Below are 1,153,433 nucleotides of genomic sequence, written 5' to 3' on the forward strand. Positions count from 1 at the left end.
CCAGCAACCGGACCCGATGGAGGCCTGGGACAAACGCCGCTCGGAGGCAGGAAGCACTCCCCAACCATCGCAAAATTGGGGTGCACGGCCCAGAGATAACCCACAACCACCCCCCTGCAAGATTGCAAGGATCAGGAAATGTGTAGCATGGATAATAAGTGAGAAGTCGATATGCCCATGAATAATATGACCATGAATGACCCCACAGGGCCCTTGGGATGCCTCATGGCAGTGGTACTGAGGGAGCTAAATGATAGGACACAGCCACAGGCGGAGTAGATGAAATGCTCACACAGGGTCCTTGGGATGCCACACGGCAGAGGCCCTGAGGAGCAGGCGAGTGGCCAACAAAGTGTCCAGGACAAGCGGAATGGCACTTGCAGACCGGGCATGTCCTGACGGACGCCCACAAAATTCGGTAGCAAGGTGAAACCTGCAACAGCAGAAAAAAGGCCCAGCACAGGGGGCACCTCGCAAAATATACTGTCTGTGAGCAAACAACACCAATGATTGTACAAAGACAATAAAAAGGATGCGATAACATGGATGTGTATGAATGACCATATGATTTGCAAAATGTACAACCATGTTTTGTTTGAATAAACTGCGACATTTTAGGGCACCAAATCACGTTGTCAGTGGAGTAATTAAAAGGTGAAATGGATGCAATTCTAGGGGCAAGGGGGGGTGAGGAGGACTCGCCCCTTGGAGGGTTTTGGTCATTAAGATTGGGGAGGGACCTTCAGATTTACCGACAAGCATGCTAGCATATAATGTTAAAATAGATTATACGACCAGGGTGCATGAGAGGACCCTAAGGGGCAGTGGAAAGGAGAGAAATGGGGATTGCTAGTGGCACCAATTGAGAGAAAAACACTATATTTTACAAAATAGTCAACATTTTTAAAGAATTTCAGAACAGAGGGAGAGAGCGTATGTGTGCTTTTTGTCTGTGTGCATTTAAAAAATCCTTGTGGAAACCGACAGACACCTCACCATACCCGACTGATAACACCAGTACCCAACTATTTATCAGGAACAACATTTATTGGGGGGAAGTCATACCCCAAATGCCCCCACTGAAGCTACACCCATGACCTTTTTTTGACTGACCCTAATATGCAGATAAATGAGAACTCTAAGCAAGCGAGTGGCATTTACACAACTCCATTGCAAAACATATATTAGCTGTGTACAGAATACCTCTAATTGAGGGAAGAATAAACTACCAACAGCAGTTTCAAGGGCCAATTTCTTTCAGTGATGGATTTTGGAACTTTAGGGGTGCCTACCACAGACTTGAAGGAATGTGAAATGTGTCAGAATTTGTGTAGCAATGTCACCTTTCTTACAGGGTCATTTCATTTTTTTCTCAGTTTTCTAGACCATAGTTTGCTGGTATGATGACTAATGGTGACACTGCTAATCACTGCTTTCTGCTCTGTCCTTAAAACTGTACTGTAAAACTGGTTTCACCCATTGCTATATTTAACATCTCGGTAAGGCCATTGTATGTTGGCTCAATGCAAAAATTATATAGAAGTTAAATGACATCTTTAGGCTGTATTGTGTATTTACACCACCAAACACATGCCAAAAATGTATGGCTTGAGGGCACATCATTGAGCTCTGTGTGGACTGTTGCAGTGGCTCATGGCTTCGAAAGCACATCTGCTGTGTAGGAAATACTTATTTCCACATATATTATAAATCACCCTTGAGATGTGCCTTGTAAACCCAGCGGCAGTCGGTGCTGGTAAGGGAGGTGGTGCGGGGTGGTTTGCGATGGAATGTCGACAGATGATGGAATAGGATTTATTTATTCTAATTTTCCCTATTCCGTCATCTATCAACTTCCCCCACTCCCTTTCCGCCTGCCTCAACACCGCCCTACTGCGCTTATCTGACAGAGCACCACTGTATAAACCCACAGGACTGGGTACATAAAATATAAAAATGCAACATTCTTCACATTGGGAATAGCATGCCCCAACTGTGGACAATTGTTCAAAAGCTATTTTCACTGTACAGGTGAAGCTGAATTTCTATGAACAGGAAGGTATCAGACTTTTGTCCCCTTTATTTTTGCCATAGTTTATCCCTAACCTTTTTTCTTGGAAACCATGCATTTATTAGGTCTCGCCTGAGCCAGCGCATGCGCTACACTGGCGAGACATTTAGTAGCTGCTTTAAAAGTGCTACCTTGCCGGCCACCAGCTTGCTATTACACGCACAAGCGCGTGCGACGTGCACAGCACTTTTTCCCATCTCGCGTCACCACTCGCATTGCGATTATAGCAAATGTAAATAATTTGAGGATTTTTTTATTTCTTTACTTTTGCTATAGTCGCTGCACCCACGCTTTACTTTTAATGTTAAAAGTAAAGCACGGGTGACACGATTATACCAAAAGTAAAGAAATAGATGTTTTTTTCTATTTTTTACTTTTGGCATAATCGCAGCACCGGCGCTTTACTTTTAACGTTAAAAGTAAATTGCGGGTGCCTATACGTCGTCATGGCCATCATCGTGTACGATGGGCTTCTTGGGGGAGCTGGCTTTGTCAGCATGTTCAACAACATTTCCCAAAAGGTGAGAAATTGGGGGTGGAGAGAGCCATGATTTGGATTTATTCTGCTTTAAGTACATGAGGGGGAGGATCATTATCCATCATATAACTAATGATCAGCATTGTTAGCGTTTTCTTGTTATGTCACAGCTTGCTGATCCTTTTTTCAAGCTGTAAAATCACAGTGCCCGCGTTATCACAGCATCCATATAACTCCGGGAAAGCATATAGTCACAGTGACTTCTATGTCACAGACTTACACCTTTTAGAATATTGAAACTGGTGAATGTATTTATTCATTAGTGAGTTTTATAAAGAGCTAAGCTTTTCCTTTCGGTTACTGTGACATTCAAATTCGGATTAGGGTCACGAGGTCAGCAAAAAGTTTGCTCCTTAACATTCTGGAAGGGGCAAGGTACGGTGCCTGCTGGGTCACAGAATACTTGGTGTTTCATGATAGTCTTTTGTGTCATTGCTCCAGTAGCATACTGTGAAGGTGTGATCCTACAGCTCTGCTAGGTCACTGTTTGCTTATTGTTGATGTTCCAATTGAAGCCACAGTTCTAGCAATGTCTTGCTCCTTTGATTGAAGGTCTTTCCTTCGATTGTAAGGACTTTCTCCCCTTACATTACTGTCTGTTTATGGAATGGTCTGCTCAGGCTGTAAATCAAATTCGACCCTGCTTACATCACTGCCATACCTTGGATTTGGTTCCCTGACTTTCTCCTTCCTTTCATTTCCATCTTCATACATCTCCCGCCCCCCTCCCCACACCCACACACATTGGTCAGCACTTAAAGCGTCTTTGCTGCATATGGTGCTTTAGAAATCACCTTTAAATAAGTAAATATTAGAATTGCAGAAAAGTGTAATGCCACTGTACATTCTGTGCAGCATCTCACTAAGTAATCTTGAATAATATGAAGACAGAATACCTGTTAGGCAGGAGCTTGCTTACCATTCAAGCCAGTAATAGACGCTAGTTTAACAAATATGGCAAAAATCTTCCAGCGTTTGAATAAAATATTTATTTCATGCCTGTTGTTGCTTCCAGCAAAGGGTCCATTCTATAAGCAGACAGATGTAAGGAGACATTATAAATGTTTGGTTATCCAGCCCAATATCTTAGATTAGACAGCATCAAGTGTTGCATGGCTATTCACTTATAAGGTCCCAAAAGCGAGAGCTATTGGCTATCCCAATGCTTGTTTTTTCTTTTGGCGATTTGCCCAGACTGAGCGCATGCTTGAGTTTGTACCTGCTGGGGTTTCTGCAAGCTCCTGTGGCGCTCGCCCCTAACCCGCAGCAACCCTGTCATGACAGCGTTCAGAGAGAAGTTCAAGTCCAGCCTAACATCAAGCGTATTCAGTCCTGTGGATTTTCAACACGGAAAATTCCAGTCCATAAATTAATTTTGGGAATTGTAATTTTGTTCTGTTGCGGGTTGGCTGACCCCATACCCAGATGGCAGAAAGAACTTCTGGGTCAGAGTGAAATGGAGGCTATACATGCAGTCTCACTCTCACCTTCAGTGTGTCGCCTTTAAGGCAGCTTGGGACCAGGCCGAGCTACAGAACCTGGTCAGACTAAACGTTTTATGAGATGACAATATCTGTTTCCATTTTTCTGAAGCAAATGCAGCTGCTGTTATGAAACAATGGAGGTGCCGGATGAGCCCTCTGCAAAAGCTCTGGGGTGTGGGGGACAGGTCATATCAAGGAATGAGCATGGGAGTATATTACTATTACACTGACTTAAAACTAGACTTTGTAAGGCTTAATGTATTAAAAAGCTCATTCAGGTTTAGTATGGTGAGGTAGGTGATTGACGGCACACATTGCTGTCTCAGACAACTGACAGCTAACTAAGGATTTTTTTTCAATATATTTTCTATGTTGTGTGGGGTGGGGGTGTAGATGGTTTGTATTTTGGAGACAATACTATGCAAGGTATTCTTAGGTGGTTTGGAGACTTGAGATATTTATCCTTGCAGTATAAAAGAAAGTCAAAGCGAATTGAAAATGGTGCTCAGATATTTAATAATGATAAGTTTATTTTTTCTCTGAGAATAATGAGTTGGATTGTTTGTGATTTAAATCGTCCTCTTCGCAAGTGGTTAATGAATTATGGATTACTCGTTTCGTTGAAAACCATATCACTTAAAAGGACTGGGCCGTCCTTTGGCCGCCGGGCTAAAACTTAATTCTGTGTACAAGGTGTCTGTTTGGGGGGTTAAAGGTTAGCTTTTTTGTATCAGAAATCGGCTCATATAAAAGTGATTAAGACCGCCTGTGATTAATTAGCCTAATGGGCCATTACTTATCTGAAATTAGGCGAGCAGGTTTGCAGTTTATGTGCTGTTTATGGCTCGAATGAGTATGATTAGTGGGGGATTGTAATTGTATAATGAACTACATAACCAGTACTACCAGGTTTCAGTCCATTTCTCAAATGTTCAGGAGTAAGACGCTCTATACTAGATTTGCTGAGGGTATATTGTCTCTACGATGCCTGGAGAAACCTGAAAAAAGATTGCCCTGGTTACAACTACTACTCTACTCCTCACAGACTGTCTTCTAAGATTGACATGATCTTGCCACCCCTCAAGTATTACAGCATGTTAGTAGGGACAATTTAACCCGTTCCATGCTGCCGTCGGCCATTGGCCGATGGCAGCACTACCTCCCCAGTTCTCCCCAGTGCTGCCTTCGGCCAATGGTTGACGCGGCCCGCCCGTTTTGCGGAAGTGCTGCACTTCCGCAAAATCACGGCCGCCCTTCAATAAACAATGTTTAACTCAAATTGAAAACTGTAGGTTGCCAAAGGAAACCATTACATCTAGCCTTATCGAAAAACAGACGCTTCTTTCTACCAACGGCCTACACCTTTATCCCTGTTTTGTTCAGAAATCCCTGCCTTGATCAATTGCCCCTGTGATAATGTCTCTCGACAAGGTACTTTGCACATTACCTTTTTTGTACCCTCTATGATAATCGTCTGAGACGCTTTATCTTGCAGATCCTTCGTGATCTGAATTTTAAGCAACGCCGCCCGCTCTTGTACTCTTACAACAACTGTCTATTGCTGGTGTTTGTTATAGGATGTCGATCTTTTTATAGACAGTGATAGGCATTAGGAAATCAATGATTGTTTGGCAACAAAGTGTCATTTTTTGTCTTTCAATTTACTTAAGTGATTTAAAATAGTTTTTATGTATTTGGCTGTGTATTTTATATTTGCATTGCACTTTATATCTGTACTGTATGCTTTTATGGTTTTTATTAATAAAAATAGAATAAATCTGACTTTTGACTTTGACATGATTTTCGGTCCACAGAGGCATATTTCTGATGCTAATATTGAAATATGCCTTAAATAACACCAGATCTTAATTCCATGTGGATTGCCATCAGGATTCCGCAGCTTTTAAGAAAGTGGGCAGAGATGCATCATTTTTATTTCTACATTCCATATAAAAAACATGATGGTTGCCTCTCTACAGCAGTTTGTCATTTTCGATATGGGATTCTCCTCTGCCTAGATAGCTGGGGAGACTCTAAAATCATGTATTGAGGGAGTTAGTATTACGTTTATTGTAAAACAAAACAAGGAACAACTCCAGAGATTTGGGCTGCTCAGGCTACAAAAGGAACACACACAATTTGTATATTATTATGACCCAATAGAAAAAGAGATTTTTCTAGCACATTTGTCGGAGCTTAGCTAGTCGATTACTTAGAGCAAAAACAACTGCTACATACAGAATCAACCAGGGATTTCATTACGTATATGAGGCATCCATCAGTAAAATACTGGCACATAAAATCAAAGAAAAACAACATAGAAATATGATCATATCAATCAAGGACAATCGTGCCAGTAAGTATCATAAACATTTAAAAAAATTTTTTAAATATATCCAGACAACATCAACAGATTGGTACACATAAGTAGAGCAAACGTAAAAAAAACCCTAATCATATGACATATAACACTGTCTGAGAAATACTAAATACAAGAGGAAGAAAGAAGAGGAGAAGAAAAAATAAGAAGAAGCATTCTGTTTTATACAGACATTATAGGATTAATACTAGTCCAGCAAAGCCAGCAGGGCTATTCCCATTGAAGGCCGGCCCAGATACTTTTTAATCTTAACACAGAGCGGGGGCCTCTGGACTTGGCTAGAGCTGAATCAGACTCGAACACCTGTCTGAGAAGAACCCAAAACTCATTGACTTTGAAGGAGTAGGGTTTATCCAAGCCCTAGTGATACATAATCGAGCACATACAATAATAATAGATGCCAGAGAGCTTTCATATTTGGTAGCCAGGGGTTTAAATCCCAAAAGAATTTCCTTATCTGTGAGCCGAAACTCACAACATATACACCCTGTTAGTGAAGTAAAGATAGAGCTCCAGAATGATTTTAACATAGGAAAATTAACAAACATATGTTTAAGGTCTGCCGCATAAAGCTTGCATTTTGACAATTCTTTTTATCAGAAATTCCAAGAGATACCCTTTTAGAAATAAGTTCTGGAGTATAATACAACATCAAAATTGTCCTATGCTGCTGCAACTTAAAACTAACAGAGGCGACTGATTGATCTATGATAGCTAAAGCCTCCTGTATATCACTTGGAGTAACCTCAGATTCAAGAAGCCGGCTACGTTTAGCAGATACCTGAATACTATCATCCGATACTGATTAGAATAATCTTTGATACACTACAGTGACTACACTGATCGAAGATTTGACAGGTTTCCCATAAATACAAGACAAGATTACCCAAGTGAATGTTATATCTTGCATTTTCTGACCATATAGAAAGTAGTCCCTTATTTGTAAGTATTTTAAGGAACACTTCTGTGGAACCCAACCTCCTCTTGCAATGAAAAAAATGAACAAAATCCCCGCTCATCATACAGCTGACTCAAGTTGCAGACCCCTAAAAAGTGCCAGAGTTTCCCATCATTTTCCTGGAAAATTTCTGAAAGTATTGGGTTCCCCCATAGAATGGTAAAGTGGTGTAGCAGAGGTAAATAATAATATTAATAATAAAGCATTTATTAAGCGCCTGGCTGCACAAAACTGTGTGTCCCCGCGCTAACTGCAAATACAATACTAAAAAACCAGAGGAGTCATGACATGGAGCTCAACAGAAGATTTACTTGCTAGGGAAACAAATGGGTTTTTAATTTTGCCCTAAATCTCATTTCGGAAGGTTCCATCCGCAGGTGGAGTGGAAGTGCATTCCAGTACTTTGTGGCCAGGTAACGGAAAGATTTACCTCCTATTTTAGCTCTTGTGATTCGGGGAAGTTTAAATAACATCATACCTGATGATCTTAAGTCCCTAATCGGGCGGTGTATGGTAAGAAGACTTTTCAGATAGTCGGGGCCTTTGTTCTGAGCGATACGGTGGGCATAGCAAAGAGTCTTGAATTTAATCCTCTCTTTAATCGGAAGCCAATGGAGTTTGGATAGAGCATTTTTAGTAGGTGTTTTTCTTGAGAGACCGAGCACCAGTCGGGCTGCTGTGTTCTGTACACATTGTAGTTGGTGAAGGCCCTTCTGGCTGAGACCTATCAGGAGGGCATTTCCATAGTCCAGATGAGGTGTTATTAGAGCATGGACTATGGTTTTCCTGGCTTTAGTGGGAAGGAGGTCTAGTACCTTAAGAAGAATTTTTAATATGCCAAAGCATTTTCCCGTTATTTTATTAACTTGGGTCTTACCGGAGAGGTCTGAATCCAGCATAACGCCCAGATTTCTGACCGTCTCTACGGGAGTAGGTAGCTTTCCCAGTTCACTGGGCCACTATGCCTGAGACCATGCAGAGACATCTCTCCCCACCACCAGAACCTCTGTCTTATCTCCATTCAGACGGAGACAGTTTTTGTTCATCCAGGTTGATACCGCCGACATACAGTTCGAGAAGTTGGTGGCAAGTTCTCTTTGATCCGGAGTCAATTTGAACACCAACTGGGTGTCGTCAGCGTAGCTGACAATGCCCACCCCAAACTCCTCTACAATGTGTGCCAGGGGTTCCATATAGATATTAAATAAAGTTGGGCTCAAACTGGAGCCCTGTGGAACCCCATGGCCCACCCTGCGAGGGGATGATCTGAAGGGTGGGCAGTGTAGCTGGAACGTTCTGTCGGTCAAAAAGGACTGAAGCCAAGCAAGTGCTGGGCCCTTTACTCCCATGTTCGAGAGACGAGACAACAGCGTTGAGTGCAACACGGTGTCAAATGCTGCACTAAGGTCCAATAGGACCAACGCTGCCGTCTCGCCCTCGTCCACCATCTTCCGAATACATTCGGTCGAGTATAGGACTGCCGACTCCGTGGAGTAGCCTGATCTAAATCCTGACTGGGAAGGATGAAGAAGAGCTTCTTTCTCCAAAAACTCCATTAGTTGTATATTTGCCACTTTTTCTATGATTTTGGCACAGAACGGGAGGAGTGAGATAGGCCGTAAATTTGGAAATTGGGAGATAGGAATGTTTGGTTTCTTTTTTAAAGGCATCACCTGAGCAGTTTTCCAGATTTCTGGCACATAACACTCCTGGAAGGATAAAGTGATCATGTAGCTGATATGATCTATTAATGTGTTATCCATAGCTCCCTTACAATGTTCCGGAGAGCAGACATCGATGGGGGAGCCAGAGTGAATTCCATTAATGATTTTCAATAAATCTTGTTTATCCGGGGTAGTGAACCTGGTAAGTGGAGATTTACGCATTTGGGTGTTTTTAGTATCTACATTGCTGTTTGCGAGAGTTGTATTACTCACAAAGGTTGCATGAATTCTGTCTACTTTTTCTACGAAGAAATCTGCAATTTGATCACATATCTCAGCGGAGTATGTGTCTTGAGTATCTAGACGTGTGGGGGTAGTGAGTTCTCTATAGATACAGAACAACTCTTTAGTAGGATTATCTGCTTCCTCAATTCTATTTTTATAGTGATGACTTTTCTCCGCTCTAACCATTTTCTGATATTTTCTTAGTTCAATTCTGTAGCTTTCTTTGAGTTCAGGTGCATAATTTTTCCTCCATTTACGCTCTATTGATTTACACTGAGCTTTAACTGTTCTAAGTTCTTCTGAAAACCATGGGGCGGTTTTGGTTTGTCTAGCTGGGGGTTTGGTGGTCCAGGGAGCGATTTTATCTAGTGCTTTTACTATCCATAGTTCTTAGTTGTCCCAAACCTCTTGCAAGGAGTTACCTGTTGTTGGAGGTTGCTCAGCTAGCATGTTTGTAAAAAGTTCAGGGGTACATTTTTTCCAGTTCCGGCGTTTGTGAGGAGGAAGTCTTGTAGGTAAGTTTTTTGTGGATTTTCTTATTATCTCAAATGGCACCATGCTATGGTCAGACCAAATTAATGGAATCGGGGGTGAGATCTTAATACCCTCCCAATTTACAAAAATCTGGTCTAAAAGATGTCCCTGCTGGTGTGTGCGGATTGTAGAGAGGAGTTTTAAATCTACAGAGTTGAGTGTGGCCGCTAGAAGTTGTGCTTCACTGGAATTAATATCTTCAAAATGAAGATTAAGGTCGCCTAAAATAATTAGATTTTTGTGTCTGACTGCAAGCTGGGTGGCTGATTCAATAAGTTGGCTGCAGAAAGGCACCGCGTTTCCTGGAGGCCGGTAGATAAGTAGACCATTGATCGTAGTAGTAGGTTCTATTTTTATTGTAAATATACCGCATTCACTGTTAATTATGGCTGATTTTGTTAATGTGCATTCTAACTCTGCCTTACAGATGAGTGCAAGGTACAGAATGTATCCTACAGATTTCATGCCAAATCCTCGTTATATCCCTAAGTACCTTAAATCTGACCCTTTTGTAGTATTTGGGATCTATAGTTTTGTAAAGTATATATCCAATCAATGGTCTTCCCGCTAATTGGTAAGCAAATGAAGACAACCCAGCTCCCTGCCCGTTTAAAAGGATCTGAATCAGTCCAGAAAAAGCACCCAAATAATGTTTGAAATATACGAGCTTAAAGCCCCTCTGTTTTTAATTCAATTTAATAAGTCTGAAGGCCCTTTTAGCCCGCCTATACCACCAGATGAAGATACTGATGACACCCTCAAGACGTTTAAAAAAAGATCGTGGGACCCGTAATGGAATTGAGCAAAATAAGTGTAAAAACGTGAGCAATATTTTCAATTTAATAATATTACACCTGCCAAGGATGCTAAGAGGGAGCAGATCACAAAATCGTAATTTAGCTGTGACTGATTTAAGCAGTGACTCATAATTAAGTACAATAATGTCCTCCATTTGACTACTAAAGCAGATACCTAAATATGTAGCAGTGCCTGAAACCCCTAGAGAAGGAGACAGGGTATCTAGTGAATAATTCAAGATAGTCTGTTTCTTAGCCAGGTTGAGCTTATATCCAGACAAAGAGCCAAAAAGCTCAGCCTCTACTGAAATACAAATTATAGCATCAGCTGAGTTAACAGAGAAAATAGCAAAATGATTCGCTTATGTGGTGACCTTCAATTTCATTCCATTCCAGCAAATTGTAAGAATCCTTGGGTTCTGCAACAGATGTCTTATAATCAGCTTGATGTGATGAGCAAATAGCAACAGAGAGAGTGGACACCCCTGCTGTGTGACTCTCCGAACTGGGAAAAGTGTTGATGAGATGCCGTTTACCTTAACTTTAGCTACTGGTTTCTTATACAATTTCTGAACCAAAGAAATAAACTGACTTCCAAATACGAACATAGTCATAGTAGACCAGAGTGCATCCCATGCCACTCTATCGAAAGCCTTCTCAGCATCCAACATGATCATACCGATACATTCTTTTAATTTACTGGATACATCAAAGGCTGCGATAGCAGTGTTAACTCGAGCAGAGGTGTCTCTACCGGGTACAAACCCATGTTGGTGATCGGACACTAACCTGTGAAAAAAAGAGGCCAGCCGCATTAGGAATATTTGGGAAAACAATTTTGTATTAGAATTGGTTAATTAAATGGAGTGATTTGAACCCCTTTCTTCAACTGGTTCGCATTTCTTGTGGAATACCACAATATTATTTAGGGATCAAGAGGCAGGAGCCTCCCCTCCTTCTGAAAGGTACATAATTAAATCTATCAATTCAGGCACCAAAATATCCCTAAAGGTTTTATTAAATCCAGAGGGATAGTATCCTCTCCTGCCGCCTTCCCAGAGGACAGAGCCTTAATTGCTTCCTCCACTTCGGCGACCCCGATGTCCCCTTGCAATACTGCCATTTCATATACATCAAGCCTAGGCAAATAACTTTCCTTTAGGTAATCCCGAAAACTTAATTTAATAGGAGAAACTACATTGCCATATATTCCTCCATAAAATACACCAAACTGCTCAACAATATCACATGGTTGCACAAAAAGTACCCCCCTCCTTTAATGCGCTTGAAGTTCTATCTTGCCTTACCATCGGAAATTTGAGTAGCCAACTGCAGACCAACTTTTTTCCCTGTACTCATACTGCAGCATTCGATGCTTCAGATAGCTGTCAGCTGTTTTCACTGCTAGCCTTCTATTTAAGAAATACCTTACTTCCAAAAGCTTTAAATAAATCGACTGCTCAGCAAGGTCCCTCACTATAAAAGCCTGCACATGTTGGCATTCCAAACCTAAATACTCCAGGCGCCACTGCCCCACTTCTTAAAATGTATGCATTTTCTGGCTTAGAATGAACTGGAGGCCCCCTCAAACAAACGCCTTCATGCAATCCGATACCACGGGCGGAGTGGCTGTGCCCTTGTTATTTTCAATATACTCCCTCAATACTAATCTAAGATGCCGACAATATTCCTGATTATTCAGAAAGTGGCAGGGGAATGAAAAAGCACATTGAGTAGCTCTGACTCCTGCCTGAACCAGTACTGTTAGCAAGATAGGATTATGATCAGATGTAACTTTAGGACATACCTCTATATAATCATTTTCCAATAGAGCGCATTTAGTAAAAATCATTTCAATACGCAAATATTGCTTGTGTGGGGAGGAGTACTACGTAAACACTGGTGACCTTGGGAATAGAGTCTTCCATGCATCATCCAACTGATGTATTTGCTTCAACTCAAATATGGCTGCTCAAGTCCTGACCATTCTCACCTGCTCTTTCCTATTAGTGGTGTCAATCCTATAATCCAATACACAGTTAAAACCCCCCATTACCATCAAATCTCCAGACCACCCCAAAAATGTGTCACTCAAATAATAGAACATATCAGGACTATCAGCATTAGGGCCATACACCATGCAGATTGTGCTTTTTTGTCCCAGAATCAATAATTATACTATCGCCCATCTCCCTCTAGCGTCAGCTAACATACGTAGAACAGTAACAGCCACATTCTTGGCTTTCAATATAGCGACCCCTCGAATTGAAATCATTTGAGAAGTGCATATTAGAACATCAAATCCCAGTTGTTTCAGCATAAATCTATCTTTAAATGCAAGATGAGTCTCGGTTAACCAAGTATCTGTGGCTTGAATACCTTAAGCTCCTCAAAGATCAAACACAGCTTCCTAGCTTGAGTGAGTCCTGTCACATTCCAACACATAACCTTCAAATTAAACATGACATAATCTTTAAAAAAAAGTCTTCCTTTTAACTCCATTCCCCTGTGACACTTCACCATGTGCATGCTTACAAAGATTAACTGGCTATTAAACCCCCCCTTACCCCACCAACCACCCCCCCAAGAAATGCCTACAGAAAGACAAAGTGTTACTGCCAAATAACACCATGCCCCATACCACCCCCAGTGGATCCACCCCGTACCTGAAGATGGAATCACCCCCCTAACTTGCTGTCACTGACTGACAGCCAACGAATAGCACTATTCCATTTGCCCCCTGCTCCCAACGACACCCTCTCAAAAAAGAAAGAAAGGAAAGAAAGAAAGCCCCCCCCGAGAAACCCTGACTGTCAATTTATGAAAATCCCACCGAACCCCCCCCCTTGTCTCATCTAATGTTCACCCTCTTCTCAAGTTGAATCAGATTGCCATCTAGAAAGTTTTTTGTTTTTGTTTCTGTCTCTGTGTAAAAAAAACTGTGAGTGCCCATCCTTAACTATCTTCAGCCGGGCTGGTTCCTCTAGGAACTTCAATACAGAGGGGGACCCCACATCAATCTAAGGCAGGTAGACGGGGAAAGAAACATCAAAAGCAAAACGGGTACCTGCCCTATGGATTTGACCAAAGAGGCCTAGGAGAGGTCCAAATATATAAATACAAACACACCTAAGCCCAAGCAAATTACACCGCACAAACAGGTTTATTCATTTAGTATCAAAATTTATTTTTCAGGAATGAATTTTTTCAAGGGACTGCTTTTTTTATATAAACTAATACATAAATATATTTCGTGGGTTAACCTACACTGAGATAAATAAACACAATAATAAAAATAAGTAAATGGTGGTTCAGATTCCGCTCTAGCATATCAACAACATTCATACGGCATTCATTCTCTAATCAAACAGCACCAAGCGATGATGGTTGTAGATAACATGGGGACCGATGGTTCAATGTCCGGGTAGGTTCCTAGAATAGGAAAAAGCGCCTACGCGCGTTTCGGTGTATGGTCCCGTCCGGGACTACACCTTCATCAGGGCACAGTGGAAGGGCGGAAGGGGAACCACAAACAGGTAGGATTTCTGTGAAATAAACATTAAAAACAATGGTTAGGTGTATGTACATTTTTGCGAGGGTTTAGGTGTAAACAAAATAGGCTCACATCTACATTCAGACTGTGGACATCCAGTTTGTGGGCGGTCAGGACTAGACTTGCAGAGCACATACATGACATCATACAAATATTGATTTCCACGAAGGGGGGACAATGGGATAACAATTTAAAAGCTATGCTTTACTGGGACTGCTCGTGGGCAAGGAATGACCGGAAAGAGGGATATGAATGGGGGCTGCACATTAATTTAATGTAAATGCCACACATTAAGGATGTAAAGTTTAAAAAGAGTTTACCTGACTCAGGTATGACAGGACTGATGGCGTTTCTGGTGCAGGTCGAGGGCGCGACGACCCTGTTAAAGAACAGAGCAAGCTCATAAAGATGCACAGTGCCAGAGATAAGGGCATGGGGTGCTGAGTTTAGACAATTGCGCAAGATAAGGATGCACACAGGCGCAATTACCAGCGATGGCGGGGGATTCTCCTAAGTCGATTCTCAAGCGGTCTGTCCCCGGGGATATGCTCAAGTGGGGCGAGGCTGATGGAATCCTAGGGCGCATGGAATGACCAATTGTCGGACGACTAATTGTGTCTATATTATCCTATGCCCGTGTGAAATGCCATACGTAGGCGAAACGAGCAGGGAGATAAGACTCCGCATCGGGGAGCATAAATCAAACATACGTATCGGCAAAAGGGGAGCCCCCCTTGTCGAACACTGGATATCCCTCGAACACACTGAAACTGACCTTAGGTGGTCCATATTGGAAAAGATGCAAACTCCGGCCGGCACTGACCCCACACTGTGGAGAAAAAAACGAGAGGTCTTCTGGATCTTTTTTCTCAATAGTTTGGATAAGGGCCTAAACGAGGAATGCCCGTGGGCCAATGCACTACTGTAAATTCGCACTTCGCCTTGAGCTTAGCCGTATTCTGTAGACAGGGGCCCTGTTGGAATCCGAGTCCCCCTTTATGGTCTATTATTCTCTTGCAGGAACCCAGCAATAAATAGCTTTCGCGCAGGTTCCCTTGCCTATTGACAGATTTCTTGCACTATTTCTTTCCTATTACCCTGTATGTGATTCATCCTGGGAGTAATCTTTACTCCAAATTCAACTTTTGTTCCTAAAGCTGCTCGCTTGAATTCCCCTCTACCATTGTTCCCCTCATTCTTTGCAGTGCCCCATCACCTTCTTGTGCCCCCCTTCATGCCATACTATGTCGTTCTATCCCGAAACTCGTTCCTCTTAGCCATTCCAAGATGGCCGCCACAGTTCCCTTCTATTAAACGGCCATCTCTAACCATCATCCATCTCTATGCCCCCTTGTGAGGTCGCGCGCCCTCGCAGCTGACTGCCATCACAGCATTTAACCCACTATATATAGAGGCGCCCGAGTAGTGCAGCCCTGCTCCGAGACCAGCCGTTCCAACTTCTGTGGAGTCCGCCGACCGGGACGCCCGACCTGATGCGACGCTAAATAAGTTGACCGCCCTGAGTCCGCTATGCCCCCTTGCGCTTGTCAGCCAGATTTGTAGATCTAATCACTAAGGCTTTCTCCTGAAAACCTGTCAGTGACCCTCACCGTTTATCTTTTTTAGTGCCTCCGCTGATCCCCGCAGCCTAGAACTTGCCAGGACGGACCTCTTCTGTCCCTATAACAGCAGAGGGATCTTATTTCCATCCTTGAATTCCCTTCGGGTAAGATTTACAGCACGCGCCCCCCGCCCACGCAGTCCCACCTACGGCGCTAGTGCACCTATGCTGTGTAATTTCTTCCTCAAACCTGCACTTTCTTTTTGTACATATATTTCCTGTACAGGTCTCTATACTTCCCTGTACCGGTCGGCGGCGTGCTCCCTCCCCCCTGAGAATCCATCGAGGAGAGTATTCCCTGCAATTTCAGGTAACTGTGCCACCTCCACCTAGCGTGATTAATTAAATCCAGCGCCCCTTGCTCCTTTAAACCGGCATCCCGCATTTTTCTGAGCAAGCACTGTCTTTTAACAGGGTCTCTGCGCATTCCATGCGCCCTAGGATTCCATCAGCCTCGCCCCACTTGAGCATATCCCCGGGGACAGACCGCTTGAGAATCGACTTAGGAGAATCCCCCGCCATCGCTGGTAATTGCGCCTGTGTGCATCCTTATCTTGCGCAATTGTCTAAACTCAGCACCCCATGCCCTTATCTCTGGCACTGTGCATCTTTATGAGCTTGCTCTGTTCTTTAACAGGGTCGTCGCGCCCTCGACCTGCACCAGAAACGCCATCAGTCCTGTCATACCTGAGTCAGGTAAACTCTTTTTAAACTTTACATCCTTAATGTGTGGCATTTACATTAAATTAATGTGCAGCCCCCATTCATATCCCTCTTTCCGGTCATTCCTTGCCCACGAGCAGTCCCAGTAAAGCATAGCTTTTAAATTGTTATCCCATTGTCCCCCCTTCGTGGAAATCAATATTTGTATGATGTCATGTATGTGCTCTGCAAGTCTAGTCCTGACCGCCCACAAACTGGATGTCCACAGTCTGAATGTAGATGTGAGCCTATTTTGTTTACACCTAAACCCTCGCAAAAATGTACATACACCTAACCATTGTTTTTAATGTTTATTTCACAGAAATCCTACCTGTTTGTGGTTCCCCTTCCGCCCTTCCACTGTGCCCTGATGAAGGTGTAGTCCCGGACGGGACCATACACCGAAACGCGCGTAGGCGCTTTTTCCTATTCTAGGAACCTACCCGGACATTGAACCATCGGTCCCCATGTTATCTACAACCATCATCGCTTGGTGCTGTTTGATTAGAGAATGAATGCCGTATGAATGTTGTTGATATGCTAGAGCGGAATCTGAACCACCATTTACTTATTTTTATTATTGTGTTTATTTATCTCAGTGTAGGTTAACCCACGAAATATATTTATGTATTAGTTTATATAAAAAAAGCAGTCCCTTGAAAAAATTCATTCCTGAAAAATAAATTTTGATACTAAATGAATAAACCTGTTTGTGCGGTGTAATTTGCTTGGGCTTAGGTGTGTTTGTATTTATATATTTGGACCTCTCCTAGGCCTCTTTGGTCAAATCCATAGGGCAGGTACCCGTTTTGCTTTTGATGTTTCTTTCCCCGTCTACCTGCCTTAGATTGATGTGGGGTCCCCCTCTGTATTGAAGTTTCTTCGCAGCCCGGCGCTGCGGGGGTTAGTGTACCTGATTCTCTCTCCTGGACTCCAGTATTGTACTTGGTCCCCGACTAGACTTGTCTGAACCCCTGAATCTTTTGATTGATTGCTGTAAATTTTGTCATCCCCCCTGACGCCCATTTCATTTCTCTCCTCCCCCATCTTTTCCCCGAGCCGTACCCCGGAGCTGATTATATATATAATCTCTTTCCCCCTTGTGAGATTAGAGCATGGAGAGCATCAAAACCTTCGGCTTCTCCGATGATGACTACGCTAAGATGGTGGGCGCTACATCTAGTGACAATTCCGCCTTTCTTCCCCCTAAAGGATTACAGGGCGAATGGTCCAAACTTCTAAACCTGCGCAAAAAATCAAAGCGCACAGAATCACATGCCAAGTTTATCCTCGATTATCTGAAGGCGGGCACTATACCGATAGGCCTTAGAGTTAGAAACATCCCGGGCCTCTTCATAGAGATTAGACAGTTCCTGGAGAAATGGGCTCTCATCTCCAACAGATGCTCCAGGGACTGGATGATGCTCATAATTGAGACAGCCCGCCAGATTCTAGATATGCTCGCTAAAGAAATCGAGACGCTTGAAGAAAAACTAAAATCAGAAGATGCCCTGGACCTAGCTAAAAAGAAACTCGATGAGATTGAGGCTGAATTAGACTCCTTCTCCGAGTACTTACTTAAGAGGAAAACGGAAAAGTTTCGCAAGGATATCCGCCTCTTCACGCAAGAGAAGGCATATCCTTACCTTGCTAGTAATTTTTATAGTGCCTCCAACAGTGTAGACCAACAGAGTGGCCACCAAAATTGGGGCAATCGACGCGTAACCACCTTTTCAGACACCACTGACTCCGGCGGCGAAGATAACCACAACACCAACTTTGATACCCATTATGATAGTAATTATCCCCCTCCGGGCAGACCGGACAATACTGACAGACCCTTTCGATCCAATCGTTTTTTAGGGAACCGCCGGGGGAATTACAAACCAAGGAATCGGAACCCGCACAGTGGCAACTACCATCAGGGTCCTCCCCAACCATATGTCCAGACTCGACACCAACAATACTGGACAAGGTAAAACCAATTCCGGTCTTTAACCTGTCCACCAATGATATGACCCCGGACACGTTGGGCCTGTTATCGAGGGGTCTATCCTTTGTGCCCACCACACGGTTCAATAAATTTGAGTTTCTGAGTGATCTTCATGCATTCTTCAGAAAAATACGTCTCAAGAAATTCTTCCTGACCCATCCCTCACCGGAGGATAATGATAACAAGTCGGGCCTCAAACCCCCGTCTAATTTTACCCCCAACCTGGAGGACATAGGCCATGAGGTCGGGACCTTTGAAAAAACAGTCATCCTCAAAATCAATAGGATGTTTAAATCTATACCTAAGGGATCCCGCAACCTCACCAATACCGAGGAAGAAACCCTCAAGTCCCTGAAAATTAATGACACCCTCACTATAAAACCTTGTGACAAGGGTGGGGGTATCGTCATTTTCGACACCCCCACATACACTGAAAAAATGAACACCCTCTTGTCCGCCACTGAATACTACAGAAAAATAACTAGGAACCCGGAACCTGCTCTCAAGCGTCGTATCTTACAGATAATTGAGAGAGGAGTCCATAATGGTCACATTTGTGATAAGGAAGCTGAATTCCTTACTCCCACATTCACCAGAATGCCGATCATCTACGGGGTCCCGAAGACCCATAAGAATCCCCACGACCCCCCTCTTAGGCCTATTGTATCCATGATTGGATCCGCCTTAGAGCCACTATCCAAGTATATTGATCGATTCCTCCAGCCCCTAGTGGGAACCCTGAAATCCTATATCAAGGACACAGGCCACTTTATTTCCAAGGTGGAAGGGACTACCTATCAGCACCATCGGCAACTCCTGGTCACCCTAGATGTGGAGTCTCTTTACTCCAACATCCCCCAGACCGGAGCACTGTCCGTTGTACAGAACATCCTAACATCTAACCCCCAAATCGAGAATGCCAGCTTCATTATGGAATGCCTAAAAACGGTTCTAAAGGAGAATTATTTTGAGTTCAACAACAACTTTTACCAACAAACAGGTGGAGTCAGCATGGGGGCTGCGTGCGCACCCAGCATTGCCTGCCTGTATATGGGAGAATTTGAGCGAACCCATATATACAACGAGATGGCCCCATTTTTCGAAAATGTGCGCGCTTGGTCCCGTTTTATCGACGACGTGTTTTTTATCTGGGAGGGGGATGACACCACCCTGATTGAATTCATTGCGTGGCTCAATCTTGCTGACCCTAACCTCAGGTTCACCAGCCATTTCAGCCAAGACAAAATTGAATTCTTGGACCTATGGGTCGGACATCATAATCAGGCCATCACGGTATCCCTGTTCACCAAACCCACTGCCCGCAACACCATTCTTCAATACGGCAGTTACCATCCCCGCTGTCAACGTGATAACATCCCGTTTAGCCAATTTCTCCGAATTAGAAGGAATTGTACAGACATTAGGGACTTCCTAACTGAAGGGGATATGCTGAAGGAGAAGTTATTACAACGGGGCTACCCTTACCGGCTGGTCAAGGAGAGCTTTAAACGGGCCAGATACTACAACCGTGATTCCATGTTTGAACCTAGGAATTCCACCCCTAAGGAATCGATTGTCTGTATCACGCGACACTCCACTGCCAACAACCAACTCAGACAGGCCATTAACTCCAGTTGGTTTCTTTTGAATTTAAATCAGGACCAAAATTCTCTACCCAAACCGATCTTTGCATTCAAGCGCAACAAAAATCTTAGAAACCATTTAGTGAGAGGCAAAATGCGTGATCCGAAACCATTGATCCAAAGGTCCATTGTAGGCCCTGACCCTATCACTGGCAACCACAAATGTGGCAGATGCCAAGCATGTCCAAACGCCATAGGAGGAAATGTGATCCCCACACCCGCCCGCAGTATAAATCTCTCCACCATGACCAATTGTCGGACGACTAATTGTGTCTATATTATCCTATGCCCGTGTGAAATGCCATACGTAGGCGAAACGAGCAGGGAGATAAGACTCCGCATCGGGGAGCATAAATCAAACATACGTATCGGCAAAAGGGGAGCCCCCCTTGTCGAACACTGGATATCCCTCGAACACACTGAAACTGACCTTAGGTGGTCCATATTGGAAAAGATGCAAACTCCGGCCGGCACTGACCCCACACTGTGGAGAAAAAAACGAGAGGTCTTCTGGATCTTTTTTCTCAATAGTTTGGATAAGGGCCTAAACGAGGAATGCCCGTGGGCCAATGCACTACTGTAAATTCGCACTTCGCCTTGAGCTTAGCCGTATTCTGTAGACAGGGGCCCTGTTGGAATCCGAGTCCCCCTTTATGGTCTATTATTCTCTTGCAGGAACCCAGCAATAAATAGCTTTCGCGCAGGTTCCCTTGCCTATTGACAGATTTCTTGCACTATTTCTTTCCTATTACCCTGTATGTGATTCATCCTGGGAGTAATCTTTACTCCAAATTCAACTTTTGTTCCTAAAGCTGCTCGCTTGAATTCCCCTCTACCATTGTTCCCCTCATTCTTTGCAGTGCCCCATCACCTTCTTGTGCCCCCCTTCATGCCATACTATGTCGTTCTATCCCGAAACTCGTTCCTCTTAGCCATTCCAAGATGGCCGCCACAGTTCCCTTCTATTAAACGGCCATCTCTAACCATCATCCATCTCTATGCCCCCTTGTGAGGTCGCGCGCCCTCGCAGCTGACTGCCATCACAGCATTTAACCCACTATATATAGAGGCGCCCGAGTAGTGCAGCCCTGCTCCGAGACCAGCCGTTCCAACTTCTGTGGAGTCCGCCGACCGGGACGCCCGACCTGATGCGACGCTAAATAAGTTGACCGCCCTGAGTCCGCTATGCCCCCTTGCGCTTGTCAGCCAGATTTGTAGATCTAATCACTAAGGCTTTCTCCTGAAAACCTGTCAGTGACCCTCACCGTTTATCTTTTTTAGTGCCTCCGCTGATCCCCGCAGCCTAGAACTTGCCAGGACGGACCTCTTCTGTCCCTATAACAGCAGAGGGATCTTATTTCCATCCTTGAATTCCCTTCGGGTAAGATTTACAGCACGCGCCCCCCGCCCACGCAGTCCCACCTACGGCGCTAGTGCACCTATGCTGTGTAATTTCTTCCTCAAACCTGCACTTTCTTTTTGTACATATATTTCCTGTACAGGTCTCTATACTTCCCTGTACCGGTCGGCGGCGTGCTCCCTCCCCCCTGAGAATCCATCGAGGAGAGTATTCCCTGCAATTTCAGGTAACTGTGCCACCTCCACCTAGCGTGATTAATTAAATCCAGCGCCCCTTGCTCCTTTAAACCGGCATCCCGCATTTTTCTGAGCAAGCACTGTCTTTTAACAGGGTCTCTGCGCATTCCATGCGCCCTAGGATTCCATCAGCCTCGCCCCACTTGAGCATATCCCCGGGGACAGACCGCTTGAGAATCGACTTAGGAGAATCCCCCGCCATCGCTGGTAATTGCGCCTGTGTGCATCCTTATCTTGCGCAATTGTCTAAACTCAGCACCCCATGCCCTTATCTCTGGCACTGTGCATCTTTATGAGCTTGCTCTGTTCTTTAACAGGGTCGTCGCGCCCTCGACCTGCACCAGAAACGCCATCAGTCCTGTCATACCTGAGTCAGGTAAACTCTTTTTAAACTTTACATCCTTAATGTGTGGCATTTACATTAAATTAATGTGCAGCCCCCATTCATATCCCTCTTTCCGGTCATTCCTTGCCCACGAGCAGTCCCAGTAAAGCATAGCTTTTAAATTGTTATCCCATTGTCCCCCCTTCGTGGAAATCAATATTTGTATGATGTCATGTATGTGCTCTGCAAGTCTAGTCCTGACCGCCCACAAACTGGATGTCCACAGTCTGAATGTAGATGTGAGCCTATTTTGTTTACACCTAAACCCTCGCAAAAATGTACATACACCTAACCATTGTTTTTAATGTTTATTTCACAGAAATCCTACCTGTTTGTGGTTCCCCTTCCGCCCTTCCACTGTGCCCTGATGAAGGTGTAGTCCCGGACGGGACCATACACCGAAACGCGCGTAGGCGCTTTTTCCTATTCTAGGAACCTACCCGGACATTGAACCATCGGTCCCCATGTTATCTACAACCATCATCGCTTGGTGCTGTTTGATTAGAGAATGAATGCCGTATGAATGTTGTTGATATGCTAGAGCGGAATCTGAACCACCATTTACTTATTTTTATTATTGTGTTTATTTATCTCAGTGTAGGTTAACCCACGAAATATATTTATGTATTAGTTTATATAAAAAAAGCAGTCCCTTGAAAAAATTCATTCCTGAAAAATAAATTTTGATACTAAATGAATAAACCTGTTTGTGCGGTGTAATTTGCTTGGGCTTAGGTGTGTTTGTATTTATATATTTGGACCTCTCCTAGGCCTCTTTGGTCAAATCCATAGGGCAGGTACCCGTTTTGCTTTTGATGGTTCCTCTAGGAAAACTTGTGAACAAACTGCCTTGAGAGGGTCTATTAGTTGATGAGGTTTCCACGTTCTCTCCATTGAAGCCTTACATAAATCAGACCTCACAAATAGAGAGATTGAATCCATTTTAACAGGGGTAGTAGGACGGGCTTTTAAATAAATTGCCTGTCGAAGCGGAAAATTAATGATATACACAAGTATTGGATGAGGATGTGATTGTCCACCTTGAACTCCTGATCTTAAAAAAGATGGTATTCTATGCGCCCGCTGCACCTGAGAGTCCATATCCCAGTCAGCAAGGTCCGGAAATGCCTTCTGAAATAAATTGACCACATATGCCCTGGGATCTGAGCCCTCCCTTCATTCAGGTATACCGAAGACCCTCAAATTATTCAGACACTGTCAGTACTCGAGGTCCGACTCCTCAGCTTTTGCCTGTAGAAACACCATCTGGGTCCCTTGTGTCTAGATAGTTCTAATAACCGAGGTATTAACTTCCCTGGCTACTGCAACCCGCTGTTGCAGATCCAAAACCTCTGAAGACAATGTGGCAACTTTCACAGTAACATCTGCTAATGCCTGCTCGATTTCCCAACTATCAGCTTTGGCTTGTGAATTATATTCTCGAGCCTCTGTTCTTTGAGTAAGCTGTGCCTGTAGAATTACAGACAGAGGCGGGTCCTTGCAGTCGCGTGAATTTTCATCTCCTGACCCTTCCGAGATTCTAGATTGACCTATTAACATCATCAGAGTGTCAGGTTGATCAGCCAGCACTGATGGATTTGTACAGTCCGCTTGATCTGAACTCATAGTTATAGTTTCTTGGATAGTGTGAGTCAGATTAACAGAATCCCTTCACTTAGGAGAGAGTTACTGGGAATCTGCTATACCAGGATTATAAAGCTGAGAAACAATAGCCTTGACCTCTCCCTTAGATGACACCCATTGGAGTAGGGACTAGCCTCAGGTCTTCTCTTTGAGCAAGCCCCAGCAGGGTTTTAACTCAGATCCTCAGACTTAGTAGAATTCTCAATCCTCCATGTCCTCTTCCTCCTTTAGTACCTCTGGTTCCTTTGGCCTCCTTCGCCTTCGATGGGGTACTAACCTTAATTAATTCCATACTTTGTTTTATCAGTTGTCCCCCATGTAACACCAGCCGGGGTGCTTAGTGCGGAGCCAAGAGCTGAGACTACTATATCAGCAGGATGCACCACCATTAGGTTAGTTAGATCCCCTTAAGTCGTGGCTAACATCTTCACTTCTTCAGGGCTAGGGAAAGAAGGGATAGTTGACAGAAAATCCCTTTGAACTCACTCCACATCCACATTTTGCAGTGCTCCCCCTTACAGTCACCCCCTTGACAGTCCTTACGCAAAGTGGAAGTGAGAGTAGCTGAGTATGACCTATATTTGCAGCTTTATTTCCAGGTTAGACCATATTACCTTCATTACCAGCTGTCCCGCTGCTCTCCCGCAAAACAAACATCAGATCTTTCCCTTTACCTGCCGTATCAGACTGGGTCTGGGACGCCTCCCAGCCCTCCTCGATTGCTGCCAGTAACATGTCCACCATTTCCGACACCGGAGTAGAGCTCTCAGATCCTCTGGCCTGAAGCAGCCCGCCTGCCTTCCTGGACTGTATAATTTCAAAAAACGGGGTGGTGATGGACAGAGTATCTGAGTTAATCAGAACACTCCTACCCAGTCAAAAGATCAGGGCTTGATCCATCACCGTTTTTTAGCTCACTGCACCCTCCCAGTTCAGAACCTGGCTACATGCAAATTAGTCTGACCCTGGCCCAGTGCATCATGGGAACAGGGCAGACCAAACTACCAAGCCAATTCTTTACTGGAAAGGAAACAAGCTTCCGGGGACCGGTTTCTGGCATTACAGCCGTCTTCGGCCCGGCTTGATCTTTTGACTGGGTAGGAGTGTTCTGCTTAATTCAGATACTCTGTCCATCACCACCCCCTTTTGAATCGTTTTGGCCACCACAAGTGTGGAAGGGTATGCTCAAATGTGAGTCCCTTGCTCACTGCACCATCAGGATTCAAGCAAGCCAGGCCGAAGACGGCTGTAATGCCAGAAACCGGTCCCCGGAAGCTTGTTTCCTTTCCAGTAAAGAATTGGCTTGGTAGTTTGGTCTGCCCTGTTCCCATGATGCACTGGGCCAGGGTCAGACTAATTTGCATGTAGCCAGGTTCTGAACTGGGATGGTGCAGTGAGCTAAAAAACGGTGATGGATCAAGCCCTGATATTTTGACTGGGTAGGAGTGTTCTGCTTAATTCAGATACTCTGTCCATCACCACCCCCTTTTGAATCGTTTTGGCCACCACAAGTGTGGAAGGGTATGCTCAGATGTGAGTCCCTTGCTCACTGCACCATCAGGATTCAAGCAAGCTGGGCCGAAGACGGCTGTAATGCCAGAAACCGGTCCCCGGAAGCTTGTTTCCTTTCCAGTAAAGAATTGGCTTGGTAGTTTGGTCTGCCCTGTTCCCATGATGCACTGGGACAGGGTCAGACTAATTTGCATGTAGGCAGGTTCTAAACTGGGATGGTGCAGTGAGCTAAAAAACGGTGATGGATCAAGCCCTGATCTTTTGAGTGGGTAGGAGTGTTCTGCTTAATTCAGATACTCTGTCCATCACCACCCCCTTTTGAATCGTTTTGGCCACCACAAGTGTGGAAGGGTATGCTCAGATGTGAGTCCCTTGCTCACTGCACCATCAGGATTCAAGCAAGCCGGGCCGAAGACGGCTGTAATGCCAGAAACCGGTCCCCGGAAGCTTGTTTCCTTTCCAGTAAAGAATTGGCTTGGTAGTTTGGTCTGCCCTGTTCCCATGATGCACTGGGCCAGGGTCAGACTAATTTGCATGTAGCCAGGTTCTGAACTGGGATGGTGCAGTGAGCTAAAAAACGGTGATGGATCAAGCCCTGATCTTTTGACTGGGTAGGAGTGTTCTGCTTAATTCAGATACTCTGTCCATCACCACCCCCTTTTGAATCGTTCCTGGACTGTGGCAGGTGCAGGATGGATATGCGTAAAGCAGAGCAGGGAGCTGTCTCAGGCACCTGACTGTGCTGAAGGGAAGTTGCCAGATATTTTGCAGGTCTGGAGGCCCCTGAAAATGCAGAATTCCCCCGACTTTTCAGCTGCAGTCTCGTCAATACGCCCCCATCCCTTTAAAGCAACGGGCCATAGGGGAGCCATACCACAACTCACAGATGCCAAGAAGATGCCGGGAGCAGCCACGCGGCGGGATACTGCAAACCACCTCGCTTCTTTGGCATGGAGAAAATGGCCCGAGCCACAGCAGAATAGCTCCAACACATCGATGAGCCAAATATGCAGGTATGCAGGTATTGCTATGGTTAAGCCAGACACTGTTGCCTTTTTCTTGTTTTTTAATAGCACAAGAGGGGAAGTGCCCAGTGAATTGAGATTTCTGCTATCACTTTACTCCCGATTTCAGATTTCCTTATCGCCAGGGGGGTGAGGGGGTTGGAGACTGGGTGGCTAGCAGTGGTACTTAAGCAGTTTATTAATTTATATAATGTTCTATATAGCTCTGATTCAGTGCCCTCCGACAGAAATATAGATAAGTATCTACAAACATTCAGCAAACCACAACTAACTACAATGCAGATTAGGATGCTAAACAATGATATAACGCTTGCAGAAGTAAGACAAGACAATGAATCTCTGCCTTTCAGGAAAGCTGAAGGAGAGGATGCTTTTACCAATAGTTTTTGTAAAACATTTGCCAATATGCTTGTTCCCTTTCAGTTGCATGTTATTTATGATATAGATCTGCCTTATGATATACAAGTTATGTGAAACTTGAGAAATATTGTCATTTTTCTCTGGAGGGAGAAAGATCATATCTGCCTAGATCACTAATTAAGTCTTATGTTAAAGTCTGCCCCAAGATATTGGCTATCCAACTTGCTTCAATTGCTGATACAATTATTAGTCCTCAACAACAAAAATTCATACCTTGCAGAGATACTACTAATCCTAAAGATGTGGCTTTTTCTATCTATATTGTCATGCTGTGCTTCCAACCTAAATTGGTTGCATCCCCATGGGCACACCTTTGTTCCTTATGAATAGGACTCTCACAACATTTTCTTTCACTCTTAATTCATTTCAAAAAATGATTTCTTTTTATTTAAATTTCCTTTCTTTTGTTGAAATTCTTTTCATTTCAATACAAATGGTTCTTAGGTTATACTCTTTTTAGTCATGGCCCTTTAGGCTCCTATGCATTTCGGGCTAGGCAGCCCTTTATCAGGGAGCATTGCTGTGAAGAGATCATAATACACATATGGTTTTGTATTTTCACACATTACAACATTTGATCTACCATTGATAATACATAATGGTGTATTTGCTATATTTTGTTATGGAGCTATTTCTGGATATAAGCTACATATAAATCAAACACAGATCATTCTTAACTATGTATCCAGACAGAAGGATAAGTACCTAAAAGACACTAGCCGCGTCAACAATATTGTAGGGCTTAATTCGGAAGGGTTATTGACACAGTGTATTTCCAAAATGCGTCTATAGCATCTAGTCCCAATAAGTATTACTGGATGCTGTAATATTGTCAAAATAAATATTTCACTTACGTTTCTTTATTTGTTCCAGCGGGTTCCATTACGTGTTCAGAACTCCTTTTTCAAACATTTTGATTCCGCAATTGTCACCTTTCTACGGGCTACAGCAGACACAAGCTACTACAGCATAAAGTAGCTGAGCATTGCCAGACTTCAAAACATATTTTTGGGCTGTTATCGGGCAATGCATTGGCAACATCTAACAGGTACATGGAAAACAAAAAATCCACTTACATATTTGACAGCTATTTAATACAGATGTGAACGAATTTCTTTGTCGCATACAGATCCCAACTACTTCAAGTATGGGCATTTTAATGTCATTGATATTAGGAACATATGGGGTAAATGGCGTAAACAATACCACATTCCCGGCGTCAATTTATATAAAACCCTCTGAGGAACTGCTTGCTGTTCTCTTTTCGAGATGCTATATGGCACAGAAGGGAGTTAAGAATATTTGGCAATTGTTCAATGGAAATTTCCATACTTTTAATGCTCTGTAGTTGTATTTTAATTTGTCACAAAAAGCCTTTTTTTAAAACGGTACTATGTAAATTGACATATAACTCAAGGAATCTGTTTGGAAGATTCCAGAATATTACCATTAATTAATTCTTTTAAGGATACAATATTATATACAGAATGTGACCCCAACAAGAGCAGATATGGGTAGGTGGCATATCAGTATTGGCAAATAAATGTTCTGACAAAAGAGGTCGTAAATTCAGCCAGAAGATATTAAGGAAGCTCTTACTCAAATTAGCTCCCTGGTTGTATCTGTTAACTTGAAGCTCCAGCAATTTAAAACTATTTGTATTCAGTACTAAACGCTGTAAAGAATATCCAAATGGAGCACTAGTAATAATGATGAAAAAAATAGATGTCCAAGATGTAGGCTAATGGCAGCTGATACTGGGCATATGCTGACCTGCTGCCCCCAGTTGTGTGCTAACTGGTCAGATATTTCTCGATATCTATCAGATTTCTTACATTCTGACATCGAGCTCTCTATAATTAATGTCATGCTGGGAGCCAAACCAAATGTAAACAAACACCACACCCCAATCGTATTCCTGCCTAATGTCGCTCCCCGGCTATGCATCACCAGGAATATATCAATACATTTTTGCATTCCATAAAGGAGTTGTGAACACTGATGACCCATTGATGGGAATTTAAATCTGTCATTTAAAGATTAAGACTAAAAAGGGGCTTAAGCGAGTAAATGAAATTCGGTCATTATTAATTTAAAAGAGGCTTGTATACTTTGTTCTGTTGATCATTTTCTTTTCTGCTTTTTTGCAACTGTGTGACAGCAAATTAAACATATGTTTTGATGCACTTTCCCTTTGATAGTATGGCATTAGAGCTTATGCAATTATCACATTTTAACCAGTCGAATGGCCTAGTAAAAAAATAATTAACATAATTAAAAAAAGAACTTCATTGCATTGCAAATGCTTTTGTGGTGCTCACTCCAAACCCCTTTTTAGTTGTTTGTCTCTTCTAAGCAAATTGTTTTCACTTTCTGCTTGTCTTTGACTTTGATAAAAACTTTGGGGCATATTATCAAGGGGGTTTATCTCCGCTTTTTTGGCTTTAAAAGTCAAGAAAGCGGAGATAAAATGATCTCCCTGTTACCTAGCTGTCGCTAACACCAGTTAGTGACAGCTAGTAGGAGATAGCGACCATCTTGGGCCCCGCTTTGCATGTCAGTGATATTTATCACTAATGACATGCAAAGTGGGCGTGCCAAGATGTTAGCGACTGGAAACAGTCGCTAACATCGCTATCTCCTATTACCAACTTTTGGAGATATTTGCGCTAAGCGCGAATATCTCCAAAAGCTAACACCTGCCCGGAGCAGTTCTTAGCCATGTTATCCAATGGGAGGTGGATAACATGGCTAAGAGCATTAGCTCTGTAATGCATGAATATCGCTGACTTTTCAGCGATATTCATGCATTGCGGCCGTTTTTATTGCATTTGCGATAAACCTTGGTAATACCAAGGTTTATTTGCGGTAAAAATCGCCGCAGCTCAGCGGTAAAATTTGGTCTCTAACCAAGCAATAGCGATAATTATCGCTATTGCTTGGTAATATGCCCCTTTATTCGGATTAGATAATAATCCGTAAAATCGTACAAACGAGACAAACATTGCTTCCACAAGTTGTAAATAAATAAATTAAATAAAACACATTTTATCAAAAACAAACAAAAGGCACCATCTTTACGATAAGTCATGTTAACCATTACAAAGTCTAACTATGTGATACTGAGCCATATAAAACATCCATCATAAAAGGCTTTCTGAAAACAGATAAATTGTCCATAATTACAGTACCAATGTCCCCAGGCACTCCACCGAATCCCCCTTAGTTATAACTCTTATTAGGCACTGCTCCATAAAAAAGAATCCGTTGGTGTGATACACAAGGTTAAAAACTAATGTTGAGCTTACATTTGACTCGAACCGTGAATTAAACCAACCAGGGCATCCCCTCCCTCAAGAGAGCAAGTGTTTTCTTCACAATCTCAGTGCTCCTGGCAAAAATCAGGCCACAATAAAATGAGCTACAGGGGACTGCAACATCTGCAAGTAAATGAAGGCGGGTTTTACCTGTGGAAATCATTTACCGTTGAGGAATGGTAAGATGTAGTGCTGCATTAGAATGCTATAGTGGTCACAAAAAAATAGAACAAGTGGGTTGTGTCTTGCCCTATCCTTTCCACATTATGGTGGGCCAGGGCTCTGCTAAAAGCCAGAGCAGAAGATCTAATCTAAAACGTGTTAATAAGAAATGGTGATGGGGTGAGGTAGGGCTCCATACTTGGGGCTGCTTTCAAATGGATATACACCCTCACAGTGAGTTTTTGCAGTTCCTTTTTTTCTCTCTCAAGGTTTTGTTCTTGCCATGAATTTTTTTTTTAATCCAGGGCAAATCTTTTTTCTTGATTTGTTCAAGTGACTCGAATAGAACTGCACAACCCAACTTTCTTCCTATCATTCTGCCTGAGCTCAGAAGTTTTTTTTCATCTGTATTTAGATTTTGTTCACCCTCAGAACTGGTTTCCAGTCAGTTCTTATTAGACGTTCAAAATTCACTAATTCTTCAATCTGGATCGGAAACAGTCTTCTTGGTGTGTCAGGCCACTTCTGGGATTCAAGAAGAGATTGTTGGTCCAGCCACCTGGAAGACCTGCAATTGAGATTAGGCTTAGATATAACTAACTGCATTATTTTATATCTCTGACTGAGAAAATAAAAGAAAATTGATTAAAAGTAGTTTTTTTGCAAGTGGTCTAATATGGCGGACGCACTGTTGGCGAGCTCCTGTAGCGCGACACTATGTCCGCCAAATGCCCTCCTGAATTGGCCTTGCTAAATACTTTTGTGCCCCACAGAGAACCCTTAACATGACTGCCACCCACAAGAGGAGAAACAATACCGCGTTGTGGCTGGTTGCATGAGGCGGCTGCAGCTGCCGGAGTGCTGCAGCATCACGGCAGTGCCAAGACGGTGGCCGGACGTGTTCTGCGGTATCCAGAGGCCCCCTCCCTCTCTGCAAGGATTGCCACAGGGCAGTTGTGGGGAAGAAGGGAAGTTCAGGCAGCAAAAAGAGACCCAGAGCGAGGTGATCGGCAGGAGGAGCTGATCCGTTGCCATCCGGGGCCGTGGAGCTGCACACACCTGGAAGAAACCGATAAGCGGCAAGATTGGGTCGTCACTAGGCCCATTCACAGCGAGGTGCCCTGGGGCCTCCTAGGGAGCAACCCGGCAGTGTGGAGACTGAGGGTGGGATATCACTGACATCCTTGGTGATAGCTAATAAACTATCCCAGGCTACGGCAGCTTAATCGGGTCATGGCGACTACAGTGTGTTGGCCTGGGGCTGCCCCAGTTAAGCAGCCGTGAGAGGGGACCTATTGAGGTCCAAGACAGGCCTGGAGCAACATCGCCCACAGTCCAGGCATGCCCTTGTTATGGGCCATGCTCCCCCTTGCGTGCCCATGCTGTGGCAGCGTGACAGAAACTGGAGGCCTGTCCGGGCTGGGAGGCGAGGGGAGCTGCGCGGAATCGTGCTTCAGACAAACACACGCTGGAGAGTGCAGAGCCTTGATACAGATCCTGGTCCCAGAGATACAACTGCAGATTTTGCATTGACCCGTCTGCTGACCTAACATGGCATGAGGTGATATGGTCGAGAAAAGGGATGGGGAGCCAGGGCCGAGCTGACCTGGAAGGGTGAAGATCAGCTGGGCCTAGAAACCCTGGAAACCAATATAACCCCCTTATGACGGCCCAAATCCGATCGACAAACGACGCACCCAATAGAGGAGTGGGGGGCGCACCCTCTTGCGGAAGTGGTCAGGCTAGTTCCCTGTGCGGCTTGCGGGTGTGGGGCTCCCCCCACCCTCCATCCATCTAGGGGAGGTTTGGGTCTGATCCCCGGGACCCCCGCCAAAATAGTTGAGCAGCTCCAACACTAAACAGTGGATATATACCCAGGCCAAGAGTACCTTTCACCTACGGCAATCCACTAGCTGTCCTATCAGTCCCGCTGCTAACATACGATGAGGGGAGTTAAACTGCCGGGTGTGTAAACTGCCGGGTGTGACCTCAAAGCAGCACACAATGGATCAATATACGGGAGCTGGGGCCAATGCAACAGACCCAGGAGGTTCAAGTAGTGTTATGCCAGATAATGCAGCATCAATGGTAGCCATTACACAATCCATTGATATGCTAGATGCCAAATAGGTGCGGTGGATCAAATGTCATACTTATACGCCTAGACTTGCACAATTTTGGTAGACTGGCAAACAGAGACCGAAACGAGGATATCAAGTGTGGAAGATACAGTCAGTCACCTCCCTACAGAAAAAGGTATCTACTCTGAAGACTCTTGCAAGAGGCCTTGCAACACGGGTTGAGGACAGGCCAGCAGAAACAACCTCTGGTTCATGGGCTTTCCCAAGGGCTGTGAGGGAGATAATATGTAGAAATTCCTCACTATATGGCTCATGGACTGGCTCCCCTCTGAGTCTCTTTCTCAATGCTTCATTGTAGAGCAAGCGCATCAGGCATTACTTAAAAAAAACTCCAGGCACCATGCGGAGACCTATTATAGCGAGGATCCTAAACCACCATGATAGGGACACTAGCCTAAGACAGGCCAGATTGAAAGACTTGCTATTCTACATCTCTCAATGAATGCTGATTTTCCAGATTACACCAAATTAGTTCAGCAGTGTTGATAATCTTTCACGGAGGCGAAGGCACGCCTGCACAACCTTATAATTTCCTGCGCACTGCTGTTCCCAGCCCATCTCAGAGTGACATATCAATCACGATCGCTCTTCTTCGAAATCCCTGAAGAAGTATTTGCATGGACAGATAAAATAATGAAGGTAAAACCGCGTACTCGCCACGTCAGGACTGTGACTCGTATTCCAGTTGTTAAAGATTGGAGGGATTTGTTAGCATGAGCTGAAAGCCATTTTGTATTTCTGGCAGCCATCTTGTTTGCCATGTGCTGCCACGTGCTCGCCATGTGCTCTGTCCTCCCTCAGTGTTGACTGCTCTTGTAATCTGCCTAGAAACAAACTATATTTCCACCTTCGCACATGCTCAGTTGAGCTTGCAGCTGTCCTTGCAGCTGTTCCTAGTCTGTAAATGTCAGGATGTGTTCACCAGAATTAGCAACTGTTATCTCCTCCCTCTTTGTTGAGCAAGCAGATCTTGCATGCCCATATTAGTCAATTTGCATGCTTACATGTGCCAGAACTGCCCCTTGGTCTTATGCTGACTTTGTAACCCTAAGCATATATAAGGCCTCTGTTTTCTGTACTCCTTAGACTGCTTCATTCCTTTGCTAAGGCTTCTGTGTGACGTAGTCTCCCTCATCTGAGGTTAATAAATGCATTCTTTTTATATTACAGCTTCTGTGCCACTTTCTTCTTTGTTGGTTTAAAAGGACCAAATATCAGTGAGCTGAGAAGGTTTTTATGTTCTTCAAATGTCGCCCAACGTGGGGCTCATCAGAGAAGTGGCTATCTAAGGGAGTGATCTTGTCAGGAGACAGAAATCTACTGAGGAAGACAGGATAGGATTCTACTAAGGAGGTACTCTGTGCACGGAGATTCTGGGGATTCTCTGTCTCTGCAGCCCAGTATATTTCTGATCTTCTTGATTTTGATTCTCCACATGATGTAACTCCTGACTGAGAACCTTTTTGGCGTGAGTATTCTAAAAATGATCGTTAGGTCATTCAGAACTTGGCAGTTAGAATTTGGACACCAAGTGATTGGTAAGGGTTGTTTTGATGCAACACTTGCTGTTGGTTTGATGCCTTGGATTGGTAAGGTAGTTTAGTAACACGTACTGTGCCTTTTGATTTGTATGATTGGACAATATTTGTATTTGTATGTATGTAATATATAAATTGCAATTTATGTAGGCAGGTAATGAGGAGATTTTCTCTGTTTTGAATTGATTTGAACGGCGCAACGTACGAAGAGTACCTTATGCGCAACTTTGGCTATTGAGAAGCTCTTCTTGTAAATATGAATTACAACTAGTATTTACAAATGGTTTGGTTTAAGTTCAGTCTGTGGGCTGTCCTTTGCCTCTGTCCTAAGTGTTGATCTGTGGGTTAATCGTATGTTTAAATGTCTATGTGGTTCGTGGTTTTCCCATTAGTGATACTTCTGTGAGTAAATAGCGATTGCGCTATTTGTGAAATAATGGCTAGCCTTAAGCGCGCTCTATCATGTGTTCTGAGTGTATGACCCCTTTTGTATATGTCTGGAATGAGCTCAATGTGTTTGTTTGTGTTAAACACGGGGTAAAATCCTGCATTTCAGACTGCTGTTTTAAAAAGTTACAAAAATGAGGTTCAATATTTTGGATAACAGGAAAACATTTAAAGTAGGGATTTCCTTTCTTAAGGTCTTTTTACATAAGCACATTCTTGGTTCTGATGTTAAATAATTGTCCTTTTAAAAAGTGGAGCAAAATGTTTCATGTTTCAAGTTAGGCTTCTGTGTTTAGGCTTATGAATGAATGTGTCTAACTATGATAGGCAAGGAATGAAGCTTGCTTCAAAATGATTGGTTTTATTTAAAAGAAATGTATTAATTATGACAAAAAATATTTTAAAAATAATTGCTTTTAAATTTGTTTTTTAATATTTATACAGCTTAATACTCATACTGTGACCTTCTAGCATTAAAATTAAATTTAGGTTGTGTTGTACCGTATAATGAGGAAATTTGCATATGAAATCACTCTGCGCAGGCGTAAAAAACTCATTTTTATAAGGGTATAAATGAGATATTTCTAATGTCCAATCTCTGCTTTTGACCTGGTGGACCATTCCATCCTATGGCCAACCCTGTTACAGCTTGGGGCACCAGAGGGCATAATCTTTTTTTTGGCAAGGCTATATGAAAAACTAACAACAAGTGTGCGCAACTGCGTCAAAGGAGAGTGTACCCCTAAATTTAGTGTAAATAGAGGTATTAGACAAGGCTGTGTTCTTGCCCCCTTACTTTTTACTTTGTTTATTAATGAAAGTGATGTCGTTTTAAAATCTATTAACGCTGATGCCCCCCAGGTTAATGGGGCCGTAGTGCCGGAATTGTTATACGCGGACGATGCCGTGCTACTATCAGGAACCCCCATTGGTTTACAACGTTTGATTGACAGATTCTCTGATTTTATTAAGGACAGGAAACTGGCTATCAACAAAGGGAAAACTCATACTATGACCTGTGGGGCCGAAAGGAAGTTGTCTAATGCATTTTTCATAGACGGCCAAAAAGTGCTACATGTAGATACATTTTGTTACCTGGGAATAACCTTCTCCAAAGATAGAACATGGTCTAATGAATTTAATGATGGTTGTAATAAGATGGCTAAAAGTGCTCACGGGGTTTTTAGATTTGCGGCTAAGATTGGAGACAGACGTATCAGGGATATGCTTCAGATTTACCAAGCCAGATGTGTGTCAATTGCACTATATGGGGCCGGAGTTTGGGGTCATCATTGTGATAATAGTTTGCAGACGGAGGAAAATTCTTTCCTCAAAAAGCTTTTATGTTTGCCTACCTCTGCCCCAACTGAGTTGATTCATAGAGAATTGGGGATTAACTATCTGATAGATTTGTTATCCCTAAGGCCCCTTATGGTTTGGCGATCCATCTGGTTAAAGGAGGAGACAGCCTTTAATAGATCTGTTATAGAGGACTGCCTCACCTCAGATAATTATTTAAAAATCCCCTGGTTAAAATATATTGTCGACTGTTTTCTGTAAATTTTTGATATAAATATAACGGCCAATCCATGTGCTGCTGCTGCAATACCCAAAAGCGAGTTGAAATCAACATTCTTAGTGTATAGACTGAGGAGACGGTCAACAAAGAACAGATTATTGTCTTCCACCTTGTTTTATAATAGCCACATTGTTAATGAAGGTTATCCTTTATATCTGTCCCAGGTGACTAGGCCGTCCCATAGATTTGTACTTGTTAGACTTAGGTTCGGTTTGATACACCATCTGGTGGCATTTCCCCACCTTAAAAAGTATCCGACTGGACCCTGCCCATGCGATGGTCTATCTAAGCAGAGCACTTTGCACTTTCTCATGATTTGTAAACTTTACATGGGTTTTCGTATTGCTTATTTAAAACCTTTGTTTATCAAATATGGTTCCCGATCTATCAATGATGCAATGAAATGAATTTTTAATATGCATTCTGTAGATATATGCTTTTTTACTGCTACATTTTTAAACCAATCAATTAATGCCAGGAAAAATATGGTGTTTTAACTGTTTTAAACTTTTTCTTTTTTTGTTTATTTCTGCAACATTTGTTACCCTATGTATCTCTCATGTGCTTTTATGGTCATTTCTATATGCACCAAATAACGCTTTATGAATTGATATTGAATTGGTTAAATGTCAGTTCTATATTTAGAAGCCTGGCAGGGCTCCTAGAGCAAGGTCTGCTTTGACATTTTGACCTCTCAAACTTTTTGAAAGACGACAGGGGAGAGAAGGAGAAGTTTTACTTTTTTTGGCAAAAGCAAGCACTTTATGTACTCATATGATAGGAAACTATATAATGGTATATGTGAACTTTGATTAACAGATAAGCTTTGCCATATTTATATACAGCACTAATGCTTTTAGTCTGAGGTTTCAAAAGCTGAGGCAATGAAATGTAGTTTGAATTCATTCGCCCTCCAGTTACACTTGTACATTTGCTAAAAGGATTGGGGTTTGGGTATTCATGTTTTATTAGCTCTCTCACAAGTGCTATGTACTTCCTATAACTTTGTTTATGCCCAGTTGCTACATAGGGGTTGATAGTGTTGACAGAAGTGAAATTTGTTTCAGGTTTCCTACTGTGAAAATGGGGGAAAGAGGCTAGCTCCTCTACAAATTAAGGCTAGGTAAAATGTATTTCTTTTAGCCTGCCTAAGCTGTCTGTGAAATAGCAATGAGACATTTAATTGGCATTCAGTAATACTGTTCTAAACATTGTTAGCATTAATAAAATGAATAAAAATATGTTATGTTACTGGCCATCCTGTTTGATGAAATTATGACAGGATCAGTAGTCTAGATTGTTGTTCCCTTATTTTGATCTTTAAGGGGAACTAGATGTGGGTAGTTTTTGTTCTACAAGTCTTAAGATGATAACACCATTATTGTATGTTATTCTCATGCTACATAGTTTTGCAAGGGCATTGCTAGTTTTTTATTAGCTAGTCTGTGTAAATAAACTGAGAGTCCTTATTAGAGCTGATGTTGCATAGTTTGGATCATGAAAAGTAGAACGCAGAGAAGATGCCAATGTGATCCTTTGCAAAAATGTTTTGAAGGAAATGTTGTTTTATAGATAAGAAACCCTGTTAAATTAGCAGTTTTAGATTTTCCTGTGTCTCCTATAACATGAGAGCATAGGCCTAAGCGTACAATGTAGGTGCTTTTATTAAGAAGAATCATTTTAGAAGTGTCTGCAGTCCTGAACAAGTAGTTTAAAATCTATAAGTAAAAGTGTAGAACATTTCCTTTTTAATTCTGAGGGTTTTCAGATTAGTACACAGGAATACACCAATGTAAGGATTTAGGGTATGTCTGTGTTGTTTTTCTCTTTTCCTCTGAATTTAGTACATTAATACAGACTTCCTTGGCTGCTTGGGATTGGGTGATGTAATACTCTTGTCAGTTCACCAAAGAGTTCCTTTTATACTTGCCAATAGGTCTAGGCTGTTGTTTTTTGTTACTTTCACATAGATAGATGGAAGTGGTTCTTGGGTGCCTTGCTAATATATGGTTTAAACAATTATGATTTTCAACATGTCCGAGTTTGACACACCACAAAACATTTACCAATCATAAATAATATATAACAAACAATATGTGCATCGAAATATGCAATAAATTAATCAAAAACAATACAATTTAATCAAAATATACATTACAATAGTACACCAGTACTTTTGTCATAACATTCCTGTCTCAAATATATTTTTCAATCTCCATGTGTTTTAGGACTATTCTCACAAGGGACAGACTTCAACAAATATAATTTTGATGTCCACCACTGAGATGGACACTATTGGTCTAATGGCCCTTTGTGAGTATATGAGGAAATCTTATGGAAAAGCTTTTTGATTACATTGTATTGGTTTTGAAAATGTATTGCATATTTCAATGCACATATTGTTTTTTATATATATAGTTTATGATTGGTAAATGTTTTGTAGTGGGTCAAACTCGGACATGTTGAAAATCATAATTGTTTAAATCAATATGATAGAAATGTTTGATGATAAAAACGTCAGTGCTTACGAATAAATTTATTGAGGCACAGAGCCTGCTTTAAATAAAGAGCAGCCCAAAAAAAACGAGACCAGGTAATTGTTTTTTATTAGATTATGATGTCCTTCCTGGTCCCGTAAGTGCAAGACCCCTTTTTGATATAAAGTTGCTAATATATGGGGCGTCCGAAACTAGGAAATATTCTGAGACTGTCCTCTCTGTTGATAGATTGTTTCTGTGCCTTGTCTAAAGACCTTTTATTCTGTCCACCAATAGATATTTGCTGCCTTACAACCATTGCCAGAGGGGCCCGGACATCAGATTTAGCCTGGGGAGTCAGCATCAGCACCAGTCCGGCTTGAAGCCAAAGTGAAGGTAACCAGCACAAGCATTGCTGGCAACTAGGACCTCAGTGAAGGCGGAAGCCCTGTGATGAATTGGGTACCCCTGCCACTGTCTTGGGAGAAAGACGGGGTCACAAATCAGAAAGGAGAAATTGTGAATCAAGTATTGATGCCCCTGCTGAGAGTCACAGACCGACCAGAATGGCGAGGAGGCTTTGCTTGAGGTTACCCCTTTGGAAACAAGGGTTGCTTCAGAGATCCTAGCATCAGGCCTCTGAATCCTGGTCCCAAAGTGAATGCAAGTTTACTCCTTTGTTGTTGGTCAAGAGATACCTGAGCACACTGGATGCAATGTGTGGCCCCAACGAATGAGCAGTGCGCCAGCAGATCAATACAGGAGTTAGGGAAGGACTCGAGTTTAGGGTGCAGGTGCTGTGTCTCTGGTGCCTGTTAGATTGAAGTAAAGAAAACTGGTGCACTGCCTTAGACACTGAACAGGATCGCTAAGAGCATTTGCCCTGGTGGGTGACTGCCCTATCCTGAAAGAAGAGACTATTCCTTGAAACTGGGCTGTGATTCTTGAGTTGCGAGTTGTGCAGCTCCACCGTGGAAACAACAAGAGCCTGCCTGTGAGGCTCAAATGGACACAGGGAGAAGAATCCCCTCTGGTTGGTTGTACAGCAGCTTCAATTTCCCCAAGGACTTCTTCTTTTTATTGTTAATAATGTATCCCTTTAGTCATCCCGTTTTTTGAGGAGGAGTAGCCCTTTGCAGCTCTTCGTCCTAATTCCTATGGCACAGTGTGGTCCTCCTGGTCCCAAATACAATTGATGTTCTAGCCCTCATAAAGTGACCTGGCTCGCAAACAGTCTAATCCAAAAGGAAAACTGAGTCATAGGTCCAGGTCACTGCGATGATCCAGAACCCGCATCTGAATCCTGCTCACGAATAGCCAAGACCCAATGCGAATCAACAACTTCGTAGCACACCACATGGGGGCAAAAGTCTGAAATCGATATACAGCTGATTCCGGCGAAAGATCAGGAGGGCTATTCCCCTCCAGAGGACATTTGTAAACTCTACGGGTAACCACATGACTATGGGCAGTTTAACGGGGATTCATTGGCAAGGACTGGCAACCAGCTTTCATTGGAGTCGAGACTATGCCTCAGCCACGACAGATACTTTAACTGTTTTGAGGTATTGGAGAGGGAGGGTGGGGGTGTTGCTGGGAAGTTTTTTGTTCTTGTTTGTGCTATGTCTTTCTATCTTACATATGGTACTCCCCAAAGCGAGGCCACACACAGGTCCAATCCTCTACATGTGAATCACCTGACCATATGTCTATCAGGCCTGATAGATGTCCCAGGGAGTGGGCTCTGAATAGTTAGCTGGAATGTAATAGGCATCCTAGATAAGATAAAAAGGGGTGCTATACTCCGTCAGGCTAAACTATACCAAGCAGATGTTTTATTGCTACAGGAAACTTACCTCTTAGGGACCAAAACGTAATGTCTCTCCCGCTTTGATTATGCCCAGCTCTTTCATTCTGGGTGGGCTGTAGGTTCCCGGGGGGGTGGCTATCCTGATTCATCATAGGGTTCCTTTTGAGCATGCTAGATCTTGTATAGACACACAAGGCAGATACGTAACTGTAACAGGTACATTATACAGTGAGCAAATCGTCCTGGGTATGCCCCCCCTCACCTGGACCCTTGTAGAGCGCTTGGTGACAATGTGGACAGAGGTACCTGAAGGACTGACAGTAGTTGGGTGAGACTGGAATGATATGCTACACCCAACCCAAGACAGGTTGCAAGAGACAAGCAGACCGATGGTGACACAACATTCATGATTGCGATCCTTAGATGAGCTGGATTGGGTAGACACTTGGAGGAGACCTCAACCACCGGATCAGAGATATACATACTATTCAGGGGTACATGAGTTTTTCTCCAAACCGGATTACATATTTGTGCCCTCTAGATGCTCTCACAGAATATCAACTGTGGAGATACTACCCAGAGGCCTGCACGACCACTACCGGGTGCTACTCGGGTTTCGGATAGGTCCATATCGCCCCATCTTTCACCGGCGTCTCTCTACTTGGCAGCTGCACGAACAACATAGGACACACTTGCATCTAGCGATCGCCAAGTACCTTATCCATAAAGCCTCAGGACAGTGGAGCCCACTGAAACATTGTGGGAGGCTATGAAGCCGACTCTATGAGTAGTAGATATCGCCTTCTGTGCAGCACAACGTAAGCAGCGTCACAAAACATTAATACGCCAAAGCCCATCTCATAGATTTGGAGCGGTGAGGCAATGGAAAGAATGGGAATCAGGTGCATCATCAATTGCTTCTCACACAACAGCTATATGCGAGTGAGTTACTGGGTGAGAGAAGGTTGGCATGGCTGGCATCCGGTAGTAGGATATACCAATGTGGGGATAAATCAAGCACACTACTAAACCACTTGTGCCAACAGGTGCTATACCCATTCAATATTAATAATAATCATTAATATTACACCCATTCAATATTCCCGGTATCTGGGGCACAGGCGGCAAGGTGCTTACCGACCTATCTCAGATCGCAACTTGCTTTGCGGGTTACTACACATAGTTGTATGCCCCGAGCAAGACATTGCCGGAAGCTACTCTACAGCTCTTCATAGATGACCTGCCTCTGAAAGCATTGTCGAATGTGGAAAGAACAGAATTGGGTGCCCAGGTGACCTCCAGAACATCATACCTCATACCATGCGATTTTCCTAATAAAGTTGAAGCCAAATTACTTGCTAAACCTCTCACAAACCGCTTCTTGCCATACATAACCGATCTGATACATCCAGACCAGGTGGGCTTTCATTTTTAACTCAACACTTTATTCTGCACTATTGCTGTTCTCCCAATACCCATAACTATAACTGATATCATGTAGCACTCATTGTCTCCTAATCTTTAGTTGTTCAGGCCACACTATTGGTCTGGTTATATATATGAGCTTCATTTGGTCATTTTCAAACTTTGCCTATGCATACTACTGGCGTTTCCTTCTCCATTGTTCTTAAATACTCTTTTCTCTTTTTCGTTCTCTCTCTTCCATGACGACTGCATAGGACTGAGATCCCTCCCTTGCTTGTGCTCCATGCCAAGGTCAGTTGAGGCATGACACCCAACTATGGTGGGTAAGCCCCACCACTAGGGTGGTTTTTGAAGTTTCCCTATAATCAATGTGTACTGTGTTGCGCAGTAATGTCGATCATTCCTGCCTTTTAATTAGAAGGATTGGTATTATAGGGGATAGACCACAATATATACAAAATGACTATAAGGACCTTAGCTGCCTTAGAAATTACTATTCTATTTGTGAGATTGATCTACTATATGCATACATAGTTTGCATTGTCCTGTGTTGTACCCTAGCCACTTAAACCCTTCATGTATATCTTCCTATTAAGAAAAATTGTCTGAATATGTGTCCCACAGGTACCGCCAGTGAATCCTCTGCCCTCTGATGCTCCATGGAATCACTGGGGTTCCCTATACACTGTCAATATGATTTATGCTTATTTGATTTGAGCACATTGAGAAGCAGCATCAGTAGGTCCTGAAGAAAGGCCCCAAACCATTTGGGTCACAGACTGAAACATATCGACCTCTGTGGCACATAAGCAGGTTTAATTATTCCTGCCGTGCAATGAACGTTTTTTGTGAACCCTGGGGTTAGTTTTCGCTGGTCATTCCAATTTGATTTTTACAGAAAAGACTTCAGAAAGCATATGTAGGTGGCGCACCAGTCCCCCCCTGAAAATGCTCTTTTCAAAAAGGCAGAGGCCACCCATGCATCCCACAAAACAGCAGAATGGTGCACTCTAGATTTTGTACTTGTCGACCGAGCGACACATCAAACAACGCTCATGTATCAATCACTAACGCCTGAGAGTTTTGTTTCTTAAAACCTTAAAAAGCGGTAACCCAGAGCAGACTGTACGAATTCAGACATGGATGGATGCCACCAAATGGTGATCTGCTAGGTCTCTTCTGATTAAATATGAGCCCAAATAATGCCCACTGTTGGATTCCTTTTTTGCCATCTGTTGTATCTCAGATTAAAACACTCTTTAAGTAGCCTGGTCCACCATACTCTTTTTTTAGCAACTAATAGCTCAATAACTGATCGACGAGGCACCCCCTCCCATGTGTCCCTTCACAGTTTTGATAGGGAAAGTCCTACCCTGCATTGACTTCTATGTTTTTCCACAATAATTGGGTGATTGTTTTTAAACGTTGTTTTGGAATGAAGGAGACACCGTGCAATTGTTGGCCCGCATAGCCCCAAAAACATTTTATAGTTGTAATTACAAAACATGAGTTAATACTATACAACAAGAAGAAAGGGTACTATTGTGCAGTTTAAATGTGTTTGTTTCCATTTAGGTGCTAATCCAGGTGGCTGGCAATAGTATCAGTTTGGTATCTTGACATAGGTTTGTTTAAAATGTTCACACTTGCAATACTCCTACGGCAGAGACAAAATGCTAGTGGTAGGTTTGGGGACCTTTTTCCTGAAGAAAGCTGGAGACCCCCTGTGAAGCTTTAAACAGAGGCTGAAATACGTCAACAGGGGTTAGTAAATAACTGCCTCCATTATCTAATGCGATTTTTAATCTTACCATTGAATGCTATATAACATATTGATTCAACATCCTGGTAATCTTAGATGCATTAAGGGTCCCATTCCTTTCTCAGAACAACTAACATTGTAATACGATAGCATCAGCATGAAAACAAAGGCAAATATCTCCAGAGAAGAGCGCCTGTATTGCAGACACAAATCAGAACCATTTTGTGTTGGGGTGAAGAGCACGCCCTGTAGCGAGGACCTGGCGTCCTTTTCACAAAAAATATCTGTTGATTTAACCCCACCTTGTGCTAATAATGAAAACATCAATTTTTAGTTCCTTTTAACCATGTTGCTCTATTTTTTGCATAATACGGTATTGGTTGGAAGGCTATATGACTGACTGTAAAAAGTTGTTTCACTGTGTTGGTTAAAATGGCTTTAGGTATATCACCTTTAACAACAATCAACTACAAAAAAGATGAGTTTAACCAGACAATTGCATTAATGAGCTAAAATCGTAAGCCCGAAAAATCCGTCAGACTCTCACAATCTTATCAAAGCTCTAGCTCAATTTTTCTTCTCAGTGTGTAACATGCAAGGTCTTTGAATGTAAATCCCGGAAAGATATATAGGAGTGAAGATTTCAATTCTTATTGTTCCTTTACTCAATAAGCTACAGACACTTGGAACCAAAGGAAGTCAAAATGTGCGTCGGGAATAGTTATAGAAATAGCTCCCAGCAGATGGACAAGAGTGGTAAACACCAAACGACCAAAAGAAATGGCAAGGTAACATGTGTAAATTTGGTTAATTATCCAACCTGTCACTGCAAATAACTACTCTATTTCTTAATGTCGTAGACATCCTGTAAAATAAAATTGTTATTTGTGTAGATAGTCAATAAATTTGCCACAATGCTGTCCAACATTTCTCTGATGTGCCTTTATTGATTTGATTTCTTATAGAAAGTTTTGCTTAATCCCAAGGTATTGCTGTCCTTCAAACTGCACTTACAACTGCTTCATTTTGGAGTATGTAAAGTAGTACACATATATATAACTACTTACACATTACAAAATTATTTCCCCAAATCTACAAGTGGAGATCTTCACCTCATACTTCTCTCCCATCATTTCTGTAAGGAGATCTCCCCCCTAGAGGTGGAGATCTTCAGACGCATAATAATACAATTTTGTAGCTAATGTGGGAGGGACCATGAGGAGTGGTGGAAAAATTGAGAAACATGACACATAAATAGGTGGAGTTAAGGGAGAATTAAGGAGTTTTATAGGGACACAGTAATAAAAAACCCACCCACAAAAGGTTAAAATATTTGCAAAATACTAGAAGGACCAATGAACTTTTCAATGTTCATTTTACTGCTCCCATGCAAAAAAGTGGGTTGATAGGTGTGAAAGGGGAGTGAGGGGGTGGTAGGGAATGCCTCACATCTAGCCTCATACAATTAGAGGTAAAGTATGGTGGCATTCGGGGAAAGGGGAAACATTCCCTAGCTACCAGACAACATGCAATCTCCAGGCATCCATAATTACAACTATGAAATGTGTAAAATGGATGGTGTCGCTATATCTGTGGTTTACCCTAGCATGTCGTAACTCTCCCATCAAGTGGGTCATGTGTTGAATGGTCGGGAGTTATTACCAGTTTCAAGAACAAGTCCCAGATGGTTTCAAACACTGGTAGTTGTTCATCAAGTTCATAGATCACTCGTTCACACTTTGCTGTCCTAAATAACTCAGTCAGCCATTCAGACACTGTCAGGAGGGCAGGCTGTCTCTAATGCCTCTAAATGAATACTTTAGCTGCTGCAGGAACTCTTGCCTGTCATCTCTGACTATGTTTAGTAGGTACTGCACAGTCTGACATGTCATGCAGGAAGGGAAGACATATCGATGGATGGACTTGTATTCCTGTACGAGCCAGTGCTGCCCTTAGTACAGACCAATATGAGGTAAGTGAGGGCTGTACCATGGTCTTTAAGGTAGGTGGCAGCCCTGCTTCAAGCATCTCCAGCGTATATCATGTGGAAGGAGACCGGATTTATGGAGACACATCGTAGTCCAGTTATGCTGCACCTTGAAGTAGGTACAATTTTGTTTAGATTCCCGAAACAGTGTGCCATGCATGTACTGATGGTTTGCTCAGTCCTCAAGGCCATAGGGCAATACATACAAAAAAGTCTTGCAGCGCAGCACAGCAGGTCACCTTGCTGTGCTGTGTGATAGGGAAATGCCAGGAATGCACTGTATTTAAAAGAATATGACAGATTCCTGTCTTTCTCTGAGCGCTTTTGGCATTTTGGATCCCTAGCTCCAACGCAGGCAACCTTGCACCATGGTGCAAGGGTACCTGCGTTGAAGTCAGAATTGTTTTTGTGCAGAAAAACAATCCTGTGAGGCAAATACCCCTTTCTATGTGTGCTACAGAATGCAGCACGCATAGAAAGAGGAAGTAATGAGGAAAAATATATTTCTCCTTGTTATGCCGACCCTGGGAAGGCAAAAGATTTTAGCGCATCCTGAGGTTTACAAGTTCTTGTATAGGAGTTGTGAGGGAACACCCACACAATGCCCATGGAATGCCTGTCCATGGCAGAATAGGGTAACGCAAGGATTTGCGCTGCGCTGCCCTACTCCAGATTTATGAAGCTATTCAGAGCCATGCAAAGTGACTTTGCGTGGCTTCATAAGTCTGTCGTTGAGGTTTGCATCACACATGTACCATGTACCATGTTGCATGGTGCTAACATGATGCAAGGCTCTCATAGATATGCCACACAGTCTTCATGATGAAGGGAGTGCCATTGGGCTTTGCTTTAGTCTCTAATGGGGAACAAATACACATAATCAATCAGTAGATTGTATAAAACCCTAAAACTACCCCTTTGTGCTTCATCCATGTCTTTAGCTAGCATCATGTAGGTTGTGGGATAAAAATGTCAGAGAAACGTCTGGGCTTCGGGTAGGTCGATAGCCTCTCAGCATGAACATGCAGTGACGATATGCATTCGAGCGCACTCTCTGCCCGGTCCGATTGGGCTGCTACTTAGCGTATTCACGGGTCTACCCCCAACAGACGTTTCTCATGTCTATGTAAAGTATACAGGACAAACCTTTTAATGTCTTCTTTCCATGCATAATTTCACAGAGCATGGTGCACACACTCTCTACTTCCCCCATCTCTGTGACGAAATGCCATAATCCACTAGGGACTATAATAGGCATGAAACATGTTGACCTCTGACATTCTTTGCAGCTTAATAGATCATTATAATTATTCTACTCTCAAACAACGTTTTTATTCTTGACAAAGGGACCCTAGTATTAAAACTTGGCTTTCTGTTCGGATCAGTAATTTTTAATATACTTAGTGCCAATATCGGCAACACACCCCACCCACAAACACAGCAATTCCATATTAAAGAACACACAAGACACATTGGTTGTTGGAGAAAACATTGCTGCAGGTTTATTTTGTGTAAGAAATATGCCAACATGGTGGGTCAACTTACGGGCAATCCAAGGGCAGGCAGCCCCTATGCTGCCCTGCCTACCTGATGAGCTAACTGTACCGTGACCTGACCAATCAGTGTTAACCATTTAAGGTGGGTCTCCCCCTTGGATGTACGTTGTTACAACGCATGATTTTAGCACGCATGCTGTTACAACGTGGTTTTTATAACGCATTCTTTTTCAACGCATAACAGAAAGGGGTGTTGGATAGTGAATATTTTAATTTACTATTCCAACACCAGTCCCCGTTGACACTAGGGAAGGTGTTGGATAGTAAATTAAAAGTATTCCCTATCCTTGAGCGCCCCCCAGAGTCATGCGTTGTAATAGAATGCGATTTAAAAACCGCGTTGTAATAGCACTGTGTGCTAAAAGTTGCGTCGTAAACGACGTTCCCCCTCCCCCTTACATACCGTGGACCACCAGCTACCCATTTACTCACACCCCTTGAGGGGCAGATCGTATCCAGGCAAGCCCCTGGTTGCTCAGGTTTACAACTGCCGAAGGACTTTGGGGGCGCCGTCGTTTCCTTCAGGGTCCTGCTGTAAGGATTTCCTGAGGTTGTTTGGCATTTGCACCCTTCTTGTGCTCCTGAAGAGGGTACCCCTATGTACCATTCAGCCTCTGGATTGCCCTGTAACTCCGCCTGCAACACAAAATAACAAGTTAACAGCCTTCCTACCCTAGCCACCCTTCATGCCAACATGCCGAGTAAGCGGTAGGGAGGTAGACGGCGTAATGTCTTGGTGCAAAAAGGATTGCCAGATGGGTGGGGGAGGTAGATGTACCTGTCTCCCTGCCCAGTGGTGTGCCAGAAATGACGCAGGTAGAGCTGGACCCCGAGGGGGGTCCAAACAACAGACCTGTCGGGTTTGTGCCCTCCTATGGGGGCCCCCTGCATGGGCTCCAGGAGGCGCATAGTGCCAATATTGGCAACACACCCCACCCGCAAACAGAGCAATCCCAAAATAAAGAACACACAAGTTACATTGGTTGTTGGAAAAAACATTGCTGCAGGTTTATTTTGCATGAGAAATATGCCAACATGGAGGGTCAACTTACATGCGATCCAAGGGAAGGCAGCCCCTATGCTGCCATGCCCACCTGATGAGCCAACTGCACTGTGGCCTGACCAATCGGTGCTAACCATTTGGGCGGGTCTTCCCCCTACAAACTGTGGATCACCAGTCCACCTATTTACTCACACCCCTTGAGGGGGGCGGAGCCTATCCAGGCAAGCCCCCGGTTTCTCAGGTTTACAACTGCCCGAAGAGCTTACGGGGCACTGTCGTTCCTTCAAGGTCCTGCCGTAAGTACTTCCTGGGCTTGTTTGGCATTCACACCCTTCTTGTGCTCCTGATGAGGGTACCCCTGTGTACCATTCAGCATATGGATTGCCCTGTAATTCCGCTATAGCTCTGGGTGTGGCACCCGTCACACCCAGGACCCCCCACCAAGGCAGGCATTCTTACTTTCACCCTGCTGACTCTAGGGCATCACCCAGGTACAACAGGTCCGTGCCCATGCTAAACATGTGGACCCCATCCTCATCAAAACTCTCGGTGTGACTACCAGTCTTACCAGCCAGCCACTTCCCGTCTACCCCTGAGGGTTCCCAGTCCTTCTAACTGGACAATTCCCATCCACCTCTGCAGGTGCACCCTGTCTCTATCGGGGAAACCTACTGGCAATCCACTCACGAGACCCTGCCTGATATACCAAGCCCTTATTTCATTTGATTTTGAATACAGGTTGCATTAAGCCTTCCTGCCTGATGGGCTTGTGCATGACTTGTACACCACATCGAAGGCAAGTCTGCTGGCCTTCATTTAAATTGGGGATTACTGTTCTGTTTTAACCATAGATTTATTTAGCCATCCCTAGGTTTGTTCGGTGGCCTGCCTGGAAATGAAACATTTGCTCTCTACTTTGACCGCAGTTCAGGGTGAAAACCCTATAGTGCCTGAGCCAATACAGGCCTACTTGTTAGGAATTGGCAGGTTGTGCATTAACCAACACCACCCAGTCACTGATTTCAGAATATGCTGGAAAATCTAATGGAGTTTGCCTCCCAGGCCCACCGTGTATTTGTTAACGAGTTAATGTTTGTGACCAACACTACCCCATTCTCTCTGCAAGCTGGCTTCCTCTTTATAGGAGTACCACGCCGGCCAGACTCCTTACCCAGAAGGGGATGATAAACTACTGCTCTTCGTAATCCAGGAATGTCTGATTTAATCCACTGCGACTAGAACTGTCCGCGTGAGTGCACATCATCCTTCTTCTCCCCCTCATTGGAGACGCAGCACACACTGTTTGGAATGGTGAGATTACACAACCCCTTTCTAAAAAACCACTCTATTTGCGGGTTCCTGGCACTGCCCTCTTCTTCCTGTGTATGGCCAAGGTAAAGGATATAGATTCGAGCCTGCCCCAGTATCCTGCCTGATTACATGACCATATTGCATGCCTGCCCCTCCGCTTCTGACTGCACTATTTAGCGGCTGTGACGCCATGCTGATGTCCCCTCCCAGGGTAGTAGGGCGCTTCCCAACTTCTGCTAATGTGTACCATGAAGCAGACAAGTGGGTGAGGACAGTGGGGGAACAAATTACAGATACTTGCCTCTTCTTTATTAATGGACATGACAAATGTTCATAATACACTGTAGCCTCTTGTGCTATTACACCTTGTTCTCCCAAATTTTGGGACCACAGCACCCCTATTAGATGACAGTTTCCACAGCCAACCTAGCTACTATGGCTATCTGGGCAGGAATGTTTTGCTTGACTGAAGCAACCTGTAACATGCCCTTGGCTCCGGAGTGCCCTACTTTGCTGACTTAGACCACACAATTGCACAGACCTTTTTGATTGCTAAACCAAAGAAAACACCTTAATGGTGCCACAACTGGTTTGAGGGCCTGTATGTAGTGCACACTATTGCAGTCACTGCACCGTTCTTTGAGTGACAACGTATGCAGCCCACATGGCTTGCTTAACTTCAGTCCAATCACAGATACACAGTACCTGCCAATTAGCTCTGCCCCTTGGTGCATAATCCAGCAATAGACCTAGTTCGCCTCATTAGCCCCGGAATCAATTGACCGCAACAGAATCACAGCTGGGATCAGCTCACCTTCAAGTCACCTAGTAATACATGTTGGAACATTTTCCCCGCCTAGCCAGGGAATCTTGCGTATTATTAGTCAAAGATAATGAGGAATCTACGGTTCCCAGATTTATGTTTTGCCGCAGCCCATCTTTTCTGGGACCCCTCTGCCTCCCTGCAAGTCACCTTGTTACTTAATACAGCACCCTAGCGCACCTGCTTGCCGCTCAAAGTCACCTGCAAAAAAAATTACGCACTGCTGCTTGGTGAAGAGGGTTTTTAGCCAAACGTACCCCAGTCCGTATTTTCAGCATTTATCCTTTGTAGGAAGCACCTGTTCATATGGAGTGTATGGCTATGTCCTGGCATGGCATACCCAATAGCCTGACCCTCAGAGGTGACTATCCTGCTATGCTGTGTAAAAGCTACACCATCCAATGAGCTTAGAGATATGTGTCCTCATGTACTTGCTCTGTATCTCTCCTTTTTTACAGGAATCTTGCCTGTTAAGTTTAATCTGCGGTGTTGGCCCCCAGACGTCCAAGGCTGCTTAACTGCTAGCAATGTGAGCAGTTGCTGACAATAATGTGGGAATCTCCCAGTTTGAAATTGCTTTTATACTCCGCCCGGCCTGAGTAGTACTGAATTAGGGAGGGAATCTCCCTGTTGCGACTTGAAATTTCTCACTGCCCACCTTCATGTGCTACGTTGTAAGTGATTAAGTACCTAACATATCTTTTCCACTTGGAAAGATACAACAAACCGCTTTGTTTTGGAGAAACTTAAAAGGCACAACATTTACCATGGACCTACCTCTAAAGAGGTAACAGCCCCTCAGCCTCTGAAAATCCAAATGAGATCAGCTGCCTGAAGCTGCAACTAAAATGCATTACAATTGTTTGTACCCAGGCCTGTTTAAAGTAAATGTTATTCCATTATTATCATGACAGGCTGAGTGGTCCCATGAGGCACAGGGTCAGACTGATTTGCATATGGCCATGTCTGAACTGGGGTGGCAGAGTGGGCTAAAGAACGGTGATGGATTAAACCCAGATTTTTTGACTGGGTGTGAGTGTTTGATTGGTTCAGATGCTCCGTCCATCACCACCCTCTTTTGTAGGCTGAGTGGGCGGCACACTATCTGATGAGATGGCCTTAGTAAATAGCTTCCCCTATGTGATTCCAATATGCCCAACCTTTCTTAAAGGAATGACTAGTATGTAGTTTACTCTCCAGTGTCCTTCCCACAATCTTCCCAGGCTGCTTAATTGCTAACAATGTGAGTGGCTTAGTGACAGATGCTTGACATCTAATAGTCGAAGTTTCAAATCTCCCCAAACCCACCTTATTGTGAGTCGTCGTATTATAACCTGGAGGACCGGGTAAGTCTGTGGCTGCCTTTATTCCTATTCTTCACATTTCTGGTTCAGACGTCGGGGTCAGTCAGTCCCCATGTCAATTAGCATGGCCACCAACAATCAAACGTTTTTTATGACCTGATGTCATTTGGTGCTATGTGCCTCTTCTTTATTAATGGACATGACAAATGTTCATAATACACTGTAGCCTCTTGTGCTATTACACCTTGTTCTCCCAAATTTTGGGACCACAGCACCCCTATTAGATGACAGTTTCCACAGCCAACCTAGCTACTATGGCTATCTGGGCAGGAATGTTTTGCTTGACTGAAGCAACCTGTAACATGCCCTTGGCTCCGGAGTGCCCTACTTTGCTGACTTAGACCACACAATTGCACAGACCTTTTTGATTGCTAAACCAAAGAAAACACCTTAATGGTGCCACAACTGGTTTGAGGGCCTGTATGTAGTGCACACTATTGCAGTCACTGCACCGTTCTTTGAGTGACAACATATGCAGCCCACATGGCTTGCTTAACTTCAGTCCAATCACAGATACACAGTACCTGCCAATCAGCTCTGCCCCTTGGTGCATAATCCAGCAATAGACCTAGTTCGCCTCATTAGCCCCGGAATCAATTGACCGCAACAGAATCACAGCTGGGATCAGCTCACCTTCAAGTCGCCTAGTAATACATGTTGGAACATTTTCCCCGCCTAGCCAGGGAATCTTGCGTATTATTAGTCAAAGATAATGAGGAATCTACGGTTCCCAGATTTATGTTTTGCCGCAGCCCATCTTTTCTGGGACCCCTCTGCCTCCCTGCAAGTCACCTTGTTACTTAATACAGCACCCTAGCGCACCTGCTTGCCGCTCAAAGTCACCTGCAGAAAAAATGATGCACTGCTGCTTGGTGAAGAGGGTTTTTAGCCAAACGTACCCCAGTCCGTGTTTTCAGCATTTATCCTTTGTAGGAAGCACCTGTTCATATGGAGTGTATGGCTATGTCCTGGCATGGCATACCCAATAGCCTGACCCTCAGAGGTGACTATCCTGCTATGCTGTGTAAAAGCTACACCATCCAATGAGCTTAGAGATATGTGTCCTCATGTACTTGCTCTGTATCTCTCCTTTTTTACAGGAATCTTGCCTGTTAAGTTTAATCTGCGGTGTTGGCCCCCAGACGTCCAAGGCTGCTTAACTGCTAGCAATGTGAGCAGTTGCTGACAATAATGTGGGAATCTCCCAGTTTGAAATTGCTTTTATACTCCGCCCGGCCTGAGTAGTACTGAATTAGGGAGGGAATCTCCCTGTTGCGACTTGAAATTTCTCACTGCCCACCTTCATGTGCTACGTTGTAAGTGATTAAGTACCTAACATATCTTTTCCACTTGGAAAGATACAACAAACCGCTTTGTTTTGGAGAAACTTAAAAGGCACAAAATGTACCATGGACCTACCTCTAAAGAGGTAACAGCCCCTCAGCCTCTGAAAATCCAAATGAGATCAGCTGCCTGAAGCTGCAACTAAAATGCATTACAATTGTTTGTACCCAGGCCTGTTGAAAGTAAATGTTATTACATTATTATCATGACAGGCTGAGTGGTCCCATGAGGCACAGGGTCAGACTGATTTGCATATGGCCATGTCTGAACTGGGGTGGCAGAGTGGGCTAAAGAACGGTGATGGATTAAACCCAGATTTTTTGACTGGGTGTGAGTGTTTGATTGGTTCAGATGCTCCGTCCATCACCACCCTCTTTTGTAGGCTGAGTGGGCGGCACACTATCTGATGAGATGGCCTTAGTAAATAGCTTCCCCTATGTGATTCCAATATGCCCAACCTTTCTTAAAGGAATGACTAGTATGTAGTTTACTCTCCAGTGTCCTTCCCACAATCTTCCCAGGCTGCTTAATTGCTAACAATGTGAGTGGCTTAGTGACAGATGCTTGACATCTAATAGTCGAAGTTTCAAATCTCCCCAAACCCACCTTATTGTGAGTCGTCTTATTATAACCTGGAGGACCGGGTAAGTCTGTGGCTGCCTTTATTCCTATTCTTCACATTTCTGGTTCAGACGTCGGGGTCAGTCAGTCCCCATGTCAATTAGCATGGCCACCAACAATCAAAAGTTTTTTATGACCTGATGTCATTTGGTGCTATGTGCTGGATCTATGAGTAACCTTTGTGAATGTGGCTTGTGTTGTTACTATTCCATTTTTAACTTGCTTGTTGCCTTAGTGAGCGAAGTCAGTAATGCCATACAGTGAATGCACTTCTGTGTGTGTTGTGGGGATGCACAATGATTTGCTTACTGAAGCTGTTTAAACTGCAGTATCTTAAACCCTTCTTGAAAAATGCTGCCCCCGGAGTTCTGTAAATGTGACACATTTTGGATTTGTCCGTCACAATTAAGCTAGTAGCCTCAGATCAAATTGTGTGAGCAGGGCAAGTGCCTCAAACTTCTGACTGGACCATCACCGTTTAATTTTTCCGAATTCAGCAAGTCGTAAAGACTGCTTCATTTCACAATAGGAACTCTTCTGACATCGGCACTCCGCAGTCGTTTAGCCTATATGAGACAATAGTCGTTAACTGTGGCACACTTCAATATCGCTCTACCATGATTCTATTTGGAATTAAAATAAGGGTCTGAAAACCCATCCTTTCACCTGTCCTGATCACCAGTATTACCCCCAACTGAGAGGAAGGGGCATCCCTTTTTGCAGGGCCGGCTCTAGGCTCATGGTGGCCCTGTGCAGGGAGCGTAGGTGGGGGCCCCGGAAGAGGTGATCCGGACGGGGCGGAGCTCAGGAAGGTGTTTTAATAATACGTCCAGAAAAGTCGTTAGATGATTGACCAGTAGTAGAAGGCAAGGCTTCTTCTTTTCTGGGAAGTGCTGTGCCGAGAGTAGAAGACACAGGTCATCTCTGGGGGGCATGCTACGCAGGGAATAAATAGAAGGCAGGGGGGGTGGAGTCTTCTCTAGGGGCTCGGTGAAGTGGTTAGAGAAAAGGGAAAGGGAAGTGCTTTAAATGGGAAGATACTGCCCGGTACTGCGTGCCTGCACTTCCTGAATGTGAAGGGTAGAGTATCTGCACCTCTCAGCACTTCTGTAACATATTTAATGGGAGAGCACCGGCACTTCTCAGGAGCAAGCAGGTACTCTAATTAGTGAGTGCCTGCAATTCAATATTTCCATTTCACGCACTGAGGCCTGAACAAGGGGTATTTTGGTCGTCTGTCACCTTGCTCCTTTGTTCTCGACTCAGTACAGGGGTTGGGCTCAGGACGCACAGGGATCCTTGTTTTTGAGATGGAGCCTGAGACCAGGGATGAGCCTTTTAAATAATGCCTAATATAGAATTATAAACAACAAAACAAAGGGCCAGTACTGCTCAGTTATTTGTTATCACTTTTGTAAAAACGAGGAAACTAACAGCTCATTTGCATGGACCCCTCATTCAGTCCAGGATCTCTTTCAAATAAAGTTTTATTAATTCAAAATATCTTTTTGTATTATTTGAAATGTTTTTCAAAAGTGGTTTTTTAAGAGCTTCTGTAATTGACAATTATTTACATTCAAACATTACATTCTCATTAGGGGAGGGAGACTTTTAAGTTCAATATGAAATGAGTGAATATGTACAAGAGTGAGGTGAATAGAAAGATTATAGAAATCAGGTGTCAGTTATCAATCTCAACAATCATACTGTGATACATTCATGCTCAACTTGCACATACGTGCTGGCTCATACACCAGGCGCTCAAGGAAAGATAAAAGGGTGCAAAACGATATTTGGAATGTGTATAGGTGACCTTAGACTATTTAGTCTTTTTTTATATATCAAAGGTTCCTATCACAACTAAAGTAGTTGCCAATATGATCACGCTACAAGGCCATCAAACAATTTAATAATATAATATAGAATTATGGCGTGCGTCACTGCCGGTGTCGGCGCGATCAGGCAGCACTGCAGCAGGCTGTCATTGTAAGACTGTTCCCACCCACTCGAGGCCTGCACATTGCTCACCGTTCCAAATTTGAAGGGTCGGGCTCGGGGAAGAGTCGAGATAGTGCAATAACAGTCATCACCCCATTTGTGTTTTTTTTATGAAACGCATGCCCTTTGATCTTGCATCTGCTTCATTTGTCTTCAAAAGGATATGTTCCCTACGTCAAAAGATATGGATTGCTGCATCAAATTATTTCAAGATGCTATTCTGGTGTTCTCCAAAGACACTGAATCACATTAAGACTGTTTTGGAGGAGGTTTGCTCTAGATTTGCACAAAAGGACTGAAAAGTGTACCTTGTTTCAAGACAAAGTCAATTAGTCCAAGCAATCTATGAATGCTCTTGTTTCTTTTCTGAGAATAAAGTATTGTCATTTAATTGCTTTGTGAATACCATAGGAAATTTGTGAAAGATTTTGCAAGCAAAACGGAATATCTTTGTAAATTATTGCGCACAAAGCAAAAATTTGTGTGCACTGAATGGCAGCAGTTAGCTTTCAACAACGTCAATGTTGCTATTGCTTCTGCTCCTACTTTGAAATACTCTTGCACAGGCAAAACCTGTGTCATAAATGTGAGGTTAGTGCATATGGTTTCGGCACTGTATTAGACCAGGTTGCAGGTTAAACAAGAATGGAATGTTTTGTTTGCTTCAAAGTTGCTATCTCCTACCAAACGCAAATATGGTGTATTTGAAAACGATTTACTAGCACGCGTATGGGCTATCAAGCATTTTGGACATTATGTTTGGCAATTCAAATAATGCCCACAAATTTCTGGAGGTGGTCTTTCAGCTACTGTTCTCATTATCCACTTGTATTCCAAGCTCTACCAATACAACTTGGAGGACATGTTCGTACCAGGAAGGAAGAAGAGAACAGCATACTTTTTTATCAGGTTGACCTGTTGACAAGCAAAAGTTCTGAACCATCTGAAGAGATATACATGGAGTTGGTCATTCACAAAGAAGTTGATCAGTCTATCTTTGGAGTTACAGGAGTTGCATGGTATGCCACTGATATCATCTTGACTAAAGTAAAACAATTTGTTAATGAACGTGCACCAAACATGAAATCCCTACAGGGTCCCTTTAAGTCATTTTGGCCACATAGTGCAAGAATTTAGTTTGAAAAGCAATCCGGTGTTTTGAGAAAACAAATGCATTCTACTAGAGGACATAAACTGTGCTTACTTCAAAGTGCACATCATGGGCACTTGGGAATATCTGCACTCAAGAATTTCTTGCAAACCCGTTTCTGGTGGTTTGGAATCAACACTGATGTGTGTACTTCGAGTGACATAAACAAATACCATTACTTCATATCTACCCATGTCTCCCGCACATTGGTCAAAAGCTAAATGGGAAAAACTAGCCTCAGATGTGTGGGTGCCCTCGAAATTCTTCTGGCTCATAGGAATTTGCCCTTATGTTAGTTGCCTGTCACTTTAAGTGACTGGAAAAGCAATTTGTTGAAAAGCCACCACCAGAGCTATTTTGAACCGTCTTTTAGTTTTAAAAGAAAGATGTATTCCCTGAGTCACTCATTACAGACAATGGTATGCAATTGGGCGCCACATAAATGAAAGAATTTCTAATCAAATATCAGATAAAAAACATCAACACTGTTCTGTATCACCCACAGTGCAAAAGTCAAGTTGAACATTTCAATGGCCACCTCAAGCATAGTATTAAACTGGCACAAATTACCAATACTTCTCGGATAACTACTGTTAAAGAAAGCCTGTGGGCAAGGTGTAGAAGTGACCTGTCATCCATACTGATACAGTATAGTTTATGAGTGCTTAGTCTGAAGAAACAACAAACTCAGAATTCAAAATGTTAAACCGTGGTTGGGGGCTCTCTTTAATAATAACTGTATTTTATTTTATCGAAATGGCCCCTTTTTGCAACATTATAATAATGAAAGACTGTGGTGGGGGAGGGAGGATCATAGTGCTCTAATCTCTACCTTCTTTTATGACAGTTATTAGCTCCCTGTTCTAAACTGGGATTTTAACTTATACACTTCAAGTAAAAAAATTACCTCTCTAACTAAAGCACTGACCTATTTTCATTATATGGATTCCCTGGTATGCATGGATCGCGTATTTTGCAGCAGGTATATTAACCTGCTGTGCAACTTTATAATTAGTCAAAACGTCCACTATAGAAAATGATCGCACTCCAAGAAGAACATTAATCGCAGTTATGGTGACATTTGTATTGTTGTATGAACATTTCAGGAGGAAAGGAAGTTAACAACAGGTGCTTGTTAAACTTAAATACTTACAAACTGCATGGTGAATTCTACTTGTAGTTATCATTAAGATATTTTGCGAATGGATTGTAATCGTGTTCCATTGACAAAGTGCTGCTGGAGCCGTGTAAACACTCGGAGTAAAAGGCTCATGCATAAATAGATATTTAGATTTAGATATGGCTCTGAAGGCGACCCAAAGGAATCTTCCAGAGGCCAACAGACCGGAAAAGAGGTACAGAGTGCCCTGAGGAAAAAGCAGAGACTAGAAAATTCAAAGCTTTATCGGAAGCAGGAGCTGAAAGCTTGAAGCCGGTACTGTCAGAATATGTGCGTTTAAACACAGAAAGTGTTCGCTCCTACGGTACCAGGCATGTTTAGTTACAAAGATTACTAACCCAGCCCAACACTATCCAGGACATTTGGTAAATATTATTTATCACTAAATAATAGACACTGCTGGCAGGCAGAGGCTCTAAATTATGGGAACCATAATATTTGGAACTTTAAATTGACGTTACTTCAATGAATTATTTTATGCATCTAGGACTTGCCTTCCGCTCACACACCTACTTTATGCAGTGATTGCCGAGAGTGCAGCTGCATTTCCTACGGCCTCCACTTGTCTGAGCAGCCTGGCAGCCCGAGCTCGCTTGGGTCGGCTCAGTGTCAGCTGAGCTGCAATCAAGGGTCCTGGGCGGGCCGCCTTGCTCTGGCGGCGTCAAGACTGACCACGGTGGCCCCCGTGCTGTCCTCAGGGCCGGGGGTCGGGCTCATGCTTAATTGAAAAACTACAGGAGCATTCATTTTACAGCGAGGGGGCTCAGTGCAGAATTAACTGCCGCCCGGTGTCTATCTATTGGAGGCAGTAACTGTGACATCAGGAAAGTGCGTGAATGCGCGCGGCTGCGCGGTGATACAAAGAACAGTGTTGCATGATGTGTAGTGGGCTTACCCAGGCCAGCCTATGTGTGTGTCGAGCTGCGCGGAGCCGGAGGCCGCCAAATCCTGCCAGGGGGCCGCCACTGGCACGATTATCAGATCCTTCCAATCCGATCCTCGTCGTGGCGGCCCCTGGGGTTTGGCGGCCCTGTGCAGGTGCACACTTTGCACATGCCTAGGGCCGGCCCTGCTTTTTGCCGGGCAATCCTTGTCACCGCATATTAACGTTCTTCTGCCTCTCTACAATTGCAGCATTCACCCATGAAGTAAATAAAGACAAAGTGTGATCACCCATGGTAGCCCAATAATCGAAGTGTCCGGTCACCAGGACAAAATAAACCACACTCTCCCTCTCCCAGCAGTATGCCTGCAATTGATGCGGCCTGAAGATTGGCTGTGACAGGGAGAGCATTCAGGGATATCTTAAGATTTTGGTGGCTTTGGGCAGAACATATTTTGGGGGCCCTTGTTCAGAACAGCTTAGATTTTAATGTCCAGTTCAACTCCTTTGTGCCCTCTTTGGCCAGGTCACTGGTAGTGCACAGATAAACTCGTCCAAATTCTAGGTGTATTTGCTTCTGATATTCAGTGATTGTGACATGTGTTTTAATTGTAACACAGCAGCAGCGCCCCCATATTACTGCAGATATTGTCTGTGAGCCTAGCTATTTTGCACATGACCTCCTATTTTGATCTATCAAAAGCTTTTTTGTGGATGCTGCATGAAACAAGCAATGTTTCTCAGCCAAATCTCTAATCCGCAATAGACTCGCACACGTCACCCACATTAAACTTAAATGAAAGGAAACAGTGTTTAAAACAATCTGTTTAAGAATTCTTCAAGGTCATTAGTGCAAGACTCCCTGCCAGACAGAGTTGGTCCTATTGGGGCCCCACTGAATTTCATTCCTTGGAAATGCAGCTGGGACACCTGCACACATGTAAATGTGCCTGTTTCATTCACTCTTCTGGAAAAAAAACATAATCAAATACCTGTGTGTGCTGTCCAGCTAGGAGGAGTACTGCATTATTGACCAAATAAGAATTCCATTATTCGAGCCCTATCGGGCTCGAATAATGGAATTCTCCTACCCTTTGGCCTGTCACGGACCCCAGACCTAATTCCAACTGTGCCTGAGCCACCTTCAAGTCACAAATGAGGATGTGCTTTGCCAAAAGTAAGATGAATAGTTAATACTGGTGAGTCCAGGCATGGTCGGGCACCCTTTGTTTCCCCACTTGTGACCACCAGTTGCATTACCCAAGGACACATACCTTTTGGAAGCAAAAGGGGATAAATGATTTCCCCTGGTTCACAGGTTGGAGTGTTTGCACAAGGGGTGGCGTGGGAGTTTTAAACTCCTCATCTTTCTGCAGTGGCACAGTGCACCTCAAAGGTAGCCATGCCTCCCGAGGCGATCTCTACTGAAATGGACTTTTAACATAGGGAGATCCCAGGATGTTGAGCGGACGCTGAACTATTGGGTCAGACACGATCTTGGGTGCCTGCCTCCTGCTCTCAGCTTTGACCTTCGCCGGCCCCTATGTCCCGCCAGATGTGCAGCCCACATGAGGCCTCCCCCAGGGGTGAATTGCATGCATTTACCCAGTCTTACATTTTCCAGTGCCACCAGGAACTGAAAACAGGTTAAAGTAATGGACTTTCAGGAACCAGGGCGTCTTGTAGTCAACTGCCCGCAACCAAAGAACTGCAATGTGCCCAAAGGTGCGGGCTTCTGGCTCTGTTTGTAAACCATGGCCCTGAGCAATGCAAGCAACCTTGATGCCAGAGAGGGGCCCGGTCATCTTACAGCCCCCTTGCGTCAGCCGTGGGGTCTGGTGCAACACCCTTGCACTTGAGGAGCCACTTTCAACCACTATCAAAAACAGAAACCCTATTGCAATGAATGTTGTTTATAGGCACCACAAATATCTGTACTACAAGTAAAAGGAAAATTAAGACCTTCTATGAGCAATTCCAGGACGTTATGTACTTTTAAGAAAGTTTCTAGATGACTGTGCCCAAAAATCAATACATTCTGATGCTTGTCTGACAGTGTCTACATTACTGCTTAATTCTATTCACTAAAAAGTACAAGTGTAACATACAAGACACTGCCATGTCAAATTAAACCAAGTTACACCTAAGCAATGGCAATCTCAGCAGCTATACGGCTACTTGCAGAGACCATACGTGTAGCCACCAATGCAGCAATTGCTCGTTGGTGTTTTGCTAGAGCTGGCGTCAGAAACCAGGTGCTGGTGTGTGGGCCCGCTGGTCTCGCGGCCCTTCCCCCGCAACAGCCAAGCCTTATGTGCCTTTTCTATGCTCTGATTGCACCCGAAATGCTGCTCTAGCATGCGATGTGCTGGGGTGGGAACTGCAGCCTCTATGGCCCTGCTGAGGGGCCCACGTACGCCTGCTGCCACTCTTCCCCGCTTCAGAGTGGACGAGATGAAGATTGGTCGCTCAGCATGGGGCCCGAACCCAAGACCCTGAGATTACGAGTCTCATGCTCTACGGACTGAGCTAGATGGACACTAAGTTTAGTTTCACACAGTTTGTGAAGTGAAAGTGTCTGTCTCTCTTATACAGCCTCCCACTGTCACCCGCACTGAACTACCCTCAGAGGATCCGCAGCTGAGCTAGGAACATGTGCAGCTGAGCTGAATTGTCCGCCTCAATGCTAGGAGTGTCTGCTATGGCCAGAGACTGCCGGAACCCCCCATTTCCTTTAACAAACTTTATTAAAATGACATGAGAGGGATTTCTTTGGAGGCTGGGGACATACAACCCCCGGCCATATTTATTAAAACATAAAAATATTATAAAATGTACACAATTACGCAGAAAACGTTCCATGACATTTGATTACAATCGATATATACAGATATCAGATGGCTAACCGTAACATAATTCTAGTACAAGGTATTTCCTATCCGAATCTAACATATGAACCATAATCATACAGTAATTACTTTTCTGCGTATCCTATTTGGGCCTACGGCAAGGTCACTAACTGGTGTCAGATCCTTATCAATTAACCACGCCCTCCAGTCGGAATGCGCATGAGCAGAGGGTCCATTTACCATGAGGGTACTGCCCCCCGGTTACCCCGTACGCTCTATTAACTCTATTAAAGGGGGCCCTTGCATCTCTGCGCCGTTAACTGACATCGTTGTGCATAGGCAGGGTGGCCAACCAGCCTAGAGAAAGCGTAATTCCCCCTCCCCCGCACCCATCTAGCCAAAAGGCTGTAACTGCCCCTGGAGTTCTAGGAGAGACCACTTGTCCCTCCCCTTGGGCAACCCCATTCAAGAATGGCGCCGCCCTCTAAGGACCCTAAATTTACTGCTCACCAATCATGACCTTACCGCCTGACCAAGGAATAGCAATATATACGACGATTGATGACCTGTAAACAGGATAAAGTTCTAAGGAACAAAACAGATTAGTACGACACACTTGTCATTTATATACATTTGGAACAAAACTGTGAAAAAACCTTCATAAAAAACAATACAAATCATCTGCTTCAGGGGATGGTGGGTGGGGAAAAAGAATTACAGCCTCCTAGAGGCTGGAGGGGTAGACCGTCGAGTGCGGAGTCAAAGAGAAACACTCCCACGCTTCCCGGCCTTTTAACCCCTCACTGGCCAAGCTGGTTCTAACCAGCCTGGCCTTTGCTCCCCAGTGACCCGGAAGTGATTCAATCACTTCCGGGTCTCTAGGAGACCCGAGGTCCAATCAGTGCTAAGGCGCGCCCGCCATATCATTGTGACGCGACGGGGCACCACCGAGAGCGGGTGGGGGCCGGTGCGCCCGCCATACTTGCGGTGGGGCCGATGCCGGTCCCACCTTTCTCTATGGCCCGGGACTGCCGGAACCCCCTCTTCCTTTAACAAACATTATTAAAATAGCATGAGAGGGATTTATTTGGAGGCGGGCGTCATACAAACACCTGCCGTATTTATTAAAACATGATAATAAAACAAAATTGAAATAAACAATATTTACACAATTATGCAGAAAACGTTCCATGACATTTGATTACAATTGATATATACGGATATCAGATGGCTAAATTTAACATAATTCTAGTACAATGTATTTCCTATACAAATCTAACATATGAACCATAATCATACAGTAATTACATTTCTGCATATCCTAATAGGGCCTACGGCAAGGTCACTAACTGGTGTCAGATCCTTATCAATTAACCACGCCCTCCAGTTGGAGTGCGCATGCGCAGAGGGCCCGCTTACCGTGAGGGTACTTCCCCCACCGGTTACCCCCCGTATGCTCTATTAACTCCATTAAAGGGGGGCCCTTGCATCTCTGTGCGGTTTACTGATGTTATTGTGCACGTGTGGGGTGGCCAACCAGCCTAGAGAAAGTGTGACTCCCCCCTCCCCCACACCCATCTGGCCAACAGGCTGTAACTGCCCTTGGAGTTCTAGGAGAGACCACTTGTCCCTCCCCTTCTGCGACCACATTTAAGAATGGCGCCGCCCTCTAAAAACCTTAAATTTACTGCTCAACAATCATGACCTTACCGCCACAGGCCAGCGTAGTTAACCGAGTTTCTGCCCCCCTACCCTCCTACACTGAAAGGTCATGCCCTGTCCTTAAAACTCACTAGCCACCCCATTATATTTTCCAACAGAATTTCATTCCCTACCCTAGTCAGGTGGACCCCGTCTTTTAAGAAGCACAGCTCCCCCCTGATACACCAGAGTGCTCTTGTCTATAGCTGAGGAGACCTGAACAATTTCCCTATTTTATTGTTGATCCTCCTTACCGAGTGATTCAACTCTTTTACATCCCCCTCCATTTAAATCTGGGTACCATCTGAGACCATACTATGATGCAGCCCTGGCAAGTCTTAACTAACCACCCTACTTCTGAGATTATATCTTCCATCAAGCCTCTTCTATCCAGATTTTCCAGATCGTTCCCACTCAAATGCAGATAACTATACTGGGTGGAGCCCCATGTTTACCCAAAAGATCCATAACAGAACCCCTGAACTGACTAAGGCAGAGACCCCCTTTTCCATGGAAAGATACCCTAAAACTGGCCTGCTCGGCTCTGTGTCTGTAATTTCCTGAAAGAAAAACTGCATGCAAACGTTTTACATTAGAGTGACCAATGACCCAAACAACTTGTGCTCCTGCTTCCTGTGGATGTGCCCGTCGTTGTATTGTATCTTGCTGCTGGTGTGCCGACGCCAGTTTCCGCCCCATGCATCACAGGTTTGAGAAACTGAAATGTAAGCAGAGATGGAACATGCATCAGTACAATTGAGAAATGCCATACTCACAGCATGTGTAGCCGCACATAGCCCTTATAACAATTGGAGGACCACCTCCCAATCCTTTTTACACTGTTACAGTGCAAACCTCTGGCTGTTGCTTCTGTGGCAGCCCTCCTTGTACATCCTGTTTATTCTGTGCCACCAACTCCCCTATCGTAAAGGTTCGATAGAAGGCCAATGAAAAGGTGGCTCTGAATAGCAACGCCTCCCCTGCTGAGCTGCAAATGCCATCAAGTGCTGCTAATAGAGATGTCAGCAGTTCTATCCCAATTGGGCGTCTTGTGTCTGGTACTGACCCTTGGAGGCTTCACCACCCCTTCAGTGCCTTTCTAACATTGAAACTATTAGTAGGATCTCAGCTACCCTTGATTTGTGCAAAGAAAGAGATTGCTGCTACATGTCGCCTGGCTGCAGCCGCAGAGCGCCCTTCCTTATTCAAAGTATCTAAATACCGCAGGAATGCCTCTGTCTCATGCCAGCTGTCTACCCAGTCTTGCCCCAAAAAAGTGCAGTAAGCACAAAACGCCCCTTCATAAGCTTTCCTGGTCTTGGGAGCTAGGCTAGCTGCCACGAGGTTCTGTAGCTGGGGGCACCAACCTGCCAAAGTACTTCCAGGAAGAGTGTTGGTGATGCCTCCGCAGAGGGTAGGGGTTCCCGGAAAACCTGCATCTTGAAGCGAGAGAGTGTGTCAGCAGCATTATTCAACACCCCCGGGACATGTTTAGCCTTAAACTGTATGTTCAATTTTATACATAACAACACTATTTTCTTCAACAGGCGGAGGATCTTTTTACATCGTGCAGCCTGTTGGTTGATGTATTCTACCACCGTCATGTTAACTGACCAGAAAATCACAGACTGATTACGCAGATGATGAGGCCAAACAGTGAGTGCCACCCAGATGGGAAAGAGTTCCAGGAAACCAATGATGGCTGTCACACCATTCTCCATCCATCATTCCGCCCAAAGCTGCGCCACCCATACATTCCTGAGTATGGCACAAAATCCCACACTGCCCGCAGCGCCAGTCCATAAACCTAACTCCGCAGAGGTAGTGGGAGGACCGGGCCACACCAACCGGCCGTTGAAACCCTCCAGAAATGCCATCCAAATACGCATGTACTGGTGAACCTCAGATGACAGTCTCGTGTGATGGTGTTTTTCTTGGAGGCCCATCATGGCCTGTGAGATGGAGTGGAAGAATGGTAGAGCCATAGGTCTGACTCTCAGCGCAAAATTCAACTAACCCAATGTCTGTTGTAACTGATGTAAGGATACCTTCTCCTTTGCCAGGTATTGTTGTAGTGCTGTTTTAAATTTTGCAATTTTTTCCTTAGGTAACCGGAAACACCACTGTACTGAGTCTAATTCAATGCCTAAGAATTCTATTGTGGTTGCTGGACCCACTGTCTTCCCCAGCGCCAGCGGAAACCCGAAAGCACGCATGAGCACCCAAAATTCCTGCAATGCCTAAGCACACTCCCGGGAGCCCGGACCCTCAAAAGAGAAAGTCATCCAGATAATGAATGACATATTGCTGCCCCATCGCCTGTGTAAAAACCCATTCCAAAAATGAACTGAATTTTTCAAAGTAAGTTCAGGAAACGGAGCAACCCATGGGCATGCACATATCCATGTAGAATTTGTCCTGAAATTTAAAACCCAGAAGGTGATAATCAAGAGAATGGAAGGCAGCAAACAGAAGGCAGACTCAATATCTGACTTGGCTAGCAAGGCCCCAGGGCCCAGGTCCCTTAGCATATCCACTGCCTGATCAAAAGAAGCATACTTAACGCTACAGATTTCCTCATTGATGGCGTCATTCAATGAAATGCCTCTAGGGGCTGACAGATTATGAATCAGCCTGTACTCCCCCTCCTCTTTCTTGGGGACCACTCTAAGGGGTGAGGAAACAAAGTTGTGTACCGGGATGTGATCAAACGGACCAGCTATTCTACCCAAGCGTAATTCCTTTGCAATTTTTGTTGCTGCCACCCCGGGATTGGTTCTTACAGAAAGCTGATTTTTGCAATCTGGTGTCCCTATATAATCAAATGCAGGAATCCTGAAGCCATACAGAAAACCTTCCTGTAAGGTCCTAGCCGAGGCATGATCTGGGTACTTTTTTAACCAAGGGGTCATAGCCATAATGTCAATGGGTGAGTGTGTTACAAGTCGTGCCCTCTGCTCACTCCTGTTTCTTCTGTCCCCTATATCCTGATTTGTTGAGGCATTTTTATTTTGGGTGAGATGGGTGATGGCAGATAGAGCATGCATGCCTGAACGTACAAGTGCCTTGGGCCCTGGTGCATGTCCGCCTAATAAAATCCTAACATGTCCCTTTCTATCCCCGCCGCTCCCTGAACTTGAGGCCGTGCTGGTGGGTTGGGGTGGCCGAAAGGGCTGAGAAGCTTGGAATGTGTGACCCTTGTTGACGTTTTGCACCGTGTTCCCAGGCTGCCCTAGCCCAAACTGATCCAACCATGATATTGTGTCGACTCGGTCCCAGGAAAGTAATAGGTCAACTGCCTTAGCCTCCCTGAAATTCATGTCATATTCCTTCCACCCTACTCCCCCATATTTGTCAAGAGACATAGTAATCCTGCTCTGGTAGCAAGCCACCTCTGCTTTTAAGTTAGGTGAACGCTCAGCTATTATTGCCATAAATACTGAGAATGCTCTAATCCAGTTGCTCAAATTCTCCTCTACCCTGAATTTCAACAGTTCACTGCGCCATTCACTAGGAAGCATCCAATCTTCCTGTTTCCTCGAATACTCCATTTCCCTGTCATCCACAAGTAGGGAGAACATAATAATGTAAGCACCAGACCATACCAATTCTTTCGTTTCGCGTGTTACATGCCTGGCCAAATGTTCCCTTCCTGTGGGTAGTACACCCATGTCCAGTAATGGCAATGTCACTTCCTTACCTATTGCAAAAACTCCAGCTGGCTCCATCAGCTTGTCCTTCCCATGGCTGCTCACTGGCACCTCTTTGTTGTTTTGTGTTAAAGGAACCCCCCCTGCTGGTTGCGGGAGAGATGGAGTACCTGGCCCTTCGCCTGGCGCTCCGCTTGGTGTTGCAATAATCTTCACAACCATCTTTTTTGCCTCAGCCATAGGATCCTCCCCTACCTCCTTTGCCCCAACTGAAGCTGGCAACATCCCTCCCCTCCCTAACCAAGGGAGAACTGCCGCTATCTGTGCCAATAATTCCTGTGGGACCTGATTGATGTCTGCTGGCGTTGTGACAGGCGTAGGGACCACTGGGATAGGTATAGGGATCGCTGGACTAGGTGTGGGCACCATTGGAACAGATGTGGGGACCACTAGGATAGGTATAGGGATAACTGAACTAGGTGTGGACACCACTGAAACTGATGTGGGGACCACCAGGGTTGGTGTGGGGGCCACCGGGCTTGGTGTGGGCACCATTGAGATACGTGCCGGGACCACTGGGATACTTGTGGGGACCACTGGGATAGGCGTATCCTCTCCCAGAGGATGGACTGGCACGGGGACTAGCTCTTGATTCTTTCCTTTCCTGGGCCTAGCGCGCCTGGGGAGCAGATCCAGTTCACCCCTGGGTTTTGGGGGCACTATGGTTTGCTTAGGCCTCCCCACCACCTCACTCTGCCCTTCAATTCTTTCTCTCTCAGCAAGGCTCTGCCCCACTTTCTCAACATTTCCCCATCTCCTATCCATTGTCACCATCCTACGCATCATTGACTCCATCATGCGTTCCATGCGGGAACGCTTAGGGCCATTCTTACTGGCCATAGCTCCTGAACCAAAAATGCAAGGTCACTTATAAATTGATAGGCAATAACACCGCGAACACAATGTTATCTGTACCCAAGTGATTTCTCTCACTGAGAGCCTCCCCAAAATATTTGCCTGGCCTGGAAACCTGTCCAGGTCCTTACCTGAGCACCGTTGGAGGTACACAAACCGGCCGTAGGCACCACGCAACTGGAGCCGCGCCACACCAGCTAACCTGGGTGTTGGGCGAGTAATCTCGAGCCCAGCGGCCCACAGAAGCAGTGAAATACAGGCCTGCCTGTGACCTCTGAGAGTGATGTCCTCTTGCACGTCCGATGTGCCACCACGGAGAGTCTTTGACCACAGAAGCAGAGTAAGGAGTCTGTAAGTATGACAATGAGAATGTTAAATCCCTGATATCAGCTTAATCTGCAGCTGTATCCTTTTGACTGTACCTCTCTGCAAACTTGCTGGCCACCCGGGCAGTATTTACCCTCCCCCTACAGTGAGTATACAACAGTACCCCTGCCGCAGTACACATTATGGGCCTGTTGCCACCTTTTTACACTAAGCGCACAACTGATTGTGCCCCCCCCCCTTTTAGGGCTACCTGCTGCAATAATAGAAACTCTGTATTTACAAAACTCTATTTATCAAAGAGTGAGCCTATCAATCACTCATTGCCACATTAAAATAGGCGACATACTGCCCTCCCTAGCCAATTTGTTCATGTACTTATTTAAAGGCTTTTGTTTTCAAAACCTTCTACCATGTACCGGCATTGATATGCTGTTAAATGAGGCTGGAATGAAAATTGCTATTGCCCGCCAAAGCGGGAACGGAACACTTGCTTGAATCAGCCCTGCTGGGAGTTGGGCCGACGAACTAGCAGTGCCCGAACACTCCAAAAAGCAGCGTTTCGTCAGCCGGAAATGCCCCGTAACCAAGTAGCTTTGTACACGTTTTCTACCCTGCCCTCCCAGGTACCTCCGCAATGCGCCGTTTGCACACTCCCCAACACACAGCCTCGCAGCATGATCACGCTGCTCAATCTCGCCCCACTGTATACCGCTTCCACTCTTTCCCGTGACCTGCAGGTGGGAAACAAGCAAAAAGGGGGGGACCGAACCAGCCTCCGGTCACTCCCGCACTACAGCCCCGCTCCTCCTTGCGCCGCGATCGCCGTGACCTGCAGGATGTCCTCGGATCTGTACTACACCGAGCCGACCTGAAACGAGAAAAGAGAAAAAGAATTACAGCCTTCTAGAGGCTGGAGGGGCCGCCATGGAGTGCAGAGTCAAATAGGCAGACTCCCCCGCTCCCTGGCCTTTTAAGCCCTCACTGGCCAATCCGGTTCTAAGCATGGGCTGAAAATTCGTTCCGCTCGAGAAATTTGCAGATTTTTGGCAATTTCGCGACCCGCGAATCGCGCGAAATTGCCAAACAATCCGCAATTTGCAAGTTCGCGAATTTGTTCTGCTTGTTCGCGCTTCAAAAATACAATCTCGTGCGGGCTGCATTGACTTACCTTGATTCTGAATTTGCCGAGTTGTTTTCTTCCTGCGAACAAGATGGCCACGCCCAAAAACAACCGCATGGGTAAGTTCACTGTAGCCACGCTGAAAAAAACCCCACGAACACGCCAATATAAAAAAATTCACAAGTTTGCACAAATTCGCGGATTTTGCGGACCATGAATTAGCTTTCGCGCGAATTCACGGACCGCGAATTTGCAAATTTCGCCCATGCCTAGTTCTAACTGGCCTGGCCTTCGTTCCCCAGTGACCCAGAAGTGATTCAAGTACTTCCGGGTCACTAGGAGACCCGGGGTCCAATCAGTGCCAAGGCGCGCCCACCGTGTCATTGTGACATGACGGGGCGCGCCCCACCACCTAGAGCAGGTGGGGGCCGGTGCGCCCGCCATACTTGCTGCGGGGCCGATGCCGGCCCCGCATTTCTCAGCAGAGCAGGGCATGTCCGTGGCTGAGCTGGGAGCACGTGTAGCATAACTGGCGGGTCTGAATTTTTCCTAGGTCTATCTACCGCTGAGCAAGGAATATTGGCAGCAGAAAAAGCTGAGGGACTCCAACCCTCAAAAAGTCTGTGGCTGAGCTGAGAGTGTCAGCCAAAGAAAACCGTGGTGTCTGCTCACAGCTAGGTGTGTTTGTGGCTAGGCTTGGAGTGTGTGCAGCAGCAGAAGGGGTGTCTGTGGCAGAGCTGGAAATGTGCACCCTGCAACCCATGACATATATCTTGCTGCCCCTGCGTGGTGGCAAGCAGTGGAGGAGCTTGGGGATGCCAAGGATTGAAACCAGGGCCTCATGCATGCGAGGCATGCTCTCTCCCACCGCGCTACCTCCCTGTGTCTACTTTGCTGGGCGGTCCACTGAGAAGCGAGATCCTTGAAGGAGGAGAGAGGTGGCCCAGGGTGCCATGCTGGGAGTTGCGACATTACTGCAAGGTGAGTGCCGCAATGGCGGGGCCAGACTACCGGCCTTGAACCGGCAGTGCATTTGATCTTGCACTACTGGAGGGAGAGCGATGCCTATCAGAACGTATGCCGGCCATTGAACTGGCATGGAGTCTGAGGTAATCTGAAGGGGCTATGGGTCTAGTGAGGAGACTTAGGTTCATGTGACTCACGGGGGGGGGTAAGATCCAGCTGGGACACTCTAGCTAGCACTGAATGCCCGTGAGGTGCGGAGTACATGTAAGATGGTGTCCCAAGGTGACTGCAGTCTTCTTTGACCTGTGCCTGCATGGGGGAGCCACTCTCCCCGGGATCTAGTACACTACCGCAGGCCCCAGAAGAATTCCCCTCGACCTCCTCCCCCGCCATGGCGCCGCACAGTTAGCAAAGTCCCCATCGAGCCTCGGGTGGGCAGCCGAATGAGACCAGGGAGGGAGGGGGGTTCTGGGTTTGATGGGAAGGGCCAACCCCATGGATAATGGCCTCCTAGGGTGGAACCTAGATGGAGACAAGACACTAACCTCTGCTTCTTGCAGCATAAACCAGACAAGGGCGATCTCCGCGACCTGCGGCCAGCATGACGGTGTGTTATCCCAGTGCAAAAAAGGATCACCAGATTGGCGGGGAGGGTAGATATACCTGTCCCCCTACCCACTGGTGCACCTGAAATTATGCAGGTAGCGCCGGACCCTAAAGAGGGGTCCAAACACTAGACCTGTCGGGTTTGTGCTCTCATGTGGCACTAAAGTGTCCACCCTTCTATGAGGGTCCCCTGCGTGCTCATTAGCATCACCCATTCTACTCACACTTCACTACTCACCCTTGCAAAACACATTGGCTAAAAAGGGAAGGTCTCCGGCAAAGATCCCTCTCAAGGGGCCCGTTGGGCGTTACACCGTCGGCCCAAAGAGGAGCTGCCCGATGATCAAACATGACTCCTTTTGGGATGTGTGAGGGCCCTTGCTCTTAAAAGAAGCCCTCACCTCCACCCAGCACCTACCAGACCTAGTTTCGAACTTAGGAGCAGTGCATTCTGTGTTTTCATTTAATCCACTACCACATCAGCACAGTTATAAGGGGACAGGAGAAAATTGATGAGTAACAGTACTGGAACAAAGGCTTGCTAAATAATATATATTTAGAGTATGTTTATGGGATGACAAATGTGAATGTATGTCTTACACAAATATGTATCTTCCATGTTAGTTTATTACTAATGTTAAGGCTCATTTGCTGCTAAAGTAATTAGTCGGCTGTAAAAAGAAACATCTGACTCGTATCAAACTGAATAATTCATATGATGGCATATGTTCAGTTCATGTTAAATTAATTTCTTGCAGTTTAGCCCCTGGCTAAACTGTCAGTTAGATCCAATGTCTCACACCTAGGTAGATCTATGAAGAACATGGCAACAGTATATTTGTTGATGTGATATATGAAGGTGTGTATGTTTCTAAATATATTACTTGTTATAGAGGAAATTTCTGTCCCTTTTCCGAGCAAACTCAAATGACGTTTGTTAAAAAAACATGTCCATGCTTTGGCTGATTTGCTCTTCTTTATTGTTAAAATCAATAACATTTGTTTATTAAAAAAAAAATCATGTCTGCGTCTTTACGTACTTTTGGAATACTTCTTTGTTTTGAAACTTATTATCCACATGCTGTCAAATGTAAGACGATGTTAGCTCATCTCTAGGCAAATTAATACCCCACATGACATCATAAACAAACTTCAATTTCTGTCACATTCCTGCCTCAAATATTTTCAATTTATCAATATATTTTCTGAAAATGTGTAGTCTGTTTGCCAGCAAAGCAAACTCGTTGGCTATATTAGCAGGCACATCTGATAATGTTTACACATTTACCCCCAAAGAGTCCTCTGCACCCTCACACAGAAGACATTGCACTGTCCACCCTTTAAAGTTATGCTAAAGTGCACTCTGAAATTTGGAGGTGTGGGCATGCTGGAAAGGTGTCCATAAAAGTGGTTCAGTCACTGACAAAAAACCACAGTTGTAAAACCCTCAGATCCTATGAACACCTGTGACATGGGGTGGGGCACTGAGAATCCTAACATCGCCCGCCCCAATTGGTCAGCCTGAATGTATGCTTGTGACCTCGTAGTTTCATTTGACTGGGATATGTCTTTTCTCCCTGCAAGAGTCCAGTCAATGCATGCCTCCATCTTTGGGGTGGCTTTAGTTGGTCCATAGAATAATCAATGCCACCCTCAGAGGTTATAGTGTGTTGTTGCAATATGTACGTCACCCGCTTAGGTGATGGAGGTTCAACGCCCACTATAGAATTCCATTGCTCAGGCGCAGGCTCAGTGAGAAGTAATAAAAGCCTGAGCAAAATATGTCTTGGCAGATTTACAAGCCCCTTGCGCCTCTTTTGCACCGCCGTTGCATCACTTTTGTGACGCAGCAGCGGCGCAAAAGATGCACCATGGTGCAGGGTATTAACAACGTGACGCATCTGGGAGATGCGTCACGTTGCAAAGCTCTGCGCCATAAGGAGGCGTTCCTGCGCAGGGGGGGGCGTTCCTGCGCAGGAACGCCTCCTAAAAGTGGCTGAGTGAAATCTACAAGATTTCACTCAGTCACTTTTAGGCCAATGCCGCGTCAAAACCCTGCGCCTGCTTGAAGCAGGCGTAAGGATTGACACAGCATTTGAAGGATAGGCACCCTAGAGCCTTGCTGGAGCTGCGTCGCACTTGCGAGGCAACTCCAGCAATGCGCCACTTTTACGGCACAGATGCGTGACGCATCTGTGCCGTTTTTGTCTCATGGTGCGCCGCATTGTAAATGCGGCGCATCCATTGTGGCGGAGACATGGCGCACAATAAGTGGCACATCCCTGCTGATATGCAGGGATACGCCACTTGTTGTAAATATGCCCCGTCCTTTTTATTACATGGTGAATTGCCCATTCAAAGGAAGGTTTATCGCCAATACTGGCTCGTTGTAGCACGTTTGGAATTATTAAGTGTGTTGTTCTATCTTACCTTACGAAGCTAAAAATAGCACACATTATGCATTTCAGTGTTGTTCCTTCACTTGCGCTTTGCATTCTGAAACAGTTCTCCTTTCAGCTAAATGCACTTTGAAGAAATAAATACATGTATTTCTTCAACCACGGAAGTGGCATCGGTAGTCATGACCCTGAGTCATAAAATACTCAAATCACGATTTTGCCTCAATTCGGCGGCACTGTTTGTAATATACTTATGATGTGAGTCCCACTGGAAGCGCAAATTACTCTTCATAGATACTAAGATGGACTTCTTGCTTTCCTGATAAGATGATGGGGAAAGTCAACTTATTCTGGGCAGTTCGTTTAAGGAATAGCAGTGAACTGAAGTAAAATTAAAAAAATGAAATGGACCGAATGCATAGGAAGTAAATGATAATGCCTGGCAGCAATAATAAGGATAATGTTGTTGGACCAAAACTCCTTGATGAGAGATTCTCCACAGAGGTTTCAAAACTCTGCCGGTTCCAAAGAAACACATTAAAGTGACGAGGCTCCAATCCCGCATCGTGACAAATAGCCAGCCCAGAGCTTTTAGTCAAAGCATCTCACAGTTGCCACCATCATGCAGTATGCATTGATGCCACCTTAATTCTGGATGGCTGAATGTATTGATGCAGTAAAAAGGGGAAGAGAGTAACCCTTAAACAACTGCAAGGGAACAGGGTTAGAAAGCTAGTAAAAACAAATTATTCCCTCGGTTGTGCCAACTATTCCAATCTTCATAGGTTTCTATCTCATTTAGGGTGTAAGACTCTGAGTCAATAGGATTATACACACACACAGTCCTCAATCATCACTCTAAGGATACTTGGCTAGAAGCAAAACCACAAAAGGCACTTACAGTCTTAAAAAGTAAAATGCATAGCCAGAGAAAATACTTTCATCATTTTATTTATAGAAAAAGTATAGGGTGCAGCGACAAGTTCAAACCAATTTGTAAGATACTGATGTTTTTCAGTTCGTTGTTTAAACTATTAACTCAGATTAGATCTAGCTTACTTTTATATCGCTATAACCCATACATAGATTCAGCATTCTGTATTCATGTGTTTTATGAATACAGAATGCTGACATCAGTATCTTACATATGCAGGCATATAAACATGACAGTAATCAAGCGTACTCCTACAATGAGGCCCCTACCTAATTGTACCTAAGTGTTCGGAGCATGTATGTGGGTGTAAAGCCAAGAATCTCATAGGAAAGAGCCAACCCCAATACCTGATTGGAGAGAATGAAGGACCCCATCTTGGTCTCTAGTTGGACACCCAACAAGGGATATCAGACCGTTGCTTGTCGAAGCTTCAGCATGCAGGGACCTCAGTGTCTTGTGTCAGCGTGGAAACGTCTCCTCTGGTTACCTAGTGAACGTACGGTTCTTTCATACCACAAAGTTAGCGTCAGGGTTCCTACCACAATCAATATGTTTTGAGTATGATTATGTAAATGAGCCTTAATCAATTATTGCAATTATGCAAAGTAGTTCTGACATACTCGGATGAAGATGACCATGACTTTTATAAAGAGTATGTTAATCCTGTTCTGCACATCGTGTGCATGGGATTTTACTAAGAATCCTCGTGCATAATAAATGAGGCTTGTTTCAAGGAAATCAATCAACATTTATTCAGCACATAACTAGGTAAAAGGCAAGTGCTAGAACCGTTATGTAGAGCAAGGTAGAAAAATGTAGGTGAAAAGTCAATTTGCTACTTAGGCCTAGGTTGGGGAACATAACACTACTGCTATGAGCTCCAAAAGTAAATGAATTCTCAGTCCTTACCTCTTGTATCCCTCCACTATCCTTTTCAATCCACATAACAGACTAACATGTTCACCACTCAAATTAATTTCAGATTTCACTTTACTAATTCACCGCTAATCCTTTATGGATGCCGTAGTAGTGTGCTACTAGCTAAAAAAAGCTTCAGGGGTAGCAAGCACTATATAAATTCAAACCTTTTCCCCTCTTTTATCCCTCCACTATCCTTCTCAATCAAAATAACTGACTAACATATCAACAACTCACATTACTTTCATATTTCACTATATTAATTCACCACTAATCCTTTATGGGTACCGGAGTAGTCTGTTACTCGCTGAAAAAGCACTTCAACACCCCATCAGGTGTAGCAAGCGCTATATGAATGCAAACCTTTTCCCTCTTCTATCCCTCCACTATCCTTCTCAATCCAAATAACTGACTAACATATTCCTTGCGAACCTGCAATGGTCGCTTTGGATCAGATTCCCCAGGTAACCATACCTTCAACAGAGTGGGCCACTCTTCTATTCTGGACTATATCCTAGAAACAAGGCTTTGGCCATTGGCTAATGATTTCACTGTCTGTTCGCACATGATAGTGACCACAACGCCTAAATACTTGTACTTAATCTCCCATCCACTGGTGAAAAATCCACAAATTCATCGGCTGCTGATCATAGACTGACCCTAACAAACAATTGGCAGAAGGTTAGGTGGGCCAGGGTAGAAAAATTGCATGGGAAAATGGCCCTCCTATTTGACACCATTATTCCCAATATTGAGGCCCTATCAGAGATAGTGAAGCTTGGAGACCTCGCCTTCTCTCTTGATGAGGTTGCAATGATTAATGAATCCACAATCGCTAAGCTGGAGGAGATGTTTTGGACCACGGCAACAGGGGCCGTGGGAGGAAGTCAAGGAAATCTTGGTTTAACGAGGATTTCCGGGCTGCCAAAAAGGCATTAATAAAGGCTATAAAAGCAAAGTGCAATCTAACAGTGAAAACAGCCAGGTATCATTATAAATTCAAGATTGCAACTGCTAAATCCACTTGGGAAATTGACCAGTGGGACAACCTGAAACTGGATCTGGAGTCCAAAGACATGGAATAATTCTGGAGCATTCTAACTACTGGTAGTGAAAATGGCCAAGAGGCCCTTGAGCCAAATATCTCAGCTGAGAGAGAACATTACTTAGCCCTCTATACTCCACAAGATGACCCAGAGAGAAACCAGACCCTAGTATCTCCGACTCCCTCAGAATCTGAAATAGTAATTCCTGAAATAGCTGTGTCAGAAGTCTGTAAAGCCTTAAACAAAATAGCAGCTGGTAAGGCTGTCGGCCTGGATAAGATCCCAGGGGACCTGTATCAAGCTGAACCTAAGATCCGGGGCCCTTACTTTTGGGTGATCTTCAATGCTATCCTGCAGGGAATGACCCTTCCTGCAACCTGGTTAGGTGCTAAGATCAACCCGGTATACAAGAAGGGATCGCCATTATCACCGGCAAATTACTGACCGATCAGCTTGATCGATGTCTCACAGAAAGTTTTTGCCAGGATTCTCCTAGATCATCTGCAATTCTGGCTGGAGGAACATATGATCCTGACTCCTCTGCAGGCAGGTTTTAGGGAGAAAACATCAACAATAGACCAGATTTTCAGGCTCCTGCTCCTCTATTGGAAAACAGTCCATCTGGAGGGGGGCAGCCTCTACCTGGTCTTTGTTGACCTGAAGCGTGCATTCGAGCAGGTACCCAGAAACACTTTATGGAGGGCATTAAGTGAGCTGGGTCTTCCCCTTTACCTTCTAGACATATTGAGAAGGCTACACAATGGAAACTTTGCCCAAATTAGATATGGGAATAATGGGGAACTGACGCAGCCCATCCCTGTAAATAGGGGGAGTTAGACAGGGATGTGAGCTAGCTCCCACCTTGTTCTGCAATAATATCAATGGTTTGGTTGATGGTCTGAGAGTGTTAAGGATATAGAAGCTCCTAAAATCGCGCAAAAGCAATTTCCTGCCATGATGTTTGCAGACGATACCCTTCTCCTTTCAAAGTCTCCAATGGGCATTTTGAGAGTTTTGTAGGAATAAGGGATTAGAGATCAACATACAAAAAACCAAATACATGATCTTTAACCCTACCAAATCTACACGACCCAACCCGCGTATGAATGGCACTCCTCTGGAGCAGGTTTCTATATTCGACTATTTGGGTCTAACTCTTACCGAAAATATGAGCTGGGAGGCCCAAATCAGTAAATCTAATCTCAAGCTGACGCAAACTACAGGCGGTTTGGCCAAGTTCTTTGGAAAGTCCTTCCATAAACCTGTGAGCCCGGTCATGGAGATCTATAAAACCCAGGCTGGGAGCACTGCCCTATACTGGGCTAAATTATGGGGGCACTTTAACCATAGGCTGATGGTCACTACTGAGAACAAGTTCCTCAGACAATTGCTCGCACTACCGATAAGCTCCTCTTTGGTTCCGCTGCGCATGGACCTTGGGGTGAGATCTGTTGCTGAGGAAATTGGCTGCAGGCCACTACTGTTTTGACAGCGCCTCTGGGTAACACCGGAACTGGCGGAGTACAGATTGGAGCTACTGGAAATCCTGAGACTCCCCGGTTCAGGAATGTTGCCTTGGCTCCTATTTAATAGGGAAGTACTTTATGCAATAGGGCTAAAAGATCTATGGGACAATCCTGACATAGATTGCTTGAGAACATCACGTAAACTCTTAAGTTCTAGCTATTGGGGCGGAAAAAACACTAAACTCCACGCAGGATCCACCCATGGTTCCCCTACACTACACTTTCTGGATATAAAAGACACATGCAAGTTGGAGGCATGCCTTGACAAAATCCGCCTGGTATTAGGCAAGAAGCTTTACGTGCAGTTTTGTCACGGCTGTCTCCCACTGCGCACTCTGACGTGCAAATGGATGGGTGGCAATCCAAGTGGGTGCCCAGCCTGTAACATGTGTGTTGAGTCTGAACTCCATGTGTTCTTTTCCTGCCTGGGTTATCGCACAATTAGAACAAGATGATTGAAACAGCTATACAAAAACCTAGGAACAACCCATTGCAAGGAAGCATTCAGAATTTTAAAGTATAATACCGATTCCCATATAGTCTATGCAGTCTCACGTTTTTTTAAATTCGATGTGGTGGGCCAGGAGGAACTTGCTCAACTTGCAAAACCAAGGACGGGATCATGACTGACTCTCCTACCATCTTCTTGTTCTAAACGAAATTCCTAGATGAATTGTTTTATCACTTTTTAACTTTGTTAACTGTTTTAATTTGTTTGCGCATATCTGCGATTGCTCTTTTATGGTGAAAAACCAAAATAAATAAATATTAGTATTAGTTTTGGACTAACATATTCACAACTTAAATTACTTTCATAGTTCACTATACTAATTCACCATAATCCTTTACGGACTCGGGAGTTGCATGCTACTCGCTGAAAAAGTGCCTTGACACATCGTCAGGGGTAGTAAGAGCTTTTATTTTGATTACATTATGCGGAACACGAATTGACAGTGTCTAATCTTTCGCAGTATTTTGCTGGATGGTCACTCCCGGAATATTCGAAGGATGATCAAACGAGTAGTTTCAGGCTTTTTTCACTTTTGGTATCTGTGTGGAACTACAGTCACTGTGATCAAAACAACATTGTTTAGTAATTAGTGTAAATGCAGCAATGTACCCAGGGCTTTAAGTGAGATGAAAAAGTTGGCGGGTCTCTCAAAGGGGCATTGCCGATTTGTAAGTTGTAGGGTGGTTGCTCTGATATCTGCAACACTTTCACTCACAGCAGTTTATGCGTATTTGTGTGGCTTGAATTGTACATTTTAAAATAGTATTAACACTACGGGGTACTTTGGTAATCCTAATATTATCCCCTTCCTTTTTATTTTGTTTCTGCTACTCACCGCCATTACCTCTTGCTGCTCTTTGTATTTGCTGAGGGCCTAGCCTGCTCGACCCTGGCGGAATCCGGATGTTAAACGGGGCCGCACTGCACCTGGGTTGACGCGCTAGTTCTTTTACAGGAAACGTAAATAGCGCTATGGTGCGACCACGCAGCCTGTAAGTTGCGGGGTGGTTGCTCTGTTATCTGCAACACTTTCACTCACAGTGGTTAATACGTATTTGTGTGGCTGGAATTGCACATTTTAAAATTGTTTTAAACTACGGGGTACTTTGGTAATCCTAATATTATCCCCTTACTTTTTATAATGTTTCTGCTACTCACCGCCATTACCTCTTACTGCTCTTTGTATTTGCTAAGGGCCTAGCCTGCTCGACCCTGGCGGAACCCGGATGTTAAACGGGGCCGCACTGCACCTGGGTTGACGCGCAAGTTCTTTTCCAGGAAGCATAAATAGCGCTATGGGGTGACCGCGTAGCGGGGGTACACAGCGGGTGCCCCGACGGCGCGCCAAAGGCAAGCCCGTCTGCGCCCGTCAGTGCCCGAAACGCGCCCAGCGCCAGGACCCCTGGTCGTTTTCAGGTAATTACCTATAGCAAACAGCAGTTACTGGATTTTGATCAATGTGCGTGCAGGCCATATTGTATCTCTCCCCTAGAAAAGGACCCGAGAAAGTCAGTTTGTACTAGGTGCACATTTGGATTTAATCCTGGATCTGTAGATAGAGCCAACAGATCTGACCAAGCCCGTAAACAGGGAGATTTTTAGGCGGGAGGATTGCCTGCCTCACATAAAAGACGTGATGGCGAAGTCACGCCATTTAACACTTCAATCCCTGACACACACGGGAAACATATGGAAGTTATAACACAGCAAATTCAGTGTGTGTTAATAAATGTATGATCGGTAGGGAAACACAAATATCAGATCGAAGATCTGATTCAAAATACTGTTGTGTTTCTATCTAGGACCCTAATTCGATATTCCCGATTTATGCCCTTATATGGCTATAATAAATAATATCCCTATAAAGGCATTTGAATCATATCCATATTTAGTAATAGCCCATGCAGTCCAAATACGGCAAGGCTACTCCCCTAGACTTCTAGAAAGTACAACGCGTTCTTTAAACAAACCAAACCTCCAGCAACCTGGGAATTCCCCATGCTTTTGTTTTGATTTGTCCTAGAACTCCTGCGAGCACTGAAAGAACGTCCAGTTTTTATGTATGTATATATTTTATCCATTTTAAAGTATCATATGGCTAAGAAACCATATCAATGCTTTTACAGTATTATTTTATAATACTCCTTTTACTGTACGCACTTTACTTTATACTAAGTATTGCAATTGTGGCAATTCATTTCTCTTGCATGAGAAAGAAGACTGCTCAATAAATAACACCTTTTATTGAAAACGCCCGTCTCTCTATTTCTCTGCACTCTGGTGAAACTAAGTATGCACGATTGACTGAGCGAAATAGCTGTCTATTGTTTTCACACGACTCTAGAGATACACTCTTGTTCTGAGGGAGCAAAGTTGTCATGTTTATGGTTGTCAGAAGCTAATCCCTTCTTGTCTATCCAGGGAAGTTAAACTCCTCCTTGTTTTTTCGAGAAAGTTTCTAGTCACCTCTGAGTCAGTAGAGACCTAGTCAACCTCAGTCCTACGTCTACACTGCTGTTTATAATATTCCAATGAGCAGAGCCTATTGGGAATAAAGGAACTACACTACATAGCGCCCAACGTTTGGTAAGGCGATAATCTAACGCAAGAGACTAGAGTAACTCAGTCGTGGTTTTTCACACAGACCCTTTTTCCCATAAATCCTTCAAAAGACGTCTGGAGTGGGTTAAAGGTTAAAATCCGCTGGAACTTAGTAGGAAGAGATTCCTATGTATAGTTTTTGGTTTAGTCAACGTTGAAGGATACAGTGTTCCAAAATATTGTGCACCTAATCTTTGTTTCCCTTGAAACTTGATCTGCAACAAAAAACTTTCTGTTAGTAAAAATTACAGAAAGTGACGATGAAAGGGAGGCAGCAAGAATAGCAGCTCAACTCTGAGCGGATGACACAAGATAAATGACGGAAAGTGACGATGAAAGGGAGGCAGCTAGAATAGCAGCTCAACTCCTAGCGGATGACACAAGTCTCCAAGAAAATTACCCGAATGCTATAATCATTCCGCTAAATGTAAGGAAAACTATAACTCTTAAACTTATAGAAAATGGACTAACACCAAGAGGTGGTACAGTCATATTCGTGGTAGAGTCCCATGAATATCGGCAGAGGTATTCTAATCATGGATAAACTTTCCAGCAGCAAACGCTGTAACACACGAATTCCACTATTACAAAATAGAGGAACCTCCGGATGAATACACTCCTTTCGAGGATGTTGAAATCCCACTAAATTACCAAGAGCACCTGCTCTGGTTTAAGGTGCCCTAAAACATCAAAATCACATCACCAGGCTCGGTCCACTAGGTAGACCAGGAGCCACGTGGCCGGTTCTAGCCAGCTACACACCACATCCCGACATTGAAAAAATGTAAAGTGAAGAACTTTTAGTTAAAATAGAAGAATTAACAAAGGCATATAGAGAATTAGTTCAATTTGCAATGGAGGATATAACATACCTCCAGAAATTGAAAGAAACAGATATAGCAGACCAACCATTTGAACTTGCCAGAATCAAAGAAAAATCCTATGAAGAACTAGGTAGAGATAGTTTGGGTGGGAAAACCAGTAAAACCCCAACTACTTTTTGGGATTTTATGAATTTTTGGGATTGTATAGAAATAGGGGGTTGTTGGTTTCTTGGTCACCAAAAATTCCGCTTCCTTTTTGCTTAGCCAATCGTTGGCAAGAGATTCCTCAATGAGGTATGCGATGGAAATTCTCAAATGTTCTGTAGGGTCTTCCTTCAGGATGATGTAGTTTCGTGTGTCCGCCAAGAGGCGTAAGCATTCTTTCCTGTAATCCGTAGTGTTTTGTAGGACAATCGCCCCGCCCTTATCAGCTGGTTTGATCACGATTTTGTCATTCTTAGAAAGTTCCTGGATTGCCGTCAATTCAGCCTAGCTTGTATTGTGGAATACTTTCACAGTATGTGGATCCAAAACTTGTACTTCCCTCATTACAGCTTTTTCAAAAGCCAGTAATTCAACTGGTAGGTTGTTTGATGGTGGAACAAAAGTTGATTTCTTCTTAAGTCCTGTGTCACTCCTGGTAGGTTCTCTCGGTTGACTGTCTTGAAAGAAAACCTGAAGTTTTAGTTTTCTGAGAAACTCTTTCAACTCACAACAGAGTTTAAATTTGTCTGTAAGAGGTGTAGGCACAAAACCTAGACTTTTGTTGAGAACTTGTGTCTGTATTTCTGAAAGATTCAGAGAGGATAAATTGACAACTAGATCGTATTGCTGGTCGTTGCTTGTTCCAGCGGGCCTTTGCTGCGTGTGTGGCGTCCTCCTGTTGTCGCCACTGGTTCGGCCCATTGTACACTCTGGTTCGATTTGCTTCTTGCCCGTTGTGTGGGTCGGCCTCTGCCTAAAAAAGGTCTCCCTTGATTTCCTTGGTTGCCACCCCAGTTCTGATAATTTGGTTGGTGGTGCAAAGGGGGGCCGTAGAAAAAGGGGGGTGGAGGTGGGCCATAACTGAAAGGATCCTGATATATTGGCCACATGGAGGCTGGATTGCCTCGATAATTCCCCGTGTTTCCCCTTCCCCTTCTCGGTCTTCTGTTGGGGGTGGTGTTGTAATTACCTGAGGTTCCTGAGCTATCAGATCCTGAATCCGTGCCATCACTATCAGTGTTGTATCCAGGGTTCCTATTGCTTAGTTTGTAGTCATCCCTAGTATACGGATACACCTTTTCATAAGAGAAGGATTTTTTGTCCTTTGCAAGTTTGATGTATTTAGAATCTTTTAGACTTATTTCAAATCTGTCATACTTTTATTTAACTCGTCCAGTCTTTTTTTGAGTTCAGTTGGATTTTGAAAGGATTTTAGACGAACCTCCATAGAATGAATTTCATCTTTAAGAGAGTCGACCAGGCGTGACGCTGTTTTAATTATTAGAACTAACCACGAGATTAGTGACCAGTCTTTCTTAAATTGTTTATCATGTTGGAATATGAAAGGTTCATTTCTAACAAGTAAACCCCTTGGTGCTGTATTTGCTTGTAGGTATTCTGCCATCATAACACCATGTATCAATGTCTTGATCTGCGTTTTCTTCAGCTCGGTTAGTTCGTCCCAACATTGGCTTGCATCACTATTGTCTCTACTGGGTGCCCCTGCATGAGGTAACATTGAGGCGATGACTCTATCCACTACCTCTTCTGAGAAAGATAGACCTGTAATTTCTGCCATCATTAGTATCTGTTAAGTATGTGTCTATAGTCGTCAGGTCATCCAGGATCAGTCGATCCGTTAACCTTTGTAGAAAACTAAACTCCCGCAGCCGTGCGGCTGCTAAATACAAAAGTAGAAAACTGGGGGGAGAGGGAGGATAAACTAAACTAGGTCGGCCTCCTGATCAAGGTAGCAGAAAAACTGAGAATCCTAAGTGTCGGATTCAGAGACCTAGTTTGTATGTTGGTCACTGAACAAGTTCTCTCAGTACTGACCAAAGAAGAAAGAAAAATTTCTTTCTTAGTGTCCCCTCACTCACCGGGGTTTCCCCACGGTGACATGCTTCATCATTGGGGCCATCCCAGTTCTCTACGAAAAGGGGCGTGCTGCGACTAGCGAACTACGCAGGAGCACTTTTATCGTGAAAGACTATGTGTGGTGTAAAAGTGAGATAGTGACAGAGTGGGTGTATGTGATTATTAAAAATACCGTGCTAGTGGGCCTCAACAATTTTATTTAGCTCCTAGATTGGTATATTAAAAGGGGTTAGACACTGCAATTTAACCTTTAATTAGGGCTAAATCAGTGTGTGGTCAACATGTTTCAAGCTCCCCAAGCTTTTCGTCAGGACCATACAGGGACCAGCCCTGTATTTACCACTCCTATGTATCCCTGATGTGGTATACAAAAAACTATAAAAATTATTAAACGCTGTTAACTACAAAACATGCGTATTATACATACGATTTGTAATTTTGCGTTGTGCCTGTAAAAAGAACACATGATTAGTGACAGGGTTACCCCCCCATGATGGAAGGGTATCACACATTCAATTCACGACTTGTTTTCGGGTAATGAGTGTCAAGTTTGCACCATACTGGTGCGTGCAAGCTTTCCAGTCCAGTGCATGCATGAATAGATTGGTGGTTGTGAATTCACACATGTAAACAACACAGGACTTATTGTGACTATAGACATGACACACACAACATAAAGGTATTAATGGCAAAAAAGGATATTTACATATAACGGTGCTTAATAGCACTTCATGGTCTTAGGTGGGGGGCAGGATCACCTCATGGAAACATTGCTGTTGATTTCTAGATAGAAAATAGCGTGTTTCAATTCAGGTTCGTTCGTTGTTTTTAAAGCTCGAAAAAATGTCTCGGGAGACGAACTTTTCCCCCTCCGTTCGGGCATTGCACTTACTTCCTTAATGGCGACACCGCACTGTGTTACCTACTCGTTCCCCTCCGGACCGCATCTTGGGGCTGGTTCTGCGAGGACTGTATCTTAAGGAGACCGCATTTCCGGGTCTGTTGTTTTGGAACTAGACCGTCAATCGATAGCGGCCATCTTGGGCGTATGCCGATTCAGTGGACAATAAAGAGGTTGAAAAAAAGTTCGCTGTGGCTATCGAACGTTGTACTACGAGAGTCCCAAACAACACTTCATGTTTTATTAATGTATTATATTTGAACATGAAAGATACTATTTGCTCGGTTTCTATTATGGCACAATTTTAATTTTTAGAAAGAACCAGCCTTCTTGAATGGTTCTTTGTATTAGAAACGCATATTGCAGCCATGTTCTCTTTCAGTTTCAGATGTTGCACAATAATATAAAGACCGGGTTGTATTTGGCATAGACTCATCAATGAATACATATTAAACAACTCTCCATTTTTTGAGACTATTTTTAGGCAGATATAAACTGATAATGGGTCATTTTTGGTATGATGTTGAGTCATGAGGCACTTTATGGGACCTAGCCAGTTTGTCTTAGTTCTAATTGGTTACAGTTAATCACCCAAAAGCACCCCAAGGAATGTCATCATTCAATCCAAGGGTGTCCGTATGTAATTTAAAAACCCATCTTTGTTCTCGCTCGTGTAATATCTTCTCAAGATTTTCTCTGTTTTTTACACTTTCCAACACTACCCATGTCAGATCATTTGGTGTGTGGTTCTGTTCGATAAAGTGACTTGTCATCCTGGTGGTGGCTCGTTTGCAGCGGATAGTACTCCTATGTTCTACGATGCGCCTGCTCACCTTTCTGGTTGTCATGCCTACATAGTGTAAATTGCAGGTACATGTAATCAAGTAGACCACTCCACTGGTATTACAGTTGGAAAAATTTCGTAATTCCCATTTCGTGTTGTTGTTAAAAAAGACCGATTTTGTCACTGACGTCAAATGACAGACACTGCAATTATTGCAGGGATAATGTCCACTGGGAAGTGGTTGCGATCTCGCAGTGGAAATGGCAGGGGCAGGTCGAGTGTGTACCAGGTAGTCTTTCAAATTTTTTCCCCGGCGGTGACTGGACATGGGGGTTGGTATATTTAATCCACCACTATTGATCATTGGCCAATGTTTCTTGACTATCTTAGACACCTTGTCTGATACTTGGTTGAAAGTCGTGATGCAGATTGGTCTTTTATTTTCGCTTTGTGCCTTCTCCCTTGGTTCCAATAAGGCATCTCTGTCATTGTTACTTGCACGTTTCTTCGCATTCTCTACCAGTTTCTTTGGATATTTCCTTGACTGCAGTTTCTTGCTTAGATCTTCCACCTGTATAAGGTAATCTTGTTTGTTGCTGCAATTTCTCCGCAGTCTTAAAAATTGACCAAAGGGAAGATTTTGTCTCAGGTGTCGCGGATGGAAACTGTCATAGGCTAGTAGGCAATTTCGAGCTGTTTCCTTGATATGAGTAGTTGTAGTCAAAACCCCCGAATCCGCCCAAATGTTCAAGTCTAAGAATACCAGATGAGATCTGCTCATGGAACTGGTGAACTTTAAGAATCTGTCCTGTTCATTGAGCCAGGTCAGGAAGGATTCTGCTTCTTCTTCTGTTCCATTCCAAATTAAAAAGACATCGTCTATATAACGTTTCCATGTTGATATATGATGTCTGTATGGATTGATGTCGTTTAGGATCTTCTTGTTCTCCAAATGATGGACATACAACCCAGCTATGCTTGGCGCAAATGTGCTGCCCATACTGGTCCCATGTTGTTGCTTGTATAGCGTGTCCTCAAATTAAAAAAAATTCTCAGTGAGTGCCAAATGACAGCACTCCATCACTACATGTCGAGGGGTATGATACTGCCAAACGTTGTCAAAAAGTGCCTCCTCCAACATTTGTAAAGTCTCTCTATGTGGAAGACTTGTATACAAACTCTCCACATCCAGACTGATCAAGATGTTGGATGTGGGGTCAAAGATCAAATCTTTTAGTAAGCAGAGGACATCTTTAGTATCCTTGAGGTATGTATCTATGCCTTGTACCAGAGGTCTCAAGAAAGCATCCGCAAACTTTGATAGCGGTTCCAAAATAGATCCAATCCCCGAGACTATCGGTCTACCCGGAGGTTTCTCAAGTCTCTTATGAATTTTTGGGATTGTATAGAAATAGGGGGTTGTTGGTTTCTTGTTCACCAAAATTTCCGCTTCCTTTTTTCTTAGCCAATCGTTGGCAAGAGATTCCTCAATGAGGTATGTGATGGAAATTCTCAAACGTTCTGTAGGGTCTTCCTTCAGGATGATGTAGTTTTGTGTGTCCGCCAAGAGGCGTAAACATTCTTTCCTGTAATCCGTAGTGTTTTGTAGGACAATCGCACCGCCCTTATCGGCTGGTTTGATCACGATTTTGTCATTCTTAGAAAGTTCCTGGATTGCCGTCAATTCTGCCTTGCTTGTATTGTGGAATACTTTCACAGTATGTGGATCCAAAACTTGTACTTCCCTCATTACAGCTTTTTCAAAAGCCAGTAATTCAACTGGTAAGTTGTTTGATGGTGGAACAAAAGTTGATTTCTTCTTAAGTCCTGTGTCACTCCTGGTAGGTTCTCTCGGTTGACTGTCTTGAAAGAAAACCTCAAGTTTTAGTTTTCTGAGAAACTCTTTCAACTCACAACAGAGTTTAAATTTGTCTGTAAGAGGTGTAGGCACAAAACCTAGACCTTTGTTGAGAACTTGTGTCTGTATTTCTGAAAGATTCAGAGAGGATAAATTGACAACTAGATCGGATTGCTGGTCGTTGCTTGTTCCGGCGGGCCTTTGCTGCCTGTGTGGCGTCCTGTTGTCGCCACTGGTTCGGCCCATTGTACACTCTGGTTCGATTTGCTTCTTGCCCGTTGTGTGGGTCGGCCTCTGCCTAAAAAAGGTCTCCCTTGATTTCCTTGGTTGCCACCCCAGTTCTGATAGTTTGGTTGGTGGTGCAAAGGGGGGCCGTAGAAAAAGGGGGGTGGAGGTGGGCCATAACTGAAAGGATCCTGATATATTGGCCACATGGAGGCTGGATTGCATCGATAATTCCCCGTGTTTCCCCTTCCCCTTCTCGGTCTTCTGGTGGGGGTGGTGTTGTAATTACCTGAGGTTTCTGAGCTATCAGATCCTGAATCCGTGCCATCACTATCAGTGTTGTATCCAGGGTTCCTATTGCTTAGTTTGTAGTCATCCCTAGTATACGGATACACCTTTTCATAAGAGAAGGATTTTTTGTCCTTTGCAAGTTTGATGTATTTAGAATCTTTTAGACTTATTTCAAATCTGTCATACTTTTATTTAACTCGTCCAGTCTTTTTTTGAGTTCAGTTGGATTTTGAAAGGATTTTAGACGAACCTCCATAGAATGAATTTCATCTTTAAGAGAGTCGACCAGGCGTGACGCTGTTTTAATTATTAGAACTAACCACGAGATTAGTGACCAGTCTTTCTTAAATTGTTTATCATGTTGGAATATGAAAGGTTCATTTCTAACAAGTAAACCCCTTGGTGCTGTATTTGCTTGTAGGTATTCTGCCATCATAACACCATGTATCAATGTCTTGATCTGCGTTTTCTTCAGCTCGGTTAGTTCGTCCCAACATTGGCTTGCATCACTATTGTCTCTACTGGGTGCCCCTGCATGAGGTAACATTGAGGCGATGACTCTATCCACTTCCTCTTCTGAGAAAGATAGGCCTGTAATTTCTGCCATCATTAGTATCTGTTAAGTATGTGTCTATAGTCGTCAGGTCATCCAGGATCAGTCGATCCGTTAACCTTTGTAGAAAACTAAACTCCCGCAGCCGTGCGGCTGCTAAATACAAAAGTAGAAAATTGGGGGAGAGGGAGGATAAACTAAACTAGGTCGGCCTCCTAATCAAGGTAGCAGAAAAAGTGAGAATCCTAAGTGTCGGATTCAGAGACCTAGTTTGTATGTTGGTCACTGAACAAGTTCTCCCAGTACTGACCAAAGAAGAAAGAAAAATTTCTTTCTTAGTGTCTCCTCACTCACCGGGGTTTCCCCACGGTGACATGCTTCATCATTGGGGCCATCCCAGTTCTCTACGAAAAGGGGCGTGCTGCGACTAGCGAACTACGCAGGAGCACTTTTATCGTGAAAGACTATGTGTGGTGTAAAAGTGAGATAGTGACAGAGTGGGTGTATGTGATTATTAAAAATACCGTGCTAGTGGGCCTCAACAATTTTATTTAGCTCCTAGATTGGTATATTAAAAGGTGTTAGACACTGCAATTTAACCTTTAATTAGGGCTAAATCAGTGTGTGGTCAACATGTTTCAAGCTCCCCAAGCTTTTCGTCAGGACCATACAGGGACCAGCCCTGTATTTACCACTCCTATGTATCCCTGATGTGGTATACAAAAAACTATAAAAATTATTAAACGCTGTTAACTACAAAACATGCGTATTATACATACGATTTGTAATTTTGCGTTGTGCCTGTAAAAAGAACACATGATTAGTGACAGGGTTACCCCCCCATGATGGAAGGGTATCACACATTCAATTCACGACTTGTTTTCGGGTAATGAGTGTCCCGTTTGCACCATACTGGTGCGTGCAAGCTTTCCAGTCCAGTGCATGCATGAATAGATTGGTGGTTGTGAATTCACACATGTAAACAACACAGGACTAATTGTGACTATAGACATGACACACACAACATAAAGGTATTAATGGCAAAAAAGGATATTTACATATAACGGTGCTTAATAGCACTTCATGGTCTTAGGTGGGGGGCAGGATCACCTCATGGAAACATTGCTGTTGATTTCTAGATAGAAAATAGCGTGTTTCAATTCAGGTTTGTTCGTTGTTTTTAAAGCTCGAAAAAATGTCTCGGGAGACAAACTTTTCCCCCTCCGTTCGGGCATTGCACTTACTTCCTTAATGGCGACACCGCACTGTGTTACCTACTCGTTCCCCTCCGGACCGCATCTTGGTGCTGGTTCTGCGAGGACTGTATCTTAAGGAGACCGCATTTCCGGGTCTGTTGTTTTGGAACTAGACCGTCAATCGATAGCGGCCATCTTGGGCGTATGCCGATTCAGTGGACAATAAAGAGGTTGAAAAAAAGTTCGCTGTGGCTATCGAACGTTGTACTACGAGAGTCCCAAACAACACTTCATGTTTTATTAATGTTTTATATTTGAACATGAAAGATACTATTTGCTCGGTTTCTATTATGGCACAATTTTAATTTTTAGATAGCACCAGCCTTCTTGAATGGTTCTTTGTATTAGAAACGCATATTGCAGCCATGTTCTCTTTCAGTTTCACATGTTGCACAATAATATAAAGACCGGGTTGTATTTGGCATAGACTCATCAATGAATACATATTAAACAACTCTCCATTTTTTTAGACTATTTTTAGGCAGATATAAACTGATAATGGGTCATTTTTGGTATGATGTTGAGTCATGAGGCACTTTATGGGACCTAGCCAGTTTGTCTTAGTTCTAATTGGTTACAGTTAATCACCCAAAAGCACCCCAAGGAATGTCATCATTCAATCCAAGGGTGTCCGTATGTAATTTAAAAACCCATCTTTGTTCTCGCTCGTGTAATATCTTCTCAAGATTTTCTCTGTTTTTTACACTTTCCAACACTACCCATGTCAGATCATTTGGTGTGTGGTTCTGTTCGATAAAGTGACTTGTCATCCTGGTGGTGGCTCGTTTGCAGCGGATAGTACTCCTATGTTCTACGATGCGCCTGCTCACCTTTCTGGTTGTCATGCCTACATAGTGTAAATTGCAGGTACATGTAATCAAGTAGACCACTCCACTGGTATTACAGTTGGAAAAATTTCGTAATTCCCATTTCGTGTTGTTGTTAAAAAAGACCGATTTTGTCACTGACGTCAAATGACAGACACTGCAATTATTGCAGGGATAATGTCCACTGAGAAGTGGTTGCGATCTCGCAGTGGAAATGGCAGGGGCAGGTCGAGTGTGTACCAGGTAGTCTTCCAAATTTTTTCCCCGGCGGTGACTGGACATGGGGGTTGGTATATTTAATCCACCACTATTGATCATTGGCCAATGTTTCTTGACTATCTTAGACACCTTGTCTGATACTTGGTTGAAAGTCGTGATGCAGATTGGTCTTTTATTTTCGCTTTGTGCCTTCTCCCTTGGTTCCAATAAGGCATCTCTGTCATTGTTACTTGCACGTTTCTTCGCATTCTTTACCAGTTTCTTTGGATATTTCCTTGACTGCAGTTTCTTGCTTAGATCTTCCACCTGTATAAGGTAATCTTGTTTGTTGCTGCAATTTCTCCGCAGTCTTAAAAATTGACCAAAGGGAAGATTTTGTCTCAGGTGTCGCGGATGGAAACTGTCATAGGCTAGTAGGCAATTTCGAGCTGTTTCCTTGATATGAGTAGTTGTAGTCAAAACCCCCGAATCCGCCCAAATGTTCAAGTCTAAGAATACCAGATGAGATCTGCTCATGGAACTGGTGAACTTTAAGAATCTGTCTTGTTCATTGAGCCAGGTCAGGAAGGATTCTGCTTCTTCTTCTGTTCCATTCCAAATTAAAAAGACATCGTCTATATAACGTTTCCATGTTGATATATGATGTCTGTATGGATTGATGTCGTTTAGGATCTTCTTGTTCTCCAAATGATGGACATACAACCCAGCTATGCTTGGCACAAATGTGCTGCCCATATTGGTCCCATGTTGTTGCTTGTATAGCGTGTCCTCAAATTAAAAAAAATTCTCAGTGAGTGCCAAATGACAGCACTCCATCACTACATGTCGAGGGGTATGATACTGCCAAACGTTGTCAAAAAGTGCCTCCTCCAAAATTTGTAAAGTCTCACCTGGTTTTTGACCGGCTGCACGAGGGGTCACGCTGCCCCAGTGACCAGACGCCGAGCTGCTTTTACACCGCGCCGCTGGGTCCCTGACGTTGTGGTCGCGGAGAGGAGCGGACCACAACTCCCAGCTTGCCCGGGCCACTGCACCGCCCACTTCCTGTGGACAGCGCCAGGAGGCGCACAAAAGCAGACGGCTCCCGGAGCTGAGCGGGGGTCTCACCTGGTTTTTGACCGGCTGCACGAGGGGTCACGCTGCCCCAGTGACCAGACGCCGAGCTGCTTTTACACCGCGCCGCTGGGTCCCTGACGTTGTGGTCGCGGAGAGGAGCGGACCACAACTCCCAGCTTGCCCGGGCCACTGCACCGCCCACTTCCTGTGGACAGCGCCAGGAGGCGCACAAAAGGAGACGGCTACCTCCGCCTCGCGGACGCGAGCGGGCGTCGCCGGGCGGAGCCCGGGCAGAGGGCGGGCCGTCTAAGGCCGTCTAAGGATGACCAGGGATGGGGCGGGCTATACCCCCAACAACATGGGTAAGCGTAAACTTGTTACAGCGGTACCTGGTGAGATTAAGGCCAAGGTTCCTAAATATACCACTAGCATAATTACTTATTTGACCACTAAAGTGGACGAACTATCCACACAGATTGCTGTTTCAGAACGTGCACTGGGACTGGAAAAGACGCATGTAGGTCCAAGTGTTACTAACACTACTCTGAATACCACCCCTATTAGTTGCGTACCACTGGAACCGAGGGTCATTATTGAATCATGTAGACCCAATATGGCTCAGTCTCCTACAGTTCTCCCCTTCCCAGAGCTGCCAGTTACAGTCATACCTCCTACATCTGCGGGCCTGGATATTACAGAAAACATGACAAGTCCCCAGCATGGGGGTCAGTCTGCAATCTGCATTACTGAGGAGGGACTGTCATGCTTACTGGAAAAACTTTTCTCAGAGAGACTCGAATCTGCCCTAATCCAGATTGCGACAGATATAACGGAGACTCTGAAGGACTGTGTTAAAGACCTGCTGAAAAAATGTGATCGCATTAATGATTTTTTGAATAATCAAGTACTTTCACGGCCATCTTTCACACCCATATGCCCCCCAGTTTCACAGGTTTCCATACCTGTTGTAATTGACCCCCCGATTAACACAGCAACAAATTTGCCCGCTGAAAATCCTGTGAACTACAAAGGGAAAGTTGTAAATGGTAGATATACGCCAATTTCTCAGCCAGTGACCAATCCAGTTTTTTTGGAAGGGCAACAAGGTGTGCAGGGCATACAGGCGCGTGGAGTGCCCCCGGTACAATTACCTCCAGATGCAACTCCTTTTGTAGCGGTATTGGTAAATGTGCCTAAACTTACTGATGGGGGAGAAGAACATTGTGAAACACTTCTTAACCACACTAAAAAATGGTGCAATGCGAATTGTACGGGTGAAGGTGATATTGCAGACAACATACTTATGTGCAGACGGGTAAATTGGGTGGGAAAAACTAAGAAATGTGTGGCAGGGGACTGTGTCATAGTAAATTTCAAATCTCGCAATGTCTCTAGTCGCCTTTTTTGGGATTCCTCGCCCTTGGATACTGTGGGTAAGGGTGTGCGTGCCATGCCTTTGGGTTTTTTCTACCCACCCGCAATTTTGACAACTGGCGGCGGGTATAGTAGGGCGCAGCACAATAAGAATGTCGGGGCAGAGGGTAGACATACTTCGCCTCTACAGGGGAATGAATGGGTGACAACGAAATCTAGGGGTGGTGGGTCAGATAAGCCTGCAAGAAAAGCGTACGTAGCTGACATAACCCTGTCAAATAGATTTTCAGTTCTCACAAATCAGGCCGGCATGGACTGACTAGAGCCCAATCTGACACATCAAATAAATACGTAACCAAATAGTGTGGATAATAGTACTAACATTTTACCACCCTGTCATACACCAGCGACTGATGGGAAGGCTTCAATAGAATATGGTAGGGGGAATGTTAAGGTCTTGTCCTGGAACATTGCGGGTTTGCGCGTTAAACAGGGTGACCCGATTTGGCTACAAATGTTAAAAGAACACGACATAGTTGCCATGCAGGAAACTTGGTCAAGGGAAAAATCTTTTTGGCTGGATGGTTATTCTTCTTTTTTTGTTGGAGCACAGTGTACACCGGCAGGAAGAGATAAAGGGGGATTGTTGCTATTGGTGTCTGTCAACATAGCCGGTAGCATTAGAGAAATTCCTAGTCACTCGCATTACTTTCAGATACTAGAAATCCTCCATCCAGACAAAATTAAGACAGTCTTAATAAACTGTTATAATTCTATGCAGGGGGGACCCCCAAATTTTGTTTTAGATAGTTTATCTTTGTTTTTAACTGATTATTTGTCAAAACAAACCACTTTCGTGCAACTCATTTTAATGGGTGATTTTAACGTTCATTTGTGTGGGTCACACTGTCAGATCAAAGATTCTCACGGGCCCGATCTTGCTATCAATCCTGACTTTGAGCATAGCTCGAAAGGTTTAGCTATGGAAGAGCTGTTATCAGCTAATGACTTATATGAACCAGGTTTTTCAGATCCAAATGACCGTGTGGTCACTTATAATGCGAGAGATAGTGAATCAATTATTGATTACATTTTTTTGTCTCCGGGACTCCTCCGCTACGTTCTGTTTTACAACGCCATTGTAAGTAGTTTTAGTGACCATAACCCGGTGTCTTTGGTCATGGATGGGTCGCTTGGTTTCCTTAAAGTGGCTTCGTTGGCCACCGCTGGGAAGAATGTTAAGAGTGCAGATCAAGGGAGGCGATTGAAATGGTGCAAAGTCTGCCCAGAGGATTTTTTATGTCGTATTGAAGAAGATATGATAGTAGATTTTGAGACTTGTAGGGATCCAGATATGGGGGGGAAAGAAGTAGTTGCTGCATTTGAGGCTATATGTTCCAGGGTGGAAAAAGAGCTTACACTCAGACCAAAGAAGGGACCTGCCCCAGTTTTTGGCTGGTTTGACCACGCTTGCTCCAAAGCTCATGCTGCACTGTTGGCAGCGCTTAAACATTCACCCAGAAATAAGCCTTTGGTAGCGCAGTTGAGGAAGAAATATGCAGAGGCGATGAAGTCACGTAAAAAAGTCATTAAGGAAGAAGCTTGGGACTCTTTGATGGATTCAGCCACTCTCAAACATAGTTCCAAATTCTGGTCAATAATAAACAACCCCTTATTTGCCCAAACCCGTAATATAGATCTGGAGGCAAATATTCCAGAAGCTGAGTGGCTAAATCATTTTTCTGCAATCTATGGGAGTAATGATTCCTATGAAACAGTTCATATTCCTTGTTGTTCTGCTACCCAGCCAAATCTAAATTTTAGTGAAACTGAAGTTAAGGTCGCAATAATTGGTTCTGCGAAGAATAAAGCCCCAGGACCTGATGGGGTTCCCTTGGATTTATACAAATCCCTGAGATGTGGGCAACGTCATTAATGAATGTTTTTAATCATGTACTCATAGGGGGTTTCCCAAAAACATGGGCATGCTCAATCATAGTCCCAATTTTTAAAAAAGGGCAAAGAAGTGATCCTAAATGTTATCGCCCTATATCCTTGTTGGACTCTTCTATGAAGATCCTGGGAAAAGTTCTGTTGGCCAAAATTAACAAGTGGACACTAGAAAATGATATTTTGTCCAACGCACAATATGGTTTTCGCTCAGGAAGAGGGACAGAGGACCAATGTTTAAATCTCCATATGATCATCTCAAAATATACAAAGGCTAAAAAGGGGGCAATCTTTGTTGCTTACATGGATTTATCAACAGCCTTTGATCTAGTTAACAGAGCAAAGTTGTGGGCCTTGTTGTTAAGTTTGGGATTGGATCCTCCTCTGGTCCATTTTTTAGCTGAACTCCATAAAGATTTAAAGGCTTCCATTAGAATGGATCAGGTAGGACACTGTACAGCATGGTTTAAATCAGGCAGGGGTGTGCGGCAAGGCTGCATCCTTGCCCCCATGCTGTTCACCTTATACATAAATGCTCTGGAAAAAAAACCTTCTGGCTGTCTCTGCGGATACACCGCGTGCAGGGGACACTCATATTCCGGTGCTCCTGTACGCGGATGATGCCGCATTGATAGCTAGGACACATTTAGGTTTACAGAGACTTTTAAAAACATTTAGTGATTTCATGTCCTCTCTTGACCTAGTGGTGAATAATGCAAAATCACACGTAATGGTTTTTGGGACCGCTAAAAATAATATTAAATCTTTTTATTGTAAAGGGGAAGTGATTACCAATGTTAAAGTTTTCACTTACCTAGGTGTAGTTTTTGATTCTAATAGCAACTGGACCCCGCAAATAACAGCTAAAACTAAAGCAGTGAGGAGTTCTGTAAATGCTATCCTAAGCTTCTCAAGGAGACTTGGGGGGAAACCAAGTGGTGCATTACTAGCTCTGTATAGGGCAAAAACATTAGCTATTGCACGGTATGGAGCAGGTCTGTGGGGTTATGTGAATACTGAAACTATACAAAAGGAGGTAAACAAGTTTTTTCGTTCTATGTTAGGGCTCCCTCCGTCGACAGCCACTTTCTCAGTCCACCAGGAGCTTGGAGCTGATTACATTACTGACATCCTCGCTATGGCACCTATCCTACTATGGATTAGGGTTTGGACCAATAACAATCTGGGTCTTAATCACAAAATACTGATGGACTGTTTAGAACTTGACAAGTATAAAGATATTGTTTGGCTGTCTTACATTCATAAGTGTTCAGTGGAACTAGGCCGCCCCGAGATATTTTCCGCCCCGCTTGGCTTGAAAAAAGCAGACCTAGACTGGGTTAAGCTCAATTTCTTCAAACTCAAGACCCTGGAGAGAGAGGAACATCAATTAATAAAACCCACTGTTAGAGCTCATTTTATGACATTAACATGTATAGCTATTCAACCGTACCTCACTCTAGTTAATATCCCATTTCACAGGTGGCTTCTGGTTAAATTTCGATTTAACCAGATTTATACGGTACTCTGTGATAGTGAAGGCTGGTTTAAGCCCGAGGATGCACCTGTATGCAAATGTGATGATTTTTCCCTGCAAAATAACATGCACTTAATGCTGTTCTGTCCTTTTTATAATGTTCCAAGACAGAAGTATTTGGTACCCTTACTGAAAGAGAAAGCTTTTTTACAGGCTAAACCAGCACTCCTGTATTTGCAAATGCTTGAATCCCCCTTGGTGATGTTCAGCGTAGCAAATTATCTTGTCGCTGCTGTTAGAATCAGGAAGAGGAACATACAAGTGTAACATTGGGGTTCATGTTGATTGTTGTTGTGCCTTACCTATTTGTACATGATGATTTTTAATCTTGTATTTTTAATAACTTTTATCGAAATTGTATTGTATGAAATGTTTATATGAATTTTGGAATGGCTTTTAACTGTTTTTAGTATGCTTTTATGATTTTTAACAAAATCGAATAAAGTGGTTTTTGACTTGACTTGACTTGTAAAGTCTCCCTATGTGGAAGACTCGTATACAAACTCTCCACATCCAGACTGATCAAGATGTTGGATGTGGGGTCAAAGATCAAATCTTTTAGTAAGCAGAGGACATCTTTAGTATCCTTGAGGTATGTATCTATGCCTTGTACCAGAGGTCTCAAGAAAGCATCCGCAAACTTTGATAGCGGTTCCAAAATAGATCCAATCCCCGAGACTATCGGTCTACCCGGAGGTTTCTCAAGTCTCTTATGAATTTTTGGGATTGTATAGAAATAGGGGGTTGTTGGTTTCTTGTTCAACAAAAATTCCGCTTCCTTTTTTCTTAGCCAATCGTTGGCAAGAGATTCCTCAATGAGGTATGTGATGGAAATTCTCAAACGTTCTGTAGGGTCTTCCTTCAGGATGATGTAGTTTTGTGTGTCCGCCAAGAGGCGTAAACCTTCTTTCCTGTAATCCGTAGTGTTTTGTAGGACAATCGCACCGCCCTTATCGGCTGGTTTGATCACGATTTTGTCATTCTTAGAAAGTTCCTGGATTGCCGTCAATTCTGCCTTGCTTGTATTGTGGAATACTTTCACAGTATGTGGATCCAAAACTTGTACTTCCCTCATTACAGCTTTTTCAAAAGCCAGTAATTCAACTGGTAAGTTGTTTGATGGTGGAACAAAAGTTGATTTCTTCTTAAGTCCTGTGTCACTCCTGGTAGGTTCTCTCGGTTGACTGTCTTGAAAGAAAACCTCAAGTTTTAGTTTTCTGAGAAACTCTTTCAACTCACAACAGAGTTTAAATTTGTCTGTAAGAGGTGTAGGCACAAAACCTAGACCTTTGTTGAGAACTTGTGTCTGTATTTCTGAAAGATTCAGAGAGGATAAATTGACAACTAGATCGGATTCCTGGTCGTTGCTTGTTCCGGCGGGCCTTTGCTGCGTCTGTGGCGTCCTGTTGTCGCCACTGGTTCGGCCCATTGTACACTCTGGTTCGATTTGCTTCTTGCCCGTTGTGTGGGTCGGCCTCTGCCTAAAAAAGGTCTCCCTTGATTTCCTTGGTTGCCACCCCAGTTCTGATAGTTTGGTTGGTGGTGCAAAGGGGGGCCGTAGAAAAAGGGGGGTGGAGGTGGGCCATAACTGAAAGGATCCTGATATATTGGCCACATGGAGGCTGGATTGCCTCGATAATTCCCCGTGTTGCCCCTTCCCCTTCTCGTTCTTCTGTTGGGGGTGGTGTTGTAATTACCTGAGGTTTCTGAGCTATCAGATCCTGAATCCGTGCCATCACTATCAGTGTTGTATCCAGGGTTCCTATTGCTTAGTTTGTAGTCATCCCTAGTATACGGATACACCTTTTCATGAGAGAAGGATTTTTTGTCCTTTGCAAGTTTGATGTATTTAGAATCTTTTAGACTTATTTCAAAATCTGTCATACTTTTATTTAACTCGTCCAGTCTTTTTTTGAGTTCAGTTGGATTTTGAAAGAATTTTAGACGAACCTCCATAGAATGAATTTCATCTTTAAGAGAGTCGACCAGGCGTGACGCTGTTTTAATTATTAGAACTAACCAATCCCGGGTACAGTGCCACGAGATTAGTGACCAGTCTTTCTTAAATTGAGACATTTTTTCGAGCTTTAAAAACAACGAACGAACCTGATTTGAAACGCGCTATTTTCTATCTTGAAATCAACAGCAATGTTTCCATGAGGTGATCCTGCCCCCCACCTAAGACCATGAAGTGCTATTAAGCACCTTTATGTTGTGTGTGTCATGTCTATAGTCACAATAAGTCCTGTGTTGTTTACATGTGTGAATTCACAACCACCAATCTATTCATGCATGCACTGGACTGGAAATCTTGCACGCACCACTATGGTGCAAACGGGACACTCATTACCCGAAAACAAGTCGTGAATTGAATGTGTGATACCCTTCCATCATGGGGGGGTAACCCTGTCACTAATCATGTGTTCTTTTTACAGGCACAACGCAAAAGTACAAATCGTATGTATAATACGCATGTTTTGTAGTTAACAGCGTTTAATAATTTTTATAGTTTTTTGTATACCACATCAGGGATACATAGGAGTGGTAAATACAGGGCTGGTCCCTGTATGGTCCTGACGAAAAGTTTGGGGAGCTTGAAACATGTTGACCACACACTGATTTAGCCCTAATTAAAGGTTAAATTGCAGTGTCTAACCCCTTTTAATATACCAATCTAGGAGCTAAATAAAATTGTTGAGGCCCACTAGCACGGTATTTTTAATAATCACATACACCCACTCTGTCACTATCTCACTTTTACACCAAACATAGTCTTTCACGATAAAAGTGCTCCTGCGTAGTTCGCTAGTCGCAGCACGCCCCTTTTCGTAGAGAACTGGGATGGCCCCAATGATGAAGCATGTCACCGTGGGGAAACCCCGGTGAGTGATGGGACACTAAGAAAGAAATTTTTCTTTCTTCTTTGGTCAGTACTGAGAGAACTTGTTCAGTGACCAACATACAAACTAGGTCTCTGTATCCGACACTGAAGAAATGATTATGCCTGCCTTTTCAAATCATATTCCAATTCATAAAAAATCCATATATGCGAGAAAATGGGCAGTGGCCCAAGCTCCTGCATTATATAAAAATCATGTAGGATGGGATGAGGACTCTCCTCATCACAAAATCCAGTTAAAAAATCAATCCACTGCACAAAGGCAGTACCCAGTTAAACAAGAAGCTAAAAAACAAGTCAGGGAGATCTTAGATCAACTTGAATACCAGGGGGTGATTGAAACATGCACCTCACAAATGAACAATCCTTTGTTTCCTGTCTCCAAGCCAGATGATTCATATTGTCTAGTTTTGGACTACAGACACCTTAACTCATGTTGCAAAACATTTGCAGTACAAAACTCACACAGTGCAGCACTAATGAATAACATTGTGCGCAAAAAATATAAAACAACATTAGACATCTCTAATGGATTCTTTTGTCAAAACATTGCACCTGAAAGCAGATATTTGACCGCTTTCTCAATAATGGGGTCGCAAAAACACTTCTGTCGACTCCCACAGGGATTCAAGAATAGCCCAGGATTATTCTCAGCAAGTGTAACAGAGTTACTACAAATATCTGATGATGAAGCATTATCCTATGTCGATGACATCTATCTCACAGATGATGACCTGGAGACTCACTTGAAAAGAGTGAACACCATAATACTTGGTTTCGCAGCTGAGGGTTACAAATTCAACTTTAAAAAGTCCCTAATTGCCCATCTAACTGTCCTGTTTTTAAGATATGAATCATCAAGTGAAGGCAAAAGCCTAGCAGACAACTTCTTAGAGAAGTGTGCTGTACTCCAAGCACCTAAAACGCTGAAGAATTTACAATCAATATTAGGTTTCCTGAATTTCGGAAGAACATACATTCTAAATTATGCAGAGAGGGTAAAGCCTCTCTATGAATTAATAAAACCTGATTTCAAACCAATAAATTGGACTCAGAAACACTCAGAAATTTTAAGATCATTGCAAACAGACATGTTAGCTAAAACAAAATTGCAAACTCGCGGAAACGTACGCAACCTTGTAATCCGAGTCATCCCAGGAAGATGCGGATTCACGTACCTAACCTCTAATGAGGGAGAAACGGTACCAATAGCTTACAAATCACATTTGTACACACAAGCTGAAATGGAATTCAGTTCTACTGAAAACATTCTAATAGCGGTTCAAACTGCTGTAGCAAAAGAAAGAGCCCAAGCCCAAGGAAGAAGGATAACTGTTTTAACAGCAGAATCAGCCCTTGAGGCATTAACAAGCCCACGCAATTTGACTGCCGTGGCATTAGATGCAAAATGGATTCAATGGGAAAATTCTCTTGCTGCAGAAGACGTGAAATACTATTTTGACCCGAAAATGAAAAAACTAGAAAATCTAGAATATGAAGAAGAATATCCTCTGTCAATCGAAATTCTGCCTCTCGAACAATACACATGTGTAATCTACATGGACAGATTTGCACAACACTACGATGTAGAGAAAAAATCCTACAACGCAGCGTGCGCGATTGTTAAAGGTCGCTGGCGCTTTGGTAAATTCAGACCATTAATTACCAAAACTGAATCACTCAGAAACTGTTCAACTCAGTGAGCTGAAATAAGATCTTTAAAGATGGCGCTTGAAAATGCCGATCGCGAATTCCCCACACTAATAGTGTGCGATTCGCATTTCTGCGTCAAGTCGTACAATAATAACTTGCAGAACTGGGTTCAAAACGATTACAAAGATGACACAGGTGCCACAATAAAGCATAAAAAGCTTTGGGAACAAGTAGTTGTTTTGCAGAAAGAACTACGAAAGACTCACGTGAGACATACACTGAGTCATCAACGTGATGGCGTTCACGTTGCAGGGAATTCATTGGCTAACAGAGCCACAGCGGAAGCGGTTCAACCGGCTTCCGTAGCCACAAAAAAGCATTCTAAAAAATACATAGACGGAGAAACAATGCTGGCGGTAAAAGCATCTTTAAAAGGCGACTATGCAGCAATACCTCTGAACTATCCACTCAATTATACATACATAATAGATGCAAACTCCGTTCCTTTTGCTCAAATCCCTGGAGTGGGGGATAGAGTAATTCCAAACACGAACAGGAGAGTCTTTTTAATAGCAGAGGTACACATGGGATTGGGTTTAAGGCACCAGGAGATCTTGAAATTTCTAAAAGAATTACAATCAGAATACTGGTGGCCGGGGATGAGCCTGCAACATTACAAATTTGCGAAGGGCTGTCCAGACTGCAACCGAGATCGCAGTCGTGAACCGACCGGAGTATTGCCATGACCCTTTTATTAGAAAGCATCAAGCTATCTACACGCAAACATCCAACAGGAGAAACGCGTCCCCATAATATTTAAGACTAGATTCACTTAAAATGCAGACACCGACACTCGGCTGACGCCAGAACTGTTATACAAAGATTTGCGAGTCTTTATCGGCATATACGCAATTGGCATGCTACATTCTGACCAGGGTCCTGCGTTTAGCTCTCGAGCTTACAAAGAGGCCATGACCAGCATGGGCATTGCATTGCGGTACTTTCTCCATTCCATCCTGAGGGAAATGCGGTAGTGGAAAGAAAAAACCGTGACATAAAGCAATCTATAACGGCGAGGGTATTAGGTTCGGGTGATGGGTGGGTCAAACATTTAACAAGTGTCCAACGTAGTCTTAATAATCTGCCAAGAAATTCTCTAAAAGGTCTCACTCCATACAAACTATTGTTCGGTACTAGAATGCATATCCAGGATCTTGATAGTCACACTACAGTGCTAGAAGAAAAATGCTTTGATATCAAAGACTGTTTGGCTGTTTTACAGGACTTAAATGAAACAAGAAGAAATCTGAGTAATATAAAGTTAAAACAACAGCCAACAGCCACTGAAGAAAAACCACCTGTCCCAGCAAGACCTGTCTGGATTCCAAAGATTGGGGATCTGGTCAGAGAGAAGATCGCGGTTAAGAAGGAATTTGGGCCTTCTTACAGAAAAGCAGTACCTGTCTTAGCTGTCAGCGGAACAAGATCAGTTGTACTACCGCCACTTGCTGGAAAAAAGGAGAACCGAGTTGTATCCATCGACCTGGTAAAACCACAATCATGTGGCCAATAATAAGTAGTAGGCCCAGTGGACTCCCAAGAAATAGCAGAATACCAAAATGTGCTACAATCCAAGAGGTTCAAACTGAAAGACTAATCACATTTGATAAACCTGCAGTGAATAAAAAAGGACTATGCAACAAAGCCATGGAACTTGTGCCTCTTGAAACCCAAATTGCAACAGTTCGTCAAGAAACACCAGTCTACAACGTTGTAGCCTCGGACTATGCTAGTGAAAAAAAGAAAAATCCAAAAGCAAATGAAAATCCGGAAGCAATTCCAACAATTGACAGAACTGCATCTGGCTACTTCATCAATTTCGATGACTTTTCTGATGATCCAAGTGAACATGAAGAAACGCCAGCCACAAAAACTTTCAAAGACAAAGTAACTGAACTCTTTCATCAACTCAAAGAAACCTATCTGATTTCTCCATGGATTGAATTTTGGATTGTGTTAGGTGTACTTTTCCTCCTGCTTTGGCTCATCATGGTTCTATGTTTGGGAAAATTCATTGATGGAACATATAGTACAATGGACACAGCAAGTCAGAACATCAACTTGGTCCTAAAGCCTCACACATCCTCTCACATCACAAAAAGAAAACTGTCACCAGTGAACATCACAGCCAATCCAATACACGGTGGGGTAGCATGGGACAAAACTGATTATGAAATTTATGGCCCAATTGAGCTCTTGAAATATCCACACCAGTTCAAGGTTTCATTAAGTGACTTTGTAAAACCAAGTACTTTCTCTGATGAATGGGACTTTGAAAATATTAATAATATGATGTCAGATTTAGTAATGTCAGCAAAATTTACAGAACATGATTATTTACAGGGTTCATCAAATTATGAAGAAATGTACTGCTATAATCACTTTGGTCATCACTATTTGCATAAATCTGCACAGCCTAGAAATGTTTTTAATTATAACCAATGGGAACATTGTAATGTAATGTAATGTAATGTAAAAATTACTTATAAAGCGCAGCATTCACCGGACGGTTTCTTGGCGCTGGTCACTTTGTTTGGTGAGAGGCAGAGGGCGGGAAGAGGAAGGCTTATGTGTAGATGCTACGGAAGAGGTGAGTTTTTAGAAGAGACCTGAAGTGGAGGTAGGAGGGAGAAAGTCTCAGTTCCAACGGGAGGGAATTCCAGAATGGGGGTGCCAAAAAAGAAAATCTGAGGCCACCGTGTTTTTTGCGTCTAAAACGGGGAGTCTGTAGGAGCGCAAGATGAGAAGAACAGAGGAGCCTGGAGGGAGCATAAGGGTGCAGGAGGGAGGAGATAAAGGAGGGGCCAATGCCGGCCAAATATTTGTGAGTCAAGCAGCCCAGTTTGAACTTGCAGCGCTCTGAGACTGGAAGCCAGTGGAGGGCTTTAAGGAGGGGGCGGACGTGGTGGTGTTTAGGTTGGTGATAGATCAGGCGAGCTGCCTAATTCTGTATCAGCTGTAATCTATTAATTTGGTATTGTGGGATGCCAGCGTACAGAGCGTTGGCATAGTCGATCCGAGAGATGACTAATGCCAACAGTGCTAAGGTGAGGGCTTCAGTAGTCAGAAAGTGAGCTATTTTCCGGATCTTCCTGAGCTGGAAAAACAGGAAGACACAGTAGCACTGACCTGGTGCTTCATTGAGAGGTCTTGGGAGATGTAAACCCCCAGGCTTTTCACTTTGTCAGCAGGGAGTGGGGGGGACCGAGGGAAGGGAGCCAGAAAGTGGGGTTCCAGGGATTGGATGGGCCTCCGACAAGAACGAGCTCCGTCTTGTCGGGGTTAAGTTTGAGATGATAAACGCCCATCCAATTGCTGATATGGCAAAGGGTGGACTGGAAATCTTGGGTCGCTTCATCCGAGGAGACGAGATTGAAGACGAGCTGAATGTCGTCTGCATAATTAAATGCAGTGACATTCCTACCGCGAAGGGAGCGGATCAAGGGGGTGAGGTACAGGTTAAAAAGAAGGGGTGACAGGGACGAACCCTGAGGGACGCCGCAGGTGACCCTCGTCCTATCTGCCGTAAACTGGGAAAGACGGACTGATTGGTGGCGGTCCGCCAAAAAGGAGCGAACCCAGTTAAGGGCCATCCCGCTGATGCCCGCCTCTTTGACACGGTCGACTAAGATGGTGTGGTCGACCGTGTCAAAGGCCGCCGACAGATCTAAGAGCACCAGGGCTTGACTGGTGTTGGAGTCAGCGCCTCTACGAAGTTTCTCCATGACAGAGAGGATGACCGCTTCTGTCGAATGGGCAGGTCTAAACCCGGCTTGCTGGGAGTCTAGAAAGTTGGAATCCTCAATGAAGGAGCTGAGGACGCTGGTCACATGAGTCTCAAGTACCTTACTAAGGTAAGGAAGAAGAGAAATGGGACGGAAGTTGCCAAGTACCGAGGGGTCGGCGTTGTTTTTTTTTAGTATGGGGACCACTTCGGCATTCTTGAACTGACTGGGGACCACCCCAAGCGAGAGAGAGTTGTTCAAGAGGGCAAGTGGGGGGGCAGGACAGGCCGAAAAAGCGGCCCGGAGAATCGCCAGGGGGCAGCAGTCTGAGGGGGAACCAGATGAGACTTTGTTTAGGAGGGAGAGAAAGTCTTCTTCGGGTAGAGAAGGGAGCTGGGTCAAGGAGAGGGGGTTAAAAAAAGGGGCAAACTCCGGGAGGGACAACGCCGGGGGACCAGAGGAAATGCTGTTTTTAATTTTCCTGATTTTATCAATAAAAAAGCAGTTAAGGGAGTCGCAAAGTGCCTGAGATGGGAGGGGTTTGATGGTCACCCTGTCCGGGTGTGAGAGCTCCTCCACAATAGCAAAAATGTCCTTGGATTTTTGCGCGGAGTTGAGAATTTTTGTGGAGAAGTAGGCAGTTTTGGCAGCTGAGATTGCCTGTTTATATTCTCCGGATAATTTTAGGAAGTTAGATTTATCTAAAGGGTCGTAATTTCGGCGCCAGCGACGCTCGGCTTGGCGAAGTCCCAGCTTTAAGGTTTTAAGGCTGTCTGAGAACCAGCGATGTGCGTCATGAGGGCGCTTGGTTCTAATTGTCTTAAGAGGAGCGATCTTGTCGCTGGCGGACTCCAGACATTTGGTAAGTGCGGCTTCCTGGGAATCATTGTGCAACACCGCCTAGAAGCAGCTCGAAAACATTTTATGAGAAATTCCCATACTTCTCAGGGTTTAGCACAAGTGATGCAGAAACGTTTTATTTTAAAATGTCAAATAAGACAGGAATGAAAAGAATGTTGACAAATACTAAATTGATTTATTCTGAAACATTTTATGAAAAAATGACTACATTTGGTTTTGAATTCTGAAAAAACAACATTGAAACAAAAACCATCTGGGGTACAAAAGAATGGCAGGTCCAAGGCCTAGAAGGATTTTTTAGAGCCTGCATGATCCCAGAACAAATAATATTCTTGAATGACACCATTCAACAGACAACCTGTCTTGGCCTAGCCAAAATTAAAGACTTAAACAAACCGTCTATTCCGAAGCCATACTTGTTAGTAATAGCAGTACAGATGTGGAGATAGACGTATCCCATATTTTACACCAAAACAGAACAAATCCTGATTGGAAAAAATGGTTGATCTGGCCCACAGACACAAATAACTGTCAAGATAGATTCCTGAACAAAATACAGGGGTTTAAACAGACCAGGCCAGACCCTAGATACTCCCAGAGACAACATCCAGGGATAGTTACAACATACAGTGTAGGGAAACTCTGCCTTGAATGGCTACAGAAATCCACACTGGCTGAAATTAAGCAACACTTGACTTTACTTAAAGACGGTGCTGACTTGCGTGATTTCATGCTGGGACCACGCAAACAGCGTCAAAAACGTTTCATAGCGGCCGGTATATACGCTGCTTACAACAAAGCTTGGAAAGTAACACAAATTGAAACAGCAGAAAAAATACGAGAAATTGATCGTATTAATTTGGAAAAATCACTTTCTGTTGTGGACAATGGGTTAACGACTCTGTCCTCCAGAATATATTCACTGGACAGTATTGTATCATCTGCTATTGATATAATAGAGCAGGACTTACTAATGTTACAACATGGCCAGTCCCAATTACGTTCTATTGTACAGCTTGGCTGGACGTTGCAAAATCTGCGTTCAGGCTACGTGCCATGGCGTTTAATCAACGTAACGTCATTATTCTCTATCTTTAACTTTACTGATAAAAAAATCAGTTTGGCACAAAAAGGAGCAGACTATACGATTCTGAGCATTGAAAAACTTGAGAGATTACCATTGACAATGTCAGAAAGACCTGTCATTTAATGGATAATACACGGAATTATTACAATTCCGATAACAACTTTCCAGTTTAAACATTGCCAAGAGTATATACCAATAATTTACAACAAGGGGTGGTGATGGACAGAGTCTCTGAATTAAGCAGAATACTCTCACCCAGTCAAGAGATCAGGGCTAGATCCAACACCGTTTTTTAGCTCATTGCACCATCCCAGTTTCAGAACCTGGCTGTATGCAAATTAGTCTGTCCCTGGCCCAGTGCATCATGGGAACAGGGCAGACCAGACTACAAAAGCCAATTATTACACTGCTCCATCTGGTTTCAAGCAAGCCGGGCCGACGAGGCTGAAATGCCAGAAACCGGTTCCCGGTAGCTTGTATCCTTTCTGGTGAAGAATTGGCTTGGTAGTTTGGTCTGCCCTGTTCCCATGATGCACTGGGCCAGGGACAGACTAATTTGCATATAGCCAGGCTCTGAGCTGGGATGGGGCAGTGAGCTAAATAACGGTGATGGATCAAGCCCTGATCTTTGGACTGGGTAAGAGTGGTCTGCTTAATTCAGACACTCTGTTCATCACCACCCCCTTTTCTGAATCGTTTTTGGCCACTATAGGTGTGGCAGGGTATACTCAGACATGAGTCCCTTGCTCACTGCTCCATCAGGTTTCAAGCAAGCCGGGCCATCGAGGCTGAAATGCCAGAAACCGGTCCCCGGTAGCTTGTATCCTTTCTGGTGAAGAATTGGCTTGGTAGTTTGGTCTGCCCTGTTCCCATGATGCACTGGGCCAGGGACAGACTAATTTGCATATAGCCAGGTTCTGAGCTGGGATGGGGCAGTGAGCTAAATAACGGTGATGGATCAAGCCCTGATCTTTGGACTGGGTAAGAGTGGTCTGCTTAATTCAGACACTCTGTTCATCACCACCCCCTTTTCTGAATCGTTTTTGGCCACTATAGGTGTGGCAGGGTATACTCAGACATGAGTCCCTTGCTCACTGCTCCATCAGGTTTCAAGCAAGCCGGGCCGACGAGGCTGAAATGCCAGAAACCGGTCCCCGGTAGCTTGTATCCTTTCTGGTGAAGAATTGGCTTGGTAGTTTGGTCTGCCCTGTTCCCATGATGCACTGGGCCAGGGACAGACTAATTTGCATATAGCCAGGTTCTGAGCTGGGATGGGGCAGTGAGCTAAATAACGGTGATGGATCAAGCCCTGATCTTTGGACTGGGTAAGAGTGGTCTGCTTAATTCAGACACTCTGTTCATCACCACCCCCTTTTCTGAATCGTTTTTGGCCACTATAGGTGTGGCAGGGTATACTCAGACATGAGTCCCTTGCTCACTGCTCCATCAGGTTTCAAGCAAGCCGGGCCGACGAGGCTGAAATGCCAGAAACTGGTCCCCGGTAGCTTGTATCCTTTCTGGTGAAGAATTGGCTTGGTAGTTTGGTCTGCCCTGTTCCCATGATGCACTGGGCCAGGGACAGACTAATTTGCATATAGCCAGGTTCTGAGCTGGGATGGGGCAGTGAGCTAAATAAACGGTGATGGATCAAGCCCTGATCTTTGGACTGGGTAAGAGTGGTCTGCTTAATTCAGACACTCTGTTCATCACCACCCCCTTTTCTGAATCGTTTTTGGCCACTATAGGTGTGGCAGGGTATACTCAGACATGAGTCCCTTGCTCACTGCTCCATCAGGTTTCAAGCAAGCCGGGCCGACGAGGCTGAAATGCCAGAAACCGGTCCCCGGTAGCTTGTATCCTTTCTGGTGAAGAATTGGCTTGGTAGTTTGGTCTGCCCTGTTCCCATGATGCACTGGGCCAGGGACAGACTAATTTGCATATAGCCAGGTTCTGAGCTGGGATGGGGCAGTGAGCTAAATAACGGTGATGGATCAAGCCCTGATCTTTGGACTGGGTAAGAGTGGTCTGCTTAATTCAGACACTCTGTTCATCACCACCCCCTTTTCTGAATCGTTTTTGGCCACTATAGGGGTGGCAGGGTATACTCAGACATGAGTCCCTTGCTCACTGCTCCATCAGGTTTCAAGCAAGCCGGGCCGACGAGGCTGAAATGCCAGAAACCGGTCCCCGGTAGCTTGTATCCTTTCTGGTGAAGAATTGGCTTGGTAGTTTGGTCTGCCCTGTTCCCATGATGCACTGGGCCAGGGACAGACTAATTTGCATATAGCCAGGTTCTGAGCTGGGATGGGGCAGTGAGCTAAATAACGGTGATGGATCAAGCCCTGATCTTTGGACTGGGTAAGAGTGGTCTGCTTAATTCAGACACTCTGTTCATCACCACCCCCTTTTCTGAAGAGTATATACCAGCAGGCCAGTATGAAAGGTTGGGTAAAGGATACATCAAGTCAACATGGAAACTACCTTATACACACAAATGTTATAGTGAAGGGAAAAAGGAGGTATTTCTTAGTGGTAACGATTGTAAAAAATCACTAAGCGGTACACTTCTGTGTCAAGGTATTAACTTGCATGGAGCCTGCGAAGGGTCTTCAAATAACCTTTCATGTCACCTGCATGGCACTCCTGCAAAACAGATAGAGACATTTTTCAGACAGCTTTCCAACGGTAGTTACGTTCTAATAAGTGACCACAGCTGTTGTGGCATGGTGCCAGGAAAGCCTATTTCATGAGCGTTAGTTCACTTGCTGTATGCAATTATTGTATCCAAACAGCAATCCAGACATGGAGGCGGCAATATGGCCTCGTTTGAATATCTCTTCTATTCGAATTGATATTTTAAGCAGAATGAAGTCTATTCTTTTACATACAACTGTGCCTTTAACCTCGTCCAAAGAGATGTATGATCTGCAAGTTGCAAGGACAGCAGCAGAGATACATTCCCTATCATCAACAAATTGCCCCGTACATTTCGTAGAAATGTTAAGCCAAATTTTAAACATGTCTGATACCAGTGGCATCGCACATGTATTTAAGACAATTTTTTCGGGACTGTTAACACCCTTTGAAACAGTTCTGGGCATCTTTTTGAATTTTGTCCATTCTGTCTTCGGCGGTCTGCCTCTACTTTTGGGATTCGTAACAGGAATTTTATTTTTGATTCTTCGGCTCTGATATGGGAAGCCAAGCCACAGAGAAGACTCCAGCAACGATGGAAGAAACGATCCTAGCAATACACTACCTGGACCGCATAACTAAAGTCCTTGGATTAGCCCGGCTAAGAGATCTGAATATGACCTGGTTTCTTTCATTCAGACCAATCTGGCAAGATTGCATCTTACCTGTGCTTCGATGAAGGCTATGCGGAGAAGAATGCGTGTTGGACATCTGTCTTACACTACCATCAGCAGTACCAATGGATACAGATACCTTGCTAGGTCCGGTAACGACTCATGCATCGTGTTGTCCCCAGCGGCTACCTATTCTGATGACGGCATTCGTTGAGACTTCACCACTACGAGTATGTGGTGGTGGGGTACGAGATGAAAGCAGCACCACACAGGTACAACCTTCTATGAGCATTGCTGATCCTGACATCGATGATAGCAATCATTCTCAAACATGCACTGTTACAGCATTTTCAAACTTGGTCGAACTTTCACCTGATGTCGTAGACCATTTTTTTGCGAGTCTGTCTGAAATTATGTTTTCCCCGAAACAAAAAGAATAACTTTTCGAACAACGAGCACACAGCGTTCCCTGAACTCTGAATTCGGCATTCAGCTTTGAAAAACAAAAGCTACTGAAAACAATTGGAACTATTTTTTCCCCTGAAAGCAAAATTATTATTTTTTCACTTCCAAAATATTTACCTTTTCATTGGCACAAAGTACTCTGCTTAAAGTAGAACTATTCTTAGAGAACAGAGCATCTATTTTAGGAACTCTAGAGACAATATTTTACCTCAGCCTCTAGCACATGTACAGCATTTGTATAAATATGTGATGGAATGGTCTCGACCTTCTTTTCTGTATTAAGAGCCATTTCATGTGTAATTTTCGCAATTCATTCAGCTGATATATATATGCATTTAACTAAATGATGACACTGCTTAATAAGCGTACAGTACCAATACTCATTTTCGTGTATTTACCATATACCATTTCTAATGCGATTTATGTATTTTGGGGTGGGTTGGAAAACACACATGCATCATTATGGGGCCGATTGTGATCGCGGACGGACTTGAGTCCGTCCGCGATCACCGAGGATGAGGGAACGTCCGCATGGGCTGTGGCGTTCCCTCCTGTGCTATTAGGATGTGACCGCCACCCTGGCGGTCACATCCTCTATTTTTAACATTGCGGCGGGTGCAGTTTCAAGCTGCACCCGCAGCAATGTTAAAAATGCACGCATTGCATTTGTATGTAGAAAGTGGCAGGCACCGCGTGGTGCCTGCCGCTTTCTGCATACAAATACAGGGGGGTACCATAGGTACCCCCCATGTGCACCCCCCACCCCCCCTTCACCTAGGGGGCCCGCAACGGGCCCCTGCAGTGAAGATCCGAATGCTTTTCAACGGCGGTAAACCCGCCGCGGAAAAGCATATCTTGGCAGCAATCCTAATATGGCGGAGGGTGTCTGAGAGACACCGCCACCATATTAGAGCTTTTCCGCCGCGGTTGTAAGCCAACCGCGGCGGAAAAGCGGCGGACGGAAACCAGGACCAACCAGCCATCCTAATGTGGCGGTGGGTCCGCTGCGGTTTTTCCGCATCCTCCGGGCCGGCGGTGGCTTCCGCCGGCCCGGAGGATGCGGAAATTCCGCAATCATAATAGGCCCCTATATGGTTACTATTGCTTAGTTTTAGTAATGATGGACATTAGATCGTGGAGTGGGTGTTGTGTTTCTATCTAGGACCCTAATTCGATATTCCTGATTTATGCCCTTATATGGCTATAATAAATAATATCCTTATAAAGGCATAAGAATCATATCTCTATTTAGTAATAGCCATGCAGTCCAAATACGGCAAGGCTACTCCCCTAGACTCCTAGAAAGTACAACGCATTCTTTAAACAAACCAAACCTCCAGCAACCTGGGAATTCCCCATGCTTTTGTTTTGATTTGTCCTAGAACTCCTGCGAGCACTGAAAGAACGGCCATGTCTTAGTGACATCTTTTATTGACGTCTTATGTCCAACCTTACGTCAAACCCGGCACCTTTCAGGTATAAATATAGCAACAGTTGCGTTAAGCAAACACACAGTGGTTTGGAGCAGAGTGGCTATCTACTTGCCCGAGAGCCCAGCTGATGCGAGAGCCCACGGACGCCGCCCCTCCCTTTTGACGCACTGAGAAAGACGCTGTCTTTTTCTCCAGCCGAGAAAATCCAGCTCCGGTGTTTCCAGCCTCCCTTGCGGGTTGCTGGGATATCGAGTCCTGAGAGAGAGATACCAGACCTCCTGCTTTCTATTACCCAGGTACAGAGCTGACTAAACCCTTGAGAGAATTCTTGATTCAGATCCTTGGCAAAAATCAACTTAACTTAAACTGCTACTTACTTACTCCTTCCCACGTATTAGGCTTAGGTCAGGTACACCGGGGTAGGCGTAGATTAGAAGCACCAGTTGAGTACGTTAGTCAATGTTTTTATGTATGTATATATTTTATCCATTTTAAAGTATCATATGGCTAAGAAACCATATCAATGCTTTTACAGTATTATTTTATTATACTCCTTTTACTGTACGCACTTTACTTTATACTAAGTATTGCAATTGTGGCAATTCATTTCTCTTGCATGAGAAAGAAGACTGCTCAATAAATAACACCTTTTATTGAAAACGCCCGTCTCTCTATTTCTCTGCACTCTGGTGAAACTAAGTATCCACGATTGACTGAGCGAAATAGCTGTCTATTGTTTTCACACAACTCTAGAGATACACTCTTATTCTGAGGGAGCAAAGTTGTCATGTTTATGGATGTCAGAAGCTAATCCCTTCTTGTCTTTCCAGGGAAGTTAAACTCCTCCTTGTTTATTCGAGAAAGTTTCTAGTGACCTCTGAGCTAGCTAGCAAAATTAATTAAGTCTAATATAATCAGTAGAGACCTAGTCGACCTCAGTCCTACTTCTACACTGCTGTTTATATTATTCCACTGCGCAGAGCCTATTGGGAATATAGGAACTACACTACAATCCCATGCCTGACATTCTCTTTTTAACTGAGACCTGGGCAGATCATGCTTCTGGCCCTGACTGGAACATTGCATTACCACAGGGTTATTCTGTGATGTTCCAGGACAGAGAGGTCAATAAAGGAGGGGGGTTGGCAATTGTATATCGTGACTGTTTAAAACTGTATGTTGAAGCTGTGACAGGCTTACCAGCAGATGCATTTCATTTTTCTATAAAAGCACATAACTTCTGGAAGCTCCAGGGACTTCTTATTTATCGCCCACCTGGGCCTAGAGCTGCTTTTTCACAAGCTCTGATGACACATCTGGAATCTTGCATTGACTCGGACTCCATGATAATTCTCAATGATTTTAACTATCATCTTGAACTAGCCAATAATACTGATACCGGCAGACTATTAGATAACATGGCAGCTTTTGGTTTGGACCAACTGGTTATGGAACCCACCCATCAGGCGGGCCACACACTGGATGGCATATTCTATAATAATGTAGATATCAATGTGACCAAGTTGAATGCCCTCCCGTGGTCAGATCACATAGCAGCCTATTTCAAGTTCAATACCTCTCTGCCTGGGCATCATACGCAGAATGTTGCAGTAAATCAAAAATCAGATGTTGGAATAAGGTCCAAACAAATGATTTAGAAGCTGCGCTGGGTCAGCCTCCGAGTTGGGCAGGTGAGACCAATGACAGGGCAGTAGCAGCTTTTAATCAGTGGCTTCTGTCAGCAGCAGATATTGTGGCCCCTGAGAAATTGGTGACGGCTAAGGGGCTAAAGCCCTCAGCACCATGGTATACCCCAGAGCTGAAAGGCTTGAAAGTCAGCTGCAGGAGAGCTGAACAGCTCTTGAGGCAAAACTACAATAAGAACAGCAAGCTGGTATATAACCAGGCCCTTACACAGTATAAAGAGGCAATCATCAGGGCAAAAAAGCTGTTTTATACACAGAAGATTGAGAAAGCTGGTAATTCTGCCAAATAATTGTTTAAGACAATTACACTTCTATCTAAAGCCCAGCAAGCTGATAGGTTTCAGCCGAACCAAGATATGTGTAACAACCTGGCCACATTCTTTCAAAATAAAGTTCACCTTATTTATGATGACCTCCTGAAGAGTCGCATAGATATGGATAACGAACTACAAACTGAGAGAGAACCAGACCATTCTAGCCTAGTTAGCTTCCCTGCAGTCACTAACGAGGAGATTTTTGACATATTAGTTTCGATAAAATCAGATTCCCCCACTGACCCTTGTCCCCCTACTATCATGCATTTAGGGGCTAGCCAAATCGGAGGTCAATTAACGCCTCTGATTAATCAGGTGCTAGAGTCAGGGAAGTACCCCACTGCTTGGAAGAAAGTGATAATTAGACCTATTCTGAAGATATCCACTCTGGGCCCTTCAGAACCTAAAAAATTTCACCCAGTAGCGGTCCTTCCCATAGCAGCTAAAGTTCTGGACAAAGCATTGAACAAGACTCTAACAGAGAATCTTGACACTAACAATATGCTGGACCCAACCCAACACGGCTTCAGATCTCATCATTCTACAGAAACTGCCCTCATGGTAGCAACTGAGGAGATCCGGAAGACTGTCAACAGAGGGGGCAAGGCGATCCTCGTCTTGTTAGATCTGTTGGCAGCTTTCAACACCGTAAATCATTCGCTGCTAGTCCAACGGTTGCAGACATTGGCATTGGGGGTTCAGCCTTGGCTCTCCTTGCATCATTCCTGGAAGGAAGAGAACAAAGACTGCATTGAGAGGGATTGCAATCAAATGGTTTTGGTCTCCCTTGTGGCGTTCCGCAGGGATCAGCGCTTTCGCCAACGCTTTTTAATATCTATGTCACCCCTTGGCTAGACTTGCCAGGAAGCACGGTTTCGTAATGGTATCCTATGCAGACGATTCTCAGTTAATCATCTCGTTGGCTAAGCAACCTGAGGATACCGTCGCCAGGTTCCATGGGTGCCTTCTGGAGATCCTGACCTGGATGAACCAGGGCAATCTAGAAATCAATACAGATAAGACGGAAGTCATGGAATTTGGGCAAGGCCAATCCCTGTGGAACTCCTCGTTGTGACCAACAAGTGCAGGGGAATGCCCTAAGCCGGTGCCCAAAGACAGAAATCTGGTGGTGATCTTTGACAGTCAGCTCAATGTTTCAGCTCATGTCGTGTATTTCTATAGGTTCTGAATCAGTCCCCCTATTCCTGACCCTATTCTGGTTAAACTAACTATCAAGTTAACTAACAGTCAGCCCATGAGGCAAGAAAACCCCCATGATGCAGATACCGTTATCTGACGCAGTCACACTACGGCACAGGAACGTGTTATCTGATTAGGTCATAACGCTTGAGATCTAATTAGACAAGCGACATTCCTCCAGCCCCTGATAAGGCATACGACGTTCTCATAACAAATCAAACCTATGACAACCTGGAAAATCCGTGCGGCCATTGTTTTGATTTCACAGAGAACTTTTGCAAAAGAATGTGCTAACGAGCAAGTCGTATGACATCTTTATTGACGTACCTATGTCCATCCTTACGTCAATCTCGGCACCTTTAAGGTATAAATATTGCCGACCTTGCCCTATGCAAAGACACGCGTGGTGACAAGACGGAGCAGCCATACTTGCCGAAGCCGAGAGCAGAAGCAGACCCCGCTGGCAGCAGCCCCGCCTTCCTGACGCGCTGAGAGACGCGCTGCTATCTCAAGCCGAGAGACCCAGCACCGGCGCTTCTGGGCAGCCCTCGCAGGCAGCCTGGAATATCGAGAGCAGAGAAAGAGATACTATTCCTCATCCATCCTAACTTCCAGGTACAGAACTGAATAACCCCTCACAGAGAATTCTTTAGTTATTCACTTGGCAAAAACAAACTTAACTTAAACTGTAACTTTCTATTCCCGCCCACGCATTAGACTTAGGTCAGGTACACGGGGTAGGCGTATTTAGAAACACCAGTTGAGTACGTTTAGTCAAATGTATATGTGTATGTAAATATATTTTAATCATTTTAAACATCATATGGCTCAGAAACCATATCAATGTTTTTACAGTATTATTTTATACTATTGCTTCTAATGTATGCACTTTACTTAACTATAAGTATTGCAATAATATCGATCCATTTCTCTTGTACGAGAAAAGAGACTGATCAATAAATAACATCTTTTATTGAACACGCCCGTCTCTTCCTTTTCTCTACATTCTGATGAGACTAAGAATGCACGTACTGACTGAGTAAAATAATTGCCTTGTGCTCACACGACTCTCGAGATTGACTCTTGATTAGGGGAGAGCAAAGTTGTCATGTTCTATGGTTGTCAGAAACTAAATCCCTTCTTGTCTAATCAGGGGAGTTAATCCCTTCCTTGAACATTCGAGAAAGTTTCTAGCGAACTCTGAGCTTAGCTGGCAAACCCAAAAATTAAGTCTAGCATCGACAGTAGTAGACCTAGTTAACGTCTGGCCTAGGCCTTTACTGCTGTAGGTACTATTCCAATGCGCAGAGCCTATTGGGAAGATAGGAGCTACACTACATGGCGCCCAACGGGTTTGGAAAGGGCGATAAAACTAACGTAAGACATTTAGAGTAACTCAGTCGTGCTTTCTCACTCAGACCCCTTTTTCCCGAATACTCCAAAGACGTCTGGAGTGGGTGAAAGGTTATATCCTCCAAAACCTCGCAGGAGGGAACTCCTATGTATGGTTCTTGGTCAAGTCAACGTTGAAGGATAAAACAGTTCCGAAATATTGTGCATCTTATCTTTGTTCCATAAGAAACCTGATCTGCAAACAAACATAATACCATCCTGTCTGTAAAATGGCAGAGAGTGATGATGAAAGAGAGGCAGTTAGATTAGCAACTGAACTCGCAGATGCTGATGCTACCATGCAAGCAGCAGACGCGGATATAATACTCATTCCGGTCATTAAAAGTAGATCTATAACCTTAAAACTTATAGAAAATGGACTGACACCTAGAGGTGGCACAGTCATATTCGTAATCGAGGCACACGAATATCGGCAGACAGAGGTATACTATTCATGGATACATTTTCCAGCAGCACATGCTGTAACAAAGTACTTCCACTATTACAAAGTAGAGGAACCTCCTGAAACGTACACTCCTTTCGAGGAGGTGGAAGTACCACTCAAATTCCAAGAGCATTTGCTCTTATTTGATGGCGCCCTAAAACATAACAATCACATTACAAGGCTCGGTCCTTTAGGTAGACCAGGAGCAACGTGGCCGGTCTTAGCCGGATACACACCACATCCAGACATCGACGAGATGCCTGCCCCACAGCTGTTAATACAGCTAAAACAATTACTAAAAATTCACAGACAATTAGTTCAGTATGTAATGCGGACTTCAACAATTCAGCCAGCGATTAAACTTCCACAGCTGACCCCTCACCAGGGGAACACAAATAAAATTACACCACAGAACATCCAATCCTGCCTAGGTAAAGTTCCAGCTAAACGGGAACAAATACCATTCTGGTTGGCACAGAAAATCACCCAAATAGAGGCGGTGTTTCCTGACACCACCCCGCTGGAAAAACACAGGATTCTGACTATATGTCTCCCAATGGGAATCGCACCACACATTGAGGACTGTGACACTTGGGGTACAGTCTTTGCTTCCATCTACACAAAAACGCACGGTGTCCCATCCATTTCGGTGATACCAGATGTGCTAAAACAAATTCAAGATGAATACGGTCCAGAACCTGCTTTAACTCTTGGTATGAAATTACTAAAAGACTTCAAACAGGTTTCGGCTATATTACTAGCCAACATAAAAGGTGAAGCAGCAAACGTGGCGATCCGCCAGAGGTTAAAAGAGACAGATATAGCAGACCAACCAGCTGAAATTGCCAGAATCATAGAAAAATCCTATGAAGAACTAGGCAGAGATAGTCTAGGTGGAATACCAGTAAAACCGCAACTGACTACAAGTCCAGAAAAAATATTTTTTAATAATAATAATTCACCAAAAAAGAACTGGGATGGAAACAAACAATCCAATCCTAAAGAAAAGAAATTCCAGTCCAGAGGAAGGTCTCCTAGGCGAAGAGAGAAATCTCCAAACCAAAGACAGAGGTCACCGCAGAGTGACCCCTCTGGGAATAGATATAACCTTAGAAATAGGGATAATATTAAAAAACCTGATAGATATCAAGACATTGATACACGTCCCTCTCAATCTTTTCAGACTTCCTCGCAGAAATCGGAAAGAAGAGGACGATCAGAAGAGCACGCCAAGTCCAAAGACAAGGAACCTGCTCAACAAAAAAAGAAATTCCAATTTCCAAAAAAGAAGGTAGCCAGTATCAAGGTAGTTAACAATGCCGAGAATACTGAGGACACAACTGAAAAATGGAGAGTGGGCTCAGACAATGCTAGACAGCGCAGCAGAGGTGAGCATAGCTCGCAAAGTCCTTATGAATCATCTGGAGACAGTGGACACGAATGAATACCTTCAAGTGGAAACTGCAGACACCAGAGTTAGCAAGCCCCACAAGATATACGAGATAACATTACGTATAGAGGGAGATAAGACTAGGAAAATAAGGGGACTATTTTGGGATAACCTCTCCAAAGGCTATGACATCATTCTAGCTGAAAAAGACTGGCCACCAGAGTTTGTCAGGGAGTGCCCTCATGGCGAAGAAGTAATTATGCCTGCCTTCTCGAATCAAATACCGATTCATAAAAAATACACACTTGCTAGAAAGTGGGCAGTGGCCTTAGCACCTGCTTTATATAAAAATCATGTAGGATGGGATGAGGATTCTCCTCCTCACAAAATCCAGTTAAAATCACAACCAACTGCACAAAGGCAGTACCCAATTAAGCAAGAAGCTAAAAAACAAGTAAATGAAATACTAGATCAGCTAGAATACCAGGGGGTGATTGAAACTTGCACCTCACAAATGAACAATCCTTTGTTTCCGGTCTCCAAACCAGACAATTCGTACCGTCTAGTTTTGGATTACCGACACCTTAACACATGTTGCAAAACCTTTGCAGTGCAAAACTCACACAGTGCTGCACTAATGAATAACATAGTGCGCAAAAAATACAAAACAACCTTGGACATCTCCAATGGATTCTTTTGTCAAAACATAGCACCAGAGAGCAGATCTTTAACTGCATTCTCAGTAAATGGCACTAAAAAACAATTCTGTCGGTTAGCCCAGGGGTACAAGAACAGCCCGGGGGTATTCTCAGCGAGAGTAACAGAATTACTACAACTATATGATGATGAAGCATTATCTTATGTCGATGACATTTACTTAACAGATGATGACTTGGAGACTCACTTGAAAAGAGTGAACACCATAATACTTGGGTTCGCTGCAGAGGGTTACAAATTCAACTTCAAAAAGTCCAGAATTGCCCATCTGACGGTCCTATTCTTAGGATATGAGTTATCAAGTGAAGGCAAAAGCCTGGCAGACAATTTCCTAGAGAAATGTGCCGTAATCCAAGCTCCTAAAACACTAAAAAACCTACAGTCAATTCTAGGCTTCCTAAATTTCGGAAGAACATACATTGCAAATTACGCAGAAAGGGTCAAACCCCTTTATGATCTAATTAAACCAGACTTTAAAAGATCCAGTTGGACTCAAACACACACAGAAATTTTGAGATCCTTACAAACAGACATGCTAATTAAAACAAAATTAGAAACACGTGATAACACACGCAATCTTGTGATTCGAGTCATCCCAGGGAGATGCGGATTCACATACCTGACTTCTAATGAAGGAGAAAAGGTACCAATTGCATTCAAATCACACTTGTACACAAAAGCTTAACAGAGATTCAGCAACAAAGGAAAAATTGTTCAAGCAGTTCAAACCGCAATAGCTAGAGAAAAAGACATAGCTGACGGTAGACATATCACAGTCAGAACAGCTGAATCAGCCTTTGAGGCATTAACAACACCGTGTAATTTACCAACAACAACATTGAATCCGGAATGGATACAATGGGTGAATTCAATCACAATGGACAAAGTATACTACTACTTTGATCCAGAACTAGAAGAATTGAAAAATCTAAAATATGAAAAGACGTATCCTCTGCCAATCGACATTCTGCCTCTACGACATTACGCCTGTGTAATCTATACAGACGGACATGCTCAACCCTCCGTTTGGGGAGAACATGCATACAATCCCACATGTGAGATTACAAAAGAAGTGTGGCGCGGAGGTAAACTAAGACCTCTATTAACAAAATCACACTCAGTAGAAACTAATTCAGAACTACAAACTGAAATAATAGCTTTGAAAATGGCGCTAGATAATGCGGATCGCGAATTCCCGACACTTATAGTGTCAGATTCATATTACTGCGTCAAATCATACAACAAGGATTTGCAGACATGGATTCAAAACGGTTACAAAGATGACACAGATGCACCAATAAAGCAGAGACTGCTCTGGGAACAAATAGCTCTTTTACAAAAAGAACTACCAAAGACTCACGTGACACACTCACTGAGTCATCAACGTGATGGCGTTCACGTTGTGGGGAATTCATTGGCTGAAACAGCCGCAGCGGCAGCCACTAAATCGGCTCCCGTAGATCGAAAAAAGCGTACATTAAAATACATTGACGGTGAAACAATGCTGGCGGTGAAAACGTCATCAAAAGGCGACTGCTCAGCGTTACCGATCAACTATCCACTCAATTATACATACATAATCGATGCAAACTCCGTCCCTTTTGCTCGAATCCCTGGAGTGGGGGATAAAGTGATTCCAAACATGGACAGGAGAAGCTTGTTAATCGCAGACGCACACATGGGCGAGGGTCTCAGACACCTTAAATTAAAAGATTCTCTGGAAGAATTACAATCACGGTACTGGTGGCCAGGCATGAGCCTGCACTACACCATGTTTGTAAAAAACTGCCCAAACTGCAACAGAGATCGCAGTGGGGAGAGAAGCAGTTTAATACCTCGTCGAATCAAGGCAGATAATATTATCAGCAAAAAGAATGGCTTGCGATTAACATATACAGGCTAGTTTCCACTTATAATGTAGATCACCAGCACTCGGCTGACGTCCGGACTGTTATACAAGATTTGCGAGTCTAAATGGCATATACGCTAAGAGCATGCTACGTTCGACCATTGTTTTCACTCAGGCAATCCAGCCTGGGGGGGAAACATGGCCAAATGAGCACAGCCCAGCGGGAATCTTCTCACTTCCTTCCTGAGGGTACGGGATGGTGTAAAGAAAAAACCAAGGCAGAAAGCAATCTATAATAGAAAGGATATTAGGTTCGGGAGCTGGGTGGGTCAAACATCTAATAAGTGTCCAACGTAGTCTAAATAACTTGCCAAGAAATTCTCTGAAGGGATTCAGTCCGTACGAATTATTATTCGGAACTAGGATGTTGATCTCTGACCTTGATAGTCAGACTTCAGTGGTAATAGAAAAAACCTTTGATGTCAAAGACCGTTTGGCTATTTTGCAGGACTTAAACAAAACAAGAAAAGACCTGAGCAACATACAGTTGAAACAACAGCCAACGACCACTGAAGAATCACCACCTGTCCCAGCAAGACCTGTCTGGATTCCAAAAGTCGGGGATCTAGTCAGGGAGAAGATCGCGGTAAAGAAGGAATTTGGGCCTTCTTACAGAAAAGCAGTTCCTGTCTTGTCTGTCAACGGGACAAGATCAGTTGTACTACCGCCACTTGCTGGAAAAAAGGAGAACCGAGTTGTATCCATCGACCTGGTAAAACCACAACATGTGGCCAATAACAAACAGTAGGCCAAGTGGACTCCCAATAAGTAGCAGAACACCAAGGTTTGCTACCAGCACAGAGGTCCTAACAAAAAGGCTCATCACATTCGAAATGCCTAAAGAAGAACAAGAAGGACTATGCAACAATGCAATAGAACTCAGACCTCTGAAAACCCAAATAAAGACATTTAGCAGAGACACACCAATCTATACTGAAGTACCAAGTGAAAATGCAAAAAACAGAAATCCTGAACCAATTGGAACAATTGACAGAACTGCATCCGGTTACTTCATCAACTTCGATGATTCCTCTGACGGCTTCAGTGAATCAAAGACACAGCCATCATCAAAATCCTTTAAAGACAAAGCTAAGGAACTTTTGAAACAACTGAAAGAAACATATCTGGTTTCTCCATGGATTGAATTTTGGGTGGGTTTTGGTGCATTTATCCTCATACTTTGGCTCATCATGGTATTTACTTTGGGACGCTTCATTGAGGGAAAATATGCTAAAATGGACACAGCAAGTCAGAACATCAACTTGATCCTCAAACCACACACATCTTCACACGTCGAGAAAAGAGAACTTTCTTCAGAACTTTCTTCAGCCAACTTCACAGCCAATCCTATACCTGGTGGGGTAGCCTGGGACAACACTGACTATGAAATTTATGGTCCGGTCGAGATCCTGAAATATCCACACCAAATCAAGATCTCTTTGAGTGACTTTGCAAAACCAAACTCATTTGCTGATGATTGGGACTTTGAAAGTATTAACAATATGATGTCTGACTTAGTAATGTCTGCTAAATTTACAAAACATGATTATTTGCAAGGTTCTACAAATTATGATAGTATGTATTGCTATAACCATTATGGTAACCATTTTCTGCATAAATCTGCACAACCTAGAAATGTTTTAAATTATAATCAATGGGAACATTGTGCTACGCCTCCAAAAGGAAGCTCTAGAACCGTTTACGACAAATATTCATATTTTTCAGGTTTTAACACAAGTAATGCTGAAACATTTTATTTTAAATTGTCAAACAAGACAGGGATGAAAACCATGATAACCAACACAAAATTGATATATTCAGATTCATTCTTTGAAAAAATGAATACTTTTGGATTTGATTATTGGGACAAAAATGTTGATTTGAAAAGTGTTTGGGGTACAAAAGAATGGCAAGTACAGGGTATAGAAGCTTTGTTTAGAGCCTGCATGATCCCAGAACAAATGATATTTTTAAATGACACTGTTCAACAAACCACCTGTCTTGGCTTAGCCAAAATCAAAGATTTAAATAACCCGTCTATTCCGAAGCCAACAATGTTTAGCAATAGCTCTGATACAGATGAAGAGATAGACGTAAACCATATATTAAACCAAAACAGAACACTTCCTGATTGGAAACAATGGTTGATCTGGCCCACAGATACAAATAACTGTCAAGATAGATTCCTGAATAAAACACAGGGTTTCAAAATGACCAGGCCAGACCCTAGATATCCCCAAAGACATCACCCAGGGATAATAACAACCTACAGTGTGGGCAAATTATGCCTTCAATGGCTACTGACTTCCACACTGCCTGAAATTAAGCAACACCTAACTTTACTTACTGATGGTGCTGACTTGCGTGATTTCATACTGGGACCACGCAAACAGCGTCAAAAGCGTTTCATAGCAGCCTCTGTATATGCAGCATACAATGAGGCCTGGAAGGTTACTCAAATTGAGACTGCAGAAAGAATACGGGAAATTGACCGTATCAATTTGGAAAGATCACTTTCTGTAGTGGACAATGGGTTAATGACTCTGTCCTCCAGAATTTTTTCATTGGACAGCATTGTGTCTTCAGCAATCGATATATTATCGCAAGACTTACTGTTATTACAACATGGACAGTCACAATTGCGTTCCATTGTACAGCTTGGCTGGACGTTACAAAATCTGCGTTCAGGCTATGTGCCTTGGCGTTTAATCAACACAACGTCACTATTCCAAATCTTTAACCTTACTGATAGACAAATCGGTATGGCGCAAAAGGGTGCTGATTATACAATCTTGAGCATTGAAAAACTAGAAAGATTACCAATGACAATGTCAGAACGACCTGTCAGTGAATGGATAATCCACGGAATCATAAATATTCCAATCTCAACCTTCAGGTTTCAATACTGCCAAAAATATATACAGGCTGGCATGTACGAGAAATTGGGAAAGGGGTACCTTAAAACAACTTGGAACCTGCCCTATTCACATGCATGTGTCAGTAATAAAGGACAGAAAGTGTTTCTTAGTGGCAACAATTGTGATATGTCACTAAGCGGCACGCTTCTGTGTAACGGAATTAGTTTGCATGGAGCCTGTGAAGGGAATTCATACAACCTTTCATGTCACCAGCAAGGCGCACCTGCAACTGGAATAGAACCATTCTTTCAAAGACTCTATAATGGGAGTTACATTCTTATTGTAGACCGCAGATGTTGCAGTCTTATGCCCGGGACTCCTTATCTAGTAACTACAACAGCGAAGGTCAAGTGCTGTGGACGTTCTTTGTTCCCCAGCTCCTTTCCAGACAGGGAGGCAAGGGCATGGCCCAGTTTGAAAATTACTTCTATTCGAATAGACACTTTAAGCAGAATGAAAACAGTGCTTCTTCAGACGCCTACAAGGCTCACGTCATCAAAAGAAACGTATGATCTACAAGTCGCAAGGACGACTGCAGAGATACATACATTATTATCAACTAATTCCCCCGTACATTTCGCGGAAATACTGCGCGAAATCTTAAATATTTCTGATACCACTGGGGTCTCACAGGTATTTAAGACAGTATTTTCGATGGCATTAACACCATTCAAAGCCATACTGGGTATTTTTCCAGATTTCGTCCATTCGATTTTTGGCGGACTTCCCCTGATCCTGGGACTAATTGCAGGAATCCTATTCCTAGTCCTTATTTTTCGTTATGGCAACCCATGTCACAGATCAAACTCTCGCGACAATGGAAGATACGATCCTAGCCATTGGATACCGGGACCGGATATCAAAAATCCTGGGACTCTCCCGGCTTAGAGACCTGAACATGACTTGGTTTCTATCATTTCGACCAATGTGGCAAAGGTGTGTTTTACCTGTACTAAGGTGTCTGCTATGCGGAGAAGAATGCGTGTTAGACACCTTTAAAAATAAAGTCACATGAACAATTACAATCCAGTTCACGGACAGCAATTTTTTCAGCATGCCCCTTAAAATATTTTTCTACATATTTTTTCCCGGGACACTGATCTTCTGCTTAAAGTAAGAAACTATTCCTAGAGAACTAAGATTTCTATTTTTAGATACTTTATATAGACTTTAGCTGCCCGCTGGTAGGTTCACAAATATTTTATTATGTGATGAAATGGTCTCGAACTTCCTTTCTGTATAGCCATATTAAGAGCCATTTCATGTGTATTTCTCATATACCAATAAGCAATAATGCATAACAATGCGTGTTTACTTTTGCATTTAATTCATAGCTTAAGTGCATACAATATATATGACTGCAATTTTTCAGTATATTTGAAAATTTCGAAATGCATTTATGTATTTTGGGGTGGTAAGGTATACACTTTACTCTATAGTATGTTGTACTATGTTATACTATGCATAGATTAGTAGATATGACCATAGTTAGCGTGGAGTGGGTGTCGTGTATTTCTATAGGTTCTGAATCAGTCCCCCTATTCCTGACCCTATTCTGGTTAAACTAACTATCAAGTTAACTAACAGTCAGCCCATGAGGCAAGAAAACCCCCATGATGCAGATACCGTTATCTGACGCAGTCACACTACGGCACAGGAACGTGTTATCTGATTAGGTCATAACGCTTGAGATCTAATTAGACAAGCGACATTCCTCCAGCCCCTGATAAGGCATACGACGTTCTCATAACAAATCAAACCTATGACAACCTGGAAAATCCGTGCGGCCATTGTTTTGATTTCACAGAGAACTTTTGCAAAAGAATGTGCTAACGAGCAAGTCGTATGACATCTTTATTGACGTACCTATGTCCATCCTTACGTCAATCTCGGCACCTTTAAGGTATAAATATTGCCGACCTTGCCCTATGCAAAGACACGCGTGGTGACAAGACGGAGCAGCCATACTTGCCGAAGCCGAGAGCAGAAGCAGACCCCGCTGGCAGCAGCCCCGCCTTCCTGACGCGCTGAGAGACGCGCTGCTATCTCAAGCCGAGAGACCCAGCACCGGCGCTTCTGGGCAGCCCTCGCAGGCAGCCTGGAATATCGAGAGCAGAGAAAGAGATACTATTCCTCATCCATCCTAACTTCCAGGTACAGAACTGAATAACCCCTCACAGAGAATTCTTTAGTTATTCACTTGGCAAAAACAAACTTTCTATTCCCGCCCACGCATTAGACTTAGGTCAGGTACACGGGGTAGGCGTATTTAGAAACACCAGTTGAGTACGTTTAGTCAAATGTATATGTGTATGTAAATATATTTTAATCATTTTAAACATCATATGGCTCAGAAACCATATCAATGTTTTTACAGTATTATTTTATACTATTGCTTCTAATGTATGCACTTTACTTAACTATAAGTATTGCAATAATATCGATCCATTTCTCTTGTACGAGAAAAGAGACTGATCAATAAATAACATCTTTTATTGAACACGCCCGTCTCTTCCTTTTCTCTACATTCTGATGAGACTAAGAATGCACGTACTGACTGAGTAAAATAATTGCCTTGTGCTCACACGACTCTCGAGATTGACTCTTGATTAGGGGAGAGCAAAGTTGTCATGTTCTATGGTTGTCAGAAACTAAATCCCTTCTTGTCTAATCAGGGGAGTTAATCCCTTCCTTGAACATTCGAGAAAGTTTCTAGCGAACTCTGAGCTTAGCTGGCAAACCCAAAAATTAAGTCTAGCATCGACAGTAGTAGACCTAGTTAACGTCTGGCCTAGGCCTTTACTGCTGTAGGTACTATTCCAATGCGCAGAGCCTATTGGGAAGATAGGAGCTACACTACACTCATGTAAACAGCCTTACCTCCTCCTGCTTCTTCCTTATAAAAAAAGCTGAGAAAAATCTTCCCTTTCATTGACCAGGCTCTGCAAAAGAAAGTGGTAGTGGGTCTTCTGCTTTTTAAACTGGACTACTGTAATGTGCTGCTTTTGGGAATTGATAAAGCCCAGAGTAACAAATTACAGTCCTTGCAAAAGGCTGCTGTTAAACATTCTCAAAGGCAGTTCAATGTCGAAGGGAATCAGAGCTCTCCACTGGCTCCCCGTACAGCAAAGGGTGGAGTTCAAGGCCTCATGTACTGTCCATAAAGTGTATTATGGGGGAGGGGCAAAGGATATGCAGAGACTATTTAAACCTTATATCCCAGTGAGGACATTACGGTCTAGCAATGCCTGCCTCATGCAAGTAGACAAAATTAGGAGAGTGAGATGGGGTGGAAGAACATTTTCCCATTGTGCAGCTAAGCTGTGGAAAAAACTGCCACTTGCCATGCGACTGCAGCCTAACCATTTATCTTTCAGGAAGGATCTAAAAACGTTGCTGTTCCCACCAATATAGCCTGTTAACCATGTGACTTTCCCCCCACTTACACTAGCGCCAAGACGCTGTTGCATTTGCGTGCTTTATAAATGTATATCCTATCCTATCCTATCCTATAAATTCAATCACAATACAATACAATACAATACAACACAGTTCTGAGCATCTTCACTGGCTCCTGGATCAGTGTCACCCAGTATGCTGAGAATAGCAGCAATCTACTGTGAGCCGCAGAGCATATATTCAATCAGTAACTGTGCTAAGAGGAAAGATAGGAAATAACATACAATGACATGATATACATTGCAATGTCAGAGCAATAAAATCTAGGCATATTGGGCCACGTGTATCAATATTAGAAACAGAGAATACCTAATTGTGATTTTCTGCAAATTCCAATTAGGTAATCACTATTCCTAATTTATGAAACCCCATGAGTTTCATTTAGCGATTCCTAGGTGGTCGCATATTGACCTACCTCATGAATATTAATGAGATAGGTCGCTATTTGTGACCCATTAGGAATCCCTAAAATCACAGAGATGGTGGCCTGCTGGGGTCAATAGACCACCATGTCCGTGATTGTTTTTAAATAAAGCAATATTTTTTTTTTAAATGCAGCCATTTTCCTTAAGGGAAAACGGATTGCGTTTTAAAAAAATGTTTTCTTTTCAGTTAGGCAGTGGTCCACGGGCCACTGCCTGATCTTAAAAATGTTTGTACTACCATTCAAAAAGCGACCCCCTTCCCATTTACAAAGGGTTACCACCAACTTGAAGTTGGTAGTAAGATGCAAGTGTTTTGCAACAGCTTTTCAGTCGCAAAGCATTCTTACATATTGCTGTGATTTGTTATTAGGGATGCCCGAAACACGTTCCTTCCTAACACCGAGTCACAAATCCTATTTGTGATTGGATAATCGGCTACTGAATGGCAAATAGAGTTTGGTACATAGGAAAAGCCTTTTTTCCAGTCGTAACCGGCACAATTCAGCGAATCGGGTTCTTTGTGACCTTAAAAAGGGTACATACATGTGGCCCATTTCATCTAAGATAAATAATGTGCAGACAATAATGTAGCCAGGGACAGAACAACAGGGAAATGTCTCTCTTTATTGAAGGCCGTTAGGGTAATGCTGGACTGCATGAGTTATAAAATTATATACATCATACGTGCTATTGACTCTGTCCAAATATGTCTGTTGATATTATGTATACCTGAACACGTCTTTAAAAAGCCAAAAACCCAAAGACTATGTGTCGCTTACTTACTAAGTCTTTGACAATATGTTGCGGTAGTGGTACATGCACATAACATTCCACATATCCTGTGGCTGGTTGATCTGTATCTCCACAATTTTCAATGAGTGAAGCTTTAGAAATTGACTCTTTAAAGAAAGGTTCATGGGAGGTTATCCACCCACTAGATTAAATGTTGAAAACATTTGGGTTGATGTATTTTCTTTTCATATAAATTTGCTAAAAATGGCAGGCTTAGAAGCATTAATCATGAATTTTTCCAGTACTTTAATGTTGTGCCAACCAAACCTGACCCTCTCCTGGAGTGTTGCAAGCTCAACAGCTAAAAAATAATTTTAAAAAATGGTACTTTGTAATTTCTTTTGTGAGAAATATCTAGAATGCATACTTAACTGAGGTGGCTCAGAGGAAGGGACCCTACTTTCCTGCTAAACTTGGGAATACAGAAGAAAAGAAATTATCAGTGATATAACACAAAATGATGGCCACCTCCTGCAGAATGTGATCAAGACACCCTGAGCCTCTCATGTCTCACAGATTTTCATTGATACTGGGCTAAATGGGCTACACATGAAGGGTTGAAAGCCCCCTGGAGGTTTGGGTCCCACAGCATCGCCAAGGATGCAGGGGCCTGCGTTACCCCCCTGGACATTTTTGTTATCCTATGTCTGATGCTCAGTAACACAGGCTCTGTTACACCACTGTATTCCATGAGATGTGGAACTGTTGCTCTGGTCTACACAGGGATCCATTAAAGAGAAGTAGTCAGGGGTTTAGTAAAGGGTGGTCTATTCCCAATTTAATTTCAAGCATAACAGAGGAACGCTACTGTCCTGCTTCACATGGTAACCAAAAGCGCGAAGGGTGATAAAAAGTGAAGCATGTCTTTATTAGGTAATATTTAGTTCTTTACTCATTACATTGTGGTATTTTGGATGGGAAACGAACTTCAGACCGAAGCCGGATCCCGCAGTGCCTTTACTGCGCCAGCATAAGAACGAACGCGCCTTTAGTACGCATTCGTTCAGCGTGCAAGTTGTTATAATGACTTGCCGTAGGGGGCGCTGTGGTAGAATGGTGTTGGATTTAAAGTCCAACACCTTCCCTACTGTTGCGCATACTGGAGTTGGAATAGTAAATTAACCTATTCCAAAATCCAGCGCCCCTCTAAGGCAAGTCAATATAATGTGGCTTGAGGAATACCATCACACATTTGTTTTGCAATACTTTTTTGAGAATCACATAGAATTATATTTTGTACTATGAAAATCTTTATGATGTGGCATGCATTACTTTTCATTACTTTATTCAATTATATGCAGTGGGCATTTCTGTAGTGAGTGCTGTGCAGAATGGCATTCGTTGTTGTGCAGCATGTCAGTATCAACCACAAATTTGCCCGCCACAATGTAATCTTTTTATATGTACTAAGTATACTTTGTCAATGTGATACAATACTTCTTTGGAGTGTGCAGTGTGGAATTAGTATTATGTAGTACTGTGCATTTCTTCTTTTAGTACATATAGTGTTATACTTTACACAGTGTAATGCAGTATTTTAGCCAGTATGATGCAGTACATTTTTCAGTATCTCACTAGTTCCATCAGTGCTGTACGTTGGTTGTTTGAGTAATATATCTTGTACCTTGCATGACCTTACTGATTGAAGCATTATTTTATTACCACCAATCAGCCACTCTAGTGATCATACAATTATTCTCCTTCATGCTGTACCCTGTCATTCAGCGTGGTAGGATACTGTTTTCATGAAGAAAAAAAAACTTTATTATGGGCATGGATGGGGCAAGAAATATATAAATTCCCATTAATATGTAAGGCTAGACAATAACACAATCACACGCATATGCGCACATGGATGCTGGTGCCTACACAAATATCCATGCATACACTCACACTGTCTTTCTCTCTCTTCATCTCCGACTCTTTCTATCATACATGAAGACAATACGTATGCTGACTCTCTCAGGCTCTGACGCTCCTGATCCGTGTTAGGATTCTTGAACCCGGTAGGCCTGCAATCACACGTAGAGTGTAATTGGTAGCACTGGGCTTACTTGGGGCCTAGGCTATAAATCACACTATAAGTGCAATGCTGGACCTTGCCATTGGTAAGAACTCCGACATCTAGGGCCAGATGTAGGCAGTGATTAAACGATCGCAAACGCTGAAATTCGCAGAGTTTCCACATTTCCGATCGCTAAAACCCCATGCTTAATGTAGAGGCAGAAACACTGAATCGCAAAATGAAGAATCACTAAAACCAATGGAATTACCCTAGCGATTACTTATTTAGGATTATGCCACACCGACTCACTATTTAGTGAATTGCTAAATAAGGAATCGCTAAATAAAGTCCCAGAACAATTTACCTAAAATCGCTAATACCGATTCCATTAAAAATCGCTAAATAAGAGTTTGAAATTACCACTAACTCAAAGCAGGTGGTAACCAGGTGCACAGCATATAAACAGCCCCAGAATGCAACTGCGAGAACACAATGGTGGCCCTCTATGTCATTGCAAGGCGTATACGGATACAAGATGCAGCTCAAAGGATCTAGAGACGACAGGAATGCGTATACAGACTGCGCATCTCACTATTCTAACTCACAGAGGAAGAAATCCATGAGAGGTACAGACTTTACTCAACCACCATCCAGGACCTGATACATGTCCTGCATCCACTCCTGGAGTACCAGACACCAAGGGCGCACGCAATACCTCCACAAGTGCAGGTCCTCTGTTGCCTGCACCTACTAGCATCCGGCAGTTACCAGGGGGTAATAGCTGTGGCTGGTGGTGTCTCACAGAGTTGTCTGTCACGTTTTTTCAACAAATTCCTGAATGCCATGATGCAAAGGATGCACCCCTATATTCGGTTCCCCAGCACACAGACGGAACTGCACAAGACAAAGATGGATTTTTATCAGAAGGCCCAGTTCCCATCAGAAGGCCCAGTTCCCACATGTTATAGGGTGCATTGACGGGACACACATACCAATCTGCCCCCCTCTGCCACTGAGTACATCTACCGTAACCACAAATCAACACATTCAATCAACGTACAGGTCATATGTGATGCGTCCAACATCATTACTGACATCGTAACAACATTTCCAGGGAGCACACATGATTCCTACATCTTCAGGAACAGTGGGAGCTATACCTGTCTAGCTAGGGGTGAATTTGGAGAAGGATACCTGCTAGGTAAATACATGTGACACACCTGATGCCTACCTTTGGTGTATCTATTGCTGACTGCGAATAATCCATCTTCCATTAACACCTAGGTAATAGCACATAAATCAACAAGGAATGTGGTGGAGCGTATATTCGGACTCCTCAAAAGCAGGTTCTGTTGCCGCCACAAAAGTGGAGGTGCACGGCAGTACCGCCCTGTGACCTGCTGCAAAATAATAGCAAAATGTGCCATGCTGCATAACCTGGCTACAGGGAAAGGAACACCCGTGGAACTGACTGAATCAGAGGAGGAAGGAGAGGATTGTCCACAGCACAACACAGCAGGTGTTGCAGCAGCACCAGATGGGAGACAAAGATGGGCTGAGATCACACAGAACTATTTCTGAGTAAGTATTGAGACAAAGTGAGTAACTGCAATAGCGTAACGGTGTTTATTTGGCCTTAAGTCAGGCGATAGGACAGCACACCACCACACCATGATGGCCTCACTGTGCCTCAACAACCCCAACATGGCATAGATACTCCCCATGCAATGTTCACAATCCAATCATTATGTCAAACGGGTTACTTCACCCATCTGCCAATGCCAGGTGATGGATGGTTTATTTTCTGCGTCCACTTGCGGCACGGCTGTGTTCACTAGGCACACTGTCGTCCCTATCTGTCTGTCCTGCAGCTGGCCCGTGCCTTACACTGGCCTCCTGGACTCCTGTAACGGGGGAGTGATGCTGCTGTGGCTTGTTGCCTCCTCACTTTCACCCCCATCCCCGATCCTGTGGCAGCGATTTGCGAGGTCCGTAGCACCTCCAGGACACTGGTGACTGGGACCAATCCCCTTGTGATGTCACGGCTGCACTTGGCCATCTCCAGCTGCATGGCCACCGAGCACCTGCTAAGTACATGGGTGGCATTGCATAGCCGGTTTACTGCCTTGGTGTACCCATCCAATCTCTGTCTGTCCCTGTGCCTTGCCCCATGTTCGCTTTCAATCTTGCTGCATAACAGCCTCTGACATGTCCCGCATGCCCTCAGCCACGGTGTTGTTGAGGCAGTATATGGCCTCCTTCATGTCACGCATGTGTTTGTTGTTGGCCACCATCTGGCGTTGCATTGCCCCCATTGTTTTGCCTTGCAGGCGCTGTACTTTCAGCATCTTCTCCTCCAGATCTGCAAAGACACTGGACTCCTCTACCTCAGGAGTGTGCACCCTTGGTCGGCGTCTTCAGGCACCTGTGTTGCCAAGCTCCATGGTGGACTGTGTTCCTGCTGTGTGTTCATCCTCATCCTGCGGGGTCTGTTGGGCTCCCATTCTCTCCTCTCCTGAACCCTCCATCTCCTGGTTGCTAGCCACTCTGTGCCTCCTGGCTCTTGGTGGTGGTGGTGCTGGTGATGGTGGTGGTGGTGATGGTGGTAGTGGTGATCGTTGTGTGACCTCAGCAGGTGACAGGACATCCTGCTACAGTGTGTTGGGCTTCCTAGTTGCCTCATCTGTCTCCCCTCCTGCAGCCTGGCACGATGGATCACCTGTGGATACAGAATGTCCATTTACTCACTTGTGTAGCAGCATTTGTCTTACAATAAATTAATGACTGCTAATCTAACTGTCTGTCCCCCGCTTGCTTATCTACTGATTTGTATGATATGCATTTGGGTTCAGTGGACTGACTGCGTCGCGATGAGTTGATTGGGACTACATCTCCCATGATGCATTGCTGGATATTGTCAAAACATGGGCTGGAGTAGGATACTTGCAGGGTAATTGGGGATTGGGTTTAGGGAGGGGGGCACAGAATGCTATGCATGCTTCTTACCTTGTCTGTTGGCTTCTGTGGCTGAACTGTCCATGTCTCCAACGCCAATGGACCCTCTCCGGCTGGAGGGTAGACTCCACCATTTCTTCCAAGGCAGTCGGTGCAGGCTCTGTTGATGTTCCCCCACCTGTTTTTCCAGCTTGTTTGAGCCAGTCAGCCACCCTCTCCTTGGCACGTTTCCCGAGATCGTACCAGCGCTACTTAAGTTCCTCTATCGAGCGCTGGGTCACGCCGATGGCAATTATTTTCTGCTGGACCACAAGCCAGATTTTCCTTTTTTGGGATTTGGAAACGTGCAGTGATTTTTTTCCAAAAGAGCTGGTCGTGATCCTTCACCACCTCCTCAATCAGTACCTCCAACTCCCTCTCACTGAACTTATGTTTTCTCTTCCTCTCTCCAGCATTCTTTCCCTTCTCCTGTGTGTCAATGGTATCTTTGGTGGGACAGCTAGGTGGTTGCTGTGCAGCTCCCGAGGCTTTGCTTCTGCTCCCTGCCTCTCCCACAGCTTCAGGATCAGGGTAACTGCATGGGTGTGGTCACTTCCTGGTTGTGAGGTCCTCAGGAAGCACAGGATTGGCTGATTCACAGATTTGGGATTCTTGGAAATACCGTATTCGCTAAATACTGAATCGGTAATAAGGAATTACTAATGCCAAATCGGTAATAAGGATCTGGTATTTATTTTAGCGAATATTACCAAATCGCTATCTTTTAGCAATTTTTTAGTTACATCAGGAATTGCGAGTTCTTAATATCGATTCGGTAAAAATTGCTATTAAGAAGTCGCAATTTGGGTATTATCTACATCTGGCCCCTAGTGCTATATTAGAGAGCTGTGATGCTTATTTGAAGGGCTACTTCTCCTCAAAGAGAGAACTTCCTATCAGTACTCTCAATGCACAAACTGCATGTGACTACCTGGACTAGTTCCCCTCACCGCCCTAGACATACACAGTTTGTTTATGTTTTTTGCCCTGTCAGCATGTTTAAGTCTGAAGCTTTGATGCACAGCTTTAACCTCCCAGACTAACGTGGGAAGAAAGTTGGAGGAATGCTCTAGTTGACAAACCCCCAGTACACAAATGTTCAACTGCAACATGTAGCCATGGCCTTGCAAACCATGTTGTGTTCTTACATAGTATTCAATGTCCTTAAACACAAGTACACCTTTTTGAGAGGTTGGCCTAAAAGAACAAATATAGAATAAAAGGGTGGCTCACAATTCAAAATAATTTTGCCACCTGACTTGACTTGTGATAATCTGTGAAATTTGGTATTTTCTTGAGCTGGGTGAAATTTGTATTATGCTAAAGTAATTGGAGTCATTTCTGTAACATCGTGTAACTCTTTTGATGGAAAATTACCGAAAATTATAAGATTACACCTGTTTACAAAATCAGGAGTAATTTGGCACAGAAATCCTATTGCAGAGAGCCTGAACACCGAACTTAGCGAGCAGGGGCTGCTTTTCATATTCGTTTGCATTTAGTGTTTTTTTCTTGGAGTAAAATGCATCCTTGGGTCAATTTTGGACTGAGGGTGTACTTTGCATTAAGGAAATTGTACTATGGGCGCATCCAGAACCTTAAGAGAGCTCCTGGACCCGCGCCACTTTCCCCGTGAAAATTTGCTTGAATCCGTTCAACACTGGATGGGGTACCTATCCAAGCCCTGAGGCGGCCTGATAGCCATGTGGCCGCCTCCCACCTGGAGTGCCATTTGCAGAGGCTGTCTTGGTGAGGCCAATTGGAGACAGGACAGCACACGCATCAGGTGACCTTCCGCTGAGGGGCCGTGAAAGTGCGATGGGATCCAAAGAAAACACATGCGGCTGAAAGTGAACCAGACCAGTCGCGCATCAGGGAAGCCTAACATCCATAAGCGATGGAGTGCCAGAGAGCTGAGAGCCAGACAGCCTTGGATGACGTGCCACAATCATGTTTTGTCACAAGGACGACTGCCATTCCTGCTGGATGCCCTGGCCTAGATGCTCCTGGAATGAGGCCGAGTGGAGAGTCGCACATCACTGGCCATAGAGTGGAGCAAATGAGCTGCTCACGTGCCCCAAGGGACAAGCCAGATGATCTTGGAGATGCGGGGTAGAGAGGCAGAACCTTCCTGAGGAATAGCCAGACTGGGAGGCACTTTGTAGGGGTGGCCCACTTTAACTCCCCCTCTCTTTCTCTTCAAATTTGATGGATTGACTTGCTCCAAGGGGGAGCACAAGCATTCAAACCCAAGGAGGCACAGCTTAGAGTGCCCTGGAACAAGGAGGATGGCCTGGGTGCAGGTCCACAGGGCAGCCTCGCCAACAGGCTGCAGGTTGGGCCTGGTTGGTGGGGAAGCATGGCAGTGGGCCCCTTTTCTCATTCCCCACCCTTGCAGGTGGCCGCACTTGGTGTTGCGATGTGGAGATAGACCCTTGCAGGCAGTGGGGCTGTGCTTGGGAAGTGACCTTCAAATATGGCTGGGGCAAGGATATTAAAAAGTTGCAGCAAAACAAAATGGATCGCAATGCAGTCTCATAACATGCACAGAGAGACAACGATTCCACTCTTGGCGAGAAGCGGCCAGATCAGGGAGGAGATGTTCCAGAACCATCTCTCCAAGAAATTATGGCCACCATTCAAAGCATAACGGTCATTCTAAAACCAAAACTCAACTCGGTTGTGGCAGAAATGTTGCTAATGAGAGCCAAGCTCAATAAAGAAACAGACCATCTCCACGACACAGTGCAGACCGTTATGGGCATTACTGAGGCCACAGCTCAGGAACAGAAGCAGGCCACCTCCTTACCAAAGGACAGCCGAATTATGCAGGCGCATCTGGAGGATAGGGAAGGAAGATCCAGATGCAAGAGCATCCTACTAGTGGGTGTCCGGGAGCATGAAGAGGAACCCTGTACAAACCTCTTTGTGAAAAACTTTAAAATCAATGTGCTACAGCCCAAAGGCCTCACAAAACATTTCTCTGTCAAACGGGTCCATAGGGTCCCTATTACCTCTCCCAGACCTTTGGTTCGCCTCCTCGCACTATCAATGCATGAATATTTGACCACAAAGGCAGAGAGATGCAGCGAGAGTATGCTCCAGACGCGAAAATTGAGGTTGCAATGATCAGATTCTACCTAGGGGTGGGCGGAGTTGGCGGAGTGCCACTAGGCGGAATTCCACAGAGTTGCCTAAAAACTCAGTGTAATTCTGCTCCTCCCTACATGCAGGTAGCAGACCTTGAGGGTTCCTGAACCTCAGACTGCCACTTGCTTTACAGAACTTACCTGGGTCTGGCGTTCTCGGCCATACCCGGGCTGTCCCCCTCCTGGTCTCCTTGGTGCAAAAGCAAAACCCCTACACTGTACGAGTGTGAGGACTGCGCCTGCGTGCCCGCATGCTCAGTCCTCCCAAGATGTACAGTGTACAGGTTTGCTTTTGCACAGAGGAGACCAGGAGGAGGGCAGTACTTGCACGGTAGAGAACGACAGACCCAGGTAAGACCTGATCCTCCTCAGCCCTTAACTCTCATCAAGGGGTGGGGGGCAGGGGTAAACTCCACCATGCCGCGAAATCAGAGGTTTTTCCGAACTCTGCGTTCCAAGCAGAGTGTGGAGTTTCAAAACTCTGCAAACTCTGCTGGCGCAGCGGAGTTCGCATTCCACCACTACTTATACCCTGATTTTACCCTAAAAGTCCAACAACTAAGCCGGGATTTTTGGAGGTCAAAAAAGAGCTTAGGAATCCAGACATTAAATACATGATGTCATTCCCAGCAAAACTTGATTTTTCAACTCTCCGGAGACATCCTGAGAATGGCTGGAGGGCTGGTGCCCTGCAATGACAGGCAAGAGAAAGATACCCTCGCGATCCCAACATTGGGATAGAACGGAGGAAACAATCAGTGACCAGTCAACAATGAGCGACAGGGAGGGCTCACGTAGGGCGATCCTTCAGACAGACCACACCACACCCACGGCACAGACCTTGATATGTGCTGGGCCCGATGAGTCTGTAGTGATGCTCATGGACCTGGCCCGCTGTACAAGAAATGTGAGCAAGCATATCCTGAGAAGTGATGGGAGGGGGGGTGGTCCACACAGGCATATCCTTGGGAGTTAGTTAAGCACAGGGTTGCAATGGCTACATATTTTCCCCAGTTATAAGTTAACTACAATGTTTTCAGAGGCGACAGGCTTCTTGCTAGTTGGGGATGGGCGGGCAGTTCGAAACCCACCATGAAGGGTAACAAGGAGAGGGCAGTTACATTTGACCAAGGGAAGTTATAATTTAGGTTACAGAGCAGCAACTATCACACTATTGTCTAGGGCTCCCCTGACGCATTGTGTAATCACATTGTGATCTACCTCATACAGTATAACCATGACCTATAACGCCTGAACACATCTGAAAATTCTCTCAGGGAACGTGAAGGAACTTGGGAACAAGGTTAAATGGGGAGTGGTCCATCAATACCTCAAACAGCACAGCCCAGAGAGAGATCTTCTGCAGGAAACTTATCTGTTGGGCTACTCCTGCAGGACTATGTCCAAAGGGGGTTACACTGTGACAGATCATGCAGGATACACCACCAACTCATGGAGGTGAGACTTCTCATCAAGAACTCCATCCCATTTATTCCACACAAAAGCAGGACCGACCCCCAGGAGGAACAGGTGGCCCAGTCGGGTACTTGGGCGGGAGTCTCTATCAATCTGTGCTCAGTCTTTGTCCTGCCCGACACAACTGTGTCACACTACCGGGATTGGGGGAGCTAGTACTCAAGGACGGAAGGGGTCTTGATCATAGGGAGGACTTTAATGCCACCTTAACGCTTGGGATGAATAGACATACTCATGCCCGATCTGTATATTGGGACCACATGCTGGACAATTTCATCACTGTGATGGGACTGACATTTGGCGTTTACACCATCCCGCAGAGCGTTAATATGCTTTCCTGTCCGGGGTGTGCCACAGCCTTTCCAGATTAGACTACATTATCACTCAATCCACCAATATGGCTCAGGTGGTGGACATTCATCACTTGACTAGAAGGATCTCGGACGGTTCGTTGTGTGGTTGGAGGTGTGGGGACAATCCACTAAACCTCAGGGACCCCGGCCAATCAGCGCCTGGCAGTTTATGGATAAGAAGCTAGTACATATGCTAGACCAAGCTACTGTATCATATGTTGAACTTAACAAGAGGTCGGTTGACTCACACCTGACTCTCTGGGAAGCATGCAAGATGGTAATCTGTGGTCAGGCATACTCCTTGATTGTGGGTGGGGGAGATATGGAAGCACAATTTTAGTGCTGGAATCGAAGAGACTCGCTCTCGAGATGTAGGGAGCAACAGGGGTTATGTAAAGAGGAAGTACACATCCTTCGTTTTAAGCAATATAAATACAGGGATCTGGAGGAGGAAAGAGCAAAAACATCCCACATACTGTCCCAATGGTGCTTGTTTGAAATGGGTAACAAAGCGGGGAAAATGCTTGCTTGGTTAGAGAAATGTGACCAAACCAGGAGATGGGTCTTTCAGATCACCAATGATTCAGGGGACACCATTTCCGACCCAGAGGGTATAGCTGAGGTATTTGTAGTTTATTAGGAGCACCTCTGCACATCCAAAATGCTCTGTGCTCCCTACGATATTACAGACTTCTTAAAAAATATAACACTCCCCCAACTCACACAGGAACATAAACAGTTTCTAGAAGCAGACATATACCCGCACAAAATAGGCTAGTCGGTGAGCTCACTAAGTTCAGATAAGGTGATGGGACCCAATGGCCTACCCATTGAACTTTATAAACTCTTGGCCTCCAAGGTTGAACCCCAGATTTAAAAAATGTGGAATGAGGTGAGAGGGGTGGAACAGCTAACGGAGGACCAACGATTTGCAATAATTTTGGTACTACATAAGTCCGGGAACACACCTGACCAATGTTGTTCCTACTGGCCTATTTCACTTCTCAATGTAGAGATATAACTTCTTGAAAAACTGTTAGCAAACTGGCGCTGTCAGGTGATAACTAACCTGGCCCACCCGGACCAATCTGGCTTCATGCCAAAAAAAGAGACACTGCTGAATCTTCGGAGACTCTTTGGGGTCATGGCGGGTTCTAAGGATGAAACAGCGATGACAATGGTATTATCAATGGATGCCTCTATGGCCTTCAACACATTGCAATGTGTCCAGGGTACTGGAGTGGATGGGTTTTGGTCCCAATTGTATAGGCTTGCTGTGCCTACTCTTTTAGGACCCCATTGCCCACTTTAAGGTTAACGGCACAATATCCTGTAATTTCACTCTTTGCCAGGGGACAAGGCAGGGGTCCCCACTTTCCCCACTGATCTTTGCACTCACTCTGGAGCCCCTGACAGCGTGGTTCTGATAGGATCCACTAATTCAGGGTATGCATTAGGGGGAATCATGGGAAGAGCGTATCTCCTTATATGCAGATGAAATCCTCTTTTATGTCACAAACCCCCCATGACGATCACTAGGCTCACACAAGTTCTTCAAATCTTTGATAGATATTCTAGGTATAGCATTAACTGGGACAAATCCCTCATGCACTTGATTACAGGCCCAATGCCATTTCTGCCCAGGTGCGTCCCCTTATCCATTTCTCCTGGTTGTTACAAATACCCAGGGATTCATGTCACTGTGGACCCCCATCTTTTTTACTGGTCCAATCTAGTTCCTATCCGGGAACGTTTTGCTGTGGAGGTCCAACACTGGAGGGCTTTGCCGCTGTCCCTACTGGGTAGGGCAGCACTGTTTAAGATGATGATGCTGCGCCAAATGCTTTACGCGCTACAATAAACCTGTATCACATTCCTGGAGAATTATTTCGTAAGACGGAGGGCGAGATGTACGACTATAGCATTTTGCAACTCGCAAATTGTGCTCAATTGTGAGTCACAATTTGCGAGTCGCAAAATGCAATGTACAACAGTGTCAGAGACACTGTTTGCAATTCCCAATGGGGTCGCAAATTGCATGCCTCATCAATATTCATGAGGCACTCGCAATTTGTGACCCCCTTGGGAATGGCTGGGCCTCCCAGGTATGGTGGCCTGCTGGGCTCAACAGACCTCCATGTCGAAAACTGGTTTTAAATAAAGCATTTTTTTAATGCAGCCCGTTTTCCCTAAAGGAAAATAGGATGCATTTAAAAAAAGAAAAATTAAACATTTTAATTTCATTTTTTAAGAGCAGATAGTGGTCCCTGGGACCACTGCATGCCCCTAAAACATATTTTCCCCTGTGTCCACAAAGGGGAAGACGTCCCCTGGGGACACCTTCCCTTTTGCGAGTGCTTTACCACCCAATTGTGAGTGATTTGCGACCGCAATTGCGATTGCAAATCATTCTTACATAGGGTAGCGAGTCACTATTAGGAAGGGACGCCCTTGGAACACCCCTTCCTAATAGCGAGTCTCAAATCCTATTTAGAGAGTCCCAAATAAATTGCAATTCGCTAAATAGGGTTTGTACATGGCCCAAGAGTATTTTGCTTGTGCTAACAGGTCGCAAACCCTATTGCACATGCAAAATAGGGTCGTACATCTGGCCCGGAGTCCCTTCTTCGTCTACTTTTAAGGAACACGAGCCCGCCACCCATAGCCCTCTGCAAACTGATGCGAGGGGTGTAGGATGGAGGGATTGGCCTCCCAGATATTCGAAAATACTACTGTGCTACACAACTAACGTTGGGCAATGATTGGGCGGTTGCAGCCTGAGAAGACCCCGCTTTTAGACTAGAGGGTTTCTCGAAGGGAGACTCGAGCTACCCGAGGGTGCTCTATAACTCGATCAACACCAATTGGCTTCTGCCCCAGACACTCACAGTGTCCCAAGTGTGGAGGATGGCAACTGCATTTCTGGGTTGGAGGGGGAGGCCTACTGAAATGACCTAAATGGAAAGGCTGCAGGGGTTCAAGAAGTAGTACCTCATAGGCATATCCAGAGTGGGGGATGTGTGGAAGGGAGACAATATGCTCAACTAGGCTGATCTGCAAGCCCAATATGATCTGGCACCCATGGAATCCTTTGGTTATCTACAACATAAACATGCACTCATAACGCACATCCCCAGGCACACCCAGGTCCCGGAGTCCTCACCATTGGAGGACAGAGTCCTATTTGAAGCTCTGCCCAAAAAAACTGTCTCACTCCTTTATAAGAAACTAATTAATAATTCATTTGACATCCTGGCCACTTTAAGTGCCACGTGGGAGGACAGATGTCAGGGATAGTGAGGATGTGGAGTGGGAGGAAGCTTTAAGGGCTTTACGGAAAGTGCCAATCAATGCTTGATTCCACTTGATCCAATTACGCATCTTGCACCGTTCATACTACTCCAGCACTGCCATCCGGGCAATAACTTGATGCCGTAAAGACCTATGCCTTCGGGGTTGCAGTGAGAAGGGCACATTCTTTCACATCCTGTGGTACTGCCCTGTCACATGGTCCTACTAGTTGGCACTACAGAAACTTACTGGCGAGGTCATGGAGATAAAAATTCCGGACTCAGAAAACACATGTCATCTGCACATATGGGTGAGGATCCAGCACAGAGATATGGGAAAATATGGCTATCTTAGGGGCTTGCAGTGGCCAACTGCAACATAGCATATTTGAGGCTCCAACTGTGGTAGGATAGGAACAGGACATGGACTGGTGTATGTTAAATGAAAAAACAATTTATTGTTCATGGGATGTCCACATAAATGGGTAAAAATATGGTTGGATGGCATTCCTATAGAGTAATGGGAGAGGAGTCCACTGAAGGTCCCTATGTCCATGAGGAGAGTTCCCTCTGATATTGTGATAACTTTCTTTTGTGTTGTACATATATTAAGCGTCAGGGCTCAACCCAGCGATGACACCCGAAAAGAATACACAATGTCTATGCTGCTGTTTATTCATAAAATTCAATAAAATATATTTTTAAACAAGAAATAGTGCTAAAATTCTTCTTCAAGCTGTCAGAAATGAAGTTAAGCCTTTTAGAAATATGCAAATGTACTGCTCTGAATAAAATTAGCAAACATAATCGAGGCTTAAGGAAACTTCTGATCCGTTCAAAACAACTTCAGTATTGGTACATACAGTGATATGTAGGTATATAAGACAATAGCATTGAAGTAAAGAGGAATACATGATTATGTTTTCACACTAGAAAAACTTCCGGGTGCCAGTTTCCCAGAATTATTGTTTGGTGTCGCATATCGGTATTACAGTTTCACTGTTCCCATTTGTTTTATTTTTTTTATTTAAGGAGTTTTATATAGCGCTGGCCGGACCCGGGGGTATTGGAGCGCTTTACAGCAGTTTTTCGCAAGAGTCATATAATAGAGCCTGTTATCTTGTTATACATATTGGTTTGGAAGTCCAAGTGTGCTGTGCAGTATTGAGGTAGTATGTGAGTCCTGAGATAGCCTCGATTAGTGCACGTTGTCTTGGGTTGAACCACAGCAGTTTTTCGTAGGAGTCATATAGTGGAGCAGTGTTATACATATAGGTTCCGGGGTCCAAGAGTGCTGTGCAGTATTGAGGAAGTACGTGAGTCCTAAGATAACCTTCATTGGTGCATTTAGTCTTGGGACGACCCTTTAAGGGGGAGGGGGAGGAACAGGAGGAGGTTAGAAAGCAGTGTTATACATATTGGACAGGGAACTCCAAGTTAGCTGTGCAGTATTGAGGTAGTACATGTGACCTGAGATAGCCTCGATCAGTGCACTTTGTCTTGGGATGGACCCCAAAGGGGGAGGATCAGAAGGTGGTCAGAAAGCAGGTCGGAGGTAGGGCTTTGTGATACAATGTCAGGGAGCAACGATGAGTAGAGATTTGCGTTGAGGCGGCAGCTATCCTTTTGGGGGGGAGCGGTTGACAAAAGGGACTTTTAGGTGTTTTTTTAATTTTGTGAAGGACGAGATAGTTCTTACATCTGCTGGGATTGAGTACAATACACTACATGCTAGTATTAATGCACCAGTTTCAGTAGCCACTGCACCAGTGACCTAGTATTTCAGTGTTGGATTGTTCTTGTAACTAATCTGATGACCTGCCATTTGGCAATGCCATTGTGTCATAATGTCCCCATGTTAGTCTCTTAGTGTTAAAACCTCATTGTTATTGTAACCAAGTCAATGTTTCCATGGCACTGTTGTTGCTGTTTGTAGGAAATTGGGGTATTAATCAGTGAGGCTCGTTAGGTTTACGTGTAATACGATCAAGTTACCCCAAATAGTTCCTTTAAATTCACACTAATAAATCCCTAGCTCAGTCCTGGTAATGTAATATAGAGCATTCAGGCTTCACTAAAGGAACACGTGTTAAGCTTTCAGAGAACTAACATGGACAATAAGTAATTGACATTACTCAAAATAAATCTTACACCAATTTAAAAACATAAAGCAGATTTTTATATCATTTTAGACACCAAAATGAAGGAAATCAGATGAACATAACTGAAGTTATGGATTTTTAAAGGGAAAATAAAACTGTGCATTTAATTGCAAAATGATAATTTTGTGGTCATTAGGAAAACACACTCGGTCATTTACAGGCCGAGCCCAGTCGAGACCACTGGGGGGGGGTTAATGTGATGCAGTTTCCCAGGGTCAGGCTCAGACATTTAGTTTAATTTTACATGCCTAGTAGGGCACGGGTGCAGAGCTGTTCTGGCTGTCCCTGGTGCTGAACACAGGAGTTGCGGATACCGTCTTTGTTGCTCTGACGGTGCTGGTGAGGAAAAGGATGCAACAACTGAACAATGAGGCAACTAGTCCAAGGGAGTTCTGAAGTTGCATTTGGCTTGGCTTTGGTTTCTCTATCCTTTCAAGCCGATTTTTCAGTCACAGGTCTTTTCTTTGTCCTTGGCCACAATTCAAGCAGATCTGAGGTTCTGGTGCAAAGGGTGCCCCTTAAATCCAAGAATTAGGGGTGTTATAGGTTTGGGTGCAAGTAGCCATGGGCTACTAGCCCCAGTGGCTAATCCGCTCCTGAGGTAACCACATCCAGCTTTTCTACACCACCTTTTCTACACAGAACCCTCGATTTTACTACTTTTAAAAAAGACATAACCCATCCTCGGCTGTACAAACCAGGTAGCCCACCATAGGGACGAGGCAAGCTTTCTGATGGAGTACGCTTCCTGGTTACCTAATTTTCCCGCCTGCCCGGGTACAAACATAACTGTTTTCCCTTTGGGAGGCTACCTTATTGAATATCAGCGGAAGTGGAAACTTTAAAGCTCACTTCCTTGATGTGCCACCTTTTTTTCTGACTCCTGGGGTTGTTCATACCTCCTGGCAGGGGTCAGATTTCTGGTTTGGCAGCAGCAGCTGCAGGCTGTCAGCCAGGGCACAGGAAAGGCTGAGGCAACCCGGTGGGCAATCTCTAAGGCAGACACCTGGGTGTATGCCACATCAAACCCGACATGGGAATCATGTTAGGTTTGACAAGGCAAGATGTTTGATACCAAACATGACACTTTTCAGTGGGACCATAATGTAGCTGGCCACCTCAGAGTGCCTGGGTGCCATCCTATGTTATCCAATAGCCTACTTAACACTTATAGTAGCCCTTAAGGAAGGAGGCTGCTATATGTCCACACCTTTACTATAATGCATTCTATCTCCTGTACTCAGGAGTCCTACCTTAGGGGCAATTGGCATATTTATAGAAAGGTGCTTTTAGCTTGTCACTCATGGTCAGGGTAAAGTTGAGTTTGACAAGATTGCTCTGCTCATGCAGTCTGCAATGTCAGGACTTATGTCTTCACTTTATCTGAGACCCTCAGGGTGGCACAGTCAGTGCTTTAAGCCCTGGTGCCCCTTTTAACTCCCAGGCCCTGGGTCCAGCTGGTACCACTTACTAGGGACGGATAAGGGGGGTTAAAGTCCTTGCCAATTGGGGTTACCAATTCACATGCTTCATATTTTATCGACACAGCACTGGGGCTTGGTTAGCAGGCTCCAGTGCACTGTCAGAGTCATAACCATCAGCACTGGGGAAAAGAATGTGGAAATGACCATAGCAAAAGGGTGCTTTGATTATATAGAGACACACTTCAAAAGAAATAGAATGTTCACAAGCAAAACATATAGTCCAAGATTTACTTACCAAAATTTACTAAATTTGCTCTGCAAAATTGCAAGGGGGGACAGCACAGAGCAATATTTTCTAAAGCTGGCCTACTGTCATCCTCTGTGCGACATTTCAACAAGATTGCAATGCGCAACACACAGTCTCAAACTATGGTGTAGAGGTGAGTGATTGCTGTCTAGCTTAAGATTTGTATTGGAAGCATACCCTTCCAGATTACAAACCTGTGCCTAGATTAACTCGGAAGGCTGTCTCTGGATGTGTGCTGTATATTCCAGCACAGATTCAAGGTATTGTTTTGTGGATAGATAAATAAATAAATGTACCCTTGTTATGCCAGCTTCAAATAGGTGTCTGTCATCTTAATAGGTCAGGCTTTGCATCAAAAGCGAAGGTGTTTGTTCTGATCTGCCCAGTAATATCTTCTTGATACAAAATAAGACAACACAGTGAAAACAGTTTTTGTACTGAGAAAAGGGCAGCTTTCCAGTGCAAAACATATTTTGAGCTAGAGAGTAAATACCACGCACCACTTTGCATTGTTTTATGCTGGTGTGAAGCCATAATAAATCTAGGCTGAATTTCATTCATGCACACGTTTACAGTGGCTCATGCAAAATGATAATTATCCCCCATATCACATTATTTTTTGAAGATGGCCATGCTGGAGGAGTTTCACTGATTACTTCAACATTAAAGAAATAATTTGGAGCTTGTTGTACAATGCAATGCACGCCCTTAATGTTAGTGTGTATGCCAAGCTCATTCAGAGGTGAAGAACGTTTAAACATGAGCTAAACTTATATTTTCAAAGCAATGTCTTGGCCTACCAGCCCTAACCACTTCCAGCTACACGGGGGAGGGGCTGGGAGGATTGGAGGGGGCAACCACTTTTATTTCATGCTGAGCCTGACAGGCCACTGTGGAGATGTGGCCTTTAGATCCTGCCTTTTCGCAGCTCACATTATTATTGGTAGAGAAGCATCAGTATGTTTATTATTATTATGAAATTTCTAAAGCACACATTACACCTTAGAATCTTGGCACAGGAAAACACATGTTGATGAAAGGTAAGTCAGACCATACAATTAAGTAAAATGTGTCTTCAATGCTCACTTAAGCTATGCTCAGTAAGAAGGGCATTCCACATTTTAGGGGCAATCCTAGAATCCAGTGGTACTGGAAGTAAGGATGCAGGAGGAACTGCAGCACCCCCATACATCATTGGTGGTGTTAACATGGGGAAGCACAATGCAAAGGGCTTAATGAATTAGTATAGAAACATTAACTGTGTTGAAGTACGAACAGGACAGACAACTTTGTTTGCCAATGTGCCAATTCTTTTCAAACGAAGAGTTGTGATTACTATCCCTTCTCATATTCCATGCATGGGTATTTTGTCATTTAACTAGTGGCTGTTTTGCTGGAGTACAGGTGAAAGGAGTAGTCCACGGTATTCCAGGAGATTTTGTAACACACACGTAATTAAAAATGTGATTTGTTTACAAAGTAAGTAGACATATGATATCTTAAAACATATAAGGACAGCATGAAAAGAACAATCCGGGCATTTAAGCTCAGTGATGTCTCTGGTCCACACCCCCACTCTAAAATGTGTCCAAGCACTACCGCTTGAAAGGCTGTTCCTCCAGTTCCAGCAGGAGTGAAACATGGTACATCAAAGCAGAGGGAGGAGAGTGGTGTCCTCTAGTATGTCTGTTAGGAGTGGGTTTAGCTACAAAATTGGTCAGATGTAGAAATATTGACTCTTCTGGGAATGGTGTTGCTCCGCATTGTGCTGGTGTACAGATGGAGCATCAGCCTGCTGAGGAGGCATTAACAGTCAAATTCTCAGGGTTTTTTCAGAATCACCCTAAGCAGGTTTCACGTGGGTGTGTTGTGGGGTAGTGGAATCTTCCCTATCTTCACTGTGTGCACATGAATGCTGTCAAGCTGGCTTGCTATGCAGACTTGTTTCTTGAGGTGCATAGTACACAATGGGTGAGTTACGTATGTATCATGAAATCATACATTGAATTCGGGCATTGATGTCAATCAGGGCTAACCTGGTGTAGCATCTACTACCCTTGGCTTGACCTTCGGAACCACTGCTTTAATCTTATTGCCCTGGTCACAGGAGTCATGAAAGCAGCATCACGTATATAGAAGTAAATAAAGCTCTAAGAGCCCCCTAAACCTTCAGAAATCTCCACTCCTTGCCCCAGAATGGGCCCTTAAAATTATTAGGAGGCTGCTGAGGGCTGAGTGTGGGTCAAGGGTTCAACCCTACACTGTCATTCAGAATAAAAGGGGGTGTGATATCACTCCTGCTACACATGGGCCTTCAGTGAGTCAACGTCCATCGAATCTGGAGCCAAGAGTTTGCAATAACAGATTAGAATTTCAAATTGCATTGACATTGATGGTTTACCCCACCTTTTCATTTCTATTATTATGTCCTCCTGCTTTTACTATCCTCACATGCCTACAGTGATGTCTCCCAGTTTTTTGTGTGTGTTGATTCTCTCAAAGCTGTTGAGATCACTGCCTTTTCCACGTGTCGTGGTACACCTCAATAGAAAGATGGATTTAAACTAGATTTCTTGACTGGAGTGAATGTTTGATTTGTTCTACAATCCGTCCATCATTTGTGTGTCTTTTGCTTTCTCACTCCAAGTGTGCTGAGTAGGCCCGGACATGGGTCCCGGGCTCACCAGGCTACTGGATTCAAGCTGGCTTGGCTGATGAGGATCCCAGGATGCTTGTTATTGGTCCAGGGAGGACCTGGCTTGGCAGTTCGAGCTGGACTGTTCCCATGAGGAGCAGGGTCAAGACTGATTTGCATATGGCTGTCTATAAACTGAGATGGCATGGTGAGCAAAAGAACAATGGATTTAACCCAGATCTCTTGACTGGGGGGATTGTTTGATTTGTTTCGCATTCTGTCCATCATTTGTGTGTCTTTTGCCCCCTCAATACCCAAAGGCACCTGTTGGGAGCTTGGGATTTGCAGTTCACCCTTCTACAGGGCCTAAATTAACCATGATGCACAGGAAACGAGAAATTCCAAAATCATTCATGATGAGAGTGCGGTAGGTGTATGCATGTCTGAATCTCGGCTTCCATGGATGCCTTTAATGGTTTCCAAGTCTAATCAGTGCAAATATGCCTTGCACTGCTGACACATCTAGTACACTTAACCTGGGACCATACCTAAATACTTGACAAAGATTAAAAACAACTATATTTTCTGCCCTGAAGAAGTCCGTGAAGGACGAAACGCGTTGGCTATGGCTACAGTCTTTTATTTGAAGAAAAAATAAAGAAATAAAGAATTTACTGCAAACAACTCCACTGAATTGTTATCGTCGATTTGAAATAAGCATTGTACATAACTGTCATTACTGATGAAATATTAGGATATAATTGCAATTAGTGAGCTGGACCATTGTGTGCTGTATTTTGAGAGTAAGTCAATTATTATCTTAGGAGATTTAGGGGCTTTTGAATCTCCGGTCTGTGGCACCTAAAATCTATACAAAGTAGCCTTAAGGATAGGTGCAATTGTGCTTGACCCCATTCCCCGTTCTTCTCTGCAATTGTATATTCCATCGTATGTTCAAGGTTCAGTTTATGGCCATAAAAATCTCTATTAATATGAACTGTTACCCTAAAAACGAGGACTGTGCTCGACTTTGTTTTCCTGGCAGTGTAGATAGTATGACTGGTCTTTTTTTTAAATCATGCATTAGTTATTGGATTAAGACTAATTATTCTGCAATACAGAATTGAACGCTTTTGGTCAGACCCTGTGCAGTTTGACATGGGTGTATAAGTTAATATTGCTTGAAATGGTTGCTTCTAGGTGGTTAATGGCTGTCGCGCCAGGTCAGTGGCCTCAGGCTTATAAAGTGGAGCTGACCGGGCCCGGCACTTGCAGCAAGCATGAGATGCTCGGATTATTAAATAAGATGTGCCCTGTGGGATCCGTATGCAGTTATAATAAAGAACCCATGAATTTTACATGCACTGGTGCCTTATGGTAATTTATCTTCCCATTAAATTGAACCTGTGGGGATGGCTAGATGGTTTCATGATAGCAGGCTTCAGCAGCACAAGTGAAGCAGAGGCTCCGACCACTATCTCCCTCAGTCCTTGGGGTTTTGCGAAGCTTAATGGGGCTGCCTTGAAGGGGGCGGGCAGATAGTACTCGGTTGCCATGACAGAGTGCTGCCGGACGGCGGAACGTGACATGACTCGCACTGCGTTATGGGGACGTATCAGTCCCTGAGAGACGTGCATTAGAATGCGGTGCGTTTCACAGTGCTGACAGGGCGACTGTTGTGGCGGACAATACGTGCCGCATGCTGACAATAAATGACTTTTAGTAGGATAATTCACGACTGCTTATGTTAAACATGACAGTGATACAATTCGTCTGTGCACAAAAAATAACAACGGTAAAACGAATAAGCAGCGGCTGTTAAACATGCGGATGCCTGCGTGTCTGCTCGTTCTTCAAGAGGTTGAGTTCGATGTGAAATGTAATGCATACTCCAGGCTTCTGTTCCCGGTACACGAACTGCCAGACCACGGATGCTTTTTTAAAATTTTGTTTCCAGTTATTGTGTTTTTTGGGGGGATTTGTCACTCACAGCGTCTGCTGTAGAGTCATGATTCTGGCAGACCTTGCAATATATTTTCATAAATGATGTTTCCTATGGTTGGTTTCAGTTCTGGGTCATTTTGTTTCATGATGGTGAGGGTACTTGCTCTTTCTTACTGTTCAGGGTGCGTATTTTGAAAATGAACAAAAAAGAATACAACTGGGCCATATTCCAAAAACGTTGAAGTTCATTTATGTTTAAGTAGCACACAATTTACCATTACCATGACCTCCAGCGAAGCTTTCAGCTCCAGTTTCCAGGTTTCCAATATCTATTATAGTTTGACTTTCAATATAAGGTGTAACTTGTGTGCATTTGTCTGTGTGTCATTTTGTTAGTTTGGGTTTGATTTTAAGTTGGTAACGTCTTATAGTTTTTTTGGGTGCAACCGTGTTAAGATGCTTACTGCTATATCGATTATTGGAAATTTTTCTGCAAATTGGCATACGTGGTATTAACTGGATCCAATGGGTTCTGTTTAAACGTGTTCTCCTACATGTTTGTGCAGGTAAATGTGTTGTCAGCACATTGATACCCTCCTCAGTGGCATATCATATAATTTCAGAGTAGGGTTTGTGTGCTGCATTTACCTATGAGCTCGCTGCCCACATCTTGGTACCCTCTCAAGCGCCCATCAAGTCTAGTCACTTAGAAGGCCAAAAAGTGATGGAGCGGATGCTTGGTTAATCTAAGCCACTGAGAATGACTATAAAGCAGAATTCTATTCCATTACTTTGGCTTGTTTGTGCAATCACAGCCTTATGACAAGCAGCATGTGTCCTGCTGCATTAAGGATAGGCCTGCCTGACTGCTGTCTGAAGCAACCCAGTACGGTTTTGGCTGGTTGTAAGCTGCAGCTTGAGTCCTATGGCACACAAAGCACAGGATCAATGTCAGGGTAGACCTCTCCCACTTACGGAGACTCACTTAGAGGCATATTTATAAGCCCCTGTCACCACAGGAACGTTACTTTTTATGACATTATTGTGCTAGAGGCTGCACCTTATTTACAAGGCAGCGTTAAGCCACTTAACGTGCATTAACGCCGCCTTGTAAATAAGGCCCCCTTTTATTGAAAGGGGTGTGCATTGGGTGTTGTGGTGGGCGTTCCACCGCAACACCCATTGATTTTGATGCTGCACCCTATTTACAAGAATGGCGTAAACAGGAGGCAGTGGCAAAATTAAGAAAAAGGAAAACCTGGTCTTAACATGGAGAAACAAGAAGAAATGCTTTGTTTCTCCTTGTTTTTGCTGTTTCTATGTAAAACAGCAAATTGCCATGATTGATTGTTTACAATATATAAATCAATAGAACGACTTTCGCTACTCTACAGAGTTTGCTAAACTGACTCATTTCTTCATCAACATTATAAGAAGAATAATAACCTCTATTTCACAATAAAAAACACACAAAGCCAAAGTGTGGTGTAAACAGTATTGCCCTCCCAGAAACTCCTAATGCTCAACTTGGATAGGAGAGTGTTAGCTAGTAAAGTTTGACTGACCCACTATTATTTTGGAAAAGGCTATGGTCTACACCGAAATTAACCGATGACGTCATGGCCCTAAGTGTCACGGCTGTACGCGATCCGCGTATGATGCAGCAGGGACGGAGTCCCTGCCCACATAAAAGGAGACACGTCTGTCACACGGGCGCTTCGCATTCTAGTTGTTCTTCAAGCTCTAGTCCGTCCGGTTCTCCCATGTTACTTCCAAGTCACCGTTCCCTGCGTTGGAGCCGCCGCGTCTTCCGGAGCCTCGCATCTTCTGATATCCGCCGCATCTTCTGGATTAGCAGTGGACTCTCTGTTACCCGCAGTATTCCTGCTCCTGTTCACAGCATGATAGTCTTCCTGGGCCCATTTCTCGCTCCACTCAGCCTCTCCTAAAATCTATGGCGATAACGCGCTAACTCACAGCAGCTCTCCAAGTGTGAATCCTTAACAATTGTGAACTGTGGCAATTTTCTTGGCACGCACTGGGCATCTGCATTTTCTCTTGTGTGACACGAAATCTCACATCAACGCTCTCCTTTATTGGCATTGTTGGGTGTTGGGCAGGGCCGGACTGGAAACCAAATTCGGCCCCGGCAAAGTGCTCGGCCGGCCCCCGGGGGGAGGTCTGAGCCCTTTGCCGGGGCCGGTTTTCGGCCGATTTAGTTGCAGGGCCGATTTTGCAGCTATGCTGCATAAACGGCCCTGTAACAAAAACGGCCCCCAGGGGCCCAAAACCGGCCCCCACCCTTGCGGCGCACCGGGGGATTGCCCGGTGCCCGCAACGGCCAGTCCGGGCCTGGTGTTGGGTGTTACACTCACGGATTAAGTACATTTATTATTGGCTCCTGATGTAAGGAGCATACAAATTGATTATTCATAGATCAGAGTTTACTATGAATGTTGCTCTCACTTACCTTCCCTCCATTTGCATTATTCTAAATGTCCTGTAAGCTCTGCCAAAATAGGTGGTCGCATTTTTTGCTTATATTATTTTATGGAAGGTTGTGCTGTCAACAACCTGCAAATAATATTTCCTTATTTGCCACATTGTATCACGTTCTTCGTCTGATAGGGGAGGGGGGTAAGCAGCTCATTAAGACTACTAAATAGCTGCTTTGGAAGAACAGTGGTTCAGGGTAGGCCTCAGGGGGTCCTTGGTAGAAAATAGAACAGGGAGCGAATACTTAATAAATCGCTTGGGAGCAGAGATAGTAGGTACAAGTAGGAGTATTTTATTTTACTCTTTTCTCAAGGATATACATAAATAGTCATAATCTTTTTCAGGTGCTCAAGTGAATATTGTGGTGCAGGAAGTGACATAAGTGATAAAAGTGAACGGACTGTCACACAACATCAACAAGGATAAAAACACAACAAATATATACAAGTAGAGCTAGTGAAATTCCTTGGGTAGGTCGACGGCGTTTCAATCTATATAGCTTTTAGATCTTCATCAGGACAGATGAGCCTCCTGAAACTTGCCTTTGCTTGTATAGGCAAGGAAGATTGTTTGGTGGTGCAGCTGCTTAACTGCCGTTGTTCCCAATGGGAGATTGTATTAGAAGGTCTTCTAGTAGAAGAAGAACAAGTAGCGCTCAGTCACTGTTACTGCGACGAGGGTCCTACTTGAGTTAAGGAATTTTTTCAAAGGATTCCGATTTAATTAGAAAGGGTCCTTTTAGCGCGTTCGTCGCTATTGCTTTCAAAACATCGAGATGCCTGAAACTAATTCATGCAAGGTTTCGTCACGGTGAGCAACCACGGAAGCGGTACTCGGACCCCCCTTCTCCTGCCGAAACCTTGCATGAATTAGTTTCAGGCATCTCGATGTTTTGAAAGCAATAGCGACGAACGCGCTAAAAGGACCCTTTCTAATTAAATCGGAATCCTTTGAAAAAATTCCTTAACTCAAGTAGGACCCTCGTCGCAGTAACAGTGACTGAGCGCTACTTGTTCTTCTTCTACTAGAAGACCTTCTAATACAATCTCCCATTGGGAACAACGGCAGTTAAGCAGCTGCACCACCAAACAATCTTCCTTGCCTATACAAGCAAAGGCAAGTTTCAGGAGGCTCATCTGTCCTGATGAAGATCTAAAAGCTATATAGATCGAAACGCCGTCGACCTACCCAAGGAATTTCACTAGCTCTACTTGTATATATTTGTTGTGTTTTTATCCTTGTTGATGTTGTGTGACAGTCCGTTCACTTTTATCACTTATGTCACTTCCTGCACCACAATATTCACTTGAGCACCTGAAAAAGATTATGACTATTTATGTATATCCTTGAGAAAAGAGTAAAATAAAATACTCCTACTTGTACCTACTATCTCTGCTCCCAAGCGATTTATTAAGTATTCGCTCCCTGTTCTATTTTCTACCAAGGACCCCCTGAGGCCTACCCTGAACCACTGTTCTTCCAAAGCATCTTGTTACCCCAGGTTCTACTGTATGGGGTCCCCTTGTTTCTAACAAACATTATATGCGCAGTGGCTACACTGCAAGGGTATCACTTCTTGAGTGGTTTTTTCTCTTTTTTTAAATAAACACCAAAATACTAGATAAGGTGAGCAACCACGGAAGCGGTACTCGGACCCCCCTTCTCCTGCCGAAACCTTGCATGAATTAGTTTCAGGCATCTCGATGTTTTGAAAGCAATAGCGACGAACGCGCTAAAAGGACCCTTTCTAATTAAATCGGAATCCTTTGAAAAAATTCCTTAACTCAAGTAGGACCCTCGTCGCAGTAACAGTGACTGAGCGCTACTTGTTCTTCTTCTACTAGAAGACCTTCTAATACAATCTCCCATTGGGAACAACGGCAGTTAAGCAGCTGCACCACCAAACAATCTTCCTTGCCTATACAAGCAAAGGCAAGTTTCAGGAGGCTCATCTGTCCTGATGAAGATCTAAAAGCTATATAGATCGAAACGCCGTCGACCTACCCAAGGAATTTCACTAGCTCTACTTGTATATATTTGTTGTGTTTTTATCCTTGTTGATGTTGTGTGACAGTCCGTTCACTTTTATCACTTATGTCACTTCCTGCACCACAATATTCACTTGAGCACCTGAAAAAGATTATGACTATTTATGTATATCCTTGAGAAAAGAGTAAAATAAAATACTCCTACTTGTACCTACTATCTCTGCTCCCAAGCGATTTATTAAGTATTCGCTCCCTGTTCTATTTTCTACCAAGGACCCCCTGAGGCCTACCCTGAACCACTGTTCTTCCAAAGCATCTTGTTACCCCAGGTTCTACTGTATGGGGTCCCCTTGTTTCTAACAAACATACTAAATAGCTGCAACACATCACACCACACCATAGTTATTAACTCTTGTTTTATTTATTGTTTAGGGAATATTGCACCTGATTTTCACCTTTTCCATATATGGAGACAAGTGGAAGAGGGGAGATTCCCAGGTAGAATGTTTATATAGTGCAATATGTATATGACCTGATGTACCCAATCTAGCAGCATATTATTTCGGCCTTCTGTTCACAGGATCTTCAGCAAGTCTCCAGTGGTGCTTCCTTGGTGCAGGACGTGTGTGGGATCTTCCGTTGCTTTATGCCTCCCTTGTCTCCCCTCTTCCCCCTATTCACTGGTACTGGTTTGACCTTGTTGGGTGGTCTAGTGGTAGAGGTAAGTTGGGAACTATTCATCAGTCCCTGCCTCTCGTCCCCGCAGAGATCTCAGGTGAGCCTGACACTAAGAGTTGTTATAGATGCAGACTGATCCATAAAATCAAGTGGCTAAAGCAAATTAAAAAGTTGTTAATCAATGTAGGTATGAGTGAACTTTGGGAAAACACATCCCGCAAACCCACTCCATCACCAGAATTAGTGAAGAACCAATATTGGCTATGGATCTCACAATGTGAAGCAGATGAGGCGGAGAGCTCGTCTTTGATGGGTAGATTCCTGTACTTTAAATGCCACCGCTTTTTGGAACCTTACTGGGACGCTATTACGTTGCCATTAGATAGAAAGCACTACTTTCAATTCAGGGTTGGCACTTTGCCTTTTAAAAACTTTACCAACAAATGGGCTACAGGTGCAGGTATATTGTGCCTGCTTGCAATGGCTCTTCAGAAACCGTTGCTCATGTTGTATTTGCCTGCCCTGGCTATGTGGGTGTTCAATTGTAATGGATGAAACCTTTTTGTAAGATGTTGGGGACCAGAAGTAGCACAACGGCACTCAGAATCTTAGGATCTTATCCTCAGCTATTGTTTGCATGCTCTGTCACTAGGTTTTTGGATCAGATTTGTGTGTTAAGATCGAGGCCCACCCCAAGTTTGTGACTGGCTGCTCTGATGTGCCTTACCCTGTCTGGGGGCTCACTTATAGTCTTGTAGAATGATTGACATCTAAAAATATCACCTGTGGTGACTAGTTGTGATGTTAGAACCTGCTCTAGCAAAGCATTTGGCCCATGTTTCATGATGTGCTGCTCAAACCCCCATCTCTAAGAAAGTTGTGCAAGCATTGATCAGAATTCTCTTTCTGCTTTCTATTATATTCAAATGTATGCACTAGCTCCATTATAAGCAATTTAATACTTTGTTGTTTTTAATGATGATATCCTTTGTGGAAATTGGATGACGAATTGTGCCCTGCTAATCATCTAACTTATTTGTATGTTGCGATGCCTCGGCCCTCACTCAAGGAAGAATTAGTATGTATTTTATAGAAAGATTTATATTTTAACTATATTGGATGTATTTATTGTAAAATTTGGTTTGATGACACAAGCTGTTGAAATAAAGCTTATTGGTTGATTGTAAACAATATTGCAGCCTTTTCATTTTGCAAGGGCTGTTATTAATCAATCACATTATGTTTCATCATTGCCAGGTACCACGGTATACTGTGGAAGTACAGCGGTATACTACAGCCCAACATATCACAAAGTTTTTGTCCCTTATTACTTAAAATCTACTGAACCAATTTACATATATTAACAAATAGGACCCTTTCCACACCATAAGCTATATTCCTGCCAACATTTGATCAAAATGCGTTCAGCCATTTTGCCACTATGTCTGTTTAATAGGTCTATGGAAAATGCATTGCTGGAAAAACTTGTTTTGGAACCTCCCTTTTTCTTTTACACCTCCTCAACCAATCACCAGCAAACTTGGCATAATTGGCCAATGTAGAACAAGAAATAGGTCTGCAACGTTTGTGGAGATTCATCAAATGGTGGTAAAGTTATTAAGCAGACCCCCCAGGATATTGCGGCATAAATTACTACATTTAGTGGCACAAAAATGGGAATTTAGTGCCGGATAAATTGAAATGTTGTGGCATTTTAGTGGCAAATTATTATAGTTCCTTTTTAAAAACAAAACAAAAAATGAACCCAGCGGGTCCCACCATTGGCCAACGTGCGGCCGTCCCAAATTCTTTCTTATGTGTTTTTTTAAATATTGCCTCCTGAGAGTCCCACCACATGCCCGAGTGCCTGAATGCTTTCTTTTTTTTAAAAACATAGTACCCCATCGGGTCCAGCCTCATGCCCGCGGGCCCGAATTCTTTCTTTTTAAACAAACAAAAGTGTCCCAGCGAGTCCCGCCCCATGCCTACTGGTGGTGGGTCTCAATTCTGTCTTTTAAAAAAAAAATATTGTGACCAAGCAGGTCCCGCTGCATGCCCATAGGTGGCAGGCCCAAATTCTTACTGTAAAAACAAAATAATATTGCCCCAGCGGGTCAGCCATATGCCTACGGCATTAGGCCCGAATTCTGTCGGGTGCCGCTCGTAGTTGCGAGGAAGCTGTGCGGTGCAGTGTGGAGTTTGTCCCTCACCTGTCCAAGGAGGCTGCAGGATCCCGAAGTGCGGAGAATTCATCGGCGTAGCTGCGGGACTGCGAGTCCCAGGACCCTAAGTGGCTGCTGACAAGCCGCACCTGGTGACTCTTCCCGGCTGGCCGCCCCCCCAAGTTCATAGGCTATAGAACCACGCCCCTAGACGCGCATCGCGGGACGCACGCGGGCGGGCACCGGGCTAAGCCTGGGCAAAGGGCGGGCCGTTTGAGGCCGTTAGAGAACGGTAGAGACCGGACCGGGCTACCCCCCTAACGCCGACCACCCAGGTACACTCACCGTCCCGTCCGGCTGCCCGGAAGCCTGGAGTTAGTAAGATGGCCACTAGAGAAACAAGAAGTAAGCCAAACATCATGGCCTCTGGTACTCTGGATAATTTCCTAGTTAAGGCGAACACAGTGGTCAACAAGGGTCTCACCGTGTTGGAAAATCAAATTGCGGAGGGTATAGAACACTCGCATTTGGCTTCACCGGGTTCATCATCCAATACTAGGTCATCAATACTTCTTGATGCCACGCACTTATTACTCATGGATAGTATTGACCAAACCATAGAGTCCGTCCTACAACAGCTAAGGACACCTTCTAACTCTCACAGGGATAGAGACCCACTATGCAACACTGATGAGGTGGAACCCTCCCCTAACGTTGAGTCAGTACCATCTGGGACGCAGAGGGATGGTCTTTTATCAACTGAACACACGGGTAATAGAGAAGATGCCTTCCCGAAAAGGAAAAGATCTAGGAAGTCTAAGGGCGCTAAAAGGGCTAACGTTGACCCCCCAGTGAACACTATAGAGGACAGCCCGCTTGCCTCTGGAACAACCGTAATGGGGATCGATCTGGAAACGGCATGTACTCTACCTCCTACTCTCATACCCACTCACACCAGCCCTTTTATTTTTGGCGGGGTAGCTCCCAACATCTCAGAGCACATTATATGCTCTCTCACTGGTATCTTTAAAAGCCTTATGGATCCTCTCTTCCTTAAATTAGACTCTATAGAGGCTAGACTTCTAGCTATAAAAAAAACTAAGTGGTGGTGATGGCGATCAGCTAGGGCCAATAGTGGGCATACATGGAGCACATGGGGATAAAGCTGGGACTTCGCATTCCCCTATTGTTACAATTACTATGGCCCCTACTCCACCTATAGCTCCTTCCGGGGAATCTATGAGCATAGCCCCGGTGCCACAGTCTGCCCCTGTACTCCCTGTACCCCTCCCTAGGCAACTGCCTCCGGTACCAACTGTAAGGAGGTCGAAGCAACCTGCTTCGGCCAGCTCACTTGGCCAGGAGAGACCATCGAATTAAATAGCTAACTGCCCAAACCGGTTATCTAGTTCTAATAGCCGGCGAAAGGCAGTTAACCTGCCTCCTGAGGCGGCAGCCTATACTGCGATTCTGATGGGGGTACCAGAGCTTTCCAGCGATGCAGTAGAATCTTATGATTCCCTACGCAATAAGGTCATTAGCTGGCTAAATATCCAAAGGCCCCTACCACCTAGAGGAGAGGTTCTAATGGTTAGAAGGGTCCCATGGGTGGGGTATACTGCCAAGAATAGTGTGGGGGACTGCATAATTGTAAGCTTCAAGAGTCCCCAGGTTGCTACCTATATTTGTAATTGGCTAGGGGGTTCAGGAAATACTTCCATAGAATTGGTCCCCATGTCATACTTTTACCCCAATGTATGTGACCTGACTACAAGGAGGGACGAAGGTTGGACAAGGGTTGGCTTTGCTGTTGATGGGTCAAGGTACAGGCCCACCCGGAATGTTATCCCTGCTTATGGCACCTATGTACACCCCAACAGATTCAGTTGCCTTGATCAGGTTGATTGACTTCGAAAGGGTGCATCCTCACGATGCACACAAAGTATCGCTAGCAAACCTGTAGACGATACTGATGTCATCACTTTAGAAACTGATCCATCCACTCAGGAAGGCTTAACTCCTCCTTGGGTGGAGTAAGTAACCTACCATGTAACCCACCTGGCTATAGCCCAACACCCGTAGTTTCGCCTGGTCCTAACCTGACACCTACTGCCTTATCCCCCTTGGAAACATCACTGCAAGGGCCCGCAGTCCCATTATCAGAAATTGAACCAGAGAAAACTGGGGGGCTGGGACCAAAATCACCAGTGGAAACCCTAAAGGTCCTTTCCTGGAATGTGGCGGGTATTGTCAATAAACTACATACAAATGACTGGGATTCCTTAGTAGGAAGTAGTGACATCTGTCTTTTCCAAGAGACTTGGGCCAGGGAACCTCTGACTAGAGTAGGGTACGCAGTTTTTGAAATTAAAGCCAGGTGGAGTGGTAAAGGGAGGCCCTCAGGTAATTTGGCAGTTTGGGTAGCTAGTCACATTGGGTGTAATGCGGAGAATGTACCGACGTTCTCGCAAGACATACAGTGTGTTCTACTCAAATGGCCTAACGTGTTAAATCTGGCAATTATTAATGTTTATTCTCGCCCAGTCAGTGTGGCTATGGAGTCACCCACACTAGAAGATCTTTCGTCATTTCTGGGCCAACTCCCCACTGACTGTAAGATAGTGATGGTTCGGAGATTTCAATTGCCACTTTGAACCACTGGAAGATCTAAGGGAGGGTGCCCTTACTACCGAAGATGACTTTTGGGGAGTACCATCCTGTCATTCGCCCCACCCTAAATCCTGGTCCCCTCTTGCAGTACAAATTATTTCACTAACATAAAATTTTGCGCTAAGGACCTGTAATGGACGCACCCCGTCTGACATCCCTTCACTGTGTACCTTCAATAGAAAGGATCATGAATCGAAGTTGGACTATATTTTCGTGGATATTGGTCTGTGGTCCAAGGTGCAAGATTTTAGGGTAATCGTAAGAACAGATAGTGACCATAACGCACTTCTATTAGATATGGTGCATCCTGCACCCGTGGTTGGGTCATTACCTGACAACCCCAGTGAAATTTCAGGGAATCTGGTTCTTAGCTCTAACAGACGTAGGGTAAAATGGGGGAAATTGGTTAATTCAGAAGAGAGCATAGCTAAAATATATGAATTAGCACTCCCTAAGCTAAATGAACTGGATGCACTAATTATTCAGCCCAGACCGCCAAACTACAATGAGAAAGTAGCTAAAATCCATGTAGATCTAGTGGGAGATCTTGGTGAGGTTTTCTATCCAGTGGTAGTCCCACGGAAGAAAAAGACCCTAACTTCAACCTGGTACAATTCTACCTGCAGAAAGATCAAGACAGAGCTAATAGCTATAATAAAAGCAGGCTCTGATAAGGGTAAGATCGTTGAGCTTAGGCGGAATTATAGGGAAGCCATGGCAGTGGCATGGGCAGAATGGGACTGGAATAGATGGCAGGATCTCTCCCTTGCGCTAGAAGCGAGGGACTCAAGAAAATTCTGGTCCTTGGTAAATACCGGCACAGGAGAGCCAAAAGCTGCAGTGGAGCCAAATATTGCATCTTCCGTCTGGGAAGACCACTTTGGCAAATTGTATCAAGATATCTCTGAATGTGCCAATGAGGTGGACCCGGATGTTATATCCAATCCTGTAGTCGGACTAGAATTCACTCTTAGTGAAGTGGTCAGTGCAATAGAGAGATTGGCGATGGGGAAGGCCCCGGGATTAGACAGATTGCCTGGTGACCTCTTTAGACATCACCCAGAGATATGGGGCCCGTACCTCCTCATTTTACTTAATTCCATAGCGGGAGGTATGGAGATCCCCTGTACTTGGCTGGGGGCGGAGATAGTGCCTATTTTTAAAAAGGGCTCTCCTCTGCTCCCAGCCAACTACAGGCCGATTAGCCTCATAGATGTCCCCCAAAAATTATTTTCTCGCCTTTTCTTGGACCACCTTCTAGATTGGATGGAGGACAATGAAATTCTGAGCCCCCTCCAGGCTGGCTTCAGGAAAAACACGTCCACCATGGACCAGATTTTCTGCCTCGTTCTCCTCTATTGAAAAACTGTGAGGATCGAGGGGGGAAGGCTGTACATGGTGTTCGTGGACCTGAGGTCAGCCTTTGACCTGGTCCCCCGCAAGAAATTGTGGGAAGTCCTAAAGGAGCTGGTTGTTCCCACTCATCTGCTACACACTATAGTTAGGCTCCACACCGGTAATTTTGCACAGATTAGGTGTGGGAGGGATGGAGCGTTGTCATCCAGGTTTCCAGTCCTTAGAGGGGTAAGACAGGGTTGCGTCTTGGCGCCAACCCTGTTTTGCCTTTACGTCAACAGTGTCATATCCCATCTTGACAACGTTAGGGACAACGACGCTCCCTTCTTGGCAGGCAGGAGGGTGCCGGTCATCATGTTCGCCGACGATACCCTCCTGCTTTCCAAATCACCGATGGGGATCCAGCGGATCTTAGATGCATTTGGTCTCTTCTGTAGACAATATGGTCTTGAGATCAATACAGAGAAGACCACATTTATGATATTTAACCCCTCCCCTAAAACCAGACCTAACCCATCCTTGGGCTCAGCAAGACTGGAAAGGGTAAAAACCTTCCAATATTTGGGTGTAACACTACATGAGAACCTATCTTGGGACCCCCAAATAGTAAGATCCCGGCTTAAGCTCTGTCAATTTTCCGGTGCAATTTTGAAGGTTGCAAATTCCTCCACTTTCAAACCCATTAGCCCGGCAATAGAAATGTATAAAACTCAAGCAAAAGCGGCCGCCTCTTATGGTAGTGAGCTATGGGGGCATAAAGCAGGGACATAACTTCTTAGTGTAGAAAATAATTTCCTTAGACGTCTCTTAGCCCTCCCCCGTGGCACACCCCTGCTTCCCTTGAGATTAGATGTGGGTCTCCCTTCTATTGCTGAGGATCTGGAATTAAAGCCTTTAAGATTCTGGCACAGGCTTTGGACCACAAGTGAGCTTGCCCACTACAGGCAAGATCTTATTCATGTAATAAATTTGAATAAGTGTGACAGAATTCCTTGGTTGGTCTACATCAAGAAAGAACTGTATCGTCTGAGACTCCAGGAGTTATGGGATGCTCCCGAACAAGGCTGTCAAAGGGTCCCCCGCAAAAGACTGGTGAAAATATACATGGAAAAAAGTCTATCTACCCTGGTATCTGCACCCAATAACGGCACTCTAACAGACCGATTTTTGGATTCCAAAAATTCTTACCAATTTGAAGGTTTTATGGACATTATTTTCCCCATTTTAGCACGAAAACTGTTCATCCAATGGAGGTTGGGCACCCTGCCTATTAAAACTTTTACTTGTAAATGGACAAAGAGTGATGATAAAATCTGTCCAGGGTGCAGTAATCATGATGAGGAGGAAATTCATATTCTGTTCTTCTGCCCAGCCTATAATAGGCCAAGGAAATATTGGCTTGTGCCATTATGTAGGAACTTGGGCATAAGGAGCCATCTGTATTCATACAGAATATTGAAAACTAGCACTCTGCCCCACATAGTCTTTGCAGTTGCCAAATACATAATGGCTATGTGGCAGATAAGGATTAAACTACTAAAAGACTGAACGTTGATATGAACTGTAATGTACTCCCTCCCATGAATAGACTTCCAAGGAATGTAATTTTTACCCAATGTTTTTTCTTTTTTTTTTTTATAAGGGAATGTTTTGTAATGTTGAATGTTTTTATTGCATCTTTTATGGTCTATATGACCGAAATAAAGAATTTTTGGATTGGATTGGATTGGATTGTCTTTTAAAAAAAAAAAGAAAAAGTGCCCAAGTGGGTTGTTCCACATACCCACATGCGACGGGCCGAATTCTTACTTTAAAAAAGAAAAGAGTGCCCCAGCGGGTCCCATCACATGCAAATGGAAGGGCTTAAATTCTGTCTTTTTTTAAAAAAACAGTGCCCTGCTGCATGGCCAAGGGCGGCAGGCCGGAATTCTCACCTACAAAACAAAAGTGCCCCTGCGGGTCCCGCAGCATGCCGACGGGCGGTGGGCCCAAACTCTATCTTTTTAAAAATAAAAAACAAACCATCTCAATTGAGGCGCTTCGCACCAGGAAGACCACTAGGAATTCATGAGAGTATCCATAAGAGAACATGCCGAATGATTGATGTGAGAAATGTGGTCCTGAGGAGAATTCCTTTCCCATAGGAATTCGAAACGCGTCGACCACGGTTTTTGCTAGGCCAATCAAGCAAATTCATCATTTCAAGATTTTTTTTATTTTTGTATTTATAGATGGCCTAGTGTAGAAATTTGTAAATCTAGCAAATATGGTTTTCACCACTGAATAGAGTGATTCAAGCATTGATAATATTAGTTGCAGGTACCCCAGGGTGGGTTTCCAGTGAATGTATATATGATGTATGTATGAATGTGTGAATGAGTTGGAATATAAGTATGAATATTTTATCACTTGTGAGTCTGAAGAAGAGTATGTTGCTGTGAGTTTTTTGGGGTAGCGACAAGAATGAGGTTCCATCTAGGTGTGATTTTTTCTTTGGGGATTTTTGTAAAGTTAGTATTATGATTAGAGAATTTTGGAAGGATTTCGAATTCAAAAGTATTCAATTGTACTTTTTGAAAAATAAATTGATACGTTCAAACCGAAAGAGCAGTTAAGAAGGGTCAGTTTTATTCAGCCTCTTCTTGTATCAAATTTGTCCAATTAAGCGGCAGTACTGGCAATTGTAGTTGTTTATTGTTTTAATGGTGTAAAGCAGGACAACAACCTACAATGTGAAAGGGAGCCCAGCCCAAAATTGCATCTGAAGACCAACACATGTCATAGAGCTACTGATCATGTACCTCCGACATCCAAGAAGGCCACAACACCCACTACCACCACCGTCAGGACCTCTCCCCGGACCACCCCACCTACTACCACGGAGGCAGCGCACAACAGGACAACAGACCTTCCAAAAACGGCATGGCCCCTCAGTCACACAGTAGCTGAATGTTAGGAGCTGTGGCAACCAAACGTGTGAAGGACACAAGTCTCCCCCCAACAATAATGCACTCAATACTAAGTGTAGAGGTGAATTGCTGGACAGACCTCACTCTGCAGAGCACAACCTCTCCATGTGGACATATACTACTGGTGCTTGCAGTGTTGTGGACAGTGAACGCAACCATGTTACCTCAGGCAGTGGGTAAGAACTCGGTCATGTACCTCTATCGTTGTCCCCTGTAAGCAGAAGCGCAGTGGGCTGGTCCAACGTATGCCACTCCAGTGTAGAAGTGTGAATAAATAGACTGGTGCTCTGGGCGTGGTTCACTTCTGGGACGGCCAGTGTGTCTGCCAGAGCGTTGGCCCTCACCTTGCCACGTGGCCACCACCATGACCGCGGGCCTCCTCGACACAGGCCCCTGCAAACACAGCGGCACAGCACAGCAGAGTTATGTCTGTACAGACTACTGCCTTCGATCTACACTATGGACAGCAGGTCTCACAAATGAGATCGATTTGCGATTGCAGATGACGGAGTCCAGTAGGCAAGACACATTGCTCCCAGTGCGGACCGGCCGGACCACGCATCATTGCAGGCATCGTACTCGCTGAGTGCCAGAGGTACCACTAACTCAGTGCACCACAAGTCAACGCCACGTGGCCTTATTAAGGCAGGATTCATTAGACAAACGACATTGATACGAGTGCGGCCCGCCCGGACCATGCATAATTGCAGGGTGCACACACGCTGAGTGCTTCAGGTGCCACTAACTCAGTGCACCACAAGTCATCACCACACAGCCTTATTAAGGCAGAATTCATTAGACAAAAGACATTGCTACCAGTGCGGCCCGCCCGGACCATGCATCATCGCAGGCTCCGCACACGCTGAATGCTTCTGATGCCACTAACTGTGCAGCTCAACTCAATGCCATGTGGCTGTGGGCCCTTGCTGACCACTGCCTCTGGCCTACACTGCAGTCAGCAGGGCTCACAATTAAAATTGAGTCTTGATTCATTAAAACAGAGTCCAGTAGGCAACTAACTACAACGTCCCTACAACCTACATAATATCCTTTTAGTATCCTTTCTTCAAGAACTTTTTTTATATCAATTATAGCTTTAGTACAATGACCAAATTCATCTTGCAAGTCCAAAGGTACACTGAATGTCAGTAAACACTGCAGACAGCAGAGCTCACAGTTAGAATCCAGTTTTGATTTATTTATTGCAGAGTGAACTGTACTCTATGTCGTTGGATTTTCTCAAGAGGAAGTCACAAAAAGCATTCCTCGATGTCTGTGCTGACTACTGCCTTCGAGCTACACTGCGGATAGCAGGGCTCACAATTCAGATGGAGTCGCGATTGCAGATGACACAGTCCAGTAGGTAAGAGACATTGCTCCCAGTGCGGCCCGCCCTCACCACGCATCATCGCTAGCTGCACACACACTGAGCGCCACACCTACCACTAACTCTATACAGCTCAAGTCAACACCAAGTGGCTGTGGGCCCTTCCTGACCACTGCCTCCGTTCTACACTGCGGTCAGCAGGTCTCACAATTCAAGATTAGTACCAATGCAAATTGTGTAAGAGACTATAAATCAGTTAAGAAAACCAAATGCTCCCAATCTGTGCAGCTCAAATGAACGCCACATGGCTGTGGCCCTTTGTTGACCACTGCCTCCGGCCTACACAGTGCTCAGCAGGGCTCACAATTCAAATTTAGTCTTCATTCATTAATTTCACTGTCCAGTAGGTGACTAACTATAACATCCCTGAAACCTACATATTTCAACAGTGTATTCCATAAATGTTTCGTCTTTTGTTCCATACGCCAACACTGCAGTCAGCAGAGCTCACACTTTGAATTCAGTCTAGATTCATTAATTGCTGACAGAATTGAACTCTATGTACTTGGATTTTATCAAGCGGAAGTGACAAAAAGCATTCCTCGATATCTGTGCAGACTACTGCCTTCGATCTACACTGCGGACAGCAGGGCTCACAATTCAGATTGAGTTGCGATTGCAGATGACGCAGTCCAGTAGCCAACAAACATTGCTACCAGTGCGGCCCTCCCAGACCATGCATCATCGCTGCCTGTGCACATGCTGAATGCTTCTGATGCCCCTATCTCGGTGCACCACAACTCATGGACCCTTTATAATACAATCTTTTGTGTATAATGTCAGATCTGCTGTCCCTACCTGAGTGTACCACAGTCATGGACCCTTTACGAAATAATCTTTTGTGTATTATTTCACATCTGGTGCCCCTACCCTAGTGCTTCAGAAAAGGGGGTGGTGATGAACAGAGTGTCTGAATTAAGCAGACCACTCTTACCCAGTCCAAAGTTCAGGGCTTGATCCATCACCGTTATTTAGCTCACTGCCCCATCCCAGCTCAGAACCTGGCTATATGCAAATTAGTCTGTCCCTGGCCCAGTGCATCATGGGAACAGGGCAGACCAAACTACCAAGCCAATTCTTCACCAGAAAGGAGACAAGCTTCCGGGGACCGGTTTCTGCCATTTCAGGCGTCGTCGGCCCGGTTTGCTTGAATCCTGATGGAGCAGTGAGCAAGGGACTCATGTCTGAGTATACCCTTCCACGCTTATGGTGGACAAAATGATTCAGAAAAGGGGGTGGTGATGAACAGGGTGTCTGAATTAAGCAGACCACTCTTACCCAGTCCAAAGATCAGGGCTTGATCCATCACCGTTATTTAGCTCACTGCCCCATCCCAGCTCAGAACCTGGCTATATGCAAATTAGTCTGTCCCTGGCCCAGTGCATCATGGGAACAGGGCAGACCAAACTACCAAGCCAATTCTTCACCAGAAAGGAGACAAGCTTCCGGGGACCGGTTTCTGCCATTTCAGGCGTCGTCGGCCCGGTTTGCTTGAATCCTGATGGAGCAGTGAGCAAGGGACTCATGTCTGAGTATACCCTTCCACGCTTATGGTGGACAAAATGATTCAGAAAAGGGGGTGGTGATGAACAGAGTGTCTGAATTAAGCAGACCACTCTTACCCAGTCCAAAGATCAGGGCTTGATCCATCACCGTTATTTAGCTCACTGCCCCATCCCAGCTCAGAACCTGGCTATATGCAAATTAGTCTGTCCCTGGCCCAGTGCATCATGGGAACAGGGCAGACCAATCTACCAAGCCAATTCTTCACCAGAAAGGAGACAAGCTTCCGGGGACCGGTTCCTGCCATTTCAGGCGTCGTCGGCCCGGTTTGCTTGAATCCTGATGGAGCAGTGAGCAAGGGACTCATGTCTGAGTATACCCTTCCACGCTTATGGTGGACAAAATGATTCAGAAAAGGGGGTGGTGATGAACAGAGTGTCTGAATTAAGCAGACCACTCTTACCCAGTCCAAAGATCAGGGCTTGATCCATCACTGTTATTTAGCTCACTGCCCCATCCCAGCTCAGAACCTTGCTATATGCAAATTAGTCTGTCCCTGGCCCAGTGCATCATGGGAACAGGGCAGACCACACTACCAAGCCAATTCTTCACCAGAAAGGAGACAAGCTTCCGGGGACCGGTTTCTGCCATTTCAGGCGTCGTCGGCCCGGTTTGCTTGAATCCTGATGGAGCAGTGAGCAAGGGACTCATGTCTGAGTATACCCTTCCACGCTTATGGTGGACAAAATGATTCAGAAAAGGGGGTGGTGATGAACAGAGTGTCTGAATTAAGCAGACCACTCTTACCCAGTCCAAAGATCAGGGCTTGATCCATCACCGTTATTTAGCTCACTGCCCCATCCCAGCTCAGAACCTGGCTATATGCAAATTAGTCTGTCCCTGGCCCAGTGCATCATGGGAACAGGGCAGACCAAACTACCAAGCCAATTCTTCACCAGAAAGGAGACAAGCTTCCGGGGACCGGTTTCTGCCATTTCAGGCGTCGTCGGCCCGGTTTGCTTGAATCCTGATGGAGCAGTGAGCAAGGGACTCATGTCTGAGTATACCCTTCCACGCTTATGGTGGACAAAATGATTCAGAAAAGGGGGTGGTGATGAACAGAGTGTCTGAATTAAGCAGACCACTCTTACCCAGTCCAAAGATCAGGGCTTGATCCATCACCGTTATTTAGCTCACTGCCCCATCCCAGCTCAGAACCTGGCTATATGCAAATTAGTCTGTCCCTGGCCCAGTGCATCATGGGAACAGGGCAGACCAAACTACCAAGCCAATTCTTCACCAGAAAGGAGACAACGACGCCTGAAATGGCAGAAACCGGTACTCGGAAGCTTGTTTCCTTCCCAGTACAAGAATTGGCTTGGTAGTTTGGTTTGCCCTGTTCCCATCATGCACTGGGACAGGAACAGACTAATTTGCATATAGCCAAGTTCTGAGCTGGGATGGTGCAGTGAGCTAAAAAACGGTGATGGATCAAGCCCTGATCTTTGGACTGGGTAAGAGTGGTCTGCTTAATTCAGACACTCTGTTCATCACCACCCCCTTTTCTGAATCATTTTGTCCACCATAAGCGTGGAAGGGTAGACTCAGATGTGAGTCCCTTGCTCATTGCACCATCAGGATTCAAGCAAGCCGGGCTGACGACGCCTGAAATGGCAGAAACCGGTCCCCGGAAGCTTGTTTCCTTCCCAGTACAAGAATTGGCTTGGTAGTTTGGTTTGCCCTGTTCCCATCATGCACTGGGACAGGAACAGACTAATTTGCATATAGCCAAGTTCTGAGCTGGGATGGTGCAGTGAGCTAAAAAACGGTGATGGATCAAGCCCTGATCTTTGGACTGGGTAAGAGTGGTCTGCTTAATTCAGGCACTCTGTTCATCACCACCCCCTTTTCTGAATCATTTTGCCTACCCTAGTGCAGCACAAATCATTGACCCTTTATGAGTGAATCTCTGTGTGTGATCCGATGATTACTGTTGTACTTGTTGCCAGCACCAACCATTCCCTGAGGGCTGGCTTACAGGCACCCCTCATGCACCCAGCACAGATGTCACTGGACATGTGACCTTGGTAATAAAAAGGGGCCTAGCGCATGTGCCCGTACCCAGTTCCACTATCTATCTAACTGCGTCTGTGTGTTCATTATGTATGCATGATGCTGCCCCTGGGCCCTACCACATTACAATGTGCTGTAGACAGCGTATACAACCATGTTACCTCTGGCAGTGTGGAAATCTTCGGTTATTTAACTTTGTCTCGGTCATTGTATAAGTACGTAGGTAGAGACTTGATCTTTAGAGTATTGCAAGAAGAGTGTATAGTGAATTGCTTGCGGATTGGCGGAGTGATTGTATAAGTACATATGCTGGCGCAGTCTAACCCCGAGCGCAAGCTTGGCTCTAATTGCCTGCCCTCCATGTTTCAAAAACTGAAATTTCAACTCCACTGAAGGTGCAAGAAACATTCATATTCACACAGATGTGTCATGTCGACTATCTTTCATGTGTGCAATTATGGCTGAATGTAGGGTCATTGATTCCCCATACCTTCCATTTTGGCAACGTTGTGGGACTTGGGTCACAGAGTGACACATTGGGGCCTGCAACCCGGGGGACCAGGGCTGGACTGGTAATTCCGGGCACCGGGCAATCCCCCGGTAGGCTGGATGGGGTGGGGGCCGGTTTTTGGGGTGGGTGCCGGTTTTTTGACAGGGGCTGGTTTTGTCTGTCCTCCGCTCTGTCTACTGTCTGGCCTCCGCTGCTACTCATCCACTTGACCACTCCGTGTGGGGAGAACTATCTGCATAATAATGCATTCAGGGAGACTGGTGCTGCACCGTCCGTGTCTGTGACTCAGTGGCTTTAATCATTTAATATTCAGGAGCTGAGGTGCCGCGCGCAGTGTGCAGATGTCACCGCCGCCGCGTCTGCACGGTATACTCTTCACCCTTAAAGTGGGGCTGGTGTCTGGCGGTGATCATGCGCATTGGGGCTTTATTGTGCGTGACTGGTGACTGAGGCAAGGTCAAGGACACATCCCAGAGAGACGAGAGAGGCATGGTAGGCACCATCACCCTGTTTAAATTTAGTACACTATATAATGCATGAATACCAGCCATGCCACGATCAAGATACATCGAGAATACCATTTCAGACGAACCGGCAGTGGCACTCTGATACCATTGGTAAGCAGTACTATACACCGAATGCGCATTAACTTCACGCGTTTTTAAACTGCAGCCACTTGCATAAAACAGTAAACTTTGCAGCACCATAGAGCCCCACTAGACCACATCGTTAGCGGTAAAACACACTAGGGGCCAGATGTAGGAGGCCATTTACCGACCAGTAATGGCCGATTTCGGCCGTTACCGACCGGTAAATGGGTATTTGTGATGTAGGGGGCCAATATTACCGATTCGGTAAATTTACCGAATCTGTAAATTTACCGAATCGGTAAAATACAGAATCTGTATTTTTACCAATTCTGTAACTGCCAGATGTAGGTGGGACTCTTCTGAGTCCCAAAGGCCTTACAGATTCGGTATTTTACCACCCAATTCAATTGGCTGGTAAATACCGAATCCAGGTGTGCATGCACATGTGCGCATGCATACCTATGCCATGTAACAGACAGACGTGCCCTTAGGGCATGTCTGTGTGCCACATGGCACACATGCCTTTATTTGGGGTGCTAGAGGGTGTCAAAGTGACACCCCCTGCACCCTTGCAGGATTCGGTATTTACCGATTCTGTAATTACAGAATCGCTATTTCCCATTGATTCCTATGGGCTTCAAAGCCCATAGGAATCAATGGGAAATACCGATTCTGTAATTACAGAATCGGTAAATACCGATTTTTACAGAATCGGTATTTCAAATACCGATTTTACCTACATCTCCCACCTTCTATTTTACCGATTCATAAATACCGAATCGGTAAAATTCGGTATTTATGAGTCGGTAAAATAGAATTACCTACATCTGGCCCTAAATGCACTCTCATTTCAAGTGGTTTTAAACTCACGTCACTTGTGAATCAGTAAACTCTGTAGCTGTGTAGAACCGGACTATGCAACAATTTTTATACTTACGGAACACCAGCGATTGAACAAGCATTTCACAACGTGTGTTTTTAAACTGACAGCACCTTGCTCACATTGCATGCAACCATCTGTTTACTCACGGAGTATTGGTGAACTTGATGTTAAATCTCTCGATCAGGAATACACTCTAAACAGAGTTTGTTTAGATTTATTCACTGGCACTTAGATTGTCATGGACATTTCTCTTGAGTTTTGTTCTTATAAGTTTGATATACATGTGCTTATCTAGAATCAATGGTATTTCTTCTCTATTACTTGAATCCATGTAAATTTAAATCTATAGATTGTCCCAAGATGAAGGCCAGACGGTCTAAATGCATTGGGATTAACGATGATATACAAAAATCAGAAGTTATGCATTCTGGGAATTGTAGTCCAAGCATTTGGATTAAGTAAACTTTGTGTTGTGCTGAAACAATACAAATGCATATTGAAACCAACAACTGAAGTATTGCGTTTTATTTAACGTATGATAAACTGTTGAAAAATCATTGAAGGACTATTAAACCTGTGCCTGGGGGACATACCCCACATGATAGGGGATGCTACTAGGCACCCCATAGGGCCCATAATTTACTTGTTTTTTAGCCCCCATTTCTGCAGTGTCCGTCCAGTTAATCACTAGGCAATCAATCATCAATATGGCACTGGGCGGGCGTTGCAAGACTTTTGACCACAAGGCTGGGAACAGGTACTGGTAGTCCCCGGCCCGGAGGTTCTGCACAGTGGATCTGTGAGCAGGGGCCAGGTGGAGCAAGGTGGGGTCTTGAGTTGCGCTGCGCACCATCGCAGGCCGTGGTGGACAGTGACTGGCAGCAGCCTGCAGGCAAAAAATTTAAATTTGTTATCATGATGATTGTCACCGCCAGGGACCGTGACACTCATAATTAAAAATTTTGATTTGGTGCTCGCATGCACAGTGCAACTGGCATGAGGCGGGCAGCCGCCGCCGTGGAATGGGTGCCATTAAGGAACGGATGCCGGCTGAGCTGGCCGAGTTTACGTAGTCCATCCCAGTTTCTGAGGCTCTTGTGAGTACCAAATAGCCCTTCTCACGTTGAATGACGTACCTTTTGTCAACCAAAAAGTCAGTCAAGGTGTGATGGCTGCTCGAAAAAGCTGGGGGGGGGCCGGGGGGTTGGGAGGAGGAGAGAAACTTTGGTGCGGGTTTGAGGGGCCAGGCTGCGGGCCACTGCATTGGCTGCTGATCTCTGCTCTACGACTGTTCCTTTCTTTGAGATTCCGGTGCCTGGGCATGCGTGGCAGTCCTGCAGGGTCTGCTCTACTATATTTGTGATCACAATATTAGCTGAGTAGAGTGTCAGCAGCACACAAATTAAGGTGGTAGTGTGTTGATCTGCAGACAGCAAAGTGCTGTTTGTGTACTTCTTGTCGCCTGATCAGGAATGCTGCTTATGAGGCCAGAGGAACAGACCCTGAAGATGCTCTATTACAGGCAGAATGATGGGGCACGTGTATCAGTGTCCTGTTGTGGAATACCAAACAGATGGTTTGGTCCTAGAGAGTTAGCCCCACAGTGGGAATGCGTTTGCTAATCAGTAGTGGCACAAAATAAGTGCACAGCAAAGCAGCGCCTGGCTTTGTACATCTACTAAGGAAGGCGTTGAGTTGGCTGTGCACCACATACTGAACTGGAAAAAAATGCCATGCACAGAGCTCACTCCCCTTTCCCATTAGCGTCAGACCAGGGCAAAAGGAGGTGAATCTACAGGACCTTCCACGGCCGGACTTGCCTGTGTGGCCATCTGAAGCAGCAGAAGGCAGGCCGTCTGACAGGTCATTGTGTGAGCCATGTTTTGGATCTTTGTGGTTATGTTTTAGGGTCTGGTTGCCTGGTTTTTCCTTTAAATTTTTCTCATATTACCCCCACAAACATTACCAACAGCAAGCACAAATGCATGCATTCTCCTGCAACTTGCAGATCACCCGTACAGCATGTCTTTACAAGTTCAAAACTGCTCCAAATAGCAAATGTGGGCCACAGTTTTAGGTCTTTGATTCACTAATGAGGGACACTTTTATTTTGGTGCCCAGGATTATTTTCTGTCCCAGTCCAACTCTGCGACCTTTCAAAGACCCGGCCATGGAAATTCCTTCTGGAATGGGGGCAGCATCCTTCACCTGGAAAGTCTTGTATATGTCGTGATGTGACTGATCCATTCCCATGCATTGAGAATATTTGACTTTCCAGCTAATGTATTTGAAGGTTTGCTGTTTTATGGCTGTAAGAACATCTCGACAGGGATTAACTGCAGCACTGATTGGGACACATTTGTATGATGTAAAAAGGTATCTTTCACTCTCCACTCACTCCTAGTCACCAAGGGTACTGAGCTGCTTTCCTGATGTTTAGTTTTTTTGTGTTTTTTTTTACAGTTTAATATAGCGCAAACTAGACCCGAGACATCAGGTTTGAGAGTGCTTTACATGAACACCTGTTTCGTTACATGAGGACACATTCATTTTTGTAAGCCACACGGAGATTAACTGATTTGCCCAGAATCACAGGATGTTGAGCATCGTTGCCGAGACTCGAACCTATTGCATTCTGAGACTTGTAATCCTCTTTCAGTTTGGATATTTAGTTGAATTAACAAACCTAACTTGTAAAAGAACCGCCAGAACCATAGCATTTCATCACTGGTGACATGGCGCCATCTAGTATGGTAATATGATGTCAAACTAAGCAATGTCAATTTGCACGGTGTTTTCAGGGTGCACTTCAGCTAGTAGTGGCTTTTTCAGCCAACAGTGCCATGCTTGCTGGGATCTGAGGCTTCATTGCTAAGTTTTTTAGTCTTCTCTGTAGGAATGTCTGTGATTTATGACTGGCTATCCTTGTGCTCCATAAGGTAATCATTTAATATGCTTTAAAACTTAATACAATCTAATATGTAATGAAAAATGTGTTGAAAAATGCTTTGTTTTGGCCTTTCTGTCTCCAACATTTTCTTGGGGGTGAACCCTCCAAACTCCCCCTAGTAGTGGTTGCTCACTGCACTTGCTCGCTACACACCATATGAGGGCTGATCTCGCTTTTACTTTGTTCTCGCTGATTCACTACTTGTGTCTATTTTTGGTGCTCTCTGAAAGAATGTCTATGGGTACATATGACTGGGTGGGTAACCTGGTGCTCTTTTCTGGGGGGAGAACCCCCCCAACCCACCTAGTACCCACAGGATGAGGGCTGGTCTGGCAAAATTTGCCTGGGCTTCTTTCGGTTCCTAGTCCGGCCCTGTGGGTGATGCAGCACTACAACAGGGACACCCGCATCAGTTGATTCCTCATACAACCCAGGACAGAACCACACCCATGGCTCCAGAGTCATTCTTCACAGACTCACACAGCACTGGCATAAGCCAGGCCAGCCCATTCCGGGAGGGACGACAAAGCTACATGGCCCACATTTTCATTGCAGTGATCTGCTGGTCACAGGCCTAGTTGTCAGTATGCCACAGCCACTCCCTCATGGCCGGTATACACCCACACCACACCCATTCAGCACAGGTGTCACCGGACACGTGACCGTGCCAATAAAAAAGACCGGGCGCACGTGCTCTACACCATTTCAGACTTGCTGGCACCGGATGCACTGCGACCGGCAGAGGCAGACCGCTTCACTGAGGTAGGGGCACCATAAGTGCTGCTCAGCCGACGATGATGCCCCGTACCGGTGGTCCGTACAGGTCAGCTTTTGTGTGCCCCGCTAGATGGCAGTGTGGTCTAAGCCATCAAACAACTGGGGCCTACAGCCATGTGGCGTGGCCTCGCTGGTCACAGAGTGCCACCAGAGCTCAGCGGGTGTGCAGTCTGCAATGATGCGTGGCCTCGATACACCATCCTAGCAATCAAGACCCAATCTGAATTGTGAGCTCAGCTAGACCGCGTGTACGCCACCGCTAAGGAGGTTGCTTCTGCACGTAGTGGACCCTCTTTGACATACGGCAGTGGCAAAAGGTAAGAAGTGAGGCCTGGGTGCGCAGGGGCAGGCAGTCACCTCTGGGCGATGGGAGTGGATGGTGTGCAGCAGCCTGGGTGTGCAGGGGCGCAACAGCGATAAAAGTGTGTGCAGTTTTATGTACTCTGCCATTACTGATTCTATACTATGTTTCAGATGAGTGAGCTGGAGGGCGGCAGTTTGTCCTGGCACATGGTTGGAGACACACCAGTGGTGGAAAGGTGAGCTGTGAGGGTTTAGTCTGCAGTGTCAGATCTTACTCTTACTCTCCATCTCTTCCTTTCTCTCTCTTACAATCTTTCTCTCTCTCTTCCTCTCTCTCTCTCTCACTCTTTCTCTCTCTCTTCCTCTCTCTCACTCTTTCTCTCTTTCTCTCGCTCTTCCTCTCTCTCTCACTCTTTTTCCCTTTCTCTCTCTCTTCCTCTCTTTCATTATTTCTCTCTCTCTTCCTCTTGATTTTCCCTCTCCCTCTCCTTTGATGGGCATATAACACACAATCTTATCTCACTTTTTGTCTGGCACATTGTGATTTACAGATTGGCAAGGGATGATGACATGCCATGGTTGTACCTACTTTTATTTTGTTGTTTTGTGTAAATAAAATGTTTATATGTAAATCCATAGATTACTATGATTCTCATTTGTCCAACCTCACATTCATCTTGAATTTTCTAATTGCACAGCCGATTTGCTACTTTACACATTTCGAAAGCTTGCTATCACATTTATTTGTTGGGGGTTAAACGTTCATTTTCATTCATTTCTTTTTAAAAAGGGGAGGGGGGCCATATGGCTCCCATCCCAAATCACTTCTGGCCCCTAGGATCCCATCCCCCAAGGCATGCCTTCTCTGTTGGGGACTGTGGGTGCAGCCCCATTGTCCCCACGGTCCCACCGGCTCCCCGACTCCTATGGAAACCGGCTGTGCTTTTGGGCAACGGGAGCTGCTAACATGCAGCTTCCCTTGCCCAAAAGCAATTCTCCTTCCTTTATTGAAGCGAGATGAGGTTTTCCTCCTCTCGCTTCAATGAAGCAAACCAGGGTTTGCTATCACAAGGTGGAAGCCATGCTCCCGCCCTGTCATAGCAAACGGAAATGTCCTGGGGTTGCACACACTGGGACATTGCAGGAGATGGCCCTGGGAGGTGGCGGTCCCTAGGGCCATCAATCGCTCCAGGAGGGGGACTGCACGGCCCCCCTCCCTCTATTTGCACAGCACCTGGGAGGAGGTGGTCCCTGAGGCTTTGGGGGCCTGCGAGACCCACCCTGCATATTTAATTAAAGCCCCAGGGGATGACGATCCCCGGGACTTGGGATAGCCTCGAGGACCCCTAATAATGTTATTTGAAATACGAAGTGTCTGTATATGAATTTGAGCTATATCCAAGACTACAAGATGGCGTCCAGTTCCATTTGAGGATTTAAGCATTTTAGTCCCTTTTTTATTGTTGATGCAGAAATGAAATACCTTTTAAACATGGCCTCTTCCGGTGTGTCAATTAACACTGATGAAGGCAGATCGCTGAAACCCGTTTGTTGTTGGCTGCAAAATAAAGTTTCCAAACGCCCCCGTGAGTGCGGAGTTTTCTTCTCTTGAACTGAAGGAACAGAGCGATAATAGTTTGCGGATTTCATGGCCGCATACTCGCACCCGTCTGAGAGTGCTTCACATGGACGTGGAGCTTGAGCGGATATATATATATCGAAACGCGTCTCTCTTGCTATGCGGGGTCGCAGTAGACCTGAAGCTCAATAAATAAACCTTATTCTTACCTGCCTCGCGTACGTACCTCTTCTTGTGAGAGTAGGATTGTCTTTATATATATATATATATATATATATCTATACATATATATGTAAATATGCATTAGGTAGTTATTGTTAAGACCTAGTTACCATAGGAAAATGGCAAAATTCCATTCGCAATAACTTTGGCGCCGATTGATGAATTTTCGTGAAATTTTCAAAACTAATTCTTTGTTGAGATCAGCTCCTATGTTGAATGTTTGGGGTGATTTGTCAAGGGGGGAACGAGAAAAAAGGGGGTCCCAAAACGTGTTTTTTCAATGTTAATTTCCATAGGAAACTTTAGACAAGGCTACAGGTTGAACGGGTGAACGAATTACCCCAAATTTGGCAGGGAGAAGGGTCTTGGTCTAGAAAGCATGCTTTTGTTTATTTGGTGTAAATCCGTTCAGTAGTTTTTGAGAAATATCAAAATTTACAAATATCGGTATTTGGGAATTCTGGCATCTGATTGGCTGAGGTGTAACGAGCACAAGCTTGCTGCTGTTTAGCTGCGAGCGCTGCAAGCGTTTGCTACCAGGAAGTATTGGCCGCCATTTTGTGATTCAGTTGAAGTGAGTAAGGGGGAAAAAGGGTAAAAAATGTGGGAAAGAGGGGGGTAGGAGCACTGTATCCTTTGTGGGGTGTTTGGGGTGTGCTATAGAGGTGGTGCGAAGCGAAGTATTCACCCCTACCGGTGTGAAAGTGCTGGGCTATGAAAATTAAGTGAGGTAATGCCTGGTGTGTGATGTTGCTAAGGTGAGCTTGTGCGCGACTCTGGGATTAAAGCGTGAGCCCAAACTGTGTGTCTTATTCTGTGAAGTCATGTGCCCTGGCCGCTGCAGTACAGTTGTGGAAGTAGTGTCAGCATGTGTTTATACCTATTAGGATGAACTACTGACCCGTACTGGTGTGAAAGTCCTGGGTACGGAAAATATGTGAGGTATTGTCTAGAGTCTCATGGAAGGAGGAAGTGTTGGCAGCCATTTTGTGATTTTGTTGAAGCGAGTAAGGGGAAAAAAGGGCAAAAAAAGTGGGAAATAGGAGGGTAGGAGCACTGTAACCTCTGTGGGGTGTTTAGGGTGTGCTATAGAGGGTGTTGGAAGTGAACTAATCATACCTACCGGTGTGAAAGTGCTAGGCTACGAAAATTAAGTGAGGTATTGCCTAGAGTATGATGCTGCTAAGGTGAGGTGGTTTGTGACTTGGGGATTAGAGCATGAGCCCAAACTTTGTGTCTTATGCTGTGAAGTGATTTGCCGTGGCCGCTGCAGTGCAGCTGTGGAAGTAGTGTCAGCATGTGTTTATAACTACTAGGAGGAACTACTGACCCGTAGTGATCTGAAAGTCCTGGGGTACGGAACATGTGTGAGATAGTGTGTAGAGTCTCATGCTGCTAAGCTGAGCTGCTGCCGTACTCAGGGATGAAAGCGTAAGCCCAAACTGACTGTGACATATGCTGTAAAGTCATGTGCTCTGGCCGCTGTGCCACATCTGTCCAAGTAGTGTCAGCAGCTACTCGGAGGAACTTTTGTTTCGGACATTATAACTTTTGTATGGTGCTTAGGGGGTGTTATATAGAGAGTGTGAAGGTAAATACGTGTGTATGAAATGAATTTGGTATTTGGAAAGTGGAAAGCACTTACTCCTACAGATCTGATGGCGCTGGGGGCGTAAGGGGAGGTACTGCTGGAGTTGGGAATAAAGCTGATGAAGTACTGACCTCTATTGTGAACTTTTAACCTGAATGTGCCGTTAAATGTACGATAAAATGCAAAAGTATATCGTTAGGTTAAAACAAATGTATGAACTTTTAACCTGCAGGTGTTGTAAAAGGTTCCAGAAAGTGTGGTGATAAAATAGGTTGAACTTGTGACCTGTATGTGGCGTGGAATATTAAGTAGCTTTTCGTATGGGAAATTCAAAATTAACCAATCGAGGTAAGTTTTGGAATGTCGTTGAAGGAATGAAGTATTCTGATTTGTTCTTTACATGTATTTATGTGTGGAGTGACAGAGAAATTGTGCCATTTCTGGTTTCATTCTTGATGAAGATGGAGCTTTACATGTACTATGTGACAAAGAAAGAATTCTATGCGTGTGTCATTTGAAATCTGGATAACAACTACAAAGGTGAGTTAGAAATGAACAAAGTGTATAATGTGTTTTATAATAGTGATGAAGTATTTGAGGTGATGTGTTTAATTTTGAAAGTATTTTTTATTTCAAAGTAATATAGTGTTAGTGAAGTGTGGTGTTTGATATTGGTTATAAAATATGCATAAAATTTGAGCTGTTGTTATATAAGTACTTTAAATATGTTTAGGAATTTTTCACAGAGAAGAAGTGTAGTTTGTCAACTTTATAGGACTGTATGGTTTTAAAAATGAGGTACAGCGTTAATTTGGGTTTGTAATGTATTCGGGTAGATAAAGAAAATGTTGCACGTTTGCAACTGTTACTTTTTGTGGAAATAGTGGGGTGGGGGGTGGTGGTAGGAGATGTACGTGTTATTAAGTTAAAAGCGATAAAACTAAATCCAGAAATGTTAAATATAAAGAAGAAAAAAGAACGGCTGACAAAGGTTATGCACTAGTACTTATGGTGTATGATATATGTATCAATGTCCTGTGCACAAAACGTCCAGAGTGTGCCGAACCAACACTACACTGCCAAGCAAATCCGAAAAATCGTATACAAATGAACGGTGCACCAGAGAAGAGCATCCACAAGGTCCAATTCGTGTTAAATAATAGATCATACATTCGTTGTAAATAAGTATATGAGTGCTTATTACAGAAAATCCAAAAAAACGGTGTTAAAATTCAAGGACTACCTTGCGAAAGCCATATTTTCTTTTGTGGATGGCCAACATGAGAACGCATAAAAAACCAAATCTAAGTAAACCTCTTATTTATTTACACACAAATGGCAGATGATAAGAGCTATGTTGGAACAATGAATCATATCATATCATAATCTCACCTTATATTTAAACCGACATAAGGTGCAATTCCCGCCGTATAGTAGCCTTGGGAAGAATTCCAGTCGTGGTCGGTCACTCTGAATCAAACAATGAGACAAATGAACATTCAATAAGAAACCACCCGTTTCATACTAAAGGTGGAATAACTGCAAATTAGTTATGTTCAAAGTCACAATCACAAACATTACCCCAATATCCGGATCGATATAGTGTTGTGCTTTCTGTTGGTTTCTAAGACTTTAAATAAATATATGGAATAGTTAACGGGTACGTATACGAGACCGTTCAATATTTGTTACAATGACCAGCATGTCACTCGGTCATCCCTAAGCGTAATCATACATGTTCCAACATTCGTAAGCCGAATGGCTATGTCTACCAGGCTAACTAACAGTATGTGGATAATCCACTATTTATAATATACTCAAGTTGACATTATTTCCCCAAAATTCGAACGAAAATAGAAAAAGGCCCGTTTCTTGGTTAAGTTCTCACCGCAATATCCGTGTTCGGAAGGTTAAAGAGTGCGCAAACCGAGCGACTAAAGGAACTCCATTTAAATATCCCGGCAGGCTAGTCTTGTTACCGCCCATCACGTTTGCAGACGTACATTCCCGTGTGGATCATGTGATAGTATGTGTCTCCCAAAACGCCATCTTGTAATGGACACGGAGCTATACTTAGTACGTCCTACTAATGGAATTAATACGACCTCCGGTACCTTACCACTCAAGCTAAACCGATAAAACAAAAACAACTGTAGATCTCACATTAAGATACCAAGAAGTATGTAAACAGCTTGAGCGTTTCAATCATCGTTATCTGCGCTAATCTCCCTTTCTCGACAAGAGGCAGTACTCCATATTGTCTGCTGATAATTTTAATTAAATTTACGATACCTTACAACTCATGCTTTGTTGACAAAGTAAGATTAACTTAAATCTTATATTTGAATATGAAAGAATGTATAAAAAACATGAACATATTAGTCTTCGTTATTTATATCAGTTTTTCTTACACGACAATGTACAATAAATATATGAAAAAACATAGTATCACCATAATTTTTACAAGTCTCTCTTATCAAAAGTATATGATCCAAGTGTACTACAAAAAAATAAATGAAAAACGAAGGTGAATATATATTGAGCCTATCATGTTTAATGCAAAGATTACAAATCCAAAATATCTTGGATTACCTCTACACATAGGGGCAAGTTAATGCCTGCATAACATTAGACAAACCGCACATTTTCAACCTCACGTGAGTGTTTCCTAATCATGTCCGTCTCCATTATATCAAAAATTAAAAACAACTAGGCTCAAAAATAAAAAAATAATTATGAATCGATATAAAATAGACAAAATAGGTTGGAAATCATAACAATATCTATTTTATATTTGAAGAGGCCTGGCCGAAGGAAATATCCAGGACATGAGTTTCATCAAAAATGTCAAATCCATCAAATCATTTCTTGGTTAGCAAAGATCCTTCAACAAAAATAAACAAACGAGTACTCATTTTTTGTGGGACGACTCAGTGTGTAGGTGTCAGAAAACTTATCCACTGCAAACAAAAGGAATCAGTGACTGATCTCCCTTGAGCCCAATGGGAAAATACGGTCACTGTCTCCAATTGTTATAGGAAATGGTGCATCTAATGATCCGTATTATGGCCTAAGTTAATGGCCCTAAGACGACAAATCCATCTCGCTTCCTTTTGCCTCAGTAAAAGTTCTCTATTTCCACCCCTTTTAGGTACTGGAACGTGGTCAATTGCATGGAGCCAAAAATCTAAATCATCTGGATGTTCAGTTGTGTAATGATACGTTATGGGGTATCTAGTGTCTTTACTTCTTATTGCGCGTTTGTGTTCTTGTATTCTGAGCTTCAACGCGTGCACTGTGCTCCCAACATATATGATGTTACATCTACAGCCGAGAACATAGACCACATGTGTGGTATTACAATTCATGAAGAAGTCAACACTGTATTTCTGGTTGGAATTATAGTTGAAACTAGAAATCTTGTTTTTTCCCATCGGGCAGATATTACATATACCATATGTGAAGAAATCCTTTGGCCTATCCGGAAACCATGTAGGAGTAGATTTTGGCATAGTTACATAACTGGGGCAAAGTGTGTTTCTTAAAGAAGTACCCCTCCTATAGGTTAATGATGGCCTATTTTCAATGTGTTCCTTAAGACCTGTGATTTCTTGTAATAGGTGCCAATGTTTTCGCAGGATATTGAAAACTGCACCACTACGTGTAGTGTACTGGGTCACAAACCTAGCCACTTGATGTTTATTCCCCCCAGTATCCTTATTCCTAAGGGTATCATCTCTGTTCAGATTCCTGATTCTGTGTTCAGATCTGTCAAGTATTTCCTTTTTATATCCTCTATTAGTAAATCTATTGATGGTATCTCTAATGTTTGAGTCAAACTTATCTTCTTCACTAAATTCTCGTCTAATTCTAACCATCTCTCCATATGGGATGCTATTTTTAACTGATGGAGGATGTGCACTTTCAGCATGCAGAACCGAATTGCACGCAGTTTCCTTCCTATACAACGTGCTATTGATTCTACCATCTTTGATATAAAATTGTATATCAAGGAAATTGATCCTTTCTTTGTGGTGCACCATTGTGAATCTGATCCCAACACTGTTGTCATTGAGGAAGTTCACGTAGTGTTCCAATTGTCTAATGGAACCTGACCAGAGACAGATCACGTCATCGATATACCTCCCCCAGTACACGATGTTATTGGTCCAGGGGGAGGCACCTCGACCCCAAGCATGCTCCCTCTCAAACCACCCCATAAAGAGGCAGGCATAAGAGGGAGCAAACTTGGAGCCCATAGCAGTCCCATGTACCTGCTGGTACCAGCAATTGTCAATTAGAAAGAAATTGTTAGAAAAGATAATGTCAATCATACAGACAATCATTTCGTTATACTCATAAAAACATGCATCGTCCCTATCCAGGAATGAGCGTATTGCTCTAATCCCATGTTCTTTGTCTATGGATGTATAGAGACTCTCTACATCAAAGGTTACAAAGGATAGGTCATCCTACCACTCGAAATCACGAAATTTTGTTAAGATGTCCTTACTGTCCCTAACATATGATGGTAAGTTAGGAACTAGTTTCTGCAATTTTCGGTCAACAAACTGTGAAAGTTTTTCAGTAGGTGAACCGACTCCTGATATTATAGGTCTCCCCGGGGGAAACTCTCTCCCTTATGTACCTTAGGGAGTACATATATACAGGGAAAAGAAGGGTTATCCACCCTTAAGAATCTAAATTCTTCCTCATTAAGGAGTCCCATATCTTTCCATTCGATAAGTTGGGTATTGATCAAAATGGTACTATTAGGGATCGGGTTGTTACTGATCTCCTTATAAAAAACAGGGTTGTCCAATTGTCTTTTAATCTCGCCCATATAGTCTGCATGATTCATTATGACAATATTTCCCCCCTTGTCTGCCTCTCTAATCACTATATTCGTGTCCATATTGAGTTTTTGGAGAGCCAATCTTTCTGCTACAGTGATGTTATGGGGGGTTTTAGTGACATATTTATTCGGAATTTCTAGATTGTATAGGTCTTCCGTAACTTTATCAAAAAATACATTGATGTTTCGATGGTAGGAATGTGTGGGTATGAATTTAGATTTTGAATGAAGCCCACTATCGATGTTAAGACATTGGGAGATCTCTAATTCCTCCATTACAGATGAGATATCCACCTCCTCATCTTCCTCATTCAATGTGACTAGACAATGAATCCCTCGGACTTCCCCTATGGAACGTGACCCACCACCCGGTTCCACTTGTGGTGTCACATGTTGTTCGTGTGGTCTACTCGAAAAATAGTCTTTTGGTTTAAGTATTCTGACAAATTTAAAGAGGTCTATGTGTGTATTGACCAAGTCTCCATCTTGGGTTGGACAATAATTCAGTCCTTTACACAAAACATTAATTTCGTCAGTATTCAACAATTTATTAGACAGATTAATTATTTTTAAACCTGAACAAGTTTCATTACACATGGGTTCATTGGGGTCCACATTTTCCACATTTGTACTTGAATGAAGAGAGGTAACACCTGTTTCAACAATACAGCTCATTTCTTGGATTTCTTTGCCACTGTTTGTTTGTTGTTTTGAGTATTTCGTGTATCTACCCTTTGTCCTCCTGCCACCTCTCCTTGTTTTTTTTAATCCTTTTTCATTTGCAATCTGTTGCTTATTCGAAGCTTGGCCAGTTCCTTCTGGAAGGAAGTGACCCCCTCGTCTAAAGGGACATCTGGTAGTGTAATGATAGAGGCTGAGCTACTCGCAGAAGAAAGTGAAACATTACTGGCTGAAATAGTTTCCACACTATCATCTCTACCTTCTCTAGCTCGTTTTTTGCCTGTGTCTTCCGTTCCCTGGACATTATCAAACTTTTTTGCAAAAGTATAGATTCTGCCGTCTCGGTAGTCTCTATAATCACTTTTAATCTTAGTAAGTTTCTTATTTTTAAGGTAGACTTGGTGTCCCTCCATGACAGTTTTGAGAATAGCAAAGTTCTTTTCTATAATATCTTTTTGTGGCATTTTGTTAATCTCTTTTTCCAGAGCCTCAATCTCTAAGACCAATTTCTCACCCTTTTCTGTTGCATGTTTTATGAGAATCTGCATCATAATTATTGATGCCCCTTCCAGATTACTTTCCCATTCCTTTAAGTGATCATCACTTAAATCCTCAAAGGTAGGAAATATTAAAAGGGATGATAGAGACTACCGAGACGGCAGAATCTATATATCTAAAAGTTTGATAATGTCCAGGGAACGGAAGACACAGGCAAAAAACGAGCTAGAGAAGGTAGAGATGATAGTGTGGAAACTATTTCAACCAGTAATGTTTCACTTTCATCTGCGAGTAGCTCAGCCTCTATCATTACACTACCAGATGTCGCTTTAGACGAGGGGGCCACTTCCTTCCAGAAGGAACTAGCCAAGCTTCGAATAAGCAACAGATTGCAAATGAAAAAGGATCAAAAAAACAAGGAGAGGTGGCAGGAGGACAAAGGGTAGATACACAAAATGCTCAAAACAACAAACAAACAGTGGCAAAGAAATCCAAGAAATGAGCTATATTGTTGAAACAGGTGTTACCTCTCTTCATTCAAGTACAAATGTGGAAAATGTGGACCCCAATCAACCCATGTGTAATGAAACTTGTTCAGATTTAAAAATAATTAATCTGTCTAATAAACTTTTGAATACTGACGAAATTAATGTTTTGTGTAAAGGACTGAATTATTGTCCAACCCAAGATGGAGACTTGGTTAATACACACATAGATCTCTTTAAATTTGTCAGAATACTTAAACTAAAAGACTATTTTTCGAATAGACCACACGAACAACATGTGACACCACAAGTGGAACCGGGTGGTGGGTCACGTTCCATAGGGGAAGTCCGAGGGATTCATTGTTTAGTCACATTGAATGAGGAAGATGAGGAGGTGGATATCTCGTCTGTAATGGAGGAATTAGAGATCTCCCAATGTCTTAACATCGATAGTGGGCTTCATTCAAAATCTAAATTTATACCCACACATTCCTACCATCGTAACATCGATGTATTTTTTGATAAAGGTACGGAAGAGCTATACAATCTAGATATTCCCAATAAATATGTCACTAAACCCCCCCATAACATCACTGTAGCAGAAAGATTGGCTCTCAAAAAACTCAATATGGACACGAATATAGTGATTAGAGAGGCAGACAAGGGGGGAAATATTGTCATAATGAATCATACAGACTATATGGGCGAGATTAAAAGACAATTGGACAACCCTGTTTTTTATAAGGAGATCAGTAACAACCCGATCCCTAATAGTACCATTTTGATCAATACCCAACTTATCGAATGGAAAGATATGGGCCTCCTTAATGAGGAAGAATTTAGATTCTTGAGGGTGGATAACCCTTCTTTTCCCTGTATATATGTACTCCCTAAGGTACATAAGGGAGGGGGTTTCCCCCCGGGGAGACCTATAATATCAGGAGTCGGTTCCCCTACTGAAAAACGTTCACAGTTTGTTGACCGAAAATTGCAGAAACTAGTCCCTAACTTACCATCATATGTTAGGGACAGTAAGGACATCTTAACAAAATTTCGTGTTTGCGAGTGGTCGGATGACCTATCCTTTGTAACCCTTGATGTAGAGAGTCTCTATACATCCATAGACAAAGAACATGGGATTAGAGCAATACGCTCATTCCTGGATAGGGACGATGCGTGTTTTTATGAGTATAACTAAATGATTGTCTGTATGATTGACATTATCTTGTCTAACAATTTCTTTCTATTTGACAATTGCTGGTACCAGCAGGTACATGGGACTGCTATGGGCTCCAAGTCTGCTCCCTCTTATGCCTGCCTCTTTATGGGGTGGTTTGAGAGGGAGCTTGCTTGGGGTCGAGGTGCCTCCCCCTGGACCAATAACATCGTGTACTGGGGGAGGTATATCGATGACGTGATCTGTCTCTGGTCAGGTTCCATTAGACAATTGGAACACTACGTGAACTTCCTCAATGACAACAGTGTTGGGATCAGATTCACAATGGTGCACCACAAAGAAAGGATCAATTTCCTTGATATACAATTTTATATCAAAGATGGTAGAATCAATAGCACGTTGTATAGGAAGGAAACTGCGTGCAATTCGTTTCTGCATGCTGAAAGTGCACATCCTCCATCAGTTAAAAATAACATCCCATATGGAGAGATGGTTAGAATTAGACGAGCATTTAGTGAAGAAGATAAGTTTGACTCAAACATTAGAGATACCATCAATAGAATTACTAAGAGAGGATATAAAAAGGAAATACTTGACAGATATGAACACAGAATCAGGAATCTGAACAGAGATGATACCCTTAGGAATAAGGATACTGCGGGGAATAAACACCAAGTGGCTAGGTTTGTGACCCAGTACACTACACGTAGTGGTGCAGTTTTCACTATCCTGCGAAAACATTGGCACCTATTACAAGAAATCACAGGTCTTAAGGAACACATTGAAAATAGGCCATCAGTATCCCTATAGGAGGGGTACTTCTTTAAGAAACACACTTTGCCCCAGTTATGTAACTATGCCAAAATCTACTCCTATATGGTGTAGTGTAGTTCCTATTATCCCAATAGGCTCTGCGCATTGGAATAATACCTTCAATAGTATAGGCCTAGACCAGACGTTAACTAGGTCTTCTATTGTCGATATTAGACTTAAAGTTTTGGGTTTGCCAGCTAGCTCAGAGTTCACTAGAAACTTTCTCGAATAGGCAAGGAGGAGTTGAACCTCCCTGGATAGACAAGAAGGGATTTAGTTTCTGACAACCATAGAACATGACAACTTTGCTCTCCCCTAATCAAGAGTGTATCTCTAGAGTCGTGTGAAAACAAAAGACAACTTATTTTACTCAGTCAGTACGTGCATTCTTAGTCTCACCAGATTGTAGAGAAAAGGAAGAGACGGGCGTGTTCAATAAAAGATGTTATTTATTGATCAGTCTCTTTTCTCATACAAGAGAAATGGATTGATATTATCGCAATACTTATGGTTAAGTAAAGTGCATACAATAAAAGCAGAAGTATAAAATAATACTGTAAAAACATTTATATGGTTTCTAAGCCATAAGGTGGTTTAAAATGGATGAAATAGATACATACACATATACATTTGACTAATCGTACTCAACTGGTGTTTCTAACTACGCCTACCCCGGTGTACCTGACCTAAGCCTAATACGTGGGCGGGAATAGAAAGTAGCAGTTTAAGTTAAGTTTGTTTTGCCAAGTGACTGACTCAAGAATTCTCTGCAAGGGGTTATTCAGTTCTGTACCTGGAATCTAGGATGAATGAGGGATGGTATCTCTCGTCTCTGGTCTCGATATTCCAGGCTGCCTGCGAGGGCTACCCGGAAGCGCCGGAGCTGGATTTCTCGGCAGGAGAAAGCAGCGTCTCGTTCTCAGCGCGTCAGGAAGGCGGGGCTGCGCCAGCGGGGTCTGCTCTGCTCTGGGCTTCGGCAAGTCTGGCTGCTCCGATCTCGTCACCACCGCGTGTGTTTGCTTAAGGCAATACCGGTAATATTTATACCTGTAAGGTGCCGAGATTGACGTAAGGATGGACATAGATACGTCAATAAGGATGTCATACGACTTGGTCGTTAGCACATTCTTTTGCTGAAGTTCTCGATGAAATCAAAACAATGGCCGCAGGGTTTTTCCCAGGTTGTCATAGGTTTGATTTGTTTTGAGAACTCCGTATGCCTTATCAGGGGCTGGAGAAATATCGCTTGTCTAATTAGATGGCAAGCGTTATGACCTAATCAGATAACACGTTCCTGTGCCGTAGTGTGGCTTAATCAGATAACGATTTCTGCATCATGGGATGGCTGCTAGTTAACTTGTTAACCAGAACAGGGTCAGGAATAGGGGGATCGATACAGAACCTATAGGAATACATCACACCCACTCCACGCTAACTATGGCCATGTTTACGAATCTAGGCATAGTAAAACATACTGTAGAGTATCGTGTATACCTTACCACCCCAAAAAACATATAATGCATTTCGAATAATGTAATATACGGAAAAAAAATATTCACATGTACTATATGCACTCAAGCTGTAGAATAATGCTAAAGTAATCACGCATATGTATACATTATTGCTAATTGGTATATGAGAATTTACACATGAAATGGCTCTTAATACAGAAGAAAAAGGTTCGAGACCATTTCATCACAGAATAAAAATAATTATGAACATACCAGCGGGCAGCTAATGTCTATAAAGTTTCTAAAAATAGAAATTTTAGTTCTCTAAGAATAGTTCTTACTTTAAGCAGAAGATAAGTGTCCCGAAAAATCGTAAAAATATTTTGGGGCTGCTAAAAAATCGCTGTCCGTGAACTTGAGGGAAAATTGTTCATGTTATTTTGCTATTAAGTTGAAGGCCAAATTCAGGGTGTTTGGAACACCGTGTGCTAGCTTGCTCAAAAGTCTCTATTTCTGCTCTGGTGAGAACATCATATCATTTAGACTGTCGAAAAAGCTGTCAGCAGCTTCCTGGGAGAGTTCCACTAACTCGGAAAAAGGTGTAACCATGCATTCGTGCGCATGATTGTCTCCATTGACGTTTTGATTAGCATTGCTGACAGAAGGTCGTACCTGATCGATGCTGCTTTCATCTTGAACTCCACTACCCCTTAATCGTAGTGGTGAAGTTTCCACGAATGCCGTCATCAGGATTGGTAGCCGTTGAGGGCAGCACAAAGCATGAGCCTTTATTGGACTCAACAATGTTTCTGCATCCATTGGCGCATCTGATTGTAGCGTCAGACAGGTGTCCAACACGCATTCTTCTCCGCACAGCAGGCACCTTAATACAGGTAAAACACATCGATGCCACATTGGTCGAAATGAAAGAAACCAAGTCATGTTCAGGTCTCTAAGCCGGGATAGTCCCAGGATTTTTGATATCCGGTCCCGGTATCCAATGGCTTGGATTGTTTCTTCCCTTGTCGCAGGTGTTTTGTCTGTGACACGGTTTGCCATAACGAAATATAAGGACTAAGAATAGGATTCCTGCAATTAGTCCCAAAATGAGGGGAAGTCCGCCAAAAATCGAATGGACGAAATCAGGAAAAATACCCAGTATGGCTTTGAATGGTGTTAATGCCATTGAAAATACTGTCTTAAATACTTTTGAGACTCCACTGGTATCAGAAATATTTAAGATTTCATTCAGGATTTCTGCGAAATGTATGGGGGAATTAGTTGATAACAATGAGTGAATCTCTGCAGTTGTCCTTGCGACTAGGAGATCATACGTTTCTTTTGATGACGTGAGTCTGGTCGGCGTCTGAAGAAGCAATGTTTTCATTCTGATTAAAGTATCTATTCGAATAGAAGTAATTTTCAAGTTAGGCCATGCCCTTGCCTCCCTGTCTGGAAAGGAGCTGGGGAACAATGAGTGTCCACAGCACATGACCTTCGCAGTCGTAGTTACGAGATAAGGAGTCCCGGGCATAAGACTACAACATCTGCGATCCACAATTAGAATGTAACTCCCGTTATAGAGTCTTTTAAGGAATGGTTCTATCTCTGTTGCAGGTGCGCCTAGCTGGTGACATGAAAGGTTATTTGAGTTCCCTTCACAGGCTCCATGCAAACTAATTCCATTACACAGAAGTGTACCGCTTAGTGACATCGCACAATTATTGCCACTAAGAAACACTTTCTGTCCTTTATTACTGACACATGCATGTGAATAGGGCAAGTTCCATGTTGTCTTAATGTACCCTTTTCCCAATTTTTCGAACATTCCAGCCTGTATATATTTTTGGCAGTATTGAAACCTGAAGGTTGATATTGGAATATTAATTATCCCATGTATTATCCATTCACTGACAGGTCGTTCTGACATTGTCACTGGTAATCTCTTGAGTTTCTCAATGCTCAGGATTGTATAATCAGCCCCCTTCTGTGCCATACTGATTTGTTTATCAGTAAGGTTAAAGATATTGAATAGTGACGTTGTGTTGATTAAACGCCAAGGCACATAGCCTGAACGCAGAGTTTGTAACGTCCAGCCAAGCTGTACAATAGAACGCAATTGAGACTGACCGTGTTGTAACAACAGTAAGTCTTGCGATACTATGTCGATTGCTGAAGACACAATGCTGTCCAAAGAAAAAATTCTGGAGGACAGAGTCATTAACCCATTGTCCACTACAGAAAGTGATTTTTCCAAATTAATACGGTCAATTTCCCGTATACTTTCTGCTGTCTCAATTTGAGTTACCTTCCAGGCCTCATTGTAAGCTGCATATATAGAGGCTGCCATGAAGCGTTTTTGACGCTGTTTGCGCGGTCCCATAATGAAATCACGCAAGTCAGCACCATCAGTAAGTAAAGTTAGGTGTTGCTTAATTTCTGTCAGTGTGGAAGTTTGTAGCCATTGAAGGCATAATTTGCCCACACTGTAGGTGGTTATTATCCCTGGGTGTTGTCTTTGGGAATATCTAGGGTCTGGCCTGGTCAATTTGAACCCCTGTTTTTTGTTCAGGAATCTGTCTTGACAGTTATTAGTATCTGTGGGCCAGATCAACCACTGTTTCCAATCAGGATGTGTTCTGTTTTGGTTTAATATATAGTTTATAGTTTACGTCTATCTCTTCATCTGTGGAGCTATTGCTGTCCATTGTTGGCTTTGGAATAGACGGTTTATTTAAGTCTTTGATTTTGGCTAAGCCAAGACAGGTGGTTTGTTGAACAGTGTCATTTAAAAATATAATTTGTTCTGGGATCATGCAGGCTCTAAACAATGATTCTATACCTTGTACTTGCCATTCTTTTGTACCCCAAACACTTTTAACTTCAACATTTTTGTCCCAATAATCAAAACCAAAAGTATTCATGTGTTCAAAAAATGAGTCTGAATATATCAATTTTGTGTTTGTTAGCATGGTCTTTGTAAGGATCTCAAAATTTCTGTGTGTTTTTGAGTCCAATTGGTTCTTTTAAAATCTGGTTTTATTAGATCATAAAGGGGTTTGACCCTTTCTGCGTAATTTGCAATGTATGTTCTTCCGAAATTTAGGAAGCCTAGAATTGACTGTAGGTTTTTTAGTGTTCTAGGTGCTTGGAGTACGGCACATTTCTCTAGGAAATTGTCAGCCAGGCTTTTGCCTTCACTTGATAATTCATATCCTAAGAACAGGACTGTTAGATGGGCAATTCTAGATTTTTTTAAAGTTGAATTTGTAACCCTCTGCTGCGAACCCAAGTATTATGGTGTTCACTCTCTTCAAGTGAGTATCCAAGTCATCATCTGTTAGGTATATGTCATCGACATAAGATAATGCTTCGTCATCATATGTTTGTAGTAACTCTGTTACTCTTGCTGAGAATAATCCTGGGCTGTTCTTGAACCCTTGGGGTAACCGACAGAATTGTTTTTGAGCGCCATTTATTGAGAACGCAGACAAATATCTGCTCTCTGGTGCTATATTTTGACAAAAGAATCCATTAGAGATGTCTAATGTTGTTTTGTATTTTTTGCGCACTATGTTATTCATTAGCGCTGCACTATGCGAGTTTTGCACTGCAAAAGTTTTGCAACATGAGTTAAGGTGTCTGTAATCCAAAACTAGACGATATGAATTGTCTGGTTTGGAGACAGGAAACAAAGGGTTGTTCATTTGTGAGGTGCAAGTTTCAATCACCCCCTGGTATTCTAGTTGATCTAGGATTTCTTTTACCTGTTTTTTAGCTTCTTGCTTAATTGGGTACTGTCTTTGTGCAGTAGGTTGTGATTTTAACTGGATTTTGTGAGGAGGAGAGTCCTCATCCCATCCTACGTGATTTTTATATAAAGCAGGAGCTTGAGCTACTGCCCACTTTCTAGCAAGTGTGTATTTTTTATGAATTGGGATATGATTTGAGAAGGCAGGCATACTTATTTCTTCGCCATGAGGGCAGTCCCTGACAAACTCTGGTGGCCAGTCTTTTTCAGCTAGAAGGATGTCATAGCCCTTGGAGAGATTATCCCAAAATAGTCCCCTTATTTTTCTAGTCTTATCCCCTTCTATACGTAAAGTTATTTCATATATTTTGTGAGGTTTGCTAACTCTGGTGTCTGCAGTTTCCACTTGAAGATATTCATTCGTGTCCACTGTCTCCAGATGATTCATAAGGACTTTGTGAGCTATGCTCACTTCTGCTGCGCTGTCTAGCATTGTCTGAGCCCATTCTCCGTTTTTCAGTTGTGTCCTCAGTATTCTCGGCATTGTTAACTACTTTAATACTGGCTACCTTCTTTTTTGGAAATTGTAATTTCTTATTTGGATGAGCAGGTTCCTTGTCTTTGGACTTGACGTGCCCTTCCCTGGGTTCCGATCGTCCTCTTCTTTCCGATTTCTGCGAGGAAGTCTGAAAAGATTGAGAGGGACGTGTATCAAAATCTTGATATCTATCCGGTTTCTTTATATTATCCCTATTTCTAAGGTTGTATTTTTTCACAGAGGGCTCACTTTGGGGAGACTTGGGTCCTTGGTCCGGAGATCGTTCTCTCCGCCGAGGAGACCTACCTCTGGACTGGAATCTCTTTTCTTTTGGATTGGATTGTTTGTTTCCATCCCAGTTCTTCTTTTGACTGTTTAGATGATTTTTAATAAATATTTTTTCAGGACTTTCAATCAGTTGGGGTTTTACTGGTATTCCACCTAAACTATCTCTACCTAGTTCCTCATAGGATTTTTCTATAATTCTGGCAATTTCAGCTGGTTGGTCTGCTATATCTGTTTCTTTTAACCTTTGGCGGATCGCCACGTTTGCTGCTTCTCCCTTTATATTGGCTAGTAATATAGCCGAGACCTGCTTGAAGTCTTTCAGTAATTTCATACCAAGAGTTAAAGCGGGTTCTGGACCGTATTCGTCTTGAAATTGTTTTAGCACATCTGGTATTACCGAAATGGATGGAACACCATGCGTTTTTGTGTAGATGGAAGCAAAGACTGTACCCCAAGTGTCACAATCCTCCACGTGTGGTGCGATTCCCATTGGAAGACAGATAGTCAGAATCCTGTGTTTATCCACAGGGGTGGTGTCTGGAAACACCGCCTCTATTTGGGTGATTTTTTGTGCTAACCAGAATGGTATTTGTTCCCTTTTAGCTGGTACTTTACCTAGGCAGGACTGTATGTTCTGTGGTGTAATTTTATTTGTGTTCCCCTGATGAGGGGTCAGCTGTGGAATTTTAATTGCTGGTTGGATTGTTGAAGTCCGCATTACATATTGGACTAATTGTCTATGTACTTTTATTAATTGTTTTAGTTGTATTAGAAGATCTGCTGCAGACATTCTTTCGATGTCTGGATGTGGTGTGTATCCGGCTAGGACCGGCCACGTTGCTCCTGGTCTACCTAATGGACCGAGCCTGGTGATGTGATTGTTGTGTTTTAGGGCGCCATTAAACAAGAGCAGGTGCTCTTGAAATTTAAGTGGTACTTCCACCTCCTCGAAAGGAGTGTATTCTTCAGGAGGTTCCTCTGTTTTGTAATGGTGGAAGACCTTTGTTACAGCGTTTGCTGCTGGAAAGTTTATCCATGAATAGAATACCTCTGTCTGCCGATATTCGTGTGCCTCTATTACGAATATGACTGTGCCACCTCTAGGTGTCAGTCCATTTTCAATAAGTTTTAAAGTTATAGATTTTCTTATGTTGACCGGGATGAGTATTAAATCCGGGTCTGCTTCTTGCATAGTATTATCAGCTGCTACGAGTTCAGCTGCTACTCTAGCTATTTCTCTTTCTTCTTCAGTGTCTGACATTCTACTGTCAGGAAGGTTATTTTGTTTGTTTGCAGATCAGGTTTCTTATGGAAACAAAGATTAGATGCACAATATTTTGGAACAGTGTATCCTTCAACATTGACTAAACCAAGAACCATACATAGGAGTTTCCTCCTGCGAGGTTTGGCGGATATGACCTTTCACCCACTCCAGACGTCTTTGGAGTATTATGGGAAAAAAGGGGTCTGAGTGAAAAAGCACGACTGAGTTACTCTAATGTCTTGCGTTAGTTTTATCGCCTTTCCAAACGTTTGGGCGCCATGTAGTGTAGTTCCTATTATCCCAATAGGCTCTGCGCATTGGAATAATACCTTCAATAGTATAGGCCTAGACCAGACGTTAACTAGGTCTTCTATTGTCGATATTAGACTTAAAGTTTTGGGTTTGCCAGCTAGCTCAGAGTTCACTAGAAACTTTCTCGAATAGGCAAGGAGGAGTTGAACCTCCCTGGATAGACAAGAAGGGATTTAGTTTCTGACAACCATAGAACATGACAACTTTGCTCTCCCCTAATCAAGAGTGTATCTCTAGAGTCGTGTGAAAACAAAAGACAACTTATTTTACTCAGTCAGTACGTGCATTCTTAGTCTCACCAGATTGTAGAGAAAAGGAAGAGACGGACGTGTTCAATAAAAGATGTTATTTATTGATCAGTCTCTTTTCTCATACAAGAGAAATGGATCGATATTATCGCAATACTTATGGTTAAGTAAAGCGCATACAATAAAAGCAGAAGTATAAAATAATACTGTAAAAACATTTATATGGTTTCTAAGCCATAAGGTGGTTTAAAATGGATAAAATAGATACATACACATATACATTTGACTAATCGTACTCAACTGGTGTTTCTAACTACTCCTACCCCGGTGTACCTGACCTAAGCCTAATACGTGGGCGGGAATAGAAAGTAGCAGTTTAAGTTAAGTTTGTTTTGCCAAGTGACTGACTCAAGAATTCTCTGCAAGGGGTTATTCAGTTCTGTACCTGGAATCTAGGATGAATGAGGGATGGTATCTCTCGTCTCTGGTCTCGATATTCCAGGCTGCCTGCGAGGGCTACGCGGAAGCGCCGGAGCTGGATTTCTCGGCAGGAGAAAGCAGCGTCTCGTTCTCAAGCGCGTCAGGAAGGCGGGGCTGCGCCAGCGGGGTCTGCTCTGCTCTGGGCTTCGGCAAGTCTGGCTGCTCCGATCTCGTCACCACCGCGTGTGTTTGCTTAAGGCAATACCGGTAATATTTATACCTGTAAGGTGCCGAGATTGACGTAAGGATGGACATATATACGTCAATAAGGATGTCATACGACTTGGTCGTTAGCACATTCTTTTGCTGAAGTTCTCGATGAAATCAAAACAATGGCCGCAGGGTTTTTCCCAGGTTGTCATAGGTTTGATTTGTTTTGAGAACTCCGTATGCCTTATCAGGGGCTGGAGAAATATCGCTTGTCTAATTAGATGGCAAGCGCTATGACCTAATCAGATAACACGTTCCTGTGCCGTAGTGTGGCTTAATCAGATAACGGTTTCTGCATCATGGGATGGCTGCTAGTTAACTTGTTAACCAGAACAGGGTCAGGAATAGGGGGATCGATACAGAACCTATAGGAATACATCACAATGGTTTCCGGATAGGCCAACGTGTTTCTTCACATGTAGTACATGTAATATCTGCCCGATGGGGAAAAACAAGATTTCTAGTTTCAACTATAATTCCGACCAGAAATACAGTGTTGACTTCTTCATGAATTGTAATACCACACATGTGGTCTATGTTCTCGGCTGTAGATGTAACATCATATATGTTGGGAGCACAGTGCGCGTGTTGAAGCTCAGAATACAAGAACACAAACGCGCAATAAGAATTAAAGACACTAGATACCCCATAACGTATCATTACACAACTAAACATCCAGATGATTTAGATTTTTGGTTCCATGCAATTGACCACGTTCCAGTACCTAAAAGGGGTGGAAATAGAGAACTTTTACTGAGGCAAAAGGAAGTGAGATGGATTTGTCGTCTTAGGGCCATTGACTTAGGCCATAATACGGATCATGAGATGCACCATTTCCTATGACAATTGGAGACAATGACCGTATTTTCCCATTGAGCTCAAGGGAGATCAGTCACTGATTCCTTTTGTTTGCAGTGGATAAGCTTTCTGACACCTACACACTGAGTCGTCCCACAAAAAATGAGTACTCGTTTGTTTATTTTTGTTGAAAGATCTTTGCTAACCAAGAAGTGATTTGATGGATTTGACATTTTTGATGAAACTCATGTCCTGGATATTTCCTTCGGCCAGGCCCCTTCAAATATAAAATAGATATTGTTATGATTTCCAACCTATTTTGTCTATTTTATATCGATTCATAATTATTTTTTTATTTTTGAGCCTAGTTGTTTTTAATTTTGGATATAATGGAGACGGATATGATTAGGAAACACTCACGTGAGGTTGAAAATGTGCGGTTTGTCTAATATTATGCAGGCATTAACTTGCCCCTATGTGTAGAGGTAATCCAAGATATGTGGGATTTGTAATCTTTGCATTAAACATGATAGGCTCAATATATATTCACCTTCGTTTTTCATTTATTTTTTTGTAGTACACTTGGATCATATACTTTTGATAAGAGAGACTTGTAAAAATGATGGTGATACTATGTTTTTTCATATATTTATTGTACATTGTTGTGTAAGAAAAACTGATATAAATAACGAAGACTAATATGTTCATGTTTTTTATACATTCTTTTATATTCAAATATAAGATTTAAGTTAATCTTACTTTGTCAACAAAGCATGAGTTGTAAGGTATCGTAAATTTAATTAAAACTATCAGCAGACAATATGGAGTACTGCCTCTTGTCGAGAAAGGGAGATTAGCGCAGATAACGATGATTGAAACGCTCAAGCTGTTTACATACTTCTTGGTATCTTAATGTGAGATCTACATTTGTTTTTGTTTTATCGGTTTAGCTTGAGTGGTAAGGTACCGGAGGTCGTATTAATTCCATTAGTAGGACGTACTAAGTATAGCTCCGTGTCCATTACAAGATGGCGTTTTGGGAGACACATACTATCACATGATCCACACGGGAATGTACGTCTGCAAACGTGATGGGCGGTAACAAGACTAGCCTGCCGGGATATTTAAATGGAGTTCCTTTAGTCGCTCGGTTTGCGCACTCTTTAACCATCCGAACACGGATATTGCGGTAAGAACTTAACCGAGAAACGGGCCTTTTTCTATTTTCGTTCGAATTTTGGGGAAATATTGTGAACTTGAGTATAATATAAATAGTGGATTATCCACATACTGTTAGTTAGCCTGGTAGACATAGCCATTCGGCTTACGAATGTTGGAACATGTATAATTACGCTTTGGGATGACCGAGTGACATGCTGGTCATTGTAACAAATATTGAACGGTCTCGTATACGTACCCGTTAACTATTCCATATATTTATTTAAAGTCTTGGAAACCAACATAAAGCACAACACTATATCGATCCGGATATTGGGGTAAAGTTTGTGATTGTGACTTTGAACATAACTAATTTGCAGTTATTCCACCTTTAGTATGAAACGGGTGGTTTCTTATTGAATGGTCATTTGTCTCATTGTTTGATTCAGAGTGACCGACCACGACTGGAATTCTTCCCAAGGCTACTATACGGCGGGAATTGCACCTCATGTCGGTTTAAATATAAGTTGAGATTATGATATGATATGATTCATTGTTCCAACATAGCTCTTATCATCCGCCATTTGTGTGTAAATAAATAAGCGGTTTACTTAGATGCGGTTTTTTATGCGTTCACATGTTGGCCATCCACAAAAGAAAATATGGCTTTCGCCAGGTAGTCCTTGAATTTTAACACCGTTTTTGTTTTGATTTTCTGTAATAAGCACTCATACACTTATTTACAACGAATGTATGATCTATTATTTGACCGTACCTATAAATATTTTGGGTATGTTCGGAGATAGGACCTCTGTTCATCAATGCAGACTGATATCCGAGTGCTCACGCGAATATTAAAACGATGAGCTTGTTAGTTTCTAGGCCTTGCTTACTATGTAGATTGCACATCTAGGTATCGATTTTGAATTGTTTTTGTCATGATTATCAAAGGGACTTAATAGTTCACATTTACTTTAAGTCTCGTTTTACTGTTTATTTGCAGAGTCACTCGCGGTTCATTGAAAATATTGCCTAAGAAACTTATTGGCTATTTATTAAGTGGCCTGCTAATTATTTATTTCGAGTCATAATAATGAACTAACCTACAGGAAATTCCCCTTTATTTTATAGGTAAGATAAGTCTCTCTTTCCTTGTTTTGTGACAACTGTACAGACAGAATAGAATAGAGATTGTACAGGGTGAATAACTATGTGATATGTAGTCATAGATATTTAATATTGTTTATGAACTATTTAAAAGGTCCTTGTCATTGTAATATGTACGTTGTATTTGTGATGATTTTTTCCATGAATTATTAGTAATGTACCATCAACAATGTATACCTTTCTCTATGTGATTTTATGAATGTTTTTTCTATGACATGTAACTTTTCATGATGGGATTTTATGATTATTATGTGTATGATATGAAAATTACCATGATGGTCATATGTTTTTAAAATGTTTTTAATATGTATGAGTTCTGAGCTAGGCTTTTTCTTTCTGTTCTTCTATTTTCTTTTCTCTGGTGCTTGTGTTTTATTATCTTTTATATTGGTGATTATTTATACTTTTCTTTTTGACTCACTACTGATTATATGTTTCGGATTATTTCAGCCCTGACGAAGTTCCTTGAGAACGAAACACGTTGGCTGAGGAGTTTGTTTTTGATTGGAAATTCAATAAAGAAATTATCTTAACACGAATTGGACCTTGTGGATGCTCTTCTCTGGTGCACCGTTCATTTGTATACGAAAATCCAGAAATGTTACGTGGGCAGGTTATGGTCTCATTTTTGAAACTGAGAGGTAGATTTGAATGTAAGTCATGGTAGGTTGTTGTACAGTGGGACCGTCTACAGTGTTTGGAGATTACATGGAGAGGAGAAGGAGATAGGAAAAGTGATATGTTCCTTTTATATGTACGCATAGTTTGAATCATGTGATCCTACGTTGAGATATAATATGAACATGGTTTTTGGTTTGCATTTGGGTATATATAGTTATTAGTTTTTGTAGTTTCTGACTAGTGAATAATAAAAAGGTAGATATACTAAACTATATGGTGGTAAACATATTATTTATTGTCTGTTCTTATTGAGAAGTGGTTGGGGAGTGCTTCTTTAGAAGAGATGTTTAATAAATGTGTGAGAGATAAAAAAAAAATGAAAATGTGCGGCATATTTTCTGTATGACTTTGTTGACATTAGAGAAGTACATGTGATTATAAGTGATACTACTTGTCAGGCTGTGTTGCTGTAGTGGATATATGTAGGTGTTGGAGTGGTCTGTGTTTTACTGATGCTGAGCTTCACTATCCCTTTTGAGACACTCGTCAATGTATTCATTCCATTTAATATCTTTAATATAGATATAGTAAAGGGGCGGTATATCAAAAGTTTGGGAATTAGAACTTCGTTTACTCTCCCCATCCCCTGCTATACACTCTACAGAGTGTTTAAACGACTTTCGTAACATATAGATGTCTAGCTAGTAAAGGTGGTGTAGTTGGACTGGGACCATTTATAAACCGTGCTATGGGATGGTTTATCTTTTACCCTCCAATTTGGATGTTTGAATACTTTTTGCTGATAAGTGTTTCGGCAGACACTTGTGAAAATTAACATTGTATATGGGTATAGTGGCGCTACTGGGAATGGTGGGGGTTTCTGTTTGATTTCGTGCGGTTAACCAAGGGCAGGGTGTGTGTGGAGGAGGTGGTTATGTTGCTGATTGAAACACAGAATATAGTAACGTGCAGATTAGGGGTGGGCGGAATTTGCGTAAACGCGTTATGCAAATCTCCGTGAAACGGTAAAAAATCTCCGCGAACACTCAGACATTCCGCTAACACGTGGAATTGCTTGTTCGCGATGCTTTGTTCCTGTACGCAATCGCTGTTTGCGTGCTAGGGGGAACTATCTCGCAAAAACGTATTTTGAGAACACGAACAAGCAGAAAATTTCACGAAGTTGCGGAACGCAGCATTTTGGGCAATTTCGCGTTCTCTGCGGAACGCGAAATTACCCAAATTCCGCGCGCGGAACGGAATTTACCGCCCAGGCCTAGTGCAGATGTCGAGCTACTAAAGGTTATATTGTACCACTGGGAGTACTTATGAAGCGCCGTATGGTATGGGATATGTTTTACCTGCACATTTGGAAGCTTTAATAAGTTTTGTTGATGAGGTTTTCGGGAGACATCTGTTAAAATTAAGCCTCTGTATGGCTATAGTGGTGCTTCTACGTTTGCTGGGACTCATTCTTTTATAGCATAAAGTTAAGTAAGGGCGGGTGTGGAAGTGGTGTAGTGGTACTGTGACTATTTATAAACCGTCTTATGGTATGGTGTAAGTTTGAGTTGCAAAATTGCAGGTTTTTACAGGTTTTGCTGATGAGCGTTCCGGCAGACACCTGTTGATATTAAGTCTATTTATGGCTATAGTGGTGGTAACGGGAGTCCTGGGACTCGTTGTTTGATTACGTAAGGTTAAGCAAGGGCATGGGTGGGGGTGGGAGAGATGTGTATGTTGCTGATTATAAGACGGACATTTGTAACGTGGGCATGTGTAGTTATTAAAGGTAATGTAGTTTCACTGGGCCCATTTATAAACCTTGCTATGGAATGGTTTATGTTTTACCTGCCATTTTGCATGTTTGAATATTTTTTGCTGATAAGTGTTCCGGTAGACACCTGTTAAAATTAACCCTGTGTATGGGTATATTGGCGCTACTAGGAATTGGTGGGAGGTTCTGTTTGATTTTGTATCGTTAACCAAGGGCGGGGGTGGATGTGGGGGAGGTAGTTATATTGCTGTTTGAAATATAGAATATAGTAGCGTGGAGATGTGGAGCTACTAAAGGTGATGTAGTACCACTGGGAGTACTTATAAAGCGCCCTAAGGCATCGTATATGTTTTACCCGTAAATTTGCATGTTTTAATACGTTTTGCTGATGAACTTTTCGGGAGATATCTGTTGAAATTAAGCCTCTGTATGGCTATAGTGGTGCTTCTACGTTTGCTTCGGTTCTTTTTTTTATTGCGTAAAGTTAAGCAAGGGTGGGTGTTGAGTGGGTGTAGAGGCACTGTGACTGTTTATAAACCGTGTTATGGTATGGTGTATGTTTGAGTTGCAAAATTACAGGTTTTAATAGCTTTTGATGATGAGCATTCCGGTAGACACCTGTTGACATTAAGTCTATGTATGGCTATAGTGGCGGTAACAGGAGTGCTGGGGCTCGGTGTTTGACTTCGTAGGCTAAGCTTTGTATGGGTGGGGGTGGGGGAGGAGCGTATGTTGCTGATTATAAGACAGATGTTAGATCTGGGGGTCTCTAGTTGGCAATGGTACCTTTGTCCAAATAGAGACCCTTACTTCTAAGTCAGAATAAGGGGATTACACTCCTTAAAAACCCCTGCTCACCCCCTTGGTAGCTAGGCACAAGCAGACAGGCGTATCTCAGAGGCAGAGTGTTAAGCATTTGTGAATATACACAGTAATACAGTGATAACACTACAGATGGACACAACACAGGTTTTATAAAAATAAGTATTCTTTATATAGACTTAAACACAAGACCACAAATGACAACAATCCACAATACTACACTTAAGATTACTTAAAAGATGATTAAAGTCTCTTAGTTCAAGTTGATGGTAGATGCGTCAAAGTTCTCAACAAAGTACCTGGATGCGTAATGCAAAGTAGACAAAAAGACTCGCAGAAGGGGAGATGTGTCGGTTCCGTGACCCGGGGGAACAGTTGCGTCCTTCCTCAATGCTTGCGCAGAGTAGGGGACTCGTTGTGAGCCTTACCGGTGCAGAGGTGATGCATAGATTCACGGCCTGCGGGCCCGTTGCGGTGCGCAAGATGGCGCCTTGATGCGATGCGACGATCCAGTTGCAATGCGAGAAGATGGCGCCCTTGATGCGGCGATGCGATGACGCCCTGATCAACCTTGCAAAGACTCTGGACTTTGGAGCCGCGACAGGCCCGGCGACACGCTTCTCCGGTGATGCGATGGCGACTCTCACGATGGCGTCACGCTTCTCCGGTGATGCGACGGCAGACAGCTTCGATGAACACACGCTTCCAGGGAGATGCGACAAAGGCTCGCTTCTCCGGCGTTTCGATGATTTCAGCTGCGGCGGCGACACGCTTCTTCTTGATGCGTTGCGCTTACAGCTCCCAGAGGCACGCAAGTGACTGGAGTCAGAATTCCCAGCAAGGAAACTCAGGAGGGAGCTGGAGGTGAAGTCTTTTGTCCCTGAGACTTTAGCAGGAGGCTAGCACAGTTCAAGCCCTTGGAGAATATTCTGTAGATGAAAGTCCTTACAAAGTTCTGTCTCCTTTCCCTTGGCAATGAAGCAACCACTGCAAGCCAACCCAGCAAACAGCACACTGGCAGAGGGGCAGTCCAAACTCCTGCAGCTTCCTTGGTTCTTCTCCTTGGCAGAAAAGTTTCTTGCTCCAGAAGTGATCTAAAGTCTGTGGGACTGGGTCCCAATATTCATACCCCAACATCCTTTGTTCTCTGAAGGCAGAGAGGCCTCTGCCTAGTTCAAACCAGTTCCTGAGCACTTTGTTGACATGACTCTCTTCTTCCTTTCACTGTGCAGGGCAGAGACATCTGACAAGCCGCAGGGGGTGGAGCCAGCATTGTAGAGGGAAGGCCGAAGCCCTATTCAGGTCCCAGGTTCACTCCTCCCTCCCATCTGGATGTAAATCTCCCTATTCACCACAGGGCTGTCCCAGACTGTCTCCTGGAATTTCCACAGTACTGTCTCACACAAACCCAGACAAGGAATCCACAACTCAGCAGAGGCAGGCTTAAATGGTTAGTCAAGCGAATACCAGCTTTCAAAAAGTGGTATTTGCAAACACAGGATATTAAAATAAACTTTACTAAAAGATGTATTTTATTATTCTGAGTTCAGGCATACTTAATTTGAATTTCTACTATGTTCCCTGAGTCAGTTAGGATTGTAAGAATGTAAAAATCTTAACTGCCCATTCTGGCATAGGAGAACAGGTAGCCTTCAATAGTGAAAAACGAAAATGGCTGTAATTCACTATTAGAACATGTTACACACATCAGAGCATGTCCTTCCTTATACTTACAATGCACCTGTCATTGGGCCTACCATAGGGTTGTCTAATATTAAGCAAAGTGAAGGTTTAGGGACTGGCAAGTGGGTGCACTTGGCCAAGTCGACATGGCAGTGCTAGACTGCACACAGGCCTTGCTGCTTCTGTGGGTGGCACAACCAGTGCTGCAAGCCCACCAGCAGTATTTGATCTACAAGCCCTGGGCACACATGATGCACTGTACTAGGGGCTGACAGTAAATCAAATAACCCAATTGTGGAATAACCAATCAGTACATCCATTTAACATAGGGAGCACTTGCACTGTGGCACTGATAAGCAGTGGCACAGTGCCCAAAGCATAAATCCAGCAAAAACATATCAAAACAGAGGAGGCAATCCGTCAAAAATGGAAGGGAGACTCACGCCAATGATGTCAGGTCTAACAACAGATATTTGTAACGTGGGTATGTGTAGTCAGTAAAGGTAATGTAGTTTCACTAGACCAATTTATTAACCGTGCTATGGGATGGTTTATGTTTTTCCCTCTAGTTTGCATGATTGAATACATTTTGTTGATATGTGTTCCGGCACACACCTGTTAAAATTAACCCTGTGTATGGGTATACTGGCGCTATTAGGAATGGCGGGCGTTTCTGTTTGATTTCGTACGGTTAAGGAAGGGTGGGGGTGGTTATGGTTGAGGTGGTTATGTTTCTGATTGAAACACAGAATTTAGTAACATGCAGATGTCGAGCTACTAAGGGAGATATAGTACCACTGGGAGCAGTTATAAAGCGCCATCTGGCATGGGATATGTTTTAGTCGCAAATTTGCATGTTTTAATACGTTTTGTTGATGAGCTTTTTGTTAGACATCTTTTGAAATTAAGCTTTTTTATGGCTATAGTGGCGCTTCTACGTTTGCTGGGGCTCTTTCTTTTATTGCGTAAAGTTAAGCAAGGGCGGTGTTGAGGTGGTGTAGTTTTACTGTGACTATTTATAAACCATCTTATGGTATGGTGTGTGTTTGAGTTGCAAAACTGCAGGTTTTATTAGCTTTTGCTGATGAGCGTTCCGGCAGACACCTGTTGACATTAAGTCAATGTATGGCTATAGTAGTGGTAATGGGAGTCCTTGGGCTCATTGTTTGATTTTGGAAGGTTAAGCAAGGGCATGGGTGGGGGTGGGAGAGGTGTGTATGTTGCTGATTATAAGACAGACATTTGTAACGTGGGCATGTGTAGTTATTAAAGGTAATGTAGCTTCACTGGGCACATTTATAAACCGTGCTATGAGATGGATTATGTTTTACCCGCCAATTTGCATGTTTGAATATTTTTTGCTGATAAGTGTTCGGGTAGACACCTGTTAAAATTAACCCTGTGTATGGGTATAGTGGCGCTACTAGGAATGGTGTGGGTTTCTGTTTGATTTTGTGCGGTTAACCAAGGTCGTGGGTGGGTTTGGGGGAGGCAGTTATGTTGCTGTTTGAAATACAGGATATAGTAACATGGAGATGTGGAGCTACTAAAGGTGATGTAGTACCACAAGGAGCACATATAAAGCGCCCTATGGCATGGTATGTTTTACCCGCAAATGTGTATGTTTTAATACGTTTTCTGATGAGCTTTTCTTGAGATATGTGTTGAAATTAAGCCTCTGTATGGCTATAGTGGTGCTTCTACATTTGCTTGGGCTCTTTCTTTTATTGCTTAAAGTTTAAGCAAGGGCGGGTGTTGAGGTGGTGTAATGGTACTGTGAATATTTTTAATATTTATGAACCGTCTTATGGAATGGTGTATGTTTGAGTTGCAGGTTTTAATATCTTTTGATGATGAGCGTTCCGGTAGACACCTGTTGACATTAAGTCTATTATGGCTGTAGTGGCGGTAACAGGAGTGCTGGGGCTCGTTGTTTGATTTCGTAAGGTTAAGCTTGGGTATGGGTGGGGGTGGGGGAGGAGCGTATGTTGCTTATTTTAAGACGGACATTTGTAACGTGGATATATATAGTTAGTAAAGGTAATTTAAGTTCACTGGGCCCATTTTGTAACTGTGCTATGGGATGGTTTGTGTTTTCCCTCCAATTTGCATGTTTGAATACTTTTTGTTGATAAGTGTTCCAGCAAACATCTGTTACATTTAAGCCTGTGTACAGGTATAGTGGAGCTACTAGGCATGGTGGGGTTTCTGTTTGATTTCGTATGGTTAAGGAAGGGCGGGGTGGGTGTGGGGGAGGTGGTTATGTTGCTAATTGAAACACAGAATTTAGTAACGTGCAGATGTCTAGCTACTGAAGGTGATGTAGTACCACTGGGAGCACTTATAAAGTGCCCTGTGGCATGCTATATGTTTTACCCGCAAATGTGTATGTTTTAATACACTTTGCTCTTGAGCGTTCCGGTAGACAGTTGTTGAAATTAAGTTCTTGTATTGCAATAGTGTGTTTACTAGCCTTGGTGTGGCTCTTTCTTTAATTTTGTAAAGTTAAGGAAGGATGGGGAAGAGGGTGATGCCGTGGCAGTGTGCCCATTAATTAATCGCTTTATGGTATGGTATATATTTTTCTTGCAAATTCGCATGTTTTAATACATTTTGGTGATGAGTGTTCCAACAGACCGGTACACAAATTTCACAACATTTCTGTGGATAAGACATCTTCGTGCTGATAGACACTCTTGTACTGTGGTAGAAGGCTGATAACATTGATGGAAAATTATGAAACTTGGTGCCATTATAGATTTCAGTGGAAGCTTACACTGTTTGTTTGTTACCATGGTGTAGTTAGGGTTCTAAGTGGGAGAAATAAAGTGGTGGTGCTCTATAAGGAGGGCAAAGCTCTTAAAGGAGTGTGTGGGTGATGCAAGTTGGGGCGTGGTCTAAATCAAGATAAGTATCATTGTGTGCTTTAGAAAATCCTCTCCAATTATCGTACGTTTGGAAAGAAACATTTTTTAAAGGATTTCCCTTTCTTCTACAACGTGGGTAACCTAACGTGATGTCTCCAGTTCTCAGTAGTGAGCAAAATAAGCATGCGTAAATCAATGTGCATGCTGTCACTGCAGTGTAATAAAAAAAAATTGACTATCTTTGAGAGGGCCGAAAACAGAGAATGGTAGAGAGTCGTTTGGAGGCTCATTGAAAATAAGTGCTGGTCCGAGAGGAGGGGCAAGATGGCCGCTATGCTGCTGTAGAGAGCAGTCGCATTTACTCCTTCTCCTGACCCACGGGACATGCGGCTGGTAGTTTGAAAAAGATATGCCGATTTTCCAAAGATCAAACAAGACTAATAATGCAGGAAGTACTAGGGTGATACAGAAGACCCTGGCGACACTCTTCATCCTTCTTGGAAGACACTGGAGGGAAGCGTACACTCGAGGTGTCAGTGCAATCACAGAGATGGCACAGCGCGCTGGAGCAGTCTCGAAACTCACAAGCGCGAACAAACGATCCACCCCGGCGAATACTGCCTCCCAAAAGAATCAACAGCTCAAGAAAGGGGAGAAGTCAGAAAAAGTTGGCAAAGAAAAGGTGGAATCTAAGGCAACGGCGCAAGCGGGCACCCCCAGAAGTAAAGGACAGCAACAGCAGAGGCGCTCACAATCAGACAGCGGAACTATGAAACACGCGATCACCGTACCCAGCAAAGATCCAAGACAACCCACCGTCCCAGAGGCTTTTGCAGGCAAAGCTCAGCCGGCGATTCTGGTTTCCGAAACTTCTGCTGAGACAAACACGGAGACAAACGCTGATGCAGCATTCACTGACCGCGAGGACGCAAGCACGGTGGTTGCTAAGCAACAGGAGCTCCAATCATACACGCCTCATGCGGGAGCCGCGCTGAGAGGGGAAAACGCCGAGAATGCAGACACAGGCACAGCCACGGCAAGCGGAACCGACAAGGTGAGCAGTGGGAAGCTGGAGGAGACGGGGTCAGGACTGGGAGATCCGGTAAACTTCAATAATGCTCAAATGTTAGAAGCTCTGATGCAGGTAAATCTTGCTCCCACCCCTGGAGACCAAAATACTTTAATACAATCTTCTACTTGGGGGAGCATGAGAAGCGTTGAAAGTCGCGCATCAAGGGGGCTTAAAGGGGACAAAGGAAGGAGAGTCCGCTCCCCTGAAGGAGAGAAATTCTACTCAGTGACTGAAGGCTCTGATTCCTCCTTACTGGGCACAGAAGATGAGGGCAGAACCACAGATTTCTCGTCGGAGACAGAATCAGAGGGGTCCCACTCTAGCAATTCCAGAAGCAAAGAGACACAGAAGAAGAAAAGAAGAACCATGATAAAACGGGACAGAGACATAGACAGATCAGCATCAAGCACAAATAGGAAATTGCTCTGGGACTATGGTAATACTTCTAAAATGTATCAGGAGCATTGTCTAGAAGAAGGAGTTGATAATCATGCCACAAATGCCTTTCAAGACACCGCCGAACCACCACCTCAAGTAACTCTAGATGGAATGTTTACTATGTTAAAGCAAATGCATGCAGAGGCTAGAATAGAAAGTAGGAGAGCCAGACAAGACACTAAAAAAATACAAGCGAGCATTAGGAAAATGAATAAAAGATACGAAGAGGTGGAAGAGAGAGTTGTACAGGTTGAAGAAAGAACTGGCAAACTGGAGGATGAAGTTACAGACTGGCAGTCTTTCAGAATGGAGCAAGGGAAGGTGGTCGAGGACCTACAATGGAAGCTGGAGGATTTTGAGAATCGCCAGCGGCGGAACAACCTGAGACTTCTTGGTTTGGAAGGAGTGGAAGGGAAGGACCCAAGGGGGTTTGTGGTTAAGCTGCTGAAAGGTGCATACCCAGAGGCGCAGTGGCAATGGGAATTAGAAGTTCAGAGAGCACACAGATTCCCTCTGACGCAGAAAAAACCAACAGGCGCTAGTCAGGATACTTTACCAAGGGCTATGCTAGTCTTTTTTGGGAACTTCTTGGCTAGGCAGGAAGTCATGGATTCTGCCAGACCAGATAAAAAGAAGTCATTTGAAGGGGTTACATTTTTTTCTAAGCCAGATTTCTGCCACGCGACTGTCGAAAGGAGATGGAAACTCAGGTAGCTAATTACTCCCTTTCAGCGCCAGGGCTCTGAAGCATACCTGATGTTCCCAGCGAAGTTGAAAGTTATTACAGGGGGTCGTGTCAGAATGTTCTTCTCAGAAATAAAGGCAGGTGAGTATCTTGCAGAAATTACGGAGAATCAAAGGGGCAGGAAGAGTAGGGGCACTGAGCCAGCATAAGATGCATAAGATGCATATTACAATACTGAGGAAAGCATTGAATATGTTAGTAGTTTGGGTAGGATTGGGTAGGAGAAGGAGACGACACTACAGCAGTGAGCAGCCACACATAGGTCATGACTGACCTATTTGCCTGTAGTAGGGGGGGGTAAGCAAAGGGAGGGGGGTTGATGGGGGGTGGGGGGTGGGGTGATGGAGAAGAATTAAGGTCATGTACAGCACAAGGCAAGAAGATGTATAGGAATAAACAAGTGGTAGTACATTTTAAGAGGAGGGTGTCTGGTAGCTCAACCTTCAAGATCAGATGGCGTTAAGGTTTGCTACTATTAATATCTGCGGGCTAAACGATGGTGGGAAAAGGCAGAAAGTCGCGGCTATGTTTAGATTATTGAAGTTGGATGTTATATGCCTTCAGGAGACACATGTGAGGGGAAAGGATAAATACCTTATGGACCAACTCGGTTATGAAGTCTTAGCATGTACACAGCAAGATTCAAAAACAAAAGGAGTGGCTTTTTCGCGAAAAAAGGAGCTATACAGGTAAAGAAAAAGAAGGAAGATGATGGAGGAAGATGGGTTATGGTAGAAGGGGAAACAGCTGGGGGACGGTATACCATTGTCTCAGTATACGGCTCTAACGAGGATGAACCTGAATTATTTGACTTTCTAGATATTGAGTTGGCATTGTGGGCAGAACCGGTGATATTTTGCGGGGACTTTAACGTTAATGGACTATCAGGGTTGGGCCTGTCGGGTGGGGGGATGCAGGGTGATCGCAAAAAGAGAACACGAAGGGCTATTGGTAATTTAATGTTTCACAATGCATTGGAAGATGTTTGGGCAGCCAACAATCCCGCTGGAACGGGCAGCACCTTTTATTCCGCTCCTCACAGGGTAATTGCCAGATTTTCTGGTCTCTAGCTCCCTAGCACCAGACTCAAAAATAGAAAGGCTCCCTCGGGTCTTTTCAGACCACAACCCCCTAGTTTTAACTATCCCTCAGAACCTTAGTGCTGTCTATAAAGAGTACAACTGGACGTTTGAAAGAGGGCTACTTAGGGAAGAAGATTATGTAAATAGAATGAAGTTATGGATTAGACAATTCTGGAAAGCAAATAGAGGCACGGCATCCGCAGGGGTGGTCTGGGACACCTTTAAAGCAGGGATAAGAGGGGAAACACTGGCCTATACTCTCCACAGGAGTACAAATGAAAAACTCGAATTAACTAATAGACTGCATGACTTAATGGAATTAGAACAACAGCTTATCCAAGCGGTCATTAGCCAAGAACCTCTAGAGGAGATCCTATTGGAGATAGAGTTGAAAAGAGCCGAGGCCAGTGAAAGGTTAGCAAATAAAGCGGCAAGTAACTATTTAATGAAAAAGGAAAAATGTTACGAATTTAATGAGAGGGTAGGTCATATGCTAGCAGCCCGTATCAGACAAAATATGGCAGCGGGAGAAATAAAAGAAATTAAGGATAAAGGGGGAAAAGTTGTGACTAAGATAGAGGATGTGAGGGAAGTGTTTAGGGAGTTCTACTCGGATCTATATGATCAAGATCTGGGGAATGTTGACATTGAGATAGAGGACTACTTATCAGGAACCTTACATGAGGAACTGAGCAAGGAGAATACGGAGGCACTGGAGTTACCATTGACATTGGGGTAAGTCCAAAACGCAGTAACCAAACTCCCCTCAGGGAAGGCAGCGGGACCCGACCAAATTCCGGCGGAATTCTACAGAATTTTTTGGGACACCCTGGGGAGCGATATGTTGGAAACCTTAAGCCAAGCACAGAGGGGGGAAAATACTCCACAATCATGGGCCGGAGCAAACATCATAGTAATTTTGAAAAAAAACAAATCACATTTGGATCCCGGGTCATATAGGCCAATAACACTCATGAATGCCGATGCAAAAATCTATTCCAAGGCGCTTTCACAAAGACTAAGCAAGGTAATTGAGGGTCTGGTATGTGCAACGCAACACGGGTTTATACCCGGGAAAGGGACCACACAACATACAAGGCAGATGGTCACCATACTGGATGCAGCAGGTGCCACAGGGGACCCTGTCTCGGCTATTTTCTTGGACGCAGAGAAGGCTTTTGACAGGGTCTCCTGGAGGTATCTGTGGAGGGTTCTGGACTGGTTTGGTATAGGAGCAGGCTACGTAAAGGCTATACAAGCACTGTATTTAGAACCTATGGCTAAGGTGAGGATAAACAGAGGGTATACTGCTGAAATACGCATAAGATGCGGCACACGACAGGGCTGCCCGGCTTCGCCACTGCTATTTGCGTTATATCTTGACCCCCTCCTGCGCAAACTGGAAGGGAATCCTAACATCCTCCCGATAAAATTGCATGGTATTGAATATAAAACACTTGCTTATGCAGACAACGTGGCGGTGGTTACCCCTGAGCCGGAGTCAGCTATTATAGAAACAGAACAGGAGGTAGCAGCTTTTGGGGTAGTGTCGGGTTACTCACTGAATAAAGGAAAGACACAAATTATACAAAATAGCTGGGTTAATTATCAGGACATAAGAGTAGCTCCTGAAGTTACGTACTTAGGTGTCAAAATCACAGCTGACCTAGATAGGCTAGTGGAAATAAATATGAGCCCACTGTTGGCAAAAGTAAAAGCAAATACGGAAAGAATTAACAATCTGCATCTGACCTTGATGGGTCGGATCAATGTAATAAAAATGGTAACATTCCCAAAAATTCTGTATCTGTTTAGGTCTATCCCGTTATTCTTTGACAACATATGGTTCAATAAATTAGAAGCGATCTTGAACAAATTTATTTGGGTCAAAGGGAAGACAAGGAGAGCCTATAGACACCTAACAGTATCCAGAGAAAAAGGCGGCTGGGGGGCACCAGACTTTAGGCTCTATTATTGGGCTGCCTTATTGCAGTATTGTCAGGGGTTGTTAGGTGGGGGAGGCACAGATCACACAGCGGAAGCTAAGCCAGGATTTACTAATGTCTACACTACATTATTGGGAGAGGGGGCAGAGAATGGGTTTCTAAACACAACCGACTTTATTTATTTTAAACATACATGGTTTAAGACATTAAAGGCGGCCTACAGGGTCTGGAAAGGGATTTCAAAAAAATTTGGTTTAGGAAGGTACAATAATTATACACGACTGTACACAAATTGCTCACTACCGAGGGACATTTTTGGGGATACTATTATGAGGGACTGGCATAACAAGGGTATAGTGAAAATAGGAAATCTGCTTGACAGCCAGGGGAATATGCTACAGTTTGGGGCGTTACAAACAAAGTTCGGGTTAGAACACCATAGTTTTTACAAATATCTCCAAACCAGAAGTTTCCTAACGCAAAAACAGGGTGGCCTGGCAGGGTTGGGTCAATGTAGAGTCATGGAATACATAGATGTAGCTAATAAGTGTACGATAAGACAATTATATGCGGAATTGAAAGACAGTAAAACTGATGAAAGGGGGAAATATGCACAAAAATGGACAGAAAAACTGGGGTCAGGGCTAGAAAGCTATCAGTTATCTTTGGACCTGGGCAGAACGGTGCAATGCTCAGCTACCTTGCAATCACAACACTTTAAGACCGTGTTCTCACTATATCATACCCCGGCCAGAATCGCCCAGTGGGGCGGAACAACTGGAATAACATGCCCCCGCTGTGATTCAACTGAGGCAGACATTGTACATATGTTTTCACAATGTCCTCAATTGTTTACCCTGAAAAAGGCTATTGAAGAGTTTTTGGATAAATCACTTAAGATCAAGATAAAGCTCACAGATGAATTAATTATGCTGGGGGTGGGGGATACGTCGGATGTTTTGCCAGTAGAGTTTATTTTTGTCTCACTTGCGGTGCGTCGCATTTGCATAGCAAGAACTTGGTTAGACAAGGCTCCCCCCCCGTTCCAAGCTTGGATCGCAAGCCTTCTTTCTATGTATAATCTAGAAAAGGCAATTTACGATAGGAAAGGTAGGAGAGCTAAGTTATTAGGTAAAAGGATATGGCAGCCTATTACAAGCTGGAAAAATAGTAGGTTAAATCCAGGACAGTCGGTGGAAGGCTGACATAATACCCTATAGACGCTTTTTCCTCTTGTTTTGTTTTATTCACCATTTTTTTTTTTGCAATGGTTAGTACATATCGTACACAGGTTTGGTGGATTTCTTATGACACAATGTACCAGAGTAAAAATTGTAATGTGTACAACCACTTGTGAAATTGCTGTGTGCTGTAACATATACAGGAATATGCGGAATTTTTTTTTTCTTAAAAATGTTTAATAAAAAAATATAAAAAAAAAAAAAAAAAAAAAGAAAATAAGTGCTGGTCCTCAGACCCGGCCCAATTAAAGCGCAGTATCGATCCATCCAAAGCACTGCACCATTCAACCATCTTTTAATTGATGTATATATTCCTACTTATATACATACATGAATCTGTTCGTCCGCTTATCTTAAGCATCTATGAGCTATAGTAAGCACTGCCATTCATGCAGCGATACGCCTATATATGCATAGATAGATCTGTCCCAGAATCAATCCATACATATATCAGCCTACCCGTCTATCGAAAGTACTGGTCTCTGCATTCATTCATCCTTCCATCCTTCCATATATTGATACATTGATCTACATATCTATGCATTGATGCATCTGGCCATGTATCCACTCACCTTTTATTCAACTACGTTCTTATTTCCCTGCATCGTCCGCCCCCGATTCTAAATACGACGTATTATACTCATCCAGCTACCCTCTTAAGGCGTTGAAAAGGGTTACGAAAAGCATTTCCAGACAGATTTTTTTATAAAGAATAACAAAGCCTTGTGTTGCTCTTTGTGGAGCATACGTCAACACCCTTCTCTGGTGGTGTTTTAAACAAAGACACATCTAGCGAATAAAATGTAAAGGATCTTTTAAGTGTAATACGTTAATTTAGAAACATAACGTTTTGTCGAGTTGTTTATAGGTACACTGTTTTAAGGTGGCCATGACAGACATATACTGAATACCTGTACTTCTTATATTTGAGAAAGTATACCAGAGAGCTAATTTGGGGTGGTGAGAACCTTGAGTTCTATATTTCCATGTGAAGTACAGCATAGGAATATAAAAGTAATTTGAAAGCTTTTAGGTTCATATTAAAGAACTTACAGCCAGATTCATGAAAGTGCCATTCTGCGAATAGCAATTTGCGAGAAATAGCGAATCGCAATTTGAAATTCGCAGAATGGCATTCATGCAGAAATGCGATAGAAAAAAGCGAATCGCAATCGGCCGCAATTGCCGATTGGGATTTTGCCACGATCGCTTAAATTTCGCAGAATCGACATTTTACCATGTAGAAATTGCGATTTTGCAATTAGCGAAATCGCATTTTGCGATCTCGCTAACTGCGAGATCGCAAAAACGGGAAGTCGCATTTCGAGCCCATTGATGACATCACAACCAGGAAGTAGGCTTTTCCCACCCACAAACAGAACACAGAGCCAGACAGTGGAAGCAGCATTCTGAAGAGCTCCAAACCTCTGATTGTGCAGCACCCCAGCAGGACACAAATCCTCAACATGTCCCAGGAAGCAGCAGGGAGCAGTGGGCAAGGGAGGAAGAGAAAAATCAAGTTCTCTGAACAAGAACTAGAGCACGTTATTGAGGGGGTCAGCAAGGACCATGAACGCCTCTTCGGCAAAGACTCCCGGAGGGTGCCAGAGGCAGACAAACGCCAGATCTGGATGCGCATCCGTGTGAAAGTAAATTTGGTAGGGGTGACCCAGCGGTCAATTGATGACCTCAAGAAGCGCTGGTACGACCTGAGAGGTCGTGCAAAAGAGCGCATTACCGAGAGGATTGGGAAGAAACTGGCCACCGGTGGAGGGGATCCTATTGCCACACCAAACACTCTATTGGAGGACCTCATAGAGGACACCCTCGCACCAGAAGCCTGCGTGGGAGTAATCCAGCTGGACTCGTCCCGACCCAGCCAACAATCAGAAGGTAAGTGCCATGCGACTGCAACCCTGTCCTCCAACAATGCCCATGACTCCTGAGCTAGTAATATGACATCCCCAGTAATGCAGCCCATGCACACCTGAAATGCCCCATTGCATTGTGGTAGTTGTAGTGAAATCCTAATTCCCCAGATAGCTCAACACAGCCATACCTGTCAAATCAAAGTAATTCCAAAAGCCATTCAGGGAAAGCAAGCCTGCATGCATGTATCAACATCTCATGTGCAAGAGACATAACATTAATCATGCACTCTTTTACATCACAGGTGCTGTCGACCAACCCAGCACTGATAGCGAGGCCCTGCACATCACAGAGATCCAGGAGGACACTGAGGGTGAGGGCCAGTCCAACCAACAACCCGGTCCATCACAGCCACCTGCAGTGCTTCCACCACCACCACCCCGTGTGGACAGGGCCAACCCTGCAGCCACAGGTGTCCAGCCAACACCCCAACAGACACCCACAGCAGTGGTACAGGCCACACCACCAGCGCCTAGGAGGCAGACGAGGTGCACAGCTGGAGCAAGAACACACTCCAGCGCACTGAGGCACCAGCAGCGTCAGGCTTCAACAGGCACGGGCAGGGCACTCCATCTTCCTGATCCTGGCCTGGCCATTGAACGCTGCATGCTGGCGGTGCACCGTACCCAGGCGCGTCACCTGACAGCAATCCATACACAGCTGCAGGCGACTGGCCAAAATGTGGCCCAGATGACCGCTGCTGTCAGGGAGAACAGCCAGCTGCTGGTAGCCTAGCAGGACATGACCCGCCGCCGCTACCGCCAACTACTGGCCCGCCTGTCGGCCTACACCAGGTCAAACCACATTGTAGGTAATGCGACGTCACAGCTGTCCCGCAGGTCACTTGCCATGCAGGGCCAGATGGTACAGTGTTGCCAGGATGTGGCCAGGTCACTTGATCTGCTAACAGCAGCAGTGCTCGGCAGTCAGCCCACTGCCCATGGAGAACCAGGGGGGGGGCCTGACGATGTGAGCGAGGTTGCGTCGACAAACTGCAGCATATCCTTGCCGCCTGTTTATGCAACGGGCAGGGTTCTTAATTCTGGGGATTAGTTGCGCTCTGCAAATACTTTCTGAATGTGCCTGTAAGGCTCGATCAATATGGTGGTGGTGCCACAGGAAAGGGGTGACCCTTCCAACTCCCTTGGGATGTTGTTTACACAACACCTGAACTATGAGACACAATCCTATGCACACACAAGAGTTCAATATACAGATACATAAATAATCAAATCATGCAACAATATCAAAGACTTGGTCCAAATCTTCTTGTTTGTGAAGTTTTGTTTTCTTTTTAATACTCGAGTTACACCGCGCCAGCCGACACGTGTTTCATCAAAACAATTGTTGCTTTGACTCTTCAGGGCTGGAGAGTAAAGCAAAATATAAACAATCCTGAATATTCTGGCCAGAATATCCATTTAGCTAACCATCTCATGATGGCGTTGTGTATCACAACATTACAATGTCTCACATTTCCAGTTAAAACTTGTTGGGAGACGTACTTCCCCACACATGGAAAGCTTGAGATACTTCTAATTTTGCATGCACATTTATGATAATATGAGTCTATACTCAATGCGTTACAGCTTGCTACATGAATTCATCTATTTATAGGTGTAAATTCTAGTGCTCATGCAGGAAAATGAAGAGTGATCAGTGACATCGACAACATACCCACGTCCTGTATACTTGTTACATTTGATTAGAAGTCAGTATTTGTAGTAGTGACTAAAATCAGTGCCAAAAAGAAAAGTATAGAGACCAAAGGAACCGACGGGTGACCCGGTTACAAAGAGAAGGGAAAATATAGAACCATATCCCTATGTGTAAATATGTTTCTTCGTAAGAAACAGTCTCCAAGGGCATGCTAGTACATACCTGCCTTCTAATCAAGGCTTGTGTTGTCTTTCCTGCATGTAATGAACGGAATACGTTACAAAAATAAAAACTAATAGGGGATTTCAGAGTCTTTAAAACATGATAAGTAGGTTCCTATTTAAGTAATTCAAAGCTTACCGCTTGACCGGTGATAATTCCAACCCTGTAAGGGTATCTGTGTAACTTTCGGTTCGGACGGGGCTCAGTTGTCCTATCTCTTATAGGTCAAGGGCAAATGCCAGGAGGAAGGAAAGAAAAAAAGGATCAATGATCTGATGACGCTTTATCCGAAAAAGGGGGGGGGGAGAGGTGCACTGAATAAATATAACATAAATACAAGAAGCAGTTCTGTTGAGTAGTAATTTGAAGCTGAGGTTGAACACTACATTCAGCAAGAACATGGATAGGGACAATGAGGCTGATGAGCTGTTTGGTAATTTGACCAATGGGTCAAACACCAACCAAACCGCAGCAGGGAACAAAAAGAGTGGTAAGGAAGGCTTGAGAGATACGTTTTTAAAACTAGAGAGGTTAAAAAAGACAGAAAATGCCCGTTGGTAGGACGGCAACACCTTAAAACAATATCTTAGGCTAAAGAGAATTCCCAGGGGTTTAAGGGCACAGATCCTACCAACCTATGATGAGCTGGACAAAGACTTATTATCTAGATGGGAGGACTCATTAAATGTAAATTCCTTCACACTGATGGATATTTTAATAGAAAGTTCTGAGAGGAAGGTCACGAAATTACAGGTGGAAATAAGTACCCTAGAGAGTGAGATCAAAGATTTAAATTTGACTGACGCCACCGAAAAAAACTATGTGATTTTGAAAGACATACTATCTGCCCACCAGAAAGAGATAAAGGAAAGGAAATTACGGCAGTTAAAAAGGGATGAGGCCGATTATACATCAGGCAGAGTGTTTACATACGCCAAAAATATGATGCGGTGAGGATGGGTAATCCCACGACCAACAACACCACTAGAACAGAGACAGTATCCTTATCGTCCAGCTCATCCTCCTTAAACATGCCTCCATCTAGTGAAAGTGGAAGGGAAAGTGTAATAGGAAATGAACAGGATAAATCTAGTTTTTTTCAAGAGGTCCGGACTGCCAGAAGAGGCAACCGGCGCATGGGCACCAACCCTTCAGGAAATACAAAACCCGTAGAAGCAAAAGGGGTGGAGGGAGACAATTACAGACAGAAGTTGAGATCAGGCAGAGGGACAATGAAATAAACAATAAAACGGAGGAGGTACAAGTTGTAAATTTGTCATCCAGAGTATTGACTACAGACATGAATAGCCTTTTGAGCAAGGGGCTTACCTTCAATCCCACGGAGAGGGGGGATATACACAAAATGAAAATTGACTTGTATAAGTTTATCCGCACGTTAAAACTAAAAAAACATTTCTTGTCTAACCCTATGAAAAACAAGAATAAAAGAGCATGCAATAAGAACATGGGTTATGCTTGTGATTTACCATCAATACAAGATGTACAGGCCACTAGGTTATTATTGTCTATCACAGAAAGAGAAGAGTCACCACAGACAATGTCTCAACTGCTTGAAGAACTAGACATAGATACTGATCTCCCTTTATCAAGTGGGTTCAGAAACAAGTCCAAGTGGACACCTACATTACCGGGGGGTAATGCCATCGATGATTTTTATAAAAGAGTGTTGGAAGATTTAGAACAATTCACACTAAGCAAGCCATTGTACAAAAAAAAGGCACATTACAATCTCAGTGCAGGAGAAAGACGGGCCCTCATGGAAATTTCAAATGATCACACAATCATAATCAGGGAGGCAGACAAGGGGAGCAATGTTGTGGTCATGGATGTGGTAGACTATAACACAGAGATCCTTGCCCAACTAAACGACATCACATGCTATGAAGAACTAGGGTATAATCCAATGGGACCATTATGTTTAAAGATTAACCGTGAATTAACTAATTGGCATTCTCAGGGCATTTTAGATGATGATGAATTGGCATACCTCAAAACCACACGTCCGACATATCCCATCTTCTACACATTACCGAAAACACACAAACACAAACCCTTTCCGCCCGGCAGACCAATTGTGGCAGGAATTGACGGGCCAACCGAGAGGCTTTCGGAATACGTAGACCTGTTCATAGGTCCCTTGGTTAGAACAATGGCCAGTTATATCCAAGATTCAAACTATATACTGGGGATTTTAGAAGATCTCCAATGGCAACCGAACTTACTATTGGTGACCCTAGATGAGGTGTCTCTATACACCAGTATAGAGATAGACAAAGGATTGGAAGCCATCACCCATTTACTCAACAACAGGCCGGCATCCCAGTGGCTGCATAATGAAATGCTAATTGGTATGATGAGGCTTATTCTAGACTATAATTTTTTCGTATTCAACAACAAGTGGTACAAACAAAATAAAGGGGTGGCAATGGGATCAAAATTCACACCTTCTTTTGCTAATCTACATATGGGTTGCCTAGAATCTGAGTACATCTGGGGGAGTGAGGGTTCTATTTGGATTGATCGAATCCTTTACTGGGGTCGATATATAGACGACTGTCTATTGATATGGTCAGGCAGCTCTTCAGAACTAGAGGACTTCAGCACATATTTAAATAAAAACAAGTATGGTATGCAGTTCACACTAGAATACAGCACAGAGAAAATCTACTTTTTGGACATAGAACTGTACATAACAGACGGACAGTTAAATAGTAGATTATACAGGAAAGACACATCGTGTAATTCAATCCTGCACGCCAGTAGCAGTCACCCGTTACACCAAATCAGGTCTATACCTTATGGCGAGTTTCTACGGGCTAGACGCACTTGCAGCAATGACCAGGAATTTGACAATTGCTTGAAAGAAATGAAACGGAGATTCAAGAACCGAGGTTACGACAGTGGGACACTCAGCAGAGCAGCCAAAAAGGCTATGAGTGTAACAAGAGCAGACACATTGAAAACTAGATCAGCAAATCACACAAAGGATACCTCAGTACGCATGGTCACTGAGTACAATGACCAAAATCAAATACTGAAAAAGTCTCTAAACAAACATTGGGGGATATTGAAACGTATCCTGGCACAGGAAATTCCTACTCAACCAAAAAATCACTTTTAGATGAGGGAGAACACTACGCACTAGGCTCAGTCCATCACTACCAAGAGCACCTCGAGCAAACACTTGGCTGACCCAACACTCCACAGGTTTTCATAAATGTGGATTTTGCACCATGTGCAAATAGGCCAGACATAAAGTGAAGGGATTCAATGGGCCGGATAATCATTGGTACGAGATTAAGAGCAATATCAACTGTACCACAAGATACGTTGTGTACCTACTCATCTGCAAATGTAACAAACAGTATGTAGGCAGTACCATAAGACCTTTGAAAGACCGTATCACTGAACATATATGGGCTTTAAAAAATTGTGATCCTAAATATCCCGTAGCCATCTATGCCTCACTATGTCCTGCTCAAAGTGTTCACAAGGAAATTTCATTCTTTGGAATGGAAATGATTGAACAAAGTCCTAGAGGGGGCAATAGAGAGTTGAGATTGCGCAGAGCAGAGGCCACCTGGATAATGCGCCTGGAGTCTGTAAAACGAGGGCTTCATTGCGACTCAGAAATGCAATTTTTTCTAGGTTGAACTAAATTCAATTGACAACTAATGTGCAACATAAGAGCCATACAAAATGTAGAACTGAGAACGTAAACACAATGTAACATATAATGTGTACAGGTTAAGTGGTGACTCCATCGAAAATGGGTGTGTGTCACAATAGTATATGCATATCCTTGTGTACGCATAACAGAAACTGTCTAACCTGAAACGTAAGCATGATGTAATATACAATATGTACGGGTAATTTGAGACCCCACCATGACTGATGGGAATGTGTTTTTAAAAAGAATTGGAAACTATGTGTCCTTCTGTACGTAATCCGGGAACATTGTGTCACCAATAGAAATAATGATACATGCTTTATCCAACATGTCACTCACTGTCACAAATGACTCACAATGGGTGTGTTTTCCGATATAGATCGCTGGACATATGGACTCAGGGACTATTTATGGCTATACACCATACTTCGGTGTCTCACATATTTCCTAAGATTTCAGTAAGCGGATTTCTCGAACTAGGGCAGATTCAGCGAACCAAAAAATATTTTTTTAACATACACCAATTCTGACGTACTATTGACGGGAAAGATTTGCTTTTAATTACATATTTGTTGTAAGGTTTGGTAACAGGAGTTTGGGAGGACAGCGGGAATTACACTAGAATTGCTGATGATTTTGTAGCAAACAGTGAGGATAAACAATGATTTTACAAACAGAAAGCGGGAGTCATTTGCACGTTCTAGTGTTTCATAAAAAGATTTTTACTACATTTCCGGAATATACACAAAGCGGAAGTAATTTTCCCGTTCTAGTGTTTGACACGGGGGAAACGTTATAACTCATGCGTGAGGCTATGAGTCCCGCAATTGCAACCACCATTGAGGGAGAACGCCGGATTTGCGGCAGGAAGACAGCACAGGTCTGTAATATGGACGGAAATGTGGATGCAAGTTTTTATGATTACTCGAGAGGGGGCAGCTTATTGACTGCATTGTCTGGATATTTACAGGTTCCTACAAAGTGGGGTCATATTCTAGAAAATCAGATTTTGATGGTGAAATAAAGGACACAAACTTAAGTAAGTCCTGCACGCTGGGGCGGCTAGATTGGAGAAGGGGAAGTGAGTAGTTTTATCATTGTAGTCTCTCGCTGTTTACAGGTGGTCTCCGAGTGAGAAGTATATATCATTTTCTAGATAACCGACAACTGAAGGGGATATTGAATGACAGAAAATTAAGTAAGTTCTGCACGGTGGGGCAGCGAGTACATGGAAATAGCGCCATTAAAATTGTCTAATGGGGATATATATTTTTCGAATCTATTGAAGACATAGTACATTTTCAGTGAATGAGATCCCTGCTCTGTTCCTCAACTACAGTACGGCCATACTCTGGCAATTTAGTGTCCAGGTGAGGAACTGTATACTATATATGTTGCCATTTTTGCGTCTACTCGATAGAATAAGGCCAGGAAATCTCATAGGGGGTTGGAATCTTCTAAGTTGTTCTCCTTTTGTAGGGACCGCGGCAGTAACTTTTGCGTGTTAAAATGTATGTGCCCAGTGATAGGTTAAACGTGAACTACAATGGCCCTAGTGGTGACTGGTTTAAGCAGGATTGTCTCTCAGAAAACCCCACCTCCCCCCCCCCTTTTTCGGATAAAGCATCATCAGATCATTTGATCCTTTTTTCTTTCCATCCTCCTGGCATTTGCCCTTGACCTACAAGAGATAGGACAACCGAGCCCCGTCCGAACCGAAAGTTACACAGATACCCTTACCGGGTTGGAATTATCACCGGTCAAGCGGTAAGCTTTGAATTACTTAAATACGAACCTACTGATCATGTTTTAAAGACTCTGAAATCCCCTATTAGTTTTTATTTTTGTAACGTATTCCGTTCATTACATGCAGGAAAGACAACACAAGCCTTGATTAGAAGGCAGGTATGTACTAGCATGCCCTTGGAGACCTTTTCTTACGAAGAAACATATTTACACATAGGGATAAGGTTCTATATTTCCCCTTCTCTTTGTAACCGGGTCACCCGTCGGTTCCTTTGGTCTCTATACTTTTCTTTGTGGCACTGATTTTAGTCATTAGTACATCTCCCAACAAGTTTTAACTGGAAATGTGAGACATTGTAATGTTGTGATACACAACGCCATCGTGAGATGGTTAGCTAAATGGATATTCTGGCCAGAATATTCAGGATTGTTTATATTTTGTTTTACTCTCCAGCCCTGAAGAGTCAAAGCAACAATTGTTTTGATGAAACACGTGTCGGCTGGCGCGGTGTAACTCGAGTATTAAAAAGAAAACAAAACTTCACAAACAAGAAGATTTGGACCAAGTCTTTGATATTGTTGCATGATTTGATTATTTATGTATCTGTATATTGAACCCTTGTGTGTGCATAGGATTGTGTCTCATGATCCTTGCCGCCTGTGCCTGTATGTCACCGCAGCAGCAGGCCCACAGCATCATCTCGGGCCAACACCGTCCCTCAGGACCCAGAGAGGCGACTTGGTGCGTCTCGTCGCAGCCGCCAGTGAGAACTTGGACACTGTCGGTAGGGCCATGCTGGACACCTCTGCAAGCCCTCTACCCCTGCATGGAGAGGTATGAATAAATACTGTCCTCATGTGACACCAAAGAAACAAAAGGCCACTTTATTGTGCATTAACAATAAAGATTTATGGTCTGACTTAAATCTAACTCATGTCAATATTACATTTGTCATGCATGAGTGCAGTGTTGTGTGAGGGTATGGGTGCACTAGAAACAGTTAATAGTGATGTGGTTGCGGCGCATGTGTCCTTCAGCAGGATTTTTCCCGTGTGCATGACGCACATGTGGAGGTGGGCGGTTGTCCCGTTCCGACTCACTGCCAGATATCTCCACTGGTATCCTGCGCTTGGTAGCAATGTTGTGGAGTATTGCACACACGGCCACGATGCGGCAGCAGACCTCAGTTGTGTATTTGATGGCCCCACCAGTCTTGTGAAGTATGCGGAAACGGCTCTTCAATAGGCCAAATGTCCTCTCTATGCAATTTCTTGTGCGTATGTGTGCAGCATTGTAACGCCATTGCTGTGGTGTGGCAGGGTTGAGGTATGGGGTGAGGAGGTACTCACGTAGACCATAGGCGCTGTCACCTGAAGGTAAGAAGCACAAGGTGAGTGCCTGTTCTGTGTAGATACATGATCACAGTGTACTATTTGGGGGCATGTGTACTTACCTAGTAGGTGTCCTTCGCCAAAGTCTCCCCTGGCCAGTCGTGTGTGCATACCGCTGTGCCGGAAGATGAAGGAGTCATGCGTGCTCCCCGGATATTGTGCCACTATGTCCGTGATGAAATTCTTGGCGTTGCACACCATCTGGATATTGAGGGAGTGGTAGGACTTGCGGTTGCGGTACATGTATTCCGTTTGTGCTGGTGGGCAGACGTGGATGTGGGTACAGTCAATGCATCCAATTACATGTGGCAATTGTGCAATGTTGTAGAAATGAAGCTTGGTGTCATTCAAGTCCTGTTGGGTGGCGGGGAATGAGATGTAGTGGTGTAGCCGGGTCAGCATTGCATCCAGGAAACCCCTTAGGCAGCGGGACGTGGTGGGCTGGGATATCCCCCCTGCAACAGCTACTATCCCCTGGAAGCTTCCGGAGGCCAGTAGGTGCAGGCTGCACAATACCTGGACATGGGTGGGCACGGCATTGGTCCTCCTTGTTGGGTGCTGCATCAGGGGGTCTAGGTCCCCGATCAGCTTGATGATCATTGCCCCATTCAGGCGGTACTTAGAGTAATTTTGCTCATCAGTTTCGCCCAGAAGGGTGATCCACTGGCGGAATATTCGCTCCTGGATCCTGCGTCTGTTCTGTGCTGCTCGCTGTAGCCTTCGCCGCCTGACCACCATATAGAGTCCTGGCATTGTGAGAGTCCTCATGCTCCAGCTGCGTCTCCTTAAGTGTGTTTGGTCAGAGCTGCACCTGTTGGTAGTTTATTAAAGTTGATTGAATTATTTTTTTCCTTACTGGTTACCACCTGGTTTGGGTTCTCCTTAAATTGCAGCTCGCAAATAGCGATTTTGGGGTTTTTCGCATTTTGCGATTTTTCTTGAATAGCGATTGTGATTATTTTGCGATTTCGCAAATTGATTCGCAGAATCCATGGTATCTCGCAATTTCCGAATCGCTAATGGGCTTCTTCCTGGATTCTGCAAATTTATTTGCGAACTCTCATTTTTACTCTAGCGAATTCGCAATTATAGAGTTTTCACTATCAAGAATTCCTTTTCTTCAAATTGCGCTTGCAATTGCGAATTCGCAGCAATTACGAGCGCAATTTGGCTTCATGAATCTGGCTGTTAGTGTTGAACATGTTGAATGATGAATTTGAACAGGAAAAGACTATTATAGCTGAATTAGCTCATGAAAGTTCTGAAGATAGTCATAGTAGTGGTCCATGTAGTCAAGGTCCTCTTGGACAACCAATGCTGGAAAATGAAACAGCTATTGCTATGCATGAAGTCGAAATTGCAATGGAACAAGCACACAAGGAGAATATAACATTGGAAAAGTTAGAAGAACAAGTAAATGTTGAACAGAAAGAAATATATGAGCAAGTGAGAGAACGGATAGAACATGGCTTGTTCCATGAAAAAAAAGATTGTCTGTGTTCATCTTTTAAACCTCTTCTGATGTACATCAGTGGTCAAGCTGGGACAGGTAAACGTTTTTTTATTAAAGTTTTGACCAGTTATCTTAAAAAAACTACTGGTTCACATTTATATTGTGTGGTAACAGCTCCAACTGGATGAGCTGCACAAAATGTTCAAGGAGTTACTTTGCATAAATAATTGATGTGACCAGTGGAGCATGACAATAAATTAGAATATCAGAAGTAGTCTGGAGAAGCTTCTTGTGAAGTGTCAAGAGTGCTGAAGAAAATGAAACTTTTAATTATTGATGAGGTGAGCATGGTCTCAAACTTAATGCTTGCTTTTGTACACTTAAGAATGCAACAGGTATTAAAAACAGATTACGACATTCTCTTTGGGGGGAAACATTTAATTGTATTTGGAGATCTGCTACAAGTAACTCCTGTAGAACCAGTGTTTAAAACTCTTCTACATGCAGACACTAAGAAATCTTTGGGAAGTATTGTAAATGTGAATCTGTGGTTACATTTTGAATATAAAGAACTTAGAATATGCAACAAGCAAGAGATGAAGACTATGCAAATATTCTAAAAGATGCAAAAATTGATGATGCAAGCAAACATGGTAAGCAAGCTTTTCAAAGTCATCTTCTAAAAAACGTGTTTAGAAATGAAAACACACCAATAGAAATAATGTACGAGAAAAAGAAAGAAAAAAAGTCTATAGTTTGTTTAATGCCTACAGTGGAATAGTGTTATACATTTAATAGAGAGCTTATGAAATTGGAAAATCAAGAAATAGTTCGAATTGAAGCTTTTGATAAAATCGAGCATCAAGGAATAACAATTGTTCTTTCAGAACAACTACAGACTAAATTGGATTCTTTGGAAAAAACTGTATCAAAAACTGCTGGCTTAGAAAAAAAATTAGATGTATGTTTAAACTGTCGGGTGATTTTGAAGCGTAATCTGAATGTAGAAGAAGGTTTAGTAAATGGAGCAATGTGGAAAGTTGTTGATTTTGTGAAATATCAAAATAGAAATGGAATTGAATTTTTGAAAGTGAAATTTGATCAGATTGCAGAGGTAAAACAGATTGCACGTTCTGCTGCACGTTTTTTGCTTGTAAAAGACTTCTATGTTCGTACAAAACAGTTTCCCTTCTGTTTAGCATATGCAATAACTATTCACAAATCACAAGGTTTAAGTGTAAATAATGCTTTAGTAAATGATGGAAGAAGTGTGTTTCAAGAGGGAATGGTATATGTTGCATTATCTCGAGTTAGAAAGTTGTCTGGTTTGTATTTAATTGATTTTGATGAGAACAAGGTTAGTGCTGATGCTAATTTTGTAAGAGAATATAATCGTTTGAGAAGGCTTCATGCTCCCCATTTAGGTCAATATCCTATTTATGAGAAACGTGTTGTGTGCTCAAAACGCAAACATGTTGAAGAGTTAACTATTGTTGAAAAGCAGAAAGAAAATCAACAGAAAAGAAAAGATGTAAAGAAGCAGTAAATACAAACAAGTGATGATGTTGTTGGATACCAATTAAAAAATGCTTCTGGTGTCAACTGCTATGGTAATGTTATTCTGAATGTTATATTTTATCTTGAAGATGTTTGATGTGAAATTATGGAAAGTCAGGAAAAAACTTTATGTTCTGCACTTTACACTTTATTTCAAGAACTGAGAACTAATAGAAGTAAGACCATTCTGCTTCTGGTATTCACCAACTGTTGGATACATGTACTGGTTCTCTAAGGTTCAGTGCATACAGCAAGATGCACAAGAATTTCTGATGGTTATGCTAGGAGTACTGGAAGATGAAGGAATTCAGATCGAGAGTTTGTTTGGACTCAAATGGGTACATAAATGTGAGAATGTTTATTATCTTCAAGGACTATCGTTGACAGAGAACGATTTTTATATTTAACAATACCTGGCTGCAAATCTGTAGCATTTTTTAAATTAGTAAAAGAAGCGAATCATGAGATGATGTGTTTTCATTGTAAATCAAGAATGCTATCTACAGTATGCCTACAAAGTATGCCTACAAAGATATGGAAAATATTTGATTATAATGCTGCAACGCTGTCAATCAAAAGGAAGAAAAGTGGAAACCAAAATTAAAAAATGTTGTTGCTAATTAAGTATCTATTTCTGGAAGAACTTTTGCAACAGTTGCTATTGTTTTCCATGCTGGAAGTACTACTATAAGTGGAATTTTTACAGTTTATTTAAAGTGTAATAATGGATGGAGTCACTGCAATGATACACATTTGGAAATGAAACCGAGATTGCATTATGAATTACCCAACTCATACTTAATTTTTCTGAAACATAGATTTTAGATACACCATTCAGCTTTAATGGGAAGGTGTAGTGATGTCATTTGAGATGTCATCAGTGATGTCACTGACCATGTCATGAGTGATGTAATATGTGATGTCATCAGCAGTGCATTGCGGGCGCGTGAGTTATAGTTAGCTCAACTAACTATAACTGGCAAATTTCTCTGGTTTTATATGAGTCAAATGTCCAGCTAAGTATAACGTCCCTGAAATTTATGGTTTTTTTCAATGAATTTCCAAGGTTTTTTAAATGCTAATTCCTAACTATACCGTCTGTAAAACCTATGTTTTTTTCAGGGAATATATATATATATATATTACCTACTGGCGGTCGCCAGTAGGTATATATAGTTAGGATTTTTTCTCTATGGGTTTTTTGAGAATTCTATGTCTAATAACTTTGCCGTTTGTGGACGGAATTGGCTGAAATTTTCAGGAAAATGGCACATTTTGTTTCTGAGCAGCCTTTGAAAATTTGGGGGGGGTTCGTCAAGGGGGGGCCGAGAAAAAAGGGGGGTCCCAAAACGCGTTTTTCCCATGTTAATTTCCATAGGGCGGTTGGCCTCACTTTTAGCCCGAACGGCTGAATGGATTTGCACGAAACTTGGCAAAATTGTAGGGACTGGTAGCCCGATGTGCCTTTTGTAGGTCTCAATATATGTGCTCCAGTGGATTTTGAGAAATTAACGTTTAAAAAAAGATATATATCTGTAAGCGCGGACCAGGCAGCGCTCTGGTTCGCGGACTTTTCGCGCAACGGAGCTTTGTGAAGCGAAGCTGATTGGTTCTCCGGCGTCTGTCAACATTCCAAACAGTCCGTAGCGGCCGCCATCTTGTCTCTCGGTAGGATCGAGAGACAAGAGGAGGCGAAAGCGAAGGGGCAAATGACCATAAGGGGGAATAGTAGATCCTCGCTGACCCCCTAGGTTTGATGTGGAGGTTTTAAAAGGGCCCCGCGGGGCAAAAAAAAAAATAATAATAATAATCGAACGGCTGAATGGATTTGCACGAAACTTGGCAAAATTGTAGGGACTGGTAGCCCGATGTGCCTTTGCTAGGTCTCAATATATGTGCTCCAGTGGATTTTGAGAAATTAACGTTCAAAAAAAGATATATATCTGTAACAGCGCTCCGCTTCGCGTACTTTTCGCGTTACGGAGGTTTGCGAAGCTGATTGGTTTTTCGGCGTCTGTAAACATTCCAAACAGTCCGTAGCGGCCGCCATCTTGTCTCTCGGTAGGATCGAGAGACAAGAGGAGGCCAAAGCGAAGGGGCAAATGACCATAAGGGGGCATAGTAGATCGTCCCTGACCCCCTAGGTTTGATGTGGAGGCTTTGAAAGGTTCTCGCAGGGCAAAAAAATATATACCGTTTTTTTAGTTTTTTTGCGTGGAGTGCGCTCGGTTCGCGAACCGGGAAGCGTTCTGGGGAGCGTACTTTCTTGAAAATTAGTGAAAAAAGTTAGAGTACAATAATAATTGTGAGTGATCAGATGTAGGGTAGCTCTGAGAAGAGCTTTTGGGTTTATGGTACATTTAGGTACTTATAAGTAGGTACCAATGCACATTCTTAAATTCAGAGTGAAAACTCTGTTGCCCTCATCTGAGAAGTGAACTCCATCTCTCCTGTAGATATCTTGCATGTAGTAACGCAAGTTATTGTTGTACAGGGAGCCCATTCCATGGTCTCTCATGTAAGCTGAAACAGATTTGTTTACATGCTTCCTCGATTTCTCAATTTGTGGACAAAATTGGTTCGACCACCTCCATTTCTGTCTTTGGCATATATTTGAATATACCAAGGCAGTCTGAGGAAAAAGTGCCATCAATTGCTCAAAGGTGTCCTTTAAAAGCATTTCCAGACCTACCCCAGTCAAAGTGCCCAAATCATTACCTCCACAGTGCACAATTAACAGGTCAGGTTTTGGCAAATGCATAAAGGTTTTCACCAATGGTATCAATTGGTGACATTTTAATCCTCTGTGGCCAAACCACTTAATTTCCACATCTTGTAAATTGAGGTTAGGTAAATTCCTGTTTTCAGCGTACCTTTGAGCCCAATAGATGTAGCTATGTCCAACAATCCAGACAGAAAACATGGCGAGAGAAGGTTCTCCTGCAGTCAGATGAAGTGTGGCAATGAAATGGCAGTTGAAAAAATGAGAGTGTAAAATGAAAAAAACTGAGGAGTTTCTGTGTTAATGAAGCAGTAAGAGTGATTGGTGGATTTTGATTGCTGAAAACAGAAAGTTAGTGTGCATGGATGAGTTCGTTGAAAGATGTATTTTGAGTGGCGAAGAAAAAATCATTAAATGAAAGAATGCTTTGGATATGCAGGTGCACTGAGAGTTCAGAGTTCAATTGCAACATTGTTGTGTGAGAGGTCTTGCAAGAGGTGGTTGCTATGCAGAAAAAGCAGAGAGGGGGCAGAGGGGGGAAGGGTTTTGCTTTGAAAAAAAGTGAGGGAAGAGTTTTGATTGGGTGACATGAGAGATCTGTGTGAGGAATTACAGCATTTCTGTGCTTTTGATAGCTGCAGACTCTGGAGTGCATACCTTTTGCTCTGCTGAAGACAAATTGGTGTGTTTCTGAGACTGTTTTGAAACTCAAAGTATTTGCTAAGGTGAGAAAAAATTTCTTTAATTTAGATAGAAAATAGTGTGCTTTAAGGAGAAAATTATGAAGAAAGTTGTGTTTTTCAAATGTTGCTTTGTCTCAAGTGTTTCACAAATAGATTTTGTTTCTTTGAGAAATTGTAATTGGAGAAAATGTGAAGTATTAGTACTGACAGGGCTTTTATGTGCATAGGAGCTGTGGAGTGTTTTCAAATTATGACTTGTAAATCGTTTTTGAGAAAAAGCAATGGTTTTAATATTGATGAGAAGGACATAATGGTGTCTGCTTCTTTATAAGGTAATTGAGAGTCTCTGATGTTATTTTTCCCATTTCAATGTAAGAAGTTTGTCTGTGGAGCAAATTGCTTGTAAATATGCTCCCACCTGTGCATGGCAAATTTAGATTTTGAATGTTTCCGTTACATAGGCATGTTAAAGGTGACTGAAACATGCTGCAAAGGCAATCAAAAAATGCTTTTATGTGTCTTAAGGACATTTTAAGTCATTTCCCCATGTGCAGTGTTTTCAAATTATGAGTTGAAAATCGTTTTTGAGGTAAAGGAATGTTTTCAAAATTTATGTGCGCCATATGACCCCAAATTTTTTTTTCAGGGGTGCAGCAGGGTGTTCTTGAGATACCCCTGCACCGTCGGAAAAATTCGTAATTTGCGATGAGGTAATTGCTAATCGCAAATTGCACCTTCATTCCTATGGGCCTCCTGCTGCATGGAAATGAATGGGTAATCTTGCTGAAATGCAAAGTCGAATCTGTATTTAAAAGGGTCTGCACCTCTGTACGGGTGTTCGCTATGTGAAGCACGAAAGTTTCACGGGCCGAACTCAAGGCCACCTCTCTCTGAGACAAAAGAGCTCTTATTCTTGCCATGCTGTTGAAATGTGCTCCCAAGGTTGGTATTTGTGGCCAGATTGAAAACTCCCTATGTTCATGTGTGGGAGGAAATAGAACATTTCTGCAGCAAATAACCCGTTCATTTACTGTTACGATAAAATGAATACTTTTAATTAACCCAGAACAATCTTCATTATTGAGCATCAAATAACTACCATTTTCCAAGAACTTGAACGTGGGGATGATAGCAGGAACTGGCGTGCCTTGCAACACGCAAGCCATATTTGGTCGGTGTTTGTTGCATGAACCATGTAACTGTCTGTGCCTACACATTAGTGAATGATCTGGCGTCTCAGTGCATTCCTCTCCATTCAGATAAAGTTCTTGATCATCTTTGAAAATCTGTATGTGTATGGAAGCGACCAGACTTGATGAAGAAAACCACTACCTAAAGGTTAATAACGACCTATTGGTATATATTTCATACAATTTGAAAACTTATATAAAGCAAAAGGCAGCGTTATTAAACCGTGGATAAGGCACGTTGCCAAAGCAGTCAACCTTTTGGATTTATACTGGAAATGTTAAAGGAAGAATTACGGAGTAGGGCCTGTAAATCTTTAATAGACAACGAGTAAAATTACTCCAACCATCGTATTCCTCTAACTCCGGGATAGTAGGGGTGTTTAATTTTTTAGAAGTAGCCAATCCAAAGCATTTGGTCTGGGAAATTGTTTCATTCACAAACAACATATGTTTTGGGATGAGACATGCACGGTGGAAAGCCTCAGTGCCTTGTACCTGCCAGGTTCGTGAACCCCAAACTGATGTAGATCCTGGATATTTTTACTCTGTATTACGTTAGCATGGTCTCATTACTGGTTTAAACGCCATTTTTCCTTTTTTGTAACTTCTGCACACGACACTTAGTTGTTGCTTTAGCTTTCAGCCTACCTGCGTCAAGATCTATGCCTGCTTCAAGCAGGCGCAGGGTTTTGATGTAGCTTTGTCCTATCTGATTGTAAATGCGGCACACCGTGGGTGGCAGAGCAGCGGTGCACGTTAACTGGTGCATCCCTGGGGATGTGCTAGTTAATATAAATCTGCCCCTTTACATTTAATTATGTGCAGGGGACACAGAGTAGGTGAGGTTTATCCAAGGTTAAGAAGAGATGAGTCCTGTTCAGTGAAAAATTGGAGATAGGCTTCAGTATATTATATACTTAAGTAGTGTGTTAAGTTTTTGATGACTGTTATTAATTTACTGTTGGGTAATAGTGGTTAATAACATTTTTTATTATATTTTACCACAGATTCAACTGCAGATTATTTCAAGATTTTAGGATGCCTAGCAAAGAAAGAGTAAGAAAGGCTGGAAAACGTCAAAGACAGCAGGAGCATGGAATATTGCAGCAGTCCTCTAACAAAAAGATTTGTCAAGTCACCAAGAAAGCACCGGGTAAGAGTCGAAAAACAGTCATAAGAAATATGTGTAGTAAAAAAAATATTACTACAGAAAATGTTTCACTCCAGAAAAGGAGAATGAATTCAAATGGTAAGGAAAGGCCAATGAGAAATGTTACTGCTAGAGTAAGAGATAACTCTATGCATGAAAGTAGAAGGAAACAACAGTTTAGGGATATTCGTAAACGAATGTTCCGCAACAGGATAATTGGGAATTTGTTAAAAAATATTAAGAAAGGTCAGCAGAAAGTGGTTTTTTATAAGAGAAAAAAAATAGTTGAGAAAGTTATTGATCAGGCATTTGAAATTAAACGTAAGTTATTTATTTTGACAATCAATAGAATTAGGAAGCTAAACAAGGTAATTTATGATTTCAAAAGAAATAGTAGATGGAAGAGAATAGTTAATCGTAGTAATTTTTGTGAAGTTTTTTCTGGAGAATGGATGCATAGTTCAAGCTCTGAGGCATTTTTTAATGAGGAGAGTTATTTCCAGGATAATGATTTGGTGCATGCAGTTGACACCAGTGGTCGAGCTTATGAAGTGAAAGATGGTTGTCCAGTTGAAAAAGAAAAACTTGTGAGAACAGAGATAGAAGAGGTGTTAGGTAATGAGGTTTTAGGGAGACGTCCTAAGGGTCCTGTGTACACCTGGAAGTGTAGTAGTATTTGCAGTGTACGACAGGATTCCATCAATTTGCTTTGTGATTTTATACGGTCATTTAGTAAGAAAAGTTTGAAGCAGAAAATGAAGTTGTTGCAAGAATTAGATCCTTGCAGAGTGAGAGAAGTGATAGGTTTGCATGGTCATTCACTGGCTTGTCTTTCCAGGAGAGTATGCCAGAGTGTTTTTCATCATTTCAGGATGCTAGCAGTGCATCATAATAAAGTGAGGAAATTAGTTAGAATGTTGTATTATTCTAAGAGTCCAGCAATTATGCTTAAACAATTATGCGCTGCTCTTTTGCATGGTTCTGAAATAGATGTGAAGAATATATGTGAAGAAATTGAGTTTTGTTACTTTGGAAGTAAAGAGGAGAATGTTGAAATTGACCAAGAAGAAGAGAGTAATGTGGAAGATAGTGTACAGGTTTCCAGTACAGATAATTTCCAGAGGGAAATTGCGACGTTTGAGGTGAAATCAAGTGAGAGGCCAAATTTCACTTGTGTGTGTTGTCGACGCACTTATTATAAGAATCAGACTAAGTTAGTGGATTTATATGGAAAAAGTGAAAGGGAAAATAATAGTGAATGGAAGGATTTTACAACATACTTGATGGTAGAAAATTGTTTTGATTTGGGATTGGATCAACGTGTGTGTACTTATTGTTGTAACAAATTAAATCAAAACCAGATGCCTGCTAGAGCAGTTCATAATAATCTGGAATTGGTTGAAATTCCTTCTGAATTGAAGGATTTAAATACTTATGAATCTATTTTGATTCAAAGTATCCATCCCTTTCAGGCTATTGTAAGAATGGAGCCAAAGACAGGGAAATTGCCTCCATCAGATTTACAGAGAGGATTAAAGGGAAGAGTTGTTTATTTGCCTCTAGATTTGAAGAAAAACATTAACACAATTGGAGTAGAAAAAGTGGAAGAGGAACCTCTGGTTATCTTAGTTAATGGGGTTCCGACAAAGAATAAGAAAATATGGCAAGATTTAGTAGATGTTAGGAAAGTCAAAAGGGCAACATTGTATTTGAAAAAATATAATAAATACTATAAAAATGTATATGTTGCAGAAGAGGAAGTAAGTGAGGAAGAGGATAGCGATTTGTGTGCTGGTCAAATTGAGAAAGTAGAACCCTGTACTAGTGAAGAAATATATGAACATTATAGTGTTCATCCTTTGCATTCCAAGGAAGTCATGGGGAATGCTATTGAGTTGTTTCAAATGAAACAAGCGAAAGGGAGTCCCATTAGTGTTTGGGAGGAAAGTTTGGAAGCTCGGTGTTTCCCACAGCTTTTTCCAACAGGTCAGGGATGAAGATATGATGAGCGACCTCATCAAATTCCTGCTTCTGAATACCGGACTTTGCGATTGTATGCAGGAGATCCTAGGTTTCGACAATGCATTCCTTATTTGTTTCATCTCCTGTTTGAAAGCGATCTGTCTGGACTGTCATATGCAGTGAACCACATCTTGAAAAGTGGTATACACATGCAAAACATCTCGGCAAGTGACTTTATGGATAAAGTCAATGTCCAAGACAGTATTTTGGATTCTCACCTGATTAATCTCATGGCGTGTCAGCGTGGTACTAATGAGTACTGGTACCGTCGTCATGGTGATTTAAAATGTATGCTGAGGAACTTAGGAACTCCCACATGGTTCCTCACTTTGAGCTGTGCTGAGTATGGCTGGGAAGACTTACTTGAATTTCTACGAGAGGCAAATGCTAACGTAGAAAACATCGAATTCAAGACACCCGGAGAACTGTGCTCTTTGGATCCAGTCAATGTATGTAGGTACTTCAATCATAGATTTGAAGGTATGATGTCTTTCATCATGAATAAGAAGAATCCACCTCTTGGAGAGGTGTTGGATTTCTTCTGGAGGAAGGAGTACCAAGCAAGAGGTGCTCCTCATATACATATGTTGCTGTGGATCAAGGATGCACCTAAATTTGGAACGGATGCAGACGACTCAGTGATGAGTTTCATAGAACAGTATTCTACGTGTGCTGTTCCAAACGCAAAGGAGAAAAAAAGCCTAAGAGAAAAAGTTCTACGTTTCCAAAGCCATCGATGTGGAAAGTACTGTCGTCGTAAATTCCGGAACAAAGACAAGTTCTACACCAAATGTCGTTTCGGCTTTCCACGATCGGTGATTTCTAAAGGAAGAGTGAACAGTTTGATGTCTTCGCTGCGACATAATGTGATGAAGAAATCACCTAAAAACACATACAATTTGAAGAGGAACGAAGAGTCTAAGTACATCAACGACTACAACCCGGTGATTTTGTCCATGTGGAATGCTAACATGGATATACAGTTTGTGGCTGATAACTGTATGGCTGTGGCTAGGTATGTGACATCTTACATCACCAAAAAAGAGAAGACAGAATTGAAGGATATGTGGGAGGACATTTCCCATGAAAAGAGCCTCAGCAAGAAGTTGTACAGTTTCAGTCTGAAGATGTTGTCGCATCGAGAAATCGGAGCTTACGAATGTTCTGACCGGTTGTCTTCAGCAAGTCTCTATGCCAAGTCCAGGAGTATCGTTTGGGCGAGTGTTGGTCTTGCTGCAACGCGTAATCGAGTTCTGAAACCTGTGCGGGAAATTGAGTATTTGGCGGAAAAGGAGCCAAACAGTACCGACATTTTGAAGAGCAACATGTTGGATACATATTATCCAAATCGAAGCAGTCACCTCGAGAATGTTTGTCTGTATGAGGTTCTGCAAAATTACATATTCTTTTTTTTTTTTTTATTTTTTTTTTTTTTTATTGAGAACCAGCATTTTAGCAGAGGATAGTACAAAGTACAAAATAAATATGATACATCCATTATTTACATTTAAATTCAAAGGAAAAGAACAAATACCAAATAATACATATGAAACTGTACATTTCCATCAGCCAATTCCGCTAGGACAGAGCCCTTCTTTCCATATTGAAATAGGGTGCCACAGTTCTTTACCACGTAATTTTGTTTTGATTCCTCTAGTTGCATATATAGCAGATTCAAAAGAAAAAACAGCAAGAAATCGAGCTAGCCACATTTGGAAAGTAGGAGGGAGAGTGTCCTTCCAGCGCGCAGACAAGATTAGTCTCAATACAGCTGTACCTACAAATAACAGTTTTTGTTCAGATTTACTTAGTTTTAGCGAGCTGTCATATCCCAGCACATACAAAGTATCAGACTCTGGAAGTTTGTGATGGAAGACTTTCTCCCAAAATGTTGCAATCATATTTTTTAATATACGTAGCTCGGGGCAGCTACTAAAGAGGTGAATTAACGTCGCTGGACCTTGTGAGCAACGTGGGCATAGGTCGTTTTCCCCTTTCCCCCATGCAAAAAGTTTAGCAGGGGTAAAATATAAATCATAAATGGTTTTGTACAGTTGTGCCTTTAGATTACTAGCCATAAATAGTTTATTGCTCATTTCAAGCGTTTTATCTATATCGATATCTGGGTTGTTTAATTTTACCGTCCATTTACTTTCTATTTTCTCGACATCATCGTTGATATTAGTTAATAGAATATTATATAACGTTCCTATCCTAGTTTTTGCAAGATAGCATGCTTCTATTAAATCATTCTTTTGTAGATTAATAACATCTTTTTTAGCTTTTAATTTTGCTTGTAGTTGTGCAAATTTAAGAAAATCACCTTCTGGGAGACCAAATCTTATTTTAACATCTTGAAATGTAGTTTGTGGGCCATTTATCCAAACTTCGTTGATTGTTTTTATGCCTAGATTATACCATTTCTTAGCTGTATATTCAAAATCAAGATCAGAAGTAATGGTCGAATGGAATATGGGCGAATATCGGTTGAGTTTGCCAATCTTTGTATGTTTAAGTATCTGATTCCAAATCAGCCAGGCGCTTTTAATGATCTCACCCTTAAATTGATTATAATGGGCTTTTTCAGTTTTTCCTAATAACAAACCATTCGCTTCTTGCCCTAGCATTAGTTCATAGATTGTGGGAATAGTGATGTTAATAGTGTCCAAGGCTAAGGGTGTTCCTAAAATCATTGGTTTTAGGTGTTTTAAAAAGGCTGCCCAATAGTATAGAATAGTATTCGGAGCGGTAAGCCCACCTCTGTTGAGCGGAGTGGATAGGTAAAGTAGAGATCGTCTGATCTTCCCATTTTGCCACACAAATTTGGAGGTAAGTTTATTAATTAATTTAATTATGTTAGAATCTATATGTAAAGGAATGGAGCGAAAAAGATACAGGCATTTTGGTAGTATATTCATCTTTAAATAATTCACTCTACCTATAATGGAGAGATGCAAACCATTTACCCTATCCAAGTCGATCCTAATTTTATCTATTAGAGGATCAAAATTATTTCTGACTAATATCTTTATATCGGCGGATAAAATCACACCCAGATATGTCGCAGTATTTGCTCTTCTTGAATCTAAGCATATAGTGTTGTCTGTGCACAGCACAATGGTCTTTCCTCTATTCAGAGAATAGCCCGAATATTTGCCATATTGAAAAGAGAGTAGTTCGATTTCATGTAGAGCTTCGATCGGGTGAGATGTTAATACCGCGATGTCATCAGCATAGGCTAGAACTTTAGTTTGATACTGGTTATACACAATCGGCTTTATGTTAATATTTTCTAATAGTTTTAAAATAAGGGGATTAATATAAAGGGCGAAAAGTAAAGGAGAACACGGACATCCTTGTCTTGTGCCTCTTGTTATATTAATAGAATTTGATTCCAATCCTGAAATTACGATTTTTGCTTTGGGTTGGTGGTACATAGATTGTATAGATTTTAGAAATTTAGGGCCGAAATTAAGACGTGTCATGGCAACCCACAAAAAGCTCCATGAAACACGATCAAAGGCTTTCTCAGCGTCAAGCAGGATCATAGACATCTGATCCCCCGTGACCGACATGGCATCGAATAGAGCGATAGCACGACGAATATGATCCGTTGTCCCCTTACCCGGAACGAAGCCATGCTGCCACGGAGAAACCAGATGCCCAATGACCCTGCTGAGTCTGAGAGCCATCACTTTGGCGTATAATTTGGAGTCCGAATTTATCAATGAGATGGGCCGATACGAAGTCAACTGTTCGGGCGATTTTCCCTTCTTGGGAAATACTATAATACTAGCCTCATCCCAAGAAGGTGGGGGAATGCCATTATACTGTACACCTAGGAATAAGTCTAGTAATAAAGGGCTCAATATGGGGCTAAGAATCTTATAAATCTCGATTGGCAATTTATCGGGGCCTGCTGCTTTGCCCGAGGATAAAAGTGATAGGGCTTCTACAACTTCATCAATAGTAATCTCAGCTTCAAGTACCTCTCTCATCTCATCATCCAGCAAATTAGTGGTTGCCGTATCGTTAAGGAAGCCAGCCAAAAACATATCTATATCTTTTTCGGAATTATTCCCTTCTTCAGAATATAATTTCTGATAATACTGTTGAAATTGGGTAATAATATCTATAGACTGAACATAAGTACGTCCACCTTCTACAATGGAAATAATATTATTATGCACATTTTTTTGACGTGTACGAAGGGCCAGTTGTTTGCCTATTTTTTCACCCGTCTCGTAAACCTTCTTCCTATACGCTCTATAAGTTTGGGCGGCTTTTTGGCTTAGTTCAGTATTAAGCTCAGCTTTCAAAACCGCCACCCGAAGCCATTGTTTATGGGATTCTTTATTCTGCTCTATTAAACACGTATGTTCTATTTCAGCTTTCGTTAACTCGTTTAACTTTATTTCGTAGAGTTTTCTAGCTTTGTTTCGTGCTGCATGTTGGAAACTAGAGATCTCACCTCTTAAAGCAGATTTATATGAATCCCAGACTATATTTCTGGAAGCACTAAAACGATTAATGTTGAAAAATTCCTCAGACCATTTTTTAATATGCAAGATGAATTCAGTGTTGGATAGTAGTTTCCGGTCAAATGACCAAGACCTATATTGAGTAATAAAAGGATTAAATGTAATTGCACAAATTAAAGCATTATGATCTGAGATTATTCTTGGCATTCTTTTTATAGTTGATAGTGGAATAAGGTCAGCGGTTACAAAAATATAATCAATACGGACCTGCTTTTGATGGGGATGAGAGAAATAGGTGGAACCTTGATCATGTGGATTGTTATGTAACCACAAATCTGTCAGCCCAAGATTACTAATAAGTCTACTGAGGGTTTTGTAAACTTTGGGTTTACGTCCTTGATATTTTGTTTTTGAGGGGAGATTAGATAATGGTGGTATTAATGAGATATTGAAATCTCCACATAGAATTAATGGGCCCTGCCATGTAGGCAGCTCAGTCTCTAATTCTTCAAAAATTGTGGCATCGTCTAGATTTGAGCCATAGACTGTACAGATGTTTATACCACAGGCCAGTTTAGCAATAACCCATCTGCCATGGGAGTCTGATAGATGTCGCACACTTAACCCCAAATTTTTTTTTCCAAGTATTGCCACCCCCCTTATATTTGAAGTCTGTGTGGAGACCGCTAATAAATTATACCCATTAATATTCAACCATGATTTTTTGTCCCATGGCAAATGCGTTTCCTGAAGACAAAGTATGTCTACTGGAGCCAATTTGAGCAATTCAGTCATTCGTCTTCGTTTATCTCCGGTTAATAAGCCTCCGACATTCCAAGTCTGGATTTTTAATCTACCCATTATTAATAGAAAAAGATTGTCGCAGTGCCTCAAGCAAATAATATTCTAATTCGGCTAATATGCTGTTTAATCTCTTTTTACAAATTTCCTCTGCAAAAAAAACTGGTTCTTTTTTTTCTTTTGTTGTTTTCACCCCCCAAGGTGACCCACCTTTGCCCTTACCCACCCCTGTCCACCCAACCCCCCTCCCTCTTAGGTCCCCCCCCCAATTCAGTGGGCAACCAGACTCAACCAGAGTCTGAGTGATGTGAGTGCAGCATTGTGCGTGAGCGACCACTTTAAAAAAGTAAACATTATATAGGAAGGATAAGAAGGAATAGAAAAAGATATAAAGAGAGAAACTAATGAGTGAAAAAGAAGGATTGAAAAAGGAGAAGTCAAGAATAGAAAAAAAAAAACGTTAGTCTATATCAATACAATATAAAGAACTTGAGATACTCCCACAATAATAATAATACAAATAATGCCAAATATGGCATATCACTTAAATGTATATGGGAGAGTAAAGCCATTAATTAAGCAGAAAAGTTTTTCCAATTTCATTCATAGTCTAATAGGCATATTATTACATCTGATCTAGGTAAGTTTTAGCTTTGATCTCTGACACAAAAAATTTAGTAACACCACCATATACAATTTTTAACTTTGCAGGGTTATTAAGATATGCTTGTGCACCTTTGTCCTGAAATGGTTTGATCAGAGATCTTAATTGCCAACGTCTTTCCACCGTTACATGACAGAAATCTGGTCTTGAAAAATATGCAAAATCATTGTATTGAATCTTGTGATCAGGCCTAGCCTTCTCAGCTATAATCTGCCTCACTAAGAAGTTACCAAAATAGACCAATATGGCTCTAGGGTATACGCTAGGTTTTGTTGGAATATTAAAAGGCATCCGGTGAGCTCGTTGAACCTCTACATTCAGATTCCAATCTTTGAGTGAAGGGATAGAGTCTTCTAATAGCTTAACCACGAATGCTCTAGTATCACCCCCTTCAAGTTTCTCTGGGACACCTAAAATGCGAAGATTGTTGCGTCGTTGCCGGTTTTCAAATTCCTCCAGCTTCCATTTAATATCGACTAGTTCAGCATCTTGAAGCTTCACACGTTCGGCATTCAAGGAAGTTTCTTTTTCATTGGACATGACCCTGGCTTCCATCTCGGTGACTCTCTCACCTATTAGATTACAGGATTTAGATAGCTTTCTGACCACTCCTTGCATTTTCCGAAGTGCAGCTCTTGACTTTTTACTGTCTTGTGCAGCCTCTTCTCTATGAGCCGCTATGGCTTGCAATATAGTCTCTACAGCTGACTGAGAAATCTCTGAGCTTACTGGGAGATTGGATGTTGTAGCTGGCTGCGGAGATGAGTCGGGGGCTGTCTGTATATCCTTGGCGCCCTTTTCCTGTATTCTGGTAATAATTTTAGGTTTGGCTCTAATCGTATTGACATTAGTATCTTGCTCTTCTGAACTTTCATCATATGAGCTAAACTGTAGATCAGAATCCTCAAGACCTTCCAACGAGTCAATATCGTCTGACCACTCCGCCAATACATTTGGGCCATTTTCATCAGAGAATGAAAAAAATTCAGTAGATTCCTTCTCCTTCTCCTCAGAAGCCTGACTCTTCGATATACCTTTCCCTACCGTCTTTTGAGTCAGTGTTTGAGTCAATATATGGCTCTCCTCTACCACTTCTAGGTCCCTAGAGACAGCTGGTTGTAGTATAGGGGGAGTAGCTGTACTTGAATGCTCAGTTAGAACTTCGCTAGGGGTCTCCTGGCTAGATTGAGCCATGCCATGCAAAAGTAAGGTTGAATCTAGTTGCACCCCCAAAATGTTCCCCCCTATTCCAGAAAAAGACATAGTTTGTCGTGTAGGCGCTGAAACGTGGCTGATGCTGGCCGGCACCTCAGAAACACATGGCGCAGAGGTCTGAATACGTTCATTAATGTTACTTACAGTTTCGATGTTAACAGCAGGGTGCTGCGACTCAGGTGTATTACATGTCTCCGTAATTGGCTGTCCTGATTCAGCATCTACGTTATTGAGAGTAGTAGAAGGAGGTAAAGGGAGGGTCTCATTCATCAAAGCTGGCTTGTTGGAACCGCTAGGAGGTACCTTTTTGAGAAATCGGTCACGAACTGTGCCCCCAGTTGAGTTTAATTTCCTGCGAGTAGCATGAAGCTCCTATCTTGCTGTAGAATCGGATAATGCCTGCTGGCTTCTTGTCTTAGTTTTACCCGTGTTAGACAGTGAGGATGTTCTTCTGTCAGGTCCCTCTAGCTGTTCCTGCTGCTCATGTTGTTGTCGCTCAGCTTCTTTGCGCAAAATTCTAGCGGCTTTGGCTACCCTTGCTCTCGTTGCTGCAGCAGACGCTGATGATTTTGCTGGCATTTCTTTAGCTGAGTGCAGGTCGATTTTCTTCCCCCTCTGTTCTTTAGTAAAAAGCACTGTAGAAAGCCCACTAGATCTATCTTCCTCTGTTTCGCATTCGCTGTATGTAACAGGACTTGATACAATGTTATTCCACAGGCTGAGACAATATCGCTGCTCTGTAGTTGAACTTGCTCCCTGAGGAAAAACCCCGCCCTGCAGCTCCTGCAGCTCCGCGCTCGAGGGACAGACGGCAGCTGTGGGAGAGAGAGCCAGAAGGAGTGATCGCGATGTTGCAGTGAAGCTGAGTGAAGCTTCCGGTCCCAAAGGAGATGAGAGCCGCTCGAAATCTCCGTAAAGCTCGAAGGTAAGCATAGGCGCCAAATACTGTCAAATCCCCCGAATGAGTGTCAGTGCTAGCTAGGTAATCATGCGTTTGTTAGAGTGAGCCATCTAACCCTCGTAATTGCCTTCCGTGCGCCGGTTTCCAAAAACGAGTAAGCGGAGCTCACACACTTTGCTGCTAGCACGGTCTAAGGACAGACCGCCATCTTGCCCCTCACCGACCATACATACAATTTGAAGAGGAACGAAGAGTCCAAGTACATCAACGACTACAACCCGGTGATTTTGTCCATGTGGAATGCTAACATGGATATACAGTTTGTGGCTGATAACTGTATGGCTGTGGCTCGGTATGTGACGTCTTACATCACCAAAAAAGAGAAGACAGAATTGAAGGATATGTGGGAGGACATTTCCCATGAAAAGAGCCTCAGCAAGAAGTTGTACAGTTTCAGTCTGAAGATGTTGTCGCATCGAGAAATTGGAGCGTACGAATGTTCTGACCGGTTGTCTTCAGCAAGTCTCTATGCCAAGTCCAGGAGTATCATTTGGGCGAGTCTTGGTCTTGCTGCAACGCGTAATCGAGTTCTCAAACCTGTGCGGGAAATTGAGTATTTGGCGGAAAAGGAGCCAAACAGTACCGACATTTTGAAGACCAACATGTTGGATACATATTATCCAAATCGAAGCATTCACCTCGAGAATGTTTGTTTATATGAGGTTCTTCAAAATTACATATTCAAGAGGAACATCAAAGAAGATACTGAGAAAGGAGTGTATGCTGTAATAGGAAGTGAGGGATGTCTGGTCAAGCAAAGAAAATGCCACTTGATAAACCATCGAAAATTGAGTGGCGAATCTCCTGAAAAAAAGGAGTTTTTCTATTTAGCACTTTTGCAACTTTTTAAGCCTTGGCGTGCAGAAGAGGAACTGCTTGGAGATTTCCTCTGTTACGAAGACTCTTTCAATGCTGCCAAGGAGACCATAGAATGTCCTGCTTTTTCCAAATATGTAGAAATGTTGAATGTGGAAATTGAGCAGGAAGCAACGATTGCAGCCGAGATTGCCAGAGACAGTTCTCAGGACAGTCAGAGTTCTGCTTCATTGAGTCAGGATCCACTAGGAGGACCTCTTATCGAAAATGAAGCTGCCACTGCTATGAATGAAGTGGAAAGAGCCATGGTACATGCTCAGGAGGATGCGGTTAACTTAGAAGAGTTGGAAAGACAACTCAACGTTGAGCAGAGGAAAATATATGACGAACTTACCATGCAAATTGATCATGGATTAAGTCATGATAAGAAAGAGTGCTCATGTACGTCGTTGAAGCCTGTCCGACTGTACGTGAGTGGAGAAGCGGGAACTGGAAAAAGTTTCCTTATTAAAGCAATTTCATGTTATTTGCAGGAAAGGACAGAGTCATCGCTGTCTTGTGTTGTCACCGCTCCAACTGGACTGGCAGCACATAACATTAAAGGGATTACTTTACATCGTTTACTGATGCTGCCAGTGGAGCATGACAACAAATTAGAATATCACAAGCTATCTGGAGATGCTTGTTTTGAAGTTTCAAGAGTCTTGAGGAAAATGAAACTTCTTATCATTGACGAAGTAAGCATGGTTTCCAATGTCATGCTTGCCTTTGTGCATTTGAGAATGCAAGAAGTTCTCAAAACAGAGTATGATGTGTTATTTGGTGGCAAACACATCATTGTTTTTGGAGATCTTCTGCAGCTGACACCAGTGAAAGGGCAACCTGTGTTCAAAATGCTCACGCATGAAGATACCAGGAAGTGCTTAGGGAGTATTGGCAACGTCAATATATGGTTAAACTTCAATTATGCTGAACTGCATGAAAATATGTGTCAGGCAAAGGATGAAGTTTACAAGACTATTCTACAAGATGTTAGAATTGGAAAAGTGACCGAGCATGGGAAAGAAGCTTTACATGCACGATTACTGACAAATTTATATCCAGACGAAGATGTTGTGCCTGAGAATATTTTTCAGAAAGTTACTGAGACAAAATCTGGAATATGTTTGATGCCAACTCTTGCAAGAATGTGCCAAATTCAACAACAAAATTTTGCATTCAGAAAAGCAAGAGATTGTGAAATTGGAAGCTATTGACAGAGTAGAGCATATGGGATCAACAATTATTTTGTCTGAGAATCTGAAAACAAAATTGGATTCATTAGAGAAGAGTATATCTAAAACTGCGGGTTTTGAAAAGACTCTGAATGTGTGCTTGAACTGCCGTATAATTTTAAGAAGGAATTTACATGTTGAAAGAGGTCTGGTAAATGGATCAATGGGTAATGTTGTTGATTTTGTGAAATACAGAAATAGAGATGGAATTGAATTTTTAAAAATTAAATTTGATGGCATTGAGGAAGTACAGCGAATTGCTCGTTGTTCTGCTAGATTTTTGCTTGTAAAAGACTTATATGTTCGTCGTAAGCAGTTTCCTGTTTGCTTGGCATATGCGGTGACAATCCATAAATCGCAAGGTTTAAGTGTAGACTGTGCATTGGTGAATATTGGCAGTTCTGTGTTCAAGGAGGGTATGGCATATGTGGCATTGTCACGAGTTAGGACTTTATCGGGATTGTACTTGATTGAGTGTGATGTCACAAACATTTGTGCGGATCTAGATTGTGTTAAGGAATACAATAGGTTGAGAAGAGAGTATGCGCCACATTTGCCTCAGTATCCTTTGTTTGAGAAACGTGTGGTAGGCCGGAAACGAAGAAATGTGACCAATACTGGGGAGGTTGTAGCAAAAAGACGAAAAGTTGATGAACCTGAAATTATAAGCAGAAACAAAAAGGATTCTGTTGAAGATGTTGTTGGTTTTCAATTTGAAAACAGTTCTGGTGTCAACTGCTATGCTAATGTAGTGGTTAATGTTGTCTTTTCTCTAGAAACTTTAAAAGAACAGATTGTGGTCAATTCGGATCAAAGATTTTGCAGTTTGTTAAATTCTGTGTTAGAGAAATGTAGCACTGATAGAACAAACATAGAAAGTGTGTCTGAAATTCGAAATCTGTTAGACAGATGTTCAGGCCAAACACAATTCTCTCAAAATAGTCAGCAAGATTGTCAGGAGTTTTTAATGTATATGCTTGATGTATTGCATGATGAAGGTGTAGATGTAGATCACCTGTTTGGGCTTTCTTATCAATGGCAGCATGACTGCGAGAACTGTAGGGTATCAGCTACTACTAGTGTAGACTCAGAAAGATTTATATATTTAACTTTGCCAGACAGTACATCAGTCTCTTTTAATAAGCTAGTAAAAGCAGCTGATCACAACATGGAGTGTAGCCAATGTAAATCTGAAATGATGTCCACTTTATTTATACGAACATATGGCCAGTATGTCATTTTAATGTTCCAACGATGTAGGCCTGATGGAACAAAATTGACAACTTTAATTAAAAATTTTGTGGCTTCACAGTTGTCAATATCAGGAAGGACTTTTGTAACTGTAGCAATTATATATCATGATGGTCCTTCAATAACATCAGGACATTATACAGCTTATTTAAAGTGTAGAAATGGCTGGTCATTCTGCAATGATTCTGTTTTAATTTTCAAAAAAAAATTGCCATATGACCTTAAAAACTCTTACCTGGTGTTTTTAAAACCAAAATTTTAGGGAAAGAATCTCGGGATGTGCTCTGAGGAATTTCAAGAAGTTCTCATGGCTCCTACACTATTTGGCCTTGAGGATAAGTGTAGTACAGAGACATAACTTTTTACCATAACACTGGACGTTATTGAGAAATACGTGCACTTTGAATGAGTTCAGAAAAACTATTTCTTTTTATAAGCTAATTGAAGCAGCGAATCAAAACATGGAGTAGAGGGAATGTAAGTCTGCAATGCTGTCTACTGTTTTACATTGCTTTGTGATTAAAAGTGATGTAGAGAATTAAATAATTGTACTAGTCATAAAGGTAGTGTAAGTCTGCTTCATAGTAAGCAGTATCAGTGTGATAGGAAATGTAGAACATGATTGAGCAAGAAGGGGAAGATATTACTAGTCCAGGATTGTGTAAATGATCTTCAACATTTTAATTCTGAAAGTTGCGGAAATGCGAAAAGACGGGATTGGCTTACAAGAAATCCAAGAGTTATACATGGCTCTGACACGATTTGGCCTTGTGGAATCGTGTGGTAGAGAGCGAGAAGTCATTTATTGTATGTAACATGTTTTTGAAAACGATGGAGGTTTTCTTTCAGAAAGTGGCGGGTTGAAAGTAATAACAGCACAACAGAGTGTAAGCTGTTCATAGGACATCCTTGGCCGTCATGGAAAGTAAGTTAACTTTAAGGAGTTCTGAATTCTGATTTGTAATGTATGGGTTTTTTAAACACAATCATTTTGATTGTGTTTTTTTTCCCCGCTGTTATATGATGAATACCTTCAAGTCACTGTTTTAGTGAAATTTGATACATTCTGAGAACAGCAAAAATAAACCATTTAACATGTATAATTAATTCTGTTCTGTTTGCATTTATGATGTACATGTAGAACTGTGTAGGAGGCATGGAGAAGGTGAGGCTTCTGTCAGTGTCAAAGTTGTTGCATACAGTGCTCATATTCTACGTAGTCTTTTATATTTCATTACTTTCACTGTTTCTGACAGATCTAAAAAAAATTTTTTTAAAAGAACAGTAAGTATAAGGGAAGGAAATAGACAGTTATGTTAAAAGAAACACAGCTATAGGGAATAAACTAGGGATACTGTTACCCGCAATCCTCTGCTGATGATGTCACTGAGCATGTCATGAATGATGTAATATGTGACATCATCAGCAGTGGATTACGGGTAATAGTATCTCTAGTTTACTCCCCTATAGCTGTCTTTCTTTTAACATAACTGTCTGTTTCCTTCCCTTATACTTACTGTTCTTTTTTTAAAAAAAAATGTTTGGGTTCGCTTCCGGTTCGCGTACCGGGGAGCGAACTGGGAAGCGAACTAAGAGAAATAGAGGTTGGCACAGTTGCAAATATTGTACCAATTTTTTTATAACGGGGAGGTAGTTCTGAAAAGAACTTTTTTTTAAATTGTTTTTGTTGTTTTATATTTTTTTTATTATTTTTCTGAACATTTTTTTACTTTTTTTGAATTTTTCTGAACAGTTTTATATTTTTTTTGTTTTTTTTTCGGAGGGGGCAACGAAAACGATTCATTGTAAAGGGCTCAACAGGAGGAAGAAAACAAAAAAAAGAATTTATTGTTTGGGGAGTTTCGGACAAACATGAGCATGATTGTTAATAGCTCTGTTGATCAGAGTGATGCTACTTTCTGCGTAGCAAATGATTCCACTGCAATGTACGCAGACTTGTTTTACTTCACGAAATCTCGTTTGTATATTTGGCACCATCTCCCTGCCCTCTGGTCCCGTTACTTCCGGTACAACAGATCTTCTGGCCATAATAGGGAGATTATCTAGGTCGTCCTGTTCCTCTTCTTCCTCTTCTTGCTGAATTATAACTTTAGCAGGTGGTCCACTCTTCCTTGGATGTGGTGGAGGTGGTGGGGAAGCACCAGCTGAAGCTAGTAAAGAAGCCATTGCTCACTGGTAACAAAGGGTCTTTCTCTCACAATGATGAAAGTCAGAGTGAGGAAAGAAGGAGGGATTTTCACCATTTGGGAAAAAAAATAGTTCTCAACCAATGAAAAGTGTTCATTTTAGATCATATGACCTAGTCTTACATCATTAGGAAACCGAAAGTGAAATGAACCAATGAAAAGTGTTATTACCAAGTCACATGACCTGCTGTGTTTACGTTACGCGCTTTGCAGGGCCTCCCGGTTTGCTTCCAGAAACCTGTGCTTTGCGACTCGGTAAGCGTACGAGTTCGCTAACGTAGCACGTCATATGACGTATCACGCGACAACGCGAAACGTCATGCGGACGGGAGGCGTCACGATGTTGTTTTCTAACGCGGCAGTTGCGGTAAAGAAACGTTTACCGGCTCGCGGTCTATTTCGCGGCATCAAGGTCAGCTAACGGGAAGCTTCCCGATTCGCGAAGCGGGAACGAAGAAAAAAAAATATTTAAAAAAAAAAAATATTCATAAACATATAAAATATATTTTTGGATTTAAAGAAGAATACATTTTACAGCTACAGATATTAGCTGTTAAAAAACCAATGAAATTCACAGAAAAAACCATAGGTTATAGACCATATATAGTTAGGAATTAGCATTTACAAAACCTTGAAAATTCACTGAAAAAACCATAGGTTATAGACCATATATAGTTAGGAATTAGCATTTAAAAAACCTTATTTTACTCACACAAAACCATTGAAATTCCATATATAGTTAGTTGCACTAACTATATATCGCGCACCCGTAATCCACTGCTGATGATGTCACATATTACATCATTCATGACATGGTCAGTGACATCACTGATGACATCACTGATGACATCTCAAATGACATCACTGATGATATCTCATTTGACATCAATGGTCACATCAATGATGATATCATTAATGTGACAATACAATGCATCTCCTCACACTTTAATATAACCTCTGTTACACCCAGTGTTAAATACAGAGTATAATTTTTGAAACCATTGACACACCAATACTAGTTACTACATACGCACTCACTGATTCCTACGTCTACACACACATTCACTCATTCACCCATACAATCATTCATACATACAATCACTCATCTTTACAACACTATCATATGCACTCATACACCTATACAGACACTCACACTCTGCCACTCATCCATGGAGTTACTCACACACCTAGTCAGTCCTGTAAAGAATCAATCACAGTTCCATTTTCTAATCTACACAGTTAAACATAGAGTACCTTACATTTTAAAACATATACTAACACATACTTACTCTCTTATAGAATCACTGATACAAGTACACATTGATCTGCACAGAGTCACACACCTCCCAGCCAGTCATACACACACTCAGTCTCCCATACAAATACTTGTGCAACCAATCAATAACCCATATAGCTACTTATATAGCTACTGATCAACACATGCAGCAGCTTGCACAACAACAGACATGCTGATGCACACTTTCAGACAGTTTAGTCACTAACCCGTGCATTTAGTAAGACGCATTTAATCACTCACTCATACAGTCAATCACGCACCTACTAAAACCTTCATTCAGACACTTATACATCCACTCATTCTTCAATATGTAAAACATATTTAAACTTTACAGAAACACATAATCACTGGATGTTGTCATCAGTGATGTCATTTGAGATGTCATCAGTGATGTCATCAGTGATGTCACTGACCATGTCATGAATGATGTAATATGTGACATCATCAGCAGTGGATTACGGGTGCGCGATATATAGTTAGTGCAACTAACTATATATGGAATTTCAATGGTTTTGTGTGAGTAAAATAAGGTTTTTTAAATGCTAATTCCTAACTATATATGGTCTATAACCTATGGTTTTTTCAGTGAATATATATATATATATATATATATATATATATATATATATATATATATATATATATATATATATATATATATATATATATATATATATATATAATCACTGAAAAAACCATAGGTTTCAGGACATATATAGTTAGGTATTAGCATTTAAAAAACCTTGGAAATTCACTGAAAAAACCATAAGTTTCAGGTTATATATAGTTAGGAATTAGCATTTAAAAAACCGTGCAAATTCACTGAAAAAACCATAGGTTTCAGGTCATATATAGTTAGGTATTAGCATTTAAAAAACCATTGAAATTGCTCCTATATAGTTAGTTGGACTAACTATATTTCCCGCACCCGCAATCCACTGCTGATGATGTCACATATTACATCATTCATGACATGGTCAGTGACATCACTGATGACATCTCAAATGACATCACTGATGACATCACTGATGACTTCATCCAGTGACTGTGTGTTTCTGTAAAGTTTAAATATGTTTTAAATATTGAAGAATGAGTAGATGTATAAGTGTCTGGATGAAGGATTTAGTAGGCGTGTGACTGACTGTATGAGTGAGTGATTAAATGTGTCTTACTGAATGCATGGGTTAGTGACTAAACTGTCTGAATGTGTGCATCAGTATGTCTGTTGTTGTGTAAGATGCTGTATGTGTTAATTAGTAGCTATATGAGTGGCTATATGTGTCATTGATTGGTTGCCCAAGTATTTGTATGTGAGACTGAGTGTGTGTGTGGGTGACTGGGAGGTGTGTGACTCTTTGCATAGATGTGTGAGCAGTTGATTCACTAGGTGTATGAGTTCAAGAGTGCATATGGAAACAGCTGTATGGGCGGTTTACTGTGTGCATTGGTGTGTTGGTGAGTGAATGTATATCTCAGTGCTACATGTCCAAGTAAGTACATATGTAAAACACAGTGCATGTGAGAGTTGGTATATATAAATGACTATACATGAGAGCCAGTGATTATGCAAGTGGCTGTATGGATCAATGTGTACTTGTATCAGTGATTGTTTAAGAGAGTAAGTATGTGTTAGTATATGTTTGAATAAGTAAGGTTTTGTGTGTATAACTGTATAGATGAGGAAATGGGAGTGTGATTGATTCTTTGCATGACTGACTAGGTGTGTGAGAAACTCCATGGATGAGTGAAAGTGTGTGAGTGTCTCTATAAGTGTATAAGTGCAGATGATAGTATTGTATTGATGAGTGACTGTATGGGTGAATGAGTGGGTGTGTGTGTAGACCTAGGAATCAGTGAGTGCGTATGTAGTAACTGGTATTGGTGTGTCAATGGTTTCAAGAAAGGTAGTTTGTATTTAAGACTGGGTGTATCAAAGGTTAGATTAGAGTGTGAGGAGGTGCATCGTATTATCACATGAATGATGTCATCAGTGATGTCAATTGAGATGTCATCAGTGATGTCATCAGTGATGTCATTTGAGATGTCATCAGTGATGTCATTTGAGATGTCATCAGTGATGTCATCAGTGATGTCACTGACCATGTCATGAATGATGTAATATGTGACATCATCAGCAGTGGATTGCGGGTGCGCGAAATATAGTTAGTCCAACTAACTATATAGGAGCAATTTCAATGTTTTTTTAAATGCTAATACCTAACTATATATGACCTGAAACCTATGGTTTTTTCAGTGAATTTGCACGGTTTTTTAAATGCTAATTCCTAACTATATATAACCTGAAACCGATGGTTTTTTCAGTGAATTTCCAAGGTTTTTTAAATGCTAATACCTAACTATATATGACCTGAAACCTATGGTTTTTTCAGTGAATTTGCAAGGTTTTTTAATTGCTAATACCTAACTATGTAGGGCTTCAAACCTATAGTTTTTTCAGTGAATATATATATTTTTATTTTCAAGTTTTTTTTATATAATTACAGGGTCCGCGCACCGTGAGCGCTCCGAAAGCACACCGTAAACGCTCTGAGGTCTTACCCCGACACATTTTTTAAAATTTCTAAAACATAATATCTACGTTTTTAACGTTGATTTTAAAGGTAGACAATGCTTTAATGTAGAAAATGGTTTTTTAAAACTTTTAACAACAGTATTTTACTTTTTTAGTAACAAATCTTGCGAGGGTGCGTCGCACGTGCACGCAACGTAAGAGCTCTGTCCGCGCAACGTAAAAGCTCCGAGCTCTTACCCCCGAAAGTTTTATAAACTTTAAATCGTTATATCTACGTATTCATTGCACAATGTAAAGGTACACATTATCTGGGATAATAAAGAACATGTTAATTTAAACTTTTAAAGACCATATATAACTTTATTAAAGCAATCATAAATCTCGCGAGGGTGCGTATTACGTAAGCGCATCGTAAGATGACGTAACCGCTCCGTAAATAATACGTAAACGCACCGTAAGCTTACGTAAGCGCTCCGTAAACACTCCGTAAGATTACGTTTAACTATTTGACCTGAAAACAAAACATTCTATTGGTTTATAATACTTCCTACTCCAATTGTAGACAGACCCCACCCATGTTCATCATTCTTCTTTGGCTTTCAGAGAAGCAACATCTACTTTCAACAGCTCCTGGCTTGTTTGGAAATGGCTGAACGTGAGGAATCAGAACATTCTTCTTCAGAAGAATATGTGGAAGAGGTCCCCCATCCATCTAAAAAAGAGTCCATAGTCTAGAAGTTTTTTTCATTCCCAGAAGGTTTGAAGAAAGTCAATGCACCGCATGTCACATGCAAAATCTGTGACACAGTATTATCAAGAGGCAATCCAAATAAAAAATATTCTTTTGGAACCTATAGCATGGAACGCCATGTTAAGAATATGCACCCTAACAATTGGGCTAGAGCTGGGGTGCGTAGATCTGAAGAGCAGGGCTCTGCTCCTAGTACTTCAACAGCACCACCAATGCCAGCTTCCACGATTGCCAATATCCAGCCGGAATTGAAAAATCTAATGATGCAGTGCATACAGTGCAATAAATTAGTTGCCTTTGGACAACAGTCCGTAGAAGCTATTTTGCAGAAAAACAGGAGCCACAAGTGCACCAAATAATTTTTTTCTTTATTTTTCATGGTTTGTTCATGTTGAACAATTGTTTTGGTTATAAAGTCCATTTTTTTACACCGTTTTTCTAGCAACCCAAAAAAATACAAAAAACCCCAGTTCTTTTTAGAACTACCTCTACTGGTCAAAAAAAGAACTATATTTCTATGTTTGTATGTAAAATTTTGTTATAGTAAATGTAAAAGTGCAAAACTATAACGATGTGGTACAGCATAAATCTATAGGGTGTTTACCTATAGTATAATGTAGTACTTCCAAAGCACTGAAATGTAACATATGTATATAAATATGTTACAACTCAATGGGCCAGATGTACGTAATCTCGATTTACCTACTCATAAATACCAAGGGCCCGATGTAGGTAATCCCAGAATACCACTTCTTAAATACTGAATCTTACCAATTCGGTATTTAAGAACTGGCAATAGGAATGTAGGTATTTTTACCGAATTAATTACCAATTCGGTGAAATTCAGTAATTACCGATTCGATAATTACCGAATCTGTATTTGCCATTAATTCCTATGGGTCTGGAAGCCCATAGGAATCAATGGCAGATACTGATTCGGTAATTACCGAATCTGTAAATGCCGAATCCTGCCAGGGGGAACAGGGTGTCACTTTGACACCCTGTACCACCCCTGTTTTTGGCTTGTGTGCAATGTGACACAAATACATGCCCTTAAGGAATGTATGTGTGCCACATGGCACAGGTGTACATGCACAGATGTGCATGTACACAGGAATTCCTTATTTACCACCCAATTGTATTGAGTGGTAAATAACGAATTCTTAAACGCCTCTAGCACGATCAACAGTGCTACCTACATTAGAATTTACAGATTTGGTATTTTTACTGAGTCTGTATTACCGATTCGGTAATTTTACCGATTCAGTAAATACAGAATCGGTAAAAATACCAAATCTGTAAATAAATGCCTCCTACATAGGAAAAGGCATTTACCAGTCGGTAACGGCCAAATTTAGCCGTTACCGACCAGTAAATGCCTACCTACATCGCGTCCCAAATCATACCACTTTAATATTTAAGAGTAGGTAAATGGGATGTAAGTAATTTCTCTTTTGAAATTACTGAATCTGTTTAATTCAGTCATTTTACCGAATCGGTATTTACCAATTCGGTAATTGCCATTGATTCCTATGGGCCTTGAGGCCAATAGGAATCAACGGCAATTACTGAATCAGTAAATACCGATTCGGTAAAATTACCAAATTGTCAAGGGGGACAGGTTCTCACTTTGACAGCCTGTTGCACCCCTGATTCTGACTTCTGTGCCATGTCACACACAGACATGGTCTTACGACATGTATGTGTGCCACATGGCACAAATGTACATGCACAGATGTGCATGTACACAGCAATTCATTATTTACCCCCGAAAGTGTTATCGTTATATCTACATATTCATTGTACAATATAAAAGTACACATTATCTTGGATAATAAAGAACATGTTTATTTTAATGTTTAAACAACATATATAACTTTAGTTAAGCAACTTTAAAACAACATATATAACTTTATTTAAGCAACATTTAAAAAACATATATAACTTTATTTAAGCCATTACAAATCTTGTAAGGGTGCGTACCAAACAGTTCTTTTTACAACTACCTCTACTGGCTAAAAAAAGAACAAAATTTCTATGTTTGTATGTAAAAGTTTGTCATACTGAATGTCAAAGTGCAAAACTATAAGGATGTGGTACAGCTTAAACCTATAAGGTGTTTACCTATAGTATACTGTACTACTTCCAAAGCACTGAAATGTAACATATGTACATAAATATGTTACAACTCAATGGGCCAGATGTACGTAATCTCGATTTACCTACTCATAAATACCAAATCATACCACTTCAATATTTAAGAGTAGGTAATTTGGATGTAGGTAATTTCTCTTTTGAAATTACCAAATCTGTATAATTCTGTCATTTTACCGATTTGGTAATTGCCATTGATTCCTATAAATCTTGAGGCCAATAAGAATCAATGGCAATTACCGAATCAGTAAATACCGAATCGGTAAAATTACCGAATTGACAAGGGGGACAGGTTGTCACTTTGACAGCCTGTTGCACCCCTGATTCTGACTTGTGTGCCATGTCACACACATACATGGTCTTACAACATATATGTGTGCCACATGGCACAAATGTACATGCACAGATATGCATGTACACAGGAATTCATGATTTACCTCTGAAAGTTTTATAAACTTTAAATCGTTATATCTACGTATTCATTGAACAATATAAAGGAACACATTACCTGGGAAAATAAAGAACATGTTTTTTTAAAACTTTTAAACAACATATATAACTTTATTTAAACAATTATAAATGTCACAAGGGTGCGTACCACGTAAGCACATCAAAAGATGACGTAAGCGCTCCGTAAATAAAACGTAAACGCAACATAAGCTTACCTGAGCACTCCGTAACCGCTCCCTAAACACTCAGTAATCTTACGTCCAACCATGTGACCTTATAACAAAATATTTTATTGGTTTATAATACTTCCTACTCTAATTCTTGAAAGACGTCTCCCATCTTCATCATTCTTCTTTGGCTTTTGAGGAAGCAACACCTTTTTTCATCAGCACTATGCTCTTGAAAAATCTACTGAAATGGCTGAACAGCAGGAACCTGAGAAACCCCTACAACAGAGAGAGAGTCCATAGTACGGAAATTTTTTAAATACCCAGAAAAATAGAAAAAGGTAAATGTGCCTTTTGTCACATGTAAAATCTGTGACACAGTACTTTCAAGAGGGGATCCACAGAAGAAGTACAGCTTTGGAACTTATAATGGAGGTTTGTTCGAATCATTCAGGGTAACGAGGGGAACGAGACAGGGTTGCCCCCTGTCCCCTCTGTTGTTCGATCTGTATATAGAGCCGTTCGCACAAAAACCTAGAGAGAACCAACAAATTAAACCTTTTGTCTACTGCGATTGGACTAAAAAAGTGGCCCTTTACGCAGATGACATCATGATTTTCACACCAGATATAAACATTGCGTTTCCGGTGATTATAGATCTCGCCTTGGAGTTTGGAAAGGTGTCAGGATACGAGGTGAATGCCTCAAAAACAGAGTCAATGTCATGGAATGTTGACCTAAATACACATAGCGTGACATCGAGGGCTAACTTGAGATACCTTGGGATAGTCATAGATAAAAATATAAACACAATAGCCACCCTAAATTTTGCAAAAATAGCAGCGCAGTGCCGAAAACTGATGAGAGCATGGGCTCACCTTCCTCTCACCATCTTGGGGAAGGTAAATCTAGTTAAAATGTCCATACTGCCAAAGATAACATTTCTATTTAACTCAATACCACTGTTTTTTGATCCTAAATTAATTGCAAAACGGCAGAGTGAGATATCCTCTTTTATCTGGAATAACAAAAATCCTAGAATTGCTTGGAAAAAGATAAGGCGTCGGAGGGAGAAGGGCGGGTTGGCGGGCCCAGACCTTCAGGCTTATGCATGGGCATTCCAGCTAGCGCATGCACGCATGCTTTTTAAAACACCAGCTGATTCAGGCCTGGGCCTTATGTTTTCTACTTTGTTGAGTTGTGAGGGAGTTGGGTAAGCCAGCTTCCTTTTTAAGTTTGGAGATCCCAAATTCTTTAAAAAGATAAAGTTGAAGATACTACAGGGGATGGCCAATACATGGTACAGAGTGAGATACTCGATTAATCTAGGATATTTTTCAAGCAGAGCTCCAATATGGGACCTACCTGCACCCCCTCCCTGGGCGGAAGACGCACTAGCCCTACCACTTAAAAAGGCAGGTATCGCATCTTGGGGAGACTTATTTTCTGATGGATCTCTGCTTCCATGGAACTACTTTACTAACAAAGTCGGACCGAGATATTCAAGATTTAAATACTTACGAACTTCTAGCTGGGCCCAGGCGCAGAATACACCGCCCTCACATAACAGCAGACTCCCTTTAGGGGGAGTGAGCGAACTAGAAGTATGCCTGCTTGACAAACCACGTATAAAAAAAGAGATCTCGCTCTGGTATAACATGATCATAGAGGAATCAGACGGTAAATTCTGTCTTCCAACGCAATTGTTGTCAGAGTCTATGCCAGGAGTAGATGTGGAAGAACTTTGGCTAACCTCATGTATAGTATTGTGGGATTTGGTTAAGCCTGCTTGGCTCTGAAGGAACCATGTATTTACAATACACAGAGCGTATTACTCCCCGCAAAGGCTGTCAAAATTTTCCCAGACCGGGCCTGTCTCTTGCCCAAGATGCGGATTGGTGGCGGCGTCCGACATCCACATGTTTTTTGAATGCCCACAAATCACTCCATTCTGGGATTCCATAAGTAGTAAATTGTCTTCGATTTTGGATTGTCAGGTCACTATCGATTTGGGCTTAGTCATTTTTGGCCTGAGTGGAAAAACTCGTAACGCTGCCTCCAACTTAGTGTTTTACTCCATTCTGGCGGCCCGCAGGGAAATTTGTAGACACTGGAAAGACGCTTTGACACCCACCTTCTATGAATGGCATTCTTCAATCCTCCAGATCTCGAAACTTGATTTGGCAAGGGGAGGAAATCTGGTGAAAAGAGCCTTTTGGAAGCTGCTGGAGAGTACATGTTGACACCTGTTTTTTTTTTTTTTTTTCCCCAGGTCCGATGATTAATGCAGACATGGCTCACTTTCGGGCTCCGCCACAGTTGTGTCGTTGCTTAAAGGGCCTCGGTAATCCGGGCACTATTGTCTAACAGAGCAGCCCGCATGCTAGAATCTCACGGCCTGCCAGCTGATACTGAAGGGGTTTTCTTCACCATCCCTCCTACGTTATCCCCGCCAGCTGAAGCTGAGTCAGTACAGAGGCACTGCCTGATTTTCGGCTCTGCGGTAGTCTTCTGTCTTGACAGATTGGAGCCAATGAACGCAAATGAGGATAAAAAAAAGAAAAAAAAAAAGGAACTTATAACATGGAACACCATGTCCGAAATATACAACCAAACAATTGGAGTAAAGCTGTCATGAAAAGATCGGAGGAGCAGGGCTCTGCTCCCAGCACTTCTTCTGAAGCAACATCACCACCAATGCAAGCATCAATGGTTGCAAATATCCAACCTGAACTTAACAATTTGATGATGCAATGCATTCATTGCCAGAAACTGATAGCCTTTGGACAAGAGCATTCTGAACACAAGGAACTTGAGGATTCTTCTAGTTCATCTTCAGAAGAGTTTGTTCCTAAAACCCCTAGAACACAGAGAGAGTCCATAGTACGGAAATTTTTTAAAAACCCAGAAAGAGAGAAAAAGGTAAATGCGCCTTTTGTCACATGTAAAATCTGTCACACAGTACTTTCAAGAGGGAATCCACAGAAACAGTACAGCTTTGGAATTTATAGCATGGAATGCCATGTCCAGAATATACACCCAAATAATTGGAGTAAAACTGTAATAAAAAGATCATCAGAGGAGCAGGGCTCTACTCCCAGCACTTTTCTGAAGCAACAGGAAGCGCAGGTGCATTCCCAGGAGCATTTTTTCTTTTCTCTGAAGATTGTCCTTTGCATGAATCTTCTAATTGAGTCCTCTTGGTCGATAAAACTTGCTTATAAAATCTCTTTTGGCGGTCTTTCGTAGGCATAATCTATTATGACTCTGTAGATATTTACAATCTGTTGAAAAGAAAAATGTGACATATTATAGACCACTACTAACATAACACATAGCAAATACATTAACTAAACATTATAAACACTAGTTCTCACCTCTCTTTGTTTGTCTCATATCACTCCTTGCCTGCACTATCTCCTTCTTTTCATACCTCATCTCACTCTCTCCTTCCATCATCTCTCTGTTTGTATGTGTGTGTCATCTCAATCTCTGCCTACACCATCTGTCTGTTTGTGTGTGTGTGTGTCATCTCACTCTCTTTGCCTAAAATGATTTAACAATCTAAATGTTTTTTGCTGAAATGACTGGCTTTAAGATTTTTGACACGCATCACACTGAGTGTGTATGTGAATTAAGGAATTATATTTTCATCTTTTTCCTTAATGTTAGCTGTGTGTGCTTACAGTTTGTATCTTTTACCTTATACGGTAGACTTCTTTTTAAAGTGTTTCTCATGCTTGAATTCAATGCTGGTATAGAGATAGTGCTAATGGTTTCATTGGGCTTGTAAATATGCTCCTTTTTTACAAGCGCTTTGCACTACCTTTAACATGGATGCAAGCAGTAAATGTATACAGAGGGATAGGAATAGCAGATAGAAATCAAAATGAAATGCCACCGCTTGACGAATCCCCCAAAACTTTCAGGGAAGGAGCGGAGCACAGCGAAGCAAATTTAAGGAAAATTAAAGGCAGATCCCTCAATTGGCACCAAAGTTTCTTTGCTGCCGTATTGTCTTTGCCAGTGTTTCTTTGCTGCCGTTACTGTCTTTACCAGTGTTTCTTTGCTGATGTTATTGTCTTTGTTAGTGCTTGTTCGCTGCTGGTATTATCTTTGCCAGAGCTGTGTGGGCTGTGTGGGCTGTGAGAGCTGTGTGAGCTGTGAGAGCTGTGTGGGCTGTGAGAGCTGGTGGGCTGTGAGAGCTGTGTGGGCTGTGAGAGCGGTGTGGGCTGTGAGAGCTGTGAGAGCTGTGTGGGCTGTGAGAGCTGTGTGGGATGTGAGCTGTGTGGGCTGTGAGGGCTGTGTGAGCTGTGAGAGCTGTGTGGGCTGTGAGAGCAGTGTGGGCTGTGTGGGCTGTGTGGGCTGTGAGAGCTGTGTGGGCTGTGAGAGCTGTGCGGGCTGTGAGAGCTGTGTGGGCTGTAAGAGTGTGGGCTGTGTGGGCTGTGAGAGCTGGGAGAACCGTGTGGGCTGTGAGAGCTGTGTAGGCTGTGAGAGCTGTGTGGGCTGTGACAGCTGTATAGGCTGTGAGAGCTGTATAGGCTGTGAGAGCTGTGAGAGCTATATGTGCTGGGAGAGCTGTGAGAGCTGTGTGGGATGTGAGCTGTGTGGGCTGTGTGAGCTGTGAGAGCTGTGTGGGCTGTGAGAGCTGTGTGGGCTGTGAGAGCTGTGCGGGCAGTGTGGGCTGTGAGAGCTGTGAGAACTGTGTGGGCTGTGAGAGTGTGGGCTGTGAGGGCTGTGAGGCCTGTAAGAGCTGTGTGGACTGTGAGCTGCGTGGGCTGTGAGAGCTGTGTGGCCTGTGAGAGCGGTGTATGCTGTGAGAGCTGTGAGGGCTGTGAGGGCTGTGAGAGCTGTATGGGCTGTGAGAGCTGTGAGAGCTCTGTGGGATGTGAGCTGTGTGAGCTGTGAGAGCTGTGAGAGCTGTGTGGGCTGTGGGAGCTGTGTGGGCTGTGAGCTGTGTGGGCTGTGAGCTGTGTGGGCTTTGAGAGCTGTCAGAGCTCTGTGGGCTGTGAGAGCTGTGTGGGCTGTGAGAGCTGTGTGAGCTGTGAGAGCTGTATGGGCTGTGAGCGTTGTGTGGTCTGTGAGAGCTGTGTGGGCTGTGAGAGTGTGGGCTGTGTGGACTGTGAGAGCTGTGAGAGCTGTGTGGGCTGTGAGAGCTGTGTGGGCTGTGAGAGCTGTGTGGGCTGTGTAAGCTGTGAGAGCTGTGTGGGCTGTGAGAGTTGTGTGGGCTGTGAGCTATGTGGGCTGTGAGCTGTGTGGGCTGTGAGAGCTGTGAGAGCTCTGTGGGCTGTGAGAGCTGTGTGGGCTGTGAGAGCTGTGTGGGCTGTGTGGGCTGTGAGAGCTGTGGTGGCTGTGAGAGCTGTGTGTTGTGAGAGCTGTGTGGGCTGTGAGGGCTGTGAGGCCTGTGAGAGCTGTGTGGGCTGTGAGAGCTGTGTGGGCTGTGAGAGCTGTATGGGCTGTGAGAGCTGTGAGAGCTGTGTGGGATGTGAGCTGTGTGGGCTGTGAGGGCTGTGTGAGCTGTGAGAGCTGTGTGGGTTGTGAGAGCTGTGTGGGCTGTGAGAGTGTGGGCTGTGTGGGCTGTGAGGGCTCTGTGAGCTGTGAGAGCTGTGTGGGCTGTGAGGGTGGTGTGGGCTGTGTGGGCTGTGTGGGCTGTGAGAGCTGTGTGGGCTGTGAGAGCTGTGCGGGCTGCGAGAGCTGTGTGGGCTGTGAAAGTGTGGGCTGTGTGGGCTGTGAGAGCTGTGAGAGCTGTGTGGGCTGTGACAGCTGTATGGGCTGTGAGGGCTGTGAGGCCTGTGAGAGCTGTGTGGACTGTGAGCTGCGTGGGCTGTGAGAGCTGTGTGGGCTGTGAGAGCTGTGTGTGCTGTGAGAGCTGTGTGGGCTGTGAGGGCTGTGAGAGCTGTATGGGCTGTGAGAGCTGTGAGAGCTCTGTGGGATGTGTGAGCTGTGCGAGCTGTGAGAGCTGTGTGGGCTGTGAGAGCTGTGTGGGCTGTGAGATGTGTGGGCTGTGAGCTGTGTGGGCTTTGAGAGCTGTCAGAGCTGTGTGGGCTGTGAGAGCTGTGTGGGCTGTGAGAGTTGTGTGAGCTGTGAGAGCTGTATGGGCTGTAAGAGTTGTGTGGGCTGTGAGAGCAGTGTGGGCTGTGAGAGTGTGGGCTGTGTGGGCTGTGAGAGCTGTGAGAGCTGTGTGGGCTGTGAGAGCTGTGTGGGCTGTGAGAGCTGTGTGGGCTGTGTAAGCTGTGAGAGCTGTGTGGGCTGTGAGAGCTATGTGGGCTGTGAGCTATGTGGGCTGTGAGCTGTGTGGGCTGTGAGAGCTGTGAGAGCTCTGTGGGCTGTGAGAGCTGTGTGGGCTGTGAGAGCTGTGTGGGCTGTGTGGGCTGTGAGAGCTGTGTGGGCTGTGAGAGCTGTGTGGGCTGTGAGAGCTGTGTGGGCTGTGAGGGCTGTGAGGCCTGTGAGAGGTGTGTGGGCTGTGAGAGCTGTGTGGGCTGTGAGAGCTGTGTTGGCTGTGAGAGCTGTATGGGCTGTGAGAGTTGTGAGAGCTGTGTGGGATGTGAGCTGTGTGGGCTGTGAGGGCTGTGTGAGCCGTGAGAGCTGTGTGGGTTGTGAGAGCTGTGTGGGCTGTGTGGGCTGTGAGAGCTGTGAGATCTGTGTGGGCTGTGAGAGCCTTGCGGGCTGTGAGAGCTGTGTGGGCTATGAGAGTGTGGGCTGTGTGGGCTGTGACAGCTGTGAGAGCTGTGTGGGCTGTGAGAGCTGTGTTGGCTGTGAGAGCTGTGTGGGCTGTGAGAGCTGTGTGGGCTGTGAGAGTTTTGTGGGCTGTAAGGGCTGTGAGGCCTGTGAGAGCTGTGTGGGCTGTGAGAGCTGTGTGGGCTGTGAGAGCTGTATGGGCTGTGAGAGCTGTGAGAGCTGTGTGGGATGTGAGCTGTGTGGCCTGTGAGGGCTGTGTGAGCTGTGAGAGCTGTGTGAGTTGTGAGAGCTGTGTGGGCTGTGTGGGATGTGAGACCTGTGTGGGCTGTGAGAGCTGTGCGGGCTGTGAGAGCTGTGTGGGCTATGAGAGTGTGGGCTGTGTTGGCTGAGAGAGCTGTGAGAGCTTTGTGGGCTGTGAGAGCTGTGTGGGCTGTGAGAGCTGTGTGGGCAGTGTGGGCTGTGAGAGGTGTGTGGGCTGTGAGAGTTTTGTGGGCTGTGAGGGCTGTGGGGCTGTGAGGGCTGTGAAGGCCGTGTGGGCTGTGAGGGCTGTGAGGCCTGTGAGAGCTATGTGGGCTGTGAGAGCTGTGTGTGCTGTGAGAGCTGTGTGAGCTGTGAGGGTTGTGAGAGCAAAACTTCACAAACAAGAAGATTTGGACCAAGTCTTTGATATTGTTGCATGATTTGATTATTTATGTATCTGTATATTGAACCCTTGTGTGTGCATAGGATTGTGTCTCATAATCCTTGCCGCCTGTGCCTGTATGTCACCGCAGCAGCAGGCCCACAGCATCATCTCGGGCCAACACCGTCCCTCAGGACCCAGAGAGACGACTTGGTGCGTCTCGTCGCAGCCGCCAGTGAGAACTTGGACACTGCCGGTAGGGCCCTGCTGGACACCTCTGCAAGCCCTCTACCCCTGCATGGAGAGGTATGAATAAATACTGTCCTCATGTGACACCAAAGAAACAAAAGGCCACTTTATTGTGCATTAACAATAAAGATTTATGGTCTGACTTAAATCCAACTCATGTCATTATTACATTTGTCATGCATGAGTGCAGTGTTGTGTGAGGGTATGGGTGCACTAGAAACAGTTAATAGTGATGTGGTTGCGGCGCCTGTGTCCTTCAGCAGGATTTTTCCCGTGTGCATGACGCACATGTGGAGGTGGGCGGTTGTCCCCTTCCGACTCACTGCCAGATATCTCCACTGGTATCCTGCGCTTGGTAGCAATGTTGTGGAGTATTGCACACACGGCCACGATGCGGCAGCAGACCTCAGTTGTGTATTTGATGGCCCCACCAGTCTTGTGAAGTATGCGGAAACGGCTCTTCAATAGGCCAAATGTCCTCTCTATGCAATTTCTTGTGCGTATGTGTGCAGCATTGTAACGCCATTGCTGTGGTGTGGCAGGGTTGAGGTATGGGGTGAGGAGGTACTCACGTAGACCATAGGTGCTGTCACCTGAAGGTAAGAAGCACAAGGTGAGTGTCTGTTCTGTGTAGATACATGATCACAGTGTACTATTTGGGGGCATGTGTACTTACCTAGTAGGTGTCCTTCGCCAAAGTCTCCCCTGGCCAGTCGTGTGTGCATACCGCTGTGCCGGAAGATGAAGGAGTCATGCGTGCTCCCCGGATATTGTGCCACTATGTCCGTGATGAAATTCTTGGCGTTGCACACCATCTGGATATTGAGGGAGTGGTAGGACTTGCAGTTGCGGTACATGTATTCCGTTTGTGCTGGTGGGCAGACGTGGATGTGGGTACAGTCAATGCATCCAATTACATGTGGCAATTGTGCAATGTTGTAGAAATGAAGCTTGGTGTCATTCAAGTCCTGTTGGGTGGCGGGGAATGAGATGTAGTGGTGTAGCCGGGTCAGCATTGCATCCAGGAAACCCGTTAGGCAGCGGGACATGGTGGGCTGGGATATCCCCCCTGCAACAGCTACTATCCCCTGGAAGCTTCCGGAGGCCAGTAGGTGCAGGCTGCACAATACCTGGACATGGGTGGGCACGGCATTGGTCCTCCTTGTTGGGTGCTGCATCAGGGGGTCTATGTCCCCGATCAGCTTGATGATCATTGCCCCATTCAGGCGGTACTTAGAGTAATTTTGCTCATCAGTTTCGCCCAGAAGGGTGATCCGCTGGCGGAATATTCGCTCCTGGATCCTGCGTCTGTTCTGTGCTGCTCGCTGTAGCCTTCGCCGCCTGACCACCATATAGAGTCCTGGCATTGTGAGAGTCCTCATGCTCCAGCTGCGTCTCCTTAAGTGTGTTTGGTCAGAGCTGCACCTGTTGGTAGTTTGTTAAAGTTGATTGAATTTTTTTTTTTCCTTACTGGTTACCACCTGGTTTGGGTTCTCCTTAAATTGCAGCTCGCAAATAGCGATTTTTGGGTTTGAGATGTCATCAGTGATGTCATCAGTGATGTCACTGACCATGTCATGAATGATGTAATATGTGACATCATCAGCAGTGGATTGCGGGTGCGCGAAATATATTTAGTCCAACTAACTATATAGGAGCAATTTCAATGTTTTTTTAAATGCTAATACCTAACTATATATGACCTGAAACCTATGGTTTTTTCAGTGAATTTGCACGGTTTTTTAAATGCTAATTCCTAACTATATATAACCTGAAACCGATGGTTTTTTCAGTGAATTTCCAAGGTTTTTTAAATGCTAGTACCTAACTATATATGACCTGAAACCTTTGGTTTTTTCAGTGAATTTGCAAGGTTTTTTAATTGCTAATACCTAACTATGTAGGGCTTCAAACCTATAGTTTTTTCAGTGAATATATATATTTTTATTTTCAAGTTTTTTTTATATAATTACAGGGTCCGCGCACCGTGAGCGCTCCGAAAGCACACCGTAAACGCTCTGAGGTCTTACCCCGACAAATTTTTTTAAATTTCTAAAACATAATATCTACGTTTTTAACGTTGATTTTAAAGGTAGACAATGCTTTAATGTAGAAAATGGTTTTTTTAAACTTTTAACAACAGTATTTTACTTTTTTAGTAACAAATCTTGCGAGGGTGCGTCGCACGTGCACGCAACGTAAGAGCTCTGTCCGCGCAACGTAAAAGCTCCGAGCTCTTACCCCCGAAAGTTTTATAAACTTTAAATCGTTATATCTACGTATTCATTGCACAATGTAAAGGTACACATTATCTGGGATAATAAAGAACATGTTAATTTAAACTTTTAAAGACCATATATAACTTTATTAAAGCAATCATAAATCTCGCGAGGGTGCGTATTACGTAAGCGCATCGTAAGATGACGTAACCGCTCCGTAAATAATACGTAAACGCACCGTAAGCTTACGTAAGTGCTCCGTAAACACTCCGTAAGATTACGTTTAACCATTTGACCTGAAAACAAGACATTCTATTGGTTTATAATACTTCCTACTCCAATTGTAGACAGACCCCTCCCATGTTCATCATTCTTCTTTGGCTTTCAGAGAAGCAACATCTACTTTCAACAGCTCCTGGCTTGTTTGGAAATGGCTGAACGTGAGGAATCAGAACATTCTTCTTCAGAAGAATATGTGGAAGAGGTCCCCCATCCATCTAAAAAAGAGTCCATAGTCTAGAAGTTTTTTTCATTCCCAGAAGGTTTGAAGAAAGTCAATGCACCGCATGTCACATGCAAAATCTGTGACACAGTATTGTCAAGAGGCAATCCAAATAAAAAATATTCTTTTGGAACCTATAGCATGGAACGCCATGTTAAGAATATGCACCCTAACAATTGGGCTAGAGCTGTGGTGCGTAGATCTGAAGAGCAGGGCTTTGCTCCTAGTACTTCAACAGCACCACCAATGCCAGCTTCCACGATTGCCAATATCCAGCCGGAATTGAAAAATCTAATGATGCAGTGCATACAGTGCAATAAATTAGTTGCCTTTGGACAACAGTCCGTAGAAGCTATTTTGCAGAAAAACAGGAGCCACAAGTGCACCAAATAATTTTTTTCTTTATTTTTCATGGTTTGTTCATGTTGAACAATTGTTTTGGTTATAAAGTCCATTTTTTTACACCGTTTTTCTAGCAACCCAAAAAAATACAAAAAAACCCAGTTTTTTTTAGAACTACCTCTACTGGTCAAAAAAAGAACTATATTTCTATGTTTGTATGTAAAATTTTGTTATAGTAAATGTAAAAGTGCAAAACTATAAGGATGTGGTACAGCATAAATCTATAGGGTGTTTACCTATAGTATAATGTAGTACTTCCAAAGCACTGAAATGTAACATATGTATATAAATATGTTACAACTCAATGGGCCAGATGTACGTAATCTCGATTTACCTACTCATGAATACCAAGGGCCCGATGTAGGTAATCCCAGAATACCACTTCTTAAATACTGAATCATACCAATTCGGTATTTAAGAACTGGCAATAGGAATGTAGGTATTTTTACCGAATTAATTACCAATTCGGTGAAATTCAGTAATTACCGATTCGATAATTACCGAATCTGTATTTGCCATTAATTCCTATGGGCCTTGAAGACCATAGGAATCAATGGCAAATACTGATTCGGTAATTACCGAATCTGTAAATGCCGAATCCTGCCAGGGGGAACAGGGTGTCACTTTGACACCCTGTACCACCTCTGTTTTTGGCTTGTGTGCAATGTGACACACATACATGCCCTTAAGGAATGTATGTGTGCCACATGGCACAGGTGTACATGCACAGATGTGCTTGTACACAGGAATTCCTTATTTACCACCCAATTGTATTGAGTGGTAAATAACGAATTCTTAAACGCCTCTAGCACGATCAACAGTGCTACCTACATTAGAATTTACAGATTTGGTATTTTTACTGAGTCTGTATTACCGATTCGGTAATTTTACCGATTCAGTAAATACAGAATCGGTAAAAATACCAAATCTGTAAATAAATGCCTCCTACATAGGAAAAGGCATTTACCAGTCGGTAACGGCCAAATTTAGCCGTTACCGACCAGTAAATGCCTACCTACATCACGTCCCAAATCATACCACTTTAATATTTAAGAGTAGGTAAATGGGATGTAAGTAATTTCTCTTTTGAAATTACTGAATCTGTTTAATTCAGTCATTTTACCGAATCGGTATTTACCAATTCGGTAATTGCCATTGATTCCTATGGGCCTTGAGGCCAATAGGAATCAACGGCAATTACTGAATCAGTAAATACCGATTCGGTAAAATTACCAAATTGTCAAGGGGGACAGGTTCTCACTTTGACAGCCTGTTGCACCCCTGATTCTGACTTCTGTGCCATGTCACACACAGACATGGTCTTACGACATGTATGTGTGCCACATGGCACAAATGTACATGCACAGATGTGCATGTACACAGCAATTCATTATTTACCCCCGAAAGTGTTATCGTTATATCTACATATTCATTGTACAATATAAAAGTACACATTATCTTGGATAATAAAGAACATGTTCATTTTAATGTTTAAACAACATATATAACTTTAGTTAAGCAACTTTAAAACAACATATATAACTTTATTTAAGCAACATTTAAAAAACATATATAACTTTATTTAAGCCATTACAAATCTTGTAAGGGTGCGTACCAAACAGTTCTTTTTACAACTACCTCTACTGGCTTTCTATGTTTGTATGTAAAAGTTTGTCATACTGAATGTCAAAGTGCAAAACTATAAGGATGTGGTACAGCTTAAACCTATAAGGTGTTTACCTATAGTATACTGTACTACTTCCAAAGCACTGAAATGTAACATATGTACATAAATATGTTACAACTCAATGGGCCAGATGTACGTAATCTCGATTTACCTACTCATAAATACCAAATCATACCACTTCAATATTTAAGAGTAGGTCATTTGGATGTAGGTAATTTCTCTTTTGAAATTACCAAATCTGTATAATTCTGTCATTTTACCGATTTGGTAATTGCCATTGATTCCTATAAATCTTGAGGCCAATAGGAATCAATGGCAATTACCGAATCAGTAATTACCGAATCGGTAAAATTACCGAATTGACAAGGGGGACAGGTTGTCACTTTGACAGCCTGTTGCACCCCTGATTCTGACTTGTGTGCCATGTCACACACATACATGGTCTTACGACATATATGTGTGCCACATGGCACAAATGTACATGCACAGATATGCATGTACACAGGAATTCATGATTTACCTCTGAAAGTTTTATAAACTTTAAATCGTTATATCTACGTATTCATTGAACAATATAAAGGAACACATTACCTGGGAAAATAAAGAACATGTTTTTTTTAAACTTTTAAACAACATATATAACTTTATTTAAACAATTATAAATGTCACAAGGGTGCGTACCACGTAAGCACATCAAAAGATGACGTAAGCGCTCCGTAAATAAAACGTAAACGCAACATAAGCTTACGTGAGCACTCCGTAACCGCTCCCTAAACACTCAGTAATCTTACGTCCAACCATGTGACCTTATAACAAAAGATTTTATTGGTTTATAATACTTCCTACTCTAATTCTTGAAAGACGTCTCCCATCTTCATCATTCTTCTTTGGCTTTCGAGGAAGCAACACCTTTTTTCATCAGCACTTTGCTCTTGAAAAATCTACTGAAATGGCTGAACAGCAGGAACCTGAGAAACCCCTACAACAGAGAGAGAGTCCATAGTACGGAAATTTTTTAAATACCCAGAAAAATAGAAAAAGGTAAATGTGCCTTTTGTCACATGTAAAATCTGTGACACAGTACTTTCAAGAGGGGATCCACAGAAGAAGTACAGCTTTGGAACTTATAATGGAGGTTTGTTCGAATCATTCAGGGTAACGAGGGGAACGAGACAGGGTTGCCCCCTGTCCCCTCTGTTGTTCGATCTGTATATAGAGCCGTTCGCACAAAAACTTAGAGAGAACCAACAAATTAAACCTTTGTCTACTGCGATTGGACTAAAAAAGTGGCCCTTTACGCAGATGACATCATGATTTTCACACCAGATATAAACATTGCGTTTCCGGTGATTATAGATCTCGCCTTGGAGTTTGGAAAGGTGTCAGGATACGAGGTGAATGCCTCAAAAACAGAGTCAATGTCATGGAATGTTGACCTAAATACACATAGCGTGACATCGAGGGCTAACTTGAGATACCTTGGGATAGTCATAGATAAAAATATAAACACAATAGCCACCCTAAATTTTGCAAAAATAGCAGCGCAGTGCCGAAAACTGATGAGAGCATGGGCTCACCTTCCTCTCACCATCTTGGGGAAGGTAAATCTAGTTAAAATGTCCATACTGCCAAAGATAACATTTCTATTTAACTCAATACCACTGTTTTTTGATCCTAAATTAATTGCAAAACTGCAGAGTGAGATATCCTCTTTTATCTGGAATAACAAAAATCCTAGAATTGCTTGGAAAAAGATAAGGCGTCGGAGGGAGAAGGGCGGGTTGGCGGGCCCAGACCTTCAGGCTTATGCATGGGCATTCCAGCTAGCGCATGCACGCATGCTTTTTAAAACACCAGCTGATTCAGGCCTGGGCCTTATGTTTTCTACTTTGTTGAGTTGTGAGGGAGTTGGGTAAGCCAGCTTCCTTTTTAAGTTTGGAGATCCCAAATTCTTTAAAAAGATAAAGTTGAAGATACTACAGGGGATGGCCAATACATGGTACAGAGTGAGATACTCGATTAATCTAGGATATTTTTCAAGCAGAGCTCCAATATGGGACCTACCTGCACCCCCTCCCTGGGCGGAAGACGCACTAGCCCTACCACTTAAAAAGGCAGGTATCGCATCTTGGGGAGACTTATTTTCTGATGGATCTCTGCTTCCATGGAACTACTTTACTAACAAAGTCGGACCGAGATATTCAAGATTTAAATACTTACGAACTTCTAGCTGGGCCCAGGCGCAGAATACACCGCCCTCACGTAACAGCAGACTCCCTTTAGGGGGAGTGAGCGAACTAGAAGTATGCCTGCTTGACAAACCACGTATAAAAAAAGAGATCTCGCTCTGGTATAACATGATCATAGAGGAATCAGACGGTAAATTCTGTCTTCCAACGCAATTGTGGGCAGAGTCTATGCCAGGAGTAGATGTGGAAGAACTTTGCCTAACCTCATGTATAGTATTGTGGGATTTGGTTAAGCCTGCTTGGCTCTGAAGGAACCATGTATTTACAATACACAGAGCGTATTACTCCCCGCAAAGGCTGTCAACATTTTCCCAGACAGGGCCTGTCTCTTGCCCAAGATGCGGATTGGTGGCGGCGTCCGACATCCACATGTTTTTTGAATGCCCACAAAGCACTCCATTCTGGGATTCCATAAGTAGTAAATTGTCTTCGATTTTGGATTGTCAGGTCACTATCGATTTGGGCTTAGTCATTTTTGGCCTGAGTGGAAAAACTCGTAACGCTGCCTCCAACTTAGTGTTTTACTCCATTCTGGCGGCCCGCAGGGAAATTTGTAGACACTGGAAAGACGCTTTGCCACCCACCTTCTATGAATGGCGTTCTTCAATCCTCCAGATCTCGAAACTTGATTTGGCAAGGGGAGGAAATCTGGTGAAAAGAGCCTTTTGGAAGCTGCTGGAGAGTACATGTTGACACCTGGTTTTTTTTTTTTCCCCCCAGGTCCGATGAATAATGCAGACATGGCTCACTTTCTGGCTCTGCCACAGTTGTGTCGTTGCTTAAAGGGCCTCGGTAATCCGGGCACTATTGTCTAACAGAGCAGCCCACATGCTAGAATCTCACGGCCTGCCAGCTGATACTGAAGGGGTTTTCTTCACCACCCCTCCTACGTTATCCCCGCCAGCTGAAGCTGAGTCAGTACAGAGGCACTGCCTGATTTTCGGCTCTGCGGTAGTCTTCTGTCTTGACAGATTGGAGCCAATGAACGCAAATGAGGATAAAAAAAAGAAGAAAAAAAAGAAAAAAGAAAAAAAAAGGAACTTATAACATGGAACACCATGTCCGAAATATACAACAAACAATTGGAGTAAAGCTGTGATGAAAAGATCAGAGGAGCAGGGCTCTGCTCCCAGCACTTCTGAAGCAACATCACCACCAATGCAAGCATCAATGGTTGCAAATATCCAACCTGAACTTAACAATTTGATGATGCAATGCATTCATTGCCAGAAACTAATAGCCTTTGGACAAGAGCATTCTGAACACAAGGAACTTGAGGATTCTTCTAGTTCATCTTCAGAAGAGTTTGTTCCTAAAACCCCTAGAACACAGAGAGAGTACATAGTACGGAAATGTTTAAAAAACCCAGAAAGAGAGAAAAAGGTAAATGCGCCTTTTGTCACATGTAAAATCTATCACACAGTACTTTCAAGAGGGAATCCACAGAAACAGTACAGCTTTGGAATTTATAGCATGGAATGCCATGTCCAGAATATACACCCAAATAATTGGAGTAAAACTGTAATAAAAAGATCATCAGAGGAGCAGGGCTCTACTCCCAGCACTTTTCTGAAGCAACAGGAAGCACAGGTGCATTCCCAGGAGCATTTTTTCTTTTCTCTGAAGATTGTCCTTTGCATGAATCTTCTAATTGAGTCCTCTTGGTCGATAAAACTTGCTTATAAAATCTCTTTTGGCGGTCTTTCGTAGGCATAATCTATTATGACTCTGTAGATATTTACAATCTGTTGAAAAGAAAAATGTGACATATTATAGACCACTACTTACATAACACATAGCAAATACATTAACTAAACATTATAAACACTAGTTCTCATCTCTCTTTGTGTGTCTCATATCACTCCTTGCCTGCACTATCTCCTTCTTTTCATTCCTCATCTCACTCTCTCCTTCCATCATCTCTCTGTTTGTATGTGTGTGTCATCTCAATCTCTGCCTACACCATCTGTCTGTTTGTGTGTGTGTGTCATCTCACTCTCTGTGCCTAAAATGATTTAACAATCTAAATGTTTTTTGCTGAAATGACTGGCTTTAAGATTTTTGACACGCATCACACTGAGTGTGTATGTGAATTAAGGAATTATATTTTCATCTTTTTCCTTAATGTTAGCTGTGTGTGCTTACAGTTTGTATCTTTTACCTTATACGGTAGACTTCTTTTAAAAGTGTTTCTCATGCTTGAATTCAATGCTGGTATAGACATAGTTATGTTATGTTATGTTATTCAGTTTTTGTATAGCGTACAGCTACTCACAAGGAGTGTCCCGACGCTTTCCACCCTCAACTCATAGGAAATAACACAACACAGCTAAAAAACAGACAACAAAACAATGCAGAAACAGTGGGAAGTTAAAAACAGACTAGGAGTTAAAAAGCCAGGTCTTCAGGCCCCTCCTAAACTGGAGCAGATTGGCAGTACTCCGAAGAGAAAATGGAAGCAGATTCCAAAGCTGGGGGGCTCTGCAGCCAAAAGACCGCCCTCCCGCACGGGCCTTCCTCACCCGTGGAACCACCGCTTTACAAAGAGCTTCCGAACGGAGGGAAGGAGCTGGACGATAGAAAGTTAGTCTCTGCTGCAGATAGCCCGCTCCTGATCCATGCAGAGCTTTATGCATCAGGGTCAAGGATTTAAACTGGATCCTCTTCCTGATGGGGAGCCAATGAAGCGTCTGGAGCAGGCCGGAAGCTCGAGCTCGTCTCCCTAAGCCAAAGATCGCCCGGGCAGCAGAGTTCTGCACCACCTGCAGGCGCTGGACCAGATAGTCAGGAAGGCCGAGAAAAAGAGCGTTGGCATAATCTAGCCTCGAACCGACCAGAGCCTGCACAGTAATCCTCCTGTGCTCCTCAGATAACAAAGGCAAAAATTTGCGGAGCATTTTCAGTAGTCCGTAGCAAGTGCCGGCCAGGCCAAGAATGTGAGTTCGGAGCGACAGCTGATTGTCTAGCTTGACGCCCAAATTTTTGGCCACCACGGAGGACTGTGCGGGACGACTCATGTCGGACGGCCACCAATGCTGCCACTCCGGATCGGCAACGCAACCAAAAAATAAAATCTCGGACTTGCCTGAGTTGGCCCTCAGACCGTTCCGCTGGAACCAGTCGAAGACCAGCGCCAGGCAGTCCCGGATTCTCTCTCCCACAAACTCTTGATCTTTCCCGCATGTGAAGAGGAGTTGCGTGTCGTCGGCATAGGAGACGATCTGGGCCCCATACGCCTCCACCAAGGCCGCCAGAGGGGACATAAAGATGTTAAATAATGTGGGGCTCAACACAGAACCCTGTGGAACCCCTACTCCCAATCGGCATCTCGGCGGAGCTCTGGGAAACCCAGACCGTCTGGCGGCGGCCTTCCAGGAAAGAAGTAAACCACCTGAGCACCGTCCCCCTCAGGCCGATGTCATAAAGCCTGGTTAGAAGCGCCTTATGGGGGACGGTGTCGAAAGCCGCCGAAAGATCTAACATGACCAACATGGCCCTTCCGCCGACATCCAGAGTCTCCCTGATGATCTCAGTCACCTCTATCAAGGCTGTTTCCGTACTAAAATTAGGACGGAAGCCCGATTGAGATGGATGGAGCAGATTATTGGCTTCCAAAAAACCAGAAAGCACCCCATGGGCATGTTTTTCCGTCAGCTTCGCCAGTGCTGGTAACAGCGAGATTGGCCTGTAGTTCGCCAAAACTTCGGTGTCAAGGCCCGGTTTTTTTAGGAGGGGGATCACCATCGCTCTTTTCCAAGAGCTGGGGACCCGTCCCTCCCTCAGGGAGGCATTAAGGATAAAGTTGACCAAAGGGTTCACCACTGCCGCCATCCCGGCCAAAAATTTGGCAGGGCAGGGGTCAAGTGGCGAACCAGATTTGAGGTTGGCCAACAGCGTATGAGAGGCCTCGCTGGAAACAGTGGGGAAGTCGGACAGCACTGCCGCCGAAATCTGCGGCAGTCCACAGTCCACCCTCACACCGCTACCTCCGTCCGGTTCCTCCGCGAAGGTGGCCTGAATGGCCTTGATCTTATTTGTGAAGAAACCAGCGAGATCGCATTCCCAGGCATCCGCCGAAGCTGGTGGGGGCGGATGGGAGCTGGGGATCGTAAACTCCCTCACAATATTAAAGATCTCCTTACAGGAGTTCGCAGATGCCTCTATCCTCCTAGCCAGATACTCCCTCTTGGCACCGAGAATGTCCCGATGGTAAGTCTTCAACACCGCCTTGTAGGCAAGTTTAGCCTCCCCATCGTACACCAGGCGCCAGGCCCTCTCGGCCACCTTGCACTGCCTACGAGCCACACGGAGCGCCTCCGTAAACCACGGGGCCGAATGCCGAACCACCGTGGACCGGGGGACAACCTTGGGGGCAAGATCATCCAGCCGATCGGTAAGCCAACGCTGCAGAGTCTCCGTGTCGCTATCCAAGTCACCCGAGAGAGGACAAGGGTGCTCCAGCAGCGCCTGCTCGAGCAAGACAGGAGTTATTCTATAAAGCGCTCTCGAGGCCGGTCTAAGCGAGGTAGGCGCTCTGTGATCCGGACGCGCACGTTCCAGCACCAAAAAACTAATCAACCAGTGATCAGTCCAGAGCATCTGCAGAGTAGCAACCTCCATAAGTGGAACCGATGAAAACACCTGATCCAGGGTGTGCCCCTTCTCATGTGTAGGCCCTGTCACGCATGGAATAAGACCAAGCGGAGATGTAACATCCAGCAATTTGGCCGCATCAGGGTCATCCGCCACATCCAGGTGGAAATTAAAATCACCAGCCACAATGCAGTGCTGGGTGGACAACGCCAACTCTGAGACGACAGTCTGTAGATCCTCCAAAAAGGAACCCACAGGACCTGGTGGTCTATAGACCAGCAGCCCCTTCAGGGCCTGGCCCGGGGACAATCTGATCATAAAGGCAATCGACTCGGCATTCCCAATAGGATTCAAGGGAAGCACAGAGCAGGAGACGCTCTTTTTCACCACGACCCCTACTCCCCCTCCCCTACCCTTCGCTCTGTCCTGACGGAAGATGTTATATTCCGGCGGGATAGCAGAGAAGACGTCCGGATGGGAAGCCTCTCCGAGCCAAGTTTCCGTCAGTAACAGGCACAGGGGATTTTCCCTGACCAAAAGGTCATGGATGTGCAGGGCATGACGACCTACCGACCTTGTGTTCAGCAGCATACAAAGATGCCTCGCATCAGCAGTTGCCAGATAGTGCTAATGGTTTCATTGGGCTTGTAAATATGCTCCTTTTTTACAAGCGCTTTGCACTACCTTTAACATGGATGCAAGCAGTAAATGTATACAGAGGGATAGGAATAGCAGATAGAAATCAATATGAAATGCCACCGCTTGACGAATCCCCCCAAAACTTTCAGGGAAGGAGCGGAGCACAGTGAAGCAAATTTAAAGAAAATTACAGGCAGATCCCTCAATTGGCACCAAAGTTTCTTTGCTGCCGTTATTGTCTTTGCCAGTGTTTCTTTGCTGCCGTTACTCTCTTTGCCAGTGTTTCTTTGCTGACGTTATTGTCTTTGTTAGTGCTTGTTCGCTGCTGGTATTATCTTTGCCAGAGCTGTGTGGGCTGTGTGGGCTGTGAGAGCTGTCTGAGCTGTGAGAGCTGTGTGGGCTGTGAGAGCTGGTGGGCTGTGAGAGCTGTGTGGGCTGTGAGAGCGGTGTGGGCTGTGAGAGCTGTGAGAGCTGTGTGGGCTGTGAGAGCTGTGTGGGATGTGAGCTGTGTGGGCTGTGAGGGCTGTGTGAGCTGTGAGAGCTGTGTGGGCTGTGAGAGCAGTGTGGGCTGTGTGGGCTGTGTGGGCTGTGAGAGCTGTGTGGGATGTGAGAGCTGTGCAGGCTGTGAGAGCTGTGTGGGCTGTGAGAGTGTGGGGTGTGTGGGCTGTGAGAGCTGTGAGAACTGTGTGGGCTGTGAGAGCTGTGTAGGCTGTGTGGGCTGTGACAGCTGTATGGGCTGTGAGAGCTGTATAGGCTGTGAGAGCTGTGAGAGCTATATGTGCTGGGAGAGCTGTGAGAGCTGTGTGGGATGTGAGCTGTGTGGGCTGTGTGAGCTGTGAGAGCTGTGTGGGCTGTGAGAGCTGTGTGGGCTGTGAGAGCTGTGCGGGCAGTGTGGGCTGTGAGAGCTGTGAGAACTGTGTGGGCTGTGAGAGTGTGGGCTGTGAGGGCTGTGAGGCCTGTAAGAGCTGTGTGGACTGTGAGCTGCGTGGGCTGTGAGAGCTGTGTGGCCTGTGAGAGCGGTGTATGCTGTGAGAGCTGTGTGGGCTGTGAGGGCTGTGAGAGCTGTATGGGCTGTGAGAGCTGTGAGAGCTCTGTGGGATGTGAGCTGTGTGAGCTGTGAGAGCTGTGAGAGCTGTGTGGGCTGTGGGAGCTGTGTGGGCTGTGAGCTGTGTGGGCTGTGAGAGCTGTCAGAGCTCTGTGGGCTGTGAGAGCTGTGTGGGCTGTGAGAGCTGTGTGAGCTGTGAGAACTGTATGGGCTGTGAGCGTTGTGTGGTCTGTGAGAGCTGTGTGGGCTGTGAGAGTGTGGGCTGTGTGGGCTGTGAGAGCTGTGAGAGCTGTGTGGGCTGTGAGAGCTGTGTGGGCTGTGAGAGCTGTGTGGGCTGTGTAAGCTGTGAGAGCTGTGTGGGCTGTGAGAGCTGTGTGGGCTGTGAGCTATGTGGGCTGTGAGCTGTGTGGGCTGTGAGAGCTCTGTGGGCTGTGAGAGCTGTGTGGGCTGTGAGAGCTGTGTGGGCTGTGTGGGCTGTGAGAGCTGTGGTGGCTGTGAGAGCTGTGTGTTGTGAGAGCTGTGTGGGCTGTGAGGGCTGTGAGGGCTGTGAGGCCTGTGAGAGCTGTGTGGGCTGTGAGAGCTGTGTGGGCTGTGAGAGCTGTATGGGCTGTGAGAGCTGTGAGAGCTGTGTGGGATGTGAGCTGTGTGGGCTGTGAGGGCTGTGTGAGCTGTGAGAGCTGTGTGGGTTGTGAGAGCTGTGTGGGCTGTGAGAGTGTGGGCTGTGTGGGCTGTGAGGGCTGTGTGAGCTGTGAGAGCTGTGTGGGCTGTGAGGGCGGTGTGGGCTGTGTGGGCTGTGTGGGCTGTGAGAGCTGTGTGGGCAGTGAGAGCTGTGCGGGCTGCGAGAGCTGTGTGGGCTGTGAAAGTGTGGGCTGTGTGGGCTGTGAGAGCTGTGTGGGCTGTGAGAGCTGTGTGGGCTGTGACAGCTGTATGGGCTGTGAGAGCTGTATGGGCTGTGAGAGCTGTGAGAGCTATATGTGCTGTGAGAGCTGTGAGAGCTGTGTGGGATGTGAGCTGTGTGGGGTGTGAGGGCTCTGTGAGCTGTGAGAGCTGTGTGGGCTGTGAGAGCTGTGTGGACTGTGAGAGCTGTGTGAGCTGTGTGGGCTGTGAGAGCTGTGAGAACTGTGTGGGCTGTGAGAGTGTGGGCTGTGAGGGCTGTGAGGCCTCTGAGAGCTGTGTGGACTGTGAGCTGCGTGGGCTGTGAGAGCTGTGTGGGCTGTGAGAGCTGTGTGTGCTGTGAGAGCTGTGTGGGCTGTGAGGGCTGTGAGAGCTGTATTGGCTGTGAGAGCTGTGAGAGCTCTGTGGGATGTGTGAGCTGTGTGAGCTGTGAGAGCTGTGTGGGCTGTGAGAGCTGTGTGGGCTGTGAGCTGTGTGGGCTGTAAGCTGTGTGGGCTTTGAGAGCTGTCAGAGCTGTGTGGGCTGTGAGAGCTGTGTGGGCTGTGAGAGTTGTGTGAGCTGTGAGAGCTGTATGGGCTGTGAGAGTTGTGTGGGCTGTGAGAGCAGTGTGGGCTGTGAGAGTGTGGGCTGTGTGGGCTGTGAGAGCTGTGAGAGCTGTGTGGGCTGTGAGAGCTGTGTGGGCTGTGAGAGCTGTGTGGGCTGTGTAAGCTGTGAGAGCTGTGTGGGCTGTGAGAGCTATGTGGGCTGTGAGCTATGTGGGCTGTGAGCTGTGTGGGCTGTGAGAGCTGTGAGAGCTCTGTGGGCTGTGAGAGCTGTGTGGGCTGTGAGAGCTGTGTGGGCTGTGAGCTGTGTGGGCTGTAAGCTGTGTGGGCTTTGAGAGCTGTCAGAGCTGTGTGGGCTGTGAGAGCTGTGTGGGCTGTGAGAGTTGTGTGAGCTGTGAGAGCTGTGTGGGCTGTGAGAGCTGTGTGAGCTGTGAGAGCTGTATGGGCTGTGAGCATTGTGTGGTCTGTGAGAGCTGTGTGGGCTGTGAGAGTGTGGGCTGTGTGGGCTGTGAGAGCTGTGAGAGCTGTGTGGGCTGTGAGAGCTGTGTGGGCTGTGAGAGCTGTGTGGGCTGTGTAAGCTGTGAGAGCTGTGTGGGCTGTGAGAGCTGTGTGGGCTGTGAGCTATGTGGGCTGTGAGCTGTGTGGGCTGTGAGAGCTGTGAGAGCTCTGTGGGCTGTGAGAGCTGTGTGGGCTGTGTGGGCTGTGAGAGCTGTGTGGGCTGTGAGGGCTGTGAGGCCTGTGAGAGCTGTGTGGGCTGTGAGAGCTGTGTGGGCTGTGAGAGCTGTGTGGGCTGTGAGAGCTGTATGGGCTGTGAGAGTTGTGAGAGTTGTGTGGGATGTGAGCTGTGTGGGCTGTGAGGGCTGTGTGAGCCATGAGAGCTGTGTGGGTTGTGAGAGCTGTGTGGGCTGTGTGGGCTGTGAGAGCTGTGAGATCTGTGTGGGCTGTGAGAGCCTTGCGGGCTGTGAGAGCTGTGTGGGCTATGAGAGTGTGGGCTGTGAGAGCTGTGAGAGCTGTGTGGGCTGTGAGAGCTGTGTGGGCTGTGAGAGCTGTGTGGGCTGTGAGAGCTGTGTGGGCTGTGAGAGGTTTGTGGGCTGTAAGGGCTGTGAGGCCTGTGAGAGCTGTGTGAGCTGTGAGAGCTGTGTGGGCTGTGAGAGCTGTGTGGGCTGTGAGAGCTGTATGGGCTGTGAGAGCTGTGAGAGCTGTGTGGGATGTGAGCTGTGTGGTTTGTGAGGGCTGTGTGAGCTGTGAGAGCTGTGTGAGTTGTGAGAGCTGTGTGGGCTGTGTGGGATGTGAGACCTGTGTGGGCTGTGAGAGCTGTGCGGGCTGTGAGAGCTGTGTGGGCTATGAGAGTGTGGGCTGTGTGGGCTGAGAGAGCTGTGAGAGCTGTGTGGGCTGTGAGAGCTGTGTGGGCTGTGAGAGCTGTGTGGGCTGTGAGAGCTGTGTGGGCTGTGAGAGTTTTGTGGGCTGTGAGGGCTGTGGGGCTGTGAGGGCTGTGAAGGCCGTGTGGGCTGTGAGGGCTGTGAGGCCTGTGAGAGCTATGTGGGCAGTGAGAGCTGTGTGTGCTGTGAGAGCTCTGTGAGCTGTGAGGGTTGTGAGAGCTGTATGGGCTGTGAGAGCTCTATGGGCTGTGAGAGTGTGGGCTGTGTGGGCTGTGAGGACTGTGTGAGCTGTGAGAGCTGTGTGGGCTGTGAGAGCGGTGTGGGCTGTGTGGGCTGTGAAAGCTGTGTGGGCTGTGAGAGCTGTGCGGGCTGTGAGAGCTGTGTGGGCTGTGAGAGTGTGGGCTGTGTGGGCTGTGAGAGCTGTGAGAGCTGTGTGGGCTGTGAGAGTTGTGTGGGCTGTGACAGCTGTATGGGCTGTGAGAGCTGTATGGGCCGTGAGAGCTGTGAGAGCTATATGTGCTATGAGAGCTGTGAGAGGTGTGTGGGTTGTGAGCTGTGTGGGCTGTGAGGGCTGTGTGAGCTGTGAGAGCTGTGTGGGCTGTGAGAACTGTGTGGGCTGTGAGAGCTGTGTGGGCTGTGAGAGCTGTGAGAACTGTGTGGGCTGTGAGAGTATGGGCTGTGAGGGCTGTGAGGCCTGTAAGAGCTGTGTGGACTGTGAGCTGCGTGTGCTGTGAGAGCTGTGTGGGCTGTGAGAGCTGTGTGTGCTGTGAGAGCTGTGTGGGCTGTGAGGGCTCTGAGAGCTGTATGGGCTGTGCGAGCTCTGTGGGATGTGAGCTGTGTGAGCTGTGAGAGCTGTGAGAGCTGTGTGGGCTGTGAGAGCTGTCTGGGCTGTGAGCTGTGTGGGCTGTGATCTGTGTGGGCTTTGAAAGCTGCCAGAGCTCTGTGGGCTGTCAGAGCTGTGTGGGCTGTGAGAGCTGTGTGAGCTGTGAGAGCTGTATGGGTTGTGAGAGTTGTGTGGGCTGTGAGAGCTGTGTGGGCTGTGAGAGTGTCGGCTGTGTGGGCTGTGAGAGCTGTGAGAGCTGTGTGGGCTGTGAGAGCTGTGTGGACTGTGAGAGCAGTGTGGGCTGTGTAAGATGTGAGAGCTGTGTGGGCTGTGAGAGCTGTGTGGGCTGTGAGCTATTTGGGCTGTGAGCTGTGTGGGCTGTGAGAGCTGTGAGAGCTCTGTGGGCTGTGAGAGCTGTGTGGGCTGTGAGAGCTGTGTGGGCTGTGTGGGATGTGAGAGCTGTGTGGGCTGTGAGAGCTGTGTGGGCTGTGAGAGCTGTGTGGGCTGTGAGGGCTGTGTGGGCTGTGAGGGCTCTGAGGCTTGTGAGAGCTGTGTGGGCTGTGAGAGCTGTGTGGGCTGTGCGAGCTGTGGGCCGTGAGAGCTGTATGGGCTGGGAGAGCTGTGAGAGCTGTATGGGCTGTGAGGGTTGTGTGAGCTGTGAAAGCTGTGTGGGTTGTGAGAGCTGTGTGGGCTGTGAGAGCTGTGAGATCTGTGTGGGCTGTGAGAGCTGTGCGGGCTGTGAGAGCTGTGTGGGCTATGAGAGTGTGGGCTGTGTGGGCTGTGAGAGCTGTGAGAGCTGTGTGGGCTGTGAGAGCTGTGTGGGCTGTGAGAGCTGTGTGTGCTGTGTGGGCTGTGAGAGCTGTGTGGGCTGTGAGAGTTGTGTGGGCTGTGAGGGCTGTGAGGGCTGTGAGGGCTGTGTGGGCTTTCAGGGCTGTGAGGCATGTGAGAGCTGTGTGGGCTGTGAGAGCTGTGTGTGCTGTCAGAGCTGTGTGGGCTGTGAGGGCTTTGAGAGCTGTATGGGCTGTGAGAGCTGTGAGAGCTCTGTGGGATGTGAGGTGTGTGAGCTGTGAGAGCTGTGTGGGCTGTGAGAGCTGTGTGGGCTGTGAGCTGTGTGGGCTGTGAGCTGTGAGAGCTCTGTGGGCTATGAGAGCTGTGTGGGCTGTGGAAGCTGTGTGGGTTGTGTGGGCTGTGAGAGCTGTGTGGGCTGTGAGAGCTGTGTGGGCTGTGAGAGATGTGTGGGCTGTGAGAGCTGTGTGGGCTGTGAGAGCTGTGTGGGCTGTAAGAGCTGTATGGGCTGTGAGAGCTGTGTGGGATGTGAGCTGTGTGGGCTGTGAGGGCTGTGTGAGCTGTGAGAGCTGTGTGGGTTGTGAGAGCTGTGTGGGCTGTGTGGGCTGTGAGAGTTGTGAGAGCTGTGTGGGCTGTGAGAGCTGTGCGGGCTGTGAGAGCTGTGTGGGCTGTGAGAGTGTGGGCTGTGTGGGCTGTGAGAGCTGTGAGTGCTGTGTGGGCTGTGAGAGCTGCGTGGGCTGTGAGAGCTATGTGGGCTGGGAGCTGTGTGGGCTGTGAGAGCTATGAGAGCTCTGTGGGATGTGAGAGCTGTGTGGGCTGTGAGAGCTGTGTGGGCTGTGTGGGCTGTGTGGGCTGTGAGAGGTGTGTGGGCTGTGAGGGCTGTGAGGCCTGTGAGAGCTGTGTGGGCTGTGAGAGCTGTGTGGGCTGTGAGAGCTGTGTGGGCTGTGAGAGCTGTATGGGCTGTGAGAGCTGTGAGAGCTGTGTGGGATGTGAGCTGTGTGGGCTGTGAGGGTTGTTTGAGCTGTGAGAGCTGTGGGGGTTGTGAGAGCTGTGTGGGCTGTGAGAGCTATTAGATCTGTGTGGGCTGTGAGAGCTGTGCGGGCTGTGAGAGCTGTGTGAGCTGTGAGAGCTGTGTGGGCTGTGAGAACTGTGTGGGCTGTGAGAGCTGTGAGAACTGTGTGGGCTGTGAGAGTATGGGCTGTGAGGGCTGTGAGGCCTGTAAGAGCTGTGTGGACTGTGAGCTGCGTGTGCTGTGAGAGCTGTGTGGGCTGTGAGGGCTCTGAGAGCTGTATGGGCTGTGCGAGCTCTGTGGGATGTGAGCTGTGTGAGCTGTGAGAGCTGTGAGAGCTGTGTGGGCTGTGAGAGCTGTCTGGGCTGTGAGCTGTGTGGGCTGTGATCTGTGTGGGCTTTGAAAGCTGCCAGAGCTCTGTGGGCTGTCAGAGCTGTGTGGGCTGTGAGAGCTGTGTGAGCTGTGAGAGCTGTATGGGTTGTGAGAGTTGTGTGGGCTGTGAGAGCTGTGTGGGCTGTGAGAGTGTCGGCTGTGTGGGCTGTGAGAGCTGTGAGAGCTGTGTGGGCTGTGAGAGCTGTGTGGGCTGTGAGAGCAGTGTGGGCTGTGTAAGCTGTGAGAGCTGTGTGGGCTGTGAGCTATTTGGGCTGTGAGCTGTGTGGGCTGTGAGAGCTGTGAGAGCTCTGTGGGCTGTGAGAGCTGTGTGGGCTGTGAGAGCTGTGTGGGCTGTGTGGGCTGTGAGAGCTGTGTGGGCTGTGAGAGCTGTGTGGGCTGTGAGAGCTGTGTGGGCTGTGAGGGCTGTGTGGGCTGTGAGGGCTGTGAGGCTTGTGAGAGCTGTGTGGGCTGTGAGAGCTGTGTGGGCTGTGAGAGCTGTGTGGGCTGTGAGAGCTGTATGGGCTGGGAGAGCTGTGAGAGCTGTATGGGCTGTGAGGGTTGTGTGAGCTGTGAAAGCTGTGTGGGTTGTGAGAGCTGTGTGGGCTGTGAGAGCTGTGAGATCTGTGTGGGCTGTGAGAGCTGTGCGGGCTGTGAGAGCTGTGTGGGCTATGAGAGTGTTGGCTGTGTGGGCTGTGAGAGCTGTGAGAGCTGTGTGGGCTGTGAGAGCTGTGTGGGCTGTGAGAGCTGTGTGTGCTGTGTGGGCTGTGAGAGCTGTGTGGGCTGTGAGAGTTGTGTGGGCTGTGAGGGCTGTGAGGGCTGTGAGGGCTGTGTGGGCTTTCAGGGCTGTGAGGCATGTGAGAGCTGTGTGGGCTGTGAGAGCTGTGTGTGCTGTGAGAGCTGTGTGGGCTGTGAGGGCTTTGAGAGCTGTATGGGCTGTGAGAGCTGTGAGAGCTCTGTGGGATGTGAGGTGTGTGAGCTGTGAGAGCTGTGTGGGCTGTGAGAGCTGTGTGGGCTGTGAGCTGTGTGGGCTGTGAGCTGTGAGAGCTCTGTGGGCTATGAGAGCTGTGTGGGCTGTGGGAGCTGTGTGGGCTGTGTGGGCTGTGAGAGCTGTGTGGGCTGTGAGAGCTGTGTGGGCTGTGAGAGATGTGTGGGCTGTGAGGGCTGTGAGGGCTGTAAGGCCTGTGAGAGCTGTGTGGGCTGTGAGAGCTGTGTGGGCTGTGAGAGCTGTGTGGGCTGTGAGAGCTGTGTGGGCTGTGAGAGCTGTATGGGCTGTGAGAGCTGTGTGGGATGTGAGCTGTGTGGGCTGTGAGGGCTGTGTGAGCTGTGAGAGCTGTGTGGGTTGTGAGAGCTGTGTGGGCTGTGTGGGCTGTGAGAGTTGTGAGAGCTGTGTGGGCTGTGAGAGCTGTGCGGGCTGTGAGAGCTGTGTGGGCTGTGAGAGTGTGGGCTGTGAGAGCTGTGAGTGCTGTGTGGGCTGTGAGAGCTGCGTGGGCTGTGAGAGCTATGTGGGCTGGGAGCTGTGTGGGCTGTGAGAGCTATGAGAGCTCTTTGGGATGTGAGAGCTGTGTGGGCTGTGAGAGCTGTGTGGGCTGTGTGGGCTGTGTGGGCTGTGAGAGCTGTGTGGGCTGTGAGGGCTGTGAGGCCTGTGAGAGCTGTGTGGGCTGTGAGAGCTGTGTGGGCTGTGAGAGCTGTGTGGGCTGTGGGAGCTGTATGGGCTGTGAGAGCTGTGAGAGCTGTGTGGGATGTGAGCTGTGTGGGCTGTGAGGGTTGTTTGAGCTGTGAGAGCTGTGGGGGTTGTGAGAGCTGTGTGGGCTGTGAGAGCTATTAGATCTGTGTGGGCTGTGAGAGCTGTGCGGGCTGTGAGAGCTGTGTGGGCTATGAGAGTGTGGGCTGTGTGGGCTGTGAGAGCTGTGAGAGCTGTGTGGGCTGTGAGAGCTGTGTGGGCTGTGTGGGATGTGAGAGCTGTGTGGGCTGTGAGAGTTTTGTGGGCTGTGAGAGCTGTGTGTGCTGTGAGAGCTGTGTGGGGTGTGAGGGCTGTGAGAGCTGTATGGGCTGTGAGAGCTATGAGAGCTCTGTGGGATGTGAGTTGTGTGAGCGGTGAGAGCTGTGTGGGCTGTGAGAGCTGTGTGGGCTGTGAGCTGTGTGGGCTGTGAGGGCTGTGAGAGCTCTGTGGGCTGTGAGAGCTGTGTGGGCTGTGAGAGCTGTGTGGGCTGTGTGGGCTGTGAGAGCTGTGTGGGCTGTGAGAGCTGTGTGTGCTGTGAGAGATGTGTGGGCTGTGAGGGCTGTGAGGGCTGTGAGGCCTGTGAGAGCTGTGTGGGCTGTGAGAGCTGTGTGGGCTGTGAGAGCTGTGTGGGCTGTGAGAGCTGTGAGAGATGTGTGGGATGTGAGCTGTGTGGGCTGTGAGGGCTTTGTGAGCTGTGAGAGCTGTGTGAGCTGTGAGAGCTGTGTGGGCTGTGTGGGCGGTGAGAGCTGTGTGGGCTGTGAGAGCTGTGTGTGCTGTGAGAGATGTGTGGGCTGTGAGGGCTGTGAGGGCTGTGAGGCCTGTGAGAGCTGTGTGGGCTGTGAGAGCTGTGTGGGCTGTGAGAGCTGTATGGGCTGTGAGAGCTGTGAGAGCTGTGTGGGATGTGAGCTGTGTCTGCTGTGAGGGCTGTGTGAGCTGTGAGAGCTGTGTGGGTTGTGAGAGCTGTGTGGGCTGTGAGAGTTGTGCGGGCTGTGAGAGCTGTGTGGGCTATGAGAATGTGGGCTGTGTGGGCTGTGAGAGCTGTGAGAGCTGTGTGGGCTGTGAGAGCTGTGTGGGCTGTGAGAGCTGTGTGGGCTGTGTGGGATGTGAGAGCTGTGTGGGCTGTGAGAGTTTTGTGGGCTGTGAGAGCTGTGTGTGCTGTGAGAGCTGTGTGGGGTGTGAGGGCTGTGAGAGCTGTATGGGCTGTGAGAGCTATGAGAGCTCTGTGGGATGTGAGTTGTGTGAGTGGTGAGAGCTGTGTGGGCTGTGAGAGCTGTGTGGGATGTGAGGGCTGTATAAGCTCTGAGAGCTGTGTGGGTTGTGAGAGCTGTGTGGGCTGTGTGTGCTGTGAGAGCTGTGAGAGCTGTGTGGGCTGTGAGAGCTGTGCGGGCTGTTAGAGCTGTGTGGGCTGTGAGAGTTTGGGCTGTGTGGGCTGTGAGAGCTGTGAGAGCTGTGTGGGCTGTGAGAGCTGTGTGGGCTGTGAGAGCTGCGTGGGCTCTGTGGGCTGTGAGAGCTGTGTGGGCTGTGAGAGTTTTGTGGGCTGTGAGGGCTGTGAAGGCTGTGTGGGCTGTGAGGGCTGTGAGAGCTGTGAGAGCTGTGTGAGCTGTGTGGACTGTGAGAGCTGTGTGGGCTGGGAGAGCTGTGTGGGCTGTGTACGCTGTAAGAGCTGTGTGGGCTGTGAGAGCTGTGTGGGCTGTGAGCTATGTGGGCTGTGAGCTGTGTGGGCTGTGAGAGCTATGAGAGCTCTGTGGGTTGTGAGAGCTGTGTGGGCTGTGAGAGCTGTGTGGGCTGTGTGGGCTGTGAGAGCTGTGTGGGCTGTGAGAGCTGTGTGGGCTGTGAGGGCTGTGAGGCCTGTGAGAGCTGTGTGGGCTGTGAGAGCTGTGTGGGCTGTGAGAGCTGTGTGGGCTGTGAGAGCTGTATGGGCTGTGGGAGCTGTGAGAGCTGTGTGGGATGTGAGCTGTGTGGGCTGTGAGGGTTGTTTGAGCTGTGAGAGCTGTGTGGGTTGTGAGAGCTGTGTGGGCTGTGAGAGCTATGAGATCTGTGTGGGCTGTGAGAGCTGTGCGGGCTGTGAGAGCTGTGTGGGCTATGAGAGTGTGGGATGTGTGGGCTGTGAGAGCTGTGAGAGCTGTGTGGGCTGTGAGAGCTCTGTGGGCTGTGAGAGCTGTGTGGGCTGTGTGGGATGTGAGAGCTGTGTGGGCTGTGAGAGTTTTGTGGGCTGTGAGGGCTGTGAGGGCTGTGTGGGCTGTGAGGGCTGTGAGGCCTGTGAGAGCTGGGTGGGCTGTGAGAGCTGTGTGTGCTGTGAGAGCTGTGTGGGCTGTGAGGGCTGTGAGAGCTGTATGGGCTGTGAGAGCTGTGAGAGCTCTGTGGGATGTGAGTTGTGTGAGCTGTGAGAGCTGTGTGGGCTGTGAGAGCTGTGTGGGCTGTGAGCTGTGTGGGCTGTGAGAGCTGTGAGAGCTCTGTGGGCTGTGAGAGCTGTGTGGGCTGTGAGAGCTGTGTGGGCTGTGAGAGCTGTGTGGGCTGTGAGAGCTGTGTGGGCTGTGAGAGCTGTGTGGGCTGTGAGAGCTGTGTGGGCTGTGTGGGATGTGAGAGCTGTGTGGGCTGTGAGAGTTTTGTGGGCTGTGAGAGCTGTGTGTGCTGTGAGAGCTGTGTGGGGTGTGAGGGCTGTGAGAGCTGTATGGGCTGTGAGAGCTATGAGAGCTCTGTGGGATGTGAGTTGTGTGAGCGGTGAGAGCTGTGTGGGCTGTGAGAGCTGTGTGGGCTGTGAGCTGTGTGGGCTGTGAGGGCTGTGAGAGCTCTGTGGGCTGTGAGAGCTGTGTGGGCTGTGAGAGCTGTGTGGGCTGTGTGGGCTGTGAGAGCTGTGTGGGCTGTGAGAGATGTGTGTGCTGTGAGAGATGTGTGGGCTGTGAGGGCTGTGAGGGCTGTGAGGCCTGTGAGAGCTGTGTGGGCTGTGAGAGCTGTGTGGGCTGTGAGAGCTGTGTGGGCTGTGAGAGCTGTGAGAGATGTGTGGGATGTGAGCTGTGTGGGCTGTGAGGGCTTTGTGAGCTGTGAGAGCTGTGTGAGCTGTGAGAGCTGTGTGGGCTGTGTGGGCGGTGAGAGCTGTGTGGGCTGTGAGAGCTGTGTGTGCTGTGAGAGATGTGTGGGCTGTGAGGGCTGTGAGGGCTGTGAGGCCTGTGAGAGCTGTGTGGGCTGTGAGAGCTGTGTGGGCTGTGAGAGCTGTATGGGCTGTGAGAGCTGTGAGAGCTGTGTGGGATGTGAGCTGTGTCTGCTGTGAGGGCTGTGTGAGCTGTGAGAGCTGTGTGGGTTGTGAGAGCTGTGTGGGCTGTGAGAGTTGTGCGGGCTGTGAGAGCTGTGTGGGCTATGAGAATGTGGGCTGTGTGGGCTGTGAGAGCTGTGAGAGCTGTGTGGGCTGTGAGAGCTGTGTGGGCTGTGAGAGCTGTGTGGGCTGTGTGGGATGTGAGAGCTGTGTGGGCTGTGAGAGTTTTGTGGGCTGTGAGAGCTGTGTGTGCTGTGAGAGCTGTGTGGGGTGTGAGGGCTGTGAGAGCTGTATGGGCTGTGAGAGCTATGAGAGCTCTGTGGGATGTGAGTTGTGTGAGCGGTGAGAGCTGTGTGGGCTGTGAGAGCTGTGTGGGATGTGAGCTGTGTTGGGCTGTGAGGGCTGTATAAGCTCTGAGAGCTGTGTGGGTTGTGAGAGCTGTGTGGGCTGTGTGTGCTGTGAGAGCTGTGAGAGCTGTGTGGGCTGTGAGAGCTGTGCGGGCTGTTAGAGCTGTGTGGGCTGTGAGAGTTTGGGCTGTGTGGGCTGTGAGAGCTGTGAGAGCTGTGTGGGCTGTGAGAGCTGTGTGGGCTGTGAGAGCTGCGTGGGCTCTGTGGGCTGTGAGAGCTGTGTGGGCTGTGAGAGTTGTGTGGGCTGTGAGGGCTGTGAAGGCTGTGTGGGCTGTGAGGGCTGTGAGAGCTGTGAGAGCTGTGTGAGCTGTGTGGACTGTGAGAGCTGTGTGGGCTGGGAGAGCTGTGTGGGCTGTGTACGCTGTAAGAGCTGTGTGGGCTGTGAGAGCTGTGTGGGCTGTGAGCTATGTGGGCTGTGAGCTGTGTGGGCTGTGAGAGCTATGAGAGCTCTGTGGGTTGTGAGAGCTGTGTGGGCTGTGAGAGCTGTGTGGGCTGTGTGGGCTGTGAGAGCTGTGTGGGCTGTGAGAGCTGTGTGGGCTGTGAGGGCTGTGAGGCCTGTGAGAGCTGTGTGGGCTGTGAGAGCTGTGTGGGCTGTGAGAGCTGTGTGGGCTGTGAGAGCTGTATGGGCTGTGAGAGCTGTGAGAGCTGTGTGGGATGTGAGCTGTGTGGGCTGTGAGGGTTGTTTGAGCTGTGAGAGCTGTGTGGGTTGTGAGAGCTGTGTGGGCTGTGAGAGCTATGAGATCTGTGTGGGCTGTGAGAGCTGTGCGGGCTGTGAGAGCTGTGTGGGCTATGAGAGTGTGGGATGTGTGGGCTGTGAGAGCTGTGAGAGCTGTGTGGGCTGTGAGAGCTGTGTGGGCTGTGAGAGCTGTGTGGGCTGTGTGGGATGTGAGAGCTGTGTGGGCTGTGAGAGTTTTGTGGGCTGTGAGGGCTGTGTGGGCTGTGAGGGCTGTGAGGCCTGTGAGAGCTGGGTGGGCTGTGAGAGCTGTGTGTGCTGTGAGAGCTGTGTGGGCTGTGAGGGCTGTGAGAGCTGTATGGGCTGTGAGAGCTGTGAGAGCTCTGTGGGATGTGAGTTGTGTGAGCTGTGAGAGCTGTGTGGGCTGTGAGAGCTGTGTGGGCTGTGAGCTGTGTGGGCTGTGAGAGCTGTGAGAGCTCTGTGGGCTGTGAGAGCTGTGTGGGCTGTGAGAGCTGTGTGGGCTGTGAGAGCTGTGTGGGCTGTGAGAGCTGTGTGGGCTGTGAGAGCTGTTTGGGCTGCGAGAGCTGTGTGGGCTGTGAGGGCTGTGAGGCCTGTGAGAGCTTTGTGGGCTGTGAGAGCTGTGTGTGTTGTGAGAGCTCTGTGGGCTGTGAGGGCTGTATGGGCTTTGAGAGCTGTGAGAGCTGTGCGGGATATGAGCTGTGTGGGCTGTGAGGGGTGTGTGAGCTGTGAGAGCTGTGTGGGTTGTGAGAGCTTTGTGGGCTGTGTGGGCTGTGAGAGCTGTGAGAGCTGTGTGGGCTGTGAGAGCTGTGCAGGCTGTGAGAGCTGTGTGGGCTGTGAGAGTGTGGGCTGTGTGGGCTGTGAGGGCTGTGAGAGCTGTGTGGGCTGTGAGAGCTGTGTGGGCTATGAGAGCTGTGTGGACTGTGTGGGCTGTGAGAGCTGTGTGGGCTGTGAGAGTTTTGTGGGCTATGAGGGCTGTGAAGGCTGTGTGGGCTGTGAGGGCTGTGAGGCCTGTGAGAGCTGCGTGGGCTGTGAGAGCTGTGTGTGCTGTGAGAGCTGTGTGAGCTGTGAGGGCTGTGAGAGCTGTGTGGGCTGTGAGAGCTGTGAGAGCTGTGTGGGCTGTGAGAGCTGTGTGAGCTGTGAGAGCTGTGTGGGTTGTGAGAGCTTTGTGGGCTGTGTGGGCTGTGAAAGCTGTGTGGGCTGTGAGAGCTGTGCTGGCTGTGAGAGCTGTGTGGGCTGTGAGAGTGTGGGCTGTGTGGGCTGTGAGAGCTGTGTGGGCTGTGAGAGCTGTGCTGGCTGTGAGAGCTGTGTGGGCTGTGAGAGTGTGGGCTGTGTGGGCTGTGACAGCTGCGTGGGCTGTGAGAGCTGTGCTGGCTGTGAGAGATGTGTGGGCTGTGGGAGTGTGGGCTGTGTGGGCTGTGAGAGCTGTGTGGGCTGTGAGAGCTGTGTGGGCTATGAGAGCTGTGTGGACTGTGTGGGCTGTGAGAGCTGTGTGGGCTGTGAGAGTTTTGTGGGCTGTGAGGGCTGTGTGGGCTGTGAGGGCTGTGAGGCCTGTGAGAGCTGTGTGGGCTGTGAGAGCTGTGTGTGCTGTGAGAGCTGTGTGAGCTGTGAGGGCTGTGAGAGCTGTATGGGCTGTGAGAGCTCTGTGGGATGTGAGCTGTGTGGGCTGTGAGGGCTGTGTGAGCTGTGAGGGCTGTGTGGGCTGTGAGAGCTGTGTGGACTGAGAGAGCTGTGTGGGCTGTGAGGGCTCTGTGGGCTGTGAGATCTGTGTGGGCTGTGAGAGCTGTGTGGACTATGTGGGCTGTGAGAGCTGTGTGGGCTGTGAGAGTTTTGTGGGCTGTGAGGGCTGTGTGGGCTGTGAGGGCTGTGTGGGCTGTGAGAGCTGTGTGGGCTGTGAGAGCTGTGTGGGCTGTGAGGGCTCTGTGGGCTGTGAGAGCTGTGTGAGCTGTGAGAACTGTGTGGGCTGTGAGGGCTGTGTGAGCTGTGAGAGCTGTGTGGGCTGTGAGAGCTGTGTGGGCTGTGAGAGCTGTGAGGGCTGTGTGGGCTGTGAGAGCTGTGTGGGATGTGAGAGCTGTGTGGGCTGTGAGAGCTCTGTGGGCTGTGAAAGCTGTGTGGGCTGTGAGGGCTCTGTGGGCTGTGAGAGCTGTGTGGGCTGTGAGAGCTGTGTGGGCTGTGAGGGCTGTGTGTCCTGCGAGAGCTGTGTGGTCTGTGACAGCTGTGTGGGCTGTGTGGGCTGTGAGAGCTGTGAGAGCTGTGTGGGCTGTGAGAGTTGTGTGGGATGTGAGCTGTGTGGGCTGTGAGGGCTGTGTGAGCTGTAAGAGCTGTGTGGGCTGTGAGAGCTGTGTGGGCTGTGTGGGCTGTGAGAGCTGTGAGAACTGTGTGGGCTGTGAGAGCTGTATGGGCTGTGAGAGCTGTAAGAGCTCTGTGGGGTGTGAGCTGTGTGGGCTGTGAGGGCTGTGTGAGCTGTGAGGGCTGTGTGGGCTATGAGATCTGTGTGGGCTGTGAGGGATGTGTGGGCTGTGAGAGTGTGGGCTGTGTGGGCTGTGAGAGCTGTGTGGGATGTGAGAGCTGTGAGATCTGTCAGAGCTGTGTGGGCTGTGAGAGCTGTGTGGGATGTGAGCTGTGTGGGCTGTGAGGGCTGTGTGAGCTGTGAGAGCTGTGTGGACTGTGAGAGCTGTGTGAAATGTGAGAGCTGTGTGGGCTGTGAGAGCTGTGTGGGCTGTGAGAGTGTGGGCTGTGTGGGCTGTGAGAGCTATGAGAGCTGTGTGGGCTATGAGAGCTGTGTGGGCTGTGAGCTGTGTGGGCTGTGAGGGGCGTGTGAGCTGTGAGAGCTGTGAGTTCTGTGAGAGCTGTGTGGGCTGTTAGAGCTGTGTGGGATGTGAGCTGTGTGGGCTGTGAGGGCTGTGTGAGCTGTGAGAGCTGTGTGGGATGTGAGAGCTGTGTGGGCTATGAGAGCTGTGTGGGCTGTGAGAGCTGTGTGGGCTGTGAGAGTGTGGGCTGTGTGGGCTGTGAGAGCTGTGAGAGCTGTGTGGGCTATGAGAGCTGAATGGGCTGTGAGAGCTGTGTGGGCTGTGTGAGTGTGGGCTGTGTGGGCTGTGAGGGCTGTGAGAGCTGTGTGGGCTGTGAGAGCTGTGTGGGCTATGAGAGCTGTGTGGACTGTGTGGGCTGTGAGAGCTGTGTGGGCTGTGAGAGTTTTGTGGGCTATGAGGGCTGTGAAGGCTGTGTGGGCTGTGAGGGCTGTGAGGCCTGTGAGAGCTGCGTGGGCTGTGAGAGCTGTGTGTGCTGTGAGAGCTGTGTGAGCTGTGAGGGCTGTGAGAGCTGTGTGGGCTGTGAGAGCTGTGAGAGCTGTGTGGGCTGTGAGAGCTGTGTGAGCTGTGAGAGCTGTGTGGGTTGTGAGAGCTTTGTGGGCTGTGTGGGCTGTGAAAGCTGTGTGGGCTGTGAGAGCTGTGCTGGCTGTGAGAGCTGTGTGGGCTGTGAGAGTGTGGGCTGTGTGGGCTGTGAGAGCTGTGTGGGCTGTGAGAGCTGTGCTGGCTGTGAGAGCTGTGTGGGCTGTGAGAGTGTGGGCTGTGTGGGCTGTGAGAGCTGTGTGGGCTGTGAGAGCTGTGCTGGCTGTGAGAGATGTGTGGGCTGTGGGAGTGTGGGCTGTGTGGGCTGTGAGAGCTGTGTGGGCTGTGAGAGCTGTGTGGGCTATGAGAGCTGTGTGGACTGTGTGGGCTGTGAGAGCTGTGTGGGCTGTGAGAGTTTTGTGGGCTGTGAGGGCTGTGTGGGCTGTGAGGGCTGTGAGGCCTGTGAGAGCTGTGTGGGCTGTGAGAGCTGTGTGTGCTGTGAGAGCTGTGTGAGCTGTGAGGGCTGTGAGAGCTGTATGGGCTGTGAGAGCTCTGTGGGATGTGAGCTGTGTGGGCTGTGAGGGCTGTGTGAGCTGTGAGGGCTGTGTGGGCTGTGAGAGCTGTGTGGACTGAGAGAGCTGTGTGGGCTGTGAGGGCTCTGTGGGCTGTGAGATCTGTGTGGGCTGTGAGAGCTGTGTGGACTATGTGGGCTGTGAGAGCTGTGTGGGCTGTGAGAGTTTTGTGGGCTGTGAGGGCTGTGTGGGCTGTGAGGGCTGTGTGGGCTGTGAGAGCTGTGTGGGCTGTGAGAGCTGTGTGGGCTGTGAGGGCTCTGTGGGCTGTGAGAGCTGTGTGGGCTGTGAGAACTGTGTGGGCTGTGAGGGCTGTGTGAGCTGTGAGAGCTGTGTGGGCTGTGAGAGCTGTGTGGGCTGTGAGAGCTGTGAGGGCTGTGTGGGCTGTGAGAGCTGTGTGGGATGTGAGAGCTGTGTGGGCTGTGAGAGCTCTGTGGGCTGTGAAAGCTGTTTGGGCTGTGAGGGCTCTGTGGGCTGTGAGAGCTGTGTGGGCTGTGAGAGCTGTGTGGGCTGTGAGGGCTGTGTGTCCTGCGAGAGCTGTGTGGGCTGTGACAGCTGTGTGGGCTGTGAGAGCTGTGAGAGCTGTGTGGGCTGTGAGAGTTGGGTGGGATGTGAGCTGTGTGGGCTGTGAGGGCTGTGTGAGCTGTAAGAGCTGTGTGGGCTGTGAGAGCTGTGTGGGCTGTGTGGGCTGTGAGAGCTGTGAGAACTGTGTGGGCTGTGAGAGCTGTATGGGCTGTGAGAGCTGTAAGAGCTCTGTGGGGTGTGAGCTGTGTGGGCTGTGAGGGCTGTGTGAGCTGTGAGGGCTGTGTGGGCTATGAGATCTGTGTGGGCTGTGAGGGCTGTGTGGGCTGTGAGAGTGTGGGCTGTGTGGGCTGTGAGAGCTGTGTGGGATGTGAGAGCTGTGAGATCTGTCAGAGCTGTGTGGGCTGTGAGAGCTGTGTGGGATGTGAGCTGTGTGGTCTGTGAGGGCTGTGTGAGCTGTGAGAGCTGTGTGGACTGTGAGAGCTGTGTGAAATGTGAGAGCTGTGTGGGCTGCGAGAGCTGTGTGGGCTGTGAGAGTGTGGGCTGTGTGGGCTGTGAGAGCTATGAGAGCTGTGTGGGCTATGAGAGCTGTGTGGGCTGTGAGCTGTGTGGGCTGTGAGGGCCGTGTGAGCTGTGAGAGCTGTGAGTTCTGTGAGAGCTGTGTTGGCTGTGAGAGCTGTGTGGGATGTGAGCTGTGTGGGCTGTGAGGGCTGTGTGAGCTGTGAGAGCTGTGTGGGATGTGAGAGCTGTGTGGGCTATGAGAGCTGTGTGGGCTGTGAGAGCTGTGTGGGCTGTGAGAGTGTGGGCTGTGTGGGCTGTGAGAGCTGTGAGAGCTGTGTGGGCTATGAGAGCTGAATGGGCTGTGAGAGCTGTGTGGGCTGTGTGAGCTATGAGAGCTGAATGGGCTGTGAGAGCTGTTTGGGCTGTGAGGGCTGTGTGAGCTGTGAGAGCTGTGTTGGTTGTGAGAGCTGTGTGGGCTGTGAGAGCTGTGAGATCTGTGTGGGCTGTGAGAGCTGTGTGGGCTGTGAGAGCTGTGTGGGCTATGAGAGTGTGGGCTGTGTGGGCTGTGAGAGCTGTGTGGGCTGTGAGAGCTGTGTGGGCTGTGTGGGCTGTGAGAGCTGTGTGGGCTGTGAGCGTTTTGTGGGCTGTGAGGGCTTTGAGGGCTGTGAGGGCTGTGTGGGCTGTGAGGGCTGTGAGAGCTGTGAGGGCCGTGAGAGCTGTATGGGCTGTGAGAGCTGTGAGAGCTCTATGGGATGTGAGCTGTGTGAGCTGTGAGAGCTGTGTGGGCTGTGAGAGCTGTGTGGGCTGTGAGCTGTGTGGGCTGTGAGAGCTGTGAGAGCTCTGTGGGCTGTGAGAGCTGTGTGGGCTGTGAGATCTGTGTGGGCTGTGTGGGCTGTGAGAGCTGTGTGGGCTGTGAGAGCTGTGTAGGCAGTGAGAGCTGCATGGGCTGTGAGGGCTGTGAGGCCTGTGAGAGCTGTGTGGGCTGTTAGAGCTGTGTGGGCTGTGAGAGCTGTGTGGGTTGTGAGAGCTGTATGGGCTGTGAGAGCTGTGCGGGATGTGAGCTGTGTGGGCTGTGAGGGCTGTGTGAGCTGTGAGAGCTGTGTGGGTTGTGAGAGCTGTGTGGGCTGTGTGGGCTGTGAGCTGTGAGAGCTGTGTGGGCTGTGAGAGCTGTGCGGGCTGTGAGAGCTGTGTGGGCTGTGAGAGTATGGGCTGTGTGGGCTGTGAAAGCTGTGAGAGCTGTGTGGGCTGTGAGAGCTGTGTGGGCTGTGAGAGCTGTGTGGGCTGTGTGGGCTGTGAGAGCTGTGTGGGCTGTGGGAGTTTTGTGGGCTGTGAGGGCTGTGAGGGCTGTGAAGGCTGTGTGGGATGTGAGGGCTGTGAGGCCTGAGAGAGCTGTTTGGGCTGAGAGAGCTGTGTGTGCTGTGAGAGCTGTGTGAGCTGTGAGGGCTCTGAGAGCTGTATGGGCTGTGAGAGCTCTGTGGGATGTGAGCTGTGTGGGCTGTGAGGGCTGTGTGAGCTGTGAGGGCTGTGTGGGCTGTGAGAGCTGTGTGGACTGAGAGAGCTGTGTGGACTGTGAGGGCTCTGTGGGCTGTGAGAGCTGTGTGGGCTGTGAGAGCTGTGTGGGCTGTGAGAGCTGAGTGGGCTGTGAGAGCTGTGTGGGCTGTGAGGGCTCCGTGGGCTGTGAGAGCTGTGTGGGCTGTGAGAGCAGTGTGGGCTGTGAGGGCTGTGTGAGCTGTGAGAGCTGTGTGGGCTGTGAGAGCTGTGTGGTCTGTGAGAGCTGTGAGAGCTGTGTGGGCTTTGAGAGCTGTGTGGGATGTGAGAGCTGTGTGGGCTGTGAGAGCTGTGTGGGCTGTGAGGGCTGTGTGACCTGTGAGAGCTGTGTGGGCTGTGACAGCAGTGTGGGCTGTGTGGGCTCTGAGAGCTGTGAGAGCTGTAAGAGCTGTGTGGGCTGTGAGAGTTGTGTGGGATGTGAGCTGTGTGGGCTGTGAGGGCTGTGTGAGCTGTAAGAGCTTTGTGGGCTGTGAGAGCTGTGTGGGCTGTGTGGGCTGTGAGAGCTGCGAGCCTGTTGTGGGCTGTGAGAGCTGTATGGGCTGAGAGAGCTGTGAGAGCTCTGTGGGATGTGAGCTGTGTGGGCTGTGAGGGCTGTGTGAGCTGTGAGGGCTGTGTGGGCTGTGAGAGCTGTGTGGGCTATGATATCTGTGTGGGCTGTGTGGGCTGTGAGAGTGTGGGCTGTGTGGGATGTGAGGGCTGTGAGAGCTGTGTGGGTTGTGAGAGCTTTGTGGGCTGTGAGAGCTGTGAGAGCTGTGTGGGCTGTGAGAGCTCTGCTGGCTGTGAGAGCTATGTGGGCTGTGAGAGTGTGGGCTGTGTGGGCTGTGAGAGCTGTGTGGGCTGTGAGAGCTGTGTGGGCTATGAGAGCTGTGTGGACTGTGTGGGCTGTGAGAGCTGTGTGGGCTGTGAGAGTTTCGTGGGCTGTGAGGGCTGTGTGGGCTGTGAGGGCTGTGAGGCCTGTGAGAGCTGTGTGGGCTGTGAGAGCTGTGTGTGCTGTGAGAGCTGTATGAGCTGTGAGGGCTGTGAGAGCTGTATGGGCTGTGAGAGCTCTGTGGGATGTGAGCTGTGTGGGCTGTGAGGGCTGTGTGAGCTGTGAGGGCTGTGTGGGCTGTGAGAGCTGTGTGGACTGAGAGAGCTGTGTGGGCTGTGAGGGCTCTGTGGGCTATGAGAGCTGTCTGGGCTGTGAGAGCTATGTGGGCTGTGAGAGCTATGTGGGCTGTGAGAGCTGTGTGGGCTGTGAGAGCTGTGTGGGCTGTGAGGGCTCTGTGGGCTGTGAGAGCTGTGTGGGCTGTGAGAGCTGTGTGGGCTGTGAGGGCTGTGTGAGCTGTCAGAGCTGTGTGGGCTGTGAGAGCTAAGTGGGCTGTGAGAGCTGTGAGAGTTGTGTGGGCTGTGAGAGCTGTGTGGGATGTGAGAGCTGTGTGGGATGTGAGAGCTGTGTGGGCTGTGAGAGCTCTGTGGGCTGTGAAAGCTGTGTGGGCTGTGAGGGCTCTGTGGGCTGTGAGAGCTGTGTGTGCTGTGAGAGCTGTGTGGGCTGTGAGGGCTGTGTGTCCTGCGAGAGCTGTGTGGGCTGTGACAGCTGTGTGGGCTGTGTGGGCTGTGAGAGCTGTGAGAGCTGTGAGAGCTGTGTGGGCTGTGAGAGTTGTGTGGGATGTGAGCTGTGTGGGCTGTGAGGGCTGTGTGAGCTGTAAGAGCTGTGTGGGCTGTGAGAGCTGTGTGGGCTGTGTGGGCTGTGAGAGCTGTGAGAGCTGTGTGGGCTGTGAGAGCTGTATGGGCTGTGAGAGCTGTGAGAGCTCTGTGGGGTGTGAGCTGTGTGGGCTGTGAGGGCTGTGTGAGCTGTGAGGGCTGTGTGGGCTGTGAGAGCTGTGTGGGCTATGAGATCTGTGTGGGCTGTGAGGGCTGTGTGGGCTGTGAGAGTGTGGGCTGTGTGGGTTGTGAGAGCTGTGTGGGATGTGAGAGCTGTGAGATCTGTCAGAGCTGTGTGGGCTGTGAGAGCTGTGTGGGATGTGAGCTGTGTGGGCTGTGAGGGCTGTGTGAGCTGTGAGAGCTGTGTGGACTGTGAGAGCTGTGTGGGATGTGAGTGCTGTGTGGGCTGTGAGAGCTGTGTGGGCTGTGAGAGTGTGGGCTGTGTGGGCTGTGAGAGCTGTGAGAGCTGTTTGGGCTATGAGAGCTGAATGGGCTGTGAGAGCTGTGTGGGCTGTGTGAGCTATGAGAGCTGAATGGGCTGTGAGAGCTGTTTGGGCTGTGTGAGCTCTGAGAGCTGTGTGGGTTGTGAGAGCTGTGTGGGCTGTGAGAGCTGTGAGATCTGTGTGGGCTGTGAGAGCTGTGTGGGCTGTGAGAGCTGTGTGGGCTATGAGAGTGTGGGCTGTGTGGGCTGTGAGAGCTGTGAGAGCTGTGTGGGCTGTGAGAGCTGTGTGGGCTGTGAGAGCTGTGTGGGCTGTGTGGGCTGTGAGAGCTGTGTGGGCTGTGAGCGTTTTGTGGGCTGTGAGGGCTGTGAGGGCTGTGTGGGCTGTGAGGGCTGTGAGAGCTGTGTGGGCTGTGAGAGCTGTGTGTGCTGTGAGAGCTGTGTGGGCTGTGAGGGCTGTGAGAGCTGTATGGGCTGTGAGAGCTGTGAGAGCTCTATGGGATGTGAGCTGTGTGAGCTGTGAGAGCTGTTTGGGCTGTGAGAGCTGTGTGGGCTGTCAGCTGTGTGGGCTGTGAGAGCTGCGTGGGCTGTGAGGGCTGTGAGGCCTGTGAGAGCTGCGTGGGCAGTTAGAGCTGTGTGGGCTGTGAGAGCTGTGCGGGATGTGAGCTGTGTGGGCTGTGAGAGCTGTGTGGGCTGTGTAGGCTGTGAAAGCTGTGTGGGCTGTGAGAGCTGTGCGGGCTGTGAGAGCTGTGTGGGCTGTGAGAGTATGGGCTGTGTGGGCTGTGAGAGCTGTGAGAGCTGTGTGGGCTGTGAGAGCTGTGTGGGCTGTGAGAGCTGTGTGGGCTGTGAGAGCTGTGTGGGCTGTGTGGGCTGTGAGAGCTGTGTGGGCTGTGAGAGTTTTGTGGGCTGTGAGGGCTGTGAGGGCTGTGAAGGCTGTGTGGGCTGTGAGGGCTGTGAGGCCTGTGAGAGCTGTTTGGGCTGTGAGAGCTGTGTGTGCTGTGAGAGCTGTGTGAGCTGTGAGGGCTCTGAGAGCTGTATGGGCTGTGAGAGCTCTGTGGGATGTGAGCTGTGTGGGCTGTGAGGGCTGTGTGAGCTGTGAGGGCTGTGTGGGCTGTGAGAGCTGTGTGGACTGAGAGAGCTGTGTGGGCTGTGAGGGCTCTGTGGGCTGTGAGAGCTGTGTGGGCTGTGAGAGCTGTGTGGGCTGTGAGAGCTGTGTGGGCTGTGAGAGCTGTGTGGGCTGTGAGAGCTGTGTGGGCTGTGAGGGCTCTGTGGGCTGTGAGAGCTGTGTGGGCTGTGAGAGCTGTGTGGGCTGTGAGGGCTTTGTGAGCTGTGAGAGCTGTGTGGGCTGTGAGAACTTTGTGGGCTGTGAGAGCTGTGAGAGCTGTGTGGGCTGTGAGAGCTGTGTGGGATGTGAGAGCTGTGTGGGCTGTGAGAGCTGTGTGGGCTGTGAGGGCTGTGTGACCTGTGAGAGCTGTGTGGGCTGTGACAGCAGTGTGGGCTGTGTGGGCTCTGAGAGCTGTGAGAGCTGTAAGAGCTGTGTGGGCTGTGAGAGTTGTGTGGGATGTGAGCTGTGTGGGCTGTGAGGGCTTTGTGAGCTGTAAGAACTGTGTGGGCTGTGAGAGCTGAGTGGGCTGTTTGGGCTGTGAGAGCTGCGAGACCGTTGTGGGCTGTGAGAGCTGTGAGAGCTCTGTGGGATGTGAGCTGTGTGGGCTGTGAGGGCTGTGTGAGCTGTGAGGGCTGTGTGGGCTGTGAGAGCTGTGTGGGCTATGAGATCTGTGTGGGCTGTGAGGGCTCTGTGGGCTGTGAGAGTGTGGGCTGTGTGGGCTGTGAGGGCTGTGAGAGCTGTGTGGGATGTGAGAGCTGTGAGATCTGTTAGAGCTGTGTGGGCTGTGAGAGCTGTGTGGGATGTGAGCTGTGTGGGATGTGAGTGCTGTGTGGGCTGTGAGAGCTGTGTGGGCTGTGAGAGCTGTGTGGGATGTGAGAGCTGTGTGGGCTGTGAGAGCTGTATGGGCTGTGAGAGTGTGGGCTGTGTGGGCTGTGAGAGCTGTGAGATCTGTGTGGGCTATGAGAGCTGAATGGGCTGTGAGAGCTGTGTGGGCTGTGTGAGCTGTGAGAGCTGGTGGGCTGTGAGAGCTGTGCGGGCTGTGAGCTGTGTGGGCTGTGAGGGCTGTGTGATCTGTGAGAGCTGTGTGAGCTGTCAGAGCTGTGTGAGTTGTGACAGCTGTGTGGGCATTAATGTCAAACATTGCACAAGGGGCTTGTAAATATGCCAATGAAAACATTACACTATCTCTATACCAGCATTAATGTCAAACATTGCGCAAGGGGCTTGTAAATATGCCAATGAAAACATTACACTATCTCTATACCAGCATTAATGTCAAACATTGCGCAAGGGCCTTGTAAATATGCCAATGAAACCATTACACTATCTCTATACCAACATTAATGTCAAACATTGCGCAAGCGACTTGTAAATATGCCAATGAAAACATTACACTATCTCTATACCAGCATTAATGTCAAACATTGCGCAAGGGGCTTGTCTATATCAGCATTAATGTCAAACATTGCGCAAGCGGCTTGTAAATATGCCCCTCTTTATCTTATATTCCAGCATTGAATCCAAGCATAAAAAACAATTAAAAAAAAATCTACCTTATAAACTAAAAAATACAAACTGTAAGCACACACAGCTAACATTATGGAAAAAGGTAAAAAAATAATTCCTTAATTCAAACAGACACTCACTGTGACCCTTGTCAAAAATCTTTAAGCCACACATGTTATCAAAAAACATTTAGCATGGTAAATCATTTTACACACAGAGCACAACCCATTTAAATGAACACTACACTACAATGCAGAAACCAGACTCATTTTCAAAATACAACAGAAATGAAGCCCAATATGCTTGTTATGCTTCCCAATACTGCAAACAGCACTCTCTCTATATTACTCACCTTTAAAATCGCTTTTGAAAATATAGAACAGTGTCAAACACACAGCAGATTTTCTTAAGCAGAATCTCTGAAATGCACCTCAGACACTGAAATCAGAAATGGCACACTTTCCCACTCATTCTTCACACATATTTCAGGTCTTAACCAATGAAATCTCTTCCCACACTATTTCAAAACTAAACTAACATTTTAATTGGTTCTACATTCCCACAATTTTAAACTCACATAATATTCACCCATCCCCCTAGTGCTCATTCAACCTGTCACCATGGTAACTCCCACCTAAGGAAGAACAGAGTTTAAAAGTTCATTATACTTTGTTGCAAATGAATCCACCAAGGTTGTTAGAGCTTTCAAAATAACAGCTAATCATGTGCAATGTTCCTTTCAATGACCTTTTCTGAACCAATAGAATTGCTTCTTTTAAAAAACAAAACTATGCACCCTAATATGCTCTTTTCCATTTTCAGAAAGCACCAATCATTTCTTAAGCTTCAAGTGCAGTGAATGTCCTCCTCTTTTTTTTCTACAATGCAAGCTTTCCAACTGCAATTTCATTTACAGCCTTCATCTGAGTACAACCAGACCTGCCTTGAAGATGCCTTCAGTATGGTTTGTAGGACACAGTTTTGTATTCTGGTCTAAAAGGTATGCAACAAAAAGAGGAATTTTAAACCTTGATTTACCAAATGTGGATATTTTATGGATTGGCCAGAGAGGATTGAGATGTCACCAATTGATACCATTGGTGAAATCCTTCATGCATCTCCCACATCCTGACCTTATAATTGTGCACTGTGGTGGAAATGACGTATGCACTTTGACTGGGGTTGGTCTGGAAATGCTATTGAAGGACATCTTTGGACAATTGATGTCACTTTTTCCTCAAACTGCCTTTGTCTATTCCAATATATGCCAAAGACAAAAATGGAATTGGTCCAATTAATTTTGTCCACAGATTGAGAAAGCAAGGAAACATGTAAATAAATCTGTTTCTGCATACATGAGAGACTTGGAATTGGTTGTATATACCACAACCACTTGCGTTACAACATGCAAGGCATCTATAGGACAGATGGTGTACATTTCACTGATGAAGGAAACAGAGTCTATCTCTGTAACATCAGACTCTGCATTGGTACTTACTTGTAGGTACCAAAAAAAACACAATGAACACAACGGCTCTTTTTAGAGCCAACTAACATGTAAACACTCAAATATAATTTTTTACTTTATTTTTTGTATACATTTTTACCGAGGTCCGCGCACCGAGCACTCACCGAGCATTCCCTGTGCGCGGACATATCGTGTTTTCTGTTATTTTTTTAAAAAAAAAACATTATTTTTAACCTCAGGAGTCCTTGAACGACCCCCTGAGAAGGCATAAGGGGTCAGGGACACTCTACCCTACCCCCTTCCTATGTTTTTAAGTTATATTTTTCACTCTCTTCTGAAACCACAAAATGGCGGCGATAGGGTTCGCGCACCGTGCATTTACCGAGCACTCACGGTACGCGGACCTAGTGCAATTTAAAAAAAAAAAAAAAAAAACTAAATGGAAATGGACATTGTCTCCTCTGTAGATACCTTGTATGTTGTAATGCAAGTTATTTTGGTGTATTGAATCCATACTATAGTCTTTCAGGAAAGCAGAAACAGATTTGTTCACATGATTCCTTCCTTTCTCAATGTGTGGTCAGAATTGGCGTAGGGGATCATGAGTTCCTACTCTGGTGAAACACACTTGCTGTTCTATATACTTACTTATGTTGTAAAATAGTGCATCAGAGACAGTCAGTGACAGAAAGGATACAGGACATAAAGAACACAAAATTGGATCACTTTGCTACTACTTCATAAATTACATTTAAATAAGTATAATTTTCAAAACAATTTTTTATTTACTAAATTAAAATTCATTTATCAGAATTTTCAAAATCTAAAAGAACTTGTAGGATTTCTTCATCAGAAATTTCATCCATCAAAGTGTCTGAAAATGATTCGTCAAACTCGACAACGTCTACGCATTCCATTAATTCCATATCTAGTGTTTCATCAAAAAAATCTGCCATGGTATTTCCTTCATGTTCTTCATGATTTGTTTCATCAGTGATGTCATCAGTGATGTCATTTGAGATGTCATCAGTGATGTCATCAGTGATGTCACTGACCATGTCATGAATGATGTAATATGTGACATCATCAGCAGTGGATTGCGGGTGCGCGATATATAGTTAGTGCAACTAACTATATATGGAATTTCAATGGTTTTGTGTGAGTAAAATAAGGTTTTGTAAATGCTAATTCCTAACTATATATGGTCTATAACCTATGGTTTTTTCAGTGAATTTTCAAGGTTTTGTAAATGCTAATTCCTAACTATATATGGTCTATAACCTATGGTTTTTTCAGTGAATTTCAATGGTTTTTTAATAGTAAATATCAAAAGCTTTAAAATGTATTCTACTTTAAATCGAAAAATATATTTTATATGTTTTTAATACAATTTTTTTATGTATTTTTTTTAAAAAAAAATTTTTGTTTCGCTCCCGGTCCGCGAACCGGGTAGCTTCCCGTTAGCTCAATTTGCTGCCGCGACCCGGTCCGCGAACCGGTAAATGTTCCGTTTGTGCAACTGCCGCGTTAGAAAACAACATCGTGACGCGTCGCTTAATTGCGAAGTATCGCGTTGTCGCGTAATGCGTCATATAACGCGTCGCGTTAGCGCACCTGGAAGTGCTCCGGTACGCGAAGCGAGGCGCGAAGCGCAGCTTCCCAGAAGCGATCCGGGACGCGGCGCGGAGCGCGTAACGTAAGCTTAACAGGTCATGTGACTTGTTAATAACACTTTTCATTGGTTCATTTCACTTTTGGTTTCCTAATGATGTAAGGCTAGGTCATGTGACCTAAAAATAACACTTTTCATTGGTTCAGAACTATTTTTTTTCCCAAATGATGAAAACCCCTCCTTGTTTCCTCAGTCTGACTTTCATCTTTGTGAGAGGAAGACCATTTTTCATCACTTAGCAATGGCAAGTGTTGTAGCTTCAGCTGGTGCACCCCCACCACCACCACCACCTCCTAGAAAGAGAGGACCACCTCCTCAGGCAATCCTCAATCAAGAGGAGGAAGAAGAGGAAGAAGAGGAAGAGGAGCAAGAGAGGAGGCAGTTTTTGGAAGAAGAGCCTAGGACGTCCCGTGTCAAAGAGAGTTTCATTTGGCAATTTTTTAAATATCCCCGGGGCCAAAAAAAAGTGAATACCCGGTATGTAACTTGCCTTATATGCAAGAAAGATCTGTCCAGAGGGACAAATAAAAAATACAGTTATGGCAATTATACGATGCATCGCCATATGGAGAGGTGGCATCCTATCAACTACAGTGCTGCGCAGCTACGTGACATGCAGGACAACCCCCCTCCTGTGGCCCGAAGATCAAATGTAGAGGAAGTGACGGGACCAGAGGCGAGGGACATGGTCCCAAATATACAGATGAGGTTCGGGACAATCAAACAAGTGTGCGTGCGTTGCGGTCAGTTGATTTGCTACAGAGAAAGTAGCATCAATTTAATCAACTTAGCAATTGATAATCATGATTGTCCGAAACGCCCCAGAGAATAAATTCTTTTTTTTTGTTGCTCCTGTTGAGCCCTTTACAATGAATCGTTTTTGTTTCCCCCCCCAAAAAAAACAAAAAAAATATAAAACCGTTCAAAAAATACAAAAAAAGTAAAAAAATGTTCAGAAAAATAATAAAAAAATATAAAACAACAAAAATATTTAAAAAAAAGTTCTTTTCAGAACTACCTCCCCTTTATAAAAAAATTGCTAGAATGTTTAGCACTCTGGCAACCTCCATTTCTTTTGGTTCGCTTCCCGGTTCGCTCGCCGGTACGCGAACCGGAAGCGAAACAAAAATTTTTTTTTTTAAAAAAAGAAGAGTAAGTATAAGGGAAGGAAACAGAGAGTAATGTTAAAAGAAAGACAGCTATAGGGAGTAACACAGAGATACTGTTTAATAGATCTATTTACCGAAGAAAAGATGGAAGAGGGTATAATTGTGAAAAACAAAATAGATAAGGAAGTGAAAGAAAAAAAGGAGAGTAGAAGAATAATAAACAAGAGTTTCTTAGAGAATGTGAGTGAATGTTCAAAATAAGATTAAAACATGTGGAATAACAGAGAGAAAAAACAGAAAGCAGAAAAGAAGAAGTAACAGAAAAGGAATGATTGAAACAGCAAAGAAATGTAAATAACATAGGGGCATATTATCAACATAGATGATAAAATTATCGCTGCTTTTATCGGCAGTGTGCTTGAACTACAGGGAGAAAGCATAATGAACTATTAGTGAAAGAGTGATCAGTCAGAGACAGTGAGAGTAATAGAGACGGAGTGAGTAAACAGGAGTGAGGAACTATGAGAACAGAGGGACTGAGAAAAGGAGTGGAAGGAGTAGAGTAAGTAAGTAATAGAGAAAGAAATGAGAGAAGTAGCAAAGGCAGGAAACTGAGGGTTAAAGAAATGAAGCAGTGGAGCTAATAGAAGTTAAATGTGATAGAAATGTAATGAAAAGAGTACAAAACATTTACCTTATAATTGTCGTTAACTTAGTCACTTGTTATTTTTATACTTTCAATCTGTGAAAGAAAGAACAAAAATTTGAAAAATATTAAAACATGTATTTAAAAATTAGAAAAGACAAGGGAAAAGATTGAAGGACAAACAGTTTTTCAACAACTTTGACACTTACAGAAGCCTCTGCTTCTCCATGCCCCCTACACAGTCCTAAATATATACATTTTAAACTAACAGTATCTTGTTGCAGATGAAGTGAGGCCTATCTTGCAACATGGTGCATCTTTTGCATCACTGCTGCATCACATAAGTGATGCAACAGCGGCACAAATGAGGCGCACGGCCATAATTAATCTGCCCCTAACATTTTAAATGATTGATTCAGGATGCCGATAAGGTGTGGCCTATCCAGGGATTTGTTTGAGGTGAGGCCTACTCAGGCTTACAGATGAAATTTAGACTTGTTGAAGAGTACAGAGGAGATAATACATGTGCATGCCTACCAATGAAGTGAGTCATGTCCACTGCACTCTTGAACAAACGTCAGACCTCCTCTGTCTCCTGGAACACGCCTAAACCTCATCTACACAATGTGATGCGTAATGTTAGGAAACACAGGTAATGTAATTGAAAAACGTGCAATTTTTTTTGCTCATTCCACAATCACATCACCTGTGTTTCCTTTGCTTAGGTATCTCATTGTGCAGATGTAGTCTATCATAAGAAAGACTACGCAGAAGGTGAGCACTGCATGCAACAACTTTGACACTTACAGAAGCCTCAGCTTCTCCATGCCTCCTACACAGTTCTAAATGTATATCATAAATACAAAAAGTACAGAATTAATTATACATGTTAAATGGTTTATTTTTGCTGTTCTCAGAATATATCAAATTTCACTAAAAACAGTGACTTGAAGGTATTCATCATATAACAGCGGGGAAAAAAAACCACAATCAAAATGATTGTGTTTAAAAAACCCATATAACATAACCAATCAAAAATCAGAACTCCTTAAAATTAACTTACTTTCCATGACGTCGAAGGATATCCTATGAACAGCTTACACTCTGTTGTGCTGTTATTATTTTCAGCCCGCCACTTTCTGAAAGAAAAGCTCCATCGTTTTGACAAATATGTTACATACAATAAATGACTTCTCGCTCTCTACCACACTTTTCCACAAGGCCAAATCATGTAAGAGCCATTTATAACTTTTGGAATTTTTCTAAGCAAACACCCGTCATTTTCATTTTCCGCAACTTTCAGAAAGAAAACGTTCAAGATTACTTTCACAATCCTATACTAGTAATATCTCACCCTTCTTGCTCACTCATGTTCCACATTTCCTATGACACTGATACTGCTTACTATGAAGCAGACTTACACTACCTCTATGACTACTACAATTATTTAATTCTCTACATCACTATTAATCACAAAGCAATTTAAAACAGTACATAAAATTATATCAACCCCTAGAATCATTATAGGCCAGTTACCTACCCTAAATTATTTCTTCTGAAAACAGAAAGTAAGAATATTTTTAATAAGATGTGTAATAATAGGATGTTGTCAAAGGACCATCATGTCATATAATAGCTGCAGTTAGAATTTTTTTTCTAAAATCAACGAGTGTGTAGCCACAACATTTGAAATTAAAGTTGAAAACTTATTTTCATCAGGTTTATATAGTTGGAATTTTTAAATGACATTATAACCAAAAGTTTGTTCAAAATATGTCGACAGCATTGCAGACTTACATTACCTCTACTCCATGTTTTGATTCGCTGCTTGAATTAGCTTATTAAAAGAAACAGTTTTTCTGAACTCATTCAAAGTGCAGTTATTTTTCCATGACGTCAAGTGTTATGGTAAGAACACCGTTTGCTTTGGGAAACACTCTGTTGTCCTTTAACTAATCCGTGCCCACCACTTTCTGTAAGAAAACCACCTTTTTTTTCAGGAATTACTTAAAACTGAAAAATAACTTTTGACTCTGTACTACACTTATCCTCAAGGCCAAATAGTGTAGGAGCCATTAGAACCTCTTGAAATTCCTCAGAGCAAATCCCGAGATTCTTTCCCTAAAATTTTGGTTGTAAAAACACCAGGTAAGAATTTTTAAGGTCAAAAGGCAATTTTTTTTAAAACTTAAAACAGAATCATTGCAGAATGACCAGCCGTTTCTAGACTTCAGATTAGCTGTGTAATGTCCTGATGTTGTTGAAGGACCGTCATGATATATAATTGCTGCAGTTACAAAAGTCCTTCCTGATATTGACAACTGCGAAGCCACAACATTTTTAATTAAAGTTGTCAATTTTGTTCCATCAGGCCTACATCGTTGGAACATTAAAATGACATACTGGCCATATGTTCGTATAAATAATGTGGACAACATTTCAGACTTACATTGGCTACACTCCATGTTGTGATCGGCTGCTTTTACTAGCTTATTAAAGGACACTGATTTACTGTCTGGCAAAGTTAAATATATAAATGTTTCTGAGTCTACACTAGTAGTACTTGATACCCTACAGTTCTCGCAGTCATGCTGCCATTGATAAGAAAGGCCAAACAGGTGATCTACATCTACACCTTCATCTTGCAATACATCAAGCATATACATTAAAAACTCCTAACAATCTTGCTGAATATTTTGAGAGAATTGCGTTTGACCTGAACATTTGTCTAACAGATTTCGAATTTCAGACACACTTTCTATTTTTGTTCTATCAGTGCTACATTTCTCTAACAAGGAATTCAACAAACTGCAAAATCTTTGATCCGAATTGACCACAATCTCTTCTTTTAAATTTTATAGAGAAAACAAAACATTAACCACCACATTAGCATAGCAGTTGACACCAGAACTGTTTTCAAATTGAAAACCAACAACATCTTCAACAAAATCCTTTTTCTTTCTGCTTATAATTTCTGGTTCATCGACTTTTCGTCTTTTTGCTACAACCTCTCTACTATTGGTCACATTTCTTCGTTTCCGGCCTACCACACGTTTCTCAAACAAAGGATATTGAGGCAAATGTGGCGCATACTCTCTTCTTAACCTATTGTATTCCTTAACACAATCTTTGTGACATCACACTCAATCAAGTACAATCCCGATAAAGTTCTGACTCGTGACAATGCCACATATGCCATACCCTCCTTGAACACAGAACTGCCAATATTCACCAATGCACTGTCTACACTTAAACCTTGCGATTTATATATTGTCACCGCATATGCCAAGCAAACAGGAAACTGCTTACGGCGAACATATAAGTCTTTTACAAGCAATAACCTAGCAGAGCAACGACCAATTAGCTGTACTTCCTCAATGCCATCAAATTTAATTTTTAAAAATTCAATTCCATCTCTATTTCTGTATTTCTCAAAATCAACAACATTACTCACTGATCCATTTACCAGACCTCTTTCAACATGTAAATTCCTTCTTAAAATAATACGGCAATTTAAGCACACATTCAGAGTCTTTTCAAAACCAGCAGTTTTAGATATAGTCTTCTCTAATGAATCCAATTTTGCTTTCAAATTCTCAGACAAAATAATTGTTGCTCCCATATGCTCTACTCTGTCAATAGCTTCCAGTTTCACAATCTCTTGGTTTTCTAAATGCAACATTTTGTTGTTGAAAATGGCACATTCTGCAAGAGTTGGCATCAAACATATTCCAGATTTCTTCTCAGTAATTTTCTGAAAAATATTCTCAGGCACAACGTCTTCTTCTGGATACAAATTTGACAGTAATCGTGCATGTAAAGCTTCTTTCCCATGCTCGGTCACTTTTCCGATTCTAACATCTTGTAGAATATTCTTATAATCTTCATCCTTCGCTTGACGCATATTTTCACGCAGTTCAGCATAATTGAAGTTTAACCATATATTAACGTTGCCAATGCTCCCTAGGCACTTCCTGGTATCTTCATGCGTGAGCATTTTGAACACAGGTTGTCCTTTCACTGGTGTCAGCTGCAGAAGATCACCGAAAACAATGATGTGTTTGCCACCAAATAACACATCATACTCTGTTTTGAGAACTTCTTGCATTCTCAAATGCAAAAAAGGCAAGCATGACATTGGAAACCATGCTTACTTCGTCAATGATAAGACGTTTCATTTTCCTCAAGATTCTTGAAACTTCACAACAAGCATCTCCAGATAACTTGTGGTATTGTAATTTGTTATCATGCTCCACTGGCAGCATCAGTAGATGATGCAAAGTAATACCTTTAATGTTATGTGCTGCCAGTCCAGTTGGAGCGGTGACAACACAAGACAGCGATGACTCAGTCCTTTTCCGCAAATAACATGAAATTGCTTTAATGAGGAAACTTTTTCCAGTTCCCGCTTCTCCACTCACGTACAGTCGGACAGGCTTCAACGACGTACATGAGCACTCTTTCTTCTCATGACTTAATCCATGCTCTATTTGGTTGGTCACTTCGTCATATATTTTCCTCTGCTCAATGTTGAGTTGTCTTTCCAAGTCTTCTAAGTTAACCGCATCCTCCTGAGCATGTGCCATGGCTCTTTCCACTTCAATCATGGCAGTGGCAGCTTCATTTTCGATAACTGGTCCTCCTAGTGGATCCTGACTCAATGAAACAGAACTCTGACTGTCCTGAGAACTGTCTCTAGCAATCTCGGCTGCAATCGTTGCTTCCTGCTCGATTTCCGCATTCAACATTTCTAGATATTTGGGAAAAACAGGACATTCTATGGTCTCCTTGGCGGCATTGAAAGAGTCTTCGTAACAGAGGAAATCTCCAAGCAGTTCCTCTTCTGCACGCCAAGGCTTGAAAAGTTGCAAAAGTGCTAAATAGAAAAACTCTTTTCTTTCAGGAGATTCGCCACTCAATTTTCGATGGTTTACCAAGTGGCATTTTCTTTGCTTGACCAGACATCCCTCACTTCCAATTACAGCATACACTCCTTTATAAATATCTTCTTTGATGTTCCTCTTGAATATGTAATTTTGTAGAACCTCATACAGACAAACATTCTCGAGGTGACTGCTTCTATTTGGATAATATGTATCCAACATGTTGGTCTTCAAAATATCTGTACTGTTTGGCTCCTTTTCCGCCAAATACTCAATTTCCCGTACAGGTTTCAGAACTCGATTACGCGTTGCAGCAAGACCAAGACTCGCCCAAATGATACTCCTGGATTGGCATAGAGACTTGCTGAAGACAACCGGTCAGAACATTCGTAAGCTCCGATTTCTCGATGCGACAACATCTTCAGACTGAAACTGTACAACTTCTTACTGAGGCTCTTTTCATGGGAAATGTCCTCCCACATATCCTTCAATTCTGTCTTTTCTTTTTTGGTGATGTAAGATGTCACATACCGAGCCACAGCCATACAGTTATCAGCCACAAACTGTATATCTATGTTAGCATTCCACATGGACAAAATCACTGGGTTGTAGTCGTTGATGTACTTGGACTCTTCGTTCCTTTTCAAATTGTACGTATTTTTGGGTGATTTCTTCATCACATTATGTCGCAGTGAAGACATCAAACTGTTCACTCTTCCTTTAGAAATCACCGGTTGTGGAAAGGCGAAACGACATTTTGTGTAGAACTTGTCCTTGTTTCTGAATTTACGACGACAGTATTTTCCACAACGATGGCTTTGGAAGCGTAAAACTTGTTCTCTTAGGCTTTTGTGTTCCTTTGCCTTTGGAACAGCACATGTAGAATACTGTTCTATGAATCTCATCACTAAATCATCCGGATCTGTTCCAAAATTGGGTGCATCTTTGATCCACAGCAGCATATGTATATGAGGAGCACCTCTTGCTTGGTACTCCTTTCTCCAGACGAAATCCAACACCTCTCCAAGAGGTGGATTTTTCTTGTTCATGATGAAAGACATCATAGCTTCAATTCTATGATTGAAGTACCTGCATACATTCACTGGATCCAAGGAGCAGAGTTCTCCGGGTGTCTTGAATTCGATATTTTCAATGCTTCCATTTGCCTCTCGTAGAAATTCAAGTAAATCTTCCCAGCCATACTCGGCACAGCTGAGAGTGAGGAACCATGTGGGAGTTCCTAAGTTCCTCAGCATACATTTTAAATCACCATGACGACGGTACCAGTACTCATTAGTACCACGCTGACACGCCATGAGATTAATCAGGTGAGAATCCAAAATACTGTCTTGCACATTGACTTTATCCATAAAGTCACTTCCCGAGATATTTTGCATCTGTACACCACTTTTCAAGATGTGGTTCACTGCATATGACAGTCCAGACAGATCGCTTTCAAACAGTAGATGAAACAAATAGGGAATGCATTGACGAAACCTAGGATCTTCTGCATACAATCGTAAAGTCCGGTATTCAGAAGCAGGAATTTGATCAGGTCGCTCATCATATCTTCCTCCTTGACCTGTTGGAAATAGCTGTGGGAAACACCGAGCTTCCAAACTTTCCTCCCAAACACTAATGGGACTTCCTTTGGCTTGTTTCATTTGAAACAACTCAATAGCATTCCCCATGACTTCCTTGGAATGCAAAGGATGAACACTATAATGTTCATATATTTCCTCATTTTTAGAGGCTTCTACTTTCTCAATTTGACCAGCACACAAATCGCTATCCTCTTCTTCACTTACTTCCTCTTCTGCAACATATACATTCTTGTAGTACTTATTGTTTTTCTTCAAATACAATGTTGCCTTTTAGACTTTCCTAACATCCACTAAATCTTGCCAGATTTTCTTACTCTTTGTCGGAACCCCATTAACTAAGATAACCAGAGGTTCCTCTTCCACTTTCTCTACTCCAATTGTATTAATGTTTTTCTTCAAATCTAGAGGCAAATAAACAACTCTTCCCTTTAATCCTCCCTGTAAATCTGATGGAGGCAATTTCCCTGTCTTTGGCTCCATTCGTACAATAGCCTGAAAGGGATGGATACTTTGAATCAAAATAGATTCATAAGTATTTAAATCCTTCAATTCAGAAGGAATCTCAACCAATTCCAGATTATTATGAACCGCTCTAGCAGGCATCCGGTTTTGATTTAATTTGTTACAACAATAAGTACACACACGTTGATCCAATCCCAAATCAAAACAATTTTCTACCATCAAGTTTGTTGCAAAATCCTTCCATTCACTATTATTTTCACTTTCACTTTTCGCATATAAATCCACTAACTTAGTCTGATTCTTATAATAAGTGCGTCGACAACACACACAAGTAAAATTAGGCCTCTCACTTGATTTCACCTGAAACGTGGCAATTTCTTTCTGAAAATTATCTGTACTGGAAACCTGTACACTATCTTCCACATTACCTTCTTCTTCTGGGTCAATTTCAACATTCTCCTCTTTACTTGCAAAGTAACAAAACTCAATTTCTTCACAAATATTCTTCACATCTACTTCAGAACCATGCAAAAGAGCAGTGCATAATTGTTTAAGCATAATTGCTGGACTCTTAGCATAATACAACATTCTAACTAATTTCCTCACTTTATTATGATGCACTGCTAGCATCCTGAAATGATGAAAAACACTCTGGCATACTCTCCTGGAAAGACAAGCCAGTGAATGACCATGCAAACCAGTCACTTCTCTCACTCTGCAAGGATCTAATTCTTGCAACAACTTCATTTTCTGTTTTAAAGTTTTCTTATTAAATGTCCGTACAAAATCACAAAGCAAATTGCTGGAATCCTGTCGCACACTGCAAATACTACTACACTTCCAGGTATGGAGAAGCGTGGCTCAGTGGTTAGAGGCGGCAGACCCGGAAGCTGAGATCGGCCGTGGACCAGGGTTCGATTCCCCGCCTCGGCGGGTCTTGGGCTCAAAATTCCACGGACTTGACAATTCTCGCTCCAGTGCCTACTCAACTCACGGAGTCACACTCTGCGACTCTGGGCAATAGCTTGCTTAATCTCCACTACGGCCCCTCGCGGCGGGATGCCTGGCTTTCACCTTGTGGATACCCTGCTGGGGTATCTCGCAGGGGAATACCAGGACGGGTTCCCTAAGCAAGCGCCTTGAGACCCCTGGGTGATTCGTGCGCTATATAAATCGAAATACATTTACATTTACATTTACATTTATACACTGGTCCCTTAGGACGTCTTCCTAAAACCTCATTACCTAACACCTCTTCTGCCTCTGTTGTCACAAGTTTTTCTTTTTCAACTGGACAACCATCTTTCACCTCATAAGCTCGACCACTGGTGTCAACTGCATGCACCAAATCATTATCCTGGAAATAACTCTCCTCATTAAAAAATGCCTCACAACTTGAACTATGCATCCATTCTCCTGAAAAAACTTCACAAAAATTACTACGATTAACTGTTCTCTTCCATCTACTATTTCTTTTGAAATCATAAATTGCCTTGTTTAGCTTCCTATTCTATTGATTATCAAAATAAATAACGTTCGCTTAATTTCAAATGCCTGATCAATATTTTTCTCAACTTTTTTTTTTCTCTTATAAAAAACCACTTTCTGTTGACCTTTCTTAATATTTTTTAACAAATTGCCAATTATCCTGTTGCGGAACATTCGTCTACGAATGTCCCTAAACTGATTTTTCCTTCTACTACCATGCACAGAGTTATCTCCTGCTCTAGCAGTAACATTTTTGATTGGCCTTTCCTTTCCATTTAAATTGGTTCTTTTTTTCTGGACTAAAACATTTTCTGTAGTACTACTGTTTTTTCTACAAATGTTTCTTAGGAATGATTTCGTTGTCTTACCCGGAGCTTTCTTGGTGACTTGACGAGTTTTATTGTAGAGGACTGCTGCAAGCATTTAGTAATCTGCTGTCTTTGACGTTTTGTAGCCTTTCGGTTTCGTTCTTTAGATGGCATTATGTACTTTTGAAATGATCTGCAGTTGAATCTGTGGTAAAATATAATAAAAAATGTTATTAACCACTATTACCAAACAGTAAATCAATAACAGTCATCAAAAATTTAACACACTACTCACAAATAGTAGCAAAGAAATGGAATGCTTCTACATTTGACCTCTGCTCTTTTATATGTGAATCTGAACTAATTTTATGAGCATATTTGACTATTTTATTAAAGACACTACACACAAGCTGTTTTTGAAGTTGTGTTTAATTTTAAATGAAACGGTTTACATGTTTACTTTTCATTTCCAGTAACTTTTAAAAATAAATGTTTATAGTTCCATAGGCTCAAGCAGGTCAGCTTCCCACCCTATGTCATACAATTCTGACAAATCTGCATCCTCATCATGTTCTTCATCATCCTCAGGATTTAAATCATCCAAGGGATCTACTTCCACTGATGTTTCAATCACAATTTCAATGATAATATCGAGATCAACAGATTGCTCATTATCACTCATGCTTGATGTTGTCGTTATCTTTAAAGAAAGAGAACAACAATGAGATGTTGCAGAGTAAGAGACAAATCTCAGAGACTATAGTTGTAAAATTGTTTAACAAGAGTAACATTTTGCAGATATTATTTAACCATGTCCAGTGATGCTGAGGAGGTGAGGCCTATGTCCAATTTTTCAGTGAACAGGACTCATCTCTTCTTAACCTTGGATAAGCCTCACCAACACTGTGTCCCCTGCTAATACTTAAATTTAAAGGAGCAGATTTATGTCAACTGGCGCATCCCCAGGGATGCACCAGTTAACGTGCGCCACTGCTCTGCCACCCATGATGTGCCGCATTTACAATGCAGAGCACCATTGAGCAAAAACAGCACAGATGCGTCACGCATCTGTTCCACAAAAACGGCGCATTGCACGAATCACGTCGTAAGCGTGACATGTCTACTGCAATGCACAGGGGCAAGCCACACATTGCATGGTGCATCACTCCTTATGCCTGTTTCAAACAGGCGTAAGGATTTGATTCAGCAATGCCATAAATGTGACTCAGTGAAATCTTCTTAATTTTACTGTGTAAGTTTTACAGGGCTTTCATGCAAATGACTGGCCACCCTACAACAAAACGCTCACATGAAATCTGGTGCAGGTTTCATGTGGCACAGGACTTTACAGCATGACACATCTGCCTAGATGCATCAAGTTGTAAATATGTCGCAACATAGCAAATCTTTGGCACCGCCGCTGCGTCACAAAAGTGACGCACAGCGGCGCAAAAGAGGCACACGGCTATCATAAATCTGTCCCTAACATTTTAAATGATTGATTCAGGATGACGATAAGGTGTGGCCTATCCAGAGGTTTGTTTGAGGTGAGGCCTACTCAGGGTTGCAGATGAAATTTAGGCTTGTTGAAGAGTACAGAGCAGATAATACATGTGCAGGCCTACCAATGAAGTGAGTCATGTCCACTTCACTCTTGAACAAAGGCCAGACCTCTTCTGTGTCCGTGGACAGGCCTAAACCTCATCTGCACAATGTGATTCGTAAAGTTAGGAAACACAGGTGATGTAATTGAAAAATGTGGAATTTCTTTTCCTCATTTCACAATCACATCACCTGTGTTTCCTTTGCTTAGGTATCTCATAGTGCAGATGGAGTCTAGCATATCAAAGAGTACACAGACGTTGAGCACTGTATACAACAATTTTGACATTTACAGAAGATTCAGCTTCTCCATGCCCCCTACACAGTCCTAAATGTTTACAGTTTAAACTGACGGTATCTTGTTGGAGATGAAGTGAGGCCTGTCTTGCAACATGGTGCATCTTTTGCATCACTGCTGCATCGGTTTCATGTGGCACAGGACTTTACAGCATGACACATCTGCCTAGATGCATCAAGTTGTAAATATGTCGCAACATAGCAAATCTTTTGCACCGCCGCTGCGTCACAAAAGTGACGCACAGCGGCGCAAAAGAGGCACACGGCTATCATAAATCTGTCCCTAACATTTTAAATGATTGATTCAGGATGACGATAAGGTGTGGCCTATCCAGAGGTTTGTTTGAGGTGAGGCCTACTCAGGGTTGCAGATGAAATTTAGGCTTGTTGAAGAGTACAGAGGAGATAATACATGTTCAGGCCTACCAATGAAGTGAGTCATGTCCACTTCACTCTTGAACAAAGGCCAGACCTCTTCTGTGTCCGTGGACACGCCTAAACCTCATCTGCACAATGTGATTCGTAAAGTTAGGAAACACAGGTGATGTAATTGAAAAATGTGGAATTTCTTTTCCTCATTTCACAATCACATCACCTATGTTTCCTTTGCTTAGGTATCTCATTGTGCAGATGGAGTCTAGCATATCACAGAGTACACAGAAGTTGAGCACTGTATACAACAATTTTGACATTTACAGAAGATTCAGCTTCTCCATGCCCCCTACACATTCCTAAATGTTTACAGTTTAAACTGACGGTATCTTGTTGGAGATGAAGTGAGGCCTGTCTTGCAACATGGTGCATCTTTTGCATCACTGCTGCATCGGTTTCATGTGGCACAGGACTTTACAGCATGACACATCTGCCTAGATACATCAAGTTGTAAATATGTCGCAACATAGCAAATCTTTTGCACCGCCACTGCGTCACAAAAGTGACGCACAGTGGCGCAAAAGAGGCACACGGCCATCATAAATCTGCCCCTAACATTTTAAATGATTGATTCAGGATGACGATAAGGTGTGGCCTATCCAGAGGTTTGTTTGAGGTGAGGCCTACTCAGGGTTGCAGATGAAATTTAGGCTTGTTGAAGAGTACAGAGGAGATAATACATGTGCAGGCCTACCAATGAAGTGAGTCATGTCCACTTCACTCTTGAACAAAGGCCAGACCTCTTCTGTGTCCGTGGACAGGCCTAAACCTCATCTGCACAATGTGATTCGTAAAGTTAGGAAACACAGGTGATGTAATTGAAAAATGTGGAATTTCTTTTCCTCATTTCACAATCACATCACCTGTGTTTCCTTTGCGTAGGTATCTCATAGTGCAGATGGAGTCTAGCATAATAAAAGAGTACACAGACGTTGAGCACTGTATACAACAATTTTGACATTTACAGAAGATTCAGCTTCTCCATGCCCCCTACACAGTCCTAAATGTTTACAGTTTAAACTGACGGTATCTTGTTGGAGATGAAGTGAGGCCTGTCTTGCAACATGGTGCATCTTTTGCATCACTGCTGCATCGGTTTCATGTGGCACAGGACTTTACAGCATGACACATCTGCCTAGATGCATCAAGTTGTAAATATGTCGCAACATAGCAAATCTTTGGCACCGCCGCTGCGTCACAAAAGTGACGCACAGCGGCGCAAAAGAGGCACACGGCTATCATAAATCTGTCCCTAACATTTTAAATGATTGATTCAGGATGACGATAAGGTGTGGCCTATCCAGAGGTTTGTTTGAGGTGAGGCCTACTCAGGGTTGCAGATGAAATTTAGGCTTGTTGAAGAGTACAGAGCAGATAATACATGTGCAGGCCTACCAATGAAGTGAGTCATGTCCACTTCACTCATGAACAAAGGCCAGACCTCTTCTGTGTCCGTGGACAGGCCTAAACCTCATCTGCACAATGTGATTCGTAAAGTTAGGAAACACAGGTGATGTAATTGAAAAATGTGGAATTTCTTTTCCTCATTTCACAATCACATCACCTGTGTTTCCTTTGCTTAGGTATCTCATAGTGCAGATGGAGTCTAGCATATCAAAGAGTACACAGACGTTGAGCACTGTATACAACAATTTTGACATTTACAGAAGATTTAGCTTCTCCATGCCCCCTACACAGTCCTAAATGTTTACAGTTTAAACTGACGGTATCTTGTTGGAGATGAAGTGAGGCCTGTCTTGCAACATGGTGCATCTTTTGCATCACTGCTGCATCGGTTTCATGTGGCACAGGACTTTACAGCATGACACATCTGCCTAGATGCATCAAGTTGTAAATATGTCGCAACATAGCAAATCTTTTGCACCGCCGCTGCGTCACAAAAGTGACGCACAGCGGCGCAAAAGAGGCACACGGCTATCATAAATCTGTCCCTAACATTTTAAATGATTGATTCAGGATGACGATAAGGTGTGGCCTATCCAGAGGTTTGTTTGAGGTGAGGCCTACTCAGGGTTGCAGATGAAATTTAGGCTTGTTGAAGAGTACAGAGGAGATAATACATGTTCAGGCCTACCAATGAAGTGAGTCATGTCCACTTCACTCTTGAACAAAGGCCAGACCTCTTCTGTGTCCGTGGACAGGCCTAAACCTCATCTGCACAATGTGATTCGTAAAGTTAGGAAACACAGGTGATGTAATTGAAAAATGTGGAATTTCTTTTCCTCATTTCACAATCACATCACCTGTGTTTCCTTTGCGTAGGTATCCCATAGTGCAGATGGAGTCTAGCATATCAAAGAGTACACAGAAGTTGAGCACTGTATACAACAATTTTGACATTTACAGAAGATTCAGCTTCTCCATGCCCCCTACACAGTCCTAAATGTTTACAGTTTAAACTGACGGTATCTTGTTGGAGATGAAGTGAGGCCTGTCTTGCAACATGGTGCATCTTTTGCATCACTGCTGCATCGGTTTCATGTGGCACAGGACTTTACAGCATGACACATCTGCCTATATGCATCAAGTTGTAAATATGTCGCAACATAGCAAATCTTTTGCACCGCCGCTGCGTCACAAAAGTGACGCACAGTGGCGCAAAAGAGGCACACAGCCATCATAAATCTGCCCCTAACATTTTAAATGATTGATTCAGGATGACGATAAGGTGTGGCCTATCCAGAGGTTTGTTTGAGGTGAGGCCTTCTCAGGGTTGCAGATGAAATTTAGGCTTGTTGAAGAGTACAGAGGAGATAATACATGTGCAGGCCTACCAATGAAGTGAGTCATGTCCACTTCACTCTTGGACAAAGGCCAGACCTCTTCTGTGTCCGTGGACAGGCCTAAACCTCATCTGCACAATGTGATTCGTAAAGTTAGGAAACACAGGTGATGTAATTGAAAAATGTGGAATTTCTTTTCCTCATTTCAGAATCACATAACCTGTGTTTCCTCAGCTTAGTTATCTCATTGAGCAGATTTAGTCTAGCATATCCAAGAGTACGCAGAGGATGAGGACTGTATCCAACAGAGCAATGAACATTACTCACCTTCTTTGACACTTACAGAAGCCTCAGTTTAATATTTCTCAGTTCAATATTTATTTAAAGAAGCACACAAAATATGACCTTCTCATAAATGTGAAAAGCGTTTAAAAAAAACGAAAACGATTTTCTGGTCTTAATTTGAAAACACAACACAGGTCCTATGTAGAAGCACATCCTATCAGTACTTAAATTAGCCAAGCACACATGGGGGCGTATTTACAAGGACCTTACACCACAGGGAAATAACTTAAATTAAAATGGGGAAAATAACATCAAAGGGACTCAAAGGCCTTTTAAATATGCCCCAAGCAGCCTATGAAACTCTAGCAGTACATATCAAGAAACTTAAATGACTTCAATAAACGTTTTTAAACACATCAAGTAAAGCAGTTATTCAACTACATTCATGGGGAAGTGACTTAAAATGCCCTAACACACATGAAAGCGTATTTTGAAGACCCTTAAACCATTTTTGCATCACTTTTAACATGGCTATGTAACTCAAAGAAACAAAATCTAAATTTGCCAAGCACACTGGGGGGCGTATTTACAAGGACCTTGCACCACGGGGAAATGTCTTAAATTAAAATGGGAAAAATAAAATCAAAGGGACTCAAAGACCTTGTAAATATGCCCCAAGCAACCTATGAAACTCTAGCAGTACATATCAAGAAACTTAAATGACTTCAATAAACGTTTTTAAACACATCAAGTAAAGCAGTTATTCAACTACATTCATGGGGAAGTGACTTAAAATGCCCTAACACACATGAAAGCGTATTTTGAAGGCCCTTAAACCATTTTTCCATCACTTTTAACATGGCTATATAACTCAAAGAAACAAAATCTAAATTTGCCAAGCACACATGGGGGCGTATTTACAAGGACCTTGCACCACGGGGAAATGACTTAAATTAAAATGGGGAAAATAACATCAAAGGGACTCAAAGGCCTTGTAAATATGCCCCAAGCAGCCTATGAAACTTTAGCAGTACATATCAAGAAACTTAAATGACTTCAATAAACGTTTTTAAACACATCAACTAAAGCAGTTATTCAACTACATTCAAGGGGAAGTGACTTAAAATGCCCTAACACACATGAAAGCGTATTTTGAAGGCCCTTGCACCATTTTTCCATCACTTTTAACATGGCTATGTAACTCAAAGAAACAAAATCTAAATTTGCCAAGCACACATGGAGGCGTATTTACAAGGACCTTGCACCACGGGGAAATGACTTAAATTAAAATGGGGAAAATAACATCAAAGGGACTCAAAGACCTTGTAAATATGCCCCAAGCAACCTATGAAACTCTAGCAACATTTTAAATACACAAATTTCTTCATAATTTTCTCCTTAAAGCATACTATTCTCTATCTAAATTAAATGAATTTTTTCTCACCTTAGCAAATACTTTTTGAGTTTCAAAATAGTCTCAGACACACACCAATTTGTCTTCAGCAGAGCAAAAGGTATGCACTCCAGAGGCTGCAACCAACAATGGCACAGAAATGCTGTAATTCATCACACATATCTCTCATGTCACCCAATCAAAACTCTTCCCTCACTTTTTTCAAATCAACACTCTTCCCCCTCTGCCCTTTCTGCCTTTTTTCCATAGCAACCACCTCCTGAAAGACCTCTCATGTTTGCAAGTTCACACAACAATGTTGCAATTGAACTCTGAACTCTCAGTACACCTGCGTATCCAGTGCAATCTTTCATAAAATGATTTTTTATTGACCATTCAAATTACATCTTTCAAAGAACTCATCCATGCACCCTAACTTTCTGTTTTCAGCAATCAAAATCCACCAATCACTGCTACTGATTAATTACCACAAAAACTCCACAGTTTTTTTCATTACATACTCCTACTGTTTCAACTGCCATTTCATTACCACACTTCATCTGACTGCAGCAGAACCTCCTCTCACCATGTTTTCTGTCTGGATTGTTGGACATAGTTATATCCACTGGGCTCAAAGGTATGCTGATAACAGAAATTTACACAACCTCAATTTACAAAATGTGGAAATCAACTGGATTGGCCACAGAGGATTAAGATGTCACCAATTGATACCATTGGTGAAAACCTTTTTGCATTTGCCAAAACCTGACCTGTTAATTGTGCACTGTGGAGGAAATGACTTGGGCACTTTGACTGGGGTAGGTCTGGAAATGCTTTTAAAGGACACCTTTGAGCAATTGATGGCACTATTTCCTCAAACTGCCTTGGTATATTCAAATATATGCCAAAGACAGAAATGGAGGTGGTCAAACCAATTTTGCCCACAAATTGAGAAATCGAGGAAGCATGTAAATAAATCTGTTTCCGCTTACATGAGAGACCATGGAATGGGCTCCATCTACAACAATAACTTGCATGATATCTACAGAGCAGATGGAGTTCACTTCTCAGATGAGGGGAACAGAATTTTCATCCTCAATTTAAGACTGTGCATTGGTACCTACTTGTAGGTACCTACATCAGCCACAGGACCCAAAAGCTCTTTTCAGAGCTACCCTACATCTGATCACTCATAATTATTATTTTACTCTAACTTTTTTCACTAATTTTCACCAAAGTACGCTCCCCGGAGCGCTAACCGGTACGCGCACCGGACGCTAACCGCGTGAAAATTTGAAAAAAAATGTTTTTTTTCGCACATATGGGCCTCCTCAGCCACCCTCAGAAAACCTAGGGGGTCAGGATACGTCTACCGTGCCCCCTTCTACCCATTCTCAACGTTATTTGCCCTCCATCTTGTATCTCAAATCTACAAAAACACAAAATGGAGGACTCCCGTAACGCTGCCGGTTCGCGTACCAGGGCGCGCACCGGGAAGCGCTCGCTCAAAAAAGGTGGGAAAGTAATATACAGAAAAACCACTGGAGACACTTTCACCAAATATAGATTAGCTCATACTACATACCAATCCCTACCATTTTCACAAATTTGGTTGGAATTCCATTTACCCATTTAGCCTGTAGACCTATCTAAATACCCTGAGGTAAATTACTTCACAAAACACATCTGAAGTGTTGGAATTGACAACCAATTAAAATGTTACTTTCATTTTCTACTTTTTTTACCTGACATTTGATTGGTTATGTACCTGAATATATATAAAGAAAGAGAGAGAAACACAGCCATTTTGACTACTACTTCCTGAACTACATTTCAAGATCATTTTCACTGACAACTTAAACTTGTTTTTAAAAGGTAAGATGTTATTTTATAAATTTGAAAAAAAAATCAGATAGTTATATACTATCCCTCTGTAAGAGTTAGACATTGAGAAAGGCTTGTTTATTATAATTATGGATTGATTTAGGTTTCTGTGGTATAATTATGAATTCACTTAGGCTTTTTCACAGGCACTTTTTAATAGTACTACTTCACGCCTGAAAAGTACCTGTCTGAACTTAAACCCAACAGTGCCCTATCTCAACTGATATATTTATTTTTTATACAAATTTCAGCACAAAAATGGAAGGAGAACAGAACGTTTCCTTTGAAATTGTTGAGGAAATCATTGAACCCATTGACTTGGAATTCATGGATGAATCACGAGACCATGAACTTCTACAATGTGTAGAATCTGTGGATTTCTTCAATATGAGGACGGTCAAATGTGGGAAGTTATGTTCAGTCAAAAAGAAGACATATCGGACAGTCAAATGTTAGACGTTCTATTAAATTTTGAAAAAGAATCAGAAAAATAAATTTATATTTAATAATCAAAAATTGTTCGAGTCTTTAATCATTTTTATATCTAATTCATAAACTAGTACCAAATTGATTATAATGTAAAGTCAGACTTATAGTATACTGTGCAACTTTATATTATCTCCAATGTGTATTTAACATCTCTTTATCATCTCCTGCCTCCATATTGTTTCTGCTTTCCTGACACACTATGGTATGAATTCCATATTCCACAATAACTTCTGAAACAACATGCAAGATATCTACAAAGGAGACGGTGTATATTAATTTTTTGACTCTGCATTGGTACCTACATATTGCTACTTAAATAAAAACGAAAAAAAAACAACAAAACGAACAATCAATAAACATACAATATTTAAAAAGTCTATCATTCTTTTTTCCTTATATTACGCTCCCCGGACCGCTTCCAGGTGCGCGTACCGGGCGCTCCCCACGCAAACAAAACACATTTATTTTTTTCTTTTCCCCCGCGGGGCCCTTTTAAAGCCTCCACATCAAACCTAGGGTGTCAGGGAGATCTGCTATGCCCCCTTATGGTCATTTACCCCTTTGTTTTGGCCTCCTCTTGTCTCTCGATCCTACCGAGAGACAAGATGGCGGCCGCTCCGGACTGTTTAGAATGTTGACAGACACCGGAGAGCCAATCAGCTTCGCTTCGCGAAGTTCCGTTACGCGTCAGGTACGCGAACCGGGGCGCTGCCCGGAGCGCGCTTACAGATATATATATTTTTTTGAACGTTAATTTCTCAAAACCCACTGGAACAAATATATTGAGAACTAGCAAAGGCACATCGAGCTACCAGTCCCTACAATTTTGCCAAGTTTCGTGGAAATCCATTCAGCCGTTCGAGCTAAAAGTGAGGCCAACCGCCCTATGGAAAATTGCATGGGAAAAATGCGTTTTGGGACCCCCCTTTTTTCTCGGCCCCCCCTTGAGAAAACCCCCCCAAATTTTCAGGGGCTGCTCAGAAACAAAATGTTCCATTTTCCTGAAAATTTCAGCCAATTCCGTCCTCAAACGCCAAAGTTATGCGACATAGAATTTTCAAAAATCCCATAGATAAAAAATCCTAACTATATATACCTACTGGCGACCGCCAGTAGGTAATATATATATATTCAATGAAAAAACCATAGGTTTGAGACCATATATAGTTAGGTGAATATTTTAATCATACAAAACCAATGAAATTCCATATATAGTTAGTTGCACTAACTATATATTTCGCGCACCCGCATTCCACTGCTGATGATCACATATTACATCATTCGTGACATGGTCAGTGACATCACTGATGACATCACTGATGACATCTCAAATGACATCACTGATGACATCACTGATGACATCTCAAATGACATCACTGATGACATCATCCAGTGACTGTGTGTTTCTGTAAAGTTTAAATATGTTTGACATATTGAAGAATGAGTGGATGTATAAGTGTCTGAATGAAGGATTTAGTAGGTGCGTGACTGACTGTATGAGTGAGTGAATAAATGTGTCGTACTAAATGCATGTGTTAGTGACTAAACTGTCTGAATGTGTGCATCAGTATGTCTGTTGTGATGTAAACTGCTGCATGTGTTGATCATTAGCTATACGAGAGGCTTTATGTGTTATTGATTGGTTGCCCAAGTATTTGTATGGGAGATTGAGTTTGTGTGGGGGTGGCTGGGAGGTGTGTGACTCTGTGCATAGATGTGTGAGCAGTTGATTCACTAGGTGTATGAGTTCAAGAGTGCATGTGGAAACAGCTACATGGGCGGTTGACTGTGTGCATGAGTGTATTGATGAGTGAAGGGATATCTCAATGCTACATGTCATAGTAAGTACATATGTAAAACACAGTACATGTGAGAGTTGGCATATATAAATAACTGTGCATGAGAGCCAGTGAATGTGTGAGTGGCTGTATGGATCATTGTGAACTTGTATCAGGGATTGTATAAGAGAGTAAATATGTGTTAGTATCTGTTTGAAAAGGTGTGTATAACTGTATAGTTGAGGAAATGGAGGTGAGATTGATTCTTTGCATGACTGACTAGGTGTGTGAGTAACTCCATGGATGAGTGACAGTGTGTGAGTGTCTGTATACACTGAGTGTATCTAAGGTTATATTAGAGTCTGAAGAGGTTCATCGTATTAGCACATGAATGATGTCATCAGTGATGTGATCAATGATGTCAAATGAGATGTGATCAGTGATGTCATCAGTGATGTCATTTGAGATGTCATCAGTGATGTCATCAGTGATGTCATCAGTGATGTCATTTGAGATGTCATCAGTGATGTCATTTGAGATGTCATCAGTGATGTCATTTGAGATGTCATCAGTGATGTCATCAGTGATGTCATTTGAGATGTCAACAGTGATGTTATCAGTGATGTCACTGACCATGTCATGAATGATGTAATATGTGACATCATCAGCAGTGGATTGCGGGTGCGCGAAATATATAGTTAGTGCAACTAACTATATATGGAATTTCATTGGTTTTGTATGATTAAAATATTCACCTAACTATATATGAATTTCAAAGGTTTTTTAAATGCTAATTCCTAACTATATAAGGCCTGAAACCTATGGTTTTTTCAGTGAATTTGCAAGGTTTTTAAATGCTAATTCCATTAGCGGATAACGTTTTTATATATTCAAACGTTTTTTAATGCTAATTACGAACTATATAAGGCCTGAAACCTATGGTTTTTTCAGTGAATTTCAAAGGTTTTTTAAATGCTAATTCCTAACTATATAAGGCCTGAAACCTATGTTTTTTTTAGTGAATTCGCAAGGATTTTTAAATACTAATTCTTAACTATATAAGGCCTGAAACCTATGTTTTTTTCAGTAAATTTCAAAGGTTTTTTAAATGCTAATTCCTAACAATATAAGGCCTGAAACCTATGTTTTTTTCTTTGAATTTCAAAGGTTTGTTAAATGCTAATTCCATTAGCGGATAACGTTTAAATGTATTAATATCCTAGTGGGACCACCTGAGCAGCCCTAAGGGGTCAGGGTGTTTCTACCCTGCCCCCTTTTTGTGTTCTACACGTTTTTTTTCTGCTTTCTTGTGCCTCAGTCTACTAAGACCCAAGATGGATGCCAACACCTCCTGGTTAGAAGTGTTGACAGCCAATGAGCATGCAGCTTTCTCGGGAAGGCATGCTGATTGGCTGTCACTGTCTGTCAACACTAGCACAAGATAGATGCCAACACCTCCTGGTTAGAAGTGTTGACAGCCAATGACCATGCAGCTTTCTCGGGAAGGCATGCTGATTGGCTGCCACTATCTGTCAACACTCAAAACCAGGAAGTGTTGGCAGCCATCTTGTGCCTTGTTAGAACCAAGGCACAAGAAAGCAGTGAAACAAAGGTGTGAAACTCGCAAAGGGGCCAGAGTAGAATCACCCTGACCCCCGAGGCCTGCTCAGGGGGTCCCACAAAGCCCCCAAAGGCACATTTTTTTTGTTGTAAAAATCGGGGTACGCCTACCGTGCGCGTACGGTACGCGTACCCTGCGACTTTAAAAAAATATATATATATTTTTGCCTTCGGGGTCCTTGTGGGACCCCCTGAGCAGGTCTAGGGGGTCAGGGTGCTTCTACCCAGCCCCCTTTTTGAGTTCTACACATTTGTTTTTCTGCTTTAATGTGCCTCAGTCCACCGAGGCACAAGATGGCTGTCAACAGTTTCTGTTTTGGAGTGTTGACAGACATTGGCAGCCAATCAGCATGCAGCTCGTGCGCTTGAGGTACGCTTACCGTACGCGTACGTGCGCGTACCGTAAGCGCGCCGGTAAGCTCACGGGTAAGCTGCTATAGATATATATATTGTTTTGAACCTTAATTTCTCAAAATCCACTGGACCGCATATCTTGAGACCTAGCAAAGGCACATCGGGCTAACAGTCCCTACAATTTTGCCAAGTTTGGTGGAAATCCATTCAGCCGTTCGGGCTAAAAGTGAGTCCACCCGCCCTATGGAAAATTGCATGGGGAAAACACGTTTTGGGACCCCCCTTTTTTCTCGGGCCCCGCTTGACGAATCCCCCCCAAACTTTCAGCGAAGGACCGGAGAGTAAATGTGCCATTTTCATGAAAATTTCAGCCAATTCCGTCCATCAACGCCAAAGTTATTCAACATAGAATTTTGAAAAATCCCATAGGAAAAAAATCCTAACTATATATACCTACTGACGACCGCCAGTAGGTAATATATATATATATATATATATATATATATATATTCACTGAAAAAACCATAGGTTATAGACCATATATAGTTAGGAATTAGCATTTAAAAAACCTTATTTTACTCACACAAAACCATTGAAATTCCATATATAGTTAGTTGCACTAACTATATATCGCGCACCCGCAATCCACTGCTGATGATGTCACATATTACATCATTCATGACATGGTCAGTGACATCACTGATGACATCACTGATGACATCTCAAATGACATCACTGATGACATCACTGATGACATCTCATTTCACATCAATGACCACATCACTGATGATATCATTCATGTGACAATACAATGCATCTCCTCATATTTTAATATAACCTCTGTTTCACCCAGTGTTAAATACAGAGTATAATTTTTGAAACCATTGACACACCAATACTAGTTACTACATATGTACTCACTGATTCCTACGTCTACACACACATTCACTCATTCACCCATACAATCATTCATACATACAATCACTCATCTTTACAACACTATCATATGCACTCATACACCTATACAGACACTCACACTCTGCCACTCATCCATGGAGTTACTCACACACCTAGTCAGTCCTGTAAAGAATCAATCACACTTCCATTTTCTTGTCTATACAGTTAAACATAGAGCACCTTATATTTTCAAACATATACTAACACATACTTACCTTGTTATACAATCATTGATATAAGTACACCTTGATCTGCACAGAGTCACACACCTCCCAGCCAGCCACACACACACTCAGTCTCCCATACAAATACTTGGACAATCAATCAATAACCCATATAGTTACTCATATAGCTATTGATCAACACATGCAACAGTTTACAGAACAATAGACATAATGATGCACAAATTAAGACAGTTTAGTCACTAACCCATGCACTCAGTGAGACACATTTAATCACTCACTCATACAGTCAGTCATGCACCTACTAAATCCTTCATCCAGACACTTCTACATCCACTCATTCTTCAATATGTAAAACATATTTTAACTTTACAGAAACATACAGTCACTGGATGTTGTCATCAGTGATGTCATCAGTGATGTCATTTGAGATGTCATCAGTGATGTCATCAGTGATGTCACTGACCATGTCATGAATGATGTAATATGTGACATCATCAGCAGTGGATTGCGGGTGCGCGATATATAGTTAGTGCAACTAACTATATATGGAATTTCAATGGTTTTGTGTGAGTAAAATAAGGTTTTTTAAATGCTAATTCCTAACTATATATGGTCTATAACCTATGGTTTTTTCAGTGAATTTTCAAGGTTTTGTAAATGCTAATTCCTAACTATATATGGTCTATAACCTATGGTTTTTTCAGTGAATTTCATAGGTTTTTTAATAGCAAATCTTTATAAAAATAATACATTTTAAATCTAATTTTATATTTTATAATTTTTTTATTTTTTTTTAAATATTATTTTTAGTGCGCTCCCGGGGCGCGGACAGGTGAACGCACGGGTAAGCGCAATCTTGCGGCGCGCCCCGGGGCGCGTACTAATGCGCGTCCCGGAAGCGCTATTGCCGAGAACGAAAACAACATCGTGACGTATCGCGTAGCCGCCACGCCTTGCGTCATAAGACACGTATCGCGTAGCCGCGAGATGCGTCTTATGACGCACCGCGTAAGCGCACCCGGAAGCGCATACGATCGCGCAACGTAAGCGCCCCGATGCGCTTACGATACACGCCCGGGGCGCGCCCCGGGGCGCGTAGCGTAAGCGCGTCAAACCATGTGACTTTAAAATAACACTTTTCATTGGTTCAGAACTTTTTATTTTCCAAATTGTGTGAAACCCACCCATTTCTCTCACTATTGCTTTGTACTTGGAGAGAGCAAGAGCTGTTGTGTCTACTCTATCTCCTACTTTTCTGATCTCCAGCAATGGCTGCAAGAGAGTCATCCAGCAGTGATTCAGAGGGATTTTTAGATGAGGACCCTCCTCAGCAAAAGAAAAAAACCCATTTCATCTGGAAATTTTACGAAATCCCAGAAGGACAGAAAAAAGTCAACGCTCCAAAAGTAACATGCAAAATATGTGGGAGTAGTTTATCCAGAGGCAATCCTCTGAAAAAATATAGTTTTGGGAATGCTAATTTGATCCGGCATGTGAAAAGAAGACACCCTAACAACTTTGCCAGGGAGAGTGTCAGAGAGCTGGCACGGAATGTACCCACAGATGGCGGCAGCACCTCCACTGGTGGAGCAACACCTTCGGGACCACCCCGTGGAAGAATGATCCCTAACATTCAGCCGGTGTTTGCGGGCATCAAATTTTTGTGCACAGAGTGTGACGAACTGCTCTGCTATGGGGAGCAGAGTGTTGAACTGATTGCCCTAAAGAAACAGCAACACCGCTGCTCTTCCAGTCCCTAAATTTTCAATTTTTTTTGCTCCTGTTGAGCAGTTTTGGAATCCTTGTTTTTGTTTTTCCCTTGAAAAAAATCCAAAAAAAATATAAAATTGTTTTAAAAAGTCTAAAAAAATATAAAACAACAAAAACAAAAAAATATATATAAAACAACAAAATGAAAAAAAAAGTTCTTTTCAGAACTACCTCCAATTTTTAAAAAGAAGCTTTATTTTTTTAAAAGTCTGTCATTTTTAATCTCCATGGTACGCTCCCCCGTACGCTCCCCGGTGCGCGTACCGGGCGCTCACCCCCGCGAAAATCGAATTTTTTAAAAAAATGTTTTTTCACCCGCGGGAGCCTTTTATGGCCCCCACATGAAACCTAGGGGGTCAGGGGGTGTGTACCCTGCCCCCTCTTGCTCATTTCCCCCTTTGATTTTTGCCACCTCTTGTGTCTCAATCCTACCGAGACACAAGATGGCGGCCGCTGCGGACTGTTTCGAATGTTTACAGACACCCGAGAACCAATCAGCTTGCCGTGCGCAAGTCGCGTGGCGCGCCTGGAGCGCTCCCCGGTACGCGTACCGGGGAGCGCTCCAGGCGCGGCTCTAGATATATATCTTTTTTTGAACGTTAATTTCTCAAAATCCACTGTAGCACATATATTGAGACCTACAAAAGGCACATCGGGCTACCAGTCCCTACAATTTTGCCAAGTTTCGTGCAAATCCATTCAGCCGTTCGGGCTAAAAGTGAGGCCAACCGCCCTATGGAAAACTCAATGTTAAAAACATGTTTTGGGACCCCCCTTTTTTCTCGGCCCCCCCTTGACGAAACCCCCCCAAATTTTCAGGGGCTGCTCAGAAACAAAATGTTCCATTTTCCTGAAAATTTCAGCCAATTCCGTCTACAAACGCCAAAGTTATTAGACATAGAATTTTCAAAAATCCCATAGGGAAAAAATCCTAACTATATATACCTACTGGCGACCGCCAGTAGGTAATATATATATATATATATATATATATATATATATATATATATATATATATATACATATATATATATATATATTACCTACTGGCGGTTGCCAGTAGGTATATATAGTTAGGATTTTTTCTCTATGGGTTTTTTGAAAATTCTATGTCTAATAACTTTGGCGTTTGTGGACGGAATTGGCTGAAATTTTCAGGAAAATGGCACATTTTGTTTCTGAGCAGCCCTTGAAAATTTGGGGGGGGTTCGTCCAGTGGGGGCCGAGAAAAAAGGGGGGTCCCAAAACGTGTTTTTAACATTGAGTTTTCCATAGGGCGGTTGGCCTCACTTTTAGCCCGAACGGCTGAATGGATTTGCACGAAACTTGGCAAAATTGTAGGGACTGGTAGCCCGATGTGCCTTTTGTAGGTCTCAATATATGTGCTCCAGTGGATTTTGAGAAATTAACGTTTAAAAAAAGATATATATCTGTAACAGCGGACCGGGCAGCGGCCCAGGACGCGTACTTTTCGCGCAACGGAGCTTTGTGAAGCGAAGCTGATTGGTTCTCTGGCGTCTGTCAACATTCCAAACAGTCCGTAGCGGCCGCCATCTTGTCTCTCGGTAGGATCGAGAGACAAGAGGAGGCCAAAGCGAAGGGGCAAATGACCATAAGGGGGAATAGTAGATCCTCGCTGACCCCCTAGGTTTGATGTGGAGGTTTTATAAGGGCCCCGCGGGGCAAAAAAAAAAAATAATAATAATAATCGAACGGCTGAATGGATTTGCACGAAACTTGGCAAAATTGTAGGGACTGGTAGCCCGATGTGCCTTTGCTAGGTCTCAATATATGTGCTCCAGTGGATTTTGAGAAATTAACGTTCAAAAAAAGATATATATCTGTAACAGCGCTCCGCCTCGCGTAACGGAGGTTTGCGAAGCGGATTGGTCATTCTGTCACTGGGCTATAGTTGGGCTACATCTGGCTGATATTTGGGCTACATTTGTTTTTTTGTGTGTCTGGCGGCCATCTTTGGGCTACATTGGGCTACATTGGGCTTCATTGGGCTACATTGGGCTACATTTGGGCTCCAACATATATATAGGCCAATGTAGCCCAATATATATTTTTCAAAGTTAATTTTCGTAAAAACCACTGGAGCATATATCTTGAGACATAGCAAAGGCACATCGGGCTACCAGTCCCTACAATTTTGCCAAGTTTCGTGCAAATCCATTCAGCCGTTCGAGCTAAAAGTGAGTCCAACCGCCCTATGGAAATGAAGGAAATGAATGGGTAATTTGTAATTAGCAAATAGCTAATCGCAAACTAGGAATGGTAAAGAATCGCTATTTATTCCTTAAAGTTCGCTATTTAGGAAATGCAAAAAACTTTGATGATACATATGGCGGTTCATCTCTAACAAGATAAGAAGCATAGGGATACATTTATGATGACTGGCGCATCACCAGGGATGTGTTAGTCATTCTGTGCCGCTGTTCCGTCACCTATGGTGTGCTGCATTTACAATGCGGCGCATCATGGGGCAAAAACAGCACAGATGCGTGATGTATCTGTGCCGTAAAGGTGGCGCATTGCTGGAGTTGTATCGCAAGTGTGATGAAGCTCCAGCAAGGGTCGGGGGTGCCCCTGTCGCAGGGTTTCTGTTCTCACACAGAACTGTGGACAGAGGATTGGAACCTCGGCGAATTAGGGTGTCCCAAAACTCACGTTAGTAATCAAAAACTCCTTAGCAAGCTAGGTACAGTGTCACATTGGATATAACAAACTCTCAATGTTTAGACAATCCAGAATATGAACTTATAGTACCTCAGGATACGTGGAACTCATGAACAGTCGGTCGTTATATATTTCTTAGAAACCAGAACATGGAGTTAAGAAGAACACATGTGTATTTGAAATGTTTATTTACTAATGCCGTCTTCTGAGGCGTAGTATCTTAGATTATACAAGTACACATATTATCAGTAGCAAAATTACCAGCATAGTCAGTAGTACATAAAAAGCGAATGGTGACAGTATGTTAACATGCTGTAAATGAATAAGAGTTAGCAACACTTATAAGCAGCCGCGGGCCGTGGAGGGAGTTACGGTGAGGCAGGGAGGCGGGGAGGGGGAGAAGCAGGGTGGAGAATACAAGTACACATATTATCAGTAGCAAAATTACCAGCATAGTTACTAGTACATAAAAAGCGAATGGTGACAGTATGTTAACATGCTGTAAATGAATAAGAGTTAGCAACACTTATAAGCAGCCGCGGGCCGTGGAGGGAGTTACGGTGGGGCAGGGAGGCGGGGAGGGGGAGGGGCAAGGTAGAGAGGGCTCCACCCTGCTTCTCCCCCTCCCCGCCTCCCTGCCTCACCGTAACTCCCTCCACGGCCCGCGGCTGCTTATATCTCACCCTCCCTAATACACATATTATATTATTTGCTAAGAAGGTCTCTTTGTGTTGGTTTAGGGCGTGCCCATACTTTAGTGTCTTAGATTTGAAGGAATCACATCAGCATACACCAGCTCTCTCTTCATGTGAACCGCATCAACTGTTGTGTATGTGTGTTCGGCAAAGCAATATAAAACCCGCCTCATGCCCAGAATTGGCAGAAGTTGCACTTATGTTATGAGTATGAAGTCGTGGAGATCAGACCTCATAACAATTCTGTATCGTGTTGTTCTTGAAACTTTAGCACTCGCTGTACAGATATAGTTTAACAAGCAAAGCAGATAGTAGAGCAATAACATATTATTCTCATGTAAACCACGATGAACTACTAGGTGGAAAGCTAAAGCAACAACTAAGTGTCGTGTGCAGAAGTTGCAAAAAAGGAAAAATGGCGTTTAAACCGGTAATGAGCCCATGCTAACTTAACACGGTGTAAAGATATCCAGGACCTAGATGACACCTCCCCATGATCCGGAAACGAACTGAATAAGATAATAGAAGTGCCATCTCATGAGAGTAGATTGCAAGTTTATATGTGGACGGTCCGCAAGGTAAAGCATTAAAAACTAGGAAAATTTAATGCTAAAGAAAAATAAAACAGCCAAGTACTTTATCGAGTCTTAAGCCAATAGGCAAGGTAAATAATAAAAACTTGACAAATAAGTCAATGAATTGTCAATGAAATGCTAGTACTCAGCATATCAAACATGAAAAAGGTCTATGACATAACTGTGTATGCAAAATAAGCTGCAACAGCCTCCAATAGGAAGTCACCGTCTTCATCCGAAAACAGTTCAGCCATCCAATTTAAAAGCGGAAAAGAACATACGTGCTCTCCCAGCACCGGATCCTCTATCACCATCAGAGGACAGCTCGGTGGGTTTTCAAGAAAGCTCTGTTCCAAGAAAGACTGTGCTGCCACCAGTAAATTCCAGGGACCAAGTAGTCCATGCATCAATGCCACAGCCATAATCCTTTCGCCAGGACAAACCAACTCGTGAGTAATGATAGGAGTCATCAGCTGATTAAAGTCGACGTCAGGAGAAACCGGTCCGCAGAGACACAAATCAATGGCCCAATCGAAATCACAGGTCAGGCAGTGAAATACAGGCTGGACACAGGTGAAGTAGGAGAATCGAAAAGATAATCCATATGCCGTGCTTAATATCGCCAACGGCATTGTGCCATAATATTCTAGCATGCGATTGCGGAACAGTGTCAGCATCTGCAGGGTGGGAGGTTGCATAGGAGGGACATCCATATTTAAAAATGTAAAAAAGCACAAGAGCGTCCGCTGGTAATGCAAGTAAAAATGCCAATCCACGAAGCAGAGTGGAGAAAATATAATGAAAGGAAGCAGGGATGACTCCAAAGATTTTCTCAAATGAAGTCACGAGACCACTGGTAACAACTTTAAAAAAGTGCGCCAGGGCCTTTGTGGAGGATGCGTTAAAGATAGTCGGAACCATCTTGCAGAAATTGAAAGGCAAATCTTAATTGAAAAGGGTCTGCACCTCTGTACGGGTGTTCGCTATGTGAAGCACGAAAGTTTCACGGGCCGAACTCAAGGCCACCTCTCTCTGAGACAAAAGAGCTCTTATTCTTGCCATGCCGTTGAAATGTGCTCCCAAGGTTGGTATTTGTGGCCAGATTGAAAACTCCCTATGTTCATGTGTGGGAGGAAATAGAACATTTCTGCAGCAAATAACCCGTTCACTTACTGTTACGATAAAAGGAATACTTTTAATTAACTCAGAACAATCTTCATTATTGAGCATCAAATAACTACCATTTTCCAACAACTTGAACGTGGGGATGATAGCAGGAACTGGCGTGCCTTGCAACACGCAAGCCATATTTGGTCGGTGTTTGTTGCATGAACCGTGTAACTGTATGTGCCTACACATTAGTGAATGATCTGGCGTCTCAGTGCATTCCTCTCCATTCAGATAAACTTCTTGATCATCTTTGAAACATCTGTATGTGTATGGAAGCGACCAGACCTCATGAAGAAAAGCACTACCTAAAGGTTCATAACGACCTATTGGTATATATTTCATACAATTTGAAAACTTATATAAAGCAAAAGGCAGCGTTATTAAACCGTGGATAAGGCACGTTACCAAAAAACCCGCAATCCTCTGCTGATGATGTCACTGAGCATGTCATGAATGATGTAATATGTGACATCATCAGCAGTGGATTACGGGTAATAGTATCTCTAGTTTACTCCCCTATAGCTGTCTTTCTTTTAACATAAGTGTCTGTTTCCTTCCCTTATACTTACTGTTTTTGGTTCGCTTCCGGTTCGCGTACCGGCGAGCGAACTGGGAAGTGAACTAAGAGAAATAGAGGTTGGCACAGTTCCAAATATTGTACCAATTTTTTAATAACGGGGAGGTAGTTCTGAAAAGAACTTTTTTTTTTATTGTTTTTGTTGTTTTATATTTTTTTTATTATTTTTCGGAACATTTTTTTACTTTTTTTGAATTTTTCTGAACAGTTTTATATTTTTTGGGGTTTTTCTTGGAGGGGGCAATGAAAACGATTCATTGTAAAGGGCTCAACAGGAGCAACAAAACAAAAAAAGAAGTATTTATTATTTTGGGCGTTTCGTACAAACTTGCATATGATAGTCAATAGCTCTGTTGATCAGAGTGATGCTTCTTTCTCCGTAGGAAATGAATCCATCGCAAAATACGCAGATGTGTTTTACTTCACCAAATTTCATTTGTATATTTGGCACCATCTCCCTGCCCTCTGGTCCCGTTACTTCCGGTACAACAGATCTTCTGGCCATAATAGGGAGATTATCTAGGTCGTTCCGAAACTGTGCAGCACTGTAGTTGTTAGGATGCCACCTAGTCATATGGCGATGCATTGTGTAGTTTCCGAAACTGTATTTTTTCTCGGTTCCTCTGGACAGTCTATCTTGACATATAAGGCAAGTTACGTATCTTGCATTTACTTTTTTCTGACCTTTGGGAATTTTAAAAAATTGCCAAATGAAGTTTTCTTTCCGGTGAGACGTCTTGGGCTGCTCAGGCAAAAACTGCCTCTCTTCGTGCTCGTCGTCCTGTTCCTCTTCTTCCTCTTCTTGTTGAATTATAACTTGAGCAGGTGGTCCACTCTTCCTTGGATGTGGTGGAGGTGGTGGGGAAGCACCAGCTGAAGCTACTAAAGAAGCCATTGCTCAGTGATCACAAAGGGTCTTTCTCTCACAATGATGAAAGTCAGAGTGAGGAAAGAAGGAGGGATTTTCATCATTTGGGAAAAACAAGAGTTCTCAACCAATCAAAAGTGTTCATTTTAGATTATATGACCTAGTCTTACATCATTAGGAAACCAAAAGTGAAATGAACAAATGAAAAGTGTTATTACCAAGTCACATGACTTGCTGTGTTTACGTTAAGCGCTTTGCAGGGCCTCACGGTTTGCTTCCAGAAACCTGCGCTTTGCGACTCGCTTCGCGTACCAGTTCGCTAACGTAGCACGTCATATGACGTATCACGCGACAACGTGGAACGTCATGCGGACGGGAGGCGTCACGATGTTGTTTTCTAACGCGGCACTTGCGGTAAAGAAACGTTTACCGGCTCGCGGTCTATTTCGCGGCATCAAGGTCAGCTAACGGGAAGCTTCCCGATTCGCGAAGCGGGAACGTAGAAAAAAAAATATAAAAAAAAAAAAATTATTCATAAACATATAAAATATATTTTTGGATTTAAAGAAGAATAAATTTTACAGCTACAGATATTAGCTGTTAAAAAACCAATGAAATTCACAGAAAAAACCATAGGTTATAGACCATATATAGTTAGGAATTAGCATTTACAAAACCTTGAAAATTCACTGAAAAAACCATAGGTTATAGACCATATATAGTTAGGAATTAGCATTTAGAAAACCTTATTTTACTCACACAAAACCATTGAAATTCCATATATAGTTAGTTGCACTAACTATATATCGCGCACCCGCAATCCACTGCTGATGATGTCACATATTACATCATTCATGACATGGTCAGTGACATCACTGATGACATTACTGATGACATCTCAAATGACATCACTGATGATATCTCATTTGACATCAATGGTCACATCAATGATGATATCATTAATGTGACAATACAATGCATCTCCTCACACTTTAATATAACCTCTGTTACACCCAGTGTTAAATACAGAGTATAATTTTTGAAACCATTGACACACCAATACTAGTTACTACATACGCACTCACTGATTCCTACGTCTACACACACATTCACTCATTCACCCATACAATCATTCATACATACAATCACTCATCTTTACAACACTATCATATGCACTCATACACCTATACAGACACTCACACTCTGCCACTCATCCATGGAGTTACTCACACACCTAGTCAGTCCTGTAAAGAATCAATCACAGTTCCATTTTCTAATCTACACAGTTAAACATAGAGTACCTTACATTTTCAAACATATACTAACACATACTTACTCTCTTATAGAATCACTGATACAAGTACACATTGATCTGCACAGAGTCACACACCTCCCAGCCAGCCATACACACACTCAGTCTCCCATACAAATACTTGTGCAACCAATCAATAACCCATATAGCTACTTATATAGCTACTGATCAACACATGCAGCAGCTTGCACAACAACAGACATGCTGATGCACACTTTCAGACAGTTTAGTCACTAACCCGTGCATTTAGTAAGACGCATTTAATCACTCACTCATACAGTCAATCACGCACCTACTAAAACCTTCATTCAGACACTTATACATCCACTCATTCTTCAATATGTAAAACATATTTAAACTTTACAGAAACACATAATCACTGGATGTTGTCATCAGTGATGTCATTTGAGATGTCATCAGTGATGTCACTGACCATGTCATGAATGATGTAATATGTGACATCATCAGCAGTGGATTGCGGGTGCGCGATATATAGTTAGTGCAACTAACTATATATGGAATTTCAATGGTTTTGTGTGAGTAAAATAAGGTTTTCTAAATGCTAATTCCTAACTATATATGGTCTATAACCTATGGTTTTTTCAGTGAATTTTCAAGGTTTTGTAAATGCTAATTCCTAACTATATATGGTCTATAACCTATGGTTTTTTCTGTGAATATATATATATATATATATATATATATATATACATGCAGCCTGCAGGGAACTGAGCTGGATACATATATATATATATATATATATATATATATATATATATATATATATATATATATATATATATATATATATATATATATATATATATATATATATATATATATATATATATATATATATGTATATATATGTATATATATGTATATATATATATAAAATTTCTATGGCAAAATGAAACCCCTCCTTTTGTTCCTTTTCAAATTAAATGTATTAAGTGTTACCACTTTATTCCAATCAAGATGACTTCAGGTGTGCCATACTTTTGTCGTAAGTAAGACTGTTAGCGTTCTAGTTGTTCTTTAGAACACTCTGGGACATTCTGTCATTGGGCTATAGTTGGGCAACATCTGGCTGATATTTGGGCTACATTTGGGCTCTTTTGTCTCTGGTGGCCATCTTGGGAGACTGCATAACAGATTTTTTTTAATGAAATATAAGAGGATTTGAGAAGTCACTCAAAATGTGCCCTAATTTTTCTTTCTTCAGCACTAATCATAATTTCTATGGCAAAATGAACCCCCTCATTTTGTTCCTTTGCAAATTAAATGTTTTAAGTGTTAACACTTTATTCCAATCAAGATGACTTCAGGTGTGCCATACTTTTGTCATAAGTAAGACTGTTAGCACTCTAGTTGTTCTTTAGAACACTCTGGGACATTCTGTCATTGGGCTATAGTTGGGCTACATCTGGCTGATATTTGGGCTACATTTGATTTTTTTTGTCTCTGGTGGCCATCTTTGGGCTACATTGGGCTACATTGGGCTACATTGGGCTACATTTGGGCTCTAACATATATATAGCCCAATGTAGCCCAATATATATTTTTTCAAAGTTAATTCTCGTAAAAACCACTGGAGCATATATCTTGAGACATAGCAAAGGCACATCCGGCTAACAGTCCCTACAATTTTGCCAATTTTGGTGGAAATCCATTCAGCCGTTCGGGCTCAAAGTGAGTCCAACTGCCCTATGGAAAATTGCATGGGGAAAACACGTTTTGGGACCCCCCTTTTTTCTCGGCCCCCGCTTGACAAATCCCCCCCAAACTTTCAGGGAAGGACCGGAGAGTAAATGTGCCATTTTCAGGAACATTTCAGCCGATTCCGTCCATCAACGCCAAAGTTATTCAACATAGAATTTTGAAAAATCCCATAGGAAAAAAATCCTAACTATATATACCTACTGGCGACCGCCAGTAGGTAATATATATATATATATATATATATATATATCAACTTGATCCTCTCGCTCGACGAAGGGACGACAAGCCACACCAGCCAGGTACGATCAAAGTTTCTTTATTGGGCACATAAACTATATATATATTACCTACTGGCGGTCGCCAGTAGGTATATATAGTTAGGATTTTTTCTCTATGGGTTTTTTGAAAATTCTATGTCTAATAACTTTGGCGTTTGTGGACGGAATTGGCTGAAATTTTCAGGAAAATGGCACATTTTGTTTCTGAGCAGCCCCTGAAAATTGGGGGGGGTTCGTCCAGGGGGGGGTCGAGAAAAAAGGGGGGTTCCAAAACGTGTTTTTAACATTGAGTTTTCCATAGGGCGGTTGGCCTCACTTTTAGCCCGAACGGCTGAATGGATTTGCACGAAACTTGGCAAAATTGTAGGGACTGGTAGCCCGATGTGCCTTTTGTAGGTCTCAATATATGTGCTCCAGTGGATTTTGAGAAATTAACGTTTAAAAAAAGATATATATCTGTAACTGCGGACCGGGCAGCGCTCCAGTTCGCGTACTTTTCGCGCAACGGAGCTTTGTGAAGCGAAGCTGATTGGTTCTCCGGCGTCTGTCAACATTCCAAACAGTCCGTAGCGGCCGCCATCTTGTCTCTCGGTAGGATCGAGAGACAAGAGGAGGCGAAAGGGAAGGGGCAAATGACGATAAGGGGGCATAGTAGATCCTCCCTGACCTCTTAGGTTTGATGTACCATTTTGCCAAGTTTGGTGTAATTCCGTTCAGCCATTCAGGCTGTAGACGTATCTAAATGTCAATAATCGAACGGCTGAATGGATTTGCATGAAACTTGGCAAAATATTAGGGACTGGTAGCCCGATGTGCCTTTGCTAGGTCTCAATATATGTGCTCCAGTGGATTTTGAGAAATTAACGTTCAAAAAAGATATATATCTGTAACAGCGCTCCGCTTCGCGTACTTTTCGCGTTACGGAGCTTTGCGAAGCTGATTGGTTCTCCGGCGTCTGTCAACATTCCAAACAGTCCGTAGCGGCCGCCATCTTGTCTCTCGGTAGGATCGAGAGACAAGAGGAGGCCAAAGCAAAGGGGGAAATGACCATAAGGGGGCATAGTAGATCCTTCCTGACCTCTTAGGTTTGATGTACCATTTTGCCAAGTTTGGTGTAATTCCGTTCAGCCATTCAGGCTGTAGACGTATGTAAATGTCCTATGGAAAATTGCATGGGGAAAACACATTTGAAAGTGTTGAAATTTAGAACCAATTAAAATGTTACTTTGGTTTTGTATTTGTGTGTGATGAAAGTTAATTGGTTATGTATATATGTCAAATGAGAGGAAACCACAGCCATTTTGTGATACTACTGTCTGAGGTACATTTGTGAGGAATTTTTGGTGGTGAATTTCTGGTGTTTGATTTACACAGTACTAACACTTCTCCTACTTTTAAAAAGGTGAGTTGTTAATTTGTAAGGGGAACTATGTTGTACACTTGAAGATAATTTGAAAAATGTTTTCTGTTATTTATTTGCAGTCCTTTCTGTTATACTAAATACTTGATAAAGTTAGTTTTATATTATGTATTACTAAAAACGATAAATGAAAGTGATTATTTTTTTCTGCAAGTTACAGCAAGCAATTTCAAAATAAAATGGCTCACAATGAAGAGACCGTGGCAATTTCTTTTGAATTGTCCACTACATTGATTGAAATTGAGAGCACCAATAATGAAATATTGTCACATGGAGGAGATGACTTGTATGATTCCATTAGATTGATTGAAATGGACAGCACCAATAATGAAATATTGTCACAAGGAGGAGATGACTTGAATGATTCCACTACATTGATTGAAATTGAGAGCACCAATAATGAAATATTGTCACAAGGAGGAGATGACTTGTATGATTCCATTAGATTGATTGAAATGGACAGCACCAATAATGAAATATTGTCACAAGGAGGAGATGACTTGAATGATTCCACTACATTGATTGAAATTGAGAGCACCAATAATGAAATATTGTCACGAGGAGATGACTTGAATGATTCCACTACATTGATTGAAATTGACAGCACCAATAATGAAATATTGTCACAAGGAGGAGATGACTTGAATGATTTTTTTGATCAATCTGTTGATGGCGAATTTATCGAATGTTTGGAGACCATAGAGTTACAAGAATCATCATTGCAGACTTTTCATGAGGAAATTGCTGATGAGGACATGTTACTAGTTCTTTCAAATTTAGAAAATTCTGAAGAATAAATTTATATTTAGAAATCAAAAATTGTTTGAGACATTATTCATTTTTATTTTTAATTTATGAGGTTGTAGCGAAGTGATTGTAGTATAAAATGAGACTTATAGTATAGAGTGCAACATTTTTATGTTACATGGTAAGTTTACTCATATTTACTTCCCTTCTGCCACTATATTATCTCCAATGTGTATTTGACATCTCTTCTTCATCTCCGGCCTCCTTTCTCTCACTGTGTGTCTCCGATGCATCTTATCGCTGCTATTTTGTGTAATTACAGAAGAGAGTAAAATAAAATAGTTCGGAACGTGAAAAGGGGGCAAAGTAGAGTACCCCTCACCCCGTAGGCCTTTTCAGGCGGTCCCAAAAGGATCAGTTTCTGCTTTCCTGAGAGATTATGGTATGAGTTCCATATACCACAATAATTTGCATTACAACATGCAAGATATCTATCTCCTATTACCAACTTTTGGAGATATTCGCGCTAAGCGCGGATATCTCCAAAAAGTTATACCTGCCCTGAGCAGTTCTTAGCCATGTTATCCAATGGGAGGTGGATAACATGGCTAAGAGCATTAGCTCGGTAATGCATGAATATCGCTGACTTTTTAGCGATATTCATGCATTGCGGCCGTTTTTTATCGCATTTGCGATAAACCTTGATAATAGCAAGGTTTATCTTCGATAATTTCTGACGATGCTTAGCGGTAAAAAATTCGTTGGTAAGCATCGTTAGCGATAAATATCGCTTAACTTTGGTAATATGCACCAACGTCTCTTAACGTTCGATTCCAAGGAAATGAGGAAGTGTTGAAAAACATTGTTTGCGCTATCTTGCCTTTTTTGAAATGCCACACTTTTGTCGTGCACGGCAGCCATTTTAGATGCCTTGACCAGACCCACTCTCTGCACGCTGTCGATTCGTAGCATGGCTCCCCACCCTCGCAAGCATCTTCCCCAGGCACTGGTCACCCCCGCTCTCTGTCTTATACATGGGCAATAAACCTCCCCCCATCTGCGCTGCTCTTCCCTGAGAATCACACTCTGTGCCCGCCCGACACCTCCCTTTCGCCCTATTCACTACCGCACCCTCTGACACTCCTCTTCCTCTGTGTCCGATTGTCCAGGCTATCAGCTAGCCCTGCAGATGTAGTTTATGGCTCCAGCTGTAAAGAATCACCCCTCTTTAAAGGAGTTATAGTAGATCAAGGCCCACACCCGATGAGATCCGTCACACCACACGTGTTCCTACTATCTGAAAACCATCCTGTATTGTGATTGGGGAGGGGACCGAGCCTGAAGCGGAAGATTCCAGGAATGACTCTTTGTACATCAAAGTTTTTACAATTATGTGTCACATTAAAAATATATAGCACTCCAACAAAGTAGTAGGAATATAAAACTTTAATAACATATAAATATATACAACAAAACAAAAACAGTAAAAACATTTAAACAACGAAGAGACCGTGGCAATTTCTTTTGAATTCCTGATGAGGACATGTTACTAGTTCTTTCAAATTATGAAAATTCAGAAGATGTTGCCTGGGGGTGGGTCGTCAGTAGCAGTCTGTTGTGCGAATAGTTCCAAGGCAGCAGAACGCGCTGAAATCTAGATGGCACGAAAGTGATGTCTAGTAAGTTGCCGCCCAGCAAATAACGGCGTGGGGCGCCGCGGGGGGTGGATTGTCAGTAGCGGTCTGTTGGAGGAATAGTTCCAAGGCAGCAGAAAGCGCTGAAATCTGGATGTCACGAAGGTGATGTCTAGTAAGTTGCCGCCCAGCAAATAACGGCGTGGGGCGCCGCGGGGGTGAGTGAGTCCAGTAGGCACCACAGCTATTCTTACCGGCATTGCAGAATTACTGCTGGGGACAATGCCTGTGCTGTAGCAGGGTCACAGCAGAAACAAAAAGGATTCTGTTGAAGATGTTGTTGGTTTTCAATTTGAAAACAGTTCTGGTGTCAATTGCTATGCTAATGTAGTGGTTAATGTTTTGTTTTCTCTAGAAAATGTAAAAGAGGGGGAGGCAGTCCAAAGTTCCGTTAAAAGGGCAAAGGAAAGGATCGGTGGTTTGAACTATCAGTCAAAAAGGGGAGGGGGTGCAACAATTTTTCCTACCGGGTCACAGTGTGCTTTCACCGGAACTGAGGTCTGCAGGATTCTAGTAATTCAAAGTGAGGCTGGCGCCAGCATGGGAGCGCCGACGTCCCGCGGATACAGTTTCGTCACTCCACGGGCGATCATGGCAGTCATTCCCCATCGGGGGTGTCTGCGGGGGTCGGAGACTCCCGCGGCTCCTGTAGAATCTTCAAGGTCGTGGAGGACTACGGTGGTGGAGTCAACCAGTGACCGGGCCATTTCTTTATGCTGGGCCCGCTCTTGCCAGGTCGACCGCCATTTTGAGAGTTCGGTAGCTACTGGCGATCGCGGGGTCAAATGAGCGGACGGGCTCCACCCTGCCGGGCGAGACGTTGCAGCATCGCCACAGTGGAAGAACCCTTTTCCGGGCGCTTGGAGCGCAGAGGGTGCAGGTGGGAAGCCTCCACTGGGGAGGCGGGAGAGGCCTGTTCGCATCGTCTCTCCCTCCCAGTGCACCCCACGGCGTCTCGCTTGAGATTTGTTATGGCCGGACCAGGCGATGAGGACGAGGGGGGGGGGGGTCGGAGGCATGTGCAAGACATCCCCCCCCAGTGTTGTCGCAGCCATTAATCAAGAGAGAAGAAGTGTCCCGTCCGTCTTCGGGCCGGGCTTCCGGTGGATGTCGGCCGGACGCCCCTGGCTCTGGCCCCATGAACGGGTTTCTTGGTTTATCGGCTGCAGCCGGATCCCGTCGGCCTCGGCCCCCCGACCGTTGGTGGCCGGACCGGAAGAGCATGTGGCGGGACTACCTGCAACTCTCAAGGGCCACCGCGGCCGGACTGGGAGAGAGAGGGGAGGGTCGAGGAGACATTCCCCCCCCCTGAAACTCTTCAGCGTTGTAAAGGCAATCCCCTGGCCGGGTCCCGCTGGCCTCGGCCTCTCCTCCGGCTACACCCTACGTTAGGATCTCCTGGCCGAGGCGTGGCAGCAGGATCCGCCTTATATGGGCTGCTCCCGGCTGGGCGTAGCCGCAACCCTGCCCCACCTTGGAAGTTTCCAGAGTGGGGGCGGATGTTCTACTGACTTGCATTTTCCCTAGTCTATCGATTTTTTTGGCGTGGCAGGCGGTGGGACAGCGAGGGGTGATTTGGTTTCTCTTACTGTTTTTCTGGTCTCTCACCACTGGCATATTTCTAACGTTTTCTTGTTTCTAGGACATTAATAGGTTTTATCATTACGTTATGTTATCGTTTCTTTGTTCGTTGTTTAATAAAAGTTTATGTTCATCAGTGGCCTACTGATTTTCGTTTTCCTATTCTTTTCTTTCCAGGTTGTTTCATGCTAAAGTTTCTGTTAACAGGATACAGTGATCACTTCGTTATTATTGCATATGTCCTTTTCACTAGGGGTGCTCTCTGGTCGGGCCAGATGACGTATCTCTAGTAAATGGTCCGGGTGAAACAGGTGCATCAATCAGTGGGGAGTAGATAGGCATGACAGATTACAACGGGGGAGAAAGGTCCGCATTACGTACCCTTTCACTATTTGCAAAGATTTTCCTACGTATATTTGCAAACAGGGAATACCTCCAAAAAGAACCAATTCCCAAACAGTCAATGTTTGGGGAAACAATCAATCAATGAGGAACGAAATAGGCACGACGTGTTAAAGGTTTGTGTTACCTACCCTTCACTATCTGCAAAGGGAGAGAGTAGGGGGCATATTACCAAGCAATAGCGATAATTATCGCTATTGCTTGGTTAGAGACAAAAATTTACCGCTGAGCTGCGGCGATTTTTATCGCAGATAAACCTTGGTATTACCAAGGTTTATCGCAAATGCGATAAAAATCGGCCGCAATGCATGAATATCGCTGAAAAGTCAGCGATATTCATGCATTACCGAGCTAATGCTCTTAGCCATGTTATCCACCTCCCATTGGATAACATGGGTAAGAACTGCTCAGGGCAGGTGTTAGCTTTTGGAGATATTCGCGCTTAGCGCGAATATCTCCAAAAGTTGGAAATAGGAGATAGCGATGTTAGCGACTGTTTCCAGTCGCTAACATCTTGGCACGCCCACTTTGCATGTCATTAGGGATAAATATCACTGACATGCAAAGTGGGGCCCAAGATGGTCGCTATCTCCTACTAGCTGTCGCTAACTGGTGTTAGCGACAGCTAGGTAATAGGGAGATAATTTTATCTCCGCTTTCTTGGCTTTTAAAGCCAAAAAAGCGGAGATAAACCCCCTTGATAATATGCCCCAATATTCCTATTCTTCCTCGTTTGCAGGCAGAGAAGATTCTTAAGAGAACCAACTTCGAACAATTCAATGCTCGATTCAAACAATCAAGAAGGGGTACTGTGAACACAAATGAACGCCGCTTATGTACATACACATTGGTATTATCAACAGGTTGTTCCTAATGTTTCTATTTTAGGGAGGTCAAAAAGAGATCCCATTAGTGGCCTACTGATTTTGCTCGATTCCTTTTCTTTTTTTACACGATTTTTCGCTATCTGCAAAGACTAAACAGAGTATTGCGACTCTGTGCTTGTTTGTAAATAGAGAATGAACCAAAGAGAACAATCAATCAAATGGAGAGAGAAGCAGGCACGACGGATTACAACGGGGGCAAAGGCCTGCGTTAACTACCCTTCACTATCTGCAAAGAGAGAGTACTCCTAATAGAAATGAGGGGTGGGGGGCAGCATTCAAAGCAGATCAGTGTGCATAAACACGAAAATGTTTTTACTTACCACGTACTTGACATTCGACAGCTTATGATATTTGCTATTAAAAAACCATTGAAATTCACTGAAAAAACCATAGGTTATAGACCATATATAGTTAGGAATTAGCATTTAAAAAACCTTATTTTACTCACACAAAACCATTGAAATTCCATATATAGTTAGTTGCACTAACTATATATCGCTCACCCGCAATCCACTGCTGATCATGTCCCATATTACATCATTCATGACATGGTCAGTGACATCACTGATGACATCACTGATGACATCTCAAATGACATCACTGATGACATCACTGATGACATCTCATTTGACATCATTCTTGTGCTAATACGATAAACCTCTTCAGACTCTAATATAACCTTAGATACACTCAGTGTATACAGACACTCACACACTGCCACTCATCCATGGAGTTACTCACACACCCAGTCAGTCATGCAAAGAAACAATCTCACCTCCATTTCTTCAACTATACAGTTAAACACACCTTACTTATTGAAACATATACTAACACATATTTACTCTCTTATACAATCCCTGATACAAGTTCACAATGATCGATACAACCACTCACTCATTCAGTGGCTCTCATGCACAGTTATTTATATATGCCAACTCTCACATGTACTGTGTTTTACATATGTATTTAGTATGACATGTAGCATTGAGATATCCATTCACTCATCAATACACTCATGCACACAGTCAACTGCCCATGTAGCTGTTTCCACATGCACTCTTGAACTCATACACCTAGTGAATAAACTGCTCACACATCTATGCACAGAGTCACACACCTTGCAGCCACCCCCACACAAACTCAATCTCCCATAGAAATACTTGGGCAACCAATTAATAACACATATAGCCTCTCGTATAGCTAATGATCAACACATGCAGCAGTTTACATCACAACAGACATAATGATGCACAAATTAAGACAGTTTAGTCACTAACCCATGCATTCAGTGAGACATATTTAATCACTCACTCATACAGTCAGTCACGCACCTACTAAATCCTTCATCCAGACACTTATACATCCACTCATTCTTCAATATGTAAGACATATTTTAACTTTACAGAAACATACAGTCACTGGATGTTGTCATCAGTGATGTCATCAGTGATGTCATTTGAGATGTCATCAGTGATGTCATCAGTGATGTCACTGACCATGTCATGAATGATGTAATATGTGACATGATCAGCAGTGGATTGCGGGTGCGCGATATATAGTTAGTGCAACTAACTATATATGGAATTTCAATGGTTTTGTGTGAGTAAAATAAGGTTTTTTAAATGCTAATTCCTAACTATATATGGTCTATAACCTATGGTTTTTTCAGTGAATATATATATATATAAAGTTTATTCCTGGTTATCGCTACGCGTTTCGAGACCTGGCGGTCTCTTGATCACTCGATACTCTGCATTTGTTACACAATGATGGATATCGAAATGGTAAATAAAACCATCATCAATCTTTCAGACAGACTTTTAAGTGACTTTGAAAAAACTACCCTTTATTTAGATTTGTCATTTTGCCCGACTGAGCTACTCAATTATTCAAATACTAGAGTTGACATTTTCAGATTCGTGCGTAAATTGAAGTAAAAAAAATGGCATTTGCTTTACAATAAGAAACCACCAGGTGGGGGGATAGAATTTTCCCACACAATACAATTGGCTGTAGGAGATACTACATACTGTATATGAACTGGGAGTTGTAACCAGGGAAGAAGCTGACAATTTTGGGTCACACAATTTAAATGGTATTACAACCGACAGTTCAGCTAATACTGAATTTAGAGCCAAATCAGTGTTTTGCCCCATCATGCCTCATGATAGCATTGATACCTTTCATGAGGTAGTAACTAAAGAACTTACTGAACATAAACACAAGGTTGCCAACAAAACCAAACATAACTTTAATCTGACAAAAACACAAAGAGATTTTTTTTATCTCTAGCGAATGATGAAAGTGTCATTATCAGACCCTCGGATAAGGGGGGCAACATAGTTCTGTGGGGGCGTGACCTATACACCACAGAAGCGTACAACTTAATGATACCAACTATTATTGTAAAAGTAATACTACTGAATACAACCAATGCATCACCAGTACATGGAAAAATTTGGAAAAGTGGCAGAATGAAGGACTGATTACATGGCACGAGTACTGCTTTCTCAATAAAGATTACCCGAAATTACCTATCCTATACCTCCTACCGAAGGTACATAAAGATCCAAGAAAACCACCTGGGAGACCCATAGTGTCCTCAATAGGTAGTGTGAACGAAAATATTTCAAGATATATTGATCACTTTTTGAGAGATTACGTTAACACACTCCCTTCACATATTGAGGAGACAAAAGATTTTCTTAATAAGATCTCCACTATGGTATGGGAGGAGGGGCTCATTCTTATGACTATGGATGTAAGTTCCCTTTACACCATAATAGATCATGAGCAGGGTATAACAGCATGCCTTTATTTTATGCAAGTGAGGGATATTGCTTATCTGGAACACACGCGCATGCTTGCAAAAATTATGAGGACCTGTTTGAACAATAACATCTTTATGTTCAACGGGGATCTCTATAAGCAGGTGCGTGGGACCACCATGGGTTCTAGCTTTGCGCCGAGCTTGGCGAATTTGTTTCTAGGAAAATGGGAGGAGGAGATCCGTAGAGACAACCAGCTCAGGGAGGATTTTGGCAAAGTTAGAACCGGGATCCGCTACATAGACGATCTGTTTGTAGTGTGGAACGGGTCCCAACTTGAAGCCCAAAATGTTGTCAGGAAACTTAATGTTAATCCTTATAATATCCAACTTACTCTTAATACTAGCACACAAAGTATAGAGTTTCTAGACATTAAGGTAACTGTATGCGATGGTCGTCTAACAACTGCACTCTATAGAAAAGAAACTGCCGGCAACAGTCTCCTACATGCCGAAAGTACCCACCCTGAACCGCTCAAACGGAGCATACCTTACGGTGAGCTCCTGCAAGCTAAACGAAACTGCAGTGAGGATAGTCTTTTTGAGTTAGAAACAACATCTATGCTCAAGAGATTCAGGGAAAGAGGGTACCCGGAATGGGTTCTTTCTAAAGCAGTTAGAAAAGTGAGCGAAAGAACAAGGGAGAGCACCTTGGAACCAAGAAATCCCACACCAGAATATAATCCAATCACAAGAGTAATTACCACCTTCAATGCAGATTCCAGAAAAGTAAGCAAAGTGTTGGCTGATAACTGGAATTTACTTAAAAATGACAACATCATAGGCCCCAGTATGGGCGAACGACCATATGTCACATACAAGAGGGGTAGAAGTCTGAGGGACATTCTGGTGGAGGGGGATATCAGCCAGAGAGGCAGTGCTAATACCCACAATCTGAAAGGATTCTACCCATGCGGGCATTGCCGGGCATGTAGATCCAGCACAATGGTTAAAGAGGCCTAAATACCAGATGCAAACAGAAAACACACTATAGGTCAATTTCTAACATGTAGTAGCAATTATGTAATCTATGTGTTAGAATGTCCGTGCAAATTAAAATACGTGGGGAGCACTGTGTGCATGGCTAAAAAGCGAGTACAGGAACATCTCCGGGCCATCACCAATGTTGATACAAACTATCCAATAGCACGCCACTTTCAAATGAAGCATCAGTCTAACAATGCCCATCTCAAATATTTTGCCTTAGAACAGGTCAACATAAGCAGAAGAGGGGGCAATAGACTGATAGCCCTGAGAAAAAGAGAGTCCCATTGGATAATGGAGCTCGAGACTAGATCCCCGGGTGGGCACAACTGGGATGAGGAACTAGCAACCCACCTCCACGAAATATAGGAATATAATCACTGTCTGCAATGTTGGTAATTTAAAAAAAAGGTTAACAGAAAGTTTATGCAAAGAGAAGAAAAGAAGAAAAGAGTCAAAAAATGTAAAAATGTATCATGATAGTCTGTTGCAAGTATGTTTGCACATGGTTTTTAACAATGGTTTTTAATATCCTTTCTCTTTCTGTTTATGTTTCACAGGAAGAAAAGGAAGGGACCTTTTTTCACATTCACTTTTATAAGCTGCACGGTTCCCTACCCTTTTTCTTCATAAGATCGGACTCTTAAAGGGAATAAGATAAGGAAAAGCAACTAAGCACTTTTTTGGTTAGAAGTAGTACTACCAGTTGGTGGACATCAGATAATATTTATTATTATGATTTTCTTTAAAAATAGTTTTTTGTTATTTACCACTTATCATGATTATTTATTGTTACACTTATGGACTTGGGGTTGTTTTTAAATCATAAAGAGGTTATGCTGCCCATAAAGAATGTGATAGAAGATAGGCTTACTCTGAAACCCACCAGAGACGAGCAAAGGTACTGGACCTGGACAATAAATAATACACGGGCACTAGACCGAAAGAATATTTGAATAGAAGGATGTGACCTAACAGGTATAGGTCAAGTGGCGGCGTAATGTCAAAAGACAAAAGTCATAAATTATAGCCACAGCAGTGCCCATACGAGCATCTTGAGCGCTTATAGATAGGAAATGAGTGCGCCCGAGTTTACCATGGCACAAGTGCCTATATGAAACACAAGTTACATAATTGTCTATTTTTGTACAAATAAATAGATCAGCATGTTACAAAACATGGAATACAATAGAAGGGATATTCTAACAGCACCACACGCAGTAAATGAATAGTAGAATTCTACATTCTAAGATGGCGGTTGTGGTTTCAGTGTGATTCCTAATGAAATGCTGCATCTCTTTTATGTTTACTACTCCTCACTTGGTTGTAAAATTTTATTTATGCACAATGTAACAAATGCAGAGTATCGTGTGATCAAGAGACCGTCAGGTCTCGAAACGCGTAGCGATAACCAGGAATAAACTTAGTGATGATTTACTCTCCTTCTGAGTGCGCATTGGAATCTTTTTTGTGACTTTGTTGAAAATTCTTACCGGCATTGGGGTCTTGCCGGCACATGCGCCATCTGACAACGGGAGCGATTCAGGAAGGACCCTCTTTGCTTGGATATATATATATATATATTCACTGAAAAAAACATAGGTTATAGACCATATATAGTTAGGAATTAGCATTTACAAAACCTTATTTTACTCACACAAAACCATTGAAATTTGCATATATAGTTAGTTGTACTAACTATATATCGCACACCCGCAATCCACTGCTGATCATGTCACATATTACATCATTCATGACATGGTCAGTGACATCACTGATGACATCACTGATGACATCTCAAATGACATCACTGATGACATCACTGATGACATCTCAAATGACATCACTGATGACATCACTGATGACATCTCAAATGACATCACTGATGACATCACTGATGACATCTCATTTGACATTACTGATCACATCACTGATGACATCATTCATGTGATAATACGATGAACCTCTTCAGACTCTAATATAACCTTAGATACACTCAGTGTAAACACAGACTCACAGATTGTCATTCATCCATGAAGTTACACACACACCTAGTCAGTCATGCAAACAATCAATCACACCTCCATTTTCCCAACTATACAGTTATACACACCTTACTTATTCAAACATATTACATCATTCATGACATGGTCAGTGACATCACTGATGACATCACTGACGACATCTCAAATGACATCACTGATGACATCACTGATGACATCTCAAATGACATCACATTTGGAGAGTAGAAGAATAATAAACAAGAGTTTCTTGGAGAATATGAGTGAATGTTCAAATTAAGAAGAAAACCAGTAAAGGATGTGGAATGAGAGGTAGGGATAGAACCGGACTAAAAGAACAACCCTGAGGGAAAGTGTTAAGAAAAGAGTGAGTGAAAGTAAATAGGCATAAAACAAGATATATGACAGTGACTAAGGTTAAAACATGTGGAATAACAGAGAGAAAAAACAGAAAGCAGAAAAGAAGAAGTGAGAGAAAAGGAATAATTGAAACAGCAAAGAAATGTAAATAACATAGTGTGCTTGAACTACAGGGAGAAAGCATAATGAACAAGTAGTGAAAGAGTGATCAGTCAGAGACAGTAAGAGTTATAGAGACGGAGTGAGTGAAAAAAAGGAAGATACTTTCAGTGACAGAAAAGAAGGATAAAAGAGAAAACTAAATTGAAGTTGTGTAAGCTACTAAAAGAAAGTGAGTAAGGTAAACTATATAAGGAAAGGATGAATAAGGAAAAGAGAGTGAGGGAGAGAGGAGACAGAGGAAGTGAAGGAAAGAGTGTCAGATACAGACTGAGTGAGGCAACAAAGAAAGATAAATGAGTGAGGGTGAGTTATACTAACTGATTGCACCTAAAAAGGAGAACCCAAAAATATTTAATTTAGAAAACAAAGGGAGGAAAGATGGAAAAGACAAGCGAAGCAGAAGGTCTAAAAGCTGAAAAATTGTGCAAGGGAGAAAAGAAAAAAGTAGAGTTGGATTAGGGAAACAAAGGTTGAAAGATAAGTGGAGTTAGATAGCAAGGGTGAAAGAGAATAAAACAAAAGGCAATGTGAGTATGTAAGGAGGATTGATAGAAGGTAGTAAAAGATGAGTGAGCATGAGATAAGACGAGTACAAATTAAAATTAACCATACAAAGTACAGAATTATTTTTACATGTTAAATGGTTTATTTTTGCTGTTCTCAGAATATATCAAATTTCACTAAAAACAGTGAGTTGAAGGCATTCATCATATAACAGCGGGGAAAAAAAAACACAATCAAAATGATTGTGTTTAAAAAACCCATATAACATAACCAATCAGAAATCAGAACTCCTTAAAAGTAACTTACTTTCCATGACGTCGAAGGATGTCCTATGAACAGCTTATACTCTGTTGTGCTGTTATTATTTTCAGCCCGCCACTTTCTGAAAGAAAAGCTCCATCGTTTTGAAAAATATGTTACATACAATAAATGACTTCTCGCTCTCTACCGCACTTCTCCTCAAGGCCAAATCGTGTAAGAGCCATTTATAAGTCTTGGAATTCTTCTAAGCAAATCCCGTCATTTTCTTTTTCCGCGACTTTCAGAAAGAAAACGTTCAAGATCACTTTCACAATCCTGTACTAGTAATATCTCACCCTTCTTGCTCACTCATGTTCCACATTTCCTATGACACTGATACTGCTTACTATGAGGCACACTTACACTACAATTATTTAATTCTCTACATCACTTTTAATCACAAAGCAATTTAAAACAGTACATAAAATTATATCAACTCCTAGAATCATTATAGGCCAGTTACCTACCCAAAATTCTCTCTTCTGAAAACAGAAAGTAAGAATATTTTTAAGTCAAAAGGCAACATTGTTTCATAGTCAAATGTGAATCATTTCTGAAACATCAGCTTTTTTTACATTTTAAATAAGCTGTGTAATAAGCGGATGTTGTCAAAGGACCATTATGTCATATAATAGCTGCAGTTACAAATGTTCTTCCTAAAATCAACGACTGTGTAGCCACAACATTTGTAATTAAAGTTGAAAACTTACTTTCATCAGGTTTATATAGTTGGAATTTTAAAATGACATTATAACCAAAAGTTTGTACAAATAATGTGTACAGCATTGCAGACTTACATTACCTCTACTCCATGTTTTGATTGGCTGCTTGAATTAGCTTATTAAAAGAAACAGTTTTTCTGAACTCATTCAAAGTGCGGTTATTTTTCCATGACGTCAAGTGTTATGGTAAGAACACCGTTTGCTTTGGGAAATACTCTGTTGTCCTTTAACTAATCCGTGCCCACCACTTTCTGTAAAAAAACCTTTTTTTTTTCAGGAACTACTTAAAACTCAAAAATTACTTTTTACTCTGTACTACACTTATCCTCAAGGCCAAATAGTGTAGGAGCCATTAGAACCTCTTGAAATTCCTCAGAGCAAATCCCGAGATTCTTTCCCTAAAATTTTGGTTGTAAAAACACCAGGTAAGAATTTTTAAGGTCAAAAGGCAATTTTTTTTTTAAAGTTAAAACAGAATCATTGCAGAATGACCAGCCGTTTCTAGACTTCAAATAAGCTGTGTAATGTCCTGATGTTGTTGAAGGACCGTCATGATATATAATTGCTGCAGTTACAAAAGTCCTTCCTGATATTGACAACTGCGAAGCCACAACATTTTTAATTAAAGTTGTCAATTTTGTTCCATCAGGCCTACATCGTTGGAACATTAAAATGACATACTGGCCATATGTTCGTATAAATAATGTGGACAGCATTGCAGACTTACATTGGCTACACTCCATGTTGTGATCGGCTGCTTTTACTAGCTTAATAAAGGACACTGATTTACTGTCTGGCAAAGTTAAATATATAAATCTTTCTGAGTCTACACTAGTAGTACTTGATACCCTACAGTTCTCACAGTCATGCTGCCATTGATAAGAAAGGCCAAACAGATGATGTACATCTATACCTTCATTTTGCAATACATCAAGAATATACATTAAAAACTCCTGACAATCTTGCTGAATATTTGAGAGAATTGCGTTTGACCTGAACATTTGTCTAACAGATTTCGAATTTCAGACACACTTTCTATTTTTGTTCTATCAGTGCTACATTTCTCTAACACAGACTTCAGTAAACAGCAAAAACTTTGATCCGAATTGATCACAATCTGTTCTTTTAAAGTTTCTAGAGAAAAGACAACATTAACCACTACATTAGCATAGCAGTTGACACCAGAACTATTTTCAAATTGAAAACCAACAACATCTTCAACAGAATCCATTTTCTTTCTGCTTATAATTTCGGGTTCATCGACTTTTCGTCTTTTTGCTACAACCTCCCTACTATTGGTCACATTTCTTCGTTTCCGGCCTACCACACGTTTCTCAAACAAAGGATATTGAGGCAAATGTGGTGCATACTCTCTTCTTAACCTATTGTATTCCTTAACACAATCTAGATCCGCACAAATGTTTGTGACATCACACTCAATCAAGTATAATCCCGATAAAGTTCTGACTTGTGACAATGCCACATATGCCATTCCCTCCTTGAACACAGAACTGCCAATATTCACCAATGCACTGTCTACACTTAAACCTTGCGATTTATGGATTGTCACAGCATATGCCAAGCAAACAGGAAACTGCTTACGGCGAACATATAAGTCTTTTACAAGCAAAAATCTAGCAGAGCAATGACCAATTAACTGTACTTCCTCAATGCCATCAAATTTAATTTTTAAAAATTCAATTCCATCTCTATTTCTGTATTTCTCAAAATCAACAACATTACCCATTGATCCATTTACCAGACCTCTTTCAACATGTAAATTCCTTCTCAAAATGATACGGCAATTTAAGCACACATTCAGAGTCTTTCCAAAACCAGCAGTTTTAGATATAGTCTTCTCTAATGAATCCAATTTTGATTTCAAATTCTCAGACAAAATAATTGTTGCTCCCATGTGCTCTATTCTGTCAATAGCTTCCAGTTTCACAATCTCTTGGTTTTCTAAATTCAACATTTTGTTGTTGAAGATGGCACATTCTGCAAGAGTTGGCATCAAACATATTCCAGATTTCTTCTCAGTAATTTTCCGAAAAATATTCTCTGGCACAACGTCTTCTTCTGGATACAAATTTGACAGTAATCGTGCATGTAAAGGTTCTTTCCCATGCTCGGTCAATTTTCCGATTCTAACATCTTGTAGAATATTCTTATAATCTTCATCTTTCGCTTGACGCATATTTTCACGAAGTTCAGCATAATTGAAGTTTAACCATATATTAACGTTGCCAATGCTCCCTAGGCACTTCCTGGTATCTTCATGTGTAAGTAGTTTAAACACTGGTTGTCCATTCACTGGTGTCAGCTGCAGAAGATCACCGAAAACAATGATGTGTTTGCCACCAAATAACACATCATACTCTGTTTTAAGAACTTCTTGCATTCTCAAATGCACAAAGGCAAGCATGACATTGGAAACCATGCTAACTTCGTCAATGATAAGAAGTTTCATTTTCCTCAAGACTCTTGAAACTTCACAACAAGCATCTCCAGATAACTTGTGGTATTGTAATTTGTTATCATGCTCCACTGGCAGCATCAGTAGACGATGCAAAGTAATACCTTTAATGTTATGTGCTGCCAGTCCAGTTGGAGCGGTGACAACAAAAGACAGCAATGACTCAGTTCTTTTCTGCAAATAACATGAAATTGCTTTAATGAGGAAACACTTTCCAGTTCCTGCTTCTCCACTCACGTACAGTCGGACAGGCTTCAATGACATACATGAGCACTCTTTCTTCTCATGACTTAATCCATGATCAATTTGGTTGGTAACTTCGTCATATATTTTCCTCTGCTCAACGTTGAGTTGTCTTTCCAAATCTTCTAAGTTAACCGCATCCTCCTGAGCATGTGCCATGGCTCTTTCCACTTCAATCATGGCAGTGGCAGCTTCATTTTCGATAACTGGTCCTCCTAGTGGATCCTGACTCAATGAAACAGAACTCTGACTGTCCTGAGAACTGTCTCTAGCAATCTCGGCTGCAATTGTTGCTTCCTGCTCGATTTCCGCATTCAACATTTCTAGATATTTTGGAAAAACAGGACATTCTATGGTGTCCTTGGCTGCATTGAAAGAGTCTTCGTAATAGAGGAAATCTCCAAGCAGTTCCTCTTCTGCACGCCAAGGCTTGAAAAGTTGCAAAAGAGCTAAATAGAAAAACTCTTTTCTTTCAGGAGATTCGCCACTCAATTTTCGATGATTTACCAATTGGCATTTTCTTTGCTTGACCAGACATCCCTCAGTTCCAATTACAGCATACACTCCTTTATCAATATCTTCTTTGATGTTCCTCTTGAATATGTAATTTTGTAGAACCTCATACAGACAAACATTCTCGAGGTGACTGCTTCTATTTGGATAATATGTATCCAACATATTGGTCTTCAAAATATCTGTACTGTTTGGCTCCTTTTCTGCCAAATACTCAATTTCCCGTACAGGTTTCAGAACTCGATTACGTGTTGCAGCAAGACCAAGACTCGCCCAAATTATACTCCTAGATTTGGCATAGAGACTTGCTGAAGATAACCGGTCAGAACATTTGTAAGCTCCGATTTCTCGATGCGACAACATCTTCAGACTGAAACTGTACAACTTCTTACTGAGGCTCTTTTCATGGGAAATGTCCTCCCACATATCCTTCAATTCTGTCTTTTCTTTTTTTGTGATGTAAGATGTCACATACCGAGCCACAGCCATACAGTTATCAGCCACAAACTGTATATCCATGTTAGCATTCCACATGGACAAAATCACTGGGTTGTAGTCGTTGATGTACTTGGACTCTTCGTTTCTTTTCAAATTGTATGTATTTTTGGGTGATTTCCTCGTCACATTATGTCGCAGCGAAGACATCAAACTGTTCACTCTTCCTTTAGAAATCACCGGTCGTGGAAAGCTGAAACGACATTTTGTGTAGAACTTGTCCTTGTTTCTGAATTTACGACGACAGTACTTTCCACAACGATGGCTTTGAAACCGTAAAACTTGTTCTCTTAGGGTTTTGTCTTCCTTTGTCTTTGGAACAGCACATGTAGAATACTGTTCTATGAAACTCATCACTAAGTCATCCGGATCTGTTCCAAATTTGGGTGCATCTTTAATCCATAGCAGCATTTGTATATGAGGAGCACCTCTTGCTTGATACTCCTTTCTCCAGAAGAAATCCAACACCTCTCCAAGAGGTGGATTTTTCTTGTTCATGATGAAAGACTTCATAGCTTCAAATCTATGATTGAAGTACCTGCATACATTCACTGGATCCAAAGAGCACAGTTCTTCGGGTGTCTTGAATTCGATATTTTCAATGTTTCCATTTGCCTCTCGTAGAAATTCAAGTAAGTCTTCCCAGCCATACTCAGCACAGCTGAGAGTGAGGAACCATGTGGGAGTTCCTAAGTTCCTCAGCATACATTTTAAATCTCCTTGTCGACGGTACCAGTACTCATTAGTACCACGCTGACATGCCATGAGATTAATCAGGTGAGAATCCAAAATACTGTCTTGCACATTGACTTTATCCATAAAGTCCCTTGCTGAGATATTTTGCATCTGTATACCACTTTTCAAGATGTGGTTCACTGCATATGACAGTCCAGACAGATCGCTTTCAAACAGTAGATGAAACAAATAGGGAATGCATTGACGAAACCTAGGATCTTCTGCATACAATCGTAAAGTCCGGTATTCAGAAGCAGGAATTTGATCAGGTCGCTCATCATATCTTCCTCCTTGACCTGTTGGAAATAGCTGTGGAAAACACCGAGCTTCCAAACTTTCCTCCCAAACACTAATGGGACTCCCTTTGGCTTGTTTCATTTGAAACAACTCAATAGCATTCCCCATGACTTCCTTGGAATGCAAAGGATGAACACTATAATGTTCATATATTTCTTCTTTTTTAGAGGCTTCTACTTTCTCAATTTGTCCAGCACACAAATCGCTGTCCTCTTCTTCACTTACTTCCTCTTCTGCAACATATACATTCTTGTAGTACTTATTGTTTTTCATCAAATACAATGTTGCCTTTTTGACTTTCCTAACATCCACTAAATCTTGCCAGATTTTCTTACTCTTTGTTGGAACCCCATTAACTAAGACAACCAGAGGTTGCTCTTCCACTTTCTCTACTCCAATTGTATTAATGTTTTTCTTCAAATCTAGAGGCAAATAAACAACTCTTCCCTTTAATCCTCTCTGTAAATCTGATGGAGGCAATTTCCCGGTCTTTGGCTCCATTCGTACAACAGCCTGAAAGGGATGGACACTTTGAATCAAAATAGATTCATAAGTATTTAAATCCTTCAATTCAGAAGGAATGTCAACCAATTCCAGATTATTATGAACCGCTCTAGCAGGCATCTGGTTTTGATTTAATTTGTTACAACAATAAGTACACACACGTTGATCCGATCCCAAATCAAAACAATTTTCTACCATCAAGTATGTTGCGAAATCCTTCCATTCACTATTATTTTCCCTTTTACTTTTTGCATATAAATCCACTAACTTAGTCTGATTCTTATAATAAGTGCGTCGACAACACACACAAGTGAAATTAGGCCTCTCACTTGATTTCACCTGAAACGTGGCAATTTCCTTCTGAAAATTATCTGTACTGGAAACCTGTACACTCTCTTCCACATTACCTTCTTCTTCTGGGTCAATTTCAACATTCTTCTCTTTACTTGCAAAGTAACAAAACTCAATTTCTTCACAAATATTCTTCACATCTACTTCAGAACCATGCAAAAGAGCAGTGCATAATTGTTTAAGCATAATTGCTGGACTCTTAGCATAATACAACATTCTAACTAATTTCCTCACTTTATTATGATGCACTGCTAGCATCCTGAAATGATGAAAAACACTCTGGCATACTCTCCTGGAAAGACAAGCCAGTGAATGACCATGCAAACCTGTAACTTCTCTCACTCTGCAAGGATCTAATTCTTGCAACAACTTAATTTTCTGTTTTAAAGTTTTCTTATTAAATGTCCGTACAAAATCACAAAGCAAATTGATGGAATCCTGTCGCACACTGCAAATACTACTACACTTCCAGGTGTACACTGGTCCCTTAGGACGTCTTCCTAAAATCCTATTACCTAACACCTCTTCTGCCTCTGTTGACACAAGTTTTTCTTTTTCAACCGGACAACCATCTTTCACCTCATATGCTCGACCACTGGTGTCAACTGCATGCACCAAATCATTATCCTGGAAATAACTCTCCTCATTAAAAAATGCCTCACAACTTGAACTATGCATCCATTCTCCTGAAAAAACTTCACAAAAATTACTACGATTAACTGTTCTCTTCCATCTACTATTTGTTTTGAAATCATAAATTACCTTGTTTAGTTTCCTAATTCTATTGATTATCAAAATAAATAACTTTCGCTTAATTTCGAATGCCTGATCAATAATTTTCTCAATGTTTCTCTTTCTCTTATAAAAAGCCACTTTCTGTTGACGTTTCTTAATATTTTTTAACAAATTGCCAATTATCCTGTTGTGGAACATTCGTCTACGAATGTCCCTAAACTGATTTTTCCTTCTACTACAATGCACAGAGTTATCTCCTGCTCTAGCAGTAACATTTTTGAGTGGCCTTTCCTTTCCGTTTAAATTGGCTCTCTTTTTCTGGACTAAAACATGTTCTGTAGTGATACTTTTTTTTCTGGAAATGTTTCTTAGGAAAGATTTCGTTCTCTTACCCGGAGCGTTTTTGGTGACTTGACAAGTTTTTATTGTAGAGGACTGCTGCAAGCATGTAGTAAGCTGCTGTGTTTGACGTTTTGTAGCCTTTCTCCTTCTTTGCTTCGAAGGCATTGTGTAATTTTGAAATGATCTGCAGTTGAATCTGTGGTAAAATATAATAAAAAATGTTATTAACCACTATTACCAAACAGTAAATCAATAACAGTCGTCAAAAAATTAACACACTACTTGTCAATTCTACATACAATAATTTTTTGTGCATTGGCAAATTTAAAACTCACAAATAGTAGCAAAGAAATGGAATGCTTCTACATTTGACCTTTGCTCTTTTATATGTGAATCTGAACTAATTTTATTAGCATATTTCACTATTTTATTAAAGACACTTCACACAAGCTGTTTTTGAAGTTGTATTTAATTTTAAATGAAACGGTTAACATGGTTACTTTTCATTTCCAGTAACTTTTAAAAATAAGTCTTTATAGTTCCATAGGCTCGAGCAGGTCAGCTTCCCACCCTATGTCATACAATTCTGACAAATCGGCATCCTCATCATATTCTTCATCATCCACAGGATTTAAATCATCCAAGGGATCTACTTCCACTGATGTTTCAATGACAAGTTCAATGATAAGATCGAGATCAACAGATTGCTCATTATCACTCATGCTTGATGTTGTCGTTATCTTTAAAGAAAGAGAACAACAATGAGATGTTGCAGAGTAAGAGACAAATCTCAGAGACTATAATAGTAAAATTGTTTAACAAGAGTAACATTTTGCAGATATTATTTAACCATGTCCAGCGATGCTGAGGAGGTGAGGCCTATGTCCAAGTTTTCAGTGAACAGGACTCATCTCTTCTTAACCTTGGATAAGCCTCACCAACTCTGTGTCCCCTGCTCATACTTAAATATAAAGGGGCAGATTTATGTTAACTGGCGCATCCCCAGGGATGCACCAGTTAATGTGCGCTGCTGCTCTGCCACCCATGATGTGCCGCATTTACAATGTGGAGCACCATTGAGCAAAAACAGCACAGATGCGTCACGCATCTGTACCGCAAAAGCGGCGCATTGCAGGAATCACGTCGTAAGCGCGACATGTCTACTGCAATGCACAAGGGCAAGCCATACATTGCATGGTGCATCACTCCTTATGCCTGTTTCAAACAGGCGTAAGGATTTGATTCAGCAATGCCATAAAGCTGACTCAGTGAAATCTTCTAAATTTCACTGTGTTAGTTTTACAGGGATTTCATGCAAATGAATGCCCACCCTGCAACAAAACGCCCACATGAAACCTGACACAGGTTTCATGTGGCACAGGACTTTACACCGTGACACATCTGCCTAGATGCATCAAGTTGTAAATATGTCGCAACATAGCGCATCTTTTGCGCCGCCGCTGCATCACAAAAGTGACGCACAGCGGCGCAAAAGAGGCACACGGCCATCATAAATCTGCCCCTAACATTTTAAATGATTGGTTCAGGATGCCGATAAGGTGTGGCCTATCCCGGGGTTTGTTTGAGGTGAGGCCTACTCAGGGTTACAGATGAAATTTAGGCTTGTTGAAGAGTACAGAGGAGATAATACATGTGCATGCCTACCAATGAAGTGAGTCATGTCCACTGCACTCTTTAACAAAGCTCAGACCTCCTCTGTCTCCCTGGACAGGCCTAAACCTGATCTGCACAATGTGATTCGTAATGTAAGGAAACACAGGTGATGTAATTGAAAAACGTGCAATTTCTTTTGCTCATTTCACAATCACATCACTTTTGTTTCCTTTGTTTAGGTATCTCATTGTGCAGATGTAGTCTAGCATATCAAAGAGTACGCAGAAGGTGAGCACTGTATGCAACAATTTTGACACTTACAGAAGATTCAGCTTCTCCATGCCCCCTACACAGTCCTAAATGTATACAGTTTAAACTGACGGTATCTTGTTGCAGATGAAGTGAGGCCTATCTTGCAACATGGTGCATCTTTTGCACCACTGCTGCGTCACAAAAGTGACGCAACAGCGGCGCAAAAGAGGCGCACGGCCATCATAAATTTGCCCCTAACATTTTAAATGATTGATTCAGGATGATGATACGGTGTGGCCTATCCAGAGGTTTGTTTGAGGTGAGGCCTACTCAGGGTTGCAGATGAAATTTAGGCTTGTTGAAGAGTACAGAGGAGATAATACATGTGCAGGCCTACCAATGAAGTGAGTCATGTCCACTGCACTCTTGAACAAAGGCCAGACCTCCTCTGTCTCCCTGGACGGACCTAAACCTCATCTGCACAATGTGATTCGTAATGTTAGAAAACACAGGTGATATAATTGAAAAACGTGCAAATATTTATGCTCAATTCACAATCACATCACCTGTGTTTCCTCAGCTTAGGTATCTCATTGTGCAGATGTAGTCTAACATATCCAAGAGTACGCAGAAGATGAGGACTGTATGCAACAGAGCAATGTACATTACTCACCTCCCTTGACACTTACAGAAGCCTCAGTTTCTCCATGCCTCCTACACAGTTCTAAATGTATATCATTATCATCATAGTGAGTATGAAACTCTTGCAGAACATATTGTGAAACCTTAATGACTTCAAGAAACGTGTTTTTAAACCGACAAACAAGGAAAATTATTCTCACATATTCATGGTGGAAAGTAAAATATTTATTTAAAGAAGCAGACACCATTATGACCTTCTCATAAATGTGAAAAGCATTTCTTTTAAAAAAAAAACGATTTTCTGGTCATAATTTGAAAACACAAAGCAGCTCCTATGTAGAAGCACACCCTGTCAGTACTTAAATTTGCCAAGCACACATAGGTGCGTATTTACAAGGACCTTGCACCACGGGGAAATGACTTAAATTAAAATGGGGAAAATAACATCAAAGTGACTCAAAGGCCTTGTAAATATGCCCCAAGCAGCCTATGAAACTCTAGCAGTACATATCAAGAAACCTAATTGACTTTAAGAAACGTTTTTAAACACATCAAGTAAACCAATTATTCACCCACATTCATGGGGAAGTGACTTAAAATGCCCTAACACACATGAAAGCGTATTTTTAAGGCCCTTGCACAATTTTTGCGTCACTTTTAACATGGCTATGTAACTCAAAGAAACAAAATCTAAATTTGCCAAGCACACATGGGGGCGTATTTACAAGGACCTTGCACCACAGGGAAATTACTTAAATTAAAATGGGGAAAATAACGTCAAAGTGACTCAAAGGCCTTGTAAATATGCCCCAAGCAGCCTATGAAACTCTAGCAGTACATATCAAGAAACCTAATTTACTTCAAGAAACGTTTTTAAACACATCAAGTAAACCAATTATTCACCCACATTCATGGGGAAGTGACTTAAAATGCCCTAACACACATGAAAGCGTATTTTTAAGGGCCTTGCACCATTTTTGCGTCACTTTTAACATGGCCATGTAACTCAAAGAAACAAAATCTTAATTTGCCAAGCACACATGGGGGCGTATTTACAAGGACCTTGCACCACGGGGAAATGACTTAAATTAAAATGAGGAAAATAACATCAAAGTGACTCAAAGGCCTTGTAAATATGCACCAAGCAGCCTATGAAACTCTAGCAGTACATATCAAGAAACCTAATTGACTTCAGGAAACGTTTTTAAACACATCAAGTAAACCAATTATTCACCCACATTCATGGGGAAGTGACTTAAAATGCCCTAACACACATGAAAGTGTATTTTTAAGGCCCTTGCACCATTTTTGCGTCACTTTTAACATGGCTATGTAACTCAAAGAAACAAAATCTAAATTTGCCAAGCACACATGAGGGCGTATTTACAAGGACCTTGCACCACGGGGAAATGACTTAAATTAAAATGGGGAAAATAACATCAAAGTGACTCAAAGGCCTTGTAAATATGCCCCAAGCAGCCTATGAAACTCTAGCAGTACATATCAAGAAACCTAATTGACTTCAAGAAACGTTTTTAAACACATCAAGTAAACCAATTATTCACCCACATTCATGGGGAAGTGACTTAAAATGCCCTAACACACATTAAAGTGTATTTTTAAGGCCCTTGCACCATTTATGCGTCATTTTTAACATGGCTATGTAACTCAAAGAAACAAAATCTATTTGTAAAACACTTGACACAAAGCAACATTTTAAATACACAACTTTCTTCATAATTTTCTCCCTACAGCATACTATTCTCTATCTAAATTAAATGAATCTTTTCTCACCTTAGCAAATACTTTTTGAGTTTCAAAACAGTCTCAGACACACACCAATTTTTCTTTAGCAGAGCAAAGGGTATGCACTCCAGAGGCTGCAACCAACAATGGCACAGAAATGCTGTAATTCATCACACATATCTCTCATGTCACCAAATCAAAACTCTTCCCTCACTTTTTTCAAATCAACACCCTTCCCCCCTCTGCCCTTTCTGCCTTTTTTCCATAGCAACCACCTCCTGAAAGACCTCTCATGTTTACAAGTTCACACAACAATGTTTCAATTGAACTCTGAACTCTCAGTACACCTGCATATCCAGTGCAATCTTTCATAAAATGATTTTTTCTTGACCATTCAAATTACATCTTTCAAAGAACTCATCCATGCACCCTAACTTTCTGTTTTCAGCAATCAAAATCCACCAATCACTGCTACTGAATCATTAGCACAGAAACTCCACAGTTTTTTTCATTATAAACTCCTACTGTTTCAACTGCCATTTCATACCCACACTTCATCTGACTGCAGCATAACCTCCTCTCACCATGTTTTCTGTCTGGATTGTTGGACATAGTTACATGCACTGGGCTCAATGGTATGCTGATAACAGAAATTTACACAACCTCAATTTACAAAATGTGGAAATCAACTGGATTGGCCACAGAGGATTAAGATGTCACCAATTGATACCATTGGTGAAAACCTTTTTGCATTTGCCAAAACCTGACCTGTTAATTGTGCACTGTGGAGGAAATGACTTTGGCACTTTGACTGGGGTAGGTCTGGAAATGCTTTTAAAGGACACCTTTGAGCAATTGATGGCACTTTTTCCTCAAACTGCCTTGGTATATTCAAATATATGCCAAAGACAGAAATGGAGGTGGTCCAACCAATTTTGTCCACAAATTGAGAAATCGAGGAAGCATGTAAATAAGTCTGTTTCAACTTACATGAGAGACCATGGAATGGGCTCCATCTACAACAATAACTTGCGTTACTACATGCAAGATATCTACAGAGCAGATGGAGTTCACTTCTCAGATGAGGGGAACAGAATTTTCATCCTGAATTTAAGACTATGTATTGGTACCTACTTATAAGTACCTAGAACTTACACAGAACCCAAAAGCTCTTTTCAGAGCTACCTTAACTATGATTACTCTTTAAAAATTTCAAATGTACCTTTTTTCACAAATTTTCACTTTTGTTCGCTTCCCGGTGCGCTACCCGGTTCGCGTACCGGCAGCTAACCTCGCGAAAAATTCTATTTTTTTTCTTTTTCGACATATATGAGCCTCCTCAGCCACCCTTAGAAAACCTAGGGGGTCAGGATACGTCTCCTGTGCCCCCTTATACCCTTTCCCAACATTCTTTATCCTCCATTTTGTGTCTAAATTCATCCGAAACACAAGATGGCGGACTCCCGTTACGCTATCGGTAAGCTTCCCGGTCCGCAAACCGGGGCGCGCCTCTACCGCGAAAAAACGAAAATTTTTATTTTTTTAATTTTTTGCCCCGCGGGAACTTTTATTGCCCCCTCATCAATCCTAGGGGGTCAGGAGTGGTCTACCTTGCCCCCTTTCATTAATTTCCCCCTTCATTTTTCTTCACCTCTTGTCTCTCGATCCTACCGAGAGACAAGATGGCGGCCGCTCCGGAGTGTTTAGAATGTTGACAGACTCCGGAGAGCCAATCAGCTTTGCTTCGCGAAGTTCCGTTACGCGTCAGGTACGCAAACCGGGGCGCTTACCGGAGCGCTGTTACAGATATATATATATTTTTGAACGTTAATTTATCAAAATTCACTGGAGCACATATATTGAGACCTAGCAAAGGCACATCGGCCAAACAATATCTACAATTTTGCAAAGTTTTGTGTAAATCCATTCAGCCGTTCGAGCTAAAAGTGAGTCCAACCGCACTATGGAAAATTGCATGGGAAAAACGTGTTTTGGGACCCCCCTTTTTTCTCGGCCCCCCCTTGACAAAACACCCCCAAATTTTCAGGGGCTGCTCAGAAACAAAATGTTCAATTTTCCTGAAAATTTCAGCCAATTCCGTCCTCAAACGCCAAAGTTATTCGACATAGAATTTTCAAAAATCCCATAGGAAAAAAATCCTAACTATATATACCTACTGACGACCTCCAGTAGGTAATATATATATATATATATATATATATATATATATATATATATATATATATATATATATTACCTACTGGCGGTCGCCAGTAGGTATATATAGTTAGGATTTTTTCCCTATGGGATTTTTGAAAATTCTATGTCTAATAACTTTGGCGTTTGTGGACGGAATTGGCTGAAATTTTCTGGAAAATGGAACATTTTGTTTCTGAGCAGCCACTGGAAATTTGGGGGGAGTTGGTCCAGGGGGGGCCGAGAAAAAAGGGGGGTCCCAAAACGTGTTTTTAACATTGAGTTTTCCATAGGGCGGTTAGCCTCACTTTTAGCCCGAACGGCTGAATGGATTTGCACGAAACTTGGCAAAATTGTAGGGACTGGTAGCCCGATGTGCCTTTTGTAGGTCTCAATATATGTGCTGCAGTGGATTTTGAGAAAATAACGTTCAAAAAAAGATATATATCTGTAAGCGCGGACCAGGCAGCGCCCCGGTACGCGTACTTGACGCGTAACGGAACTTCGCGTAGCGAAGTTGATTGGCTCTCCGGTGTCTGTCAACATTCTAAACAGTCCGGAGCGGCCGCCATCTTGTCTCTCGGTAGGATCGAGAGACAAGAGGAGGCAAAAGCGAAGGGGCAAATGACCTTAAGGGGGCATAGTAGATACTCCCTGACCCCCTAGGTTTGATGTGGAGGCTTTAAAGGGGCCCCGCTAAGCAAAAAAAAAAAAATTTTTTTTTGTTTTTTTTCGTGGTTAGCGCCCGGTACGCGAACCGGGAAGCGTACTGGGGAGCGTATCACAATAAAAAATGAATGATAGACTTTTCAAATGCTGTATGTTAATTGATTGTTGGTTTTGTTGATTATTTTTATTTTTTTTTTAACTTTTTTTATTGTGTTTCATAATTTATTAAACTTTCTAACATTTCATTGTCAGAAATTTCATAATCATGGAATATAGATTGTAGTCTCTGAGGTTGTAAAATGTCCTCATTTGCAAGGAGGTTATCTACTGCTTGTACACATTGCAGTAGTTCTTGGGTCCCATGTTTCATCCATAAATTCAATCTCATTTGGATCAATGATTTCTGTGTTGGACTCTGGAAGGACAATTTCAAATGAAATGTTTTGTTCACTTTCCATTTTTCCTGAAATTTGCATAAAAAAAATATATATTAGTAGAGGTAGGGCACTGTTGGGATTAATTTTAGATAGGCAGTTTTTATCAGAGAATTTATCTTTGGGCAGTGTATAGTATCAGAGTGGAAGTAGGAATATAAAAAAGTGTATCTAAATTTATAAGTACTACAGAGGGATAGTATATAACTAACAGAAAAAGTTTGCCATATTAACTTAAAGTGCACAATATACTTCAGTTTTAAAAATAACAACTTACCTTTAAAAAGAAGTTGAAGTTATTAATGAAAATCCAAATGAAATGTACACCAGGAAGTAGTAGTCAAAATGGCTGTGTTTCCTTCTCTTCCTTTATATATATTCGGGTACATAACCAATCAAATGTCAGGTAAAAAAAGTAGAAAATGAAAGTAACATTTTAATTGGTTGTCAATTCCAACACTTCAGATGTGTTTTGTGAAGTAATTTACCTCACGGTATTTAGAGAGGTCTACAGGCTAAATGGCTAAATGGAATTCCAATCAAATTTGTGAAAATGGTAGGGATTGGTATGTAGTATGAGCTAATCTATATTTGGTGAAATTGTCTCAAGTGGCTTTTGTGTGAACTACTTTCCCACCTTTTTTGATGGTGCGCTTCCCAGGAAGCGACCCGGTACGCGAACCGGTGAGCGCCCTGGTACGCGAACCTTAAGCGTAACGGGAGTCCACCATTTTGTGTTTCGGTCGAATTATGATACAAGATGGAGGGCAAATAATGTTCAGAATAGGTAGAAGGGGGCACGGTAGACTTATCTTGACCCCCTAGGTTTTGTGAGGGTGGCTGAGGAGGCCCATATGTGCGAAAAAAAAACATTTTTTTAAAAAATTTCGCGAGGTTAGCTCCCGGTACGCGTACCGGGTAGCGCACCAGGGAGTGTACTTTGTTGAAAATTAGTGAAAAAAGTTAGAGTAAAATAATAATTGTGAGTAATTAGATGTAGGGTAGCTCTGAGAAGAGCTTTTGGGTTTATAGTACATTTTGGTACTTATAAGTAGGTACCAATGCACATTTTTAAATTCAGAGTGAAAACTCTGTTGCCCTCATCTGAGAAGTGAACTCCATCTCCTCTGTAGATATCTTGCATGTAATAACGCAAGTTATTGTTGTACAGGGAGCCCATTCCATGGTCTCTCATGTAAGCTGAAACAGATTTGTTTACATGCTTCCTCGACTTCTCAATTTGTGGACAAAATTGGTTTGACCACCTCCATTTCTGTCTTTGGCATATATTTGAATATACCAAGGCAGTCTGAGGAAAAAGTGCCATTAATTGCTCAAAGGTGTCCTTTAAAAGCATTTCCAGACCTACACCAGTCAAAGTGCCCAAGTCATTACCTCCACAGTGCACAATTAACAGGTCAGGTTTTGGCAAATGCATAAAGGTTTTCACCAATGGTATCAATTGGTGACATTTTAATCCTCTGTGGCCAAACCACTTAATTTCCACATCTTGTAAATTGAGGTTAGGTAAATTCCTGCTTTCAACGTACCTTTGAGCCCAGTGAATATAACTATGACCAACAATCCAGACAGAAAACATGGTGAGAGAAGGTTCTCCTGCAGTCAGATGAAGTGTGGCAATGAAATGGCAGTTGAAAAAATGTGAGTTTGAAATGAAAAAAACTGTGGAGTTTCTGTGTTCATGAAGTAGTAACAGTGATTGGTGGATTTTAATTGATGAAAACAGAAAGTTAGGGTGTACAGATGTGTTGTTTGAAAGATGTATTTTGAGTGGTCAATAAAAAATCATTAAATGAAAGAAAGCACTGGATATGCAGGTGCACTGAGAGTTCAGAGTTCAATTGCAACATTGTTGTGTGAATTTGCAAACACCAGAGTTTCTCCAAGAGGTGGTTGCTATGGAAAATAGGCAGAAAGGGCAGAGGGGGAAGGGTTTTCATTTGAAAAAAAGTGAGGGAAGAGTTTTGATTGGGTGACATGAGAAATATGTGTGAAGAATTACACCATTTCTGTGCTTTTGATAGCTGCAGACTCTGGAGTGCATACCTTTTGCTCTGCTGAAGACAAATTGGTGTGTTTCTTAGACTGTTTTCAAACTCAAAGTATTTGCTAAGGTGAGAAAATATTTCTTTACTTTAGATAGAGAATAGTGTGCTTTAAGGAGAAAATTATGATTTATGTGGCGCAATTTGCTTGTAAATATGCTCTCACATGTGCATGGAAAATTTTGATTTTGAATGTTTTTGTTATATAGCCATGTTAAAAGTGACGCAACCATGCTGGAAAGCCAATCAAAAAATGATTTCATGTGTTTTAATGACATTTTAAGTCATTTTCTGATGTGCAGTGTTTAGAAATTATGATTTGAAAATCGTTTTTGTGGAAAAGGAATTGTTTTTAAATTCATGACAAGGATATAATGGTGTATGGTTCTTTATAAGGCAATTGACTGTCCTTGATGTTATTTTTCTCATTTTAGTGTAAGACCTTTCTCTGTGGCGCAAATTGCTTGTAAATATGCTCTTACATGTGCATGAAAATTTTAATTATCAATGTTTGTGTTACATAGCCATGATAAAAGTGAACCAACCATGCAGGAAAGCCAATAAAAAAACGCTTTCATGTGTTTCAATGACATTTTAAGTCATTTTCTCATGTGCAGTTTTTTGAAATTATGATTTGAAAATCGTTTTTGGGAAAAAGGAATTGTTTTTAAATTCATGAGAAGGACATAATGGTGTATGGTTCTTTATAAGGCAATTGACTGTCCCTGATGTTATTTTTCCCATTTTAATGTCAGACCTTTCTTTGTGGCGCAAATTGCTTGTAAATATGCTCCCACCTGTACATTGAAAATTTTGATTTTGAATGTTTATGTTACATAGCCATGTTAAAAGTGACCCTACCATGCAGGAAAGCCAATCAAAAAACGCTTTTATGTGTCTTAAGGACAATTTAAGTAATTTTCCCATGTGTAGTGTTTTGAAGTTATGATTTGAAAATCGTTTTTGAGGTAAAGGAATGTTGTTAAAATGTATGTTCGCCATATGCCCCCAAATTTCTTTTTCAGGGTTGCAGCAGGGTGTTCTTGAGACACCCCTGCACTTTTGGAATAAATTCCTAATTTGTGATGAGCAAATTGTTAATCGCAAATTGCACCTTCATTTATATGAGCCTCCTAGCCCATGGAAATGAATGGGTAATTTGCAATTAGCAATTTTCTCAAACAAATTTGGAATGGTAAAGAATCGCTATTTATTCCTTAAAATTCGCTTTTTTGGAAATGCAAAATAGTTATATGATACATATGGCGGTTGATGTCTAACAAGATAAGAAGCTTATGGATACATTTATGATGACTGGTGCAATGAAGTAGAAATCACTTACTTCATTGGTAGGCCTTTACAATAAATTATCTCCTCTGTATTCTTCATCAAGCATAACTTTAATCTGCAATCCTGAGTAGGCCTCACCTTAAACAAACCTCTGGATAGGCCACATCTTATTGTCATCCTGATTTAATCATTTATAATGCTAGGGACAGATTTATGATAGGTGTATACCTCTTTTGTGCCACTTAGAAAACATTGTCCATGGGGAAATGACTTAAAATGTCATTAAGACACATGAATGTTTTTTTTTAAAACGTTTGCAATTTTTTTGGGTCACTTTCAACATGGCTATGTGTCTGAAACAGTCAAAATCTAAATTTGCAATGCACTGGTGGGAGCATATTTACAAGGAATGTGCTTCATGGGGAAAGGTCTTATAATGTAATATGGGAAAAATGACATTAGAGATACTGAAATGCCTTATAGAGAAGCATACACCATTATGTCCTTGTCATAAATTTGCAAACCATTACTTTTCCCCAAAAACGATTTTCAAATTATATTTAGAAAACAGTGCACATGTGGAAATTACTTAAAATGTCAATAATTCAAAATTTGTGATTCCTTAAATGCAATGTATCAAAAAAAAATATGTAAAAAATGATATTAAGGATTTGGAAACTACCACCAACTTCTAGTTTGTGGTAATTTGCGAATTCTTTTCAAAAAGCATTTTTAAAAAAAAAAAAAAAAAAGGTCCCATATGACGCCCATACATGCCATTAGGGCATGTAGGTGTGCCATGTGCTCCCAAATTTCTTTTTCAGGGGTGCAGCAGGGTGTTCTTGAGATACCCCTGCACGCTTGAAAAAAATCCTATTTTGTGATGAGCTAATTGCTAATCACAACTTGCAACATTAATTCCTATGAGCCTCCTAGCCTATGGAAATGAATGGGTAATTTGCAATTAGCAATTTGCTCATTGCAAATTAGGAATAGTAAAGAATCGCTATTTATTCCTTAAAATTTGCTATTTATAATATGTAAAATATTTTGATGATACATATGGCAGTTCATCTGTAACAAGATAAGAAGCTTAGGGATAGATTTATGATGAGTGGCGCATCCCCAGGGATGTGACAGTCATCCTGCGCCACTGTTCCGCCACCCATGGTGTGCTGCATTTACAATGCGGCGCAGCATGGGGCAAAAAAGGCACAGATGCGTGACGCATCTGTGCCGTAAAGGTGGCGCATTGCTGGAGTTGTATCGTAAGTGCGGTGCAGCTCCAGCAAGGATCAGGGGTGCCCCATCTATACAATGCTGCGTCAAGACCTATGCCAGCTTCAAGCAGGCGCAGGGTTTTGAAGCAGCTTTCTCCTATCTGATTGTAAATGCGGCACACCATGGGTGGTAAAGCAGTGGTGCACATTAACTGGTGCATGCCTGGGGATGTGCCATTTAATATAAATCTGCACTTTAACATTTGAGTATGTGCAGGGGACACAGAGTCGTTGAGGCTTATCCAAGGTTAAGAACAGATGAGTCCTGTTCAGTGAAAAATTAGACATAGGCTTCACCTGCTCAGCATCGCTGGACATGGCTAAATAATAGCTGCAAAATGTTACTCTTGTTAAATAATTTTACTATTATAATCTGTGAGATTTGTCTCTTACTCTGCAACATCTCATTGTTGTTGTCTTTCTTTAAAGATAAAGACAACCTCAACATGAGCGACAATCTGCAATCAGTTGATTTTGACCTCATCATTGAACTTGTAATTGAAACATCAGTGGATGTTGATCCATTGGATGATTTAAATCCTGAGGATGAAGAAGAGCGTGATGAGGATGCAGATTTGTCCGAATTATATGATATAGGATGGGAAGCTGACCTGCTTGAGCCTTTGGAATTATAAACATTTATTTTTAAAATTTATAATCAATAAAAAGTAAAAAGGTAAACCGTTTAATTTAAAAATAAAGACACCTTCAAAAACAGGTTATGTGTAGTGTCTTCAATAAAATATTAAAATATGCTCATAAAATTAGATCAGATTCACATATAAAATAGCATAGGTAACATAAATATAAATCTCATTTCTTTTCTGCTATTTCTGTATTGTAAATTTGCAAGGACTAAAAAATCTTCTATTTAAAATGTCAAGTAGTGTGTTATGTTTTTGATCACTATTACTGATTTACTGTTTGATAATAATGTTTAATAACATTTTTATTATATTTTTCCTCAGATTCAACTATGCCTACAAAAATAAGAGAGATGAAGGCTGCAAAACGTCAAAGACAGCAGGAGAAAAAAAAAATGCAGCAGTCCTCTAACAAAAAGATTTCTCAAGCCATGAAGAAAGCACCGGGTAAGAGCTCTAAATATTTCATAAGAAATATTTCTAATAAAAAAAATATTAGTACAGAAAATGTTTCAATCCATAACATGACAAGTAAATCAAATGGAAAGAAAAGGACAAATGAAAATGTTACTGCTAGAGCAAGAGATAAATCTGTGCATGATAGTAGAAGGAAACAACAGTTTACGGAGATTCGTAAACGAATGTTCCGTAACAGGATAATTGGCAATTTGTTAAAAAATATTAAGAAAGGTCAACAGAAATTAGTTTTTTATAGGAGAAAAAAAAAAGTTGAGAAAGTTATTGATCAGGCTTTTGAAATTAAACGTAAGTTATTTATTTTGATAATCAATAGAATTAGGAAGCTAAACAAGGCAATTTTTGATTTCAAAAGAAATAGTAGATGGAAGAGAATAGTTAATCGTAGTAATTTTTGTGAAGTTTTTTCTGGAGAATGGATACATAGTTCAAGCTGTGAGGCATTTTTTAATGAAGAGAGTTATTTCCAGGATAATGATTTGGTGCATGCAGTTGACATCAGTGGTCGTGCTTATGAAGTGAAAGATGGTTGTCCAGTTGAAAAAGAAAAACTTGTGACAACAGAGGCAGAAGAGTTGTTAGGTAATGAGGTTTTAGGAAGACGTGCTAAGGGTCCTGTGTACACCTGGAAGTGTAGTAGTATTTGCAGTGTGCGACAGGATTCCATCAATTTGCTTTGTGATTTTGTACGGACATTTAACAAGAAAAGTTTGAAGCAGAAAATAAGGTTGTTGCAAGAATTAGATCCTTGCAGAGTGAGAGAAGTGACAGGTTTGCATGGTCATTCACTGGCTTGTCTTTCCAGGAGAGTATGCCAGAGTGTTTTTCATCATTTCAGGATGCTAGCAGTGCATCATAACAAAGTGAGGAAGTTAGTTAGACTGTTGTATTATGCTAAGAGTCCAGCAATTATGCTGAAACAATTATGCGCTGCTCTTTTGCATGGTTCTGAAATAGATGTGAAGAATATATGTGAAGAAATTGAGTTTTGTTACTTTGGAAGTAAAGAGGAGAATGTTGAAATTGAGCAAGAAGTAGAGGGTCATTTGGAAGATAGTGTACAGGTTTCCAGTACAGATAATTTCCAGAGGGAAATTGCGACGTTTGACATGAAATCAAGTGAGAGGCCTAATTTCACTTGTGTGTGTTGTAGACGCACTTATTATAAGAATCAGACTAAGTTAGTGGATTTATATGCAAAAAGTGAAAGGGAAAATAATAGTGAATGGAAGGATTTTGCAACATACTTGATGGTAGAAAATTGTTTTGATTTGGGATTGGATCAACGTGTGTGTACTTATTGTTGTAACAAATTAAAACAAAACCAGATGCCTGCTAGAGCAGTTCATAATAATCTGGAATTGGTTGAGATTCCTTCTGAATTGAAGGACTTAAATACTTATGAATCTATTTTGATTCAAAGTATCCATCCCTTTCAGGCTATTGTAAGAATGGAGCCAAAGACAGGGAAATTGCCTCCATCAGATTTACAGAGAGGATTAAAGGGAAGAGTTGTTTATTTGCCTCTAGATTTCAAGAAAAACATTAACACAATTGGAGTAGAAAAAGTGGAAGAGGAACCTCTGGTTATCTTAGTTAATGGGGTTCCGACAAAGAATAAGAAAATATGGCAAGATTTAGTAGATGTTAGGAAAGTTAAAAAGGCAACATTGTATTTGAAAAAAAATAATAAATACTATAAGAATGTATATGTTGCAGAAGAGGAAGTAAGTGAGGAAGAGGATAGCGATTTGTGTGCTGGTCAAATTGAGAAAGTAGAACCCTCTACTAGTGAGGAAATATATGAACATTATAGTGTTCATCCTTTGCATTCAAAGGAAGTCATGGGGAATGCTATTGAGTTGTTTCAAATGAAACAAGCCAAAGGGAGTCCCATTAGTGTTTGGGAGGAAAGTTTGGAAGCTCGGTGTTTCCCACAGCTTTTTCCAACAGGTCAGGGAGGAAGATATGATGAGCGACCTCATCAAATTCCTGCTTCTGAATACCGGACTTTGCGATTGTATGCAGGAGATGCTAGGTTTCGACAATGCATTCCTTATTTGTTTCATCTCCTGTTTGAAAGCGATCTGTCTGGACTGTCATATGCAGTGAACCACATCTTGAAAAGTGGTATACACATGCAAAACATCTCGGCAAGTGATTTTATGGATAAAGTGAATGTCCAAGATAGTATTTTGGATTCTCACCTGATTAATCTCATGGCGTGTCAGCGTGGTACTAATGAGTACTGGTACCGTCGTCATGGTGATTTAAAATGTATGCTGAGGAACTTAGGTACTCCCACATGGTTCCTCACTCTGAGCTGTGCCGAGTATGGCTGGGAAGACTTACTTGAATTTCTACGAGAGGCAAATGCTAACGTAGAAAACATCGAATTCAAGACACCCGGAGAACTGTGCTCTTTGGATCCAGTCAATGTATGTAGGTACTTCAATCATAGATTTGAAGCTATGATGTCTTTCATCATGAATAAGAAGAATCCACCTCTTGGAGAGGTGTTGGATTTCTTCTGGAGAAAGGAGTACCAAGCAAGAGGTGCTCCTCATATACATATGTTGCTGTGGATCAAGGATGCACCTAAATTTGGAACGGATCCAGAAGACTCAGTGATGAGTTTCATCCAACAGTATTCTACGTGTGCTGTTCCAAACGCAAAGGAGAAGAAAAGCCTAAGAGAAAAAGTTCTGCGTTTCCAAAGCCATCGATGTGGAAAGTACTGCCGTCGTAAATTCCGAAAGAAAGACAAGTTCTACACCAAATGTCGTTTCGGCTTTCCACGACCGGTGATTTCTAAAGGAAGAGTAAACAGTTTGATGTCTTCGCTGCGACATAATGTGATGAAGAAATCACCTAAAAACACTTACAATTTGAAGAGGAACGAAGAGTCCAAGTACATCAACGACTACAACCCGGTGATTTTGTCCATGTGGAATGCTAACATGGATATACAGTTTGTGGCTGATAACTGTATGGCTGTGGCTCGGTATGTGACGTCTTACATCACCAAAAAAGAGAAGACAGAATTGAAGGATATGTGGGAGGACATTTCCCATGAAAAGAGCCTCAGCAAGAAGTTGTACAGTTTCAGTCTGAAGATGTTGTCGCATCGAGAAATCGGAGCGTACGAATGTTCTGACCGGTTGTCTTCAGCAAGTCTCTATGCCAAGTCCAGGAGTATCGTTTGGGCGAGTCTTGGTCTTGCTGCAACGCGTAATCGAGTTCTCAAACCTGTGCGGGAAATTGAGTATTTGGCGGAAAAGGAGCCAAACAGTACCGACATTTTGAAGACAAACATGTTGGATACATATTATCCAAATCGAAGCAGTCACCTAGAGAATGTTTGTCTGTATGAGGTTCTGCAAAATTACATGTTCAAGAGGAACATCAAAGAAGATACTGAGAAAGGAGTGTATGCTGTAATAGGAAGTGAGGGATGTCTGGTCAAGCAAAGAAAATGCCACTTGATAAACCATCGAAAATTGAGTGGCGAATCTCCTGAAAAAAAGGAGTTTTTCTATTTAGCACTTTTGCAACTTTTCAAGCCTTGGCGTGCAGAAGAGGAACTGCTTGGAGATTTCCTCTGTTATGAAGACTCTTTCAATGCCGCCAAGGAGACCATAGAATGTCCTGCTTTTCCCAAATATGTAGAAATGTTGAATGCGGAAATTGAGCAGGAAGCAACGATTGCAGCCGAGATTGCCAGAGACAGTTCTCAGGACAGTCAGAGTTCTGCTTCATTGAGTCAGGATCCACTAGGAGGACCTCTTATTGAAAATGAAGCTGCCACTGCTATGAATGAGGTGGAAAGAGCCATGGCACATGCTCAAGAGGATGCGGTTAACTTAGAAGAGTTGGAAAGGCAACTCAACGTTGAGCAGAGGAAAATATATGACGAAGTTACCATGCAAATTGATCATGGATTAAGTCATGATAAGAAAGAGTGCTCATGTACGTCGTTGAAGCCTGTCCGACTGTACGTGAGTGGAGAAGCGGGAACTGGAAAAAGTTTCCTCATTAAAGCAATTTCATGCTATTTGCAGGAAAGGACAGAGTCATCGCTGTCTTGTGTTGTCACTGCTCCAACTGGACTGGCAGCACATAATATTAAAGGGATTACTTTACATCGTTTACTGATGCTGCCAGTGGAGCATGACAACAAATTAGAATATCACAAGCTATCTGGAGATGCTTGTTTTGAAGTTTCAAGAATCTTGAGGAAAATGAAACTTCTTATCATTGACGAAGTAAGCATGGTTTCCAATGTCATGCTTGCCTTTGTGCATTTGAGGATGCAAGAAGTTCTCAAAACAGAGTATGATGTGTTATTTGGTGGCAAACACATCATTGTTTTCGGAGATCTTCTGCAGCTGACACCAGTGAAAGGGCAACCTGTGTTCAAAATGCTCACGCATGAAGATACCAGGAAGTGCCTAGGCAGCATTGGCAACGTCAATATATGGTTAAACTTCAATTATGCTGAACTGCATGAAAATATGCGTCAGGCAAAGGATGAAGTTTACAAGACTATTCTACAAGATGTTAGAATTGGAAAAGTGACCGAGCATGGGAAAGAAGCTTTACATGCACGATTACTGTCAAATTTATATCCAGAACAAGATGTTGTGCCTGAGAATATTTTTCAGAAAATTACTGATAAGAAATCTGGAATATGTTTGATGCCAACTCTTGCAGAATGTGCCAAATTTAACAACAAAATGTTGCATTTAGAAAAGCAAGAGATTGTGAAAGTGGAAGCTATTGATAGAGTAGAGCATATGGGATCAACAATTATTTTGTCTGAGAATCTGAAAACAAAATTGGATTCATTGGAGAAGAGTATATCTAAAACTGCAGGTTTTGAAAAGACTCTGAATGTGTGCTTGAACTGCCGTATAATTTTAAGAAGGAATTTACATGTTGAAAGAGGTCTGGTAAATGGATCAATGGGTAATGTTGTTGATTTTGTGAAATACAGAAATAGAGATGGAATTGAATTTTTAAAAATTAAATTTGATGGCATTGAGGAAGTACAGCTAATTGCTCGTTGTTCTGCTAGATTTTTGCTTGTAAAAGACTTATATGTTGGCCGTAAGCAGTTCCCTGTTTGCTTGGCATATGCGGTGACAATTCATAAATCGCAAGGTTTAAGTGTAGACACTGCATTGGTGAATATTGGCAGTTCTGTGTTCAAGGAGGGTATGGCATATGTGGCATTGTCACGAGTTAGAACTTTATCGGGATTGTACTTGATTGAGTGTGATGTCAGAAACATTTGTGCAGATCTAGATTGTGTTAAGGAATACAATAGGTTAAGAAGAGAGTATGCGCCACATTTGCCTCAGTTTCCTTTGTTTGAGAAACGTCTGGTAGGCCGGAAACGAAGAAATGAGAACAATACTGGGGAGGTTGTAGCAAAAAGACAAAAAGTGAATGAACCTAAAATTACAAGCAGAAACAAAGAGGATTCTGTTGAAGATGTTGTTGGTTTTCAGTTTGAAAACAGTTCTGGTGTCAACTGCTATGCTAATGTAGTAATTAATGTTTTGTTTTCTCTAAAAAATGTAAAAGAAGAGATTGTGGTCAATTCTGATCAAAGATTTTGCAGTTTGTTAAATTCTGTGTTAGAGAAATGTACCACTGATAGAAGAAACATAGAAAGTGTGTCTGAAATTAGAAATCTGTTAGATAGATGTTCAGGCCAAACACAATTCTCTCAAAATATTCAGCAAGATTGTCAGGAGTTTTTAATGTATATGCTTGATGTATTACATGCTGAAGGTGTAGATGTAGATCAGCTGTTTGGGCTTTCTTATCAATGGCAGCATGACTGCGAGAACTGTATGGTATCAAGTACTACTAGTGTAGACTCAGAAAGATTTATATATTTAACTTTGCCAGACAGTAAATCAGTCTCCTTTAATAAGCTAGTAAAAGCTGCTAATCACAACATGGAGTGTAGCCAATGTAAATCTGAAATGATGTCCACATTATTTATACGAACATATGGCCAGTACGTCATTTTAATGTTCCAACGATGTAGGCCTGATGGAACAAAATTGACAACTTTAATAAAAAATTTTGTAGCTTCGCAGTTGTCAATATCAGGAAGGACTTTTGTAACTACAGCAATTATATATCATGACGGCCCTTCAATATCATCAGGACATTACACAGCTTATTTAAAGTCTAGAAATGGCTGGTCATTCTGCAATGATTCTGTTTTAATTTTCAAAAAAAAATTGCCGTATGACCTTAAAAACTCTTACCTGGTGTTTTTAAAACCAAAATTTTAGGAAAATAATCTCGGGATATGATCTGTGGAATTTCAAGAAGTTCTAATGGCTCCTACACAATTTGGCCTTGAGGATAAGTGTAGTTCAGAGACATAACTTCTAATCATAGGATTGGACATCATGGAGATGTATGTGCACTTTAAATGAGTTCAGAAAAACTGTTTCTTTTCATAAGCTAATTGAAGCAGCCAATCAAAACATGGAGTAGAGGGAATGTAAGTCTGCAATGCTGTCTACTGTTTTACATTGCTTTGTGATTAAAAGTGATGTAGAGAATTAAATAATTGTAGTACTCATAGAGGTAGTGTAAGTCTGCTTCATATTAAGCAGTATCAGTGTCATAGGAAATGTAGAACATGACTGAGCAAGAAGGGGAAGATATTACTATTCCAGGATTGTGAAAATGATCTTCAACATTTTAATTCTGAAAGTTGCGGAAATGCCAAATGATGGGATTGGCTTACAAGAAATCCAAGAGTTATAAATATCTCTGACTAGATTTGGCCTTGTGGAAAATAGTGGTAGAGAGCAAGAAGTCATTTATTGCATGTAACGTGTTTTTAAAAACGATGGAGGTTTTCTTTCAGAAAGTGGCGGGCTGAAAGTAATAACAGCACAAAAGAGTGTAAGCTGTTCATAGGACATCCTTGGACGTCATGGAAAGTAAGTTAACTTTAAGGAGTTCTGAATTTTAATTTCTGATGTTGTATGGGTTTTTTAAACACAATCATTTTGATTGTGTTTTTTTTTCCCCGCTGTTACATGATGAATACCTTCAAGTCACTGTTTTTAGTGAATTTTGATACATTCTGAGAACAGCAAAAATAAACCATTTAACATGTATAATTAATTCTGTACTGTTTGCATTTATGATGTATATGTAGAACTGTGTAGGAGGCATGGAGAAGGTGAGTTTTCTGTAAGTGTTAAATTTATTGTATGCAGTGCTGCACTTCTACGTATTTTTTCATATGCTGGACTACATCTGCACAATGAGATACCTAAGCAAAGGAAACACAAGTGATGTGATTGTGAAATGAGCAAAATAAATTGCACATATTTCAATTACATCACCTGTGTTTCCTATCATTACGAATCACATTGTGCAGATCAATTTAGGTCTGTCCAGGGAAACATAGGAGGTTTCTACTTTGTTGAAGAGTGCAGTGGACATGACTCACTTCATTAGTAGACTTTCACAGATATTATCTCCTCTGTACACTTCAACAAGTGTAAATCTCATCTTGAACTCTGAGTAGGCCTCACCTCAAACAAATCTCTGGATAGGAGACATGTTATTGGCATACTGAAGCGACACTTTTCTGAAACAAGAGCAATGCAAAAGATGCACCATGTTTTAAGATAGGCCTCACTTCATCTGCATCAAGATACTGTTAGTTTAAAATGTATATCTTTAGGATTGTGTAGAGGACCTGGAGAAGCAGAAGCTTCTGTCAGTGTCAAAGTTGTTGAAAAACTATTTGTCCTTCAATATTTTCCCTTGTCTTTTGTAATTTTTAAATACATATTTTAATTTTTTTCAAATGTTGGTTCTCTCTTTCACAGATTGAAAGTATAGAAATAAAATGTGATTAATTTAACGGCAATTACAAGGTAAATAGTTGTACTCTTTTCGTTACATTTCTATCACATTCACCTACTATTAGATCCACTGCTTCACTTCTTTAATCCTCAGTTTCCTGCCTTTGCTACTTTCCTCATTCCTTTCTCTATTACCTATTTACTCAACTCCTTCCACTCTTTTTCTCAGTCCCTCTGTTCTCATAGTTCCTCAGTCTTGTTCACTCACTCCATCTCTATTACTCTTAGTGTCTGTGAATTACTTTCCCAACTTTTTTTTTGGACCGCTTCCCGGGAAGTTGCCCGGTTCGCAAACCAGCAGCGTTATGGCAGTCCACCATTTTGTGTTTCGGTCGAATCAAGATACAAGATGGAGGGCAAATAATGTTCAGAATGGGTAGAAGGGGGCACGGTAGATGTATCTTGACCCCCTTGGTTTTCTGAGGGTGGCTGAGGAGGACCATAGTTCTTCACTCTTGTTCACTCTCTCTGTTTCTATTAATGTCACTGTTTATGACTGATCAAAAAAATGTTTTTTAAAAAAGAACAGTAACTATAAGGGAAGGAAATAGACAGTTATGTTAAAAGAAAGACAGCTATAGGGAGTAAACTAAGGATACTGTTACCCACAATCCACTGCTGTTGATGTTACTGACCATGTCATGAATGATGTAATATGTGACATCATCAGCAGTGGATTGTAGGTAACAGTATCCTTAGTTTACTCCCTAGAGCTGTCTTTCTTTTAACATAACTGTCTGTTTGCTTACCTTATACTTACTGTTCTTTTTTTTAAAAAATATTTTTTTTGGTTAGCTTCCGGTACGCGTACCGGGTAGCGCTCCGGGAGCGAACTAAGAGAAATAGAGGTTGGCAGAGTTCCAAATATTCTACCAATTTTTTTATAATGGGGAGTTAGTTCTGAAAAGAACTTTTTTTTGTATGTTTTTGTTGTTTTATATTTTTTTTTGTATTTTTTGAACATTTTTTTACTTTTTTTGTATTTTCTGAACGTTTTTAAAATTTTTTTGGTTTTTTTTTGGGGGGGGGAAACAAAAACGATCCATTATAAAGGGCTCAACAGGAGCAAAAAAAAAAAAAAAGAATTTATTTTTTGGTGCGTCTCGTACAAACATTAATATGATTTTGAATTGCTCGCAAAATCAAAGTGATGCTACTTTCTCTGTAGCAGATGAAAGTGCCACATTCCACGCACACTTGCTTTACGTGCCCAAACAACATTTGGATGTTTGCAATCGTCTCCCTCGCCTCTGGTCCCGACACCTCTGGAACCACCGATCTTCTTGCCATTGGGAGGGGATTTTGTTGTTCGTCACGTAGCTGGGCAGCACTATAATTATTTGGGTGCCACCTACTCATATGCCGATGCATAGTATGATTGCCATAACTGTATTTTTTATCAGTGCCCCTAGACAATCTATCACCGCATATGCGGCAAAACACGTAACGTGCATTGACTTTCTTTTGCCCCTCAGGAATTCTGTAGAATTGCCAGATATAATTCTCCTTTCTGTTGTACCTCCTGGGCTCCTCTGGCAGAAACTCATGCTGTTCCTCCTCTTCCTCCTCTTCCTGTTCTTCCTCTTCTTGCAAAATTACTTCTGCAGGTGGTCCTCTCTTTCTTGGATTTGGTGGAGGTGGTGGGCTAGCACCAGCTGAAGCTACTAATGAAGCCATCACAAAGTATCAATAAAGGGTCTTTCTCTCACCAAGATGAAAGTCAGAGTGATGAAAGAAGGAGGGGTTTTCATCATTTGGGAAAAACAAAAGTTCTAAACCAATGAAAAGTGTCCATTTTAGATCACATGACCTTGTATTACATCATTAGGAAACCAAAAGTGAAATGAACCAATGAAAAGTGTTATTACCGAGTCACATGACCTGCTATGTTTACGTTACGCGGTCGGCGCCGCGCCGCGGATCGCTTCCGGTTCGCGTACCGCTACGCTTCCGGGTACGCGAACGTAGCACGTAATATGACGTATTACGCGAGAACGCGAAACGTCATGCTGACGCGAAGCGTCGCGATGTTGTTTTGTAACGCGAGAGGTGCGCAAAAGGAACGTTTACCAGTTCGCGTACCGGGTCGCGCCTCCGGATTGAGCTAACGGGAAGCTAACCGGTACGCGTACTGGGAGCGAAACAAAAAAAAATAAAAAAAAAATTGTATAAAAAACATGTAAAAAATATTTTTCTTTTTAAAGAATAATACATTGTAAAGGTTTTGATATTAGCTATTAAAAAACCAATGAAATTCACTGAAAAAACCATAGGTTATACACCATATATAGTTAGGAATTAGCATTTAAAAAACCTTATTTTACTCACACAAAACCAATGAAATTCCATATATAGTTAGTTGTACTAACTATATATCACGCACCCGCAATCCACTGCTGATGATGTCACATATTACATCATTCATGACATGGTCAGTGACATCACTGATGACATCACTGATGACATCTCAAATGACATCACTGATGACATCACTGATGAAATCATTCATGTGATAATACGATGAACCTCTTCAGACTGTAATATAACCTTAGATACACTCAGTGTAAACACAGACTCACAGATTGTCACTCATCCATGAAGTTACACACACACCTAGACAGTCATGCAAACAATCAATCACACCTCCGTTTCCTTAACTATACAGTTAAACACACCTTACTTATTCAAACATATACTAAAACATATTTACTCACTTATACAATCCTGGATACAAGTTCACAATGATCCATACAGCCACTCACACATTCACTGGCTCTTATGCACAGTTATTTATATATGTCAACTCTCACATGTACCGTATTTTACATATGTACTTAATTTGACATGTAGCACTGAGATATCTATTCACTCACCAATACAGTCATGCACACAGTCAACCGCCCATACAGCTATTTCCAACATGCACTTTTGAATCCATACATCTATGCACAGAGTCATACACTTCCCAGCCACCCACACACACACTCAGTCTCCCATACAAATGCTTGTGCAACCAATCAATAACCTATATAGTTACTCATATAGCTACTGATCAACACATGCAGCAGTTTACAGAACAACAGACATAATGATGCACAAATTAAGACAGTTTAGTCACTAACCCATGCACTCAGTGAGACACATTTAATCACTCACTCATACATTCAGTCATGCACCTACTAAATCCTTCGTCCAGACACTTATACATCGACTCATTCATAAATATGTAAGACATATTTTAACTTTACAGAAAAATACAGTCACTGGATGTTGTCATCAGTGATGTCATCAGTGATGTCATTTGAGATGTCATCAGTGATGTCATCAGTGATGTCATTTGAGATGTCATCAGTGATGTCATCAGTGATGTCACTGACCATGTCATGAATGATGTAATATGTGACATCATCAGCAGTGGATTGCGGGTGCGTGATATATAGTTAGTACAACTAACTATATATGGAATTTCATTGGTTTTGTGTGAGTAAAATAAGGTTTTTTAAATGCTAATTCCTAACTATATATGGTCTATAACCTATGGTTTTTTCAGTGAATATATATATATATATATTCACTGAAAAAACCATAGGTTATAGACCATATATAGTTAGGAATTAGCATTTAAAAAACCTTATTTTACTCACACAAAACCAATGAAATTCCATATATAGTTAGTTGTACTAACTATATATCACGCACCCGCAATCCACTGCTGATCATGTCACATATTACATCATTCATGACATGGTCAGTGACATCACTGATGACATCACTGATGACATCTCAAATGACATCACTGATGACATCACTGATGACATCTCAAATGACATCACTGATGACATCACTGATGACATCATACAGTGACTGTATTTTTCTGTAAAGTTAAAATATGTCTTACATATTTAAGAATGAGTGGATGTATAAGTATCTGGATGAAGGATTTAGTAGGTGCATGACTGACTGTATGAGTGAGTGGTTAAATGTGTCTCACTGAGTGCATGGGTTAGTGACTAAACTGTCTTAATTTGTGCATCATTATGTCTGTTGTTCTGTAAACTGCTGCATGTGTTGATCAGTAGCTATATGAGTAACTATATGGGTTATTGATTGGTTGCCCAAGCATTTGTATGGGAGACTGAGTGTGTGTGTGGGTGGCTGGGAGGTGTATGACTCTGTGCATAGATGTATGGGTTCAAAAGTGCATGTGGAAACAGCTGTATGGGCGGTTGACTGTGTGCATGACTGTATTGGTGAGTGAATGGATATCTCAGTGCTACATGTCAAAGTAAGTACATATGTAAAATACAGTACATGTGAGAGTTGACATATATAAATAACTGTGCATAAGAGCCAGTGAATGTGTGAGTGGCTGTATGGATCATTGTGCTCTTGTATCCAGGATTGTATAAGTGAGTAAATATGTTTTAGTATATGTTTGAATAAGTAAGATGTGTATAACTGTATAGTTGTGAAAATGGAGGTGTGATTGTTTCTTTGCATGACTGACTAGGTGTGTAAGTAACTCCATGGATGAGTGACAGTCTGTGAGTGTCTGTTTACACTGAGTGTATCTAAGGTTATATTAGAGTCTGAAGAGGTTCATCGTATTATCACATGAATGATGTCATCAGTGATGTGATCAGTAATGTCAAATGAGATGTCATCAGTGATGTCATCAGTGATGTCATTTGAGATGTCATCAGTGATGTCATCAGTGATGTCATTTGAGATGTCATCAGTGATGTCATCAGTGATGTCATTTGAATTGTCATCAGTGATGTCATCAGTGATGTCATTTGAGATGTCATCAGTGATGTCATCAGTGATGTCACTGACCATGTCATGAATGATGTAATATGTGACATGATCAGCAGTGGATTGCGGGTGCGTGATATATAGTTAGTACAACTAACTATATATGGAATTTCATTGGTTTTGTGTGAGTAAAATAAGGTTTTTTAAATGCTAATTCCTAACTATATATGGTCTATAACCTATGGTTTTTTCAGTGAATTTTCAAGGTTTTGTAAATGCTAATTCCTAACTATATATGGTTTATAACCTATGGTTTTTTCAGTGAATTTCAATGGTTTTTTAATAGCAAATATCTATAGCTGTAAAATGTATTCTTATTTAAATCCAAAAATATATTTTATATGTTTATTAATAATTTTTTTTTTAATATTTTTTTTGTTTCGCTCCCGGTCCGCGAACCGGGAAGCTTCCCGTTAGCTCAATTTGATGCCGCGACCCGGTCCGCGAACCGGTAAAAAATCAACTTAGTGACGGTATCGCGTTGCCGCGTAATGCGTCTTATGACGTACTGCGTTAGCGCACCCGGAAGTGCCCCGGGGCGCGGACCGAGGCGCGAAGCTCAGCGACCCGGAAGCTAACCGGGGCGCATCGCGAAAGCGCGACGTATCGCGTTGCCGCGTAATGCGTCTTGTGACGTACCGCGTTAGCGCACCCGGAAGTGTCCCGGGGCGCGGACCGAGGCGCGAAGCTCAGCGACCCGGAAGCTAACCGGGGCGCGTTCCGCAGCGCGTAACATGAGCGTGAGAGGTCATGTGACTTGTTAATAAAACTTTTCATTGGTTCATTTCACTTTTGGTTTCATAATGATGTAAGGCTAGGTCAGGTGACCTAAAAATAACACTTTTCATTGGTTGAGAAGTATTGTTTTTCCCAAATGATGAAAACCCCTCCTTTCCTCACTCTGACTTTCATCATTGTGAGAGGAAGACCTATTTTGCTTGTTGGAAAATGGCTTCATTGGTTGCTTCAGCTGGTGCACCCCCACCACCACCTCCACCTCCTCATGGGAAGAGAGGACCACCTCCCCAGGTCATTACCAACACTGAGGAGGAAGATGAAGAAATGGATGAGGAGGGAGAAGAACCACAGTTCTTAGAAGAGTTGCCCCGGGTTTCCAGAAAGAAAGCCAGTTTCATCTGGCAGTTTTATTCGATCCCTCCTGGCCAAAAAAAAGTCAATGCGAGGTATGTCACCTGCCGCATATGCAAAGAACAATTGTCCAGAGGGACGGACAAAAAATATAGCTATGGAAATCACACAATGCACAGGCACATGACAAGGAAGCATCCACTAAATTACAGCCGGGCGGAAATAAGGGATATGCAGGACAATCCAAGACCAACTCCTGTGGCCAGACCAACAATACCGATTTCTCTAACACCAGAAGAGGCACGGGAAACTGTGCCAAATATTCAAGAAAATTTTGGGCACATGATTTACTTATGTATGCACTGTCGTGCATTATTAGCTTGTGGCAACATGAGCATCAATGCACTCAACCTGGCGTATGAACACCATGATTGCCCTAACCGCCCCCAGTAATTTTTTTTTGCTCCTGTTGAGCCCTTTTCAACGCCTGTTTTTTGTTGTTTACCCCCCCCCCAAAAAAACCAAAAAAAATATAAATTCGTTCAAAAAATACAAAAAAAAAAAAATGTTAAAAAAAATAAATATATATAAAACAACAAAAATATTAAAAAAAAAGTTCTTTTCAGAACTACCTTCCCTTTCAAAAAAAATTGCTAGAATGTTTAGCACTCTGGCAAGCTCTATTTCTTTTGGTTCGCTCCCGGGTTAGCTTCCCGGTACGCGGACCGGGAGCTAACCCAAAAAAAAAAGTGTAAGTATAAGGAAAGTAAACAGAGAGTGATGTTAAAAGAAAGACAGCTATAGGGAGTAAAGAAGAGATACTGTTTAATAGATCTATTTACCGAAGAAAAGACAGAAGAGGGTATAATTGTGAAAAACAAAATAGATAACGAAGTGAAAGAAAAAAAAAGAGAGTATAACATTAACAAAGAAGAGTTTCTTGGAGAATGTGAGTGAATTTTTAAATAAGATTAAAACATGAGGAATAACAGAGAGAAAAAATAGAAAACAGAAAACAAAAAATAACAGAAAAAGATTAATTGAAACAGCAAAGAAATGTAAGTAACATAGAGCCATATCATCAACATAGGCAATAAAAGTTTTGCAGCTTTTATTGGCAGAAATGTGTCGCTAAAGCTGCTTTTGTGGCAGAAAACTGCCGCTAAAACCACTTTTGCACCAGTTTTCTGCCAATAAAAAGAGCAATAATTTTATTGGCTGTGTTCATAATATTCCCCTTAGTGTGCTTCAACTACACAGAGAAAGCATTATGAACAAGTAGTGATAGAGTGATCAGTCAAAGACACTAAGAGTAATAGAGACGGAGTGAGTGAACAAGAGTGAGGAACTATGAGAAGAGAGGGACTGAGAAAAAGAGTGGAAGGAGTTGAGTAAGTAGGTAATAGAGAAAGGAATGAGGGAAGTAGCAAAGGCAGGAAACTGAGGGTTAAAGAAATGAAGCAGTGGAACTAATAGTAGTTAAATGTGATAGAAATGTAACGAAAAGAGTACAAAATATTTACCTTATAATTGTCGTTAAATTACTCACTTTTTGTTTTTATACTTTCAATCTGTGAAAGAGAGAACAAACATTTGAAAAATATTAAAACATGTATTTAAAAATTAGAAAAGACAAGGGAAAAGATTGAAGGACAAACAGTTTTTCAACAACTTTGACACTTACAGAAGCTTCTGCTTCTCCAGGCCCCCTACACAGTCCTAAAGATATACATTTTAAACTAACAGTATCTTGATGCAGATGAAGTGAGGCCTATCTTAAAACATGGTGCATCTTTTGCATTGCTGTTGTTTCAGAAAAGTGTCGCAAGACACTAAAATTTTAAATAATTGCTTCAGGATGACGATAAGATGTCTACTATCCAGAGGTTTGTTTAAGGTGAGGCCTACTCAGGGTTGCAGATGAGATTTACACTTGTTGAAGAGTACAGAGGAGATAATATATGTGAAGGTCTACCAATGAAGTGAGTCATGTCCACTGCACTCTTCAACAAAGTCCAAACCTCCTATGTTTCCCTGGACAGACCTAAACTTGATCTGCACAATGTGATTCGTAATGATAGGAAACACAGGTGATGTAATTGAAATACGTGCAATTTATTTTGCTCATTTCACAATCACATCACTTGTGTTTCCTTTGCTTAGGTATCTCATTGTGCAGATGTAGTCTAGCATATGAAAGAATACGCAGAAGTGCAGCACTGCATGCAACAACTTTGACACTTACAGAAGCCTCACCTTCTCCATGCCTCCTACACAGTTCTACATATACATCATAAATGCAAACAGTACAGAATTAATTTTACATGTTAAATGGTTTATTTTTGCTGTTCTCAGAATGTATCAAAATTCACTAAAAACAGTGACTTGAAGGTATTCATCATATAACAGCGGGGAAAAAAAAACACAATCAAAATGATTGTGTTTAAAAAACCCATACAACATAAGAAATCAAAATTCAGAACTCCTTAAAGTTAACTTACTTTCCATGACGTCCAAGGATGTCCTATGAACAGCTTACACTCTTTTGTGCTGTTATTACTTTCAGCCCGCCACTTTCTGAAAGAAAATCTCCATCGTTTTTAAAAACATGTTACATGCAATAAATGACTTCTTGCTCTCTACCACAAGTTTCCACAAGGCCAAATCTGGTCAGAGCCATTTATAACTCTTGGATTTCTTGTAAGCCAATCCCGTCATTTGGCATTTCCGCAACTTTCAGAATTAAAATGTTGAAGATCATTTTCACAATCCTGGAATAGTAATATCTTCCCCTTCTTGCTCAGTCATGTTCTACATTTCCTATGACACTGATACTGCTTACTATGAAGCAGACTTACACTACCTCTATGACTACTACAATTATTTAATTCTCTACATCACTTTTAATCACAAAGCAATGTAAAACAGTAGACAGCATTGCAGACTTACATTCCCTCTACTCCATGTTTTGATTGGCTGCTTCAATTAGCTTATAAAAAGAAACAGTTTTTCTGAACTCATTCAAAGTGCACGTATTTCTCCATGACGTCCAGTCCTATGGTTAGAAGTTATGTCTCTGAACTACACTTATCCTCAAGGCCAAATTGTGTAGGAGCCATTAAAACTTCTTGAAATTCCACAGAGCACATCCCGAGATTATTTCCCTAAAATTTTGGTTTTAAAAACACCAGGTAAGAGTTTTTAAGGTCATACGGCAATTTTTTTTTGAAAATTAAAACAGAATCATTGCAGAATGACCAGCCATTTCTAGACTTTAAATAAGCTGTGTAATGTCCTGATGTTATTGAAGGGCCGTCATGATATATAATTGCTGCAGTTACAAAAGTCCTTCCTGATATTGACAACTGCGAAGCTACAAAATTTTTAATTAAAGTTGTCAATTTTGTTCCATCAGGCCTACATCGTTGGAACATTAAAATGACATACTGGCCTTTTGTTCGTATAAATAATGTGGACATCATTTCAGATTTACATTGGCTACACTCCATGTTGTGATCAGCTGCTTTTACTAGCTTATTAAAGGAGACTGATTTACTGTCTGGCAAAGTTAAATATATAAATCTTTCTGAGTCTACACTAGCAGTACTTGATACCATACAGTTCTCGCAGTCATGCTGCCATTGATAAGAAAGCCCAAACAGCTGATCTACATCTACACCTTCAGCATGTAATACATCAAGCATATACATTAAAAACTCCTGACAATCTTGCTGAATATTTTGAGAGAATTGTGTTTGGCCTGAACATCTGTCTAACAGATTTCGAATTTCAGACACACTTTCTATGTTTCTTCTGTCAGTGCTACATTTCTCTAACACAGAATTTAACAAACTGCAAAATCTTTGATCAGAATTGACCACAATCTCTTCTTTTACATTTTCTAGAGAAAACAAAACATTAACCACTACATTAGCATAGCAGTTGACACCAGAACTGTTTTCAAATTGAAAACCAACAACATCTTCAACAGAATCCTTTTTGTTTCTGCTTGTAATTTTAGGTTCATCGACTTTTCGTCTTTTTGCTACAACCTCCCCAGTATTGGTCACATTTCTTCGTTTCCGGCCTACCACACGTTTCTCAAACAAAGGATACTGAGGCAAATGTGGCGCATACTCTCTTCTTAACCTATTGTATTCCTTAACACAATCTAGATCAGCACAAATGTTTGTGACATCACACTCAATCAAGTACAATCCCGATAAAGTTCTAACTCGTGACAATGCCACATATGCCATACCCTCCTTGAACACAGAACTGCCAATATTCACCAATGCACTGTCTACACTTAAACCTTGCGATTTATGGATTGTCACTGCATATGCCAAGCAAACAGGAAACTGCTTACGGCGAACATATAAGTCTTTTACAAGCAAAAATCTAGCAGAGCAACGACCAATTAGCTGTACTTCCTCAATGCCATCAAATTTAATTTTTAAAAATTCAATTCCATCTCTATTTCTGTATTTTACAAAATCAACAACATTACCCATTGATCCATTTACCAGACCTCTTTCAACATGTAAATTCCTTCTTAAAATTATACGGCAGTTCAAGCACACATTCAGAGTCTTTTCAAAACCTGCAGTTTTAGATATACTCTTCTCTAATGAATCCAATTTTGTTTTCAGATTCTCAGACAAAATAATTGTTGATCCCATATGCTCTACTCTGTCAATAGCTTCCAGTTTCACAATCTCTTGCTTTTCTAAATGCAACATTTTGTTGTTGAATTTGGCACATTCTGCAAGAGTTGGCATCAAACATATTCCAGATTTCTTATCAGTAATTTTCTGAAAAATATTCTCAGGCACAACATCTTGTTCTGGATATAAATTTGACAGTAATCGTGCATGTAAAGCTTCTTTCCCATGCTCGGTCACTTTTCCAATTCTAACATCTTGTAGAATAGTCTTGTAAACTTCATCCTTCGCCTGACGCATATTTTCATGCAGTTCAGCATAATTGAAGTTTAACCATATATTGACGTTGCCAATGCTGCCTAGGCACTTCCTGGTATCTTCATGCGTGAGCATTTTGAACACAGGTTGCCCTTTCACTGGTGTCAGCTGCAGAAGATCTCCGAAAACAATGATGTGTTTGCCACCAAATAACACATCATACTCTGTTTTGAGAACTTCTTGCATTCTCAAATGCACAAAGGCAAGCATGACATTGGAAACCATGCTTACTTCGTCAATGATAAGAAGTTTCATTTTCCTCAAGATTCTTGAAACTTCAAAACAAGCATCTCCAGATAGCTTGTGATATTGTAATTTGTTGTCATGCTCCACTGGCAGCATCAGTAAACGATGTAAAGTAATCCCTTTAATGTTATGTGCTGCCAGTCCAGTTGGAGCGGTGACAACACAAGACAGCGATGACTCTGTCCTTTCCTGCAAATAGCATGAAATTGCTTTAATGAGGAAACTTTTTCCAGTTCCCGCTTCTCCACTCACGTACAGTCGGACAGGCTTCAACGACGTACATGAGCACTCTTTCTTGTCATGACTTAATCCATGATCAATTTGCATGGTAACTTCGTCATATATTTTCCTCTGCTCAACGTTGAGTTGTCTTTCCAACTCTTCTAAGTTAACCGCATCCTCCTGAGCATGTGCCATGGCTCTTTCCACTTCATTCATGGCAGTGGCAGCTTCATTTTCGATAACAGGTCCTCCTAGTGGATCCTGACTCAATGAAGCAGAACTCTGACTGTCCTGAGAACTGTCTCTGGCAATCTCGGCTGCAATCGTTGCTTCCTGCTCAATTTCCGCATTCAACATTTCTACATATTTAGGAAAAGCAGGACATTCTATGGTCTCCTTGGCGGCATTGAAAGAGTCTTCGTAACAGAGAAAATCTCCAAGCAGTTCCTCTTCTGCACGCCAAGGCTTGAAAAGTTGCAAAAGTGCTAAATAGAAAAACTCCTTTTTTTCAGGAGATTCGCCACTCAATTTTCGATGGTTTACCAAGTGGCATTTTCTTTGCTTGACCAGACATCCCTCACTTCCTATTACAGCATACACTCCTTTCTCAGTATCTTCTTTGATGTTCCTCTTGAATATGTAATTTTGAAGAACCTCATACAGACAAACATTGTCGAGGTGACTGCTTCTATTTGGATAATATGTATCCAACATGTTGGTCTTCAAAATGTCGGTACTGTTTGGCTCCTTTTCCGCCAAATACTCAATTTCCCGCACAGGTTTCAGAACTCGATTACGCGTTGCAGCAAGACCAAGACTCGCCCAAACGATACTCCTGGACTTGGCATAGAGACTTGCTGAAGACAACCGGTCAGAGCATTCGTAAGCTCCAATTTCTCGATGCGACAACATCTTCAGACTGAAACTGTACAACTTCTTGCTGAGGCTCTTTTCATGGGAAATGTCCTCCCACATATCCTTCAATTCTGTCTTCTCTTTTTTGGTGATGTAAGACGTCACATACCGAGCCACAGCCATACAGTTATCAGCCACAAACTGTATATCCATGTTAGCATTCCACATGGACAAAATCACCGGGTTGTAGTCGTTGATGTACTTGGACTCTTCGTTCCTCTTCAAATTGTATGTGTTTTTAGGTGATTTCTTCATCACATTATGTCGCAGCGAAGACATCAAACTGTTTACTCTTCCTTTAGAAATCACCGGTCGTGGAAAACCGAAACGACATTTGGTGTAGAACTTGTCCTTGTTTCGGAATTTACGACGGCAGTACTTTCCACATCGATGGCTTTGGAAACGCAGAACTTTTTCTCTTAGGCTTTTCTTCTCCTTTGCGTTTGGAACAGCACACGTAGAATACTGTTGGATGAAACTCATCACTGAGTCTTCTGGATCCGTTCCAAATTTAGGTGCATCCTTGATCCACAGCAACATATGTATATGAGGAGCACCTCTTGCTTGGTACTCCTTTCTCCAGAAGAAATCCAACACCTCTCCAAGAGGTGGATTCTTCTTATTCATGATGAAAGACATCATAGCTTCAAATCTATGATTGAAGTACCTACATACATTGACTGGATCCAAAGAGCACAGTTCTCCGGGTGTCTTGAATTCGATGTTATCTACGTTAGCATTTGCCTCTCGTAGAAATTCAAGTAAGTCTTACCAGCCATACTCGGCACAGCTCAGAGTGAGGAACCATGTGGGAGTACCTAAGTTCCTCAGCATACATTTTAAATCACCATGATGACGGTACCAGTACTCATTAGTACCACGCTGACACGCCATGAGATTAATCAGGTGAGAATCCAAAATACTGTCTTGGACATTGACTTTATCCATAAAGTCACTTGCCGAGATGTTTTGCATGTGTATACCACTTTTCAAGATGTGGTTCACTGCATATGACAGTCCAGATAGATCGCTTTCAAACAGGAGATGAAACAAATAGGGAATGCATTGTCGAAACCTAGCATCTCCTGCATACAATCGCAAAGTCCGGTATTCAGAAGCAGGAATTTGATGAGGTCGCTCATCATATCTTCCTCCCTGACCTGTTGGAAAAAGCTGTGGGAAACACCGAGCTTCCAAACTTTCCTCCCAAACACTAATGGGACTCCCTTTGGCTTGTTTCATTTGAAACAACTCAATAGCATTCCCCATGACTTCCTTGGAATGCAAAGGATGAACACTATAATGTTCATATATTTCTTCACTAGTAGAGGGTTCTACTTTCTCAATTTGACCAGTACACAAATCGCTATCCTCTTCCTCACTTACTTCCTCTTCTGCAACATATACATTCTTATAGTATTTATTATTATTTTTTCAAATACAATGTTGCCTTTTTAACTTTCCTAACATCTACTAAATCTTGCCATATTTTCTTATTCTTTGTCGGAACCCCATTAACTAAGATAACCAGAGGTTCCTCTTCCACTTTTTCTACTCCAATTGTGTTAATGTTTTTCTTCAAATCTAGAGGCAAATAAACAACTCTTCCCTTTAATCCTCTCTGTAAATCTGATGGAGGCAATTTCCCTGTCTTTGGCTCCATTCTTACAATAGCCTGAAAGGGATGGATACTTTGAATCAAAATAGATTCATAAGTATTTAAATCCTTCAATTCAGAAGGAATCTCAACCAATTCCAGATTATTATGAACTGCTCTAGCAGGCATCTGGTTTTGATTTAATTTGCAACAACAATAACTACACACACGTTGATCCAATCCCAAATCAAAACAATTTTCTACCATCAAGTATGTTGCGAAATCCTTCCATTCACTATTATCTTCCCTTTCACTTTTTGCATATAAATCCACTAACTTAGTCTGATTCTTATAATAAGTGCGTCGACAACACACACAAGTGAAATTAGGCCTCTCACTTGATTTCACCTCAAACGTCGCAATTTCCCTCTGGAAATTATCTGTACTGGAAACCTGTACACTATCTTCCACATGACCCTCTTCTTCTTGCTCAATTTCAACATTCTCCTCTTTACTTCCAAAGTAACAAAACTCAATTTCTTCACATATATTCTTCACATCTATTTCAGAACCATGCAAAAGAGCAGCGCATAATTGTTTAAGCATAATTGCTGGACTCTTAGCATAATACAACATTCTAACTAATTTCCTCACTTTATTATGATGCACTGCTAGCATCCTGAAATGATGAAAAACACTCTGGCATACTCTCCTGGAAAGACAAGCCAGTGAATGACCATGCAAACCTGTCACTTCTCTTACTCTGCAAGGATCTAATTCTTGCAACAACCTTATTTTCTGCTTCAAACTTTTCTTATTAAATGACCGTACAAAATCACAAAGCAAATTGATGGAATCCTGTCGCACACTGCAAATACTACTACACTTCCAGGTGTACACAGGACCCTTAGCACGTCTTCCTAAAACCTCATTACCTAACACCTCTTCTGCCTCTGTTGTCACAAGTTTTTCTTTTTCAACTGGACAACCATCTTTCACTTCATAAGCACGACCACTGGTGTCAACTGCATGCACCAAATCATTATCCTGGAAATAACTCTCCTCATTAAAAAATGCCTCACAGCTTGAACTATGCATCCATTCTCCAGAAAAAACTTCACAAAAATTACTACGATTAACTATTCTCTTCCATCTACTATTTCTTTTGAAATCATAAATTGCCTTGTTTAGCTTCCTAATTCTATTGATTATCAAAATAAATAACTTACGTTTAATTTCAAATGCCTGATCAATAACTTTCTCAACTTTTTTTTTTCTCTTATAAAAAACCAGTTTCTGTTGACCTTTCTTAATATTTTTTAACAAATTGCCAATTATCCTGTTGCGGAACATTCGTTTACGAATCTCCCTAAACTGTTGTTTCCTTCTACTATCATGCACAGAGTTATCTCTTGCTCTAGCAGTAACATTTTTGATTGGCCTTTCCTTTCCATTTGAATTCCTTCTCGTTTTATGGACTGAAACATTTTCTGTAGTAATATTTTTTTTACTACACATATTTCTTATGAAATATTTTGTGCTCTTACCCGGTACTTTCTTCGTGACTTGACAAATCTTTTTGTTAGAGGACTGCTGCTTATTTTCTTTCACCTGCTGTCTTTGACGTTTTGCAGCCTTTCTCTGTCTTTCTATTGTAGGCATGGTGAAATCTTGAAATAATCTGCAGTTGAATCTGTGGTAAAATATATTAAAAAATGTTATTAACCATTATTACCAAACAGTAAAACAGTAACAGTGATCAAAAACTTAACACACTACTTGACATTTTAAATAGAAGATTTTTTAGTCCTTGCAAATTTACAATACAGAAATAGCAGAAAAGAAATGACATTTATATTTATGTTACCTGTGCTATTTTATATGTGAATCTGATCTAATTTTATGAGCATATTTTAATATTTTATTGAAGACACTACACATAACCTGCTTTTGAAGGTGTCTTTATTTTTAAATTAAACGGTTTACCTTTTTAGTTTTTATTAATTATAAATTTTAAAAATAAATGTTTATATTTCCATAGGCTCAAGCAGGCCAGCTTCCCATCCTATGTCATATAATTCGGACAAATCTGCATCCTCATCACGCTCTTCTTCATCCTCAGGATTTAAATCATCCAAGGGATCAACATCCACTGATGTTTCAATTACAAGTTCAATGATGAGGTCAAAATCAACTGATTGCAGATTGTCGCTCATGTTGAGGTTGTCTTTATCTTTAAAGAAAGATAACAACAATGAGATGTTGCAGAGTAAGAGACAAATCTCAGAGATTATAATAGTAAAATTGTTTAACAAGAGTAATATTTTGCAGCTATTATTTAGCCATGTCCAGCAATGCTGAGCAGGTGAAGACTATGTCTAAATTTTCAGTGAACAGGACTCATCTCTTCTTAACCTTGGATAAGCCTCACCGACTCTGTGTGTCCTGCACATACTTAAATGTAAAGGGGCAGATTTATGTTAAATGGCACATCCCCAGGCATGCACCAGTTAACGTGCACCACTACTCTGCCACCCATGGTGTGCCGTATTTACAATCAGATAGGAGAAAGCTTCGTCAAAACCCTGCGCCTGCTTTAAGCAGGCATAGGTCTTGACGCAACATTGTGGAGATGGGGCACCCCTGAGCCTTGCTTGAGCTGCATCGCACTTGCGATACAACTCCAGCAATCACTACCTTTACAGCACAGATACGTCACGCATCTGTGCCATTTTTGCCCCATGATGCCCCGTATTCTAAATGCAGCACACCATGGGTGGCGGAACAGCGGCGCAGGATGACTGACACATCCCTGGTGATGCACCAGTCATCATAAATCTATCCCTAAGCTTCTTATCTTGTTACAGATGAACCGCCATATGTAGCATGAAACTATTTTGCATTTCCTAAATAGCGAATTTTAAGGAATAAATAGCAATTCTTTACCATTCCTAATTTGCAATGAGCAAATTGCTAATTGCAAGTTACCCATTCATTTCCATGGGCTAGGAGGCTCATACGAATGAAGGTTTAATTTGCGATTAGCAATTTGCTCATCACAAATTAGGAATTTTTCCAAGGGTGCAGGGGTGTCTCAAGAACACCATGCTGCACCCCTGAAAAAGAAATTTGGGGGCGTATGGCACACATACATGCCCTAAGGGCATGTGTTGGCGTCATATGGCACCTTTTGTTTTTTTGAAAAAAAGCTTTTTGAAAAGAATTCACAAATTACCACCAATTTACCACAATAGTTTCCAAATCCTTAATGTCATTTTTTACATATTTTTTGTTTGATACATTGCATTTAAGTAGTCACAAAATTTGCAAATCCTTCAGTGCAATTGCAAAATAAGGAATAGCAAATTTTGCTACTCCTTATTTTGCATCAAACTTGTTTGATACATACCATTTGTCTAATTAACATTCGCAAAGGCCGAAATTCGTAGAATTTTGATATTTGCGAATGCTAATTAGCTTGATACATATGGCCCCAAGTGAGGCCTGTCTTGCGACATGGTGCATCTTTTGCATCACTGCTGCATCGGTTTCATGTGGTACGTTTTTTTTACACCATGACATATCTGCCTAAATGCATCAATTTGTAATGTTGTCGCCTCATAGCAAATCTTTTGCACCGCCGCTGCATCATAAAAGTGACGCACAGTGGCACAAAAGAGGCATACACCTATCATAAATCTGTCCCTAGCATTTTAAAAGATTAATCCAGGATGACGATAAGGTGTGGCCTATCCAGAGGTTTGTTTAAGGTGAGGCCTACTCAGGATTGCAGATTAAAGTTACGCTTGATGAAGAATACAGAGGAGATAATACATGTAAAGGCCTACCAATGAAGTAAGTAATGTGCACTTTATTGCGCCAGTCATCATAAATGTATCCCTAAGCTTCTTATCTTGTTACAGATGAACCACCATATGTACCATCAAACTATTTTGCATTTCCTAAATAGCAAATTTTAAGGAATAAATAGCAATTCTTTACCATTCCTAATTTGCAATGAGCAAATTGCTAATTGCAAATTAGCACCGCCGCTGCATCATAAAAGTGACGCACAGTGGCACAAAAGAGGCATACACCTATCATAAATCTGTCCCTAGCATTTTAAATGATTAATCCAGGATGACAATAAGGTGTGGCCTATCCAAAGGTTTGTTTAAGGTGAGGCCTACTCAGGATTGCAGATTAAAGTTACGCTTGATGAAGAATACAGAGGAGATAATACATGTAAAGGCCTACCAATGAAGTAAGTAATGTCCACTTTATTGCGCCAGTCATCATAAATGTATCCCTAAGCTTCTTATCTTGTTACAGATGAACCACCATATGTACCATCAAACTATTTTGCATTTCCTAAATAGCAAATTTTAAGGAATAAATAGCAATTCTTTACCATTCCTAATTTGCAATGAGCAAATTGCTAATTGCAAGTTACCCATTCACTTCCATGGGCTAGGAGGCTCATAGGAATGAAGGTTGCAATTTGCGATTAGCAATTAGCTCATCACAAAAAAGGAATTTTTTCAAGCGTGCAGGGGTATCTCAAGAACACCCTGCTACACCCCTGAAAAAGAAATTTGGGGGCATATGGCACACATACATGCCCTAAGGACATGTATAGGCATCATATGGGACCTTTTGTTTTTTGGAAAAAAATGCTTTTTGAAAAGAATTCGCAAATTACCACAAACTAGAAGTTGGTGGTAGTTTCCAAATCCTTAATATCATTTTTTACATATTTTTTGTTTGATACATTGCATTTAAGGAATCGCAAAATTTGCAAATCCTTCAGTGCAATCGCAAAATAAGGAATAGCAAATTTTGAATTAAGGACATTTTAAGTAATTTCCACATGTGCAGTGTTTTCAAATTATGATTTGAAAATCGTTTTTGGGGAAAAGTAATGGTTTGCAAATTTATGACAAGGACATAATGGTGTATGCTTCTCTATAAGGCATTTCAGTGTCTCTGATGTCATTTTTCCCATATTACATTATAAGACCTTTCCCCATGGAGCACATTCCTTGTAAATATGCTCCCACCTGTGCATGGTGAATTTAGATTTTGACTGTTTGAGTCACATACCCATGTTAAAAGTCACCCCAAAAAATTGCAAACGCTTTAAAAAAACACATTCATGTGTCTTAAGGACATTTTAAGTCATTTCCCCGTGGACAGTGTTTTGTAAGTGGCGCAAAAGAGGCATACACCTATCATAAATCTGTCCCTAGCATTTTAAATGATTAATTCAGGATGACGATAAGGTGTGGCCTATCCAGAGGTTTGTTTAAGGTGAGGCCTACTCAGGATTGCAGATTAAAGTTACGCTTGATGAAGAATACAGAGGACATAATACATGTAAAGCTCTACCAATGAAGTAAGTGATGTCCACTTCATTGCGCCAGTCATCATAAATGTATCCCTAAGCTTCTTATCTTGTTAGACATCAACCGCCATATGTATCATATAACTATTTTGCATTTCCAAAATAGCGAATTTTAAGGAATAAATAGCGATTCTTTACCATTCCTAATTTGCGATGAGCAAATTGCTAATTGCAAATTACCCATTCATTTCCATGGAGCAGGAGGCCCATAGGAATGAAGGTGCAATTTGCGATTAGCAATTAGCTCATCGCAAATTAGGAATTTTTCCAAAGGTGCAGGGGTGTCTCAAGAACACCCTGCTGCACCCCTGAAAACGAAATTTGTGGACATATGGCGCACATAAATTTTAACAACATTCCTTTACCTCAAAAACGATTTTCAATTCATAATTTGAAAACACTGCCCACAGGGAAATTACTTAAAATGTCCTTAAGACACATGAAAGTGTTTTTTTATTGCCTTTCCAGCATGGTTGGGTCACTTTTAACATGGCTATGTAACACAAACATTTAAAATCTAAATTTCCCATGCACAGGTCGGAGCATATTTACAAGCAACTTGCGCCACAGAGAAAGGTCTTACATTAAAATGGGAAAAATAACATCAGGGACAGTCAATTGCCGTATAAAGAAGCATACACCATTATGTCCTTGTCATAAATTTAAAAACAATTCCTTTTCCCCAAAAACGATTTTCAAATCATAATTTCAAAACACTGCACATGGGAAAATTACTTAAAATGTCCTTAAGACACATAAAAGCGTTTTTTGATTGCCTTTGCAGCATGTTTGTATCACTTTTAACATGGCTATGTAACACAAACATTCAAAATCTAAATTTTCCATGCACATGTGGGAGCATATTTACAAGCAATTTGCGCCACATAATTCATAATTTTCTCCTAAAAGCACACTATTCTCTATCTAAATTAAAGAAATATTTTCTCACCTTAGCAAATACTTTGAGTTTGAAAACAGTCTCAGAAACACACCAATTTGTCTTCAGCAGAGCAAAAGGTATGCACTCCAGAGTCTGCAGCTATCAAAAGCACAGAAATGCTGTCATTCTTCACACATATCTCTCATGTCACCCAATCAAAACTCTTCCCTCACTTTTTTTCAAATGAAAACCCTTCCCCCCTCTGCCCTTTCTGCCTTTTCTGCATGGCAACCACCTCTTGGAAGACTTCTGGTGTTTGCAAGTTCACACAACTTTGTTGCAATTGAACTCTGAACTCTCAGTGCACCTGCATATCCAGTGCATTCTTTCATTTAATGATTTTTTATTGACCATTCAAAATACATCTTTCAAAGAACACATCCGTGCACCCTAACTTTCTGTTTTCAGCAATCAAAATCCACCAATCACTGTTACTGCTTCATGAACACAGAAACTCCACAGTTTTTTTCATTTTAAACTCTCATTTTTTCAACTGCCATTTCATTGCCACACTTCATCTGACTGCAGGAGAACCTTCTCTCACCATGTTTTCTGTCTGGATTGTTGGACATAGTTATATTCACTGGGCTCAAAGGTACACTGAAAACAGGAAATTACCTAACCTCAATTTACAAGATGTGGAAATTAAGTGGTTTGGCCACAGAGGATTAAAATGTCACCAATTGATACCATTGGTGAAAACCTTTATGCATTTGCCCAAACCTGACCTGTTAATTGTGCACTGTGGAGGTAATGACTTGGGCACTTTGACTGGTGTAGGTCTGGAAATGCTTTTAAAGGACACCTTTGAGCAATTAATGGCACTTTTTGTCCTCAGACTGCCTTGGTATATTCAAATATATGCCAAAGACAGAAATGGAGGTGGTCAAACCAATTTTGTCCACAAATTGAGAAGTCGAGGAAGCATGTAAACAAATCTGTTTCAGCTTACATGAGAGACCATGGAATGGGCTCCCTGTACAACAATAACTTGCGTTACTACATGCAAGATATCTACAGAGGAGATGGAGTTCACTTCTCAGATGAGGGCAACAGAGTTTTCACTCTGAATTTAAGAATGTGCATTGGTACCTACTTATAAGTACCTAAATGTACCATAAACCCAAAAGCTCTTCTCAGAGCTACCCTACATCTGATCACTCACAATTATTATTTTACTCTAACATTTTTCACTAATTTCCAACAAAGTACGCTCCCTGGGGCGCTACCCGGTACGCGAACCGGGAGCTAACCTCGCGAAATTTTTTTTAAAAATGTTTTTTTTTCGCACATATAAGCCTCCTCAGCCACCCTCAGAAAACCTAGGGGGTCAAGATAACTCTACCGTGCCCCCTTCTACCCATTCTGAACATTATTTGCCCTCCATCTTGTATCTTAATTCGACCGAAACACAAAATGGTGGACTCCCGGAACGCTTAAGGTTCGCGAACCGGGGCGCTTAACGGTTCGCGTACCGGGTCGCTCTCTGGGAAGCGCACCATCAAAAAAGGTGGGAAAGTAGTTCACAGAAAAGCCACTGGAGACAATTTCACCAAATATAGATTAGCTCATACTACATACCAATCCCTACCATTTTCACAAATTTGATTGGAATTCCATTTAGTCATTTAGCCTGTAGACCTCTCTAAATACCGTGAGGTAAATTACTTCACAAAACACATCTGAAGTGTTGGAATTGACAACCAATGAAAATGTTACTTTCATTTTCTACTTTTTTTACCTGACATTTCATTGGTTATATACCTGAATATATATAAAGGAAGAGAAGAAAACACCGCCATTTTGACTACTACTTCTTGCTGTACATTTCAATAGTATTTTCACTAATTCCTTCAACTTCTTTCTAAAGGTAAGTTTTTATTTTTAAAACTGAAGTATATTGTGCACTATAAGTTAATATGGTAAACTTTTTCTGATAGATATATACTATCCCTCTGTAGTAGTTATAGATTTAGAGAGACTTCTCTGTTATAGTTATGGATGGAGTTAGGCTTCTCTTGTATAATTATGAATTTACTTACGTTAAATCACATACACTTTTTTATATTCCTACTTCCACTCTGATACTATACACTGCCCAAAGATAAATTCACTGATAAAAAATGCCTATCTAAAATTATTCCCAACATTGCCCTATCTCTACTAATATATATTTTTTTAATCCAAATTTCAGGCAAAATGGAAGGCGAAAACCAAGTTTCTTTTGAAATGGACCTGCAAGAGAGCAGCCAAGAATTGATTGATACAATTGATCAAATTGACATTGAATTTTTCGATGAAACTTGGGACAATGAACTACTGCAATGTGTACAAGCAGTAGATAACCTCCTTGCAAATGAGGACATTTTACACCCTCAGAGACTACAATGTATATTCCATGATAATTATGACATTTCTGACAATTAAATGTTAGAAAGTTTAATAAATTATGAAACACAATCACAATAAAAAAAAAGCTTAAAAAATAAAGAAAATAAAAAATAATCAACAAAAACAACAATCAATTAACATACAGCATTTGAAAAGTCTATCATTCATTTTTCATTGCAGTACGCTGCCCAGAACGCTTCCCGGTTCGCGGACCGGGCGCTCCCCACGCAAAAAAAACAAAAAATTTTTTTTTGTTTTTTTTGCCCCGCGGGGCCCTTTTAAAACCTCCACATTAAACCTAGGGGGTCAGGGAGGATCTAGTATGCCCCCTTATGGTCATTTTCGCCTTTGTTTTGGCCTCCTCTTGTCTCTCAATCCTACCGAGAGACAAGATGGCGGCCGCTCCGGACTGTTTAGAATGTTGACAGACACCGGAGAGCCAATCAGCTTAGCTACGCGAAGTTCCGGTACGCTTAAGGTCCGCGGACCGGAGCGCTGCCCGGAGCGCGCTTACAGATATATATCTTTTTTTAAACGTTAATTTCTCAAAATCCACTGGAGCACATATATTGAGACCTAGAAAAGGCACATCGGGCTACCAGTCCCTACAATTTTGCCAAGTTTCATGCAAATCCATTCAGCCGTTCGGGCTAAAAGTGAGGCCAACCGCCCTATGGAAAACTCAATGTTAAAAACACGTTTTGGGACCCCCCTTTTTTCTCGGCCCCCCCTTGACGAAACCCCCCAAAATTTCCAAGGGCTGCTCAGAAACAAAATGTTTCATTTTCCTGAAAATTTCAGCCAATTCCGTCCACAAAAGCCAAAGTTATTAGACATAGAATTTTCAAAAATCCCATAGAGAAAAAAATCCTAACTATATATACCTACTGGCGACCGCCAGTAGGTAATATATATATATATATATATATTACCTACTGGCGGTCGCCAGTAGGTAATATATATATATATATATATTACCTACTGGCGGTCGCCAGTAGGTATATATAGTTAGGATTTTTTCCCTATGGGATTTTTGAAAATTCTATGTCTAATAACTTTGGCGTTTGTGGACGGAATTGGCTGAAATTTTCTGGAAAATGGAACATTTTGTTTCTGAGCAGCCACTGAAAATTTGGGGGGGGGGTTTGTCAAGGGGGGGCTGAGAAAAAAGGGGGGTCCCAAAACGTGTTTTTAACATTGAGTTTTCCATAGGGCGGTTGGCCTCATTTTTAGCCCGAACGGCTGAATGGATTTGCACGAAACTTGGCAAAATTGTAGGGACTGGTAGCCCGATGTGCCTTTGCTAGGTCTCAATATATGTGCTGCAGTGGATTTTGAGAAATTAACGTTCAAAAAAAGATATATATCTGTAACAGCGGACCGGGCAGCGCTCCAGTTCGCGTACTTTTCGCGTTATGGAGCTTTGTGAAGCGAAGCTGATTGGTTCTCCGGCGTCTGTAAACATTCCAAACAGTCCGTAGCGGCCGCCATCTTGTCTCTCGGTAGGATCGAGAGACAAGAGGAGGCCAAAGCGAAGGGGCAAATGACCATAAGGGGGCATAGTAGATCCTCCCTGACCCCCTAGGTTTGATGTGGAGGTTTTAAAAGGGCCCCGCGGGGCAAAAAAAATAAAAAATAATAATAATCGAACGGCTGAATGGATTTGCACGAAACTTGGCAAAATATTAGGGACTGGTAGCCCGATGTGCCTTTGCTAGGTCTCAATATATGTGCTCCAGTGGATTTTGAGAAATTAACGTTCAAAAAAAGATATATATCTGTAACAGCGCTCCGCTTCGCGTACTTTTCGCGTTACGGAGCTTTGCGAAGCTGATTGGTTCTCCGGCGTCTGTAAACATTCAAACAGTCCGTAGCGGCCGCCATCTTGTCTCTCGGTAGGATCGAGAGACAAGAGGAGGCCAAAGCGAAGGGGCAAATGACCATAAGGGGGCATAGTAAATCCTCCCTGACCTCTTAGGTTTGATGTACCATTTTGCCAAGTTTGGTGTAATTCCGTTCAGCCATTCAGGCTGTAGACGTATCTAAATGTCCTATGGAAAATTGCATGGGGAAAACACATTTGAAAGTGTTGAAATTTAGAACCAATTAAAATGTTACTTTGGTTTTGTATTTGTGTGTGATAAAAGTTAATTGGTTATGTATATATCTAAAATGAGAGGAAACCACAGCCATTTTGTGATACTACTGTCTGAGGTATATTTGTGAGGAATTTTTGGTGCTCAATTTCTGGTGTTTGATTTACACAGTACTAACACTTCTCCTACTTTTAAAAAGGTGAGTTGTTAATTTGTAAGGGGAACTATGTTGTACACTTTAAGATAATTTGAAAAATGTTTTCTGTTATTTATTTACAGTCCTTCTGTTATACTAAATACTTGATAAAGTTAGTCTTATATTATGTATTACTAAAAACGATAAATGAAAGTGATTATTTTTTTCTGCAATTTACAGCAAGCAATTTCAAAATAAAATGGCTCACAATGAAGAGACCGTGGCAATTTCTTTTAAATTATCCACTACATTTATTGAAATTGACAGCACCAATAATGAAATATTCTCACAAGGAGGAGATGACTTGATTGATTTTTTTGATCAATCTCTTGATGGCGAATTTATCGAATGTTTGGAGACCATAGAGTTACAAGAATCATCATTGCAGACTTTTCATGAGGAGATTCCTGATGAGATGATTGAAGAGGAAATCCCTGATGAGGACATGTTACTAGTTCTTTCAAATTTTGAAAATTCAGAAGAATAAATTTATATTTAGAAATCAAAAATTGTTTGAGACATTATTCATTTTTATTTTTAATTTATGAGGTTGTAGCGAAGTGATTGTAGTATAAAATGAGACTTATAGTATAGAGTGCAACATTTTTATGTTACATGGTAAGTTTACTCATATTTACTTTCCTTCTCCCACTATATTATCTCCAATGTGTATTTGACATCTCTTCTTCATCTCCGGCCTCCTTTCTCTCACTGTCTGTGTCTGATGCATCTTATCGCTGCCATTTTGTGTAATTACAGAAGAGAGTAAAATAAAATAGTTCGGAACGTGAAAAGGGGGCAAAGTAGAGTACCCCTCACCCCCTAGGCCTTCTCAGGCGGTCCCAAAAGGATCAGTTTCTGTTTTCCTGAGAGATTATGGTATGAGTTCCATATACCACAATAACTTGCATTACAACATGCAATATATCTATCTCCTATTACCAACTTTTGGAGATATTCGCGCTAAGCGCGAATATCTCCAAAAACTAACACCTGCCCTGAGCAGTTCTTAGCCATGTTATCCAATGGGAGGTGGATAACATGGCTAAGAGCATTAGCTCGGTAATGCATGAATATCGCTGACTTTTTAGCGATATTCATGCATTGCGGCCGTTTTTTATCGCATTTGCGATAAACCTTGATAATAGCAAGGTTTATCTGCGATAATTTCTGACGATGCTTAGCGGTAAAAAATTCGTTGCTAAGCATCGTTAGCGATAAATATCGCTTAACTTTGGTAATATGCACCAACGTCTGTTAACGTTCGATTCGAAGGAAATGAGGAAGTGTTGAAAAACATTGTCTGCGCCATCTTGCCTTTTTTGAAATGCCACACTTTTGTCGTGCACGGCAGCCATTTTAGATGCCTTGACCAGACCCACTCTCTGCACGCTGTTGATCCGTAGCATGGCTCCCCACCCTCGCAAGCATCTTCCCCAGGCACTGGTCACCCCCGCTCTCTGTCTTATGCATCGGCAATAAACCTCCCCCCATCTGCGCTTCTCTTCCCTGAGAATCACACTCTGTGCCCGCCCGACACCTCCCTTTCGCCCTATTCACTACCGCACCCTCTGACACTCCTCTTCCTCTGTGTCCGATTGTCCAGGCTATCAGCTAGCCCTGCAGATGTAGTTTATGGCCCCAGCTGTAAAGAATCACCCCTCTTCAAAGGAGTTATAGTAGATCAAGGCCCACACCCGATGAGATCCGTCAAACCACACGCGTTCCTACTATCTGAAAACCATCCTGTATTGTGATTGGGGAGGGGACCGAGCCTGAAGCGGACGATTCCAGGGATGACTCTTTGTACATCAAAGTTTTTACAATTATGTGTCACATTAAAAATATATAGCACTCCAACAAAGTAGTAGGAATATAAAACTTTAATAACTTATAAATATATACAACAAAACAAAAACAGTAAAAACAATTAAACAATGAAGAGACCGTGGAAATTTCTTTTGAATTATCCACTACATTTAATGAAATTGACAGCACCAATAATGAAATATTCTCACAAGGAGGAGATGACTTGAATGATTTTTTTGATCAATCTCTTGATGGCGAATTTATCGAATGTTTGGAGACCATAGAGTTACAAGAATCATCATTGCAGACTTTTCATGAGGAGATTCCTGATGAGATGATTGAAGAGGAAATTCCTGATGAGGACATGTTACTAGTTCTTTCAAATTATGAAAATTCAGAAGATGTTGCCTGGGTGCCGCACTGATTTGGGTATCCGGCGTGGGGCGTCCCGGGGGGTGGGTTGTCAGTAGCGGTCTGTTGTGCGAATAGTTCCAAGGCAGCAGAACGCGCTGAAATCTGGATGGCACGAAGGTGATGTCTAGTAAGTTGCCGCCCAGCAAATAACGGCGTGGGGCGCCGCGGGGGGGTGGGAGGGGAGGCAGTCCAAAGTTCCGTTAAAAGGGCAAAGGAAAGGATCGGTGGTTTGAACCATCAGTCAAAAAGGGGAGGGGGTGCAACAATTTTTCCTACCGGGTCACACTGTGCTTTCACCGGAACTGAGGTCTGCAGGTTTCTAGTCATTCAAACTGAGGCTGGCGCCAGCATGGGAGTGCCGACGTCCTGCGGCTACAGTTTCGTCACTCCACGGGCGATCATGGCAGTCATTCCCCATCGGGGGTGTCTGCGGGGGTCGGGGACTCCCGCGGCTCCTCTAGAATCTTCAAGGTCGTGGAGGACTACGGTGGTGGAGTCAACCAGTGACCGGGCCATTTCTTCATGCTGGGCCCGCTCTTGCCAGGTCGACCGCCATTTTGAGAGTTCGGTAGCTACTGGCGATCGCGGGGTCAAATGAGCGGACGGGCTCCACCCTGCCGGGCGAGACGTTGCAGCATCGCCACAGTGGAAGAACCCTTTTCCGGGCGCCTGGAGCGCTGAGGGTGCAGCTGGGAAGCCTCCACCTGGGGAGGCGGGAGAGGCCTGTTCGCACCGTCTCTCCCACCCAGTGCACCCCACGGCGTCTCGCTTGACATTTGTTATGGCCGGACCAGGCGATGAGGACGAGGGGGGGGGGTCGGAGGCATGTGCAAGACATCCCCCCCCAGTGTTGTCGCATCCATTATAAAAGAAAGAAGAAATGTCCCGTCCGTCTTTGGGCCGGACCTCCGGTGGATGGCGGCCGGACGCCCTTTGCTCTGGCCCCATGAACGGGTTCCTTGGCTCATCCGGTGGGGCAGGCCTTGGCGTGTGGTGCCTCTCCTGGGCCTTTCGTGCAGTGGCCTCTCCACTCCCAGGCCCTCCATGGATGCTGGCCCAGACTGGGAGAGAGAGGGTCTAACCTGCAATTCTCCAGGGTTACCGCCACCGCGGCCGGATCCCGTCGGCCTCCGCCTCTGGTTGATGGTGGCCGGACTGGGAGAGAGAGGGGAGGGTCGAGGACACAGACATTCCCCCCCCTGCAACTCTCCAGGGTGGTCGTAGCAATCCCCCTGGCCGGGTCCCGCTGGCCTCGGCCTCTCCTCCGGCTACACCCTATGTGATGATCTCCTGGCCGACGGTTGGCAGCAGGACCCGCCTTATATGTGTTGCTTCCGGCTGGGCGTAGCCGGAAACCTGTTTCTCAAACAAAGGATATTGAGGCAAATGTGGCGCATACTCTCTTCTTAACCTATTGTATTCCTTAACACAATCTAGATCCGCACAAATGTTTGTGACATCACACTCAATCAAGTACAATCCCGATAAAGTTTCCAGAATGGGGCGGATGTCTGCTTACTTGTATCTTTCCCAGTTTGCCGTTATTTGGGCGTGGCAGGCGGTGGGACAGACACGTTTTGGGGCAGTGAGGGGCGATGAAGCCTCGTTGCCTTGTGGCCGTTGCAATGTCACACTTGGTTTCTCTTACTGTTTTCAGGTTTCTTATTACGGGCTTACTTCTAACGTTTCTTGTTTCTAGGACAATAATAGGTTTTATCATTACGTATTGTTATCGTTTCTTTGTTTGTTATTTAATAAAAAGTTCATCAGTGGCCTACTGATTTTCGTTTTCCTATTCCTTTCTTTCCAGGTTGTTTCATGCTAAAGTTTCTGTTAACAGGATACAGTGATCACTTCGTTATTATTGCATATGTCCTTTTCACTAGGGGTGCTCTCTGGTCGGGCCAGATGACCTATCTCTAGTAAATGGTCCGGGTGAAACAGGTGCATCAATCAGTGGGGAGTAGATAGGCATGACAGATTACAACGGGGGACAAAGGTCCGCATTACCTACCCTTTCACTACTTGCAAAGATTTTCCTACGTTTATTTGCAAACAGGGAATACCTCCAAAAAGAACCAATTCCCAAACAGTCAATGTTCGGGCAAACAATCAATCAATGAGGAACGAAATAGGCACGACGTGTTAAAGGTTTGCGTTACCTACCTTTCACTATCTGCAAAGGGAGAGAGAATATTCCTATTCTTCCTCGTTTGCAGGCAGAGAAGATCCTTAAGAGAACCAACTTCGAACAATTCAATGCTCGATTCAAACAATCAACAAGGGGTACTGTGAACACAAATGAATGCCGCTTATGTACATACACATTGCTATTTTCAACAGGTTGTTCCTAATGTTTCTATTTTAGCCAGGTCAAAAAGAGATCCCATTAGTGGCCTACTGATTTTGCTCGATTCCTTTTGTTTTTTACACGATTTTTCGCTATCTGCAAAGACTAAACAGAGTATTGCGACTCTGTGCTTGTTTGTAAATAGAGAATGAACCAAAGAGAACAATCAATGAAATGGAGAGAGAAGCAGGCACGACGGATTACAACGGGGGCAAAGGCCTGCGTTAACTACCTTTCACTATCTGCAAAGAGAGAGTACTCCTAATAGAAATGAGGGGGGGGGGGCACCATTCAAAGCAGATCAGTGTGCATAAACACGAAAATGTTTTCACTTACCACGTACTTGACATTCGACAGCTTATGATATTTGCTATTAAAAAACCATTGAAATTCACTGAAAAAACCATAGGTTATAGACCATATATAGTTAGGAATTAGCATTTACAAAACCTTGAAAATTCACTGAAAAAACCATAGGTTATAGACCATATATAGTTAGGAATTAGCATTTACAAAACCTTATTTTACTCACACAAAACCATTGAAATTCCATATATAGTTAGTTGCACTAACTAAATATCGCGCACCCGCAATCCACTGCTGATGATGTCACATATTACATCATTCATGACATGGTCAGTGACATCACTGATGACATCACTGATGACATCTCAAATGACATCACTGATGACATCACTGATGACATCTCAAATGACATCACTGATGACATCACTGATGACATCTCAAATGACATCACTGATGACATCACTGATGACATCTCATTTGACATTACTGATCACATCACTGATGACATCATTCATGTGATAATACGATGAACCTCTTCAGACTCTAATATAACCTTAGATACACTCAGTGTAAACACAGACTCACAGATTGTCATTCATCCATGAAGTTACACACACACCTAGTCAGTCATGCAAACAATCAATCACACCTCCATTTTCCCAACTATACAGTTATACACACCTTACTTATTCAAACATATACTAAAACATATTTACTCTCTTATACAATACTGGATACAAGTTCACAATGATGCATACAGCCACTCACACATTCACTGGCTCTTATGCACAGTTATTTATATATGTCAAGTCTCACATGTACTGTGTTTTACATATGTACTTACTTTGACATGTAGCACTGAGATATCCATTCACTCACCAATACACTGATGCACACAGTCAACCGCCCATACAGCTGTTTCCACATGCACTTTTGAACCCATACATCTAGTGAATCAACTGCTCACACATCTATGCACAGAGTCATACACCTCCCAGCCACCCACACACACACTCAGTCTCCCATACAAATACTTGGGCAACCAATCAATAACCCATATAGTTACTCATATAGCTACTGAACAACACATGCAGCAGTTTTCAGAACAACAGACATAATGATGCACAAATTAAGACAGTTTAGTCACTAACCCATGCACTCAGTGAGACACATTTAATCACTCACTCATACAGTCAGTCATGCACCTACTAAATCCTTCATCCAGACACTTATACATCCACTCAAGACATATTTTAACTTTACAGAAAAATACAGTCACTGGATGTTGTCATCAGTGATGTCATCAGTGATGTCATTTGAGATGTCATCAGTGATGTCATCAGTGATGTCACTGACCATGTCATGAATGATGTAATATGTGACATGATCAGCAGTGGATTGCGGGTGCGCGATATATAGTTAGTGCAACTAACTATATATGGAATTTCAATGGTTTTGTGTGAGTAAAATAAGGTTTTGTAAATGCTAATTCCTAACTATATATGGTCTATAACCTATGGTTTTTTCAGTGAATATATATATATATATATCCAGGCTCCAACCGCTTCCGTTAAGAAAACGTTACACGCACTCCAGGGGTAAGCGGCAAAGATTTATTTTAGCCCACAAACAAGTGTAACAGACGCGTTTCGGACAAAAAGTCCTTAGTCAATGTTTACATTCCTGACCACCTTGACGAAACGCGTCTGTTACACTTGTTTGTGGGCTAAAATAAATCTTTGCCGCTTAACCCTGGAGTGCGTGTAACGTTTTCTTAACGGAAGCGATTGGAGCCTGGATTGTTTACCGCGTGTATCGGCGCGGGAATCTGCACCCGCTTGCGAGTACCTCGGGATTACCGATGCGACCTTGGAGCCTTGATATATATATATATATATATATATATATATATATTACCTACTGGCGGTCGCCAGTAGGTATATATAGTTAGGATTTTTTCTCTATGGGATTTTTGAAAATTCTATGTCTAATAACTTTGGCGTTTGTGGACGGAATTGGCTGAAATTTTCAGGAAAATGGAACATTTTGTTTCTGAGCAGCCCCTGGAAATTTGGGGGGGGTTCGTCAAGGGGGGGCTGAGAAAAAAGGGGGGTCCCAAAACGTGTTTTTAACATTGAGTTTTCCATAGGGCGGTTGGCCTCACTTTTAGCCCGAACGGCTGAATGGATTTCCACGAAACTTGGCAAAATTGTAGGGACTGGTAGCCCGATGTGCCTTTGCTAGGTCTCAATATATGTGCTTCAGTGGATTTTGAGAAATTAATGTTTAAAAAAAGATATATATCTTTAAGCGCGCTCTGGGCAGCACTCCGGTTCGCGGACTTTACGCGTAACGGAACTTCGCGAAGCGAAGCTGATTGGCTCTCCGGTGTCTGTCAACATTCTAAACAGTCCGGAGCGGCCGCCATCTTGTCTCTCGGTAGGATCGAGAGACAAGAGGAGGCCAAAACAAAGGGGGAAATGACCATAAGGGGGCATAGTAGATCCTCCCTGACCCCCTAGGTTTAATGTGGAGGCTTTAAAAGGGCCCCGCGGGGCAAAAAAAAATAAAAACATTTTTAGTTTTTTTTGCGTGGGTAGCGCCCGGTTCGCGAACCGGGAAGCGTTCTGGGCAGCGTACTATAAGGAAAAAAGAATGATAGACTTTTCAAATACTGTATGTTAATTGATTGTTGGTTTTGTTGATTATTTTTTTATTTTTTTTATTTTTTAAGCAATTATTTATTATTGTGATTGTGTTTGAAAATTTAATAACATTTCTAACATTTAACTAGTTTATGAATTACATATAAAAATGATTAAAGACTCAAACAATTTTTTAATATTACATACAATTTTATTTTTCGGATTGTTTTTCAAAATTTAATAGAACGTCTAGCATTTGACTGTCCGATATGTCCTCTTGTTGAGTGAACATAAGTTCCCACATTTGACCGTCATCATAATGAAGTAAATGATCCACAGATTCTACACATTGAACTAATTCATGGTCCCGTGATTCATCCATGAAATCTGAGTCATCATTGTCCTCAATATCTTTTTCTGTGTTGTTCTCCAGAACAATTTCGAAGGAAACATTCTGCTCACCTTCCATTTTATTGCTGTAATTTGCATAAAAAATAATATATCAGTAGAGATAGGGCACTGTTGGGTTTAAGTTCAGACAGGTACTTGTGAGTTTATAACAGAGAAGTAATCTAAGGGCACTGTATGGTTTCAGGCGTGAAGTAGTACTATTAAAAAGTGCCTGTGAAGAAGCCTAAGTAAATTCATAATTATACCACAGAAACCTAAATCAATCCATAATTATAATAAAGAAGCATTTCTCAATGTCTAACTCTTACAGAGGGATAGTATATAACTATCTGAAAATGTTTTCAAATTTATAAAATAATATCTCACCTTCTAAAAAGAAGTTTAAGTTGTGAGTGAAAATGATCTTGCAATGTAGTTCAGGAAGTAGTAGTCAAAATGGCTGTGTTTCTCTCTCTTCCTTTATATATATTCAGGTACATAGCCAATCAAATGTCAGGTAAAAAAAGTAGAAAATGAAAGTAACATTTTAATTGGTTGTCAATTCCAACACTTCAGATGTGTTTTGTGAAGTAATTTACCTCAGGGTATTTAGAGAGGTCTACAGGCTAAATGGTTAAATGGAATTTCAATCAAATTTGTGAAAATGGTAGGCATTGGTATGTAGTATGAGCTAATCTATATTTGGTGAAATTGTCTCCAGTCGCTTTTCTGTAAACTACTTTCCCACCTTTTTTGATGGTGCGCTTCCCAGGGAGCGACCCGGTACGCGAACTGGTGAGCGCCCCGGTTCGCGAACCTTAAGTGTTACGGGAGTCCACCATTTTGTGTTTCGGTCGAATTAAGATACAAGATGGAGGGCAAATAATGTTCAGAATGGGTAGAAGGGGGCACGGTAGACTTATCTTGACCCCCTAGGTTTTCTGAGGGTGGCTGAGGAGGCCCATATGTGCGAAAAAAAAACCATTTTTTTTTTAAATTTAGCGAGGTTAGCTCCCGGTTCGCGTACCGGGTAGCGCCCCAGGGAGCGTACTTTGTTGAAAATTAGTGAAAAATGTTAGAGTAAAATAATAATTGTGAGTGATCAGATGTAGGGTAGCTCTGAGAAGAGCTTTTGGGTTTATGGTACATTTAGGTACTTATAAGTAGGTACCAATGCACAGTCTTAAATTCAGAATGAAAATTCTGTTGCCCTCATCTGAGAAGTGAACTCCATCTCCTCTGTAGATATCTTGCATGTAGTAACGCAAGTTATTGTTGTACAGGGAGCCCATTCCATGGTCTCTCATGTAAGCTGAAACAGATTTGTTTACATGCTTCCTCGACTTCTCAATTTGTGGACAAAATTGGTTTGACCACCTCCATTTCTGTCTTTGGCATATATTTGAATATACCAAGGCAGTCTGAGGAAAAAGTGCCATCAATTGCTCAAAGGTGTCGTTTAACAGCATTTCCAGACCTACCCCAGTCAAAGTGCCCAAATCATTACCTCCACAGTGCACAATTAACAGGTCAGGTTTTGGCAAATGCATAAAGGTTTTCACCAATGGTATCAATTGGTGACATTTTAATCCTCTGTGGCCAAACCACTTAATTTCCACATCTTGTAGATTGAGGTTAGGTAAATTCCTGTTCTCAGCATACCTCTGAGCCCAATAGATGTAACTATGTCCAACAATCCAGACAGAAAACATGGTGAGAGAAGCTTCTCCTGCAGTCAGATGAAGTGTGGCAATGAAATGGCAGTTGAAAAAATAAGAGTTTAAAATGAAAAAAACTGTGGAGTTTCTGTGTTAATGAAGCAGTAACAGTGATTGGTGGATTTTGATTGCTGAAAACAGAAAGTTAGGGTGCATGGATGAGTTGTTTGAAAGATGTATTTTGAGTGGTCAAGAAAAAATCATTAAATGAAAGAATGCACTGGATATGAGGTGCACTGAGAGTTCAGAGTTCAATTGCAACATTGTTGTGTGAACTTGCAAACACCAGAGGTCTTCCAAGAGGTGGTTGCCATGCAGAAAAGGCATGAAATGGCAGAGGGGGGAAGGGTTTTGATTTGAAAAAAGTGAGGGAAGAGTTTTGATTGGGTGACATGAGAGATATGTGTGAAGAATTACAGCATTTCTGTGCTTTTGATAGCTGCAGACTCTGGAGTGCATACCTTTTGCTCTGCTGAAGACAAATTGGTGTGTTTCTGAGACTGTTTTGAAACTCAAAGTATTTGCTAAGGTGAGAAAAGATTTCTTTAATTTAGATAGAGAATAGTGTGCTTTAAGGAGAAAATTATGAAGAAAGTTGTGTTCTTCAAATGTTGCTTTGTCTCAAGTGTTTTACAAATAGATTTTGTTTCTTTGAGAAAATGTAATTGGAGAAAATGTGAAGTATTAGTACTGACAGGGTGTTATTGTGCATAGGAGCTGTGGAGTCTTTTCAAATTATGATTTGAAAATCGTTTTTGAGGAAAATGAATGGTTATAATATTTATGACAAGGACATAATGGTGTATGCTTCATTATAAGGCAATTGAGTGTCTCTGATGTTATTTTTTCCCATTTTAATGTAAGACCTTTCTCTGTGGAGCATATTGCTTGTAAATATGCTCCCACCTGTGCATGGCAAATTTAGATTTTGAATGATTGTGTTACATAGCTATGTTAAAAGTGACCCAACCATGCTGCAAAGGCAATCAAAAAATGCTTTTATGTGTCTTAAGGACATTTTAAGTCATTTCCCTATGTGCAGTGTTTTCAAATTATGATTTGAAAATCGTTTTTGGGGAAAAGGAATGGTTTGTAAATTTATGACAAGGATATAATGGTGTATGCTTCTTTATAAGGCATTTCAGTGTCTCTGATGTCATTTTCCCCATATTACATTAAAAGACCTTTCCCCGTGGGGCACATTCCTTGTAAATATGCTCCCACCTGTGCATGGCAAATTTAGATTTTGACTGTTTGAGTTACATAGCCATGTTAAAAGTGACCCAAAAAAGTTGCAAAGGCTTAAAAAAAACACTTTCATGTGTCTTAAGGACATTTTAAGTCATTTCCCCGTGGGCAGTGTTTTGTAAGTGGCGCAAAAGAGGCATACACCTATCATAAATCTGTCCCTAGCATTTTAAATGATTAATTCAGGATGACGATAAGGTGTGGCCTATCCAGAGGTTTGTTTAAGGTGAGGCCTACTCAGGATTGCAGATTAAAGTTACGCTTGATGAAGAATACAGAGGAGATAATACATGTAAAGGCCTACCAATGAAGTAAGTAATGTCCACTTCATTGCGCCAGTCATCATAAATGTATCCCTAAGCTTCTTATCTTGTTACAGATGAACCGCCATATGTATCATCAAACTATTTTGCATTTCCTAAATAGCGAATTTTAAGGAATAAATAGCGATTCTTTACCATTCCTAATTTGCAATGAGCAAATTGCTAATTGCAAATTACCCATTCATTTCCATGGGCCAGAGACACTGAAATGCCTTATAAAGAAGCATACACCATTATGTCCTTGTCATAAATTTACAAACCATTCCTTTTCCCTAAAAACGATTTTCAAATCATAATTTGAAAACACTGTACATGGGGAAATGACTTAAAATGTCCTTAATTCAAAATTTGCTATTCCTTATTTTGCGATTGCATTGAAGGATTTGCAAATTTTGCGATTCCTTAAATGCAATGTATCAAACAAAAAATATGCAAAAAATGCCATTAAGGATTTGCAAATTACCACCAACTTCTAGTTGGTGGTAATTTGCGAATTCTTTTCAAAAAGCTTTTTTTCCAAAAAACAAAAGGTGACATATGACGCCCATACATGCCCTTAGGGCATGTATGTGCGCCATATGCCCCCAAATTTCTTTTTCAGGGGTGCAGCAGGGTGTTCTTGAGACACCCCTGCACCCTTGGAAAAATAACTAATTTGCGATGAGCTAATTGCTAATCGCAAATTGCACCTTCATTCCTATGGGCCTCCTGGCCCATGCAAATGAATGGGTAATTTGCAATTAGCAATTTGCTCATTGCAAATTAGGAATGGTAAAGAATCGCTATTTATTCCTTAAAATTCGCTATTTAGGAAATGCAAAATAGTTTGATGATACATATGGCGGTTCATCTGTAACAAGATAAGAAGCTTAGGGATACATTTATGATGACTGGCGCAATAAAGTGGACATTACTTACTTCATTGGTAGGCCTTTACATGTATTATCTCCTCTGTATTCTTCATCAAGCGTAACTTTAATCTGCAATCCTGAGTAGGCCTCACCTTAAACAAACCTCTGGATAGGCCACACCTTATCGTCATCCTGAATTAATCATTTAAAATGCTAGGGACAGATTTATGATAGGTGTATGCCTCTTTTGCGCCACTGTGCGTCACTTTTGTGATGCAGCGGTGGTGCAAAAGATTTGCTATGAGGCGACAAAATTACAAATTGATGCATTTAGGCAGATGTGTCATGGTGTAAAAAAAACGTGCCACATGAAACCGATGCAGCAGTGATGCAAAAGATGCACCATGTTGCAAGACAGGCCTCACTTGGGGCCATATGTATCAAGCTAATTACCATTCGGAAAGGTCAAAATTCTGCGAATTTCGGCCTTTGCGAATGCTAATTAGACAAATGGTATGTATCAAACAAGTTTGATGCAAAATAAGGAATAGCAAAATTTGCTATTACTTATTTTGCGAATGCACTGAAGGATTTGCAAATTTTGCGATTCCTTAAATGCAATGTATCAAACAAAAAATATGCAACTTCTAGTTGGTGTTAATTTGCGAATTCTTTTCAAAAAGCTTTTTTTCCAAAAAACAAAAGGTGCCATATGACGCCCATACATGCCCTTAGGGCATGTATGTGCGCCATATGCCCCCAAATTTCTTTTTCAGGGGTGCAGCAGGGTGTTCTTGAGACACCCCTGCACCTTTGGAAAAATTCCTAATTTGTGATGAGCTAATTGCTAATCGCAAATTGCACCTTCATTCCTATGGGCCTCCTGGCCCATGGAAATGAATGGGTAATTTGCAATTAGCAATTTGCTCATCGCAAATTAGGAATGGTAAAGAATCGCTATTTATCCCTTAAAATTCGCTATTTAGGAAATGCAAAATAGTTTGATGATACATATGGCGGTTCATCTGTAACAAGATAAGAAGCTTAGGGATAGATTTATGATGACTGGCGCATCACCAGGGATGTGCCAGTCATCCTGCGCCACTGTTCCGCCACCCATGGTGTGCTGCATTTACAATGCGGCGCAGCATGGGGCAAAAATGGCACAGATGAGTGACGCATCTGTGCCGTAAAGGTGGCGCATTGCTGGAGTTGTATCGCAAGTGCGATGCAGCTCCAGCAAGGCTCAGGGGTGCCCCATCTCCACAATGTTGCGTCAAGACCTATGCCTGCTTAAAGCAGGCGCAGGGTTTTGACGCAGCTTTTTCCTATCTGATTGTAAATGCGGCACACCATGGGTGGCAGAGCAGTGGTGCACGTTAACTGGTGCATGCCTGGGGATGTGCCATTTAACATAAATCTGCCCCTTTACATTTAAGTATGTGCAGGGGACACAGAGTCGGTGAGGCTTATCCAAGGTTAAGAAGAGATGAGTCCTGTTCACTGAAAAATTAGACATAGGCTTCAACTGCTCAGCATCGCTGGACATGGCTAAATAATAGCTGCAAAATGTTACTCTTGTTAAACAACTTTACTATTATAATCTCTGAGATTTGTCTCTTACTCTGCAACATCTCATTGTTGTTATCTTTCTTTAAAGATAAAGACAACATCAACATGAGCGACAATCAGCAATCAGTTGATTTCGACCTCATCATTGAACTCGTAATTGAAACATCAGTGGATGTTGATCCCTTGGATGATTTAAATCCTGAGGATGAAGAAGAACGTGATGAGGATGCAGATTTGTCCGAATTATATGACATAGGGTGGGAAGCTGACCTGCTTGAGCCTATGGAACTATAAACATTTATTTTTAAAATTTACAATAAATGAAAAGTAAAAATGTAAACTGTTTAATTTTAAATTAAACACACCTTCAAAAACAGGTTATGTGTAGTGTCTTCAATAAAATATTAAAATATGCTCATAAAATTAGATCAGATTCACATATAAAACAGGACAGGTAAATGAAGAAGAATTCCATTTCTTTTCTGCTATTTCTGTATTCTAAATTTGCCAAAGCACTAAAAAATATTATATGTAAAAATGTTAAGTAGTGTGTTAAGTTTTTGTTGACTGTTATTGATTTACTGTTTGGTAATAGTGGTTAATAAAATTTTTTATTATATTTTACCACAGATTCAACTGCAGATAATTTCAAATTTTGAGAATGCCAACTAAGGAGAGAATGAGAAAGGCTACAAAACGTCAAAGACAGCAGGTCCATCATTTACAGCAGCAGTCCTCTACAAAAAAAAATCGTCAAGTCACCAAGAAAGCACCGGCTAAGAGTACAAAAACATTCATAAGAAATATTTGTAGTAAAAAAAATATTACTACAGAAAATGTTTCAGTCCAGAAAAAGAGAAGCCATTCAAACGGAAAGGAAAGGCCAATCAAAAATGTTACTGCTAGAGCAAGAGATAACTCTGTGCATGATAGTAGAAGGAAACAACAGTTTAGGGACATTCGTAAACGAATGTTCCGCAACAGGATAATTGGCAATTTGTTAAAAAATATTAAGAAAGGTCAACAGAAAGTGCTTTTTTATAAGAGAAAAAAAAAAGTTGAGAAAGTTATTGATCAGGCATTTGAAATTAAACGTAAGTTATTCATTTTGATAATCAATAGAATTAGGAAGCTAAACAAGGCAATTTATGATTTCAAAAGAAATAGTAGATGGAAGAGAATAGTTAATCGTAGTAATTTTTGTGAAGTTTTTTCTGGAGAATGGATGCATAGTTCAAGTTGTGAGGCATTTTTTAATGAGGAGAGTTATTTCCAGGATAATGATTTGGTGCATGCAGTTGACACCAGTGGTCGTGCTTATGAAGTGAAAGATGGTTGTCCAGTTGAAAAAGAAAAACTTGTGACAACAGAGGCAGAAGAGGTGTTAGGTAATGAGGTTTTAGGAAGACGTGCTAAGGGTCCTGTGTACACCTGGAAGTGTAGTAGTATTTGCAGTGTGCGACAGGATTCCATCAATTTGCTTTGTGATTTTGTACGGTCATTTAATAAGAAAAGTTTGAAGCAGAAAATGAGGTTGTTGCAAGAATTAGATCCTTGCAGAGTGAGAGAAGTGACAGGTTTGCATGGTCATTCACTGGCTTGTCTTTCCAGGAGAGTATGCCAGAGTGTTTTTCATCATTTCAGGATGCTAGCAGTGCATCATAATAAAGTGAGGAAATTAGTTAGAATGTTGTATTATGCTAAGAGTCCAGCAATTATGCTTAAACAATTATGCGCTGCTCTTTTGCATGGTTCTGAAATAGATGTGAAGAATATATGTGAAGAAATTGAGTTTTGTTACTTTGGAAGTAAAGAGGAGAATGTTGAAATTGACCAAGAAGAAGCGGGTAATGTGGAAGATAGTGTACAGGTTTCCAGTACAGATAATTTCCAGAGGGAAATTGCGACGTTTCAGGTCAAATCAAGTGAGAGGCCAAATTTCACTTGTGTGTGTTGTCGACGCACTTATTATAAGAATCAGACTAAGTTAGTGGATTTATATGCAAAAAGTGAAAGGGAAAATAATAGTGAATGGAAGGATTTCACAACATACTTGATGGTAGAAAATTGTTTTGATTTGGGATTGGATCAACGTGTGTGTACCTATTGTTGTTGCAAATTAAATCAAAACCAGATGCCTGCTAGAGCAGTTCATAATAATCTGGAATTGGTTGAGATTCCTTCTGAATTGAAGGATTTAAATACTTATGAATCTATTTTGATTCAAAGTATCCATCCCTTTCAGGCTATTGTAAGAATGGAGCCAAAGACAGGGAAATTGCCTCCATCAGATTTACAGAGAGGATTAAAGGGAAGAGTTGTTTATTTGCCTCTAGATTTGAAGAAAAACATTAACACAATTGGAGTAGAAAAAGTGGAAGAGGAACCTCTGGTTATCTTAGTTAATGGGGTTCCGACAAAGAATAAGAAAATATGGCAAGATTTAGTGGATGTTAGGAAAGTTAAAAAGGCAACATTGTATTTGAAAAAAATAAATAAATACTATAAGAATGTATATGTTGCAGAAGAGGAAGTAAGTGAGGAAGAGGATAGCGATTTGTGTGCTGGTCAAATTGAGAAAGTAGAACCCTCTACTAGTGAAGAAATATATGAACATTATAGTGTTCATCCTTTGCATTCCAAGGAAGTCATGGGGAATGCTATTGAGTTGTTTCAAATGAAACAAGCCAAAGGGAGTCCCATTAGTGTTTGGGAGGAAAGTTTGGAAGCTCGGTGTTTCCCACAGCTTTTTCCAACAGGTCAGGGAGGAAGATATGATGAGCGACCTCATCAAATTCCTGCTTCTGAATACCGGACTTTGCGATTGTATGCAGGAGATGCTAGGTTTCGACAATGCATTCCCTATTTGTTTCATCTCCTGTTTGAAAGCGATCTGTCTGGACTGTCATATGCAGTGAACCACATCTTGAAAAGTGGTATACACATGCAAAACATCTCGGCAAGTGACTTTATGGATAAAGTTAATGTCCAAGACAGTATTTTGGATTCTCACCTGATTAATCTCATGGCGTGTCAGCGTGGTACTAATGAGTACTGGTACCGTCGTCATGGTGATTTAAAATGTATGCTGAGGAACTTAGGAACTCCCACATGGTTCCTCACTCTGAGCTGTGCCGAGTATGGCTGGGAAGACTTACTTGAATTTCTACGAGAGGCAAATGCTAACGTAGAAAACATCGAATTCAAGACACCCGGAGAACTGTGCTCTTTGGATCCAGTCAATGTATGTAGGTACTTCAATCATAGATTTGAAGCTATGATGTCTTTCATTATGAATAAGAAGAATCCACCTCTTGGAGAGGTGTTGGATTTCTTCTGGAGAAAGGAGTACCAAGCAAGAGGTGCTCCTCATATACATATGTTGCTGTGGATCAAGGATGCACCTAAATTTGGAACGGATCCAGAAGACTCAGTGATGAGTTTTATACAAGAGTATTCTACGTGTGCTGTTCCAAACGCAAAGGAGAAGAAAAGCCTAAGAGAAAAAGTTCTGCGTTTCCAAAGCCATCGATGTGGAAAGTACTGTCGTCGTAAATTCCGAAACAAGGACAAGTTCTACACCAAATGTCGTTTCGGATTTCCACGACCGGTGATTTCTAAAGGAAGAGTAAACAGTTTGATGTCTTCGCTGCGACATAATGTGATGAAGAAATCACCTAAAAACACATACAATTTGAAGAGGAACGAAGAGTCCAAGTACATCAACGACTACAACCCGGTGATTTTGTCCATGTGGAATGCTAACATGGATATACAGTTTGTGGCTGATAACTGTATGGCTGTGGCTCGGTATGTGACGTCTTACATCACCAAAAAAGAGAAGACAGAATTGAAGGATATGTGGGAGGACATTTCCCATGAAAAGAGCCTCAGCAAGAAGTTGTACAGTTTCAGTCTGAAGATGTTGTCGCATCGAGAAATTGGAGCGTACGAATGTTCTGACCGGTTGTCTTCAGCAAGTCTCTATGCCAAGTCCAGGAGTATCATTTGGGCGAGTCTTGGTCTTGCTGCAACGCGTAATCGAGTTCTCAAACCTGTGCGGGAAATTGAGTATTTGGCGGAAAAGGAGCCAAACAGTACCGACATTTTGAAGACCAACATGTTGGATACATATTATCCAAATCGAAGCATTCACCTCGAGAATGTTTGTTTATATGAGGTTCTTCAAAATTACATATTCAAGAGGAACATCAAAGAAGATACTGAGAAAGGAGTGTATGCTGTAATAGGAAGTGAGGGATGTCTGGTCAAGCAAAGAAAATGCCACTTGGTAAACCATCGAAAATTGAGTGGCGAATCTCCTGAAAAAAAGGAGTTTTTCTATTTAGCACTTTTGCAACTTTTCAAGCCTTGGCGTGCAGAAGAGGAACTGCTTGGAGATTTTCTCTGTTACGAAGACTCTTTCAATGCCGCCAAGGAGACCATAGAATGTCCTGCTTTTCCCAAATATGTAGAAATGTTGAATGCGGAAATTGAGCAGGAAGCAATGATTGCAGCCGAGATTGCCAGAGACAGTTCTCAGGACAGTCAGAGTTCTGCTTCATTGAGTCAGGATCCACTAGGAGGACCTGTTATCGAAAATGAAGCTGCCACTGCTATGAATGAAGTGGAAAGAGCCATGGCACATGCTCAGGAGGATGCGGTTAACTTAGAAGAGTTGGAAAGACAACTCAACGTTGAGCAGAGGAAAATATATGACGAAGTTACCATGCAAATTGATCATGGATTAAGTCATGACAAGAAAGAGTGCTCATGTACGTCGTTGAAGCCTGTCCGACTGTACGTGAGTGGAGAAGCGGGAACTGGAAAAAGTTTCCTTATTAAAGTAATTTCATGTTATTTGCAGGAAAGGACAGAGTCATCGCTGTCTTGTGTTGTCACCGCTCCAACTGGACTGGCAGCACATAACATTAAAGGGATTACTTTACATCGTTTACTGATGCTGCCAGTGGAGCATGACAACAAATTACAATATCACAAGCTATCTGGAGATGCTTGTTTTGAAGTTTCAAGAATCTTGAGGAAAATTAAACTTCTTATCATTGACGAAGTAAGCATGGTTTCCAATGTCATGCTTGCCTTTGTGCATTTGAGAATGCAAGAAGTTCTCAAAACAGAGTATGATGTGTTATTTGGTGGCAAACACATCATTGTTTTCGGAGATCTTCTGCAGCTGACACCAGTGAAAGGGCAACCTGTGTTCAAAATGCTCACGCATGAAGATACCAGGAAGTGCCTAGGCAGCATTGGCAACGTCGATATATGGTTAAACTTCAATTATGCTGAACTGCATGAAAATATGCGTCAGGCGAAGGATGAAGTTTACAAGACTATTCTACAAGATGTTAGAATTGGAAAAGTGACCGAGCATGGGAAAGAAGCTTTACATGCACGATTACTGTCAAATTTATATCCAGAACAAGATGTTGTGCCTGAGAATATTTTTCAGAAAATTACTGAGAAGAAATCCGGAATATGTTTGATGCCAACTCTTGCAGAATGTGCCAAATTCAACAACAAAATGTTGCATTTAGAAAAGCAAGAGATTGTGAAACTGGAAGCTATTGACAGAGTAGAGCATATGGGATCAACAATTAATTTGTCTGAGAATCTGAAAACAAAATTGGATTCATTAGAGAAGAGTATAATTAAAACTGCAGGTTTTGAAAAGACTCTGAATGTGTGCTTGAACTGCCGTATAATTTTAAGAAGGAATTTACATGTTGAAAGAGGTCTGGTAAATGGATCAATGGGTAATGTTGTTGATTTTGTGAAATACAGAAATAGAGATGGAATTGAATTTTTAAAAATTAAATTTGATGGCATTGAGGAAGTACAGCTAATTGGTCGTTGTTGTGCTAGATTTTTGCTTGTAAAAGACTTATATGTTCGCCGTAAGCAGTTTCCTGTTTGCTTGGCATATGCGGTGACAATCCATAAATCGCAAGGTTTAAGTGTAGACAGTGCATTGGTGAATATTGGCAGTTCTGTGTTCAAGGAGGGTATGGCATATGTGGCATTGTCACGAGTTAGAACTTTATCGGGATTGTACTTGATTGAGTGTGATGTCACAAACATTTGTGCGGATCTAGATTGTGTTAAGGAATACAATAGGTTAAGAAGAGAGTATGCGCCACATTTGCCTCAATATCCTTTGTTTGAGAAACGTGTGGTAGGCCGGAAACGAAGAAATGTGACCAATACTAGGGAGGTTGTAGCAAAAAGACGAAAAGTCGATGAACCTGAAATTATAAGCAGAAACAAAAAGGATTCTGTTGAAGATGTTGTTGGTTTTCAATTTGAAAACAGTTCTGGTGTCAACTGCTATGCTAATGTAGTGGTTAATGTTTTGTTTTCTCTAGAAAATGTAAAAAAAGAGATTGTGGTCAATTCTGATCAAAGATTTAGCAGTTTGTTAAATTCTGTCTTAGAAAAATGTAGCACTGATAGAACAAACATAGAAAGTGTGTCTGAAATTCGAAATCTGTTAGACAGATGTTCAGGCCAAACACAATTCTCTCAAAATATTCAGCAAGATTGTCAGGAGTTTTTAATGTATAGGCTTGATGTATTGCATGCTGAAGGTGTAGATGTAGATCAGCTGTTTGGGCTTTCTTATCAATGGCAGCATGACTGCGAGAACTGTAAGTACTACTAGTGTAGACTCAGAAAGATTTATATATTTAACTTTGCCAGACAGTAAATCAGTCTCCTTTAATAAGCTAGTAAAAGCAGCTGATCACAACATGGAGTGTAGCCAATGTAAATCTGAAATGATGTCCACATTATTTATACAAACATATGGCCAGTATGTCATTTTAATGTTCCAACGATGTAGGCCTGATGGAACAAAATTGACAACTTTAATTAAAAATTTTGTGGCTTCGCAGTTGTCAATATCAGGAAGGACTTTTGTAACTGCAGCAATTATATATCATGACGGTCCTTCAATAACATCAGGACATTACACAGCTTATTTAAAGTCTAGAAATGGCTGGTCATTCTGCAATGATTCTGTTTTAATTTAAAAAAAAAATTGCCGTATGACCTTAAAAACTCTTACCTGGTGTTTTTAAAGCCAAAATTTTAGGGAAAGAATCTCGGGATGTGCTCTGAGGAATTTCAAGAAGTTCTAATGGCTCCTACACGATTTGGCCTTGAGGATAAGTGTAGTTCAGAGACATAACTTCTAACCATAAGACTGGACGTCATGGAGAAATAAGTGCACTTTGAATGAGTTTAGAAAAACTATTTCTTTTTATAAGCTAATTGAAGCAGCCAATCAAAACATAGAGTAGAGGGAATGTAAGTCTGCAATGCTGTCTACTGTTTTACATTGCTTTGTGATTAAAAGTGATGTAGAGAATTAAATAATTGTAGTAGTCATAGAGGTAGTATAAGTCTGCTTCATAGTAAGCAGTATCAGTGTCATAGGAAATGTAGAACATGACTGAGGAAGAAGGGGAAGATATTACTAGTCCAGGATTGTGAAAATGATCTTCAACATTTTAATTCTGAAAGTTGCGGAAATGCCAAATGACGGGATTGGCTTACAAGAAATCCAAGAGTTATAAATGGCTCTGACAAGATTTGGCCTTGTGGAAACTTGTGGTAGAGAGCAAGAAGTCATTTATTGTATGTAACATGTTTTTCAAAACGATGGAGGTTTTCTTTCAGAAAGTGGCGGGCTGAAAGTAATAACAGCACAACAGAGTGTAAGCTGTTCATAGGACATCCTTTGACGTCATGGAAAGTAAGTTAACTTTAAGGAGTTCTGAATTCTGATTTGTTATGTTGTATGGGTTTTTTAAACACAATCATTTTGATTGTGTTTTTTTTTCCCCGCTGTTATATGATGAATACCTTCAAGTCACTGTTTTTAGTGAAATTTGATACATTCTGAGAACAGCAAAAATAAACCATTTAACATGTATAATTAATTCTGTACTGTTTCCATTTATGATGTACATTTAGAACTGTGTAGGAGGGATGGAGAAGGAGAGGCTTCTGTAAGTGTCAAAGTTCTTGCATACAGTGCTCATATTCTACGTAGTCTTTCATATGATAGACTACATTTCCACAATGAGATACCTAAGCAAAGGAAACACAGGTCATATGATGTGGAATGAGCAAAAAAATTTGCATGTTTTTCAATTATATTACCTGTGTTTCCTAACATTACACACCACATTGTGTAGATGAGGTTTAGGCCTGTTCCTGGAGACAGAGGAGGTCTGACATTTGTTCAAGAGTGCAGTGGATATTAATCACTACGTTGGTAGGCCTCCACATGTATTATGTCCTCTGTTCTCTTCAAACAACTCGAAATTTCATTTGGAACCCTGAGTAGGTCTCACCTCAAACAAACCTCTGGATAGGACACATCTTATTGGCATCCTGAAGCAATCATTTAAAATGTTAGTGTCTTGCGACACTTTTCTGAGACAAAAGCAGTGCAAAAGATGCACCATGTTTTAAGATAGGCCTCACTTCATCTGCATCAAGATACTGTTAGTTTAAAATGTATATCTTTAGGACTGTGTAGGGGGTCTGGAGAAGCAGAAGCTTCTGTCAGTGTCAAAGTTGTTGAAAAACTGTTTGTCCTTCAATCTTTCCCCTTGTCTTTTGTAATTTTTAAATACATGTTTTAATATTTTTCAAATGTCTGTTCTCTCTTTCACAGATTGAAAGTATAAAAACAAAAAGTGAGTAATTTAACGACAATTATAAGGTAAATGTTTTGTATTCTTTTCGTTACATTTCTATCACATTCACCTACTATTAGTTCCACAGCTTTATTTCTTTAACCCTCAGTTTCCTGCCTTTGCTACTTTCCTCATTCCTTTCTCTTTTACCTACTTACTCAACTCCTTCCACTCCTTTTCTCAGTCCCTCTCTTCTCATAGTTCCTCACTCTTGTTCACTCACTCCGTCTCTATTACTCTTAGTGTCTTTGACTGATCACTTTTTCACTACTTGTTCATAATGCTTTCTCTGTGTAGTTGAAGCACACTAAGGGGCATATTATGAACACAGCCAATAAAATTATTGCTGTTTTTATTGGCAGAAAACTGGTGCAAAAGTGGTTTTAGCGGCAGTTTTCTGCCGCAAAAGCGGCTTTGGTGACATATTTCTGCCGATAAAATCTGCAAAACTTTTATTGCCTATGTTGATGATATGGCTCTATGTTATTTACATTTCTTTGCTGTTTCAATTAATCTTTTTCTGTTATTTTTTGTTTTCTGTTTTCTATTTTTTCTCTCTGTTATTCCCCATGTTTTAATCTTATTTTGAACATTCACTCACATTCTCCAAGAAACTCTTCTTTGTTATTGTTCTACTCTCTTTTTTTTCTTTCACTTCCTTATCTATTTTGTTTTCCACAATTATACCCTCTTCCGTCTTTTCTTCGGTAAATATATCTATTAAACAGTATCTCTGGTTTACTCCCTATAGCTGTCTTTCTTTTAACATCACTCTCTGTTTACTTTCCTTATACTTACTCTTCTTTTTAAAAAAAAAAAAAATTTTGGGGTTCGCTCCCGGTTCGCGAACCGGGAAGCGAACTGGGAGCGAACTAAAAGAAATAGAGCTTGCTAGAGTGCTAAACATTCTAGCAATTTTTTTTGAAAGGGGAGGTAGTTCTGAAAAGAACTTTTTTTAAATGTTTTTGTTGTTTTATATTTTTTTTTATTTTTTGTTTTTTTTGTATTTTTTGAACAATTTTATATTTTTTTTGTTTTTTTTGGGAGGGGGAAACAACAAAAAACAGGCATTGAAAAGGGCTCAACAGGAGCAAAAAAAAAATTACTGTGTGGGGCGGTTAGGGCAATTATGATTGTTGTAAGCTAGGTTTATTGAATTGATACTCATGTTGCCACATGATATCTATGCACCGCAGTGCAGACAAGTAAACTTCATATGCCCAAAATTATCCTGGATGTTTGGCACGGTTTCCCGTGCCTCTGCTGCTGTCAAAGAAATCAACGAAGTTGACCTGGCCACAGGAGTTGCTGTTGGGTTCTGTTCCATGTCTCGTATTTCCGCCCGGCTGTAATTGAGTGGATGCCACCTGCTCATGTGCCTATGCATGGTATAGTTCCCATAGCTATACTTTTTATCAGTCCCTCTTGATAATTTTTCTTTGCAAATGAGGCAGGTGACATACCTCGCATTCACTTTCTTCTGGCCTGGAGGGATTGAAAAAAACTGCCAAATGAAACTGGCTTTCCTATGGGAAACCCGGGGCACCTCTTCCAAGAACTGTGGTCCTTCTCTCTCCTCTTCCTCTATTTCTTCCTCTTCCTCCTCTGTGTTGGTGATGACCTGGGGAGGTGGTCCTCTCTTCCCATGAGGAGGTGGTGGTGGTGGTGGGGGTCCACCAGCTGAAGCTACCATTGAAGCCATTGCTCTAGTATGAAATAAGGTCTTCCTCTCACAAAGATGAAAGTCAGAGTGAGGAAAGAAGGAGGGGTTTTCATCATTTGGGAAAAACAATAGTTCTAAACCAATGAAAAGTGTTATTTTTAGGTCACCTGACCTAGCCTTACATGATTATGAAACCAAAAGTTAAATGAACCAATGAAAAGTTTTATTAACAAGTCACATGACCTCTCACGCTTATGTTACGCGCTGCGGAACGCGCCCCGGATCGCTTCCGGGTCGCTGCGCTTCGCGCCTCGGTTCGCGTACCGGAGCACTTCCGGGTGCGCTAACGCAGCGCGTCATAAGACGCATTACGCGACAACGTGATACTTCGCGCTTCCGCGACGCGTCCCGATGTTGATTTCTAACGCGGCAGTTGCGCTAACGGAACGTTTACCGGTTCGCGGACCGGGTCGCGGCATCAAATTGAGCTAACGGAAAGCTTCCCGGTTCGCGAACCCAAAAAAATATTTTTAAAAAAATTATTAATAAACATATAAAATATATTTTTGGATTTAAAGAAGAATACATTTTACAGCTATAGATATTAGCTTTTAAAAAACCAATGAAATTCACTGAAAAAAACATAGGTTATAGACCATATATAGTTAGGAATTAGCATTTACAAAACCTTGAAAATTCACTGAAAAAACCATAGGTTATAGACCATATATAGTTAGGAATTAGCATTAGCATTTACAAAACCTTGAAAATTCACTGAAAAAACCATATTTGAGATGTCATCAGTGATGTCATCAGTGATGTCATTTGAGATGTCATCAGTGATGTCATTTTAGCATTTAAAAAACCTTATTTTACTCACACAAAACCATTGAAATTCCATATATAGTTAGTTGCACTAACTATATATCGCACACCCGCAATCCACTGCTGATGATGTCACATATTACATCATTCATGACATGGTCAGTGACATCACTGATGACATCACTGATGACATCTCAAATGACATCACTGATGACATCATCTAGTGTCTGTGTGTTTTTGTAAAGTTTAAATACGTTTTACATATTGAAGAATGACTGGATGTATGGAAGACTGAGTGTGTGTGTGGCTGGCTGGGAGGTGTGTGACTCTGTGCATATCAATGTGTACTTGTATCAGTGATTGTATAAGAGAGTAAGTATGTGTTAGTATATGTGTGAAAAGTATGGTGTTCTGTGTTTAACTATAGATGAGGAAATCGAAGTGTGATTGATTCTTCATAGGACTGACTAGGTGTATGAGTGCATATGATAGTGTTCTAATAATAAGTGACTGTATGTATGAGTAATTGTATGGGTGAATGAGTGAATGTGTGTGTAGACGTACGAATCAGTGAGTGCGTATGTAGTAACTGGTATTGGTGTGTCATGATGTTATCAGTGATGTCATTTGAGATGTCATCAGTGATGTCATTTCAGATGTCATTAGTGATGTCATCAGTGATGTCACTGAAGTATGGTGTTCTGTGTTTAACTGTATAGATGAAGAAATGGAAGTGTGATTGATTCTTTACAGGACTGACTTGGTGTGTGAGTAACTCCATGGATGAGTGGCAGTGTGTGACTGTCTGCATAGGTGTATGAGTGCATATGATAGTGTTGTAATAATGAGTGACTGTATGTATGAGTGATTGTATGGGTGAATGAGTGAATGTGTGTGTAGACGTAGGAATCAGTGAGTGCGTATGTAGTAACTGGTATTGGTGTGTCATGATGTCATCAGTGATGTCATTTGAGATGTCATCAGTGATGTCATCAGTGATGTCATTTGAGATGTCATCAGTGATGTCATCAGTGATGTCACTGACCATGTCATGAATGATGTAATATGTGACATCATCAGCAGTGGATTGCGGGTGCGCGATATATAGTTAGTGCAACTAACTATATATGGAATTTCAATGGTTTTGTGTGAGTAAAATAAGGTTTTCTAAATGCTAATTCCTAAATATATATGGTCTATAACCTATGGTTTTTTCAGTGAATTTTCAAGGTTTTGTAAATGCTAATTCCTAACTATATATGGTCTATAACCTATGTTTTTTTCAGTGAATTTCATTGGTTTTTTAACAGCTAATATCTGTAGCTGTAAAATGTATTCTTCTTTAAATCCAAAAATATATTTTATATGTTTATTAATAACTTTTTTTTTAAATATTTTTTTTTCTTCGTTCCCGCTTCGCGAATCGGGAAGCTTCCCGTTAGCTGACCTTGATGCCGCGAAATAGACCGCGAGCCGGTAAACGTTTCTTTACCGCAACTGCCGCGTTAGAAAACAACATCGTGACGCCTCCCGTCCGCATGACGTTTCGCGTTGTCGCGTGATACGTCATATGACGTGCTACGTTAGCGAACTGGTACGCTTACCGAGTCGCAAAGCACAGGTTTCTGGAAGCAAACCGGGAGGCCCTGCAAAGCGCGTAACGTAAACACAGCAGGTCATGTGACTTGGTAATAACACTTTTCATTGGTTCATTTCACTTTTGGTTTCCTAATGATGTAAGACTAGGTCATATAATCTAAAATGAACACTTTTCATTGGTTGAGAACTATTGTTTTTCCCAAATGATGAAAATCCCTCCTTCTTTCCTCACTCTGACTTTCATCATTCTGAGAGAAAGACCCTTTGTTACCAGTGAGCAATGGCTTCTTTAGTAGCTTCAGCTGGTGCTTCCCCACCACCTCCACCACATCCAAGGAAGAGTGGACCACCTGCTGAAGTTATAATTCAGCAAGAAGAGGAAGAAGAGGAACAGGACGACGAGCACGAAGAGAGGCACTTTTTGCCTGAGGAGCCCAGGACGTCTCACCGGAAAGAAAACTTCATTTGGCAATTTTTTAAAATTCCCAAAGGTCAGAAAAAAGTAAATGCAAGATACGTAACTTGCCTTATATGTCAAGATAGACTGTCCAGAGGGACCGACAAAAAATACAGTTTCGGAAACTACACAATGCATCGCCATATGACTAGGTGGCATCCTAACAACTACAGTGCTGCACAGTTTCGTAACGACCTAGATAATCTCCCTATTATGGCCAGAAGATCTGTTGTACCGGAAGTAACGGGACCAGAGGGCAGGGAGATGGTGCCAAATATACAAACGAGATTTCGTGAAGTAAAACAAGTCTGCGTACATTGCAGTGGATTCATTTGCTACGGAGAAAGTAGCATCACTCTGATCAACAGAGCTATTGACTATCATATGCAAGTTTGTACGAAACGCCCCAAATAATAAATTATTTTTTTTTGTTTTGTTGCTCCTGTTGAGCCCTTTACAATGAATCGTTTTCGTTGCCCCCTCCGAAAAAAACCCAAAAAAAATATAAAACTGTTCAGAAAAATTCAAAAAAAGTAAAAAAATGTTCAGAAAAATAATAAAAAAAATATAAAACAACAAAAACAATAAAAAAAAAAGTTCTTTTCAGAACTACCTCCCCGTTATTAAAAAATTGGTACAATATTTGGAACTGTGCCAACCTCTATTTCTCTTAGTTCGCTTCCCAGTTCGCTCCCCGGTACGCGAACCGGAAGCGAACCAAAAATTTTTTTTTTTAAAAAAGAACAGTAAGTATAAGGGAAGGAAACAGACAGTTATGTTAAAAGAAAGACAGCTATAGGGGAGTAAACTAGAGATACTATTACCCGTAATCCACTGCTGATGATGTCACATATTACATCATTCATGACATGCTCAGTGACATCATCAGCAGAGGATTGCGGGTAACAGTATCCCTAGTTTATTCCCTATAGCTGTGTTTCTTTTAACATAACTGTCTGTTTCCTTCCCTTATACTTACTGTTCTTTTTAAAAAAAAATTTTTAGATCAGTCAGAAACAGTGAAAGTAATGAAATATAAAAGATTACGTAGAATATGAGCACTGTATGCAACAACTTTGACACTTACAGAAGCCTCACCTTCTCCATGCCTCCTACACAGTTCTACATGTACATCATAAATGCAAACAGAACAGAATTAATTATACATGTTAAATGGTTTATTTTTGCTGTTCTCAGAATGTATCAAATTTCACTAAAACAGTGACTTGAAGGTATTCATCATATAACAGCGGGAAAAAAAACCACAATCAAAATGATTGTGTTTAAAAAACCCATACAACATAACAAATCAGAATTCAGAACTCCTTAAAGTTAACTCACTTTCCATGACGGCCAAGGATGTCCTATGAACAGCTTACACTCTGTTGTGCTGTTATTACTTTCAACCCGCCACTTTCTGAAAGAAAACCTCCATCGTTTTCAAAAACATGTTACATACAATAAATGACTTCTCGCTCTCTACCGCACGTTTCCACAAGGCCAAATCGTGTCTGAGCCATTTATAACTCTTAGAATTCTTTTAAGCCAATCCCGTCATGTTGTATTTCCGCAACTTTCACAATTAAAATGTTGAAGATCATTTTCACAATCCTGGACTAGTAATATCTTCCCCTTCTTGCTCAATCATGTTCTACATTTCCTATCACACTGATACTGCTTACTATGAAGCAGACTTACACTACCTTTATGACTAGTACAATTATTTAATTCTCTACATCACTTTTAATGACAAAGCAATGTAAAACAGTAGACAGCATTGCAGACTTACATTCCCTCTACTCCATGTTTTGATTGGCTGCTTCAATTAGCTTATAAAAAGAAACAGTTTTTCTGAACTCATTCAAAGTGCACGTATTTCTCCATGACGTCCAGTGTTATGGTAAGAAGTTATGTCTCTGTACTACACTTATCCTCAAGGCCAAATCGTGTAGGAGCCATTAGAACTTCTTGAAATTCCTCAGAGCACATCCCGAGATTCTTTCCCTAAAAATTTGGTTATAAAAAAACCAGGTAAGAGTTTTTAAGGTCATATGGCAATTTTTTTGGGAAAATTAAAACAGAATCATTGCAGAATGACCAGCCATTTCTACACTTTAAATAAGCTGTATAATGTCCTGATGTTATTGAAGGACCATCATGATATATAATTGCTACAGTTACAAAAGTCCTTCCTGATATTGACAACTGTGAAGCCACAACATTTTTAATTAAAGTTGTCAATTTTGTTCCATCAGGCCTACATCGTTGGAACATTAAAATGACATACTGGCCATATGTTCGTATAAATAATGTGGACATCATTTCAGATTTACATTGGCTACACTCCATGTTGTGATCAGCTGCTTTTACTAGCTTATTAAAAGAGACTGATTTACTGTCTGGCAAAGTTAAATATATAAATCTTTCTGAGTCTACACTAGTAGTACTTGATACCCTACAGTTCTCGCAGTCATGCTGCCATTGATAAGAAAGCCCAAACAGGTGATCTACATCTACACCTTCATCATGCAATACATCAAGCATATACATTAAAAACTCCTGACAATCTTGCTGACTATTTTGAGAGAATTGTGTTTGGCCTGAACATCTGTCTAACAGATTTCGAATTTCAGACACACTTTCTATGTTTGTTCTATCAGTGCTACATTTCTCTAACACAGAATTTAACAAACTGCAAAATCTTTGATCAGAATTGACCACAATCTCTTCTTTTACATTTTCTAGAGAAAACAAAACATTAACCACTACATTAGCATAGCAGTTGACACCAGAACTGTTTTCAAATTGAAAACCAACAACATCTTCAACAGAATCCTTTTTGTTTCTGCTTATAATTTCAGGTTCATCGACTTTTCGTCTTTTTGCTACAACCTCCCCAGTATTGGTCACATTTCTTCGTTTCCGGCCTACCACACGTTTCTCAAACAAAGGATACTGAGGCAAATGTGGCGCATACTCTCTTCTTAACCTATTGTATTCCTTAACACAATCTAGATCCGCACAAATGTTTGTGACATCACACTCAATCAAGTACAATCCCGATAAAGTTCTAACTCGTGACAATGCCACATATGCCATACCCTCCTTGAACACAGAACTGCCAATATTCACCAATGCACAGTCTACACTTAAACCTTGCGATTTATGGATTGTCACCGCATATGCCAAGCAAACAGGAAACTGCTTACGACGAACATATAAGTCTTTTACAAGCAAAAATCTAGCAGAACAACGAGCAATTAGCTGTACTTCCTCAATGCCATCAAATTTAATTTTTAAAAATTCAATTCCATCTCTATTTCTGTATTTCACAAAATCAACAACATTACCCATTGATCCATTTACCAGACCTCTTTCAACATGTAAATTCCTTCTTAAAATTATACGGCAGTTCAAGCACACATTCAGAGTCTTTTCAAAACCCGCAGTTTTAGATATACTCTTCTCTAATGAATCCAATTTTGTTTTCAGATTCTCAGACAAAATAATTGTTGATCCCATATGCTCTACTCTGTCAATAGCTTCCAGTTTCACAATCTCTTGCTTTTCTAAATACAACATTTTGTTGTTGAATTTGGCACATTCTGCAAGAGTTGGCATCAAACATATTCCAGATTTTTTCTCAGTAACTTTCTGAAAAATATTCTCAGGCACAACATCTTCGTCTGGATATAAATTTGTCAGTAATCGTGCATGTAAAGCTTCTTTCCCATGCTCGGTCACTTTTCCAATTCTAACATCTTGTAGAATAGTCTTGTAAACTTCATCCTTTGCCTGACGCATATTTTCATGCAGTTCAGCATAATTGAAGTTTAACCATATATTGACGTTGCCAATGCTCCCTAAGCACTTCCAGGTATCTTCATGCGTGAGCATTTTGAACACAGGTTGCCCTTTCACTGGTGTCAGCTGCAGAAGATCTCCGAAAACAATGATGTGTTTGCCACCAAATAACACATCATACTCTGTTTTGAGAACTTCTTGCATTCTCAAATGCACAAAGGCAAGCATGACATTGGAAACCATGCTTACTTCGTCAATGATAAGAAGTTTCATTTTCCTCAAGACTCTTGAAACTTCAAAACAAGCATCTCCAGATAGCTTGTGATATTCTAATTTGTTGTCATGCTCCACTGGCAGCATCAGTAAACGATGTAAAGTAATCCCTTTAATGTTATGTGCTGCCAGTCCAGTTGGAGCGGTGACAACACAAGACAGCGATGACTCTGTCCTTTCCTGCAAATAACATGAAATTGCTTTAATAAGGAAACTTTTTCCAGTTCCCGCTTCTCCACTCACGTACAGTCGGACAGGCTTCAACGACGTACATGAGCACTCTTTCTTGTCATGACTTAATCCATGATCAATTTGCATGGTAAGTTCGTCATATATTTTCCTCTGCTCAACGTTGAGTTGTCTTTCCAACTCTTCTAAGTTAACCGCATCCTCCTGAGCATGTGCCATGGCTCTTTCCACTTCATTCATAGGAGTGGCAGCTTCATTTTTGATAAGAGGTCCTCCTAGTGGATCCTGACTCAATGAAGCAGAACTCTGACTGTCCTGAGAACTGTCTCTGGCAATCTCGGCTGCAATCGTTGCTTCCTGCTCAATTTCCACATTCAACATTTCTACATATTTGGGAAAAGCAGGACATTCTATGGTCTCCTTGGCAGCATTGAATGAGTCTTCGTAACAAAGGAAATCTCCAAGCAGTTCCTCTTCTGCACGCCAAGGCTTAAAAAGTTGCAAAAGTGCTAAATAGAAAAACTCCTTTTTTTCAGGAGATTCGCCACTCAATTTTCGATGGTTTATCAAGTGGCATTTTCTTTGCTTGACCAGGCATCCCTCACTTCCTATTACAGCATACACTCCTTTCTCAGTATCTTCTTTGATGTTCCTCTTGAATATGTAATTTTGCAGAACCTCATACAGACAAACATTCTCGAGGTGACTGCTTCGATTTGGATAATATGTATCCAACATGTTGCTCTTCAAAATGTCGGTACTGTTTGGCTCCTTTTCCGCCAAATACTCAATTTCCCGCACAGGTTTCAGAACTCGATTACGCGTTGCAGCAAGACCAACACTCGCCCAAACGATACTCCTGGACTTGGCATAGAGACTTGCTGAAGACAACCGGTCAGAACATTCGTAAGCTCCGATTTCTCGATGCGACAACATCTTCAGACTGAAACTGTACAACTTCTTGCTGAGGCTCTTTTCATGGGAAATGTCCTCCCACATATCCTTCAATTCTGTCTTCTCTTTTTTGGTGATGTAAGATGTCACATACCGAGCCACAGTTATCAGCCACAAACTGTATATCCATGTTAGCATTCCACATGGACAAAATCACCGGGTTGTAGTCGTTGATGTACTTAGACTCTTCGTTCCTCTTCAAATTGTATGTGTTTTTAGGTGATTTCTTCATCACATTATGTCGCAGCGAAGACATCAAACTGTTCACTCTTCCTTTAGAAATCACCGGTCGTGGAAAGCCGAAACGACATTTGGTGTAGAACTTGTCTTTGTTCCGGAATTTACGACGACAGTACTTTCCACATCGATGGCTTTGGAAACGTAGAACTTTTTCTCGTAGGCTTTTTTTCTCCTTTGCGTTTGGAACAGCACACGTAGAATACTGTTCTATGAAACTCATCACTGAGTCTTCTGCATCCGTTCCAAATTTAGGTGCATCCTTGATCCACAGCAACATATGTATATGAGGAGCACCTCTTGCTTGGTACTCCTTCCTCCAGAAGAAATCCAACACCTCTCCAAGAGGTGGATTCTTCTTATTCATGATGAAAGACATCATACCTTCAAATCTATGATTGAAGTACCTACATACATTGACTGGATCCAAAGAGCACAGTTCTCCGGGTGTCTTGAATTCGATGTTTTCTACGTTAGCATTTGCCTCTCGTAGAAATTCAAGTAAGTCTTCCCAGCCATACTCAGCACAGCTCAAAGTGAGGAACCATGTGGGAGTTCCTAAGTTCCTCAGCATACATTTTAAATCACCATGACGACGGTACCAGTACTCATTAGTACCACGCTGACACGCCATGAGATTAATCAGGTGAGAATCCAAAATACTGTCTTGGACATTGACTTTATCCATAAAGTCACTTTCCGAGATGTTTTGCATGTGTATACCACTTTTCAAGATGTGGTTCACTGCATATGACAGTCCAGACAGATCGCTTTCAAACAGGAGATGAAACAAATAAGGAATGCATTGTCGAAACCTAGGATCTCCTGCATACAATCGCAAAGTCCGGTATTCAGAAGCAGGAATTTGATGAGGTCGCTCATCATATCTTCCTCCCTGACCTGTTGGAAAAAGCTGTGGGAAACACCGAGCTTCCAAACTTTCCTCCCAAACACTAATGGGACTCCCTTTCGCTTGTTTCATTTGAAACAACTCAATAGCATTCCCCATGACTTCCTTGGAATGCAAAGGATGAACACTATAATGTTCATATATTTCTTCACTAGTACAGGGTTCTACTTTCTCAATTTGACCAGCACACAAATCGCTATCCTCTTCCTCACTTACTTCCTCCTCTGCAACATATACATTTTTATAGTATTTATTATATTTTTTCAAATACAATGTTGCCCTTTTGACTTTCCTAACATCTACTAAATCTTGCCATATTTTCTTATTCTTTGTCGGAACCCCATTAACTAAGATAACAAGAGGTTCCTCTTCCACTTTTTCTACTCCAATTGTGTTAATGTTTTTCTTCAAATCTAGAGGCAAATAAACAACTCTTCCCTTTAATCCTCTCTGTAAATCTGATGGAGGCAATTTCCCTGTCTTTGGCTCCATTCTTACAATAGCCTGAAAGGGATGGATACTTTGAATCAAAATAGATTCATAAGTATTTAAATCCTTCAATTCAGAAGGAATCTCAACCAATTCCAGATCATTATGAACTGCTCTAGCAGGCATCTGGTTTTGATTTAATTTGTTACAACAATAAGTACACACACGTTGATCCAATCCCAAATCAAAACAATTTTCTACCATCAAGTATGTTGTAAAATCCTTCCATTCACTATTATTTTCCCTTTCACTTTTTCCATATAAATCCACTAACTTAGTCTGATTCTTATAATAAGTGCGTCGACAACACACACAAGTGAAATTTGGCCTCTCACTTGATTTCACCTCAAACGTCGCAATTTTCCTCTGGAAATTATCTTTACTGGAAACCTGTACACTATCTTCCACATTACTCTCTTCTTCTTGGTCAATTTCAACATTCTCCTCTTTACTTCCAAAGTAACAAAACTCAATTTCTTCACATATATTCTTCACATCTATTTCAGTACCATGCAAAAGAGCAGCGCATAATTGTTTAAGCATAATTGCTGGACTCTTAGCATAATACAACATTCTAACTAATTTCCTCACTTTATTATGATGCACTGCTAGCATCCTGAAATGATGAAAAACACTCTGGCATACTCTCCTGGAAAGACAAGCCAGTGAATGACCATGCAAACCTATCACTTCTCTCACTCTGCAAGGATCTAATTCTTGCAACAACTTCATTTTCTGCTTCAAACTTTTCTTATTAAATGACTGTATAAAATCACAAAGCAAATTGATGGAATCCTGTCGTACACTGCAAATACTACTACACTTCCAGGTGTACACAGGACCCTTAGGACGTCTCCCTAAAACCTCATTACCTAACACCTCTTCTATCTCTGTTGTCACAAGTTTTTCTTTTTCAACTGGACAACCATCTTTCACTTCATAAGCTCGACCACTGGTGTCAACTGCATGCACCAAATCATTATCCTGGAAATAACTCTCCTCATTAAAAAATGCCTCAGAGCTTGAACTATGCATCCATTCTCCAGAAAAAACTTCACAAAAATTACTACGATTAACTATTCTCTTCCATCTACTATTTCTTTTGAAATCATAAATTGCCTTGTTTAGCTTCCTAATTCTATTGATTGTCAAAATAAATAACTTACGTTTAATTTCAAATGCCTGATCAATAACTTTCTCAACTATTTTTTTTCTCTTATAAAAAACCACTTTCTGTTGACCTTTCTTAATATTTTTTAACAAATTGCCAATTATCCTGTTGCGGAACATTCGTTTACGAATGTCCCTAAACTGTTGTTTCCTTCTACTTTCATGCATAGAGTTATCTCTTACTCTAGCAGTAACATTTCTCATTGGCCTTTCCTTACCGTTTGAATTGCTTCTCCTTTTCTGGACTGAAACATTTTCTGTAGTAATATTTTTTTTACTAGAGATATTTCTTATGAATGTTTTTGTACTCTTACCCGGTGCTTTCTTGGTGACTTGACAAATCTTTTTGTTAGAGGACTGCTGCTTTTTTTCATTCACCTGCTGTCTTTGACGTTTTGCAGCCTTTCTCACTCTTTCTTTGCTTGGCATCCTAAAATCTTGAAATAATCTGCAGTTGAATCTGTGGTAAAATATAATAAAAAATGTTATTAACCACTATTACCCAACAGTAAATTAATAACAGTCATCAAAAACTTAACACACTACTTAACATTTTTACATAGAAGAATTTTTTGTACATGGCAAATTTAGAATACAGAAATAGCAGAAAAGAAATGGAATTTATATTCATTTTACCTGTGCTGTTTTATATATGAATCTGATCTAATTTTATGACCATATTTTAATATTTTATTGAAGACACTACACATAACCTGTTTTTGAAGGTGTCTTTATTTTTAAATTAAACGGTTTACATATTTACTTTCTATTTATTATACATTTATAAAATAAATGTTTATAGTTCCATAGGCTCAAGCACGTCAGCTTCCCATCCTATGTCATACAATTCTGACAAATCTGCATCCTCATCACGTTCTTCTTCATCCTCAGGATTGAAATCATCCAAGGGATCAACATCCACTGATGTTTCAATTACGAGTTCAATGATGAGGTCTAAATCAACTGATTGCTGATTGTCGCTCATGTTGATGTTGTCTTTATCTTTAAAGAAAGATAACAACAATGAGATGTTGCACAGTAAGAGACAAATCTCAGAGATTATAATAGTAAAATTGTTTAACAAGAGTAACATTTTGCAGCTATTATTTAACCATGTCCAACGATGCTGAGGAGCAGAGGAGGTGAAGCCTATCTCCAATTTTTCACTGAACAGGACTCATCTCTTCTTAACCTTGGATAAACCTCACCGACTCTGTGTCCCCTGCACATAATTAAATGTAAAGGGGCAGATTTATATTAACTAGCACATCCCCAGGGATGCACCAGTTAACGTGCACCGCTGCTCTGCCACCCACGGTGTGCCGCATTTACAATCAGATAGGACAAAGCTGCATCAAAACCCTGCGCCTGCTTGAAGCAGGCATAGATCTTGACGCAGGTAGGCTGAAAGCTAAAGCAACAACTAAGTGTCGTGTGCAGAAGTTGCAAAAAAGGAAAAATGGCGTTTAAACCAGTAATGAGCCCATGCTAACTTAACACAGTGTAAAGATATCCAGGATCTACATCAGTTTGGGGTTCACGAACCTGGCAGGTACAAGGCACTGAGGCTTTGCACCGTGCATGTCTCATCCCAAATCATATGTTGTTTGTGAATGAAACAATTTCCCAGACCAAATGCTTTGGATTGGCTACTTCTAAAAAATTAAACACCCCTACTATCCCGGAGTTAGAGGAATATGATGGTTGGAGTAATTTTACTTGGTTGTCCATTAAAGATTTACAGGCCCTACTCCGTAATTCTTCCTTTAACATTTCCAGTATAAATCCAAAAGGTTGGCTGCTTTGGCAACGTGCCTTATCCACGGTTTAATAACGCTGCCTTTTGCTTTATATAAGTTTTCAAATTGTATGAAATATATACCAATAGGTCGTTATGAACCTTTAGGTAGTGGTTTTCTTCATGAGGTCTGGTCGCTTCCATACACATACAGATTTTCAAAGATGATCAAGAAGTTTATCTGAATGGAGAGGAATGCACTGAGACGCCAGATCATTCACTAATGTGTAGGCACATACAGTTACACGGTTCATGCAACAAACACCGACCAAATATGGCTTGCGTGTTCCAAGGCACGCCAGTTCCTGCTATCATCCCCACGTTCAAGTTGTTGGAAAATGGTAGTTATTTGATGCTCAATAATGAAGATTGTTCTGGGTTAATTAAAAGTATTCCTTTTATCGTAACAGTAAGTGAACGGGTTATTTGCTGCAGAAATGTTCTATTTCCTCCCACACATGAACATAGGGAGTTTTCAATCTGGCCACAAATACCAACCTTGGGAGCACATTTCAACGGCATGGCAAGAATAAGAGCTCTTTTGTCTCAGAGAGAGGTGGCCTTGAGTTCGGCCCGTGAAACTTTCGTGCTTCACATAGCGAACACCCGTACAGAGGTGCAGACCCTTTTAAATACTGATTCGCCTTTGCATTTCAGCGACATGGTTCGGACTATCTTTAACGCGTACTCCACAAAGGGCCTGGCGCACTTTTTAAAAGTTGTTACCAGTGGTCTCGTGACTTCATTTGAGAAAATCTTTGGAGTCATCCCTGCTTTCTTTCATTCTATTTTTTCCACTGTGCTTGGTGGATTCCCATTTTTACTTGCATTACCAACGGACGCTCTTGTGCTTTTTTACATTTTTAAATATGGATGTCCCTCCTGTGCAAGCTCCCGCCCTGCAGCTGCTGACGCTGTTCCGCAATCGCATGCTTCAATATTATGGCACAATGCCGTTGGCGATATTAAGCACGGCATATGGATTATCTTTTCGATTCTCCTACTTCACCTGTGTCCAGCCTGTATTTCACTGCCTGACCTGTGATTTCGATTGGGCCATTGATTTGTGTCTCTGCGGACCGGTTTCTCCTGACGTCGACTTTAATCAGCTGATGACTCCTATCATTACTCACGAGTTGGTTTGTCCTGGCGAAAGGATTATGGCTGTGGCATTGATGCATGGACTAATTGGTCCCTGGAATTTACTGGCGGCAACACAGTCTTTCTTGGAACAGAGCTTTCTTGAAAACCCACGAGCTGTCCTCTGATGGTGATAGAGGATCCGGTGCTGGGAGAGCACGTATGTTCTTTTCCGCTTTTAAATTGGATGGCTGAACTCTTTTCGGATGAAGACGGTGACTTCCTATTAGAGGCTGTTGCAGCTTATTTTGCATACACAGTTATGTCATAGACCTTTTTCATGTTTGATATGCTGAGTACTAGCATTTCATTGACAATTCATTGACTTATTTGTCAAGTTTTTATTATTTAGCTTGCCTATTGGCTTAAGCCTCGATAAAGTAGTTGGCTGTTTTATTTTTCTTTAGCATTAAATTTTCCTAGTTTTTAATGTTTTACCTTGCGGACCGTCCACATATAAAGTTGCAATCTGCTCTCATGAGATGGCACTTCTATTATCTTATTCAGTTCGTTTCCGGATCATGGGGAGGTGTCATCTAGATCCTGGATATCTTTACACCGTGTTAAGTTAGCATGGGCTCATTACCGGTTTAAATGCCATTTTTCCTTTTTTGCAACTTCTGCACACGACACTTAGTTGTTGCTTTAGCTTTCAACCTAATAGTTCATCGTGATTTACATGAGAATAATATGTTATTGCTCTACTATCTGCTTTACTTGTTCAACTATATCTGTACAGCGAGTGCTGAAGTTTCAAGAACAACACGATACAGAATTGTTATGAGGTCTGATCTCCACGACTTCATACTCATAACATAAGTGCAGCTTCTGCCAATTCTGGGCATGAGGCGGGTTTTATATTGCTTTGCCGAACACACATACACAACACTTGATGCGGTTCACATGAAGAGAGAGCTGGTGTATGCTGATGTGATTCCTTCAAATCTAAGACACTAAAGTATGGGCACGCCCTAAACCAACACAAAGAGACCTTCTTAGCAAATAATATAATATGTGTATTAGGGAGGGTGAGATATAAGCAGCCGCGGGCCGTGGAGGGAGTTACGGTGGGGCAGGGAGGCGGGGAGGGGGAGGGGCAGGGTGGAGCCCTCTCCACCCTGCCCCTCCCCCTCCCCGCCTCCCTGCCCCACCGTAACTCCCTCCACGGCCCGCGGCTGCTTATAAGTGTTGCTAACTCTTATTCATTTACAGCATGTTAACATACTCTCACCATTCGCTTTTTATGTACTAGTAACTATGCTCGTAATTTTGCTACTGATAATATGTGTACTTGTATTATCTAAGATACTACGCCTGAGAAGACGGCATTAGTAAATAAACATTTCAAATACACATGTGTTCTTCTTAACTCCATGTTCTGGTTTCTAAGAAATATATAACGACCGACTGTTCATGAGTTCCACGTATCCTGAGGTACTATAAGTTCATATTCTGGATTGTCTAAACATTGAGAGTTTGTTATATCCAATGTGACACAGTACCTAGCTTGCTAAGGGGTTTTTGATTACTAAGGTGAGTTTTGGGGCACCCTAATTCGCCGAGGTTCCAATCCTCTGTCCACAGTTCTGTGTGAGAACAGAAACCCTGCGACAGGGGCACCCCTGAGCCTTGTTGGAGCTTCATCACACTTGCGATACAACTCCAGCAATGCGCCACCTTTACGGCACAGATACGTCACGCATCTGTGCTGGTTTTGCCCCATGATGCGCCGCATTGTAAATGCAGCACACCATAGGTGACGGAACAGCGGCACAGAATGACTAACACATCCCTGGTGATGCGCCAGTCATCATAAATCTATCCCTATGCTTCTTATCTTGTTAGAGATGAACCGCCATATGTATCATCAAAGTTTTTTGCATTTCCTAAATAGCGAACTTTAAGGAATAAATAGCGATTCTTTACCATTCCTAGTTTGCGATGAGCTATTTGCTAATTACAAATTACCCATTCATTTCCATGCAGCAGGAGGCCCATAGGAATGAAGGTGCAATTTGCGATTAGCAATTACCTCATCGCAAATTACGAATTTTTCCGAGGGTGCAGGGGTGTCTCAAGAACACCCTGCTGCACCCCTGAAAAAGAAATTTGGGGGCATATGGCGCACATACATTTTGAAAACATTCCTTTACCTCAAAAACGATTTTCAACTCATAATTTGAAAACACTGCACATGGGGAAATGACTTAAAATGTCCTTAAGACACATAAAAGCGTTTTTTGATTGCCTTTGCAGCATGTTTCAGTCACCTTTAACATGCCTATGTAACGCAAACATTCAAAATCTAAATTTGCCATGCACAGGTGGGAGCATATTTACAAGCAATTTGCTCCACAGACAAACTTCTTACATTGAAATGGGAAAAATAACATCAGAGACTCTCAATTACCTTATAAAGAAGCAGACACCATTATGTCCTTGTCATCAATATTAAAACCATTGCTTTTTCTCAAAAACGATTTACAAGTCATAATTTGATAACACTCCACAGCTCCTATGCACATAAAAACCCTGTCAGTACTAATACTTCACATTTTCTCCAATTACAATTTCTCAAAGAAACAAAATCTATTTGTAAAACACTTGAGACAAAGCAACATTTGAAAAACACAACTTTCTTCATAATTTTCTCCTTAAAGCACACTATTTTCTATCTAAATTAAAGAAATCTTTTCTCACCTTAGCAAATACTTTGAGTTTCAAAACAGTCTCAGAAACACACCAATTTGTCTTCAGCAGAGCAAAAGGTATGCACTCCAGAGTCTGCAGCTATCAAAAGCACAGAAATGCTGTAATTCTTCACACATATCTCTCATGTCACCCAATCAAAACTCTTCCCTCACTTTTTTTTCAAATCAAAACCCTTCCCCCCTCTGCCCCCTCCCTGCTTTTTCTGCATAGCAACCACCTCTTGCAAGACCTCTGGTGTTTCCAAGTTCACACAACAATGTTGCAATTGAACTCTGAACTCTCAGTGCACCTGCATATCCAGTGCAATCTTTCATTTAATGATTTTTTCTTCGCCACTCAAAATACATCTTTCAACGAACTCATCCATGCACCCTAACTTTCTGTTTTCAGCAATCAAAATCCACCAATCACTCTTACTGCTTCATTAACACAGAAACTCCTCAGTTTTTTTCATTTTACACTCTCATTTTTTCAACTGCCATTTCATTGCCACACTTCATCTGACTGCAGGAGAACCTTCTCTCGCCATGTTTTCTGTCTGGATTGTTGGACATAGTTACATCTATTGGGCTCAGAGGTACGCTGAAAACAGGAATTTACCTAACCTCAATTTACAAGATGTGGAAATTAAGTGGTTTGGCCACAGAGGATTAAAATGGCACCAATTGATACCATTGGTGAAAACCTTTATGCATTTGCCAAAACCTGACCTGTTAATTGTGCACTGTGGAGGTAATGATTTGGGCACTTTGACTGGGGTAGGTCTGGAAATGCTTTTAAAGGACACCTTTGAGCAATTGATGGCACTTTTTCCTCAGACTGCCTTGGTATATTCAAATATATGCCAAAGACAAAAATGGAGGTGGTCGAACCAATTTTGTCCACAAATTGAGAAATCGAGGAAGCATGTAAACAAATCTGTTTCAGCTTACATGAGAGACCATGGAATGGGCTCCCTGTACAACAATAACTTGCGTTACTACATGCAAGATATCTACAGAGGAGATGGAGTTCATTTCTCAGATGAGGGCAACAGAATTTTCATTCTGAATTTAAGAATGTGCATTGGTACCTACTTATAAGTACCTAAATGTACCATAAACCCAAAAGCTCTTCTCAGAGCTACCCTACATCTGATCACTCACAATTATTATTTTACTCTAACTTTTTTCACTAATTTTCAAGAAAGTACGCTCCCCAGAACACTTCCCGGTTCGCGAACCGGGCGCACTCCACGCAAAAAAACTAAAAAAACGATATATTTTTTTTTTGCCCTGCGAGACCCTTTTAAAGCCTCCACATCAAACCTAGGGGGTCAGGGAGGATCTACTATGCCCCCTTATGGTCATTTGCCCCTTCACTTTGGCCTCCTCTTGTCTCTCGATCCTACCGAGAGACAAGATGGCGGCCGCTACGGACTGTTTGGAATGTTTACAGACGCCGAAGAACCAATCAGCTTCGCAAAGCTCCGTAACGCGAAAAGTACGCGAAGCGGAGCGCTGTTACAGATATATATCTTTTTTTGAACGTTAATTTCTCAAAATCCACTGGAGCACATATATTGAGACCTAGCAAAGGCACATCGGGCTACCAGTCCCTACAATTTTGCCAAGTTTCGTGCAAATCCATTCAGCCGTTCGATTATTATTATTATTTTTTTTTTTGCCCCGCGGGGCCCTTTTAAAACCTCCACATCAAACCTAGGGGGTCAGCGAGAATCTACTATGCCCCCTTATGTTCATTTGCCCCTTCGCTTTGGCCTCCTCTTGTCTCTCGATCCTACCGAGAGACAAGATGGCGGCCACTACGGACTGCTTGGAATGTTTACAGACGCCGGAGAACCAATCAGCTTCGCTTCACAAAGCTCCGTTGCGCGAAAAGTACGCGAACCGGAGCGCTGCCCGGTCCGCTGTTACAGATATATATATTTTTTTAAACGTTAATTTCTCAAAATCCACTGGAGCACATATATTGAGACCTACAAAAGGCACATCGGGCTACCAGTCCCTACAATTTTGCCAAGTTTCGTGCAAATCCATTCAGCCGTTCGGGCTAAAAGTGAGGCCAACCGCCCTATGGAAAACTCAATGTTAAAAACGCGTTTTGGGACCCCCCTTTTTTCTCGGCCCCCCCTTGACGAACCCCCCCCCAAATTTTCAAGGGCTGCTCAGAAACAAAATGTGCCATTTTCCTGAAAATTTCAGCCAATTCCGTCCACAAACGCCAAAGTTATTAGACATAGAATTTTCAAAAATCCCATAGAGAAAAAATCCTAACTATATATTACCTACTGGCGGTCGCCAGTAGGTATATATAGTTAGGATTTTTTCTCTATGGGTTTTTTGAAAATTCTATGTCTAATAACTTTGGCGTTTGTGGACGGAATTGGCTGAAATTTTCAGGAAAATGGCACATTTTGTTTCTGAGCAGCCCTTGAAAATTTGGGGGGGGTTCGTCAAGGGGGGGCCGAGAAAAAAGGGGGGTCCCAAAACGCGTTTTTCCCATGTTAATTTCCATAGGGCGGTTGGCCTCACTTTTAGCCCGAACGGCTGAATGGATTTGCACGAAACTTGGCAAAATTGTAGGGACTGGTAGCCCGATGTGCCTTTTGTAGGTCTCAATATATGTGCTCCAGTGGATTTTGAGAAATTAACGTTTAAAAAAAGATATATATCTGTAACAGCGGACCGGGCAGCGCTCTGGTTCGCGGACTTTTCGCGCAACGGAGCTCTGTGAAGCGAAGCTGATTGGTTCTCCGGCGTCTGTCAACATTCCAAACAGTCCGTAGCGGCCGCCATCTTGTCTCTCGGTAGGATCGAGAGACAAGAGGAGGCCAAAGCGAAGGGGCAAATGACCATAAGGGGGCATAGTACATTGTCGCTCACCCCCTAGGTTTGATGTGGAGGTTTTAAAAGGGCCCCGCGGGGCAAAAAAAAAAAATAATAATAATAATCGAACAGCTGAATGGATTTGCACGAAACTTGGCAAAATTGTAGGGACTGGTAGCCCGATGTGCCTTTGCTAGATCTCAATATATGTGCTCCAGTGGATTTTGAGAAATTAACGTTCAAAAAAAGGTATATATCTGTAACAGCGCACCGCTTCGCGTACTTTTCGCGTTACGGAGCTTTGCGAAGCGAAGCTGATTGGCTCTCCGGTGTCTGTAAACATTCCAAACAGTCCGTAGTGGCCGCCATCTTGTCTCTCGGTAGGATCGAACAGCTGAATGGATTTGCACGAAACTTGGCAAAATTGTAGGGACTGGTAGCCCGATGTGCCTTTGCTAGGTCTCAATATATGTGCTTCAGTGCATTTTGAGAAATTAACGTTCAGAAACAAGATATATATCTGTAACAGCGCTCCGCTTCGCGGAGATAAAATTATATGTGTATTACCTAGCTGTTGCTAACACCAGTTAGCGACGGCTAGTAGAAGATAGCGACCATCTTGGGCCCCACTTTGCATGTGAGTGATATTTATCACTAATGACATGCAAAGTGGGCATGCCAAGATGTTAGCGACTGGAAACAGTCGCTAACATCGCTATCTCCTATTATCAACTTTTGGAAATATTCGAGATAAGGGCGAATATCTCTAAAAGCTACCACCTGCCCTGAGCAGTTCTTAGCCATGTTATCCAATGGGAGGTGGATAACATGGCTAAGAGCATTAGCTCGGTAATGCATGAATATCGCTGAGTTTTCAGCGATATTAATGCATTGCGGTCGTTTTTTATCGTATTTCCGATAAACCTTGATAATAGCAAGGTTTATCTGCGATAATTTCTGACGGTAAAAAAATCGTTGCTAAGCATCGTTAGGGATCAATATCGCTTAACTTTGGTAATATGCCCCAACGTCTGTTAACGTTCGATTCGAAGGAAATCAGGAAGTGTTGAAAAACATTGTCTGCGCCATCTTGTCTTTTTTCAAATGCCAAACTTTTGTCGTGCACGGCAGCCATTTTAGATGCCTTGACCAGACCCACTCTGTGCACGCTGTCGATCCTTAGCATGGCTCCCCACCCTCGCAAACATCTCCCCCAGGCAGTGGTCACCCCCGCTCTCTGTCTTATGCATGGGTAATAAACCTCCCCCATCTGCGCTGCTGTTCCCTGAGAATCACACCCTGTGCCCGCCCGACACCTCCCTTTCGCCCTATTCACTACCGCACCCTCTGACACTCCTTTTCCTCTGTGTCCGATTGTCCAGGCTGGTCCTAGGGTATCAGCTAGCCCTGCAGATGTAGTTTATGGCCACAGCTGTAAAGAATCACCCCTCTTCAAAGGAGTTATAGTAGATCAAGGCCCACACTCGATGAGATCCGTCACAGCAGAAGCGTTGCTATTATCTGAAAACCATCCTGTATTGTGATTGGGGAGGGGACCGAGCCTGAAGCGGAAGATTCCAGGGATGACTGTTTGTACATCAAAGTTTTTACAATTATGTGTCACATTAAAAATATATAGCACTCCGACAAAGTAGTAAGATTATAAAACTTTAATAATTTATAAATATATACAAGAAAACAAAAATAGTAATAACATATAAACATTTTTAGGGAAAAACAACGAAGTAGCGGTCGGCTGTGCGAATAGTCCCAACGCAGCACAACGTCCAGATTTCCGGCGTGGGGCGTCGCGGGGGGTGGGTCATCAGTAGCAAACTGTTGTGCGAATAGTTCCAAGGCAGCAGAACGCGCCGAAATCTAGATGACACGAAAGTGATGTCTAGTAAGTTGCCACCCAGCAAATAACGGCATGGGGCGTCGCGGGGGGTGGGTCATCAGTAGCAAACTGTTGCGCGAATAGTTCCAAGGCAGCAGAACGATGGCACCAAGGTGATGTCCAGTAAGTTGCCGCACTGGTTTTGGTATCCTACAATGCTGCTCCGAATAACGGCGTGGAGCGCCCCGGGGGAGGCGGCGTGAACGGGCCTCTGCAGGTGGAGTCTCGTCTGTTGTAGTGGGGCGCCCCTTTACCGTTTCAGTTGCCATTCCGTCCGTTTTTGGTCCACTGTGTCAAAAGCCGCAATTCAGCTGAGTTGCGCCCACTCTTGCGGTGCAGCGATAGGCGGCTGTCACAGGACTCTCAAAATGGCGGCAGGCTGTTTCCTTTTTGGGCCTGGTCCACTGAAATGGCCCTGGGACACCTTGGAAATCGGACGCTTGTCTGCTAGGTCTTGGACCTCATTCTCGAAAGCGTCCCCTCCGCCTTGAGAATTCATCAAAAGTTTTGGGGGCTCCGACTCCTGCAGGCTTCTGGTGGGGAGCGGCTGCCATGATTGCTCGCGGAATGACCACGACTGAGCTACGAGATGGTGGTGCTTTCATGCTGACGCCAGCTTCAGTCTGAAACATCCAGAAACAAGGTGGGGCTTTCATCGTTTGGGGAAAAAAAAAAGTTTTCATCCTATGAAAAGTGTTGTTTTTAGGTCACATGATCAAGCCTTCCATCATTAGGAAACCAAAAGTAAAATGAACCAATGAAAAGTTTTATAAACAAGTCACATGACCTGTTATGCGGCATAGGGTGTAAAATTAGGAGAAAATACGTTGGCACGTGAGGCGGCGTCAGTAGCGGACCGATGTGCGAATAGGCCGAAGGCAACACAACGCGCCAAGATCCGGATGGCACCGAGGTGGTGTCCAGCAAGTTGCAGCACTGGTGTGGCCATCCTACAATGCTGAAAGTCGGCGTGGGGCGCCCCGTTGGCCTGTGAGTTTGCGTCAGTAGCGGACCGATGTGCGAATAGGCCGAAGGCAGCACAACGCGCCAAGATCCGGATGGCACCGAGGTGGTGTCTAGTAAGTTGCCGCACTGGTGTGGCTATCCAACAATGCTGAAAGTCGGCGTGGGGCGCCCCGTTGGCCTGTGAGTTTGCGTCAGTAGCGGACCGATGTGCGAATAGGCCGAAGGCAGCAAAACGCACCAAGATCCGGATGGCACCGAGGTGGTGTCTAGTAAGTTGCCGCACTGGTGTGGCCATCCAACAATGCTGAAAGTCGGCGTGGGGCGCCCCGTTGGCCTGTGAGTTTGCGTCAGTAGCGGACCGATGTGCGAATAGGCCGAAGGCAGCACAACGCGCCAAGATCCGGATGGCACCGAGGTGGTGTCTAGTAAGTTGCCGCACTGGTGTGGTCATCCTACAATGCTGAAAGTCGGCGTGGGGCGCCCCGTTGGCCTGTGAGTTTGCGTCAGTAGCGGACCGATGTGCGAATAGGTCGAAGGCAGCACAACGCGCCAAGATCCGGATGGCACCGAGGTGGTGTCTAGTAAGTTGCCGCACTGGTGTGGCCATCCTACAATGCTGAAAGTCGGCGTGGGGCGCCCCGTTGGCCTGTGAGATGGCGTCAGTAGTGGACCGATGTGCGAATGGGGCCAAAGGCAGCGCAACAATATTTTCTGATTTGAAGACACCACAAGGCGCTGAAATGCCAAGATCCGGATGGCACCGAGGTGGTGTCTAGCAAGTTGTGGCACTGGTGTGGCCATCGTACAATGGTAAAAGTCGGCGTGGGGCGCCCTGTTGGCCTGTGAGATGGTGTCAGTAGCGGACTGATGTGTGAATGGGGCCAAAGGCAGCGCAACAATATTTTCTACTATATTTTCGGAGTAGAAGACACCACAAGGCGCTGAGATGCCAAGATCCGGATGGCACCGAGGTGATGTGTAAGTTGCGGACGGATGTGCGAATGGGGCCAAAGGCAGCTCAACAATATTTTCTGAAGAGAATACACCACAAGGCGCTGAGATGCCAAGATCCGGATGGCACCGAGGTGATGTCTAAGTTGCGGACCGATGTGCGAATGGGGCCAAAGGTAGCGTAACAAGATTTTCTATATGGAAGATACCACTAGGCGTTGAGATGCCAAGATTCGGATGGCACCGAGGTGATGTCTAGCAAGTTGTGCCACTGGTGTGGCCATCGTACAATGGTAAAAGTCGGCGTGGGGCGCCCTATTGGCCTGTGAGATGGTGTCAGTAGCGGACTGATGTGCGAATGGGGCCAAAGGCAGCGCAACAATATTTTCTGACTGACACCACAAGGCGCTGAGATGCCAAGACCCGGATGGCATCGAGGTGATGTCTAAGTTGCGGACTGATGTGCGAATGGGGCCAAAGGCAGCGTAACAATATTTTCTGTATGGAAGATACCACTAGGCGTTGAGATGCCAAGATTCGGATGGCACCGAGGTGATGTCTAGCAAGTTGGTGTGGTCATCCTACAATGCTGAAACTCGGCGTGGGTCACCCCATTAGCCTGTGAGATGGCGTCAGTAGCGGACCGATGTGCGAATAGGCCGAAGGCAGCACAACGCGCCAAGATCCGGATGTCACCGTGGTGGTTTCATAGTTGAGAGGCACTTCATCTGCAGTGGGGCGCCGAGATCCGGATGGCACCGAGGTGATGTCTAGCAAGTTGCTGTACTTGTGTGGTCATCCTACAATGCTGAAACTCGGCGTGGGTCGCCCCATTAGCCTGTGAGATGGCTGTTCTTTGGATTTGGGCCTGGTCCACTAAAATGGCCCTGGGACACCTTAGAACTCGGACGCTCGATTTTTTTTTCCTTTCCTGTACATGCAAAAAAAGGTAAATGCCCGGTATGTTACACGCTTCATCTGCCACGATGAACTCTCCAGAGGAACCGAAAAAAAATATAGTTGTGGTAACTATACCATGCATCGTCATATGGAGAGGTGGCACCAATTAATTATAGTGCTGCATAAAAGAGAGATTTGGAGGAGAACCCCTGACCTGCTAGTACATTCATTAAAGAAGTGGCACTGAGAGCTTCAGAGGCAAGGGAAACGGTCCCAAATATTTAGAAGAACTTTGGAAAGATTAAAATGACATGTTTAGATTGTGGTAAATTAATTTCATGTGGGCAGATGAGTGTTACTCTAATAAATACAGCATATGAACATCATCATAGTCGATGGTTGGTAGAGACATTTTGACTATATCCTGGACCTGCCCGTCCTCGCCCAAAATGGCGCCGGAATAAATGGGACTCGTAACTCCTTGTTGTGTACTGGTTGCAGAACCTTGAAATCACGAGATACGTATGCAGTTTTGAAGCACATGGCGGGCGGGGACGAGAATTTATTGAATATTTCGACATCCCTATTGATATTAAGTTCTGATGTGTTATTGATTACTGTACTGTTGAAAATTCGAATTAACGTCACCCATGGTACTTGCCCGCAAATGTATATCTAGATAATTTTATTGTAACTGGCCCTGTCGTATTTTAATTATAAAATGTACGTCCACCGATTCCGTAACTGTTAGACACCTTAGTTTTTGCAACCTAATGGCCCGCCCGTTACGTTCCTCTACAGTGTAAATGTCTATTCATCATATACGATTACAGTTTGCTCCGTGGCAGGCCCACGTGGTTATAGGCTCGTATTTGTATAATGAAATTTTCACAATAAAGGTTTTTAAAAGAAAACATGGTAGTAGTGTATACATTGGTAAAGTTTTTAATAATAGTCACTGTTTTAGAATCATTAAAAGGCAAGTGAAATAAAGCAGACCAATTACATGAAGGGTAAAAGGTATAATACGAAGGAACGCAGTAAAGATAAATGGTCAAGGGCTGTTGTGTTTTCTATTCCTGCAACATAAAGTGATCGATAAGAATCTCATATTCAGGCGTATCGGCGACTAAGACAGCAGGTCGACCCTCTTTTGCTCAACGGCTCCGTCATGGGACGAAGAAACGCTCTTTTTCTCGAAAAAAGAATATATTTTACTTGCAGGACAGTTGTAAAATTTCCGGGAAAGTACATTAGCCTGGAACATTATAACATATATTTAAGAGAAAATAATGTTCGGAAGTAATTAAAAGCGTAATTTTTAGGTGATATGACCAAGGCTTTCATCATTAGAATAAGAAAAGTAAAATGAACCAATGAAAAGTTTTATTAACAAGTCACATGACTTGTTATGCTTACGTTACGCGCTGCGCGCCCCGGATGACTTCCGGATGCGCTAACGCGGCGCGTCATATGACGCATTGCGCGACAACGCAGGTCCAGAATATAGTCAAAATGTCTCCACCAACCAGCGGTCGAAACACAACCCCTTTCAGCAGGCTAAATAGTTCTGTTAAATGACAACAGAAAGGACAGGCAACAAGAACCATCAGTCAAAGAGGGGAGGGCTAGTTCTTCTCTACCGGGTTACATTGGGGCGCTACCGGAACTGATCGAATTGGTAGTCTACAGTGTTTCTGGATGTTTCAGACCGAAGCTGGGGTTAGCATGAGAGCAGCACCATTTCGTAGCTCCGTTGTGGCCATTCCGCAACCAATCATGGCAGCCGCTCTTTATCGTTATTTTGGGCGGGGTGGGTGGCGGAGCCGAGCTGTTTTGCAGCCATCATTGTGTGGAGTTCAGTTCATCTCACTAGTTTTGTATTTGTCATGAGGGGTTGTTCCTAATGTTTCTATTTTAGCGAGGTCAAAAAGAGATCCCATTAGTGGCCTACTGATTTTGCTCGATTCCTTTTCTTTTTTTTTTACACGATTTTTCGTTATCTGCAAAGACTAAACAGAGTATTGCGACTCTGTGTTTGTTTGTAAATAGAGAATGAACCAAAGAGAACTAATTCTAAAACAGTAAATACTTGGATAACAATCAATCAAATGGAGAGAGAAGCAGGCACGACGGATTACAACGGGGGCAAAGGCCTGCGTTAACTACCTTTCACTATCTGCAAAGAGAGAGTACTCCTAATAGAAATGAGGGGGGGGGGGCACCATTCAAAGCAGATCAGTGTGCATAAACACGAAAATGTTTTCACTTACCACGTACTTGACATTCGACAGCTTATGATATTTGCTATTAAAAAACCATTGAAATTCACTGAAAAAACCATAGGTTATAGACCATATATAGTTAGGAATTAGCATTTACAAAACCTTGAAAATTCACTGAAAAAACCATAGGTTATAGACCATATATAGTTAGGAATTAGCATTTAAAAAACCTTATTTTACTCACACAAAACCATTGAAATTCCATATATAGTTAGTTGCACTAACTATATATCGCGCACCCGCAATCCACTGCTGATCATGTCACATATTACATCATTCATGACATGGTCAGTGACATCACTGATGACATCACTGATGACATCTCAAATGACATCACTGATGACATCACTGATGACATCTCATTTGACATCAATGACCACATCACTGATGATATCATTCATGTGACAATACAATGCATCTCCTCACATTTTAATATAACCTCTGTTTCACCCAGTGTTAAATACAGAGTATAATTTTTGAAACCATTGACACACCAATACTAGTTACTACATACGTACTCACTGATTCCTACGTCTACACACACATTCACTCATTCACCCATACAATCATTCATACATACAATCACTCATCTTTACAACACTATCATATGCACTCATACACCTATACAGACACTCACACTCTGCCACTCATCCATGGAGTTACTCACACACCTAGTCAGTCCTGTAAAGAATCAATCACACTTCCATTTTCTTGTCTATACAGTTAAACATAGAGCACCTTACATTTTCAAACATATAGTAACACATACTTACTTTCTTATACAATCATTGATACAAGTACACATTGATCTGCACAGAGTCACACACCTCCCAGCCAGCCACACACACACTCAGTCTCCCATACAAATACTTGGACAATCAATCAATAACCCATATAGTTAATCATATAGCTACTGATCAACACATGCAGTAGTTTACAGAACAACAGACATAATGATGCACAAATTAAGATAGTTTAGTCACTAACCCATGCACTCAGTGAGACACATTTAATCACTCACTCATACATTCAGTCATGCACCTACTAAATCCTTCGTCCAGACAGTTATACATCTACTCATTCTTCAATATCTAAAACATATTTAAACTTTACAGAAACACACAGTCACTGGATGATGTCATCAGTGATGTCATCAGTGATGTCATTTGAGATGTCATCAGTGATGTCATCAGTGATGTCACTGACCATGTCATGAATGATGTAATATGTGACATGATCAGCAGTGGATTGCGGGTGCGCGATATATAGTTAGTGCAACTAACTATATATGGAATTTCAATGGTTTTGTGTGAGTAAAATAAGGTTTTTTAAATGCTAATTCCTAACTATATATGGTCTATAACCTATGGTTTTTTCAGTGAATATATATATATATATATATATATATATATAGGAAATCCGCAACATTTTATTTGGAATAACTTTGGCGCCGGTTGACGAATCTTTGCGAAATTTACAAAACTGGGGCACTCCGGTCTGCTCCTATCCTGAAAGTGTTGGAGTGATTTGTGAAGCGGGGGCTGAGAAAAAAGGGGGGTCCCAAAATATGTTTTCCCCATGCAATTTTCCATAGGTACTGTTCATCGCGGCTACAGCCCAAACAGCTGAACGGAATTACACCAAATTTGGCAAAGTTGTAGTCATGTGCCTTTTGCTTATATGGTGTAAATCTGTTCAGTAGTTCCTAAGAAAATTACAATTAAAAGTACTTATATATCTATGGCCTCGGTGGCATCATCTTGTGGGGATTATAAGAGCACCATCCCGATCACGCGCAGAATGCTGATTGGCTGTCAAGTGGTTGTCAACATTCGAAACCAGGAAGTGTTGGCAGCCATTTTGTGCCTCGGTAAAACGAGGATCTAGAAAATAGTGGGACAAGTGTTTAACACGTATAAAGGGGGCATGTAACAAATATTTTGATCATCTAGCCCTGCTTAAGGGGTCCCCCAAAAATTATTTTGGGAAAAAACTGAGAAATGTGCGTTGGGTGCACAGATCCGCCGTAATAAAAATAAAAACGAACTGGGGGCACCTGTGCTTGTTTAAAAATTAGGTACCCGGGATGGCCAAATCCCGGGATTTAAAATATTACATTTGATGGGGGTCCAGAGGGGCCCTGTAGCCCCGGGACCACCATTCCTCGGTGCTACAAAATAAATTGGTGAGGGAGCTCAAAGGTTCGTCTAAGCCCCGGGGATTACCAACTAGACCTGGAAGTAAGAAAGCACTACAGTGGAAATCTGGGCCATGTAGCGCTCTTGTGTTTTCCTGGAAGCGTAAGCGAAGTAGGCTGGACTGACGTATGCCAGTGCTGCACGAGGCTGTGAACGCTGACTCAGAGCTATGGGCGTGGTTCCATCGTGAGCTATATGAGAAATCAACTGATTCGGGTGTCCGTGTTGTAGTGCTGCTGTCACCCGGGTCTTACACGCAAATGTGTCATTATGTCTATAAAGTCCCACAATATGGCTAACATGGAAGGTACGGGGTATCATTGACCTTATATTCATCCATAGTTGCACACATAAAAGATGGTGGACATGACGCATTTCTGCAAATATGAATGTTTGTTGTACATTCAGTGGAGTGTTGTAGCTGTAGTAATACAGGGCTGTGAAAGGTTTAGGTTGCAGTTTTTGGCTCATGAAGGGCAGATAATGTATATAAATATGTGGTCATTCAGGTATACTGTCGAACTTGGTGCTGGAAATCAGTGTTCGAGGCTCGGAGTCGCATCCACATCCTGTTATTGTAGAGAAATAGCGTAATCTACACGTGCCTGAAAATGTACTGTAACTACGGTGCTCATGTAAATTGTTGATATAGTTTTGGGTCGACTTCGCGCTATATAAATATGCTTAAAAACAACAAGAAATAGCACACACTTATAAATTAACTACACAGTTTCTTTGCAGTATTGTAATGATCCACTTTGTACGTTCGTATTTGTAGAATGAGCGAGAGAAATTTATATAATCGAAGTTTTTGTTATTGGTAGAGGTAAGATGGTTGCGTACGCTGTTTACAGCACTATATAATGTGGTAGGGCACAGGAGTAGCATTTTACAAACATAATAAGTACACAGAGACAGATAGATAGTTGAAGTGGGTACGGGCACGTGTGCTCGACTCCTTTTTATTACGTTGCTGTTGGTAACAAGTAGAATAGTAATCATGATACCATACACAGATATTCAATCATAAACTGTTTATGACTTCAGCTGTACAAACGTAGGAGCACTATATGTGAAATAATACACAGAAGATTCTATCATAAAGGGTTCATGAGTTGTGGTGCACTAAGGTAGGATCGGTTTGTGTGGAGCCTGCGATGATGCGTGGTTCAGGCAGAGCCCACTGGTAAGAATGTCTTTTGGCAACTGAATTTTGCCTTAATAAGGCCACGTGGTGATTATTTATGGTGCACTGAGTTAGTTATCCGTCTGGTGCTCAGCGGGTGGTCACCCTGCGATGATGCTGGTTCGAGCGGTCTGTACTCAAAGCATTGAGTATTGCATACTGGACTGAATGAACTTTGAGGGGAAAAAAAACTACCATCAATGGTTATCAATTGCTCTGCAAACTAGGTCTACTGATTGCACCCCATAACAAATTAAACAATTGCATTTCACGCAGTGCATTCTAACTTTCTCAAAATGGGGACGTATGTCTGGTGGCGATGTTAAAGGTGATGCCCCAGAGGTACTTGGTTTTGCAGGTGGTGGAGGTATATTTTGGCGCTTTGTTCTACATTCTTTGTGAGCATAGTTCACAGGATGCAGGGACTAATGGTGCTTGCGCATACTAGCAGTGCCACAAGAGTATTTTTTGTCCCTGCCTTAAATAAATCAATGCTAAATTCCCTACTGTCTGTAGTGTGGATACAAAGCTGAATGTAAGTTGTAAACCCTGCTGTCCGCAGTGTAGATCTTAGGCTGGACAGCATTATCTGTAATCACGATTGAAATAAAAGATGTAACATGTATGGAATACATTGTAGAAATGTGTATGTTTAAGGGACATTATAGTTTAAGTTGTGACCTGTGCTGTCCACAGTGTAGACTGCCATTGAGTATGCCTTTGCACTTGCAGCGTGAATTTACTTTTTCAACTAAACCTAGAACTGATATAAAAGAAGTTTAAGAAGGAAGGCTACTAAAGGGATATTGTATAGGGTTTGATAGACGTTTTACTTTGTTTGGTACTGCACACTGCAAATAATGAAGGAAGAGTCAGTTGAATTCTGCCTGAATAAGGCCACGTGGTGATGAATTATGGTGCACTGAGTTAGTAGTACCTTTGGGACTGAGCATGTCCGTAACCTCCAATGATGCGTAGTCCGGACAAGCCGCACTGGGGATAATGTTTTTTGACTACTGAATTTTGCCTTAATAAGGCCACCTGGCAATTATTTATGGTGTATTGAGTTAGTGGTACGTCTGGTGTTTAGCGGGTGCTCACCCTGCGATGATGCGTGGTCTGAACAGGCTACACTCAAAGCATTGAATGTTGCATACTTCATTGCATGTACTTTGAGGGAAAAAAAAAACCCTACCATCGATGGTTATCAATTGCTCTGCAAACTAGGTCTACTAATTGCTCCCCATAACAAATTAAACAATTGCACTTCACGCAGTGCATTCTAACTTTCTCAAAATGGGTACGTATGTCTTGCGGCGATGTTGCAGATTGGGAGAATTTGGTTTTCTTAACCGATTATAGACTCTTACACAATTTGCATTGGTAGTAATCTTGAATTGTGAGCCCTACTGTTCGCAGTATAGACCAGAGGGAGCCGTCAGAAGGGCCCACAGCCATGTGGCATTGACTTGAGCTGTATAGAGTTAGTGGTAGGTGTGGCTCTCAGCGTCTACACAGCCAGCAATGATGTGTGGTGTGGGCCAGCCGCGCTGGGAGCAATAATTTTTGCCTAGTGAATTCTGTCTTAATAAGGCCATGGGGAGATGCCTTGTGGTGCAGTGAGTTAGTGGTACCTGAAGAACTCAGCGTGTGCGCACCATGCAATGATTTGTGTTTCGGGCGGGTCGCACTGGTACAATGTCTCTTGCCTATTGGAATGCGTCATGTGCAATCGCCATTCCACCTGAATCGTGAGGCCTTACAATGTAGATCAAAGGCAGTAGTCAGTAAAGACATTGAGGAATGTTTTTGTCACATCTTTTAACTAAATCTGAGGACATAAAGTACAATTGTCTCTGCCCTAAAGAAAGCAAGGCTGCATTTCATGCTGTCCGTAGTGTAGATCCAAAGTTGAATTCAAGTTGTGAACCCTGCAGTCCTCACTATTGTTCGAAGGCAGTAGTTAGCATAGACATGAATAAATTCTTTTTGTCGTATCCTTTTACAAAATCTGAGGACATAGAGTACAATTATCAGAGCCTTAAATAAATCAAGGCTGAATTTCATGCTGTCCGTAGTGTACATCCAAAGCTGAATTCAAGTTGTGAACCCCGATGTCCGCACTGTAGATTAAAAGCAGTAGTCAGCACAGATATGGACAAATCATTTTTGTCTTTTATTTTAACAAAATCTGAACACATACAGTACAATTGTCTCTGCATTAAATAAATCAAGGGTGAATCCCCTACTGTCCGTAGTGTAGATGCCAAGTTGAATTCAAATTGTGAACCCTGCTGTCCGCATTGTAGATCGAAGGCAGTAGTCGACACAAATAAGGAGGAATGCTTTTTGTGACATCCTTTAACAAAATCTGAGGACACAGTACAATTGTCTCTACCTTAAATAAAGCAAGGCTTGATTCAATGCTGTCCGTGGTGTAGATCCAATGCTGAATTCAACTTGTGCACACTGCTGTCCACAGTGTAGATTGAAGGCAGTAGTTAGCACAGTTATAGACGAATGCTTTTTGTCACACCCTTTTACAAAATCGGAAGACAGAGATTATAACTGTTTCTGCCTTAAATAAAGCAAGGCTAACTTCAGTGCTGTCCATAGTGTAGATCCAAAGCTGAATTCAAGTTGTAAACCCTGCTGTCCACAGAGTAGATCGAAGGCAGTAGTCGATGCAGACATAAGTTGAGTTCGGAATGGGCCCATATCGAGGAGGCACGTGGTCATGGCGCCAGCCACATGGCAGGGTGAGGACCTTCGCTGTGGCAGAGTTTTTTCTCTTTGCAGAAGTGAACCACGCCCAAGGCGTAGGCCTTGGGGGTGGTTCACTTATGGTGGTTATTTATACTCTTACGCTGGAGTTGCGTACCTTAGACCAGTCCACTCTGCTTCTGCTTCAAGTGGGAGAGAGAGAACACAGCTACATAACCGAGACATTCCCCAGAGTCTGAGATAATATGGTTGCGTCTACTGTGCAGTACACTACAGGTATCAATACTATATTTTCACACGGAAAAGTTGTTTCTATAATGAGTTGTATATAGCAAATCAAATTTCAAAGCTTTATTCGACAGCATGTCATAAAAGCAATTTTACATCCTACACTACACAATAAATACTACAATATTAAAATAATTTTTTTTTTAAACTCATTAAACCATAGCGCTGTCATGTTACAATTTGAGAGAAATTTTATACATAATAAAAAATAGTTCAATAAAACATGGATATTTTAAAAACAAACCTATAGTAAACGGTGTCAGTTAATTCATCAAACAGTGTCTAGCTGTTGTAAAGTGCGGGTGCGTATAGTCCATGACCAACCTAAAAATTTTGCAACAGCAATCGCCAAGCAGGGTGTACAGTCCGATTCCAGCATTCTTAGCGCCTCTGAACACCTGCGTGTGCCTAGATTTAAACACACAGGTTTAATCCACTTCCGTCGTGGGGTTACATAAAGGGGACACACAAACAGGAGATGAGCAATATTCTCAATCGAGTCTTTGCAGTGTGGACATTTGTCATCCTGGATAGCTGACCATTTGCGGGTAAACGCCTTTATAGGAAGGGTCCCGATTCTAAATTGAAAATACAATTTCCTATCAAACGGCCTTTCAATAATGTCCCAGAATAACTCACAAGATGGTAAGGGTTTGATATCCAAAAAACGTCCTGTTAAATTTGTATTGGATCCAAAACTATAAGCGGACGACCATACCATTTCCCAATACAATTTTTTCAATAATACCTTTGATGGGAAGCTTTCAGCATTAGGAGAGTTCCATAGGTGGTCTAATTCCAACTTACTAAGCAGCCCTCTTAGTTCCTTTAACCACAGGATTGAATGGAAGCGATCTGCCCTGATGATGTCCTTTAGGGCAGTGGCATAATGCACAAGTTCAGGAGTAGTCATAATGCGTCTCCAATATAGCAACGGTCGCAGCCGTGCCAAGTCCTCAATGTTTTTCCTGCCAAGGTCATATGCCAGTGCCACGGTTGGAGTGCTTTGGGGAACCCCAACCAGGCGGCGTAAAAACCTGTTTTCTGCCAATTTTAGTTGTTTCAAATTGGAGAATCCCCAAAATTCCGAGCCGTATAAAGAGGCACTAATCACCTTCATGTTGTAGATTTCTAAAGCAGGGGAGATTGGCTTAGTCAATGAGTCTTTATATTTATGGGCCACTGCGCCCGCCAGCTGGTGAAATTTTAGGACAGCCATGTCTATATGATTCTTCCAGCTCATGTTACACTGAAGGGATATTCCTAGGTACGTGAAAGCCTCAACCTGTTCTAGGGGAGTACCATTGAAATTAATTGAACCCTTGAAGGTGTTCCGCTAGTTCAAGCACATGAACTTAGTTTTGGAGGTGTTTATCTCAAGTCCACGTGTTTGACAGAACTCACCGAAGGCATTAACTGCCTTCTGGAGCCCACTCGGTGTTCGAGAAACTATGAGCGTGTCGTCCGCAAACATGAGGACAGGCACGCGTGCCCCTGCTAGAACAGGAGCATCAGTGGGAGAACGGCTTAGATGGTCTACAATGCCGTTGATGTAAATAGAGAACAGTGTGGGTGCCAAGACACACCCCTGCCGGACCCCACGTTCGACAGGGAATATGTCTGTCACCTCGCCCTGAGCCCCCCACCTGATTCTAGCATAATTATCCCCATGTAAGCGGACTAGTAGCGTCAACAGTTCCGGGGCCACCCCAGCTTCTGCAAGCACTCTCCAAAGTTTAGAACGAGGAACTAAATGAAAAGCTGACTTTAAATCAACAAAACAGCGTAGAGAGTCCCATTAGTTAGCGTCACGTTTCTCCAGTACAGAGCTATGAAGAAAAAGACCTGGTCAACTGAACTTGTACAAGGACGGAACCCAGCTTGATAAGGGGATAGAATATCTTTTTCTTCTATCCAAGATTGCAATTTGTTTTGCACTAGTCGACCTATTAACTTTTGAGCAGAGTCTATGAGACTGATAGGTCTATAATTACTAGGTAACGATTTGTTTCCCTTTTTAAAACTGGAATTATTTCTGCACCCTTCCATGAGGTTGGTATTGGTGCACTCCTGGCCACAGAATTAGCTAGCCACTCAAAGTACTGACACCAAGATGGACGATCGCTTAGAAACACATCAGCAGATATGGCATCCATTCCTGGTGTTCGGCCCCCAATCACACAATCTAACGCAATACTGACATCTTCTTTAGTAAATAACTGGCATTGATAAAAAACTGTAGGAGGTAGCGAGCTCTCTCCTTCCGCTAAATCACAAGCGTATTGTGGTTTGAAGAAGTCTACCCATTGATTTTTGGCAACGTTATTTTGTGGGGGTTGTGCCACCCCCCCTCTGTCCCACTTGACCAAGGCCCAAAATTGGCTTTGTTTCTTTGCATCACAGGCGGATTTAAGATCACGCAAGTGGGCCTCATCCCACTGCTTCCTGGCCTCTTTTTGTACTTTCCTATATATATCCCTTGCCTTTCTCACACCTAGGATGTTCTTATTTCTAAGTTCAGTGCTGAGGTTCTGGCGGGCTACTCTACAAGACTTGTTGTACCATCCCATTTTGGGTGACTTTTTATGGACATTATCTAATTTTGTCGGCTTCTTGAAAAACTCCTGGAGCTTAGTAAAAAGGTTCATATGGGCCTCAAGCATGATTTCAGGGAAGTTTTGATTTGTGACATATGAATTTATCTTACACACTTCCTCAACCACCACTTTTTTAAGCTCCTCCAGCCTCTCTGTATTCTCAATTAATCTACCCCATTTTATGTGGCGCAGGTTGTTCGAGGCTATGATATCTAAGGTGAGTTTGCCACCCCTATGGTTTGGTTCTCTCAACCCCATATTTGCTTTGAAGACCATACAGAGAGGATTATGATCACTCTCCATCCTGTTTTTTACAGCCATGTCGATCAGCCTGTGCCACTCTCTAATATCCACTAGAAAGTAGTCTATTCGGCTAGAGAACCTACCATTGTCAAATGTTTTGTTCCCCAGGCGATCTGAAGGGGTGCGTCCATTGGCTGCTCTGAGTCCTCTTGATAGACATAGGGCCTTCAATTGAATGGCCACTGCTGTCCATCTTCTAACTACGGGTAGGTCTACCTGGGAGACACCCCACTTGCTATCCTCCTCTTCTGCTAGGATTTGGTCTTCTTGACCAAGCGGTTCAAATGTGGTGTTAACATCACCCCCCACAATAAAAGACAGCTGTGTTGGGAGTGCTTCAAGCTCAAGGTCAAGAGCGGCGATTACTTCTGATGATTGGCCTCCCACTACTCCCCTTGCATAGATGTTAAATATAACCAGCCCCTGTCCGTTAGCCCACGTAAGGTTGACTGATAAAATGTCATCTAGGGGAGAACTCCTTTGCTGAATATTACAGCATAATGTTTGGCGGACCCAGAGTATCAGTCCCCCTGATGGGCGACCCCTAGGATTTTTTGTAGCTGGGGTTTGGAAATTAAGATACCCTAGATGATGTACTGGGGTCACTGACCATGTCTCCTGGAACAGTAGAATATCAAATTGATCTATAAAGTTACACCATTCAGGTGATGACAACCTATTAGCAATTCCGGCGATGTTCCAGGAAAGAAAAGACAACCCTGCCTCATCTATTTCATCTGCTACTAAACCTAGGGGGGCCTGAGATGTCAATGTACCTTGGGTTTCATCCTCCAACCTTGGATCTAATTCTACCATAGCACTGTGATTACTTAATAATTCAGATGAAAATGCTACTGGACCAGAGGCGAAACATGGTACTATCAGAGTGGGGTCAGACTGAGACTCGGAGTATTTATACTCCTTTCTATTTATTAGAATAATTGGATCATCAACCCACTTCCCTGGGCTCGAGGAGATAGCATTTGTAAGACCAATCCCCGCGTCTGTTGAAATATCTGTTCTATTTAGCTTGACTAATTCATTTAACACTACACTGTCTGCCCACTCAAGTCAATCGCATTCGTTCAAATCTGACAGTGCCGCAAATCTATTTTCAAGACTAATTCCCCATTCACTGGGTTGGGGACCCCTACCCCACCTATTTGACACCAGATTCCACTTTGTCTTTAGTATACTTGGATTCACTGTGCTAACTCTACGATAAAAAAAATCTAGAGTCAGCGGGGTGATGTCAGTGCTCCTACGTTGTAAATAGCATATCACCGGTACACTTGGGATTCTGTAAATTATTGTTGATATGTGAATTTACTCCCTTATTCATAGTTGGTTGCCACATCTCTGAACATTCAGCTATTGTGCGTTTGAGAGGATATGGTATCTTGGTAAGGTCCGTTGTCCTGTTTGCGCTGCCTTTGAGGTAGTAGGGGGGAGGGATCCGGGGGGGTTGTTGTGGTGGCACTGGGTGTTGTGATTTTGTTGTGTGTCGGAGGTGCATGTTAGTACATCTATCACACATACGTCTTTAAATATGGGTGTGAGTGGGTGTAATTCACGCAGTAGATAGTCGACGTGTTTACACCAGTTAAATGTTGATGTTAATTTGTTACTGGTAAGTGGAGCTATCGCCTGTTTTTTTAGTGGTTTGTGGCGATTTTGTTGGTGGAAGGAATCAATTGAAGGGTGCTGATATTTGCAGTTTTTACTACGTTGAGAACAGGATGATAATTAAAAAAGATTGAAAAAAACAGATATGCTTAATGAACATTATAATTAGGAATTATAATTTTAAAAACATTTGAAATTCACTGAAAAAACATAGGTTTCAGGCAGGTTATAGTTAGGAATTATCATTTAAAAAACCTTAGAAATTCATTGAAAAAAACATAGGTTTCAGGGGTGTTATAGCTAGCTGGACATTTCACACATACAAAACTATTGAAATTCCTCCGTTATGGTTAGTTGTACTAACTGTAACTCCCGCGCCCGCAATCCCCTGGTGATGATGTCACATATTACATCATTCATGACATGGTCAGTGACATCACTGATGACATCATTGATGACATCTCAAATGGCATCACTGATGACATCTCAAATGGCATCACTGATTACATCATCCATGTGACAATTAGATACACCTGTGGTACTGAAAATTTTGGACCTGAGTCATAAACATCGTCGTATCATGACGAAATTGATATCAGCAGACCGAGAATGACTAGTAGACTATGCACAAGCATTTTCGTCACGTTGGAGTGACGAAATCACCCTGAATTCTGAGTTTTCACCCTGAACCCTCGGGTTCCATTTTGTGAACGGCAGCCATTTTGTGATTACCCTCACATAGGCCGGTGACTAAGGCCAAAAACAAGTCCGAAGGACACGTACACCTTTGCTGACTTCTCTGCTACCTGAGCCAGCTGACTCCACTGCCCAAGGCCAAAACTGTTCGATCAGTTCCTCTCCCAGTGGCCGAACGAGATAGTATCAAGGCACAACATGCCATAAACCTTTCATCGCACACAAACCCTTCCTAATCTTACACACACCTGCCTCTGTTTCATCTTTATGACCTGCTTTACGAGGAGGAGGCACCCGTTTTTATTGGGGTTTCGTCGATATCTGATGAAAATACTGGGCCTTGCCGGATAATTGATTGTGGGCTGAACTAACTGAAATATGGGCTTGTCATCATGACTCTGCTTTTTCTTTGTAGTGAAAATATGTGAATGGTCAACTGTAATGTAAAGAATGTTTGCCTGAAGCATAATATTTTGTATAAAAAGAGAAGGCTGGCTTTGTAAGGTTGAGCAGTCTCCTGAGAATATACACCATGTTGTACTTCTAGGACGCCTGTTACTTGGTTGCAGCCAATAAACTCGATCTTTGACTTCACCTAGAAGACTCTGTGTTTCTGTAGTCTGAAACAGGAAGGACTCGAAGTCATAGGATGTTGTCCCTGGCACCGCTGGGTTACCGGATCCGAAAAACCCAGTACTTCAGTTGGCGCCCAACGTAGGGCGATATCAGCGGTACCGGTCCAAGCCAGAGGTTCGTGAGGAGCTTCATGTGAAAATTCTGGTGGAAGGCCGCCACTTCATCGACCCCTGCATGGTGACGTGGTCCGAAAGTCTTTGCTGCGAGGTTCCCCGCTTCCCGACGGCTACATAGGACTGCTGCCCTGACTATCGCCCTGTTTTGGACCCTTGATGATTGGTAGAGCGAAACGATACACGAGTCTTCTGGTGACGTCATCGATACCTCAGTTAAGTATAAGTGGAGCGTCTCCCAGTCCTTAGTTTAAGTATCCCCTTGGGATCTTTGATTTGGAACTTGCAAGTACCAAAGCCGAGGGACTCGTGTATTCACGAGACTATCGTATTCGATAATCCTTTGAAGTTTGAAGCTAGACTAGTGAGCGAAGATGCCTGGTCTTAGCAGACTTGGAAATTTGTTTTGTCTTGGTTGTAATAGGGATTCCCGATTGGAGGACTCGTGTCCGGTTCCTCCGATTGGAACTCCAACCTATGAGCTCTACGTGAAACATGGAGTAGGCCCCATCACATATATTGAAGTATGGATCTGATATACCAGGAAAGATGGTGTTTTAAAATGGCCCCAATACGGTAGCTTTGACACGGAAATCCTAAATAATCTAGAGGTTAGACTTTTTAAGAAGAAAGCCCGGCCGGCGATGTTTGACTCTTTCCGCCTATGGCGAAAGGAAGCCAAACAGAAGGAAATTAAATTAGAGAAGAAAAATAAAAGAGAAAAGGGTATCTCGATAATGCAAGCTGCTATGCAATATAAAGATGATGAGGAAGAACAAGCGAGTGAACAGTTGCACAGGCAACGTAAAATGGTAATCGATAAATGTTATCCAGTTTTGCCGCCTCTTCAGCAGGATGCAGCAAAAGAACTTGAAAAAGATCCCCTAATGTTGCATTCATTGAGTTCACCACCCCCTTATGCGCAGAATGCTACAGCACCTCCGCAACGTCTAGTCGTGCAACCCCCGATTGTTGTGCCTCAAGTTCTTCCACAGCCACCAGCTGCTCTTCAGTTGGCTCCTACTCTTCCGGTGCAGCCTCCTCAAGGGCCACCGGCTTTGACATCTGCTCTGCCTTTACTTCCTACAACTCTGACCACTATATCGACTACCACTCCTGGCATTCCTCTTGACACTGCCTCTGCATCTGCCTTGCCTCACTCTGCTTTTCCGCCTGTCCTTTCATCGACCTCCCCCTCTGTTTGCCAGAGAATGACTAGCACTGGTGCTAGCCTTCTATATCCTCTCTTTGGAGCAACAGGTGTAACTCCTGTCTCAGAGCGTAAACAGTTACGTAGCCAACTGCCTGATTCTAGGGAGAAGGAAACATTGAATTATTTGGCACATAAATGGGTTACTGCCCCGATGAGATATGAGCTAGAGTCTGTTATGGATGTCTTCCATCAGTGGGAAGCACCGAAACAGAGATACGTTTTTGAGAAAATGTGTACTTTTCTTTGTGAGGATTTAGAGGAAAATGATTTAGAGCCTAATCCGCCTGAGTTGTGTGGTGTCCGGTTCGATTTTGCAAAAGGCACGATTGTGGGTTCCGATGTTGAGAAAGCAGTTGCGACATTGTTATCATTCAGGAGTGAGGGTGTTTCTCGGTCGTTGTTTGAGTCTGATTCCTCTGTTAAAAAGAAGGTAAGACAGTATCCAATGAGAGAAGTTCCTCCGGTATGGAAGGAAGCAGTGCAGGCTGATGCGGGTCGTAATATTGACGCTGTTCCAGCACACTTTCCGCGCATTTGGGTACATGTTCCATGGAAAAGAGCTCAAGTCTTGGCCCTTAAACAGACATTGCCTGATACCCGTAAAAATCCTGCAGGATATTACAAGGAATTGTCACAGACTGCAGGCTCTTGCATTATGAATTTAGCCGACATAGACATGTTGTTTGGAAATGTTGTTCCACAGCCTTTTTGGGGAAAGATTTGTCATGCGGATCATGATCAAGAGTTAAGTGACTCATGGGCTAATATTAGTGCTGCAAATGACCGACAAGTTGGTGGTGCTAAACCCGAGCCTTTAGTAGCAGATCTCCCTGGTAGGATCATTAATTACATGAAGACTTTAATGCCTGCGATGCGAGTGAATTGGGACTAATTGTCTGCGTGTAAGCAGAAGAAAGATGAAATAGTGTCTGATTTCTTCACTAGGTTCGAAGAGACGTTTATCGACCACAGAGGTCAAGATATGAGTACAGAAGGTGGTCAACGGTTGTTCGTTGACAAGTTTGTGCACAATTTGCTTCCCGAGTTGTGTAAGAAGTTAAAAGATTCAGAAAGTTCGTGGGCCGTTTCCTCTTCAGCACAGATATTGGCTACTGCCCAGTATTACGAAAATCGAGATAAAGATGAGGAAGATAGAGCAGACAAGAAAACGAAAGAGTTAAAAACAAAGGTCCTCTTACAGCAGGCGTACCCGCCTCGTGGCGGCCAAAGTAACTATCAGCAGCCTCAGCAGTTTCAGAGAAACATGCAAAGGACCGAATATCCTCAACAACGTTTTCCTGTAGGCCCTAATCAGTGTGCATATTGTAAAGAAGAGGGCCATTTTAAAAGTAGCTGTCCTGCTTTATTACAGCGTATGAATGGTGTTTCTAGCGCAAGAGGTCGAGGTATTTCACAAGCACCTAGAGGTAGAGGACGTGGAAATTTCCCCCAGAACGTGCGTTCCCTTCCGCCTCAAAATTCAATGAATAGGTTTGATCAGCAGAATAACGCGTCTAGTAGGACAGCTCAGTACTATGCTGATGACTACTATGCAGAAGATGAGAATATGGAAGGTAATGATTGCTAGGACAGCCATAGACAGGGAGACGGAGTTGTTTCAGTTCCAGTAGATCAGAGTGGACCTTATGTTGAGGTGATTACATCAGGTGTGTCAGAGCCTTTTCTGTTGGATACTGGTGCTACAAAGATTTCTATTATGCACTCTAAACTCCCTGGCGCACCTTTGTCTGGCGAAATGAATGTTTCAGTAGGTTTTTCTGGCGCCCCGGTTAGGAACCCGATTTCTAGTCCTATGTCTCTTTCTGTTGGACATTGTGAATTAGAAGCACCCCTTATTCTGACAACAGGTTGCGGTGAAAACTTGTTAGGATTGGACCTGTTGAAGAGATTGTATGCGACATTGTATTGTTCTCCTTCGGGAGTGCAACTTACACTAGGTAAGAAAGTGGTCTCCCCAATGTATTTGTCGAAGGATAAACTTCCGACAGAATTGTCGCTTCTTCCTGATGTTCTTTGGGCTACTGGTCCTAATGATGTGGGTCTTTTGGAAATACCGCCATATGTTGTGACATTGAAAGCCAATGTTAAAATGCCACGCATTCCCCAATACAAGATCTCTAGTGAAGGTGAGAAAGCGTTGCTAGCGATCATTTATGATTTGATTGAAAAAGATGTAATTGAAGAGACAAGAGGCAATGTTTGCAATAGTCCTGTTCTGCCTGTTTTGAAGCGTACTGACCCTTCTCAGCCACCCGTTTACAGATTTGTGATTGATCTTAGAGAGGTGAATAAAATAGTTGTGCCACAATTTCCAGTCGTTCCTGATATCACTGCCCTATTGACTATGATTCCAGCTTCTGCGACTTGGTTCTCAGTGATTGACCTGAAAAATGCCTTTTTCAGCATCCCGATTGCCGAAGAGAGTAGGGATATTTTCGGCTTCAGTTTAGGAGGTCGAAGCTTCCGCTTCAAACGCGCTCCCCAGGGCTACTGTGAAAGTCCATCGATATATAGTCAAGCCTTAAAAGCACAGCTTGACACAATTATTTTACCTGATGGCGCTACACTTATTCAATACGTTGATGATTTGCTTGTTGCTGCAGATACTGAGAAAATCTGTAAAGAAGGCATGTTGTCATTGTTGCATCATTTGTCTGATTTACATCACAAAGTGTCTCTTTCCAAATTGCAATATTGTCGACAAGAAGTGACCTACTTAGGTCATCTCTTATCGAAGGAGGGAAGGAAACTGACCCCAGAAAGAATTCAGGCAATAGCGAAATTGAGTGTGCCTAGGACACAGAGAGAAGTGCGTGCTTTCTTGGGCATTACGTCCTATTGCAGACAATGGATACCGATTTTTTCTTTGTTGGCCAAACCTTTGGTGGCATTAACTTGTAAAGATACACCGCATCCCCTTCCATGGTCTGAAGAGTGTCAGAAAAGTTTTTCCGAATTGCGCAATGCATTATGTTCGGCTCCTGTGTTGGGTACCCCCGACTACAGTAAGCCTTTTACATTGTATGTCCATGAGAAAGACGGTTGTGCATTGTCAGTGTTGACACAGTTGTTCGGAGACAAACAGCGTCCATGTGCGTATTTTTCGTAAACTTTGGACCCGGTAGCTAAAGCATTGCTAAGCTGCTTGAGAGCCACAGCAGCAGCAGCTGTTTCTATTCGACAGTCTGCTGGTTTATCATGAATAATACATTGGTTGTGATGGTTCCACATGCAGTGGACACGTTGTTAAACAGGACCAAGACACAGCACTTAACTAGTGCTCGATTGTCAGGTTATGAGTTAACACTGTTAGCGAGTCATGTGCACATAAAAAGATGCAACACGTTGAATCCAGCTACGTTGTTGCCGATTGAAACAGAGTTAGATACTTCTGAACAGCATGATTGTTTTCTCAGAACAGAAGAAGAAACGAAAGGGAGAATAGATCTTAGTGACACTCCTCTTTCAAAGTGTGATGGTACCTTATGGGTGGATGGTTCATGCTTCAAGCTTCCGAATGGTGATACGACTGCAGCATATGCTGTCACGACTTTGCATACGATCGTTGAAGCTGCACGTATCCCACATAGTTCAGCTCAAGCAGCAGAGTTGATTGCACTTACAAGAGCGTGTGTGTTGTCGAAAGGAATGAAGGCGAACATACATACCGACAGCCAGTATGCATTTGGTGTGGCTCACAGTTTTGGACGATTGTGGAAAGAACGTGGGTTTCTGACTTCGCATGGAGCTAAGATACAGCATGGTCAGTTGGTGAATGAGCTTCTCGAGTCACTTACCTTGCCGTTGCAAGTTGCGATTTTAAAATGCAGTGCACACAAGAAGGTGACTGATGATGTTGGTCGTGGAAATGCATTTGCTGACGAAGTCGCAAAAGAAACAGCGAGGGATGTGATGAGTCGAATGTATGTTGCAGGCCCGTCAAGATGGATTGGTGACGTGGGAATGTGTGAAGACACGATAGAGAGTGTAAAGTCTATTCAAGCTGAAGCTACAGAGAAAGAGTTGAGTACATGGAGAGAGAGTAAGGGGAAATTGGATGTGAATGGTTGTTGGGTTGAATTGTCAGAGCATCAGAGATGGTTGTTACCCGATGCGTATGTGCTTGCAGTTGTTACAATGGCTCATGGAATGGCCCACATCACTGTGAAAGGGATTTGTAAGTTGTTGGCTGCAGTATGGCAAAATGCTAGAATTCCTAAGTGTGCAGAGAATGTGGTCAAGAATTGCATGGTGTGCTTGAAATACAATCCTGGTAGGGGAACCCCAACTCCAGCTGGTCATTTTGCGCCTCCTACGTATCCGTTCGAGGTTTTGCAGATAGATTTCATCCACATGGAAAGGTGCAACAATTTGAAATACGTACTCGTTGTTGTTTGTGCCTTTTCAGGATGGGTAGAAGCATACCCCCTGAAGAACAACACTGCCTTATCCACAGCTAAAGCCCTTGTCAAAGAATTTTTCCCTAGGTTTGGAATGCCGAGAATGGTCTGGAGTGACAATGGGAGTGAATTTGTGGATCGAGTGATGAAGAAAGTATGTGAAGGGCTAGGCATCCAACAGAAATTCCACACTGCAAATCACCCCCAATCAGCTGGACTAGTAGAGTGCTACAATGGCACATTAAAACTAAAATTGGCCAAAATCCAAGCAAGCTCTGGTCTTAAATGGCCTGACGCTCTGCCTTTAGCACATTCTATCAACCAGAATGACTGTGCATTCGCGAGTGGGACTTAGTCCGTATGAAATCGTGTTCGGTCGTCCGGCCAACATATGGGGAGTGCCAAGACCGACAAAATTCAGTGAAATCGAACACCCTGTACTGCTTGACTATTTGTACGAATTGACGGCTAAATTGCGTGTTTTACACCAACAGGTTCACGAAACTCTGCCTCAGGTCTCTGAAGCTCCAGGACATCTGATCGATCCTGAGTGCTGGTCAAGAATTTCCAGCGAACAAAGAATGACCAGCCCCGGTGGACCGGCCCTCACCTAGTTCTTCTCTCAACAAGATCAGCCGTTCGGGTGGAAGGGAAGAAGAACTGGATCCACGGTGTACACTGCAAGAAGGTCCCTTTGCCTCTGCCGTACGACCGGTGGGTCCAGGAGGGTGTTGCTGACTCTGAGACTGAGACTGTGCCTCGTTTTCTACCTTTCAGTGATGCACGCATAAAAGGAACAGTTTCCGAACAGGAAAGTGACAATCTTTTGCAAGGAGCTGTGCCACCGTCAATTCGATTGGACACTACAGAGCCTGAACTCCTTTTTCAGGACCAGACAGTACCTGGGAAGAAACGCTATAATCTGATGCCGAGAACTATGAACTAATAAAAATCTTCCTTTTCTTTGCCTAAGTTTTGAAAGTGCAGCTCTCTCATCTGAGAAACTTTTTTATTTTTGTTTTTCGAACCACCATCCGGGTTCAGCTGTAGGGTAGCGGTTGCCCAAGTCTTTGGGGTGCAGCTGAAGACGTTAGGTCGACAGTTCTGGTTGGGCTAAGGGAGTTGCCCTGGACTGACAGAAGCATTCCTTAGCATAGAACATCCTACCATCGCGAGCAGCATTTAGAGAGGATGGAGTTTTTCGAGATGGAGAGACCTGTCAAAACAATGAACTTTAAAGCTAAAATATGTAGAATGATGACCAAGAAAAGCTTTTTGATATTATGCATTTTTATGTTGTTCAGTGTAATGATGTTTTTAATAGGATATGGGTTATTTTCTTTTCGAGTAACATTTGCACCCACTACACAGTCCACGTCTCCTTCTACTGTTTCCTCGCACTCTTTCCACCCTTTTCCTGAACATGAGTCTGTTAGGAGATTAGAGTTTATTAATAACTCCTTCGTTCAGCTTTTGCACCATCACCAACTAGTAATCAACACGGCTAACTGTTGGGTGTGTGGTCTTATGCCTCACACAACGGATAAAGGTATCCCTTATCTGGTCCTGCCATTCAGCCACAATGGTTCTGTGTGGGCATACAGAACAATGTTCATCTACGCGCATGAAGTCTACCCCCTACATTCTGAAAAGGACAATCCTAAAAATAGTGCTCTAGTTAAGGGTATAGTAGATATGATTAGGGAAGATATTTCCTATGAGACTATCCTGAGAGATGAGACACTAGTATATATAGGATGGAACGTGACCGGATATGGAGTTACTCTGAGTGAGAAACAGCAAGCTAAGAGATCTTCCCCGATTTCGATTGTACCCCATCAGGGTCCCCTATGTCTGCAAGGTAATGGCAAGAATCCCAGAGCTCAGTTAGGGAAGAGTACCTGCACTGAAACGTATGTTTTTGCGTCCCAGACTTCCCCTTCGTTCTTAGCAGCTAAGGGTACCTATTTCATCTGCCATGATAGAGCCTATACATGGTTGCCCCCTGACTTTTCGGGCACATGTTTCGTTTCGTTCCTGTGGCCTCCCACCTACACAGCTGCGGCAGATTACCACAAGACAAGGATAGTTAGAGGTGTCTTCAGTAAAGAAGACACTGCAGGACAAGAATTTGGGGACTTCATGAAGGGTTTTCTGCCGTTTTGGGGACCCATGGCTAACAGCAGGAACATAAGGCAATTGACGAGGGTGGTTGAATCCACCATAGATGAAACTGCCGGTGCCCTTAGTAACTTGACTGCTGAGCTCCAGTCGGATCGTCTTATGACCCTCCAGAACAGGGTCGCGTTAGACGTCATACTTGCAGACCGAGGTGGGGTATGTAAAGTGATCCAATCGAGTTGCTGTGTTTTCATTCCAGATAACGCTCCAACAGTGTACCAGGCCATCTCCAAACTACATAAGATCTCTGAATCTATTCATGTGGATAAAGGAGATTGGTCGTTGATGGGATGGTTCTGGGAACTGATATCCGCCTGGGGATGGAAGATTCTGATGGTCATTGGGATGATCTTAGCCATTCTTTTCCTGTTCTGTCTGTGCGTACAGTGTGCTCCTGCTATATGTGGCCTCTGTGCTACATCGTGTGTAAGGAAACCTGTATCGAGGGACGAGCTAAGAAATAGGATGATGCTACAGCAACATCTCAATGACTTCATGAATATAGACCTGGACTCAGATTAGCATGAGTATAGGTTATTGCCTATGTAAGGGCAAAAGGAGGGTCTGTGGTACTGAAAATTTTGGACCTGTGCCATAAACATCGTCGTATCATGACGAAATTGATATCAGCAGACCGAGAATGACTAGTAGACTATGCACAAGCGTTTTCGTCACGTTGGAGTGACAAAATCACCCTGAATTCTGAGTTTTCACCCTGAACCCTCGGGTTCCATTTTGTGAACGGCAGCCATTTTGTGATTGCCCTCACATAGGCCGGTGACTAAGGCCAAAAACAAGTCCGAAGGACACGTACACCTTTGCTGACTTCTCTGCGACCTGGGCAAGCTGACTTCACTGCCCAAGGCCAAACCTGTTCGATCAGTTCCTCTCCCAGTGGCCGAACGAGATAGTATCAAGGCACAACAAGCCATAAACCTTTCATCGCACACAAACCCTTCCTAATCTTACACACACCTGCCTCTGTTTCCTACTTTATGACCTGCTTTACGAGGAGGAGGCGCCCGTTTTTATTGGGGTTTCGTCGATATCTGATGAAAATACTGGGCCTTGCCGGATAATTGATTGTGGGCTGAACAAACTGAAATAGGGACTTGTCATCATGACTCTGCTTTTTCTTTGTAGTGAAAATATGTGAATGGTCAACTGTAATGTAAAGAATGTTTGCCTGAAGCATAATATTTTGTATAAAAAGAGAAGGCTGGCTTTGTAAGGTTGAGCGGTCTCCTGAGAATATAACACCGTGTTGTACTTCTAGGACGCCTGTTACTTGATTGCTGCCAATAAACTCGATCTTTGACTTCACCTAGAAGACTCTGTGTTTCTGTAGTCTGAAACAGGAAGGACTCGAAGTCATAGGGTGTTGTCCTTGGCACCGCTGGGTTACCGGTTCCGAAAAACCCAGTACTTCACACCTCATCATACAGTACTATAACCTTTCATCACTCACTGTAAAATACAGAATACCATATTTGAACCCATTGACACAGCAATACAAGTATCTAAAAGCCCACTCAGTGATTCCTAGATCTACACACACATCTAATCAATTAACTATATATTTACTCATACATGTTGTGAATGATCAATAGAGCACTATCACATATAATTATACACCTATATTGACTTTATGGTTTAGACAGACTACTTACCACCTAAGCAGCCATGTGAAGGTCCCATGAAGTAAAACATTACGTTATAATGGTAATCACAGTGGCAATAATCTTGTGGCCCAGGCTTGATATTATCACCCAAAATGCGTAGTGTACAGTAGCTTCTCTGTAAAATCTATAATTAACTCTGAGCAGTGACAACAGATAGGCTACAACAGTCTGACAAACAGATCCACAACCTTGTTACGCAACTTTTGAGTCACTTTTATCATGGGTAAAGTGATGCAAGGAGCTAGTAAATCTACGTCTGGTTCAACAAAAAATCTCAACTCCAGACTCTGCGACACAGTTTTAATGTTGTTTTCTCTCTCTCTCACTCTCTGTGACATAATGTCTCTTTCTCTCTTAAAGTTAGACACTGCTGTCTGCTTGGATGTGTAGAAGATCAGCCCAACTTAAGTGGTGAACTCCACTCCCTAATGTGTTTGGGCGCAAAGTTTACACAACGGTAAGCACAGAGGCCTACATCTAAAAATCCTTCATAGGAATGCATTAGAAATAATTCGGAATAACGGGCGTCAGTAACGCAATAGGCACTTCCATATAGACTCCACTTGAACGCGGCACTATAACAGAACAGGAATATACGAGTCACACTGCACACGTAAAACTGTAGAGTTACCACAACTTCTAATGCTTCAGCTCATTTACTCACATCTACATAATTCTAAACTCTAATTTTCTTTTTTATTTTGCAGATTACCAATCGGACACCTTTTGGAATCCATTTCACAATTTCTTTATAACATTGTTTAAGTTATTTTGCCAGTTCTAATATAGTTATAATTGAGTTTCGTTTATATTTATTGTTTAATAAAAGTTAATACAAAAAACTACATACTTCTTTTATTTTGTGGGGGAGGGGTATGACGGTTCACAATAAAAATAATGTTGAAATACTATAGTAAGATATTCAAGACTAGGATTGAAAACTACTGAGTACTAACTAACTGATATAATAAATACAACAGTGAGAAACTACTAAAATGGCGGTGGACTGAGTACGTAATCAACGTTTGTCGCCTCGGCACTACCTTTCAAATAAATATATAAAAAATATCACTATTAATACTGTACAAAAGTACAGCACCGGATGAATCACACAAACCGGGAAAAGAAAGCGACAGATTTACTAACTGATATAAAGAAAGGTTTGCTTGTTGAACTTGAAGAAAAAGAAAACGTGAACTTTGAAACGACGCTGAGCATGCGAAGAGAGTACAACTGCTACACCAAAAAAGGAAAGTTTTACATACAAAAGTCGATACATTATTGTCGCTTTTATCGGCAGGAAATTGCCGATAAAGTGGCGATAATATGCTTGATAATAGGCCCTTGTAACTTCCCATAGCAGCCCAAGTTCTGGTGTTAACCTGGGCTGCTATGGTTATTCACAAGGGCATATTATCAAGCCCATTATCGCCGCTTTATCTGCAGTTTTCCTCCGATAAAAGCGATGATAATGTATTGCCTTTTGTTGAAAATATGGCCCATTGCTCTTTTTTTGATTATCTTAGGTGCATATCATCAAGGACCGGTGTTAAAATTATCGTCATTTTATTGCCAGGAAACTGCAGATACAACAACGATAATGAGCTTGATAATACGGCCTTCTTATTTCCCATAGAAGTCCATGTTAACACCACAACATAGCCTTCTATGGAAATTTACAAGGACGTATTATCAAGCCCACCCTCCCAACATTAACTAAAAAACATAGCCCTTGTAAATTCCCATAGCAGCCCAGATTCTGATCCTAACCTAGGCTGCTATGGTTATTCACAAGTACATATTATCAAGCCCATTATCTCCGCTTTATCGGCAGTTTCCTGACAATAAAAGCGATGATAATGTATCGCCTTTTGTTGATAATATGGCCCATTGCTCTTTTTTTTGACCAGTAAACTTAGGTGCATATTATCAAGGACCGGTGTTAAAATTATCGCTGTTTTATTGGCAAGAAACTGCCCATAAAACGGCGATAATGAACTTGATAATAAGGCCTTGTTTTTTCCCATAGACCCCATGTTAGCACCAGAACATAGGCTTCTATGGGAATTTACAAGGACGTATTATCAAGCCCACCCTCCCAACATTAATAAAAAACTCCATACAATGCAGACACCCGGAGCTAGAAGGTCATTTTACATATCACTGCCCCAGAAAGGTGGCGTCCCCTGTGATGTGTATGGGGAGAGAAAGAGAGAGAGCTCAAAACATTTTTTTTAAAAAAAAGATTCGAGGGGTGCCGCTCACCGAGACTGCGGGGATTAGGACCGTAACACCCCCCCCCCCGCATACTTCAAAATAAAACCAGAAGAGTGCCGTTCCCCAGTGCTCGGGGCACCTTACAAGCCCCCATTATGCAGAAAAATTGCCCCCGTAATTTACCCCCCCCCGGGACCTAATGAATAGAACGGACTTCTACTTTTATTTTCACCTTTTCCACCGCTTCTTTTTTTTTCACCTTTTCCACCGCGTACAAGTACTGCATGAGTACCCCGACATTTTTTATTTAAAAAAAAAATAAAAATTGAGCCTAAAGATCCATGTACCACCCTCTGACCATGACTATAGGCTCAGAATGTTTCTACCCTGCCCCCTTTCCTTATTTCTCAACTTTGTTTTACTGTTTTCTTGTGACTCTGCTCTCCCGACAAACAACATGGCTGCCAACACTTCCTGGTTTAGAGTATTGACAGCCAATCAGCACGCAGCTCCTGCTCGTAATTGTAGGTATTTCCATATGCGTACGCCGAGATTTTTCTTTAAAAAAAAATATAATAAAATATAGAGCCTAAACATCCATGTACGACTCCCTGACCAAGCCTAGAGGGTCAGAATATCTCTACCCTACCCCCTTCCCTTATTTCTCAACTTTGTTTTACTGTTTTCTTGTGACTCAGTTCTAGCGACACACAAGATAGCCGCCAACACTTCCTGGTTTCGAGTGTTGACAGACAGTACACAGCCAATCAGCATGCAGCTCGCGCTCGTAATTGAACAAATTTCCGTACGCGTACTGCACCCCGTCTCTAGATATCGCTATGATTATACTTGCAATTTTCAAAGAAACTACTGAACGGATTTACACCATTTAACAAAAAGCACAATCTACGAACCAAACTCTACTTCTCTGCCAAATTCCGTGTAATTCCGTTCAGCCGTTCAGGCTGTAGCCCTGGCTAAAGGTCCCTATGGAAAATTGCATGGGGAAAACACGTTTTGGGATCCCTTTTTTTTCTCGGCCCCCACTTGACGAATCACCCCCAAACTTTCAGGGAAGGAGCGGAACTGAGCAGGCCATTTTCTTGGAGAAATTCACGAAGATTCGTCCACCGGCGCCAAGGTTATTTCAAATAGAATGTTGTGGGTTTCCTATGGAAACTAGGTCCTAACTATAACTACCTACTGGCGACCGCCAGTAGGTAATGTATATCTGTATATGTATATCTGTGTATGTGTATTTGTGTGTTTGGAGCAAGAGATATATAGATACAGAGATAGATAGACATACATAGACACACAAACATACACACATATGGTTTAGACAGACTACTTACCACCTAAGCAGCCATGTGAAGCTCCCATGAAGTAAAATATTATGAGATAATGGTAATCACAATGTGATAACTACAGTGCAATGCATCACGTTGTAACAACTGACATTCGAATACCGAATCCCATTCGCATATTCAACTATGATCCTGCCCTTCTTTCCCACAAGTGGATGATACACATAAAGCGTAATGGAGTTGAACAATTTAACTTTATCAACCAGAACTGTAATTAACAGTATGTTTATGTTCCTTCAAGGAATATTTGAACAATTAGCACAATAGTACTGTTCTTTGTTGATCAAGTTTTTGACAACTATTGAAATGACTGGTGAGTCAACAAATAACAACACAACCTTAAAGGCAGGAATTTCATAAGCCTTATTCTGAGAATGAGGATGTCTGATTCATTCCAAATCCTCTACCAAAGTGTGAGTAGATCCTTATACTATTCAACTCACACAATTGTGTGTTTTGTATTGATTGTATATTTACATCCCTAAATTTGCTAGGTATGCTCAACATGTCTTGATCTCTTCCCATTCTGTTACTGTGGAGTGTTCGCTGGCCATTTTACTTGACAACACAGGTGTTAGATGTAGAGTGGTCTGTTGCTTTCAGTTCTAATGGTAATTCAGAAAGAGGTCCAATCTGAATTATAAGTGTATGTCCTCCCAGGTGATAAGCTGGCATGATTAAATGGTGACAAACAGGAGCAGTTTGTTCCTGCTGGAGGCAAAGAGTCAAATGGACAGAACTGGTGCTAATGCTTGTGCTCCTACTGCCCAATAGACTTTAAAGGCTTAGGGCCTGGCCCAAGAAAGAATATATTGATTCCCTTCTTAAGGCTAAATATATTAACAAAGACTTCCAACTCCTGGTACCAGATTGTAAATTTATTTTGGGCAATATTTGTTATTGAGAACTGTGTAACAGGAATTATGTTTCTTTTATTTGTTTTGTTATGGTGTAACTACATATAAGGTGCAGTATTCTCCATGGTTTATTGGCACTAAGGAAATGAAAGCAAGTTGTGCTGGTAGGGTTCGAGAAGCTAGATGGAACAAACTTGTTTTGAGAAAATGTGTAAATGAAGGTTGGCTGGTTTCTTGATTGATTGCTTCAGGTAGAGAGCTCCATAACTTGGGTGAGCATACTGAGAAGTGCAGCCACTTATCCTGGATTTGTTGAAATTTGGTGCCACTAATAGGCTGGCTGTGAACAAATGAAGTATACTATAAGGATTGAGTTGAATCAGGCCCTTTCTACAGGGTCACAGCAGATTTTCGCCTTTCTTTGCTGAACCAGTTTTGGTAGCTTTTAGGACTCTACTCACTTTACTCCAGCTGAACAGTGTGTGCTCTCCATTACACATGGTAAAATAGGTACACACCTGACTGGAATATTTAATTTACTTATAAATGCCCAGTATATGGTACTACATGTACACAGGGCCTGTAAATGTAATTATATTAGTGGGTTGCGGCACTGAATCTCCTGTCCACAGAAGAGCATTTTAAAACATGTCTCAGACCTGCAACTGCAGCCTTTACTGCAGTTTTAAACTGCAAATTTTGACCTGGAAATATAAACCTTTTGCTAGGCCTAAACCTTCCTTTTTAATACTTGTAAGACACCCGTAATGTATGCCCTAATATCTCACAGGGCAGCGTGCATGGTATTTAAAAAGGACAAAATGTATACCTATGTTTCACATGTCATATCAGTGAAAAAAAAACCTCCTAAAGTCATTTTTCACTGATGTAATGCTACCATTCCCATAGACTAACACTCGGTTACCTTATTACATTTAATAAGTGATAACCTCAGTTTGGTAGCAGATAGAGAATTACCTCTTCCACTCATTTGAATTGTAATGTAAAACCCACTTCAATGGTAAAGTTAGATTTTAAGTTACTTTTCAGAAAAATAAATTTTTAGGAAGTCAGCATTTTTCTTCCTAAACCAAATGTGCCTTTCTGCCATGGTCACATGACTGTAATGGCTCTCCTGTGGGTGATGTGCATTCCTTCCAGAAATGGACCAAGAGGGACCTGTGTGTGGGAAAGGTGTTCCCCTCTTGAGTGGCATGGTCTGGAGGTTGCATGCTGCCCTTCCTGAGCATCACAGGGTAGCCTGAGGGCTGTGCCCACTTCCTTCCTGACTTCTGAAGCTGCCGGTGCTGTCACTGGTAAATGTTGCAGACACTTGGGCCTCCTTGTCTTTTGTTCTGCTTGACAGGTTCGAGGCAAACCCAGGAGAAGGGGAAGAACTGACTAGAAACAGTTTAAGAGTAGACACAGAGAGAGACTCCCACACACAGGCTGGCACTGAGCATAAAGGTGGCACCCTCAGAAACTCTCACCAGAACACTCATGGACCTGTGGAAGATTCAGAAGAAGGACTGCCCTGCTTCTCTGAAGAAGGAAGACTTGACCTGCTTGCATTGAACCCAGGTTTCCCAGAAGTGACTCCAAGTGTCAGTTGGCTGACCTCCTATTTGAGCTACAGGGACAAAGCAAGCCTCCAAAGGCCCTCCCTGCAACTGCCCAGCTGACAAACACTAACTGGACCTGCCTGAGCTTTGCTGCTGGCCTCCGCTAGATCGAGTTCTCATCCCCATAAGGTGACCTACCATGTCCCAGAACCTTGGCTGGCCTCATAGTGTACTCCTCTTACTTTAAGGCTGCAAAGACTTGACTGTAGATCAAAATCCAGAGTTTTGTGCTCCTCGAGACCCTGAGTGGACTTTTTGTCTCAGCAATGACCAATGCATTGCCTGCTAAGGCGAAGTTACAATGGTGACATGCTCTTTGCGCCTACAGCAACTGCCTTGTCTCCCACCAATGTGGACCGCTAACTGCGACCTGCTTTTCGCTCTGACAAGGATCTCCTTGTGGCTCCTGCCAATGCGAAGCTTTGACTTAGGCTCCTTGCTAGGACTTTGACTGTGAGAAGCAAAACTCTTCACCAGGATGAACCTGATTCCTAGATCTGATCCATCGTCCATTGCTGGTGGCCTCAACTTGTGACTCTGACCCGGTCCAGCGCAACCAAGTAGCCACGACTGGCACTTTGTGCTTTTAGATGCTATTTTCACCTTAAATTTAAATATTCCTAACTCTGGTTCTACATTTTGGATTATTGCCATTTTGGAGTTATTTTGTTCATTAACGTTTACTCTATATATATAAATTGGTTTGGGAGTTTTCTTGTGTTGTGGTTCACTTTATTTCTGTTTGAGTGCTGGATAACAACTTTACTCATTGCCTCTAAATTAAAACTGACTGCTTTTGTGCAAAGTTATCAGAAGTTTCATCACAGGTTTATTTAGTGACCTTTGTGGTTCACCTTGACAAATACTGTGTTTATTACATGAATTGAGCTCTCACCCACCTCAACTAATAAATTAATATTGGAAGCGAAGGGGGCCCGTTGCTCTCTATTGCTCGCTGATATCCTGCATGATTGACCCTGGTGGGAGCATAAGCCCAGGGCACTACATTTTTCCCAAAAAAAACGTACCCCACAGCAGCTACTGAGGTCGTCATTCACCCTGGTCGGACTACAAGTACCAGGGTGCAATACTCGGAAAACCAGCCCCACTCCCACTGCCACAGGTGCTACAGGTGAGGGGAAGGAGTTTCGACAGCTCTACAAAGAGCAGCCTCTCCCTCCGAGGCGCGGGTTGCGCTGGAAGCGAAGGGGCCCGTTGCTCTCGATTGCTTGCTGATTTACTGCATTATTGACCCTGGTGGGAGCATAAGCCCAGGGCGCTACATCTTTCCCGCAAAAAACTTACTCCACAGCAGCTACCGAGGTCATCATTCATCATGGTGGGACTACAAGTCCGAGGGTGCAATGCTCGGAAAACCAGCCCCACTCCCACTCCCACAGGTGTTACAGGTGAGGGGGAGGAGTTTTGACCGCTCTACAAAGAGCAGCCTCTCATTCCGCAGTACAGAACGCGAACAGACCACACCCGGGCGAAGCCCGTGCCATGGGCGGGCCCGTCCTTGCCCGCCAGCTCCAGGAGGAGGTAGGGCAGGGCCACCTCTCTTGGGTTTGCTGTTGGGGATCGTTTTGGATAAGACATTGCTGACTTTTCACAATTCTTCGGCCTAATGGTGTTTTCTGACCTGCATTTCATGGCATCTGTGGTCTGTTGTTCACCTTAAAGACATTCAGAGCAAGCTCAACTAAACGAGGACCCCAAGTTCGCCACGTGTGCACATGGGAAGAATTTTCCTCATTACTCTTGGGATAAAATTTGGACTGGGTTGATTGACTCTTGCACATTAGACTAACCTTGTTTTGACTTCTGTAACACAAAAGTCCGCAGTTACTCGTTCCATTTTCTCACCCTTTTCTTTTAAATGGCAAATTCTATTCCACCCGCTCCAATATTTCTGTGAGCAACTGCCCTGTATCGAGAGTGGGGTGGGCATGGTAAAAGGCATAACAAGCAAAATGGGGAAACGTACTTGTGTTGTAAAACAGTCCGACCAAAAACGACTACCACTCCCTGGTTACCACCGACCTCGATTGACAGAATGTTCCAAAGAGCGATAGGGGCGGTAACGACAGAAATTGAACTAACTGAGTTGCCTCTCTTTAACTCCTGATCTGTGCCCATTGTTGCTAAACCAGACCCCATCAAAAACCCCTACTCCGCCCCTACCACCCCAAACAAAAACAATGCACCTTTGTCCGCAACAAGAAGCCTGAAATGGAAAATCATTAGGGGTGTGCCATTGATACCATACACAAGACTGGCAAGAGCAAGCAAGCAAGCAGGGAGGCTCCAAAGAGTAAGAAAGCCAAAGGAGGGTCTACAACCAGCTTGACTATCCCCAAAGCAGCCAGAGACTGCACTGCCAGCACACAAACTGATCTAGTTTACCCCTTTTAGGTTCAGAACATGGTCAAAGACTTATTGGCCCAAATTAAAATTCTCATAAAGGAAGGAATTGCCCCACTAGCTGAGCGCCTATTTACTCTGGAGACTCTGGGGAATAGCAGGGCAGTAAACATGAGTAATGGCCCTGTCCAGTCTGTGGTGAGGGGGACGGATTTTAGCTGCCAAGCCGCGATGACTAGCTCGACATCTGTGGATAGAGAAGGGATACTTAGGAGCCACGACTCTACTATTCCATGTGGGGCCAGCAGATCTAACAACCACGCTAGCAAGGGAGCTAAATCAGTCAAGCCGCCACCATCTAGACCAGATCAACAGCAGGTGCAAACCCATACCGATTGTCTATTACCCATGAACCCTAAGTCCGATATCAGGGATAACAGCTTAGCTAACACCCCTCAGCCTGGAAACAAAAATGTTATCACCCTGACAGGGACCAGTTAGCACAGTGAATGGTGTAGAGGAACAGAGACCATAGTGGGCAACTTAGAAGCAACGATTCAACCAACTATTAATTCGCCCTCAGCTGCAACCCCATATGTGGTAGCGTTGACGGGAGTACTGGTGCTTAAAAATGGCCAGAGCGAAACCTATTTGGAACTTAGGAACAAAAGCCTGTTCTGGCTAGCAAGGCACAGGCAGCTACCCTATGAAAGAGCGGGGGAAATCATTATGGTCTGCAGAGCGGGTTGCGTTGGAACCAGCCCCAAGCAGAACCAGGTAGATTGTGTAGTCATACATTTTAGAAATCCCCAGACTGTAAGCTGGTTACTGACACAAGAGCTGAGACCCCAGGAGCCATGTACTGAGATACAATCTGTACCACTAGACTATTTTTACCCACGTGCTCACAAACCAGCCAGGGCCATTACCTCCACAGATCACCTTAGACGCCATTGAATTTTCAGGACTACTTCCACAGGCAACCCCCTCCGAGACCCCTACTGTTTAATGCTCCACTATGGAACAGATTTGAGGGCCTTGAAGAAGTGGATTGACAAATAGAGGGGGAGGGTAAAGTCTACAGAGGGACAACTATAGGGCATTACTCTGAGGCCGAGGTGCCTAGAGCACACCAACCAGCTGTGCATAATACTCCTAAGGTAAGGGCATACATGTGGGGTAAGGAAATTCTAAAGCAGTGGGGAGTCGGTGATCGTGCAATATTACTGGAATGGTCCCCGAATCCACCATTATTCCCAGTGTCCAATTCTTTAAAATGCACTGAGATGGGGACACAATTATCTTCTGGGACCCTGGGTAACACCTCTGAGGCTGCATTAGGAGGCACATATACTAAAAGAATCCATGCATTCAATGATGCCAAGGCCCCACAGAACTTAGGGAGGAAGTTTAAAGTTTTATCATGGAACGTTGCAGGCCTGAAAACCAAATTATCTTGTTCGAATTGGGAACTATTCGTGGACCAATTTGATATTTGTTTTTTTCAGGATACCTGGGCACGTTAAGATTCGCACAGGGTGGGGTTTGCGTCATTCAACATCCCAGCCACCTCAGGAGGAAGGGGCAGACCATCTGGTGGCCTATGCATTTGGGTGGGTTCCCATCTTGGCTGCATAGCCAAACAGTTGGATACTTTTTCCAATGACATCCAATGTGTATCACTTAGCTTCCCAAACAACTTGGCACTGGCTCTCATTAATGTCTATTCCCGCCCTGTTAGTGTGACCAAGGAATCACCAACGTTTGATCACCTGATTTCTTTTATCACCGCGGTTCCCCTAATCCTTGGGTAATAGTGGGGGGAGATTTTAATTGTCAATTCAAGCCACTTCCCAACATGACCGACTCAACTTTTTTTTTTTTTTATTAAAATTGAAATCATGTGTATACAAAAATATCTTTCCATTATAATACAGTTAGGACCAATTCATCTTAAATATCTTGTAGAGATAAAAAACATCAAATTTTAAGGCAGATTAGTAAATATCACAATAAAAAAGGTAGACAATACATAAAGGAACGAGATCTAGGACTTTCTAGCATCCCTCCAGCTAGTTGGGACCAATTCATCTTGAATATCTTGCAATATAAAAAACATCATATTTTAAGGCAAATCAGTAATTGTCACAGTAAAAAGGCAGAAAATACATAAAAGAACGATATCTAGGACTTTCTAGCATCCCTCCAGCTTTCAAGAGGGGCCCAGATATTCTGCCCCAGCTCCCTCATCTTCCTTCCCCTTCGGGAATATAAGGCGGCTTCGATATTATGAATGCCAAGTAGTCTGGATAACCACATCTGGAATGAGGGTGCCATAGAGTCCTTCCACCGTGCGACCAACAATATTTTTAGGACTGCAACACCGATAAATACAAAAGCTCCTGCCTCTTTTTTCAATTTTAACTTAGAATCTAGTCCAAATATCAACAGGACCGGGGATAGGGTAACTTTAATCCCTAGCAGCCCCTCCCAAAATCTTTCCATTTCCGAAATAAGCTGTTTCAGAGCACTGCAATCATAGAACATATGAACTAGATTAGCCGGCCCCCCCAAACACCTAGGGCACCTGTCATCATCTCTTTTCCCCCACTCAAAAAGCTTGGCTGGGGTGTAGTACAGCTTAAATAGTGTTTTGTAATGTTGTGCCCATAGGTTTGTGGATCAGAATAAGCTGCTTGCCATCTGCAGCGCTCTGTCCAAATCCACGTCCGGGTCCCCGAGTTTAATTGCCCACGAGGCCTCGACCTTTTCCATATCATCTTGCCATGTCTCGTAGAGGGCCTCATAGATCGTACCGATCCTGGTCCCCCCACCCAAGACATAGACAAGGATCTTAATTCTTCCACCTGGGTTATGTCTGGGTCTAATGGCCATCGGTGTTTGATGTAATTGCATGAACTTAAAGCTGTGTTTTGATTCCAGTCCATATTTCCGTTGAAGTTCAGCAAAACCCATTAGGGCAGAGCCACCCCATACATCCCAAATTCCTAAAGAATCCCATTCAGACCCCCCTCCATCACAGCTCAGGTATGGGAAAAGTTTGGAATTCCATAAGGGTGTGTGATAGTTAAATTTCAAAGTACCTAAAGACTTCATAACTTCTTTCCAAACCCACCATGCAGTATCCAATACTTTGTATATTTTTGTTGTTGTAGTATCGCCAGTCAGTATTGCGTAGCAGTGAACCCACAGCCTCCTTCCCCATCAGTAATTCATAAATAGTGGGTGGGGGAATGCTACCTGGGAGCTTGTGAATATATATTGAAGTTTTGCCCAGAAGTATCGCCATTTGGCTAAACAGGGAAGCTAGGAGGTAGCACCTAATGTTGGGGGCACCTAGGCCACCTCTTTCCTGTGGAAGCGCAAGATATTTTAATGAGCGTCTTGTCTTTCCATACTGCCACAGGAAGTTGGTGAATGTTCTCTCGATGTATTTAAGCAGGTTTTCCCCCAGCATTAGCGGGATTGACCGAAAGATATACAGAAATCTCGGCATCATAGTAATCTTTAGAACGTTAGTTCTGCCTATTAATGAAAGATGGATAGTATCTATCCGTTTTAACTCAGATGTAACTGAGACGATCAATGGTTCATAATTCTCTTTGACTATAGACTCCATTGACGGGCTAATTTTGACCCCCAGATAGGTTGCCGAGTCTGTATATCTACTATCCCGTTTAAAGATGTTGCTCGTACACACTATCTGGGTCCTATTTACATTAAGTAGGTAGCCTGAGCATCGGCCAAACTCTGTAGTTATTGCCTCTAGATCCAGCATTGCGGCAGCGGGCTCTGGAGTTAAGACTGCCAGGTCTTCCGCATAAGCCAACAACTTGGTCTCATAGCCCCCAAATATCACTGGATTGATGCCCCTGCTTCCCAAAATCCTTCTTATTAACGGGTCAATATATAAAGTAAAGAGGATTGGGGAGCAGGGGCACCCTTGCTGGGTCCCCCGGGAAATGAGGATTTTATCTGAGGCTCCTCCCATTAGCTGTATGCTTGCACACGGGTCCACATACATAGCCCTTATAGCCATAATGGCTATTCCTGTCCTGTTAGTGTGACCAAGGAATTACCAACGTTTGATCACCTGACTTCTTTTATCCCCGCGGTTCCCCTAATGCTTGGGTAATAGTGGGGGGAGATTTTAATTGTCAATTTGAGCCACTTCCCAACATGACCGACTCAACTCTTAATGAGGAGGATGCACACTGGTCCATTCCTGAACCACAAATTCCACCAATAAAGGCCTGTCTCCACTGGCAATCCAGATAAATGTATTTACGTTGACCTATTCTCTGAGAGCATGCAATGACGGGACACCCTCAGACACACCAGGGAACTTCACTTTTAATAGAACCTGCCAAGCTTCCCTTCTTGATTACATCTTAGTGGAAACAAAGCATTGGCACAAAGTTGTTGCTTTTGTAGTATATTCTCGCCATGACAGCGACCATAATGCTTTATCACTTGTATTGGACTTACCAGCCCTGGGAACTGCCCGACCACAAGCTCCACAGTAGATAGCGGTCTAACGTTGGCCAACAACAGGAAAAGAATAAAATGGGAGGCAATACATCAGTCACCAGGGAAGCTGTCTGTATTTTACACAGCAGTAGTCTTTGTCTTAACAAAATTAAGTGAACTGGTCTCAGGGGCACCCACTCCTGACTTATTTAAAGACATCGCAGCATTGCACACAGGGATCTCATCTAAATTAGCGGACGTTTTCCATCCAGAGATGCTTACTAAGAGGTCCACCTAAAGCTGAACCCGGACAAGACCGAGTTGGTCCTTACGGGTGGTTGCTCCAGTCCCTGGAATTCTCTATTTTGGCCTTCTTCTTTTGGGCCCCCTCCTTCTCCTTCTGCCTCAGTCAAGACATTAGGTGTCAAACTCAATAATCAACTCACTCTTCACTCTCAGGTTAGTCATGTCGTCTCTTCCTGCTTTCTCACTCTTCGCACAATTCGCACTGTCTCTCGTTTTTTCTCTCCTTTGGCACTCAAACTGATTATGTCCGCTCTTGTTATCTCCCGGCTAGACTACGCAAATGCCCTGTACAATGGCATTCCAGCGTATAGCCTACGGAAACTTCAATTGGTTCAAAACCAGGCAGCTAGACTTATTCATGGCCTTTCTCGCTCGCATCATTGCACTCCCATTCTTAAAGCACTCCATTGGCTGCCAGTTAAAGAGAGAGCCTTGTTTAAGTTGGGTTGTATGGTTTTTCACTCACGGCAGGGCTTGGCTCCCGCCTTCATCTCTTCTATGCTCAGGGAGTACACCCCCACCCGAGAGCTCCGCTCCTCTTCCCAGTCCTTGTTGGTGGTCCCCCGTTTTAAACGCAAGAGGTGGGGTGGGTCGAACTTTTCCACGTTGGCACCCTCCTTTTGGAACTCTTTACCGGACCACCTAAGACTGGCAACACATTATCTTCCTTTTCGGAAAGACCTCAAAACTTTTCTTTTTAAACAGGCCTTTCCTCAGTGATATGTTTTCACTTTTTTCAGTTCCACCAGTCCTTGGCACGGTGCTCACTTTCCCCCATTGGTACCCTGCCCTCCATAGCGCCAAGAAACCGTTGGTGAATGCTGCGCTTAATAAATATTTTTAAATTAAATTAAATTAAATTAAATTAAATTACAAAGTAGCCATCCACTCCTGGTTTAATGATAGCTGCCGCAAGACCAAACAGGATATATTGGTGGCTATAAAAGCCAACAACAAACCACTCATCAGGCTAAAGAGGGCGTCGTATAAAGAGATCACACGTTTAGCAAAAGAGGAGTGGGAACTGAAGAGATTGGATGATTTAAAAATTGCTATAAGCTCTAAAGACTTGAAGAGGTTCTGGTCAATAGCCAGCACGGGAAGTAGTGAGGGCAAACTAGCAGTGGAACCTAACATAGCTGCGGAAGTGTGGGAAACACACTTTCAGGCTCTGTACACCTCCAAGGAAATTCTATGTTCCTATCTCCCCCCAGCACCATCCCATTACAGGGATAACTGCGAAGAAGCGTCGCAGTTCACTCTGTCAGAGGTGGTAAAAGCAATAAACAACCTCTCGCCCGTCAAAGCTCCTGGACTGGATAAGATTCTGGGAGATCTTTTCCAGCACAAGCCAAAAATTTGGGGACCTTATTTACTGACCCTATTCAATGCCATCCTGAAGGGTATGCCGATCCCGGAAACCTGGGCATGAGCAGAAATAGTCCCTAGTTTCAAAAAAGGTTCTCCTCTTCCACCAACTAATTACAGACCGATTATTCTGATTGATGTGGCACAAAAGCTCTTGGCGAGACTAATTCTTGACCGTTTACAAGGTTGGATGGATGACCACGCGATCCTAAGCCCATATCAGGCTGGCTTTAGGAAGAACACTTCCACAATTGACCACATTTATAGATTACAAGTAATTCTGTGGAAAACGGTGAGAATGGCGGGTGGAAGCTTATATGCAATTTTTGTGGATTTAAAGTCAGCCTTCGACTTAGTGGCCAGGGGAAACTGTGGGAGGTACTTATAGAAATGGGGATTCCCCCTTATCTCCTGACTATACTTGTTAGATTACATGATGCAAATTTTGCCAAGGTAAGATGTAGGAAAGGAGGAGAAATGACAGCGTGGTTCCCAGTCGACAGAGGTGTAAGGCAGGGCTGTGTGCTCGCACCGAACCTGTTTTGCCTCTTTGTCAACGCACTACTGGCCCAGCTTACTGAGGTGAGGGAAAATGATGCACCCAAATTGGCAGGCACCAAGGTCCCCGCAATCATGTTTGCCGATGACACCCTATTAATGTCCAAATCCTATATGGGTATACAAATGATTTTGGACTGTTTTGCCATCTTTTGCAATAAACGGGGATTAGAGATAAATACTCCTAAAACACTTCGTCCCACACCCAATTTAGATGGCACTAGACTGGATAGGGTGACAGTATTCGAATACAAAGGGGTCACACAAACATAAAATATGGAGTGGGTCCCACAAATTGCCGAATCCAAACTCAAGTTAATGCAGACATCTGGAGGAATCATTAACCTATTAAGAAACTCCTCCTACAAACCTGCAGGCCCGTAGCAGAGATTTACAAGATGCAAGCCAGAGGTGCGACACTATACGGGGCAGAACTATGGGGGCATTGCTGCTGTCAAGATCTGTCAAGATCTGAGTAAAGTAGAAAACAGCTTCATGAGGCAAATGTTGGGTCTACCCTCTAGCACTCCTCTTATCCCACTTCGGCTGGACTTGGGGATCAGACCAATTGGGGAGGAAATAGGACTGAAACCCCTCCCATTCTGGTGCAGATTATGGGTGACACCTGAGTTGACTGTCTACAGAACGGAACTGAAGGAGATACAGAGTATTCCTGGTGTGGCAAAAATCCCCTGGTTTATTCACGTAAAAATAGAATGTACCAGGCTGGGCAAACCAAGCCTATGGAGTAACCCGGAGGAAGCTTGCGCTTCAGTCTCCCGTTGGAAACTAGTAAATGCCTATTGAATGTGCAAGCTAGCACAGGTGCAAGGGAACCCGTCCACTGCACGACTGTCAGCTAAATTCCTATCGTTGAAGGAGGAATATTTACTTTAGCCTTTTTTAAATGATATCTATCCACCCCTGCCAAGGAAACTATATGTTCAGTTCAGACTGGGTACCCTCCCGCTCCGCGCCTTTTCCAGTAAATGGTCGGGCGCGGTTCAGAGGGAGTGCCCAACCCAACCTGTAGCTGGGAGGAAGAGTCAGAGCTCCATGTCAACTTTTTCTGCCCTGCCTATAAACCAGCAAGGAAGTCTTGGCTTGTTCCTCTGTGTAGGAATTTAGGGTTCACACACTGTGCAGAAGCATTCAGAGTTTTAAAATACGACACTTGTAGACCCATTGTATTTGCCAAAATCCTACCTACTATTACCTACTGTAGTGAAGCACTGCGCGGGAGAGATACTAATCTTCCGGACAAAACGCTTGTAAAAGCATACAGAACTATGTACAGCCTCCCAAATGAAACCTCTCCGGCGCCACTTCGACTGGAGTTTGGCCTGATAAAGCAAACCTGGGCCAGATATGGAGTATACATCAATTGTTGGAATAAAATTAGAATATCAAACCCTAATACATTAAACCACCTGCTGTGGCAAGATCTCCAACAGAGGGAGATTTCGCCTGCAAGACTGTACCTTCAGGAGGCATTGGCAAACACAGGCTTATCGCCCTTATGGGATACACAGTGTCACCATTCAATTTTTTAAAAATTAGTGTGGAAGTCACTGAAAAAACAGTCACTGGTGGAGGACAAAGCTGCTTTTTCTGTCGGAGCGCATGCTTGGATGACTTTGAATTCGTACAAGACCCTAGCCCCGCAACAATACTTTAACCTGGGCTATTCAAAACCATTGAAATTAAAATTCCTAAAGTTACGACCACGGTGTGATGCCATGCACGCAGCATCTCCCACCATGGAAAAGGGTGCAGACTTTCAGAGTATGCAGTCTGTGCAAAAACAGCCAGGGGGACATCATCCACACCATTTGTTCTTGCACGGAGATGCTTCAAGAAAGGAGGCAACTGCTAAAAATCCCCTTTAATCAAAGGAGGATTCGGACAAGGAGGCAGGCAGTTTTGGCCTGCTTTGACCCAGCATCACCACAACTGAACACTAGACTTGTTCGATTCCTCGAAACGGCCCAGGCAAAAATGCCAAACTGACACTAAAGTTTTTGGGCATAGTAGTCTTTGGACTAGTAATTTTTGAAGGGGGAGCACCAATCGATGCAGGTGTCTGGGTTTCTTACATAGGTTGCTCCTGCACGACTAAATATGTATTTTGTAACTTGTAAACAACAGAAGTGTTTCATATTTCCATTATGATGACATTTTATTACTGTGGTCGAATATTTTATATGTGGTTTTATTTTTGCATGTATTGCAATGGTTTTAAGTAACTCTGCAAAATAAAAAATAAAAAAAATAAAAAACATTGATTTTCCGTATCGCGATTTTTTACCTCTATGTGGCGTAGACGCTGGAAGTTTGTAGATAAGACCAAACAGCAATAAAATCAACTTAGCAATCAAACAATAGAGGTTTCTTACAAAATCTTAATTCTTCTATAGTTTAAATTTCTAAAAAGGAAAAACAAAACAACACTTAAGCCTGCATGCTTTTAGAAGTATAAGTCACTGTCTGGTTTTATTCTAGTCATAACGTGATATAAGGAACTGACACTGTATGGCTATTTTACATTTTAGACTAATTTATACTGTCTGGACCATCACTGTCAATATTCATGGTTTTTTGTCAGGGCCTTGCTTTACTAAGCCAGTGCCTCTGTCTTTGTAATTATTCAACTTACACGAGCTTAGGAATTATTGTATATAGGCCATGCGCCAAGGTAAACTTGCTTTTATTGATCGAACTATAGAGGTCCTGTAAATAGATCCATGTAAATAACCATGGTAACTAATGTATAGTTCTAACCGCCATGAATTTTAATGTACCGTCTTTTCTTGCAAGCTTTTATGGTTGTTCGACCGAAATAAAGTTTTTATGATGATGATGAATATTCTATAGATTGTATCTCTTAGTACAGTTTTCAATGAAAGTGGGAGTATTTAAAGATGATGCACAATGACTTAAATACATTGAGTGAAAGCCACTAAAGAATAAAAGATAAGGAGGAGGCGGGAGGAAAATCTTGGTTCTCTCAGGACAAGGGCTTTTAGACTTTGGAAGGACTGAAAGGACACTAACTTACTAAAACAAAAGGTTGGAAATATGAGCTACAGGGAGTTCAGTTGGGATCCTATTATTGCAGCAGCGGCAAGTCATTTGCCATCCTCTTTCATGAAAGAAAGTGGTTTCTAAGAATCCTTAAACAGAAGATACTCATGGAGACTACAGAAGATATCTGATTCAACAGTGATAGTTGATTGTTTGTTTTGACTCTTAAGCTTTTCACCGAAGAGCATGGCATGGTAAGGTGGCCCATCTCAGCTGGCCAGTAAGTGTCAAGACTCGGGTCTATTTCGATGTAACTATCAAGAGAAAACTTTTCTCCATGTTTAATTTTAGACAATTGCTGCCCATCCAGATCTAAACAAATGTCATTTTCTGCTGGAATATTCAAAGAATGGAAGGGTTCTAATCAAGTATCTGTGTGCATAGCTCTAATTTCTCTATGAGCTAAAGATGTTGCTAGGGGTTGCATGTACATTTAAAAAAAATAAGAAGACACTGAGGATGATGCTGTATCTCACACCTTATAGTGAGTTTTGTGGCACCTAATGGTGGAAGCATTATTGGCTCTGTGCATTTAGGGGCAGATTAACTAAGGGGTTGCATTGTCCTTGCGTGACACAAATTGCCACGTGGCAACACAGGTCCTTAACTGAGGTTTACTAACCCACACAATGCCACTTTGCATGGCTTTGGGTAGTTTACTAAATACAAAGTAACACAAAGCAGCTGATAGAACTGCCTTGCCTTCCTTTCCATCAGGTTACAAGGGTGGAACATGGGCATACCCATAAATCCACCAATGTATTTTAACACAAACCCAGACTTACAAAGACTTGTAAAGCGAGCTTTGCACAAAAATGGACCAGTAACAAGGAGAAATATCTTAGTTTCTTCTCATTAATTCCTCTTTCCACATGTGCTGCATTCTGCAGCACAGATAAAAAGTGAAATATGCCTCTCACGATTGTTTTTGTGCAGTAAGGTGTTCTTTCAATTCACAAGAACCATTCTGGCAGGAATGCAGACAGCGTTGCACTATGGTACAAAGAGGCCTGGGTTAATGCTAGATAACACGTAGAGTGCACCAGCACAAGGAGAGATCAGAAATGCTTCATATCTTGGCATCACAGCACAGAACGTTACATTGAAGCGTTGTGTTTGTATGCTTTGCATGAATGAATGGTAAATCTGCCCCTTAGTGACGAGGGACCTGAGCCACTTCACAGTGGGGCTTTTAATCTCAAGTGCTATAAAGCACTTAATAACTATACTGTGCTTTATTGCATGAAATGCCTCTGACAAGACCAACAAGAGTCAAGACATTGATATGTCTTTGGTCCAGATCAGTCCTCAAATCATGTTTAGTGGGTAGAAGGATGGATTTTGCTGTTGTGTAGAGGGATGAGCAAAACTCATGGAGTTTCACTCTGTGGAATTCTGCAGAGTTACAAATAAACTCTGTGAGATTTTGCAGAATTCCGCTAATGGGCAGCAAATATGTAGCTCATGCTGCTCGTGCTACAATTTAGCATTGGTAGCACAACACGAACTACACCATAGGTTGCGCGAGAGCACGCTGGCATTCAAGTTGATTTTGCTATTGCTCGAGTTGCAAATATACTCAAGTCTCAGCAAATCTATTCAAATGACAGCCCTCTGACTATGACCACCCACAACTGCCCTCGTTAGAAAATCACTCTAGGGGACACCATATCTCGCTCACTAGCTCGTATTTTTTGGAGCTTTGAGGAGAAAAATGCCACCATGCAGCGATTGTCGCTATTTTGCCAGAAAAATTCCACCAATGCTGCGGGTGGAACAAAACATTCAGCCCTCCCCTAGTAGTGTGTTATTTGGAAGTCTTTTTGAAAGTTTCGTAGCAGGTTGCTTTCCTATATAGATGGTTACATATTTTGTCTAGCAGTGTGATCTTCTGATATTCTGACAATTTTTTTCAGTATAGAGGGGTTGGTTCCCTCTTTCTCAAGTAATGGTGTCACAGAAGCCTTTCTTAGTTATTGAGGAAGTTGCCCTTTTTCTAATGCTGAAGTTAGGGGAAAAAGAAGAGGTTTCCTGATTGTGTTATGAGGTTGTTTTAAGATTTCATGCAGGCATTCTGATTTTACTTTATCAATTATAAGGGAAGGCTGTCAAGGGAGAACATTGGAAAATATGTTACTTTCTGGATATTACAGGTGAAATCAATATTGGCATAAAATAAATGACGCTTCTTGATCTCTGCGAAGTATTTTGTCACAAAAGATGTTGTTCCACTTGTCAGTGTGCTAACAAATAAAGAATCTCCTGAGTTTTCTAGATACATCAGGTATTTCATTAACTCTTTGAAATATTGCTTTTTGTGGGTTGGTGACAATATAGATTTTATTAGTGTGTAAAATATATTTAATGCTAGAAACTAGCTGTTTAATTTAGAGGTATGATCTTTCTTGTATCCAGTTGTATCTCTTTCATCATAATTTCTTCTTTATTAACATTCTAGTTTCAGTAACTAAGTTTTGACAGCTATTCATTCATTAGAATACCATGGAACTGCCTTTTTGAAATTAATCACTCATTTGGAGACTAAAGGTGCATGTAGATCAACTGCCCTGCTTAGTTGTAAAAGGCATTGCTTTGTGATTGCTGGAAATGATTTATCCTCTTAGGTTTGGATCGTGCCTGCCACACAAGTTTTGTTCCTAAGCTAGAGGACTTCATTGTCTTATTTATAGTTGTCCTGATGACATGAAGGGGAAATGATCGATGCAATAATCAGACAAGATAGAAACCGAAATAACTATGTTGGCTAACGCAATGTTACAAGTCCAGATATTGTTGAGAATATGGCAGTTAACACAGGTCATTGATGTATATTTTGAACTAAGAGACGTAATAGCGCTGAGAAATTTTTATCTTTTAGAGCTTTGAGATTATTGTTTTCCCAGTAATCAAAATCCCCAATGACAATTAAAGGAAGCTGGCTCTATATATGATGTACTAACAAGAAGTACACTGTGGAGAGAGTCCAATGGGATCCCAATTGATTCCCAGAGGCTAAAGTAGACAAAACAAATGCTCTCTTTTGTGTTATTGTGGGCGAGCCGTTAGGCTTATCAGAGGGTAGTGCTAAGCATTTGTTGTACTCACATGGGCAATAAATGCGACATAGACTCAAAGAATAAATCTGAGACCAATTTAGAAAAATTACACTTCTATTGATATATATATTTTGAATTCAAGAACTACGTTTCAAGGTAAGTACAGTTCTCAATAGAAATATTAACAGGTAAGTAAAATGTTCTGACTTGTGCGCTTTTACGCACAATGCAATCCAATGGGAGGAAAAGTCAAAGAAGCATAAATGACTTAGCTGATCCTACCCTGGACCTTTTAATGCCTCCCAACTATGATATCATTAGGTTTGAAAAAACTAGTGGTCAAGGTGGTGGCATAGCATGTTTACACCGCAGCAATCTAATAGCGAAAGTACTTCATGCCAGCCTCATGCCGTCCTGTGAATACCTTTGCATTGAAGGGGGCAACAATCTCTCATGCAAACTGCACACATTCTACCACCCACTTGTGAAAACCTCCCCTTCACAGAACAGATCATGGACATTATCTCTGCCAATGCTGATTTCCGTGGTACACAGATCTTCCTGGGAGATTTCAACCTCCACTGGAATGATGCAAATAATATGGTGGTTAATAGCCTTAAATCCTTCCTACTTGACCTCAACCTAACCCAATTTTATGACAGCCCGACTCATATCAAAGGAGCTATCTTAGATCTTGTCATCGGTAAGCCCAACTCCATCCTCCTGGAGTCAATCCTCCCATCTGATTGGACAGACCACTATTGCATCACCTTCCCCATCTTGGGCTGGGTAAGAGCTCATAGATCCCAGCCTAAGAACCCAAAACAGCTGAAGAGATATCTACGGAATATTAACCCGCAAGATCACTCTGTTCTCTGTGATAACATCCTGCCCCCTCCCTTCAACATGTCAGACGTCCACGACCTCACGGGCCACTATAAGTGCACAATTTTCAATGTACTAAATTCAGTTGCTCCACTACAGCTTAAGAGAATGTCCTCTAAACTCTCCAAACCACGCTTTAATGAGAGTCTTAATTCCGATAGAAGAAATCTAAGGCTTGCAGAAAAGTTGCAGCGATCCCACCCCTCCCTTGAACATCACCACCATTTGAGATACCTGCGAAGCCTATGCAATAAATGCATCAGATGCTCGAAGGCCACCTTTTTCAGATCTCAACTAGACCATGTAAAAAAACGTCCTAGTCCCAAGCTAACGGCCATCCTAAGCTCTTGTCACCGGATCAAGGACATTGCCGAAATGTGAGGAATTTGTGGACTTCTTCACTGACAAGACTATCAAGATTGAGACTGAATTATGCTCTGCCCTTGCCCACCTTGCGATCAGTCCACTGATCATCCTCTGTCCCCCAGGTTTGGATTTCACTGACCCTGCGCAGCCCTACCTTTCCAAAAAAAGGCATCTTGGAGCTTGTTCCAAACCTTGGATGAATGCACTATTCGCAAAATGCTGGAGACATTAAATCCGTCCAATCACTACAATAACCCTTTGCCATCAAACCTTTTCCCAGAGGTTAGAGCCTCCTTAATAACACTTTGGACTACGATCGTCAATGCTTCACCTAGGCAAGGTGCTATTCCTGATTTCCTAAAATCGGGTCAAGTTACCCCGATTTTAAAGAAACCATCCGTGGATCCAATGGACCTTCATAACTTTCGACCAATCTCTAAAATCTGAGCTCTTGGGTTCAGGGGTGCCACCTAAATACTCAATTTAGAGACATTATGGGGAGTGACAGGTTGCTATGGGCTACCTACCCTTATGGTGTTGTAGTGTAGTTCCTATTTCCCTAATAGGCTCTGCCCATTGGAATAATATACACTATAGTTTTGGTATAGGACTGAGGTCAGCATGTCCCTATCAAGTATATTAAACGTAATTACTTTGTGTGCCAGCTAACTCGGAGGCCACTAGAAACTCCTTGTAAACAAGAAGGGAGTAGTTTCTGGCAACCGCATAAACATGACAACATTGGTTCCCTTTAGAAAAGGACACTCTCAGAATCGTGGAAACAATAGATAACAGTTTCACACAGCTAATCGTGCATGCTTAGTTTCTGCAGAGTTACACAGAAAGAGTAGACGGGTGTGTCAATAAAAAGGATTTATCGAACAGTCTTATTTCTCGTGTAAGAGATATGTGCTGTTGCAATCAAAAGACAGTATGCGAGATATATTATGTACAGTGTAAGCAGTAGAAAGAAACAATACTGCAATAGCATTGTCTTTTAGCTATGACAAATATTCATATACATAATAACACAGGCTAAAATGTGAGTACTCATACGATGCATTCTCTAACTAGTTCTACCCCAGTGTACCTAACCTAAGTGAAGTACAAGGTAAGAAGTAGGTGTTGTATTCTATAGTATGGTAAGCTATAGTTTGTATGCTAGGTTTGCATGCCAAAAGTCCCTCTAGGTTCTAGTCAGCTCTATTCCTTGAGAATGAGAGAGATTGGAATCTCTTTCCGGGTCTCGAACTCTAACACCCCGTGAAGGGAGTCAGAACACTGGAAGCTGAATTCTCTGCGAGCAGGAATGACAGCATCTTGTCAGTGCGTCAGGCCATGACACAAATTTCTCTAAGTCGTGGTCTCTTCCGAACTTGCCGTGGCTAGCAGTATCGAGCTGTGCAGCCGAGTCGTGTTTGTATTGACGTAAAGTCGGGCAGAGGAAGACGTCAGGAATGAACCCTTAGGGTATAGCGATTCATGCATAAAAAATCAGTTCTTGGAGAAATCAATAATCCTGGGCTAGGGAAACTCCCAACAGCTTATGGGTCTGGTTTGTAAGAACTCGTTGTGACATAGGGGTGGACGGATGTAGGTGACCATGCCTGTATTTGGATAGCATGGCTAATGCCTAAATAGGACTGGGATCTTATGCCTATATAAGGGCAATGCGAATTTTGCCTATTTAAGGACATGTATCAGGAAAACCTATATACCGACACCTAAAGCAGAATACAAGTGTCTACACCCTCTATGTGACCACTCCCTGTGGGTAGTGGGCATAAGCCCGACCCTACAATCTGCCACACTTACAAGGATATTTGCACTTTTTTTTCACCCGCACTAAAATAGGCAAGATATGTACATCTGCAGGGAGGCCTGGCAATCTATGTGATAAACACATGTACAACCTCAGCTCACATAGTTGGGTTGATAACACCAGAATCCATAGCCATAAAAATCTTCACCTCATTTGGGCCACCACGGAACGGGCACAAGGAAATTGAAATAATAAACACCTATATCCACCCTAACAGGAAAATGAAGGATACAAAACAACTGGCAAACTTTGTAGTGCTCTGTATGAGTGAGATTAAAACACCAGATCTAATCCTCACAGGGGATTTTAACCAACACCTTCTTGGCTCATCACTAGTGGAGGAAGTAATAATACAGAACCAGCAATGGAGCATCCCACAACAGCGTAACAATTCATCAGAACTACCTACAAAAACTGGCCAGAGCCTAAAAGAGGGACTTGAACATCTGAACCTCAGAGCTGTGAATGGTAGAAGCATAGGCAACACTCCTCTTGCATTCACTAATCAAAAACTTGACGCTAGACTATACGTTTTTGTCTCTAATCATTTTAATGATTTTTTTTCATTCAGTATGGGTGACAAAGCCGACAGTGATAACCGGCCGCAGGAGCTCACTCTTCGCACAAATATGCCAAAACTCATGAGATAGAAGAGCGAGCCAGGCACGACCACCACAATCAACCATAGAAAAATAAAATTTGTGCAAGCGGCACAAGATAATGTTCAGCAAGCAGCAACACTTCTGTTCGAATCCCGTAAAGGTGGCAATGAGATGGAGAAATTGACAAACCATACGAACTCCTTGGCAAAATCATTTGCCGTCCCAATTAAATCAAGGACACAGCAAATCTGCAGCGGCAATCCCAACTTCACAAGGATCCGAAAGAGTATGATAAGATCAATAAAAAATACTATCAATTATACGTTATGGCAGGTACGGTGGTCTCCAACTAACACCTTAAAACTAGCAGAATAACAACAGCAGAAAAAACAGCTGAAGCGAGCGACATGGGAGGCCAGACGAGACAATGAGGACTCTCTATGGGCGAAATTGCATGCAGATTCCAAATGGAAAGACAGTGCAAGGTTCTGGGAGACTATGAAAAGATTTATCCCCCCAACACACGAGGGTCTGTCTTCAAATATATTCGAGGAGGACTGGGCTACCTACCTTGGAAACCACTTTCACCAAGAAAATATCTTATTACATACTGGGACCAGATCAGAGACAATACAAGGAGATTTGCTGGGATTCATACCCCAAATGATCACCTCAAAACAATAAAAAGCTACATAAAGAAGGGAAGACAAGAAGGGGCGCCTGGCCTGAATGGAATACCACCTGTGCTTTATAAACAAAATGCAGATTATTAGGCAAAAGCACTTAGTCCACTGTTCATGGAAGTAAGGCAGACAGGCCTACTTCCTTCATCCTGGCGTGCCTCGATAATTTCACCTATTTTCAAGTCGGGCGATAAGACTCTGCCTAGGACCCATCGTTTAGTTGCCCTTCTGGATAATGAGGCAAAATATTTTGGAGGCACTCTGCTGGACGAATTGCAAAACTGGGCAGAAGGCAACTCAATTATACCCTTAAACCAAACTGGCTTCTCCAAATCTGTTGGAACGGTAACAAATATAATCACCATGGCTCTATTAATAGATAGAGCAGAGACCTCAAAAATGCCACTACACTTATGCTTTATCGATTACCGGGCCGCTTTTGATCACGTGAACCATAACAGACTTTGGTCAAAGTTGGCCGGCTGAGGCATACCACAGACTTTACTAAATCTGCTAAATAATCTGCATACTGGAACCTGGATCCAAGTAAAGTTGGGGGACGGGTCAGCATTATCAAGGAAGATACCAACAACAGAAGGTCTCAAGCAAGGGTGCTTGCTGGCCCCGAACCTATTTAATCTATTTCTTGCAGACCTTATCCTGCTACTAAATGCCAGCAATTTGCACTCTCCAAAAGACGGAAATGTAGCTCTACCATGTCTACTCTATGCTGCTGATTTAGTTCTAATCAGCCAAACGAAGGTGGGTCTACAGAATCTTCTCAACGCTACATTTTATTACTCTAAGGCAAATAATTTGAACATCAACTTGGAGAAAACCAAAACTATGACAATGAAAAAGAATTCCAAGAACACACCTGTCTGGTTTTGGGGCAAGACCCACATAGACTCAGTAAAATAATATAAATATCTGGGTGTTAGCAGTGACAAACGGGGGCATTTGGCTGCCCAAAGGGACACAATCAAAAAGAAGGGAATAGCCCTAGCAACTTCATTGAGAAACCTTAACTCTAAACTGAGCGGCCCCTCACTTGCCCCACTGGTTGAAGTAATACGGGCAAAACTCCTGCCTACAATAATCTACGTGAGCGAGGCACAGAGGGGAAGGGACTCCAAAATCTTGGATGAATAATCTTTGGTCTTTGAACAAGCGTCTTTCCAGCACATATTAGGCTTGAGTTTGGTGTTCAAAAACAGACCCTTGCAAGACAAGGTACAACAGTTATTTTTTGGGACAAAGTAAGAAAATCAAGACCAGGAACCCTAAACTGGTATTTGTGGTTAGAACTACAACAGAAAAAAACATCACCAGCAACAAAATACCTACTAGCAAGCCTGACTACCCTGGGCCTCCTCGAGCTTTGGGAAACATCCATAAGCCACTGCCTTCTGAAAAAAATAACAAAGAAAACAGTAAAGAGACAATCCTGGATTGAAGACAAGGCAGCCCTATCCAGAAGATTGCACGGCTGGATGATCCTGAGCTCCTATACTCTCCCACTGCTCAAAAATACCTAGCCCTAGGGTTTGTCAAATCCATTAAAATACAATTCCTGAAGTATCGGCTTGGCTGGCTACCATGCATAAAGCACTATCCACATTGGCTAAAAAAACATTCCCATTCCATCTGTTGCCTGTGCGGCACAGCGCAAGAGGATATGCTGCATCTACTCTGTACGTGCAAAGAACTAATACAGGATCGGAACCAGCTCTTGAAGCCACTTTTTAACCAGAGAGGCATCCGCACATGGAGGCAGGCTGTGCTGGCATGCTTTGCACCAGGGGACATGCAGCAGACCTATCGCCTGGTAAAATATTTGAGACAAGCAGAGAAGAGAATGCCACAAAATCAAGATGCCGACCACTGGTTGCTAACTTTGGACAGAATGACATTATAGTCATTAAGAACTGAGTTGGATGCTGCTAAACAAATATTTTGTACAGATTTTTAGGAAAATTTGTTATACTATGTTTTTAAAATTGTAATTTATAAATGAAATGTCATGAGTTAATTTGTAGAAATGGTTTTAAGTAACTATGCTAAATAAAATACTTACTGTTTCTAACCCTAGAATCCTATTTCCATCCAAAACAGCATGGAGGAATCTGTAAAGTGGGGTCCACATAAGTTTGCCTGCCTTAGGGCTGGTGCTTGTTGAATGTGGGTACACATCCTAAACTTGCTAATTTTCCCACCTGTCTTACTGCCAAAAAGTTGTGTCTGGACAGGGAGGAGGTCATCTCCATTATCTGGAGACGCCAGGGGTCGCAAAACAAAGGTGGCAGGGCCGATGAAGCTTCCCGCTCTGGAAGCCCATCCTGCTTGGAGGAGGTGCGAACCCCTCCGCCCAGAGAAGGCTTTGTTCTTGACCTCCGAGAGCAAAGGCTCTCACCCCTGGGAGGTCAGAAATCTGTCTATGGTGGCTGGATGGTCGAGACCAGTCGGTCAACACACTAGTAGTTGGTAGGTTTTCAGGGGGCACCTCTAAGGTGCCCTCTGGATCTATACATTATTAAATCCAGCATTGGCATCAGTGTCAGTTTATTAAGACGAGGGGTTTGGTAGCAAACACCTTAGGGTACAGTGAAGCCATCATGTAGCCAAGGAACTCGTGATGACAAGGGTCCAGCCCATGTACTTGTTATGGCTACCCTGCGCACTAGCAATATCTAAGGGTGAATTTTGAAATCCCCAGGACATATCCAATATTGCATATATGCCTACACACGAGTATAAAGCACCCTGCCATATGGCTGTAAGGCCCGCCGGAGGGGTGACTTACCTATACCACATATAGTGCTGGCAAGCATGGCACACATGGGTGTGTGCCATGTCGACTCCAGTTTTCTATGCACTAAGACACGCAAGCTGCAATGGCAGTTTGCATGAGCTTGATGAGGGGTCCCTTAGGGTGGCACACTTTGTGCTGCAACCCCCTTAGGAACCCTCTTTAGTTCCAAGGGCCTAGGTACCAGGGGCACTACTTACTAGGGACTTAAAGGGACTCTTAAGGGGTGCCAATTGTGGAACAATTGCACAGTTTAGGGAAAGAACACTGGCACCGGGTACTGGGTTTGCAGGAACCCAGTACACTCTCAGTCAAAGTTGCACCAGATGCCAGGTAAAAAGTGGGGGATCACTGCAACATAAACCCAGTTTCCTACAACTGTCAATTCAGAGCAAGACGAAATTAGGGAGCAGCTTCATCCATAATAGAGAAATGTAGGTCATAGTCTTTATGTTAAGAGTCCTATTAAATCAGTCGTTTTTAAATTCAGCCCAGCAAGAAGCTTTTTAAGAGTATTTATTGTCATTTTTTTCTTTTTGAATATCGTTGTATTCTTTGATGGAATATATGGTAGCCAGCTGCAACTGTCACAAGTACTTCAAGAAAGGGTGTGTCAGATAACCACGTTTCCATGAGTAGTAGAATATCTACATTGTCTTTATTTAACAACTCTCTAATTTCGGATGCATGTTTAGGTAAGGAACGGTAGACAAACTGCCTTTAATTCCTCAGGGTGGAGCTTTATGAGTTGTACCTCAAGTGTGCCAATCACCTTGAGCAGTTTGAGTACCAACACTGCCATACTTCTAAATCATGAGCCACGAATCTTTCGAGATGGAACTTGTAAGTATTTTGGGGATATTTAAGATCTTGGGTAGAGTAAGCAATCAAACTAGCATGGTGAATGTCCCTTGGTCCTGTCCAGTCAGGGACAGGTGCACACAGGTTTGCCTTTCATACCCGTTGCACGCAGCCACTTCGTAGTCACGCAGCAAGCGTAATTTAAATGTAGTTCCCCCTCCTCACCTGCTTAGAGATGAAGCTCCCTATCAGGATCATTGACCCCCACCAACATCAAGAACTCTCCATAAAATAGTGTCCATCTTTGACCCAACGCACTGCTAGCGTGGTGGTATGAATGGCAGGTGCAGTCTTCGTAGTGGAAAATTAATAGATATTTATGTCGACTTTAATTTTAAAAAAAGGTTAATTTTCCCATATAAAATAAGACTCAGAGAAAACAGTGCAGCACAAACGCCATTTAAAATCCTTCTGTTTTCCTATTACGCCTCAAAATTAGCTAAAAAAATTTATATAACCGTGATAATTAACTAATAAATAATCTAAAACAAGCAAACAAAAATATAGAGACACTAGTGAAATACAGAAAAAAGGAGACGGCGCTCGCTTTTGTCTTTCATACTGGTTGTGAAAGAGTGGAGAGTGATAGCTGGGGTCGTTGATGAGGGCAGACCATGTGCTCGGTGGCATCGCCTGTCTGCCATCAGAGACGAGCCTGCTGATCTGAGGACACGCCCTTGCAATGAGAACCTGTGAGAACGGACCTGACTGAAACAGTCTGCGCTCTCCACAATCCCAGATCTGCAGTCAACATCATCAGCCGATCTCTTCGAACCGCTCATGTGTTTATATTCAAGTGGCCTTAATAAATTGAGCACATGGAGGGGATACCGAAATGGCCTGTGGAACTTTGTTCTGATTTGGGCAATACATCGCTTTTTGCACAAACGTTTTTTTCAAAAGATTTTATTTGATTTTATGCGATGAAGATTAACTCTCGTAATAACTAGAGTACATAACTCTTGTACATGCTTTTTGATGCAGGACTTAACAAACCACAGGTAAGGCCATGTTTATGTCATAGTCATGCTGGAAACATTATTGATGGCTATGTCAACAATGAAAGAAAGAGGAAGAGATAGTAGAAAAGAGCAAGGAGAGGGCCACAACAATTCTGGTGTTCGGTAGGTCTCCATTCTGAGGCAGCAGTTTGAGTAACGGCTACTGATCAATGTGGTTCCCCCGGTGAATGTGCTCCTTGTGTGTTTGCCCTTTCTGTACTGCTACATGGTCAGCGACTGGCTGCCGCCCCCCCCCATCCGACCACACCAACCCCAGAAACATGAACATGAGGCCTGGTTATCTTTGGAAGGCGGGGGCTAGTCCCCCGGCCGTATTTATTAAGATATGCAATTAAAAGGTTTTTTAATTGCATGGTCAACAATTTATACAAAAATCAGCAGGACATTAGATACAATATCGTCAACAAGTTTGAGAGGCTAACCTTAACAAAACTCTAATACAGGTTGTTTCCTAACCGAATCTAACATCCTCATCTTGATTTTTGTATCCTACATTTCTGGCCATATGGCAAGGTCGTTAACCGGTGTCAGGTCCTACTAGCTGCGCCTCACCTAGAGATGTGCGCATGCGCAGCCGGGCCTGGTAATTACCCGGTCCACGCCGTGAACTCCATTTACTCACTTAAGTAGGGCCCTTACTCTGCGTCATCCGGTGACGTCATAAGTATGCGCGCGCGGGGTGGCTACCGGCCTAAGGAAAGCGTGACTCCTCCAACCCGCGCCCCTTTGAAGCACCAGTTACCTTGCCCCTGAAGTTCTAGGAGGGGCCAATGGCCTCCTCCCCCTGGGCGGGAACCTCTATTGGATGATGCCCGCCCCCTCAGACCTTAAAATAGCTGCTCACCGGTCATGACCTTACCGCATGCCCCATACCTAATAAATACGACGACCTATGGGAAAAAATTCTAATGGACAACTACCCTGACTAACACATCAAAGCATCACTGTAAGGCTACAAAGGGAAAAAAGGTCCTAAAAACAATTGCAAATTATCAAATATTTCAGCACAGTACACTAAAAGGAGAAAAAACTTCCTAAACACAATTGCAAATTATAACATATTTTACCGTTCACTAAAAGGGGGAAAATTCCTAAAGAAAGCATCATCCGCATAATATATAACCCGACAATTTTCCATGTGCATAGCCAGGATGGCAACAATCACCTCAAAATTACACCTAACACGACTAATACAGCATCAACCATTTTGTTCCAGGGATGGTGGGTGGGTTAACAAAGAAGCCCCGAGCGCGGGGCACAACACGCTGTGGGGGAGCGTCCAGGGAACAAGAGGGTGTCCCGGGCGCTCCCCGCCTCTTTATTCACAAGGGGCCGGGTGGGGATGGCAACGCCCCCCGCCCAGCCTCTCCAGCAGCACGCCCCCCCCTGACCCGGACATCCTACCCTGGTATCCGGGTCAGGGAGGTCGCCGGCCAATCGGTGGCGGGTCGCGCCCATGAGGGCCCGCCCCACCATCGAGAGGCACTAAGGGGGTGGCGGTCGCCGCGCCGCCATGCGGGCGGGGGGCCAAGGGCCCCCCTTTTCACATGGTCAGCGACTGGCTGCCGCCCCCCCCCCCATCCGACCACACCAACCCCAGAAACATGAACATGAGGCCTGGTTATCTTTGGAAGGCGGGGGCTAGTCCCCCGGCCGTATTTATTAAGATATGAAATTAAAAGGTTTTTTAATTGCATGGTCAACAATTTATACAAAAATCAGCAGGACATTAGATACAATATCGTCAACAAGTTTGAGAGGCTAACCTTAACAAAACTCTAATACAGGTTGTTTCCTAACCGAATCTAACATCCTCATCTTGATTTTTGTATCCTACATTTCTGGCCATATGGCAAGGTCGTTAACCGGTGTCAGGTCCTACTAGCTGCGCCTCACCTAGAGATGTGCGCATGCGCAGCCGGGCCTGGTAATTACCCGGTCCACGCCGTGAACTCCATTTACTCACTTAAGTAGGGCCCTTACTCTGCGTCATCCGGTGACGTCATAAGTATGCGCGCGCGGGGTGGCTACCAGCCTAAGGAAAGCGTGACTCCTCCAACCCGCGCCCCTTTGAAGCACCAATTACCTTGCCCCTGAAGTTCTAGGAGGGGCCAATGGCCTCCTCCCCCTGGGCGGGAACCTCCATTGGATTATGCCCGCCCCCTCAGACCTTAAAATAGCTGCTCACCGGTCATGACCTTACCGCCACAGGCCAGCATTGTTAACCGACGATCTGGCCTCCCCCTGTCTTGACCTACCCTAGAAAGTTCTCACTTTAGCAAAACCCTCCAACCAGGCCCAGACATTATCAGACCACAGGACGTTTCCTTCCTCAGTCAAGTGGACTCCCATCACCCAGGTAGAATTGTGCACCCCAAATACACCCATGTGGGATCGTCTGCAACCGGGGGGCTCGGAATAATTTGTCCAACTGTGTGTTGATCCTCTTTACCGAGTGATTCAACGCCCTGACCGAGTCCCCCCCTCGCCCCTGCCACCGAGGGATAAGTTGAGACCATACTACTGTGCAACCCAGGCGAGTCCTGGAGACCCACCCGCAGTGGAGATGATCTCATCAATGAGGATTCGCCTCACAAGTTTGGCCAAGTCATTCTCCCCTAGGTGAAGTATCACCACTGACGGGGGGTCGGGCTGCTGAGCTAAGAGTCCCTGAAAGAAGTTCCTGAACTGACCAAGGCACAGACCCCCTCTCCCGAAAAATGAGATGTCTAACCCCTTCAATGCCGCCCTTCTCTTACGGTCTGCTGAAAGAAAACATTTAGCACCCACCTTACATAAGAGTGGCCCCCAATCCAGATCTTCCCTGTCCCGCGTCCAGCCTGTTGCTTGTGCTGGGACGTTGTAGCTCCTCGACTTCTGGCGATGAGTTCCTCCCCTGCGTCACAGGTTTGAGAAACTGCAAGAACCAGAAAAAGACCAAGAAAACCTGGATGACAATTCCCACTTCCACCTTAGGGAATGGGTAGCACTTACACCTGCCAGCACCGCTTGGGCCCTTGGGTGTCCTCTTTCTCTTGATCAATCGCCACAATCTTGAAGTCGCTGCTTGCCGTCGCCGTGCCTGACGTATGCTTTCCTTTTGACGTCCACCAGCTGCTGATGTTGCGGTGTGGAGCACCTCTCAGATATCCGCCATGGACCCAGCCGTGAATACAAAGATAGACAAACACAACAATTAGTGTTTCTGGCTTCGTTGTGAAAACTGCATTACACAAGCCTGACTTACATTGCCCGCACAAGCCATGTCTTAGCCAAAATTAACGCCCAATGTATTCCCAGGGACACTTCCCACTGCAATAGCAGCAACTTCATTCAGCCTTTGGCTAGCAGAATGCTATCCGTGCCGAGGTGTAAAACTGGCCCTTTATCAGTCCAGTCATCGCTTTGGCTCTTAGTTACCTACCGTCCAAACTAACCTGACGTTATTCAAACCACCCCTGGCCTGCGTTCCCTGCCATTACGACCCTCGGTGAGGTACAGCTCTGTCCTAGCCCCAGGGAGCATCCATCCCATTGCTTAAACACTTGTTCTAGTTCCTTATTAGGCAGAGGGTCAGGTTCCAGGGTCTGTGCATTGCGCATAAAGTCTCATTTGGAATGGCACTCGAAGTCCTATGTGCCTAGACGTCAATAGAACCACCATGGGAGGACGGGCTTTCTCAGTCGTGATCCCCCAACCCCAAACTTACCACCATCCTGTTATGGGGACACAGGCAGGCATGCAATGGAGGAATGGACATGCCTAGAGCTCGCCAGATGAGGCTACAGGCGGCCCAGTGTCATGCTCATGTGAATTTAAATTAGTTGAGGCCGTGGCTGTTTGTCTGACCTGCTTGCAAAGGTGAGTCTATATTGCTCATCATTGTCAGTTCATGCATTGTTTCAAGCATTGACAATGCTGTGGCTAGCCAAGTTTAACATTACTGCCTAGTACAGAAATGAGACACTATCATGTAACATTTCAATTATCTTCACCTAAACGAACATACAGCACTGAGGCCCACTCATCTCTAGGATGTTAGGGGTTAATATCACAAACCCATGCTAGCGACTAACCGTAACACACCTAATAAAAGATGTGCTTCCCCAAATTGCTATCCGGGAAGCCTAGCACCAAATGAGCAACGGACAGGAGAGACCTATCGGCATGGTGATACCATCTTCTTAACTGCCTTCAAGCCCCTATTTAGGTGTGACCTTCCCTAACAAACAACCCATGGACCACAGTGCCATGATGACGCACCTTATATGTGGTATTACCAACCGTGGTATCGCATCATAGTACCATCCTCGCTCCCAAGGACTGAGCTTTAGGTGGGATGCCATGGTCACTCCCTTGGAGTCAGAACTTTTGGCTTTGCCAAAGCTTGTACCTCTCGCATTCTGTTTGCCTTTGATACGTGCCCAAATGCCACCATTGCCTACGTAAGATTTTTCTTGTGCCTGAGTGTTTAGCATACATTGCAGTATTATACCTCCAATTGTACTTTGTCTTCTCTTGCAATCTGCACACTTGTCACGTTTTCCTCCTGTGCACTATTGCTACCTCATGTATTACGTTTGCTCACCATTGTCACTTTTTCCTCATGCCGCGCAACGTCTGCTTTCACAAACAGGAGCGTGACACGGGCCCTTGCCGTCCTAAATCTGCAAAGTTCCCCAAACCTTCATGGGACCCAATTTATCCTAGGTCCGTGTACATTTTGAGATATGGGATACTCGGGTGACTCTCGTCACATTCTGCAGGGATGGTGGGGGGCATCGTTTTGCGTCACAGCACTGCCAACTGACATTGGAAAAAAGGTTCACCAAATTATTGGTGTGGCCCATGACCTGTTCAATGGGGACGAGAGCTGACCAGCTTGCCCTGCAAGATATTGTTGCTCATGTGCATGATTGTCCATTGAAAATACCCTGGATGAAGGAACTCGCACCAAATACGTAAACAATAAATAGGCAGTTTATTTATTCTTTTTTGTGACAAACCACAATATATCGTGCATCTTTCATATATAAACCATATGCAGGGATCGAAGAGGTTTAAGATCACATTTTGTTTTGATTACAGTTTTAGTTGCTGTTTTAACTCTATGCAAACTAGGTATCCTAAACTGAGATATGGAAAGAACATTTAAGCTATATGACTAATGTAAGTCACATGCATGTCATTCATATATTGAGCGGTTCACCTGGTGAAGTAATTATTTTTTCGTTTTAAAACAAGGAATACACTTGCTTGGTGCATTTAAAAAGGGGCAAATTTCAACACGTAACGTATATGCTACGCCTTGAATATTATGTTTGAATAGAGAAATAAGAAATGGCATAAATTGCAGCCTCATGTGTCTCTGAAAACCCACCTTAGTCCCCTTTAAAATTCTGGTAACTATTTCACCTCTTGTCTTTCTGAAAGAACCGCCTGAAAGTGCCTCATCCTTGAGCATGTTCACCCAGTAAACAATGTGAAATCTCCTAGTCCAAACCTTGTGCCCAGTTTTTACAAGTCATTCTAACGTAGTGTCTGTGTGCACAGATGCAACCTTGTGGATATTTACACATATTTACAAACCTTCACGTACTCCTTAACTAATATAAACTGCAGATTTCCCACGGTGGTGAAACTCAACACTCTTAGCGTGAGTGAAGGAAAATGTCATATCAATTATGTCAAAAATTGAACATTTTTGACTGAGCACAAATCTGTGCATGCTAATATTAATGCCGGGTGAAATGTTTTCATGGGGTAAAGCTCCTGACATTTAAAATGTTATGTTACTCTAATTTCATGGACGCCACGCAACCTTGTGCCCAGTTTTTACAAGTCATTATAACGTAGTGCCTGTGTGCACAGATGCAACCTTGTGGATATTTACACATATTTACAAACCTTCACGTACTCCTTAACTAATATAAACTGCAGATTTCCCACGGTGGTGAAACTCAACACTCTTAGCGTGAGTGAAGGAAAATGTCATATCAATTATGTCAAAAATTGAACATTTTTGACTGAGCACAAATCTGTGCATGCTAATATTAATGCCGGGTGAAATGTTTTCATGGGGTAAAGCTCCTGACATTTAAAATGTTATGTTACTCTAATTTCATGGACGCCACGCAACCTTGTGCCCAGTTTTTACAAGTCATTATAACGTAGTGCCTGTGTGCACAGATGCAACCTTGTGGATATTTACACATATTTACAAACCTTCACGTACTCCTTAACTAATATAAACTGCAGATTTCCCACGGTGGTGAAACTCAACACTCTTAGCGTGAGTGAAGGAAAATGTCATATCAATTATGTCAAAAATTGAAAATTTTTTGACTGAGCACAAATCTGTGCATGCTAATATTAATGCCGGGTGAAATGTTTTCATGGGGTAAAGCTCATGACATTTAAAATGTTATGTTACTCTAATTTCATGGACGCCACGCACGTGTTGCATTACCTCTTGGACGGCATACTAGTATGAGAGAAAAATTTCATGAAAGCTGTTTACAAGAGGTATTCTCTTCTCAAACCAGTTTCCTGGCAGAAATTTCAGTGACTGATGAAGACAATATATGACCCCATGTTCAATTTTCACACGAAATAACGGCAAGTACATTTGATAAACTGTGCGTTATTTAGCCGGAAATACCTCAACATTTTGCTACCTCTAGTTAAGAGTACATTGTTTGTGAATCGTACATAACTGTATTCAGTGGCGTATCTGCTGCTGTCACGGGGGCACCAAATGCAGGGATCACCAGCAGCTGTCGCGGGGCGCCAAAAGCAGGGACCGCCACTGGCAACAAAAGTCTAGCTACGCCACTGCCTCTGCTCTGCAGACAGAACACGACTGAGATGGCGAAAGGTTTCAGGCTTCCCCTGTGGTACTCTAGCCGCCCTCCATCAGAGATAGCGCCTCTAATACGGGAGATGGGCTGACATCACAGAAACTGAGGCTTAGGTACAGGGTGGGGGAAGAAGGAGGGAATACATGTTTTCTTTATTTACGTGAAACGTATGACTGCTACTTAAAAGGTGGTCGGTGTGCCACCTGTACTTGTGGTGTGGGTAACACTGCAGCGCTGTCACGGAACGAGCCAGCCAGCCACGAGGACTTCCACCTGCACCGTGAGCAGCCTTCTAAGTTAATTATTTCTGAATTGTAACACGGACCCTAGGCATTTGACTACCTGCTTGTATTTTTAACCAATGTGTATCTCGTCAAGCACGTTTTAACTAAATAGGCACGATTACCAATCGTTACTCAGGTTTACCAGCGCTCGCTGCTCCTTCACCCGTTGAAATTGTTTGCAAAACAAAATGACAAAGAACACAGCCTGCAAATGTATAGAGGAGCGCACATAATCAGTCATTCAATATAGCATTTGAAAAGACAGGCTCGCAGGACAAAATCAAACGTGGGAATAAATTAACCCGAAAGAAAAGTCCAGCAGGAGGCGCTCGAAGCGATGGATCGGCTTGGCACAACACTGGCAACATATACAATAAAACATAACTCTGAACAACAAGATAGTCAGTGCCTTATAAAACAAGTAGAATACCCAGTATAACAAGCATTTACAATGCAACAGTCTCGCCTTTGCACATGGGGCTAGAAAGCATACGTGGCACAACCATTCCGCCTCCGATCCGACTCAGGATCTTGCATAACCCACAGGCGCCTTACCCACTACACACAACTGCTCTGCCCATATATAGGGCTTCCTCACCATGTTCAGACGCCCTCTGTGGCCGTCGAATGTCCCGATAGCCCCGTTCATGGCTCTGTGGGATTGTCCAGCTGAAGACTCGGGACCAGGAAAAAAGGCCGTCGGAGCTGGAGTTCTCACGGATCCATCGTCGCTCCGGCTCTGTCCGCGCTGAACGCCCCCTCCAGCTACGACCCGATGAAACTCCGATGCTTCCCCGTCGTCCCAGCATGGTCCCGCCAAACTTGACCTGCAGGGGATAAAAGAGAAAATTAAGAAGCCCCGAGCGCGGGGCACGACCGATGTGTGGGGAAAAACAAAGAAGCCCCGAGCGCGGGGCACAACACGCTGTGGGGGAGCGTCCAGGGAACAAGAGGGTCTCCCGGGCGCTCCCCGCCTCTTTATTCACAAGGGGCCGGGTGGGGATGGCAACGCCCCCCGCCCAGCCTCTCCAGCAGCACGCCCCCCCTGACCCGGACATCCTACCCTGGTATCCGGGTCAGGGAGGTCGCCGGCCAATCGGTGGCGGGTCGCGCCCATGAGGACCCGCCCCACCATCGAGAGGCACTAAGGGGGAGGCGGTCGCCGCGCCGCCATGCGGGCGGGGGGGCCAAGGGCCCCCCCTTTTCAATTGTCTTTTTCATGGAGCTCTTTGCATTGAAGGTGCAAGTGAAGGAATATCCTATGTGCATGCTAGGTGGAGAAATAATCCATAAACCTTTTCTATCATAGCCTTAAACCCCGACGTAGCGTGTTCTACCAGCCATTAAAGGCAAACTTCAGTGTTAAAGGCCAGTGGCAAAGATGAGGGCCTTTAACAAGCGAGCAGGTCTTTAATGGCTGGTTCAGCCTGCTGCGGAGGGCTCTTAGGCTATTAGAACTTTGCAACTCTAGAGGGAAGAATGTTCTAATTAATAAAAACAAGCACCTTTTAATCTGAGGGGGTTTAAAACCCCTTGGGTTCCAAGAGGCCTTTGTTCACAGTAGACGCTGTGGATACAGTCAAGCATTGGAATGTTGGAGCTCCTGGCTTCTACCAGCCATTAGAAGCCCAGATCACTCCACTGTTTTTAGGTCGAGCCTTGGCAGTGCGTTCGCTGCCGTGAGGCATGCAGTAGTGGAGAATGGATTTGACGCCCGCCCACTGTCCGCCGATATTTTTGTCATTGTCTTTCCTAAACACTGTCTTGCGATTCATTATTAGGCATGTTAGACCCTCCTTGGTACCGCCTTGTCTTCATGTGTTACCAACCATAACGATTGGACCTTTTACTTCTCTCGTTAAACGGTCTGCTTTATCTTGGCTGTGAGCACTATTTTATTAAATGATTTGGCCCTATTCGACCCCCTAACTCACAGCATGCCGCCTTCTTTTATTTTATTTGCCATTGGCGGGCATGCGTGGAATTTTTTTATTTATTTATTTTAGTAGCGCGGTCTGCTTTAAGTATAGCAGCCACGCTTTCTTATTCATTCATTTATTAACTTTTAGATTGTTTACTAGCACCTATGCAGCGCTTTTTCATTCATGAAGGCCGCACGCCTTTCTTTCGACAAGCTGCGTCTAAAGAAAGGTGCGTGGCCAACATTGAAGTGAAAGCACAGCATGGGCGCTTCTACCAAAAAAAAACATCTATTTGTCAACTTGACAAACAGATGCTTTTTTTGTCAAAATCCCCTTACTGCGGTTTCACTTTATTGTCGGCCACGCCCCTTTCTTTACATGAGGCTTGTCTAAATAAAGGGCTGTGTCCTTCATGAATGTGAAAGCACTGCATTTGCACTAGTGAGGCAATAGGTCTCGCATTTGCGAGAGTTTAAGCTATTGCATTGTCAATAGCTTAAACCCTTTTTTATGCGAGAGCTATTGCATTGCGAATGCTTGTTAATGGAGCTCCCAACATTCCAGTGTTCTAATTGCAGATAATATAATTTTTAGAAGTTACCTCCTCTGATCTTAGGGCTCTAATAGGTGAGACTATTATTTCTCCCTTTCAGGATTCAAAGGCAGTAAGTCCAATGTATGGTTTGCCACCATTTTGATGATGTAAGTGATCAGAATTACAGTTTAAATTGGATTGAATTCTCATTTGCATATTTAGAACTACTAACCCTCCTGGATTGATGACCTTTCTGCTATTATGATTCATTCCTTGCTCACTAAAGTAACACATGAAAGTTAGCGGTTGTAGACAATATGGTGACGTGGGTAAAGTTCTTAGGTGAAGACAGTGTGTTCTTCTCCTCTGTGTTCTCTGAGGCTTTTTTTTTTACCGTTCCAGAAGGTTTTTTGTTAACTTTATTTTAGAGGTAAATGTGTTAGTTGTGCCTGCTAAGCACTATGGGAGGTCGAGAATAGTTCCACACCTTCCAAGAAGACTCCAGTGATCGTTCAAGGATAGCTACACTTTTTTTTTTTTAAATATATGCTGACAGACACGGGCAGTTGCTAACTTTTAGTGGCATGAAAAGCCTAAAACCATTTGTAGGGTTCCTTCGCAAATTGCGAGGAAATAGCGATCCCCTTCCTGGCTCCCTTTTTTAAGTGCTGTGCAAGGGATTGCATTTTTGACGTGGTATTCGACTTGCAATGTCACTTTCATGCATTGCATTGCTGGTTTCCACCCATATAAAGCTTGGACACTGGCAAAGGAGGTTTTGCGAGGGTCAAAAAGATTTGATGCGTCTGGCACCTTATGTTTGTAATGCAAAGTGAGGCGAACTGCAGAATCAGGCAGATTAGAAACGAGGGGAGGGCTCAGGGCATATTGGTTGCAGGTAGTCAGTGGCATTTTTTGTCAGTATTTACAGTTTATGCTATTTACAGTAATTACCTCGGCGCCTTGTCTCCGTTGAGTTTGTTCGTGTTTCCACGCGTTGTTTCCCCAAGATCTAAAATCTATTTCTGGACCTCTCTGTACAACAGTACCACTGCCTGGTGTTTCTTTGTAGTTGTGCACAATGCAGGATTTTTTTCGATTGGTCTAGTACAAAGTATGAATATTTATTTTTATTTAAAAAAATGATGTTGGCCTAATTTAAAGAAAAACCTTACGTCATTTTATAATTAATGTATCCTTCTTGTTATGTGAAGATCAGGTCTTCTCAAGCACCGGAGCTCTGTATTTATGCACATAACAACCATACCCCTACAGCCTATTGAAATGCAAGTTTAAACCCAAATATCTTGCAGGCTCACTTGTTTCTGCCTCTGGGTAAAATTACATGGATCTTAATCAGTAAAAAAATGAATCAGACACTAGCTTTGCTGATATGATCTGTCAGAGGCCTTCTAATAATATTCACCAGTTTCCCCATCTGACAATCTGACATCTCTGACTGGTAGAGGCTGATACAAACACCTCATCAAATCCAGGATGCAAGGAGCCGGGCCTGTTCAGCAGACTGCATCTGATGGACATCAGACCCATCCAGCCATCGAAAATGCACCTCAATATATTCATATTCCATATGCATGACTTGTATACGAGACGGTTTGTGTATACATTTTAGAAGCCCAATTTGATTTCTCCACGACTATCTCTAAAAAATAAGCTTAACCCTCAACTGGAAAATCCTGCTAAGATGGGGACGTTAACTGACTTTTCTTGGATGACTGATGCTTATTGTCACAATTTTTACTCAATATATTTTGATTTATTCCTCCCCCAAATGCTCAATTCCAGCAATAGCGAAATGATGGTCATTTAGAAATGCATGTTCGCCTTCTCTCTTTACCTCATTCCGATAGCATCTGTTGGGAATCCTAAGCTGTGAAATGAAATACGTCTTATTTTATTTCCCACAAGCTGCTCACATTGTACTTTTAAAGTCAGGGGTCTCTTCATTGAAACTTGTAAAGAATAGAGGCATCTATTGATAGTGATGTTGTGTTACCAGCATTTGTGTAGCATGCTTGAGGCCTTTGTGTGCCCTTAGGGCACTACCAAAGTTTGTGCGCTTTTTCCTGATGGGCTTTGGGATTTCAAGCTAGTCAGAATCATGGTGATCTTGTGTCAATTGTCTGTTTCCGAAAATCAACTATTAAATATGTACTCATACATGGCTGCTTATTCACAAAGTTTGGGAGTGTTTGGAATTCACAACTGTTTCCCAGAGCAGGTTTGTGAACCTGGAACAATCACAGATTTCCATGGTGTTCCAACTATACCAGGATGTGAATAGATCAGAGAAAAGTAAATTGTGAATATGTGTTTGCAACCTTTCCAGGGCACCCCTGACCCACAGTGCCCACTCCTGCACCTGGAGTAGGATTTACTCAGAGGCAATATTACAGCATCGTGAGTTCATTATTATGCACATTTAATAAGTACCTTGATTTACCAGTGCAAAATTACCTTTTGTGAACATCCGGATACTCTGAAAAAAATCTGGCCTCAATCCCTACTGCCCCCAGCTCTCAAAATTAGTCAGGAACCTGGGAGGTAATTTTGACAACAAACTCTCTGTTACAACTCACATCAATTCAGTTGTCAGAAGTGTGTTCTTCCGTCACACTCACAGGGGATTCCATCCCTTCTACAAACTGAAAACCAAATATCTCTTACCACAGCAAATGTCCTCTCGTGGATGGAATATTTCAGTGGAGTCTATGTGGGCCTACCAACCAAAGCTTTAAAGAAAATGTAAGGTGCTCAAGACTGTGCTGCTCTTCTCATCTTTAATCCTAAGAGTTTAGATTAAATCACTCCAGCTCTGAAATCACTGCATCAGCTGTCCATCGAACAAAGCATTGAAAGTAAAATCGTTTGGCCTAGCCCCCTAGCTCAATATTGGTTAACCCTAAAATACATTTCCAAACTTCTTACTCTGTATTACCTGACCAGAAGCCTAAAACTGGCCGGCCAATGCTGTCTTCTAATAACTCCTTCATAATTTAAAAATTCTGGGAGCAGGTCTCTTCCCCAAATTAGCTTCCCTCTTTAAAATGTCCTCCCACACGTCTCTAAAATAAACCAATATCTTATATTTTCACAAATAACTGCAGACCCACCTTACTAGACTGGCACTCAGCCAGATAGATAACTTTCATACAATGGGGGTCGATATTTTGCCCTGCCCAGGTTTTGTTGGAGAAGCAGCATTATCAGGACAGGATTGGCCCCACACAGCACCTCCAGGATCTCAGCATCTCTCTGTACATATATCAGCTGCGCGGGCATTGAACACTGACCTACCGATCATTAATGGAGTAGCCACTGAAAACCTGCGAATCACTGCAAGTAAAAATAGCAGGACAATTAAGCTACCAAACCCGAGGTCAAAGAGGCCAAGACGGACTGTAAAGATTGGTCATGGATAGCAGCAGCTCTGGCATCTTACCCCAGATAGTCCACCAGATGAGAGTCCGATTGAGGAAGGAAACCTGCCCCCCCCCGTGCTTGCTGACATGAATCCAATGGAGGACACATGACCAGTGTAACAGAGAGGACTGGTAATGATGATTATTTGTATGTTTTATCCAGGAATATTGCTGGGTTGGCCATCAAAACGGAGGGTGAGGACTGGCTGAACTTTCTAGAGCAATATACAATATGTTTTGTGTAGTCACACTCTAGTGGTTGTGCGCTACGTCACAAAGTAGCGCGCGAGGTGGCCATTTTGTAGACTCGCAGAGCGGAGCGCGAGTCGGGGGGCAACCTTAGAGAACACCGGACTCCCGGCACTCTCCTGCATGATTATGTGTAAATAAATACTTATTCCTCCTACGCTTGGCTCCAGAGTCCTTCAAATATATATACAAGTGGCGCATCATTATAGTGGCGACAAGGCTGGGGGGCCATAGAAAAAAAGACAGGAAAAAAAAAATCTGAGAACACCACCAGACAAGAACCCAGCACTAGAAGGAGGAAGCACACAGGCGCCAGAAGATCCCCACAAGGGTACCGAAGGGGTCAGGGGGAACCAGTACACGGGAAGCAGCAGGAGAGCCTGGCGGAGGCATAGGGCTATGTAGAAGAGCAGCAGAAGTGCAACACCAGCATCAGGTACAGGGGACAGTAGAATACCGGAGTGGGGAGACAGGAAGAGACCCCACTGTGACCCCTGCAGCACTGGGGGATAAATATCTGAAGAGGAGCCACCAAAGGGGAGGTCAGTCCAGGAGAGACACCTCACAGGATAGAGGCCCTGGCGGAGCCAGAGAGGGACAGGGAAGGGGGCGCAGAAGGACCCCAATTGAACCAGGCGCGAGTAGAGGGAGCAAGCATGCCGGCAGCCCGAGAGGTCAGGAAGCGGAACCAGTAAGACGAGCCAAGATGAGTGAACAGGCATCATCGTTGACGACGCCGATTCCATTCTTGCTTAAACCAGGAGAACCTCTAATGAAATGGGAGGACTGGAGAGAGTACATCATGAACTACATAGAAGCCCTAGAAGACGAGAACGGAGAAGCCTTCCCCAGTATAAGGAAGAAGAGGATACTTCTGCATAACTTAGGCCCGGAAGGAATCAGGGTATTCCAGAATCTAGTGCCCATGCCCAGGCAAGCCGCAGACAACGACGTATTCAGACACGCAATAGAAGATCTGAACAACCACTATCGACCAGCAGTATGCACATCCATTGATAGATACAATTTATAGCAGAGGAAACAGGAAGCTGGCGAATCAATAGACGACTACGTTGCCGTGCTAAGGAAGCTGGCAACGACGTGCAAATTCGGCGTCTTGCATGACAAGTTTATAAAGGACCAGATAGTTATGTACACCACCAATAAGACTGTCCAAGACAAATTGTGGGTGAATTGAGACGCCACGCTGAAAGATGTAATAGCCATGGTGAAAAAGGCTGAACTGACAAAAAGGTGCGCCGACGCAGCAAAAAGAGAACCTGTCCCGTGGCCCATGGTGAACAAAGTTGATGACGCAGAACCTACAGGAAGGAACCAAGCCATGATGGCAGAAAATAAAGGACCCAACAGATGGACAGGAAAATCCATACAACAAAGGAAGCAGAACAGAGAAGGCACGACCTCGTGCTACCTGTGTGGTAGCCAGTCCCACGCGGCCCACGACAAAAGATGTCCGGCGTTCCGTGCGAAGTGTCTGTTCTGAGGCATAGTAAGACACTATGAGAAGGTATGTCGCCGAAAAACAAAACGAACCACAGTGAAATATGTAGCGCAAGATCCGGAGGAGGAAGAAGATAGAGAACAAGACGAAGAAGACAACGTACTGTGCGTGGATGGTCAAGTACTGGGCATCGATGGCAAACGCTCCCGCAAACCACAATGTGACATGGTGATTGGAGGAGTGCAGATCAAAATTGTGGCGGATTCGGGTTCCCCGTACACTATCGTCCAAAGAGCAGTGTGGAATGAGAAGTTCAGACCCAGCCTAGGCCCACGGCTAGAACCACCGGACATAAGACCAGTCACGTACACAGGAGAACCCATCCCCATGGTCGGCTACAGAGTCCTAACCTTTGAGTTCAAAGGGCGGAGTGCCGAGTGCAAGTTGTACGTAGCGGAGAAGGGACCGTCGGTCCTGGGGTGGATGGATCAAGGTGACCTAGGCATACAGCTGGATTCTGGAGGAGACACGCAAGTGCTAATGACAGCACCTGAGCATTGGCCAGACTTTGAGAAGATGAGGAGCGACTTCCCCAAGGTATTCGGTGGAAAGGTTGGCAAATTAGAAAAATTCACACATCGGATAGAACTCAAGGAGAACTCCAAGCCAATTTCCCACAAGGTGAGGAATGTACCCATAGCAGTGCGAGAAGCGGTACAGCAAGAGTTGCACAGATTGGAGGAGAACGGAATCATCGAACCAATAAATTGCTCAGAGTGGCTGGCGCCCCTGGTGGTAGCGATGACACCTAATGGAAAGGTCCGCCTCTGCGTGGATTTGACAGAACTGAATAAATGCATAGTGGTGGCGAAATTCCCGTTACCATGCATCGAAGAGATGTTAGCAAAGACCAATCAATCAATCAATGCATTTGTAGAGCGTGCTACATACCCGTGAGGGTCTCAAGGCATGGGGGGGCTGCTACTGATCGAAGAGCCAGGTCTTGAGAAGTCTTCTGAAGGCCAGCAGGTCCTGGGTCTGTTGTAGGCTGGTAGGGAGAGCGTTCCAGGTCTTGGCGGCGAGGTAGGAGAAGGATCTGCCGCCGGCGTTGGTTTTCCGGATATGAGGAACTGTGGCGAGGGCGAGGGTGGCAGAGCGGAGGTTGCGGGTGGGGTTGTGGAAGCTGAGTCGGTTGTTGAGGTATGTTGGTCCGGTGTTGTGTAGCGCCTTGTGTGCGTGGGTGAGGAGTTTGAAGGTGAATCTTTTGTTGACGGGGAGCCAGTGAAGGCATCTCATGTGGGGTGTGATGTGGCTGCGTCGGGGGACGTCGAGGATCAGTTGTGCCGAGGCGTTCTGGATTCGTTGTAGTCATCTCAGGAGCTTGGTTGTTGTTCCTGAGTAGAGGGCGTTCCCGTAGTCGAGTCTGCTGGTGATGAGGGCCTGGGTGACGTTTTTTCACGTGTCGGGAGGGATCCATTTGAAGATCCTGCGGAGCATCCGGAGGATGTTGAAGCAGGACGCGGAGACGGCGTTGACTTGCTTGGTCATGGAGAGGGTGGAGTCGAGGATGAACCCCAGGTTGCGTGCGTGGTCGGTGGATTCCGGGGCTGTGCCTAGCGATGTGGGCCACCAGGAGTCGTCCCAGGCTGATGGGTGGGCCCGAGGATGAGGACCTCCGTCTTGTCTGAATTCAGCTTCAGTCTGCTGTCCTTCATCCAGTCGGCGACGGCCTTCATTCCTCTGTGGAGGTTGGCTTTGGAGGTGTGGGGGTCTTCGGTGAGGGATATGATCCGCTGGGTGTCGGCATAGGAGATGATGTTGAGGTTGTGCTGTCGTGCGACGTGGGCGAGAGGTGCCATGTAGATGTTGAACAGCATCGGGCTGAGGGAGGAGCCCTGTGGGACGCCGCAGATGATCTCGGTTGTTTTTGAGCGGAAGGGTGGGAGGCGGACGCTCTGGGTTCTGCCGGAGAGGAAGGATGTGGTCCAGGCCAGGGCTTTCTCTTGAATTCCGGCATCATGGAGGCGCGCTGATAGGATGCGGTGGCAGACCGTGTCGAAGGCAGCTGACAGGTCCAGGAGGATGAGGGCGGCTGTTTCTCCTTTGTCCATCAGGATCCTGATGTCATCGGTGGCGGCGATGAGGGCCGTCTCGGTGCTGTGGTTGCTGCGGAAGCCGGATTGGGAAGGGTCCGGGATGTTGTTGTCTTCGAGGTAGCGGGTTAGCTGTTTGTTGACAATCTTCTCTGTTACTTTTGCCGGGAACGGGAGCAGGGAGATGGGCCGGAAGTTCTTGAGGTCCTTGGGGTCCGCCTTGGGTTTCTTCCGAAGGGCGTTGATCTCGGCGTGTTTCCAGCTTTCCGGGAAGGATGCTGTCTCGAAGGAGATGTTGATTGTTTTCCGGAGGTGGGGTGCGATGGTTGTTCTGGCTATGTTGAAAATGTGGTGAGGGCACGGGTCGGATGGGGATCCGGAGTAGATGGAGTTCATGGTTTTGATGGTGTCTTCATCGCTGACGTTGGACCAGGTGGTCAGGCGACTCGTGTGGGTGGAGGTTGTGGGGATGGTGGTCTTGGTGGTGGGTGCGGGGGTGTCGCAGTTGAAGCTGTCGTGGATGTCGGTGATCTTGCGGTGAAAGAAGGTGGCCAGGGAGTCGCACAGGTCTTGTGATGGTGGAATGTCGTTGGTGTTGGAGCTGGGGTTGGAGAGTTCTTTCACAATGCTAAGGAACTCTTTGGTGTTGTGTGTGTTGTTGTCTAGGCGGTCCTTGAAGGCGGTCCTTTTGGCAGTCCTGATGAGTTGGTGGTGTCTGCGGGTGGCGTTCTTGTGGGCTGTGAGGCTGTCTGGTGATCGGTCGTGGAGCCATTTCTTCTCCAGCTTCCGACAGGTGTGCTTGGAGGTCCGGAAGTCTTCGGTGAACCAGGCGGCTTTCTTGTCAGTGTGGTTGGTTGTGGGGATCTTGAGAGGGGCGAGGGTGTTGGCGCCCTTCTCAAGTGGTTCTCTACTATTGATCTCACGTCAGCCTATCACCAAATAGCTTTGCACCCTGCAAGCTGGAAACTGACATTGTTTATAACTCCCTTCGGATGTTACCAATTCAGCCGCATGCCTTTTGGCCTCGTGTCGGCAGCGGCCGTGTTCCAGAAATTAATGCACCGCCTTTTCAAGGATATCGAAGGCGTGCAGTACTTCCAGGACGATATATTGGTGATGGGAAAGATCTAAGGGATCATGATAAGAAACTGGACATGGTGCTTCGAGTCCTGGAAGGCAACGGCTTGACAGCGGAGTGGGAGAAATGCCGTCTCGGGATGACCTCAGTCACGTACCTGGGACATGAGATTGGAGAACACTGCATCACGCCCAAAAGGGCCAACGTGAAGGCGAGATATGACGACCCGGCACCAACCAACAAGGAAGAAGTGAGATCCATCTTAGGGATGGCTTAATACTACAGCAAATTTGTACGACAATTTGCCACTAAGATGCACCACTTGAGGCAACTCATAAGAGACAAAACATTATTCACATGGATGTAGGAGACACAAAGAGAATTCAACGACCTGAAGAACAATATCAGCCAAGCCATACCTCTGCAGGGATATGATCCCCAAGGGAGGTCGGTGTTGACAGCGGACGCCAGTGAAAAAGGACTGGGAGAAGTCCTCATGCAGGAAAGGAAGGATGGAACAACGGAAACCCTCAGCTTCGCATCAAGGGCTCTATCTCCCACGGAACTAAAAGTTAGCATCATAGAAAAAGAGATGCTGGCAGTAGTATGGGCCATGGGGAAGTTCCACCAGTTCTTATGGGCTACGAGGTTCCAACTCAAGACCGACCACAAACCCTTAGTCAAGGTCCTCACATCGAGTGGACACGCGAGCGCCACACCTCGCATCGCCAAGATGACGCTGAAACTGCTCGAATACAGATACGATGTAGAGTACATCCCTGGAACTAGAAACAAGGTGGCGGACTACCTTAGTAGAGCTGCTGCAAAGGAAGAAGCCTCTGACAGCGTGGAAGAGAGTGAGGAGATGGTAGCCTTAACAGAAGACCCGGAGAAAGTGATAAGTAACCAGGAGTGGGCTGAGGCATATGGAGAAGACCGGGACATCCAAGAAGTCAAAGAATGTATCATGCAAGGATGGCCAGAAAAGAAACACTTAAGGACAGCACTTAGGAAGATTTATGAAGTGCGAGAGGAACTGTATATAGACGAAAAAGGCACATTCTTGTACAGGGGTGACAAAGTAGTCCCGCCGACAACACTGGTACCCCAGTTGTTTGCAGTACTACACGAGGGACACCTGGGAATCATAAATACTAAGATGAGAACAAAGCAAACGTACTGGTGGCCAGGAATGGACATCCAAATAGAAAGACACGTGAGGGACTGCGAACAGTGTCAAAGGGCAGACAAGACCCTGACACCCCTGAGACCAGCCTTAGGCAAGTTTGCCAGCCCGATAAATCCCTGGGAGGAAGTGTCCATAGACATTCTGGGGCCTATATTAGACACCCAGGGCACGTCAAAATACCTATGCGTCATCGTCGACAGGTACTCGAAGTGGCCGGAAGTGCATATTCAAGAAGAAATGGACACTGAAACAGTGCTTAGATTCCTGACATCTATCTTCCTCAGAGAAGGCATACCAAGATCCATATTGAGCGACAATGGACCACAGTTCACTTCGGAGAAGTGGTACAAGTACATGGAGAGGAACGGCATCAAAACCAAACACACCTCCATATACCACCCCGCCGGAAATGGTCAGGTTGAGCTGTTTCACAGGGTCCTAATGGGATCCATCCAAGCGGCCATCACGATGGGTAAGGATTGGGAAAAAGAGGTCCAAAGTATGATGTGGGCCTACCGCATCATCTCCATGAGCACGGGGAATTGCCCCTTCCAGATTTTGAGAGGAAGAGACCCCTTCACCAAAGACAACCTGGCGTGGAAGGAAAAGACAGTAACAAGCAAATGTTCCCCAGCGGTGGTGCAGCATAATCTGGAGAAAGCCCAAAAGATATACGCAGAACATTATAACAGGAGGAGGAACGTGAAAGAAACATCCCTGGAGAGAGGGGAATGGGTCAGAGTTAAACTGGCGGTGCTGCGGAAAAAAGGGGACAGCAAATACAGTCAACCCCTACAAGTAAAACAAGTATATGACAGAGCGGCGCTACTCAGCGATGGGAATGTGTGGTCCCAAGACCGCATGTCCAAATGTAGTAAGATCCTAGAATGGCCACAGGGAGAAAAAGGGAGAAAATCACAAGACCAGGGGCCACAGGAGAATGAACAATCCGCCTCGGAAAAAAAAGGTAATCCTGGAACAGGCGGAAGCTGTGAGGAGCTGGGAGATAGTGATGTCCCCTCGGCAGAAGAACATCTAGGAGAGGAGAGTGAGACCCCAAGGAGAGAAAGTTCCTGGAGCTCAAGGGGATAAGGTGGTGAGCCCAGCAGAGAACAGTCCCAGGGAAGTTGCCTCCACTCCGGTAAGGCGCACACGAGCAGGTAGAGCGGTGGTGAGACCTGCCCGATTTCGAGACTTTGAACTGGGTGAAGGAAAATAACGTACCTCATGTTTTGGACTGTACGTTTTCTTGTTAGTGTGCAAAAGGGGGAGATATGTAGAGTCGTGCTCTAGTGGTTGCACGCTACATCACGACATACTACGCGAGGCAGACATTTTGTAGACTCGCGGAGCGCGAGTCGGGGGGCAACCTTAGAGAGCAACGACGCCCAGCGCTCTCCTGCATGATTATGTGTAAATAAATACTTATTCCTCCTACACTTGGCTCCAGAGTCCTACATATATACATACAAGTGGCGCATCATTATATGTTTCTTCCCAAAAACATCGGTTCTCGAAGGAATCAGTGTAAATGGGTTCCTTGATATTAGGTCTCAGGCTGTTCGCCCCAGGAAGGGGCGCCCAGTGGGAGGGCTCACTGTGCGGGTGTCTTGTAAACTGAAATGCAGGATAGAGTAACCAGGGTTAGCAAATCTGTCGTCCAATGTACAACACGTGAGGATTAGGTTTATGGGCCCGAAGGAGCTGTATTCGATATCCTGAATGTATGCTTCCCACCGGGGTGGTCCCAAGAGGTCCAGACAATACGGGTGAACTTTGTTTCTTACATCAGCAGTGTCACGGAGGACGTGGTCAACTGTAAATCGATAAAGGATGGTGAAGGGGAAGTACTTCCTACTGATTTGCGTAGATATCAACACACAACCATCTGATGCTCTCAGTAACAGCAAGGTTCTATTAGAAGACCGTTGCCTAGGTATTCCCAAAACAGCCATGAGTAATTGTAAATCTCCCAATAGGGTGATGAATTTTCTAACTCTCTGACAAATTACCAGCAGCGCTTTATTCATGGTCACACCCACTTATAAAGTACTGCTATGGTAACTTTTGGTAATGGGAGAAGCCGGTCACTAAATGACTATATTTATGTCACTATGAAGTGGTGGAAATGTGTGCATGACATGAGAGTTGTCAAAAGAGTGGAGAGCGATCACGACACTGAGGCACTCTGTCTGAAGCTACGTTGAAGTTGGTGTGCCATTGTAAAAAAAATCCTTTGGAGGGCGTGTATGGTCATGTGATTGCCCCAACTAATAGCAGGATGAGAATAAGGTGGAGTAATGAGAAGTACTCACTGGAACTCCCCCTGCTAGAATGCATAATGGCCAAGTATGGAGTCATAATCTTGTCCCCTCTGTCTGGTGATTGGAAAATCTTAGCAGCTTATGATATGGTGGCAAATAAGTTGAAGGCTCAGTGGTATTAGTCCATTGATCCCAAAACCGTCAGCTCTAATGGAGGGAGACAGACTGCAGGGGTCATCTGTAGGGTCATCAATGAAGAATCTTCTAGAATGAAGAGAGCCAGCTCACTCGCCCAATAATGCCAACACTGTAGCCGATAGAGCAGACTGTTATTTCATGAGTGTAGGGGCAAGTATAAACGCCTTTTAAACTCTAGGAAATCACTACATTAGTTGGCATTATGGGTGGAACTGAGGGTGGTCATGCATGGCAAAAACACCTGCAGATTTGAGGAACTGGTAACGCAGGTGGAAATGTGGGCAGTAAATATCGTAGAAACTCATATTTGCCCAATTCCCTGAATCAGTCACTTCAGTACCCTGTATAGAGTTAACCCCATAGGCCATTAGGGCACCAAACCGGAGCGAGATGATCTTTGCTCTGGGTCATGAGCAATTGACATCTTGGTACAGAAGGTGGAAAGAGCACTGAAGACTATGAAGAAAATCAAGGCACCCAGCCCAGACCTTGTGCTTATAGATATTTATTGAGAGCAACCCCACTTATTGGGCCAGCATGCTTGTTAAAGGCTATAATTCAGTGCTTGCTGGCACCGCTGTATCCCACTCATAGTGCTCTGCCATTATAGTACCAATCCATAAGAAGGGTGATCAGGGTAGTCCCTCCAATTACTGCCCGATCTCACTCTTGGATGGGGCAGACAAAGTTCTGGGGTAAGTCCTACTCAACCGCCTCCTTGATTGGGTGCACACACATAACATTATGACAGAAGTGCAGGCTGGCTTCTGGGTGCGAATAGCAATTATCGGCCAGGCTCTGCATTGTACATAATCTCATATACATTTACAGTAGTTAGAAAGTCCTCCCTATCTAATATGTGTTGACCTTAAAGAAGTTTTCAATCTATTTGACAGAGAGAAGCTGTGGAAATCCCTGGTTGATTTATTTAGGAGTCAATATCACCCTGGTAATGGCTATAACAGCTCTTCAAACTAGCAACACAGCTAGAGTGAGATATGGCCCTGATATGGAGTGCACTGAACCTTTCTCAGTTGAAAAGGGCTTCTGAAAATGGTGTGTGTTGGTGCCCTTGCTCTTCAGCCTTTTTCTAATTGGTGTAGCAGAATATCTGGCATCAATTCAAGACATTCTCATCACAGCTGGAAAGAGGGTGCTGATACTATTATATGCATATGACACAGTGCTAATGGAGAGCAGGGAAAATGGCACTCTTAGGCTGCTAAAGTGCTTTGAGTAATACTGCAATAAGAAATCATTAATCATTAATGGTAGTAAAATGAAGAGCATGGTACTGAGGCCGTCCCCAAATTTTGAGCTGAAGCCCACGATTGAAGGTGTGCCCTTAGAATCCGTTAAGCAGTTCGATTACCTGGGTATTCTTCTCTTAGAACCTGTATTGGGGTTTTCATATACTGAAGGAAACAATTGTTGTGAAACAACTGTCTGGGGAAGTTCTGATGCTTAGACACAAGGCCGGTGCTAGAAACCTTAGTATTATCCAGAAAATATACAAACAATATGCAGTGACGGCTTCACTCTATGGGGCAGAGCTCAGGGGGTATGCGAATGTTTGATCTTTTCAAGTTGCTGAGAATAACTTCCTAAAAGCTTTGATGGGGTTGGGGCAGGGCACTCCCTTATTGGTGTTTTATGGGGAGCTCAATTGTACCCCTATATCGAAAATAGCAGCCCTCAGGCCAGTTCTTTATTGGGTCAGACTGATGAGAAATCCTAAGGCAGCAATATACTTGAAAACCCTTGAAGAAGTAACCCTCACTATATATCTCATATACATAATTCTCTGCATGAGCTGCAGATGGAGTTCTTGTGGGCACATCCCAGTGGGGCAAGGCAGGAAATAGCAGATCGTATTAAAGATCAGTATTTTGAATTCATGCAGACAAGGAAGCACCAGGTGCTGAGGCCACGATCCATCTTTTTTTTTTCTCTTTTTTCTTTTTAGTCCTCATTTGCCTTGCCCTCCTTTCTAGACTCGTCAACCACCTACCGTGTCCGCCACCACAAGACATCCGATCTTTACCGTCTATCATACTAAGACACGAATTTATGTTATTGGCGGGAGGAGAGTCTTCAAAGTATGAGGGAGGGAGGAGAGAGTGCGGACCCACTCTTGCTCTGACTCCATCGTGGTGTTTAACAACCTGCTGGACCAACAATTCCAACGGGGGGCCCTGGTCCTTGGAGTATACTGGGCATAATCATTGGACCCGGGGAAAAAAAAAACCCGGAACCATTATCTCCACTGAACCAACAGATCCCAAAAGGCCACCTTTCTTTTGCTCCCAGGTCTAGCAAGGTCCACTTTAGATGTTTCATATAGCGATGTCAACCAACCAGAGTGCGAAGGAGCCTTGTTCTCCACCCAGACTTTACAAATTTGCCTTCTGGCCAACAGAATCGCATAGAACAAAAAGGACCTAGCCTGACCGGAAATACCTGCCTCTAAGCCAAATATGATTAATGGTAGCGTAAGAGACAATGAGATGTTCAAAATAGAGTCCAAGGTAGTTTTCACTTCATTCCAGAAGCGGACGATGTAGGGACAGTCCATAAACATGTGTACGTCAGAAGCTTCACTGTAGTTGCATTTATTACATTTCTTACCAGGGAGAAACTTAGACAGTCTCAGGGGCGAAAGATAGGCTCGGTGTACAGTAAATAAGTGGTTCCGTCTGAGCCAAGCCGGTTTCACGATTTTGTACAGGAGGGTGAAAGATTTTACCCATATCTCTTCACACTGGAAACCTACCACTTCCCCCCACAGCTCATCGGGCAATACAAATTCTCCATCAACTTCGTCCAGTAGGCTCCCGTACCATAGGGCTACCTCCTTGCCCCCCCCTGCCCGTTCTACCAGCTGCTGTTCCAAGGTGCAGATCTTACCCAATGGAACCCCTTTCCTGCTCACGACCCTAGCCCAACTTTCTAACTATAGATATTTAAATCTAGAAAATCCTGGGCCCACCAATTCCCATAGTTCCTCCCAGTCCCTCAACACCCTGTCTGCCAGTATCTCCCCCCATATTACTATCCCAGCATCCCTCACCGGAATGGACAATCTATCTTGTAAACATAATGGTAACCCGGGGGAGTCCCACACTGGTGCATAGTTGGAATAGTAGGCCAACCCCATTCTCTTTCTGATCTGAACCCAGGCTTTCACCAGGGACAGCAGGATTTTTAACTTGACCTTTTTGAAAAACTTCTGGTCCCCAAATTTAAATAGGAACCCATCGATTGACATGTCCGCCCCCACCAGCATTGCTTTAAACATTGTCCCAGAGGATGAGCCCAGTGGTGATTTTAAGAGCATTCTCGAGTGGGACAGCAGGAAACCCATGCATAATGTTGCAAGTCCGGCAGAGCAAGCCCTCCTTTCTCCCTCCTCCTCCTCAACTTTTTCCACGCCAGTCTAGTAGACTTATAGTTCCAAATAAAGGAGTTGATTTCTCGCTGGCTTTTATCCAATGATTTGGCATCAAAAGCCAGGGGGATGGTGTTTAAAATATAAGTAAATTTAGGCAAGATAGACATTTTGATCAGATTGACCCTACCCAAGATGGTCAGTGGGAGGTGAGACCATGATTTCATTAACTTCCTACATTCATTGTGTACCCGCTCCCAGTTGATTTGGGCGATGTTTCCAATGTCTTGGACAACCCGTATACCGAGGTAATGCATAGATGTTGTCACCCCCAGATGTATGTTGGGGATATTCCATGCCGTGATTTCCGTTTTACTAGCGTTGATCTCATACCCCGATATACGTCCAAACTCCTCCGCCCTCTTAATAACTGCGGGAAATGCTTTTTCGGGGTCTGACGTAAAAATCAAAATATCGTCAGCATATAATGCGACCCGCCTCTCCCACTCTGCGAATTTAAATGGGAAAATGTTTTCATCTCCCCTCAGGACCTGGGCAAATGGCTCAATATACAAATCGAAGAGGAGGGGAGAGAGCGGACACCCCTGCCTCGTTCCCCTTGTGATTTTAAAAGGTTCTGTCAAGGCACCATTAACCAAAAGCCTTGCTGATGGGGTGCTATACAGAAGAGCGATGACGCGACAAAAACCCTCGCCAAAGCCGAACTTCTTCAACACAGCATCCAAGTATTGCCCATTGACCCTGTCGAAGTCCTTTGTTGCGTCTAAAGTGAGTGTAGCTAGTGGAGTAGAGAAAGCCGAAGTGATGTCTATTGATCCAACCAAATCGTATGTCAGGTCAGAAAGCTGCCGCCCTTTGATAAATCCCTTCTGATCTTGCTGTACTATGTCACCAATCACTGACCACAATCTAGCAGGCATGATGGAAGCAAAGATCTTATAATCGCTATTTAAAAGAGAAATCGGTCTGTAAGACCCACATTCTATTGGGTCTTTCCCTGGCTTGCGGATCAAGACAGTAGTCGCCTCTCCCCAAGATTTTGGGGGCCTGCCCCCTTCCTTAGTATCTCATTAAAGAGTGTCGTCAGTGTTGGGACTACCGCGCTGCCCAGGGCTCGGAATAGCTCACCAGGCAGACCATCAGGGTCTGCCGCCTTCCCTCGCTTGAATTGTCTGATGGCTTTAAACACCTCGGCTTCCGATATTGCCATCTCCAAACAGTTGCTCTGAGCTGTTGAGAGAGTTGGCAAAAAGATATTGCCCAACCATATGTCCCTTCTCAACTCGTTATTCGGAATGTCTTCTCTATAAATCCCCTCGAAAAACTCAAGAAACGCGCGCCCTATCTCCTACTTGGAGGTCCTGACGGACACCTCCCCCTCCATCTTTATATCTCTGATATAGTTATTGGCTTGTTCCGCCTTAACTTTCCAAGCCAGGATCCTTCCAGCTGCTTCTCCGAATTCAAAGTGCGCGATCTTACTGGCCTCCCATCTTTTCGCCACCCTCTCTTGTAGGATGTTCTCCAGCTGTCTTTTCATCGTCCCTAACTGCTTTTGCTCGTCTAGAGACCCAATGGAGTCCCCCAGTTTCTGCTCCAACAACTTCATCTCGATCTTGAGTCTGCCTGTCATCTCTCTATATGCTTTCCGCCTATAAGAGGCTCTGTTTGAAATGCACCCTCTAAGAAAGACCTTCAATGTTTCCCAAACCGTTGTTACAGCTGCAGAGTCTAGGTTAACCTCCAGAAACGATGTAGTTTCAGATACCAAAAAACTGACTTCCTCCTCTTCCAACAAATAGTACGGTCAAACGACCAGGAGGGATGTTTTGTCTGGGGTTCGAGTCTAAGACTAAATATTAAAGCAGCGTGATCCGATAGTTGGGATGGAAGGTATTCTATGGCAGTTAGCATATCTTTAAGACCATAACTGAATAAAGCATAATCTATTCTTGATTTGTGCTTATATTTCAAGTTACAAAAGGAGACCCCTAATTTGTAACCAGCCCTTTCCCTCCAAAAGTCTGCCAAGCCAAGTTGTGTCATTGCTGCTATAAGGGTTTGCCTAGATTTGGAGGGTACACTGGCTCTAGAGCTGGGTGTCTTATCTAATTTCGGGTTGAGCACAATATTAAAGTCGCCCACCCATATTATGGGGTCTTGAGTGGAGGTCAGATGGTGCCTAATAATATCCAAAAAGGATTGGTCATCCGAATTAGGGCCATAGTAGCCCACCACTGTACAGATCCAGCCATCCACTGAGATTCTCATTATGAGCCATCTCCCACTTTGGTCCTCCTTAGAATCCAAAATCTGGACTTTCGCAGATTTCTTAAAGATAAATAGGATCCCTCTTATGTTTGCGTTATGGTCAGTGCAATAAAAACTGTCTATCCATCTATGCTTTATTAATAAAGCTTTAACCTCTACCTTCAAAAGATGTGTCTCCTGCATGACAATGATCTGCGCAGGGGAATCTCTAAGATATTGCAGAATTCTGTCTCTTCTGCCCCTCACACGCAGACCATTGACATTCCAGGACAAAAACTGGGCTGACATCAACGTTTAAATTTTAACACCTCCCCTGTGTAGTCCCTCCTAGCTAACATATTTGACTGAAATTGAGTTTTTTCCCAACTAAGACAGCTATCATTCGTATGGAAATCAACCTTATGAGGAATTTTTGCCATTTTCCCCCACACCTCAACCCACCCCGCACCCCTGGAAAACCCACCCATACTTACTCCGACCAGATGTGATGCCGGATTTGCGTCCACAGACAGTCCCCCCTACTCCTGTACCGCATAATACTACTGGACCATCCGGCTACCCGTGAGACTAAGCAGCGGGACCTAGAAATCTCCCCCCGTGTTGCAAATAGTGATTGCTAGTCTTAACCCAAATCCTAGTGCTTTGTTATTTTGAATTTTATTTATTTATTTATTTATATATATATATATTTTTTATGCTCCTCCCCGTATGTGCTCATTTCTTTCTTTTTTTTTTTTTACCTATTCATACTTTCTTTTATTTCCTAAAGCCCTATTCCGGCCATCATGCCACTGATATCTGCAAAGAGGGAGGCCGTATTTGTCCTATCTCGCTCACATTTTCGTTCCAGGTTGTTTAATACCCTGCAGTTAGAGACCCCTCCGGAGATTTAAGAAAAGACATTTAGCCTTCTCCGCTATTACCTGGTCTGTTATTTTAAAGTATCTCAAATTAGGATTAAAATAGTTGAATTATTAACTTAGACCCCCTCTCTGAGCATGGTCGTTGATGGATTCCAAAAGTTCGTCTGCCTCCGCTGGTGATCGTACATTATGCATCTTATGATTATACATCACACGTAAGAACGCGGCGAACCGCATCTGAACCGTTGCCCCAAAAGACCTGAGCTTATCCATTCGCTGACCAAGCTCCCACTGTCTATCCAGCGTAGTTTTAGAGAGGTCTGACCGTATCTCAAAGGAGAAGTCAAGGCCCTTCAATGATTTCGTTTTTAAGGCGAGATTCAGCATTTTTTCCTTAAGGGAATACGTGAGAAAGTTAACCAAGATCTTCCTGGCTTTGGTTCTACCGGGATTTAAGCGGAAGGGGTCCCGGTGTGCCCGTTGGATATCTTTGTTCAGCTCCTCCTCTGATTCTTCAAGATTGAGAGAGACTTTCAGTGTCCTGTCCACAAAAGCCTTGACATCCTCTCCTTCTTTTCCCTCAGGGATCTTCAGAAACCGAAGGTTGTTTCTCTGTGAGTAGTTCTCCAATGACTCGACTTTCTCTCGCATAACATCCCCCTCACGTCGTAGATTCTGAATTTTGAATTCGGCTCTCTCAAGATTAGATTTCAAAAGCCCCACTGTACCTTCCAATACCTCTGTTCTCTCACAAAGGCCGTCCACCTTTTTCTCTAGTATATCACATGAGGACCTAATCTCATTCTGGTTAGCCTTAGATACAGAGAAATCATGTCTTATCTCCTCCCTCATTGAAGTAATAGAGGCCACTAGAGCCTCAAGTGTATTTCCGAAACTCTTTCCGTGCTGGCCCTCCGCCTCCTCTCTACTCCTTCTTGTTGCATTGCCAGTCTCCTCTAAAACTGCTGATGCAAGCTCTTGATTTCCACCGTCTCGCTCTAGCTCTGGCTCTGGACCTGGTTCTGGATCAGGTTCTGGATCTAATACTGAGGAAGGGGATGACTCGGCCATCCTTAGCTGCTCGAACGTAGGAACTGGTGTAGGAGCTGATGTAGGCAGTGATGCTATAGTTGTTGAGGTGCGGGCATCAGAGGCTGGCAATAAGTCCAATACCTGGGGCAGCACCTTAAAAAAGGAACGCAGGGAAGGTGTCACCCTAGTAGTATTGTTCCTGCCCCTAGCTTTCGCTCCCTTTCCGGTCTCCTTGTTATTGCTTTTCTGATTGCCCCTAGTGCTTCTCACTATTCCCGCCTCAGCGACTATTCTTGTGACACTAGGACTCCCTGCTACTTTTCCCGGACTTTCTACCTCACTAATGATGCATTCTGGGACTTGCAGTGCTTTCCCAGCTTTCTGACTTTTTTTCTGTTTCCTTGAGGCTCTGGGGGTCTGCCTTGAAGTTTGTTCCTTGATTGTGTTTTTAGAGTGCTTGGCAGACTCAGACTTCCCCACCGCCCCCCCTCCTTACTACCAAGTTCCGGATCCAGCGCCGCTCTCCTGTCTATCTCTGCCGTTTCTGCCTCAAAGTACCGCTCCTCCCGTGGGCCAGCAGCTACACCTACACTGTTTCCCAATCTACTCCTCAGGAGCCCCCGGGCCACGGCGCTACGTTCGCGCCTGAGCTCCACGACTGCCCGGCCCCAGTGAGAGAGCAAGACAGGTGGGAGGGGAAGTGATTCCGCGCCCCAGCACATCCGCAGCGGTGAGCAACAGGCAAGCGTCCAAAACAGAGGTAGAGATGCCAGGTGACAAGGGTCTAGTGTCTTCACGGCTCCTTTACTCCGGGGGATTATTCACACTTGTTCATCCCTTAGTGCTAGTAGCCGCTGTATAGTTCGCGCAGTGCAGAGAAGCACAGGAGAGCTCCCTAGATGGGCGAACCACACCGCCATGTTCTCATGCGCCAGGATCCATCTTGTGTAATTTTTTAGCAATGCCAATGGGTTGCCTTGAACTGGGTATCTGGATGGGATCAGTCTCCAAACAATGTATGTAAAATACAGGCTGGGTATCTTGCTGACGAGGGATTACTTAATTCATATTCACAGGCTGCTTCTAAACACTGCTTAACCCATTTCCTTTTGCTTTGTAAAAAATATGACTTTACAGGGCGGCGGCGATGGCTCCTTCCTCTTGTTAACATTTATGGTGTTAGATGTGTCAAATTTGCATTGGCTCTCTGTATCAGGCTGAATGAAATGTTTTTCATTAATTCTGTGGCATCATTTCTATGGGTTGCATGGCCCTGTTTGAGAGAAATGCCCACCACGCTACGTATTAACTCACTCAGACAACCCACGGAGACTTATTACACTCCATCATGCACTGTGCTGCCATTGATGTTCAAACTGCATGCCCCTCAATGCTTCCCTGCATCAGGCCCTGATACATTTGGTGAACTAACTGATTGTTTTTACTGGAATGGAATTTAATGCTCAACTGTATTATGCCACTTAGTTGATAGTAGTGTATATGCTTTTAAGGAAGGGAGTTTTCGGCTGTACTGTATTCATTTGAAAATGTATTTTCACTTGCACTATATGTATGAATGTATATATATATATATATATTCACTGAAAAAACCAAAGGTTTCAGAGACGTTATAGTTAGAAATTAGCATTTAAAAAAACCTTAGAAAGTCACAGAAAAAAACATAGGTTTCACTGGTGTTATAGTTAGTTGGCCATTTCACTCGTACAAAACCATAGAAATTCCCCCGTTATAGTTAGTTCAGCTAACTATAACTCGCGCGCCCGCATTGGACTGCTGATGACGTCACATATTAACTCACTCATGACATGGTCAGTGACATCACTCATGACATCTCAAATGACATCACTGATGACATCACTGATGACACCAATCTTGTGAAAGAGTGGCAGACCTCCTCCCAGCGTAATATAACCTCCGATTCACACATTCAAAAATAGAAACTAAAATTTTCAAAAAAATGGAGATACCAATACCAGTTACAACAACCTATTCAGTAATTCTACCATCTATATACACATCCACTCATTCACCAACAGTTCTATATAGTCACTCATACATGTACTCACTCATCATATGTACTGATACACCTACACATCCTGTTACACACCAACAGTCATCCATAGAGTTACTCATACACATACTCACACATGCAAATAAACTATCAAACATCCATTTATTTGCATATACAGCTATACACACACTACCACACTTACTTCTACGGAAACGTACACATACGTACTCTCTTAAACAATCACTTATAGAAACACATACTTATTTAAACAGGAACTCTTCCAACCTCTCACTCTCACATATACTCACTTATATACATCAATACTCACATATACTAGATTAAAGCATATGTAGTTACTCATAAAGATACTATTGAGACAGTCATTCACTCAGTAACACACCCATACACACACTCATCCACCCATACAGTCCTGCACACATGCTGTCTTCAAAACACTTACAAACAGTGAGTCAGTCATTCATGCATCTATGCGCCAAGTAATACCCCCCACCAAACCATACAGACACTCATACTGAAAAACAACTAATAACCCATATACACACTCATGTAGCTACTCACCAACCCATGCAGCCACTTATACAGAAAGTGAGACAGTGATACATATATTTAAATATTTAAACATTACTCGCTAATATATGTATTCACTAAGATACACTTAATAAGTCAGTTAACCAATCAATTTTTCGAAAAAAACATCCAATTAGACACTTATTTACCCATTTATTCTTCCATCGACCTTTAGATATACATATATAAAACATGTATTTTTCAGAAAGACACATATTCACTGGATGGTGTCATCAGTGATGTCATCAGTGATGTCATTTGAGATGTCATCAGTGATGTCATGAGTGATTTCACTGACCATGTCATGAGTGATGTAATATATGACGTCATCGGCAGTGCATTGCGGGCGCATGAGTGAAATGTCCAGCTAACTATAACATGTGTGAAACCTATGGTTTCTTCAATGAATTTGCCAGGTATTTTAAATGCTAATTCCTAACTATAACGTGTGTGAAACCTTAGGTTTTTTTCAGTGAATATATATATATATCTCAATCTGCCTTGAAGACTGAGTGGATGTATAAGTCCCTGAATGGAGGATTTAGTAGCAATGTGATTGACTGTTTAAGTGACTAATAAGTCTCTCACTAAATATATGGGATATTAAACTGTGTGAATACCTGTAACACTCTATCTCTTGTTGTGTAAACTACTACATAAGTTGGTTACTAGCTATGTGAAAGTCTATATTAGTTATTAATTAGTTAAGTGAGTATTTGTATGGGATAGTGAATGTGTGTGTGGTTGAGTGGGAGGTGTGTGACTGTCCAAAGATGTGTAAATAGTTGATTTACTAGGTATATGAGGTTAAGACTGTATGTGGAAACAGTTGTTTGGGTGAGTGAATCTCTTTATAGGTATGGTGATGAGCAAATATATTTCTCAATGATACATGTCTAACAAACTAGAAATATAAAAGGCAGTGTTTGTGACAGTTGTATATAAATAAGTATACATAAGACTCAGTGATTGTATGAGTGACTATCGAAAACTGTATACTTGTAATAGCAATTTTATAACACACTAAGTATGAGTTACTATCTATACGAATATATAAAGTGTTGTTTGTATAAGTGTGTAGCTTAGTAAATGTAAGTATGATCAATTGATTGCACATGTGAGTAGAATGACTGCATAAGTGAATAGGATGTATGCTGGTGTGTAATGTCGATGTAGGTGTATAAGTATATTTGATAGTGTTCTATTGATCATTGACAGCATGTATGAGTGAATTTATAGGTGAGTGTTTTGATGTGTGTGTAGATGTAGGAATCACTTAGTGGGTTTTTAGAAACTGGTATTGGTGTGTCAATGGTTTCAAATATGGTACTCTGTATTTTACAGTGAGTGATGAAAGGTTATACTTGTGTATGATGAGGTGTATCATCTTGTCACGTGGATGATGTCATCAGTGATGTCATTTGAGATGTCATCAGTGATGTCACTGACCATGTCATGAATGGTGCAATATGTGACATCATCAGCAGTGCATTGCGGGCGCACAAGTTATAGCTAGCAGAACTAACTATAACGGAGGAATTTCTATGGTTTTGTACGAGTGAAATGGCCAACTAACTATAACACCCGTGAAATCTATGTTTTTTTCTGTGACTTTCTAAGGTTTTTAAATGCTAATTTCTAACTAACGTCTCTGAAACCTATGGTTTTTTTCAGTGAATTTCAAAGGTTTTTTAAAGGCAAATTTTTAAGTGTGATAGTAGTTATACCTATTTTTTTGTACTGATTTTCTACAGTTTTTTAGCTGTTTATTTATAAATATTTTATCCATTAAATAACATTATATATTTTTCTGAAAATTGCAAAAAAAATGTAAAAATTCAAACTGAAATATTGATAAATTTTTTTGTTTTCATTTTTTATTTTAATATATTTATATTATTTTCTTTAAAAAAAAGAAAGTTCCCACATTTTTTTGGGAGTCGCGCACTCAAAGCCTACACATCACTGTGGGTGCTTGTATTCTAGACGCCATTTTAGAAAAGTCGTGAAGGATCCGCGTACGGTGTGCGAAGGCTGCGTGTTTTTCAGTTACATCATATACATTTAATATTACGTGATGTGCGCGATTGGTATGCGACCAGCCCTGACTCCTGTTCCCGCGCATTCGCGACACATGCGCATTACGGTATGAGACGCTTGCACGGTGGCGCGTCCCGCGTGACGTCATATACGTGCTGGGGCACGCTGGGTGCGCAACTCCCGCAAAAAAAAATTACGTTCCCAAATTATATGTATGTGTCTTTAATATACATATTAGGGCAAGAGATTATCTAAGATGTTCATAAAAACAATATATTTGTACTTAAAATAAAATATTATTTTTAAATATATTTTTGAGAAGTTGGTGCGTGCATCGTGAGCGCAGAGAACCAGGTCAGCAGAGCTGCTGTAGAGCCAGAGAAACCAGGTCAGCAGAGCCACTGTAGAGCCAGAGAACCAGGTCAGCAGAGCTGCTCTAGAGCCGAAGAAGCAGGTCAGCAGAGCTGCTCTAGAATCAGAGACCCAGGTCAGCAGAGCTGCTCTAGAGCCAGAGACCCAGGTCAGCAGAGCTGCTCTAAAGGCCGAGAACCAGGTCAGCCGAGCTGCTGTCGAGCCAAAGAAACCAGGTCAGCAGAGCTGCTTAAGAGGGAGAGAACCAGGTCAACAGAACTGCTTTAGAGCCAGAGAACTAGGTCAGCAGAGCTGCTCTAGAGCCAGAGAACCAGGTCAGCAGAGTTGCTTCGAGCCATAGAACCAGGTCAGCAGAGCTGCTCTAGAGGCAGAGAAATAGGTCAGCAGAACTGCTTTAGAGCCAGAGAACCAGATCAGCAGAGCTAAAGAGCCAGAGAACCAGGTCAGCAGAGCTGCTCTAGAGGCAAAGAACCAGGTCAACAGAGCTGCTTTAGGGGGAGAGAACAAGCTCAGTAGAGCTGCTTTAGAGCCAGAGAACCAGGTCAGCAGAGCTGCTTTAGAGCCAGAGAAACCAGATCAGCAAAGCTGCTTTAGAGGAAGAGAACCAGGTCCGCAGAGCTGCTTTAGAGCCAGAAAACCAGGTCAGCAGAGCTGCTCTAGAGCCAGAGAACCAGGTAAGCAGAGCTGCTCTAGAGCCAGAGAATCAGGTCAGCAGAGCTGCTCTAGAGCCATAGAACCAGGTCAGCAGAGCTGCTTTGAGCCAGAGAACCAGGTCAGCAGAGCTGCTCTAGAGCCAGAGAACCAGGTCAGCAGAGCTGCTGTAGAGCCAGAGAAACCTGGTCAGTAGAACTGCTTTAGAGCGAGAGAACCAGGTCAGCAGAGCTGCTTTAGAGGGAGAGAACCAGGTCAGCAGAGCTGCTTTAGAGCCAAGGGACCAAGTCAGCAGAGCTGCTCTAGAGCCAGAGAACAAGTTCAGCAGTACTGCATTAGAGCCAGAGAACCAGGCCAGCAGAGCTGCTTTAGAGCCAGAGAACCAGGTCAGCAGAGCTGCTCTAGAGACTAAGAACTAGGTCAGCAGAGCTGCTCTAGAGCCAGAGAACCAGGTCAGCAGAGCTGCTGTAGACCCAGAGAAACCAGGTCAGCAGAGCTTATTTAGAAGGAGAGAACCAGGTCAGCAGAGCTGCTTTAGAGCCAGAGAACCAGGTCAGCAGAGCTGTTTTAGAGCCAGAGAACCAGGTCAGTAGAGCTGCTCTAGAGCCAGAGAACCAACTCAGCAGAGCTGCTTTATATCCAGAGAACCAGGTCAGCAGAGCTGCTTTAGAGGGAGAGAACCAGGTCAGCAGAGCTGCTTTAGAGCCAGAGAACCAGGTCAGCAGAGCTGCTTTAGAGCCAGAGAACCAGGTCAGCAGAGCTGCTCTAGCTGACACTGACTGACTGACTGACACTGACTAATTGACACTGATTGAATCTGATTGACTGACACTGACACGACTGACACTGACTGACACTGATTGACTGACACTGACTGACACTGATTGACTGACACTGACTAACTGACACTGACTGAAACCAACCTGGTGTGCGGGAGAACCTGTTGCTTGCCGATTCCACCGCCAAGAGTCACGCCGCCCTTACTGGAAGCGCTGAAGCGCTACATACCATTGCCGGACACCACCGCCATCAGTGCCGCCGCTCCGGGACTACGAATCCCAGCAGCCTCAGCGGCAGCGCGCATCCCTGGCGCGGTTGGAGCGCCAGGAGGCACATAAAGTCGCCCAACCCTCCTCGTCACGGGACGCACGCGGGACGCGCCGGGCTAAGCCCAGGCCAAGGGCGGGCCCGTTTAAGGCCGTTCAAGACCGAAAAAGGACGGGACGGGCCATCCTATCAACATCTCCTGTAAGACCTTAAGGCACAAGGTTAGTCCCAAGTTATATCATCGTTTGTGTGGGCCCTCTGGACGGGTGGATTAGTAACTTTACAATAGTAAGTATGGCGATTTCACCAGAAGCAACCCTTAATGGCAGAAAGTCTACAGGAGGTTCTCTAATGGGAACACTTGATAATTTTCTGATTAGGGTATCGTCAGCCCTTGCCAAGGATATTGAACTTACGGAAAAAAGGCTATCCTTGGACACTCTGTTTGATAAGCGATCATCTTTGGGGAATCTAGCAACAGCTAGATCACCGTTGCCTCGGCAGGATGAAATCCAGGGAACACTCCCTCCCTCGGGGATGGTGGAGATTATCCCTTCTCCTCAACTAGATCTCACTGACGAGCCAAGTATTTCTTCACCTATGTGTTTGCTCCCCCATCCTGGTGCTCGAAGAGTTCCCTCACCTAAATTCAAAACTTGCTTAGCCTGTAATTTAAAATCAGGCCCGGCACAGCTAGAGGGGGGGATGTTAGCAAAAAGAAAACATCCCGGCCCACCGATCCAAGCTGAGGGAAGGAAAGCAAAGTGTGCAAAGAAGACTGCTTCAAAGGAGGTCGCAGTAGTAACGTCATCTGGTAGCCAAACACAAACTCAGACTGTACCACCTAATATTGAAGGGCATGGAGGGTCACAGGTACCTGTGAGGAATGAGTCACACTTTGATCTGGGACAACCATTTTGGAAAAAACTGGAGGGAACCATTAAGAAGCTATGCAACCCAATATATGATCGGTTAGAGTCTATTGAAAATAGACTGGTGTGTTTGGAACTCTCGTTATCTACAGTCCAGAAGCAGGTTGGAACACGGCGTAGTGCTCCAAACTCTCAACGAAAATCACCAATAGCTCAAAATCCATCAGATTCTTCCACTTCTGGGGCAATCAGTGTAGGGGCCACAGTGTCTGAGGCAGTCAACAAGGTGCCTTCTTTGGCACCACCGCCATCTACACTGCCAGACATTGGGAACATAGTGGGGACTGAGCGAGTGCCTCATGTTTCAGAGAATAGACCAGTAGTAACTTTGTCAAATCCATCATTGTGGTCTGTAACAAGTACTGAGGGGTCTGTAACAAGTTCTGTGGCTACCTTACCGACTATTGATCTCCCACCTGAATCAGCACCATATGTGGTAGTACTAGTGGGAATACCTCCAGTAGCCCAGGGCAAGCGAGAAACCTATGGGGAGCTGAAAAATAAGTGTGTCTTCTGGCTCAACAAGTATCGTCCATTACCATCGAACATTCTTACAGAAATTCTGTTTACTAGGAGAGTGAACTGGTTGGGAAGGATCCCTAAGTTGACTGAAGGGGACTGTATTATTATTAACTTCAAAGATTGGAGAAGTGTGGAAAAGTAAATTTTGCCATGTTCTGTGTCCCTACGTGTCCTCCATCTTATGTTATGTGTGCATGATTAAATATGCATATGTATCCCCATGTTTGATTAAAGACGCAATTACAGTTGTGTCCATCTCTAGTATGCCAGTTTCCAGTTCTCGTGAAAGCTACGAGTATCAGGCCTATGTAAAGTTACGTTGCCACGTTTCTCAGTGTGCACGTTATTTCATTGTAAAGTCCCCGTTTCTAGGCCTCAAAAGGGCCCGGACACCAGATTCAGCTCCTGTCTTCTGAGTCCTCGCTGAGGAGCGATACAGCCCCCACCTGTATCCTCGACCCTTCACTTACTTCCTGCCTCACAGTGCCCGGCTCAGCCTGGCTCTGCCTCTGAGTCTGCCAAGAGTATGTTATGATTCTAGTTATCAGTCCAGCCCTCCTTCTCTGCATTCCTAAGCTACTGAATCGCATCAATAGTTTCCGTCATTGTCTAGCCTTTACGTCTCCATGTAAGAGAAATACTGCATTTAATGGTCATTTAATATTCTTCATCACGCACTACATGTAGAATAATGCATGCTCCAGTCTTAGAGTCTGTTAGCCTTTACCCCGATAACTTTTGGATTCTATCAACATGTTCTCCAAACATTAGATACTAGATAGGGTTTAGGTACATGTCGCCCTGACTCTCCAGACTTCAGTCTCTGCTCCTAGCACAGAGTTCATAGCCCCCAGCTTCTCCTAGTAACACGTCATTGTCAGTTTGCGCGCACCATTAGGTTAGAGGTCCCGGCTCCTTAGGTAGCCCCCTCCATGTTTCCGCCCCATTTATGACATATTCTGTTACGTTTGCATCACATGTCTATGTATACGCCCCTGTTACACCTACTTTCACCCTTATCTTTCGCGACTGCTATTGACTACACCCACTGCTCCGCCTACTGTAATTCATTGTAATGTAACTGTTTTAGTATATATATTTGTGCACTGTTGTTAAATGTTATGCCGATTCTGATCCTGCCCCCGGCAGCGCTGTCCATCCTGTTCCCGTGCAGGTTGTCCTGTTCCTGTCCTTTATGCTGTATTAAACCTGCAAACTCCTACTACCTCGAATCTTGACTCTTATTTATTGAGCTATCTGTTATTGCTATGTCCAGTCAAACCTAGATCCGGTATTATTTATTTATATACCACATAATGGCGCCCGAACAGGGACTTGCCCTTTCCCCACGCGCCGGTGAAGCCACGCCGGCCCCCTGACCCTCTGCAGCCGTGACGGAACCATACCGTGCACGTGCAGATATTTCTGCTTCAAGTATCCCTCAGGCCCACGGAGGAGACGGAGGTGGCGGTCCAGCATCCAGACGAGGCGGTGGAGGAACGCGGCGAGTCCCGACCAGAGCCCAAGCCGAGAGTCCAAGGTCCGAGGTATCCGGAGGCCCACCCGTAACAGAAGTCCGAAGTTCGTCCGTCCGGCGTCGAAGCAGTCCAGTCCAGTCCGAGGCCTTCCGTTCTTGCTGCCCGGTGAGTACCATTGCTGGGGTAGTATCTAGACAGGGTCAATCTAATTGACTCTGGTCCGTGGGTTGGTGGTACACAGACCCACAAACGAAGTGTCCACTTCGGTGGATGCGGGTCCTGACGTGTCTCTTTATGAGACCGGTAAGTTTCGTACTGTTTCAGCAGTGCATCTAGTTTCTGTTCTAGTCAGTTCTGTTCTCGAGAAAATTCATGTATTCTGAGTATTCCAGGTAGTATTCTGTTCGAACTGTTATTTTAAATGTTCTTCATGTATTTTAATGTCGTGGTATGAATGTGGAGTAATTATCGTGTTCATTGTGTATTGTATTGTGACTAGATTACAGTTCAGTCATGCCGTTATTTTCCAGACTACGTCAGTTAAGAAGTAGAAAAGGTCTGTTAGAAGAAGCAGTTCCTGTCCCGCCTAGGGACAGTCCAGGTCATTTTATGTATCAGAAGCATGGCATAAGTGCCATATTATATCTAGACTTATGGGTAGAGTATACCAAACAGTTAGAAGAAAAGTATAGATGGCCTGTATCAGGCACATGGGATGCCGAGTGCATCATGAGAGTAGAAGAAGCATTATGGAAGAAGAAAGCCAGACAGTCACAGAAAGATGCCATCGAGTTATGGCGCAAAGAATCTCATAAAAGAACCAAAAAAGAAATCAGAAAGTCAGAACTAAGTAGAGAATCCTTAGAACGAGCCCAAGAAAGGGAACTAATCGAGATAGGTGAACGAGTTAAAACAGAACAGTCAGACAGACAGAGGCATGCCCTTATTAAGGGTATGTATCCTCTTCTTGCCGAGGGCTTGCCAAAAGCGACCCCGGAGGCATCCAGAAATTTTCCGCCACCACTAGTTCCGACTAAGTTACGTCACAAACCGACCGCAGCTGATATTTTCATCTCGTCCTATTTGGACGACACAGTCCCAGAATATGCAAATCCTGTTCCGCCAGTCCCTGTAAATCAGGCAATTCCTGCTCCCCCAGACACCGGGGCACCTTTTGCAGTACCTGCTACGGTACCCCCGGTCCAGCCTGCATTACAACTTCCCGCCACTCTGCCAATACGAAGAGTATCAGTCGGCGATTCCAGTTTAGGGGCCGCAGGAGGAGGTCCTCCTGGTACCCCGCCACCGCACCAACGTAGAACGTTGGCCGAGTTACATGAATGTGCGTTACAGCGTACGCCCAAATTTAAGTCCGTTGCAGAAATCCGACGAGCTCTTACTGAATGCCGCTATGATCCAGTTGCAGGTGATGATAGTACAGTAATATATTCCATCCGTGTAAGACGGGTGACCGGGTATTTAGACACCCTACCAGATATGAAAGGAGATCTAGACCGAATATATCGTTTCATCCGTACAGGGGATGATCCAGAAAGTATTGGCGAAGCCATGTCTCAAAGGAAAGCTGAGATCCAGCTCATGTTATTAAAGTTTCTGATTAATTGTCTAATAAGAGAACAAGATTCCCCGACTAAAGATCAGGCCGAAATGAAAATCCTGACAAGGTGGAGTGATAATATAGCCGAGGGTAAACACAAGACTATCAGTAGTATAGAGAGTATGTACAAGAAAATCCGTAAAGAAATAATAAAGTTACACGAACAACGTAAAGCAGCACAAGTAAACGAGAAAGAAAATGACTCTTCTACTGAAGAGGTAGAGGACGAGAATCCCGCCAGAATAGCGTATGTAGGAAAATCTAGATTTCCAGACCGACATTCACGTCTAGACTACAAGAAAACTGTTCCTCATCCGGCACCAGAACAAGGTTCTCTAGAACAAGTATTTCAAGCTACCGATCACATTCTGAAATCACGAATCGGTTATAGTGAGTTAAGTACTATGCATGAACAAGAACTAGTCCGATCAGCAGTCCGATGGATTACTGATTCTACCACTTTTCCAGATGAAATAGTGGCACAAATGTTTCTGAAATTGCCCCCAGCCGAGCAACGACTGGTGGGTATGTATATGATCCAACACCTCATTACTCTGTATGAGGGTCAACATTCTGATCCAGGTCCGTTACATGATGTCCTGAACGAGTTACTCCAGTATAGATGGAAAGGTTTAGGTACCGATTTAATTAGTGTCATTCTAGAACAGCGTCACAAATATAGAACGTTTCTGAACCCGCATTTTGTTCATGTCTCACCTCCGGAAAGTAAACCGTTTTACATAGATAGACAGAATCCGTTACGAGAAGTACACCCAGTCAGGACAACAGATGGTGAAATGCAACGAGTGTTTGTTTACACTCCGATTACAAAGATGGAACTCTTAGAGATGAAGAAATTAATTCCCTGTCATGACAAAGATCCAGCAGGGTTCCACCGAGAATTAAAGGACATGCTCCGTATGGGAGAATACACGTATCCAGATATAATTAAAATGCTAAAGGTCCTGTTGCCCGCAGGGGTATACGAGAAACTCAAGGAAAAAGAATGGGAGGTGGGAGAGAAAAAGATCGATTGGGCAGTTCTAGAAGCTGAAGATAAGATACGAGTACCAGGTACCGGTCTTGGAGAGAAATGTAAAGAATTACCTGAACTGTTAATACAAGTTTTGCCCAGATTATTAGCAACTAAAAAGGAAGACTGGGATGCAATCTCAGCCTGTAAACAGAAACAAGATGAAGACACTAGTGATTTTTATTCTAGATTTGAGAAATGCTTTAGTATCAACAGTGGCCTCAAGACAAGTAGTGAGTCATACCCTCATCTTTTTGTTACTAAATTAGTCGAGAATTCAAGTCCACAAGTTAAGAATCGAGTTTTGAAAGTCGAAAGTACCTGGCAAGCTAATACCCCGTCCCAAATGTTACAGATGCTTCAGTATCACCAGAATAGAATCAGAGAAGAGCAAGATCATGAAAGAAAACGTATGAAAGACACGAAAATGAAAGTACTGGTTGCACAATCTATTCCACAAGACAGTCAAAAGAGGGGTACGAATCAAGCCAGTCATCCTGCAGTTCCCGTTAAAGGGACCTGCAATTATTGTAAACAGCCAGGTCATTTCATAAACGAGTGTGCAGTTCTGAAACATAATATAGCTACCGGTAAGACTAAAGAAAGACCACGTCCGCCTAGACAAGAACAAGTTTCACAGACTTCTCAGCCACAGAATGCACAACAGACAGTTCCAGTACCGCAGCCAATTGCTGCAACACAGCATGTTACACAGCAGATGTACCAGTATGCGCAGTCCGAGTATCCAGAGTATCAGCCGTACTCATGAAACAGCCTAGAGAGGGAGGTAGGCTTGCCTCTCATCAAGATACCTGTAGATCAAGAGGGTCCCTATGTTCATAGTCAAGTACTAGGGAAAGACAGAAAGTTTTTGATTGATACAGGGGCAAGTAGGACCACCATCAGTCACGCCGAAGTTCCAGGGGCTCCGCTCTCAGGCTCAAGAAATGTTTCCCTTGGATTTTCAGGAAAGCCTATTGTAAACGAGATATCTAAGCCAGTTACTCTAGAAGTAGGTCCATTGTCCCGCACTACTGATCTGTTACTTACGAAGTCATGTCCAGAAAATGTATTAGGCATTAAAACACTGAAAGAATTAGGTGCAGTTATTTGCTGTTCCCCAGAGGGAATACGATTGTTCCTACGTGACTTCAAGGGTCACTATGTATTACGAGATTTTGATCCGAGATTGTCCAATGTTCCGCAGCATCTATGGGCGCAAGGTCCAACTGATGTTGGTTATATGCAAATCACACCCCATTGTGTGACTCTCAAACCAGGTGTAGTGTTACCACGAATCAGACAGTACAGATTGCCACCTGAGGCTGTAGCAGCCTTATCCAAAATTATTGACGAGCTCATCGCTCAAGGAGTAGTTGTAGAAACTGACTCCAATGTATGTAATTCTCCGATCATTCCAGTCATGAAACGTACTGATCCAAATGCACCCCCAGTATATCGATTAGTGATTGACCTTCGAGAACTCAACAAATGTATTATTCCCCAGTACCCAGTTGTCCCAGATATCTCTTCCCTATTGACAGCCATTGATTCTGAAGCCTCATTTTTTTCAGTCATAGACCTCAAGAACGCGTTTTTCAGTGTCCCCATTCATCCAGACAGCCAGTTCCTTTTCGGATTTTGTTTAAATGGAAGGAGCTACCAATTTACACGAGCTCCTCAAGGTTTCACAGAAAGTCCTAGTATTTACAGTCAAGCACTTAAGAGACAACTAGACAATATTCACATGCCAACTGACACTGCCCTGCTCCAGTATGTCGATGATCTACTGATCACAGCCCGTTCTGAACGTGCTTGCGAGCGAGCATCACTTACAGTCTTATATTTCCTTGCCGAGATGGGGCACAAGGTGTCCCCTTCTAAGCTTCAATTCTGTGTCCAGCAAGTGATCTACTTAGGCCACTTGCTGTCCAAGAGGGGTAGGCAGTTGACACCTGACCGTATCCAGTTAATAGCGAGTCTTCCTCAGCCCAAGACCCAGAAGGAGGTACGTGCTTTTATCTGCCTTACTTCTTATGGCAGACAATGGATTCCTCAGTATGCATTTCTAGCTAAACCACTGATACAGTTAACGACACAGGAGGCAGCCGTATCGACTGTTCTCCCTTGGACATCTGAACATACACTTAGTTTTAATGAGTTAAAGAAAGCTCTATGCCAAGCTCCAGTTCTAGCTACACCGAACTACAGTAAGCCTTTTACACTTTTTGTCACTGAACGCGAAGGTACAGCATTATCTGTTCTCACACAAGATCAAGCAGGACAATACAAGCCCTGTGCTTATTTTTCGAGCACATTAGATCCTGTAGCCCAGGCTCTGCCTGCGTGCCTCAAGTCAGTTGCAGCCACAGCACTAGCTATCAGACAAAGTGATTCCATAGTATTAGGACATTCCTTGACAGTACAAGTTCCACACTCCGTGGAAGTTCTTTTAAACCGAACACAGACTCAGCACTTGACAATTGCACGTTTAACAGGTTATGAATTGACACTGTTCCAGCCACACATAGAAATCAGACGCTGCAACGTTTTAAATCCTGCCACACTGTTACCGTCAGTTAATTCAAATCCTGCCACACACGACTGTGTGGAAGTAGTTAACACTATGACTAAGCCAAGACAAGACTTGACAGATATTCCATTACCAGATCCCGACCTGACACTTTATGTGGATGGTTCATGTATGAGAACAAGTACAGGAGAACTAGTAGCCGCGTATGCAGTGACTACTGACACTGAAGTTATTGAATCAACAAGGGCCTTGACTCCTTACTCAGAAAGGCTGAGTCCAACTCAACTAGATAAACAACAAAAATGCCAATTCCGGAAATAATTTTACACTATTTTCAAAAAACGCTGTTTTGATTAAAGCAAAAACAACCTGTTTGTAATTAACACCATCAAGGTTTATTCATAATTATAACATGGTTATTATTCATATTAGCACACTTATTTATCGTGCTTTGGAAAATATAACATACAAAATGCACAACAATTTTTATATACAATATATACAAGAAAATACAATCTCAAACATACTTATCATTCATTCATGCACACTCCTTAACAAAACAGTGAAAACAATAAAGTGAAAATAAAGAAACACAGTACGTCACAACACCGGTTAATAAATGAGTCCTAAATATTTCTTTACATATTTTGACAATTTGTCGCAGTTTGTAATAGTCACAAATGCTCTCGTGAAACCAAAAATGTACAAAACAAAATTAGGGGTAACCAGATGTTGGACAAAGTGGTCGACGCGTTTCAAACCCCTATCATTAAGGTGGGGTTCTCCTCAGGACCGAATGGTTCTGAAACAATAAAAATTCCTGGTTTTAGCGTGTATAACTAGAACATGATCAGCTAACTACAAAAAAGGGATCGACTCCCTGTGCTCCAGAGGGGTCTCCTACCTTAATCCACTAGTCACAGCGCAGTTGCTAATAGGCAGTAAATTATCCCCAAAGTTCAGTATGGTATTTCCCACAAACGTGATAACAGCAGCTGTGCAAAGAGAACGCGACAACAATTACAAATATGCCACATTTTCATGCTGTCATTCTATTTTCACACTCTGTGCACTAGCGGGTCATGCGGGAGGCACTGGTACTTACCGGCTTTGAAGCTGGCTGCTCGCACATACTATTAAGTTGCGTCCGCTCCTTTCCTGCAAGATTGAGCGAGAAGCGCGTTAGATGTCTGGCGCGCTGGATGCCACTGAAGTAATCAAAGCGCAGTGCAGATAAACATACCAATTAAAGCGTGTAGTCCGGACAGACTTGCATGGGCATTTTTTACTTCAACACCTACGGTCTGGCACCATTCCAGCGGGCCTTGTAATCCGCAATATCCCAGTTGTCTTTACGGACGATCCGGTGTATAAAAAAGGCTTCAGTGGTATAGAAACTAAGTGTAGCAGAGACCTTATGGTCCTAACCATCGAGACTGCACACAGGATATCGCTCAAGGAGCTAGAAGAAATAGAGACTTTAAAAAGGGAAATTGAGACCAATCAGCTAATAACAGATTCAAAGACGCTATTGGAGAAAATTGATAAAGATATATTGGAATTTAAGGACTTCACAGTTACTCAAAAAAACAATAAATTTGAACTGGACAAGAAAAACTTCTCACTAGAATCAATCTATCCGTACCTCAATAAGGATTTTTATACTCATTCCGATTCGCGTCGCTTTCTGCAGGACAATCAAGGACGATCTCGCCGCAAATTTCTAACTTTTTCAGACACTTCATCTTCCTCAGGGAGTGAACAAGACAACAGTAGTAGACCAAACCAAAACAGGGCAACAACTCGCCCCAACCAATATCAACAACAAGCGCAAAACCAACAGCCTTTTTTAGGACGGGGACAACAGAAACCCAGAGGCCGGGTCCGATTCACACAACCATGGCAAATGAGAACTCGCCAGAAATCATACAACAACTAGAGATTTCGCCTATTTTCAATTTATCAAACAGGACGCTATCGGCAGCAGAAATATCCATCCTAACTAAAGGACTCAATTTTGTCCCATCAAGATCAACGGACTACACAAGAATGAAATTAGAGACATTGGAGTTCTGCCGTAAAATCCGTTTAAAAACATTTTTTCAGGATACTATTGAAAATTCACAGGAAGAGACCACTGGCCTTAAGAAAAAGTCTACTTTTTGTCCGAGAGGACCAAAAATCCCAAAGGAGGTTTTATCGTTTGAAACAACACTGCTATCAGGAATTTCGACGATTGAAAGTAAAAAGTCATTTGTAAAATTTAATCTGTCCAAAGCAGAAAAGGAGGCACTTATAGCGGTTAAGAATGACAACACTATAGTTGTCAAACAAGCCGATAAGGGCGGAGCGGTGGTACTATGGGATATCAACAAATATAAACAGGATGGATTAAGGTAGGAGACCCCTCTGGAGCACAGGGAGTCGATCCCTTTTTTGTAGTTAGCTGATCATGTTCTAGTTATACACGCTAAAACCAGGAATTTTTATTGTTTCAGAACCATTCGGTCCTGAGGAGAACCCCACCTTAATGATAGGGGTTTGAAACGCGTCGACCACTTTGTCCAACATCTGGTTACCCCTAATTTTGTTTTGTACATTTTTGGTTTCACGAGAGCATTTGTGACTATTACAAACTGCGACAAATTGTCAAAATATGTAAAGAAATATTTAGGACTCATTTATTAACCGGTGTTGTGACGTACTGTGTTTCTTTATTTTCACTTTATTGTTTTCACTGTTTTGTTAAGGAGTGTGCATGAATGAATGATAAGTATGTTTGAGATTGTATTTTCTTGTATATATTGTATATAAAAATTGTTGTGCATTTTGTATGTTATATTTTCCAAAGCACGATAAATAAGTGTGCTAATATGAATAATAACCATGTTATAATTATGAATAAACCTTGATGGTGTTAATTACAAACAGGTTGTTTTTGCTTTAATCAAAACAGCGTTTTTTGAAAATAGTGTAAAATTATTTCCGGAATTGGCATTTTTGTTGTTTATCTAACTGAAGTTATTGAAACACACCGTATTGACACCCTGTCTGCTCAAGCAGCAGAGCTAGTTGCTCTGACACAAGCCTGCATACACGCTAAAAACCTGAAAGTTAATGTTTACACAGATTCACGTTATGCATTCGGAGTCGTACACGACTTTGGAGTGCTCTGGCAGGAGAGAGGTTTCATGACTTCTCATGGAACCAAGATTCAGCATGGTCTCCTTATTCAAGCTCTGTTAGATGCCATACACTTACCGACATCCATTGCTATCATGAAATGCAAAGCACATACGAAAGTTACTGACACTATTTCCCAAGGTAATGATCTAGCAGATCGCACAGCCAAGCTTACAGCACAGACTCCAGACATTTCAGTTAACAAGACACCGACATCCACTCCAGATCAGACTACATGTATGACAGTTAAGGACCCTACTCAAGATGTCATAGATATTCAGTTACATGCTACTCCCGATGAAATCAAGAAATGGTCCGAACAAGGAGGGGTCCAGACAGATCAGGGATGGGTAACAAAGGGTAAAGCCACATGGTTTCTCCCCGATTCTATGGTTCAAGTCATTATCAATACCGCACATAGTCCAGCACATTTAGGAGAAAAAGCTATGTTAGATAGTATCCAGAACATTTGGTTCAACAAGCATTTACGAGCTGCAGCCAAGCAGAAAGTCCGTACCTGTATGATATGTTGTCAGTTTAATCCAGGTAAAAGTGTCCCGGTGGAACAAGGTGGATTCCAGCCCCCTGACCACCCTTTTGAAGTCCTCCAGATGGATTATATTCAGATGGAGCGATGTCGAGGTTTCAAGTATGTCCTCGTAGTTGTATGCGCTTTGTCCAGGTGGACAGAAGCATATCCAGTCCCAGATTACACAGCCGCGACCACTGCCAAGCAGTTGGTTCGTGAATTCTTCCCCCGTTATGGACTCCCTAGAGTCGTATATTCTGACAACGGCCAGCCATTCTCATCCGAGCTTATGAAACATATTTCCCTTCTGTTAGGGTACCAGTGGAAGTTCCATTGTGTACGCCATCCTGAAGCAGCCGGTCTAGTAGAGAGACATAACCAGACCCTGAAAATTCGAATTGCAAAAGTATGTAAAGAGAAAGGTGTGGACTGGCTAGTAGCTCTGCCAGTTGCCTTATTTTATATGCGCATGGTCGCACATTCCAGATCAGGTCTGTCCCCTTATGAGGTCGTATTTGGCCGCCCCCCTAACTTGTGGGGTACACCTAGACCTCGAAGTATTACCGATGTTTCAAGTAATATGCTGACAGATTACCTAGCTTCCTTGATGTCTGCCCTCAACTCTTGTCGTTCACAGGTTGCTGCCGCATTTCCAGACAATACCGAGGTGGCACCACATGACATCGTTCCCGGATCCATGGTTCTTGTCCGAAATTTTGATCGTTCAAGTCCGCTGGAGCCTCGCTGGAAGGAACCCCGACAGGTCCTCCTGGCCACCCGTACTGCCGTCAAGCTGGAAGGCAGGAAGGGCTGGGTGCATCTGTCTCATGTGAAAAGATTTTTTGGATTGAAACCTGTTTCAAAGAACATTTCCGAGGATCTTAAAGACTGCCAAAGTACTATTCTTAAGGACTGTCCCGCAAAAGACATTGCTACGAACCCTTCCCTGTTAGAGAAAACTCCGCAGCAGGAGTATAAGCTTAAACTAAGGTCTAGTAAAATAAGTCAGCCAGTTTGATTGTCTAAGTCCTCCCCTAGGTGAAATGGTTAGACCGGTTTCTGACATGTATATAATAGACCCCCACAGAGAGAGAGTTAGTGAGAACTCTAGAAGTTGCACTATTATTTTATGTTTTCTGCTATATTTCAGCATTATGATTTCCTGCACCAGTTATGCATTTTATTTGTATTTTCCAGTTTCTCATGTAAATAAGTCTGCTAATGTTACAGTAGAGCACACGTTTAGTGATCTGCCTCCTCATGACCTCTCATATCGTCTTGCTATGCGTAATAACTCCTTTATCCGCATGTTACATTATTCACACCAGATCAGCAATGCCACAAATTGTTGGGTGTGTGGTCGACTCCCCCCTTTCCAGACACCGAAGGGAGTTCTGCCACTCTTTCCTTATCCATTCTCACATAATGGTTCGTGTGGAGCATGGTCCACGTTAACGTCATCCTTAACAGATATGTCTTTTCTGAACAGTACATGTTTCCCAGACAAGCAAGGTGTTCCCCACAGAACAGGGTTAGATCTAGAAAATGAAGTTTATAATTTGGGTAATTATTCTTCGAGTTTTATGGTCCTGAATGTTCAGTCTGATTCTACTCCAGACTTACCTGCTATGTCAGTACTACCAGTCAAAGGTGAATTATGTGTCCGAAATAATGGTTCCGTACATGTAGGCCATAGTGATTGTACTACTATTGTCAAGTATAGTGACAGTAGGAAATCTATTTTCAAAGCTTCACGTCATTCTTATTTTGTTTGTGGTCAGACCGCATATGTTCGTCTGCCCCTCGATTGGGAGGGAACCTGTTACATTGCCTTCCTACTGCCACCAGTTTTCCTAGCCCCACCTGACTATCATAGGAATTCCCACCTAGTACATACTAGACACAAGAGAAATTTCCCGATTGTCGATTATACTGAAACTGCTCTAGAACAATACATAGATATCAATAAAGGTGTCTTCCCCTACTTAGGTACTGTTGTAAATAGTAAACTGATACGTAGATTGACCAGAACCCTTGAAGCAGTAGTGATCGAGACTACTTCTGCTCTAGGTAACTTAACCGAAGAACAATCCTTTATGAGAATTGTCGTGCTCCAGAATCGTCTCGTCCTTGACGTCATACTGGCCGATAGGGGCGGGGCATGTAGAGTCATCGGATCCAGTTGCTGCATTTTCATTCCTAATAACGCGCCGTCTGTTTATTCAGCTATAACCAGACTCCATAAAATTGCCCATATGTTACACCAAGATCCAGGCACCTGGACATGGTCCGGTTGGTTCTGGAATATAATTTCCGCCTGGGGATGGAAAGTATTGTCATTTCTGGGTATTGCAGTAGCGATCATATTCAGTTGCTGCCTCTGTTTACAATGTGGCCCTGCGATTTGCGGCATTTGTGCTACATCTTGTGTTCCTAGTCCCAAGTCCCGTCCTAAATCCCGTTCCAAGAAAATTCGAGATGAGCAAATCATACTGTATGAAATGATAGATGGTATCATGAATATTGATGTTTCCTGATGGAAACGTAGTGACAAGGAGGGAATGTGGAAAAGTAAATCTTGCCATGTTCTGTGTCCCTACGTGTCCTCCATCTTATGTTATGTGTGCATGATTAAATATGCATATGTATCCCCATGTTTGATTAAAGACGCAATTACAGTTGTATCCATCTCTAGTATGCCAGTTTCCAGTTCTCGTGAAAGCTACGATTATCAGGCCTATGTAAAGTTACGTTGCCACGTTTCTCAGTGTGCACGTTATTTCATTGTAAAGTCCCCGTTTCTAGGCCTCAAAAGGGCCCGGACACCAGATTCACCTCCTGTCTTCTGAGTCCTCGCTGAGGAGCGATACAGCCCCCACCTGTATCCTCGACCCTTCACTTACTTCCTGCCTCACAGTGCCCGGCTCAGCCTGGCTCTGCCTCTGAGTCTGCCAAGAGTATGTTATGATTCTAGTTATCAGTCCAGCCCTCCTTCTCTGCATTCCTAAGCTACTGAATCGCATCAATAGTTTCCGTCATTGTCTAGCCTTTACGTCTCCTTGTAAGAGAAATACTGCATTTAATGGTCATTTAATATTCTTCATCACGCACTACATGTAGAATAATGCATGCTCCAGTCTTAGAGTCTGTTAGCCTTTACCCCGATAACTTTTGGATTCTATCAACATGTTCTCTAAACATTAGATACTAGATAGGGTTTAGGTACATGTCGCCCTGACTCTCCAGACTTCAGTCTCTGCTCCTAGCACAGAGTTCATAGCCCCCAGCTTCTCCTAGTAACACGTCATTGTCAGTTTGCGCGCACCATTAGGTTAGAGGTCCCGGCTCCTTAGGTAGCCCCCTCCATGTTTCCGCCCCATTTATGACATATTCTGTTACGTTTGCATCACATGTCTATGTATACGCCCCTGTTACACCTACTTTCACCCTTATCTTTCGCGACTGCTATTGACTACACCCACTGCTCCGCCTACTGTAATTCATTGTAATGTAACTGTTTTAGTATATATATTTGTGCACTGTTGTTAAATGTTATGCCGATTCTGATCCTGCCCCCGGCAGCGCTGTCCATCCTGTTCCCGTGCAGGTTGTCCTGTTCCTGTCCTTTATGCTGTATTAAACCTGCAAACTCCTACTACCTCGAATCTTGACTCTTATTTATTGAGCTATCTGTTATTGCTATGTCCAGTCAAACCTAGATCCGGTATTATTTATTTATATACCACATAAGTGTAAACTACATTTGTAGCTGGCCACTATCTGATCGGTCCCCCAGATACAAATCCCCTATCATATTTCTATGGCCCTAGGGTACCCATTGGAAGGAATATTTTTACACTGGGAGAGCCAACTAATGCATGTCCTTTGGGTAATATAAGGCTGTTTAATAGGTTTGAGGCTTTGTCGGGGTTGGGTGTGACTGACGCTATGTACCCCAAAACCCCGTATTAAGTGTTGTGTCTCCAGGTATAGGCGAGGATGGGTATGATAAGAGGGTAGTTGAAGTGACTGCCCATGATTGCAGAGACATAGAGAAAGGTGCCTGCAGCTCAGTCATGACAGGTACTGAAAACATAGATGAGGCATCAGGAGTGGGATCAATGTCCATGCAGAATGAGGAATACCAAGCACCCGAGAGTTCTCCAGAATCAGGATATTTGGCTTGTGGTCATGCCGGGGTGGTATGTCAAACATCGTTCATTTCATGGAATTTCATGGAATGTGGCGGGTGTGGGGTGGTAGTAGCCTTGGACACAATGCTTCAGACAACCCCTGGAAATGTATCACCAATAATGATTTTAATACCACTTTCGAGCCACTGGGCCCTGACGATATGCACCTAACAGATGAAGAGGATAGTAGATGGGGAGTTCCCCAGCTTGATACTAACCCCATAAGAAAGTGGACTGAGGCTGCAATTCAACTGAAGGGCCTCTGTATGGGGCATCAGTTGAGGGCAGCTAATGGCCGTACACCATCGGATAGAATGGGCAAGGCAACGTTTGATAATGGTAATAGAGCAAGTCATATAGATTATCTTCTTGTTCCTCTCAAGTTGTGGTACACCCTTCTTGATATGGAGATAGTGGACCGCATTGAGAGTGACCATAATCCCATCTCCGCGGTGTTTAATTTGGGTTTAAAGAAGGTGGATGAAACGTCTAGGGGACCCATTCAGTCGAACCTAGTTCTAACTAATGATGAGCACCGCCTAAAGTGGTGCCAGGTGGCAGAACATCAGGACATCATTACAGGAATTGAGGATGGCTTGGAAGGTGTCCTGGTGTCTATGGAGGTCGAACCTAGTCATGGGCTCCCGTATAGAGCTTTTATGGATGCCCATGATATCTACTTTACTAGTTTGAAAAGCTACTTCTGTAAGTCTCGTCAAGGCAAAAGCGTGCAAATTCGTAGAGCCGAGAGTTGGTATGACAGCTCTTGTCGTGAAGCCAGGGGGGAGCTATCCAAAGCATTAAAAACAAAGAACCCAAGTAAAGTAAAGGCGGCTAGAGCCAACTATAGGCACAAACAGTTTACTGCTAAAAAAGCATGGGAAGAGTGTGTATGGCAGGACCCCAAAGAAGCTTGTAAAGCTAAGAACACAAAAGGTTTTTGGGACTTTTTTAAATGAGGTAGGGATGGACAACATGAGATCCCCCAAAATAATGTTGCCCAAAGTGCATGGGTCGATTATTTTAAACCACAATACGCCGCTAATGAAGCAGGTTGCACAGAGGGAATGCGGGTCCACGTTTTCTATAATGAAGTAGTATTCACGGTAGGAGACGTGGACAGAGCGTTAGATCTGGTGACCGCGGGCCGTGCACCTGGAATGGATTGTGTCCCCGCCGACCTGTTTTTACATAATAAGGGAAGATGGCGGTTTTATATAATGCATTTAGCAAATGCCATCGCCCAGGGGATGGAAGTCCCACAATCATGGAAATGCGCGGAAATAGTTCCGGTATTTAAAAAAGGGACAAGTCGCTAGCAGGCAACTATAGGCCCATCAGCCTGATCGACTCTGTCCAAAAAATCATAGGACGGCTGGTTTTGGGAAAAATCCAGACGTGGATGGATGATGATAACATCTTGAGTCACCTCCAGGCTGGGTTTCGACCCAAGACCAGCACCATAGACCAGGTCTTCCGATTCATTATTTTATTTTGGCGCACTGTGGTTTTGGATAAAGGTACTCTTTATGCCGTTTTTGTAGACTTGAGGGCGGCTTTTGACTTGGTGCCCCATAACAAATTGTGGCAAGTGCTGGAGGAACTAGGGATGCCCCTTGAGCTGCTGTGTTTGTTCGTCCGGTTACATGAGGGTACGTTTGCTCGGGTACGGTGGGGGGGGCAGGGAGATATTACGGAACCCTTCCCTATTGAGCGGGGGGTGAGACAGGGTTGCGTCAGGGCGCCTACCCTGTTCTCTCTTTTCGTGAATGGGGTAGCGAGTTTTCTCTCCTTGGTCCCAACTGATGCCCCTGTGATGTGTGGTGAGCGAGTCCCGATCCTCATGTTCGCGGACGACACCTTAATAATTTCAAAAACTCCCAGTGGCCTTCAGCGTGCCCTTAAGCGCTTTGAGGACTTTTGCCTAGAACGGAGTTTGGAAATAAATATAGCCAAAACCAAGTATATGGTCCTTACTGACCGCAAATTTACTGGGTGTACCAAACCCTATAGAGGAAGGATATACATGAACACCTCCCCGCTTGAGCAGGTTGAAGCTTTTACCTACCTGGGGGTTACCCTTCAGAAAGATCTGGGATGGACTAGCCAACAAGATCTAGCAGTCCTTAAGCATCGCCAGCAGGCAGGTATCCTTCTTAAAAGGTTTAAGTCTTCTGAATCAAAACCCATTAGCCCACTGTTAGAAATATATGGGATGAAGGTATTTAGTTCGGCTCTTTATGGAGCTGAACTATGGGGTTTTGAAAAATTGAGGAGTCTGGCACTAGCAGAAAATGAATTTATAAGAAAAGCGACTAGTGTCCCGGCAAGTACCCCGCTGTTACCATTAATGTGGGATCTAGGGAAAAAATCTGTCCAAGATCTTGCTCTCCTACGCCCGCTTTTGTACTGGCGTGGGATATGGACCACAGAAGAGCTTCAGCATTATGCAGAGGGCCTAAAAGAAATAATAGCGAAAGATTCCTCACAAAAAATACATTGGCTAAAGGCTATAAAGTCTCTGCTAATTAGCCAGGGAATGAGGGAACTTTGGGATGACCCTGTAAATGCTGTTTTTCCCTCCAAAAAAGTTCTGAAGATAAAATATTGGGAGATGGTTACATCAAATGCAAGAATGAAGGGCCTCTCTCTGCACCTCACAGGTCGCTTCCTGGAATTTAAGGTCTACCCTAAGCTGGAATCGTGTTGGGGTGCCATCGAAAAGCAGTTTGACCGTAAACTCTATTTTCAAATCAGAGTAGGCTCCCTTCCAACAAGGTCATTCACAGCTAATTGGGTAGGCGAAAACTACCATGACAAATGCCCTAGGTGCAGGGAAGAACAAGAGACGATAAGTCACCCCCTTTTTGTCCCCTCTATGTGGCCCCTAGAGAGATGTGGATTAAACCAATATGTAAATTAATCGGTATCCGCAGACATGAGGAGGCGTTAAGAATCTTGTGTACCGACCCCAATCCCCCAATTGCCATAGCAGTGGCAAAATTTTTAAAATGGGCATGGATAAATCGGGCAAGAGCACTATGAAAATGGATTGAGAATATTATTTAACCTGTTTATTTGCACTGTAAACGTTTGGGATATAGCTGGGACATGAGCCTTGCCATATAGCATCTGACCCACATAACTGATGAGTTTTATACATTTTAAGGATGTGTTTTTAGTTATGTGATATTAGGCAATTGTCCCTTGGAGTTTAATTCTTTTTTAAATATATTTATTGTTCAACTTTCTTAATGATATTTTTTTAAATCATTGGGAAATGTGATTTTATGTCTTACTTTTATGACTTAATTGTCGAATAAAGTTTATGAATTTGACACTGACTGACACTGATTGACTGACACTGACTGAATGACACTGACTGACACTGATTGACTGACACTGACTGGCACTGATTGACTGACACTTACTGACTGACTGGCACTGACTGACTGACACTGACTGACACTGACTGACTACTCTCTACTACTCTACTACTCACTCTCTACTAATCTCTACTACTCTCTCTCTACTACTCATTCTCTACTACTCTACTAATCTCTACTACTCACTCTCTACTACTCACTCTTTACTACTTTCTACTACTCACTCTCTACTACTCACTCTCTACTACTCACTCTCTACTACTCTCTCTCTATTACTCTCTACTATTCACTCTCTTCTACTCACTCTCTACTACTCTCTAGTACTCTCTCTCTACTACCTACTCTCGACTACTCTACTACTAACTCTCTACTACTCTACTACTCTCTACTACTCACTCTCTACTACTCTCTCACTAGTACTCACTCTCTACTACTCACTCTCTACTATTCACTCTCTACTACTCGCTCTTTACTACTCTCTACTACTCACTCGCTACTACTCTCTACTACTCACTCTCTACTACTCTCTACTACTACTCTCTACTACTCTCTACTACTCACTACTACTCTCTACTACTCTCTACCACACTCGAATACTCACTCTCTACCACTCTCTACTACTCACTCTCTACTACTCTCTTTCCCACTCTCTACTACTCACTCTCTACTATTCACTCTCTACTACTCACTCTCAATTACTCTCTACTACTCACTCTCCACTACTCAATCTCTACTACTCGCTCTCTACTACTCACTCTCTACTACTCTACTACTCTCTTATACTCTGTCTACTACTCGCTCTCTACTACTAGCTCTCTACTACTCACTCTCTACTACTCTCTACCATCACTCTCTACTACTCTACTACTAACTCTCTACTACTCTCTCACTACTACTCACTCTACTACTCTCTACTACTCTCTCTCTACTACTCACTCTCTACTACTCACTCTCTACTACTCACTGTCGACTAATCGCTCTCTACTACTCACTCTCCACTACTCACTCTATACTACTCGCTCTCTACTACTCTCTACTACTCACTCTCTACTACTCTCTCTACTTCTCACTCTTTACTACTATCTCTACTACTCTCTCTCTACTACTCTCTACTACTCTCTCTCTACTACTCACTCTACTACTCATTCTACTACTCACTCCCTACAACTCACTCTCCACTACTCTCTTCTACTACTCTCTACTACTCACTCTAATACTCACTCTCTACTACTCTACTACTCACTCTCTACTACTCACTCTACTACTCTCTACTAATCACTCTCTGCTACTCTCTGTACTACTCTCTACTACTCACTCTCTACTCTCGAATACTCACTATCTACTCTCTACCTCTCTCTCTACTACTCTCTACCTCTACCTCTCTACCTCTACACCTCTACCTCTACACCTCTACCTCTCTACCTCTACCTCTCTACCTCTCTCTACCCCTCTCTACACGCACACACATCCACATATATATATGCATATGCATTTATATTACCTACTGGCGGTCGACAGTAGGTATATATAGTTAGGATCGATTTCCATAGGGAAATCGCAACATTCTATTTGGAATAACTTTGGCGCCGGTTGAGGAATCAGCCTGAAGTTTTTAGCAACTTTGCCTCGCGGCGCTCCGCTCTTTCCCTGAAAGTTTGGGGGGGATTCGTCAAGCGGGGGCTGAGATAAAAGGGGGGTCCCAAAACGTGTTTTCCCCATGTTAATTTCCATAGGGTGGTCTGTCGCACTTTTAGCTTGAACGGCTGAATGGATTTTCACCAAACTTGGCAAAATTGTAGGGACTGGTAGCCCGATGTGCCTTTGCTATGTCTCAAGATATGTGCTCCAGAGGATTTAGAGTAATTTAGGTTCAAAAAAATGTATATATCTGTAAGCGCGCCCCGGTGCGCGTACCGGGGAGCGTCCGGGCGCGCTACGCGACCTGCACACGGGAAGCTGATTGGCTCTCGGGTGTCTGTAAACATTCCGCAGTGGCCGCCATCTTGTGTCTCGGTAGGATCGAGACACAAGAGGTGGTAAAAACAAAAGGGAAAATAATGAAAAGGGGGCAGGGTAGACCCCCCTGACCCCCTAGGTGTGATGTGGGAGCCATAAAAGGGTTCCTCGGGTAAAAAAAAACAATAATTTTTTTTTCAATTTTCGCGGGGGGAGCGCCCGGTACGCGCACCGGGGAGCGTACCGGGGAGCGTACTTTGGTGAAAAATAGTGAAAATAATAGTGTAAAATAATCATTTTGAGTGATTACAGGTAGGGTAGCTCTGAAAAGAGCTTTTGGGTTGTGTGGCTGTTTTAGGTACCTACAAGTACGTCCCACACACACCCACACGCACACAACCCTACACCCCCACAGTCACACACTCCCCACACACACCTTACACACGCACACCTCCACCCACACCCAAACACCCCACAGCCCTACACCGACACCTTATACATCCACACCCACAACCACACATCCCACACACCCAGACACACACACACACCTCACCCCCCAACACACACACACGCACACACAGATACCTCACAGACACACCTCACACATCCCACACACCTCCCCCCCACACACACGCACACCTCACAGACACATCCACACATCCCACACATACACATATATCCTATACACATACTCCCCACAACCACACACACCCCAAACACACCTCACACACCAACACTTCCACCTACACCGAAACACCCCACACACCCACACCCACACACACACTTTACACACCCACATCCCCACCCACACCCACATACCCCACACAGATATACACCTCATCCCTCCCAGACACACACACACACACATACACACCTCACAGACACACCGCGCACATCCCCCACACACACCTCCCCCACCCCCACACATGGGGAAAACTCAGTGAAACACTAAAATAATAATGTAAAGTGCTTAGAGGTAGGGTATCTCTGAATAGAGTTGTTGTGTTGTGTGGGTGATTTAAGTACCAACATGTAGGTACCAATGCAGAGTCTTAAATTCAATGTACACCGTTTACTCTGTAGATAATTTGCATGTTGTTATAGAAGTTATTGTGGTATATGGAATGCATACCATAGTCTGTCAGGAAAACATAAAGAACATGGAGGCAGGAGATGAAAAAGAGATGTCAAATACACTTTGGAGATAATATAGTGGGAGAAAGGAAGTATCTATGAGCAAAATTACTATGCAAAACAAAAAAGTTGCACAGTATACTATTAGTCTCACATTATATTATATTCATTTTGGTACTATTTCATTGATTACATATAAAAAAGAATAATGTCTGGAACAATTTTTAATTATTAAATATAAATTTATTGCTGTGATTTTTCAAAATTTAATAAGACTTCCAACATTATGTTGTCGGGAATGTCCTCATTTGGATTACATGATTCCATTTCTTCCTCATATTTCAGAAACTCTTCATCAAGAGACTGATCCAAAACATCTGAATTGTTATTCTCTTCCTCTGGGTTGTCCTGAAGATCAAGTTCGAATGAAATATACATTTAATTTGATCTCCTTCCATTATGTTGCTGTAAATTGCATAAAAAACAAATATATCAGTAGAGATAGGGCACTGTTGGGTTTAAGTTCAGACAGGTAGTTTTGATTTTTTAACAGTGAAGTTATCTTTGGGCAGTGTATGTATCAGGCTGGAAGTAGAAATATAAAAAAGTGTATGTGATGAAACCTAAGTAAATTCATAATTATACAAGACAAGCCTAAATCCATCCATAACTATAACAGAGAAGTCTATCTAAATCTATAACTATTACAGATGGATAGTATATAACTATCAGAAAAAGTTTTCCATATTAACTTAAAGTGCACAATATACTTCAGTTTTCAAAATAACAACTTACCTTTAAAAAGAAGTTGAAGTTATTAGTGAAAATCCTTTTGAAATGTACACCAGGAAGTAGTAGTCAAAATGGCTGTGTTTCCCTCTCTTTCTTTATATATATTCAGGTACATAACCAATCAAATGTCAGGTAAAAAAAAGTAGAAAATGAAAGTAACATTTTAATTGGTTGTCAATTCTAACACTTCAGATGTGTTTTTGTGAAGTAATTTACCTCAGGGTATTTAGAGAGGTCTACAGGCTAAATGGCTCAATGGAATTCCATCGAATTTGGGAAAATGGTAGGGATTGGTATGTAGTATGAGCTATTCTATATTTGGTGAAAGTGTCTCCAGTGGTTTTTATGTAAATTAACTTTTAACATTTTTGGGAGCGCTTCCCGGTGCGCGCCCCGGTACGCGTACCGGCAGCGCTACGGGAGTCCTCCATTTTGTGTTTCGGTAGATTTGAGAGAGAAAATGGAGGAAAAAAAAACGTTGAGATTGGGTATAAGGGGGCATCGTAGGCACTCCTTGACCCTCTAGGTTTTCTGAGGGGGTCTTAGGAGGCCGAAATAGGCAAACAAGAAAAAAAAAGTTTTTATTTTTCGCGGGGGGGGCGCCCGGTACGCGCACCGGGAAGCGTACCGGGGAGCGTACTATAGTGAAAAATAGTGAAAAAAGTTAGAAAAAGATAATCATTTGGAGTGATCAGAGATAGGGTAGCCCTGAAAAGGGCTTTTGGGTTCTGTGGCTGATTTAGGTACCTACAAGTAGGTACCAATGCACAGTCTTAAATTCAGGAGGAATATTCTATTCCCTTCATCTGAGAAGTGCACACCATCTTCTCTGTAAATATCTTGCATGTTGTAACACAAGTTGTTGTTGTATATTGAACCCATTCCATAGTCTCTCATGTAAGCAGAAACAGATTTATTCACATGTTTCCGTGCTTTTTCAAATTGTGGACAAAATTGGTTGGACCACTTCCATTTCTGTCTTTGGCATATATTGGAATATACCAAGACAGTTTGTGGAAAAAGTGCCATCAATTGATCAAAGGTGTCCTTTAAAAGTATTTCCAGACCTACACCAGTCAAAGTGCCCAAGTCATTTCCTCCACAGTGCACAATTAACAGTTCAGGGTGTGGCAAATGCAAAAAGGTTTTCACCAATGGAATCAATTGGTGACATTGTAATCCTCTCTGGCCAATCCATTTGATGTTCATGTTTGATAAATCAAGGTTGTGAAAATTTCTGGTACTAGCATACCTTTGAGCCCATTGGATATAGCTATGTCCAATAATCCAGACAGAATACATGGTGAGAGGAGATTCTGATGCAGTCAGATGAAGTGTGGAAAAGAAATGGCAGTTGGAACAATAGGAGGTTGCAAAAAAAAACCTGTGGAGTTTCAGTGCTCTTGAATCACAAGCAATGATTGGTACAATGAGATAGGTGAAAACTGAAAGTTAGGGTGCATGGTTGTGTTCTGTGTAAAAAGTAATTTGAATGGTTAAAAAAAAGTCATTTAAAGAAACATGGCACCAGATAAGCTGGTGTATTTGCAGGTCAAACATCCTTGCAGAGGTGATTTGCAACATTGTAGAATAAACTTTTAACCCTGGCAGCTCAGTGAGGAGGGAGTTGCTATGGTAACAGATAGAAAGGGCTGAGGGGGGGAAGGGTGTTGGTTTGAAAATACAGAGGGAAGAGTTTTGATTGGTTACCATGAGCAATATGTGTGTAGAATTAGAGGTTTTCTGTGCCTTTATGGTTTGCAGTGCCTGGAGAACATACCTTTTGCTCTGCTAAAGAAATATTGGTGTGTGTATCTGACACTGTTCTGAATCTCCTAAAGCATTTGTAAAGGTGAGTTATGATTCATTTAATATACATAGAGACTTGTATACTCTATGGAGAAGATTTGGAAGCAAATTGTGGTTTTTTATTGTTGCTTTGTGTCATGCTTTTTGATGATGCTTGGTAAAAAGTTTTTACTGCATAGAGGAATTGTATTTTGTAAAATTGTGAACTTTTAGTAGTGATAAGGAATGCTTTTATTTGGGACCGGTGCTGTGTTTTTTAAATGTGAAGTCAAAAACGATTTTGTGAAAAATGAATGGATTTTACATTTTTTAAAAGGAATAAAGAATGTGTGCATGTTTAAAGAAATATATTTGACTCTTTACAATGATGTTACCTGTGTTAACTCAGTGTAGGAAGCATATTGAGTTTGTTTGCATAGAGGAATTGTATTTTGTAAAATTGTGAAGCTTCATGTGAAAGCGTTAATTGTATTTTGTAAAATTGTGAAGTTTTAGTCGTGACATGGAATGCTTCTACATAGGACCTGTGCTGTGTTTTGTAAATGTGATGTAAAAAACGATTTTGGGGAAAATAAATAGTTTTTACATTTTTTAAAAGGAATAAAGAATGTGTGCATGTTTAATAGAAATACATTTGACTCTTTACTATGATGTTACCTGTGTTAACTCAGTGTAGGAAGCATATTGAGTTTGTTTGCATAGAGGAATTGTATTTTGTAAAATTGTGAAGCTTCATGTGAAAGCGTTAATTGTATTTTGTAAAATTGTGAAGTTTTAGTCGTGACATGGAATGCTTCTACATAGGACCTGTGCTGTGTTTTGTAAATGTGATGTAAAAAACGATTTTGGGGAAAATAAATAGTTTTTACATTTTTTAAAAGGAATAAAGAATGTGTGCATGTTTAATAGAAATACATTTTACTCTTTACTATGATGTCACCTGTGTTAACTCAGTGTAGGAAGCATACTGAGTTTGTTTGCATAGAGGAATTGTATTTTGTAAAATTGTGAAGCTTCATGTGAAAGCGTTTGCCTCAGTCTTATTCCTGTTGTAAGGCAGGTGCAAGATTTTGCCTCAGTCTTATCCCTGCTGTGAGGCAGATGGTTGTAAATATGATCAGTGCTGTGTTTCCTAAATGTGATGTCAAAAACGATTTTGGGGAAAATAAATGGATTTTACATTTTTGAGTATAATGTGGCGCAAAGGTTTAAAAAATGACGCATACATGCGTCACTTTTTAAATATGGGGAAAAAAGGTACATGTTTGGGCTTTCCTGGAGAGCCTAGGTGGTGAGGATTGTATCTAAGTGTGCAGTGGACTAGGCTTCATGAAGCATATGCCTGTCTGCATTCTTAGACACAGGTGTCAATTTGACTCTTTACAATGATGTTAGCTGTGTTTTAAAACAGTGTAGGAAGCACATTGAGTTTGTTTGCATAGAGGAATTGTATTTTGTAAAATTGTGAAGCTCCATGAGAAAGCGTTTGCCTCAGTCTTATTCCTGTTGTAAGGCAGGTGCAAGATTTTGCCTCAGTCTTATCCCTGCTGTGAGGCAGATGGTTGTAAATATGATCAGTGCTGTGTTTCCTAAATGTGATGTCAAAAACGATTTTGGGGAAAATAAATGGATTTTACATTTTTGAGTATAATGTGGCGCAAAGGTTTAAAAAATGACGCATACATGCGTCACTTTTTAAATATGGGGAAAAAAGGTACATGTTTGGGCTTTCCTGGAGAGCCTAGGTGGTGAGGATTGTATCTAAGTGTGCAGTGGACTAGGCTTCATGAAGCATATGCCTGTCTGCATTCTTAGACACAGGTGTCAATTTGACTCTTTACAATGATGTTAGCTGTGTTTTAAAACAGTGTAGGAAGCACATTGAGTTTGTTTGCATAGAGGAATTGTATTTTGTAAAATTGTGAAGCTCCATGAGAAAGCGTTTGCCTCAGTCTTGTTCCTGTTGTGAGGCAGGTGCAAGATTTTGCCTCAGTCTTATCCCTGCTGTGAGGCAGATGATTGTAAATAGGATCTGTGCTGTGTTTCCTAAATGTGATGTCAAAAACGATTTTGGAGAAAATAAATGGTTTTTACATTTTTGATTATAATGTGGCGCAGAGGTTTAAAAAGTGACGCATCTACATACATGCATCAATTTTTAAATATGGAGCAAAAAGGTACTTGTTTGGGTTTTCCTGGGGAGTGTAGGTGGTGAAGCTTGTGTCTAAGAGTGCAGTGGACCAGGCTTCCTGAAGCATATCCCTGTCTGCATTCTTAGAGACAGGTGTCAATTTGACTCTTTACTATGATGTTACCTGTGTTTTAAATCAGTGTAGGAAGCATATTGAGTTTGTTTGCATAGAGGAATTGTATTTTGTAAAATTGTGAAGCTTCATGAGAAAGCGTTTGCCTCAGTCTTATTCCTGTTGTGAGGCAGGTGCAAGATTATGCATAGAATTCAAAACACCTGGAGAACTGTGTTCTTTGGATCCAGTGAATGTATGCAGATATTTCAATCATAGATTTGAAGCTATGATGTCTTTTATTACCAACAAAAAAAATCCTCCCCTTGGAGAGGTTTTGGATTTCTTTTGGAGAAAGGAGTATCAAGCGAGAGGTGCTCCTCACATACATATGTTGTTATGGATTAAAGATGCACCCAAATTTGGAACAGATTCGGATGAGACAGTGATGAGTTTCATTGAAGAGTATTCAACATGTGCTGTTCCGACAACTACGGAAGAAAACAGTTTAAGGCAACAAGTTTTACGCTTTCAATCCCATCGTTGTGGAAAGTACTTTCGTCGAAAATTCAGAAACAAGGACAAGTTCTACAAAAAATGTCGTTTCGGCTTTCCACGACCAGTGATTTCTAAAGGAAGAGTAAATAATTTGATGTCTTCTCTGCGACATACTGTGACGAGGAAATCACCAAAAAATACATACAATTTAAAAAGAGACGAAGAGTCCAAGTACATCAACGACTACAACCCAGTGATTTTGTCCATGTGGAATGCTAACATGGATATTCAATTCGTTGCTGACAACTCTATTGCTGTGGCTCGATATGTGACGTCTTACATCACAAAAAAAGAAAAGACAGAACTAAAGGAAATGTGGGAGGACATTTCACATGAAAAGATTCTAAGCAAGAAATTATACAGTTACAGTCTGAAGATGTTGTCGCATCGAGAAATTGGAGCGTATGAATGTTCTGATCGATTGTCGTCAGCAAGTCTCTATGCCAAATCTAGAACCATCCTTTGGGTGAGTCTAGGTCTTGCTGCAACACGAAATCGAGTTTTGAAATCTGTACAAGAGATAGAGTATTTGGCGGAGAAAGAACCAGAAAGTACAGATATTTTGAAGACAAACATGTTGGATACATACTATCCAAATAGAAGTCATCACCTTGAGAACGCTTGTCTCTATGAAGTTCTGCAAAGATATATTTATAAGAGGAACATCAGAGAAGATATCAATAATGGAATATATGGAATCATTGGATGTGAAGGATGTCTAGTGAAACAGAAAAAAGGTCATTTGATTAATCATCGCAAATTGAGTTGTGATAATCCAGATAAAAGAGAATTTTATTATTTGGCTCTTTTGCAACTGTTTAAACCATGGCGTGACGAAGAGGAACTTCTTGGAGATTTTCTCTGTTATGAAGACTCCTTTAATGCAACGAAGGATACCATAGAATGTCCTGTTTTTCCAAATTATCTGCAAATGTTGAATGAAGAAATAGAGCAAGAAGCCACAATTGCTGCAGAGATTGCGAGAGACAGTTCTCAAGGCAGTCAGAGTTCTGCTTCATTGAGTCAGGATCCACTAGGAGGACCAATTATCCAAAATGAAGCTGCTACTGCCATGGATGAGGTGGAAAGAGCTATGGAACAAGCTCAAGATGATGAAGTTAACTTAGAAGATTTGGTGAAACAACTAAACCTTGAGCAGAAACAGATATATGACGAAGTCACAGAACAGATTGAACATGGATTCAGTCATGAGAAAAAAGAGTGCTCATGTACATCATTTAAGCCTGTCCAACTGTACGTGAGTGGAGAAGCGGGAACTGGAAAAAGTTTTCTGATTAAAGCAATTGCAACTTATCTGCAGAAAAGGACTGAATCACCGCTGTCTTGTGTTGTTACCGCTCCAACTGGGCTGGCAGCACATAACATTAAAGGGATTACTTTACATCGTTTACTGATGCTGCCAGTGGAACATGATAACAAATTGGAGTATCACAAGCTATCTGGAGATGCGTGTTCCGAAGTTTCGAGAGTCCTGAAGAAAATGAAACTTCTTATCATTGATGAAGTAAGCATGGTGTCAAATATAATGCTTGCTTTTGTGCATTTGAGAACAGACTATGATGTCTTATTTGGAGGAAAACATATTATTGTTTTTGGAGATCTTCTGCAGTTGACTCCAGTGAAAGGACAACCTGTGTTCAAAATACTCACTCATGAAGATACCAGGAAGTGCATAGGGAGCATTGGAAACGTTAATATATGGTTAAACTTTAAATATGCAGAACTGCTTCAAAATATGCGGCAGGCAAAGGATGAAGATTATAAAAATATTCTACAAGATGTAAGGATCGGAAAAGTAAGTCAGCACGGGAAAGAAGCTTTACATGCACGATTAATTTCAAATTTGTACCCAAATGAAAACATTCTTCCAGAGAACATTTTTAAGAAAATTAACGAGAAGAAATCTGGCATATGTTTGTTGCCAACTCTGAAAGAATGTTCCATGTTCAACAACAAAATGTTACAGTTAGAAAATGAAGAGATTATGAAACTGGAAGCTATTGATAAAATAGAGCATATGGGAGCAACAATTAATTTGTCTGAAAATGTGAAATCAAAATTGGATTCATTAGAGAAGACTATATCTAAAACTGCTGGTTTTGAAAAGACTCTGAATGTGTGTTTGAATTGTTGTGTCATTTTAAGAAGGAATTTAAATGTTGAAAGAGGTCTGGTAAATGGAGCAATGGGTTATTTTGTTAGTTTTGTGAATTACAAAAATAGAGATGGAATTGAAATTTAAAAAATTAAATTTGATGACATTGATGAAATAGAACAAATTTGTCGTTGTTCAGCTGGATTTTTGCTCGTGAAAGACTTATATGTTCGCCGAAAACAGTTTCCTATTTGTTTGGCATATGCGGTGACAATTCATAAGTCTCAAGGTTTAAGTGTAGATAGCCCTTTGGTGAACATTGGAAGTTCTGTGTTTAAAGAGGGTATGGCATATGTGGCATTATCACGAGTCAGAACTTTATCAGGATTGTACTTGATTGAGTGTGATGAAACAAAGATTTGTGCAGATCTAGATTGTGTGAAAGAATACAATAGGTTAAGAAGAGAGTATGCTCCACATTTGCCTCAATATCCTCTGATTGAAAAACGTGTGGTAGGCCGAAAAAGAAGAAATGAGAATAATTGCAGTGAGGTAGTAGCAAAAAGACAAAAAGTAGATGAAACTGTAATTGTAAGCAGAAAGAAAAAGGATTCTGTTGAAGATGTTGTTGGATTTCAGTTTGAAAACAGTTCTGGTGTCAACTGCTATGCTAATGTAGTAGTTAATGTTGTTTTTTTTCTTCAAAATTTACAAAGACAGATTGTTGAAAATCAGGAACAAACATTGTGCTGTTTATTGAATTCTGTGTTAGACAAATGTAGTAGTGATAGAGTAAAAATAGAAAGTGTTTCAGAAATTAGAAATCTTCTAGATATATGTTCAGGTCAAAATCAATTTTCACAGAATATTCAGCAGGATTGTCAGGAATTTTTAATATATATGTTTGATGTATTACAAGGTGAAGGAGTAGATATAAAAAATCTATTTGGCCTTTATTATCAATGGCAACATGACTGTGATAACTGTGCTTCATCAAGTACTACTAGAATAGACTCTGAAAGATTTATATATTTAACTTTACCAGACTGCAAATGAGCGTCTTTTAATAATCTAGTTAAAGCAGCGGATCACAATATGGTGTGTACCCAATGTAAGTCTGCAATGCTGTCCACATTATTTCTACAAAATTATGGTCACTATGTTATTTTAATGTTCCAACGATGTAGACCTGATGGAACTAAATTGACAACTTCTATTAAAAATTTCGTGGCTACTCAGTTATCGATATCAGGAAGAACCTTTGCAACTGTAGCTATTATTGTTCCTGACGGTCCTTCTACAACATCAGGGCATTACACATGCTATTTAAAAACTTCTAAAGGTTGGACCCAATGTAACGACACTCATTTGACTTTCAAACAACGTTTGCCTTTTGGCTTTATAAATTCATACCTAGTGTTTTTACAGCCAAAATTTAGGTAAAGGTAATTGGCCTATGAAGACGGGAGTAGTACTCATATATACTCATACATCTGACACTATTTGGCCAAATGGAAAGGTGCAAGAATGAGTAAAGAGACATGACTGAAAAAAAGGAGTATATTAAAATTTTGAAAATATTTCAGATGTTTTTGGAGCTTTTCTTGCAGAAAGTCGATGAAATGGATTTCTAAGTGAACAGCAAAATACTATGCAACGAGAAAAGGACCTCCATGATATACTATTTGGCCTCAAGGAAAAGTAAGTCAATCAAAGATTAGCGTACATTTGTCATTTGTCAGTATATAAGGTTTTTTTTAAAACACAATCTTTTAGATTGTGTTTTTTTTCCCGCTGCCATATGATGAGTAATTTGAACTCACTGCTTTAAGTGAAATTCAATATATTCTGAGAACAGCAAACATAAACTATGTAACAAGTTGTAGAAGTTATTCTATACTTTGGATTGTGTAAATTAAATTGTATTCCCATTCTCTGACATCCACTCTCCCTCGCTTACCTTTGTTTGCTCCTTACTTTTGACCTCTTCACTCTATTTTTCGTTCACTACTTCTCTGTGCTCAGTGCCTCACTCTACTTGTGTTATTTTCACTTGTGTTTATCTACCTTCTATCACTTCTTTTACAACAACTTCACTGCTCCTCTCTCATCGTTCTACATCCCATTTCTTTTACTCTGGTTCCGTTACTATCCATCATTTCCTTTCTTTCAATGTCCTTCTCTTTACTTTCATCACCAAATTATTTTCTCTCAGTACCACTTTTTTAGTCGTCTTCTCCACTCTTTCCTTTTTTTGCTCACTTACTTTTTTTTTCTTTTCTCACTCATTGTACTCCACCTCACTCAGTTTTTCTCTTAGTGTGTCTACCTTATAACTTCCTCAGTCCATTTCCTTCAATTGTTGTATATTATTCTGTCTCCCTTCATCCTTTCACTCTATGACTGTTCTTCACTTACTCTCAGTTATCTTCTATTCCTCATTCTTCTAAATGCATCCTTAATTAGACTGTTTTCTGTCTCAGTCATTATCTTTTTACTTACTTCTGTTTCCTGATTTAGTTTTGCTAACTCACATTGTTTTAGTATCTTTCTTACCTTCAGTTCATTTCTCTGTTCTTCTCTCTTTTTTTGTCAGTGAAACTATATGCCTTACTCTTTGTAATTTGCTCTCTTTCTATTTCTTTTTCTCTCTTTTTGTCCTTCTACTTTAGTTTATTTCGCTTTCTGTGTCCTTCACTCTAACTTTATTTCTAAATAGAGTGTTATTATTTTTTACCTCTTCATTTGTATCTTTTAATTTAAAATACATATTTTACTAATCATAACTTATTTTTTCTTCTCTCTTTCAGAGATACCAACTGTAATAAAAAAAATTAAAGTTACATTTATTATATGGTAAGTATGACTAAAAAAATGTACTTTGTTATCACCCTTTGCTTTAAGGTCACTAACATTTTCTCAATCTACCTCACTCCTGTGTTTTTACTCTGCTTTTCTCACTTATTCTTATTCTCCATGTTTACTCCCCTTTCTTTATTTACCCTCTCATATTCAACTTCTTTTGATCCCTATTCTTTACTTCACTAACCCTCTGTTCCCTTCCTTTGCTTCTTCACTCATACTCTTTTTCTTAATTATTTACCTTACTCCTACACATATACCTCATTCCCCTCCCAACACATACACACACCTGTAACATACACCCCACACACACACCACACACACACCTCATAGACACAAAAAAAACCTCCCACACACACTCCTCAAAAACACACACACATTCCATACACACACATACATCGAACACATATACACCCCACACTCATACACTTCTCACATATATTTCACAAACCCTCACCTCTACCCACACCAAAACACTCCACACAACCACACCCACAGACACATCTTACACACCCACACTCCGAAATACACCCACTGACTCCCTGTAAGTCACACACACTGCATTACTTATCTTTTTTTGCTGTTTTACTCAAGCCCATTCAGGTACTGTTTCCTTTACTCTTTATGTCCTCTTTCTTTGTCACTCTCCATGTGTTATCCTAATTCAATTTTTCTCCCTCTTTCACCCGTCTTTACTTATACTATGGGTAGCGCACCGGGGAGCGTAACAAGTGGAAAACCAAGAGAAACAGTAAAATAATATTTTAGAGTGCTTTGAGGTAGGGTAGCTGTTGTGTTGTGTGGGTGATTTACTTACTGCACTCCTTCCACTCCTTTTCTCAGTCCCTCTGTTCTTACAGTTCCTCACTCCCGTTCACTCAGTCCGTCTCTCTTTCTGTAATTGTCTCTGTCTCCTCACTTCTTCACTACTTATTCATTATGCTTTCTCCCTGAAGTTCAAGCACACTACGTTATTTATATTTCTTTGCTGATTCAATTATTCCCTTTCTGTTACTTCTTCTTTTTTTTCAGTTTTTCTCTCTGTCAATTCACATGTTTTAACTTTAGTCGATTTTATCCATCTTATTTCATCCCTCTTTAGTTATGCACACTACTTTTTTCTCTCTCTCCCTCACCAGTGTTATTTAAATCTGGTTCCGCTATTACCTTTTATTTGTACATCATTTTTTCTCTTTCCTTTTACTCTTTACAGCCACTCACATTCTTCATGTGCCTCTGCTTTAGTATTCTTCTTCTCTCTTTCTTTGTTTCACAGCCTTATATTTTTTTTCATTTTCTCTCTTACACTTTCTTATATCTTTTACACTGTTTTACTATGTATTACACAGCACCTCTGTGTTGCTCCCTCTTGCTGTCTGTCTCTTAACATTACTCTCTCTTTCTCTTTCTCTTATGCTCTCCTTCTCTTGTTTTTTTTTTCTTTTTTTTTTTATTGCGCTAACGGGGCGCTCGCCGGTGCGCTCACCGGTGCGCTCACCGGGAAGCGCACTCATGAGAAAAATGAAGTCAAGAGTGCTAAAAATGTTAGTAATTTTTTTAAAATGGGAGGTAGTTCGGAAAAGAACTTTTTTTTAATGTTTTTGTTGTTTTATATATTTTTTTATTTTTCTGAACATTTTTTTTTTTGTATTTTTTGAACAATTTTATATTTTTTGGGGGTTTTTTGGGGGGGAACAACGAAAAACAGGCATTAGAAAGGGCTCAACAGGAGCAAAAAAAAATGTTACTTCTTGGGGCGTTTTGAGCACTTGTGGTTTTCAAATGCTCTATTAAATAAAATGATACTCATATTCCCATAAGAAATTAGTTCACCACAATAAATGCACACTAGCTTCATGTGCACAAAATTCTTTTGAATACTTGGGACCGTCTCCCTCGCCTCTGGTCCCGATAGAGTTTCCTGTGATGATATACTGGCCACAGGAGTTGGTGGGTTATCCTGGAGGTGACGCTACTCAGCAGCGCTATAATTGATTGGATGCCACCTCTGCATGTGGCGGTGCATAGTATAGTTTCCAAAACTATACTTTTTGTTTGTACCTCTAGACAAAACATCTTTGCAAATGAGGCATGTCACGTATCGGGCATTGACCTTTTTTTGGTCTTGAGGGTAAGAAAAAAATTGCCATATAAAATTGGCTATGTGGTGGGATTTCCGGGGTTCTTCACGCAAGAACTGCCTCGGCTCTACGTCCTCTTCCTCTTCTTCTTCCTCTTCCTCTGGGTTTGGAACGAACTGTGCAGGTGGTCCTTCCTTCCTAGGTGGTTGTGGTGGTGGTGGGGGTCCACCAGCTGCAGCTACTACAGATGCCATGACTGAACAAGCAGAAACAGGTCTTCCTCTCACAAAGATGAAAGTCAGAGTGAGGAAAAAAGGAGGGGTTTTCATCATTTGGGAAAAAAATAGTTCTAAACCAATGAAAAGTGTTATTTACAGGTCACATGACCTGTCACGCTTACGTTACGCATCCCGGTGCGCGCCCGGAGCGTTTTCGGGGTGCGGCGCTTCGCGCCTCGTTCGCGCTCCGGAGCACTTCCGAGTGCGCTAACGCGGCGCGTCATAAGACGCATTACGCGGCAACGCAATACGTCGCACTTACGCGACGCGTCACGATGTTGTTCTCGAACGCGGCAGTTGTGCAATCGGAACGTTTCCCGGTGCGCGGATCGGGTCGCGGCACCAAATTGAGCTAACGGGAAGCTACCCGGTGCGCGAACCGGTAGCGAACCAAAAAAAAATAATAATAAATTTATACATATAAAAATTATATTAAATACATATAAAATATTTTTTTCCTTTTAAAAAAAGAATACATTTAACAGCTTTTAATATTTGCTATTAAAAAACCATTGAAATTCACTGAAAAAACCATAGGTTATAGACCATATATAGTTAGGAATTAGCATTTACAAAACCTTGAAAATTCACTGAAAAACCATAGGTTATAGACCATATATAGTTAGGAATTAGCATTTATAAAACCTTATTTTACTCACACAAAACCATTGAAATTTGCATATATAGTTAGTTGCACTAACTATATATTTCGCGCACCCGCAATCCACTGCTGATGACGTCACATATTACATCATTCATGACATGGTCAGTGACATCACTGATGACATCACTGATGACATCTCAAATGACATCACTGATGAAATCACTGATAACAACATCCAGTGACTGTATGTTTCTGTAAAGTTTAAATATGTCTTACATTTTGAAGAATGAGTGGATGTATAAGTGTCTGAATGAAGGATTTAGTAGGTGCATGACTGACTGTATGAGTGAGTGATTAAATGTGTCTCACTGAGTGCATGGGTTAGTGACTAAACTGTCTTAATTTGTGCATCATTATGTCTGTTGTTCTGTAAACTGCTGCATGTGTTGATCAGTAGCTATATGAGTAACTATATGGGTTATTGATTGGTTGCCCAAGTATTTGTATGGGAGACTGAGTGTGTGTGTGGGTGGTTGGGAGGTGAATGACTCTGTGCATAGATGTGTGAGCAGTTCATTCACTAGATGTATGGGTTCAAAAGTGCATGTGGAAACAGCTGTATGGGCGGTTGACTGTGTGCATGAGTGTATTGGTGAGTGAATGGATATCTCAGTGCTACATGTCAAAGTAAGAACATATGTAAAACACAGTATATGTGAGAGTTGACATATATAAATAACTGTGCATAAGAGCCAGTGAATGTGTGAGTGGCTGTATGGATCATTCTGAAATTGTATCAGGGATTGTATAAGAGAGTAAATATGTGTTAGTATCTGTTTGAATAAGTAAGGTGTGTATAACTGTATAGTTGAGGAAATGGAGGTGTGATTGATTCTTTGCATGACTGACTAGGTGTGTGAGTAACTCCATTGATGAGTGACAGTCTGTGAGTGTCTGTTTACACTGAGTGTATATAAGGTTATATTAGAGTCTGAAGAAGTTCATCGTATTATTACATGAATGATGTCATCAGTGATGTGATCAGTCATGTCAAATGAGATGTCATCAGTGATGTCATCAGTGATGTCATTTGAGATGTCATCAGTGATGTCATCAGTGATGTCACTGACCATGTCATGAATGATGTAATATGTGACGTCATCAGCAGTGGATTGCGGGTGCGCGAAATATATAGTTAGTGCAACTAACTATATATGCGAATTTCAATGGTTTTGTGTGAGTAAAATAAGGTTTTATAAATGCTAATTCCTAACTATATATGGTCTATAACCTATGGTTTTTTCAGTGAATATATATATATGTATGTGTGTATATATATACATACATATATAAACATATATATAAAATGCATATCTATATAAATACAAATATAAATGCATGCATACATATACATAAACGCATACAAATGCATGTTATGTACATGAAAGTTTGAAAAACACTAATACAAGCAAAGCTAAAAAGCCACCTAATTACAAACAGAATTGCTTTAACTTAAACGAGGGCGAAACCTATTGCATTTTCAATGCTTGCTTACTTTGGTACCATCAAGAAGGCATTCAGATGTGTCACACATTTGCCATAAATTCAGAATGTTAGCACTCTAGTACAGTCTATATGTCAGAGTTTCTTAATGAAATAGAAGAGGATTTGAGAAGTCACTCAAAAGGTGCCCTAATTTTTCTTTCTGCAGCACTAATCATACTTTCTATGGCAAAATGAACCCCCTCATGTTGTTCCTTTTTAAATTAAATATTTTAAGAGTTACCACTTTATTCCAATCAAGATGGCTTCAGGTGTGCCATACGTTTATCATAAGTAGGACTGTTAGCGCTGTAGTTGTTCTTTAGAACACTCTGGGAAGCTGCAGTAGAACACAAAGGAATCAACTGACAGTCTCTGCTCTTGTTGGATGTACATGTTTTACTGAGAATGTCAGACTTCATTCTCACATGACTGAGAAAGATAATGCGAATTTACGGAAAATATGCTCTCAGTTTAGCTTATAGATCACCTTCCAAACCTCTGTGGGAAAAGCATGAGAAAATAGTTTTCTCTAAAACATGATTCATGATATCCCAGCAGAAGGCTTTTTCACCTGGTAAAATCACCTTAGAACACACCACAATTCCTAAAATTAGTATGGTACTATCAACAAATGATTTATAATGTAACTAACGTCTTAAAACCTTCTCTTAACCACAATGCTTTTTAATGAGGTGCTATCATGTATATTGGTCCCAAGATGGCTGCCAACAATTTCTGGTTTGGAGTGTTGACAGACAGTTGACAGCCAATTAGCATGCAGCTCCTGCTCGGAATGCTAGATATATATATTTTTTTCTTTTGATTTTCTCAGGAACTACTGGAGGGATTTACACAATTTAAGCAAAAGCGTGATCTGCGAATAAGACTCTACCATTTTGCCAAATTTCTTGTAATTCCGTTCAGCAGTTCGGGCTGTAGCCATGTCTAATCGTCCTATGGAAAATAATATGTTGAAAACACGTTTTGGGACCCCCATTTTTTCTCAGCCCCCACTTGACAAATCCCCCCAAAACTTTCAGTGAAGGAGAGGAGCGGAGCGGGCCATCTTCTTTTGAGAAATTCGCGAAGATTCATCCACCGGCGCCAAAGTTATTCCAAATAGAATGTTGTGGATTTCCTATGGAAACTAGGTCCTAACTCTCTTGCTTCTTTCTGCAGTTCTCTTACCTCTTTGTGCACCTCTGTTTCTTCTTTCTGTACTGATCTTGCCTCTTTCTGCACTTCTCTTCCCTCTTTACTTTTTGCAACTCTGTTGCTTTTTAATGCACTTCTATTGCTTCTTTCTGTACCTCTCTTGCTTCATTCAGTACCCCTCTTGCCTCTTTCTGTACCCCTTTTCCCTCTTTCTGTACCTCTCTTTCCTCTTTCTGCACTTCTCTTGCCTCTTTCTGTATCTTTATTGCTTCTTTCTGCACTTCTGTTGCTCTTTCTGCACCTCTCATGCTTCTTTCTGTACCCCTCTTGTCTCTTTCTGTACTTTTCTCACCTCTTTCTGTACTTAAATGGGAAGTGCAAGCTGTCAAGTTTAAAGGTCTGTGTGCTCTCGTGTCTGAGGTATATGTCTACTCCTACATGTATTCTCACATGTGTTATGTACTTGAAGATGGTAGTTCGAAAAGCTGGTAGCTTCTCCCACAGATGGTCAAATCTTCTCTGTTCTGCTCTGCCATTCGGTTGCACGGCAGACATGTCGTACGTATGTAGGTGTTGTTGAGCTCCTGAACCATACTATTAAAAACCCATGTGCCCTGTATTATGAGAAGAAAGAAATACATACACCTTCTTGTATACAAATTTACAGAGTATGCTGTTTGAAACACAGGTATTCAAGTATTTGTATGTTTATTTTTTGTAACATATCACTAGGTAAAAGCACAGACACGCATGCATACCGTCTAAAACTCACAACAGTGATATGGTTGGGATTTCTGTTTCACATTTGGTAGGCCTAACATTCTGAGCAGTGTAAGAATAGTGAAACTTCAAGAGAAAAGGGAGGTTTCAGACATCTTGGGAGAAGGATTAGTGATTAGGCTACTTTGTATAAGAGAGTAAGTATGTGATAGTATCTGTATGAATAAGTGAGGTGGTGTGTGTATAACTGTATTGTGAGTAAATAGGAGTGTGATTGATTCTTTGAATGACTGACTAGCTGTGTAAGTAACTCTATGGGTGAGTGGCGGTGTGTGAGTATCTGTATATGTGTATATGTGCATATGATAGTGGCTGCATTGATGAGTGGCTGCATGTATGAGTGACTGTATGGGTGAGTGAGTGGATGTGTGTGTAGACCTAGGAATCAGTGAATGGGTATGTAGTAATTGATTTTGGGGTGTCTGTGGTTTCGAGAATAGTAGTCTGTATTTTAGAGTGGGTGTATCAAAGGTTATATTAGTGTGAGGAGGTGCATCAGTTCATCACGTGGATGATGTCATCATTGATGTCATCAGTGCAGTCATTTTAGATGTCATCAATGATGTCATTACGGGCCTCAATGCCCCCCCCAAGCCCCAGGGACCACCAGGCTTTAGGTATTATGGGAGGGGGCTGCGTGGCCCCCTCTTGGAGCCCTCGAGGGCCCTGGGGAACGCCACCCCCCAGGGCCAGCTCCTGCAGTGTCCTGGGATGCCCACCCCAGGACACTGTTATTTGCGATGAAAGGGCAGGAGTCTCCAGCACTCCCATAGCAAACGTGGTTTGGATTTTGAAAGAGAGAGCAGGGAAAACTGCTCTCTCTTTCAAAATCCAAACCATTTTGCTTTATCACACGGGGAGCTGCATGTTAGCAGCTCCCCATGTGGAAAAGCAATGCCGGCTCCTGAAGGACGCGGAGAGCCGGCTTGGACCGTGGGGGCGTTGGGGTTCCCTCCATGGTCCCAATGTTTTTTATAAGCCCCAGGGGATGGGGTCCCCGGGGATAATAAAAATTAGTGATAGGGGCTATTTTTTTTACTGTAAAATTAGGAGTCACGCATCCATCGCGGCACTCAGTGCGGCCCTCTGGTGTGCACACATTGGAAGCATGACCATTAATCTGTAGGTTGCGCGACTCCAGTGCGTTTGGTGCATGACCTCTATGCATTGGATGCACGATTCTAACGCGTTGGGTGTGCGACTCCAAGCCAAAAATAAAAAATTGAGATATACATCAAGCTTATGTCTTTAGATCTTTGGTGGCTCTAAAAAGAGCCATTCTGTTTTTTGACAGAGTTTTGATACCTACAAGTAAGTACCGATGCAGAGTCTGAAGTTTATGAGGAAGACTCTGTTTCCCTCATCTGTAAAATGTACACCATCTCTCCTATAGATGCCATCCGTATTGAAACGCATATTGCTGTGGTAAATGGACCCCATTCTATAGTCTTGGAGAAAAGCAGAAACAGATGTATTCACATGTTTCCTAGCTTTCTCAATCTGTGGACAAAATTGATTGGACCAGTTCCATTTCTGCCTTTGGCATATGTTAGAATAGACAAAGGCAGTTTAGGGGAAAAGTGACATCAATTCTCCAAAGGTGTCCTTCATAATCATTTCCAGACCTACCCCAGTCAAAGTGCCTAGGTCATTGCCACCACAGTGCACAATTATGAGGTCAGGGTATTGGAGATGCATAAAGGATTTAATCAATGACATAAAATGGTGTCACTTTAACCCTCTCTGTCCAATCCATTTAATGTCGACATTTGGCAAACCTAGGTGTTTGTGAATGCCTTTGTTTTCTGCATACCTTTGGCTCTAGAAAATATAGCTGTGTCCCACAATCCACACTCTAAGCATCATGAAGGGAGGTCTGGATGCACTCAGATGGTCTCTGTAAATGAAATGACAGTTCGAAAAGTAAGATTTTTCTAAAATGATGGATGAGATGCAGTTTTGAAAAAAGAAAAGAAATGATTGGTTGTTTGACAACATTGTACACTGAAAACTAGGGTGCATGTTTCTGTTTTTTAAAAGCATGATTCTTATTGGTTAACAAAAACTGATTGAAAAGAACATTACATAAGACAAGCTGATATGTTGAAAAATCAAGCACACTTGCTGTTTTGATTAGCAACATTGTGTGGTGAACTTGTGACCTGTGTGCTCAGTTAAGTGCTCCATGTACTGTTTTTATGGTAATAGGCAGAAGGCAGATCGGGGGTAGGGTTCAAATTTATGTCAATTGGAAAGGGTTGAAATGTGTAACCAATAGACATGTGTGTTTGCTTTTGAATTAATGTGGGAAGCAATGTGATTTGATGTTTAGATGTATATGTGTTGAAAATGAGAGGGAAACTTTGCCATTCTTTGGTTTCGGTCAGAGGTGTACAGAACAGAGATTCTGTATAAGAAAATCTGGTGTGTGACTGACCTAATTCTTAATCTACAAAACAATTTGAAAGGGGAGTTATTAATTTGAGAGGGGATGTATGTAGTGCATTTTGATTTTAATCAGACTAATGTGTTTCTCCTGCTAAAGTGCAGGGAATACTTTTTTTCTCTAGAATCTTATTGTGAGTGTGTGTGCATTTAGAAACCATTCTGAGATGTGCATTTGTGTATTTCGTGTGTTTGCAGACATATAACTGCTGTTCTCATGTTTTGGTGGAATTAGAAACCAGTCATTGTTTATGTATTTTTAAATAGTAGTACAAAGCTTTATTTTGATATGAAATATCTTAAAAAGAACATTTACAGTTAAAAACACAATTCATTTGAAACATACATTAAAAAAGCATTTAAACAGGAATACAACAGTAATAAAAATCTATTAAACCAATTACAGCTTTGGACAGAGTTAAAAAGTGGTCGCCTTATAAGATTAGTGTAAGTCTTTCAGTCTGATCACCCACGCCCAACTAAGGAATTTAGCCACCCCACAAGCTAGGGTGGTGTTGGGATCTGTCTGCAAGATTCTAAGGGCAGAAGAGTAATTCTTGGTCTCAAGCTGACAGCAGACAGGTTTTAACCATTTCGACCTAGGTTTGTTATAAGCGCGACATACAAAGAAAAAATGTGAGATAGCTTCGGGTACATCGGTACAAAACGGACAATAGACAGATGTTTGGTTGGGTGGTTTCCACTTACATGTACGTTCACAAACCGGAAGAGTTCCCAGTCTGAACTGAATATAAAGTGCCCTATCTCTGGGTTTCCTAATGAAGTCCAGGTAGGGTTCAAGACGATGTACTGTCTTGTGTAAGCGGAACTCATCTGTCAACCTGCCCAGGTTGGTATCTCTGAGGTCTTGAGCATCAACCCATGTCCAATAGGCTCTCTTGATTTCCGTTTTTGACACCGAAACACCCGACTCCCATGCAGTATTAAAACCAATAGCCCAAAAAAATGTCTTTACCCTAGCAAGCCAAACGATTTTGTGGGAGCCCTGCATGTTCATGACTTCTCTTAGGCCATCTGCATAGCTAGATAGCTCGGGTGTGCGCCACAGACGGGCCCAATAAAGAATTGGGCGCAAAATGATAAGGTCTTTGATTGATCGGCGTCCCGTGTCGCACTGGAGTGGCTTAGTCGGAGTACCCCTGGGTAATGAAACAAGCTCTCTAAAAAACGTATTTTCTGCCGTAAAGAGGGGATCAACGTTGTTGAAACCCCAGAGCTCAGCTCCGTACAATGCACAGCCTACAGCTTTTGCAGCATAAATCTCCAGTGCAGGTGCTATGGGCCTGGATATTGAAGCTCTATGTTCCCTCCCAATGGCACCCAGAACACGCTTGTGGTTTAAGGCCATTTTCTCAATGTGGGGCTGCCATTTCAATTGATCTGATATCCTTATCCCTAGATAGTCAAAAATTGTAACACGCTCTAGGGGCACCTTCTCAAGTGTAAGCGTAGATTTGGCTTTCCTGCTAGGGTTAAAATAAAGGAGCTTGGTTTTGGTTGTATTAATTACCAAGCCCCTTAGATTGCAGAATATACAGAAACGATCTAAGAGCTTCTGGAGCCCCACTGGTGTTTTGGGTACCAATAACGTATCATCCACAAAAAGCATGGCAGGGACTTTGACACCAGCCAGAGTAGGGGCATCAGCGTCGATTTCAGACAAAAATGAGACAACTCCATTAACAAACAACGAAAAGAGGGTCGGCACCAGGACACATCCCTGGCGGACGCCTCTATTTACCGGGATTTTATAGTTTTTCTGCTCCTGTGTACCCCACCGGATACATGCATATTTTCCATTGTGCATACGGGCCAACAAATTCAAAAGGGGCAAGGGAAACCCCATCTCCCGCAGAACCATCCACAGGCGCTCTCGGGGAACCAAGTCAAACGCGGTCTTTAAGTCAATAAAGGCTAAATACAGACCGCCCTTGCCAATGGTTACTATCTTCCAGTGCAACAAAACCAGCCTAAATGCCTGGTCGACAGTGCTTGTGCACGCCCTGAAGCCTGCCTGGAATTGGGAGATGATATTGTTCTCTTCCCCCCACGAAAGGATCCTCTCCAGAAGAACCCTGCCAACCACCTTCTGACCAGCATCAATAAGGCTGATTGGATGATAGTTGGCAGGGTCTCCCCTTGGTCCCTTCTTGTAAATGGGGATCAATTCAGCCCCTTTCCAAGAGCTCGGAACCGGAGAACCCTGAAGGAGGGCATTAATCAAAAGGGAGAAGTACTTAGCCCATTGCTCAGTATTGGCACGGAATAGATCGCCTGGAATGCCATCCTGGCCCGGAGCCTTCCCAGATACAATTTTGTTAATGGCAGCCTCAACCTCTTTTTGCCCTACAGGGTCAACGGAGGGCGAAATGTTTGTCATGGGGAATGGATCGTGTTCAAGGGACCCGCTTTTATCTATTACCTCAGCCCCTTCATACAGACTCCTAAAGTGGTCAAACCACTACCTATCAGTGATATGATTGGGTATTGGATCAGTGTCGCCACCATTTGAACTTCTGACCAAAGCCCAAAACAGCTCACCGTTATTGGACTGACTAGCTGACTTCAGCTCATCCCAATGAGTGTCCAAGCCCTCTTTGCCACCAATAAAGCTCGCCTATACTGGAGTCGGGCTAAGCGAACCTCAACGGCATCGTGGGTTTTAATGGCAGATATTAATTTTGATTTTGCCCCCCTGCAATCCTGATTATACCACTTGGCTGCAGGTTTCCTGCTCCTGGGCTGGCTTAAAACTCGAGTATCAAGGAGGAGAGCGCCCATCATATCAATTGTTTCAGCGTAAATTACATCCGCCTGACAGGGTCCCAGCTCATTAGTGCAAATTGCAGAAAGCTTCTCAGTCTGATCTCTTACGATCTCCCAAGGGCGCTAGTTTTTCGATAATCTAAGATGAATTTTTTCCATTTAATAAATCTTCTACAGTTAGAAGGTGTAATTTCCCTGGTCAGCATCCTCGGTCTGCTACTAAACTGTGGTTCCCATTAAGCAACTGATTCCGCATGCAAAGGGACAGGGGGTTATGATCGCTATGGATAGATAGAATGACAATCATGTCACTCACAAATTTCCATAGCCTCTTGTCAACCAAGATGTAATCTATTCTGCTTGGGCAGGAAACCCTGTTATATGTATGGGCTCCCAAGAAATCAGATGGCGTACGCCCATTAACAGCTACTAGGGCATGCTCTATTAGTAAAGCATTCATTTTTATGACAATCGGTGTCCATTTTTTAATTGGCGCGATCGTCAGTTGCGGTATGCCCCATCTAGCATCCTCATCGTGAAATCCGCCAGCACCATCCACAGCCAGCGGTTCGAAGGTACAGTTAAAATCGCCGGCAATCAGGGACAGGGAGTCCGTGGGGCAGCATAAAAGTAATTTTGACAACGCAGAAATAGTCGGAGATTTAGCCCCCCTTGCAGACCTCTAGCATAAATATTAAAAAGCTCCAGGGTCACACTAGCCTTAGAATCCCTAACCGTTAGCCTCATCAGGTCCATTGATGCACTTTGATGGTGGGTAATTTTACAATTTAGCACAACTTTCACCCAAATTAACAATCCGCCCGACGGGCGTCCCCGCCCAGAGGAGGTAGCTGGCACATAAAAGGAAGAATAGCCAGGCTTATACATTGGTTCAAGGCACCAAGTTCCCTGGAAAATACACAGATCATATTTATCAATAAAATTATTCCTGTCTGGGAGTAGTAGCTTTTTGCGCAGGCCCGCTACATTCCATGAAATAATTTTAAGGTTTCTGTTGCAGCCATTAATGGGAGCAACATCGTCGTGTAGCGAGACTAACCCCTGGCCCGATCCTTTGTCACCTCCCAGAATTGAGATCAATGGACCTGCCACTAAAGGCACTGTAGGCTCCGTGAGCCCAACATTACCACTTCCTACCAGAGCAGTAGAGTTCAGGGAAATCGCCATACCTAATGGGTGGTCTAAACCTTGGGCATTTTTCTTATTACCCCCATGTATTAGAGTGACCAAGGTTGAGAGTGCAGTACCGTGGAGATCTGGTAGCCTGGGGGGACATCTATCGATGGTTCTCAGAGGGACAATCATAACAGGAGAAACCCCTACATGTACCGGAAGTCAATCTACGGCTTCCAGACCGCTGTACTGGTTTGGCAGGGAATGTAAGGTGGAACAAACTGGGGGCCTAACCAACCTCCATGATTCAAAGTTCCCCCCTGATTAAATCTCCCACCTCTCCGCTGTATTAAAGTCCAACCATTATCTGTTGGGGGAGGAAAACCAGAGGGATAAAAATAGGACAATGGGAGGGCTAGAATGGAGGTTTCCAGACCATGGCTTTTCCAATTACAAATGTGTCCTACTGTCCTAGGATCGTCAAAGATAACTAAGACACAATCCCCCCTAATATCCTTATCTGAATGTCCCACCCATGAGACCCTTTTAACCATCAATATTGTAGTTAAAGTATGCATAGGAAGCGGTCTAAATTTGTTAAGCCAGTCCACAACCTTATTTCGTAAAGATGCATACGATTCATGGTCATCTTTTTCCAAAACTGGTACTCCTGCCAGAACTACCAGATAAGGACTTACTTCCGGAGGAAGGTCAATATTAATTCCTTCTCCTTCAGAAAGTTCCTTCGAGGTCCCATCTCCCAGATTTGATCGAGACGTTTTACTCTGTATTGCAACTGGGGCCTTTGCTTGCACTTTAAATGAGGAAGCAGCTGCAACCAGTGTGTCTGAACATCTGGGTAGCGGGGTTATATAATCATTAACAGCTCCCGCTCCCTGAGGGTTAGTAGAAGGGACTTCAACCCCGGGTACTTTCGCCATTTTCAATGGATCAACCTTGTCAGAGGACACAACACCAATCCTATCTAATTTTTCCTCGATCTTATTTAGCCTCTCCACAACTGGGCGGAGAAGAAGTCTAAATAGATCTCCTATCTTATTAATGAGAGAGTCCTCCACATCCAACCCATTAAGTGCCCTACTGTCTGACCCCTCAGCCTCCAGAGGCAATCTCACAGGAGTCATGATTACCTTAGGAGTGTGTACAATTGCCTTAGTAATCTGGGGGCCTACCCTTTTTCATTAGGAGCTTTTCCCTTGCGTTTGGTCACTTTTTCCTTCTTTTGTTCAATAGCAGTGACCAGACGCTGTTTGGTTTTTGGGATAGCCCCTTGACGCCTTTCCCGAAGTTGTCTAGTATTATGCTCCATAACGGGACTAGGCTCTGTTGGTAATTCATAGGGGGTTATCAAAAGCAAATCAGAGGCCGTGGTTTGGTTCCCTTCAGAAAGATAATCAGTGTCACAAACCACCGGATCGGGAATTAGAGATTCCAGGAGAGGAAGTACATCGGGGTTAATAGGGCTATAATGATTAGCCGGAGTCCTGACATTAGCAATTGGACCCATTGAAGATCTTCTGGCAAGTGCTAGATCCTGGGAGACCCGTCTCTCCATTATTGAAATACTCTGGTCGATAGCGGAGTTCACCCTGGTGATAAATTTGTCCATAGAACCTATTAAGTTTGCACTAGCCATCTTGCTGCTACCTTCGTTAGCTGCCATTTACAATAATATCAAAGCAATAATGCAAATACAGGGGTACACAGTACAGGCAATGGGGACCACACGTTACTGAGATATAAGGGGGACAGCCCGCCTCGCCCTTGTATGGACTTGAACGAGCTTAAACGGGCCCGCCCTTGGCCCGGGCTTCACCCGCGCCTCTCCCGCGCGCGTCCCGCAAGACGCGGGGATATAGGGTAAATAAATAGGAGGTCAAATAAGGTGTGGTGGGAAGAGGACCAGCTGCGGCTGATCGCACGCCGCAAGGCAGGCTGGTCCTCGCAGTTCCATGCAGCAGTAGGCAGAGTCTGAGTTCACCCCAGTGATGGTTAATTCTCCCGGAATCCAGCGATAATGACCCGACAGCAGGCAGGCAAACACCACAGCTGCGAGCGGCTCCCGCGAAGCGGGGCCTGAGCCGTTAAGAGCTGCAGGGGGGTGTGGCGGGAAGAGTACCAGCTGTGGCTGATCGCACGCCGCAAGGCAGGCTGGTCCTCGCAGTCCCGTGAAGCAGTAGGCAGAGTCTGAGTTCACCCCCAGTGATGGTTAATTCTCCCGGAATCCAGCGATAATGACCCGACAGCAGACAGGCAAACACCACGGCTGCGAGCGGCTCCCGCGAAGCGGGGGCCGTGAACCGTTAAGAGCTGCAGGGGGGTGTGGCGGGAAGAGGACCAGCTGCGGCTGATCGCACGCCATAAGGCAGGCTGGTCCTCGCAGTCCCGTGAAGCAGTAGGCAGAGTCTGGGTTCACCCCCAGTGATGGTTAATTCTCCCGGAATCCAGCGATAATGACCCGACAGCAGGCAGGCAAACACCACGGCTGCGAGCAAAATGAGTCAAGTTTCTACACTAAAATGCAATACTACTTTTAGACTATGAAATGTGTTTTAATAAAATGCAAGGGATAGTGTTGTTTGTCTAGAATCACACAGTGAGTCTTGTGTGCATTTAGGAATCACTCTGACAGAAGCACTCTATACTAATGTGTAGTAGAAAATGTTGTGCAATGTGTGCAGCCACCTTATGGCTCGTAGACTAGTAAATGTGTTTTGGTAAAATGCACGGGATAGTGTTATTTGTCTAGAGTCCCACATGGAGTCTGTGTGCATTTAGGAATCACTCTGAGAGAAGCATTTTGGTACTTCATGTGTTTGCTGACATGTAGTTTATTAAAAACCTATTGTGTTCTCACATTTTGGTAGAATTAGAAAATAGTCATTGGTTATGTATGAGTTTAGCTTTAATAGTAAAATGCAGTAATGAAATATGTGGAATGGATGCTTGATGTGTTTGCAGACACATAATTTTTTATTTATTTATTAATTAAATTTATTGAGCGCGACAGCTACCCATTAGGGTTTCCCGGCGCTAAAAGACAAATCAACAACATCCAGCAGAAGATTTAGAGATCAAAAAGCTAGGTTTTCACCGCTCTGCGAAAACGCATATGACAGTTTTCCATCCGAATGGCCAAGGGAAGTGAGTTCCACAGTCTGGGTCCTAAGTTTGCAAAGGAACCACCGCCCATTCTGGTGAGTTTAAACTTCGGTACATAGAAGAGATGATGGGATGAGGAACGAAGTGAGCGAGTAGGAAGGTAGGGACTGACAAGGGCCTGAAGATAGAGGGGAGCTGATCCAATTTTGATCTTTAGCATAAAGCTCAATGCTTTAAACTTTATCCGATTTTCCACACGGAGCCAGTGCAGCTCCCTCAGGTGTTCTGTAATATGGTCACGTTTCCGACAACCACAGAGAAGCCAAGCTGCGGCATTTTGTACCAGCTGAAGGCGCCGTGTGATGGCCTTCGCAGACCCCAGGTAGAGCACGTTACCGTAATCCAACCTCGAGGTTATCAAGGCATTCACAACGGATCTCTGGGTGTTTTCGGGGAGTATCCAAAAGATTTTACGTAGCCATCGTAGGATGGTAAAACAGGTGGCTATGCATGCGTACATAAGAACATGTACGCATGCAGTGAGCCAGGCTTTAGGGCAAGCAGTGCTTCAAAGTCCTATGTTCTATGCATGTACTGGTCTATCCATCTTCAAACTTGTGTTTGAAGCCTACATTTCCCCAGTCAGTATCTATACACTCCATTTATAAGAAATACTGTTATTTGTCTAGAATCACACTGTGAGTCAGTGTCCATTTGGGAAAATTGAGAGAATGATTTGGTAGGTTGATGTGTTTGCAGAAATATAAGTACATGAACTGCTGCAGTGAGCCAGGCTCTTGGGCATGCAGTGCTTGAAACTCCTATGTACTATGCAAGTGGTAGTCTAACCATCTTCACATTTGTGTTTCAGGCCTACAATTCCCCAGTTACTATCCATACACTCATGTAAACACCCTGTGAGTGCTCGTGCAATCCCATAGTGACTCTTTCAGTAGCATGTAGTAATCCTTTCAGTGAAGTGCAAAAATACTGTTATTTGTCCAGAATCACACTGTGAGTCAGTGTCAATTTGGGAAATTTGAGAGAGAAACATTCGGTTGCCCGATGTGTTTGCAGACACATAAATACATGTACTCATGCAGTGAGCCAGGCTTTAGGACACGCAGTGCTTGAAACTCCTATGCACTAAGCAAGTAGTAGTTTAACCATCTTCACACGTGTGTTTCAGGCGTACAATTCACCAGTTAGTATCAATACACTCCAGTAAACACCCTGTGAGTGCTTTTGCAATCCCATAGTGACTCTTTCAGTAGCATGTAGTAATACTTTCAGTGAAGTTCAAGGGATACTGCTATTTGTCTAGAATCACACTGTGAGTCAGTGTTCATTTGGGAAAATTGAGAGAGAATGATTTGGTTGATTGATGTGTTTGCAGACACATAAGTACATGTACTCTTGCAGTGAGCCAGCCTTTAGGGAATGCAGTACTTGAAAATCCTATGCACTAAGCACGTAGTAGTCTAACCATCTTCACACGTGTGTTTCAGGCATACAATTCCCCAGTTAGTATCTATACACTCCAGTAAACACCCTGTGAGTGCTCTTGCAATCCCATAGTGACTCTTTCAGTAGCATGTAGTAATCCTTTCAATGAAGTGCAAGGGATACTGTTATTTGTCTAGAATGACACTGTGAGTCAGTGTGCATTTGGGAAAATTGAGAGAGAATGATTTGGTTGGTTGATGTGTTTGCAGACATATAAGTACATGTACTCTTGCAGGGAGCCAGGTTTAGAATACATGTAGTGGTCTAACCAATTTCACACTTGTGCTTCAGGCCTACAATTTTGTAGTCAGAATTTATATAAAATGTGTTTGTATAGTAATAGAAAAGTATAATTTATAAAATTATTAATATACATTTATTTATGATTCTTTTTTGCAGATACTGCTTATCATCATTAAAATAAAGTTATTATGCCGGAGAAAATAAGAGAAAGGAAAGAACAGAAAAAGGACAGTTACTTGAAGTAAACTCAACCACAAGTATTGGATGTCCAACATAATGTGGCTAAAAAGATCAAATCTTCTGGTAAGGCCTCAAAGCATTTTATTAAAAATGTTTGTAAGGCCAGACTGAATGTACAGAATGCTGAAACTACTGACGATGCTCCAACTAGTAAAAATAGTCAAAATAATAGGAAAGGAAAAAAATCAAATGTACAGTCAAAGGACACGATGTATGGTAAAAGAAGAAAAAATCAGTATAAAGAATTCCGCAAAAAAATTATTTTACAACAGAGTAGTACATAATTTGATGAAAGAAACGAAGAAATATAAAAAAAGAACACTATTTTATAAAAAGAAGAAGCATATCGAATCCATTGTTGAAAAGGCTTTTGAAGTAAAAAGGAAACTATTCATTTTAGTATTAAACAGAATTCGATCACTAGATAACCCAATCCATTTAATGAAAGCCAAAAGTAAGAGGAAAAGAGTAATTAATAAAACAAATTTTTGTAATGCTTTTTTGGGGGAATGGAAACACAGTTTGAAGAGAGTTATTTGCAGACCAATGATTTGGTGCATGCCGTTGACACCAGTGGTCATGCTTATGAGGTTAGAAATGGTTGTCCAATTGAGAAAGAGAAAATGGTTCCGAGAAATGCAGAAGAAGTGATAGCTGATGAAGTTCTAGGCAGACGTCCTATTGCCCCAGTGTACACTTGGGATTGCAGTAGTATTTGTAGTGTAGGACAAGAATCTATTGATAAATTACGCAGTTTCTTACAAGAATATAGTTAAAAAAAAAGTGTTAAACCACAGATTAAGGTGTTGCAATGAATAGACCCTTGCAGAGTGAGAAAAAATACTGATTTGCATGGTCATTCTCTGGCTTGTCTTTCTAGGAAAGTATGTCAAAGTGTTTTTCACCATTTCAGGATGTTGGCAGTACATCATACTCAAATGCGGAAGTTAGTGAGAAGATTGTATTATGCAAAAAGTCCAGCACTAAAGTTAAATGAGTTGAACAGTGCTCTTTTGCATGGGTCAGTATCAGATGTGAAAAAGGTTTGTGATGATATTGAGTTTAGTTACTTTGGTACTGAACAAGAGAGTGAAGAAACTCAGACATTAATAAAAGAAAACGTTATAGAGATTGTTGTACATAGTTGTACAAAAACTTTTGAAAGTGAAATTGCAAAGTTTAAGGTGATTTCAGGTGAAAGGCTAAATTTTTATTGTATTTATTGTCAGCGAACTCACTATAAAAATCAGACTAGGAGTGTTGATCTGTATCTAAAAAGTCAAAAAGAAAACAATTTTAAGTGGAAGGAATTTGCAACTTATTTGTTGGTAGAGAATTGTTTTGATTTGGGTTCTGATCAGCGTTTTTGTAAATATTGTTATAACAAATTAGATGAGAGTAAAATGCCCACTAGAGCTGTGCATAATAATTTGTAGTTACTTGCTATTCCTCCAGAATTGATAGATTTAAACACCTATGAGTCTATTCTCATTCAATGTGTGCACCCGTTTCAGGCTATTGTTTGTATGGAGCCTAAAACAGGTAAATTGCCTCCTTCAGATTTACAAAGAGAGTTAAAAGGAAGAGTTGTGTATTTACCATTAGATTTAAAGAAAAATATTGAAACTATTAGTGTAGACAGTGTAGAAAGTGAACCACTAGTTATTCTTGTTAATGGTGTGCCAACTAAGAATAAGAAAATCTGGCAGGAGTTAGTGAATGTTAGGAAAGTGCAAAAGGCAACATTGTATCTGATAAAAAACAATGAGTACCATAGAAATGTGTATGTGGGAGAAGAAGAAATCGTTTTAGCAGAAGATAGTGAAACGTCAAGTGGACAAATTGAAAAAGTGGACATGTTAAGATGTGAAGAAATCTATGTACATTGCAGTGTGCATCCACTTCATTCAAAAGAAGTGATGGAAAACAATATTGAGTTGTTCCAAATGAAAAAAGCAAAAGGAAGTCCCATGAGTGTATGGGAAGAGTGCTTGGAAGCTCGTTGTTTTCCGCAGTTATTCTCAACTGGAAAAGGAGGACGATATGATGAACGTCCTGTTCAGATTCCAGTATCTGAATATCGGACAACAAGATTATATGCAGAAGATCCAAGATTTTGACAATGTATTCTTTATATATTTCATCTTATGTTTGAGAGTGACTTGTCTGGACTTTCATATGCAGTCAATCACATTTTAAAAACTGGAATACATCTGCAAAAGATTTTATTGATAAAATGCACCAGAGAGATGATCATTTAGAATCTCAGCTCATTAGCCTGATAGCATGTCAGCGTGGGACTAATGAATATTGGTACAGTCGTCATGGAGAACTGAAACGTATGCTACGGAACTTAGGAACTCCTACATGGTTCCTTACCCTAAGCTGTACTGAGTATGCGGATGATTTACTTGAATTTCTTCGAGACGCAAATTGCAATATAAAAAATATTGAATATAAGACACCTGGGGAATTGTGCTCTTTGGATCCTGTTAATGTATGCAGGTATTTCAATCATAGATTTGAAGCTATGATGTCTTTTATCTGCAATAAAAAAAATCCTCCTCTTGGAGAAGTTGTGGATTTCTTTTGGCGAAAGGAAGATCAAGCAAGAGGGGTTCCTCATATACATATGCTGTTATGGATTAAGGACGCCCCCAAATTTGGAACAGATGCGGATGATACTGTTTAGACTTTTATTGAACAATATGCAACATGTGCTGTTCCCAAAAGCACAGAAGAAAGCAACTTAAGAGCACAAGTCTTATGATTCCAAAGCCACCAATGTGGAAAATACTGTCAACGAAAGTACAAATCTAAAGATAAGTTCTACACAAAGTGTCGTCTTGCATTTCCACGTTCTGTAATATCCAAAGGAAGATTGAACAGTTTTATGTCATCTTTGCGACATACCATCACAAGAAAGTCTTCAAAAAATACCTACAACTTAAGAAGAAATGAAGAGTCAAAATACATAAATGACTACAACCCAGTTATTTTGTCCATGTGGAATGCTAACATGGATATTCAGTATGTTGCGGACAATTCCATTGCTGTTGCTCGATATGTAACGTCCTATATTACAAAATCAGAAAAGGTGGAATTGAGAGAAATGTGGGAAGAGATTTTTCACAAGAAGACTCTAAGTAGGAAATTATACAGTTTCAGTTCGAAGATGTTATCCCATCGAGAAATCGGAGCATATGAATGCTCAGATCAGTTATCATCTGCAAGTCTATACTCCAAATCTAGAAGAATCATTTGGGTGAGTCGAGGTCTTGCAGGAATGCGAAATCGAGTACTGAAATCTGTATAAGAAATTGAATATTTAGCAGGAAAAAGATCCAGAAAGTACAGATATTTTGAAAACGAATATGTTGGACACATATTACCCAAACAGAAGTCATCATCTTGAGTACATGTGTCTCTATGAAGTGTTGCAAAAGTACACTTTTAAACGGAATACTACAGAGAACATCAATGATGGGAAATATGGAGTCATTGGTTCCGAAGAATGTTTGGTGAAACAAACTAAAGGAAATTTGATTAATCACAGAAAGCGGAGTTGTGACAGTGCTGATAAAAGGGAATTTTACAATTTAGCAATTTTACAACTGTGCAAACCATGGCGTTCAGAACTGGAATTACTTGGAGATTTCCAGAGCTATGAAGATTCCTTTAATGCTTGTAAAGATAGCATACAATGCAGTGCTTTTGCAAATTATGTGAAAACGTTGAACGATGAAATTGATCAAGAAGCTACAATTGCAGCTGAGATTGCTAGAGACAGTTCTCAAGACAGTCAAAGTTCTGCTGCGCTGAGTCAAGATCCACTAGGACAACCAATTGTTGAAAATGAAGCAGCAATCGCCATGAATGAGGTAGAAACAGCAATGCATCAAGCTCAAGAAGTTGTAACAAACTTAGCAAACTTGGAAGAACAACTAAATGTTGAACAGAAACAAATATATCAGCAAATGAGACAACAGATTGACCATGGATTACTTTATGAAAAGAAAGAGTGCTCATGCACGTCATTTAAACCTATCCGAATGTATGTGAGTGGACAAGCTGGAACAGGAAAAAGTTTTTTAATTAAAGTAATTACAAGTTATCTACAGAAAACAACGGAGTTGCATTTGTCTTGTGTTGTCACTGCTCCAACTGGGTTGGCAGCACACAACATTAAAGGAATTACTTTACATCGTTTACTAATACTACCAAAAAAAATTGGATTACCAAAATCTATCTGGAGAAGCTTGTTGTGAAGTTTCAAGAGTCTTGAAGAAAATTAAACTTCTCAGTATTGATGAGGTAAGCATGGTACCAAACTTAATGCTTGCCTTTGTGCATTTAAGAATGCAGCAAATTCTTAAAACAGAGTACGACGTGTTATTTGGAGGAAAACACCTCATAGTTTTTGGAGATCTACTGCAACTGACTACTGTAAAAGGACAACCAGTATTTAAAACACTTGTGCATGAAGACACCAGAAAGTCTCTGGGTAGTGTTGGAAACGTGAACATTTGGTCATATTTTGAATACAAAGAACTCATTACAAATATGAGACAGGCAAATTATGGTGACTAAGGAACTATTCTCCAAGATATAAGAATTGGACTACTGACAGAACGGCAAACACACTTTGCAGAGTCGATTACTTTCCAATTTGTTTCCAAATGAAAATGTATTTCCTAAGAAAATATACATGAAAATTGCAGAAAACAAATCTGTAATCTGCTTAATGCCAACACTGCGTGAGTGTTCTATATTCAACTAACAACTTTTGAAACTGGAAAATTAAGAAGTAATAAAAATGGAAGCCATCGACAAAATAGAGCATGAAGGAATCACTATTATTTTGACAGAAAAATTGAAAACAAAATTGGATGCTTTAGAAAAATCAATATCTAAAACTGCTGGTTTAGAAAAGAATCTATATGCATGTAGAAACTGTTGAGCCATTTTAAGGCGTAAATTGGACGTAGAAAAAGGTTTAGTTAATGGAGCAATGGGCAAAGTTGTGGATTTTGTTAATTATCAAAATAAAGACGGTATTGAATTCTTAAAAAATTAATTTGATCAGATTGAAGAAGTTAAACAAATTGATTGTTGTTCAGTTTGTTTTTTGCTTGTTGAAGATGTATATGTCCGTAGAAAACTGTTTCCAGTTTCTCTGGCATATGCAGTGACTATTCATAAATCTCAAGGTTTAAATGTTGACAGCACTTTGGTGAACATTGGAAATACTGTGTTTAAAGAGGGTATGGCATATGTTGCTTTGTCGCGAGTCAGAACATTATCTGGTTTGTTTTTGATTGATTTTGATGACACAAAGGTTACTGCAGTTCCAAACTATGTCAAAGAGTATAAAAGGTTAAGAAGAACATATGCTCCCAATTTTGGTCAATATCCTGTATTTGAAAAGTATGTGGTTGGTCGAAAAAGAAGGTATGAGAATATCTGTATTGAAGGTGTAGAGATGGGAAAAAAACAAGATAAAGTTGTGATTGCAAGCAAAAAGAAAAAGGACACTGTTGAAGAGATTGTTGGTTATCAGTTTGAAAATAGTTCAGGTGTCAACTGCCATGCTAATGTAGTGGTCAATGTTGTTTTTTTTCTTGAAGGTTTGCAACAGCAAATTATGGAGAATCAGGAAAAGAGATTTTGTTCCTTGTTGCATTCTGTTTATGAAAAATTGAGAACTGATACAAGTAAAATAGAAACTGTTTCTGATGCTGGTAATCTTTCGGATGTATGTTCTGGTTCTACAAAATTTACGCAAAATATCCAACAAGATGCTCAGGAATTTCTAATGTATATGCTTACCGTATTGGAAACTGAAGGAGTAGAAATGGAAAATATTTTTGGCCTTTGTTATAAATGGGAACATTATGGTGAGAATTGTATGTATACATGTAGCAATAATGTAGACACTGACAGATTTCTATATTTGACATTACCGGACTGTAAATCAGTGTCTTTCACTAAATTAGTTAAAGCTGCAAATCAAAACATGGATTGTAGCCAATGCAAATCAGAAAGGTTATTAACATTATATTTACAAAGATATGGACAATATATAATTTTAATGATGCAACGTTGTACAGCTGACGGAAGACAATTGGACACTTTAATAAAACATTTTGCAGCTACTCAACTATCAATAACAGGAAGGACTTTTGTAGCAGTAGCAAAATTTTTCCATGATTGTCATCCCACAACATCTGGACATTACACTGCCTTTATAAAATGTAACTAAGGCTGGGCACTATGTAATGATGCTCAGTTGGTTTTTAAACAACGTTTGCCTAGCGAATTAATAAATTCCTACTAAATATTTGTAAAGCCAAAGTTATAGGAAGATAATTCAGCCTCTGAGGAATAGGATTACCATTGGACAAGTTACATAAAAAGGAGTGAAAAAATACCATTTGGCCTTAAGGAAAGTTATATGTTTGAATTATGGACTTTTTCTTGCACATTGTTTCGGTGTATATTTTTAACCGACAACATTTACAGTGTTTGTAAAATTTTCTTAGCAGTAACCATTTTATATATGTGTGATTTGTATTATCCGGTATTTTACTGAGGATGGATTGTTTTTTTTTTCAAACAATCTAATTGATTGTTTTTTTTGCCCACTGTTATGTGATGAGTACAATTGAAATCACTGTTTCTAGTGAAATTCAATATTTTCTGGAACAGCAAAAAAGGCAAAAAAATTACTTGTTAAAAATGCTGTGCTGTTCCAAAATGTATTAATACATGTTATAACAATTTTTTCTTTTCCTGGGCAGAGAACTACGCTCCGCTCGCGGAGTTTGTGAATTTTTGGCAGCTTCACGCATCTTCATCCGCATTGGGAAAGTCGTACTCGTCGCACACCGTACGCGGATCCTACACAGCAATCCTAAAATGGCGGACACGTTCCGCGCAGTAAACAAAAAGGGTGCACTTTAGGTGCACGACTCCAAAAAAAAACTAGAAAACAAAATAACGAAAATTATATAAATATATTTGAAAGAACATAACATTTTTAAAAAAATTATATTTTTAATTTTTGGAAAAAATATTTTTTTATTAAATATGTCTAATCTAAATTAAAAAGTAAGATAGCTAAAAAAGAATTAATTAAATTTTGTAAAACAATATGAAAAAAAATAACAATTAATAAATTTAAAAATTATTATTGAAAAAACCTTTGTAATTCACTGAAAAAACCATAGGTTTCAGACATGTTATAGTTAGAAATTATCATTTAAAAAACCTTTGAAATTCACTGGAAAAACCTTAGGTTTTTGGGGTGTTATAGTTAGCTGGACATTTCACTCGTGCAAAACCATTGAAATTCCTCCGTTATAGTTAGTTGTACTAACTATAACTTGCGCGCCCGCAATCCACTGCTGATGATGTCACATATTACATCATTCATGACATGGTCAGTGACATCACTGATGACATCATCCACGTGACAATCTGATACACCTCATCATACACTAGTATAACCTGTCAACACTAATTATAAAATATGGAATACCATATTTGAAACCATTGACACACCAATACAAGTCTCTAAAAATGGACTCAGTGATTCCTACATCTACGCACACATCTAAACACTTACCTGTAGATTCACTCATACATGCTAACAAAGATCAATATAAAACTATTAAATATACTTATACACCTACATCAACATTACACACCAGCACACATCCTATTCTCTTATGCAGTCATCCTGCTCACTTATGCAAACAATTGATCATACTTACATTTACTCAGCTACACACGTATACAAACACCACTTTATTTATTGACATAAATAGTAGCTCATACATAGTGTGTTATAAAATCACTATTACAAGTAAACAGTTTTCAATACAGTCACTAATACAATCTCTGAGTCTTATGTATACCTATTTATCCATAATTAGCTGCAGCGGAGGTAACCCACTAGAGGGTGTTAATTGGCAAAATGAGACCTCAAATCCCAGCGTGCATTTAAAAATGAACTGCCACCAAAGGAGGAGCACTGAAGCCCCCTATTACGGAAACACGCAGGGGAGATGCGGTAGCCACGAATCACCTACGCTGACACGGCCTCTGAGGAGATGCAAACAGCGGCATCGAAACGCGTCAGGCCATGGACTTCAAAGGGATGTTAAGCTGCCTGCTTGGTTTAAATAGAGTTGTTACTCACCTGCAGTGCTGTGCAGCCTCAAGCTTCTGGGCGTTTCTGGTTACATATTACGTGGCGGTTCCAGGCCGCATACGTGGAGGTTCCAGGCCGCAGAGGGATCGCACTGCCTGAAACTAATGGGCATTAGGAGAGAGGAAGTTTCCTCTTTCCGAAGCTGCAGGGCACCTTTAATGAAGCCGGCAGAGTCTTATCCAAGGCTCAATGGAGGGCCTAGAAAAATTGTCCATAATTAGCTGCAGCGGAGGTAACCCACTAGAGGGTGTTAATTGGCAAAATGAGACCTCAAATCCCAGCGTGCATTTAAAAATTTACTGCCACCAAAGTAGGAGCACTGAAGCCCCCTATTACGGAAACACACAGGGGAGATGCGGTAGCCACAAATCACCTGTGTGTGTGTGTGTGTATTTCGATTTATATAGCGCACGTTTCACCCAGGGGTCTCAAGGCGCTTGCTTAGGGAACCCGTCCTGGTATTCCCCTGTGAGAGATACCCCGGCAGGGTATTCACAAGGTGAAAGCCAGGCATCCCGCCACGAGGGGCCGTAGTGGAGATTAAGCAAGCTATTGCCCAGAGTCGCAGAGTGTGACCCCGTAAGTCGAGTAGGCACCGGAGCGAGAATTGTCGAGGCCGTGGAATTTTTGAGCCCGAGACCCGCCGAGGCGGGGAATCGAACCCTGGTCCACGGCTGATCTCAGCTTCCAGGTCTGCCGCCTCTAACCACTGAGCCACACTTCTCCACGAGACAAAATCCTCCGCTGACACGGCCTCTGAGGAGATGCAAACAGCGGCATTGAAACGCGTCAGGCCATGGACTTCAAAGGGATGTTAAGCTGCCTGCTTGGTTTGAATAGAGGTGTTACTCACGTGCTGTGTGGCCTCAAGCTTCTGGGCGTTTCTGGTTACATATATATATATATATATATATATATATATATATATATATATATATTACCTACTGGCGGTCGCCAGTAGGTATATATAGTTAGGATTTTTTCCCTATGGGATTTTTGAAAATTCTATGTCTAATAACTTTGGCGTTTGTGGACGGAATTGGCTGAAATTTTCAGGAAAATGGCACATTTTGTTTCTGAGCAGCCCTTGAAAATTTGGGGGTGGGTTCGTCAAGGGGGGGCCGAAAAAAAAGGGGGGTCCCAAAACGTGTTTTTAACATTGAGTTTTCCATAGGGCGGTTGGCCTCACTTTTAGCTCGAAGGGCTGAATGGATTTGCACGAAACTTGGCAAAATTGTAGGGACTGGTAGCCCGATGTGCCTTTTGTAGGTCTCAATATATGTGCTTCAGTGGATTTTGAGAAATTAACGTTCAAAAAAAGATATATATCTGTAACAGCAGACCGGGCAGCGCTCCAGTTCGCGTACTTTTCGCGCAACGGAGCTTTGTGAAGCGAAGCTGATTGGTTCTCCGGCATCTGTAAACATTCCAAACAGTCCGTAGCGGCCGCCATCTTGTCTCTCGGTAGGATCGAGAGACAAGAGGAGGCCAAAGCGAAGGGGCAAATGACCATAAGGGGGCATAGTAGATTCTCGCTGACCCCCTAGGTTTGATGTGGAGGTTTTAAAAGGGCCCCGCGGGGCAAAAAAAATAAAAATAATAATAATCGAACGGCTGAATTGATTTGCACGAAACTTGGCAAAATTGTAGGGACTGGTAGCCCGATGTGCCTTTGCTAGGTCTCAATATATGTGCTCCAGTGGATTTTGAGAAATTAACGTTCAAAAAAAAATATATATCTGTAACAGCGCTCCGCTTCGGAGCTTTGCGAAGCTGATTGGTTCTTCGGCGTCTGTAAACATTCCAAACAGTCCGTAGCGGCCGCCATCTTGTCTCTCGGTAGGATCGAGAGACAAGAGGAGGCCAAAGCGAAGGGGCAAATGACCATAAGGGGGCATAGTAGGTCGTCCCTGACCCCCTAGGTTTGATGTGGAGGCTTTAAAAGGGTCTCGCAGGGCAAAAAAAAAATATATCGTTTTTTTAGTTTTTTTGCGTGGAGTGCGCCCGGTTCGCGAACCGGGAAGCGTTCTGGGGAGCGTACTTTCTTGAAAATTAGTGAAAAAAGTTAGAGTAAAATAATAATTGTGAGTGAATAGATGTAGGGTAGCTCTGAGAAGAGCTTTTGGGTTTATGGTACATTTAGGTACTTATAAGTAGGTACCAATGCACAGTCTTAAATTCAGAGTGAAAATTCTGTTGCCCTCATCTGAGAAGTGAACTCCATCTCCTCTGTAGATATCTTGCATGTAGTAACGCAAGTTATTGTTGTACAGGGAGCCCATTCCATGGTCTCTCATGTAAGCTGAAACAGATTTGTTTACATGCTTCCTCGATTTCTCAATTTGTGGACAAAATTGGTTCGACCACCTCCATTTTTGTCTTTGGCATATATTTGAATATACCAAGGCAGTCTGAGGAAAAAGTGCCATCAATTGCTCAAAGGTGTCCTTTAAAAGCATTTCCAGACCTACCCCAGTCAAAGTGCCCAAATCATTACCTCCACAGTTCACAATTAACAGGTCAGGTTTTGGCAAATGCATAAAGGTTTTCACCAATGGTATCAATTGGTGACATTTTAATCCTCTGTGGCCAAACCACTTAATTTCCACATCTTGTAAATTGAGGTTAGGTAAATTCCTGTTTTCAGCGTACCTCTGAGCCCAATAGATGTAACTATGTCCAACAATCCAGACAGAAAACATGGCGAGAGAAGGTTCTCCTGCAGTCAGATGAAGTGTGGCAATGAAATGGCAGTTGAAAAAATGAGAGTGTAAAATGAAAAAAACTGAGGAGTTTCTGTGTTAATGAAGCAGTAAGAGTGATTGGTGGATTTTGATTGCTGAAAACAGAAAGTTAGGGTGCATGGATGAGTTCGTTGAAAGATGTATTTTGAGTGGCGAAGAAAAAATCATTAAATGAAAGATTGCATTGGATATGCAGGTGCATTGAGAGTTCAGAGTTCAATTGCAACATTGTTGTGTGAACTTGGAAACACCAGAGGTCTTGCAAGAGGTGGTTGCTATGCAGAAAAAGCAGAGAGGGGGCAGAGGGGGGAAGGGTTTTGATTTGAAAAAAAGTGAGGGAAGAGTTTTGATTGGGTGACATGAGAGATATGTGTGAAGAATTACAGCATTTCTGTGCTTTTGATAGCTGCAGACTCTGGAGTGCATACCTTTTGCTCTGCTGAAGACAAATTGGTGTGTTTCTGAGACTGTTTTGAAACTCAAAGTATTTGCTAAGGTGAGAAAAGATTTCTTTAATTTAGATAGAAAATAGTGTGCTTTAAGGAGAAAATTATGAAGAAAGTTGTGTTTTTCAAATGTTGCTTTGTCTCAAGTGTTTTACAAATAGATTTTGTTTCTTTGAGAAATTGTAATTGGAGAAAATGTGAAGTATTAGTACTGACAGGGTTTTTATGTGCATAGGAGCTGTGGAGTGTTTTCAAATTATGACTTGTAAATCGTTTTTGAGAAAAAGCAATGGTTTTAATATTGATGACAAGGACATAATGGTGTCTGCTTCTTTATAAGGTAATTGAGAGTCTCTGATGTTATTTTTCCCATTTCAATGTAAGAAGTTTGTCTGTGGAGCAAATTGCTTGTAAATATGCTCCCACCTGTGCATGGCAAATTTAGATTTTGAATGTCTGCGTTACATAGGCATGTTAAAGGTGACTGAAACATGCTGCAAAGGCAATCAAAAAACGCTTTTATGTGTCTTAAGGACATTTTAAGTCATTTCCCCATGTGCAGTGTTTTCAAATTATGAGTTGAAAATCGTTTTTGAGGTAAAGGAATGTTTTCAAAATTTATGTGCGCCATATGCCCCCAAATTTCTTTTTCAGGGGTGCAGCAGGGTGTTCTTGAGACACCCCTGCACCCTCGGAAAAATTCGTAATTTGCGATGAGGTAATTGCTAATCGCAAATTGCACCTTCATTCCTATGGGCCTCCTGCTGCATGGAAATGAATGGGTAATTTGTAATTAGCAAATAGCTCATCGCAAACTAGGAATGGTAAAGAATCGCTATTTATTCCTTAAAGTTCGCTATTTAGGAAATGCAAAAAACTTTGATGATACATATGGCGGTTCATCTCTAACAAGATAAGAAGCATAGGGATAGATTTATGATGACTGGCGCATCACCAGGGATGTGTTAGTCATTCTGTGCCGCTGTTCCGTCACCTATGGTGTGCTGCATTTACAATGCGGCGCATCATGGGGCAAAAACAGCACAGATGCGTGACGTATCTGTGCCGTAAAGGTGGCGCATTGCTGGAGTTGTATCGCAAGTGTGATGAAGCTCCAGCAAGGCTCAGGGGTGCCCCTGTCGCAGGGTTTCTGTTCTCACACAGAACTGTGGACAGAGGATTGGAACCTCGGCGAATTAGGGTGCCCCAAAACTCACCTTAGTAATCAAAAACCCCTTAGCAAGCTAGGTACAGTGTCACATTGGATATAACAAACTCTCAATGTTTAGACAATCCAGAATATGAACTTATAGTACCTCAGGATACGTGGAACTCATGAAGAGTCGGTCGTTATATATTTCTTAGAAACCAGAACATGGAGTTAAGAAGAACACATGTGTATTTGAAATGTTTATTTACTAATGCCGTCTTCTCAGGCGTAGTATCTTAGATAATACAAGTACACATATTATCAGTAGCAAAATTACCAGCATAGTTACTAGTACATAAAAAGCGAATGGTGACAGTATGTTAACATGCTGTAAATGAATAAGAGTTAGCAATACTTATAAGCAGCCGCGGGCCGTGGAGGGAGTTACGGTGGGGCAGGGAGGCGGGGAGGGGGAGGGGCAGGGTGGAGAGGGCTCCATCCTGCCCCTCCCCCTCCCCGCCTCCCTGCCCCACCGTAACTCCCTCCACGGCCTGCGGCTGCTTATATCTGACCCTCCCTAATACACATTTTATATTATTTGCTAAGAAGGTCTCTTTGTGTTGGTTTAGGGCGTGCCCATACTTTAGTGTCTTAGATTTGAAGGAATCACATCAGTATACACCAGCTCTCTCTTCATGTGAATCGCATCAAGTGTTGTGTATGTGTGTTCGGCAAAGCAATATAAAACCCGCCTTATGTCGTGGAGATCAGACCTCATAATAATTCTGTATCGTGTTGTTCTTGAAACTTCAGCAGTCGCTGTACAGATATAGTTTAACAAGCAAAGCAGATAGTAGAGCAATAACATATTATTCTCATGTAAACCACGATGAACTACTAGGTTGAAAGCTAAAGCAACAACTAAGTGTCGTGTGCTGAAGTTGCAAAAAAGGAAAAATGGCGTTTAAACCGGTAATGAGCCCATGCTAACTTAACACGGTGTAAAGATATCCAGGATCTAGATGACACCTCCCCATGATCCGGAAACGAACTGAATAAGATAATAGAAGTGGCATCTCATGAGAGCAGATTGCAACTTTATATGTGGACGGTCCGCAAGGTAAAACATTAAAAACTAGGAAAATTTAATGCTAAAGAAAAATAAAACAGCCAATTACTTTATCGAGGCTTAAGTCAATAGGCAAGCTAAATAATAAAAACTTGACAAATAAGTAAATGAATTGTCAATGAAATGCTAGTACTCAGCATATCAAACATGAAAAAGGTCTATGACATAACTGTGTATGCAAAATAAGCTGCAACAGCCTCCAATAGGAAGTCACCGTCTTCATCCGAAAAGAGTTCAGCCATCCAATTTAAAAGCGGAAAAGAACATACGTGCTCTCCCAGCACCGGATCCTCTATCACCATCAGAGGACAGCTCGGTGGGTTTTCAAGAAAGCTCTGTTCCAAGAAAGACTGTGTTGCCGCCAGTAAATTCCAGGGACCAATTAGTCCATGCATCAATGCCACAGCCATAATCCTTTCGCCAGGACAAACCAACTCGTGAGTAATGATAGGAGTCATCAGCTGATTAAAGTCGACGTTAGGAGAAACCGGTCCGCAGAGACACAAATCAATGGCCCAATCGAAATCACAGGTCAGGCAGTGAAATACAGGCTGGACACAGGTGAAGTAGGAGAATCGAAAAGATAATCCATATGCCGTGCTTAATATCGCCAACGGCATTGTGCCATAATATTCAAGCATGCAATTGCGGAACAGCGTCAGCAGCTGCAGGGCGGGAGCTTGCACAGGAGGGACATCCATATTTAAAAATTTAAAAAAGCACAAGAGCGTCCGCTGGTAATGCAAGTAAAAATGGGAATCCACCAAGCACAGTGGAAAAAATAGAATGAAAGAAAGCAGGGATGACTCCAAAGATTTTCTCAAATGAAGTGACGAGACCACTGGTAACAACTTTAAAAAAGTGCGCCAGGCCCTTTGTGGAGGACGCGTTAAAGATAGTCCGAACCATCTTGCTGAAATGGAAAGGCAAATCTGTATTTAAAAGGGTCTGCACCTCTGTACGGGTGTTCGCTATGTGAAGCACGAAAGTTTCACGGGCCGAACTCAAGGCCACCTCTCTCTGAGACAAAAGAGCTCTTATTCTTGCCATGCCGTTGAAATCTGCTCCCAAGGTTGGTATTTGTGGCCAGATTGAAAACTCCCTATGTTCATGTGTGGGAGGAAATAGAACATTTCTGCAGCAAATAACCCGTTCACTTACTGTTACGATAAAAGGAATACTTTTTTCTACTGGATGGTGTCCTTACGGCCGAGGATGACCACTGGGGGGTTCCACCCTCATCTTCTCCTCACCCTAAAGCCTGGTCCCCTCTAGCCTTACAGCTCATGTCCCTTACCCTGAATTGCGCACTGAGGGCGTGTAATGGTCGTACCCCTTCCGATACCCCCTCGGTGTGTACTTTCAACAGGAGGGGCCATGAGTCGAGGCTAGATTACATCATGGTGGACATTACACTTTGGCCCAAAGTGCTTGACTTTAGGGTAATTAAGAGGTCAGACAGCGACCACAACGCCCTTTGCCTAAATATCTTGTGCCCTCTGCCCATGACGGACTCCTCCCCAGCTGGCCAAGGGGATGATCTGGGGGATTTGTTCCTGACCACAAACAGGCGCCGGGTTAAGTGGGGAAAGCTGGTGAGGTCGGAAGAGTCCATCAAGAAACTATATGAGCTGGCACTCCCAAGCTTTATGGAGGTGGATGCTCTCCTGAATGAACCAAGAACCCCAGATTACTGCGAGAAACTGGGAAACACCCACCAGGCTTTAGTGAGGGACTTGGCCGAGGTATTCCATCCGGAGGTCCCAATCCGAAAGAAAAGGACCCCTGTTCCCTCCTGGTACACCCCAGATTGCAGGGCAGCAAAATCTGAGCTCATTGCAGCAATAAAAGAGGGGTCAGACAAGGCCAAAGTACGTGACCTCAGGAAGCACCATAAATCAGTGCTGGCGGCTGCAAGGACCGAGTGGGACTGGAATCATTGGCAGGACCTTTATGATGCCCTCAAATTCAGGGACTCCAGGAAATTCTGGGCCCTAGTAAACAATGGGTCAGGGGAACTCAGTAAAGCGATTGAGCCTAACATAGCCCCCGCGGTCTGGGAGGCCCACTTTGGGGCTCTTTACCAAGATACTAGTTCCTGCCCGGCCGCAGAGCTGCAATTGCCCTTGGGTACTCAGGAGCTTGGAATGGAACTATCCCTGGGGGAAGTGGAGCTTGCCCTAGAACGTTTAGCAGTGGGGAAGGCGCCAGGCCTGGATAGGTTACCCGGGGATCTATTTAGGCACCACCCGGACATCTGGGGCCCATACCTTCTCATTCTGTTCAATGCCATTCTTGGAGGTATGGCGATCCCTGGGTCGTGGTTGGGGGCAGAGATTGTACCCATCCACAAGAAGGGTTCTACTCTGCTCCCCTCCAATTACAGGCCTATAAGCCTTATAGATGTGCCCCAAAAGCTCTTTGCGCGCCTCATCTTGGACCATCTCCTTGACTGGGTCGAGGACAATGACATCATGAGCCCCCTTCAGGCTGGCTTCAGGAAGAACACGTCGACCATGGACCAAATTCTTCGCCTCCTTCTCCTGTACTGGAAGACGGTCACGCTAGAGGGAGGTCGACTGTACATGGTCTTCGTGGACCTGAGGTCAGCCTTCGACCTGGTCCCGAGGGGGAAGTTATGGGAGGTTCTGCAGAAGCTAGGAGTTCCCCCTCACCTCCTCAGAATCATCATTAGGCTGCATGAGAACAACTTTGCGGTAGTGAGGTGTGGGAGGGATGGTAAGCCCTCGGGTAAATTCCCGGTCCGCCGAGGTGTCAGACAGGGCTGTGTCCTGGCTCCGACACTGTTCTGTCTGTTCATTAACAGCGTCATTCAACATCTTGACGCTGTTGGGGACAATGACGCCCCGGTTTTGGCAGGAAGGAGGGTTCCGGCAATAATGTTTGCCGATGATACCCTCCTTCTTTCCAAATCCCCTATGGGGATCCAGAGGATCGTGGATGGTTTTGGTCACTTCTGTCGACAACATGGGTTGGAGGTGAACACGGAAAAAACTAAGTTCATGATCTTCAACCCTCCCACCAAAACCAGACCCAATCCAAAACTGGGGGAAACTAGCCTTGAAAGGGTCTCTACCTTTATATATCTGGGGGTTTCACTTCAAGAAAATCTGACATGGGACTCCCAGGTGGCAAGATCTAGGTTGAAACTTTCCCAGCTATCGGGCGCACTCCTGAGGGTGTCCAATAAGTCCACCTTCAAGCCTGTTAGTCCGGCCCTGGAAATGTACAGGACCCAGGCGAAGGCAGCTGCCTTGTACGGCAGTGAGCTGTGGGGACATAAAGCTGGGAAGGTCATGGTAGGGGTGGAAAATTGTTTCCTCAGACGTTTACTTGCTCTCCCGCAAGGCACACCACTCCTCCCCTTAAGACTTGACCTGGGCCTTCCGTCAATTGCAGAGGACCTACGGTCGAAACCGGTGAAGTTCTGGCATCGGATATGGTCCACCGAGGAACTGCATCACTATAGGCAGGACCTTATACACGTCATGAGGCTGAATGTTAATGGTAAGATCCCTTGGCTGGCATTCATCAAGTCGGAATGTTCTAGCCTGAAATTGCCGGACCTATGGGATGATCCAGCTCAGGGTTGTAGAAGGATCTCGCGCAAAACCCTCGCACAGCTCTATAAGAACAAAAGCCTTGCTGATATGGACAATGCTTATGACAGTGGCACCCTGACGGGACGTTTTATAGTATCCAAAAATTCTTATCTTTTTGAACCTTTTATGGATTTTATCTATCCTCTTTTGGCGAGGAAATTGTTCCTGCAATGGAGGTTTGGTACGCTCCCTACTAAAGTTTTTACCTATAAATGGTCGCTAGGGGGTGACAAGCTCTGTCCATGCTGTAAAGCTAATGATGAGGACGACTTGCACATAATGTTCTGTTGCCATGTCTATCGGAGCCCGAGGAGGCGCTGGTTAGCCCCTCTATGCCGGAACCTGGGCTTCAGGAACTATTTACAGGCCTACAGGGTTATGAAAACTAATACCCTGGGCCACATTGTGTTTGCGGTTTCCAAATTCTTAATGGCAGCATGGATAATAAGGAAGAAAATGTCTGGTTAATTTATATTACCTTGTATTTTCTAACACTGCAGGTCCAGTTGGTTTTTATTGTATATATTGTGTTTTATTCATATGTATTTTTACTGCATCTTTTATGGCCCATGTGGCCGAAATAAAGAATTTTTGGATTGGATTGGATTGGAATACTTTTAATTAACCCAGAACAATCTTCATTATTGAGCATCAAATAACTACCATTTTCCAACAACTTGAACGTGGGGATGATAGCAGGAACTGGCGTGCCTTGCAACACGCAAGCCATATTTGGTCGGTGTTTGTTGCATGAACCGTGTAACTGTATGTGCCTACACATTAGTGAATGATCTGGCGTCTCAGTGCATTCCTCTCCATTCAGATAAACTTCTTGATCATCTTTGAAACATCTGTATGTGTATGGAAGCGACCAGACCTCATGAAGAAAACCACTACCTAAAGGTGCATAACGACCTATTGGTATATATTTCATACAATTTGAAAACTTATATAAAGCAAAAGGCAGCGTTATTAAACCGTGGATAAGGCACGTTGCCAAAGCAGCCAACCTTTTGGATTTATACTGGAAATGTTAAAGGAAGAATTATGGAGTAGGGCCTGTTGGATATCTTTACACTGTGTTAAGTTAGCATGGGCTCATTACTGGTTTAAACGCCATTTTTCCTTTTTTGCAACTTCTGCACACGACACTTAGTTGTTGCTTTAGCTTTCAGCCTACCTGCGTCAAGATCTATGCCTGCTTCAAGCAGGCGCAGGGTTTTGATGCAGCTTTGTCCTATCTGATTGTAAATGCGGCAGACCGTGGGTGGCAGAGCAGCGGTGCACGTTAACTGGTGCATCTCTGGGGATGTGCTAGTTAATATAAATCTGCCCCTTTCCATACATACTGAGCATGTCATGAATGATGTAATATGTGACATCATCAGCAGTGGATTACGGGTAATAGTATCTCTAGTTTACTCCCCTATAGCTGTCTTTCTTTTAACATAACTGTCTGTTTCCTTCCCTTATACTTACTGTTTTTTTGGTTCGCTTCCGGTTCGCGTACCGGCGAGCGAACTGGGAAGCGAACTAAGAGAAATAGAGGTTGGCACAGTTCCAAATATTGTACCAATTTTTTAATACCGGGGAGGTAGTTCTGAAAAGAACTTTTTTTTATTGTTTTTGTTGTTTTATATTTTTTTTATTATTTTTCTGAAATTTTTTTTACTTTTTTTGAATTTTTCTGAACAGTTTTATATTTTTTTGGGTTTTTTTTCGGAGGGGGCAACGAAAACGATTCATTGTAAAGGGCTCAACAGGAGCAACAAAAAAAAAAAAAGAATTTATTGTTTGGGGCGTTTCGGACAAACATGAGCATGATTGTCAATAGCTCTGTTGATCAGAGTGATGCTTCTTTCTCCGTAGCAAATGAATCCACTGCAATGTACGCAGACTTGTTTTACTTCACGAAATCTCGTTTGTATATTTGGCACCATCTCCCTGCACTCTGGTCCCGTTACTTCCGGTACAACAGATCTTCTGGCCATAATAGGGAGATTATCTAGGTCGTTACGAAACTGTGCAGCACTGTAGTTGTTAGGATGCCACCTAGTCATATGGCGATGCATTGTGTAGTTTCCGAAACTGTATTTTTTCTCGGTCCCTCTGGACAGTCTATCTTGACATATAAGGCAAGTTACGTATCTTGCATTTACTTTTTTCTGACCTTTGGGAATTTTAAAAAATTGCCAAATGAAGTTTTCTTTCCGGTGAGACGTCCTGGGCTCCTCAGGCAAAAAGTGTCTCTCTTCGTGCTCGTCGTCCTGTTCCTCTTCTTCCTCTTCTTGCTGAACTATAACTTCAGCAGGTGGTCCACTCTTCTTTGGATGTGGTGGAGGTGGTGGGGAAGCACCAGCTGAAGCTACTAAAGAAGCCATTGCTCACTGGTAACAAAGGGTCTTTCTCTCACAATGATGAAAGTCAGAGTGAGGAAAGAAGGAGGGATTTTCATCATTTGGGAAAAACAATAGTTCTCAACCAATGAAAAGTGTTCATTTTAGATTATATGACCTAGTCTTACATCATTAGGAAACCAAAAGTGAAATGAACCAATGAAAAGTGTTATTACCAAGTCACATGACCTGCTGTGTTTACGTTACGTGCTTTGCAGGGCCTCCCGGTTTGCTTCCAGAAACCTGCGCTTTGCGCCTCGCTTCGCGTACCAGTTCGCTAACCTAGCACGTCATATGACGTATCACGCGACAACGCGAAACGTCATGTGGACGGGAGGCGTCACGATGTTGTTTTCTAACGCGGCAGTTGCGGTAAAGAAACGTTTACCGGCTCGCGGTCTATTTCGCGGCATCAAGGTCAGCTAACGGGAAGTTTCCCGATTCGCGAAGCGGGAACGAAGAAAAAAAAATATTAAAATCTTTTTTTATTAATAAACATATAAAATATATTTTGGGATTTAAAGAAGAATACATTTTACAGCTACAGATATTAGCTGTTAAAAAACCAATGAAATTCATTGAAAAAACCATAGGTTATAGACCATATATAGTTAGGAATTAGCATTTACAAAACCTTGAAAATTCACTGAAAAAACCATAGGTTATAGACCATATATAGTTAGGAATTAGCATTTAGAAAACCTTATTTCACTCACACAAAACCATTGAAATTCCATATATAGTTAGTTGCACTAACTATATATCGCGCACCCGCAATCCACTGCTGATGATGTCACATATTACATCATTCATGACATGGTCAGTGACATCACTGATGACATCACTGATGACATCTCAAATGACATCACTGATGACATCTCATTTGACATCAATGACCACATCATTGATGATATCATTCATGTGACAATACAATGCATCTCCTCACATTTTAATATAACCTCTGTTTCACCCAGTGTTAAATACAGAGTATAATTTTTGAAACCATTGACACACCAATACTAGTTACTACATACGCACTCACTGATTCGTACGTCTACACACACATTCACTCATTCACCCATACAATCATTCATACATACAATCACTCATCTTTACAACACTATCATATGCACTCATACACCTATACAGACACTCACACTCTGCCACTCATCCATGGAGTTACTCACACACCTAGTCAGTCCTGTAAAGAATCAATCACACTTCCATTTTCTAGTTTATACAGTTAAACATAGAGCACCTTACGTTTTCAACCATATACTAACACATACTTACTCTCTTATACAATCATTGATAGTAGTACACATTGATCTGCACAGAGTCACACACCTCCCAGCCAGCCACACACACACTCAGTCTCCCATGCAAATACTTGGGCAATCAATCAATAACCCATATAGTTACTCATATAGCTACTGATCAACACATGCAGCAGTTTACAGAACAACAGACATAATGATGCACAAATTAAGACAGTTTAGTCACTAACCCATGCATCCAGTGAGACACATTTAATCACTCACTCATACAGTCAGTCACGCACCTACTAAATCCTTCATCCAGACACTTCTACATCTACTCATTCTTCAATATGTAAAACATATTTAAACTTTACAGAAACACACAGTCACTGGATGATGTCATCAGTGATGTCATTTGAGATGTCGTCAGTGATGTCATCAGTGATGTCATTTGAGATGTCATCAGTGATGTCATCAGTGATGTCACTGACCATGTCATGAATGATGTAATATGTGACATCATCAGCAGTGGATTGCGGGTGCGCGATATATAGTTAGTGCAACTAACTATATATGGAATTTCAATGGTTTTGTGTGAGTGAAATAAGGTTTTCTAAATGCTAATTCCTAACTATATATGGTCTATAACCTATGGTTTTTTCAGTGAATATATATATGTATATATATATATATATATATATATATATATATACCAATGTTTATTGAAGATTGAGTGGGTGTACAAGTGTCTGGATGGAGGATTTAGCAGGCGCGAGACTGACTGCATAAGTGAGTGATTAAATGTGTTGAATGCATGGGTTAGTGACTAAACTGTGTGAATGTCTGAATCAGTCTGTTGTTGTGTAAGCTGCTGCATGCGTTGGTCAGTAGCTACATGAGTGTCTATATGGGTTATTAATTGGTTGCCTGAGTATTTGTATGGGAGACTGAGTGTGTGTCTGTGTGTGGGTGGGGGGAGGTGTTTGACTGCGCATAGATATGTGAGTGGTTGATTCATTGGGTGTATGGGTTCAAGAGTACATGTGGAAACAACTGTATGGGTGGGTGAGTGTGTGCATGGGTGTGTTGGTGAGTGAACGGATGTCTTAGTGTTACATGTCCAAGTAACTACACATGTAAAAGGCAGTATATGTGAGAGTTCATGTGAGCACATTCACTGGATGATGTCATCAGTGATGTCATCAGTGATGCCATTTGAGATGTCCTCAGTGATGTCACTGACCATGTCATGAATGATGTAATATGTGACATCATCAGCAGTGGATTGCGGGTGCGCGAGATATAGTTAGTACAACTAACTGTATCGGAGGAATTTCAATGGTTTTGTATGAGTGAAATGTCCAGCTAACTATAACACCCCTAAAACCTATAGTTTTTTCAGTGAATTTCTAACGTTTTTTAAATGCTAATTTCTAACAATATCAGGCCTGAAACTTATGTGTTTTTCAGTAAATTTTAAAGGTTTTTTTAAATGCTAATTCCTAACTCTATCAGGCCTGAAACCTATGGTTTTTTCAGTGAATTTCGAAGGTTTTGTAAATGACAATTTTTAAATGTATTAATTGGGTTTTTTTTATACTGATTTACTAAATTTTTTTAACTATTTAATTTTAGATATTTAATTTTTTTAATTACATTACATGTATTTTTAAAATATTGAAATTGTAATATTTCCTTTTTTTATGTTATATATATTTTTTATTTATATATATTTTATATCACAGGCAATGATATCCTAAGGAAGGAAATTCAAGTTACTGTAACTATGAATAGAATTACTTTTCAGGATCAGTAGTGGGCTAAAAGATGCAGCACTGAGATCTCTCCTGATAACAGGTGAGTAAATCGTAATTTGTAGTTCGGCTGATTTTTGAGGAATTTTTTAAACTTCCAAAACTTCACACTTAGAAAAATTTCCAAGAGAAACCAGTCAATGTTAGCCTATGGAAGGAAATACAAGTTACTGTAACTATGATTAGAATTTCTTTTCAGGTTCAGTAGTGGGCGGAAAGATGCAGCACTGAGATCTCTCCTGATAACAGGTGAGTAAATCAGAATTCGTAGTTCGGCTGATTTTTGAGGAATTTTTTTAAGTTCCACAACTCGACACTTAGAAACAGTGAATGTTAGCCTATGGAAGAAAATTCAAGTTACTGTAAGTATGGTTACATTTACTTTTCAAGGTCCGTCCTGGGCTCAAAGATGCAGTGCTGACGTCTCTCGTGATAACAGGTGAGTAAATCGGAATTCGTACTTCGGCTGATTTTAGAGGAATATTTCGCTCAATAGTGAAGGAAGGGGGCGGGGCCTGAGGTGACATGTATGCAAACACGCCCTGTGGAGCGTTTTAGGTTGGGGAGCATATTCCTCTTCAATCCTGAGGTCACCTGTGAGCCAACTAGCCCACCAGGTACCTCCAGTATGCGCCAGGGAGCTGCGTTGCAGAGAGGTGTTCAGAGGGCACGCCCCCTTTTTACAACACTCTGCAACGCAGCTCCATGGCACTTACTGGAGGTACCAGTTGGACTAGTTGGACTAGTTGGCCCCTAGGGGACCTCTGGATTGAAGAGGAATATATTCCCCATGTTTGCACACATGTCACCTCAAGCCCCGCCCCCTACCTTCACCACTGTGCAAACATGCCCCGTAACGCGTTCTAAGTTGGGGGATTAAATCCCCTTGCATACTGGGGGTCCCTGGGGGCCAACTAGCCCACCGGGAACCTCCAGTATACGCCAGGGGGCTGCGTTGCAGAGAGGTGTAAAAAGGGGCGTGGCCGCAGAACACCTTTCTGCAATGCAGCCCCCTGGCGCATTTGCATAGGGGGAACTAATTCCCCTTCCATACTGGGGGTCCCTGGGGGCCAATTAGTCCACCAGGAACCTCCAGTAAGCACCAGGGGGCTGCGTTGCAGAGAGGTGTAATGACGCCATGCCCCTTTTTACACCTCTCTGCAACACAGCCCCTGGCGTGTTTGCAGAGGGGTACTAATTCCCCTTGCATACTGGGGGTCTCTGGGGGCCAACTAGCCCACTAGCAACCTCCAGTATGCACCAGGGTGCTGTGTTGCAGAGAGGTGTAAAAAGGGGCGTGGCCTTATTACACCTCTCTTCAAGGGACCCCCCTGGCCAATACTGGAGGCTCCTGGTGGGCTAGTTGGCCCCAAGGGACCCCCAGTATGCAAGTGGAATTAGTTCCACCTCTGCAAACGTGCCAGGGGGCGCATTTGAAGAGAGGTGCAGGGAGCGGGCGTGGCCTCCTCCCGATCCCGTAAAAAAAAATACTTTTAAGAAGGGGGGCTGTGTAGCCCCCCTTCATTTTCTTTTTCTTTTTATTTGGCCCTGGAGATCCCATCCCCCAGGGCCTGCCCCCAATTCTTTTTTTAATTTTTTTTTTTACGGGAATGGGGCCGTGTGGCCCCCCTTCCCATGGCCAATTCTGGCCCCGGGGACCCCATCCCCCGGGGCATGGCCAACTTTTATTATATTTCTTTGTGGAAGGGAGCCCCCCTCCTATGCCCCCTTAAGGCCCCGGGGACCCCATCCCCCGGGGCCTGCCTTTTTAAATTATTTTTCTTTTTTTAATGATGGAGGGGAGCCACGTGGCCCCCCTCCTGGGCCACTTATGGCCCCGGGTTCCCATCCCGGGGCCTGCCCTCTCAGTTGGGGACCGTGGGGGGGTCCCCAAGCCCCCCACAGTCCCTGCCGGCTCCCCGCATCCTGCGGGAGCCGGCATTGCTTTTCTGCTTGGGGAGCAGCTAACATGCTGCTCCCCTGCAGAAAAGCAATACTCTTTGATTTTGTAAAAGAGAGAGCAGGCTCTCTCTTTCAAAAATCAAAGCAGTTTGCTGTGGTAGGGTGGGAGCCGCGAGGCTCCCGCCCTACCATAGCAAACAGAAGTGTCCCGGGGGTAGGCACCCCGGGACACTGCACGAGCTGGTCCTGGGGGGTGGCGGTCCCCAGGGACATCAAGTGCTCCAGGAGGTGGGCCCTCCCACCTGTTTAAAGCCCTGGGGGGTGGTGGTCCCCAGGGCTGGGGGGTCCTATTTTACATATTAGAGCCCCGGGGAGGTGGCGGTCCCCGGGGGCCCCACACAGGTTTTTCTTTTTTTATTTAAAAAAGCAAAGCCCCGGGGGGGGGGGCGGTTCCCAGGGCTGCGGGGGGGCCAAGAGCCCCCCACATACTACATAACAAAGCCCCGGGGGTGGCGGTCCCCGGGGTTCGGGGGGGCCTTAGAGGCCCCCAACATACACACACGAGCCCCGGGGGGTGGCCGTCCCTGGGGCAGTGTGGGGGAATTGGGGCCCCCACACTTCTTTTCACTATGCCCCCGGGATTTGGTCCCCGCGGGGGCTAATTTGAAAAAAAGTCCGAGTTTTCTCTTTTTTTTCCACGGAGTACGCGTACCTACGCGTATCCCACGATTTTTTTTTTGGGGGAGGGGGGTCCATGTGGCACCCCTGAGCAGGCCTAGGGCGTCAGGGTGTGTCTACCCTGCCCCCTTTGCGTGTTTTACGTGTTTATTTTCAGCTTTCTTGTGCCTCAGTTCTACCGAGGCCCACAAGAAGGCTGCCAACACTTCCTGGTTTGAAGTGTTGACAGTCAATTAGCATGCAGCTCGTGCTCGGGGGGGTACAGAGTACACTACAGAGTCAAAAGTCAAAATATCTTTATTCGGTTCAAAGAACCATAAAATAAAACAGAGTATAAAATATTTAAGCAATTCCAGCATAAAGTGCATTTATAAGGTGCCAGTTTCTGCAAGATTACATTGCTATATAAATAAATACAGGTTTAGATAACAATCCATGCAGTTCATAAAAGAAAACGTTCTTAGAAACCATTGTGGTATTATACATGAATGTAAACTACTAGATTATAGGGAAAATCATTTATACAAATATGTAAACTCCAGACTAAAGTGCAAATGCCATCTAATCAGTCAGTCAGTCAGTGAATAGGATACAGTAAATTTAGTTAAAATTTTTTACACATGGGTTAAAAATTGCTAAAAAAGTATTGTTTTTAAAAATATAAATACTGTGAACTTTAAAAAGTGAAGTTTAAACAGGTACAATCTTAATGTTTTCAAATATATTAAGACCAAGATCCTACTTAGAATTTCTGACCATTCTTCATTCTAATATAATTGACAGCCAGTAAAAATCTCGAGACTCCAAACACAACAAGCTGGTTATTATCAGTTTTCGGAATACGCATCATTTCCATGTACCTTCTCACACCCAACTTTCTTCCTAACGGTGCAATCCATTTCTGTCTAGCTTTCTTATAAGTAGGACAGAATTAAAGAACATGGGCTATACTTTCCCTTGTTGACAGCTGGCACATTTTGCACTTGTTATCTTCCTCTTCATTACAAGCAAGTCCCCACCTGGCCGTAAAGGATCTAACTAAAGGGGTCCCGTACCCTTAATTTTAAATACAATTTTTTTGCAAGTTGAGGTTCTATTTGATCAAGGAAAACCTCAAAGCAAGGAACGGGTTTAACCATCAGGTAGTCATTAGTTAGTGGGCAGCACTACTATTCGATACAGTTTTTAAAACAACATGGTTCCAAAATATCCTCTAAAGTTCTTTTTTTGAACTAAGGGTTAAGTTTTCTGGGTGGAACCAAAACTCGCCAAGCCCTAAGTCTGTTAACCACCTGCGCACATTAACCAGACAAGGGAAGGATACATATGTATCTAGTGCAATTAATTCTTTCAGTGCCCTTCTGTACACCAACAATTCTTCTGTAGCCCATAACCTGATCCAGTATAGTGGGGTCATCAGTTCTGCTCTGTCCTCTATACGTTTTAATCCTAGATCATATGTGAACGGAATCATCGGGGTGTTTTGGGGCAGGGGGATCAGTGCTCGTAAGATCCTGTTTTTCCGCGTTAAAACAATTCCTGACTTCTTAATATGAGGACGCCATGAGAGCTTTGAGTCTATGGTCACGCCTAGGTAAACAAAGTTGTGAACCAGCTCCATTGCAGCATGATTGAGTGTGATATTGCTTTTAAAACTTTTGTGGAGCCTGATACACATATACTTGGTTTTTGAAGGATTTATTTCCATGCCCTTTGCTGTGCAGTACCCCTCCAGCTTGTTTAGAAGATTCTGGAGCCCCCTGGGAGTCTCCGAAAGCAAGATAGCATCATCGACAAAGGTAAGGGCGCACACGTGGGAGTCACCTAATTTAGGCGAGTCATGTTTTGAGTTCAGTAGGGAGTCTACCATATCATTAATATAAAGGAGGAAGAGGGTTGGCGCCAGGACACATCCCTGGCGCACACCTCTCCTCACCGGGATCTCCTCAGTTAATTCCCCACCTGTCCCCCAATTAACTTTTACGTAGTTATTTTCATGAAGTCTTGTCAGTTGCACTAGGATATTTTTGGGGACACCTTGTTTTAACAAATTTTCCCAAAGTAATTTCTTGGAACTAGGTCAAATGCGGCCTTAAAATCGATAAAGGCCACGTACAGACTACCCGATCTTATTTTTTTATATTTCCAGGCAATGGTTAACAGTCTGAACACCTGGTCTATGGTGCTGATTCTTTTTGTAAACCCAGCCTGGTAAGGGGACAGTATGTCACTCTCTGTTAACCAATCATTTAACCTTTCCAGGAGGTGATTTGCATATATTTTTTGGGTAATGTCTATCAGGCTAATCGGCCTGTAGTTGGCGGGATTGTCTCTACACCCCTTCTTGTGCATAGGGACAATCACCGCCTCCTTCCATGAAGCAGGGATGGGTTGACCACTGCTTATCGCAACACACAATAGATTCATGTACGGTGCCCATACATCTGGATCATGTTTAAAAAGGTCCCCCAGAACATTTTCAGGCCCTGGGGCTTTTGATGCCTTGATTGTTGCTATTGCCTGCCTAGTTTTTGAGATAGCAAAAGATATTGGAACAATCTCATTAGATTCTAAAAGCTCTCTAATAGGACTTGGGTTCCGACTGAGTGTCCACTCCTCTGGTGCATATAACTGTGCAAAATGATTAAACCAAGTAGTGGGAGCCAGGTGGTAGTCTTGGGCAGGCTTACTAAGTGTAGTATCATTTGGGATAATCCGCCAAAATAGTAAATGGTCTCTCTTGCTGCAGCTAACAAATCTTCCCATCAGCATCCTCCCAGCATTTGCGCTGTATCCTTAAGATCTGATTATAACTATTCCTTGCTTGCCGAATTAAAACTGGTTCTTTGGAGCGCAGAGTTCTAATTAGAACTTTTTTAGCAGTTCTACACGCTTCATTAAAACAGGGATTAACTAATTTAAACTTGTTCTTAGGGGAAGGTTTCCCTATTGCTGTTCTAGTAAGTAATGGTTAAATTTTTACCACTAACATAGAGTGGATGTGAGTAATTAAAATAGGATCTGTACCCTCTTTAGAAATAAAGAAAGATAAAAGATCACTAAAAATATTATATATGGCAGGCAGAGGTTCGATTTTCCCTAGGATTGTTGGCCATTTTAGGGCCCTCTTGTTAGTACACAGCATAGGCTGAGGAACCTGCACTCCAGCACAATACTGGGGTTGGATATAATTAGCTTCTAACGTTAAACTAAGGGGGAAGTGATCACTTTCCCTCCTTTCCTCCACTCTAAAATCAATTACATGTCCCCAATGTGTGGCACTTATCATGATATAATCTATTGGTAAAAACGCTTTGCCCCTAATGAAGGTATTTGCTCGCTCAATATCCGATGGGCACCTGCCATTACATGCCCGCAGATCTTTTTCTATTGTGAAACTAAAAATCTGAAGAGCTGAAGCGGTGCATCTTGCTAGATTGTCGGTGTTTAACTGTGGGATACCTAATACTTGATCTTCTTCCTCAGTAACAGATGACATACCCCGCAGGGGTTCGTAGCAACAGTTAAAGTCACCTCCAATTAGGATAGAACCATCATTAGTAATGGAGTCACTGATCCCAGCTAGCTGAGTGATTAGCGGAGTTTTTTTCGCAGGATCACGTGGTCTTATATATGTATTGAGAAGTAGGAAAGTAGATTTGTTTGCAAGTCTTAAAAGTAATCCCTGAATATCATCTGATCCTGTCCGTACTTCATCTATTTCAACATCTAGTTGGTTCCTAATCCAAATTAGGAGGCCATCCGAAGGTCTACCCTTATTGTGGTGCGTTGCTGCAATACTAAATGTCCGATAACCCACTTTAAATATTGGTTCCAAGGCCCACATCTCCTGGAAAAGGCATATATCAAATTTATCCATGTAAAATTGCCAATCTGGTTCCAGTATTTTTTTTAGCTAGGCCAGCTATATTCCAGGACAAAATATTAAGGTTGCCTATTATAGGGGCACTATCGCTTACTGAAGTCTGCTCACTTTCTATAGTGGCATTAAGGTTGACAGGTGGAACAGTAATCCGTCCCCCTGCAGGTTCCTCATATAAATTTGCTGTAGCGGGTATTATTCCCGATAAGGACCCCCAGTAATCGCACTGCTCCCCATAGTTTGGCAATGCCAGGTTAGGGGGCTCACTTAGTCAATCCACTAGTCCAAGATCACTTTGGGGAGTCAGAGCGATTAGTGGGTTAGCTGTAATAACCTCTGTAACAATGGGACTTATCCTAAGGCCAGTATTAGACGCTACGGTGTTATTTTGTCTGATCCCCATCTTTGAATCAAAGGAACCGTGAGTTCTCAAATTAAAAGCTATCAAATTCTCTGCCATTATCCTCGAATGAAAGGTTACCCTAATATCGTCTGGGTTCCCCCTTCTTGCTTTTGCCGTTCCACATTTTTAATGTCAGATTTAATTATGGAAAGGCAATGACGTTTAGACCTTATCCAGTGAAGAACCTTATTTGACAGGGAATCCATATCCTCCTTAATTCCCGGCTTCAGTCTAGGGGTATTAGTTAGAAAGGCATGTGATTGATTCCATAAATCATACAAAGAATGAGACGATCCCTGTTTTGAAGCTTGGAGGGACAGCTCCTGGTGCTCATATTTCCTCTAGTTGTTTGTCTATTCATGAACACTCCCGCCTAAGCTCACGGGTGGCATGGTATCAGTTGCCACTTTTCTCTGGCTATTCACTTGTGCACGTGCATACCCACATAAGCTAGCAGGTGGTAAACTATCGGGGGTCCTTCTCATATGGGGAGGAATTTGCTCTCGTCTAGCTCGACTATGCTGTTCCAGTCGAGCTAGTGGTTGGGAACCTAGATTTTGTTGCGGCCACTTCTGTGGTCGGTGTTATAGGGCCCTTGATTACTACAAGTCTGGGGGTTAGCTAAAACAGTTATTTGATGTAAGTGCTCAATCGGTTTGGGAACATTATTTTCAGTACTTGGCTCACATGAGTTAATCCCATGAGAATAAGAAATGGGGCCCCTCTCATTTCACTGAATATTAGTGAGCGTTTCTATCATCTTTTTAATCACACTGACCTCCTCCTCTACCTTTGTTAATTTGAGGGTCAGCGCAATTATCAAACTATGGGTTTGAGTAAGATCAGGGCACTGAGCGGGAGGTAATGCCGGGAGGTCATCCAAACACCCGTTAGATGTTTGTCCCCCCACATGATGGTGCTCTGGGCATATTTAAAAATTTTCAGCTAGGACAGAGAATTTATTCGAACATTCAACAGTTACAATTTCATCTACAATATCAGTGGTTGTAAGCTGATTGTGTGCAGGATCAATATTTAAGACATCAAAATTACTATTTCAGACCAATGTCTTTTGCAAAAGAGGCGCTGGCATTATGAAAGTGTGAACTTTTTCTACTGGCTGATGAACAATAATTTTGTTACTAGTAATATTTTCCCTACTTAGGGACTTGTTCTTCTTGTTATAATAGGATGACATTTAGTTTCTGCCTTTAGACATGTGACCCCTGCCATCTGCTAAAATATTTTCTACCTCATCTATGAGATTATCGATATCCGATAGTGTACAATTATCAACTGTGTTTTTTGTCGGTTTGTGAGTCCTCGCGATTTTTTCCCTACCAGTAGTTACTTCGGCAGCTTTTCTTTTCCCCATCTCTGATAGTCTCCCTGGGGGGTAAAATCGATCTAAGATGGAAATGTGAGGGGGCCAGACCTACAAATCCCTCATCCTCTATTGCGTACTATAACTCACGGCGCCCAACCAGATGCAATCAAAGTTTTAGAAAGTTGTTTCACTTGGTAAGTACAGACAAATAATCATATCCTGGTGAGTTAATTTCTAGGCAGCTATCCTCAGGGTGGAACTATAGAGATCACCACCTGTCCCAGAGTGGGCTGCACAACATATTATAATAGTCTTCGGAGTACAAGAAGTCCACCACGATAAATAAAGTTCCCAATGGCTGTGATCACACAATGCAATATACCAGAGTACAGTACAGAGTACGGTACTTCATATATAGATATATCTATGATTTTGCTTGTGATTTTCTCAGGAACTACTGAACGGATTTACATCATTCAACAAAAAGAGTAATCTACGAACAGAACTCTACCTTTTTGCCAAATTTGGAGTAATTCCGTTCAGCCGTTTGGGCTGTAGCCCTGGATAAAGGTCCTATGGAAGACACGTTTTGGGCCCCCCCTTTTTTCTCAGCCCCCGCTTCACGAATCACCCCCAAACTTTCAGGGAAGGAGCGGAGTGGAGAAGGCCATTGAAGAATTTCGCGAATATTCGTCGACCGGCGCCAAAGTTATTCCAAATAGAATGTTGCTGATTTCCTATGGAAACAAGGTCCTAACTATATCTAGCCACCCAATTCCTTACCTGCAGCACCACCCATGTTATATACGTGATCGTTTGTCCCTGCAGCTCCTGGTACATAGGCAGCACAACATTACATGCCAAAAAACGGATACTGGAACACTATCGAGCTATCACTCATAATGATGAGAAGTACCCGATAGCTAGACACTTCCGTGACAAACACTATTCTAATCCCTTGCTGCTCAGCTTTTTCATCTTAGAACAGATTGAGAGGAATCCTAGAGGTGGGAATAGGGTTCTTAGACTGAGGCAGAAAGAATCTAAATATATCATCAATTTTCAGACTAAGGATCCAGGAGGGTGGAATCAGGATGAGGAGTTGGCAGTCCATCTCAAAGACAATTGATGGGTTTGACCACTCTGGCCCCACTCCCACCTCTCCCCCTCCTTTTGTCCCCCTCTTCCCACCCACCAAAACCGCAACCCCCCCTCTCCCGCCATCAATGTTGTTTCTCTCTCCATCCATGACCACAGTGCTGTGTACAGTTTATTCAACTTTGTGATTTACTATATAATTGGTTTTAATTCTAACATTTGTTTTGTTTTTATGTATTCTCAACAGGAGCATGGTGGGAAGACATGGGCCCTGGCACTGGACTCACTTTCACGGCCAATTCCGTCTTCCAACCAGCATAGTCACTTCACTGAGCACGCCCGTCTGGGCTTTTCTACAGGCACTGGGACACTGAGATCATTACTGGGTAATGCAAGCAAGAACAGATATCACCTACAGCTAGGTAATCTGGTATTTTACCTTGTAACTGTACTCTGCACGATTATTCCTCGATACTGACCTGCACGTATTTTACAGTTATTGAGCACCTTTGCCACCGCCACAGAGACTGCCGCATTGGGCAGGGACATCTAGCGATTGTAATTTTGCCTATTTGGCCACAGCTAACGTTTCATACTGTTCTGAAACTGATGACATCTTCCTCCTGACTAATGCGGAGTGGGACATTTGATACTCTGAAATATTCTAATTTGTATATGACATGATGTGACTATTGGAACATGTGCTTCCTTATATGTACATGTGTTGCCAAGGTGGCTCGAGAGACGTAATTGATTTTTGAAAATTGCATGATTTGCAAATTTCCATTGACAGTGAATGAATTTTTACCGTTCCAAGATGGCGGCCAATTTGGCCGTGTATTGTGTGTCCTATCTCAATGTCGCTTACTTGCCTGAAACTTTATTTACACACTGTGCACACGAGTTCACTTACGTGATCAAGGCTTGTCGAAGCCGAAACATGTTTTAGGTGTAATAAACACCCTTGAACTTTGATCTAGTGCGAGACGTTTTGATTTCTGAGAGCGTTGCAATTGGAAAATTTGCATTGGAATTTGAATTCCGGCGTGCTCGGTCGAAGTGCGTGCCACCTCCCACGGGGCCGCAAGCAGTCCAGACGGAGCAAATTTAGTAAATATATATATATATATATATATATATATTACCTACTGGCGGTCGCCAGTAGGTATATATAGTTAGGATTTTTTCTCTATGGGATTTTTGAAAATTCTATGTCTAATAACTTTGGCGTTTGTGGACGGAATTGGCTGAAATTTTCAGGAAAATTGAAAATTTTGTTTCTGAGCAGCCCCGAAAATTTTGGGGGGGGTTTGTCAAGGGGGGGCAGAGAAAAAAGGGGGGTCCCAAAACGCGTTTTTCCCATGTTAATTTCCATAGGGCGGTTGGCCTCACTTTTAGCCCGAACGACTGAATGGATTTGCACGAAACTTGGCAAAATTGTAGGGACTGGTAGCCCGATGTGCCTTTGCTAGGTCTCAATATATGTGCTCCAGTGGATTTTGAGAAATTAACGTTCAAAAAAATATATATATCTGTAAGCGTGCTCCGGGCAGCGCCCAGGTTCGCGTACCTGACGCGTAACGGAACTTCGCGAAGCGAAGCTGATTGGCTCTCCGGTGTCTGTCAACATTCTAAACAGTCCGGAGCGGCCGCCATCTTGTCTCTCGGTAGGATCGAGAGACAAGAGGAGGCCAAAACAAAGGGGGAAATGACCATAAGGGGGCATAGTAGATCCTTCCTGACCCCCTAGGTTTGATGTGGAGGCTTTAAAAGGGCCCCGCGGGGCAAAAAAAAAAGAATTTTTTTTTTGTTTTTTTTGCGTGGGTAGCGCCCGGTACGCGCACCGGGAAGCGGTCCGGGGAGCGTACTATAAGGAAAAAAGAATGATAGACTATGATATTTTGAAATATTGTATGTTTATTGATTGTTCTTTTTGTTGTTTTTTTTTGTTTTTTTTGTTATTTAAGTAGCAGTATTTATGATTATTAAATATAAATTTATTTTTGGAATTGTGCACAGTATACTATAAGTCTACATAAAAACAGTCACCGGATGATGTCATCAGTAATGTCATCAGTGATGTCACTGACCATGTCATGAATAATGATGATGTAATATGTGACGTCATCAGCAGTGCATTGTGGGGGCACAAGTTGTAGTTAGCGCAACTAACTATGACAGCCGAATTTCTCTGGTTTTGTATGAGTGAAATGTCCAACTAACTAAAACGTTCCCGAAACCTGTCGTTTTTTCAGTGAATTTCTAAGGTTTTTTAGATGATAATTTCTAACTATACTTCCCTGAAACTTCTGTTTTTTTCAGTGTACTATGGCTTTTTCAATGCTAATTTGTAACTATAACATCCCTGAAACCTATGGTTACTTCAGTGAATTTCGAAGGTTTTTTTAATGCTAATTGCTAACTATAACATCCCTGAAACCTATGTTTTGTTCAGTGAATTTCTAAGGGTTTTTAAATGCAAATTTCTAACTATAACATCCCTGAAACCTATGTTTTGTTCAGTGAATTTCTAAGGGTTTTTAAATGCTAATTTCTAACTATGCCTACATAGATAGGAAATGTGCAGAAAGAGGAAGAGGTGTAGAAAGAAGCAAGAGAAATGCAGAAAGAGGCAACAGAAGACCAGAATGATGAAGAAAGCTTCAGGAAGAAGCAAGAGATTTAATGAAAGAACCAACAGAGGTGCAGAAAGAGGCCTTGTTGCAAAGTCATCCTGTGCCCCCACATTTTCGCTGACTGGTACTGGTGGTAACTGACTCTGACTAACCAAGCCCTGAGCCAGTGCTATGCTGAAAGGCACTTAGCATACAGTGAAAACACCTACATACACTAGGGTACCTTGTGAGTTGGGGTACCCCTGTGATTGGCATGACCTCCCCAGTAAATCCCTAATACATAATAGGGCCTTGGGATTAAAACTACCTCTAAATCAGAGGTGCAGAAAGGAGCAAGAGCAGTGCAGAAAGAGCCAACAGAGGTGCAGAAAGAGGCAAGAGTGGTACCGAAAGAAGTAAGAAAAGTGCAGAAGAAACAAAAGAGGTGCAGAAAGGCAAGAGAAGTGCAGAAAACGGCAAGAGGGGTGCAGAAAGTGGCAGGAGAGGTGCACAAAGAAGCAAAAGGGGGCAGAAAGAGGCAAGAGGGGATAGAGAAAGAAGAAAGTGAAGTGCAGAAAGAAGCAAGAGAAGTGCAGATAGAAACAAGAGAGGTTGAGAAATTGGGAAGAGGGGTACAGAAAGAGGCATGAGGGATGCACCATTTTGCAAAAGAGGTGCAGAAAGAAGCAAGAGCAGTGTAGAAAGAACCAACAGAGGTGCAGAAAGAGGCAAGAGGGGTACAGAAAGGGGCAAGAGAGGTACAGAAAGAAGGAATAGAAGGGCAGAAAGAAGCAACAAAGGTGCTGAAAGAGGCAAGAGAGGTGCAGAAACAGGTGGAAGGGGTGCAAAAAGAGGCAAGAGGGCTGCAAAACGAAGCAAGTGAGGTGCAGAAATAGGCAACAGAGATGCAGAAAGACGCAAGAGAGGTGCAGAAGGGAGCACGAGGAGTGCATAAAGAAGGAAGAGAAGTGCAAAAGGAAGCAAGAAAGGTGCAGAAAGAGGCAAGAGTGGTGCAGAAAGAGGGAAGAGAGGTGTAGAAAGAGGCAAGAGAGTTGCACAAATAGGCAAGAGGGGTGCAGAAAGGGGCAGGGGGGTGCAGAAAGAACTAACAGAGGTGCTGAAAGAGGCAAGAGAGGTACAGAAAGAAGCAAGTGAAGTGCAGAAAGATGCATCAGAGGTACAGAAAGACACAAAAGAGGTACAGAAACAAGTAAGAGAAGTGCAGAAATAGACAAGTGAAGTGCAGAAAGGAGCTAAAGCAGTACAGAAAGAACCAACAGAGGTGCAAAAAGAGGCAAGAGGGGTGCAGAAAGACGGTAGGATGGGTGCACATAGAGGCAAGAGTGGTACAGAAAGAGGCCGGAGGGGGCAGAAAGAAGGAAGAGAAGTGTAGAAAGAGGTAAGAGAATTGCTGAAAGAAGCAACAGAGGTGTAGAAAGAAGCAAGAGCAGTGCAGAAAGAGGCAAGTGAGGTACAAAAAGAGGTGCAAAGGATGCAGAAAGAGCAAGAGAATTACAGAAAGAAGCAAGAGAGGTGCCGAAAGAGGCAAGCGAGGTGCAGAAAGAAGCAAGATAGGTGCAGAAAGAAGGAAGAGAAGTGCAGAATGTAGTAACAGAGGTGCAGAAAGACATTAGATGGATATAGAAAAAGAAAAGAGAGGTGCAGAAAGAGGGAAGAAGGGTGCATAAAGAAGCAAGAGGGGTTCAGAAAGAAGAAAATGAGGTGTAGAAAGAGGCAACAGACGTGCGAAAAGAAGGAATCGAGGTGCAGAAAGTAGAAGAGATGTGCAGAAATAGGCAAGAGAAGTGCAGAAAAAGAAAGAAATGTGCAGAAAGAAGCAACAGAAATGCAGAAAGATGCAAGAGAGGTGCAGAAAGTAGCAAGAGTTGCTTGCACACCATTAGTACCAATTTAATAGGCACATTTAGCAATAAGTAACATGTAACCATTCTAGGTTTGCAAAGGGCCTTTTACCAAGCTGTGACACTTGTCGCTGCATTTTTGGTAACGTTTGAGCCATTTGAGCTAGAAACAAGTTTTTTTTTCCTCAAATCTGCAGATTAGGGAGCAGATGATGGATTATGTGGCTAATGAGGAAAATGTATAATTGTGAGAATCTTGGTGCAGCCAAACAGTTGCATAATTCCAGTGGCCCTGCTCATATGTCTGACTAAGTCCACAAGTGCTCCTCTGTGATTCCTTCTTTTTTTTGTCTCACTGAGTTCATAGTTGAGCTTCTATAGAAACGAGGAAGACGAAACTTAAGGTTACCACTCCACAATACAGACTACAATACCACCTAATTACTCTACATAACACAGTCCCTGGCCCAAACGCACGCTGCACTTTTCCGCCGGACCCTGGAGGGGCTTGAAAGGCTCGGACACGATCCCGCGACGGCGGGAGACCGCGAAAGAAAGCGGCAGACTTTGGACCCTATCCCTGGCCCAAAGGCACGCCACGCTTTTCCCCTGCCCCCTGGAGGGGCTTGAAAGTCTTGGACGCGGTCCCCCAGTGCGGGACGTGCCCATCCTAGCCCGTCATTGCCAGGAAGAGGCAGGGCAGGGCCCCCGCTCTCCATTTTGGATCGCTGGTCATAAGGACAAAAGGTACTGTTTGCTGTAATCAACGCGGCTCCGGTGGCAATACATAAGAGCACATATTTGTTACATTTACTCTCTGCCTTTGTTGTTTAGTGTAACTAACCCAAAATGAGGGGTGTCCCTGTCTCTCTACATTGTATTTTACTGTCTCTACGTTTGTTATACGAAATGGGAAAGAGGAAGTCGATGGAGGGTGGGGGGACACTCCTGAATACAAAGGGAAAAAAGGCTAAGAAAGTACCCCATGCAGTTAGCAATTGTGTCTTAACAAGAATTGAAGCCATTGTTAATGAATGCAATGAAGTTTTGGGAGCCAGCAATACATACAACTCGGCTGCCACCACCAATTTGCTTGATGATGCGATAGCCCAGTCACAGAGAAGAGTAATTCCCTCAATTTTTAACAAGAAATTATCTCAAAAGCCTCCTATTTGTGAAATACATAGACCAGCCGAGGGAACTCTAGGGTCACTTTCCCCAGTGAAAATTCCAAGTGATACAACAGGAGCCACCCCTAAAGGGACCCAACAGGACTGCGTAATAAATACACAATTACTTTGTTCTAACAGGTTCACAGTCCTAGAATCTATGGACGAGGGTATCTCAGTAGCCATCTTGAGTGAAGAAAAGGCGGTAGAGCCCCCTGTTAGTGCAGCAAATTGCAGCACTTGTGGCTCTACAAACAAAGCTCTACAACAGAGAGTGGAATTCCTTGAAAGGTAATTGGCCTCCTTGAGAGAGAAGGTGGATGTGCTTATGTGCAGACCACTCTATCTGCCTGGCACATCTGCTCCACCCATACCATCTATTCCCATTAGTCTAGCAAACAGGACATCGACAGGGAGTCTTAAGGGGGTTGGGGCTAGGCCACCGATAGGGCAAGTTAATCGTGCCCAGGGCCTCCCAGAAAGGCCTACTCCACTCAGAAATTACAAATCCTATTCTGAGATAGTCACAGAGCAGGGAGCTAAAGGAAACCTATTAGATCAGCTCCCTCCCAAAGCAAGCCACCATAGCCCTGCTCTGTTTAGGGAAGGCCAGAGCATCCAGGCTAGAACAAGTATACAAGGCAGTAATATCCATTTAGGGAGCTTCCTTCCAACAATTTATATGACCAAGGTCCCGAAACTCAATAGTAACCAAAGCTATGAAAACTGTGAATCCCTTCACAATAAAGTGATCCATTGGCTGCGGTATGCAAGGGGCTGTAGGTTGGTTATACGGGAGGACATGGCAACAGTGAGGAGGATTAGACTGGGTAATTCCCAGACTGACTGCATTGAGATACAGGTATTTAATGCTGCAATTGCAGAGAATCTATTGGCCCTAGAGTTCCGTACTCCCCCCCGAGCATTCTGCAATACAGATTTGCCGCTCTCCACTACGGTCACCTGTCATGGAAGGGAGAGATTTTGGACTGAGTGCAGTCGATTGACTGGATGAGGTTCTGCTATTGAATTTCTGTACTGAAACAGAGGCAGGGAAAAGTGTTGAAGATGTCCCTTATCCTAGTAGCCTGGGGATAGGAAGAGAAGAGGGGGGAGACTAAATGTTGATTGCAGTAGGTGTGTAGGTGATAGCGATATCCGGCCTACCGGAAGTAATTCAGGGGTAACTCATTTTCTCTCCTGGAATATAGCAGGACTACAGAAAAAAATGGTCGCTGCCGGAGTGGAAAGAGTTTATTGACAATCAAGACATCTGCTTGTTCCAGGAGACTTGGAGCATGGTCCCTCTGTACAAACCAGGTTTCGCTACTTATTTTATTCCAGCCGTCCATCGGGTGGTCCCCATATCTTGATAAATATCTCATTAAACTGGTCAATCACCATGCATACTATTCCCTCAAGTGATATTTTACATCTGACGGTTAAAGGCCCTACAAACGGTTCCAATGTGGAGATATTTAACGTGTATGGAAGAGGGTCTCCCGGGGCTCAAACATCTGCAATTCTATCAGTATTAGAGTCCGAGTTATCCAGTATCCCCCCCACTCTGGTATCATTGTAGCAGGGGACTTCAACTGCACTTATGAACCTTTGTGCGGGGAGGATTTATTTGGCACTGGAGAGCAGGACATCAAACTGGTTATACCAACTTTCAGTTTAGCGCCAATAAAGAAGTGGACACAAAGGGCTATCCAAATTAATGCCCTAACTTTGGAATACAATCTAAGAGCAGTGAATGGTAAGACACGCTCTGACCCAAGTGGGGCCAATACCTACAATAGGTCCAGCTGTCCCTCACGGATAGATTACATTCTGCTGGATACACAGCTTTGGGGCGACCTTTTGGATATGGAAGTTAAATCTACCCTGGATAGTGACCACAACCCCTTATGCATGCAAATGAGTAACAACTGGGCTGCCACCTTTAAAAAGTCTCTTAATGTACTGAGGATGTCAACAAAAGAGGTAGTGCCCTCCATTTGTAGCCAACGTCTTAGATGGCACAAGGTCTCACATCAGGAGGACAAATTGTGTAGTATAAGGGAGCTCATAGATCAGAAGTCTATAGAGCTTGAATTGATCAGCGATACTGTTGAGGGAACACAGGACTCCCCTTTCCCCAAGTTTTAACAAGATATAATAGAAAGGTTGGGAATGTTTTTTTTTTTCTATCAAGGAGCCTAGTGATCAGAAAAGCTACCCTCCCAGACCATCAAACCCGTGGTATTCCGCTGCATGTAAGGAAAAGAGATGAATCCTATCCCTAGCTTTACGAGATAACAATCCCCCAACAGTAAGAACAGATAGGAAAGAGTATGCCAGGGCAATTGAGCAAGCTAAGCGTAACTGGGAAGAATCTCACTGGCAAGAACTTAAATCCGCATCCCAATTGAAAGACACTGCTGTGTTCTGGGAAATAATCAACAAAGGTACCCGGAAGGGAGCTGATCCGATGCAATGGCATGCCCATTTTCACAGCCTGTATTGTGATGGCGAAGGTACCCCGTCTCCACAGAACGAGTCACCCCTAATGCTATCTGAGGGCTCTACCCTAGCTGAATCGTCCGAGTGCCCTAGATTTGCTGAAACTTTTAATATTAATGAGGTTTCCTCAGCTATAGCAGGGTTAGCTCCGGGAAAGGCGGCGGGTCCAGACGGCGTTCCCGGTGATTTACTTCTGTACGATTTAAAGCCGTGGGCCCATTTTATCTTGCTTCTGATAAACCTGATTGCTAGAGGCCATCCTGTCCCTGATTCTTGGAAGGGTGCTGAGGTGGTAGCCATATATAAAAAGGGGAATAGGGAAGACCCTGCCAACTACAGGCCGATTAGTTTAATCGACGTAATACAGAAGGTGGTTGGCAGGGTCCTCCTTATGAGGATAAGGTCATGGATGGAAGATGGAAACGGGCTTTCGCATTTTCAGGCAGGCTTCAGACAGAAAGTAGGCACGATGGATCAAGTCTTCAGATTCTGTATGATACACTGGAAAGTAGTGGTCATTGGAAAGGCAGCTTATATCTGGCCTTTATCGACCTGAAGACCGCTTTTGACTTAGTACCCCGTGCCAAGCTTTGGCAGGTGTTGTTTGATCTAGGTGTCACCCCCCCCCCTTGATTTCATCAAATGCCTCCACGAGGGAAACTATGCCAGAATCAGGTGGGGTAACCAGGGACAGTTGACGTGAAGGGTGGCCGTGAACTGGGGGGTACGCCAGGGTTGTGTGCTGGCCCCGACGCTGTTCTCTCTCTTTGTTAATGGGGTGGTAGACCATTTGAGAGAGGACCCAACCGACGCTCTAACCCTGGCCGGGGAGAAATCTCCTACCCTCCTCTTCACCGATGACACCCTTTTGATGTCAAAAAGTCCAAGAGGCCTACAAAAACTGTTAGACAGGTTAAGCCTGTTTTGCGACTCACTGGGGTTATCCATTAATACCAGCAAAACAAAACTGATGAGACTATCCCCATCCAAACGATTCAGGAATGGTATCACACTCAATGGTACTCCCCTAGATATTGTAGAGTCTTTTGGCTATTTGGGTATTCGGGTAAACAACTTGATGAAGTGGAATACCCATCTACATAACACATAATCCCACTCTACATAAATCCTATACAGTAAATACCACACACTTTCTATCCACATAATTTCACTGCACAGCATACCACATAATTCCACTGCACACAACGTACATCCACTCCACTCCAAAAAACATTAGTAGAAAATATTTACATTTACAACGCCAATAGCTCTAACTCTCGCAAATGCGAGACCTATTACATTGCAAACACTTCTTTAACTAGTAGGCGCGCTTACAGAGTGGTGAAGAAGTGGTGCTGGGCCTCCGACCAGCGCTCAATAATTCTGCTGCATAGGATTTACATGAGGTACCAGAAGGGCTTCTTAGCCCCCAAAGTCCCTTAGGAGTAAAGTGGACTTTATCCCCGTTGTCTGCCAGGAGGCGCATTTCCAGAGTGGCAGAGAAAAGGGCATGGCCTCCAAAGACGACTTAGCAATCCTACTGTGTGGGACTTACTGGAGGTAACAAGAGGGCTACTTGGTCCCCAAGGACATCCTTGGGAGCCAATTATCCCTCCTATTACCTCCAGTAAGTACCACACAGCAGGATTGCTAAGTCCTCTTAACAGGTCACACCCCCTTTGCCCACCACTCTGCAAACGCTCTCCCTGGGGCGCTCTTGGATGGCGATTGAGGTCCCCTTCGCTGCTGGTGGTCCTTTAGGGGCCTACTAGCCTACCTCTTACCAGCAGTAAGCCCCACACAGTGGGATTGCTGAAAGGTGGACATGGGCCATGCCCCCTTTCTCCACCACTCTGCAAACACACCCTCTGGTGCGTTCTAAGTTGGGAATTAAGTCCCCTTGAATGATGAGGGTCCCTGGGGTGCCAACTAGCCCACCAGGTACCTCCAGTAAGCGCCACACAGCTGGATTGCAGAGAGGTGGTCCGAGGCAATGCCCTTTTTTACTCCACTCTGCAAACGCGGCTCCTGGCGCACTGCTGTTCGAACGGTGTAGTCCACTTGTGTCCTGAGGTCCTCAGTACACAAGAGGACCTCATCGCCCCACCAGTAGTGCACCAGGAGCTGTGCGCCAGGAGCCTTGCTCTCGCCCTGTCATAGCAAACAGCAATGTCACAGGGGTGGGCACCCCGGGACATTGCAGGAGCCTGCCCTGGGGGGTGGCGGTCGCCAGGGCCATCGAGGGCTCCAGCAGGGGGGCTGCGTGGCATCCCTCCCTTACTGTTTAAATCCTGGGAGGGTGGTGGTCCCTGGAGGTCTGTAACGGATCCCCATATTAGCATATTAAATGCCCCGGGAAGGTGGTGGTCCCCGAGGCAGTGTGGGTAGGGGCAGGAGCCCCCTACACTTTTTAATTCTATTAAAGCCCCGGGGAGGTAGCGGTCCCCGGGGCTTGGGAAGCCGTGAGCCCCCTCAATTATAATTTTTAACAGCCCCGGGAGCTGGCAGTCCCCGGTGCAGTGTGGGGGGTTGGAACCACCCATGCATTTATACATCGAGCCCCGGGGAGGTGGTGGTCCCCGGGGCTGCGTAGGCCGCTGTGGGCCCCAGCATATTAATTGGCGATTGCCTCTGGGACCTGGCCCACCCGGGGGCTTATAGAAAACAAAGCACAGGAGCCTGTGCTTCATTTTTTAAAACAAAATTCATCCATATTCGCGTACCCAGTGCGAATTCGGCCGTTTGTTTTTTTAAATGCCTTGTTTGGGCCTGTGGGACCCCGTGAGCAGGCCTAGGGGGTCAAGGTATTTCTACATTGACCCCTTTTCTTGTTTTTCAACCTTTTTTCACTCTTTTTCTTGTGAATCAGTTACCGAGTCACATGATGGCTGCCAGCACTTTCTGGTTTGGAGTGTTGACAGCAAATCAAAGTGAAGCTTGTGGTTGGGAGGAGACGCGACTCCTCCTTGGTGCTCAGATTTTGAAAGATTTCTTTTTTTAATTTGACAGGAACAACTGAACAGATTTACAACGTTTAAAAGAAGGTCACTTTTTGTACCAAGAGCTACTTTTTTGCCGAATTAGGTATAATGCCGCTCAGCAGTTTGGGCTGTAGCATGTTCCAGTTTTATCTATGGAAATTAACAATGGGAAAACGCATTTTGGAACCCCCCTTTTTTCTTAGCCTCGCTTTACGAATCACCCCAAAACTTTCAAGACCGGAGCTGACCAGAGCAGGCCATTAGTTTTGAAAATTTCGCAAAGATTTGTCAAACGACACTAAAGTTATTGGCAAAACAAAAAACGATTTTCTGTTCATTGGTTCTGCATATGCCATCAACAATTTAGTGCATTGTATTAAAATGTGGTGGATTGATCTTCATTATATAGTGATGACTACAAGTATGAGTTCATCCAATCAGAGTGACTCAACAATAAATGATAAACATCTCTTGTCAATATGAATTGGCCCATTAATAATAAATAATAATAATAATCCGCATTTGTATAGCGCACAATCACCCGTTAGGGTCTCTAGGCGCTGGGGGCCGTCGGGAAGATTAAGCAAGCTATTGCCCAGAGTCGCATGGTGCTGGGCTAACCTGCCGCCGGAGCCGGGGATCGAACCCTGATCCCCAGATTCCAGCGTCAGTCGCCCTGGCCGCGGCGCCACACCTCTCCCCATTCAGGGCAATGTCTAACAAATTGAAAAAGCTTGAAATGCTGAAATACAAAATGATACAATTTGATTTGTAATGAATTTCCAATGTTCTAATAATTGGGATTTATTAATGATTACATGCAGTTACATTCAATTAAACAATGAATGGATATTGTATTTTTTCACTTTGGTCAAAATAAATTAAACTGTAAACACTTGTGAGTCATCTTAATGACATTCTAAGATGGCCGACATTTGCATTTCAATGTACCACTTTTCATTTGGTCCTTTCATTGTTTTTAACACGAGCCGCTACCCAATAAAATTGCTTGTTCTTATAAGGCTCAACTTTACGAATAGCCACTGACATTGATGAGGCCAGGAGGCTGAAATACGTTTGTCAGTTTGCTTTTTGAGTCGCATGAATAATAAATATTAAAATTAACTATTAGACTGAGTGTGCAGCTTTGTCTTTGGACCACTAGTGTGATATATATATATATATATATATATTCACGGAAAAAAACATAGGTTTCAGGAGTGTTATAGTTAGCTGGACAATTCACTCGTACAAAACCATAGAAATTCCTCCGTTATAGTTAGTTCTGCTAACTATAACTCGCGCGCCCGCAATGCACTGCTGATGATGTCACATATTACATCATTCATGACATGGTCAGTGACATCACTGATGACATCTTAAATGTCCCGCGTGACGTCACATACGTGCTGGGGCACGCTGGGTGCGCGCCTCCCACAAAAAAAATGTATGTTCTAAAAGGATATGTATGCGTCTTTAATATACATATTAGGGCAAGAGATAATCTTAGATATTAATAAAAATAATATATTTGTACTTATAATAAACATATTAATTTTTAATATATTTTCGCAAAGTCGTGTCAGGTGCGTGCTTCGTGAGCGCAGAGTGCAAAGATCCCATGTGACCTCAAAAACAAGATTTAATTGGTTCATAACATTTCCCACTGTAACTATTGAAGGACCCCACCCATTTTAATCATTCTTGTTGGAGCATCTTTAGAGAGACATTTCTTTTCCTTTTTACTTGTTTTCTTTGCTGTTTAAAAAAAATATCAAACAAAATGGCATCTGGACAGCAGCAGCAGCAGGAGGAAGTATCTTCTGAAGAAGAATTCTTGCAGGAGGCACCACGTCCACAGAGGCTCGAATCTGTCGTGTGGAAATTGTTCACTTTTCCACCTGGAGAGAAGAAAGTAAATGCGAGAAAGGTGACGTGCAAAATTTCTGACTGAGTCCTGTCAAGAGGCAGTGAAAAAAAATACTCTTGTGGCACCGTTTCTATGTACAAGCATCTCCGGACTACACATCCTCTCAATCTTTCTCTGGAGGAAATGAGGCAAGCTGCTTTGAACCCCTCACCTGCGGTGGCAAGCACATCTGGAGGGTCCTCAGGAACACCTGCAATAGACATTAGGCCAGAATTCGTCTTTCTCGAGCAACACTGCTTGCAGTGTTAGAAACATATGCTTTGGTGAGCAGTCGGTGGATGCAGATTGTGCTGCGCAATGCAACCATTGTTGTTAATGTTTTTGTTTGCTTTTGGAATGATAAGTAATTGCAAAAGTTGCCTGTTTTATTTGTTCTTTTTTTGTTCATATTTTGAAAAAACACCCAAAAAAATAAAAAGTTGTTAAAAAAAATACAAAAGAAAAAAGAAGAAAAAAAAGCAACTAACTATATATGGAATTTCAATGGTTTTGTGTGAGTGAAATAAGGTTTTCTAAATGCTAATTCCTAACTATATATGGTCTATAACCTATGGTTTTTTCAGTGAATATATATATGTATATATATATATATATATATATATATATATATATACCAATGTTTATTGAAGATTGAGTGGGTGTACAAGTGTCTGGATGGAGGATTTAGCAGGCGCGAGACTGACTGCATAAGTGAGTGATTAAATGTGTTGAATGCATGGGTTAGTGACTAAACTGTGTGAATGTCTGAATCAGTCTGTTGTTGTGTAAGCTGCTGCATGCGTTGGTCAGTAGCTACATGAGTGTCTATATGGGTTATTAATTGGTTGCCTGAGTATTTGTATGGGAGACTGAGTGTGTGTCTGTGTGTGGGTGGGGGGAGGTGTTTGACTGCGCATAGATATGTGAGTGGTTGATTCATTGGGTGTATGGGTTCAAGAGTACATGTGGAAACAACTGTATGGGTGGGTGAGTGTGTGCATGGGTGTGTTGGTGAGTGAACGGATGTCTTAGTGTTACATGTCCAAGTAACTACACATGTAAAAGGCAGTATATGTGAGAGTTCATGTGAGCACATTCACTGGATGATGTCATCAGTGATGTCATCAGTGATGCCATTTGAGATGTCCTCAGTGATGTCACTGACCATGTCATGAATGATGTAATATGTGACATCATCAGCAGTGGATTGCGGGTGCGCGAGATATAGTTAGTACAACTAACTGTATTAAATGTATTAATTGGGTTTTTTTTATACTGATTTACTAAATTTTTTTAACTATTTAATTTTAGATATTTAATTTTTTTAATTACATTACATGTATTTTTAAAATATTGAAATTGTAATATTTCCTTTTTTTATGTTATATATATTTTTTATTTATATATATTTTATATCACAGGCAATGATATCCTAAGGAAGGAAATTCAAGTTACTGTAACTATGAATAGAATTACTTTTCAGGATCAGTAGTGGGCTAAAAGATGCAGCACTGAGATCTCTCCTGATAACAGGTGAGTAAATCGTAATTTGTAGTTCGGCTGATTTTTGAGGAATTTTTTAAACTTCCAAAACTTCACACTTAGAAAAATTTCCAAGAGAAACCAGTCAATGTTAGCCTATGGAAGGAAATACAAGTTACTGTAACTATGATTAGAATTTCTTTTCAGGTTCAGTAGTGGGCGGAAAGATGCAGCACTGAGATCTCTCCTGATAACAGGTGAGTAAATCAGAATTCGTAGTTCGGCTGATTTTTGAGGAATTTTTTTAAGTTCCACAACTCGACACTTAGAAACAGTGAATGTTAGCCTATGGAAGAAAATTCAAGTTACTGTAAGTATGGTTACATTTACTTTTCAAGGTCCGTCCTGGGCTCAAAGATGCAGTGCTGACGTCTCTCGTGATAACAGGTGAGTAAATCGGAATTCGTACTTCGGCTGATTTTAGAGGAATATTTCGCTCAATAGTGAAGGAAGGGGGCGGGGCCTGAGGTGACATGTATGCAAACACGCCCTGTGGAGCGTTTTAGGTTGGGGAGCATATTCCTCTTCAATCCTGAGGTCACCTGTGAGCCAACTAGCCCACCAGGTACCTCCAGTATGCGCCAGGGAGCTGCGTTGCAGAGAGGTGTTCAGAGGGCACGCCCCCTTTTTACAACACTCTGCAACGCAGCTCCATGGCACTTACTGGAGGTACCAGTTGGACTAGTTGGACTAGTTGGCCCCTAGGGGACCTCTGGATTGAAGAGGAATATATTCCCCATGTTTGCACACATGTCACCTCAAGCCCCGCCCCCTACCTTCACCACTGTGCAAACATGCCCCGTAACGCGTTCTAAGTTGGGGGATTAAATCCCCTTGCATACTGGGGGTCCCTGGGGGCCAACTAGCCCACCGGGAACCTCCAGTATACGCCAGGGGGCTGCGTTGCAGAGAGGTGTAAAAAGGGGCGTGGCCGCAGAACACCTTTCTGCAATGCAGCCCCCTGGCGCATTTGCATAGGGGGAACTAATTCCCCTTCCATACTGGGGGTCCCTGGGGGCCAATTAGTCCACCAGGAACCTCCAGTAAGCACCAGGGGGCTGCGTTGCAGAGAGGTGTAATGACGCCATGCCCCTTTTTACACCTCTCTGCAACACAGCCCCTGGCGTGTTTGCAGAGGGGTACTAATTCCCCTTGCATACTGGGGGTCTCTGGGGGCCAACTAGCCCACTAGCAACCTCCAGTATGCACCAGGGTGCTGTGTTGCAGAGAGGTGTAAAAAGGGGCGTGGCCTTATTACACCTCTCTTCAAGGGACCCCCCTGGCCAATACTGGAGGCTCCTGGTGGGCTAGTTGGCCCCAAGGGACCCCCAGTATGCAAGTGGAATTAGTTCCACCTCTGCAAACGTGCCAGGGGGCGCATTTGAAGAGAGGTGCAGGGAGCGGGCGTGGCCTCCTCCCGATCCCGTAAAAAAAAATACTTTTAAGAAGGGGGGCTGTGTAGCCCCCCTTCATTTTCTTTTTCTTTTTATTTGGCCCTGGAGATCCCATCCCCCAGGGCCTGCCCCCAATTCTTTTTTTAATTTTTTTTTTTACGGGAATGGGGCCGTGTGGCCCCCCTTCCCATGGCCAATTCTGGCCCCGGGGACCCCATCCCCCGGGGCATGGCCAACTTTTATTATATTTTTTTGTGGAAGGGAGCCCCCCTCCTATGCCCCCTTAAGGCCCCGGGGACCCCATCCCCCGGGGCCTGCCTTTTTAAATTATTTTTCTTTTTTTAATGATGGAGGGGAGCCACGTGGCCCCCCTCCTGGGCCACTTATGGCCCCGGGTTCCCATCCCCGGGGCCTGCCCTCTCAGTTGGGGACCGTGGGGGGGTCCCCAAGCCCCCCACAGTCCCTGCCGGCTCCCCGCATCCTGCGGGAGCCGGCATTGCTTTTCTGCTTGGGGAGCAGCTAACATGCTGCTCCCCTGCAGAAAAGCAATACTCTTTGATTTTGTAAAAGAGAGAGCAGGCTCTCTCTTTCAAAAATCAAAGCAGTTTGCTGTGGTAGGGTGGGAGCCGCGAGGCTCCCGCCCTACCATAGCAAACAGAAGTGTCCCGGGGGTAGGCACCCCGGGACACTGCACGAGCTGGTCCTGGGGGGTGGCGGTCCCCAGGGACATCAAGTGCTCCAGGAGGTGGGCCCTCCCACCTGTTTAAAGCCCTGGGGGGTGGTGGTCCCCAGGGCTGGGGGGTCCTATTTTACATATTAGAGCCCCGGGGAGGTGGCGGTCCCCGGGGGCCCCACACAGGTTTTTCTTTTTTTATTTAAAAAAGCAAAGCCCCGGGGGGGGGGCGGTTCCCAGGGCTGCGGGGGGGCCAAGAGCCCCCCACATACTACATAACAAAGCCCCGGGGGTGGCGGTCCCCGGGGTTCGGGGGGGCCTTAGAGGCCCCCAACATACACACACGAGCCCCGGGGGGTGGCCGTCCCTGGGGCAGTGTGGGGGAATTGGGGCCCCCACACTTCTTTTCACTATGCCCCCGGGATTTGGTCCCCGCGGGGGCTAATTTGAAAAAAAGTCCGAGTTTTCTCTTTTTTTTCCACGGGGTACGCGTACCTACGCGTATCCCACGATTTTTTTTTTGGGGGAGGGGGGTCCATGTGGCACCCCTGAGCAGGCCTAGGGCGTCAGGGTGTGTCTACCCTGCCCCCTTTGCGTGTTTTACGTGTTTATTTTCAGCTTTCTTGTGCCTCAGTTCTACCGAGGCCCACAAGAAGGCTGCCAACACTTCCTGGTTTGAAGTGTTGACAGTCAATTAGCATGCAGCTCGTGCTCGGGGGGGTACAGAGTACACTACAGAGTCAAAAGTCAAAATATCTTTATTCGGTTCAAAGAACCATAAAATAAAACAGAGTATAAAATATTTAAGCAATTCCAGCATAAAGTGCATTTATAAGGTGCCAGTTTCTGCAAGATTACATTGCTATATAAATAAATACAGGTTTAGATAACAATCCATGCAGTTCATAAAAGAAAACGTTCTTAGAAACCATTGTGGTATTATACATGAATGTAAACTACTAGATTATAGGGAAAATCATTTATACAAATATGTAAACTCCAGACTAAAGTGCAAATGCCATCTAATCAGTCAGTCAGTCAGTGAATAGGATACAGTAAATTTAGTTAAAATTTTTTACACATGGGTTAAAAATTGCTAAAAAAGTATTGTTTTTAAAAATATAAATACTGTGAACTTTAAAAAGTGAAGTTTAAACAGGTACAATCTTAATGTTTTCAAATATATTAAGACCAAGATCCTACTTAGAATTTCTGACCATTCTTCATTCTAATATAATTGACAGCCAGTAAAAATCTCGAGACTCCAAACACAACAAGCTGGTTATTATCAGTTTTCGGAATACGCATCATTTCCATGTACCTTCTCACACCCAACTTTCTTCCTAACGGTGCAATCCATTTCTGTCTAGCTTTCTTATAAGTAGGACAGAATTAAAGAACATGGGCTATACTTTCCCTTGTTGACAGCTGGCACATTTTGCACTTGTTATCTTCCTCTTCATTACAAGCAAGTCCCCACCTGGCCGTAAAGGATCTAACTAAAGGGGTCCCGTACCCTTAATTTTAAATACAATTTTTTTGCAAGTTGAGGTTCTATTTGATCAAGGAAAACCTCAAAGCAAGGAACGGGTTTAACCATCAGGTAGTCATTAGTTAGTGGGCAGCACTACTATTCGATACAGTTTTTAAAACAACATGGTTCCAAAATATCCTCTAAAGTTCTTTTTTTGAACTAAGGGTTAAGTTTTCTGGGTGGAACCAAAACTCGCCAAGCCCTAAGTCTGTTAACCACCTGCGCACATTAACCAGACAAGGGAAGGATACATATGTATCTAGTGCAATTAATTCTTTCAGTGCCCTTCTGTACACCAACAATTCTTCTGTAGCCCATAACCTGATCCAGTATAGTGGGGTCATCAGTTCTGCTCTGTCCTCTATACGTTTTAATCCTAGATCATATGTGAACGGAATCATCGGGGTGTTTTGGGGCAGGGGGATCAGTGCTCGTAAGATCCTGTTTTTCCGCGTTAAAACAATTCCTGACTTCTTAATATGAGGACGCCATGAGAGCTTTGAGTCTATGGTCACGCCTAGGTAAACAAAGTTGTGAACCAGCTCCATTGCAGCATGATTGAGTGTGATATTGCTTTTAAAACTTTTGTGGAGCCTGATACACATATACTTGGTTTTTGAAGGATTTATTTCCATGCCCTTTGCTGTGCAGTACCCCTCCAGCTTGTTTAGAAGATTCTGGAGCCCCCTGGGAGTCTCCGAAAGCAAGATAGCATCATCGACAAAGGTAAGGGCGCACACGTGGGAGTCACCTAATTTAGGCGAGTCATGTTTTGAGTTCAGTAGGGAGTCTACCATATCATTAATATAAAGGAGGAAGAGGGTTGGCGCCAGGACACATCCCTGGCGCACACCTCTCCTCACCGGGATCTCCTCAGTTAATTCCCCACCTGTCCCCCAATTAACTTTTACGTAGTTATTTTCATGAAGTCTTGTCAGTTGCACTAGGATATTTTTGGGGACACCTTGTTTTAACAAATTTTCCCAAAGTAATTTCTTGGAACTAGGTCAAATGCGGCCTTAAAATCGATAAAGGCCACGTACAGACTACCCGATCTTATTTTTTTATATTTCCAGGCAATGGTTAACAGTCTGAACACCTGGTCTATGGTGCTGATTCTTTTTGTAAACCCAGCCTGGTAAGGGGACAGTATGTCACTCTCTGTTAACCAATCATTTAACCTTTCCAGGAGGTGATTTGCATATATTTTTTGGGTAATGTCTATCAGGCTAATCGGCCTGTAGTTGGCGGGATTGTCTCTACACCCCTTCTTGTGCATAGGGACAATCACCGCCTCCTTCCATGAAGCAGGGATGGGTTGACCACTGCTTATCGCAACACACAATAGATTCATGTACGGTGCCCATACATCTGGATCATGTTTAAAAAGGTCCCCCAGAACATTTTCAGGCCCTGGGGCTTTTGATGCCTTGATTGTTGCTATTGCCTGCCTAGTTTTTGAGATAGCAAAAGATATTGGAACAATCTCATTAGATTCTAAAAGCTCTCTAATAGGACTTGGGTTCCGACTGAGTGTCCACTCCTCTGGTGCATATAACTGTGCAAAATGATTAAACCAAGTAGTGGGAGCCAGGTGGTAGTCTTGGGCAGGCTTACTAAGTGTAGTATCATTTGGGATAATCCGCCAAAATAGTAAATGGTCTCTCTTGCTGCAGCTAACAAATCTTCCCATCAGCATCCTCCCAGCATTTGCGCTGTATCCTTAAGATCTGATTATAACTATTCCTTGCTTGCCGAATTAAAACTGGTTCTTTGGAGCGCAGAGTTCTAATTAGAACTTTTTTAGCAGTTCTACACGCTTCATTAAAACAGGGATTAACTAATTTAAACTTGTTCTTAGGGGAAGGTTTCCCTATTGCTGTTCTAGTAAGTAATGGTTAAATTTTTACCACTAACATAGAGTGGATGTGAGTAATTAAAATAGGATCTGTACCCTCTTTAGAAATAAAGAAAGATAAAAGATCACTAAAAATATTATATATGGCAGGCAGAGGTTCGATTTTCCCTAGGATTGTTGGCCATTTTAGGGCCCTCTTGTTAGTACACAGCATAGGCTGAGGAACCTGCACTCCAGCACAATACTGGGGTTGGATATAATTAGCTTCTAACGTTAAACTAAGGGGGAAGTGATCACTTTCCCTCCTTTCCTCCACTCTAAAATCAATTACATGTCCCCAATGTGTGGCACTTATCATGATATAATCTATTGGTAAAAACGCTTTGCCCCTAATGAAGGTATTTGCTCGCTCAATATCCGATGGGCACCTGCCATTACATGCCCGCAGATCTTTTTCTATTGTGAAACTAAAAATCTGAAGAGCTGAAGCGGTGCATCTTGCTAGATTGTCGGTGTTTAACTGTGGGATACCTAATACTTGATCTTCTTCCTCAGTAACAGATGACATACCCCGCAGGGGTTCGTAGCAACAGTTAAAGTCACCTCCAATTAGGATAGAACCATCATTAGTAATGGAGTCACTGATCCCAGCTAGCTGAGTGATTAGCGGAGTTTTTTTCGCAGGATCACGTGGTCTTATATATGTATTGAGAAGTAGGAAAGTAGATTTGTTTGCAAGTCTTAAAAGTAATCCCTGAATATCATCTGATCCTGTCCGTACTTCATCTATTTCAACATCTAGTTGGTTCCTAATCCAAATTAGGAGGCCATCCGAAGGTCTACCCTTATTGTGGTGCGTTGCTGCAATACTAAATGTCCGATAACCCACTTTAAATATTGGTTCCAAGGCCCACATCTCCTGGAAAAGGCATATATCAAATTTATCCATGTAAAATTGCCAATCTGGTTCCAGTATTTTTTTTAGCTAGGCCAGCTATATTCCAGGACAAAATATTAAGGTTGCCTATTATAGGGGCACTATCGCTTACTGAAGTCTGCTCACTTTCTATAGTGGCATTAAGGTTGACAGGTGGAACAGTAATCCGTCCCCCTGCAGGTTCCTCATATAAATTTGCTGTAGCGGGTATTATTCCCGATAAGGACCCCCAGTAATCGCACTGCTCCCCATAGTTTGGCAATGCCAGGTTAGGGGGCTCACTTAGTCAATCCACTAGTCCAAGATCACTTTGGGGAGTCAGAGCGATTAGTGGGTTAGCTGTAATAACCTCTGTAACAATGGGACTTATCCTAAGGCCAGTATTAGACGCTACGGTGTTATTTTGTCTGATCCCCATCTTTGAATCAAAGGAACCGTGAGTTCTCAAATTAAAAGCTATCAAATTCTCTGCCATTATCCTCGAATGAAAGGTTACCCTAATATCGTCTGGGTTCCCCCTTCTTGCTTTTGCCGTTCCACATTTTTAATGTCAGATTTAATTATGGAAAGGCAATGACGTTTAGACCTTATCCAGTGAAGAACCTTATTTGACAGGGAATCCATATCCTCCTTAATTCCCGGCTTCAGTCTAGGGGTATTAGTTAGAAAGGCATGTGATTGATTCCATAAATCATACAAAGAATGAGACGATCCCTGTTTTGAAGCTTGGAGGGACAGCTCCTGGTGCTCATATTTCCTCTAGTTGTTTGTCTATTCATGAACACTCCCGCCTAAGCTCACGGGTGGCATGGTATCAGTTGCCACTTTTCTCTGGCTATTCACTTGTGCACGTGCATACCCACATAAGCTAGCAGGTGGTAAACTATCGGGGGTCCTTCTCATATGGGGAGGAATTTGCTCTCGTCTAGCTCGACTATGCTGTTCCAGTCGAGCTAGTGGTTGGGAACCTAGATTTTGTTGCGGCCACTTCTGTGGTCGGTGTTATAGGGCCCTTGATTACTACAAGTCTGGGGGTTAGCTAAAACAGTTATTTGATGTAAGTGCTCAATCGGTTTGGGAACATTATTTTCAGTACTTGGCTCACATGAGTTAATCCCATGAGAATAAGAAATGGGGCCCCTCTCATTTCACTGAATATTAGTGAGCGTTTCTATCATCTTTTTAATCACACTGACCTCCTCCTCTACCTTTGTTAATTTGAGGGTCAGCGCAATTATCAAACTATGGGTTTGAGTAAGATCAGGGCACTGAGCGGGAGGTAATGCCGGGAGGTCATCCAAACACCCGTTAGATGTTTGTCCCCCCACATGATGGTGCTCTGGGCATATTTAAAAATTTTCAGCTAGGACAGAGAATTTATTCGAACATTCAACAGTTACAATTTCATCTACAATATCAGTGGTTGTAAGCTGATTGTGTGCAGGATCAATATTTAAGACATCAAAATTACTATTTCAGACCAATGTCTTTTGCAAAAGAGGCGCTGGCATTATGAAAGTGTGAACTTTTTCTACTGGCTGATGAACAATAATTTTGTTACTAGTAATATTTTCCCTACTTAGGGACTTGTTCTTCTTGTTATAATAGGATGACATTTAGTTTCTGCCTTTAGACATGTGACCCCTGCCATCTGCTAAAATATTTTCTACCTCATCTATGAGATTATCGATATCCGATAGTGTACAATTATCAACTGTGTTTTTTGTCGGTTTGTGAGTCCTCGCGATTTTTTCCCTACCAGTAGTTACTTCGGCAGCTTTTCTTTTCCCCATCTCTGATAGTCTCCCTGGGGGGTAAAATCGATCTAAGATGGAAATGTGAGGGGGCCAGACCTACAAATCCCTCATCCTCTATTGCGTACTATAACTCACGGCGCCCAACCAGATGCAATCAAAGTTTTAGAAAGTTGTTTCACTTGGTAAGTACAGACAAATAATCATATCCTGGTGAGTTAATTTCTAGGCAGCTATCCTCAGGGTGGAACTATAGAGATCACCACCTGTCCCAGAGTGGGCTGCACAACATATTATAATAGTCTTCGGAGTACAAGAAGTCCACCACGATAAATAAAGTTCCCAATGGCTGTGATCACACAATGCAATATACCAGAGTACAGTACAGAGTACGGTACTTCATATATAGATATATCTATGATTTTGCTTGTGATTTTCTCAGGAACTACTGAACGGATTTACATCATTCAACAAAAAGAGTAATCTACGAACAGAACTCTACCTTTTTGCCAAATTTGGAGTAATTCCGTTCAGCCGTTTGGGCTGTAGCCCTGGATAAAGGTCCTATGGAAGACACGTTTTGGGCCCCCCCTTTTTTCTCAGCCCCCGCTTCACGAATCACCCCCAAACTTTCAGGGAAGGAGCGGAGTGGAGAAGGCCATTGAAGAATTTCGCGAATATTCGTCGACCGGCGCCAAAGTTATTCCAAATAGAATGTTGCTGATTTCCTATGGAAACAAGGTCCTAACTATATCTAGCCACCCAATTCCTTACCTGCAGCACCACCCATGTTATATACGTGATCGTTTGTCCCTGCAGCTCCTGGTACATAGGCAGCACAACATTACATGCCAAAAAACGGATACTGGAACACTATCGAGCTATCACTCATAATGATGAGAAGTACCCGATAGCTAGACACTTCCGTGACAAACACTATTCTAATCCCTTGCTGCTCAGCTTTTTCATCTTAGAACAGATTGAGAGGAATCCTAGAGGTGGGAATAGGGTTCTTAGACTGAGGCAGAAAGAATCTAAATATATCATCAATTTTCAGACTAAGGATCCAGGAGGGTGGAATCAGGATGAGGAGTTGGCAGTCCATCTCAAAGACAATTGATGGGTTTGACCACTCTGGCCCCACTCCCACCTCTCCCCCTCCTTTTGTCCCCCTCTTCCCACCCACCAAAACCGCAACCCCCCCTCTCCCGCCATCAATGTTGTTTCTCTCTCCATCCATGACCACAGTGCTGTGTACAGTTTATTCAACTTTGTGATTTACTATATAATTGGTTTTAATTCTAACATTTGTTTTGTTTTTATGTATTCTCAACAGGAGCATGGTGGGAAGACATGGGCCCTGGCACTGGACTCACTTTCACGGCCAATTCCGTCTTCCAACCAGCATAGTCACTTCACTGAGCACGCCCGTCTGGGCTTTTCTACAGGCACTGGGACACTGAGATCATTACTGGGTAATGCAAGCAAGAACAGATATCACCTACAGCTAGGTAATCTGGTATTTTACCTTGTAACTGTACTCTGCACGATTATTCCTCGATACTGACCTGCACGTATTTTACAGTTATTGAGCACCTTTGCCACCGCCACAGAGACTGCCGCATTGGGCAGGGACATCTAGCGATTGTAATTTTGCCTATTTGGCCACAGCTAACGTTTCATACTGTTCTGAAACTGATGACATCTTCCTCCTGACTAATGCGGAGTGGGACATTTGATACTCTGAAATATTCTAATTTGTATATGACATGATGTGACTATTGGAACATGTGCTTCCTTATATGTACATGTGTTGCCAAGGTGGCTCGAGAGACGTAATTGATTTTTGAAAATTGCATGATTTGCAAATTTCCATTGACAGTGAATGAATTTTTACCGTTCCAAGATGGCGGCCAATTTGGCCGTGTATTGTGTGTCCTATCTCAATGTCGCTTACTTGCCTGAAACTTTATTTACACACTGTGCACACGAGTTCACTTACGTGATCAAGGCTTGTCGAAGCCGAAACATGTTTTAGGTGTAATAAACACCCTTGAACTTTGATCTAGTGCGAGACGTTTTGATTTCTGAGAGCGTTGCAATTGGAAAATTTGCATTGGAATTTGAATTCCGGCGTGCTCGGTCGAAGTGCGTGCCACCTCCCACGGGGCCGCAAGCAGTCCAGACGGAGCAAATTTAGTAAATATATATATATATATATATATATATATATATATATATATATATTACCTACTGGCGGTCGCCAGTAGGTATATATAGTTAGGATTTTTTCTCTATGGGATTTTTGAAAATTCTATGTCTAATAACTTTGGCGTTTGTGGACGGAATTGGCTGAAATTTTCAGGAAAATTGAAAATTTTGTTTCTGAGCAGCCCCGAAAATTTTGGGGGGGGTTTGTCAAGGGGGGGCAGAGAAAAAAGGGGGGTCCCAAAACGCGTTTTTCCCATGTTAATTTCCATAGGGCGGTTGGCCTCACTTTTAGCCCGAACGACTGAATGGATTTGCACGAAACTTGGCAAAATTGTAGGGACTGGTAGCCCGATGTGCCTTTGCTAGGTCTCAATATATGTGCTCCAGTGGATTTTGAGAAATTAACGTTCAAAAAAATATATATATCTGTAAGCGTGCTCCGGGCAGGGCCCAGGTTCGCGTACCTGACGCGTAACGGAACTTCGCGAAGCGAAGCTGATTGGCTCTCCGGTGTCTGTCAACATTCTAAACAGTCCGGAGCGGCCGCCATCTTGTCTCTCGGTAGGATCGAGAGACAAGAGGAGGCCAAAACAAAGGGGGAAATGACCATAAGGGGGCATAGTAGATCCTTCCTGACCCCCTAGGTTTGATGTGGAGGCTTTAAAAGGGCCCCGCGGGGCAAAAAAAAAAGAATTTTTTTTTTGTTTTTTTTGCGTGGGTAGCGCCCGGTACGCGCACCGGGAAGCGGTCCGGGGAGCGTACTATAAGGAAAAAAGAATGATAGACTATGATATTTTGAAATATTGTATGTTTATTGATTGTTCTTTTTGTTGTTTTTTTTTGTTTTTTTTGTTATTTAAGTAGCAGTATTTATGATTATTAAATATAAATTTATTTTTGGAATTGTGCACAGTATACTATAAGTCTACATAAAAACAGTCACCGGATGATGTCATCAGTAATGTCATCAGTGATGTCACTGACCATGTCATGAATAATGATGATGTAATATGTGACGTCATCAGCAGTGCATTGTGGGGGCACAAGTTGTAGTTAGCGCAACTAACTATGACAGCCGAATTTCTCTGGTTTTGTATGAGTGAAATGTCCAACTAACTAAAACGTTCCCGAAACCTGTCGTTTTTTCAGTGAATTTCTAAGGTTTTTTAGATGATAATTTCTAACTATACTTCCCTGAAACTTCTGTTTTTTTCAGTGTACTATGGCTTTTTCAATGCTAATTTGTAACTATAACATCCCTGAAACCTATGGTTACTTCAGTGAATTTCGAAGGTTTTTTTAATGCTAATTGCTAACTATAACATCCCTGAAACCTATGTTTTGTTCAGTGAATTTCTAAGGGTTTTTAAATGCAAATTTCTAACTATAACATCCCTGAAACCTATGTTTTGTTCAGTGAATTTCTAAGGGTTTTTAAATGCTAATTTCTAACTATGCCTACATAGATAGGAAATGTGCAGAAAGAGGAAGAGGTGTAGAAAGAAGCAAGAGAAATGCAGAAAGAGGCAACAGAAGACCAGAATGATGAAGAAAGCTTCAGGAAGAAGCAAGAGATTTAATGAAAGAACCAACAGAGGTGCAGAAAGAGGCCTTGTTGCAAAGTCATCCTGTGCCCCCACATTTTCGCTGACTGGTACTGGTGGTAACTGACTCTGACTAACCAAGCCCTGAGCCAGTGCTATGCTGAAAGGCACTTAGCATACAGTGAAAACACCTACATACACTAGGGTACCTTGTGAGTTGGGGTACCCCTGTGATTGGCATGACCTCCCCAGTAAATCCCTAATACATAATAGGGCCTTGGGATTAAAACTACCTCTAAATCAGAGGTGCAGAAAGGAGCAAGAGCAGTGCAGAAAGAGCCAACAGAGGTGCAGAAAGAGGCAAGAGTGGTACCGAAAGAAGTAAGAAAAGTGCAGAAGAAACAAAAGAGGTGCAGAAAGGCAAGAGAAGTGCAGAAAACGGCAAGAGGGGTGCAGAAAGTGGCAGGAGAGGTGCACAAAGAAGCAAAAGGGGGCAGAAAGAGGCAAGAGGGGATAGAGAAAGAAGAAAGTGAAGTGCAGAAAGAAGCAAGAGAAGTGCAGATAGAAACAAGAGAGGTTGAGAAATTGGGAAGAGGGGTACAGAAAGAGGCATGAGGGATGCACCATTTTGCAAAAGAGGTGCAGAAAGAAGCAAGAGCAGTGTAGAAAGAACCAACAGAGGTGCAGAAAGAGGCAAGAGGGGTACAGAAAGGGGCAAGAGAGGTACAGAAAGAAGGAATAGAAGGGCAGAAAGAAGCAACAAAGGTGCTGAAAGAGGCAAGAGAGGTGCAGAAACAGGTGGAAGGGGTGCAAAAAGAGGCAAGAGGGCTGCAAAACGAAGCAAGTGAGGTGCAGAAATAGGCAACAGAGATGCAGAAAGACGCAAGAGAGGTGCAGAAGGGAGCACGAGGAGTGCATAAAGAAGGAAGAGAAGTGCAAAAGGAAGCAAGAAAGGTGCAGAAAGAGGCAAGAGTGGTGCAGAAAGAGGGAAGAGAGGTGTAGAAAGAGGCAAGAGAGTTGCACAAATAGGCAAGAGGGGTGCAGAAAGGGGCAGGGGGGTGCAGAAAGAACTAACAGAGGTGCTGAAAGAGGCAAGAGAGGTACAGAAAGAAGCAAGTGAAGTGCAGAAAGATGCATCAGAGGTACAGAAAGACACAAAAGAGGTACAGAAACAAGTAAGAGAAGTGCAGAAATAGACAAGTGAAGTGCAGAAAGGAGCTAAAGCAGTACAGAAAGAACCAACAGAGGTGCAAAAAGAGGCAAGAGGGGTGCAGAAAGACGGTAGGATGGGTGCACATAGAGGCAAGAGTGGTACAGAAAGAGGCCGGAGGGGGCAGAAAGAAGGAAGAGAAGTGTAGAAAGAGGTAAGAGAATTGCTGAAAGAAGCAACAGAGGTGTAGAAAGAAGCAAGAGCAGTGCAGAAAGAGGCAAGTGAGGTACAAAAAGAGGTGCAAAGGATGCAGAAAGAGCAAGAGAATTACAGAAAGAAGCAAGAGAGGTGCCGAAAGAGGCAAGCGAGGTGCAGAAAGAAGCAAGATAGGTGCAGAAAGAAGGAAGAGAAGTGCAGAATGTAGTAACAGAGGTGCAGAAAGACATTAGATGGATATAGAAAAAGAAAAGAGAGGTGCAGAAAGAGGGAAGAAGGGTGCATAAAGAAGCAAGAGGGGTTCAGAAAGAAGAAAATGAGGTGTAGAAAGAGGCAACAGACGTGCGAAAAGAAGGAATCGAGGTGCAGAAAGTAGAAGAGATGTGCAGAAATAGGCAAGAGAAGTGCAGAAAAAGAAAGAAATGTGCAGAAAGAAGCAACAGAAATGCAGAAAGATGCAAGAGAGGTGCAGAAAGTAGCAAGAGTTGCTTGCACACCATTAGTACCAATTTAATAGGCACATTTAGCAATAAGTAACATGTAACCATTCTAGGTTTGCAAAGGGCCTTTTACCAAGCTGTGACACTTGTCGCTGCATTTTTGGTAACGTTTGAGCCATTTGAGCTAGAAACAAGTTTTTTTTTCCTCAAATCTGCAGATTAGGGAGCAGATGATGGATTATGTGGCTAATGAGGAAAATGTATAATTGTGAGAATCTTGGTGCAGCCAAACAGTTGCATAATTCCAGTGGCCCTGCTCATATGTCTGACTAAGTCCACAAGTGCTCCTCTGTGATTCCTTCTTTTTTTTGTCTCACTGAGTTCATAGTTGAGCTTCTATAGAAACGAGGAAGACGAAACTTAAGGTTACCACTCCACAATACAGACTACAATACCACCTAATTACTCTACATAACACAGTCCCTGGCCCAAACGCACGCTGCACTTTTCCGCCGGACCCTGGAGGGGCTTGAAAGGCTCGGACACGATCCCGCGACGGCGGGAGACCGCGAAAGAAAGCGGCAGACTTTGGACCCTATCCCTGGCCCAAAGGCACGCCACGCTTTTCCCCTGCCCCCTGGAGGGGCTTGAAAGTCTTGGACGCGGTCCCCCAGTGCGGGACGTGCCCATCCTAGCCCGTCATTGCCAGGAAGAGGCAGGGCAGGGCCCCCGCTCTCCATTTTGGATCGCTGGTCATAAGGACAAAAGGTACTGTTTGCTGTAATCAACGCGGCTCCGGTGGCAATACATAAGAGCACATATTTGTTACATTTACTCTCTGCCTTTGTTGTTTAGTGTAACTAACCCAAAATGAGGGGTGTCCCTGTCTCTCTACATTGTATTTTACTGTCTCTACGTTTGTTATACGAAATGGGAAAGAGGAAGTCGATGGAGGGTGGGGGGACACTCCTGAATACAAAGGGAAAAAAGGCTAAGAAAGTACCCCATGCAGTTAGCAATTGTGTCTTAACAAGAATTGAAGCCATTGTTAATGAATGCAATGAAGTTTTGGGAGCCAGCAATACATACAACTCGGCTGCCACCACCAATTTGCTTGATGATGCGATAGCCCAGTCACAGAGAAGAGTAATTCCCTCAATTTTTAACAAGAAATTATCTCAAAAGCCTCCTATTTGTGAAATACATAGACCAGCCGAGGGAACTCTAGGGTCACTTTCCCCAGTGAAAATTCCAAGTGATACAACAGGAGCCACCCCTAAAGGGACCCAACAGGACTGCGTAATAAATACACAATTACTTTGTTCTAACAGGTTCACAGTCCTAGAATCTATGGACGAGGGTATCTCAGTAGCCATCTTGAGTGAAGAAAAGGCGGTAGAGCCCCCTGTTAGTGCAGCAAATTGCAGCACTTGTGGCTCTACAAACAAAGCTCTACAACAGAGAGTGGAATTCCTTGAAAGGTAATTGGCCTCCTTGAGAGAGAAGGTGGATGTGCTTATGTGCAGACCACTCTATCTGCCTGGCACATCTGCTCCACCCATACCATCTATTCCCATTAGTCTAGCAAACAGGACATCGACAGGGAGTCTTAAGGGGGTTGGGGCTAGGCCACCGATAGGGCAAGTTAATCGTGCCCAGGGCCTCCCAGAAAGGCCTACTCCACTCAGAAATTACAAATCCTATTCTGAGATAGTCACAGAGCAGGGAGCTAAAGGAAACCTATTAGATCAGCTCCCTCCCAAAGCAAGCCACCATAGCCCTGCTCTGTTTAGGGAAGGCCAGAGCATCCAGGCTAGAACAAGTATACAAGGCAGTAATATCCATTTAGGGAGCTTCCTTCCAACAATTTATATGACCAAGGTCCCGAAACTCAATAGTAACCAAAGCTATGAAAACTGTGAATCCCTTCACAATAAAGTGATCCATTGGCTGCGGTATGCAAGGGGCTGTAGGTTGGTTATACGGGAGGACATGGCAACAGTGAGGAGGATTAGACTGGGTAATTCCCAGACTGACTGCATTGAGATACAGGTATTTAATGCTGCAATTGCAGAGAATCTATTGGCCCTAGAGTTCCGTACTCCCCCCCGAGCATTCTGCAATACAGATTTGCCGCTCTCCACTACGGTCACCTGTCATGGAAGGGAGAGATTTTGGACTGAGTGCAGTCGATTGACTGGATGAGGTTCTGCTATTGAATTTCTGTACTGAAACAGAGGGAGGGAAAAGTGTTGAAGATGTCCCTTATCCTAGTAGCCTGGGGATAGGAAGAGAAGAGGGGGGAGACTAAATGTTGATTGCAGTAGGTGTGTAGGTGATAGCGATATCCGGCCTACCGGAAGTAATTCAGGGGTAACTCATTTTCTCTCCTGGAATATAGCAGGACTACAGAAAAAAATGGTCGCTGCCGGAGTGGAAAGAGTTTATTGACAATCAAGACATCTGCTTGTTCCAGGAGACTTGGAGCATGGTCCCTCTGTACAAACCAGGTTTCGCTACTTATTTTATTCCAGCCGTCCATCGGGTGGTCCCCATATCTTGATAAATATCTCATTAAACTGGTCAATCACCATGCATACTATTCCCTCAAGTGATATTTTACATCTGACGGTTAAAGGCCCTACAAACGGTTCCAATGTGGAGATATTTAACGTGTATGGAAGAGGGTCTCCCGGGGCTCAAACATCTGCAATTCTATCAGTATTAGAGTCCGAGTTATCCAGTATCCCCCCCACTCTGGTATCATTGTAGCAGGGGACTTCAACTGCACTTATGAACCTTTGTGCGGGGAGGATTTATTTGGCACTGGAGAGCAGGACATCAAACTGGTTATACCAACTTTCAGTTTAGCGCCAATAAAGAAGTGGACACAAAGGGCTATCCAAATTAATGCCCTAACTTTGGAATACAATCTAAGAGCAGTGAATGGTAAGACACGCTCTGACCCAAGTGGGGCCAATACCTACAATAGGTCCAGCTGTCCCTCACGGATAGATTACATTCTGCTGGATACACAGCTTTGGGGCGACCTTTTGGATATGGAAGTTAAATCTACCCTGGATAGTGACCACAACCCCTTATGCATGCAAATGAGTAACAACTGGGCTGCCACCTTTAAAAAGTCTCTTAATGTACTGAGGATGTCAACAAAAGAGGTAGTGCCCTCCATTTGTAGCCAACGTCTTAGATGGCACAAGGTCTCACATCAGGAGGACAAATTGTGTAGTATAAGGGAGCTCATAGATCAGAAGTCTATAGAGCTTGAATTGATCAGCGATACTGTTGAGGGAACACAGGACTCCCCTTTCCCCAAGTTTTAACAAGATATAATAGAAAGGTTGGGAATGTTTTTTTTTTTCTATCAAGGAGCCTAGTGATCAGAAAAGCTACCCTCCCAGACCATCAAACCCGTGGTATTCCGCTGCATGTAAGGAAAAGAGATGAATCCTATCCCTAGCTTTACGAGATAACAATCCCCCAACAGTAAGAACAGATAGGAAAGAGTATGCCAGGGCAATTGAGCAAGCTAAGCGTAACTGGGAAGAATCTCACTGGCAAGAACTTAAATCCGCATCCCAATTGAAAGACACTGCTGTGTTCTGGGAAATAATCAACAAAGGTACCCGGAAGGGAGCTGATCCGATGCAATGGCATGCCCATTTTCACAGCCTGTATTGTGATGGCGAAGGTACCCCGTCTCCACAGAACGAGTCACCCCTAATGCTATCTGAGGGCTCTACCCTAGCTGAATCGTCCGAGTGCCCTAGATTTGCTGAAACTTTTAATATTAATGAGGTTTCCTCAGCTATAGCAGGGTTAGCTCCGGGAAAGGCGGCGGGTCCAGACGGCGTTCCCGGTGATTTACTTCTGTACGATTTAAAGCCGTGGGCCCATTTTATCTTGCTTCTGATAAACCTGATTGCTAGAGGCCATCCTGTCCCTGATTCTTGGAAGGGTGCTGAGGTGGTAGCCATATATAAAAAGGGGAATAGGGAAGACCCTGCCAACTACAGGCCGATTAGTTTAATCGACGTAATACAGAAGGTGGTTGGCAGGGTCCTCCTTATGAGGATAAGGTCATGGATGGAAGATGGAAACGGGCTTTCGCATTTTCAGGCAGGCTTCAGACAGAAAGTAGGCACGATGGATCAAGTCTTCAGATTCTGTATGATACACTGGAAAGTAGTGGTCATTGGAAAGGCAGCTTATATCTGGCCTTTATCGACCTGAAGACCGCTTTTGACTTAGTACCCCGTGCCAAGCTTTGGCAGGTGTTGTTTGATCTAGGTGTCACCCCCCCCCCTTGATTTCATCAAATGCCTCCACGAGGGAAACTATGCCAGAATCAGGTGGGGTAACCAGGGACAGTTGACGTGAAGGGTGGCCGTGAACTGGGGGGTACGCCAGGGTTGTGTGCTGGCCCCGACGCTGTTCTCTCTCTTTGTTAATGGGGTGGTAGACCATTTGAGAGAGGACCCAACCGACGCTCTAACCCTGGCCGGGGAGAAATCTCCTACCCTCCTCTTCACCGATGACACCCTTTTGATGTCAAAAAGTCCAAGAGGCCTACAAAAACTGTTAGACAGGTTAAGCCTGTTTTGCGACTCACTGGGGTTATCCATTAATACCAGCAAAACAAAACTGATGAGACTATCCCCATCCAAACGATTCAGGAATGGTATCACACTCAATGGTACTCCCCTAGATATTGTAGAGTCTTTTGGCTATTTGGGTATTCGGGTAAACAACTTGATGAAGTGGAATACCCATCTACATAACACATAATCCCACTCTACATAAATCCTATACAGTAAATACCACACACTTTCTATCCACATAATTTCACTGCACAGCATACCACATAATTCCACTGCACACAACGTACATCCACTCCACTCCAAAAAACATTAGTAGAAAATATTTACATTTACAACGCCAATAGCTCTAACTCTCGCAAATGCGAGACCTATTACATTGCAAACACTTCTTTAACTAGTAGGCGCGCTTACAGAGTGGTGAAGAAGTGGTGCTGGGCCTCCGACCAGCGCTCAATAATTCTGCTGCATAGGATTTACATGAGGTACCAGAAGGGCTTCTTAGCCCCCAAAGTCCCTTAGGAGTAAAGTGGACTTTATCCCCGTTGTCTGCCAGGAGGCGCATTTCCAGAGTGGCAGAGAAAAGGGCATGGCCTCCAAAGACGACTTAGCAATCCTACTGTGTGGGACTTACTGGAGGTAACAAGAGGGCTACTTGGTCCCCAAGGACATCCTTGGGAGCCAATTATCCCTCCTATTACCTCCAGTAAGTACCACACAGCAGGATTGCTAAGTCCTCTTAACAGGTCACACCCCCTTTGCCCACCACTCTGCAAACGCTCTCCCTGGGGCGCTCTTGGATGGCGATTGAGGTCCCCTTCGCTGCTGGTGGTCCTTTAGGGGCCTACTAGCCTACCTCTTACCAGCAGTAAGCCCCACACAGTGGGATTGCTGAAAGGTGGACATGGGCCATGCCCCCTTTCTCCACCACTCTGCAAACACACCCTCTGGTGCGTTCTAAGTTGGGAATTAAGTCCCCTTGAATGATGAGGGTCCCTGGGGTGCCAACTAGCCCACCAGGTACCTCCAGTAAGCGCCACACAGCTGGATTGCAGAGAGGTGGTCCGAGGCAATGCCCTTTTTTACTCCACTCTGCAAACGCGGCTCCTGGCGCACTGCTGTTCGAACGGTGTAGTCCACTTGTGTCCTGAGGTCCTCAGTACACAAGAGGACCTCATCGCCCCACCAGTAGTGCACCAGGAGCTGTGCGCCAGGAGCCTTGCTCTCGCCCTGTCATAGCAAACAGCAATGTCACAGGGGTGGGCACCCCGGGACATTGCAGGAGCCTGCCCTGGGGGGTGGCGGTCGCCAGGGCCATCGAGGGCTCCAGCAGGGGGGCTGCGTGGCATCCCTCCCTTACTGTTTAAATCCTGGGAGGGTGGTGGTCCCTGGAGGTCTGTAACGGATCCCCATATTAGCATATTAAATGCCCCGGGAAGGTGGTGGTCCCCGAGGCAGTGTGGGTAGGGGCAGGAGCCCCCTACACTTTTTAATTCTATTAAAGCCCCGGGGAGGTAGCGGTCCCCGGGGCTTGGGAAGCCGTGAGCCCCCTCAATTATAATTTTTAACAGCCCCGGGAGCTGGCAGTCCCCGGTGCAGTGTGGGGGGTTGGAACCACCCATGCATTTATACATCGAGCCCCGGGGAGGTGGTGGTCCCCGGGGCTGCGTAGGCCGCTGTGGGCCCCAGCATATTAATTGGCGATTGCCTCTGGGACCTGGCCCACCCGGGGGCTTATAGAAAACAAAGCACAGGAGCCTGTGCTTCATTTTTTAAAACAAAATTCATCCATATTCGCGTACCCAGTGCGAATTCGGCCGTTTGTTTTTTTAAATGCCTTGTTTGGGCCTGTGGGACCCCGTGAGCAGGCCTAGGGGGTCAAGGTATTTCTACATTGACCCCTTTTCTTGTTTTTCAACCTTTTTTCACTCTTTTTCTTGTGAATCAGTTACCGAGTCACATGATGGCTGCCAGCACTTTCTGGTTTGGAGTGTTGACAGCAAATCAAAGTGAAGCTTGTGGTTGGGAGGAGACGCGACTCCTCCTTGGTGCTCAGATTTTGAAAGATTTCTTTTTTTAATTTGACAGGAACAACTGAACAGATTTACAACGTTTAAAAGAAGGTCACTTTTTGTACCAAGAGCTACTTTTTTGCCGAATTAGGTATAATGCCGCTCAGCAGTTTGGGCTGTAGCATGTTCCAGTTTTATCTATGGAAATTAACAATGGGAAAACGCATTTTGGAACCCCCCTTTTTTCTTAGCCTCGCTTTACGAATCACCCCAAAACTTTCAAGACCGGAGCTGACCAGAGCAGGCCATTAGTTTTGAAAATTTCGCAAAGATTTGTCAAACGACACTAAAGTTATTGGCAAAACAAAAAACGATTTTCTGTTCATTGGTTCTGCATATGCCATCAACAATTTAGTGCATTGTATTAAAATGTGGTGGATTGATCTTCATTATATAGTGATGACTACAAGTATGAGTTCATCCAATCAGAGTGACTCAACAATAAATGATAAACATCTCTTGTCAATATGAATTGGCCCATTAATAATAAATAATAATAATAATCCGCATTTGTATAGCGCACAATCACCCGTTAGGGTCTCTAGGCGCTGGGGGCCGTCGGGAAGATTAAGCAAGCTATTGCCCAGAGTCGCATGGTGCTGGGCTAACCTGCCGCCGGAGCCGGGGATCGAACCCTGATCCCCAGATTCCAGCGTCAGTCGCCCTGGCCGCGGCGCCACACCTCTCCCCATTCAGGGCAATGTCTAACAAATTGAAAAAGCTTGAAATGCTGAAATACAAAATGATACAATTTGATTTGTAATGAATTTCCAATGTTCTAATAATTGGGATTTATTAATGATTACATGCAGTTACATTCAATTAAACAATGAATGGATATTGTATTTTTTCACTTTGGTCAAAATAAATTAAACTGTAAACACTTGTGAGTCATCTTAATGACATTCTAAGATGGCCGACATTTGCATTTCAATGTACCACTTTTCATTTGGTCCTTTCATTGTTTTTAACACGAGCCGCTACCCAATAAAATTGCTTGTTCTTATAAGGCTCAACTTTACGAATAGCCACTGACATTGATGAGGCCAGGAGGCTGAAATACGTTTGTCAGTTTGCTTTTTGAGTCGCATGAATAATAAATATTAAAATTAACTATTAGACTGAGTGTGCAGCTTTGTCTTTGGACCACTAGTGTGATATATATATATATATATATATATTCACGGAAAAAAACATAGGTTTCAGGAGTGTTATAGTTAGCTGGACAATTCACTCGTACAAAACCATAGAAATTCCTCCGTTATAGTTAGTTCTGCTAACTATAACTCGCGCGCCCGCAATGCACTGCTGATGATGTCACATATTACATCATTCATGACATGGTCAGTGACATCACTGATGACATCTTAAATGTCCCGCGTGACGTCACATACGTGCTGGGGCACGCTGGGTGCGCGCCTCCCACAAAAAAAATGTATGTTCTAAAAGGATATGTATGCGTCTTTAATATACATATTAGGGCAAGAGATAATCTTAGATATTAATAAAAATAATATATTTGTACTTATAATAAACATATTAATTTTTAATATATTTTCGCAAAGTCGTGTCAGGTGCGTGCTTCGTGAGCGCAGAGTGCAAAGATCCCATGTGACCTCAAAAACAAGATTTAATTGGTTCATAACATTTCCCACTGTAACTATTGAAGGACCCCACCCATTTTAATCATTCTTGTTGGAGCATCTTTAGAGAGACATTTCTTTTCCTTTTTACTTGTTTTCTTTGCTGTTTAAAAAAAATATCAAACAAAATGGCATCTGGACAGCAGCAGCAGCAGGAGGAAGTATCTTCTGAAGAAGAATTCTTGCAGGAGGCACCACGTCCACAGAGGCTCGAATCTGTCGTGTGGAAATTGTTCACTTTTCCACCTGGAGAGAAGAAAGTAAATGCGAGAAAGGTGACGTGCAAAATTTCTGACTGAGTCCTGTCAAGAGGCAGTGAAAAAAAATACTCTTGTGGCACCGTTTCTATGTACAAGCATCTCCGGACTACACATCCTCTCAATCTTTCTCTGGAGGAAATGAGGCAAGCTGCTTTGAACCCCTCACCTGCGGTGGCAAGCACATCTGGAGGGTCCTCAGGAACACCTGCAATAGACATTAGGCCAGAATTCGTCTTTCTCGAGCAACACTGCTTGCAGTGTTAGAAACATATGCTTTGGTGAGCAGTCGGTGGATGCAGATTGTGCTGCGCAATGCAACCATTGTTGTTAATGTTTTTGTTTGCTTTTGGAATGATAAGTAATTGCAAAAGTTGCCTGTTTTATTTGTTCTTTTTTTGTTCATATTTTGAAAAAACACCCAAAAAAATAAAAAGTTGTTAAAAAAAATACAAAAGAAAAAAGAAGAAAAAAAAGTTCTTATCAGAACTACCTTATCTGGTTAAAGAGAGAACTATAATTATAAAGTAATGTGTGAAAGTTTGGTTGAATATATGTATACAGCATGATTGACTGAAAGAATGCATTAGTAGTGTATGGTTAATTTATAGGTGAAGATTTATGAGGAAGTACTGCAGCGTGACACTGCAAGCTCTTTAGCTGCACTGCACTGTGGCACTTCCAAAGCACAGTGATGTGACATATGTACTTGAATATGTTGCAACTCTGTGCTTCCCTCTGCACTGCTGCACAAACTGCAGCCATGAGGTGACACAGTCACCCTTGCACCATGGTGCAAGGATGTCTTTGTCGTGCAGGGATTAGTTTTGTGCAGGAAGGGACACCTTCCCGCACAAAAACATTCAGTAAAGACATTGTCCTCTTTCAATGTATGCTGTGGAATGCAGCATGCATTGAAAGAGTAAAAAAATGAGGCAAAATGAAAACAATTCTCCTCGTTGCACCTTGCTACACCAAATCTAGGATGGTGCAGCATTCACACACATCTCCAGATTAATGATTTCTCATAAATCTGGAGATGTGTCTTGTTCTATGGGTGTTGCGTGGGAAGACCCACAGCAACACCTATGGAACGCCTCTTAAACGCAAAGTTCTGTGTATGAAGGGGTAGTATTTACAAGAAAAGGAAAAACCACACAGGGTGGCTTTTCCTCTCCTTCTAAATATGAAGGAGTGCCTGGCGCCATCACTACATTGCAAAAAGTGACATATCGGTGGTGCAGGGTGCTTGAAAATCTGCCCCATAAGTGCTTAGGGATTGGCAGACTGATATTTATTTATATATTTATTTTAAGGTTTTATAGAGCGCGAACCAGACCCGTGAGGGTATCAGAGCACTTTACAGGTATACAAGAGGCATAGGAAGGGAGGATATCAAATGGATACAGGGTTATGTACATTATGTAGGAAAGAAAAAAAAAGAAAACAAACCAGGCAGTCTCAAGTTCGAGATACATTTTGGGATAAAAACAGGTAGCGTTATTATACAGGTAGAGTTATTATACTAGAGAGTAGGTAGTCTCAGCTCCCCGGCTGGGAAGCCCAGAGGGCCCGGAGGTATCATCCAGGAAAGTCATTGATAAAGCCGACATGGCGGGTGGTGCAATGTCATAGAGTAGATTGAAATGCGGTCGTTAGTCAAGGAATTTGCCCATAAGGAAAATGTTGGTCTCATTTTTGAAGTGTGCAAAAGATGACAGTCTTCTGATGGTAGGCGGGAGAGAGTTACATATTCTTGGAGCGGCCCCAGAGAAGGCCCGGTTGTAAGTTTTCTTTTTCCGGAAACAAGCTGGTTGGAGGAGAAGTTCTCTGGCAGACTGTGAGTTTCCGGTCCCGCTGGATATCATGAGTTTCTGGGCAAGGAAAGCAGGGGAATTAGAGTATAAAGCCTTGTGAGTAATGCAGGCCACCTTAAGTTGGATTCTGGCCTCGAGAGGAAGCCAATTCAGGGCTTTCAGGTGGGGGAGATGTGGTTGAATTTCCTTGACCCAGTTAGGAGTCTGGCGGAGGGATTGAGGCAGGCTTTCAGTGGAGCCATGGAGTTCTTCGGTAGACCTGCAAGAGTAGAGGAGCCATATTCTAGTCTAGAGATGACTATTGCCTGTGTTGCCATTTTTAGGTCAGGAGGGTCGAGGAAGGGTTTCAAGTTTTTTAAGTAACTCAGGTGAAATCTGGCAGCTTTGGCCATCGAATTGATATGGTCACGCATGTTCAAGCTGCCATCTAGAGTTATTTCCAGGGATTTTGCAGAGTCCTCAATGGTTGCAGAGCAGTTTAGTGCTGTGATGGCCTTGATCCATTCTTGGATGTCTGGATTAGTTTTGGGTGAGGAGATAAGAAGAAATTCGGTTTTTTTTGCGTTACGTTTGAGCTGGTTGGTGGTGAGCCAGTGGATAGTCAGTTTCAAGGCCTCATTCAAGGGGAGAATGTCCTTAGGAGAAGAGATTTTTATCTAGATCTGTGTGTCATCAGCATACATGTGGTAGGCAATATTGGCGGTGCGTAGCACCTCTGTGAGTGGTTGCAGGTAACGATTGAAAAGGGTAGGTGACAGGGTTGAGCCTTGAGGGACTCCCACCGTGATAGGGGAGGGAGCGGATAGGTTGCCATTAATTAGGATTCTCTGTGAGCGATTCTGGAGGAAAGGACCTAAACCATTCAAGAATGGTGCCATCCAAACCCATCCTGAAATTGAGGCGTTCAAGGAGTATTTTGTGGTTGACTGTACAATAGGAACATAGTGCTGGATGGGTAATTGAAGAATTGCATGAGACTGACAGGAGGTATCCTACGCTGCATGGGTACTACTTCAGTATTTAATGGAGTGGACCAATAGTATGTATCTGCTTAGAGATTTGTAGGGATTATGCACAGACTATTTTATGTGTACTTGTGATGGTGCCTAGGTCATTTTATAAGAATACCACTGGTAACTGGAATGATGACAGTGCTGCAAACAGAGTGAAATCTTAATTTATAAGTGCCTACCTATTGGTGCAGTAATAGGATAAGTAGATAGTGATAGTTAAGTGATTAAAGAACTGCATGGGACAGACTGGACGATTCCTACACTGCATGAGTACTAACTGGGTATTTAGAAGAGTGTATCAATAGTATGTAGCTAGTTAGAGAACTGCTTGGATGGTGCACACAATATTATAGCTGAACTTGTGTTAGTAGCTAGGCCATTCCATAAGTTCATGACTAGTAACTAGAATAATTACAGTATTACAAACAGAGTGTATAGTGAATTTATAACTGCTTCTGTATTGGTGGAGTAATAGGATAGGTAGATAGTGCTGGATGGGTGAATGGAGAAGTGCATGGGACAGATAGAAGGATTTATAGACTGCATAGGTACTAACTGGGTATTTAGAAGAGCGTATCAATAGTATGTAGCTGGTTAGAGGTCTGCATGCACCGTGTACAAAATATTGTACCTCCACTTGTGTTAGTGGCTAGGCCATTCCTTAAGTATATGACTGATAACTGGAGAGTGCATGCTAAATGTATTAGTGCTTAGGTATTGGCAGAGTGATAGGATATGTAGATAGTGCTGGATGGTTGAATGGAGAAGTGCATGGGACAGACAGAAGTATTCCTAGACTGCACAGGTACTAACTGAGTATTTAAAAGACTGTATCAATGCTGATTAGAGGTCTGCATGCATAGTGCACAGAATATTGTGGCTGTACTAGTTTTACTGGCTAGGCCATTTCTTAGGTACATGACTAGTAACTAGAATAATGTCAGTGCTGCAAAGAGAGCACATGTTGAATGTCTAAGTGCTTAGGTATTGGCAGAGTGATAGGATACGTAGATAGTGCTGGATGGGTGATTGGAGGAGTGCATAGACAGAAGGATTCCAACACTGCATAAGTATTAACTGGGTATTTAGAAGAGTGTATTAATAGTATGTAGCTTGTTAGAGACCTGCATGCATAGTGTACAAAACATTGTACCTGTACTTGGGTTAGTGGCTAGGCCATTCCTTAAGTATATGGGTGATTGGAGAAATGCATGGGACAGACAGGAGGGTTCCTACACTGCATAGTTACTAACTGGGTATTTAGAAGAGTGTATCAATAGTTTGTAGCTGCTTAGAGGTGTGCATGCATAGTGTACAAAATATTGTACCTGCACTTGTGTTAGTGACGCCATTCCTTAAGTATGCGACTAATAACTGGAGTAATTTCAGTGTGGCAAAGAGAGTGCATGCTAAATTTATAAGTGCTTAGGTATTGGCTGAGTGATAGGATACGTCCATATTGCTGGATGGGTGAATGGACAAGTGCATGGGATACACTGAAGGATTCCTAGACTGCATAGGTACTAACTGAGTATTTAAAAAACTGTATCAATGCTATATAACTGATTAGAGGTTTGCATGCATAGTGCACAGAATATTGTAGCTGTTCTAGTATTGGTGTGTCTAAGGTTTCGAGAATGGTAGTCTGTATTTTAGGGTGTGAGGAGGTGCAACAGATGACCACGTGGATGATGTTATCAGTGATGTCATTTGAGATGTCATCAGTGATGTCATCAGTGATGTCACTGACCATGTCATGAGTGATGTAATATGTGACGTCATCAGCAGTGCATTGCGGGGGTGCGAGTTATAGTTAGCATAACTAACTATAACGGCCAAATTTCCCTTGTTTGGTACAAGTGAAATGTCCAACTAACTATGACGTCAATGAAACCTGTGGTTTTTTCAGTGAATTTCTGAGTTTTTTTAATGCTAATTTCTAACTATAATGTCCCTGAAACTTTTGTTTTTTTCAATGAATTTTATATATATCTATTTAATCTCCTCTCACTCTTACAAGGAAGGAATCAGCACTCAGGTTGTAGTTTGGAAGTACTTAACCTGCAAAGGAAGTGATCCACGCGTTTCGGCTCGTCCAAACCTTGATAACGATACAAGACGTCAGTGTAGCATCCTTATTTAAATGTACAAATGCCTCCAGTTGCCAACATTAAGAAAGGACTACACATTACTTCAATCCAAAAAGCTGGCGGCCATATTGGCCTGACCACGATGTGAAAACTCAGGAATTGATACAATAAAGAAAAGAAAACAAGTGTTAATATGCACACAATATCATTTCAGCATATCTTGCCCCGTGACCGCCATACCTGTATGTTCAACGTGACTTATTCATAATAAACATACTTAGGATTGCAAAAATCAACATAAACAATGGACTACACATTACTTTACAGTGAAAGGCTATCAACCAAATTAATCTGGGCACGTTGCATATTATAATGGTTCTTACACAAAAGAAAAGAAAAAAAGGGTGTTAATATACACACACTATCCCTAAATAAAGTTCTAGCGATTATAGTTCCATTCCATTCACAGCTCATTTGAGATGTCATGAGTGATGTCATGAGTGATGTAACTGACCATGTCATGAATGATGTAATGTCTGAGGTCATTAGCAGTACATTGCGGGGGCGTCAGTTATAGTTAGCTCAGGTAACTATAACTGCTGAATTTCACTGGTTGTGTATGAGTGAAATCTGAGTCTAACTATACCGTCCCTGTAATCTTTGTTTTTTTGAGCAAATTTCTAGGTAATTTTTAACGTTAAGTAAGATGCATATCACAATGGATGGTGGGGGATTGGAAGCAGGGCCTGCATTGTGCTGCCCCCACCCAAGCTTGCTGCTCCTGCCTTCCCTCTTCCTAGCCATCCATTGTCCAAGTCCATGTTCCTGCTTCCTTATTACAGCCCTGTGTGGCCATTGTTCTGCCACTGGCCTTCTCTGAACAGTTAGCTTGCTGCCCCATCCACCTCCTCCCTATCCTCTGTTGTCTGAATCCATGGACTAGCCTCCTCCCTCCTGCCATGCATGGTCTGATGCGCTGCCACTGCCCTCCATTTAGAATGATGTACCAGTCCACTTCTCCTGCCATCCATTGCCCAATTCTATGCCCCATCATTGACCTCCTGCTTAGCCTCTGTGCTTTGCTTGCTGCCCCTATTCTCCTTCCCCCTGCCCTCCGATGTCTGTGTGCATGCCCCTGCTCCATCCTGTTTGCCCATCATGTTCCATGGACCTGCCACTCCTATCTACTGTGAGTGTTCTGTGGAGCTGCCACTCCCCTCCCACCTGCCTAGCATTGTCAGATGACTGTAACCTGTCCCTGTCACCTCCACCCTGCCTATCCAAATTCCATGCCCCTATCCCCTTCCTCCTGTCCTCCATGGTCCATTTTACTACCACACCCTTCTGCCCTCCCTGGTCTGTTGTGCTGCAACTGCTCTTTCTGCCTGCCCCCGTGATCTGTTGTGAGGCCCCTTACCCTGAACTCTCTTGTATGTGCCCAGGTCCTGACCCTCCCTTCTATCCTCCATGGCCTTTTGTGCATACCTCTGCACCCTCCTTCTTGGCCTTCATAGCCACTGTGCTGCCACAAACCCTCCTGCTTGCCATGCATGGTCTTCTGTGCTGCTACGGTGCCTCCCACCTTCCCTGTATGGTCAGCTAGCTGCTCCTGACCCATTTCCACCTTCCCTCCATGGTCTGTGTGTATGCCATTATAGTCTCACTGTTGATCTCCATCCAGCCTCACCTCCATGGTCATCTTTCTGCTTCTGCCCTGCCCCCTTTCCCCCAGCCCTCTGTTTCCATGTACAGACCCCCATTCCCTCCCTCCTGGCTTGCCAGTTCCATTGTAATGCCCCTGATCCGTCCCTCCTGCCCTTTATGGTCCGTTATGCTGCAGCTTTCTCTCCTGTCTGTCCATTATGGTCAGCTAGCTACCACTGCCTCTTTCCCCTCTGTTCTCTGTTGTTCATGTGCATGATCCTGTCCCCTCCCGATTGATTTCTATGGATTGTTTATTTATTTTACATTTTTCTATAGCGCGAACATGACCCATGGGTATCAGAGCGCTTAACATCCTATGGTATGGGTTACAAACACAATATATATAAAGCAATAAGATTGTAAAAGTCTGATATAGGGGAAAACAATAACGGGGTGGTATTAATTGAGACTTAAGTTACAATGTTCTGAGGTAGTATTTCTTTGAGGTTCAGTCAAATCCTACTCCCATATTGGGTATACGGTCATACAATCAGTGGCAAGTCTTCGGTAGAGTTTGTCTTGTTATGGGAGGAACTTGCTCATAAGAAAGTTCTTGATTTCTATCTTGAATGTTATAGTGTTTGTAATTTTTCTGATGTTTGCAGGAAGGGAGTTCCATATTCTGGGAGCTACGCCTGAGAATGTTCTCTCATATGTTTTTTTCTTCTTAAAGATAGGTGGTTTCAGGAGTAGATAATTGGCACTTCTAACAAGTCTGTTTCTTCCTGAGATTTCTATTTTGTGGGCTAGATATTTAGGTGTGTTGTGATGAATCGCTTTATGGGTGATACATGCCATTTTCATCTGTACTCTGGCTTCGTACGGTAACCAGTTTAAGGCCTTCAGGTGAGGCGAGATATGATCAAATTTCCTTGATCCTGTAATAAGCCTTGCCGCTGAATTAAGGCAAGCTTTTAGGGGTGCTGTTGAGATTTTTGGTAGGCCAGCAAGTGTAGTACACCCATATTCTATCCTAGAGACAACCAGTGATTTCACAGCTAGTTTCAAGTCTGTCTCCGTTAAAAAGGATTTCATCTTCCTCAGATAGTTCAAGTGGAAACGGGCGTTTTTTGCCATAGATTTAATGTGTGTTTTCATAACAAGGTTCTCATCCAGTGTGATTCCGAGAGATTTTGCCGAGTCGACTAGAGTTGGGATGCAATTTAATGCTGTAATCATTTTGGACCATTCTTTCACTAAGGAATGATTTTTTTGTGGTGTGCTGAGTAAGAATTCTGTTTTGTTAGCGTTGAGATTGAGATGATTGTTAGTTAACCATTTTAGCGATATTTTGAGAGCGTCGTTCATTGTGGTTATGTCTTCCAGGCTAGCAATCTTGATGTAAAGTTGCGTGTCATCTGCGTACATGTGGTAGGATATTTTAGAATTCCGCAGAATTTCTGTGAGAGGTTCGATGTATAAGTTAAACAGTGAAGGAGATAAGGTGGATCCTTGCGGTACTCCGAGTGTGTTAGGGCATGATGGCGATAGTTCTTGGTTTACTAGTAATCTCTGAGTTCTGTTCTTTAAAAATGATTCGAACCATTTCAGTACCATGCCAGAACTTCCCATCCTGTCGTGAAGTCTGTTCAGTAATTTTTCGTGGTTAACTGTGTCAAATGCTGCTGACAAGTCTGGGAGGATGAGTAGACAGGATTGATTGCGATCTAGAGCTTGAAGAGCATCATCGACAATGTGTAGGATTGCTGTTTCCGTGCTATGATTTGCTCTGAATCCCCATTGACAGTCATCTAGCAGTGGAAGTTGTCGATATGTTTACTCAACTGATTCTGTACACATTTCTCTATGAGTTTAGCAAGAAAAGAGATGTTGGTCACTGGGCGATAGTTGTTTGGATCTGTTGGGTCCACTGTGGGTTTTTTGATGATCGGGACTACTTGTCCAGTCTTAAGGCTTTCTGGCAGGCACCCCTGTGATAGTGAGGCGTTTATAATATCTGTCCATATTGGGATCATAATATGGCTGATTTCTTTCAGGCATTTCGATGGTAGTGGGTCGTTGTAATGGTTGTTGGGTTTCGTGGTCGCAAGTGTGTTAGCAAGTTCCTTATGGTCTAATAATTTGAAAGTGTTCCAGTGTGCTTTGTTTTTAGTCGATTTGTTTGCATAATTCGGGTCAGATAGTGCTGGAGGCGTGTTGTCTTTAATGTTATCTGCGGCGGTCTTAAGTTCTTCTTCCAGCTTATTGCCTTTGTTAATGAAATGAAATGAAATGAAATGAAAAGACAACTTATAACGTGCAACTAAAACCCGAAGGCATCAAGGCGCCTGAAGAAGAAGGTAGAAAATTCATCGCAACTTAGTTGTGTTTTAGTGACCTCTTGGACAGATTTTGCCAGCTTGTTGGATTGTTGTTTTATGATTTCGAATAATTTACGTGGTCTGTTTTTGGCGTTATCCAATTCTGTTGTGATGAATTCCTTTTTTGTGTTGATGATCTTCTTGTTATATTCATTTCTGATTTTTCCAAGTGATTTCAGTGTAGGGGAGGAAGGGTGTTGTCTCCATTTTCTTTCTGCTCTTCTCAAATTCGTCTTTCTTCATTCAATATTCCATTGAACCATGGATTTTTATTCTTTTCCGTAACTATTTTTAATTTGAGTGGTATGGTGGCATTGACTATTTCCGTTACTGTGGTGTAGTAATGGTTCGTTAGATCGTTGACATCTTTCAAGTTTTCAGGTGGGTTTAAGTCTCTCTTGCAACTTTCAGCTAGCAGATCCAAATTTGAGTCCCTGGTGTCTCTAATCCATCTTTTCATTTTGGTAGTTTGAGTCGTTTTTATTTTCTCCCGTGAAGGTATTCGGAAAGTTATAGCGTGGTGATCTGACCAGTTGCACTGTTCAATGGAGAGGATTGCGATGTCCTTGTTCTTCGAGATAATCCAGTCCAGTGTGGCTCCTTTTGAGTGAGTAGGTTGAAGACATGCTTTGGATAGTTTTAGATCATTTAAAAAATCTTTAAAGGCATTGACCTGTTTGTCGTTGTTGTCGTTGCAACGAAGATTGAAATCACCTAAGATTATATTATTAATGTCGGAGTTGGTGTTAGCAGTGATGATCTCCATCAGTTGGTCAATGAAGTTCATATTGTTTCCTGGTGGGTGATATAGGGCATGTAGATTGCAGATCTGTTTGTTTGCCGCTCTTATGTTGAGCCCTAGGTATTCGCAAGATTCGAGGGGGGTCGGATTGAAATTGGCCAACTTTTAAAATCGATCTATGGATACAGGCAATACCTCCTCCTGTCTTTATCTGTCTATCTAGTCTTAACATGTTGTAGTGCGGTCGTACCAGAAGGTCCAGGACTGGCGATGAGGATTCATATAGCCAGGTTTCAGTCAGGATTGTTATGTCTATTTCTTGTTTTATGATGATGTCTGCTATGTCCGAAGCATGTTTCGCCGCCGATCGACAGTTGAGTAACAGACATTTTAGAGATTTCTCCGTTCTGGTTGAGGTTGTGTTTACCGGTTCCGTGGTTATTTGGATTTGTTGTAGATTGTTGACGTTTAATTTCCTTTCCTTCCTTGTGGATGTTCTGTTTGTGTCTATTGCTACTCTTTTGATTTCCTGTGCTCTCATAGGGTCTGATGATTCGTATTCCTGGAGTAGTGTTGTTATGTCTTCTTCGGTTAGTTTGTTTTGGTTCCTATCTGGTCTGTTTTGTCTGTCTGTCAAAGGTAGAGATCTCATGTTGTTTTTCTCTATGGATGTATTTACTAGCTCTCTGATGAGTTTTACTTCATTCTGCGTATTCTTTGTGATATCATAGAGTTTTTCTATCCTGACCTTGGAGTTTTGTAAATCCTTTGCTAGATTGCTGATTTGTGTTTGGGTCTCGCGGATAATTCTAATGACCTTGGGTGCTATAGTGTGAATAATCTTTCGTAAGTTCCCATTTTCACTATTTCTGTTCCTGAGTTTCCGTTTGGAGCACTGTATCCTTGTTTTTTTTATATTTCCCTTCGGTCGATTATTATCTCTCTTATTGGTTTTAGGGTTAGTCGTTCTATCATGCTTATTTGAGCCACAGTTATAACTGTAATTATATATGATTTGTGTTCGCTCTGATTTGCTCTCGATTAATGAATTTTCGTCTATGGCTCAGGGTTGAGGGACTAGATCCCGTGGGTTATTCGATGGGGTGTTGGTTTGCACAGTTTCCTGTTGTTCTCTGGTTGGAGTAATGTTTATAGTGTTGGTGTCGGCTGAGCTTGGGTTGTCTGTTGGCGTATTCTGGACTTGTACCAGCCAAGTGTCTCTTATTTGTTTCAGGTCGGGTGTGATTGGGCTACTACTTATAGGGTTATTGTCAGATGAGAAAGGGTTGTTCGTTGACCGATTCTGGTGTTGAAAATGCCTAGCGTCTTTTCTTTGTGTGGCTTGCTCCGGTTCCTGGTGGTCTCTGGTTGTTGAGCTGCTTGTAGAGAGAGTGTCGGGTGGGACGGGGCTGTCTTCTGATCTACTCTGGTGACGGAGTAGGTTCATGTTCTCCACATTTCTTTTTAGGGTATCGAAGATGTTGTTGAGTTTTTCCAGATCGTCGTTAGAGGCTTGGATCAATACTATACCATTCTTAAAGATAGTTATGCAAATGTCCGCTCTGAGTTTAGGTGATGCCCTGGTCATGAATTTTGTTCCTTGTGGGATGTTAGTAGTGGCTTTAATGTGCAGCAGGTTTGTAAAGGTATTGCGCCATTTTACCCTTCTTCTGGTGAAGAAAATCATATCTTTTAAAATGATCCCTTTATCCAGACAAAAAGAAGTGTCAGATATCAATGTGTCAGGGTTTCTCCTCATGAGGTTATGCTTACATTTTTTGGCTGCATTTTTGGAGAGATATGAAGGGTATAGTATGCTGTAGGCGTTCTTGACTATTCGTTCCAGGTAATTGTCTTCCATCTTGTGATATGTGTGGCGTTGTAGAATAAGGCTGCCTTTTTTCTCGTGGTATTATAATTCTCTTAGCATTAAATACTAATGGTAATTATCAAACTTCTATCATGAATTATAACAATAAAATTATCTTTAGTAATTGTAAAAGATTCTTGTTATAGTTTCCTTTTCCATGTAGATTCTTCTGTGTTCCACTAGAAATTGCTCTCTTCATATAATTGGTTAGCTAGCCTTAGTTATGAACTTATGGTGTTAAAAATGGACTTTCCAAGATGTCCGCCGTTTTGGTCGACCTTCTATGGGCTGAATACTTTCTCTCTTTCTATTCATAGAATTTTCCTCTTTCACTTTCCATCCTCTGTTTAGGATTTGGAATAGGCTTCTTTCTCTCTGTCCATTAATTCGTCGGTCCTCTTTCTATTGTACCTGCCTCCGGATAATTGCCATTTTGTAGTATTTGAATTTAAAAATTTGAATTTGAATTTGAATTTAAAAATATTTCTATAGCGCACTTTTACCACGCGGTTTCTTGTAGTACTCGCTCTTTAAACAGCAAGAGTTACCTATCCTTTCCTAAGGAGGGTAATCGAGTTGTCCTGAGCGCCGCCATTTTAAAGTCAGGCGCGCCGCTATGAAAATTATTTCCTTCAGTCTCCTGCTACAGTTACTATCCTTTAGTAGTATTAATAGTTCTTCATTTTGCCCCCGCTTGCGTTATTTTAGGGGGCGCATGGTCCCTTTGAGTTCTTCTCAATTGCTTCTCGTTCGCCCCGCCTCCTAGCCGTCCCTCACCTCCGTTCGGTGCCGCGTTGGTGTACGGCGCTTTCTACGCTCTTCATTCCGCTTCCACGTTGACGCGGAGGAGATCTAGGGGCTGTAGTAGTATTCCTAAGGGGGGCGCCAAGTATCCAGGGGCAGTGTGGCAAATCAGCTCATCTGTGTCCGGTGGAAGCTGATGTCTACGTCGATGCGAGGTTATCAACCGTGTCTGGATGAAAACGTCTTGTGGTCGCCTTCCCGTGTCCTCCGGTGCCCTCAGCAGTCGATGGTCGCCTTCCCGTGTCCTCCGGTGCCCTCAGCAGTCAATGATCGTGGCAGTCTCGAAGTCTGGTGAGGGTCAGTCGCGCTGGACTTCGGTCTCTTCCTACCAGGGTAGGTCGTGGTAGCTTTATTTTTCTCTTCCTTGTTTCTGCTGTTGTTCCGCTGATTATCCCTGTGTCCTGGGGGGGGGGGTTTAATCGGGATTTAAACTATATTTAGTTATCCCGAACCCTAGGAGCTCTCGTAGTGAGCTCCTATGATGCGGCCATCTTATTTCACGTGCTGCACTCCCGTCCCACATGTCCTGTGTGGTGTATTGTGCTGCTGCAAACCCTGATGCCTGCCCTGTAGGGTCAGTTAGGTTCACCTCTCCATGTCTCTCCTGTCCTCTGTTATCCGAGTTCATGTGCCTACCCCAATTCCTCCTGCCTTCCATAATCCAATGTACCATCCTTGCTAATATTTTGAACTTGGTAAGAGGGAGTTTTTGAAAAAAAACAGGGTATTGATTTTCCCCTTTGACTTACATTGAAAAAGAGGAGATTGTAGACAGGAGACAGATCAAATAAATCCCATTTGGGATTAAAAACATTGGACGTTTCCTGGCTGAATCGGGTATGTTGGCATGTATGGTTGTACTACCACTGCCTCTTCCTTCTATCCACAATGGTCTATTATATTGCCACAGCTTCTCTTGCTAGTCCTGTATTGTTGGCTTGTTGCTCCTGCCCCATTTCCACTGCCCTCCATAGTCTGTTGTGCAGCCACTGCCCTTCTTGCCTGCCCAGTGTGGTCAAATTGTTGCCTCTGCACCCTCCCACCTGCCTACAATTTTCACAGTCCATGCCCCTGGCCTCTGCCTCTCAACAGTATCCTAATGAACAACTAAATTGCTAACATTCTATATTTATTGTGTGGAACGCCTGACGTCATCTTGATGTAATCAAAACTGTAATACTTAGAGCATTTTCTTTAGAAATGACATATATTAGAGGGTCTTATTTGCATCAAAATTATGGTTAGTGCTCCAAAAAAACTAAAATGAGGACATATTTTCTGAGTTTTTAAATAACGACAAAGCACTTTAAATTATTTGTTATCTTTATGTTTTTTTATCCAGTTGACCACTTGATTAAATGTTGCACTTAGGGGAGAGGATGTGGTGTTACTTCCAGAGTTGCAGACTTTGCAACTGGGGAACCAGGTTGGGGTTTCTGCTTCAGCTCGATATGCTGTGATTCTGGACAAATCACTTAATCTCCCATGTCTACAACCGAAATGAATGTGTTCTTGTGTGATGTAATCAATGCTCATGGAAAGCACTCCAATACCTGACAAGTCTGCACTATATAAAACTGCAAAAACACAAAAAATAAAAAGTGTTTTGCACACTTCTGTCATTGGCCTACATGTGAGCTACTTCTGGGTGATATTTGTGCTACATTTGGGCTCTTTTGTCTCTGGTGGCCATCTTGGGATACTTATTTGTTATGAAGTTTCCTAATTTCCTCATTTACTACAGTCTCCTCAGTAGGAAATACTTTCAGTTTTTTACTTTGATTCTATCCAGAAGGCATTCAAATATGTCACACATTTGCCATTAATTCAGAATGTTAGCACTCTAGTTGCTTATTAGATCACTGTAGTAAAGCTACTGATCACCAGGGAAGTCTGCTGCTGGTATTAAAAGTGCATGTTTCAGTCTGCAAGTCAGAACTTTTTAATGAAATAGAAGAGGATTTGAGAAGTCACTCAAAATGTTCCCTAATTTTTCTTTCTGCAGCACTAATCATACTTTCTATGGCAAAATGAACCCCCTCATTTTGTTCCTTTTTAAATTAAAGGTTTTAAGAGTTACCACTTTATTCCAATCAAGATAGCTTCGGGTGTGCAATGCGTTTGTCATAAGTAGGACTGTTAGCGCTCTAGTTGTTCTGTAGAACACTCTGGAAAGCTGCAGTAGAACACAAAGGAATCAACTGACAGTCTCTGTCCCTGTTGGATGTACATGTTTTACTGAGAATGTCAGACTTCATTCTCACATGACTGAGAAAGATAATGTGAATTTACAGAAAATATGCTCTCAGTTTAGCTTACAGATCACCATCCAAACCTCTGTGGGAAAAGCTTGAGAAAATAGTTTTCTCTCAAACATGATTCATGATATCCAGCAGAAGGCTTTTTCACATGGTAAAATCACGTTAGAACATAACTCTGAACCAAGGTCTACCTTTCAGCCAAATTTGGTGTAATTCCGTTCAGCAGTTCGGGCTGTAGCTGCGATTAAAGGTTCCTAAGGAAAAATGCATGGGGAAAACATGTTTTGGGACCCCCTTTTTTCTCAGCCCCCGCTTGACGAATCACCCCAAGAAATTCAGGAAAGTAGCGGGCCGGACCTCTCCACCAGTTTTGAAAATTTCGCAAAGATTCTTCAACCGGCACCAAAGTTATTCCAAATAGAATGTTGTAGATTTCCTATGGAAAATAGGTCCTACCTATGACTACTTACTGGCGACCGCCAGTAGGTAATATATATATATATATATATATATATATATATATATTCACTGAAAAAACCATAGGTTATAGACCATATATAGTTAGGAATTAGCATTTAGAAAACCTTATTTTACTCACACAAAACCATTGAAATTCCATATATAGTTAGTTGCACTAACTATATATCGCGCACCCGCAATCCACTGCTGATGATGTCACATATTACATCATTCATGACATGGTCAGTGACATCACTGATGACATCACTGATGACATCTCAAATGACATCACTGATGACATCACTGATGACGTCTCATTTGGCATCATTCTTGTGCTAATACGATAAACTTCTTCAGACTCTAATATAACCTTAGATACACTCAGTGTATACAGACACTCACACACTGCCACTCATCCATGGAGTTACTCACACACCCAGTCAGTCATGCAAAGAAACAATCTCACCTCCATTTCTTCAACTATACAGTTATACACACCTTACTTATTGAAACATATACTAACACATATTTACTCTCTTATACAATCCCTGATACAAGTTCACAATGATCGATACAACCACTCACTCAGTGGCTCTCATGCACAGTTATTTATATATGCCAACTCTCACATGTACTGTGTTTGACATATGTACTTACTATGACATGTAGCATTGAGATATCCATTCACTCATCAATACACTCATGCACACAGTCAACTGCCCATGTAGCTGTTTCCACATGCACTCTTGAACTCATACACCTAGTGAATAAACTGCTCACACATCTATGCACAGAGTCACACACCTTCCAGCCACCCCCACACAAACTCAATCTCCCATAGAAATACTTGGGCAACCAATTAATAACACATATAGCCTCTCGTATAGCTAATGATCAACACATGCAGCAGTTTACATCACAACAGACATAATGATGCACAAATTAAGACAGTTTAGTCACTAACCCGTGCATTCAGTAAGACGCATTTAATCACTCACTCATACAGTCAATCACGCACCTACTAAAACCTTCATTCAGACACTTATACATCCACTCATTCTTCAATATGTAAAACATATTTAAACTTTACAGAAACACATAATCACTGGATGTTGTCATCAGTGATGTCATCAGTGATGTCACTGACCATGTCATGAATGATGTAATATGTGACATCATCAGCAGTGGATTGCGGGTGCGCGATATATAGTTAGTGCAACTAACTATATATGGAATTTCAATGGTTTTGTGTGAGTAAAATAAGGTTTTCTAAATGCTAATTCCTAACTATATATGGTCTATAACCTATGGTTTTTTCAGTGAATTTTCAAGGTTTTGTAAATGCTAATTCCTAACTATATATGGTCTATAACCTATGGTTTTTTCTGTGAATTTCATTGTTTTTTTAACAGCTAATATCTGTAGCTGTAAAATGTATTCTTCTTTAAATCCAAAAATATATTTTATATGTTTATGAATAATTTTTTTTTAAAATATTTTTTTTTCTTCGTTCCCGCTTCGCGAATCGGGAAGCTTCCCGTTAGCTGACCTTGATGCCGCGAAATAGACCGCGAGCCGGTAAACGTTTCTTTACCGCAAGTGCCGCGTTAGAAAACAACATCGTGACGCCTCCCGTCCGCATGACGTTCCACGTTGTCGCGTGATACGTCATATGACGTGCTACGTTAGCGAACTGGTACGCGAAGCGAGTGCCAAAGCGCAGGTTTCTGGAAGCAAACCGGGAGGCCCTGCAAAGCGCTTAACGTAAACACAGCAAGTCATGTGACTTGGTAATAACACTTTTCATTGGTTCATTTCACTTTTGGTTTCCTAATGATGTAAGACTAGGTCATATAATCTAAAATGAACACTTTTGATTGGTTGAGAACTCTTGTTTTTCCCAAATGATGAAAATCCCTCCTTCTTTCCTCACTCTGACTTTCATCATTGTGAGAGAAAGACCCTTTGTGATCACTGAGCAATGGCTTCTTTAGTAGCTTCAGCTGGTGCTTCCCCACCACCTCCACCACATCCAAGGAAGAGTGGACCACCTGCTCAAGTTGTAATTCAACAAGAAGAAGAAGAAGAGGAACAGGAGGACGAGCACGAAGAGAGGCAGTTTTTGCCTGAGCAGCCCAAGACGTCTCACCGGAAAGAAAACTTCATTTGGCAATTTTTTAAAATTCCCAAAGGTCAGAAAAAAGTAAATGCAAGATACGTTACTTGCCTTATATGTCAAGATAGACTGTCCAGAGGGACCGACAAAAAATACAGTTTCGGAAACTACACAATGCATCGCCATATGACTAGGTGGCATCCTAACAACTACAGTGCTGCACAGTTTCGGAACGACCTAGATAATCTCCCTATTATGGCCAGAAGATCTGTTGTACCGGAAGTAACGGGACCAGAGGGCAGGGAGATGGTGCCAAATATACAAATGAGATTTGGTGAAGTAAAACACACCTGCGTATTTTGCGATGGATTCATTTCCTACGGAGAAAGAAGCATCACTCTGATCAACAGAGCTATTGACTATCATATGCAAGTTTGTCCGAAACGCCCAAAATAATAAATACTTCTTTTTTTTGTTTTGTTGCTCCTGTTGAGCCCTTTACAATGAATCGTTTTCATTGCCCCCTCCAAGAAAAACCCAAAAAAATATAAAACTGTTCCGAAAAATTCAAAAACATTAAAAAAATGTTCAGAAAAAAAAAAAAAAAGTTCTTTTCAGAACTACCTCCCCGTTATTAAAAAATTGGTACAATATTTGGAACTGTGCCAACCTCTATTTCTCTTAGTTCGCTTCCTAGTTCGCTCGCTGGTACGCGAACTGGAAGCGAACCAAAAACAGTAAGTATAAGGGAAGGAAACACACACTTATGTTAAAAGAAAGACAGCTATAGGGGAGTAAACTAGAGATACTATTACCCATAATCCACTACTGATGATGTCACATATTACATCATTCATGACATGCTCAGTGACATCATCAGCAGAGGATTGCGGGTTTTTTGGCAACATGCCTTATCCACGGTTTAATAACGCTGCCTTTTGCTTTATATAAGTTTTCAAATTGTATGAAATATATACCAATAGGTCTTTATGAACCTTTAGGTAGTGCTTTTGTTCATGAGGTCTGGTCGCTTCCATACACATACAGATGTTTCAAAGATGATCAAGAAGTTTATCTGAATGGAGAGGAATGCACTGAGACGCCAGATCATTCACTAATGTGTAGGCACATACAGTTACACGATTCATGCAACAAACACCGACCAAATATGGCTTGCGTGTTGCAAGGCACGCCAGTTCCTGCTATCATCCCCACGTTCAAGTTGTTGGAAAATGGTAGTTATTTGATGCTCAATAATGAAGATTGTTCTGAGTTAATTAAAAGTATTCCTTTTATCGTAACAGTAAGTGAACGGGTTATTTGCTGCAGAAATGTTCTATTTCCTCCCACACATGAACATAGGGAGTTTTCAATCTGGCCACAAATACCAACCTTGGGACACGTTTCAACGGCATGACAAGAATAAGAGCTCTTTTGTCTCAGAGAGAGGTGGCCTTGAGTTCGGCCCGTGAAACTTTCGTACTTCACATAGCGAACACCCGTACACAGGTTTGCCTTTCAATTTCAGCAACATGTTTCCGACTATCTTTAACGCATCCTCCACAAAATCCCTGGCACACTTTTTTAAAGTTGTTACCAGTGGTCTCGTGACTTCATTTGAGAAAATCTTTGGAGTCATCCCTGCTCCCTTTCATTCCATTTTCTCCACTCTGGTTCGTGGATTGCATTTTTACTTGCATTACCAGCGGACGCTCTTGTGCTTTTTTACATTTTTAAATATGGATGTCCCTCCTATGCAACCTCCGACCCTGCAGCTGCTGACACTGTTCCGCAATCGCATGCTAGAATATTATGGCACAATGCCGTTGGCGATATTAAGCACGGCATATGGATTATCTTTTCGGTTCTCCTACTTCACCTGTGTCCAGCCTGTATTTCACTGCCTGACCTGTGATTTCGATTGGGCCATTGATTTGTGTCTCTGCGGACCGGTTTCTCCTGACGTCGACTTTAATCAGCTGATGACTCCTATCATTACTCACGAGTTGATTTGTCCTGGCGAAAGGATTATGGCTGTGGCATTGATGCATGGACTACTTGGTCCCTGGAATTTACTGGCGGCAGCACAGTCTTTCTTGGAACACAGCTTTCTTGAAAACCCACCGAGCTGTCCTCTGATGGTGATAGAGGATCCGGTGCTGGGAGAGCACGTATGTTCTTTTCCGCTTTTAAATTGGATGGCTGAACTGTTTTCGGATGAAGACGGTGACTTCCTGTTGGAGGCTGTTGCAGCTTATTTTGCATACACAGTTATGTCATAGACCTTTTTCATGTTTCATATGCTGAGTACTAGAATTTCATTGACAATTCATTGACTTAATTGTCAAGTTTTTATTATTTACCTTGCCTATTGGCTTAAGACTCGATAAAGTACTTGGCTGTTTTATTTTTCTTTAGCATTGAATTTTCCTAGTTTTTAATGCTTTACCTTGCGGACCGTCCACATATAAACTTGCAATCTGCTCTCATGAGATGGCACTTCTATTATCTTATTCAGTTCGTTTCCGGATCATGAGGAGGTGTCATCTAGGTCCTGGATATCTTTACACCGTGTTAAGTTAGCATGGGCTCATTACCGGTTTAAACGCCATTTTTCCTTTTTTGCAACTTCTGCACACGACATTTAGTTGTTGCTTTAGCTTTCCACCTAGTAGTTCATCGTGGTTTACATGAGAATAATATGTTATTGGTCTACTATCTGCTTTACTTGTTAAACTATATCTGTACAGCGAGTGCTAAAGTTTCAAGAACAACACGATACAGAATTGTTATGAGGTCTGATCTCCACGACTTCATACTCATAACATAAGTGCAACTTCTGCCAATTCTGGGCATGAGGCGGGTTTTATATTGCTTTGCCGAACACACATACACAACAGTTGATGCGGTTCACATGAAGAGAGAGCTGGTGTATGCTGATGTGATTCCTTCAAATCTAAGACACTAAAGTATGGGCACGCCCTAAACCAACACAAAGAGACCTTCTTAGCAAATAATATAATATGTGTATTAGGGAGGGTGAGATATAAGCAGCCGCGGGCCGTGGAGGGAGTTACGGTGAGGCAGGGAGGCGGGGAGGGGGAGAAGCAGGGTGGAGCCCTCTCTACCTTGCCCCTCCCCCTCCCCGCCTCCCTGCCCCACCGTAACTCCCTCCACGGCCCGCGGCTGCTTATAAGTGTTGCTAACTCTTATTCATTTACAGCATGTTAACATACTGTCACCATTCGCTTTTTATGTACTAGTAACTATGCTGGTAATTTTGCTACTGATAATATGTGTACTTGTATTCTCCACCCTGCTTCTCCCCCTCCCCGCCTCCCTGCCTCACCGTAACTCCCTCCACGGCCCGCGGCTGCTTATAAGTGTTGCTAACTCTTATTCATTTACAGCATGTTAACATACTATCACCATTCACTTTTTATGTACTAGTAACTATGCTGGTAATTTTGCTACTGATAATATGTGTACTTTTATTATCTAAGGTACTACGCCTGAGAAGACGGCATTAGTAAATAAACATTTCAAATACACATGTGTTCTTCTTAACTCCATGTTCTGGTTTCTAAGAAATATATAACGACCGACTGTTCATGAGTTCCACGTATCCTGAGGTACTATAAGTTCATATTCTGGATTGTCTAAACATTGAGAGTTTGTTATATCCAATGTGACACTGTACCTAGCTTGCTAAATAGTTTTTGATTACTAACGTGAGTTTTGGGACACCCTAATTCGCCGAGGTTCCAATCCTCTGTCCACAGTTCTGTGTGAGAACAGAAACCCTGCGACAGGGGCACCCCCGACCCTTGCTGGACCTTCATCACACTTGCGATACAACTCCAGCAATGCGCCACCTTTACGGCACAGATACATCACGCATCTGTGCTGTTTTTGCCCCGTGATGCGCCGCATTGTAAATGCAGCACACCATAGGTGACGGAACAGCGGCACAGAATGACTAACACATCCCTGGTGATGCGCCAGTCATCATAAATCTATCCCTATGCTTCTTATCTTGTTAGAGATGAACCGCCATATGTATCATCAAAGTTATTTGCATTTCCTAAATAGCGAACTTTAAGGAATAAATATCGATTCTTTACCATTCCTAGTTTGCGATGAGCTATTTGCTAATTAGCCGAATGTAGCCCAATGAAGCCCAATGTAGCCCAATGTAGCCCAAAGATGGCCGCCAGACACACAAAAAAACAAATGTAGCCCAAATATCAGCCAGATGTAGCCCAACTATAGCCCAGTGACAGAATGACCAATCAGCTTCGCAAACCTCCGTTACGCGAAGCGGAGCGCTGTTACAGATATATATCTTTTTTTGAACGTTAATTTCTCAAAATCCACTGGAGCACATATATTGAGACCTAGCAAAGGCACATCGGGCTACCAGTCCCTAATATTTTGCCAAGTTTCGTGCAAATCCATTCAGCCGTTCAATTATTATTTTTATTATTTTTTTTTGCCCCGCGGGGCCCTTTTAAAACCTCCACATCAAACCTAGGGGGTCAGCGAGGATCTACTATGCCCCCTTATAGTTATTTCCCCCTTTGTTTTGACCTCCTCTTGTCTCTCGATCCTACCGAGAGACAAGATGGCGGCCGCTACGGACTGTTTGGAATGTTGACAGACGCCGGAGAACCAATCAGCTTCGCTTCACAAAGCTCCGTTGCGCGAAAAGTCCGCGAACCAGAGCGCTAACCGGTCCGCTGTTACAGATATATATCTTTTTTAAAACGTTAATTTCTCAAAATCCACTGGAGCACATATATTGAGACCTACAAAAGGCACATCGGGCTACCAGTCCCTACAATTTTGCCAAGTTTCGTGCAAATCCATTCAGCCGTTCGGGCTAAAAGTGAGGCCAACCGCCCTATGGAAAACTCAATGTTAAAAACACGTTTTGGGACCCCCCTTTTTTCTCGGCCCCCACTGGACGAACCCCCCCCAAATTTTCAAGGGCTGCTCAGAAACAAAATGTGCCATTTTCCTGAAAATTTCAGCCAATTCCGTCCACAAACGCCAAAGTTATTAGACATAGAATTTTCAAAAAACCCATAGAGAAAAAATCCTAACTATATATACCTACTGGCGACCGCCAGTAGGTAATATATATATATATATATATATATATATATATATATATATATATATATATATATATATATATATATATATATATATATATATATATATAACCTAGATTGACCTTAACAGAATTAAGTCCATGGGTCGATATGTGTGCAATAGTTGTTGAAATGTATTTATACTGACATATACTTATATTTATTCATATGTATATTTATTTATTTATTTATATATTGAACGATTTCCTTTGCACTGTGCTTTGTATTTCCTACCCAGTTCCTCATGGATGGTATAGGAAGGTGTGCTCTGGGGGACTCTCAGTAGCCGTCGCAGGAATTTATTTTCTTCGGATTGGAGCTTCTGTGAGTCAATGAAGTCCCAGACCTCACTGTCGTATAGGACTTTGGCACTACATATGGAGCTGTACAGTTCCAATATATGCTCCGGAGTCCATCTGCCCACCCTTTGTGCAAAGTTCATATTTGCCCCGGCGGGACAGGTCAATATCCTGCATTTCTCGTCTGCCAAGGTTTTGAAACGTAGGCGGCTATCAAATAGGATTCCCAGATAAGAAAATGCCTGCACTTTTTCCAAGCAGTGAGTCCCAATCCTGTAATTTAATTTCCTGCTTGGTTTGTTTCTCATTTCCATAATGTATGATTTAGAGAGGTTGGGGGATAGATCCAAGCTCTCCATGAAATGGGCGAAACCGTCTATGAGGCACTGTAGACCCCGCGAGGTACGTGCCAGGAGCACCACATCGTCCGTGTAAAGCAAGACGGGAATCCCTCTCCTTCCTATCCTTGGGCAATCCACTCAAAGAGCCTAGAGCGCCTGGTCTAGACCATTTATATATAAAGTAAATAAAAAAGGCGCCAGAATACAGCCCTTGTCGCACGCCCCTGGAACATGGGAAGAGGTCGGTGGTATTTCCCTCCTCGTTGTATCTAACCTGGGCTGAGGTATTCTGGTGCAAGGCTCTTAGGATGTTTACCAATCCTGTATTGACTCCAAGGGACCACATTAACTCCCACAGTTTCTTTCGGTTAACCCGATCAAAGGCTGCCGTAAGGTCCATGAAAGCCAGGAAACTGTCCCTTCACTAGCAACAGTGTACTTGGCTACCAGAAGGTATAAATTAACGCATTGATCTGAGGTTGAACGGCCATACCTGAACCCGTACTGAGTGTCAGTGATTATATTATGTTTGTCCGCCCAGTCCATTAGCCGATTGAGAATGGCCCTCCCCAGGACCTTCACTGTTACATCAATAAGGGAAATAGGCCGGTAACACTGTGGGTTATCCCTGTTGCCCTTTTTGAAGATCAGGACTATTGTCACGGTGGACCAGGATGCTGGCATACCTGACTCCACTGCTGAGTTTATAACTCTAGTTAATATGGGCGCCCAGAGTTCTACCTGGCTCAATAAAAGGTCTGGGGGGGATCTCATCAGGGCCCGGGGCCTTATTCTCTGTCAGGCCCTCAATGCCCGCTTTTATCTCTCCCAGGAAAAAAGTGTCTGGGGTAGGCTTGAGTTTTCTAACTCTATTATTGTCAGGTCGATGATACTGCCATGATTATAGTGACCTTGGAAGTGCTCAAGCCAAGACTCTGGCGAGACGTGACATGCAAGCTTGGGTTTAGTTGTATCTTGAAAAAAGGGATCATTTATAACTTTTCAGAAGGCGGTCGAGTCCTTTGACTCGGCCGCTTCTCTTAAGTTCTCCCATGCCCGTTGCTGTAATGAAGTTTTGCGGTGTTTTAGTGCCTGTTTGTACCGCACCCTGCAAGTGGAGACTTTCATTTTATCTTTAAGGCTGACTTAAGTTCCCTCAGGGCAGTGGAACATTGCCGGTCAAACCACCTCGGGTGTCCAATTCCTTTCTTGGCATTCTGCTCCTGAGCAGGCCATCAATGCGTTGGGCGACTCCCTCAAATGCTATGATCAGGTCTGCCCCCTCCACTGTAGGGTCTAGGCACTTCCATCCTGCTGTTCGCTTTCTGTAAGTAACGCCCTGTAAAAGGTTTTGCCATTAATGTTGGCCCATCTCAAACTCCTTCCCTGATCAGTTGCTGAGATTATGCCGCTAATCTGTTTTTGGCATAAATAATTCGCTGGATTGGGGTCCATTATGTACATAACCATAGGATTGTGGTCGCTAAAAACACTGAACTCTATAAAAAAACTAGTAATCCAACACTTTATCATGTTGGGAACAAAGATAAAATCAATAAAGATGCCCCTTCCCCTGCCATTGAAAGTTCGGTGAATCGAAATGTACACACCCACTCTGATCAGATCCATGGTATGCGTGAGGGCATGTGTGCCAAAGACCTTGCTTAGCTCACTTCCCTCCCTGGTATGTTCCAAATGCAAGGCCTCTTCCAATGGGCAAGAGGACCAATCCTCCTAACTAGTGATCAGATGGGGAAACAGGTGGCAGTTAAAATCTGCCAGTAACAAAAAATTGAGAGCTCAACGCCCCGTGCTCTTGTATTCCTGCCAACCTGCGTTCTAACTCTAACAATCTTGTTAGGGAATGTCCCGCTATAATGGCATTGTAGAAGTTAATACAAATTATTTTTAGACCCTTACTCTGATACTGGGTCCCTTGCATAAAATCTGAGTCCCAGCCAAGGTCATCCCATCTCCCCTGCAACCTCAGGTCCACATAAGTAATCATGCCACCCTTAGCTCTCCCTGATGCCGATTTACGTGCAGGAATGAAATACATTTTATAGCCTTCCAGTGAAGAAGCACTACAGTTTACCTCCCACGTTTCCAGTAGGCAAATGATGAGAAAACCGCTAATATAAGCAAGCCAGTCATGATTTTTTAATTTACAGGAGATTCCAGCTATGTTCCAAGAAATTATCTTAATGTTTCCCTGCCTCAATTCGAGTGGTGTTTCAGGCCTGGGGCTAGTGTGGATACTAGAGGGTTCAATGGGTGCTCGGGAATTCAACACTGGACCTGGCCCACTGTAAACTTCACAACCAATAGGGAGAATGGGTAGATTCAACTTTGGCGTGGCTGCCCCTCCTTTGGCTTCATTGAGGTGCGCTCCCTCCCGTGCAACACCATACCCTGGCGATAACCCACTAGTCAGTTAATCTAATTAATTTAGGGCAGAGCCGCTGTGGAGTGGCGCATACCGATTAATTAACGGGACTTTCCGACCCTCCCAATCGTCGCAGTTTTTTAGACACATCAAGTCCCTGTAGAAGAAACTGAGAGGGAGCATTCTGATATTTGTGCCACCATCCACCTGATACGGTCCCTTACGTTGGTTGGAGAGGAGTTCTCTTGCCAGCTCTGGGTACCTTAAATGTAAAATCACACAATCTCCTGGAAATCCCTTCCTGCTGTTTCCAGTCCAAGCCACCCTTCTTGCCATGAGAATGTGCCTATGGTGTGAAATGTTAAAACCTACATTATTGGCCAACCAATGGGCGGCCTTATTAATCAGGGTTCGCATGGTTTCTTCTCTCTCGTCACTGCATGCCGGGACACCTGTCAGGACCACAGTGTAAGGGCTTGATGTCGGTGGTAAATCAAGTACTGGAAGGCCCCGGGTGCTTCGTGCACGATCTGCTTCTGATGGCCATACGTCATTGGGTATGGCTGGTCTGCCCTCGGGGATTCTAGAGGCTACAATAGTGTTGGATCTGTATTCTGGCCTTTCCTCCCTTGTCTGCCCATTGTCTCCCTTGGCACTTGATGGTCCTGGGACATTACCATTATTGGTTCCCGCCCTTGACCTCTTTTTTGCTCCCTCCTTTGTACTTTCAGGCAGATCGCACTCATAGTTCACACCCTCTATTCCTTCATTAGTGTGAGTTGACTTGGGGCGTGTGACAGTCTCTGATTCTCCTGCCCTGTTGGAATATTTCCCCCTGATCAAGGAGGGTGGGGTGCTAATTTCTAGCTTGGACCACAATACTTTATCCGCACCCTGATTCGAAGCAGCATCCCCACAATTTTGACACTGAAGGGAGACTGTGGGCCCCCCTGCTTCTTTAGCCCTGCTTGCGTTAGCTGCAATACCCTTCTGTTTAGATTTAGATTTCAGCATATGGTGCCCCCCCAAGTTGATTACCTGGGGCCTTGGAGTCGACTAAAGGAGGGGCCGTGGTTAGAGTTCCCATGGCTTTCAGGGCCTTTCTTGATCGGGTAACCACCTCCCCGCGGTCCCTTGGAGTAATTGCTAATCCGGATGCCTCTGGCAATGGCATATTCTCTCCTTCCCCCATCCCTACCAGGTCAGGTGTCAGGGAAATACGACCAGAGTGGCCCTCCGTCTCTTCTGTGAGGATCTGTATCTGACTCAGGTCAACAGCTGGTGGATTGGTGACTGATGGTGACAGGCCCGCACCCTGTGACAAGGGAGCTGCGTGAATTACGGCTTTTGTGGTGTTACCGGATATCAGATTGGGCTGATCTGGGAGGATCCCAGCATTAGGTGATTTGCACATGGCTATGGAACCCTCGGAGGATCGCTTGTGTTTTATAATCGTATCCAGAGAGAGCCTCTTCTCTGTTAACTGTATTTCATGGATTAAAAGGGATTCTGCCCTTGAAAGAAAGGAATCAAGAGTCCCCTTTAACCCCCCCACCACCAAGCTTATAGCCTTACGCTTGCTCATCCTAAGAGATGGGGCTTGTAATTGTCTTAGTAAAGACGATAAGAGAAGGGCCAAAAACCAATCAGAGACAGTACCTTAATGATTAATGGAGTTCTAATCGATCTCAGTCCCATCTACCCTGAGATGTCCTGGGTCCTTGAGATCAAGAAATAACTCTTTAGCCCCTTCCTGGCACTGGGTGGTAAATTGACAGTTGATAGTATCAGGCCTGTCCTCTGGTCTTCTTCCCGGTGGCTTCTGATCCAGCTGTGCACTACAATTCCAATTGAAGATAAAAAGGGGGTGGCCCAGCCCAGCCCCTGACGGGCACGGATGGGTCCGACCTTGGCCCGCGCTGTGGGAGCCCTGCAGTGAATTTGAAGTGCCACCTGGTGCAGAGAGGTGACGCAGAAGGTGCGCGCCCCGGGAGCTCTGGGAAGTTGAGTCCCGGGCGCGTGAATCAATGTGGCAGTCCCCCGTGGGCTGATTCCGCTTCAGGCAGCGAGGTATGCAGGGCAAAGGTGAGCTTCTGGGTCCTTGCAATTGTGTTTAAAAAAAAAAAAAAAAGACGCGATCGTCCCCAGGCCCCGCCCCCTCACAAACTCACTCTGCAAACGCACCCCGTGGAGCATTTTAAGTTGGGGAATTAAGTCCCTTTGAATCCTGGGGGTCCCTGGGGTCCAACTAGCCCACCAGGTACCTCCAGCAAGCGCCACAAGGCTGAGTTGCAGAGAGGTGTACAAAGAGGTGTGGCCTGGAGCACCTCTCTGCAGCGCAGCTATGTGGCACTTACTGGAGGTACCTGGTGGGCTAGTTGGCCCCCAGGGACCCCCAGTATTAAGGGGGAATTAATTATTCAATTTAAAAAAAAGATTTTGAAAGGGTGGCTGTGTGGCCCCCCCTTCCTTTTACTTCCAGGGCCTGACCCCCAAATATACATTTTTTCAATTTTTTTAGGGGAAGGGAGCCGTGTGGCCCCCCTCCCGTGGCCAATTCTGGGCCTCCGGGCCTCAGGGACCCCATCCCCCGGGGCTGGCCGTCACTGTTGGAGACTGTGGGCACCCCGGGACACTGCAGGAGCCAGCCCTGGGGGGTGGTGGTCCCCAGGGCCTGTACAAGGCTCCAGGAGAGCCCCATCCCACCTTTGTAAGAAGCCCCAGGGGGTGGTGGTCCCTGGGGCTGGAGGGCCTTAGAGCCCCCCAACACCTAATTTCAATTAGCCCCAGGGGGTGGTGGTCCCCGGGACTGGGGGGCCTGAGGGCCCACCACCCAATTTTACTAAGTCCCAGGGGGTGTCAGTCCCCGGGGCTGGGAGGCGTGAGAGCTCCCCTACACAATTTTCGTAAGCCCCGGGGGTGGTGGTTCCCGTGGCTGGGGGGGCCTGTGAGCCCTCCCACCCATTTGAAAGAAGCCCTGGGGGTGGCGGTCCCAGGGCTGCGGGGGGGCCCATGAGCCCCCCGCATATATTAAATTAGAGCCCGGGTGGCGGTCTCCGGGGCTGGGGGGCCTCAGAGACCCCATTTAATGCTTTAGAGCCCCGGGGGTGGCAGTCCCTGGGGCTGGGGGGCCTGAGAGCCCCCCACCGATTTGAAGCAAGCCCCGGTGGTGGCGGTCCCCGGGGCTGTGGGGGGGCCCCGTGAGCCCCCGCATATATTAAGTAAGAGGTGGTTCCCTGGGCAGTGTGGGGGATTGGGATCCTCCCACACTATTTTTTAAATAATGCCCCCGGGAATTGGCCCCCCTGGGGGCAAATTACCATATATAGTGCGGGAGACCGCGATTCTTTTTTTATATCGGTAGGATGCACGGATCCTATGCGCATCCGGTGACTTAAAAAAAAACCCTGAGAAGACCGAGGTGGTCAGGGTTTGTCTACCTTGCTCCAGCTCGTGCATGGCAGGGTGCGTGCAGGCTGCGCTTAGGGTACGCGGATAGGTACACGGATCCACCGCGACCATAAATATATAAATGACTTTAACTGTCATTTTCTCAGGAACTACTGAACGGGTTTACACCAAAGAAGCGAAAGGCACCAGTCTGAACCAAGGACTACCTCTTTGCCAAATTTGGTGTAATTCGGTCAGCAGTTCAGGCTGTAGCTGCGGCTAAAGGTCCTATGGGAAATTGCGTGGGGAAAATATATTTTGGGACTCCCTTTTTCTCTCAGCCCCCGCTTGCTGAATCATTGTGAAACTTTCAGGATAGGAGCCGGAGGTGGCCAAAAGTTTTTCAAAATTTCACGCAGATTCGTCAATCGGCGCCAAATCTTTGCGTGTTTTCCACCTTTGTTTCACTGCTTTCTTGTGCCTTGGTTCTACCGAGGCACAGTATGGCTGCCAACACTTCCTGGTTTGGAGTGTTGACAGACAGTGGCAGCCAATCAGCATGCCTTCCCGAGAAAGCTGCATGCTCATTGGCTGTCAACACTTCTAACCAGGAAGTGTTGGCATCTATCTTGTGCTCGATAAACCGAGGCACAAGAAAGCAGAATAACAAACATGAAGAACACAAAAAGGGGGCAGGGTAGATACACCCTGATCCCCTAGGCCTGCCCAGGTGGTCCCACAAGGACAAAAAAGGTCCACATTTTTTTTTAAAAAACCCTGGTCTGTTTTTTTAAAAATTACCCCCTGGGGGGGGCCAAATCGCGGCAGCATAGTGATAAAGAAGTGTGGGGGGTCCACAATCCCCCCCACACAGCGCAGCCCCTTGGCGCATACTGGAGGCTCCTGGTGGGCTACTTGGCCCCCAGGGACCCCCAGTATGCAAGGGGAATTAGTTCCTATTCTGCAAACACGCCAGGGGTTGCGCTGCAGAGAGGTGTAAAAAAGGGTGTGGCCTCATTACACCTCTCTGCAATGCAGCCCCCTGGCGCATACTGCAGGTTCCAGGTGGGCTAGTTGGCCCCCAGGGACCCCCAGTATGCTAGGGGAATTAGTTCCCCCTCTGCAAACACGCCCGGGGGCTGCGTTGCAGAGAGGTGTAAAAAAGGGTGTGGCCTCATTACACCTCCCTGTAATGCAGCTCCCTGGCTTATACTGGAGGCTCCTGGTGGGCTAGTTGCCCCCCAGGGACCCCCAGTATGCAAGGGGAATTAGTTCCTCCTCTACAAACACGCCAGGGGTTGCGCTGCAGAGTGTTGTAAAAAGGGGGCGTGCCCTCTGAACACCTGCCTGCAAAAATGTAGTAAATCAGTATAAAAAATAACAATTAATACATTTAAAAATTGTCATTTAAAAAACCTTCGAAATTCAATGAAAAAGACCATAGGTTTCAGGCCTTATATAGTTAGGAATTAGCATTTAAAAAACCTTGCAAATTCACTTAAAAAACCATAGGTTTCAGGCCTTATATAGTTAGGAATTAGCTTTGAAAAAACCTTGCAAATTCACTGAAAAAACCATAGGTTTCAGGCCTTATATAGTTAGGAATTAGCATTTTAAAACCTTGCAAATTCACTGAAAAACCATAGGTTTCAGGCCTTATATAGTTAGGAATTAGCATTTAAAAAACCTTGCAAATTCACTGAAAAAACCATAGGTTTCAGGCCTTATATAGTTAGGAATTAGCTTTTAAAAAACCTTTCACTCAAAAAACTATAAGTTTTAGGGGTGTTATAGTTAGCTGGACATTTCACTCATACAAAACCATTGAAATTGCTCCTATATAGTTAGTTGCACTAACTATATTTCGCGCACCCGCAATCCACTGCTGATGATGTCACATATTAGATCATTCATGACATGGTCAGTGACATCACTGATGACATCTCAAATGACATCACTGATTTGTATGAGTGAAATGTCCAGCTAACTATAACACCCCTGAAACGTATAGTTTTTTGAGTGAATATATATATTACCTACTGGCGGTCGCCAGTAGGTATATATAGTTAGGATTTTTTCTCTATGGGATTTTTGAAAATTCTATGTCTAATAACTTTGGCGTTTGTGGACGGAATTGGCTGAAATTTTCAGGAAAATGGAACATTTTGTTTCTGAGCAGCCACTGAAATTTTGGGGGGGGTCGTCAAGGGGGGCCGAGAAAAAAGGGGGGTCCCAAAACGCGTTTTTCCTATGTTAATTTCCATAGGGCGGTTGGCCTCACTTTTAGCCCGAACGGCTGAATGGATTTGCACGAAACTTGGCAAAATTGTAGGGACTGGTAGCCCGATGTGCCTTTGCTAGGTCTCAATATATGTGCTCCAGTGGATTTTGAGAAATTAACGTTCAAAAAAATATATATATCTGTAAGCGCGCTCCGGGCAGCGCCCCGGTTCGCGTACCTGACGCGTAACGGAACTTCGCGAAGCGAAGCTGTTTGGCTCTCCGGTGTCTGTCAACATTCTAAACAGTCCGAAGCGGCCGCCATCTTGTCTCTCGGTATGATCGAGAGACAAGAGGAGGCCAAAACAAAGGGGGAAATGACCATAAGGGGGCATAGTAGATCCTCCCTGACCCCCTAGGTTTGATGTGGAGGCTTTAAAAGGGCCCCGCGGGGCAAAAAAAAAAAAATGTTTGTTTTTTTGCGTGGGGAGCGCCCGGTACGCGCACCGGGAAGCGTTCCGGGGAGCGTACTATAAGGAAAAAAGAATGATAGACTATGATATTTTGAAATATTGTATGTTTATTGATTGTTCTTTTTTTTTTTTTTTTTATTTTTTTATTAAAGTAGCAGTATTAATGATTATTAAATATAAATGTATTTTTGGAATTGTGCACAGTATACTATAAGTATGAATTTACATTATAATCAATTTGGTACTAGTTTATGAATTACATATAAAAATGATTAAAGACTCAAACAATTTTTTAATATTAAATATAATTTTATTTTTCAGATTGTTTTTCAAAATTTAATAGAACGTCTAACATTTGACTGTCCGATATGTCCTCTTGTTGAGTGAACATAACTTCCCACATTTGACCGTCATCATAATGAAGTAAACAATCCACAGATTCTACACATTGAAGAAGTTCATGGTCTCGTGATTCATCCATGAATTCCAAGTCAATGGGTTCAATTATTTCCTCATTGTTCATGTCTAGGACAATTTCAAAGGAAACGTTCTGTTCTCCTTGCATTTTTGTGCTGAAATTTGAATAAAAAATAAATATATCAGTAGAGATAGGGCACTGTTGGGTTTAAGTTCAGACAGGTACTTTTGAGGCATGAAGTAGTACTATTAAAAAGTGCCTGTGAAAAAGCCTATGTAAATTCATAATTATACCACAGAAACCTAAATCAATCCATAATTATAATAAACAAGCCTTTCTCAATGTCTAACTCTTACAGAGGGATAGTATATAACTATCTGAAAATGTTTTCAAATTTATAAACTAATATCTTACCTTTTAAAAACAAGTTTAAGTTGTGAGTGAAAATGATCTTGCAATGTAGTTCAGGAAGTAGTAGTCAAAATGGCTGTGTCTTTCTCTCTTTTTTTATATATATTCAGGTATATAACCAATCAAATGTCAGGTAAAAAAAGTAGAAAATGAAAGTAACATTTTAATTGGTTGTCAATTCCAACACTTCAGATGTGTTTTGTGAAGTAATTTACCTCAGGGTATTTAGAGAGGTCTACAGGCTAAATGGCTAAATGGTATTCCAACCAAATTTGTGAAAATGGTAGGGATTGGTATGTAGTATGAGTTAATCTATATTTGGTGACATTGTCTCCAGGGTTTTTTCTGTAAATTACTTTCCCACCTTTTTTAATGGAGCGCTTCCCGGTGCGCGCCCCGGTACGTGAACTGGCAGCGTTACGGGAGTCCACCATTTTGTGTTTCGGTCGAATTAAGATACAAGATGGAGGGCAAATAATGTTCAGAATGGGTAGAAGGGGGCCCGGTAGACGTATCTTGACCCCCTAGGTTTTCTGAGGGTGGCTGAGGAGGCCCATATGTGCGAAAAAAAAACAATTTTTTAAAAAATTTCGCACGGTTAGCGTCCGGTGCGCGTACCGGGTAGCGCTCCGGGGAGCGTACTTTTTTGAAAATTAGTGAAAAAAGTTAGAGTAAAATAATAATTGTGAGTAGGGTAGCTCTGAAAAGAGCTTTTGGGTCCTGTGGCTGATGTAGGTACCTACAAGTAGGTAGCAATGCACAGTCTTAAATTGAGGATGAAAATTCTGTTCCACTCATTTGAGAAGTGAACTCCATCTCCTCTGTAGATATCTTGCATGTAGTAACGCAAGTTATTGTTGTACATGGAGCCCATTCCATGGTCTCTCATGTAAGCTGAAACAGACCTATTTACATGCTTCCTCGATTTCTCAATTTGTGGACAAAATTGGTTCGATCACCTCCATTTCTGTCTTTGGCATATATTTGAATATACCAAGGCAGTTTGAGGAAAAAGTGCCATCAATTGCTCAAAGGTGTCCTTTAAAAGCATTTCCAGACCTACCCCAGTCAAAGTGCCCAAGTCATTACCTCCACAGTGCACAATTAACAGGTCAGGTTTTGGCAAATGCAAAAAGGTTTTCACCAATGGTATCAATTGGTGACATTTTAATCCTCTGTGGGCAATCCACTTGATTTCCACATTTTGTAAATTGAGGTTAGGTAAATTTCTGTTATCAGCATACCTTTGAGCCCAGTAGATGTAACTATGTCCAACAATCCAGACAGAAAACATGGTGAGAGGAGGTTCTGCTGCAGTCAGATGAAGTGTGGCAATGAAATGGCACTTGAAAAAATAAGAGTTTAAAATGAAAAAAACTGTGGAGTTTCTGTGTTAATGAAGCAGTAGCAGTGATTGGTGGATTTTGATTGCTGAAAACAGAAAGTTAGGGTGCATGGATGAGTTATTTGAAAGATGTAATTTGAATGGTCAAGAAAAAATCATTTTATGAAAGATTGCACTGGATATGCAGGTGTACTGAGAGTTCAGAGTTCAATTGAAACATTGTTGTGTGAACTTGCAAACATCAGAGGTCTTTCAGGAGGTGGTTGCTATGCAAAAAAGGCAGAAAGGGCAGAGGGGGGAAGGGTGTTGATTTGAAAAAAGTGAGGGAAGAGTTTTGATTGGGTGACATGAGAGATATGTGTGATGAATTACAGCTTTTCTGTGCTTTTTATGGCTGCAGACTCTGGAGTGCATACCTTTTGCTCTGCTAAAGACAAATTGGTGTGTTTCTGAGACTGTTTTGAAACTCATAAAGTATTTGCTAAGGTGAGAAAAGATTCATTTAAATTAGATAGAGAATAGTATGGTTTAGGGAGAAAATTATGAAGAAAGTTGTGTATTTAAAATGTTGCTTTGTGTCAAGTGTTTTACAAATAGATTTTGTTTCTTTGTGTTACATAGCCATGTTAAAAGTGACGCAAAAATAGTGCAAGGGTCTTACAAAAATGCTTTCATGTGTCTTAGGGTATTTTAACTCACTTCCCCATGAATGTATGAATATAATTGCTTTACAAGATGTGTTTAAAAACGTTTTTTGAAATCAATTAGGTTTCTTGATATGTACTGCTAGAGTTTCATAGGTTGCTTGGTGCATATTTTCAAGGCTTTTGAGTTCCTTTGATGTAATTTTTCCCATTTTAATTTAAGACCTTTCCCCGTGGTGCAAGGTCCTTGTAAATATGCCCCCATCTGTGCTTGGCAAATTTAGATTTTAATTCTTTGACTAACAAAGCCATGTTAAAATTGACCCAAAAATGTTGCAAGGGCCTTAAAAAAAACGCTTTCATGTGTCTTAGGCCATTTTAAGTCATTTCCCCTTGAATGTATGAATACAATTGCTTTACAAGATGTGTTTAAAAACGTTTTTTGAAATCAATTAGGTTTCTTGATATGTACTGCTAGAGTTTCATAGGTTGCTTGGTGCATATTTTCAAGGCTTTTGAGTTCCTTTGATGTAATTTTTCCCATTTTAATTTAAGACCTTTCCCTGTGGTGCAAGGTCCTTGTAAATACACCCCCATCTGTGCTTGGCAAATTTAGATTTTAATTCTTTGACTAACATAGCCATGTTAAAATTGACCCAAAAATGTTGCAAGGGCTTAAAAAAAACGCTTTCATGTGTCTTAGGGCATTTTAAGTCACTTCCCGATGAATGTAGGTATATAATTGATTTAGATGATGTGTTTAAAAACGATTTTTGAAAACAATTAGGTTTCTTGATATGTACTGCTAGAGCTTCATAGGTTGCTTGGGGCATATTTATAAGGCCTTTGAGTCTCTCTGATGTTATTTTTCCCATTTTAATTTAAGACCTTTCCCTGTGGTGCAAGGTCCTTGTAAATACACCCCCATCTGTGCTTGGCAAATTTAGATCTTATTTTTTGACTTACATAGCCATGTTAAAAGTGATCCAAAAATGGAGCAAGGGCTTAAAAAAAACGCTTTCATGTGTCTTAGGGCATTTTAAGTCACTTCCCGATGAATGTAGGTATATAATTGATTTAGATGATGTGTTTAAAAACGATTTTTGAAAACAATTAGGTTTCTTGATATGTACTGCTAGAGCTTCATAGGTTGCTTTGGGCATATTTATAAGGCCTTTGAGTCTCTCTGATGTTATTTTTCCCATTTTAATTTAAGACCTTTCCCTGTGGTGCAAGGTCCTTGTAAATACACCCCCATCTGTGCTTGGCAAATTTAGATCTTATTTTTTGACTTACATAGCCATGTTAAAAGTGATCCAAAAATGGAGCAAGGGCTTAAAAAAAACGCTTTCATGTGTCTTAGGGCATTTTAAGTCACTTCCCGATGAATGTAGGTATATAATTGATTTAGATGATGTGTTTTAAAACGTTTTTTGACATCAATTAGGTTTCTGGATATGTAGTGCTAGAGTTTCATAGGTTGCTTGGGGCATATTTATAAGGCATTTGAGTCTCTCTGATGTTATTTTTCCCATTTTAATTTAAGACCTATCCCCGTGGTGCAAGTTCCTTGTAAATATGCCCCCATCTGTGCTTGGCAAATTTAGATTTTAATTCTTTGACTAACATAGCCATGTTAAAAACGACCCAAAAATGGTGCAAGGGCCTTAAAAAAACGCTTTCATGTGTCTTAGGCCATTTTAAGTCATTTCGCCTTGAATGTAGGTATATAATTGATTTAGATGATGTGTTTAAAAACGATTTTTGAAATCAATTAGGTTTCTTGATATGTAGTGCTAGAGTTTCATAGGTTGCTTGGGGTATATTTAAAAGGCATTTGAGTCCCTTTGATGTTATTTTTCCCATTTTAATTAAAGACATTTCCCCGTGGTGGAAGGTCCTTGTAAATACACCCCCATGTGTGCTTGGCAAATTTAGATTTTGATTATTTGACTTACATAGCCATGTTCCATACAGTTCTCACCTTCTGCGTAGTCTTTGATATGCTAGACTCCATCTGCACTACGAGATACCTAAGCAAAGGAAACACAGGTGATGTGATTGTGAAATGAGGAAAAGAAACTCCACATTTTTCAATTACATCACCTGTGTTTCCTAAGTTTACGAATGACATTGTGCAGATGAGGTTTAGGCCTGTCCACGGACACAGAAGAGGTCTGGCCTTTGTTCAAGAGTGAAGTGGACATGACTTACTTCATTGGTAGGCCTTCACATGTATTATCTCCTCTGTACTCTTCAACAAGCGTAAATTTCATCTGCAACCCTGAGTAGGCCTCACCTTAAACAAACCTCTGGATAGGCCACACCTTATCGTCATCCTGAATCAATCATTTAAAATGTTAGGGACAGATTTATGATAGGTGTATGCCTCTTTGGCGTCACTGTGCGTCACTTTTGTGACGCAGCGGCGGTGCAAAAGATTTGCTTTGTGGCGACATATTTACAACTTAATGCATCTAGGCAGATGTGTCATGCTGTAAAGTCCCGTGCCACATGAAACCGATGCAGCAGTGATGCAAAAGATGCACCATGTTGCAAGACAGGCCTCACTTCATCTCCAACAAGATAAGAAGCTGAATCTTCTGAAAATGTCAAAATTGTTGTATACACTGCTGAACTACTGTGTACTCTTTGATACGCTAGACTCCATCTGCACTATGAGATACCTAAGCAAAGGAAACACAGGTGATGTGATTGTGAACTGAGGAAAAGAAACTCCACATTTTTCAATTACATCACCTGTGTTTCCTAAGTTTACGAATGACATTGTGCAGATGAGGTTTAGGCCTGTCCACGGACACAGAAGAGGTCTGGCCTTTGTTCAAGAGTGAAGTGGACATGACTTACTTCATTGGTAGGCCTTCACATGTATTATCTCCTCTGTACTCTTCAACAAGCGTAAATTTCATCTGCAACCCTGAGTAGGCCTCACCTTAAACAAACCTCTGGATAGGCCACACCTTATCGTCATCCTGAATCAATCATTTAAAATGTTAGGGACAGATTTATGATAGGTGTATGCCTCTTTTGCGTCACTGTGCGTCAATTTTGTGACGCAGCGGCGGTGCAAAAGATTTGCTATGTGGCGACATATTTACAACTTGATGCATCTAGGCAGATGTGTCATGCTGTAAAGTCCTGTGCCACATGAAACCGATGCAGCAGTGATGCAAAAGATGCACCATGTTGCAAGACAGCCCTCACTTCATCTCCAACAAGATAAGAAGCTGAATCTTCTGTAAATGTCAAAATTGTTGTATACACTGCTGAACTTCTGTGAACTCTTTGATATGCTAGACTCCATCTGCACTATGAGATACCTAAGCAAAGGAAACACAGGTGATGTGATTGTGAAATGAGGAAAAGAAACTCCACATTTTTCAATTACTTCACCTGTGTTTCCTAAGTTTACGAATGACATTGTGCAGATGAGGTTTAGGCCTGTCCACGGACACAGAAGAGGTCTGGCCTTTGTTCAAGAGTGAAGTGGACATGACTTACTTCATTGGTAGGCCTTCACATGTATTATCTCCTCTGTACTCTTCAACAAGCGTAAATTTCATCTGCAACCCTGAGTAGGCCTCACCTTAAACAAACCTCTGGATAGGCCACACCTTATCGTCATCCTGAATCAATCATTCAAAATGTTAGGGACAGATTTATGATAGGTGTATGCCTCTTTTGCGTCACTGTGCGTCACTTTTGTGTCGCAGCGGCGGTGCAAAAGATTTGCTATGTGGCGACATATTTACAACTTGATGCATCTAGGCAGATGTGTCATGCTGTAAAGTCCCGTGCCACATGAAACCGATGCAGCAGTGATGCAAAAGATGCACCATGTTGCAAGACAGGCCTCACTTCATCTCCAACAAGATAAGAAGCTGAATCTTCTGTAAATGACAAAATTGTTGTATACACTGCTGAACTTCTGTGTACTCTTTGATATGCTAGACTCCATCTGCACTATGAGATACCTAAGCAAAGGAAACACAGGTGATGTGATTGTGAAATGAGGAAAAGAAACTCCACATTTTTCAATTACATCACCTGTGTTACCTAAGTTTACGAATGACATTGTGCAGATGAGGTTTAGGCCTGTCCACGGACACAGAAGAGGTCTGGCCCTTGTTCAAGAGTGAAGTGGACATGACTTACTTCATTGGTAGGCCTTCACATGTATTATCCCCTCTGTACTCTTCAACAAGCGTAAATTTCATCTGCAACCCTTAGTAGGCTTCACCTTAAACAAACCTCTGGATAGGCCACACCTTATCGTCATCCTGAATCAATCATTTAAAATGTTAGGGACAGATTTATGATAGGTGTGTGCCTCTTTTGCGTCACTGTGCGTCACTTTTGTGACGCAGCGGTGGTGCAAAAGATTTGCTATGTGGCGACATATTTACAACTTGATGCATCTAGGCAGATGTGTCATGCTGTAAAGTCCTGTGCCACATGAAACCTGTGTCAGTTTTCATATAGGTGTTTTGTTGCAGGGTATGCATTTATTTGCATGAAAGCCCTGTAAAACAACTAACACAGTGAAATTTAGAAGATTTCACTGAGTCAGCTTTATAGCATTGCTGAATCAAATCCTTACGCCTGTTTGAAACAGGCATAAGGAGTGATGCACCATGCAATGTGAGGCTTCCTCCTGTGCATTGCAGTAGACATGTCGCGCTTACGACTTGATTCCTGCAATGTGCTGCTTTTGCAGCACAGATGTGTGACGCATCTGTGCTGTTTTTGCTCAATGGTGCTCCACATTGTAAATGCGGCACACCATGGGTGGCAGAGCAGCGGTGCACATTAACTGGTGCATCCGTGGGGATGCGCCAGTTAACATAAATCTGCCCCTTTACATTTAAGTATGAGCAGGGGACACAGAGTCGGTGAGGCTTATCCAAGGTTAAGAAGAGATGAGTCCTGTTCACTGAAAACTTGGACATAGGCCTCACCTCCTCAGCATCGCTGGACATGGCTAAATAATAGCTGCAAAATGTTACTCTTGTTAAAAAAAAATTACTATTATAATGTCTGAGATTTGTCTCTTACTCTGCAACATCTCATTGTTGTTCTCTTTCTTTAAAGATAACGACAACATCAACCATGAGTGATAATGAGCAATCAGTTGATCTCGACCTTATCATTGAACTTGTAATTGAAACGTCAGTGGAAGTAGATCCCTTGGATGATTTAAATCCTGAGGATGATGAAGAACATGATGAGGATGCCGATTTGTCAGAATTGTATGACATAGGGTGGGAAGCTGACCTGCTTGAGCCTATGGAACTATAAACATTTATTTTTAAAATTTACTTGAAATGAAAAGTAAAAATGTAAACCGTTTCATTTAAAATTAAACACAACTTCAAAAACAGGTTATGTGTAGTGTCTTTAATGAAATAGTAAAATATGCTCATAAAATTAGATCAGATTCACATATAAAACAGCATTCCATTTCTTTGCTACTATTTGTGATTTCTAAATTTGCCAATACACTAAAAATGACAAGTAGTGTGTTAAATTTTTGATGACTGTTATTGATTTACTGTTTGCTAATAGTGGTTAATAAAAAATTTTATTATATTTTACCACAGATTCAACTGCAGATCATTTCAAAATTAAAGAATGCCTTCGAAGGACAGAAGGCGAAAGGCTACCAAACATTAAAGACAGCAGCTTAAAAAATTATTGCAGCAGACCTCTACAATAAAAACTTGTCAAGTCACCAAGAAAGGTCCGGGTAAGATAAAGAAATCATTCATAAGAAACATTTGTAGAAAAAAAAAGTAGTACTACAGAAAATGTTTTAGTCCATAAAAAGAGAAGCAATTTAAACGGAAAGGGAAGGCCAATCAAAAATGTTACTGCTAGAGCAGGAGATAACTCTGTGCATGGCAGTAGAAGGAAAAATCAGTTTAGGGACATTCGTAGACGAATGTTCCGCAACAGGGTAATTGGCAATTTGTTAAAAAATATTAAGAAAGGTCAGCAGAAAGTGGTTTTTTATAAGAGAAAAAAAAATTGAGAAAGTAATTGATCAGGCACTTGAAATTAAGCGAAAGTTATTTATTTTGATAATCAATAGAATTAGGAAGCTAAACAAGGCAATTTATGATTTCAAAACAAATAGTAGATGGAAGAGAACAGTTAATCGTAGTAATTTTTGTGAAGTTTTTTCAGGAGAATGGATGCATAGTTCAAGTTGTGAGGCATTTTTTAATGAGGAGAGTTATTTCCAGGATAATTATTTGGTGCATGCAGTTGACATCAGTGGTCGAGCTTATGAGGTGAAAGATGGTTGTCCAGTTGAAAAAGAAAAACTTGTGACAACAGAGGCAGAAGAGGTGTTAGGTAATGAGGTTTTAGGAAGACGTCCTAAGGGACCTGTGTACACCTGGAAGTGTAGTAGTATTTGCAGTGTGCGACAGGATTCCATCAATTTGCTTTGTGATTTTGTACGGACATTTAATAAGAAAGGTTTGAAGCAGAAAATGAAGTTGTTGCAAGAATTAGATCCTTGCAGAGTGAGAGAAGTGACAGGTTTGCATGGTCATTCACTGGCTTGTCTTTCCAGGAGAGTATGCCAGAGTGTTTTTCATCATTTCAGGATGCTAGCAGTGCATCATAATAAAGTGAGGAAATTAGTTAGAATGTTGTATTATGCTAAGAGTCCAGCAGTTATGCTTAAACAATTGTGCACTGCTCTTTTGCATGGTTCTGAAATAGATGTGAAGAATATTTGTGAAGAAATTGAGTTTTGTTACTTTGGAAGTAAAGAGGAGAATGTTGAAATTGACCCAGAAGAAGAGGGTAATGTGGAAGATAGTGTACAGGTTTCCAGTACAGATAATTTTCAGAAGGAAATTGCCACGTTTCAGGTGAAATCAAGTGAGAGGCCTAATTTCACTTGTGTGTGTTGTCGACGCACTTATTATAAGAATCAGACTAAGTTAGTGGATTTATATGCAAAAAGTGAAAGGGAAAATAATAGTGAATGGAAGGATTTTGCAACATACTTGATGGTAGAAAATTGTTTTGATTTGGGATTGGATCAACGTGTGTGTACTTATTGTTGTAACAAATTAAATCAAAACCAGATGCCTGCTAGAGCGGTTCATAATAATCTGGAATTGGTTGAGATTCCTTCTGAATTGAAGGATTTAATTACTTATGAATCTATTTTGATTCAAAGTATCCATCCCTTTCAGGCTATTGTAAGAATGGAGCCAAAGACAGGGAAATTGCCTCCATCAGATTTACAGAGAGGATTAAAGGGAAGAGTTGTTTATTTGCCTCTAGATTTGAAGAAAAACATTAATACAATTGGAGTAGAAAAAGTGGAAGAGGAACCTCTGGTTATCTTATTTAATGGGGTTCCGACAAAGAGTAAGAAAATATGGCAAGATTTAGTGGATGTTAGGAAAGTCAAAAAGGCAACATTGTATTTGAAAAAAACAATAAGTACTATAAGAATGTATATGTTGCAGAAGAGGAAGTAAGTGAAGAAGAGGATAGCGATTTGTGTGCTGGTCAAATTGAGAAAGTAGAACCCTCTAAAAGTGAAGAAATATATGAACATTATAGTGTTCATCCTTTGCATTCCAAGGAAGTCATGGGGAATGCTATTGAGTTGTTTCAAATGAAAAAAGCCAAAGGGAGTCCCATTAGTGTTTGGGAGGAAAGTTTGGAAGGTCGGTGTTTCCCACAGCTATTTCCAACAGGTCAAGGAGGAGGATATGATGAGCGAACTCATCAAATTCCTGCTTCTGAATACCGGACTTTACGATTGTATGCAGAAGATCCTAGGTTTCGACAATGCATTCCCTATTTGTTTCATCTCCTGTTTGAAAGCGATCTGTCTGGACTGTCATATGCAGTGAACCACATCTTGAAAAGTGGTGTATAGCTGCAAAATATCTCGGCAAGTGACTTTATGGATAAAGTCAATGTGCAAGACAGTATTTTGGATTCTCACCTGATTAATCTCATGGCGTGTCAGCGTGGTACTAATGAGTACTGGTACCGTCGTCATGGTGATTTAAAATGTATGCTGAGGAACTTAGGAACTCCCACATGGTTCCTCACTCTCAGCTGTGCCGAGTATGGCTGGGAAGACTTACTTGAATTTCTACGAGAGGCAAATGGAAACATTGAAAATATCGAATTCAAGACACCCGGAGAACTGTGCTCTTTGGATCCAGTGGATGTATGCAGGTACTTCAATCATAGATTTGAAGCTATGATGTCTTTCATCATGAACAAGAGAAATCCACCTCTTGGAGAGGTGTTGGATTTCTTCTGGAGAAAGGAGTACCAAGCAAGAGGTGCTCCTCATATACATATGCTGCTGTGGATCAAGGATTCACCTAAATTTGGAACAGATCCAGAAGACTTAGTGATGAGTTTCATAGAACAGTATTCTACATGTGCTGTTCCAAACGCAAAGGAGGACAAAAGCCTAAGAGAACAAGTTCTACGCTTCCAAAGCCATCGTTGCGGAAAGTACTGTCGTCGTAAATTCAGAAACAAGGACAAGTTCTACACCAAATGCCTTTCCACGACCGGTGATTTCTAAAGGAAGAGTGAACAGTTTGATGTCTTCGCTGCGACATAATGTGATGAAGAAATCACCTAAAAACACATACAATTTAAAAAGGAACGAAGAGTCCAAGTATATCAACGACTACAACCCAGTGATTTTGTCCATGTGGAATGCTAACATGGATATACAGTTTGTGGCTGATAACTGTATGGCTGTGGCTCGGTATGTGACATCTTACATCACCAAAAAAGAAAAGACAGAATTGAAGGATATGTGGGAGGACATTTCCCATGAAAAGAGCCTCAGTAAGAAGTTGTACAGTTTCAGTCTGAAGATGTTGTCACATCGAGAAATCGGAGCTTACGAATGTTCTGACCGGTTGTCTTCAGCAAGTCTCTATGCCAAATCCAGGAGTATCGTTTGGGCGAGTCTTGGTCTTGCTGCAACGCGTAATAGAGTTCTGAAACCTGTGCGGGAAATTGAGTATTTGGCGGAAAAAGAGCCAAACAGTACTGATATTTTGAAGACCAACATGTTGGATACATATTATCCAAATAGAAGCAGACACCTCGAGAATGTTTGTCTGTATGAGGTTCTACAAAATTACATATTCAAGAGGAACATCAAAGAAGATATTGATAAAGGAGTGTATGCTGTAATTGGAAGTGAGGGATGTCTCTTCAAGCAAAGAAAATGCCACTTGGTAAACCATCGAAAATTGAGTGGCGAATCTCCTGAAAAAAAAGAGTTTTTCTATTTAGCACTTTTGCAACTTTTCAAGCCTTGGCGTGCAGAAGAGGAACTGCTTGGAGATTTCCTCTGTTACGAAGACTCTTTCAATGCCGCCAAGGAGACCATAGAATGTCCTGTTTTTCTCAAATATCTAGAAATGTTGAATGCGGAAATCGAGCAGGAAGCAACGATTGCAGCCGAGATTGCTAGAGACAGTTCTCAGGACAGTCAGAGTTCTGTTTCATTGAGTCAGGATCCACTAGGAGGACCAGTTATCGAAAATGAAGCTGCCACTGCCATGATTGAAGTGGAAAGAGCCATGGCACATGCTCAGGAGGATGCGGTTAACTTAGAAGACTTGGAAAGAAAACTCAACATTGAGCAGAGGAAAATATATGACGAAGTTACCAACCACATTGATCATGGATTAAGTCATGAGAAGAAAGAGTGCTCATGTACGTCGTTGAAACCTGTCCGACTGTACGTGAGTGGAGAAGCGGGAACTGGAAAAAGTTTCCTCATTAAAGCAATTTCATGTTATTTGCAGAAAAGGACTGAGTCATCGCTGTCTTGTGTTGTCACCGCTCCAACTGGACTGGCAGCACATAACATTAAAGGTATTACTTTGCATCATCTACTGATGCTGCCAGTGGAGCATGATAACAAATTACAATACCACAAGTTATCTGGAGATGCTTGTTGTGAAGTTTCAAGAGTCTTGAAGAAAATGAAACTTCTTATCATTGACGAAGTAAGCATGGTTTCCAATGTCATGCTTGCCTTTGTGCATTTGAGAATGCAAGAAGTTCTCAAAACAGAGTATGATGTGTTATTTGGTGGCAAACGCATCATTGTTTTCGGTGATCTTCTGCAGCTGACACCAGTGAAAGGACAACCTGTGTTCAAAATGCTCACGCATGAAGATACCAGGAAGTGCCTAGGGAGCATTGGCAACGTCAATATATGGTTAAACTTCAATTATGCTGAACTGCATGAAAATATGCGTCAGGCGAAGGATGAAGATTACAAGAATATTCTACAAGATGTTAGAATCGGAAAAGTGACCGAGCATGGGAAAGAAGCTTTACATGCACGATTACTGTCAAATTTGTATCCAGAACAAGACGTTGTGCCTGAGAATATTTTTCAGAAAATTACTGAGAAGAAATCTGGAATATGTTTGATGCCAACTCTTGCAGAATGTGCCATCTTCAACAACAAAATGTTGTATTTAGAAAACCAAGATATTGTGAAACTGGAAGCTATTGACAGAGTAGAGCATATGGGATCAACAATTATTTTGTCTGAGAATTTGAAATCAAAATTGGATTCATTAGAGAAGAGTATATCTAAAACTGCGGGTTTTGAAAAGACTCTGAATGTGTGCTTAAATTGCCGTATAATTTTAAGAAGGAATTTACATGTTGAAAGAGGTCTGGTAAATGGATCAATGGGTAATGTTGTTGATTTTGTGAAATACAGAAATAGGGATGAAATTGAATTTTTAAAAATTAAATTTGATGGCATTGACGAAGTACAGCTAATTGGTCATTACTCTGCTAGGTTTTTGCTTGTGAAAGACTTATATGTTCGCCGTAAGCAGTTTCCTGTTTGCTTGGCATATGAGGTGACAATCCATAAATCGCAAGGTTTAAGTGTAGACAGTGCATTGGTGAATATTGGCAGTTCTGTGTTCAAGGAGGGTAAGGCATATGTGGCATTGTCACGAGTCAGAACTTTATCGGGATTGTACTTGATTGAGGGTGATGTCACAAACATTTGTGCGGATCTAGACTGTGTTAAGGAATACAATAGGTTAAGAAGAGAGTATGCACCACATTTGCCTCAATATCCTTTGTTTGAGAAACGTGTGGTAGGCCGGAAACGAAGAAATGTGACCAATAGTAGGGAGGTTGTAGCAAAAAGACGAAAAGTCGATGAACCAGAAATTATAAGCAGAAAGGAAAAGGATTTTGTTGAAGATGTTGTTGGTGTTCAATTTGAAAACAGTTCTGGTGTCAACTGCTATGCTAATGTAGTGGTTAATGTTTTGTTTTCTCTAGAAACTTTAAAACAAGAGATTGTGGTCAATTCGGATCAGAGATTTTGCAGTTTGTTGAATTCTGTGTTAGAGAAATGTAGCACTGATAGAACAAAAATAGAAAGTGTGTCTGAAATTCGAAATCTGTTAGACAGATGTTCAGGTCAAACACAATTCTCTCAAAACATTCAGCAAGATTGTCAGGAGTTTTTAATGTATATGCTTGATGTATTGCATGATGAAGGTGTAGATGTAGATCATCTGTTTGGGCTTTCTTATCAATGGCAGCATGACTGCGAGAACTGTAGGGTATCAAGTACTACTAGTGTAGACTCAGAAAAATGTATATATTTAACTTTGCCAGACAGTAAATCAGTGTCCTTTAATAAGCTAGTAAAAGCAGCTGATCACAACATGGAGTGTAGCCAATGTAAGTCTGAAATGTTGTCAACATTATTTATACGAACAAATGGCCAGTATGTTATTTTAATGTTCCAACGATGTAGGCCTGATGGAACAAAATTGACAACTTTGATAAAAAAATTTGTGGCTTCACACTTGTCAATATCAGGAAGGACTTTTGTAACTGCAGCAATTATATATCATGACGGTCCTTCAATAACATCAGGACATTACACAGCTTATTTAAAGTCTAGAAATGGCTGGTCATTCTGCAATGATTCTGTTTTAACTTTTAAAAAAAATTGCCTTTTGACCTTAAAAATTCTTACCTGGTGTTTTTAAAACCAAAATTTTAGGGAAGGAATCTCAGGATTTGCTCTGAGGAATTTCAAGAGGTTCTAATGGCTCCTACACAATTTGGCCTTGAGGATAAGTGTAGTACAGAGTCAAAAGTTATTTTTGAGTTTTAAATAGTTCCTGGAAAAAAAGAAGGTTTTCTTACAGAAAGTGGTGGGCACGGATTAGTTAAAGGACAACAGAGTATTTCCTAAAGCAAACGGTGTTCTTACCATAACACTTGACGTCATGGAAAAATAGCTGCACTTTGAATGAGTTCAGAAAAACTGTTTCTTTTTATAAGCTAATTCAAGCAGCCAATAAAAACATGGAGTAGATGTAATGTAAGTCTGCAATGCTGTCTAGATTATTTGACCAAACTTTTGGTTATAATGTCATTTTAAAATTCCAACTATATAAACCTGATGAAAGTAAGTCTTCAACTTTAATTACAAATGTTGTGGCTACACAGTCGTTTATTTTAGGAAGAACATTTTTAACTGCAGCTATTATATGACATGATGGTCCTTTGACAAGATCCGCTTATTACACAGCTTATTGAAAATGTAAAAAAAGCTGCTGTTTCGTAAATGATTCCTATTTGACTACGATACAATGTTGCCTTTTTACTTAAAAATATTCTTACTTTCTGTTTTCAGAAAAGAGAATTTAGGGTAGGTAACTGGTCTATAATGATTCTAGGGGTTGATATAATTTTATCAACTGTTTTAAATTGCTTTGTGATTAAAAGTGATGTAGAGAATTAAATAATTGTAGTAGTCATAGAGGTAGTGTAAGTCTGCTTCATAGTAAGCAGTATCAGTGTCATAGGAAATGTGGAACATGAGTGAGCAAGAAGGGTAAGATATTACTAGTCCAGGATTCTGAAAGTGATCTTGAACGTTTTCTTTCTCAAAGTTGCGGAAATACAAAATGACGGGATTTGCTTAGAAGAATTCCAAGAGTTATAAATGGCTCTTACACGATTTGGCCTTGTGGAAACGTGTGGTAGAGAGCAAGAAGTCATTTATTGTATGTAACATATTTTTCAAAACGATGGAGGTTTTCTTTCAGAAAGTGGCGGGCTGAAAATAATAGCAGCACAACAGAGTGTAAGCTGTTCATAGGACATCATTCGACGTCATGGAAAGTAAGTTAATTTTAAGGAGTTCTGATTTCTGATTTGTCATGTTGTATGGGTTTTTTAAACACAATCATTTTGATTGTGGTTTTTTTTCCCCGCTGTTATATGATGAATACCTTCAAGTCAATGTTTTTAGTGAAATTTGATAAATTCTGAGAACAGCATAAATAAACCATTTAACATGTATAATTAATTCTGTACTTTTTGTATTTATGATATACATTTAGAAATGTGTAGTAGACATGAAGAAGCTGAGGCTTCTGTAAGTGTCAAAGTTGTTGCATACAGTGCTCACATTCTACGTAGGCTTTCATATGATAGACTACATTTCCACAATGAGATACCTAAGCAAAGGAAACACAGGTGATGTGATTGTGAAATGAGGAAAAGAAACTCCACATTTTTCAATTACATTACCTGTGTTTCCTAACATTACGAATCACATTGTGCAGATGAGGTTTAGGCCTGTCCAGAGAGATAGAGGAGGTCTGGCCTTTGTTCAAGAGTGCAGTGGACATGACTCACTTCGTTGGTAGGCCTGCACATGTATTATCTCCTCTGTACTTTTCAAGAAGCTAAATTTCATCTGCAAAACTGAGTAGGACTCACCTGAAAGAAATCTGTGGATAGGCTACACCTTATCAGCATCTAGAAACAATCATTTAAAATGTTACGGGCAGTTTTATGAAGGCTGTGTGCCTCTTTTGCGCCGCTGTTCCGTCACTTTTGTGTAAAAGATGCACCATGTTGCAAGATAGGCCTCAGTTCATTTCCATCAAGATACCGTCACTTTAAAATGTATATAATTAGGACTGTGTGGGGGGCATGCAGAAGCTGAGGCTTCAGTAAGTGTCAAAGTTGTTGCATGCAGTGCGTACTCTTTCATATGCTGGACTACATCTGCACAATGAGATACCTAACCAAAGGAAACACAAGTGATGTGATTGTGAAATGAGCAAAAGAAATTGCACGTTTTTCAAATACATTACCTGTGTTTCCTAACATTACGAATCACATTGTGCAGATGAAGTTTAGGCTTGTCCAGGGAAACAGAGGAGGTCTGAACTTTATTGGTAGGCCTGCACATGTATTATCTCCTCTGTACTCTTCAACAAGCCTAAATTTCATATGCAACCCTGAGTAGGCCTCACCTGAAACAAACATCTGGATAGGACACACCTTATTGCCATCCTGAAATAATCATTTAAAATGTTAGGAACAGTTTTATGATGATTGTGCACCTCTTTTGCGCTGCCATTGCGTCACTTTTGTGAGACAACAGCAGTGCAAAAGATGCACCATGTTCCAAGATAGGCCTCACTTCATCTGCATCAAGATACTGTTAGTTTAAAATGTATATCTTTAGGATTGTGTAGGGGGCCTGGAGAAGCAGAGGCTTCTGTAAGTGTCAAAGTTGTTGAAAAACTGTTTGTCCTTCAATCTTTTCCCTTGTCTTTTCTAATTTTTAAATACATGTTTTAATATTTTTCAAATGTTTGTTCTCTCTTTCACAGATTGAAAGTATAAAAATAACAAGTGACTAATTTAACGACAATTATAAGGTAAATGTTTTGTACTCTTTTCGTTACATTTCTATCACATTTAACTACTATTAGTTCCACTGCTTCATTTCTTTAACCCTCACTTTCCTGCCTTTGCTACTTCCCTCATTCCTTTCTCTATTACTTACTTACTCTACTCCTTCCACTCCTTTTCTCAGTCCCTCTCTTCTCATAGTTCCTCACTCTTGTTCACTCACTCCGTCTCTATTACTCTCACTGTCTCTGACTGATCACTCTTTCACTACTTGTTCATTATGCTTTCTCTGTGTAGTTGAAGCACACTAAGGGGCATATTATGAACACAGCCAATAAAATTATTGCTGCTTTTATCGGCAGAAAACTGCTGCAAAAGCGGCTTTAGCGGCAGTTTTCTGCCGCAAAAGCGGCTTTAGCGACACATTTCTGCCAATAAAAGCTGCGAAACTTTTATTGCCTATGTTGATAATATGCCCCTATGTTATTTACATTTCTTTGCTGTTTCAATTATTCCTTTTCTGTTACTTCTTCTTTTCTGCTTTCTGTTTTTTCTCTCTGTTAATCCACATGTTTTAATCTTATTTTGAACATTCACTCACATTCTCTAGGAAACTCTTCTTTGTTATTCTTCTACTCTCCTTTTTTTCTTTCACTTCCTTATCTATTTTGTTTTTCACAATTATACCCTCTTCCATCTTTTCTTCGGTAAATAGATCTATTAAACAGTATCTCTGGTTTAGTCCCTATAGCTGTCTTTCTTTTAACATTACTCTCTGTTTACTTCCCTTATACCCACTCTTCTTTTTTTTTTTTTAAATGTTTGGTTCGCTCCCGGTTCGCGTACCGGGGAGCGAACCGGGAAGCGAACCAAAAGAAATAGAGGTTGCCAGAGTGCTAAACATTCTAGCAATTTTTTTATAAAGGGGAGGTAGTTCTGAAAAGAACTTTTTTTAATGTTTTTGTTGTTTTATATATATTTTATTTTTTCTGAACATTTTTTGTTTTTTTTGTATTTTTTGAACAATTTTATGTTTTTTTGGGGGGGAAACAACGAAAAACAGGCATTAGAAAGGGCTCAACAGGAGCAAAAATGTTTTTATTTTTTGGGGCGTTTTGAGCATTTGTGGTTTTCATATGCTCTGTTTATCAAATTGATGCTCATATTTGCACATGAGAGTAAGTTACCACAATAAAGACACACTATCTTCATGTGCACAAAATTTTCTTGAATGTTTGGCACTGTTTCCCGTGCCTCTGGCCCCGACAGAGTTACCTGTGCCGATGTACTGGCCACAGGAGTTGGTGGGTTGTCTTGGAGGTCACTCATCTCTGCCATGCTGTAATTCAGTGGATGCCACCTCTGCATATGACGGTGCATAGTATAGTTGCCGAAACTATACTTTTTATTTGTGCCTCTAGATAAATCTTCTTTGCATATGAGGCATGTCACATAGCGAGCATTCACTTTTTTTGTCCTTGAGGAAAAGAAAAAAACTGCCAAATAAAACTATTTTTGTGGTGAGATATCCGTGGCTCCTCACGTAAAAACTGTCTTGGCTGTACTTCCTCTTCCTCTTCTTCATCCTCTTCCTCCTCTGTGTTGGGAAGGAACTGTGGAGGTGGTCCTCTCTTCCTTGGTGGTGGTGGTGGTGGTGGGGGTGCACCAGCTGCAGCTACTACTGAAGCCATTTTCTACTAAGCAAAATAGGTCTTTCTTTCACAAAGTTGAAAGTCAGAGTGAGAAAAAAGGTGGGGGCTTTCATCATTTTGGAAAAAAAATAGTTCTAATCCAATGAAAAGTGTTATTTTTAGGTCACATGACCTAGCCTTACATCATTAGGAAACCAAAAGTGAAATGAACCAATGAAAAGTTTTATTAACAAGTCACATGACCTGTTACGCTTACGTTACGCGCTGCGGGCCGCGCCCCGGATCGCTTCCGGGGAGCTGCACATCGCGCCTCGGTTCGCGTACCGGAGCACTTCTGGGTGCGCTAACGCGGCGCGTCATAAGACGCATTACGCGACAACGCGATACGTCGTGCTTCCGCGACGCGTCACGATGTTGATTTCTAACTCGGCAGTTCCGCTAACGGAACGTTTACCGGTTCACGTACCGAGTCGCGGCACCAAATTGAGCTAACGGAAAGCTACCCGGTTCGCGGACCGGGAGCGAACCAAAACATAATAATACATTTTTTTTTTATTAATAAACATATAAAATATATTTTTTGATTTAAAGAAGAATACATTTTAAAGCTTTTGATATTTGCTATTAAAAAACCATTGAAATTCACAGAAAAAACCATAGGTTATAGACCATATATAGTTAGGAATTAGCATTTACAAAACCTTGAAAATTCACTGAAAAAACCATAGGTTATAGACCATATATAGTTAGGAATTAGCATTTAAAAAACCTTTTTTTTACTCACACAAAACCATTGAAATTCCATATATAGTTAGTTGTACTAACTATATATCGCGCACCCGCAATCCACTGCTGATCATGTCACATATTACATCATTCATGACATGGTCAGTGACATCACTGATGACATCACTGATGACATCTCAAATGACATCACTGATGACATCACTGATGACATCTCAAATGACATCACTGATGACATCACTGATGACATCTCAAATGACATCATTGATGATATCACTGATGACATCACTGATGACATCATTGATGACATCTCAAATGACATCACCGATGACATCACTGATGACATCACTGATCACATCTCAAAATACATCACTGATGACATCACTGATGACATTAGTCATGTGATAATATGATGAATCTCTTCAGACTCTAATAAAAACTTAGATACACTCAGTGTAAACAGACACTCACAGACTGTCACTCATCCATGGAGTTACTCACACACCTAGTCAGTCATGCAAAGAATCAATCTCACATCCATTTCCTCAACTATACAGTTATACACACCTTACTTATTCAAACATATACTAACACATATTTACTCTCTTATACAATCCCTGATACAAGTTCACAATGATCCATACAGCCACTCACACATTCACTGGCTCTTATGCATAGTTATTTATATATGTCAACTCTCACATGTACTGTGTTTTACATATGTACTTACTTTGACATGTAGCACTTAGATATCCATTCACTCACCAATACACTCATGCACACAGTCAACCGCCCATACAGCTGTTTCCACATGCACTTTTGAACCCATACATCTAGTGAATCAACTGCTCACACATCTATGCACAGAGTTATACACCTCCCAGCCACCCACACACACACTCAGTCTCCCATACAAATACTTAGGCAATCAACCAATAACCCATATAGTTACTCATATAGCTACTGATCAACACATGCAGCAGTTTACAGAACAACAGACATAATGATGCACAAATTAAAACAGTTTAGTCACTAACCCATGCACTCAGTGAGACACATTTAATCAGTCACTCATACAGTCAGTCATGCACCTAATAAATCCTTCATCCAGACACTTATAAATCCACTCATTCTTCAATATGTAAGACATATTTTAACTTTACAGAAACATACAGTCACTGGATGTTGTCATCAGTGATGTCATCAGTGATGTCATTTGAGATGTCATCAGTGATGTCATCAGTGATGTCATTTGAGATTTCATCAGTGATGTCATCAGTGATGTCACTGACCATGTCATGAATGATGTGACATGATCAGCAGTGGATTGCGGGTGCGCGATATATAGTTAGTACAACTAACTATATATGGAATTTCAATGGTTTTGTGTGAGTAAAAAAAAGGTTTTGTAAATGCTAATTCCTAACTATATATGGTCTATAACCTATGGTTTTTTCAGTGAATATATATATACATATATAAACATATATAATCAGCATATCTATATAAATACAAATATAAATGCATGCATACATATACATATATGCATAAATATTCATGTTATTTACATGAAAGTTTGAAAAACACTAATAAAAGCAAAGCTAAAAAGCCACCTCATTACAAACAGAATGGCTTTAACTTAAACGAGGGCGAGATCTATTGCATTATCAAGGCTTGTTTACTTTGGTTCCATCAAGAAGGCATTCAGATGTGTCACACATTTGCCATAAATTCTGAATGTTAGCACTCTAGTTGCTCATTAGATCACTGTAATAAAGCTACTGCTCACCAGGGAAGTCTGCTGCTGGTATTCAAAGTGCATGTTTCAGTCTGCATGTCAGAATATTTTTAATGAAATAGAAGAGGATTTGAGAAGTCAAAATATGCCCTAATTTTTCTTTCTTCAGCACTAATCATAATTTCTATGGGAAAATGAACCCCCTCATTTTGTTCCTTTGCAAATTAAATGTTTTAAGTGTTACCACTTTATTCCAATCAAGATGACTTCAGGTGTGCCATACTTTTGTCATAAGTAAGACTGTTAGCGCTCTAGTTGTTCTTTAGAACACTCTGGGACATTCTGTCATTGGGCTATACTTGGGCTACATCTGGGGGATATTTGTGCTACATTTGGGCTCTTTTGTCTCTGGTGGACATATTGGGAGACTTATTTGTTATGAAGTTTCCTAATTTACTCATTTACCACAGTCTCCTCAGTAGGAAATACTTTCAGTTTTCTACTTTGATTCCATCAAGAAGGCATTTAGATGTGACACACATTTGCCATAAATTCAGAATGTTAGCACGCTAGTTGCTTATTAGATCACTGTAGTAAAGCTACTGCTCACCAGGGAAGTCTGCTGCTGGTATTGAAAGTGCATGTTTCAGTCTGCACGTCAGAATTTTGTTAATGAAATAGAAGGGGATTTGAGAAGTCACTCAAAATGTGCCCTAATTTTTCTTTCTGAAGCACTAATCATACTTTCACTGGCAAAATGTAAGACTGTTAGCGCTCTAGTTGTTCTTTAGAACACTCTGAGACATTCTGTCATTGGGCTATACTTGGGCTACATCTGAGTGGTATTTGGGCTACATTTGGGCTCTTTTGTCTCTGGTGGCCATCTTGGGAGACTGCATGTCAGTGTTTTTTAATGAAATAGAAGAGGATTTGAGAAGTCACTCAAAATGTGCCCTAATTTTTCTTTCTGCAGCACTAATCATACTTTCTATGGCAAAATATACCCCCTCATTGTGCTCCTTTTTAAATTAAATGTTTTAACAGTTACCACTTTATTCCAATCAAGATGGCTTCAGGTGTGCCATACCTTTGTAATAAGTAGGACTGTTAGCGCTCTAGTTGTTCTTTAGAATACTCTGGAAAGCTGCAGTAGAACACAAAGGAATCAACTGACAGTCTCTGTCCTTGTTGGATGTACATGTTTTACTTAGAATGTCAGATTTCATTCTCACATGACTGAGAAAGATAATGTGAATTTACAGAAAATATGCATTCAGTTTAGCTTATAGATCCCCTTCCAAACCACTGTGGGAAAAGCATGAGATAATAGTTTTCTTTCAAACATGATTCATGATATCCCAGCAGAAGGCTTTTTCACATGGTAAAATCACCTTAGAACACACCACAATTCCTAAAATGAGTATGGTACCATCAACAAATAATTTATAATGTAACTAAAGTCCTAAAACCTTCTATTTACTGCAATGTTTTTTAATGAGGTGCTATCATGTATATTGGTCCCAAGATGGCTGCCAACACTTCTTGGATAAAGTGCTGACAGCCAATCAGATCTCACGATATGATGTGTGGTTAGGCTCCGCCCAGATATATATATTTTTTTCTTTTGATTTTCTCAGGAACTACTGGAGGGATTTACACCATTTAACCAAAAGGGTGATCTGCGTACCAGACCCTATAATTTTCCCAAATTTGGTGTAATTCCGTTCAGCGGTTCGGGCTGTAGCCGTGTGTTTTTTTAAATCACGGGGTACGCGTACCAACATTTTTTGGGGGCCTGGGGGGTCCTTGTGGGACCCCCTGAGCAGGCCTAGGGGGTCAGGGTGCTTCTACCCTGCCCCCTTTTTGAGTTCTACACGTTTGTTTTTCTGCTTTCCTGTGCCTCAGTCTACCAAGGTACAAGATGGCTGCCAACAATTTCTGTTTTGGAGTGTTGACAGACATTGGCAGCCAATCAGAATGCAGCTCGTACTCGGGAAGGTACAGAGTACAGTAAGCTTACAGTAAGCTTATATAGATATATACATTTGATCAAATTCAATTTTCTCAACAACTACTGAAGGGATTTACACCATTTAAACAAAAGGCCGCACTGCGTACCAGTCCCTATCATTTTGCCAAGTTTGGTGTAATTCCGTTCAGCGGTTCGGGCTGTAGCCGTGTCTAATCGTCCTATGGAAAATAACATGGGGAAAACACGTTTTGGGACCCCCCTTTTTTCTCAGCCCCCCACTTGACGAATCCCCCCAATACTTTCAGGGAAGGAGCGGAGCGGAGCGGGCCATCTTCTTTGAGAAATTTGCAGAGATTTATCAACCGGCGCCAAAGTTATTCCCAATAGAATGTTGCGAATTTCCTATGGAAACTAGGTCCTAACTATATATACCTACTGGCGACCGCCAGTAGGTAATATATATATATATATATGTGATGTCATCAGTGATGTCATTTGAGATGTCATCAGTGATGTCACTGACCATGTCATGAATGATGTAATATGTGACATCATCAGCAGTGGATTGCGGGTGCGCGAAATATAGTTAGTGCAACTAACTATATAGGAGCAATTTCAATGGATTTGTATGAGTGAAATGTCCAGCTAACTATAACACCCCTAAAACTTATAGTTTTTTGAGTGAATTTTAAAGGTTTTTTAAATGTTAATTCCTAACTATATAAGGCCTGAAACCTATGGTTTTTTCAGTGAATTTCAAAGGTTTTTTAAATGCTAATTCCGAACTATATAAGGCCAGAAACCTATGGTTTTTTCAGTGAATTTGCAAGGTTTTTTAAATTCTAATTCCTAACTATATAAGGCCTGAAATCTATGTTTTTTTCAGTGAATTTCAAAGGTTTTTTTAATGCTAATTCCTAACTATATAAGACCTGAAAGCCCACCAGGAATCTCCAGTATGTGCCAGGGGACTGCATTGCAGAGAGGTGTAATGAAGCCACTCCCCTTTTTACACCTCTCTGCAACGCAGCCCCCGGGCGTGTTTGCAGAGGGGGAACTAATTCCCCTTGCATACTGGGAGTCCCTTGGGGCCAACTAGCCCACCTTGAACCTGCAGTATGCGCCTGGGAGCTGCATTGCAGAGAGGTGTAATGAGGCCACACCCTTTTTACACCTCTCTGCAACGCAGCCCTCATGCATGGTTGAAGAGGGGGAACTAATTCCCCTTGCATACTGGGGGCCCCTGGGGGCCAATTAGCCCACTTGGAACCTCCAGTATGCACCAGGGGGCTGCATTGCAGAGAGGTGTACTGAGGCTATGCCCCTTGTTACACCTCTCTGCAACGCAGCCCCCTGGCGCATTTGCAGAGGGGGAACTAATTCCCCTTGCATACTGGGGGTCCCTGGGGGCCAACTAGCCCACCATGAGCCTCCAGTATGCGCCAGGGGGCTGCATTGCAGAGAGGTGTAATGAGGCCACACCCTTTTTTACACCTTTCTGCAACGCAGCCCCCGTGCATGTTTGAAGAGGGGGACATAGATCCACTTGCATACTGGGGGTCTCTGGGGACCAACTAGCCCACCTGGAACCTCCAGTATGCACCAGGGGGCTGCATTGCACAGAGGTGTCATGAGGCTATGCCCCTTTTTACACCTCTCTGCAACGCAGTTCACTGGCGCGTTTGCAGAGGGGGGACTAATTCCCCTTGCATACTGGGGGTCCCTGGGCCATATCTGCCCAAACGCCGATATTCCGAACGATTGAAAATGACTTTTATTGAGAAACATTTGGATTTGGATTATCATGTCTATACTTTAGAATTTTTGAAAGACTGACTTTGAGGATGCTATAAATTACTCAAGTCTGCCAGAATTGTGTGGGTAAAATTGATACCTAGTCACTTTGAATAAGAATGTACTTACGTCTCGTCTAACATTTGTAAGAAATATGTAGTTATATGACAACAGGATACCGACATAACTTGAAGGAAATAAGAACGCCCTGAAGAAGTTCTGTTGTACAGAACGAAACGCGTCGGCTGGCTGTGGTACATAAACTTAAGGAAAATAAAAGCATTTGAATATACACCAAGATTCAGCGCTTCAATAAGGACTCTAAGTGATATGATTTGATTGGACTTATTGTGCAAGTGGTGCTGTGCCAAACTTTGAAATATTCTCCACTACTCTCTACTACTTACTCTCTACTACTCCACTACTCTCTAATACTCACTCTCTACTACTCATTCTCTACTACTCTACTACTCTCCACTACTCTCTCTCTACTACTCACTCCCTACTACTCACTATCTACTACTCTCTACTATTCACTCTCTACTACTCTCTACTCTCTACTACTCAGATTCTACTACTCTCTCTCTACTACTCAATCTTTACTACTCACTCTACACTACTCTCTACTACTCACTCTCTACTTCTCACTCTCTACTACTTTCTACTACTCACTCTCTACTACTCTCTCTCTACTACTCTCTACTACTCACTTTCTACTACTCACTCTACTATTCTCTACTACTCACTCTCTACTACTCTCTCTCTACTACTCTCTACTACTCACTCTACTACTCACTCTCTACTAATCTACTATTCTCTCTTTCTCTGCTACTCACTCTCTACCACTCACTCTCTACTACTCTCTACTACTCACTCTCTACTACTCACTACTACTCTCTACTACTCACTCTTTACTACTCTCTACTACTCACTCTCTACTGCTCTCTACTACTCACTCTACTACTTACTCTCTACTACTCTCTACTACTCACTCTCTACTACTCACTCTCTACTACTCTCTACTACTCACTCTACTATTTACTCTACTATTTTCTACTACTCACTCTCTGCTACTCTCTCTACTGCTCTCTACTACTCTCTACTACTCACTCTCTACTCTCTATTACTCACTCTCTACTCTCTACCTCTCTACCTCTCTCTACTTCTCTCTCTACTAGTCTCTACCTCTCTACCTCTACCTCTCTACCTCTACCTCTCTACCTCTACCTCTCTACCTCTACACCTCTACCTCTCTACCTCTCTCTACACGCACACATATACACATATATATGCATATATATGCATATGCATTTATATATATGTATGTGTATATATATATATACATACATATATAAACATATATAATCTGCATATCTATATAAATACAAATATAAATGCACACATACATATACATATATGCATACATATGCATGTTATGTACATGAAAGTTTTAAAAACACTAATAAAAGCAAAGCTAAAAAGCCACCTCATTACAAACAAAATGGCTTTAACTTAAACGAGGGCGAGATCTATTGCATTTTCAATGCTTGTTTACTTTGGTTCCATCAATAAGGTATTCAGATGTGTCACACATTTGCCATAAATTCTGAATGTTAGCACTCTAGTTGCTCATTATATCACTGTAGTAAAGCTACTGCTCACCAGGGAAGTCTGCTGCTGGTATTCAAAGTGCATGTTTCAGTCTGCATGTCAGAATTTTTTTAATGAAATAGAAGAGGATTTGAGAAGTCACTCAAAATGTGCCCTCATTTTTCTTTCTGCAGCACTAATCATACTTTCTATGGCAAAATATACCCCCTCATTTTGTTCCTTTTTAAATTAAATGTTTTAAGAGTTACCACTTTATTCCAATCAAGATGGCTTCTGGTGTGCCATACTTTTGTCATAAGTAAGACTGTTAGCGCTCTAGTTGTTCTTTAGAACACTCCGGGACATTCTGTCATTGGGCTATACTTGGGCTACATCTGGGTGATATTTGGGCTACATTTGGGCTCTTTTGTCTCTGGTGGCCATCTTGGGAGACTGCATGTCAGAATTTTTTTATGAAATAGAAGAGGATTTGAGAAGTCACTCTAAATGTGCCCTAATTTTTCTTTCTGCAGCACTAATCATACTTTCTATGGTAAAATATACCCCCTCATTGTGTTCCTTTTTAAATTAAATGTTTTAAGAGTTACCACTTTATTCCAATCAAGATGGCTTCAGGTGTGCCATACCTTTGTAATAAGTAGGACTGTTAGCGCTCTAGTTGTTCTTTAGAACACTCTAGGAGGCTGCAGTAGAACACAAAGGAATAAACTGACAGTCTCTGTCCTTGTTGATGTACATGTTTTACTGAGAATGTCAGACTTCATTCTCACATGACTGAGAAAGATAATGTGAATTTACAGAAAATATGCTTTCAGTTTAGCTTATAGATCCCCTTCCAAACCTCTGTGGGAAAAGCATGAGGTAATAGTTTTCTTTCAAACATGATTCATGATATCCCAGCAGAAGGCTTTTTCACATGGTAAAATCACCTTAGAACACACCACAATTCCTAAAATGAGTATGGTACCATCAACAAATGATTTATAATGTAACTAAAGTCCTAAAACCTTCTATTAACTACAATGCTTTTTAATGAGGTGCTATCATGTATATTGGTCCCAAGATGGCTGCCAACACTTCTTGGATGAAGTGCTGACAGCCAATTAGATCTCACGCGTACTCCGCGATTTTTCAAAAAATATATATATTTTGGGGCCTGGGATGCCAACAATTTCTGTTTTGGAGTGTTGACAGACATTGGCAGCCAATCAGAATGCAGCTCGTACTCGGGAAGGTACAGAGTACAGTAAGCTTACAGTAAGCTTATATAGATATATATGTGTTTTCAAATTCAATTTTCTCAACAACTGCTGGAGGGATTTACACCATTTAAACAAAAAGCTGTACTGCGTACCAGTCCCTACCATTTTGCCAAGTTTGGTGTAATTCCGTTCAGCGGTTCGGGCTGTAGCCGTGTCTAATCGTCCTATGGAAAATAACATGGGGAAAACACGTTTTGGAACCCCCCTTTTTTTCAGCCCCCACTTGACGAATCCCCCCAAAACTTTCAGGGAAGGAGCGGAGCGGGCCTTCTTCTTTGAGAAATTTGCGGAGATTCATCAACCGGCGCCAAAGTTATTCCCAATAGAATGTTGCGGAATTCCTATGGAAACTAGGTCCTAACTATATATACCTACTGGCGACCTCCAGTAGGTAATACACAAACATATATATAAATGCATATGCATATATATGCATATATATGTGTATATGTGTGCGTGTAGAGAGAGGTAGAGAGGTAGAGGTGTAGAGGTAGAGGTGTAGAGGTAGAGAGGTAGAGGTAGAGAGGTAGAGACTAGTAGAGAGAGAAGTAGAGAGAGGTAGAGAGGTAGAGAGTAGAGAGTGAGTAATAGAGAGTAGAGAGTGAGTAGTAGAGAGTAGTAGAGAGCAGTAGAGAGAGTAGCAGAGAGTGAGTAGTAGAGAGTAGTAGAGTGAATAGTAGAGTGAGTAGTAGAGAGTAGTAGACAGTGAGTAGTAGAGAGTAAGTAGTAGAGAGTAGTAGAGAGTAAGTAGTAGCGTGATTAGTAGAGAGCAGTAGAGAGTGAGTAGTAGAGAGTAGTAAAGAGTGAGTAGTAGAGAGTAGTAGAGAGTGAGTAGTAGAGAGCGAGTAGTAGAGAGTAGTAGAGAGCGAGTAGTAGAGAGTGAGTAGTAGAGAGAGAGAATAGTAGAGAGTAGTAGTGAGTAGTAGAGAGTACTAGAGAGAGAGTAGTAGAGAGTGAGTAGTAGAGAGTAGTAGAGAGTGAGTAGTAGAGAGTGAGTAGTAGAGTGAGTAGTAGAGAGTGAGTAGTAGAGAGTAGTAGAGAGAGAGTTTTGGAGAGTGAGTAGTAGAGAGTAGTAGAGAGTGAGAAGTAGAGAGTGAGAAGTAGAGAGTGAGTAGTAGAGAGTAGTAGAGAGTGAGTAGTAAAGAGTGAGTAGTAGAGAGAGAGTAGTAGAGAGTGAGTAGTAGTAGAGAGTGAGTAGTAGAGAGTAGTAGATAGTGAGTAGTAGGGAGTGAGTAGTAGAGAGAGAGTAGTAGAGAGTAGTAGAGTGGTAGAGAATGAGTAATAGAGAGTGAGTATTAGAGAGTAGTGGAGTAGTAGAGAGTGAGTAGTAGAGAGTAGTGGAGAATATTCCAAAGTTTGGCACAGCACCACTTGCACAACAAGTCCAATCAAATCATATCACTTAGAGTCCTTATTGAAGCGCTGAATCTTGGTGTATATTCAAATGCTTTTATTTACCTTAAGTTTATGTACCACAGCCAGCCGACGCGTTTCGTTCTGTACAACAGAACTTCTTCAGGGTGTTCTTATTTCCTTCAAGTTATGTCGGTATCCTGTTGTCATATAACTAGATATTTCTTCCAAATGTTAGACGAGTCATAAGTACATTCTTATTCAAAGTTACTAGGTATCAATTTTACCCACACAATTCGGGCCGGCTTGAGTAATTTATAGCATCCTCAAAGTCAGTCTTTCAAAAATTCCAAAGAATAGGACATGATAATCCAAATCCAAATGTTTCTCAAGAAAAGTCATTTTCAATCGTTCGGAATATTGGCGTTTGGGAAGATTTGACCCACGGAAACGGTTTATGACTTTTCTTGAGAAACATTTGGATGTGGATTATCATGTCCTATACTTTGGAATTTTTGAAAGACTGACTTTGAGGATGCTATAAATTACTCAAGTCCATGGATGCTGCTGGGAACGCCCCCAGCAACACCCATTGCACGCCCCTTTAAAGCAGGACACTGCGTTACAGGGACTGATATTTATTAGGCAGGATTACGCCACAAAAAGTGGCTTAGTCCTGCCTGATAAATATCACTCAGTCTTCTGCGCCACCGGAACGTCACAAAAAGTGACGTTCCGGAGGCGCAAGGGGCTCGTAAATAAGGCCCCATAGGTTTCCCACTCGTTATAGTTAGGAATTAGCATTTAAAAAACCTTTGAAATTCACTGAAAAAACCATAGGTTTCACACCAGTTATAGTTACCTGGACATTTTACTCATACAAAACCATTGAAATTCCCCCGTTATAGTTAGTTGTACTTACTATAACTCGCGCGCCCGCAATCCACTGCTGATGATGTCACATATTACATCATTCATGACATGGTCAGTGACATCACTGATGACATCTCAAATGACATCACTGATGACATCATCCAGTGAATGTGGTTTGCTTTGGTATTTAAATATGTATTATAAATACACTACTTTGCATTGAAGAATGAGTGGATATATCAATATAAATGTGTGGATGGTGGATTTAGTGACAGTGTCATTGATTGTTTCCTTGACTAATTTGTAGAGTCTCACTATATATAATGTGTAGTTACTAAACTGTGTGAAAGTTTTTATTGCTTTGTCTTAATTGCTATGTTAAAGGCTATATTTGTTATTGGTTTCTTAACTGAGTATTTGTATGGGTAAATGATTGTCTATGTGGTTTGATGGGGGGTGTGTGATTACCAAAGAATTTGTCAATAGCTCATTCAGTAGGTATATGAGGTTAAGACTACATGTTATAACAGTTGTTTCAGTGAGTGTATATGTTTATGGGTGTGGTGGTGATGAAATATTTCTCTCAATGGTACATCTCCATTAAACTTGAAAAAAAGGCAGTGTATGTGACAGTTATATCTAATTAAGTGTGCCTAAGACTTAGTGATTGTATGAGTCAATATATGGATAAATGTATACTTGTAATAGTGATTTTATAACACACTAAGTGTGAGTTACTACCCATATAAATAGATGAAGTGGTGTTTGTATAAGTGTGTAGGTGAGTAAATGTAATTATAATCAATTGTTTGCATAAGTCAGAAGGATGTCTTTATAAGTGAATACAATGTGTGCTGGTGTGTAATGTTGAAATAGGCGTGTAAGTATATTTGATAGTGTTCTGTTGATTATTCACTGCATATAACACTGAATCTATAGGTAAGTGATTAGATGTGTGTATAGTTCTATGAATAACTGAGTGGGTGTTTAGAAATTTCTATTGGTGTGTCAATGGTTTCAAATATGGCACTTTCTATGTTACAGTGAGTGATGAAAGATTATACTAGTGTGTGATGAGGTGTATTTGATTGTCACATGGATGATGTTATCAGTGATGTCATCAGTGATGGCATTTGAGATGTCATCAGTGATGTCATCAGTGATGTCACTGACCATGTCATGAATGATGTAATATGTGACATCATCAGCAGTGGATTGCGGGCGCGCGCGTTATAGTGAGTACAACTAACTATAACGGGGGAATTTCAATGGTTTTGTATGAGTAAAATGTCAAGCTAACTATAACTGGTGTGAAACCTATGGTTTTTTCAGTGAATATATATATATATATATATATATATATATATATATATATATATAGATAGATAGATAGATAGATATATACGGAAGCCTTCGCCATTGCAATCCATCCCTCTGTACAACAGACAAAAGTAGTCCCAAAATCGGTGCAAAGTTTTTTGTGTCCGCCATGACGTGTTTCACCCTCCAAGAGGCCTTGGTCACATGACGCTTCAGGAGGAGTGGTGCAGAATTTAAAGTGCGTGCATTAAAAAATGTAATTGACGTACAACACATGATCAATAAACATAGAAGGAATACTAGTGCATGCTAGGCAAGTGCCTTAGTTAGATACAATGTTAGCACTGGTAACAATAAAAGATGAACTGCTATACATAATAAGCAAACTGTCCTGTATGTTAAGTGTTTTAAAAACATAACAATACTGCTGCAGGTAAGTTTATAAGAAATTCCTAAAAATACCTAAAACAACACAATTGCTTAAAAACATGAAACATGATAAAACCGCAGTGGGTAATAATTAATTGTCATAAACAAAAGCGAAAAAATAGATCAAATATTCCTACACTTGTATAGGCTAAAATCTTCTCAATAAAACCCATTCACAATTGATATTCAAAAAAAGTCTAAAATATTATGAATTGGATACAAAAAGCTTTTGGATAAATATATAAAAACTTTACATGATAAAAATGTTTCTATAATTTTTTTTTGCCACTTAAGAAATAACATAGCCTAAAGTGCCAGTGTAAAAAGACGAACATGTAGTAAAAGTCATGTCCAACTGGGATTAATACTGAGTCTCTATGTCAAGAATGTGTTAGTACAGTGCAATGGTGAAATAAGTGTGTGCAAAAAGACTGTTTTGACAATCACCTATAAAAAAAATATGTACAAATGGAGGCTGCAATTTACGAGGAATTCCTATAGAGCATGCTCAAAAACCAATGCGAACTGACTTCATCTACAAGCATGTGTAAAAATCCTCGCTAGCGTTAAGACCATGAGGTTTCTTAGTGTCTATGTCAGGATATATCTTGTTTCCAGTGTGCGAAGGAGGGCATCTCGGTTGCCCCCCTGTCTCAGTGGCATGACTGAGTCAACCACAAAGAATCTCAAAAGATCAGAATTATTGTCATGAGACTCCTTAAAATGACGTGCCACTGGGTAAGAGGCATCGCTGCCACGGATCGCTCTGATGTGCTGGAGTATCCTCTTATGGACCTGCAACTTAGTACTATCAACATATTTCAGGCCACAAGGACACTCCAGCACATAGACCGCGAACTCGGTTTTGCAAGTGAGCAGTTTGGAGATGGAAACTGAGACATCTTTGAAGGAGACTCTGTACGATGTTTTGTTAACTCCCTGTCTGCAAGCCTTGCAGACGGCACATTTCACGAATCCCTTCCTAGAGCTGCTCTTAACCAATGTGTCGCCCATCGACCTGGCTTTTCTGAACGTAATATCAGGTGTTGCCGACATGAGATTACCAATAACTGGATCATTGCGCACCAAGCTCCAATTCTTTTTAAAGATTTTACATAATGCTTGGTGTTGCCTGTTGTACGTCAGAACTAGTCTTGTAGGCGTATTTTCCTCACCAGCAACAATGACGGTCTTTGAATTTTTATTGCTTAAGGTCGCAGCTCTGGTAATCCTATTTGCGTTGCTTATGGCTTTATCAACAATGTCCTTAATGTAGCCTCTGGCCACAAACCTGTCTCTACTAGCCCTCTGTGCTGAATCGCATTCCACTTGTGTACTGCATATGCGCCAGATACGCAGCATTTCCCCAAAGGGAATGCTGCGTATTAAATGTCCCAAATGGTGACTAGCAGCATGCAACACAGTTTCTAAATAGTCTAGTCTCAAGTCTGTTGTTATCTATAATAACCTCTACATCAAAAAAATAAATTTTGTTGTCGCTGATGTGGCCTGTAATCTGTATATTCAAAGAATTGTTATTGATCACAGTGATGAAATCAAGAGCCTGCAGTTCAGAGACATTCCTGATTAAAAAAACATCATCGATATATCTATATCAATGTACCACATGCTCAGCAAACTGCACAGCTAGTTGGCCACGGTGGACCTGCTCTTCCCACAGCCCCATATGCAAAGAGCCATAACTGGGAGAAAAGCAGGCCCCCATGACAACACCTCTGATCTGTTGGAATACTTGATTTGAGAACATAAAAAAGCTGTAAATGTCTGCAATGACGGTAAAGTAGATCCCTGGCTAGCTACACAAAGTCCTGGAATACTGGACACGGGAGTTCAACAAAACCATAGTGGTGGTTATTTCTATGGTAGAGGCACCGTGAGGGAGATCCTGAGGAAAGCGGAAATCATAATTCATGTGTGATCAGTAGTGTGTATGCTAATGGCTCCTCGTGGCAGTCATCTGTGTTGTGGGTTGTGGACACTACGGTATTGTTAAACTTTCGCGTCCAGTATTCCAGGACTTTGTGAAGCTAGCCGGGGATCAACTTTACCGGCAGTGTGGTTCATTTACTACCTCATTCAATATTCAAGAGCATCGTTCAGGCTAGCCAGAGAACCTCAGAACCAACAGCCCGTTTCATGTACTTTTCAAATTCACTATTCAAAAGCACCTTTGGGGCGAGCCGGAGAACCTCAGAACCGGCAGCCCGGCATTCTTTTAAGAAAATCGACCACAGTGACTGCTTAAGCCTAGCCGGGTTGGAATTATCACCGGCAGCATGATTACATGGAGTTACATTTCGCCATTCAGCCCTGAGAAAGTAGTAGAATTATTTTCCACCTGCAACGAAACACATGTCGGCTGGTTTGTGTTGTGGCTTAATGAAAACCAAATTAAAGATAAAAGAACACTACCTCAGCATGATTGTGGATAATTTTTAATTGAATCGAAATTTTGTAATAATATAAATACTGTTCAGTATCTTGTTGTGTACCTAGGTTTGGATAGAATTTTGTATACTGTGAGGGATTCTCCCACACGTAAACAGAGGGATTATAGGGCTTATCCCCTCTCCTAGCAGCACCAATTGACTTCTTGTATATTCAAATTAAGTCATATAGCAAAGCGCCTACATACCTGTTGTGGGGCTGAGCCTTGCATTCACACAGTGACATGAGCTTATTAGAAGTTTAAACGCCATTTTTCCTTTCTGCTGCCTTTGCACACGGCACACACTTTATTAAATGTGTAGAGTTTAGCAGAGTGTTTTGCTTCACACGAAAATAACATGTTTTTCTATATTAGCAGCCTTGCTTGTTAAGCTTAGTCTGAACAGTGAGTGCCGAGGCCTTCAAGGTTATTTCAACACAGCGGTTGATGTTCGGAATGATCAGCCACGTTCTAGACATAACATATATGCAGCTGTGGCCACCTCTGAAATTTGCGCGTTTAATAATGCACTGCGTAGACATGATCACACACACTTGGAGAACATTCGTATGCTGAGAGCTTGTGCAGAATTTGATGTGATCCACTTCTGCTAAATACCAGAGGTATGGGGCCGCCTATGTAATCCCAAAGAGACCTTTTGTAGATATAACATAACCTACTAGCAAGGGAGGGTGAAATATAGGTATATTTTAAACCTGTTTCCATTTAGCCAGCATTTATAACATGCTTTCTCCCTTTGTATTTTATGGAATAGTAACTATACTGATAATCCTGTTGCTTATAATATGTCTGCTTGTATTAGCTAAGATACTCCGCACGAGAACACAGCATTAGAAATAAATATTTCAAACTTGCACATGTCTTCATTTACTCCCTGTTTTGGACTGGTATGTTAGTATAACGAAAGAGTGCTCATGTGTTCCACATTGCCTGAGGGAATCTAAGTTCCATGTTATGGGTTGTCTAATCATTGTTGTTATGGAAGAGCCAATGAGACACTGATGCTAGTCTGGTAGGGGGTTTTGGGTACTAAGGGGAGTTTTTGCATACCCTAACTCACTGGGGTTCCATGTCTCTATGCACTGTTCTTTGTAGGAGCAGAATCCCTTCTACATGGCGCCCAACTATGGTGGTCGTATTACATAACGCTTGAATAGTACTTCAATCAGTCCTTAGCCCCTTCACTATTGTTTCCGGTTCACAGTGGTGACGGATAAACCTATCTATAGTTACATAGGTCTTTTCAAGCTTGAATCTATCAAAACGGTTTCCTTTTGAATTGCTACCCAGTTGTGCTCCATTGTTTTACATTGTACTTCTTCTTCTCTGTGTCGCTATGGCTAACGTTGACATACCGCAGCATAGTTGCATTGTGGTCCGCAACCATTTGCAGGCTTATACCGTTGACTTGGAGGGCATGGCAGTTATTTTGGTGGTGAGTGCTGAGGTTGCTTACCCGTTTGAGATTTTCTACTCATGGATGACATTTCCCGCTGTGGAGGCAGCTACTTAGGTATTTGAGACTTATACTCACACAGCCGTGCCCTTGGAGTATGTTCCTTATAGGCACAGGTGATACCGATTTCTGCATGGTTGCACCGTGTTTGGTTTAATGGTGCCCTTCTCCACAGTGTAACGGCAATTAGGTTAGGTCCTTTGTCCATTCCAGGCGCGTTTTGGCTGGATTTACCCCGCATCCTCGTGCGGGGCTAGTCCCCGTTGCTGAATTCCGGACCCTGTATAACTCTGCGATCAGTGTTATCAGGGCCCTAGTTCAATATATCACCCGCAATTTCCAGGGCAGGGCCCCTGGTGTTGCGGCTCTTCCAGCTGGGCTGAGCAGTATGAAGCTTAGTCCCGTGATGGTTAATGCAGTTATGGGAAATCGTCCCCAAGATAAGGATGAAATGCCTTTTTGGCTTGCCGAGAAATTTGACCAGCTGGAGGCAGTTTTTCCTAATTCGACTCCTGTTGAAAAACACAGGATTCTTACAATTAGTTTACCCAAGGACTTGGTACCGGAAGCCGGTGACTGTGAGTCGTGGGGTAAAACTTTTGCGGCAGTGTACATGAGGTGCTTCGGTACTCCAGCAATTACTGTCCTTCCAACGGTCATTTAGCGTATTCAAGATGAACACGGACCTGAGGCTGCGGTTGAATTGGGAATGAGACTCATTGACACATTTGATGTAGTTTCCGATCTGGTCCTTTCTAATATAAAGGGAGATGCGGTGAACTTTCAAGTGGCTAATGCCTTGCGCGATGTCCCCGATGCCGACAAACCCCGACAGTTACCGAGAATTATCGCTGCGGCATATAAGACCATTGGCCGTAATAGTTTTGGTGTCAAGCCCTTTTCTGTCAAAGATAAAAAACAACCTCAGGGTTCAAAGTCTGAGAAAGACGTTCAGCCCAAAGCTTCAAAGCAAAATTGGAACAAAAATAAGAAACGGGGAAAACAACAACAGAAACAGGAGTCCCGTCCTGCGACACCTATTCCTGCGCCTACTGAGCGCACTTATGATTTGCGACACCGCTCTACGATTAAGTCACCTGATCGATTTCAGGTTCCTGATCAATGCTCTCCTCGTTCTTTACAGGACACATCGGCCTCATGATCCGGTGGTGAGGAAGCGGCAGAGGTCGGGGTGGCCAGCAGAGTCGCGACCAACCCCGCCCGAAAGACGGAAAAGGCAAGCAGGACGATTCTTCACAGAAAAGGCCCCAGTTTCAGAAAAAGAAAGTTGCCGCTTTGACAGCGAGATATGCCACAGATAGTGAGAACGCAGCTTCAGAATCAGACATTGGCGCTGACGTTGTTGGACAGCGCGGCAGAGATTACCATTGTACGAGAAGCCATGTGTCCACTACTGAAGGTGACAGCGACTGACCAATATGTTGTTGTGGAGTCAGCTGATACTAGAGTAGCTCCCCATGATAGGCTCTTTGAAATTGTCCTTTTAATTGAAGGTGACATACAACGTACCATAAAAGGGGTATTTTGGGAGAATCTTACAACTACCTATGACATTTTGTTAGCGGAGGCTGACTGGCGCCCACCTTTTAATCTCGCAGCTCCGAGAGAGGAGGAGGTAATCCTCCCTAGTTTTGCGCACACAGTGTCTAAGGAGCATGCACTGAATTTTGCAGAAGAGTGGGCTAAGGCCAGTGCGCCGGCTTTGTACCGTACTCAGTGTGGTTGGGATAAATTTTGACCACACCACGAGATTCCCTTACGGTCTATGCCACAGCCTCAACCTCAATATCCTACACGGCGTGAAGCAAAGGCTTCCGTGGCAGAAATCCTTGAACAATTGGAATATCAAGGAGTAATTGAAGCTTGACTGTCACCGATAAATAACCCACTTTTTACTGTGACCAAGCCTGACGGTTCGTACCATTTGGTTTTGGATTACCGGCATTTAAACTTGCATTGCCATACCTGTGCAGCACTGAATACGCACGGCTCTGCTTTAGTGGATGGTCTTGTGCATAAGCGGTTTAAAACCACACTTGACATTTCCAATGTTTTTTTTGCCCACAACTTGTCTGGTCTGAGTTCCCAATGGACCAGTTTTACCAGTGGCGGTAAACATTGCCAATTTAAACGCCTAGCCATGAGCAATAAGAACAGCCCAGGCGTGTTTGCTGCCCGTATTGTCTCTCTTTTGGAGGGAGTCGACCCGGATGCGTGTTTGTATGTGGATGATATTTATCTTACAGACGACGAAATATGGGTGCATCTGTGTCGCGTTGACCGCATAATTTGTTGTTTTGCGGACTTCGGTTACAAATTCAACGTTGCAAAGTCTCACATTGCAGAGAACACGGTGTTGTTCCTGGGCTATGAGCTCAACAATGAAGGTAGAGGGTTGGCTCCTCACTTCTTGGGCACACTTGCGCGCTCCTACAACACGGAAGAAATTACAATCCTTGCTGGGACTTTTGAATTTCGGGCATACATACATTCCCGAATATGCCCAGTGTATCAAGCCACTGTATGCTTTGATACAACCTACTTTTACCAAATCGTGCTGGCTGCCTGAACATTCAGCCATTTTGCAATCTTTGCAGGCTGATCTATTACAATCTTTGGGGCAGATTTATGAGGCCGTTGCGCCACGTTTACGCCGCTGTTGCGTCACGCAAGGCGGCGTAAACGTGGCGCATCCCTACGAACGATTTACAACGTGACGCATCTAGGCAGATGCGTCATGTTGTAAAGCCCTGCGCCGCTTGTGGGCGTTCCGGCGCAGGGTGGGCGTTCCGGGGCAGGTGCGCCTCGCAAAAGTGGCTGAGTGAAATCTATAAGATTTCACTCAGTCACTTTCAGGCCAATGCTGCGTCAAAAGCCTGAGCCTGCTTGAAGCAGGCGTAGGTCTTGATGCAGCATTGGTCAGATAGGGCACCCCCGAGCCTTGCTGGAGCTGCGTCGCGCTTGCGACGCAACTCCAGCAATGCGCCGCCTTTACGGCACAGATGCGTCACGCATCTGTTCCGTTTTTGCCCCATGGTGCGCCGCATTGTAAATGCGGCGCACCATGGGTGGCGGAGCTGTGGCGCACTGTGGCGCACGTTAACTGGCGCATCCCTGGGGATGCGCCAGTTAACATAAATCTGCCCCTAAATTCTTACTGACTCTTGATAACCACACCAACCTTGTGATAAGAATCATCCCTGGGGTGGTGGGTTTCACATACCTTACTTTTAACGAAGGTGACACAGTACCTACGCTTACAAGTCACACTTGTACGCTTCGGCTGAAATGCGGTTTTCCACTGTGGAAAAAGTTTTGACAGCAGTGCAAATTGTGATTCTAAAGGAACGTGCACTGTCGCAGGGAAAGCACATGTTGGTTGTTACCCCGTATCCTGCCTTAGAGGCAGTGACGAAAGCCAGTGTACCTAGTTCAAAAGCTTTGCACCCACAGTGGCTACAATGGGCATTATCATTGACGTCTCCGAATGTCAGGTTCATTTTTTACGCCTCCTCACAGTCGCAGGAGTTTTTGCAGTATGAATTTGTTCATCCTGCCCCGTTGACTATGCGGCCTTTGGGGGATTTTCATTGTATCATTTACACTGATGGTTCAGCGCAAGTTGCGCATGGATCTAAACACGCATACGTTTCAGCTTGAGCCATTGTGGTTGGTACCATGGTGAATGATGAATTCAAGTCCGATATTGTACATAAGCAGACTTTAGGGGACTGTAGCCCCCCAATTGGCAGAGCTCTGTGCTCTACTGCTTGCATTGGAGTACGCAGATCCTGGTGTGACTTCTCCTATTGTGAGTGACTCTTATTACTGTGTACAGTCTTACAATGAAAACCTGTTCTTTTGGATTCAGAATGACTTTCCTGATTCCAAGGGTAGCACAATAAAACATAAAATGATCTGGGTCAGAGTGGCTGAACTTAAAGAGCAGCTGCCACACGTGTATGTAATTCATACTCTCGGTCATCAGCGTCTGGGAGTTCATGCTGTTGGCAATAGTTTGGCCGATGAGGCCGCGAAAACAGCAGTATCGACATATTTGGTTGCAGCAGTTACACGTTCCAAAAGTAAGATTGGTGATGACATCTTGGCGGCTGTAGCTGCGACTGAGAAGGGATGTAAATATCCTAAGGGGTTATCACTTAAGTCCTAATAAAGTTCCTTATGTGAAAATCCCGGACGTTGGTGAAAGGTTGATTCCCAACGCGGACCGCAGGTCCACACTGATTACAGCTGCCCATGAAGATTGATGATGACATCTTGCCAGCCATTGCCGCTACTGAGAAGGGAAGAAAATATTCTAAGGGGTTTCCTTCAAAGTATTCTTATCATTTAAGTCCTGATAAAGTTCCTTATGTGAAAATACCGGACGTTGAAGACAGATTGATTCCCAACGCGGACCGCAGGTCCACACTGATTACAGCTGTCCACGAGGGTGTTGCGTCTGCGCATGCAGGAGTTTTGGCTACTGTTTCTCAGTTACAACAACATTTCTGGTGGTGGAGGCTGTACAAACAGATGGGTGATTATGTCCTTCAATGTGACATTTGCCAGCAGATCAAACATTCGACTGCTACGTGTCTGCCCCAGACACAGTTGTACAATTCTAATAAACCACTTGGTTGTGTTTATTTAGATCACAGTGGTCCTTTTTCCTCTGATACTGCGAATAAGTATATCTTAGTTGCAGTTGATTCTTGCACACGGTTTGTTTGGGTGTGGCCATACTGCAGCTCTGATTCTTTAACCTTCATAAGAGACTTGTGTATCTTTGTAGGGATTTTTGCCTGTGGCACCTTCCATTCGGAGCAGGTTCCAGCGTTCGCCTCTAAGGCGTACAAGGATGCCATGACTTTGTTGGGGGTCCAAGTCAAGTTTTCGTCTCCATACCGCCCTGAGGGTAATAGTGTTGTGGAACGAATGAACCGAGTTTTAAAAACAGTCTTTGACAGCTAGGGTTATAGGTACTGGCAGGAACTGGCTGACCCAGCTCAATAGCGTACAACGTACACTTAATAATCTCCCTAGAAGGTCTCTGGGTGGGCGGACCCCATACGAAATGCTCTTTGGTATCAAAATGTTCGTCCCGGACCTTGAAGGTCTAGACCAGGCGGCTGTAGCTGCCCCCTTTGACGTAGATGAACATTGTCATGTTTTACAGAATCTACAAGAGACGAGAGATAGTCGTGTAAAGGAACCCTTGCCCTCCACATCTGATGCTGCGTTGCAGATTCAGGTAGTTGGCTGGCTACCTTGAGTTGGAGAGCTGGTTCAAGAGAAGATCAAAAACAAGAAAGAATTTGGGCCCTCATATCGAGCTCCAGTTCCTGTACTTGGCGTGCAGGGCACAAGAACAGTCATTTTACCACCACTTCCAGGTCATAAGGAAAAAAGGTACATTTTGATTGACAATGTCAAATTACACAGAGTGGCCGATTCTTCTTAGTATGACACCAGCGGTCTCCTGTCCATCTTTTTTGAGACATCCAGTTTTGGCCCCGGCTCCTGATACCAGGGCTGACGTTGCCCTCGAGATGCCTGCAGTTTCCAGTCATTTATTGAGTTCTCCACCAGTTGCTCATCTTGATGAGACTGAATATACTTACCCCATAGACATATCGATGCCTGATTTGCAAATTTTTTTGGCTAGATTTTCATTTGACACTGACTCTAACACATCAAAGACCCCTTCAAAAATTTCTGTTTTTGCTACATGGTTTAAAAAACGTTTTTTGATTCCTCATTGGACCTGCATTTGGTTGATGCATTTTTCGATTTTCTCGTTCATGTCAATTGGATTAGTGGTGTATTTTTTCCGTCTTGTCAACGGACACTATGTTGAAGAAAGAACATGTATTCAACACATTAATGGAACATTGGCACCCCATTCCTCATCACACAGATTGAAGAGGGATCTGGCTTTTGTTAACATTACTGCTTGGCCTGTCTTAGATGGGATAGTGTGGGATGCTATTAGATTTCAAATCCACGGACCCACGGAGGTTATAAATGTCCCAAATGTCCTAAGGGTTTCTATGGGTGATGTGATTAAACAAAATATACGTTCTGATGATTGGGATGTTCAGGCCGTAGAAACTTTGTTTTCTGATTTGAAATATTGTGCTGCCTTTGATGCTGAGGATTTGTATTTAGATTCCGCAAATTATGGTGATTTGTTTTGTTGTCAACACTTTGGCAATCACTACCTGCATAAGGCTAATACCAGGCGGAATATGGTTAATTATACACAATGGGAACATTGTCCTGCTCCTGTTGAGGGCAGCTCCAATTCTCTTTTAAAGATGTGTGTCTATTTTACTGATTTTAATCAGTCAAATCCCAAAGCATTCTATTTTAAAATGACAGAGAAGTCCACTTCCAAGGTTAGACTTACCCACACGAAATTATTATATTCGAAGTCCTTTCTAGACCAATTGGCTGTTGGGGCTATGAACTGTGGAAGGATACTATTGATCTTAAATCTGTTTGGGGTTCTAAAAGTTGGCAAGTGCAAGGCACTGAGGCTTTGCATCGTGCATGTCTCATCCCGAACCATATGATGTTTTTGATTTCTACGATTTCACAAATGACTTGCTTTGGATTGGCTACGACAAAAAAATTAAATGCTCCTTCTTTTCCTGAATTAGAGGAATACTCCGGTTGGAATAATAATACCAATTTTTCAATTAAAGAATTACAGACTCTACTATTGAATTCTACCTTTAACATATCCTGCTAGGATCCTAAGGGTTGGTTGCTGTGGCACAAAAGTGCAGATTCTTGTCAACATTGTTCTCTGGGTTTTGCTCAAGGCTACACGCAGGTTAGGGTGGATCCTCGTTTTAAAAGTGGCCATTCTGTGACCACCTATTCTGTAGGCAAATTATTTCAGAGTTGGCTCAAACATTCCACATTAGCGTCAGTTAAGCTGCATTTATCTAAGTTGACTGACGGTTGATCTGAATGATTTTGTCAAAGGCCCGGCTTCAGGCAGATCTAAGAGATGGATATATGCTATTTATAACGAAGTTTGGAAACTGTCCCAGATTGAGGATGCTTCTCACATTAGAGCAATAGATCAAGCAAATTTAGAAAAGGTGCTAGCAGTTGCAGATAACAGCATTAACACGCTTTCTTCCCGGATTAACACATTAGATAATATTGTTTCATCTGTTGTTGATATTGTGTAAGAAGATATATCTGTTTTGTACCATGGTCAAAATCAATTGCGTTCTATTATGCAATTTGCCTGGACTTTGCAGACGTTGAAGTCAGGAAAAGTGCCTTGGCACTATATGAATACATCATCTTTGTTTGCCCCTTTTAATTTAACTGAAAAGCAACGTTTAATGTCTATCAAAGATGCAACTTTTTCTATGTTACACATTGAAAAGTTGGAACCTTTGCTGTTTTCTGTGGCTGAGACAAATTCTGCTGTGTGGCTAGTCCATGGGTTAATCACTTTACCTTTCCCTCTTTTCAAATTCGAGGCCTGCATGAAGTACTACGCAATTGGTAGATATGAACCTCTGGGCAAAGCTTATCTTCATGAAGCTTGGTCACTACCATTTACCTATAGGTGCCTTAGGGAGGGAAAAGAGGTTTATTTGAATGGAGAGGATTGCACTACAACACCAGATCACTCATTAATGTGTAGGAATATCCAAATGCATGGCTCTTGTAATCAGAATTATCCAAATTTAGCCTGTATTTTAAAAGGTACACCGACACCTGCTATCATACCCACATTCACATTACTGGCAAACAGTAGTTATTTACTTTTAAATAATGAGGATTGTTGTGGGATGGTAGCCGGCATTCCTTACGTGGTTAGTCAGTGAACGTGTAGTCTACTGTAAAAACATAATGTTTCCTCCTCCACATGGGAAGCTGAATGTTTCCATCTGGCCGTCTATTCCGACCTTGAAAGCAGAGTTCAACAAGATGAGTCGCATAAGAGCTCTTTTGTCTCAGAAACAAGTCGCCCTCACATCTGCTCGTGAAACATTTGTCCTTCACGTGGCAAACACCCGCACAGAAGTGCATGCTTTATTAAATACCGATTAGCCCTTGCATTTCGGTGAATTAATTCACACTATCTTCAATGCGTCCTCCACCACAGGGCTGGCTCACTTTTTTAAAGTTGTTAGCAGTGGCCTTGTGACTTCTTTTCAAACGATATTTGGTGTGTTCCCAGCAATTTTTCATTCGATTTTTTCCCGCCTGTTTGGTGGATTTTCCTTAATGCTCGCTTTGGTTGCAGGCATACTTTTGTTGTTTTGTTTATTTCAAAATGGATGCACGTCATGTGCTGCGAGAAGATCTGTCATGGCTGCTGCTGCTCCTCAACCGAATGCTTGAATATTATGGAGCGCTGCCTCTTGCTACATTGAGTGCAGCTTATGGATTATCATTTCGATTTTCCTTTTTCACATGCATCCAGCCTGTCTTTCATTGCCTGAGTTGCGATTTTGACTGGGCCCTGGATTTGTGTCTCTGCAATACGGTGTCTCCCAACGCGGATTATGATCAACTGATGAGCCCCTTAGTTGCTCATAAATTGCTTTGTTCTGGCAGAGGGATTATGGCCATTGCAGCGATGCATGGAGTCCTGGGACGTTGGAATGTGTTCGCAGAGGCGCATGATTTCTTGGCATGCAGTTACATTGAAGAAGTCCCGAGTTGTCCTCTGATAGTGCTAGAGGCTCTGGTTATTGAGGAACATGTATGTTCCTTCCCTTTGCTAAATTGGATGGCTGAAATGTTTTCAGATGAGAACAGTGACTTCCTATTGGAAGCTGTTGCGACATACTTAGCATATACATTGTTGGATTGAGATGTGTTATCGCTTCTCTCTCTTCCATGACCGAGGTCACATGTTGGACATCGGATGTTTTTATTTTTTTCTAGTGTTCATTTTTTTTTACACCCATGCCTATTTACTTCCCTATGCCCATGGATAAAATTGCTTGATTTGAAGTACTTTTGTTTGAAGTTTGCTTCCGTTTTTTCACTTGTGGCAATTTGAACTTGGTCCTGACTATTGTTCTTGAACTCTGCTTTCCAAAATTGCCCCCTTCTTATCCGTGCTCAGATCAAGGGAGGGTGTCGTGGGGCTGAGCCTTGCATTCACACAGTGTTAAGTTGACATGAGCTTATTAGAAGTTTAAACGCCCTTTTTCCTTTCTGCTGCCTTTGCACACGGCACACACTTTATTAAATGTTCAGAGTTTAGCAGAGTGTTTTGCTTCACACGAGAATAACAAGTTTTTCTATATTAGCAGCCTTGCTTGGTAAGCTTAGTCTGAACAGTGAGTGCCGAGGCCTTCAAGGTTATTTCGGACTGATCAGGGCACTTTCTAGACATAACATATATGCACCTGGTACCACCTCTGAGATTGGCCCGTATAATAATGCACTGCGTAGGCATGATCACACACACTTGGAGAACATTCATATGCTGAGAGCTTGTACAGAATTTGATGTGATCCACTTCTGCTAAATACCAGAGTTATGGGGCTGCCTATGTAATCCCAAAGAGACCTTCTGTAGATATAAAATAACCTACTAGCAAGGGAGGGTGAAATATAGGTATATTTTAAACCTATTTCCATTTAACATTATAACATGCTTTCTCCCTTTGTATTTTATGGAATAGTAACTATGCTGATAATCTTGTTGCTTATAATATATCTCTTGTATTAGCTAAGATACTGCGCATGAGAACACGGCATTAGAAATACATATTTCAAACTTGCATGTGTCTTCATTACTCCCTGTTTTGGACTGATATGTTAGTATAACGAAAGAGTGCCATGTGTTCCTCATTGCCTGAGGTAATCTAAGTTCCATGTTCTGGGTTGTTTAATCATTGGTGTTATGGAAGAGCCAATGAGACACTGATGCTAGTCTGGTAGGGGATGTTGGGTACTAAGGTGAGTTTTGGCACACCCTAATTCACTAAGGTTTCCAAGTCTCTATGCACAGTTCTGTGTAGGAGCAGAATACCTGCTACATACCCTGGCATCTAAAAACCCTTCGCTAAGAGACCTAAATCCATTTAGTGGTTGGTGAGATATTAAAGTTTAAAAAACTATAGATATCTGGTAGTCCAAAAACCTACTGAAATGCTAATGAAATTGGATTAGCTTCCAACACTTCAACCATGAATTGTTGGCAGCCATCTTGGGACGCGCTTGAACCAAGACCCACAAAAGAACGTTTAAGTAAGAAAAGGAGAAGGGTAGAAACACCCTGACCCCCTAGGCCTCTTGGAGTCGTCCGAGTGGGACTCTCAAGAGCCAAAAAAAAGGATTTCGGGAGAAAAAAATCAGTAGGAAACGTGGATCCAGCCAAATATTTTTTTGAATCCAGCACAGGCTCCCACACTTTGTTTATTATTCCCACTAGGTGGGCCAGGTCCCGGAGGCATTTTCTTTTTTAATGGAGCGGGGGCACACAGGCCTACCCTCCTGGGGCTCAATATTTCCCCCAGGGACCACCACCTCCCCAGGGCTTTTCTTTAAAAATAAATGATAGTTGTATAGGCCCCCCACCTGCACCATGGACCACCATCTCCCCAGGGCTTATAGTTTTCTAAATGTTGGCTTCTTAGACCTCCCTAAAGCCCCGGGGACTGCCTCCTCACCAGGGTTTCATGTATAAACAAAGCAAAGGGCAACACAGACCTCCCATCTGCCCCCATGCCACCACTCCCCCGAGCCTTTCAATTTATATAGTGCGGGGGCGACGCGGACCTATCAAACTCCAGGACCACAACCTCCTCGGGGCGTTATCTATAAATAAAGTGGGGGACTAAGCGGACCCCCCTGCAGACCTGGGGGTCACCACATTCTCGGGGTCCTTCTTTTTACATAATGCAGAGGGACAGCAAGGACTCCCCAACCGTCAGGTTAGCAGATAATACAAGCCATTAACCTTCCGGAACAAACCAGCAGGGGCGATGATTAGTTTCCCCACTCCCTCCTGCACAAACCAGCAGAGAGAGAAGAGAGGATAACACCCCCTGCAAGGCCGCCCACAGGGGAAAGGGTAAAAAGGGAAAAAATAAGAAAATAATAAGGATACCTCTGCTCTCTGGTCCCTCAGTTGTGTATGCCTCTTCACTGGGAACAAGATAGCTGTGTTTGTGAGAAAAAGAGAGATGGGGGCAATTAATCAGGCAAACATATGAATAGCTTAACAGAGCCCCAAGGTAAATCATCCACTCATATAACTCACTCACAGCAGCTTTTCTTCAGAATATCATATGCAGAGCTAATCCATCCACAGAACAGGAAGCAGAAGAATCCATCTGGAGATTGTCAAAAGTAACAAAATGAAACTAAACAGGAACCAAGCTATAAAATAAGTGAATAGAAAGCAGGTGATCCTGGGGTTATGCAGCTCCTGCTGTTCCTCCACAGCAAGCGCGACGCAGCTCCAGCAAGGCTCGGGGGTGCCCCATCTTTACAATGCTGCGTCAAGACCTACGCCTGCTTCAAGCAGGCGCAGGGTTTTGACGCAGCATTGGCCTGAAAGTGACTGAGTGAAATCTTATAGATTTCACTCAGCCACTTTTGCGAGGCGCACCTGCCCCGGAACGCCCACCCTGCGCCGGAATGCCCACTAGTGGCGCAGGGCTTTACAACGTGACGCATCTGCCTAGATGAGTCACGTTGTATATGGGTCGTAGGGATGCGCCACGTTTACACCGCAGTTGGGTGACGCAAACGTGGTGCATTCCCATCATAAATCTGCCCCAAAGTCTTTAAATACTCCTTGTTAGTGCACAAGTATCTCGACTAAGTATGGGCGTAAAATCCGCTCCGCTCGCGGATTTTTCGGATTTTCGGCAAATTCGCAATCCGCGAACTCTCGCGAATTTGTCGAAAATCCGTGAATCCGCTCGCGGCGGATTTTTGCTTGCTTGCGGCGCGCGGCGTGGTGCACGGCGTTCACTTTCCGTCATTAAGCGTTTGCCGAGTTGTTTTTCTCGATCATATTTTTCTAGTGCCGCGCTATTTTAGATCTTGCTGCGTGATCCCGCGGGAGTTTGGCGCCCGCGAATACGTAATCGCGGCTTGCCACCTTGCACAGCACACCTCGCGAGAGTTCGCAATTGCGAACACGTAGTTGCGGCGGAAAGGAACAATCTCGCACTCGCGAAATAGAGATTTTGCAATTCTGCACAAGAAAATCACCAGCAAACAGGATAAACCTTCAGAAAATTATGATTTTTATCAGAATCACTCCTCAGGTTGACATTTGCATGGCCTTTTTTTTTGCAAGGAGTCCATTTTTGGGGGGGGGGAGGAAGGAAGTGCCCCACAGTCTCCAACTTCCTGTTCCTGTCCAGCAGGCTCCTCCCAGTGCTTTGTCCATCTCCTGGTCACTTTCATTTGGATCTGGAGCTGGAAGGATTACTTTTTGTGGGTGCTGCTGGATATTTGGATTTGAGGCCTTTTTGACTGTCTTTGGATCACTTTTGGATTAGAAATCAACTTTCACAAGTAAGTTTGTTTTGGGCATTACAGTTGCTGCAAGTACAATTTTGGAACTTTTTCAGAGCATTAAATAAATTATATTGTGGGTAGCCACAGAATCCAGTAGGAATAGGGTTGGTTAGGGGTGCATGATACAACTGTTTTGTTGAATTTAAACACCATTGAGGCCATGGATGGGCTGGGATTGTGCTGATTTTTGTCGTTTTTTTGGGCCTGCTGGTGTGGCCCTTTGCCCAGGGGTGGTGAGTGTTGCATGGGCCTAGTCTTTCTGTGGGGTGTCTTCTTGAATTTAAACATCATTGAGGCCATGGATGGGCTGGGATTGTGCTGATTTTATTGTTTTTTGTCGTTTTTTTGGGGCTGCTGGTGTGGCCTTTTGCCCAGGGGTGGTGGTGCATGGACTGAGTGTGCCTGTGGTGTGGTCTCACTCTCTTTAATGTAAACATCATGGATGGCATTGGATTGTGGTGATTTCTGGCTGGTTTTCTGTTTTTTGGGGGTGTACTGTTGATGTGGACTGGCCATGTGGGTGGTGGTGGTGGCCATCTTGAGTGCTGGCTGGTACAGGCAACATGTGCTTGGGGTGTAAGGGGCCATTTTGAAGAGAGGCAGTGTCTGAGGCCGGCACTAATTTTGCCTACTTTTCATCCATTATGCCCAGGGGTAGTGAGTGTTGCATGGGCCTAGTGTTTCTGAGGGGTGTCTTCTTGAATTTAAACACCATTGAGGCCATGGATGGGCTGGGATTGTGCTGATTTTATTGTTTTTTGTCGTTTTTTTGGGGCTGCTGGTGGGGCCCTTTGCCCAGGGGTGGTGACTTGCATGGGCCTAGTCTTTCTGTGGGGTGTCCTCTTGAATTTAAACACCATTGAGGCCATGGATGGGCTGGGATTGTGCTGTTTTTTGTTGTTTTTGTCGTTTTTTTGGGGCTGCTGGTGTGGCCTTTTGCCCAGGGGTAGTGGTGCATGGACTGAGTGTGCCTGTAGTGTGGTCTCACTCTCTTTAATGTAAACATCCTGGATGGCATTGGATTGTGGTGATTTTTGGCTGTTTTTCTGTTTTTTTGGGGTGTACTGTTGATGTGGACTGGCTTGGGTTGTAAGGGGCCATTTTGAAGAGAGGCAGTGTCTGAGGCCTGCACTTATTTTGCCTACTTTTCATCCATTATGCCCAGGGGTAGTGAGTGTTGCATGGGCCTAGTCTTTCTGAGGGGTGTCTTCTTGAATTTAAACACCATTGAGGCCATGGATGGGCTGGGATTGTGCTGATTTTATTGTTTTTTATCGTTTTTTTGGGGCTGCTGGTGGGGCCCTTTGCCCAGGGGTGGTGACTTGCATGGGCCTAGTCTTTCTGTGGGGTGTCCTCTTGAATTTAAACACCATTGAGGCCATGGATGGGCTGGGATTGTGCTGTTTTTTGTTGTTTTTGTCGTTTTTTTTGGGGCTGCTGGTGTGGCCTTTTGCCCAGGGGTAGTGGTGCATGGACTGAGTGTGCCTGTAGTGTGGTCTCACTCTCTTTAATGTAAACATCCTGGATGGCATTGGATTGTGGTGATTTTTTGCTGTTTTTCTGTTTTTTTGGGGTGTACTGTTGATGTGGACTGGCTTGGGGTGTAAGGGGCCATTTTGAAGAGAGGCAGTGTCTGAGGCCTGCACTTATTTTGCCTACTTTTCATCCATTATGCCCAGGGGTAGTGAGTGTTGCATGGGCCTAGTCTTTCTGAGGGGTGTCTTCTTGAATTTAAACACCGTTGAGGCCATGGATGGGCTGGGATTGTGCTGAATTTTGTGTTTTTGTTGTTTTTTTGGGGCTGCTGGTGGGGCCTTTTGCCAAGGGGTAGTGGTGCATGGACTGAGTGTGCCTGTGGTGTGGTCTCACTCTCTTTAATGTAAACATCATGGATGGCATTGGATTGTGGTGATTTCTGGCTGGTTTTCTGTTTTTTGGGGGTGTACTGTTGATGTGGACTGGCCATGTGGGTGGTGGTGGTGGCCATCTTGAGTGCTGGCTGGTACAGGCAACATGTGCTTGGGGTGTAAGGGGCCATTTTGAAGAGAGGCAGTGTCTGAGGCCTGCACTTATTTTGCCTACTTTTCATCCATTATGCCCAGGGGTAGTGAGTGTTGCATGGGCCTAGTGTTTCTGAGGGGTGTCTTCTTGAATTTAAACACCATTGAGGCCATGGATGGGCTGGGATTGTGCTGATTTTATTGTTTTTTGTCGTTTTTTGGGGCTGCTGGTGGGGCTCTTTGCCCAGGGGTGGTGACTTGCATGGGCCTAGTCTTTCTGTTTGGTGTCCTCTTGAATTTAAACACCATTGAGGCCATGGATGGGCTGGGATTGTGCTGTTTTTTGTTGTTTTTGTCGTTTTTTTGGGGCTGCTGGTGTGGCCTTTTGCCCAGGGGTAGTGGTGCATGGACTGAGTGTGCCTGTAGTGTGGTCTCACTCTCTTTAATGTAAACATCCTGGATGGCATTGGATTGTGGTGATTTTAGGCTGTTTTTCTGTTTTTTTGGGGTGTACTGTTGATGTGGACTGGCTTGGGGTTTAAGGGGGCATTTTGAAGAGAGGCAGTGTCTGAGGCCTGCACTTATTTTGCCTACTTTTCATCCATTATGCCCAGGGGTAGTGAGTGTTGCATGGGCCTAGTCTTTCTGAGGGGTGTCTTCTTGAATTTAAACACCATTGAGGCCATGGATGGGCTGGGATTGTGCTGATTTTATTGTTTTTTGTCGTTTTTTTGGGGCTGCTGGTGGGGCCCTTTGCCCAGGGGTGGTGACTTGCATGGGCCTAGTCTTTCTGTGGGGTGTCCTCTTGAATTTAAACACCATTGAGGCCATGGATGGGCTGGGATTGTGCAGTTTTTTGTTGTTTTTGTCGTTTTTTGGGGGCTGCTGGTGTGGCCTTTTGCCCAGGGGTAGTGGTGCATGGACTGAGTGTGCCTGTAGTGTGGTCTCACTCTCTTTAATGTAAACATCCTGGATGGCATTGGATTGTGGTGATTTTTGGCTGTTTTTCTGTTTTTTTGGGGTGTACTGTTGATGTGGACTGGCTTGGGGTGTAAGGGGCCATTTTGAAGAGAGGCAGTGTCTGAGGCCTGCACTTATTTTGCCTACTTTTCATCCATTATGCCCAGGGGTAGTGAGTGTTGCATGGGCCTAGTCTTTCTGAGGGGTGTCTTCTTGAATTTAAACACCATTGAGGCCATGGATGGGCTGGGATTGTGCTGAATTTTGTGTTTTTGTCGTTTTTTTGGGGCTGCTGGTGGGGCCTTTTGCCAAGGGGTAGTAGTGCATGGACTGAGTGTGCCTGTGGTGTGGTCTCACTCTCTTTAATGTAAACATCATGGATGGCATTGGATTGTGGTGATTTCTGGCTGGTTTTCTGTTTTTTGGGGGTGTACTGTTGATGTGGACTGGCCATGTGGGTGGTGGTGGTGGCCATCTTGAGTGCTGGCTGGTACAGGCAACATGTGCTTGGGGTGTAAGGGGCCATTTTGAAGAGAGGCAGTGTCTGAGGCCTGCACTTATTTTGCCTACTTTTCATCCATTATGCCCAGGGGTAGTGAGTGTTGCATGGGCCTAGTGTTTCTGAGGGGTGTCTTCTTGAATTTAAACACCATTGAGGCCATGGATGGGCTGGGATTGTGCTGATTTTATTGTTTTTTGTCGTTTTTTTGGGGCTGCTGGTGGGGCCTTTTGCCCAGGGGTAGTGGTGCATGGACTGAGTGTGCATGTAGTGTGGTCTCACTCTCTTTAATGTAAACATCCTGGATGGCATTGGATTGTGGTGATTTTTGGCTGTTTTTCTGTTTTTTTGGGGTGTACTGTTGATGTGGACTGGCTTGGGGTGTAAGGGGCCATTTTGAAGAGAGGCAGTGTCTGAGGCCTGCACTTATTTTGCCTACTTTTCATCCATTATGCCCATGGGTAGTGAGTGTTGCATACTTGCATGGCCCTAGTCTTTCTGTGGGGTGTCTTCAATGTAAACATCATGGATGGAATGGGATTGTGCTGATTTTTCTGTGTTTTGTCGATTTTTTGGGGTGTATAACTGAACTGATGTTCCTCTGTCTTCCATTGCTTTTAGGTGCACAAGACTCAAGAGAACCACCAGTGCCAGGAAGAAGTCCTGCAGCGGTGTGTGTGTGCAGCATAACGTCACGCGACGTCACGTCTGGACACAGACAACTCTGCAACTCGTGCAACTGCTGCCTGCTGTTCTGACCTGCTCTGAAGAAGATGGCCCCAAAAAAAGTTACCCGTAGCTCCTCTAGCAAGAAAGGTGCCAGTAAGGAGCAGAAGAAGCAAGTTACCAAGGAGACTGGTGTGCCGCCCGCCCCTTTTTTTGGGAGTAAAAAAAAAAGTATGCCTGCAGCAGCAGCGGGATCTGCTGGGGACCAAGCTGGCAGCAGCACCCCCGCTCCATTGGGCTCAGTGCCACCACCACCACCACGCCAACTTAAGTCCAAGCCCTTGAGTGCTGCAGAGGCAGCCAATCTACTTGTTCAATCACCATCGACCAGTGATGTTGGCTCATCGCAAGAAAGCAGCAGCAATGTCCCTCAATCAACACAGGTTGTTGTAGCTCATCTGACGAGTGTTGAACAACCACAGCCGCAACAACAATCACATGTGCAAGTACAAGCCCAAGTACATGTGGAAGGATAGGCAGCGCAAGGAGATGCGCAAGCAGAGGTGCATGGAGGGTCACAAGTGCCCACAATAGTTGTTCCTCCCGAAGTAGGGGCACATCAGGAAATCGACAATCAAGGCGAGGTATCATTTGAGGAAGCCACTCCTCCTGATGATCATTCATTGTCTTCCACACCCCTAGCAAGGAAGAGATCAAGGGTGGTGTCTACATCTTCTTCAAGCACACCTCCTTCTGATGATATGGATCAAACTTGGGAACCAGCACCACTGCCGTCTGAGAGTGAGGCACACCATGATCTGACAAAGGTAGTTAAGCGTAAAAGGAAGCTCGTCCAAAGTCTCAGAGTTATGGAGTGTGATGAGGCTCAACAAGAAGTGGCGGATACTGCTGCTGATGAAGACTCTGACAACGACGACCCAGTTTTCATAAAGGTCACTGCAGCCCCAGCGGGCATGCAGCAAACAGACATTTTGACCCTAGCCCGCAGAGCTGCTGAGCGTGATGATGATGATGTTGTCGATGAGGAGGCAGTGGAAACACCACAATCATTGGAGTTAAGTAGTACACCAACTCGTCCCGCTTCCATATTTCTTTCTGGCAAGAAGGGACCTCCATCCACCTCGACCTTAATTAGTGGCGGTGAAAGTGCACAACGTACAAAAGTTGGGCAATCCAGATCCTCCACTTCATCTGGCATTAGCTTCATGACCACCACCACCAGTATCGCCGCCTCCTCCATGCCCCACAGACACTTCAAGTCCCCAGTTTGGGACTTCTTTACTGTTTGTCAAAAAAATCCAAAGTTTGCCATTTGTACCCTTTGTAAGCTTGCAGTTAGTCGTGGTAAGTCAGGTACCAACTATGGTACCGGAGGCCAGAGAGGTCATCTTAGGAGACAGCACACTGTCCAATGGTTTGCGCACCTAGATGCGATCAAGGAAGCCCGAATTCAAGAAAACGTTGATGTTGCATCTGATGATGACGAGGAGGAAGAAGACGTGTCAAACACTTCCCTTACACCCAGTACCCCTGTCAGCAGCACACCCAATGTGAGGCACACTAAGAGTGTTGGAGCGAGTGAGACACCAACGCACAAAAGTTCACCAGCGAGCAAAATTGGGTCAACGAAGTCATTATCAGCCCGTAAATGCTTGGTCCAGGGCAACATTAGAACCATGTTTTCTTCAGACGTGCCATATGAACGCAACCACCCACTGACGCGTCTGTATAACACTAAGCTGGCTAAAATGCTAGCTGTGGACCTTCTCCCTTTTTCTTTTGTAGAAGCGGTAGGTTTTCTAGAATTAGTGGCAACGCTCTGCCCTAAATGGAAGGTTCCTAGCCGGTTCTATTTTGCCAGAGTTGCGGTTCCAGCACTACATGAAGATGTGCTGGAGGCGATTGGGGCAGCTTTGCAGAAGAGTGCTGTTCACACAATACATCTGACAACAGACATGTGGACCAGTGGCGCAGGCGCTGATTACATGTGCATCACTGCACACTGGGTCTCTTTTTCAGGTGTTAAAGCAAAGCTAAACGCAGGTGTTGACCCGGACCAAGTTTACAAAGCTGCTCGGAAACATGCAACACTAGCCATGTTTGGCTTGGAGAAAAGTCACACATCCGAAAACATTTTGGACGAGTTTAACAAAAAGGTCTCGAAAATGCTATCCCCAAAAAAACGCCAGATTGGTTATGTTTCCACGGATAATGGCGCCAATGTAGTTAAGGCCATGTCGCTGGGTGGCTATTTCAGAGTGCCGTGTTTGGCGCACTGTATCAACCTGGTAGTTCAAAAATTCTTGAGTGATAGAGACAGTGCAGCGTTCGCGGTAATGGCCACCTGCCGCAAAATGTGCAACCATTTCAGCCATTCTTTTAAGGCCCGGAAGCATCTGAGGAGGCTGCTACTTGAACGTCGAATGCCAGTGAAAGCACTCATCCAGGAGGTGGCAACACGTTGGAACTCAACCTTCTACATGCTTGAGCGTCTGTATGAGCAGTATACGGTACTCGATCACTATTTCTTAACAGAGGGTACATCTCAGAAGGAGGACCTGCGGATGGCTGCGGCGCAATGGGACATAGTTAAAAGCCTGACAGACATGCTTCGTCCTTTTGAGTTCTTCACGCGTGCAGTCAGCCAGGAGGACTGTAATTTGGGAAAAGCTATCCCATTGTTGTGCATGCTGGAGCACCAACTGATGGCGGTGTCTTCTGAGTTTGAAAAAGATGTAAAAAAAAAGACCCTTTTATTTTGTCTGAGAAATTATTAGAGCGCCTACGTGGTGATGAACGTCTTCAAAAGATCAAGTCAGAACAGCATTACATTTGTGCTACTATTCTGGATCCACGCTACAAAAAGGCGCTGGCAGGCGAAGCATTCTTTCCTTTTACTGATGAAGATGTTCAAAAGTACAAACATTGGCTAGCCTGGTCAGCCAAGAGGTTTGAAAAAGAACGGCAGGTTATTGAAGGAGAAGGCAGTACATCAGCATCAGCATCAGCAGGCCATCCCCAGTCACAAGAATCCACTTCTGCACCTGTGGCTGGGGCACAAGTGACCTCTCAGCCGTTAAAGACACCGGCAACTGGATCATCTGCACCACACACAACAGTAACAGTGGCTGCTGTAGAGGATTGGCTAAGTTTGCTTGGGTATGGTTCTCGAAAAAAAGTCACAGGCACAGCAAAAAGTAAGCAAAGTGGAGGAACCGTTGACGTTGATGACCTTGAGTCGATGGTGCAGGACTATCTGAATGACTCAACAGAGGTCTTTCTTAATGATGAGCCATTGCAGTATTGGCATGGCAAAAAAGAATTGTGGCCACAGCTCTCCAACCTGGCTATAAACTACTTGTCTTGCCCACTCGCAAGTGTGTCTTCTGAACGTGTTTTCAGTGCTGCTGGTGGCATTGTAACTCCCAAACGGAGCCGCCTCTCGCCCAAAAATGTGGAGAGGCTAACAATGATCAAGATGAATCAGCACCTCATACCACCAGATTACAAAGTACGAGAAAGCACGCCGCATGAAGACGAGGAGGACAGCAACGTAGATGAGGGAATTTGTTCTCTGTTCGGTGACGCTGACCTCATCCTGCCTGAATTCGCAGAGTATGATGACAAACTCTTATTCTTATTCCCTGACACCGAGCCCTGAAAATGAGACAATGAATCAATAACTTTCTTTTTCGTCCTTATTCACTTTTATTCCTGTGTGTCTGTCTTTCTTTGTTTTGCACAGTTAATTTAATTCAAACTTTAATCACCTAACCACAAAAACAAGCCCATAAGCAGAACTGTCTTCACTTGTTTGCTTATTGATTTGAAGGTGCCGCAGTCTACATTCCTCAGGTTCACAAGTTCAGAAGAACATGCTCCTCTATCCTCCTCCTCCAGACTGCGATTTCCCTCAAAGCAGAGTGCTGGATTACGCCCAATGAAGAAAGACTCAGCACTTGTGGGGGTGTTCTACTTCTTTGCGGGTGAGTTGACGGCTTTGGGCCCATTGCTGTCAAGCTCTAATAATGGATAAAAGTGTTTTGGACCAAATATGAGGTGGAAATTTCTTGCCGTTTTTGCTGACTTGCTTGCCTTTGAGGTGCTCTTTGGCGGGGTTCCGGGTGTTTGTGGGTGAGTTTTGGGGTCTGGGAGCACTGCTGCGACAGTCTCATCTTGATTGCATTTGCTTTTCAGGAAATCCGTGGTGGAAAACAGGAGTTATGATGATTGGTGACCTAGCTGCACAGCGCGTTTGGACGGAAGGCCGAGAGATATTGCAAGTATGAGATTTAGTTTTTTTGCTGTTTGGGGGTGTTGTCGCGTGCTTTTTTGCGGGTGGGTTGGCGGGTCTTGGCTGGGGCATTCCTGGGAAAGTCTAATACCGGATAGAAGTGTTTTCGACAAAAACCTTAAGGAAAAGCGTTTTTTTTGCTATTTCTTCTGACATCTTGCTCAATGTAGCATTTTGGGGGGCTTCCTGCTGTTCGTGGGTGGGTTGCGGCCGGGGTCTCTGTCGAAGCACTGCTGCGACAGTCTAATCTTGATTGCATTTGCTTTTCAGGAAATCCGTGGTGGAAAACAGGAGTTATGATGATGACCTAGCTGCACAGAGCGTTTGGACCGAAGGCCGAGAGATATAGTAAGTATGAGATTTATCTTTTTCGCTGTTTGGGGGTGTTGTCGCGTGCTTTTTTGCGGGTGGGTTGGCGGGTCTTGGCTGGGGCATTCCTGGGAAGGTCTAATACCGGATAGAAGTGTTTTGGACAAAATCCTTAAGGAAAAGCGTTTTTCTTGCTATTTCTTCTGACATCTTGCTCAATGTAGCGTTTTGGGCGGCTTCCTGCTGTTCGTGGGTGGGTTGCGGCTGTGGTCTCTGTCGAAGCACTGCTGCGACAGTCTAATCTTGATTGCATTTGCTTTTCAGGAAATCCGTGGTGGAAAACAGGAGTTATGATGATGACCTAGCTGCACAGCGCGTTTGGACCGAAGGCCGAGAGATATAGTAAGTATGAGATTTATCTTTTTGCTGTTTGGGGGTGTTGTCGCGTGCTTTTTTGCGGGTGGGTTGGCGGGTCTTGGCTGGGGCATTCCTGGGAAGGTCTAATAACGGATAGAAGTGTTTTGGACAAAATCCATAAGGAAACACCTTTTGGTACTTTTTGTAAGTTAGGGTTCGTTAGGGTTAGCCCTAGCAGCAGGATTGCATGTGTTTCGGGGTGTTCTATTGCAACGCAGTTCTGGGGTTTTAGAGCACTGTTGGAGCGATGCTGGCTATGGATACTTTTGCTTGCTTGCAAGTGGTTTGAATACAATCCACGGTCGGTAAGGGTGTATTTGGGCCTACTGTTACTTTCAAAGTACGTTTTGTCACCATTTTTCTGCTAGGCATCGTTTTTGGAGATCTGATTGGGGGTCTTCTACATTTTTGCGACTGGCTTTAGTAAGGGTCTTGGTGGGAGCATTGCTGGGAAGGTCAAATTGTGTTCTAAAACACAGTTTACAGTACACCTACCTTGAGGGGAAAGATCCGCTATAATATTTTGGCCATACTTATTTATCCTTAAAAAGGTGACTCAGACAGAGCACGCAATTTCAAAAATATTGTACTGTCTATTAGGGAAATCAAAGTGTGAGTTTTTGCACCACACAGCGTACATACCTTTTATTTATTTATCAGTGGTATTGTAATAGCACTTCCTGTTTTCCGTTCAATAATTACAGGCCGGGTTTCAGTCAACATCCGCCAGGCAGGCAGTGGACAGGGTGTCTTCTGTCAGTGGTCACCAACATTGATGGACGAAGCGTCAGCTGGAATGGAGGAGTGCCGCTAATAAGAGGAATTGTTTGCTGCATGCAACTTACTTACCAAATTCAACAGGACAACTCCAACAACATACAGAATACAGATACAGTATCCATTGTTTTCTTCTATGAGTGTGACTGCATGTGCTTAGCTTTAGTTTGTACCAAAAGATTTCTTTATCTTCAATTATTGTTTGTCCAGGCTGTGCATTTTTTTTCTTCTCTCCACAAAACCTACCCAAAAAGAAACCCCCATTCCCATCCATTTTCCAAACCCTAACCCTCTTCCCCCGGGCTGTGTTGTTTTGCTTGATGTCTGACTAAAATGACATCAATAATTCCACACACTTGCTGGGGAGGATAAGGTCATAGCAACAAGCTGGCGAAGGAATACGAGGATATCTTCTAGACTTACTCAGCTTCAGTACTATTTCTTCTAGTAGTAGGAGCCAATGTCAAATAAATTCAACGCAAGTACCAGTTATACTTGCAAGCAAATACTTTACCATTTGTTAGGCTACATTATGGCACTGTTCTAGTGTACTGTCACCTGCTATATTCTCGATCGTACCGTAACTGTTGTAATGCTACAGTAAGGACAAACCAGGAAACGTTTTCTTTTTTTCCATAGGCATGCAACTGCCACTGTGTCACACCACTAGTACCACCGCAATGAGGAAATTTCACCCGCCCAGGATTGCCAACGTTAATCCCCATTTCACGTGGAGCCAGCCCTGGGCCTAGCCCTAATTTCTAACACAAATTACAGGTAAGATAAGCATTTGGTGGGAGGTAGTATAATGGAGTATTAGGACTAGACGAGAGATTGACGGTAGTACTACTAAAGTCCTACGACTGTTCAGGAAAACAAACTTACTGTTACACCCCCGTCCCCCACCCACCAGACTGAAAAGCAGTAAAAAACAGGTATGGTCAGATAAAGTTCAAAAAAGTATATTTATGTAGCCCTAACAAAATAATCTCCCTCAAGACCCTCCCTAAACCCAACGATTGTCTTTGAAAAGTCCCAAAAAGAACCCAACTCCCAAATCCCACCCCCCAAAAGTCTCTAAAAAAAGGGCAAGGGACACTCCACTACTGGAGGGTGCTGGTGAAATTTGCGGCCAGGGCATCATACTCCTTGCGGAGGGTGGCAAGGTCGAAGCGGAGGCCCTCCACCAAGTTCTTGTACCTAAGGACCTCCTGCTCCAGGTAGGACATTCGGACTCCTAGGCGGCGCTGGCGTGCCTTGCAGCTCCTGTGGGGGGCAGCTGGTCTTTCTGCTGCTTGGCGGTGGCGGTTGGCTTTCTTAGCCCGGCTCCGTACCGCTGGAGCACTGCGCATGCTGGCGGCCCGTGGGGTCACGGAGGAGGATGCAGCTGTCCCAGTCGAGGATGTTGTGGTGGTTGCACCGGTCGACTGCGTGTCCTCCTCCTCCTCCAGGGCCACCAGCCGCCGATATTCGGCGACAGTGGCATCCAGCCTCCGTTGCCGGGCCATTCGAGCCTGCTCCCTCCGTGATGTCGATTTGGAAGGAGCAACTATATGAAGAAAGAAAGACATAGTCTGTAACCAATGCTCCTTAGCATTAATAACACAAAGTGATTGAGCCGAAAGTTGGGAAACAGTAGAAGTAGCAAATTGAAAGCACAGTACATAACTATTGAGGACAGTATCTATGTAACCTCCCACTTCTGCATCCTTGCTCTAACATTAGTGGTAGTTTAATGAACAAATTCTACGACCACTATGGACTTCCATTACAGTCGACTATGACAGTACCCCAGTCTTATTCTTCTTCTTCTCTCTTGTTTAGGAAAATTGGTACGTTATCCTATGCAAGCCGGCAGAATGGCAGCACAGTGAACTTGCACCCGAGAAAAACAGTTGCACACCATGATGAGTGAGACACACTGGCGTTACTGTACCGGTCCAGTACATGCAGGTGGTGAAGCTATTACTTTTCTATTACGGGTGGCACTGAGAATACTCTGTTACAAGGGCTACTGCTTAATTAATTTACCTTTCACCCTACAGTGCAAATGAGTACTAGAAAAGGAAAATGAAGAAGCTAAATAATTTGATTATCTATCACTTCACATGGGACGTATTTGATGACATATGGGATGACTTTAGGTGCTTTGCTTAATATTGAGTGAACAGTGATACACCCACACATGAATGACGTACTACAACTAAACTAAAGTTATTAAGAGAGGTACGGAGTGTCCACCGTAATAACCGGATATATGCTGTGCTTGCAGTTGCAATACAAAGTACTGCTACTATTCATGGTAGTATTGGACACATTTACAATTTCTTTTCCTTGCCTTCCCTACACTGGAACGGACGTGCGGGTGCGGTGGTACATGCTCTTCAAGGTAACACTTAGTTCATCCAGCGACCATCTACTCTCTCTAGATACACATGTGCTATCTAAGAGTCAGAGAATACCATGCTCCAGGCATCCATTCATTCAAAGTATACGCACACATACAGTTTCTGTTTCACCCACCCAGGCTGCTGTCCTTCCACCCATCCTTGCTTCATCATTGACCCAGCCATGCACCATACCATATTCTTTCCTTCCCAGCCACCTCGGGGGCCAAGCAAACACATATCGTTCTTCTTTGCCAGCCATCATAAAATTTCGCGTCCCAGTTACTTACACCCTTCTTTCGCTTTTCGTTCATCCCATCCATCACGTTCATCTAAGATCTTATTGGGATTCTTCTCACCAAAAACTTCACAGCTAAGTCGGAGTACATTTCGAGGAGGCTACTACCTGGTTGATTTGTAATACACCTGTGCAGAAAGCACACTATGCAGTCTTCAATCTCAATAAGTAAGGAATATATAGCTTACCTGTTCCCGCCACCACCGTGAGAACCCCCACAGGACCGTCCGCCGGCTCTTGCACCGCTTCCTCCCCAGAGTCCTCCGAGTCCTCGCCCAACACCGCCACCTCCACGCTGGCCCCGCCACCAGATGTTCCACCTACAAAGTACATTTAAGAATGTTAGAATACACCACTCACTACTATATAATATTTGGTCTAGGAGTAATAAAGAAATGTTAAAAAAACAGAATACAATGTAATAATTTGTGACTGTCTACTCTAAAGTAAAAATGTCCCTTTTTCCAGGGAAGGCTGTTGTCTTGCTGCACTTTTATGCACAACTGATGAATGCTTGCTTTTTATTTTTAACACGCACCACTTTTTCTCCTAACAGACAGAAGCTTGACTTCTAAGAACACGAGTCCAGGATCAAGTTCAAACCAGGTGAGAGCTCGGCTCGACCACAAGAAATGTGTCCAATTAATCGTCAGCACTAAGCACTTTTCCGTTTTCAGTTAAATAGTTTTATGACAAAGTTGATTTTAATAAATGTGTTTACCTTTAATAAAGCTATTAAACTTAAATAGACTCTGTGGTTTTTGGTCCTCCAGACTAGAGTGGATGAGCTAAAGGTTTTGGAATTTTTGCAAGCATGAGTGCCTCTGACACTTCTTGACTGTGACTCCGTACTCTTATCCTGCGTAGGATAATCTAAAGATCATTGGGGATCAATCATCGGTGACTTCGGGAGCTAAATGACTCTGCCACACTATCTAGTCAGTAAGGAGACAGTGCATAGAGCTATTGCTGAATAGAATGGGAGTACAATGGAATTGCCAAATGTCCAATCTTAGTTAGCTACACAGACAGACTAATAAGAATAATCTAGTAATACCACATGGAGTCATATTCGAGGCAGGATAAGAATTTATATCCAGTCTACAAGAAGATCAAAGACGATTTAGAAAAAATCGAATGAGGAACGCTAGGAAAAAATAGGTACTCTTTATTAAAATTTAAACTTACTGGGGCCAGCAAAGGAGCCCTCGCCTGCCCGATCCTGGCCTGCATCCTCCTGAACAGCACCCTCCTCCTCCTCCTGTGTCCGACTCCTCTTGCCCTTGGGGGGAGCTGATGTACAACATGAAAGAAAGAAAGACCAGAAAACATGGATGAGATTTGTCAACCAAATCAAACATTTCAAAAGAACAATAACAAAATATTTTGGAGAAATAGCAAATAGATAGACAACTATTCCACGGGATCTATCTCATGTGGTATACTACGTTATTCGTATTGCCTGATTTGCGGACCGTTGACTTAGAAAGTTCCTATGTAACTCAATAAACAGACTACTAAAGAGGTTTGCCTAGGCCTGGCAGGCAGCAGTCCGCAGCACGCGAAGTGACAGACAAAGTCCATCCTGCTTGCAGATCAGTGAATACTCAAACTATCAATCCACCGACCACCGCCATTATTTCTTCTTATAGCCATGTGTCTAAAGGAAGGACTGCACTTCAGTCTGTTGGGGCTGATTTAGAAGTCCCTTGCGGCTCATTTTCCTCCATTGTTGCGTGACTTTTGTGACGCAGCGGCAGAACAAAAGACTCTCCATGGTGTTGGTGCGGCGTATATATGCATCACGTTGTAAAGCCCTGCGCCATCAGGGGGCGTTCCGGCGCAAGGGAGGGCGTACCTGCGCAGGAACGAATCCTAAAAGTGGCTGAGGGAAATCTACAAGATGTCAATCAGTCACTTTTAGGACAATGATGCATGACTCAAACCCTGCACGCTTGAAGCCGACGTACGGCTTGATGCAGCATTGGGGAGATAGGGTACCCCAGAGCATTGCTGGAGCTGCGCCATCGTTGGCACGCAACTCCAGCAATGCGCCGCCTTTACGGCACAGATGCGTAAGGCTTCTTTGACGTTTTGGGCCAATGGGTGGTGGTGGCATGGCACACAATTACTGCCGCACCCCTGCTACTTTGCAGGGATGCGCCGGTAATTGAAAATATGACCCTTAGTGTCTAGCATTACGCAGTTCTTATCTTTACACTACACTCATACATAATTTCTCAGGCCAATGAAATGAACACAAAATACAAAACAAATAAGCATAGTAGCAAGCAAGGCTACTGAGAAGGAGAGCAGTGCACCTGAAATGCATAGAAGATTTTGAAATATAATTTACCTACAATGTAATCGGCAGCATTATTGCTCTTGGTAAAGAACAAAGATTTGCAAATGACAGAGCCGGATAAAACAGAGTAGTGATGAATAGCTACTACTACTCACCAAGCCCGGGGACCTCTACGCCGAGCGCGTCCAGCAAGTCCCGTTCCCGGTCTATGACATCTGTCCAGCGGTGGGTGGCCTGGTTATATGTGCGCCGGACCCCAGAGAGCTTAAACATGGCCCGGCACACCTTCTCCCACCGCTTCCGGCGCTCCCGGATGCCATAGCCGGTTGCGATCTTGCCGCCTCCCAGGATCGTCTTGGGGAGGCGGCGCTGGACGTGGAAGATGAGTGCGGCCACCTCCTCCGCGCTAAAGATCTCCCGTGGCACCACTTGCTCCCCCCTCAAACGCCCGCACAGGAGCCTGGCACGGGGTGCGGGACCCTTCCCCTTCTCAGGGTGCTTCCCGGCTCCCTTTACCATGGTCTGGGCAGAAATAAAGTTAAATGATAAAGAAGAAATAGAATAGTGAAGAAGAAAAGAAAAGAGTTTAAAAAAGTAGTTTAAAAGTAACTAAAAGCAGCAGAAAACACAAAAATATAGAGCTAGAAAAATAGAGGGATAGATAATAAGTAAAATAGATCAAATAAACTTCAAACAAGCAAAGGATGGCAGAGATTCAGAGAGGATACAGAAAGCATGCCCAGAACCATAGCAATGAATGAGAAACAAGATGGCCGCGCCCGTTCACGACCGCGTGGGTAAGTTCGCGCGAGATTTTCCTCGCGAGCACGCGCGAAATTGTACTAGCGAGCAGCACAGTTTGCGAGATTACACATAGCGGCCGGAAACGGAATTACGTCACGCAAACAAGATGGCCGCGCCCGTGTACGACCGCTAGGGTAACTTGGCAAACGTATAGCTACAAGCGCCTCGCGAACACGCACAAAATCACGCGAACATACACGTCGCAAAGAAAAACTTAGTGTATTCGCAAGCATTCGCGGCTTCCGAAATCGATCTCGCACGGATTCGCGCCCCAAAAAACACGCGAAATTGCAGAAAAAACGATTTTTGCTAAACTGAAAGCAATGAGCAGGTGCAAAAGTTCAAACTTAACATTAGTAACATTCACTCTAGTGCTTCCTGAGGGGCCCCTCCAGAGTTTGCAACTATTCTATGACCCTGCTATGACCCAAACAGCAGGCTCATAGAATAGCTACAAGTAGACCATAAAGGTCCTGTGAAAAAAAATTGCACTGCAACAGAAAGCAAATTACAGATAAGGAAGGAAGCAGGTGCCAGCCAGACTGGAACTTTCAAAATAACTGACACATTAATCAACCCCAAATTAATTCATGGCAGTTGAAGTAGGGGAGGTGTGCTTGCTTTTTTCAACCCCCACAAACTACAGTGATAAACAAACCTAATGGGTGGCAGTGAGGATGTACCAGAGGGTGGCATGGGTGTCCCAGAGGGTGGCAGTGGTGAAACAGAGGGTGCTGTGAACCTGTGATGATAAACCAGACGTAGAAACAACATAGTCGCGGCCGTTGCGAGCCGAAAAGTAAGTTCGCAATTGCGAAATTGTCCCAAAATCCGCGCGAACGCTCGCCAACACAAAAAACGGGAAAATCCGCAAATCCGCGAGAGTTCGCGTATTGTCGCGGATTGCGAATCCGTAAATACGCAAATTCGCGTACGCGAGATCCGCTAGATCCGCCCATGCTTAGTCTCGACTCACCGAATCTTTCATACAATCACGGCCGAAACGACCGCCGCTGAAAATTGTCGACGCGGACCCATCAAACTCCAGGACCACCACTTCCTCGGGGCGTTATCTATAAATAAAGTGAGGGACTAAGCGGACCCCCCTGCAGACCTGGGGGTCACCACCTTCTCGGGGTCCTTCTATTTACATAATGCAGAGGGACAGCAAGGACTCCCCAACCGTCAGGTTAGCAGATAATACAAGCCATTAACCTTCCGGAACAAACCAGCAGGGGCGATGATTAGTTTCCCCACTCCCTCCTGCTCAAACCAGCAGAGAGAGAAGAGAGGATAACACCCCCTGCAAGGCCGCCCACAGGGGAAAGGGTAAAAAGGGACAAAATAAGAAAATAAAGAGGATACCTCGGCTCTCTGGTCCTTCAGTTGTGTATGCCTCTTCACTGGGAACAAGATAGCTGTGTTTGTGAGAAAAAGAGAGATGGGGCGATTAATCAGGCAAACATATGAATAGCTTAACAGAGCCCCAAGGTAAATCATCCACTCATATAACTCACTCACAGCAGCTTTTCTTCAGAAGATCATATGCAGAGCTAATCCATCCACAGAACAGGAAGCAGAATAATCCATCTGGAGATTGTCAAAAGTAACAAAATGAAACTAAACAGGAACCAACCTATAAAAGAAGTGAATAGAAAGCAGGTGATCCTGGGGTTATGCAGCTCCTGCTGTTCCTCCACAGCAAGCGCGACGCAGCTCCAGCAAGGCTCGGGGGTGCCCCATCTTTACAATGCTGCGTCAAGACCTACGCCTGCTTCAAGCAGGCGCAGGGTTTTGACGCAGCATTGGCCTGAAAGTGACTGAGTGAAATCTTATAGATTTCACTCAGCCACTTTTGAGAGGCGCACCTGCCCCGGAACGCCCACCCTGCGCCGGAATGCCCACTAGTGGCGCAGGGCTTTACAACGTGACGCATCTGCCTAGATGCGTCACGTTGTAAATGGGTCGTAGGGATGCGCCACGTTTACACCGCAGTTGCGTGACGCAAACGTGGTGCATTCCCATCATAAATCTGCCCCAAAGTCTTTAAATACTCCTTGTTAGCGCACAAGTGTCTCGACTCACCGAATCTTTCATACAATCACGGCCGAAACAACCGCCGCTGAAAATTGTCTAAGTATTTCTCCCCAAATGAATTGTGGCTCGATTAAATGATCCACGAGACCGTTCTTGTCTCTTAGGCAATAAAGAAACCTTCTGTTGCGGTTCCTACTTGCAAAGTTTTCGCACGCTAGCTGCCCCCACCTCTACGGAACTCACTGCGTCCATGGCAAAGCCCGTAACTGATCAGGGTGAGGAACCGTGGCTAACGTAGCACTGTCAGAAAACATGCCGCGGGACACAGTATGCAGCTGCACGGGTATAACTAAAGTTGGATAGCGGGCAAAAGGCTTCTTCTCAGCTCCTCTCCCATATATCCAAGTACCAGGAAAGCCATACACTGGCAGCTTCTCTTCCTTGTAGAATACTGATTGACAAGCACCGGCTTAAGGAAAAGGAGCAGCTTTTATGGTTCAGGCTCCTCCCTCTTGCTAGTCCAGACGATGTACCCGAGTGGTGACTTGTGGGAGTTGTGAGCTTCATAATAATTTCCTGTTTCCCTCCACATTCATACTTTCCTACCATTCCTTCGTGAGTATGTGAGTGGGGCTAATGTCAGGGCTTTGTGCATATTACTAAAGTATCCCTGAGTCTTGAGAACCATGACACCGACACCCCCAGGGACTGACATCTCCCCGGGTCATTAACCAAATATAATGCCGGGGCAACGCAGCCCCCTCGCAGCCTTGGGGATCACCACCTCTCCGGGGTTAAACCACACAATTGAGGGGGCATGGCCTCCTAATACCTCTGCAATTGAGCTGTCAGGGACTTACAGGAGGTAATAGGAGGAGTTGTTGGTCCTGCCCAAGGATGTCCTTGTGGGCCAACTACTCCTCCTGTCACCTTCATTAAGTCCCACATTGCAGGATTGCTGAGGAGACTTCATGGCCCACCTCCTTTCTCTACCACTCTGCAAATACCCCTCCTGGTGCACAACTAGTTCGCATGTGAAGTCACCTTGGCTTCTGATGGTCCTTGGGGTTGAATAACCCCTCTAGTTACCTCCTTTAAGTCCCACACAGTAGGATTGCTAATAGGACTTCGGAGGCCACGCCCAAATTCTCCACCACTCTGCAAATGCATCTCCTGGTGTATTACAGGTCGGGGAATGAAGTCCTCTAGTATGCTGTGGGACCTTGGGGCCCAAGAAGTCCTCCTGGTGCTTTTTGTAAGCCCTACACAGCGGGATTCCTGAGAGCTGGTCAGAGGCCCTCCTAAATGTTATCCATGGTTTTCAAGGTACTAACTTTGATAAAACTAGATCATTCTTAATTAAGTGGCCATGTTTTATTTGATCTTTCTAATAGCATCTTGTTCTTTACTACATGGTGTTATAAATCTCAAATTCAGATTCTTCTCTCCTTTCTTTTACGTATTCCTATTTCCTGTATGAAATAACGCTTCTCTCCTTTTTCTTCTGTTCACTTGTCCCTTGTCTTCATTATTGTCGCCAGAATATACCCCCTTTCTCTGAATCTTTCAGATAGTTCCTTCTGAGCTTGCTCTACCTCATCTTTTTCACTGTGATCCCTGATTAACATCAGACTTTCATCATATGGTATACTGTTTTTTAATATCTCTGGGTGAAAGCTAATACCATGATGGACCGTGTCACTGGCTGTTGTTTATCTGTACATTTTCGTCTCCGACGTAAAATCTTTCACATACCCTGTTAAGGCAAGAAATGTTGGCCTCAGTTCTGTGTATGTTACCAGTGAAATGTAGAGTTAACAAATTCACATTGATCTTTTCTACACTCTCATTCGCTTTTTCAATAGCTTCCCTCCAAATAATGAACACATCATGATATATCGACTCTTTAAAATATGAGTTTGTAGAAAAGATAAATGTGTATATTTACCATCTGTATTTCCCTTTTCCATGACTTCCTCTCTCCCAAATTCTGCACCCTATCCAGTACTTCGACCCACCAAACCTTTTTTTCTACTTAACTATTCCTAGATGGGTGACAGTGACTCACAAATGTACTTAGTAAGACCATAAACCAAGGGCGCTTAGTTAAGGATTTAACTTTATTTGAAATGTTCATGGTTTTGGTAACGTTATCAGTTTTCAGCTTTAATATCAGTGAATTACATTTAGTTTTTAGCCTCCCAAAACTGAACATTGTTAAAGTTATTTCAGTGAATTACATTAGTGTTAGTGGAAGATGTAGCTGTAACTTTAATGTTACATTAACATCACTTTTTTCCGATGAAATTTGTTTCCAAGTTTAAATATACAATTCAATGGTGATTATCTCTCTACCCCAGCTAGCATATGAATATTGCTTTCAAATCCTTTCCGCCTCTCTGATTTTTTTTTCTTACACTGGTTTCTCTCCTAGCCTCATCCAGTAGTTTGTGAACACATTGTTCTCTGTCTTCAAATGTTTTTGCTGCTATTCCATGTCATTGGTTGGGCACAGCAAACCCCTTTTACCACCGAATTATAAAAACGATTTCTGAAGGTGGTACTGTGTGACAAGAATATTTGTGCATATTTGTTTTGTTGTGGTGGCGATGGGTTGTGGGTTTTATGTTGCATTATTGCATTATGATTCTGTTGTGTTGTACTGTGGTTGTTGTTTGTTCTGTTTAGTGCTGCTGTGCTTTTTTATGTTTCATGTTGTTGTTACTTTGTTTTATATTGTAGTGCGGTGCTCTGACTTCAGAGACTTTAAGAAGTGCAGCTACATTTACAGACAAAATGAGCAACAGAGTCATATAGTATTTTCCACCACGTAAGCTGAGAAAAATCTGCTGTACCAGCTTTTCAACTAACTAAAAGAACTGTCAGCTTAAAAGGAATGGAAGAAAGTGCTTTAATTGGGCACTTCCATTGCTCACTTCGTGAGCTACACCCTTTGTTTTGATGCTTTGACTGTACTCTTAGATCTGGATTCCAAATTCATACTTTGCTCATGTGACAGTATTACAGATCAAAGGCCAGTTGCTCAAATGTACTTACCATTTACAAACCCTCCAAATCCCTCAATCTAAAGGTTTTCGCCTGCTAAAAGCCTTTTTCTAATGTAGTAAACCCATTAAACAATTCAGAAACGTTGTTCTCAATTGCTAAATTGGTTTAGAAATGATTCAAAATTTGCGATTTAAAATCGGTGTGTTGGGGTCATCCCTTCCAAACTGTGAAACAGTAACCGTGATTTTGGTTGCAAGCCATTGACTAGTTACCGGCTGTGAGAGGACCAATGAAGTTTTTCAAAATTACATTTATTTTGTGTTTACAGCAGCATGGCATCATTTAAGAAACGAGACCTGCTTCAAAAATCCCAATTCTAAAATACTTTCATAGGGATGGTGGTTTTGCAGAGACACAAGAGCTTTCAAAATTCAAATACAGACACACAAGCCTAGTTACAAAAATACTTTTTTCTGTACTCCTAGCTCCACTTCATTCCTTTTTCTCTGACGGGGCGTGGCTTGCGCGCTGCTCGGACATGGCGGGTCGCGCTTGAGCTCTCAGGCGAGTGGGAGCCGGCGGCGATTCTTTACCGCTTCCTGACTGCCCCTCTGAGCGGCATGGACATTTCCTGGTGGCGGAATGTGTCAGGAGCCGCCTGACGTCCATTCGAACGACTTCTGGTGAAGGCTGCATCTGTTCCCGGTCAGCTGAGGCGACGCTCCGTCTCTTCACGAGCGGCCGCCATTTTACAGCTGGTGACGGTGACGGCGCTTTCCCTTCAGAGGTGCCGATTTTGTTACAATTTAGCCGGTGTGGGATAGCCTGGACCTTTTTTGCTCACAGCGCTGGAATGGTAACATCGTTTTTCTATTTTTCTATGCTCATTGGGCTGCGTGGCTAGTTATTATGTTGCATGCTCTCTATTTTCTTCAGTGCTACTATCTATGAATGGAACTGCTTTTGCCTCACGATGTTTTTGGTGTAACCTGTTGAAGTCTCTGAGGCTCTACCATATATTCTGCTGCCTGCTCACCTTCTAAGCCCGCCGTTATCACTGCTTTTTACGCTTCTCACGCTTGGTGTGCTGTATCTCTTGTTTTTGAGGCAACTGCGCAGTTTTTATTTTTTTCTCAAGAGGCTGTGTATATTCTTTGGGTTTGTCTCTTCATGGCTGCAAGTATGGGCCGCTCCACAACTACTAAAGGCCCAAAAGAGACTGGCGCTTCACTCAAACGTCTTAAGTCTGTGTCTCCTACACCTGAGACTGTTCCGTCAGACACCACCTCTACTCTTGACGCAATATTATCGCGCCTTAATGAGGTGCATGATATTGCACAATCTACAAAAACTAATACGGATTTACTACAAGTGGAGGTGTCGGCGATTCGGAATGACTTCAAGGCCCTGTCTCTTCGAGTATCGGCCACGGAATCACGTATCAGTTCTTCAGAGGATAATATCCACCAGCATTCCAGGTCTCTCAGCCACTTGGAGCGTTCAATGGCGGCGTTGCGTAAAGAGCTCTCTGAGCAGGAGGACCGTAATCGTAGATCTAACCTACGCATTTTTGGTCTGCCGGAAGATGCAGAGAAATCATCTTCCTCTATGATTGATTTTTTGTATCATTGGATTCCTGATACGCTACAAATTTCATTTCACAGAGACTTTGAGATAGAAAGAGCACATCGTGTTCCAACTTTTCGCTCTAAGTCTGCCACCCAGCCAAGAGCAATATTTTTTAAGCCACTGCGTCATCAACATACTGAACAAATTCTTTCGCACATGCTCAAGACTAAAAATGTCGTTTGGGAAGGTCATCGAATTTCAATATCTCAAGACTTTGCCAGGGACACAGTCATAAGGAGGAAAGGCTTCCTTAATCTTCGGAAACGTCTTTCTGAGATGAACATTCCCTTTTCCTTTGCAGGTCCCTCCAAATTCCGCATTTCTTACAAGGGACGTTCCAGGATTTTTGATGAGCCGGCGGATTTAGCTACCTTCCTGGACAATCAGATGGAGATTCAGATGGAGATTCAAAGGGCGACTTCCCAGGATCCAGGTGCTTCGGGCACGTGAACTGTCTCCTTTAGTCTCCTTTATTGTGGCTTTCTGTTTTTTGCTGTTTCCGCTTCTCTTGCTTGCTGTTAGCATACTGCTGTGTTGACTTTTAACTCCGTTAATGGAGTTTTTTTTTTCTTTTTCTCTGCTTCATATTTTCTTCATAGCCATGTTATATTCTGTTTTATTTCTCTCTCACTTCTCTTCCTTGCATTCTTTGCTATTATGTATATACTGATTGCTTCTTAGACGATCTCTATTTTTCCTCTCTTTCTCTCGTACTCCCCTTTGGAGATATATACTCTACGTTTCCTTTCTTTTCATGTTAGTCTCTTTAGTTGAGGCTCGTTTTCCACTACAAGCTACCTTTCTCTAGTGTGTTTCATCTTTTCAGTTTCTTTCTTTCTTTTTATTCTCCTATTCTCTTTGCGTTCTTCTCGTACAATTTTTTCTACTGTTTATGATTTTTTAATTGTTCTCACATTTCGTATGTTATAAAGTCATCAGGCCTGTTTATTGCGTTACTGTTTTTTAGATTACGCATTCCTGTTGAGCTTATGGGCCAAACTCAACTTCCATAGATGTTAATGATCTTTTTCTGTTCTTCTTGTGTTCACACTCATTTTTGCTCTATCCTTCTTTCTGGCATCCACACCTGTTCGTTCCTTTTATCGCTCTCTTTTTAATGGTACCTCTTCGTATCTCTTTAATGTTTTCTTCTTCTCCTATTCTACTCCGCTTCCTCAGCTTTTCGATCTTTACTCTTCCTCATTTACTCATTTCTTCTATTCTGTTCTTTCACTTGTCTTCAACCATTCTTATCTCTCATCTCTGTCATCTTTTCTTTCGACTTACTTCTCCATTTTTTTTTTGTTTTTTGCTGCTCATCTCTTAATAGTTCCCTTGCTTTTTCTGGTATGGTTCACTCTCTTTCTTTCTTTTTTCTCTCTTCTCCTCCTATTCTGTTACTTTCCTACTTTTCTTCTCTCACATATATAATGTTATTATATACAGTTATAGTGTATTCATTGAATGTGTAGCTATTTGTTTTAGGATATACATATTGTTTGCCATGCATTAATCTACTGTTCTTGGTTGTCCTCATGCTTTTCTTTTTCTTATCAGGTTTTCTCATAATATTTAGTAATATAGCTATGTTTCTCGCCATTGACTGCTTTATATGTGCTTCTACAATATCTTAGTTCGAGTATGTTTATTTACGTTATTAAGCTGTTTGGCGATACTGTTTTTGATGGTTACCAGTTTCTTGTTTCCTACCATCCGGCTATTATAGTTTTTGGGGCTATGGTTATCACTTATTGTTTCGACTAGTACTGCCCCTTATTTGCCTTTCCGCATTCTCCCTAGTATGCTGTCGAAGTCTTAGTGCTATTACATACAGTTATAAATTGTTTATTACCTATACAGTTATCTTTTGTAGAAGTTACATTTTGGTTGCCATGCGGTAATCTAGTGTTCATGATTTACCTCTTGCTGATTGTTTCTTTAGAATTTGTTCTATCCTATTTGGTACTATAACTATGTTGCTTTTCATTAGACTATTAGCTAAATGTGTTTATGTATTCTCTTGGCTATAGTTTTACTTATTTACATTATTAAGCTGTTGTGCGCTGTTTCTTTTATTTCTTACCAGTTCCCCTATTCCTGCTATTTGGTCACCATATTTTTTTGGGGCTATTGCTATTAATTATTTTTTTGCCTCGCACGGGTCCCTTACTCGCCTTTCCACGTTCTCCCTAGTATGATGTTGGTCTCTTTTAGGCCTTCCCTCCTGCTTCTTCTCCTCCTTTCTTTTCTCTTTTCTTCTCCATTTCTCTTTTTCTCGGATTCCCCAAATGCACCCGCCTACAGTGTTTCTTTTGTTTGATGATTGGCTCCTTGTAGTTCTGTCGTTGGTCTTGTTTCTGTCACCCATGTTGTTGTTTTTTGATTTTTATGTCTTTCCATGCCGGGTTTGAATGTATTATCCCTTAATGTTAAGGGGTTAACTCACCCTGTGAAGAGGTCAAAAATTTTAGATTATTGTAAATCCCTGTCGTCTGATTTGGTTCTTTTTCAAGAGACCAAGGTCTCTAACAAAGAAGCGTTGTTTTTGAGGAAGGAATGGGTTTCGGATGTTTGCTGCTCTGATGCCCTGGGTAAACGAAATGGAGTTATTACTTTAATCTCCAAGAATTCTGGTTTATCGCTACTTTCTTCTGAGCATGACTCTGAGGGTCGTTGGTTGTTATCTAAATTATCGGATGGCCAGCATGTCTTGTATGTGATGAATATTTATGCGCCTAATATTGATGATCCGTCCTTTTGGAAATCGGTTACCAAAAAACTAAATGACACCCCGCACTCTGGCAATCTTATTGTTGGTGGTGATTTTAATTTACCAATGGACCCTCTTTTAGACAGGAATTCTGCATTCCAGTTTCGTCCTCCTAAATCCCACAAACAAATGCTTAACATGTGCTCCATTACTCATCTTCAAGACATTTGGCGTCTTCATAACCCCACTGGTAGTGATTTCTCTTTCTTCTCTTCGCCTCACTCTTCCTTCTCTCGTATTGATTATCTCTTAGTTCATTCTTCTCTTGTTTCATCTTCTTCTTCTCCGCTTATACATCCTATTTTGATCTCTGATCATGCTGCGGTCACTTTTACTTTATCATCGTTTGCCCCTCACTCACGAGCTCGCTCGTGGAGATTGAATACCGAAGTGTTACATGATTCTTCTCAGGTTGATGAATTCTCTAAAGATATCGATACCTTTTTTCGTGAGAACGAAGGCTCTGTTTCTTCCCCAATTGTTCTATGGGATTCCTTTAAATGTACTTTCCGTGGTCAGGTCATTAAATGTATGTCCAAACGTAATTCGGCTATTAAAAAAGAACTTACGGATTTGTCATCTGAAATAAAGACTTTGGAAGCCTCCTTCAGGCATTCTAAGGATCCAACTTGTTTACAGCAAATCAAGTTACTTAAATACAAATATAATACCATTGTTACTAAAAGAGCCTATATTGGGGTACAAGCTCAGAAATCAAAGAAGTTGCTGTTAAAAAATCGAGCTGGGAAAATCTTGGCTGCTACACTAAAATTTCAGGACTCTTCTTTTAAATCCTCGCAGATCTCTTCTATTACTGACCACGCCGGTTCTAAAAAATTCCAACCACAAGAAATACTTGAAGTTTTTCGGGACTTTTATACTAAGTTGTATACTCCTTCGAGTCAGTCCTCTTTTGATCAGTGTCAAGCTTTTTTAAAATCGGTTCCGATTCAGTCGGTTTCTGATGCTGATCGCTCTTTTTTAAATAAACCTATTTCCCCCGACGAAATTGAATCTGCGATTAAAGCTACTCGGTCTGGTAAAGCTCCAGGTCCTGATGGGTATCCAATCTTATTTTATAAAACTTTTCTCCCTACACTTGTCCCCAAATTAAAATCTGTCTTTGATTCTTTTATCCAAGATGGGTCTGTATCTGGCACGGCTGCTGAAGCTACAATTGTAGTGATCCCGAAAGAGGGGAAAGATCGTTCGGATCCTAAAAACTTCCGACCTATCTCTCTCCTTAACATGGAAGCAAAGATTTTTGCTAAAATCCTGGCCAAAAGACTGGAATCCTTTGTCCCTCTTCTTGTTCATCCTTCCCAAACTGGGTTTGTGAAAGGCCGTCTCGCGCGAGACAATATCCGCACTTTCTGTCATGTTCTCGGTGTTGCCAAGCGATCTCTACTTCCTGCCGCGGCCTTGGCCCTTGATGCGGAAAAGGCTTTCGACAAGGTCTCTTGGCCGTTTCTTCGTGCTGTTTTATGCGCGCACAATCTTGGTGACTCTTCCATTAATATGATTATGTCCTTATATTCTCAACCCAAAGCTAACATTAGGGTTAATGGTGCTACGTCCTCTTTTTTCAATCTTAGTCAGGGCACTCAACAGGGTTGTCCCTTATCCCCGCTCTTATTTTTATTATCCATTGATCCTCTTCTTCGTTTGATTGACCTACATCCTGATATCAAGGGTTTCTCTTTTGGCCCTCACTGTATTAAAACTGCTGCATACGCGGATGATGTTCTTATTTTTTCAGATGATATCGCTCTAGCAATCCCGGCTATTTCTAACATCATTTCCCTATTCTCTTCGGTTTCAGGTTATACCCTAAATAAAGACAAGACGGAAATGTTCCCTTTAAATGCCTATTGTTTCCCCTCGCATATGGGATCAGCGGGCTTTAAGTGGCAGTCTACACACTTGAAATACTTAGGAATTTATTTTTGTTCTACTTTAACTACCACTGTTGCCTATAATGAATCTCAGACTATACTTAAAGTGTGTCGTCTTTTGGATACATGGTCTCCGAAACATATTTCTTGGTGGGGTCGCCTCCAAACTCTCAAAATGATGATCACGCCGATTATTAACTTTGTTTCATCCATGCTGCCGATTAAACTGTCAGATTCCTTTTTTCGCGAAATTGATATTCTGACTTCTAAATTTTTGTGGAATGACAAACGTGCTCGAATTGCATACAAATTTCTGCGTCGTCCTTGTGATATGGGAGGTTGTAATTTTCCTGACTGGGAGAAATATCAGACTGCTTTTTTGGCGTCTCAAGGTGCTTTATGGTTTTCTCCGCCATCCCTGCATGTTCCTTCTTGGCTGCTCATAGAACAGCATTTAGCATCTCCTTTGCCTACTGCCTCTTTTTGCACTGCATCCACTTGACATATCCTATTTTCCCGGTCTATCATTCTTGATACAATTGTGGCGGTCAGGAAAATAGACAAGAAGGTGGCAATTCCGTTGCATAAAACCAGGTGGACATCTATCTGGCGGAATTCCAAATTTAAGTTTATCATTTCTCCTACCCTCATCTCCTATTGGGCAGACAAAGGAATCTCTCTTGTTAAACATCTATATGGTGCTTCTGACGAACCATTACCCTTCTCTACCTTGGCTCAGAAGCATTCCTTAACAAATCTTGATTTTTATACTTTTCTCAAGATTAAGGTGGCCATTGCTAAAGTTCGTCTTCATCCTACCTCTTCTACCATCTCACTTTTTAATATTTGGATCAAAGCTGGTCACGTTGCCTCCAAAATTTATAAATTTTTGTCCTCTGCTGCACTCCCCGAACAGACGGTTGCTCATCAAAAATGGTTACATCATTTTGATCATGCCATTATAGAGCATATTTCCTCTGATATTTGGCAATCAATTGGTAAATTCTCTCTTCGTAATAAAATCGCACCTTCTTTAATGCAATCTAAGTTTTTTTCTATTAATCTCCTCCATTGGACGCCTGTGCGTCTTCACTCGCTTAACCTTAAAGAGGACAACTTATGCTGGAGCTGTGGCTTGATGGCAGGCGACTTTCCTCATATGTTTTTTCATTGTTCCTTACTTCAACCTTTTTGGAACCTCATTCAGAAACATCTCTCTCTTATCTTTGGTATTGAGCTCCAACTTTCCTTCCCCGTAATTTTATTAGGCCCACTGGCTGCCCCTACTCCTCTCCCTTTAGATCCATTGGAGTTACAGTTGTTGGATCTTCTCCTGACTGTAGCGGTGAAGGTTATTCTTATGGAGTGGAAATCCTTTTCATCGGTTTCCTATCATACGTGGTGGGCTTGGGTCTCCTTTTTACGTAGTGCACACACTTCGGTTGATCAAGCTCACCTCTCTCCATCTATCTCTAGTGGGGTTTGGAAAGCTTTGGATGATTATATGGAATTGTCTTCCAAAGGGTTGGTTCCTCAGTTTCCTTTTGATATGTCTGTCTAATTGTTGTCTGCTGTTTGGTCTCTAGGCTGGGTTAGTCCTGTGGGAATCCTTCTTTTTGCTCTTTTTTCTCTTCTCTCCTCGCTGTCTTCCTTTCCTACTCATCCTCTCTTTACTCGTTCTCTTCTCTCCTCTCTTCTTCTTTCTTTTTCCTCCCCTATCCCCTTCTCCGCATTTGATAAGTGATACATATGTTGTATTGCCTTGGTAGAGGTTTTTTTATTTGAATGAATTCTATAGCTATCACAGGCTATTGTTCATTATGTATTTATATTATATTGATTTACCTATCAATTTTAGCCCTTTTTGCATATCTCTATTGCATCGATTGTATCACTTGTATTGCATTTTATATTTATTGTTCTTACCATTATTCTCATCAATAAAATTTTCTTGAAATCAAAAAAATTCCTTTTTCTCTGACAGTTCCTCCCCCAAAAAGCAAAAAAACGTAAAAACGTAAAACTAATTAAAGTAAAAAAGGTTCTTTTCAGAACAGCTTCTAATGGTTAAAAAAAGAAGAAATGTTACGTTGTTTGCCATGTCTCTGTCCTAATATTGATAATGTTTTATAATTCACTGTAGAGACCTACACCATCCATAAAAAACGTACTCTAGTATTGTAGGTTCAACTCAGAGACAAGGGCCAATAAGAAGAGATGTGTTCTTTAATGGTTGATGTTGTCCAGCTCGATATCTAAAAGGCTGTTAGAACATTCCACCCCATAAGGGTAGTGTAGTGAGCCACCCGTGAACTACGTGAGTTCAGGGGTATGCACTTAATCAGACAGCCGAGCTCGGCCAGATGATATAATTAAAGGTGTCTGGACCGCTTGAGGTAAGTGCATGTTACACACAAACTAACTAGTGGTTGTTTGAGTGTGTTGCTCGTTGGCTGTGACACAAGGGCCTCTTCCAGGGTCCACCGTTGGTGACGAGTGGTGGACGACACTCACCGATTGCTGATGGCAGCAGCGGTGACAAGCTTCGGCGATAAAGTCAGCATCAAGGGTAGGGCATGTGTGGAGCGATCCAGGTTGGATGCAAGCAGGTGGCGCGTGCTGCTTGTCGGAACAGCACTACGCTGAGAAGTATGTCTGTGGTGCTTTCAGACCTTAGAGACACTGTGCTGAGTGTGCACATGCTGGAACCTGACCACGTAGCCTACCAGCTGTCTGGTGCATGGGAGGAGAGGCTGCTTTCCCTCACCTGATCTGAGGACCCCCCCACAGCAGGACCACAGCCACAAAGAGGATAGGACAGGGGTCCAATTCATAAGCCAAGGATGACCCCAGGTACTGGAAGAGGGTGGCACCCCAGCACATGGAGGATTTGCAAGTGGACACGTGTGTAAGACAGGAGAAAACATGTAGAGGGGGTGAGAAACAGGTGACAGCAAAACTTGGCAGCACCAAACTACAGCTAAGAAAGGGTACCGGGAAGCGATGTCTGACCCAGAGCAAGCTGCTGCACCTCTGGCACGTGCACCATGTGCACAGAGCTAAAGCGTTCAGGCTCCAGTGGCTGAGCTACCACCTTTCAGGCAGTTGTATGATCCTGCGACTGCTACACTGAGACACTGAGATAGCCCCAATGGTTAGGAAGATTGCACATTATATTCTGCGCAACGCGCAAAACGGAAGGTGCCATAAAACTTTCCCTAATGCTGCACATGGACGGGGACGAACTATATGATTTATTTGAGAACCTTCCAAACACAAGGGCACCTGATGATTTTGATGCAGTGGGTTCAGAAATGAATAGATACTATAATCTGCAAATTAACCCTAACTGTGAGAGAAATTCAAACTTCAGCAAGCTTTTCAGGTAGAAGGGGAATCTGTGGATACTTTCTTTGTGAGGCTCTGAAAGCTGGCAAGCATGCGCACAGGGATTGACAAGCAGGTCAAAATCCAAGCACAACTCTTTCAGGGCTGCCATTTGTGCAACCTCTGCAAGTTGATTCTGCGCCAACTAGGCATATCGTTGGATGAAATCCTGATCCTTGCCAAATTCCAGGATCTTGCAGACAGCAGGGCTGGAGTCATGGAATCAGCCTTTGCCTTAAATACTACAACTGCTCAGGCCACGAAAGGGGTGAGTAAAAAGGAGGAGCAATCTGGTGATACGACGATGTCTTGCAAGACCCAAGGCAAGTGGCAACTTCCAGACCTATGGCAAGGAGTGCGAAAGCTGCGGCATGGCTTGACACCCCTCCAAAGGGTGTCCCACCCAAGGGAAATGGTGCCTGAAGTGTGGTCGACTAAATCATTTTGTGAAAATGTGTCTCAGTCAGCCGCTGGGACAGGACTCTGGGCAAAGCCAAAAATGCCCATTAACATCTAACATCTCTCTATCAAAGATGGTGAAGAAGAGAGCAAACAGATTGCTGATGCCAGTGAACACCAACAATAAGTTGATGGGGATGATGATGTTTTCACTATTTTTTTCACGGCGGACTAACCAAGAATAGAGGCTGTCGTTGATATGCCAAATCGAACTGGACGGCATGAGTATCTCAGCCCTCATTGACAAAGGGGCGTCAGTAAATGTCATTGACTCTGAGCAGTTCCAGAAACTGAGACCGAGGCCCAGAATAATGCCAACAAAGGCCAGGATCTACTTGGTTTGTTCCAAGGTACTTCTACTTTTGCGGACTGATCATAGTGCCGTTCAATTTGATTTGAGGGAGCCTAAAGGCCTCCAACTCAAACCAGAGCCCATAAAAAAGATAGAAAAAAGAGCCTGGAAAGATGTAAATAGCGTAGAGATAGGAGATTGACTCAAAGCAACCACTCGCCCTCTTCCCCAAGAGTGGACGAGGCTACCTCTGCCTATACAAAAACGGATAGATGCAGCCTGCAATAAATTAGCCCCTGTCAAATTATGGACCCCTAAACGGGCCCAACCATCAGCTCCCTGGTGTGCAGAAGAATTAAGAAAGCAAAACATGCCTGCAAGCGACGAGAATGGGATTGGAGAAAAGGCTATAATACACTGATAAAGAGAGGTACAAGCATAGTCTCCTAATATACAAGGAATTATTGCCGAACACCCAAAAACGTTTTTCGCTGAGCAAATCTCTCAAGCAAAATCCGACCCCAAAGAACTTTTTTTAATTATTATTAAACTCGCTGCTCCTAACATCTCCAAAAACGCAAGCAGCCCTGAACTCTGTGAAAATCTGTCCGCCTTCTTTCAGCAAAAGGTGGAAACTATTTTTTCCTCATTTTCACTCACCCAAAAGGTGGAAAAGGTGATGCTACCCAGGGCGGTTTCTAGCAGACCCAAAGCTATACCTGCATTAGTCACTTTTTCATTATTAGAGACACAAGACTAAATTGAACTGGCCTCCAACCGATCAGGGTCTTCCCTGGACCCATGCCCGGCATTTGTGATCAAACAAATTCCAGAGGTCATAGGGACATCCCTTACACCCGTGTTTAATGCCATATTCAAATCGGGCCAATTTCCGACAAACTGGAAAAAGGCCTCTATTCTTCTCTTCCTTAAAAAACAGACCCTCGTCCCCAAAGATCTGAACAACTATAGACCAATCTCACGACTCCGCTACCCGCAAAAATGATTGAAAAAGCCATGAATGCCCAGCTTAGTGCTTTTCTTCAAACCAATAATATACTCGACCCAGCTCAATATGAATTCAGAATGGAACACAGCAGGGAGCTGGCCCTGATAAAATCTACAGAGGAAGTTAGAGGGGCTTTGGATTGCGGAGGCAATGCAATACTGATTATGTTGGATCTTTCAGCGGCTTTTGATATGGTCCATCATAAAGTCCTGATGGAACGGTTGGCGGAAGCCGGGGTACAAGGTAATGCCAGGAACTTCCTGCAATCCTTCCTCTCTGACAGAACCCAAATGGTGGATCTAGACAATAAAAGCTCCAACCCATTTTCCATTCCATGTGGGGTGCCACAGGGCTTGTCCCTCAGCCCAACACTTTTTAATGTTTACCTGGCAACGTTGGCGGCCCTGATCATATCATTTAGTTTCCAACTTACCTCCTATGAGGATGCCAAGCAAATAGTGTTGTCTCTCAGGGATGGGGAAGAGAGGGAAACAGGGATACGATTTCATGACTGTATGAAAGCCATCTCGGGATAGATGTCCTCTAATTTCCTGAAACTTAATTTGGGCAAAACAGAGGTCATCCTGTTCGGGAATAATCCTCACCTCTGGATGCCAGACTGGTGGCTGGAAGAACTGGGAACTTGCTATGCACTGACTAGGAAAGCAAAGAACTTGAGGGTGATAGTGGACAACAGGCTTACCTTCGGGGACCACATAAGCAGGGTGGTCTCTGCATGTTTCCTGGTTCTTCGAATTATAAGGAAAAAAAGTTATTTCTTCCTGAAGACAGTCTTGGGACAGTGGTCACTGCACTCATCATGTCACAGCAAGACTACTGTAATAGTGTTTATTTGAACATTTAAAAAAAAAAACACCTTAGCAGGCTTTAAATCGTGAAGAATGCAGCGGCCAGACTGCTGACAGGAATACTGAAAAAAAGATTGGTTAAGAAAGAACTAAAACAACTTCACTGGCTCCCCGTAAAACAAAGGGTGCATTTTAAAGCCCTCTGAATGGCCTTTAAGGCCCTTAAGAGAGTGGGCCCGGACAACTTAAAACAAAAATGTCATTGGTATGTCCCCAGAAGGACCCTTCGATCCACAGGAGCAAAACAGTGAAAGTTCATACGGTTATAAAAGCAAGAAGGGGAGGTAGGAGCTTTACCGCTTGTGCCTCCAGGGCCTGGAACGACCTTCCATTCCACTTTAGGAATTTAACTGACCACCTTTTCTTCAGGAAGAGGCTGAAAACTTGGTTATTCACTTTATAGTCCCCCCTTGCCTCAACAACAAATTAGGCAGTACTCAGCGCCAGGACACCCTTAGGGTAACCGTTGCGCTTAAGAAGATTGATTAACATAACATATCATAACACCTTTGAAGGCACAGTTTCCATTTCTCTGCTGGCAGTCATAGAGGTGGACGTGGTCAGTGAAGGCGAAAAAACCAGGCCCAAGTTTCACGTGACCAGGTACAACAAGAGAACACTGTTGTGGTGTCACATGGCTGAAGAATTGGGGCTACGGGTGTTTGCAAAGCAGGTCCATCATTCCTACATTGAGAACATTCTAGAAGAGTGTCCTGAACCTTTTCAAGGTTTGGGATGCCTGAAAGGCATCCAAGTCAAACTGCATATTGACGACACAATACGTCAAGTAGCACCACTGTGCAGGAGTGTGCCTTTTCATTTTCTCCAACAGGTGGAAAAGGAGTTTGAACAACTGGAGCATGCTGGAGTGAACAAAACTGGGAAAGGGCGAAAACCTTGGGGGTCCCCACTGGAAATTTCTCCCAATCTGAAACAGCCTGGTGCGTTATGACTATGTGTGTACATGAGATTGACATACAAGGACATACGCCGGGAAAGACATAACACGCTGGCTATTGACAAACTAGAGGCAGACTTGAAAGGGGCAAAATCGTTCTCCAAACTGGGCCTAAATTCCAGATACCATCAACTCATGTTGGAGGAGTCGAGTAGGTATATCACCATGTTTTCAACTCATGTGGATCTGGGTTTCAAGCGCCTCAGCTTTAGAGTGTCATAAGCGGCCGCAGTATTCCAGCTGGCAAAAAGGAAGCCAGTCTAATGACTGATTGGTATTCTTAATGTCAGCAATGACATCCTGATATTTGTGAGCACCCTGGAGGAACACCACCTAAGGCTTAGGCCCACCATGCTGCGGCTAGTTGAATGCGGACTGCCGCTACACCGGCAGAAATGTCTGTTCTATGCCAATGAGATTGGCTTCTTTTGGTACAAATTCTCGAGTGAAGGTTTGCAAGCCGACCCAAACAAAATGAAAGTCATCAAAGCAGCAGCCATTCCTTAAAATACTTCTGAAGTCTGCAGTTTTATGAGGATGGGTAACTATTGCCGGAAGGTTTGAGAGCGGTAACTCATAATGATGCATTTGGGAGAGGAATGGCAAGGTGGCACAGAAATTCAAGGATATCAAGAATACACTCTTGCAGGTTGCCACCATGGCATATTGCGACCCCTCTCAGAAGATGGAATTCATCATTGATGCCAGTCTGCTGGGGCTTGGCTAGGATCAGAACTTCTGCAGGCAGAGAGCGAAGGTGAATAGGTCTACATTGCATATGCGAGCATTGCATTGTCAGCAATGGAGACTCGCTATGCCCAGATAGAGAGGGAGGTGTTGGCGATTTGTTAAGCCTGCAGGCCCTACCATCTATACTTGCCTGGGCACCATTTCCAGATGATAACAGATCACAAGCCTCTGAAACTGCTATTCGCTGGGTCAATGTGCAAGGATCCACCAAGAATCGATAGATGGGACATCCTGCTTCACCAATACTCATTTGATGTAACCTACCAGCCTGGGGTGAACAACCCCGCAGCCTACTTTCCCGCCACCCTCTGACCGAGGATGTGAGAGTGCACCGTGAGGTTGATCTCGGATCAGAAGAGTTAGTCAAAATGATTACCAAAATGGCTTGTCCAAGAGCACTGTCAGTGGCAGTGATTGCAGAAACTACCAAGGAAGATGAGTGTCTAATGCGGGTGACCAAGGCTCTCGAGAGACATAAATGGAAGACCTTCATCGACGGAGCCAGAGAGCTAAATGCGGAGGCACAAGGCAGCTGCATACTCATGTGGGTTTGCCGAGATGAGCTGAGTGAAAGTGAGGAAGGACTGGTATTGAGAGGCCATCAAATTGTCTTACCAAAGAGGCTGTGGAATTGCACTGTGGAACTAGCACACAAAGGATACCAGAGAGTGTGCCAAGATGAAAGCCCACATAAGAAACAAGGTGTGGTTCCTGGGGGTGGATAGAATGGTCGCAGAAGGAGTGAAAAATTGACAGTCCTGCATCATCACAGGCCTAAAACCACCAGTGGTTCCAGTAATTACTGAAGATGCCCCCACTCAACCGTGGTAATTCGTAAGCAAGATTTTGGCAGTTTTCTGGACAACCACCTGACAATAGTCCTCATAGATAGCCACATCAAATTCACTGCTGTCGAATTAGTCCAATCCACTGACTTTGATTGCATCAAGCCTGCACTAAAGAGAATCTGCTCTACTGGGGATACCTGAAGAGATCAAAATGGACAGACACCCCACAGCACGACGGGGTGTGCATCTAGTGAGTTGATAATGAGAAGGCCTAACTGCGATTTGCTGCCAACAAGTCCTTCCTGGTAAGCTTCAGTCATGGATGAATTTGCAAGAAGAAAAGTCACAAACGACAAGGCCAGTCAATAGAAGAGAGCTGATGAATGGAAGTTGAGAGTAGGGGATCATGTTGTCATCAAAGATCACTTCCCAGGGTGAAAATTTCGGACCCTATTTGAGAGAGAGTTTTGGGAGGTCATAGGCCTCAAAGGAACAATGGTGATCACTAGGCAGGGAGACAGCGAAGTGACAAGAATCATATCCTGGTTCAGGAGAATCCACTCAGAGGTTGTGGGGAAGGATTGTGGGAGAGGCTTGTGGTGCAAACTGGATGCCAACTGGATGAACCAAGGACTTGGGAATGATAGTTTTCTAGCGCCAGAGGAAAGCAGAGAGAGTGACTACAGTTGATCGAGAGAAGAACACCAGATTGAGAACTCTGGGAAACTGTGTGAGAAAGAATTGGCAGGGGGCGTCCATTTAATCTGAGAACCAACCCGCCACTGAGTCAGCGACTCTGAGACTACATGTGCTCTGAGTGCCAGGATGCCTGGAAAGACGGTTGACACTGCTGGATTCCTGAAATGAGTGTCTCCCAATGGACACAGTGATACACTGTCATAGCACAATGATATCTATTTCACCCACACAACCCTTCCGATACCATACCATGACCCACAACAGCAGCATCACCAGTAGGGTGGAAACTTGCAAAAACAGAAGGATCGTAAAATGGGCTTCAATAGCGGACAAAATTTAACCAGGCTAAAATGTACCTTATTTTTGTAGAATTTTGTTTCCCTCTTGAAGGCATGGAACGTCACTGTGAATTTATGGAGTCATTGAAACCTTTTTTCACTAAAGAGGGGCGAAGGGGGCACTTACCAACTAAACTCCCTGGGTGGTACTCACAGGACTGCAGAAACGCCAAGACAGTACTTGTAGAGGCTGGAAAAAAGGAGATAGGAGTTAAATTATAGATGCCAGAAGAATAATTAAGGCCAAAAGAGGATGAGAGACTGAGCAGTGGGATGAACTCTCTGAAGCCCTCAATAACAAGAACAACAAGGCCTTCTGGAATCTCGGTGCAGTGGGGTCCTGTTCAATAGCTAGCCATCTGGAAACAGTGGTGCAATCTGAGGTACGGGTAGAACCCTTCAGTGAGGTATACACGGGTGTAGGAAAATAACACCGCTATAGACCACTCCGCAGATCAACCAAAGGAAAGTAATGGGTCACATGCTGATGTCAAATTTGAACTGGCTATCACAGAGACAGCTAAGGCACTATTCTTGCTGAAGAGGGAGAAGGTGCATTGCCCAGACGGTATTCCTGGCGACTTATACCTTTAGCAACCAGAAACCATGGCTGAAGAACATAAAAATGCTGTGCGAGTTTGTTAAGATGGAGGAACTCTGGCACTCCTCTACTCAAATGCAAAAAGGCATTCATGTGAAACTGAAGCAAGACTATTGGGACTCCAAGCTGGAAGAACCATGGAAAGAGCATAACCTGGGGAGTATCATTGAGAAATTCCCCACCCATAAATATTTATTTAGCTTTGAAACCTACTTAGATAGGATTAGGCGACTCCCAGTGAAAAGCCTATACTTAAAGTTTAGGATTGGTACTCTGCCACTCAAGTCGTTTACATGTAAATGGGCCAAAGTGGTGGAGAACTTCCTTACTATCTTTTCTGTCTGCAGTTTGGTGGAGTCAGTGGAGCTCTTCCTTTTAGTTGGTCCAACCTTTGTCTTGCCCCAGAAAAGATGTTTCACCTCTGTCTACAAGTTGATGGGTTTTGGAACATTACTGGGAAGCAGCAAGGATACTTGGGAATGAAACACAGTAGCAAATTGTGTTTGTAGTCTCCGTTTTTAGGTCTCGGCAAGCGTAGGCTGCGCATGCGCAGTCTCGCTGGCGAGGTCTCATGTCTCAGAGTAGCGAGGGTAAACCCGCCCCGCTTCTTCCATGACTGACCTCCTAAACGACAGCCAGCCATTGGAGAAGAGGTCTCTGTGACATCTTTGTCTCGCTGTAAACCCTGTCCTTTTCGGATTGAGGGGCATGTTTTTTTCCTTTCTGTCTCTCCTCGAAAAACACACCACTCAATCTGAAAAGGACAGGGCTTACAGAGCGCGGTGAGTGCTTGTTTGCCGTATGCCGCTCGCTCCCTCTCCCCTAGCTGTGGCTGCCTCCTCCTCCCCCCTCCCTCTCTGCCTGCCTCCCTGCTTCATTTCCACTTTGATGCTGGGTCACGCCAGCCCTGCAGTGTCACGCATCTCGTGATCGGTGAAAGCTTTTGGTGAAATGCCTGCCTCGCTGCTTGTGGGGGGGTCGGTGGCACTGACAGCTGATACCAGCCACAAGCTATAAGCAGCCTATGCAGCTTCTCTTCTCCCAGTCCTGTGGCTGGCATAGAATTTTGTAACTGACCCACCTCGTTATGTGGGCTTTCAGATCTCTTTCCGCAGCATGCCCTATCTTGTTAACCTATCCAGCCATCGTGTCTTTCTCGCCCTATCTATGTAAATCCCATCCGCTTCGTTGTGTGGGCAGACCCTATTAGGCCTCTTTTGAACGGCGGTGGGGCTTGCACGGCAGCCGAGTTGAGTCTTTCATGATGGCGACGAGTCTATGATGATGGCGACGAGGCTGCGGAGGAGGTGCCGGACAGTTTTTAACTCCGTGTTTTCTCTTCTTTGGGCGTTGCGGGACCCACCCAGGCTGTCCCCGCCAGTCCTGAGCGGGGCTCGCACCCTCCTCGGATGGATAGAGTCGGCAGTCGGCCTTACTCAGACCTCCTCAGCAGACTGTCTGCTCGCTGAGACGCCTGGCAGCGGCGCTCCCCGTGGGATGAGGAAGTGCCTGTCATAAACACATAAACTGCATTTCTATCAGTCCTATAGTGTGCCACCGACCGGTGTTCATTGGACATATGTGTTATTGCGTCCAGATGCAGCAACTGACACCTAAAACCAGCCAAGAGTATTGGCTTTGCCAATGTTTGTTAACTGTTAAAGATGAGGAAGAGCAATGTTTCTTGAAAATTATTGAAACGCTAAGACTGAATAAACATGACTGCGGCCTTTGAGGGGGTTAGTCTTCACTGTGTACCATTCTTCTCTCCACGTCTCAGGCATGCATCTGCATATCTTCGCTTTCATCTCTCTCCTCCGCAGCACCCCCTCTTACTCTCCTGAACACAGGTTCACATCTCCTTTATTTCACCGCCCCCAAAGCACACGGCTTCCACTTACTGTAAAGCACTGCATTTTCTTTCACCTTCGCCTCCTCGATATTTTGAGAACTATGCGCCACCTTTATACACTTTCGTAAAATCAGTGGTCGAAGTGGACAGGATCGGCGGGGCAAGGCATGCCCCTACTTCTTTTTAGGGTAGTAACAGTATGTTAAAGAAGTATACACTAGACAGTATGATGTGTGGATGATATCATTCTGAGGTAGCATGGTAGGGTGTTTCAAAAATGGGGAGAGTAGAGTCACAGTTTTGCCCTAAGGTAGTGATGCTCATATTTATTTGAAGAGTGTGGGGTAAGGGCAACAGGTCAGTCAGATGGCTTATGTGGGAGGGTGCAGGTATTTATTGAGAAGATGAAGCCTAAGTTTCTTCCTGAAGTGAAGGAGTGATTGGTTGCCAGCAGATCCTCAGGCAGCGAGTTCCAGACTCTGGGAGAGTTCCCGGTGAAGAAAAGGGTACAAGTTTTATCTTTCTTAAATTCACTGAAGTGTGTGTGTGTGTGTGTGTCTGTGTGTGTGTGCGCGTCTGTGTGTGTGTGTGTCTCTGTGTGTGTGTGGCTCTCTGTGTGTGTATGTGTGGCTCTGTGTGTGTGTATGTGTGGCTCTGTGTGTGTGTGTGTGTGGCGGCTCTGTGTGTGTGTGTGTGTGTGTGGCTCTCTGTGTGTGTGGCTGTGTGTGTGTGTGGCTGTGGCTCTGTATGTGTGTGTGTGATATGAGCTGGAAACCCGCATCCCACAACCCACACCTGCAGTGTAAGAGACAACAGTGTGTATGAGAAACAGCAGTGTGAGAAACAGCAGTGTCTGTGAGAGAGACAGCAGTGTGAGAGACAGCAGTGTGTGTGTTCTACGGACAGACAGCAGTGTGAGAGACAGCAGTGTGAGACCTTTTATTTATGTTTTGGTTTTTGAAACATAAATAAAACGCATTGTTATTTGCAATGTCAATAGCTCAAACTCGCGTAAATAAGTGACCTATTGCATTGAAAATGCAATAGGTCTCGCATTTATGAGAGATTAAGCTATTGGCATTGTAAATGACAATGCCATTTATTTATCTGTTTTCAAAACCAACTCATAAATAAAAAGTTTGTCATTTACAATGCCAATAGCTCTAACTTTTGAAAAGGCGAGACTGTTGCATTGTAAATGCTTGTTTATTGTGGGCTTGGAAAATTAGCTTTAAACTAGCTCCTCGAGACAATGTGGAAAGTTGACACCATGGCTTCACCGCGAGTGAACTCGTTTATAAGTATACATTTGCCCCTTAAGCCTTGACCTACGGGAAAGTACTGTTTTATTTATACCCTGCTGCTCTTGATGTCAGTTATTCCAGGTCAAAAATTTGCCTCTTCATGGGGGATTCTCATAGGCTCAGAGGATCAATACAGTTTATGATAAAAATCCAGGATTTAAATAAATATAGATTTTTTTGCATAGTTTACGTTGAAGTACATGTTTTGTGCTGTTCAGCCTATCGTAGTAGCCTCCTTCAAACGAGACCAAGAACCTAGCATCCTTCAAAGAGGGCTGGTCATTACAAGGTGATTGCCTATCCAAGAGCATAGAATTGTCCAAATAGGACTTGTTCGGCATATGTGTACTGTTTTGTTCCCAATATTTATGACCATTTAAGGCCAGTAACATCCAGTGGCTGCAGTATGTTAAAGATGAACTGACAATAATTGGGCATCAAGGCCTTTTTGACTATCTGCAGAATATAACACAGGGGATCCAGCTACCCATTAAAAAAACACTCCATAATCACTTGTGAAGGGTGAGGGAGGAGAAGGAATGTGGAAAAAGGGCAGTAGGAAAGCATGCATGTTGGTGACAACTAGTTATATAGAACCTTACCTACTGCTCATCCCTACTGTACAGTGTTTTTATTTGATAAGGTTTCCTCTCAACATGCCACATTTTCTGGTATCATATCCATCATCCGCCTATTGTGAAAGAGACTTGGAACCATGTCAATGTGATTCACATATTGCTCAGTCACAATTGCATCTTTTCTTTTTTGGTAGCCTTTACAGTGCACCTAGGAAATGTATTCATAGGGCATTGCTTGGCACCTTAAATCTTAGGCAATGTAGGCCAGCTATATTCTGTTTGCAATTCACGTAAACTGAGATAGTATGTTGCATGGCCTATAGATATAGTACTGCCTGTGTTAAACTTCGCAAAATTGTAGGGAAATAATATATCCGACAGCGTGTCTATGTCTCTTTTTAGAGTTACTTGGGAAAGGATCTATTTATTAGGTGTACTGAGTGCAACTGGCTGGGTTTTAGTATATTTGTTTATTGATTTTGTAGTGTTGGTCTTACTACCATGATCACTATTTTTTTGTCTATAATGCATTGGTTTTAACCAGATATCTGAATAATGTTCACATACGTAACTACTACTACTTATGACCACCAGTTTTTTAGATTATGCCTTATTCGTGTGGCTTTATACATAAAGATTGTCTTTTTGATATGACTGGTACAGATGTAGTTGAACACTATTTATTACTAGGCCAAAATGTTGGTTAATAGACAACCCGGGTATAAAGCTGCTAAATTTTTTAAATGTGTATGTATTTTTGTTGTTGTATATTTTAACCGAAATAAAGTTTTTGATTGATTGATTGATTTAATTCACCCACCTCTCATTTATCTCTCTCTTTCTCTCCAGGATTCATGAATTCACAATTCCTGCAATGCAAATCATGTTTTAAATTAATATTTTCTTGCCTGAGTGTCCCTTTGGGGTCCACTGGCCTGAGCCTGGAGGGTCACGTAAGGTTCACTCTATCCCATTTTGCTCTATTTAGTTTTTGGTTTTAATAGTTTTATTGAATTTTAAAAAGTGAAAACAGCTTTCAACAGAAGAGTATCACAATAACTAGTTCATTAAATAAACACAGTTAATGTACAGCTGCATTAGTTTCCATAATATAACTTACATCATTCGAGTAGGAAAGAAAATGTATCTAAAGTGTATTCTAGCAATATATGACACTTGTGTCTCTTGGCTTATGTCCCTAACATAGTTACAAAGAACAATCGTGTCGAGTCATTGCAGCCAGTGTATCAGCCTTTAACCATGGAGTCTTTGCTTATAAAATTATACAAGACACATATCATATCATATCATATCAGGCACATGCATCAACGTTTTTTGCAAGCGGTGCGATTCGCAAAAATCGGCCGTTTGCTGCCGCAATAAGGACTTTTGCGATGCTTTTTTCGTCCTGGAATACAAGTGGCTGTCTCTACATGGTGCCCCTGCTGCTGCAGCTGTTCTTTCTTTCTCTTCAGGTTGTTGGACTGCTGAGGCTCATGGGGATGCCGGGGTTTGAACCTGGGACCTCATACATCCGATGTATGCGCTCTGCCTCTGAGCTACTTCCCTGTCGGTGCTCCTGGCTTCCCAATGTGCTGGCGCTGTGCTGTTGCTTTGCTCTTCCCTTGGGCTGCCCTGCTCTGGTGGTCTTGGGGTGTGTGGCTCCTTGCGACGCCTTCTGCCATATTGCCTGCTGTGGTCTGGGTCCTTCTCCTGCTGCCGGGGTTTGTGCCTACGGCTGTGGGGCGCTCCTTCTAGCCGCTGCCTCTGCTGGTTTGTTCAAGCTGTGATTGCCGCCTTGTGGCTTCGTTGCCTGTTTTGTCCCTGGATTTCCGGGTTGGGTCCTGGCATCGGTTTTCTATGCCTTCGGCCGGCTCCGCTTGGGGTGCTTCCTGCTGGGGCTCATCTGCTCCTCGCGGGGGGCTTGCTGCGGTCTCCAGGCTACGGCGTCTGCTGCCCTGGTCGGTTGTGCCTTGATGGGGGATGTGCTTAAGTGGGTGTGTGTTCTGCTTCCGCCGCTCCTCTCGGGGGGCTTTCTGTCGGGGCTGCTCTTCTATTCCATCTTGGTTTGCATGATGCTGGTTCTTTCCCTCGCGCTGCTACGGGCTTGCTTTGCCTGGTTCGGGTGCGCCCTTGGTTGGGGCTGTGCCTGCTGTTGCTCTGGGTGCTGACCTCTGCCCCCAGCCTGAGGTGTGTGGTCTGTGAAGGGGTGGTCGCGGATTTTTCCCTGGTTGCTGGCGGCCCTTGGTCGGGTGGCTTGCGTTGTATGGCCCGCTGCTGCCTCTTCCTCTTCCTCTGCTCCTCTCCCGTGGTCTGCGTGGTGGGTGTTTTCTGTTTCACCGAGGGACTTCTCCCTTTGGGTCGCTGCCTTCGGGTGGTGCTCCTGCTCCTGGCCGAGTGTGCTTATGCATTCCCTTTCGGGCCTTGTTGGAGGGTTCTCCTCTCCGTTGGGTTCATTTGCTGTTGCGCCTCGGGCTGTTGGCATTTGCTCTTCTGTTTGGTGGCCTGCCTCGGGTTGGCATGGTTTTCTGTCGCCTATGTGGTGGCTGGACCCTTTTTTTTTGCTGGCTCTGTCTGTGCTTGCTCCGGGGGCTCCCTGTGTTGCTGGGGTATCCCTGCCGTCTTGCTTGTGCCTTTTCCTCTGCTGCTCTTGTGTCGGGGTTGCATTTCGCTTCCTCGGCCGCGGCCTGTGTGGGGTGCGCTTATGGTCCCCTCTCCTTTGGGTTCCTCCACTGCTCCTTGCCCCTGGTAGGTGGTGGATCGGTGTTCCTGCTCTGTGGGCGGCTGCAGGAGGGGTCCTGCTGGTACCCCTGGGTTCCTGTTGGTTCTGCCTGGGGTTTCCCCACTTTTTTTGCTGCCCTGCTTTTCGGGGTGTCCGGGGTGCGGGTGTCGTGGCCTTGCCTTGGGTGTGTTTGGTCCGTCTGTCTGTCTGCCCCTTTTTGGGTGGCCTTACCTCCGCTGTGGGCTGGCTGTTGTGTTGTGGCCTCTGCTTGGCTTTGGGTTCTGCGTGTCCGCCTTCGCTTCCTGGACTCTGCGTGGTTGGTTGGGGTTTGGCGCGTGGGGGCTCCTGATTCCTGGCTTTGTTCCTCCCGTTCCTTGGGCTGCTCCTGGTACCTCTTGTGGCAGCCTGGTGTCGTAACTGGGGCACTCTGCCTCCTCTGCCTGTGCCTATGGGGCTTGTGCTGCCGTGCGTGTAGCTGTTATGTTCTCCTTTGATCCGGCCTGGGGCTTCGGGTGTTTGTCCCGGGGCCTTCTGTGGGCCTGGGTTGCTTCTGGGGCCTGGCTGCTTCTGTTTGCTCCTGCCCTGGCTCTCCCAGTGCTTGCCTATAGCTTGCTTCCGGTGTTTCCTGCCCGCCCGCCTGGTTTTGCCGCTGTTTCTGCCTGGTTTGCTCCTGGTTGTGGCTGGGGGTGCCTGGTAGGGGCTTCTCTGTCTGGTGTGGTTGGACGCCTGCTCTTCCTTACCTTGGCGTCCCCCCCGGGTTGTGTTTCCGGAGGCGGTTCGCCTTTTGGTCCCTAAGGATTTGTGCTGCTGCTGTTTGGGCCTGGCTGTCTTTCTCTCCTGGTCCGGGGAGGTTTTGGTCTCCTCTGGTTCCCGTGGTTGGTGCCTGGCTGGGTGTCTGCTGGGGCTTTCCACTCCTGTGGGGTTTTGTGTGGCTGTTGATCGCCTTTTTGGGCTCTGCGTCCTTGCCTGGGCTCTCTTTTGTGTCCTGTCGGGGCGCTGTGCGGTGGTGGCCGCGTGCTGGTGGGTCCTGCGGGGCCTTCTCCTGCTGGCGGTTCTCTTCCCGGGCATGTTTCACCTGTGTTGGGGCCTGTGTGGGATCCTTTGACTCCGAGTTTGCTGGCTTCCTGCTGGTTCAGGATGGCCTCGGGTTGTGCCTCCTTGGATTTGTGGCTGTGCCTGTCGTTTTCAGCCTGCTATTGGATGTATTGTGCTGGCCGCTCCTGGTTCTTTCCTGGTTCTGGTGTCCTGGCTCGCTTCTCCCTTGCTTCCCCGGGCTTTGTTCCTGGTGTGTGTCTGTTTGGGTGCCGTCCCGCCCCTCTCTGGTTGGGGTGCAGTTCTGTGGTGCTCTTGCCCCTGTGGGGTACTCCCTCCTGGCTGCGGGTTGTCCGGGGTTTTCCTGCTACTTGTCCCTCTGCCTTTTTTGCGGCTTCCTCTTTGGCGGTTTCCTCGGTTTCTTTTTCTGGCCTTTTGTGTGGTCCGGCGGTGGTGTGCTGGGGGTTCTCTGTTCCTCCCTGCCTTTTGCCTTGGCCTAGGCGCTGCGTGGGCTCCTTCCGGGGTTTGGTTGGGCCTGCGGGTCCTCGTGCATCATCGGATTGCATGGCCCTGGTCCTGGCTTCTTTTGGAGTTTGTTGCACTGGTTTGTGCTGTTTACTTGGCTCCTCTCTGGTGGTGCTGGGGTTGGGCCTTGTGGCCTTTTGGTCTGGGTGCTGTGAGCCCTGGGGCCGTTTCTTTTTTTGGCTGCTCCTGGCCTTGCTGCGTGCTTGGCCTGGGTGTGGGTTGCTGTGCGGTCCTCTGCTGTGTTTGCACCTGTTTATGTCTGCCCTCGGTGGGTTCCTGCCTTGTTGTTTCCTGGTTTGGGGGCTGCTGGGTGTTCCCGGTTGCTCTGGCCTTCATTCCTGCCCTGTTCTCCCTCCCTTTTGGGGTTGGGGGTTTTCTGGGGGTTGTGGCGATGGCTCTGTCCCCACCCTTGTTGGGTTTGTTCATTGTTGGCTTCCAGGCTGGTTGGACTCTCCTTGCTGGACGGCTGGTTCTTTCTGGTGGTGTCTCTGGCCTGTGGTCTTTGGGCTGACCTCCTCTTCCCTGCTGTTCTGGGTTTGGTGGCCTTCCTGTTTGGGCTGGTGGCCTCCATTCTGGTGGTGGTTTTTTGACCTCCTCTTCTTTGGGGCGGTCTCTGTTTGCTCTGTATCTTGGTGGCTGGCGTGTCCTGTGTGCCTTCCCGTTGGTTCTGGGCTGGGCGGCCTTATCCAGTGGGTTGCTTGGCTGTGTCCTTTGGGTCTTGGTCCCGGTTGCCCTGTCTCCGGTTTCTCTGGTTGGCGGCCTCCTTGTTGGGGTCCTGGCCTTCTGTTTTTCGGGTTGTTTCCGGTCCTTGTTTTGGCCCTGCTGTACTATACTGAGTTGGGGGCCGGTTATTTCCTGTGGTTCCCTTTTCCTCCTTCTCGGTGCTCCCTTGGGTTGCTGTTTTTGTTGTGGTTTCCTGGGTGTGCTTGTGGGTGCGGAAGGCCGGATTTCTGCTTTGGTATTCTCCAATATGTAAATGAATGGGACGAGGACATAAGGGACCTGGGGGTAATGTTCTATTACTTACCGGTATTCTTCATTACTCCAGGTCCCGTTGTCCTCGTCCCATTCATGCGCCCTCCCTCCCTCCCAGGCGGCCGGCCTTCCTGTCTGGGCTTGGTTGTTCAGACGGGATGCTGGGTAAGTGCTGCTTATGTACTCCTAGTGGGAGGGGCAGTATTAGGGTCCCAGCATGTCTCTGCTCTTTTTTTCCGTCGGGAGATGGTTATCTCCAATATGTAAATGAATAGGACGAGGACAACAGGACCTGGAGTAATGAAGATTACCTGTAAGTAATAGAACTTTACTCTGGTCTGTATTTTGCAAAAACCTTGAAAAATGCACTAGGTTTCAGGTTACACACATATGCCTTGGGGCGTGTGTGTGCAACATGGGTGCACATCCCACTTTCAGGGGTGCAACAGGGTGTCATTTTGACACAATTGCCCCCTTGAAATTGCTTGCACAATTTGCAAGTACCTATTGGTACTCGCAAATTGCGCATGTAATTTCCAAGTCATTCGTCGCAATTAAAGAATGTTTAGAAATTGCTATTTTAATAGCGATTTCTACATGCATAGGCTTTTGAGGGTCCCTAATTGTGATTCCTTAATAATCGCAATTAAGGTCTCGCCAATGTCTACTTTGATGCAAGTGCCCCTACGGGCCCCATGCTTCTAGCCAAAAAACGGTCGCAAACGTGCAGATTCACAGAATCTGCCCCTTTTGCAACCGGTATTTTTGCATTTGGGATGCATCATCCCAAATGCAAAAATCGCAACTTAAGGATTGCGATACCTTAAATGCAATGCACTAAGCAAAAAATGACTGTGATTTCGCTATTAGGAATCACAAATTACCATCAAATTAAAGTTGACGGTAATTTGCGATTGCTTTGAAAAAACACTAAAGTGCATTTTTCAAAGTCACATTTTACACACACACATGCCCTTGTGCACAACATGTGGAAAAAGGGTCATTTCATGGGTGCAAAGAGGGTCCTTTTGGAACCCTTGCACCCTTGATATTGCATGCGCAATTTGCGAGTACCTATGGAGTACTCGCAATTTGCACATGAAATTCCCATTGATTCCTATGGGCCTCTAGGCCCATCAGTACGAATGGGAATCAATTTCTTAATTGCGACTTGCAATTTGCGCGTCGCATTTAAGGAATTTTAAGGAATCACATTTTTTTGCAAATTCTACATGAATTGCATTTTGCGATTTCTAAATAGCGAATCAGTAACAAATTTGCTATTTAGAAATCGCAAAATGCGGGCTTGATGCAGGTGCCCCATAATTGTCAATACATTTTTTATTCATCTTAACATGAAATTTGTACTTTATATTTTTACGAAAAATAAAACAAGTGCATTAATATCTACTCTAGTAACAAGTCATGTGTAAGTTGCTTCTGCCGAGTGCACGCAAACATGGCCGAGGCACCTTCAAAGAACGAGAAATTGAGCGCGACCCTCTACGTCAGGCGCGAGACGCCGCGGCAGAAGCTAGGGTCACACTTCTGCAGGAGGCACGTAAGAAATGCTGCTCACTTTGATTTTTAGTCCAATGTTCAGTCGCAATTAAATGCCCATTGTGTCTGTGTAATTGGTGTTGTTTTGTCGCCTAGTCTCCAGTAATCAATTAAAAAGATTTTCATCCCTCTCCACTCCAGGTACTCGATATCGATTTCTGATATGTTGCCGCCTTCAGAGGCATCTCCTCGGTGGGAAGCGTTTTAACACATTAAAATGCAGAAATCCAGCGGCGTCCAGTATCATCTCTGACTGTAAGATGCAAAAGGGACACGGGAGAGCATTATTTATGATTTAATTTAAGTGTTTTTGGCCGAACTTCGCTGTGCTGCGGAAGGCGCATCTGGGCATTAAGCATCGCACTGTTAAGGATTTTCACATCTGAACAATTCAATAATACTCAGTGCTTTCGGCCGTGGCAGTCCCTATTGCTCTACCAATAGGAGAATAAAAATGTATATCTGAACTGAGGACAGATTTCATTCGATTGCTTTATTTTCATCTGTTAGAACTTCACTGCTGTGGGTAGCCAGTACAGTATTCAAGCTGAGTACTACAGTACAAAAGCAATGTAACGAGCCCCCCTTTGTATCCTCATCTCAACACCACCATCATGCAGCAGTGCCCACGAATGGCTGAGCATCCTATTAATTATGAAAGATCCAAGCCTGGAAAAGAATACCGAAATAAACATACAAATATGTAGACCAATAGCAGAGCCAGACTGGAAATCTTAAACAGTAATGAAAACGTGTTCGGACTAGCCCTGCTCCCTAACTATCGTATTTGCTTTTCATTCTCTCTCTTTCTCCCTCTTTTACTCTCTTTTACCCTCTTTTATCTCTCCCCATCTCCACATTCCCGCAATGCCTTGCTACCATAATGGCTTGGAGCTGGAGACAGAGGTAGCAGCGTTCAATGGCACCGATCTCCTGGGCAAATGTCCGATCGGATAACTGGCCAGTGTGGCCTTGACTGCCAGTGCCCAGAATATGGTGGTGGATATTTCTCTCCCTCGGAGCTATGGATTCCGAGGGTACTGGTAACTCCGAGGGTGCACTATTAAAAGAGATTCGTTTGAATCCTTATGTTTCTCAAAGAAATGAGGATTTATTGGCGAAATTGTTAATTCTGGGTTTTATTGTCAAGGTTAATCCTCATTTTCCACTGCACTTTCACTCACAAGTTTCGGTCTCCTATGGATATGGAAATTATAATGGGGCCACTAAGTCCTACTCCTGACCCCTTAAGAAGTTTCAAGCTACTCATATTGAGAGCCAGTTTGTTTGCCAGTACTCCAAGGAAGTACTAAATGTGTTTCTTAAGCAGGGTTATGAGAGTGAATCACAGTCTTGTACCCAAGGGAGTAGCCAGATATTTAAAATACCCCCCGCACTTTGAACCGAAGCTCTTGGCACAAAGCAAGTCATCACAACCCTACCCAGAAGAGCTTGCTTGACTCTTCCATCCTAGCATCTATCAATTCAATCTTCCATCCACTCTTGGTTATCCATAATTTCATATTTACATTTTGTCTTCTATTCAGTCTTCATCCAAAATTCAGTCTATCACCGTTACATTCCATCCATCCATCTGTCCATCCATATGCAAACCTATCCATACATCTTTAAATCTATTCATAAAACATATCTATCCATCCTTTCACTTATCAATCCCCCTTTCCATCCATCCATGCATCCATCCATCCACCCATCCATCCATCCATCCATCCACCCATCCATCCATCCATCCATCCATCCATCCATTCTATCGTCCATACTTTCACTCATCCATCCGCACTTTCACTCATCCATCCACACTTTCACTCATCCATCCATCCATTCACTCCATCCATCCATCTTTTCTTTCATTCATCCATCCACACTTTCACTCAGGCATCTATCCTTTCACTCATCGTCAACCCTTCAACCCATCCATTCGCTCCTCCATCCTTTACCATTTGTACTCATCCATCTCTTCACTCACTCCTTCACCCATCTACTCTTTAACTCATCTATCCATCCATTCACCCTTTCACTCATCTTTCCATCCACTCTTTCATACACTCAGCCACCTACCCATCCTTTTACTCAACCATCTGTTCTTTCGTTCATCAATCCTTACATCAATGTATTTGCTCATTCATCCATTCATCCATCCATTCTTTCACTCAGCCACCCATCCACCTTTCACTCAATCTATCCATCCAGCCTTTTACTTATCCATTCATTCATTGATCCATGCATTTACCCTTTAGCTCATCCATCCAACCCTTCCACTCACTCATCCATCCATCATTTCTCTTAGTCTCCATCCTCCACCCACCCTTTCACTCATCTGTCCATTCACTATTCACTCATGCATCAATCCTTCCTCTCTTTCACTCATCCGTACTTACATCTATTCATCCACCCTTTCACTCACCCACCCATCCACCATTTCAGTCACTCATGCATCCATCCTTTCACTCACTCATCCATCCATTCACCCTATCATCCTTTCTCTCATCCATCTCTCCACCCTCTCATCTAGCCATCCATCCACTCAACCTTCCTTACATCTATAGTTTCACTCACTCATTCATCCATCAATCCTTTCACACATCCATCGACTATTTCCCTACGTCCATCCAGCCTTTCACTCCATCCATCCACTCATCGATCTATCCATACACCCTTTTGTTCAACCATCCATCCTTTCCCTCACACATTCATCTATTCATCCTCCATCCATTCACACTTTCATTCATCCATCTATTCACCCATCCATCCATTCTTCCTTCTTTTCACTCACCCATCCAGCATTTCACTCATCTATCCAACCATTCTCCCTTTCACTCATCCATCTGTCCTCCCTTTCATCCAGCTATCTACCCCCTTTCACTCATCCATCAATTCTTTCACTTATCCATCCTTATATCCATCCTTTCAACATTCATCCATCAATCCTTTCACTTATCCATCTATTCTTTACACTCGTCCATCCATCCAGCCTTTCTCTCCATCCTGCCCCTCGTCCATTCATTCATTCATTCATTAATTAGTCTTTATTCGACTATCTAAAGATAACCATAAAAGAATAGTCATTATAAAAATAGAACAAATACAATCATATTATAAAAACATTGCAACGTATACATATGTATTGTACATAACATTCATACTTGTACATCATTGAAGAAATTCATAATTATTAAACATAAAATAATCATTTATAAATCTAATCGTATTTAAGACGATATCAAATCAAATCGCCTATGAACTTATACTTTTCCTCTTATTGATTGCTTTCATAATGAACAGGGCCACACTATAGCAAGTCAGGGGGTCACCTAATATTATAAGAATTTCATAGCCTCTTTATATGACCTGATGTTATAAGTAATAAATAGTGGCTTTAAAAATAAAACATCTTAAAATCTTGTAAAATTTACAAAACAGCATAAAATGCAGCGTACTCTGTTTGCTTCGATTGTCACAAGGACATAAAAAATCTACAAACGGATAGAACCGCATTGTAGGACAAGCTACAAAAAAATAAACAATGCCACATCTAAATCTCGTTAATACAAAGTGATGCTGTGCACAAGTCACATATGACAAATAGTTATTAGTAATCATATCACTGCTATATGATATATACTTAGCCACAATAGGTTAGTTCTTTTCAGTCTTTAACCTTAGATCTATCCTGTTTTGTAAAAAGGTGTCTCTAATTTCTTTCTTAGAGTAGATCAAGGTTTTGGACATTTCTGTCCATACTGATATTTTATATATCTTTTCTAGAACAGTATTAACGTATAGCAGCCATGGAATTTTAAGTGCCTTTTGCAATCTGAGACAATCTAAAATAATTCATTTAGTAATAACTGTTTCTTCCCTTTTCCATATTGAATCCCACAGTAGTAAAGGTCGGGCCAATAGGCAATCTTCTAAAAACTGGAGACCCACCTCATAATGAGCAATGGTATTGGATGCAGATGACGGTAAATAAAGCAACCGTTTTAGGAACAAGTTTTCTTGGATTTGCAGGACTTTAGTATTTGAATGACCCCATAGCCCTGCCCCATACAGGACTATGCTTGTTCCTTTAGCTTTGAATAAGGCTACCATCTCATTAACTGGCCGACTCCCCAGTTTGGAAGAAAATTTAAAAATACCTTGAGTTGCCCTGCTCATTTTGGCTCTGGTTTATGAAATGTGTGGAGACCAAGAGCCAATGTCCGCAAAAACCATACCTAGATAACAAAAGGAATTCACAGTCTTAATAGGAGTTTTTTCAATATAAAAAGTTTTAGCGGTTTTGGGCCCACAAATCATAGTGTATGTTTTAGATTTATTTATGATCTTTTTCTTCTGTGACATGAAGTCAGAAAATGCCCCCATCAGTTTCTGTAGGCCTATTGGGGTTCTTGCAACAAGTATGGCGTCGTTCGCATATAATAAAACGGTTGTCGGACGACCTGCCACCATAGGAACGTCAACTGTATTGCCTGTGGGTGATTATCAATCCCATTTAAAAATAAAGAGACTAAAATTGGTGCTAATACGCACCCTTGCCGAATCCCCTGTCCCACCTTAAAATTTGGTGTACATTCCAAAGCGGACCTGGGTAGATAATTTTTCGTACAGGCGGGTAAGGAAACCAATATTAGCCATGAGAGCTCCCATCTCTGTTAGGGTTGACCACAACAAATGGTGGTCCACTAAATCAAATGCACTGCTTAGGTCGGCAAAGTAGAAATATAAGGATCCTGCCTTTGCCCTAGTATATTTACCAATAAGCAGTGTTAGGTTAGTACATTGTTCAACAGTCCCTAAGCGTTTTCTAAACCCGTATTAGAGTGGTATCAAAACAGAGTATTGGGTTGCCCATTCTTCAAGTCTTAAAAGGAGGACACTACTCATTACTTTCATTGCAGTTTCTATGAGTGAAATTGGGCGATAATTTCTAGGATATTCTTTATTCCCCTTTTTAAATATGAGAATGATAATTGATTCACCCCAGGTCTTGAGGAGTATATCTGTGGCAGCTATATTGAACACTCTGGTTAGGATGGGTCGCCATAGAGTAGGCGCTGTTTTAAAAATGTCAACCGGGACACCATCCGGCCCTGGAGCCTGTCTTCCTGCACTCGCAGGGATAGCCTGAATGAGTTCCTCATTTGTAATGTCAAGAGGGAGGTTACTTCCCACATCTAACAGCCCATCCTGCCACATGATCGTCTCCCTATTACTATCAAAAATTTCTGAGAAGTGTTCCACCCATTTGTCCACTGAGAAAAACAAGCAGATTTCTGGAGTGTTATTATTCTTCAAAATGGGGCATTTACCGTCTCCCAGAAAAGATTGTTATTTTGAGTTTTTGCTGCAATAGCCACATTTTCCCAAGCCTCTTCCTTAAGTGTCCTTTTCCGGGCCACTATAACTGGCTTATATTAATGCTGTAAGGATTGAATATTAGATACATCACGTGGAGATTGAGACAAGGCATGCTTCAAGTCCCTTAGGGCTTTAGTGCAGGCACTGTCAAACCACCCGTCCATCTATCCAGCCTTTCTCTCCATCATGCCCTCATCCATTCACTCTTCTTTTCTCTCATCATCCATCCCTTTACTTACTCATCCATCCATTATTTCTCTTGTCATTCATTTATCCAGTCAACCTGTCACTCACCTAGACATCCATTCACTCTTTCACTCACCCATCCATCCACCTTTTCCCATATCCATCCATCCATTCTCTCAGTCACTCACCCTCCCACTTTCCCGCATTATAAACCATTGTCTGGCAAGTTGCAGAGAGAAGAGGCCTATCAAATACTTTATCTTACAATAGCTGCTAAAGTGTTGAATTGAAGACACCCCAGCTTGTATCCCCTATCTCCATGTGCTGTCCAGAGAGAAACAATGCATTGCGGCTCAGTCAGCGGCCATACACCAAAGAGGACCGGGAGCATCATATGGTGGTCAAAGGGTTTACCACTCCCAACCTGCAAACACAATACCTCAACCAACCTCTTGAGGCCCGAGCAAGGGAATTACATGGACAGTCCTTCAGGTCGACAGGTGAGGAGACAACACACTCTCTGCCTATGGCCATGTGTGGCAAAGAGGCCTTCAAGCACTACATCTGGGGTAGGGTATCCCTGATCTGGTGGCATTTCGGGATACCCTTTTCCGTATGGCACCCTCAATGGCTGATGACTCTTCCCCCACATCATTCTGCTACCCAACCACCACCTTGGGCCACAAGCTCCTACATCTCACTGACAGCGCTACCCCCCCTTCTGTGCCTTGGTTAAACCAGTGGCAACTGTGGCACGTGGATTGGAAGGCTGAATAACTATTTCCATGCGACTTGGGAAGCCGATGCCAAGAAGAGGGGCTGACTACAACTATGACACACCAGTGAATGCCTTTAATGTGTTTTCACCCCAGCTGAATCATGAGTTTGAGAGGTTCAAGCTGCACCAGGCATGCCAGAGAGAGGATGAGAACATCGACACATTCCACGCCCAGATAGAGACTCTCACTAGCACATGTGTTAATGATGATCAAGCCAAAGAAGTCAACACCCAAAACATATAAGACTGCAGTGCCTTCACCTTGAGTTGCCTAATCCTCCACCAGCTTGACATAACTCGAGACACAATCCTCAAACTCGCACACTCACACAATCTCTCTGATAGCAAAGCTGAGGAGATGGAGCCGGCACTCACCAAGCCCTCAAGATCTACAGAGGCAGATGAAGCAGGCCCTAGCCAAATCAATGATGAATGGGAGGACGCTGTCTACAGGCGCCATAGGAACCCACAAATGCAAGCACTGCTTACTGTGGCTCAGGCAAAGTGTGGGAACTGTGGCCTGCAACCTCACCAAGGAAGCAAATGCCTAGCCAAAGACAAGATGTGCTCTTGGTGTGGAAAATTGAACCACTTCACTTGTGTCTGCAGAAGAGCTGAAAAGGGGCACAAATCCAAAGTCTTGCGGAGGCCTCAGACCTCGCTGAAATATCTGATTTTGGAAGAAAGCACCTCGGATGAAGTGGGCATGAGCCAACAGTCAGGAGAGTCATTCTGAATAGTGAAGAGGATGATGTCTTAACCATCTTTGTGGTGTAGCCAGTGGACACCAAAAAGAAAATCTCCCCTACGCTCCCATGATGATAGGAAAAGTGCCCATTCCAGTCCTGATAGATAGATACGGGTGTGACTGGCAACATCATGGACATACAACAGTGTGAAAGACTGCAACCCTGTCCTCGGCTGAAATCTACAAATGCCAAGATATTTGCATATTTTAGCAGGTTTCCACTGCCACTAGTTGGAGTCATTGAACAAGTAGTAGCAAACGGCAACTAGAGAGTATGAACCTGCTTCCATGTCATCAGGGAGGGGATGGGCATTCTCCTCAGCTGCCACACCATGGAGGACTTGTGACTAATGTTCTTTGCCCAAAAAGACACCAACATACAGGCAGACAAAATTCCAAATAACTTTCTGGGACAAATCCATGGTTTCGCCTGCCTGAAAGGCATGCAGATCAGGCTTCATATCGACCAGACGGTCTGCCCAATAGCTCTATATCGCTACAGAGTTTACTTCCACCTGAGGCCCTTGGTAAAGGAGAAATTGGGAAAGCTGGAAAACTAGATGAAATAGAAAAATTGTCCGGGCCAACCCAGTGGGTGTCTCATTGGTAGGAGTGCCCAAGGCTAGACATCCAGGACCCACCCGCCCACAAGCTTCAATCCACCGGAAGCGTCATTTCAGCCCACCGTGGATAATATCATATCAGCCCTCAATGGCATGCAATTGATCTCAAATCTGGACCTCAAAGCAGGATACCACCAGCTCTAGCTACACCCCGCCTGTCCCTACATAACAACCCTTTCCTCTAATCTGGTTTAGAGTAGTACAAACACCTCGATTTTGGCATATCCTTAGCCACAAGCTCTTCCATAACACAATTAGGGAGGTGCTGACTGCACGTAGCTGGAGTCCTCATTATCAACAGTGGTATCTTGATATAATCATGGACTTTGGGAGAACACCACAGATGACACCTCATTGGCCATGTCCTCCTTCAACATTGGGAGAAATGTTCCTTCTTTGAACATTCCATAGAGTTTTTGGTTATATATTCTAGGACAGCCTACAGGTGGACCCAAAGAAAACATAAGCCTTTCGAAAGGCACCTGTGCAGAGAAGCACAGCAGATGTGCAAAGATTTTTGGGCATGGCCACTTATGGTTGGTGATTTATCCTAAACCTGGCCACCCTTTCAGAGCCTCTCAGGGCACTCACAGTTGTAGACGTCAAGTGGGAGTAGGATACCAAGGATACCAAGGCAGAGGTAGCATTCCAGAAGATGAAAGAGGCTCTACTGAGTGAGTCAACAGTAACGAGCTATGACCCCCACCACAACACAGAACTGGGGGTGGACACCAGCCCTGTAGTGTTGGGAGTAGGCGGTTTAAGGAAAAGAGCTGCAAGATGTGGGTCCCATTGTATACGCCAGCCGGGCCCCTACAGGTACTGTGTCCCGAGGCGCTCAAATTGCTCAATCACACCTTTAGTTGTGAGGAAGATGGTTTTAGGTTATCACGGACAACAAACCACTATTCCCGCTCTTCACAGGTGCTTCCCAGAACACACCATTAAAAATCAAGAGGTGAGCTGTCCAGCTACAAACAAACAGCTTTGAAGTCACTTACCTACACTACCCATTGCAACAGAAGAGCTTCACCCTCGCCTGTGGACTCATCTAAGCTTCCTAGGTGGGTAGTCAACTGTTGTCATTATTGATGACCACTCCAAATCCCCCATGGTCAAGGTGGTACACTCCATGACATTCAGAATGGGGTGACCAGTGATGGAGAAGATGTTCGTCCTTATTGGATTGCCAAAAGAAATCAAGACCAAGAACAAAGCCCCATTCCAAGGCCAGGACTTTGATGACTATCTCACGAGTCTAGGAGGGTAGCACAGGAAGATTACACCACAATGGCCCCATGCTAATGAGGAGGCTGAGAGATTCATCCAGACTACCAAATAAAGGCTAAGAATTGAGGTTGATGAAGGAGAAGATCTTGAGGAATGCCTATTTTGATTCCTAAGGGCATCCCGTCAAACACCACACAGTTTGACAGGTTGTGCTACCATAGAACTCCTGCTGAAAGTCCCACAAATTGACAGCATCCCAGCCAGCATTCAATTGAAGCCACTAGCCTTGGATAGTGAGGCAATGCAGAAAAAATGCAGCACTACCAACGACAAGGTTAGCAGAGTCTGATGTGTCATTGCCCAATTCTCCGAGTTTGAGATGTAATCTTTATTGAGGACTAACACCCAGGCAAAAAAATAGACAGCATTTGAGCGAGAACCCTGGTGGGTCACCAAGATTCAAAGAACCATGGCAACCTCAGCTCAACTGGGACCTAAAATGTATCCTGGTCGAATGAGGTGAGAGTCACAGAGAGTTCAGAACCACACAGCCTGCCAGAACAGCAGGAAGGGCTCAGAGGTGGTGACCTTTTCAACGCCTGACCACCACAAGAAGATATCCCAGATAGATGCAACCTAGAGTGAGAGAGTAATGTACAAAACCCTACTCTCAGTAGAAATGATGGAGAGGAAGGGATGCACATGAGACAGATCCAAAGAAAGAGCTGCCTTACAACCTGCAACCAAACCCAGACCTTAATTGAGTCTTAACAGATGATTCATGGGATCTAGGGGAAGCAAACGCATCATTGCAGAATGACTTGGGAAGGGATGTAGAGTGGCACCCGTCCTCTAACTAGCCTGTAGCCAGGATGCACACACCCTGGGGGGCAGGCTCAACCAAGGGGGATAAATAAATGGGTTGTGTACCACTGTTGGCCATTCCCCAATAGTACTTCAGTGTGTGATGTCAGTGAGTTTCTGCGGTGCCAGTCCGTCTCCACGAGGCCTGCACCCCATTACAACTGCATAGGCCTCTTTCATAGACTCCTTGTGAGTTCCGAAAAAAAAGCATTCAGAAGTGGTCAATTCCCCCTTTGTTGTCCAATTATTTCTCCTAGCATTGTTAAGAATCTGAGCTATGGAGTGAGAAAAATATTAAAATGGAATCAGATACATTTCAAATAAATGTAAGTTCAAATAATTCATTAAAGTGCTTCATGAAGTTTTATTGTGAAAATGTATAATCCATAATTGGTGCCCCAGCCACTTATTTTTTAGGAAGAATGTATCAGCACATTGGGTGGTGGTGCTATCAGTGGGTGTAGTGATGCTGGGCTCATTTGATGATTATTCTTTGGATTGTAGTTTTTCCTATGCTGGTCCCTTATGAGACTTCAGTCCGCAGACTTTGTGAAAACAGCCATGAAAAAACAGAAAGCCCAATGTAATTATGCAGTGCTCTGTCCAAACTAGCTCTGAAAATATAGACTGAGATAAGTGATAGAAATGTGGCTACCAACTAACGGAGACAAAAGTTTGTACAAGATTCTTTACTGTTTGGAACGTCTCTGGCTATAGGATCATCGACCCAATGGTTAAATATGCCCTTAAGCAATTTATTGTGGTATGTTATGTTATGTTATGTTATGTTATTTATTCTTTTGTATAGCGCAACGGTTACTCAAAAAGAGTGTCCCGGCGCTTTAGGTAAGGGAATGTAATGCAGGATAACATAACACAGTTAAAAGAAAGTAAACGACACGCAGACAATAAAAAAGAGAAACTACCTGGAAGACTAAGCAAGTAGAAGAAATCACTTCCCAAAAACAATGACAGTCACTGGTGGGGTAGATGGGAAGTCTGTTGACCGAGATAGCCTTAATGTTAAAAGCTGGGTGGTTTAACATTTGATAGATTGTATAGAGACCATTTAAAATGCAGAGATGTTAATCAACTTTGAAACTACAGCAAAGCTGCCTCCAAGGTGGTCAGATCTGTCTTTCTGAAGTATATTGTATCCATAGGGAAGGACCTGAGTCTTCCTTTAACCATGTTTCTCTAATACAAAATAGGTCAACTAGGCGATCTAAGATAACATTATGGACTTCATGATTGTGCTTTGAAGGGGTAGGGTGCAAACAAGATGATTAGTGGACTGGGGATGAAGAGATTACAGATGTGTGGTATAGCCTCTTGAGTAGTGGTAGAGGTAAAGGCTGAAGGGACAGAGATCCATATGAGAAATATTGGGATGCTGGACTTCAAGTAAGTGAGGCTTTGAAGGACAATCACAATTTTTGAATCACAAGACCCAAACGTAATGCTGTATTTGCTGGAGCCAACCTCAGAACTAACAGATGGACTGTGCTGAAGATAGACAAACCCCCAGGAATTGGGCAGTATTTTTGCCCTGTGTTTTTATTGTCGTGTAGTTCCTATATACCCTATACAGGATCTGCATGTTTAGATAACATAAACTGTGGGATTGGTGTCAGACTGGTTCCGTGCACCCCCACCGGATATGTTAGCTTGTCTGTATCAGCTAGCTCACAGTGCCACTAGAATCCCCTCTTATCTGGGAGAGAATAGTTCTTGGCAACCTCAGAACATGACAACCCTGATCCCTCAGAATCCCAGAAACAATATACTACCATTCGCTCAGTCACTGGTGCTCACTTAGTTTCTCTCAGAGATGCACAGAATAAACATGCTGGGCATTTGTTAATAAGAATTTATTGAACAGTTGGTTTTCTAGTGTAGAATAGATGAGCTGTATCAACTATTAGACAGTAGCAGAGATATATGATTAGCAGTACTGTGAAAGTAAAGGGATGGTCCAGTTCTACCATTGTGCAGTAATCATGAATATATTCAAGTACATAAAATACATGATAATAAGTGCGTACTCCTATGATGCTTTCCTAACTAGATGTATACATAAATGTACCTAGCATCTGTGTAGGTGTTATGCCAAGAATCCTTCTAGGATTTAGTCAACCCCATTATCTGAGAATGAGAGAATATGGGACCCCGTTCTGGTCTCGAGTTGGACACCCCGAGAGGGATGTTAGACCATTGCAAGCTGGAGTGTCTACATGCAGGAACTTCAGCGTCTCTGGTCAGTGTATCAGCCTGGAAGTCACAGTCTCCTCTGTCTTTCTAAGCAAGACATGATGAATATATACCCATAGGTCTCCCCAGGGGCCCTACCTTGCTGTGTCACTGTGCTGGCTTAAAGGATGAATCGGACCTGAACTTTATACATAGATATTATACAGGAGATGGTAGTCCTGCTGTGCTTCCAAGAAACCTCATGCGCAATGTATGAGATTCGAACTAGGGAAAACCCGCGTTCTGAATGCTGTGTCGTATCTAGGTAAAAGGTCAGTCCCTAAGAACCGTTATGTATGTAATGTAGGGAAGAATATAGGTGAAAGACTGGAATAATACCTGCGCCTATATAGGGTACCTATATGGAATATAACAGTATTCCCTACCTGAATGCAACATCATTTGCATGGTGGTGCCAGGCTCGGAAACCCAGTGATGATTCCCCAACACTAAATAGTGTTGTGCAACTGGCAATGTGACCTGATGGAGGCCCAGTGGCAGCCCATCTGCCCGGTTCAAGCTTTCTGGTTGAGGGAGAATTGAAGCTTTGACAGCAGATATCCAGCACCATTAATTGAGATGTGGTAATCACAAGATTGTTGGAGGAGCAGTTTTGCAATTAATGTCAGAACTGCCACTCTGCCAATCTCTAAATTATGCCCTTGATCTCCATCTCTTGGGTGCAGTCAGTACTTATTGGCCTTGTTGGCCTGGGTCAAATGTTTTCTGTCTGAGCATTGGTAGGGTGAGCCTTTTGTGACACCTACCCATTTGAGTATCATTATTACAGTACTCACCCCTTACTACTGCAAATAGATACTTTTGCATTTTGTTTGAGTGTTTCTTTTAGAGCAGACCTTGATCAGGGTATTTTAGCACGTTATGTGGATTTTCCTGGACAATACATTATATTGCACTGTCCTAACAAGAAGCAACAAGCTGATAAAGAACAAAAGTCTAAATGCCTAACCTTTACAGTAGGTGTATATATCTGAAGTCTTGTATATAGAGTATGATGCAGATATAAACAATTAGATGGCAGATGTAGTCCCTGTTAGGGAGAAGGTGCATTGAGGGTTAGAGTGCTGTTAGAATTGATTATTTAAGGTCCCCTTGGCATTACTGAGTGATTAAGAAAATGATTGAAAGAATCTGTTTTTAAAAGATTACAAAAAATAAAAGCAACAGTAGTTTCTAAAGCTAAATAAAATGTTATGAAAATAATGATACAAATGTGATTTTTGACCAGCATAAACTGAAAACAGCGCTGTCTTTATGGCTCTTCACTGTTGTGTATAAGGTACTTTACTGAAAAGTACTTGTTTTGGTTTCTAAAGCTACCAATTCCGTATTGAAGTGTGATAGGGAGATAGTGGGATGGTGTTTGCACCATGCACACGAGGCACTAAGTCTAAAACTCTGTTCTCTTACTTGGATGGACCTTTTTGTTAAACTGGGTTTAAAAACATCAAACTAACATCATATAAATGACAGTGAAGCATATTTTTCCCCCACAGTAATGACAGAAAGGAGAAAATTAGCAAATCATGAAGGTTTATTAACACATCAGTGAAGTTACAATCTCAATCAAATCAATTTTTCATAGATTAGTCGACGATCACCTGAATACAGCATATGTATTAAAAGCCAAATGCTAAGACAAGTTATTGAAAGATAGGATGGCCAAAATATTTAATTTCTGTCCCCTTAAAGGGAAACTCCCTAATGCTTAGTTACAGGTGTGGGCAAAGCCGGGCAAATTCCTAAGTAGCAGATGCCAGCAAATATAGTATGTCAAATAGAATCAAATTTAGATCCTGATCGGGACAACACGAAATGTCCTCACATGAGAAGCAATCTCCAGGAGCAAAGTTAACAGGAGTATGGGATTTCAAGAGTGGGAAAAGGACGTCCATCTCTGAAGGTGAACAGAAGTGTGTCTAACCAACCAAAATCTAATTTGCACACTTGAAACATGAAATTGTGTCTAAGCGATACATTGCACAGGTTCTCACCAATTAAGTACCAATCAAATGTAAGCATTTACAATGCCCACTTTGTCATAATTTTACATGACGCAGACTGCAAGCAGTTCCAATGTCATGGCCTTCAGAGCTATCAGGCAAAGGGAGGACTTCTTCTCCTTAGGCTTCTTACTTTCTCAGGTGCAGGAGACTAACTTTCAAATAATTATGTTGCAATTAAATGATCTTCACTAAAAGCTTTAGCAATAATATTTCAGACTAACAAGGTCATTGCAGCTCTTGGTACCTCGAACGAGAAAATAATTATACACAGCACCAAGAAACCATGTGGTGAACGTGCGCTCTACAAATTCAGACTAACATCCCCATGAATATAACATGTTATTAAAATGGAACTGGTCATCTGAGGACTACCACGACTCCTGCTAAACAAAATAAGATCATTCCCGAATTACAGTTAACTAAGGATATAAAATCTTGCGTTATAATTGACTTAGGGCAAATTCAAATGTACAAGAATTTAAGTAATTGTTATATACATTAAACATTAGCATGTTACTTACATTCAAAGCAATAAAGGTGACACTTTGTCACCAAGGATGAACTGCAAACCTGGTGTAAAATATACTATGGATCCTCATAAGCAACGTATAGCTATCAAGGAAGCCCTTTGCCACATGTGACACTTTCCAGTTGCTCTCAGATTTTGAATAGACGGTAGGCTGAAGACACACACCTCAGCAACGTTTTGGAGAGAGTACCACCCTAACCTGAGTTCACCACACCAACGTGTAATGTATTGACCACCACTTCAGTAAAAATAGCGATAATCTATGTGTGCTTAAACGTGTTTATATAAGGAATGACACTCAGGGTGTGGCTGTGACATAGGAGGGATCACAACATGTGCATCTTCCTTGCACAAATGTGACTACAGTCACCACGTTGGTATGTAGAGGATCGATAGTGGTGGCAGCGATAATCATTTTTAATAAACCCGACAGACATTTTTACCTGTTGCCTGCTGAGGGGAGGGCCTACTCACCTCTCCCATCTTTTCCAATTGTCTGCCAGTTTTTAAAACCAGTATTTTAGAAAACGGGAGAAACTCAGTAACCTAGAGACGTGGGCTGTGACAATAATTATCAACAAGCATTGGCATAGCCAATAGGTCTTGGCTTTGGGACCTTATAAGTGTTTAGCCATGTAGCACATTATGTTGGGTGGTTACATTTTTGTTTAATTCTGGAATATGTGCACGGTTATATCAAGCCCAAATTGGAACGTGTGGAAGGTCACGGCATTGGGAGCAGTGTCAGGTAGCTTGAACTGGTGTAGGGGTAGCTGAGGGAAGCTTGCAGACTCCAAACTGAGCTCCTTTAACCAGTGCTTTAAATGTTAATAAGATGTACTATTATATTCACTTATGTTTTGATGTGCAAATATATATTGTCTTCCCATTGTTTTTTTTAAGTGAAGCACTAACACCCCAGGGGCTTACGTCTGTGATATAAAAGAAAAAATAGATAAACTGACATAGCATTTAATAAACAGAGAAGATAAACCTTAATTCATAAGGTACAGCAAGAAAGAGGGCCTGCAGTAGCGGGACATGAGATGACTGCAATGGACCACTAGGTAAGGCCAAAGGAAAACAACAAGAAATAACCATCAATTCACAATCTGTGTCAAAGGCACAGATGTTGACAAAATAAAGGATAAAACAGGCAGGGGGAAATGTACACTGAATCCTGAGTAAAACATGAAACAAAAATGCTATGATGAAAAAAGCAAAACAAAAAAAAGTTTCTGTGTACACTGCATATCTAAGATAACTTAATATGAGATGATTCAATGTACCCCTGAGATGTAAAATGTTCCCACATGCATTTCCATGCAACCACAGGAAACGGAAGGATGGTTCAAGCAACCAATAGCATGAGGGGAGAGAGTCCTGCTGTTCCAGGTGGAGCCAAACCCTATATCCAAACCCCTATATGTGTTTTTAAACAATAACTCTCCCAGACAGGTGTGCTGTCCAGCCAAACCTAATTAGAGTAAGCCTAATTTCAGTAGTTCCTTGTTCTAGAACCTTAAGTTAATTGACAATAAATTGGCATTGTGGGTAAGAGTTTCCTGTCAACACATGTTTGCTAATAATGTGGAATAAATAACACACAATGTTGATTCGTCTATGTAACCACTATGTTTATACAATAGCCCCTAAGATTTTAAATATGGAAGTTCATCAATGTTGAAAAGTGGCCACTAAGTAAAGTTCAATGCATATAAATAAACACATCATGACGCCTTGCATTTTTCTTTCTAAATAGACATTTGCATTTTGCACACGTATTTTTTAATTGATAATCGAATCATAAAGAAAGTTTTGAATGCAGATCTTTCTCTAATTCCTGAAGAAACTTCACAAACCAGCACATTTTCAATATTCGTACGTGGCTACTGTGAAAGTAGTTAGTGGCATTCAGAACAAGCATCTACGTCCACATGTGGCTGACGTTAGGTATATTTGGAAATACCTAGACGAAGTGATCAATTTCTTTGATGGAGCTAACAGAAAAGTAGAATCTTCCTCTTCCTGATGCAGCACATGTTAGTGACTGTAAGCCCAACAAGCATGCCACTCCCCCAACAAAGATATGCAATCTTGGCAGATAGTTTAGAAAGAAAAAGGGTACTGACTATTCAAAATAAAAATCATGTTTGTTTTCTTTCCTGTGAAACGAAAGTGCACATAATTCACGAGCGGAAAATCAGGAAGTTATATCACTGCCTGTTTACATGGTGGCTCAAGTGAAACTGCTTGTTGTTCGAATCCCGTGCAGGAGCCATCCACAGCCCAGCCCACTAAGCCTAAGTGCACGGGGGAGGAGCGAAGAGTTAGGAAAAGAGCTGCAATTAATTAACGAGATAAGAACAGCCTTGTTAACGAGATAAGAACAGCCTTGTTTACAATGGAGCGCTCGGAGCAAGTCAGATGAACGCTTTAAAAATATATATTTCGAATGCAATAGCTCTCGCATTTAAATGCGACACTTATGGCATTGGAAAGAAGTGGCCTCCATTGTACCGCCTGCTTAAAAGAGAAAGCGTGCATGGCGCGCTGAATGTTGTGGTAAATAAATAAATAATACCTCTATTTTTGAATGGATAAATGAATAACATATAGCTCAATAAATAAGAGTCAAGATTCGAGGTAGTAGGAGTTTTGCAGGTTTAATACAGCATAAGGACAGGAACAGGACAACCTGCACGGGAACAGGATGGCAGCGCTGCCGGGGGCAGGATCGGAATCGGCGTAACCTTTAATAACAGTGCACGATCATATATACTAAAACAGTTGCATTACAATACATATGATAGGCGGAGCAGTGGGTGTGGTCAATAGCAGTCGCGAAAGATAAGGGTGAAAGTAGGTGTAACAGAGGCGTATACATAGACATGTGATGCAAACGTAACAGAATATGTCATGAATGGGGCGGAAACATGGAGGGGGCTACCTAAGGAGCCGGGACCTCTGACCTAATGGTGCGCGCAAGCTGGCAATGACGTGTTACTAGGAGAAGCTGGGGGCTTCGAACTCTGTGCTAGGAGCCGAGACTGAAGTCTGGAGAGTCAGGGCGACATGTACCTAAGCAGTATCTGATGTTTAGAGAACATGTTGATAGAATCCAAAAGTTATCGGGGTAGAGGCTAACAGACTCTAAGAATGGTGCATGCATTATTCTACATGTAGTGCGTGATGAAGAATATTAAATGACCATTAATACAGTATTTCTCTTACATGGAGACGTAAGGGCTAGACAATGACGGAAACTATTGATGCAGTTCAGTAGCTTTAGGAATGCAGAGAAGGAGGGCTGAACTGATAACTGGAATCATAACATACTCTTGGCAGACTCAGAGGCAGAGCCAGGCTGAGCCGGGCACTGCGAGGCAGAAAGTAAGTGAAGGGTCGAGGATACAGGTGGGGGCTGTATCGCTCCTCAGCGAGGCTCAGGAGACAGGAGCTGAATCTGGTGTCCAGGCCCTTTTGAGGCCTAGAAACGGGGACTTTACAATGAAATAACGTGCACACTGAGAAACGTGGCAACGTAGCTTTACATAGGCCTGATATTCGTAGTATTCACGAGAACTGGAAACTGACATACTAGAGGTGGACACAACTGTAATTGCGTCTTTAATCGAACATAGGGAATACATATGCATATCAATCATGCACAGATAACATATGATGGAGGACGCGTAGGGACACAGAACATGGTAAAATTTACTTTTCCACATTCCCTCCTTGTCACTACGTTTCCATCAGGAAACATCAATATTCATGATACCATCTATCATTTCATACAGTATCATTTGCTCGTCTTGAATTTTCTTGGAACGGGATTTAGAACGGGGCTTGGGACTAGGAATACAAGAGGTAGCACAAATGCCGCAAATCGCAGGGCCACATTGTATACAGAGGCAGCAGCTGAATATGATCGCTGCTGCAATACCTAGAAAGGACAAGACTTTCCATCCCCAAGCGGAAATTATATTCCAGAACCAACCGGACCATGTCCAGGTGCCTGGGTCTTGGTGTAACAGATGGGCAATTTTATGGAGTCTGGTTATAGCTGAATAAACAGACGGCGCGTTATTTGGAATGAAAATGCAACAACTAGATCCGATGACTCTACAGGCCCCGCCCCTATCGGCCAATATGACGTCAAGGACGAGACGATTCTGTAAAACGACAAATCTCATAGCAGATTGCTCTTCGGTTAAGTTACCTAGAGCAGAGGCAGTCTCATTGACTACAGCTTCAAGGGTTCTGGTTAATCTACGAATTAGCTTACTATTCTGGATAGGTCCTATAAAGAAGAAGAAACCTCTATTGAAATCTGTATACTGTTCTAGAGCAGTTTCAGTATAGTCGACAATGGGGGACTCCCTTCTATGTCTAATGTGTACTAGATGTGTGTTTCTATGATAATCAGATGGGGCTAGGAAAACAGGTGGCAGTAGGAAGGCAATGTAACAGGTTCCCTCCCAATCAAGGGGCAGACGAACATATGCGGTCTGACCACAAATAAAATAAGAATGACGTGAAGCTTTGAAAATAGATTTCCCACTGTCACTATATTTGACAATAGTATTACAATCACTATGTCCTACATGTACGGAACCATTATTTCGGACACATAATTCGCCTTTGACTGGTAGTACTGAAATAGCAGGTAAGTCTGGAGTGGAATCAGACTGAACATTCAGGACCATGAAATTCGAAGAATAATTACCTAAATTGTAAACTTTGTTTTCTAGATCTAACCCTGTTCTGTGGGGAAGACCTTGCTTGTCTGGAAAACATGTACTGTTAAGAAAAGACATATCTGTTGAGGATGACGTTAACGTGGACCATGCTCCACACGAACCATTATGTGAAAATGGATAAGGGAAGAGTGGCAGAACTCCCTTCGGTGTCTGGAAAGGGGGGAGTCGACCACACACCCAACAATTAGTGGCATTGCTGGTCTGGTGTGAATAATGTAACATGCGGATGAAAGAATTGTTACGCATAGCGAGGCGGTAAGAGAGTTCATGAGGAGGCAGATCACTAAACGTGTGCTCTACTGTAGCATTAGAGGACTTATTTACATGAGAAACTGGAAAATACAGATAAAACGCATAACTGGTGCAGGAAATCATAACACTGAGAAATAATATGAAACATAGAAAGACGATACATCGGATTGAGTTTTGACTAACTCTCTCACTATGGGGGTCTATTTTATACATGTCAGAAACCGGTCTAACCGTTTCACCTAGGGGAGGACTTAGACAATCAAACTGGCTGACTTATTTTACTAGACCTTAACTTGAGTTTATACTCCTGTTGCGGAGTTTTCTCTAACAGGGAGGGTGCAGTATCATTGTCTTTTGCGGGACAGTCCTTAAGAATAGTACTTTGGCAGTCCTTTAAATCCGGGGAAATGTTCTTTGAAACTGGTTTCAATCCATAAAACCTTTTGATATGCGAAAGATGCACCCAGCCTTTGCGTCCCTCCAACTTCACGGCTGTGCGGGTGGCCAGGAGGACCTGTCGGGGCTCCTTCCAGCGAGGCTCCAGCGGACTTGAGCGATCGAAATTTCGCACTAGGACCATGGATCCGGGAACGATTTCATGCGGTGCCACCTCGGTATTGTCTGGAAATGCGGCAGCAACCTGTGAACGACAAGAGTTGAGGGCAGACATCAAGGAAGCTAGGTAATCTGTCAGCATATTACTTGAAACATCGGTAATACTTCGGGGTCTAGGAGTACCCCACATGTTAGGGGGGCGGCCGAAAACGACCTCATACGGGGACAGGCCTGATCTGGAATGTGCGACCATGCGCATATAAAACAAAGCGACTGGCAGAGCTACGAGCCAGTCCACACCTTTCTCTTGACAAACCTTTGCAATTCGGATTTTCAGGGTCTGATTATGTCTCTCTACGAGACCGGCTGCTTCAGGATGGCGTACACAATGGAACTTCCACTGGTACCCTAACAAAAGGGATACGTGCTTCATGAGTTCAGATGAGAATGGCTGGCCGTTGTCAGAATATACGACTCTAGGGAGTCCGTAACGGGGGAAGAACTCACGAACCAACTGCTTGGCAGTGGTCGCGGCTGTGTAGTCTGGAACTGGATATGCCTCCGTCCACCTGGACAAAGCGCATACAACTACAAGGACATACTTGAAACCTCGACATCGCTCCATCTGAATGTAATCCATCTGGAGGACTTCAAAAGGGTGGTCAGGGGGCTGGAATCCACCTTGTTCCACCGGGACACTTTTACCTGGATTGAACTGGCAACATATCATACAGGTACGGACTTTCTGCTTGGCTGCAGCTCGTAAATGCTTGTTGAACCAAATGTTCTGGATACTGCCTAACATAGCTTTTTCTCCTAAATGTGCTGGACTATGTGCGGTATTAATAATGACTTGAACCATAGAGTCGGGGAGAAACCATGTGGCTCTACCCTTTGTTAACCATCCATGATCTGTCTGGACCCCTCCTTGTTCGGACCATTTCTTGATTTCATCGAGAGTAGCATGTAACTGGATATCTATGACATCTTGAGTAGGGTCTTTAACTGTCATACATGTAGTCGGATCTGGAGTATGTGTCTGTGTCGGATTAACTGTAGTGTCTGGGGTCTGAGCTGTAAGCTTGGCTGTGCGATCTGCTAGATCATTACCTTGGGAAATAGTGTCAGTAACTTTCGTATGTGCTTTGCACTTCATGATAGCAATGGATGTCGGTAAGTGTATGGCATCTAACAGAGCTTGAATAAGGAGACCATGCTGAATCTTGGTTCCATGAGAAGTCATGAAACCTCTCTCTTGCCAGAGCACTCCGAAGTCGTGTACAACTCCAAATGCGTAACGTGAATCGGTGTAAACATTAACTTTCAGGTTCTTGGCGTGAATGCAGGCTTGTGTCAGAGCAACTAGCTCTGCTGCTTGAGCAGACAGGGTGTCAATACGGTGTGTTTCAATAACTTCAGTGTCGGTAGTCACTGCATACGCGGCTACTAGTTCTCCTGTACTAGTTCTCATGCATGAACCATCCACATAAAGTGTCAGGTCGGGATCTGGTAATGGAATATCTGTCAGATCTTGTCTTGGCTTGGTCATAATGTTGACTACTTCCACACAATCGTGTGTGGCAGAATTCGAAGTAACTGATGGTAACAATGTAGCAGGATTTAAAACGTTGCAGCGTCTGATTTCTATGTGTGGCTGGAACAGTGTCAGTTCATAACCTGTTAAACGTGCAATTGTCAAGTGCTGAGTTTGTGTTCGGTTTAAAAGAACTTCCACGGAGTGTGGAACTTGTACTGTCAAGGAATGTCCTAATACTATGGAATCACTTTGTCTGATAGCTAGTGCTGTGGCTGCAACTGACTTGAGGCACGCAGGCAGAGCCTGGGCTACAGGATCTAATGTGCTCGAAAAATAAGCACAGGGCTTGTACTGTCCTGCTTGATCTTGTGTGAGGACAGATAATGCTGTACCTTCACGTTCAGTGACGAAAAGTGTGAAAGACTTACTGTAGTTCGGTGTTGCTAGAACTGGAGCTTGACATAGGGCTTTCTTTAACTCATTGAAACTAAGTGTATGTTCAGATGTCCAAGGGAGGACAGTCGATACGGCTGCCTCCTGTGTCGTTAACTGTATCAGTGGCTTGGCTAGAAATGCATACTGAGGAATCCATTGTCTGCAATAAGAAGTAAGGCCGATAAAAGCACGTACCTCCTTCTGGGTCTTGGGCTGAGGAAGACTCGCTATTAACTGGATACGGTCTGGTGTCAACTGCCTACCCCTCTTGGACAGTAAGTGTCCTAAGTAGACCACTTGCTGGACACAGAATTGAAGCTTAGAAGGGGACACCTTGTGTCCCATCTCGGCTAGGAAATAAAAACTGTAAGTGAGGCTTGCTCGCAAGCACGTTCAGAACGGGCTGTGATCAGTAGATCATCGACATACTGGAGCAGGGCAGTGTCAGTTGGCATGTGAATATTGTCTAGTTGTCTCTTGAGTGCTTGACTGTAAATACTAGGACTTTCTGTGAAACCTTGAGGAGCGCGTGTGAACATATAGCTCCTTCCATTTAAACAAAATCCGAAAAGAAACTGGCTGTCTGGATGAATGGGAACACTAAAAAATGCATTCTTGAGGTCTATGACTGTAAAAAATGAGGCTTCGGAATCAATGGCTGTCAACAGGGAAGAGATATCTGGGACAACTGGATACTGGGGAATAATACATTTATTAAGTTCTCGGAGATCAATCACTAAACGATATACTGGAGGTGCATTCGGATCAGTACGTTTCATAACTGGAATGATCGGAGAATTACATACATTGGAGTCAGTTTCTACAACTACTCCTTGAGCCATGAGCTCGTCAATAATTTTGGATAAGGCTGCTACAGCCTCAGGTGGCAATCTGTACTGTCTTATTCGTGGCAGGACTACACCTGGCTTGAGAGTCACACGATGGGGTGTGATTTGCATATAACCAACATCAGTTGGACCTTGCGCCCATAGATGCTGCGGAACATTGGACAATCTGGGATCAAAATCTCGTAATACATAGTGACCCTTGAAGTCACATAGGAACAATCGTATTCCCTCTGGGGAACAGCATATAACTGCACCTAACTCTTTCAGTTTCTTAATGCCTAACAGATTTTCTGGACATGACTTAGTAAGTAACAGATCAGTAGTGCGGGACAATGGACCTACTTCTAGAGTAACTGGCTTTGATATTTCATTTACAATAGGTTTTCCTGAAAATCCAAGGGAAACATTTCTTGAGCCTGAGAGCGGAGCCCCTGGAACTTCGGCGTGACTTATAGTGGTCCTACTTGCCCCTGTATCAATCAGAAACTTTCTGTCTTTCCCTAGTACTTGACTGTGAACATAGGGACCTTCTTGATCTACAGGTATCTCGATGAGAGGCAAGCCTACCTCCCTCTCTAGGCTGTTTCATGAATATGGCTGATACTCTGGATACTCAGACTGTGCATACTGGTACATCTGCTGTGTAACATGCTGTGTTGCAGCGATGGGCTGCGGTGCTGTAACTGTCTGTGGTGCATTCTGTGACTGAGGAGTCTGTGTAACTTGTTCTTGTCTCGGCGGACGTGGTCTTTCTTTAGTCTTACCGGTAGCTATGTTGTGTTTCAGAACTGCACACTCGTTTATAAAATGACCTGGCTGTTTACAATAATTGCAGTTCCCTTTAACGGGAGCTGCAGGATGACTGGCTTGATTTGTACCCCTCTTCTGACTGTCTTGAGGAACAGATTGTGCAACTAGTACTTTCATTTTCGTGTCTTTCATACGTTTCCTTTCATGTTCTTGCTCTTCTCTGATTCTATTCTGGTGATACTGGAGCATCTGGAGCATTTGGGACGGGGTATTAGCTTGCCAGGTACTTTCGACTTTCAAAACTCGGTTTTTAATTTGTGGACTTGAATTCTCGACTAATTTAGTAACAAAAAGATGAGGGTATGACTCGCTACTCGTCTTGAGGCCACTGTTTATGGTAAAACATTTCTCAAATCTGGAATAATAATCACTAATATCTTCGTCTTGTTTCTGTTTACAGGCTGAGATTGCATCCCAGTCTTCTTTTCTAGTTGTCAATAACCTAGGCAAAACTTGTATTAATAATTCTGGTAATTCTTTACATTTATCTCCAAGACCGGTACCTGGTACTCGTGCCTTGTCTTCAGCTTCTAGAACTGTCCAATCGATCTTTTTCTCTCCCACCTCCCATTCTTTTTCTTTGAGTTTCTCATATACCCCTGCGGGCAACAGGACTTTTAACATTTTAATAATATCTGGATACGTGTATTCTCCCATACGGAGCATGTCTTTTAATTCTCGGTGGAACCCTGCTGGATCTTTATCATGACAGGGAATTAACTTTTTCATCTCTAAGAGTTCCATCTTTGTGATAGGGGTGTAAACAAACACTCGTTGCATTTCACCACCGTCTGTCTTAACTGGATGCACTTCTCGTAACGGATTCTGTCTGTCTATGTAAAAGGGTTTACTTTCTGGGGGTGAGACATGAACAAAATGTGGGTTCAGAAACATACTATATTTGTGGCGCTGTTCTAGAATGACACTAATCAAATCGGTACCTAAACCTTTCCATCTATACTGGAGTAACTCGTTCAGGACATCGTGTAACGGACCTGGATCAGAATGTTGACCCTCATACAATGTAATGAGGTGCTGGATCATATACATACCCACCAGTCGTTGCTCGGCTGGGGGCAATTTCAGAAACATTTGTGCCACTATTTCGTCTGGAAAAGTGGTAGAATCAGTAGTCCATCGGACTGCTGATCGGACTAGTTCTTGTTCATGCATGGTACTTAACTCGCTATAACCGATTTGAGTTTCAGAATGTGATCGGTAGCTTGAAATATTTGTTCTAGAGAACCTTGTTCTGGTGCTGGATGATGAAAAACTGACTTGTGTTCTAGGCGCAAATGGCGATCTGGGAATCTAGATTTTCCTACATACGCTATTCTGTCGGGATTCTCGTCCTCTACCTCTTCTGTAGAAGAGTCATTTTCTTTCTCGCTTACTTGTGCTGCTTTACGTTGTTCGTGTAACTTTATTATTTCTTTACGGATTTTCTTGTACATACTCTCTATACTACTGATAGTCTTGTGTTTACCCTCGGCTATATTATCACTCCACCTTGTCAGGACTTTCATTTCGGCTCGATCTTTGGTCGGATAATCTTGTTCCCTTATTAGACAATTAATCAGAAACTTTAATATCATGAGCTGGACTTCAACTTTTCTTTGGCACATGACGTCACTAATACTTTCTGGATCATTCCCTGTACGGATGAAACGATATATTCTGTCTAGATCTTCTTTCATATCTGGTAGGGTGACTAGATACTCGGTCACCTTTCTCACGCGTAATGAATATAAAACCATACTATCCTCGCCTGGGACTGGGTCATAGCCACATTCGGTAAGGGCTTTTCTTATTTCTGCAACAGACTGATATCTGGGCGTACGCTGTGACGCTTGTGCATGTAATTCGGCTAACGTTAAACGCTTGTGTGGCGGCGGGGTTTGAGGAGGACCTCCCCCTGCGGCCCCTAAACTAGAGTCGTCTACTGATGCTCTTCGTCCTGGCAGAGTGGGAAATGGAAATGCAGGCTGGACTTGTATGGCGGGCTGGACCGGGGGTACCGTAACAGGTACTCCGGTGTCTGGAGGAGCGGGAAGTGCCTGATTTACAGGGACTGGCGGAGCAGGAACAGGATTTGCATATTCTGGGACTGTGTCGTCCAAATAGGACGAAATAAAAATATCAGCTGCGGTCGGTTTGTGACGTAGCTTGAGCGGAACTAATGGTGGCGGGAAATTACTGGATGCCTCCGGGGTTGCTTTTGGCAAGCCCTCGGCAAGAAGAGGATACATACCCTTAATGAGGGCGTTCCTCTGTCTGTCTGTCTGTTCGGTTTTGACTCGTTCACCAATCTCGATTAATTCCCTTTCTGCGGTCGGTTCCAAGGATTCTCTACTTAGTTCTGACTTTCTGATTTCTTTTTCGGTTCTTTTATGAGATTCTTTGCGCCATAACTCAATGGCATCTTTCTGTGACTGTCTGGCTTTCTTTTTCCATAATGCTTCTTCTACTCTCATGATGCACTCGGCATCCCATGTACCCGATACGGGCCATCTATACTTTTCCTCTAACTGTTTGGTATACTCTACCCATAAATCTAGATACAATATGGCGCTTATGCCATGCTTCTGATACATAAAATGACCTGGACTGTCCCTAGGCGGGACAGGAACTGCTGCTTCTAGCAGACCTTTTCTGGTTTTTAACTGACGCAGTTTTGAAAATAGCGGCATGACTGAACTATAATCTGGACACAACACAATACACAATAAACACAATAATTACTTCACACTCATACCACGACATTAAAATACATGAATAACATTCAGAATAACAGTTCGAACAGAATACTACCTGGAATACGGAAAACAGAATACATGAATTTTCTCGAGAACAGAACTGACTAGAACAGAAACTAGATGCACTGCTGAAACAGTACGAAACTTACCGGTCTCATACAGAGACACGTCAGGACCCGCATCCACCGAAGTGGACACTTCGTTTGTGGGCCTGTGTACCACCAACCCACGGACCAGAGTCAATTAGATTGACCCTGTCTAGATACTACCCCAGCAACGGTACTCACCGGGCAGCAAGAACGGAAGGCCTCAGACTGGACTGGACTGCTTCAACGCCGGACGGACGAACTTCGGACTTCTGTTACGGGTGGGCCTCCGGATACCTCGGACCTTGGACTCTCGGCTTGGGCTCTGGTCGGGACTCGCCGCGTTCCTCCACCGTCTCGTCTGGATGCTGGACCGCCTCCTCCGTCTCCTCCGTGGGCCTGAGGGATATTTAAAGCAGAAATATCTGCCGGTGCGCAGAAGAGTTCCGTCACGACTGCAGAGGGTCAGGGGGTCGGCGTGGCTTCACCGACGCGTGGGGAAAGGGCAAGTCCCTATTCGGGCGCCATTATGTGGTAAATAAATAAATAATACCTCTATTTTTGAATGGATAAATGAATAACAGATAGCTCAATAAATAAGAGTCAAGATTCAAGGTAGTAGGAGTTTTGCAGGTTTAATACAGCATAAGGACAGGAACAGGACAACCTGCACGGGAACAGGATGGCAGCGCTGCCGGGGGCAGGATCGGAATCGGCGTAACCTTTAATAACAGTGCACGATCATATATACTAAAACAGTTGCATTACAATACATATGATAGGCGGAGCAGTGGGTGTGGTCAATAGCAGTCGCGAAAGATAAGGGTGAAAGTAGGTGTAACAGAGGCGTATACATAGACATGTGATGCAAACGTAACAGAATATGTCATGAATGGGGCGGAAACATGGAGGGGGCTACCTAAGGAGCCGGGACCTCTGACCTAATGGTGCGCGCAAGCTGGCAATGACGTGTTACTAGGAGAAGCTGGGGGCTTCGAACTCTGTGCTAGGAGCCGAGACTGAAGTCTGGAGAGTCAGGGCGACATGTACCTAAGCAGTATCTAGTATCTGATGTTTAGAGAACATGTTGATAGAATCCAAAAGTTATCGGGGTAGAGGCTAACAGACTCTAAGAATGGTGCATGCATTATTCTACATGTAATGCGTGATGAAGAATATTAAATGACCATTAATACAGTATTTCTCTTACATGGAGACGTAAGGGCTAGACAATGACGGAAACTATTGATGCAGTTCAGTAGCTTTAGGAATGCAGAGAAGGAGGGCTGAACTGATAACTGGAATCATAGCATACTCTTGGCAGACTCAGAGGCAGAGCCAGGCTGAGCCGGGCACTGCGAGGCAGAAAGTAAGTGAAGGGTCGAGGATACAGGTGGGGGCTGTATCGCTCCTCAGCGAGGCTCAGGAGACAGGAGCTGAATCTGGTGTCCAGGCCCTTTTGAGGCCTAGAAACGGGGACTTTACAATGAAATAACGTGCACACTGAGAAACGTGGCAACGTAGCTTTACATAGGCCTGATATTCGTAGTATTCACGAGAACTGGAAACTGACATACTAGAGGTGGACACAACTGTAATTGCGTCTTTAATCGAACATAGGGAATACATATGCATATCAATCATGCACAGATAACATATGATGGAGGACGCGTAGGGACACAGAACATGGTAAAATTTACTTTTCCACAATGTAAGCAAAGCATGTCGTGCCTGCAGTAAGAGAAACTCAATAAATAAAATAGTGCTTACAGACTAAATAACACGTACTGAGTAACAACCAAAGTTAAATGGCCAGTCGCCATGGGAGGTTACAAATGAAGACAAGGCGGTACTAAGGTGGGACCTTACAAGCCTATTTACGAATCAGAAGCCAGCATTTATGAAGGAAAATGACACAAGCCAATGACAAATATGGGTGGATAGTGGGCGGGGCATATGTACCATACTCACTATAAAAAGTCTCACAGAGCAGCGCATGAGCACTGACTCTAGCCTCGACCTAAAAAGGTGGTCCCTATGGGGGAAGTGTAGCCTTAAACTTCCAGAGCAATAGTGTTGTAAATAAATGTTCCTGCAAGTTAATCAGTTATGCGTTAAGTGCATTCATTCTGCCAATTATTTTTGCATAATGCAAAAACGGTTCATAATAATATGGCACATTATTTACATTTGTCAAAAAACAGGGTGCTCCTACAAAGTGACTTTGCAGAGAGAAAGAATAGTGGGGTAAAAACGTGAACTTGTGCTATATACAGGAATAAATACATGTGACCGAGTGGGACCATATGCATGTTGTAAATGGCACTCATACTATGAGTGTTGACACTCTCAATAAAATTTTGAAATCAGACCGCATATGTTATTGTTAACGTTTTGACCCTTGATCACAATTATTTGGAACAAGGTCATCATCAGGACAGAGAAAGAATAGGAGACACCTAGAAGTAAAAGAACCATGTACAGAATTTGATTTCTGAGGGTCTTGTATTTAGCCACATGTGAAATAGGTATAGATCCTCTAATGTACCTGTCCAAATTAAAAAGACTTCATCTATATAGCTAGACCATTTTCTTAATATGTCTAGAAATGGATTGTCAATTACAAAAATTCTATGTGTCTCAAAGTGTGACATAAAAAGATTTGCTAGATCTGGAGCAAAGCTTGGTTTATAGTGACTTCTTTAATTTGACAGTAGAAACAGTTTTCAAACTGAAAGTAATTCTTGTTCATTGCTATTATCATCAGTGGGATAAGAAACCAGGTCAGGACTTGTGGAGGTTGTTCTCGTAAGTCTAAACGTTCAGTCATTATTTTGAGAACTTCTGCCTGGGGTATGCTGGTGTGTAAGGATTGTATATCCATCGTGACCAAGATGTCTGTAGGTGTGTCAAATGTGATTCCTTCATAAATGTTGATGAAATGCATGATGTCCCTAATATATCCATTAGTTAGGGGTACAAAAGGTTTCCAAAAAACATCAAGATATTGGCATAGTGGCTCTAAAATCGATTCACAGCCATGCATGATGGGTCTTCCAATTTACTTAGTCAGTGTTTAATGGATTTTCGGTAAAGTCTACAATACAGGTATCCGAGGATGTTCTTTGTTAAGAAACGTATGTTCATTTTTACTTAAAAAACCTTACTCTAAGCCCTTCTTTGTGATCTCAGATATCTTGTTTTTCAGTTCCCCTGTAGGCTCACTGTTAATCTTCTTATATCAGGTCATGACACTCAATTGGGACTGGATCTCTTCTCCATATTCGGATACATATTGGATGACTATTTCCCCAACTTTACCCGCAGGTTTAATTACCACTTCGGTATTCTTCTTGAGGTCTCTGACGCTATAGTAATATTATAGGTGAGATTTTTTTTCACATATCTCCTTTCTTTACTGAGTGTATCAATGTCTTTGAGTACCATCTTTTCAAATGCTAGATTCTTGCTGGGAATAGTGTTGGAAGGTGGTGTGAATATCGATGACGGATGGAGACTCGTCGCACAATGTAATGAGTATGAAATGTCTCCAGCAAAAAAAATGGTTCAAGCAAACCTTCCTGATGTCATCAGTGATATCACTGACCGCATCATGAGTGATGTAATATGTGAGATCATAAGCATTGCAGTGGCATAAGTTATAGTTAGCTCAGCTAACTATTACTGCTGAATTTCACTGGTTTTCCACAAGTGAAATCTGAGCCTTATGATAACATCCCTGTAACCTTCATTTTTTTCACTTAATTTTCTAAGGTTTTTATAAGTCTATTTCCTAACTATAACGTCCCTGTAACCTTTGTTTTTCTGTGAATTTCTAAGGTCCTTTTTATTCTATATTCTAACTTCAATGTCCTTTCAACTTTTGTTCTTTTCAGTTAATTTCTAAGGTTTTTTAATGTGTTTCCTTACTGTAACGTCCCAGGAACATTTGTTTTTTTAAGTGAATTTCTAAATGTTTTAAATTTTATTTCCTAAGTATATCCACTAACCTGTGACAGTGAGTGTGTGAGTGAGTTCATCACTGTTTGAGTGGGTCTGTAGGTGAGTGCATGAGTTTCTGAGTGTGTGGATGATTATCTGAGTGTGTCTGTGAGTGGGTACACGTGCTTTCAGTCAATTATGGTGAGGAGTCTGTCAGATTTTACCTTGGATTTTTGCATGCACACACTGACAAAAAAAAAACATTCTTTCTCAATTCTATTTAGAAAGTCCTAAAGAAAGTCGATTCTTTTACAAAATATTGTGTTTCCCTCACTTTGCACACATACCAATCCTCATTCTGTCCCATAAGCCCCTCTTTGCTCCCTGCTTGTCCCATAATGTATTTTAACATTATATGGCTGTGTGATTATCAGGAAATCTGTAGCTCATATCCCCTCAATATTATTGACCAAGCTACGACCCTGTCTATAATCGGGAGAGGGACCACTGTAATTTCAATTAGGGGAGGGGGCCATGCGGACTCCCCTCCCCAGACTGAATCCAGCCCTGGGAACCCCATCCCTGGGGCCCATCTTAATACAGTGGGAGAGGTGCCAATATCGGCCGGGGTCCCTAGCCCGCAGGTCCCACAATAATACAATGGGGGAGGGGGGCCATTCAGCCCATCTACCTGGGCAAATTGTGGCCCCAAGGACCACAGCCACCAGTGCCCGAACTTAATTCATTTGGAGATGGGGGCTGCAGGCTCCAAATTGGCCCAGGGACCCCTTCCTCCTGGGCCCGGTATTAAAATACATCCTTTTTTAATTTGGGAAGGGAGGTGCGCAGCACCACCTTCCTGGATCGTTTCCAGCTCTGGGGACCCCATCCCCGGAGCCCAGCTTTAAAATTGATTCATTTTTAATAGGGGAAGGGGCAGTGTGGTTCCTCTCCCTTGGTTGAATATGGCCCCTGGGAGCTCATCCACTCGAGGCCTGGCCTTTTGATAGTAGGTGGCCTGGTCCCACACAGAGACCCTAGTGACCTTCATTGTGGGCTGCGGGGGACCCTCTTGGCCCCACCGTCCCTGCTGGCTCCCCAGAGCCAGTATTGATCCTACAGACAGGGAGATGCTAAGCATGCAGCTCCCTGTCTGTGAGAGCAATCCTTTTTGTCTGTTTCCTTGCCCACTTGACAGCAGGCAGGGAAACAGAAGAAAACGTGGCTCTCAGCAAGATGGAGCAGTTTCTGAGCTCCTGCCTCCTGCTGAGAGCAGTGTCTGTGTTGGCTCTGACTTGGTGGGAGCTCAAAACACAGCAAACAGTTATGTCCAGGGGTGGGCATCCGGGGACAAAGAAGGAGCCGGCCCTTAGGGGTGTGGTTCCTAGGGCATGGATGCCTCCAGGTGGGGTGCTGTGCAGCCCCCTTTCTTTGTAGTTGTAGTTCATGGGCCTGCTCCAGGGAGGTGGTGGTACCCAGCACCATAAACATCCTGGGCATGGCCCTCTCCCACTCTTCAAATGTTAATTTGACCCCAGGGCAGTGGTAGTCTCCGGGTCATAGGAAGACCACAAGGCCCTCCATGTCATTGTATTTAGACCCAGGGAGGTGGCACTCCATGGGGTGTGGGGGGGGGGGGGGGGTTCATGCCTCCCCTTATAATAAAATCGTAAGCCCCAGGGCATAAAAATGCTCCAGCCTCCTTTCATTTTTATATGCGCACATCCCCCAGGCCTTGGCCCACCCGGGGTCTTCATTCAAAACAAGAGCTGGAGCCCACACATGTTTTTTTTCCACTAGATTTGCAGATCCTCTGTGAATTTAATTTAAAATGTACTAAAACATGTTTTTTGCCCTAAGTGTGTCCTTGTGGGATCCCACAACCAGAGCTAAGGGGTCATGGTATACCTACCCTGCCCCCTTTTCTTTTTTGTTTATGTTTTTTGTGTGACTCAGCTTCAGTCCCAAGATGGCTACCAACGCTTCCTGGTTGAAGTGTTTGCAGTCAATCAGTTCTTAGCACAAGCTCGGGAGGGCTCATGAACAGTTCGCTGCCCTAGACATACAAATTTGGATTTCTTTCAATAAATCAAAAACTATTGAACAGATTTACATCAAATAACAACAAAAAAACACTTTTTCTGGACCAATAGCTACCATTCTATCAAATTTGGTGTAATTCCGTCCAGTGGTTCTGGCCGTAGTCATTTTGAAAATCCCTACGGGAATTAACATGGAAAATGCACTTTTTTACCCTGCCCCCTTTTTCTCAGCCCCCTGCTTGATGGATCACCCCAAAACTTTGCATGCACAATTTTTTTGAACATTTTGTGAAGATTCGTCAAACGGCACCAAAGATATAGGCAAGTCAAAAAATGCTTTTCCTATGGAAACAGCTATAATTACCTACTGATGTCTGCTAGGGGGTGTAAGTTATAGTTAGCTCAGGTAACTATAACTGCTTAATTTCTATGTTTTTGTATGAGTGAAATCTATATTCAAAAAGCCAAAGTTTACAGTGACATTATAGTTAGGAAATAGAATTTAAAGAATTGCCTGTAGAATAGCTGGTAGCCTTGATGTTGCAGGAATGGTGCACCACAATCTCAGCAGGCCTCTCGGTTGGGCGGGGGCGCAATCCTGCCAGTCAGTCAGTCAGTCAAATTAACTTTATTCGATTCAGTTAAAATCATACAAAGAACATAAAAACAAAGTTATTTACAATTAAAAAGCTATTAAACAGTTTCTTTGCAATCGAATTAATGTGACATGATGGTTATAAAAACAATTAAAAAGGTTACGCATGCTGGTTTGACAAGTTCATACATTTTCTTGTTCCGGACGCTGCCACCCAGGGATTTTAAATAAAGCATGGCTGGTCTCACCTGTAGGAAACCAGATTCCTTTAAGACAGGTAACAGATGTTTTTTTCTTTGTACAGAGAAGAAATCGCAAAACATAACAAAGTGCATCGTGTCCTGAACTGAAAAATTGTCACATGTGCAGGGAGGTGCTAACTCTGGTTTCATCCAAAAATTAAATTTACCCAAATAAAAATGTATAAGATTAAACCTAAATTTTGTTAGCAAAAATCTATGGAAAGGGTTTGTGACAAAACATAAATAGGGCTCAATTGCAGGTGAATAAAGTGACACATAATGCAGTCGTACTGTAGACTTTTGCAATTCTGATTCTTCTCGGAGCAGACGTACCTTTGTCATAAACTGTTTTTTAATTATGTCCACATCCTGCTTTGTGATACCCGAGGGAACAGTGAATAAATCTGGGCGACCCAGATCATTAAAAGATTTTTTTACATAGACCAGCCATGAGCACTTAAAACAGTTCTCCAGACTCATCACATCCCTCATGATCATGTGGTTTAACGTTAGTTCTGGATTTAACCAAGTCTTTAGCCAATATATCAAAGGTGCCAGTCTCAATTTATCCTGAACGTAATCCAGGCCAAGTTCCATATGAATAGAAAAAGTCGGGGAAGATTGGGGGAGGGAGAGGAGAGTACGTAAAAAGCTGTTCTCCGCTAGTTGGATTTTATCCAAGCATGCATAGCCCCATAGGGGTGCACCATATAGGGCCACGGGAAGGGATTTACTATTGTACACCTTTATGATTGCTTTCATGGGTCTATGGCCCAACCTTTTGGCAAAACCTAGGATAGCCATAGATGTTCTTGTTACCGCTAAACTTTTAGCTCGTATCTGAGGACCCCAGGTACCCTTACTATCAAAAAGCACTCCCAAGTATGGGAAGACGTGCACTCTGGAAACTACTTCACCTCTACAGCAAAATGTTTTTGCTTTGGCCCTTTTCCCCTGGGGGCCTAAGACCATAGTGTGGGATTTAGAGGCGTTAACCCTCAGGTCGAGCCGGTCCATAAAGGACCCAAATGCATCTAGAAGCTTTTGGAGGCACACCCCTGTGCGTGCTATAATGACAGCATCGTCCGCGTATAGGAGAGCAGGGATCTTAACTTCTCCTACACGCGGAACGTCTCTAGCTGCCCCTTCTAGGTGCTTTCCTAAATCATTTATATAAATTGTAAATAACAGGGGGGCTAATATGCAGCCTTGCCTGACTCCCCCGCTTCGAGTGGAAACGGGTCGTACATCTTCCCTCCTTTGTTACCCTAACTGCGGCGGATAGGTCCCGGTGTAAGGATGCTATAAACGCCACCAAATCTTCCTCAATGCCCATCTTTATTAAGATTTCCCATAACTTGGATCTGTTGACCAAGTCGAAGGCCGAGGAGAGGTCCATGAATGCTAAGTACAAAGACCCCTCCCCGACCACCGTATACTTGGCGGCCAACAGATGCAAGTTTGAGCACTGTTCTATCGTGCCTCTTTTTTCCCTAAAGCCGTACTGGATGTCAGCCAAACCCCCACATCCCTCCATGCTATCCCTTAACCTTTCCAGAAGGACTCTGCCCAAGATTTTTATCGCAGAATCCAAGAGGGATATAGGGCGATAACACCCTGGGTCGTCCCTTTGGCCCTTTTTAAATATGGGGACGATTGTGGAGGTCACCCATGTACTTGGGGGGACGCTCTATTTACGGCTGTAAACACCTTTGCCAGGATTCCAGCCCAAAATTTGGGGGAATGAATATAAAAATCGGCTGGTACCCCATCTGGGCCTGGTGCTTTATTCTTTGTAGTGGCACGGATTGCCTTTTCCACCTCCTCGCTATTAAAGTATAGGGGTATGGCCACCGGACCCGGAGTGTTTTGTGGATTGATGCAGTTACCCATGTCGCCATAAACGGTACTAAAATGATCCACCCATCTCTCATCTGGTATCACACAATCAATATCTGTGTTGGGTGACCCCGAGAAATATGTGTGGTTAACCACAGCCCAGATTTGCCTACTGTCCCGCAGTATGTCAGTGGAAGTAAGTTTTTCCCACGCCTCCTGTTCAATACTGTCCCGTCTGTGTTTAGTAGCCTCCCTGTATTCTTTTCTTAGGTTTGCAACCAAGGCTCTATCCCTAGGAATTGTTTTAAGGGCAGATTTTAAGGCTTTAAGGGCCTTGGTGCAAGCTGAATCAAACCACCTGTAGGGCTTTGGCTCTCCCCTACCCCTTGGGGCCATAAGATTAGAGGACACTGTATTACATATTGCCTTGAAGGCATCCATGATATCCTGGCCTTGAGAGGACTGATCTAAGCAGATCATAATCTGATCATTTATCTGTGGGCCGATGTCAGAGTAGAAGTCATCTGGTACCACATTCCCCCATTTCAGCCGTCTACCCTGGTCTGTAGGGCGTAGGGTAGGTCCGGGTCTGGTCTGTCCTGGCTTAGGTCCCATGAGGTCCCCCCAGCAGATGGTCAAAAGGATAGGATTGTGGTCACTAAAGGGGGATGGCACGGTGCAGTAAGAAATAGTGTGATTAAAGATACCCGGTGTCACAAAAATATAGTCAATGACAGTCCCCGGGGATGTCCCCTTAAACGTTGGTATTATAGGTTCCCCCTCCCTTGCTGTAGATTCAAGGAGGTTGAGGTTGGCCAAAAGGTCCTCAAGTTCCTCGCCAGCCCTGGTATGTTCAAAATGCGGCACCTCCTGTTCCCCTATCTCAGACCCTCCAATTGTAGTGCAACCAAAGTAACAGGGGTGGATGTTGAAATTGCCCATTAGTACAATTTCATAGCTTGTTAGAGTATTTTGACACAATAGGTTTAAAAAGGCATCCAATTTTGAGATGTTAACACCACCAAACTCCATATTAACAGAATTGTAAAAGTTAATAAACAGAATACTCTTCTCCGGGCCAATTTGCCTTTCTACGATTAAACAATTTGGAGATTCATATTTGATCTGTTTCAGGGCTCCACTAAGGTCAAGGGAAAAAAGAGTCAAAAGGCCTCCCCTTGCTCTGAAAAGAGTCAAAAGGCCTCCCTTTGCTCTGCCAGTCTCTGCCAACTCGGTGTCAGATTACCTTCAAGTTCGACTGTCTCTGGTAAGGGGTCCATGGATCGCACCTGGGCACTCCGAACAACTCCTCTGACCTCCTTCTGCTTGCTCGGGGTTCCCTCTGGGGTAGCAGGCATTTCAGAAGGATCCATAGTCCGCATAGGTACAGGGACACTGAGCTCTTCAAAGTGCTCGGGATGAGCTCCAGCTTCTAGCTGTCGTTTGCATGAGTTGGCCACTCGCCTCTTGTTAGTCAGGGCGTGGCATCATTCAAGCTGATCTTTCTGTTGTATTGTGAAAGGATTCATGGGTGGGAACATTTGCTAACTTTCTCCAAAGTGGGTGTGTGGAACTGGCATTATTGCTTGTGCTTCCACCCTCTCACTCACTGTTTTAGGTCCCACAGCAATGATTCATAGGAGAAACTAACACTGTTACAGAACTCTCACACACTCTAGAAGAGGGCAGTTCATTTAAGAGAAGCCACTAGATTTCACCCTTTGAGTCTTTGTTGCGGCATTTGGACCACAAGCCCCAGGGAGCATCCCGGCAGCAGCCGCACACCACTGCCACCACCCCCACCATCTTGTCCGCACCTGGAGGTGCTGAATAAATTGTTCTGTGGGCTCCTGGGCCAAGAGCAAGCCCGTCTGCGGCCTTCAGCGGCATGCCCTCTTGATTTTTGTTCTTCATTTTATTATTTTATTTTATATACAAGGCTATAATGGAGCAGGGGCCTGAAATAACCCCGATAATAGAGGAAACCCAGCACCGCAGAAAGGGAGTTGCCACCCTACAAGTAAGTGACATTGTTGTTGAGTTGTTTTTAGGTACCTGGAAGCCTAAAGTTAAATTGGTTAAGCACAAGGCTTGCCTGTCGAGCCAAGCGCTGCTACTAAGCAGACCACCATAGACTCTTTTTTAGCAAAAGCATTGGGTGCTTTAGATAAGGAGATAGACTAGGCCGAACAGCGATTATCTTTGTGCGCACCTGGGCCAAATGGGGAAGGTGAAGAGGTGGAACCTACTGTGGACCAGGTTTTGGGGTCACCAATTGATAAGGAGTGCCTGAACAATAAACCTGCTGATGGTCAGGGGGGTCTTTCAGTTAATCAACTTTGGCACACTCTGAGAGGGACAGTATCTTTGCCATCACCAAACTCAACAACTTTGACACCACCCCTCCCACCTGCTGCAAAAGACAAAAGAAAGTCCCGGAATAATATAACCACATCCACAGCTACAACCACAGACAAGACTTTCCAGGGCCGGCTACATTTTCAGAGGCTGAATGATTATTACAATGATAATGACATGGATAACCTTTAGAGGAATCCATTTTGGGACAAACTAACAGCTATTGTAAACAAGCTATTATTGCCACTTAAAAATAAAATGGCTATATTGGAGGGGGAATTGGAAACCGTAATCTCCTGCTGTAACAACTTACCTAGTACACCTAAAATACAGCCCCTCAGGAATAAGGAGGTACGATCCAAAAATAGTAAGATGCTCAATGATAATACTTAAGCGGGGATTGATGATCAACCTGGCATGAGTTCTGCCCCTAGGCAGACCCGGCCGAACTTTAAGGCTATTCAAAGGATAAGGCTCACTAAAATGATCCCTACCCAGACACCTATAGCAACTATAATTTATGTAGCCGGAATAGATAACGATACAACCAATAGACAAAATCATTCTGTGGACGGCCTTGCGCAGGGAGGAAATGGTGGGGCTCCGTAGGGAGCTAATGGCGGAACTTGCCTAGAGGCGGTTACCCAATATCTTATGTACTGCCAGTAGTGTGTGGGACAATTCTTCTCTTTTAATTTCATCAAAGGCTAGAATGTCTAAGCATATGGTGTATAGATTCTTAAAGGCCACCTGATATGCCCACTTACTGTGCACTTACTGTTGACCTGTCTCATGCAATGTGATGTCTTTATTCAAAAATGCTAATAAACAAATTTGACAAAAAAAATAGACAAAATCATTCTGACAATCACTCCCAAGAGCTAGTATCTATTAACTTCCCCCTGCATGCTGCCCATACGTGGCTGTTTTGGTAAATGTTCCTCGATTGAAAAACGATATTAGAGAGTCCGCTGAGGGTGAGTGTTTGAAGAATTAAGTAGTTCACTGGCTTAGCACCAAATGCTTGTTTTCACCAGCTAATGCAGAACAAATCTTATTTACATGAAGAGTGAGGTGGATTGGCCCACAAATGAAAAGTTTCGACTGAGACTGCATTATTGTTAATTTTCAAAATCCTAGTATAACTGGTGATACTCATGCAAAGGCAGCACTATTACCCCCGGTTGGTCAAAATGTGGCTGTATTACCATTGGGGTTTTTCTATCGGCATAAAACAAGTCATAATCACCCATGTGCTAATCTTCAAAATGTATGGGCAGCAAGGCTACCCTATTCTCATTACTATGATTTAACTCTGTCAAATAGATACCAAGCACTGGGTACCATGGAAGACAACGATTGACTCAGTTGCAGAGAACATAGTATAGATGATACTGTGATGTCCTGTAGAGAGGATTTATCTACGGCACAGCAGTATAATTTGTCTCTTAATGGTATTAATTGTAGCCCTGGACTGGTCATCAAGTATAGTGGGGTGATATCTAAGCCTTACAATACTCACTGTGACAATAACCCCATCCCCAGTATAGCAGCAACTGTAGCCACAACCATGGATCCAACTAATGGATCTGTGGGTGGAAAATGTAGGTTCGCCACGTGGGATGAGTACAGGCTTATGTATAAAAAAGGGAACCCCAACTGGAATAATTTATATCTGAATATGATGTAATATGCATGCAAGAAACATGGTCCACGAAACCAGTATATATCAAAAGGTTTCCTCATACTTTTTAGAAGCAGCAGCATCACATGCTGGGTGGGCACGATGGGGGCTTTTGACCCTTATTTTAAACAAAATCACAGTAAATGTCAAAAAGATTTTAAACCCAGATCCTCACTTATTTATTTATTTATTTATTTCGTGTTTTATAGAGCGCGAACAAGACCCGTGAGGGTATCAGAGCGATTTACAGTAGTATCAGGTGGGATACAAAACAAAGGGGGGAGGAGAGTCCAGGGATAAGGGAACAGATTGAAACAGTATATGGTAAAACAAAACAATCATAATATTAGACTACTATAAGGGATAGGAGCAAAAACGATGCAATAAACTAGAAAAGCAGTCTCATCACTCAGAAGGATTGTTCAAAGTGCAGGGTGGGTAACATAAGGGAAGGCAGCCAAGGAATACTGTAATGATGATAGATAAAGTCAGGTTGAGGAGGTGCATGTAGAGTGAGCTTTAGGAGAGGAATTTGTCCATTATGAACGATTTGGTCTCCTTTTTGAAGTGGGCTATAGACGGTATCCTTCTAATGGCGGGTGGGAGAGAATTCGATATTCTTGGGGCGGCCCCAGAGAAAGCCCGATTGTATGTTCTTTTTTTCTTGAAGTGTGCGGGTTGGAGCAAGAGGGCTCTGGCGGACCAGGAGTTTCTGATTCCTCCGGATAATACCAGTTTCTGTGCGAGAAAAGCAGGGGACTTGGAATAGAGAACCTTGTGGGTGATGCAAGCCAGTTTGAATTGGATTCTGGCCTCAAGAGGAAGCCAGTTCAGAGCTTTAAGGTGGGGCGAGATATGGTCAAACTTCTTAGAGCCAGTTAGAGGTCTGGCGGCGGCATTGAGGCAGGCTTTCAAGGGTGCCAGAGAGATCTTGGGTACAACCATATTCTAGTCGAGAGATGACTAAGGCCTGGATAGCCGATTTTAGATCAGGAGGGTCGAGGAAAGGTTTCAAGTTTCGAAGGTAGTTCAGGTGAAATCTGGCGGTTTTAGCCATCGCGTTGATATGGCCCCGCATGTTCAGGTTGCCATCTAAGGTAATTCCCAGGGATTTAGCAGAGTCCACAATGGTAGGAGAGCAGTTTAGCGCTGTGATAGCCTTGGTCCAAACTTGAATGTCTGTATTGGCGTTGGGTGGTGAGATTAGGAGGAACTCTGTTTTTTTTTGCGTTGAGTTTAAGCTGGTTGGATGTGAGCCAGTGTACAGTTAGTTTTAAGGCCTCATTCAGGGAACGGATATCCTCTGGAGAAGAGATATTGATGTAGAGCTGTGTGTCATCGGCATACATGTGGTAGGAGATATTGGCAGTGTGCAGCACCTCTGCGACCGGTTCGAGGAATAGATTGAAAAGGGTAGGGGATAAGGTTGATCCTTGGGGGACTCCAACTGTGATCAGAGAGGAGGCGGATAGGTTGCCATTGATCAGGACTCTCGGCGAGCGGTTCTGGAGGAAGGATCAGAACCAAGCCAGCACGAGTCCATCCAGGCCCATCCTAAGTTTGAGGCGATTCAGGAGAATTTCGTGGTTAACCGCGTCAAAAGCCGAGGATAGGTAAAGGAGGATCAAGAGACAGGTTTTGCCTTGGTCAAGGGCTTGAAGGGCATCATCGACAATGTGGAGGAGTGTGGTTTCCGTGCTGTGCCCAGAGATTGCAAGTCATCTAGAAGATGGAAGTTGGAGATGTGTTGGCTTAACTGTTGCTGTACACATTTTTCCAGCACTTTAGCTAGGAGAGGGATGTTAGAGATAGGTCTGTAATTGTCAGGAGAGGCAGGATCTAAAGTGTTTTTTTTAGAATGGGGACCACCTGGCCGGCTTTGAGAGAGTCAGGAATTGATCCCTGTAGGAGAGAGGAGTTGATTATAGTCGTCCAAGAGGGGATGATAGCCTGAGAAACAGAGGCAAGGCAGTTTGAAGGGAGAGGGTCGTTGAAGCGATTGTTGGTGCTTAAGGAGGAAAGAGTTTTTGAGATTGAGTGTTCATCATAGATTTTGAAGTTGGATCATGAAGCTTAGTTTTTGGGGGAAGTCTGGGAGGGCAGCGCTGAGTGGGGATGAGGAACTGGAGGGGTTTGGGAATTGGTAGCAGATATGAGTTCCTTTCCTAGGGCAGAGATTGTATCACAGAAGGAGGAGAAATGCTCACATAGCATTGTAGAAATAGGGGTTTCTTTGGATGATTTAGCAAGTTTGTTTGATTGGTGTTTGACCAACTCGAATAATTTGCGAGGTCTATTCTTAGCGTTATCCAGTTCAGCTCTGAAGAATTCTTTTTTAGAATTAATATTTTTTTTTTTTAGGCGTTTCTGGCCAGACGGAGAAGTTTAAGATGGTTTGTGGTGGGGTGCTTTTTCCACTTCCGTTCTGTTTGTCGGAGGGACCTCCTCTCATTGTTAAGAGATCCGTTGAACCAGGGGTTCCTGTCTTTGATCTGTGTTCATTTCAGTTTTAGCGGGGCAAGGTCATCGATTATATTGGCAATCGTTGAGGTTGTCGACCGAGTGAGGTGAGGTTGTCGACCGAGGTGATATGGGGGGGAGGTCAGTTGCACAGTGGGCAGCCAATTTCTCGTGATCCAGGTTCTTGGTGTCCCTGATGAATCTTTTGGGGATCACCGGTTGCGGTGTCCATGTCTTGTGAGAGGCAGGAAGACAGAAGGTGATAGCGTGGTGGTCAGACCAGTCGCAGGGATCTATGGAAATGAGTTTGACCGCAGATTGCTTGGCGATGATCCAGTATAAAGTGGCCCCTTTTGAGTGAGTAGGGAAGGAGCAGGCTTGGGTAAGTGCTTGGTTGGCCAGGAAGTCTCTGATGGCGTTGACCTGCGGGTCCTTGGGGTCGTTCCAGTGCAAGTTGAAGTCGCCAAGAAAAATGTCATTGGCGTTCTGAGAGTCCTTGGCTGTGATGATTTCCATGAGGTGGTCTATGAAGGTGTCATTCTTGCCTGGGGGGTGGTAAAAGATGTGCAGCCTGCACTGAAGGGAGGTGTTGTTGCAGACAGATAGGGCAAGATATTCGCAGGAATCAGTAGGTTCGGCCAGAAGTTCAGTGATAAGGAGGTTGGAGCGGTAGATGCAGGCAATGCCGCCCCCTTTTTTTTTTAGATTGCCTGTTCAACCTTACGATGAGATAGTTGGGCGGGACTAGAAGGTCTAGGCAGGGCAAAGAGGATACATTTAGCCAGGATTCCGCCAGGATTGCAACATCTGTGTTTAGGTTCAGGATGAGATTGGCGACATCAGCGGCATGCTTTACCGCAGAGCATCAGTTGATAAGGAGACCAGATAGAGAGGGGACGCTATGCGAATCGTGATTAGGGCCGGAGGTTGGGACTGGCGCTAGGTTACTGTTGACTAATCCTCTGTTGCGGAGAGTGGCTGATCTGCAGGGATTGATTGCAACCGTGCGTATGGGTTGATCTTTCTTCAGGTTAGAGGGACATGGGTGTTCATAGCTAATGAGGAGGTCAGCAATTTCATACTCCGAGAGTTCCATAGTGCTAGTCGTAGCAGGGGTAGGTTTGTAGGATAGGAGTAGGGCCTGTATATCTTCATCTGAGAGGTAGCAGGGCTGCCTGTGGGGGCGCAGGTGTCTCAGGGGTAACAGGAAAGGGTGGAGAAGGAGCTTGGAGTAGGATGTGGGGGGGGTAGGGTTCTGTGCGAGCCTGATCTTAGAGAGAGTGAACTCGGAGAGGTGAAGGAGGTTTTTGAGTTCTGTGTCAAAATTGTGGATGCACAAGGTTAATTTAGTGGCTTTGCGGTGGAGAGTGTCCAAATCCCTAAAAGAAGGGTGCTCTTGCCGGCAGGGGGTTGGCGGTGAGGGAATTGACTTGGTGGAGAGGGCAGTGGGCTTAGAAGTGTGGTTAAGACGACCAGAGTCATGGGTTCCAGTATCCCCGCGGAAAGGAGTGTTTAGGGTAGAGTGTTTATGGAGGCTACTGTTGGCTTGAGAAGGTGGCCTGGTGGATGGGCTATGAGGTCTAGAGGGTTTTGCCAGTGGGGGGTGTCAGTAGGCTTAGTAGTGTGGGTAAGTCGACCAGCATCATGAGTTCCAGTATCCTCATGGTTAGGTGGATTTGAGGTAGAGGGATTAGGCTTAGAGGTGTGGCTAAGACAACCAGAGATAAGAGTTCCTGTATCCCCCGGAAGGGGGGGTTTGAGGTAGAAGGTTTAGGGAGGTTATTGATGGCTTGTGTAGGTGGGCATGTAGACGGGCTGGGCTGTCTAGAGTGTAGGACCAAGGGGGTGGTGTCAGGATCCATAGAAGAGGGAAGGGAATGTGGAATGGAGGTAATGGGTAAGGGCTCGCTGGCATTGGTAGGCGCTAGATGCATAGTAGGGGGGCTCTGTTGGTCAGTGTTGGGAGCCCTGTCGTGGGTGGCTGGAGAGAGGGCAAGTTCCCTTGGAGGTTTTGGCAGGGGAAGGCAGAGGGGAGGCGAGGATGCAGGGGGGTCGTGTACATGTTTTTTAAGGAGAGGGAACAGGTGCGCAAATTTGATGAGGTCTTTTGGTGAAGCTTGCATCAGGATGATGCCATTTTTGTATAGGGTGATGGTGAGGTCAGCACGCAGGATTGCGGAAGGTGCGATCGTGAGCTTACTGCCGTGTGGAATGTTCCTGGTATTATATACGTTGAGAAGGTTCGAGAGTGTGTTGCGCCAGATGGACGTTCTCCTGGAGTAGAAGATAAGGTCATTGACGATTGGGCTCTTGTCTGCGGTAGTTCGATGGTCAGAGACTAGGGTCTCAAGGTGCCTTTTCAGGATGGAGTGTTTAAAGGATTTAGCTGTGTTTTTTTTTTTTTAGGTCGAGAGGGTAGATAACGGTGTAGAGTTGGGCCTGTGGGGGTCAAACCAAGCTCGGCCATGTTGGGAAAATGGATACTCAGGTCCCGGAAGAGTGTAGCAGGTGGTAGGTCAAAATTCACAGAAGGTCTGAGCTATGCACAAGGATTGCCTAGTGCGCAATAATGGCAAGAAGAGTTGTCCCCTCAAAAGGGTATAAAATGTAGTGAAGGTCCAGAGAGACCCCTTTTCCTTTTCCTTCCCTCCCTTTTCTTCCTTTTCTATTCTTTTCTTTTCACTTCTCTTCTTTTTCCTTAATTCCTTCTGTTACACCGTTCTAAGATGGCAGCCGCTTTTTCCCAAAATGGAGGATAGGATCCCCGGACACCGAGGGCCCCCCTTCCCCCTGCAGGCAGAAGGAAACAGGATTTGCTCAGCTGATCCGTAATGAGAAAGGGGGATTTTCCCTCTATTATGCCGGTATTAGGTAATAGTGACTCGCCCGGTCCCTGTGGAGTCTGCTGCCATGCATGCCTTTGTCCTGACGTTCTGCCCTGTCCTGAATAGCGATCAGTTGCATGGGGATGTCTTGAGCTATGCCTCGGCTCCCCTCTTCTCTGATCAACGTTGCAGCAGCGCCTTCAGGTTTATTCCCCTGGGGCATGGATCAGAGCTGCGTCCCTGCTCACCGCATCTCCGGCAGATCTGTACAGCAGGGCGCTCCCCGGCGTCTTGATCAGATCGCCTCCCGCGAGGCCAGGGTAGAAGCAATGTCTGAACCCACTATTACAAAGTGTCACCCTCGTGGTAGACGATACAGCTAACTGTAATCCGTGGTGTCTGAAGTCAGTTTCAGTTTGGTAGCAGGGCTGCGTTGTCGCCGTTGGTTGGTGATGATCTGTGCTGTGCAACAGTCCGGTGACCTGCTACGTGCTAATGCTAGTGAGAGACGACTCCTTCTCCTTCGTAAAACTTCATCAATGGTTCATCTGGATTCCCTAGATGTGTGCATGGGATAAGGCCAGTTTCTTAGTGGGGGTGTGTGGAGAGAGGCGCTCGGGGCTAAACAGGGATATTATTGTAATTGTGATCCCAAGCCTCCGGAGCTCCCTCTTCGAGGTCCTCTTCAGTCCGCCATTTCTTGCCCTCTCCTCACAGTACGTTGGCTGAAGAAATAGAGGGAGAAAGATTTTGTTATAATAATGTTTTTAACGTAACTTGTATCAGGGTGGCAAAAGCACTTGATCATTGTTTGGAATCCTTTTTAAGTTTTATATCCACAAATGATATTTTATTAAGTGTAGGAAATTTTCATGTGCTTTATCAGATATAGGGTCATGTGGCTTGATTAATCAGAATGGGAAGAAAAATGACCATTTTTACCACAAGGAGTATGGTGAAGCCTTGAACTTCATTATTGTCAAATACGATCTACAGCTTTTGAGGGGTGATTGTGATATTAATGGACAATCAGCCCCACATGTATTCGTAGAAATTCGACCTTCTATCATTGACCATATGATAATATCTGCATCAGCAAATGCCTGCTGCACACCCATCACAGTAATGGTGACCTAAAGTGATCATAATCTAATTCCATTGTTATTTTATTTTTGGAGCAGGAGGCACGAACCATTCTCTATAGTAAATAACATTACCACGGGTAGGCCAAATGGGGTAAGAATCAAATGGGAAGGCGATGACCCATCGATTATGTTACAAAACATAGTTGAAAAATAACATAGGGAAATTGATTATTGCCTCCAGGAGGCTATTGTACCTCATCTGTTAGTAAACATTTCCAACCTAGTAAAGCTCCCTTAGACTACTCCTGACCAGCTATCCTATCAGAGCAGGCAAAAATAAAAGAGGATGCTTTGATACCGCCTGCAGTAAAGCACTTCAGTCTCTCAAATTTTCCTTGAGCAGTACCCCAAGGGATACATTGGCCAATAAGACCCTGCGTATCCAATACTATCCAATCCAATTCAGGCTTGGGTGACTAGGATAAAACACTCCAGAGTAAAGCATGGAATAACCTCGCCATTGCAGCAGAGAACAAGAACACAAAAGTATTGTGAGTTACAGTGAATGCACCATTTCGAAAAAATTATGACATTCCTGAGTTTAATTATTTTGTTTCCTGTGATAGCTGGGTGGCACATTTCTCTGATATCTTAAGGAAGAACACAGAGGATGCAGCAAGGCGTACATGGAGGTCGGAAGGGGAATGGGGATATGCAAAGTTAGAAATTACCCTTGAGGAAGTCAAGCTGGCTATTCAAACTATTGCAGTGGGACAGGGTCTGGGACCAGATGGGGTGCCAGTTGATGTAAATCTGCCCCCGACCTCTGGGGCCCTATCTTGACTAGGGTTTTAATGTTGCATCGACGAATAGTATTCCAGCCTTCTGGTAGAGATTGATCATTATACCTGTATACAAAAAGAGGCATAAAGCAGATCCTAAAAATTATCGCCCAATTTCACTTTTAAACTCCTCGATGAAGGTAATCAGTAGAGTATTACTGTCAATGTTGGAGGAAAGGCTATATGAACACTCGATTCTGACCCACATTATGGGTTCAGGAAGCAGCTGGGGACTGTTGAGGAATGCATTAATCTTGAGCTCCTAATTGTAAAATATACAAAGGCCAAGATGGGCACTTATACTTATGTTTTGGAGACAAGAGTAGCACTTTTGACCTTGTTGACCATAAGTTATTATGGACATTGCTGATCTCTGTAGGTGCTCCCAGATCAATTGTGGGGTTTATCTCACACCTTTATGAGAAGTTATTTAGCCAAGTACGATTTGGCACTCAAGGAGAATGCACGGCAACATTTTAAGTAGGGAGTGGTGTTTGCCAGGGCTGGTTACTGACTCTTCTATTATTTTTACTTTTTATTAACGGGGTATACAGTTTCTGAGTGCGATGTACCTAAGGCTGCCGGATATCCAATACCAGAGCTGCTTTATGCAGAAGACGGAGTACTTTTAGCTAGAACACCGGTAGGCCTGCCTGATGAATACATTTAGTGAATTTATGGCCTCCAAGAAAATGGTTATTAATAAAAACCAAAACTTTTACCATGATCTGTGGCCAAATTTAGGATCCTTGCAGAACCTTTTTTATTGATAATACCCCAATAGTTTCAGTAAACTCTTTGCTGTCTGTGGATTCTGTTTGCGGGCAATGGCTCATGGACACAGCATGTATTAAACACCAGAGCGAAAATGAGCAGGGTTTCCCAGGAGATTTTTATGTTTGCCTCTAAATTGGGTAACCAACTGATTAAGGAAATGGTAGCTATATATAAAGCTAAGGGTTTGACTACCTCTACGTATGGGGCTGGACTCTGGGGCCATGCTAACAGTCATGCCCTGTAAATAAAGGAAAATACATTTTTTAAACAACGTCTATGTTTGACACCCTGTACAGCATTATTGATAGTCCATAATGAGGTTGACTTGCAGTTTCTAAAAGATGTCCTTTTGGTGAGACCCCCGTTAATTATGGATATCGCTTTGGGCCAAGGATGAAACTAGCTTCACTAGAACCATTATCCTTGACTGTCTAGCCTTGATAAAGCCTTAAATATACCTTGGCTATCCTATATTAAGTCTATTCTTGGTAAACTGTTTAATTTATCTGGTCTGACATTCCTCAGTTTACATCACTTTCCAAGAATTGGATTGCAAATATATTTTTCCAAACAAGGCTGGATAAACATGAGCTACAAGATGGGAAAAATCATCTGCAATATTCTACAAGACCTTGGATAAGAAGGAGGGGAAAACCATTACTTGGTATATGTAACCATTGTGCTGCGCCGTTTTGTGCTGACAAGACTGAGATGTGGTATTGGGCATCATCTAGTTGCCTTTCTTCACATGAGGTCCTGCCCCTCTGATGCAACCCCCTGTCCCTGTGATGGTCATAGCAAACAAAGCACTCCATTTTTTTATTCTTCTGTAAATTGTACCAGAATTTGAGACTCCGCTACTTGAAACCTAAGTTTGTCATTCAGAATATTTGAACCCACAAAGCTGCAATGAATAATTTGGTGACACTAGGTGACCCCTATATGTGTAACAATGTTGCACGTTTTATATGGAATGCTATGAAAATTAGGAATGTATATTACAATCGCTGATGGATTGAGTGCCATACATTAATATTGTTCGCTGATCTACCAGACCCTTTTAAATGCATTCAAATTATTGACCATTGCATGGAATATCTAGATTATTTGTATACATAATTTTTATGGGATGTTTTTGATTATACTTTTTTACATAATATCGTTGCAATAGACTTGGGGTTGCATATTTAATTGTGTATTATGTACTAAATAATCTGGAGATAGGATGATGGATTGTTTTTTTATCGCTTGTATTTTTACATTTGTATATGTTTTTATATTTTTATGGTTGTATTTTTACCTCAACCTAATGAAGTTTGTGAACGAATGAGTACAGTCACATGTTGCACACGCAAATAGGTACATAGCTGACCCCAGCCAGGAACCACACAGTATTGTGAGTCGATCCTTGAGAAAAATTATACGGTGATGCTTTCAAGGTCTCTTTTTCACGAGCTGTAACCTAGAGCTCTACAGGGGAGGAAAGGGTTGTGTAGGGGTGGGCCCGTTGATTACGGACTACTAAGGCATGCCATACATAGTACACGGGATCTTTTACAGAAAGAATGGAAAATGGATAGAAATGTGCAGCTGGAACAAACAGCTGTGGAGCGTCATCATTGCTACACCATAACATGTAGGAGATTACACTTCCGGTCTAGCCTGAAGTCTGGATGCAACATATCCGGGTAGCTATTTCTGTCAACTCCATCTGTCTCCTAGCAGGAAGATAAATTGTTTTTCTATGGAAAAAACTGGACACATAAAAAAGCTATTACTATCGCCTTCAGATCGGATAAGGTCACAACCCCACATTCCACTTGCCTCCCAAGGACATCTGTCTGATCATTGCTAGTTTTCACTGCACATCTGGTGTATAAATACTCTGATTTATGACACATTATAGGATATAACTTACCACTGCCATACACAAGGACATTGAAAGTCTCCATGAGCATATAGAGGAACGAGGCTGACAGCAGCCTTCCTCCATAAGGTCATGCAACTCTGAGGTGACTGCAACAGCCTTTTAATGTATGGCAGAGAGTATTTTATTACCTATAAAACATGGTCACATCAGCATCATTCCCCATGGACCGCCTAAATCCTTGATGCCGTGCTCCTTCATAGGAAAAGACAGAATGGTTGTGGATACAAGGAATAAAAGCAACATCTATGGAGAGAGAGAAAACGCACCAAAAAGCAATTAGTAATTTGTTGCAAAAACATATTAGAATCAGTTTAAATGTAAATTGAATTTTAAAAACGGCTCTGGCTGAGAATGAGTAGAAACGTGAAGAGATTTTCATTCTTACAATGAACAATGTGTAAACACATAAACCTCCCCCTTCTGCTCATCACTGTTACAAACACGGATTATAAACAACAAAAATTTAGTTCATGGTTTTGTTGTTTAAACTGCCAGTCTTTCACCTTGGCTGCTGGGAGCAGAATCAGTACAAAAGAGGGTGGAGATGGACGGAGCATCTGAACCAATCAAACACTCACACCCACTCAAAAGATCTGGGTTTGATCCATCACCGTTCTTTAGCCCACTCTGCCACCCCAGTTCAGAAATGGCTATATGCAAATCAGCAGAATCAAGCATCATGACAGCACAAATCAACTTCTATAAGACACGGCAGTTGTACAACTGTATCATTTTCTTACTGCTGGTGACTAGAGGCAACACAATTGTACTGAAAAAAGATTAGACCTGTTTTTTTACTGGGATGATAATAGAATGCTTACATCTGCCATGTTCTGCAAGGATGTGCAGTCCAGGCACATTGCCAAATGGAGTGGGGCACACACTATACAGCAGGATGGTGATTTTCACTTCGTTGATCAGCGTTAGTAGAGTGAAGATGTAGTCAGTGGTGTAGTGTCAATTCAACAAACTGGTGGATTCCCCTGACGTAGAAGCCTTGGATTTCTACGTTAAAATTTCTCCCCACTACTGTCTGGGTGGGATCGTTCTTTACCGCCCTCCTGGCACCGTCGCCCCCTTTCCTAAGTTGCTGGACACTTGGATCATGCCCAGAGCTCTGTGTTATTCACATTTTTTGCTTCTTGGGAACTGTAATTTCCATATGGATAATTTGGAAGGAAGGATACGTGTGATTTTTTAGCCATGATACATGCGTCCCAACTTAAACCCATAGCGGAGGCCATAAGTTAGATGTAACCTGTTCCAGTTTACCACTGCTGGTGACCTCCCCCAGCCAGTCACCTAGTCTGATCACTATTTGATCTTCTCCTGGAGTATTGCCAGGTGTCTCTCCTCCTTTATGCCTCGGTGTGCTGTTATGCGCAGCGCGCCTCATAAAATTGATCCTGCTGCTTTTTGCATAGCACTGGCGGAATAGCAGCCGCAGCTCCCGTGGATTTCGACCTGGCCCTCTCTCAATTCAATAATTGGATTGAGAAGCTGGTTTGTGATCTCTCTTTGCAGGTCACACCTAGACGCCTCAATACGCCTCTGTCTAAACCATGGTTCACGCCCCTGCTCAAATCCCAGAAACAGCAGTGTAAAAGGCTGGAAAGAAAATAGAGGCAACACTATGGCATAAGGGCTAAGACAGAATTGAAAAAAGCCCCAAAATTCTATTACGCAATAATTATATTGGCTAAACGCTCCTTTTAAGCAGATCGTATCGCTAAGTCGGGCAATAATGCTAAGGAATTATTCAACCTGGTTAAAAGTTATGTTACCCCAAAAGCTATGAACAACGCTCACACTCCTTCCCTTTCCTGGTGTGAAGAGCTTTCTGACTTTTTTATGAATAAAGTTAGGGCGCTACAACGGCTTTTCAGAAACCCCAAAGCCCAGCCCACGCAGGTGCTTTCTGACCCTAACACTGCCTCTTCCACCAAAACTACTTTTCCCTCATTTACCAGCATATCCCTTGCTGATTCCCTGGCTGCTCTGTCTTCTTTAAAATCTGGTCCCCCTCTCGATCCCTGTCCCGCCAAACTCATGGCCCACGCTGCTCTCGCCATTAATCCTTTGGTGAACCATCTGATTAATACATAACTGTCATCGGCCTCTGTTCCCTCTGTCTGGAAGCAGGCCCTGCTGGTCCCTCTAATCAAAAAGCCAACTCTGGACCGCCACAACCCGTCCAGTTACCGTCCTATTTCTCTTCTTCCGAGTAAATGTAAATGTAAATGTAAATGTACAGGAATTTATATAGCGCAAATCACCAAGCGGTTTCTAAGCGCTTGCTTAGGGAACCCGTCCTGGTATTCCCCTGTGAGATAACCCCGGCAGGGTATCCGCAAGGTGAAAGCCAGGCATCCCGCCGCGAGGGGCCGTTGTGGAGATTAAGCAAGCTATTGCCCAGAGTCGCAGAGTGTGAACCCGTGAATCGAGTAGGCACCGGAGCGAGAATTGTCGAGTCCATGGACATTTTAGGACTCAAGACCCTGCCGAGCCGGGAATTGAACCCTGGTCCCGGGCTGACCTCTGCTTCCAGGTTTGTCTCCTCTAACCAGTGAGCCACACTTCTCCACTATTACCGAAGTTTGTGAGAAATTGGATAATAAACAGCTGACCTCCTATGTTGAACAGCATGGTCTGTTGCACCCGGCTCAACCTGGGTTTAGAGCTACATACAGCACTGAGTCTGCTCTGGTGGAAATTACGGAGGCCATCTGGGAGACTTTAGATGCTGGGGGTAGGGCAGTTTTGGTCCTGTTGGAGCTATCTGCCGCCTTTGATACTGTCCCCCACTCCCTTCTCCTGGCCCAATTGCAGAGATTAGGTATTATTGGTGCCGCTTGTGAATGGTTTAAATCCTTTCTTGAGGGTAGAACCCAACAAGTATGGATTCCCCCTTTTGCGTCAACTACCCAATCCCTTCAGACAGGGGTCCCGCAGGGATCTATATTGAGCTCTTTGCTACTTAATATCTACATGACCCCCCTAATCCAGTGACCGAGGATCTTGGTGCAAAAGTGGTGGCTTATGCTGATGATACTCAGCTTTTATTTACCTGGAAATAGCATGAGGCCACTACGATCCATATCAGAGCCTGCCTGTCTGCTGTGTTTAATTGGTTCACATCTGCACAGCTGAAACGTAACAAAGACAAAACAGAGATTCTGTTCTTTGGGGAGTTTCCCTTACTGTTTAGGCATGATTTTTGGCCTGATGATGCCCCTCGACCCTTCCCTTCGGGCCTCCCAGTAAAAAACCTTGGGATCTGGTTTGACAAGAAACTCAGTTTCGGTAACCAGATTAGCAAACTGGCAGGCACCTGCTTTGGTATCCTGAAGCTTCTCAGAAAATGTCTACCCCTGCTGCCTCTCTCTACCAAAAAAACGGTAGTTCGGGCCTTAGTGACCTCCTGTCTCGATTACGCCAACGCACTGTATGTAGGTCTTCCTGGCTACCTCATGGATAAATTACAGGTTGTGCAAAATGCCGCAGCTTAGTTGCTGTTGGACCTACCCAAACATACCAGTGTCAATCAGCACCTGCGCAAACTGCATTGGTAACAGGTTAAAGATAGGGTCATGTTGAAGGCTCTGGTCACGGCCCATGCCGTGCTCTACAAATATGGCCTGGTATATCTGAGGAACCATTTCCCGTTCTATGTCCCGGGCAAACTTTTGCGTTCCTCGAACATGCACCTGGCTTCAGCACCCAGAATTCATCTGAAAAGAAAGGGAGGCAATTCCCTGGCCTACCTGGCTATGAAGTCTTGGAACCTTCTTCCTTCGGATCTGCGTAGCCTCCAAAATTCTACTCAGTTTAGGAAAAAACTCAAAACTTTCCATTTCAACTAAGCTGGTGTTCCCCCTTTGCCACTATTTCTGTACGCTGTTTCTGTCTTTCTTTTGGGTCCGCACCGGGACACTCTGTTGAGTAGCTGTGGGTGTTATAAATCACCGATACCATCACATAACATAGTGCTCAAACTGCTATATGTCACTGTAGAGTGCACTATTAACCACAAGGGTATCCTGGCACTGAGCAGGTGCTTGTGCCCTATTGATGTGTTCACCATGGAAGGAACTTTCAAAGCTACTCCATCTGGTCTATTCTTTTACTATGGTCTGGCATCTGATGATGCAAGCATTAGATAAAATACAATGTATGAATGAGCACTGTTTCTTGCAACAGAATGATTTGGCTTTTGCTGCTTAACAGATTTGTTGTTGCAGTTGCAATATATTATAGAACAATGTCTTTATTTCTTTAATGCAAATGCAAATCATATTAGAATAAGATGCAGTTTTTATTTTTGTCTCCTGCGCTGTAAGCTCTTTCTCCTCAAAAGAACTGAGTCCATCCCATTTGCTTCTCCTACATTTAAACCGTCAATGATGCTCCATTTCCTTTACTCCTCCCCTTGCTGAAGCATGCTGTTGCCTAAATGGAAAGAGCAGAACTTGCGCTTCCCTACAGTCCAGATCTCCTGCACCTTAATTTTATTATGCATCTCAACCTGCCCACCCCCAACCCCACCAGACTGTATCACCTCTAGTTTGACATCTTATCCCAGCAGAGGAATAGTGATAAAGGTAAAGTTGGTCAAATCACTATATCTGGACAAAACGTCCATTGCTCATGTCTTGAGTCTGTGTCTTGCCTGGTATTTTTATTGCAGAACCAGTCATCATGCCAGATGTGGGCCACGTAGCCTACGCCAATTAGATCATAAGATTATCCACCTTTGAATGGTGATGAGCGGGAGAAGCAAGATGGCGGCCGCTACTGCAGCCGTGTGAGGAGCTGCGCGAGTTCTCTCCAGGGATCTGTCTCAGCCTGGCGTGAGAGAGGCGTTTGCTGCTGCTGATCATCTGCGGAGCTGAGCTGTGTGCCGAGGTCTTTTTCGTGGCGCCAAGGAGAGAAGACCGATTGCTCTCCTGTGTTTTACATGCGATATCGGAGCCGTTGGTCCGAGTTGCCGGACCGTGCTGATTTTCCCCTGCTGGCTGACGGGGGACCTAGGTGTTTCGAGCGTCGGCGGCGTTCTCAACCGCGGCGCTCGCAAATTGAAGTCAGCTGCAAGACCGGGCGAGCTGAACCGCAGCGGAGTGTGTGGAGGACGCAGTTTGGGCGTCCGTGCCGGCGGAATACAACATTGCTACATTGTGGCTACTTTGTTGCCAATAGTATTTCGAAGGAGGATTTGAAGGATTCGGACGGTGCTTTTGGTTGCTGTGTGGTTTAAGGACGCGATTAAGGCGTTTATTGGTAGTACTTGCACAAACCGCTTCCCAGCTAGTAACTGTAGCAGCTTGCAATTGCAGCAGCTTTCCTCCTCCTCCTCCTGCTGCATGTTCAAATTGAGACACTTTTGGTGAGTGGGGAACACATTTTTCATTGAATTTGCTACATTCTGGAACTTGTAGTGCTTGAAAAAAAACTTTTTTCTTAGCAGCCAGTAAAACCCAGAAAGTATCGTACTCCCAGAGGTGATTTAAGTGTACTGGAAAAAGATTCCTCGTATATTAAAGACTTAAATACTTAACACTTAACATGGCTCCTAAAGGCAGAGTAACAAAAAAAATGCCTCTAATTTAGCCAATTCTACAAATGCTTTGAATTCTGCAAATGCTGCTAGTAGTACCAAAGCAGTAGATCCGGAACACCGCAATTCACAAACAAATGGAGTTTTTAAAGAGCCCACAATACCTGAGCTATTCAAGAAAAAGCCTACGACTATCTTTAATAAAAGCTCTACGATTGAATTGACTCCTTCAAAAGCTACTGAACGCTCTAACCCGGATAAAACCAATTTGAGCCAATCAGCTGAAACTGATGCTGGCTTCGCTGCAGCTAATGCTAATGCCAATGAAGATGTTGGTGTAAGGGGGGAAGACAACGATGTTGATGCAGTATCTGAGCTTTGCCTTGCTGTAGAGGGAGTTAGAGTCTCACCCAGACCAAATGACTTACAACAACAACATGATGCAGAATCGGTAGAGTCTGGGGGCCAATTCTTTTCAATGTCTGATCTATCTGTTGCTTCAGAAGGTGATATAGAGGAGGAGCTCCTTAGCGAGGAACACTCTCCGGTTAAAGATTGGGCGGAGGAGTGTAATCAAATTACAGAAGAAGACATGCTAGGCCCTGACTTTCTAACCAATGAAGGAGTTTCAAATACAGTCCGCAAGGTCATAGAGGAAAAATCTAAGGAGAACATAACAGCGATGAATCAACCTCAATGGGATGGGGCCGGTGCTAAAAATAATGATTCCGATTATGAAAATGCTGAGACTCCTGAGTTACTAGAGGAATCTGATGAGATCACCTTAAAGTCCATATATAAGCTACAGGCCTCAATGTATCGTATGATTCTAACTCACAGAGAAGAAACCAAGGCGGAAGGTCTTCGGACTCAGGGAGCAGTTCGAAAACTTCAAAACGTAGTTCGACGTTTGGCCAAGTCTAGTACGGATACTAACTTGAGAGTGCAAGAGACTGAAACGCGTATTTCAGCAGTAGAAGATGAGTTAACGCTACATAAGAAGTCAATCAAAGATTTGGATAGTACCAGGCAAGACGTGGACTGGAAGCTAACCGATTTAGAGAACCGCGCTCGACGCAATAATTTGCGCGTCATGGGAGTTGGTGAAAAATCGGAAGGGAAAGACACTCGACGCTTTGTTATAGATTTGTTTGCGGATGCTTTTCAGGATCTCACTGGATGGGACTGGGATAAGGAAATTATAAGAGCCCATCGGTTCCCATTTAACCAAAAGACAGACCAGGAAGGCAGGAACAAACATCCAAGAGCTATTCTCATCTGTTTGCAGAATTATCTTCTCCGCGAGATTCTGTATGATTTGGCAAGACCTTCGAAACCTAGAAAAGGCTTGGGGCACGAATTTTTTGTGAGACCTGATTTTTGTGCCGCAACTGTTCAACAACGTTGGAGACTAAAACAGCTTATGGCACCAATGCAAGCTAAGGGGGGTCAAACCTTCTTACTTAACCCTGCTAAACTCAAAGTTGTGCATAAAGGAAGAACCATATTTTTTGTATCGGAGATAAAAGCGCAGCAATACTTAGAGACTATGTAGTAAAATGCTAAAGGAACAAGGTTATGTTCAATAATGCAGCTAGTTCGAATAGGTTGACCCCCTTAGTATTATGCTTAGATACTTAATTGATCTCTTTTCTTTTTTCTGTATTGTATTTTCTTTGGCTACTTTTACCAGGAGGGTCAGATCCGGGTGGAACTCACAGCTGATACTCACATTCCATCAATGAGGGCACTAGCCCTTACGCTTCTGGTGGGGGGGTGGTGGGGGAAGGGAGGGGTGGGGGGGAACAAAGGGGCGGGAGGGTGGGAAGAATTTTTTCTTTTGGGGTGCAAGGTCATACAGCTGGAATATGTATTTGTCGTTTGTTTAAGAATCATTCTTGGTAGATTTCGAATTTCGGCAGTTGTTGCTCATATGTTTGTGTTTAGTCTAGTTTACTTAAAAATGTTTTATAATGGCTAAATTGTCAATATATTCCATTAATGTATGTGGTTTGAATGATAAAAGAAAAAGAGGCATAATGGCCCAGATGCTATCAACTATGCGGGTGGATGTAGTTTGCATTCAAGAGACCCATATTGCTTGGTCCAATAGAGGGACCCTAAGAGATCTTGGGTTGGAAGTGGTAGGATGCACTCGTCAGGGTTCTACAACACGTGGGGTTGCAATACTTAAGAGACGGGGAATGGGGGAAGTTAAAAGAGTTAAAGAGGACTTATCTGGACGGTGGGTGATTGTAGAACTTAAAGTTGGAGGCTTGATAGTTACCATATGTTCCTTGTATGGATCTATATTGGATGATTCTGGTGCACTTGATTTTTTAAGTGTAGAGCTGGCACAATGGTCACCCAATATTATTTTTTGTGGAGACTTTAATCTGCATTTGGAAGAAACATTTGATATTTATAGTAGGATTCCATACAAGGGGAGGAAGAAGAAGGTATTTACAGCACTTAAAGGGATCATCGAAGAGTATAGACTAACTGATGTAGGTCATGAGAAGCGAGGAAGTATGTTTGGGCACACTTTTTTTTCTGCACCGCACCAAAGATTTTTTAGATTAGATTACTTTTTTGTATATAAAGGATTATATGATGATTTAGCACAAATGGAATTTGAGGTCCTTCCAAAAGTTATCTCAGACCATAACCCTTTAATACTCAAATTTGCACTGAATATGGCTAATACTACACGTGCATGGTCTTTTGACCGCAAACTACTGTATGACCCAGTTTATGTTGATCGTATGAACGTTTGGATTCCAGAATTTTTTTTTAACAATAAAGGTACTGCATCACTAGAAATAGTTTGGGATGCTTTCAAATGTGGGGTTCGGGGTGAAACACTTAGTTATTCATTGAATAAACAAAAAGAGACCCGAAGCCAGGTAACTTCTGAATTTAAAAATCTTAGAGCTTTAGAGGTTCAACTTATGCAGTTATGTAAGCAAGGGTTATCTACGGAAATCATTACAAAGAAACTAGTAGCTCTAAAAAATACGATTTACCAACGATATGCTATGAAATTTGCACAACAAATTTCTGCATTTAGGACAGAGTTATATGAAGTGGGAGAAAACTCGGGCAAAATATTGGCAAAGAGGGCAAGGCAGAAAGCAGCTTTTGCTAGTATCAATAAAATAGATAACTATCTAGGGATAACAGTTAGCAAAGTGGAAGATATTCTGACAGTTTTTAGAGATTTTTATTCCCAATTGTATACGGATGATGATCGTCCTGAGTGTTTAGACCAGATCAATCAGTTTGTCGATCCAGTATTGAACACCATTCTATCTATTGAAGAGAAGGAGAAACTAGATCTGCCATTTACCTGGGAGGAGATCGAACTCTCCTTAATGTCCCTAGCTTCAGGAAAAGCTGCAGGACCTGACGCCATTCCGTTAGAATTTTATAAACTTTTCAGGAATGTATTAAAAACAGAATTATTGGATTTATGTTTAAATGCACAGCAAGGTAACTCCCCTCAATCATGGCACGATTCTATTATTACGGTGTTTCTTAAAAAAGGTAAACCTCCTTTATTGCCCTCATCTTTTCGCCCTATTTCACTTATAAATTCTGATAGCAAAATTTTTTCTAAAATCTTAGCGGGTAGACTTTCTAATATTATTTCCCCTTTAGTCTCTAAATACCAACATGGGTTTATCCCAGCTAGAGACACTGCCGATCACATCCGACGTGTAATTTCTTTCCTGGATTGGTCCCAAGCAACTCGGTCTAATATTGGACTCGTATTCTTAGATGCTGAAAAAGCTTTTGACCGGGTTGCCTGGGATTATCTTTGGGAAATTCTGCTCAGGAAGGGATTAGGTCAGGGGATCATCAAAGCTTTGAAGACTTTGTATATTACCCCAAAAGCATATATTCGAATCAACGGACAATTATCTTCACCTTTACTAATTTCTAGGGGTACCCGTCAAGGATGTCCCTGCTCTCCTTTACTTTTTGCTTTTTATATTGATCCCTTAATTAATCGTTTTTTTTCGGAAACTTATATTAAACCCATACATCTAGCCAATATTAACTACCGAGTCCTTGCTTATGCCGACGACATCGTGGTCACTACTGCAGATGTCCAAACAGCCTTACCCATTATTGATCAGATTGCTAAACAGTTCGGGTTTTTCTCGGGCTACAAACTTAATTTGGAAAAGACTCAAGTTTTGTGCTCTGGATAAAACCCACCAGCTAATATCCCCACTACTTTAGAAGTTACTTATTTAGGAATTAAAATTTCGCTACCTATAGAAAAGATTCCAGAGCGTAACTTAAACCCTATTATCACCCAAATTAACACTTTATTACAGCGTCTTGATCATCTACGGTTGTCCCTCTTTGGCCGAACCAACATCTTAAAAATGCTGGTTTTACCGAAGGTTTTATACTTATTTCGTACAATTCCTCTGGATTTCCAACTACATTCCTTCAGAATTTTAGAAAGAACCACATTTCGCTTCCTTTGGGGCTATAAACGCCATAGAAAAGCTGCTAAAAAAATGATTCTTAGTAAGGAATGTGGCGGTTGGAACGTACCGTATTTTCTTTTTTATTATTTTTCTGCTGTCCTACAATACATTGGTCCTCTCATTTTGGGTGAAAGAATTGAACTTGCAGAATGCCAGACCCCATCAATTTACCAAATGATTTTGGGCGAGAAAGTTAAGGGTAGTTTTTTGAGAATAGTAGAACCCAGTTATCACAAAAAAACTAAATATAAGACTTTGAAATCTGCTTTTGGAGTCTGGCAGAAAATTCGAAAACATATTAAATTAGCGAAATAAAATTTCTACACTCCTCTTATATCAATGGAGCTATTTCCAGAAGTTTTTTATGATCTAACTATGTATAGGTGGCGGCAGAAAGGAATAAAGCACCTGGGTGATTTATTTTGTAATGGGCAAATGATTTCGTTTCAGGATTTAATGACCAATTTTTCTGTGGGAAGAAATGATTTTTTTAAATACCTACAACTTCGTAGCTTCTTACAGGGCCATCCAGCTATTCCACCGATTAAAAATTCTTTATTAGAGCTTTTACAAAGAAAACCTCGGATAGGTGCTATATATTCAAGCCTAATGCAGGAATTTGGTGATGATTTAGGTCAATGTCAGACTAAATGGGCCAACAGTCTAGGCATAGTAGATGTTGATATTTTATTGTCAATAAGAATGGCTGCAGAATGTCTTATAACTGGGATGATGAAATCTCAACACTTCATGTGTATTCACAACCTTTATTATACTCCTAAAAAAGTAGTTAAATGGAGTACGTCGGCAGGTACGAATTGTAGCCGATGTGGATTGTATGCAGCTGATGAATTGCATATGTTTTTTTTCTGTCCTAAATTATCTTCGCTGTTTCAACAAATTGAAACTTTTTTGTCTATTATTTTGAAATGTAATATAAAGGTAACTAATGAATTAGTATTGCTTGGTATAGATCACACTACTACTCGGCCTAGACCAATCTCTTATTTTCTTTTTCTATGTATGGCCGCAATTAGATCTTGTATCACCAAAGAATGGATTAGTCAGGATCCCCCCACGTTCTTTATGTGGAAGGAAAAATTACTTTTTATGTTTAATATGGAATCTGCTATCTATAAGCTCAAGGGGGTAAAAAAAAGAATCACGGGGGGAAAAATATGGGCACCAATTGCCGAGTGGATTTGATTTAATTTTATGTACTCTATAGTTGCTATTCTAATCTGTTTTTTGCTAAAATCTTGTCTTATAACTTGCTCTTCTTTTCTCTTTTTTTTTTTTTTATGACATTCTGCTTTTTTTTCTGGTGTTTTTTTGTGTGTTGTTTATTATAATGCCTTGCTGTATTTCCTTGCAATAAAACAATAAAACTTAAAAAAAAAAAAAAAAAAAAAAATGAATGGTGATGAGCAACCCTGTAGATATTACTCAGAGGTATTTTAAAATATAGCTGACAAATTGTTCTGAAAAACCAATGGTGGAGGTTTACTTGGAAATCCTAAAGTTCAATCAATTGGATTAGTGAAGAGAGTGTTTTATCAGACTGGCATGCAGGTGTTAGATCCAAAGTGAGTACTGTGGATCAGATCGTTTGGTTTGTTTGTATCAATTGGTAGGAGGTGCCCATAGACAAGGGCAAACCATATGTTGCCTTTGTCGATCTTCAATCGGCTTTGACATGGTCCCCTGAGACAAGCTATGGTGAGTACGTGAGGAAATAGGTGTTCCTGCTTTTCTCCCGGATATTTTGTTGAGGTTATATGCAGACATTATGGTGCAAGTGAGATAGGGGAGGAAGGGGTATTGATGGAACCCATCCACATAGATTGAAGGGTCAGACAGGGGTGTGTTTTGGCACCAACACTGTTTACCCTATATATTAATGGGATAATTGAGTTTCGGAATAAGGATGGATGTGATGCACCTAAAATAGGAGGGGGGACTCCTTTTTGTAGATGATTCTAAGTTAAACTCTAAATGGCCTCAAGGACTCAAGCAGCTGTAGAATGATTTTCAGTTGTACTGTTTTGAATGGGGATCGGAGCTTAATAGCTCCAAGATCAAATGTATTATTTCTTTCCTCACAGATGACAAACTGCTGCAAGAAACGGATGTTTGTGGGTGATACTCCTTTAGAGGCGATGGCTGAGTTTGACTATCTAGCCTAACATTTACAAGAAATCTATGTTGGTACCCACAAGTGGAAAGAGCACAGTTGTCCTTGATACAACACACTGCAAATATAACAAAAATCCATTTGAATCCCTCCAATAATTTCACTGACCCTCTCCCAGCATCCCACTTAAGGACCTTCATTCCACTAATAGTGCCCCTATGGACTAATATTATAGATACCTCTCTTCTTCAAGGAACCATCCCAGACATCCTCAAAGCCGGTCAGGTTTCCCCCATCCTAAAGAAAGTAACAGAAGACCCTTCAGACTTGAACAACTATCGCCCAATATCGAACATCTCAACCCTGGCTAAACTGCTCGAAAAATGTGTGCACAGGCAGCTTATCAACCACATAGACAATTTCAACCTTCTTGATCAATTCCAATCAGGCTTTCACGCCGGGCAAAGTACCGAATCAGCCATGATCCGAATAATAAATGACGCATTACAAATACTGGATCAAAACAAAGCCTGTTTGCTAATCTTACTGGACTTATCCTCAGCCTTCGATACAGTCAAACACGACAACCTACTGGATCTCTTGAAGCAAAGAATGGGACTATCTGGTCCGGTGTTAAACTGGTTCACCTCCTTCCTCCAAAATAGAACACAAAGATTCAAGATTAACCAAATCCTTATCGAACCCCACCCCAGTCACCTTGGGAGTACCCCAGGGATCTTCCCTCTCCCCAACACTCTTCAATTTATTCATGGAACCACTCACTGAGCTTCTCAACTCCGCAAATATCAATTACCACATGTACGCCGAAGACACACCGCTCTACATTAAGGGCCAGTCTCTCGAAGACATCAAGTCCCTTAACTCTACGCTCCAAAGACACAAACCTGGCTAGCTAGGAACCACTTAAAACTAAACACACTAAAGACAGAATTCCTCTTAATCGCTCCCCCCAACCAAACAACCACCATCCGCGATTGGATGAAACACCTAACTGCACTTGATGGTCAACCTCTCATCATCGATTCCTCCAAATCCCTACGTATAACACTTGACAATTATCTAAATATGCAGAAGCATATCAGCGCTGCAACCAAAGGAGCACATTTTCAGATAAATACCCTGAGGAAACTGAAACCCTTCATACCCGCAAATGACTTTAAACAGGCAGTCCAGAGTCTAGTAATTTCCAGAATTGATTATGGAAGTGTGGGGCTCTCTGCGGCCTTCCTAAATCAACGACCGGTCCGCAAGAGCCGCAGTCAATACAGCTGCTAGACTAGTCACCGGCAAAAAAAGAAACTGCCACATTTCATCTGACCTGCAGGCCCTCAATTGGCTTCCTTTTGAGGCCAGAATCCACCTAAAAATCCCCTGTATGACTCATAAGGCATTGCATCAAAAAACCCCGAGTTACCTAGTGGAGAAACTAGTACTATCGGGTGGTAACAGATCTACCAGGAGTTCAGATAATCTTCTACTTAAACCACAACGTTTTTCCAAGAAGAAAACATATAATCGTACCTTCTCAGGAATGGCTCCCAGGATCTGGAATGCTTTACCCCCAGAAACAAGACTAATTCCGTCCGCAGCCTTTTTCTAAAAAGAAGTGAAATCGATACTCATGCCTAAATTCACTTGAGCTGTTACTTGTACATTCCTGTAGATATATGGTAATTTTTAATAATTATCAGTACTGTACTCGCATATATCTATGTTTTATATGTATTTGTCATCCTATAGTTGCCCTGTAAAGCGCTCTGATACCTGCAAGGGTCTTGTTCGCGCTATACAAAACCGTCAAAATAAAATAAATAGAAAAACTATTTCTGGAAGGATGGCCTGTGCACTAGAGATTTACAATGTTAAGGCTCTAGGGTCAGTTTTATATGGTGTGGAGCCATGAAGCAATACAAAAACTCATAGCTTGTCTGTAGTGGAGCACACATTTCTGAGATCTTTACTAAATCTACCAGTGAGTATTCTATTGACTTCCCTCTATCTAGATTTGGCACAGAAAAAAACCCTCATAAGATTGAGTTTAGACTTCTTATGTTTTGGCATCGACTTTGGTCTACAACAGCTTTAGATTCTTACAAGGTGGGCCTTAGAGAACTTATGTCTCTAAAATGTGTAAGGAAGATCTTATGGCTCTTCAGTGTAAAGGATCTTCCCCAGTGGTTAAGCCTTGATACATATTGGGTCTCTCCAGAAGACCCTGTGCTCAATTCCAAAGTCTAGTGTTAAAGCGTCTAATTGGGAACGTTTTGCAATGGGAAATATTTTGAAATGTAAGTGTTCATTTTCTTTTACTTTTATTGATTTTAAATCTATGCCAATGTATGAGAATACCATGGATGAAATTGCCCCTCTATTGGTGAGGAAACTACAACTACAATTTAGATATGGATTCCTGAATGTAAATACTTTTGGAAAGAAGTGGCATAAAGAAATGGATACTGTTGATGAGTCTTGTCCTTGCAGTGAAGGGGGGGGCCTGAGTCACTCAAACATGTTCTGTTTTTCGGTCCTTTTATAAACAGTCTCGAGTCAATTGTATTGCCCTCGTTGTAGAAAGCTGGAAATCAGAAAGCACCAGGAGGCATTCAGAATATTGCAGACTGATTCAAGACAGATTGTGGTATTCTACATGGCCAAATTCCTGCTGGAGATGTGGATTAGACATATGAAATATGTACACAATAGTCTTTAAACTCTATAGTTTTTGAGTACCTCTTCCATTATGTTGCTATCTTGATGTCCTGCTGCTAATGCTGTGTTTTAGATCTTGAAGAATAGTTTTATCTTTTATATGTTTTTTTTTAAAAAAGTGTTTAAATGAGTGTAATTTTAAGATTTTATAGGGGAGTCTTCCTTAATAGGCTGCTACTTACATGGATTAACAAATTTATATTTCAAGTTTTCTCTGTTTTATGCATTCAGTTTTATCTGTTTAAATAGTATACGTCATGTTCCTTTGTAATTAAATGTGTCGTGTTTTGTACAGTACTTTTTTGATCTTAAGTGATTCAAATAAAGTTTTTCTGAACTAAACTGCTAAACAAATCATAGGCCAGGTCTGAATTTTGTCTTGAGAGGTTCCAAGGCACTTCTCACTGAATGATGCAGAATTATTGGGAGTACAAATCTGTTCTAAGGGCATGTTGAGTAACAGGTTACATTCCTTTACCAATTCTGTTAATAAGAACAGGGTTGGTCAAGTGGGCTGTTGGATTTAGTTCACAATTTACATTCTTCTAAAAGCAAGGTGGCCCAGTGAGTTAGGTGCTCGCTTCCGACATCCAAGTGGTCTTCAGGTCATGTTTTGAAATCCCCACAGGGCCAACTCAGCTTCTCACCTTTAGGAGGTGAATTTATATGGAGTACCATTTAATCCAGTAGTAATTAAAGCTGCTCTCGTTATGCTTCTGCCAAAGCTATACACACCTTGATGTCCCTGGTATTCTTCGAAGAATACTTGCACTGAGATGCCTATGCTCTATGTCATAGGAAACAGTGAAGCAGCTGTTGGCTGGGCAGTACCCATCCTGTGTGGCAAGTTACTCTAGTGAAGACATTTTCAGTATAGCAAGGGGAAAATGATTGGCCTAAATGACCTGGCTGGCAGATCCGGCTGGGCTATTCCTATTGGAGCAGGTAAAGACCGATTTTGCAAACTCCTAATGTCCAAACTGAGGAGGCATGATGGGCAAAAGAACAGTGCATCGAAATGCTATCCCCAGCCATTTGCAGAAGTTAGACTTATTGCAGGCATCCCTCCCATCTCCTTTTGTGTTTCATGTTTTAGTGAAGCCTTTCCTTTAGTGTGGGGAACCAAATTAGACCGTTTTAGCAAGTCTTACTGAATCTGGATAGCAGCAGTCACGCATCTTATTTTTGCACCTCCGATGAACCGCACTGCTTATTTCTGGCGACTCCTAGGAAGTGCCTCCATTGCACCGCAGGAAGCACTGTTTTACACCTTGAAAGATCCAATTAAGCATACTTTTGTCTTCTGCAATCCTATATTTTACACAAACATTCCAAAGAGAAAACCTTGCCAAAGCCTTGAGGCTATATATTATAGGTAGTGTGACTGGGCTGATTTGGACCCCGGGGTCCCCATTCCCTGGGCCCCGGCCTTTTCTCTGTTAACTTTGTTATTTAGAGGAGGGGGACAATGGGGCCCCCTTTCCTGAGCCGATTTTGGCCCCAGGGACTTCAACCCCCGGGGCCTGGACTTTCCTTTTTTTAATTTTGAATCGGGGTGGGGGGCTAACTTGCCCCTTCCCCGGGCTAATTTCAGCCCCAGGGACCCTATCCCCCAGATTTTAGAAATAAATTCTGAAATGGGAGGGTACCCTTTTACCCGGGGCCCAGCATCTCCATTGGGGACCACTGGGGGAGCCTGAATGCCCCGGCAGTCCCTGCTTGCCCCCGGCCCCCTGAGGGAGCTGGCATTGCCTTGACACACAGGGAGCTGCTAAACTTGCAGCACCCTGTGGGCCAAAGCAAATACTTCTCTTCTAGGAGCAATGGCATTTTTCCGCTCTCTTTTGCTGAAAGCCGAATGTTTGCTGTGGCTTTTTGGGAAGCTCCTGTCAAGCACAGCAAACAGCTATGTCCCGGAAGTGGGCAATCCGGGACATAGCAGAACTACAGCCGCCTCTTTATTTATCATAGGGCCTGCCCCAGGAAGATGATGGCCCCCGGGTCTGTATATCGCCCAGGAGGAGTGCCGTGCAGCACCCCTCTATCTTTTTAAAGGTATGGCCTGGGGGAGTTGGGGGTTCCTGGGCACAGGGGGCTGAGAGGACCCCCATTTATGTATATATAGCCCTATGGAAGTTGTGGTGCCCAGGGCTGGGGGGGTCTACCCCCCTTCCCATTTGTTTGTATGTAGCGCTATGAAGGTTTCGGTCTCTGGGACTGCAGGAGGTCCGCTTGGCACCCCACATAATTTATTATTAAATGATAAAGGAAATGAGGGATATAGCACATATTGAGTCTACCAACCTGTTATCAGTTGAATTTAAAGATCACCCATTGCTAACTAACAGAGAGGCTACTGTAACAAGTTGGTCCTCACCAGAAATGGTAGATCAGATCATGACTCATCAACATAGGTTTAAGACCTAGGGGATTGAGCTACAAAAAATTAGGTATTATGTTACCCAGTGCCTCTTATTCCTGGAAAACAAAAAAGGAGTATCTATCTTAAGGGGTGCTATAGGCGCCGGAATCAATCAAAAAGAATATGAGAATTTAAAAATCATTAAATCCTTAAACGTGAATACCCAAAGAGTAATTATACAAGGTAACAATAATTCCAAATGGGGAGCAGATGACAAACGGATGGGTTCCATCAATCGCCCAACATATACGCAATTCTGACAATACATGTAACAATTCAGAAAATTATGAAGTTCTTTGTCTCTGCTCCTGGAATACCCATGGATTAGAAAACCTACTAGAAAATAATGATGTGATGGATTTCTTGTTAAAGTATGATATAATTTTGACACAAGAAACTTGGAGCCACAGACCCCTGCCGATCTTAGGCTATACGGATTGCCTTATACCGGCAGTAAGAACAGCAAGATTTGGCCATCCAAAGGGGGGTTGGCTACGTATCTCACCATCAAACTGGACTGGTTCATGGAAGAAAAACCAACGGGGACCAAATGGATCCTTGTAATAAAATTGGATAATTTAAAGTCTAACATGACTCCGAAAATAATAATTTTAATAAATATTTATATCCATCCAAGAAAAGCGACCAAAGAGCTGCATATGAAGACCCTGACTAAATTGATAAAAACTAATGCAGATACAATATGCACAAGCACAGTTTATAATTACAGGTGACTTCAATACAAATGTATGCACAAATTCCAGGAAAAATCATCAAATGGGTAAACTTTTTAGAGGTCAGCTAGAATCCCTAGGTTTAAAACATTTGAATGGAAATACCAAAGAGGACTTTCTGGCATCAAATACCTTTCTCAGTGGGAATAAGAGTTCAACGATTGACCACACATTTGTGAGTGAAAATGTAAGGTCTCAGTGGCACAAATTCCAAATTATTAATCGCAAAGAGAGTGATCATTTTCCACAATCAATACAATTGGAACACAGTTTTGCCTGTCTGATAGCACCAAACGAGTTAATCACCTCACCCTTTTTATATAGCCAAAAATGGATTAAGGAAAAGGGATAGAGAAAGTAATGGCTGAAGTATATCTTCAATTAGGAACTAAAGAAGAAATTGAGAAGGGAATTGGGATGGAAGAAAATTGACTATCAGTAAATGAGGAAAGAGTAGAGGCTTGGGTCTCCTTATCAGCTATCTTATTGGAAAAATTCCCAAAGAAAAGAAAGCAAGAGCGACACATCTTACACAGGAAGAATGTGTTGACAAACAGACATCAACCCTGGTACAGTATGAATCTGGAAAGGCAAAAACATCAAATTCTGCGAGAAATTAAAATAGTTGCAAAGCAGTCACGATATGGAGTAATACCGGACAAAAGTAAGCTAAAAAAATTAAGAGCTCATTATAAGAAGAGTTGTCGTGAAGCAAAAATAAAACATCATGAGCTTATTTGGAATAAACTGCTAGTGGCAAGTAAACAAACTAATGGGAAAGAATTTTGGCAAGTTATAAACACGCTGACACATGGAAAATCCAGACATCATACTGTAGGTATCAACGCAGATATGTGGGTGGCCCATGTGAAAGGAATGTATAAAGAACTGGAGTACAAACAAAATATAGAAAGTTGTGAAAATATAACCAAAGAGAGAAGGAGCCTGTTAACAGTAGCACTGATAATCACAGAAACCCAAGAAAAAATGATCATGAATAAACATCAAAGCAAAAATATCCCTGAACTTACAGATACCGAAAAATTAATAACAATCAGAAAGAAACTAAAAGCAGAGGGTGCAGCAGGCCCAAATGGTATACCATATGCTCTCTTTAAGGAAGAGCCTGCTTACTGGGCAGTTTATCTTACACAACTTTTTGAGGAGCTATTCCTGACAAATAAAATCCCAGAATCATGGATGTGAAGTATTCTTCAACCAATGTTTAAAGGTGAAAATCAGTCACTGCCCAGCAACTACAGACTCATTGCTTTAACAGATGTTAAAGCTAAGCTATTCGCTACCTGTCTTTTGTAACATCTCAAAAAATGGTCTGACAACACCAAATTGATACCTCGGTCGCATACCAGATTCAGGGTAGGGGCTGGCACACTGGCTGGATTCTAATCTATCTTTTACCAGCCACACGAAGAAGACAGCAGCTACCTGTTATGGTATTCTGCGAGGACTGAGACCTGTCCTCAAATTCTTCGACCCCCCCACTCGGCAACTGGTGGTTCAGGCCTCCATCCTTTCCCGGATTGACTACGGGAGCGCCTTGCTGCTAGGAGTGAACCAGGCGGAGGCTACTAGGCTGCAGAGGGTGCAGAATGCTGCTGCACGGGCCATTGTCGGCATTCCTAGACGGTGTTCGGTTTCGACTGTTCTGACCTCTCTTCACTGGCTTCCGGTCAGACAGAGAATCAAATTCAAGGCTCTCTGTCTGACATTTAAGATTCTGAAGCTTTCTTCCCCCCCGCCTTGGTGGGCCTCATTTCTTCTTACGTCCCCACACGGTCCCTCAGATCTGAATCACTCCATTTGGTGAGTAAGCCTAGGTTCAGGCTGAGCAGGATGGGAGGACGTTCCTTCCGTGTTCTGGCGGCTGATCTGTGGAATTCTCTTCCGGTGCACATTCGTGCCCTTAATAGTCTGACTCTTTTTAGACGGGCCATTAAAACCCATTTGTTTTCCCCTGTTGTCTGATCTTCCCTTTTTTCAGCCCTGATCTGTTGTGTTGTGTACATGATCTGGCGCCAGGACGCCCCTTTGCTGGGGCAGCTGTTGCGCCTAATAAATGTTATTAACATAACATAACATAACATAACACTGACCAATTTATCTGCCATTACGCTATTATTCGAAAAAGCCAAACATCAGAACAGGCGGATGTTTGCATGCTTTGTGGACTTAAAGTCTGCTTTCGATTGTGTGCCCCGAAATCACCTATGGAAAAAATTGGCAATGTGGGTTATTCCAAACAACTTACTGAACGTCATTAAGGAACTGTATACTGACACCTGGACTCAGGTGCAAATAGGCGATGGTATTTGTGTAACAACGAAAATAGGCACCCACAAAGGATTAAAACAGGGGTGCGTGTTAGCCCCAAGTCTTTTTAATCTGTATTTAGCTGATCTTGAAGAAGCGCTTATTGGAGTAAACAGTCATCCACCAACGTTAGCCAAAGAGGTAATTAGGTACTTACAGTATGCTGACGATATGGTGCTTTTCAGCCAAACCCCGTGAGGGCTACAGTGCAGTATGAGCCCACTAGCGAATTATCTGGATCGGCATGGATTAGAATTAAATCTATCTAAAACAAAGGTAGTGGGGTTAGTGGATGCCAAATTAAAAAAACATGTGTGGTTTTAGGATGGGAAAAAAGTCGAGGTTGTTGTCTCATACAAATACCTGGGGTTTAAAATCGAGAGAAAACTGAGTTATAAACATCAGTCTCTAGCAATGAGGGCTAAAGCACAACGTCTCATCTATGGCTTCAATTTATTAAAAAATAAATTATGCTGTCCATCTTACAGCCACCTATTATCTGTTATGTCGGCACAGTTAATGCCTCCTGTCACATATGGTAGTGAAATTATGAGGGGTCGTGAAATCGCAATCTTAAATAATATCCAAACGAAGGTCTATAAAAATGTTTTCCTCATACAGCAAGTAGCATCACCAGCTTTAGAGTTTGGTTTGATCAATCAAATACATCGGACCAAAAGTGCTTTGATTAAGTCATGTGGAAGGCTTAGAGCAGCCACAACTGATTCTATTGTGAATTTGTGCTGGAAAGAAATAGAAGCCCAGAGAGAAAAGAAAATACAAGGTTCCTGGGGCTGTTACTTAGCACAAGTTATTGAGGATCTTTGTGTTTATGAAATTTGGAATTCAGGCATGGGGAAACAGGCCTTTAACAAAGCTTTAAATCAGTCGACAAAAATCCTGTCTAATATACCAGATGAAAACAGCTTATTACAAAGACGTCATGCCTGGACATAAGGCATATGGCACCAAGAAACTGCAGGATTATTTAACAGTACATTTCTCAAAAAATTTAAAGAACTAATTTATGAATTTACGTTTTGGTATGTGGGAAACAAAGTATTTGATCCCCTCCTGGAAACACCATTACCAAAATCAAGACTGCAGACTGTACAACTACAAACATGAATCTCTATCACAAATTCTCCTTGCATGCCCGAAGTTATTAAAAGAAAGAAAGATATTTTTGAAAGAAATAGTCATTAATATGAACGTACGAACATGCAGGGAAGCAGTGACCACCTGGTTGGGTGGGTCTTCGATTCCGCTGGTCTGCAGGGGGGTTAAATTCATGAATTTGTATCTAAAGGAATTAGAAAGAATTGTGGAAGAAAACCAAACAATTTAATATACAGTTTTATGATGATAGTTTTTAAGATGAGGATGCTGTTGTGGTGCAGCATTTTTTGGATAGGTCTTTGCTTTTATGAAGTGTAGAATAATGAACGAAGATTCTATTTTTTTATATATTGGATGTTATATTGGATGTTTAAAGTAATGTAATGATATTATATAGTGTAATGGTTTTAAAAGACTGAACATTTGAATACAATTTACTTTATGATTAATACCCCGGGGAATTGGTGAAATTGATCAGTCCATGCACCCCGTTCCTTTATTTTAACATGCCCCTGGAATTTGGCCTACCTGAGGGCATCCTTAAAAAGGCACGCAGGAGACTGCACATCTTTTTTTCAGTTTTGCAGCGGATCCATCTGCAAATTCATGGCAACATTGAATTTTATAAAATGCTTTTAACCCCCTCTAGGGTCATTTTGAGACTCTGCCACCACTCCCATGGTGTCAGGGTATTCCTGGTTGAAGTGCTGCAGCCAATAAGATTACACATGGGTGCTGTTGGAACAGTGGGCAATCTACATCCCCAGAAATAGACATTTGTTTTCCAGTTAATATCTCCCAAACGACTTAACAGATGTAATCCATATCACAAAAATATGTGCACCAACAGTTAGTTTTCTGCCAAATGTGGTTTAATAATGTCCAGCAGTTTGGGCTATTGGCTTGTTTAAATGTCCTATGGGAATTAACATTGGGAAAATGTGTTTTTACGAAGTGTAGAATAATGAACGAAGATTATATTTTTATTATATTGGATGTTTAAAGTAATGTAATGATATTATATAGTGTAATGGTTTTAAAAGACTGAACATTTGAATAAATTTTACTTTATGATTAATACCCCGGGGAATTGGTGAAATTTATCAGTCCATGCACCCCGTTCCTCTATTTTTAACATGCCCCTGGAATTTGGCCTACCTGAGGGCATCCTTAAAAAGGCACGCAAGAGACTGCACATCTTTTTTTTCAGTTTTGCAGCGGATCCATCTGCAAATTCATGGCAACATTGAATTTAAAAAAAAGCTTTTACCCCCCTGTAGGGTCATTTTGAGACCCTGCCACCACTCCCATGGTATCAGGGTATTCCTGGTTGAAGTGCTGGCAGCCAATAAAGATTACACATGGGTGCTGTTGGAACAGTGGGCAATCTACATCCCCAGTAATAGACATTTGTTTTCAGGTTAATATCTCCCAAACTACTCAACAGATTTAATCCATATCACAAAAATATGTGTACCAACAGTTAGTTTTCTGCCAAACGTGGTTTAATAATGTCCAGCGATTTGTGCTGTTGGCTTGTATAAATGTCCTATGGGAATTAATATTGGGAAAATATGTTTTGGGACCCCCCTTTTTCCTCCCCCCCCCACGTGACCGACCACCCTGAAACTTTCCAAACAGCGCATGAGGTACTGGGCAAATTTCCATGGAAAATTCTCATCATGCAGCGCCAAAGATATAGACACCTGAAAATTGCCTTTTTAATTTAAACTCTGTTCTAACTATTTTCCCTACGGGTGACCGCAAGTAAAATATATATATAGTTATTCCGAGTTTTTATCTAATTCCAAAGGTCCACAAAAACGCCGAGGTGCTGCCTGGCAGACCTATAATATCAGCTATTGAAAGTTCACCGGAAAACATCTCAAAATACATTGATTTCTTTTTGCAGGATTGGGTCAAAAAACTAAACTCTTATGTAAATGACACTACTGATTTTATTTGTAAATTGGATAAGGTAAAGTGGAATGTGGATTATATATTAATGACTCTTGGGGTAGATTCCGAGTCGGGATAAAAAACCGTCGTACGATTCATATCCGTAGCCGTCTCCGTACGAATGAAAAAAGTCAGTCCGAATTGCGTAGGACGATCCGATTTCCGAAAATACGTCCGAATATCAGCGAACCGTACGAACCACAATCGAAGACCCGCACGAAATGTCGCCGGAACTCCAACCGTACGATTTGTAAACATGCCGCACGAACTAACAAGTACGATCCTGACCAGGGACCAAGTATGCGATTTGTACGGGCAAACACATAGTCCCGCATGAAGCATGATTCGTACGGAAAACATCGCGTATGAGCGAGCCGTACGAACAAATATGACTCGCACACCCCACAATCAAGCGTACACGTACCCCGGGCCTGCAAAACGACCGTAACTGCCAGCCACACCAACAAATATGACTCGCACACCCCACAATCAAGCGTACACGCACCCCGGGCCCAAAAAACAACCGTAACTGCCAGCCTCACCAACAAATACGACTCGCACACCCCACATTCAAGCGTACACGCACCCCGGGCCCGAAAAATGACCGTAACTGACAGCCGCACCAACAAATACGACTCGCACACCCCACAATCAAGCGTACACGTACCTCGGGCCCGAAAAACGACCGTACCTGTCAGCCGCACCAACAAATACGACTCACCCCACAATCAAGCATACACGCACCCCGGGCCCGAAAAACGACCATAACTGCCAGCCGCACCAACAAATATGAACCGCAAAAATGTCCCGTATGAGCCAGCAACAACAACAACGAACCGCACACACCCCACTAATAAAGTGCACACAAACCCCGAATCCAGCACAAGGAGGGTGCAAATGATTCGCACAACCCCACAAAACAAGTCTACTGTGTACACACCATAGGAAAAGAATGTCCTGGCCACATCCAAACCGGCAAACAGAGGGCCCAAGTCACAACCACCCCTTATAACACACCCAGCAAAAATTCAAGATACGCCACACCCAAAAATGGACCAATAAAAGGGCCCACACATATAACCCATCATCCTTTGCAACATACCTATTTGCGCAAAGACACTGACAGCACACCAACAACTGCAGCCATACACCTTCACACATACACCCTATCTCATTCACACACACCACCCCCTTCACAATCAGACCCACACACCCTCATCTATACACACCATCACCCCCCAATCACATACACCCCACACCATTACCACACCAAAGAATCCAAAGTTCACTAACCAGGAGATGGAGATCCGTACAGATGAAGTCATCAGAGTTTTTCCACAGCTGTTTGGTGCATTGGTCAGACAGACCAGCATAGCTGAAAAGACACACCTGTGGGAGAGGATCTTCGAGAGGGTCGATGCTGTTGCACCCATCAGGCGCACCAGGGCGGTTTGCCAAAACAGGTGTTACGATCTGCGGAGGATGGTCAAGCGCAAGGTGGATGAGGACTACGCCAACACTCATCACACTGGAGGTGGGCCTCCCTGCAGACCTGCACAATACCATCCCTGGGAGGAGAAAGTCATGGCCCTGCTACCACTGGTGGGAGTTCACGGAATCAAAGGAGCCGTTGAGCCTGGTGAGTATACAAACAACTCATGTAACATGGGGGGACTACCAGCAGTGCCTAACAGTATGGGGGTGTGTGGCCATGACTCTCAGCAGTGCCTAACAGTATGGGGGGCTGGAGGTGTGTGGCCATCACTCCCAGCAGTGCCTAACAGTATGGGGGTGTGGGGGTGTGTGGCCATCACTCCCAGCAGTGCCTAACAGTATGGGGGGGGGTGGGGGGGCATCACTCCCAGTAGTGCCTAACAGTATGGGGGGTGTGGGGGGTGTGGCCATGACTCCCAGAAGTGCCTAACAGTATGGGGGGGTGTGGCCATGACTCCCAGCAGTCCCTAACAGTATGGGGGTGTGACTATGACTCCCAGCAGTGCCTAACAGTATGGGGGTGTGTGGCTATGACTCCCAGCAGTGCCTAACCGTATGGGGGTGGCCATGACTCCCAGCAGTGCCTAACAGTATGGGGGGCTGTGGCCATGACTCCCAGCAGTGCCTAACAGCAAGGGGTGTGGCTATGACTCCCAGCAGTGCCTAACAGTATGGGTGTGTGTGGCCAAGACTCCCAGCAGTGCCTAACAGTATGGGGGAGTGTGGCCATGACTCCCAGCAGTGCCTAACAGTATGGGGGTGTGTGGCCTTGACTCCCAGCAGTGCCTTACAGTATGGGGGTGTGTGGCTATGACTCCCAGCAGTGCCTAACAGTATTGGGGGGTGTGGCCAAGACTCCCAGCAGTGCCTAACAGTATGGGGGGATGTGCAAGGGGAGTGGCAGAAGGCTGCAAGGGGGAGGGTGAGAGGGTGCAAGGTGTAGGGTTGGAGGCTGCACTCAACCCATATGGCCCAGGTACACACCCATGCACCATGCTCAATGCACAGGGAGTGTGAAAGTACTGACAAGATAGCTGGCACTGGGCCCTGGTGTAGGCAGCACAAGGACCTCCTGTGACCAGTGCAAACACTAACACCAGGACAAGGTCAGATATCCTGCACAGGAACTCACAACCACTATCATGGCAGCATGCTTCATGGGGGGACAGACACACCACGAGGGACGCCCACTTGCCAATCACACTCAAACTCCTAGCATGGCCTGTCACACACACCCCTTACAGCAACTGAGCCCCTGGGGACAGACAATGGAGTGCACCACTGTCACAATCGTCATGTAACACAACCTCAAAAATACTGATCTGATGACGTATCCAAACAAAAAAAGCACAGTGCTGAATCACAAGTCCATTGTGACTCTCACACAATGCTGTTGCCACAGCTTTGTGATGCTGTGGATGCACTCAAGTAGCACCATGGACCTGGGTATTGACAAGGTAATGCATCTTTGAGAAGTGCCACGTCCTAAAGCCCTGTGTCTGAAGTGGGTGTACTGGTCCTGGGGGGTTGGCAGTGGGTGGCCGTCACAGCACAGCAACACCTCTCAAAAGTTGCTGAATGAAATCAGCAAAATTCCACTCAGTTGCCTAAACATGCTGCATTAAAACCTTGTGCATGCTTGAACCAGGCATAATTATTGACACTGCATTGTGCAGATTGGGCCACACAGAGCACAGCTGGCTGTGACAGTCATCGCCAACAGTACCCAACATGTCAAGCACCCCTGAGCACATGTCAAACTCAGCCCACAACATACCCATACACAAGTGAACAATTTCAACAATCCAAAGCAGGGGGAACATTGCTAACGACAATGTATATTGAATTTGGATGGTGCATGATAGTGCATTAACAGTGTTTGCCTCTCACACCCACAGGGGAACGTGTGGAAACTACCCCCAACCAGGGGGAGATGGATCCCAGTCCCAGGCTTAGCACGGCACTGACCCCACCGTCAGCGAGGCCTCTCAACACACTGTGGATGACCCCAACCAACCAGACCCCTCTGGATCCCAAACCCCTGCAGCAGCTGAAACAGATACATGTGTGCCAACCACCTCACCCATTCCCGCCACATCCCAGCAGACAGCTCGGAGCCCTGCCCATAATCCACAACAGAGGCAGTCTGACAATGAGGGACATGGTTCGCCGGGCACCCATGAGGTCGCAGACGACACCTCTACTGCCAGCACTCATGGGTCCTGTCGACATGATGTGCCCACAAACGCAGGCCCGGCTCGTGTGGGCAGGGGTAGTGGGAGTGGCGCAAAGTGGAGGCGAGAACCTGACCAGCCAGCTGCAGGGCCCGGTATGGCATAACTCAGAGACATCATGGATGTATACCGGCGGGACACCAGGGAGTTCAGCCTGGTAGTGGAGGCCCTCAACAAAATGACCAATCAGCAGGCCCAGCTACATGCCAGTCAAGAACGACACCAGGGACGGATGGAGGCAAGACTGGATGAGCTCATGACGGTGCATAGGGAAATTAAGCAATCACTCCGTCTGATCGCTGTCAACATGCAGCACCCTCCCTGTGTCACAAGGCCAGAAACATCTAGGCAAAGACCAGCAACAGGCACAGAGAGGGAGGAGGAGGAGGAATTGTCATACGGAGAATCCCATGCATCGTCAAGGCCTGCACGTGAGGGTCCCCCAAGGAAGGTGGGTCGTCCATGGTCCAGATGTTGAGAGGCATAGGGCCATGCACAACTCCCAGGTCACCTGGGCTGGCATCTTGCCTTCGTGGGCAACAGCATCGCCCTATTGACTTTCAGACTCTCCCACATGGACTTGCTGGTTGCAGTGTGCCCAATGATGCCAAGCACTGTGGCCTGGACTCTGTTGACTCATACTGTAAGTGTTGGACTTGGCCCTTCTGGCAGGTTCACCCCTGAACTTTTTGCTTTTAATGGGGACCTGGTGATGGTGATTCTTGGTTTCTGCGCACTTTCTCTGTGTCCCAGTGGAAAGTACGTGCGCATTCTGAGTGCATGTGGTGAAATAGGCCTGCCCTCCCATAGGAATGCATGGGGAATGTATGTGTCCCTGGTAGTTCCTGATGCGTGAGGTGTGCAGGCTCGAGTCTGGTATGTGCGGACTCGTGTGATTGAATGCTGCGCAATGATGTATGCGGCGTGTATGCGCCTAGCGTGGAAGTGCCACTTCTAGTCATGGGTGTGAGTGTGCAGTGAGTGTGCTGGCACGTGATTGGCTGGAGCTGGCTTTTGAGCCTGGCTCCAGGAGTCTGGATGGTCTGCCCCGGTGGTGAGTGGAGAGATTAGCGTGTGTGATGAGAGGGAGTGGTGCGCCTGGGACCTGAATAGGGCTGGACTTTCCCCACAAAATGCTGGCTCCACCCCCTGTGGTGCGACTGATGACCCTAGCCTGCCTGCTGAATGGAAAGGGTGGCTGGGGAAAACAAAGTACTCCAAAACCAGCTGCGACTAGGAACACTGATCTCTGTCTGTGCAGTATATTCGGGTGGGCGGAGCGCGGAGAGGAACATGGCGGCGGGCTGAGAGCCGGTCGCGGCAGCTCCAGGAGACTCCCGATGGCTGATGTTACTGAACGTTTTCAGCGAGAGGTTGAACGTCCCATATAGCGAGGTAGGATATTGATGTGCACGGCGTAGTGGCAGCGCTTTCATGAAGATTAAACGCTCCCCTTTCCTTTTGTTTGAGACTACCGGCATTTCAGACGGCTTTGACGGCAGCAGTGGTGGCGGTGCTAAGACCTGCGCATCGAGTGACCCGCATGACGCGAGAGGAGGTGTATACACAGGGGAGCCCGGGAGAGCGCCGGCAGTGCCTCTGGATTAAGTCTTGTTTCGTGCTTGCACAGCAGCCATTTAGAGGGCCAGTCTGCGAGGGAACCTGTCGCACCCCACCTGAAGAGCAGGATGAGCCAACCCACGCGGTAAGGTGTGGTGTAGAGGGGTTAATATCAAGGCCGACTTCGGAGTCCACACTAAAGCAGGGTTTTATGGAGCTAGTTTTGGCAGAGTTCCCGGTTAAAGTCGCCAGTGAGGGGGGGTTTTCAAAAACTGAGGAGAATCCCATAAAGTGCATCGCAAAACAAAGGCAAACCGAGCTCTTTAAGCCAGCGGTGGAACTTGCTCCAGGTGGTTCAAGCCTGAAAACAGGATTGCTTAAAGCCATAATCTCTCCCCCACTACGGAAAAATAGATATCAGTTGAGATCTCGGCAGGAATTGAAAGCAGGAGGAGCTCTAGACTTTGAAGAGAGGGAGCGGCCCATGCCATTAACCCCCTGTAAGGGGAAAAAAAAGGCGACTTGTGTAAAAAAGCTTAAGGGGCCTAATACTGTCCAGCTGGCAGTGAAGAACACTCCCTCCCTTAAAACTTTCTTTAAAATCATGGAGCAGTCAACAAGTTCAGCTACACAGCTAGAACGTGGCGACACTGTGTTCCCTTTAAAAAATCGTTTCGGTCCCCTCGAAAGTTTTTCTAAGACTGAGGGTGATAAACAGTCAGATCAGCCAGACGCATTGGTAGGGGGTGAAGAGGATGGGGTAACAGTGCCCTGAATTATAGACAGGACTCTGAGCCACAGCAGGTTCAGGTGCAGTCAAAGCACACAAAGCAAACAAGCTCCAATTTACCTTCCTCCTCTTCCTCCTCTTCCCTCCCTCCTCTTCCTCCTCATAGTATTTAGGCCGATGATAGAGCGTCAGGTCCACAAGATACTAGACCTAAGACACCCTTAGTAACAGCTGAGCCTCCCTCAAATAGTCTGACAGTTACTCAAGAAGGAAACATAATTCAGGGCAAACACAAGGATAAGGACCTAGTGGCTAAGAGTCTTACTGTGGCTCCAAGATCAAGACTGAGATCAGAAGAATTGGGTGAGCTGATGGAGACAGGTTGGGATATCTTTTTCAGTCTTTAAGGGGGGACTTGATGACTAAATTTGAGATCTCAGAAAGCAATCAAAAGGCGATACACGATAGGTTTGACCTACTGGAGTCTAAGCTAGACGATGTTATCTGCCGTACTGGGAAGCTGGAAACGGAAGTAGTAGCCTTAAATAAATCCATGCGAGGAAACTCAAAAGACATTGATACCTTGAGAGCACAAAATAGATCTTTGGCTACTGATGTCGAGAGACTGGAGACTCAGGCCCGAAGAAATAACCTGAGAATTTTAAAGATACCAGAGGGCGAGGAACTGGAGGACATCAAGGGATTTGTCTGCAGGCTTTTTCGGGAGGGGGTCTTTAAAGACCGTCCTGACATAGACCTGGAGGCGGAAATACAAAGAGTACACAGAGATCCTTTTAAGTTGCATGCAGATAGGAAAGCACCAAGGAAGATATTGGTAAGCTTTCAGACTTTCAGTGTCAAGGAGCTGATTTTGGGAAGGTGTCTATCAAAGTCAGACCTCCACTACTGGGCAAACCCTTATCTTATTAGATCCGACTTAGGAGTTAGAAAAGCACAGCGCCAATGGGAGCTAGGTACTAGAATACCAGAATTGAGATCGCTAGGAGCTCAAGTACAGATGAGATTCCCCGCTCTCTTAAAGATTATGTGGAGAAATAAAATGTACAGCTTTACACAGTCCGAAGATGTAGACAATCTTCTAGCTCTGATGAGAGAAAATTAAGTGAAGAAAGAGAGGATAGAGCTGTTAATGCCTGGGTTGGGTTATAAAAAAAAAAAAAAAAAAGGGAAAACAAGGAGAGCACATAACACAGAAGTTGATTTGAAGCACAGAGCGACATACTGAATTGTTTAAAGAAATAAAGGGTGCAAAAAAATAATTAAAAATATATATATAAAAAAAAGGGAATTCGAGTTGTGCGTAATAAGACTTCATCCTTAAGCGAACTATGGTAAATTACTTGCTGTTAAGATCAGTTGAATTCTGCATTCAGCCAGAGGTATTTCTCCTGGGGTTCCAAAGGCGGTTTCATCATCTGGTATGTTGGGGGGGTTCCTCTGGGGGAGGGGGGTTGGTGCACTGGGTGGAGGGTGTAGGGGGGGAAAAAGATAAAAAATCCTCGTATATGGAAGAAGTTCTTTTATACAAGGTTCTGGATGGGCAGGAAACAAGAGTCGGGTCATGAGTAGGTTACACAATTTTAAAACCCTCTCATGGAATGTGAATGTGTTGGGGGAAAGAAGGAATCAGTCCCGGGTCTGTGAGTTCTTAAGAAACTCAGAAGCGCACCTTATGATGCTTCAGGAAACTCATCTTGAGGCAAATGTTTGTAGTGCACTTTTTGGGATATTGAAGTGGGTGCAGGAAATTGTATGCTTCAGACAGATGGGAACAACTAGGGCGGTCACAATAATTATTCGGGCGAATAGAGGGATAAGTCTGAAAAAATATGAAACCGATCAGACAGGAAGGTGGTTGGTGGTAATTATATCCATTTATAACATCCCCTATACGTATGCAGTGTACTATGGCCCCAATGATGATAACCCTGGTCCGTTACTTAAGTTAGCGGCAGCTTTACTTGGGACCACGGGCCCAGTGATCCTAGGGGGGGATTTTAACCTGGTTTTTGATCACATTCTAGATAGAACCTCCAAAGCCATGTATCACACTCCCACTAAATCACTCTCTGCCTTAGGCTGTATGATTAAAGACTTCAACTTACTAGATGTATGGAGGACTAAATACGGTTCTACCAGGGGGTTTACATTCTACAGTAAAAAGTACAAACACTATTCAAGGATAGACCACTTTTTAGTCGATCAACACCTTCTCTCAGATATCAGCTCCGTCTCATTTACTCCCGTTGGGATATCAGACCACGCTGTTGTGGAATTGGTCCTCCTATTAAGTTTGAGTCCCTTAAACACCAGATGGACATTGGAGAGGACATTGTTACTTGGTGATCAGGTTAAAAGAGAAGTGAGAGAAAAGACCAATGAATTCTTCGCAATTAATATCGGCTCCTCTACCCCTCAGGGTGTCTGGGAAACTTACAAGGCCTTTTTGAGAGGAGTCCTGAGTTCTCTAATGGCGCATAAAAGGAAGACTATAAAAAACAAAAGGCGGGAAGAACTAGAGGCTATAATTAGAAAAGACTCTGAGTTACAAAGAGCCATTTCTTCAAACACAGAGAGGATCCCTGCATTAGAGAAGGAGCTTTCGGATCTACAACTTCAACTTAAAATCAGTGATGAGAAAATCATAAAAGAAAAATGGGAGACCAGCAAATTAAAGAACTTTGAATATGGAGAAAAATGCGGGGCCCTCCTACCGTGGAAATCCAGAGAGGAAAGAAACAGGAACAACATTAAAGTTCTAATTCAGAGAGAGACAGGGGTCTTAATTGTGGAAGATGGAGGGATCAGAGAGGAAGCCAGGAGGTTTATGCAAAGTCTCTACACGGAGGATAAGAATCCAGAGCTAGAAGAGGTCGAGACCTGGCTGACCCAGAGAAATGTATCCCAAATTTCTGACTCAGATAGGAGGTATTTAGAAAGTGAGATTATGGAGGGAGAAGTATTAAATCAATTAAAGAAAATGAAGCGGGGCAAAGCTGCAGGTTCAGACGGGCTACCGGTCGAGGTTTACTTAGATTATACAGAACAACTGGTGCCTGTCCTCACTACACTTTTTAACTGTTTATTGACCCATGGTTACAGTATCCCCCCTACATGGGCTGAAGCCACAATAACTCTTATTGCAAAACCCAATAAAGACCTTAAGAAAATAGAATCCTATAGGCCAATTTCTCTTCTGAACTCAGACATGAAGTTATATTCCGGGATTCTAGCTACTAGACTCGCCAAAATAATAAAATCCATAATTCATTCTGATCAAAGGGGTTTTATCCAGGGAAGACAATTGAACGAATTAACCTTTCAGGTGATAGGAGCCATAGACTACGCTGAGGATAAAGGCCTTCTGTTAGCCTTGGTCGCGATAGACGCGGCCAAGGCTTTCGATCAGGTTAATTGGAAATATTTATGGGCCACTATGGTTGCGTTTGGGTTCCCTTCAGCCTTTATAGAGGGTATTAAATCATTGTATCAAAACCCACGAGCAAAAGTTTTGGTTAACGGGGCTCTATCCGATTGGTTTAATATATCCAGAGGAACCCGGCAGGGTTGCCCCCTGTCCCCCCTTTTGTTTGACATTTATATGGAACCTTTTGTTTGTGGTATTAGAGAGGATAATGTAATTCAACCCTTTAGAATGGCAAATATGGAGCTAAACACTGCCCTGTACCCAGATGACCTTCTTTTATACACTTCTAATCACATAGAAGCCATACCTAGGCTATTTTTGTTAGCTGAGGAATTTGGAAGATTGTCAGGCTACCAGATTAATAGGGAGAAGACAGAGATAATGGGGTGGAACAACAATATTCCTATTCAGGGGTAAAACAAAAAATGCGATATTTAGGAATATATTTAACTCAAGAACTAAAGAATATCCTGAAAATCAGTTGGCAGACTGTAGTGAAAGACATCATTAAAACATTAACAAGATAGGGCAGTCTACCAGTAAATATATATGGACAAGTTAACCTCATCAAAATGTCCATACTCCCTAAGTTGACCTTTCTATATAATTCCATCCCTTTATCTTTTCCGTTGAAAGAAATTGCAAACCTTCTGACCAAGATTAGCTCTTTTATTTGTGCTTGTAAATCTCCCAGGATAGCCTGGAAAAAATTAAGGAGGGGTTTAAAGATTGGGGGTCTGGCCTTACCAGACCTATTATTGTACTGCCATGCCTTCCATTTTAAAAACTTCAGGCTACTTGCTAACGTATTAGACTCATCCTCACAGGGCCGTTTATTTCAGGCTTTATTACATGATTTACCTAAAGGCCAAGAGTTTTTCTTATTTAAGTTTGGCGACCAGAAATTCTTTAAGAATGTGCCGTCTTAAGATTCTGCAGACCGCACTCAGGAATTGGGGGTTTATCCGGAAGGCCTTGGGAATTCCATACTACCACACATATACTCCAATCTGGGATTCCCCGGGCACACCAGTGTGTCTTCAGGACCAGTTATCCCTACCTCTGAGAATAGCTGGAGTCCAGAAATGGGGGGACATTATGGGTGGATTCAGGTCTTATGGACTGGAACTCTCTGATGTCACTCACAAATGGGTCACTGACAAGATTTAAATTTTATCAACTATCCGCATGGTGGTCAAGCCAGGCAGTACAGCGGGAAAAAGACACTGGAATTCTTGACTCAATTTGCAGGGGGGGCTGGAATCGAGAAGTATCATTTTGGTATAAATTGCTCACAGAGGCAAAAGGAAATCTAGATCTCGAGTTGACAAGCCTCTGGGGTAATACCATAGCCGAACATCCCGAAGAGATCAGTAAGATATGGACAGATTCTTTCTCCTTGTCCCAGAGATGAATAAAACCGGCCAATTTAAGGAGGAACCGTCTGTTTACGGCTTATCGGGTGTACTGGACCCCGGCTAAATTGTATAAGATAACACAGGAGAACTATTATTGTCCCCGCTGTAAACTCTTAGCAGCAAATGACATGCATATACTCCTAGAGTGCCCTGAGATTCAGGAGTATTGGAGGGCGATTGTTGGCTTTCTGGGTGAAGTTTTATCAACAACTATTCCCTGTTCTCCTAGGCTAGTATTCTTTGGTCTCCCATGTGAGTATAATATTAACAACTTTTCTTCACAATTTATATTTTACGTGGTAGTTATAGCTAGGAGAGAGATATGTAAAGAGTGGAAGTCAGTGGCTCCTCCTAGATTTGTACACTGTTTAAAAAACATCATGGAAGTTTGTAAGATGGACATGGCTGGTCGAGCTGAAAACTTAGAGAACGTATGGTCGAAACTAGAGGCCTGGTCAAAAAAGTAAATGGTCCGATAATTATGCCAGAGGTTTGTGTCGGTCCTGTCCTCCCCTAGTCTGAGGTATTCCATCAAAAGGCAGGGGAGTTGGATAAGGAAACAACCCACCTCTGGGAGATCTCTGGTAGCTATATATTGACCCCGGGGCGACTCCAGGAATGTCAGTATAGAAGGCATCAGAGAGACCCATCTAGAGCATATAATATCTGGTGGCATATATGAGGACAAAAAAAACAAAACAGCTGCGACTGGTTTCTCCCCCACCCTGCACCCTGAGACAAAGGGATTTGATGTATAAAAAGGGGATGTGTCCCCTTACAATCTGTTCTCTTCCAGGATCCTATCTGAGGGGGGCTGCTGCTGCTGCTGGGCGCCAGGAGGACCGCCACTTGGACTTCCTCCCTGCCTGGAGGACCAGTGAGCTGGCCCGCGGGCCCAGCCTTGCCCCCCTGCCTACCTGAAGGACTTTATTGCTGACTTTTGAGCCCCTAGAGCCTGGAAGCGCTTTATTTGCTGTTGTAAGCGCTTGGGAGTGCTGTATTCCCCTTGAAGCGCCTGGAAGCGCTTGATTTGTCCTCTAAGCGCCTGGGAGCGCTTTTATGCCCGCTAGTGCCTGGGGGCGCTTTATTTGCTAAAGCCGGTGCCCACCCGGCATCCTTCCCGCAGTGTCGTTGAGCTGAGCGGCGCGGGTGCCCACCCCGCTCATTGCCGCACTTTTTAGCCGGTGCCCACCTGGCATTGCCCCGCTAGATCACTGCATCGAGGGTACCCACCCCTCACCTGGCCGAGGCGCCGCCCGTGAGATCTAGGAGGGGCCGCCACGCTGCCCGCGGCGACCCGGAAGTGCTGCAGGCTAGGCGGAAGTTCCGCCCCGCCCCGGAGCAAGAAGAAAGGTCCAGCGGTAGGAACTGCGAGGCTCCCCAAGAAAAGGGAGAGCCCCGCAACCGGAGACGAGACCCGCCTCCACAGCCTCGCTGCCTGAAAGAGGAGCCGCCGCCTGGAAGAGCGGGCGGGGCTCCAGAGAGAAACAGAGAGCCGTGGTGATCCGCGTAGGAGTCCCGGCAGCAGGGAGACGCCGCAGGGACCCAGCGCGACGTCGGAGCCCCCGCAGTAGAGCCCGGTGAGTGGGGACAGGCGAGGGAGAGCTCCAGGCATGTCAGTAGAGCCTGAGAGGCTCCACTAGTTGTGTGGTGACTGAGAGTGGCCCCGGTTTGCAAAGGGCTGCTCCCCCGAAGTGCTGCACCTTGGTTTACAACCCCCGAAGGTTCTGGGGGCAATTGTCTTTTTTTAGTCCCCAGGAGGGGGACTCCAGCAAAGCGGGGGCATCCCCTCAGAGTCCACGAGGGACTCCAACAAGCCGCACCTTTGTTTGCCTAGAGCCCAGAGAGGCTCTTGAAGGCCACATTCATTTCTACAAGCCCAGAGAGGCTCAGTTGGCACCCTTTCTCCGTGGGAGAGCGGCCCCGGAAGGCAGGGGGCTGCTCCCACCTGCCCCACATTTGCCAGGAGGCCACAAGAGGCTCCTGAGGGCCAAGTCATTTGTGCAGAGCCTACGAGGCTCCAGCATTGGCCCCATCATTGTTCTACAGCTGCCCAGCACTTAGTGGGCAGCTGCTACGTTTAGGCCCCCCTGACTTTGGGACACAGGGCATCCTAGCCCCAACAAGGCCAGTTGGCCTAGGGACTGCCACAGGTTGTGGCTAATGTGATTTATGCACAATTGTTCTTTCCTGCACCTCTGAATGTTTTTATGCATCATATGCCTTGTTCTGACACCTCTGAATGTGTTTTGATGCTTCATGTGCCTTGTTCTTACACCGCTGAATGTATGTTTATGCATCATGTATGTTTATGCATCATGTGTTTTCCTTCCCTACACCTCTGAATGTGTTGTGATGCATCCTGTGTAATGTGCCTATACCCCTAAATGTATGGTGATACTTAGGTGGTTGTTTTTCTCCTATTACAGGTGTTGCTAGTGAGGTCCCAGTTCCCTGCGTGACATTCTCCTAAGGTGGTTAGGGTTGCGTAGGTGGTACTTACCGGTTACCAGTGGTTACTGGTTGTGTGCTTTATGTTATATTTTGTGCTACAGTGATTATTATTATATGTGCTATGTGCTAATTATAATTCCTACAAGTGCTAGTTCTACCAAGTACTAAGTCCAAAAGTGCATATTCCTGACGGTGGTCCATGTGGCCCTGTCTTGTTCATATCCCCTGTAAATTCTGCCGGTGCCTGTTGGCACATTTTAAAGTGTGTGTTTTTATCTAATGTGTTTTGGTGTAATACAAAGGCTATTTTTATATATAACCTTGTGTGGAGTTTCCTTTGTGGTGGGCCTTGGGTGTTGTTGCTGGGGGTGCGTGCGCAATTTCTTTACACATCGCCTCTGAGATAAGCCTGACTGCTCATGCCAAGCTACCAAGAGGGTGAGCAGGGGTTGTCTTGGCAGGTAACTTCCTTACCCTGACTTAGGAATGGTGGTTTCTGCCTGGCTTTGGCGCAAGCCTTAGCCAACCAGAAATCCCATTTCTAACAGTAAGGCATCACATCTCCCGCTGTGATCTTTGGATTCCCTCCTTGTTGTACAGCACCTACTCACGTTACTTGCACAAGAGTCCAAAATAAATCAAACTAGCACAAAATGCATTACTGTATTTGTATGTACCCAGATTCTAATACATTTGTGAGGTAAAATGTCTTCAAATGCCACAGTATCCTGCAAACTCTACCCATCCACACACTGGGATCTTAGTCCGGCTGTGGACACACATAGATCACTAGACAGCCAAAACTACATACATGGATAGCAATACTCACCCGTGATGGTTACTAACTGCAGAAGATGGTGTTTGCTTGAAATACTGCAATGACAGACAGTCATAGAAGAGTGTGTGAGGTGTCAAGAGCATGGCGAATATGTAGGTGTCCACGGAGGGAGCACCAGGATCTGTGTAATGAGGTATGAGAACTAGCAGCCACATGCTGTTGTACTGTGGATGTGAAGATTGATGGCCTGGCCAAGGGTGCCAAGACGGACTGTGGGCAATGGGGTGTTAGACGGTAGACGTCCATATCATTTATTTTGCCTGGGTCTGTGGAGTGCTGACTGAGTGTGGCTGAGGAGTATGAAGGTGAGCCTGCATTTGACTGTGGATGGTCAGGTGGCAGTAGCAGGGGATGTTGAGGATGAGGTGTGTGCATGCACCCTGGATATCCACAAGTACTCCGGAAGTCAGGTTCTTGTTCCTGTGTAGAGGTTGTTGCTGTAGTTGGGCTGGCTGGTGTTGTGGACGGCAACCAGGCTGAACACCACCTTGCCAACAGACATCACCATAGCCATACCAAAAGGCAATGACAACTCCCGTAAACACCGCACCTACAGAGTGGTAGGAGGAATTGCCATCATCCACATTAACACTCCCAGAGTCACTACCAACACCAATGACACCCTCCCCACCTCCTAGCACATGCATTCACAGATCCACACCAACACCACCCTCAGAGGAACACTCATCTACAGACCACCTGAAGTACCACCACTATTCATCGACTCCATCGCTCACCTTATCAGCACGCACGCCCTCGCCTACACGGATTACATCCTCCTTGGGGAAATTTACTTCCACCGTCATAACAACAATGACGCAAACTTAACCGCCCTGATGGACAACCTTGCCAACCTTGGATTACAACAACTCATGACAACCCACACCCACACCGCTAGACACACACAGGACCCCATCTTCTCTGAAACTCCACACGTCTCATCCAACAACACCACCTAACACCACTGGACAGACCACAGAAGCATCCACTACACCTTCAGGAAACCCACCACACCCACGGCACACCGACCATGTTACGCCGCCGCTGGTGCAAGCTCACCGAGGACTAACTGACAGCCACCCTTGCCCTGGGACCACAAGCCTACCCCACCTACCCCCACAACGCTGCCATCTGCCTCAAACAGTAGATCAAAGACTGCGCAGACACCTTCACCCAACTCAAGTCCTCTGCCACCTAACACAAAAACATAGTTGCCGCATGGTTCACCAAAGACCCCAGGACCTCCAAGTGCACCTGTCGGACGCTGTAGAGTAGCACGCACTGCAAACAATCCCCAGAAAGCTACAACGCACAAAAGAGTGCCACCCGCAGACACCACCAACTCATCAGGACCGACAACAGGACAGCCATCAAGGACCGGCTAGACAGCAACACACACAACAGCAAATAGCACATCAACATCGCTATTCAACTCTCAAAAGCCAAATACAGCGCCAACGACATTCCACCATCACAAGACCTGGTTGACTCACTGGCCAACTTCGTAAGATCATCGACATCCACAACAGCTTCTACTCCACTAGCCCCACATCCACAACCGAGACCACCCCCCCATGACCAACACCGACAAAATTCACCTGATTGCCTGCTACAACGTCAGCAATGAAGACACCATCATGAGCAAGGACTACATTCACTCTGGATCCCCATCTGACCCATGGCATATCCACATTTCCAACCAAGCCAGATAAGCCATCTCACCCCTTCTCCGTAAAAATATCCTACATCTCCTTCGAGACAACAACCTTCACTGGGAGCTTGGAGAATGTCGTGATCACCGCCTTACTGAATAAACCTAAGGTGGACCACAAATACCTCTCGAACTTCCTGCCCATCTCCCTGCTCCCCTTCCCAGAAGAAGTCAAGTAGAAGATTATCAACAGACAGCTGACCCGCTACCTCAAAGACAACAACATCATAGAACCAACCCAGTCTGGATCCTACATCAACCAGAGCACGGACACCGCCCTCATTGCCGCCACCAACAACATCAGCATCCTCATGGACAAAGGAGAAATAGACGCCCACATCCATCTGGACCTATCAGCAGACTTCCACACGGTCTCCCAAGGCACCCTAACAGTACGCATCCATGACGCAGGAATCAAAGAGAGTGCCCTGGTCTGGACCACATCCTTTGCCACCGGCAGAACACAGAGCATCTGCCTCCCACAGTACTGTTCCAAGACCACTGACACCATCTGCTGCGTCCCACAGGGTTCATCCCACAGCCCAACGGTCTTAAATATCCATATGGCACAACTCACCCCTGTGGCACAACAACAGAGCCTCAATATCATCTCCTACGCCAATTACACCCAGCTGATCATATCCCTCACCAAAGACCCACACACTGGCAAAATCTACCTCCACAGAGGAATTAAGGCTGTTGCAAAATGGAGTAAGGACAGCAGGCTGATGCAGAATCCTGACAAATCGGAGGTACACATCCTCGGCCCCACCTGCTCAGCCTGTGACAACTCCTGGTGGCCAACATCGCTAGGAACAGCACCATAACCCACCAAACACGCACACAACCTGAGGGGGCATCCTGGATTCCTCACTCCCCATGAACAAGCAGGACAACGCCATTTCTGCTTTCTGCTTCAACACCCTCTGAATGCCCTGCAGGATCTTATAATGGATCACCTCAAATACACACAAAACAGTCACCCTGCCCTTCCCCACCAGCTGACTTGAGTAAGGGAACACCATCTACGCAGCTACAACAACCAAACTCCTGAGCCTGCTGCAACGCATCTAGAACTCCTCGGCACATCTGATCCTCCTTTGCTACAACCTGGCCACATCACACGACACCTGAGAGGCCTGCACTGGCTCCCTGTCAACAACAGCATCGGCTTCAAACTCCACATCCACGCACACAAAGCTCTACACCACGCAGGACCAGCATACCACAACCACAGACTCAGCTTCTACACACCCACCCGCAGCCTCTGCTCTACCAACCATGCTCTCGCCACTGTCCCTCACATCCGTAAAAACACGGACAGTGACAGATCATTCTCCTACCTCGACTCAAAGACCTGGAACACCCACCCTATAAGTCAACGACAGACCCAGGACCTGCTGCCCTTAACAATACTTCTCAAGCCCAGGGTGTTATGATCAGTATTAGCCCCTCCCAGTGCATTGAGACCGTCATGGGTAGGTGGTGCGTTTAACTAATGAATTTATTGATTGATAGATGGCTTAGTCAAATTTTGTGTGTAGGATAGGAGAGCTGTAGATGATAGCTACAATGAGGCTGGTCAGGATGCTGGTGTGAAACTGGCTGTGCAGATGTTTGACAATGCAGAGTGTGTCCATGGTGTTGGATGTGACTCTGAGGGTGTACTCCGTTAAGTCTGACCAATCATAATCCTAGATTGGGTGTGTGATCCCTGTGGGATTTTGACAATCCGTCTGTGATGGCTAGGCAGAAGTGATGTTCTGAGGTTGCGTACTACTACGTTACAGCATTGGAGGCGATGTGTGGTGGTGTTGTGTCAACGAGGTAATACACTACAACGTGGTGCTGCTGGAAGTAGTGTGTGTGCTGTACGAGGCACATGACCTGGTTGTACATACAAGCACTGTTAAGTGTGGCTGCGTCGTGTTGTCAGTATGAGTTGCACACATAGCCTGAGAGGCTGTCATGGGTGTCTTTGTGGTAGCGTGTTACCAGGTGGATGCATGTCTGGTGTACACTGTGTGGAGGTTGGCTGGGGCATGAGTCTGTTGTGTCACATGTGTCATTCAATCAAAAGGAGCCCAAGGGGGAACAAAGGGAAAATTCCGCCCCCATTCAGACACTGTTCAACAGCAAAAAGGCCTAACCCACCTCACACCAAATTCCTTACGACCAATGGCAGAATTACATGGCCAATTTATGCTACTGCCTCAGATGTGTACCTTGACACTAATCCATAGGGTCATGGTGTGTTTCACGTTTACATAAAAATTACACCAAGGTCTGATCCCACTCTAAAAATTAAAAATAAAGTGAGCAAAGAGAGAGTGCCTCACGGTAGCAACACCCGAGGGGGTTCCTGACAGACAATTGCCAGTTTACCCAGTTCTCATCATCGGCCACTCTCTCTTCGTGTGAGTAAAGAACGAAAAGGAAAATACAAATAGTGATTCCCTAACTAATATAAATATGGTGCACAAATAAACAACCACTATGTCCCCTCATATCAATTAAGGTGAAACTAAAGTGTGTGTGCACCTGGAACCCCTATGATAGCCAAAGACAATCGGCCACCACTGATAAAAAGGGGAGGGACTTGCTAGCTAAATGACTTTCTACTGATGCTGTCACATGTGTCATCAAATGAGCTGAGTGTCTTGCAGTGTGCATGTTGCAGGTGCTGACGGACATGCCTTTGTCATGGCGGTTGTGCAACAGTGGCACAGACAAGCTGCGGCATGCTTCAATAATGGATGGATGGATGGATGGAGGAGTATCTCATAGGTGTGTGTGTGGCTGGATTGGGCCACGCGGTGCAGCTTTGTGGCTGGGGATGCTGCAGCCTGGAAGAGTTAACACATGACGGCAGAAGGGGCAATAGAACATGCTAAACAGGCACACAACCCAAGGATTCTTTCGATGCAATAAGTCACATGTGTATGTGAGCCTGGAGTGGCTGGTTACCCATGGGTCACTGCCTGAAAACGTGTTAACATTCACCAATCATCACGGCCACAGGACGAGTTACCATAATGCCAAGTGGGGCACAGGACACACTGCGTCAGCAGCTGTAGCCTGCACGTTGTGTGTAGCAAGCAACAGAACACATACACAACCATGTACATCATGCACAATATGGCCCATTAGCCATTACGAACAGCATGCTTGTTGTCACTGTACACATAACCACATATGAACAATCATTGTAAACAATGCCATATAGAACGCATGCAGACTGGAAAGATAACAGCGGTGACAGGAATGAGGCACAATGTACTGTGTGAAACACAGTTCCTACACAATAGGATTAAGTTAGTTGCAAGGCCATGCTGCATCAGCCAATTTACATGCCCAGTGGCATTGCTCTGACGACAATAACACTCATTCAATGATGTTACCTGTAATGCTGGTGATACACTCTCCACACAACTGCCAGGGACTGTCCGTACCTGTGATCATCAGAGTGGTGTGATGCTGGAAGGGTTACATCTCCCAATATCCCCTTGGTCTGACTACTAATGACAGATACATTAGGGCGATCAGGCGAGGGATGGTGAGAATGGGAACTGCAGGGAGGGAGACCTGAAACAAAGCAAACCAAGCATAAAGATTCCATACTTTTTGTTACAGATTCACAGATTACCTTGGCACCTAGACTGTACCACTCACACCTGTGTAGTGTAACCACTGCCACTGTGTCCTATTACTGATCACAGATCTTGCAATGAGACAAGATCAGATCCTTCAAAATGGAACATGTATGACGCTCACTAGGCTGCTACAATGCAATTAGATCCATGCAGTCATGAACGACATCACAGTGTATGATTGATGCTCACTATCTCAGTAATTGTGACGTACTGTAGTGCAAATGACACAAAGCCAACAATCCGTAGTCAGCCCTGTGAATCAGTAAGGGTCATGAAGGGAAAGTAGACATCACCCGCAAGAGCCGTAAGCAGCTCCTCAAATGAGGAAGGAAATAACCTAAACAACAGGAAGCCCCATAGGGGCCAGTCATTACCTCTTGCAACTGTGCCTTACTATGCTAGACAGGACAAGCATGTGTAACCAAACTCAACAGCGAGTAAATAGGAACAATGCAAAAAGATACAACCCTACCGTGACCAGGATATGCTGCATGGCAGAAGAGATTTCAGGCAATGACCTCACCGGACTGTTGCCACATAAGTGTGAACATTTGCTACAGCCCAACGTTGTGATGTAATCAGCGCAACATACCTGGTATCATGAAAATGGAAAGTTAACATCAACTTACTGAGAAGGCTAGCGAAGCAGTGTTCTCCACCGGCACTGGGGTAGCGACATGACAGTGACATGACATACTGCCACAAGGGGCAATGCATCCATGCAAACAGACTCACAGGACAGTTGACAGAACATGTGGGACATACACTGGCCCACACCGGCACAACATGGTTCACAGGAAATCAAACTGTACCGGCCCACAAGGTTGAGTGGATGATTCAGACACATCCTGCTGCACACAGTGAGGCTGCAATTCTCCACAGAGCCTGTGTTTGTGATGTCACACACAATGGCAACCTGTGCCATCCGCAATGTGTCAGGGTCAATGTTAACACACATTGATGCATTCACCAAAGTCAAAACTCTACTACAGATGACTGTCAAGAAAGGTGACTGTCTTGTCATGGGAGTGGCGCAACATGAAATTTGATACATGGTAATGTGACATGTTTGTATGGGCCTACAACATGCGCATGAACAGTTTATAAACTGCCTGTTTGGAATCCTTAACCAAACTGACATTTCCACATGTCTGTGCAGGGTACGCAGATTCATCCGACGTTGCTATCATCAAGAGGAATTGCAGGAGGACCAAGATGACACGAACAGACAACAGGCAGGGCGACCTGAAAAGGACAGGCACACAAGGGGTCACGTACTGATATATTCATTCAGACATGGTCATGTACAATACACTAACAATGTAGTACACTTGTACATTCCAACTTCAATCATTGCGCTCATGTGTGTGGCATGACATCGTCACTTGTGTGACACTGCACCACAAACATCAAAGTGACATTGTATACAGTCTGCTGGACACACAGTATGCTACACATGTCACTCTATGGTAGTAGCTTGCACACTATTTTACAGGTACTCACCGTTATGAGAAAAAGTTGCGTATGAGCTGACTCCGGATATCATCCTCCTCCTCCTCATCGCTAGCATCCTGGCCAAGGCCTTCGTCCTCAACGGGTGGATGGTCCTCATCATCAGGATACAGGATGAGTGGCACGTCCCCCTCCACTGCCATGTTGTGCAGCATGCAGCACACGGTGAAGATGTCACACACCTTGAGCGGGGAGTATGGTAGGGATGTCACTCTATGGTAGTAGCTTGCACACTATTTTACAGGTACTCACCGTTATGAGAAGAAGTTGCGTATGAGCTGACTCCGGATATCATCCTCCTCCTCCTCATCGCTAGCATCCTGGCCAAGGCCTTCGTCCTCAACAGGTGGATGGTCCTCATCATCAGGATACAGGATGAGTGGCACGTCCCCCTCCACTGCCATGTTGTGCAGCATGCAGCACACGGTGAAGATGTCACACACCTTGAGCGGGGAGTATGGTAGGGACCCACCTGTCTTGTCGAGACAGCTGAACCGGCTCTTCAGGAGTCCAAACGTACGCTCGATCACACGCCTGGTCTGGCCGTGTCCATTATGGTAACGCTGGTCTGCGGTAGTTCTGGGGTTGCGTAGTGGAGTCATGAGCAACGGCGTGTTCGGATATCCGGCGTCTCCTACAACAATACATCATGTCAATGAGTGTGCAATAAGAAGGCATGAGAGAGCTAAATTACATTGAGACATACATGAGAAACAATGTTTACCCACCAACAAGACATGCCCGATGGTTGCGCAGCTGCAGCATCATCTGTGGTACCCTGCTCCGCCTCATGATGAATGCATCGTGGCATGATCCTGGAAAACGTGCACAAACATGGGTAATCATCATGTTAGCAAGACACACCGCCAGGGCATTTATGGAGTGGTAATGTTTCCTGTTGTGGAAGGCCTGCTCCTGAGCCTGTGGTGGCACCAGTCCAACATGTGTCCCATCAATGGACCCAATTACATGTGGTATGTGTCCCAGGGCATAGAATGCACCATTGACATTGTTCAACTCTTGTGGAGAAGGGAACTTATTGAATTCATCAATGTGCTGCAACATAGCAGCTAAGACACCACGTAGGACATGGCTGAACATGGTCTGGGACATCCCCCCCACATCACCTATGGTGAATTGGAACGTACCTGTGGCAAATAAATGTAGGGCCGCCATCACCTTTACCTTGGGTGTCAGTGCAGTTGGATACCTGTGTCGCGGTTGTAGATGTGGTTCCAGCCTGTCCTTCAAATTCTGAATCAACTCCTGAGGGAATCTGTAGCGTTGGATGCAATCACGTTCCCTCAGGGCATCCAAGTCAGTCAATGGCTTTGGCAGAGGGGGTGCCCTGCACGACATGTGTGGGTAAAAAGGTGTAAAACTGTCAGCAAACAACAATTACAATGTACATAGCACAATCAACACTGCTTAAACACATGAAATCACTTATGAATCTGCCGTGGGCTATACATCATGGACACTTATGCCAGCTAGTTGGCACTCCTACAACAAAACTGATTCCCCTGTTGGCTGTGACATGGACATGACATACACACAAATGATCATCTGGGCATGTCTGAGTTAGCAGACCAATGTATTGCGTCAGTGACACACGTCACGTGACCTGCATGAGAAGGTGGTCAACACATCCAGACAGCTGACTGCAAGGAACACACCCACGTCACATGTGCTATATATTTTACATTTCAGTGATATTGTGCATGAGTTGTGCATTTTACAAAACTACACCACAGCCATCCTCTGAATGCAGATCTGTATGTCTGTGGCCAAATGATCTATGATGCCATCACACGCATGAGCTGTTGAAATGCCCCTGTGGCATAGTGTACGTACATGTGAGACGCTTGCAATCACGACACAGACCCATCATAGATGCACCTAAAGAGGATTACGTTTACCTGATACAAACAGCATGTCCAATATATTACATTGTCACACAGGGTCATGCAGAGCGTCAATTGGTAAAGTGAGACAGTGCCCCTGTCCCTGGCATCATGTGACAGATGCCTGTAATGAAGAGTGTGCCATCACAGTGTTCATGCGAATAACAACATGTTCATGATGTTACTCATGTGACAAGTGTCAAGGTAATGTGAACCACATAGTGGCCCATCACAAATGTCATATCTCCCCAGCCCATCACACATCAACTGTGCCACTAGATCACATGCCCTCTGCTATATAACTGTGTGCCACACCTAGGGCCTGCTCATGTAAGTATGCCATGCCAACACATACATGGACATCCTCATAATGACCTCACACCCACATCCCTGCCATGTGTTTTCCTGTTATCACTATAGTAATGGTGCCATGCGTGAGCTTGTGGAATGCACTGTACACATGCATTCACTAGAGCATGTGAGATGTCCAGTACCCCACTGGTGCGTGTGTGTGTGGTTACGGGTCGTCTCACCGTTGCATTGTGGCCATACGCGTGTGGAGCGTACCCCACTGGTGCGTGCATGTGTACGGGTCGTCTCACCATGGCATTGTGGCCATACGCAATACAAGTGTGGAGCGTACCCCACTGGTGCGTACGTGTGTACGGGTCGTCTCACCATTGCATTGTGGCTATACGCGATACAAGTGTGGAGTGTACCCCACTGGTGCGTGCATGTGTACGGGTCGTCTCACCATTGCATTGTGGCCATACGCGTGTGGAGCGTACCACACTAGTGTGTGCGTGTGTACGGGTTGTCTCACCATTGCATTGTGGCCATACGCGTATGGAGCGTACCCCACTGGTGCGAGCGTGTGTACGGGTCGGCTCACCATTGCATTGTGGCCATACGCGTGCGGAGCGTACCCCACTGGTGCTTGCGTGTGTACGGGTCGTCTCACAGTTGCATTGTGGCATATGCGATACAAGTGTGGAGTGTACCCCACTGGTGCGTGCGTGTGTACGGGTCGTCTCACCATTGAATTGTGGCCATACGTGTGTAGAGCGTACCCCACTGGTGCATGCGTGTGTACGGGTCGTCCCACCGTTGCATTGTGGCCATACGCGTGTGGAGCATACACCACTGGTGCGTGCGTGTGTACGGGTCGTCTCACCGTTGCTTTGCGGCCATACGCAATACAAGTGTGGAGCGTACCTCACTGGTGCGTGCGTGTGTACGGGTCGTCTCACCATTGCATTGTGGCCATACGCATGTGGAGCGTACTCCACTGGTGCGTGCGTGTGTACGGGTCATCTCACCATTGCATTGTGGCCATACACGTGTGGAGCATACCCCACTGGTGCGTGCGTGTGTACCGGTCGTCTCACCATTGTATTGTGGCCATACGCGTGTGGAGCGTACCCCACTGGTGAGTGCGTGTGTACGGGTCATCTCACCATTGCATTGTGGCCATACGCGTGTGGAGCGTACCCCACTGGTGCGTGCGTGTGTATGGGTCATCTCACCATTGCATTGTGGCCATACGCATGTGGAGCATACCCCACTGATACGTGCGTGTGTACGGGCCATTTCACTATCGAAAACTGGCGTTTGCAACGAATCACGCACCGTACTTGTGTGTGGATGCCTGAAAATACATAGGGAACACCTAGGGGACGAGTAGAATGCCCAGAATGCAGGCTGGTTGTCAAGGAAACAGAGATTTGTGTGTGCCTCAGGTGTCCTGCAAAATTCAGATGGCCAAAACTATACAATGTTGCAATGTTTGTTGTGTAGCTAGAGCTAAAATTTTAAACCATACAAATGTGTGTCAGGGCCTTATGTGGAATGGGATTGGATGAAACATAGGATGCAAAGTAATCTGCCCTATCACACTGTCTTCCTGAGACTGACAGCCCCTCAGCAGCACAGATTTAAGGCTGCATGTGGCTGTGAGAGGGCACTTGCCTACACAACATTGGAGTGGACAACACTGCTGCTGTCTCTGCATTCCCTGGACCCTGATTTTGCTGAGCATGGAGAGGGTACCTGCATTCAGTGAGGAGGAGAACCAGGCCCTGCTGGATGCCCTCCTACCTAACTACAGCAAGCTGTATGGGAAACCAGGGGATCAGGTGAGTGATGAATGTGTGAGTGTCACTGCAGCCATTGTGTTTTTATGGGACTGAGAGATGCAATGTACTTTGGAGTCAGTGACTGGTGTGTACATTAAGATATCTACCATGCAGTGAATGATGTAGCTAAATAGTGTTTACTGCTTACCGGCATTGTGCTAAGTGCATTCACTAGAGCATGTGTGGTCTGCTGAGAGTTCTTAGGTGTAGAGGGATATGTGCTAGCATGTCACGTGCTGTACACCACCCTGCAATAGCATATCTTGTTCAGTTTTAGCCATGCTCAGTGAGTGGCTTGCAACCCTTAGGGCATCTATTGCCTTTCAAAGGCATGTAGTGCATTGGTGTTTGCTCACAGGCCACATTGACATGAACAATGATGCAAGTCCTGTCAGCATCCTCTGCCCTGTTGTCATCATCAAAGTGGTGCAAGTGTGTGTCTTTGGGACATGGTGCAGGTGTACTGATGTAATTTCACTTTGTCTTCCTGACAGGTATCTGCCCATGAGAAGGGGGACATCTGGCTGGACATAGCCAGTGCTGTCAGGGATGTCAGGTCTGAGGGGGACCCTCACCGCAGGATCCGGAACATCAGCAAAAGGTGGCAGGACATCCGGTGCTGGATCCCCCGTATCGCCCGGGTGCCGCTGAAGCTTGAAGCTCCACGCCGGCATGGCGGCACACGTCACTTCACCCCCAACCTGCTCCGGGCCCTGGCCGTCGTTTTCCCTGACCTCCATAGGCAGTTGCAGGAGGGACAGCAGCAAGGAGGGTAGGTACATGTCTGTTTGTTGTCATGTGTGTCACATGCTACCTACAGTGTTTGGAAGCCTGGTAACACTCCCACAGTTGGGGTGGTCTGGTCAGACAGGCACTTTATGCATTGTCATTTCAATGCCCCATATTCAGCAGATGCTCTTTTACATCCCTTCCCCTCCTCCACATTTGTCCCCTGCTTTGGTTATTTCGTTTTTGAGCATGTCCTCCTAGGGTGAAATGTATTAGTATGCATATTGCTTAGCACATCATCATGTTGGAGGGGGGTCTGTGACACTTGTTGGTACCTTAACTGTTCCACGACCTGTGCACTCTGGTCGCCCATCATGATATTTTGACACTGATCATGAGTCTCAACATGGAGTTCTGCACGGGTCTGCATCAGTGGCCTTTGTCCCTGGTATGCTTTGTATTTCTCATGTGTTAGCTACATGTGCACACTGTCCATGTATACAAAATTTGGCTTGTGCATACTCACACTGGGCAGTGCATGTGTGCATATTCACAAGAAATGTTGCAGGTTCTTTGGGACTAATATTGATGTGCAGCCACACAATGTGACCTTGGCTTACGTAATCTAGCTTCCCAGTTATTGAGAACCAGATTCTGAGTTTTCACTACTTGGGCTGTATTACTCACATTGACGGAGTGATTGGGGTGTGGTGCATGGGAGGTGTGATGGGCCTGCCTGTTTAGCCTTGTCAGTGGTGTGCTGAGTATGTTATATCTGAAGTGGACTTGTCACTATGCACTTAGCCTGTGCTGCTGGACAATGTAGTCATTGTAAGATTTACAGGCAATGTTATTGGCTCACAGAGATGATTGTTCCACATAATTTTATGCTTTATGTATGTATTGGTGGTGTTTTACAAACAAAAAGGGAGGAACCCTACTATTTGACAATAGGGACAGGGTAAGAGAGTGCAAAAGTAAGTGAGCGTCCCTCAAAAATAATTCTTAGAATTGTATCTTCACAGGGGCAGATGACTGTCGAATCATCTATTGATTTATAATGGTTCAGACAATTATTACAAACAGATGAAATCAATCAAAGGTCACAACAATGAATAATCATAAAATCAAAAGATACTCTAAAAATAGAAACATAAACAAATTTTATTATCTTATTTCGTACATTCGGTTCAGAGTAGCTAGTTTAAAATTTCACATGTACAAACATATTAAAAATCATAACTATCATATGATCAATACAATTCTTGGTGTTTACAATAAGCATTAAAAACCAGGCAAATAAAAGTACACATGAAAACAAGAAAACATTTGTCGACGCAGCGTTTCGGTGTCTTTCCTACTATATACACCTTCTTCAGGACTGTTTTGTACAAGAAACAATATTTACAATTAATATTAACAACAATTGTTGGTGACCACATGTTTGTTGACATCTGCGAGCAAAACAATTATTTTGTCTGATATCCACCTGTCTAAAAAATCAGCACTTTAAGATGAGTTAAAATAAAGTCTTCCATTAGTTGGGCAAACGATATCATATCTAATCTCTTATGTTTTATGTCCATTAACTGCCCACAATGAAGGATTGGACTATACATTTATTTACAGCAAGAGTCCTCCATCAACAGTAAGTTTTAATCATTTTTCAAATTAAACATCTATACAGCGAAAACAAAAAATTCAATGATAAAAAGAATTGCTATTCTAGATTTCATATAGAGAAGCTATCTACATTCGACCTTTTTATTGATAGAGGTATGTTTAAGAAAATATATCGCTGTATAGATGTTTAATTTGAAAAATGATTAAAACTTACTGTTGATGGAGGACTCTTGCTGTAAATAAATTTATAGTCCAATCCTTCATTGTGGGCAGTTAATGGACATATACCATAAGAGATTAGATATGATATTGTTTGCCCAACTAATGGAAGACTTTATTTTAACTCATCTTAAAGTGCTGATTTTTTAGACAGGTGATTTCAGACAAAATAATTGTTTTGCTCGCAGATGTCAACGAACATGTGGTCACCAACAATTGTTGTTAATATTAATTGTAAATATCGTTTCTTGTAGAAAACAGTCCTGAAGAAGGTGTATATAGTAGGAAAGACACCGAAACGCTGCGTCGACGAATGTTTTCTTGTTTTCATGTGTACCTTTATTTGCCTGGTTTTTAATGCTTATTGTAAACACCAAGAATTGTATTGATCATATGATAGTTGTGATTTTTAATATGTTTGTACATGTGAAATTTTAAACTAGCTACTCTGAACCGAATGTACGAAATAAGATAATAAAATTTGTTTATGTTTCTATTTTTAGAGTATCTTTTGATTTTATGATTATTCGTTGTTGTGACCTTTGATTGATTTCATCTGTTTGTAATAATTGTCTGAACCATTATAAATCAATAGATGATTCGACGGTCATCTGCCCCTGTGAAGGTACAATTCTAAGAATTATTTTTGAGGGACGCTCACTTACTTTTGCACTGTATTGGTGGTGTAACACAATTTTAGCTTGGTGTCCACACTACTATATTCACATTTCCCATGTGGTTGCGGATGTGTCAAGCATGTATCAATGTTTTTCACATTCACAATTGTAGGCACATTAGCTTTGCCTTTTTCTGGATTTTGTACATGTGTGCCACTTCACTTGACAGCTAGTGAGTGTTATGTGCTAGCAACTGTATGGTCTGGGGATAGATGCCCCTGTGAGGAGTTTCAATAAAGGTCAGGGTTTTTACCATCACCTCTCTGTTGCACACTCTGCCCCCAAGTTAAAACATGGTCATGTGCTAATCTGCCTGTCCAAGTGCCTTATGGGAACAGTCTAGCCATAATTGTCAACCCATGCCTTCCCTGGACTGGTAACAAGGTTCCTGCAAACACTTTCTGGCATTACAGCCGTCTTCAGCCATGCTTGTTTGTATACACATCTGTGTTTCACACAAGCCTGGCTCTAGACAGCTGTGATGCCAGTGAGAGGTGATGGAAAACTTGTTTCAGGTCGAGGGATGGCATCACATGGCAGTTCGGGCAGGACTGTTCCCATGTGGCACAGGGTAAAACAGATGTGTACATTACCATCTCTGGCCTTGGGTGGCAGAGTGGGCAACTGGACGGTGATTGCTCAACACCTATCCTGTTGACAGGCAGTGGCTCATCATTGGGACTGTCATCCAAGTAGTGGCCTGGTCTGTTACTTGTATCTTTGTATACAATGAGTGTTGTGTCTATTACAATTGCGCATTACCAGATTTATATATGTGCAGAGTTATGTGGCATGTGACTCATGATGCATGCCATGATTAGAAATGTCCCCTAATTATTTGTTGCTGATATGTATGATGTGTACAGGTGACTGATATATTTTTCATTTTCTCGTTGCCAACAGCATCATCACCACAACCTGGAGGAGACACAGGCACAGACTGGATAGAGGGACCCAGTAACAGTGCCACCAGCTTTGAGGAGTTGGAGGGAGGCAGTGGCACAGAGGGTGAGAGGAGTCAGGCGGCCGGACCTCATGAGCACGACACCTCATACCATGCGGACGGCTCAGATTCTGACTCCCAGGAGGAAGGGGAATATGCAGCAATGCCATCTACAACAACTATGGCTGTCCCCTCCTCCTCAAGACCCAACTCCACCCTCCCAGTTGTTAGGGTCCCTAGGGTCCGTGCTACCCCCGTGTCTCCTTTGTCCCCGGCACCACAGCCCCTGCTCCTGTCTCCCCTGCTGCCCTCAGTGCAGAGTCTGTGGACCTGCTCCGGCAGATCCAAGTTGGCCAGAGGTCAATGCTAACTGTCCTCCATGGCCAAACACATATCATGACACAGTTGTTGTCATACATGGAGGGCATGTCAGCAGCCATGTCTGGCCAAAGTCGGAGTTTGGCAGCCATAGAGTCTTCACTGATGGCAGCACTGTCCATCCTGCAGCGTCAGCCCCCCCTCCTTCAGACCCATCCACATCACCCTCTCCTATACCTGTCCAATGTACACGCAGACGCCACAGGTCAGACACCACAACAGACACACCCAGCACACCCACACGGCAGTTGAAACTCAAATCTCCATGCACCCAATCTCAAGGGGAAGTAGGCACACCCACAAGGAGAGGGGACAGACATCACACATGCATCCACAGACACACGACACCTGACTCACAGCCCTCTACCTCCACCCCATTGAGTCCCCGGGTTCAGGTAGTAGTTTGTCCGAACTGGCAGCAGTGTGCAGCGCAGAATATCTGTCAACCTTTTGTGCTGCACCGTCCACTGTGGAGGAATCCAGCCCACCTGCACCCACTACACCTACCCTTCCCGCTCCTGTCCCTGCGGTGCCGGACCCTGACTCCGATGATGCCCCCCATGTGTCCACAGACATCTGAACTCCATGTGCAGGCAAGTTTGGGTGTGTCAACATCCACAATGCCCGCCACCACTGTTCGGGACATTTATTTGGACTGGCAATTGGCCTTTTGTGAGCCTGGACTCATTACTTGCATATTTTACATTGTTTGGCTGAATAAAGCTTTTCATATTCCATTCAGAAATTTTGCTTTTCAGGAAATTACTTAAGCTGCTGTGTTCCTACGAGTTGGTGTAATGTTCATTTTTGGGTATTGTGACAGATACCTATTTCATGATGGTAATGAAGTGGACCATGGCATGTTTGTGCTATCCCAATGTTGCATCACATTTTCTACATTGGTGTGTGTGCAGTTTGCAGGCAGACATTGTCCCAAATTGTGTCCCTTCCTCAGTGACACATGTGATCTGCACTACAGACAGTTACACAATTGTTGTGATGAAGTTTTTGTTGCTTCCCTATTGATTTGTAGCTTCCCTTCGGCAATGGCCATGCCTGCACACAAATCCATTCAGATAATTGGTCAGTGCCATCAATGCTCCTCACTGTGCTTGGGGTTGCAGTATGTAGTAATGCTTTCAGGGAAAACATCAAACTTTATCACACTATGCATGACAATGTTATCAGCCTTGACGTTATGATTCAGATTGTACATTTTGTACATTTGGACACACAAAATACATGTTGGTTCTTTGTGTCTTGGGGATTACTACCCTGTTACATCCATGAGGGAGTACATGTTGCACCACCTGGACATTGACATCATGTCCGATATGTACATGACACTTCATTAGTCCATTTGTGCATCATTTATTTGGTGGTCTGTTACATGACTACACACTATTGAGTCATGATGGAGGGGTGTGTGCCAGCAAACTAGACGGGTGGATATACATGTGGGATCTGACAATACACCCACATGTGGTGTGTCACCCAGTGTGTGACAGGATACCATTCTCGGTGGAGTAGGTCACTGCTGTGTGTGATGTGTTGATATGCAACTATCATGAGTGTTCCCAGTTAGGGATGTACACATACAGGCATGTACTTGCAGTATTTATTTATTTACAGACTTATACCGCGCTAGGAACTCGACTCCCTAAGGAGTATCTCCGCGCCTTTGGCAACATCTGTGAACAAAAGCCCTATCAGATGTATAGCAATTGCCCTATCAGGATTAATAATTAAACAGGAAAGTTTTTAATTTTTTCCTAAAAGGAAAATGTTCCTTACAGATTCTGATATCATGGGGGAGATTATTCCAGAGCTTTGGACCAGCAACTGACAAGGCCCTACCCCCTTGTCGGGACTTCCAGAACCTAGGGACACAAAGCAGTTCTTGATCTCCCGATCTCAAGGACCTTGAGGGGGAATAGGGAATAAACTTTTTGGTTAAGTAGTCAGGGCCTTTTCCAGTAAGGCATTTGTGAATGGTACAGCAAATTTTAAACAACACCCTCTGTTTCACGGTGAGCCAATGAAGTTTATTTAATAATGGGAATGAGGGGGTGCGGGCCGGGGCATTAAAGACAAGTCGTGCAGCTGTATTTTGCACGACTTGTAGTCTGGCAATAACCCCCTCATTGGCGGCTAGCAATAACCCGTTACAGTAATCCAGTCAGCTCAGCACGAGCGACTGAATTAGTGTTTTCCTGGTGGTATCAGGTAAGAGGGGAAATACCCGTCGTAGGAGGCCAATGACATGGAAACAGGAGCTTACTACTTGATTAGCATGATGTTTAAGGGCAAGCTCCTGATCCAGCTTAACTCCTAGATCTTTCACTACCACTTTGGGAGTAGGGACTGGGCCGAGATCCTGAGGCCACCAGTCAGGAGTCCATAACCGTTTGGCTTCCCCAAAGAGCATAACCTCAGTCTTAGAGACGTTGCACTGAAGGAAATTAGCTGCCATCCAATGTGCCACCTCTTTCATTCCCTGTGCAAAGGAGTTACGCACCTCAGGAGTCATGATTTTAAACGGGAAGAGGAGTTGGGTATCGTCTGCGTACGATACAGGGATAAACCCATGCGATCTCATGATGTTAGCTAGGGGTGCCACATAGATGTTAAAAAGCGTTGGGCTCAAGCAAGAGCCCTGTGGCACCCCCTTTGAGATCGCAACCTCCTCTGACTGGTAAGGTCCCAGTATGACTCTCTGAGTGCGATTGATGAAAAAACTCCTTAGCCAGGCCATCGCCTTGCCTCCCAGACCGATGTCAATGAGTCTGGAGGTCATGATGTCATGTGACACCGTGTCAAACGCCGCTGACAAATCTAAAAGCACCAGGACAGCGGAAAAACCCTTATCCTGAAGCATATGAAGATCGTCAGCGACGGACAGCAAGGCGGTCTCAGTACTGTGCCGGGGTCTAAACCCCGATTGGGATGGATCGAGCCCCCCCGCACTTTCGATGTATTTAGATAAGTGTCGGTTGACAAACTTCTCAGTGAGCTTCCCTAAGAAAGGGAGTAGGGAGATGGGTCTCAGGTTTGTTAGATCTGTCCACGGAATGGAGTTGTTCTTCCGTAGAGGTCTTACCAAAGCACGCTTCCAACCAAGGGGAACTTCCCCTGTGCTCAGAGAAAGATTGATCACCTGCCGAATTCCAGCCCCCAGCTCATCACTCAAAAGTGCCATCACCCGTGCTGGGATGATGTCAGAAGGGCAACCACTCTTTGTCTGAGTGATTAGGGTGGTTATCTCCTCCATTGATACCGGTGGGAATTCTGCAAGTTTATTGATCTTATTTTCTACTGAGCTAGAGAGAGGCTGAGACATGCCCTCAACAGAACCCATATTATCAACAGTGGATTTTGAGGCTAAGATCTTAGCATAAATGCCTTCAATTTTTCTAACAAAAAACTGTGAAATATTATTACACAGTTCCTGGGACGCAATCCCATCCAATTCGCAGGCCGAGGGCTTGGTAAATGTTTGTAAAATTTGGTAGAGTACTTTGGAGTTATTACCAGCTGCTGATAATTGGGCTGCGATATGATGTTTCCGCGCAGCCCGAATAGCTTTGTGGTAACGTTTTAAGGAGGTCTTATGATTTTCTTTGTCCTCTACTTTGTGTGTAACTCTCCAACGTTTCTCTAACTTTCTCGTAATGAGCTTTAACTGTCTGAGATCGTCTGTATACCACACTTCTTGTTTAGGGGCAGGCCGCAATTTATAAGTCCTCAAAGGAACAACCTGATCAATGGTTATAGTTATAGCTTCATTGAATTTAATTAATGCAGAGGTGGCATTGTCCCCACATTCAACCCAATTGGGTTCTAAATATTTCCCCCTGAAGGCCTCTGGAATTAATTTATTCCAGGGTCTTCTGACATCTGCCATAGTCCTCTGGATACCTTTTACCTTATGGTTGGAGCGGGTGTAGAATTCAATGATAGCATGATCAGTCCAATCCACCTGGTGAGGAGGAAGGCATTTTATATAAGTGGAATTACATAGCACAAGATCAAGTGTATGACCCGCTATGTGTGTAGGACCCTGATTCACTAGGTTCAAACCAAGTGTGGTCAAATCATCCAGGAGCATCTGTGCCTCGAGACATGTCGATAACTCGCTATGGACATTAAAGTCCCCTACCACAATAAAGTCAGAGTTCATCTGCATATGAGGGGCAAGAGCTTCCACAAGATGGATGGAAAAATTCCTCACGGGACCAGGGGGTCGGTAGACTAGTGCTCCTTTCCTAGATTCCCTAGAACTAGGGTTGATAGTAAAAATCAGGAGCTCCATTTGTGAGTTACAGACCGTCTCGGTAACCACCACCTCTATTTCCTGTTTAAAAACAATGGCTAATCCAAGTATGATGTTGGACATGCACACCCCTATGACTGAGCACTGCTGGGGGTCCTCTGCACCCACCCCCTATACTGTTGGGCACTGCTGGGCACTGCTGGGAGTCCTCTGTACCCACCCCCTATACTGTTGGGCACTGTTGGGCACTGCTGGGAGTCCTCTGCACCCACCCCTGTACCCTTGGGCACTGCTGGGGGTCCTCTGTACCCACCCCCTATACTGTTGGGCACTGCTGGGCACTGCTGGGAGTACTCTGCACCCACCCCCTATACTGTTGGGCACGGTTGGGCACTGCTGGGAGTCCTCTGCACCCACCCCTGTACCTTTGGGCACTGCTGGGGGTCATCTGCACCCACCCCCTATACTGTTGGGCACTGCTGGGAGTCCTCTGCACCCACCCCCTATACTGTTGGGCCCTGTTGGGCACTGCTGGGAATCCTCTGCACCCACCCCCTGTACCCTTGGGCACTGCTGGGGGTCCTCTGCACCCACCCCCTATACTGTTGGGCACTGCTGGGCACTGCTGGGAGTCCTCTGCACCCACCCCCTATACTGTTGGGCCCTGTTGGGCACTGCTGGGAATCCTCTGCACCCACCCCCTGTACCCTTGGGCACTGCTGGGGGGTCCTCTGCACCCACCCCCTATACAGTTGGGCACTGTTGGGCACTGCTGGGAGTCCTCTACACCCACCCCCTGTACCCTTGGGCACTGTTGGGCACTACTGGGAGTCCTCTGAACCCACCCCCTGTACCCTTGGGCACTGCTGGGGGTCCTCTGCACCCACCCCTATACTGTTGGGCACTGCTGGGCACTGCTGGGAGTCCTCTGCACCCACCCTCTATACTGTTGGGCACTGTTGGGCACTGCTGGGTGTCCTCTGCACCCACCCCTGTACCCAAGGGCACTGCTGGGGGTCCTCTGCACCAACCCCCTATACTGTTGGGCACTGCTGGGAGTCCTCTGCACCCACCCCCTGTACCCTTGGGCACTGCTGGGAGTCCTCTGCACCCACCCCCTGTACCCTTGGGCACTGCTGAAGGTCCTCTGCACACACCCCCTATACTGTTGGGCACTGCTGGGGGTCCTCTGCACCCACCCCCTATACTGTTGGGCACTGTGGGGCACTGCTGGGGATCCTCTGCACCCACCCCTATACCCTTGGGCACTGTTGACCACTGCTGGGGGTCTTTTCCACCCACCACTCAGATGTGACGAACCGTACCCCGAGATTTCAGACGTGTGTGCGGCACGTATCACTGTTGCAATGGTGATATGCGCTAGCGTGTGACGCACCATACTCCGAGATTTCAGACGTGTGTGCGGCACGTATCACTGTTACAATGGTGATATGCGCTAGCTTGTGACGCACCATCCCTGAGATTTCAGACGTGTGTGCAGCACGTATCACTGTTGCAATGGTGATATGCACTAGCGTGTGACGCACCGTCCCCCGAGATTTCAGACATGTGTGCGGCATGTATCACTATTGCAATGGTGATATGTGCTAGCGTGTGACGCACCGTACCCCGAGATTTCAGACGTGTGTGCGGAACGTATCCCTATAGTAATGATGATATGCGCTGGCGTGTGACCATCGTTCAGGTACTGTTCCGCTGTTGCGATGGGTTGTACTCACTGCGCCGTCGTCGGTTTCTATATATGAGGTCGTAGGCGTACAGGGCTGGGATGACACGCTCGAAGGGGTTCATGTCGTGTATGTCGCGTACCGGGGTGCAGTTCGTGTCGGACTCTGGTTTTACGGCAGTTTACAGCTCTCGCAGCAAAAGGGCCGTACGGAGTGTCGTCAACACAGAACGTACTTCCTGGTCCGGAAATGGCTGCCTATTTATGTACGGACGTAGCGTACGGCGTCGGCCGGAGTGAATTTGTATGTACTTTCTAGTTGTACGGTGTTTGGTACGAGTCGTACGGGGTGGTGGTTTGGGTTAGGATCGTACTTGCTCGTTCGTACGGGGACGTTGTAGGTTTACGATTCGTACGGGAAAAAGGCTCCGTACAGCTAATCGGAGCACTTTTTCCCGAATCGGAATCGACCCCTTGATGTCACCTCACTTTATACGTCCATCAGACATGGGGACGGCATTAGAGCCGTAGAACATTACTTGGACAAACGTCCCATGAATTGTTTGAACCACAACAGAATGATCATCGGTATGTTGAAACTATGTTTAGAACAGAATTTTTTTGTTTTCAACAACCAGATATATCAGCAAATGCGAGGTGTGGCCGTGGGGGCCTGCTTCTCTCCGAGCTTCCCGTGCCTACACATGGGGCTGTGGGAGGAGCGGGTCCTCAAGGACCAGCACAAGGTTATCATGTCTGAAAATGTTATGCTATATCTGAGATATATAGATAATCTCTTTATGGTGTGGAGGGGGTCCAAGGCCAGTGCTGAAAGCTTTGTTGAACAGCTGAATATGAATACCTTTAATTTGCAGTTTAAATCGGATATACAGAAGGAATCAGTAAGCTTTCTGGACGTAGAGGTGTTTGTTAAAGATAACAGCTTGGCAACTAGACTACACAGAAAGGCAACTGCGGGGAATACGTTGCTACATGCAACCAGTCAACATCCACGCCATCTCATTCGCAGCATCCCCTATGGGGAGATGTTAAGATTGAGAAGGATCTGCTGTTCTGACTTAGACTGTGCAAAAGCTCAGGAGGAAAGTAAGAGACGCTTCATGCAAAGGGGATACACAGAGGAAATAATAGATAAAGCTATTGATCGTACAAGGTCAATCTCAAGACAACAGGCTTTCATCCCCAAATCTAAGTCGGTAGCCTCGGAGATTAACAGTGGTCAGATACAAACAAGAGCCATTGCAACATATAACAGACAGCATTCCAAGGTTAAAAATATCTATACCAGGAATTGGAATCTAGTGAGAGGGGACCCAGTAATTGGCGGTTTGGTGGCCAACAAACCCGAGTTAACATTTCGAAGATCCCCATCTATGGCTAATGCCTTGGTAAGCAACAGCATTGACACAATAATTTCGGGTACATGGATGGCCTTGAGTAAAGGCTTCAAGAAATGTATGTCTTGCAAAGCTTGCCACTTTGGCATTAATAAGACTCACTACGTAAGTCCCTTCAAAAGTTATCTGATCCCAATCAGCAAGAGACTGACGTGTAAAATGGAGTATGCGGTCTATGTGCTGCAGTGTCTGTGTGGGCTATGCTATGTGGGCAGTACTAGCTTGCCCGCCCACAAACGGATATTGCAGCACATAAGGGCAATCTCAGGGAAAGATCAGGCCTACCCGGTGGCTCGGCATTTCGAGTCAAAGCATGATAGTGATCCCAAACTTCTCCAGTATTTTCAAATAGATACCATCCCAACCCTTAAATGGGGAAGCTAAACTGCGTCTCTTAGAGACACAATATATATTGGAGATGGACAGTAAAAGCTTGGGAGGTCTCAATGCCACTGAAGATTTGCATACCTGTCTTTAAGTAAATACTGCACTGAGATGATTTTTAACAGGGTGAACTAAATGAAGAATCAAGATAGAGCCATTTTTTCAGCATGTCTAAATATGAGGATAATTGCATCAGACTAGTAAAGCAATGCAATACGAGCTCTTATTGTAATCATTCCCCATTAATTGGGGTTGATTATATTCTAGTTTGGTCCCATAACAGACTTGGCAGCTCTTTAATACTTTATATGATTTTTTAAGTAGCACTTGCACTTATTCACTTTTTCACATATTTGTATACAGCACCTAGGGGAGGAGTTTTAATAGTAAATCAGTGAATGCGAAGTAAATTGTAGGCTATAGGCCTATAATACTCACATGAGTTTAATTAGAGAAAGTGAGGAAAGTTGCATTAATACAGTTACGACATTGAATATGAGATAATGATTTATGAAGAACGTATTGTAAGACAGCAATGTTTTATGGGGCTTCAATCTAAATATAAAACCGTCTTAGCATATTTATATGTGTATTAAGTTTGTATATATCGACATGTACATATTGTAGATATAGGAATTTATATTTTATACAATTTGAGAATAATCAAATGTATATATTTTATATATAGATATATTTTTCTACAATGTATTTATGTTTATAACAAACGGTTTTTATATGGACACTATGTCCTTTATTTGAATGTCGTAAAGTTGCACTAAGAAATTCTTCACTCTCTATACATATGAAATGAACTGTTGATGTTTGCGCACTTTTTTAAAAACTATAAATACCTTCCTTTGTGTCTATGACATGTCATGTGATCAAGCCTCTTGGTAGAGGCGAAACGCGTAATGGAGGATTACTGGCTGTTTATTAGCACAAAATAAAGCACTAAGGATCTGCACCAGATTGGGTCCACTCTTCGTTGTTCTTTCCGAAGACAGGATTTTCTGAATGGCGATTTTCGCGATATATGTATATATATATATATATATATATATATATATATATATATATATATATATATATATATTCACTGAAAAAACCATAGGTTTTACACCAGTTATAGTTAGCTGGAAGTTTTACTCGCATTAAACCATTGAAATTCCCACGTTATAGTTAGTTGGACTCACTATAACTTGCGCGTGCAATGCACTGCTGATGACGTCACATATTACATCACTCATGACATGGTCAGTGACATCACTCATGACATCACTGATGACACCCTCCAGTGAATGTGTGTCTTTTAAAAAAAAATGTGTTATATATGTATATGTAAAAGTTGATGGAAGAATAAATGTTTAAATAAGTGTTTACATGGATGTTTTTTTTAAATTGATTGGTTAACTGGTTTATTAAGTGTATCTTAGTGAATACATATATTAGAGAGTAATGTTTAAAGAATTAAATATATGTATTAATGTTTCACTTTGTGTATAAGTGGATGCATGGGTTGGTGAGTAGCTACATGTGTTTGTATATGGGTTATTAGATGTTTTTCTTAGTATCAGTATGAGTGTTTGTATGGTTGGTGGGGGTATTACTTAGCACATAGATGCATGAATGACTGACTCTCTCTTTATATGTGTTTTGAAGACAGCATATGTGCAGGACTGTATGGGTGGATGAGTGTGTATATGTGTGTGTTAGTGAGTGAATGACTGTCTCACTAGTGTCTTTATCAGTAACTACATATGTTTTAATCTAGTATATGTGAATATTGATGTATATAAGTGAGTATATGTGAGAGTGAGGGATTGTAAGAGTTCCTGTTTAAATAAGTATGTGTTTCTATAAGTGATTGTTTAAGAGAGTAAGTATGTGTAAGTTTCCTTAGAAGTAAGGTGGTAGTGTGTGTATAGCTGTATATGCAAATAAATGGATGTTCAATAGTTTATTTGCATGTGTGAGTATGTGTGAGAGTATCTTTTGGATGACTGTCGGTGTGTAACAGGATGTATAGGTGTATCACTACATATGATGAGTAAGTATATGTATGAGTGACTATATAGAACTGTTGGTGAATGAGTGGATGTGTATATAGATGGTGGAATTATTGAATTGGTTGTTGTAACTGGTATGGGTATCTCCATTTTTTTGAAAATGTTAGTTTCTATTATTGAATATGTGTTTCAAGGGTTATATTACAATGAAAGGAGGTCTGCCAGTCTGTCACATGGATGTTGTCATCAGTGATGTCATGAGTGATGTCACTGACCATGTCATGAGTGATGTAATATGTGACGTCATCAGCAGTGCATTGCACGCGCAAGTTATGGTGAGTCCAACTAACTATAACGTGGGAATTTCAATGGTTTTATGAGAGTAAAACTTCCAGCTAAGTATAACTGGTGTGAAACCTATGGTTTTTTCAGTGAATTTAATAGGTTTTTTAAATGCTAATTCCTAACTATAACTGGTGTGAAACCTATGTTTTTTTCAGGGAATTTCATAGGTTTTTTAAATGCCAATTCCTAACTATAACTGGTGTGAAACCTATGGTTTTTTCAGTGAATTTCATAGGTTTTGTAAATGCTAATTCCTAACTATATATAGGGCCTCAAACCTATGTTTTTTTCTGTGAATTTCATAGGTTTTTTAATAGCTAATTTCTATAGCTATGAAATATAATATTTTTTATACTAAATCCTATATTGTATATTTATGTAATACTATTTTTTTATGTATATTTTTCCCTTTTTTTTTGCCTTGGTGTGCTCCCGGTGCGCGTACCGATGAACGCACCGGTAAGCGCAGTGTTATGGCGCACCCCGGTGCGCTTACCAGTGAGCGTTCCGTTAGTGCCATTGCCCCGAACGAAAACATCATCGTGACGTATCAAGTAGTCGTGTGATGCGTCTTATGACGCACGGCGTAAGCGCACCCGGATGCACCCGAGCGCATACGATCGTGCAACGTAAGCGCCGCCGGGCGCGCCCCGGGGCGCGCACCGGGGCGCGTAGCGTAAGCGCGTCGGGTCATGTGACCTGAAAATAACACTTTTCATTGGTTCAGAACAGTTTTGGTTTCCAAATGATGAAAGCCCAGGTCATGTGACCTGAAAATAACACTTTTCATTGGTTCAGAACAGTTTTGTTTTCCAAATGATGAAACCCCCCACCTTTTTTCCTCATTCTCACTTTGTTCTTTGAGTGAGGAAGACCTGCTTCTATTGATAGAGAAATGGCTACAGTAGCAGCAGCAGCTGGTGCATCTGCACCACCACCACCACAAGGACCACCACAACATCACATTGGTGGAGAACAAGAAGAGGAGGAGGAGGAGGAGGAGGATGAGAGAAGGCTGTTCCTGCCTGAAGACAATCCCCCATATAAACCTAAGGAGCACTTTATATGGGAGGTTTATAAAATCCCCTATGGGGAACTACTGCGCGCCAAACGCAATTGTAGTACAACCGAGGCCTTTGAAACAGAAAAAGAAAAAATGATCGTACGTTTCAGGGAAAGGGGGTACAACAATAAGACAATACAGGGGGCAGTTGCAAGAGCAGATACCAAAATTAGGAGGGATCTCCTAGATACCAATGTGGATAAAGAAATTGAATCCAATATCAGATTCATAACAACCTTTTCAGGCCAGTCAAGTGAACTAAAAAGGATTCTTAACAGACACTGGCATGTATTGCTTACAGATCAGCATCTGAAACCATATCTCAAAAACCACCCTCAAGTAACTTTCAGAAAAAGTAGATCACTTAGGGATGAGCTAAGTCCAAATGCAGTGACAGGAGTTACCAAATCTAAAGATATACCGGGGTTCAGATGTTGCAGATCTTGCAAGGCATGTCGCAATAGTGGTAACTGTAAAGAGGTCACTGTACCTAGCACGGGGAGAGTTTTTACGATACATAAAGCTCTGACTTGCAATACCATGTACTGTGTATACTTGTTGATATGTCCCTGCAATAAATGGTATGTAGGCAGCACAACTTTAAAAGCAAAGGAAAGAGTGCTTCAACATATGAGAGCCATAAAAAACCACAACACACAGTACCCAGTTGCCAGGCACTTTTTCGAACATCATTATCAAAATGAAAGTCTTCTTCAAATGGTGGTGTTGGACAAAGTTGATCTAGGTACACGTGGAGGAGACAGAACCACATGCCTACGACAGTTGGAATCTAGATTCATTATCGATTTCGAATGTACATATCCACAGGGGTTGAATAATCATGAAGAACTGTCTGTTAACCTTGAGAACTGATAAAAGAAAGATGACAATGAATTTGTGAGACAGTAACCATGAAAAGTGAGAATTAATGAATTATTTGTGTTAGTTTTATGAATGTTAACACTATTATGTCCTGAGCTGTCGCAGGAGATGTACGCCTTGATTTTAAAATACCTTGTTTTAAAATTCACAGATTTTCTACACTTGGGGACTATTGAATATGAATTTAAAGACATTGGTGCAGTCCAGGATAGAATTTTGCTCGATACCAAGGACAATCTGTCCATGTGATGTATACAACTAATGTTGATCCAGAGGATACTGAATTAGCATTTTTGTACATAAGTGTCCTTTTTTCTTAGCCACTTTCTGATGGTGTTATATTTCAAATAAGTGACTGGGACTCGTATGCTATATTTCGAGTTTAACAGATATGGAATTTATGCCCACTTGGGCCATATTTGTAATAATACGAGTGATTGCTCCGAGGCTCGATACAACTGCATCTAGAGAGTATGCCCACTTGGGCACTTTAGTGAGCTACATTCAGCAATCGTACCATCGCTTTTAATTTACACTGTGTATTAATTTCTTGATTTCACCTCAGAATTTGGTTTATTATGATTATGAGTAATAACGAATTGTATGTTTCAACTTGCACCTATGCACCATATGACATCATGTTGGTTTAGATCTAATCATTTAACCATTCCAAAATGTCTGCCATGTATTTACACTTGGGGGTGTGTTTGAGGTAGTCCTTTGTTTATGTCTGTATTTTTTTGGATGTAAAAGAACTACGATTCTGAATCCACAACAAACGTGAGCAAGCCGTTAGGTGAAACGCGTTGTTTGTTTTGCTGCCGAATAAAATACTCTTTGAAGCACAGCAACTCCTTGAGTGTCGTCGTACGTTTCCTTTGCATGGGAGAACGTTTTCAGATATATATATATATATATATATATATTCACTGAAAAAACCATAGGTTATAGACCATATATAGTTAGGAATTAGCATTTACAAAACCTTGAAAATTCACTGAAAAAACCATAGGTTATAGACCATATATCGTTAGGAATTAGCATTTACAAAACCTTATTTTACTCACACAAAACCATTGAAATTCCATATATAGTTAGTTGCACTAACTATATATCGCGCACCCGCAATCCACTGCTGATGATGTCACATATTACATCATTCATGACATGGTCAGTGACATCACTGATGACATCACTGATGACATCTCAAATGACATCACTGATGACATCACTGATGACATCATCCAGTGACTGTGTGTTTCTGTAAAGTTTAAATATGTTTTACATATTGAAGAATGAGTAGATGTATAAGTGTCTGGATGAAGCATTTAGTAGGTGGGTGACTGACTGTATGAGTGAGTGATTAAATGTGTCTCACTGAGTGCATGGGTTAGTGACTAAACTGTCTTAATTTGTGCATTATTATGTCTGTTGTTCTGTAAACTGCTGCATGTGTTGATCAGTAGCTATATGAGTAACTATATGGGTTATTAATTGATTGTCCAAGTATTTGTATGGGAGACTGAGTGTATGTGTGGCTGGCTGGGAGATGTGTGACTCTGTGCAGATCAATGTGTACTTGTATCAATGATTGTATAAGAGAGTAAGTATGTGTTAGTATATGTTTGAAAATGTAAGGCACTCTATGTTTAACTGTATAGATTAGAAAATGGAAGTGTGATTGATTCTTTACAGGACTGACTAGGTGTGTGAGTAACTCCATGGATGAGTGGCAGAGTGTGAGTGTCTGTATAGATGTATGAGTGCATATGATAGTGTTGTAAAGATGAGTGATTGTATGTATGAATGATTGTATGGGTGAATGAGTGAATGTGTGTGTAGACGTAGAAATCAGTCAGTGCGTATGTAGTAACTAGTATTGGTGTGTCAATGGTTTCAAAAATTATACTCTGTATTTAACACTGGGTGTAACAGAGGTTATATCAAAGTGTGAGGAGATGCATTGTATTGTCACATTAATGATATCATCATTGATGTGACCATTGATGTCAAATGAGATATCATCAGTGATGTCATCAGTGATGTCATTTGAGATGTCATCAGTGATGTCATCAGTGATGTCACTGACCATGTCATGAATGATGTAATATGTGACATCATCAGCAGTGGATTGCGGGTGCGCGATATATAGTTAGTGCAACTAACTATATATGGAATTTCAATGGTTTTGTGTGAGTAAAATAAGGTTTTGTAAATGCTAATTACTAACGATATATGGTCTATAACCTATGGTTTTTTCAGTGAATTTTCAAGGTTTTGTAAATGCTAATTCCTAACTATATATGGTCTATAACCTATGGTTTTTTCAGTGAATTTCAATGGTTTTTTAATAGCAAATATCATAAGCTGTCGAATGTCAAGTACGTGGTAAGTAAAAACATTTTCATGTTTATGCACACTGATCTGCTTTGAATGCTGCCCCCCACCCCTCATTTCTATTAGGAGTACTCTCTCTTTGCAGATAGTGAAGGGTAGTTAACGCAGGCCTTTGCCCCCGTTGTAATCCGTCGTGCCTGCTTCTCTCTCCATTTGATTGATTGTTCTCTTTGGTTCATTCTCTATTTACAAACAAGCACAGAGTCGCAATACTCTGTTTAGTCTTTGCAGATAGCGAAAAATCGTGTAAAAAAACAAAAGGAATCGAGCAAAATCAGTAGGCCACTAATGGGATCTCTTTTTGACCTCGCTAAAATAGAAACATTAAGAACAACCTGTTGAAAATAGCAATGTGTATGTACATAAGCGGCGTCCATTTGTGTTCACAGTACCCCTTGTTGATTGTTTGAATCGAGCATTGAATTGTTCGAAGTTGGTTCTCTTAAGGATCTTCTCTGCCTGCAAACGAGGAAGAATAGGAATATTCTCTCTCCCTTTGCAGATAGTGAAGGGTAGGTAACGCAAACCTTTAACACGTCGTGCCTATTTCGTTCCTCATTGATTGATTGTTTGCCCAAACATTGACTGTTTGGGAATTGGTTCTTTTTGGAGGTATTCCCTGTTTGCAAATATACGTAGGAAAATCTTTGCAAGTAGTGAAAGGGTAGGTAATGCGGACCTTTCTCCCCCGTTGTAATCTGTCATGCCTATCTACTCCCCACTGATTGATGCACCTGTTTCACCCGGACCATTTACTAGAGATACGTCATCTGGCCCGACCAGAGAGCACCCCTAGTGAAAAGGACATATGCAATAATAACGAAGTGATCACTGTATCCTGTTAACAGAAACTTTAGCATGAAACAACCTGGAAAGAAAAGAATAGGAAAACGAAAATCAGTAGGCCACTGATGAACTTTTTATTAAATAACAAACAAAGAAACGATAACAATACGTAATGATAAAACCTATTATTGTCCTAGAAACAAGAAACGTTAGAAGTAAGCCTGTAATAAGAAACCTGAAAACATCGCCCCTCACTGCCCCAAAACGTGTCTGTCCCACCGCCTGCCACGGCCAAATAACGGCAAACTGGGAAAGATAGAAGTCAGCAGACATCCGCCCCATTCTAGAAACTTCCAAAGGGCAACAGGTTTTCGGCTACGCCCAGCCGGAAGCAACACATATAAGACGGGTCCTGCTGCCACGCCTCGGCCAGGAGATCATCACGTAGGGTGTAGCCGGAGGAGAGGCTGAGGCCAGTGGGACCCGGCCAGGGGGATTGACAACGCTGGAGAGTTGCAGGGGGGGAATGTCCGTGTCCTCGACCCTCCCCTCTCTCTCCCAGTCCGGCCGCGGTGGCCCTTGACAGTTGCAGGTAGTCCCGCCACATTCTCTACCGGTCCGGCCACCAACGGCCGGGGCCGATGGGATCCGGCTGCAGCCGATAAACCAAGGAACCCGTTCATGGGGCCAGAGCAAGGGGCGTCTGGCCGACATCCACCGGAAGCCCGGCCCGAAGACGGACGGGACATTTCTTCTTTCTTCAATAATGGCTTTGACAACACTGGGGGGGATGTCTTGCACATGCCTCCGACCCCCCCCCCTCGTCCTCATCGCCTGGTCCGGCCATAAGAAATCTCAAGCGAGACGCCGTGGGGTGCACTGGGAGGGAGAGACGGTGCGAACAGGCCTCTCCCGCCTCCCCAGTGGAGGCTTCCCACCTGCACCCTCAGCGTTCCAGGCGCCCGGAAAAGGGTTCTTCCACTGTGGCGATGCTGCAACGTCTCGCCCGGCAGGGTGGAGCCCGTCCGCTCATTTGACCCCGCGATCGCCAGTAGCTACCGAACTCTCAAAATGGCGGTCGACCTGGCAAGAGCGGGCCCAGCATAAAGAATTGGCCCGGTCACTGGTTGACTCCACCACCGTAGTCCTCCACGACCTTGAAGATTCTAGAGGAGCCGCGGGAGTCTCCGACCCCCGATGGGGAATGACTGCCATGATCGCCCGTGGAGTGACGAAACTGTATCCGCGGGACGTCGGCGCTCCCATGCTGGCGCCAGCCTCACTTTGAATGACTAGAATCCTGCAGACCTCAGTTCCGGTGAAAGCACACTGTGACCCGGTAGGAAAAATTGTTGCACCCCCTCCCCTTTTTGACTGATAGTTCAAACCACCGATCCTTTCCTTTGCCCTTTTACCAGAACTTTGGACTGCCTCCCCCTCTTTTACATTTTCTAGAGAAAACAAAACATTAACCACTACATTAGCATAGCAGTTGACACCAGAACTGTTTTCAAATTGAAAACCAACAACATCTTCAACAGAATCCTTTTTGTTTCTGCTGTGACCCAGCTACAGCACAGGCATTGTCCCCAGCAGTAATTCTGCAATGCCGGTAAGTATAGCTGTGGTGCCTACTGGACTCACTCACCCCCGCGGCGCCCCACGCCGTTATTTGCTGGGCGGCAACTTACTAGACATCACCTTCGTGACATCCAGATTTCAGCGCTTTCTGCTGCCTTGGAACTATTCGCACAACAGACCGCTACTGACAATCCACCCCCCGGGACGCCCCACGCCGGATACCCAAATCAGTGCGGCACCCAGGCAACATCTTCTGAATTTTCATAATTTGAAAGAACTAGTAACATGTCCTCATCAGGAATTTCCTCATGAAAAGTCTGCAATGATGATTCTTGTAACTCTATGGTCTCCAAACATTCGATAAATTCGCCATCAAGAGATTGATCAAAAAAATCATTCAAGTCATCTCCTCCTTGTGAGAATATTTCATTATTGGTGCTGTCAATTTCAATAAATGTATTGGATAATTCAAAAGAAATTGCCACGGTCTCTTCGTTGTTTAAATGTTTTTACTGTTTTTGTTTTGTTGTATATATTTATAAGTTATTAAAGTTTTATAATCCTACTACTTTGTTGGAGTGCTATATATTTTTAATGTGACACATAAATGTAAAAACTTTGATGTACAAAGAGTCATCCCTGGAATCTTCCGCTTCAGGCTCGGTCCCCTCCCCAATCACAATACAGGATGGTTTTCAGATAGTAGGAACACGTGTGGTGTGACGGATCTCATCGGGGTTGGGCCTTGATCTACTATAACTCCTTTGAAGAGGGGTGATTCTTTACAGCTGGGGCCATAAACTACATCTGCAGGGCTAGCTGATAGCCTGGACAATCGGACACAGAGGAAGAGGAGTGTCAGAGGGTGCGGTAGTGAATAGGGCGAAAGGGAGGTGTCGGGCGGGCACAGAGTGTGATTCTCAGGGAAGAGCAGCGCAGATGGGGGGAGGTTTATTGCCCATGCATAAGACAGAGAGCGGGGGTGACCAGTGCCTGGGGAAGATGCTTGCGAGGGTGGGGAGCCATGCTACGAATCGACAGCGTGCAGAGAGTGGGTCTGGTCAAGGCATCTAAAATGGCTGCCGTGCACGACAAAAGTGTGGCATTTCAAAAAAGGCAAGATGGCGCAAACAATGTTTTTCAACACTTCCTCATTTCCTTCGAATCGAACGTTAACAGACGTTGGTGCATATTACCAAAGTTAAGCGATATTTATCGCTAACGATGCTTACCAACGAATTTTTTACCGCTAAGCATCGTCAGAAATTATCGAAGATAAACCTTGCTATTATCAAGGTTTATCGCAAATGCGATAAAAAACGGCCGCAATGCATGAATATCGCTAAAAAGTCAGCGATATTCATGCATTACCGAGCTAATGCTCTTAGCCATGTTATCCACCTCCCATTGGATAACATGGCTAAGAACTGCTCAGGGCAGGTGTTAGTTTTGGAGATATTCGCGCTTAGCGCGAATATCTCCAAAAGTTGGTAATAGGAGATAGATATCTTGCATGTTGTAATGCAAGTTATTGTGGTATATGGAACTCATACCATAATCTCTCAGGAAAGCAGAAACTGATCCTTTTGGGACCGCCTGAGAAGGCCTAGGGGGTGAGGGGTACTCTACTTTGCCCCCTTTTCACGTTCCGAACGATTTTATTTTACTCTCTTCTGTAATTACACAAAATAGCAGCGATAAGATGCATCAGAGACACACAGTGAGAGAAAGGAGGCCGGAGATGAAGAAGAGATGTCAAATACACATTGGAGATAATATAGTGGGAGAAGGGAAGTAAATATGAGTAAACTTACCATGTAACATAAAAATGTTGCACTCTATACTATAAGTCTCATTGTATACTACAATCACTTCGCTACAACCTCATAAATTAAAAATAAAAATGAATAATGTCTCAAACAATTTTTGATTTCTAAATATAAATTTATTCTTCTGAATTTTCTAAATTTGAAAGAACTAGTAACATGTCCTCATCAGGAATTTCCTCTTCAATCATCTCATCTGGAATCTCCTCATTAAAAGTCTGCAATGATGATTCTTGTAACTCTATGGTCTCCAAACATTCGATAAATTCGCCATCAACAGATTGATCAAAAAAATCATTCAAGTCATCTCCTCCTTGTGACAATATTTCATTATTGGTGCTGTCAATTTCAATCAATGTAGTGGATAATTCAAAAGAAATTGCCACGGTCTCTTCATTGTGAGCCATTTTATTTTGAAATTGCTTGCTGTAAATTGCAGAAAAAAATAATCACTTTCATTTATCGTTTTTAGTAATACATAATATAAAACTAACTTTATCAAGTATTTAGTATAACAGAAGGACTGCAAATAAATAACAGAAAACATTTTTCAAATTATCTTCAAGTGTACAACATAGTTCCCCTTACAAATTAACAACTCACCTTTTTAAAAGTAGGAGAAGTGTTAGTACTGTGTAAATCAAACACCAGAAATTGACCACCAAAAATTCCTCACAAATGTACCTCAGACAGTAGTATCACAAAATGGCTGTGGTTTCCTCTCATTTGAGATATATACATAACCAATTAACTTTCATCACACACAAATACAAAACCAAAGTAAGATTTTAATTGGTTCTAAATTTCAACACTTTCAAATGTGTTTTCCCCATGCAATTTTCCATAGGACATTTACATACGTCTACAGCCTGAATGGCTGAACGGAATTACACCAAACTTGGCAAAATGGTACATCAAACCTAAGAGGTCAGGGAGGATCTACTATGCCCCCTTATGGTCATTTGTCCCTTCGCTTTGGCCTCCTCTTGTCTCTCGATCCTACCGAGAGACAAGATGGCGGCCGCTACGGACTGTTTGGAATGTTTACAGACGCCGGAGAACCAATCAGCTTCGCAAAGCTCCGTAACGCGAAAAGTACGCGAAGCGGAGCGCTGTTACAGATATATATCTTTTTTTTAACGTTAATTTCTCAAAATCCACTGGAGCACATATATTGAGACCTAGCAAAGGCACATCGGGCTACCAGTCCCTAATATTTTGCCAAGTTTCGTGCAAATCCATTCAGCCGTTCGATTATTATTATTATTTTTTTTTTTTGCCCCGCGGGGCCCTTTTAAAACCTCCACATCAAACCTAGGGGGTCAGCGAGGATCTACTATGCCCCCTTATGGTCATTTGCCCCTTCGCTTTGGCCTCCTCTTGTCTCTCGATCCTACCGAGAGACAAGATGGCGGCCGCTACGGACTGTTTGGAATGTTCACAGACGCCGGAGAACCAATCAGCTTCGCTTCACAAAGCTCCGTACCGCGAAAAGTCCGCGAACCGGAGCGCTGCCCGGTCCGCTGTTACAGATATATATCTTTTTTTGAACGTTAATTTCTCAAAATCCACTGAAGCACATATATTGAGACCTAGCAAAGGCACATCGGGCTACCAGTCCCTACAATTTTGCCAAGTTTTGTGGAAATCCATTCAGCCGTTCGGGCTAAAAGTGAGGCCAACCGCCCTATGGAAAACTCAATGTTAAAAACACGTTTTGGGACCCCCCTTTTTTCTCGGCCCCCCCTTGACGACCCCCCCCCAAATTTCCAGGGGCTGCTCGGAAACAAAATGTTCCATTTTCCAGAAAATGTCAGCCAATTCCGTCCACAAACGCCAAAGTTATTAGACATAGAATTTTCAAAAATCCCATAGAGAAAAAATCCTAACTATATATACCTACTGGCGACCGCCAGTAGGTAATATATATATATATATATATATATATATATATATATATGAAGACAAAGCTCCTCCTCAGCTCGCTCTGCGCTCGCAGACACCGCCTCCACGCCAGCAAAGAATGAGGACCGGACCAGCAGAGTCAGCAAGATGGTAATTTATTTTTAAAACAACAACAGAACCAGCGACGCGTTTCGGGCCAAAAAGCCCTTGGTCACGCTGCAACATGTTTCAAATCATTATGCTATTTTATAGTTTAATGCAGTGATGTTGACACCACCCCCTGGTGGCGTCCACCATAATCACGTGGTAATAAACAGTGAAGACACACTATCGCCAATCTGCTTTTCCAAATACTGACATATGTACAAGAAATTATTGCTGGTTGAATCCAGAATAAATACTAATTCCTACAGATAATACAATTTATAAGTAAAAAATATTAAAAAGCATTAAATAGCAATTTCTGTTTATCAATTAGAAGTTCAAATGACATGTAAACCAATCCTGTGCAAATATGCCAATTCTTATATGTAGCAGCGAAAGTTATAAAGTGCATAGTCTGGAAAGTGCATAAGTGATAAAGATAAAATGAAGTGCAAAAGAGCTGCGGGAACATACTCCACTACCAATAGACCAGTAATGTGCAAATGTGCAATAACCAATGAAATGCAAGATTAAATTCATCAAACAATCCTGTTTTATACTAAATTCTCTTGAAGTGTTCCAGGTAGGTTATGACATTGTTGTCCAAGAAGCTAAAAATGACAATATGTATAAATTAGACCATATTTCATATATATACACACACCCCCCCACCACCTTTATAAACCCACCCCCACAAATAACCAACAACAACATAAGATTATCTTAAAGAAAACCCCACTGTTATAACGATCACATATATATATATTCCGATATTTGTGAAGGTTGTCAAGCCTATATATATATATATATATATATATATAAATAGAGAGCGAGCGAGAGAGCTAGGATGTAGTCTCCATAGAAAGGATGAGCATTTTTTCGTTTGCCAATAACTTTGGCGTTGTCAGACTAATCCTCGCTGAATGTTCAAATCCAATTCTCCTGTCACTTCAGCTGCTATCTTGAAAATGTTGTGGTGGTCAGTTTAGAGGGGTCGAGATAAAGGGGGGGTCACAAAATGCTTTTTCCCTATGCTAATTGCTATAGAAAACATTAGACACAGCTACAACCTGAGATGCTGAACGAAATAACACCAAATTTGGCAGAACGGTAGCTCTTGGTCCAGTAATCACTATTTTTGTTAAATGGTGTAAATCCGTTTATTAGTTGCTGAGAAATGTAAAGAAATTGGCAGTTATATATATAGGGATGCCATAGATCTACAAGCCCTGCCGATCTCATGCTGGTATCTGATAGGCTGCCAACACTTTAACCCAAGAAGTGTTGGCAGCCATCTTGTGACTTGGTTGAGAAAAATAAGTATACAGCACAAACTCGACCCAAAGGTATCAGAGGGCTACAGAGTGGGCCAACAGTAAACGCCAGCCACCAGTTAAGCCAAACAAATTGTAAAGCAACTCCCTTTTTAATAATAATTAAATAAAGACTTGAAAACAGAGGAAGAAGGAAGCAACAGATGAAAGAGTGCGGGAGTGAACACTGGGGGAGAGAGGAGCAATGGGGAGTGGGCAGAGGGGAAGGACTTTTTAATAAAATAAATATAAAGCGAGAACTCAACCCGAAGGTATCAGAGCTGGTGATTGAATGAGCTGCAACAGGAAGGAGCAATCATTCAAGGGAGAGGGACTTTCAAGGCGCTGAGTAAAAATGTTGAGTCACTTCAAAATGTAAAATTTCATGCAAGCGGTGACCAGTGAAGCGTGTACCCTGGTGAATCACTAGTAGGATATAAAATAAGTAGCTCACAAAGGAATAGATAACAACCTACTGCGTAAGAAAACTGTAGTTTGCCAGTGCTCCTCTGCTTAAATGGAAATTATGTATTGGGAGCAGCACAATAATAAGCCATGAAAAAAAGAGCAACGCAGGACTGAGCCAATGGCAAGACGTAGGCAGGATTACAGTCTGAAGAGTGATTACAGCAGGTCTTGCAGACAGCGCATCCGTGCTGCCAAGGCTTCACCTAAAAAACATAGAAGATCACTAAAAAATCAAAGATTACAAGGAAGGTATAATTAGGAATTAGCATTTAAAAATCTTTAGAAATTAACTGAAAAAAACAAAGGTTACAGGGATGCAATAGTTTAGAAATTGAACTAAAAAAATCTTAGAAATTCACTGAAAAATCCAAAGGTTACAGAGACATTATACCTAGGCTCAGGTTTCACTCATACAAAACCTGAACTAACTATAACTTGTGCCCCCGCAATACACTACATATGACCTCACATGTTACATCACTCAAGACATGGTCAGTGACATCACAGATGACATCTCAAATGACTTCACTGATGACATCATCCACAGAATCTTAGATGCATTTACTCACAACCTAATAAAACCTTTCATACCCTCACTCCAACATCCATACTACCTTTCTTGAAACCACTGACACACCCATATCAGTACTTACACACACCCTCACTGATTCATACGTCTACACACACATCCACTCAGTTACCCATACAGCTACTCATGCACCAACCCACTCAGTAATACAGCCACTGATATACCCACTCATACACCTATAGAGCCACTCACACACTGTTATTCACCCAAAGAGCTACTCACACACCTACTCACTCACCCATAGAGTCAATCACACAGTAACTTACTCACCTATACATTTGTATACACACCCACTCACTTATTTATCGAGATACTAACATATACTCACTAACCTATACAGTCACTGACACAAGCACACACTCACCCGTACAGCCACTCTCCTAATCACTCACTCACACATAGACTCATCTACTCCAACACTCACCTCTACTACCTTTCACATATGCAATTGCTCACCCATATACTACTGACACATCCATTCCCGCACTGACACAGCCATACACACATACAGCCCCTCACAGATGCACTCACTACCCATAAAGCCACTTACTCATCCATGCAAGCTTTCACACACACCCTCACCCATCCAAACAGATACTCACACACACATACAGGTACTCAGACAACTAATTAATCACCCATACAGCCACTCACCTACCCACTCACCAACCCATACAGCCACTTAGACACCAACTGACAGACTGATACAGACATTCACACAACCTAGTCACTCACACATACATTCACTGGGTCACTTAATCACTCACTTATACTGACAGGCATGCACCCACTGAAACATCCATAATGGCACTCATACACCCAATGTTTACTCATTATTGGGGTGTGTGTGTGAGTATATATATATATATTTTTTTTTTCAAACCTCTCCTTATGGAAAGAGTGAGCCGCACAACATCGCGGGAAAATCAGGTTTTATTTATGGCAGTAAAGTTATTTGCTCCAATGTCCCTTATGCATTTCAGCCTTCTTGGCCTTCTTCAGAGGGAGAGCCAAACATCCAGGGGCCGCAGGAACACACCTAACAACCCGGCAAATTCTCAAATTGTTTTCCGGTAATTGTCCTCTAGTGGGCGTCTGATAGATTACAGTCTCGAGCATGCTGGTTGTTGTAGTGTGTTGCCAGATCCCCACCGATTCTTACCCTCCAGTGGGCGATGTTTGTAAAATCCGTCAATGCAATAAACCCGCAATCCCCTTGCTCATCACTTTTCAATGAGCAGGGGACCCCAACCACGAACGGTTCCTGGTGGCAGCCGCTGTCCTTTTAGCTTTCACTAACATCCCAAGACGGTCCAGTTTCGGACAGTTATGGCGCACTTTTTAGGGGCGGTGCGTTCTTCCAAGATAGGACCATTTCTTATATATATATTTATATATTTTTGTTTCAAAGGTCCACTGTTTCAGAAGGCCCACAACAGCATTCTCATTCCTCAGTGATGCGGTGTTGCGATCGTCAGCCCTACGCGTTTCGAGGCCGTCCGCCTCTCATCAGGGGCTTGTTACTCTGTTCTGGCGTTTCTGAGGTTTCTCTGATGCACGCATTTAAATAGTCAGCGTTAGTACGTCACAGGTTTCTTTGCATGCTGGGTTTTGTAGTCCCTTAGAGAAAATAATTGTTTACCCATAGTGGGCTCGTTGCGCCAAGAATCAATTTGAGCTGTTTAATATTTCCCTCATGCACTGGGACATTTTCCTGTAGTAGTTGGGAATTGCTGCTGCCATTCGATCGGGCTAAGTTCCCATCTCGGCCCCTGTAATTTCCCAGACGGTGCTCCTCTGCACAGCTGGACAGCCGTGTGATTAATTTTGTTTCAAAGGTCCACGGTTTCAGAAGGCACACAACAGCATTCTCATTCCTCAGTGATGCGCTGTTGCGATCGTCAGCCCTACGCGTTTCGAGGCTGTCTGCCTCTCCTCAGGGGCTTTTTGAGTGGATATATATAAATAAATATTTGGATGGAGGATTTAGTAGCAGTGTAATTGACTGTTTACTTGACCAATTTATAATGTCTCATTAAATATAGTGGATAGTGACTAAACTGTGTGAATATCTGTATCACTTTGTCAGTTGTTGTGTAAACTGATTCTACAGTTGGTTACTAGCTATGTGAAAGTCTATATTAGGTATTGATTAGTTAACTGAGTATTTGTATGGGAGTGTGAAAGTGTGTGTGGTTCGGTGGGGGGTGTGTGACTGTCCAAAGATGTGTGAATAGTTGATTCAGTAGATATTAAGTTAAAACTACATGTTCTAACAGTTTGGGTGAGGGAATCTCTTTATGGGTGTGGTGATGAGCAAATATATTTCTCAAAGGTACAGGTCCAACAAACTAGAAAAATAAAAGGCAGTGTATGTGTCAGTTGTTGTATATAAATAAGTATACATAAGACACAATGATTGTGTGAGTGACTGTATGGATAACTGTATACTTGTAATAATGATTTTATAATTCACTAAGTATGACTTACTATCTAAATGAATAGAAGTGGTGTTTGTATAAGTGAGCTTCTCGCAAATTAAATATGTAAGTATGATCCATTGTTTGCATAAGTGAGTAGGATGACTTCATATGTGAATAGGATGCGTGCTGTTGTTTAATGTCGATATAGATGTATAAGTATTTTTGATAGTGTTCTATTGTTCATTGACAGCATGTATGAGTGAATCCATAGGTAAGTGATTAGATGTGTGTATACATCTATGAATCACTGAGTGGATTTTTAGATACTTGTATTGCTGTGACAATGGATTTAAATATGATACTCTGTATTTTACAAACAGTGATGAAAAATTGAAATAGTGTATGAAAAGGCGTATGTGATTGTCACGTGGATGATGTCATCAGTGATGTCATCAGTGATGTCATTTGAGATGTCATCAGTGATGTCACTGACCATGTCATGAATGATTTAATATGTGACATCATCAGCAGTGGATTGCGGGTGCGCGAAATATAGTTAGTACAACTAACTATATAGGAGCAATTTCATTGGTTTTGTATGAGTAAAATGTCCAGCTAACTATAACACCACTAAAACTTATAGTTTTTTTAGTGAATTTCAAAGGTGTTTTAAAAACTAATTCCTAACTATATAAGGCCTGAAACCTATGTTTTTTTCTGTGAATTTCAAAGGTTTTTTAAATGCTAATTCCTAACTATAACTGGTGTGTAACCTATGGTTTTTTCAGTGAATATATATATATACATATAAAATTTCTATGGCAAAATGAACCCCCTCATTTTGTTCCTTTGCAAATTAAATGTTTTAAGTGTTAACACTTTATTCCGATCAAGATGACTTCAGGTGTGCAATAATTTTGTCATAAGTAAGACTGTTAGCGCTCTAGTTGTTCTTTAGAACACTCTGGGACATTCTGTCATTGGGCTATAGTTGGGCTACATCTGGCTGATATTTGGGCTACATTTGTTTTTTTTTGTCTCTGGTGGCCATCTTTGGGCTACATTGGGCTACATTGGGCTACATTTGGGCTCTAACATATATATAGCCCAATGTAGCCCAATATATATTTTTTCAAAGTTAATTTTCGTAAAAACCACTGGAGCACATATCTTGAGACATAGCAAAGGCACATCGGGCTACCAGTCCCTACAATTTTGCCAAGTTTGGTGGAAAACCATTCAGCCGTTCGGGCTAAAAGTGAGTCCAACCACCCTATAGGAATTAACATGGGGAAAACATGTTTTGGGACCCCCCTTTTATCTCGGCCCCCGCTTGATGAATCCCCCCCAAACTTTAAGGGACGGAGCGGAGCGCCGCGAGGCAAAGTTAAGGAAAATTTCAGGAAGATTCCTCAACCGGCGCCAAAGTTATTCCCAATAGAATGTTGCGATTTCCCTATGGAAAACAATCCTAACTATATATACCTACTGGCTATCGCCAGTAGGTAATATATATATATATATATATATTACCTACTGGCGATAGCCAGTAGGTATATATAGTTAGGATTTTTTTCCTATGGGATTTTTGAAAATTCTATGTCGAATAACCTTGGCGTTTGAGGACAGAATTGGCTGAAATTTTCAGGAAAATGGAACATTATGTTTCTGAGCAGCCCCTGAAAATTTGGGGGGGTTTCATCAAGGGGGGGCCGAGAAAAAAGGGGGGTCCCAAAACGTGTTTTTCCCATGCAATTTTCCATAGGGCGGTTGGCCTCACTTTTAGCCTGAACGGCTGAATGGATTTACACCAAACTTGGCAAAATTGTAGGGATCCTCAAGCCTGTTGTTTGCTGGCCATTCCTGCTGCTGATTTGTGTTGACCTGCTGCCCCTCTGACTTCCGTCGTGTGTGGGAGAGACCTCGCCGGACCCGCTGCGCGGGTCCCGCAGCGCCGCACTTGGAGCCTGTGCCATTCCTGGGAGAGGAGCTGTCATCTTGGGCGTGAGGAGCTGCCGGCAGGGCTGCGAGCTTGGAAGCAGGGACTCGCCTTACCAGGAGTCCCTGCGAGCCCTATTCGTAACACCTGGGCTGCTCTCCCTGCTGGCCCCGCCCACCCGCCCACGGAGTGAAAAGTGGGAGAGGAACTTGCCTTCACGGGATCCTCAAGCCTGTTGTTTGCTGGCCATTCCTGCTGCTGATTTGTGTTGACCTGCTGCCCCTCTGACTTCCGTCGTGTGTGGGAGAGACCTCGCCGGACCCGCTGCGCGGGTCCCGCAGCGCCGCACTTGGAGCCTGTGCCATTCCTGGGAGAGGAGCTGTCATCTTGGGCGTGAGGAGCTGCCGGCAGGGCTGCGAGCTTGGAAGCAGGGACTTGCCTTACCAGGAGTCCCTGCGAGCCCTATTCGTAACACCTGGGCTGCTCTCCCTGCTGGCCCCGCCCACCCCGCCCATAAACTCTCCCCATCATCATAAAAGGAGCTATACGTGCCGCTGCGCGGGAGCGCGCGGGAGGGCGCCGGGAGAAGCCCGGGACAAGGGCGGGACCGTCTGTGGCCGTCCGGGGCCGCAGGAGGCCGGGCCGGGCTACCCCCTTAACTCCTGCTGGACCGTATTTGTTACAGTAAGTGTCATTGTGGTTGAGCTTGATATTGACTATGGCAACGTCCACATTGTTAAGTCCTGTTTCTAGTCAGATGATATCTAACCCGGTCGAGGATGCTCCATTAGCAATTGGCCCTCTAGACAAATTTTTCTTTAGTCGTTCAGTAGCAATTGACAAGGAGTTGTCTCTGGCTGAGAAGCGCGCGGAGCGCAGATTGTCTATAGAGTTACTCAAGAATTCTGCAGACAAACTTCCTAATCTGACGTACCCCACCCTGGTGACCCCCTTGTCATCATTGAATCTTCCTATTGCAGTTGAGCATTTTGAGGGCCAAGTCCAAACAAGAAATAAGGATGTTGCAACAGATTTAAATATCTCTTGTGGGAGTGACATTCAAACTATTACGCTTCCTGACTCCGGTGCTCAGGCAACATTGGCCCAATCTAAGCTGGGGTCTAAAAGGAAAAGATCAGCCCCAGCAAGGAGATGCAAAACGGCGGCGAAACCACCGCAGAAACACAGGAAGCTACATAAAATTATGAACACTGGAGAGGTTGTTATTAAAGAAACAGAGAGTTTAGAAAATGTTGTGCATACCGATCCTGCCCTCTTAGATAGCCAGGATATCGAAGTCATCTCTGGTACTGCCTCCACTGTACATAACAATGAAAATGTGTTCTCATTTGTAGATGTGCTCCCTGAGTTAGAAAAACTATTAAGATCCTTGCTTAACCCTATAGAGGATAGAATTACTAAGCTTTCTGAAAGGCTTAATCATTTTGAACAGTCTACACTAGACAATTTCTATTCTACAAAATCGCTGATTAAAGCAAATGTTGGGGTGGATGCAAGGATAAATCCCCAGGTTTCTAATAACCCTGTTAATCAGGATAAGGGAAGAAGGCCCCAAAATAACTCTCCTTTACCCCCAAAGCAAGGTAAATCTTTGGCTGCAGTAGTAACAAAACCCTTAGAAAAATCGGACAAATCTAAAGTCGGCTCTGTTCCGACTCAGCCGACTATAATGCACCATATACAGTCCTCAACACAGCAGGTACTAAATTCCCCAATTACTATGAGTGTGGACAAAGCACTGCCAACTGCAGAAGCAACCGCTAGCATGCAAGTTGCCCCAAACACTCAGGTGGGAGGGAGTAGGGCTAATGCCCGCTCTGTGGCGGATAAGAATTTAGTACCAATTCAACAAAATAATAATCAAGAGGCGTTGAGACCCTCCTCCCAATTAGTCCCCCAATTTTCTATATCTATCCCGCCTCCCTTAGTAAAGCCTACTTACAGGAAACCCCCGATTAATCTCACTCCTGATTCCTTCCCCTATGTTGCAGTCCTTATAAATGTACCATCATTAGCGCCAGGACAGAGAGAAACTTTCCAGACACTTAAGAATAAGACCATGCACTGGTTAAAGGATAATCGCCCTCTCCCTGGTGATATAGACGGGCTAATTATAGGGGTAAGGAGAATAGATTGGATGGGATACACAGCAAAAACTTTGGGTGGAGACTGTATAGTGGTCAATTTTCAAGACCCCAGGGTGGCGGGATGGATAACTAGGCAGGGATGGGGAATAAATAAGGGAGGTATTGGAATTGTAGACCTTACCTTTTTTTACCCCCGATCCAGTAGCGTAACAACTAGCCTGCTTAGTGAACCCCTAATACCCCCAACTGTACCTTGGCCAGCCAATTGCCCATTACCTCCATTACCTCCTTTAGTTGGTTACAATTATAACAAATACACAAACCACAACTCTTGTGTAGGATGGCAGGACCCCGGACGGGGATATTGACAAACCAGTACAGTTGGGGAGCGGGAGAGTCATAATGTGCCAATAATGGCTGGGGATGGTAAAGTTGATATTACAAGTGTAAATGAAATGTCTGATAACATGGCGATAGGGAATTTGGTGGAAGAAAGTGTCTATAGTTTAGAAGTTTCAAACCCAAATGTAAACGTACTACCGACAAAGAATGATAACATGATTGTAGATCGCATGGATGTAGGGGAAGGGCCGATCAATCCTATTGAAAGTTTAATGCCACTCCAGGTATCCATTAATACCAACAACTTTGATGGTTCTGTGGCTAGTATTGGTACCCTTTTATCCTGGAATATTGCAGGGCTGGGCAGTAAGATGGACTCCCAATCTTGGGTGAATTTTATAAATGGATATGATATCTGCTGTTTCCAAGAAACCTGGGCTTGCGATTCTCTTTTTTGTTTTGGTTATTTAAACTACTGTATACCAGCCCAAAAAGGTGGAAGAGGGCGGCCAAAGGGAGGCCTTACTGTATGGGTCAAACAAGATTTGCATATTAATGTTAAAATGTTGGATCTGGGTAGTTGTGATTTACAATTACTAAGAATCTCTACAGGAAAGGGCCCCCCAATAGATTTGTATAATGTCTATGTGAGAGGTAATAATGAAATTAATACACCCACCATAGAGCTGTTATCTGCTGCCATAGAGGCTACGTCACAAGAAAGTATGTTGATAATAGCAGGCGATCTCAACAGGACTTTCGAGCCGCTGGATTGTACAAACGATCCACTAGGGAGCGAAGAGGATAACCTTTGGGGAGTACCCTCTCTATGCTTAAAACCTGTTAAGAGATGGACAAAAGAGATTTTAATATTAAATGGTATTTGTTTGGAACATGGCTTAAGAGCACTCAATGGGAGGACACAAGGGGACAAGGGTGGCGGGTATACTTATGATAATGGTATTCACAGGAGCAGAATCGACTATATATTGTGTAGTCTCCAGCTGTGGGAAGGAGTTGTTGATATGATTATTAGGCCTATGGTCGAAAGTGATCACAACCCCCTCTGTGTGACTCACAGGTGGTGGAATGCAGGGGCAGGAAATTCTTTCGTAACCAATGATGATATCCCGGTCATGAGTAATGATGAACGGAGGCTAAAATGGCCAAAAGTAGTTGCAAATGAGGTTACTATGATCTTCATTAATAATGTGGTCGATAGTGCAATTTCTGCAATTGAAGCAACGGCCCCAGTGGTACCGGGAGATAGTGGTATCACGGAAATCCATAACGAGTTGTTCTCCCTCCTAAGACCGTGCTTCTTCACCAAAAACAAGAAAGCGAGGAAAGCCAAAGAGGTGGGAAGGTGGTTTGATAGTCAGTGTAGACTGGCACGACTTGAACTGGGACAAGCCATAAGGAGTAGGGACCGTGAAGCAGTAATAGAGCAAAGGAAACTGTACAAGAGGGCCATCCATTTAGCGAAAAAGAAATGGGATGAAGATCATTGGGCAGAATTGAAAGAGGCCTCAGGCAATAAAGACTCTAAAAGGTTCTGGGAAATTATTAAGTGGGGTAGAGGAGCTGGTCCCGGAAAGCCTGATAACAACGTGGCAGAAGATGCTTGGGTCGATTACTTTAGACCACAGTATGCTAATGTTAATCACCCAACGGGGGCGAGCAGTATAATACCGGCTTACGCAACTGACAATCTGTTCTCTCTTAGAGAGGCGGAAATTGCCATCGAGACTGTGAAGTGTGGGAGGGCCCCAGGCCCAGATGGGATTCCTTCTGACATTTTCAAATATGATGTGACAAGATGGGCGAGGTACACTTTCCTCGTAGCAAATGCCTTGGCAAAGGGGGAAGTGGTCCCAGACCTTTGGAAATGTGCAACTATTATCCCTATTCACAAGAAGGGCGACCGTTCGCTGCCTGCAAACTATAGGCCTATAAGCTTAATATCTACAATGCAGAAAGTTGTGGGGAGGATGATAACAAACCAGCTTATGGACTGGGTTGATAACAACAACGGCCTTTCCCCATACCAAGCTGGATTTAGGCGAGCAACCAGTACCATCGACCAGGTCTTTCGGTTTACCATACTGCGGTGGAAGACTGTGGTACTGGGAAGGGGCTGCCTGTATGTCGCGTTTGTCGACCTACGGGCGGCATTCGATCTAGTCCCCCGATCCAAGCTATGGTCGGTTCTGCAAAAGATGGGGATTCCTGCAGATCTGCTTACATTAATCATGCGACTGCACGAGTCCAACTTTGCAAGAGTCCAGTGGGGTGGAAGTGGGGAAACAACTATGGACTTCCCAGTGGAAAGGGGCGTCCGGCAGGGCTGCTCCATGGCCCCCCTATTGTTCTCGTTATTTATCAACGGGATTGTTGAGAGAATGTTGGAGGCGAGCGTTGATGCCCCATCGTTAGCGGACACCAGGGTTCCTATGCTGATGTTCGCTGACGATACTCTCATTTTATCTAAGACCCCTATGGGGCTGCAGCGTGCACTGAACATTTTCGATGCTTTTTGCGTTGAGCATGGCCTAGAGGTGAACGTGGGAAAAACAAAATTAATGGCCTTTTCATCTGGCCGTAGGAACCACCCCAAAGTAACCTTGAATAATAGCAGGTTGGATATTGTTGCAGAATTCACGTATCTGGGGGTCCAGATTGCCGAGGGCACTGGTTGGGCACATCATGTGGACAAAGTGGTCTTAAGACATCAGCAGCTCTCAGGTGCCCTTAGGGGCGAGCACCGTAAATCCAAGACAAAACCCATAAAACCAGCACTTACGGTGTATGACGCAAAGGTCTTGGGTGCTACTTTATACGGCGCAGAGCTATGGGCCTGGGAAAGTATTGCGGCATTACAGATTTCGGAGAATAAGTTTTTGCGAGGGATCACAGGACTTCCACAGAGCACCCCGTTAACTCCATTGTTTTTGGAACTAGGTAGGCGCTCTATCATTGATAGAGCCCGATTGCGTCCACTCCTCTACTGGAGGCGCCTCTGGACGACTCCAGAAATTAGACAATATGCGGAGGGCTTTCTGTGGATAATCCAGGAAGATACATTCCATAAGATAAAATGGCTGAAACATCTGAAGTCTATGCTAGGCAATATAGGGTTTTCAAATCTTTGGAATAATCCTGAAGGAGAGATTTTCCCCAGTAAGGAAAACCTAAAAAAACAGTACTGGGATTGGGTCGGTGTTAAATTGTTGAAAGATACAAGGACTGACTCCATGTCTGGCCGGTTTCTGGAGTCAAAAATTTTACCCGCCTTAGAAAATTATTGGGACAACATCACGGTACCAATGGATAGGAAATTGGTTTTTCAGCTAAGGTCAGGATCTATCCCCCTGAAGAAAATGACAGCTGGCTGGAATAAATCGACCAATAATTTATGCCCTGCATGTGAATATGCCGAAGAGAGCATAGGCCACTTCCTATTCGTATGTCAAGCCTATAAGAAACCTAGGGCTAAATGGCTTACGCCGGTATGTAAGAACCTAGGGACACGCGATAGCACTGTGGCCTTAAGAATTTTATGTACAACTACTCAGGACTCGATAGTCATAGGGGTGGCTAAATATCTAGGTTGGGCCTGGGCAATTAGACGACGGGCTCTTGGGAGAATTGTGTAACTAGGGATCCCTTTTAAAAACTGATAATGTAATATATTTTATCATGGTTTTAGATGCAATATTGTATGGGCTGCACTGTAAGTTTAATGTCTTTTTATTGTTATTATGTATTATTGTGTAATTGTTTTACATGTCATGTGCTTTTATGAAAATTGTTTCGAATAAAGCTTATACAACAACAACAACAGTAAAAAAAATTGTAGGGACTGGTAGCCCGATGTGCCTTTGCTATGTCTCAAGATATAGGCTCCAGTGGTTTTTACGAAAATTAACTTTGAAAAATATATATTGGGCTACATTGGGCTATATATATGTTGGAGCCCAAATGTAGCCCAATGTAGCCCAATGTAGCCCAATGTAGCCCAAAGATGGCCACCAGAGACAAAAAAAAACAAATGTAGCCCAAATATCAGCCAGATGTAGCCCAACTATAGCCCAATGACAGAATGTCCCAGAGTGTTCTAAAGAACAACTAGAGTGCTAACAGTCCTACTTATTACAAAGGTATGGCACACCTGAAGCCATCTTGATTGGAATAAAGTGGTAACTCTTAAAACATTTAATTTAAAAAGGAACAAAATGAGGGGGTTCATTTTGCCATAGAAAGTATGATTAGCGAATATATGACGAAATCCCGCATACCATCAGTCCGCAAAAAAAATCCCGCATGTACTATTAGGCCGCAAATTAAAATAACGAAAACTTTTAGAACGAATATGCCTTTAGCATACACTAAACAACTAAACTACCCTAAACCCTAGTACACTACCCCCAGCATGACCCTACACTACACAAACAGTACAACACTACCCTAAACCCTAAAACACTACCCCCAGCATGACCCTACACTACACAAACACTACAACACTACCCTAAACCCTAAAACACTACCCCCAGCATGACCCTACACTACGCAAACACTACAACACTACCCAAAACCCTAAAACACTACACCCCAGCATGACCCTACACTACGCAAACACTACAACACTACCCTAAACCCTAAAACACTACCCCCAGCATGACCCTACACTACACAAACACTACAACACAACCCTAAACCCTAAAACACTACCCCCAGCATGACCCTACACTACGCAAACACTACAACACAACCCTAAACCCTAAAACACTACCCCCAGCATGACCCTACACTACGCAAACACTACAACACTACCCTAAACCCTAAAACACTACCCCCAGCATGACCCTACACTACGCAAACACTACAACACTACCCTAAACCCTAAAACACTACCCCCAGCATGACCCTACACTACGCAAACACTACAACACTACCCTAAACCCTGAAACACTACCCCCAGCATGACCCTACACTACGCAAACACTACAACACTACCCTAAACCCTAAAACACTACCCCCAGCATGACCCTACACTACGCAAACACTACAACACTACCCTAAACCCTAAAACACTACCCCCAGCATGACCCTACACTACGCAAACACTACAACACTACCCTAAACCCTAAAACACTACCCCCAGCATGACCCTACACTACGCAAACACTACAACAACACCCAAAAACCCTAAAACACTACCCCCAGCATGACCCTACACTACGCAAACACTACAACACTACCCAAAACCCTAAAACACTACCCCCAGCATGACCCTACACTACGCAAACACTACAACACTACCCTAAACCCTAAAACACTACCCCCAGCATGACTCTACACTACACAAACACTACAACACAACCCTAAACCCTAAAACACTACCCCCAGCATGACCCTACACTACGCAAACACTACAACACAACCCTAAACCCTAAAACACTACCCCCAGCATGACCCTCCACTACGCAAACACTACAACACTACCCTAAACCCTTAAACACTACCCCCAGCATGACCCTACACTACGCAAACACTACAACACTACCCAAAACCCTAAAACACTACACCCCAGCATGACCCTACACTACGCAAACACTACAACACTACCCTAAACCCTAAAACACTACCCCCAGCATGACCCTACACTACGCAAACACTACAACACTACCCTAAACCCTAAAACACTACCCCCAGCATGACCCTACACTACGCAAACACTACAACACTACCCTAAACCCTAAAACACTACCCCCAGCATGACCCTACACTACGCAAACACTACAACACTACCCTAAACCCTAAAACACTACCCCCAGCATGACCCTACACTACGCAAACACTACAACACTACCCAAAACCCTAAAACACTACCCCCAGCATGACCCTACACTACGCAAACACTACAACACTACTTAAAACCCTAAAACACTACCCCCCAGCATGACCCTACACTACGCAAACACTACAACACTACCCAAAACCCTAAAACACTACCCCCAGCATGACCCTACACTACGCAAACACTACAACACTACCCAAAACCCTAAAACACTACCCCCAGCATGACCCTACACTACGCAAACACTACAACACTACCCAAAACCCTAAAACACTACACCCCAGCATGAACCTACACTACGCAAACACTACAACACTACCCAAAACCCTAAAACACTACACCCCAGCATGACCCTACACTACGCAAACACTACAACACTACCCAAAACCCTAAAACACTACCCCCAGCATGACCCTACACTACGCAAACACTACAACACTACCCAAAACCCTAAACCACTACCCCCAGCATGACCCTACACTACGCAAACACTACAACACTACCCTAAACCCTAAAATACTACACCCCAGCATGACCCTACACTACGCAAACACTACAACACTACCCAAAACCCTAAAACACTACCCCCAGCATGACCCTACACTATGCAAACACTACAACACTATCCTAAACCCTAAAACACTACGCCCAGCATGACCCTACACTACGCAAACACTACAACACTACCCTAAACCCTAAAACACTAGCCCCAGCATGACCCTACACTACGCAAACACTACAACACAACCCTAAACCCTAAAACACTACCCCCAGCATGACCCTACACTATGCAAACACTACAACACTACCCTAAACCCTAAAACACTACCCCCAGCATGACCCTACACTACGCAAACACTACAACACAACCCTAAACACTAAAACACTACCCCCAGCATGACCCTACACTAAACAACCACCACAACTCTACACTACACTAACACAACACTACACTACACAACACTACACTACACTACACAATCACTAACCCACGAAAAAATTAACACAAACCCACTTACCTCTCTCGTCATCGTGGTTTTCACAACGCAAATGCATTTACCATACATGCCTTTAAAACGTAATTCTTTGTAAAGGCATGCGCGATAAATGCACATGCGTTTTGAAAAAATGCGGGATAATGGTATGCGAGGTCAATGACCTTGCGGGATAATGGTATGCGGACTGAAAGTCTGCGGCATAAAAAATGCGGGAAAATGGCTGCAAACCATGATTAGCAGCAGACTTCCCTGGTGAGCACTAGCTTTACTACAGTGATCTAATGAGCAACTAGAGTGCTAACATTCAGAATTTATGGCAAATGTGTAACACATCTGAATGCCTTCTTGATAGAACCAAAGTAAACAAGCATTGAAAATGCAATAGATCTCGCCATCGTTTAAGTTAAAGACATTCTGTTTGTAATGAGGTGGCTTTTTAGCTTTGCTTTTATTAGTGTTTTTAAAACTTTCATGTAAATAACATGCATATGTATGCATATATGTATATGTATGCATGCATTTAAATTTATATAGATATGCAGATTATATATGTTTATATATGTATATTACCTACTGGCGATAGCCAGTGGGTATATATAGTTAGGATTTTTTCTCTATGGGATTTCTGAAAATTCTATGTCTAATAACTTTGGCGTTTGTGGACGGAATTGGCTGAAATTTTCAGGAAAATGGCACATAGTGTGTCTGAGCAGCCCCTAAAAATTTGGGGGGGTTTCGTCAAGGGGGGGCCGAGAAAAAAGGGGGGTCCTAAAACGCGTTTTTCCCATTCATTTTTCCATAGGGCGGTTGGACTCACTTTTAGCTCGAACGGCTGAATAGATTTACATGAAACTTGGCAAAATTGTAGATATGGTTTGCCCGACGTACCTTTGCTATGTCTCAATATATGTGCTCCAGTGGATTTTGAGAAATTAACGTTTAAAAAAATATATATATCTGTGACAGCGCTCCGGTTAGCGCCCCGGTTCGCGTACCTGACGCGTAACGGAACTTCGCGAAGCGAAGCTGATTGGCTCTCCGGTGTCTGTCAACATTCTAAACAGTCCGGAGCGGCCGCCATCTTGTCTCTCGGTACGATCGAGAGACAGGATGTGGTGAAAAATGAAGGGGGAAATGAAGGAAAGGGGGCAAGGTAGACCACTCCTGACCCCCTAGGATTGATGAGGGGGATATTAAAGTGCCCCGCGGGGCAAAAAATAAAAAAAATGTTTTTTTTGCGATTTTACGCCGTAGAGGCGCGTCCCGGTACGCGAACCGGGCAGCTCACCGGGCAGCTCACCGGGCAGCTCACCGGGCAGCTAACCGGCAGCGTAGCTGTCAACATTGTAAACATATTTACAACAAGGGGTGGTGAGGGACAGAGTCTCTGAATTAAGCAGAATACTCTCACCCAGTCAAGAGATCAGGGCTAGATCCAACACCGTTTTTTAGCTCATTGCACCATCCCAGTTTCAGAACCTGGCTGTATGCAAATTAGTCTGTCCCTGGCCCAGTGCATCATGGGAACAGGGCAGACCAGACTACAAAAGCCAATTCTTACACTGGGAAGGAAACAAGCTTCCGGGGACCGGTTTCTGGCATTGCAGCCGTCTTCGGCCCGGCTTGCTTGAATCCTGATGGTGCAATGAGCAAGGGACTCATGTCTGAGTATACCCTTCCACGCTTAGGGTGGACAAAAATATTTACAACAAGGGGTGGTGAGGGACAGAGTCTCTGAATTAAGCAGAATACTCTCACCCAGTCAAGAGATCAGGGCTAGATCCAACACCGTTTTTTAGCTCATTGCACCATCCCAGTTTCAGAACCTGGCTGTATGCAAATTAGTCTGTCCCTGGCCCAGTGCATCATGGGAACAGGGCAGACCAGACTACAAAAGCCAATTCTTACACTGGGAAGGAAACAAGCTTCCGAGGACCGGTTTCTGGCATTGCAGCCGTCTTCGGCCCGGCTTGCTTGAATCCTGATGGTGCAATGAGCAAGGGACTCATGTCTGAGTATACCCTTCCACGCTTAGGGTGGACAAAAATATTTACAACAAGGGGTGGTGAGGGACAGAGTCTCTGAATTAAGCAGAATACTCTCACCCAGTCAAGAGATCAGGGCTAGATCCAACACCGTTTTTTAGCTCATTGCACCATCCCAGTTTCAGAACCTGGCTGTATGCAAATTAGTCTGTCCCTGGCCCAGTGCATCATGGGAACAGGGCAGACCAGACTACAAAAGCCAATTCTTACACTGGGAAGGAAACAAGCTTCCGGGGACCGGTTTCTGGCATTGCAGCCGTCTTCGGCCCGGCTTGCTTGAATCCTGATGGCGCAATGAGCAAGGGACTCATGTCTGAGTATACCCTTCCACGCTTAGGGTGGACAAAAATATTTACAACAAGGGGTGGTGAGGGACAGAGTCTCTGAATTAAGCAGAATACTCCAACCCAGTCAAGAGATCAGGGCTAGATCCAACACCGTTTTTTAGCTCATTGCACCATCCCAGTTTCAGAACCTGGCTGTATGCAAATTAGTCTGTCCCTGGCCCAGTGCATCATGGGAACAGGGCAGACCAGACTACAAAAGCCAATTCTTACACTGGGAAGGAAACAAGCTTCCGGGGACCGGTTTCTGGCATTGCAGCCGTCTTCGGCCCGGCTTGCTTGAATCCTGATGGTGCAATGAGCAAGGGACTCATGTCTGAGTATACCCTTCCACGCTTAGGGTGGACAAAAATATTTACAACAAGGGGTGGTGAGGGACAGAGTCTCTGAATTAAGCAGAATACTCTCACCCAGTCAAGAGATCAGGGCTAGATCCAACACCGTTTTTTAGCTCATTGCACCATCCCAGTTTCAGAACCTGGCTGTATGCAAATTAGTCTGTCCCTGGCCCAGTGCATCATGGGAACAGGGCAGACCAGACTACAAAAGCCAATTCTTACACTGGGAAGGAAACAAGCTTCCGGGGACCGGTTTCTGGCATTGCAGCCGTCTTCGGCCCGGCTTGCTTGAATCCTGATGGTGCAATGAGCAAGGGACTCATGTCTGAGTATACCCTTCCACGCTTAGGGTGGACAAAAATATTTACAACAAGGGGTGGTGAAGGACAGAGTCTCTGAATTAAGCAGAATACTCTCACCCAGTCAAGAGATCAGGGCTAGATCCAACACCGTTTTTTAGCTCATTGCACCATCCCAGTTTCAGAACCTGGCTGTATGCAAATTAGTCTGTCCCTGGCCCAGTGCATCATGGGAACAGGGCAGACCAGATTACAAAAGCCAATTCTTACACTGGGAAGGAAACAAGCTTCCGGGGACCGGTTTCTGGCATTGCAGCCGTCTTCGGCCCGGCTTGCTTGAATCCTGATGGTGCAATGAGCAAGGGACTCATGTCTGAGTATACCCTTCCACGCTTAGGGTGGACAAAAATATTTACAACAAGGGGTGGTGAGGGACAGAGTCTCTGAATTAAGCAGAATACTCTAACCCAGTCAAGAGATCAGGGCTAGATCCAACTCCGTTTTTTAGCTCATTGCACCATCCCAGTTTCAGAACCTGGCTGTATGCAAATTAGTCTGTCCCTGGCCCAGTGCATCATGGGAACAGGGCAGACCAGACTACAAAAGCCAATTCTTACACTGGGAAGGAAACAAGCTTCCGGGGACCGGTTTCTGGCATTGCAGCCGTCTTCGGCCCGGCTTGCTTGAATCCTGATGGTGCAATGAGCAAGGGACTCATGTCTGAGTATACCCTTCCACGCTTAGGGTGGACAAAAATATTTACAACAAGGGGTGGTGAGGGTCATTTGAGATGTCATCAGTGATGTCATCAGTGATGTCATTTGAGATGTCATCAGTGATGTCATCAGTGATGTCATCAGTGATGTCACTGACCATGTCATGAATGATGTAATATGTAACATCATCAGCAGTGGATTGCGGGTGCGCGATATATAGTTAGTGCAACTAACTATATATGGAATTTCATTGGTTTTATGTCAATAAAATGTCCAGCTAACTATATATGGTCTCTAACCTATGGTTTTTTCAGTGAATATATATATATTTGCTTAAACTCCGTTAGACGCAGCCGCGCCTCAGTCGCCTCACTCGAACTGAAAAACGGATAAGACAGACCCAGATTGCGTGCAGAACTCAGTGGTTTATTTCATCCAACAGAATAGCACCCAGCAAGCCCGCATGACGCGTTTCGCCTCTAGCCAGAGGCTTGATCACATGATACATTGCTTAGAAAGTAAAGAGGGTACTTATAGAGTCCAATTATTCAAAAGGCGGCGCTTGATGGTTCTGGCCATACCTCTATTGACCCTTTAACGGCTGGTATCTTTAACAGCTTGTATTTATATGTAGAGCAAGTGCCCGGTGTTGTTTTAAACAAAAAAGACATTACATTGGTCAAAAAATAAATGCATAATACAAAACACACAATCATAGTATGTAAACTGGGTTGTGATGAGGATGAATTCAATCTCAACGGCTGTAAACAATAGCCAAGCCAAAACAATTCAATCAATCTGCAACATGTAAATATTTTGTGATTGCATAAAGCGTGATGGTAAATGACATAGTGTCATTGTTTGTAATATTACTGTTAGCCCCTCTAAAAGAGAATGTTTCCAAAATATCCCATCTGAAATACCTGCATAATGCAACCCCATTCATACTAACACTATATTTCTGTACAAAAAGAAAACCTCAATAAATAGAATCATTGAAATCCTTTTGATCTTCACCAGACATAACAAAAGACCAATATATCAACACCAATTTAACGTTAAAGTATTCGTTAAAGTCCCATATTTTATCCATTAATGGTCTAGACTTCAAATAAGTGAACATCCTCATAATAAATCCTGCCAATGAAAGTGCTAAAATAGTGCAAAAACGTGTGAAAATCATCTTTGAAAACAATTACTTTCGATGCATGGAAGGATTTAGAGGGAGGAATCATAGTACTTAATCATTTCATCCACACCCTTACCCCAAGATTTTACAAAAGACAGTACATTCAAAAATTTGAAATACGTGAAATAAAGTGCAAGGTGCAAATAGTTCATTAGATAACTAGAGAATCATGTTTATGAATATGGCATGCTAGACAATTCCCTATGCTGTATTACAAACAAGTGTATAGGTCCTCACTCGCGTTTAGACCTCGTGGTGTCTTGCAGTCCAATTCTATGATATATCTAGTTTCTACTAGGTGGAGCTTAGCATCCCTGTCTCCTCCTCTTTTGAGTGGCATGACGCAGTCAATAGCATAGTAAAGTAACACTGAAGGATCACTATTGTGTCGCATCTCAAAATGGCGGGCCACCGGATAGGCTTGATCTTTACCCACGATGGACCGAATGTGCTGCAGTATTCGCCTGTGAACGGGCAAGCGGGTACTACCCACGTACCTTAGCTCACACGGACACTGCAGCACATAGACTGCAAATTCAGTCTTACACGACATGCGTTTCTTGATTTTGACAGGAGTACTTTTGAAAGGTACAGTGTACTGCGTTTTATTGCAGCCGTATCTGCACGCTTTACAGACCGAACACTTTTTGAAGCCTCCGCTCAGAGCGCCCCAAGTCACAGAAATCGGTTTCTCCAGTACATTACACACCAGATGGTTCGACATGGATGGGGATTTCCTATATGTGATATCTGGCTTGGTGGTAATGAATTTCCCAATAACCGGGTCCCCAGTTATTAGATTCCAGTTTTTATAGAAAATCCGCCGGATTTCCTTGTGCTGTTTATTGAATGTCATGATGACCCTAGGTTGGTTTGTGGTGTCAACTCCTACAGAAATTCTAGTTTTCTTTTTAATTGCGATGCTTTCTTCTCTAGTCACAGTGAGAGATCTATTTATTGCCCGTTGGATAGTCTTGCCAGAATATCCCCTAGACAAAAATCGCTGCTTGCTCTCCTCCTGAGCCTTGTAACAATCTAGATCATTACTGCAGATGCGCCTGATCCGCAGCATCTCCCCGAAGGGGATGCTGTTGATGAGGTGTTGGGGATGTTGACTTGATGCGTGTAGCACCGTATTGCCTGCTGTAGGCTTTCTGTGGAGCTTTGTATGTAGAACTAAATCTGCAACGTATACTTCAGTGTCCAAAAAGATGACAGATTTGGCATCAATATGGGAGGTAAAACATAAATTCAAACAATTGTCATTTAAAGCATCCACAAAAGCATTTGCTTCTGCCATTGTGCCTCGCCATACCATGAATATATCATCGATATATCTCAGGTAAAGCGGAACATGTTGTTGCATAGTTGTTCTGTAAGTACTGCCAAGGGTCTGCTCCTCCCAGAGTCCCATGTGGAGACACGCCAGACTCGGAGAGAAGCAAGACCCCATGGCTACCCCTCTCACCTGTTGGTAAACCTGGCTCTCAAATAAGAAGTAATTCTGTTCCAGGCACACTTGAATCATAGAAAGTAACATTCTATTATGTGCGAAAAAGTTCATTGGTCTCTTGTTCAAATAGAAATCAACAGCCTTGATCCCATCAGCATGTTTGATTGATGTATAGAGAGAAGACACATCAAGGGTTATCAATAAACAGTCATTGCTCCAGACTACATCACTCACTTTCCTGATAAAATCAGAAGTGTCCTGGACAAATGAAGGGAGTCCTTTTACCCATTCCTGGAGAAAAAAGTCGATGTATTTTGAGATGTTTTCTGTTGAACTGTTGATTGCCGATTTGATCGGCCTGCCCGGTGGTTTATATAAATCTTTATGTATTTTGGGTATTAGATAGAATGATGGGATAACCGGGAAATCTTTCTTCATGAACCTATATTCATCATTGGAAATCAGTTTGGCACTTCTCCATGCCATGAGTTTCTGGTTCTGGTCTTCCCATGATGCTTTTAAAGTTGACATGTTGCTTTTTTTGTAGCATGTACCATCTGCAAGTTGACTTTCAGCCTCAGCTATGTACAAAGCACGTGGCCATAACACAATGTTCCCACCTTTATCTGCTTGGCGGACAATTATGGTTTTGTCCAATTCCAATTTTTTGATTAAATTGTGGTAACATTGGTTTTTGTTGTTGATCATCATTCGTTTTTTGTTTGTCGATGTATATAGTTGTTTAAGTTCTTTCACGACCAAGTCATGGTAAACATCTATATTGTCTTGGGTTAACACAGGTTGGAAAGTTGATCTGGGTTTGAAAGGAGTATTGCTCATCCCTTGGTCTTCCCTTGAGGTCACCAAAGGCAAATCCAGCGCCGGTTCCACTTGCTGTTGAAGACTCCAGATCTCCTCAAAGGTACCACGATCCCCGGCTTCCAATAACGAGGGGCTTTTCAATATCCCTGTTTGTTTTTTTCCTTTCTTAGGTTGGAGAGCAAAGAATTTTTGTAGTTTAAGTTTTCGTACGAAACGGTAAGTGTCCATTCTTGTGTCAACATAATTGAAGTTGGATGGTGGACAGTAGGATAATCCTAAACCTAGGATCATTTCATCATTGGTAGAAAGGGCGATGTGCAAGAGATTGACTACAGATTTTGAATTTAATTCTGATTTGTCTTGCGTTTTGATCTGTTCCATCTGCCTCTGGCCGATTGATTCGAGCTGAGCTGTTTTGTGCTGGCGACATTTCCTTCGGGCATGGCGCTTTTGGTTTGCCCGGTTTTGTTTGCCTGAGTCTTGCCTAGGACTCTTGGTCTTAAAGTGTCTCGCCGGTCTTGACAGAGACAGCTGACTTCCTGCGCCAGAGACAGTTTTGTTGCCCCTACCGTGGAGGGTCCTGCCACCTCGTTTTCCGCCTCACTGCCCGAAGTCAGACTTGCATCTGTTGATGAAATTGAGACAGTGTTACTGCCATCATTTGGTTGTCGCAATTTTCGTGCCCGGGCTTTTACATTCTCGTACTTTTTTGCGTACGTGAAAATTTGGCCATTTAAATAGTCGAGGCGGTCACGCTCAAATTTGAAGGCTTTGCGTTTTTTTATCACCTCCTCATCCTTTTTAACCCTCAGCATCATCACCTTGCTAAACTTGTCCGCTTGTTCACTTGGCCCAAATCCTTGAATTTCTATTTCGAGTAAATCAATTTCTGCTTGTAATTTCACTCGATCGCTTTCAGCGTATTCCACTAGGAGGGCCATTAATTTTGCTGAACAATCAAAGTTGGTTTCAGCCCATCTTGTTAACATTAATGGATCTGGTGTTTCATAGCTGGGGGCTAATGAGATTCTCAGCCCCCTCGGCACTCTTCCCACCGCCAAATACCTCGATAAGGATTTATTTTCCCACCACTTGCCTTGCTCCTTTTTAATGAGTTTCTCCATTTTTTTGAACGTGTCTCTCAAAGTGGGGTTGGCTTCAATGGTATTGCCCAAGGGTGTTTGACTAAGCGGGTCCAACTCCCCAGCCGGGGATTTGTCGAACATATTACCCGCTGCCTCCTCTCTATGTCGCAACGTATCCGCGGACATTTTGCTGACAACAATATAGTTGTGTTATTAGGGTCAATGTCAATTAGATAAATCCTCTGAGACTGACGTAGCGCTTGAGTCTCGGGACGCCGAATACTAATGCGCTAATAAAGCCTGCACGACTCCTTACTGGAACTTTGTCCGAAAGTGACCTACCTGTCACGGGCTGACTTGGAAGCTGTCCGGAACTGAGCCGTCGCCGATCAGCTGAGACTCCCGTTTGCAAGGCAGGAAATTCACTCGTTGTCCAGGGGCATATATATATATATTCACTGATAAAACCATAGGTTTCACACCAGTTACAGTTAGGAATTAGCATTTAAAAAAACCTATTAAATTCACTGAAAAAACCATAGGTTTGACACCAGTTATAGTTAGCTGGAAATTTTACTGACATAAAACCATTGAAATTCCCACGTTATAGTTAGTTGGACTCACTATAACTTGCGCGCCTGCAATGCACTGCTGATGACGTCACATATTACATCACTCATGACATGGTCAGTGACATCACTTATAACATCACTGATGACACCATCCAGTGAAGGAGTGTCTTTCTAAAAAATAAATATGTTTTATATATGTATATGTAAAGGTCGATGGAAGAATAAATGTTTAAATAAGTGTCTTAATGGATGTTTTTTTTTTTTTTAATTGATTGGTTAACTGGCTGATTAAGTGTATCTTAGTGAATACATATATTAGCGAGTATTGTTTAAATATTTAAATGTTTGTATCAGTGTTTCACTTTGTGTATAAGTGGCTGCATGGGTTGGTGAGTAGCTACATGTGTGTGTATATGGGTTATTAGATGTTTTTTTTTTGTATCAGTATGAGTGTCTGTATGGTTTGGTGGGGGTGTTACTTGGCACATAGATGCATCAATGACTGACTCACTGTTTGTATGTGTTTTGAAGACAGCATATGAGCAGGACTGTATGGGTGGATGAGTGTGTATATGTGTGTGTTAGTGAGTGAAAGACTGTCTCACTAGTGTCTTTATCAGTAACTACATATGTTTTAATCTAGTATATTTGAGTATTGATGTATATAAGTGAGTATATGTGAGAGTGAGAGATTGAAAGAATTCTTGTTTAAATAAGTATGTGTTTCTATAAGTGATTGTTTAAGAGAGTAAGTATGTGTAAGTTTCCTTAGAAGTAAGGTGGTAGTGTGTGTATAGCTGTATATGCAAATAAATGGATGTTCAATAGTTTATTTGCATGTGTGATTATGTGTGTGAGTAACTTTTGGATGACTGTCGGTGTGTAACAGGATGTATAGGTGTTTCACTACATATGATGAGTGAATATATGTATGAGTGACTATATAGAACTGTTGGTGAATGAGTGGATGTGTATATAGATGGTGGTATTACTGAATTGGTTGTTGTAACTGGTATGGGTATCTCTATTTTTTTGAAAATTGTAGTTTTTTTTTTAAATATGTGTTCCAAGGGTTACATTATACTGAAAGGAGGTCTGTCACTTTGTCACAAGGATGGTGTCATCAGTGATGTCATGAGTGATGTCACTGACCATGTCATGAGTGATGTAATATGTGACGTCATCAGCAGTGCATTGCAGGCGCGCAAGTTATAGTGAGTCCAACTAACTATAATGTGGGAATTTCAATGGTTTTATGTCAGTAAAATTTCCAGCTAACTATAACTGGTGTCAAACCTATGGTTTTTTCAGTGAATTTAATAGGTTTTTTTAAATGCTAATTCCCAACTATAACTGGTGTGAAACCTATGGTTTTTTCAGTGAATTTCATAGGTTTTTTAAATGTTAATTTCTAACTATATAAGGCCTGAAACCTATGTTTTTTTCAGTGAATTTCAAAGTTTTTTTAATGCTAATTCCTAACTATATTAGACCTGAAAGCCCACCAGGAATCTCCAGTATGCACCAGGGGACTGCATTGCAGAGAGGTGTAATGAGGCTATGCCCCTTGTTACACATCTCTGCAACGCAGCCCCCTGGCGCGTTTGCAGAGGGGGAACTAATTCCCCTTGCATACAGGGGGTCCCTGGGGGCCAACTAGCCCCCCAGGAGCCTCCAGTATGCACCAGGGGGCTGCATTGCAGAGAGATGTAATGAGGCCACACCCTTTTTTCCACCTCTCTGCAACGCAGCCCCCGTGCATGTTTGAAGAGGGGGAACTAATTCCCCTTGCATACTAGGGGTCCCTGGGGGCCAACTAGCCCACCTGGAACCTCCAGTATGCGCCAGGGGGCTGCATTGCACAGAGGTGTAATGAGGCTATGCCCCTTTTTACACCTCTCTGCAACGCAGGCCACTGGCGCGTTTGCAGAGGGGGGACTAATTCCCCTTGCATACTGGGGGTCCCTGGGTCATAACTGCCCAAACACCGATATTCCGAACAATTGAAAATGACTTTTCTTGAGAAACATTTGGATTTGGATTATCATGTCCTATACTTTGGAATTTTTGAAAGACTGACTTTGAGGATGCTATAAATTACTCAAGTCTGCCCGAATTGTGTGGGTAAAATTGATACCTAGTCACTTTGAATAAGAATGTACTTACGTCTCGTCTAACATTTGGAAGAAATATCTAGTTATATGACAACAGGAGACCGACATAACTTGAAGGAAATAAGAACGCCCTGAAGAAGTTCTGTTGTACAGAACGAAATGTTTCGGCTGGCTGTGGTACATAAACTTAAGGAAAATAAAAGCATTTGAATATACACCAAGATTCAGCGCTTCAATAAGGACTCTAAGTGATATGATTTGATTGGACTTATTGTGCAAGTGGTGCTGTGCCAAACTTTGGAATATTCTCCACTACTCTCTACTACTTACTCGCTCCTACTCCACTACTCTCAAATACTCACTCTCTACAACTCATTCTCTACTACTCTACTACTCTCTACTACTCTCTCTTTACTACTCACTCCCTACTACTCACTATCTACTACTCTCTACTACTCAATCTCTACTACTCTCTCTCTAGTACTCACTCTTTACTACTCACTCTCTACTACTCTCTACTACTCACTCTCTACTTCTCACTCTCTACTACTCACTCTCTACTACTCTCTCTCTACTACTCACTCTCTACTACTCACTCTACTACTCACTCTCTACTACTCTCTACTACTCACTCTCTACTACTCTCTCTCTACTAGTCTCTACTACTCACTCTACTACTCACTCTCTACTACTCTCTACTATTCTCTCTCTCACTCTCTACTACTCTCTACTACTCACTCTCTACTACTTACTCTCTACTACTCTCTACTACTCACTCTTTACTACTCTCTACTACTCACTCTCTACTGCTCCCTGCTACTCACTCTACTACTTACTCTCTACTACTCTCTACTACTCACTCTCTACTACTCACTCTCTACTTCTCTCTACTACTCACTCTACTATTCACTCTACTACTCACTCTCTGCTACTCTGTCTACTGCTCTCTACTACTCTCTACTACTCACTCTCTACTCTCTATTACTCACTCTCTACTCTCTACCTCTCTACCTCTCTCTACTTCTCACTCCACTAGTCTCTACCTCTCTACCGCTACCTCTCTACCTCTACCTCTCTACCTCTACACCTCTACACCTCTACCTCTCTCTACACGCACACATATACACATATATATATGCATTAATATGTATATGCATTTATATATATGTATGTGTATGTATATACATACATATATAAACATATATAATCTGTATATCTATATAAATACAAATATAAATGCATGCATACATATACATATATGCATACAGATGCATGTTATTTACATGAAAGTTTAAAAAACACTAATAAAAGCAAAGCTAAAAAGCCACTTCATTACAAACAGAATGGCTTTAACTTAAACGAGGGCGAGATCTATTGCATTTTCAATGCTTGTTTACTTTGGTTCCATCAAGAAGGCATTCAGATGTGTCACACATTTGCCATAAATTCTGAATGTTAGCACTCTAGTTGCTCATTAGATCACTGTAGTAAAGCTACTGCTCACCAGGGAAGTCTGCTGCTGGTATTCAAAGTGCATTTTTCAGTCTGCATGTCAGAATTTCTTTAATGAAATTGAAGAGGATTTGAGAAGTCACTCAAAATGTGCCCTAATTTTTCTTTCTGCAGCACTAATCATACTTTCTATGGCAAAATATACCCCCTCATTTTGTTCCTTTTTAAATTAAATGTTTTAAGAGTTACCACTTTATTCCAATCAAGATGGCTTCAGGTGTGCCATACCTTTGTAATAAGTAGGACTGTTAGCGCTCAAGTTGTTCTTTAGAACACTCTGGGACATTCTGTCATTGGGCTATACTTGGGCTACATCTGGGTGATATTTGGGCTACATTTGGGCTCTTTTGTCTCTGGTGGCCATCTTGGGAGACTGCATGTCAGAATTTTTTAATGAAATAGAAGGAGATTTGAGAAGTCACTCAAAATGTGCCCTAATTTTTCTTTTTGCAGCACTAATAATACTTTCTATGGCATAATATACCCCCTCATTTTGTTCCTTTTTAAATTAAATGTTTTAAGAGTTACCACTTTATTCCCATCACGATGGCTTCAGGTGTGCTATACCTTTGTAATAAGTAGGACTGTTAGCGCTCTAGTTGTTCTTTAGAACACTCTAGGAGGCTGCAGTAGAACACAAAGGAATCAACTGACAGTCTCTGTCCTTGTTGGATGTACATGTTTTACTGAGAATGTCAGACTTCATTCTCACATGACTGAGAAAGATAATGTGAATTTACAGAAAATATGCTTTCAGTTTAGCTTATGGATCCCCTTCCAAACCACTGTGGGAAAATCATGAGATATTAGTTTTCTTTCAAACATGATTTATGATATCACAGTAGAAGGCTTTTTCACATGGTAAAATCACCTTAGAACACACCACAATTCCTAAAATGAGTATGGTACCATCAACAAATGATTTATAATGTAACTAAAGTCCTAAAACCCTCTATTAACTACAATGCTTTTTAATGAGGTGCTATCATGTATATTGGTCCCAAGATGGCTGCCAACACTTCTTGGATGAAGTGCTGACAGCCAATCAGATCAGATGTGTGGTTAGGCTCCGCCCAGATATATATATTTTTGTGAACCTAAATTACTCAAAATCCACTGGAGCACATATCTTGAGACATAGCAAAGGCACATCGGGCTACCAGTCCCTACAATTTTGCCAAATTTTGTGGAAATCCATTCAGCCGTTCGGGCTAAAAGTGAGTCCAACCGCCCTATGGAAATTAACATGGGGAAAACACGTTTTGGGACCCCTCTTTTATCTCGGCCCCCGCTTGAGGAATCCCCCTCAATCTTTCAGGGAAGGAGCAGAGCGGAGCGGGCCATCTTCTTTGAGAAATGTGCGAAGATTCGTCCACCGGTGCCAAAGTTATTCCCAATAGAATGTTGCGGATTTCCTATGGAAATCAATCCTAACTATAACTACCTACTGGCGACCGCCAGTAGGTAATATATATATATATATATATATATATATATATATATATATATCCACCCACAGGTTGCCCCGTTGAAGGTGCTGCATACGAAGGGGTAACGCACAGAAAGCCGCTGGCAGCAGAAATCCCAGGAAGCCGCTCGCTCTCCTAACTCAGCCATACGCGTTTCGAGCATACCTTTGCTCTTGTTCACTGGCAATGTAATCACGCAGGAAGCGGGCTGTTAGAAACCTCAAATTTATTTACAATAGGTCCCGCCCCAGTGGGCTGTGGCATTATGGTCCTGATAGTCCTTAGTAGAGCCAAACGACCATGTAGTTTCTTCTATTAGCCAAGTGGATCCCGCTACTTCCGTGACTGTAATAAATGTTTGTTAGCGGAAAGCATCGCTGGCCCCACTGTAGAAACCGCTAATGTCAACCAGCGGCTCAGGCCCCCTTCGTTCTCATAAGTACTTGTAGTCACCAGCACTGGAGAGCCATCAAACATCACGGCAGAGCACATTCGCGACCGGACTAGCCGCTTTTTTATCCACCCACAGGTTGCCCCGTTGAAGGTGCTGCATACGAAGGGGTAACGCACAGAAAGCCGCTGGCAGCAGAAATCCCAGGAAGCCGCTCGCTCTCCTAACTCAGCCATACGCGTTTCGAGCATACCTTTGCTCTTGTTCACTGGCAATGTAATCACGCAGGAAGCGGGCTGTTAGAAACCTCAAATTTATTTACAATAGGTCCCGCCCCAGTGGGCTGTGGCATTATGGTCCTGATAGTCCTTAGTAGAGCCAAACGACCATGTAGTTTCTTCTATTAGCCAAGTGGATCCCGCTACTTCCGTGACTGTAATAAATGTTTGTTAGCGGAAAGCATCGCTGGCCCCACTGTAGAAACCGCTAATGTCAACCCGCGGCTAGTCCGGTCGTGAAGGTGCTCTGCCGTGAAGTAGCGGGATCCACTTGGCTAATAGAAGAAACTACATGGTCGTTTGGCTCTACTAAGGACTATCAGGACCATAATGCCACAGCCCACTGGGGCGGGACTTATTGTAAATAAATTTGAGGTTTCTAACAGCCCGCTTCCTGCGTGATTACATTGCCAGTGAACAAGAGCAAAGGTATGCTCGAAACGCGTATGGCTGAGTTAGGAGAGCGAGCGGCTTCCTGGGATTTCTGCTGCCAGCGGCTTTCTGTGCGTTACCCCTTCGTATGCAGCACCTTCAACGGGGCAACCTGTGGGTGGATAAAAAAGCGGCTAGTCCGGTCGCGAAAGTGCTCTGCCGTGATGTTTGATGGCTCTCCAGTGCTGGTGACTACAAGTACTTATGAGAACGAAGGGGGCCTGAGCCGCTGGTTGACATTAGCGGTTTCTACAGTGGGGCCAGCGATGCTTTCCGCTAACAAACATTTATTACAGTCACGGAAGTAGCGGGATCCACTTGGCTAATAGAAGAAACTACATGGTCGTTTGGCTCTACTAAGGACTATCAGGACCATAATGCCACAGCCCACTGGGGCGGGACCTATTGTAAATAAATTTGAGGTTTCTAACAGCCCGCTTCCTGCGTGATTACATTGCCAGTGAACAAGAGCAAAGGTATGCTCGAAACGCGTATGGCTGAGTTAGGAGAGCGAGCGGCTTCCTGGGATTTCTGCTGCCAGCGGCTTTCTGTGCGTTACCCCTTCGTATGCAGCACCTTCAACGGGGCAACCTGTGGGTGGATAAAAAAGCGGCTAGTCCGGTCGCGAAGGTGCTCTGCCGTGATGTTTGATGGCTCTCCAGTGCTGGTGACTACAAGTACTTATGAGAACGAAGGGGGCCTGAGCCGCTGGTTGACATTAGCGGTTTCTACAGTGGGGCCAGGGATGCTTTCCGCTAACAAACATTTATTACAGTCACGGAAGTAGCGGGATCCACTTGGCTAATAGAAGAAACTACATGGTCGTTTGGCTCTACTAAGGACTATCAGGACCATAATGCCACAGCCCACTGGGGCGGGACCTATTGTAAATAAATTTGAGGTTTCTAACAGCCCGCTTCCTGCGTGATTACATTGCCAGTGAACAAGAGCAAAGGTATGCTCGAAACGCGTATGGCTGAGTTAGGAGAGCGAGCAGCTTCCTGGGATTTCTGCTGCCAGCGGCTTTCTGTGCGTTACCCCTTCGTATGCAGCACCTTCAACGGGGCAACCTGTGGGTGGATAAAAAAGCGGCTAGTCCGGTCGCGAAGGTGCTCTGCCGTGATGTTTGATGGCTCTCCAGTGCTGGTGACTACAAGTACTTATGAGAACGAAGGGGGCCTGAGCCGCTGGTTGACATTAGCGGTTTCTACAGTGGGGCCAGGGATGCTTTCCGCTAACAAACATTTATTACAGTCACGGAAGTAGCGGGATCCACTTGGCTAATAGAAGAAACTACATGGTCGTTTGGCTCTACTAAGGACTATCAGGACCATAATGCCACAGCCCACTGGGGCGCGACCTATTGTAAATAAATTTGAGGTTTCTAACAGCCCGCTTCCTGCGTGATTACATTGCCAGTGAACAAGAGCAAAGGTATGCTCGAAACGCGTATGGCTGAGTTAGGAGAGCGAGCGGCTTCCTGGGATTTCTGCTGCCAGCGGCTTTCTGTGCGTTACGCCTTCGTATGCAGCACCTTCAACGGGGCAACCTGTGGGTAGATATATATATATATATATATATATATATATATATTTATATATATATATATATATATATATATTATCTGGCGATAGCCAGTAGGTATGTTATAGTTAGGATTGTTTTCCACAGGGAAATCGCAACATTCTATTGGGAATAACTTTGGCGCCGGTTGAGGAATCTTCCTGAAATTTTCCTTAACTTTGCCTCGCGGCGTTCCGGTCCTTCCCTGAAAGTTTGGGGGGATTCGTCAAGCAGGGGCCGAGATAAAAGGGGGGTCCCAAAACGTGTTTTCCCCATGTTAATTTCCATAGGGCGGTTGGACTCACTTTTAGCCCGAACGTCTGAATGGTTTTCCACCAAACTTGGCAAAATTGAGGGACTGGTAGCCCGATGTGCCTTTGCTATGTCTCAAGATATGTGCTCTAGTGATTTTTACGAAAATTAACTTTGAAAAAATATATATTGGGCTACATTGGGCTATATATATGTTAGAGCCCAAATGTAGCCCAATGTAGCCCAATGTAGCCCAAAGATGGCCACCAGAGACAAAAAAAACAAATGTAGCCCAAATATCTGCCAGATGTAGCCCAACTATAGCCCAATGACAGAATGTCCCAGAGTGTTCTAAAGAACAACTAGAGCGCTAACAGTCTTACTTATGACAAAAGTATGGCACACCTGAAGTCATCTTGATTGGAATAAAGTGTTAACACTTAAAACATTTAATTTGCAAAGGAACAAAATGAGGGGGTTCATTTTGCCATAGAAATTATGATTAGTGCTGAAGAAAGAAAAATTAGGGCACATTTTGAGTGACTTCTCAAATCCTCTTATATTTCATTAAAAAAATACTAATATGCAATCTCCCAAGATGGCCACCAGAGACAAAAGAGCCTGTGCTTAAAAACTCTGTTAGCAAAGCAGGCATTTGAGATTTAAAAAACGTTTTAATATATAAAAACGTTATCCGCTAATAGAATTAGCATTTAAAAAACCTTGCGAATTCAATGAAAAAAACATAGGTTTCAGGCTATATATAATTAGGAATTAGCATTTAAAAAACCTTTGAAATTCATTGAAAAAACCATAGGTTTCAGGCCTTATATAGGTAGGAATTAGCATTTAAAAAAACCTTGCAAATTCACTGAAAAAACCATAGGTTTCAGGCCTTATATAGTTAGGAATTAGCATTTAAAAAACCTTTGAAATTCACTGAAAAAACCATAGGTTTCAGGCCTTATATAGTTAGGAATTAGCATTTAAAAAACCTTGCAAATTCAGGCCTTACATAGTTAGGAATTTGCATTTAAAAAACCTTTGAAATTCACTGAAAAAAACATAGGTTTCAGGAGTTATATAGTTAGGAATTAGCTTTTAAAAAACCTTTGAAATTCACTCAAAAAACTATAAGTTTTAGTGGTGTTATAGTTAGCTGGACATTTTACTCATAAAAAACCATTGAAATTGCTCCTATATAGTTAGTTGTACTAACTATATTTCGTGCACCCGCAATCCACTGCTGATGATGTCACATATTAGATCATTCATGACATGGTCAGTGACATCACTGATGACATCTCAAATGACATCACTGATGACATCACTGATGACATCATCCACGTGACAATCACATACACCTTTTCATACACTATTACAATTTTTCATCACTCTTTGTAAAATACAGAGTATCATATTTAAATCCATTGTCACAGTAATAAAAGTATCTAAAAATCCACTCAGTGATTCATAGATGTATACACACATCTAATCACTTACCTATGGATTCACTCATACATGCTGTCAATGAACAATAGAACACTATCAAAAATACTTATACATCTATATCGACATTAAACAACAGCACGCATCCTATTCACATATGAAGTCATCCTACTCACTTATGCAAACAATGGATCATACTTACATATTTACTTAGCAAAACACTTATACAAACACCACTTCTTCTATTCATTTAGATAGTAAGTCATACTTAGTGAATTATAAAATCATTATTACAAGTATACAGTTATCCATACAGTCACTCACACAATCATTGTGTCTTATGTATACTTATTTATATACAACAACTGACACATACACTGCCTTTTATTTTTCTAGTTTGTTGGACCTGTACCATTGAGAAATATATTTGCTCATCACCACACCCATAAAGATATTCACTCACCCAAACAACTGTTAGAACATGTAGTTTTAACTTCATATATCTACTGAATCAACTATTCACACATCTTTGGACAGTCACACACCCCCCACCGAACCACACACACTTTCACACTCCCATACAAATACTCAGTTAACTAATCAATAACTAATATAGACTTTCACATAGCTAGTAACCAACTGTAGAATCAGTTTACACAACAACTGACAAAGTGATACAGATATTCACACAGTTTAGTCACTATCCACTATATTTAGTGAGACATTATAAATTGGTCAAGTAAACAGTCAATTACAATGCTACTAAATCCTCCATCCAAATATTTATTTTATATATCCACTTATTCTTCAATGCAAATTGCTATATATATAATGCATATTTAAATAATGAAGCAAACCACATTCACTGTTTGATGTCATCAGTGATGTCATCAGTGATGTAATTTGAGATGTCATCAGTGATGTCACTGACCATGCCATGAATGATCTAATATGTGACATCATCAGCAGTGGATTGCGGGTGCGCAAAATATAGTTAGTACAACATAACATAACATATAGGAGCAATTTCAATGGTTTTGTATGAGTAAAATGTCCAGCTAACTATAACACCACTAAAACTTATAGTTTTTTGAGTGAATTTCAAAGGTTTTCTAAAAGCTAATTCCTAACTATATAACTCCTGAAACCTATGGTTTTTTCAGTGAATATATATATATATATATATATATATATATATATTCACTGAAAAAACCATAGGTTATAGACCATATATAGTTAGGAATTAGCATTTACAAAACCTTGAAAATTCACTGAAAAAACCATAGGTTATAGACCATATATAGTTAGGAATTAGCATTTAAAAAACCTTATTTTACTCACACAAAACCATTGAAATTCCATATATAGTTAGTTGCACTAACTATATATCGCGCACCCGCAATCCACTGCTGATCATGTCACATATTACATCATTCATGACATGGTCAGTGACATCACTGATGACATCACTGATGACATCTCAAATGACATCACTGATGACATCACTGATGACATCTCATTTGACATCATTCTTGTGCTAATACGATAAACCTCTTCAGACTCTAATATAACCTTAGATACACTCAGTGTATACAGACACTCACACACTGCCACTCATCCATGGAGTTACTCACACACCCAGTCAGTCATGCAAAGAAACAATCTCACCTCCATTTCTTCAACTATACAGTTAAACACACCTTACTTATTGAAACATATACTAACACATATTTACTCTCTTATACAATCCCTGATACAAGTTCACAATGATCGATACAACTACTCACTCATTCAGTGGCTCTCATGCACAGTTATTTATATATGCCAACTCTCACATGTACTGTGTTTTACATATGTACTTACTATGACATGTAGCATTGAGATATCCATTCACTCATCAATACACTCATGCACACAGTCAACTGCCCATGTAGCTGTTTCCACATGCACTCTTGAACTCATACACCTAGTGAATAAACTGCTCACACATCTATGCATAGAGTCACACACCTTCCAGCCACCCCTACACAAACTCAATCTCCCATAGAAATACTTGGGCAACCAATTAATAACACATATAGCCTCTCGTATAGCTAATGATCAACACATGCAGCAGTTTACAGAACAACAGACATAATGATGCACAAATTAAGACAGTTTAGTCACTAACCCATGCATTCAGTGAGACACATTTAATCACTCACTCATACAGTCAGTCACGCACCTACTAAATCCTTCATCCAGACACTTATACATCCACTCATTCTTCAATATGTAAAACATATTTAAACTTTACAAAAACACACAGACACTAGATGATGTCATCAGTGATGTCATGTGAGATGTCATCAGTGATGTCATTTGAGATGTCATCAGTGATGTCATCAGTGATGTCACTGACCATGTCATGAATGATGTAATATGTGACATGATCAGCAGTGGATTGCGGGTGCGCGATATATAGTTAGTGCAACTAACTATATATGGAATTTCAATGGTTTTGTGTGAGTAAAATAAGGTTTTTTAAATGCTAATTCCTAACTATATATGGTCTATAACCTATGGTTTTTTCAGTGAATTTTCAAGGTTTTGTAAATGCTAATTCCTAACTATATATGGTCTATAACCTATGGTTTTTTCAGTGAATTTCAATGGTTTTTTAATAGCAAATATCATAAGCTGTCGAATGTCAAGTACGTGGTAAGTGAAAACATTTTCGTGTTTATGCACACTGATCTGCTTTGAATGGTGCCCCCCCCCCTCATTTCTATTAGGAGTACTCTCTCTTTGCAGATAGTGAAAGGTAGTTAACGCAGGTCTTTGCCCCCATTGTAATCCGTCGTGCCTGCTTCTCTCTCCATTTGATTGATTGTTATCCAAGTATTTACTGTTTTAGAATTAGTTCTCTTTGGTTCATTCTCTATTTACAAACAAACACAGAGTCGCAATACTCTGTTTAGTCTTTGCAGATAACGAAAAATCGTGTAAAAAAAAAAGAAAAGGAATCGAGCAAAATCAGTAGGCCACTAATGGGATCTCTTTTTGACCTCGCTAAAATAGAAACATTAGGAACAACCCCTCATGACAAATACAAAACTAGTGAGATGAACTGAACTCCACACAATGATGGCTGCAAAACAGCTCGGCTCCGCCACCCACCCCGCCCAAAATAACGATAAAGAACGGCTGCCATGATTGGTTGCGGAATGACCACGACGGAGCTACGAAATGGTGCTGCTCTCATGCTAACCCCAGCTTCAGTCTGAAACATCCAGAAACACTGTAGACTACCAATTCGATCAGTTCCGGTAGCGCCCCAATGTAACCCGGTAGAGAAGAACTAGCTCTCCCCTCTTTGACTGATGGTTCTTGTTGCCTGTCCCTTCTGTTGTCATTTAACAGAACTATTTAGCCTGCTGAAAGGGGTTGTGTTCCGACCGCTGGTTGGTGGAGACATTTTGACTATATTCTGTACCTGCGTTGTCGCGTAATGCGTCATATGACGCGCCGCGTTAGCGCATCCGGAAGTCATCCGGGGCGCGCAGCGCGTAACGTAAGCATAACAAGTCATGTGACTTGTTAATAAAACTTTTCATTGGTTCATTTTACTTTTCTTATTGTAATGATGAAAGGCTTGGTCATATGACCTAAAAATTACGCTTTTCATTACTTCCGAACATTATTTTTTCTTAAATATATGTTATAATGTTCCAGGCTAATGTACTTTCCCGGAAATTTTACAACTGTCCTGCAAGTAAAATATATTCTTTTTTCGAGAAAAAGAGCGTTTCTTCGTCCCATGACGGAGCCGTTGAGCAAAAGAGGGTCGACCTGCTGTCTTAGTCGCCGATACGCCTGAATATGAGATTCTTATCGATCACTTTATGTTGCAGGAATAGAAAACACAACAGCCCTTGACCATTTATCTTTACTGCGTTCCTTCGTATTATACCTTTTACCCTTCATGTAATTGGTCTGCTTTATTTCACTTGCCTTTTAATGATTCTAAAACAGTCACTATTATTAAAAACTTTACCAATGTATATACTACTACCATGTTTTCTTTTAAAAACCTTTATTGTGAAAATTTCATTATACAAATACGAGCCTATAACCACGTGGGCCTGCCACAGAGCAAACTGTAATCGTATATGATGAATAGACATTTACACTGTAGAGGAACGTAACGGGCGGGCCATTAGGTTGCAAGAACTAAGGTGTCTAACAGTTACGGAATCGGTGGACGTACATTTTATAATTAAAATACGACAGGGCCAGTTACAATAAAATTATCTAGATATACATTTGCGGGCAAGTACCATGGGTGACGTTAATTCGAACTTTCAACAGTACAGTAATCAATAACACATCAGAACTTAATATCAATAGGGATGTCGAAATATTCAATCAATTCTCGTCCCCGCCCGCCATGTGCTTCAAAACTGCATACGTATCTCGTGATTTCAAGGTTCTGCAACCAGTACACAACAAGGAGTTACGAGTCCCATTTATTCCGGCGCCATTTTGGGCGAGGACGGGCAGGTCCAGGATATAGTCAAAATGTCTCTACCAACCATCGACTATGATGATGTTCATATGCTGTATTTATTAGAGTAACACTCATCTGTCCACATGAAATTAATTTGCCACAATCTAAACATGTCATTTTAATCTTTCCAAAGTTCTTCTAAATATTTGGGACCATTTCCCTTGCCTCTGAAGCTCTCAGTGCCACTTCTTTGATGAATGTACTAGCAGGTCAGGGGTTCTCCTCCAAATCTCTCTTTTATGCAGCACTATAATTAATTGGTGCCACCTCTCCATATGACGATGCATGGTATAGTTACCACAACTATATTTTTTTTCGGTTCCTCTGGAGAGTTCATCGTGGCAGATGAAGCGTGTAACGTACCGGGCATTTACCTTTTTTTGCATGTACAGGAAAGGAAAAGAAAATCGAGCGTCCGAGTTCTAAGGTGTCCCAGGGCCATTTTAGTGGACCAGGCCCAAATCCAAAGAACAGGCCGCCATTTTGAGAGTCCTCTTGCAGCCGCCTGTCGCTGTAGCATCAAGAGCAGCCGAAACTCAGCTGAATGGCAACTGAAATGGTAAAGGGGCGCCCCACTACAGCAGACGAGCCTCCACCTAGGAAGGCCCATTCACGCCGGCTCCCCCCCCCTTCGGGCACCCCACGCCGTTATTCGGAGCAGTATTGTAGGATGGCCACACCAGTGCGGCAACTTGCTAGACATCACCTCGGTGGTAACCGAATCTCAACGCCTTGTGGTGTCTCCTATTCAGAAAACATTGTTATGCTGCCTTCGACCTATTCGCCGCAAGTGCGCACACAACTCAACTGCATAGCTTGCTAGACACCACCTCGGTGCCATCCGGATCTTGGAATGTCAGCACCTTTTGGTGTCTTCTCTTCAGAAAATATTGTTGCGCTGCCTTTGGCCCCATTCGCACATCGGTCCGCTACTGACGCCATCTCACAGGCTAATGGGGCGCCCCACGCCGAGTTTCAGCATTGTAGAATAACCACACCAGTACAGCAACTTGCTAGACATCACCTCGGTGCCATCCGGATCTCGGCGCCCCACTGCAGATGAAGTGCCTCTCAACTATGAAACCACCACGGTGACATCCGGATCTTGGCGCGTTGTGCTGCCTTCGGCCTATTCGCACATCGGTCCGCTACTGACGCCATCTCACAGGCTAATGGGGCGACCCACGCCGAGTTTCAGCATTGTAGGATGACCACACCAGTACAGCAACTTGCTAGACATCACCTCGGTGCCATCCGGATCTCGGCGCCCCACTGCAGATGAAGTGCCTCTCAACTATGAAACCACCACGGTGACATCCGGATCTTGGCGCGTTGTGCTGCCTTCGGCCTATTCGCACATCGGTCCGCTACTGACGCCATCTCACAGGCTAATGGGGCGACCCACGCCGAGTTTCAGCATTGTAGGATGACCACACCAACTTGCTAGACATCACCTCAGTGCCATCCGAATCTTGGCATCTCAACGCCTAGTGGTATCTTCCATACAAAAAATATTGTTACGCTGCCTTTGGCCCCATTCGCACATCAGTCCGCAACTTAGACATCACCTCGGTGCCATCCGGATCTTGGCATCTCAGCGCCTTGTGGTGTCAGTCAGAAAATATTGTTGCGCTGCCTTTGGCCCCATTCGCACATCGGTCCGCTACTGACGCCATCTCACAGGCCAACGGGGCGCCCCACGCCGACTTTCAACATTGTAGGATGGCCACAGAAGTGCGACAACTTACTAGACACCACCTCGGTGCCATCCGGATCTTGGCGCGTTGTGCTGCCTTCGGCCTATTCGCACATCGGTCCGCTACTGACGCAAACTCACAGGCCAACGGGGCGCCCCACGCCGACTTTCAGCATTGTAGGATGGCCACACCAGTGCTGCAACTTGCTGGACACCACCTCGGTGCCATCCGGATCTTGGCGCGTTGTATTGCCTTCGGCCTATTCGCACATCGGTCCGCTACTGACGCCGCCTCACGTGCCAACGTATTTTCTCCGCATTTTATACCCTATGCCGCATAACAGGTCATGTGACTTGTTTATAAAACTTTTCATTGGTTCATTTTACTTTTGGTTTCCGAATGATGGAAGGCTTGATCATATGACCTAAAAACAACACTTTTCATTGGATGAAAACTTTTTTTTTCCCCCAAACGATGAAAGCCCCACCTTGTTTCTGGATGTTTCAGACTAAACTGGCGTCAGCATGAGAGCACCACCATCTCGTAGCTCCGTCGTGGTCATTCCGCGAGCAATCATGGCAGCCGCTCCCCACCAGAAGCCTGCAGGAGTCGGGGCCCCCAAAACTTTTGATGAATTCTCAAGGCGGAGGGGACGCTTTCGAGAATGGGGTCCAAGACCTAGCAGACAAGCGTCCGATTTCCAAGGTGTCCCAGGGCCATTTCAGTGGACCACGCCCAAAAAGGAAAGAGCCTGCCGCCATTTTGAGAGTCCTGTGGCAGCCGCCTATCGCTGCACCGCAAGAGTGGGCGCAACTCAGCTGAATGGCGGATTTTGACACAGTGGACCAAAAGCGGACGGAATGGCAACTGAAACGGTAAAGGGGCGCCCCACTAAAACAGATGAGACTCCACCTGGAGAGGCCCGTTCACGCCGCCTCCCCCGGGGCGCCCCACGCCGTTATTCGGAGCAGCATTGTAGGATACCAAAACCAGTGCGGCAACTTACTGGACATCACCTTGGTGCCATCGTTCTGCTGCCTTGGAACTATTCGCACAACAGTTTGCTACTGATGACCCACCCCCCGCGACGCCCCACGCCGTTATTTGCTGGGTGGCAACTTACTAGACATCACTTTCGTGTCATCTAGATTTCGGCGCGTTCTGCTGCCTTGGAACTATTCGCACAACAGTTTGCTACTGATGACCCACCCCCCGCGACGCCCCACGCCGGAAATCTGGACGTTGTGGTGCGTTGGGACTATTCGCGCAGCCGACCGCTACTTCGTTGTTTTTCCCTAAAAATGTTTATATGTTATTACTATTTTTGTTTTCTTGTATATATTTATAAATTATTAAAGTTTTATAATCTTACTACTTTGTCGGAGTGCTATATATTTTTAATGTGACACATAATTGTAAAAACTTTGATGTACAAAGAGTCATCCCTGGAATCTTCCGCTTCACGCTCGGTCCCCTCCCCAATCACAATACAGGATGGTTTTCAGATAATAGCAACGCTTCTGCTGTGACGGATCTCATCGAGTGTGGGCCTTGATCTACTATAACTCCTTTGAAGAGGGGTGATTCTTTACAGCTGTGGCCATAAACTACATCTGCAGGGCTAGCTGATAGCCTAGGACCGGCCTGGACAATCGGACACAGAGGAAAAGGAGTGTCAGAGGGTGCGGTAGTGAATAGGGCGAAAGGGAGGTGTCGGGCGGGCACAGGGTGTGATTCTCAGGGAAGAGCAGCGCAGATGGGGGGAGGTTTATTACCCATGCATAAGACAGAGAGCGGGGGTGACCACTGCCTGGGTGAGATGCTTGCGAGGGTGGGGAGCCATGCTAAGGATCGACAGCGTGCACAGAGTGGGTCTGGTCAAGGCATCTAAAATGGCTGCCGTGCACGACAAAAGTGTGGCATTTGAAAAAAGACAAGATGGCGCACACAATGTTTTTCAACAATTCCTGATTTCCTTCGAATCGAACGTTAACAGACGTTGGGGCATATTACCAAAGTTAAGCGATATTTATCCCTAACGATGCATTGCAAAGATTTTTTTACCGTCAGAAATTATCGCAGATAAACCTTGCTATTATCAAGGTTTATCGCAAATACGATAAAAAACGAGCGCAATGCATTAATATCGCTGAAAACTCCGCGATATTCATGCATTACCGAGCTAATGCTCTTAGCCATGTTATCCACCTCCCATTGGATAACATGGCTAAGAACTGCTCAGGGCAGCTGTTACTTTTTGGAGATATTCGCGCTTATCTCGAATATTTCCAAAAGTTGATAATAGGAGATAGCGATGTTAGCGACTGTTTCCAGTCGCTAACATCTTGGCATGCCCACTTTGCATGTCATTAGTGATAAATATCACTCACATGCAAAGTGGGACCCAAGATGGTCGCTATCTCCTACTAGCCGTCGCTAACTGGTGTTAGCAACAGCTAGGTAATACAGATATAATTTTATCTCCGCGAAGCGGAGCGCTGTTACAGATATATATCTTGTTTTTGAACGTTAATTTCTCAAAATGCACTGAAGCACATATATTGAGACATAGCAAAGGCACATCGGGCTACCAGTCCCTAGGAGATAGCGATGTTAGCGACTGTTTCCAGTCGCTAACATCTTGGCATGCCCACTTTGCATGTCATTAGTGATAAATATCACTCACATGCAAAGTGGGACCCAAGATGGTCGCTATCTCCTACTAGCCGTCGCTAACTGGTGTTAGCAACAGCTAGGTAATACAGATATAATTTTATCTCCGCGAAGCGGAGCGCTGTTACAGATATATATCTAGTTTTTGAACGTTAATTTCTCAAAATGCACTGAAGCACATATATTGAGACATAGCAAAGGCACATCGGGCTACCAGTCCCTAATATTTTACCAAGTTTCGTGCAAATCCATTCAGCCGTTCGATTATTATTATTATTTTTTTTTTTTGCCCCGCGGGGCCCTTTTAAAACCTCCACATCAAACCTAGGGGGTCAGCGAGGATCTACTATGCCCCCTTATGGTCATTTGCCCCTTCGCTTTGGCCTCCTCTTGTCTCTCGATCCTACCGAGAGACAAGATGGCGGCCGCTACGTACTGTTTGGAATGTTTACAGACACCGGAGAGCCAATCAGCTTCGCTTCGCAAAGCTCCGTAACGCGAAAAGTACGCGAAGCGGTGCGCTGTTACAGATATATATCTTTTTTTGAACGTTAATTTCTCAAAATCCACTGAAGCACATATATTGAGACCTAGCAAAGGCACATCGGGCTACCAGTCCCTACAATTTTGCCAAGTTTCGTGCAAATCCATTCAGCCGTTCGATTATTATTATTATTTTTTTTTTTTTGCCCCGCGGGGCCCTTTTAAAACCTCCACATCAAACCTAGGGGGTCAGCGAGGATCTACTATTCCCCCTTATGGTCATTTGCCCCTTCGCTTTGGCCTCCTCTTGTCTCTCGATCCTACCGAGAGACAAGATGGCGGCCGCTACGGACTGTTTGGAATGTTGACAGACGCCAGAGAACCAATCAGCTTCGCTTCACAAAGCTCCGTTGCGCGAAAGGTACGCGTCCTGGGCCGCTGCCCGGTCCGCTGTTACAGATATATATCTTTTTTTAAACGTTAATTTCTCAAAATCCACTGGAGCACATATATTGAGACCTACAAAAGGCACATCGGGCTACCAGTCCCTACAATTTTGCCAAGTTTCGTGCAAATCCATTCAGCCGTTCGGGCTAAAAGTGAGGCCAACCGCCCTATGGAAAACTCAATGTTAAAAACATGTTTTGGGACCCCCCTTTTTTCTCGGCCCCCACTGGACGAACCCCCCCCAAATTTTTAAGGGCTGCTCAGAAACAAAATGTGCCATTTTCCTGAAAATTTCAGCCAATTCCGTCCACAAACGCCAAAGTTATTAGACATAGAATTTTCAAAAAACCCATAGAGAAAAAATCCTAACTATATATACCTACTGGCGACCGCCAGTAGGTAATATATCAACTCGCCACCAATGCTGGTAACAGAGTCACGCTGTCTCGGGCGGTCTCGCTGTAGCCACCAGCAGGCTATTAAATTCTCTCCACCACTCTTCCAAATTTCTAAGAAAGCGAGACACCCAGAGCTGCAATTCAAAGATTTATTTGGCAGATGACAAAGTTTCCACGACGCGTTTCGCCATTACGGCTTGCTCACGCTCGACTCGTGATGTTGACAGCCATTTTTAAAACCCAACACCTAGTGCACATAGAATTTTATTACGGAATAGTGGCAGACATCTTGTAATGTGTTGTTACGACATACAATTCATTCCTGTAGCACATGGAATTAATATCTTATATAGTCGTGTATTCACAATATATACATGTGAGTCATTTTCATGTTATATCATCGTAATATGATACCTCCAAGTCAATTTAAAGTTTTCACAAACAAAAAGTCTCTGTTGTTTGTTATTATAAACAATGTATAGCGCACATCTGCGATTTTAACTAAGGCTATATTTCATCAAATACAAACCCAATTATGGAACAGCTTATTATTTCCAAATATTGCGGGCAACTCTCCTTCCTATAGGTTGATGGTAACCTAGCAACACAAGTGACGTTTGTCAACAATATCATGATCTATCAGTGGCAACAAGCGTATATTTTACAACTGACTGACGTAACTCTGCCCCCACAAGTTATCGAACAATTCAGCCCTAGTGGGCATACCGCCCTGTATTTGCCGTTCAGATATTGCAGGTTATGAAGTTCTGCCCTAGTGGGCACCAGCCAACATCCCTTCAATCCCAATATGGGTTTATTACATGATACCAAAAGTTTCAATCAAAATAAATCCATTATGTCTTTCATCCAACATTACGTGTCATGCCATGTAGATGGTTATATTCTTCCATTATCCCGTGATGAGTGAAATCTAAAAATAAAAGTATCATATTTTTAAAATCAAGAAAGCAGTGGACAAATAGCAATGTTACTGTATACAATGCGGATTATTCATGTAAGTGTATTGCCAGTTCTTCTGTAGTATTCAACCCCATGGGTGTCAGACATGCAAAATCCACAATGTATTTCGACTCTAATTTTCTAAGTGATAATTCTCGGTTACCACCTCTCAATCCAAGCTCAACACAGTCAATTACTACTAACTGGACAAGTTTTTCATCTTGCATGTGCATTGCTGTATAATGTCTGGCAACCGGGTATGATTTGTTGTTGTTATGTATGGCCCGGAGATGTTCCATCACTCTTTTCTTTGCCGGATGTTTGGTACTCCCCACGTACCATTTATTGCACGGACATATCAGCAAATACACACTATAGGGAGTATTACATGTCAGTCGTTTGCGGATGGTAAACTCTCTATTAGTGTTTGGGACTGTTATGGTTTTACAATTCCTACTAAATCTGCAGGCCTTGCATTTTTTGCAGCAAATAAACCCTCCACTTTCATTATCGTTTAAGGTTATTTTCGAACTCACATAGTTATGACTAAGTTCATCTTGTAAAGATCTACCTTTGCGAAATGTGATTTGTGGATTGTCATTCAAATATTTCTTGAGGTGACTGTCTGTCTGCAGGACATGCCAATGTTTTTTCAGAACTTTGTGTACCTCATGTGCCTGCCCAGAAAAAGTAGTTATAAATCGAACATTTTCTGATTCTTTCTTGTCACTTCTAGGATTGAGTAATTCTTCCCTATTTTTGGCAGCAACTCGTTCTTTCGCTGAAGTGATTGTTTTCTGACCATACCCTCTGCACTGGAATCTTTCACACATGACCCTTTCTTCCTCTTTATAAGATTGTTGCGTGCAAACGAAACTGCAGCACGAAACAATCTTATAAAGAGGAAGAAAGGGTCATGTGTGAAAGATTCCAGTGCAGAGGGTATGGTCAGAAAACAATCACTTCAGCGAAAGAATGAGTTGCTGCCAAAAATAGGGAAGAATTACTCAATCCTAGAAGTGACAAGAAAGAATCAGAAAATGTTCGATTTATAACTACTTTTTCTGGGCAGGCACATGATGTACGCAAAGTTCTGAAAAAACATTGGCATGTCCTGCAGACAGACAGTCACCTCAAGAAATATTTGAATGACAATCCACAAATCACATTTCGCAAAGGTAGATCTTTACAAGATGAACTTAGTCATAACTATGTGAGTTCGAAAATAACCTTAAACGATAATGAAAGTGGAGGGTTTATTTGCTGCAAAAAATGCAAGGCCTGCAGATTTAGTAGGAATTGTAAAACCATAACAGTCCCAAACACTAATAGAGAGTTTACCATCCGCAAACGACTGACATGTAATACTCCCTATAGTGTGTATTTGCTGATATGTCCGTGCAATAAATGGTACGTGGGGAGTACCAAACATCCGTCAAAGAAAAGAGTGATGGAACATCCCCGGGCCATACATAACAACAACAAATCATACCCGGTTGCCAGACATTATACAGCAATGCACATGCAAGATGAAAAACTTGTCCAGTTAGTATTAATTGACTGTGTTGAGCTTGGATTGAGAGGTGGTAACCGAGAATTATCACTTAGAACATTAGAGTCGAAATACATTGTGGATGTTGCATGTCTGACACCCATGGGGTTGAATACTACAGAAGAACTGGCAATACACTTACATGAATAATCCGCATTGTATACAGTAACATTGCTATTTGTCCACTGCTTTCTTGATTTTAAAAATATGATACTTTTATTTTTAGATTTCACTCATCACGGGATAATGGAAGAATATAACCATCTACATGGCATGACACGTAATGTTGGATGAAAGACATAATGGATTTATTTTGATTGAAACTTTTGGTATCATTGTAATAAACCCATATTGGGATTGAAGGGATGTTGGCTGGTGCCCACTAGGGCAGAACTTCATAACCTGCAACATCTGAACTGCAAATACAGGGCGGTATGCCCACTAGGGCTGAATTGTTCGATAACTTGTGGGGGCAGAGTTACGTCAGTCAGTTGTAAAATATACGCTCGTTGCCACTGATAGATCATGATATGGTTGACAAACGTCACTTGTGTTGCTAGGTTACCATCAACCTATAGGAAGGAGAGTTGCCCGCAATATTTGGAAATAATAAGCTGTTCCATAATTGGGTTTGTATTTGATGAAATATAGCCTTAGTTAAAATCGCAGATGTGCGCTATACATTGTTTATAATAACAAACAACAGAGACTTTTTGTTTGTGAAAACTTTAAATTGACTTGGAGGTATCATATTACGATGATATAACATGAAAATGACTCACATGTATATATTGTGAATACACGACTATATAAGATATGAATTCCATGTGCTACAGGAATGAATTGTATGTTGTAACAACACATTACAAGATGTCTGCCACTATTCCGTAATGAAATTCTAAGTGCACTAGGTGTTGGGTTTTAAAAATGGCTGTCAACATCACGAGTCGAGCGTGAGCAAGCCGTAATGGCGAAACGCGTCGTGGAAACTTTGTCATCTGCCAAATAAATCTTTGAATTGCAGCTCTGGGTGTCTCGCTTTCTTCGAAATTTGGAAGAGTGGTGGAGAGAATATATATATATATATATATATATATATATATAACCAATAGAGTTCCCAAAGGATTTGGAACGCACTCCACAAAAGCCTGTTCAACATGAACTTTAATTAGGAGGACACTTCGCTTCGTGGGCACAGTGCTTTCTCCGCCGACCGGTTTCGGAGCCTCCTGCTCCTTCTTCATGGGCGTGTCTCTAGAACTCCGCAGCAGATGTTAATCAGCAGGCATGTGAATCCTTCCGCTATATGAGGCATTCAGATAGGTATTCATCTCCTCCCTCTGGTGGGTTGGCCCTTGGTGGTTTGCTTGCTGCGATTTGTAGTATAAACCCTCTGGTGGGTGCTGCATTGTTCGAATGATTAATAGATTTTGAAACCCAAGCTTGGGCTCCGTGTCCACAATGCTGAAGTGATTTAAAAAGGCTCTTGCTTTGCTTGCGTGCCGATCATGAACGACCGCGCAGTTACGTCATTTAATTTGGCGGTGGTGCAATTCCTCGTGGTTTTGGGGACCGCGAATTATATTACCAACAGAGTTCCCAAAGGATTTTGGATGCACTCCACAAAAGCCTGTTCAACATGAACTTTAATTAGGAGGACACTTTGCTTCGAGGGGACAGTTCATTCTCCGCCGACCGGTTTCGGAGCCTTCTGCTCCTTCTTCATGGGCGTGTCTCTAGAACTCCGCAGCAGATCTTAATCAGCAGGCATGTGAATCCTTCTGCTATAAGAGGCATTCAGATAGGTATTCATCTCCTCCCTCTGGTGGGTTGGCCCTTGGTGGGTTGCTTGCTGGGATTTGTAGTATAAACCAACTGGTGGGTGCTGCATTGTTCGAATGATTAATAGATTTTGAAACCCAAGCTTGGGCTCCTTGTCCACAATGCTGAAGTGATTTAAAAAGGCTCTTGCTTTGCTTGCGGGCCAATCATGAACGACCGCGCAGTTACGTCATTTAATTTGGCGGTGGTGCAGTTCCTCGCGGTTTTGGGGACCGAGAATTATATTACCAACAGAGTTCCCAAAGGATTTGGAATGCACTCCACAAAAGCCTGTTCAACATGAACTTTAATTAGGAAGACACTTCGCTTTGGGGGCACAGTTCTTTCTCCGCCGACCGGTTTCGGAGCCTCCTGCTCCTTCTTTATGGGCGTGTCTCTAGAACTCCGCAGCAGATGTTAATTAGCAGGTATATATATATATATTATTTATATATATTATTTATATATATATACATACATATATATATATATATATATATATATATATATATATATATATATATATATATATATATATATATAGAGAGAGAGAGAGAGAGAGAGAGAGAGAGAGAAAGAGAGAGTTAGAACCTAGTTTCCATACACAATGTGTTTTTGAATTGCCAATAACTTTGTTGCCATTTGAAAAATCTTCAAGAAATGTTCCTAAAAGTGTCAATCTGGCCTTGTTGCATATGAAAAGTTTTAGGGTGATCCTTGAAGCAGTGGCAGAGAAATGAGGGGGGGGGGGTTAAAAAAAGTGGGTTTCCCATGTTAATTTCCATAGAGATTTTAGACATGACAGCAGCCCGAACTTATAAATGGAATTACACTAAATTTGTCAGATAGCTGGCTCTTGTCCAGAGGGAACGCTTTTTGTTATTTGGTGTATTCAATATAGTAGTTTTTGAGTTAGTAAATAAAAAAGAAATATAGATTTTGAGCAGAGCCTGAGCACAAATATAATGGTGAGATCTTATTGGCTGGCAACACTTCCACCAGTAAGTGTAGGCAGCCATTTTGGTACCCATACTCAGCTCACTTCCAAGAAAAGTCTCTCAAACCGTGCTCAACTCAGCTCATATACATCATTTTTATTTCTATATCGTCATCTATTTTAATACGTTTTCATCTGTGGACCAGAACACTGTAGAGAGTTGGTCAGTGGCTCCAATCCACGGCCACTCTGTTGCCGGCGCCGCACATCACACTGGAACTGTGCCCTGCTACGTGCAAACAGTACCTGTATTTATTGTTATCGGGGACATGCTGTACGCGGATCTCCACTAAGTTTGTGGGAGCAGATAATTGTATCTCCCAAGGCCTCACTTCACATCACAAAGCACTTTCTATCTGCAACCACTATTTGAGAGGAATAGGCGCTACATACTGTGAGCAAACAGTGAAAGGGTTTGGACAACTTTTCCTGAAAGGGATGAACAAAGTCTTTTAATTGTGCCGGGAGGCAGTGCTCTGTGTGGCACTTTGGCAGATCACCTCATCGCACTGATACCCTCACATGCCCAACGTGGCACCAGTGGCACCCCTGACATGCCTGTGTGTATAGCTCAAATCCTAGAAAGAACCCATGTTGTGATATAACTTTTCTATTAATGACTTGATATCTTTCCGATCATGGATGGCAAACACTCATTCGCCCTGTACTAATTTGATTTATTGTTAAACTTTTTTTTACCTAGATCTGCCTTCACCCATGTTAGATCTGGGGGTCTCTAGTTGGCAATAGAATTCACCTCTGTCCAAATAGGGAACCTTACTTCTAAGTCAGGATAAGGCAACCCCTGCTCACCCCCTTGGTAGCTTGGCACGAGCAGATAGGCTTATCTCAGAGGCAGTGTGTTAAGTATTTGTGAATATGTTTTATTCATTTTATTTTTATTTATAAAGTTTTATATAGCGTGAACAAGATCCCGAAGGATATCAGAGCGCTTTACAATAAATTGGTAGTAAACAAAGGAACGAATATATGGTATATTATTGCTTTGGTTGATTTCTTCACACTGGCAGAGAGGAAGGGCAGGAGTTGTCTTGTCAGCAGAGCGATCTGTGGTGGTATCTTCTTGCCTTTATAGTTTTTGGATTATACCAATTGAAGTAGGGAAGACAAGACTTGACAGGGCTGTCTTAACATCTGTATTCTTTGTATTTTTTATGAGTGATATCTTGTCATGGTATACAGTACGGATGGACACAACATAGGTTTTATAAAAATAAGTATTCTTTATAAAGACTTAAACCAAGACCACAAACGACAAAAAATCACAATACTACACTTAAGATTACTTACAAGATGATTAAAGTCTCTTAGTTCAAGATGTTGGTAAATGCAACAGAGTTCTCAACAAAGTACCTGAATGCGTAATGCAAAGTGAACAAAAGGCTCGCAAAAGGGGATATGCGTTGGTTCCATGACACGGGGAACGGTTGCGTCCTTCCTCAATGCTTGCGTAGAGTAGGGGACTCATCGTGAGCCTTACCGGTGCAGAGGTGATGCGTAGATTCTCAGCCTGCGGGCCCGTTGCGGTGCGCAAGATGATGCCTTGATGCGATGCGACGATCTGGTTGCGATGAGAAAAGATGGCACCCTTGATGCGGCGATGAGATGACGATGCGATGAAGCCCTGGCAGCCTTGCGATGACCCTGTACTCTGGAGTCGCAACAGGCCCTGTGACACGCTTCTCCGGTGGTGCGATGGCGACTCTCTCGATGGAGTCACGCTTCTCCGGTGAATCGACAGCAGGCAGCTTCGGTGAACACACGCTTTCAGGGAGATGCGGCGAAGGCTCGCTTCTCATGGCGTTGCGATGATTTCAGCTGTGGCGGCGATACGCTTCTTCTCGACGTGTCGTGCTTCCAGCTCCCAGCGGCACGCAAGTGACTGGAGTCAGAATTCCCAGAAAGGAAATTCTGGAGGGAGCTGGAGGTGAAGTCTTTTGTCCCTGAGACTTCAGCAGGAGGCAATCACAGTTCAAGCCCTTGGAGAATATTCTGTAGAAGAAAGTCCTTACAAAGTTCCTTCTCCTTTCCCATGGCAATGTAGCAACCACTGCAGGCCAACCAAGCAAACAGCACACTGGCAGAGGGGCAGTACAACTCCTGCAGCTTCCTTGGTTCTTTTCCTTGGCAGAAAGGTTTCTTGTCCAGAAGTGATCTAATTTCTTGGGATCAATGTCCCAATATTTATACTCCAAAATCCTTTGTTCTCTGAAGGCAGAGAGGCGTCTGCCTAGTCTAAACTTGTCCAAACTGAGCACTTTGTTTACAAGACTCTCTTCTTCCTTTCACTGTGCAGGGCAGATACATCAGCCGCCCCACAAGAGGTGGAGCCAGCACAGGGGAGGGAAGATACAGCTCTGGAGTACTCTGTTGACATAATTCCTCCTCTCCTTTCACAGTGCAGGCAGAGACATCAGACAAGCCATGGGGGGTGGAGCCAGCGTTGTAGAGGGAAGGCGCAGCCCTATTCAAGTCCCAGGTGCAACTCCTCCCTCCCATCTAGATGCAGATCTCTCTATTCACCACCGGGCTGCCCCAGCCTGTCTCCTGGAATCCCCCAGCCCTGTCACTCACAAACCCAGACAAGGAATACACAACCGAGCAGATGCAGTCCTGTATAGTTAGGCAAGAAAATACCTACTTTCTAAAAGTGGTATTTTCAAACACAGAATATTACAACCAACTTTACTAAAAGATGTCTTTTATTATTCTGAGTTCAGGCATACTAAATTAGAATTTCTACCATGTTCCTGAGTCAGTCAGGATTATAAGAATGTAATAATCTAACTGCCCATTCTGGCCTATGAGAACAGGTAGCCTTCAATAGTGAAAAACGAAAATGGCTGTAATGCACTATTAGAACATGCTACACACATCTGAGCATGTCCTACCTTATACTTACAATGCACCCTGCCCTTGGGCCTACAATAGGGGTGTCTAACATGAAGCAAAGGGAAGGTTTAGGGACTAGCAAGTGAGTGCACTTGGCCAAGTCGACATGGCAGTGCTAGACTGCACACAGGCCTTGCAATGGCAGGCCTGAGATGCACTTTACAAGTTGCTTCTGTGGGTGGCACAACCAGTGCTGCAAGCCCACCAGCAGCATTTGATTTACAAGCCCTAGGCACACATGGTGCACTGTACTAGGGGCTGACAGATAAATCAAATAACCCAATCATGGAGTAACCAATTAGTACATCAATTTAACATAGGGAGCACTTGCACTGTCACACTGATTAGCAGTGGGGGAGACACTTACCTGAGGAAGGGGGGAGGCGAGGAGGCCCCCACAGCAGCCGCCACCGCCAGGAGTCATTTCTTGCTGACCACAGCGCCGCCGCCCCGGGACTACACCTCCCGGCAGCCTCAGCGGCGGCGCTGCATTGACACGTCACTAGTGCGCCAGGAGGCGCTTCAAAGCTGCGCTCTGCTCGGCAGAGCGGGGGGAGACACTTACCTGAGGAAGGGGGGAGGCGAGGAGGCCCCCACAGCAGCCGCCACCGCCAGGAGTCATTTCTTGCTGACCACAGCGCCGCCGCCCCGGGACTACACCTCACGGCAGCCTCAGCGGCGGCGCTGCATTGACACGTCACCAGTGCGCCAGGAGGCGCTTCAAAGCTGCGCTCTGCTCCGCTTCGCGGGACGCCGGGCGAAGCCCGGGCAAAGGGCGGGCCCTCTGTGGCCCTCAGAGGACCCGAGGAGGACGGGCCGGGCTACCCCACTTGGCTTCATCAAAAGAGGAGGTACAGAGACATTTAATCCTTTTAATCTTTACCGTTTTGAACTGTTTGAACTTGTTACTGTTGTTTCCGGGGTTCTGCTTCCCAACTACTATGTCCATCTGGGAAGAGCTGAATGCCCTGTGTGGCACAAATTATGTCCCGGATACACCAACCCCCGCCATAGCGGGCAGAGACACTGATCAAATAATCTGTACGCCCCTGGATGTACCTTCATCCCCCGAAACAATCCTCTCTCAAGTCAATATACTGCCCCGTGGCCTAACCGGTAAAAGTAATCATGACGAGGAAATAGACAATACCAATCAGATTCTATCAAACACCGATCAAATGTGCTGTAGCCCCTTATTATCCCCCCCAACCCAACCTTATTAGCGTCGGATAAGGCTGGGACTCAAACAAATGATTCTGCATCCCCCCTCCAATCGTCCCTATTAGCTCAAATCGAGCGATTGCTAAACTCTGCTTTAACACCGCTGGTTGCAAAAATCAATGATTTGGGGGACAGGTTGACCAGGATTGAAAAAATTGTAACAAGGACCTATCCACCAACTGAAAATACTGTTACATCCATATGCTCTACTCTCACTAACATCCATGAAAAGCCGATGAACAATGCTCCCAGGAATGTTCAAACTTCTGACTCCCCCATTACAACACCCATTCTAAGTGGCCGCAATGCTACTTTTAATCCCGGACATGCCCCTCACAGAGTTCCTAGAATTTCTCAAGAAAGAAGGCATCGAATTGATTTACCCCCCGAAGCGCCCCATATGTCACCGTTCTCTCTGGGGTCCGTGCACTCAGTCCGGGCAAACGTGAATTACACCAGGACCTGCTGAATAAAGCCATCTTCTGGCTCAAAAACAATAGACCGTTACCACCTGCCCTAGATGGCGGGATCCTGAGCGTCAGGAGGGTGGGGTGGCTAGGTTTGCTGCTCAAAGATATTCCGGGGGACTTGATATTAATTAAATTTAAACACAGGAACATTGCCACTTATTTACGGTCTACCCAGCCCACAGTTGGAGATGGTCCCATCTGTATCTGGGACCTGTATGATTTTTACCCTGGCCCCCGAGCACCGAATCATAATACCTGGTGAAAAAGGGGTTATTATTTTGAATAGTCGATTTGTTAAATTATTTTAGTTTGTTTTAAATAGTCAGTTTTCTTTTAATCTTGTAATGAACTGTTGAGTTATTTTTGCATGTATGTATTTCTTTTTGTTGCTTTTATGGTTTTAAATTTAAAAACCAAATAAAGCTTATTTGACTTGACTTGACTTGATTAGCAGTGGCACAGTGCCCAAAGCATAAAACAAGAAAAAACATATCAAAACAGAGAAGGCAATCCGTCAAAATGGAAGAGAAACTCACGCCAATGATGCCAGTTCTAACAACCCAGTGCTGGACCGCCTGGCAGAAAAGAGATGTGCCCTGAGCCAGACTACCCCACAGGAGTTTACATCCTCCATATGATCATTATTTAAAGATAAATGCAGACACAAAGGGACCCAAAGTGCTTTTGTTCTGAAGGAAATTAATTATGTGTGAATATAGATAATTTTTATTCAATCAAGGCAAGTCCATGCTTACTTTTACAAATTCGTACATGAGGTCTTGAGACTATAGAAGTGATCGGTGCATGAAGAAGGAAATAAATATGTGTTTAGGTTTTCAAGGGTCCATCAAAATATATCCAGAAAAAGATACAAGTGCCTAAAATTAATAGGCACACATTGTTTGAGTGCACAGTGCTTGAGTTTTATGGCAAGTCTGTCTAAGGACAAGGATAGAAAGAAGCCCAATAACTGTAAAATATTGAATTGTATTTATATAGCGCTTTCTACCTCTATCGAGGCTTTGAAGCACTTAAATTCACTCTTAAAAATATGCTAACTAACGGCCCGATTTACAAAAGTAATCTGAGCCAAAATTCTAACTTTACGACTTTCATTATTTACAATAGGCATTTAGGAGTAGTAAAGTTAGGATTTTGTCTTAAGTTTTTGTCTCAAGACAAAATCCTAACTTAAATTTAACTTAAGTTTAACTTAAGTTAGGATTGTGTCTTAAGATCAAAACTTAAGACAAAATCCTAACTTTACTACTCCTAAATGCCTTTTGTGAATACTGAAAGTCATAAAGTTAGTATTTTTTCTCAGATTTCGTTTGTGAATCGGGCCCTAATCTTCTACCACTGAAAATATCCAGTGAACGAAACTGTATCTGTATTTTTATAAATATTGCTGGGATGTTTTTGTAACACAAATGAACAAATGGTGTCTATTTTATAACAATACAAAAGGTAGATTCAATTGAGTCCTTGTGCATCAATAAAGTTTACCCCCCTCTCGCCAGATTCCTTAGAGAAACAAAACTCTTCCACTCACATGTTAATTAAGCTGCATCTAACCCCAATTTCAGTTTATTCAAGCACCACTCAATGGCTCACCCGCACAATAAACACGGATACTACCTTTAAACATCTTACTTTGCATTAGCACATTAATTAACTTCAGTACCATCTAATGGTGCAAACATTTTTTTCTGCAGTCAAGATAAATACAGGCAGGTGGAAAGAACCATGCAACCTGCAGACTTTGTGACCAGAAGTGGCGTGGGTAAATAAACCACATAAAAATAGTCATGCATTTGGAAACGTTTGTGACCAACAGGGCACAGTTTATCAGGCCTGTAATGATGGTGTTTTGAGAACTTTCTTTCAGCACCAATTGTCACAGATTCCGTAACTCTGTTTCCTTCCAGTGATTTAACAGGGAGTATCTCTCACTATGAAGTAATGTGTTAATGTGGAGTGTGAAAATGATGCTTAACTCCCAACCCATATAACTCATTTGAAGAATAAAGAAAGGAATGCATTGCTCAATTCAGTTGGAAGCAGAGAATGCATTCATAAGTCAGCCTCAGTTTCACATCTCTGAATAATCTGCAAGAACTATATATATCTATATCTATCTATAACTGAGCGCAGGAAGAAAACCGGCAGTTGCGAGGTTATTCCAACTCGTTTTGGGCTGCAGTCAGTGTCCTCGTCGCCCCTGCTCAATGGACTTCTGCAATTGGAGGCTGAGGCGTCATAGGGGAGCTGAGGAGGCTCTATTGTGGACAAGCAAGCTGCCAAACAGAGCATCACATTTTGGTTTGTTTCACGGATTCACTCTGCTCCAATCTCGCACTCACGCACAAGGGAATCCACGGTTTTCCACCCCCACCGCACCAACTTCCTATGTCCACCTACAAGGGACTCTGGGACATGTAGTCTTTCCCACCACGCGGGATGCTGCACAGGTGTGCTGATACCAACGTAATTGGGGGAGGTGCGGACTCGACACATCGGGTTTTAAAGAGAGGCGGAAACTGCAGCTTAGTGACACTTTCCTGTGGAGGCTTCGGGCGCTGAAGACGGCACAACACCAGCCAGAAATGCATCCGCCATTATCTGCAAATAAAGCTTCCAAAAGTTTCCCCTGGGTCTCTGTTCTCTCTTTTCAAGGAAGGAGTTTATGCCGCACATATCTACGCGTCAGCCTGAGACGCCATCGCAGAGTACCCCGCCTCACCTTGGGTTAGGACATCACAGGCTTGTGCTGTTCTCAGCTTCTCGTCGTACCAAAGCGATTTGGTTGGTCCTTCACCCGCCCCTGAGCGCAGGAAGAAAACCGGCAGTTGCGAGGTTATTCCAACCTCGTTTTGGGCTGAAGGCAGTGTCCTCGTCGCCCCTGCTCAATGGACTTCTGCAATTGGAGGCTGAGGCGTCATAGGGGAGCTGAGGAGGCTCTATTGTGGACAAGCAAGCTGCCAAACAGAGCATCACATTTTGGTTTGTTTCACGGATTCACTCTGCTCCAATCTCGCACTCAAGCACAAGGGAATCCACGGTTTTCCACCCCCACCGCACCAACTTCCTATGTCCACCTACAAGGAACTCTGGGACATGTAGTCTTTCCCACCACGCGGGATGCTGCACAGGTGTGCTGATACCAACGTAATTGGGGGAGGTGCGGACTCGACACATCGGGCTTTAAAGAGAGGCGGAAACTGCAGCTTAGTGACACTTTCCTGTGGAGGCTTCGGGCACTGAAGACGGCACAACACCAGCCAGAAATGCATCCGCCATTATCTGCAAATAAAGCTTCCAAAAGTTTCCCCTGGGTCTCTGTTCTCTCTTTTCAAGGAAGGAGTTTATGCCGCACATATATATATATTGAATAAAAGAACGTAGAGAACACACAAACGCTGTAGCGCCATGATTTTAAGCCGAGAAGCCTCTGAAGAAAGGGTTTCCTACCCTGAAACGCGTCAGGCAGCAAATATAACTTAAGGTCTCTAACAGGTGGGCGGACAACAAGCACTGGATGGTGGAGGCGCTGTGATTTGAGATGTCATCAGTGATGTCATCAGTGATGTCACTGACCATGTCATGAATGATGTAATATGTGACATGATCAGCAGTGGATTGCGGGTGCGCGATATATAGTTAGTGCAACTAACTATATATGGAATTTCAATGGTTTTGTGTGAGTGAAATAAGGTTTTTTAAATGCTAATCCCTAACTATATATGGTCTATAACCTATGGTTTTTTCAGTGAATTTTCAAGGTTTTGTAAATGCTAATTCCTAACTATATATGGTCTATAACCTATGGTTTTTTCAGTGAATTTCAATGGTTTTTTAATAGCAAATATCATAAGCTGTCGAATGTCAAGTACGTGGTAAGTGAAAACATTTTCGTGTTTATGCACACTGATCTGCTTTGAATGGTGCCCCCCCCCTCATTTCTATTAGGAGTACTCTCTCTTTGCAGATAGTGAAAGGTAGTTAACGCAGGCCTTTGCCCCCGTTGTAATCCGTCGTGCCTGCTTCTCTCTCCATTTGATTGATTGTTATCCAAGTATTTACTGTTTTAGAATTAGTTCTCTTTGGTTCATTCTCTATTTACAAACAAACACAGAGTCGCAATACTCTGTTTAGTCTTTGCAGATAACGAAAAATCGTGTAAAAAAAAAGAAAAGGAATCGAGCAAAATCAGTAGGCCACTAATGGGATCTCTTTTTGACCTCGCTAAAATAGAAACATTAGGAACAACCCCTCATTACAAATACAAAACTAGTGAGATGAACTGAACTCCACACAATGATGGCTGCAAAACAGCTCGGCTCCGCCACCCACCCCGCCCAAAATAACGATAAAGAACGGCTGCCATGATTGGTTGCGGAATGACCACGACGGAGCTACGAAATGGTGCTGCTCTCATGCTAACCCCAGCTTCAGTCTGAAACATCCAGAAACACTGTAGACTACCAATTCGATCAGTTCCGGTAGCGCCCCAATGTAACCCGGTAGAGAAGAACTAGCCCTCCCCTCTTTGACTGATGGTTCTTGTTGCCTGTCCCTTCTGTTGTCATTTAACAGAACTATTTAGCCTGCTGAAAGGGGTTGTGTTCCGACCGCTGGTTGGTGGAGACATTTTGACTATATTCTGTACCTGCGTTGTCGCGTAATGCGTCATATGACGCGCCGCGTTAGCGCATCCGGAAGTCATCCGGGGCGCGCAGCGCGTAACGTAAGCATAACAAGTCATGTGACTTGTTAATAAAACTTTTCATTGGTTCATTTTACTTTTCTTATTGTAATGATGAAAGGCTTAGTCATATGACCTAAAAATTACGCTTTTCATTACTTCCGAACATTATTTTTTCTTAAATATATGTTATAATGTTCCAGGCTAATGTACTTTCCCGGAAATTTTACAACTGTCCTGCAAGTAAAATATATTCTTTTTTCGAGAAAAAGAGCGTTTCTTCGTCCCATGACGGAGCCGTTGAGCAAAAGAGGGTCGACCTGCTGTCTTAGTCGCCGATACGCCTGAATATGAGATTCTTATCGATCACTTTATGTTGCAGGAATAGAAAACACAACAGCCCTTGACCATTTATCTTTACTGCGTTCCTTCGTATTATACCTTTTACCCTTCATGTAATTGGTCTGCTTTATTTCACTTGCCTTTTAATATTTCTAAAACAGTCACTATTATTAAAAACTTTACCAATGTATATACTACTACCATGTTTTCTTTTAAAAACCTTTATTGTGAAAATTTCATTATACAAATACGAGCCTATAACCACGTGGGCCTGCCACAGAGCAAACTGTAATCGTATATGATGAGTAGACATTTACACTGTAGAGGAACGTAACGGGCGGGCCATTAGGTTGCAAGAACTAAGGTGTCTAACAGTTACGGAATCGGTGGACGTACATTTTATAATTAAAATACGACAGGGCCAGTTACAATAAAATTATCTAGATATACATTTGCGGGCAAGTACCATGGGTGACGTTAATTCGAACTTTCAATAGTACAGTAATCAATAACACATCAGAACTTAATATCAATAGGGATGTCGAAATATTCAATCAATTCTCGTCCCCGCCCGCCATGTGCTTCAAAACTGCATACGTATCTCGTGATTTCAAGGTTCTGCAACCAGTACACAACAAGGAGTTACGAGTCCCATTTATTCCGGCGCCATTTTGGGCGAGGACGGGCAGGTCCAGGATATAGTCAAAATGTCTCTACCAACCATCGACTATGATGATGTTCATATGCTGTATTTATTAGAGTAACACTCATCTGTCCACATGAAATTAATTTGCCACAATCTAAACATGTCATTTTAATCTTTCCAAAGTTCTTCTAAATATTTGGGACCGTTTCCCTTGCCTCTGAAGCTCTCAGTGCCACTTCTTTGATGAATGTACTAGCAGGTCAGGGGTTCTCCTCCAAATCTCTCTTTTATGCAGCACTATAATTAATTGGTGCCACCTCTCCATATGACGATGCATGGTATAGTTACCACAACTATATTTTTTTTCGGTTCCTCTGGAGAGTTCATCGTGGCAGATGAAGCATGTAACGTACCGGGCATTTACCTTTTTTTGCATGTACAGGAAAGGAAAAAAAAATCGAGCGTCCGAGTTCTAAGGTGTCCCAGGGCCATTTTAGTGGACCAGGCCCAAATCCAAAGAACAGCCATCTCACAGGCTAATGGGGCGACCCACGCCGACTTTCAGCATTGTAGAATGACCACACCAGTACAGCAACTTGCTAGACATCACCTCGGTGCCATCCAGATCTCGGCGCCCCACTGCAGATGAAGTGCCTCTCAACTATGAAACCACCACGGTGACATCCGGATCTTGGCGCGTTGTGCTGCCTTCGGCCTATTCGCACATCGGTCCGCTACTTACGCCATCTCACAGGCTAATGGGGCGACCCACGCCGAGTTTCAGCATTGTAGGATGACCACACCAGTACAGCAACTTGCTAGACATCACCTCGGTGCCATCCGAATCTTGGCATCTCAACGCCTAGTGGAATCTTCCATACAAAAAATATTGTTACGCTGCCTTTGGCCCCATTCGCACATCAGTCCGCAACTTAGACATCACCTCGGTGCCATCCGGATCTTGGCATCTCAGCGCCTTGTGGTGTCAGTCAGAAAATATTGTTGCGCTGCCTTTGGCCCCATTCGCACATCGGTCCGCTACTGACGCCATCTCACAGGCCAACGGGGCGCCCCACGCCGACTTTCAACATTGTAGGATGGCCACAGAAGTGCGACAACTTACTAGACACCACCTCGGTGCCATCCGGATCTTGGCGCGTTGTGCTGCCTTCGGCCTATTCGCACATCGGTCCGCTACTGACGCCATCTCACAGGCCAACGGGGCGCCCCACGCCGACTTTCAGCATTGTTGGATGGCCACACCAGTGCGGCAACTTACTAGACACCACCTCGGTGCCATCCGGATCTTGGCGCGTAGTGAAGCTGCAGCAGCTGCAAATAAGCTTCAGACAGTGTTACAACCGCTGCTCAGAACTCTCAACTATGACACCACCTCGGTGCCATCCGGATCTTGGCGCGTTGTGCTGCCTTCGGCCTATTCGCACATCGGTCCGCTACTGACGCCATCTCACAGGCCAACGGGGCGCCCCACGCCGACTTTCAGCATTGTTGGATGGCCACACCAGTGCGGCAACTTACTAGACACCACCTCGGTGCCATCCGGATCTTGGCGCGTTGTGCTGCCTTCGGCCTATTCGCACATCGGTCCGCTACTGACGCAAACTCAAAGGCCAACGGGGCGCCCCACACCGACTTTCAGCATTGTAGGATGGCCACACCAGTGCTGCAACTTGCTGGACACCACCTCGGTGCCATCCGGATCTTGGCGCGTTGTATTGCCTTCGGCCTATTCGCACATCGGTCCGCTACTGACGCCGCCTCACGTGCCAACGTATTTTCTCCGCATTTTATACCCTATGCCGCATAACAGACCATGTGACTTGTTTATAAAACTTTTCATTGGTTCATTTTACTTTTGGTTTCCTAATGATGGAAGGCTTGATCATATGACCTAAAAACAACACTTTTCATTGGATGAAAACTTTTTTTTTTTCCCAAACGATGAAAGCCCCACCTTGTTTCTGGATGTTTCAGACTAAACTGGCATCAGCATGAGAGCACCACCATCTCGTAGCTCCATCGTGGTCATTCCGCGAGCAATCATGGCAGCCGCTCCCCACCAGAAGCCTGCAGGAGTCGGGGCCCCCAAAACTTTTGATGAATTCTCAAGGCGGAGGGGACGCTTTCGAGAATGGGGTCCAAGACCTAGCAGACAAGCGTCCGATTTCCAAGGTGTCCCAGGGCCATTTCAGTGGACCAGGCCCAAAAAGGAAAGAGCCTGCCGCCATTTTGAGAGTCCTGTGACAGCCGCCTATCGCTGCACCGCAAGAGTGGGCGCAACTCAGCTGAATTGCGGCTTTTGACACAGTGGACCAAAAACGGACGGAATGGCAACTGAAACGGTAAAGGGGCGCCCCACTACAACAGATGACACTCCACCTGGAGAGGCCCGTTCACGCCGCCTCCCCCGGGGCGCCCCACGCCGTTATTCAGAGCAGCATTGTAGGATACCAAAACCAGTGCGGCAACTTACTGGACATCACCTTGGTGCCATCGTTCTGCTGCCTTGGAACTATTCGCACAACAGTTTGCTACTGATGAGCCACCCCCGCGACGCCCCACGCCGTTATTTGCTGGGTGGCAACTTACTAGACATCACTTTCGTGTCATCTAGATTTCGGCGCGTTCTGCTGCCTTGGAACTATTCGCACAACAGTTTGCTACTGATGACCCACCCCCCGCGACGCCCCACGCCGGAAATCTGGACGTTGTGCTGCGTTGGGACTATTCGCACAGCCGACCGCTACTTCGTTGTTTTTCCCTAAAAATGTTTATATGTTATTACTATTTTTGTTTTCTTGTATATATTTATAAATTATTAAAGTTTTATAATCTTACTACTTTGTCGGAGTGCTATATATTTTTAATGTGACACATAATTGTAAAAACTTTGATGTACAAAGAGTCATCCCTGGAATCTTCCGCTTCACGCTCGGTCCCCTCCCCAATCACAATACAGGATGGTTTTCAGATAATAGCAACGCTTCTGCTGTGACGGATCTCATCGAGTGCGGGCCTTGATCTACTATAACTCCTTTGAAGAGGGGTGATTCTTTACAGCTGTGGCCATAAACTACATCTGCAGGGCTAGCTGATAGCCTAGGACCGGCCTGGACAATCGGACACAGAGGAAAAGGAGTGTCAGAGGGTGCGGTAGTGAATAGGGCGAAAGGGAGGTGTCGGGCGGGCACAGGTTGTGATTCTCAGGGAAGAGCAGCGCAGATGGGGGGAGGTTTATTACCCATGCATAAGACAGAGAGCGGGGGTGACCACTGCCTGGGTGAGATGCTTGCGAGGGTGGGGAGCCATGCTAAGGATCGACAGCGTGCACAGAGTGGGTCTGGTCAAGGCATCTAAAATGGCTGCCGTGCACGACAAAAGTGTGGCATTTGAAAAAAGACAAGATGGCGCAGACAATGTTTTTCAACACTTCCTGATTTCCTTCCAATCGAACGTTAACAGACGTTGGGGCATATTACCAAAGTTAAGCGATATTTATCCCTAACGATGCATTGCAAAGATTTTTTTACCGTCAGAAATTATCGCAGATAAACCTTGCTATTATCAAGGTTTATCGCAAATACGATAAAAAACGACCGCAATGCATTAATATCGCTGAAAACTCAGCGATATTCATGCATTACCGAGCTAATGCTCTTAGCCATGTTATCCACCTCCCATTGGATAACATGGCTAAGAACTGCTCAGGGCAGCTGTTACTTTTTGGAGATATTCGCGCTTATCTCAAATATTTCCAAAAGTTGATAATAGGAGATAGCGATGTTAGCGACTGTTTCCAGTCGCTAACATCTTGGCATGCCCACTTTGCATGTCATTAGTGATAAATATCACTCACATGCAAAGTGGGGCCCAAGATGGTCGCTATCTCCTACTAGCCGTCGCTAACTGGTGTTAGCAACAGCTAGGTAATACAGATATAATTTTATCTCCGCGAAGCGGAGCGCTGTTACAGATATATATCTTGTTTTTGAACGTTAATTTCTCAAAATGCACTGAAGCACATATATTGAGACCTAGCAAGGGCACATCGGGCTACCAGTCCCTAATATTTTACCAAGTTTCGTGCAAATCCATTCAGCCGTTCGATTATTATTATTAATATTTTTTTTTTTTGCCCCGCGGGGCCCTTTTAAAACCTCCACATCAAACCTAGGGGGTCAGCGAGGATCTACTATGCCCCCTTATGGTCATTTGCCCCTTCGCTTTGGCCTCCTCTTGTCTCTCGATCCTACCGACAGACAAGATGGCGGCCGCTACGTACTGTTTGGAATGTTTACAGACACCGGAGAGCCAATCAGCTTCGCTTCGCAAAGCTCCGTAACGCGAAAAGTACGCGAAGCGGAGCGCTGTTACAGATATATATCTTTTTTTGAACGTTAATTTCTCAAAATCCACTGGAGCACATATATTGAGACCTAGCAAAGGCACATCGGGCTACCAGTCCCTAATATTTTGCCAAGTTTCGTGCAAATCCATTCAGCCGTTCGATTATTATTATTATTATTTTTTTTTGCCCCGCGGGGCCCTTTTAAAACCTCCACATCAAACCTAGGGGGTCAGCGAGGATCTACTATTCCCCCTTATGGTCATTTGCCCCTTCGCTTTGGCCTCCTCTTGTCTCTCGATCCTACCGAGAGACAAGATGGCGGCCGCTACGGACTGTTTGGAATGTTGACAGACGCCGGAGAACCAATCAGCTTCGCTTCACAAAGCTCCGTTGCGCGAAAAGTACGCGTCCTGGAGCGCTGCCCGGTCCGCTGTTACAGATATATATCTTTTTTTAAACGTTAATTTCTCAAAATCCACTGTAGCACATATATTGAGACCTACAAAAGGCACATCGGGCTACCAGTCCCTACAATTTTGCCAAGTTTCGTGCAAATCCATTCAGCCGTTCGGGCTAAAAGTGAGGCCAACCGCCCTATGGAAAACTCAATGTTAAAAACACGTTTTGGGACCCCCCTTTTTTCTCGACCCCCCCTGGACGAACCCCCCCCCCCCCAATTTTCAGGGGCTGCTCAGAAACAAAATGTTCCATTTTCCTGAAAATTTCAGCCAATTCCGTCCACAAACGCCAAAGTTATTAGACATAGAATTTTCAAAAAACCCATAGAGAAAAAATCCTAACTATATATACCTACTGGCGACCGCCAGTAGGTAATATATATATATATATATATAGATATATATATATATATATATATTACCTACATGACGTCGAAGCACCAGTGGAATAAAAGTATTTCCATATTCATCCTTAAATAATTGTCAATAAATAAAAAAATATTGCATTTCTATCGGCCTGTTGGGAGTGGATTTGGCATGTCGCACAGTCTTAGTCAAGAGTTGCCAGTAGGTATATATAGTTAGGATTTTTTCTCTATGGGATTTTTGAAAATTCTATGTCTAATAACTTTGGCGTTTGTGGACGGAATTGGCTGAAATTTTCAGGAAAATGGAACATTTTGTCTCTGAGCAGCCCCTGAAAATTTGGGGGGGGTTCGTCAAGGGGGGGCCGAGAAAAAAGGGGGGTCCCAAAACGCGTTTTTCCCATGTTAATTTCCATAGGGCGGTTGGACTCACTTTTAGCTCGAACGGCTGAATGGATTTGCACGAAACTTGGCAAAATTGTAGGGACTGGTAGCCCGATGTGCCTTTGCTAGGTCTCAATATATGTGCTCCAGTGGATTTTGAGAAATTAACGTTCACACAAAGATATATATCTGTGACAGCGCTCCGGGCAGCGCTCCGCTTCGCGTACTTTTCGCGTTACGGAGCTTTGCGAAGCGAAGCTGATTGGTTCTCCGGCGTCTGTAAACATTCCAAACAGTCCGTAGCGGCCGCCATCTTGTCTCTCGGTAGGATCGAGAGACAAGAGGAGGCCAAAGCGAAGGGGCAAATGACCATAAGGGGGCATAGTAGATCCTCCCTGACCCCCTAGGTTTGATGTGGAGGTTTTAAAAGGGCCCCGCGGGGCAAAAAAAATAAATAAAAAATAATCGAACGGGTGAATGGATTTGCATGAAACTTGGCAAAATTGTAGGGACCGGTAGCCCGATGTGCCTTTGCTGGGTCTCAATATATGTGCTGCAGTGGATTTTGAGAAATTAAGGTTTAAAAAAAGATATATATCTGTGACAGCGTCCCGGGTAGCGCTCCGTTTCGCGTACTTTTCGCGTTACGGAGCTTTGCGAAGCAAAGCTGATTGGCTCTCCGGTGTCTGTAAACATTTCAAACAGTACGGAGCGGCCGCCATCTTGTCTCTCGGTAGGATCGAGAAACAAGAGCAGGCCAAAGCGAAGGGGCAAATGACCATAAGGGGGCATAGTAGATCCTCCCTGACCCCATAGGTTTGATGTGGAGGCTTTAAAAGGGCTCCGCGGGGCAAAAAAAAACAAAACGTTTTTTTTTGTGGGGTGCGCCCGGTTAGCGTAACGGGAAGCGGACTGGGGAGCGTACTACAAGGAAACAAGAATGATTGACTTTTAACTTATTGTATGTTTATAGACTTTTTTTTACTTTTTTTTCTGCTGAGTGACGTCTCGGCCTATCTCCACGGGATGCAGTCCCTACCATCTCGGCGTTTAAGCCCAGGGGGACCGGTAGTGTGGGAGAGATAACGTCTGTTAACGTTCGATTCGAAGGAAATCAGGAAGTGTTGAAAAACATTGTCTGCGCCATCTTGCCTTTTTTCAAATGCCACACTTTTGTCCTGCACGGCAGCCATTTTAGATGCCTTGACCAGACCCACTCTCTGCACGCTGTCGATCCTTAGCATGGCTCCCCACCCTCGCAAGCATCTCCCCCAGGCACTGGTCACCCCCGCTCTCTGTCTTATGCATGGGCAATAAACCTCCCCCCATCTGCGCTGCTCTTCCCTGAGAATCACACTCTGTGCCCGCAAGACACCTCCCTTTCACCCTATTCACTACCGCACCCTCTGACACTCCTCTTCCTCTGTGTCCGATTGTCCAGGCCGGTCCCAGGCTATCAGGTAGCCCTGCAGATGTACTTTATGGCCCCAGCTGTAAAGAATCACCCCTCTTCAAAGGAGTTACAGTAGATCAAGGCCCCCACCCGATGAGATCCGTCACACCACACGCGTTCCTACTATCTGAAAACCATCCTGTATTGTGATTGGGGAGGGGACCGAGCCTGAAGCGGAAGATTCCAGGGATGCCTCTTTGTACATCAAAGTTTTTACAATTATGTGTCACATTAAAAATATATAGCACTCCAACAAAGTAGTAGGATTATAAAACTTTAATAACTTATAAATATAAACAACGCAACAAAAACAGTAAAAACATTTAAACATTTTTAGGAAAAAAGAAGGAACAATGGTCAGTAGCGGTCGGTTGTGCGAATAGTCCCAAGGCAGCACAACGTCCTGAGTTCTGGACGGCACCCAGGTGATGTTGCCTGGGTGCCGCACTGGTTTTGGGTATCCTACAATGCTGCTCCGAATAACGGCGTGGGGCGTCCCGGGGGGTGGCTCGTCAGTAGCGGTCTGTTGTGCGAATAGTCCCAAGGCAGCAGAACGCGCTCAGATGTGGATGGCACCCAGGTGATGTCAAGTAAGTTGCCGCACTGGTTTTGGTATCCCACAATGCTGCTCCGAATAACGGCGTGGGGTGCCCCCGGGGGGGGGGGTGAGGGGACGTGAACGGGCCTCCCCAGGTGGAGGCTCGTCTGCTGTAGTGGGGCGCCCCTTTACCGTTTCAGTTGCCATTCCGCCCGCTTTTGGTACACTGTGTCAAAATCCGCCATTCAGCTGAGTTGCGCCCACTCTTGCGGTGCAGCGATAGGCGGCTGCCACAGGACTCTCAAAATGGCGGCAGGCTCTTTCCTTTTTGGGCCTGGTCCACTGAAATGGCCCTGGGACACCTTGGAAATCGGACGCTTGTCTGCTAGGTCTTGGACCCCATTCTCGAAAGCGTCCCCTCAGCCTTGAGGATTCTACAAAAGTCTTGGGGGCCCCCGACTCCTGCAGGTTTCCGGTGGGGAGCGGCTGCCATGATTGCTCGCGGAATGACCACATCGGAGCCACGAGATGGTGGTGCTCTCATGCTGACGCCAGCTTCAGTCTGAAACATCCAGAAACAAGGTGGGGCTTTCATCGTTTGGGAAAAAAAAAAAGTTTTCATCCAATGAAAAGTGTTATTTTTAGGTCATATGATCAAGCCTTCCATCATTAGGAAACCAAAAGTAAAATGAACCAATGAAAAGTTTTATAAACAAGTCACATGACCTGTTATGCGGCATAGGGTATAAAAAGCGTAGAAAATCCGTTGGCACGTGAGGCGGCATCAGTAGCGGACCGATGTGCGAATAGGCCGAAGGCAGCACAACGCGCCAAGATCCGGATGGCACCGAGGTGGTGTCTAGCAAGTTTCCGCACTGGTGTGGCCATCCTACAATGCTGAAAGTCGGCGTGGGGCGCCCCGTTGGCCTGTGAGTTCGCGTCAGTAGCGGACCGATGTGCGAATAGGCCGAAGGCAGCACAACGCGCCAAGATCCGGATGGCACCGAGGTGGTGTCTAGCAAGTTGCCGCACTGGTGTGGCCATCCTACAATGCTGAAAGTCGGCGTGGGGCGCCCCGTTGGCCTGTGAGATGGCGTCAGTAGCGGACCGATGTGCGAATAGGCCGAAGGCAGCACAACGCGCCAAGATCCGGATGGCACCGAGGTGGTGTCTAGCAAGTTGCCGCACTGGTGTGGCCATCCTACAATGCTGAAAGTCGGCGTGGGGCGCCCCGTTGGCCTGTGAGATGGCGTCAGTAGCGGACCGATGTGCGAATAGGGCCAAAGGCAGGGCAACGCGCCAAGATTCGGATGGCACCGAGGTGGTGTCTAGCAAGTTGCCGCACTGGTGTGGCCATCCTACAATGCTGAAAGTCGGCGTGGGGCGCCCCGTTGGCCTGTGAGATGGCGTCAGTAGCGGACCGATGTGCGAATAGGGCCAAAGGCAGCGCAACGCGCCAAGATCCGGATGGCAACGAGGTGGGGTCTAGCAAGTTGCCGCACTGGTGTGGCCATCCTACAATGCTGCGCCGAAAGTCGGCGTGGGGCGCTCCGTTGGCCTGTGAGTTCGCGTCAGTCAGTGGGGGTTGTTTGAGGATCTGACTGCATTGGAAAGCAATGTGATGCTGTGCGTCGCCCCCAAGGTGAAGGTTCCTCGGCTGCAGTGGGGCGCCCCTTGGTGTTTCACTCGCTATGCAGCTGAGTTGCGTGCGCACTTGCGGCGAATAGGCCGAAGGCAGCACAACAATGTTTTCTGAATAGAAGACACCACAAGGCGCTGAGATTCGGTTGGCACCGAGGTGGTGTCTAGCAAATTGCCGCACTGGTGTGGCCATCCTACAATCCTGCTCCGAATAACGGCGTGGGGTGCCCGAAGGGGGGGGGGAGGCGGCGTGAATGGGCCCTCCCAGGTGGAGGCTCGTCTGCTGTCGTGGGGCGCCCCTTTACCATTTCAGTTGCCATTCAGCTGAGTTTTGGCCGCTCTTGATGCTACAGCGACAGGCGGCTGCAACAGGACTCTCAAAATGGCGGCCTGTTCTTTGGATTTGGGCCTGGTCCACTAAAATGGCCCTGGGACACCTTAGAACTCGGACGCTCGAATTTTTTTTCCTTTCCTCTACATGCAAAAAAGGTAAATGCCCGGTACGTTACCTGCCTCATCTGCCACGATGTACTCTCAAGAGGAACCGAAAAAAAATATAGTTATGGTAACTATACCATGCATCGTCATATGGAGAGGTGGCACCGATTAATTATAGTGCTGCACAAAAGAGAGATTTGGAGGAGAACCCCCGACCTGCCAGTAAATTCACCAAAGAAGTGGCACTGACAGCATCAGAGGCAAGGGAAACGGTCCCAAATATTTAGAAGAACTTTGGAAAGATTAAAATGACATGTTTAGATTGTGGCAAATTAATTTCATGTGGACAGATGAGTGTTACTCTAATAAATACAGCATATGAACATCATCATAGTCGATGGTTGGTAGAGACATTTTGACTATATCTTGGACCTGCCCGTCCTCGCCCAAAATGGCGCCGGAATAAATGGGACTCGTAACTCCTTGTTGTGTACTGGTTGCTGAACCTTGAAATCACGAGATACGTATGCAGTTTTGAAGCACATGGCGGGCGGGGACGAGAATTGATTGAATATTTCGACATCCCTATTGATATTAAGTTCTGATGTGTTATTGAGTACTGTACTATTGAAAGTTCGAATTAACGTCACCCATGGTACTTGCCCGCAAATGTATATCTAGATAATTTTATTGTAACTGGCTCTGTCGTATTTTAATCATAAAATGTACGTCCACCGATTCCGCAACTGTTAGACACCTTAGTTCTTGCAACCTAATGGCCCGCCCGTTACGTTCCTCTACAGTGTAAATGTCTACTCATCATATATGATTACAGTTTGCTCCGTGGCCGGCCCACGTGGTTATAGGCCCGTATTTGTATACTGACATTTTCACAATAAAGGTTTTTAAAAGAAATCATGGTAGTAGTATTTACATTGGTAAAGTTTTTAATAATAGTCACTGTTTTAGAATCAGTAAAAGTACATTGTAAAGATGGGGCTGAGGCAGAAGATGTTGTTAATTTATGGTTTATTAATTCCTCAAACCATAGACCCACCGGAGCAGCAGGGCAAACATCCCGACTCTCCGGAAACCAACCGCCTTCTCCCCCCAGTACACAGAGCTCTAACATTCTACATTACATCACCTAATTCTACCAGTGACATAAGCATGTTCCAAAGGTGATTTACAATGGCACACATACACAGACACAAATAAAAGATATTACCTACTACCACATGTCTCTTTTTACAAATGCAACAGAGTGAAATAAATTAAACATCCAAAATGTAATCGTCAAATTTCTTAGGAACTTTAGGAATCCTCTTGTGAGATGAATGATCAACCTGAGGAGATATTTCAATAGATTCCTGTGTATTGGAACCACCGTCGCAAACATTGGAATTCTCTAAAGAAACAACATTTCCAGTGCCAACATCGAGAGCAGAGTCATCAGAGAACTCATCAGCATCATGAAACTTTTCTCCTTGACCAAGATCATTCCAAGTGCAACCACCATCCTCATCTTCAGCAAAGAAACGTTCTTGACCAGGTTTAAGAAGAATAACTGAACCCTTGCTCCACCAACCCTTCTCAGCCAGCAGAACAGCAGACTCAGTTACTCTTTCAACCTGAAAGGGATTGGAAAACTTGGAAGAACCTTTGCTGGATAAAGTAGGTTTCACAACACGTACCCAATCACCAACCTTGATGCATTTATCTTTGGACTTGAGGGAAGCATCATGATAATTTTTGCCAGCAATTCGAGACTCTTGAATGTTCTGTTTGACTTCATCAATGATGACTTTCATGTTAACTTCTTCCCCAACACCTTTAACGAAGTTGGGCCTTAAGACAGATTTTGCTTGTCTGCCTCTCATCAGAAGATAGGGAGAAAAACCTGTGGAGGAATTCGGAGTGATGTGGTAACTCCATAATATCTCCTTCAAGAATTGCAAGACATCCAACTTGCTCTCTAAGGCAGCCTGAATGCCCTCCTTTATAAATCTATAGGCCCTTTCTACTTGGCCATTGGCCCTGGGACAATACAAAGGGGTGGTTTCAGACTTGACCCCCAATTTTTCCAAAAACCCTCTCATTTTCCTGGAAACAAATTGCACCCCATTGTCAGATAAAATGAAATTTTGAGCACCCTCCAAACTGAAAACAAAACTCAAAAAATCAATGACAGAATCCGTATTGGGATGTTCCACAAAGGTGTAATAGATCCATTTTGAGAAATTGTCAATAAGTACAATGGAGAATCTTCTCTCCCTACCAAGAGATTCAAAGGGACCCGAAAAATCAATGGAGATTCTATCCCAAGGACCAACAGCTCCTTCTCTAAGAGACAAAGGTTGAGTCGAAACCTTCCAGTGCTTATCGGCCCTGACGCAAACAGAACAGTTGTCAATAACTTTCTCAATACCAGCATCCATGCCAGGCCACCGATAGTGGTTCTTGAGAATCTTCTTGGTACCAGAAACACCAGGATGACCAAAGTGAGCAAGCTTAATGAGTTTGCTTCTTAAACCATCAGGAGGAATAAACAAGTGTTGACGTAACAAAATATTCCCTTCAATGCTAAGCTCATCAGCAACCTGGGCAAAACTCCTTAAAGACTCATCTAAATTCCTAATGGGAGGCCAACCATTACCAACATAGCTTTTAACTCTGTTAAGCACAAGATCCTTGTCCATTGCTTCAATCCAATTTTCCTCTGAAATCCCTGACTCAAACGTACTCACAGCATCGACCAGTGCCACAACACACTCATGCTCATCCAAAATATCATTATTGTCTTCCTCACGGGGAGGAAGCCTGGACAAACAATCAGCGGTGAAATTTTTCCCACCAGGAATGTGCTGCGTTTCAAAATTGTACTCTTGAAGTCTGGCAATCAACCTCACCAGTCTAGAAGATGCTTTGCCGCTCTTCACACCGTCCATCATAAATACCAGCGGTTTATGATCCGTGACCAGTACAAAAGGCCTGCCCCACAAAAAACACTTGAATTTTTCAACGGCCCAAACACATGCTAAGGCCTCCTTTTCAATAGTACTGTAATGCTTTTCAGCACCCCGAATAGCTCTCGAAATGAAAGATATTACTCTCTCCCTGCCATCAACCATTTGAGAAAAAACAGCACCGAGGCCCACGGTACTGGCATCCACAGTGACGAAGGATTTACCCTCCGGATCGAAGGTCTTAAGACAAGGTGCTTTAGAAATAAGCTTCTTTACACTCACAAAAGCTTCATCATGGACTTTGTTCCAAATGAACTGAACACCCTTTCTAAGAAACTGTCTAAGAGGCTCTACAACTAATGCGTACCCTTTCACAAACCTTGAATAGTACTCTCCCAATCCTAAGAAAGAGCGCAAAGAATCTTTGTCCTGGGGTGTACTGATATTGTCTAAAGTGTTGACCAAATCTTCTTTGGGAAAAATGCCATCAGCCGTGATTTTGTGACCTAAATAATTTAGCTCCTCAACCAGGAATTTTCATTTTTCTTTGCTGACAGTCATGCCTTTACTACCAAGAATGTTAAGAACCTTATTAAGAATAACATTATGTTGTTCACACGTCTCGGCAAAAATTAAAATATCATCCTGGAATGACTGAACACCAGTGATACCTTGAAATAAATTCTCAATGAGCTTCTGAAAAACACTGGCTGCAGAAGCAAGCCCAAATGGCATTCTTTTGAATCTATACAACCCAAAGGGAGGGAGTGGTAAAAGTGGTAAGATCCTTTGAAGAATCATCCAGTAGTACCTGATGGTATGCAGATTTGAGGTCTATGATAGAAAAGTACTTGGCACCATTGACTGCTGACAACATATCTTGAATGCGAGGTAAAGGATGCGTGTCAACGACAATGTTCTTGTTGAGAGACCTCAAATCAACACATAGCCTCAAATCTTGATTCTTTTTAAGTGCCAAAACAATGGCCGACACCCATTCAGAACTATCAGTCGGCTCAATGATGCCCTCTGAGCATAACGTGTCAAGATGGACCTTCAGTTTCTCACGCATACCCAGAGGAACAATACGCACTTTATGTTGAATGGGAATGGCATTCTTCTTTAACTTAATTTTATGCGAATAACCTTTCACTTGACCTACCACATTTTTAAACACATTAGCATGTTTCTTAATAATCATATCTAAACTATACTTGTCCATGTAAATATTATTAACATCAAATTCTCTGAGTTGCAGGGGACGGTCAGAACCAGGACACAAAATTACCCCCAACCTACCTAAATCAAACCACCCAACCAAATTCTTACCATCAATGGCAACGTAAATTTTGGTGAAAATTTTCCTAGATTCAAATTCTAGAGAATCTTCAAAGTAACCTAACATGGTAATATCAAAGTTACCAAATGCTTTCGGGTTGATGTCAGATTTATGAAGAACAACATTTTTCCAATTGTCCCTAAAAAACACATCAGACAAAATGGTGATCGGTGACCCAGAATCAGCCATGGCTTGAAAAGAAATCTCACCAATCAACACCATGCCTAACGGTGCTTTAAACGGGAGACTGATGTTGTTTACAGAATAGTCAAAAACACAATCATAAATGGTTAATAACATGTTCTGTAAATCTTCTTCAACAACATCAACATTATTGACACTTGAGCTCGAAGCACTAGAACTCCTCCTAGGTGCATGGCAAACAGAAGAAAAATGGCCAACTTTCCCACAATTTACACATCTTTTTTTAACCGCAGGACAGTTGACATTATTGGCTAGATGTGCTTTGGAACCACACCTGTAACAGGCTGGTTTATTCATAGAAACCTGTTTAGAATTAGACTTTGCCTTGTTGGAAAATTGCACAGCACATACAGATGAAACAGAGGATGATGAGTTGACAGATTTAGAATTCTCAGCAGAAATGACTTTAGAGGATAAAATGGATCTTTCAATACCTTTCGCTAGATCCACAGCCTCGCTTAATGTCGGATTCCGACAAGCCAGAAGTCTTTCTTGAACTTTTTTTGACTCACATTCAAAAATCAATTGATCCCTAATGCAATAATCAACGCTTGCCCCATAGTCACAATTGGCAGCTAGAACTCTTAAAGCAGCCACATATTCCTCGATAGTCTCATCAGGAAATTGCTTCCTCTTATGAAAAGCGTGCCTTTCAATAAGGACATTAGGCTCATCCTGAAATTGTTTCTCGAGTCTGGCTACTGCTTCCTTATAAACATTCCAACCATCACCACCACCACTGGGTGGAGGAATGGGAATTAAGTTTTTAAAAATCTCAATAGCTGCAGAACCCCAAAAACTGAATAAAATGGCTTTTAATCTTTCAGCAGGGAATTTGGGCCCTTCAATAGCCACAATATAATTCTCAAAGCTTTCCAACCACTTTTTCCATTCCAATTTCGGCTTACCTGGAATTTGTAGAAAGACTGTGGGTTGATTGCAAATTTGAGCATTAGCCATGTTAAAAGTCTCTGAAAAGCTGAAAAGAAAAACAAGTTATTTATGGAACAAACCTCGAAGGGTTGTAAGTAAATGAGATCGTGCTCCAAACTGGAACAGAGTAGGAATTTCCCCCCAAAAAAATGCAGGGACAACCACTGTTTAAACCACAGAAGTTGTATCAGTAAGTGAAGGCCACAACATCAATATAACTGATCATTGTACTGAACATGAAATTAGGCAAAGTGTCATCAAAGTGCTAACATGGAGTTGAAGTGTGCGCACCACTGGAGATGCGCTATTTAAAGAAGGCTTACAATAATGTGCGAATTACTGGTTAGGAACAGCACACGATGTGACACCTGGAAGTTAACAGTCAAGCGTGAAAATAGAGTCAAAGTGTGCGCATCACCGAAGATGCGCTGTCGACAGAAAGCAAGCCACGTAATGAAATTAGAGACAAAGTGTGCGCATCACTGGAGATGCGCTGTCAAATGCGCTGTGAAAGTGTGCAGCGTAATGCACGTAAAATAAACAGCACAAAGTGTAAAACCTTGGACTGAACTTGAAACATCAAAGTGTGCGCATCACTGAAAATGCGCTAAAAAAACAAGGCACAGAAGCGTGCGTGTGCTCGGCAGTAACGTCGATGAAGTTAAAAGTAGAGTCTCACCCTTAGTAGATGACAGCCGGCAGCTGGCAATCGTGTAGCAAATATAAACAGTGAAGTGCTCAATATGGCCGCCCGGGCGTGAGCACGTGATGATGTCACTGGAACGCACCACTAGACCCACAAGATGGCAGAAGGAGCGTAGTGACGCTATCAAGTCACTGATGCAACATTGGGTGATGACGCTGAGAGAGTGAGAAGCGATTACTCACGCGCTGGAACACCGGGCTGGATTTGAAGATAACGGATGCCACGAAGTAGGTAGAAAACTCTCGAAAAATAGTAAAGAGTAACAGTACCTTGAAAATAAATCCGTTGAAATCAGTCGACGGCTTTGAATATATTTTAAGATAAAGGAAGAGTCAAGGGCTTGATTTTCCGGTGTCCACGGATAGGGAACCAGCGAAAATGTCAATTTGCCAAGAAGTCCAGTGGGTCTGTTAGATCCATTTCCCTCGTTGCCAATGTAAAGATGGGGCTGAGGCAGAATATGTTGTTAATTTATGGTTTATTAATTCCTCAAACCATAGACCCACCGGAGCAGCAGGGCAAACATCCCGACTCTCCGGAAACCAACCGCCTTCTCCCCCCAGTACACAGAGCTCTAACATTCTACATTTCATCACCTAATTCTACCAGTGACATAAGCATGTTCCAAAGGTGATTTACAATGGCACACATACACAGACACAAATAAAAGATATTACCTACTACCACATACATTAGCCTGGAACATTATAACATATGTTTAAGAAAAAATAATGTTCAAAAGTAATAAAAAGCGTAATTTTTAGGTCATATGACCAAGCCTTTCATCATTAGAATAAGAAAAGTAAAATGAACCAATGAAAAGTTTTATTAACAAGTCACATGACCTGTTATGCTTACGTTACGCGCTGTGCGCCGCGCCCCAGATCGCTTCTGGGAAGCTGCGCTTCGCGCACCGGAGCACTTCCGGATGCGCTAACGCGGCGCGTCATATGACGCATTATGCGACAACGCAGGTCCAGAATATAGTCAAAATGTCTCCACCAACCAGCGGTCGGAACACAACCCCTTTCAGCAGGCTAAATAGTTCTGTTAAATGACAACAGAAGGGACGGGCAACAAGAACCATCAGTCAAAGAGGGGAGGGCAAGTTCTTCTCTACCGGGTCACGTTAGGGCGCTACCGGAACTGATCGAATTGGTAGTCTACAGTGTTTCTGGATGTTTCAGACTGAAGCTGGCGTTAGCATGAGAGCACCACCATTTCGTAGCTCCGTCGTGGCCATTCCACGAGCAATCATGCTAGCCGCTCCCCACCAGAAGCCTGCGGGAGTCGGGGGCCCCCAAGACTTTTGTAGAATCTTCAAGGCTGAGGGGACGCTTTCGAGAATGGGGTCCAAGACCTAGCAGACAAGCGTCCGAGTTCCAAGGTGTTGCAGGCCCATTTTAGTGGACCACGCCCAAATCTGAAGAGCCGGCCGCCATTTTGAGAGTCCTGTGGCAGCCGCCTATCGCTGCACCGCAAGAGCGGGAGCAACTCAAGTACATGGTGAGCGAGACGCTGTAGTCAAAAGAGCAGGCGGTAAACAGCTGAATAGAGGAAGAGGCACAGTGTAGCAAAAGCGGGCGGAATGGCAACTGAAACGGTAAAGGGGCGCCCCACTACAGCGTGTCTTTAGGTGAAACGGATTGTGGGACAAGGTCAAGAATGGAAGACTCACCAAAAGGCAAAAAGTTCCGCTTGACCCCGGGGGCCGTCCACCTATGTCGGGGGCGATCTCAGGCCACACCAGGGCAACACGACTTGCGGAGGGGGCCGGAGCCAAGCGCCCCCTCCGAGTCCGCGCCATGACACCGTCCCTCGGGGGCCTCCGTCAAGCGGTTCAGGGTGGCACCGCATCACATTGTTTTCAAATGCAGTCACGTCCTCAAACAGCCCCCACTTACATTGAGAATAGTGAAGCTGTAGCAAGTGCAAATAGGCTTCAGACAGTGTTACAAGCACTCCTCAAAACTTTGAATTATCAGAGTGCATGAGTTTCATGCTCGATCGATTGAGCTAGCCGGATCGGGCAACAAAAAGTATAAAATAGTTATGTAAATAGTTATTTAATAAAATGTTTTACCCTGTTACTTTGCTGGTGTGTTGTATATATTTGTAATATTTGCATAGAGTTTATCGTTATTTTGGGCGGGGTGGGTGGCTGTCTTGCAGCCATCATGGTGTGGAGCTCAGTTCATCTCACTAGTTTCGTATTTCTCATGAGGGGTTGTTCCTAATGTTTCTATTTTAGCGAGGTCAAAAAGAGATCCCATTAGTGGCCTACTGATTTTGCTCGATTCCTTTTGTTTTTTTACACGATTTTTCACTATCTGCAAAGACTAAACAGAGTATTGCGACTCTGTGCTTGTTTGTAAATAGAGAATGAACCAAAGAGAACCAATTCTAAAACAGTAAATGCTTGGATAACAATCAATCAAATGGAGAGAGAAGCAGGCACGACGGATTACAACGGGGGCAAAGGCCTGCGTTAACTACCCTTCACTATCTGCAAAGAGAGAGTACTCCTAATAGAAATGAGGGGGAGGGGGGGGCAGCATTCAAAGCAGATCAGTGTGCATAAATACGAAAATGTTTTTACTTACCACGTACTTGACATTCGACAGCTTATGATATTTGCTATTAAAAAAACATTGAAATTCACTGAAAAAACCATAGGTTAGAGACCATATATAGTTAGGAATTAGCATTTAAAAAACCTTGAAAATTCACTAAAAAAAACCATAGGTTATAGACCATATATAGTTAGGGATTAGCATTTAAAAAACCTTATTTTACTCACACAAAACCATTGAAATTCCATATATAGTTAGTTGCACTAACTATATATCGCGCACCCGCAATCCACTGCTGATGATGTCACATATTACATCATTCATGACATGGTCAGTGACATCACTGATGACATCACTGATGACATCTCAAATGACATCACTGATGACATCACTGATGACATCTCAAATGACATCACTGATAACATCTCAAATGACATCACTGATGACATCTCAAATGACATCACTGATGACATCACTGATGACATCTCATTTGACATCAATGACCACATCACTGATGATATCATTCATGTGACAATACAATGCATCTCCTCACACTTTAATATAACCTCTGTTACACCCAGTGTTAAATACAGAGTATAATCTTTGAAACCATTGACACACCAATACTAGTTACTACATACGCACTCAGTGATTCCTATGTTTACACACACATTCACTCATTTACCCATACAATCATTCATACATACAATCACTCATCTTTACAACACTATCATATGCACTCATACACCTATACAGACTCTCACACTCTGTCACTCATCCATGGAGTTACTCACACACCTAGTCAGTCCTGTAAATAATCAATCACACTTCCATTTTCTAATCTATACAGTTAAACATAGAGCACCTTACATTTTGAAACATATACTAACACATACTTACTCTCTTATACAATCATTGATACAAGTACACATTGATCTGCACAGAGTCACACACCTCCCAGCCAGCCACACACACACTCAGTCTCCCATACAAATACTTGGGCAATCAATCAATAACCCATATAGTTACTCATATAGCTGCTGATCAACACATGCAGCAGTTTACAGAACAACAGACATAATGATGCACAAATTAAGACAGTTTAGTCACTAACCCATGCACTCAGTGAGACACATTTAATCACTCACTCATACAGTCAGTCACGCACCTACTAAATCCTTCATCCAGACACTTCTACATCTACTCATTCTTCAATATGTAAAACATATTTAAACTTTACAGAAACACACAGTCACTGGATGATGTCATCAGTGATGTCATTTGAGATGTCATCAGTGATGTCATCAGTGATGTCACTGACCATGTCATGAATGATGTAATATGTGACATCATCAGCAGTGGATTGCGGGTGCGCGATATATAGTTAGTGCAACTAACTATATATGGAATTTCAATGGTTTTGTGTGAGTAAAATACGTTTTTTTAAATGCTAATCCCTAACTATATATGGTCTATAACCTATGGTTTTTTCAGTGAATTTTCAAGGTTTTTTAAATGCTAATTCCTAACTATATATGGTCTCTAACCTATGGTTTTTTCAGTGAATATATATATATATATATATATATTCACTGAAAAAACCATAGGTTAGAGACCATATATAGTTAGGAATTAGCATTTACAAAACCTTGAAAATTCACTGAAAAAACCATAGGTTATAGACCATATATAGTTAGGAATTAGCATTTTAAAAACCTTATTTTACTCACACAAAACCATTGAAATTCCATATATAGTTAGTTGCACTAACTATATATCGCGCACCCGCAATCCACTGCTGATCATGTCACATATTACATCATTCATGACATGGTCAGTGACATCACTGATGACATCACTGATGACATCTCAAATGACATCACTGATGACATCACTGATGACATCTCATTTGACATCATTCTTGTGCTAATACGATAAACCTCTTCAGACTCTAATATAACCTTAGATACACTCAGTGTATACAGATACTCACACACTGCCACTCATCCATGGAGTTACTCACACACCCAGTCAGTCATGCAAAATAACAATCTCACCTCCATTTCTTCAACTATACAGTTAAACACACCTTACTTATTGAAACATATACTAACACATATTTACTCTCTTATACAATCCCTGATACAAGTTCACAATGATCGATACAACCACTCACTCATTCAGTGGCTCTCATGCACAGTTATTTATATATGCCAACTCTCACATGTACTGTGTTTTACATATGTACTTACTATGACATGTAGCATTGAGATATCCATTCACTCATCAATACACTCATGCACACAGTCAACTGCCCATGTAGCTGTTTCCACATGCACTCTTGAACTCATACACCTAGTGAATAAACTGCTCACACATCTATGCATAGAGTCACACACCTTCCAGCCACCCCCACACAAACTCAATCTCCCATAGAAATACTTGGGCAACCAATTAATAACACATATAGCCTCTCGTATAGCTAATGATCAACACATGCAGCAGTTTACAGAACAACAGACATAATGATGCACAAATTAAGACAGTTTAGTCACTAACCCATGCATTCAGTGAGACACATTTAATCACTCACTCATACAGTCAGTCACGCACCTACTAAATCCTTCATCCAGACACTTATACATCCACTCATTCTTCAATATGTAAGACATATTTTAACTTTACAGAAACATACAGTCACTGGATGTTGTCATCAGTGATGTCATCAGTGATGTCATTTGAGATGTCATCAGTGATGTCATCAGTGATGTCACTGACCATGTCATGAATGATGTAATATGTGACATGATCAGCAGTGGAATGCGGGTGCGCGATATATAGTTAGTGCAACTAACTATATATGGAATTTCAATGGTTTTGTGTGAGTAAAATAAGGTTTTTTAAATGCTAATTCCTAACTATATATGGTCTATAACCTATGGTTTTTTCAGTGAATTTTCAAGGTTTTGTAAATGCTAATTCCTAACTATATATGGTCTATAACCTATGGTTTTTCAGTGAATTTCAATGGTTTTTTAATAGCAAATATCATAAGCTGTCGAATGTCAAGTACGTGGTAAGTGAAAACATTTTCATGTTTATGCACACTGATCTGCTTTGAATGGTGCCCCCCCCCTCATTTCTATTAGGAGTACTCTCTCTTTGCAGATAGTGAAAGGTAGTTAACGCAGGCCTTTGCCCCGTTGTAATCCGTCGTGCCTGCTTCTCTCTCCATTTGATTGATTGTTATCCAAGTATTTACTGTTTTAGAATTAGTTCTCTTTGGTTCATTCTCTATTTACAAACAAACACAGAGTCGCAATACTCTGTTTAGTCTTTGCAGATAACGAAAAATCGTGTAAAAAAAAAGAAAAGGAATCAAGCAAAATCAGTAGGCCACTAATGGGATCTCTTTTTGACCTCGCTAAAATAGAAACATTAGGAACAACCCCTCATGACAAATACAAAACTAGTGAGATGAACTGAACTCCACACAATGATGGCTGCAAAACAGCTCGGCTCCGCCACCCACCCCGCCCAAAATAACGATAAAGAACGGCTGCCATGATTGGTTGCGGAATGACCACGACGGAGCTACGAAATGGTGCTGCTCTCATGCTAACCCCAGCTTCAGTCTGAAACATCCAGAAACACTGTAGACTACCAATTCGATCAGTTCCGGTAGCGCCCCAATGTAACCCGGTAGAGAAGAACTAGCCCTCCCCTCTTTGACTGATGGTTCTTGTTGCCTGTCCCTTCTGTTGTCATTTAACAGAACTATTTAGCCTGCTGAAAGGGGTTGTGTTCCGACCGCTGGTTGGTGGAGACATTTTGACTATATTCTGTACCTGCGTTGTCGCGTAATGCGTCATATGACGCGCCGCGTTAGCGCATCCGGAAGTCATCCGGGGCGCGCAGCGCGTAACGTAAGCATAACAAGTCATGTGACTTGTTAATAAAACTTTTCATTGGTTCATTTTACTTTTCTTATTGTAATGATGAAAGGCTTGGTCATATGACCTAAAAATTACGCTTTTCATTACTTCCGAACATTATTTTTTCTTAAATATATGTTATAATGTTCCAGGCTAATGTACTTTCCCGGAAATTTTACAACTGTCCTGCAAGTAAAATATATTCTTTTTTCGAGAAAAAGAGCGTTTCTTCGTCCCATGACGGAGCCGTTGAGCAAAAGAGGGTCGACCTGCTGTCTTAGTCGCCGATACGCCTGAATATGAGATTCTTATCGATCACTTTATGTTGCAGGAATAGAAAACACAACAGCCCTTGACCATTTATCTTTACTGCGTTCCTTCGTATTATACCTTTTACCCTTCATGTAATTGGTCTGCTTTATTTCACTTGCCTTTTAATGATTCTAAAACAGTCACTATTATTAAAAACTTTACCAATGTATATACTACTACCATGTTTTCTTTTAAAAACCTTTATTGTGAAAATTTCATGATACAAATACGAGCCTATAACCACGTGGGCCTGCCACAGAGCAAACTGTAATCGTATATGATGAATAGACATTTACACTGTAGAGGAACGTAACGGGCGGGCCATTAGGTTGCAAGAACTAAGGTGTCTAACAGTTACGGAATCGGTGGACGTACATTTTATAATTAAAATACGACAGGGCCAGTTACAATAAAATTATCTAGATATACATTTGCGGGCAAGTACCATGGGTGACGTTAATTCGAACTTTCAACAGTACAGTAATCAATAACACATCAGAACTTAATATCAATAGGGATGTCGAAATATTCAATCAATTCTCGTCCCCGCCCGCCATGTGCTTCAAAACTGCATACGTATCTCGTGATTTCAAGGTTCTGCAACCAGTACACAACAAGGAGTTACGAGTCCCATTTATTCCGGCGCCATTTTGGGCGAGGACGGGCAGGTCCAGGATATAGTCAAAATGTCTCTACCAACCATCGACTATGATGATGTTCATATGCTGTATTTATTAGAGTAACACTCATCTGTCCACATGAAATTAATTTGCCACAATCTAAACATGTCATTTTAATCTTTCCAAAGTTCTTCTAAATATTTGGGACCGTTTCCCTTGCCTCTGAAGCTCTCAGTGCCACTTCTTTGATGAATGTACTAGCAGGTCAGGGGTTCTCCTCCAAATCTCTCTTTTATGCAGCACTATAATTAATTGGTGCCACCTCTCCATATGACGATGCATGGTATAGTTACCACAACTATATTTTTTTTCGGTTCCTCTGGAGAGTTCATCGTGGCAGATGAAGCGTGTAACGTACCGGGCATTTACCTTTTTTTGCATGTACAGGAAAGGAAAAAAAAATCTAGCGTCCGAGTTCTAAGGTGTCCCAGGGCCATTTTAGTGGACCAGGCCCAAATCCAAAGAACAGGCCGCCATTTTGAGAGTCCTCTTGCAGCCGCCTGTCGCTGTAGCATCAAGAGCAGCCGAAACTCAGCTGAATGGCAACTGAAACGGTAAAGGGGCGCCCCACTACAGCAGACGAGCCTCCACCTAGGAAGGCCCATTCACGCCGGCTCCCCCCCCCTTCGGGCACCCCACGCCGTTATTCGGAGCAGTATTGTAGGATGGCCACACCAGTGCGGCAACTTGCTAGACATCACCTCGGTGGTAACCGAATCTCAACGCCTTGTGGTGTCTTCTATTCAAAAAACATTGTTATGCTGCCTTCGACCTATTCGCCGCAAGTGCGCACACAACTCAACTGCATAGCTTGCTAGACACCACCTCGGTGCCATCCGGATCTTGGAATGTCAGCACCTTTTGGTGTCTTCTCTTCAGAAAATATTGTTGCGCTGCCTTTGGCCCCATTCGCACATCAGTCCGCTACTGACGCCATCTCACAGGCTAATGGGGCGCCCCACGCCGACTTTCAGCATTGTAGAATGACCACACCAGTACAGCAACTTGCTAGACATCACCTCGGTGCCATCCGGATCTCGGCGCCCCACTGCAGATGAAGTGCCTCTCAACTATGAAACCACCACGGTGACATCCGGATCTTGGCGCGTTGTGCTGCCTTCGGCCTATTCGCACATCGGTCCGCTACTGACGCCATCTCACAGGCTAATGGGGCGACCCACGCCGAGTTTCAGCATTGTAGGATGACCACACCAGTACAGCAACTTGCTAGACATCACCTCGGTGCCATCCGAATCTTGGCATCTCAACGCCTAGTGGTATCTTCCATACAAAAAATATTGTTACGCTGCCTTTGGCCCCATTCGCACATCAGTCCGCAACTTAGGCATCACCTCGGTGCCATCCGGATCTTGGCATCTCAGCGCCTTGTGGTGTCAGTCAGAAAATATTGTTGCGCTGCCTTTGGCCCCATTCGCACATCGGTCCGCTACTGACGCCATCTCACAGGCCAACGGGGCGCCCCACGCCGACTTTCAACATTGTAGGATGGCCACAGAAGTGCGACAACTTACTAGACACCACCTCGGTGCCATCCGGATCTTGGCGCGTTGTGCTGCCTTCGGCCTATTCGCACATCGGTCCGCTACTGACGCCATCTCACAGGCCAACGGGCGCCCCACGCCGACTTTCAGCATTGTTGGATGGCCACACCAGTGCGGCAACTTACTAGACACCACCTCGGTGCCATCCGGATCTTGGCGCGTTGTGCTGCCTTCGGCCTATTCGCACATCGGTCCGCTACTGACGCAAACTCACAGGCCAACGGGGCGCCCCACGCCGACTTTCAGCATTGTAGGATGGCCACACCAGTGCGGCAACTTACTAGACACCACCTCGGTGCCATCCGGATCTTGGCGCGTTGTGCTGCCTTCGGCCTATTCGCACATCGGTCCGCTACTGACGCAAATTCACAGGCCAACGGGGCGCCACGCCGACTTTCAGCATTGTAGGATGGCCACACCAGTGCTGCAACTTGCTGGACACCACCTCGGTGCCATCCGGATCTTGGCGCGTTGTATTGCCTTCGGCCTATTCGCACATCGGTCCGCTACTGACGCCGCCTCACGTGCCAACGTATTTTCTCCGCATTTTATACCCTATGCCGCATAACAGGTCATGTGACTTGTTTATAAAACTTTTCATTGGTTCATTTTACTTTTGGTTTCCTAATGATGGAAGGCTTGATCATATGACCTAAAAACAACACTTTTCATTGGATGAAAACTTTTTTTTTTTCCCAAACGATGAAAGCCCCACCTTGTTTCTGGATGTTTCAGACTAAACTGGCGTCAGCATGAGAGCACCACCATCTCGTAGCTCCGTCGTGGTCATTCCGCGAGCAATCATGGCAGCCGCTCTCCACCAGAAGCCTGCAGGAGTCGGGGCCCCCAAAACTTTTGATGAATTCTCAAGGCGGAGGGGACGCTTTCGAGAATGGGGTCCAAGACCTAGCAGACAAGCGTCCGATTTCCAAGGTGTCCCAGGGCCATTTCAGTGGACCAGGCCCAAAAAGGAAAGAGCCTGCCGCCATTTTGAGAGTCCTGTGACAGCCGCCTATCGCTGCACCGCAAGAGTGGGCGCAACTCAGCTGAATTGCGGCTTTTGACACAGTGGACCTAAAATGGACGGAATGGCAACTGAAACGGTAAAGGGGCGCCCCACTACAACAGATGACACTCCACCTGGAGAGGCCCGTTCACGCCGCCTCCCCCGGGGCACCCCACGCCGTTATTCGGAGCAGCATTGTAGGATACCAAAACCAGTGCGGCAACTTACTGGACATCACCTTGGTGCCATCGTTCTGCTGCCTTGGAACTATTCGCACAACAGTTTGCTACTGATGACCCACCCCCCGCGACGCCCCACGCCGTTATTTGCTGGGTGGCAACTTACTAGACATCACTTTCGTGTCATCTAGATTTCGGCGCGTTCTGCTGCCTTGGAACTATTCGCACAACAGTTTGCTACTGATGACCCACCCCCCCGCGACGCCCCACGCCGGAAATCTGGACGTTGTGCTGCGTTGGGACTATTCGCACAGCCGACCGCTACTTCGTTGTTTTTCCCTAAAAATGTTTATATGTTATTACTATTTTTGTTTTCTTGTATATATTGATAAATTATTAAAGTTTTATAATCTTACTACTTTGTCGGAGTGCTATATATTTTTAATGTGACACATAATTGTAAAAACTTTGATGTACAAAGAGTCATCCCTGGAATCTTCCGCTTCACGCTCGGTCCCCTCCCCAATCACAATACAGGATGGTTTTCAGATAATAGCAACGCTTCTGCTGTGACGGATCTCATCGAGTGTGGGCCTTGATCTACTATAACTCCTTTGAAGAGGGGTGATTCTTTACAGCTGTGGCCATAAACTACATCTGCAGGGCTAGCTGATAGCCTAGGACCGGCCTGGACAATCGGACACAGAGGAAAAGGAGTGTCAGAGGGTGCGGTAGTGAATAGGGCGAAAGGGAGGTGTCGGGCGGGCACAGGGTGTGATTCTCAGGGAAGAGCAGCGCAGATGGGGGGAGGTTTATTACCCATGCATAAGACAGAGAGCGGGGGGGACCACTGCCTGGGTGAGATGCTTGCGAGGGTGGGGAGCCATGCTAAGGATCGACAGCGTGCACAGAGTGGGTCTGGTCAAGGCATCTAAAATGGCTGCCGTGCACGACAAAAGTGTGGCATTTGAAAAAAGACAAGATGGCGCAGACAATGTTTTTCAACACTTCCTGATTTCCTTCGAATCGAACGTTAACAGACGTTGGGGCATATTACCAAAGTTAAGCGATATTTATCCCTAACGATGCATTGCAAAGATTTTTTTACCGTCAGAAATTATCGCAGATAAACCTTGCTATTATCAAGGTTTATCGCAAATACGATAAAAAACGACCGCAATGCATTAATATCGCTGAAAACTCAGCGATATTCATGCATTACCGAGCTAAGGCTCTTAGCCATGTTATCCACCTCCCATTGGATAACATGGCTAAGAACTGCTCAGGGCAGCTGTTACTTTTTGGAGATATTCGCGCTTATCTCGAATATTTCCAAAAGTTGATAATAGGAGATAGCGATGTTAGCGACTGTTTCCAGTCGCTAACATCTTGGCATGCCCACTTTGCATGTCATTAGTGATAAATATCACTCACATGCAAAGTGGGGCCCAAGATGGTCGCTATCTCCTACTAGCCGTCGCTAACTGGTGTTAGCAACAGCTAGGTAATACAGATATAATTTTATCTCCGCGAAGCGGAGCGCTGTTACAGATATATATCTTGTTTTTTAACGTTAATTTCTCAAAATGCACTGACGCACATATATTGAGACCTAGCAAAGGCACATCGGGCTACCAGTCCCTAATATTTTACCAAGTTTCGTGCAAATCCATTCAGCCGTTCGATTATTATTATTATTTTTTTTTGTTGCCCCGCTGGGCCCTTTTAAAACCTCCACATCAAACCTAGGGGGTCAGCGAGGATCTACTATGCCCCCTTATGGTCATTTGCCCCTTCGCTTTGGCCTCCTCTTGTCTCTCGATCCTACCGAGAGACAAGATGGCGGCCGCTACGTACTGTTTGGAATGTTTACAGACACCAGAGAGCCAATCAGCTTCGCTTCGCAAAGCTCCGTAACGCGAAAAGTACGCGAAGCGGTGCGCTGTTACAGATATATATCTTTTTTTGAACGTTAATTTCTCAAAATCCACTGAAGCACATATATTGAGACCTAGCAAAGGCACATCGGGCTACCAGTCCCTACAATTTTGCCAAGTTTCGTGCAAATCCATTCAGCCGTTCGATTATTATTATTATTTTTTTTTTTTGCCCCGCGGGGCCCTTTTAAAACCTCCACATCAAACCTAGGGGGTCAGCGAGGATCTACTATTCCCCCTTATGGTCATTTGCCCCTTCGCTTTGGCCTCCTCTTGTCTCTCGATCCTACCGAGAGACAAGATGGCGGCCGCTACGGACTGTTTGGAATGTTGACAGACGCCGGAGAACCAATCAGCTTCGCTTCACAAAGCTCCGTTGCGCGAAAAGTACGCGTCCTGGAGCGCTGCCCGGTCCGCTTTTACAGATATATATCTTTTTTTAAACGTTAATTTCTCAAAATCCACTGTAGCACATATATTGAGACCTACAAAAGGCACATCGGGCTACCAGTCCCTACAATTTTGCCAAGTTTCGTGCAAATCCATTCAGCCGTTCGGGCTAAAAGTGAGGCCAACCGCCCTATGGAGAACTCAATGTTAAAAACACGTTTTGGGACCCCCCTTTTTTCTCGACCCCCCTGGACGAACCCCCCCCCCAACTTTCAGGGGCTGCTCAGAAACAAAATGTGCCATTTTCCTGAAAATTTCAGCCAATTCCGTCCACAAACGCCAAAGTTATTAGACATAGAATTTTCAAAAAACCCATAGAGAAAAAATCCTAACTATATATACCTACTGGCGACCGCCAGTAGGTAATATATATATATTACCTACTGGCGGTCGCCAGTAGGTATATATAGTTAGGATTTTTTCTCTATGGGTTTTTTGAAAATTCTATGTCTAATAACTTTGCCGTTTGTGGACGGAATTGGCTGAAATTTTCAGGAAAATGGCACATTTTGTTTCTGAGCAGCCCCTGAAAATTGGGGGGGGTTTCGTCCAGGGGGGGTCGAGAAAAAAGGGGGGTCCCAAAACGTGTTTTTAACATTGAGTTTTCCATAGGGCGGTTGGCCTCACTTTTAGCCCGAACGGCTGAATGGATTTGCACGAAACTTGGCAAAATTGTAGGGACTGGTAGCCCGATGTGCCTTTTGTAGGTCTCAATATATGTGCTCCAGTGGATTTTGAGAAATTAACGTTTAAAAAAAGATATATATCTGTAACAGCGGACCGGGCAGCGTCCCAGGACGCGTACTTTTCGCGCAACGGAGCTTTGTGAAGCGAAGCTGATTGGTTCTCCGGCGTCTGTCAACATTCCAAACAGTCCGTAGCGGCCGCCATCTTGTCTCTCGGTAGGATCGAGAGACAAGAGGAGGCGAAAGCGAAGGGGCAAATGACCATAAGGGGGAATAGTAGATCCTCGCTGACCCCCTAGGTTTGATGTGGAGGTTTTAAAAGGGCCCCGCGGGGCAAAAAAAAATAATAATAATAATAATCGAACGGCTGAATGGATTTGCACGAAACTTGGCAAAATTGTAGGGACTGGTAGCCCGATGTGCCTTTGCTAGGTCTCAATATATGTGCTTCAGTGGATTTTGAGAAATTAACGTTCAAAAAAAGATATATATCTGTAACAGCGCACCGCTTCGCGTACTTTTCGCGTTACGGAGGTTTGCGAAGCGAAGCTGATTGGCTCTCCGGTGTCTGTAAACATTCCAAACAGTACGTAGCGGCCGCCATCTTGTCTCTCGGTAGGATCGAGAGACAAGAGGAGGCCAAAGCGAAGGGGCAAATGACCATAAGGGGGCATAGTAGATCCTCGCTGACCCCCTAGGTTTGATGTGGAGGTTTTAAAAGGGCCCCGCAGGGCAAAAAAAAAAATAATAATAATAATCGAACGGCTGATGACCATAAGGGGGCATAGTAGATCCTCGCTGACCCCCTAGGTTTGATGTGGAGGTTTTAAAAGGTCCCCGCGGGGCAAAAAAAAATAATAATAATAATAATCGAACGGCTGAATGGATTTGCACGAAACTTGGTAAAATATTAGGGACTGGTAGCCCGATGTGCCTTTGCTATGTCTCAATATATGTGCTTCAGTGCATTTTGAGAAATTAACGTTCAAAAACAAGATATATATCTGTAACAGCGCTCCGCTTCGCGGAGATAAAATTATATGTGTATTACCTAGCTGTTGCTAACACCAGTTAGCGACGGCTAGTAGGAGATAGCGACCATCTTGGGTCCCACTTTGCATGTGAGTGATATTTATCACTAATGACATGCAAAGTGGGCATGCCAAGATGTTAGCGACTGGAAACAGTCGCTAACATCGCTATCTCCTATTATCAACTTTTGGAAATATTCGAGATAAGCGCGAATATCTCCAAAAAGTAACAGCTGCCCTGAGCAGTTCTTAGCCATGTTATCCAATGGGAGGTGGATAACATGGCTAAGAGCATTAGCTCGGTAATGCATGAATATCGCGGAGTTTTCAGCGACATTAATGCATTGCGCTCGTTTTTTATCGTATTTGCGATAAACCTTGATAATAGCAAGGTTTATCTGCGATAATTTCTGACGGTAAAAAAATCTTTGCAATGCATCGTTAGGGATAAATATCGCTTAACTTTGGTAATATGCCCCAACGTCTGTTAACGTTCGATTCGAAGGAAATCAGGAATTGTTGAAAAACATTGTGTGCGCCATCTTGTCTTTTTTCAAATGCCACACTTTTGTCGTGCACGGCAGCCATTTTAGATGCCTTGACCAGATCCACTCTGTGAACGCTGTCGATCCTTAGCATGGCTCCCCACCCTCGCAAGCATCTCCCCCAGGCAGTGGTCACCCCCGCTCTCTGTTTTATGCATGGGTAATAAACCTCCCCCATCTGCGCTGTTCTTCCCTGAGAATCACACCCTGTGCCCGCCCGACACCTCCCTTTCGCCCTATTCACTACCGCACCCTCTGACACTCCTTTTCCTCTGTGTCCGATTGTCCAGGCCGGTCCTAGGCTATCAGCTAGCCCTGCAGATGTAGTTTATGGCCACAGCTGTAAAGAATCACCCGTCTTCAAAGGAGTTATAGTAGATCAAGGCCCACACTCGATGAGATCCGTCACAGCAGAAGCGTTGCTATTATCTGAAAACCATTCTGTATTGTGATTGGGGAGGGGACCGAGCGTGAAGCGGAAGATTCCAGGGATGACTCTTTGTACATCAAAGTTTTTACAATTATGTGTCACATTAAAAATATATAGCACTCCGACAAAGTAGTAAGATTATAAAACTTTAATAATTTATAAATATATACAAGAAAACAAAAATAGTAATAACATATAAACATTTTTAGAGAAAAACAACGAAGTAGCGGTCGGCTGTGCGAATAGTCCCAACGCAGCACAACGTCCAGATTTCCGGCGTGGGGCGTCGCGGGGGGTGGGTGATCAGTAGCAAACTGTTGTGCGAATAGTTCCAAGGCAGCAGAACGCGCCGAAATCTAGATGACACAAAAGTGATGTCTAGTAAGTTGCCACCCAGCAAATAACGGCGTGGGGCGTCGCGGGGGGTGGGTCATCAGTAGCAAACTGTTGTGCGAATAGTTCCAAGGCAGCAGAACGATGGCACCAAGGTGATGTCCAGTAAGTTGCCGCACTGGTTTTGGTATCCTACAATGCTGCTCCGAATAACGGCGTGGAGCGCCCCGGGGGAGGCGGCGTGAACGGGCCTCTCCAGGTGGAGTCTCGTCTGTTGTAGTGGGGCGCCCCTTTACCGTTTCAGTTGCCATTCCGTCCGCTTTTGGTCCACTGTGTCAAAATCCGCCATTCAGCTGAGTTGCGCCCACTCTTGCGGTGCAGCGATAGGCGGCTGTCACAGGACTCTCAAAATGGCGGCAGGCTGTTTCCTTTTTGGGCCTGGTCCACTGAAATGGCCCTGGGACACCTTGGAAATCGGACGCTTGTCTGCTAGGTCTTGGACCCCATTCTCGAAAGCGTCCCCTCCGCCTTGAGAATTCATCAAAAGTTTTGGGGGCCCCGACTCCTGCAGGCTTCTGGTGGGGAGCGGCTGCCATGATTGCTCGCGGAATGACCACGACGGAGCTACGAGATGGTGGTGCTCTCATGGTGACGCCAGCTTCAGTCTGAAACATCCAGAAACAAGGTGGGGCTTTCATCGTTTGGGGGAAAAAAAAAGTTTTCATCCAATGAAAAGTGTTGTTTTTAGGTCATATGATCAAGCCTTCCATCATTAGGAAACCAAAAGTAAAATGAACCAATGAAAAGTTTTATAAACAAGTCACATGACCTGTTATGCGGCATAGGGTATAAAATGCGGAGAAAATACGTTGGCACGTGAGGCGGCGTCAGTAGCGGACCGATGTGCGAATAGGCCGAAGGCAATACAACGCGCCAAGATCCGGATGGCATCGAGGTGGTGTCATAGTTGAGAGTTCTGAGCAGCGGTTGTAACACTGTCTGAAGCTTATTTGCAGCTGCTGCAGCTTCACTACGCGCCAAGATCCGGATGGCACCGAGGTGGTGTGTAGGAAGTTGCCGCACTGGTGTGGCCATCCTACAATGCTGAAAGTCGGCGTGGGGCGCCCCGTTGGCCTGTGAGTTTGCGTCAGTAGCGGACCGATGTGCGAATAGGCCGAAGGCAGCACAACGCGCCAAGATCCGGATGGCACCGAGGTGGTGTCTAGTAAGTTGTCGCACTTCTGTGGCCATCCTACAATGTTGAAAGTCGGCGTGGGGCGCCCCGTTGGCCTGTGAGATGGTGTCAGTAGCGGACTGATGTGTGAATGGGGCCAAAGGCAGCGCAACAATATTTTCTACTATATTTCCGGTGTAGAAGAGACCACAAGGCGCTGAGATGCCAAGATCCGGATGGCACCGAGGTGGTGTGTAGCAAGTTGCCGCACTGGTGTGGCCATCCTACAATGCTGAAAGTCGGCGTGGGGCGCCCCGTTGGCCTGTGAGATGGCGTCAGTAGCGGACCGATGTGCGAATAGGCCGAAGGCAGCACAACAATATTTTCTGACTGACACCACAAGGCGCTGAGATGCCAAGATCCGGATGGCACCGAGGTGATGTCTAAGTTGCGGACTGATGTGCGAATGGGGCCAAAGGCAGCGTAACAATATTTTTTGTATGGAAGATACCACTAGGCGTTGAGATGCCAAGATTCGGATGGCACTGAGGTGATGTCTAGCAAGTTGGTGTGGTCATCCTACAATGCTGAAACTCGGCGTGGGTCACCCCATTAGCCTGTGAGATGGCGTCAGTAGCGGACCGATGTGCGAATAGGCCGAAGGCAGCACAACGCGCCAAGATCCGGATGTCACCGTGGTGGTTTCATAGTTGAGAGGCACTTCATCTGCAGTGGGGCGCCGAGATCCGGATGGCACCGAGGTGATGTCTAGCAAGTTGCTGTACTGGTGTGGTCATCCTACAATGCTGAAACTCGGCGTGGGTCGCCCCATTAGCCTGTGAGATGGCGTCAGTAGCGGACCGATGTGCGAATAGGCCGAAGGCAGCACAACGCGCCAAGATCCGGATGTCACCGTGGTGGTTTCATAGTTGAGAGGCACTTCATCTGCAGTGGGGCGCCGAGATCCGGATGGCACCGAGGTGATGTCTAGCAAGTTGCTGTACTGGTGTGGTCATCCTACAATGCTGAAACTCGGCGTGGGTCGCCTCATTAGCCTGTGAGATGGCGTCAGTAGCGGACCGATGTGCGAATAGGCCGAAGGCAGCACAACGCGCCAAGATCCGGATGTCACCGTGGTGGTTTCATAGTTGAGAGGCACTTCATCTGCAGTGGGGCGCCGAGATCCGGATGGCACCGAGGTGATGTCTAGCAAGTTGCTGTACTTGTGTGGTCATCCTACAATGCTGAAACTCGGCGTGGGTCGCCCCATTAGCCTGTGAGATAGCAGTTCTTTGGATTTGGGCCTGGCTCGTCTGCTGTAGTGGGGCGCCCCTTTACCGTTTCAGTTGCCATTCAGCTGAGTTTCGGCTGCTCTTGATGCTACAGCGACAGGCGGCTGCAACAGGACTCTCAAAATGGCGGCCTGTTCTTTGGATTTGGGCCTGGTCCACTAAAATGGCCCTGGGACACCTTAGAACTCGGACGTTCGATTTTTTTTTCCTTTCCTGTACATGCAAAAAAAGGTAAATGCCCGGTACGTTACACGCTTCATCTGCCACGATGAACTCTCTAGAGGAACCGAAAAAAAATATAGTTGTGGTAACTATACCATGCATTGTCATATGGAGAGGTGGCACCAATTAATTATAGTGCTGCATAAAAGAGAGATTTGGAGGAGAACCCCTGACCTGCTAGTACATTCATCAAAGAAGTGGCACTGAGAGCTTCAGAGGCAAGGGAAACGGTCCCAAATATTTAGAAGAACTTTGGAAAGATTAAAATGACATGTTTAGATTGTGGCAAATTTATTTCATGTGGACATCTGAGTGTTACTCTAATAAATACAGCATATGAACATCATCATAGTCGATGGTTGGTAGAGACATTTTGACTATATCCTGGACCTGCCCGTCCTCGCCCAAAATGGCGCCAGAATAAATGGGACTCGTAACTCCTTGTTGTGTACTGGTTGCAGAACCTTGAAATCACGAGATACGTATGCAGTTTTGAAGCACATGGCGGGCGGGGACGAGAATTGATTGAATATTTCGACATCCCTATTGATATTAAGTTCTGATGTGTTATTGATTACTGTACTGTTGAAAGTTCGAATTAACGTCACCCATGGTACTTGCCCGCAAATGTATATCTAGATAATTTTATTGTAACTGGCCCTGTCGTATTTTAATTATAAAATGTACGTCCACCGATTCCGTAACTGTTAGACACCTTAGTTCTTGCAACCTAATGGCCCGCCCGTTACGTTCCTCTACAGTGTAAATGTCTATTCATCATATACGATTACAGTTTGCTCCGTGGCCGGCCCACGTGGTTATAGGCTCGTATTTGTATAATGAAATTTTCACAATAAAGGTTTTTAAAAGAAAACATGGTAGTAGTATATACATTGGTAAAGTTTTTAATAATAGTCACTGTTTTAGAATCATTGAAAGGCAAGTGAAATAAAGCAGACCAATTACATGAAGGGTAAAAGGTATAATACGAAGGAACGCAGTAAAGATAAATGGTCAAGGGCTGTTGTGTTTTCTATTCCTGCAACATAAAGTGATCGATAAGAATCTCATATTCAGGCGTATCGGCGACTAAGACAGCAGGTCGACCCTCTTTTGCTCAACGGCTCCGTCATGGGACGAAGAAACGCTCTTTTTCTCGAAAAAAGAATATATTTTACTTGCAGGACAGTTGTAAAATTTCCGGGAAAGTACATTAGCCTGGAACATTATAACATATATTTAAGAAAAAATAATGTTCGGAAGTAATGAAAAGCGTAATTTTTAGGTCATATGACCAAGCCTTTCATCATTACAATAAGAAAAGTAAAATGAACCAATGAAAAGTTTTATTAACAAGTCACATGACTTGTTATGCTTACGTTACGCGCTGCGCGCCCCGGATGACTTCCGGATGCGCTAACGCGGCGCGTCATATGACGCATTACGCGACAACGCAGGTACAGAATATAGTCAAAATGTCTCCACCAACCAGCGGTCGGAACACAACCCCTTTCAGCAGGCTAAATAGTTCTGTTAAATGACAACAGAAGGGACAGGCAACAAGAACCATCAGTCAAAGAGGGGAGGGCTAGTTCTTCTCTACCGGGTTACATTGGGGCGCTACCGGAACTGATCGAATTGGTAGTCTACAGTGTTTCTGGATGTTTCAGACTGAAGCTGGGGTTAGCATGAGAGCAGCACCATTTCGTAGCTCCGTCGTGGTCATTCCGCAACCAATCATGGCAGCCGTTCTTTATCGTTATTTTGGGCGGGGTGGGTGGCGGAGCAGAGCTGTTTTGCAGCCATCATTGTGTGGAGTTCAGTTCATCTCACTAGTTTTGTATTTGTCATGAGGGGTTGTTCCTAATGTTTCTATTTTAGCGAGGTCAAAAAGAGATCCCATTAGTGGCCTACTGATTTTGCTCGATTCCTTTTCTTTTTTTTTACACGATTTTTCGTTATCTGCAAAGACTAAACAGAGTATTGCGACTCTGTGTTTGTTTGTAAATAGAGAATGAACCAAAGAGAACTAATTCTAAAACAGTAAATACTTGGATAACAATGAATCAAATGGAGAGAGAAGCAGGCACGACGGATTACAATGGGGGCAAAGACCTGCGTTAACTACCTTTCACTATCTGCAAAGAGAGAGTACTCCTAATAGAAATGAGGGGGGGGGGCACCATTCAAAGCAGATCAGTGTGCATAAACACGAAAATGTTTTCACTTACCACGTACTTGACATTCGACAGCTTATGATATTTGCTATTAAAAAACCATTGAAATTCACTGAAAAAACCAGAGGTTATAGACCATATATAGTTAGGAATTAGCATTTACAAAACCTTGAAAATTCACTGAAAAAACCATAGGTTATAGACCATATATAGTTAGGAATTAGCATTTAAAAAACCTTATTTTACTCACACAAAACCATTGAAATTCCATATATAGTTAGTTGCACTAACTATATATCGCGCACCTGCAATCCACTGCTGATGATGTCACATATTACATCATTCATGACATGGTCAGTGACATCACTGATGACATCACTGATGACATCTCAAATGACATCACTGATGACATCACTGATGACAACATCCAGTGACTGTATGTTTCTGTAAAGTTAAAATGTGTCTTACATATTGAAGAATGAGTGGAAGTATAAGTGTCTGGACAAAGGATTTAGTAGGTGCATGACTGAATGCATGAGTGAGTGATTAAATGTGTCTCACTGAGTGCATGGGTTAGTGACTAAAGTGTCTTAATTTGTGCTTCATTATGTCTGTTGTTCTGTAAACTGCTGCATGTTTTGATCAGTAGCTATATGATTAACTATATGGGTTACTGATTGATTGTCCAAGTATTTGTATGGGAGACTGAGTGTGTGTGTGGCTGGCTGGGAGGTGTGTGACTCTGTGCAGATCAATGTGTACTTGTATCAATGATTGTATAACAAGGTAAGTATGTGTTAGTATATGTTTGAAAATGTAAGGTGCTCTATGTTTAACTGTATAGACAAGAAAATGGAAGTGTCATTGATTCTTTACAGGACTGACTAGGTGTGTGAGTAACTCCATGGATGAGTGGCAGACTGTGAGTGTCTGTATAGGTGTATGAGTGCATATGATAGTGTTGTAAAGATGAGTGATTGTATGTATGAATGATAGTATGGGTGAATGAGTGAAGGTGTGTGTAGACGTAGGAATCAGTGAGTGCGTATGTAGTAACTAGTATTGGTGTGTCAATGGTTTCAAAAATTATACTCTTTTTAACACTGGGTGAAACAGAGGTTATATTAAAATGTGAGGAGATGCATTGTATTGTCACATGAATGATATCATCAGTGATGTGGTCATTGATGTCAAATGAGATGTCATCAGTGATGTCATCAGTGATGTCATTTGAGATGTCATCAGTGATGTCATCAGTGATGTCACTGACCATGTCATGAATGATGTAATATGTGACATCATCAGCAGTGGATTGCAGGTGCGCGATATATAGTTAGTGCAACTAACTATATATGGAATTTCAATGGTTTTGTGTGAGTAAAATAAGGTTTTTTAAATGCTAATTCCTAACTATATATGGTCTATAACCTATGGTTTTTTCAGTGAATATATATATATATATATATATATATATATATATATATATATATATATATATATATATATATATATATATAGATAGATATATATAGATATATATAGATATATTCACTGAAAAAACAAAGGTTACAGGGACATTACAGATAGGCTCACATTTCCCTAATACAAATCTCATTGAAATTCAGCAGTTATAGTGACCTTAGCTAACTATAACTTGCGCCCTCCGCAATGCACTGCTTATGACATCCCAAATCACATAAGTCAGGACATGGTCAGTGACATCACTGATTACATCACTGATGACATCTCAAATGACATCACTGATTACATCATATAGTGATTGTGTGTGCTTTCTAAACATTTTTTGGGTTCAACATTTATAGTAAGGTACCACAAAAGATAAATTAGTATACTTTATGTACTACTACTGAGTGATTCCTTTTTTTAAAATAGTTTATGTGAGTTGCTCGGTCCCTGTATGTATCTGTATGAGTCGATGTCTGAGTGACTGTAAGGGAGTAGGAGTGCTGTATGGGTGTATAAGTGAGTGTCTGAGTAGCTGTGTAGGGGCTTAGTGGCTGTTTGAGTGGCTGTATTGGTGAGTGAGTGAGTGTGTTAGTGGCTGTATGGGTTGGTGGATGAGAGTCTGTGCGAGTGGCTGTATGATTGAGTGAGTGGGCGTGTCAGTGAATTTATAGGTGAGCGAGCAGGTATCTGAATGGCTGTCTGAGTGAATGACTGGATGTACAAGTGGCTACATGGGTGAGTGAGTGGCTGGTTCAGGGAGCGTTTGGTTAAATTAGTTGTCTGAGTGGCTGTATAGAAGAGTCGTTGTCTGTGGAATAGGCGGTATGGTGAGTGAGTGGTTATATGAATGTGTGAATGGGTGTGTGAATGGGTATGTAAGTGATTGTGTTGGTGTGTGAGTAAATATGTAGATGGTTTTATGGGTGAGTGAGTGACTCTGTTGAGAGGCAGTATGGGTGAGTGACTGGATGTGTGGGTTTCTGTATAAGTGAAAAACCTTGTGTCAGATGATGTATGGGTTAGTGTGTGGCTGGGTGAATGGCTGTATGGGTAAGTGGTTGACTGATCAGGCTCTATAAGTGAGCGAGTGGGTGTGTGAGTGGCTCTATGGATAACTGAGTGGTTGTGTAAGTACTTATATGGGTCTGTGAAAAGATGCGTGAGTGGTTGTGTGGGTATGTGAGTGGCATTGTGAAAGGTTGTATGTGGGTGTGAGTGGTTCTGTGAATTATGTCATCATCATTTGAGGTGTCATCAGGGATGCCATTGACCACGTCTTGAGTGATGTAATATGTGAGGTTAGTGGTTATGCATTGTGGGGGCGTAAACCATGATTACCTCAGGTAAGTATAACCCCTGAGTTTCACTGGTTTTGTATGAGTGTAATCTGAGCCTAACTATAACGCCCACAATGGTCTAGTAGGCCCCTAAGGATCCTCATCAGAGAAGAAGACTTTCATTACCCAACCAAGAGGGCACCAGGTGGCTTGTTTGCTCAGTAGTGAAAAAAGAGGGCAGAGCCTCTGGCGAGTTGCAAGCTTCAGATTTATTTTATTTTAGGAAAAGGGGGATGTGTGGTCCCCTTCCCTTAACCCTTTTGGGCCCCGGGGACCCAAATTAGATGGGAGGGGGTTGCAGACAAATCCTGAGGCTGATTTTGTCCCCAAGTGAGGGAAGTCAAGCGGCCTCCTCCAGGGACATTTTCAGCCCTGGGGACCCCATCCCCCGGAGCATGGCTATCTCACTGGGGCCCATGGGGGGAGCCTGTAGCCCCGTGGTCCCGGCTGGCTCCCACCTCCTGCAGGAGCTGGCATTGCTTTTTCCAACCAGGAGATGAAGACATGCAGCTCCCTGGGTGTAAAAGCAAAGCGTGATCCGCTTTGAACAAGCAAGAGCAAAATGCTCTTGCTTGTTCAAGAGGAGCACACTGGGATGGTGATAGCACTTCTCCTGTCATCCCATAGCTAACTGAAATGTCCAGAGTGGGCACCCCGGTACACTGCTGGAGCCGGCCCTGGAGGTGGGGGTCACCAGGCAGCCCCCCTCCCATATTGAAACTAGCCTGGGGCTGCGGGGGCACGTGGCTCACCCACATTTAAGTTCAGTAGCCCCAGAGACGTGGCGGTCCCTGGGGCTGCAGGGGGGATATGTGGCCCCCAGCATTTCAAAGCCATGACAAGGTGGCAGTCCCTGGGGTGGCATGGGGGCTGGAGCCCTCCATACATCATAATTAAAAATAGTCCAGGGAGGACCTGGCCCACCCGGGGGCCTAAAGGAAACGAAGCACGAAAGCCCGCACTCTATTTTTTTTTTTAATGTCAGTGGCATTCGCTAATCCAACGCGACTCCTGCCACTTTTTTTAAAATGCTTTTTCTGACCATGTGGTCCCGCAGAATGGGGTCCCTGCGGACCCCTAAACAGCCCTAGGGGGGCGTGGTGTTTCTACCCTGCCCTCTTTTCTTTTTTTTTACATTTTTGCTTGTGACTCAGTTGAACCAAGTCACAAGGTGTCTGCCTACACTTCCTCGTTTGAAGTGTAGGCAGCCAATCAGATCTCAGGCACTAGATTGGCAGGGGGTCGCAAATCCACCGCAGCCACAGTTGTATATGTGAGAAATCTTTACATTTCTCAGGAACTACTGAATTGACTTACACCATTTAACAAAAAGAGTGCTTTTTAGACCAAGGGCTACCTTTTTTGCCAAATTAGGTGTAATTCAGTTCAGCAATTCAGGCTGTAGCAGTGTCTAAAGTTTTCTATGGAAATGGACATGGAAAAGAAGTGTTTTGGGACCTCCTCTTTTTCTTAGCCCCCGCTTGACAGATCACCCCGAAAGTTTCAAAACAGCAGCTGAAGTGAGCCAGTAGATAATATCATGGTGTAATCAATTATAAATGTTTTTCTATAATGCTGACTACCAAGTGGGACTGTTTGAATTCCTTTTCTTCTTTTCCCTAAACTGTGCTAAGGCTGCTAGAAGGCAAATCCCTCCCCCATTCTAGAATGTAGAAAGACAAAAACACCCCAAAGCTGCTTAGTGTTTTTTTGGTTAGAAATTTTGTCTGTAAAGTGCATACAGCAGTCGTTTTTGGCAACAAAAATAAGGTTTCTAAGTGTGTGAAAATTAGTATTTGGAAGTTTTATATTTGGGAATTGCCTGCAGGGTTGAAAAGTACCTGTAAATGTGTGTATTGGACCTGTCTGTATCCAAGGACATCTGTGCTCTCGAGCAGCTTCCAGTCCCCTTGCACACCAAGTTCTTCTTTACTGATTGGCTCACAGGGCACCTGACCAGGCCTTTGCCCTCCCCTAACACCTGCACAGCCACTTAAGTTTAAGGTCATATGCTCTCTATATAGGTTTATTATTGGTTGTTGCATCTGCGTTCAGTCTGGTTTCTAGGGCTAGGGTTTCCATTGGACCTAAGACTTGGGGTTTGAGATGGGATTGGCTCATAGGGCTAGGGTTCTGATTAGTTCCTAGGGGTAGGGTGACTGTTGGACCTAGGGCTAAGATTTTGAGCCTTGATTGACTGATAGGGCTACATTTTTTTTTGTTACCAGGGGCTAGGGTTTCTATTTGACCTAGGCCTAAGGGTTTGAATTTTGATTGGTTGCTAGGGCTAGGGCTGTGAATGGGTAATAATGCCAGGACTTATAATTGCTCTAGGGCTTAGGGCTAGGGTTCTCATTGAACCAAGATCATGTGATCTAGGGCTATTTAACCTTAGGGCGTCTCAGTCAGGGCATCAAGGCAGTTGCCTGTTTGAGCCTGTTTGGGCCTAGGGCCAGAAATGCTGCCCTATTTCCACATTAACATCCATCACCATACCCCATCCACATGAGTAAATATACAAACACACTTAAAGGGAATACACACTACACATTCACAACAAACTCCCTCAACAATTCAATCTTTCATCAAACCACATCACAAAACCCATTTATATACCTTTTTACAGCCTTCTGCCGCATAATGGCACCTTTAATCTCACACAAACCACCACTCTGGCCTATATCACTATCAAACACACAGTCACCAACACAACACAAACCACATTAAACATACCTTTAATCCCCTTAAACATACCCTCCCTTTTCATACAAAAGAACAGCTCTAACCTCTACTTACTCCTAACAGTCCCCACTCCAGCACCAGCAAACCATTACGCAACCCTCTCTCATATCATCCTCCTACAACTCGCCCTTCCTCATTTTACCCAAAATGCACTAACACTCCTTATACTTCACCGCAAAAATACATCTTCATGTTAGCAAAACAACTGCTAATACCTATAACCCCTGTTCATCTGCTTTCACACACAACATACACTCCCCTTCAACACACGTCACAACCCTCTTTCCCTTCAACATCCACTCCCTACCAATACTTTAGAACCAAATTCCTCACACAAAATCATTACACCCTTATCACCGGACTACTTCCCAAAACCCGAACATCACAGACACACAATTTCTTACTACGTTCCATCACAAAATACAAACACTCACTCACTCCCTTATGCCAACACAAATAATGCACATCCTACACCACCTTTGCACATACATTTTCAAACATTTAAAACACCAAACACAAGCTCCTCAAACACACAACAATACTTATCCACTTGCCATTTCTCCATTACACAATTTAGAGCCCTAAAACATGGCCCACCTACGCCTCCAACACCTCTCCCACACACAAGCCTTCCACCCTCAGCATACGCAAACAACATAAACAACACACCCCAGTTCACATCTTTGCATCTCTCTGCCTAATACACAAGACTTCACCACAAACACCACTGCACAACCCACCACCTCACTATCAACCACTATCCCCACCACCTGCACATACAAATCCAGCAAAAGGCCTTCTAAACCTGTTGAACAAGGAGAACGATATAGACAAACACAGTTGTTATTCCAATACAGGTAATAACATCACAAATAGACTACCTACTACATGCCCAAACAATCCTACTCGCTCTTCCAGAAGACAAACTCACTCAACCACCTAAACAGAATCTCTAAGCTGCCTTCTAATAAATTAATGATCCCTTTTTAAAAACAAGCACCATATCTACATCCTAGACACAGACACAAAACCTGACTTGCTCTTCTTAACTGAATCATGAAAGTCTGAAATACCTTATTGTATGATTAATTAAAATCCTTTACAAAAACAGAAGAAGATACGAATTAGAAACAGTTTAAAAATAAGATGCATAAAATCGGAATAAAATAACAAGAAGTTAAAAAGCAATGATGCCATAAAGTGAGCGTACATAGGTGACTTTGTACCAAAAATAGACTGTTTAGAAACCGCTCATGTAGGGATTTAACATGCAAGGGATGCGCAAGTTGCGGAGGGCATACTGTTCCTAGTACAAGTTAGTATAAAAAAGTGCTATGCCAAGTAGTTGCGAGCGCCAGTAGTCCTTTGAACATGATTTATTCAACTGTCACTTCTCTGGCCGATTGTGAGAACATTCCAGCAGCCGCCTAAAACTTCCCAATTAGTGCCAACTCCATCAGGACTATGGTGGTGTTAAGGCATCCTTGCATGTTCTTACGCCGTGTTGTATGAACAGAGCTCTTAGATACATGTGCCTTGGGGACAACAAAGATGGGCAACAGCAAATAACATGTTCAGCAGATTTTGAGTAATGTTGGCACAGACAACAGCCAGACCCTCTTGACGACCAGTTATTCCAATGGGCTCTATAGTCTTGTATTGGCAAAGTTAAGAGCCTCACCCTCCTGACATTTTGTAGGGCTTCCCTTCCAAGACCTGCTTTTAAATAGGGCTGGCATGCAGTAGTTTCATGTGACTTGATGAGGCCTTCTGCAAACAGGACTGATCTGATCCGTTCAAGGTCTTGTTTCCTCAAGATATTCTTGCCACACGTTTTTAACAAGATCTTTAGACTGCACTTTGTTAATGATGTGTCTGTTGCAAATTCAGTAGATAGACCTAGTGTTTTTTTGGGCATCAAGAAATAACTTGCCCAGCGACTATTGTTATCTGTAAAGACCACCTGTAGCGCAGCCCTGAGTGTGCCCGGGCATGTATTGATTACATTATGTTGGAATTTGACTATGTCTTTTTTGCATTCAATGTCCATAGCTGTGATGTTGAACTCTAGTCGGATCAGTGAACGCCTGGTCGTGTGGGGGAAATTAAAGACTTTTCTATACGCCATTGTATCTAGGCCCTCCAATTTTTTGGTCAGCAAACCAGGGAAGGCGAGGTGGCCATAACTGAGTGTAGACATTAACTTGGCTTGCATTACTCGTTGGATCCCCTCAGTTGAGTGACTAACTAGGATGTGGTGTAATTTACACAAGCCGTATGTTACCTTAGCAGCTTTTGCCTCTAATGCTTTAACCTGCAGTACCGGTATCAGTTATCTATAAATCGTACTCCCAGGTAGGTGTACTTATTGGTCGCAGTTATCCTAAGAGGACCCAGCTGCCATGCCACTGTTAGTTTTTTTAACTTATGGCCAAAAATTAGCACTTTTGTCTTAGATGCATTAGCTGTGAACTTGTTTTCCATGTTGTAATGATGTAGCGTCTCTAATGCCCTTTTCATGCCAATTCTTGTGTGATCCAATAAGACAAGATCATCCGGGTGCTGCATAATTGGCAATCTGAGGTGGCCCAATTTTGGAGGAAAGGTGTTCTGAGGTGGCCCAATTTTGGAGGAAAGGTGTTTGTTTTTAACAGTGCTTCTCCCAGGTCTGCTGTGTATAAATTGAACAGGGTGGGGGCGATCACGCAACCCTGTTTTAGCCCCCTATTCGTGAAGATCTTGGCAGTAGCATATGTGCTAGTGAGCTTAACTGGCACCCACATGCCAGTGTAGAGCGATAAGATGATCGCAAGTAGTTCCCTTGGTATACCCCACAAAGCCAATTTAGCCCACAGAATATTTCAATCGACCCCATCAAAGGCGGCACTGTAGTCCACGAAACATGTGTATAATGGAGGGGAGGTGGCCCCAGTTGCCTTCGTTGCCAGATATGAAAGTGCCATGGCATTGTCCTTGGTTGACGAGTTTAGCTGAAAGCCCGTTTGGTATTGCGGGATTAAATGGTTTTCCGTGATCCATAATTCTAGCTCCTTCAAGAGTGTTTCTGTGAATGCCTTGCCTTCCACGTCCAGTAGAGCGATCAGTCTGTGGTTCCCCAGATCAGAGGCATCCCCCTTTTTATGAATGGGTTATAGAATTGAGCCTTTCCATGAAACCGGAACTGCAGAGATGTTGTAGCAATGGATGAATAAGGCCTGAATGTGGAGTGCCCAGTATTCACGATCTTTCTTAAAAATGAACCCAGGCAGCCCATTGGGCTCTGGCGCCCCATCCTTTCTGATGCCCTGCAGGATAGTTTTTATTTCCCTTTCTGTTTCGTAAAGCTCCGGCACTTTGCTCTCTTCACATTGGCAGTCTTCTACCCCGACAATGCTGCCATGGGTGTTTCTTGGTCAACATAAAGGCTGGTCACATGATCTGCCCATTTGTTAGCAGGTACAGCATTCAGGGTATGATGGTCGCCATTTAGACCATTAACATGTCTCCAGAATTCCTTGCTTTTGTTGGTGCTAGTACGTAGATATTTCTCAATTTTCCTCTATACAAGTTTATTTCAATTGCCAAACAAGTCCTTTATGCGATTTTTTTGCTGCCTTCAAGAGTCTTTCCGATCGAATGGACTTATCCCTCCTGTGCTTCGCTTTTGCCAAGTGGCATCTCTTTTTACTCTCAATAAAGATTTTGTTATCCGTGAAGTTAAATTGCCCCGGTGGGGAATATTTATTAGGCGACCGTTTACCTGAAACCAAGGCATTAGATAACAAAGTCATAATTTCGACCCAGCTGCTCTGTGGAACAGTTATGCTTCTGTTCTCCTTCCATTTTGTATACTTCCCCCGGCTTATGGGGCCCCATTTAATCCGTTTTATAGAAACTGTTTCATCATGTAGAGTGAGCATGTTGCCTGCAGTTAGATGTTCCTCGTGCATCATGCTGCTAGTTTTGACAAGGACAGAGATTGGTTGGTGATCACTTCCGGGAGTGTGCAGTACCTTATACTCTTCACATCTCCTCAACAAATTCTTGCTCAGGAAGATGTAATCAAGTGTGGAGATGTTTTTAAATGAAGGTCATGAGATCGTTGTCAGCTGCCCTGCGTTATTCGCAGACCCCAGATTGAATTCATTATTACAGGCTTCTATTAGATTACGACTGCGATCTTCATGTTTTTGTTCAGGGCCACAGAGGTCTCTTATGTTAAAGTTCCCAGTGATGATGCATTCATGTCCTGGGTCCGTGGAGATATTTTCTAATAATCCTAATGATCCTTCTGATGTTTGCATCTTTATCCCTCTTTTTTGGATTGACATAAAGATTAATTAGTCCAAGTTTGAACGAAGTACCCTCTACTCCGAACCCATTTATAGTTATAATCTGGACATCTGGAGTGTGCGTGGGCCATTCCTCGATTTGAAGTTTCAAGTTTAATTTTGCAAATATCGAGACCCCGCCACTTGGTCTTCCGAATACGTTTTTTTTGCTAGCCATTATGAGGAACGCCTCATAGCCTTTGATGTTGCTGGCTGTTTCCAACCAAGTTTCCTGCAAGCATAGTATGTCTCCTTTCCTCAGTGATTCCATAGCTTCTTCATTGGTCTGGATCAACTGAAACCCTGCCACGTTCCAGCTTATTAGCCTGAACTTAATATTTATTCTCCCCAAATTAGTATCACTATGTTTGTTTGTTTTATCCCTCCCAAAGAGACCACGTTGTTGCAATCCATGAGAATTTGGTGTTTTCCTTATACTAGGAAGTTCCCCAATCCTTGGAGTGAAATGCAGAAGTGAGCCAAGCCCAATCTTCTTCTTTGTCAACCTGGGAGATGCTCACCTCCTTGCAGAGTCTAACAGTGGTGCCCTTATGAAGCTCAATTTTGATGTCATTATAAAATGATTGGCTTGAGTTTGACTTGGTGCCCCTTAGTGTACTGTGCTGTAAGGGAAGCACCTCTTGGTTTTGTAGCCTCTGAAACAGCACTTGTAGGTTCTTTTCAATTGGACAATGATCCATCCAGATACCCCAATTCTTCGGTGTGTCAATTTCTGCCATAATACTTTGCATGTCTGACTTATTGAGCCACTTTGTTAGGGTCAACTCCTTGTTCCCTATCCAAGTGTATTTTTTAAAGTGCACCGCTGCGAGTTAGGCAGATGTTAAATAGGCCAGCGAGGGTATACTTGTCAGAAAAAACAGAATGTTTGGATGATTTTACTGAATCATGGTTAAAGGTGAAATCACAGCAGTATTGCATGAAGTTCTTACCTCCAGGATCACTGCTTTAAATGGGCCGGTACTCACCGGTACTGCGTACCGGCACTTTTAATTTTTAACCTCCTGAGTACCGGCACTTTTTCATTGCCCTGGAGCCTACCGGTACTTCTGACTGGTGGGCTCAGTGGTAATTGTGCTGCTGAGGATGAGGCGGTCTGAATGCCACTCTCTGACAAAGCAAAACGCACAAGATGATGGACGGAATGTTGCACAATGGCAAAGCATTCACCCCCAGTCACAGATCTGGGTTTAATCCATCGATATTTTGCTCACCAAGCCACCCGAGTTCAGACATGGCCATACGCAAATCAGTCTTGACCCTGTGCCTCATTGGAACAGTCCAGACTGAATTGCCAAGCCATGTTCTCCCTGGACCGGAATCAAGCATCCTAGGACCGGTTTCTGGCTATCAGCCTTCATCAGCCAGGGTAGCTTGACTCCAGTGGCGTAGTGAGCACGGGACCCACGTCTGGGCATAACCTTCCCACATAGGGTGACCTGCAAAACACATAAAAGATGATGGACAGAATGTTGCACAATAGCAAAGCATTCACCCCCAGTCACAGATCTGGGTTTAATCCATCGTTAGTTTGCTCACCAAGCCACCCCAGTTCAGACATGGCCATATGCAAATCAGTCTTGACCCTGTGTCTCATGGGAACAGTCCAGACCGAACTGCCAAGCCATGTCTTCCCTGGACCGGATTCAAGCATCCTAGGACCGGTTTCTGGCTATCAGCCTTCATCAGCTAGGGTAGCTTGACTCCAGTGGCGTAGTGAGCACCGGACCCACGTCAGGGCATAACCTTCCCACATAGGGTGAACAGCAAAACACACAAGATGATGGACAGAATGTTGCACAATGGCAAAGCATTCACCCCCAGTCACAGATCTGGGTTTAATCCATTGTTAGATTGCTCACTAAGCCACCCCAGTTCAGACATGGCCATATGCAACTCAGTCTTGAACCTGTGCCTCATGGGGACAGTCCAGACCGAACTACCAGACCATGTCTTCCCTGAACCGGAATCAAGCATCCTAGGACCGGTTTCTGGCTATCAGCCTTCATCAGCCAGGGTATCTTGACTCCAGTGGCGTAGTGATCATGGGACCCACGTCTGGGAATAACCTTCCCACATAGGGTGAACAGCAAAACACCTAAGATGATGGATGGAATGTTGCACAATGGCAAAGCATTCACCCCCAGTCACAGATCTGGGTTTAATCCATCGTTAGTTTGCTCACCAAGCCACCCCAGTTCAGACATGGCCATATGCAAATCAGTCTTGACCCTGTGTCTCATGGGAACAGTCCAGACCGAACTGCCAAGCCATGTCTTCCCTGGACCGGATTCAAGCATCCTAGGACCGGTTTCTGGCTATCAGCCTTCATCAGCTAGGGTAGCTTGACTCCAGTGGCGTAGTGAGCACCGGACCCACGTCAGGGCATAACCTTCCCACATAGGGTGAACAGCAAAACACACAAGATGATGGACAGAATGTTGCACAATGGCAAAGCATTCACCCCCAGTCACAGATCTGGGTTTAATCCATTGTTAGATTGCTCACTAAGCCACCCCAGTTCAGACATGGCCATATGCAACTCAGTCTTGAACCTGTGCCTCATGGGGACAGTCCAGACCGAACTACCAGACCATGTCTTCCCTGAACCGGAATCAAGCATCCTAGGACCGGTTTCTGGCTATCAGCCTTCATCATCCAGGGTAGCTTCACTCCAGTGGCGTAGTGAGCACGAGACCCACGTCTGGGCATACCCTTGCCACATAGGGTGAACAGCAAAACACACAAGATGATACACGGAATGTTGCACAATGGCAAAGCATTCACCCCCAGTCACAGATCTGGGTTTAATCTATTGTTATTTTGCTCACCAAGCCACCCCAGTTCAGACATGGCCATATGCAAATCAATCTTGACCCTGTGCCTCATGGGAACAGTCCAGACCGAACTGCCAAGTCATGTCTTCCCTGGACCGAAATCAAGCATCCTAGGACCGGTTTCTGGCTATCAGCTGTCATCAGCCAGGGTAGCTTGACTCCAATGGCGTAGTGAGCACAGGACCCACATCTGGGCATACCCTTCCCACATAGGGTGAACAGCAAAACACACAAGATGATGGACGGAATGATGCACAATGGCAAATAATTCACCCCCAGTCACAGATCTGGGTTTATTACATTGTTATTTTGCTCACCAAGCCACCTAGTTCAGACATGGCCATATACAACTCAGTCTTGACCCTGTGCCTCATGGGAACAGTCCAGACCGAACTGCCAAGCCATGTCTTCCCTGCACCAGATTCAAGCATCCTAGGACTAGTTTCTAGCTATCAGCTTCTATCAGCCAGGGTAGCTTGACTCCAGTGGCGTAGTGAGCACGGGACCCACGTCTGGGCATACCCTTCCCACATAGGGTGAACAGCAAAACACACAAGATGATGGACGGAATGTTGCACAATTGCAAAGCATTCACCTCCAGTCACAGGACTGGGTTTAATCCATTGTTATTTTGCTCACCAATCCACCCCATTTCAGACATAGTCATATGCAAATCAGTCTTGACCCTGTGCCTCATGGGAATAGTCCAGACCGAACTGCGAAGCCATGTCTTCCCTGGACCGGAATCAAGCATCCTAGGACCGGTTCCAGGCTATTAGCCTTCATCAGCCAGGTTAGCTTGACTCCAGTGGCGTAGTGAGCACGGGACCCACGGTTGGGCATTCCCTTCCCACATAGGGTGAACACCAAAACACACAAGATGATTGACAGAATGTTGCACAATGGCAGAGCATTCACCCCCAGTCACGGATCTGGGTTTAATCCATCGTAATTTTCCTCAACAAGCCACCCCAGTTCAGACATGGCTATATGCAAATCAGTCTTGACCCTGTGTCTCATGGGAACAGTCCAGACGGAACTCCCAGGCCATGTCTTCCCTGTACCGGAATCAAGCATCCTAGGACCGGTCTCTGTCTATCAGCCTTCATCAGCCAGGGTAGCTTGACTCTAGTGGTGTGGAGAGCATGGGACTCACATCTGAGCATACCCATCCCACTAGGGGTGACAAATGCAAAAACAACAATTGATGGACAGAATGCAGAACAATGTCATACATTCACCCCAGTACAGAGATCTGGGCCTAAATCTATCGTTTTTTTGCACTCCACACCACCCCAGGTCAGACATGGCTATATACAAATCAGCCTTGACCCTGTGCCTCATGGGAACAGTCCAGCCCGAACTGCCAAGCCATGTCTTTCCTGGACCGGAATCAAGCATCCAAGGACCGGTTTCTGGCTATCAGCCTTCATCAGCCTGGATAGCTTGACTCTAGTGGTGTGGAGAGCATGGGACTCACGTCTGAGCATACCCATCCCACTCGGGGTGACAAATGCAAAAACAACAATTGATGGACAGAATGCAGAACAATGTCATACATTCACCCCAGTACAGAGATCTGGGCCTAAATCCATCGTTTTTTTGCACTCCACACCACCCCAGGTCAGACATGGCTATATGCAAATCAGCCTTGACCCTGAGCCTCATGGGAACAGTTCAGCCCGAACTGCCAAGCCATGTCTTTCCTGGACCAGAATCAAGCATCCAATGACCGGTTTCTGGCTATCAGCCTTCATCAGCCTGGATAGCTTGACTCTAGTGGTGTGGAGAGCATGGGACTCACGTCTGAGCATACCCATCCCACTCGGGGTGACAAATGCACTTCATGAATCTATCATTTCATTCATGCTTTCCAACATTTACATCAAGTAATTACCCACAATGATTAATGGATTTCAGCTCAACTGCTATAACTATGCAGAGGACAAAAAATATTTATTAAACTGGATATCCCCGAAGACATTGGAAACTCGAATATCTTCGTCTACTTCTGAGTCAGTGATCAGAGGATAACTTGGGGCCATTCCAAACTGAATGCATCCAAAACTCAAATACTGACCTTTGGCTTTTGGAAAAATGATGATCCACTCTCTGCGTGGCTGACGACCTGAGCCCATCTCCTAAAGTATCCAAAGAAGTGAGAAACATTGGACTGAGCATGGACTCAGTTATCACTGAACGCCCAAGCGGATATGTTAGCAAGTACAAGCTTTATTACTTTGAAAACTCTGCGACGCATCTTCACCATCTAGGATTTCCACACATGGTCCAAGCTACTACCTCTCTTCTACTGTCTAAACTTCATTATGTCAATGGCCTCCACCATGGAACACCTCTATCAACTATGAAAAGACTACTACAAATTCAAAACTCTGCTGCAAGGTTATTCCTATATTTAAAGCCACAAGCCCAAATCTTGCTCACATTAAGGGTCCTACATTGGTTACCAGTTGCCAGAAGATCCACTTTCAAGCCGCTTTGTATTACCCACAAAGCTATACGTGGAACAGGACCACTTTTCATCAAAAAGAAAATCACAATAATACATACAACAAATAAACGTCCACTCAAGATCAAAATCCCAGCATTCATGAAAATAACCACTTGTTGAACATCTTTCTCTGTTCAAGCATCTGAACTATGGAATTCATTACCCTCAAATATAACATGCACGTATAACCATCTTATCTTCATAAGATTACTGAAGAGTTGACTCTTCCCTACAGCACCACCATATTAAAAACACAAATATACAGCAATAGTATGTACAAGACATGATTGGCGTATACACATGTGATTGTAGGCTTCTATACTTTGATGATATTCATGTATTCAGATATGTACATCTCACTGAAAAAATGTGCATATTACTTAGTAATAAAAATGTATACTCCCATATATTCGTGCTCAACAAATGTACAAATGTATGTAAATGTAAATGTACAGGAATTTATATAGCGCAAATCACCAAGCGGTTTCTAAGCGCTTGCTTAGGGAACCCGTCCTGGTATTCCCCTGTGAGATAACCCCGGCAGGGTATCCGCAAGGTGAAAGCCAGGCATCCCGCCACGAGGGGCCGTTGTGGAGATTAAGCAAGCTATTGCCCAGAGTCGCAGAGTTTGAACCCGTGAATCGAGTAGGCACTGGAGCGAGAATTGTCGAGTCCATGGACATTTTAGGACTCAAGACCCCGCCGAGCCGGGAATTGAACCCTGGTCCCGGGCTGACCTCTGCTTCCAGGTCTGCCTCCTCTAACCAGTGAGCCACACTTCTCCACATGTATATATTATGTATGGTTAAAATATATACACTCCTTATATGTATGCTTAAAACGTATATATATATGTCATTACATAAATAACATTAGAATTTGACTACATTCGCTTGGATCGATATTTAATATGCTCTCTCATCTCACAACATATAAATATGAATATACATAAAGTATGTGTAAATGTTACCTATTTAATATACTTATTGCTTTAAAAGATCATTAATACATAAATCAAAAAAATTCAATAATAAAAAAATAATACTAATTAATTAAGGGGAGAACCCTAAACAAAAAACAAATGGGCATGTACCTTTTTCTGTATATTTTTGCATTCACTAGATGAACGAAAATAAATATATTCACAAAAACCTCAATAAATAATGCTATCTATCTATCTATATATATATTCACTGAAAAAACCATAGGTTATAGACCATATATAGTTAGGAATTAGCATTTACAAAACCTTGGAAATTCACTGAAAAAACCATAGGTTATAGACCATATATAGTTAGGAATTAGCATTTACAAAACCTTATTTTACTCACACAAAACCATTGAAATTCGCATATATAGTTAGTTGCACTAACTATATATCGCGCACCCGCAATCCACTGCTAATCATGTCACATATTACATCATTCATGACATGGTCAGTGACATCACTGATGACATCACTGATGACATCTCAAATGACATCACTGATGACATCACTGATGACATCTCAAATGACATCACTGATGACATTACTGAGCACATCACTGATGACATTATTCATGTGATAATATGATGAACCTCTTCAGACTCTAATATAACCTTAGATACACTCAGTGTAAACAGACACTCACAGACTGTCACTCATCCATGGAGTTACTCACACACCTATTCAGTCATGCAAAGAATCAATCACACCTCCATTTTCTCAACTATACAGTTATACACACCTTACTTATTCAAACGTATACTAACAGTGTGGCTCACTGGTTAGAGCAGGCAGACCCTGAAGCAGAGGTCAGACCCGGGACCAGGGTTCAATTCCCGACGCGGCAGGGTCTCGAGCTCAAATGTCCACGGACTCGATAATTCTCGCTTCGGTGCCTGACCTAATCATGGGTTCACACTCTGCAACTCTGGGCATTAAGCTTGCTTAATCTCCACAACGGCCCCCCGTGGCGGGATGCCTGGCTTCCACCTTGGGGATACCCTGTAGGGGCTATCTCACAGGGAAAAGCCAGGACGGGTTCCCAAGGCAAAGCGCTTAGAGACCCCTGGGTTATCAGCGCTATATAAATCCAAACATACAAACATACAAACATACAAACATATTTACTCTCTTATACAATCCCTGATACAAGTTCACAATGATCCATACAGCCACTCACACATTCACTAGCTCTTATGCACAGTTATTTATATATGTCAACTCTCACATGTACTGTGTTTTACATATGTATTTACTTTGACATGTAGCACTGAGATATCCATTCACTCACCAATACACTCATGCACACAGTCAACCGCCCATACAGCTGTCTCAACATGCACTTTTGAACCCATACATCTAGTGAATCAACTGCTCACACATCTATGCACAGAGTCATACACCTCCCAGCCACCCACACACACACTCAGTCTCCCATACAAATACTTGGGCAACCAATCAATAACCCATATAGTTACTCATATAGCTACTGATCAACACATGCAGCATTTTATAGAACAACAGACATAATGATGCACAAATTAAGACACTTTAGTCACTAACCCATGCACTCAGTGAGACACATTTAATCACTCACTCATACAGTCAGTCCTGCACCTACTAAATCCTTCATCCAGACACTTATACATCCACTCATTCTTCAATATGTAAGACATATTTTAACATTACAGAAATACACAGTCACTGGATGTTGTCATCAGTGATGTCATTTGAGATGTCATCAGTGATGTCATTTGAGATGTCATCAGTGATGTCATCAGTGATGTCACTGACCATGTCATGAATGATGTAATATGTGACATGATCAGCAGTGGATTGCGGGTGCGCGATATATAGTTAGTGCAACTAACTATATATGCGAATTTCAATGGTTTTGTGTGAGTAAAATAAGGTTTTGTAAATGCTAATTCCTAACTATATATGGTCTATATAACCTATGGTTTTTTCAGTGAATTTTCAAGGTTTTGTAAATGCTAATTCCTAACTATATATGGTCTATAACCTATGGTTTTTTCAGTGAATTTCAATGGTTTTTTAATAGCAAATATCAAAAGCGGTAAAATGTATTCTTCTTTAATTCGAAAAATATATTTTATATGTTTTTAATACAATTTTTTATGTATTTTTTTTAAATTATTTTTTTTTGTTTCGCTCCCGGTCCGCGACCCGGGTAGCTTCCCGTTAGTTCAATTTGGTGCCGCGACCCGGTCCGCAAACCGGTAAACGTTCCGTTTGCGCAACTGCCGCGTTAGAAAACAACATCGTGATGCGTCGCGTAATCGCGACGTATGGCGTTCTCGCGTAATGCGTCTTATGACGCGCTGCGTCAGCGCACCCGGAAGTGCTCCGGAGCGCGAACCGAGGCGCGAAGCGCAGCGCCCAGGAAGCGATCCGGGGTGCGGCGCGCAGCGCGTAACGTAAGCGTAACAGGTCATGTAACTTGTTCATTTCACTTTTGGTTTCCTAATGATGTAAGGCTAGGTCATGTGACCTAAAAATAACAATTTTCATTGGTTTAGAACTATTTTTTTTCCCAAATGATGAAAACCCCTCCTTGTTTCCTCACTCTGACTTTCAACTTTGTGAGAGGAAGACCTTGTTTGATTACTTAGAAATGGCAAGTCTTGTAGCTGCAGCTGGTGCACCCCCACCACCACCACCACCTCCTAGGAAGAGAGGACCACCTCCTCAGATGATTATCATTCAGCAAGAGGAGGAAGAAGAGGAAGAAGAGAAAGAGACGCAAGGGGAGAGGCAGTTTTTGCCTGAGGAGCCAAGAATTTCCCATGTAAAGGAAGATTTCATATGGCAATATTATTCATTTGCCCAGGGCCAAAAGAAAGTAAATGCCCGCTATGTTACTTGCCTTATCTGCAAAAAAGATCTTTCCAGAGGGACAGATAAGAAATATAGCTATAGCAATTATACCATGCATCGCCATATGCAGAGGTGGCACCCTAATAATTATAGTGCTGCGCAGGTACGTGACCTGCAGGATAACCCCCCTCCTGTGGCCAGAACATCAAATGTAGAGGCAGTGACGGGACCAGAGGCGAGGGAGACGGTCCCAAATATACAGATGAAGTTTGGGAGTGTGAAACAAGTGTGCGTTTATTGCGGCCAATTGATTTGCTACAGGGAAAGTAGCATCACTTTAATCAACAGAGCTATCGACAATCATAATTGTCCAAAACTCCCCAGAAAATAAATTATCTTTTTTTTTTGTTGCTCCTGTTGAGCCCTTTATAATGAATCATTTTCGTTTCTCCCCCCCCCCAAAAAAAACAAAAAAAATATTAACTCGTTCAAAAAATACAAAAAAAGTAAAAAAAGTTCAGAAAAATAATAAAAAAAATATAAAACAACAAAAATAATAAAAAAAAGTTCTTTTCTGAACTACCTCCCCTTTATAAAAAATTGCTAGAATGTTTAGCACTCTGGCAACCTCTATTTCTTTTGATTCGCTTCCCGGTTCGCGCGCCGGTACGCGAACCGGAAGCGAACCAAAAAAAAATTTTTTTTTAAAAAAGAAGAGTAAGTATAAGGGAAGGAAACAGAGAGTAATGTTAAAAGAAAGACAGCTAGAGGGAGTAACACAGAGATACTGTTTAATAGATCTATTTACCGAAGAAAAGATGGAAGAGGGTATAATTGTGAAAAACAACATAGATAAGGAAGTGAAAGAAAAAAGGAGAGTAGAAGAATAATAAACAAGAGTTTCTTAGAGAATGTGAGTGAATGTTCAAAATAAGAAGAAAAATAGTAAAGGATGTGGAATGAGAGGTAGGGATAGAACCGGACTAAAAGAACAATCCTGAGGGAAAGTGTTAAGAAAACAGTGAGCAAAAGTAAATAGGAATAAAACAAGATGTATGATAGTGACTAAGGTTAAAACATGTGGAATAACAGAGAGAAAAAACAGAAAGCAGAAAAGAAGAAGTGACAGAAAAGGAATGATTGAAACAGCAAAGAAATGTAAATAACATAGGGGCATATTATCAACACAGGCGATAAAATTATCGCTGCTTTTATCGGCAGAAAACTGCCGCTAAAGCCGCTTTTGCGGCAGAAAACTGCCGCTAAAGCCACTTTTGCGGCAGTTTTCTGCCGATAAAAGCAGCGATAATTTTATCGCCTGTGTTGATAATATGCCCCTTAGTGTGCTTGAACTACAGAGAGAAAGCATAATGAACAAGTAGTGAAAGAGTGATCAGTCAGAGACAGTGAGAGTAATAGAGACGGAGTGAGTGAACAGGAGTGAGGAACTATGAGAACAGAGGGACTGAGAAAAGGAGTGGAAGGAGTAGAGTAAGTAAGTAATAGAGAAAGGAATGAGGGAAGTAGCAAAGGCAGGAAACTGAGGGTTAAAGAAATGAAGCAGTGGAACTAATAGAAGTTAAATGTGATAGAAATGTAACGAAAAGAGTACAAAACATTTACCTTATAATTGTCGTTAACTTAGTCACTTGTTATTTTTATACTTTCAATCTGTGAAAGAAAGAACAAAAATTTGAAAAATATTAAAACATGTATTTAAAAATTAGAAAAGACAAGGGAAAAGATTCACAATCATCCAATTTTACAAAGAAATAAAGTTAGAGATAAACATGCAGAAAAAAAGAGAAAGAAACGGTAATAGACAGTCAGAGACAAAAAGAAATTGAAATAGAGTAAATTACTAAGAGAAAAAAAAGAAGATACTTTCAGTGACAGAAAAGAAGGATAGAAGAGAAAACTAAATTGAAGTTGTGTAAGCTACTAAAAGAAAGTGAGTAAGGTAAACTATATAAGGAAAGGGTGAATAAGGAAAAGAGAGTGAGGGAGAGAGGAGACAGAGGAAGTGAAGGAAAGAGTGTCAGATACAGACTGAGTGAGGCATCTACACAATGTGATTCATAATGTTAGGAAACACAGGTAATGTAATTGAAAAACGTTCAATTTATTTGGCTCATTCCACAATCACATCACTTGTGTTTCCTTTGCTTAGGTATCTCATTGTGCAGATGTAGTCTAGCATATGAAAGACTACGCAGAAGGTGAGCACTGTATGCAACAACTTTGACACTTACAGAAGCCTCTGCTTCTCCATGCCCCCTACACAGTCCTAAATATATACATTTTAAACTGACGGTATCTTGTTGCAGATGAAGTGAGGCCTATCTTGCAACATGGTGCATCTTTTGCACTGCTGCTGCGTCACAAAAGTGACGCAACGGCGGCGCAAAAGAGGCGCACGGCCATCATAAAACTGCCCCTAACGTTTTAAATGATTGTTTCAGGATGCCGATAAGGTGTGGCCTATCCAGAGATGTGTTTGAGGTGAGGCCTACTCAGAGTTACAGATTAAATTTAGGCTTGTTGAAGAGTACAGAGGAGATAATACATGTGCAGGCCTACCAACGAAGTGAGTCATGTCCACTGCACTCTTGAACAAAGGCCAGACCTCCTCTGTCTCCCTTCCCGGTTCGCGCAGATGAGGCCTAAACCTCATCTGCACAATGTGATTCGTAATGTTAGGAAACACAGGTGATATAATTGAAAAACGTGCAAATATTTTTGCTCATTTAACAATCACATCACCTGTATTTCCTCAGCTTAGGTATCTCATTGTACAGATGTAGTCTAGCATATCCAAGAGTACGCAGAAGGTGAGGACTGTATGCAACAGAGCAATGTACATTACTCACCTCCCTTGACACTTACAGAAGCCTCAGTTTCTCCATGCCTCCTACACAGTTCTAAATGTATATCCTAAATACAAAAAGTACAGAATTAATTATACATGTTAAATGGTTTATTTTTGCTGTTCTCAGAATATATCAAATGTCACTAAAAACAGTGACTTGAAGGTAATAATCATATAACAGCGGGGAAAAAAAAACACAATCAAAATGATTGTGTTTAAAAAACCCATATAACATAACCAATCAGAAATCAGAACTCCTCAAAAGTAACTTACTTTCCATGACGTCGAAGGATGTCCTATGAACAGCTTATACTCTGTTGTGCTGTTATTATTTTCAGCCCGTCACTTTCTGAAAGAAAAGCTCCATCGTTTTGACAAATATGTTACATACAATAAATGACTTCTCGCTCTCTACCGCACTTCTCCTCAAGGCCAAATCGTGTAAGAGCCATTTATAACTCTTGGAATTCTTCTAAGCAAATCCCGTCATTTTCTTTTCCCGCAACTTTCAGAAAGAAAACGTTCAAGATCACTTTCACAATCCTGTACTAGTAATATCTCACCCTTCTTGCTCACTCATGTTCCACATTTCCTATGACACTGATACTGCTTACTATGAGGCACACTTACACTACCTCTATGACTACTACAATTATTTAATTCTCTACATCACTTTTAATCACAAAGCAATTTAAAACAGTACATAACATTATATCAACTCCTAGAATAATTATAGGCCAGTTACCTACCCTAAATTCTTTCTTCTGAAAACAGAAAGTAAGAATATTTTTAAGTCAAAAGGCAACATTGTTTCATAGTCAAATGTGAATCATTTCCGAAACGTCAGCTTTTTTTACATTTTCAATAAGCTGTGTAATAAGCGGATGTTGTCAAAGGACCATCATGTCATATAATAGCTGCAGTTAGAAATGTTCTTCCTAAAATCAACAACAGTGTAGCCACAACATTTGTAATTAAAGTTGAAAACTTACTTTCATCAGGTTTATATAGTTGGAATTTTAAAATGACATTATAACCAAAAGTTTGTTCAAAAAATGTGGGCAGCATTGCAGACTTACATTACCTCTACTCCATGTTTTGATTGGCTGCTTGAATTAGCTTATTAAAAGAAACAGTTTTTCTGAACTCATTCAAAGTGCAGTTATTTTTCCATGACGTCAAGTGTTATGGTAAGAACACCGTTTGCTTTGGGAAATACTCTGTTGTCCTTTAACTAATCCGTGCCCACCACTTTCTGTAAGAAAACCTTCTTTTTTTCAGGAACTACTTAAAACTCAAAAATAACTTTTTACTCTGTACTACACTTATCCTCAAGGCCAAATAGTGTAGGAGCCATTAGAACCTCTTGAAATTCCTCAGAGCAAATCCCGAGATTCTTTCCCTAAAATTTTGGTTGTAAAAACACCAGGTAAGAATTTTTAAGGTCAAAAGGCAATTTTTTTTTTTAAGTTAAAACAGAATCATTGCAGAATGACCAGCCGTTTCTAGACTTCAAATAAGCTGTGTAATGTCCTGATGTTGTTGAAGGACCGTCATGATATATAATTGCTGCAGTTACAAAAGTCCTTCCTGATATTGACAACTGCGAAGCCACAAAATTTTTAATTAAAGTTGTCAATTTTGTTCCATCAGGCCTACATCGTTGGAACATTAAAATGACATACTGGCCATATGTTCGTATAAATAATGTGGAGAACATTGCAGACTTACATTGGCTACACTCCATGTTGTGATCAGCTGCTTTTACTAGCTTATTAAAGGACACTGATTTACTGTCTGGCAAAGTTAAATATATAAATCTTTCTGAGTCTACACTAGTAGTACTTGATACCCTACAGTTCTCGCAGTCATGCTGACATTGATAAGAAAGGCCAAACAGATGATCTACATCTACACCTTCATCTTGCAATACATCAAGCATATACATTAAAAACTCCTGACAATCTTGCTGAATATTTTGAGAGAATTGCGTTTGACCTGAACATTTGTCTAACAGATTTCGAATTTCAGACAGACTTTCTATTTTTATTCTATCAGTGCTACATTTCTCTAACACAGAATTCAACAAACTGCAAAATCTTTGATCCGAATTGACCACAATCTCTTCTTTTAAAGTTTCTAGAGAAAAGACAACATTAACCACTACATTAGCATAGCAGTTGACACCAGAACTATTTTCAAATTGAAAACCAACAACATCTTCAACAGAATTTCTGCTTATAATTTTGGGTTCATCGATTTTTCGTCTTTTTGCTACAACCTCCCTACTATTGGTCACATTTCTTCGTTTCCGGCCTACCACACGTTTCTCAAACAAAGGATATTGAGGCAAATGTGGCGCATACTCTCTTCTTAACCTATTGTATTCCTTAACACAATCTAGATCCGCACAAATGTTTGTGACATCACACTCAATCAAGTACAATCCCGATAAAGTTCTGACTCGTGACAAGGCCACATATGCCATACCCTCCTTGAACACAGAACTGCCAATATTCACCAATGCACTGTCTACACTTAAACCTTGCGATTTATGGATTGTCACCGCATTTGCCAAGCAAACAGGAAACTGCTTACGGCGAACATATAAGTCTTTTACAAGCAAAAACCTAGCAGAGCAACGACCAATTAGCTGTACTTCCTCAATGCCATCAAATTTAATTTTTAAAAATTCAATTCCATCTCTATTTCTGTATTTCTCAAAATCAACAACATTACCCATTGATCCATTTACCAGACCTCTTTCAACATGTAAATTCCTTCTTAAAATTATACGGCAATTTAAGCACGCATTCAGAGTCTTTTCAAAACCAGCAGTTTTAGATATAGTCTTCTCTAATGAATCCAATTTTGATTTCAAATTCTCAGACAAAATAATTGTTGCTCCCATATGCTCTATTCTGTCAATAGCTTCCAGTTTCACAATCTCTTGGTTTTATAAATTCAACATTTTATTGTTGAAGATGGCACATTCTGCAAGAGTTGGCATCAAACATATTCCAGATTTCTTCTCAGTAATTTTCTGAAAAATATTCTCAGGCACAACGTCTTCTTCTGGATATAAATTTGACAGTAATCGTGCATGTAAAGCTTCTTTCCCATGCTCGGTCACTTTTCCGATTCTAACATCTTGTAGAATATTCTTATAATCTTCATCCTTCGCTTGACGCATATTTTCACGCAGTTCAGCATAATTGAAGTTTAACCATATATTGACGTTGCCAATGCTCCCTAGGCACTTCCTGGTATCTTCATGCGTGAGCATTTTCAACACAGGTTGTCCTTTCACTGGTGTCAGCTGCAGAAGATCACCGAAAACAATGATGTGTTTGCCACCAAATAACACATCATACTCTGTTTTGAGAACTTCTTGCATTCTCAAATGCACAAAGGCAAGCATGACATTGGAAACCATGCTTACTTCGTCAATGATAAGAAGTTTCATTTTCCTCAAGACTCTTGAAACTTCACAACAAGCATCTCCAGATAACTTGTGGTATTGTAATTTGTTATCATGCTCCACTGGCAGAATCAGTAGACGATGCAAAGTAATACCTTTAATGTTATGTGCTGCCAGTCCAGTTGGAGCGGTGACAACACAAGACAGCGATGACTCAGTCCTTTTCTGCAAATAATATGAAATTGCTTTAATGAGAAAACTTTTTCCAGTTCCCGCTTCTCCACTCACGTACAGTCGGACAGGCTTCAACGACGTACATGAGCACTCTTTCTTCTCATGACTTAATCCATGATCAATTTGGTTGGTAACTTCGTCATATATTTTCCTCTGCTCAACGTTGAGTTGTCTTTCCAAGTCTTCTAAGTTAACCGCGTCCTCCTGAGCATGTGCCATGGCTCTTTCCACTTCAATCATGGCAGTGGCAGCTTCATTTTCGATAACTGGTCCTCCTAGTGGATCCTGACTCAATGAAACAGAACTCTGACTGTCCTGAGAACTGTCTCTAGGAATCTCGGCTGCAATCGTTGCTTCCTGCTCGATTTCCGCATTCAACATTTCTAGATATTTGGGAAAAACAGGACATTCTATGGTCTCCTTGGCGGCATTGAAAGAGTCTTCGTAACAGAGGAAATCTCCAAGCAGTTCCTCTTCTGCACGCCAAGGCTTGAAAAGTTGCAAAAGTGCTAAATAGAAAAACTCTTTTCTTTCAGGAGATTCGCCACTCAATTTTCGATGGTTTACCAAGTGGCATTTTCTTTGCTTGACCAGACATCCCTCACTTCCAATTACAGCATACACTCCTTTATCAATATCTTCTTTGATGTTCCTCTTGAATATGTAATTTTGTAGAACCTCATACAGACAAACATTCTCGAGGTGACTGCTTCTATTTGGATAATATGTATCCAACATGTTGGTCTTCAAAATATCTGTACTGTTTGGCTCCTTTTTCGCCAAATACTCAATTTCCCGCACAGGTTTCAGAACTCGATTACGCGTTGCAGCAAGACCAAGACTCGCCCAAATGATACTCCTAGATTTGGCATAGAGACTTGCTGAAGACAACCGGTCAGAACATTCGTAAGCTCCGATTTCTCGATGCGACAACATCGTCAGACTGAAACTGTACAACTTGTTACTGAGGCTCTGTTCATGGGAAATGTCCTCCCACATATCCTTCAATTCTGTCTTTTCTTTTTTGGTGATGTAAGATGTCACATACCGAGCCACAGCCATGCAGTTATCAGCCACAAACTGTATATCCATGTTAGCATTCCACATGGACAAAATCACTGGGTTGTAGTCGTTGATGTACTTGGACTCTTCGTTCCTTTTCAAATTGTATGTATTTTTGGGTGATTTCCTCGTCACATTATGTCGCAGCGAAGACATCAAACTGTTCACTCTTCCTTTAGAAATCACCGGTCGTGGAAAGGCGAAACGACATTTTGTGTAGAACTTGTCCTTGTTTCTGAATTTACGACGACAGTACTTTCCACAACGATGGCTTTGGAAGCGTAAAACTTGTTCTCTTAGGCTTTTGTCTTCCTTTGTGTTTGGAACAGCACATGTAGAATACTGTTCTATGAAACTCATCACTAAGTCATCCGGATCTGTTCCAAATTTGGGTGCATCTTTGATCCATAGCAGCATATGTATATGAGGAGCACCTCTTGCTTGGTACTCCTTTCTCCAGAAGAAATCCAACACCTCTCCAAGAGGTGGATTCTTCTTGTTCATGATGAAAGACATCATAGCTTCAAATCTATGATTGAAGTATCTGCATACATTCACTGGATCCAAAGAGCACAGTTCTCCGGGTGTCTTGAATTCGATATTTTCAATGTTTCCATTTACCTCTCGTAGAAATTCAAGTAAGTCTTCCCAGCCATACTCAGCACAGCTGAGAGTGAGGAACCATGTGGGAGTTCCTAAGTTCCTCAGCATACATTTTAAATCACCATGACAACGGTACCAGTACTCATTAGTACCACGCTGACACGCCATGAGATTAATCAGTGAGAATCCAAAATACTGTCTTGCACATCGACTTTATCCATAAAGTCCCTTGCCGAGATATTTTGCATCTGTACACCACTTTTCAAAATGTGGTTCACTGCATATGACAGTCCAGACAGATCACTTTCAAACAGTAGATGAAACAAATAGGGAATGCATTGACGAAACCTAGGATCTTCTGCATACAATCGTAAAGTCGGGTATTCAGAAGCAGGAATTTGATGAGGTCGCTCATCATATCTTCCTCCTTGACCTGTTGGAAATAGCTGTGGGAAACACCGAGCTTCCAAACTTTCTTCCCAAACACTAATGGGACTCTCTTTGGCTTGTTTCATTTGAAACAACTCAATAGCATTCCCCATGACTTCCTTGGAATGCAAAGGATGAACACTATAATGTTCATATATTTCTTCAGTTTTAGAGGCTTCTACTTTCTCAATTTGTCCAGCACACATATCGCTGTCCTCTTCTTCACTTACTTCCTCTTCTGCAACATATACATTCTTGTAGTACTTATTGTTTTTCTTCAAATACAATGTTGCCTTTTTGACTTTCCTAACATCCACTAAATCTTGCCAGATTTTCTTACTCTTTGTCGGAACCCCATTAACTAGGATAACCAGAGGTTCCTCTTCCACTTTCTCTACTCCAATTGTATTAATGTTTTTCTTGAAATCTAGAGGCAAATAAACAACTCTTCCCTTTAATCCTCTCTGTAAATCTGATGGAGGCAATTTCCCTGTCTTTGGCTCCATTCGTACAATAGCCTGAAAGGGATGGATACTTTGAATCAAAATAGATTCATAAGTATTTAAATCCTTCAATTCAGAAGGAATCTCAACCAATTCCAGATTATTATGAACCGCTCTAGCAGGCATCTGGTTTTGATTTAATTTGTTACAACAATAAGTACACACACGTTGATCCGATCCCAAATCAAAACAATTTTCTACCATCAAGTATGTTGCGAAATCCTTCCATTCACTATTATTTTCCCTTTCACTTTTTGCATATAAATCCACTAACTTAGTCTGATTCTTATAATAAGTGCGTCGACAACACACACAAGTGAAATTAGGCCTCTCACTTGATTTCACCTGAAACGTGGCAATTTCCTTCTGAAAATTATCTGTACTGGAAACCTGTACACTCTCTTCCACATTACCTTCTTCTTCTGGGTCAATTTCAACATTCTTCTCTTTACTTGCAAAGTAACAAAACTCAATTTCTTCACAAATATTCTTCACATCTACTTCAGAACCATGCAAAAGAGCAGTGCATAATTGTTTAAGCATAATTGCTGGACTCTTAGCATAATACAACATTCTAATTAATTTCCTCACTTTATTATGATGCACTGCTAGCATCCTGAAATGATGAAAAACACTCTGGCATACTCTCCTGGAAAGACAAGCCAGTGAATGACCATGCAAACCTGTCACTTCTCTCACTCTGCAAGGATCTAATTCTTGCAACAACTTCATTTTCTGTTTTAAAGTTTTCTTATTAAATGTCCGTACAAAATCACAAAGCAAATTTATGGAATCCTGTCGCACACTGCAAATACTACTACACTTCCAGGTGTACACTGGTCCCTTAGGACGTCTTCCTAAAACCTCATTACCTAACACCTCTTCTGCCTCTGTTGACACAAGTTTTTCTTTTTCAACCGGACAACCATCTTTCACCTCATATGCTCGACCACTGGTGTCAACTGCATGCACCAAATCATTATCCTGGAAATAACTCTCCTCATTAAAAAATGCCTCACAAGTGGAACTATGCATCCATTCTCCTGAAAAAACTTCACAAAAATTACTACGATTAACTGTTCTCTTCCATCTACTAGTTGTTTTGAAATCATAAATTACCTTGTTTAGTTTCCTAATTCTATTGATTATCAAAATAAATAACTTTCGCTTAATTTCGAATGCCTGATCAATAATTTTCTCAACGTTTCTCTTTCTCTTATAAAAAGCCACTTTCTGTTGACGTTTCTTAACATTTTTTAACAAATTGCCAATTATCCTGTTGCGAAACATTCGTCTACGAATGTCCCTAAACTGATTTTTCCTTCTACTACCATGCACAGAGTTATCTCCTGCTCTAGCAGTAACATTTTTGATTGGCCTTTCCTTTCCGTTTAAATTGGCTCTCTTTTTCTGGACTAAAACATGTTCTGTAGTGATATTTTTTTTCTGCAAATGTTTCTTAGGAATGATTTCGTTGTCTTACCCGGAGGTTTCTTGGTGACTTGACGAGTTTTTATTGTAGAGGACTGCTGCAAGCATGTAGTAAGCTGCTGTCTTTGACGTTTTGTAGCCTTTCGGCTTCTTTGCTTCGATGGCATAGTGTAGTTTTGAAATGATCTGCAGTTGAATCTGTGGTAAAATATAATAAAAAATGTTATTAACCACTATTACCAAACATTAAATCAATAACAGTCGTCAAAAAATTAACACACTACTTGTCAATTCTACATACAATAATTTTTAGTGCATTGGCAAATTTAAAACTCACAAATAGTAGCAAAGAAATAGAATGCTTCTACATTTGACCTGTGCTCTTTTATATGTGAATCTGAACTAATTTTATTAGCATATTTCACTATTTTATTAAAGACACTTCACACAAGCTGTTTTTGAAGTTGTGTTTAATTTTAAATGAAACGGTTAACATGGTTTTCATTTCCAGTAACTTTTAAAAATAACTCTTTACAGTTCCATAGGCTCGAGCAGGTCAGCTTCCCACCCTATGTCATACAATTCTGACAAATCGGCATCCTCATCATGTTCTTCATCATCCTCAGGATTTAAATCATCCAAGGGATCTACTTCCACTGATGTTTCAATGACAAGTTCAATGATAATATCGAGATCAACAGTTTGCTCATTATCACTCATGCTTGATGTTGTCGTTATGTTTAAAAAAAGAGAACAACAATGAGATGTTGCAGAGTAAGAGACAAATCTCAGAGACTATAATAGTAAAATTATTTAACAAGAGTAACATTTTGCAGATATTATTTAACCATGTCCAGCGATGCTGAGGAGGTGAGGCCTATGTCCAAGTTTTCAGTGAACAGGACTCATCTCTTCTTAACCGTGGATAAGCCTCACCAACTCTGTGTCCCCTGCTCATACTTAAATGTAAAGGGGCAGATTTATGTTAACTGGCGCATCCCCAGGGATGCAACAGTTAACGTGCGCTGCTGCTCTGCCACCCATGATGTGCCGCATTTACAATGTGGATTACAAAAAACACAGTTGATGGACAGAATGTAGAACAATGTCATACATTCACCCCAGTACAAGGATCTGGGCCTAAATCCATCGTTTTTTTCACTCCACACCACCCTGGGTTAGACATTGGCTATATGCAAATCAGCTCTGACCCTTTGCCTCATGGGAAAAGTCCAGTCCGAACTGCCAAGCCCTGTCTTTCCCAGACCGGAATCAAGCATCCAAGGACCGGTTTCTGGCTATCAGCCTTCATTCAGCCTGGATAGCTTGACTCCAGTGGTGTGGAGAGCCTGGGACTCATGTCTCAGCATACCAGTCCGGGCCGGTCCTCGGATGCTTGTTTCCGTTCTGGGAAGGACATGGCTTTTGTAGTTCGGACTGGACTGTTCCCATGGGGCACAGGGTCAGCGCTGATTTGCATATCGCCATTGTCTAACCCAGGGTGGTGTGGAGTGGAAAAACGATGGATTTGGGCCCAGATCTTTGGACTGGGGTGAATGTGTGACATTGATCCACATTCTGTCCATCATTGTTGTGTTTGCAGTTACCGCTCTAAGTGTACTGGGGATGCTCAGACGTGAGTCCCAGGCACTCCACACCACTGGAATCAAGCTAGCCGGGCTGAAGAGAGGTGTTACCTCGAAACCGGTCCGGTCCTCGGATGCTTGTTTCCGTTCTGGGAAGGACATGGCTTTTGTAGTTCGGACTGGACTGTTCCCATGGGGCACAGGGTCAGCGCTGATTTGCATATCGCCATTGTCTAACCCAGGGTGGTGTGGAGTGGAAAAACAATGGATTTGGGCCCAGATGTTTGGACTGGGGTGAATGTGTGACATTGATCCACATTCTGTCCTTCATTGTTGTGTTTGCAGTTACCGCATTTACAATGTGGAGCACCATTGAACAAAAATAGCACAGATGCGTCACGCATCTGTGCCGCAAAAGCGGCACATTGCAGGAATCACGTCATAAGCGCGACATGTCTACTACAATGCACAGGGGCAAGCCACACATTGCATGGTGCGTCACTCCTTATGCCTGTTTCAAACAGGCGTAAGGATTTGATTCAGCAATGCCATAAAGCTGACTCAGTGAAATGTTCTAAATTTCACCGTGTTTTACAGGGCTTTCATGCAAATGAATGCCCACCCTGCAACAAAACGCCCACTTGAAACCTGACGCAGGTTTCATGTGGCACAGGACTTTACACCGTGACACATCTGTCTAGATGCATCAAGTTGTAAATATGTCTCAACATAGCGCATCTTTTGCGCCACCGCTGCGTCACAAAAATGGTGCAACAGCGGCGCAAAAGAGGCACACGGCCATCATAAATCTGCCCCTAACATTTTAAATGATTGGTTCAGGATGCCGACAAGGTGTGGCGTATCCAGGGGTTTGTTTGACGTGAGGCCTACTCAGGGTTACAGATGAAATTTATGTTTGTTGAAGAGTACAGAGGAGATAATACATGTGCATGCCTACCAATGAAGTGAGTCATGTCTACTGCATTCTTTAACAAAGGCCAGACCTCCTCTGTCTCCCTGGACAGGCCTAAACCTGATCTCCACAATGTGATTCATAATGTTAGGAAACAAAGGATGATTTAATTGAAAAACGTGCAATTTTTTTAGCTCATTTCACAATCACATCACTTGTGTTTCCTTTGCTTAGGTATCTCATTGTGCAGATCTAGTCTAGCATATCAAAGAGTACGCAGAAGGTGAGCACTGTATGCAACAATTTTGACACTTACAGAAGATTCAGCTTCTCCATGCCCCCTACACAGTCCTAAATGTATACAGTTTAAAGTGACGGTATCTTGTTGCAGATGAAGTGAGGCCTATCTTGCAAAATGGTGCATCTTTTGCACCACTGCTGCGTCACAAAAGTGACGCAACAGCGGCGCAAAAGAGGCGCACGGCCATCATAAATTTGCCCCTAACATTTTAAATGATTGATTCAGGATGACGATAAGGTGTGGCCTATCCAGAGGTTTGTTTGAGGTGAGGCCTACTCAGGGTTGCAGATGAAATTTAGGCTTGTTGAAGAGTACAGAGGAGATAATACATGTGCAGGCCTACCAATGAAGTGAGTCATGTCCACTGCACTCTTGAACAAAGGCCAGACCTCCTCTGTCTCCCTGGACAGACCTAAACCTCATCTGCACAATGTGATTCGTAATGTTAGAAAACACAGGTGATGTAATTGAAAAACTTGCAAATATTTATGCTCAATTCACAATCACATCACCTGTGGTTCCTCAGCTTAGGTATCTCATTGTGCAGATGTAGTCTAGCATATCCAAGAGTACGCAGAAGATGAGGACTGTATGCAACAGAGCAAAGTACATTACTCACAATAAAGCATTTCTTTTTTTTTAAAAACGATTTTCTGCTCATAATTTGAAAACACAACACAGCTTCTGTGTAGAAGCACACCCTGTCAGTACTTAAATTTGCCAAGCACACATGGGTGCGTATTTACAAGGACCTTGCACCACGGGGAAATGACTTAAATTAAAATGGGGAAAATAAAATCAAAGTGACTCAAAGGCCTTGTAAATATGCCCCACGCAGCCTATGAAACTCTAGCAGTACATATCAAGAAACCTAATTGACTTCAAGAAGTGTACACGGCCATCATAAATCTGCCCCTAACATTTTAAATGATTGGTTCAGGATGCCGATAAGGTGAGGCCTATCCAGGGGTTTGCTTGACGTGAGGCCTACTCAGGGTTACAGATGAAATTTAGGCTTGTTGAAGAGTACAGAGGAGATAATACATGTGCATGCCTACCAATGAAGTGAGTCATGTCCACTGCACTCTTTAACAAAGGCCAGACCTCCTCTGTCTCCCTGGACAGGCCTAAACCTGATCTGCACAATGTGATTCGTAATGTTAGGAAACACAGGTGATGTAATTGAAAAACGTGCAATTTTTTTTGTTCATTTCACAATCACATCACTTGTGTTTCCTTTGCTTAGGTATCTCATTGTGCAGATGTAGTCTAGCATATCAAAGAGTACGCAGAAGGTGAGCACTGTATGCAACAATTTTGACACTTACAGAAGATTCAGCTTCTCCATGCCCCCTACACAGTCCTAAATGTATACAGTTTAAAGTGACGGTATCTTGTTGCAGATGAAGTGAGGCCTATCTTGCAAAATGGTGTATCTTTTGCACCACTGCTGCGTCACAAAAGTGACGCAACAGCGGTGCAAAAGAGGCGCACGGCCATCTTAAATTTGCCCCTAACATTTTAAATGATTGATTCAGGATGACAATAAGGTGTGGCCTATCCAGAGGTTTGTTTGAGGTGAGGCCTACTCAGGGTTGCAGATGAAATTTAGGCTTGTTGAAGAGTACAGAGGAGATAATACATGTGCAGGCCTACCAATGAAGTGAGTCATATCCACTGCACTCTTGAACAAAGGCCAAACATCCTCTGTCTCCCTGGACAGACCTAAACCTCATCTGCACAATGTGATTCGTAATGTTAGAAAACACAGGTAATGTAATTGAAAAACGTGCAAATATTTATGCTCAATTCACAATCACATCACCTGTGTTTCCTCAGCTTAGGTATCTCATTGTGCAGATGTAGTCTAGCATATCCAAGAGTACGCAGAAGACTGTATGCAACAGAGCAATGTACATTACTCACAATAAAGCATTTCTTTTTTTTTAAAAACGATTTTCTGGTCATAATTTGAAAACACAACACAGCTCCTATGTAGAAGCACACCCTGTCAGTACTTAAATTTGCCAAGCACACATGGGGGCATATTTACAAGGACCTTGCACCACGGGGAAATGACTTAAATTAAAATGGGGAAAATAACGTCAAAGTGACTCAAAGGCCTTGTAAATATGCCCCAAGCAGCCTATGAAACTCTAGCAGTACATTTCAAGAAACCTAATTGACTTCAAGAAACGTTTTTAAACACATCAAGTAAACTAATTATTCACCCACATTCATGGGGAAGTGACTTAAAATGCCCTAACACACATGAAAGCGTATTTTTAAGCGCCTTGCACCATTTTTGCGTCTCTTTTAACATGGCTATGTAACTCAAAGAAACAAAGTCTAAATTTGCCAAGCACACATGGGGGCGTATTTACAAGGACCTTGCACCACGGGAAAATGACTTAAATTAAAATGGGGAAGACAACGTCAAAGTGACTCAAAGGCCTTGTAAATATGCCCCAAGCAGCCTATAAAACTCTAGCAGTACATTTCAAGAAACCTAATTGACTTCAAGAAACGTTTTTAAACACATGAAGTAAACTATTTATTCACCCACATTCATGGGGAAGTGACTTAAAATGCCCTAACACACATGAAAGCGTATTTTTAAGGCCCTTGCACCATTTTTGCATCACTTTTAACATGGCTATGTAACTCAAAGAAACAAAGTCTAAATTTGCCAAGCACACATGGGGGCGTATTTACAAGGACTTTGCACCACGGGGAAATGTCTTAAATTAAAATGTGGAAAATAACATCAAAGTGACTCAAAGGCCTTGTAAATATGCCTCAAGCAGCCTATGAAACTCTAGCAGTACATATCAAGAAACCTAATTGATTTCAAAAAACGTTTTTAAACACATCAAAAAAACAAATTATTTTCCCACATTCATGAGGAAGTAACTTAAAATGCCCTAACACACATGAAAGCGTATTTTTAAGGCCCTTCCACCACTTTTGCATCACTTTTAACATGGCTATGTAACTCAAAGAAACAAAGTCTAAATTTGCCAAGCACACATGGCGGCGTATTTACAAAGACTTTGCACCACGGGGAAATGTCTTAAATTAAAATGGGGAAAATAACATCAAAGTGACTCAAAGGCCTTGTAAATATGCCTCAAGCAGCCTATGAAACTCTAGCAGTACATATCAAGAAACCTAATTGATTTCAAAAAACGTTTTTAAACACATCAAGTAAATCACTTATTTACCCACATTCATGGGGAAGTGACTTAAAATGCCCTAACACACATGAAAGCGTATTTTTAAGGCCCTTCCACCACTTTTGCGTCACTTTTAACATGGCTATGAAACTCAAAGAAAATAAATCTATTTGTAAAACACTTGACACAAAGCAACATTTTAAATACACAACTTTCTTCATAAATTTATCCCTAAAGCATACTATTCTCTATCTAAATTAAATGAATCTTTTCTCACCTTAGCAAATACTTTTTGAGTTTCTGAACAGTCTCAGACACACACCAATTTTTCTTTAGCAGAGCAAAAGGTATGCACTCCAGAGGCTGCAACCAACAATGGCACAGAAATGCTGTAATTCATAACACATATCTCTCATGTCACCCAATCAAAACTCTTCCCTCACTTTTTTCAAATCAACACCCTTCCCCCCTCTGCCCTTTCTGCCTTTTTTCCATAGCAACCACCTCCTGAAAGACCTGTCATGTTTACAAGTTCATACAACAATGTTTCAATTGAACTCTGAACTCTTAGTACAGCTGCGTATCCAGTGCAATCTTTCATAAAATGATTTTTTCTTGACCATTCAAATTACATCTTTCAAAGAACTCATCCATGCACCCTAACTTTCTGTTTTCAGCAATCAAAATCCACCAATCACTGCTACTGAATCATTAGCACAGAAACTCCACAGTTTTTTTCATTACATACTCCTACTATTTCAACTGCCATTTCATTCCCACACTTCATCTGACTGCAGCAGAACCTCCTCTCACCATGTTTTCTGTCTGGATTGTTGGACATAGTTACATCCACTGGGCTCAAAGGTATGCTGATAACAGAAATTTACACAACCTCAATTTACAAAATGTGGAAATCAACTGGATTGGTCACAGAGGATTAAGATGTCACCAATTGATACCATTGGTGAAAACCTTTTTGCATTTGCCAAACCCTGACCTGTTAATTGTGCACTGTGGAGGAAATGACTTGGGTACTTTGACTGGGGTAGGTCTGGAAATGCTTTTAAAGGACACCTTTGAGCAATTGATGGCACTTTTTCCTCAAACTGCCTTGGTATATTCAAATATATGCCAAAGACAGAAATGGAGGTGGTCCAACCAATTTTGTCCACAAATTGAGAAATCGAGGAAGCATGTAAATAAGTCTGTTTCAGCTTACATGAGAGACCATGGAATGGGCTCCATCTAAAACAATAACCTGCGTTACTACATGCAAGATATCTACAGAGGAGATGGAGTTCCCTTCTCAGATGAGGGGAACAGAGTTTTCATCCTGAATTTAAGACTATGTATTGGTACCTACTTATAAGTACCTAAATCTACCACATACCCAAAAGCTCTTCTCAGAGCTACCCTAACTATGATCACTCTAAACAAACTTTAAATGTAACTTTTTTTTTACTAATTTTCACGATTTACGCTTCCCGGAGCGCTACCCGGTACGCGCACCGGACGCTAACCGCGCAAAAATTTGAAAAAAAAATGGGTTTTTTCCACACATATGGGCCTCCTCAGCCACCCTCAGAAAACCTAGGGGGTCAGGATACGTCTACCGTGCCCCCTTCTACCCATTCTGAACATTATTTGCCCTCCATCTTGTATCTCAATTCTACCGAAACACAAAATGGAGGACTCCCGTAACGCTGCCGGTTCGCGTACCGGGGCGCGCACCGGGAAGTGTTCGCTTAAAAAAGGTGGGAAAGTAATTCACTGAAAAACCACTGGAGACACTTTCACCAAATATAGATTAGCTCATACTACATACCAATCCCTACCATTTTCACAAATTTGATTGGAATTCCATTTAGCCTGTAGACCTCTCTAAATACCCTGAGGTAAATTACTTCACAAAACACATCTGAAGTGTTGGAATTGACAACCAATTAAAATGTTACTTTCATTTTCTACTTTTTTTACCTGACATTTGATTGGTTATGTACCTGAATATATATAAAGAAAGAGAGAGAAACACAGCCATTTTGACTACTACTTCCTGAAGTACATTGCAAGATCATTTTCACTGACAACTTAAACTTGTTTTTAAAAGGTAAGATGTTATTTTGAAAACTGAAGTATATTGTGCACTTTAAGTTAATATGGAAAACTTTTTCTGATAGTTATATACTATCCCTCTATATTAGTTATAGATTTAGATAGACTTCTCTGTTATAGTTATGGATGAATTTAGGCTTGTCTTGTATAATTAAGCATTTACTAAGGTTTCATCACATACACATTTTTATATTTCTACTACCAGTCTGATACCATACACTGCCCAGAGATAAATTCACTGTTAAAATAATCCCAACAGTGCCCTATCTCTACTGATATATATATATTTTTTATGCAAATTTCAGGCAAAATGGAAGGAGAACAAAAAGTGTCATTTGAAATTGTCCTTGAAGAGACCAATCAAGAAAACATTGAACCAAATGACATTGAATTCATGGATGAATCACAGGACCATGAACTACTACAATGTGTACAATCTGTAGATTTCCTCCTTCAAAATGAGGACATTTCAGACACTCAAATGTTACAAGTTATGTTCACTCAAAATAAGGACATTTCGGACACTCAAATGTTGGAAGTTATGTTCACTGAAAATGACGACATTTCGGACAGTCAAATGTTAGACGTTCTATTAAATTTTGAAAAACAATCACAAAAAAAAAACAACAAAACGAACAATCAATAAACATACAATATTTGAAAAGTCTATCATTCTTTTTTCCTCATAGTACACTCCCCGGACCGCTTCCCGGTGCGCGTACCGGGCGCTCCCCACGCAAAAAAACGAAAACATTTAAAAAACATTTTTTTTTGCCCCGCGGGGCCCTTTTAAAGCCTCCACATCAAACCTAGGGGGTCAGGGAGGATCTACTATGCCCCCTTATGGTCATTTCCCCCTTTGTTTTGGCCTCCTCTTGTCTCTCGATCCTACCGAGAGACAAGATGGCGGCCGCTCCGGACTGTTTAGAATGTTGACAGACACCGGAGAGCCAATCAGCTTCGCTTCGCGAAGTTCCGTTACGCGTCAAGTACGCGAACCGGGGCGCTAACCGGGGCGCGCTTACAGATATATATATTTTTTTGAACGTTAATTTATCATAATCCACTGGAGTACATATATTGAGACCTAGCAAAGGCACATCGGGCAAACAATATCTACAATTTTGCCAAGTTTCGTGGAAATCCATTCAGCCGTTCAAGCTAAAAGTGAGTCCAACCGCCCTATGGAAAATTGCATGGGAAAAACGCGTTTTGGGACCCCCCTTTTTTCTCGGCCCCCCCTTGACGAAACCCCCCCAAATTTTCAGGGGCTGCTCAGAAACAAAATGTTCAATTTTCCTGAAAATTTCAGACAATTGCGTCCTCAAACGCCAAAGCTATTCGACATAGGATTTTTTCTCTATGGGATTTTTGAAAATTCTAACTATATATACCTACTGGCGACCGCCAGTAGGTAATATGTATATATATATATATATATATATATATATATATATATATATATATATATATATATATATATATATAGCACACTTCACATTGAACTTTCCACCTTGCCCAGAAAGTGAACACGTACCCAAATCATGCAGTTTCGATATTCATTTAGCACTTGCAGCAACCTCAGCAGCCATGACGCGTTTCAACACTCTTGGTGCCTTGATCACGTGACGCGCACATCATGGGGGAGCTGCATTTTTAACCATTGTTTTGCCAGCTTTTTTAATTTTTTTCGAATGATTAAAGTGACAGTGCAGTAAAACAACATACAAGGTCCATACATAAAAACAGATGACAGAAATATAAATATATCAAACGTGGTTCATGCTAGCTTTGATGTTTCAAATCACAGGTTAAAGATATTGTATTACAGGATAAGGGTAAAATACCGCATAGATCTTAAATTTAAAACATTCCATTCAAATAGTCTTAAAATCGTAATATCTATTGTCATGGAAATGCTCCTAGGTTAACGTGTTCGTTGGACTTTGCCCTCGCTTTATTATTAAATAAAGTGTCAAATTTAAAAAAAATAAGTTTAAAAACCAGTTGATCAGTGCAATGTAATTTCCTTGCAATCCACAATTCTTGTTAGACATCACGATATCAATACCAGTTAATTTTTTTTTTAGAAGTTTTAAGCTAAACATTGTTATATATTCAATATTTATACATTTATCAATGATATACACAATTAGCTCCCTTGCCACTGAACATTTATTCTTCTTTTTTGAAGGACTTTGTATCAGGAAAAGTGCTTAGTGCAATGTGAATGTGCAAAAAGGTGCAAGTAGATACCCTATGTTAAAAACATAAGTGATCCTATAAAAAAAGCTATGAATAATTTACATTAGTGTAAAACCTCCACTACCCGTGTATACATTTAAAAAAAGGGAACTTGAGGCAGGCTATTGTTAACCTTGATGGTAATTCATTGGGGTTGTGACTAAATTTATTCAAATTTTTACTGTTTTTCTTTAATATTAGATAGCTCTCCCTATATTAACAAACTGACTAGATGTAAACTTTCCCATGTTACAGACAGGTGTGCAATTCAACAGTGGTATTAGGCCCTGTCGGATGCGTAGTGTCTAAATTTAAAATGTATCTCAGCTTTAATTTTCTAAGGGCTTTTTCTCCTCTTTTATTCGGGGGAACACTGTCTATTAAAAAAAATTTGAGATCCTACAATCACCATCATGTATTTCATTGAAATGCCGGGCCACCGTGTAGGATTGATCTTTATTTTTGATGGCCCGCAAGTGTTGGAGCACCATTTTGTGCCTCTGCAAAATTGTACTCCCAACATATCTTAGTTTGCAGGGGCACTCCAACACGTATACCACCTGATCCGATTTACAAGTCAGAGATTTTTGTATGGTACTGTCCTGTACATGCGTTATCAAGAGAGAGAGAGAGGACCAGAAAGCTAGTCCTTATCCCCGGGGTTATATATGAATTAATCAAAAAGAGACTAGCTCATGTTTTACGAAATTTACAAAAAGTAAAAGACTCGAGTATGTTTCGTCATGGGGTGGGAACACCTGGTGAGTGTGTTCATGAAGCCCTCACCCACCAACCTAGTTGGTGGCATGCTTCATCATCGGGCCCACCCAGTGACACCTAGCGTGTCCCGGGTGTGCTTCAACGCCTGATTACAGCGGAGCAGGTATGTTTCGTCATGGGGTGGGAACACCTGGTGAGTGTGTTCATGAACCCCTCATCCACCAACCTAGTTGGTGGCATGCTTCATCATCGGGCCCACCCAGTGACACCTAGCGTGTCCCGGGTGTGCTTCAATGCCTGATTACAGCGGAGAAGGTATGTTTCGTCATGGGGTGGGAACACCTGGTGAGTGTGTTCATGAAGCCCTCACCCACCAACCTAGTTGGTGGCATGCTTCATCATCAGGTGTTCCCACCCCATGACGAAACATACTCGAGTCTTTTACTTTTTGTAAATTTCGTAAAGCATGAGCTAGTCTCTTTTTGATAAAATCACTGTCCTGTACACACATATATATCCCAAACACTGCACTGCTGCTTGGCACTTCAAAATACTGAAGAAAGGAGCACGGACCACAGCTTGGTGCATTCCATCAATTTATTGCCTTAAGGTACATCCGCCATTAATGCGTTTCAACTCCGTAGAACCTTGATCACATGCCACGCTATGAAGTCACCTAATTGTTTAAATACCATTTGTTTAGTGGATTTTTTCAACGTGTTAAAGTGACAGTGCAAATAAATCATTGTAATGCTTGCTTAGCTTGGTTATTCAAGAGTAATGTAACTTGACACCAAGCCAGTGAGCATATCAAATATTGGTATAAATACCTACCTAATTTACTCAACTTCAGTATATTTTAAACTCTGCATTATTGTGACATTTCTCTACCAACAGTACAATGTGCAAATTTCATGCATAGTCTCATAAATACATAAATAAATAGATATATAAATATATGAGACACTTGTAAAAAAACGATTTGAAAATTCCATAATATCGGTTAAAAGAGGTGGTAAACATTTGGTTAGTGTCACGGTCTAAATAGCAGTTTGACCATCTCTATAGGTGCCCAATGAAGCTGAAAACTTATCAACACACCTCTCTGCATCGTGAATCAATCTATCAATAATTTTTGGACTATTTCACAGAAGTCCGTGATTTCTTTTGCAACCTCCATGCATGTCATTTCGATCTCACAAATAAATACAATTACTGTATACAAAGGATCTTAAAAATATCATAATATCCATATTTAGAGGTAGAGAGTTGTATCAAAGCGTCTGTCATTTCAGTATGTTATGCTCAAATCAACATTTGTTAACCAATGACATCCAAGCATTATGTGCAAAAATGTGCAATTAAAGTGCAAAACACTCTATCCTTTTTGACAAAAGTCTTTGTGAATAGGTATTAAATAACAAAAAAATGTGGTTTAAAAAGCAAGATTGAAACCAATATCTTGTAAAGACTTCTATGTGATCTGAGGTTTATCAGTTGCTGCTTCGTTACAGTTTGTAGCACTAGAATGTTGTTATATTATTTCAAAACAAGAAGTTCTTATATGGATCTATACAAAAAATTATTAACTAGCAATCACTAGGAAGTCAAGAGATGCAACAGAGATTTTGCATTATAAATCGGTTTACATTGTTGGATTTTAAAGACATGTGTATAGAACCTCTGTAACGTTGAGACCATTAGGGCTTTTAGAATCCAGTTCTAGAATGAAACGAGTTTCTAATTTTCTTAAGGTTCTTTCTCTGTCCCCACCACGTCTATTGAACGGTACACAGTTTATTATGAAATATTTGAGATGTTTGGGATCTGATTGGTGGTATTCCATGAAATGCCGGGCCACTGGATACACAGGGTCTTGGTTAGTGATTGCTCTGATATGTTGCAAAATCCTCTTGTGCCCCTGCAGCTTCGTACTTCTCACGTACCTAGGCCCGCAGGGGCACACAAGAACATATACATCATATTCAGTCTTGCAAGACAGGGCTTTGTTGATAGTTTGTTCCTGCTCACTAAATGCAGTTCTGTATGCTAGAGTATTAATGACGAATTGGCACGCTTTACAGGTTCTGCATTTGAAGAAAACCTTTCTTTGAATTAACCAATTACCTTTCGGTTTATCAACAGGGTTATTCTGTACCAGCCTATCGCCCATACTGGGAGCTCTTCTGTTGGTAATAGAGAGCCCGGTTGGTAGTGTGGGGCCTAAAACTGGGTCGTTCTTTACCACAGGCCAATTGCTTTGGATGATGCGATTGATTTCCTTACTTTGGTTACTGTATGCCACTATCATCCGAAATTCATCTTTGAATGTGTCCTTAGGTTTGTATAGTAGCATGGGTGCATCATCAGATATCCCTGTTTTGTTAAGTTGATGAAGGGTATCCCTGTCAACCAACCCACTTTTTAAAATAGCACCATCAATGCATTTTTGGGTGTAACCCCGTTGGAGGAATCTGGATCAGCTGTTGTGTTGGGCATTCTGTAGTTCACCAATAGTGCTACAGATCCTTTTTAGTCAGATCATTTCCCCATAGTGGATGCTTTGTATAAGATGCTTAGGATGTAGGCTGGTTGCATGCAGCACCGAATTTACTGCTGTGGGTTTCCTGTTTATTTTGGTCTGAATTTTCCCATTTTCTATGTACACATCAACATCTAAAAAGTGACCATTTCTGCACTAATATTAGACGTAAAATGCAAGTTAATGTCATTCAAATTCAGTTCATCATTAAAGCTTTAGCCTCGATTTCAGACCCAGGACATATTCAAAACAGATCATCATATAGCACCACCAACATTCTACTTTTTGATCAAGGGTGTTTGTGAATTTTCTATGTAGGACCAGTTCCTCCCACCAGCCCATGTGCAGACAGGCATGGCTGGGGGAGAAACTGGCCCCCATAGCTACTCCCCGTAACTGTTGGTAGACAATATTCTGAAATAAAAATAGGTTATTGTGGAGGCAAAAGTCAATTATGTCAATGAGCATTTTGTTGTGTGGTTCATGTACAACAGCCTGTTTTCTGAGGTAATGTTTCACTGCCCTCAGGCCATCATTGTGGCTAATGCTCGTGTATAGAGCTGTATTGTCCATGGTTATCAATAGAAATCCCTGTTGCCACTGAAAGGCATGTATCTTTGCTAAAAAAAATCACCAGTGTCCCTTAGGTACGAAGGCAAAGCTTAGATAAACTCTTGAAGAAAATAGTCTGTTTTTTTGTGATGTATTTTTAGTTCGATTTTTTTTTTGCTGAGATGATCGGGCGTCCAGGCTTTTTGTGTAATTTGGGTATAAAATATATTACTGAGGTTGTAGGTGTGTTGTTTCCTAAAAAATCCATATTCATCCTCGTTGATTAACCCCAGACTCCTCCAGGCCTTAAGTTTACTATAGTAGCTATCATATGTTGCTTTGAGCATCAATTCGTCGCTTCTGTGAGTTGGCTTAATGCTTCTCTGGTGTGGTCTACCTTAGCCCAAATTACCAAGTTACCTCCTTTGTCGACATTCCTTATAATGATGTCATTGTTAGTTGACAATTTATGCATCAGTTGTTGATATTTACTTCTCTGTTTGTGCTTCTTCGTCCTCTTGGCATCTTATTTTATTTTTTTTGACTTTGGTATTCAAATTTTGTAGACCTATTGTAACTTGCTCATGGTATACATCAATAGCATCTCTTGGCATGATTGGAACATAAGATGAACAAGGTTTGAAATTTGTATTTGCAAATATGCCATCAGTGTCCATTGTAGTGGTTGCGCCCTGTTCAACTGGCTCGGATGTGGCCAGTTCCAATGACTACATATCTCTAAGGGCGGCATGTCATTGCTTAATAATCCATAAACTGATGGAGAGCAAGTGAGAAGTGGTGATTTTGCAACACTTGCTTTGGTACTTGCGTCTTTGATGAGATGATATTTCTGAAGTTTTCGTTTTCTAATGGCCTTGAAAACATCCATCCTAGTTGCAGCGTAATCAAACGAGCTTTCGGGGTAAAAGGAGAGACCCAATGAGAGTAGTTTTAATTCAGCTGAGTTAAGGGCTGCATTTGCTAAATTCGTCACCGCGATATTATTGACATTGCCCTGCTTTCCCCTTATTTCCGGTTCCATCGTGTGTTTGATACCGCATGGATGACTCTCCTTTGTTTTGCCCTTCTCCTTTCTCTTCGTTTGCTTGTTTTTTTGTTTGTTGTAGCATTTGTTTCTACTCCTCGACTAAAAAATCAAGTACTTCAACAAGGGAAATTGCGACTGGGACTCTTTTGTCCCTGTCCTCAACCTCGGTTTCGCTTTCAATAGCTGAACTTAAATCAGATGTGGACGAATTAGCTTGTTTTGAACCTTTGTTAACTGTTGCTGGCATTTTTGAGTTGGAACTGAATTTGGATATATTCATGTTTTCATATTTTTTAGCAAAGGTAAAGATACGCCCACATTCATAGTCGGTACAAAAGGGGGTGGTAATGGACGGAGCATCTGAACCAATCAAACACTCACACCCAGTCAAAAGATCTGGATTTAATCCATCACCGTTCTTTAGCCCACTCTGCCACCCCAGTTCAGACATGGCTATATGCAAATCAGTCTGACCCTGTGCCTCATGGGAACAGTCCACAAACAAAAATATGATGCTATGGGACCAATTGTATCTCAAACAATGCTCAAATAGGTTTATAAATTACCTATCCAATCCTATTTCTTATTTTAGAAGCAATCTCTACAATTCAAATATGTCTTTTACCCGCCGCTCCCTCAATAAATGAATGATATTCACCGGATATGTCTTCCTTTTTTGGAGCTTTCATGTATTTTCACAGTATCTTGTGTTTCATTTTTTACTTTCTTTTGTATAGTATAAACATCTATATTACACTATTTACAAACAAAGAATCACATATACAAATTTCTACACAACATTGGAAAAATAGGTTGAACATTTGTTCATTATTTCTAATAGCCCAAACTACTTAAATGGATGCTCTATCGTCTATTATCTAAGGAGCATTCCTAATTTAACAGGTACACCTCATCACAGCAGAATTATGCGCGATCCTTATTTGATCCGTGTTCTTTTGAACTACTGCTGATTATTGCTTGTCCTTGAATATTAATTCATAGGGTGTCCATATCCAACATTGTCCAGCCCGAACTGCCAAGCCATGCCTTCCCTGGACCGGAAACAAGCTTCCGAGGACTGGTTTCTGGCATTTCAGCCGTCTTCAGCCCGGCTTGCTTGAATCCAGTGGCAAAGTGAGCAAAGGACTCACGTCTGAGCATAACCTGCCAACTTATGGCGAACCATAAGTTGGCTTGTTTCCAGTCCAGGGAAGACATGGCTTGGCAGTTCGGGCTGGACTGTTCCCATGAGGCACAGGGTCAGACTGATTTGCATATAGCCATGTCTGAACTGGGGTGGCAGAGTGGGCTAAAGAACGGTGATGGATTAAACCCAGATCTTTTGACTGGGTGTGAGTGTTTGATTGGTTCGGATGCTCCGTCCATCACCACCCCCTTTTGTACCACATTCATAGTCAGCTTTATCGCAGTGATATTTATATGTTTTGTGCTCCCTTATTTTATCTTCTTCTTTCTTTAAACGCTGTGTCATCTCATCTTGTAGCTACTTCCCTTCTTTGTTTTGACCCATGGTTTCTATTTCCTCATTCAGAGTGTCTATTTGGTCTTGTAATTTTAGACTGTCTGACGCGGCGTATTTGACTTGCAAGATTACTAGTCTCCTTGAGGGTTCAAGATTGGTCTCAGCCCATTCCTTCATCATCTGTGGGTCTGGCATCTCGTAGCTGGTAGCAAATAATATGCGGACACCACGAGGAATCCTTCCCACGTCTAGATATTGCTGGAGGGAGTGGCCCTCCCATCATTTACTCTGCTCATTTTTCATTAACTTCTCTAAGCTCTGATGTTTGTCATGGAGACTTCTGTTTTTAATTACAGTTGGTGCATTCTGGGCTTCGTAGTTCAAGCTTGGTACGTTCATGTTGTCGAACATCGCCGTAGCACCTGCCTCACGATCCCTTAGCGTATCGGCTGACATACTTTTAAGGCTTTTAAATCTTAGTAGTATTCGAATGACTAGAGAGTTTGAGTCCTTGCACGTCAAGAATCTTGATTAGCAAATACTTTACTCTAGTCTGTCGCTCACCCCTCTACCCAGCCTGTTCGCGTCCTTGCTGTTCCTATCTTCAGCCGCTGTCAGCACCCCTCGGGTCCTCCGACTTGAGTCCGTCCTGCCTAGCCTTGCTTTCCGTAGGTTTTCAGCATCCGTTTCTGCGTTGCTGGGGGGCTGAACATGCGGGAATCCTCGTGGATTAGAAAAAATGGTGTCCGTTGCCAGACGGCGTCTTCTTTGCGCACTGTCAGTTCAACACCAAGTGGGGGGGTCTGTGTACAACCGGAGAAGACCAAAACCGGTTTAAAATATCCAAAACACTCCACTTCTGCTTAGCACTTCAAAATACTGAAGAAATGAGAACGGACCACAGCTTGGTGTATTCAATCAGTTTAATGCCTTAAGGTACATTCAACATATATATATATATATATATAAAACTTTAGCATTATAGCCATATATAAGTAGATCAGTAGATCGATACATCAATAACATATAAGAAGAGTGTATGCTTAGGGGTCTACTTTTCGATAACAACACATATCTGTCACAATGTGTAAATATGATTATAGCAATAAATGTATCATTATATCCATATATCCATAGACCAATATATCAATGACATGTAAGATTATGAGTGTATGTTTGTACATTTACTTTCCCATAATAACACCTATGTCACTATATTTAAAAATATTATTTTAGCAATTGTATCTATAAGTGCTTTACTATTGCCATATTGAGGAACAAACAAAAAAACATGATAGTAATAAACAAAAGTTTAAAAAACTTAATTTACAGCAAAAACACAATGCTTGAATTTGTAAATATTTATCCATGCATGTACTTTTGGAACTTTATCCAATACAATTTTATATCTCCGGATTTGTTTCCTTATGTGTATCATGTTAAAATCTCTATGTATGTATGCCTCTTATATATGGTCATGTATCTACAAATGTATATATTTTACTCACACTGCAGGGAAAATAAATTATCTACCAAAATCTCATTAAATGCCTGCTCTATGACACATCCTATTCCTCTTCTAAAATACACCCTTCATCCACTCGCTCACTCATTCCAAAGCTCTTTTTCCTCTATGAACTCCCAAACAACTCTTTCTAAACTCATCCCTCCTCTATCCCTCCTTTAACATATTCATCCAAGTAACATTCATCCAACGTCATGGGCGTGGCCGACCTGGACAGCTCCGAACCTCAGGCTCTCTGACTCACCTTAAACCTTTTTTACTATTAGAAACCCCCATATAATCCTTTCTAAACTATTTTCTACCCGTCCCCTAACGACTTCATTCAACTAACAGAAACACATGTCTTTATCAACAATCCCAATAACAATTTATATTTTCCCCTACTAATCCACATTTGGGTCCTGGAGTAGCATGCTTCTCTCGAAAAGCTCTCAAACCCCTTATATGGGGTAGTAAGCACTATGGGCCATGTGTATCATGCTCCAGTTTTGCGATTCTGAATTTGCGATTTTTCGCCAATTGCAAAATCAGAATCGCAAAACAGGATGTATGTAATAAATCGCAAAAAATTGCGATTCCCAAAAAAACGCTATTTTCATTGCGATATCTGAAATAGCGATTCCTTAACGGAAAAAATCGCAAATTAGCGAATTTCGCAAATCTGAAAATCTGAAACTCAGATGCAGCTTGATGACATCACACCCAGGAAGTGTGACTACCCATGCTGCACCTGAGGTTCTGAAGCACAGACAGAGAGAAGGAGTGGTGGAGAGGGAACTCTGCAGTGGAGGAAAGAATGCAGGACACAGGAGACATGCCCAGTCAGGACACCCCCCAGGAGCAGCAGGGTGACAACCAGAGGAAGAGGAGGCAAATGTTTTCAGAAACTGAGCTTGAAGTGCTCATTCAAGAAATGGTCACAAGCCATGAGCTGTTTTTTGGGGAAAAATCACTCATGATGCCTGAGATACGGAAGAGGCGCATATGGGCAGCCATCCAACAAAAGGTGAATGCTGTTGGGGTAACACACAGGAGTGTGAAAGACTTAAGGAAGCACTGGTACGACATGCGCCAGCCCTCCAAGGAGAAGGTGGCTGCCAGGTTGGAGCAATCCAGGAAGACTGGTGGAGGGACCTCCACTGCCACTGACTCCACACCTTTGGAGGAACTGGTGGAGAGAACCCTACTTCCTGAAAGCGTCATGGGCCTGGCCGACCTGGACAGCTCCGAACCCCCGGGACCAGGACAAGGTAAGAGGCATGCCATCACACTCCTGACCCCTCCCCCCAAACTACCCCCACACACCCAGCAGCGACCCAGGTGCAGGACAAAACTAGAAGTCCAGTTCAGGTACACAAGCACACACAGCAATGCATTATGGGAGATGTAGTCACATGCACATTACCGTGGTGCATTTACACCCAGCCAATCCCCAAATGCATGTGCACATCAGGAAAGGAAAAAACAAGATACATGTAATCCCAACAAGTGATATTTATTAATTGTCAAGTGCAAGTCAGAACAGAAAATAAATGTGTGCTTTTACGTCCACAGCATCTACTGCAACACAGGCAACAGGCAGTGGGAGACAGGGCAATTCCCCTACCAGACCAGCGGCTGCGCAGGAGGATGAAACTAAGGACGAGGCTAGCCCAGTGAACACCCCCAAGCGCCGCAGGAGCATTGTTGTACTACCACTACCCCCTTTGGAGGACGAGGGCCAGGACACTGATGGAGATGGCCAAACTGATACCACACAGCAAGAACCACAACACCGCCCACGTGCAGATCCGATACTAGTAGTCCCAACCAGGCACAGGTCCCATGCTTCCAGCAGTGCTGCAGATCCAGGGGATGGGTCTGTGTTTGGCGGACTGGAGCTGCACATGTTTCAGGTACAGCACCTGCGAGCAAAAAATATAAAGTCACTCCAAAGGGAAGTCAGGGCAGGCTTCAGGGGCATGACAGGTGCCATGGAGGCACTCTGTGCTGAACTCAGGGCAGACCGTGCAGCTAGGCGCAGGGAGATGCAGTGCCTGGACTTGTACACATGGGCGGTGAACCGCCTGTCCTCTGCCACCAAGGTTTTATCTAGGCGCAGCATCTGCATGCAGTTCGAGGTGGCGCACAACAGCCAGGATGTGGCAAGGGACCTGCTCCAAATTACTACGGCTGTGGATGAGCTGCGGGCAGTCTGCACTACTGGGCCAGGAGTCCTGACTCCCACTGATGAGTACGCCCTATCAGGAAGGAGCAGCGTCACCCCCCCACCCACCATGGATAGGTGCCCTAGCGGCCGTAACAGTAGGCCTAGTGGCCCAAGTGAGGAGGGCACTGTACATCCCCAAACAGAGGCTTCCTCCCGACAGCGCCGCTTGTGAGGAGATGTACAAGGGACCACAGGATGGGTGCAGCTACCTACTGCACATGGACACTTGCCCCTGATGGAAGACTTGCACTGTGCAGGAACATGTGCTGGACATTTTGATGGACATTGTGTGTCACTCAGCCTGTGTGACGTTAATAATCCTGATGTTAAGGAATAAAAAACACAGTCTGACAATTTATATCTTTCATTGTGTCATTTTCTCTTACCTAGAAATAGTTGCGTGTGGTCTCATCTCGCCTCTGGCGCCCAGCAGCTGCACCAACTACAACGGCTGGCATGCATCCTGGAGCTGGCCCCTCCACATCTGATGAGTCAGATTCACTGACCTCCACCGGTATGCCTTTCCTGGTGGCGATGTTATGCAGCATGGCACATGCTACCACTATCTTGCAACAGGTCTGTGGGCTGTACTGTAGTGTCCCTCCACTCTTGTGTGGGCATCTGAATCTGTTCTTGAGGATCCCAAATGTCCTCTCAATGGTGCCTCTTGTTGCTATGTGGGCGCTGTTGTACTGCTGCTCCGCTGCGTTGGCTTGATTCAGGTAGGGCATCAGTATGAAGTCACGGACCGCATGCGCACTGTCACCTGTGGGGTGCAAGGAATATGGTTAAACACTGTCCTGCACATGTTATCCTTAACAAGTGTGGCCTCTGTTCAAATGCATTTACCTAGTAGATAGCCCTCGCCAAACTCCCCACTTGTGAGTCTACGGTGTATCCCACTATGGTGGAAGATGAAAGAGTCGTGCGTGCTGCCAGGGTATTTGGCAACAATGTCCGTGATGATGTGTTTGGCATCACACACCACCTGTATATTCAGGGAATGGTAGGATTTGCGATTCCTGAACACATACTCATTCTGGGAGGGGGGGATATTGCAACGTGTGTCTCATCTATGCATCCGATGACGTGGGGAAATTGGGCTATTTGATAGAGGTCCTGTTTGGTCTGGGCTAGTGCCAGTGGGGTGCTTGGGAAGTGAATGTGGTGATGCAGCCTCTGTACCATGGCATCAAGGAACGCGTGAAAAAAGTGCAAAAGTGCACTTTGTGACACCCCTCCTGCAGTGGCTATCACCCCCTGGAAACTACCTGATGCCAAGAGGTGCAGTGAGCACAGGACCTGGATGTGGGTGGGGATGGAGTGTGTCCTGCGTGTGGGATGTTCAAGGAAGGGTTTGAGTACATCAATTAAATCAAGGATGCTCTCTTCATCCAGCCTGTAGTGTGTATGGATGTCCTCCTCAGTGCGCTGGAAGATGGTAATGCGCACACGGAATATCCTCTCCTGGTGTCTCCTCCTCTGTGCAGCAGCTCTGAGTGGCAGCCTCCTGGCTATCACGCAAAGCCCAGCCATTGTGGAAAAACTCTGTTGCATTTTGGGACTCCTTATATAGTTTGCACCTGGTTACCACCTGCTCCTACTTGGTGTTAATTGCGATTCTCTAAAATGCGAATTTTGTGTAAACGCTAATTGCGATTTTTTCATACATTCCATAGCGATTCCTTGGTTTGCGATTACCCCATTTGCGAATTTTGCAAACTGAGGTAATAGCAAAATAAGGAATCACTAGGGAAATCGCTGAATTCAGGGTCTCGCAACCTAAGGAATCGCTATTTTAGCGATTTCTCATTTTGCAATGTGATTGTGCTTCATACATTGGGAATAGTGAATTTTTTGTCGCAAACGCTGTTTTTTGCGACTCGCCGCATTTGCAACTAAAAATTAGCTTAATACATATGGCCCTTTATAAATACAATTACAATTACCTTTGATGAAGCCTTGAAGCACAGAGTAGCAAAAAGGATGGAGGCTTTCATATGTGGCACTTTGCATCGCTCTTGCAAAGTAGATTGTGAATTTCACAGGCATGTGTCAAGAAGAAGCTGCTGCTCCCGTACAAGTCTACTGGGCAAAGGTGCCACAGGTGTTTTAAAGAAAAAATGCCTAACCCAAAAATAATAATACAAAAAATTCTCGCCTTTTCAATCAAATCCTTTATTTCATAAAAAGAATATTTCTCAGTCCAATAAGAAATTGTGCTAGCTGTGTGGAAGTGCAACACTGCTCCTTAGGATTTGCACGTCTATGCCAGCCGCATGGTGCTACTGTTCTCACTTGCTGCACATGATGGTGATTGCTAACAAGCATTTAAACAAGCACAATTTGACCTAGGCTGTTGTTGCATTCATAAAATACATTCCCATCTAATGAAACAACTTTCTTTTGCTCCTTATCCATCCATTTAATGCTCTAACCCTCTAGAATATTTAGGGTGTTTTAAAAGGTGAACAGAAAGTACGGTGTATCAGTAGTTTTATACCATTTTTATCAACACACACATAGGTCATACACTCGTTGTAAAACGTGGAAAATGACAGTTTAACTCGATAAATATTTCTGTTTCTCAATTCAATTCAATTCAAAGATAGCTTTATTCGGTATTTTAGGAAAAAACCATAAAAGCAGACAGAAATGCAAGTTAGATACATAGAACACACTCAATAACTTTCCCATTAAAATCTTATTACACAATACAAACATCATGCAATCAAAACATATAATCGATTCTTAAAATACGTATAAAAATTGAAAAAATTCATTAAAAGCTCATAAAATTCATACGGTGACCAGGGATGCAAATTTTCATTTTGGCTAGTATGTATTATTTGATGTAATTATGCACAAGATAATACATTTTATCATCAAGATCCTAGTCGCTACCCATGGTCCCTCTACATTTTACAGCGAATGTCAAAAATGTAATCGCCGTAACGATGGTGAGTTCATCTTGCAGCATATACAGTCTGATAAGAGCAGTTTTACAATTTCTCAGACCCCATGTCTTTAACAATGGTATCAAATATCTTTTTCTACCCCACTGATAATACTTGCAGAAAAAGATGCAGTGTATATTTGTCTGGGTAGATAAGTCGTCGCACGGGCATTTTATCAATTTGACAGACCAATCATTAGGAACAGGGAATGATGTTAACCTATAAAAACACTCCGTCCTCATTCGTGTCAGAAGCATTCTATGGTAGCACTAATAGGTTGGCGCCAGATAAGGATGAAGGCCCAGACCGTAAAGGATACGACGGTGGGCTACAATAGTGGAATTATTCCCATCTAAATACCACCTCCTCTCCTCCAATAAGTCAAGGCATGCCACCTTTAGAGCTTTTTTAGTTATTCGTGAGCATGATGTGGGATTTAGATAGAGATCTGGTTGACCAATGGAGTTCAGAAATTTTTTGACATAGGCTAACCATGGCTGCTTACTGGGGGCGGATTGGTTTAAGCAGTCTTGGATTACTTCCCTGTTGAAAATTGTATCCTCACATGTCCAAATCTTATACCACAGCATAACTGGAGCTATCTTAATCAGATCAGTGATGTGAACTCTATCAAGTTCGTTATGGCATATGGTTGTAGAAGTGGATCGTGGGACTGATAGCAGGTACCTCAAGAATGCGTTTTCCACTGTTTGAATTTGGGTGCAATCTGCCAATCCCCAGATGCCAGCCCCATATACAGCAGTGGAGACACATTTAGCTGCATAGATCTTGAGCAGAATATCTACAGGTTTCCCGCCCAGTCTTTTAGCAAATTGTTTAACAGCACCTATCGTGCGAGAAAAGGCCAGGTTCCAAGAGGTAATTGCTGTTGTCCATGTGCCCCTATCATTAAAAATGATACCTAGATAAGAGAATGTTTTAGTCGTGGCTATCTTTGTATTGTTTACAAAGGTTTTACAGTCTAGTTTGTTTTTTCTAGTGGTGCAAGACATTGTGAATGTTTTTCCAACATTTATTTTTAGACCTCTGGTGCTCATAAAGGTTGAGAATCCCGTTAAGGCCCTCTGAAGTCCCACCTGTGTGCGAGCCATAATCACGGCATCGTCAGCATATAATAATAGTGGGACTGAGAGGCCATTTATTTTAGGGTAGTCCACTTCTAGGTCGTTTAAAAAGACTGCTACCTCGTTAATATATAAATTAAAAAGGAATGGCGCAAGGATGCAGCCCTGTCGAACACCCTTTTCTATGGGGAATTTTCTAGTTCGCTCTCCGTTTTTTCCGTATCTAACCGTGGCGCCTGCATCTCTGTACAATTCCTGTATAAAAGATAAAATATTTTTGTCTATCCCCATTTTAACCAAGGTTTTCCATAACACACTGTGATCTAAACAATCGAAAGCCGAAGTTAGATCGACGAATGTTAGGAACATGTTCCCTTTTTTTACTCCAATATATTTATTCGTTATTAGGGCCAGGTTTAAACCCTGCTCTACAGTGCCTAGGCCGGTTTTAAAGCCGTATTGGAATTTCGAGAGAATCCCATTACTCTTAGTCCAGGCTTGTAATTTGGTTAGCAGCACTCAACCTGCAACTTTCATCAGAGTGTCTAGCAGGGAGATGGGACGATAACATTTTGGGTCCTGTCTGTCCCCTTTTTTAAATATTGGAATTACTATTGCTTCATGCCAAGTGTCGGGAAAACCTGTTTTGCTATAGGCATTTATTACGTTTGCAAGCAAGGGGGCCCAAAGATCTACATTCTCTTTAAATAAATCTATAGGGACTCCATCAGGTCCAGGGGCCTTTAAGTTAGCACTCTGGCAGATTGCTTGCTCAACCTCTAATGGGGTAATAACTAGATTTATTGGGAAACTAACTTGGATGGGTGCATCTTCCACCTGCCCAGTATTCAGATCATCTTGTGGAGTCGTGCGTACACCTGGCATTGTTAGTGAGTCTTTTTTATATAGGGAGGTAAAGTAGTTAACCCAAACATCTTCCGTTATGGCTATCTCCATGGAGTCAGCCTTACTATCCGAGAAGAAGGGGGCATTAATTTCTTTCCAAAAAGAGATGTTGTCCCGTAGGGCACTTGCCTTTATCAAAGCTTCCCACGCATGATTTTTCAATTCATCCTGTCTACTTCGGAGGGTCTGCTTGTAGGCTCGCCTGGCGTCTTTAACTAAGCCACTATCTTTTGGGACAGTCTTTAATGCCTGTAGAAGAACTTTATGGGCTTTAGTACAGGCAGAATTAAACCAGCCAAATAATCTTCTTTCCTCCCCTGTCTTTTGTTTTTTAGTTAGCTTATCATTTATAGTGGCAATTATCCTGCCATAAGCTGTTATAATCAACTGGGGATTAGTGCAAGATTCTAAGCAGGTGAAAAAATGTTCCAATTCTTTATGGACTAGGTCCTTCAAGAAATTTGTGGGGTCGATCTTTGCCCATTTGATGGCATATCCGTTTTTCCTGGCCAAAGAGACCGAGTGACAATGAAGTATACCGGATATGCTTGTTGTATGGCTCCCAGGCTTTCCTACAGAAATACTGGCACTAATCGGGAAATGGTCACTTAATGCCAGATCTTCCGTGTCAAACCCCCCCACACAGCCCTGATTCATATTGGACGCTAGGATGTAATCAATTACAGTGCCTGCCCCTCGGCCAAAGAAGGTAGTTTGGAATGCTACCGGTGGCTCACAAAGTTCGTTGGCGAAACCCAAATCCCAATCATGCATAAGTTGATTTAACATGTTGCCCAAGGTAGAGTGTTCAAAATGTGTGGTGGGATCCCCTCTTAGGTTAAAAATGCCACAATTATTTGTGTCGCTGTAAGGACATAGATGGCAATTAAGATCACCTGCTATGAGGATACAATCTGCATTCCGGCCACCTCTCTTTAGCATTGCAATGAGCTCAGCTATTAATGCTTTGAGATCATCTTTTGGTACATTATTATATATGTTAATCAGGAAAAGGGACCGCCCTTCCGCTTTAATCGCAAGTCCTTGTAACGAACTACCTACACCTACTTTAGGTCCTCTCGCCTCGTACGTGGTCAGTTTTATGTTACACAAATTAGAGGCAAAAATACACAGACCACCAGAGCCTCTACCTCGATTTCCCTGTATAGAAGGAATATAGAAGGTACTAAAACCCTCTATATCAGTCTCCTCCTGGTCCCAGCACTCCTGTAAGCAGATGATGTCCTGCTTTTCCATAAAGGTTAGAAATAACTGGTCCCTTGATTTTTTGCCTAGCCCTGCAATATTCCAGGATGTTATTTTTAATCTGGTTTTACCCTCATTTTGTGAACTGGCTTCTGCCTGAGGGGTTGACGACTCAGTGCCCTCTACACTATATACTCCCTCTTTTTGGGTTTGTGTGGTATCCGGGAGACTTAGGTATGTACTCGAGCTGTTAAATTTTTCATAGGCTGGAGATCGTTCTCCTGTTAAACCCATAGCTAGTTGGTCTGATAATTGCTGGACTGGGAGCAGTAATTCCCCGACAGCTATGTTCCCTGATGGCAAGATGTTGCTACTATGAGTCTGGGGATCATTATGGGTCTGGACTGAATGGTCTAGAACCGGGTAAGCGTGGCATGACATTACTGGCTGGTGGGCCCCTTGTTCCCCTTTTGTTAGAATTATTGGTCAATCGACCATGTCTAAACAGTCATACCTGTTCCTTGTGGGGACGCCCCTCCAGTATTCAGAGTTTGGCTTGTCTCTCCTAGGTAACCAGGGGCGAACATCCCAACCTCTGGACCAGTAATTATTTCTGCTCCTATTTCTATTTCTATTGAAGTGCCCCACCTGTGTCCAGGGCCAGTCCTGGACTTCCTCCCAGCTGGCAGAATCGCCATAGTTAAAAGTATTTGAAGGTGGATAGAAAAAGGAGAGACGCTGTACATCAATCCCCCCCTTTTCTCTAGAGCTGGCCAAGAGGAGATATAGTCGACTGTAGAAGGGTCATCCCAGTTGACTATGACACAGTCGCCCTGTATGCTTTTTTTAGTGTCGCCAATCCAAAACACTCTTCTCACTGAGTTAATTCTACTGTGGTTTGAAGGTTGTAGGGGTCTATTTTGGCTCAACCACTGCAATACCTTGTTACGCAGTGACCATGGGGGTTCGTCTATGCTATCTGCCAACTCGGGGACCCCAGTAAGGATGACAGTATATGGGGTCGCCTCAGGAGGCAGATGTATCGGACGCCTATACCTAGCGCCTTTCCTCTCATCGGCCTGAGGATGAAAAGACTGGGCTTTGTGTGTTATATGTGGGACCTCCTTCAGCTTGACTGGCTGAGTTTTTGCTTCCACGGGAGCCGGAGTTATTTGGGAGTTGTCAATAATACCATTTGGTTTTCCATTCCCCCCTGTTAAGGTGGATTTTGGGGTGTTTTGTGTGGCCCTCTTGATGGGTTGAGTGTTTACGACTCTTTCGAGCGAGAGAGGCTGTGGTCGAGTGACTGGTAAAGAAGGTTGGGCCGGTTTACTTGGCTCTGCAGGTTTCCCCTCCCCTGTGGCAAGTGTGCCTAATGATTTCTGTGTAAAAGCTGGAATGTTTAGTTTCGCTAATTGTTTTTCAATGATCATAAGGCTCTTTTCCATAGGTTGCAAGTGGCGTTTTAGCAGCTCCCCCATGCTATTTATGAGAAAATCGTGTAGTGTTGCACATGCGGTGCATGGTTCCTGTATGCCACCCACGGCTCCCCGAGCCCCTACCATCTCTCGCGAGTCAGTGTTTTGAGGAGCCAAGCTGTAATCAACGTTTTTAGGGGTAGGAGTCGGCTGATCTAACACAATTGTATGACCATTTAGATTGGAAGAGGTCTTGGTGTTGTGTGGGTCAAGAATGATCTCGTGTGAGTTTGTCTCTGTATTTTGCCTCCTAGCTATAGCACCCTCCCTCCTACCCGTAGAATTCGGTTCTACTATATCCACATGATTGTGAGAAAGTTGTAAGTATGGTGTTTTTTCCAAATCCTCACTGTAGTTAGACCCTAGTGACAGTTGGGTAGCAGATAAATCCACAGTGTTTGGGACCGTGTGTATTAAAGCATTAGTATTTTCTGCTTGATTAAGCAGCGGAGTAATCGGTCCCTGGTGGACAGGAGTTTGGGCAGAAGCTAGAGGCCCCATAGATGATCTTCTCGCAACCTCCAATTCGTGTGATACCCTGCGTTCTAACATGTGTATACTTTTCTCTATCACTTCGTTGGTCTTGGTGATGAATAGGTCTATAGGGCCTGTTATCTCGGTGACTTTAAGAGTCTTTTTCCTCCTAGTACCCCTATTCATTACTGCACAGCTAAAAGAAAGTGCAATGATAGTTGAATGATATAGGCTAACCGCAATGTGCAACAGCCGCGTGGGTCAACACGGTGTCAACAGGAGATGGAGAGAGAAAATAGGAAAAATGAAATACCGTGGCCCAGTCCAGTCTATCACAGTCTTGAACGGGCTTAAACGGGCCCGCCCTTGGCCCGGGCTTCGCCCGGCGTCCCGCGAGACGGGGGTGACGCTGTATTTAAGCGCCTCCTGGCGCGGAAATGTCCCGGAGTGTGCCGCTATGGGTGCTGGGTATTGTAGTTTTTTTATCACCACACCGCGCTCCACTCGGCGGCCAGACCCCAAGGTGGAACAGGAGTCGGCGGCGGGAGGCGGGTGGTCGCAGGCACAGATTTTGGCAGACCCAGATGGGCTCAGGTTCAGCAAGGGTCCGTAAGTACAGCAAGTAGGAATGGCAAAAAGTTCCCCCCCTCGACCGGGGTGACGTTGTATTTAAGCGCCTCCTGGCGCGGAAATGTCCCGGAGTGTGCCGCTATGGGTGCTGGGTATTGTAGTTTTTTTATCACCACACCGCGCTCCACTCGGCGGCCAGACCCCAAGGTGGAACAGGAGTCGGCGGCGGGAGGCGGGTGGTCGCAGGCACAGATTTTGGCAGACCCAGATGGGCTCAGGTTCAGCAAGGGTCCGTAAGTACAGCAAGTAGGAATGGCAAAAAGTTCCCCCCCTCGACCGGGGTGACGCTGTATTTAAGCGCCTCCTGGCGCGGAAATGTCCCGGAGTGTGCCGCTATGGGTGCTGGGTATTGTAGTTTTTTTATCACCACACCGCGCTCCACTCGGCGGCCAGACCCCAAGGTGGAACAGGAGTCGGCGGCGGGAGGCGGGTGGTCGCAGGCACAGATTTTGGCAGACCCAGATGGGCTCAGGTTCAGCAAGGGTCCGTAAGTACAGCAAGTAGGAATGGCAAAAAGTTCCCCCCCTCGACCGGGGTGACGCTGTATTTAAGCGCCTCCTGGCACGGAAATGTCCCGGAGTGTGCCGCTATGGGTGCTGGGTATTGTAGTTTTTTTATCACCACACCGCGCTCCACTCGGCGGCCAGACCCCAAGGTGGAACAGGAGTCGGCGGCGGGAGGCGGGTGGTCGCAGGCACAGATTTTGGCAGACCCAGATGGGCTCAGGTTCAGCAAGGGTCCGTAAGTACAGCAAGTAGGAATGGCAAAAAGTTCCCGTTTCTCAATAATAGAAAAAGACTTGCTTGAGTAGAAAAACGTATTCGATTAATACATTGAGATTCACCTATTTTTCATTTCAAATCCACAATTAAAACATGGTAGCCTACCTCCTACTGTAATTATTATTGTACAGTTTAATATCTGTACAAAGTGGTCTGCCAAATTCTTTTCCCATATGCTCCACTCACAAAAACATATACAAGAAAAAATAGTCAACATATCAAAAGATATGTGATTGCATTTGCTTTTTTAAATCATATTTCAGATTTTGCATATATTAAACTTACGCAGTATCCGCATGTGGTATTTTAAATTGTACAGTCTGAAGAGCAATTTGGTACTTAAAAGGTTTAGCAGGCAAGATATTCAATTAATTTTCTGATGGGTCCATCATTTATAAACAATTCTAACATATTAGTTCTTTACACCAAGTGGCACTAAACCTTTTGAAAGAAAACGAGGTAATGCTAGTGTTCTAATATTCAGAGGGTGTTGGGCAAGATAATCTTGGAGCAAAACTTTCAGGAGCTAGCGTTTCTTTGAAAGGGAGACAGCAAAGGAAAAGTGTCAAACAGAACAAGCATTTGCAATGCAATAGATCTCGCATTTTCGAGAGTTTAAGCTATTGGCATTGTAAATGACAAGGCTTTTTATGTATGTGTTTTAAAAACCTGCAAGTGGGGCGTAAACATGCACTTTGTACTTATAGTCCTTGCATAGGAGAAGCAAGGCTGGCAGTAAAAGAGTTGCACTTAATGCTAGCCGTGACTTTAACACCTTCGACGCTGTTGACGGAACCGTTCCGTCATGCCCCTCGGGTGGGCTGTGCTCATGACGGAACGGTTCCGTCACGGACCGGCTGCCGCGCCTGTGCGGCGCTGATTTCGCACCTGCGCGGTGCGTTTCATTAAGCGGTCGGGCCGTGACGGAACCATTCCGTCACAAGCACAGCTCACCCGCGAGCCGTGACGGAACGGTTCTGTCACCAGCGCAGGTGAGCCGCGCGCCCCCCCCCCCCGTGACCGTTAGCGCTGCGGCAGAATAGCCGCCGCAGCGAAGGTGTTAACTACAAAGTGCATGTTTACCCACCTCTTGCAGGTTTTCAAAACACATAAATAAAAGGTATTGTCATTTACAACACTTATTTGAGTCATTAATAAAATGCCCAAGTCGTATACATCTACCATGTTATTTACTCTTGCTTCGCCAGTTTCGGAGTTGAGCCATTTTCATGAACTGCTCTTTCACAAAGACACCCACACCGTAATCCTAACACATTACTGGTCTCTATATTAACCTTAACCTTGACCCAACTGTAACTCTACCTTAGCGATTACTATGAGCATCAGCCCTTGTCCGCGGACCCAACTCATACACCTCACCCATGTAATCTTTCTCCGATCAACTACCCAGTCTGCCGCAAGTTCGCAACCACCTTAGTCCTTTTGTTATTATTTCAAACTCAGACAACGGCCTGATGGAGTAAAAACAAATGCTGCTCTCGGGTGGTGTGGACCATGTATATATTAATGGGATGGTTTGGCTGGATAGAATGGGCAATGCCTAAATGAGAGCTGGGAGGCCGTGGACGGCATTCCCATAAGGAATAAGTTATTTGCGTTAAGCCATCCGCTCCTCCGAAACCTCATTGAGTGCACTCCGATGATTAGCTGGCCAGATCCTGCTTCTATTCTCAGTGCATGATGCAGGTTCGACTCATTACAATTCTGGGCAGACTGAAGGTAGAGGTATAAGTGACTATCCGCCTCAAGCACACATCATGTGTTATGCCTACACCACTAGGGCTCACAGCTCCAGCCTCGTTGTGTGGCGGTAAACACAGAAAAGGGACAAACAAGTCGGGATTGTGAATAAGCGCTGCCGCTATAGTTAAAGCGGGCTGTGCTGTAATGTTGTGGGTGGAATAAGGGAACATCACTAAAGAAAATAGTGCTCACCGATTTATAAAGCGACCGTGTAATGACACAAGTAAAAAGTCCACTCGTTGTGGGAGGTTACAAATGCAGACATGGCGGTACCAAGGAGGGTCTATTAAGCCTATTTACAAATGAAAAGCAACGATTTTGCAAGGACAGTAACAGGAATCAATTGAAAAGAGGGGTGTGAAATGGGCGGGGCTTCTATGCCTAACCTCAACAAAGCATGCCTCGTAGAGCAGCATATGCGCTGCCCATGCTCGACCTAAAAAAGCACTTCAGCAACACATTTACTCTATAGTGATGCTAATGAGAATGCCCAGCAGGCATTAGTATTTGCGTGGGGTGGTGTGTCAATGTCAGTCAACTGTAGAGGGTGCTAACTGTTATGTTTTTGCCTATTCTCTATTTGCTTTGACTCCCCATGCACGGCACAAATGCAGAGTCTGAGTGGGTGCCCAAGCGTACGCCTTAGAGGGAATACAGCTAAGAGGCCTCAAATTAACCAGAGTGTTTTTCCTACTTTTTTTGTGAATGGGAATGATCTCATCTCCCTTCCATATCCCCAAGTGTGTCAACACCCACCAATGCAGTGTTGAATACAAACAAGACCATAAGGTGGATTCGGATCTGTAAAGATCAACCAGGATTTTATATGGGCCGGGCTGTACCTACTTTGTTTCTTTTTTAAATTAGATTTAAGATGGCAGCAGCATCAGACAGAGACTACACACCACTACACATCTCTATAACTTAACATATGAGTCATAGACATATTTTAATAAAAGGAAAAAAGGGAAGAAATCGATCTGGATAGCTAACACACCTCCAAAAACAAAACAAAAGGGATAAACCACCAACATAATAGTGGAGCTACCGAATTTGAAATGCAATAGAGGGAAGTACTGTGCCCGTGCTCTCAAATCCTTTGTTATGCTAAATAATCCATGAGTTAATGTGGAAGAAGTAATTAGAAAGTTATTAGAAAGAGTAGCTACTAACATAATGCACCTCTATTTGTACATATCCCCATCAATTCTTACTTTTCTTGGAAGAGGTAATCAAGTTTTGAGAGTTTTTAAAATTATATTGTCGAACATTTCTTGTACCCAAATGAGATAAGCTGGTGGATATTGCCTCTTCCACAACTGAGCTAATTGTAGTCTAGCTAATAATATAGGGAAAAAACAAATGGGCTGAAGATCTTGCTGTTGAATTCTATCATAATCAGGACCATATCAAACGTAAACGTCACAAACAACCAAAGAAATTTGGGGAATTTTTAAATAAATGTAATCCAGTGGTGGCTCCTCCGCTAAGGCAGCAGAGCGTGGCCCGCTGCTATTCAGCAGTGTAAATTTATTTTTATTTTTTATAAAGACTCAATGTTATCATCATTTAATTTTTTCTTGTTGCGGGTGTGGCACCTTTGGGAAGCAGGCAGGACTGCTCTGCTGAAGGAGCAGGGGAGGAGTGCTTTTCACTCCTTTTGTGCGCATTAATGTCTGGCTGGCCGTCTCAGGCCAGCCAAACATTTCTGCACACATAGCAAGCTCACCACCCAGGTTGAATTACAGCCTGGGTGGAGAACATGCCCAGGCCCCCAGTCCCCTTTTGAGCGCCGAACCACGGAGCTCAGACAAATCACAGCACTGTATTGCAGCATTGTGATTGGCTCAGGGGAGCCAGGGTGTTTCTGTGTCCTTCCTGTTCTGACCCCCTATCAGTGCGGGCCACCACTGATGTAATCTAGATGCTCCTTCATGCTGACATCTAGTGCATGTAGAAACTTTGACAGAGTACCACTTATTCAACTTTGCAGGTGGAACGATAACATCAAATATATTCCAATAATGTAGAAAACGAGGTTTGACGATTGTAGTCCTTTAATTGTATTCACAGTACAATCTTACATTGGTTGTTTTCTATTGCTAGCCAATTTGACGATTCTTTAGCCTAAACAGAAAGATCGTCTTTTCTGACTTTCCATCAATATTTCATAATATCTAGCAGTACTTAATAGTGCTCGCAAAAGAAGACTGATAAACAGCTCAAGAAGACACTCTGCCTGCAGGGACTGGCGTTTCTCCAACAAGAATGATCTAATCTGGAGATAACACAAAATTATTTTGCATAATTTTGAATTCTTCCTTAATATTCTAGAAAAACCTAAAAATAACCTTGCTGAATAATTGGTGCATAAATAGTACGTTGTTTTACTCAGAGTGTGTTTCCTTATAAATGTCCTGTAAGAGTGGTATATCTATATACCTTGGGAATTCCCATATACTTAGCGACAGCTAGCCAGATTCATTGTAATAATCTAAGACATCTTTATCGTCTGTGTTTTGGGTGGTGCTTGCGATCTTTGGGAAGAAAAACACATAAATAAGGAGGATGATCGAGTATTCTCGCCATAAGTATCAAGGTATCATTAGATTCGTTGATTAGCTTAGTAAACCTTTTAGAAAAAGGGATGCTGCCGCAAAATCCACAATTTGGTGTGGCTCATCCCTCCTTTGCATAGGGTTGTTGCAGAAACCGCATTGCTCGATGTGGCTTTCTTTTTGGCCAAAGAAAAGATGATATTACCTTTTCTAGCCTCCTGAAAAAAGTAGGACAAGGATTTATGGGTAAGGATATAAATATATATAATAGTTTGGGAAGCATTATCATGTTAATAATGTTTGCAGTGCCTAATAGTGTAGCCCTTTCCACTTGCTCCATAAATGGGAGATTTCACCAAGGGCTCGCTTGTAATTGGCACCACATAAAGCCATATAAGGGCCCGTAAAATTAATCCCTAAACGTCGCATACTCGCAACTGTGTAGTTGGGAGTTTCGGAAAAACCTATACAGATGCATTTGGTTAAATGGACATTTCGTTTGTAGTTGGAGAGAGTACCAAATTCTGTATTTTGTTCCCGCATATATTGACATTACAGAGTTTGCAGTGGTCAGACGAATGTAATCTGCATAGAACATTAGCTTAATTGTGTGTATATGAAGTTTAATGGGTTCAATATCTGGGTAATGATTGATTCTTTGTAAGAGGTTCAACGTATAGAGCCAATCAGCAGGGAGAGAGAGAAGGAATCCCTGGTGGGTACCTGGTACCTTTTTGCTGATAAATTACCCATGCTATACCAACTAATTGAGGTTATTGCTTTGGGTGTTGGTAGCTTTATTTGATTATCCTCATTAACTGTGCTGAAATACCCTTGTGTTGCAGAGTCCTGTCCAGGAACGTACCTTCCAACCCGACCGAAGGACTTTTTAGCATCTAGGCTTACACAGGCGTAGGGCTGTGCTGTAGCTTTGAACCAATCAATTGTGGCTAAATGTATACGGTTGTGTTTTGACTAGGTATAACCCCATGCTACCAAGATGAGATTAAATGAGTTAATTTACTATTTAGCCTTTTTGCAATTATTCAAGCACACATTTTATAATGACCACAAGCAAGAGATTGGGCAGGAGGAACCTACGGAGTCTGGAGTTTTATTCTTATTACAAAAAAACTATTATAAGACTGTTGCTGCATGATTCCAGTGTTGGTGGCCCTTTCCATATGTCAATGCACAACTGAAAGTAAAAGAAAAGTGATGAGATTGCTGTGAATATCGATTTGTATAGTTCAGAAGGGATAGCATCTTTGCCATTGGCCTTTCCTAATGGGGTTGAGTTATTTTGTGTCCACAATTTCCAGCTAAGTAATAGACTGAGTTAGGACCGCCCTGTCCTGATCCGAGCGTTTTGATGGGTTACTGTTTTTAAAGAACCATGTGATACTTGTTTCATATGTATCCAGCTCAGTATTAATAGCATGATCATCAGTGAAGCATAATGAATATTAATAACTTCTAAGGTCTTCCACGATGCTAGGTGGATCTGTAATGTATTCTTTCCGTAGGTGTGATTGAAAGAACTCTTTCAGGAGCAGTACCGAATCGTGTTTGGGCAGTGAGTAAAGTACCAATTTTATCTCTGGGCTCAAACTGTGAATCCTTACATCTCTTTGCTTGTCTTGCAAATTTTAAATTGGACATACTTATCATTAGTGCACAAGGTTTTAGAATTGCTTGCCAGGTAGGTGTTTTTGAGTCTGCATCATCAAGACCTAAGACAAGGGTAGTGTGTGTTTTTTCTAGCGCCACTAATTAGGACCTAAGGTGGTTCTCTTTTAATTGTTAAAGTCGATAGCTGTGAACTAAATATTCTTTAGTAAACTTTCTAATGTAGGTCTTTAGGATATCCCAAACTATGCTCTAATGTAGTCCTTTAGGGTATCCCAAACTCAGCCGCGATTCATGCAGGTAACAGTAGTGGGGCCGGGTGGGTGGGATTTCGAGGGATGATGCTGAGGAAAAATGAAAAAAAAATGTTTGACCCTCTGCATCGCCCCTTCATAATCCCCCCGCCCCACGCGGCCCCAAAGCTGTTACCTGCACTATGCTTCCCAAACTATGCTCTTATGTAGGCCTTTAGAGTTTCCCAAACTTTTCTTGTGCAGGCCATGCCTCGATTATATGATATAAACTCTAATACCAGGGTCTTTAACTCATTCAAATATTGTAGCTCATGAAGTAGATACATCAGGAAAGTCCATAGTTGGATGACAGGTTTGCTAACTGGAGCACTTCAATCCAAGAAGGGGTGTGCATGATCAGACATCCAGGTTGGATAAAATATAACCTTTGTCCATGAATCTAATTTTCTACTGAATAAATAATACATGTCTATCCTGCTACTGGAGAGTAAAATCTATAGTTGAATACAATTAAAGTTGCCTACAATTAGATAATCACCTGATGTGTCCAGCAGAGCTGTGTGTATTTCAGTAAACATGGATGGATCATCCTGATCTGATCTGCATATAGAGCAAACTACGGGGCATATTATCAAGGACAGCGTTAAAATTATGGCTGGTTTAGCGGCATAAACTGCTGCTAAAGCGGCAATAATGGGCTTGAAAATATGGCCTGGAGAATTCCAATAGAAGCCCATGTTCACACCAGACCATGGACTTCTATTGGGATTCTCACAGGCATATTATCAAGCCCATTGTCGCCGCTTTAGCAGCAGTTTTCTGCCGCTAAACCGGCGATCATTTTAACGCCATTCTTGATAATATGCCCCTAGGTGTGGTAGTTTCAAACTGAAATGTAATTATTAATCACCTACCTACCGGGTCACTTTTTTCTGCGCTATTTGGAAGCGAGCTTTCAAATTTTGAATTGCAGTGCCTCTTAGAAGCCTGGCTCAGCTCTCATAAATCCATTTTGCCCCCTACCGCTTACATAGTGATTTATCCTTTCTACACATACAAGTCGCCTGTATGCAGGCAATGTCAGGTTTCAGTCTGCTCAGTTCTAGACTGACTCTTTTCTGTTTTATCTGGAGCTTAACCCTTTCACGTTGAGTGTACCTATCCTAACTTCATCACCGATCATATATAATATTCCTAATCCTTAGAAACCGCCCACAATATCTGCACCTTCTGCCTTTAATATGTTTTTCCCTATGACACCCTCACTTCACTTTACTGCTTCCATCCAAAACTCTTTGTCTTCCTCTCAGCCCCACCCGGTGTACCTGCTTGGCATGTTGTAGGACCCTAACACTACTCTTCAGAAAGGATGCTTTGGAATGCATTTAGTGAGGAAAAAACATTACTCTCTAACCCACCCGTGATCAACTGAAAAAAACCAAATATTATAGAATCAGTTAACTCATTAATTGTAGGCTCTTGGAATTATTTTTCTCTGGTTTTTAATGTCGCCTCTTTGGGACTGCAGAAAACTGCACTTCACCCTAAGGGTCTGAAAAACGTTGATACGCCCCCTTTCAATACAATTCCTAAGTTAAGATTTCTCATTGAAGCAGGATCAAAAAGGCTTTAAACTCAGGTATCAGTAACTCATAACTCTCAATGTTTCTTAGCTGTTTTCAATGCCAAGTATTGGAATATGGCAAAATAATATTCTTGACCTGCAGTGAAACATATTTTGTAAGGCCACAGCCAGTACCACTTCCTTTATGTTAAAATCCTGGAAAAATACAATAATATTCTATGGCTTAGATCCCACCTTGCGTGGGACACTGGGAACTCAATGAGCCCTGGCAATTGAGAAATCTTTTATTGAGTCATATTATTTTAGGTCTTAGCCCATATTATCTTAAAGCAACCACACTACATGGTGTTTGGTGCTCTCATCTGAAGGCGGCTGCTGCTGGTGGCTTCACGGTGGGGGTAGCCCATATCTCTTGGATAATGCTCATACTGTTGGTGTGCTGGATTGATGCTGGGTTCCACTTCAGTCAGTGTTCTGGATGCTTTCCCGGCCACTTGGGGGGTTGTCCCCCTCTCTTCTCCTTAACAGAGACCCGTGGCATACTGCTCATGGCTGACTGCTAAAACCGCAATTCGCTGTCCTCCACTTAATGAAGAAATGGGAAAGGCAAGAAGGATTCACTGGACGCAAAGGCAGTCAATTGTCACAGTACAAGCCTGGAGCTAAGCAATCCTCAACTGATTGAAGACATTCAGTGTAGTACCTTTGCTGTGGGATCCGGATAGAGCGGTAGAGTTATACTTGGAGGCAAGTGAAATTGAAAGTGAAGTTGATCAAGAAACTGAACAAGAGAGCAAATAGCCAGAGAGACTGTTCAACTCGGTTGACTTTGATACATTGTAGTGGCAATTCAATTTTTCGTCACTGATACTCTGTTAGTTTCTCAGGCCCTAATATTTTAAGAGTATTCACACCGGCAGATTTAGCGAACAGTGCTCTTTTTCATTCAATCTTTGGACAGGTGGCCAAACTTCTACCATTTGTCACTTACCATACAACACAAGTCTTGGGCTCAGAGGGGCCCGAGCTCAGCGCATGGCAGGATGGGGGTGGAGCTATTCATGGAGGGGAGAGGAGTTGGCCTAACGGCTAGGGTGGTGGACCTCGAATCTGGGGAACTGAGTTAGAGTCTGGCAATGACACTGAACATCCTGTGATTCTGGGCAAATCACTTAATCTCCCCGTGCCTAACAAGAAAAAGAATGTGTCCTACTGTAATGCAACTGGTGCTATGTAAAGAGCTCTGATCCCTGATTCGGGTCAAGTTCACACTATATAAAATTCTTTTAAAATAAAATGAAGAAAGTTTTTCATGTATTATCCAAGTGGTGTGCTGTGTCTTGTGGCTCTTATTGGGATCATTGAGTCTTCTATATCAGCTATACATAAATTAACATAGTCAAGGGAGAGGGCATCCTTCTAGGTATACCCCAGTAATTGTACTATATTCTTCTATTGTGATTTCAAAAAGCAGAGGTAAGAATGACCCACCAGCTCTCTGTGCAAGGCTCACTAAAGCGCTGTTACAGAAGTTCAAAATCCAAGAGAGGGTGGAGTGGTTCTCTTGCACCAGCCGCAACAACATCTGGGATTCTCCTGAACATTCAATCACTGATGGAATTAAACAGCTATACAGCTGTCCTCAACAGTCTCTTCACACTCTTATAACGAGCCTAGTCCGGTGCTATAATGGAGGAGGAGATTACTTCATATACTGTGTCACAGAAGCCTAACCCCACCGCTACAATGGAGAGGCCGGAACCCAAACCTTTTGAAGGTAAATCTCAATCTACCCCTTCGACCCTCCTAAGTCCAGAGACAGAAGCGAGCTATGGAGCACAACAAGAGCAATCAGCGACTCTGACCAATGGTTATACCTGACGACCAGCAGTTATCTCACCAGGAGCTGTAATGTCTTCTATAATGCTTTCTGGTAGCATATCTAATATGGAGAGTACACAACACGCTACTTCAATCCCAATTCCTTCTCTGCCCCCTGTCCAATAGCTTCATTATGCCAACTATATTTTGACTTCCACCAGAATCAGTGCATTGCAGGATTTGCAAATGTCATGCACTAACCAGATCAATAATCCTTTGAACGTCTCTTTTTCCAGAGGAGTGATTTTGAAAAGGAGAGCCTCACATTCTGTTGAGAGAATTATTGAGCAGTGTGTGGTTAGTTAGCTCCGGTGGATTCATGCAAGTCCGCCCCCCTCTTTTTAGTTGTCTCTCATGTCTGAAAACTTTGTATCCTTGAGGAACCGCAATGTTAAAATCAGGGTCAGTGGTATCACCACCCAATGTTTCTGTCATGAACAATGCATCAAGTTTATTGTCGAGAATTAAATCAGCTATTTTGTATTTGTGTTTTATTAGTGATCTAGCATTAGTAAGGGCTAGCTGAAGTTCACTGTGTGTCAGGCAGGAATTCATGGGTTCTCTGCTAAACTTTTGTGCAGGAAGGGAACACTCCCTGAACAAAAACGATCTCCCCACAACGCAGGCAGCCTTGCACCATGGTGCAAGGGCGCTTGCAAGGGTGCATGGCAGCAGTTTGTGCGCCAGCGCCGGGGGCAGCACAGAGACTCAAAATATTGTTATAAATATGTTGCATCCCTTGTGCTTTGAAAGTGACTCAGTGCAGCGCAGCCAAATGGCTTGCGAAATAAAGGGAGTCACTTTTGTGTAAATCTGCCACTGGCTATATAAGAAGAGATGCATCTCAACACTTTATGGAAGGCCATATGTTGCATCCCTTGTGGTTTGAAAGGGACTCAGTGCGGCGCAGCCAAATGGCTTGTGAAATGCAGTGAGTTACTTTGGTGTAAATCTGCCACTGGATACATAAGAAGAGAAGTATCTCAACACTTTATGGAAGGCCAACAGAAGATGAAAGTTCGATTTATACGGCTAGGGGAACAGATCAAACACAGCATGGTCAGGTAATTATTAATTAAAACATTTGAGTATTTATAAAAATCATTCTAGACGTTCTAACCTGAGTCTAATTTTGATTCCAGAAGGGGCAGAGACTGGGCAGTCAGATATGATTAAGTGGATCACCCAGCTGCTTCAAGCTTGTTTCAAATTGATGATTGCCATAACAGTATCCTGAGGGTAAAGCTCTGCCTTGGGTATTAAATATCTGCTATGCCTTGGGCCTGGATGTAAATTAGCGATAGAAAAGAAGTCATTATATGGATCCTCTCTTAGATCATATTAAAGAGAGGAAAATGCTATTCTGATGCTTTGTAGAAAGATTGTGAATTGTATTTGGTTGGCTGAGTCTAAACTATCATGTGCTACTATCCGCCATTGTGAACAATGATCATTTCTTGCTATGGTGTCAACGGTATCATGTGGTTTAGAAGAATCCCAATCCCTTTGACTTTGAGCCTGTATTTATTTATACACTTTTCTTGACCCCCCCCCCATTGCCTCTCTATTGTGACTCTTTAGTCCTGATCAAATTACTTTTAGGCTTCCTGCAGTCTTTGGAATACTAGGATGGTTATCCCATGTTGTATTTTCCAAAGCTAGAGTCCTTTAAAAGAATAATCTTTTAATATGTTGAGCAGCGAAGGGTGTATTTCAGGAACTGGAATTTTAGGCTGGGGAAATTTTGATATGGGTCAACAGCAGATAGCACTGAACCATAAATATTCAATAATGTTTTAGGATTCTTTGCTAATAAAGGCCACCTAACACCTCTATGGTTCTTTGCAATTGATGGTAAACTGGATTCACCAATACTATATGTGATAGTGGCATCAACAATAATCCAAGCAAGGTTAAAGAAAGAGCTTAGTGGTTATTATCAGAACTTTGTATTACTTCCAGCTTTGTACGAGTGGGCCAAAGACAAAGATCTAGCATAATGTAATCAATTTTACTCTGGTAACAACCACTCCTGAAAATATGAGGCCATTTTGGATCTGATGGACAATGTCTGTTGCATGTGCTGGGTTCCTTAGTTAAATTCAGAGCAGCTAATTGAATTATTGCTATTGACCAGTGCTTTACCAGAGCAGCATCAAGGGCGGGAATATCCCATTTCTCATTTTGCAACTCACAATTCTGTGAGAGTGTCCAAACTAGCTAAGGGCTCATATGTAACACTGAAATCATCTAGTAGCATGATCCAGCTACTGGACTCACCATGGTCTAGACACTCCTCAAGAAGCTGTTATGTGGGGGATTCTTTCTTAGAGGCAACACTGCTATTGCAAACATTAATCAACCTAATTGATGGACACATTGTAGGAGCTAATAAAATTCGCAGAAGATCTGGAGAACCAATGTTCAAATGCTTGATCTTGCATCTAAATGCGGTTTTAATCCAGACTGTAACACCACCAGAAGATCTACACATTTAAATTTAAAATACCCAATCTCTATATAGACTCATCTGCCCATGTGTCCTGGAAGACACAAATTTGGTAGCAGTCAATACACTCAATTAGAAATGTTAATTTGTATAATTGAGTCAAGAGTATCTGTTGATCCCTCTGCTATGTGAAGACCACTACTAAGAATCCCACTCTTTTTTTCTGCGATTTATGGTCCGGGATGGTAATCCACTCGGGGAGTCTGCAAATGCTTAGAAAATTAAATAATATTAACTGAAAAATAAAGTATATATAAACAAAGAAGCAAAATGTAGAATTGAAAAGTTTAAAACATTCTATAAATGTGAAGGAATTTGAAATCAAGTCTAAAAACGAAGTTAGTATACTTAAATTGATTTGTGGGAGCAGAGCAAGTGCATCAAACATAATATAGCATAGACTATGATTGCCTTTAATTTATTTAGGAAATGCCCAACCTTCACATTCTCTTTAAAATGTTGATTTCATTTTATTTTTATTTGTGAATTAAATTAAGTATTTCCTCACTTATGATTTTATTTGATGAATGCTTGCTTCCGTATTTTTTGTGTATTGTTTTGTGATTCAAATCCTCAAATTTCCTTTGGCTTGGGATCCCCATCTACCAGTAATTACTCAGTGTGCCTCTCCAGATCGAAATAATGATTCATTTGGGGTCCCCAGGTTCCGGTATTGATTAAGTGGGGATCTACAGAACTCAAAAGGTTAGAAACCACTGACCTTTCAACAAAATGTCGAATGACATTGCTGACATAAGGGAGGCAGACAAAGGAAGCTAAAGCTTAGGAGGATCTAAACAAAGTGGCCCATCTGAAATATTTATGAAAACCTGCCAAAGTATTAAATCTGGCTCTCCCCGAGACCCTGCCCCCCCTAGAATACTAGGAGCTAGTATAACGGTTCTGGAGCCCTACTTTAGACATGTGCTTGAAGTCTCCTTTGCCACAGCCTGTCTGCCTATGGACTGGAAATCCGCCATTGTCCTTCCCATCAAGAAAAAACCCAATGTGAGCCAGGACATCCTCGAGAATCTACGACCTATCTCCCTTCTACCTTACTTAGCTAAAGTTGCCAACTCCCAACTTATAACACACCTCGAATCTCACAAAGCCCTTCACAGCTCTCAGTCTGGTTTTAGGTCGGGCTACTCCACGGAGACTGCTCTCCTGAGAGCGACCGAAACCTTACGAGAAGGAGCCGATGAGGGCAAGACCATGGCACTCATTATGCTAGACCTCAGTGCCGCTTTTGACACTGTAGCACATTCCATCTTGCTACAGTGTCTTAACAAAGCGGGAGTCATCAAGGAGGCACTGGGGTGGCTGAAAGCCTTCTTAACCAACAGATGCTTTCAGGTTCAGAGAGGCAATTTTCTCTCGGATAGCATTGCCTTAGAACAGGGAGTACCTCAGGGCTCTGCCCTGAGTCCCACCTTGTTCAACTTGTATATGGCACCACTGGCAGATGTGGTCCAATCGTATGGCGTAGATCTGGTATCTTACGCCGACGATACTCAACTGCTGATCTCCCTGTCCCAGGCTCCCTCGGGAGCTGCGGACAATTTCAAAACCTGCATGAGTGATCTCGCAGATTGGATGTCCAAACATTGCCTCAAACTCAACGGCTCCAAAACGGAGGTTTTGGTAATAGGAGGTAAGGACTCGAGCTGGACCAAAGACTGGTGGCCAGCCTGTCTGGGCCCCCTTCCCACTCCCAGTAGGGAAGCAAAGAATTTGGGTGTGTGGGTAGATACGAAACTTTCGTTTGACAGCCATGTACATAAAATGGTAGGGAAATGTTTTGGAGTTATGAAAACCCTCAAACGTACCCTGGATCTCCTTCCCCTGGAATCCAGGCGCACCATGATTCAGGCTCTTGTAACCTCCCGTATGGATTATGGTAATGTGCTCCTTCTAGGTACCTCGGAAAATAACATCAGGAGGCTGCAGGTGTTACAAAACTCAGCAGCACGACTAGTGCTGAGACTGCCTAGAAGGGTGCCCTCCAAACCTACCTTAGCAACCTTGCACTGGCTGCCTATTAAGAAAAGAATCCTATTTAAAGCTCTTCTCTGGTGCTATAGAATTATCTCTGATAAAGCACCGTCCTACCTGGCTGACCCCGCCGTTCCCTATGAGCCTAACAGATCCCTTCGCTCCATGGGTACTGGTCTGCTCAAGATTCCTCGGATAAAAAAGCTCGAATGGGTGGCCGTTCGTTCTGCTCGTTGGCAGCCAACAAATGGAACTCTCTTCCCGCCAACATCAGGCTTTCTAGTAATGAGCTCGCCTTTAGAAAACTTCTAAAAACTCATCTTTTCACCCTGTAGGTCTCTTCCGCAGCCCCCTGATTCTTCTCCACAGCGCGGGGACACGCCTGTTGGCGTCACCATGCGCTCTATAAACCCCTTTAATAATAATAATAAAAGACACTAGATTCTTCTAGGATGTAGTTAACCAACCCTTTTGGCCAGATAGCCAAGCTTCAAGCATTGAGTACCATATCCCTGGGGCTGACAGGATTGATCAAGTTTCTTCTATTTTCAATCCATATAAAAAAGATGATGTGAGCTCTAATGAAAACATGCCCAATCGCTATCTCATTAACAAGGAGTGTCGAACTGATTTAATAGATTTAGCTAGAGTAAAAAAATCCATTATGAGTGCTGCAAGCTGGAAAGTCCCTTGCCCGGATGGGGTTCCAATTGACCTTTTTTAAAAAAACAGGAAATTCTGGGATTTCCTTGTCACAAATGTACTGAGCTCTGCGTTGAAAGGTGACCTTATAGATTCATGGAGTAAAGCCATCTTTTTACCCATCTATAAGAAAGGGGATCACAATTTCTTCGCATGTTATCGCCCAATCTCGTTGATTGATTCCACGGTAAAGACCCTCGGAGGGTTATCCTGGGTACACTAGAGGATTCAGCAGTGGCTAATTATTTTTTTTTGCCCTGCCCAGTATGGCTTCTGACAAGGGTTAGGGACTGTAGAGCAAATGCTCAATTTAACTCTCATTGTAGGTAAATAAATGTGAAAGCCAGGAGAGGGGCCATACATATGGCATTCATGGACTTGTTCTGTGCTTTTGATCTTGTAGATAGAAGTATATTATGGGACTTAATGGAGCAGGTGGGAGTTGATCCTTCTCTTATGGATCTTATTAAATGGCTGCATTTGGGACTCTATAACAAGTGTGCATTTTACACAGAATGGCGACTGTACAGCCCCAATAAAGGTGACCAAAGGGGTGGGACAGGGTTGCATATTAATGCCTTTTCTTTGTTCATTAAGTATTAGTTCCTTAGACACTGCCTTAAGGGCTTGCAGTGATGATGTCCCTAGGATTGGTACACAGGCAGACCCTGTGCTGCTTTATGGAGATGATGTGGTTCTCTTAGCTTTGACCACAAAGCCCACCAAAACCTCCTGAATGGCTATAATGATCTTATGTTCAGATTAAAACTTAAGTTGAAACAGTCAAAATCTTTTACTATGACTTGTGGCCCAAAACATACTAAGTCAAAATCATTTTATCTAGGGGGGCACAAATTGATAAAGTTCCTTTTTTTAACTACCTTGTCAACATTTTGGGGGCAAATGGGGCATGGGAGAGGCTACTTATTCAAAGGGTCCAAAAGACGTGTGCAGTAGAAGATGCAGTAGTCAGATTTTCAAAAAAGGCCAGGCCATAAGCCCCCCGAGGAAATGGTTCAACTTTATAAAAGCAAGTGTGTATTGGTGGGCACTTATGGAGCAAGAGTTTGGGGCTGTGTTGCCTGCACGAATCTTCAAGTAGTTGAAAATAGGTTCTTGTGCAGGCTTTTGGCCATTCCTAAAACTTCTTCAAGTCTCATTGCACATCGGAAATTGGGTATAGAGTAGGGGTGGGCGGAATTTGCATAATCGCGTTACGCAAATCTCCACAAAACGGTAAAAAATCTCCACGAACACGCAGGAATTCTGCGAACACGCGAAATTGCTTGTTCGCGATGATTTTTTCCTGTTCGCAATCGCTATTTGCTTGCGCGGGGGAAATATCTCGCGAACACGCATTTTGTGGATGCAAACAAGCAAGAAATTTCGCAAAGTTGCGGAACGCATAATTTTGGGCAATTTCGCATTCTCCGCAGAACGCAAAATTACCTAATTTCCGTAAATTCCGCGAGCAGAACAGAATTTGCCACCCAGGCCTAGTATAGAGTTCATGGAGGATCAAATTTCTGTGGCACCTCTTTTATTATGGATAAAGTTATGGAGCTCCCCAAAGGCAGATGTTTCGAGAAAGGTATTGTCAGAATGTTTAAAATTAGATAATATGACTGCAATCCCTTGCTGGCTTATGTGCAAAACACCTTTTACAGCCTGGGGTACCGCCATCTTGTTGAGTCACCGCAAAGTATAAATCCTGACCTCAAAATGAAAGTGAAAGGGAGCTATAAAAATTACAAAGAGGAAACTAAACTAGAACAGTCTATTGATATGCCTTCAGGTACAAGATATATATGCAGTATCCTCTGATATGGACCCTTACTTGGATTGGATAGCAAATCCAGAGCATACATTTTATCTCACTAAATTGAGATTAAACAAAGTCACTTCCTTGTGGCTTTCTCCCTAGTGAGTTCCTGGTTAGCCTCCCTCCCATGTAGCCCTTTTGACTGTAACCACTTAATCCAATGTGCATTTTTTGCCCCGTCCTTCTGCCTCAGCTCCTTAAATCTCATAAGGAGGGTTTGATATATTTGCAAAGTTTATAATCCCATGACGTTTGCATTGCATCTCTTAGTTATGTCATTGGAACTATTACATTGAGAAGAACCTATGCACTTTAATAGAAAATTGTTTTTACAATGCTGTTATACTTTTATTTAGATTTTTAGATATGTAAATATTGTATTCTGTGCTTTTATGGTCAAACTATGATCGAATAAAGATAATTTGGAACTTGAACTTAAACAACTGGCCTAGGATTTTCTTGTGGATTCAACAAAGTGGATTTATCAATAGAAACTCACCTCTATACATATGCTAGAGTAAGTGTTATAGTTACATATAGAGAACAAGGCTTTCAATTTAAATTAAATTGCTGGCCCATGACTAGTGAGGCCCACTGATCCAATGCCACCAAGCACTTCACTAAAAGTTTGTGTGCTAATACTAATTTAACATAATCAGGGGGCTCAGATGTGTGTTTCTTATTCAGGCGTCCTAGGTTTGTGAAACCCCATTATCTGATGTTCATCATGGTGATCTTTCTAAAAGATAGGCGACATTTCAGTATATTATTTTAATTTTTTACTTTAACATTGATGCACATTGAAAAATAATATTCTCACAATCATAATTGGAGTCTCATAGGTATCCCAATTTGGCTTTCATTTAATGGGTGCATCTGATAAAAATTTATGAAAATTTGATTTTAGTCTGCAATGAATGCTCTTGAACATTACTTTTGAAAAGATATGCGTTAGTCTCCGATGTCTTAGTGTGTCGGCATGAATAGTATAGGCCTAGCGGTCCCATGGCCTTGAGTATGGAGCTAATAAAGGCCAACTGCATAATGGCAGGAATTCTAGTTTCTGAAACTGCAGTGGGCAGTTTATCAAAAAGTTATAGCTTCATAAATGAGGCAGGAATTGGTGGGAAGGACAACTCAGCAACCCCATCATTTTGCAATGCACCACTGCTTACCGTGTATTTATTTATGCGTTTTACATAGTGCAGACATTACCCAGTGTTTTCAGAGTGCTTTACAATAGAGCGCAGAACGTTACATGAGAAATTCAGAGTAACAGGGTAGTAGGTAAAAATATGTACAGCTATTTTGGTTATTCATCTGAAAGCTACGTATTTTCAAATGACATATTCATTACAGGTTACGCATTTAGACACGTTAAAGCGATTAAGGTACACAAATACATGTTTACAGAGTTAAAGCAGAAAGGTCGTTATGGCTCTTGTTAGTGGCATGTAACAGTAAGGGTCATGCAATTAAATGTGGAGGCACATGCCTGGTAGGGAACTTGGCGAAGAGTGTTATTGAGAAAAATGCCTTTGAAAGTAAAGAGTTTTAAGGTCCATTTTGACGATCTGGAAAGAGGTGGTGGTCAGAAGGATTAGAGGTGGCGAGTTCCAAATTCTATTTGTGTTACCTGAGAAAGATTGCACCATAAGTCTTTCCCTTTTGTAAATTGGAGGTTCGAGAGGCAGATTTCAGCATTTCATGAAGTTTTTCATGCCACCTCATATCTTGAGTTTGTTTGCTAGGTAGGTAGGGGTAGAAGTGTGAATGGTTTTATGTATGATACAAGCATTCCTGAATATAGTCACAGCTTCCATTGGAAGTCAGCAAGGCGTTATTAGCATAGGTATAATATGGTAATTTCTTTTGGCCAAGTAGATGAAATGCTCAGCTAATGGAGAATGTATTTTAAAGGAGATAGGCAGGATAGTGTTCTCTGATCTGCATGTGTGTTATGACACTGAGCTCGGATAGTTCTTTCATTGGTACACGCCTACATGAGTATTCTGACAAAGGGGATGAGTCTTCTGGCTTACTGACACACTGGCATTTAAACTGACTTTGAGACTCAGGGCCTGAGTATGATCTTGTCAGTGAGATACTCCATCATGAAGATACTTTTCAAGGCCCCCGCTTCGCGGGAGCCGTTCACAGGATACCGGGGCTGAACTCTTCATGCTGTGGGACTGCGAGGCCCAGCAGGCCATTTGCCGCACACCTGCCGCCTCTTCCCGCAGTGGCCACGCCCCCGCCTGCCTCCTTATCTTGGTCTGACGGTCCCTGCTCCACGGGTGCCGTTTTTCATTATTGCTCACCTACCTGACCGGTAAACTTCTGTGCTCCTGACTCCTGACTACGAGGACTACTGAGGGTGCTTGGAGATACTTTTCACAGCCCCCGCTTCGCGGGAGCCGTTCACAGGATATCGGTGCTGAACTCTTGACGCTGTGGGACTGCGAGGCCCAGCAGGCCATTTGCCGCACACCTGCAGCCTCTTCCCGCAGTGGCCACGCCCCCGCCTGCCTCTTTATAATTCCATCACTGTCCCGTGACGGGGACGCGCGCGGGCAGGCGCCGGGCTAAGCTCGGGCAAAGGGCGGGCCGTCTGAGGCCGTCCGAGGTCGGCCGTGGTCGGGTCGGGCCACCTTCCTTTCCATTGAAGTTTGGACCGAGGGAAGACATTTAATTTATTTATTTAAACCTGCTTTTATTGTTATAAGTGTCTCGATACCCTTATTTTTGTGTAGTTACTTGAGCCATAGTTTGGGTTTTTTCATTATTAATTATGTCGTTACGTTCAGGGAAAGAAAGAATTGTACAGGTTGCCACGAAGAGTGGGGTTGTATCTGGCACTCTTGACCACTTTTTTAAACGGGCAACGGGCATCTTAGAAAAGGAAATTACCACCAATTCAGAGTTGGAACACTCCCGGTTAGGACCTTCACTAGTTCTTGGCGTGGTCACTCCTCTGAGTATTGCCCTGGTGTTCGGACAAATTAGAATCAATAGGTCATATCTTCTTTGCTTGTCCTGCATATCATGCACCACGGAGAAAATGGCTAAAGCCAATCTGCACAAGGTTAAGAACAAGGGTGAGTGCAGAAGCCATATGGCTCCTGAGAACGAATACAACTGAGATTGTAACTATAGCTGAGGCAAAGTTTTTGGGTTGGTCCTGGCTCATTAGGACAAAGTACATACTTGGGAGCTGAGTACGTTCTACCCTTATTTAATTCTTAACCATAGTTTAAACGTCTGATTCTGTATATTTAATTCTGTTTTAAAATTAAGCATGATACACCAAAGCTATTGAGTAGACCATTTAGGTATGAGATAAACAACCCTCATTGAATATTAGTGTTTATTTTACTTGGGGTACCATGTTTTTACTCTTTTACTCTTTTTTAAGTACATTGCGATTTCAAGTAATTCCTTTTATATTGTATGTAGATGGTTTTACTCGTTGTCTTTTATGATGAAATATTTCGAATAAAGATGTATGAACTGAACTGAACTACTCCATCACAAAAGTGAAGGATATTCCATTTGCTGTATTACAACTTCCACAGGATATAATGGATTTGTAATTTGGCGGACGGAATATCTGTCATGTTTGTTACAGAGTAACCCTGCCTGCCAAGATCGTATTCAGGCACTAAGACATTGACACAGAGATTCTGATAATGAGATGAAGATATTGACAAAAGAACACTAACATGATGCCACATAGGCTTTTTGACATTAACACTGCAACATAGACACTGGTACATGGGGCAATAGGACAAGGGATCACCTTAATAGCCATTTAAAGTGGCATGGGGTCAGTGGTTTGGGGTCAGAGCTCAAAGTATTCATCTAGACCACTGACCGTGAATAGGGCTAGGAGACTGATGATAATGGACAAGTATCATTCGATAGACTGAACTCCTCATTTCCAGAGGCCCATAGCAAGAATGGACAGAGAATAAACCGGGCTCTGATGCATACGTTTGTATACATCGTGTACTCCTTTGACTGGTTCCATCATATGCAATTGATACATCATTTTTCTATGTTCTATCAAGCAATACAAACTGACCATGTATATAGAGCTTTCCAAACAGCACTTTGGCTTTGCTCAGGTCCACTAGACCAGCACCATTTTTATCCACACATGAAAGAATCTACATGCTTTACTTTTTAACACAAACGTGCAAGCAATATGTTCTAAATATATTATGGTAATGAAAAAATATAATCATTTAGTGAATCCGTAAATTCTAGAGCACAGCACCCTGCCTCCTGAAGACCTTGGTGCTCAAATCACACTGCACATGCCTTACAAAGACAAGCAGAAAAGGCTAAGGTTACTGTGTGCATCCTATTGAATCCTCTTCATTTCACTCTCATCCACCTACAGCTGCCATCAAAGTTCCACTAGTCTTAAGACACCACATCTTCTCTAGCTCCCAACAATAAATCCTGGGTTTTAGGCAGGGCACATGTTGAGGGTACATGCAGGTAGACGGCATCTACCCACTATTTTCACAGGGTGGATGCTGTCTAACATGCCAAGAGGATTGACCCCAGATAAATATATTGAACTTGTCCTGGTGTCATTATCATTCACCAGGACAATTTCAATAGCGCCTGCACGTTGTCTGCTTTTGTTCTGAGCAGCAACGTGCAGGCAGAGAAGGCGCTTATAAAATGCCAGTTCATCCATAACAAAAAGACAAAGTTAAGGGGCCATCAGGCTTCCTTTTGTTGTGGTATCCTCCAGGCCGTGAGCCATCGGGAACCTTACACCAAGATACAATGGAGGGTAAACAAAGGTTCACATCTTGTTTCTACTTCACAGTACTTAAGAGAGGCATGCTTTTGACTTTGTTCAGTCGTTGTATATATGATATGCATGCACTGTAAGGATGTAAGATGTGTTGGTATATCCCATTATTTTAAAAAATAACAATTTAAATACCACTATTTTATTTTATTTCTTTTATAGAGCTTTAGCACTACTTATCCAAATGCAGGGTGTCAGAGCCCTTTTCGTCACACGTGCACATTATATAAACAATAAATCATGTGTGCAAATCAATGCACAGGATGCATAAGACAGTAAGGAGCCACATGTCCTTCCTAGCTCACTATGGTATAGTAGAAGGACTACAACTTATGAACTGCAAGTAACAAAAGGAGCAGTAACCAACTTGAGATTTCGCTGGCACTTAAAGATCTCTGCAGCAGGTGCCTCAACCCCATAAGATATTTTAAAATACAGACTTTGCAACCAATTAAGCTTCACAGATTTGCTGCCACATTTCTCCTGGTTGCAAATTTATTTGTGGTAGGTTTAAAAAAATGGATATATAAGTTGAGACCCAAATTTAGCTTCGGGTTGAGTACATTTTTTTGGCACAACCCCAACACAAAATCTCATTTGTTAAATATTGCAATGCTCTCATATGTACTCATGACAGACCTGTAAACATATGTGTGGTCTTAAGGTCTGATGTCACTTCCTGGGTGGTCATGGGTTGTGATGCCACTTCCTGTGATACCACGTGCGATGGCACGCACCGTAATGTTACACACCGTGAAATCGCCTACCATGGTGCCACTTGCATAGTGTGCAACTTGGTTATTCCTCCCACTTGTTTTTCTTTTTACCTGTGCCCTGGTTTTAGGCCCAGACGTATAATGTGAAAAGCAAACATACATCCCCAGAATGCAGTGTATTGTGGTTGAAAGGGATCCGACAGACTGAAGGAGGAAGTCATAGAAGTGTTGTGCCACCCTTGGAGGCCCTGTACCTTCACATTCACACACTCAGCCATTGCAGGCTGCGTGTTTTGGTGCAGAACAAAGTGAAGAGTCGACATGGCACTCATCGCTGTGTGCCATGCCTACAACCTACTGCCCTAGCATAGATCAGCCACCACTCTAGCTGGGTGCACTATACCAGTGGTGAGGGTGCGGGTGCGTGAGCCCTGTACCCCTACAGTGTCTAGACCAATTCTTAGACACTGTAAGTGCAGTAATGTAATTAAGAGTATATGTGGCATGGATCTCAAGACTTGCTTAATTACAAAGTTTTACAGTAAGATCTTAGCGAGATTTAGAAACCACTCTCCTCTGTGCCCTCCACATTTTTACACCAATCCTAATTCAGATGTAAGTATGACTTTTACTGGAGATTATGGGCGGATTAGAAATACAAACATAGTGGAAAAACTCTTAAGATTTAAATTTTTTAAGTGTCATTTTCCCTGTGCGAACGTAATGTAATTGTTCTCGAAAAGTGCCCAGGAGGATGTAAAAGCGCGTGAAAACTGTTACACAAATGCCAGTTTCTGCAGTTATTCCTCTTTCTGATCACTTCAGTTCGGAAAATGATAGGAAGTTCACCCAATGAAAACACCAAACCCCACCATTTTACTGGCAAACATGTAATGAGTCTCTGTTTGTGTATTTACATACCATAATGCTGTCAAAGGCTTTTGTGGATTCTAGGTAACAATGTGAAAGTTAGTAGCAAGAATGTAGGTCAGGTGCTGGAGCAGGAGCACAGGCCTGGTTGTTCTCCAAGTTGAACACCCTGGTTTTAGAATTTGGGTCTGTAGTTGGCAGAGGTATGCACCCTGTCCTAGTAGGGACCACAATCCTGGCGAGGGTAAGTTAGTTACACACAATAAATTAACCTGTGCTCACCCTATGGTAACTTGACGCAGAGCAGGCAGGCTTAACTTAGGAGGCAATGTTTAAAGTATTTGGGCAACACAATAAATAGTAGCACAATGAAAATAACACAAAAAGACTCCACACAATGGTAGAGACATAGATAGGATTTTTATAAATAAAACAAGACCAAAACAACAAGAATCCGTTCAGTCGTAGGCGAGATATGATTTTTTAAATGTTAAATGTAAAAATTGCATTTAGAAACAATAAGCACCTGTCATGTAGTTCCCACGAATCCATAGGATCTGAATGTTTGTGGACAACATAAACTTTGGGTGTGGTGTCTACAATGATTCCATGCTCCCCATAGTGTATGTTGGCCTAGAGACCAGCTAGCTCACTGTGCCACCATAACCCCCTCCCCAACCCAAACAAGGAACAAATGGTTTCTGGCAACCACTGAAATTGACAACCCTGACCCTCAAGAATCATGGTAACAGATCTAGAACCTTTTAATCAGTCACGTGTGCACTGCTGTTCTCAGAGAAAGATACAGAGAATACACAATGGGACATATTCAATATATTTATTGAACCAACATTATTCTTGTATAGAATACATGTGCTGAAATAATCAGTAGACAGAACTAGATGAAAGTGATTACAAGCACCAAGAGAGTAAATATGAGACACAGCTCCACCATGGTGCTAACACAATCTATATATGCAGGCATATAATACAAGGTAGCAATCACCATACTTCTATTATGCAATCCCTACTCTGTGTATGTCTAGAGTATATGTAGGTGTAAAGCCAAGAATCCTCCCACGGGATAATCCAATCCCATTACCTGGTGGGAAAGAATGTAGGCGCTTTCCTGGTCATGAATTGGACACCCCTCATGGAAATGTCAGACTGATGCTTGGCAATCCCTCGGCATTCAGGACCTTTCGATGTCAGCAGAAGTTTCTCCTCTGCCAACCCCTGTAAATGCTTCTTAATTTATAATAAAAAAGCATCCTTGTGATGTATACACAGATTAGCATTGTTATGGATATGCAGATAGCCATGGCATCCAATGGATAAAGATAGAATGACATTTGTACATTTTGCGTAAAAGGCCTTGTACTCAGTGTTCTAGGCATCATGATAATATTGCGCAAAGCCACATGTATAAGCAAAGAGATTTCAGTGAAACAAATCCAACATTGTCGCACACGCGAATATGTGCAAAAGGTCACAGCAATAATGTTATCTTGCAGGAAGAGGACAATGTAAGAAAATGTGCAGCGTTGCTACATGGGCCTAAATCAGGCACATAACACACCTATAGGGGTTATATAGTCGAGGTGGACTAGGGCAAAGTCATGAGTTCAGACCGGCCATGATGGAGCACAAGCCTGATACAGGTTGCACTAAAGGCTGCTGAATAAAGTGCCTTGATCCTGGTTGCAACTGCAAGAAGCGGAGTTCAACCGAGTGATGCTTTGGTGTTGATCCTGCAGTTGAGGTGTTGATGAGTCGATTTTCTTCACACAGTGGTGTCGGTGGGTTGGTTCAGATGTGTTGGTTCTCTAAGGGGATGCTCTGGTTTTGAGTATGATGAGAAGATTCTGCTTCCGCAACAGCAACAATGCGTTGGTTCTGCTGCACAGAGATAGGAGATGCGTCGGGTCGACTGGAGTAAGCATTTGGGTATACTTCCAATGGACCAGGCACAAGAGCAAGTGATGAGACTTTGATATTCCTGAGTCTCAGAAACAGGAGGCAACTAGAAAGCCCTTGGAGTGGACTCTGGGTTCAAGGTAGAGTCAAGCTCTTCATCAGCAGGGTCAGAGGGCAGCAGGCAGCAGGGCAGCACAGCAGAAAAGCAGTTCTTCCAGTGCAGCAGTCCAGCAGAGTGACAGTCCGTGGAAGCAACTCAAAAGCACTTCTGACAGAGTTTCTTTACAGGTCCAGAGGTGTCTGCTTTGGTGGGGTCAGAAACCCAGTACATATACCCAGATGTGCCTTTGAAGTGGGGGTGACTTCAAAGAAGGGCATTTGAAGTACATAGAGGTACTTCAAAGTCCTGGCTCCAGACTCACGACAGGGGTGTAATTAGCTCTTTGCATGGGGACAGGACACTGCCTTTTCAGGTATGAGCATCAGCTCCTCCCTGCGAGTCTGCCCAAGATGAGCCATCAGAATGCAAATGTGCACTCAGACACACCTAAACTTTCTTTGTGTGTGGCTGTCTAGAGGGAATGAACAAAATCAAGTTGTCACCTCCACAGACGTGCTGTGGAGACAGGCTGCAGGCACACAGAGCGTTAAGAGCAGAGTAATTCCAACTTTCTAAAAGTGGTATTTCTAAACTAATAATGTTAAATCCAACTTTGCCAGTAAAACATATTTAATATTACCTTTCCAATGCTATAAAGCATGACAGGTATACTCCTTCTTTATCAGGAATTATAGCTTAAAAGTGTAATAAGGAATGTCCAATGTTAACCTATGAGAGGAATAGACCTTACAGCAGTGAAAAACAAATGTGGGTGCTTTTCACTACCAGGAAATGCAAAATTTAAAAGTACATGTCATACCTTTCATTCATGCAGCACGCTGCCCTATTGGCTAGCCTTTCTTAGTGATGACTTATGTGTAATAAAAAGGGGAGTTTAAGGATTGGCAAATGATTTTAGATGCCACGTCTACATGCCCACTGCACACACAAGCTCTGCAATAGCAGGCCTGAGACATGTTAAAAGGGCTACTTGAGTTGATGGCACAATAAGTGCTGCAGTCCCACTAGTAAAACACACAAGATGGTGGGCAGAATGTTGCACAATGGCAAAACATTCACCCCCAGTCACAGATCTGGGTTTAATCCATCGTTATTTTGCTCACCAAGCCACCCCAGCTCAGACATGGCCATGCAAATCAGTCTTGGCCCTGTGCCTCATGGGAACAGGCCAGCCCGAACTGCCAAGCCATGTCTTCCCTGGACCAGAATCAAGCATCCTAGCAACGGTTTCTGGCTATCAGCCATCTCCAGCCAGGATAGCTTGACTCCAGTGGCTTAGTGAGCACGGTACCCACGTCTGGGTATACCCTTCCCACATAGGGTGAACAGCAAAACACACAAGATGATGGACAGAATGTTGCGCAAAAACATTCACCCCCAGTCACAGATCTGGGTTTAATCCATTGTTATTTTGCTCACCAAGCCACCCCAGTTCAGACATGGCCATATGCAAATCAGTCTTGGCCCTGTGCATCATGGAAACAGTCCAGCCTGAACTGCCAAGCCATGTCTTCCCTGGACCGGAATCAAACATCCTAGGACCGGTTTCTGGCTGTCAGCCATCTTCAGCCAGGATAGCTTGACTCCAGTGGCTTAGAGAGCACTGGACCCACGTCTGGGCATACCCTTCTCACATAGGGTGAACACCAAAACACACAAGATGATAGACAGAATGTTGCACAATGGCAAAACAATCACTCTCTGTCACAGATATGGGTTTAATACATCGTTATTTTGCTCACCAAGCCACCCCAGTTCAGACATGGCCATATGTAAATCAGTATTGGCCCTGTGCCTCATGGGAACAGTCCAGCCCGAACTGCCAAGCCATGTCTTCCCTGGACCGGAATCAAGCATTCTAGGACCGGTTTCTGGCTATCAGCCGGCTTCAGCCAGGTAGCTTGACTCCAGTGGCCTGGTGAGAACGGGACCCACGTCTGGGCATACCCTTTCCACATAAGGTGAACAGCAAAACACATAAGATGATGGACAGAATGTTGCACAATGGCAAAACGTTCACCCCCAGTCACAGATCTGGGTTTAATCCATCGTTATTTTGCTCGCCATACCGCCCCAGTTCAGACATGGCCATGTGCAATTCAGTCTTGGCCCTGTGCCTCATGGGAACAGTCAAGCCCGAACATACAAGTCATGTTTTCCCTGGACCGGAATGAAGCATCCTAGGACTGGTTTCTGGCTATCAGCCATCTTCAGCCAGGATAGCTTGACTCCAGTGGCTTAGTGAGCACGGGACCCACGTCTGGGCATACCCTTCCCACATAGGGTGAACAGCAAAACACACAAGATGATAGACAGAATGTTGCACAATGGCAAAACATTCACTCTCTGTCACAGATATGGGTTTAATACATCGTTATTTTGCTCACCAAGCCACCCCAGTTCAGACATGGCCATATGTAAATCAGTATTGGCCCTGTGCCTCATGGGAACAGTCCAGCCCGAACTGCCAAGCCATGTCTTCCCTGGACCGGAATCAAGCATTCTAGGACCGGTTTCTGGCTATCAGCCGGCTTCAGCCAGGTAGCTTGACTCCAGTGGCCTGGTGAGAACGGGACCCACGTCTGGGCATACCCTTTCCACATAAGGTGAACAGCAAAACACATAAGATGATGGACAGAATGTTGCACAATGGCAAAACGTTCACCCCCAGTCACAGATCTGGGTTTAATCCATCGTTATTTTGCTCGCCATACCACCCCAGTTCAGACATGGCCATATGCAATTCATTCTTGGCCCTGTGCCTCATGGGAACAGTCAAGACCAAACATACAAGTCATGTTTTCCCTGGACCGGAATGAAGCATCCTAGGACTGGTTTCTGGCTATCAGCCATCTTCAGCCAGGATAGCTTGACTCCAGTGGCTTAGTGAGCACGGGACCCACGTCTGGGCATACCCTTCCCACATAGGGTGAACAGCAAAACACACAAGATGATGGACAGAATATTGCACAATGGCAAAACATTCACCCCCAGTCACAGATCAGGGTTTAATCCATCATTATTTTGCTCACCAAGCCCCCCCAGTTCAGACATAGCCATATGCAATTCAGTCTTGGCCCTGTGCCTCATGGGAACAGTCCAGCCAGAACTACCAAGCCATGTCTTCCCTGGACCGGAATCAAGCATCCTAGGACCGGTGTCTAGCTATCAGCCGTCTTCAGCAAGGATAGCTTGACTCCAGTGGCATAGTGAGCATGGGACTCATGTCTGGGCATACCCTTCCTTTTGCAGCAGTCCCACTAGTAGCATTTTACATGCCTGGGGCTCATGTAGGGCACTTTACTAGGGGCTTATAAGTAAATTAAATATGCCAAATGGGTATGAGCCAATGTTACCATGTTTAGAGAAGAGAGCACGTGCACGTTAGCAGTCATGAAGTGCACAGAGTCCTAAAGCCAACAGAAACGATTGTTTGCCATTTTGCAACACCAGCTCTTAAACCTCTAGCAGAAGTTGAGGAGTGGAGTGGCAGGCCTAATGTGTAAAGGGAATTAATTCTACCTGCCAGACCTCAGTGGCGTCCTTGCAGAGCCATCTAATGTTAAGTAACATGCTGGACGATGAAAAGGGAAGTGTGTATGAAGGATGGCATGAGGGATGGTCAAAGAGAAGTGGCAGTAAGCACATGAGAAAGCTCCTGCCTTGCGATGTGGTGTGCCACGGGGGGAAGCACCAGTAGCGGCATTCAGTGTAGAGCATTAACAGGTCAGCAGAAGTGTAGCGTTGGTGGTCGGATGGTCCATGAAGCGTGGCTCTGGGAGCTGCCCAGGTATGGACAGGTGTGGAAGGGCTTGCCTTTGGCGCACTAGTGGTGTAGTCACACAGTGGGTGCCATTACGTAGATCCTAGGAGGGGAGGGGTGTGGGGGGCAGGAAAGCAGTGGGAGAAGGCATGCAGGAGAACTAGGTGTGTAACAAAGAGGGAGGTGAGAAGAGCATGGGAGAGGGGGTCAGAGGGAGGCTGAGAATCGAGGGCAGAAGCAGGGGAGCACAATTGTGGACTAAAAAGACTTGACAAAGGAAAACATGCACAAAAATGAGCACAGAAAACAAGCAAGCACAAAGGACTAAAGCACAATTGACAAAACAGGCACTGAGGATAAACAAGTACAGAACACTAAGGTACAAAAAACTGGCACAATCTCAAGACAAAATAATTGGACAGAGCAGCAAAGGAGGCACACATGATAACGTGCACAGAGCACCAGCACATAGAAAGACAGGTACAAAAAGCTACACACAAGAGAGAGAGCACAGGAAGAAGCGAGAGTGTGAGGGAGTGAAGCAGACGGAGAGGAGGTGCACAGAGCCTCAAGGCAAGACGCCGAGCTCAGAAGGGCCCCATATCAGTTGGAGGGCCAGTCCAAGGTAAGTGGGAGCTGGGGCCTAGGCACTTGCTCCAAATGTTCAACCCCCTTACTTTCAACAAATAGTTACAGAGGGTTCTAAGACACCTTCACACAATCATGCATAGTGCATAGGTTCCAATGCAAGTCACATGACACTGCTCATGTAGGCCAATGCCTTTTTAAGTTTGCACATTTACCTTCATATTGTAAGACCAATCAAGCCTATATACCTATTTTTATGCAGTCACACACCCACCTCTAAAGGCACTTGAGGCAGAATGTTTCTATTGTGAGAGGCAGAAGTTTCTTCTAAGCTCCCTATGCAGCCTTCAGCCCTTTTTCCAATGGTTTAGGTTCTTCATTCTCATATCGATCTCTTCAAAAAGGTGCTGGGGTGTATCTGGGCCCTGTCATCCACTTTCAGTTGATCCACACTGTAAGTGTGCATCGTGTGCAGCATGCTTGTCTCATTTTTATTGCCGCTGGATGTGACACAACGAAGTAGGAATGCGAGCGCAGAAGCTGAAAAGGTTACCATACAGCATCAGGTCAGGCTCTTTTTAGCCCCATTTTTAGGCATCCCAAGGGTAGTGGGATCAGACGCCCTCTCAGAGAGTCTGCATAGTTTCCATATGCTTAAATTGCTGCAAAAACAATGTAGGAGCCAGCAGCACAGCTTACTGCAAATTGCTTTCCTTATGCTTTTTACCTGATCCCCAGTACATAGCATAAAGTCACAGTTACAAGAGGGTTTGAGGGGTATAAGAGGCAAAGGAAAAGTGTTGAGGAGCCGGAATAGCAAGAATAGAGACACATGCTGTAAAAGAGAAGTGAAAAATAATGTTTCAGAAATGGGAAGTGACATCGACAGAGGGAGAGAGAGAACATTGTGAGGAACGGAAAGATGGCGATGGAAGGGAGGTGAAAGGAAGGTAGGACAAAGGTATAGGGAGGATATTAGACCTGGAGTCTTTTGGATTGGTGTCCCCTGCCTGTCTTTTTGCTTCTGACCTCCTGTTTTTGACTGTGTGCTGAATGTCGGTGTTTCTGGCTTTAGGACTCTGGGCACTTTACCACTACTGGCCATAGCTAAAGTGCAAGTGCTCTATGTTTAAAATGTAATGGTATTTGGTTTCTTCATGATTGGCCTATTTGATTCATTAGTAAGTCTCTAGTACAGTGCACCGGGTGTGTCCAAAGCATATAAATCAAATGCTATTAGTAGGCCTGCAGCACTGATTGTGCTACCCACATGAGTAGCCCTGCAAACATGTCTCAGGCCTGCCACAGCAGAGCATGTGTGTGCAGTATTAACCAACCCACTTGCAAGGCCCAAACCTTGCCTTTTATTATATGTAAGGTGCCTCTAGGGTAGGCCCTAGTTAGCCCCATGGACAGGGAGCAGTGTAGTTAAAAGGCAGGGCATATGTTTTACATGTCCTAGTACTGAAAAGCTGCTGAATTTGTTTTTCACTAGGCAAACACGAGGAGATGATGGACAAAGTGCTAAAATGTTTCAGACACTCACCCTCAGGCACAGATCTGGGTTGAATCCATCATCGTTCTTTAGCTCAATTGGCCACCTCAGTTCAGACCCAGCTATATGCAAACCAGTCTTGACCCTCTGCCGCAAGGGAACAGTCCAGACCGAACTGCCAAGCCATTTCTTCCCTGAACCAGAAACAAGTATCCTGGGATCAATTTCGTGGTAACACCCCTCACCAGCCAGGATAGCTTGAATCCAGTGGCAAAGTGAGCAAGGGACTCCCATCTGGGCATTCCCTTCCAACTAAGAGCGAACAAGGCAAACACAATGTTAGAAATGGGATTTCTGGTTGGTTAGGGCAACCGCCTAAGCCAGGCAGACACCCCCACTCTAGTCATGGCAAAGGAGTTACATGCTGAAGATAACCCCTGCTCACCCCGTTGATAGCTTGCACGAGCAGTCAGGTTTATCCCAGAGGCAATGTGTGAAGCGTTTGTGCAACACACACACACAGCAGCAACACACTAGGCACACCACAAAAGAAACTCCACACAAGGTTATATAAAAAAACTAATCTTTGTATTATCATTAACACATTAGAATCATAATCACACAATATACACTGAGCCAACTGGCACTAGGAAATATTCACAGGGGATTATATACAGGACAGGGCCAATCGGGCCACTCTCAGAACCATCAGAACAGCTAAGTAAATATAAAACACCACCAGTAGCTACTGGTACAATAATGACCTTAGCATTATCACATCTGCATTAGCCACCATCCTAAAATATTATAACATGGCATTAGGCATAAACACATTAGGCATAAACCTCATTAGCATAAATACATTATTCATTAGGCCTCACCAGCATTAATACATTATGCAATCACCTCATAAGCATAAACACATTACACATTAGGTATCACATTAGGGCCTTGTGCCCTACCAATGTAGAACTGACCCCAGGCCAACTGGCCCTTTCTAGGGGCTCAAATGCCCTCTGTCCCAAATGTCAGGGCTTACTTCTGGACTATCCAACTCGCCCTCTGGCTGGCAATGCAGCGAAGATACTGCGCAGATGGGCTGAGGCATGGGGTGCAACTCACCCCTTCCTTAGCAAGTAAAGATCTGCCCCCTCCTTGCAGCCGCCGCCTTCTGAGCCCCACTGGGACTCCTAAGCATACGTGCCCCACGGTGCAGCTGCCCGCGCTCTCGCGGACCAACTGTGATAATGCGGCCTGGCACTACTTTGCCACTCTGGTCCCACTCAGGGGATCAGAACTCAGAAATGCCCCCTTCAACAAATGATATATGTGTAGCAGTTATTCTGTCGGGGTGTGACAATTCTTTTGTTTAGTATAGCTAATATAGCATAAATGTATCATTCAAGACCATTACAGGCTTAATGCAACATTCAACAAACAAATGGTTCAACTGAATTTTTCAGAAACAAAATAAGGATACTAACGGAATCGGAACGTCTCGTCTCAACCTCACGATCGCTCACAGGCGGCGTGGTAAAATAACCTTTTTTTGGGCACAACCGGATGGTGGAGCTCCCTTGAATATGTAGCATTCCTCAAGACTGCAACCTGACAGTGTAGGTCTACCACTACTTTGAGTTTTGAAGGGTTTCCAGATCCATTAGAATCCCTTTTTTCATTCATTGCTTGCGGCTGTCAACAATTGCTTCCCCACCCCCTGTCCTGATGAAGATCCGCCTCTGACGCTTAATTAGCTGCACGTCCACCCAGGGTCGAAACGTCGACGTTGCAGTCATGCTAGTCCATATAACTTCCATGACCCCACTTGGAAGTCACATTGGGTCTAGGAACTATGCGAAAAAAAGGACAGTTCAACTAAACTGTTATTTGTCTGAATGTTATGTGTATAGCACTTTTTCTCACCAATCACCACAAGTCACTTTGTCTGCACTTTATTCATGTTATCGCCGGACATTTTATTTCCCTATGGACAGCCATATGAATTAACCTGTAAATATTATAATCATCTAATACAATTGTCATTGTTGAAAAACGAACTTTCCTGTTTGTGGTGTGTCCTATTTATCCTTATTTTGTTCAGTTGAACCATTTGTTTGTTGAATGTTGTATTAAGCCAGTAATGGTCTTGAATGATAAGTTTATGCTATATTAGCTATGCTAAACAAAAGGACACATGGTTACCTCATTATCTTTAATGGCCCTTCAACAAATGAGGCCTACCAACGGGCCCAACAAGGAACTGGCACTCTTTGTGCCTGGGGAGCCCAGTTCGGGGACTCCTACAAAGATGGCCCCAATGTTGCAGCGGATTGCCCTACTGCGAGGACACTGAAGGACACGGGCACAGTCACCACGGTGCCCCGCGAACACTGAAAATGTGCCCGTTCCGCCAACCCTCTCACCGGGGCTTCTGGCAGACTCCTCCGGGTTTTCTCCGGTCTTCCTGCGGGGGTTTCTCTTTTCTCCTGAATCAGGCTCTGCTCACAGGAACGCTCTCTCGCTGGCAGGGTGAGCTCCCACGGTCAGGGTGGGAGCCTGCGAGGCTCCGATCAAGCCCCTCCTCACATCATGCTCCTTTCTGGCCCACCCACAACCAGGCAGAGGCCTGACTTCCGGGCCGCAGTAGTGCCTGTTTTCTTCCCGGTAAAGTGCGGGGTGGGTTCTCGCCGTACAGCACGCCACAACAGGGGGTGGGCACATGCTAAACAGCATAAATGCAGGGTGGGCACCCGCCGAACTTTCTGACAAAATGCTGGGTAGGCACCCGCTGACGAGGCAAGAAAAAGTGGCATAAACGCAGGGTAGGCTCCTGCTAGACCCCCGAAAGCACTAGCATAAGGCAGGATGGGCTCACCCCAAACAGCACAAAACCTGGGGTGGGCTCCCGCCTTGAAGCACACGATGCGGGGGAATCCCTACGCCGGGGGATCACTCTGGATGGTGTGCAGCGCAGTACTGCAAAGCAAAGAGGCTCCTATTTCCCTGGCGTGGCTGAAGTCCGTCCTCTTGGGGGATTTCAGCAACAAAACAATATAGCGCTCACAAGGCGCTAAGTCCTGCAGAGTTCAAGGGGGCAAAGCTGGGCCCAGGCATGCCAGCACACATGGACCTCCATCAGGGATGGAGTCCCTCATGGCGCTTCCTCCTGGTGCCCAGCAGCAGCAACAGGCAACCCAAGTCACATGAACTGCTCAACAAACATGAGGTCACAGCCCCTACATTTATATCCACATTTCCTTTGTTCTACTCTGGCACAGGGCTGGGGAAACAAGTTGCAACTGATTCTGGGTGGTGTGGAGCACTTCGCTTACAGGGCTCCCAACCTCCTTTGTCAGGTTGGGGCTCTGTCATCAGACACACCAGAGGGAGGCGGAGCCAGCATTCACCGAGGCAGGAACAATCCCATTGAGGGTCAGGGGACTACTCCTCCCACTACTCCAAATTCAGATGCCCTATTCAGCCTAGTGCTGACTCACCCTGCCCCTCCTGGAGCCACACACACCTCACCAGCCTCTGTCACTCAAAAGGCAGACAGGCAATTCACATCCGGCAGGCAGACACATAGCACACAGAAATGCCACCTTCTAACAGTGGCATTTCGAAAATAGTTTGAATAAGTCTGCACACACCATTGCACAGCATTTATTATCACTACTCCAAAAATTCCAAACTTGACCACGCTGCTCCTCTTATATCAGGAATTACCACTGAAACACTTATCAGGGAATCCCCAATGCATACCTATGGGAGGGCAGCCCCACAGTAGTGAGAAACCAAAATGGCTGTTTGTCACTACCAGGACATGTCACACACTTAAGGTACATGTCCTATCTTTTACATACAATGCACCCTACTCATAGGGCTAGCTAGGGCCTACCTTAGGGGTGACTGACATGCAGTAAAAGGTGGGTCAGAGACATCGCACACACTATAGGTGCCACGTCACAGCGACAGTAACACTGCGCACACATGCCTTGCAATGGCAAAGGCCTGAGATAGGTTTGAAAGGCTACTTTGGTGGGTGGCACAATCAGCGCTGCAAGCCCACCAGTAGCATTTGATTTACCAACCCTGGGCATATGAGATACCACTTTACAAGGGACTGACAGGTAAATTAAATAGGCAAAACAGTTGTAGACCAATCTTATAATATTTATCACAGAGAGCATACGCACTTTCCACTGGACAGCAGTGCTAACGTGCCCAGAGTCCTAAAAGCACCAACACCATGTCAGAAAAAAGGCTAGGAGAAAGGCAAAAAGTTTAGGGATGACCCTGCAAAAAGGGCCAAGTCCAACACACAAGGAGATGAAGGACGGAGCGCTGAAACTTTTCATACACTCAACCCCAGTCACAGATCTGGGTCGAATCCATCATCACTCTTTAGCTAATTTCGCCACCTCAGTTCAGACCCAGCTATATGCAAATCAGTTTTGACCCTGTGCCTCATGGCAACAGTCCAGCCCGAACTGCCAAGCCAGGTCTTCCCTGAACCGGAAACAGGCAACCTGGTACCTGTTTCGGGGCAACACCCCTCATCTGCCAGGCTAGGTAGAATGCAGTGGCAAAGTGAGCAAGGAACCCACGTCTGGGCATACCCTGCCAACTAAGGGCGAACAAAGCAATCACAAGGAAATGATGGACGGAGCGCTGAAAATTTTCAGGCACTCAGACCCAGTCACAAATCTGGGCTGAATCCATCATCCTTCTTTAGCTCACTTCGCCACCTCAGTTCAGATCCAGCTTTGTGCAAATCAGTCTTTACCCTGTGCCTCATGGGAAGATTCCAGCCCAAACTGCCAAGCCAGGTTTTCCCCTCATGGAAACAGTCCAGCCCTACTGCCAAGCCAGGTCTTCCCTGAACCGGAAACCAGCATTCTTGGACCGGTTTCAGGGCAGCCAGGCTAACTTGAATCCAGTGGCAAAGTGAGCAAGGGACCCACGTCTGGGCATACCCTGCCAACTAAGGGTAAACAAAGCAAACACAAGGAGATGATAGATGGAGCACTGAAACTTTTCAGACACTCACCCCCAGTCACAAATCTGGGTTGAATCCATCACCGTTCTTTAGCTCACTTCGCCACCTCAGTTCAGACCCAGCTATTTGAAAATCAGTCTTGACCCCGTGCCTCATGGGAACAGTCCAGCCCGAATTGCCAAGCCAGGTCTTCCCTGAACCTGAAACAAGCATCCTGGGACTGGTTTCGGGGTAATCTCCCGCATCAGCCAGGCTAGCTTGAATCTAGTGACAAAGTGAGCAAGGGACCTACATCTAGGATTACCCTGCTAACTAAGAGCGAAAAAAGCAAACACAAGGAGATGATGGACGAAGGGGCAGAAGCTTTTCAGACACTCACCACCATTCACAGATCACTACAGCAAGGCTTACCTCTCCCCTAGGTGAACATTTGAGCTGCCTTGTAACATCTTATAAGTGCATCTTTCAATTGGGAGGAGAGAGAAAATTGGAGTTTGGTGTCTCTGGACTCAAAATTTGAAAACAAATCTTTTAGTGAAGTTGGTTTTTAAATGGCAGGTCAGAAAATGCCACTTTCAAAAAATTGCCTTTTTCCTACATAACCATTCTATGCCTCTCCCTTTCCCTAGATTACAAATATGGGTTGGATGACAGTTGGGCTTTATGTATTCACTCACAGTCACAGTCACACACAAAGGGAGCTGAGGTGTGTCCTGCATATCCTGATGGCCCATCACCAGGCTGATGAGACTTCCTGGGCTAGATTGATGGGAGAAGCTGACTCTTGCACCTGAATAGGGCCGTACCTGTCTCCACACAAATAAGTCTCTACCTCCTGTGGTGTGTCTAGAGCCAGGGCAAGGATGGGCAGGGTACTGTGCACTACAAAGAACTTTGCTCTTTGTTTGGCGTTGTTGGCCTGCTGTCTGCTGCTTCTGTCCTGGGAGTGACAGGACTGGACTTTTACCTCTACATCCTGCTTTCGATAGTTTCTCCGAGGGCTCTTGTTGAGCTTGCCTCCTGTTGAAAGTCTCAGGGCCATCAAAGACTTTAACTGTAGCACCTGGGTTCCTCTGAGGAGAGCCCTACTTGCCAAATGTTGTCAAATACGGTTCCTGGGCCCTTGGAAGTGACTTTCAATGCTACCAGAAGAACCCAACGACGAGCGACTTCAGAGCTGGCACCTGTCTGCAACTTTGATGCTGTGCCTCTGCCTGCACCAAAGCCCTGGTCCCACCTGGATGCAATAACGAAAAAGTATAAAGCAGGCTCCGATGATACTGCAGCACCTACGAAGAACTGCAACTGTGGGAGTGATGTCTGTGAGCACTGCTCAGACTCTAACATTGCAGCAGTGGCCCAGTGGTTCGACATCAACAATGCGGAATCAAAGCCTCGCGGTTTGGCCTGCAACGTCTCATTGATGCCGTCCAGCAGTAAGGAACTGAGGGACTTCTTGGCAAAGCTGCATCACTTCCCGTGCACCAACAATGTCCCTGGGTGTCAGCAATTCTATGACTCTGCACCAATGGCAGGAACTGATACCTCACTTCCTTCAGTGATGCCTCAAATCCTTCGTGCAATGGACTGTCCTCGAATGCCAACATGCCAATGACCTGCATAGCAGTAAGGAACCGATGTAGCAATTGCCCTACCAACGCTTCACCTCTCCAGCATCTTGCATCATCATCGTCTTTCATTTCCGATGCCAGCAAGGTACTGTACCTTGGTCTGCAAGACTCCTCCTGACACTGTCCCTTGCATTATGGAGGTCAAACTGGCTTCGTGAAGTCGTCACCACCAAGTGTGACTAGATAGCTCGGATGGAGCTATTGTTTTCTAAATGCTAGACTTGATTAAATATTTGTAAATTCATATCTTGACTTGTGTATGTTGGCTTTTTGTAGTTTTGGTCTGGTTTTACGCAGATAAATATTGGCTATTTTTCAGTGTGGAGTACTTTTGTGGTGTATTCACTGTTTGTGTGTGTGTGTCTGTATGTATGTGCGTGTGTGTGTGCGTGTGTGTGTTTGTAAATACTTTACGCAATGCCTCTTGGGATAAGCCTGACTGTTCTTATCAAGCTATCAAGGGGGTGATAATGGTTATTCTTAGTGTGTAACTTAACTAATCCTGACCAGGGTGAGGGCCCCTATTTGGACAGGGTGAAAATCACTACCAGCTAGATACCCCATTTCTAACAGCAGGGGAAAAGGGCAAAAACTGAAAGAAATATGGTGAGGAAAAATGAATGAGGCAGATCGGAAATGAGGGTACGTGTGTAAAAAATAACTGAGTGAGGGTTGGAAACCTCCATTGAATATTTTCTTGCATAACCCTTAGGGCTGTCTGTAAAAACAGGGGGCCTCATTTATAAGGCCTTGCGTCAGTTTTGCGCTTCCGATGCGTCACTTTTTGTGACGCATCGGCGGCGTAAAACATGCCTCCTGTTGCGCACTATTTACAAAGTGACGCATCTAAGCAGATGCGTCACTTTGTAAACCCCTGCGCTACATTATACCTGCGCCAGGTATAATGTATGCAGAGGGGGGGTTCCCCCGTATAAAGCCTCGTAATAGTGACGGAGTGAAATCTATGAGATATCACTGCGTCACTTTTAGGACGCTGTTGCATCAAAATCTTGCGCCTGCCTCACAGCAGGCGTAAGACTGACGCAAGCCCTTTCACATGTGGCTTTCCCCATGTGAAAGGACGCATTGCTGGAGTTGCGTCACTTTTGTGACACACTCCAGCAATGCGTCACTTTTGCGCTTAGAGATACGTCAGAAATACTGACATATATGTAAGTTCTTGCGCGATGATGCGTCATACTGTAAATATGACGCATCATTGGTGTCGCAAGGAGGGCGCAGTGAAAAGTGACGCATCGCTGTTTTCACGCAGCGATGCGTCACTTTTCATAAATGAGGCCAAGGGTATTTTTGCAGTGGTTTGTTCATATTTTACTGTAAGAATTACTATTTGTGTCTTGTGGTTTTTGCGAATATCCACCGAACTCCCCCAGTAATAATCTGCTTGTTTGTCACTCTTATTCGCTCACTGCAATTCAAGTCACCAATATAAGCTCTACCAGTTTGAAAAATCACCAGCCGCCACTGTGAGAAGCAGGAAATATAACTTGTAGTGGGAAGTAAAACGGATAAGTGCAGCCAAGTAAAGCTGCAGGAAAGTGAAAAGAAGAATAGAATACGCAGGCCAAAAACAGTAAACCTAGAAATGTTTTGAGATAGAAATCAGTTGCTTCCTAGGGTTTTGCTGTTTTTATGACTCACAAATTACAAACCCATGTATACTTTAAAAGCAATATATGAAGCCTTGTTTTGGAGTGAATGTTAAGTCAAGGAGTAGTAACCTAGGGACATATGAATAAAAAATGAGTTTTGCGATTCTCAAATTACGATTTTTAACGAATCGCAATTAGTGAATCGCAAAATGCAATGTATGTAGGATTTGCTAAAAATGTTGCGAATACTGCATATTCCTTATTTGCGAGACGGAAACTGAGATTCGCAACTAAGGAATACCTTCCCATTCATTCATATGGGCTAGGAGGCCCATAGGAATGAATAGGTAGACATTCTCAATTTGTGATTACCAATTAGAGAATCGCAAATTGAGAATGCAATTTCAAGGTTGCAAGGGTGCCAAAAGGACACCCTGTTGCACCCCTGAAATATGCATGTGTGCACATTTTGCACACATACATGCCCTAAGGGCATGTATGTGCGACATATGGAACTCTTACAAAGTACTTTTTTAAATAAAATCGCAAATTGCCACCAACTCGAAGTTGGTGGTAATTTGCAATTGCTTTAGGCCAAATAGCAAATTTTTGGTGGTTCCAGAATTGCATTTAAGGAATCGCAATTTGCAATTCCTTAATTGCATTCGCAAAATAGAGAATAGCAAATTTAGAAATTCTCTATTTTGCGATGGCCTTTTGGGATGATACATCCCAAAAGGCTTTTTCCAATTCGCAAACAGGCCGATTCTGAGAATCTGCCCGTTGCAAACGGGAAAAAGGCTTGATACATATGGCCCCTAATGTTGTAATAATACAACCACATAATATTGGGACAGAATTGAGAGTTTTTGGTTGAAAAAATGAAAAATAACTTGGGTAGCAATGTTACAGCATATTTTCCAGTTTTATTTTGTCATTGTTACCAGCGGCCTTTTGCTGACTAAAACCCTTTATAAATTTTCTCTGATGCCACTCAATATTATCGCCATATCACTCAGTCGGGGTTCCTGCAGGTAAGTGCGGTGGTGCAAGGCGTGGAGAAAGCCTACAGATGATGGAATAAGAAAAATAAAATAAATAAATACTATTCCGTCGTCTGCCGACAAACTCACCTCGCTTACCTGCAGGAGCTGCAACTGATATTACTACTGTATTACAGTAACCCTCAAAATCTGCTTGAAAGGGGCCATCACTTGAATGATGACACAATAGGTTTTACAACCTAAGCAGGAATCATCAAACAAATGGACATATCGAACCCTCTTGTTGTTTCTGGATTGTTGCTGAAGTAAGATTGTCAAGCAAAACTAGCTTTTCTCTTTCAATGTCTGACCTATGTAGTATTTGAATACCTGCACATGTTTGCAGCCTAGTTATCAGCTGGTCAATTTGGAACATATTTACGAGCCCCTTTGCATCGCTCTTGCTGCATGCAATGTGGTGAAAGAGCAAAGCAACTCAAAAATGAGATTTATGAAGTCACACAAGGCCACCTTGCATGGTTCTGAGTGGCTCCATAAATCTTGAGTAGTGCAAATCGCTGCATTTAATTACTCTGTACCAGGAAGATGTTTCAATGGGCATTGTGTGGGTGTTCCCAGGCAACATTCATGGATTTTGGCGCATTCCTAGATTTAGCAGCAATGGAAGATGTTAGAATGTGCCAAAGACCAGGTGAGGTTTAGGAAGGAAAATATCTTAATTTCTCCACGTATTTTCATCTTTCTAGGTGGGCTGCATTCAGCAGCACATAGAAAAAGAATAAAATGCAACAGGGTATGGTTTTATGGAGGAAAATGCCTCTTGTCCAATTTAAGGAAAATGGACAAGAGAAGGAAAATGGTCGCTGCCTGTCGATAGCTCAGCGCATGCATTTTGTTTTCTAGATAGAATTGCTATACATGATGTTAAGATTAAATGTTGTACACAGGAGTGTGTAGAATGTTTGAACTAACTTTATATGAATGAGCCAATGATGCTGTTGAGTGGCTGTGGCTTTCTGAACAATGTGGATTTTGTAGCGTTTTATGCCCCTTGTGGTGCAAGAGGGCATATATAGATGTGCTCTCTGAGAAATAGAAGATATAAGTGTAACTGGAAAGGTGTTTTGCAGTCTATGTGCGGGTATTTGTAGAGCGCACTGTTACTCAACAGAGTGTCCTGGCGCTAGACTGAAAGATCACAGTATGGAAAAGTAACTTAGAGGCAAGAAAACAGCCAAGTTTGTAGTTTTTTCTAAACACTTGTGTAGATTCAATGCATCTTAACTGCAGAGGCATTTTGTTCCAGTGGAAGGGCCCCAGGAAGGAGAGGGACTTATGTCCTGCCCTGGACTTTTTAAAACGGGGAACATTAGCCATCAACAGATCAGCAGATGTAAGATTTCTGCAAGGAGAGTAAAAGCAAATCCTGTGTTTGAGGTAGCCAGGTCCTTCCCCGTAGAGTGCTTTCTGTGTGACAAGCAGAGTTTTAAAACTTATACGTTTCCTAACAGGGAGCCATTGCCGGCTCCTCAGAAGGTGTGACTGTTGGACCTGGCCCTTTTTGGCAGGTTCATCCCGAAACTTTTTGCTTTTTCCTAGCCTGTTTCTGTGACCTGGTGTTGGTGATTTTAGGCCTCTGCGCACTCTTTCACTGTGGTACAGTGTAAAGTGCGTGAGCTCTCTGTGTATGTGTGGTGAGTGACCTGCCCTCCCATAGGAATGAATGGGGAATATGTATACCTATGGTAGTTCCTGATGTGTGGGGAGTGCAGGGTCGAGTTTGATATGTGCGAACTCGTGAGATTGAATGCTGCGTAATGATGTATGCGGCATGATTGTGTCTAGTGTAGAAGTGCCACTTTTAGAAGTTGGCATATTTGTGTAATTTGTGTCTGGCGTGTGATTGGCTGAGGCTGGCTGGTGAGCCTGGCTCCAAGAGTCTGGGAGGGTCTACCCCGGTGGTGAATGGAGTGTTTAGCATGCTGATGTGAGGGGAGGAGTGAGCCTGGGCCTGCTTGTGGATTGACCGTCTGGGTTGGGTTGAGGGTCCTGAGTAAGGCTGGGTTTTCCCCACACAATGCTGGCTCTACCCCCTGGGGTGCGTCTGATGTCCCTAGCCTGGCCAGTGAAAGGAATTCCCCATAACCAGTTCTAGCTGGTTCTCACACTGCCTGCACCCTGCTAGACAAAGGATTTCTCTGTATAAAAAGGGGCTGTGTCCTCTTCCAAAATGTTCTTGTTCTGACACTTGAATCTACCAGGGGCGTGCTGTTGCTGGGGCCCAGGGGAAGGCTTGCCCCCCCTGGGCCCTGCCCAGCCCCTGGATCCCTGGAGGATTTTCCTTTGCTGGGGGCTGCTGTGCTCCCTCTTGATGCCCCAGGACTTCTTTGGACCCTTCTTTCTGGGGCCCCTGGTACTGCCTGGGCCCCCCAGCGCCTTGAGAGTGCTTTGTTTCCATTACTGGGCAGAGCGCTGTGGTTTTACCCCGAGGGAAGCGCTCCTGCCCTTTGTGTGGCCACCCTGCGTTAGGCCCTGCTTATATTTTTAATTACGGGTGCCACCCCGTTTATTTAATTACTTTGCGAGTGCCCACCTCGCTTCTGTATTTTATTTTAATCTCGAGGGTGCCCACCCCTCCTTTTGCCCCCGAAATCACCGCCGCGGCCCGAGCCGCGTCAAGATGGCCGCACAGGAAGTCAGGCAGCCTTGCGCCTGACCGTAGGTGGGACTTCCGGGTTGCAGAGGAAGTCCCGCCCCGTTGCCGCGCTGTGATTGGCCGCCACCGCCGGCCGGAAGGAGAAGGAGACCGAGAGATGGCCGCCCGGGGCTCCCATGGATGGCCACTCGTGGAAAAGACTTTGCTGCCACGGACTGCTTTGGAGCCCTGTAATCACCGCCCCTGCTACAGGAGTAGCCAACAACATCTTTGTAAGCGCAGCTGGGAGTTTGTTATCACCGCGAGGCCGCAGAGGAGGACGAGGCGCCGGCCCCGGGACTGCGAGGACCAGCATTCAACAGCTCCAGCTGGTCCTCTTCCCGTGAGAGCCGCGCCCCCTCACAGTGCCACGCCCCCAGCCAAGCCCTACAACTTCTCGCGGCACCCGCTTCGCGGGTGCCACTCGTGGAAAAGACTTTGCTGCCACGGACTGCTTTGGAGCCCTGTAATCACCGCCCCTGCTACAGGAGTAGCCAACAACATCTTTGTAAGCGCAGCTGGGAGTTTGTTATCACCGCGAGGCCGCAGAGGAGGACGAGGCGCCGGCCCCGGGACTGCGAGGACCAGCATTCAACAGCTCCAGCTGGTCCTCTTCCCGTGAGAGCCGCGCCCCCTCACAGTGCCACGCCCCCAGCCAAGCCCTACAACTTCTCGCGGCACCCGCTTCGCGGGTGCCACTCGTGGAAAAGACTTTGCTGCCACGGACTGCTTTGGAGCCCTGTAATCACCGCCCCTGCTACAGGAGTAGCCAACAACATCTTTGTAAGCGCAGCTGGGAGTTTGTTATCACCGCGAGGCCGCAGAGGAGGACGAGGCGCCGGCCCCGGGACTGCGAGGACCAGCATTCAACAGCTCCAGCTGGTCCTCTTCCCGTGAGAGCCGCGCCCCCTCACAGTCCCACGCCCCCACAACCCGCCACTCCTTAAAAGCATAACCCGGGACGCGCATCGCGGGACGCGCGCGGGTCGCAGTCCGGGGCGAAGACCGGGCAAAGAGCGGGCCGTTTGAGGCCGTTCGAGAACGTGAGAGTCCGGTCCGGCCCACCCCCCTAAATACTACATCCTGGTTGTCCTAATACAGGTATCTATTATTTCCTTGAATACTCCTATAACTCGATAGTTAACACAAAAAGAGCTCTTAATAACCAACTATTGGAAAATGAACAAAAGAATGAACACAAGATCTAGCAAGCAGAAAAAACCTAAAAAGAACGGTATAGGAGAAAAACTATTAGGCTCAATGGATGACTTTTTGGCTAAAGCAAATACATTTATCGACCAAAGCATAAGTCTCATTGAGAGGAGAGTTTCAACCGAACTTGAAATCGCACGTCGATCCTCACTGGGTTTACTAGCAATTGCAAGAACCCCAGAAGTACAGTCAGCGTCTATCCAAACCACGGTGACCGCAAACAGGCTTAGTCTTCCAAATAATGTAGACCTTTCTGCATCGCAACTCTCAGTAACTTTTACAGAAAGCGATCTAGAAAAAACCCCTGATATTTTCCCTGACTCAACACCTGAAGAAATAAGGCAATCGAGAGGGAGGCGGGAGGGAGCTATAAAGAAAAGGAATGCTAGGAAAAACCCAGAGCACACCGAAAACACCAAAGCAACCGATCACGCAATTTTGGTCGATGACACAAACCCGCCAACATCACCCCATCACTCTGCCCCCTCAACTAATAATGTTGTAATAATACATCACTTACCACATGACCTTCAAGATCTTTCAATTCCAGATCCCCCAAGCCCACAGCAATCTGGTAGAGAAAGAGAATTAGCGAGGCTAATCAAGGAGATAGCCTCTCTCCTAAATTCCTACATTCGCCCTCTAGAATCCAGACTTAGCAATATTGAGAGTCAATTAACAAAAATTTCAGGCTCTCTTAAACTTATACCCCTACAACCCCATCCAAAACCACCCCCAAATTCCACGACTACTCTTCCTGTACTTAAGAAATCTGTAACTCTACCTCCCCCACAGACCAAAACACAATCTACACCAACACTTCCAACAGTAGCTAACCCTCCCACTGCACAAAAACCAATTCCCAAGCCCTTGACCATTTCCTCACAAACCAGTTGTCAATCAACAGTAACCACCCCAATTATAAACACACCTGCTCCTAAAACCCCTGCCTCAACAAACACAAACCTACCTAAAACAAAAGGTGCCCCAGGAAGGCCTACTGATCAAAGACCTACCCTAAATATGCCACCTGAGGCATCTCCATACGTGGTAGTCATGACGGGGGTTCCCGAACTCACAGGTGAGGGGGCTGAACCCAATTGGTCATTTCAGAACAAGGTTCAGCATTGGCTGAATATAAACCGCCCCGTCCCGCCTCCCTGGAACAGCAGAATAGCATCAGTATGCCGGACCTCGTGGGTAGGCTATAGGAAAAAAACTATCCGGGGAGATTGCATAGTAATCACGTTCGAGGAACCCAGTATAGCCGAGTATATCTGCTCCTGGGAATACAATAACACCTCAGGGGGGATTGCAACAAGATCTTTGTCCTACTTCTACCCAAAAAGGTATAACAATAACAATCATATACGCCATACTGATAACATCTGGCGGAAACCAATCCCGCAGCCGTGGGAGCTAGAGGTCGCTGGGCCAAAGCTACCACCGCGACATAGCGACCACGATAACTCCTGGTGGTCAGCAAATCGGAATCAACAGCAGAGAGAAGTACCATGGCAGATCATGGGCCCACAAAACAGATTTAGAAACTGGGAGCAGTGGGAGAGACCACTCCATCAACTATATGGATCCAATTATAGAGATAACACTAATGGGCAAAACTGGCTAGGCATATCAACCATGAACCGGTTCAGCGGCCTGGAAATGGTCGATTGACCAAAAACCAAAACCCCGGAGGCCTCACCAATAACCCTGGCTCCTTGCACTTCCATCTCCGCCCCTCCACAAATGAAAAACATAGCCCTAGACAACATATCTACCCAGCTTTCTGTGGTCTTTTGGGACGTGGCTGGCCTCAGAAACAAAATCGAGGACGGTTCGGTTGCCGGCTTCCTGAAGCACACTCAAATCATCTGCCTACAAGAGACTTGGGCAACGACGCCCCTTCACCTCGTGGGGTACAGGACATTCACATCTCCTGCCCTTTCCAGCATTTCAGGCAGACCCAAAGGGGGATTGGTAATCTACCTGGCAAACACAATCGCTCACACGAAGATCTACAAGGCAGATTTACTATCGAACTTCCAGATCCTCACTCTTATAATTGGGAAAAATCTCTCCATTACAATAATTAACATATATAACAATCTTGAGGATGATAACTTCTTGAACGTTCTTTCCCGAATTGAAGAAAAAATAATCGAACACTGTCACCCCAAACAGAAAAAGGAAAATCCCCATGTAATCTGGGGAGGAGATTTTAACCTCCATCCCTGCCCCAAAAATGACACCTGTGGAATGGTAGACGAACATGACAACCCCCTAGTCCACTTTATCCATTCAGGAGTGGGGCCAGCTATGAATAAAATACTTTCCGATCTGGATTTGCAAATCATAAACCCCATTCAAGAGTTTAATAATAAGCTAGAACCCACTTACAGAGGAAGGGGCCACGAGACTACCGTGGACTATGTAATTGTCGCTGAAGCCTTGAAAGATCAAATAAACAACATGAAAATTTTGGAAAACAATCTCAGTGATCATTCCGCATTAATCCTAAACCTTCAAACAAACCAACCAAGATCACTTATGGCAACCATAGCAAACACTCTAACACAGAATAGGCTCGAACTTGGTAAAAGTAACGGATTTACGATAAAATGGGAAAAAGTGGACCCCAATATTCTCACAAAACGGTTAGTAACATCCGCTTATAATAACATCTTGATCTGTCTCCACCCTCACGCGGACCCAAATCAAATTTTGGAAAACTTCAACCTAATAATAGAACAAGTCAAAAAACTGCTAACCAATACACCTAATCAAAATAAGAAAAGCTCCATAGGTTGGTTCAACCGAGACTGCACTAAAGCGCAGACCAATTTGAGGAAAGCTCTCAGAAATCCAAACAGAGATAAAACAAATATCCAAGCTCTTCGACGGGAGTATAATATTGCCAGAAGTACAAGGAAAAAAGAGTTAAAACAATCCTTGTGGAATGCTTTGCACAAGAGTGCACTTCAGAAAGACAGCCAGGCATTCTGGAAAATAGTCAAATCCCCCTCGCTAACCGACTCCAACGCCCCAAAAATAGACGTGGCTATTGATGAGGATACGTGGGTGAACCACTTTTCAAAAATTTTCAAACTGCAACCCAATACTGAAGATCCCCAGTCTAACATCAATCCAGTAGTCTATCCCATATTACTGGAGGTTGATCTGCAGGACTTTGAAATGGCGCTATCTTCAAGCAAGTGTGGAAAAGCCCCCGGCCCCGATGGGGTCCCAGTCGACTTATTTAAACATCTTCCCGACCTTTGGGTACCAATAATTACAAGAGTTTGTATAGCAACAACGAAACTCGGCCTGTTAGATTCATGGTCATCTTCCATCATGGTCCCAATCTATAAGAAGGGGGAGCGACAGGACCCTAAGTGCTATCGACCAATCTCCCTCCTCGACTCTTTGGGCAAATTAGTTGGCAGAGTTCTCCTCGAAAAGCTACAACAATGGGTAGAAGACAAAAACCTTCTCTCGCACCTACAGTTTGGCTTTAGGGAGGGCTTTGGAACCATCGAACAGGCCCTAAATCTAAGCCTGTTAACATCCAAATACACCCACGCTAAACCTGGTGCCATTCATATGGTTTACGTGGATCTGTCTTCCGCTTTTGACTGCGTTTCACATGCTAAGCTTTGGTCACTGCTGAGCACAATGGGGGTAGATCCCCCCCTCTTGGACTTTTTAAGGGAGCTTTACAGTGAAGCCACTGCGAGAGTGAGGTATGGGACAAGAGGAGAACTGACGGCACAATTCAGCGTAGAGCGGGGAGTGAGGCAAGGCTGTGTCCTGGCCCCCTTCCTCTTCTCTCTCTACACCAATGGCCTAGAAGAGTCCATGCTGAGAGGGGGGAGGGACCTTCCAAGAGCAAAAGATCGCTTGATCCCCGCGCTACTTTATGCGGACGACGCAGTCATTTTAGCTCGAACCCCCATTGAACTGCAGAAATCTTTGTCCAAATACGCAGATTTTATGGGTGCCTTGGATTTGCACATTAACGTCAAAAAAACTTTTGTCATGGTGGTTGGCGGACCAAGAAAAGTAACCAAGTCCATCTTTCTGAATAATCAAAAAATTGAAAAAACCTCGCAATACCCTTACTTAGGTATTATGATAGATGACGCCCTAAACTGGAAAGCGGCGGTTGAGGCCAGGAGACATTTATTTAAACGAGCGATCATGGCGCTGATGAAATTTTCAAATAAACTCGGAAAAAGACCTCCAGTAGAACTGCTACAGATTTACGCCGCGAAATGCCAAGCCATCGCACTATACGGTGCAGGGATCTGGGGACATACATCCACCGGCTCTATACAAAAAGAAGAAAACATCTTCATGAGGTTCCTTTTATCAACTCCACGAGGCACCTCCACTTACGCCTCACACATATTATTGGGAATCTCATATATTGAAGATTTAATTAAAATTCAACCACTTATGCTTTGGAGGCGAGTCTGGTTGTCGGAAAAAAATAACCTGACCAAAAGCATCTTACAGGATACTATGGGCTTGGACCACGCCAACAAAATAGCTTGGCTCTCCTATGTAAGACATTTTTTTACCGACCTGGGTTTACCACAATATTACTATAAACCAGAAAACCTAAAAGATATATCCAAAAAAGATCTGAAGCAAACTGCTCTGAGCCACCTGGAATCCCTGAGATTGTCTTCGTCGATTGCAAAAAAATCTGTTATCCACGCAATAATGACACAACAGTCTTCAAAAATTCAGCTATATTTGACCGTAGAGATCTCTGCATATGAAAAGATGCTCCTCACAAGGTTCAGAATGAACCTTTTCTTCAGATTAGTGACATTTCCGGAAAAAAACAACTGGAACACTCAGATGGACCCGTGCCCAATGTAATGGCCTTTCCCAACAGTCCACCATCCACACAATACTGTTTTGCAAGCTTTTCCACTCCCATCGAAAAATATGGCTTATCCCTCTATTAAAAAAATGGGGCCACAGACAATGCCGTCCAGCTATGTTGGCACTTCAATCCTTGGACTCTGAAACCACTGTGTACCACGTACTAAATTTCCTCAAGTGCATCATGAGGCACAGAAATAATCTGTAAAACAAAGGACCCACCCATATTCCACGCAAACTGTTGGCACCTTCATTTTTTAACTGTATATTGAACTGTACATTTTTACTGTGAATGTTTGTATTTTATGACATCTTTTATGGTTTTGCAAATGCTAAAAAACTGAATAAAGATTATTATTATTATTATTATATTTGTGTAATTTGTGTCTGGCGTGTGATTGGCTGAGGCTGGCTGGTGAGCCTGGCTCCAAGAGTCTGGGAGGGTCTACCCCGGTGGTGAATGGAGTGTTTAGCATGCTAATGTGAGGGGAGGAGTGAGCCTGGGCCTGCTTGTGGATTGACCGTCTGGGTTGGGTTGAGGGTCCTGAGTAAGGCTGGGTTTTCCCCACACAATGCTGGCTCTACCCCCTGGGGTGCGTCTGATGTCCCTAGCCTGGCCAGTGAAAGGAATTCCCCATAACCAGTTCTAGCTGGTTCTCACACTGCCTGCACCCTGCTAGACAAAGGATTTCTCTGTATAAAAAGGGGCTGTGTCCCCTTCCAAAATGCTCTTGTTCTGACACTTGAATCTACCAGGGGCGTGCTGTTGCTAGGGCCCAGGGGAGGGCTTGCCCCCCCTGGGCCCTGCCCAGTCCCTGGATCCCTGGAGGATTTTCCTTTGCTGGGGGCTGCTGTGCTCCCTCTTGATGCCCCAGGACTTCTTTGGACCCTTCTTTCTGGGGCCCCTGGTACTGCCTGGGCCCCCCAGCGCCTTGAGAGTGCTTTGTTTTCATTACTGGGCAGAGCGCTGTGGTTTTCCCCCGAGGGAAGCGCTCCTGCCCTTTGTGTGGCCACCCTGCGTTAGGCCCTGCTTATATTTTTAATTACGGGTGCCACCCCGTTTATTTAATTACTTTGCGAGTGCCCACCTCGCTTCTGTATTTTATTTTAATCTCGAGGGTGCCCACCCCTCCTTTTGCCCCCGAAATCACCGCCGCGGCCCGAGCCGCGTCAAGATGGCCGCACAGGAAGTCAGGCAGCCTTGCGCCTGACCGTAGGTGGGACTTCCGGGTTGCAGAGGAAGTCCCGCCCCATTGCCGCGCTGTGATTGGCCGCCACCGCCGGCCGGAAGGAGAAGGAGACCGAGAGATGGCCGCCCGGGGCTCCCATGGATGGCCACTCGTGGAAAAGACTTTGCTGCCACGGACTGCTTTGGAGCCCTGTAATCACCGCCCCTGCTACAGGAGTAGCCAACAACATCTTTGTAAGCGCAGCTGGGAGTTTGTTATCACCGCGAGGCCGCAGAGGAGGACGAGGCGCCGGCCCCGGGACTGCGAGGACCAGCATTCAACAGCTCCAGCTGGTCCTCTTCCCATGAGAGCCGCGCCCCCTCACAGTGCCACGCCCCCAGCCAAGCCCTACAATTTCTCGCGGCACCCGCTTCGCGGGTGCCACTCGTGGAAAAGACTTTGCTGCCACTGACTGCTTTGGAGCCCTGTAATCACCGCCCCTGCTACAGGAGTAGCCAACAACATCTTTGTAAGCGCAGCTGGGAGTTTGTTATCACCGCGAGACCGCAGAGGAGGACGAGGCGCCGGCCCCGGGACTGCGAGGACCAGCATTCAACAGCTCCAGCTGGTCCTCTTCCCGTGAGAGCCGCGCCCCCTCACAGTCCTACGCCCCCACAACCCGCCACTCCTTAAAAGCATAACCCGGGACGCGCATCGCGGGACGCGCGCGGGTCGCAGTCCGGGGCAAAGACCGGGCAAAGAGCGGGCCGTTTGAGGCCGTTCGAGAACGTGAGAGTCCGGTCCGGCCCACCCCCCTAAGTACTACATCCTGGTTGTCCTAATACAGGTATCTATTATTTCCTTGAATACTCCTATAACTCGATAGTTAACACAAAAAGAGCTCTTAATAACCAACTATTGGAAAATGAACACAAGAATGAACACAAGATCTAGCAAGCAGAAAAATCCTAAAAAGAACGGTATAGGAGAAAAACTATTAGGCCCAATGGATGACTTTTTGGCTAAAGCAAATACATTTATCGACCAAAGCATAAGTCTCATTGAGAGGAGAGTTTCAACCGAACTTGAAATCGCACGTCGATCCTCACTGGGTTTACTAGCAATTGCAAGAACCCCAGAAGTACAGTCAGCGTCTATCCAAACCACGGTGACCGCAAACAGGCTTAGTCTTCCAAATAGTGTAGACCTTTCTGCATCGCAACTCTCAGTAAGTTTTACAGAAAGCGATCTAGAAAAAAACCCTGATATTTTCCCTGACTCAACATCTGCTGAAGAAATAAGGCAATCGAGAGGGAGGCGGGAGGGAGCTATAAAGAAAAGGAATGCTAGGAAAAACCCAGAGCACACCGAAAACACCAAAGCAACCGATCACGCAATTTTGGTCGATGACACAAACCCGCCAACATCACCCAATCACTCTGCCCCCTCAACTAATAATGTTGTAATAATACATCACTTACCACATGACCTTCAAGATCCTTCAATTCCAGATCCCCCAAGCCCACAGCAATCTGGTAGAGAAAGAGAATTAGCGCGGCTAATCAAGGAGGTAGCCTCTCTCCTAAATTCCTACATTCGCCCTCTAGAATCCAGACTTAGCAATATTGAGAGTCAATTAACAAAAATTTCAGGCTCTCTTAAACTTATACCCCTACAACCCCATCCAAAACCACCCCCAAATTCCACGACTACTCTTCCTGTACTTAAGAAATCTGTAACTCTACCTCCCCCACAGACCAAAACACAATCTACACCAACACTTCCAACAGTAGCTAACCCTCCCACTGCACAAAAACCAATTCCCAAGCCCTTGACCATTTCCTCACAAACCAGTTGTCAATCAACACCAACAGTAACCACCCCAATTATAAACACACCTGCTCCTAAAACCCCTGCCTCAACAAACACAAACCTACCTAAAACAAAAGGTGCCCCAGGAAGGCCTACTGATCAAAGACCTACCCTAAATATGCCACCTGAGGCATCTCCATACGTGGTAGTCATGACGGGGGTTCCCGAACTCACAGGTGAGGGGGCTGAACCCAATTGGTCATTACAGAACAAGGTTCAGCATTGGCTGAATATAAACCGCCCCGTCCCGCCTCCCTGGAACAGCAGAATAGCATCAGTATGCCGGATCTCGTGGGTAGGCTATAGGAAAAAAACTATCCGGGGAGATTGCATAGTAATCACGTTCGAGGAACCCAGTATAGCCGAGTATATCTGCTCCTGGGAATACAATAACACCTCAGGGGGGATTGCAACAAGATCTTTGTCCTACTTCTACCCAAAAAGGTATAACATTAACAATCATATACGCCATACTGATAACATCTGGCGGAAACCAATCCCGCAGCCGTGGGAGCTAGAGGTCGCTGGGCCAAAGCTACCACCGCGACATAGCGACCACGATAACTCCTGGTGGTCAGCAAATCGGAATCAACAGCAGAGAGAAGTACCATGGCAGATCATGGGCCCACAAAACAGATTTAGAAACTGGGAGCAGTGGGAGAGACCACTCCATCAACTATATGGATCCAATTATAGAGATAACACTAATGGGCAAAACTGGCTAGGCATATCAACCATGAACCGGTTCAGCGGCCTGGAAATGGTCGATTGACCAAAAACCAAAACCCCGGAGGCCTCACCAATAACCCTGGCTCCTTGCACTTCCATCTCCGCCCCTCCACAAACGAAAAACATAGCCCTAGACAACATATCTACCCAGCTTTCTGTGGTCTTTTGGAACGTGGCTGGCCTCAGAAACAAAATCGAGGACGGTTCGGTTGCCGGCTTCCTGAAGCACACTCAAATCATCTGCCTACAAGAGACTTGGGCAACGACGCCCCTTCACCTCGTGGGGTACAGGACATTCACATCTCCTGCCCTTTCCAGCATTTCAGGCAGACCCAAAGGGGGATTGGTAATCTACCTGGCAAACACAATCGCTCACACGAAGATCTACAAGGCAGATTTACTATCGAACTTCCAGATCCTCACTCTTATAATTGGGAAAAATCTCTCCATTACAATAATTAACATATATAACAATCTTGAGGATGATAACTTCTTGAACGTTCTTTCCCGAATTGAAGAAAAAATAATCGAACACTGTCACCCCAAACAGAAAAAGGAAAATCCCCATGTAATCTGGGGAGGAGATTTTAACCTCCATCCCTGCCCCAAAAATGACACCTGTGGAATGGTAGACGAACATGACAACCCCCTAGTCCACTTTATCCATTCAGGAGTGGGGCCAGCTATGAATAAAATACTTTCCGATCTGGATTTGCAAATCATAAACCCCATTCAAGAGTTTAATAATAAGCTAGAACCCACTTACAGAGGAAGGGGCCACGAGACTACCGTGGACTATGTAATTGTCGCTGAAGCCTTGAAAGATCAAATAAACAACATGAAAATTTTGGAAAACAATCTCAGTGATCATTCCGCATTAATCCTAAACCTTCAAACAAACCAACCAAGATCACTTATGGCAACCATAGCAAACACGCTAACACAGAATAGGCTCGAACTGGGTAAAAGTAACGGATTTACGATAAAATGGGAAAAAGTGGACCCCAATATTCTCACAAAACGGTTAGTAACATCCGCTTATAATAACATCTTGATCTGTCTCGACCCTCACGCGGACCCAAATCAAATTTTGGAAAACTTCAACCTAATAATAGAACAAGTCAAAAAACTGCTAACCAATACACCTAATCAAAATAAGAAAAGCTCCATAGGTTGGTTCAACCGAGACTGCACTAAAGTGCAGACCAATTTGAGGAAAGCTCTCAGAAATCCAAACAGAGATAAAACAAATATCCAAGCTCTTCGACAGGAGTATAATATTGCCAGAAGTACAAGGAAAAAAGAGTTAAAACAATCCTTGTGGAATGCTTTGCACAAGAGTGCACTTCAGAAAGACAGCCAGGCATTCTGGAAAATAGTCAAATCCCCCTCGCTAACCGACTCCAACGCCCCAAAAATAGACGTGGCTATTGATGAGGATACGTGGGTGAACCACTTTTCAAAAATTTTCAAACTGCAACCCAATACTGAAGATCCCCAGTCTAACATCAATCCAGTAGTCTATCCCAAATTACTGGAGGTTGATCTGCAGGACTTTGAAATGGCGCTATCTTCAAGCAAGTGTGGAAAAGCCCCCGGCCCCGATGGGGTCCCAGTCAACTTATTTAAACATCTTCCCGACCTTTGGGTACCAATAATTACAAGAGTTTGTATAGCAACAACGAAACTCGGCCTGTTAGATTCATGGTCATCTTCCATCATGGTCCCAATCTATAAGAAGGGGGAGCGACAGGACCCTAAGTGCTATCGACCAATCTCCCTCCTCGACTCTTTGGGCAAATTAGTTGGCAGAGTTCTCCTCGAAAAGCTACAACAATGGGTAGAAGACAAAAACATTCTCTCGCACCTACAGTTTGGCTTTAGGGAGGGCTTTGGAACCATCGAACAGGCCTAAATCTAAGCCTGTTAACATCCAAATACACCCACGCTAAACCTGGTGCCATTCATATGGTTTACGTGGATCTGTCTTCCGCTTTTGACTGCGTTTCACATGCTAAGCTTCGGTCACTGCTGAGCGCAATGGGGGTAGATCCCCCCCTCTTGGACTTTTTAAGGGAGCTTTACAGTGAAGCCACTGCGAGAGTGAGGTATGGGACAAGAGGAGAACTGACGGCACAATTCAGCGTAGAGCGGGGAGTGAGGCAAGGCTGTGTCCTGGCCCCCTTCCTCTTCTCTCTCTACACCAATGGCCTAGAAGAGTCCATGCTGAGAGGGGGGAGGGACCTTCCAAGAGCAAAAGATCGCTTGATCCCCGCGCTACTTTATGCGGACGACGCAGTCATTTTAGCTCGAACCCCCATTGAACTGCAGAAATCTTTGTCCAAATACGCAGATTTTATGGGTGCCTTGGATTTGCACATTAACGTCAAAAAAACTTTTGTCATGGTGGTTGGCGGACCAAGAAAAGTAACCAAGTCCATCTTTCTGAATAATCAAAAAATTGAAAAAACCTCACAATACCCTTACTTAGGTATTATGATAGATGACGCCCTAAACTGGAAAGCGGCGGTTGAGGCCAGGAGACATTTATTTAAACGAGCGATCATGGCGCTGATGAAATTTTCAAATAAACTCGGAAAAAGACCTCCAGTAGAACTGCTACAGATTTACGCCGCGAAATGCCAAGCCATCGCACTATACGGTGCAGGGATCTGGGGACATACATCCACCGGCTCTATACAAAAAGAAGAAAACATCTTCATGAGGTTCCTTTTATCAACTCCACGAGGCACCTCCACTTACGCCTCACACATAGAATTGGGAATCTCATATATTGAAGATTTAATTAAAATTCAACCACTTATGCTTTGGAGGCGAGTCTGGTTGTCGGAAAAAAATAACCTGACCAAAAGCATCTTACAGGATACTATGGGCTTGGACCACGCCAACAAAATAGCTTGGCTCTCCTATGTAAGACATTTTTTTACCGACCTGGGTTTACCACAATATTACTATAAACCAGAAAACCTAAAAGATATATCCAAAAAAGATCTGAAGCAAACTGCTCTGAGCCACCTGGAATCCCTGAGATTGTCTTCGTCGATTGCAAAAAAATCTGTTATCCACGCAATAATGACACAACAGTCTTCGAAAATTCAGCTATATTTGACCTTAGAGATCTCTGCATATGAAAAGATGCTCCTCACAAGGTTCAGAATGAACCTTTTCTTCAGATTAGTGACATTTCCGGAAAAAAACAACTGGAACACTCAGATGGACCCGTGCCCATGTGATGGCCTTTCCCAACAGTCCACCATCCACACAATACTGTTTTGCAAGCTTTTCCACTCCCATCGAAAAATATGGCTTATCCCTCTATTAAAAAAATGGGGCCACAGACAATGCCGTCCAGCTATGTTGGCACTTCAATCCTTGGACTCTGAAACCACTGTGTACCACGTACTAAATTTCCTCAAGTGCATCATGAGGCACAGAAATAATCTGTAAAACAAAGGACCCACCCATATTCCACGCAAACTGTTGGCACCTTCATTTTTTAACTGTATATTGAACTGTACATTTTTACTGTGAATGTTTGTATTTTATGACATCTTTTATGGTTTTGCAAATGCTAAAAAACCGAATAAAGATTATTATTATTATTATTATATTTGTGTAATTTGTGTCTGGCGTGTGATTGGCTGAGGCTGGCTGGTGAGCCTGGCTCCAAGAGTCTGGGAGGGTCTACCCCGGTGGTGAATGGAGTGTTTAGCATGCTGATGTGAGGGGAGGAGTGAGCCTGGGCCTGCTTGTAGATTGACCGTCTGGGTTGGGTTGAGGGTCCTGAGTAAGGCTGGGTTTTCCCCACACAATGCTGGCTCTACCCCCTGGGGTGCGTCTGATGTCCCTAGCCTGGCCAGTGAAAGGAATTCCCCATAACCAGTTCTAGCTGGTTCTCACACTGCCTGCACCCTGCTAGACAAAGGATTTCTCTGTATAAAAAGGGGCTGTGTCCCCTTCCAAAATGTTCTTGTTCTGACACTTGAATCTACCAGGGGCGTGCTGTTGCTGGGGCCCAGGGGAAGGCTTGCCCCCCCTGGGCCCTGCCCAGCCCCTGGATCCCTGGAGGATTTTCCTTTGCTGGGGGCTGCTGTGCTCCCTCTTGATGCCCCAGGACTTCTTTGGACCCTTCTTTCTGGGGCCCCTGGTACTGCCTGGGCCCCCCAGCGCCTTGAGAGTGCTTTGTTTCCATTACTGGGCAGAGCACTGTGGTTTTACCCCGAGGGAAGCGCTCCTGCCCTTTGTGTGGCCACCCTGCGTTAGGCCCTGCTTATATTTTTAATTACGGGTGCCACCCCGTTTATTTAATTACTTTGCGAGTGCCCACCTCGCTTCTGTATTTTATTTTAATCTCGAGGGTGCCCACCCCTCCTTTTGCCACCGAAATCACCGCCGCGGCCCGAGCCGCGTCAAGATGGCCGCACAGGAAGTCAGGCAGCCTTGCGCCTGACCGTAGGTGGGACTTCCGGGTTGCAGAGGAAGTCCCGCCCCATTGCCGCGCTGTGATTGGCCGCCACCGCCGGCCGGAAGGAGAAGGAGACCGAGAGATGGCCGCCCGGGGCTCCCATGGATGGGGGTAGCCAGAAAAACACAGCATCTGTGTTGCAGGGCTCCCATGCAGTGGAGGGAGCCCCGGCCGAGCAGTCAGCCTGGAGCCATGAGGGCTCCGCCTACCAAAGCCCCGGTCCCGAGATGGGGGACCGGGTGAAGATGAGGGAGAGAGCGAGCACCGCCAGACCCGGTGAGTGCATTGCAGGAGAGGAGGGGCGCCGGGGCACATTGCCGGTGGCCGCCCCTCCCCTCCATAGCGAGTCCCTTGTTGTGCTGAGAGGCCCGTGGGGCCTCAAGTGATGCTGAGTCCCCCGAGAGGGACTCCGCCTACCCCCTCCATTGTTGGACCAGCCCTGAGAGGCTCCCCAGTGCCCAGTTGTTCTTGAGTCCCCGAGCGGGACTCCAACGACCCAGGGGGCAGTTTGCTCACTTCAAGTCCCCAGGGAGGGGGACTCCAACGCGGGGCATATTCTTAATTTGAGCCCCGAGAGGTTCAGAGGCATTAATGAGATTTTGAGTCCCCAGGAGGGGGACTTCGACAATGGGGGCCATTTTGTGTTGAGAGCCTGAGAGGCTCGAGGGGGCATTTGTTTACTTGAGTCCAGCGAGGCTCCCAGTGGGACAGACCATTTCTTCAGAGCCTGTGAGGCTCCAACGTGAGGTCCCATTGGTTGCACCAGTTGCCCAGCACTTTGTGGGCAACTGCTACGTTTAGGCCCCTGACTTTGGGACACAGGGCATCCTAGCCCCAACAAGGCCAGTTGGCCTAGGGACTGCCACAGGTGGTGGCTTAGGTGATTTTTGCAAAATTGTTCCTTGCTGCACCTCTGAATGTGTTTTAAATGCATCATGTGCCTTGTTCCTTACACCTCTGAATGTTGTAGGCATCATGTGTTTCTCCTGCACCTCTGAATGTATGTTATGCATCATGTGTTATGTGCTTATACCCCTACAGGTATTGTGATACTTAGATGGTTGTTTTTCTTCCTAGTACAGGTGGTGCTAGTGAGGTCCTGGTTACCAGTAGTTACTGGTTGTGTGCTTTATGTTCTAATTTGTGCTACAGTGATTTTACATTCTAAGTTCTAAAAGTGCTGATTCCTGACAGTGGTCCAGGTGGCCCTGTCTTGTACATATCCCCTGTAAATTCTGCCCGTGCCAGTTGGCACAATGTACATGTGTGATTTCTATCTGATGTGGTTTTGACAATACAGAAGTTATTTTTATATAACCTTGTGTGGAGTTCCTTTTGTGGTGTGCCTAGGATGTTGTTGCTGTTGTGTGCTGGCGCAAATGCTTTACACATTGCCTCCGAGTTTAACCTGTAGTGTAGTTCCTATTATCCCAATAGGCTCTGCGCATTGGAATAATACCTTCAATAGTATAGGCCTAGACCAGACGTTAACTAGGTCTACTACTGTCGATATTAGACTTAAAGTTTTGGGTTTGCCAGCTAGCTCAGAGTTCACTAGAAACTTTCTCGACTAGGCAAGGAGGAGTTGAACCTCCCTGGATAGACAAGAAGGGATTTAGTTTCTGACAACCATAGAACATGACAACTTTGCTCTCCCCTAATCAAGAGTGTATCTCTAGAGTCGTGTGAAAACAAAAGACGACTTATTTTACTCAGTCAGTACGTGCATTCTTAGTCTCACCAGATTGTAGAGAAAAGGAAGTGACGGGCGTGTTCAATAAAAGATGTTATTTATTGATCAGTCTCTTTTCTCATACAAGAGAAATGGATCGATATTATTGCAATACTTATGGTTAAGTAAAGTGCATACATTAAAAGCAGAAGTATAAAATAATACTGTAAAAACATGGATATGGTTTCTAAGCCATATGATGGTTTAAAATGGATAAAATAGATACATACACATATACGTTTGACTAATCGTGCTCAACTGGTGTTTCTAACTACGCCTACCCCAGATGTACCTGACCTAAGCCTAATACGTGGGCGGGAGTAGAAAGTAGCAGTTTAAGTTAAGTTTGTTTTGCCAAGTGACTGACTCAAGAATTCTCTGTGAGGGGTTATTCAGTTCCGTACCTGGAGTCTAGGATGAATGAGGGATGGTATCTCTCATCTCTGGTCTCGATATTCCAGGCTGCCTGCGAGGGCTACCCGGAAGCGCCGGAGCTGGATTTCTCGGCAGGAGAAAGCAGCGTCTCGTTCTCAGCGCGTCAGGAAGGCGGGGCTGCGCCAGCGGGGTCTGCTCTGCTCTGGGCTTCGGCAAGTCTGGCTGCTCCGATCTCGTCACCACTGCGTGTGTTTGCATAGGGCAATATCGGTAATATTTATACCTTTAAGATGCCGAGATTGACGTAAGGATGGACATAGATACGTCAATAAGGATGTCATACGACCTGGTCGTTAGCACATTCTTTTGCTGAAGTTCTCGGTGAAATCAAAACAATGGCCGCAGGGTTTTTCCCAGGTCTGTCATAGGTTTGATTTGTTTTGAGAACTCCGTATGCCTTATCAGGGGCTGGAGGAATATCGCTTGTCTAATTAGATGGCAAGCGTTATGACCTAATCAGATAACACGTTCCTGTGCCGTAGTGTGGCTTAATCAGATAACGGTTCCTGCATCATGGGGGTTTTCTGCCTCATGGGATGGCTGCTAGTTAACTTGTTAACCAGAATAGGGTCAGGAATAGGGGGATCGATACAGAACCTATAGGAATACATCACACCCACTCCACGCTAACTATGGACATATTTACGAATCTATGCATAGTAAAACATACTGTAGAGTATCGTGTATACCTTACCACCGCAAAATACATAAATGCATTTTGAAATTATCAAATATACGGAAAAAACAGTCACATGTAATATATGCACTCAAGCTGTAGAATAATGCTAAAGTAATCACGCATATCTATACATTATCACTAATTTGTATACGAGAATTTACACATGAAATGGCTCTTAATACAGAAAAAAGGTTCGAGACCATTCCATCACAGAATAAAATAATTATGAACATACCAGCGGGCAGCTAATGTCTATAAAGTATCTAAAAATTGAAATTTTAGTTCTCTAAGAATAGTTCTTACTTTAAGCAGAAAATAAGTGTCCCGAAAAATTCGTAAAAATATTTTGGGGCTGCTGAAAAAAAAATTGCTGTCCGTGAACTGGAGGGAAAATTGTTCATGGTATTTTGCTATTCTAGTTGAAGGCCAAATTCAGGGAACGCCGTGTGCGAGCTTGCTCAAAAGTCTCTATTTCTGCTCTGGTGAGAACATCATATCATTTAGACTGTCGAAAAAGCTGTCAACATCTTCCTGGGAGAGTTCCACTAACTCGGAAAAGGATGTAACCATGCATTCGTGCGCATGATTGTCTCCATTGACGTTTTCATTAGAATTGTTGACAGAAGGTCGTACCTGATCAATGCTGCTTTCATCTTGAACTTCACTATCCCTTAATCGTAGTGGTGAAGCTTCCACGAATGCCGTCATCAGGATTGGTAGCCGTTGAGGGCAGCACAAAGCATGAGCCTTTATTGGACTCAACAATGTTTCTGCATCCATTGGCGCATCTGATTGTAGCGTCTGACAGGTGTCTAACACGCATTCTTCTCCGCATAGCAAGCACCTTAATACAGGTAAAACACATCGTTGCCACATTGGTCGAAATGAAAGAAACCAAGTCATGTTCAGGTCTCTAAGACGGGATAGTCCCAGGATTTTTGATATCCGGTCCCGGTATCCAATGGCTAGGATTGTTTCTTCCCTTGTCGCAGGTGTTTTGTCTGTGACATGGTTTGCCATAACGAAATATGAGGACTAGGAATAGGATTCCTGCAAATAGTCCCAAAATGAGGGGAAGTCCGCCAAAAATCGAATGGACGAAATCTGGAAAAATACCCAGTATGGCTTTGAATGGTGTTAATGCCATCGAAAATACTGTCTTAAATACTTTTGAGACTCCACTGGTATCAGAAATATTTAAGATTTCATTCAGGATTTCTGCAAAATGTATGGGGGAATTAGTTGATAACAATGAGTGAATCTCTGCAGTCGTCCTTGCGACTAGGAGATCATACGTTTCTTTTGATGACGTGAGCCTGGTCGGCGTCTGAAGAAGCACTGTTTTCATTCTGCTTAAAGTATCTATTCAAATAGAAGTAATTTTCAAGTTGGGCCATGCCCTTGCCTCCCTGTCTGGAAGGGAGCTGGGGAACAATAAGCGTCCACAGCACTTGACCTTCGCAGTCGTAGTTACGAGATAAGGAGTCCCGGGCATAAGACTACAGCATCTGCGGTCCACAATTAGAACGTAACTCCCATTATAGAGTCTTTGAAAGAATGGTTCTATCTCTGTTGCAGGTGCGCCTAGTTGGTGACATGAAAGGTTATTTGAGTTCCCTTCACAGGCTCCATGCAAACTAATTCCATTACACAGAAGTGTACCGCTCAGTGACATCGCACAATTATTGCCACTAAGAAACACTTTCTGTCCTTTATTACTGACACATGCATGTGAATAGGGCAAGTTCCATGTTGTTTTAATGTACCCTTTTCCCATTTTTCCGTACATGCCAGCCTGTATATATTTTTGACAGTATTGAAACCTGAAGGTAGATATTGGAATATTAATTATCCCATGTATTATCCATTCACTGACAGGTCGTTCTGACATTGTCACTGGTAATCTCTCGAGTTTCTCAATGCTCAGGATTGTATAATCAGCACCCTTTTGTGCCATACTGATTTGTTTATCAGTAAGGTTAAAGATATTGAATAGTGACGTTGTGTTGATTAAACGCCAAGGCACATAGCCTGAACGAAGATTTTGTAACGTCCAGCCTAGCTGTACAATAGAACGCAATTGAGACTGACCGTGTTGTAACAACAGTAAGTCTTGCGATATTATGTCGATTGCTGAAGACACAATGCTGTCCAGAGAAAAAATTCTGGAGGACAGAGTCATTAACCCATTGTCCACTACAGAAAGTGATTTTTCCAAATTAATACGGTCAATTTCCCGTATTCTTTCTGCTGTCTCAATTTGAGTCACCTTCCAGGCCTCGTTGTATGCTGCATATACAGAGGCTGCTATGAAACGTTTCTGACGCTGTTTGCGCGGTCCCATAATGAAATCACGCAAGTCAGCACCATCAGTAAGTAAAGTTAGGTGTTGCTTAATTTCTGACAGTGTGGAAGTTTGTAGCCATTGAAGGCATAATTTGCCCACACTGTAAGTGGTTATTATTCCTGGGTGTTGTCTTGGGGGATATCTAGGGTCTGGCCTGGTCATTTTGAACCCCTGTGTTTTGTTCAGGAATCTGTCTTGACAGTTATTTGTATCTGTGGGCCAGATCAACCACTTTTTCCAATCAGGATGTGTTCTGTTTTGGTTTAATACATAATTTACGTCTATCTCTTCATCTGTAGAGCTATTGCTGTTCATTGTTGGTTTTGGAATAGACGGTTTATTTAAGTCTTTGATTTTGGCTAGGCCAAGACAGGTAGTTTGTTGAACAGTGTCATTTAAAAATATAATTTGTTCTGGGATCATGCAGGCTCTAAACAAAGATTCTATACCCTGTACTTGCCATTCTTTTGTACCCCAAACACTCTTTACTTCAACATTTTTGTCCCAATAATCAAAACCAAAAGTATTCATTTGTTCAAAGAATGAGTCTGAATATATCAATTTCGTGTTTGTTATCATGGTCTTTGTCCCTGTCTTATTTGACAATTTGAAATAAAATGTTTCAGCATTACTTGTGTTAAAACCTGAAAAGTATGAATATTTGTCATAAACGGTTCTTGAGCTTCCTTTGGAGGGGTTGCACAATGTTCCCATTGATTATAATTTAAAACATTTCTAGGTTGTGCAGATCTATGTAGAAAATGGTTACCATAGTGGTTATAACAGTACATACTATCATAATTTGTCGAACCCTGCAAATAATCATGTTTGGTAAATTTAGCAGACATCACTAAGTCAGACATCATATTATTTATACTTTCAAAGTCCCAATCATCAGCGAATGAGCTTGGTTTTACAAAGTCACTCAACGAGATCTTAATTTGGTGTGGATATTTCAGCATTTCAACCGGACCATAAATTTCGTAGTCAGTGATGTCCCATGCTACCCCACCCGGTATAGGATTGGCTGTGAAGTTGGCTGAAGAAAGTTCTCTTTTCTCGACGTGTGAAGATGTGTGTGGTTTGAGGATCAAGTTGATTTTCTGACTTGCTGTGTCCATTTTTGCATATTTTCCCTCAATGAAGCGTCCCAAAGTTAGTACCATGATGAGCCAAAGTATGAGGATAAATGCACCAAAACCCACCCAAAATTCAATCAATGGAGAAATCAGATATGTTTCTTTCAGTTGTTTCAAAAGTACTTTAACTTTATCTTTAAAGGTTTTTGTTGATGGCTGTGTTTTTGATTCAGTGAAGCCTTCAGAGGAATCATCGAAGTTTATGAAGTAGCCGGATGCAGTTCTGTCAATTGTTCCAATTGCTTCAGGATTACTGTTTCTTGCATAGTCGTTTGTTACTTCATTATAGATTGGTGTGTCTCTGCTAAATGTTTTTATTTGGGTTTTCAGAGGTCTAAGTTCCATTGCATTGTTGCATAGTCCTTGTTGTAGTTCTGTAGGCGTTTCGAATGTGATTAGCCTCTTAGATTGAACCTCTGTGTTTGTAGCAAATCTTGGTGTTCTACTACTTTTCGGGAGTCCACTTGGCCTACTATTTGTTATCGGCCACATGATTGTGGTTTTACCAGGTCGATGGATACAACTCGGTTCTCCTTTTTACCAGCAAGCGGCGGTAGTACAACTGATCTTGTCCCGTTGATAGACAAGACAGGAACTGCTTTTCTGTAAGAAGGCCCAAATTCCTTCTTTACCGCGATCTTTTCTCTGACTAGATCCCCGACTTTTGGAATCCAGACAGGTCTTGCTGGGACAGGTGGTGGTTCTTCAGTGGCTGTTGGCTGCTGTTTCAACTTTATGTTGCTCAGGTCTTTTCTTGTTTCGTTTAAGTCCTGCAAAATAGCCAAACGATCTTTGATATCAAAGCATTTTTCCTTCACCACTGAAGTCTGACTGTCGAGGTCTAAGACTAACATCCTAGTTCCAAATAATAATTCGTACGGACTGAATCCCTTCAGAGAATTTCTTGGCAGGTTATTTAGACTACGTTGGACACTTATTAGATGTTTGACCCACCCAGCTCCCGAACCTAATACCTTTGCTGTTATAGATTGCTTTATGTCACGGTTTTTTCTTTCAACAATTCCGTTCCCCTCAGGGTGAAATGGACGAGAGTGCCGCAATGTAACGCCCATGCTGACCATGGCCTCCTTATAAGCTCTAGAGCTAAAAGCAGGACCATGGTCCGAATGCAGCATGCCAATTGCGTATGTGCCGATAAAGACTCGCAGATCTTTTATAACAGTTCTGGCGTCAGCCGTTCGCTGGGGCCACATCCATATGAATCTCGTGCATGAGTCCACTGCAACCAAGATATATTTATAGTTACCATCCCTTTGTAAGGGACCACAGTGGTCCAGGTAAACACAGGCTAATGGTTTATCCGAGATTAGAAGGGGCGTCTGCGCTGGACGTCTCACCGTTGATACTTTCATTCTTTGACATATTTCACATTCTAAAACATAGTTCCTTGTTTGTCTTCTCATTTGTGGCCACCAGTATCTCTGTTTTAATAATGATACTGTGGCTGAGACACCAGCATGTATAGAAGCAAGCCCTTCGTGTGCCGCTATTATCAGTCCTAACCTATGTTCCATGTTTGGAATTGCCCTATCCCCCACTCCAGGGATTCGAGCAAAAGGAACAATGTTTGCATCAGTTATTTATGAGTATTTTACTGGAAAGCCTTTCGGGAGTGTTTCTATCGAATCATTTTCTGTAGCGCTGACAGCCTGTAATATTTCGCTGTCTATTTTTGTTTTTGACCGTGTGATGGCAGCTACGGAAGCCGTTTGCACAGCTGCCTTCGCGGCCTCATCAGCCAATGAATTCCCTGCAACGTGAACGCCATCACGTTGATGACTCAGCGTATGTATCACGTGAGTCTTTGGTAGTTCTTTTTGTAATAGAACTACTTGTTCCCAGAGCATCTTATGCTTGATTGTGCCTCCTTTTGCATCCTTAAAGCCATTCTGAAGCCAGATCTGCAAGTATTCATTGTAAGACTGAACGCAGTAATACGAATCGCACACTATGAGTGTGGGGAATTCTCGATCGGTATTTTCAAGCGCCATCTTAAACGCCAGTAGTTCAGCTCGCTGAGCTGTACAATCTCCTAGAGATTGTGTCTTAGTGATAGCTGGTTTGAATTTTCCTTCGTGCCAGCGACCTTTAACAATCGCACACGCAGCACTGTAAGCTTGTTTACCCCCTACTGCGGGTTGTGCTGATCCGTCTGTATATATTATACAGCCGTAATGTTCTAGAGGCAGAATTTCGGTCGGCGGAGGACATTCAAATTCATTTTGGAGAAATTCTTGTGTTTTTAAGTTAGGATCAAATTCGTATGCCACGTCTGTTGCAGCAAGAGAATTAGCCCATTGTATCCATCTCGGATGGAGCGCTTTAGCATTTGGAATGCTTTCTTTTGTTACAGCCTCTAGGGCTGGTATTGGTGTCACGATTATTATTCGTTTACCTTGTGCCAGGGCTCGTTCTTTTGCTATAGCTGTCTGTGTTGCAGTAAGAATTTTTTCCGTTGGGCTAAATTTCATTTCAGCCTTAGTTTACAAGTGTGATTTGAATGCAATTGGTACCTTTTCTCCCTCATTAGAGGTCAGGTATGTGAATCCGCATCTTCCTGGGATGACTCGAATCACAAGATTGCGTGTGTTATCACGTGTTTCTAATTTTGTTTTAATTAACATGTCTGTTTGTAAGGATCTCAAAATTTCTGTGTGTATTTGAGTCCAATTGGTTCTTTTAAAATCTGGTTTTATTAGATCATAAAGGGGTTTGACCCTTTCTGCGTAATTTGCAATGTATGTTCTTCCGAAATTTAGGAAGCCTAGAATTGACTGTAGGTTTTTTAGTGTTCTAGGTGCTTGGAGTACGGCACATTTCTCTAGGAAATTGTCAGCCAGTATTATGGTGTTCACTCTCTTCAAGTGAGTATCCAAGTCATCATCTGTTAGGTATATGTCATCGACATAAGATAATGCTTCATCATCATATGTTTGTAGTAACTCTGTTACTCTCGCTGAGAATACCCCTGGGCTATTCTTGTACCCCTGGGCTAACCGACAGAATTGTTTTTGAGTGCCATTTATTGAGAACGCAGACAAATATCTGCTCTCTGGTGCTATGTTTTGACAAAAGAATCCATTAGAGATGTCTAATGTTGTTTTGTATTTTTTGCGCACTATGTTATTCATTAGTGCAGCACTATGCGAGTTTTGCACTGCAAAAGTTTTGCAACATGAGTTAAGGTGTCGGTAATCCAAAACTAGACGATATGAATTGTCTGGTTTGGAGACCGGAAACAAAGGGTTGTTCATTTGTGAGGTGCAAGTTTCAATCACCCCCTGGTATTCTAATTGATCTAGGATTTCTTTTACCTGTTTTTTAGCTTCTTGCTTAATTGGGTACTGTCTTTGTGCAGTAGGTTGTGATTTTAACTGGATTTTGTGAGGAGGAGAGTCCTCATCCCATCCTACATGATTTTTATATAAAGCAGGAGCTTGAGCTACTGCCCACTTTCTGGCAAGTGTGTATTTTTTATGAATTGGGATATGATTTGAGAAGGCAGGCATAATTATTTCTTCGCCATGAGGGCACTCCCTGACAAACTCTGGTGGCCAGTCTTTTTCAGCTAGAAGGATGTCATAGCCCTTGGAGAGATTATCCCAAAATAGTCCCCTTATTTTTCTAGTCTTATCCCCTTCTATACATAAAGTTATTTCATATATTTTGTGAGGTTTGCTAACTCTGGTGTCTGCAGTTTCCACTTGAAGATATTCATTCGTGTCCACTGTCTCCAGAAGATTCATAAGGACTTTGCGAGCTATGCTCACTTCTGCTGCGCTGTCTGGCATTGTCTGAGCCCATTCTCCGTTTTTCAGTTGTGTCCTCAGTATTCTCGGCATTGTTTACTACCTTGATACTGGCTACCTTCTTTTTTGGAAATTGTAGTTTCTTTTTTAGATGAGCAGATTCCTTGTCTTTGGACTTGGCGTGCTCTTCTCTTTGTTCTGATCGTCCTCTTCTTTCCGATTTCTGCGAGGAAGTCTGAAAAGATTGAGAGGGACGTGTATCAATGTCTTGATATCTATCAGGCTTCTTTATATTATCCCTATTCCTAAGGTTATATCTTTTCCCAGAGGGGTCACTTTGGGGTGACCTGTGTCTTTGGTTCGGAGATTTTTCTCTCCGCCGAGGAGACCTTCCTCTGGACTGGAATTTCTTTTCTTTAGGATTGGATTGTTTGTTTCCATCCCAGCTCTTTTTTTGTGATGTTGAATTATTATTAAAAAATATTTTTTCAGGACTTTCAATCAGTTGTGGTTTTACTGGTATTCCACCTAAACTATCTCTACCTAGTTCCTCATAGGATTTTTCTATAATTCTGGCAATTTCAGCTGGTTGGTCTGCTATATCTGTCTCCTTTAACCTCTGGCGGATCGCCACGTTTGCTGCTTCTCCCTTTATGTTGGCTAATAATATAGCCGAGACCTGCTTGAAGTCTTTCAGTAATTTCATACCAAGAGTTAAAGCGGGTTCTGGACCGTATTCGTCTTGAATTTGTTTTAGCACATCTGGTATTACCGAAATGGATGGACACCGTGCGTTTTTGTGTAGATGGAAGCAAAGACTGTACCCCAAGTGTCACAGTCCTCCACGTGTTGTGCGATTCCCATTGGAAGACAGATAGTCAGAATCCTGTGTTTTTCTAGCGGGGTGGTGTCTGGAAACACCGCCTCTATTTGGGTGATTTTTTGTGCTAACCAGAATGGTATTTGTTCCCGTTTAGCTGGTACTTTACCTAGGCAGGACTGTATGTTCTGTGGTGTAATTTTATTTGTGTTCCCCTGATGAGGGGTCAGCTGTGGAATTTTAATTGCTGGTTGGATTGTTGAAGTCCGCATTACATATTGGACTAATTGTCTATGTATTTTTATTAATTGTTTTAGTTGTATTAAAAGGTTTGCTGCAGACATCCCATCGATGTCTGGATGTGGTGTGTATCCGGCTAGAACCGGCCACGTTGCTCCTGGTCTACCTAATGGACCGAGCCTGGTGATGTGATTATTATGTTTTAGGGCGCCATTAAATAAGAGCAGATGCTCTTGAAATTTAAGTGGTACTTCCACCTCCTCGAAAGGAGTGTACTCATTAGGAGGGTCCTCTGTTTTGTAATAGTGGAAGACCTTTGTTACAGCATTTGCTGCTGGAAAATGTATCCATGAATAGAATACCTCTGTCTGCCGATATTCGTGTGCCTCAATTACGAATATGACCGTGCCACCTCTAGGTGTCAGTCCATTTTCTATAAGTTTTAAAGTTATAGATTTTCTTGTGTTGACCGCGATGAGTATTATCTCCGGGTCAGCGTCTTGCAGTGCATTATCAGCTGCTGCGAGTTCAGTTGCTATTCTAACTGCCTCTCTTTCCCCTTCATTGTCTGACATTGTACTGTCCAGAAGGTTATTTTGTTTGTTTGCAGATCAGTTCTTATGGAAACAAAGATTAGATGCACAATATTTTGGAACAGTGTATCCTTCAACGTTGACTAAACCAAGGACCTTACATAGGAGTTTCCTCCTGCGAGGTTTGGCGGATATTACCTTTCACCCACTCCAGACGTCTTTGGAGTATTATGGGAAAAAGGGGTCTGAGTGAAAAAGCACGACTGAGTTACTCTAAATGTCTTACGTTAGTTTTATCGCCCATCCAAACGCGTTGGGCGCCATGTAGTGTAGTTCCTATTATCCCAATAGGCTCTGCGCATTGGAATAATACCTTCAATAGTATAGGCCTAGACCAGACGTTAACTAGGTCTACTACTGTCGATATTAGACTTAAAGTTTTGGGTTTGCCAGCTAGCTCAGAGTTCACTAGAAACTTTCTCGACTAGGCAAGGAGGAGTTGAACCTCCCTGGATAGACAAGAAGGGATTTAGTTTCTGACAACCATAGAACATGACAACTTTGCTCTCCCCTAATCAAGAGTGTATCTCTAGAGTCGTGTGAAAACAAAAGACGACTTATTTTACTCAGTCAGTACGTGCATTCTTAGTCTCACCAGATTGTAGAGAAAAGGAAGAGACGGGCGTGTTCAATAAAAGATGTTATTTATTGATCAGTCTCTTTTCTCATACAAGAGAAATGGATCGATATTATTGCAATACTTATGGTTAAGTAAAGTACATACATTAAAAGCAGAAGTATAAAATAATACTGTAAAAACATTGATATGGTTTCTAAGCCATATGATGGTTTAAAATGGATAAAATAGATACATACACATATACGTTTGACTAATCGTACTCAACTGGTGTTTCTAACTACGCCTACCCCAGATGTACCTGACCTAAGCCTAATACGTGGGCGGGAGTAGAAAGTAGCAGTTTAAGTTAAGTTTGTTTTGCCAAGTGACTGACTCAAGAATTCTCTGTGAGGGGTTATTCAGTTCCGTACCTGGAGTCTAGGATGAATGAGGGATGGTATCTCTCGTCTCTGGTCTCGATATTCCAGGCTGCCTGCGAGGGCTACCCGGAAGCGCCGGAGCTGGATTTCTCGGCAGGAGAAAGCAGCGTCTCGTTCTCAGCGCGTCAGGAAGGCGGGGCTGCGCCAGCGGGGTCTGCTCTGCTCTGGGCTTCGGCAAGTCTGGCTGCTCCGATCTCGTCACCACCGCGTGTGTTTGCATAGGGCAATATCGGTAATATTTATACCTTTAAGGTGCCGAGATTGACGTAAGGATGGACATAGATACGTCAATAAGGATGTCATACGACCTGGTCGTTAGCACATTCTTTTGCTGAAGTTCTCGGTGAGATCAAAACAATGGCCGCAGGGTTTTTCCCAGGTCTGTCATAGGTTTGATTTGTTTTGAGAACTCCGTATGCCTTATCAGGGGCTGGAGGAATATCGCTTGTCTAATTAGATGGCAAGCGTTATGACCTAATCAGATAACACGTTCCTGTGCCGTAGTGTGGCTTAATCAGATAACGGTTCCTGCATCATGGGGGTTTTCTGCCTCATAGGATGGCTGCTAGTTAACTTGTTAACCAGAATAGGGTCAGGAATAGGGGGATCGATACAGAACCTATAGGAATACATCACAAGCCTTACTGCTCGTGCCAAGCTACCAAGGAGGTGAGCAGGAGTTATCTTGGCATGTGACTCCCTTGCCCTGACTAGAATGGAGGTTTCTACCTGGCTTTGGCGTCAGCCCTAGCCTACCAGAAAATAGCCAGTTCTAACAGTGACACATGCCAGTTTCGAGGGAGCTGAAATATGGTACGGGCAGCGGCATTCTGAACCAGTTGGAGCCTGTCCAGAAGAAAACCAGGCATGTCGAGGTAGAGTCCATTCCCATATTCCAGCCTTTTTGTCTGTAGGGCTTATTCAACCCCCCCGATGTGTTTGGCTAATAGCAATGTGCAAAATGCTAGGCACAAGGGATAGCAAGGTTGCACTAAGATTAATTTGCACTAGCACCTCGCCGGTTATCTCAGTAGCGGCTGCAAAATTTCTGGGGTGGGCATGGGCAATCAGAAGGAAATTTGTACCTTGAATTGCGATTTTACTGATCTTTTTGATGTTTTTTAAATAGTCTGTCAAAATGCTTTGTATATCTAATTCTAGAAAATATCGCTCTTTTTTAAATCTGTAAATGTATTATTAATAATGGAATTTTTTGGGAGTTTGTAAACCTATTTTGGTATGGAACCAAAATGTTTTACCGTGCTTTTATGAGTTTTTATCTCGAATAAAGCAAATTTGACTGATAATTAGAGCCTGGATCACCTGTTGTCTGGTAGCTTTGGACAAAAGGAACAGAAATATTTGCAGAAGGCGCAGCAGAGCAAAACAGGTGCCAACTACTGTATTGAACTGAGCGCGAAAGAGCAGCTGGTGATCCAACTTAAACCCCAGGTTCTTCACCACCAGGCTATTTACCGAGGGGGCAGGAGCATCTGCTGGCCAGTGAGTGTTGATCCTTGAAATTTGCTGTTACGAGCCTTATCAGCCACTTATATCATATCAGCAGGGGGTGTTGGATGTTTTTGATGAGGTCTGCCTATAGGAGGATTGGGTGGTTTAGTGGTGTTTCTTTTATTTAGATGATGTTTGTAGCATATTGGTAGCTGACTATACAGTACATCATGAGAATGTGATTGCCTAGACAGGGAGGGCGGAGGATTCATTGTGACTGTAAGCTGGTGCATAGAGAGAAGGAGAGAGACAAAGAGAGAGCGAAAGACATTGAGCGGGAACAAAATGTAGGGTATGTGTGTCTCTATGTCTGTGAGCTTGTGAGCATCTGTCATATCTATCTGTTTTCTGTAATATTCACTGCCTGGCTTTTCTCAATCAGACACTCAAATACTCAACATTCAGCCGTGGATCATTTGTGGAAAACCTGAATGGCAAACAGCAGTTTCCTGCCCATTATCATGAACTGACGGATAACCATCCTAAGATTGAACTGGAAGTAAAGTGTTTGTTTAATTGCCTCTAAAGGGTGCCACTCTAAAAATATGACAAACACTAAAAGCAAGTATAGGTGGACCAGGCACGATACCTACTACAATGAAGAACTGAAGACACACACCTGATCATCACAGAGGAGCATGAACAGTATTTATTTGTCAATTTTATGAAGCGCTCTGGTCCCAACTGGTATCCTGGCACTGGCCATAATAAAGGAGACACAAGGAGAAAGAAAGAGGGAAAAACCACAGGAAAAACAGATCAGAACTCCAAGAATAAGAGACAACTTGATTCCAGTTACTTAAGGAAAAGCCAAGTCTTAAGTGCCCACCTGAACTTCAACAGATCGGTCATAGCTCTTAGGGAGGGAGGAAGGGAATTCCAGAGCTTGGTTGCACAGACCACAAAGGTCCTGCCTCCTTGCCTGGATTTCCTAAACTTGGGCTCACAAAACAGATTGGCAGGTGCAGATGCAGATCGAAGAGGTATGTTAGGGATATATCTTCTCAGTCTCTTTTGCAGGGGAACAGGGCCAAGCCCATGAAAGGCTTTAAAAGCCATGCAAATACATTTAAACCAGATTCTTTGCTTAATAGGCAGCCAATTTAGCTATTTTAATCCCAAAGAAGCAGAAGCTCTCAGATGTCTATCTAGGCGAGTTTAGAGGGTGCAATCATAGCCCTTGACAGAGGATGCAAAAGATACTCCAGGGCTTTCCAAAAGAAGAGAATTGCAATAGTCCAGACAGCTAAGAATAATGCTACGGACAACCAAGGATCGGGAAGAGGGAGGAAGCACCAGTAGGATCTTCTGATGGGTTATCAAAAGTGCAAAGCACCAAGCAGGTTCCTGACATTTTATTCACAGTACCAATTACAAACAATTATCACAAAACAAATACAATAAAATACTGATGTATTCTCTTGATCTGGGGAAACAGGTAAAAAGTATAGCACGTATGTGCATGTTCACTGTAAGATGCAGAAAAGACACTCAATCTCAGCCTACATAGGAGTTCAGTCCATTACAAATAATCCTGTTGAAGCACCCATTTAGGGCCATAGATGAGGTGTATTGCCTGGAGATGTGGATTGTTGGTGATTTATGAATGGCTTGACTTAAATACTGTTTCACATTTCAAGACTAAAACTAAGCCTGAGATTCTTCCAGTACCTCCTATAGTTTACCACTCTGCCAGGGGCACATTATATGAAGCCCCTTTTTCATAAAATGATACATCGAAAGCATCACACAGATATGCTTACAATATTCAACTAATTTATCATCAATTATCAGAGAATATGGTAGCGGCAAATGACACCACAAAAACGATGAGGACAATACCTGGCAAACATAAACGACTTTTTTAAAGTGATGTCAGACCCCATTCAAAGGCATACAGGCCAGCAGAGTCTGCCGGGCCTTTGTAGTGTAGGCTAGAATCGGTTGCCTCTGATATCCTGGGGCACATAATACCATGTTTCTGAAAACTGAGCCAAGTGTAACCCCATCAGCACTTGACTGACTAGGGTAGGGGTGGCAAGGAGACACAGGGCTATCAGGGAATTTGTGTGTAGGAATGCAAACTCAGTACGAAACAATCACTTCGCAGCACAATAACTAAATGTCCAACCTAGTACTCTACTTTGAAGAAAAGGAAAGTGCTTTACTCCACACACTTAAAACATAGTTCTTCACAACATATAAACCAGGCACAATTCTTATACTGTCACGTGGGTGACTGTGCCTTGCATTCTGTCCCATCTCTCTCCTGTCTTGCTTTTTTCCCCAATTGGAAAGTCTGGTAAGGTCACCCAGTGTTAGGTGAAAATACAAAATAGTGGAACACTGCTCACATATAAGTAACTACTGCCACCATGATCCAAGTCAGTTGTACATGTCCGATAGACGATCAGAGTATAAACAGCATTTGTATTGCTTGAGTACTATAACAATACTATCTCATACATCAACTTCAGACATTCAGGTATGTGATATATTATTTTTACTTGAAATCAGTATCACAAAATTGTTATACATCATATCATCACTCTAAATTTGGCTTGTTAGTCACTTAGTTATAAACATGATTTGATAGCAAATTTTATATGCATTGTTGTTTGTTTCCTCTTTTCACAGGTGCAGTTGATGTAATGACCCTTTATGAATGTATTACTGTTGGTTCCTCATGGATGATAGCCCACACATATTTCGTCCTTGAAGGACTTTTTCAAGGCTATGTCCCGGTATGCTATTTCCAGCCCATGAGTGTTGGTCACTCACACTTGTGCCAAAATGGACAGATGAAAACTCCCAGTAAAAAGAATATAGTTCCCTTCCAACAAAAGCTTATGTGCAGGTTCTTCTTAGGTCAGTTTTTAACGTTCAGGACCTTTAGCGTAGGTTTCACAGTCTCACTACAGTGGAGGTCTCAGAATCTGATACCGGTACAGAGGGGCCCAGAAGCATGTGCATCTCGCTTCTGGGAGAGATATACCAGCTGAAGACTCAACTTGTGATCGGGGAGTGGGGACCAAAGTGGAAAGATGGTAGCTGAAGTCCAACTGCCTCAGAGGCAGGTGTTGACACTAATAATAATAAGGAGTTTATAAAGCACATGGTTACACCACACCGGCGTGTCCCCACGCTGCTGTGAAAGAGAGAGGCAGTGCCTCAACCATGACCAGAGCAGCCCACCTAATCAGCATGAGAACAGATGGGTTTTAAGAGCCTTCCTAAACTTTAATTCTGAAGTTTCCATCCGGAGGCTCAGAGGGAGATTGTTCCAGCTCTGAGCGGCCAGGAGCCTAAATGACCTGCCTCCCATTCTGGCCTTCTTCACCTTCGGCACTAGCAGCAGATCGGTCCCACTCGATCTCAGGGGCCTTAGGGGCACATAGCTGGTAGCAAGATCCTTCAGATAAGAAGGACCCATGTCCTGGGTAATGCGATGGCATATGCACATCACCTTAAACATCACTCTCTTCTTCACTGGTAGCCAGTGCAGGGTGTCTAATGCTCTTTTGGAGGCTACCCTCCTAGGCTGCATGATCACCATCCGTGCGGCGGCATTCTGCACCACCTGCAATCTTCCCAAACATTTAGCTGTGGCGCCAAGATATAGTATGTTGCCATAATCTAGGCGAGATGTAATGAGGGCATGCACCAGCGTCTTTCTAGCCTCTGTATGAAGGAGATCTATTGTTTTCTGCAAGCTTTTAAGGACTTCGAAACATGTCCCCACTATACATCTGGTATGGACTTCATATGAGAGATTGGAGCCCAACCATACGCCAAGGTTTTTCACCTGGGTGCATGGTGTAGGAGTGGGGCCTAGACTCGGAAGCCACCAAGCCGATGTCCAGCCTGACGGAGAACCCCCTACCACAAGCACCTCGGTCTTATTACCATTAAGTTTCAGGCAGTTCTTGGCCATCCAGGAGGCAAGCTCCTGCATGCATACCCTGAAATTAGAAGCTGCCACATCCAGTGCCCGTGATATGGAGATCACCAGCTGGGTATCGTTGGCGTATAAGACGACCCTGATTCCAAAACCTTCCCCTATCTCCGCCAAAGGTGGTACGTATAGGTTAAACAGGGTAGGACTCAGGGCCGAGCCGTGTGGCACACCCTGTTCCAATTTGATGTCCTTGGAGTAGTGCGCACCCTGTCTAACCTGGAAGCTGCGTTCTGCCAGAAAGGATTGCAACCATTTTAGGGCCGGGCCTGAGACACCGCCCTTATTCAGACACTGCAGCAAGGTGTAATGGGCCACAGTGTCAAAGGCAGCGCTCAGGTCCAGCAAAATCTGGGCCATAGTGTGCCCCGCATCTGCCCCCTGTCTAATGGCCTCCGTGGCAAGGAGTAGTGCAGACTCCGTAGAGTGTAGCGCCCGGAAGCTCGATTGGGACGGGTGCAGAAGGCTCGATTCCTCAACATGAGTCATAAGCCGTTGGTTTACAACCTTCTCTGCCACCTTAGCCAGATAAGGCAGAAGCGAAATGGGTCGCAGATTTTCAAGTTTGTCTGGGCTGATGTTTGGCTTCTTCTGGAGTGGGAGAACAATGGCTTTTTTCCATCTCCCTGGCACCGTATGTGATCTAAACGAGACCTCCAGTACGTGCCTTATATAGGGGTCAAGAATAGCCAAACTCTCGCGCAGCACCTTGGGTGAGGCGGGGTCTCTGGGTGAGCCAGATTTAATGCTTAGACAGATTTTACTGAGTAGCTCCGGGGAGGGAATGGTGAAGTTATCCTGTCTGCGACCCGTACCAGCCCCTCCAATCTGGTCCACAAATTCCATACCCCTCCTTGCGGGCCCAGGGAAGGAGGAGTACATTTTCTCCACTTTCTCCGAGAAATAATTTGCAATCCGATTGCATGACTCAGCCGAGCCCAATATCGGCGTGGCGTTAGCTGCAAGGGAGATCTCCTTGTAAATTTTTTAAAGTTCTTTAGTAGAATTTTCCGCTGCCCCAATTCTGGCCTGATAGTAAGTTGTCTTAGCCCGCCTAATACGTCCATAATATTCTTTCCGTTTTCCAATGTATTCCAGTCTATCCTGACTCAAAAATGCCCTCCTCCAATGCCTCTCCAGGCGTTTACATTCAGCTTTTGTCAAGTGCAGAGTAGTGTTAAACCAAGGGGCTGATTTATGTGCCCTACCCACAGTCTTATTAGGAAGCAGCGGGTCGCACTATTAAGTGCTTCGCCTATGCGCTTCTCCAGATTTTGGCAGGCAGTTTCAATATCTGTGCCCCCCGGGGGCCCACCCAAGGTCAACGCTGTGTTAAGATCATCAATTTGAAAACACATCTTTTAGTGAAGTTGTTTTTTAAATGGCAGGACTGAAAATGGCACTTTCAAAAAATGTCCTTTTTCCTACTTAACCATTCTATGCCTCTCCCTTTCCCTAGAATACCAATATAGGTTGGATGACAGTTGGGCTTAATTTATTCACTCTAGACAGTCACACACGAAGGGAGCTGAGGTGTGTACTGCATATCCTGATGGCCCATCACCAGGCTGATGAGACTTCCTGGGCTAGATTGATGGGAGAACCTGACACTTGCACCTGAATAGGGCTGTGCCTGAGTCCACACAAATATCTACCCACTGTGGTGTGTCTAGAGCCAGGGCACGGATGGGCAGGGTCTTGAGCGCTACAAAGAACTTTGCTGTTTGTTTGGCTTTGTTGGCCTGCTGACTGCTGATTCTGTCCTGGGAGTGACAGGACTGGACTATTACCTCTACATCCTGCTTTCGAAAGTTTCTCCAAGGGCTTGAGTTGAGCTTGCCTCCTGTTGAAAGTCTCAGGGCCATCAAAATTTTAACTGTATCACCTGGCCTTCTCTGAGGAGAGCCCTACTTGCCAAGTGTTGCCAAATCCAGTTCCTGGGCCCTTGGAAGTGAATTTCAGTTCTACCAGAAGAACCCAACGTCGAGTGACTTCAGAACTGGCACCTGTCTGCACCAAAGCCCTAGTCCCTGCTTGACGCAATGACCAAAACTTATAACACAGGCTCTGATGATGCTTCAGCGCCTACGAAGAACTGCAACTGTGGGAGTCCCTAGAACCATGTCACAGACGTCTGTGAGCACTGCTAATACTCTGAAACAGCAGCAGTGGCCCAGTGGTTCGACATCAACAATGCAAAATCAAAGCTTCAAGAATTGGCATGCAACGTCTCATTGATGCCGTCCAGCAGTAAGGAACGGAGGGAGTTCTTGGCAAAAGCTGCATCACTTTCCCTGCACCCGCAATGTCCCTGGGTGTCAGCGACTCCATGACTCTGCACCAATGGCAGGAACCAACGTCTCACTTGCTTCAGTGATACCTCAACTCCTTCGTGCAATGGACTCTACTCAAGAGCCAACATGCCAATGACCTGCATAGCAGTAAGGAACCGATGCAGCACTTGCCCCACCAACGCTTCACCTCCCCAGTATCTTGCATCATCTTTCATTTCCGATGCCAACAAAGTACTGTACCTTGGTCTGCAAGACTCCTGATACTGTCCCTTGCATTATGGAGGTCGGACTGGCTTTGTGAAGTCGTTGCCGCCAAGTGTGACTAGATAGCTCAGATGGAGCTATTGTTTTCTAAATGCTAGACTTGTTTCAATATTTGAAAATTCATATGTATGTTGGCTTTTTGTAGTTTTGGTCTGGTTTGACTCAGATAAATATTGGCTATTTTTCTAAACCGGTGTGGAGTACTTTTGTGGTGTATTCACTCTGTATGTGTGTGTGTGTGTGTGTGTGTGTGTGTATGTATGCGCATGTGAGTGTGTGTGCGTGGGTGTGTGCGTGCGTGCGTGTGTGTGTGCATGTGTGTGTGTGTAAATACTTTACGCATTGCCTCTGGGGATATGCCTGACTGCACTTACCAAGCTACCAAGGGGGAGAGCATGGTTATTGTTAGTGTGTAACTTAACTTACCCTGACCAGAGTGAGGACCCCTATTTGCACAGGGTGCAAATCACTGCCAACTAGAGACCCCATTTTTAACAGCAGGTGAAAAGGGCGCATACTGAAAGAAATATGGTGAGGGAGAATAAATGAGGCAGATCGGAAATGAGGGTACATTTGTAAAACATGACTGAGAGAGGGTTGGAAACGTCCATTGAATATTTTCTTGCATGCCCCTTAGGGCTGTCTGAAAAAACAGGGTATTTTTGCAGTGATTTGTTCATATTTTACTGTAAGAATTACTATTTGTGTCTTGTGTATTTTGAGAATTTCCACAGAACTCCCCAAGGAAAAATCGGCTTGTTTGTCACTCTCATTTGCTTACTGCAATTCAAATCACCAATATAAGCTCTACCAGTTTAAAAAATCACCAGCCGCCACTGTGAGAAGCAGGAAATGTAACTTGTAGTGGAAAGTACAACGGATAAGTGCAGCCAAGTAAAGCTGCAGGAAAGTGAAAAGGAGAATAGAATATGCAGGCCAAAAACAGTAAACCAAACCATTTTTGGAGATAGAAAATCAGTTGTTTCTTAGGGTTTTGCTGTTTTTATGACTCATAAATAACTAATCCATTTATACTTTAAAAGCAATATATGAAGCCTCGTTTTGGAGTGAATGTTATGTCAAGGAGTAGTAACCTAGGGCCATATGAATCAAAAATGAGTTTTGCGATTCTCAAATTGTTTTTAGCAAATCGCAATTAGAGAATCGCAAAATGCAATGTATGTACGATTTGCTAAAAATGTTGCGAATCCTACACATTCCTTAGTTGCGAATCGCAAATTGAGATTCGCAATTAAGGAATACCTCCCCATTCATTCATATGGGCTAGGAGGCCCATAGTAATTGATAGGAAGACATTGTCAATTTGCGATTACCAATTAGAGAATCGCAAATTGAGAATGCAATTTCAAGGTTGCAAGGGTGACAAAAGGACACCCTGCTGCACCCCTGAAATATGCATATGTGCACATTTTGCACACATACATGCCCTAAGGGCATGTATGTGTGACATACGGCACTTTAAAAAAATCAAAAAAGTTATTTTTTAATGAAAATCGTAAATTACCACCAACTTGAAGTTGGTGGTAGTTTGCAGTTCCTTATGGCCAAATAGCAAATTTCTGGTGCTTCCAGAATTGCATTTAAGGAATCGCAATTTGCAATTCTTTAATTGCATTCGCAAAATAGAGAATCACAAATTTAGAAATTCTCTATTTTGCGATGATGGCCTTTTGGGATGATACATCCAAAAAGGCTTTTTCCAATTCGCAAACATGCCGATTCTGAGAATCTGCCCATTGCAAACAGGAAAAAGGCTTGATACATATGGCCCCTAATGTTGTAATAATACAACCACATAATATTGGGACAGAATTGAGAGTTTTTGGTTGAATAAACGAAAAATAACTTGGGTAGCAATGTTACAACATATTTTCCAGTTTTATTGTGTCATTGTTACCAGCAACCTTTTGCTGACTAAGGGCCATATGTATCATACTTCCGTTTAGCGAATTCCAAATAGCGAATTTTAAGGAATCGCTATTTGGAATTCGCAAAACGGTATGTATGTACAAAATCGCTTTTCAATAGCGATTCCTTACCATTCCTAATTTGAGATTAGCAAATTGCTAATCGCAAATTACCCATTCATTTCTATGGGCCAGGAGGCCCATAGGAATGAAAGTGCAATTTGCGATTAGCAATTTGCTAATCGCAAATTAGGAATTTTTTCAAGGATGCAGGGGTGTCTCAAGAACACCCTGCTGCACCCCTGAAAAAGACATTTGGGGGCATATGGCGCACATACATGCCCTAAGGGCATGTATGGGCGTCATATGGCACCTTTGGTTTTTTGTAAAAAAGCTTTTTGAACAGAATTTGCAATTTACCACCAACTAGAAGTTGGTGGTAATTTGCGAATCCTTAATGGCAATTTTTGGATATTTTTTGTTTGATACATTGCATTTAAGGAATCGCAAAATTTGCGATTCCTTAAGTGCAATCGCAAAATAAGGAATAGCAAATTTTGAAATTCCTTATTTTGCATCAAACATGTTTGATACATACCATTTATCTAATTAGCATTCGCAAAGGCCGAAATTCGCAGAAATTCGGTCTTTGTGAAGGCTAGTTAGCTTGATACATATGGCCCTTAAACCCTTTATAAATGTTCTCTGATGCCACTCAGTATGTTTGCCATATCACTCAGTCAGGGTTCCTGCAGGTAAGTGCGGTGGTGCAAGGCGTGGAGAAAGCCTACAGATGACGGAATATGGAAAATAAAATAACTAAATCCTAATCCGTCATCTGCCAACAAACTCACCTCGCTTACCTGCAGGAGCTGCAACTGATATTACTACTGTATTACAGTAACCCTCAAAATCTGCTTGAAAGGGGCCATCACTTGAATGATGTCACAATAGGTTTTACAACCTAAGCAGGAATCATCAAACAAATGGACATATCGAACCCTCTTGTTTTTTCTGCATTGTTGCTGAAGTAAGATTGTCAAGCAAAACTAGCTTTTCTCTTTCAATGTCTGACCTTTGTAGTAATTGTATACCTGCACATGTTTGCAGCCTAGTTATCACCTGGTCAATTTGGAACATATTTACGAGCCGCTTTGCATCGCTCTTGCTGCATGCAATGTGGTGAAAGAGCAAAGCAACTCAAAAATGAGATTTATGAAGTCACACAAGGCCACCTTGCATGGTTC

Source organism: Lissotriton helveticus, chromosome 11 (genome assembly GCF_964261635.1).
Source record: "Lissotriton helveticus chromosome 11, aLisHel1.1, whole genome shotgun sequence".
NCBI classification, from domain to species: domain Eukaryota; kingdom Metazoa; phylum Chordata; class Amphibia; order Caudata; family Salamandridae; genus Lissotriton; species Lissotriton helveticus.